Source organism: Symphalangus syndactylus, chromosome 1, assembly GCF_028878055.3.
Source record: "Symphalangus syndactylus isolate Jambi chromosome 1, NHGRI_mSymSyn1-v2.1_pri, whole genome shotgun sequence".
NCBI classification, from domain to species: Eukaryota; Metazoa; Chordata; class Mammalia; order Primates; family Hylobatidae; genus Symphalangus; species Symphalangus syndactylus.
The window spans coordinates 49908911-50990607 of record NC_072423.2 but is presented as its reverse complement, the minus strand read 5'-3'; the positions used below and the strand labels follow the sequence as shown (position 1 = coordinate 50990607).

Below are 1081697 nucleotides of genomic sequence, written 5' to 3'. Positions count from 1 at the left end.
CTGTTTATCATAATTATTTGTAATTAGGCAGATGCTTAGCACTATTATAAATCAAATTGGGAAGAAAAGAATGAAAAAACAATGGCTGGGTACTGGCTCATACCTGTAATTTTAGCATTTTGGGAAGGTGAGACGGTAGGACCACTTGAGGGCAGGAGTTTGAGGTTGCAGTGAACTATGATGGTGCCACTGCACTCCAGCCTGGGCAACAGAGAAGAAACCATGTATCTAAAAAAAAAAAAAAAGAAAAGAAAAAAAAAATGAAGGATGAAAAAGTGGGATTATTATTTAACCAGTGAAGAATTCATAAATGTGACAAGGATAATTTGAATCTCACAAATCTATTCACCCCACCCCAGTCCCAGTCTATTTTAATGGATCTCTCTATCTTAATTGGCATTCTTGAGAAATAGTGCTGCCATTGAACGTTGGGAATATTCATCCATTCTGCAGATGGAGGACATCGTGCAGGCCATGTCCTCATTGCTCCCCTTCTACATTTAGCTGAGAAACAGAGGTTCCTCTTTGTAAGGATTTGATGCTCTTCTCATCTTCCAAGAAGTATACCAAGAGCAAATTTAACTCTGTAGTTACCTGTTCTTCAAAGGAAAAAGAAACTTACTTAGAAGGTAGTGTTTCTGAGGTCATAACTGTGAGGGGTTGTATACAAAGAATGAATCACTTTTTAAGCCATTTGGAAAATTGGATCTGTTTCTAATTAGATGACATTTTCTTCATTCTCTGATTTCTTTAAGATTGCCAAGCATTTGCTTGATAATCTAACAGGACTGATAATTTTGCGGAATATGAGGCAAATATATGAAATTCAGTTGTGTATCTATACCCTAGCAACAAACACTTGAAAATTCAACGTTAAAATGTGCCATTTGTAATAGCATCAAGTAAGTCAAACTTCTAAGTAGGAAGAAAGTTAACAACAAGACCTCTACTCTGAAAACTACAAAACAGTGCTGGGAAGAATTACAGAGTACCAAAATAAATAGGTGTTCTATGCTCATGGATTGAAAGACTGCATAATGGTAAGATGTCAGTTCCCCATAACTTGTTATCTAGATTCAATGAAATCAAAATCCCACAAGGCTGTCTTGTAGAAATGGGCAAATACATATATGAAAATGCAACAGATTCTAAGTAGCCAAGATAATTTTGAAGAAGAAAAATAAAATTGGAGCACTTGTACTACCCAATGTCAAGACTTGCTCTAAAGCTACAACAGTTAAGAGAGTATGGTACTAGAGTTAGGATAAACAACAAATAGAAATAGACATGTCCAGAAATAGACCCACATGTATATGGTTATTGGCTTTTCAACAAAAACAAACTATTCAATAGAAAAAGAGAAGATTTTTCAGTTGGAGTTGAAGTAACTGGATGTCTGGGAAAAAAGCAATGTTAATGCCTTCTTCATACCGTGCACAATTTATTCAAAATGGATTATAGAACTAAATGTGAATGGCAAAACAGCAAATCTTGTAAAAGGAAACACAGACTATCTTCATGGCATTGGGGTAGACAAGGATATCTTAGGGGAAGATAGGAAGGTTAAACAAAAAAACTGACAGATTTCGTCAAAATTAGATGCTTCTCATCAAAAAGATACTTTTAAAGTGAAAAGGCAAGCCACGGCCTAAGAGAAAATATTCACAATACACAGAACTAACAAAGGAAAGCAAAGAACATTTTAAAACCATTATAACAGCAACCCAGTTTAACAATGAGTGAGTTGAATACATACTTCACAGAAGCTCTCCAGATGCAGGAGTAGCATAGGAAATGGCACTCAAACAGCCATCAGGGAATGTAGAATGAAACCACAAGGAAATACCACTGCATACCCGCCAAATGGTGAGAATGTGGAACAACTGATAGAAGTCCAAGATGGTTTAATCACCTCAGGAAACAGTTTGCCGGTTGCTTATAAAGATAAACATAATGCCTACCCTGTGACTTAGTGATTCCACTTCTAAAGATCTACCCAAGATAAATGAGGGTGTGTTTTTACAATAAGACTTGTACAAGAATAGCAATTTTATTTATAATATTCCCAATCTGAAAACTACCCAAATATCCACCAACAAGCTAATAATCAAGTAATGGTATGTTTATACATTGGATACTAGTCTGCAATTGAAAGAATGGGCTGGGCTTAATGGCTAACACCTGTGATCCTAACAATTTGGGAGGCCAAGGCAGGATCACTTGAGCCCAGGAGTTCAAGACCATCCTGGGCAAGATGGCAAGACACCATCTCGACAGAAAAATTTAAAAATCAGCTGAGCATGGTGGTGCACGCCTGTAGTCCCACCTACTCAGCAGGCTGAAGTGGGAGGATCCCTTGAGCCCAAGAGTTCAAGGCTGCAATGAGTTGTGATCATGCCACTGCACTCCAGCCTAAGTGACAGACAGACCTTGTCTCTAAAAATAATAATGACATACTGGCAAAACAATGTAGATAAGTCTTAAAAACATTGTTGAACAAAAGAAGCTAGACATACTCCATTTATATGAAGCTCAAAAACAAATATGGAATGTTTATCTCTGGGGGTGAGTATAGACTGAAGAAGAGCATAGGAGAACTTTCTGGAATGATGGAATGTTCTATATCTCAATTGCAGTAGTGGTAACATATACATATATATGTATGTGTGTATATATTTTAAAATATAGTGAGCTGTATACTTGGGGTATATGCATTTTACTATATGTAAATTATGCCTCAATAAAGTGCTGGGGAAAGTGATGAAGGTATTCACCCTGCTGGCATCAAGATTTTCTGAAAAGTCCTGCACTGCTGCAAAACACCCAAAGGCTGAATAAGTTACCACAAATATACTTTAAAGTGGAATGCTGAACTCAGCAGAAAATACGAAAAATTCCTAAATGCCAAATTTGAAAAATGATAAACATGAACTTGGGTGATAATTGTAACTCATATACGAAAGCCCTTCCTCTTCTAAGAACAAAATATAATGCCTAGAGTTTGGGGAACGGGAGCTTAGGCCTTGGGCCTGAACAAAGTTGGGGAATTAAACCAAATATAACAGCTGGGTATGGCGGCTCATGCTTGTAATTCCAGCAGTTTGGGAGGCCGAGGTGTGTAGATCACCTGAGGTCAGGCGTTAGAATTTCACCTGGCCAACATGGTGAAACCCCATTTCTACTAAAAATACAAAAATTAGCTGGGCGTGGTGGCGCATGCCCATAATCCCAGCTACTCAGGAGGCTGAGACAGGAGAATCGCTTGAACCAGGAGGCAGAGGTTGTAGGCAGAGGTTGCAGTGAGTCGAGACCACACCACTACACTCCAGCGTGGGCGACAGAGTGAGACTCTGTCTCAACAAAAACAACCAAAAATCTCTGCATCTTCAGTTGGAATATTAATAGGTGTTAACACCTACAAGTGAAGGGTGGATAGGGAAGTCAGCCCTTGAAAAGGAAACCAAAGGGTAATCTGACTGTCTCTGCCCCTTTTCCAGGTAGTAAATGAGATGATGGTGCTGCCTCTGTAATCATAGGCCTCCTTTTACAGAGATCAGGGATTTAATGCCCCATTCATGAAGTCTGCAGATCGAGAAAATAAAGTGAGTCTTAGATTTATACCACTTCCTGAAAACCGTCAGAATAAAACAAGTCTTGGCAGGGCACAGTGGCTCACACCTTTAATCCCAGCACTTTGGGAGGCCAAGGTGAGTAGATCACTTGTGGCCAGGGTTTGAGACCAGCCTGGCTAACATGGCAAAATCCCATCTCTACTAAAACACAAAAATTATCCAGTGTGGTGGTGCCCACCCGTAGTCCTGTCTACTTCAGGGGCTGAGGCATGAGAATTACTTGGATCTGGGAGGCGGTGGTTGCACTGAGCCGAGATCACGACACTGCAGTCCAGCCTGGACAAAAGAGCAAGACTGTCTAAAAAAAAGAATAAAGTCCTTTGGGGGGAAAAAAAAAAAAAAAAACTGTCAATCCTCACCCCCATACTCCCACTAACTAAATTCAGATACGAAATTACTATCAAAAAGAGGAAGTAAGCCATCATGTGTGAATATTAACAAAAATTAATTCTAGCTTCTGGCAATGTGAGACTAGCTTGTATCAGACTAAAGCTTAGTAACTTAATAATTTGGAACAAAATATTATTTAAAGAATGATGCCCCAGGTGAGTGAACAGAAACTGTAGGGCATTTGACTCCTGTTAAAAAGCTGTTCACTGGGTAAGATCTCAGCTTTTCCCCAGAGAGCGTCCACCATGCACTCAGCACACTGAAGGTAGAGTTCATGCAGATGGTGACGAATAATATTAGGCTGAGGAGTCAGATCTTATTTGAGAACAAACAGAGGCTGGAAATTGAGGAAGGAAATCCTAGACTGCAAGGAGTCAGAAAAAGAAGTCCCCAAATCTACATACCAACTTTCCTCAGATGGTTGGCTGATTAAATAGTGTGCACAGGATGAAACTCCAAGATGGTCAGAGAAAAACATCCACCGGAAGGCAGAAAGATCTGAGCAGCGGTCTCAGCAGTTGCCCAGCACCACAAACACAGAGATCGAAGTTCAAATTTGGAGGGGCTTGGTAAACACTGTTAACTTTATGTTGAAATACAAGAAGGGCATGTGTAGAAACTAAGACCATTTCTAAGACCTTAGGGCTGTTTCTAGAGCCAACTACAAAATGGAAATCGACCATATCTAATAAAGTGGCTATTTTATTGATTATTTTTGAAAATAATAAAAAGCAGACCCACTAGTGACCTAGATGTTGGAACTGGCAGACAAATTCTTCAAAATAAGTATCAGTGTTTTAAAAATGTATACAGAGAAATGTGGATATAATAAGTAAAACGATGGGAAGTTTCAGAAGAGGTCTGGAAATGGGGAAAAAAAATCCTAAAACCAAAAAAGTATCTAAAATCAAAAATTCATTGAATGGGATTTACAGCAAATTGGACACACACAAGAAAGGATCAGTGAACTTGAGCACAGGTCAATAAAAAATGTCCAAACTAAACCACAGAGAAAAAAGATAAGAGGATTAAAAAAAAAAAAAAAAACAGCCTTGATGATCAAATACATGCATTGACCTGGAAGGAGAGAAGATAGAGAGTGGAAGCTCTGAAGGAGACTCTTATTTTCTCCATTCTGTGGTTGCTGGTAATTCTTGGCTTGTCAGATGCCTCACTCCAATCTCTGCCATTGTCTTCACTTGGCATTACTCTCTGCATGTTTTTGTGTCTTTCTTCTCTGCCTCCTCTTATAAGGACACTAGTTATATTGAATTTATAGCCCACTTTAATCCATTATGACCTTATCTTAACTGGATCTGCATAGACTCTGCAATGAGTCGAATTGTGTCCACTGGTAAGAAAGACATGTTAAGTCCTACCCACTAATACATCAGAATGTGACATTATTTGGAAGTCAGGTCTTTACAGAGGTAAGCAAATTAAAATAAGATCATTACAGTGAACGCTAGCCCAGTATGACTGATGTCCTTATTAAAAGGGGAAATGACACAGACACATAGAGAAGGAAGATGATGTGCAGATACAGAGAAACACCATCCACAAACCAAAGGGTGTCTGAATCTACCACAACCTAGGAGAAGCATGAAGCAGATAACCCCTCACAATCCTCAGAAAGAACCAACTCTGCCAACACCTTGATTTTAGGCATCTAGCCTCCAAAACAGTCAAAAATTATTGTGGTTTAAACCACTCAATTTATATTACTTTGTTACAACAGCCCCAGGAAATTAATATAAATCATATTTCTAAATTGAGTCTCATGCTGATATTCTGAATAGATGAAATTCGGATACACTATTCAACCTAATACATCTACTAAACGTTTAAAGAAGAATTAACAACAATCATTCACAAACTCTTACAAAAAGAGGGAACAGTTCTCAATTTATTCTATGAAGCCAGCATTACCCTGATACCAAAGCCAGACAGACATAACAAGGGAAAACAAAACAAGCTAAAGACCAGTATTTCTGATGAATATACAAGTATACCTCATCTTATTGTACTTTGCCGATACTGTGTTTTTTATAAATTGAAGGTTTGTGACAACCCAGCATCAAGCAAGTCTCACAGTGCCATTTTTCCAACAGTGTGTGCTAATTTCATGTCTCTGTGTCACATTTTGGTAATTATTGCAATATTTCAAACTTTTTTATTATTAGAATATCTGTTACGGGGTTCAGTGGTATTTGATGATACTATTGTAATTGTTTGGGGGCATCACAAACTATACCCGTATAAGAGGATGAACTTAAGTGATAAATTGTGTGTGTGTGCATGCATGTGTGCGTGCATGTGGACTGTTACACTCATTGGTCCTTCTGCTGTCTCTCTCTCCTCAGCCCTCTTTATTCCCTGGGACATAACAATTTTGAAATAAGGCCAATTAATAATCCTACATTGGTCTCTTACGTGTTAGAGTGAAAAGAAGAGTCACATATCTCTCATTTTAAATTGAAAGCTAGAAATGATTAAGCTTAGTGAGGAAGCCATGTTGAAAGCTGAGATAGTCCAAAAACTAGGCTTCTTGCACCAGTTAGTCAAGTTGTGAATGCAAAAGAAAAGTGCCTGGAAGATATTTTAAATGCTGCTCCAGTGAACACACACATGATAGGAAAGCAAAATAGCCTTATTGCTTATATGGAGAAAGTTTTAATGGTCTGGATAGAAGATCAAACCAACTGCAACATTTCCTTAAGCAAAATCCTAATTCAGAGCATAGCCATAGCTGTCTCCAATTCTATGAAGACAGAGCAGAGAGGAAGCTGCAGAAGTAAAGTTTGAAAATAAGAGGTTGTTCATGAGGTATAAGGAAAGAAGACATCTCCATAACATAAAAGTGTAAGGTGAAACATCAAGTGCTAATACAGAAGCTGCAGCAAGTTATCCAGAAAATCTAAGATCATTGAGGAAGGTGGCTACACTAAACAACAGATTTTCAATGTAGACAAAAGAGCCTTCTGTTGATTTTAGACATCTAGCCTAAAATGGAAGAAGATGCCATCTAGGACTTTAATGGGTAGAGAGGAGAAGTCAATACCTGTCTTCAAAGGACAGACTGACTCTTTGGTTAGGGGCTATTGCAGTTGGTGACTTTAAGTTGAAGCCAATGCTCATTCACCATTCCAGAAATCTTTGTGCCCTTAAGAATTATGCTAAATCTACTCTGACTGTGTTCTACAAGTAGAACAACAAAGCCTGGATGACAGCATATCTGTTTATAGCATGGTTTACTAAATATTTTAAGCCCACTGTTGAGACCTACTGCTCAGAAAAAAAGATTCCTTTCAAAACATTACTGCTCATTGACAGTGCACCTAGTTACCCAAGAGCTCTGATGGAGATGTACAACAAGATTAATATTTTCATGGCCTGCTAACACAACATTCATTCTGCAGCCCATGACCAAGGATTAATTCAGACTTTCAAGTCTTATTATTTAAGACATAAGATTTCATAAGGCTATAGCTGTCATGGATAGTGATTTCTCCGATAGACCTGGGCAAAGTAAATCGAAAACCTTCTGAAAAGGATCCACCATTCTAAATTCCATTAAGAACATTCATGATTCATGAGAGGGGGTCAAATAACAACAAGAAACAGGAGTTTGGAAGAAGTTGATTCCAACCTTCATGGGTGACTTTGAGGGATCCAAAACTTTAGTAGAGGAAATACCCACAGATGTAGAAATAGCAAGAGAACTAGAATTATCCTGAAGATGTGTCTGAATACTGCAATCTCATCCTAAAACTTGAATTGATGAAGAGTTGATTCTTATGGATGAGCAAAGAAAATGTTTTCTTGAGATGAAATCCTCCTGGTGAAAATGCTGTGAACATAGTAGAAATGACAACAAAAGATGTGTAATATTCCATAAAGTTAGTTGATAAAGCAGAGGCAGGGTTTAAGAAAATCAACTCCAATTTTGAAAGAACTTCTGCTGTGGGTAAGATGCTATCATATAGCATCAGAAAAATCTTCTGTGAAAGGAAGGCTCAATCGATGTAGCAAATTTCATTGTTGTCTTATATTAAGAAATTTCTACAACCACCCAACCTTCAGCAACCACCACCTTGATCAGTCAACAGCCATCAACATTGAGGCAAGACTCTCCACTAGCAAAAAGATTGGGACTCACTAAAGACTCAGGTGAACACTAGCATTTTTTAGCAGTAAAGTATTTTTAATTAAGAATATACATTTTTTTGTTTTTGGACATAATGGTGTTGCACACTTAGTAGGCTACAGTATACTGTAAACATAACTTTTATATGCACTGGGAAACAAAAAATTGTGTGATGCACTTTATTGCAAAATTCACTTTATTGCCGTGGTCTGGAACTGAACCTGCAATATCTCTGAGGTGTGCCTGTAGATGCAAATAGCCTCTACAGGATGCTAGTAAACCAAATGCAGCAGCATATTAAAAGGATGATACACCATGATTAAGTGGTATTTATCCTATGGATGCAAAGTTGTTTTAACATTTGAAAATCAATCCATATGATACATCATGTTAATAGAATAAAGAACAAAAGCCACATGATCATCTTAATAAAGAATAGGAAATCCAACACCCTTTTATGGTTAAAACAAACAAAACTTGGACTAAAAGGGAACTCCCTCAATTTGATAAAGGGCCCCAATGAAAAGTCCACAGCTATCATCATATTTAATGGTGAAAGACTGGACGCTTTTCCCCTAAGATCAGGAACATGACAAGGATGTCTATTCTTGCCACATCTATTCAGCATTGTACTGAAAGTTCTAGCCAGAACAACTAGTCAAGAAAACGCACCCAGATTGAAGAGGAAGAAATAAAACTATTTTTGCAGATGACATAATTTTGTGTCTAGAAAATCTCAGGGAACCCACTAAAAAACTATCGGAACTAATAAATGAGTTCATCAAGGTTACAGGACAAAAGATCAAGTACAAAACTCAGTTGTATTTAAATACACCATCAATGAACAGTTCAAAAATGAAAATTTTTAAAATTCCATTTAAAATAGTGTCAAAATAAAATATTTAGGAATAAATTTAATTAAAAAGTACAAGAGAGGGACAAATGGCCAACTAGATGCAGCCAGGAAGAGCATCTTCCACCAAGAGAGACCAAAATATAGAGTAAACCATCATACTTTGAAGAGATCTTTGGGGAGAAAGCACTGAGAGTCAATGGAGAGATGATGCAGACACCAGGGCTGAAGAGAGAGGAAGTTGGGAACCCTGCATGGGGTTGCCAAGCTCTGAAACTTATTCCTGGCCCTGAACAACTCCTAAGAAAGGGCTGGATGCAGTAACTGCAGACCAGCCCATTCTCATTACAGATCTCCAAGATCCTAGCTACAGGAGACCCTACGACCCCCATGGACATAAGAGTTGGCAGGGAGAACTGCCTGGAGAGTCAGCAGAGATAGAGTTTGAGCCTCTGTGGAACCCAGGGGGGGTTGCATGGGGACAGCTGTAACAAAACATGGCCATAGGTGCTCATCCCAACCTGTACATATTTCTCTATGAGGCTGTAACCTTTGTTGACTACTGAACCTGGAGAGAGCAGGGCTGTCTTTCCTGCATGAGTAGGGCATAGCTGACCTGTGCACCCACCTGTCCACTGACCGATCCCAGATTCCCTTTTTGGCCACTCCCATAGGAGCAGGCACAAAGCACAGCCTACACTGCCCCAACAGAGTGCTTTTGCTAACAACTACCACTAGAGCATTTTTGTTGGCGTCCTGGGATTACCTTGAGCACCCCCAGCCCCTGCATGGCTGGTGCTCAACCTTGAGGGGCCAGAAGACAAAGCCATGGACCCAGTCCTAACCTCCCAGGGTTAGAGCATGCAGGCCCAGGAGTACTGAGCTGAGATCTGTGGATGGAACTTAAGTGAAGGAAGAACCCTCACTCTCAAAGTGCTGGGAAGAGTGAGGCATGGGTTCGTGGGCTGACACGGGAACTGGGTGTGCCTGCTTCTGCTGGGCCAGTCTGGGAGGGATGTGGACTGTCTGGCAGCCACAGCCTCTCCCCAGGGGGCCTCATGGCCCTGAATGCCTAACAGCCCAGCAATCTGGGTGCAGAAGGCTTGGGACAAAAGCTGGTCAGGCTAAATTCTGGGACACTCATCAGGAGACCCTATTGAGGGTGGAGCTGGGCAGGTCCCACAGCTGACTGCTGGCAAAAAACCTGAGGCATGGGCACCACACCAGCTGCATACCCACAATAACACTGCCCTGCCCACAGATGCCCTGCCTTGACCTACTGCATCAACAGACCACCCACGGATATACCCCACAACCTGCTCTGACTCTGCCAAGCACAGAGGACCTCGGTGGGCCTCCAGAGAGCTGTGGGTCTCCTGGTGAGCTAATCTTTGGCTTGGACCACCTCAAAGGGAGGGAGGAGCACAGCTCACCAGAGCCGCCTTTGAAGCTAAGGAAAGGCAGGCCCGGCACCAGTGATTGGAGGGAGCTCCCTTAAGATCCAGGAATGGACTTGGTGAGGGGATCATCTCTCTCCCAACCCTGTCTGCCCCACCACAGAGCACTGCTGCCAATGCATTGAAATACATTGAGAGGCATATGGCTCAGCTAGAGTCTGTCTACAAGCCCTTACTCTTTTTGTTTGTTTTTCTTTATTATTATTATACCTTTTAAGTTCTAGGGTACACGTGCACAACGTGCAGGTTTGTTACATATGTATACACGTGCCATGTTGGTGTGCTGTACCCATCGACTCGTCATTTACATTAGGCATTTCTCCTAATGCTATCCCCTCTTCCCCCCACCCCACGACGGGCCCTGGTGTGTGATGTTCCCCACCTTGGGTCCAAGTGTTCTCATTGTTCAATTCCTGCCTATGAGTGAGAACACGCGGTGTTTGATTTTCTGTCCTTGTGATAGTTTGCTCAGAATTATGGTTTCTAGCTTCATCCATGTCCCTACAAAGGACATGAACTCGTCGTATTTTATGGTTGCATATTATTCCATGGTGTATATGTGCCACGTTTTCTTAATCCAGTCTATCATTGCTGGACATTTGGGTTGGTTCCAAGTCTTTGCTATTGTGAATAGTGCCGCAATAAACATACGTGTGCATGTATCTTTATAGTAGCATGATTTATAATCCTTTAGGTATATACCCAGTAATGGGATCGCTGGGTCAAATGGTATTTCTAGTTCTAGATCCTTGAGGAATCACTACACTGTCTTCCACGATGGTTGAACTAGTTTACAGTCCCACCAACAGTGTAAAAGTCTTCCTATTTCTCCATATCCTCTCCAGCATCTGTTGTTTCCTGACTTTTAATGATCGCCATTCTAACTGGTGTGAGATGGTATCTCATTGTGGTTTTGATTTGCATTTCTCTGATGGCCAGTGATGATGAGCATTTTTTCATGTCTGTTGGCTGTATAAATGTCTTCTTTTGAGAAGTGTCTGTTCATATCCTTCACCCACTTTTTGATGGGGTCGATTTTCTCTTGTAAATTTGTATAAGTTCTTTGTAGATTCTGGATATTAGCCCTTTGTCAGATGAGTAGAATGCAAAAATTTTCTCCCATTCTGTAGGTTGCCTGTTCACTCTGACGGTAGTTTCTTTTGCTGTGCAGAAGCTCTTTAGTTCAATTAGATCCCATTTGTCTATTTTGGCTTTTGTTACCATTGCTTTTGGTGTTTTAGTCATGAAGTCCTTGCCCATGCCTATGTCCTGAATGGTATTGCCTAGGCTTTATTCTAGGGTTTTTATGGTTTTAGGTCTAACATTTAAGTATTTAATCCTTTTTGAATTAACTTCTGTATAAGATATAAGGAAGGGATCCAGTTTCAGCTTTCTACATATGGCTAGCCAGTTTTCCCAGCACCATTTATTAAATAGGGAATCATTTCCCCATTTCTTGTTTTTGTCAGGTTTGTCAAAGATCAGATGGTTGTAGATGTGTGGTATTATTTCTGAGGGCTCTGTTCTGTTCCATTGATCTATGTCTCTGTTTTGGTACCAGTACCATGCTGTTTTGGTTATTGTAGCCTTGTAATATAGTTTGAAGTCAGGTAGCATGATGCCTCCAGCTTTGTTCTTTTCGCTTAGGATTGTCTTGGCAATGTGGGCTCTTTTTTGGTTCCATATGAACTTTAAAGTAGTTTTTTTCCAATTCTGTGAAGAAAGTCATTGGTAGCTTGATGGGGATGTACAAGCCCTTACTCTTAAGCATCATCTACTGATTGCAGCCTGAATTACACCACCAAAAAATTCTTCCTGCTTTCATTGCTTGTGAAACCCAATGCAGCATTCTAGCAACAAATAAAAATCCTGTACAGAGCCTTGGCCCTCTGAAAGCATCCAGAAACAAAGCCAATCAACTATACTCAACTTACACTACAGTCAAACCCTCAAGGGAAATAAAGACCATAAAAAGCCCCATCCAAATGACAGCAACTTCAAAAGATAAAGGAACACCAGCCCTCACAGATGAGAGGGAACTAGCACAAAGACTCTGGCAATTCTAAAAGCCACAGTGTTTTCTTACCTCCAAACAATTGCACAAGCTCCCCAGCAGTGGCTCTTAACCAGATTGAAATGGCTGGAATGACAGACACAGAATTCAGAATCTAGATAGCAAGGAAGCTAAAAGAAAAAAAAAAAAAAAGGAGAAAGTTGAAGCTAAAAAAAAAAGAAAGAAAAAAGAAAAAAACAGGAGAAAGTTGAAACCCAATCCAAGGAGAACAGTAAAATAATACAAGAGTTGAAAGATGGTATAACCTTTTTAAGAAAGAACCAAACTGAACTCCTGGAATTGAAAAATTGACTACAGGAATTTCAGAATACAATTGGAAACATTAACAACAGAATAGATGAAGCTGAGGAAAGAATCTTACAGCTGAAAGACTCCTCCTTCAAATAAACTCAGGTAGACAAAAATAAAGAAAAAATGAACTTTTAAAAATGAACAAAACCTCTGAGAAATACAGGATTATAAAAAGGGACCAAACTTACGACTAATTGGCATTCCTGAAAGAGAAAAAAGAATAATCAACTTGGAGCACATGTTTGAGGATATTGCCCATGAAAACTTCCCTAAGCTTGCTAGAGAAGTCAATATGCAACTTCAATAAATTTAGAGAACCCCTGCGAGATACTATATAAGATGACCATCCCTGAGATATATAGTTATCAGATTCTCCAAGGTCAACACCTCAGAAAAAAATCTTACAGGCAGCTATAGAGAAGGAACAGATCACTTACAAAGGGACCCCCTTCAGGTGAACAGTGGACATTCCAGCAGAAACCTTACAAGCCAGAAGAGTTGGGGGCCTCTTTTCAGCATCCTTAAAGAAAAGAAATTCCAACCAAGAATTTCATATCTTACCAAACTAAGCTTCCTAAGTGAAGGAGAAATAAAACCATTTTCAGACACACAAATGCTAAGGGAATTCATTATCACTAGACCTGTCTTACAAGAGGTCAAGAAGTGCTAAACATGAAAATGAAAGAACAATACCTGCCACCACAAAAACGCACTTAAGTACATAGCCCACAGACATTATAAAGCAACTACACAAGCAAGCCTATATAACAACAAGCTAACAACAATAACAGGATCAAATCTTCACATATCTATATTAACCTTTAATGTAAACAGACTAAATGCCCCAGTTAAAAGGCATAGAGTGGCAAGTTGGATAAAAGAAAAAGACCCAAGTGTCTGCTGTCTTTAAGAGACCCATCTCACATGTAACAACACCCATAGGCTCAAATTAAAAGAATGGAGAAAGTTCTATCATGCAAACAGAAAACAAAAAAGAGCAGAAGTTTCTATTTTTATATCAGAAAAACAGACTTGAAGCCAGCAATGATAAAAAAAAAAAGGACAAATAAGGGCATTACATAGTGATAAAGGGTTCAATTCAGCAGTACTTAACTATCAGAAATATATACACACACAACATTGGAGCATCTAGATTCATAACAAGTTCTTATAGACCTATGAAGAGACTTAGCCACATAATAATAGTGGGAAACCTCACTGACAGCATTAGACAGATCATTGAGGCAGAAAACTAATAAAGATATTCTGGAATTAAACTCAATACTTGACCAGTTGGACCTAATAGACATCTGGAGAATACTCCATCCAACAACTACAGAATATACATTCTCCTCATCTGCACATGGAACATACTCCAAGACTGACTACATGCCATAAAGCAAGTATCAATAAATTCAAAAAAATCGAAATCATACCAACCACAGACTCAGACCACAGTGCAATAAAAATAGAAGTCAATACCAAGATCTCTCAAAACTACACAATTACATGGAAATTAAACAAGTTGCTCCTGAATGACTTTTGGGTAAAGAATGAAATTAAGGCAGAAATCAAAAAAATCATTTAAAACTAATGGAAATAGCGATGCAACATAGTAGAATCTTTGGGATACACTTAAAGCAGCGTTAAAAGGAACGTTTATAGTGCCAAATGCCTACAACAAAAAGTTGGAAAGATCTCAAAGTAACAACCTAACACCACACCTAGAGGAATTAGATAAACAAGACAAAACCAACACCAAAACTAGCAGAAGAAAAGAAATAACTAAAATCGGAGCAGAATTGAAAGAAATTTAGATGGAAAAATCCATACAAAAGATCAAGGAAAGCAAAAGTTGTTTTTTTGAAAGAATAAACAAGATAGACTACTAGCTAGATTAGCAAAGAAAAAAAGAGAAGATCCAAATAAGCACAATTGGAAATGACAAAGGTGACATTACAACTGACCCCACAGAAATAAGAAAAACTCCTCAGAGATTATTATGAACACTTCTATGTACACAACTGGAAAAATCTAGATGAAACGGATAATGTCTTGGAAACACATAACCTCCCAAGATTGAACCAGGAAGAAATTTAAACCCTGAACAGACCAATAATGAGTTCCAAAATTGAATCAGGTTTATTAATAATAAACCTTGCCAACCAAAAAAAATAAAGCCCTGGACCAGATGGATTCAGAGCCTAACTCTACCAGATGCACAAAGAAGAGCTGGTACCTTTCCTACTGAAAGTATTCCAAAAAAAAAAAAAAAAAAAAAAAAGAAAGAAGAGGGACTCCTCCCTAACTTATTCCATGAAGCAAGCATCATTCTGATACCAAAACCTGGCAGAGAGATGATGAAGAAAGAAAACTTCTGGCCAATGTCCCTGATAAATATAGACACAAAAAATCCTCAACAAAATACTAGCAAAATGAATTCAGCAGCACATCAAAAAGTTAATTCACCACAATCAAGTAGGCTTCATTCCTGGGATGCAAGTTTGGTTTGACATATACAATCAATAAATGTGATTCACCACATAACCAGAATTGGAAACAAAAACAATATGATCATCTCAATAGACACAAAAAACGATGTTGATAAAATTCAACATCCCTTCATGTTAAAAACCCTGAACAAAATAGGCATTGAAGAAACATACCTCAAAATAATAAGAGTCATCTATGACAAATCCACAGCCAATATCATACTAAATGGGCAAAAGCTGGAAGCATTCCTCTTGAGAACTGGAACAAGACAAGGATGCTCACTTTCACCACTCCTATTTAATATAGTACTGGAAGTCCTAGCAGAGCAATCAGGCAAGAGAAAGAAATAAAAGGCATCCAAATAGGAGAAGAAGAAGTCAAACTATCTCTTCATTGATGATATGATTGTATGCCTAGAAAACCCTAAAGACTCCACCAGAAGGCTTCTGGAACTGATAAATGACTTCAGTAAAGTTTCAGGATACAAATCAATGTACAAAAATCAGTAGCATTTCTATATATCAATAATGTTCAAGCTGAGAGCCAAATCAAGAATACAATCCCATTTATAATAGCAACAAAAAGAATAAAATACCTAGAAATACAGTAACTAAGATGAAAGATCTGTACAATGAGAATTACAAAACACTGCTGAAAGAAATCAGAGATGACACAAACAGAAAAACATTTCATGCTCATGGATAGGAAGAATCAATGTCATTAAAATGGCCATACTGCTCAAAGAAATCTACAGATTCAATGCTATTCCTATCAAACTACCAACAACGTTTTTCACAAATTTAGAAAATCTATTCTAAAATTCATATGGAACCAGAAAAAAGCCCGAATAGCCAAAGCAATCCTAAGCAAAAATAACAAGGCTGGAAGCATCACATTATCTGACTTCAAACTATACTACAAGCCTACTATAACCTAAACAGCCTGGTGCTGGCACAAAAACAGACACATAGACCAATGGAACAGAATAGAGGACCCAGAAATAAAGGCACACACCTACAACCATCTGATCTTCAATAATGTTGACAAAAATAAGCAATAGGGAAAAGACTTCCTATTCAATAAATGGTGTTGTGATAGATAACTGGCTAGCCATATGGAGAAGAATGAAACTGGATCCCTACTTATTACCATATACAGAAATTAACTCAAGATGGATTAAAAACTTAAATGTTAGACTTCAAACTATTAAAATCCTAGAAGAAAACCTAGGAAATACCTTTCTTGATATTGGCTTTGGCAAAAGATTTATGGCTAAGTCCTAAAAAGCAAGTGCAACAAAAACAAAAATTGACAAGTGGGACCTAACTAAACTAAAGAGCTTCAAGATAGCAAGAGAAACTATCAGCAGAATAAATAGACAACCTACAGAGTGGGAGAAAATATTCACAAACTATGCATCCAACAGAGAGGACTGATATCCAGAATCTATAAGGAACTTAAACAATTCAGCAAGCAAAGAACAAATAACCGCATTAAAAAGTGGCCAAAGGACATGGACACTTCTCAAAAGAAGACATACAAGTGGCCAAGAAACATGAAAAAAATGCTTAACATCACTAATAATCACTAATCAGAGAAATGCAAACCAAAACCACAATGAGATACCATCTCACACCAATAACAATGGCCTTTGTTTAAAAGTCTAAAACAGCAAATGCCAGTGAGGATACGGGGGAAAGGAAACACACACTTCCAATGGGAATGTAAATGACATGGTTTGGCTCTGTGTCCCCACTCAAATTTCATCTTGTAGTTCCCATAATTTCCACATGTTGTGGGAGGGGCCCGGTGGGAGATGACTGAATTATGGGGGCGGGTCTTTCCCATGCTGTTCTCGTGATAGCAAATAAGTCTCAAGAGATCTGATGGTATCATAAGGGAGTTTCCCTGCACAAGCTCTCTTTGCCTATCACCATCCATGTAAGATATGACTTGCTCCTCCTTGTCTTCTGCCATGATTGTGAGGTCTCCCCAGCCATGTGTAACTGTGAATCCAATTAAACCTCTTTGTTTTGTAAATTGCCCAGTCTTGGGTATGTCTTTATCAGCAGTGTGAAAATAGACTAATAAAGTAAATTAGTCCAGCCACTGTGGAGAACAATTTGGAGATTCCTTAAGAACCAAGAGTTGAACTACCATTTGATTTAGCAATTCCATTACTGGGTATATAGTCAAAAGAAAGTAAGCTCTTCTACCAAAAAAATAAGTGTACCTGTATGTTCATTGCAGCATGGTTCACAAAAGCAAAGACATGGATTCAACCCAGGTGCCTATTAACTCTGGATTAAGTAAAGAAAATATGGTACATATACACCATGGAATACTATGCAGCCATAAAAAAGAACAAAATCAAGTCCTTTGTGGCAACATGGGATGAAGGTGGAGGCCATTATCCTAAGCAAACTATTGCAGAAACAGAAAACCAAATCTACATGTTGTCACTTATAAGTGGGAATACACATCAAGTACACATGGACATAAAAATGAGAGCAATAGATATTGGGAAATACAAGAGGTGAGAGGGAGGGAGGGAGGCAAAGGCTGAAAAACTTTCTATTGGGTACTATGCTCACCCCCTCGGAGATAGATTCATTCACTCCAAACCTCAGCATCACACAATATACCTTTGTAACAAAATTGCATATGTACCCCTGAATCTGTAATAAAAGTTGAAGGAAAAAAAAAACCAAAAAAATGCAAGACTTACCTACTGAGAACTAAAAACATCACTGAAAGAAATTAAAGAAGATCTACATAAACACACATTCATGAATCAAAAAGCCTAAATATTGAGATGCTTGTTATAAGTTTGTGTAATATACCTGTCATCTCAGCATCCATTTTTAGGTCTGATGTAAGTTATTTGAAACCCAGTTGTACTCCATCACTTTTGGCTTTTAAAATTTCTCCTCCCTGTGTAGTTGTTTCCAGTACAGCCTGCTTATTCTTCATCCCACTGACTCAAAACCCAACACAGCTCACAGCTGCTGGCCACAATAAATCCTAATGGTCAACACCAGAGTCACAAAAATAAGTTCCCCATTCAGCAGGTTTTTGTTAACTAATCAGTCTACAATTCCTGAGAGAAAACCTAAAGGTTAACACCTATGGAACTTAATAAAGGTATAGTACCACCAGTCCTCCTCCCGCTTTCTCCTCTCTCACCCTCCCCACCTGGCCCCTTCTGCACTACACCCCTTGTTGGCTCCAGTCGTCCCAGCACCTCATAGACACCCCTAACCTCTCTGGACCTGTGAGTAATAAATTTCTTCTGTTTCATGAACTTTGGTTTCACTTTCTCATTGTGTCTCACCTGACAGACACACTTGAACCTAATTATCCCCCCAGTCAGGGCTCTCTTAGAGGGTGGCTATCTTAGCTTATAGCCACTGTCAAGAGAGAGACCCCAAGACCAAATTAGAAAAAAAAAAAAAAATAATAGAACTCACAACAATGGTACTACTCCCTGTCCTGTTTGGGGTCAGGTTCCATCTCATGCTGAGGTCCGAAGGGAGTGGATGGATGAGCAGATAGCTGAAAGAACACTGCGGGGGGCCGTAGGCAGGTGAAAGGTTGTTTTATTCAGTAACTCTCTTAGCAGCAGCTCACTCACACTAGCTGTCTCACACTGTTCGCCTTGTCTTGGCTGCTTAGCCCGGCGGCTCCTACACACAGCTGCATGGCTGGCGCTCCCTTCAGGGTCAGCAGCTTAACTCTTTCTCTCTGTGGGTACAAGTGAGCAGAGCTGTGTCCTGGCTCCCTCCTGTCCAACTGCAAAGACGGACAGCTCTGGCTCTTTCTCTCCTTCTCTGGGCACAAGCGGTCAGCAGGTCAGTAATACCTTTCACAGACAATAGTGGCTTAGAGCCAAATGATGAGCCTTCTTAATGTTATGGCTACATGGCTAAGATAACAAGTGGAGTTATATGCCTGCACTGTAAACTCACTGAGTCACTCTGGGTGTTTACCTCAGCCTATCCATGACCAAAGCACAGTCATGTTCTTTACACTCCCCAGATTGATCTGAAAATTTAATACAATCCCTATCAAAATCTCCAGTGTCTTTTTTTGTTGTTTTTGTTGCGTAACTTGACAAGCTGATTCTAAAATCCATATGGAAAATCAATGTACACAGAATAGCCAAAACAATTTTGAAAAAAAAGAACAACATTGGAGTACTCACACCCTAAGATTTACAGTCTTACTACAAAGCTACAGTAATAGAGAAAGCCAACATTGCACTGTAGTTCCTACAGAGGGGTGAAGGGAGGGAGTGGGACATGGTGTGAGGACAGTCATATACATCAACTGAACAGAATTCAGAGTCTAGAAATAACCCTTATATTTTGGTCAATTGATTTTCAACAAGAGTACAAAGGAAATATAATGGAATAATAGTCTGTTCAACAAATGGTGGTGGGACAACTGGGTATCTGCCTGCAAAAGGAAGGTGGACCCCTACATCATATCATATGTAAAAGTAACTCAAAATGAATCAAAGACGTACATATAAGAACTAAAAGCATAAAACTCTTAGAAGGAAACATGCATGATCTTCATGACCTTGGATTAGACGATGACTTCATAGACATGAAACCAAAAGCACCAGCAAAAGTAGGAAAAAAATAAGCTGGACTTCTCCAAAACTTAAAAGTTTTGTGCTTCTAAGGATGCAATCAAGAAAGTGAAAAGAAGACTCACAGAGTGGAACTATTGGTTAATGATGTATTTTGTAAGAATAAACTTGTATCCAAGGCCAGCCATGGTGGTTCATACCTGTAATCCTGACACTTTGGGAGGATGAGGTGGAAAGATCACTTGAGGCCAGGCATTCCAGACCAGCTTAGGCAACACAGCAAGACCCCCGTCTCTACAATATATTATTTTAATAGCTGGATGTGGTGGTGAATACCTGTAGCCCAGCTACTTGAGAGGTTGAGGTGGGTAGATTGCTTGAGCCCAGGGGTTTAAGACTGCAGTTAGCTATGATTGTGCTACTGCATATCAGCCTCAGCAACAGTGCATGACACAGTCTCTAAAAAATAAGCCTGTGCAGACAGAGCAGTCCCAGGACCCTGAGCTCCTGCCTCATAGGCTGTAAAGAACTTTTCATTTTCTGTCCTCAGTTTGAGCTTTTGCCAGATTTCAGGACAGCGGGCCAACATTACACTGTAGTTCCTATACAGGGGTAAAGGGAGGGAGTGGGACATGGTCTCAATTCATAATTATGCCATTTAAATGACCAAAGTTAAGGGGTCAGCTGTGAGAGGAGACTGGCATTGTGGAAAGAGTACAGGCTTTGAAGTCAGATAGCCATAGGTTCAAATGCAAAGATCTAGAACTTGGTCTTGTCCCCTCTAAAATGCCTGCCTCATTGGGGAATTACAACATCTTGATAGAGATAGCATTAACAAATGATTTTTCCCTTCCGCTGTTCTCATCATTTCCTTCTGCTGGGGCTGGTGTCAGGGGCAGGGGAGCAACTGTCCCTAGCTGTGTGCCAGACCAGACCAAGGACCTTCTGTAGCTGGGCAGCTGGAAGTGGATCCAGTGCAGGAGCACGTAAATCTGATTCCACTTAACCGATACATGACTCAGCTGAACTCTAGCAAAGAGACGTTTGAAGCTGCAAAAAGTGAAAAGAAACAAGATAGTATTTACTCTTCAGCAATTCCATTGTTACTAAGCCCAGGCCACTTGGCTTCACACTACACCCTGAGTGTGCCTTCCAAGGAAGACAGTCTCACATACCACGGGCAGCCACAGGAATAAAAAGCTGGCGTGCGACAGAAAATTCTCCATACCACAGCCAGAGTGACCTTTTTGAAACTTTTGTCAGCTCATGCCACTCCTCTGCTCAAAACCAGCCTTTCTGGCCCACTCACATTGAAATGCAAGTCCTCGCCATGGCCTATAAGGCCCACGTGATGTGGCTCCTGCGTGCTGCTCAGCCCTGCCTCAGGCCCTTTCTGTCCCTTTATGATGCCTGGCCACACTGTCCTGCAGGAGAAAAGTCTCAGCCAGTCTCATGATTGCAGACTCAAAACTTCTAGATATGATATTACCAGATAGAATTCAACATTTTATTAAAAGAACAATTTACTTCAAGTTGGGATTATCTCAAAATGTAGCTAAGGTTCAATAGAAAATCTATGAATGTATTGGACCATTGGATGTGGGATAAAACATTAGTAACTTGTTGCAAAAGCATATGTTTAACATATATCTTAAAAAATTATTGCACTTTAATTTTACTTCAAACCAACAGCTAAAACTATATTTAATGACAAAACCCTAGAGACTTTGCTATTTATATCAAGAACAAAACAAGGATGCCTGCTATCACCATCACTGCTTGACGGTGTTCAGGAAGTTAAGCAGTAATGCACTCCTGGCAATGCATTAGGACACGAAACAGAAAGGAGAGGCAAAAAATATCATCAAGATCAACAATTTGTTCGTATTACTTGCAGATGATGGTCATTTATTTGTTCATTAAACCACCAAATATACCCTTGAGCCACCTCTATGTCTCACACTGCTCAGGGACTCAGAATGCCAAACTCCCTGCCCTTGTGGATCTGACATGGCAGGGGGAAGAAAATAAATAAAAAGCAAGTTAACAATGAAGAATGTGCCATGAAGAAAAATAAACCAACTGACAGAGTGACAGAGCAGACAGGGCCATTCTAGAGCAGGTGGACAGCCTACCTGAAGAGGGGATGTTTGACCAAAAGGCACAAAAGAGCAAGCCATGGAGCAAGTAGGCAGTGTTCCAGGTGGGAGAACAGTGAGGCTCAAAGCCCTGAGACCAGCAGATCATCATGCAGAAGGACTAACAAGGCAGTGCGGCCAGGCATCGTGAGGGGAAAGAAAGGGCCTGAGGCAGGGCTGGGCAGCACTCAGGAACCACATCACGTGGGCCTTATAGGCCATGGCGAGGACTTGCATTTCAATGTGAGTGGGTCAGAAAGGCTGGTTTTGAGCAGAGGAGCAGAATGAGCTGACAAAAATCTCAGAAAAGTCACTCTGGCTATTGTGTGGATAATTTTCTATTAGGACTAAGAATGGCAACTGGGGTCCAGTAAGGAGTATGTTTTAAGAGCCCAGTGAGTGACAAGAATTGGGAGATAGTAACAGCATGGGGTTGTGGATTTTTAATATAAAACCAACAGACTTGAGGATGCATGGGATGTAGGGTGTGAGAGAAACAAAGGAGTCAAGGACAATGTTTCGCCTTTTGGCCTGAGGAACAGGTAGTGATCATTGCAGTCAGAGAACCATGGTGGAGGAGGCCGTACGGTCAGGAGGTCTGTGCACCTTATCATGCCAAATGGCACATGATGTTAAAATAAAACGTTTTGAGTAATCAAAACGTAGATAATTGTGCTCCAGGATGGATCATACACAGAGCCGCACCCATATCTGATTTACATGTTGAAGTTTGAGAATTTTGAGGTGATGAGACTTAGATGAGATTTTTCAACTCGATGAGACCTTGAGGAACCTTGGGATGGGATATGTGGGATAGTTGCAAATCTTCAGGAGACAGAGGGCAAATTATTGTAGGTAGAATAATGATTTCCAAAGATGGCCAGGTCTTAATCCTTGGAAACAGTATGTTAGCACAGGTGAATTAAGGTTATAGATGGAAATTCGGTTGCTAATCACCTGACCTTCAGATGGGAATATTATCCTGGATTATCCCAGGATTATCCCTTGGTTCCAATGTAATCCCAATGCCCTTAAACGTGAAGGAGGGAGGCAACATCTCTCTGTCAGTGTCAGAGAGTTGTGATGTAAGAAAGACTCCACTGGCCTTTGCTGGCTTTGAAGATGGAAAGAGGCCACCAGCCAAAGGAAGTAAGCAGCTTAGAAGGTGGAAAAGTCGAGAAAACAGATTATCCTCTTAAACTTCCAGAAAGGAAAACAGCTACGCTGACATCTTGATTTTAGCCTAGTAAAACCCAATTTGAACTTCTGACCTCCAGAATTGTAAGATAATAGGCTTTTGTCTTTAAGTCACTAGTTTGTACTACTTTGTTACAGCAGCATTAGAAACTAATACTAACGGAGGAGACCACCCCTCATATTGTCTTATGCCCAAAGAAAACTAAAAGGCAGAAATGAAATCCACAAGCAGACAGCCCAGCGCCACACCCTGGGCCTGGTAGTTAAGGATCGACCCTTGACCTAATCAGTTATGTTATCTATAGATTACAGACATTGTATAGAAAAGCACTGTGAAAATCCCTATCCTGTTTTGTTTCAATCTAATTACTGGTGCATGCACCCCCCAGTCACGTACTCCCTGCTTGCTCAATCGATCACGACCCTCTCACACGCACCCCCTTAGAGCTGTGAGCCCTTAAAAGGGACAGGAATTGCTCACTCTGGGAGCTCGGCTCTTGAGACAGGAGTCTTGCCAATGCCCCCCGCCAAATAAACCCCTTCCTTCTTTAACTCGGTGTCTGAGAAGTTTTGTCTGCGGCTCATCCTGCTACAATACAATGTTGGATTACACCGATTGATTTTAAAATACTGAACTATGCTTGCATCCCTGGAATAAACCTCACTTAGTCATGGTATATAGTTCTTTTATACGTTGAATTGTGTTTGCTAATATTTTGTTAAGAATTTTTGCGTCTGTATTCGTGAGCAATATTGGTCTGTAGTTTACTTTTTTGTACTATCATTATGTCGTTTGGTAGCAGTTTAATGTTGACTTCATAAAATGGGTTGAGAAGTGTTCCCTTCTCTTCTATTTTCTGGAAAAGAATGTGTAAACTTAGTATAGAATTCTTCAAGTGTTTGGTAGAATTATCCAGTTAAACCATCTGGAGGTGGACATTTCTTTTACGTATTTTTAAACTAAAAATTTCTCTAAATTGTTACAGGACAGTTTAAGTGATCTATTTCAGATTTAGTGAGTTTGGTTAGTTTGTACTTTTCAAGGAATCGGTCCACTTCATCTAAGTTGTTGAATTTTTGTGTATAAAGTTGTATGTAGTACTCCCTTATTATCCTTTTGATGTCTTCAATGTCTGTAATGATATCCCATGTTTCACTCCTGATACTGCTGATTTATCTGATTTCTTTTCTTTGTCAGTCTTACTAGAAGTTTGTCAGTATTATTGACCTTTTCAACAAATCCATTTTGGTTTCATTGACTCTTTTCTATTATTTTTTTGTTTTCAATTCCATTTATGTCTACCCTTACTTTTATTATTCCCTTCCTTTTCCTTGCTTTGAGCTTATTTCAGTCTAGGTTCTCAAGGTAAGAGCTTACGTTGTTGATTTGAGACGTTCCTCCCTTATGTACATGTTTAGTGCCATAAATTTCCTTCTCAGCACTACCTTGGTTGTGCCTCATATTTTGATATGTTGTATTTTCAATGCTACTCAGTTCAATTTCTTTAATTGCCCTTGAGGTTTCTTCTTTAGCCCATGGAATATTTAGAAGTATGTTGTTTAGTTTCCAAATACTTCATGGTTTTCCTACTTTTTTTCTGTTATTGATTCACAATTTAAACCTATTATGGTGAAGGAACACAACCTATTTTGTTTCAGTTGTTTTAAATGTGTTGAGGTTTGCAAAATAATAAGAGCCATCTGGAACAAACCCACAGCCAACATCATACTGAATGGACAAAAGCTGGAAGCGTTCCCCTTGAAAATCAACACAAGATAAGGATGACTTCTCTCACCATTCATATTCGACATAGTATTGGAAGTCCTGGCCAGAGCAATCAGGCAAGAGAAAGAAATAAAGGCACTCAAATAGGAAGAGAGGAAGTCAAGCTATCCCTGTTTGCAGACAACATGATCCTATACCTAGAAAACCCCATAGTCTGAGCCCAAAAGCTCCTTAAGCTGATAAACAACGTTAACAAAGCCTTAGGATACAAAATCAATGTACAAAAATCACTAAGTGTTCCTATACACCAACAGCAGTCAAGCCAAGAGCCAAATCAGGAACTCAATCTCATTCACAATTGTCATAAAAAGAATAAAACGCCTAAGAATACAGCTAACCAGGGAAGTGAAAGATGTCACAATGAGAACTACAAGACACTGCTAAAAGAAATCAGAGGTGACACAAACAAATGGAAAAACATTCCATGCTCATGGATAGGAAGAATCGATACTGTTAAAATAGCCATTCTGCCCAAAGAAATTTATAGATTCAATGCTATTCCTAATAAACTACCAATAACATTCTTCATAGAACTAGGGAAAACTATTTTAAAATTCATATGGAACCAAAAAATAGCCCAAATAGTTGAACAATCTTAAGCAAAAAGAACAAAGCTGGAGACATCATGCCACCAGACTTGAAACTATACTTCAGGGCTACAGTAACCAAAACAGGGTGTTACTGGTATAAAAACAGACGCATAGACCAATGAAACAGAATAGAGAGCCCAGAAATAAGACCACTTACCTACAACTATATGATCTTTGACGAAGCTGACAAAACAAGCAATGGGAAAAGGAGTTCCTAATCAATAAATGGTGCCAGGATAACAGGCTAGCCGTACGCAGAAGACTGAAACTTGTCCCCTTCCTTACAACATATACAAAAATTAACTCAAGGTGGATTAAAGACTTAAAGGTAAAACCCAAAACTATAAAAACCTGGAAGACAAACTAGGCAATACCATTCTGAACATAGGAATGAGCAAAAATTTCATGACAAAGATGCCAAGAGCAATTGCAACAAAAGCAAAAATTGGCAAATGGGATCTAATTAAACTAAAGAGCTTCTGCACAGTAAAAGAAATTATCAGCAAACAGACAACTTACAGAATGGAAGAAAATTTTCGCAACTATGCATCTGACAAAGGCCTAATATCTAGCATCTATAAGGAACTTAAATTTATAAGGAACAAATAAACAAGCCCATTAAAAAGTGGACAAAATACATGAACAGACACTTTTCAAAAGAAGACATACATGTGGCCAACAAACATATGAAGAAAAAGCTCAGCATTGATTATCAGAGAAATGCAAATCAAAACCACAATGAGATGTCATCTCACACCACTTAGAATGGATATTAATAAAAAGTCAAAAAATAGCAGATGCTGGCAAGGTTGTGGAGAAAAAGGAATGCTTATACACTGCTGGTGGGAGTGTAAATTAGTTCATTGTGGAAAAAAGTGTGGCAATTCCTCGAAGACCTAAAAACAGAAATACCAGTTGACTTGGCAATGCCATTACTCTATATATACCCAGAGGAATATAAATAGTTCTATCATGAAGACACATACATGCATATACAACACTATTCACAATAACAAGGACATGGAATCAACAATCCACCTAAATGCCAATCAATGGTTGACTGAATAAAGAAAATATTGTACATTTACATATACATATACATCATGGAAAACTATGCAGCCATAAAAAAGAATGAGACAATGTCCTTTGCAGGAACACAGATGGAGCTGGAGGCCATTATCCTTAGCAAATTAACACAGGGAAAGAAAACTAAATACCGCATTCTCACTTATAAGTGGGAGCTAAATTATGAGAACACATAGATACGTAGAGAGGAACAATAGACACTGGGACCTATCTGAACGTGAAGGGTGGGAGGAGGGAGAGGATCAGGAAAAATAACTAATGGGTACTAGGCTTAATACCTGGGTGATGAAATAATCTGACACAAGTTTACCTATGTAACAAACCTGCACATGTACCCCTGAACTTAGAATAAAAATTAAAAAAAAAAAAAGAAAAGGAAATAAATGTGTTGAGGTTTGTTTTATGGCCCAGGATATATCTATCTTGATAAATATTCCATGGGCACTTGAAAAGAGTATGTAATCTACTGTTATTGGGTAAAGTGCTCTATAAATGTCAATTAGATTCTGTTGGTTGATGATGATGTTGAATTCTCCCATATCCTCGCTAATTTTCTGTCTAATTGTTCTATGAATTATAAATTCTCTAAATATTTTTGTAGATTTGTCTATTTCTCTTTTGATGTTGTTTTTTTGTCTTGTTTTGCTTTTTGACAGAGTCTCAGTCTGTCACCCAGGCTGGAGTGCAATAGCACAATCTCAGCCCACTGCAGCCTTCACCTCCCAGCTCAAATGATCCTCCTGCCTCAGCCTCTGAAGTAGCTAGGACCACGGGCATGTGCTAGCACACCCGGCTAGTTTTTCTATTTTTTGTAGAGACAGGGTTTCACCATGTTGCCCAGGCTGGTCTTGAATTCCTGGGCTCAAGCAATCCACCAATCTTTGTCTCCCAACGTGCTGGAATTATAGGCATGAGCCATCATACGTGGCCTTTCCTTTCAGCTCTATCAGTTTTTGCTGTATTGGTCCATACACATATAAAATTTTTACGTGTTCTTGGTTCATTGACTCTTTAATCATTTGTAATGATCATCTGCCATCACTTCTTGGACTTTTGACTAAGATCAAGTGTAATGATCCTCTGTCTCCAGCAATGTTCTTTGCCTTGAAGTCTACCTTATCTGATAATAGAGCTGCAGCTACTTCATTTCAATTAATGTTTGCATGGTACAACTTTTCCCATTCTTTTACTTTCAATATAAATATGCTATCATATTAAAAGTGAATTTCTTGTACCTGGATATAGTTGGAACATTTTAAAAATTCAGCCTGCCAGTCTTCACCTTTTAATTGGTATATTTAGATCATTCACTTTGAATGTAATTAGTGATACGTTAGTCTTAAGTCTGCCACTTTATTTTTTTGTTTTCTGGTTGTTCCCTCTGCTTGTAATTTCCTGGTTTGTTTTTTGTTCTTGCCTTTGTGCGAGGCTTGCATTTTTATTTACCTTCTAGAGTTTTTCATTTTCTTATGGCATTTTTGAATGTATCTTTTGTATCATCTTTTTTAAGCAGTTGCTCAAGGTGTTTTAGTATTAATACATAACACCACAGTCTATGTTCAGTTCAAGTGCACTATTAGGTTTTCAACGTTCATTTTAAACAATTGTGTTGGGAGTATACACATAAGGTTTTTGGATTGGAATCAGATTTCTTATTATTTATATTATAGAAAATAATGAGCATATACTTCTGCGTCCCTGGGACAATGTGATGAGATCCAGGTCAAATGTCCTATACATACAAAATCTGTATTGTAAGTGAGGGACAGAGAAAAGTCCATTTTAGTCATTTATGTTCAAGAGAAAGAAACAACCACCTCCCTCTCCCCTTCTGAAAGATTCTTCTTAGAAATGTCTTACTCTAACACTTTGGGTTAAATACATATCTCTAGAAGTTAAATAAGCTCAGTGTGTTAGTCCAGTTTACAAATGTCTCTCTGTCCTGGGTTTCATCCCTTTTGAAATTTCAATGCCTAGGAAAATAATGTTATAACATTATCTAGGTGCCTATCCTGGATGGTAACTGTTTGACTCTTGGGGAGATAAGAGAAGGCCTGTTGGATGGAAGCTATTAGCTCCGACATTAGGGCAACAAATGACTGCAGACTTAATCCTAATGATATGTGAAAAGTAACATGTTTCTAGGAGAAGTAAAAACATTTTCTATCTTTGTTGAGTATTAATTTCTGAGTCCCTGGTGTTTGAGGTTTTTACAGGAATGCTGAGAATCCAGGCATGATTTCTTTTCCCACAAAACTTTGCCTCCCTTTAAGTTTCTTTACTCTTCTCCCATATATAATTGTCTTCACTATTTCTTCTAATATCACTGAGAAATGCATCAGAAAATAGCAACTTTTGCTTCAACCTTCAAACATAACCTAGCAAACTCAAGAGCAAAAGGAAAATCTACTGTATTTACTTGAACTCTTTACCATTTCTGGGTTTTTTCTTCCTTTTTTTTTTTTTTTTTGAGACAAAGTCTCACTCTGTTGCGTAGAATGGAGTGCAGTGATGCAATCACAGCTCGTTGCAGACTTGACCTCCCAGGCTCAGGTGATACTCCCACCTCAGCCTCCCGAGTAGTTGGGACTCAGGTATGCACCACCGTACCCAGCTAATTATTGTATTTTTTGTAGAAACAGGGTTTCACTATGTTGCCCAAGCTGGTCTCAAACTCCTAGGCTCAAGTTATCCACCTGCCTCAGCCTCCCAAAGTGCTAGGATTACAGGCGTGAGCCACCATACCTGGCCTCTTTCTTCCTTTTTGATGCTCCAAGATTCCTTGTTTTCTTTTTTTGTGACAGCCTGATGATTCATATAACATACAATTTGCCCACAGTGTACAATTCAGTGTTTTTTAGTATATTCACAGAGTTTTACAACCATCATCACAATCCATTTTAGAACATTTTAATCACTGCAAACAGAAATTCCACCCCCTTTAGCTATCACCCCCCAATCCTAGGCAACCATTAGTCTACTTTCTCTGTAGAGTTGCCTATTCTGAACATTTTATATAAATGGAACATAGCAGTATGTGGTGTTTTGTTACTAGCTTCTTTCATTTAACATATTTTCAAAATGCATCCATGTTCCATTATGTGGATATGCCATATTTAATTTATGCATCAGTTAGTGGACATTTAGGTTGTTTCTACTTTTAGGCTATTATGAATAATGCTACTATGAACATTCATTTACAAATTTTGTGTAGACATATATTTTCTTTTTTTTTGAGTACATAGGAGTGAAATTGTTGGGTCATATCATAACTCAATGTTTAACGTTTTAAAGAACTGTTAAACAGTTTTTTGAAGCAGTTGTATCATTTTATATTCCCACCACCACTGTATAAGGATTCTAATTGCTTCACATCCTTGCCAACACTTATTATTTGTCTATTTCCGTAATAGCCATCCTTGTGGGTGTGGAACAGTATCTCATTGCCATTTTGAATTGCATTTCCCTAATGGCTAATAATGTTGAGCCTCTTTTCATCTGTTTATTTGCATATGTTCTTTGGAGAAATGTCTATTCAGATCATTTTCCCATTAAAAAAAATATGATTGTATTGTAAGAGTTTTTTTATATATTATCAAGTCCCTTATCAAATATATGATTTGAAAATATTTTTCCCCTTATGTGGGCTAATGTTTTCACTTTCTTCATGGCATCCTTTGAAGTACAAAAGTTTTACATTTTGATGAAATACAATTTATCTATTTTTCTCTTTGGTTGCTGTGCTTTTGGTGTCATATTTAAGAGACCATTGCCAAACCTAAGTTCACAAGGATTTACTCATCTGTGTTTTTTTCTAAGAGTTTTAGTCAACAAAAATAAGCAATTGAGAAAGGATTCCCTATTTAATAATAAATCGTGCTGGGATAGCTGGCTAGCCATATGCAGAAGAATGAAACTAGACCTCCACATTTCACCATGTACAAAAATTAACTCAAGATGGATTAAAGATTTAAACTTAAGACCTTAAACTGTAAGAATCCTAGAAGAAAACCAAGAATACACAATTCTGGACATCAGCCTTGGGGAAAAAATTATGACTAACTCTTCAAAAGCAGTTGCAACAAAAACAAAAAAATTGACAAGTGAGACCAAATTAAAGTAAGGAGCTTCTGTACAGCAAAAGAAACTAGCAACAGAGTAAACAGACAAACTACAGAATGGAAGAAAATATTCAAAAAGTATGCATCTGACAAAAGTCTAACAAACAGAATCTATAAGGAACTCAATTCAACAAGCAAATAATAATAATTATAACCCCATTAAAAAGTGGACAAAAGACAGGAACAATACTTGTTAAAAGAAGATGTGTAAGTGGCCAAGAAAAATGTTGAAAAATGCTCAACATCACAAAGCATCAGAGAAATGCAAATCAAAACCACAAGTAGATACCATCTCATACCAGTTAGAATGGCTATTATTAAAATTCAAAAAACAATAGATGCTGGCAGGCTGCAGAGAAAAGAGAACACTTATATAGTGTTGGTGGGAATGTAAATTTGTTCAGCCACTATGGAAAACAGTTCGATTTGTCAAAGAACTTAAAACATAACTACCATTTGACCCAGCAATCCCATTACTGGTATATACTCAAAAAAATAATAAATTGTTCTATCAAAAAGATTCATGTACTCTTGTTCATCACACCACTATTCACAATAGCAAGGACATGGAATTAACCTAGTTCCCATCAGTGGTGGATTGGATCAAGAAAATGTGGTACATATACACTATGGAATACTGTGCAGTCATCAAAGAATGAAATCATGTCTTTTGCAGAAACATGGATGCAGCTAGTGGCCATTTTCCTAAGCGAATTAACACAGGAACAAAAAATCAAATACCACCTGTTCTCACTTATAAGTGGGAGCTAAAAATTGGGTACTCATGGACATAGAGATGGCAACAATAGACACTGGAGACTACTAGAAGGCAGAGGAAGGGAGGGGGGCAAGAGTTGAAAAACTAGTTATTGGGTACTGTGCTCACTACCTGGCTGATGGGATCAATCACACCCCAAACCTCAGCATCATGCAATATACCCATGTAACAAACCTGCACATGTACCCACTGAATCGAAAAGAAAATTTGATACTGTTTTTAAAAAGAGTTTTATAGTTTTACCTCTTAAATGTAGGTCTTTGATCCTGTTTGAGTTAATTTTTGTACTTGAAATAAGGTAGGGGTCAAGATTCCTGCTTATATCATTTCCTTTTGGTTTCAAGAACTTCTTTCAGCCATTCTTTTAAGATACTTCTGAAGGCAACAAATTATCTTAGTTTTTCTGCATCTGAGAATGTATTGACTTACCCAGCATTTGTAAAGGATATGTTCACAGAATTCTGGGTTGACAGTTCTTTACTTTTAGCATTTGAAAAATATTTTGCCACTTTCTCTGGCCTCTGTGGTTCTCAATAAGAAATTCCCTGTCATTTGAATTGGTTTTCCTTTATAGGCAAGGTGTCGTTATTTTCTCACCGATATCATGATTTTTAAAATCTATCTTTCATGTTCAAAATCTTGATTGTGATGTTCTTGATGTAGCTTTCTTTGGGCTTATCCTGTTTGAAGTTTGCTCAGCTTTTTTTTTTTTTTGAGATGGAATCTCATTCTGTCCCCCAGGCTCGAGTACAGTGGCATGATCTTGGCTCACTGCAACCTCTGCCTCCCACGTTCAAGTGATTCTCCTGCCTCAGTCTCTTGAGTAGCTGGGATTACAGGCACATGCCACCACACCCAGCTAATTTTTGTATTTGTGTAGACATGGGGTTCACCATGTTGGCCAGGCTGGTCTTGAACTCCTGACTTCAAATGCTCAGCTTCTTGAATCTGTAGATTTATATCTTTTGCTAAATTTGGGATATTTCTAGCCATTATTTCATTGAAAACTTTTTCAGCCCCATGCTTTTCTTCATCTCCTTCTGCAACTCCAGTGACACAAATGTTTGCTCTTTTGTTATAGTTCTGCAGGTCCCTGAGGCACTGTTCTTTTTCTTTCTTTTATAAGCCTGTTTTTAATCTTTATTGTTCAAGTTGGATAATTGCTATTGATCTATTTGAAATTCAATATTTTCCCCTCCCCTCTCCATTGTTCCACTGAGCCTATTTGGGGAGATTTCTATTTCAGTTATAAGTTTTCAGTTCTAAAATTTCCATTTTATCCTTATTTATATCTTCAGTTTCTTTGCTGGAAATTTCTATTTATTTGCTGAGACTTCTTATTTTTACATGTGTTCTAAGTATGTTCATAATTGCTAACTGAAGTATTTTTATGATGGCTCCACTAAAATTCCTGTCAGATAATTGTAAAATGTGTGTTGTATCAGTATCAGTATTTGTTACCTATCTTTTTTTTATTTAAGATTTTACTGGTTATTGGTTTGATAAGTTCTAGGCTGCCTCCTTCCTGATCCTTAAGCTAGAGGGAGTGATATGGTTTGGCTGTGTCTCCACCCAAATCACATCTTGATTTGTAGTTCCCATAATCCCCACATGTTGGGGGAGAGACCCAACAGGAGATAATTGAATCATGAGCATGGTTTCCCCCATGCTATTCGCAGGATGATGAGTAAGTTCTCACGAGATTTGATGGTTTTATAAGGGGTATCCCCCTTCACTCAGCTCTCATTCTTCTCCTTCCTGCCACCATGTGAAGGACATGTTTGCTTTCCCTTCTGCCATGACTGCAAGTTTCCTGAGGCCTCCCCAGCCCTACAGAATTGTGAGTCAATTAAACCTCTTTCTTTTATAAATTACCCAGTCTCGAGTATGTCCTCATAGCAGAATGAGAATGAACTAATACAGGGAATAAGCTACTCTTGGAGCTTCTTTTGTCTGTATTCATTGGTGTCTCCAGGCTGCAGCCTTCTCTAGCATCCACTCCAGGTACATAAGACAAAACAAAACAAAACACACACACACACACACACACACACACACACACGGAATTCATGATCCTGTTGCTCCTAAGGTCCTGAGTCCCTCTCTGGTCTGCCTTCTTCTCACCACCTTTTAACATCTTTTAATTTTGTTTCGTATATAATGCCCATAGTTTTTAGCTGTACTTAGCAGGACAAACAGGGAGAGGTGTATTTATTCCATCTTGTCTGTTTTTTTTACTTAACATTGTTAAGTATTTTAATGTTCCCAAGGTTGGGACATATCTTAGAGTTGCTGTGTACATATAATGCGGAGTCTCCTTTTATGAGCTCTGTAGCACACCTTATCATCATGATTGTTTACAAAGGGACTTCACCATTACCTTCCATGTTGGTTTTCTATGGCTGCTATAACAGGTTACCAAAAGCTTGGTGGCTTAAAACAACACAAACATATTATCCTGCAGTTCTTGAGGCTAGGAGTCCAACATGGGCTAAAAGTAAGAGGGCTCTGTTCCTCTCTGTAGGTTCAAGAGGAAAACCTGTCCTTTCCCTTTCCAGCTTCTGGAGATTGCCTGCATTCTTTGACTCATGACCTTCATCTGTCTTCAAAGCCAGCAAGAGCAGGTTGAAGTCTCATATTGCATCACTCTGATCTCCTCTTCTGCCTCTCTATTCTACTTTAAGGACCCTTGTGAGTATAATGGCCCCAGCTGGATGATACAAGATAATCTCCCCTTCATAATGCCAGCTGATGAGTAAACTCACTTTTGCCTGCCACAAATGTAATCCCTTTGCTATGTAACCTAACATATTCATATTCATAGGTTATGATGTGGATGTCTTTGACGGGTCATTATTCTGCCCCCCACATTGCCTGCTTTAATACAAGTAAACACACTTGGTGGATGTCAGCTTTGACGTCAATACTACTGCTACTAATAAGAATAACAAGGAATTATTATCATAAAAACTCCAAGAAGCAGTTATTATTTCCATCACCTTCCTTTACAAGGAAAATTGAGGTCCCAGAAGATTTAGTATTTTGTCCCAAGTCACAAGACTATTGCTATGAGGTGTCCCAGAGCAGGGTTGGGGCAACAGGACTGGATGTCTGAAACAAACATCTTTCCAGCCAGAGGAGCTACCTGTGTAAAGGTAGCCCCTTCTGTACCAGAAAAGGCCCAGTCCTTGGAGCAACAGGCCTGGTTCAAATCCTCATCTCCCTGCTCACTGCACCGTGGTCTGGGAAAATTATTTGAACTTGCCTTGCTCCAGTTTCCTCCTCCTCCTCTGTTCAGGAGAGGACATGCCAGGGCCTAGGAAACTGTATGTGGAGAAGCCACAGGCAGGGACACGTCCCATGTCTGCACCAGTGTCCTGGCTCCTTGGCTATCAGGTCCACACCTGCCTTGCCCTGCCTGGCCTTGCCCTGCCCTGCCCTGGAGAGAGAATGTGCCCTAAACTCCAGGACCCTGTGTCAGCAGAGCTGGTGGACTGGGTAGCCCCTGACCCAAAGCATCTGTGAAGTATGCAGCAGACTCCATAAGGTGAGAAGGGCCAGCACAGGGCTCCCGCACCATCTGCACCAGAGTATAACACCCCTCCCTTGGGAGTCCAGGTCCCCAAAGTCTCAGCCCTAGCTCCAGCTCCAAGAGGAAAAAATGGGCTGAGAAATGCACTGGGAGATCCCCAGCCTGGCTCTCCTGGGGGAACGAAAAAGGCTGCAAGTCACAAGGTGCCTCTGAGAAGTCCAGTCTGCCGCTGTGGAGGCATGGGGATCTGCATGTGCTTCTGCTGTTGCTAACGATCCTTACAATAACTCATGAAGAACCCGGGGTTCCCCCAGCCTCTATACATAAGTCTCCCCTGAGCCTCCCCAGCCCTAATGCAGGGATGGAGATGACAGATTCACAGAGGGACTTGGCCAAGGTCACACAGCTCACATGCGGAGGCAGAGCTAGAATCTGAGCCTTGGGGGTTATAAACAACATTTTGCTAAAACTTAGGCTTTGGGAGAATGGAGTGGGGCCCTGCAAAGCTGTGCCCACAGGTTGTTATGGCTGGTGGGTGGGCCAGCCCTTCCCTCTGTGGTAAACGGGGAAGGCCCATGGGGTGGAGGTGGGGGTGGGGGTCAGGGTGGTGGCGCGGGTGGGGGTGGGGGTGTAGTGCTTGGGTAGGTTTGAGGTGGAGAATGAAGCAGGAAATAAATGAGGGGAGGGAGCAGGGGACAGGAAAGGGATGGAGGACAAGGTGGGTTGACCATCCACGGCCCCCCCGTGCCCAGGCCCAGCTCAAGCCTGGGGTAAAGAACGAGCCTCGGCCTTTGAGGGCCTCACTTGTATCAGTAGATGGGATCAGAGGCCCCATCTGGCCAGGCACTACCCACAATGTGCTGTGACACCTTCTGTCAATCACCTGCCGCCCAGGCTTCAGTCTGCTCCTCAGTTAAATAAAGGATGTGGCCATAAAAGATCTCGAAGGCAGTCCCCTGCCCTGACAGGCAGAGGGCTCTGGGTGGCCTCTGTCAGACGGCAAGTTGGGGACTTCCTCATTCATTTGTTCAGCAAATATTTACCAAGCACCTACTGTGTGCCAGGCAGTAGGGTACAGCTGGGCTTTCTATCTCTGCTTATACAGAGGAGACTCCAGGTGCAGGGGTATGTGCAGCATGTTAGGCTGTGATTTCCTCAGAGTCTGACATGCACAGAGGTGAAACAAGCTACTGCTCACACTGACCACACATTTTAAAAGCCAGCCCAGCACTGAGGCTTACCACCACCCCCGGGGGGAAGTGCCAGCCTGGGCAGGGCTCCTGTGGCTGGGGGCAGCCTGGCTTTGCCCACCAAGCCCCAGCCGTCAGCAGGATATGGGCAGATCCAGGAAGACCTGCAGGATGATGGAATCTGCAGATTCAGATGGCCAAAGCCAAGCTGACCACAGATAACAGAATGGATGGGCCAGGAAGATGCATTTGACCCTGTTGGGGCTCAGAAAACAATACCCTGAAGCATGGGGCTTTGGCATGCTGAGAACTTTGAACTGAAGGAAACTGGAAGGTCACAGACACAAGTTCTTTCTGATCTTCTCCTGCCCTCCCATCTCCTCCTCTTTCTTCCCTGAAGCAAGTCATAGGAACCAGAATTCAGCTTCCCCGGGACGCATCCTAGAAACTACAACCCCTCTCCCCCAAAGCAAGCCATAAAACCTAGAAAGGTCATTCTCTCCCTTCTCCTGTCTCCCTCATTCCAGAATAGTCCTGCCCTATACCTAGGAGCCAAAATGAGTGATTGAAGCATAAGTCTCAGATCACTGAAGTTTATGGAGCCAGCTTGGGGGATGCACCTGCGAAAAACACGAGTCACAGATGCATCTGTGGCTCTTTCTTCCAAAGACGTTCTCAGGAGGTTTTGTATTTATACATTTTCCTTAAAAAGTGTGGGGGCGGATGGCAGTGAGCTGAATGATTACATACTTGTGTATGTGCCCAGTAAATCTACATTTTATGTAAGATAAAGTGAATATTGGAAGAAAATGGGAATAGAGGAAGCATATGTCTCAGGGAGGGGTGAAGGGATGATCAATCTCATTTTATATTTGTTCTGTACCTGGGAAGATAAGCAAGTAATCAACATTATCAATGTGGAGCCTTTTGAAAGGGCTGGTTTCTGTTTACTCCTTAGAGAAGAAAGTTTAATGATAGCTAGCAAGGAAGGGGATAAAAAATTGAGGCGAGTCTGACCTCCCATCCCATAATAAGGCATGTCTGACTTCCCATCCTGTCATCGTCATGAAAGCAGCTTTCAAGGATTCTCTCAAGTCCCCTTGGCCAAGAGAGGGCCCGTTCAGTCATTTAGGGGCTTAGAATTTTATTTTTATTTCTCAAAAAAAGACTGCACAGAGAGGCTAAGAATCTGAACACACAGGCCTGTGGGGTTCCCCACTCTGCCTATTATTATTACCAGAAAGGGGTCCCAGTCCAGACCGCAAAAGAAGGTCCTTGGATCTCAGGCAAGAAAGAGTTTGGGGCAAATCCATAAAGTGAAAGCAAGTTTTTTAGAGAAGTAAAAAAGCAAAAGAATGGCTACTCCATAGGCAGAGCAGCGGCATGGGCTGCTTGACTGAATATTTTTATAGTTATTTCTTGATTATATGCTAAACAAGGGGTGGGTTATTCTCATCCTGTGACTAAGAATGCCTGACCTTCTGGGAATGCAGCCCAGCAGGTCTCAGCCTTATTTTACCTAGCCCCTATTCAAGAGGGAGTCACTCTGGTTCCAACACCTCTGACACTACCATTAGATCATACCCTTTGTCCAACCACATTTCATACAGTTGTCCGTTCTTCCTCAAATCTAAGCATAGAGACAAACAGTTTGCCCTGGGTGTTTGCATCTTCATTTCCGAAAGCTCCCATGTCACATAAGAATTTGACTACATAAATTTGTTGTTTTTTTCTTGTTAACATGTCTTTTGCTATAGGAGGGTTGGCAGTGACCCATATTGTTAGTGGTGGAAGGTATCTGAGTTACTGGCAGTGAATCCATACACGTCTGGAGCAACTTCCATTCTTGCCTCCCCAGAAGAAAGAATTTGACAGAGGGGCATAAGGCAGAAAGACAGAGGCGAGTTTCAGAGCAGGAGTGGAAGTTTATTAAAAAGCTTTACAGCAGAAAAGAAAGGAGAGTATGCTTGGAAGAGTCCCAATCTGGTGACTTGAGGAACAAGTGCGGTGTTTAACCTAGCTCCTAGGACTTTATAGGCTGGCCCCTTATCCATGATTCTTCCCTTAGGGTGGGTTGCCCACATGTACAGCATCCCCCTTATGCTTGGGAGGTGAGCACGCACACTGTGTTTGGGAAGTTGTACACGTGTCTATCTGAGGCTTTCTTCCCTTTTCTGGTGGAGTGCCCCTGGAAGGTCATACTCTGCCATTTTGTCTCTTAATGCACATGCCCAGGAAGTTGCTTCTCCCCAGCATCTGCATTCAATGAACATTTTAGTGCAACAGGTGTGGACCATCAGGAAATGGCCCCTCCCTGGCGCCAGCCGCCAATTTATCACTTTTAGAGAGGCAATGTGATAATTGCTTAATTGTCACCTGACATTCCTAGTGGGTGGGGGAAGAGCCCTCTCCTGCCCCACTCATGCCTGTCTACCTACTGTAACATTATGATGGGTCACATAAGGTTTCTGCCCCTACAATCCCAGCAGAAATAAAGACAAAGGGGCAGTGTGAAGCGGACACACAAAGAGTGAGGTTCGGAGTGGAAGTGTAACAGGTGAAAGAAAGAGAAGAGCTCTCTCTGCTGCAGAGAGAGGGGTCCTGGAGAAATAAGTTGCTGGTTCCATGGTAGAATGCAGCAGGTTTTTTAGATGAGCTTGAGGAGGTGGTGTCTGATTTAATAGGGCATGAAAGATTGGTCAGACCAGGTGTTCTATTTGCATAGCATGCAAAAATCTGGCCACCCCCCGCCCCCCGAATCTTTTGTTACACAGGTGGGTTCTCTGCCTCTGGTGCCATGTTGCCTGCTTACTTACTGTACACGTGGTGATAAACAAAAGGGAAGATGGAGCCTCTATGTTGAACATACCTGGCTTCCAGGTAGCCCTTTTCTATTCGCACAACTGCAGCATTCACTCCTGCATGCTTATCTATGTCTGCAGCTCAATTTTTCTGGCTGCTTTTTGTTAGAAAAGAAATTATGGGCCAGATGTGGTGGCTCACATCTGTAATCCCAGCATTTTGGGAAGCTGAGGCGGGTGGATGGCTTGAGGTCAGGAGTTCGAAACCAGACTGGCCAACGTGGCAAAACCCCGTTTCTACTAAAAATACAAAAATCAGCCGGGCATGGTGGTGCGCACCTGTAATCCCAGCTACTCGGGAGGCTGAGGCATGAGAATCACTTGAACCTGGGAGGCATAGGTGGAGGTTGCAGTGAGCCAAGGTTATACCACTGCACTCTAGCCTGGGCAACAGAATGAGACTCGTCTCAAAAAAAGAAAAAAGAAAATAAATTCTTTTAGGGCTGCTTTTTGTTAAAAGGGAGGCCTTGCTGAGAACTCTGTTGCCCTTACTATCTACCTAAATAATTTCTTTCTAGCTCCTGTATCAAAATCTCAGTTCATGGGCCTAGGAGTTTCCCTCAGAGGGGGCCCAAGATAACAAACGGTCTGGCCATGAAAAATCAAAAAGACCCCGGCCTTCTGGCAGCATGCGAGGGCCGGTTTAGCCCTACCTAAGACAGGGCATTGCTAGGGCCACCCTGGCCTCAGGGTCCAGGGCTGTGGAAGGAGGGTGGTAGTGGTGAAGGCTGTTGGTGGAATTGTAACCACCCAATGGGTTCTTCCTGCCCACTGAACAGAAAAAACCCGTTCACTGAGACCACGGCATTGCAATAAAGAAAGAGTTTAATAGACACGAGGTTGTCCACACCACATGGGACATGGAGTTATTAATCAAATAGATCTCCTTGAAAACTCCAAGGCTAGGGTTTTAAAAAAATAGTTTTGTGGGCCAGGAAGACCATTTCTGGGTAGGGCCACAGGACCAGCTGGTGGGAGTCAGTGGGGGTCAGAGATGCAAGAACCTGAAAAGACATATCAAAAAGCCAATCTTAGGTTCTACAATAGTGATGTTATCTGCTGGAATAATTGGGGGAGTTGCGAATCTTGTGACCTCCGGAATAATGGCTGCAATGGCTAATGTCTACACCCTAGAAGAATTCAGGCTCCTCACATCCTCCTAATCTGGTGGCTTTTCATTAGCTTTAGGTTTAGTTTTGGGGAAGGGCTATTATCATTTAAACTACAAATGTCTCCCAAAGTTAGCTTGGCCTATGCCTAGAAATCACTCAGGGCTGTTTGAAGGTTAAAGGCAAGATGGAATTTGGTTAGATCACATCTCTTTCACTGTCATAATTTTCTCACTGTTAAAATTTTTGCAAAGGCAATTTCAGGGTTAGAGTCCCCCAGCGACACCTCTCTGTCACTCCCAGGGTCCCAGGTCCTGCTGAGTCACAAAAACCAGTCTGTGACATGACATGTCCCTTTGCCCAAGGGAGGGCTGCTTGGAGCTGCACACTGTGCTGAGTAAAAGAGCACGGGTGTCCAGGGGAAGTGATGAGGCTGCAGCTCCAGCTCACCTACCCTTCCTGGGCTTCATGTCCACCTCAGAAAGGCCCAGCTTTAAGGGCATCAGCAGTAGTTGCATGGGTTGAAAGCATACAGCCTGGGCCAACTTGCACACTGGGCATTGGGGAAGGGAAATTGGCTCTGTGATCCCAATTCTCCCATCTCCACCCCCTCCATTGGCTGCAGAACAGAGTTTCTTTCAGCATCTGGGAGACAATCTGTGGGTCCCAGGGGGTTAGACACCCCATTAACCCAGGACAATGTCCTCTCACAGCAGAGCCCTTGCCATCCTCAAGAACACCCTCAGATGACACAGAGTCCTCAAAGCCTGAGCCGTGGGTGTGTTAGACATCATGTTCTTGGGCTCCACTCCAGACTCAACGCATCAGAAACTCTGGGGTTGCTTAAGTTTGTGTTAAAGGATACTTTTCAACAAAAAGTAAAATTATGATTCTAAGGCAGTTATAAAATCAACATTGTTAAAGGCTTCATTCAACTCGTTATTAGTGAGAAAAGTGAAGATAGCAGAGTCACCTGGTGTCCATCAAGCAGACCATCTGGAGGCAAAACTCTTTAAGGATCTTAGAAGTAATTCGACTTTCTTATTTTCTAAAGCCAGCATCTGACACCAGGCTTCTTTCTAAAAAATGTATAAGTAACTAGGATTTCTAATGCATCTCCGGAATGCATGTATGTTGAAACTCATTGTGCAATGCTTGCCGACATCAAGGCACCAAATTACCTATGTGGTTAATATGGTCCAAATTATCCTTAAGCTCCCGCTTTAAGGTCCATAAATACCCCTAAGGAAAATCCACCTTGGCACGCTCAGTCTTGTCTTGCTGAAACACCCTGCTGTACACTGCTGCAGTGTTCTTTCTGTTTAATAAAACTTTCCTCTTCAAACCTATTCTGCTGTCGGTACATTCTTTTACCATGTGTGAGCCAATCACTCTCCACTGCCAGGGCTCTGACACCTTGCCTGGCAGAAACCTATAGGATGTTTCAACATGTTCAAGGGAGAATCCAAAGAATAGACACATTTATATATAAGGAATATTAAAATGAACTTACAAGTGGATCCCAAACTGGTTTCTCCACATTGGCAGGGTCATCCCTTCACCAGAGAGAATGTATTTGCATGTCCATAAACAAGACTTATTTTGTTTGCTGTCAGTCATTTACAACTTATAGATTTGTAAAACAGCACACAGTGAGATGCCCCCAAAGGGTGTGATCTAAACAATTCATAGTGTTCCATTAAATCACACATTTTCCCCTCAAGAATCTCCAGCTGAAATGATCCAACAGGATTTGGTCAGTCTGTGGCCTGGCCAGCTGGGGGCCACACCCTGACGGAGGCCCATAGCTCCTGATGAGTGGGAGAGGATGGGGGACGCTTGGAAAGAACCTAGGGTTCCCACAGTGAGGATCAGCATGGCTTTGTATAACCCATCTCTGAGTGCCTCAGAACCCACTAGGAATAAGCAATTTACTGTTATTGAAGTCTGTGAAATAATTCATTCCTAAATAAATTTGCTAGGGAATTGTGGGCTGTAATTACTGACAGACATTGCCAGACATTGAAGGTCTATCAAGCAAAAACCAAACAGAACCGACTAGAATTGCAGGCGGATGCAAGACAGGTGAAGCGGCAGGAGGAGGCTGCGTGGGACACAGCTGGGTGGTTTGCACGCTGTGTCCTTATCCTGGATTGTCTTCTTCCAAGGCCCTGGCCTAAACGAGCTCCAGGTGTGGAAGACAGAGGATGATGAAGGAGCTGGCTGAGGTGGCCCCTAAATTCAGATCCCCCTCCCCAAGGTGGTTCCTGAGGGGCACGGGGCCTGCTGGAGTTCAGCGGGACTTCAAAGCAGACAGACCTGGAGTCCCTGTCCTGGCCCTGCCATGTCCCCAAGTCAGTGACCCCAGGGTGAGCCTTGCATCACCTAGGCCCTCACCACATGTGCTAATAGCATTGGAAATAGTGACTTGAAGCCCCAGCTCTGTGCTGGCTCAAGAGGCACTCAGTTCCTTCCTCCCACCAGTGTGATGATACCTCTGAGTTGCCAGAGGAGCACTGAGCAGACTGGCTCGCTGCAGCCTGCAGGAGGTGGGCAAATATCAGAAGGTCCTGTGTTGGGGCTCGGGCTCCCCAATATCCAGGATCTCAAAAAGGTCTGGGTGGGGTTTGCTTCACTCTTGAGTGTGGCCTCACCCCTCAGGCCCTGGTTACAGCATGGCTGGCAACTCTTTTGCCTATTATAGTGGATTCTGACCCAGTTTTTCTGCCACGTGCCCCTTCTCCCTCCATTCCACACACAACCCCTGTCAGCTAGAACAGTAACACTGGGCTGTAGGGTCTGTGCAGGCAACAAGATATAAATCCACACATTTATAACCAACTTAAACATGGAGGAAAGGTCACATACTTCGTCCTTGGGAATGTTGGCACCTAATGCCCTGGTGGGCAGAGAGCACATTCTCCCTGCATGTTTGCTGATCAAATGCCCTTAGCAATAAACATATGCTCACAGGCTGGCACGGAAAATGGATGTGAAATAAATCATTGCAAATGACTAAGTAAACAATTGACAACATGATAAGGACGACGAAGGAAAAATCTAGTATTCTATGGGAGTCATGGTCTGAGCTGAGCAGGTGGTGGGTGGTCAGGCAGGCTTCCCTGAGGAAAGAGACCTACACTGAAACCTGAAGGATGAGAAAGAGTTGGCTGGGGGAAGAGCAGAAGAAAGAGTTCCAGGTGGAGGGACAACGTGTAGGCCCTGTAGTACAGCTCCGCCATAGCTACTGCTCAGCTTGGATTCCCTCCGTGACTCCCGGGGACGCTGCCCAGCAAAGCCCACACTCCTCTCCTGGGGCCCCATGCTAAGGCCAAGCCCTTCTGTCAGATTTCTCACTTGCTGCTCTCCTTGAGCACTCAGGACCCAGCCAGATGCACCATTCTTGCCCCCAGAGCCTGTCCTGTATTCTCAGCTTTGTGCTTTGCCTGGTGCTGCAGTTCTCCTGGAAATGCCCTTTTGCCTCCTCTCCACCTGCTAAAATCCTCCCCTTGGTTCCAGTTCTGGATGAGATGGAACAAGCACATCCTGACCTGTCTATCCCACTGAAGGCAGCTGCAACCCTGGGCAGCATGCATGGAGCAGCCATCTGAAGACTTGGAAAAGTAAATAGCAGCAGATGCATTTGGAAGAAAACCAAAGACTGAAGTATCTCAGCACAAGCAGTGAGTTTACCACTCTTGTTCCTCTGAGATTCCTCTGCCTGGGCTCAAGGAACCCCAAAACCTGGATGTGGATTCAGGTAGGGATCTATCAAGCAGTTTGATTCCAGTCAGTCTCATCAGAGAATCCTTACCAAGGGCATCCACATCTGTGACACCAGCTGCCCATCAGCGGCCTCAATTTGTTTCCACAGTTTGCTGCCCCAAAGAGGGATGTCTGTAACGTTCCAGTCTAGAGTCTTCCCAGCAGCAGAGCAGATAGCCAGGCCATTGGTGCCAGGTAAGAGTTAGTTAACATGTAGCAAATTTCTTTACAGGGAGCATTGGCGAGGGCATTAGGACTGCAGTGAGTTCTGCCCACTGAGCAGTGATCATGTTCACTTATTGTCTTATGGAGATGGTGCTGAGGCTGAACACCTACAGCAGCTTTGCTTTAGGGGGCATGGTTGGTGATAATGTTTCCACTAAAGGGATTGCTGCTAAGATGCTGCTAAGGAGAGGCCAACTGGCTCTTGAATACTCCATTTCCTTTTAAACGGAGAGATCTCTTAGGCTCTTCTCACTTTTTTAGTCATTGAGTGAGTTGATACACCCCAAAATGGGGATGGCAGGCCAAAGAGTCACAAAGCGTCCTCACGTCAGGCATTCAGTTCCAGCAAGAGCTTGGTCACAGCTGCCTCGGAACAAAAAAAAAGTTTATTTGGCTTCTCTTCCAGCAGGTGGCGCTGTTATACTAGGAACTGCCTCTGAGTAGTCCTGCAGCCATTAAATCTTTAAATTGATTTCTCTTTCTCTTGCTGTGATTCTTTGTCTCTGCTGGACCACCAGGTATTGTTTAGGTAGGTAAGAGGGGAAGAAAAAAAATGATACCAGAAGGAAATGTGGAACATTAGAAATGAACAAGAACAGAAATGGCAAATATCTAGATAAGTATAATAGGTTATTCTTTTCTCTTGTTGAGTTCTTTAAAATATGTAAGATAATTAAAAGCAAAAATTGTTAACACCATTTAAAGAAGTTTCAAAGTATGTAGCTGTAATACATGAGACAATCACAACAAAAAGAGGAGGAAGGTAAGGAGATCCACATGGTGGTAAGATTCTGATATTCCACTTGAATGGTGAAATATTGATTCTAAATAGACTACAAAAAGTCAAATATGTATATTGTAATCCTTAGAACACTGAAAAATTATACCAAGAGTTAATGCCAAAAACTCACTAGAGGCCGGGAGTGGTGGCTCACACCTGTAATCTCAACACTTTGGGAGGCTGAGGAAGGTGGATCACTTGAGGTCAAGAGTTTGAGACCACCCTGGCCAACATGGTAAAACCCCATTTCTACTAAAAATACAAAAATTAGCCTGGCATGGTGGTGCATGCCTGTAATCCCAGCTACTTGGGAGGCTGAGGTGGGAGAATTGTTTGAACCTGGGAGGCAGATGTTGCAGTGAGCCTAGATTGCACCACTGCACTCCAGCCTGGGTGACAGAGAGAGACTCCATCTCAAAAAAAGAAAAAAAACACACACACACAATAACACACACACTAGATAAACTAGAATACTAAAAAAGAAATTTAAGTAAACCAAAAAAAGGAAAGAAAAAAAGGGGGGAACTAAAAATATAGAAAAAAGCAGAAAATAAATAACAATTAGAAGGCCTGAATCCAAACATATCAATAATTACATTACATGTAAATGACATAAACACACCAATTAAAAGATAGAGATTGACAGAATGAATTTTATAAAAATGACTCAAGTACATGCTTCCTATAAGAAACTCTCTTCAAATATTATAGTATAGGTAGGTTAAAAAGAAAAACTATGAAAAAAAAACCAAAAAAACTGCACATTGAAGACCCCAACTGAAACAAAACTACTATGTTAATATCAAAGTAGACTTCAGAGCCAAGAAAACTGCCAGGGTTAAAAAGGGATATTACATATTGGTAGAAAAGTTAATTCACTGGTACTGGCATAAAAACAGACACATAGAACAATAGAACATAATAGAGAACCCAGATATAAATCCACACATTTATAACCAACTTATCTTCAACAAAAGATCCCAGAATATGCAATAGGGAAAGGACAGTCTTTTCAATAAACGGTGCTGAGAAAACTGAATAACTAAATGCAGAAGAATGAAACCAGATCCCTATCTCTCACTATATACAAAAATCAAATCAAAAAGGATTAAAGATTTAAAAGGACTAAAACCTGAAACTATGAAACTACTAGAAGAAAACATTGAGGAAAAGTTCCAGGCAATCAAAGGAAAAATAGACAATAGAGATTACATGAAGTTAAAAAGCTTCTGCACAGCAAATGAAACAAGGTGAACAGGCAACCTACAAAATGGGAAAAAAATATTTGCAAACTGTCCATCTGCCAAGAGAGTAATAACCAGAATATATAAAGAGCTCAAACAACTCGATAGCATAAAACAAATAATCCGATTTTAAAATGGGTGTCTGGGCACTGTGGCTTATGCCTATAATCCCAGCATTTTGGGAGGCCAAGGTGAGAGGATAGCTTGAGCCCAGGAGTTTAAGATCAGCCTGGGCAACATGGTAAGACCCTATCTCTTAAAAGAAAAAAAAAAAAGTAGCTGGGCGTGGTGGCATGCACCTGTATTCCCAGCTACTTGGGAAGCTGTAGTGGATCATTTGAGCCCAGAAGTTTGAGGCTGCTGTGAGTAGTGATGATGCCACTGCACTCCAGCCTAGGTGAAAAGAACAAGACCCTGTGTCAGTTAAAAAAATATTTTAAAAGAATAAAAAGAATTAAAAATTTAAAAATAAATAAAAATCAGCAAAAGATCTGAACTGACATATCTCAAAAGAAGATACACAAATGGCCAACAAGTATATGAAAAAATGTTCAACATCACTAATCATCAGGGAAGTGCAAATCAAAACCACAATGAGGTATCATCTCACCTTGGTTAAAATAGCTTGTACCAAAAAGGCAGGCAATAACAGATGTTGACAAGGATGTGGAGAAAGGGGAACGCTTGCACTGTTGGTGGGAATGTAAATTAGCACAGCCACTACGGAGATCAGTATAGAGGTTCCTCAAAAAACCAAAAATAGAACTATCACATGATTCAGCAATTCCACCATAGGGTATGTATCCAAAAGAAAGGAGGTCAATGTATCAAAGAGATATCTGCCTTCTAATGTTTATTGCAGCACTATTTACAATATCCAGAATACGGAATCAACCTAAGTGCCCACTAATGGATGAATGGATAAAGAATATGTACATATACACAATGGAATATTATTCATCCATAAAAAGAGTGAAATCTTGCCATTTGCAACAACATGGATGGAACTGGAGGCCATTATGTTAAGTGAAATAAGCAAAGCACAGAAAGACAAACACTGCATGTTCTCACTTGTGGGAGCTAAAGAAGAGGATCTCATGGAGATGAAGAGTAGATGTGTGGTTACCAGAGGCTGGGGAGGGGGGAGGGGAGAGGGGAAAGGGGAATGAAGGGGGAAAATAATATAAACTTATTTATCACCACAGAATTTTACACTTAAAATGGTAAAGATGGTGAATTATACATGTATATTTTACCTCAATACACTTTTTAAAAAAAAAAAGAAAAATCAATTCACCAGGAAAGCATAACAATTCTAAATGTATGAGCACTTGAGAATAGAGCTTCAAAATATAGAAAACAAAAATTGTCAGAATATAAAAGGAATAGACATGCTGACAATAATACTAGGAGACTGCAACACTGCTTTCTACGTAATATATAGAAATAGTGGCAAGGATAGAATGGAACACTATCAACTAACTTGAATTAAGTCACATTTATAGAACACTACACACTACAACAGCAGACTACACATTCTTTTCAAATGCACATGGAACATTTACAAAGATAGGCCATATTGTGAATCACATGTCAAACCTTAAATTTAAAAGGATTGAAATCATACAAAGTATGTTTTCTGACTATAATGGAATTAAACTAGAAATCAATAAGAGAAGGATAACAGGAAAATTTCTAAACAATAGGAAAGCAAACCACACACTTAAAAAAGGGAAATTAGAAAATATATTGAAATGAAAGAAAATAACTATGTAACATATCAAAATTTGTGGGATGTAGCTAAAGTGGGATGGGAATTTGCTGCATTAAATGATTGTATTACAAAACAAAAAATGTGTCAAAACAACCATTTAAGCTTCTGCCATAAGAGACTAGGGAGGAAAAGAGCAAAATAAACCCAAAGTGAACAGGAGGAAGGAAATAATAAAGAGCAATGTATTAAGGAAACTGAAAATAGAAAAACAATAGAATCAATGAAACCGAGATGGTTCTTTTGAGGATCAATAAAATTGATGTATCACTACTGAGACTGCCAAACTTAAAAAGAGAGAAGACAGAAATCACCCAATCAGGGCTAGGCATGGTTGCTCACGCCTGTAATCCCAGCATTTTGGGAGGCCAAGGCAGGCAGATCACCTGAAGTCAGGAGTTTGAGACCAGCCTAGCCAACATGGCAAAACCCCGTCTCTACTAAAACTACAAAAATTAGCCAGGTGTGGTGGTTCATGCCTGTAATCCCAGCCACTTGGGAGGCTGAGGTAGGAGAATCACTCGAACCCGGGAGGCGGAGGTTGCAGTGAGCTGAGATCTCACCACTGCACTCCAGCCTGGGTGACAGAGTGAGACCTCATTTCAAAAAAAAAAAAAAAAAAAAAAAAGAAAGAAAGAAAAGAAAAAGAAGGAAATGACCACATCAGGAATGAAAAAGGGAATATAACTACAGACTTCACAGATATTAAAAATATAATAACATCTCTATGCAAGTAAAATTGACAAATTACATGAAATAGACTAAATCCCCAGAAATCACAAGCAATCAATCTCACTCAAGATGAAGTAGATAACTCAAACAGTCCTTTAACAATTCTAAAAATTGAATTTATGGTTTAAAATGGCATTAAAAAAATCTCCAACTCCTGATGTTTCCACCAATATATTTCTTTTCTTAATACAACAGCTCTGTTGGAGGATTGCTCACACGCCACACAATTCACCCACTTAAAGTGGGCAATGTAATAGTTTTTGGTATATTCACAGAATTGTGAAACCATCACCGCAATTAGTTTTAGAATATTTTATCACAGCAAAGGGAAATCCTGTATCCTTTAGCAATCACTCCCCATTTTCCCCCAACCCTCCAGCCCTAAAGGACCACTAATCTTTCTTTCTGTATGGATTGCCTATTCCAGACATTTCATATAAATGGAATAATACCATATGTAGTCTTTGTGACTAGTTTCCTTTCACTTACCATAACATTTTCAAGGTACATCTGTGTTATATAGCATGTATCTGTACTTCATTTCTTTCTATGGTCAAATAATATTCTATTGTATGGGCATACTACATTTGATTGATCCATTCAAAAGTTGATGGATGTCAGGGTCGTTTCTACTTTTTGGCTATTATTAATAACATAGCTATAAACATTTGTTTGCAAGTTTTTTTGTGGAGTTGTTTTTTCATTTCTCTTGGGTATATAGCTTGAAGTAGAATTGCTGGGTCATATTTTAACTATATATTTATCTTTCTTAGAAACTGCCAGACTTTTCCAGAGTAGCTGTACTGCTTACATTCTCACCAACAGTGTATGAAGTCTCTAATTCCTCCACATCCGTATAGCACTTATTATAATCTTTTTTTTTTTTTTTAATTCTAGCCATCCTAGCGAGTGTGCAGTAGCGTTGCACTGTGGCTTTGATTTGCATTTCCTTGAGGACTAACAAGGTTGAGTGTCTCTTCATTTGCTTATTGGCCATTTGTATGTCTTCTTTGGAGGAATGTCTATTCTGATCCTTGGCCTTTTTATTATTGAATTGTAAGTGTTCTTTATATATTTTAAATACAAGTTCAGATATATTAGATACAATTTAGATATATATATTTATATATTTAGATACAATTATCAGATACATAATTTGCTAATATTTTCTATTCTCTAAATTGTCTTTTCACTTTCTTGGTCATATTCTTAGAACAAAAGTTTTTAAAATTTTGATAAAGTCCATTTTATCTTTATTTCTTTTGTTGCTTGTGCTTTTGCTGTCATATCTATTTATGTTTATTCTAATCTAAGGTCGTGAAACTTTACTTCTATATTTTTTTCCTAAGAGTATTGCAGTTTTATTTCTAACATTTAGGTCTAGAATCCATTTGAGTTCACTTTTATGTATGGTGTGGGAAAGGAGTCTTTCACATGTGAGTATCTAGTTGTCCCGAGTACCATTTGTTGAAAAGATTATTCTTTCCCCCATTGAATTTTCTTGGCACCATTGTCAAAAAATCATTTGTCCATAAATATGAGGGTTTATTTCTGGACTCTTAGTTCTATTTCATTAGTCTATGTGCCTATCTTTATGCTAGTACCACACTTTCTTGATACTGTAGCTTTAACTTTGAAATGGGCAAGTGTGAGTCCTCCACCTTGACTCTTCTTTTTCAAGATCATTTTGGCTATTCTAGGTCCCTTGCATTTCCATATGAATTGTAAAATTAGCTTGTCAATTTCAGCAAAAAAGGCACCTGGAATTTTGTAGGGATTGGATTGGATCTGAAGCTTAGTTAGGAAGTGTTGCCATCTTAAGACTTCCAATCCAGGAACATGGGCTGTGTTCATTTATTTTGGTCTTTAATTTTTTCAATAAATGTTTTGTAGTTTTCAGTGTTCAAGTCTTTATTATTTAAAGAAGTTTAATTTTACTTCTTTAGTTAAATTTATTCCTTTTTTATTTTATTTTAGAGACGAAGTCTTGTTCTTTTGCCCAAGCTGGAGTGCAGTGGCACGATCTCGGCTCGTTGCAACCTCTGCCTCCTGAGTTCAAGTGATTCTCATGCCTCAGCCTCCCCAGTAGCTGGGATTACAGGCACGCACCACCATACCCAGCCAATTTTTGTATTTTTAGTAGAGACGGGGTTTCACCATGTTGGCCAGGCTGGTCTTGAACTGATCTCTAGTGATCCACCCGCCTCAGCTTCCCAAAGTGCTGGGATTATAGGCATGAGCCATTGCGCTCAACACACTATTTTATTTTTTGATGCTATCATAAATGGAATTGTTTTAATTACATTTTTGATTGTCCATTGCAAGTATATGGAAACAATCGATTTTTGTATATTGATCTTGTATTCTGCAGGCTTGCTGAACTTGAAGTTTTATCAGTTTTTAGTGTATTTTTGAGGATTTTCTATATTCAAGATCACGTTATCTGCAAACAGATAGTTTAAGGGAAGATCACAGGAGATAGTGCATGTGTCTAGCACATGGGAACTTTCACTAGATGACTAGATGACATCCTCGTTGGTTGCTGCCTCCTCTCACGTCCCTGGAAGTGGGGGCTCCCCTTTTCTGCAGTCAATCCTCTATCTGCCTTCCATATTGAATGGGATCCTAAGAGATGAGCTGCCTGGTTGCTGCCTCTGCCTAAACAGGTTTACTCTGAACACATCCCTCAGCCCCATCATTGCCCCTGGCTTCAGCCCCTTCTCCCAGGCAGAAAGGAATCCCAGGCCTGAAATGCCCCCTCTCCACATGGAGTCCCCTAATACAGAGAAAGAAAGAGGGAAGTGGAGGTTTTCACAATCCAGCATTTCTTTTTCCCAAGGTGAGGCCACCACTGTGCATCCTGGGGGCACGAGGCTCTTTGAAGAGGGGACGGGGAGAGCAGCCAGCCCTAGCACAGCACCATTCGAGCCACATTCTGAATGACTCCAAATAAACAGGAGTAAAAAGAGCTGCGTACATGCTAACTATACACTAAAAATTTAATATCTGGAAATTCTGCTCCTACAGTTATTACATACCTGTATCACAGTTTCTAAAAGCTCAACACATTTTTATTGCTCGCCCTCATGGGCCGGATCCTGCCCCCAGCTCAGTGACTGAGATGGGCTGAGCTGCGCTTGGCAGGCCTTGCTCACTCCTTGACAGAGTCCACCTTGAACCAGGTGGTTCTTAGATTGTTCTGTGGATTCTGGGGGCTTTGAAGTACACATTCTCCTCTTAGTCCAGGGCACAAGCCCAAGGGTATCCTCTGGCTGCTGCCAGCGTGGGCACAAGTCCTTGGTGGGAACAGAAGTCCTGCTGCCTCTGAAAAGCAGATGGTTTCACCCAGCCTCAGGCCAGGCTCACCACCAAACTCTGCCCCAGATTCCTGGTGTCCCACTTCCTCCACAGGTAGGCCAGGGGATGGGCCAGTCCACTTCTGACAGAGCCCTAATGTCCGTGATCACTCACTGCCCCATGCTGCATCTTCCCAGCCCCTCTGTCAAGACAGAGCAATAATGCCTCCTCTGTGTGATCATTGTGAGAGTAAGGTTGTCACCTGACATATAGCACAGGCTCTGAGAGCACCTGTTTCCTCCTTCCCACAGGGATGGGAGGTTCAGTGGTTAGTGCTAGCAGGTCACTTCCTCTGAGTCAAGTGCTGTGCGTGGCTCCTTTTAAGGAGTGTCTCATTCAGCCCTTGAGTCAGGGAGCCACACCCTCCTAGTCACTGGAGCTTATAGAAATGCTTGGGCACCTCTGGAGCATTGTAACTAGAGAGGTAATATGGGGAGTCAGGAAGCCTCCAGGCAGAACCCTCCAACCCAAATGCTGCCTGGTGATGCTAAGCCCTGGCCAGTCCCAGAGGGCACGGGGACACATGTGCCAACTCAGCCCCAGAAGGAGCCTCAGACTCCCATCCCAGATAACACAGGATTACTCAGATATATTATTCTCCACATTGAAAAAATAGCAGCACCATTGTGAGCAGAGCCTGCTGAAAGAAGGGCTGGCAGCATTTTGGAGATGCATTGCTCTTAGCTGGTTTTATGGCATATTTGCATTTAAATAGATTCTTTAACTCTTTTGCTGAACTTCACAGTAATATAGCCTTAGAAGTGCTGACTAATAGGGCAGCATGTGCTTAATTTTCACTTTGATCTTAGCACTGATACATCGTCTTATCTTAGCCATTCCAGTCCAAATGACACTTGCAAAGGCAAGGTTTAAATTAGTTTTTTTGTTCTTTTTGGTTAAAAGAGACAGCCCCTAGGCCTGCAGACATGGAGGGTGCTCCTCTCACAGCCGGCCCAGCTGGCCCGGGTTCCGAGCTCTTCTTGGAAGTCACTTCTCTCAGTGGGAACAGGGCTTCCCAACAGCGGGGGAGCCCAGTGCCTCGTGGGAGAGTTCTGTGGGTAGGGGCTCCCGGAACCCTGTCAGGTCCTGTCCTGGGCTCAGCAAGTGCTGTGCTGGGGCTGGCTTGTGCCACTTCTCAAGGGTTGACTATTAAATTTTCAGGAATTTTACATGCTGCTTCTTCAACAGTCATTATTAAAAAGTAAATGATGTAAGCCTACGAGAAAATTACATTTAAAATCAAGGTAATAGATACTTGAAACTCATTTCATTACATCCCTGCAATGTATGCCGTTGAGGTCAAATCAGCACCCCACATTTTATTTCAATAAACTGATTGTTAACCAGCACGTAACCACTGGTAACAACTGGCATGACCCAGAGGTGCTATGGACCTCCATTCACCCTACGCCTCTCTGGGGGTGCCCTCACTAGGTGCCCAGCAACCTCTCAGCCTGGGCAGAACAGCCCTGGGCTGTCAGCCCTGGGCAGGACAGTGTAAGGAAGGAAAGTTGCTTCCCTCTACCCTTCTAGTTTTTTGGCTGGTCTATGAATTAAGTTGATGTAAGAAAAATTAATAGGAGAAAAAACATTTTAACTATGTACACAGGCACGGGAGTCCCACAAAAACATGAGACTCAAAGAAAGGCCAGATGATGGAGGCTTTTAAGCATTCTTTTTATTTATTTATTTATTTTTTTTGAGACAAAGTCTCACTCTATCGCCCAAGCTGGAGTGCAGTGGTGTGATCTTGGCTCACTGTAACCTCCACCTCCCAGGCCTCAGCTTCCCAAGTAGCTGGGATTATAGGCACACACCACCACACCTGGCTAATTTTTGTATTTTTGGTAGAGGTGGAGTTTCACCAAGTTGGCCAGGCTGGTCTTGAACTCCTGGCCTCATGTGATTCACCCGCCTTGGCCTCCCAAAGTGCTGGGAATACAGGCGTGAGCCACTGCGCCTCGCTGAGGCTTTTAAGTATTCTGAGGTACAGAAAGGAATAGGGGTTTGGGGTTTCTTGGGGGTGCTGAAGACAAGTTATGGGACAGGAAGTGGAGGAAATGTCTTGTGAATAAAGGTCAGCTTGTTATGCAGATAAAAGTCTCTCAGGTGATAAAAGTTGTCTCAGAGTAGCACCCTTCCTGGTACAGACACCTTTACTAATAACAATTTCTTTTATAAATGTAAATTTTCTTTACAAAATGTAAAATTTATACCTTATTTTAGGCTGTTGAGGGGAAGGTAGAGAGCTTTTCCTGCATTGGCTGGTTGTCCATTTCTTTTAGCTCAAAATAATGAAGACAACAAAGTGATACATTTTGGGGTGACACGTTCTGAACCTCAACAGCATCTAGCGGATGCCTAGAAGGGCAGCTTTGGGCATTGCAGATGTTTGGCCAGTTCCTCTGTGGATGCAGCACAAAGTAGCAAGTGAAAGCAGCTGCATGAAAAGCACCACTAGAGGGTCTGCTGGACTGCGCACCCCTTCCTCTTGGCTCTTAGATAATCCCCAAAGGGACCTGTCCCCCATCCTCTCCTTCAGCCCTGGACCCACCTCTCCTGGAAGACATCCAGTGCCTGAGGCCCTGCAGGTTTTCTCATCTTCAGGACGTCCAAGATTCCTGCCTTGTGCCTGGACGATGGGAGCACCCTCCCACTGATTTCTCAGCACCCCCAGGCTGCATCTGGCTTCACCTCACAAGGCTCTTGATGTCTCTTCCCTCCTGCAGGATCTACACTGCCTCCCTACTGCTGCCACAACCAGCACCAACTCCCCACTCTGGCTCTCAATGACCCCCAGCCCTGAAGTCCAGTTACTCTTTAGAATGAGGCTTTGGGAGGGAGTTAGCTTATGTTGGTGAGCCAGCCTCATTCTATCATGGCCTAGGTCCAGCATCCTTTTGGCCAAAGAGAATCATTGAAATGGCCCAGGTGCCAAGTACCTGAGGTTTCTGCCCTTGGCCCCCATCCTCCAGGTGTTCCTATAGCCCCTGTTGCCCTGCAGGGCCTCTGCTCCTGTGCTTGCTCTCTGGCCTCCTTGCTTCCTTTCTAAAGCCTGTCCCTGCTTTGGCGTCCACATGAAGGCCATCACTGCCTCTAATCCTTTGTCCCTTTAGGAACAAAGGGCCAGACCTACACATGTAATGGGACATGTGAAAGGCAGTTTGGGCAGACAGCAAATTGCACAAGCTGCCATGTTCCAGGGAAGTGTGAGCCTACGAAGGAGGACTTGTTGGAAATTCTGTGACTTTTCCACCTCTAACCCTCATCCAGGGCATAATGGGCTGAGTTGGGATGTGGGGGTTTCCTCTTCACCTTTGGTACAGAGAGGGGCTTCAGCAGGACACATGAAGAGCTGGATTCATGTTCTCTGTGGTTTGGTGGTGGCATGGACGGCATGTGATGTCCGTCTGGAAAACATGCAGGGCAAGGGGCTGCCTGGCTCATGGCTTCTCATACAGGCAGGGCAGGGGAAGTAAGAAGAGTCTAGAAGATCAAGGAGGGTATTCTAGGCAAGAACAGCACAGAGGCTGCTGTTGAGATGGCGCCTTCCAGCCTCAGGGGCCCCAGCAGCCTGGCTGAAGTGCAGAGAGGTCTTGTGAGAAATTGTGAGGGCCTTGGAGAAGGCAGTTGGGGTCGGGTGAGAGCCCAGCTTCCCTAACCACTCTCCCTCCCTCTCCATCTCCTGTACCAGCTTCCTCTCAATTCTGGTGCCTGGCATGAGATCTCCAAGGCCTCTTCCATGTCTCTGTGTCACCTTACCTTTCCAGGTTTTCATGCCCCCTCTGCTGCAGCAGCTTCTGATTCACACTCCACACCTGTACTCCTCCTCCTATAGCACTGCCTCCTTTACATCTCCCCTTGGATGCCCAGTCAACTTCTCAGTCCCAACATATCCCACTCTGAACCTGTCATTGCTCCCTCAAAACCTGTTTCTCCATTTTCCTCAGCTTTGTGAGTAACATCACCATCCTCCCAGCCAGAAGTCAGAGAGCTGACTTAGGTCTCATCTGTCCACATCCAATCTATCACTACACCTGGTCAACTCTCTGTCTGATGATCCCTTAAATCCAGTCATTTCTTGCCACTCCCAACCCACACCCACATGCAAACAGCCACCATCACTTCTTGTCCAGCTGCCTGGCCTCCAGCTGTCCCCTGCATCCTCTACTCGCAATGATTTATTCTTTACACAGCAGCCAAAGTGGTTTTCCTGAAAACACATATCAAATCATATCACTCCATGGCTTAAGCCCTCCAGTTGCTTCCCACAGCATCCAGATTTAAAGCAGTGGCCCTTCACCCTGGCCTAGAAGGCCCTGTATCATCTGCTTCCTTCCCACACCACAGGTCATCGTGTCCTCCGCACTTCCTACACTCCCTAGGAGCCTCAGTGACTCTGACCTCCCCTGTCCCCACCAGGGCATACGTCTCCTGACCAAGGGGTTTCTACACATGCTGGTCTTTCCATCTGAAATGCTCTTCCCCCGGGACTCCTCTTTCAGAGCTCAGCCTAAATTTCTGCTCCCTGTGGATACCTTCCCTAACACCTCTCCCCAACTCTCTGCTTCCACAGAGATTTTTCCCTCCTCCCCATCCTTTAGTCACCATTATGAAACCACCTTTGCAAAAATTATAACAGTGAGAAAATTATAACAGTGAAGGAGATCTGATCTAACCAATTCCATCTTGTCTTTAATCTCCAAACTGTTCTTGGTCATTACTGGACATGGGCCAAGCTAAATTTGGGAGACATTTCCTGTGTAGTTTAAATGATGTAATAGCCCTTCCTAAAACTAAACTGCCTTTGTAAAACTCATGAAAAACCATAAGGTTAAGACGATGAGAGGGGCCTGAATCTGCTAAGATGTAGGCATAAACTTTTACCAGCCATTATTCTGGAGGTCACAAGATTTGCAACTTCCCAATTACTCCTACAAATAACATCACTATTGTGGAACCTAAGATTAGCCTTTTGAGATGTCTTTTCAGACTTTTGCATTTCTAACAACCAGGTGGCTCCACCTGGACCCAAGATTCATGACCCAACATCCCTGTGGCTTCCCTCCATCAAGACTCAGTGCACAAGGATCATTTTCCATTTCCCAAACTCTTATGATTCCATCCCCAACCAATCAGCAGCATCCATTCCCTAGTTCCCTGCTGGCCAAGCTATCTTTAAAAGACCCTAGCCTTGACCAGGCACGATCACTCCTGTAATCCCAGCACTTTACAGGCCAAGGCGGGCAGGTCATCTCAGGTCAGGAGTTCGAGACCAACCTGACCAACATGGTGAAACCCTGTCTCTACTAAAAATACAAAAATTAGCTGGGCATGGTGGCGGGCACCTGTAATCCCAGCTACTCGGGAGGTTGAGGCAGGAGAATCGCTTGAACCCAGGAGGTGGGGGTTGCAGTGAAACATGATCATGCCATTGCACTCCAGCCTGGGTGACAGAGCAATACTCTGTCTCAAAAAAACAAAAACAAAACAAAACAAAAAACAAAAAAACCCTAGCCTCCCAATTTTGGGGGAGGCTGCTTTAAGTAATAATAAAACTCTGGTCTCCTGTTTGGCTTGCTGTAGTGCATTAAACTCTTTCTCTATTGCAATTTGCCTGTCTTGACATCTGGGAAGGAGGCAAGAAGAACCCCAATGGGCAGTTACAACTGTAGCACTTGATTTTCTTTATAGCACTTCGTATTTTGCTTCCTTATTGTTAATTCACGCATTGATCCCATAGATAGCATGGAGAGCTGTCCAAGGTGCTGGAGACACAGCAAGAACCACACAGACCTCATCTCTTACCCAGCTGACTGTCAGCTCCCCTGTGCCTGTTCTGTGGCCTACAGGCCTAGCACAGAAAGGGGGTGCAACAAATATTTGTTAAAAGAATTTGCTGTTTCATTGATGGGTTTGTGTAGGGAATAGGCTTGAACTGATGAAAACAGTGTCTTAGCTGTAAAATCTCATAGACACGGGATAGTTGCAAATCCAATAAACCCAACTGGAATATACCGGAAGGCATTTTGGAGCCCATAGCAAATCATTTTTTAGAGCAAAGAATCCTCTTGTAATGGAAATGATCTGTTGCTTCTTCTCAACTCTTTGTTGTTCTTGCTCTGGAGCTTTTCCCTGGGTTGATGAACCTTCTGAAATGATATGCAAAATGTGCACACGCACATATTTTCGACACTTCTTTGAGGTGTTCATATCTTCCATTAGACTCTCAGATTTCCATTACTCTGAAAAGGTCAGGAGACATGGCTCTGGCTTGTGCATTTTTTCAGTACTGTTTTGATGGTGCCCTTTCCTGGTGAGTCAAGTACACTGGTAATTGTCTATTTTTAGAAAACAGCTCTTTATTAGCTACAAACTTGCATCTAGCCATCAGTAAATGAATCACCAGGTCCATGCACTCAGTGAAAACTCTTATATATAAAGCATAACAGTGCTTTCTAATACTGAGATAGAAAAATTTCAAAGAGGCTGAAAGCAACAAGTCTTTTAAAAATATGAAAAGCAAGATATGTTGCTCAAAAGCAGAAGAGCCCTTGGAAATTTCTCGTTAAGGCAAAAAAATAAAAAAAGGACATTCTCAGTTTCAAGCTGCTGCTGAGTCTCACAGTGAACTTTACTCAGTCTGAGATGAAGGACTTCTTCTCCCAAGATTAACATTGAAGAGGAATTTTTAGAAGTCGCAGTCCCTTGAGCAGCATCCCTTAGGAAAAAACCTGAGCTCCAGCTCCTTGAATCTAAGAATGAAATCTTCTCCACTCCCCATTCCCCATTCTGCCAATTCCCATGTTCCTTATGGAGCCAGCCTCCATTTATGTCCCCTCTGTCAAATCCAAGGCCAGCTCTGGCCATACCCTGCACCCCCTTGCAGCCAGTGGTGCCACCTCACCTAGTCTGTTGCCTAGCCGGCACTCTGCCCAAGAATCTGCACCAGACTCTGCCCCAGGGAGACTCCCAGGAGGGCAAGTGGCTGTCACTTCCTCTCCTGATTGTCGACTGCCCTGTGTGACCCTCCTGGGACTGCCCTGTGTGACCCTCCTGGGACTTTCCCCATGGTGCTCTTTCTTTTGTGGACTCATCTGTCTACCCACCACCTTTCTGGCCACCTCATTCCATATCCCAGCTTCCAAGGTAGGGGCAGGGAGCATGGTGGGTGGGAACAGCCTGGAACCCTATGCTGAGTCAGGTCAAGTCACCTCTTTTCCCCCTCTGAGAGCCAAATCTGACACCACAGCCCCCACCTGTGTTTTGCCCTCCAGAATACCCCAACCAAGTTGCCTTGTGAGAGGATTCCTGGGGTATGGAGGGAAAGTCACCCACAGATACCACAGAGTTAACAAAGAGTCAGGAAAAAGAAGCAGGAAGGAGGGGAGAGCAATTTACAATAGTGCTTGAGGCTGTCCTGTTACCTCCCTTTATGATCCTTGACAAGGTTTATAACATTTTCAAAGAGTTTCTAAAGCTTTCCTCCGTGTCTGCAGGCTTTGAGGATGTACTGCCTTGACATAGTGGCTTCCAGGTCTGGGACTGGTCTGGATAAGCTGATGCATTTTTGCATAGTCCTCAAGGTTAAAGAAAGTTATAATTCCGGAGTTTTTGGTTTGCTTTGCTTTTGTTTGGTTCATTTTCTATTAAGGAAAATTACAAACATGTGCAACAGTAAAGCTAATAGAATGATAAACCTCTATGTATCCCCCAGACAGCTTTGACAGTTCAATTTGCACCAATCTTGGTTCATCTTTGCCCCCCACCCCACCTGCCCAGTTAATTATTTTGAAGAAAATTCCAGAATTCATAGCATATAAATATTCCCATATGAATCTCCAAAAGATAAGGAATCTTTTATGTAAACATAACCATAGTACAATGATCACATCTAAAAACTTTGATGATAATTCTCTCGTATCATCAAATATGCAGTCAATATTTACCTTTCCCTCACTGTTTCATAAATGGTTTTATTTTTATGCTTTGTTTAAATCAGGATCCAAGTAAGGTCTATACTTTGCAATGGGTTGTTATAGTTCACAAGTCTCTTTCAGTTGGAGTTACCCTTCCAACTCTTTTTTCCCCCTTATAATGTATTTGTTGGAGAATATGCTTCACCTTTAGAGATTGTCTTCATTTTTTTGTCATTGCTTCTGCCTTCTCTGAGATTCTTTTTTCTTGCTCCACCTCTGTCTTTCTTCAAATATCTGGTGGGGCTTGGCTGCCCACTCATTTCATTTAGAGGGAGGATGGGAAGTATTTCTCTTGGGCTGTTCATTTCCACAGCTGGGGACTGTTTAGTCTCTGCCAAAGGGGATGTACATCTGCTTACCAGTTTTTTTTGGGCAAGGTGGGGGAGGGGATTTGGGGCCTTGCTATTATGTCATCATTAATTTAATCCCCTGTTCTGGAGATACACCCCTTCTTCAGCAGTGTCAGCTGCTCTCTGGGTCTCCGTTCCCCAGGCTCAGTCTCTCCAGAGTTACCTCCTGAAGAACGGCAGATGGGGAATGGGGGTCTGGGGCCTGTTGATGTTCATCAGCCAAAGATCATCAAGAGCACACCTATAGTCAGACACATTTGGGGTTTATTGACTTATTAATGAGGGAAACTGCCATCATGGAGAACTATGGGCGTCTCTGGAAGAGAGAATTAGGAAAGACTTGGAATTGGATTTGAGTTCTCTGGATTGGGTGCTGGCAAATGCGGAGTAATCCTGTGATGACTTCATGAATCTTGTCTGGGAGTTGGGAGGAGTGAAGCAGAGCAAAAGCTGTAATCAATGAAGAAGCCACAGCCACTCGTATTTGCCAGAAAGAGAGGTGCCTTGGCCATTTTTCAGGTTTGGACGTGGTTGCTGTTTTTATGGATGCCCACGCATGGTTATGGAGTGGTTTTGTTTTTATCCTTATCCATCACAGTAACAGAGTGGCCTTGTCTGATGTAAGTGTTCTGTGAAATTGTTTTTGTTCAGCAGGAGACTGTCAAGGGCTAGCTATCTGTGCCAGCCAGCTCCCAGGGGCTGATCTTTCCTCTCTCTCGTCTGAACTGCACCTGTGTGCTCAGTCCCCTGACACCTCTGGTTCTGAGTCCTCCCTGCTCATAGCTCACATGGCTGGCTGACCAGCTCTCTTCCCTGCCAACTCTCAGTTCTCAGCCCTGAGCTTCCTCTGGTTTGTGAGGTCAGCGGCCACTCAGATATCTGGTTTCCACAGTTTTGTTGCCTTCCCTTTTTCTATGGTCTCTTTGCCTGTCTCTTTACCTTATTGGGCTTATGTCTTTTTGTTTGTCTGTTCGTTTCTTCACTGTCATTTTAGAGGACTTTGGGGAGAGGCAGAGGTAGGTAACAGCATCCCCACCACATATTTTATTGGAATCCTCTCACGCTTACAGCTCAGCCCAACATCTCAGAAAACTACTCCTCACTGAGGTTTTTCTGTCCTTTGTGGGGAAATGTCTAATACTTCTGCTCAATAAATCTCCTCCTTGATAAAACAGGGAGAAGCTGTGTGGACTACAGGCCAATATTGGGATGAAGAAAGTTCCAATTCCCTTATTTAATGAGAACTGTATTTTTCCTCAGGCATTTCACTTTATCATCTGACCCCACACTGACGCTATGGCATCATCGGGAATCTCATGGATTCGTTTGTTTTCCAAAGTGGATTTCCCTTGGCTGAGTAACTTAGTTCCTTTATGCATGGAGCAGGAGAAATATTTGCTTCTTACAAACTGTCAAGGTAGCAAACGGACACTTCAATAAGAACCATACTTCTCATATGTGAGATTCGTTATTTTTAATTAACTAGGCGGACAGATCCTTGTCTCCTTTTTAAAGATATAAATTATTAAAGGCCACAAGGGGAAAATGTCCATTTAATGCAATGACATGCTCATACCATCTGTCTCAGCAACTCGGCTTCACTCAGTTGTACTCTGTGGAGACATAATGACAATACTACAAAATAATCATCACTAAGATGCCTTCGCAGGGAGCCGAGACTCTTCCATCATCATCATAATTACACATCCCTCGTAATGCATCAAACGTGGAGAAAATATCATTGTTGATATCCCTCAAGAAGGAAGTCAGTCCTGGGGATGGGAAGACTGATTCCAGTTCTGAAGATCCCCAGGTGTTCACTTTTTTGTGGCAGACTCTTCAGGAGTGAGAGACTGCAGGTGCAGGAGCTGCACGGAGCGGCCTGGAATGAAATCCACTTATGATACCTTTCAAAAATCTTGTTCATATATATATATATAATCATATTTTTGAAGAGCTGTATTTGCATGTAGGCTGAGGTTTGTTATTGGAAATGAATATACTCTCTGAAAGAGGAGGGTATGTTATTATTAAGCAACCATTCTTATTACTAGGAGGTACAATACTAGCAATATAATAGCACTACCTACTGTGATTTATATGGCAACTGTGTGTGCCATAGGTGGGGCATATTTTGTTTCACAACAGCCCAAGTTTGCCAGTGAGGACAAAAGGCCAGAGAAGCTGATAATATGTTACAGTTAGGGAGTGATGAAACCTCCCTTCAAACCCAGGTCTAACTCAGTTCAAGGTCCCCTCCTCCAGGAATCCTTCCTTGACCTCGGCAGGCCCTCCATTTTGGCACTTGCCTCGCACCCCAGGAACTGCTATGGGTCTTCCCCGCTTGCTAGACCACAAGAGCAGGCTGAGAACTTCTTCCTCACTTATTTCCAGTCCTGACCCAAGGTATCCTCTGGATAATTTCTTCCCAAACTCACCCAATGCCAAGCTGCGCCCCTCCCTCCTCTGTGGTCAGGTGTCGCCACCTGTCTGTCTCTGGCTTATGCTCATGGGGATCTGGGATGAGAACTCTAAAAAGGGCCATTCCTTATAATACAAGCAAAACATGGAGTCACCAGCACGGGGGCTGAGGTTTTTCTACAAAAGGAGCAATACTTATAAACAAAGAAGGAGGAGCAAAAGATGAGAAATGGCCAGTCCAAATGCAAGGCAGTCCTCCATATAGACATGCATTTTGCAGCTGATCTCTTATGGGCAGCTCCCTGCAGTAAGCAACGGCAGGAATAGACTGGGGAGTTTGTGGCAAAGGCCAAAGTCTGTGCAGCTAGGAGAGTAAAGACAGCACATGATGAAGGCCATAGCCCCAAAGGACAGAGAAGGCAGAAAAAGCTTTATATTTTAAACCTAGAACCATATCCTATTTGAGTCTAAGACATGAGGAAGAGAAGACATTCAAAAGAAACAGCCTCTTTGGGTGTGATGGAGAACACTGGGTAGATTATGCAGTGGGTAATGATATCCGACGTTACGGTAGAGGACAGGCTCTGAGCGGGACTGCCTGGGTTTAGATCCCAGCTGTGCCACTTTCTGATGTGGGACCTTGGGCTAATTTTTAACCTATCTGTGCCTCAGTTAACCTTCTATAAAATGGGGGTGATAATAGTACCAATTTCGTTGTTTTGAGGATTAAGTAGGTTAATACTATGAAGAGCTCAGAAGAGTACCTGGTCAATCAACAGAGCCCCTGTGGGCTGACACCTGCCATGTGCCAGCTCTGTGCCCTGTACTTTGTGGGGGCTGAATCACGGGAGCCTGTTATACTCCTCTGAGGCTGGCATTTTGATTAGCACCTCCCATTTTACAGGTAAAGAAACTAAGGCACAGATTGCCTACCTATATTTCCCAAGATCACACAGTTAAGAAGCAGCAAAGCCAGGAGTTGAATCTGGTGAGAATCCCTCTCCTAACAATTGGGCTATGCTGTCTCTCAAAAGTACTCCTCTTATTAGTGTAGAGGTACCTGTTGGGGGTGGAATTGTGTCTCTCCAAAAAATCTTTTGAAGTCCTAACCCCCCCATGCCTCTGAATGTGACCTTATTTGGAAATAGGGTCTTTGCAAATATAATCAAAGTCAGATGAGCTCATACTGGATTAAGGTGGGTGCTAATACAATGACTGGTGTCCTTGAAACAAGGGGGAGATTTGGACAGACACACAGAGAGAACACCATGTGACACCAGAGATTCGAATAATGCATCTACAAGCCAAGGTGTGTAAAGAGTGCCAGCAACAGACAGAGGCCTGGGAGAGGCAAAGAAGGATCTCTGCTAGAGGCTTCAGGGAGGGCATGGCCCTGCCTGCCCCTTGATTCCACGCTTCTAGCATGCAGAAGTATGACGGCACACGTTTCTTGTGTTTTAAGCCATCAAATTTGGGATTCTTTGTTACAGCAGGCCTAGGAGTCTAACATAAATGTATATAGATGTATAGATGTATAAACATATAGTCTAAATGTAGTTAGATGTATATTTCCATAGAAACTTGCTCTTTGAGAGTATGAACTTCTTTCTACAATGTGGTGTATGGTTAGTTAGGTAGGCTTATGTATGATTGCCAGCCAAAGCTGACTTGGTTGCTAACATATTTTATTAATAAATACAGATAAAGCCTGTCTGAATAGGAACCTTTGAGGAATGAGGTTGTTTGTAGGCTGATGGAATTCAGGTTGGAGCTCACATCCTCTCTGAATCACAGTCATCAGTCTGGTGGACAAAAGGAAGAACAGAGTGATACATATTGATACTTAGGTCCTAAGTTAAATGTGCAAGGTCCCCAATTCAAGTCCTGGGGTGTTGATCACCCACAGACCCTGTGCAGAGTAAGTTCCAGGCTCAGCATGTGGGATGGAAAACAGAAACATTGGGTGGAGCAGAAACTTGCTAGATCCGGTCATCCTTGGAGGAGAGTGTGAGAGCTTGTATAGAAAATTCAACCCCAGCTAAGCTGTAAGAAGTCAGTGGGTCCTGTCTGGAGAGCATGGCATGTGGTTTCATTGCTTAACATGTAGTTCTAGTTTGCACTTGCTGAAGATGGCAGGGCTGTCTTCATGAATGATGAGAACATGCACTGTTGGGAGCTTCAGCCTGTTTTTCTGCTATACTATAGACTTCAACACAAATGCAGACCAGTAATTGGGGAAATGATCGGCCTGTCAGGGATGGCCTTGCAAACTTTCAGAATGATAGCAAATGCCACTGGACAGAGCAGGAGGGACCCAGAGACCACAAGGTTCTACAAAGCAAGGACCTTCCACTCCCACTGCCAAGTGGCTGGAGGAAAGTTGCATTTATTGAGTCTTTTTCTAAACCAAAGTTGGTGTCCAAAGTCACAGCTCTGCCAAGGCCCCTGATTGACACCCAGAAGAGAACATCAGCTGCTTCTTTCCAACACACAGCCCTGAGTCTTCTTTATACTGGGCCTTGCATAAACACATGTTTCTTATGCTTTCAACAACCATATGAGATGGGTTTAACATTTTTCTCTTTTACTCATGAGGAAATGGCCTGTCTAGGGTCACCTGCCGGAATTTAAACATTCATTGTGATGTCTGAGCATTTCTCTCACACCACCATACCCCATGGACCTCAGTTCTAAAGGAAAAGATCTTTCCATCATGGCACTCAAATCGTCAATGTGACATTTTGAAACATATGTGAGAGACTGAATGAACAATGACTGACTACATATGGTGATGAGATTCTGACTTGCAATCTGTATAGCCACAAAACTGGGAAGCCAAACCACAACCACTGTGGTGACCAGCCCGGAAGGATCGGCATCCGGCAGCGACTGCAGCTTCCTTGTGTTTTATCCTTGTTCCCTTCCCAACACGGGACAAACCAGATAAAGCCCAATATGTGCTTCAAAACAATCACATAGGATGCCCCACTTCTAGTTAGTCTGCCTCCAGCTCCCCCACGCCAACAGCCTCCAGTCAGAGCACACCTGAAGCCTCCCCTTTTCCACTAGGAAGCATCCCCAACTCCCTGCCTGCCTTGGAGCCTCTGCCCAACACCATGGTGCTGGCTGTGGCCGACTCCCTTGCTATAGCTCTGAACGAATGGCTTCTGCTTGCTCTCATCTGGATGGTCTTTGTTGTTTTCACCTAAGTTTGTTAAGAATATTCTGCATGTACAAGTGTTCAGATAACTGGTGATGAAACTTACCAAATAAACAGGACCTCGGTGATAATACCATGCACAGCCTCGGGTGATGAAAGCAAACTAGGTAAATTAAAATTCTATTTTACACTAAAATAAAGTTCATTAAATTCTGTCTCCACCATTTCAATATTACATTTTAAATATTGCCTGCCTCACTATCCCACCCACCCCAAAGGGTCTCTCTTGGCAGGAAGGGGAAAGGGTGAGAGTGGGGACAGATTCTTTTTGTCACATCTATCTGAGAAATCTATCTGAGAACCAAGGACTGCCTGATAATTTGGAAACAGCGGAACTCAGTGGCATGACCTCTGGAGAGAGGGAATGATAGGGTTTGCGATACACCGAAAGTGCCCTATAGGTATAAAAGGACAATTTAGCATGTGCAAGCCATAACTCAGCAAGAAGCTACTGCTTTGAGAAATTACTATTGGGCAGTTATAAGCCAGCAGTCTCTACAGGTACTGAAAGCCATGTCCACAAATGAGAAGGCAAGGTCCTGGACTCACTGCATTTTTGTAAAAAAAAAATGGAAGGACACAAACTGCAGTGTCAACAGAGGTGAATTCTGAGTAGCAGGGGCGGCGGGGAGAGACACAGATGGCTTCTGTTTTGTTTTCATTTAATTTTGTTCTGTGTTTTGTGTGTGTGTGTGTGTGTGTGTGTGTGTGTTTTCCATGTGTTCTGCAATAAACACCCCAAAGTTCTGGAATTAGAAAAGTTATTTTTAAGAATATAAGTGTTGGGGTGTGGGGGAAGATGGTATATCTTTCAAGACATTGTGAGGTGATGGCATAAAAGTTACCAAAGGTCACTGCTGAGAGGCAAGCTGTGAACTTATAAAATGTTACTGTGAGAAAATATTTTGAAATTGATAGGAAGTGTTGGAGAGTAAAGAATTTGTCAGTATCTCTAGGGTTAGAAATCACGATGAGCGCACTTCTGGCTCAGGGCCCTTGCACTGACTGTTCCCTCTGTCCTGACACTTTTCCCTAGATTTCTGCCTGCCATCCTTCCTCATTTCCTCAGGTATTTGCTCCAGATCTTCATCAGACCATGCTATATAGAAAGCATGCCCCACACTCTGTCATGAATGTGTTTACCTGTTCATTGTCCTCCCCTCACTAGAACATCGTGTGCCTGACAGCAGGGACTAGGTCTGTTTTGTTCATTGATATATAGATATATATATATATGCCTGGGGCTTGACACAATAGATATAATAGGTGCTCAAAGTATTTGTTGAATGGACAAATGAGTAAATGAATGAAGTCATTTCAAACCAGTTAGAGGTTTTAAGGGGTGGTACAAGTGTTATTTTCTGGTATTGGATTGGGAGACCCAAGTCTGTCTCCTCATGGGCTCCTTGAAGGTGATATGTACACTAGACTCTCAAAGCAAAGCAATGGCCTTGGCCTCAAACTTCCACATATTTAATCTTTAGTGAGCTCTTCCAGTCCATGGGAAGAGGGTGTAAAGGACTTAGAGCTATAGAACCCAGACTGTGGCTCATAAGTTTCAACTTCCACTAAAAGGAACCAGAGTAGAAAAGTGGCTGATTTCATGCCTGGGGCTGAAAGCATACAAGATGAGCCTAGGACACCTTGTCATGCCTGAAAACAAGGAGCTCTTAATATCTACTAGACTGATGTCAAAATAGACCCCAGAACCAGCCTGAAGGGGTTCCCACTGCCCAAAGACAGGGCCATTTGAATAATAATGGCAGTGTTTTGAAACATACCAAGTATACTAAAATCTATGAGTTCATATGGATACTATTTAAAAAATCCAAAATAAAACAAAATTAATCAGTTATCTTGGGAAATTGATCAGGTACAAATTTATTATTCTGGAAATTTATAAAAGGAAGGGAAAAAATTGAGCATTGTTCCTATTCTTTTCTACAGTCTGTATTTCAAGATAACCAAATAAAGAGAAGAGATAATGTTTCCTCTGTAGAAATCCATTCAAGCTAATAAATGAAGAGGGAAAGGGATGTTTAGAAAGTCACCATTTTTCAAATCCCCAGTGAAATAATGGATCTAGGTAGCAATAATTAATGGTTGCTAACCATTAAGTAAAAGTCAATGGAGGATACGATAATGAGTGGATCAGGGTGAAAAACTAAACCCACTGATCAATGTCATAGTCACTGAGGGTGGCAACCAGACTTAGATGTCTCTCGGGCTGATGCAATTGGAAATACATGGCACCACCTAGGAAGTAATCTTGCATGCACGCACATACACACACACACACACACACACACACACACAAGCATTAATTTAATAAAGCCTTTGACTCTAACTCACAGGAGATAGGAACTATTGGGGATAGAGGAAGAGATTAACAGACCATCCCTGGAAGCAGTAAGCCAAATTCAGATATGTGAAAAATTCTGCAGGACAAATGACTCTCTTTCTTCAACAGCCATATGGTTTTAAAGAAATAGAAGAGGGAAGTGTTAGATCAAAGGAGACTTGAGACAGAGCAGCCAGATGCAGTATGTGGCCCTTGTTTGCATCCTGACTTGAACAAACTAACCTCAAAGTTGTTTTCAAGATAGTCAGGGAAAAGTGAAAATAAGCCAAGTATTAGATACTATTAGGAATTATAATACTTATTTTGTTGAATGTGATGATATTGTGATTAGAGTTTTTAAGTCATTATTTTTAAAACTACGTACTGAAGTAGTTGCTCATACAAGTATATGATGTCTAGGATTTGCTTTAAAATACTCCAGCAAAAAATAGAAGTGAGAGAACAGCTGAGACAAGAGTGTTGAAAAGTGGGTCTTTGTGGAAGCAGGTGTGGTCCCTGTGGTTTTACAACCATGTACCTTCTCCTCCTCATGGGAAGAAGAACAGATTTGCTTTTTTTAAAAAAACATTTCCAATTTATTATAGACTAATACTTTTATAAAATACAATAAAAGTGAATTACCAAAAAAATTAAATGATAAAAAACCAGACATACAAGATGTAAGTCAAAATTTTTCATTGTATTCAACAGACATAAAATTATGTTTCAATAAATATAATCAAAACAAACATATGTAAAGAGAGAAAAGACTTTTAAAACTTTTTTTTTTTTCTTTTTGAGGCAGTGTCTCACTCTGTTGCCCAGGCTGGAGTATAGTGGTGCTATCATAGTTCACTGCAGCCTCCAACTCCTGGACTCAGGCGACCCTCCTGCCTCAGCCTCCTGAGAAGCTAGGACTACAGACATGAGCCACCTCACCTGGCCAAGGCAGAAGAGATTTTAAAGCAATTTCAGCAAGCTCAGAATATTCATTTAAAACTGTTATCCAAAAATAAAGCAAATAATGTTGTATTTTCAAAATTTGTCTTCAGTCCTTGGTCAGTAGCCAGTTTCAATTTATTCTGTAAAGTCACAGTTTCATTTAAATTATCCACATCTGGTGGAGCCAAGATGGCCGAATAGGAACAGCTCCGGTCTACAGCTCCCAGCGTGAGTGATGCAGAAGACGGGTGATTTCTGCATTTCCATCTGAAGTACCGGGTTCATCTCACTAGGGAGTGCCAGACAGTGGGTGCAGGACATTGAGTGAAGCACACCATGCATGAGCTGAAGCAGGGTGAGGCATTGCCTCACTCTGGAAGCACAAGGGGTCAGGGAGTTCCCTTTCCTAGACAAAGAAAGGGGTGACAGACGGCACCTGGAAAATCGGGTCACTCCCACCCTAATACTAAGATTTTCCGACGGGCTTAAAAAACGTCACACCAGGAGATTATATCTCGCATCTGGCTTGGAGGGTCCTATGCCCACAAAGTCTCGCTGATTGCTAGCACAGCAGTCTGAGATTAAACTGCAAGGTGGCAGTGAGGCTGGGAGAGGGGCACCCGCCATTGCCCAGGCTTGATTAGGTAAACAAAGCAGCCAGGAAGCTTGAACTGGGTGGAGCCCACCACAGTTCAAGGAGGGCTGCCTGCCTCTGTAGGCTCCACCTCTAGGGGCAGGGCACAGACAAACAAAAAGACAGGAGTAATCTCTGCAGACTTTAATGTCCCTGTCTGACAGCTTTGAAGAGAGTAGTGGTTCTCCCAGCACGCAGCTTGAGATCTGAGAACAGGTAGACTGCCTCCTCAAGTTGGTCCCTGACCCCCGAGCAGCCTAACTGGGAGGCACCCCCCAGTAGGGGCAGACTGACACCTCACATGGCCGGGTACTCCTGAGACAAAACCTCCAGAGGAACGATCAGGCAGCAGCATTCACGGTCCACAAAAATCCACTGTTCTGCAGCCACTGCTGCTGACACCCAGGGAAACAGGGTCTGGACTGGACTTCTAGCAAACTCCAACAGACCTGCAGCTGAGAGTGCTCTCTGTTAGAAGGAAAACTAACAAACAGAAAGGACATCCACACCAAAAACCCATCTGTACGTCACCATCATCAAAGACCAAAAATAGATAAAACCACAAAGATGGGGAAAAAACAGAGCAGAAAAACTGGAAACTCTAAAAAGCAAGTGCCTCTCCTCCTCCAAAGGAACGCAGTTCCTCACCAGCAATGGAACAAAGCTGGACGGAGAATGACTTTGACGAGTTGAGAGAAGGCGGCTTCAGACGATCAAACTACTCCGAGCTACAGGAGGAAATTCAAGCCAAAGGCAAAGAAGTTAAAAACTTTGAAAAAGAATTAGATGAATGTATAACTAGAATAACGAATACAGAGAAGTGCTTAAAAGAGCTGATGGAGCTGAGAGCCAAGGCTCAAGAACTACGTGAAGAATGCAGAAGCCTCAGGAGCTGATGTGATCAACTGGAAGAAAGGGTATCAGCGATGGAAGATGAAATGAATGAAATGAAGCAAGAAGGGAAGTTTAGAGAAAAAAGAATAAAAAGAAATGAACAAAGCCTCCAAGAAATATGGGACTATGTGAAAAGACCAAATCTACATCTGATTGGGTACCTGAAAGTGATGGGGAGAATGGAACCATGGGGAAAACACTCTGCAGGATATTATACAGGAGAACTTCCCCAATCTAGCAAGGCAGGCCAACATTCAGATACAGGAAATACAGAGAATGCCACAAAGATACACCTCGAGAAGAGCAACTCCAAGACATATAATTGTCAGATTCACCAAACTTGAAATGAAGGAAAAAATGTTAAGAGCAGCCAGAGAGAAAGGTCGGGTTACCCACAAAGAGAAGCCCATCAGACTAACAGCTGATCTCTCGGCAGAAACTCTACAAGCCAGAAGAGAGTGGGGGCCCATATTCAACATTCTTAAAGAAAAGAATTTTCAACCCAGAATTTCATATCCAGCCAAACTAAGCTTCATAAATGAAGGAGAAATAAAATACTTTACAGACAAGCAAGTGCTGAGAGATTTTGTCACCACCAGGCCTGCCCTAAAAGAGCTCCTGAAGGAAGCACTAAACATGGAAAGGAATATCTGGTACCAGCCACTGCAAAATCATGCCAAATTGTAAAGACCATCGAGGCTAGGAAGAAACTGCATCAACTAACGAGCAAAATAACCAGCTAACAGCATAATGACAGGATTAAATTCACACATAACAATATTAACTTTAAATGTAAATGGACTAAATGCTCCAATTAAAAGACACAGACTGGCAAATTGGATAAAGAGTCAAGACCCATCAGTGTACTGTATTCAGGAAACCCATCTCACGTGCAGAGACACACATAGGCTCAAAATAAAAGGATGGAGGAAGATCTACCAAGCAAATGGAAAACAAAAAAAAGGCAGGGGTTGCAATCCTAGTCTCTGATAAAACAGACTTTAAACCAACAAAGATCAAAAGAGACAAAGAAGGCCATTACATAATGGTAAAGGGATCAATTCAACAAGAAGAGCTAACTATCCTAAATATATATGCACCCAATACAGGAGCACCCAGATTCATAAAGGAAGTCCTGAGTGACCTACCAAGAGACTTAGACTCCCACACAATAATAATGGGAGACTTTAACACCCCCACTATCAACATTAGACAGATCAATGAGACAGAAAGTTAACAAGGATACCCAGGAATTGAACTCAGCTCTGCACCAAGCAGACCTAATAGACATCCACAGAACTCTCCACCCCAAGTCAACAGAATATACATTTTTTTCAGCATGACACCACACCTATTCCAAAATTGACCACATAGTTGGAAGTAAAGCACTCCTCAGCAAACGTAAAAGAACAGAAATTATAACAAACTGTCTCTCAGACCACAGTGCAATCAAACTAGAACTCAGGATTAAGAAACTCACTCAAAACCACTCAACTATATGGAAACTGAACAACCTGCTCCTGAATGACTAGTTGGTCCATAACGAAATGAAGGTGGAAATAAAGATGTTCTTTGAAACCAATGAGAACAAAGACACAACAATCTCTGGAACACATTCAAAGCAGTGTGTAGAGGGATATTTATAGCACTAAATGCCCACAAGAGAAAGCAGGAAAGATCCAAAATTGACACCCTAACATCACAATTAAAAGAACTAGAAAAGCAAGAGCAAACACATTCAAAAGCTAGCAGAAGGCAAGAAATAACTAAAATCAGAACAGAACTGAAGGAAATAGAGACACAAAAAACCCTCCAAAAAATTAATGAATCCAGGAGCTGGTTTTTTGAAATGATCAACAAAATTGATAGACTGCTAGCAAGACTAATAAAGAAGAAAAGAGAGAAGAATCAAATAGATGCAATAAAAAAATGATAAAGGGGATATCACCACCGATCCCATGGAAATACAAACTACCATCAGAGAATACTACAAACACCTCTACACAAATAAACTAGAAAATCTAGAAGAAATGGATAAATTCCTCGACACATACACCCTCCCAATACTAAACCAGGAAGAAGTTGAATCTCTGAATAGACCAATAACAGGCTCTGAAATTGTGGCAATAATCAATAGCTTACCAACCAAAAAGAGTCCAGGACCAGATGGATTCACAGCCGAATTCTACCAGAGGTACAAGGAGGAAATTCTACCATTCCTTCTGAAACTATTCCAATCAATAGAAAAAGAGGGAATCCTCCCTAACACATTTTATGAGGCCAGCATTATCCTGATACCAAAGCCGGGCAGAGACACAACAAAAAAAGAGAATTTTAGACCAATATCCTTGACGAACATTGATGCAAAAATCCTCAATAAAATACTGGCAAACCGAATCCAGCAGCACATCAAAAAGCTTATACACCATGATCAAGTGGGCTTCATCCCTGGGATGCAAGGCTGGTTCAACATACGCAAATCAATAAATGTAATCCAGCATATAAACAGAACCAAAGACAAAAACCACATGATTATCTCAATAGATGCAGAAAAGGCCTTTGACAAAATTCAACAACCCTTCATGTTAAAAACTCTCAATAAATTAGGTATTGATGGGATGTATCTCAAAATAATAAGAGCTATCTATGACAAACCCACAGCCAATATCATACTGAATGGGCAAAAACTGGAAGCATTCCTTTTGAAAACTGGCACAAGACAGGGATGCCCTCTCTTACCACTCCTATTCAACATAGTGTTGGAAGTTCTGACCAGGGCAATTAGGCAGGAGAAGGAAGTAAAGGGTATTCGATTAGGAAAAGAGGAAGTCAAATTGTCCCTGTTTGCAGATGACATGATTGTATATCTAGAAAACCCCATTGTCTCAGCCCAAAATCTCCTTAAACTGATAACCAATTTCAGCAAAGTCTCAGGATGCAAAATCAATGTACAAAAATCACAAGCATTCTTATACACCAATAACAGACAAACAGAGCGCCAAATCATGAGTGAACTCCCATTCACAATTGCTTCAAAGAGAATAAAATACCTAGGAATCCAACTTACAAGGGATGTGAAAGACCTCTTCAAGGAGAACTACAAACCACTGCTCAATGAAATAAAAGAGGATACAAACAAATGGAAGAACATTCCATGCTCATGGGTTGGAAGAATCAATATCGTGAAAATGGCCATACTGCCCAAGGTAATTTATAGATTCAATGCCATCCCCATCAAGCTACCAATGACTTTCTTCACAGAATTGGAAAAAACTACTTTAAACTTCATATGGAACCAAAAAAGAGCCCGCATTGCCAAGTCAATCCTAAGCCAAAAGAACAAAGCTGGAGGCATCATGCTACCTGACTTCAAACTATACTACAAGGCTACAGTAACCAAAACAGCATGGTACTGGTAACAAAACAGAGACATAGATTAATGGAACAGAACAGAGCCCTCAGAAATAATGCCGCATATCTACAACTATCTGATCTTTGACAAACCTGACAAAAACAAGCAATGGGATAAGGATTCCCTATTTAATAAATTGTGCTGGGAAAACTGGCTAGCCATATGTAGAAAGCTGCAACTGGATCCCTTCCTTACACCTTATACAAAAATTAATTCAAGATGGATTAAAGACTTACATGTTAGACCTAAAGCCATAAAAACTCTAGAAGAAAACCTAGGCATTACTCCTTCCTTCCTTCCTCCCACCCTTCCTCCCTCCCTCCCTCCCTCCCTCCTTCCTGTCTCTCTTTCTTTTTCTTTCTTTTCTTCCCTCTGTTGCCCAGGCTGTAGTGCTACTCGGCTCGCTGCAGACTCCCTGCCTCCGGCTCCCGTGATTCTCCTCCCTCGGCCTGCAGCCTGCCTGGGATTGCGGCCGAGCGCCACCACCCCTCCCTGGTTTTTCTCCTTTGGCTGGAGGCGCGGTTTTGCCATGTTGGCCAGGCTGGTTTCCAGCTCCTGACCTTCAGTGGTCTGCCCGCCTCAGCCTCCCAAGGTGCTGGGACTGCAGATGGGGTCTCGCTCACTCGGTGCTCAGTGTTGCCTGGGCTGGAGTGCGGTGGTGTGGTCTTGGCTTGCTGCAGCCTCCGCCTCCCAGCCACCTGCCTTGGCCTCCCAGGGTGCTGGGATTGCAGCCTCTGCCTGGCTGCTGCCCTGTCAGGGAGGTGGGGAGCCTCACTGCCTGGCCCCCCATCGTCTGGGATGTGAGGAGCGTCTCTGCCCGGCCGCCGCCCAGTCTGGGAGGTGAGGAGGGACTCTGCCTGGCCACCCCGTCTGGGAAGAGGTGAGGAGCATCTCTGTCCGGCTGCCCCATCTGGGAAGTGAGGAGTGCCTCTGCCCTGCCGCCCATCGTCTGGGAAGTGAGGAGCACCTCTGCACGGCTGCCCATCGTCTGGGATGTGAGGAGCGCCACTGCCCGGCCTCCCATCGTCTGGGATGTGGGGAGCGCCTCTGCCCGGCCGCCGCCCCATCTGGGAGGTGAGGAGCGCCTCTGGCTGGCTGTCCCGTCTGGGAGGTGAGGAGCACCTCTGCCCGGCCACCCCGTCTGGGAAGAGGTGAGGAGAGTCTCTGCCCGGCCGCCCCGTCTGGGAAGTGAGGAGTGCCTCTGCCCGGCTGCCCATCACCTGGGAAGTGAGGAGCGCCTCTGCCCAGCCACCCATCATCTGGGATGTGAGGAGCGCCTCAGCCCAGCCGCCCCCTCTGGGATGAGGAGCGCCTCTGCCCGGCCGCCCTGTCTGGGAAGTGAGGAGCGCCTCTGCCTGGCTGCCCCATCTGGGAAGTGAGGAGTGCCTCTCCTCTTCCCCATCTGGGAAGAAGTGATGAGCGCCTCTGCCTGGCTGCCCCATCTGAGAGTTGAGGAGCGTCTCTGCCCAGCCTCCCCGTCTGGGAAGAAGTGAGGGGCGCCTCTGCCCGGCCGTCCCGTCTGGGTAGAAGTGAGGGGCGCCTCTGCCTGGCTGCCCCATCTGGGAAGAAGTGAGGGGTGCCTCTGCCTGGCCACCCCGTCTGGGAAGTGGGGAGCGCCTCTGCCCGGCTGCCCATCATCTGGGAAGTGAGGAGCGCCTCTGCCCGGCCATCCCGTCTAGGAAGTGAGGAGCACCTCTGCCCGGCAGTCCCATCTGGGATGTGGGGCGTGCCTCTGCCCAGCTCCCCCATCTGGGAAGTCTACCATGGGGGCCAGACGCAATGTGGGGGCTGGACGCGGTGGCTCACGCCTGTGGTCCCAGCACTCTGGGAGGCCGAGGTGGGTTGATCACGACGCTAGGAGTTCGACACCAGCCTGGCCAACATGGTGAAACATATGAAAAATACAACAGACAAACCAACCAACCAACCCAGTGACAACAAAACAGGTCTACCCTGGAGTCATACTCTAATTTTTTCTATTTTCCTCCCATTCTGATCCTTTATCCCACTTTCTTTTTCTTCCTCTTCCTTCTCCTTCTTCTTTGTCAAATAGAGGATTGAGTTATTATCATTGATCCATACAAACTCCCTCTCTCATTTATTTTATTTAATTCCCACCCCCCATTTCTATTCCCCGTCTTCCCATGTGCAACCTTCCTAATGTTTGATATGCATCTTTTTGTTTGTATGTATCTTTAGAAAATGTTTATTGTTTTGTGTGCAAAGAAAAATTAATTAAAAAAAGAATTTATACGAATACAGTTATCTGGATTGAAAAGAAAAAAAAAAAAAAGAAAACCTAGGCATTACCATTCAGGACATATGCATGGGCAAGGACTTCATGTCTAAAACACCAAAAGCAATGGCAACAAAAGCCAAAATTGATGAATGGGATCTAATTAAACTAAAGAGCCTCTGCACAGCAAAAGAAACTACCATCAGAGTGAACAGGCAACCTACAAAATGGGAGAAAATTTTCACAACCTACTCATCTGACAAAGGGCTAATATCCAGAATCTACAATGAACTCAAACAAATTTACAAGAAGTAAACAAACAACCCCAACAAGAAGTGAGCAAAGGACATGAACAGACACTTCTCAAAAGAAGACCTTTATGCAGCCAAAAAACACATGCAAAAATGGTCATCATCACTGGCCATCAGAGAAATGCAAATCAAAACCACAATGAGATACCATCTCACACCAGTTAGAATGGCCATCATTAAAAAGTCAGGAAACAACAGGTGCTGGAGAGGATGTGGAGAAATAGGAACACTTTTACACTGTTGGTGGGACTGTAAACTAGTTCAACCATTGTGGAAGTCAGTGTGGTGATTCCTCAGGGATCTAAAACTAGAAATATCATTTGACCCAGCCATCCAATTACTGGGTATATACCGAAAGGATTATAAATCACGCTTCTATAAAGACACATGCACACATATATTTATTGCGGCACTATTCACAATAGCAAAGACTTGGAACCAACCTAAATGTCCAACAACGATAGACTGGATTGAGAAAATGTGCCACATATACACCATGGAATACTATGCAGCCATAAAAAATGATGAGTTCATGTCCTTTGTAGGGACATGGATGAAACTGGAAATCATCATTCTTAGTAAACTATTGCAAGGACAAAAAACCAAAGACCGCATGTTCTCACTCACAGGTGGGAATTGAACAATGAGAACACATGGACACAGGAAGGGGAACATCACACTCTGGGGACTGTTGTGGGGTGGGGGGAGGGGTTAGAGATAGCATTAGGAGATACACCTAATGCTAAATGACGAGTTAATGGGTGCAGCACACCAGCATGGCACATATGTAACAAACCTGCACATTGTGCACATGTACCCTAAAACTTAAAGTACATTAAAAAAATTTATCCACATCTATTGATGAAAGAAATAGATTCCAGAACCAGAGTTTTCTTATGTGAGCATTGTATCTGATATAAATAAAATTCAAATTTCACAAGTATACAGGTATACAGTAATAGGCCATCCACTACATTTCTGATTATTGTTGATGAGACAAAACATGTCATAAAAATCTTAGAAATTCTAATTTTTGGTTTTGCCTTTTGATGTTTTCTTGCATTCCTTCCTTACATGGAAATTTAAAGATCATTAAAAATACCTAACAAATACCATATGATCTCACTGATATCTAGAATCTAAAATAAAGTAGAAGCAGAGAGTAAAACAGTGGTTACCAGAGAGTGGGGCGGGGGGGAGACAGAAAAGAATGTGGAAAGGTTGGTCAATGGGTACAAAGGTACAATAGACAAGATAAGTCCTAGCATCTATGGCACAGTAGGGTGACCATGGTGAACAGTAAGGTATTGTATATCACAAAATAGCTACAAGAGAGGTTTTTGAATGTTCTTACCATAAAGAAGCAAGTACATGAGGTAGTAAACATGCTAAATACACAAATTTGATCATTATACAACACATACGTATCAAAACATCAAATTGTCCCTCATAATATGTGCAATTACAATTGTGTCAATTTAAAAATTAATTAATTAAAAAGTACATTTAAGAGACCTGAGATATCAGAAAAATCAGTAAGTCTGGATGTCCAGTTTACTCTTTAAACACTGGGTCAAACGGATTCCTTATCTTGCAGAAGCATGATGACTTTGTTCTGCATTTTGTTCCTGACAGACTTCTTCTGCCAAAACGATTGTATCTCAGCATGCAGTAAGAGATTATTATGTTCCACTCACATATTATCACATAAAAGAAGGAAAATCTTTAGTGCATTTCTCTTCATGTAATTCACAAATTCTTAATTCATTACTGGGTATACTATTCAGTTCACTGGGGGTCTTTTAGGATTTTTTTTAGTGTTTTTGGTAGCAAGACTTTCTCACTGAATGAAACCATGCATTTGACTTACATTCTGCCACAAACTCCTTAATCTGGATGACTGCTGTCTCTGCTCCAGAATATTCTCCTGTCATTGCAGCTGTCAGAACACAAGAATACACTCTCCACACACTTTAAACTCAAAGCCACATTTGTGGACAATGTATTCTTTCATAGGATTTTGTTGTTGTTGTTGTTTGAGATAGGGTGGTCTTCACTCTGTTGCCCAGGCTGGAGTACAGTGACGCAATCACGGTTCACTGCTGCCTTGGCCTCCCAGGTTCAAATGAGCCTTCCACTTCAGCCTCCCAAGTAGCTAGGACCACAGGTGTGCACCACCACCCTGTTAATTTTTTTAGTTTTTGAAGAGACAGCATCCCACTATGTTGTTCAGGCTAGTCTCAAACTTCTAGGCTCAAGGGATCTTCCTGCGTCAGCCTCCCAAAGTGTTGGGATTACAGATGTGAGCCATCACGCCCAGCCTCTTTCATAGTTTTATGTAGTTCAGAGCTAGTTGTGTTGACTGGTAATGGAGCTAAATTCTTCATATCGGCATCATGTTCAAATTGCACGCATACTAGAATGGCAACATTAGCAAACCCACACATTCTTTGAACTACAGTGAAAAATTCACCAGTTTTTTCTGTTCTAAGGGTTGGTTTTCTGTATCACTGGGCAGTTCTTGAGTACATCGAGCTATGTTATTGAAACATGGGATTAAAATAACACAGGTTGAAAAATAAATAATTAGACTTTTATTTCTCTAACTTAATAATTTGCTAAACCAAAACCAAACAAGCTTGAATAAAAATTGAAAATATGAAGTTAGAAAATTAGTAAATACTTACATTTCTCAGATTTTTGTAACTTTGGATTTCAGTCATCACACTAAAACTGAAACCATACATGTTGTAACATGTATCTAGTACACAGATTATACCATGCACAATTTGTCATGTGAGTTTCACAAATGCAAACTGATCCTGCCCTGGAGATGAGTCTAGTGGTCACACACTTTGGTGTCATGGCAGTGTCCGACTGCTGTTGAAGTTACTCAGTGCTTGCTCTAGTTTCTGTACTGATTTCCTCAGGGATCAGGAACAGACTGTGGACAGCATGGGTTCATGGAGCACAGTTTGAGAAGCATGGCATTGTACTATTCTCTGTGCTTTTGAGTGTATATGTTTTTTAATACTGCATAACAAACTATCACAAAATCAACATCTTAAACCCACACACACTTATCTCACAGCTTTCATGGGTTAGGAGTCCAGGTGGGCATAGCTAGGTCCTTTACTCATGGTTTCACAAAGCTGCAGTCAAGGTGTCAGTGGGCTGCATTCCCATCTGAAGGATGCAACTTGGAAAGAATGCACTTCAAGCTAACTCAGGTTTGGAGAACTTCAGCTTCTTGCAGCAGTAGGACTGAGGTCCTCAGCTCCTGCGGGCTGCTGCTCCCCTCCAGCAGTTTATAAGGCAACTGTTTGCTTCGTTGGGACCAGCAGAAGAGAAAGTCTCTTTTAAAGATCTCACCTGATTAGGTCACACCTGGCCAGGTAAATCACTCTTTCAGTTAATTTAAAGTCAATTGATTAGAGATCTTAACTATATCTTAAAAATTATTTCACCTTTACCACCTAATGAAACCTAATCATGGACACCACCACATGGGGACATCATGGGACTCTCTTAGAAGCTGGTTGTGGTGGCTCACACCTGTAATCCCAGCTACTCTAGAGGCTGAGGCACAAGAATCACTTGAACCCGGGAGTTGGAGCTTACAGTGAGCCAAGATGGCACCACTGCACTCCAGCCAGGGAGACAGAATGAGACTCTGCCTCAAAAAAGAATGTATAATGTCCAAGATGGCCAAATAGGAACAGCTCCAGTCTACAGCTCCCAGTGTGAGCGACGCAGAAGATGGGTGATTTCTGCATTTCCAATTGAGGTACTGGGTTCGTCTCACTGGGGCTTGTCAGACAGTGTCTGCAGGGCAGTGGGTGCAGCCCACTGAGTGTGAGCCGAATCAGGGTGGGACATCGCCTCACCCGGGAAGTGCAAGGGGTCAGGCAATTCCCTTTCCTAGCCAAGGGAAGCTGTGACAGATGGCACCTGGAAAATTGGGTCATTCCCACCATAATACTGCGTTTTTCCAATGGTCTTAGCAAATGGCACACCAGGAGATTATGTCCTGAGTCTGGCTCAGAGGGTCCCACGCCCACAGAGCCTTGCTCATTGCTAGCACAGCAGTCTGAGATCAAACTGCAAGGCGGCAGCAAAGCTGAGGGAGGGGTGCCCGGCATTGCTGAGGCTTGAGTAGGTAAACAAAGTGGCCAGGAAGCTTAAACTGGGTGGAGCCCACCACAGCTCAAGGAGGCCTGCCTGCCTCTGTAGACTCCACCTCTGGGGGCAGGGCATAGCTGAACAGAAGGCAGCAGAAACCTCTGCAGACTTAAATGTCCCTGTCTGACAGCTTTGAAGAGAGTAGTGATTCTCCCAGTACAGAGCTTGAGATCTGAGAACGGACAGACTGCCTCCTCAAGTGGGTCCCTGACTCCCGGGTAGCCTAACTGGGAGGCACCATCCAGTAGGGGCAGACTGACACCTCACACGGCTGGGTACTCCTCTGAGACAAAACCACCAGAGGAATGATCAGACAGCAACATTTGCTGTTCACCAACATCCGCTGTACTGCAGCCTCCGCTGCTGATACCCAGGCAAACACGGTCTGGAGTGGACCTCCAGCAAACTCTAACAGACCCGCACCTGAGGGTCCTGTCTGTTAGAAAGAAAACTAACAAACATAAAGGACATCCACACCAAAAACCCATCTGTACGTCACCATCATCAAAGACCAAAAATAGATAAAACCACAAAGATGGGGAAAAAACAACAAAAAAACTGAAAATTCTAAAAATCAGAGTGCCTCTCCTCCTCCAAAGGAATGCAGCTACTCACTAGCAATGGAACACAACTGGACAGAGAATGACTTTGACAAGTTGAGAGAAGAAGGCTTCAGAAGATCAAACTTCTCCAAGCTAAAGGAGGAAGTTCGAAACCATGGCAAAGAAGTTAAAAACCTTGAAAAAAGATTAGACGAATGGCTAACTAGAATAACCAATGCAGAGAAGTCCTTAAAGGACCTGATGGAGCTGAAAACCATGGCACCAGAACTACATGAGTAATGCACAAGCTTCAGTAGCTGATTTGATCAACTGGAAGAAAGGGTATCAGTGACAGAAGATCAAATGAATGAAATGAAACGAGAAGAGAAGTTTAGAGAAAAAAGAATAAAAAGAAATGAACAAAGCCTCCAAGAAATATGGGACTATGTGAAAAGACCAAATCTACGTCTGATTGGGTACCTGAAAGTGATGGGGAGAATGAAACCAAGTTGGAAAACACTCTGCAGGATATTATCCAGGAGAACTTCCCCAACCTAGAAAGGCAGGCCAACATTCAAATTCAGGAAATACAGAGAATGCCACAAAGATACCCCTTGAGAAGAGCAACTCCAAGACACATAATTGTCAGATTCACCAAAGTTGAAATGAAGGAAAAAATGTTTAGGGCAGCCAGAGAGAAAGGTTGGATTACCCATAAAGAGAAGCCCATCAGACTAACAGCTGATCTCTCGGCAGAAACTCTACAAGCCAGAAGAGAGTGGGGGCCAATATTCAACATCTTAAAGAAAAGAATTTTCAAGCCAGAATTTCACATCCAGCCAAACTAAGCTTCATAAGTGAAGGAGAAATAAAATACTTTACAGACAAGCAAATGCTGAGAGATTTTGTCACCACCAGGCCTGCCCTAAAAGAGCTCCTGAAGGAAGCACTAAACATGGAAAGGAATATCTGGTACCAGCCACTGCAAAAACATGCCAAATTGTAAAGACCATCGAGGCTAGGAAGAAACTGCATCAACTAATGAGCAAAATAACCAGCTAACATCATAGTGACAGGACCAAATTCACACATAACAATATTAACCTTAAATGTAAATGGGCTAAATGCCCCTATTAAAAGACACAGACTGGCAAATTGGATAAAGAGCCAAGACCCATCAGTGTACTGTATTCAGGAAACCCATCTCACATGCAGAGACACATATAGGCTCAAAATAAAGGGATGGAGGAAGATCCACCAAGCAAATGGAAAACAAAAAAGGCAGGGTTTGCAATCCTAGTCTCTGATAAAACAGACTTTAAACCAACAAATATCAAAGGAGACAAAGAAGGACACTGCATAATGGTAAAGGGATCAATTCAACAAGAAGAGCTAACTATCCTAAATATATATGCACCCAATACAGGAGCACCCAGATTCATAAAGGCAGTCCTTAGAGACCTACAAAGAGACTTAGACTCCCACACAATAATAATGGGAGACTTTAACACCCCACTGTCAACATTAGACAGATCAACAAGACAGAAACTTAACAAGTATATCCAGGAATTGAACTCAGCTCTGCACCAAGTGGACCTAATAGACATCTACAGAACTGTCCACCCCAAATCAACAGAATATACATTCTTCTCAGCACCACACCACACCTATTCCAAAATTGACCACATAGTTGGAAGTAAAGCACTTCTCAGCAAATGTAAAAGAACAGAAATTATAACAAACTGTCTCTCAGACCACCATGCAATCAAACTAGAACTCAGCATTAAGAAACACTCAAAACCACTCAACTACATGGAAACTGAACAGCCTGCTCCTGAATGACTAGTGGGTACATAACGAAATGAAGGCAGAAATAAAGATGTTCTTTGAAACCAATGAGAACAAAGACACAGCATACCAGAATCTCTGGGACACATTCAAAGCAGTGTGTAGAGGGAAATTTATAGCACTAAATGCCCACAAGAGAAAGCAGGAAGGATCCAAAATTGACACCCTAACATCACAATTAAAAGAAATAGAGAAGCAAGAACAAACACATTCAAAAGCTAGCAGAAAGCAAGAAATAACTCAGATCACAGCAGAAGTGAAGGAGATAGAGACACAAAAAACCCTTCAAAAAATCAATGAATCTAGGAGCTGGTTTTTTGAAAAGACCAACAAAATTGATAGACCTAATAAAGAAAAGAGAGAAGAATCAAATAGATGCAATAAAAAATGATAAAGGGGATATCACCGCCGATCCCACATAAATACAAACTACCATCAGAGAATACTATAAACACCTCTATGCAAATAAACTAGAAAATCTAGAAGAAATGGATAAATTCCTCAACACATGCACCCTCCCAAGACTAAACCAGGAAGAAGTTGAATGTCTTAATAGATCAGTAAGATGCTCTGAAATTGAGGCAATAATTAATAGCTTGCCAACCAAAAAAAGTCCAGGAACAGATGGATTCACAGCCGAATTCTACCAGTGGTACAAGGAAGAGCTGGTACCATTCCTTCTGAAACTATTTCAATGAATAGAAAAAGAGGGAATCCTCCCTAACTCATTTTATGAGGCCAGCATTATCCTAATACTAAAGTCTGGCAGAGACACAACAAAAAAAAGAGAATTTTAGACCAATATCCCTCATGAACATCGATGCAAAAATCCTCAATAAAATACTGGCAAACCAAATCCAGCAGCACATCAAAAAGTTTATCCACCATGATCAAGTGGGCTTCATCCCTGGGATGCAAGGCTGGTACAACATACGCAAATCAATAAATGTAATCCAGCATATAAACAGAACCAAAGACAAAAACCACATGATTATCTCAATAGATTCAGAAAAGGCCTTTGACAAAATTCAACAGCCCTTCATGCTAAAAACTTTAATAAGTTAGGTATTGATGGGATGTATCTCAAAATAATAAGAGCTATTTATGACAAACCCACAGCCAATGTCATACTGAAAGGGCAAAAACTGAAAGCGTTCCCTTTGAAAACTGGCACAAGACAGGGATGCCCTATCTCACCACTCCTATTCAACATAGTGTTGGAAACTCTGGCCAGGGCAATCAGGCAGAAGAAAGAAAGAAAGGGTATTCAGTTAGGAAAACAGGAAGTCAAATTGTCCCTGTTTGCAGATGACATGATTATATATCTAGAAAACCCCATTGTCTCAGCCCAAAATCTCCTTAAGCTGATAACCAACTTCAGCAAAGTCTCAGGATACAAAATCAATGTTCAAAAATCACAAGCATTTCTATACACCAATAACAGACAAACAGAGAGCCAAATCATGAGTGAGCTCCCATTCAAAATTACTTCAAAGAGAATAACATACCTAGGAATCCAACTTACAAGGGATGTGAAGGACCTCTTCAAGGAGAACTACAAACCACTGCTCAATGAAATAAAAGAGGATACAAACAAATGGAAGAATATTCCACGCTCATGGATAGGAAGAATCAATATCGTGAAAATGGCCATACTGCCCAAGGTAATTTATAGATTCAATGCCATCCCCATCAAGCTACCAATGACTTTCTTCACAGAATTGCAAAAAACTATTTTAAAGTTCACATGGAACCAAAAAACAGCCCGCATTTCCAAGTCAATCCTAAGCCAAAAGAACAAAGCTGGAGGCATCACGCTACCTGACTTCAAACTATACTACAAGGCTACAGTAACCAAAACAGCATGGTACTGGTAACAAAACAGAGATATAGACCAATGGAACAGAGCAGAGCCCTCAGAAATAACACCACACATCTACAACCATCTGATCTTTGACAAACCTGACAAAAACAAGAAATGGGGAAAGGATTCCCTATTTAATAAATGGTGCTGGGAAAACTGGCTAGCCATATGTAGAAAGCTGAAACTGGATCCCTTCCTTATACCTTATACAAAAATTAATTCAAGATGGATTAAATACGTAAATGTTAGACCTAAAATCATAAAAACCCTAGGAGAAAACTTAGGCAATATCATTCAGGACATGGGCATTGGCAAGGACTTCATGTCTAAAACACCAAAAGCAATGGCAACAAAAGCCCAAATTGACAAATGGGATATAATTAAACTAAAGAGCTTCCGCACAGCAAAAGAAACTGCCATCAGAGTAAACAGGCACCTACAGAATGGGAGAAAATTTTTGCAATCTACTCATCTGACAAAGGGCTAATATCCAGAATCTACAATGAACTCAAACAAATTTACAAGAAAAAAAAGCCCATCAAAAAGTGGCTGAAGGATATGACCAGACACTTCTCAAAATAAGACATTTATGCAGCCAACAGACAAAAGAATAAATGTTCATCATCACTGGCCATCAGAGAAATGCAAATCAAAACCACAATGAGATACCATCTCAGACCAGTTAGAATGGCGATCATTAAAAAGGAAACAACAGGTGCTGGAGAGAATGTGGAGAAATAGGAACACTTTTACACTGTTGGTGGGACTGTAAACTAGTTCAACCATTGTGGAAGACAGTGCGGTGATTCCTCAAGGATCTAGAACTAGAAATACCATTTGACCCAGCAATCCCATTACTGGGTATATACCCAAAGGATTATAAATCATGCTGCTATAAAGACACATGCACACATATGTTTATTGTGGCACTATTCACAATAGCAAAGACTTGGAACCAACCCAAATGTCCATCAATGATAGACTGGATTAAGAAAATGTGGCACATATACACCTTGGAATACTGTGCAGCCATAAAAAAGGAGGAGTTCCTGTCCTTTTTAGGGACATGGATGAAGCTGCAAACCATCATTCTCAGCAAACTATCACAAGGACAAAAAACCAAACACCACATGTTCTCACTCATAGGTGGGAATTGAACAATGAGAACACATGGACACAGGAAGGGGAACATCACACACTGGGGCCTGTCATGGGGTGGGAGAAGTGGGGAGGGATAGCATTAGGAGAAATATCTAATGTAAATGATGAGTCAATGGATGCAACACACCAGCATGACACATGTATACATATGTAACAAACCTGCACATTGTGCACATGTACCCTAGAATTTAAAGTATAATAAAAAAAAGAGAGAGAAGAATCAAATAGACGCCATAAAAAATGATAAAGGGGATATCACCAAAAAAAAATGTATAATGTTAGCTGCAGATTTTCAGATGCCCTTTATCATGGTAAGGAAGTTTCCTTCGATTCCTAGTTTGTTGATTGCTTTTATCATGAAAGATTGCTGAGTTTTTGTCAAATTCTTTTTCTCTTTCTATTGAGATTATGTGGCTTTAGCCTTTGTTCTATTGAAAGCGGGAGAAGGCACCACAAAGGGTGGTGATGATTTTTTTTTTGAGACGGAGTCTAGTTCTGTCGCCAGGCTGGAGCTCAATCTCAGCTCATTGCAATCTCCACCTGCCAGGTTCAAGTGATTCTCCTGCCTCAGCCTCCCAAGTAGCTGGGATTATAGGCAAGCGCTGCCGTGGCCAGCTAAGTTTTGTATTTTTAGTAGAGACGGGGTTTCACCATGTTGGTCAGGATGGTCCTCATCTCCTGACCTCATGATCCACCCACCTCGGCCTCCCAAAGTGCTGGGATTACAGCTGTGAGCCAACATGCCCGGCAAGGTGGTGATCTTTTAAGGCCCAGTCACTCAGTCCTCAAGTGAAATGTGGCCATTAACTGTCCTGAGATCTGACCAACCATAGGAGCAACTTACCCCTTAGTGGGAGACTGTGGTGGGGCTGAAAGAGAAGCATGGAGAGAGGGTTTGGAAATGCTTGTTTTCCAACTGGAAACTCTTGGAGGACAGGGAAATTATTTTATACGTTTATAAATTATCTATTTGTGGCTGGGCGCAGTGGTTTTCACCTGCAATACCAGCACTTTGGGAGGCTGAGGCAGGCGGATCACAAGGTTAAGAGTTTGAGACCAGCCTGGCCAATATGGTGAAACCCCGTCTTTACTAAAAATACAAAAATTAGCCGGGCGTGGTGGCGGGCGCCTGTAGTCCCAGCTACTTGGGAGGCTGAGGCAGGAGAATTGCTTGAACCTAGGAAGCAGAGGTTGCAGTAAGCTGAGATTGCACCACTGCACTCCAGCCTGGGCAACAGAGCAAGACTCTGTTTCAAAAAAAAATTATCTATTTGTAATGCCTCATTCCTAGCACTTACCTGGCACACAGTATTCAGTAAATATTGTAGAACTGAATTTGAGATTTACATTTTAAGACTGGTATTGACAAATGTGGGTCAACCCAGAATATGGCATCTGGAAGGTGGAGAGGTCTGGAAAATGTATAATATGAGCCACACTTGCAGGTTTGGGTCATTGCTAGGGCTGGGAGGGGGATTTTCTATATTACAGAAATACGGCAGGACAAAGGCTAGTGATTGAAGGATACAACAGGGACACAGTTTAAGCCTCTAACAATATAAAGAAGATGCTTCCAACAATCAGCCCTTCAAGCAGAGGGAGTGCTGCTTTGAGAAGCTGCATGAGCTTAGAGCAGCACAAACGGGTCTCTGGTGCCAAGTAGAGAATTAAACTCAAGAGCTTCCAAATCTGAGTTTATGAAAACTAACTTCATATGGGATTTGAGAGAAAGATAAGGGAATGATTGAACCAAACATTTAAAAACCAGATTTACATTTTAAAAATCTCATTTCAAAAAAGAAATCCTATTTCTTTTCTCTTTATCCACCCTGCAGATAATGTATTTCAAAGACATTGTACGCCTCACATGTTTATGTTGTATTATCATTAGGTCTTTAGAGTTAAATATAATCAGTCTTTGGGAATATTGAGTTTTTGTGCCATTATGTCCTGAAATCATTCATATCAAAGCTGAAATGGATTAAAATAAACATACTTTTGTCTCCGAAAGTTCAAGGTTATCTATGACTTTGGAGTTGGTAACTAGCTTTTATTTATAGGAATATAGCTGGCATTTGACTAAAAACATTCTGCATCAGGTACAAAGGTGGACTTCAGTTAAAGGTCACATTTTACTTCAGTTTTCTGTTTTTCTAACAAATGATTTGTTGCAAAATTAACAAATCTGAAACAGTTTAGCATAAATGATAGCTAGTATATGCTTAAATGTATGAACTAATAAAAGCCACCTTCTGAAGTTCCAAAGAATGACAGGTATTTCTAATTTACAACTGGGTGACTGCTATTTTAATAGTAATGTAATGAACTTGTGAATTTTAGTAAATTTAATTATTGAGGAAATAACTGCATTTTGCTTATTGCATATTTGGTGTGATTAAACTTTACAGGAGAAAAAAGAATCCTCCATGTAAGAGTTTTAAACATTTTTCTGACTGCCTCAGTGACATTTGGTGCAAAACTAATAAACTCTGTTTTGTACCTAATGTGCAGTTATATTTCTTTATCACAAGCTGAGCTATATTTGGTCAGAAGCAGCCCGTTGTAAATCAGCCGCTGCTGCCACAATTCACCAAAATCAAGCAAATTCTAGAAAGATTGTTTCTTAACTTGAGCCCTTTATTAGTAATTTGCCACAATTTTATTTTATAGTCTCATTTCATCCTAACGCTTTCTCTATCATAAAAACATCAATTATTTCTGTTAATATTTTATATTAATTTGTTAAAGCAAGCTTATACAATGCCATAAACCTGTTCTGCCAGAGATTTGGTTGGCGGTTGGGAAGCCAACCGCCAGTATCATAGGTCAAATATCAAATCCAATTGTTAAAAAAAAGTTAATTGAGGGCTGGCAATAGTGGGTAAAGAATATAAAGCAGGCTCCTGGCTTCAGGAACCCACAGCCTAATGGTGGAGACACACATGTGAAGAGGCCATTATGTTACAATTCAGGGGAATAATGGTGGGAGAGCAGAGGGGCACCAGCCAGCCAGTCCAAGGGAAAATATGGTATTGATATGTCTTTTCAGAGGCCCCTTGACTTAGCAGCCCTTCACTAGATTTAATAAAATTAAAACTAAGAGTAACATAATGCATTTAGGTCTCTTTTTATATTAAAATGCAAAATAACCTTGTGTTTTGGTAGGCTGGGAACAGTGGATTGCCCTCTCCAGTGTAGGTGGGCATCATCCAATCCAATTAAATCCTGAATAGAACAAAAAGGTGGAGTAGGGGAGAATTTGCTCTCTCTCTCTGCCTGTTTTCGAGCTGGGACTTCTGTCTTCTCCTGCCTTAGGAATTGGACTTGAACTGAAACTTATTCCATTGGCTCTCCTGGGTCTCCAGCTTGGTAAATACAGATCTTGGGATTTCTCAACTTCGATAATTGTGTGGACCAGTTCCTTATAATAAATCTGTGTCTCTCTTCAACTTCCAAAGGGGTTATTCCCACTAAGCCCATCCAAAATTAAAAATATTATAAGTCAAAGATGCATTTAATACACCTAACCTACTGAACATTATAGCTTAGCTTAGACTGCCTTGAACATACTCAAAACACTTACATTAGCCTACAATTGGGCAAAATCATGTATTTTATAATAAAGTGTTGAATATTTTACATAATTTATTGAATACTATGCTGAAAGTGAAAAACAGAATGGTGGTATGGGTGCTCAAAGTATGATTTCTACCAAATGCCTGTCGCTTTCACACCATCCTAAAGCTGAAAAAATTTAAGTCAAACCATCATAAGTCAGGGACTTCTGTATACAGTAGCATATATATATACCATGTGTACACACACACACACACACACACACACACACACTGTAGTCACAGTAGTCCCCCCTTATCTGCAGTTTTGCTTTCCACAGTTTCAGTTACCTGCCATCAATCACAAAATGAAAATATTATATGGGAAATTGCTGAAATACAAAATTCATGGCTTTTTTTAAAGAAAAACATAAAAGAGAAAAAGAATTCAGAGTTTTTCATTGCATGCTCTTCTGAATAGAGTGATGAAAACTTGCGCCATCCTGCCCAGGATGTGAATAATCCTTTTTCATCCCTTTTTCTGGTGTGTCTACACTGTATACCTCACCTACCCATTAGCCCCTTAGTAGCCATCTCAGTTACCAGATCAACTGACATAGTGTATATAGGTTTCATACTATCTGAGGTTTTGGGCATCCACCAGCAGTCTTGGAATGTATCCCCCATAGATAAGAGCAGACTACTTGCTGTCATTCTCTCTCTCTCTTTAGCTCTCTTTCTACACACACACACACATACACACACACACAATTAGTTCTGTTTCTCTGGAAAATCCCAATAAAATATACATAATCAACCTGTGAATACCCATCAGTTTCCAGTAGAAATGGTGTGTTTCTGCCTCCACAGAGGGCTTCTCAACCCAATTAGACAAACTGAACTAATATTAAAATATTTATTTCATTGACCTAAGGTGGCCAGGGTATTATGTGGAATGTGCTGTTCAATTTAATTTTCCAGTTAAGTGAGGACGAATCCATTTCTTCCTCAAAGATTCCAAAGCATTCTCCTTTCTCCTGTGAGTTTTACCTTCAGAATGAACATTGTAATCAGAAGGAGGAATCAAAGTAGCCTCTAAGACTGTCTTGTTTCTAAAACTGGGGTGCTCTGATCAACAGCGAGAACCACTCAGGGCCCCATTAAAAGTGTGGACTTCTGGGCCCCCTTGGATGCCTCTGGGGAACCCTATGGGGATGACTGGACTTCAGGGATCCACGTGAAGCTGGATCACAGTCCTGTGAGAAGGTCTCAGAGCATATCCAACAGTCATTTTCACTGCTGCCTTTTACAGTTAATTATAGCAAGATGTGTTCTCTATGTACAATATTGTTTTGTGCAGGTTTTTTTTTTAGAACCAACTCTAGTTTCTGCCATTTCCAATCAATCTTAGTTTTCGCAGCCCTGCTAGTTCACACAGACAACTGACACTCCTGTCTGCTGTGGAGTAGCTTTAGGGAAAGAGATTATTTCCTTTTCTTCTTCTCCATTTCCACTCTAGGTTTTTTCTGTTTAACTAAAGAAATCAGAAATTGGTCAAATCTGTATTTTCAGGGGATCTTTGTCTAGCTGTGTTAGGACTGTACTTGGTGATGTGGTGGCAGAATAAACCCCTGATTGATAAAATGTGCCATGTCTAGATGTTCTGGCAATAAAATTGTGTTCTCAAAGTGAGAACTATGGCCCCAAGTGGAGTCCTACAGGGATTACCTCAACAAGGGAGGGGTCTAGTTTCATGGAGTCTTTCATTCTTCCCCACACTGCTGTCCTTTCCTCCTGGGGCATCTCTACCCTTCCTAATCTACAGGAGAGAAGGCAGTGTTTAGATTGAGATGTTTACGCATCACTATCCAATTGCTCCAGACAACTACATAAATAGGTTGGCATGACCTTGTTATACAAAGTTCATAATTTAACACTATGACTCTTTCTCTGGAAGTTTCATCCAAATGTCTATAACCTGATGAACAGATAAACCAAAATGTGGTATATCCACACAATGCAATGTGAATTGACCATAAGAAGAAATGAGTGAGCCTAAAAACATTATGCTAAATGAAACAATTCGGTCATAGAAGGCACTTGAAGAGCCCTGCTGGACCAAAGCCACAGTACATCTGTACCCAAATGGCAAATCTTCAGTGAGGGCTCTGGGAAAAGAAACTCCTTCCCAGAAAGAGAAGAAGGATGGCTCAACAGTCTGATCCTAGACTTTGGACCTTCTATTTACTAGCTTTGTGGCCTTAATCAAAACTTAAATTTCTCTGAACATTAATTTTCTCATCAGCAAACTTAGGAAAACACTGTCTTCATTTGTGAGGATTGAATGAGACTGTGTGTTTCAGTGCTATAGTAGTTTGTTACATAAATTAGCCCCTGATCACTTCTTCCTATTTCTACACTCTTGGTAGTCCCCTCCACATTGATTCTGTGATTAGTCATGTGACTTACTTTGACCAGTGGTACATGAACAAGCATGATGCAAGCAGAAGCTTAAAACATACTGTGCATTGGGGTTTGCCTTATACCACCTAAGTCTACCACATGAAGATGCCTGCTAGCCTGCTGGAGACATGTGGCTCAGCTGTCAGCCAGCCCGACCACTAGCCATGTGAATGAAGCCATCTTAGACCATCTTATCCCAGTTGAGCTGCCAGAAAACTGCAGCCATGTGACACCAGGTGCAAAAGGACCATCTAGCTGAGCTCAGCCAAAATTGCTGACCCATATATTAAAGACTACTAGAAACACATTTGTAGTCAAACAAGTGTGTTTAACTTGCTGCATTAAGGGAGAGTTACTCCAGAGTAACCAGGAAGGGAGAGTAGGGAGGGGAATATTGTAGGATTTGAGTGTCTGCTGGGTGATTCTATAATAGTATAGGGTGGGGTTTTTTTGGTTTGGTTTGGTTTTAAGACAGGCTCTCACTCTGTCCCCCAGTTGGAGTGCAATGGCGTGATCTCGGCTCACTGCAACCTCTGCCTCCTGGGTTCAAGCAATTCTCCTGCCTCAGCCTACCAAGTAGCTGGGACTACAGGGATGCACCACTACGCCTGGCTATTTTTTTTTTCCAGAGATGGGGTTTTGCCATGTTGGCCAGGCTGGTCTGGAACTCTTGGCCTCAAGAAATTCATCCACCTCAGCCTCCTAAAGTGATGGAATTACAGGTGTGAGCCACCATGCCTGGCCTAAAGGGACAGGTTTTGATTGAGTGCTGTCAGGAAGTAGAGGCAACCTGGTGACTAGATCTGTTGGTAATTTTCATCTATGAGGCAGGAAGATTACAGTGGGACTAGAGTTGTCAGTGATAACTCATATTAGCTGGAGGTAGGGGAATGTTTAGTTATTTCTGAATTGCGGAATGTCTGTCCCTACATTCTTTCAGGCATAATCACAAAATGGTTTTTTCTCCATGGTCAAAAAATGGCCTTGTCTGAGTATTGTTTTTATCTTATGAAAATTGTTCATATACCTTCAGAAACACTATAGCTGTCAGCTGCTGGCTGCTGGCTGTTGGAGACAACTTTTACTTTTTTATACATAGTCATGAGCAAATACAGTGGTTGTCTTAAACCGCTAAGTTTTGGGGCTTAAATTCAGCAACAGATGAGTAATATGAGCACTGTGTAATGCCTAAAGTGCTGTGCAGCCTTCCTAATTCCTTCCATGGTTATATACACAGAAAGTTCCAACTCTAGGGGATTTTGAGTGGAGGAGGTGGGCAGAATGTGGATAGTCAATCAGGACCTGCCAAGATCTAGGGAATGGAAAGGGCCTCAGAGGCCTGAGGGGGCCACAAACCTGGCAGCAGTCAGGGCCTTTTTAACCACCTCCTCCCTGAGCTTGGGTCCATCTCATTCAGATGCAGCTTCCCAGGACCAGACCTTGATGCTCTGTCTACCATCTCAGCCCCACTCTATCCAGCATTCACTCTTGGTTTGAGAGGCATCAAGACCAAAGGCAGGACCCTGGGACCTCTTCTTGGTTAACATATCTGACAGGCATAGAGCAGTCTATGATCATCTCTGCATGAACAATCTATTCTGTTCACAAAGACTTCTGTGGATTCGACCATCATAAACCACAGTGAAGCCTCTTTGATTTTTGGTAGAAGGATATACCTGCTGTTGCTCTGCATACAGAAGGTGCTGACTCATTTCAAGGAGGCATAGCTGAGGAGTAATAATTCTTGCTTATTGTTTTACCCCTTGAATGGCCAATAACCCAAATGTGAACTCTTCTTCTTTTCAAGCAGGTGGCCTTATCCTAAATCACCATTGGTCAGACCTTGGTCATAAATCTCCTGAGGACAGGCCATGCTTCTTGCAGTTACCTCTTCTGTAGCAAAAGTCAGTGAAGTTCAGAGGGTTGTGGGGGGAAAGGGTGATAAATCTTATTTTCCTCTTGTAAATACTCCGTAGGGTGTCTCCTACTGACAGTTTTAAAATGGACTCAAACCTAACCAACTTCTAAGAAGTATTATTTCACTCAACTACAAAAATGGGTTTTTCCATTCATTCTCAAAGCCAAAGGCAGTTACTTTATCAGAATCTCTCAAAGTCAGGTACAGAAAGATCCAAATGACTGAAAAGCAACAACTCATACTGGCTTCACGAAAATGAAGCAAGTAAATCCCAGTGGGAACACTGGGACATGTGTCTCAGTTCAATAACTTCTTGCAAGAAAATAGGAAGCATTCCCTTCCATTAAGAGTGTTGAATTACATTTTATGTGAGAATTTATTATTATTACTAATCACAGGGGACTTTTGAATCTCAGTGGACCCTTCCTTCCTTCTTGCTCTATGAGAGCAGCAGAGAGGCAACACTGGCTAATTGCAGTCAGATGTATCAACTCAATCACGATAAACTGGATCTTCCACTCCTGACTGTACAGTTTGTCAGACAATGTCAATGTTAAAATAGAAAAGAAATCCATACTTCGAAGACACAGTCACTCAGAAAAGTGTTTCTACCCTTGGTTTAAGAAATCCTCTGGCCAGATTCCTGGCTCTGTACCCCACTGGCTATCTCATAAGAGTTTTGCATTTCAATTCCCTTGTTTGTAGAAAGTGTAGGATTGCTACGAGGAACAAGTGAGAAAATGCAAAATTGCTTTGAAAAATATAAAATAATAAGCATAGTCTCTGTGAGACTTCATAAATTTAATTTGTTATTTCATGAAATCTTACCATAATTCTATCACAGTAAGATAAATGGCAACAACTTAAAACCATCTTTCCCAGAAGTAACAAGAATAACTTGTGAGCTTCTTGAGGATAAGAGCCATTTCCAACCCACTGTATAACCACTGTCTATCTCCAAGGAAAGGTTCCCAGGATATGTCTGTTAAATAGAGAGAAAATGGAATGCTGACTGGATGGATGAATGGATGCATAGACAAATGATGGGCAGATGGGTGGATGGAAGGATAGATGGATGGATGAATGGATGGATGGATGAGTGGATGGATAGATGCACGGCCAAGATAGTATGCACCAGGATGGGTATTTAGGTTGTCAAAATATTAAAATACTTCTACATTAGTAGGTAAATATCTATTCCCCTGAGCTCCTCAAATGTCCTCTATTGTCCTGGCCTCCTTGGATCTTCATTCTCCTAAAAAGCCATAGTCCTTTCCTTTAGTTCAGCAACTAAAGGATTGTTGTCTGGCACAGCAATCTATGTTGGCAGGCAATCTAAATGGTAGATCGACAGCTTCCTCTTCTTGGTAGATGCCCGTGTACCACCCAACTGTGAGATATTTTGAATATCCCTCTTGCTTGGATGGATGACCATTTCATTACTGAGCTAGTTTTAGGCTATTGGCTGTAGGCAATTTTCTTAATAAATCCCATGAGTTTTAAATGTGTTGTCAGTATTTCCTAGCTCATAGGGTAAAACTTCTTCAAGATATTACATTGTAATCTGAGGTCCTTTAAGGCTTTAATGTGTTGTTGAGTTTCTTTTTTTAACCACACTCCAAAATTTCCAAATAATGATTTCTACATGTGGTCTGGGATTGTTTTCTTAAGTAATTCCTTATTATATTCACTCACTTTCTTAATAGTATGGGTTTGGGGGATTTATGTGAGAAAAAATGCCTGCTCTGAGTATCATGACCAATGGATGCATCTAGAACAGTTGATATGGTTTGGCTGTGTCCCCACCCCCAAGTCTCATCTTGAATTGTGATAATCACCGCATGTCAAGGGCAGGGCCAGGTGGTGACAATTGAATCATGGGGGCAGTTTCCCCCATGCTGTTCTCATGGTAGTGAATAAGTCTCACGAGATCTGATGATTTTATAAATGGGAGTTCCCCTGCAAAAACTCTCTTGCCTGCTGCCATATAGAGGTGACTTTGCTCCTCTTTCATCATCTTCTTCCATGATTGTGAGACCTCCCCAGCCACGTGGAATTGTGAGTCAATTAAACCTCTTTCCTTTATAAATTACCCAATCTTGGGTATGTCTTTATTAGCAGCATGAGAACAGACTAATAAAAGTCTTTGATTCAACCACAGAAGAACCTGTGACAGTTGTGTATGAATTCATTTTCTGTCATGTCTGTGGAGAAGAGGTGTTGGTCTCATACCAGCCTTGCTCCAGCCACATTGCTGGCACCTCATTATGTGGCTCTGAGCAACCCATGGCCTTTGGCTCCTCCACTGCTGACCATCATTTGGAATTCTGGGACCACTGCTCTCCACCTGCACTGGTACCAGCACTGCATAGCTTTGGCAGGAGTGGAGCCCCCTGCTCCATTTCCCCTCAGTTCCCTGCAACAGCCTTAGGCAGTAATGTCTGCCTCCAACACACACACTTTCCAATGATTAAACAGTTTTCAGAAGCAAAAAGTTTTGGGCACTAGCTGAGCCCTTTGTCCATCCTCCTATTTCCAGACCATGCCCAGGGTACAAAGGAAGGAGCTCTTTCCCACCCCTTATCAAACAGCTCAGAGCTTTAGTTAACAAGCTTTGGGTCAGGACCTTGAAATATAAGTTATTTTCATTGGGCCAGATTGGAGTTCTTGGGAAGGTGCACCCCCCTCACCCCTCTTAATCTTCAAAGATTCATAAGCAGAAGGGCTACCCCTGAGAATGTATTCTCCAGGTTAGAGGGCAAGAAGGGGACTCTTCTAGCCCCAATTATATCTCTTTCTGCAGCATGTCACTGTTTCTTAAAAAGCAAAGAATGCATAAACTACTTGGGAAGTTTTATCAAAGGAAAGTTGCTATAAGAAATATAACAGTTAGCACCCCGAATGTGCACTGTAAGAAAGACTGTCATACAGCCAGGACCAGGCAATGAAATGTATCAGTTGCCTCTCATTTTGAGAAGGGAAAAACATAGTGACTGTCATTCTTCAACAGAGAATATATTGAATGATATTTTATAATTAGCTTCCATTCCTCTGACACAAAGCATGAAAGAATTGGAAATCTCAATTCCCTGCATCAGAGTAACAGAAAAGAAGCATTGCAGTAATATCAGGGCAGCCACCTCCAATAGCACCTGCCAAATTTTAAGTGGAGATTTTCTTCTGCCAACATTATTCTCCAATTCCCCTACCATTAGGGAACTGGCTGAATTTTCTTCCTCGTATGTAATACAGTATTCTTTTTTTTCTGACAAGGCATAATAACTATAGTGTCAAATAGTAACACGTTAGAAGAAATAAACATAACATAGACAAAACAAGGCTTCAGTGTTTGCTGAATGCACCAACTGCATGGGTCTCCAGTGTTCCAGGGTTGATTTACATCATCATTAACTGCTCTTTTTCCCATTACCCCATTCCCTCCCATGCTCCCTGGAGGTCCCAGCACAGCAAATGCTTTTGCAAGTTCCCATGAAAGATTCCCCTCAAGCTCCCAGCCCCTATCCACCAGGCCTGGGTCTGTGCATCTGTGTGTTTCCAGGGCATGGCTTGTGCCTGGGGAACTGAAGCATTGAGCCATGAGCCTCACCAGGAAGGACTCGTAGCCTGGCTCCCAGCAGATGGTGGCAGTTGTCTGGGGGTGCGAATGGCACTAGCTGTTCCTGTTCATCTGACCTCCTTGCACAGGCGCTAACAATCTGTGGGAACAGGACAGTCCTCTCAGTCTGATTGGAGGGTCTCATTATCACAGCTGCTCAGGGCTCTCCTTACTAACAGATAAGTTCTATAATCATAACAAATAGAGTTTTTAAAAAGAAAAAAAATGAGTGCTGGTCTCATCACATCTGAGATGGGCAGGGAGAAGCAAAAGAATAAAAGCCTCTCCCTTCAATGGCTCTCAAACTACTTGGTAAGAATTTGCCACTGGGGGTGGAGCCAAGATGGCCGAATAGGAAAAGCTCCGGTCTACAGCTTCCAGCATCACAGAAGACAGGTGATTTCTGCATTTCCGTTTGAGGTACTGGGTTCATCTCACTAGGGAGTGCCAAACACTGGGCGCAGGACAGTTGGTGCAGCGCACTGTGTGCAAGCCGAAGCAGGGTGAGGCATTGCCTCACTCGGGAAGTGCAAGGGATCAGGGAGTTCCCTTTCTTAGTCAAAGAAAGGGGTAACAGACAGCACTTGGAAAATCGGGTCAGTCCCACCCCAATACTGAGCTTTTCCAACAGGCTTGGAAAACGGCACACCAGGAGATTGTGTCCCGCACCTGACTCGGAGGGTCCTATGCCCACGGAATCTCGCTGATTGCTAGCACAGCAGTCTGAGATCAAACTGCAAGGCAGCAGCGAGGCCGGGGGAGGGGCACCCACCATTGCCCAGGCTTGCTTAGGTAAACAAAGCAGCCAGGAAGCTCAAACTGGGTGGAGCCCACCACACCTCAAGGAGGCCTGCCTGCCTCTGTAGGCTCCACCTCTGGGGGCAGGGCATAGACAAACAAAAATTCAACAGCAACCTCTGCAGACTTAAATATCCCTGTCTGACAGCTTTGAAGAAAGTAGTGGTTCTCCCAGCACGCACCTGGATATCTGAGAACAGACAGACTGCCTCCTAAAGTGGGTCCCTGACCCCCGAGCAGCGTAACTGGGAGGTTCCCCCCAATAGGGACAGATTGATACCTCACTCGGCCAGGTATTCCTCTGAGACAAAACTTCCAGAGGAACTATCAGACAGCTGAATTTGTGGTCTCACGAAAATCCACTGTTCTGCAGCCACCGCTGCTGACACTCAGCCAAACAGGGTCTGGAGTGGACCTCTAGCAAACTCCAACAGACCTGCAGCTGAGGGTCCTGTCTGGTAGAAGGAAAACTAACAAACAGAAAGGACATTCACACCAAAAACCCATCTGTACATCACCATCATCAAAGACCAAAAGTAGATAAAACCACAAAGATGGGGAAAAAACAGAGCAGAAAAACTGGAAACTCTAAAAATCAGAGCACCTCTCCTCCTCCAAAGGAACGCAGTTCCTCACCAGCAACAGAACAAAGCTGGATGGAGGATGACTTTGACGAGTTGAGAGAAGAAGGCTTCAGACGATCAAACTACTCCGAGCTGCGGGAGGAAATTCAAAACAATAGCAAAGAAGTTAAAAACTTTGAAAAAAAATTAGACGAATGGATAACTAGAATAACCAATGGAGAGAAGGGCTTAAAGGACCTGATGGAGCTGAAAGCCAAGTATCGAGAACTACGCGAAGATTGCAGAAGCCTCGGGAGCCAATGCAATCAACTGGAAGAAAGGGTATCGCTGATGGAAGATGAAATGAATGAAATGAAGCGAGAAGGGAAGTTTAGAGAAAAAAGAATAAAAAGAAACGAACAAAGCCTCCAAGAAATTTGGGACTATGTGAAAAGACCAAACCTACTTCTGATTGGTGTACCTGAAAATGACGGGGAGAATGAAACCAAGTTGGAAAACACTCTGCAAGATATTATCCAGGAGAACTTCCCCAATCTAGCAAGGCAGGCCAACATTCAGATTCAGGAAATACAGAGAATGCCACAAAGATACTCCTCAAGAAGAGCAACTCCAAGACATATAATTGTCAGATTCACCAAAGTTGAAATGAAGGAAAAAATGTTAAGGGCAGCCAGAGAGAAAGGTTGGGTTACCCACAAAGAGAAGCCCATCAGACTAACAGCTGATCTCTTGGCAGAAACTCTACAAGCTAGAAGAGAGTGGGGGCTGATATTCAACATTCTTAAAGAAAAGAATTTTCGACCCAAAATTTCATATCCAGCCAAACTATGCTTCATAAGTGAAGGAGAAATAAAATACTTTACAGACAAGCAAATGCTTAGTGATTTTGTCACCACCAGGCCTGCCCTAAAAGAGCTCCTGAAGGAAGCACTAAACATGGAAAGGAACAACCGGTACCAGCCACTGCAAAAACATGCCAAATTGTAAAGACCATCGAGGCTAGGAAGCAACTGCATCAACTAACGAGCAAAATAACCAACTAACATCATAATGACAGGATCACATTCACACATAACAATATTAACTTTAAATGTAAATGTACTAAATGCTCCAATTAAAAGACACAGACTGGCAAACTGGATAAGGAGTCAAGACCCATCAATGTGCTGTATTCAGGAAACTCAGCTCATGTGCAGAGACACACACAGACTCAAAATAAAGGGATGGAGGAAGGCCTACCAAGCAAATGGAAAACAAGAAAAGGCAGGGGTTGCAATCCTAGTCTCTGATAAAATAGACTTTAAACCAACAAAGATCAAAAGAGACAAAGAAGGACATTACATAATGGTAAAGGGATCAATTCAATGAGAAGAGCTAACTATCCTAAATATATATGCACCCAACATAGGAGCACCCAGATTCATAAAGCAAGTCCTGAGTGACCTACAAAGGGACTTAAACTCCCACACAATAATAATGGGAGATTTTAACACCCCACTGTCAACATTAGACAGATCAACGAGATAGAAAGTTAACAAGGATATACAGGAATTGAACTCAGCTCTGCACAAAGTGGACCTAAGAGACATCTACAGAACTCTTCACCTCAGATCAACAGAATATACATTTTTTTCAGCACCACACCACACCTATTCCAAAATTGACCACATAGTTGGAATTAAAGCTCTCCTCAGCAAATGTAAAAGAACAGAAATTATAACAAACTGTCTCTCAGACCACAGTGCAATCAAACTAGAACTCAGAATTAAGAAAGTCACTCAAAACCACTCAACTACATGGAAACTGAACAACCTGCTCCTGAATGACTACTGGGTACATAATGAAATGAAGGCAGAAATAAAGATGTTCTTTGAAACCAATGAGAACAAAGACACAACATACCAGAATCTCTGGGACACATTCAAAGCAGTGTGTAGAGGGAAATTTATAGCACTAAATGCCCACAAGAGAAAGCAGGAAAGATCCAAAATTGACACCCTAACATCACAATTAAAAGAACTAGAAAAGCAACAGCAAACACATTCAAAAGCTAGCAGAAGGCTAGAAATAACTAAAATCAGAGCAGAACTGAACGAAATAGAGACACAAAAAACCCTTCAAAAAATTAATGAATCCAGGAGCTGGTTTTTTGAAATGATCAACAAAATTGACAGACCGCTAGCAAGACTAATAATGAAGAAGAGAGAGAAGAATCAAATAGACGCAATAAAAAATGAAAAAGGGGTTATCACCACCGATCCCACAGAAATACAATCTACCATCAGAGAATACTACAAACACCTCTACGCAAATAAACTAGAAAATCTAGAAGAAATGGATAAATTCCTCGACAAATACACCCTCCCATGACTAAACCAGGAAGAAGTTGAATCTCTGAATAGACCAATAACAGATTCTGAAATTGTGGCAATAATCAATAGCTTACCAACCAAAAAGAGTCCAGGACCTGATGGATTCACAGCCGAATTCTACCAGAGGTACAAGGAGGAAATTCTACCATTCCTTCTGAAACTATTCCAATCAATAGAAAAAGAGGGAATCCTCCCTAACACATTTTATGAGGCCAGCATCATCCTGATACCAAAGCCTGGCAGAGACATAACCAAAAAAGAGAATTCCAGACCAATATCCTTGATGAACATTGATGCAAAAATCCTCAATAAAATACTGGCAAACCAAATCCAGCAGCACATCAAAAAGCTTATACACCATGATCAAGTGGGCTTCATCCCTGGGATGCAAGGCTGGTTCAACATACGCAAATCAATAAATGTAATCCAGCATATAAACAGAACCAAAGACAAAAACCACATGATTATCTCAATAGATTCAGAAAAGGCCTTTGACAAAATTCAACAACCCTTCATGCTAAAAACTCTCAATAAATTAGGTATTGATGGGACATATCTCAAAATAATAAGAGCTATCTATGACAAACCCACAGCCAATATCATACTGAATGGGCAAAAACTGGAAGCATTCCCTTTGAAAACTGGCACAAGACAGGGATGCCCTCTCTCACCACTCCTATTCAACATAGTGTTGGAAGTTCTGGCCAGGGCAATCAGGCAGGAGAAGGAAATAAAGGGTATTCAATTAGGAAAAGAGGAAGTCAAATTGTCCCTGTTTGCAGATGACATGATTGTATATCTAGAAAACCCCATTGTCTCAGCCCAAAATCTCCTTAAGCTGTTTAGCAACTTCAGCAAAGTCTCAGGATACAAAATCAATGTACAAAAGCCACAAGCATTCGTGTACACCAATCACAGACAGAGAGCCAAATCATGAGTGAACTCCCATTCACAATTACTTCAAAGAGAATAAAATACCTAGGAACCCAACTTACAAGGGATGTGAAGGACATTTCAAGGAGAACTACAAACCACTGCTCAATGAAATAAAAGAGGATACAAACAAATGGAAGAACATTCCATGCTCACGGGTTGGAAGAATCAATATCGTGAAAATGGCCATACTGCCCAAGGTAATTTATAGATTCAATGCCATCCCCATCAAGCTACCAATGACTTTCTTCACAGAATTAGAAAAAACTACTATAAACTTCATATGGAACCAAAAAAGAGCCCGCATCGCCAAGTCAATCCTAAGCCAAAAGAACAAAGCTGGAGGCATCACGCTACCTGACTTCAAACTATACTACAAGGCTACAGTAACCAAAACAGCATGGTAGTGGTACCACAACAGAGACATACATCAATGGAACAGAACAGAGCCGTCAGAAATAATGCCACATATCTACACCATCTGATCTTTGACAAACCTGACAAAAACAAGAAATGGGGAAAGGATTCCCTATTTAATAAATGGTGCTGGGAAAACTGGCTAGCCATATGTAGAAAGCTGAAACTGGATCCCTTCCTTACACCTTATACAAAAATTAATTCAAGATGGATTAAAGACTTACATGTTAGACCTAAAACCATAAAAACCCTAGAAGAAAGCCTAGGCAATACCATTCAGGACATAGGCATGGGCAAGGACTTCATGTCTAAAACACCAAAAGCAATGGCAACAAAAGTCAAAATTGACAAATGGGATATAATTAAACTAAAGAGCTTCTGCACAGCAAAAGAAACAACCAGCAGAGTGAACAGGCAACCTACAGAATGGGAGAAAATTTTTGCAACCTACTCATCTGACAAAGGGCTAATATCCAGGATCTACAATGAACTCAAACAAATTTACAAGAAAAAAACAAACAACCCCATCAAAAAGTGGGCGAAGGACATGAACAGACACTTCTCAAAGGAAGACATTTATGCAGCCAAAAAACACATGAAAAAATGCTCATCTACACTGGACATCAGAGAAATGCAAATCAAAACCACAATGAGATACCATCTCACACCAGTTAGAATGGCTATCATTAAAAAGTCAGGAAACAACTGGTGCTGGAGAGGATGTGGAGAAATAGGAACACTTTTACACTGTTGGTGGGACTGTAAACTAGTTCAACCATTGTGGAAGTCAGTGTGGCGATTCCTCAGGGATCTAGAACTAGAAATACCATTTGACCCAGCCATCCCATTACTGGGTATATACCCAAAGGACTATAAATCATGCTGCTATAAAGACACATGCACAAATATGTTTATTGCGGCACTATTCACAATAGCAAAGACTTGGAACCAACCCAAATGTCCATCAGTGATAGACTGGATTAAGAAAATGTGGCACATATACACCATGGAATACTATGCAGCCATAAAAAATGATGAGTTCATGTCCTTTGTAGGGACATGGATTAAACTGGAAAACATCATTCTCAGTAAACTATCACAAGGACAAAAAACCAAACACCACATGTTCTCACTCATAGGTGGGAATTGAACAATGAGAACACATGGACACAGGAAGGGGAACATCACACTCCGTAGACTGTTGTGGGTTGCGGGGAGGGGGGAGAGACAGCATTAGGAGATATACCTGATGCTAAATGATGAGTTAATGGGTGCAGCAAACCAACACGCCACATGGATACATATGTAACAAACCTGCACATTGTGCACATGTACCCTAAAACCTGAAGTATAATAATTAAAAAAAAAAAAAGAATTGGCCTTTGGACGAAGAACTTTATTTTTTAAAAAGTGTGTGTGTGTGTGTTTGTGAGTGTGTGTGTGTGAGAGAGAGAGAGACAGACAGACAGACAGACACGGGGTCTTGCTCTGTGGCCCGGGCTGGAGTGTAGTGGCACAATCATAGCTCACTGCAGCCTTGAGTTCCTAGGCCCAGGGGATCCTCCCACCTCAGCCTCCCAAGAAGCTAGGACTAAAGGTGTTCACTGCCACTTTGCCTGGCTAATTATTTTTATTTTTTACAGAGGCAGGGTCTCACTGTATTGCCCAGGCTGGTCTTGAACTCCTGGGCTCAAGCAATTCTCCTGCCTTAGCCTCCCAAAGCACTGGTATTACAGGTGTCAGGCACCGTCCCTGGCCTAGATGGAGGAATTTAATACAGGGAATTGGTTAATCAGCTGACAGAAGAATTTATGATTTAAACAGGGGAGAGGGGAAAGGCAGAGATTAGCCACAGAAGGAAGCCAATAACACATCAAGGCCCACGAAAAAGGGAAGCAGAGTTTACTAGAGGCCAGAACCAGCAGATGCTGAAACTGGTGGGATAGCCCTGTGGGAGCTGGGACCCTAAGGGAAGGGCTGTCTGGAAGAAACTGGAGCCATGAAGGAAACACAGCCACCACTGCTGAGATGCAGGAAGCCGAGCAGAAGGGCAAAAAGCACCAGGCAGCTCCTTTCCTTCCTCCCTCTAGTTTTCCACCAGGCTTCCCATGGGCCATGCCTACTAGAAGCCATGGAGTAAAGGAGGCTGGGAAATGCAGTTCCCTGTTATCAAAAAGAAGCACAGAGGAAAGGCTGGCATGGATCTGAGGCACACTGGGTGCCCAGTCTTTTTTTATGCCCCGGTTTGTGGATCCAGAAGGCTAAGACCAGGAGGTTAGATGATCATGCCATGAAAAATTCCAGCTTAGCCCTGCTGGCACCATCGCACCCTTGGAGAAGAAGAAAGAGTGTGCTCAGATACAGGGATGAAAGAAGATCCCAGAAAGAACTGGGGAGTCTCAAGGGCTGAGAGAACCACAGTGTGAGTTTGCTGGGCTCCTAAGTATGTTTGGGGTCTGGAGTCTAAGGGTTGAGGTTGTCTTGGACAGCAACAGAAATCAAAATCCTCAAATTCCATTAGGAGACCTGGGGTAGAGGTGGTCCATGATAAAGCAGCGAGAGAGAAGTCGGACTGGGGCTTCCGGCTATATAAAGGTGATTTTGTAACCATAACATATGCTTGCATTGGACAATCTATATGCTCCTTGAACTGGTAAGGCTTTACACTATAATGAAATTGCCCTTGCCTTTCATAAAGTTGGTGGGGGCAGGGGGAAGGGTGTGCTGTTGTGGGTTGAGATAGCTTCATGGTTATGAGTCCAGGCTGGCCGCAGCTGCTGTGACAGCCATAAACATGATCTAACCTTTCCATTTCCTCTTTCAGAAGATGGGGTTGCTAACACCTTCCTCACAGAGCTGTTGTAAGGATTACATGAGACCAGTGGATTTAGCCATGAAGCACTCAGCCCAGAGCCCGGCTCCCAGAAAGTGCTCATCTAACACAGGTCTGGTCTGCGGGAGAGAGAATTCTCTCACAGCCTCCAGCAGACCACCCATCACCAAGGACCCCTGGGGGCCTCCATCCCTAGATGCTGAGCCAATGAGAACATGCAGTGAGGAACAGTTTCCTTGCCATCTACCTTCACAGCAGGGTGAATGTAGGAGCCCAGAGCAGACTGAGGGTGGCAAATACCTTCCCAGCCTGTGGCTCCTTAGTCACACACACACACACACACACACACACACACCACAAACACAGACCCACAAATCACAGCCTGTCAAGACAGTCCCAGAAGCAAAGGGAGATTAGAAGAATGTACCTTTGTTGGCAAAATTTACAGCATTCAGATGCCCATGAAAGCCTTGTGGTATGATGTGTATTATTATGTGGGAAAAAAGAAAGAAAGAGCCTCACAGAGACAGCTCTGCTGTGCTGTTCCCACTGTCGAGGATGCTGCTGGTCACAGATTACATTGAAGTAAAATATAAACCAGTGCTTTAACAAACATGTAAGTAAAATTTAAATGTTTTTAAACATTTAAACTCCAAGCAGGATACAGAGGGCATCCCGATGAGGGTACAGCCCAGCACAGGGTCTCTGAGTCCAGGCATCAGCAGTGGGAGGGGTGGGCCTGAGAGGGGAGATTGGCTAACTACTGGTGGATTACCCAAACAAGTGGATGTATTAAGGATGATGCCAGGTTCCTCACTGCCAGAAAAAAAGAGCTACAAATAAGGAAGGAGACAACTAGAATGAACCTATGGTGCTGAATTTGGGAGTATCAGTGTGTGTGTGTGTGTGTGTAAAGAGAGAGAAATATAGATACAAATGTTTATGTGTGTGTGTATTTTATATATATATATATTTCCTAGCTCTTCCCACCCCTGGGAGCAGTGACACCCCAAAAGCAATGAGCACACTTAGACCCAGACATTCACTTTTAAGTACCATTTCCTGGTAAAAGAACCCAGGGCTTCTTGGAGAAGCTACTGGTTCCAGGGCTGGAACAGAGAATACACAAGGTGAACCTGGAACATCTTGTGCTAGAAAGCAGGAAAATGCTCAAACAACAATAATAAGGATTTGTTAAAAGGACTGCAGCCTACAGGCCAAATCTAGGACAATTTGAACATCAAAATAAATGTCAATGCCTGTAGTTGAACCATTTGGGTTCATTACCCCTTACAGCGAGGAAGAATGCACACCATGGGGACCATGGTGGAAGGGATCTCAGTAAGAAGATTTCAGAAAAAAACCTACTAGGATTAGGCATTGGTTTGGGGAGAGTCCAGGAACTTGGGTTCACTGTGGATTGCCCACTGTCAGAAAGTAGGGACGATGCTATGACTGGACACCTCAATAAACCTTCTATACAGGAAAAACAAGCCAGAGCAGATAATGCTGGAATGATCAAGAAGCAGTGGTCTCTCTTATTAGCCAGGAGACAGGAATGGGATTGTGTGGATTGCATCTCGGTTTTGTTTATACCTAGACAAATTTATGAAGTGGCCTTGTTTTGTCTTAATTTACCACGGTCTCAGAGTGACCTTCTCTGACATTGATGTTGTGTGAGACGGTTTATGTCCAACAGACATCTAGAAGACCCAGGCCAGCTTCTAACAACACTGAGTCCTGTTGCAAGTGTCAGACTGGTTCCCAGGTTTCAGGGACTATCTTTTCCTTTCTCAGTACTAATGGATTTATTTATTTTACCCAGGGGGGGAAATAAAGATCTAGGATTCCAAACAGATATAAAGTAATTATTTAATTAACTAAGATGGAAGAATGGTGAGAAATGGGATTTTTAAAAAATAGACTTTTTTAGAGCAATTTGAGGTTTACAGGAAAATTGAGGGGGAAGTACATATTCCTATATTCCCTTCCTCACCCCCAACTGTTTCCCCTATTTCCTATCTTGCATATTTGTTACAGTTGATGAGGCAATATTGACATATTATTTTTAACAAAAATTCAGAGTTTACATTAGGACTCTGAGTCATACATTTCACAGGTTTTCACAAATGTATGACACACCCACCATTATAATATAATACAGAATAGTTTCAGTGCCCTAAAAATCTCCTGTGCACCTCCTCAGCAAAGGTAGAAGAACAGAAATCACAACAAACTGTCTCTCAGACCACAGTGCAATCAAATTAGAACTCAGGATTAAGAAACTCACTGAAAACCGCACACTACATGGGAACTGAAAAACTTGCTCCTAAATGACCACTGGGTAAATAACGAAATGAAGGCAGATATAAAAATGTTCTTTGAAACCAATGAGAAAAAAGATACAACGTAACAGAATCTCTGGGACACATTTAAAGCAGTGTGTAGAGGGAAGTTTATAGCTCTAAATGTCCACAAGAGAAAGCAGAAAAGATCTAAAATCGATACCTTAACACCACAATTAAAAGAACTAGAGAAGCAAGAGCAAACACATTCAACAGCTAGCAGAAGGCAAGAAATAACTAAGATCAGAGCACAACTGAAGGAGACAGAGACACAAAATCCCTTCACAAAATCAATGAATCCAGGAGCTGGTTTTTTGAAATGATCAACAAAATTGATAGACTGTTAGCAAGACTAATAAAGAAGAAAAGAGAGAAAAATCAAATAGATGCAATAAAAAATGATAAAGGGGATATCACTGCTGATCCCACAGAAATTCAAACTAATGCCAGAGAATGCTATAAACATCTCTATGCAAATAAACTAGAAAATCTAGAAGAAATGGATAAATTCCTTGACATATACACCCTCCCAAGACTAAACCAGGAAGAAATTGAATTTCTGAATAGACCAACAACAGGCCCTGAAATTGAGGCAACAATTAATAGCCTACCAACCAAAAAAAGTCCAGGACCAGATGGATTCACAGCCGAATTCTAACAGAGGTACAAAGAGGAGCTGGTACCATTCCTTCTGAAATTATTCCAATCAATAGAAAAAGAGAGACTCCTCCCTAATTCATTTTATGAGGCCAACATAATCCTGATACCAAAGCCTGGCAGAGACACAGCAAAAAAAAAGAGAATTTTAGACCAATATCCCTCATGAACATCGATGCGAAAATCCACAATAAAATACTGGCAAACCGAATCCAGCAGCACATCAAAAAGCTTATCCACCACAATCAAGTCAGCTTCATCCCTGGGATGCAAGGCTGGTTCAACACACACAAATCAATAAACGTAATCCATCACATAAACAGAACCAATGACAAAAACCACATGATTATCTCAATAGATGCAGAAAAGGCCTTTGACAAAATTCAGCAGCCCTTCATGTTAAAAACTCTCAACAAACTAGGTGTTGATGGGACATATCTCAAAATGATAAGAGCTATTTATGACAAACCCACAGCCAATATCATACCGAATGGGCAAAAACTGGAAGCATTTCCTTTGAAAACTGGTACAAGACAGGGATGCCCTCTCTCACCACTCCTATTCAACATAGTGTTGGAAGTTCTGGCCAGGGCAATCAGGCAAGAGGAAGAAATAAAGGGTATTCAATTAGGAAAAGAGGAAGTCAAATTGTCCCTGTTTGCAGATGACATGATTGTACATCTAGAAAACCCCATCATCTCAGCCCAAAATCTCCTTAAGCTGATAAGCAACTTCAGCAAAGTCTCAGGATATAAAATCAATGTGCAAAAATCACAAGCATTCTTATACACCAATAACAGACAAACAGAGAGCCAAATCATGAGTGAACTCCCATTCACAATTGCTTCAAAGAGAATAAAATACCTAGGAATCCAACTTACAAGGGATGTGAAGGACCTCTTCAAGGAGAACTACAAACCACTGCTCAATGAAGTAAAAGAGGACACAAACAAATGGAAGAATATTCCATGCTCATGGATAGGAAGAATCAATATTGTGAAAATGGCCATACTGCCCAAAGTAATTTATAGATTCAATGCCGTCCCCATCAAGCTACCAATGACTTTCTTCACAGAATTGGAAAAAACTACTTTAAAGTTCACATGGAACCAAAAAAGAGCCCGCATTGCCAAGACAATCGTAAGCAAAAAGAACAAACCTGGAGGCATCACGACACCTGACTTCAAACCATACTAGACGCCTACAGTAACCAAAACAGCATGCTACTGGTAACAAAACAGATATATAGACCAATGGAACAGAACAGAAGCCTCAGAAATAATGCCACACATCTACAACCATCTGATCTTCGACAAACCTGACAAAAACAAGAAATGGGGAAAGGATTCTCGATTTAATAAATGGTGCTGGGAAAACTGGCTAGCCATATGTAGAAAGCTAAAACTGGATACCTTCCTTACACCTTATTCAAAAATGATGGATTAAAGACGTAAATGTTAGACCTAAAACCATAAAAACCCTAGACAAAAACCTAGGCAATACCATTCAGGACATAGGCATGGGCAAGGACTTCATGTCTAAAACACCAAAAGCAATGGCAACAAAAGCCAAAACTGACAAATGGGATCTAATTAAACTAAAGAGCTTCTGCACAGCAAAAGAAACTACCATTAGAGTGAACAGGCAACTACAGAATGGGAGAAAATTTTTGCAATCTACTCATCTGACAAAGGGCTAATATCCAGAATCTACAATGAACTCAAACACATTTACAAGGAAAAAAAACCCCATCAAAAATTGGGCAAAGGATATGAACAGACACTTCTCAAAAGAAGACATTTATGCAGCCAACAGACACATGAAAAAACGCTCATCATCACTGGCCATCAGAGAAATGCAAATCAAAACCACAATGAGATACCATCTCACACCAGTTAGAATGGCGATCATTAAAAAGTCAGGAAACAACAGATGCTGGAGAGGATGTGGAGAAATAGGAACACTTTTACACTGTTGGGGGGAGTGTAAATTGGTTCAACCATTGTGGAAGACAGTGTGGTGATTCCTGAAGGATCTAGAGCTAGAATTACCATTTGACCCAGCAATCCCATTACTGGATATATACCCAAAGGATTATAAATCATGCTACTATAAAGACACATGCACATGTATGTTTACTGAGGCACTATTCACAATAGCAAAGACTTGGAACCAACCCAAATGTCCATCAATGATAGACTGGATTAAGAAAATGTGGCACATATACAGGATGGAATACTATGCAGCCATAAAAAAGGATGAGTTCATGTCCTTTGCAGGGGCATGGATGAAGGTGAAAACCATAATTCTCAGCAAACTATCACAAGGACAGAAAACCAAACTGCATGTTCTCACTCATAGGTGGTAATTGAACAATGTGATCATCTGGACACAGGGTGGGGAACATCACACACTGGGGCCTGTCAGGGGGTGGGGAGTTGGGGGAGGGGTAGCATTAGGAGAAATACCTAATGTAAATGATGAGTTGATGGGTGCAGCAAACCAACATGGCACACGTATACCTATGTATCAAACCTGCACGTTGTACACATGTACCCTAGAACTTAAAGTATTAAAAAAAACAAAAACAAAAAAAAACTCCTGTGCTTTCCTGGGCTCAAGGGATACTTCCACTTCAGCCTCCTGAGTAGCTACGACTATAAGCATGTGACCACACCAGGCTATTTTTTAAAAATTATTTTAAGTTTCTTTTTCTAGAGATGGAGACTTGCCATGTTGCTCAGGCTGGTCTCTAACTCATGGCCTCAAGCAATCCTTCCTCCTTGGCTTCCTAATGTGCTGGGGTTACAGGAGTGAGCCACCATCCCTGGCCACCACTAAGTTTCTAACTTTCTCTGCAGTTTTGCCTTTTCAAGAATGTCGCATGGCAGGAATCATATACTATGTGGCCTTTTCAGATTGGCTTCATTCACTTTGTAATATTCATTTAAGGCTCCTCAATGTCTTCTTCAGCCTTGCTAATTCATTTCTTTTTATTACTGAATAACGTTCCATTGTCTGGATATACCAGTTTGTTTATCCACTCACTTATTGAAGGACACTTTGGTTACTTCCAATTTTTGGCAATTACAAATAAAGCTGCTATAAACACTTGTATACAGGTTTTTGTCTGGGCATAAGTTTTCAACTCATTTGGGTAAATACCTAAGAGTGCAATTGCTGAATCATAAGTCTAAATTTAGCTATGTAAGTAACTGCTGGACTGTCGTCCAAAGTGGCTGTATCATTTTGTATTTCCAACAGCAATGAATGAGGCATGATAACTAAATATAATGTGGGATCCTGGAGCAGACAGATACAGTCAGTAAAAACTAAGGAAATCTGAATAAAGTATGGACTTTAGTCAATGATAAGGAATCAATATAGATCCATTAGTTGTAACAACTGGATCATAGCAGTGTAAGATAGTAACAAATAGGGAAAACTGGATGTGGAGTCTACTGAATTCTCTGTACTATCTTTTCAAATTTTTTATAAATATAAAACTGTTCTAAAACAAAAAGTTTATTTAAATATTAAGAGAAATGACAGAATGTCACTATTTTGCAACCACCAAATGAATTCAGATAGCCATGAAGTATCGACAACTTTATGACTGCAAAAAAAGAGACAACCAGTTAAGATGTACCTCCTATAGTCTTGTCAATAGAATTAAACTTGAGTCTGGTCCAGTCTCTGCCTCCAGCTGTCAATTTGAGGGAAATAGAGAAGACAGGAGCATGTTCATCTGCACCATAAATGTTTAAGCAACAGAAGCCCAATACCACCTACCAATAGTGAAAGAAAACTAAAAAATAAAAAACTAGCAAAGAGAATGGAGCAATACACTAAAAAATTCCCAGCACTTTTGGCAGGCCAAGCTGGGAGAATTGCTTGAGCTCAGGAGTTTGAGACCAGCCTGGGAAACAGAGCGAGACCCTGTCTCTACAAAAAATAAAATTAGCCAGGCCTGGTGGCACATGCCTGTAGTCTCAGCTACTCAGGAGGCTGAGGTAGGAGGACTGCTTGAGCCCTAGAGGTTGAGGCTGCAGTGAGCTATGAACACACCACTGCACTCCACCCTGGCTGACAGAGCAAGATTCCATCTCAATTAATAATGCTACTAATAATAATCCATCATCATATATGTTTAAAATAGAAAGAAGAGGTTAAAAATTATAAAGAAAAAGGCAAGGCCGGGCGCGGTGGCTCAAGCCTGTAATCCCAGCACTTTGGGAGGCCGAGGCGGGCGGATTACGTGGTCAGGAGATCGAGACCATCCTGGCCAACACGGTGAAACCTCGTCTTTACTAAAAATACAGAAAAATTAGCCGGGCGTGGTGGCGGGCGCCTGTAGTCCCAGCTCGGGACTACTCGGGAGGCTGAGCCAGGAGAATGGCGTGAACCCGGGAGGCGGAGCTTGCAGTGAGCCAAGATCGCGCCACTGCACTTCCAGCCTGGGTGACAGAGCGAGACTCCGTCTCAAAAAAAAAAAAAAAAAAAAAGGCAAGATTTAATTTTATTTGGAATTGTATAGATGTATACCTGGAAAAACCAAGATAATCAACTGAAAGTTATTAGAAATAAGATAATTTAGCAAAGTAGTTTTAAAAATTAATAACCAAGATTGTTGCAGGATCTTTGGGGTGTCACTTTTCTGGCCAGAAACCTCTGTGGCCAGTGGCACCTTTGCCCGATTTCTTGTCCTGCCTCCAGGAATGCAGACAAGGGGAAGGTGAACAAAACGAAGAGGAGCTTTATTGAGTGTTCCCAGCTCAGAGGAGACCCCACTCAGAGGAGACCCGCAGTGGTTAGCTCCTCTCTGTAGGCAGGTCTTCCCCATGGAGCGTTCAGCTCTCAGCAGAGAGGAGGCACTGGAAAGGGTGGCTCGTTTCTGCCCACAGGTCATCCTGTCATCTCTGCAGCTCTCAGCAGAGAGGGTAGCTCCTCTCTGCAGCTGGTTGTCCCCTCTCTCCATCCTCTGCCCTGCTCTAGCTGAGTCCCTGGCTTTTATGGACCTCAGAGGGGAGGAAGTGCCTACAAATTGGTCCGTGGGCACAGAAAAGTCACTACAAGTCCCCACTCCAGTCCGCAGGACTGGAAGCCTGGCCCCCAGTCTTCAGACCCTCCCTGCCTGAAGGTGGGGCCTTACCCGGGACCTGCCCCCTTCCACCCAGGAGCCTGTCTGCCTCCCGTGACTATCCATGGCTCCCAGGCTGCTGGTACTGAGGGGCATCTGCAGGCCAGCACCCAGCCACCCTCAGCCCCGTGCCCAGCCACCCTTAGCCCGGCCACCCTCAGCTTCCCCCCAGATTCCGGAGGTGGCAGGGCACTGGCGTGTCAGTGCTGCCCTGAGTGTGTGCACACCCCGCTGGGCTGTGACAGTCCCTCATCACAGGCCGGGCTCCGACCCCCACCCGGCTCCAAGATTGGAATGGGTGCCAGGCAGTGGAAGCAGACACCCCCAAGGGGATGGGGGTGGGGTGGTGGTGGGGGCACCTTCCTGGCCAGAAGGTACAGGCTGCAAAAATGCCCTGATCCTGTGCCTGGAAGGGGGGCTGCAGCTGCACCCAGGGAGCTCCCCCAGGGCCAACTCGGAACGGGCGGGGCTCCCACTTATCCTGGCTCCTGCCCACTCCATATTGCAGGAGGCCCAGGTCTGCAGCCATAGACTGAATGGCTGCAGTTGCACCCGGGAAGGCAGGGATCCTGCCTGCTTCTGTCCTGCTTCAATGGAATAGGAGGCCCGGGTCTACAGCTGGGGTTTGGATGGCTGCAGTGGCACCCGGGGAGCTCCCGCCTCAACTTGGAAGGGGCAGGGCTCCCACCAGCTCCACGGAGCGTGCAGCCCCAGCTGGCTTCGCTGCTGCAGCCGGTGTAATGGCAGCGGCAGGCCGTCTGGAACAGCCACTGCCATCAAAATCAATAGCTTTCCTACATGCAGTAATAACTAGCTAGCCAACATAACAGAATGCAGGATTCTACTTCACGATGACACAAAAACAAAGTAAAAACGGCTAAGAATAAGATAATTTAAACGTACAGTATGAAGAAAAATGTTAAATTCTTGACAAAACCGAAGAGACAAACATATAAATGGAAACATACCCTGTTTGAGATCGGAATATCTACCATAAAAAGGTAAAAATACCCCCTAATTTTATCTAAAAATTTAATGTTACCCCAATAAAAATACCATCAGTTCAACATCCAAATAATAGGAATTTCAGGAGGAAAGACCAAAGAAAATGGTAGCGAAAAAAAAATCAAAGAAAAATACAATTTCTTGAGCAAAAATATTCAAGATTGAAAGGGACTTTTAGATTCTCAGTACTATAAAAGAAGAGGAAAAAAGACCCATGCCAAAGGATATGCCTAAGAAATTGTAAAACAAGAGTAATAAAAAGGAACCTCTTAACTTACAGGAAGGGAGAAAAACATTACACAAAGCTGAGGATAAGAGCTCAGAAAAGCATCGGACCTCTCAGAAACAAACCCTGTGAGTTAGAAGACATCAATGGAGAAACCCCTTTAGAATTCCAAGAAAAATCATTTCTTACAGTTTATATCCAGCTGAGGTATCACTGAAGTATGGGGGTAGAATAGTGACCTTTTGTTGTTGTTTTTACTCATAAAAAAAAAAAAAAAAAAAAAAAAAAAAAAAAAAAACCAGCCTGGCCAACATGGTGAAACCCTGTCTCTACTAAAAATACAAAAATTAGCCAGGCGTGGTGGTAGACACCTGTAATCCCAGCTACTTGGGAGGCTGAGGCAGGAGAATTGCTTGAATCTGGGAAGTGGAGGTTGCAGTGAGCCAAGATCACGCCACTGCACTCCAGCCTGGGCAACAAAGTGAGACCCTGTCTCAAAAAGAGAAAATTATTTTGTTGAAAAGTTCAAACATTTAAAAGTAGAGAAAATTGTATAATTAATTTCCATGTACCTAACACACAGGTTCAGCAATGATCAGATCATGGCTAATCTTGCTGTATCTACATCCTAATCATGTTCCCCACATGTCCTATCAGTGTGTCTCTCTAAAAGATAAGGGCTTACAAATATAGGAATAATATCATTATTACACCTAAAATAAAGTGAAACAATAGCTTCAGATATTTAGTGTTCAAATTTCTAATCATCTCATACATGTCACACTTTAAAAATATTGTTTGTTTGAATCAGGACCCATATAAGTTCTGTAGTTTGCTTTTGAAATCTTTTAAGCTGTAGTTTCCTCCTCTATTTTCCTTGAAAATTATTTTCTTGCAAATGCTTTTTCTCCCCATTGACATTTATGTGTTGAAGAAACCGCATTACGTGACTTGTCACATTCTCCAGGTTTTGGATTGTTTTGCTGACTGTGTTTCCATGGTATCAATGTTCTCCTTTGTCTTGTCTATTTCTTGTGAATTGGTATTTGGACCTAGAGGAGAACAAGGATTTCCCTGGCACCCTTTCTCAGGAAGCTAATGGGGATGTGTCCCACTAAAATGAAAGAGTAGATCAAAGACCTGCGATCCAGCTTAAGAGAGAGTCAGGGAGGCTTCCAGGATAATGAGGGAGTGTTTCCAGATGACAGCTGTGGAGCAGATGCTGGGGGCAAAGTCCGGATGGGAGCAGGAGAGTGGGAAGAGACCTAAGGAGAATGTCTCCAAGAAAAAAACTAAAATTGATCTTATACCTGATGTGTTTGATTATTTTGAGAGCAGATTTTCAACTCCAGGGCAGAATTTTGGACTGACTTGGTGATAACCATATAGAAAACAAAGAAATGTTAAAAAAAAATCATTGTATAAGAAAGTAAATATAAGCGTAGTCCACTGCTGGTTCAGCCATGAATTATATTTACCTAATCATAATATCAACAGTGAATACTGATTTAACCTAAAAGGGCAATACAAATTTATCACAAGAATGGGAGAAGAGAATTGTGTAGGTTTGTCTGTGTATGCATGTGTGTGTGCGTGAGCATGTTGGAAGGGATACAGCTAACAAGCCAAATACACATCTTCTGGAGTAGGACATCAATCAATAACACCTACACCTAAAAAATCAAGAAGTATTAGAGGTAGGGCACGGTGTCTCATGCCTGTAATCCCAGCATTTTGGGAGGCCGAGGCAGGTGGATCATCTGAGGTCAGGAGTTCGAGACCAGCCTGACTAACATGGTGAAACCCCGTCTCTACTAAAGATACAAAATTAGCTGGGCGTAGTGGCACATGCCTGTAATCCCAGCTACTTGGGAGGCTGAGGCAGGAGAATCACTTGAACCCAGGAGGCAGAGGTTGCAGTGAGCCAATATTGCCCCATTGCACTTCAGCCTGGGCAACAAGAGAGAAACTCTTGTCTGGAGGAAAAAAAAAAAAAAAAGGAAGCATTAGAAAAGGCATATGTGGTGAGCTGAGTAATGCTCCCCACAGATATCCAGGTACTCAGCCCTGAAACCTGTGAATTTTATGTAATATAGCAAAAGGGACTTTGCAGATATGCTTAAGTTTAAAATCTTAAAACGAGATTTTCCCAGATTATCTAGTTGAACCCTAAATATATCACAGGTGTTTTTATAAGAGGGAGACAGACGGAAATTTGACTGCAGTAGAGAAGATGATGTGACCACAAAAGCAAAGATTGGAGTGATGGAACCAGGAGCCAAAGGATGCTGGCAGCCTCTGGATATGGAAGAGGCAAGGAATAGATTCTCCCCTAGAGCTTCCAGAAAGAACCAGCCCTGTTGATACCTCAATTTTAGCTCCTTAAGACTCATTTTGGGATGGGTGCAGTGGCTCACACCTGTAATCCCAGCACTTTGGGAGGCTGAGGCAGGTGGATCACTTGAGCCCAGGGGTTCGAGACCAGCCTGGGCAAACTGGCAAAACCCCATCTCTTAAAAAAAAAAAAAAAAAAAAATTAGCCAGGCATAGTGGCGTGTGGCTGTAGTTCCAGCTACTCAGGAGGCTGAGGCAGGAGGATTACTTGAGCCTGGGAGGCAGATGTTGCAGTGAGCAGAGATCATGCCACTGCACTCTAGCCTGGGTCACAGAGCAAAACTCTCTCTCAAAAATAAATAAATAAATACATACATACATACATACATACATACATACATACTCATTTTGTATTTTCTATCTCCATAACAGTAACAGAATAAATGTGTTGTTGAAAGCCACTACATTTGTGGCAATTTGTTACAGCAGCCACAGAAAACCAATACAGCATATTATTTAAAAATTTGAAGGTAAAAATCAGAAGCAGCAGCTAAAATATTGAATGAGGATGACTCCAGGGTTGGATGGGATTTGATATGATTTTTATTATAAGCTTGGTGATACCATCTGACTTTTAAATATGCACATATATTACATACACTGAGGAAAATGAAAATGTAACTTAAAAAAGTATACCAGACTGAATATAGGCAGAGTTTTCCAAGTAAGTTCTGACAAATACTCAAGGAATATTCTTACACACATGGTTCCAGAGAGTAGAAAAAGACGGAATCCCCACCATTCAGTCTATGAGGCTGGTATAACTGTAACAACAATCTAGCCAAAAACAGTAGAAGAAGAAATGATCGGGCAAACTCACTGATGAACAAATATACAAAATAGCTAAATAAAGTATTAGCCAACTGAGTCGAGCAACATACTTAAGTGTGTGGACTCATTTTGTATTGATGTCATAACAAATTATCACAACTTAGTGACTTACAAGAGCCCAAATTTATTATCTCACATTTCTATAGGTCAGAGATCCAGTATGGTCTCTCCTGGTGGAAATCAAGGTGCCCGCAGCCATGCATTCCTTTCTAGAGGATCTACGGGAACATCCATTTCCTACTTATTCAAGTTGTTGGCAGAGTTCAGTTCCTTGTGGCTGTCAGTTCGAGGGCTGTTCCCTGCTTCCAGAGGCCACAGGAATTCCCTGGCTCCTAGCCTTCTGCCTATATCTTCAAAGCCAGCAAAGAGGCCTCCTCCCAATGCCTCTCTCTAACTCACTCTTCTTGCTTCCTCTTCCACTTTCAAGGACTCATAGTTATAGGGAACCCACTCCATATTAAGCTCGCTGTATTAAGGTCTGCAACTTTAGTTTCATTCAGAAAGTTCCTTTTGACGTGTAAGGCAACATATTCACGGGTTCCAGGAACTCGGGTGTAATCCTCTTTGGGGAGCCATTATCCTGCCTACCATGGTGTGTTAATAAATTTACATCATGATCAAACAAGGTTAATCTCAGCAGTGCTAACAAGGATGTTTTATGATGGTTTAATATTAGAAAATCTACTAATGTAATTCACATTTTTAATAAATGAAAAAATGACTGTAAGATCATTTTAATAAATTTAGAAAAAGCATTTGATAATATTCAACACTCATTCATGATAAATACTGTTATTAAATCAGAATTAGAAGAGCTTCTTTAGCCAAAAACCTAAACCAAACATCGTTCTTCATGGTACAGTGTTTAAGCCAACCCTTTAAACCAGAGGATACCCAAAATTAATAGTTCCAACCAACATTGTCCTAGCTATTCTAGCCAACAAAAAAGACAATGAAAATATTAATAAGTAAAAATCATAAAAGGCAAAAAAAACCAAGGTTATCATTATTCCCAAGTAATATGATTATATTTGTGGAGAATCTCCAAGAGAATTGACAAACTCACTCTTAGAAATAAAAGAATTGAGCAATTTTGTTAAACACAAGACCAATATAAAAAATGTCTACATATTAACAACAAATTATGTATATATGGTTATATTCTTTATATTTAAAAATTTAAATACACATATAATATTTAAAATGACAACAGGCTAGGTGCAGTGGCTCACACTTTTTATCTTAGTGCTTTGGGAGGCCATGACAGGAGGATTGCTTGAGTCCAAAAGTTTGAGACCAGCCTAGACAAAATAGTGAAACTCCATCTCTACAAAAATAAAATATTAGCTGGGTGTGGTAGCACACCCCTGTGGTCCTATGTGAGGCTGAGGCAGGAGGACTGCTCGAGCCCAGGAGGTTGAGACTAGTTAGCCGTGATTGCACCATTGCACTCCAGCCTGGGCGACCGAGGGAGACCCTGTCTCCAAATACCTACCTACATACACGCATATATAATACACACCTACAATTAAAATGACAACAAAAACCCTAAAGTACCTAGGAACAAATCTAACAAAATATGTCCAAAATCTCCATGGAGAAAAGTATAAAGCTTAACCAAAGGATTTAATAGAAAAAGAAACAATGAGATACACCATGCTCAGGGAAGGAAGACTCAACAAATAAGTAAATAATTTTAATACGATGGTAACCAAAATTCCCACAGGTTTATTGTGGAACCCAACAAGCCAATCTGAAAATTCCTGTGGAAGAGCAAAGGATCAACAATAGCCGAAACACTCTTGAAGAGGACAGAATATTGAGACTTATTAGAGCCACGGTGGCCGGGGGGGATATACTCACCATGCAACACTGTAATTGCTGTTATTGTTGCTGTTTTTGGAGTATTCTCGATGAAGAGAACTCCTTGCCTGCCACCATTGTTCCCAGCACACAGAGAGGGTTAATGTAAGTTTGCTTGATACATGAATCAACTTTACCCCTTTTCTTCAGAAGGTAGGAACACTACACCTTCCCCGTTTGGCTTCCGTGGCCCACAGAGACATAGGTCAGCCTGCCCTGTGGTAATCAGTTCTGCACCATCTCTCAGGGACCACTTAGGGGACCCCCCTTGTAGCTGCACCTGGAAAATGTGCCTCAGGCTCCAGGGCAAGTCTGATCTTACCCTGCCAGGAGGGCCCACCTGAGTCAGCCCCATCCAGCCTTCCATCTTTGCTGGTGTTTTAAAAATCCATTCATGTAGTCATGCATGGATAATACTTATTACTAAAATGAGATAGAGTTCAGTGAAAATTCTGTTCCTTTTGTTCAATTTCATCAATATAAGTATGGTGTATCCTTAGTCACATAAATAAGTAGATAGGAATGGGAGATTTGTTACAGCTATTCATTCAATTATTTGAACTCCTTCCAATTTTATGCCAAAAAATCACAAAGAAACATATCATCAAATAATTGAAATGTAGAACTTTAAAAAATTTCCCTTGTCTGTAATATGCCAAGTATTAAAATATTTCTTCTGGATTGAATTAAAATTATAATTATTCATATTATGTATTTTATTAAAATGATATGTCATTTTATGTATTATGACTTTTTAAAGTGGTTATTAAACATAGAAAAGTTAAGAAAGGCACTTCCAAAATGTTACTTTCAATAATTAGCTTTCAAAGAATTGATGCAGGCATTATGTCACAGGAAAATGGTTAAAGTGTTCACTTCAATTATTATACATATTCTGTATGACAAAGAAGTACATCAGGCAATGAATAAAGCTTAAGTATTTTATAATAGGATAAAATACTCAGGAAAACAGAATGGAATAGGGGTGCTGGAGACTGATGCTTGGAGCTAGAGACCAGGGTCTGGGAGCTGAGGAGTCTAGGGATTGGTGGCTGGGGGCAGAGGAGTCCAAGCTGGGGATTTGGGGTCCTGGCATATCCCTTCTCTACACCCAGCTTTCTTACCCCCAGTCTCCATTTCTTTTCAACATACCATTTCTCAAATGTTCCTGAAAGAAGACATTGTTCTTTTTTGCCATTTTTCACATTATTTTTTCAACGTGTTCATATTCTTCCATTATCCTTTTCAAATGCTGAGGGCTTTTGACTCTTACAAGAGCCCTGTTCCTCCCCAAATGTGACATTTTTTTTAAATTTTTTTTTATTTTTTGAGATAAGATCTCACTCTGTCACTCAGGCTGAAGTGCAGTGGCATGATCATGGCTCACTGCAGCATTGACCTCCTGGGTTCAAGCAATCCTCCCACCTCAGCCTCCCAAGTAGCTGGGATTATAGGTGTGCGACACCATGCCTGGCTATTCTTTTGATTTTTTTTTTTTTTTTTTTTTTGGTAGAGACAGGGTCTTGCTATGTTGCCCAAGCTGCCCAACTGTGATTTAAGACACAACTGTGATTTAAGCTCCCCCTCTGCTGCCTAGGATATTTACACCTGCCTGCCTAGGACCAAAACCCAGAGGCACAGGCATTATATTTTAAGAGTCTAGAGTGGCCAGATGCAGTGGCTTATGCCTGTAATCCCAGCACTTTGAGAGGCTGAGGTGGATCACTTGAGGCCAGGAGTTCTAAACCAGCCTGGCCGACATGGCAAAACCCTATCTCTACTAAAAATACAAAAATTAGCCCGGCTCAGTGATACGTGCCTGTGGTCCCAGCTACTTGGGAGGCTGAGCCATGAAAATTGCTTGAATCCAGGAAGCAGGGGTTTCAGTGAGCCGAGATCACGCCACTGCACGCTTGCCTGGGCGACAGAGCAAGACTCAGTCTCAAAAAGAGAAAAAAGAGTCTAGGGTCATGTGACATCTCTTCCAGACAGCTGAAGACAAGAGACCTAAACAGGGACCTAAGAGCACCCAAATATCCCACAGTCTAGGGTTTCCAAACAAATCTCTCAGAACCTCAAGGGGAAAGCTGAAGAGTCACCTCCCCACTCAGAACCAGAAGTACTTGCCTCCCTTTGAAAGGTCTTAATGAAATGGAAATGTTAGGAGGCAGGAAAACAGAAATCAGCTCAAGGTTTCCTCCCATCATTTATTCCCTATGAAAATTCAGAACCAATTAGATAACATTTTCTAATAATAAACTCACTGTCACCAGTGGTGTTAGCAAAACATAATCGGTCATTAAATTATTGTCTTTGAGTTTTGTTGATTTTATAGCTGAAATTTTATTTTGGTTTTCTATAGCCATGAGCATGTGTTTTATGTTGGCACTTGCTATAAAAAATAATTTAAATTCACACAGGGAGTCTGAAGGGGGTCTGTACCCTTGCTCAAAGTTGAAAAACACTGCCTTAATGTATTGTACTGTACAGACTTCGGAGGGCAGCAGTAATGAGAAAAGGAAAGCCAGGCCCCAACTCAGACGCGCTGTGTACTGCTGCCCCAGAGAGAGGAAGTGGGAACCAGCACTGGTGACATTCACTCCAGGGGGCTGTGGGGTGGGTGTGGGAGGGTTGCTCCAGGAATGTACATGGGGGTAACTGCACCATACCGTGCAGCACTCAGGACTCTCAGCTGCTAGTGGCAGACATCTCAACTGAGACTGGCTCAGGCCCATAGGGAATATCCCTGCTTTGGGAGGACCCTAAGCCAGCTGGAATGTCCAGGATAACTTCAGGACCCTTCCTTCTTTTGCCCTGCTTCCCTCTGCATTTAGTTCCATTTTGGCCAACATCAAGAGGGATTCCTCCACTAGGGAGTGGGGGCAAAGCTTCAATTTAACATCTTCCCATATTGGCACCCACAACAGAAGTGACCTTATTTCTTCCATGGTCTGCATATCATCTGGCCAAGAGCATGTAGACCAGCTTAAATCCAGGAAATAGCCCAGATCTGAATCCTGTGCCTGTCCCATGGCCAATGAGAAGGGGCTGGTACTACAAAAAGGGGATGAAGGGGAAACTATGCTGACCAAGGCAATAGCCCCATCATTCACCACACTAGTATGCCTGCTGGACAGTGTTTCCATAAACCCCAGTCCCCCAGCTATACCAAATACTGGCAGGCAGAGTGATACCCTGTGGAAGTATTAAAGAAAAAAATTATTTCTACATTTATTAAAATAAGGAAGAATTTATTCAAGACTATTGCAATAAGATTATTTCAATAGAGATGAGAGATTGGGCTCAACTTTGAATACAGCGAGGACCAGCAGGTATTGATAGCTGTAGGAGATCAGAATATGACATCTCCAAATATGACTGCAGAGAACCAGAATATGTCACCCCAAGATAGGCCTTTTTGTCGTAAGAATAATTTTGAAAAACTGCAGTCACAGGAGAAGCACTGAAAACAGAGTGGGAGTTACCCTTTTGTAAGGGAAATTTACATCTGTAAAGGAAATCTCCATTTGTAATGGTGCCTCCCTCTCTGTACCAGGAAAGAAGGATGACTAAGCCACTAGAGACTCTTATTGATGGAGAAAGCACTGACTTAAATTTGCATAACAAACCTTATCCTTGTTGGCCGAGCTTTTTCTGGTCACCTTCCCATAACCCACCTCCCCCACACTCTTCTTGCTTTGTTTCAGCAGATAATGGTATTGAAGCCTGAATTTACAGGCAGCTCTCAGAGATTTATTCATTTCACTGGGCATGAAGCCAAGGGCAAACCTGACTAGGCTCTTCAGACTTTAACCTGCTTTTCTTGCTTTTAGCTGTTTTTGTTTGTTTGTTTTGAGTTTGTTTTGTTTTGTTTAAAGACTCCTTTCAGCCTCACTGTAGATAACTTCTCTGACTATGGGTCACAAAGTTAATGATTGCCTAAGTTGTTTTTCAGGAACTTAAAGTCAGCTCTTGTCCAGTTCAAACTGGTTGAAACCACCAACCCTTCAACTGGGCCTGTGTAAATGTCCAGTGGGTGACCTTTTGACATCAGAGACCTGAGAGCTCCACCCTCAGATCATGCTAACACCACCATTTTTCAAACACGCATCCTAAGAAGAGCCATGAAGCTTGACTACACTTATGCAGAACACTGATTGTCTCACTTTTCTTTATCCCCAATCGCTTTTCCCCATGCCTCAGGCCACTCTGCTCCTCTAACCCGTAAATAACCCTAAACTCCATCTTTGGGGAGGCGATTTGAAATCTATTCCCTTGTCTTCTTGCTTGGCTGCCATGTGAATAAACCCTTTCTCTGCTGCAAAACTCATTGTGTCAGTGATTGGCATAATGCATGACAGACAAAACAGGCCTGGTTTGGTAACAGGTATCTCCTGTGTATACATTAGGTATACATGCTATTAAACCCTGCATGTTTTTCTCTTGTAAATCTGTCATTTGTTACAGGAAGCCCTAGCTAAGAACTCAGAAAGGGTAGAGAGAAAATTATTTTTCCTCCCCACCAGTATAGCCAAGGAGCAAAGCGAGGGGGTTCAGTGGATGGAAAATTACTAAGAGGAGACATCAAAGACAGGGAGATTCTTGCTACACTGACTGAATAGGATTCTTGCCAAAGGCAAGCCAAGAACTTAGACATCAAAGGTGGAAGGTGAGGAACTTGATCAGATATGAAGGGTGGAGGATTCTCTCTAAACTGACTTAGCAGGATTCTTGCTAAGACTGGGCTCTGCAGGCCTGGGAAGGACAAGACAGGCACAGAAGGCTAAGGCTGAGGCCAAGTCAAGAAGAGAGCTCCAAGGAACCTGACTAAAGTTTGATGAAGGAAAATTTGCCAGAAAAATTACCTAACCTGGGGCTTGAAGGCAGGAAGATCCAGGATAGAGGGGCTTTGGTCTCTACTGTTGGAGGGCAAAATCAATTGTAAGCATATGCTCCTGAGTGCTAATGCAGAATGGGGACACCCATAGGGAAGTCATGAAGCTGCTCTCGGGCTGTGGGAACAACTTCCTGCAATCACCCAACGGGTTCTTCTTCCCCACTGCTTAGCCAGAGCCAATTTATCAAGATGGGAATTGCAGTGAAGAAAGAGTAATTCACACAGAGTGGGCTGTATGAGAGACTGGAGTTTTATTATTACCCAAATCAGTCTCCCCAGGCATTCAGAGATCAGAGTTTTTAAGCATAATTTAGTAGGTGGGAGGCCATTGAGTTGGGAGTGCTGATTGGTTGGGTCAGAGATGAAATCGCAGGGAGTAGAATCTGTCCTCTTGTACCAAGTCAGTTCCTGGGTGGGGGCCACCAGATGAACCAGTTTATTGATCTGGATGGTGCCGGCTGATTCATCCAGTGCAGGGGCTGCAAAATATCTCAAGGACTGATCTTAGGTTTTATAAGAGTGATATTATCCTAGAAGCAATTTGGGGTGGGTCAGAATATTATAGCCTCCAGCTGCATGACTCCTAAATCATAATTTCTAATCTTGTGGCTAATTTGTTAGTCCTACAAAGGCAGTCTACAAAACAAACCCCAAGCAGGAAGGGGTTTGTTTTGTCAAAGGGCTATTATCATCTTTGTTTCAAAGTTAAACTATAAACTGTTTCTCCCAAAGTTAGTTCAGCCTGTGCCCAGGAATGAACAAGGACAGCTTAGAGTTTAGAAGCAAGATGGAGTTGATTAGATCAGATCTTTTTCACTGTAATAATTTTCTCAGTTATAATTTTGCAATGACAGTTTCATTCCAAAAGTGTGAAGTCCTAAAACTAAAGCAAAAGATTACTGTGTGCCCCTTTAAACTCACAGGGGAGCATTGCCTAACATGGGTAGGGGGCAGTTGTTGTCTAGAGAAACCTGGTTTGACATATTATTGTGTCAACCTAAATAACAGAGAGAGACTCTCTAAAGGCAAATGATACTTATTCAGGAATATAGCATTGCAATGCAACTATATGTGCCATAGTAAACTGTGTTTTTAGGTAAGTAAAGGAAGACAAAGATTTTTAATGGAAAATGAGAAGTGTAACTGGTGTTGACAAAAAGAGTCCAACTTTGTAAAATGTTTAAAGAGGTTTATTCTGAGCCAAGTATGAGTGACCAAGGCCCAAGACACAGTCTCAAGAGGTCCTGAGGTTGAAACCACCCTTGCAAAAACTATAACTGAGGAAATTATGACAATGAAAGACATCAGACCTAACCAACTCCATCTTGCTTCTAACTTTTAAGCTGTCCTTGTTTATTCCTGGGCATAGACCAAACTAACCTTGGGAAAGAATTTAGTTTACGGTTTGACTCTGAAAAAAAAAAAAAAAAATTGTTAATAGCCCTTTCCTGAAAAGACCCCCTTCTTGCCTGAGGACAAGTCTCCCTTTGCAGGACTAGCAAATTAGCTACAAAATTAGAAAGTACTGCCAGGCACAGTGGCTCATGCCTGTAATCCCAGCACTTGGTGAGGCTGAGGTGGGAGGATTGCTTCAGGTCAGGAGTTTGAGATCAGCCTGGCCAACATGGTAAAACCCTGACTCTACGAAAATAAAAACAGTTAGCTGGACATGGTGATGTACACCTGTAGTCCCTAGCTACTTGGGAGGCTGAGGCAGGAGAATTGCTTGAACCTGAGAGACAGAGGGTGCAGTGAGCCAAGATTGCACCACTGCATTCCAGCCTGGGTGACAGGGCAAGACTCAGTCTCAAAAAAGAAAAAGAAAAAGGAAAGAAAGAGAAAGAAAGGGAGAAAGGGAGACAGAGAGAGAGAGAAAGAGAGAAAGAAAGAGAGAGAAAGGGAGAAAGGGAGAGAGAGAAAGAGAAAAAGACAGAAAGAAAGAGAGAAAGAGAAAGAGAAAGAGGAAGGAAGGAAGGAAGGAAGGAAGGAAGGAAGGAAGGAAGGAAGGAAATAAATTACAGTTTAGGGGTTATGCAGCCTCTTGCTACAAGAGTCTGAACCTCCCCAAATTGCTCCTGGGGATAACATTACTATTGCAAAACCTAAGATCAGTGTTTGATCTGCAGACCCTGCATTTGATGGATTAGCTGACACCACCCAGACCAGTAATCTGGATCAGTCAGTTCTGTGATCCTACCCAGGAACAGAAGACAGCAAGAAAATGTCACTTAGACCCCCCTATGATTCCTTCTCCAACCTACCCTATCAGCACTCCCTACTTCCCAAGCTGCTTCCCACCAAATTATCTTTAAAAACTCCAATCCTCAAATGCTTGGGGAGACTAATTTGAGTAGTAATATAACTTTGGTCTCCTGCACAGCCAGCTCTGCATGAATTACTCTTTCTCCATTGAAATTCCCCTGTCTTGATAAATTGGCTCTGTCCAGGCAGCAGGCAAGGTGAATCCATTGGGTGGTTAGAAGAACATGTGCCTAAGGTGGCTGAGTTTTAGTTTGGCTTTATACATTTTAGGAAGACATAAGATATCAGTCAGTACATGTGAAGTACATATTGATTTTGTGCAGAAAGGTGGGACAATTTGAAGCAGGGGGCTTTCAGGTCATAGGTGGATTCAAGGATTTTCTCATTGGCAATTGCTTAAGAGAATTAAGTTATTATCTAAAGACTTAGAATCAATGGAAAAGGGTGTCTGGGTTAAGATAAGGAGTTGCAGAGACCAAGGTTCTTATTATGTAGATAAAGTTCCATGGGTGTCTCATAGATGTCTCTAAGGGACTACCTTAGAGATAATAGATGGCAAGTGTTTCCTATTCAGACCTTTAAAAGGTGCTAGATGCTCAGTTAATCTCTTCAGTACTGGGGGAGCCTGGAGGAGGAAAGATCTAGTTATGCTAATACAGATTCTTTACAGATGTAAATTTCCCCCTACAAAAGATAGCTTTTCAGGGCCATTTCAAAATATGACAGATAAACATATTTTGGGATAAAATATTTTTATTTCCTTTTTTGTCTGTCATGTAATTATTGTTAAGAACAAATAGTTCCTCTTCAAAGGGTTTCAGTTCCTGGTTAATTGTTCTATTCTAAAAGGTATTCATATCCATTCATCTATCAGCCCTCTCTAACTCTGCTGTGCCCAAACACCCCAAGATGTACCATACCTGTCCTTCCCATCAAATGCCCACCCTTGCCTCCTTTGATGATGTCAACAGTAGCCAATCAGAATTAGCCTAGATTGTGTGGTCTGACCCCAGCCCACAGGAAGAGGACACAGGAACAGGGTCTGTGTTAGGGATAAAAAAAAACTCCTGCTCTCCTTTGTTTTGCATGCTCTCTCTTGCTTCTGCCTTGCAGGAAGACAGCACCGTTCTATAAAAGTAAATTCCCTTACTGAGAAAACTTTTTCCTGAGTGCTGGTTTCACCTTGTGGCACTGAAAATTTGCTTCTAACAATTTGGGGGCTCATCCGGGATTACCACTCTCCTCCAGGGAAGGAGTCTCTGATCATCTCCCAGGGTGAGACATGTCACACTGCCTCGTTGCAGTGGCCTCAGGGGCTAGAGATTGAGACCCCACCTGCTGTGATGAATAAACCCAGACTCTCAGCAACATGGGTAGAAAAGTCTTGCCTACAAACACTGCAGCAAGCAGGTAACTTTGTACACAGACCAAGGTAAGAAAAGCTGTGGTGGGGGGCAATGAAGTACTTCCTTGGTGGTCGGATATCTTGTAGGTTGAAAGTGTGTGTGAATGATCACAAGCACTACTGCTTGTGGTACTGCTTGTGTGAATGGTGATAAACACTACTGCTGTGCGGAGTAAGTGGGTCCTATCTGTGATTCCGTGTTCACCTCATATGGCTTAGGGTGGATCCTGCCATGGAGCTTATACCAGCATGCCAATGCTAAGAGGAACCTAATTTCCCACAAGAGAAGTGGCCAGATAGGATGAAGTGAATGGAAAGGAGTGCAAGAAATCTCCAGTAAGGGGGGTTGAGTCTCTAGAGAAAAGGGAAGACAAGAAATCTCCAGTAAGAGAGATTGGGCCACATACACACTCAAGGGACATTCCAAAACCTCCAAGATGGGAAACACTTCTAGTACAACAGGGAAAGGTAAAGATGGGGATAGTCAGATCCCCTCCAATAGCCCTTTAGGTCTCATGCTAAAATATTGAAAAGAGAATGAGGGGACTAGACACAAGAAGAAGCAACAGATGATAAAATATTTTTGTTTCACTTGAGCCAAGGAAGCCATCCTCAAACCTGCCGTCTTCTGGCCAAAATGTGGATCAAACGAGGATTGGGTCTGTCAACTTTTAATTCAGTATGTAAATGACAAAAGTCCGGTCTCACAGGAAGAAATATATTATGCTGTGTGCTGGAAAAAGACCTGTTCTCCTCTTTCCCCTAAAGAATGCAAGGGAAGGGTCAGATTTCACACTCCCCAAATTTCACAACCCCTAGGCAGAGAGATCCCAATGCCTGGGACCCTCTAAACTGCTTTCCCCTGTTTAATTCCCCAACACTTGACCTGCCCCCTCCCCAGACAGCTGCTGCCACCCTGGACCCAGTCCCAGATCCTTCTCCTACACCTATTATTCCTCCCCCTTATAACCCTGATTCTTGGGAATTACTGCCACCCCATGAGTCTGCTCCTTGGCAGCCTAAGTATCCTTCCCTGAAGGAACTACAACATGAAATGCAGCAATGTAAAAAAGATATTCAAAATCTTCCTTTCCCCTCTACCTCTAAGGAATCAAGTCCAACTCTCTTCCCTCCCTTACCCTAGGGAGGAGGAGCTATTGACTTTGTAAATGCTCCTTTGACTAGTTCAGAGGTTTGAGGTTTAAAGAAAGAAGCCACTGCTACATGACCCATATGGTGCAACAGACCAAATTGATCAATTCCTAGGTCCCCAGTTATATACCTGGGCTGAATTGATATCCATCCTGGGTATCCTTTTCTTAGGGGAAGAAAGAGGGATGATTCACAGGGCTGCTGTGACAATTTGGGAATGTGAACACCCTCCTGGCCAAAACATTCCTGCAGCAGACCAAAAATTCCCGGCCCAAGATCCTCAATGGGATAACAACAACACAGTCCACTGGGAAAACATTAAAGACCTTAGGAAAATGATAATCAAAGGAATTTGGGAGTCAGTGCCCCATGCTCAGAATTTTTTCCAAGCCTTTGACATACAATAGGAAAAAGATGAAGACCCCATGAAATTTCTAGAAATACTAAGGGAACAAATAAGGAAATATACAGATTTAGATCCAGAAGACCCTCTCAGGCAAGAAATGTTAAAGCTACATTTTGTGACAAATAGCTAGTCAGACATAACAAAGAAGTTGCAGAAACTAAGAAACTGAAAAAACCAGTCCATAGAGGAACTCCTAGGAGACGCCCAAAAAGTATATGTGAGGAAAGATGAAGAAAAGCAAAAACAAAAAACGAAACTTATGCTGTCCACTTTCCAACAGATGGCTTCAAGCCCACATGCTTCTAAACAGAGACTCCAGGGGCCCAGGAATTATAAAGGGTCCAAACCCCTGTTTGGAGGACCCAAGCCTCCAACTAGGGGACTCAGACCCTCAGCTACCAGGCCCTCTACAGAGTATGGGGGAACAAGGTCAAAGAATCCTAGAACTGAGAGAGAGGAAGGACAGGATAGGTGTTTCAAGTGTGGAAGAACAGGCCACTTCAAAAGAGAATGCCCCAAGTAGGGGAAGAAAAGAGAAATTGTCCTGCTCATGGCATTCAAGGAGGAATAGGGAGATCAGGGGCTCTGTCTTTTCTATCTCCAGTCCCACCAAAAACCCTTGATAAATTTAGAGGTGGGACCCAAACATGAGCTTATCACCTTTTTAATAGATCCAGGGGCTGCTTGCTCCTCTGTTTACTATTGGCCCTCTAATATAAACTACTCGTTAGAGGAACTTTTTGTCTCAGGGGTGAAAGGGGCAGGATTTAAAGCCAAAGTTTTAGAAGAAACAAAAGTTAAATATAAAAATTGATCAACTAGTATTAAACTCCTACTAATCTCTGAAGCAAGAACAAACCTGTTAGGAAGAGACCTGATGTCAAAACTAGACATAGGCCTGCATGCCTGCCCTGAAGAATTTTTCACTTCATTTAACCTTCTCACCACCACAGAAAAAAGTTACATTAATCCCAGTGAGTCATCAAAAGCAGGGAGTCGAAGGAAAATATGAATCCCCCAATCATATAAAGTTGAAAACCCCTGGAAAAATAGTAAGGAGAAGGCAATATCTAATTCCTCTAGAAGGCAGGATAGGCTTGAAAACTGATTAAAGATGTTCTTCAGGATAAGTTACTTGAACCCTGTATGTCTCCATATAATACCCCTATAATACCTGTAAAGAAATCAGATAGGTCACATCAGCTAATACAAGAGCTCCAGGCCATTAACCAAATAGTCCAAACCACTCACCCTGTTGTCCCCAATCTATATATTATCCTCAGCAAGATTCCATATGACCATCAGTGGTTTACAGTAATAGACTTAAAGGATGCCTTTTGAGCATGTCCCTTAGCTGAAGACAGCTGAGACATATTTGCTTTTGAATAGGAAGATCCTCATTCAGAGCAGAAGCAACAATACCACTGGACCGTCTTGCCCCAAGGATTTACAGACTCTCCCAACCTGTTTGGCCAAATTCTTGAACAAGTTTTAGGGAAGATATCTGTCCCAGAGTCTATTTGCATGCTCCAATATGTAGATGACATAATTGTGTCTGGGAAAGTCATAGAACAAGTATATGATTTCTCCATCAGTCTTCTCAATCACCTGCAAGGGGAGAGATTATGGGTATCAAAGGGGAAGCTCCAATTTTTAGAACCTGAAGGCAAGTATTTAGGGCACCTGATAAGTGCAGGCAAGTGAAGAATAGGACCTGAAAGAGTCAAAGAAATTGTGTCCTTACCTCTGCCTAGTACAAAACAAGAGCTTAGCAAAATTTTAAGGCTAGTTGGATATTGCTGCTTGTGGATTGATTCATATGCTCTAAAAGTCAAGTCTCTGTACCCCCAAGCTTACCCAAGAAAAACCTGACCCCCTCCTTTGGGCCCCAGAGGAAGTCCATGATTTTAAAGAATTGAAACACTTACTCATAAGTGCCCCTGTTTTAGCTCTGCCTTCCCTCAAACAACTATTTCACCTCTTTGTCAATGTAAATAAGGGAGTAGTTTTAGAGGTGCTTACCCAAGAACATGGGGGCCACTGGCAGCCTGTGGCCTTTTTATCAAAAATTCTAGACCCAGTAACCTGTGGATGGCCTGAATATATTCAATCTATAGCGGCCACTGCTTTGTTGATTGAGAAAGTAAAAAGCTAACCTTTGGGGGAAAATTAATTGTTGACACACCTCACCAAGTTAGAACAATATTAAACCAAAAGGCAGGTAGATGGCTTACAAGCTCAAGAACTCTGAAATATGAAGCCATTCTATTAGAAAAAGATGACTTCACTCTCCCCAGTGACAGTGCCCTTAACCCAGCTGCTTTCCTAACTGGGAATCCAAACCCCAAAGATCCTGAACATGACTGCTTAGATCCCATTGACTACCATACTAAGGTTAGACCTGATTTAAGAAAAACCCCTTTTAAAACAGGACGTCATCTTTTTATAGATGGCTCCTCCCAGGTGGTTGAAGGAAAAAGACACAGTGGATACTCTGTCATAGATGGAAAAGTTCTTGCTGAAATAGAATCTGGAAGATTGCCAAAGAATTGGTCTGCTCAAACTTGTGGATTGTTCATGTTAAATCAGGCTCTAAAATATTTACAAAAGCAAGAAGGTGCCATCTATACTAAGTATGCCTTTGGGGTAGTGCACACCTTCAGAAAAATTTAGACTCAGTGGAGCCTAATAGCAAAGATCAGGACTTTGTCCACAAATAATTAATCACTCAAGTTTTAAAGAGCTTATAATTACCAAAAGAAATAGCTGTTGTACATGTCCCAGGGCACCAGAAAAGTTCTAACTTTGAAAGCTGAGGGAATAACCTTGCTGATCAAATTACAAAACAAGCTACCATTTCTCAAAAAGCACCTATCTTCCATCTGACTCCCTGTTTCTCACCCCCAGTTACAATCCCTATCTTCTCTCCCACTGAAAAGGAAAAGTTAGAGAAATTAGGAGCTAAAGAAAACTCAGAAGGGAAGTGGGTGTTACCAGATCAAAGGAAAATGCTTTCCAAACCATTTATGAGAAAAATCCTGTCCCAACTACATCAGGGGACTCACTGGGGACCTCAAGCTATGTGTGATGCAGTTCTCAGAGTCTATGGAAGTATAGGAATCTATACCTTAGCAAAACAAGTTGTGGACAACAGCCTAACATGCAAAAAAAAAAAAAACTAATAAACAGGCCCTAAGGAAACAACCTTTTGTGGCAGAAGCCCAGGACTAAGGCCATTTCAAAGTATTCAAGCTGACTATACTGAAATGTCCCCACTAGGTCGCTTTAAATACCTAATAGTAATAGTAGACCACTTCGCTCATTGGGTTGAAGCCATTCCCCTCCCCAGAGCAACAGCTAACAATGTGGTTGAAATATTACTAGAAAACATAATACCTTCGTTCAGGCTAGTAGAAAACATTGACTCAGGCAATAGAACTCATTTTACTGCAAATATCATTAAAGGGCTTACTTAAGCTTTAGAAATTAAATGGAAGTATCATACCCCTGATATCCACCCTCGTCAGAAAAAATAAAAAAGATGAATCAGACTTTCAAGAATCATCTAACTAAGTTAATTTTAGAAACTCGATTACCCTGGACTAAGTATCTCCCCATCACTCTACTCAGGATCCAAACTAACCCTCGAAAAGATGTTGGTCTATCCCCATATGAAATGCTCTATGGGTTACAATGCTTAAGTTCCACTAGTGATATTCCCACTTTTGAGACCAAAGATCAATTCCTTAGGAACTTTATACTTGGTCTATCTTCTACCTTATCTTCCCTTAGGACTAAAGGTCTCTTAGCACAAACCCCACCTCTTGAGTTTCCAGTCCATCAGCACCAGCCCAGAGACTACATCCTCATTAAGAGCTAGAAAGAAGAAAAACTTAAACTGTCCTGGGAGGTACCATATCTAGTGCTCCTCAACTAAAACTGCAGTCCAAACCGCCGAGAAAGAATGGACCCATCACACCCAAGTCAAAAAAGTGCTGCCCCCTTCAAGGTCATGGGCCATAGTCCGAGGGGAAAATCCTACCAAACTAAAGCTAAGGAAAGTTTAACTCTCTTTCATCTATTCTATTACTCCTTCTTTCCTTGTTCTGTTGCTAGCCACCTCGCTATTAATATAACTAGATCAGACTCACCCCAGACCTTAACCTTTGATGCTTGTTTAGTTATGTCTTGTGGGGATCTCCAAATCCAGAGACACCTTGCAGCAGCAAAAAAATCTCTCTGCCCCTCCATAGCAGATGCTTCTAAATTGTTTAGGTACTTATTTTGTCATACTTGAAAATATGTCGTTTCAACCACTCAATGTCAAGACTGTGTCCCCTCAGAAGATTTCCCACTATCAGTTCTAAAGCCCTATGTCCATTTTACTAAAGAAAGTGCCCCTCCCAATTGTCAACATAACCAATGTAACCCAGTACAAATTTCCATTACCATCCCAACTCTTCAAGATTCCTCTCTAACCAGAGTTCATTTTTATGGTATAAGAACAGATGTAACAAAAAAAAAGACCCCATAGGATTTTTCGAGTTGCACCTCATTACATCCTCATCCCTCACATCTCCACCTCTATCCTCTTCTAAACCTGCTGACCAGACCACTCTCTCTTCACCTAATGACAGAACCAAAGTAGCTATTGTAGAGGTTAAAAATTTGAAACAAACACTGGCAATTGAAACAAGATACCAAGATACAAATGCCTGGATGGAATAGACTGAACATTCTGTTCACACTCTAAACAAAAACAACAGTTATGCTTGTGCACACTGTAGGCCAGAGGCCCAAGTTGTCCCCTTTCCACTTAGACAGTCTTCTGACCAACCGAACATGAGCTGTGTGATGCCTCTTTTCCAAGACCCCACAGCCTGGGGTAATGAATTCTGTCGAATTCTCTCTCTGCTATTCCCTAAATTTCAGCACCCTGTGGGTCAGCCCCCAAGGGCCATCCAGCCTCCATCTCCAGATGCCAATTTTACTTCATGTCTCTCATGACAGGGAGAAAATTTGGCATTTCTTAGAGATCTGAAGGGATACAGTAAGCTTAAATCTTTCCAAGAGCTTACCAATCAGTCTATCCTTGTTCATCCCTGAGCTGATGTATGGTAGTATTGTGGTGAACCCCTACTGGACACTCTGCCAAGTAACTGGAGTGGCACTTGCACTCTAACTCAATTGGCCATCCCTTTCACCCTGGCATTTCATCAACCAGAAAAAGGGAGACCCCAGCACTGTAAAATGAGAGAGGCCCCTCATGGATCTTTTGACTCTCATGTCTATATAGATGCAACTGGAGTCCCACAGAGGGTACCTGATAGATTCAAAGCCTCAGACCAAATAGCTGCAGAACTTGAATCATTATTTCCATGAGTAACTGTTCATAAAAATGTAGATTGGATAAATTACATCTATTATAACCAACAATGATTTATTAATTACATTAGGGATACTGTCAAAGGAATAGCTGAACAATTAGGGCCTACTAGCCAGATGGCTTGAAAAAACAGAATGGCCCAGATATGACATTTACAGAAAAAGGTGAAGTTTGTGTTATGATAGAAACCCAATGCTGCACCTTCACTCCCAATAATACAGCCCCTGATGGAACAATTACAAAAGCTTTACAAGGTCTTACCTCCCTATCAAATGAATTAGCCACAAATTCTGGGATAAACAACCCTTTCACAAGATGGTTAGGGAAATGGTTTGGTAAATGGAAAAGACTCATGGCCTCTATTGTTACTTCTCTTACAATTGCGATAGCTGTGTTTATTCCTGTTGGATGCTACATCATACCCTACATTTGTAGACTAGTCCAAAGACTTATAAAAACAACTGTTACCAGAACATTCCCTAGTTCTTCCCAATCCTATACAAATAAATTATTTCTCCTGGAAGAACAATAAAGCCAAGTCAGGTTAGATAAGTTTGAAAAAAAGAATGTATAAATTCAAGAGGGGGAAATTGTTAAGAACAAATAGTTGCTCTTCAAAAGGGTTTTGGTTCCTGATTCTTTGTTCTATTCTAAAAGGTAATTGTACCCATTCGTCTATCAGCCCTCCCTCTGTTGTGCCCAAACATCCCAAGATGTACCATATCTGTCCTTCCCATCAAAGGCCCACCCTTGCCTCCTTTGATGATGTCAACAGTAGCCAGTTGAAATTATCCTAGATTGTGAGGTCCAACCCCAGCCATCAGGGAGAGGACACAGGAACAGGATCTGTGTTAGGGATGAAAAACTCCTGCTCTCCTTTGTTTTGCACACTCTCCCTTGCCTCTGCCTTGCATGCAAAAAGCACCCTTCTATAAAAGTAAATTGCCTTACTGAGAAAACTTTTGCCTGAGTGCTGGTTTCACCTTGCGGCACTGAAAATTTGTTTCTAACATAATGTTATGCCAGCATCAGGTTGGAAAGTAAGCCACATTATATAGGATTAAATAAAACCCATCTGATGAGATTTTATGGGAGCCACCAACTCTTCCTTGCTTCTAACCTTTCAGCTGTCCTTGTTCATTCCTGGGTGTAGGCTGAACTAACTTTGGGAAGGAATTCAGTTCATGGTTTGACTCTGAAACAGAATTGATAATAGTCCTTTTCCGAAATGATACCCGTCTTGCCTGGGGACCAGTCGGCCTTTGTAGGACTAACAAATTAGCTACAAGATAAGAAATTATAGTTTAGGGGTCATGCAGCCTCAGGCTGCAAGAGTCCAAACCTCTCCAAATTGCTCCTGGGGATAACATCACTATTGTAAAACCTAAGATCAATGTTTGAGATATTTTGCAGACCCTGCACTCCATGGATCAGCTGACACCACCCAGATTGGTAATCTGGCTCAACCAGTTCTGCCATCCTATCCAGGAGAAGACAGCAAGAAAAACTCACTTTGACTCCCCTATGATTCCATCTCCAACCTGACTAGTCAGTCCTCTCTACTTCCCAAGCCCTTACCCACGAAATTATCTTTAAAAACTCTGATCCCCCAATGCTCGGGAAGACTGATTTGAGTAATAATAAAACTACTGTCTCCACACAGTTGGCTCTGCATGAATTACTCTTTCTCCATTGCAATTCCTCTGTCTTGATAAATCAGCTCTGTCTAGGCAGTGGGCAAGGTGAACCCATTGAGGGGTTACAAAAGTAATCCCTCGCTCGCTTTGTTTCTTGCTACATTTATACCTACCTATTTGCTTGAAAATTCCAAATGCTAATGTTTAAACAATCCAGGCAAGAAGCTGACATGGCAGTTGCAATTTTCTCCTTTTTGAGAAGAAACCAGTGCTTGGTTAACCCATAACCCAATCCCTGCCAAGATGAGTTGAACCAGGCCTCTGGATGGTCCATTACTCAAACTAGCCATCAGAAAATGACAAGCAGTGCTGCATCCCAGACCACTTCTGTGCATGGTTTCCATGCAACCTTTCCTCTTAAGACTCCTTTAGTGGCATGGTGCCAGAGGAGGAAGTGGTGAGGTTGTTGCCCGCTGTGCCCACCGCTGGCACTTGGGGCGCAGAAAGGGGCTGCAGTCTCCACGGCTGCCTCATGCTCCCCTGCAGTCCTCTCCACGTTCCCTGGCACCACCACTCCCCTTCCTAAGGCCGCCGCTTACCCCAAGTTCTATGGAAGTAATGGAAGGACCCCTCAACCTGGCTCATCAACAGAGCAGATGAGCAGACCATTTATTAGCAGCAGGCAAATACAAAGAGGCTATTTCTTGTCACAAAAAGGCTGTGGCCTATCTTTCTGAAGCCATGAAGCTGACACGATCTGAACAGTAAAAGCTGAGCTTTTACTGGAATTGCAAAGGGATAGACACATGAAACAGCTCCTCCTCATCCAAGAGAGATGGAAAAGGCCCCAGCGTGAAGAAAGATTGAAAGCCCAGCAGAACACAAAGGATGTAGCCGCCCATCTTCAGGCATCTCACAAACCCTCTGCAGAGGATGCAGAGTGCCAGAGCCCCTTTTCTCGGAAGTACAGCCGTTCCAGAGAGAAACATCTGCCTGAGATTCAGGGGATCTTTGACAGGGACCCAAACACACTACTATATTTACTTCAGCAAAAGAGTGAGCCAGCAGAGCCATGTATTGGAAGCAAAGACCCAAAAGATGACAAAACAATTATAGAAGAGCAAGCATCCAAGATTGCAGATTTGAAGAGGCATGTGAAATTCCTTCTGGCTGAGAATGAAAGATTAAGGAAAGAAACAACTAAAGGCTGAAAAGGCCAGACTTCTAAAAGTTCCAGTAGAAAATGAGTTGGATGTAGATGCTGATTTTGTAGAAATGTCAGAGTTATGGAGCTTGCCACCACATTCAGAAACTGCTACAGCCTCCTCAACCTGGCAGAAATTTGCAGAAAATACTGGGAAAGCCAAGGACATTCAATTCCCAATCTTCCTCCCTTGGATTTTTCATCTCCAGAACTTCCCTTTATGGAGCTCTCTGAAGATATTCTGAAAGGATTTATGAATAATTAAAAATGGAAGGCCACAGAAGAGGGAAGAAGAGGAAATAATATAGTAATAGTTAATGCAACAAAAAAAAAATGAAAAGGGAAAACCACATAGAAGGGTCATCCCGGAAATGCTTCATCTGGCAGGCTGTGGGAGAAGATGCATTGCCAGGACTTGGGAAACTGTGTCACTGTGAAATGCGTCGCATATATGATTCGCTGACTTGAGCTAATTATTCTGACTTGGCAGACACTGAACTCATGGAGGTTCAGTTTCTCCTGATACAAACCAAATGGCTTCCTGGAATAATTTTTTTTTTCAAGCAACAATTTTTCTTATCTTCAGGGTTAAAATGTATAAAAGTATGTTATGCATAATTAATCTATAATGCCATAAATGATAATGCAAAACCTAAATAATACGGTGGCCTAAGGGACTACCTTATATTTGAAACAGCCTTTCTATCATTCATTGACTGTGTGCATCTTGTTAATGCATATATTGTTTGTTTAAATAAGGTGTGTTAAGAGACACACCCTTCTAGATGAAACTATATGTGCCACACTTTGAACTACTCATAATTATAACCTTAAGACTATCAGGAGAAATATTTAAATTTCTACTTTATGAAGAAAGGAACCAAATTATTATGCTTTTTTAAACAAATTACCAGTTTACATAATTAATCAGGGTGCATTTTAAGTTCTAACTTTGTTTAATGTATGATGCATCATTTGAAAATACCAAGGAGGAAATACCCTTTGGTTTTAATGATGCAAGAGTGGAAGTAATGCTAGTTGGCAGTATTTGATTCTAAGAAATCAATAAAGTAATTGTGTTTTTTTTTTTTTTAAAAAAAAAAAAAAGGTTGGGTGCAGTGGCTCATGCCTATAAATCCCAGCACTTTGGGAGGCCAAGACAGGCAGATCACCTGAGGTCAGGAGTTCGAGACCAGCCTGACCAACATGCAAAAACCCTGTCTCTACTAAAAATACAAAATTAGCCGGGTGTGGGGGTGCATGCTTGTAATCTCAGCTACTCAGAAGGCTGAGGCAGGAGAATTGCTTGAACCTGGGAGGTGGAGGTTGCAGTTAGCTGGAATCATGCCATTGCACTCCAGCCTGGGCAACAAGAGTGAAACTCCGTCTCCAAGAAAAACAAAAACAAAAACAAAAAAATCCATTTAGCCAGCTTGAGGTTTGTTTTTTGTGGTTTTTTTTTTTTTTTTTTTTTTTTTGGAGACAGAGTCTTGCTCTGTTGCCCAGGCTAGAGGGCATTGGTGTGATCTCAGCTTACTGCAACCTCTGCCTCCATGGTTCAAGCAATTCTCCTGCCTCAGCCTCCCAAGTAGCTTTTTTTTTGCATTTTCAATAGAAATGGGGTTTCACCATGTTGGTCAGGCTAGTCTTGAACTCCTGACTGTCAGGGCTCTGAGCCCAAGCTAAGCCATCATATCCCCTGTGACCTGCACATATACATCCAGATGGCCTGAAGTAACTGAAGAATCACAAAAGAAGTGAAATTTAAATGGCCTGTTCCTGCCTTAACTGATCACATTCCACCACAAAAGAAGTGAAAATGGCTGGTCCTTGCCTTAACTGATGACATTACCTTGTGAAATTCCTTCTCCTGGCTCATCCTGGCTCAAAAAGCTCCCCTACTGAGCACCTTGTGACCCCCACTCCTGCCTGCCAGGGAACAACCCCCCTTTTTCTTTTACCTACCCAAATCTTATAAAACAGCCCCACCCCGTCTCCCTTCTCTGACTCTCTTTTCGGACTCAGCCCACCTGCACCCAGGTGAAATAAACAGCCTTATTGCTCACATAAAGCCTGTTTGGTGTTCTCTTCACACGGATGCGAGTGAAATTTTGGTGCCGTAAATCACATCAGGGGACCTTCCTTGGGAGATCAATCCCCTGTCCTCCTGTTCTTTGATCTGTGAGAAAGATTCACCCACAACCTCAGGTCCTCAGACCAACCAGCCCAAGGAACATCTCACCAATTTTAAATCGGGTAAGCGGCCTCTTTTTACTCTCTTCTCCAACCTCTCTCACTATCCCTCAACCACTTTCTCCTTTCAATCTTGGTGCCACACTTCAATCTCTCCCTTCTCTTAATTTCAGTTCCTTTCCTTTTCTGGTAGAGACAAAGCAGATGCATTTTATCTGTGGACCCAAAACTCTGGCACCAGTCACAGACTCAGGAAGACAGTCTTCCCTTGGTGTTTAATCATGCAGGGATGCCTGCCTGATTATTCACCCACGTTTCAGGGGCATCTGACCACGTGGGGATGCCTGCCTTGGTCCTTCACCTTAGCAGCAAGTACCACTTTTCTGGGGGGCAAGAATCCCAACCCCTTCTCTCCATGTCTCTACCCCTTCTCCGCTTTCCTGAGGGGCAAGCACCCCCTACCCCTTCTCTCCATGTCTCTACCCCCTCTCTTTTCTCTGGACTTGCCTCCTTCACTGTAGGCAACCTTCCACCCTCCATAACTCCTTCTCTCTTAGCCTGTGTTCTCTTAAGTTCTGAAGACTTAATACCTCTTCAACTCACACCTGACCTAAAACCTAAACACCTTATTTTCTTCTGCAATGCTGCTTGACCCCAATACAAATTCGACAGTGGTTCCAAATAGCCAGAAAATGGCACTTTCGATTTTTCCATCCTACAAGATCTAGATAATTCTTACCGTAAAATGGGCAAACGGTCTGAGGTGCCTGACATCCAGGCATTCTTTTACACGTTGTTCCCTCCCTAGTCTCTGTTCCCAATGTGACTCATCCCAAATCCTCCTTCTTTCCCTCCCGCCTGTCCTCTCAGTCCCAGCCCCAAACATTGCTGAGTCTTTCTAATCTTCCTTTTCTACAGACCCATCTGATCTCTCCCCTCCTCCCCAGGCTGCTCCTCACCAGGATGAGCCAGGTCCCAATTCTTCCTCACCCTATAATCCTTATCACCTCCCCTCCTCACACCCAGTCCAGCTTACAGTTTGGTTCCACGACTAGCCCTCCCCCACGTGCCCAGCAATTTCCTCTTAAAAATGTGGCTGGAGCTAAAGGCATAGTCAAGGTTAATGCTAATTTTTCTTTATCCGACCTCTCCCAAAATCAGTTAGCGTTTAGGCTTTTTTTCATCAAATATGAAAAACCCAGCCCAGTTCATGGCTCATTCAGCAGCAACCCTGAGACACTTTACAGCCCTAGACCCTAAAAGGTCAAAAGGCTGTCTTATTCTCAATATGCATTTTATTACCCAATCTGCTCCTGACATTAAATAAAGCTCCAAAAATTAAATTCCGGCCCTCAAACCCCACAACAGGACTTAACCTCACCTTCAAGGTATACAATAATAGATCAGAGGCAGCCAAGTAGCAATGTATTCCTGAGTTACAATTCGTTGCCTCCACTGTGAGACAAACCCCAGCCACATCTCCAGCATACAAGAACTCCAAACACCTGAACCACAGCTGCCAGGGGTTCCTCCAGAACCGCCTCCGCCAGGAGCTTGCTACAAGTGCTGGAAATCTGGCCACTGGGCCAAGGAATGCCCACAGCCCAGGATTCCTCCTAAGCCATGTCCCATCTGTGTGGGACTCCACTGAAAATTAGACTGTTTAACTCACCTGGCAGCCACTTCCAGAGCCCCTGGAACTCTGGCCCAAGGCTCTCTGACTCCTTCCCAGATCTTCTTGGCTCAGTAGCTGAAGACTGACGCTGTTCAATCTCCTCAGAAGCCTACAGGACCATCACAGATGCTTTCAGTAACTCTTACAGTGGAGGGTAAGTCTGTCCCCTTCTTAATTAATACAGAGGCTACCCACTCCACATTACCTTCTTTTCAAAGGTCTGTTTCCTTTGCCTCCATAACTGTTGTGGGTATTGACAGCCACGCTTCTAAACCTCTTAAAACTCCCCAACTCTGGTGCCAACTTAGACAATACTCTTTTAAGCACTCCTTTTTAGTTATCCCCACCTGCCCAGTTCCCTTATTAGGCCCAGATACTTTAAATTATCTGCTTCCCTGACTATTCCTGGGTTACAGCCACATCTCATTGCCACCTTTTCCCCCAGTTCAAAGCCTCCTTCACATCCTCCCCTTGTATCTCCCCACCTTAACCCACAAGACACCTCTACTCCCTCCTTGGTGACTGGTCATGCACCGTTTACCATCCCATTAAAACCTAATCACCCTTGCCCTGCTCAATGCCAATATCCCATCCCACAGCAGGCTTTAAAAGGATTAAAGTCTGTTATCACTTCCTGCTACCACATGGCCTTTTAAAGCCCATAAATTCCCCTTATAATTCCCCCATTTTACCTGTCCTAAAACCAGACAGGGCTTACAGGTTAGTTCAGGATCTGTGCCTTATCAACCAAATTGTTTTGCCTATCCATCCACCCTGTGGTGCCAAACCCATACTCTCGTATCCTCAATACCTCCCTCCACAACCCATTATTCTATTCTGGATCTCAAACATGCTTTCTTTACTATTCCTTTGCACCCTTCATCCCAGCCTCTCTTCACTTTCACTTGGACTGACCCTGACACCCATCAGGCTCAGCAAATAACCTGGGCTGTGCTGCCACAAGTCTTCACAGACAGCCCCCATTACTTCAGTCAAGCCCAAATTTCTTCCTCATCTGTTACCTATCTCAGCATAATTCTCATAAAAACACACGTGCGCTCCCTGCTGATCATGTCCAGCTGATCTCTGAAACCCCAATACCTTCTACAAAACAACAACTCCTTTCCTTCCTAGGCATGGTTGCGTACTTTTGACTTTAGATACCTGGTTTTGCCATCCTAACAAAACCATTATATAAACTCACGTAAAAGAAATCTAGCTGACACAATAGATCCTAAATCCTTTCCCCACTCCTCTTTCCATTCCTTGAAGACAGCTTTAGAGACTGCCCCCACTCCAGCTCTCCCTCACTCATCCCAACCCTTTTCATTACACACAGCTGAAGTGCAGGGCTGTGCAGTCGGAATTCTCACACAAGAACTGGGACTGCACCCTGTAGCCTTTTTATCCAAACAACTTGACCTTACTGTTTTAGCCTAGCCCTCAAGTCTGCGTGTGGCAACCGTCACCACCCTAAAACTTTTAGAGGCCCTTAGAATCACAAACTATGCTCAACTCACTCTCTACAGTTCTCATAACTTCCAAAATCTATTTTCTTCCTCACACCTGACACATATACTTTCTGCTCCCCGGTTCCTTCAACTATACCCACTCTTTGTTGAGTCTCCCACAATTACCATTGTTCCTGGCACGGAGTTCAATCCAGCCTCCCACATTATTCCTGATACCACAGCTGACCCCCATGACTATATCTCTCTGCTCCACCTGACATTCACTCCATTTCTCCATATTCTTTCTTGTTCCTCATCCTGAACACACTTGATTTATTGATGGCAGTTCCACCAGGCCTAATCACCACTCACCAGCAAAGGCAGTCTATGCTATAGTATCTTCCACACCTATCATTGAGGCTACCACTCTGCCCTCCTCCACTACCTCTCAGCAAGCTGAACTAGTTGCCTTAGTTGCCTTAACTCAGGCCCTCACTCTTGCAAAAAGACTATGCATCAATATTTCTACTGACTCTAAATATGCCTTCTATATCCTGCACCACCATGCTGTTGTATGGGCTGAAAGAGGCTTCCTCACTCCGCAAGGGTCCTCCATCATTAATGCCTCTTTAATAAAAACTCTATTCAAGGCCACTTTACTTCCAAAGGAAGCTGGAGTCATTCACTGCAAAGGCCATCAAAAGGCATCAGATCCCATTGCTCTAGGCAATGCTTATGCTGATAAGGTGGCTAGAGAAGCAGCTAGCTTTCCAACTTCTGCCCCTCCCTCACGGCCAGTTTTTCTCCTTCACATGGGTCACTCCCACCTACTCTCCCACTGAAACTTCCACCTATCAATCTCTTCCCACACAAGGCAAATGGTTCTTAGACCAAGGAAAATATCTCCTTCCAGACTCATAGGTCCATTCTATTCTGTCATTTCATAACCACCTCTTCCATGCAGGTTCCAAGCCGCTAACCCATCTCTTAGAGCCTCTCATTTCCTTTCCATCGTGGAAATCTAACCTCAAGGAAATCACTTCTCAGTGTTCCATCTGCTATTCTACTACCCCTCAGGGATTGCTCAGGCCCCCTCCCTTCCCTACACATCAAGCTCGAGGATTTGCCCCCACCCAGTACTGGCAAATTGACTTTACTCACATGCCTCCAGTCAGGAAACTAAAATACCTCTTAGACTGGGTAGACACTTTCACTGGATGGGTAGAGGCCTTTCCTACAGGGTCTGAGAATGCCACCGCAGTCATTTCTTCCCTTTTGTCAGACATGATTCCTCGGTTTAGCCTTCCCACCTCTATACAGCCTGATAGCAGATGGGCCTTTATTAGTCAAATCACCCAAGCAGTTTCTCAGGCTCTTACTATTCAGTGAAACCTTCATACCCCTTACGGTCCTCAATCTTCAGGAAAGGTAAAATGGACTAATGGTCTTTTAAACACACCTCACCAAGCTCAGCCACCAACTTAAAGAGGACTGGACAATACTTTCACCACTTGCCTTCTCAGAATTCAGGCCTGTCCTCAGAATGCTACAGGGTACAGCCCATTTAAGCTCCTGTATAGACCCTCCTTTTTATTAAGCCCCAGTCTTTCCAGACACCAGACCAACTTAGACTGTGCCCAAAAAAACTTGTCATCCCTACTATCTTCTGTCTAGTCATACTCCTATTCACCATTCTCAACTACTCATAAATGCCCTGCTGTTGTTTACACTGCCGATTTACACTATTTCTCCAAGCCATCACAGCTGATATCTCCTAGTGCTATCCCCAAACCATCACTCTTAACTCCCTCTTAAAGTAAATAATCTTTGCTGGCAGGGCTATGCTGAACCTCCTTAGGCATTCTCTAATTGGATGTCCTGGGTCCTCCCAATTCTTAATCCTTTAATACCTAATTTTCTCCTTGTCTTATTCCATTCTTGTTTCAATTCATACAAAACCATATCCAGGCCATCACCAATAATTCTATATGACAAATCCTCCTTCTAACAACCCCACAATATCACCCCTTACCAAAAAATCTTCCTTCGGCTTAATCTCTCCCACTCTGGGTCCCACACCGCCCCAATCCCGCTCGAAGCAGCCCTGAGAAACATCGCCCATTATCTCTCCATACCACCCCCCAAAATTTTTGCCACCCCAACACTTTAACACTATTTTATTTTTCTTATTAATATAAGAAGACAGGAATGTCAGGCCTCTGAGCCCAAGCTAAGATATCATATCCCCTATGGCCCGTACATCCAGATGGCCTGAAGTAACTGAAGAATCACAAAAGAAGTGAAACTTAAATGGCCTGTTCCTGCCTTAACTGATGACATTCCACCACAAAAGAAGTGAAAATGGCTGGTCCTTGCCTTAACTGATGACATTACCTTGTGAAATTCCTTCTCCTGGCTCATCCTGGCTCAAAAAGCTCCCCCACTGAGCACCTTGTGACCCCCATCTCTGTCCACCAGAGAACAGCCCCCCTTCTTCCTCTACTGACCCAAATCTTATAAAATGGCTCCACCCCATCTCCCTTCTCTGACTCTCTTTCCAGACTCAGCCCACCTGCATCCAGGTGAAATAAACAGCCTTTTTGCTCACACAAAGCCTGTTTGGTGTCTCTTCACACAGAAGTGAGTGAAACTGACCTCAGGTGATCTGTCCGCCTCGGCCTCCCAAAGTGCTGGGATTACAGGCATGAGCCACCACACCTGGCCCCAGCTTGAGATTTTTGAGACGGCTTTTAGAGACTTGAGTCTGGCCATCTCCCAAGCCACTAGCACTTGAATAAACCTGCTTCCCTTTTGCCAATCCTCACTTCTCACATATCTGGCTTTTTGAGTGGTGAGCAGCTGAACCTGAGCTCAGTTACAGAATAACACAATTGTTTCGAGATCATTATCCTTGGCTACAAGGATCAATAACAAGGGGTGAGGGCACCAGTCTGAGATTGGGCAGGCAGTTGCTAAACATATGGCCTTGCAGAAATATATTTTGTGTAAGGTTGTGATGGCCTTAGTGCAAGGTTGTGGTTTTTGCATAGTCTTTTGTGATAGTTGGTAATAGGCCTTCAAGTATGAGAACCCTCTCTTCATGGCTTTCCCTGACTCTATTCATCAGAGTTTTTTTTTTATTTTTATTTTTAACACAAGTGACTCTATTTTAATTTTGACGCCTTTCACAATTGGCTCCTATGGACGTACTATTGACGGATCAGACTGTGATGCTAGATATTGACTTACAGATGATTGATAAGTTGTAAATGATTTCTATTGGTTATGAATTTCTTACCCTGTGGGCATTAACTAGTTCTGTATCAAATTTAGCAATCTCATCACTGAATTATTTCTTTCACTTGTGGCAGTATACGTGGATTTCATTGAAAATCATTTTATTGCTGAGGCAACAGACTTAGGCAGTGTTTTTCAATCAGTTTATGCAAATACTCAAACTAAGCTCTAATACTGGTCACTCCCAAGATGATCTGAGCATTCTACCTGCAGAAGACTTAAAACACTATCAGACACCTGAGGATTTTCTAAAGCCCTACAGGTACTAATCTCAGCATGTGCGGTAGGAACAGCTATTTGCATAGCTCACACTTCCCAGGTTTAGAAACTTATTGATTTAAATATGCAAAAAAGCCTGAGGCAGGGACTGAGTAGGTGTGAACGACAGCCTGATGGCTCTGCTTAGCATCAATTAGCATTTCAAAAAGTGTCAAGTTGCTGGAAGACCTTTTTTTAATTGCTGCTAATGGGGGGTTCTAAAGGCAGCAAAGGAGCTATCTGGGTGCAAATCTCGTGCAAGAGAAAGGTATCCAAAAAGGGAATGTGGGAGGTGAGATGAGGGGTGGGGTGGGACTTCAGCAATAAATATGAAAAGACACTTACATCATCAGATTTTGGAATCCTTAAAGCCTGGTTTTCTACAGAACCTCTTGAATTTTTTATTCACAGTGGATCCTCAGCGCCAGGGTTGGCCACTTGCCTTTAACATCCCTGTGGGTAATGCAGAGACTGCTCCAAACACTAAGAAAAAAAGATGGCTTTCTGTTGCCTGCTGTCATTTGATTGTACTCTTCTAAAGAAAATAGAGCCCATCAGCACAAAATCACTCCCTTCTCATTACTGAGGATATTTTCCCTTTGAGCAGTTGAGGGTAGGAGATGGCAGGAAGTTGAAAAGCTAATATGACTTACCCAGTGTGGAAATAAACAAAAACCTGGATGAGAGCAGTCAGAGGGTCAGCCACAGCCACCAGCAAGGTCTTGGGCAGAGACTCCAAGGCAGTCAGGGAGTGGGGACGCTTCATAGTGGAAAATGGGAGGCTTCAGGTGGGCTCTGACTGAAGGCTGTTGGTGTAGGAAAGTGGAGGTGGGCTGACTAGAAGTGAGGACTTCCATATTGTTGCCAGGTAGAACGAGGTCCAGCTGCTTGTTTTTGAGGTCCAATAATGAGATGCAGACAGACTGGGAAAGAAGGGAGTTTCTTATTGAGCTGTGTTATTTCTGCAACCAGTTACAGAGAGAAGGTAAGAGTAACTCATCAGACCAACTCAAAGTTACAAGTTTTTTCTAGTGCTTATATACATTCAGTGCACCTACAAGCCAAGGTGTTTCACTCTATCTAATCTTTAACTAGGGCCCAGGTTCTAGACAATTACTTCAGAGCCTTAGAAAGATGGCTTAATCTAAAGTGTATCCTGGTACAGGGTGTGCAAGAATGTCTCCATTATTTTAATTAAACTCTAAGATTTGAGAAAGCCCAGGTGTTTTCTTACTGAACTTGTTTTTACATTCTAGCCTTTGTACTAAGTTTAACTTATGTTAAACTTAATTAGTTAAGTTAACTTATGTTTCACTTATACATTTACCAGAGCTACAGTAAGGTGCTGGTGAAGGCTGATTGCCCTGATTGCTAATGGAGACCCGGCCTGCCACAATGTGACTGCTTTGGTGTGCATATTTGGCTGTCTCTGGTTGATACGAAATTGGGGAGGAGGCAGGGATAAAAAAATAGGGAAGCCACAGTCAATGCCAAGTGCTGACCCTCCTGGGCTGGTTGCTGCAGAGGTGGTGGGTCAAAATTCCATTGTCTTATATGGTCTGGCTATTGTCTGCTTGTATAGTCTGTCTCTCACCAGGTCACATTAATTATAAAAACCAAGAGGAAATGACTTGTTCTCAGATCATGGTAAAAGCCCCTACAAATCTGGAGCACAAATGGCAACCAGTTTAGGAACACCTACTATTATGCCTGAAACAGCACTCAGGGGAGCCCTTGTCTCTTTGTCCCACTGTCACCAGGAAAGTGGGCTGCTTGGCCAGATGCCAGCGGCAGTTAGATGAGCTAAGTTGCTGGGCTAGTGTAGTAGTCCGTTTTCACACTGCTGATAAAGACATACCCGAGACTGGGTAAATTATAAAGAAAAAGAGGTTTAATGGACTCACAGTTCCACGTGGCTGAGGAGGCCTCACAATCATGGTAGAAGGCAAAAGGTACGTCTTACATGGCAGCAGGCAAGAGAGAGAATGAGAGCCAAGCAAAAGGGGTTTCCCCTTAAAAAACCATCAGATCTCATGAGACTTATTCACTACCATGAGAACAGTATAGGGGAAACTGCCCCCATGATTCAATTGTCTCCCACCAAATCCCTCCTACAAAATGTGGGAATTATGGGAACTACAATTCAAGGTGAGATTTGGGTGTGGACACAGCCAAACCATATCAGCTAGGGTCCAAGGGTCTGAGGATGCTCGGCTGCTACGATGCCTATCCTGGGCTTCTTGATCAGTGGGCCTCCAGATGTTTCCTTTGGGGACTTCTAAATCAAACACCACATTCAGTGGGGACATCCATGCTGTGGTCAGAGTCAGGAGTGGTCAAGATGCATGTGTGGTGGGTCATGGACTTGGGAAGGGCAGCCATAGGACCTAAAAGCTCACCCCCTCAGGATAGCCTGCTGACCCACCCAACCCAGAGGCCTGGGGCTCAAAAGGCTGGACAGATAGCACAAGAAGGAAAGTCTAGCATGAAAGACTGATCAATTGGCCGGGCGCGGTGGCTCAAGCCTGTAATCCCAGCACTTTGGGAGGCCAAGGCGGGCGGATCACGAGGTCGGGAGATCGAGACCATCCTGGCTAACACGGTGAAACCCTGTCTCTACTAAAAATACAAAAAATTAGCCGGACGTGTTGGCGGGCGCCTGTAGTCCCAGCTACTCGGGAGGCTGAGGCAGGAGAATGGCGTGAACCCAGGAGGCGGAGCTTGCAGTGAGCCGAGATCGCGCCACTGCACTCCAGCCTGGGGGACAAAGAAAGACTCCGTCTCAAAAAAAAAAAAAAAAAAAAAAAAAGAAAGACTGATCAATCAACAGAAGGAATGAACCAAGGAGAGCCAGAAACCCAGAATGACTTGCCGTCACCACGGTTCGCTAAGTCGAAACAGAATCTGTTTTGGACTGCAGCTCAAGCTTCTCACAACCACAGGATAGAGGATGGAAGAACTGCCCTCAGCAATGGGTGGTCACAGTCACCCAAAAGAGACCTCGAGTCCCTTCTCACTCTTTTCTCCAAACAGAGGAACCCTATTGTTACATTGTGGCTGTTTGGCAGAATGTCTTTTTCATTTACCTCTATTCTTCCTCTCCTAGAGCTTTTGCAGGGGGATCCCAAGCTAGAGAAGAAACAGGCGGTCAGTGGAGGCCCTTGCTGGAAACCCATCTTGGGTGATGTCTGTTTGTCCTTCAGCTTAAAGTAACCTGGCGCTTGAGGCTAAATGGAAACAGCTTTGTGTTTAAACTCAGGAGATCTGGGTGTCAGATGGCCCTGGCTAAGGCATTTAAACTCTCACTGTTTACTTTAGAAACTGCCAAAATTAGGGATGCATCCCTGTTTGAGCCCGGTCATGCTCTCCTTCTTTTTATTGCAATGTGATATAAAGCACGGGACTCCAAGAAACAGGCAACAGACAAAGGGTTTCATTCTCTTATTCGCTATGAAAGGCAAGTTGTATAAAGTCCACACTTTATCTGGGCACTCCTTCCTGCTTGAAAATGGGATTCCACACCTGACCAAGTGCCCCAGAGCTGGCTTGGTTTACTTGTCTCTGGAGGCAAAAAACAGAGGGGCTATGACTGAGACTGTATCTCTGCCACCTTTCTTGGGGGTAAGGGGTCCTGACCACTTCTATCTCTTTCTTCAGGGCAGAAACTCTGGGTTAAAAGTGACATGTAACCACAGTGTTCTTCCCTCATAGGATACACAGGGATACAGACTTCCCCCAATCCTGAATAGGAATATTATTCAGCAAACAAGCATGATTTTCAAACAAACAGGAAAAAATTACCAGAAATTTGCAAAATTGCAAGTACTTTTCCTTGTTGCAGATACACAGTACATGTCCTGGAAAGGAAAGTATTAATCCTCATATCCCTCACTTTAAAAAAAGACAATTGTTCTATTCATCCCATCTGTTGCCAATGAGAAGGGAAAATCCTTGACACCATAAAGGAAAATTTTCTCCCAGAGTCTCTGATAGTTAATATTGGGTGTCAACTTGATCAGATTGAAGGATACAAAGTATTAATCCTGGGTGTGTCTGTGAGGGTGTTGCCAAAAGAGATTAACATTTGAGTTAGTGGGCTGGGAAAGGAAGACCCATCCTTAATCTGAGTGGGCACAATCTAATCAGTTGCCAGTGCAGCTAGAATATAAAGCAGGAAGAAAAATGTGCAAAGTAGCCTCCCAGCCTACATCTTTCTCCTGTGCTGTATGCTTCCTGCCCTCAAACACTGGACTTCAATTTTGGGACTTAGACTGGCTCTTCTTGCTCCTCAGCTTGCAGACAGCCTATTGTGGTACCTTGTGATCATGTCAGTTAATACTTAATCTCTCTCTCTCTCTCTCTCTCTCTCTATATATATATATATATATATATATATATATATATATATATATCCCATTAGTTTTGTCCCTCTAGAGAATCCTGACTAAATGCAGATTTTGGTACCAAGAGTGGTTCTAGAGGAATAGAATATTAAGGATGGAGTTCTTTCATTAGTTTTGGGGTTCCTAGAGTTGGCTGCTTAATATGATTAGACTCAAAAATGCTGCTAAGGACTCTACTTCTAATAGTAAAGAGAACACTGATAGCCCTTGGCATGAACTGTTTAGAGAGTTATGCAAAATAAATGCATTTGACACTTCTGATTCACTGGTTGTGAGAGGCAAGGAGTTTAGTGACTCTATACATAATACCTTTGACCATATATGGAGAACCAAGGAACATAATGAAGCTGGCTGGTTGTTCCTAAGTTTACTGGACAAATTGATGAAGGAAAATGATGAACTCAAGGATTCTGTCTCCTGGCTTCAGAAGAAGACACTGAGCCTCAGGTCTGCTAAGATTGCCCTGAGTGAGTCTTATCTCCTGTAAAGAAAGAGCTGAATGGGTGGAAAAACAGACACAAGCTCTTATCATATGAGTGGCTGGCCTGCAATGAAAGATGCATGCACAGCCCCGCCAGGTGTCTACTGTTAAAGTGAGGGCATTGATTGGAAAAGAATGGGACCCTAAAACTTGGAATGGGAACATGTAGGAGGAGCCTGATGAAGCTGAGAACACTGAGTTTGTAAACTCTGATGAACCTTTCTTGCCAGAAGGAACAGCTTCCCCATCCCCAGTAGTGGCAACATCCCCTACCTCACCCATGCTGCCATCAGCCTTTCCACCTTTGTCTGAGGGGATAAACCCTGTGCTGCCTGAGGAAATAGTGATTGCCTCCTCTGGGGCAGCTGCCAGGCAAAATAATGTTGATTCTCCTCAGGAGCCACCACCAACACCCTTGTTTGCTTCTAAATCTATAAGTGGAATGAAGCCCCAGAGGGCCCCTAGAGGTGAGATTCAGAATGTGACCCATGAGGAGATGTGCTACACTAGAAAAGAACTGTTTGAGATCTCTAATTTATATAAACAGAAATCTGGAGAATAGGCATGGGAATGGATATTAAGGGTATGGGATAATGATGGAAGGAACATAGAGTTGGATCAGGCTGAATTTATTAATTTGGGCCCACTAAGTAGGGACTCTGCATTTAATGTTGCAGCTCAGGGAGTTAAAAAAGGTTCTAATAGTTTATTTGCATGGTTAGCTGAAATATGGGTTAAAAGGTGGCACACTGTGAGTGAGCTGGAAATGCCTGATCTCCCTTGGTTTAATATAGAGGAAGGGATCAAAAGGGTTAGGGAGATTGGAATGGTGGAGTGGATTAATCATTTTAGACTTACTCATCCCAGTTGAGGGGGTCCAGAAGATATACCCTTGACCAATGCCTTGTGAAATAGATTTGTGAGGGCAGCACCTGCATCTTTGAAGAGCCCTGTAATTGCTGTTGTATGTCAGATCTAACAGTGGGAACTGCAGTCACTCAACTATAAAATGTAAATACAATGGGAATAAGTGGATCACAAGGTGGCAGGGGCCAAGTGGCAGCACTCAACTGTCAAAGACAAGGGGAGTGTATCTACATAGTGGACAGCAAGGACAATTGTGTAGTGCTCTGGCATTGGCTAATTAATCACAATGTTCCTAGAAGTGAAATTGATAGGAAGCCTACTGTATTCCTACTTAATTTATATAAGGAGAAAACTCCTAGGTCAGATGGACAAAAGACTAATTTTAATTATAAAAACAGAATAATGGCCCCTGAAATTCCAGACTTGGGCAAGTTTACAGACACAGAATCCCTTGAATGAAGAAGAGGCCAGGTGCCCTTGAGGAAGGATCCCACTACACTACCCACAATTTATGCTGTTAATCTTTCTCCCACCCTTCCCCAAGGAGTCCTCCAGCCTTTTACCAGGGTAAATGTGCACTGGGGAGAAGGAAATGATCAGACGTTTCAGGGAATAAGCTGAAGCTGACATTGATTCCAGGTGAAGGTGACCCAAAACATCATTGTGGTCCTCCAATTAAAGTAGGGGCTTATGGAGGTCAGGTAATTAATGGAGTTTTAGCTCAGGTCCAACTTACAGTGGGTCCAATGGGCTCCCAGACCTATCATGTGGTCATTTCTCCAGTGCCAGAATGCATATTGGTATAGACATATTTAGCAGCTGGCAGAACCCCTGCATTGGCTCCCTTACTGATGGAGGAAAGGCCAAATGAAAGCCACTAGAGCTGCCTTTACCTAGAAAAATCATAAATCAAAAACAATATCATATCCCTGGAGAGATTACAGAGATTAGTGCCACCATCAAGGACTTGAAAGATGCAGGGGTGGTGATTCCCACCACATCCCCCTCAGCTCTCCTATTTGGTCTGAGCAGAAGACAGATGGATCTTAGAGAATGGCAGTGGATTATCATAAGCTTAACCAAGTGATGACTCTAATTGTGGCCACTGTACCAGATGTGGTTTCATGGCTTGAGCAAATTAACACATCTCCTGGTACCTGGTATGCAGCAATTGATTTGGCAAATGACTTTTTCTCCATTCCTGTCCATAAGATCCACCAGAAGCAATTTACCTTCAGCTGGCAAGGCCAGCAATATACATTTACTGTCCTACCTCAGGGGTATATCAATTCTCTGGCTTTGTGTCATAATCTTATTCAGAGAGACCTTGATCGCTTTTCACTTCCACAAGATATCATACTGGTCAATTACACTGATGACATTATGCTGATTGGACCCAGTGAGCAAGAAGTAGGAAACACACTGGACTTATTGGTGAGACATTTGCATGCCAGAGGATGGGAAAATAATCTGACTAAAATTCGAGGACCTTCTACCTCACTAAAATTTCTAGGGATGTGGGGCCTGTGAATACGTTTCTTCTAAGGTGAAGGATAAGTAGCTACATTTGGCCCCTTCTATAACCAAGAAAGAGGCACAACGCTTAGTGGGCCTATTTGGATTTTGGAGGCAACACATTCCTCATTTGGGTGTGTTACTCTGGCCCATTTATCGGGTGACCTGAAAGGCTGCCAGTTTTGAGTGGGGTCCAGAAGAGAAGACGGCTCTGCAACAGGTCCAGGCTGCTGTGCAAGCTGCTCTGCCACTTGGGACATATGATCCAGCAGATCCAATGGTGCTTGAGGTGTCAGTGGCAGATAAGGATGCTCTTTGGAGCCTTTGGCTGGCCCCATAAGTGAATCACAGCAGAGGTCTCTAGGATGTTGGAGCAAGACCACGCTATCTTCTGCAGATAACTACTCTCCTTTTGAGAGACAGCTCTTGGCCTGTTACTGGGCTTTGGTGGAAACTGAACATTTGACTATGGGTCATCATGTCACCATGTGACCTGAACTGCCTATCATGAACTGGGTGCTTTGTGACCCATCTAGCCATAAAGTGGGTCATGCACTGTAGCATTCCATCATCAAATGGAAGTGGTATATACGTGATCGGGCTTGAGCAGGTCCTAAAGGCAAAAGTAAGTTACATGAAGAAGTGGCTCAAATGCCCATGGTATCCACTCCTGCCACCCTGTCTTCTCTCTGCCAGCCTGCACCGATGGCCTCATGGGGAGTTCCCTATGATCAGTTGACAGAGGAAGAGAAGACTAGGGCCTGGTTCACAGATGGTTCTGCATGATATGCAAGCATCACCCGAAAGTGAACAGCTGCAGCACTACAGCCCCTGTCTAGGACATCCCTGAAGGACAGCAGTGAAGGAAAATCTTCCCAGTGGGCAGAACTTTGAGCAGTGTACCTGGTTGCACACTTTGCATGGAAGGAGAAATGGCCAGATGTGTGATTATATACTGATTCATGAGCTGTAGCCAATGGTTTGGCTGGATGGTCAAGCACTTGGAAGAAGTATGATTGGAAAATTGATGACAAAGAAATTTTGGGAAGAGGTATGTGGATGGACCTCTCTGAGTGGTAAAAAACTGTGAAGATATTTGTATGCCATGTGAGTGCTCACCAATGGGTGACCTCAGCAGAGAAGGAGTTTAATAATCAAGGGGATAGGATGACCCATTCTGTGGCGACCACTCAGCCTCTTTCCCCAGCCACTACTGTCATTGCCCAATGAGCCCATGAACAAAGTGGCCATGGTGGGAGGGATGGAGGTTATGCATGGGCTCAGCAACATGGACTTCCACTCATCAAGGCTGAACTAGCTATGGCTACCACTGAGTGCCCAACTTGCCAGCAGCAGAGACCAACACTGAGCCCTTATTATGGCACCATTCCTCGGGGTGATCAGCCAGCTACCTGGTGGCAGGTTGATTATATTGATCCTCTTCCATCATGGAAAGGGCACAGGTTTGTCCTCACTGGAATAGACACTTACTCCAGATATGGGCTTGCCTATCTTGCATGCAATGTTTCTGCCAAGACTATCATCCAGGGACTCACAGAATGCCTTATCCACTGTCATGGTATTCCACACAGCATTGCCTCTGACCAAGACACTCACTTTACAGCCAAAGAAGTGTCACAGTGGCCTCATGCTCATGGAATTCACTGGTCTTACCATGTTCCCCATAATACTGAAGCATCTGGATTGATAGAATGGTGGAATGGCCTTTTGAAGTCACAATTACAATGCCAACTAGGTGACAATACTTTGCAGGGCAGGGTCAAAGTTGTCCAGAAGGTTGTGTATGCTCTGAATCAGTGTCCAATATATGGTACAGTTTTTCCCATAGCCAGGATTCATGGGTCCAGGAATCAAGGGGTGGAAGTGGAAGTGGCACCACTCACCATTACCTGTCGTGATCCACTAGCAAAATTTTTGCTTCCTGTTCCTGCGACATTACATTCTGCTGGCCTAGAGGTCTTAGTTCCAGAGGAAGGAACACTGCCACCAGGAGACACAACAACAATTCCATTAAACTGAAAGTTAAGATTGCCACCTGGCCACTTTGGGCTCCTCCTACCTTTAAGTCAACAGGCTAAGAAGGGAGTTACAGTGTTGGCTGGGGTGATTGACCTGGACTATCAAGATGAAATCAGTCTACTACTCCACAAAGAAGGTAAGAAAGATTATGCATGAAAAACAGGAAATCCATTAGGGAATCTCTTAGTATTACCATGCCCTGTGATTAAGGTCAATGGGAAACTACAACAGTCCAATCCAGGCAGGACTACAAATGGCCCTGACCTCTCAGGAATGAAGGTTTGGGTCACTCCATTAGGAAAAGTGGAGTGCTTGATGAGGTGCTTGCTGAAGCCAAAGGGAATACAGAATGGGTAGTAGAAGAAGGTAGTCATCAATACCAGCTATGACCATGTGACTAGCTGCAGAAATGAGGACTGTAATTGTCATGAGTATTTTCTTCTTCTTTTGTTAAAAATATGTCTGTTCATGTACACACTTGTACTAAGAAAATATCTGAATTTTGTTTCCTTTTTCCTTTATCATGTGACATAAGATTTATTGACTTCACATCAGCATTTAAGTATTGTTAACTTTATGTAATAGTATTTGGGTTGGGGATTGGTGCGTTTCTGGTTGCACGAAGGATAGTTGTATTATGTAAGGCATATTATGACCTTATTATTTTCTTTATTTGAAGATCACGTATGATCTCAGGAGACTGTGTATGGGTTCAAGTTGACAAGCGGTGGACTTGTGATGGTTAATACTGAGTGTCAACTTGATTGGATTGAAGGATACAAAGTATTGATCCTGGGTGTGTCTGTGAAGGTGTTGGCAAAGGAGATTAACATTTGAGTTAGTGGGCTGGCAAAGGCAGACCCACCCTTAATCTGGGTGGGCACCATCTAGTCAGCTGCCAGTGAGGCTAGAATATAAAGCAGGCAGAAAAATGTGAAAAGAGGAGACTGGCCTAGCCTCCCAGGCTACATCTTTCTCCCGTGCTGGATGCTTCCTGCTCTCAACATTGGACTCTACATTCTTCAGTTTTGGGACTCGGGCTGGCTTTCTTTGCTCCTCAGCTTGCAGATAGCCTATTGTGGGACCTTGTGATCATGTCAGTTAATACTTAATAAACTTCCTTTTATATACATATATATGTGTGTGTATTTATATATATAATTTAATAGGATTTATATAAATATATATAAATACATATATAAATATATAAATCCTATTAGTTCTGTCCCTCCAGAGAACGCTGACTAATACGGTCTCCCAAAATAGTGCCAGGGTTTCTCTGCCAGTAAAATGTGACAGCAGCTTGGTCTGTGTTTGCTTTCCAGAGACTGGGGCTTGAAGGGTAAAAAGTACTGCCTGTGATGAAAAGAATTCTTTTTCTTGCAAACCAGGATACATGTCGATAAAGAAAAGACCAGGTTCTTGCTTAGGTTTGGGGGTGAAAGGAAAAAAGCCAAGAAAAGAAGACCCATCCTCTTCTTTTACCACAAGTAAAGCTCCCGATCTTACTGAGAAGGAGCTTACCAAAGAAAGAAACATGGCTTGCAGAGCCACTGTAGAATGAAGCCTGCAGGGGACAAAATAGTGAAGTGTGATGTGAGCAAGCTGTTTAAAGTCCCATCAGTAGCACCCCACCCTGCCAGGGAGCTCACAGTATCTACTCACAGATGATCCCACTGACCACAGCCAGCCAGGGAGATTAAGTGACTTGCTCAGAGTCACATTCTGACCCACAGACTGTGGTCACAGTTCACTGTGGTTTGTACCATAGGTGATTATTCTAGGAAAGAACATTTGGGCACCCTTTTTAGAACAGTTCTCAAGACAGCAGTGAGAAAGGAGAAAGGAAGAAAATGGTCAGGCAGGTAGTTAGGGTGGGTTCTTGGTTGAATTCTTTCAAACAAAAGAAGAGCCTGAAAAATCAAGCTGCAGGCACAGATAAGGCAACTTGTACAGTGAGGCTTGCCTAAGACATGCCCACAGTGCATAGATAAGAAAGGCTACACAGGTGACTTACCCAGACATGCCCACAGTGGAAAATTCCATCCCTTGATACATGTGCAGTAAAGGGAACAAAGCAATATGGAGTAACTAAAACTAAGGGTCCACATGAGCATTAGGAGGATGGGGTGGAGCTACCAGAAATTCACACCTTATGAAAATGAGATGCCCAGCCCTTATTGGTTTCTTATAAAAGTCTTTGCATTCAACTGTAAAAATGGCAACCCTCTTTTGGGCTTGCTCTTCGCAGCTGAGAGCTTTCTTCTTTTGCTTATTAACCTCTTGCTCCAATCTCACCCTTGGTGTCTGTGCTTCTTAATTTTCTTTGTCGTGGTACCTTGGGCAACGAGAGACTGCTTTGTTGTGGTGCATTGACAGACTGTAACATTGTGGTGTATTTGTTGACAAGACTGTAATAGCAGTGCACAAAGTTCTCTTATGTCCTAGAAGCATTTCTTATGGCAATATGAGAACCCTATAGGCCAGTGTGGGCTACTGTGTGAGACCAGTGACTTGCATAAAGGCCCAGAGGGTCTGAGCATCAGACTGCAAATGCTGCCAAGTAGGGGGAACAGTGGTTGTGATGGCATCAGTATTTCAGCAGATGCAGAACTACTGACCCCAGAAGCACTCGTCAGGCCAGCCAGTGTTCACAACCCAATAAATTTGATCTCAGGAAATTGAATAGGGGCAAATATGAGGTTCTGCTAGTGTGCTGAAGTGCAGGTAGAATCCCTGAGAAATAAAAGCAGAAGTTTAATTTCTTTTCTACACTTTAAGTGGAGTCTCGGTAGAGTTAGCAGAATCTTAGAGCTGAGAAAAACGCAAGAAATGATCTAGCCCAACCAGTACAGATACGGACACCGGGGCCTAGGGAGATTGCAACCTAATGAAGCTGGCCTCAACTCTAACAGAAGTGGTGCAATTATATGTGCTGGCTGGGAGAGTTTGCACAAGCTATTTACTCCTCTGTTTCTTCATGTGAATGTGGAGTAAAAAGTGCCTGCTTATAGCACATTTTCAATAAATGTAGGTATTATCCACATAGCATGTTTCATACATTTTGGAATTCTTCATGTAAAAGAATACAGATATCACTAAATAAGTATAGTTTAGAAATATACCTATAACTGTAGGATGAAGAGGAGCAAGGACCAGACTCTGAAAAAAAGTCCATTTGAAAAATTCTGGAGGTTTTAGTTGAATGCAAATGCAAGAGGAACCAAGGATGTGACTAGGCTGCTAAACAAGCTAATGACACTCCAGGCTCTATTCGGAGTATCTAGAGGGGAAACAGCCTCAATGTTTTCTGGGTTAATCAGATCACATTTAGACCATTGTTCCCAGCTGCAAATCACAGTGGCTGTCACCAAGTGACATCCAGATGGTGGGGAATCTGGAAACCTTGTCTTATAAGGAAAATTTCAAGGCAATGGAGTAGCCAAGAGAACACTTGAGTGTAAAGGGTGGGATATAATGTAGTAGGGAAAGTCCGTCATGAGAATGACAGAAAATGATCCAAATAGTAAAATCAGAACACTAGATGGAAGCTAAGGGGATGTATATTTCACTTCACTTTACGTATGACATTTGGGCTAGGCATGGTGGCTCATGCCTATAATCTCAGCACTTTGGGAGGCTAAAGTGGGAGGATCACTTCAGCCCAGGAGTTTGAGACCAACCTGGGCAACACAGTGTGACATCATCTCTACAAAATAAATGAAAGAATGAATGAATAAATAATAAATAAATAAATAAATAAATAAATAAATAAAATTAGCTGAGCATGGTGGCATGTGCCTGTGGTCCCAGCTACTCAGGAGGCTGAGGCAGGATGATCACTTGAGCCCAGGAGTTTGAGGCTGCAGTGAGCCATGTTCGCACCACTACACTTCAGTCTGGGCAACAGAGAGAGACCCTGTCTCAAAAAAAAAAGAATGAAATTTGAGGCAATCATAGATATCCACAAAGACAAGGTTTTACAAGGAAGTTGCTTGGCACTGTTTAAGCAGTAACTAGCTGTTGTAAAATGGTTCTTGCATTCAGTAGTTGGAAATGATAACAGCTACCATTATTATCTCTAATTCTTACAACAACTCTATAAGGTAAGGCATAATGTCTTCATTTTATAGATAAGAAAACTGAGGCTCAAAGAGGTTATTCAACAGGTCCAAGATCATATGTCTATTAATTAGATGAGCCAAGATTCAAACTTGGATCTGCTCCTAAATTACCCATTCATTCTTTTATGCCATGATACCAACCTGCCAGTTCACTTTTTCCCATGGTTTCCATCATTTCCATCTGTCTACCCTATTTCTGTCTGGTTGGTCAGAATTAAATCCAGAGTAGCAAGTCCCCTCATTACTTTGTCTACCTTTGGTCAAAGTTGTTTATATCCTTTTGAAAGAATTCATAGGACCACCAGAAAGATGCAAATAACAAAGTGTTCTTAAGAGTTAATTTCTTGAATATAAATGCAAAGAAAATACGTTAAATAGAACACAAAATATATCTCTTAAAAACTCTAACAAACGCAGGACCAGATTGGCAATGGTCTCCACAGAGTAAAATGAATACACACTCTATCTTCTCTCTTTGCACAGTTATCATCCAGGTGCCGCTCCTGACTGCATGGGGCTCTAACTCTCAATGAGGAGGAGATGCCAGGACCTGTGCCAAGATCAGAGAGCCCACTGGGAATAGCACATCAAAGGAAACTTTCAGGTCTTCACAGCATGCAAGAGCAGAAGGGTTCTTAGTAATCATACAGTCTGCTTCCTTCTTAATTCACAAGTGAAGAAATTGAGGCCTAGAGAGACAGAGTAACTCTCCCATGGCCCAAAGTATTTGAATATAAGACTAGAATCACGGGCTCTGCACTACACCAGTGGGAGCTATATCAAAGCTGCAGAGGCCAGGTCCCACACTGGCACTGGTGGATACATACACAGGCATTCCTAATGGACTACTGAATAATTTGCTGTGCATACATGATTAAACACTTCACTACAACAGCTTTTTTAATTTGTATTTTTATTAGCCAATTTCTTTTTGTATTTCTATCTGTTTTTGTGTTTGCCTACAAAACAGCTTTATTAAGAGAGAATCACATACCATACAATTCACTCATTTAAAGTGTATATTTCAATACTTTTTAGGATATTCACAGAGTTATGCAACCATGACCACAATCAATTTTGAACATTTTCATTGTCCCAATCCCCATGCCCATTAGCAGTCACTCTCCATTTCCCTCCATCTCCTCCAGTCCTAGGCAGCCACTAATCTACTTTCTACAGATTGGCCTATCCTGGATGTTTCATTTAAAGGGAGCCATACAATATATGGTCTTTTGTGACTGGCTCCTTTCACTTTAGCATAATATTTTCAAGTTTCATCCATGTTGTAGCAGGGATCACAACTGTACTTCATTCCTCTTTATTGCCAAAAACTATTCCATTGCATGGATACATCACCTTCTAAAAATCTTTTCTTTTGAGACAGGGTCTCACTCTGTTGTCCAGGCTAGAGTGCAGTGGCACAATCTGGGCTCACTGCAGCCTCAACCTCCTGGGCTCAAGAGCTCCTCCCACTTCAGTCCACCCCCCCACCCCCGCCCAAGTAGCTGGGTCTACAGATGTGCACCACCATGCCCAGCTAATTTTTAAGAAACTTTTAGTAGAGATGGTCTCACTATGTTGCCCAGGATGATCTGCAACTCCTGAGCTTGAAGTAATCCTCCCAACTTGCCTTCCCAAAGTGTTGGGATTACAAGCATGAGCTACTGTGTCCAACCTTAAAATCTTTTCATCAGTTGATGGATATCTGGGTTGTTTCCACTTTTTTGCTGTTAGGAATAATATTGCTATAAACATTCATGTACACACTTTAGTGTAAGCACTTGTTTTCTTTTCTCTTGGATATATACTTGGAGTAGAACTGCTAGATCACATGTTTACACTATATTTAGCTTTTTGAGGAAATGCAGACTTTTCCAAAGCAGAATTTTACATTCTTATCTAACAGTATGTGAAGGCTCTAATTTTTCTATATTCTCAACAACACTTGTAATCATCTTTTTATTATAGCCATCCTACCAGGTGCAAAGTGGTATTTCATTGTGGTTTTGATTTGTGTTTTCGTGATCTGTTTTTTATTTTTCTATTTTGAAACTATACATTTAGACATGTAAAAATGTATGGTTATTACATCTTCTTATTGGAAAACAATTTTTTTATTTTTACTTTCTAGAGATGAGGTCTCGATATGTTGCCCAGGCTGGTCTCAAACTATCGCAGCCTCCCAAGTAGCTGGAACTATGGGAGCCTCCTGCTGCGCTGGACTTGGAATATAACTTTTATTAATATTAAATAACCCCTTATTACACAATATGCTTTTTGCCTTAAATTCTATTTCATCTGTTGTTAATATTACAATATGCATTTTTGTTTTTGTTAACATTTTCCTGACATATATTTTTCTGTTTCATTTTATTTTACAGAGATTCAAATATAACACAGAGCTAATTTATTTATTGTAACCACTCTGAATTTTAATAGACTATGGCTTATTTATATTTATTTTGATTATTTATAGGGTTTATCCTACCCTTCAAATTCACTACAGTTTCTTAGTATTTGCTTTTTTCTTTCATGTCTTATAAGATTGATTGAATTTTCCTTACTCTCTTTTGTTCTTTTAGTGGTTTTCCTTAAATCATTAAAACACATATTTCTGTTAATTGGTATCTTTAACTTCTCCCCTGAAAGGGAAAAGAAGCTGAATAAGATTCTCTTTCTCCCTTATTACTCTTGCCTCCTCTCATGTCAGAATTATCTGGAATTTCAGTTCTAGTAATAAGGATACTGTTAATAATTACTGCAGCAACTAACATTTACAAAGCAACTCACTTTATTCCACAACTTGTATTAAACAATTTATAAGCATTAATTTCTCTAATCATACCAGAATGTCTAGGAGGTATGCATATGGTTATGTTACCTGTCAGAGATTACACAGTTAAAAGCAGAGCTTATATTAACATTGTTCATCAACACTTATTTACATTTTACACTTAACTCAAGTTTCTCTAGTTCCTTTGCTTGTAGTTACTAGCTCCTTTGGATTTAATAGAGCAAATCCTTCAGTATTACTTTCTGAGACAATTTAAGGGTGTTTCTTACATGTCCATGTCTTTTGTTTTGCTCTCACATCAAGAATATTAGCTTGGATATAAAATTAGGTCCAAAATAAGTTTCCTTCAGAATATGGCTTAATTAAGTTTAACACGCAAGTTACCCTTGGAAATCCTGATGCCATTCATATTTTCATTTCTTTGTAGATATTTTGTCTGTCTCTCTGTCCTGTCTATCTGTCTGTCTCTCTCTGCTACACATTATTCTATTGTGTGAATGTACCCTAGTTTATTTGATCAATCTCCTAGAAATGGGTGGATATATAAGTTATTTGCAATATTTTATAATCACAAACAATGCTGCAATATATAACATCTTATATATGTATTTTCAAATTATTGGAGGTATGACTTTACAGAAAATTTCTAGAAGTGGTACTGCTGAGTTCAAGGGTAAATTTATGTGTAGTTTTGTTGAATATTACAAAATTCCCCTCCATGAGTGTTGCACTCATTTTCATTCACACCAGGAATATTTTACAGTACCTATTTGTCCACAGCTTTACAAGCAATGTGTTTTTATATTTAAAATGTTTTGCCAACCTGATATGTGAGAAATAGTATCTCAGCATAGTTTTGACTTGAATTGTTTAAATTATGAGGGAGCTTGAAACTTTTTTGTGTGTGAAATGTCTGTTCATATTTTTTATCCATTTTATTCTTGGGTTCTTTCGTCACTTAACCTTCAATTAACTCCTTAGCTATGACATATGTTGCGAATATTTTCTCCAAGTTTGTCATTCATTGTTTAACTTTGCTTACGGGCTTTTGTTTGTTGCTTTCATCATGCAAATATTTTTAAAAACATAGTTAAGTTGATGCATCTTTTCTTTTATTGCACCTATATTTTGAGAGATAGTTTAAAAGCCTTCCTTATATCTAGGTTATAGAGAAATTCACCCATATTTTCTTCTAATAAATGCATGTTTCTGTTTTTATATCTCTGCTCTTTTTGTAATTTATTCTTGTAAATGACCAGGTATATGAATCTAATTTTATCCCTTTGACTATCCAGTTGTCCCAGCATCATTTTAAAAAAATGTCTATCTTTTGCCCAATAATTTGAGATGCCACCTTTATGATACACTGTAACTCCACATGTATTTGGGTCTATTTTCTTTTCTACACCACTGGTCTACCTGTTCAGTCAATTTATGTACTAGTACTTGGAGTGTCTTAATAATAGAGGCTTTATACTTTGTTTTCATATCTGAAAGGGGTAGTCCCCTTATCACTGTTCTTTTTGCATGTTTTCATAAGTATTCCTGCACACTCATATGAACTTGAATATCAACTTGTATAGCTCCATTGAAGATTGTTGGTATTGTTGGGATTGAGTTACATTTATGAATTCACATAAAGGGAACTGACATCTTTAAAACATTGAGTCATCCTATCCAAGAATGAGCTGTGTACTTCCATTTGTTTAAGTCTTATTTTTTGTCTTTTAGGGGAATGTTTGTTTCATATTTCTTATTCCATTTTTGTTAGGTATTTTATCTTCTTTATTGATATTATAAATGAGTTTTCTACTGTTATATCATCTAACTGGTTATTGTTCATATATATGAAGTATTGATTATCATATGTTTTCTATTTTTCTAATTTACTGAATTCTTCAGTTATTTGAGTTAGTTTTATCATTGAGTTTCTTTTTGAGGAAATTCCAAAGGCTTCTAGGTATATTATAATATTTTCCAAATATAGACTTTTACTCCCTTTTTTCTAATTATTTTGCCCCTAATTTATTTCTCTTTTCTAATTATATTGGCTAATACATTCAGTAAAATATTAAATAGTAGTGAAGATAGTGGTCCTTCTTGCCTCGATCCTGCCTGTATTGAAAATACCACTAGTGTTTCTCCATTAATGAAATTATTGATTCTTATTCCCTTGCAGATTTTCACTGGAAATCTTGTCAAATACCTTTTTCGGCATCCATGGAGAGCATAGATGATTTTCCATTATTATAACTATTAATTTGGTGTATGTATTTATGGATTTCCTAGCATTGAACCAACCTTGCCTAACATCAAACCAACTTTGTTATTTATTCCTAAAATAAATTCCACTTTGTTATGATGTATTATATTCTTAACTTGGTGTGAGGTTCCTTTTGATATTTTATTTCATATTTTTGCATAGATATCCATAAATGATACTGGGAGAGGAGAGAAAGAGAAATCAACTAGTCAGATAGTTAGGGCAGGGGTCCTCAGTAGAGTTCCCTTCTAACAAAAAGCAGTTTCTCTTCTAACAAAAAGCAGCCCAAGAGGTCATTTCTCTTTCAGCAAAGAGCGGCCCGAGAAATCAGGCTGCAAACACAGATAAGGAAGGCAAGCTCTAACACATAAAGGGGCCTCCTGTGTGACATATGGACATACAGTGGGTCCAGTAAGCACATCCTCTCCCTTCTTGGAAATGCTAAGACAAGGAGGCTTGCACAGGGGAAGGAGACTAGTAGGGGTGATGCCCCCGCTGTGTTCCTCTCCACCTGGGTCACTCCAAAACAGGGGAGAAGACTAAGGGATGCCTTTCCTTCCCCTCCCCTTCTTTCTAGGTGGGTAACAAACCATCTTCAGCCTGCTCTCCTCTTGAGTGCATTCTGAATCACTGGAACTCTTTGACCCTGGGACTGAAGAAAAAGTGGTCATATTCTTTTGCACAAGGGTGTGGCCTTCTTACCAGCTTGGGGATGGACGAACCTGGCTTTCCAAGGGAAGTCTTTATTTTAATGCTATCCAACAATTAATCTTTTCTGTGGATGAGAGGGCAAATGGTCTGGGGTCCCCTATGTACAGGCTTTCTTTGCCCTGCAGGACAACTCAGACCTCTCCAAGTGATACACAATTGACCCAGTTCTTTTAGCAGTCATATCAGGCAGACCCATGGAGAATAACTCCCCAAAGCTAAGAAAACAAATTCCTGGGAAATGCTCTGAAGCAACTACTGAGTGTCTCAGTCCCTCTTGTCCCCCTTATCTGGGGCCCCCTCCTCCAACTGCGCCATCAGCTCCTCCAGTTCCACCACTTCCAAAACTCCCTACTTCCCCAGCTTTGCTTTAAGCCCTGCAAGAAATGCCTGATAGACATGGTGCCACAAGGGTGCAGGTTCCCTTCTCATTGCAGGACCTTAGACAAATAAAAGTAGACCTGGGTAGATTCTCTGATGACCCCAACAGATAAATAGAGGCTTTCCAAAATCTAGACCAAGTGTATGACCTCACATGGAGAGACGTTATGTTACTCTTAAACCAAACCCTAACAGCTGCTGAGAGGCAGGCAGCTCTGCAGACAGTAGAAAAATTTGGGGATGCACAACATGTTTCTTATAGCACACCAAAAAGGAAAAGAGGAAATATAGAAGGCGAGGAAATTATGGAACAACCATTCCCAATAGGGAGAGAAGCAATACTACTTGAAAACCTTTGCTGGGACCCTAGTGCCCCCACTGATGAACTGAAAATGAAACACTTTTTAATATGCATACTGGAGGGCCTACAAAAAAACTAGGGCCAAACCTCTTAGTTACTCTAAGCTCTCCATGACAGATTAGAGACCAGATGTAAATCCCTCAGCTTTTATGTTAAGACTGAGAGAGGCCTTAATAAAACAGAATTCCCTGTCTGTTGACTCAGTTGAAGGACAGCTAATCCTAAAGGACAAGTTTATTACTCAGACAGCACCTGATATTAGAAGAAAATTACAGAAACAGGCTATAGGACCAGATAGTATTCTGGAGAACCTCCTGAGGGTGGCAACCTTGGTCTTTTACAACAGGTATCAGGAGGAGGCCCAGGAAAAAAGAGAGGAAGCACAAGAGAAGGACAGAGGCTCTGGTGGCCACTTTACAGGCCTGTAAAGTCAAGGATCCACGAGATGCACCCACTAATTGCTATCGGTGTGCCAAATCAGGGCACTTTAAGAAGGGCTGTCCAGGCAGAAAGAAGAAGCCACCTCTACCCTGTCCAGTGGGGACTACTGGAGGTCAGACTGCTCCCAGAGACATAGGTCACCGGGTCAAGAACCAGTCTCACAAATGGTCTGGCAAGACTGACAGGTCCTGGGGCTCAATTTCCCGGCTCCAGTGGCCCAAACTGCCATTACTGCCCAGGAGTCCCAGGTGACTCTGGAAATTGAAGGAAGGATGGTGGACCTCCTTCTGGACACTAGAGCCAGTCTATCTGTTCTCTCTAGTCCAGGCCTCCCCTCTTTCCATAGCATGACCATAAAGGGCATCTCAGGAAAGGTTCTAACCCAATATTTTTCTCAACCGTTTAGTTGTAGCTAGGGGAACCTACTATTTACACATGCCTTTTTAATCATGCCTGGAAGTCCCACTCCCTTACTAAGTAGAGATATTTTAGTTTTCATGGGAGCCAGTATCCTTACGACCCTAAGACAAACTCTTTTTCTTCTCTTGGTGGAAACCAATATTAGCCCAGAGGTGTGGGCAAGCCGGGGGAAAATTAGCCAGGCTATAACCACTATACAGGTCCAGATCCATCTTAAGGATCCCACTTCTTTTCCTAACCAAAGACAATATCCCCTAAAGCCAGAGGCTAGAAAAGGGTTAGAGGTCGTTGTTAATAATCTGAAGAAGCAGGGCCTCCTCAAACCCTGCAACAGCCCCTGCAACACCCCAATATTAGGGTTGCAGAAACCCAATGGGGAAGGGAGACTAGTTCAGGACCTCTGCCTCATTAATGAGGCCATAGTCCCAATTCATCCAGTAGTCCCTAATCTCTACACTTTGCTAACCCAAATACCTTAGGAACCTAAATGATTCACAGTGCTAGACATAAAGGATGGCTTTTTCTGTATACCACTACACCCTGACTCAGAGTATCTACTTGCCTTCAAAGATCCCTCTGGCCAGACTGCCCAGTTAACCTGGATGGTGTTGCTGCAAGGGTTTTGGGACAGTCCTCACTTGTTTGGACAAGCACTGTCTAAAGACCTTTCTGAGTTATCTCATTCTCAAACTAAAGTCCTACAGTATGTAGATGACATTCTTCTCTGTGCCCCAACTGAGAAAGCTTCTCAGGAGGGCAGTGAGGCCCTTCTCAATTTCTTAGCTAATAGGGGATATAAAGTTTCAAATTCCAAGGCCCAGCTTTGCCAAACCTCAGTGAAGTACCTGGGTTTAGTATTGTCTGAAGGGACCAGAGCACTGGGAGAAGAAAGCATTAAGCCCATTTCCTCCTTTCCCCTCCCTAAAACCCTCAAGCAACTAAGAAGATTTTGGGGTATTACAGGATTTTGCAGGCTATGGATACCTGAGTATGGGAAAATGGCTCATCCCTTATACCAACTAATAAAGGAAATCCAGGCAGCCAAGACTCATTCCCTAATTTGGGAACCAGAGGCAACAAAGGCCTTTAACAAGCTTAAACAAGCCCTGCTTGAATCATCAGCCCTTAGCTTTCTGATAGAGAAGGCATTCAGTCTTTATATGTCAGAAAGAAAGGGAATGGCCCTGGGAGTTTTAACTCAGACCCAAGGGCCAGCTCAACAGCCAGTGGGTTACTTAAGTAAAGAACTGATCCTGGTGGCTAAAGGATGGTCAGCCTGCCTCCAGGCAGTTGCAGCGGTAGCTTTACTGGTGCCAGAAGCCACCAAATTAACCCTGGGGAGTAGCTTAACTGTTTATACCCCACATAATGTGTGGGGAACAGGATTGCTCTTCTCTAAAGGGGGCCTTTGGCTAACAGCCACCTCCTTAAATACAAGGCTCTACTACTAGAGGGATCTGCAGTCCAACTAAAGACTTGCTCTTGCCTGAATTCAGCCACCTTCCTCCCAGAGGAAACTGGAAAACTTGAACATGACCGTGAGCAAGTTGTGATACAAATCTATGTAGCCAGGGAGGATCTCAGGGGAACTCCCCTGGAAAACCTAGACTGGACCCTCTTTACGGATGGGAGCTCTGTTGTGGAACAGAGAGTCCATAAGGCAGGATATGCAGTAGTCACCCTAAATAGTATCATTGAAAATGCATCTCTCTCACCAGGCAAAAGCATTCAATTAACTGAGCTGATAGCTCTTAAAAGGGTGCTTGATATGGTTTGGCTGTGTCCCCATCTAAATCTCATCTTGAATTCCCACATGTTGTGGAAGGAATCCAACGGGAGGTAATTGAATCATGGGGGGCAAGTCTTTCCCATGCTGTTCTCATGATGATGTATAAGTCTGAACAGATTTGATGGTTTTATAAAGAAGAGTTCCCCTGCACAAGCTCTCTCTCTTTGCCTGCTGCCATCCATGTAAGGTATGACTTGCACCTCTTTGCCTTCCACCATGATTATGAGGCCTCCCTAGCCATGTGTAACTATAAGTCCATTAAACCTCTTTCTTTTGTAAATTTCCCAGTCTCAGGTACGTCTTTATCAGCAGCATGAGAACAGACTAATACAGTGCTTGAATTAAGCAAGAGAAAAACAGCTAACATTTATATTGACTCCAAATATGCCTTTCTTATCCTCCATGTTCATGCCACCATTTGGAAGAAGAGATACTTTCTCACTGCTAATGGGTCTCCCATAAAATACCATTAGGAAATTAACAAGCTGTTATCCTCAGATTTCCTTCCATGAGAAGTAGCAGTAATGCATTGTAAAGGACACCAGAAAGGAACAGATGAAATAGCTGAGGGAAACAAGTTAGTTGACCAGGCAGCAGAGTTAGCAGCAAGAAAAGCTCAGGATGCTAACACACTTGAAGCCCCTCTAATCTGGGAAGGCTCCATCAGGGAAATAAAGCCTCAATATTCTTCTGCAGAAATATAATTGTCCACCTCTCGGGGATACACTTTTCAGCCCTCAGGATGGTTGCAGTCAGAGAACAGCAAGCTCCACTTGCCAGCCTCCAACCAGTGGAAGGTACTTAAAACCCTTCACCAAACTTTTCATCTAGGGAACAATAAAGTTTATCAATCTGTCCAAAGATTATTCTCAGGGGAAAACCTGCTAAAAACAGTCAAGCAGGTTGTTAATGCTTGTGAAGTCTGTCTTAAAAACAACCCCCTCAACAGATGGCTTCTTCCCCCTTGAGCTCAAAGAATGGGAAGTTATCCAGGGGAGGATTTGCAAATAGACTTCACCCATATGCCAAAATCAAGGGGCACTCAATATCTCCTGGTGTAGGTGGATACCTTCACTAACTGGGTGGAAGCATTTCCATGTCGAACAGAAAGGGCCTCTGAGGTAGTAAGAGTATTAATCAATGAATTAATTCCCTGCTTTGGACTCCCTAAATACCCCCAAAGAAACAATGGCCTTTCATTTAAAGCAGCTGTCACTCAGGGGGTCTCAAAGGCACTAGACATAAAATATCATCTCCATTGTGCCTAGAGACCCCAGTTCTCGGGAAAGGTAGAAAAAAATGACATTATCAAAAGACACCTCAGAAAGTTGTCTCAAGAGACTCACCTCCCCTGGACTACTCTCCTTCCCATGGCCTTACTATGGATGAGAAATACCCCTTCAAAGTTAGGTTTAAGCCCTTTTGAAATGTTGTATGGATGGCCTTTTCTTACACACGATTTCTTATTAGATCAGAAAAGCTCAAATTGGTCAAACATGTAACTTCCCTGGCTCACTTCCAACAGGAGTTAATACAGCTAACAGAGGCCCAACTGCAGGAAACAGGACCACCTTTATTTAATCTGGGAGGCTGAGTACTGGTCAAGGTTCTCCCTTCTTTCCCTTTCTCTAGACCCTAGTTGACGAGGACCTTATACTATTCTTCTCTCCACCCCCTCGGCCGTAAAAGTTGCAGGAATTGACTCTTGGATTCATCACACTCAAGTCAAAGCCTGGAAGGCTGAGGGAGAAGCCTCAGACAATTCAGAAGAGCACTCTGAATATCACTGCAAAGAAATAGGGGATCTTAAATTGAAAATCACCAAAGATAAGTAAACGAGTGAGGGCTACTCGTCCTACTCAGTTCCACCCCTACCTTACCAGATATTTTCAATCATTTCTGCCTTTCCTCTTGAAATTACTCCGTAGATCTCCAAAGGGAAATTCTACATCTTGGTGAGCAAAATTTTAGGTGAAAATTATTTACTATACTATATCTGTGGATTTGCTATACTTACCCTTCTATTTGCAATAGGACTATACACTGGAGTACCCTCTGAGTGGAATTTTGGACAAACAGCCACAATTGCTGTAGTATATTGTTTGATTGTTTTCCTTATAGTGGTTCTTTCTCTTCCTCAAAACGACCACCCACAACCTATATATATTAGGATTGGCCTCATCATGCTATCAGGTTTTGCTGCACCCCTCCAACAATTAACAAACTCAAGATACCTTTTAAAAACTTTAAATTTAGCACAGAAGTTGTTAAACACCACCAACCCAACTTTGAAAATGAACTACTGGCTTTGCCTGTCATCCTCATCTCAATATGTTGCCATCCCAGTCCCAGCCCGATAGTGGGCCCTTAGTAAGATGACCTACCAACCAAAATATGAGGAGTCCCCTTCAGGTTCATGAAGTTCCAAATTAATAAGATGACAAGGATCACACTAACAGGTCAAGCTGTAAACCTTCTCCATTCCTATCAGGGCAACCTTTCTGGGGTTGCATCCCCCAAAAACCCATTTGGGGCTCAATATCAACAAACACAGAACTAAAATTCCAAGCACCACTTTGCATTAGGGGAAGCCAAAATTTTGCTCAGGACCTGTGAACCCTAAAAAAAATCAGTGCAACTACACCCTAGAGATTAACCCCTCACATGATCACATAAACCACATGGTTACCCAAACTGCACCATTTAGACCTGTATGCTTCTTGGGGAAGCCATCCATAAATAAGGGGACTTTGAAGGATGTGCAATCTGGTTATTGTGTAAATAGACCCACTAGTTGTGTTCATATTTTCCTGTGGGAAGATTGTACTACCCCTGAGGAGTCTAAGTGCCTGTTAGTTCCCCATTATGAAAAAGCTCCTGACTGGCTGCTGATGGATATCAAATGCAACTACCTACACTGGGGAAACAAAACTGTTGGGGTAAAACAGGATATTTCCCAGGGTCCTTTCCAATCTTTAACTGGGGCCACCTTGGCAGGAACCCTAACCACCTGGGAAAGTGAGAATGCCAAACGAACCTATATGTTCTCCATAGAAAATAATTTCTGCCTCAAAAAAACAGGGAGTCTTCTTCCTGTGTGGAACCAACTCCTACTTATTTTACCAGCCAATTGGACTAGAACTTGTAACTTCTTTACCTGGCTCCTGAAATTAATATAGCCCCCAACAACCAATCCCGTATTATACCTTTAACTACAACAGTCGAGCATAAATGAGCTACCCAGTACATACCTCTTTTGGTAGGGTTGGGAATCACCACAAGTGTAGGGACAAGGGTTGTAGGACTTGCAACCTCTCTTTCCCACTATGAAGACTTATCCAAAGATTTTACAGAAAGTTTAAAGGACAGGGCCTGAACCATGAATACTATACAAAATCAAATAGACTCCCTGGCAGCAGTTGCTCTACAAAATAGGGGACTAAACCTCTCAGCTGCTGAAAAGGGTGGCCTATGTCTCTTTCTAAAGGAAGAGTGCTGTTTCTGTGTTAACCAATAGGGATAGTAAGGTATGCCACCTGAAAATTAGCCAGTTGGACCTCTAAGATGTGACAATGACTGTCTGAGTCGTGGGCTCTTGGTCTAAATGGCTGAATTTGGGATCATGGCTCCTCCCTTTGGCAGGCCTGCTATCAATGATTATACTAGCTTTAATCTTTGGACCATGTTTGTTAAATCTCCTAATCAGATTCATCTCTTCTTGCCCAGAAGCTATCAAACTCCAAATGGTATTACAAATGGAGACACACATGAACACACCATGGTTCTGGGGACCTTAGATCGACCTCAGGAGGAACCCTAGCTGCTGTTTCCCCACTCAAAGATCCCCTCCAGCAGGAAGTAGCTAGACAAGTCATCAATCAAACACCCTAACAGCAGTTAGGGTCTCCACTCCTGAGGGGGTAATGTGAGAGGAGAGAGAGAGAAATCAACTAGGCAGATAGGGCAAGGGTCCTCGGTAGAATTCCCTTCTAACAAAAAGCATCATCTCTTCTAAGAAAAAGCAGCCCAAGAGGTCATTTCTCTTTCAGCAAAGAGCAGCCTGAGAGATCAGGCTGCAAACACAAATAAGGAAGGTAGGCTCTAACACAGAAAGAGGCCTCCTGTGTTGCATACAGACATACAGTGGAACCCAGTAAGTACAGTCCTCTCCCTTCTTGGAAATGCTCAGACAAGGAGGCTTGCACAGGAGGAATGCCTGCAGCAGCACCAGTAAGAAGAGACACCCTGTTGGGAGACCAATGTGGGCGGATCACGAGGTCAGGAGATTAAGACCATCCTGGTCAACATGGTGAAACCCCGTCTCTACTAAAAATACAAAAATCAGCTAAGCCTGGTGGCGCGTGCCTGTAATCCCAGCTACTCATGAGGCTGAGGCAGGAGAAGTGCTTGAACCTGGGAGGCAGAGGTTGCAGTGAGCTGAGGTTGCGCCACTGGACTCCAGCCTGGCGACAGAGGGAGACCTTGTCTCATGCACATGTCTCTGTTTTTACACATGCGCACTGGAAAGAGATAAGCAACATGGAGTAACTCAGGCTAAGAAACCCACATGTGCACTAGAAAGGGTGGGGTGGGGACACACAAATTCATGCCTTATGTAAATGAATGCACCCCTCCCCACCAGCTTGTCTGTAAAAACTCCTTCATTTCACTGTGAAACAGCAACCCATCTTTCTGGGACCCCTCTCTGTTCGACAGAGCTTTCTTCCTTTCACTTATTAAACATCTGCTCTAACCTCACCTTTGGAGTGTCCACATCCTTGATTTCCTTTGCTGTGAGGCCAAAAGCTTTGGGTGACCCCTCAGACAATGAGGCCAGTTTCAACGTTTTACTTTCTTTTTTTTTTTTTTTTTTTGAGATGGAGTTTTGCTCTGTCACCCAGGCTGGAGAGCAGTAGCATGATCTCAGCTCACTGCAACCTCTGCCTCCCAGGTTCAAGTGATTCTCCTGTCTCAGCCTCTGGAATAGCTGGGATTACAGGCATGGACAAGCATGCCTGGCTAATATTTGTATTTTTTGTAGATACGGGGTTTCACCATGTTGGCCAGGCTTGTCTCGAACTCCTGGGTTCAAGTGATCCGCCTGCCTTGGCCTCCCAACGTGCTGGGATTATAAGCATGAGCCACCGCGCCCAGCCTTAATATTCTGCTTTGTTGTGGAGTCTACAAAACAGGTGTCAATGTAAATATTTCTTCATAAAAATGATTTGGAAGTTCTCCTTTATTTTCATTGCTGTAGAATGATTTATGTAACATTGGGATCATCTGGTTTTGAAGGTTTAGTAGACTTCCTCATGAAACTATCTGGGGCTAGTGCTCTGTTATGAGATAGTTTTTGATGACTTTTGTGTTTCTAATAATTAGAACGATTTTGGTAAATTGTATTTTCCTAGAAAATTATACATTCAAATTTATCTGCATAGAAGTTTAAAGTTTCTTATGATTTTTGTTTTTTTTTTGAGACTGAGTCCCGCTCTGTCGCCCAGGCTGGAGGGCAGTGGCACGATCTCAACTCACTGCAAGCTCCACCTCCCAGGTTCATGCCATTCTCCTGCCTCAGCCTCCCAAGTAGCTGGGACTACGGGCGCATGCCAGCACACCCGGCTAATTTTTTTTTTTTTTTTTTTTTTTTTGTATTTTTAGTAGAGCCGGGGTTTCACCATATTAGCCAGGATCGTCTCGATCTCCTGACCTCGTAATCTGCCCGCCTCGGCCTCCCAAATTGCTGGGATTACAGGCATGAGCCACCGCGCCTGGCCTGAATTTTTTAAAAGTTTATTTCAATGATTATTTTCCCCTTGTCAGTTCTTATTTTGTATATTTGTGTTTTTTTCCTTCTTAGCTATTGTTCATCTATTTTGTTAACTTTTTTCAAGGAAACAGACTTTTAATTATTAATTATATTATAATTCATTTTGTTACTTTTATCTTCATTACTTCTTTGTGCTTTCTTTTTTTTTTATTATGGCCTGAACTGTTAGAGAAAATTGTTCTTTCTTTTGGTTTTCTTTCCTGTTCTTTTTCTAGATTTTTGAATTAGGATTTTAATTCATTTATTTTCATCCTTTTGCTTTTATTAGTATCAGTTTTTAAAGCTATGAATTTCCTCTGTTCACTTTTTAAAGTATATTCTATACATTCTGAAATATAGTGCTGTTATTATCATTATTTTTAAAACTCTGTAACTTTTAATAAAATGTTTTTTATTTCTATGTGGAATAAAATGTTTTTTATTTCTATGTGGAATAAAAATCAGGAATAAGCCAGAAATAATTTTTTAATTTTTTTCTGATTTTGTAATTGATTTCTAGTTTTATTACATGTTATCAAAGGATAATGTCAAACACAGATGAGCCAGTTGCTAAAAATTAAATTAAAAGATAGGAAGACACAGATATTAAGAAATACATGAATACAAATATAACCAACAGAACAAAATACAAGATACAAATCTTCTTCACCTTCCCCAGCTGCACCTGAACATTGCCCTTATTCTTCCTCAGCACGGACATGGCTTCTTTCTTTCTTTTTTTTTTTAGACAGAGTCTTACACTGTCACCCAGGCTGTCACCCAGGCTGGAGTGCAGTAGCACAATCTCAGCTCACTGAAGTCTTTGCCTCCTGAGTTCAAGTGATTTTCGTACCTCAGTCGCCTGAGTAGCTGGGATTATAGGCTAATTTTTGTATTCTTAATAGGGATGGGGTTTCACCATGTTGGCCAGGCTGGTCTTGAAACCCTGACCTCAAGTGATCCACCTGCCTTGGCCTCCCAGAGTGCTGGGATTACAGGCATGAGCCACCACACCTAGCCAGCTTCCTTTCAAAATAACAAAAGAACACAAACTCACTGCATTAGTTTTCTAGGGCTGTTATAACAAATTACCACTAACTGGGTGGCTTAAAACAATAGAAATTTATTCTCTCAGAGCTCTGGAGGCCAAAATCCAACAAGTCCAAAATTAAGGTGCCAGGGAGGAGCCAAGCTCCCTCAAAGACTCTGGGGGAGAATACTTCCTCACTTTTCAGCTTCTAGCAGCTCCTGGAGTACCCTGGCTTGTAGCCCCAGCACTCCCATCCCTGCCTCCTTCTTCCCATGGCCTTCTTTCCCGTGTTTCTGTGTCTCAAATCTCTCTCTCGTTTCCCTTTTAAAGACACCGGTTACTAGATTTAGGGCTCATCATAAATCCAGTATGATCTCGAGATCATTAATTTCATTTCATTTGCAAAATCCCTATTTCCAAGAAAGTCATATTCACAGGCACCAGGGGTTACAGCTTGGACCTTTTGTGGGGACACAGTTCAATCCACAGCATGGATCACTCACATGCCAACAATGGTGCTAAGCCGTTTACATGAACAGGCCCATCTGGCACTCATAAAACATCAGATACTAGTATTTTACCCATTTACAAATGAGAAAACTCAAGTTAGACTAGAGGTTGAGTTACTTGCTCAAGACTTCGCCTCTAATAATGTGAAGACTTGGAAATCAGACCCAGGCAGGCTGACTCCAGAGCTATCACTCTACATCATGACCCTTTACCTCATCTTTTACACACCAGGCTTTGTGGAACTGCTGCATCTAAGGGAGAAGAGCAGAGGAATACCAGGTCTCATTTGGGAAACCATGGACTAGAGTGTAAAAGGAGGAGAAGCCAGGGAACCTCTTCCCCATTCCTTTATCTTCCACCTCCTCCATGCTGTCTTCAGACTTTTAATACCTCTAACTGGTCTCTCCAGATCCCAAATAAGTGTACTGTCTAGTTTGGGGCCCCAAACGTATTTTAATTAGGCTTGTCTTTATTGTGAAGATCAGAGACCCATACGGTATTGTTCTGTTAAAGGGTCTGCTACCCTCAGGGGATGACTGGCACATAAGGAAACAGCAATCAGATGGGAGCTCAAGAGCAAAAACTGCAGCACAGTAGGGCATCACGAGAATCCCAGGTAGGAGTCGTCTGGTCCTGAGGCAACTCGAGGGACAGTGGTTCTCCTGGACCTCCCTCATGGGCCACTGGTCTGTGGCTCTCCTCTTTGCTCCATTTAGTACTAACTAGCTCCCCCTGCTCCCTCATGATTTGGCCCCCTCATTGGCTTGCACCCTGCTTTAGCTGGCATGGCCTTAGTTTCCCCTGTTGCTCACTGCCCTATCTCCTTGGTATTTCTTAGTTTAGATTATTGGGAGAGAGAGTCTGCATAGTCCAGCCCCTTTCCTCTGGCAATTCAGACTGACTGCCTTAAGCCATGTGCCCATCCTGCCCAGACAGCCACAGCGAGGAGGAGGGCAGCATGTGTGGGAGAGTGATGCACCATACGGGCCAGTGAAGCAGGTGTCCTCACAGGTACTGTGAGTGTAGTAGTCATTTTAAGAAATGGCCCTTCTACGGATCATTTGAGGTCAGGAGTTTGAGATCAGCCTGGCCAACATGGTGAAACTCTGTCTCTACTAAAATATGAAAGTTAGCCAGGCATGGTAGTGCATGCCTGTAATCCTAGCTGCTCATGAGGCTAAGGCAGGAGAATCGCTTGAACCTGGGAGGCAGAGGTTGCAGTGAGCTGAGATTCTGCCCCTGCGCTCCAGCCTGGGTGACAGAGTGAGACTCTGTCTCAAAAAAAACAAAAAAGAAAAAAAGAAAGGAATGGCCCTTCCAGTATAGCATCTCCACTCCATTCATTCACCCTCGCCCCATGTGCAAACATAAACCATATTTTACCCACTGTGATGTTCCCTCAAGATGAAGCATAAAGTGGGTTGGGGGCTGAGAACAGTGGCTCATGCCTGTAATCCTAGCACTTTGGGAAGCTGAGCGGGGAGGATTACTTGAAACCAGGAGGTCAAGACAAGCCTGGGCAACAAAGTGAGACTCCATCTCCACAAAGAATACAAAATTTTTTAAAAAATGGTCCTGGTGTGGTGGTGCACACCTGCATTCCCAGCTATTCTAAAGGCTGAGGCAGGAGGATTGCTTGGGCCTAGGAGTTCGAGGTTGCAGTGAACTGCAATCACACCCCTGCACTCCTGCCTGGATGACAGAGAGAGGCTTTTTTTTCTTTTTCCTTTTCTTTTCTTTTTTCTTTTCTTTTCTTTTCTTTCTTTTTGAGATAGGGTCTTGTTCTGTTGCCCAGGCTAGAGTGCAGTGGCACAACCGTGGTTCACTGCAACCTCCTCCTCCAGGGTTCAAGCGATTATCCTGCCTCAGCTTCCTCCCGAGTAGCTGGGACTACAGGCACGTGCCACCATGCTGAGCTAATTTTTTGTATTTTTAGTAGAGATGGGGTTTCACCCTGTTGGCCAGGCTGGTCTTGAGTTCCTGACCTCAAGTGACTCACCCACCTCAGCCTCCCATGCTTTTTTGGCCATAATGCTAGGGTAAGCTGAGTCCCATTGCTGCACAGGTTACAGGCCACCTAACTCTAGCCCATCACTTACTCATTTTGGTTCTTGTTCTAAGGCTGTTTCTGTCCTGTGTACAGATCTGCATGGAGCTTGTACTACTTTTCTGTTGCTGCTGTAGCAAACTATCACAAGCTTAGTGGCTTAAAACAATATAAGTGTATTATCTTAGCGTTCTGCAAGTTGGAAGTCCAATACAGGCCTCACTTTGACACCTTAAAATCAAGGTGTGAACAGGGCTGTGTTCTTTACTGGAGATTCTTGTAGAGAATCTGCTCCTTGCCTTTTGCAGCTTCTAGAGGCCACCTGCTTGTGCTCCCTTCCTCCACCTTCAACAGCAGGTTGAGTTCTTCCCACATCATATCACTCTGACCTCTTCTGCCTCACTTCTCCACTGTTAAGGAACCTGGATAATCCATGATGCTCTTCCTATCTTAAACTTGGCTAGTTGGTGATCTTAAGTCCAACTCTGGCCTTAACTCCTCTTTGCCATGTGATATATTCACAGGGTCCTGGGATTAGAATGTGGACATCTTTGGGGAACCATTATTCTGCCTACTACACAGCTCAGCAAACATTTAATAAGGTTCTGCCGTAGGTAAGGAATTGTGATGAGGCATTATCGTGCTCCAAAGTAAGTAGAGATTGAGTAGAAAGACCAAGGTCCTCTAGACAATACATGAACTTATTTAGATCTTCACTCACACAACACACACACGCACACACACACACACACACACACACACACACACCATAAATCATAGGTCAGGAATCAGGGATTCAGTATACAAGTTATCCAAAGCACAGTGAGAGTAAAGACCAGATTTAAGGAGATGGCTTTACTTGGATTCTGTGATCTGGAACCTCATGGCTTTTAAAAAGCAATTTCAATGGAGCAATTGTGATGCTAGTAAATGGCACAGATAGAAGGATTGAAAAGGAGGCAAGAAAACCAAGGTTCAGTGAGCATCACTTACAGTCAGAAATTTACCAAAGAAAGAAGGAAACAGGACTGGAGTGAGACTGTTTGTCTCCTTTTGACCTTTCCAAGATCATGGCCCCACAATATATTTAACCTGGAACCTCAGAACACTCCTGGATGAGATGTTCACTGGAACCGGAGCATGGCAGGAAAGATGACAACTACCTGACTGCACAGGTGACAGGTGCCTCTCCTACACACTCATGGTATATGATGCTCACCTGAGCCACTTCTGCAGCAAGGACTTAAGGTGCTGCAGGTATCATTCAGGGTCTCAGCAGCCAAGAGATGGCTGCTCAAAGGGACAATTGAAGACAGTCTAAAGAAGGGACTATTTTCAGAGGGGAGGGGAGAGTTAGGGAGACTGAAAAGCATGAGAAGCACCGAGGAACATCATTAAACCCCTAAGCCCACAGGGGAAAGGGGCAGGCAGGAGCTGTTATTGGAAGAACCCAGTGACAGCTGTGGCCTCAGGACAGGGTCTGCTGATGACAGCTGTGTGGCCAGGCCCTGGATGGAGAATAAATATCTGCTCCTCTTTTGTGCCATCCTCTGATCTGCTGCTGGTGCCTCCATGGCTGCTCTAATCAAAAGCCAGAGGACAAGAACCCCTGGTGGCTGCAGACCCTAGAAGTCAGTCTTTGAGGGCACAGAAGGGACAGAGGGTAGAGCAAACAGAAAATATCCAGCCACTACCTGCCTCTCATTTACCCCTTTTCCCAGCTGTTTTCCCAGCAGTTCTAGAAATGGCTGGATCAGGTAAAGCTCTTTGCAGGGATAGCAGAAAGTTTCAGTCGCCATAACTAGAGCCCAGGGGTCAACAGCTAAGGAAAGAAGCTTCAGGAGAAAAGAGAAAGAAAGGCAATGGAGGTTGGGCACAGTGGCTCACACCAGTAATCCCTGCATTTTGGGAGGCCGAGGCATGAGGACTGCTTTAGCTCAGGAGTTTGAGACCAGCCTGGGCAACACGGTGAAACCCTATCTCTACAAAAATTAGCCAAGCATGGTATCATGCTCCTGTGGTCCCAGCTACTTGGGAGGCTAAGGCAGGAAGATCACCGAGCCTGGGAGGTCGAGGCTGCAATGAGCTGTGATCACACCACAGTACTCCAACCTGTGTGACAGAACAAGACCCGGTCTCAAACAAAGCAACAGACAAACAAAACAAAACAAATAAAGAAAGGCAATGGAAAGGGAGAAAAGAGACGCCCCAGGCAGGGTTGGGAGGCAGAGAATAATGCAGTGGAGGAGACTCTCTGCTGTCACACTATCGCAGGGCTAAGCTCGGAGGCTTTGTTTGAAAATCGGTGCATTGAGCTGTTTACCCACCTTGAGCACATTCAACAGCCCCACATCTGTCATTAGTTTGGATGTGCTCATGGAACCATCCATGCTGCTCCTGGATGTTATATTAAAGCACTTTTTAACTACCACATTTTCCAAGGCAGAGAAAGCCTAATCTGAATGCAGTTTTAAAACCAACAGCAATCAGCAGAGATTCATCAATTAGCATTCGGCATTAAGCAATGCAGAACATTTTCCAAGGCTCCAAGGGCCTCTCCACACCTGAACATTTTTACAAGGTTCATTCTCTCCTGTTTGAATAATATTCAGGGATCTTGACTCACAGTCTTGACTGACAGATAGTTTTTCTCAGCTGCCAAAGGAATAACCAATTTTCTACCGTAGCTCTTTTCCAACTCAAACAGTACAGCTTCAACAAAGCTCTTTAATCTGCTACACAATTTTTTTTCAAAGAAAAAAAGTAGCTCTGCTTCAAACCACTAATCATAATTTATTATAACAATGCTTCCCAGGAAACTGAGTTCTTGTTATAATTAACTGCTGAGGAGCAGGATGGAGCAACTGTTTATTTAGTTTCAATCTACTTGTTCAGAATTTGTCACCCATTGAAACTTAACTCACAATCAGATTTAAATTCAAAATGTTATAGAGGCATTGTCAACTTTGGGCTAAATATTTCCTAGTTATTTTCTCTCTTTTTTTCAAGAGTTTTATTTATATCTGCCCTTTTTTCTAATTGAGGGGGAAAATTTATCCTAAAATGTTAACATATTTGTGCCTTTTCCATGAAGTTGAAGTGTACGACTCTTGGACATCACAGATATTTTCAAATGCTGGGTTGTGAGAATTTGGAAATGTGAAGCTCTACCAGGCACTCCTTCATCAAGTATCAAAATGAAGAGTCCTCTTGTTCCATAGTTATACTACTGAGTTTTGTACCGATCCTCAGTTTCCTTATCTATACAATGGGGATGATAATATGTAGCTTACACAATTGTGAAGATTGAGTATAATCTAAGCACTTGGCACAAGACTCTGCATATAGGAAGCAGTTCTTACTTTTATTCTTTACCAGCTAGGGATAGGCAACATGACAAACAGTGAAGTGGGTGAGAGAGTAAAGTATTTTTGCTTATGGCTGATCTCTCAGTACATAATGGGAATTGTCTACAAATAAACAGCAGAGCATGACAGTCTCTAAGCAGGCCAGACTTCTGAAATCCTCAATGCTTAATTCACAATGCAGTCACCAGAACTAACTGGTTTTAAATTACTTGAGTCTCAAGTGGCTGGGGTGACAAATACATCATTCAGTCACCTTCCTAGCTGCTTCTGACTTTCAGATCATTTTATACCATGGGCTGAGATTTCCTTCTTCCGAAGGAAGGAAGGGATTTGGCTCCTGGCTTTCTCTGGTGTGAATTCATAAGACTATAGAGTTCTGAAAATTGCTGGCAAGAAAGTTGCTTCATAATGATATGTTTCACCTATAGTGATTAAGATGTCACTTCTAGCAGCTAAGAATGTTGTTATATAGAGATCTAATTTGGTGACACCTAACAATATGAAAATGGCAGCACACAAACCTTTCTGATGCATTTCATTTTTTGTGGATGCAATTCATAGTTTTATTACTGTCTGTAATGAGATAAAGCAATATGCGGTTATGGCAAAACACTAAAAACAAGAAAAGCACTGTGCAGTAAAGAGTTAACTCAGCAGGTTTGGGCTGCTCAGACCCTGAACATTCTCAATCTTCAGGACTGGCCCTTGACCCAACTCTTGATTGATAACCTCTGAGCTTGTGGTGTATCCTGCCTGAAGGCTGAGGCTCTGGGCCACACTAGATAGTGTGTGCTCATGATGTGATTTATGGTAAACAACTGTTTTTGTGTGCCTGAGACTTTCGGCCACACTGTATCAGTTTGACCTCTGGAATGCTGGTTTCTGAGTGGCTGAGGTCAGGCATGCAGGTGATGTATGCTTATGTGACTGTTCTCCTGAATACCAAGACTCAAGTGAGTTTCCCCGGTAGGCTACACTTTGCACATGTCACACTGTTGCTGGGAAAATTAAGCACTATCTGTGTGACTTCACTGGGTAAGGAAAACTAGAAGCATTCCCTAGTTTTTCTTAGACTCCATCCTCTGTGCCTTTCCCTTTGCTGATTTTAATCTGTGTTCTTTTGCTGTAATAAACTGTAACTGTTAGTATAACAGCTTTTCTGAGTCCTACCAGTGAGTCGTAGAACCGAAGATGCTCTTGGGAACCCTCAGAGCAAGCATAAAAAATAAACATCACCTATTATCCTACTTCTAAAGATAATATTTTCCTTAAAAAAATATATATATATGTACGTGTATATATTATATACACTCAAACTCTTTTGTTTATGGAAAATGGATCATACTACATACTCTGTTTAGTAACCTTTTCTCGGTTAATATATAATGAACAAATTTTTATGCCCTTAAATATAGAAATATTATTTGTACACCTTTCCATTGTATAGATTTTGGTGCATTTAGTTAACCAGTCGTCTACTGATAGTCATACGGGTTCTTTATCTCTTTTTTGGCATTACTAACAATGTTCCAATAAACACTCTTGTAGGTAGCCTCTTTGTAAGCTCATCTAATTATTTGTAATACAGGGACTGTAATAAATATTAAATATTAAAAGCTTTGGTGACAATCACTTGAAGTGATTAATCAGATGTGTTAAAACAGGTAAAGTTTTCAGACTTCTACCCAGAAGAATCCTGATCTTTAAAATGATTGGAACTGGGCTAGAATCTGAATCCAGTAAATTTATGGAAACCCGAGTAGCCATCATTTTTCAATATGTCCACATCATGGGTTATTAGGTCCTAAAATGTGCATTCTCCATTGCTCTTAAAGATTAATCCCATGAGTTTCCATTGAGATTTATTATAATCCACTTCCCAAAAGTTAGTTAGCTATTTAAAAAGCAAAACAAAACAAAACAACCTGGCCTGGCCTAAAACCAGTAAGTTACAAGATAAAAGAAAAAAAATCCACCAGTAGTTTAACTGTCTACCAGGATAAAAGTTAACGATCTTCCACTAGTAGTTTAACTGCCCGCCAGAATAAAACTTAACAAGTTTAGATAAAAACAACATAGCCCAGGATCTCTACAATGTATCATTCACAATGTCTAGCATTCAGAAAAACTTGCTAGAAAATGTGATCCATTACAAAATGTGATCCATAATAAAGAGCTAAAAAGCAAATTAAGCATACCCATTAATGACTCAGATATCAGAATTACCAGAAAAGAATTTGGAAAAAATATACCAAAACAAACAAAAAAATTAGTATAAATATGTTAAAGGAGTTAGAGGAAAAGATGTAAAATGAGTGAACAGAAGATGAAAAATTCCAAAAGAGAAAGAAGAACTTTTAAAAAGAACCAAATGGTTCTTTATAGGATTGAAAATTCAATATCTAAAATAAAGAATTCATTAGAGGGCTTAACTGAAAACTGAACACAGAAGAAATGAACAGTAAAATCAAAGATAGGTCAGTAAAAACTATCCAAAATAAGTCACATAGAGAAAATAATAAGCAAAAACATCTGGCCAAGCATGGTGGCTCATGCATATATGGAGTCCCAGAATGAGAACACAGAATTGGGGGAAATATTTTTAGAAACAATGAATAAAATTGTTCCAAAATTAATGAAATATATCAATCTACAGATCCAAGAAGCTAAGTGTACCCCAAGCAGAAGAACCAAAGGAAACCACACTGTACACATCATAGTCAAACTTCAGAAACCAAAGATAAAGAGAAAAATCTTAAAAATAGCTGAAGGGGGAAAAGGGACATGTTGCACTCAGGAGAACTATGTCAATAATAATTGATGTGGTGGTTAATTTTAGATGTCAATCTGACTGGATTAAGGGATATCCAGATGGCTGGTAACGTGTTATTTCTGGGCATGTCTCTGAAGCTGTTTCCAGAAGAGACTGGCATTTGAATCAGTGGACCGAGTAAAGAAGATCTACTCAAGGTGGATGGGCAACATCCAATTGGCTGAAGGGCCATAGAATAAAAAGGCAGAGGAAAGGTGAATTTCTCCCTCCCCCCACCGCTCTCACTCTCTCCTCTGGAGCTGGGGCACCCTTCTTCTCCTGCCCTTGGACATCAGAACTCCAGGTTTTCCAGCCTTTGGACTCTGGGACTTGTACCAGCAGCCCCCATAGACCTCTGGCCTCAGATTGAGTGTTACATTGTTAGCTTTCCTGGATGTGAGGCATTCAGACTAGGTAGGACTGAGCCACTTTACTGGCTTCCCTAGGTCTCCAGCTTGTAGATGGTCTATCATAGGACTTCACAGGTTCACAAAATCACATAATTCATAATAAATCCTCTCTCATATATCTGTATCTATCTACATATCTATCACTCTATCTCCTATTGGTTCTGTCTCTTTGGAAAACTCTGATTAATACAACTGACTTCTCATCAAAAATGATGGAAACCAGAAGACAGTAGAATGTCATTTTTTAAGCACTAAAAGAAAATACTAGTCTACTTAGAATTCTAGACCCAGTAAAAATATCCTTCAAAATGAAGGCAAACTACAAACATTTTTCAGACAAATAAAAATAAAGAGAATTTATTACCAAGAGACCCACACTGCAAAAAGATGCTAAAGGAAAATGATCTTAGATAAAGGCCCAGATCTGCAGGAAGAAGTAAACAGTCATGGAAATGGTGATGATGTGGATAAACATAGGATTATTTTAAATGTTTCTCTTTTTAAATTTGAAAACAAGCTTATTCTAAAGTCTATATGGAAAGGCAAATGACCTAGAATGGCAAGAAAAGCTTTGAAAAAGAATAATAAAGTGAGATAAATTACTCTACCCAATTTTTAGACTTACTATATAGCTACAGTAATCAGGACAGTGTGATATTGGTGGAGGAATAAACATATAGATCAATGAGACAAAACACAGAACCCAGAAAAAAAAAAAAAAAACAAATAGGTCCAAACAACTTTGACAAAGGTACAAAAACAATTCAATGGAGAAAGAATAGTCTAGTCAATAAATGATGCTGGACTAATTGGCAAAAACAAAACAAAAACAATAAACCTGACACCATTTTTTTTATGAGACAGGTTCTCACTCTGTTACTGAGGCTGGAGTACAGTGGCATTGTCATAGCTGACTGTAACCTCAAACTCCTGGACTTGACTGATCCTCCTGTCTCAGCCTCCCAAGTAGGTAGGGCCATAGGCATGTGCCAGAATATCTAGCTAATTTTTACTTTTTTTTTTTTTTTGTAGGGATGGGGTCTTGCTGTGTTGCCAAGGCTGGTTTCAAATTCCTGGCCTCAAGAGATCATCCTGCCTCATCCTTTCAAAGCACTGGGATTACCAGCACCTTAAATCTTATATTAAAAAAATTAGGCTGAGGCTGGGCGCAGTGGCTCACACCTGTAATCCTAGCACTTTGGGAGGCCAAGGCAGGTGGATTATTTGAGGTCAGGAGTTCAAGATCAGTCTGGCCAACATGGTGAAACCCTGTCTCTACCAAAAATACAAAAAAATGAGCCAGATGTTGTTGTAGCAGGCACTGGTAATCCCAGCTACTCAAGAGGCTGAGGCACAAGAATTGCTTGAACCCAGGAGGCAGAGGTTGCAGTGAGCTGAGATCACGCCACCAGACTCCAGCCTGGGTGACAGAGTGAGACCCTGTCTCGAAAAAAAAAAAGAAAAAATTTAGGCTGGGCACGGTGGCTCATGCCTGTAATCTCAGCACTTTGGGAGGCTGAGGCGGGAGGATTACTTGAACCCAGGAATTGGAGTCCAGCCCTGGTAACATAGGGAGACCTCGACTCTACAAAATAAAAATTTAAAAATTAGCTGGTGTGGTGGTACACACCTGTAGTCCCAGATACTCAGGAGGATCACTTCAGCCTGAGAGGTCAAGCCTACAGTGAGCTGTGTTTGTGCCACTGCACTCCAGTCTAGGCAACAGAGTGAGACCCCATCTAAAAAAAAAAAAAAAAAAAAAAATTAAAAATGAACCAGAGACTTAAATGTAAAATGTACAACTATAAGACTTTTAGAAGAAAACACACGAGAAAATATTTGAAACCTAGGGCTAAGTTCAACATCATTAGACATTAAACCCAGTGCCAAAAACATGCTCCATAAAAGAACAAATGGATATATTAAAATGCTTTTGCTTTGTGAAGGACCATAAGAAGATGAAAAAACAAGCCACAGACTGGGAGAAAATATGCGCAAACTACATATCTGACAAAGGAATTATATTGACAGTATATAAAGAATGCACAAACTCAACAGTAAAAAAGCAAGCAATCCAATTAGAAAATAGGCAAAAGACATTAACAGACATTTGATAAAAGAGGATATAAAATGAACATAGAAAAGTTGTTCAAAAACATTAACCGTTAGGGAAATGCAAATGAAAACACACTATGGTTTGCATTTTTCTTCCAGATTTCATGTGTTGTTGGAAACTTAATCCCCAATTTAATACATTGATTGGATGTGGGGCATTTGGGCAGTAATAAGGATTCTATAAAGTCATCAGGGTAGGTCCTCCATGATGGGACTGGTGGCTTTATAAGATGAGAAAGAGAGGCTTGAGTGACATGCACACTCTTGCTTTCTTGCCATGCTTTCCACCATGTTATGATGCAGCAAGAAGGCCCTCATCAGACGCTGGCACTGTGCTCTTGAACTTTCCAACATCCAGAATTGTGGACTAAATAAATTATGTTTATTATATATATTTTAAAGTTTTAAAAAAATTTAGAGGTGGGTGTCTCACTAGGTAGCCCAGGCTTGTCTTGAACTCTTGATCTCAAGCAATTCTCCCACTTTGACCTCCCAAAGTGCTGCAATTACCATCATAAGCCACCATGCCCAGCTTCCGTCCATTAAAAATTACCCAGTCTATGGTATTCTGTTATACCAACAGAAAATAGAATAAGACAAAACCATAATGACATATCATCACAAATCTATTAGAATGACTAAAATAAAAAATAATAGTAAATGCTGGTGAGAATGTAGATAAACTGGATCTCTCATATATAATGGTGGAAATGTAAAATGGGACAATCACTCCAGAAAATAGTTTGGCAATTACTTATAAAATTAACGTACACTTACATTTGACAGAGAACTTGCACTCCTGGACATTTATCCCAGAGAAACTAAAACTTGTACATGAGTGTTCACAGCAGCTTTATTCATAGTAGCCAAAATATACAAACAGCGCAAATGTCCTAAACAAATACATGGATAAACTGTGGTACATCCCTACAATGGAATACTATTCAGCAATAAAAAGGAGCAAGTGATTGATATATGATGCATATTGCATTGGTCTCAGGGACATTATTTCAAGTGGAAGAAGTCTAACTTAAAAAGATTATGTACTGTATGATTCCATTTATATAACATTCTCAAAATGACAAAATTAAAGACAGAACAAATGAATGGGACACGACTGTCAGGCTTTTCTGCAGTAAGGTCACTTTCTTGCCTTTGTAATTAGTGGGGATGTACTTTGAGATTACATAAATACCCTGTTGCTCATCAAACTTTTGATTTATTCCTTTTTTAATGTCAGCATGGGTTCATGGTTTCCTACTTTATCTTATAACAATTATAATCTGTTGCTAGCAATATGGGTTTTTTTGTTTGTTTTTGTTTTTTGAGATGGAGGTTCACTCTGTTGCCCAGGCTGGAATGCAGTGGCGTGATCCCGGCTCACTGCAACTTCTGCCTCCCAGGTTCAAGCGATTCTCCTGCCTCAGCCTCATGAGTAGCTGGGATTACAGGCACCTGCCACCACAGCTGGCTAATTTTTGTATTTTGGGTAGAGAAAGCGTTTCGCCATATTGGCCAGGCTGGTCTTGAACTCCTGACCTCAGGTGATCCGCCCACCTTCGCCTCCCAAAGTGCTGGGATTACAGGTGGCCCTATGTATTTTGATGATTAAATAATCCCAAATATGGCCAGTGAGGGCCTCTTCATCTAATTTCTTATCCTTTGGACAAAACTTCATCATTTTCTAAGGAGATTTCTTACTTTCTTTTATAAGATGTTCCAGGTTCCTTTTGTATCTCTCCTGCCCCGGCCCTGGAATCAGCCATTTCTCCAAAAAGTTCTGGGCCCTTTCAGTGGAAAATGACATTTAGAAACCAAAATCTGTCACAAGGTATTCAGATTTATTGGGATGTCACAGCTCCCAGGCCCCTCTCAGTGCACAGAGCTAGGAAACGGGGTGTGTGTGTGTGTGTGTGTGTGTGTGTGTGTATGTGTGTGTATGTTTTCTGTATCTATCTCTATTAAAAACAATATGCTTACACTAATACCTCCAACCTTACTCCAACACCACAGTTTATTCTGGTGTCTTCCCTTTCCATATTAGAAACTCCCTCCTTTGACAGTGATATTCTGGTTCTATTTTCCTGAATATATTTACTTATTTGATTACTCTATGTAACCAATTTCCTGACAATGCCCCGTGCCACACAGATACCCCTCCTCATACAGCTCAGTTCCGACTCCTCATGGTGAGCGGCTCCCGGGAGTGCCCACTCCTCACCCACCTGCCCTGGACCAGTGTGAGGGTCCCTGCCTTGAGGCTCCTCTTAGCCCTACCTAGTGGCTTTGGGAAGAGCAAGTAGTAACTTTTCTATGAAAACATAATAACAAAAATCCTACAACATGGCTTGCTTCCATAGTGATTCATATCTAGTTCATGCTCATTTGCTTTCTCAAGTTTTGTCTGAGTTCCAGCTCTGCACTTGTCCCAGTCTGGTTTGGCTCCTGCCAGTCTTTACCAAGACAGACACCACAAAGACAGTTTTCAGGTTTCCCACACAGAAGGCAGCGTGGCTGCCTTAATCTGATCTGTTCTGTAGTGGAACCTGCTGGGTTGTCCGGGCCATGATCGTGACACATGACCCAGAGCCTTCCCTGCATCTCGATCCTCCCAACTTCCTGGCTTTCCCCTCAGTTTCCACTTAAATGCAGCCTAAAAGGACCATAAAATGTCATTTTATGCTAGTTCCCTCCAGATTATTCAAGAGAAGGAAAAACACTGAACCAATTACATTTTAAAACTAATTCATTTCTTGTAAAAGAGGAGGCACTGTGAACACCATGAGGCTGGTGAAAAGCAAGGGAATAAATGGATCCTTTCTATCTAGGACACAGGGTTGGTGTGGAAAGTAACACGCAGGTAGTCCTGGGGGCCAGGGGCTCATCTGAATCTGTTTGAAGGATGCTGCCCTGAGGGCAGGCTCTTTGGGGAAATTCGACCCATAGTCCTCAGCTGTGAAGGCAGGGTCACTCAGCGGACCCTGCATCCAAGCTCCCACCCCAGTGGTGTGACAGCCTGCACAGGTGGAGGAACCTTGCTTTTGACACCTCTCACCTCCAGTTTTAGGGTCCTCTTTTGGGGCTTCTTCCCTATTGGGAGTTCATGATCTGATTTCATTTCCTTCTGGAGTCTCTGTCATGTTGGCAGTAATGTCTTCAATGAAACCAGCTAATGCCTACAGTGGTTTAATCTCCCACCTTGCAGAAAATATTCACATTTTAATAGATAACTCCTAAATATGCAATGCTTTTCCGATTTGGAGGAGGTCCAGTGGTGATCTTCCCATCAATCAGAGAGATGTTTGGGGAGAAACTGCCTTCCTTGCTACCCTCCTAGCCCCATTGTGGAGTCTCAGTCACCTGGTCTGGGGACTGGAGGTGAGGAGCAGAAGGCATCCTCAAAGCCCAGACTCAAAGTAGGCTGTGTCACCCTGCAGCCGACACCAGCTACCTGCACTGGGCCAGAGGTGAGCCAAGCTGTGTATGGAGAGAAGAAACTAGGACAAGAGAGGGGGCTGAATGGGTGACACCTGGGGTGGTCCAGGTCGGCCTCTCTCCCAACACCCCACCCACCTGCCCACGAGAGCCTGGACTTTCCCATGGTCTCTGTGCAGTCCCCTGTGTCGAGTCCCTCAGGACAAGCGGAGCAGGCTCTGCTGCGGACCTGCGTCCCTCCGGCTGCAACACAAGACACGAGGGGTCAGAGCAGCGCCCGGGTCCTGTGTTGTAGCCCGAGGTCTCACACTGTGTCATGGTGAGCCCGACCTGCAGCACCTGCCCGACCTCCTCTTCCAGGTGGGCTGCCCAGCTGTTGCTTGGGGAATCCAACTTGCTGTGCATCCCGATGAGGAATCTGTAAAAGAACAGAGGCCAGCATCAGTAGAGGGCCCTGGGACTGGGGTTCAGAAGAGGCCTTGACCTGAGGAGTCTTGGCTGTGATGCGCGAGCAGTCCTGCCCGGGGCAGCATAGATGACCTGTGCTCCAGGTGATCGGCGAGCCTGATGGAAATGCTCAGAGAGGTGAGGGGCTTTGCACACAAATACTTCACTGTCCACATACCTTTTCCTTTAAACAATGAATTATGGCTGTTTACAAGCCACTAATTACAGTTTATCGTAACAATACTTCCTAAGAAATGGGTTCCTACTCTAATACTATGATAAGAACTTTGTAAATGCCAAGCTAGTACAATGAATTGCCCTGAGTTATAATAAATATCTGCACTTTGGGAGTAAGGCAGTAAACACAACATTACTGCTATCCATTTCCTATAGGCCTTTGAAGGATTTATTATTTATGGTTTCTTTTTATTCAAAAACTCCTACATATCATTTTTATGCAGATTATTTTGGATGAGTCATTTCTGGGGTTTTTTTTACAAAATAAAACGCGGTAGGCCCAGAACCCAAAAAGCGTCCCAACTTCAGTCCCTCTAAAGATGACTTGTTGAGATTCCTCCCCGAGGCACGCAATCCTTGGCTGAGCTCTGCAGAATTCCTGGGCTGTGGGAGGGAGGAGTAAGCGGCGGTGTTGCTCTTCTTATTTCTAGCTTCAGTAAAGTGGACCCATCAGTTTTGTTCAATGAATCTTTTGGGAAGGCTGTAGACTTTGAGCCCAGGTGGGACATTAAACAGAAGTGTAGAAATTAGGTGTCACATCATTTTCTACCAACAAAAGAAGATAAAAGAAGAAGGAAGAGGGATAACAATATCATGCCCACATTTTGTACAGGAACTTAAAATTGAACAATTAGAGGGAGGGAAATCCCTTCTCCTCCTAAATTGTCTAAAAGACTGAGGGGCTCTTCCCAGCTGACCAGGGTACTCCCCACTGTATCTGAGTCTGTGCAGATCTATAGAGGCACATGTTCTCCAAATAAGTTATTTTCCCCTCCAAACTCCTTTCTCAGGCTGGGCACTCATGATCTAAGACTGCATCAGACCCTGAGAAGCAACAGAGGACTCACACACTTTTTTTTTGTATTTTTTTATTATACTTTAAGTTCTAGGGTACATGTGCACAACGTGCAGGTTTGTTACATATGTATACCTGCACCATGTTGGTGTGCTGCACCCATTAACTCATCATTTACATTAGGTATAGCTCCTAATGCTATCCCTCCCCCTCCCCCCCATCCCACAACAGGCCCGGTGTGTGATGTTCCCCTTCCTGTGTCCATGAGTTCTCATTGTTCAATTACCACCTATGAGTGAGAACATGCAGTGTTTGGTTTTTTGTCCTTGTGATAGTTTGCTGAGAATGATGGTTTCCAGCTTCATCCATGTCCCTACAAAGGACATGAACTCAGCCTTTTTTATGGCTGCATAGTATTCCATGGTGTATATGTGCCACATTTTCTTAATCCAGTCTATCATTGTTGGACATTTGGGTTGGTTCCAAGTCTTTGCTATTGTGAATAGTGCCTCAATAAACATATGTGTGCATGTGTCTTTATAGCAGCATGATTTATAATCCTTTGGGTATATACCCAGTAATTGGATGGCTGGGTCAAATGGTATTTCTAGTTCTAGATCCCTGAGGAATTGCCACACTGACTTCCACAATGGTCGAACTAGTTTACAGTCCTACCAACAGTGTAAAAGTGTTCCTATTTCTCCTCATCCTCTCTAGCACCTGTTGTTTCCTGACTTTTTTTTTTTTTTTTTTTTTTTTTTTGAGACGGAGTCTTGCTCTGTCGCCCAGGCTGGAGTGCAGTGGCGCAATCTCGGCTCACTGCAAGCTCCGCCTCTCGGGTTCACACCATTCTCCTGCCTCAGCCTCTCCGAGTAGCTGGGACTACAGGCACCCGCCACCACGCCCGGCTAATTTTTTTGTATTTTTAGTAGAGACGGGGTTTCACCGGTTTCCTGACTTTTTAATGATTGCCATTCTAATTGGTGTGAGATGGTATCTCATTGTGGTTTTGATTTGCATTTCTCTGATGGCCAGTGATGATGAGCATTTCTTCATGTGTCTTTTGGCTGCATAAATGTCTTCTTTTGAGAAGTGTCTGTTCATCTCCTTTGCCCACTTTGTGATGGGGTTGTTTGTTTTTTTCATGTAAATTTGTTTGAGTTCTTTGTAGATTCCGGATATTAGCCCTTTGTCAGATGAGTAGATTGCAAAAATTTTCTCCCATTCTGTAGGTTGCCTGTTCACTCTGATGGTAGTTTCTTTTGCTGTGGACTCATACACTTTTTAACACATCATTATCTTAAAGCCCAACACAAGACCTCTGAAAAATGAGAGCCTGTCACAGAGCCACCAGGCAGTGGCCCGCTACTGGCTATTGGGAGAAGCTACCCAGTCCCCAGAACCCAGCCCCCTGCTTCACAAGTCCAGACACCTGATGCTATCCAAGTCCCCAAGCTTGGGGGGCTGGCTCCTGCTGACAAAACTCTGAAGAAACTGAATTCTGCACATGCTTACCTTGCCTTTGAAAGGCAGCAGAAGTGGAGTTGCATTATTGGGTTCTGTCTGAAGAAAGTGAAGGTATCCCAGTACTCATATGCAACTTCTGACTGCAAGCATGTGCAGCAGGCACTCTGGAACTGTATTTTCAGAAACTAAAGAACACAGAGGCAGCTAGGACAGTGGGGAGAAAGCCCGTGGTGATGCAAGGACAGGGAGACCTAAGCTCTGGCTCTGGCCTCGCAGCAGGGAACGAGGCATGATGAGCAAATCCCAGAAGCTGACCCAGAATGGCTGCCCGCATGACCTGCTTACTTGCATGATGCTTAGACAGGTAGCTGATTCTCAAATTCCTCAGGAAACAAAATGCAGGCCAGGCGGCAACAGAGCCTCAGCCTGTGGGAGCCCCCTGCACCTGCCTCACAGCACATCCTCCCAGGTGCTGCAGGCCAGGCCTTCTTTCCCAAGTCAGAAGCCAGGCCCATACGGGGGGCTCAGCTGGAACAACAGCGGTACAGGTCCAAGGCCCAAACAGCGGAGAGCAGGTGGTGTTGCAGGAAGATAAAGACAAAACAAGCCTCCTGTCCCCCTTCACTGCCTGGGACCTTCTACCTCAACCCTACCCAACATGGTCCTGAGGGGAACCATCATTTCCTCTATGCCCATCCTGAGATGGGGCTATCTGGCTTGTTTGTGCCAACAAGAGGTCAGAGTGAACAGAGTGGGAACCAGAAAGAAAAGCTTAGAGGAAAACTTCAAGCTCATGAGGCCCACCTGTGGGACAGGGGAACAAAGAGATCAGCGGGCAGCAGGGTGCAGTAGGCTGGGGCAGAGGGGAAAGAACGCTGTGGTTATTAAGTCTGTAGCAGGTGGAGGGCCAGGGGTCTTCTCATGAATAAGTTCTCAGAATTTATTTTTATTTTTATTTTCCTTATTTTTTATTTCTTTTGAGACAGAGTCTCACTCTGCCACCCAGGCTGAAGTGCAGTGGTGCAATCTTGGCTCACTGTAACCTCCACTTCCCAAGTTCAAGAGATTCTCCTGCCTCAGCCTCCCGAGTAGCTGGGATTACAGGCACATACCACCATGCCTGGCTAATTTTTGTATTTTTAGTAGAGACAGGGTTTCACCATGTTGGCCAGGCTGGTCTCGAACTCCTGACAACAATTGATCCATCCACCTCTGCCTCCCAAAGTGCTGGGATTACAGGCGTGAGCCACTGCGCCCAGCCTCAGAATTATTATTTAAGGAAATTACTCACTCTTGTATTCATTTAACAAACATAACAGGCATTGTGCTAAGCACTGAACATAAGGTAGTGAATGCCTCACCCATTTGGGCCATGGTTGGATTCTGTTACCTGCAGCCAAATGCTATCCTATTTCACATCGAAAGGGACAGAAGAGAGGTTAAGGGTGTGGACTGTATGAGAATCTAAGCTTCAGAAGCCTGGAATAGGGAAGGATTTGGGGAAACCAGGGGAGAATTTACTAATTGAATGGCCAGTGGCCTTGGTGAAGTGCAGCTGAATCTCAGGGAAGAAATGAGCCCACATAGAGTGTCCTGGCAGCATCCCCCCAGGCAGGGTAGTAGGGGGTGCTGGGCAGACTCAGGGCTGACTGAGGCCTGCAGCCAGAAGGCCGTGGGCAGAACTCCCACCCTGGGCTACACATCCAGGGTATAGGCCCTTGGGTGTCTCCAGGAGGGAAAGAGCTCACTACGACCTGTCTGGTAGTTTGAGAAGAAGGGCTGTGCCAGAACCAAAGCACCCAGAGGGCCCTGATTGTGCACATGCCAGCAAAGGCCTGACTTCCCTGGGAGACAGGCTCCTCGGCCCCTCATGGGGCTATCCCCAGCATACCCCAAGCATGAACCTAGACCGTCCTAGTATAACAGACTTGGCTGAGGGAGCAATGAAGAAAGGAGCTGTGGTCCTCTCTCTAACCCTGCTGCCTGGCCCAAAGATAGGAGACATGCCCTGAGGGAGATGGCGAGGATGAGGCCTGCAGGAGTGGGGCAAGAGATACCAGGACAAAGGTGCTCTTCATTGACTAGGAGCTCTAGAAAACTCCTAAGACTGGCCAAAAAGTGTGAGACTGCAGAGCTATTTGAAAAATGGCCATCATTATGCAGGGTGGTGGGCTGTAGCCGAAGCGCCATAGAAGCGGGCCCATTTGCCTTCCATTTGCCGCAGGTTCTTTTTGCACTCTATTTTCCTCTATTTATTTTTATACCCTAAAAAAAAGGCTTGTACATTAAATAGTCACCTTTCATCCATTTGTAATTCTCTCCCTCTGGGGCACCATAAATTTATTTTATATTATTATCATATTAGAGAACCTAATACGTTTTCTCTCCTTGCCTTCAGTACGTGGCCTCACAGATGCTTTCCAAAGCAGGCCCAAGAACACAAGGAGAGGGGAGAGGAAGGCAGGGGAGGGAAGGGAAGGGCAGGAGCTACTGCAAACCATCCCCACTCCTCACCAAGCCACATTCACTTATTTTGTTCAATAAAACACCTCCTTAATAAAATGTCTACACACATTTTTTAAAGAATGCTAATGAGGATGGCTGACACCTATAACCCCAGCACTATGGAAGGCCAAGGCAGGAGGATGGCTTGAGCCCAGGAGGTCGAAGCTGTAGTGAGCTGTGATCATGCCACTGCACTTCAGCCTGGGCAACAGAGTGAGACCCTGTCTCCAAAAATAAAGAATAAATAGGCCAGGAACGGTGGCTCACACCTATAATCCCAGCACTTTAGGAGGCCGAGGCTGGCAGATTGTTTTGAGTCCAGGAGTTTGAAACTAGCCTGGGCAACATGGCAAAACCCTGTCTCTACAAAAAAATACAAAAATTTACTGGGTGTGGTGGTGCACACCTGTAATCCCAGCTACTTGGGAGGCTGGGCTGGAAGGATCGCTTGAGCCCAGGAGACAGAGGTTGCAGTGAGCTGAGATCACGCCACTGTACTCCAGCCTAGATGACAGAGCCAGAACCAGTCTCAGCAAAAAAATAAATAAATAAATACTGCTAATGAGAAGAGAAATAATGAGGACCTTAGATTCCACCATGTTATTTGGAGAAGAGCGTATAGCAATGGAGAAGTGGTGCAGACCTCAAAACCAGAAAAACAGCTTTTGAATTCTACACTGCAGTGTTCTCACCCTGTGGCTTTAGATAAGTCATTCAAATTCCTAAGCCTCAGTTTTCTCCTCTGCAAAATGGACGCATTAAAACCTGTCCTGGCCTCTGGACAGAGTCATCTTCATAGGTAAAACAGCATAGGGTCTTCTCTGTTACCTCTGAAATGAGAATGCTGGTACTTCTAGAAACTACCAGGAATGAACACTAACAATAAAATGTTATACTGACGCAAAATATTAGCAGAATTATTATTTAAGGAAATTACTCTGTATTCATTTAACAAACATAATAGGCATTGTGCTAAGCAGTGGACATAAGGTAGTGAATGCCTCACAGTTTGGGCCATGGTCAGGTTCTGTTACCTGCGGCCAAATGCAATCCTATTTCACATCCAAAGAGACAGAAAAGAGGTTAAGCATGTGTGTGGGCTGTACCAGGCCCTAAGTTTTGGAGCCAGTTTGTTCTAATCCAGTTTAGGAACTATGTCACCTAGAGAATATTACATAATCTCTCCGAAAACAAGTTTCTACATCTGTAAAATGGGAGTAACAGTGCAAGACTGACAGGGTGACCATGAGGAGAATGAGGTGTAATTCACAGAGCACTCCATGAGTAGCAGCTGCTTTTGCTGCCACATGTACCAGTGTAATGAACTGAACATTCATACGTTAAAATTGTTAGGATTTTTACCAATGTGATGGTATTAGAAGGTGGGGCCTTTGGGAGGTAATTAGGTCATAAGGGTGGAGCCTTTATGAATGGAACTAGTGCCCTTATGAAGAGACATGAGAGAGAATCCCTCTCTCTCTCTCTCAGCCCCGTGAGGACACAATGAGGAAGTGGCTATCTGCAAGGCAGGAAACGGATCCTTACCAGACACCAGATCTGCTGGCACCTTGATCTTGGACTTCCCAGCCTCCAGAATTATGAGAAATAAATTTCTATTGTTTATAAGTCTATAGGACTTTTATATAGCAGCTCAAATGGATCAAGACAACCAGCAATCCTGTTTCCTTCACGATGACACATTTTGTGATGACACGACGGCTTACCCCTTAAGATCCCCACAGAAATGACCTTGCATCTACTCCTCTCTGGTGGTCATCTAGATCCCCCTCAGTAGATGAACCCGTCACCCCCTCTGTCTCGCAAAGGATGAACTTGCCAGTGAGGCAAACCCAGGATGTGCCCCCACTCTTCTGAGAGCAGATTTCAGAGAACGGATGGTTACCTGGCTGGCAGTCACAGAGGTAGCTTAGCTCCTTGCATGTTGCAGGGGTTTGGCATGCTTGGCTGAATGAACAGACCAATCAGTGAGGGTCTGACTTGAGGTAGGCCTTTCATAGAAATCATGGTTATAAACTTTTGCATTTGCTGTGCACATACTGTATGCCAAGCACACTCTTAGCAAGTGGGAAAGATCCTGACCAATTCTGGTGATAAGTTTGGGACTCCCAGCAGGTGTGGCTTACCCTCTTGGAGATCCAAGGCACATCTTATGAAACCATATGAGCATAGGATCAGTTCAAAATTACAAAATATCAGCCTGCATATAAAATAGATTTAGTGAATTACTTTTAGAATATTAAAGGTGGGGAAGCCCCTCTGGACAGAGAGAAGGTTATCTTGGAGGCTGGGACCCCTTCCCTGCTGTAACCTGTACATCCTTATCAAACACATTGCAGGAGGCCAGAAAATCGTGACAATGTAACTCGCTGGCTCACCTTCCTCCAGACTTTGCTTGACATAGCCTTGTCAGAATCCCCAATACTATTTTTAAATTGCCACTTCCCCTCTCAGGCCCTCTAGCTGGACTCCTGCAGTGGTCTCCTAATCAGGCTTCCCTTCTTATCGTCTCCCCTCATGTCACCTATTAGTTACCCCACTTCCCAAAGAATAAAGCTGAATCCTTAGCCCAGCATTTAAGACACCTTACTTAAAAGCATCTGGTCTCTGCCATACTCCCCGATGGGTATTTCACAGTCCAGAAGAATTAACTGCTTGCTTGCCTCTCTTCCCCACGACTCTGCCCACACCCTCTCCTCCTTGGGGCACTTCCCCTTCCCCATTCCTGCCCTTCACCACACTGTCCACCCTTCCAAGGGCAACGCAGGAGTCCCTTCTCAAAAGACACCCCACTTCTTACCTCCTCAAGTGTTAACCTTGTCCTACATTTTTGACTTTATAAAAAATACTGCAGGTCTTTGTAAACAATAAATGTTTCTTAAACTCCAGGGTTGTAAAGCTCTGTTTGATTAGGAATTGAATCATGTATGCCTTTGTATACCCTGTGGTCCCTAATAAGATATCTTGGATATTGAGGTATGTAATAAATATTTGTTGGACAAATTAATATTTAATTACTTCATACAAATTCTCCTATTTATCATTGAAATAGCCTTTTTCTTCCACACACATAATACAATTCAGTATCTCAGAAGTTTTCACTGATATCATTTTCTTGAGCACAGTTATTAATAATTTGCCTTAAAATGCTCATTTAAGTGCCCAACATGAAGATAAGAGATCTGCTTTCCTGTTGACGCTCACACTCAACCATAATTATCTGTCATAAGAGGCACAAAGAGGTGTGAAGATGAAAGCTCGGAAGGTCAGATGTGCTGTCTCAAAATCCTGAAGTGGGGGACAATTATCAGCAGCCTTAAGTGCTGGGGGGCGCTGTTAATTGTACACGAGGCCACTGGTTCTGAATGTCATAGAATTCAGTCTCCCTTCCCGCATCCCAACACACACACACACACACACACACACACACACATGCACACACACAAAACACACACACAGATGCAAAGCCATCCTTCTCTCTCCTGGGAAGGAATGTCCACAAATGCACAGGTTTTGAGATAACTGAAGTGTGCACCCTGAAGAACCAAAACTCGAAAACATACAAGGGTCCAAACGGGACTGCCTAGCCTTTCTAAACATGAGATTCTCAACATAATTCAACCTTTCATTTATTGCTCAGGGTCATTACCATAAATATTATTTATCGTGCTCTGCAGTCATACTGTGATTTTCTCAGCAGGACTGTGCCTTTTCCTCTCAATTGCTAAAATATTTAGTTTCTGCATCTGCTTTTCATCATCTTTCCATCTCGCTATAACTGTCAGATTCTTCGTTGTCATTTCATAAGGGGACAGCTTGCAGAAGCAGTCTCTCCCACACCTGCAACAGACATATACGTCTTTGGAAAGGCCAGGAGACTAGATGGCCAAGTTGGTCAGAGCTGTATCAGAGTAAGATGCATGTTGCTAAGGTAGAGAAAAACTGGTGCCTGTTATATTCATGCTGGGAGATCCGAGGCCTTTTCTTACTTGTTCCCTGGATCCCTAGAAAGTTCAAGTTGTAAGTAAAGAAACACACTTCAGAATGGAGATGGCAGGAAAGCTCTGAAACAGTGTCAGTATAATCTCTTCTTTGTGACCAGCAATTTAGTTTCAGCACACCAGCATCATTCATCACATTAGATTAATGCCACTAATTTGAATTTTATTGGTTTTGTAGTTTTTATTATATTTGGTTTAGAAATTTGTTTTGGCTTTATAGCTGTATATGAGCTTTTGTGTATTTAAATAGCATTATAATAATAAAATCAACAATGGGGATCCATAAGAATTTTTCTCAGTTCTGCCTTGCAAAACCTTCCTTGGTTTGTACCAGCACCTGATATTTGGCCTGCTCTCATTGGGGAACCTGTCCTTTGACTCAGTTCTTGACTAGTAGTTGTTACTGTTTGGTGTAAAATGTCTGGCAATAAACACTGTTGCCCAAGAAGGTACTGATGTCCGGCAGGGGAACTAGGTTATAAAGCTAGCTATCAAGGGGGGCCAGGCGTGGTGGCTTACGCTTGTAATCCCAGCACTTTGGGAGGCCGAGGCGGGTGGATCACGAGGTCAGGAGATCAAGACCACGGTGAAACCCCGTCTCTACTAAAAATACAAAAAAATTAGCCGGGCATGGTGGTGGGCGCCTGTAGTCCCAGCTACTTGGAGAGGCTGAGGCAGGAGAATGGCGTGAACTCGGGAGGCGGAGCTTGCAGTGAGCCGAGATTGCACCACTGCACTCCAGCCTGGGCGACAGAGCGAGACTCCATCTCAAAAAAAATAAATAAATAAAGCTATCAAGGGGTCACCGAGGGCATCTCGAATATACCGACACTCATCTTTTTATGCTATCAAAATATCCATGAATCTTTTTTAAAAATTAAACTTATTGAGATAATTGTGGATTCACATGCCATTGGAAGAAATAATACAGAGACCCCATGTACGCTTCACCCAGTTTCCCCAACGGTAACATCTTGTAAAAACTATAGTAACATCACAAACAGGAAATCGACATTGATACAATCCACTCATCTTAATCAGATTTTACATGCACTCACTTGTTTGTATTTATTTTTGTGTGTTATTCTGTGTTTAGTTCTATGCACTTTTATCACATATGTAGGTTCACATATCCACCACCACAGTCAAGGTACAGTCCAATTCCATCACCACAGGGATGCCTGGAGCTGCCCTTCTTTAGCCACACACCCCTCCCTCATGTGCCACACACACACCTCAAGCCCCTGGCAATCACTCTATATTCTCCATCCCTATAGTTTTGTCATTTCAAAAATGTCATATCTATGGAATCATACAGTATGCAACCTTTTAGGACTGGCTGTTTGTACTCAGTATAATTCCCTTAACATCCACCCAAATTGTTGCATCAATGTTTGCTCCTTTCACTGCTGAGCAGAATTCCATGGCGGGCATGGATGTACTGCAGCATCTTTAACCATTTACCCATGGAAGCACATCTGGATTGTTTCCAGATCTGGGCTATTATAGAGTTGCTATGAGCATCTGTGGACAGATTTTTGTTTGAATGTAAGTTTTCATTTCTCTGGGAAAAAAAATTCTAAGAGTGAGAATGCTAGGTTGCAAGATAACTGTATGTTTAGTTTTAAAAGAAACTTCCAAACCTTTTCAGAGTACCTGTAGCATTTTACTCAGCATAACATTTTACAGTTATCTTAAAGAATGTGTGGGCTGGGTGTGATGGCTCAAGCCTGTAATCCTATTACATTGGGAGACCAAGGCAGGAGTATCGCTTGATCTCAGGAGCTCAAGAACAGCCTGAACAACATAGGGAGATTTCTTCTCTACAAAAATATTTAAAAATTAGCCGGGGTGTAGTCTCAACTATTCTGAAGACTGAGGCAGGAGGATCACTTGAGCCCAGGAGGTTGAGGATGCAGTGAGCCGTGATTGTGCCACTGCACTCCAGCCAGAGTGACAGAGACCCTGTCTCAAAACACACACACACACACACACACACACAAGAATGTGTGGACCCCAGTTTACAAAACACTCACTTGGTGAGTAACACTAGATAACTAAAATATCAGCAAGGTGTTCTTGAAGATGTAAGAAGGGAAATGGCTAGTACTGGGGGAAAAATAATTTTTCGATCATAATGAGTAGATACTGAAAAAACTTGTAAGAGTTTCAATTAGTTTTCTGTCTCCCAAATGGTGGAAGCTTGAGTTTTGGAGACAGTGTCCCTCATTGCAGGGAAAACATTCCAAATGGCCTTTTGTCTATTTGAATGTAAACCAAGTCCCCACTTCCTCAGGTCTCAAGGTCAACCTACCTCTAGAAGTAGATCTGCAGGAAAGGAGCTGGAGGTAGGTTGATGCGGCACATAGAAGGTGCCTTGTGGCTGACCTAGGTAGGGCTTGAAGCTCTAGTTTCAGGTCCCTCGCCTGTACAGGTCACTTCCTAGACCCTGGAAACACGGTCATAAATTTCCATAAGCTTTCTAAAAGTAAGATATTTTAACCGTAATTGAGTAAGACACTGTCTAACTCTACACCAGCCTTCCCTATCTATGTCATATCACCTGAAGGCCAGGTGATGGTGGAATGGTCACAAGCATTTAGGGGATGCAGTAAGAGAAATAAAGTTGGGGACACATGTAGTTTGGGTTTAGTGAGATCTTCTACGTGGTTTGCAGTCACTTCCATATGCAGTTACTGCCAGCTGCCCTGATGCAAGAACATCTTCCAGGAATGTCCTGCCACCCTCTGAGCCAACTCCCCTGGCCTGCCCCTGAGCGTTGAGGGCCAGTGGTCGGGTTGTAACATGAACATATCTTGGGGCCCCCAGCAACAGAAGTATGTGGGTAGGAGAAACAGGTTTGAAATGCACAGAGGCAGAAGCTGATCTGTGGAAAATTCCTTGAATCATCAAGATGAGTAAAATTATAAGCAGCAAATGCAGATCTCATCAACCCTATTCAGAATGGAAGTTCTTCCTTGTCAGTAATAGTTTCGATAATGAAGCTTATACAATTATAAATGCACCACACTCTTCCCATTTTTGGTGAAACAAACTTTGTCAGAATTTCTGTGTTTGTGTGACATAACTTGGAAAACACTACCAACACCAAGTACGTCTATGTGGGAGTTGCATGTTTTATATCCCAACATATCAGATCACATTTTAACATATTTGAAACATCTTGTTCTGATGAAGTCTGGTGGTTCCAGGTGAAATAAATTTTTATCACTCTTGTAAAGGAAAATATGCTAATTAAAAATATGTTAAATAGAAAGTATTATCTTTCTATTCTGTCTATAGAATCTGATAGATAATCAAAGAGTATGCAGCCAAAAAAATACGAGAAAACATGGAAGCTATGACTTAATTAAAATAATAGGCTATTTTCCTAGATTTAGTGCTATTTAAGGTATTTTTCAGCTTTTAAAAATTTGCCATTCGGGTAGGTTTTTCTTCTCATTCTGTATAAATACTTTCATAACTAATTTTGTATTCATAATTCTGCAATCTGCCCCTCTCTGAAGACCACCTCTTTGGAAAAGCATGAGTGTTTTCTGGGTGGACTCAGACTGACATACCTCTGCCTGTGAAGTGTCACTTTTCATTGTCTATTTGGGTGGTTGTTTTCCAGAGGTCCACAGTGAAAGTTCAGATTGTGAGAAACACAGTCACAGATTTCTCCCTTCACCCTGCCAGCAGAGGAGGCTGTTCCTCAGTCTAGAGCTTATCAGACTGTTCAGGGCAGAGTAATCCTGACATTTTTTCAGTTTCTAGAAGCCACCTGCTTCCTTAGCTCATGACTGTGTCACTCTGACCTCTGCTTCCATTGTCACATTCCCTCCTTGACACTGACTCCCCTGCTTCTCTCTTACATGACACTTGGGATTATACCTGGACACTCCAGGTTTAGCCACCCGCCTGTCATTTCAAGATCCTTTTGCCATATAAGGGAATATACAGGTGCTGGGGATTCATATGTGGACATTTTAGGGGCCACTATTCTTTCTGTTACAACCCTCAACTTGCTGTGTGATCCTGAACAAGCCATCTACCTCTCTGAGCCTGCCTCATCTTGCGTATTATGAAGAATTGAACTAAATTATGTCTTTCAGCTCCAAAATGAAAGACATAATTTCATTGGGTTATGTGGTTCTGTGACCTAGGGTTCACCAGCATACGTTGGTGAGATGGGAACTCAGGCCAAGTGCCATCTCTCTGGTTATGACTGAGACTGTCCCTGTGGAAGCAAAATAGCATGGGGCGGACACCAGGACCTGTGGCTTCTCAAGGTGTTTCCCTATTCAAACTAGCCTGGTATATTAGATTTGGTTTTACTTGCTATCTCTTTTTATTATTTATTTATTTTTTTGAGACAGGGTCTTGCTCTATCACCCAGGCTGGAGTACAGTGGCATGATCTTGGCTCACTGCAACCTCTGCCTCCTGCATTCAAGAGATTCACCCCTCCTCTGCCTCCCCAGTAGTTGGGACTGCAGGCACCCACCACCATGCCTAGCTAATTTTTTGTATTTTTAGTAGACATGGGGTTTCACCATGTTGGTCTCGAACTCCTGACCTCAAGTGATCCGCCCACCTCGGCCTCCCAGAGTGTTGGGATTACAGGCGTGAGCCACCACACCCCGTCTGTTTTGCTTGCTATCTTAAATAAAGCTGTCTCATGAAGCAAAGGTAATGACTCTTTGTTGGTCTTCATGGATTTGGATTTGCAAATTCAGTCCTTAAAACGTTTATTTTCCCTTAGTTGCTTTATTTAACTAACATAACATGTTATTTCCTACAACCTCTGCCTCCAGTCACACTCAGTAGGATTGCTCTTTTACCTCCTCCCTCAATGACATTCTGATAGAACTTGGACCCTACCATGTCACAGCCTTGACCTCACATCCAGCAAGCTTTTCTCCTTGCCCGTCTGGCCAGAGGAGCCAGGGGTCAGGAGTGCAGAGGGGTCTGCTTGGAGGGCCGGCTCCCCATTCCTGCCTTCCCTCCTCTGGGTCTCCACTCCTCAGCGGGGGTGGTGCAGGGAGGCATGCAGAAGGATGGGCAAGAAGGAGCTGAACAAGCAGCCTCCCTTGCCTAATGCCTTAAGGTCAACCCTGCTAGCTGTTGATGTCCTGTGGGGAAGGGGGCACCCAAATGCTGTTGTGTCAAGGGGTGAGACAGGCTTCCTCAGAGGCCTGCAGGAACCACACCATCACTCCCTTCCCTCACCTGGGAACATGGCAGACCTGCCCTACTCAGCCTTCTCCACTACCGCAGCTCCAGCCCCCAGCAGTTCCCACACCCCACATTCCTAGCTCAGCTAGTGACTCCATGACACTTAAGCCAGGGAGACACCACCATTTTGGCCACAATGAAGGGCAGGCCTGTAGGCTGCTCCACTGCAGGTGGCCCTCTCCTTACTACACCAGCTCTCATAGGTTCCTATCCCCCCACACAACAAGTGTGCTGCATATGCAGACAGTCAACCAGGGAATGACCTGCCAGTCACCTTTTCTGCCAATCATTCATTCACTCTGCAAACATGTATCAATAACCCAGGATGAAGCAGGCACAGCTGGAGGCACTGGGAATATCACAAAGACATAAAACTCCTGCCCTCATGGAACTTACAAATAAATAAATCACATGTTACAGGAGAGGGGAGGGGGGAGAGGGGACTGACCAAGGTAAGAGGGTGAAGGGTGCCAGTGGCATGGGGAATTTAAATGGATTGGTCAGAGAAAGTGACGTTTCAGCAAAGATTTGAAGAGGGTGAGGAAGCAGGCCCTGCAGATATCTTGGGGAAGGTGCAAGGCAGAGGGAGCTGGTATAAGGCCCTGAGGAGGGACTTATGCATGATGTCCAAAGAACAGGGAGGAGGCCAGGGTGGCTGGGGCTGAGTGGACAAGGGTGAGCAGTCAGAGGTGAGGTTGCAGAGGTGAGTGGGGAGGGCAAGTGAGAAAGGCCAGAGAGGCTACTCTAAGGTCTCAGGAACTTACTCTGAATTCAAGAGAAGACACTGTAGGAAGTGGGCAGGAAAGTGATCTATCATCTGGCTTTTAATAGGACCCCTCTAGCTGCTCTATGGACAGCAGACTACAGTGAAGCAAAGGCAGAGGCCAAGAGACCAGTCAGGAGGCTGTGAGTGAGCGAGGCCAGGGGTGATGGGGGCTTGGACCAGCAAGGTAGCCATGGAGATGGTGAGAAGTGGTCAATTCTTGATGTGTTTTGGAGTAGAACCAACAGAATTTCCTGATTTGATGAGAAGTGTGAGAGAATGAGAGAAGTCAAGTTTTTTTTCCCCTGAGCACCAGGAAAGATGGAATCGCCATTAACTGAGATGGGAGGAGGAGCAGGCTGGGTCGGGGAGAAGGAGATCACACTAGTTTGGACATGTTCAGTTTGAGGTGTCTGTTAGGCATTCAGTGGTAACAGCAGGGAGGCAGTGGACTTCAGAGGAGAAGGCCAGACAAGATATATAAAGTGTATAAAGTGAACAGCTTTCAGCATCTAAATGATATTGAGAGCCATGAGATATGGGAGAAAAATAGAGCCCAGAAATAGATCCACATAATGTAGTCAACTGATCTTTGGCAACGACAAATTAAGTAGAGAAAGAATCGTCTTTTCAACAAATGGTGCTGAGACAACTGGATGTCCATATACAAAAAGTGAAACAGACATAGAACTCTACACTTTTCACAAAAAAGCAACTCAAAATGGATCATGGACTGAAATGTTAAATATAAAGCCATAAAACTTGTAGAAGAAAATATAAGATTAAATATATGTGACCTTGGGTTTAGTGTTGAGTTTTTAGATGCAATGCCAAATGCACGACCCATAAAAGAAAAAAAAGGATAAGCTGAACTTTTAAAAAATAAAACCATGGGACTGGATAAGACCACTAAGGGAGGGAGTGCAGAGAGAGAAGAGAAACAGTCCAAGGACAGATGCTCTAACATTTCCAGCATCTCCATAAACAACTCTCTTGAACTCCCTTCGTTTTAAGAGAGTTGGGATAGGCTTGGAGATACAAATTTGGAAGTCAGCATAGAGAGTATTTAAAGTTCCCACCAGCCTGTATGAGATAACCTGGAGGGTGTTCCAGGCAGAGGAGAAGAGAGGTATAGAATCAAGCATTGGAAATCTCCACCCTGTAGTGGTTGGTAATGATAAGTGGTAGCCAACATGGCAAAATGAAGAGGAACAGTAGTGAGGCAGCTGAGCCAAGAGACATGCTGTTCCACAGACCAGGGGAAAAAGTACTTCAGGAAGGAAAGAGTGATCAACATGTCAAGTACAACCGATAAACCATGGAAGGCTGAGGATTAACTGTTGGACTGGTCACATGTGGTCACTGGCAGCAATGCTGTGGCCTGTTTTGGTGCAGTGACAGATGCAAAGCCCTGCCTAGAGGGAATTAAAGATATGGGGACAGCTACCTTAGACAGCTATCTTATTTCATCAGATAACTTTCTGAAAAGGGAATCAGAGATAATGGGCAGTATTTGGAGGAGAAGCCCTATGAAAGAGAGGGCTTTTGTAAATGGAAGAAATTGCAGCAAGCTTGCATCTGACACAAATGGTCCAGCAGACAGGAGAAACTTGACAATACAGAAGGGAAAGATGAGAATTGCAGGAGGAGAGGGTCCTGCAGAGAAAGGAGACAGAGTGGTCCACACTCAACCATCTAATACTACAGGAAATAAGATTCAAGTATATCTGGGAGGTTCTGAGGAGTTCAAACATTGGGCCAACTTTCTCATGAAGTCTGCTGTGTAATAGCAGCTCATATTCTGAGCAGCACCCAAGGGTACAAGTTAAATCAATGACATGGAATTTCAGAGGACAAGAAAATGGTAAGCAAATAAAAAAACCTAGGCATTTATTCTACTTTCTCAAAGGCAGCTCTACAATTATCTAGCAATGTAAAAGTTTGGACCTTCAAGTCAGTTAATGAGTTTCACTAATCTTTCACAGAATATATATTAAAAGGTGATAAGCATTAGGTGATTTTATCTTTTAACACATGAAACTTGTTAAGCCTAATACATTTTTTCTTTTATGGGAACATCAGCTTATGCAAAAATAGTTAAGTTTTCTGTGTTTTGCTTCACTCCAGGTGCAGGGCAGAAGCTGTGTTTGCAAAACATCTTCTGTTTCATCAGCATATAAAACTGCATACAGAAAATAGAGTAATAGCTGCCTAGGTCTTAGGGGTAAAATTGGGGTGTCGATGTAAATGGGCAAGAGATTTCTTTTTGGGGTGATAGAAATATTCTACAATTAGATTGTGTAGTATATTTACAACTCTTTAAATATACTAAAACTCATCACATTGTACACTTAAAACAGGTGAATGGGACGGGCATGGTGGCTCACACCAGTAATCCCAGCACTTTGGGAGGCCGAGGTGGGCTGATCATGAGGTCAAGAGATTGAGACCATCCTGGCCAACACGGTGAAACCCTGTCTCTACTAAAAACACAAAAATTAGCTGGGCATGGTGGCGCACGCCTGCAGTCCCAGCTACTTGGGAGGCTGAGGCAGAAAAACCACTTGAACCCAGGAGGTGGAGGTTTCAGTGAGCCAAGATCGTGCCACTGCACTCCAGCCTGGTGACAGAGCGAGACTCCATCTCAAAAAACAAAAACAAAACAAAACACAAACAAGTAACTATTATGGCATGTAATTATATCTCAAAACTGTTTTAGACAAATTGTTGAGAGAAGACAACGGTGCTCCAGGAGGATGTTGCTACCCTCCAGCTCCAGGATATCTTGCTCACTTCTCAGAAGCCAGAGCTTGCCTTTTGTGCTGCTGGATCTGGAAACTCCAAAGCCACCTGCAGAAGTCAAGGCTCTGTCCAGTGGCAGCTAAGAATTCCACAAATTCAACAAGGTCTAGCCCCCAATATGTTTGTGTGGTGATTTGATTCATCATTACGTGACCAGTAAGCCACAAAAATTTATATCAGCCAGTGAGGAGTGCAGTGCCTGGTATTCTTTGCTAAGCAGTAGCAGTCTTCAGAGATGAACACATGGAGTTCATGTGGTAGAACCAACACTTGCTCATCCAACCAAATTTTCCACTTTCACCTTGTTCCATTTACACAAAGATTTCCATTTTCTCCTTGAAGTCTAGCTTAGTGTTTGGGCTTGCTCCTGACTGTCCCAAGGACTCTGAATTTCTGTCTCCATCCCCTGCTTCGATGGAGTTCTCCTAGATGATGATAATCCACCATGCACCTCAGCATGGTCGTTTTTAGAAAACTGTCCTGAATTGGCTTGCTCAGAACATGATGGTGCTGCTGAGCTACTAAAGGGAAGAAGTGAGCAAGCCTTGGCTGGAACTTTTACTACTGACCTAACCCCTCAAATCCCACAACTGTGGCTGCCTTGAACAGGACAGAGGCTCGGCGATAGCCTGAATATATGGGATAATTTAGCTGGTAGATAACAGCTTTTCTAGGATTTCTAGGTGGGTTTTGTCTCCCTCTGGTTCGAGGCTGTGGGTCTCCTGTCTCATCATCAAATCTGCCTCTGACACTGGCCTCTCTTTGACTGTTCTCATACTACTTACATCCTCATTCCTCAGGCACCCATTGTCCATCCCCTGATCACTGGCACCTCAGACCACTCTCATCAATACAAATACTTCCTTCTTTTTAATCTGAGCAGTAGAGAGCAGAGACTCAAATCCTGGCTTCTTCTCCTATTTACTGGGACAAAGAGTCAAACTCTGTAAAATATTTGAAGAGATTTATTCTGAGCCAAATGTGAGTGACCATGGCCCGTGACACAGCCCTCAGGAGGTCCTGAGAACATCTCTCCAAGGTGGTCGGGGTGCAGCTTGGTTTTATACATTTTACAGAGGCATGAGACAGAATCAAATACATTTAAGAAATGCATTGGTTTGGTCCAGAAAGGTGGCACAACTCAAAGTGGGGGCTTCCAGGCTATAGGTGAATTTAAACATTTTCTGTTGACAATTGGTTGAGTCTGTCCAAAGACCTGGGATCCATAGAAAGGGAATGTTCAGGTCAAGATAAAAGACTGTGGAGGCCAAAGTTCTTTGAAGTGTTACAGTGGTTGCCCTTAGAGACAATAGATGACAAATGTTTTCTATTCAGGTATTAGTTAATCTCTTTAGGATTGCAAGGGTCTGGAAGAAAGAGATCTAGCTATGTTAATAGAGATTCTTTACAGATGCAAATTTTCCCCCATAAAGAACAGCTTCCCAGGGCCATTCCAAGAAACATGTTTTGGGGTAAAGTATCTGATTTTCTTCTTTGTCTCATAATGTTATGCCAGAGTCAAACTGGAAAGTAAGTTACGATATACAGGGTTAAATAAAACCCATCTGATGAGAATTTATTATTTGTATGGCATGACTCCCCAGACCCCTTAGATAGATAGGAATTTGGGCAAGATAAAAATTAGAGTTTAGTCCTCAGTACCTTGGGCAGTCACCCTGGGCACCACTCTGTGATTCAGTTTCCCCATCTGCTGTGAGAATTAAGTGGCTAAAGCAAAGTGAAGAGTTTGTTAGCACAGTCAGGTGCCTGGCAGTAAGTGCACAGTCCTTGCTAGCACTTCCTGTGGTCAGTGAACCAAGCCATCCTGCTGCAATGCCTCTGGGGGTGCTTCAGGTTTGGGGCACTTTCCAGCTGCCTTCAGTGTCGTTTGTGGCTCAAGGATTGGCATTTTACCAGCAGGGACCTCCTTCTCTTCTCTTTTGTGCTGTAGAAGTTTTAGATTGCTGGGCAGTCAACGCTCAATAATAAACTTACTTTCTATTAGTTGTTTGCACTTATTCTAATGTAAACCACTTTCTAAGCTTTGTCTGATAGCAGAGCAGCCTGAACTCCTGCTGGCAGCTACTGCAGCTTTCCTCTGTGGCTTTCCTCACCCTTGCTCTGTCCCCACCCCTCCTTGGCTCTCTGTCCCCTGACAGAGCAGAGAGAAGAGCTGTGTACCAAGCATTCACATTTGTCAGTGCAAAGCCCTTGTCCTCTGTAGGGAGTCATTTCCCTTCCCAGCCCTAATTCTTTGCCCTTTTAAACCAGAGCTATTATTACTTCTAATTTGCATTGAATGGTCCCTCAGCAGCCATCACACACTGAACTTGATACTAACTTGCTTCCAATACTGCTAGATTTACCAGAATCTTAGCTCTTCTGGAACACAACTTAAAATGTGATAAACAGAAATGTAAACAGTTTTCATCATATCAACAGGTGCAAATATACTCCTTTGCAGAATAGTTGCACTACAGCCAAGTTGACTAGATAGCACATTTTAGATTAATCTTATTTTTTCCTTGCTATCAATAAAAACAATCTCATAGATCTACTCCCCTTGAAACATTTTTGGACCCAAAACAGTGCCATCACTCTTAAGAATAAGGGAAAGATTTTAAATAATATACAGCATCTAAATAAGTAGGTAATTTCATTAAACCTTTTAAAAACACATTTGGACTCCACCTTTTCTAGAAAAGATATAAACAAGGGTGGGCTGGTAAACTGGCTCCCCTGGGGCAGAGGAAGATCTGTTTTGTAGCATTTGCCTATATCCATAGTGTAGGTATTCCCAGTATGGCTGATTCCAAACTATCAACTGTTAAAGAAAGGGTACACAAAATTCCTAAATATTTAACAAGTGCAGAGGTTCTAGCACACCCTTGGAAGCCAAATCTGAAAATATACATAAACTACATCAAGACACATAAAAAGTAGGTGAGAAGGAAGGAATGAAACAAGGGTAGGGATATAAAATGGAGCCAGGAATTAGCAGATATAAAAATGCATACTGTAAAGCCCTATAGACACGTTTAAATCCTTACATTTGGCTTTCAGAAGCTTCTAACACTGAAAGGAGAGGCTTACCTGATTCATAGTGTTGTTAAGGTAAAAATAAGTGGCATGCTGAGAAGTGCCAGTTTCCTGTTCTTCAAGTAGGCCACATTTCTCCTCCTGAAGGTCCCAGGAAAGCAAAGACTGTGTCACAAAGTGAATGTCCTCATCAACTCAGCCTGATGGTCTAGCCTTGAGATTGCAATTAGGTGAAAGCAATGCTACAGAATGCCAAGCCCACTCAGGGTCCAGAGATCAACATTCCCACATTCCCAGCTTAATTCCTGGCAGGTGGAGCTGTGGATGTACGCCACCACCTTGGAGGAATCTTCCAAGCTTTTGCTGACACTCTGACTGTAGTAAGTTTGAAATTGCTCTTCCAGGCAGATTTCTGGACCTGAAACAAGTTTACTGACTATGGAACCCAACACATGTGTCCTAACTGACAATCAGCACACAGGAAAGAATGACAATCCCTCTGGAAAACAGGTGTCCACCAGGAGCCACTTTCAAGGACTTGGCTCCCCTAGTTGGAAGTAGAGTAGTTCCTGATGCAATATTCAAAGTGCATAAGGAAATGCAAATACTAAACATCTAGGTTCTGATCTACATTGGCACAATGGTTTTATACGTCCTAAAGAAGAGGAGAATGACAGTTGTGCAATGAATTGAGAGTTTCCTTAACTTTATGGGTCTCCCTTCCAAAGGTCCATAAAAGAGAAAAGGTCACCTCCCCATTCTCTGGCATTTGGAATTTGGTGAAAAAATTTTAGTTAAAAAAATAATTTTTATTGAAGTATAATATACATGCAGAAAACTTCACAAATCATCATGAAAAGAGAACCAGAACACCAGCACTCGATCAAGAAGCAGAATATTACCTGCCCCTAATTGTCCCTCCCCTCCAGTAACTATTCTGTAATCATTGACTTTTTTTTTTTAATCTATCTTTGAACTTTATGTTAATGAACACATACAGTAAGTGATGTTTTGTTTCTGGTTTCTTTCACTCATAATTCTTGTGAGATTCATCCACATGGTTGCAAATAGGTACAGACAGTTAATTCTTGTTGCTACATAGAATTCCATTGTTTGAATGTATCATAAGACATGGACAGGAGGCAGGGAAATACTGTGTAGAAAAGGGCAGGGTCCCTGGCAAGGGCTCCACTCTAAAGTCTGGATCTGCCACCCTAAATGAGAATATGCATTCCTGTTTTCCCACCTAAATGCTACCTTTTCCAAAAACACCCTGGCCCACCACATCCCCCACCCTGTACCCACAAAAACCCCAAACTCCACCGGCGGAGGAACAGAGTGGTGCAGCAGAGGAGAGAAAGAAGAAGCATCCAAACGTTCAGACTTTGGCTGGGGATGGTCAGGGATTATCTTCCCATTCCATTCCCTTTCCAGCTCCCCATCCCACTGAGAGCCACTTCGACTGCTCAATAAAATCCTCCACGTACGCCACCCTTTAATCTGTTCATGTAACCTCATTCTTCCTGGACTCCAGACAAGAATTCCTGATGCACTGGATACGGGAACCCAAAAAGGCTGTCACACTGACTCTTCACTGAGCTGTTTAACACTTAAGCCATCCACCGACAGAAGGCAGGGCTAAAAGAGCATTGTTTGTAATATACACTCTCTGGGCCTCCAGAAATTGTGGGCAACCCCTAGATGCTGCCGTGGGCCAGTACAGAGCTCATTCCTCCTGGTACCCAAAGGTATTCGCCCAGCTCCTGCACCTGCTCACCTGTATGCTCCCCCTCCTGCAAAGGGTTTGAGTATGGTGGCCGAGTAAATGAGCCACCCCTGACGCAAGTCCTGTGTGGGGTCAAGGGAACTCTCCTGTCTCATATCCATTTTACTTACAATGAGAATTTGGATTGTTGGTGGTTTTTAGCTACTATGAATAAAGCTTTTATGAACACTCTAACCCATGTTCTTTGTAGGACACAGCAGTCATTCTCTGGGACATATACAGGAGGAAATTGCTGGATCATAGTATATGTTCTTGCTTTAGTAAATACTGCCATAAAGTTTTCTGGAGTGATTATACATTTTACTCATTTAAATTTTACTCATTTTACTCATTTACAAATTTTACTCATTTTACTCATTTACATTTAACATTTTACTCATTTAAATAGGCAAAAATCTTTTAGAGTATAGTGACCCAAGCTGGAGACATTGGGACAGATTTAGTACATTAATATATAGCTTGTAACACAACTCCATGTAATCTAATATCACTGTAAGTCACAAAATGGATTTGTGAATCCAAAGCAAAGATTTGAGGTTAATCATAACTCCAAGAGACAGAAGAATAAATATTAATTTATTAAACAGACAAGAATAAGCCATTCAAGCTATGTATGCTAATGAAAGGATTTGTTTCCCATTAGAAGCATTTCTATTAAGATAAGAAACAAAGTGAGAATGACTTTTATCTCCTCTCTTATTCAACATTGTATGGCAGATAATAGTCAATGCCTATAGATAAGGGAGAGCACTTAGATGTTTGCAAGACTTAGAGAATTGCAAAACAAGTAAACCCATTTCTATTTGAAGATGATATGAGAGTATACTTGGAAAGTCTTAGAAAATCAATACAACTAAAACAATAAAATAATTCAATAAGATAAAAGAAGGTAAAATTAACCTTTAGAAACAATAGTCTTTGAAAACACAAACAATAACCAGTTAGAAAATATAATGGTACTGCAAATCCCATTTATAATAGCAACATAACATGAAATAAAATATATAGGAATAAAGTTAACAAGAAATGTGTAAAATCTAAATGAGGAAAATTTCAAATTCCTGATGACAGAAAACTAGATTTGAACAAATGGAAAAACAGCTCTTATTCTTCTTGTAGGAAAACTCTATATCATAAAGATGTCAGTTCTCCTTAATTTATAAATTTAATGAAATATCAATAAAAATACCAGCAAGCATTTTTATGATGCTAAGTTGGCACTGAAATTTATATGATTAATCACAAAATATCACATATATGATTCTACTTATATGAAATGTCCAAAGTAGGCAAGTTTATAGAGAAAGAAAGCAGAGGCCGGGTGCAATGGCTCATACCTGTAATCCCAACACTCTGGGAAGCCAAGGTGGGTGGATCACTTGAGGCCAGAAGCTTTAGACCAGCCTGGCCAACAGGGTGAAATGCTGTCTCTACTAAAAATACAAAAATTAGCCGGGCACAGTGGCGCATACCTGTAATCCCAGCTACTCAGGAGGCTGAGACATGAGAATCACTTGAGTCCAAGAGGTGGAGGTTGCAGTGAGCTGAGATCATGCCACTGCACTCCAGCCTGAGCAAGAGAAGGAGACTCAGTCTCAAAAAAATAAATAAATAAAATAAATAGAATAGTGATGGCTTAGGGCTGGAAGGAGGGTAGGGGAAAGAATAGGGAATGACTGATAATGGGTATAGGGTTTCTTTTAGGAGGGGCAACAATGTTCTAAAATTAAATGGGGATGATGTTTTCAATATACAAAACATATTGAATATACTAAAAAATATTAAATTGGACATGTTAAATGGGTAAAATATATGGTATGTAAATTACATCCCAATATAGCCGTTTAAAAATTTACAGTGAAAAGTAAACACACAGAAATTGGAAAACAATGAAAAAGAAAAGACACAAGTCAGAACTAACACTTTCCTATATGAAAACATACATTAAAGCCTCTTTAATTAAAACAGTGAGATGCCAATGAGTGGACAGAATAGAATATAAATTTCAAAATAAACCACAGTATACATGGAAATTTAGAATATGATAAAGGTTACATCTCATATCATTAGGACAAAGATGGACTTTTTAATAAATAGCCTTGGGACAACTAATTAACCATTTGTAAAAAGATAAAATTAGATTATACCTCACACTTTATACATAAATTCTGAATATATTAGGAAAATAACGTAAAAATTTTTAACAAACCCATACAAGCACTAGAAGAAAACATAGGTGAATTTCTGTTTAACTTGGGTGTGAAGAAAGAACTGTGACCTAAAATCCAGAGGCAATAAAAGAAAACATTGATTAATTTACATTTATAAAAATAAAAGATGTTTGCATGTTAAAAAACATCATGAACAAAGTCAAAAGACAACTGACATGGTAATGGTAGAGAAGTCTGTGTAAGACCAATCTGCAGATAACAACTATAAAATCTGGAAGAAATATTTTTTAAAACTATCTAAAAATAACAATCTAAAGGCACTAAAAGGGGACCAAAAGAAAACAGAAACTGGACAGGAGTCTGCCCTTCAAAGAAGTGACCCACACTAATGAGTTTTCTGTTTTCACAGCTTCTTGCCTAAAGGCAGCAAGATCCCAGTTGGCACTTCCCAGGGCATCTTGAAATCAAATAGAAACTCGCAGTCTTACTGGCTTGGGGAAATCAAAGGATAAAACTCAGGGCTATCACCACAGCTGAAAAGTGCTGAGAGAAAGCATTAAAAGGAGAGAGCCATGGAAGAGGAGCTCCAAATTCAGAATATAAACTCTGTATATCTCTCAATGTCCCTGAACTATGCATGTATGAGACAGACTTCAAGCAGCCTATGTAAGACTAAAAGAATTAGACAAAATGTCAGCTGTTTCTCACCACAGCTATGACAGATTTTTGGAATTTGAGTTCAACCAAGTCAATTTTCTGCTTAAATAGAACTTTTCTTTGACATAAAGTCTTGCTCTGTCACCCAAGCTGGAGGTCAGTGGCACAATCATAGCTCACTGCAACCTCAAGCTTATGGGCTCAAGCAATCCTTGGCCTCAGCCTCCCAAGTAGCTGGGACTACAGGTACATGCCCCCATGTCTAACTTGTCTTTTAATTTTTAGTAGAGAGGAAGTCTCCCTGTGTTGCCCAGGCTGGTCTCAAACTCCTGTGCTCAAGTAATTCTCCCACCTTGGCCTCCCAAAGTGCTGGGATTATAGGTGTGAGTCACCGCACCTGGCCTAAAACAAAAATCTAAATCTCTTCAGAGGAACCATAAGAGAAGCCATAGGCTGTATAGCACATTGTCCACAATGTCCAGAATAAAATAAAAATCACTAGACATACAGGTGAGTGTGTGTGCACACTCATGCACACACAAACATGAAATGACACTCCATACACAAAAGACAAAGGCAGCCCATGGAGATTGATCCTAATGTAACCAACACGTTGGATTTAGCAGATGAAGATTTTTAAAGGAGCAAATGAAACTATGTTCAAAGATGTAAAAGAAAATAAGTTCCTAATGAACTGACAAACAGGAAATCTTTACAGAGAAACAGAAACATTAAATATACCAAGCTCACAATTACAATATGTAAAATAAAAAATTCACTGGATGGGCTTAATAGAATATTGAAAATGTTAGAAGAAAGAACCTGTGATTTTGAAAAAAAGATTAATCAACATAATTCAATCTCAAGAAAAAAAATTTAACCTATGGGATAATATCAAAAGGTATAACATAAATATAATTGGGGCTCCAAAAAGAGAGAAAGAATGAAGCAAAAATTAAAGTTTTTTGAAAAACAAGGGCCAAAACGTCCCCAAATTTAGTGAAATAAATATATATATATATATATATATATATATATATAAATGCTATGTGGAGATATATACAAAAAATATGCAAATACAAATATATATGCAAATACAAAAATATATGCCAAAAAAACCACCATGAACAAGTAGGTTCATGCAATGTTGATTTAACATATTAAAATTGTCAATGTCATATGTATATCTCTACATGCATATATATATATACATATACGTGTGTGTGTATGTGTGCATATACATTACAATCAAACTTCTGAAATCAGGTTAAAAAAATTATTGGCTGGGCATGGTGGCTCATGCCTATAATCCCAGCATTTTGGGAGACTAAGGTGGGAGGATTGCTTGATGCCAGGAGCTCGAGACCAGCCTGAGCAACATAGTGGACCCCATTTCTGAAAACAAAAACAAAAACAGCCAAATAAAAATGATAAATTAAAGTCTGGGTGTGGTGGCTCATGCTTGTAATCCCAGCACTTCGGGAGATTGAGGCAGACAGATCGCTTTAGCTCATGAGTTTGAGACTAGGCTGAACAACATAGCAAAACCCCATCTCTACTAAAAATAAAAAAATTAGACGGGTGCGGTGGCATGCACCTGTGGTCCCAGCTACTTGGGGGGCTGAGGTGGGAGGCTCGCTTGAGCTTGGGAGGGGAAGGTTGCAGTAAGCTGAGATCATACCACTGCACTCTAGCATGGGTGACAGAGTGAGACCCTATCTCAAAAAAAGATAAATTGCATAGAAGGGAATAAGAATATAAATGATGGCCAACTTTTCATCAGATAAAACATAGACCAGAAAATAATGGAACCACACAGTTAAAGTGCTGGGGTAGGGGGAACACTGTCAACCTAGAATTTGATATCCACACAAAATATTCTTCAAGAATGAAAGTAAGAAAAATATTTTCAGGCAAATAAAAACTACCTGAGTTCATTGCCAGCAGATCTACATTATAAGAAATGCTAAGGAATGAGAAAATAAAGCCAAAACTAATGAAAGAGAAAGCAGACAAATAACAGAGCCAAAAGGTGGTTCTTCAAAAATATGAATAAAAACTATATACCTCTACCTAGACTAAGAAAGGAAAAAAGAAGACACAAATTAGCAATATCAAGAATGAAATCAGGGACACCAGTATAGAGCTGATAGACATTTAAAACATAATAAGGTAATATACGAATACTTTATGCCAATAAATTTGTCAATTTGGATAAAATGGAATAATCCTTTGAAAAATAAAAACAACACACAATGAAAAAAGTGTTACTAGCCTTATACTTAGTAAAGAAATTGAATGTATTATCAAAAATCTTCACACGAAGAAAATTCCAGACTCAGATAGTTTCTCTGGTGATTTCTGTCAAACATTTGAGAAAGAAATGACATCAAATATGGACAAACTCTTTCTAAAACACAAGAGAAGAGAACATTGTCTGAATCACTTTTATGAGGCCTATATAAATTTGATACCAAAAAACTAACAAATATATTACAATAAAAGAAAACTACAGAAATCCCTCATGAACCTAAACAAACTACTAGCAAATCAAATACAAAAATACATGCAAAAGATCATATTCCATGAACAAGTAGGTGTATCACAAGAATGCAATGTTGATTTAACATATTAAATTGTCAATGTAATCCATCATATTAACAAAATGAAAGAGAAGACAAATGTGTAATCATTTCATAAGCAGAAACATTATTTCCTTAAGTTCAACTGCCATTTATGATAATGGTGAAATAATTGTCCTCTTTTATTATCAAGAATAAGCTAAAAATGTTTATTCTCACCACTTCTGTTCAACATTGTACTGGAGGTCCTAGGCAGTAAAATAAAACAAAAAGAAATAATAGGCATAAAGATTGAAAATGAAGAAGTAAAATTCTCTTTGTGTACAAATGACATCATTGTTTGCAAAGAGAATCCTGAGGAATTTATGTAAAAATAGCAAGGTCACAGAATACAAGGTCAATCTGCAAAAGTCAATTATATTTTGATTTACTACCAGCAAAAAAAAAGGTAAAGTTTAAAAACCAATTTTATTTATAATGATATCTAGAACATTAAATACTTAGAAATAAGGTTAACAAAAGATATTTAATAACTCTATGCAGAAAACTTTGAATTTAGAAGACCTAAATACATGGAAAGGCATTTCATGTTCATAAGTTGAAAAACCCAATGCTTTTATAATATACAGTCTCCCCAGATTGATCTATAGATTCAATGCAATCTGACTGATAATTAGGCCAACTTTTCAGAGAAACTGACATATTGATTCTGACATTTATATGGAAATACTAAGGTCCTAGGATCTCTAAATTAATACTGACAAGACAGAATGGGAGGACTTCCGCAACCTGAGTTTGAGGTTCCGGTAGCCAAGCTAATGTACACAAAGCAAGTCTATGCGAATACATGAATAAAACGCAACAGGCAGCCTAGACCTAGACTCACACCTATAAGGTTACTTAATGATGACAAAGCCACCGAAGCTCCAATGGGAAAAGTAAGCGCTTTTCAACAAATGATGCTGGAAAAATAAATATCCATATGGGGAAGAAAATGAATCTCAATTCCTATCTCAACTCATACACAAAATTAATTCAGAATGGATGATAGACCTACACATAATACAGCTAAAATTATAGTAGTCCCCCTTTATCCACAGTTTTGCTTTCCATGGTTTCAGTTACTCTCAGCCAACCAAAGGGATATGTGGCTCATCATCCACTCACATCCAAAAAAAAAAAAAAGAGAAATTTCAGAAATAAATAATTCATCCTTTTTTAAAAAAATTTTTTGAGACAGAATCTCACTCTGTCACCCAGACTGGAGGGCAATGGTGCAATCTTGGCTCACTGCAGCCTTGGTCTCTCAGGCTCAAGCAATCCTCCAACCTCACCCTCCTGAGTATCTGGGACTATAGACACGCACCTGGTTAATTTTTGTATTTTTTGTAAAGATAGGAGTTCGCCATGTTGCCCAGGCTGGTCTTGAACTCCTGGGCTCAAGTGATCTACCCACATCAGCCTCCCAAAGTGCTGGGATTACTGGTGTGAGCCACTGCACCTGGCCAACTCACACGTTTTAAATTGTGTGCTGTTCTGAGTAGCGTGATGAAATCTCAGGCCATCTGTCCCATCCCTCCCTTTGTCTGGTGGATCTACACTGTAGATGCTACCTGCCTATGGTTCATTTAGTAGCCATCTGGGTTATCAGATCAACTGTCATGACATCACATTACTTATGTTCAAGTAACCCTTATTTTAGTTTGTAATGGCCCCAATGTGCAAGAATAGTGATGCTGGCATATCATTATAATTGTTTTATTATAATTTGCTGTAATCTCTTCCTGTGCCTAATTTATAAATTAAACTTTATAATAGGAATATATGTATAGGAAAAAACCACAGTATATATAGAGTTCTTTAGTATCCATGGTTTCAGGTATCCACTGGGGGGTCTTGGAATATGTCCCCTGCAGGTAAGCAGGGGATACTATATAGAACTGTCAGGAGAAAAATATTTGCAACCTGAGAATAGGCAAAGATTTCATAGGTCACAATTATAATGATATGCCAGCATCACTTGTCCATGACAAGGCGCTTTACAGACGCCATTGCCTCCTTTTAGCTAGGCAGTGAAAAGCACACTACAGGTAAAGAAAACAGCAGTTTTCTTAGACTGTTTACATTGCAATAAAGGAATACCTGAAACTGGGTAATTTATAAAGAACAGGGGTGTATTTGGCTCATGTTTCTGCAGGCTATACAGGAAGCATAGGGCCTCAGGAAGCTTCCAATCATGGCAGCAGTTGAAGGGGAGCCAGTATCTCACGTAGTGAGAGAGGGAGCAAGAGAGAGAGAAGGAAGTCTCAGGCTCTTTTAAATAACCAGATCTTGGGCGAATTGGTAGAGCAAGAACTCACTCATTACTGCAAGGATGGCACCAGGCCACTCAAGAGGGATCCACTCCTGTGATGCAAACACCTCCCACTAGGCCCACCTCCAACATTGGGGTTGACACTCCAACGTGTGATTTGTAGGGCACAAGTATCCAAACTATATCGGTATCCTCTGAGTGTGTGTGTGTTCACGCGTGAACTCATGGGGTGTCTTATTCTCATAAATTCTGGCAGTCCTCTATTAATTATTTACTTCAGACATAAATTATAACCAGATATGGGACAATATAGTTACTAGGGAAAAAAGTATTCTTTCTAAAAAGAATTGGCATATTCTTTAGTTAATTAAGAGGTGAAAGTATCCAGAACCCTTTTCGAGTTCTCTTTGCAGAAGTGTATAATTGCTTTAAGGATCTTTCTGGTGTAAAGTGATTAGAGGATACATTCCGCCAAGCACCAGGCTGCTCCCTCGGCATGTCCCCCACTTCCGCTGATGCACTAACATGTCTCAAATCAGTTGCCAATTGGCAGGTGAATCCTGTATATAAAACTGCAAACCTCTGGTGGAGAAACATTATATAAAAGGAATGTAATTGCAGGAAGCTTTCCACCTGCCCCATTCTAGAGGCATCGCAAAGCAGATTTTGTCTAAAGGCTTACCAGAAAGTGAGAGGGCTCCAAAAGGACTTAGAAGGCCCATCAAGTACAACCTGGCATTGTTCATCCCAAATAATTATATGTGCAGAGTTTTATAGTAGCTCTTCTCCTAGTGGTTCTTTTCATCAGCCTTGTCAATGGAGTGAGAATAAACCTCCCTTCCTGTCTGCCACTCCACCCCATCCCCACTGTGAAGCACCTGGGCTTTGTGTGGGGTTGACTCCCCCATGCATCCCAGCATCAGCCCGGGCCTGACCAGTCTAGCCCAATCAGGGCACCCCCCACTCCCCCTGCTGTGGTATTTGGTTCAGGGATGAACTCCTGCAGAGAGAGTATGTCTTCATCAGAGACAACTGGCAGGCCTGCCCTGCCGAGGAAAGCCAGCCTGAAGACAAAGCCCACACAGGGCAGGAGAAACTAAGAGAAGTTAAGACAGAACCAGAACCCCGATCAAACCACACCTGGAGCCCACCAAGCATTTGTGTCACAAAAACTCAGTGAATCCCATCTAATGTTCAAGCCTGTGCATTGGATTAGGTTTTTAGTACCCTGCACCCAAAACCTCCTCACTAAAATACTACATATCTTCTGAAATATTAAACAAAAAGAGAATGAAAACTACCAACTACTCATGTAATAAGTTTTAGAAATCCTGGCCTTGAAAGATGTTGTGTTCAGGAACGACTGTATAACAAACATAGGTTGCATATTTTCATGGGGCAATGACACCTCTAATAATGCATGCATCATTTTCTACTCACACACTGCTTCTATAGTAGTGTGTGCATATAGTGTGTATAAATCCTTCTATAAGGATTTCACATGGCTTACAACAAAGTACCTATATGTTAGCATAATTAAAATAAGAGTTAACCATCCAGGGGAAAAGATGGAGATATCAGAAAACATCAGTGAAGCATAACTCTTAGGTTGGAACATACAATTTAGCTCCAAGCATTCTGTCAGCCAAGGTTAAAATTATTACAGGTTGAGTATCCCTACTCTGGAAAGCTGAAATCTGAAATGCTGTAAAATCCAAAACTTTTTAAGTACCAACATGATTCTCAAAAGAGATGCTCATTGGAGCATTTCCAATTTTAGATGTTTTGGCTTAGGGATGCTGAACAACTAAATGTAATGCAAATATTCCAAAATCTGAAAAATATTGAAATCTGCAACACTTCTGGTTTCAAGCATTTCAGATAAGGGATACTCAACTCAACCTGTATCTTACTATCTGAAAAAGAAAAATATCTGTGTTGGCCGAGAGGTATGACGCTTTTTCCTAGCAGTAATAAGTAAGCTCTAGAGCAGCTGTAGTCAGTTTGGGAAGTTTAGGCCCCTGAATGCTGACATTAGCTGAACCACTTTAGCTTATCTGTATTTAGAGCATCACCAAAAGTGTTGACATTAATCTATGTACTGGCAGTGTTAGAATGTTATCAGATTCTGGCAGAGAAATGTTTACATCAGCACTTGCAAGAAAGTAGGGCGGGTTGCAGTGAGTTTCTCAAGGAAGTACAATGTGATCCCAGCCCCACAGGGCTGTTGTCAGCAGCAGCAGGAGGGCACACTGAGGGCTTGAACTCTGCAGCCCCTCTGTACCCTGAGGACAAACAGGGTAGGGAGGCAGAGAAGCAGAGGGATGAAAAAGGAGGAGGGAAACCATGTGGGGGAGTCCTCAGAAGGGCAGCTAAGCTGCAAAACCCTAAAGTATGCCTTCATTGAGCATGTGCTGGCACAGAAGAGAAATACAGAAACACAGAGAAGTCTTGCCCACCTTAAAAGATAAAAGGGAGATTTGCACACAGTTTAAACAAGGAGAGCATTGTTGGGTAACCATAGCTAATCTCTACTGATCACAACACTCCATAAGGTAAGCACTATTATTACCCCTGTTATACTGACAAGAAAAGTAATGTTTGATTATGTGCCCAATATCTCTTGGCTAATCAGTGACAGAGCTAGGGACCTGATCCCAGGTAGTCCAGCTCCAAAGCCAGCTGCTCACTTCTGGTGACTATGTCCATCCCATCTACCCTACTCTGACTGGAGCTGCAACTGTGGGAGACAGTTTCATGTGAGCCGTGACAGCATCCCCAACCCCAGCTTGTGCTGTCTCACATAATCCCACTCTATGCAGCCCAGAAGTGCAAGATAGTGAACAGCCCCAGGTAGCCTTCAACCAATTGGCAATGGAAGCCAATGGAGAAATGCTCCAGGCTCCTGGCCTGCAGCAGATGGTTCTGAGAGGCCTTCTGTGTGCTAACTCCAGGCCTGACAGAATCGAGCTCCACCAACCTTAGAGGTAACCTCCGCTTCTTCTCTGCCCCATGCTCCCTTCTTTGGGAAGCACATCCCAAATAAACTAGCTGTAGCAGAATCCTCGTCTCAGGCTCTGCAAGAAAGGAAACTTAAAGCAAGAGAAGGCATCTGCATTATAGGACATCAGAGATCAGAAAGGATCTCATCAAATTCTCAGCAGGTTCATATTTGATTGTTAAAGTCATTGACCACTGTCCTGCTCTGGAGAAAGATGTTGCAGAGGAGGAAGAGGTTTTCAGGGAAATATTGGCTCAGGGCTCAGCCAAAGGCAAAAGATTTCAATGAACAAATATGTCTGACTGAGCTACATATTTTCTGAACAATGACTTGTCTATTTCAAAGTGAGTCATGACAAGAATCACTGGACCATGGAGTTGTTGGACAATGTGTGGTGTTCTCAGATAAATGTATTTCTTTCTCTTGGGCATTTATATAAAGCTAATGCAATGGGTTTGTTTACTATTGCTTGCCAGTTTTCTTTAAGTGGTGCACATGCCCTTGATTTTAAGCTGGAAAAAAGGGACACATTGATTCTTATGGAATATTCTAATGCTATAGGTATCCACTAAAAAATTAAAAAACGAAAACAAAAACAGAACCTTTGGTGCCTAGGGAAAAATCTAATCTTTTCCAGGCTTTCCAAGGTGTCACATTTTTACCAGCTCTTTGCAAAGTATAAGTCAATGCATGGCTAAGAAAGAGACTTTCATGATTGCATTATATTTATGCAACTGTATCTAATGGTTATTACAGAACTAGGGGTTTGCCTGGGGACAGCAAATGACTCAACTGCTACATATGTGGGGCTCCTCTTGAGCAAGGAAAGAGTCCAAGGTTAGTGTTATCCTTTTTGTATCCATCACTCTTACCTCAGAGATTCAACTTATGGTCCAAGACATTATTCAGAAAATAAAGTGCTATTAGAGAATTTCATTTTATGAAACATTTCATGAGAAAATTTTCCAGGAAGGGAAGGCTAGTTACCTCAGTCACAAGAAGGCAAGCTGCTTCTACTGGCACTGGTGTTTCTGAGCTGCTCAGAGGGACAGGGGCCCAGACCTTTGAGGAGAGGGTACTGGCCAGTTGGTACTGATGTCTCTGAGCTTGGACAAGAGCCCAGTGGGTCTGGGACTCAGACCTCTGAAGCGGAGGTGCTGGGTGGCGGGTGCTGATGTCTCTCAGAGTGACAGGATGAAACTGGCTTTACAAGTGTTGAAAAAACTACAAACAGGATTCAACAGGATTCAGTCGCTTCCATGGGAGGAACTGTCTCTGCCAGAGTGAAGAATCATTATTGGGCTGAATTTCACAGGAACCACAAGCAGGGAAGGGGAGGCCACAGCAAGTCCCTTCTCCCTCCCACAGCCTTGCAGTTTCTATCTAGCACCCCCTATTGACAGAGCCTTACTGGGGAAGCAGAAATGAGATTTGCACAATAGCAGCCCCAGCCTCACAGAGCAGAGCAGGGCAGGGTGGGTTTGCAGCTAAGAATCAACAGCTTAATAACAGGCACAGCATCCTGCAAGACTTTTGGTCTCAGAATACTAAAAATCTAATTTTCATATATTGCCTGTGCTTGGAATTCAGTGAAAAAGTAAACTATCAAGGAAGCCATGGAGGAACTGTAGTCTCGTATTATGTTGGCAAAGGTACACTCAGCAGACAAAGTTGGCCTTGCATAAAACCTTAAATGGGGAAGGATGCATCTCCTGCATATTGTAATAACTTCAATATCGGTAAGATAGAAGAGCAGGCTGAAGAAATGCATTGTGTTCAAGATGCATAAATAGACCATGTTTGGGAAGTCAGTGGAAAATCAAAGGACACAGAGAAAGGCAGAGAAAAAGAAAAAGGTGGAGTTTTTCTGGCGTTTAAGAAAGTGTTATGCATTGTGGAAAAAGATTGCTTCTGCTTATAACTCATTGATTAATTTTGAAGAAAAAGCAGCCACGTTAAACTACCTCCAGGTCAGATGCCCCACAGTTTCATTTGCACTTCTGTGAGAAAGAGGCAAACAGGTAATTAGCCCAACCCTTGGAACTCTTCTGAGCCAGCATGGACTCCCAGAGCATTAACCAACCCATTGGGGCTTCCTCCCCATCCTACCCAGAATAAAACCAATTTATTCAGTTCAGTGAGGTCAAAACATGCAGGGAGTTTTTGGAAAGATTTCTGTTCAAAGATACAGGACATGTGGATGTAAAGGATTGACATTTATTTATTTTTTATTTTTTATTTTTATTTTTATTTTTTTTTGATACGGAGTCTCTCCCTGTCGCCCAGGCTGGAGTACAGTGTCGCGATCTTGGCTCACTGCAACCTCCACCTCCCAGGTTCAAGTGATTCTCCTGCCTCAGCCTCCTGAGTATCTGGGATTACAGGCACGTGCCACGAGGCCCAGCTAATTGTCTTTTGTATCTTTAGTAGAGACAGGGTTTCATCATGTTGGCCAGGCTGGTCTCAAACTCCTGACCTCATGATCTGCCCGCCTCGGCCTACTACAATGCTGGGATTACAGGGGTGAGCCACTGCACCCGGCCAGATTGACGTTTATTAATCCAGAAAACTGATGTTCAAAGACCCTGGACAGTCAAGGTGGTACTAAATGACAGTCAAGAAAATAAAATAGGCAAATCCTAGGGCAATGGTCACTCACAGCCAACGCCTAGGAGGGTGAGGACATTTTGAAAACCCCAGGTTGGCCAGGTACGATGGCTCATGCCTGTAATCCCAGCACTTTGGGAGGCCAAAGTGGATCACCTGAGAGGTCAAGAGTTCGAGACCAGCCTGGCCAACATAGTGAAACCCCATCTCTACTAAAAACACAAAAATTAGCCGGGCGTGGTGGCATGCACTTGTACACTTGAAGTCTCAGCTACTCGGGAGTCTGAGGCAGGAGAATTGCTTGAACCCAGGAGGCAGGCGTTATAGTGAGCTAAGAACATGCCACCGCACTCCAGCCTGGGTGACAGAGCGAGACTCCGTCTCAAAAAAAAAAAAAAAAAGCGAAAAAAAGCCTCAGGATGAAAATTACAGCCCCTCAATGGAAAAAGAGGCTCCCCTGCACTTCTCCCATCCACCTTTCTAGAAGGCTCTCAGCTATACCCATCAGCTCCTGCCTTGCCGGCAGTCCTTGGGGCTGGCAGGCATGTGGCCTCTGGCATGGGTATCATACAGGGCCCTTTCCCATCAAGTGATGATAAAGAAAACATTTAGCTTTAGAATAGGAAAATATGGCAAAATTATGCAGTAAATGTACAAGAAAGCACTGAGGGTAAATGCATTATGCACCTTCTAAAAAGTCTCTACGGCTCTGAGTGCCTATGATTACAGCTCTGAACTCTTTCTATTGTTTGTTATTGTCACGTTTAACTTGGACCACATGCTTCTGTGCAGTGTACATGTTTTTCAAGTTCAAAGTGAAAACGATGCCTTTTATCTCTCTTATAAGATTTTTTTTCTAATCATCACCTGGCATTCATGTGCTTCTGGCAACAGATGCTTCCATCCCGCTTTCTTTACTGTTCCATTGTGACTCAGCCGACTAAGTAAATCTCAATGCTTTGTGGGTGCTCTAATTAGCTCTTGGGGGAAAAAAGTAATTATAATGTGGTAATAGTCCTTTAAGAAATCAGATACCTCTAGGATATCTTTCCTCCTCCGAGGTTACAGCGAAAGGGCTAAGGAACCCAGAGGTCTCAGGGGATTGGTGAAGCCCCCCCCCCCAAATTGTATGCAACACTTTTGTGTATGTAAGGGGTGCTTTTTTGAGAGAAAATGTTGATAGCTTTTATCAGATTATCCGATAATTTTTTGACCTCAAAAAGGTTGAGAGCACTGAACCTGTCTAAAATCTGTTGTATGAATGAATAGAAGAAAATAAATACATGAGTGAAATGTTATTCTGTCTGGCTTTGGTTGTTCATTTGATTACAGATCCCCAACCCCCGATCCCTTCACAATGTATCCCACCCACAAATGCGTACACCACGTACACGCGCTCACACACACAGCTCCTTTAATCATTAATAGTCATTATTTTTCTGAGCTCTGTCACTGGGGTTAGGACAGTTTCTTTTTAACTACAGACAAGTCAAATGTTGGTCTGCTGACCCCATATTCCCAGGGACTAATAGTAGGGGGAATAATTGGCCTTATCTAACATAATCCCCTTGTCCTTGTGCAAAGAGGCCTCTTGAGCTGTGGGTTGGAGGAAGTTCTCAGAGAAGGCTGGCATCTCCAAGATCAAGTCAGAGGGAGAGGGAACAGCAGAGAGGCCTCACAGGTCACTATCTGGGAGGGAAGTGGGTAGAGGAAAAAGGGCATGAGCTGCTGTGCAGCTCTCCACCCTGCTGGGTTGAGCTTCCTCTCGGTTGCCCCTGAACCCAGTTCTAATGCCTGGCATTTCTACAAACACACATACACACACACCACTCTCACACACACCCCACTCACACACCCCACTCACACACCACACACACACACACACACACACACACACCAGGTCCCTTACCCACTACTTTCAGAGACCTGCTTTTTTTTTTTTTTTTTTTTTTGAGACAGGGTCTTGCTCTGTTGCCCAGGCTGGAGTACAGTGATGTGAACACAGCTTACCCCAGCCTCAATCTCCTGGGCTCAAGAGATCCTCCTGCCTCAGCCTCTCAAGCAACTGGGACTACAGGCACGCACCACCATGCCTGGCTATGTTTTTCATTTTATGTAGAGACGATGTCTCACTATAATTGCCCAGGCTGGTCTCAAACTCCTGGGCTGAAGTAATCCTCCCACCTTGGCCTCCCAAAGCACTGAGACTACAGGTATGAGCCACTGTGTCCAAACAACCTGCCAGCTCTTGCAGACACTTTTATTTACTCAATCAGCAAACATCTTGGAGGCCTGATGATGTGCCAGGCACTAGATTAAACACTGGGGAATCAAAGTTTAGCAAGCTCAATGACTGAAAAGGTGGCAAACACACACATACATGGATGTTAACTTACAACCTTGTGAGTGCTATCACAAAGGAGGACCAAGGTCCTGGCAATGCACAGCTCTAGAGGGTGCAATCTGTGGGAGTCTGTGGGAATTGCCACTCCTTGTCCACTTACCATATAAGCATGGCCCCTGGAGCTGTGCAGCCCAGAAGCCACGGAGATGACCCAGGAGCACAGCTGGGTGGAAGAGGTGTTAATGGTGGGCATCACCATCCTATTGTGGTGATGGTAGCCACCCAGGGGACACGAACTGACATATACCCCACCCACCATAAATATGATGCCTGCTCCATGCTGCTGTGTCCTACTCTAGCCTTGGATGGTGATCTTTTAAAGGTCACCACATTTAAACCCATTAGACACATGGGCAAACCAATCTGCATGCCCCCAGAAAGATGTCCAACACCACTAATTGTAAGACCAATTCAAATTAAAACAATATGAACAGATGGGTAAACATTTTAAAGACTAACAGCACCTAGCACTGACAAAGATATGAGGAAATGCATATACCATATATCACTGGTGGGGATATAAATCTTTACAATCTTTTGGAAAATAATCTGACAATATCCATTAAAATTAGAAATATACGTCACCTTTGGCCCAGGAGTCACACTTTGAGGAATTTCTCCTACAGGAATAAAAGCACCAGCACTGTTTATAATGGAAAAAAATAAAACTGGAAATATTCTAAATATCTCAAATAGAGGAATGGCTGGCTACGTTATGATATCTGTACCAATGAACCAATGAATAGTATACAGCCATGGAAAAGAATAAGTTACTCGTATACTTACTTATCTAGAAATAGGCCAGTGGTATATTGTTTAGAGGGAGGAAAATAAAATTATAGACATATATAGAAAGAATAAGCTTTTTTTTTTTTTTTTTTTTTGAGACGGAATCTAGCTCTGTCACCTAGGCTGGAGTGCAGTGGTGCAATCTCAGCTCACTGCAACCTCCGCCTCCTGGGTTCAAGCGATTCTCCTGTCTCAGTCTCCTGAGTAGCTGGGATTACAGGCATGTGCCACCATGCCCGGCTAATTTTTGTATTTTTAGTAGAGACAGGGTTTTGCCATGTTGTCCAGGCTAGTCTTGAACTCCTGACCTCAAATGGTCCACCCGCCTCAGTCTCCCAAAGTGCTGGGACTACAAGTGTGAGCCACCATGCCCGGCCAGAGAATAAGCTTATTTTTGAACAAACACATAATAGGAAAAAAGTCCATGCAAATTTCCACACACAACACATACACATTTGAGCAGAGAGAAAGATGCAGAAAGTTCCAAATCAAACTGTTCAGATTGTACCTCAAAGGGTACAATCAGAGGCAAAGAGTGTATTACTGAATTTTTCTTTATATGCCTCTGCTTTGTTACACAGGCTATGGTGGGCATGCATTTTTTGTATAATTTTTAAAAACCTAGCGAGGTGTTTAGCTTTAAACATAGTCTTTTTGGGAATTATCTTCATATGGCATTGGTTAATTATGGTCCAGCCATGCAACAGGATATAATGGTACAGTTTAAAGAATGAAATAGAGCCGTGTATGCTGCAATGGGAACACATTTAGATATGTACAAAAAGATGCAATAACAAAACATACAGTGAGACACTATTTGCATTATATAGAAACAAGACATGCATATGTATGTTTGTTAATGCTCGCACACACACACAGAGAGAGAGAAAGAAGGATGAGAGACTCTTAGGAGCAGCCACCTACCTCCGGAAAGTGGGATAGGAGGGAGGCCTCACACCCTCCTGTCCTGTCTGAACTTTCTAAGGATGGATTACTTATAAATAAGTAAAAACTAGTTGTTTTAGGATAAGCCGTTGTTTCTCTTGCCTCATATTGACAGACTGCACTAAGATGTGAGTATAGTCTCCAATCAGCACTTATAAACCCACATCAGCCTCAAGTTCACAAAATCAAAATCAATTTCTATATGTGGTACCACCTGCCCCTCAGGAGTTATAAAAAGAAATGTCACAACCAACTAAGGGTGTGTCCAGCTTAAAGAATGATAGTGTTGTAGCTCACACATGTGGTCCCAACTACTTGCGAGGCTGAGGCAGGAAGATCGCTTGAGCTCGAGTTTAAGGTTACAGTGAGCAATGAACATATCACTGCACTTCAGCCTGAGCAACAGAGCATGATCCAATTTCTTAAAAAAAAAAAAAAAGAAAAGGAAAAAAAAGATAGTTATACCTACATTTTAACAGAGCATGATATTCTAACAAGGGCAAAAAATCCTCTCCAAGGAATTTGTCTTTATGGAAGTAATATGTTATGCAAACAGTCATTTTAAAGATACACCATAAACAGAATGGCAAACCTGTGCTCACTATAAACAAGTCATTTTAAAGATACACCGTAAACAGAATGGCAAACCTGTGCTCGCTATAAACACTAGAAAAAAATCAAATAAATGCATCAATAACTTGTAACATCCCTGTCCATTGCTATTACATAAGCAATTGAGAGACTCTACAAAAATTTTAAAAGCCTTACCATAGGAAGATCACACATACCTTGAGTTAAGTTGCAGCCTCCAAGGAATTGAAAGCCTGTCTTCCAAAGCACCTGCTGCTTTTTCTCTTGAGCTGCCCTTGCGCCAGGGAGGCAGTCTAACTCCCACCCCATGTTGGGCGATGATGCGATCATGTGAACCAGTAAGTAGAGGGGCATCCCATGAGCCCAGACTCCCAAACAGCCCCTGCTCACTCCAGACAGAGATAAAACAGGTATATACAATATGGAGAGACTTCTGGTTACCTTTAATATATTACCAGTAAATTTCCCTCTCAAGTCATGATTTTGAAAAAAGTTTTGCAGTATTTTAAAAGAAGTTTTTAAATGAACTTTTTGCTAAGAAAGAATTCTCAATGTATAATGGACATCTCTGGGAAAATATCATTTGATTTATGGCTAATTTTTAAAGGAACATTGATTCCACAAAAGAGACTCACAGTTGCTTATGTATGTCAAAACAAAATAGTAACATAATGGCTACATTTAGTGAGCACACACTATGTTTTTTACACACACTCTCTCATTTAATCTTCACAATAACCTTCTGAAGTGAGTACCAATTACCCCATTTTACAGATAAGAAAACTGAGGCAAAGTTCTATAAAACCTGCTCAAAGTCACACAGCCAGTAAGTGAGGTAGCCAGAACTTGATCCAGTTCTTCTAGAGCTCAAGGCAAATCCACCATGTCACACAGTCTTCCTCCCCTGCCTCATTACTGCTCAAAAAAACTGGAAGAGAACATTAGTTGCCACATGCATGGTGCACCCAAGAGAGCCTGTGCTTCCCACAACCCTAATTATTGGCAAAACCCTCATGAAGCCATGTCCCTCTCCTGCCAGAGCTGACTGGATAAGAGCTGTGCAGCCAATCCAGAAACCAGAGATGGCCTTTGCGTGACCTCACTGGACATTGGAGCTGATACTATTCAACTTCCTCTCTGAGAACAGGAGTTAGGCTACCTGGCAGCAGCCAGGAGCTGGGAGCTCACAGTGTGCACAGAGTGGGGCCTGAGGTCACACAGGCACAGAAACTGTGAGGCAGCAAGCTTCAGAGCAGAGGAAGGGCCAAGGCAGGACACAAAAGCACAGCCTCTGTGGGTGGCCCGGCCCCATTAATGCCAAAGCATGAGAGTAACAATCCTACAGGACCCTGCTTCTGGGGTCCCAGAGATGCCTTTTCTGTCCCAACAAGATGCCATCTTGTAATTGGTAACTGTGGCCAACTGTTATCCCTCCTCCCTATCCCAGACAGCCATCCCCTTCCTCTATAGTAACCGACTCATAATATGTCTAGTACGGCAAAGAGCCCACTTAATGAACTTCACTTCTTGACCATCTGGCATTTGGAGGCAGAGAGCAAATTAATTGTGTTTCAGCACAATTCAGCAATAATTTACTATTTCTGGTCATTTCTATGAGTTGACAGGGCTCAACTGGGTGGTTCTTGCATTCCACATGGTATCAAGTGGAGTTTGACTGGGACTGGTACACCCAAGATGGCTTCATACATGTGACTTATGCTTCAACTGGGGTACTTGGAATAGCTGGGGACTGGCTAGGCCTCTCTTCACATGATCATTCATTATTCAATAGTTTAGTCCGGGCCAGCTGTGGTGGCTCACACCTGTAATCCCAGCACTTTGGGAGGCTGAAGTGGGTGGATCACTTGAGCCCAGGAGTTCAAGACCAACCTGGGCAAAATGGCGAAACCCTGTCTCTACAAAAAATTAGCTGAGCATGGTAAAGTGCACCTGTAGTCCCAGCTACTATCGAAGCTGAGGTGGGAGGATCACCTGAGACTGGGAGGTTGAGGCTGCAGTAAGCTGTGTTCACACCATTGTACCCCAGATACAGATATATATATATATATACACACACACACACACACATATATATACACACATATATATAGAAATATACATATATAAATATACATATATATTTATATATATTTATATATTTATAAATATATATATATATATATATTCTAGTCTAAGCTTCTTTACACGGCAGCTGGATCCCAAGAGGGTAAAAATCGAAGCAGCAAAGCCTAGTAAGGCCTTCCAATACATTCTATTGGTCAAAGCAACTCATAGGGCCAGCCCTCACTAAAGAAGAAGAGAAACAGACTATACCCCTTGATAGGAAAAATGACTTAAGCCTACAAAAATTATTGGCAGCCATCTTTGCAGACATTCTACCACAAAATTTAAATGGAAGTTGTTAAATTGTATTCAGCTACCTTCTCCCTTTCCTCCTTCTTCCTGCCTAGAACATGGGTGCCATGACTAGAACTTCAGCAGTCATCTTGCAACCACCAGGCAGCCTGAAAGATGAAAACTACACACTGAGGATAGCAGAGGAGAAAGAGAGGAGTCCAGGTTCCTGATGAGATAGAGGAGCTGCCACACCCACCAAGGACTGCCTATTTACAGAGTATTTACACATTGGAAAAAGTATAAAGCTCTACCTTACTTACACAATGATTATTTGGTTTGTCCATCATACAAAACACAGTGGGCACAGGCTCAAATGTGAAAAACTAACAGAAGGAATTTCATAGCCCATAATGCAACATTTGCTGATGCATTGTATTTTTTAAGAATATAATGAGAAGTACATACTCTGATTAATTGCTAAGTTCCATTACAGTCTTATAAAATATATTACAGCAAGCCTCAAGCTAAAGGTTTATTGGCAAGTACCTTGCCTCTAAGGTACAAGGAATCCATTCCTGGGGGCTTAAGAGAAAGTATTAGGGGACTCCTTAATAATTCTGTACAAACACTGCTTGAGAAAATACTATTAATGCCTTTCCACCAAAACTAAGCTTGAGTACTTTTTCTAAACTCCTCACCGTTTAAGAAGAAATAGCATGCAAAGTTCAAATGAGGTCATCATATCCACCGCTCCTGCCTCCCACCTAGTTTTTTCATTCAGCGAACAATCCCTCCCCAACAATTGAGGTTCAGTTGCTGTGTCTGATTCATGGAAAAGTAACCTGTCTTTTCCTCCCCCTTCCAAATTTTTTAAAACACCAAGCAGTATAGGCAAGTTTTTGTTTGTTTGCTTGTTTGTTTGGTTTTTTTTTTTTTGAGACGGAGTTTGGCTCTTGTCACCCAGGCTGGAGTGCAACGGCGCGATCTCAGCTCACTGCAACCTCCGCCTCCCGGGTTCAAGTGATTCTCCTACCTCAGCCTCCCAAGTAGATGGGATTACAGGTATGCACCACCACGCCCAGTTAATTTTTGTATTTTTAGTAGAGGCGGGGTTTCACCATGTTGGCCAGGATGGTCTCAATCTCTTGACCTCGTGATCCACCCGCCTCGGGCTCCCAAAGCGCTGGGATTACAGGCATGAGCCACTGCGCCTGGCCGGCAAGTTTTAAACCACAAGAATAAGATGTCTTTTCACAGGTGTGCAGAGGAGGACCCTGGAACTGGGTAAATTGAGAAGTGGGACGCACAGTCAGGTTTTGCAGGCCTGACTCAGACACACAGGTGTGAGCCTGAAACAACAAACAGCCCCTCAACCCTCAAGTACAAGAACAGGGGAAAGAGCGACATTCTATATTTCTTTCGAAAACTAGCTGAACTTGGCTATGCTATTATTTTACTCGTTTTCATGTATGGTTTTGCAAATGTTTTACTTGACTTTAGCCCATATTTCAAATTATCGGAATGTTTTATATTCCCATCTATTTTAAACTAGTAATTACCTGTCTAAAACAAATGGACACCTTCTTGAAATAAATGTAATTAGAATATTACTGATACACACAGTATTATTGAGACTAAGAGTAAATAATTTACTTCTTGAACCCGGGAGGCGGAGGTTGCAGTGAGCCGAGATCAAGCCACTACCCTCCAGCCTGGGCAACAGAGTGAGACTCCGTCTCGAAAAAAAAAAAAAAAAAAAGGGTAAATAACTTTCTGTACTGTTTTGCAACACCTTAGTCCTATAGTCTAATCATTTACACATAGTATTTTTCTAGAGATTCCACTCTGAATGTTCATCATGGCATAGAAACACAACACTTTGCAACTGATCTCCTAATCCAATTAAATGTTTGTATCTTATTTGGTCATTTGCCAAAACTTGTTGCCTATGTGCTGCATACGTTTCTATTTCTACTATGGTAACCTTAAAACATCAAAGATAACCAGAGGATTCTTAATTAATGACCTCCTCTGACTCCAGTGATCTGTCCAGGGTCATGTCCCCCGACAGATGTCAACCAAGACAGCACTCCTGCCAGACCCATCTGGCTTTATTTCCAGGCAATTTCCTTTTTTGACTTCTCATATCTTTGCCTCTTGTCTTTCTGGTCTTTGCTTTCTGTTCCCAGTCTCTCTAACTCACTGTTTCAGCACCCACCGACTTTCTCTTAAAACATCCCTGAAGTGATGGCTGTTTCTCATCATTTGTCCACGCAGTTAACTCAGAACTCAGGGACACGGACCCAGGCCCTCCACTGGCTTCGAAACAAAGAGTTTGGCCAAGGTCCTCAAGGAAATTATTAATGCTCAGCTCTAATAAAATGACAGCTCTAATAAAATGACCACGCTCCCACCCCCTCCCCACACACCGTCTCATTAGCAGGGTTTATTTTTATGGGTAGTACTGTGAATCCACTAGGTAGAAGCAGGTCCTCTCGACGATCCCCTGACTACAGCCCTTGCAGACACGGCTATGCCCAGGCCCATCGCCTGGATACTGAGCGCGTCTGGCTCTCCGCGCCAACCCATTCCGCCCACTGACTGCTTGAGTCCTAAGCCCGACGACCCTCCCCCAGACCCTGGAGACGCTGAACGCTGGCTCACCTGGATCCCACTCAGACCCGGGAGCGGGCTCACCTGGTCCCCCGCGGACTTGGGCGTACGCTCATCTGGATCCCACTGGGACCCGGGTGCAGGCTCACCTGGTCCCCCGAGGTCCCGGGCGCGGCCACACTGGGTCCCCCTCCTGCTCGCGCCGCCCTGGGCGCCCTGGAGGAAGCTCTGTGCGGCTGCAGCCCTGAGTCCCAGGCGGAGCGGTCAGCGGAGAGTTCCAGCCAAGTTATCCCGTGCGCCTCGAAAGGGAGGGTTGCTGGGCGCATAGATACTCTATTTCGCGGGGCCTTTGCGCTCCGAGTGGCCCCTCTAGGCTGGTTCCTCCGAATGCTGATCGGGGGCTCAGCGCTCTCCCCTAGCTTCCCTTTGCTTGGGGAATTGGCAGCGGGGCGCAGGGATCCATCGGAAACACAAAACTACTTTTTCCCCCTGCTGGTGACTGTGAGGAACTGCACGTGATGGAACTAACCTGTAAGTAAGGATTCCTTCCCTCTAAGGAGGGAAGGTCGGGGTCTTTCCTCCCCCATCAAAGACTTCGAAAACTCCCCTTTTTATTCCTTTTCTTTTATTTCAACTGTCACATTAAGAGATAGCAACTCATTTTTAGGCTTCAGATTAATGAGAATAAGTAAAATTAAAACATCGCACCAGAGCGTTTAAAAATTTTTTTCTCTTTTTAAATTATGGAAAATTGCAAACGTAAAAGTAGGCAGAAGAGTATAATGAGGTTCCAGCTTTTGGTAACGGTGGACTAATCTTGCAGATAAAAGTTATACAATCTGGCTGGGCTCTGTGGCTTACTCCTGTAATCCCAGCACTTAGGGAGGCCAAGGCAGGCGAATCACTTGAGGTCAAGAGTTTGAGACCAGTCTGGTCAACATGGTGAAACCCCGTCGCTACTAGAAATACCAAACAAGAGAAAAAAATTAGGTGGGCGTGGTGGTGCACCAGCCTGGGCGACAGAGTAAGACTCTGTCTCAGAAAAAATAAATAAATAAAATAAATAAAAATTATACAATCTGAGCAAAGCATTTTTTAAAATAATGTGTGAAGGCATTAGAGATTGATCAAAAGAAGGCAGAAACTGTAGGAAAACCACCCTTGAAAAATGAATGAAAATTGTTGGGATTTGTGAGTTTATGGCTTTTGACATGAGGGCAACCCCCAATCAGTGAGCAGCTCCAGCTGCAGAAAGCCATCGCTTGATTGACTTGAAGTGGACAAAAAACAGAGTTTGAGACCAGTAGAATTGGAAAATTGGGGCCAGGAGTGGTGGCTCACACTTGTAATCCCAGCACTTTGGGAGGCCAAGGTGGACAGATCACCTGAGGCCAGGAGTTCAAGAACAGCCTGGCCAACATGGTGAAACCCTGTCTCTACTGAAAATACAAAAAATTAGCTGGGCATGGTGGCAGACACCATGCTACTTGGGAGGCTGAGGTATGAGAATTGCTGGAACCCAGGAGATGGAGGCTGCAGTGAGCCGAGATAGTGCCACTGCACTCCAGCCTGGGTGACAGAGGGAGACCTTGTCTAAAAAAAAAAAAAGGAAAATTGGGAAGAGGTAATTCTAGAAGGGAAGAATATATAGAGAAGTATGTGTCATGTTAGTTTTCTCTTGGTGCCATAACAAATTAACCACAGCTTAATAGCTTAAAACAACACAAATTTATTACATTACAGTTCTGGAGGTACAGGGCTCATTGGGCCAAAATCAGGGTGTTGACAGGCTGTGTTCTTTCCAGAGGCTGCAGAGAAGAATCGATTTCCTGCTCACTCAGGTAGGACTGAGTTCCCTGATTTCTTGCTGGCCGTACGGTGAGGGTCATTCCAGCTTCTAGAGGCCCATGCTGCGTTCCTTGGCTCAGGATCTCCTTCCTCCATCTTCAAAGCCAAAGCCAGGAACTATCAGTCAAGTTCCTCTCACACTCCAAATCTGTCCTCTTCCTCCCATCTCATTTCTCTGACCCAGCCTGGAAAAGTTCTCCCCTTTTAAGGATTTGTGTGATTAGATTGGGCCCACTTAGATTATCCAGGATAGGATAATCTTCCCCATTTTAAGGTCAGTAACCTTAATCACATCTGCAAAATCTCTTTTGCCATGTAAGGTAACGTATTCATAGGTGCCAGGGAATAGGACGTGGACATCCTCAGGTAGCCATTAAGCTGCCTATCAGAATCTACCTTCTGATCCCGCAAAGATGTCACAGCTTAACATCAATAACTATATTAAATATAGCCAGGTGTGGTGACCTGTAATCCCAGCACTTTAGGAGGCCAGGGTGGGTGGATTGATTGAGCTCAGGAGTTCAAGACCAGCCTGGCCAACATGGTGAAACCCCGTCTCTACCAAAAATACAAAAAATTAGGCCAGGCACAGTGGCTCATGCCTGTAATCCTAACACTTTGGGAGGCCAGGCAGGTGGATCACTTGAGGCCAGGTGTTTGAGACCAGCCTGGCCAACATGGTGAAACATCATCTCCACTAAAAACACAAAAATTAGCCAGGCGTGGTGGCGCACACCTGTAATCCCAGATACTCAAGAGGCTGAGGCAGGAGAACCACTTGAACCCAGGAGGGGGAAGTTGCAGTGAGCCAAAATCATGCCACTGCACTCCCACCTGGGGGACAGAGCAAGACTCTGTCTTCAAAATAAATAAATAAATAAAAAGACTATATTAAATATAAATACACTAAACATGCTAATAAAAAGACAGAGATTGTCAGACTGTATTTAAAACAAACCAAAAACAAGACCTGGTTGTATACTATCCATAAAAGATGACTCTTAACTGCAAAAACATAAATAGGTTGAAAGTAAAAGAATAGAAAAGGATACACTGTGTAAAAAGAAAGAATAAGAAATCTGAGGTGGCCAACAAGCATACAAAAAGATAATCAACATCACTAATCATAAAAGAAATGCAAGTCAAAATCACAATGAGATATCACTGCATACCCACAAGAAGGGCCATCATCAAAAGAACAGAAAATAACAAGTGTTGGTAAGGGTGTGGAAAAATTGGAACCCTTGTGCACTGCTGGTGGGAATGTAAAATGCTGCAGCCATTATGGAAAACAGTATAGAGGTTTCTCCAAAAATTGAAAATAGGATTACCACATGACCCAGCAAACCCCACTTCTGGGTATGTATCCAAAAAACGTCAAAGCAGGATCTCAAAGAGATATTTACATATCCATTTGTCCATTGCAGCATTATTCAAAATATGCAAGAGGTAGAAGCAACCCAAATGTCCATCAACAGATGAATGGCTAAAGAAAATGTGGTACACACACAGTGGAATGTTGTGTAGCATTTAAAAAGTAAAAATCCAGCTGGGCACAGTGACTCATGCCTGTAATCCCAGCACTTTGGGAGGCCGAGGTAGATGGATGGCCTGAGGTCAGGAGTTCAAGAGCAGCCTGGTCAACACGGCGAAACCTCATCTCCACAAAAAATACAAAAAAAAAAATTAGCTGGGCGTGGTGGCGTGCACCTATAGTCCCAGCTACTCGGGAGGCTGAGGCAGGAGAATCACAACTGCACTCTAGCATGGGTGATAGAGCGAGACTCCATCTCAAAAAAAAAAAAAAAGGAGAAAATCCTGTTGTCACTACACTATGGACGAAACTTGAGAACATCATGCTAAGAGAAATAAGCCAGTCACTAAAGGACAAATACTGTATGATTCCACTCATTTGAAGTATCTAAAGTGGTAAAAAATCATAGAAACACAAAGTAGAAAGGTGGTTGCCAAGGGCTGGGGGGAGGAGAGGAGGAATTAGTATTTAACAGGTGTTGAGTTTCACTTTTGCAAGATGAAAAAGTATTAGAGAACTGTTGGACAACAATGTGAATAAACTTAACACTACTGAACTATACAGCTAAAAATGGTTAGTATGATAAATTTAATGTTATGTATTTTTAAAATACAATTTTTTATTCTTAATCTTTGTGAGTAGTGTTATGTGTTTTTATAATAAAAGAAATCTGAAGTGACTATATTAATATTTGACAAAATAGACTTTAAGACAAAATATAATTAGAGACAAAGGGAAATTTCAAATGATGAATGAGTCGATATGTCAGGAAAACATAACAATTATATATGTTTATGCATCTAAAGTCAGTTTAAAAATAACAAGCAAAATTAGCAGAACTAAAGAGAGAAATAAACAAATCCGTACTCATAACGAAAGATTTTGATAGCCTGCTCTTGAAAAGTGATAGAATAACTAGACAAAAAAAAAAAAACCCAGTAAATATATACAATATCTTTTAAAAGCCCTATAGATCAGGGATTGTTGAATTATGGTATATGAGACAAATCTCAAAAATAAAATTTTAGGCTGGGCATGGTGGCTCATGCCTGTAATCCCAGCACTTTGGGAGGCCAAGGCAGGTGGATCACAAGGTCAGGAGTTCGAGACCAGCCTGAACAACATGGTGAAACACTGTCTCTACTAAAAATACAAAAATTAGCCGGGTGTGGTGGCATGCACCTGTAATCCCAGCTACTCAGGAGGCTGAGGCAGGAGAAACACTTGAACCCAGGAGGCAGAGGTTGCAGTGAGCCAAGATCACGTCACTGCACTCCAGCCTGGGCAACAGAGCAAGACTCCATCTCAAAAAAAAAAAAATTAGAAAACAGCCACACCTATTCCTTTATATATTGTCTATAGTTGTTTATAGCAGCTTTTGCAGAATTGAGATGCAAAAGAGATCATATAGCTCACAAAGCTTGAGATGTCTATTATCTGGCCCTTCATGGGAAGAGTTTGCTAAACTCTACTATAGGCCATCTAAACCTAATTGACATTTATAGAACACTATACCCAATGATAGCAGAATATACATTCTTTCCAACTGCACATGGTACATTCACTAAAAGAGACCAAAATTGGCCATAAAATATCTCTCAGTAGACTTCAAAAGATTGAAATCTTACAGTGTATGTTCTTTAACCATAATGGAATTAAAATAGAAATCAATAAATATATCTAGAAAAGCCACAGATATTTAGAAATTAAACTACACACTTCTAAGTAATATGTGGGTCAAATAAGATATCTGGGTTAGAAAATATTTCAAACTGAATGGTAATAAAAAGCAGCAGACTAAAGTTTAGGTGCTGCAGCTGTACCAGTGTTTAGAGATCAATTTGCAGCTTTAAAAATTATATTAGAAAGGAAGAGAGTCTTAAAATCAATGAGCCAAATTCCACTTTAAGAGCCTAGGAAAAGTAGAGCAAACTATACACAAAGTAAGTAGAAGGAAAGAAAGAATAAAGATCCATGTAGAAATTGATAAAATCGAAAATAGAGAAAATTAACAAAGCAAAAAGCAAGTCTTTTAAAAGATTAATAAAACTGAAGTTTCACACAAGACTAATCAAGAAGAAAAGATGCAAAACAAAATTTACCAATAACAGGAATTAGGTCTATCATGTTATTATTTGTTTCCTGTTTATCCCTTTTGTTTTTTATCCCTCAATTTTCCCTTTCCAACATTTTTTTAGTTAAGTGAATATTTTTTAGTATTTCATTTTAATTTTCTACTGTGATTTTGACTATATCTCTTGGTACAGGTTTTTAAATGCCTTCTCTAGGGTTTACAGTATACAGAACAGTATCACAATCTATCTGGAATCAATATTTTACCACTCCAACTGGAAGGTAGAAATCTTACCACTATGTTAACTCATTCACCCTCCCCTTTTATGTTATGGTATCTACATATTACATCTACATGCATTAAAATCTTATAAGGTAATGCTATAATTTTTGCTTTCAACTGTCAAATATACTTTAAACATCTCAGGAGAAGAATAATTATTATATTACCAGAATTTTATCATTTGTTACTCTTCCTTCATTCCTGATATTCCAGGTTTCTTTCTGGTATCATTTCCTTTCTATCTGAAAAATTTCCTTTATTAAGTGAACAGGTTTACTGGCAACTAACTGCACATGATACATTCACCAAAAATAATTTTCTTTTATCTGAGAATGTCTCTATGTCATCTTCATTCACAAAATATATGTTCACTGGATACAGAATTCTGCATTGACAGTTCTTTTCTTTTAGCACTTTAAAAATGTGTCACTTCTTTCTTGCCTTCATGGTTTCTGATAAGAAATGCAGTCATTTAAATCTTCATCCGCCTTACAGGTAATGCATAGGCTTCCTCGGGCTGCCTTCAAAATTGTTCTTTGTCTGTAGTTTCTAGTAATTGGATTATGATGTTTCTGGGCATAAATTTCTTTCATCTATCCTTTTGGGGCTTGCTAAGGTTCTTGAATCTGTAGGTTTATGTCTTTCACCAAACTCTGGAAAGTATTATTATTATTATATTATTATTTTGAGATGGAGTCTTGCTCTGTTGCCCAGGCTCTGGAGTGCACTGGTGCAATCTTGGTTCACTGCAACCTCCACCTCCTAGGTTCAAGCAATTCTGCCTCACCCTCCCAAGTAGCTGGGACTACAGGTGTGCACCACCACACCTGGATAATTTTGTATTTTTAGTAGAGATGAGGTTTCACCATTTTGGCCAGGCTTGTCTTGAACTCCTGACCTCAGGTGACCACTCACCCTGGCCTCCCAAAATGCTGGGATTACAGGCATGAACCACTGCACCCAGCCTCTCCAAATATTTTTTGAGAACAAACAATCTTTCTCCTCCATTTCTGTTACTCTGATGGCATGAATATTCACCTTTCAGTATTTTCCTACAGGTTCCTAAAGGTATGTTCATTGTTTTTCACTTTATTCTCTTTGTTGTTCAGACTGGTTGATTTCTATTGATCCTGTCTCAAGTTTTCCAACTCCTCAATCATCTCTATTCTACTCTTAAGTCCATCCAACAAGTTTTTTTACTTCAGTTATTTCATTTTTCTGGTCTGAAATGACCTTTTATTTCTCTTTTATATCTTCTGTTTCTTTGCTGATGCTTTCTATCTTTCCACTCATGTCAAGAATGTGCATGACTGCCTCTTGGAACATTTGTATAATACCTGCTTTAAGTCTTTGTCAGATAATTCCAACATCTGTAGCCCACTGTATTAAGGTAATAAAGGGAAAAAATAATATATCAATTGATACAGAAAAGGCATTTGACAAAATTCAATACCCATTAATGATGAAAAAATGTTTTTCACTCTCAGCAAACTAGGAACAAAAAAGAACTTGTTTAATTTAATTGCAGGCACCTACAAAGAAAAAACTACAACTGATAATTCCTACTGATTGCTAAACATTTCCCCCTAATATTGGAAAGAAGGCAATGTTCTCTATTCTTACTGCTTCTACTGTACTGGACGTCCTGGATAGTTCAATAAGGAAAAAGAAAAGGAAAGAAAAGAAAGAACGAATGAAAGAGAGAGAAAGAAAGAAAGAAAGAAAGAGAAAGAAAAAGAAAGAAAGAAGCAGGAAGGCAGGAAGGCAGGAAAAGAACAAAGGAAGGGAGGGAGGGAAAAGAAAAGGAAGGAAGGAAGGAAGGAAGGAAGGAAGGAAGGAAGGAAGGAAAGAAAGAAAGAAAGAAAGAAAGAAAGAGAAAGGAGGGAAGGAGGGAGGGAGGGAGGGAAAAAGAAAAAGAAAAAGAAAGAAAGAAAGAAGGAAAGAAAGAAAGAAAGAAAGAAAGAAAGAAAGAAAGAAAGAAAGAAAGAGAAAGAAAGAAACAGAGAGGGAGGGAAGAAGAGAGAGAAAAAGAAGAAAGAAAGAATGAAAGAAAGAGAGGGAGGTAGGGAAGAAGAGAGAGAGAAAGAAAAAGAAAGAAGAAAGAAAGAAAGAGAAAGAAAGAAAGAAAGAGAAAGGAAAGAAAGGAAGGAAGGAGTTGAAGCAATAAATACATCCCTATTTGAAAATGGTATGATCATTGGCATAGAAAATCCTGAAGAATCAACAACAAAAACCTTCTAGATCAAATACAGCAGTTAAACTAGGTTCCTCCTATCGACTAATATATCAGTTTAACTAACTTAATGTACAAAAATCAATAGTATGTCTATATACTAGTAGAAAACACTGGAAAAGTGTTGACTTTTAAGACATATCTACAAAAAAAGAAAGAAAAAACTGGGAAAGTGGAATTTTAAAAATAATCTTATTTATCATACCATCAAAAACATAAAAAAACTTTGAATACATTCAATAAAAGATATGCAAGCCCTGTACATTGAAAACAACAAAATATCATTGAGGTAAGTTAAAGAAGACCTAAATAAATGGAAATATATATCGTATTCATAGATTGAAAGATTCAATATTGTTAAGATGCCTACCCAAATTGATCTACAGTTTCAACTCAATGTTGATAGGTTTTTCTTAGAAATTGACAAGATGATTCTAAAATACATATGGGCATGCAAAAGATCTAGAATATCTAAAACAATCTTGAAAAAGTAGAATAAAGTCAGCTGGGAACTTATATTACCTGACTTCAAGGTTTACCACGAAGTTATAGTAATTAAGACATTGTAGTGGCTCACGCCTGTAATCCCAGCACCTTGGGAGGCTGAGGCGGGTGGATCACAAGGTCAGGAGATCGAGACCATGGTGAAACCCCATCTCTACTAAAAATACAAAAAATTAGCCAAGTGCAGTGGCAGGCACCTGTAGTCCCAGCTACTTGGGAGGCTGAGGCAGGAGAATGGCGTGAACCCAGGAGGCGGAGCTTGCAATGAGCAAAGATCGCGCCACTGCACTCCAGCCTGGGTGACAGAGTGAGACTCCGTCTCAAAAAAAAAGAGATTGTGGTGTATACATAAAGATAGACAAATAGATCAAGACAACAGAATAGGATATCCAGAAATAAATTTGCAGTTAAATGGTCAGTTGATTATTGACAAAGGTGCTAGAGAAATTCAATATGGAAAGGTAGGTCTTTTTAATAAGGGTTCTGGGCTCCCATAACTCATACCATACAAAAATTAACTTGAGATGGCTCATAAATCTAAATATAAACACTTAAACACTCAAGCTTTTAGAAGAAAATCTAGGAGAATATTTTATGATCTGGGGATAGACAAGTAATAACCATAAGAGAAAAAAGTAATAAATTAGATTTCATCAAAACAAAAACTTCTCCTCATCAAAAGACACCATTAAGAAAATGGATGGTCATACTACAGACTTTTATGAAGAATATATAATGAACACTAACAATTAGATCATAAAAGCAACACAATTTTTTTCAAATGTGCAAAAGAATGAAGACTTCACAGAGAAGTCAGACAAATGGCCAATAAACACATGAAAATTGCCCAGTATCATTGGTTATCAGGTGAATGAGTATTGAAATCACAGTGACATGCTACTCCATACTTACTAAAATGGTTAAAATTTAAGAATGACAATTTAGTTGGTTGTGGTGGTGCATGCCTATAGTCCCAGCTACTCAGGAGGCTGAGGTGAGAGGATAGCTTGAGCCTGGGAGGCAGAGGTTGCAGTGAGCCAAGATCGCCCCACTGCACTCCAGCCTGCATGACTGAGACCCTGTCTCAAAAAACAAAAAACAACAAAAAAAAAGTTAAGACAGACAACACCAAATGTTGGTAAGGATTTGGAGCAACTGGAATTCTTATACATTCTTTTTTTTTGAGACAGAGTCTTGCTCTGTCGCCCAGGCTGGAGTGCAGTGGCACGATCTTGGCTCACTACAAGCTCCGCTTCCCAGGTTCACGCAATTCTCCTGCCTCAGCCTCCCGAGTAGCTGGGACTACAGGTGTCCACCACCACACTCAGTTAATTTTTTATATTTTTAGTAGAGATGGGGTTTCACTGTGTTAGCCAGGATGGTCTCAATCTCCTGACCTCGTGATCTGCCTGCCTCGGCCTCCCAAAGTTCTGGGATTACAGGCATGAGACACCGCACCCAGCCTGGAACTCTTATATATTCTTGATGGGAATGCAAAATGGTTCAAATTCTTTGAAAAACCATTTAGCCATTTCTAATAAAGATAAACATGCTACTACCCTCAGACTAAGAAATTCCATTCCTAGTTACTTAACTAAGAAAAATAGGTTACAAAAAGACTTGTATAAGAATGTTTATCACAGCTTTATTTATAATAGCCAAAAAATGGAAACAGGGAAACAGTCCAATGTCCATCAACAGGTTAATGAATAAACAGCGTGTGGTATATTTACAAAATGGAATACTACTCAGCAATAAAAAGGAACAAACTACTGATGCACACAAGATGGATGAAACTCACAGTAAAAGATGTACATACTATTTTTTTCCATTAGTGTAAAGTTCTAGAAAGTTGTAACTAATCTATGTGAAACAGTATGTACTATATTACTCCATTTTTGAAGTTCTAGAAAGATAAAACTAATATATGTTAAGAGATAGAGAGGGGGCAGTGGTGGCTTCTTTAAGAGATGTTCAAAAGGAAAGAACATTAGCGAAACTTCCAAGGTGAAGGAAATCTTGATAGAATGTGGTTTATCTTCTGGGGTGATGGAAATATTCTGTATCTTTACATGGGTGTTTTTATTTCTTAATTTGTATGGTTAAGATATGTATATTTCAACATAGGTACATTTTATCGAAAACTTTCTAAAATAATTATAATAATTGAATGGGGAGTAGGGAGAGGTACAGATGAAACCAATGCCAAGATGCTGATAGTTATTGAAGTTGGCAGTTGGATATATGAGGGTTTATCATAACACTGTGTCTGTTTTGTATATGTTTGAAATTTTCCAGAATAAAGTTTTTAAAATAAAAAATGAATAAATATAACAAATTCACTGCCAACAATTGTCAATTGATACCAATCTAGTTTTATATTTTCACCCCCTCAGCTTTCTTTCCTTCCAAAATGATTTTGCAGCACGTCCCAGAAACTTATTTCAACTGCAAACATTCAGGGTACATCTTTAAAACACAAGTTTCAAAAAATAACCATAGGCTGGGCATGGTGGCTCATGCCTGTAATCCCAGCACTTTGGGAGGCTAAGACCAGAGGACTGCTTAAGGCCAGGCCTTTGAGACCAGCCAATGCAACATAGCGAGACCCTGTTTCTACACAAAAATTTAAAAATTAGCCAGGTGTGGTAGCATTCCTGTGGTTCAAGCTACTTGGGAGGCTGAGGCAGGAGGATTGCTTGAACCCAGAAATTGCAGGCTGCAGTGAATTATGATTATTCTGCTGGATTCCAGCCTGGGAAACAGAGCAAGAAAATGTCTCTAAAAAATAAGTAAGTACATAAATAAAATAAAATAAAAAATAGCCAAAACCCCATGATAACCCTAAAAAGTTAAAAATATTTCCTTAATATTATCAACTACCCATCAGTCTCATAAATAGCATAAATGATGGTTTTTATAGTTTGTTTACATCAGAATCCAAGTAAGCTCCACACACTGCAAATGGGTGATAGATGTTTTGTGTGTTTTGGGGCTATTGTTGTTTCAAACAGGGTCTTGCTCTGTCATCCAGGCTGAAGCACAGTGGTGCAATCATAGCTGAGTACAGCTTCAACTTCCCTGGCTCAAGCAATCTTCCCACTTCATGCTCCTAAGTAGCTGAGACTACAGGTGCATGCCACCACACCTGGCTAATTTTTTTTTTTTTTTTTTTTGTAGAGATAGGGTCTCGATATATTGCTGAAACTGGTCTCACACTCCTGGACTCAAGCGATCTTCCTGCCTCAGCCTCCCAAAGTGCTAGGATTACAGGCATGAGCCACCATGCCTGGCTGGTCATAGATCTTTTAAGCCCTTTTTATTGTTACTCTCTCTCTCTCTCTCTCTTTGGCTTTATAATTTTTTAGGGATTTTCATTTATTTCTTAAATTGACAGATAAAATTGTATGTATTTATCATGCACATGATATATATATACACGTTGAAGTACATATATATTGTAACATTGCAGAATGACTAAATCTAGCTAATTAACATATGCATCACCTCACATAGTTAACATTTTGTGGTGAGAGTACTTATCCATTCTTGTATATTTTTTTCAAGAATAAGCTTTGCAATTTATTTGTTGAAGAAAAGCAGTTATTTTATGTGGAGTTTCACACAGTCTGGATTTTCCTAAACTGTATCCCTTTGGTGTGGTTTAACACAGGGGTCCCTAATCCCCAGGCCACTGACCAGGACCAGTCAGTGCCCTGTTAGGAAATGGGCCACCGAGCAGGAGGTGTGCAGTGGGCGAGCATTATCAACTGAGCTCTGCCTCCTGTCAGATCAGCGTGGCATTAGATTCTTATAAAAGCATGAACCCTATTGTGAACTGTACATGTGAGGGATCTAGGTTGCGTGCTGCTTATGAGAATCTAATGCCTGATGATCTGAGATGGAAAAATTTCATCCTGAAACCATCCCCTCCCACCCACCCCCTTGCCCCCTATCTGTGGAAAAAATTGTCTTCCATAAAACCGGTCCCTGGTGCCAAAAATGCTGGGGACCATTGATTTAACAGGTTCCTCTGTCCTCTGCATTTTTTGTCATTTGGTAGTTAGATTCAGAGGCTTGATCAGATTTGGGTTTGATTTTAATGGCAAGACTACTTCATGGTTGGTAGTGCGTTCTTCCATCAGGAGGCACATACATACCTGCTTGCCTCTTCTTTTGAGATAGGTTAGTATGACAGTCAGTTATTAATAGTAGAGTCTAAAGGGCAGCAGGGGAAAAGAAAGAGAAAGGGAAGACACAAAGAAACCAAAATAAACAAAAAGTTACATAGAAAGGTAGAGACATGGAAATGATGACTTAGAGACCAGATGGGGATTTGTACAGAGATTACCAGGAGCACAGAGACGGAGAGGCACAGGAGATACAAGCAGAAACTGATGGACGGATGGCTGATATTGCCAGGGCCAAGTAAGACAGAGGATGAGATCTATTCCATCTGCTGACACAGGTGCAGGGCAAGAAGCAAAACTGCAGTACATGGATGGAGACATAAGAGGGAGAAACAGAGGCACCGAGTGTGGACAGGTGGCACAAGAAGCTGGGCTGTACAGCAAGTGGGGCAGAACACTGGGGGCAATCAATGGGCCGTGGTGTGTGTTGGTGATAACGTGAGGGGGACTGAGTATGCATAAAAGATGATGAGAAAGCTGGCAGGAAGGGAAATGAGGAAGACACCAGAGATAACTGCAGCATAAAGTTCCTGAGCGATGGAGGGGTTTGGAGCCTGTGAGCGCAGGTCAGGAGCAGCCTGGGCAGAGAGGATAAACCACTTCCTCCCACCCCGGCCCAAATACACATTGAGAGGAAAAGGAGGGAGAGGGGATGGAGGGAGGGGCAAGACACTAAGGGCACTCCCTCATTGTGCAGACTCTGTGAACTGGCCACCCAAAGTCCATTCCCAACTGTACTACAGGGGCTAAAAAAGCAAAAATCCTCCCATTCAAGGAAACCCTTGCAGCTATGGGTAGTCATGTGACTCAGATTTGGGGAAAGAATCAGTGGCTTCACTTCCTAAAAAAAAAAAAAAAAAAAAAGGAAAGAAAAAAGAGCAAAAGCAAAGGCTTCTGGACTCCCTTATTTCCACCTGGAAGAAAGATGCCATGCCTGGAGGTTCAGCAGCCATCTTGCAACCACAAGGATGGGGCCACATGCTAAGGATGTTGGAACAGGAAGACTGAAGGAGCCTATGTCTCTAGTGACCTCCCTCAGCCCAGGTCTTGATTGCCCCCTCTACAGACTTCTCGGAATTCTTTCTTTTTCTTTCTTTCTCTCTCTTTCTTTCTTTCTTTCTTTCTTTCTCTTTCTTTCCTTTCTTTCTTCTTTCTTTCCTTTCTTTTTCTCTTTCTATCTTTCTCCTTTTCTTTCTTTCTTCCTCTCTCTTTCTCTCTCTCTCTTTATCTCTCTCTCTCTCTCTTCTTTCCTTCTTTTCTTTTTTTAAATGGAGTTTTGCTTTCGTTGCCCAGGCTGGAGTGCAATGGCCTGATCCTGGCTCACCACAACCTCTGCCTCCCGAGTTCAAGTGATTCTCCTCCCTCAGCCTTACTGAGTAGCTGGGATTATAGGCATGTGCCACCACGCCCAGCTAATTTTGAATTTTTAGTAGAGATGGGGTTTCTCCATGTTGGTCAGGCTGGTCTCGAACTCCTGACCTCAGATGATCCGCCTGCCTCGGCCTCCCAAAGTGCTGGGATTACAGGCGTGAACCACCGTGCCTGGCCACTTCTTGGATATCTGATTGGAGCCCCCCCTAGTAGTTTGCTGACCCTTCCTAAATGACATACCTGTGATGGACTCTAGTTTTTCTGTGAAGCAGCAGGTGAGGTATAGGATGATAAGGGCATGGGGAATAACCAAAATGGCTTTAGGGGAATGGGTGATATGACCAAGGACATTTGAAATTGGCAACCCTTTATTTGGCTGTGCCTTTTTCCAGCAGCATTCTGGTTTGTTTCTACAACTCATTCACTTTGTTTACCCTAAAAACTCTATACACGGGCCAAGCACAGTGGCTCACGCCTGTAATCCCAGCCCTTTGGGAGGCCGAGGTGGGCGAATCACAAGGTCAGGAGATCGAGACCATCCTGGCTAACATGGTGAAACCCCATCTCTACTAAAAATACAAAAAAAACCCCAAAAAACAAACAAACAAAATAGCCGGGCATGGTGGCCGGGTGCCTGTAGTCCCAGCTACTCGGGAGGCTGAGGCAGGAGAATGGCGTGAACCCGGGAGGCGGAGCTGACAGTGAGCCGAGATCACGCCACTGCACTCCAGCCTGGGCGACAGTGTGAGACTCCGTCTCAAAAAAACAAAACAACAACAACAACAACAACAAAAAACCTCTATACATATTTGCTTCAAAAAAAACAAAAACAAAAAACAAAAAAAAACCAGACAGACAGTGGGGCAGAAGGTGGATGGAAGAGTAGATGGAGGTACAGACAAAACAAGACTGGCCATTTATTTATTACTTATGGAGGGTGGGTGATGGATTCATTCCACTGTTTTTACTACTTTTGTACCTTTGAAATTTTCCATGATAAAAAGATATTTTTAAGGAGCAAAATGAATGAAACTGAAAACAAAACTCCTAACTACTACAGGCAGTGCATGATTCATAAGTATACATCTCACAAAGAAAAACCTTTCAGAAGCCAAAACAGGCAGCCAACAGTAGAGCAAGTCTACAAGGCCGGTGGCTGTAGAGCAAGTCTCTGGGCACTGATCCCCACTTCTGAGTCTGTACTGGCACAGGGGTGGCCTTCCTCATCCCTGGCTCTGCTCAGGACTCCAAGTGCTTCCTCTGCCTCTCACCCAAAGTCCACTATACTCAGCTGGACAAGGCCTGCTCTAGGGCCTGGATTTGGGCCTGACCCACAGGGCGACAGTGTTGTCTTTTGACTGACTTTGGCCAACTCAAGTTGGTGAAAGTTATGTGGAACGGAAAGAGTTCCTAACATGCACACCAGACAAAGATGATTTAAGTCAGTGTGATGACGAAATTCATCCACATACAGCAAAAGCCGTGATGACTTTCGGGTGCTGGAGTAGACACTCAAGAAAGTACTGATGTTTCTCCAAATCATAAAATCATTGATGAACAGTTCATTTCTACATCTCCCCAGGCTTTTCTTTCTTCCCCTTCATCATCAATATTTATGACAGGAATTCCCAACTGTTTCAGAATTACTGACATGCTCATGCTTACATGTTTAACACTCCCTCCTCCTCCTCCTTCTTTCTTCTTCTTTGTCTTTGTCTTCTTCCCTTCTTCTCCTTCTTTTTCTCTTTCTTCTTCTTCTTCTTCTTCTTCTTCTTCTTCCTCCTCCTCCTCCTCCTTCTTCTTCCTCCTCCTCCTTTTCCTCCTCCTCCTCCTCCTCTTCCTTTTCTTCTTTTTTGTTTTTTTTGAGATGGAGTCTTGCTCTGTTGCCCAGACTGGAGTGCAGTGGTGTGATCTCGGCTCACTGCAACCTCCACCTCCCAGGTTCAAGCGATTCTCTGCCTCAGCCTCCTGAGTAGCTGAGACTACAGGTGCACCCCACCATGTCCAGCTAATTTTTGTATTTTTTGTAGAGACGGGCTTTCTCCATGTTGGCCAGGCTGGTCTCAAACTCCTGGCTTCAAGTGATCCACCCGCCTCGGCCTCCCAAAGTGCTAGGATTACAGGCATGCACCACCGTGCCCGGCCAACAATCCATTCTTCTAAAGAGACTCTCTACTGGGAGCCAGGCATGGTGCAGTCTCCTGTAGTTCCAGCTACTAGGGAGTACCACTTGAGCCCAGCAGTTTGAGACCAGCCTCAGCAACACAGTGAGACTCTGTCTCTAAAGGAAATAAATGGAAATAAACAGATCCTCTGGTGTAAGTTATTTTTAAATCAAAATTAACTTGTCAAAAATGCATCAATTTGTCTTAATGATTCTAAGAACTTCTTCTTACCTCTTGAGAGAAGTGGAGTGGTGATGGCTGCTGGTGCCGAGCAGCAGATGAGATGGGCACATGGGGAGCAACACTGGATCCTGGACCACCAAGCCTTCCCTGGGTTGTAGGGAGCTCATGTCAATAGGCAAGCACCATGCCTTTTGTACTCTCGCCTCCACGTTCCATGCATGTATTGCATGAGTGCACAGATGATACTTAAAATGATCTGGAATTATATTTAGTTATAGTCCTATCCCCTTCCTTTCCAGATGACTAAACTGAGGCACAGCCAAGCTGAGTAAAGTTTGCTCAAGGTCATAAAGCTGAATAGCGAGAAAACCAGAATCCAGGTGCACTAGCAGATCTTTGAAGTCATCCTGCCTTCCTGTTGAACCAAAAAAATAATAATTCCTGGGTAGGGAATAGATAAAGCACAGGGTTTCTAGAGAAAAAAGTGGTGCTAGTAAGAAATTACAGGAAAGCTTGGTATTTTAGGCAGAGGAGTTTACATGGACTCCTAGTGCCAGTTTTAGAACAGGGAAATGATGCAGAGAAAATTAATGTGTTGGGGAAACCGGGGCTCAGAAACACATCCTTCCCTTGAGGTCTTGTGAAGTTCTGGAAGGTCTATAGCAGGTAAACCAGGCAAGGAGAGGGCCAGTAGGAAGAGCATGTGGTTCTGAGCCAGAGGGAGGTGGATCAAGTCCCACACCATCTGCTTGGCCTTGGCCTAGTGACTCCATCTCTCTGAGCCTCAGTCTCTGTACATGTGAAGTGGGGATGACAACAGTGCCTGCCTCCCAGGGCCTCTCTCTCATTGTGAGAACTCATGCATTCAGCAAATCCTTATAGAGTCCAGGCCCTGGGCTAGGAATCACATATGGAACAGCAAACAGCACAGACACAGTCCAGCTGCCAGGGGTTCATTCTGGAGGGGAACAGGTAAACAATGAATAAATAAGGTAATCTCAGATATAAGTTTACTGTGACAACAATACAAGCCAGTAAGGACAAAGAATGACTTGTTGGGTGGGGGCAGGGAGGAATTATTTATTGGAGTAGTCAACGAAGGCCTCCCCTTGAAATGATGAGGAAACGCAGCCATGGGAAGGACCCTCATTCAAAGCAAAGGGCAGCAAGAGCACTGGGGTGGGTCTGAGCAGGGCATGTTTGGGAGACAGAAGACCAGTGTGGCAAGAGCAGTGAGAAGGTGGCCAGGTAAGACAAGGTGAGTCTGAGGTGGGGACAGCAACCTGCCCAGACAGGGCTCTGGAGAGCATGGCGAGGCACTGGTGTTCCAAGCCCAATAAGGAGCCCTGAGAGGCTCCGAGCAGGAACATTCCATGTTCAAAAAGTAATTAACATTTTATTATTTTTTATAGAAACAGGGTCTCCCTCTGTCGCCCAGGCTGGAGTGCAGTGGAGCAATCTCGGTTCACTGCAACCTCTGCATTTTGGGATCAAGTGATCCTCCCAACTCAGCCTGTTGAATAGCTGGGACTTACAGGTGTGGGCCACCATGACCAGCGAAGTTTTGTATTTTTTATAGAGATGGGGTCTCCCTATGTTGCTCAGGCTGGTGTCGAACTCCTGGGCTCAAGTGATCCACCCACCTTGCCCTCCCACAGTGCTGGGCTTACAGCTGTGAGTGACCACGCCTGGCCAATGATTGACATTTTAAGAAGGCCACTCTGTCTGCCATGTGGAAAATGTGTAACTGCTCAACGGGTTCTCCTTGTCTGTGCCTAAACACAGCCAATTCATCAAGATGGGAATTGTAATAGAATAAGTGTTTAATTCACACAGAGCTGGCTGGAGTTTTATTATTACTCAAGTCAGTCTCCCCAAAAATGCAAGAATTGGGATTTTTAAGGATAATTTGGTGGGTAGGCGGTTAGGAAGTGGGGAAAGCTGTTTGGTTGGGTCAAAGATGAAATCATAGGGGCCTAATGGCCAGGCACGGTAGCTCACAACTGTAATCTCAGCACTTTGGGAGGCCAAGGGGGGGCACATCATTTAAGATCAAGAGTTCGAGACCAGCCTGACCAACATGGCGAAACCCCGTCTCTACCAGAAATTTTAAAAAATTAGCCGGGCATGGTGGTGCATGCCTGTAGTCCCAACTACTTGGGAGGCTCAGGCAGGAGAATCATTTGAACCCGGGAGGCAGAGGTTGCAGGGAGCCAAGATCGCACCACTGCACTCCAGTCTGGACAACAGAGCTTTTAAAAAAAAGAAATCATAGGGGGTTAAAGTGGGTTTTTCTTGCTGTCTTCTGTTACAGTGGAGGATCACAGAACTGGTTGAGCCAGATTACCAAGCACTGATCTTAGATTTTACAACAGTGATGTTATTATCCCCAGGAGCAATTTGAGGAGGATCAGAATCTTGCAGCCTCCAGCTGCATGGCTCCTAAACCATAATTTCTAATCTTGTAGCTAATTTGTTAGTCCTACAAAGGCAGCCTCGTCCCCAGGCAAGAAGGGTTTTGTTTTGGGAAAGAGCTGTTATCATCTTTGTTTCAAAGTTAAACTATAAAGGGCTGTTACAAAGTTAAACTATAAGTTCCTCCCAAAATTAGTTCAGCCAATTCCTGGGAATGAACAAGGACAGCTTAGAGGTTAGAAGCAAGATGGAGTTGGTTAGGTCAGATCTCTTTCACGCTAATCATTTTCACTCTTAATTTTTGCAAAGGCAGTTTCAATTGGACTGGGAGAGATAAAAGAGGAAGAAGGAAACGAATGCAGAGGGCCATAGTAGGGGTGCAGGCAAGAGAAGAGGGTGGCTGTGGTGATGCAGAGAAACAGGCAGTCATGATTTGCTTCTGATGAAGAGCCAGCAGGAGCTGTGGACAGACAAGCTGCAAGCCGTGGGAAGGAAGAAGCAGCACTGTAACATGTCCATAATGGCCCTAACGCCCAAGCTGAAAGGTTGTGTGGGAATGAGGGCAAGGAACACCTGGCCCGCCCAGGGCGGAAAACCGCTTAAAGGCATTCTTAAGCCACAAACAAAAGCATGAGCGATCTGTGTCTTAAGGGCATGTTCCTGCTGCAATTAATTCGGCCCATCCCTTCCTTTCCCATAAGGGATACTTTTGGTTAATTTAATAACTATAGAAACAATGCTAATGACTGGTTTGCTGTTAATAAATGTGGGTAAATCTCTGTACAGGGCTCTCAGCTCTGAAGGCTGTCAGACCCCTGATTTCCCAATTCACACCTCTATATTTCTGTGTGTGTGTCTTTAATTCCTCTAGTGCCACTGGGTTAGGGTCTCCCTGACCAAGCTGGTCTCAGCACATGCACACATATTGGATTTCATTTTCACATTTTCCCTCTTTCTGCTTTATTAGTGACCTAGAAACAGATACAACTATGTAAAAAACAAAACAAAACAAAACTTCTATATGGTGTAGTGGCATTCCTCCTATGCCATGGTGGTGTTGTGAGGATTAAATAAATTAATACATGTTAAGATGCTTAGAAAAGTGCCTGGCACATATACAGTGCTCATTGCATATTATTTTTATTTCAATTCAAATGGAAAAAGACTAGTTTACCTAGCAGGGGGCTTTTGCATAACTTACTATCCATTTTGAAAAAATGTCAGATGCTCTTACATTTAAGTGAAAATACATTTCATATCAATTAAACATGTGCATGGAAGAAATCATACTAGAAAAGTATGAGAAAAACATCTGATTAGCCAGGTGCAGTGGCTCACGCCTGTAATCCCAGCATTTTGGGAGGCCAAGGCAGGTGGATCACATGGTCAGGAGATGGAGACCATCCCCGCCAACATGGTGAAACCCTGCCTCTACTAAAAATACAAAAATTAGCTGGGTGTGGTGGTGCATGCCTGTTATCCCAGCTATTCAGGAGGTTGAGGCAGGAGAATCGCTTGAACCAGGGAGTTGGAGGTTGCAGGGAACCAAGATTGCACCACTGCACTCCAGCCTGGCAACAGAGACTCCGTCTCAAACAAACAAACAAAAAAATCTGATTGAATAGTTAGTTGCCTAACTTTGACAAAGCAGGACTTTTTAGACCACACAGAAAACCCAGATCCAATAATGAAAAGAGTGACTTGTTTGATCACATACAAAATTCTGTAAGGTTAAAAAAAAGTTATAAATTATGCCAAAGATAAGGAAGAAGAAAACATTGCATCACATATGACAAGCAGAAAGTGAATTTCACCAAAATAAAAGATCTTCTAAAAACTGATAAACAATCCAACAAGAGATTTCTCTTCATAAGAGAAAATGCAAACCATCAAAGGGATAAATGAAAAGAGGATTTGCCTTTCACCCATCTAATTTGACCTAGCCTTCTTAGTCATTGATGCTGGGAATATGAATTGCTACAAACTTTTCTGGATGATCTGGCATATAAAAAATGTGCATATTATTCTACCCAGTAATTTCTCTTTTAGGAATTCAGGCAAAAGAAATAAAAAGCACCAGTACTGTATAAACTAGCAAAGCACTAATTTTTTTTTCAAATGATCATCAATAGGAAAATAAATTATGGTTATTTATTTGTTAAATAAATTAAATTATGTTTCATTACATTTTGTAATATGTTCAGCTATTTAAAAGCATATACTAACTTGAAAAGATGTCTGTGGCCTGCTGTTAAGGAAAAAAGGAAGTTATGCAGTAAGGAACTAACATTTTACTTTTGGTTTTGGTTTTGTGTGTGTGTTTGGTTTGTTTTTTTTTTGTTGTGGTCATGGTAAGTTGGCGGGGGTTGCATATTTACACATGTACTTAAGTGTATAAGGACACAGGTAGAGGAGACACCCAATTATTCATGTTGATCGCCTTAGAGAAGTGGGATGGAAAGGTGGGAAGAGTAGGGAAAAGAACTTTTCTTTGGAAAAAGTTAAAATGCCTATAGAGATGTAAATACATACTTTCTCTTTACAAATCTTTATATAATTTAGCCCCCACCTCCCTCCTTTTTTTTTTTTTTTTTAGACAGAGTCTCACTCTGTCACCCAGGCTGGAGTGCAGTGGCTGCGATCTCAGTTCACTGCAACCTCAGCCTCCTGGGTTCAAGCGATTCCTGTACCTCAGCCTCCCAAGTAGCTGGAACTACAGGCACATGCCGCCACACCTGGCTAAATTTTTGTATTTTAGTAGAGACAGGGTTTTACCGTGTTGCCCAGGCTGGTTGCCAACTCCTGAGATCAGGCAATCCACCCACCTTGGCCTTCCGAAGTGCTGGAATTACAGGCATGAGCCACTGCGCTTAGCCAATTTAGCTCCCTTTTAAAATTAAAAATGGGCTGGGCATCGTGGCTCACCCCTGTGATCCTAACACTGTGGGAGGCTGAGGTGGGAGGATCGCTTGAGCCCAGGAGTTCAAGACTAGCCTCGGCAATATAATGAGATGCCCATCTCTGCCAAAATAATAATAATAATAATAATAATACCTAAGCATGGTAGTATGCCTAGTTTCCAGCTACTAGGGAGGCTGAGGCAAGAGAACCCTTTAACCCAACCCAGGAATTCAAGAATGCAGTGAACTGTGATCACACGACTGCACTCCAGCCTGAGCAACAGAGTGAGATCCCATCTCAGATAAATAAATAAATAAAGCAGGCTAAATAAGGGTCCACTATCCAGAACATACACATTAAAAAACCTTACAACTCATCAACAAAAAGACAACTCCAATTAAAAAATGAGCAAATAACTTAAACAGCCAAAGATATATAAATTGCCAACAAGCACATGAAAAGCTGCTCAAAAGCATCAGTCGTCAGGGAAATGTTAATCAAAACCACAATGAGACGCTACATCATACTCGCTAGGAAGGCTAGATTTAAAAAAAAAAAAAAAAAAAGAAAAAGAAAAGCAAATGTTGGTGAGGATACGGAGAAACTGGAACCCTCATTAAGCACAGAATTACCACATAACCCAGCAGATCTACTCTTAGGTATTATACCCCGAAGAACAGAAAACAGGCACTCAAACAAATGCATGTACACACATGTTCACAGCGGCATTCATTCATAACAGCCAAAAAGTAGAAACAATTCAAACGTTCATCAACTGATGAATGGATAAACCATTGTGATACTGTGGGCGGCAAGCCACCCAGGAGCCGAGGCAAGAGACCCAGGACACAAGCTGTTCCAGTATAATAAAATATAAAACAAGAATAGTTATACCAGATATAAATCTTAGATATGATTATATATCAATATCAATAATCATTAGTTGATAGTAATTACTCTTTATTCCAATATTATAATAATCCTCGCTCTATAATCATAACCTAAGAAAAACCAGGCCATACAGAGATAGGAGCTGAGGGGACGTAGTGAGGAGTGACCAGGGGACGTAGTGAGGAGTGACCAGAACACGAGTGTGAGCCTTCTGTTATGCCTGGACAGGGCCACCAGAGGGCTCCTTGGTTTAGCGGTGACGCCAGCGTCTGGGAAGATGCCCGTTGCCAGGCGGACCGTGGTCTAGCGGTAGCAAAAGGTGTCAAGGAACAACACCCGCTACTTAGCAGACCAGGAAAGGGAGTCTCCTTTTCCCAGGGGAGTTTAGAGAAGACTCTGCTCCTCCACCTCTTGTGGAGGGCCTGACACCAGTCAGGCTTTCCCGCAGTTATCCAGAGACCTAACCGTCTCCCTGTGATGGTGTGCTTCAGTGGTCACGCTCCTAGTCCACCGTCATGTTCCATCTTGTACACCTGGCTCTGCCTTCTAGATAGCAGTAGTAAATTAGTGAAAGTACTAAGTCTCTGGTGTGTAGAAATAATGGCATAAGCTGTCTTTCTCTTTCTCTCTCTGCCTCGGCTGCCAAGCAGGGAAGGGCCCCCTGTCCAGTGGACACGTGACCCATGTGACCTTACCTATCATTGGAGAAGATTCACATTCTTTACCCTGCCCCTTTTGCTTTGTATACAATAAATAACAGCGCAGCCAGACATTTGGGGCCACTACCGGTCTCCGCGCATTGGTGGTAGTGGTCCCCCGGGCCCAGCTGCCTTTTTTTTTATCTCTTTGTCTTGTGTCTTTATTTCTACACTCTCTCGTCGCCGCACACAGGGAGAGACCCACCGACCCTCTGGGGCTGGTCCCTATAGATACAGCCATACAATGGAGCATTATTCAGCCATAACAACGAATGAAGTACTGATACGTGCTGCAAGGTGGATGAACCTGATACATTATGCTAGGTGAAGGAAGCCAGACACAAAAGGTCGTGTGTATGATTCCATTTACATGAAATGCCCAGAATAGGTAAATCCATAGAGACAGAAAGCGGACTGTTGGTCGCCAAGGCCTGGGAGGGAGGGGAGGGTGGGCCGTAAGTGCTTCATGGAGTTGGCTGTCCTTCGGCGTGATCGAAATATTTTGGAAATAGCAGAATGGTGCTTGCACAACATTGTAAACTTACTAAACGCCACTGAATTGTTCACCTTAAAATGGTCAAAGTTACGTTATGCGAATTTCACTTTAATTACAAAAAGAGAAACGCTAGCGTTTACGCAGGCGGAGGGCAGGCTGGACTGGGGACGCTCCTCCCGGCGGCCTCGTTGCTGGCAGCGTTTCCGCCCGCCGGCGCCCCAGTCAGTACGGGGCCCGGCGCATCTGGAGGGCGAAGCAATCACAACAGGGCTGTCAGAGAGGAGGCGAGCCGGAAGGAAGATAGGCGGGTGGGAGCCTCACCTCTGGACTCTACCGCCGCAGCCCGGTGTAGCCGCTACGCCCAAGCTCAAGTCTGACTCGAAACTCCGCTGGGTGCCTGAGAGGACCCGGCAGGCCAAGGGGTGGAACTGAGGGGGCGGGGACGCAGCGGGCGGGTGGGGCCGCCTCCCGGCTGAGCACGCCTCCACGCCAGACTGGACGCGAAGGAAACCGGAACCTCTCTGCCGAGGGTGCCCGTTTCCGGAAGCAGCTTGAGTCTGGACGCCAACGTCGGCGACGCTGGGAAGCAGACTTCCGGCGCCGTATTTTCTCCGCTGGTTCCTGCGGCGAGCCAGCGGCAGCAGCGGCGGCGGCGATGAGACAGAAGCACTACCTTGAGGCTGCAGCGCGGGGACTGCACGACAGCTGCCCGGGCCAAGCCCGCTACCTCCTGTAAGAGGACTGGAGAGGAAGCGGGAGGCGAGCGGGGAGGTGTTCCTTTGCTCCTGACAAGTCTCTTTCTCTTTTACAGCTGGGCCTACACTTCGTCGCACGGTATGAAGAACGCCTGTCTCTTGTGCGTTGGGCCCTTGTCGCCCCGCTTTCCTCTATTCCGCACAACGCTCAAATAAGGCCGATGGACTCACTCCTCTCCGTAAAAACAACAACAAAACCCGCATGTTTCTCGGTTTCGTGAAAAATCCAAATTCTTTAATGTACCTTGTCTTGCTTTATTAGCGACATTTGACACGTTGATCAGTCTTGAAATAGTTTCCTCCCTTGGCTTCTAGGTCATTACGTAGTTCATCTCCTCTTCATTTATTACTTCTCGATTTGCTTTGCTGGTTCCTCCTAATCTCCCCAAGCTTTAAGTATTGTCGTGGCCCAGTACTCAGCCCTTGGACCTCTTTTCTAGGCACACTCACTTCCTTGGTGACAGTTTTTCATCCAATCTCATGGCTTTTAAATACCATATACTGAGGACTTACAAATATATATACTCAGCGCAGACCTCTCCTCTGAATTCTAGACTCATATATCCAAATGTCTTCTTGACAAATTCTTTTCAATGTCTGGTAATTCAAACTTAGCTAATATGTCCAAAACCTGAGCTTTACCCCCCAACAAGATCCTCCAGTTTTTCTCATTTCAGTAAATAATTCCATCCTTCCCTTACAGTTATTGAGCCCAAAAACCTTGGAGCCATTCTTGACTCCCTAACTCTCTCTCTTCCCCCAGGCCAGTATGCGAGCAAATCCTGTTGGCTTTAAAATGTAGCCAGAATCAGCCAGGAGCAGTGGCTCACCCCTGTAATCCCAGCACTTCGGGAGGCCGAAGCGGGCGGATCATTTGAGGCCAGGAGTTCTAGACCAACCTGGCCAACATGGCGAAACCCTGTCTCTTCTAAAAATACAAAAAAATTACCCAGCGTGGTGGTCCACGCCTGTAATCCCAGCTACTCGGGAGGGTGAGGCATGAGAATCTCTTGAACCCGGGAGGTGGAGGTTGCAGTAAGAGGAGATGGCGCCCGTGCACTCCACTCCTCACCACATCCATTGCTACTACCCTGCTCCAGGCCATCACCAGCTCTCTCCTGGATTATTGCTAACAGCTCCCATGCGTTTCTAGTGTGTTCTCAAGCCAGCAGCATGAGTGATGCTGATAAAAACCAAAGCTAGATCATGTCACTTCTCTGCCACAAACTCAAACAGCTTCCCATCTCCCAGTAAAAGTGACAGTCCTTTAAAAGGATTGTAAGGCCCTGTGTCATAGGCCCGCATACCTCTCGGATCTACTCTTTCCTTCACGCAACTCCAGTCACACTAGGCCTCCTTGCTTTTCTGTTTCAGGGCCTTTGCAGCTACTCTTCCCTCTGCCTGGGATTCTTGCCTCACATATCTGCTTTCATGCGAATCCTCCATTTCCCTCTGGTCTCTATGATATCACTCAATGAAGCTTTCCCTAACCACCTATTTAAAATTACAGTAACTCCATCAATACTTCTATTCCCCTTTTCTATCTTACTTTTTTATTCCCAGCACTTAACATTTGACGTTGTTATATTTATTGTATGCCTCGGTGAATTGTCCTTTGTTCACTGCTGTGTCTCCAGCACTCAGAACAGTGCCTGGCATTCTTAATTGTCACTTAGTAAATATGAATGAATTTCACTTTGACAGAGCTAAGTTTAAGTGTGGTCTTTAGCTTTATAAGTGCTGTTATATCCCTGGCACATAGCACAGTGCTCAACAGTAGATACTATTCATTGTGCTATTTAAAAAAAGAAACAAAATTGCAGTGCAATTTGTTATTTTGTGGTAAGCATTGGTAAAATTGGTGAAACATAACAGCCTTTTAAAACTTAGTAGCAAGTAATGAGAAGTGGCTAGATTTTGGATATATTGTAAAGTCTACAGGATTTGCTAGCATAGGTTGGAGATTTGCCTATCTGTTGCTGAAAGGAGTGAATGGATGGAATTGTAGTATTCTGCATAGTAAATTACTGTCAATTTATCTTTTTGTAAATTTTCATATTTTGAGTTTACTTAAGAATGTATCTGCTTATATTAAATATCAGTATACTTTTTATAATGTTGGCAGTTTGAGGTAACAAAATATTCAGATTTGCTGAATTGTGAGTTTCGTTTGTATAACTTTAGATGATAAGAGCACTTTTGAAGAAACCTGTCCATACTGTTTCCAGTTGTTGGTTCTGGATAACTCTCGAGTGCGTCTCAAACCCAAAGCCAAGTTGACACCCAAAATACAGAAACTTCTTAATCGAGAAGCGAGAAACTATACACTCAGTTTTAAAGAAGCAAAAATTGTGAAAAAGTTCAAAGACTCCAAAAGTGTATTGGTAAGATTTCAGTTCCAGTATGTATGAGTAAACTAGAATTTTCTTTTCTTTCACTTAAAATCAGTTTAAGAGTCAGCCTCGATATAACTCAGAGATTTATAGTAGTATATTTGGATTATCAAAATATGTACATAAACACTTCTCTGATGATTAGTGTTTCATTATAAGGACAGCTTATTTTTATTTTTCATGATTACGTAAACCAAATATGGTGAGCTCTCAATTGTTTTGAGATCCCATTGTTGAGCGTTATTTTTCACAAATGTGCGGATTTCTTGAACTGACCATTATGGCTCCACCTAAATTGCAGTTACCACTACATTGTTTTTTCAATTAATGGTCCTTTGCTTCAAATAGTAGTATGTTATGTATGTAGGTATCATGTCACTTCTTCAGCTGTCCTCCCACTCCATGTCAGAGTGTGTATTTACAGGTATGCCCAACAAAGGTGAATGCATCTTTTGTTCTTTAAACATTTTATTGAGGGTCTATCATATGCCAAGCAACATTTAATATTGGGGATATAAGATGAAATAAAACAACCAAAGTCAGATTATGTATGGTTTACTATATGGAGGCCAGTAGCAAATACACTTTATATCCTGCATATTTTATGTTAACATTTATCAACTGTTCAAGTGCGTGCTTATTGTCCAGCACTGTGCCAGGCACTGGACATTATGACAGCTTATGTCTGGCCTAAGACTATAATTAGCAATTACTTGGATTGAAAATTGCCATATTTAGGAGTTTACCAGTGTTGGTCAGGTAGGTGCATTTTGCTTTGTCATAAAATTGAATGGTTAAAGGGAAAGAGAGAAGAGATAGAATATTGAAGTGAGTATAGAATTCAGTTTCTTAGTTCTTGGAGAATTGCATTTTTCAAAAATCATTACTGCCACATATTTGGAAAATGTTCTTAAATGGGAAGACAGTAAATGCTGCCTCACTATCTTGCAGTGTTTTGCCCTCATGAAGCTTACATTCTAATGTATTTTAATCAGAAGTCAGCTAGAAAGGTGCTAGAGGTATTTGTTTTTCTGATTTATTTTAATCTGTATACAGCCTCCTTCCAAAAAGTGTAAAGCAACATAGACCTTTGATAGATGCAGATCTTCCATTGGCATTTTCATCTGCTCATGAACATCAAACTACTTCTCACTTAAACTAGTTTGTATTAATTTGCCGAGGCATGGGCTGAGTCCTGTGCACAGTCAGTTAGATATGTAGAAGAAAGGAAATTAGCTAGAAAATGGACCATTTCTTGAGAAATGAATCTTGAAAAGAAAGTCAGCCTCTCGAGCTAATGATGGGAGTGGAGAGATGTGAGAGTATAACAACTCATTTGGCTGTATAAGTTACTTTAGACCTATATTTACAAAATTGCGAAGGATTTGAAGAGGCTACTTAAATTTCCAGTGATACTGGGCCATATTGTTTTTGGGAAGAGGCTTGAAGTTCATCTGCAAAAAAATATTAAATGCTTACTGCTGTTACAAAGAACATTCCTCCAGATGTTAAAGAGTATCATCTCCCATCTCTTCCCAAATTCCCCCCAAACATGGTTTTATATTTAAAAAGTAGAGTTCATTATCTTTGAAAACCTATTTTAAATTAAATACAAATGTTTAGCCATTCATTTTTATTGAACATTTTCTCATTTTAAATTTGCCGGCTGGGCACAGTGACTCAAGCCTGTAATCCCAGCACTTTGGGAGGCCGAGGCAGGTGGATTGCCTGAGGTCAGGAGTTCAAGACCAGGCTGGCCAACATGGCGAAACCCCGTCTCTACTAAAAATACAAAATTAGCCAGGCGCAGTGGAAGGTACCTGTAGTCCCAGCTACATGGGAGGCTGAGGCAGGAGACTCGCTTGAACCTGGGAGGCAGAGGTTGCAGTGAGCCGAGATCACGCCACTGCACTCCAGCCTGGGGACAAAGCAAGACTCCGTCTCAAAAAAAAAAAAAAAAAAAAAAAAAAAAATTGTCTTGTCTGATTGTTGCTACTAGATTGCAAGTTCCCCAAGGACAGCCTCTATTTTACTTACCCCTATAATATCTGGTATAGTCCCTGACATTTAAAAATTCAATGAACATGTGGTTTATGGGGTTAAATTATAAGATAAATGACGGGACTGATATTTCTTCTTTTTATGGTAGTTGATCACTTGTAAAACATGCAACAGAACAGTGAAACATCATGGTAAAAGTAGAAGCTTTCTGTCAGCATTAAAGAGCAACCCTGCCACTCCTACAAGTAAACTCAGCCTGAAGACACCAGAGAGAAGGACTGCAAACCCAAACCATGACATGTCTGGTTCCAAAGGCAAGAGCTCAGCATCGATTTTCAGGTATCTTAATCCATGAAGTTTTTGAATTGCCAGTGTTAACTCAAGTGTTTTCTTCTAATTTCCTGTGTTTAATATACTCCCTAAATATGCCATGCATTTCAGGACTTGGCCATTTTTTCTCCATACCCTTTTTTAATGTCACATACTCCCATATCTTCAATGCTCATTTCAATGCATTTGACTTCTAGGTATGTTACTTTGCTTCCAACATCTCCTGTGCCTATTTCCAGCTGCCTGCTAAATATATCCACTTCAGTCCCCTACATGTTCAAAACTTAGTTCATCATTTCCCCACAGCTAACCACTCAAACCTGTCCATCCTCCTGAGTTCTTTTTTTTTTTTTTTTTTTTGAGACAGAGTCTCGCTCTGTCACCCAGGCTGGAGTGCAGTGGCGCAGTCTCGGCTCACTGCAAGCTCCGCCTCCCAGGTTCACGCCATTCTCCTGCCTCAGCCTCTCCGAGTAGCTGGGACTACAGGCGCCCGCCACCACGCCCGGCTAATTTTTTGTATTTTTAGTAGAGACGGGGTTTCACCGTGGTGTCGATCTCCTGACCTCGTGATCCGCCCGCCTCGGCCTCCCAAAGTGCTGGGATTACAAGCGTGAGCCACCGTGCCCGGCCCTGAGTTCTTTATTCTGTGAATGAACACAACTTTCTGGACATTTTGACCCAAAATGACAGGTACATTCAAAAATCCCTGTTTCCTTGGTCCTTGTCACCAATTTCTATATATTCTACTTCCATGTTTTCATCTTTTTGCTCCTTTTTCTCCCTAGTGCTGCTAGGGAGAAATGTGTCAGGACTACTGCAGTGATTTTCCTAAGGGGTCTCCCTGCTTCTAGGATCAAACTCTTTTAGTGTGATCATCTTTCTGGAGCATAGGTCTACATCACCTGTGTAGCATATGGATCAGTGCTCCAGCATGGCTTTCCAGTCCTATCTGGCACCAATCTGTCTGCCTGTCTTTCTTTGCCTTAAATCATCCTATGTGCCAACAAAACTGAAACATTCACGGCTGGGCATGGTGGCTCACACCTATAATCCCAGCACTTTGGGAGGCCAAGGCGGGCGGCTCAGGAGTTTGAGACCTGAGACACGGTGAAATACCATCTCTACTAAAATACAAAAAATTAGCCAGGCGTGGTGGTGTTTGCCTGTAGTGCCAGCTACTTGGGAGGCTGAGGCAGGAGAATTGCTTGAATCTGGGAGGCAGAGGTTGCAGTGAGCTGAAGTGGCACCACTGCACTCCAGCCTGGGCGACAGAGTGAGACTCCATCTCCAAAAAAAAATACTGAACCATTCATAGTATACTTTCTTGCCCTAAACATTTGTTCTTGCCCTTTTCTCTGTCAGAAATTCCTGAGGAAATCTAACTGAACAGGGATTTGTCAGATGATAATACACTGAGGTTAGCCATTGCCTGTATATGGCCATAATACAAAAGAGTAGAAAATGATTGTCATTTGTTGGTATAACTGAATGTGGTTTTGTTTCTTTTCAGAACACCTACATCTGGACAGTCAGTATCTACTTGCTCCTCAAAGAATACGAGCAAAACAAAGAAACACTTCTCTCAACTAAAAATGTTACTTAGTCAGAATGAATCCCAAAAGATTCCAAAGGCGGACTTCAGAAATTTCTTATCTTCTCTGAAGGGTGGACTTTGAAAATAAGAAATGCCTGATGTCAATTCTGAAAACAACTTTTTAAACTTTTATTTATTTTTTGAATACATGGAAACTAGATCTGAATGCAAACTTTTCTTGGCATCCTTCAGTGTTTATGGGGAAAATACCTCATTAGTATGAATACGTGAAACCTGCCTACCTCATAGGACGACTGTGAGGATCAAAAAATATATGAAAGTTCCTTGTAGATACATAATCTATAGATATATATGTGTATGTATATAAAGATATATATATACATTGAGTAGTGGCATTACTATTTTTTCTTCCTTTAGTCAGCAGTTTTTATGTTATTTTCTTTCAAAAGGGAATTGAGATCTTTATGAGAGGGTCTGTTCACTCATAAGGGTTTCTTCCATGTGTCTATAGCATTGTTGATAATTCAGGAAAAGGATCAAGTGGGTCTTTATTTTCTCACAATTATCTGCATAACTATCTTAGTAAAACCTGAAGCTTATTCCTATTTTGATTGCAAAAGTAAATACCTGGAACATTCCTGATTATAGATCACTCAATAGGAGACTAAAATTTTCTTTCTGTTTAGAAAAGGGAACGTACTGTTGGTGATACTATAAATTAGTACAGCAACTTTGGAAGACAGTATGGAGGTTCCTCAAAAAACTAAAGGTAGAATTACCATATGATCCCACATCTGCATATATATCCAAAGGAATTGAAATCAGTATGTCAAAGAGATGTCTGCCCTACAGTGTTTCACTGTAGCATTATTCACAATAACCAAGATATGGAAACAACAGAAATGCTTGTCAAAGGGTGGATTTTTGTAAATGTGAATGTACACAATGGAATACTATTCAGCCTTTAAAAAGCAAGACATTCTGTCAGTTGTGATAACATGGATGAACCTAGTGGACATTATACTAAGTGAAATAAGCCAGACGCAGACAAATACTGTATTATTTACATGAGCTCTCAAAAAGTAGAGCTCATAGAAGTAGAGGATATAATGGTGATTACTGGAGGCTGTGGTTGAAGGTACGGGGAGTAGAAAGGGAAAGGGAAATTTCAATTAAGAGGAATCAGTTCTAGTGATCTGTTGTACAGCATGATGATTATAGTTAATGTATATTTCAAAATAGCTGAAACAGGGTTTTTGGCTTTTTTTTGTTTTGTTTTTTTTAGAGACAGTCTTGCTCTGTCATCTGGGCTGGAGTGCTGTAGCATGATTGTAGATCACTATAGCCTTGAACTGGGCTCAAGTGATCCTGTTGCCTCAGCCTCCAGAATAGCTGGAACTACAGGCACACACCACTGCACCTGGCTAATATTTTAATTTTTTTCATTTCCCACTACAAGAAGCCATAATTTTTTATTTTTTGTAGAGGTAGAATCTTACTATGTTGCCCAGGCTCGTCTTGAATTCCTGGCTTCAAGCAATCCTCCCAGCTCACCCTCCCAAAGTGCTACAATTACAGGTGTGAGCCACAGTGCCCAGCCAAAAGAGGGTTTTTTAATGTTCTCCCCACAAGAAATGATAAATGTTTGAGGTGATGGATCTATTAATTAGCCTGATTGGATTACACCAGTGTATGCATGTAATGAAACACCACATTGTGTCCCATAAATATGTACAATTATTATGTCTTTTTTTGTTTGTTTGTTTTGAGACGGAGTCTCACTCTGTCACCTGGGCTGGAGTGCTGTGGTGCAATCTCAGCTCACTGCAGCCTCCACCTCCTGGGTTCAAGCAGTTCTCCTGCCTCAGCCTCCCGAGTAGCTGGGATTACAGGTGACCGCCACTACACCCAGCTAATTTTTTGTATTTTTAGTAGAGACAGGGTTTCACTGTGTTGGCCAGGCTGGTCTCGATCTCCTGACCTAGTGATTCACCTGCCTCGGCCTCCCAAAGTGCTGGAATTACAGGTGTGAGCCACCGTGCCCAGCCTACAATTATTATTTGTCATTTAAAAACACTCAAAGGCCAAGGTTAACAACTTGGTCTTATAGTTGCATGAAATGAAATTGTGCTAACTGGTGCCAGCACCAAAAGGTCAGGTATTGACTTTGTGTCCACAACATCTGGCACAACACAATGGCCGTGGTAGCTGCTTTACCATTCTGGCTAACTTCTCTCTAGAACATCTGTTTCTCTTGAACTCTTCTTGCTTCTGATCACCCGGTCATAGCGAGTTCTTTGCAGTTCTCAACACATAACATGTACTTGTCAGCTTCGGGCGTCTGCATGTGCTTTTTCCTTTAGAACTCACTTTGGAGACTGCCCTCCACCCCAACCCCACTGCATTATGAGGGGCCACTTTTTTTCACAGTTCTGGTGACCCTGTAGTTTCTTGTTTCTGATCATTACCAACTGCCTGTGAGCTCTTTGCAGACCTGAGTGGTCTCACTTGTACCCCCAACGCCTAGTTTGTTGCCCAGCACATAGCACAAACTCTGCAGATTCCAAGACTACTACATTTAATGAGTTATACTTGTTCCACACGAAGAACTAAGGTCCTTTCTGAGCACGTGATTGGAAAGTAGATAAAAAGTAGTAAAGACAGAGACTCTTAGGTGGGAAATTGTCCAGATTACTTCATTTGCAAGTGAGGGACACCGTGGATTCTTGACTTTTCTGTTTGGCAGAAAGGTCTTTGGGCATTTCTAAAGAATATTTGAAAATCGAAGTGTGGAGATAAAACTATAAAACCTTTAGAAGAAGATACAGGAGTAAATCTTCATAACCCTGGATTATGCAGTGGTTTCTTAGATATGACACCAAAAGCACAAGCAACAAGAAAAATAAACAGATAAACTGGACTTCATCAAAATTAAAGACTTGTGTGCTCTGTTCGAAGGACACCATCAAGAAAGTGAAAAGTCAGCCCCCGAATGGGAGAAAATATTTGCAAATCATATACAAATGACCTCCAACTTACGATGGTTCAACTTGAGATTTTTTTTTTTTTTTGAGACAGAGTCTTGCTCTGTGGCCAGGCTGGAGTGCAGTGGCACAGTCTCAGCTCACTGCAACCTCACTTGAATCACTGGGTTCAAGTGATTCTCCTGCCTCAGCCTCCCGAATAGCTGGGACTACAGGTGCATGCCACCATGCCCAGCTAATTTTTGTATTTTTAGTAGAAACGGGGTTTCACCATGTTGGCCAGGATGGTCTCGATCGCTTGACCAAGTGATCTGCCCGACTTGGCCCCCTGAAGTCCTGGGATTATAGGCATGAGCCACCGTGCCTGGCCTCAACTTGAGATTTTTTTTAACATTACGATGGGTTTACCAGGACATAACCAACCCATCCTAAATTGAGAAGCATTTGTATCTGATAAGGGACCTACATCCAGAATTGTAAAGAACTCTTAAAATTCAATAATAAAAAGACAAAAGATGCTCAGAATCCGAACACAGTTCTCCAACAGGGCTATTGAATACACGAAAAGATACTTCATACCTACTAGGCTGACTCACAGACACAGTACAAGTAGTGAAGATGTAAAGAAACTGGAACCATCACACATTGCTCCTAGGATTGTAAAATGGTGGAGTCACTTTGGAAGTTTGGCAGTTCCTCAAAAATTTAAACAGAGTTACCATATGACCCAACAATTCCACTCAGGCATATACCCAAGATAACTGAAAACAGATGTCCACACAAAAACCTATATATGAATGTTCATGGCAGTAGTGTTTATAATATGCATAAGATATAAATTTCAATGTAGCTAAAACAGTGTTTTTTGAATGTCCAGCAACTGTTGAATAAACAAAATGTGGTTTTTCCATACAGTGGAATAGTAATGTTTAGTCATAAAAAATTACTGATATATGCTAGAACATTAATGACTCTTGAAAACATTGTATTAATTGCAAGAAGCCAGACGCCAAAGACCACATACTGTGTGATTCCATTTATATGGAATGTTCAGAATAGGAAAATACATAGAAATAGACAAGTGGTTGCCAGAGGGATAGGGAGAATGGGGAGCAACTCCTAATGAGTATGGGGTTCCTTTTTAGGGTGATGAAAATATTCTGGAATTAGTAACCATGGTTGTACAACTCTTGACTATACTAAAAACACAATTCTACACATTGAAAAGGTAAATTTTTTGTGAATTATCTATCCTTAAAAAAATAAACATTACCTTAAATTTAATGTAGACATTTAAGTTTTAAATCATGTAAAGAGAAGCAGCAGAGATGCAACATAGGCTCAGACTTTGAGCAGCTCTAATTTCATGGCTTTCCTGGGCCTCCACCATATTGCCATAGGGCCTGTCACATGCTTATGCATCCTACTGGCTACAGCAGTGCATCCTGAAGACAGCTCAATATAGCCGTGGGCTACTTTTCTAGTCACGGGCTGTGGAGCCTGGAACATGTGACCAGAGTACCACTGACCCTGTGGACCAGCAAGCCTAAGTTAAAGGCAGCCATCATGAGGATGAAAGAGACCCTCACCAGCCAGAAGGGGATGTATGGGGTAAGCAGAACCCTGTTAGAAAAGCCAACAGGAATGACTGGGAAAATGGCAAGAGGGGACAAAAACTGGTGTGCCTTGTTGGTGACACAACTCTGGAATGACAGAGTTGATGACAATCTGGAGGCCAAAATCATCTTCGACATACCCTAGTTCTAAAGTGTGCACTATTCTCCTCCTCAGCACAGCCCTTTGGGCCTTTTACACAATGGTGACCTAATTTGATCCCTACTCAGATTTTAGAACTCCCAAGTAATGTTCCCAAATGGATCATATCCAAGAGGAGTGGTACCAGTGAATTAACTGGGTCTCAAAATACAATTGCACATTTGAGACATTGTTTTAAAGTTGTGTCCTCTCATTTTCTCATTCCTGTTCAGTTTTAATAGGCAGTCTTCCTCTTATTCACCAGGGGATTCCGTCCCTCTGATTCAGGACCATGATATATGGAATCACCCTGTCTTCTCATCTTCAGCCTCTCGCTATACAGGATCCATCCTCTTAGCACTTTTTTTTCCTCTTAGTAAACTATTTATTGCTGTGTAACACAGAGAAATACTCATAGCTCTGATCACAAATCTGAGTCAGATGCCTCTTGAAGAATGGACTTCTGAGGAGAACCGTACTCACCCCAGCACAGCTCTCACACAGGAGTTTGCTGAGAGTCTCCTGCCTGTGTGCCTCCCAGTATGTGAGCTGTGTGAGGGCCGTAACCCCAGGGTATAAGTAACTTATCTAGAATATGTGCAATACACTTCTCTGTGTCCTGACGTTAAACTTACAATGAAATAGTTTTCAGAATAAAAATAAATTTATATATATTAGTTATTTGAAAAGAAAATCTCAATTTTTCTTTCAAAAACGTTATGATAGAAACAGTTTTTCACAGTCTACTTGTTTTAATTAATTACAATTTGTATTTTCCATTTTGATGCTCAAGTTGTTAAATCTTGGCCAGTAGGAGCTCCTTGAGTTCCTTGTAAGCTGGCTTCTTTGTTCAGCTCCATCAGAACTCTGAAGGCATCCCATCCTTGCTTCTCTGCAAAGTAAAGTTCCAGGACCATCTTCACTCCTTCAGCCCCTGACATGGAAGAAGCCACTGCCCAAGAGATCTTGCTACTTTTGAGCAGAAATTCATAGTTGACACCAAAAACCTAAGACTGGGATGCTTTTACTCAGGAACGGTAATGGTGCTGCTACATTAGACCACACCAGAGACAGAACTGGAAGAGATAAATTCCTTTAAAAAATCATGAGTTTGCATATCTTATCACTCAACATTACTCGAATGTTTTAACCCTTCAACCAAATAATAGTATCCTTTCTAACTTGATAAATCATACAATTATTCCCTTAATGAAAATTTGTGGCCAGGCACGGTGGCTCACGCCTGTAATCCCAGCACTTTGAGAGGCCAAGGTGGGCATATCACTTGAGGCCAGTGGTAAAAGAGCCACCTGGCCAACATGGTGAAACCCCATCTATACTAAAAATACAAAAATTAGGCGTGGTGGCACACCCCTGTAATCCCAGCCACTAGGGAAGCTGAGGCATGAGAATCGCTTGAATCTGGGAGGCAGAGGTTGAAGTGAACCGAGATTGCAGCATTGCACTCTACCCTCAGCAACAGCTTCCGGTTTTTTTGGAGACTCTCTCAAAAAAAAAATAAAAATCTTAATTATGACTAAGAATTACTTGTTTGAGAGGCAGTATAGCCTGCTGGTTAAGCTTGTAGTCTTTGTAGTCCTGCCCTGGTACAGTACCTGGCTGTGCCATTAATTAACTGTGTAATCTTCAACAAATTCTCAATTTCGCTGAGTGTTTCTTTATATGTAAAATGAAGATATTAACAGTACCTACCTCATTAAAACCTTGTTGAAGTCTCAGTGAGATGGTGCATGAAAAACACCTAGAAGAGTAGATGGAATATTCAAAGTGCTCAACTGACCTGTGCTGTTATCATTGATCAATACATCTATTAAGTATTAATATCAATACTAACAATAAAACCACTGATGACCAACAAGATTTTAGCACTTACTCTACAGTGGTTCTCCTTTGAATACATCCCACTAATAATGCAAGCAAATTGTTTTGGGGTATTTGTAAAATTGTTTTGGTTGTGATTATTTTGACAGACTCTTCTTTAGACAGGCTTCTCTGAGCCCCCTTTTCAACTAGGTCTCATCCTTGGGCTCTGTCTTTGGCTTGCCTAGCCCAGTTTTAGCAAGAATCCTGCTAAATCAGTTTAGTGAGAATTCCCCACCTTTGATATCTGACCACTCCGGCCTGCCTTCAGCAAGAGTCCTGTCAAAGTCAGTTTAGCAAGAATCTCCCTACCCATGATGTTTCCTTGGTAGTTTTCCATCCACTGACCCCCTCACTCTGCTCACTGGCTACAAAGCCCCAGCTGTCTTTGCTATATTGAGTTTAGCCCAATCTATCTCCCTTATTTTGATAGTCTTGACATCTACAGCAGTAGTCCCGAATAGAATTTTCCCTACTGTTTTAACGTGTAATTTTTTCTTTAATAATATCAACACTTTTCTGATACATCTTTAGTTGTTTATGTTCAGTTGAAGGCAGGCTGGTGTTCTAAGACAGACTTACTTTGGTAGCTGCTTTCACTTATCGTTTCTTGAAGTGGCACGTAGGTACTAGAGTTAAAGAAACCCTGATCTGTGAATTCACTTCATGAAATGTAGAAAACCCAAATGATCCAGTCTCCAAAATTACATCCAAGAGGTCCTTTCAGCCTCAGTTGGGTCTTCCTGTAATGACTCAATGCATAGTTGTAAGTACAAGATGTATATAAATCATTTTCGGCCAGGCATGGTGGCTCACACCTGTAATCCCAGCACTTTGGGAGGCTGAGGTGGGTGGATCACCTGAGGTCAGGAGTTTGAGATCAGCCTGGCCAACATGGTGAAACCCCATCTCTACTAAAATTACAAAAATTAGTTGGACATGGTGGTCCGTGCCTGTAACCCCAGCTACTCTGGAGGCTGAGGCATGAGAATCGCTTGAACCCAGGAGGCAGAGGTTGCAGGATCCAAGACTGGGCCACTGCACTTCAGCCTGGGCAACAGAGTGAAACTCTGTCTCAGGAAAAATCAATCAATCAATCATTTTCTCTGAAATAATTCCAAATTATTGGAATTAAGAGACATTAAAATATAGTTTCCATTTGTTTATGTCATCCAAAAAACCTGTGGTGGTATAATCATACCAAGGGCTACTGAGCTTTTATGGTAAGGCAGATGATGGTCAGACCCCAAACTGCATTTCTGTTTCTCTTTCACTCTGCCATCCTCAGAAGAATTAAAAGAACTGTGCTAGACACAGAAATGAAAAAAGAAAATACAGAGCAATTTGCCCAGGTGGAGAATGGGGTTCTTCAGTTTAAAATAAGGCAGATGAGGGGGGAGAGCATCAGGAAGAACAGCTAATGCATGCGGGGTGATGGGCTGATAGGTGCACCAAACCACCATGGTACATGTTTACCCATGTAACAAACTTGCACATCCTGCACGCATCAACTTAAAAATAAGGCAGATGAAAAGCATTTCTTTGGCTTGTCATGAAGGCCTGCTATTACAATTGCTTTTGTTGGAACAAAAAGTCCTTTTACTCTCTGTAAAGGTTTGCCATATGTGAGAGGTCTATTTGAGGTAACATGTTGGATGCTTAGAACAGTGGTTCTCAAAACAGACCTGGAACTCAAGTCGTCATCATAATTACCTAGAGGGCTAGTTAAAAAGATATATTGCCGGTCCCCAGCTTCAGATTTTCTGATTCCGTGAGTCTGGGGCCCAAGAATTTGCACATCTAACAAGTTCCCAGCTGAGGCTAATCCTACTGGCCTAACGAACCTGCTGGCTTGGAAGAAATATGTTGTCTAGAATATCCCTAGCAATAGTTCACTCTAACTCTGCTTTGTTGATGTGAAAACAAATAATTGCTTTGAAAAAAACAATTGGAAATGAAAGTAGGGATTCAAACAGATATTTGTACAGTGACATTCATTGTAGCTTTATTCATAAACAGCCATAAGGTGGAAGCAAACCCAAGTGTCCATCAATGGATGAGTGAACAAAACATGGTGTACACACACACACAATGGAATATTATTCAGCATTAAAAGGGAAAGAAATTCTGACATTTGGTACAAAATGGAAGAAACTTGAAGACATTAAGCGTAATAAGTCAGTCCTAAAAAGAACAAATATTTTATAACTCCATTTATGTGAGGTACCTCTAGAAGTCAAATTCATAGAGACAGGAAGGAGAGCAGTTGTAGCCAGGGGCTGGTGGGGAGGGTGGTGGTGTGAGGAGTTATTGTTTACAGCGTCCAGAGTTTCAGCTGGGGAAGATGAAGAATTTCGAGACATGGATGGTGGTGATGGTTGCACAATGTCAATGTACTTAATGCCAGAGTACATTTAGAAATGGTTAAAATTTACCATATGTATATACTGCTATGTACTTTTTTTTTTTTTTTTTTTTGAGACCAAGTTTCACTCTTGTTGCCCAGGCTGGAGTGCAATGGCGAGATCCTGGCTCACCTCAACCTCCGCCTCCCGGGTTCAAGCAATTCTCCTGCCTCAGCCTCCCAAGTAGCTGGAATTACAGGCATATGCCGCCACGCCTGGCTAATTCTGTATTTTTAGTACAGATGGGGTTTCTCCATGTTGGTCAGGTTGGTCCTGAACTCCCGACCTCAGGTGATCCACCCACCCTCAGCCTCCCAAAGTGCTGGGATTACAGGCATGAGCCACAGCACCCAGCCCTGCTATGTACATTTTAACTTAAAAAATAAAAATAAAAAAGTGAGTGTAATATCTTCCCACAGGCCCCCATCCTTCAATAGTGCGTTTAGCTGACATCTTACTTTTTAGTTTGAATACTTGGATAACGTCAATTTTACTATCACATGAAATGCTATGCAAAATGTAGACTTGGTGATGGTGGAGCTGCAACACAACATATCAGTGTAAGAGGCAGCATCACATAGTGGTTAAGGAGCACCAGCTTGGAGTCAAACTTGGAGCCAGGTTTGAATCTCATCTTCACCATCTGACTCGTTCAGAGTCACACAGAACTTACATTATTTTCATTGCCCAGATATAAAAGTGGAATAATCAGAGTATTTACCACAAAGGATAAGCAAGGTCTTAGAACAGTTCCTGGTGCACAGTAAGTACCATATATGTGAGCTACCATTATTATCTGTTATAGACCATACATTGCTTTGTAGGGCATGTTTCTCAAAGTGCAGTCTACAAATTACCTGCATTGGAATCATCTGGGTAGACTGTTTAAAATGCAGACTTCTGCATCTATCCCAAATCTTCTAAAACAGAATCTCTGGGTATGGGTTCTACTGTATAAAACCTATTGCAGAGGCAAAAAAGTGGATGGGAATGGGAAGTATCTGAATTCAGATAAAGTGACCAGATGCCACCCAGGAATAGAGAACCAGGGGTGCTGGCCAGAGGACTACATTTCCCCAACTTTTTAGATGGTAAGAATCACAGAAAATTTTCTCAGTAGGTATGTATCCTTTTTGTAAATGCTCCAACTGAGTTTATCAAAAAGTATGGCAAACACTGCCCTGGAGATTCTCACAGATTTCTAGTATCTTCAGTTTTGCTTTAAATTCAAGGAGTGGTAAAAGGGCATGGGCTCCAGGAGGTTGAAAGTACCAATTGAATCTGTTCACTCAAAAGCACTTAATCAAGCACTATAAGCAGTGGACCACAAAAGAATATGTGATCTTGTTCTTTTCCCATAAGGAACTTGCTATATAATGAATTGTAAAAACCATACTTTATTATTTTATTGCCTGGAATTTGTTTAGAGCAGTGGTTGTCAGAATGTGGTCCCTAACCCCAGTGGCATCAGCATCAAGTTGTTTTAACTGTAAACCATCAGGCCTTACCCCAGACCTACTGAATCAGAAGCGCTGGGAGTGGGCCCCAACTATCTGTAGTTTATAAATCCTCTAGGTCAGGGGTGTCCAATCTTCTGACTTCCCTGGGCCACACTGGAAGAATTGTCTTGGGCTGCACATAAAATACACTAATGATAGCTAATGAGCTTAAAAAAAAAATCTCATAATATTTTAGTTTACAAATTTGTGTTGCACCACACTCAAAGCCGTCCTGGGTCACGTGTAGCCCACAGGTTGGACAAACTGGCTCTAGGTAATTCTGATGCTCGCTCAAGTTTGGGAACTACTGGCCAAGTAAAGTAATCTCCTCCTTCAGCAGTCTCTCTACAATAACATCAGAATTATTTCCAGTACTTTGCTTCCCTCCCAGTCCATTAATCTTTCCCCTTCCCACCCCAGATCCAATGAATCAGATTCATAAAATGACCTACACATTTCAAAAAGAACATAAAACTTTATTAAGAACATCTTATACTGTCATCAGATACAGCCAAAGAAAAACGGGTAAACAAACAGGGAAAGTTCATCTTCCCATGTGCTATTGCCACCTCAGAACAGACTTCTGTGTGGATGGCTGGAACAACAGTTGGCAACAAATGCTCTGTATAAATAATTCATTAAGTAACACAATGTTTCCTTTCTATACAGAGAAGAATTGGGCTTACATTTTAAGCTTTGATATAGTGCAACAACTATGAAACAAGACTACATCTTTAGGAGCTATTTCTTAATAGAATACAAAGCAGTTTAGTAGCTTTATGTTATTTCAGATAATGTAATTTTTTTAATGAAAAATTCAGAAAGGACATTCTAACTTTCCCAATTAGTTAATTTGTACTGTTTTTTCTCTCTAAAGATTTCTCAGAATCAGTTCAGTATAGTTACTTTAAAAAGATGAGTTGCTCATCTACAGTGAATATTGACAACTTAGTTTTGTGATTTTGCAAATCAAGATGCCCGGGTCATCCCCACTTTTGCTGATTCTGAAAGATTTCTTATAGAAAAACCCTGATTCAGAGTGCATGTGAGAGGAGATACCAAAATAGCTGCATCTGGACAGGGAGGTTGGCTATTGAGCACAGCTGATTCTCTGATTCCTGGTTCCCCTCTATGGTCCTTTTACTTACTGTAGTGATGGAAGGAGAGAAGGAGCGCCCGGGAATCTGTTCAGATTGCCACTCCAGACAGCTCTCTGCACTGTATGTGGAGAAAAGAGTGATGGTATCCATTCAAACCATAGTAGCCCTACGGCACCATGCTTTTCTCTTGAGGGGCCAGACCAAACTGCACTCAAAGATGCATGATCTGCCTCAGGTACACAGTGGAGAAAATGCTCATGACTTACAATTTGGTATAAATACCCCCAACTAATCCCATTTCTTGAGAAAATGAAGTCTTCCTTTTAGGAAGAATGTTTGCTGCTAAGGCTTACCATGTTAATTATCACATGGCTGAAAAGATGACTACTAAATCAGACTGTATTGTCTGTGTTCAGTTAATAAGTTAACCAACAACTGAAGTTTGTGGAGGATTGGTCAAGGGGTGGGATTCAGGTTTTTGAGTACTATCACTTATCACAAATCTCATCAAGCTCTTTAAAAAAATAATGCATTTTTATCATAAATATTTAGAGCAGATACCGGCATTAAAATCAGTATCTAAGTCAGAAGTCTGTCTGAAATGGTGAAAATATTTCAACAAACTTCTAAAAGATTTCAAATCTTCCCAGGAGTACATAGTTTATAAATTAGTTTTAAATGGAAAAAAATATATATTTTGAATGGATAAATCACCACTTTAGCAGATCATAAATAAGGTCAAGATATTGAAAATAAGTTAACATACAAGTTTTTGCTTTCACATTAACAATAAAAACTAACTTACTTAGTATACTTCATAACATGTACAACCAGGTTTCATAATTGTGCATTTGTCACCTCCCCACTTGGCTGAATCTTTTTCTTCCATTTCCTACACCTAGGGACAGAGGTACACAGACATCCCAGGGTGTGAGTGTGGCTGCTGCATGCTGTGTCCTAGTTAGAGCAGTGTTACAAATGCTGGTCAGGATCTATGATTAGTAACCTGTGAACCACGTTACAAGTTAAGGACATTCATGATTAAGTGGATTCAGTTCCCAGGTGAGCTATCAGCGGTAGTGTTAGAGAACCTAACTACTATTCTTTCTGTGAGAAAATGCACCCCAAGTCCCAAAAGTTGACTAAAAAACTTTGGAATAAGCCATGTATTATTAGTAGTGCATGGATGAGCACTACTTATATGTGTCTCTGTTTTGGAGAGAGGTCAAATTGTTAAAAGAACTATTTGCAGAACTACTTGGCTATTAAAAATAAATGTCTGCCTTCTTCATATGTAATTCATTGTAACTATCATTTCTAATACTGAGAAAGAAACAATGAAGCCATTCAGACTAGAGAGACATAATTGGCTGTGGGATTTTCAAGATGTTTTATTGACTATCTAATTTGAATCTACTTACAAGGAGAAGAAAAATGTCTAGTATGTAAAGCAATGAATGAAAATAAATGTTTATCCTAAGTCATTATTGAGTACAAATCCACAGCTTAACAATGTGTTTTTAACAGCAGGAGAGCATGCAACTGCTCTAACACACAGGGTCAGAAATAAAAGGTAAAAGTACATTTGTTTTGTAACTGTAAATATGCAAATATAAAATTTACCATATCTACCCTGTAGTGTGGCACTGCTTAACTGCCAAATATATAGTCATTCAAAAACCTTAAGGAAACACTGAAAATGTCTCAGGCTACTTTACTGAACATTAATGAATATTGTGTTCTTGAGCTATTATTAGAGCTAAAAATATTATTTTTAAAGTTATATGAGTAAGGGAATAATAAAAGTATCATTTCATGTGTCTTTTAATCCCATAGATGGCTTTTTGTTAAAGGGATTAATTATGTTAAAAGGAAACTGATTTGACAAATAGAAACCAGTTCCAGAACCAAAGTTGTCCTCTTGGTAGAATGTCAAAATTTATATTATTTCCAAAGTATTTTCATTATTAATCTACTCAAATAATTATAAACAGTTTAATCAAGGGAGTCACTATTTAACACTTTTAAAATCTACACTGGCAGTTAGAATGTAACTTTTACAATGCTATTAAGGAACAGTTCTCTAGACTTTCATCTGCCCCTCAAAGTGACATCCATGTTTAATGTTAAATTACCGACCTCTAAGGAATCAAAGGCATGTAGAGACACAGAGTTGATATTTTGTTTGGGGAGAAGGGTAAAGATTATGTTGGAACATTTAGTTCCTTCCACGATCAAGTCCTAACTATACCATAATAAAGTCTCAATCAACTCCTAATTAGTTCTTCCCCTTCAGGAATTACACAGTATACAGTGATTAGATGCTGAAGAAAATAAATAAAAACAATTGAAAATACCTGAAGAAACAGAAACAAGGGATTTCTCACAAGGCCTTAGATCAAAAAAAAAAAATTTACAAAAAGATCTTTTGAAAATAATCACTATTTGTGAGCTTATTAATACACACAAATCATCACTTTGTTCAAATTAAGTCATGTTAATTTACCAATAAAATAGTAAACAAACCAACATTTTAAACAATTTTATAAATTACTCGTTGTTCCTTTTGTTAGTGTTTCTTTCTCAACAATATACAAAAATAACACTACAGGACTATCCACCTAACCTGTCTCCATCTCCTGCAAAGTCCTGGGACCTGGAAAGAGGCTGGTCCATCAATCTTCACTGTAGATGTCTCCCGCAAACGGCAGGTGCATGTGGCTGCCAGTGACATTGGGCAATCGAGATAAGTCTGGCAGGCTCTGGATCCGGGACCTGAGTTCTTTGCGCACCAGGGAAACTCTGGCTAGCTTGCGCTTGTACTCCTGTAACATCAAACCACTTTCATTAGCATTCAGGGACTGAAAGAACTTCCTAGTTAATAATGACCTACATAAAGCCAGGTACTATATATACTCAGTTAATGCCATATTTAAAAAGGTTATTCCAGTGTGAGTTTTCGCATCAAAAGATGAGCTTTGGAAATATATAACTAGTAAATTATTATTAAGAAAAACCACAATCTTTAGCTGTTGCTTCACACCAGTAGAAAGACTAACATTAATATGCTTAACCTCAACATATAAGATGTTCAGGTATTCTTGAGTTTGGGCAAGAAAAATGACATATTTATTTTCACAAACCTTAACTAAAATTTGGCAAGAACATCTATGAAAACTCAGTGAGAATGGCCAGAGTCTGTGGTGTTTGAAGCAGGACTGCTCCCTTTCTGTGCCCTCCCATCTAAGCAAGGAGGGTCCACTCCAGACTGCTGCAGCCAGGAATAGAGGATCACTCTCCCTGCAACTCCCAGTGGCAGGGCTTTATTCCCAGAAAGAGTGCCTCTCATCCTACCCCAGCTACCTGGTGCTGAAGCTAATGTCCTGAGATAGAGCAGGGAAGAGTCTGGGGAATCCCTCCTGCCCAGCCCCCACTCTTGGAAAAGAAGTTCTTTCTTATGCGTGGAGGACTGCGAATACTTGGGCCCTGATAAGCCTCACCGCCAACTCATGAGGAGGTGGCTCCACAGCAGAAGAAGCAAGCCAAGACAACCTCAGGCTGCTGCACCCCTCCTTTTCTCCAAAAGCTCAGCACCCACAACAGGGCATCACTCAGAGAAAAGCTTCCCACTATACCCATCTCAGTTCCAGGGTCCTGACTCAGAGATTTGGTCTAAGGAAGTAGCAGGCAGTAAAATAGATATGTCCATGGCAATTCACTATTACCACAGTGCATGGCACAAAGCAGGCAGATTCACACTCTTTCCAAATGTGGTCACAGGTAAGTCCTGAGAGGACCATCCTAGAGAGTGCATAGATGAGGAAACATCTAAGGAAGAAACCCAGCTAGGAGTTTACTGCAACTCTCCAGGAAAGAAAGGACTAGGGCCTGAACCGAACCAAACCAACAGTAGTAAGGACAGAGCAGTGTCCTTTATAAACTACATTATATGTAAATAATACCTTAATGTCAAAGACTAAAACAATGTTTAGAAAGAAAAATCAGCAGGAATTGGTTGTGGTTCTGCTGTGAGGAATAATGAGGGTTCAGGCTTCATAAGCAGGTAGATATCAGAGCTGTTATCTGAGATAGCAAAGAGAGGGGCACAAACTCCTTTGGAGAAGGATACAGAGCTCATTTTTAAGCATGTTAAGTGTGAGTTATCCATGGGATTTCTAGTAGGCACTTGGAAATGTGATTACAGTATTCTGAGCTACAAATAAAGATTTAGGCTTTATAACTGACAAATTCTAGCTAAAACCAAGAGAAGAGTATGAGCCACTTAGGTTTATATAAATAACCTACAACGTTTCTCAATCATTTTACCCCTCCCTTCTCTACTCTTCTGCACATCTACCATGAGCCAAGATTTCATCAAACTTTATTTTGTGGTTTTAGTAAAAATATACATATAATGAATCTATCTGATTTTCTATCTTTCCCATCATACCATACTACCTCCCATGATTCTAATGTGTCCACCCAAAAGATGGCATGACCCTCCTCCCTCTCCTGGTTAAGAATCACAGTACACACAGGAAGGAAGGGAAGTGAGCTAATAGCAAAGTGCAGAAATGTCACCAATGTTGAAAAGGATCATGAAAAGAGCAGTTAAAAAGTAGTAGATACCAGGATAGAGAAGTGTGCATGTATTTGGAAAGTTTCCCACTTTTTTCTTATGAAAATACTGGCTTGCTGAACAATACCACTCACATCCATGATCTGAATAACTCAGTAATTATCCTTAACTAAGACTATCTGCTCTCTGATTTTTTTTCTTTTCTTTTTTTTTTTTTTTTTTTTGAGGCAGAGTTTCGCTTTTGTTGCCCAGGCTGGAGTGCAATGGCGCCATCTCAGCTCACCACAACCTTCACCTCCTGGGTTCAAGTGATTCTCCTGCCTCGGCCTCCTGAGTTTAGCTGGGATTACAGGCATGTGCCACCACACCCCACTAATTTTTTTGTATTTTTAGTAGAGATGGGGTTTCTCCATACTGGTCAGGCTGGTCTCGAATTCCTGACCTCAGAGGACCCACCTGCCTTGGCCTCCCAAAGTGCTGGGATTACAGGCATGAGCCACTGTGCCCGGCCTGCTCCCCAAGTTCTTACAAAAGATGCAACAATAAATTCATTATAATTTGATATTTGAAAAAGGTTCACCTGCAGCATTTCATATCTGAAAAGTTTCCCACTTCTTAAGTGTGGGCTGTATGTGATGACTGACTTCCAAAGAGTACAGTATGAAAAGGAGGGAAAACTTTACAGAGGAGAAACCTGACAAACAATACCTAAGTTATGTGATAAAGGTCCTATCAACACTATCACTCAGGTTGACAGTATTTCCTTTGACGTGAGATGAAAATGGCATTCTCCCTCTATAGTCTTCCTCCCTGAAACATATGACTCCACTTTAGCTGTGAGAAAAACATCAGAAAATCCCAACTGAGGGACGTGACCAGTAGTGCTGAAAACTATCAAGGTCATCAGACAAGGAAAGTCAGAGGAACCGTCACACCCAAGAGAAGCAGAACAACCAAATCTAATGTGATACTCTGGATGGGATCCTGGAACAGAAAAAAGGACATTAGGTAAAAATTCAGAAAATCTGAATAAAGTGTGGCCTTTAGTCAATGTGTCAATATTGGTTCACTACTTATGACAAATGTATCATACTAATGTAAGATGTTACAACAGGGGAAATTGGATGTCAAGTGTATGAGAATTAAATACCTAGGAACCCAACTTACAAGGGATGTGAAGGATCTCTTCAAGGAGAACTACAAACCACTGCTCAATGAATAAAAGAGGATACAAACAAATGGAAGAACATTCCATGCTCATGGGTTGGAAGAATCAATATTGTGAAAATGGCCATACTGCCCAAGGTAATTTATAGAGTCAATGCCATCCCCATCAAGCTACCAATGACTTTCTTCATAGAATTGGAAAAAACTTTAAAGTTCATATGGAACCAAAAAAGAGCCCGCATTGCCAAGTCAATCCTAAGCCAAAAGAACAAAGCTGGAGGCATCACACTACCTGACTTCAAACTACACTACAAGGCTACAGTAACCAAAACAGCATGGTACTGGTACCAAAACAGAGACATACATCAATGGAACAGAACAGAGCCCTCAGAAATAATGCCGCATATCTACAACTATCTGATCTTTGACAAACCTGACAAAAACAAGCAATGGGATAAGGATTCCCTATGTCATAAATGGTGCTGGGAAAACTGGCTAGCCATATGTAGAAAGCTGAAACTGGATCCCTTCGTTACGCCTTATACAAAAATTAATTCAAGATGGATTAAGGACTTACATGTTAGACCTAAAACCATAAAAACCCTAGAAGAAAACCTAGGCAATACCATTCAGGACATATGCATGGGCAAGGACTTCATGTCTAAAACACCAAAAGCAATGGCAACAAAAGCCAAAATTGACAAATGGGATCTAATTTAACTAAAGAGCTTCTGCACAGCAAAAGAAACTACCATCAGAATGAACAGGCAACCTACAAAATGGGAGAAAATTTTCACAACCTACCCATCTAACAAAGGGCTAATATCCAGAATCTACAATGAACTCGAACAAATTTACAAGAAAAAAACAAACAACCCCATCAAAAAGTGGGCAAAGGACATGAACAGACACTTCTCAAAAGAAGACATTTATGCAGCCAAAAAACACATGAAAAAATGCTCATCATCACTGGCCATCAGAGAAACGCAAATCAAAACCACGATGAGATATCATCTCACACCAGTTAGAATGGCCATCATTAAAAAGTCAGGAAACAACAGGTGCTAGAGAGGATGTGGAGAAATAGGAACACTTTTACACTGCTGGTGGGACTGTAAACTAGTTCGACCATTGTGGAAGTCAGTGTGGTGATTCCTCAGGGATCTAGAACTAGAAATACCATTTGACCCAGCCATCCCATTACTGGGTATATACCCAAAGGACTATAAATCATGCTGCTATACAGACACATGCACAAATATGTTTATTGCAGCACTATTCACAATAGCAAAGAGTTGGAACCAACCCAAATGTCCAACAGCGATAGACTGGATTAAGAAAATGTGGCACGTATACACCATGGAATACTATGCAGCCATAAAAAATGTTGAGTTCATGTCCTTTGTAGGGACATGGATGAAACTGGAAACCATCATTCTCAGTAAACTATCGCAAGGACAAAAAACCAAACACCGCATGTTCTCACTCATAGGTGGGAATTGAACAATGAGAACACATGGACACAGGAAGGGGAACATCACACTCCGGGGACTGTTGTGGGGTGGGGGGAAGGGGGAGGGACAGCATTAGGAGATATACCTAATGCTAAATGACGAGTTAATGGGTGCAGCACACCAACATGGCACATGGATACATATGTAACAAACCTGCACATTGTGCACATGTACCCTAAAACTTAAAGTATAATAATAATAATAATAATAAAATTTTCTATACTCTCTTCATAGATTTTTGGTAAACTAAAATTATTCTAAAATTAAAACTTTTTTTAAAAACAAAGTCTGATGGACATATTACACATTTCCCCAGATTATCAAAGCTGTTTTGCATAATTCTTAATCTTCACAAAAATGCTAAAACACAGGCATCATTATTCCCGTTCCATAGATAAGAAAACTGAGGCTTTAAAAACTGAAGACAACACGCTGGTTTCCCTTCAGGTAATATAAATCTTTCAACTTTTACTAAAAACTGAACATAAACTGCTCAAGTTCATTAACACCAGGCACCATGTAACATAATTGATTTTGATACATCAAAATTGATGAATAAATTAATAGATCTTAGTTCTTTCTGGTCAAATGATACAACATGTGCTATTCAAAAAGATACAACCAAAAACATTTTGAGATGTTTTGCAGAATAGCAGTTGTATTGTCCACACTGTGATGCAACTTGGTTAAAAATACTGGCCAGGCACAGTGGATCACACCTATAATCCCAGCATTTTGAGGCCGAAGTGGGTGGAATGCTTGAGCTCAGGAGTTTGAGACCAGCCTGGGCAATACGGTGAAACTTTTTATCTCTACAAAAAGTACAAAACTTATCTAGACATGGGTGGCATACACCTGTAGTCCCAGCTACACGGGAGGCTAACGTGGAAGTCACCTGGGCCCAGGAGGTCGAGGCTGCAATAAGCCATGATTGTGCCATTGCACTCCAGCCTAGGTAACAGAGTGAGAGCCTGTCTCAAAAAAAAAAAAAAAAACTATCTGTAATTTAAGATTACAAATAATATATGGCCACTACAGCAAATATAATAAAGTTATTTTAAACTATATATAATTTTTATGATATTAAGCCCAATATGAACAAAATTGCCTTAAAGCCAAATACAGTACAAATTCCTATTCAGAATCTTTTGTTCAAGTTTTTCCTCCTTTACCTGTCCAGGATTCCAATTTCTTTCCATACTTCCAAGTGCCAGCTGAAATCTCAAACTCTACACTGAACCTTCCCCAATGACTTTTCTCATATCTAAACTTTCACTATTTTCTGACCACGTAGCAATGTATTGCTTTAACATCCTACTGACCATTCACATATCACATATATAGAATACACTTTTTTAAAAAACTGATGAATGAAATGTCAAAAAAGAGGGAAAAAAATTCTATCATTTGAATGGTTAAACCTTTCATGTATGTGTATATATATATGTATCTCTTAAGAAATGCAACATTCATAAGCTAAACATTCAACATCCAACATTCATAAGCAATTTCTTTATATTGACTTAGGTACATGCTTTTAAAAATTATTTTTGGAAAGCAGAGAATGTAAATAAAATGAATGTAACTGAGTATCTATTCTACTATAAATAAGATCAGCAAAGAAAACCAACTTTGCACCTTTTTCCTCTACTACAAATTTTGCTCTTCTTTCTATCTTACCCATCTTTAGTCAAAAGCTACTTAAAGTTTTTAAATTGGGGCACAACATAAAACTCACAACTATTAAGTAGATGCTTCAGTTAGTATATATGTGTACCCATCCGTGTAACCAACACCTAGATCAAGATATAAGCTTTTTCAGAACCCCAGAAATTTTCCTCATACCACCTCTCCCAACTTTTAATCACTATTTTCCAAACTTCAATTAGTTAACTACCATCCTTCATAACGTTCTTTACCATGACTCACTTACACTATTATTTACGTAATATTTAAATCAACTCATTTTTTAACATCTTCATTCTAAGAAATAATATCCATGCAATCACAGGTTTGTTGTGCTCATTTTGGTTTTGATTCACACATCAAAATAAACGTAACTGGGGCCGGGCGCAGTGGCTCACGCCTGTAATCCCAGCACTTTGGGAGGCCAAGGCGGGCGGATCACCTGAGGTCACGAGTTCAAGACCAGCCTGGACAACATGGTGAAACCCCGTTTCTATTAAAAATACAAAAATTAGCTGGGTGTGGTGGCGGGCACCTGTAATCCCAGCTACTTGGGAGGCTGAGGCAGAAAAATCACTTGAACCTGGGAGACAGAGGTTGCAGTGAGCTGAGATTGCACCATTGCACTCAAGCATGGGCAACAAGAGCGAAACTGTCTCAAAAAATAAAAAAAATAAACGTAACTATTAAAATAAATGTTCTCAGGTGGCACCATGGCATGGGTGCGTTTGGGAACCAATGCTTTACCTCATTCTTCTTACTCTGTTGACCGAAGCCACTTTACTTCTTCCCCTCTGTTTTCCTCATTCAACAAGGCCCACCTTTCTGTCCTTAATTTACCCTTTACTTGCCACCAGTATCATCACTACCACCCTAAAGCTTGTTATCACCTCAGACATAAGCAACACTCATGTCAGTTTCTGCAGTTCCAGCTTCATACCAAGGCTCAATTCCACTGATCATATACAAGCCCCTCCACTCTTCCAAAATTTTGCCCACCTGTCATAATCCAGGCAAATTTTCACTTTGCCTAAAACTCTTTCCCTGTTCTTACCATCCTTACTCTAAGCTCCTAGCTGAAACTATCTCTGCACTGTTTGGTTGTAATACATTTAAGTCTCTGTCTTGTCTTTCCAAGCGCAGAAGCCTTTTTTTTTTTTTTTTTTTTTTTTGAGACGGAGTCTCGCTCTGTCACCCAGGCTGGAGTGCAGTGGCGCGATCTCGGCTCACTGCAAGCTCCGCCTCCCAGGTTCACGCCATTCTCCTGCCTCAGCCTCTCCGAGTAGCTGGGACTACAGGCGCCCGCCACCGCGCCCGGCTAATTTTTTGTATTTTTAGTAGAGACGGGGTTTCACCGTGGTCTCGATCTCCTGACCTCGTGATCCGCCCGCCTCGGCCTCCCAAAGTGCTGGGATTACAAGCGCGACCCACCGCGCCCGGCCCGCAGAAGCCTTCTTTACACTGCTATACTTCAACACTAGTGAACTAGGTGTGACTTGCCTTGTGTGCACTGCAAGTGGACTACAGCTTCTTGAAATCTGAACCACCATTACAGATTTCTTTACAGCTAATACTAAGTATATATTGAGGATCCAAATTTTATATATTTTTATAGTCCTACATTAAAACCAAACACTGCCATGGAATCTTTTCTGACTCTGGCCTCAAGCTAACTTCCTATGATATGCTACTACATGAGTTATTTCTGAATTACTACTTGATTGTTTTCTAATTTCATACCCATAATTAGGAGAGAAAACACTTTATATATATCTACATTACTTGCAGTGTCCAGCAGGGGACTGAGTATTAACAGTACGCCCCAGTCAACGCTCCATGAAGTCAGATCTGGATGGAGTACTGTTTCCTCAATCTACTACCCATGTAACCCTGGGCAAGGGCTCCCAAAGATTATCTAATTAAGTCTCAGATGCCTCCTTCATAAAATAAGGGTACTATTTTACAGTGCTGTGTGGCCAAACTGATGTGGAAGTTTTCAAATTAGGAAGTGCTATATAATTGTGGTTATCATTCTGAGGTGACATCAGAATCACCTTGCAGTAAGAACATCTAAGAGAATAAATTTTCTGAAATTTGGAATTCTTGTTCATTTTAGGGCTGACCTGATATGTTCTAAAATTTCAGTTGCTTTAAATACATAATATTTCTGAAATTAAAATATTTACATGGCTGCCTTTTTCTTGTAGATGCTGCTAATAATTTTTTTTTATTTTTTTTTTTTTGAGACGAAGTCTCGCTCTGTCGCCCAGGCTGGAGTGCAGTGGCGCAATCTCGGCTCACTGCAAGCTCCGCCTCCCGGGTTCACGCCATTCTCCTGCCTCAGCCTCTCTGAGCAGCTGGGACTACAGGCGCCCGCCACCACGCCCGGCTAATTTTTTGTATTTTTTTTTTTTTTTTAGTAGAGACGGGGTTTCACCGTGGTCTCGATCTCCTGACCTCGTGATCCACCCGCCTTGGCCTCCCAAAGTGCTGGGATTACAAGCGTGAGCCACCGTGCCCGGCGCTGCTAATAATTCTTTTTATGTTTCCCACATAATTGTGACAAAAAAAGAGAATTTCAACTACATCCATATGGGGATCTTTAGTGGCCAATTAAAGGCTTTGGTCAATTCTAAGCATCATACTTACTGTATTGCAGACCTATGGCTTCCTACCCATTTCTTGATAAAAACAGCAGAATTTGTAGAGAAAAAAGGTGCAAAGTCTGTTTTCTCTGGTGACTTCATTTATCTGTAGTATAATGTCATTTGCCTCTTTTAAGAAGTTAACATACAAGTATTTCTTAAGCCACTGCCTTCAACAGAACTATTAAGAAGCTTCAGTTCTCATTATTAGGATCCATCACCATTTACTTTTACTTCATTTTGCATGTCCTGGAATTGGGCCCTTTTCTAGATTAGAGGGAAAAATTAACTGAAGTATTAATCAAGATATAACACAACAAACACACCCATTTTCTTTTTTTAATAAGGCCAAGAAATTCCATGATGTCAGGGAGTTTCTGAGACTGCAGATGAGTCAAGTCTGTTACCATCCCCAGGGGACAGAGTGCAAAGGAGATAAAGTTCTCAGTGGTTTGCCCTCACCTTCTGGGAAACAAATGCTCAAATTTGGCTTGGTATCTAATCCTGGAATTGACAATTTAAAAAATATAAACTCCAATATATCCAATTCTTTCTCATTTCTTTTCACAGGTTATCTTTCACAGGTTATCTTATACATCTCAGATGGAGCTGTCATTTTCTTCCCCTTGACTGCAGAAGTTTTACCTTTTGGTGGGAATTACTTTAATGTAAGTAAAAATCATCTAACGAACTGTCTCACTTCCTTTAGTTCCTTTCATCCTCTTAAGAAATCTACTATTGTAAAGTTTCATTAATCTTCCAGATTATTAACAAGCATGTGGAAAAAGATATTTTATCAGGTTTTCTGCAAGGAACCCAATGCCTGTCAACTAGGTTTTGAAAAACTGGTAATGTTAAATTATTAGGGTAGATGTTACAAAGAAACTTTATATATTCCAAGATTTCATATACCATACCGTGACCCTAACCAAATAGCTACTACACTTTTCATCTGCTTACTATATGCCAAACATTGTTCTAAGGGCTCCATTTAATCTTCACTGGTAGAGATTATTACTAACCATGTATTATAGATGATGAAACTAAATCACATTTAACCATTAAGAAACTTCACCCAAAGTCAACAGACAGAGGCAAAAGGGGGCTCCAACTTAAGATAATCTGTCTTCAGAGTCCTCAGGCTTAACCATGATGCTAACCTCCCTCTCATATCTTGGAATTATTTTGGGGGTGGGTATTCTGAAGATGTTATCGAAATGAAAGCTCAACTAAGGGTTCAGCACAGTGACAGGACAACTAGTTATGTTCCTAAAACTCAAAACCCAATAAGGAAACACTGTGACTTGTATCAGGTAGTCTACTTCTGTCCTTAAAACATCTCTGGCATTCCTAGTAGTGAAGCAGAGTTGTCATTTTCCCATGAATAACAGCATATAGGCCCCGTGATAAATTTTCTTAAACAAGAGTAATAGCAGCAACGTAAAGATACTAGGGACAAGGCACCAAGAGGCTAGTTCAACCAGAAAAGGTGCCCAATGCCAGGAAAGCTGAACCTCCTAATAATGATGTTTTGACCTTGAGAATGGAAGGATGGAGCAGAGAGAGTAAGCCGGGAGCTGATAAGCAGCATTTAACTTTGGTTATTTCTGTTAAGAAATTTCAAATCAAGCAGAGAGAAGGAATTTAAAGAAACGACCCTCCATAATCAGTCTTTCCACATGTACTCATATTCAAATAAGGAAGTTAATACTGTTACCTTTATTTTCTAACATTTTAGCCTCACTCACTTAGTACATATATTATCCAGTTAATAAAGAATCCCATTTCTCATTGGTCATAAATGTCATCTCATCTGGTGTTTCCCAAATTGGGTGTTCCATGAAACATCATTCCATAAGGTTTTAACAAGCAGGCCAAAAGTCAGAGATTCTGGGCTTCTGTTTGTAAGCAAAAATAGGGTTCTTTGCTACAGGCCTGCTCAGATCCTCCATATCTGAGCAGAGTGAGGTTCCAAAAGTACAATCTGGTTTGCAACATTCCTCAAAATCACTGAAATACATTTTTGCTGAACACGTACTACCATCTTCCAGAGCTAACAGCTTATGTACCAAATACAGTTAGGCAAACATTAAACCTAACTTTTCTCGTCCTTGTTATTCGACCTCTTTTTGACCACCTCCAGCACTAGCAAACTCACTAGTTTGTCTTTCACTTTTGAAGAATAATTTCACTGGATATATAATTCTAAGTTGGTGTGTTTTTTCTTTCAACACTTATCTCCTTGCTTGCATGGTTCTGCTGAGAAGTCCGTAATTTATCTTTGTTACGCTACAGGTAAGGTAAAGTGATTCCCTCTCTGGCTTCTTTCAAGGTTTTTACTTTACTTCTTTCAAGGTTTTACTCTGATTTTCTGCACTTTGAATATGGCACGCCTAAGTAGAGATTGTAGGCATTTTGGTATCCTGCTTGGTGTTGAGTTTCCTGGATCAGTGGTTGGGTGTGTCACTAATTTTTAAAATTCTTGGCTATTTTTACTTCAAATATTTATTCGGCTTCATTCTCTTGCTTTCTAGTATTCCAAGCCCATGTACATTATACCTTTCCGAATGGTCCCAAAATTCTTGGCTGTTCTATTTGTGGGGACTTCTTTTCCATTCTGTTTTCACTTTGCATTTCAGTTTGAGAAGTTTCTATAGACCTAGTCTTCAAGTTCACCACTTCCTTCCTTGGCAGTGTCCAGTCTGCTGAACTGCCCATCCAAGACACTTTTTTTTTTTTTTTTTTTACAGTCTCACTCTGTCACCCAGGCTGGAGTGCAGTGGCACAATCACAGCGCATTGCAGCCTTAACCTCTTGGGCTCAAGTGATCCTCCCAATTAAGCCTCCCAAAGTGTTGGTAATTTTTTTTCCCCTAGCATTTGCTTTGGATTTTTTCTGGGCATTTCCACCTCTCTACTTATATTACCCACCTGTTCTTGTATTGTATCTACTTTTTCTGTTAGACCCCTTAACATTTCAATTATTTTAAATTCTTAGTCTGATCATTTCAAAATTTGTGCCATATGTAAGTCTGGTTCTGACACTTGCTTTCTCTCTTCAGACTGCTTCTTGACTTTTAGCAGGCCTTGTAATTTTTTATTGAAACCGGAACATCAGGTGAGGTAAACAAGTCAATAGTTTAAGGTATTATTAATCTAGCTAGGAGTTAGACTGTGTATAAGATCTGCTATAGAGGTAGATGCCAGAGACTGAAACTCACTACTTTATTAACTAGCCCTTACACATTAGGAAGTTTTAAATGGCAGAGTGGTCTTGCTTGTCACCTGTAACACATCCACTGGTCCTAGTTCTGCTCTCAGAATTAAACCCAAATCCTCTTTTCTGATAGCTTTCAAAGGCTCTGAAGATAGGTATTCACATAATTTATATCCCTCCCCAGTTCCCTCAACTGTCCTCCAAGGAATGTTAGTTCCATTTCCCTTTGTTCTTGCCTCTGCCTCTGGATACACTGTGGCAAGTTAATTCATTTTGGTAATATGGAATCCAGAGTTGAAGACAGAAATCCCGCTGTGGCTTAACCAGCATCTGATGAAAAAGAACTTATCTTCCACATTCTGATCACTTGGTTTATTAGTGTAGCTTAACACACTAAACTAGCTGTGTCACCATGCTAATTGCTATACTTGTTCAGTGCTTTCTCCCATTAAGTGATGCCAAGTCCAGACAATACTGATGCAATCAACTTTGGAAAATCAAAATAAGGGAATTTATACTAGAAATGTTTAGGCAAAGAAAGGTATAAATAAATAAATACAGTGTTTCACAGTTATCTCCGTTCAATTTGCACTGGTTATAGACCAATGGTCTGACCTGTCAAGAACATTACTCGACAGAAAATGCACCTTAACCATGGTTTAAGTGAGTTAGCTACTGATGGGTGAGTTTCAGAAGCAGAAGTTCTAAGTAAATTCGTGTGCATAATGTGCATTTTTTAAAGCTGTTGACAACTCAAAAAAATTTAAAACTTCCATATTCTGCTCTTTAACTGCTTTAAGAGGTTCATATTTTAGTTAAACTTCTTCAGTGCAATGATATCAAAATTATCAATAAAGTCTAAAGGATTTTTTTGTTTTGTTTTGGTTTTTTTTTTTAAGAAAAAGTCTCACTCTGTTGCCCAGGCTGGAGTGCAGCAGCATAATCACAGCTCACTGTAGTCTCGACCTCCTGGGGTCCAGTGATCCTCCCACCTTGGCCTATCAAGTAGGTGTGACTACAGGTGCACACCACCACACTACACTTGGAGAGGGAGAGGGAGACAGACAGACACAGACTATTTTTTCTTTTTTTTTTTTTTTGTAGAGACTAGGTTTCGCCATGTTGCGTAAGCTGGTCTTGAACTCCTGGGCTCAGGTGATCCACCCAAAGTGCTGAGATTACAGGCATGAGCCACCGCACCCAGACAAATTCTAGCTCTAACATGAATCTTACTTCAAAAGCTAGGAGGGGTTAAATACATTTATATGATATTGTTAGCAATGATAGCACTCCACCAATAAATTACAATGGCACACTGACATACTTCCAATCTTTTCTTTTTTCCAAGATGGGGTCTCACTCTGTCACCCTGGCTGAAATGCAGTGGTGCAGTATCAGCTCACTACAACCTCTGCCTCCTGCGCTCAAATGATCCTCCCACCTCTGCCTCCTGAGTAGCCAGGACTACAGGTGCACACCACCACACCCAACTAATTTTTGTATTTCGTGTAGAGACAAGGTCTTGCTATGTTGCCCAGGCTGGTTTTGAACTCCTGGTCTCAAGCAATCCTCCCACCTCGGCTTCACAAAGTGCTGGGATTACAGGCATAAGCCTGTGCCCAGCCTCAATATTCTTTTCAGTAACCCACTGCTCCATTTGTTATGTAGGCCTAGTTCTTTCAATAGGTCCAACAAGTATAACTTATTTAATCCCATGTGGACAAACAGACCTTAAAAAAAAGTTCCACTTTTATTTGAAATGAAAGAAAAGAGATACCAGTCTGGCCAATACGGGGAAACCCTGTCTCTACTAAAAATACAGAAATTAACTCGGCATCGTGGCACGCACTTGTAATCCCAGCTACTCAGGAGGCTGAGGCAGGAGAATCACTTGAACCTGGGAGGCAGCGGTTGCAGTGAGCCAAGACCCAGCCACTGCACTCCAGCCTGGGCAACATACTGAGACTCTGACTCAAAAAAAGAAAAGAAATGAAATAAATTTAAACAATAAAAGACAATATAAATCTGACTACCTATGTTAAGTTGAAGAAACTCACTTTCGCAAAGACTTTTTAAAAAATACAACTGCATGGCCAGGCGCGGTGGCTCATGTCTGTAATCCCAGCACTTTGGGAGGCCGAGGCGGGTGGATCACGAGGTCAGGAGATCGAGACCATCCTGGCTAACATGGTGAAACCCCGTCTCCGCTAAAAATACAAAAAATTCTCCGGGCAAGGCGCCTGTAGTCCCAGCTACTCCGGAGCATGAGGCAGGAGAATGGCGTGAGCCCGGGAGGTGGAGCTTGCAGTGAGCTGAGATCGCGCCACTGCACTCCAGCTTGGGCAACAGACGGAGACTCCGTCTCAAAAAAAAAATAAATAAATAAAAAATAAAACTGTATATTTGCAACCATTTAAAACAAAAAAAGAAAACACAGTGAAACAAAATATATGAAAATTTTAATAATGGTTTTCAGTGATTGCTGTAAATTTGTGGGCAGTTTTTCTATTTTTCAGTATTTTCCAAATTTTCTCTAATAATTATGTATTGGTTTTATGATGGGAAAATTCTTAGGAAAAAGAGGTAAGGAAAGAAAATTTTAAACTCCGTATATTACTTTTATAAGTTGAATTCAAGTACTCAGAAGTATCCAACTATGAGACAAAAATACGGAAAAAGTTAAAGGCACTGAATTTTAAAGCTAGGTCTTATAAATCATTAAGTTTGAAATCCACAGCATGAAAATGAAGAATGGCCTTGATAGTCTACAATTTATTCCAGTTCATAGAGTAACTTCTAGAACCCGTAACTCCCAATTCCCAGTTCATGATTTTACTCCATATATCACTCACTGGAGACTAACCAAGATAGACATCCAAGCAGGAATTGACTTTGTACACACAGCATGGCTACAATCGTGTTTTTTTGTTTTTTTTTTACAACTGTGTTTACAATGACATTTTTAATCTATGATTTTTTTTAAAGACTAAATACATCAAAATGTGAGCAAGAGCTGTTTACATGGTTTTAATGTATTTTTTCAAATTTCCCTTAAAGACAGTATGTTAACACCTCTGTGCCTCACTGTTCTCATTTATAAAATAGGTAGAATAGAATGTACCTATGACAATCACAGAATTAATGAAAATAGACAAAGTACTTAGAACAGTGTCTTGGCACAGAGCTAATGCTAAATATTATGTTATGATTAAATTTTAGAGTATCATCTCACATACAATGGAGTTTAAGTGCCATGGCAGGGTTTTATTTTTTGGAGACAGGTCAGCCCATCTGGAGTGCAGTGGCGTCAGCATGGCTCACTGCACTCCCAACCTCCCAGGCTCAAGCAGTCCTCCCACCTCAGCCTCCCAAGTAGCTGGGATTACAGGCATGTGCCACCATGCGTAGCTAATTTTCAAAAAATGTCATGTAGAGACAGGGTCTCGCTATGTTGCCAGGGCTGGTCTCAAACTCCTGGGCTCAAGCTATCCTCCCAAAGGCTGAATGCCATAGTGTTGGCATTACAGGCATGAGCCACCGTGCCTGGCCATAGCAAGGTTTCAGTTAGGTATAGATGGTGGTAATTTTTCACCCCCGTAGTGTATTGAAATGTTTTATGTAGTACTGGAAGATTTAATTTGAGAGGCCTAAGAATTCTGAGAATCTTGAAACTAATAAGCTATTGGAGGTTTCAAGGACAGCATTACCTGATAAAAAGGGAGTCCCCCAACCCCCAGCCCAATTATGACTATAAATCCTCAAATGGAGGGAAATGGTGCTGGATGATTAGCCAGAAAGGGGTAACAATGCCTGAATACAGACAGAATAAAATCTAGCAGGCTAAGCCCAACCTAACAATCCTAGAACCTGACAATCCTAGAACTCCTAGCTCACTAGCAGTAGACACCTAGATGCTCCCCTCCTTCCCACAGATGATACATTCTAAGACAGAGAGTCGAGGAAAAAGAGTCATCTGGCCTATATGACTCTGGATGGGGACACAACATTCTGGCAGGCATGAATAAAGCTCTATTATGTATTCCTGTCTTCTTTACTCTTCCTAGTTTTCCTTTTTTTTTTTCTTTTCTTTCAGATTTTGTTCCCTTGCCATCCTGTGTTTTACTCTCAAAGGAAACTCTTTAACACTTTCATCATTTACAAGTGTACTGTGAAACTTCCAGTAGTTCTGAATTATCTACAAGGGATCTCCACCTTTCACACAAAGTCCACTTTATTACACAATACACTGTTAATCCTGAATGGCTTTTTTGAAGCAAAATTCAGGCTTTCACGTATCAACTAGCAAGCAGGTCAGAACCATCCCATGATGACGTTACAGTCAGCATTTCAATTTTGTACAACAGTGTCTGTAATGTGGATGATACTTGTGACAAGAAACAAGGATAGATATCAGACATGCTAAGTGGCAAATATTCAGGTGGCTCACGGTATGTTCAATACTAAAGGAAAAGAAGAGAATTTTCTGATTCTGAATTGGAATTTAGCATCAACATTCCAGTGATCCAAATGCAAAGGGAATGCAGGGATTCAGAGAAGGACACTGCTTCTTTACATCTCATGAAAACGCAAAAGAATATAACTGTTACACATTTTTGCTTGACAGATTTAAGGGAAGTTGATAAAAATGAGATCACCACTAAAATCAACATAATTTCCAGATTGATCTACTAAAAACTAAATTCTGGCCGGGCGCAGTGGCTCATGCCTGAAATCCCAGCACTTTGGAAGGCTGAGGTGGGCGGATCACGAGGTCAAGAGATCAAGACCAGCCTGGCCAACATGGTGAAACCCCATCTCTACCAAAAATACAAAAATTAGCCAGGCGTGGTGGCCTGCACCTGTAGTCCCAGCTACTCGGGAGGCTGAAGCAGGAGAATCACTTGAACCCAGGAGGCAGAGGTGCAGTGAGCAGAGATCGCGCCACTGCACTCCAGCCTGGGCGACAGAGTGAAACTCCATCTCATAATAAATAAATAAAAAATAACTAAATATGCCAGGAGCCATGACTCATGCTTATAGTCTCAGCCAGGAGGCTGAGACACAACTGCTTTTGTCCAAGAGTTTGAGACCAGCCTGGGAAATACAGAAAGACTATCTCTAGAAAAATACAAACCGAAACAAAAAATAACCTAAACTTCCCAACTTGATGACAAGTTCCTCTTAACTACTAAAGTTACTTATTCCTATTTAGCTGGGAGATGCTACATTTTTAAAAGGCATTGTCTGTATTTTAATAATTTACCTATGATCTTACTAATTTTAAACTATTCCTTGGGTGCTTAAAAAGCACCAATAATTGTAATTTTAAAAATTGTAATTAGACTGTGTGCAGTGGCTCACACCTGTAACCCTAGCACTTTGGGAGGCCAAGGTGAGAACATCACTTGTGCCCAGGAGTCCAAGACCAGCCTGGGCAACACAACAAGATCTCCTCTCTACAGAAAGCACAAAAATTAGCCAGGCATGGTAGCATGCATCTGTAGTCCCAGTTATTCAGAAGGCTGAGTAGTGAGGATCACTTGAACTTAGGATGTCAAGGCTGCAGTAAGCCATGATTGCACCATTGCACTCTAGCCTGGGTGACACAGCAAGACCCCATATATATATATATATGATTCTGAACTGGAATTTAGCATCAACATTCCAGTGATCCAAATGCAAAGGGAATGCAGGGATTCAGAGAAGGACACTGCTTCTTTACATCTCATGAAAAAGCAAAAGAATATAACTGTTACACATTTTTGCTTGACAGATTTAAGGGAAGTTGATAAAAATGAGATCACCACTAAAATCAACATAATTTATATATATATATATAAAATCTTTAAAAATCTCTCTAGGAAAAAAATAACTGCCCCTCATGGTATATCAATTTTGATATACTGAAATTCTGTATATTTTTATACCCATTTGATGCTGAAATTTTGTATGACTTATTTTCATATATATTTAGGAATGCATTATGTGCAACGGTAGAGCACTACTACATCAAATTTAAACCACATCAGCACAATCCCAGTTTTCCAAAGTCTCACAAAATGTCTCACTTGTTCCACTCTCATCTCCTCTCATTTCACAGCCATTATGGTTTTGACTCTGTTACTTATGTTGTTTCCTTGCTTACCTGCCTAGAATTCCCAAACATTACTTTGCTGATCAGAAGTGAAGATACTCTCAGCACACGGCTGTAAGGACACCCTGTTTTCTGATGGACGCTAACTGGGTATGGGAGTAGGGAGAGGAAACTCCAGATGTTCAGGCATTTTCAGCAGTTATTTCACATTACTATAATTGTTTTTTTGTATTAACTATTTCCTAGGGGAAAGTTCTTCCCTTTGAGCTCTCTTTCTTATGTATTGTCTTTCCAAAAATGCTTAGTGGTTCAGCCACCTTTATTTAAAATACAGACTGTATGAATAACCTACTTGGGCCGTCAGTAGGGTGGAAAAAAATTCAACATGGATTATTCCAGCAACTGGTTTTCCATATTGATTATCTCAATCACTCCTGGCCCTCATCAGCCTGAAGAAGATACTGCCCTTTTCCCGTTCCAAGCTCCAACATAGGCAGACTCCTCGCCATTGCTATCTGGCCCAAGAAAGGAGGATATGGAGGGGTTTACCCGCCTGATTGTTTCCACTGCAATGGAGTCACTGTGTGTTGTTCCAAACTCCTGCTTCTAGGTGTCTCACTTCTGGCATGGAACGTTTGTGTAAATGCTTCCACCTTTACAACAGTACATGCTAGGATGTGAAATCTTTAACTCAATCCTGTCACTGTTCCATCTTCTGTGAATACTGCCTATCTGGGGCACCCACAGCATTTCTTATTAGGGCAGAGATATTACATATACAATTTCTTCATTTCCTATGTATCTATCTACTTCATCAATACTTATCTTTTTGGCAATCTTTATCAAGCATTATGAATAGAACTTACTGTGACAATGGAAATGTTCTTTATCTGCATTACCCAACATGGTAGCTAATAGCCACATGTGGCTAGTGAGCACTTGAAATGTGCCTACTGCTACTGAGAAACTGAATATTAATTCTTATTTAATTTTGATTAAATTAAAAGCACATGTGGCTGGTGGCTGCCTAGTGAACGGTGCAGCTCTATAACTCCACAGTGCACCCTCTCAACCCCTGCATTTCATCTGTCTCTCCCCCATTTCATTCCCATCTCCATTTCATTTCTCTCCCTTCATTATATCTACCTTTACTGTCAACAGACATGTAATGTAGTATGTAAGATATATTTACGTACATCTTAGCAATATATGAATTCTGTATACTATATAATATGGTATGATATATGTTATAGTTGTTTAATATAAGGTCAGAATATACTGTTTTATGTAATTCTTTATTATATTCTAACATATATTCTCTTTTCTATAAATTCTAGGAAAAGCTGCAGATGGTCAGACCTGATGGCACACCTGTAATCCCAGCACCTTTGTGAGGCCAAGGCGGGTGGATCGCTTTAGCCCAGGAATTCAAGACAGGCCTGGGCAACATAGCAAGACCTTGTCTCTGCAAAAAAAATAAAAAATAAAAAAAAGATCAGTCAGGTGTGGTAGTGTGTGCCTGTAGTTCTAGCTTCTAGGGAAGCTGAGGTGGGAGGATTGCTTGAGCCCAGGAGCTCAAGATTTCAGTGAGCTATCATCGTGCCACTGCACTCCAGCCTGGGCAACAAACAGAATGAGACCGTCTCAAAAAAAAAAAAACAAAAGAAAACAAAAGCTGCAACTCAGTCTAACACCTTAAAATAGAAGTTAAGGGTAGGACGTCAATGTCTTTTGTTTTCTCTACAAAAGAGTGAAAATCTAAATCAGGCAAGGAAATGGCACAAACACCACTTTAATTGAATCCAAGTGTCCTAACTTCATCAATCATATTTGAGAATACTGGCCAGTGGGGGAATATGGGGAGGAGAAAACACTTTGCACCAACTTGATTTCTGAAACAACTACTTCCCAGAAATCATGAAGAACTGCCAAAAGGGTAAACAGCAAATACTTTATGACCTCCAGTTGAAAGGAGATAGACTTCATAAACAGCAGACAAGCAGGCTTGACTCAGATAAGCCAGAATCTCAAAAAACTGATTGAACATTATTGTTTAAAACTTGGGAACCCAGTTGCAATCACCGAGATACTAAGACTTAACCAGCAAAACAAACACTTCCTCTTTGGGAGGACCACTGCGCTATAGACATAAAAATGCTACAGACATCTGAAAACTCGAGTATCCCCATAAAACTACATAATTTCACTGGTTAAATGCTAGAAATATGCTAGCTAGAAAATCTCCAAGTTTTTTTTGTTGGGGGCTAAAACCTCTGAGGTATTTACTGTTATGTGTGGTACAGTTTTAAGCACCCAGCTCACTTAAATCCCATAATAACCATATAAAGTCGGTACAATTATTATCCCTATTTTACAGACAAGGAAACAGAGGCCAAATGTGTTGTTGAATGTCACTGAGCTAGTAAGTGGTGAAGCAGAACTGAAACTTAGGCAATACTGCTCCAGAGTCCCCACTCTTCACTACAAAGCTAATCTGCCCCTCCAAATGTTAACTAATTTAAGACCAAAGTCAACCAGGAAAAGTTAATAACCATTGTCCTCTTTTCTGGCCTTGTATCTTCAACATGTAAAAATATTTTATTTTTTTCTATAATTAAAATATATCCTTAAGAAATCAGAAGAAACAAAGCCAACAGAGCCAAAACAAGAAATGACAAAAGTCAAGTTTTTTAAAAACTCGACAAGCTAAAACATTGGTTCAGCAAGATAAAAAAGATACATATATTTTAAAAACTAATTACATAACCTGATGAACATCTCCAAGATTAAAAATGGCAGATGTTAAAAAAGAGAGGTTTGAAATAGTCCCAAAATTAACACAAGCAAAAAATGCCAATGCCAAAAATGTGCACCTTCCACAAACAAAAAAGCTCAGAGCCTGTAAAATAATAGCTTATATGCAGCAAAAATAAATGTTATAAACTATTTATGCCACAGTAAAGATTTTATAAGAGTCCACCCTTGTCTACAATTTCACCTTCCATGATTTCAGTTACCTAAGGTCAATCTTGGTCCAAAACTATTACATGAAAAGTTCTAGAAATAAACAGTTCCTAAGTTTTAAATTGCATGCTGTTCTGAGTAGCGTAATTTATATTTTACATAATTACATCTTTTTGTCCATTCCACCCAGGACAAAAATCATCCCTTAATCCAGCATGTTGTATACGTTACTACCCCCATACAATGTGACTGTATAGAAACAAGAGTACAGTCATACACTGCATTACATTTTGGCCAACAATGGACTGCATATACAACAGTGGTCCTGTAAGACTATAATGGAGCTGAAAAAGTCCTATCACCTAGTGACCATTCCTATCGCCTAGTGTAGCCATCCTAACATCATAGCACAGTTACTCATGTGTACTCATCAAACACATTATTCATGTGTTTGTGGTGACGGCCACGCTACCAGTTGTATAAAAGTACAGTACAATTATGTACAGTATATAATATTTGATCATGAAAATAAATGACTTTGTTACTGGTTTATGTATTTACTACACTTTTTATTGTTAGAATATACTCTATTAAAAAAAAAGTTAACTGTAAAATGGCCTCAGGTCCTTCAAGAGGTATACCAGAAGGCATTATTAGATACACAAATACTTACCAGTGTATTACAACTGCTTACACTATTCACAACAGTAACATGCTATATAGGTTTGTAGCCTAGAAGCAATAGGCTATACCATAAAGCCTCGGTGGGTAGTAGGTACACCATCTAGGTTTGTGTAAGTGCATGCTACAATGTTCACACAATGAAAAAATGCCTAACTATGCATTTCTCAGAATGTACCCCATCATTAAGTGACACATGAATATATACAGTGTATAAGGTTCAGTATCATCAGAAGTTTCAGGCATTCATTATGGGTCTTGGAACACACGCCCTGCAGATAAGCAGGGGACTACTGCATTTACTGAAGTTTAAATAGTCTCTATTCAAAGAATAATTTAAAATGTAAAAATTCATTAATGTTTATTAGTAGGCTAAACAGTATTTTGCATTTACATTATATAGGTCCGAACATTTCTACAAGACTTTGCCAAGCTCTGGAGGTGTGAATATTTTAGTCATTACTCCAAATCATTTTAACAAGGACAGCTGTGACTGCTGTGGTTTCCAGAGGTACAGGGAGGATTCAGGGAGTACAATACCAGAATAATTGGATGGCGGGGCTGGTGTGCTGGCAAAAATAGAGGCAAGGTCCCAGTCAGATCTGGGCTGACTCAGCAAATTCTGGCACTAACATCTACAACTCCTGATTCCTTCTTGACTTGACCTGAGTTGTACAATCTGTGAACTAGCCAAGTAAACACAATGATAAATCCCTTTCTTCAACAGAGACCACAAAAATCTGACAAAAAAATCTATGTTCCCAACATTAGACAAGCAGAGTTCTCATGCAGTAAGGAAGAATTAGTATAACAAAAAATATCAACAACAAAACCATAGGAAATACTGAAGGAAAATGAGAAAAGTGAGGCAAAACAAAAGATGAGCAGCGTGAAGATTCAGAACATTCAATATACCAATAATAAGATTTAAGAAAAAAACTATAAACTGAGAAGCAAAAACAAAAGACAACTTGAGTCTTCCCAATATAAGGGCACATTAATGAAAGACCAATATCCAAGATATATGCTAGTCAGTGTAGGATAAAGGAAAAAAATACAATATCTAGGCCAAAAGACAAAAAGATATTCAGTGAAGCTGCTGTCCACGGGTGAACAGGAAGGAGAGCCACTCTCAGACATGCAAAGACCTGCGCCATTTTTGTTGCTCTTCATGACATCTTTATTTTTATCCTTTATTTTAAAATATTAAAATGTAATTTCTCTTTTCTTTTTTCTGGAATATCTTTACAAGTAAAAAAGTTTTTTTACATTTCTGACACATGAATCAAGTAAAATTTTAAGTGAGAAATAATGCATGAATAACGATAATGAAACAGTAAAACGTTTCAAAAATAAAATTTCTTAAACACCAACAAAATGATCTATCTAGAATCCTATAAACAAAACAGGTCCATAAAAAACCATAAGGAAGGAGTCTGAGAGAATCTCGGATAATGGGCTATTGTTTCAAGTCATGCATTTTCAGTATTTGTGGTTTTTATTATCTTCCTGTGATTTTTGGTACTCCACATTTTCTCCAAAGTGTGAGTATATAAATATACATACACCTACATACACATACATATATAAAAGAATATATGTATTTGGACAAATATTTTTTGCTAATTTCTATTAAAAAGCTTATAAATTTCTATTACTGCCAGCATGTCATAAATATTAAAAATAAACAAAGTATATAAATTTCTAGCAATTGTCCAGAAGATAAAACAGACTACTCTCAAAACAGTATGTTCCCTTTACACCAGAAACTTCCAAGCAGAAGCTGGCTAAACTATCTCATCTTTCAGGAAATATTCCAGAATCATTTCCAGTACAAAGTCAGTTAGATGGTCTCCAAATTCTTTCTAGTTCCCGACTATAACAAATATCATCAACCTAAAATGATACCATCACTTACAACAGAAAACAACCTAATTTTAAAATAGGCAAGGCTGGGCGCCGTGGCTCACACCTGTAATCCCAACATTTTGGAAGGCCGAGGTGGGCGGATCACGAGGTCAGGAGATCAAGACTATCGTGGCTAACACGGTGAAACCCCATCTCTACTAAAAATACAAAAAAAATTAGCTGGGCATGGTGGCGGGCGCCTGTAGTCCCAGTTACTCAGGGGGCTGAGGCAGCAGAATGGCATGAACAAGGGAGGCAGAGCTTGCAATGAGCCGAGGTCGTGCCACGGCACTCCAGCCTGGGCAACAAAGTGATACTCTGTCTCAAGAAAAAAAATTAATAAATAAAATAAAATAGGCAAAGGACTTGAATAGACATTTCTCCAAAGCTAAACAAATGGCCATAAGCATATGAAAAAGGTGTTCAACATCATTATTAGGGAAACGCAAATCAAAACCACAATGAGATACTACCTAATATACATTAGGATAGCTACTATCAACAAAAACAGAAAACACCAAATGCTGGTGAGGATGTGGAGAAAATGGAACCCTTGTGCACTGTTGGTGGGAATGCAAAACGTTGTAGCACTACGGAAACCAGTATGTCAGTTCTCAAGAAAATTTGAAAATAGAATTAATGTATAATCTAGCAACTCAACTTCTCAGTAAATGCCCCCAACAAGTTGAAAGCAGGTTCTCAAAGACACACACACACACACACACACACACACACATATATATACACACACGCACACACACTTTTTTTTTTTTTTTTTGAGACCGAGTCCCACTCTGTCGCCCAGGCTAGAGTGCAGTGGCATGATCTCGGCTCACTGCAACCTCAACCTCCCGGGTTCAAGTGATTCTCCTGTCTCAGCCTCTCAAATAGCTGGGACTACAGGCGCCAGCCACCACACCCAGCTAATTTTTGTATTTTTAGTAGAAGCAGGGTTTCACCATGTTGGCCAGGCTGGTCTCAAACTCCTGACATAAAATAATCCACCCACAAAGTACTGGGATTACAGGCGTGAGCCACATGACCAGCCTCAAAGATATTATTTGTACACCAACATTCCATAGCAGCATTATTCACAATAGCCAAGAGGTGGAAGCAACCCAAGTATACAGCCATGGACAAATGAAAACATGCAGTGTATACATTCAATGGATTATTATTCGGCCTTAAAAAGGAAGGAAATTCTGACATGTACTACAAATTGGATGAACCTAGAGGGCATTATGCTAAAGAAATAAGCCAGTCACAAAAAGAGAATACTGTATGCTTTCCCTTATATAAGGTATCCAGAATAGTAAAATTCAGAGACTGAAAGAAAAATTGGTGGCTGGGTGAAGCGGGAAATGAGAAATTGTTGTTGAATGGGTAGGTACAGAGTTTCAGTTCTGCAATACGAAGAGTTCTAGAAATAAGGTGCAAAATCATATGAATATAGTTAACACTAGTGACCTATATACATTTAAAAATGTTTAATATGGCAAATTTTATGTGTATTTTACCTGAAGTTTTTTAAAACAGTAAAATAAAACTATACCATCCCTTTGACCACACCCAGAATTTGGTCTACTACTTACTTTCAATCACTACATACATTTAAGTAATCTGATAAAAGGCAAAGAGAAAAAAACTATGTAAAATAAATGCTTCTGATACTTATTACCAAACTGTCCTCTACAGAGTGGACCAAATGAATTTACATCAACAATATGTTAAGAGTTCCCATTTCCACAACCCCATATCATTACAAAGAATATCTTTTCTTTCTTCTTTTTCTTTTTTTGAGGCAGAGTTTCACTCTCGTTGCCCAGGCTGGAGTGCAATGGCGCAATCTTGGCTCACCGCAACCTCCACCTACTGGGTTCAAGCGATTCTCCTGTCTCAGCCTCCCGAGCAGCTGAGATTACTGTTGCCTGCCACCACACCCAGCTAATTTTTGTATTTTTAATAGAGACGGGGTTTCTCCATGTTGGTCAGGCTGGTCTTGAACTCCTGACCTCAGATGATCCGCCCACCTCGGCTTCCCATAGTGCTGGGATTACAGGCATGAGCCACCGTGGCCGGCCTGTTTTCTTAAACTGTAACTAACTCAAGCATGAAAACCATATCTCCTTATTGCTTTTTTTTTTCTTTCACTTCTAGGAATTGATGAGAAGACTATCACAGATAAGTCAAAACTTAGTTGAAGGGTGATTCAGAGCAATGTTTTCAGTATCAAACTGGAAGTAACATACATGCCAAAAGGTGATTTAAAGCACTGTTCTTCAATAGCAAGGAACTGGAAGAAATATAAACGTTAAATAGTTAGCTGGCTAAATAAATACTACTTCTATAGAACAATGTAATACAGCTATTAAATGAGACTTATAATCACATGAAAATTTTTATAGTAAATGTGCAAAAAGACACTATACAAAATGACACGTACAGTCTGATTCTATCCTTCTAAATCTTGCCAAAAGGTATTTAATGGGTGATAATTTTAGATGGTATCTGCAATGTGCTTATCAATGGTTTTTCAACTATAATAAGCATGTACTACTTTTGCAATTAAAAAAAAAAAACTGCCAGGTGCAGTGGCTCACGCCTGTAATCCCAACACTTTGAGAGGCAAGGGTAGGTGGATCACCTACCTGAGCCCAACAGTTCGAGACCAGCCTGGGTAACACGGTGAAACACTGTCTCTACAAAAAGCACAAAAATTAGTCGGGAGTCGTGGCACTAGCCTATAGTCCCAGCTACTCAGGAGGCTGATCACCTGAGCCCTGGGAGGTCGAGGGTGCAGTGAATCATGATTGTGCCACTGAGCTCCAACCTGGGTAACAGAGTGAGACCTTGTCTCAAAACACACACACACACACACACACACACACACACACACACACACACACACAATTCACTGCTACCACCCACTGTAGTTCAGGCTTTTACTGCTCAGCACATACATTTTTCTAATTAAGTTGCATCTGGTCTCCCTACTGCAAATCTCTCTCCAATCTAATCCACTCAACAACTATAACCATTTTCAGACACTGCCAACACTACCACTCCTTTCTTCCCTTTGGCCGGTTATCAACCTCTACTGGGCCTGACATTCAAGTGTCCTCCACAATGTGGCTCCAAAAACTTTTCAATCTCATCTCACTTGTAAGAACTGATACAGTAACAAAATGTAATCTTTGTTATCAGTTTATTAAGGACTTCCTTTGTCTTAAGAAAGCGTAACTGCCTATATGCATCGTTTTAACCATCAGAGTTCTATGAACGCCTCTCTTGACAGTAATTAGTATTAGTATTACATTTCCATTCCATGAATGAGTGAACAGGCACAAAGGGCAACAGAGTGTAAATTCCTCTGTGTTACACACTTTAACGTAAAACTGGTTTAAGGACTCTGGTTTCATCTGTAGCTCCAGCTCTTCCACTAGATGGCACTATTACCCTTTACAAATTCAGTACTTACACAATGCTAAGGATTACTACTGTTCATTTCTTATTCATGTTATTCTCACATATTGTTAGTGTTATTCTCCTACAGAAGGGAAAAAATGCAAGCTGGTAAAATAATTTTACAATTTCAAAATGATAATTTACTCCTTTGTTCAAAATGCTCAACTGCAGCTCTACAAACTGCATGCCTTGAACACACAGCCCACTTAAGACTTTTTAAGTACTGGACTCTGCTAAAATGATTTAACCAATTACATTGGATATAATTTTATTCAAAATCCTCAAGTGTCTTTCAATCATTTTTATTTATTAAAGTATCATTCTTTTCTGATTTAGTTACAAATAAGTTACCAATTTAAAATATATACCTCTTCCAAGTTACATTTCTAATGGCATTCATTTACTTAACACAAACACCTGAGTGCCTACCAGGAGACAGAAACTACTCTAAGCATTGAGGGCATGGTAATAAACATGAAAAAAAAAAGGTTCTTCATCTCATGAAACTCACACCCTAGTGGCAGGTGCACATGAAAACTAAGTATATAAAGTATTAATAGAAATAAATAATATAGAAGAAAAACAAAAACCAAAATGACAATGTAATACAGTTGGGAAGAGGGGGCCAGAGGAATGGGTAGATGGGGCCAAAAGAAAAGGATGTAGGACTCTGAAGACTTGACATAGGAATATAAACCTGAGTGGAAAAGGAACCAGCTAAGGAAACAGCAGGAGGCAAGAGCATTCCAGTCCCTCTCTGTTAACAATCAGCAAAGCAAAGAACTCTGATTTTAGAACATGCTTGATATGCCTGAAAAACAACATGCAAGCCAAGGAGATGATACAAGATGAGGTTAAATGGTATCTGAGTTCAAAATAAGATCCAAAAGTGTAATGGGGACCACTGATTTTTTTTTTTTGAGACAGAGTCTCGCTCTGTCGCCCAGGCTGGAGTGCAGTGGCGCAATCTCGGCTCACTGCAAGCTCCGCCTCCCGGGTTCACACGATTCTCCTGCCTCAGTCTCCCGAGTAGCTGGGACTACAGGAGCCCACCACCACGCCTGGCTAATTTTTTGTATTTTTAGTAGAGACGGGGTTTCACCATGTTAGCCAGGATGGTCTTGATCCCCTGACCTCGTGATCCGCCTGCCTCGGCCTCCCAAAGTGCTGGGATTAGAGGCGTGAGCCACTGCGCCTGGCCCATTGATGAGTTTCTAAAGAGCAGTGTGATGGGATCTGATTTCTTAAAAAATCCATATGGTTGCAATGATGTAGGGAGATATGAGAGGGAGCAGGAAGATCATCTTTTAAGCCAAGTAGTACATGACAACCACTTAGACAGGGCTGGTTTGGCAGCAGTTATGAAACACGTATGTTACAGTTCTACTTAACTAAGACATAAGAAGTCTTCCATTTATATGATAGAGCAAACTCCGTTTATCTGCTCCTTCCCAATAAGTCACTAAAATAATAAAGCAAATTACACAGGCAGAAATCCACCAGGACAGAGGAAAGTGGACCACAGCATACAGATGTCAAGAACCTGTTGGAAGGCCGGATGTGGTGGCTCACGCCTGTAATCTCAGCACTCTGGGAGGCGGAGGCGGGCGGGTCACCTGAGGTCAGGAGTTTGAGACAAGCCTGGCCAACATGGCAAAACCCTGTCTCTACTAAAAACACAAAAATTAGACAGCCGTGATGGCATGCACCTGTAATCCCAGCTACTCAGGAGGCTGAGGCAGGAGAACTGCTTGAACCCATGAAGCAGAGGTTGCAGTGAGCTGAGATCACGCCACTGCAGTCCAGCCTGGGTGAGAGAGTGAGACTCCATCTGAAAGAAGGGGAAGGAGAAAGGGGAAAGGGGAAAGGGGAAAGGGGGAAGGGAAGGGGAAAGGGGGGAGGCAAGGGGAAAGGGGGAAGGGAAGGGGAAAGGGGGAAGGGAAGGGGAAAGGGGGAAGGGAAGGGAAGGGAAGGGAAGGGAAGGGAAGGGGAAGGGGAAGGGGAAGGGAAGGGGAAGGGAAGGGAAGGGAAAAGGGGAAAGGGGAAAGGGGGAAGGGGGAAGGGAAGGGAAGGGAAGGGAAGGGAAGGGAAGGGAAGGGGAAGGGAAAAGGGGGAAGGGGAAGGGGAAAGGGGAAAGGGGGAAGGGAAGGGAAGGGAAGGACGAACCTGTTGGAAGATGAGGACAGCTGCAACAGGAAATAATGACCAAAAGTAATGCAATTCATCCTGAGGAATTCTGGATAGATTCCAGACTTTGAAATACCAGGCTCCTTAATATGTTGACAAGGTTGACAAGAAGGATCAACTAAAACTCTTTACACGAATCTGGTAAAACCCTTATCCCATAGAACTAAAAGATGGAAGATAAGAAACTCAGCAAAAGAGTGTGTGCATCTAGGGACCCAAATCACAGTGCTAAGAGATAAAAGCACTGTTCTAAGGGAAACAGATGTCCTATGTTATCTAACCAGCAAATCTGGGGTGTTTTCCTCTGGAGAAAATGAATGGCCTTGGACAGAGGACTTATAGATAATATTCAGAAATCATCAAAGAAGGCAATAAGACTGGTAACAGGATCAAGTCTTTAACATGAATCAGCAATTTCATCTTTAGAAATTTATCAGATTAACGGATCAGTATGTGAGTGAAAAGTTAACTGAAGAGATGTTCTCTAAAATTCTGTTAAGAATATAAAAGCAATAAAAATAAATAGTCTGAGCAACACAGCAAAACCTCATCTCTGCAAAAAATAAAAAACTGGCCAGGCATGGTGAGGTACACTTGTAGTCCTAGCTACTTGAGAGGCTGAGGCAGGAGGCGTGTGAGGTTACAGTGAGCTATGATCTTGCCACTGTACTCCAGTGTGGATGACAAAGTGAGATCCTGTCTATTAAAAAAAAAAAAAGTAACAGAGAACAGAGCAGTTAAATAAATTATGATACATCCATATATTAAAAGGAAAACAATGACATGTAAGATGCATATAATGTATTACACGAAAAGGAAAGGACAGAAAATACCGAGCCCATAAACAGGGCTAAGTCTTTTGCTTAAGTAACTTTTTCCCTTTGATGGAAATAATTACTTGTATTATCAACAACTAAAAGATTACACGATTCCTGAAAAAACTCAGTTAAACATAAAATATTTTAGGACAATATACAGACCTCAAAAATGTAAATCAAGAAACTAGTCACATACTTCTTTGAAACATCCACAGAGCTGCATCTTACCAAATTCTAAATTTAAATCAAATACAGGCATACCTCGTTTTATCATGCTTCATTTTAATACACTTTCAAGATACTGTGTTTTCTTATAAGCTGAGTTTGTGGCAACCTGGCACCAAACAAGTCTAGAGGTACCATTTTCCCAACAGCATGTGCTCACTTAAGTGTCTGCCAAATTTTGGTATTTCTTGTGCTATTTCAAACTTCTTCACTATTCTTATGCATTATGGTCATCTGTGATGAGTGATTTAAGACAGCAAACTTAATCCACACACATTGTCTGTGTTCTCACTGCTCCACTGACTGGCTGTCCCTGTCTCTCCCTATTTGCTGAGACACAATACTAGAATTGGGCCAATTAAGAATCGTACCATGGCCTCTAAGTGTTCAAGTGAAAGAAAGAATCATAGGTCTCTCACTTTAAATCAAAAGCCAGAAGTGACGAAGCTTAGTGAGGAAGGCATGTATGTCAAAAGCCAAGACAGGCCAAAAGTTAGGCCACTTGCACCAATTAGCCAAGTTGTGAATGCAAAGGCAAAGTTCTCGAAAGAAACTAAAATCGCCACTCCAGGCCAGGTGTGGTGGCTCATGCCTGTAATCTTAGCACTTTGGGAGGCTGAGGCAGGAGGACTGTTTTGAGTCCAGAAGGTCAAGACCAGCCTGGGCAACATAGTGAGACCTTGTCTCTACAAAAAAATTTAAAAATTAGCCAGGCATGGTGTCGCATACCTCTACTTCCAGCTACTCAGGAGGCTGAAGTGGAAGGATTGCTAGAGCCCAGGAGGTTGAAGTTGCAGTGAGCCGTGATCAAGCCACTGCACTCAAGCCTGGACAAGAGTGACACAATACCTCAAAAAGAGGTGGGGGGCTACTCTAGTGTACACACAAATAAGAAAGCTAAACAGCCTTACTGGTGACATGTAGAAAGTTTCAGTAGTCTGGATAGAAGATCAAACCAGCCACATTCCCTTAAACCAAAGCCTAATCCACAGCAAGGCCTGAACGCTCTTCAATTCTATGAAGCCTGAGGGAGGTAAAGAAGCTACAGAAGCAAAGTTTGAAAGTAGCAGAGGTTGGTTTATGGGGTTTATGGAAAGAAGTTGTCTCCATTAACTTCAAAGTGCAAAGTGAAGCAGCAAGGGCTGATCTAAAAACTGCAGCAAGTTACCCAGAGGCTCTAGCTAAGGTCGTTGATGACGGTGGCTACACTAAACAACAGATTTTCCACGTAGAAAAAAGAGCCTGGTACTGGAAGATGCCGTCCGGGACTTTCATAGCTAGACAGAAATAAATGCCTGCCTTCAAAGCTTCAACAAAAGCTGGCCCTCATTAGGAGCTAAAGTAGCTGATGACTTTAAGTAGAGGCCAATGTTCATTTACCATTCTGAAAATTCTAGAGTCCTTAAGAATTATGCTAAATTTACTCTGCCTGTACTCTATAAATGAAACAAGTATGGATGACAATACATCTATTTACAGCACAGTTTACTGAGTATTTTGAGCCAACTGTTGAGACCTGCAAAATATTACTATTGGCCAGATGTAGTGATTCCCACCTGTAGTCACAGCACTTTGGGAGGCCAAGGTGGGAGGACTGCTTGACCCAAGAGTTCAAGACTAGCCTGGGCAACATAGCGAGAACTCTTCTTTACAAAACATTTAAAAATCAGCCAGGCATGGTGGCACACACCTGCAGTCCTAGCTACTTGGGAGGCTGAAGCAGGAAGATAACTTGTACTCATGATTTCGAGGTTACAGTGAGCTGTGATTGCATGACTATTCCAGCCTGGGTGACAGAACAAGAGACTGTCTCCAAAATAACAATAAAAAATTACTATTGACAACATACCTGGTCACCCAAGAGCTCTGATGAAGATGTACAATGTGACTAGTGTTCATGCCTGCTAACACATGTGTTCTGCCACTTATAGATAAAAGAGCAATTTCGACATTCAAGTCTCACTATTTAAGAAATACATTTCGTAAGGCTATATAGCTGCAATAGTGATTCCTGTGAATATGGGCAAAGTAAACTGAAAACTTTCAGAAAATGATTCACAATTCTAGATGGCATTAAAAACATTCATGATTCATGGGAGGAGATAAAATATCAACATTAACAGGAGTTTGGAAGAAGTTTATTCCAATTCTCATGGCTGACTTTGTGGGGTTCAAGACTTCAGTGGTGGAAATAACTGTAGATCTGCTGCAAATAGCAAGAGAAGGAGAAACAGAAGTGGAGCCTGAAGATGTGACTGAATTGCTCCAATCTCATAAAACTTGTTGATGAGGAGTTGCTTCTTATGGATGAGCAAATAAAGTGGTTTCCTGAGATGGAATCTACTCCCAGTGGAGGTGAAATGACAACAAAGGATTTACTTGATAAAGCAGTAGCAGGGCTTGAGAAAATTGATTCTAATTTTGAAAGCAGTTCTGCTGTAGGCAAAATGCTATCAAATGTACTGCATCCTACAGAGGAACCTTTCAAGAAAGAAGTCAACTGATGCAGCAAACTTTATCACTGTGTTAATAAATTGCCACAGCCACATCCTTCAGCAATCACCACCCTAATCAGTCAACAGCCATCAATATCAAGGCAAGACCCTCCATCAGCAAAGAGTATGACTAACAGAAGGCCCAGATGATTAGTATTTTTTAGCAATGAAGTATTTTTAACTTCATTTTTTATACGTAATCCTAATGCACACTTAGACAACAGTGAAGTGTAAACATAACTTTTGTATGTACTAGGAAACAATGTCAGAATCAAAATGTCATTTTAATTCTCCTATTCATGTATGCCTTCCAAGATAATAAGCTAACTGAAAAACAGTTTATGCAATACTTTCAACTTCACAATGGTAAAATGATTCCTATAGCAATCCCTAAAATAAATATTATAAATGTAAACTAAAGTTATCAATAGTCTATTTTAACAGTCATCTGGTGTGTGTGTGTGTGTGTGTGTGTGTGTGTGTGTGTGTGTGTGTGTGACAGAGTCTTGCTGTCGCCCAGTCTGGAGGGCGGTGGTGTGATCTCAGCTCACTGCAACCTCCACCTCCCAGGTTCAAGTGATCCTCCTGCCTCAGCCTCCCAAGTAGCTGGGACTGCAGGCACCCACCACCACACCTGGTTAATTTTTTTTTTTTTTTTTTTTAGTAGAGGTGGGGTTTCACCATGTCAGCCAGGCTCTGGTCTTGAACTCCTGACCTCAAGCGATTCACCCAGCTCAGCTTCCCAAAGTGCTGAGATTGCAGGCGTGAACCACCACACCCGGCCCAACAGTTATCTGCTTCTGCTTAGTAACTAACTATAGTCAGAAGTTTCAAAAATAATGATTAATGATTTCTTAAAACACACATTTTAAACCACTTCATGTTTTCATTCATTACACACGCTTTAATAATGGCTTCCTTAAGAAATATGAAATGGCCAATTCCTGAACTGATACTTTAAATTTATGTTCCATTTTCAAAAAAGCAGCAACTAATGACACATCAGTATCTGGTCAATCACTGTTAATGTTCAAAGATACATAATAGATGAAAATTATTTGATAGTATCACAGCTGATTCAGAAAATATAAATCTTCACCTCTCAGTCTCAACTTCAAAGTGATGCCACCTACTTGGTACAAAAAAGTCTAAATATCTCAAATCATTTCCACATCTTCTACAAAGGAATAACATAGTTCTAAGTGATAATTTACAAAGAGTTCTGTGGAATAACTTTCAAGTTTATTTCTGTACTTGTAAAGAGTATTTCTTTACTTGTTAAAAAAACAGCTGAACATAATTGAGGTGATTTCTTCTTTATAATATAAAATCCAGTTATACAGAAGAACAACAAAAAAAGTTCCTAGAAGGCTTTATTTCAAGACAGTGATTACCTCTGAGAAGAGAGGGAGCAGAAAAAGTTGGAAAAATAGGGCTTCAGCATTTGCTGTAATCTTAGATTTAAGTAAAAACAGGAAGCAATGTGTCTTTTTGATGAAGTGCACTGGCTCTGGAGGCAGATTCTCTGGGTTCCAAACAACTCACTAGCTCTTCGTGAAGGCAAGTTACTTAATCTCCCTGTGCCTCAGTTCTGTATCTATCAAATGTGGATAATACACCCTGCTGTGTAAGATTAAATGAGTTGCTTATGTGAAGTGCCTAGAATAGTACCTGACACATGAATGTTAACATTATTATTATCATCAGCCTCATAATCTATGACTATCAATTATGAAATGTGGCTGGAAGGCACTGGGGAAAGAGGGGGTTGTGGGGAGTGGCATCTGATCTATTTTCTACAGTTACACTTCAAATATAAATTCTATTTTTGTAAACAGTGACAAATGACCATCATCATAAGTGAGAAAGTATAAAGCAGAATAAAGTTAGTCTTCTCTTCAATTTTCAAAAACATGAGACAATACAGACTTCAGGGTTTGATATTTATTTTTAGCAGGAAGAATATACTAATGGTGACGACATCGTTAGAAGATACGCCCATGTCCAATATCTGCAACAGAAGCTCAATAGAAGTTAAAGAAACCATACTAAAGGACTAAAGACAAAAATTGTATGACATTACTTACCCTTAATTCTGTGGACAATAAAACAAGTAACACTATGTTTGAGATTGAGGTTTCATCACAAGGTGAAATACTGGCAAGTTAATTATCAAATTCATCTTTTTTAAAAAAAAAAAAACCATCTTTTCCTTTCCACGTAGAAGTGGGCAACCTCTTCAAAGGCAGAGCATAGTGCCCGCCAACAATCATCATCTGAGGGTATTTATACGAGCAGAGAAGAAGTAAATTCAAAAGGGGTAGTGCTAACTTGAGAGCTGGGAATTTGAAGTGAGAATAATTAAGTAGCAGCTCCCATGGGTAGCAATGACAATCTAATCTAAGCACCATTTTTGGCACAATTAGAGACTGCTGAATCAATAACTAAACACGAATAAAAATAACTTAATGGGGTAGTTCCATGACATTCCTACAAATTTATATGAGCTTTCTGTAAATAAAGGGATTCAAATTAGAAATTCTCCTACATATTATTACAATAAGAATTTGCCACAGCAATACAATTTAAACAAGAACTCATCAACTGAAAGATTTTTTTACATAAAACCAAATCTGGCTCATGTATCCCTAACAATTGCTACTCTAATCAAAGGAAATATGAGCATTTTTTAAAATCACCTCCTGCACTCCCAGATTTCTCATTAGTGGTATTAATTATTACTTAATTTACAGGAGCAATGACTTTCGACCTAAGGGTGTGAGCCGGGAGTGGGGCTGGGAACATGTAAGCATTAGAATTGGCGGGTGGAATTAAGGGAGTAATTTAAAGACTTAATGGTATACCTAAAAGACTACATCTTCTCAAAACAGAAACTAAATAAATCCTACTACAAGTTACTGCCACCTGCCATTTTCCTATTATTTCTGTGATAGAATAGGGTTAAACTGGTAAGATAAATTACAGTTGCATGGAATTTCACAAGAATAATTTTTAAATGCAATCAATTTTGCTAATTCCAAATTTCTAAGTTTACTTGCAAGGTTAATTTGGTTCAGGTAGAAGAAAAACCATTAATACAAGGAGACGCTTACCTGGGCTACTGCTTAAAAAGATCTATGTTAAAAAAATGCAAAATGTGCACATAGATTAAAATATTTAAAAATTCCTAACAAAAAGAGAATTAAATAAATAAGCACTAAAGAAGAAAAAGGTTACGCACTTCCAATTTATGCTCTTTCTCTGCAAGGGCTTCCTTTTGACAACGAAGAAAATCTGCTAACATTCGAGTGAGTTGCTTTCTATCATCTATTTCTGCCGCCAATCTGCCATTGTAATCTGCCAGCAACATACACGCATCCTCTACCATTTTGGAAAGTCTTTCTCCAGATTCTTTATCTAAGAAAAGCACGGAATAATAAAATATTATACAACAAAAACAATGACATATGCTGTTCTCTCATCCCAACTCCCAAAAAAGGTTCTGGATCACATTTTCTTTTCTTACCTGTTATTTTATCTAATAGAGATACTTCTTGGACTTCAACAGGTAAAGAAGCTATCCTCTGATGAACTGCTGCATCGCCTGAGGCTGCATTTTCTAGATCTTGTAATGCTCTAACGAGATCTAGAGTCTAAAAAGTACACAACTTCAGAACCAAAATAAATTGAGCTTAAACAAGTGCAGAAGACTTTAATTTCATATTCTTTCATCCCTATGGGCTATTTACTAGTACAAAGCTTCTAATATAAACTGCTTTTGAAGACAATCAATTTCTTTTATATATTAAGAAAAAAGGAGGCTATACTATGTTAGGTGTTGAAAATATAAACAAGACAAGGCCCTAGACCTTGAAGAGAGCTTACTCCAGTGGTGGAGACAGTGTAGTAATAATTATCCGAGTACTAAAATGAGGTAAGTAACTGATTTATATGGCAAATGCATCAGTGGTGAAAGAGAAGGTAGGCTATAACATCAACCTAGAGAATACAAGTTTTATGTATGATATATTCATTACATTATCATTGTACACTAGAATATTTTTTTAGTATTAAATTGGATATTACGGAAAGAGCGTTACAAATCATCTACTACAACACAGAAGAGTCTCCCAGATTTCATTTCTAAATGCTGTAATTAAAGCCCAAGAGAAATGTAGTTCTAGAATATGTTCAAATACGATTATCTTCAAGTATCCTATGGCTTGTTAATAAGATCATTAAAATATTTCAAAATTTCAAAATTCCATAATCTGATGACTAATACATATTGCTTAACCAGTATTGAAATTATTTTATCATTAAAATATTTTACTTCCACTGTTTTCATACAAGCTATAATTAGGAGGGAAGCGCAACTCTTTGCTGGTGATTTCACAATTCATAATGTCTATAAAGTTATTCCAAAGAAAAACAATTAAATTTTATTTTTACTAGTTTCCATTCTCCAGCCCATCTTTTTCATCTTTCTTTCTTAATTTCTAATACTAGATTCAGAAACACTAGGAAATTACACATATGCTTTAAAAAATATAGGATATTAGTAATTCGGTGTATATATTAAGATTTTTGAACTATTCCCTTGAAAAAAATGGCAGCACATAACAAATGATCAAATGAAACTAATAAGAAATATACTATCCTACGTGTGCTCACTCATTAGAAGTGTTTAAAATTTCAGTATTTTAAAAAATAATTTCGTTGTAAGATATATCCCCTCTACAATTAAGGTGTGCTTAAGAGTAACAACAATTACCAGAAAGCTTGTTTCTCATGTTGCCACAACTAATATATTATTTTTAAAATCATTCTTAGAAAATTCTAATTGTCTGGAGTTCTAAGAAGAAATCTGGCTTTTACTGTCTTGGCAATGCACTGATGCTTTAATTACAACCTGATCTCATCACACCTTCACAGTCCTACATGAGTACATTCTAAGTTCCCAATGCCTGATCAAGCATCAGATAAGAAAGCAAAGTTGTCTGAAACAACACTAAGCCTAGTACTTCCTACCAGAGTAGAATGAAATGAGTTTAACGGAAACCTACAGAGATTTTAGCCATTCTTATAAAGAATAACACACACACAAAAATGAAGACCACAAAGCTGAACCATTGATAATTAAGCAGCACAACTAATCTAAAAAACGGTCATTATAAAACAAAGAGCAACAGCATTTTACACAAGTACTAGAGAAGAGGCAGATGATTACTTAAAAATACTCATAAGATATGCAACTGTGGTTACCCTTTCATCAGGGAGAGCGGAAGGAGGCCAGATCCTTTATCTAGAACTCAGGTAAAACACTGTTCATGCAATCATGAGGCTCTTAGCCAAAAACGATTTTGTGTCATGAGTTATTACCAAATAGGAAGAGACATAAATCTTAGTGTTTGGTTGTTCCAAATGTTACATTCTTATCACTTTTCTATTCAAGCTGTTGTCCATAGTGGCCAGTGGGCTTCAGCATTCCTATCACTGAATAAACAGGTAGGGTGACTCAAGTGTGGCCTTGGTCTGATTCCTTCTGCTTCTCCAGTACTGAGGCTAATATAAATCCACAGTTACAGGTAGTAATTGATTGTATTTTTCTTTCACCTTCATGGAGGAAAGAGCTCCTCCTAGCCTCTGATTTTATTCAGTGAATTTGGGTCCAGTCCTCTAACTCCCACGGAGCACTGTGAGTTCCTGTTGCCCTTGTGAGTTCCTGTGACCTTAGAGGATACTAATTTCTGGCAACCCCATATCTGCTTCTGGACCAGGGCTCAGCAGGAGCCAGGTTTTGTCTCACCTATGAAGTTAGGTGTACAATTTCTAGCCCATGGAAATACATTCGCCTTGTTCTAAGAGTATGGTTATGTCTTCATTTTCTCATTTTACACTTTATCTGTCCCCCCTACATGTTTGAAACATAGAAGGAGGAAGCTTAAGACTCAATGCCCACTTAATTAAAAAAAAAAAAAAAGTCTTTCTGGAATTAATCTGATGGTTAAGGAATACCATACCATACCATACCTATGTGGCAGGACACAAGAGTATTAAGATAATAATTCTAACTTATTTTTCCACAGAACTACATAGTTCTATATAGTTACATAGAAATGTATGAACACATATATATCACTCTAACACTACTTTTTTGTTTTTGTTTTTGTTTTTGAGATGGAGCCTCGCTCTGTCACCCAGGCTGGAGTGCAGTGGTGCGATCTCGGCTCACTACAAGCTCCGCCTCCCGAGTAGCTGGGACTACAGGTGCCCGCCACCATGCCCGGCTAAGTTTTTGTATTTTTTAGTAGAGACGGGGTTTCACCGTATTAGTCAGGATGGTTTCGATCTCCTGACCTCGTGATCCGCCCGCCTCGGCCTCCCAAAGTGCTGGGATTACAGGCGTAAGCCACTGCGCCCGGCCACTCTAACACTCCTTTTTACGTTTAAAAACAAAAATACTTAAAGGGGCAGTGTTTATGTCCAAGAATGAAAATTTTAGTGTATTTAAATCATACATGGGCTGGGCACAGTGGCTCATGCCTATAATCCCAGCACTTTGGGAGGCCAAGGCTGGGGGATCGCTTGAGGCCAGGAGTTCAAGACCAGCCTGGCCAACATGGTGAAACCCCATCTCTATTAAAAACACAAAAATTAGCTGGGCTTGGTGGCCCGTGCCTGTAATCTCAGCTGTTTGGAAGGCTGAGGCAGGAGAATCGCTTGAACCCAGGAGGCGGAGGTTGCAGTGAGCCAAGATAGTGCCACTGCACTCCGGCCCTGGGGACAGAGTGAAACTCAGTCTCAAAAAAAAAAAAAAAAAAACCATACAACAAAATAGGCATGTTTTGTTTTATTTTAAAAAGTTTAAATAGCTGAAATCTCACATCTAACCATATTTGGCAATTAAAAATCCTCTTTCTATGCAAAATATGATTTCTATGCAAAATATATAATATGCAACATACTACATTTAACATAAGCAATTTGTTAATGAGGAAGAGATATTCATGTGGCTTCTTTCTTGTACCCAAAAGTATAATAGAAATCAATTTACAGAAGTGAAATGAAATTAATAAAGCTTGGTGGCAACATGAAGTAAAAGTTTGTAACTCTTTTAACAGGGTAAAATTTCTACCTGTGGTGGTTCACTTGGAGATCCCAGAGAGGAACAGTTTTCATTTTCATCCACCTTTATCTGTTCATAAGTTCGCTTCCTAGGCTTCTTATCGCCATCTGAAATGAAAGAACATTTAAGTTTTAATGAAAGAATACATTTTAATGAAGAGATCGAGATAAGAGATCAGGATTCTACACTTACACAGAGCTTGTTTAAGTTGTTCTAATACATCATTTTCATAAACAGACCTTTCTTCCCAAATAGATAATACTCTTCCAAGGTGCTTCTTACAACTTTCATCAGTTTCACTAAAAAAAAAAAAACAAAACAAAACAAAAAAAAAACAAAAAGAAAAATGTTAACAGTAAAAATGCATAGTGCTATTGAAAAGGTAATGGTAACTTTAAGTATAATCAGACATTCATTCCCTGGAAAAAACTGTCCAAACGTATACTGTCCAAACGTATATGTGGCCAGCAGCTCAAAAGTGAAGTGATCTAGACACACTGCTTGCTTCTAGCAAACATTTTATAAACATACTATTACACAACCAAAAAAAAGTTTAAACTGTAAAAGTTTTAGTACTGGCTACTAGGGATTTCCTATCCTAATGGGGGCTGGACATGGGGCTAAGGAAGATTTCTAATAGGTTATTTTTTAATTTATTCAACAAATACTTATTGATCCAGTTACTATCTTTGACATGGAGATACAAATGCAGCTTATGGCAGCTGTTATTTATAAGTATCACAAAAGAGAACAAAGTGCTTAAGACAGACCTGGCCCAGTTTAAGAGATATCCGGAACAGTATTTAAGGAAATGAGATTTAATTTGAGATCTTAAGACTAGACATATGGGGAAATGAAAAACAGACTACTCTCAACTGTTTCCTACCTCCTTCATTGCTATCACTGTAGACTGAAACACTATTATCTCTTGCCTGGAATTTTGTAAAGTCTTTTCACGCTCTCCCAGCCTCTACTCTTTTACTCTATTCTGTACAAAGCATCTTAATAATGTAAATCAGATTATACAGCTCTTGATCCTCCAAGAGCTACCAATCACATTAAGAATAAAACCAAAATCCTTACTCTGGGCCACAAGGCCCACATGCTCTGCTTTCTGGCAATCCCTCAGTACACACTCCCTAATACCTAATACCATACAAATCTCCTTGCTAAGGTCCTCAAACATGTCCAGCAATACAGCTATCTCATTTTTTCAGCCACATATTCTCTCTACCTAGAATCCTTTCTGCCTAGTCCAATGACTCATTTCACCCCTTTCTTTAGTCTTTGTTCAAATGTCACCTTCCCCAAATAGTTGTTCTTTATTTTTTCACATAACTGAGCACCCTCATACCATCTAGTTCCTTCCCAGCTTTGTATTTCTTGCTAGCATCTGTCATCTGACATTATGCATTCACTTGTCTATCTACTTATTACCTTTGTCATCCAGTGAAATGTAGGCTCCAGTAGAACAAAACTTTGTCTTGGCCACTACTACTCAGGGTTTTGCATATAGTAGGCAGCCAATAAATATTTTACTGAATTCTAGGGAGGGGCAACATATATAGAAGACTTAAGGCTGAAAGAACTAAAAAAGGTTAATTTAGCTTAAACTGCAGACTATAGACTGTGTGGAATAAATGTGAGACAGGAGTCTGGGGAGATAGGCAGTGCCACAAAGGAACATCTTAAGTCTTGCTCAGGACTTTAGACTTCATCTCTAAAACAAACGGGAACCACTCAAAGGCAAGGAAGTATTATGACCAGCTCTGCAACTCTGTCTAGTTTTCTAAAGAAATTAAACAATACTAAAGGGCACTGAAATTATACCGAAAAGACATTATGGTAACTAAAAGGGAAGGAAATCCAAAGAACCGAGTCAATGTGTACTATATGAGATATGGGGACTGAAGGAGAAAGAAGAGTTTAAAGATAACACAATTTCTTGCATAGGCATCTGGATAGATCGAGTTGCCATTCACAGAGTATAAAACCTACGGGAGGGACAAGTACGGCGGGAAGCAAGGACATAATGAGTTCTGTATCAGACACAGTGAGTATGAAATGTTTGAGATGCACACCAGTAAAAATGTCAAAAGGCAATTGGGCACACAGGTTTGGAACAAAAAAAAATCTGGACTGGAGCATAAAACTGTAAGTCATTACAGTGTGGAGAATAACCAACTACATGCGATGTACAAAATTACCCAGAGGGCAAGTAAAGAATAGAAACAGGCCGGACATGGTGGCTCACGTTTGTAATCCCAGCACTTTGGGAGGCCAAGGCAGGTGGATCACGAGGTCAGGAGTTCAAGACCAGCCTGGCCAAGATGGTGAAACCTTGTCTCTACTAAAAACACAAAAATTAAGCTGGGCATGGTGGCAGGCACCTGTAATTCCAGCTACTTGGGAGGCTGAGGTAGGAGAATCGCTTGAACCCAGGCAGCAGAGGTTGCAGTGAGCTGAGATTGCACCACTGTACTCCAGCCTGGGTGAGAGTGAGACTCTGTCAAAAAAAAAAAAAAAAAAAAAAGAACAGAAACAGTACTAAGTGTATACGGAAATATTCGTTACAAGATTGATAGCTTTATAAACACACAAATTTTTACTTCAATACCTTCATTCATTTTTAATGAAGTTCATTCCAATATAGCAGTTGGTTCTGGTCTCTTAAAGGAAAGCTGTAATTCAAGTACTCCGAAGGCCCACCTTAGCAACAGTTCAAAAAACATTTTTCCTTCACTGAAGACATTTAATACATTTATAAATGCCATTTAGAGGAAGTCTTTTCAAATAAAAGCATGAAAACACTATATTCCCTACTTTTTAATAGCTTAAGGCAAATTTTAGCAAAAGGACATATGGTACACTTAAAACAGATTATCTAATACCCAAAACAATGATCATACCTTGAAACATGCTTAAAAGCCTCCACTATAACTGGTGCAAAATCTTTTGTAAACTCTGGCCCCTTCCTCTTGCTGTTCTGTATGACATCATTGGCTAGGTAGAGAAAAGTAAGCTTCCTGTTTGGTTTGGCTGAAAAATAAGAAAAAGTTAAAAATCTACTTAAAATATCTTTACTTGTTCAAACTTTCTCAATACCTGAATTAAGCATTTTGAGAACTAAAATAACCCTACTAACCTTTATGTATCATTTCAACCCTAGTCTCTCATTTTACTACCAAACTAACCAGTCACTGCTGCTAAAATCGCTGGAACAACTAATGTCTATGTAAAAATGCATCTCGGTGACTCTATCCTGTATTAAATTTTAGTAAAACCATTACAAACTGTATGAAATATAGTCATTTAAAATAAGATGGTGATTGGTCATGTTATTAAGATGGCACCCTAAATCCTACATTGAATTTAGGATTGTTTTAATAGACATGTTAATTCAAAATCATTATTAAGCTATCGTGAAACAACAGAAGAGCATGAAATGTAAAACAGGTTGAAAGAGATGTCCCTTCAATCAATTATTACTTTTTGTTTATGCAGTAAATATTTGCCAAGCTAACAGATTAACTGCTAGGGAGAGTAAATGGGAAAAGTTTAGATGTTTCTGTCTTAGATTACGTGGCCATAAATTTTAAACTGAATTCATTGTGACAAAAATATTCCCCTACTCACTATGCTCTGTGGGTGTAGTCATTTCTCTAAGGAAGTAGACAAGATTTCAACAGTTGTGGGCCAGAGTACATTTTTACTGGTTACAATGTTAAATAGCATACTACTACTGAATATGACTCAAATAAGATTATACATAAGGAAAACAGTGTTGAACATAATCTTTTACACTATTCTTATATTTTACTAGAATTAAATATGAATCACTCAATGTAGTACAGTTATATTCAGAAGCATCATACCTTGTGCCATCCATAGTACAATGGTGTAGGAAACTTATGGTCGGGACCAATTATGCAGTATCCTATTGATGTGGGCTATCTTATTGGATTTAAGACAAAAATCTTGATCAGGGTACATGTGGTCCTCTAGATGTTAAGTATTCAATTTACAAATTTAAGCATCTGACATATTAAAAAGTCACCTCTGAGTTCACATCATTCTCAAGGAGCAACTAGAAGCCCAACCTTCTCATATGCTAAGTCACAACTGATCAAACTTTACAAACCTGTGCCATGCCACTGTATAACCTGGTTTGTCTGTTTAAATTGCTGTCTACCACTTTCCATGACTTTGAAAGTTGCTGGCATGGCATAAAGATAAGAAGAGATGGCTATAACAGAGACCAACTTCTGGTTTTCAGGCTCCTTGTCTGGTTAGATAAACCACAGTGTATAACTGGTTAAGATATCAGGACCCTAACCTAACATTCAGTCCTGTCTCTTTTGTACCCATCCCTGCCCTCTCAATCCCACCCACCAAATAGATTGGTATTATTCAATCTAGATTTTTGCCTTCCCAGTGTCAAATGAGTTTAGAAACTTAAATTTGTATTATCTAATTGGGAGATTGCCTGCATTACTTTTGAATGGGTACCTGAACAAACGGAATCCTTTCACTGCACTTTTACTATGTGCTACACACTATTCCAAGCAATTTACATATATTATCTCAATCCTAACAATATGTCTCTATTTGGCAGTTGAACAAAGTCAAAAACATTATTTGCCCCCAGGGAAATAACGAGGAAGAGATCAGCCAGGATTGGAATCCAAAAAGTCCAACAGCCAAGCAAATCCCTCTTAACAACTAGACCATGCTTCCTGTCATAATTAAAAGGGCATGTTAACCTTTTGAGACTCAAAAGTAGCAACTGAAAAGAAGAAAAAGATAAAACAATGCAAAACAAAAAGCAGCAACTGAAATAAAAATATTTTACAATGTTAGCATTATTCACAATAGCCAAGAGTTAAGAGCAACCTAACCCACTGATCAATGAATAAACAAAATGTGAATTATATATTCCATAAAGTATTATTCAGCCTTATAGAAGAAGGAAATGTTGACACATCACAACATGGATGAATCTCGAGGACATCATGCCAGGCGAAATAATCGAGTCATGAAAAAAGACAAACCACTGTATGATTCTACTTATTGGAGGTAGTCAAATTCATAGAAAAAAAGAATAGAAGGGTAGTTGCTAAGGCTGTGGGAATGGGAGGAGAATAGGAAATTATTCATGGGTACAGAGTTTCAGTTTTGCAAAATGAACAGTTCTGGAAACTGGCTACACAACAATGTACTTAACACTACTGGACTGTACACTGAAAAAATGAAGATGGTAAATAATATTACCACAAAAACAAAAAAAGTTGATTTTTTTTGTTTTGTTTTGTTTTGTTTTTGAGACAAGGTCTCTCTGTCTCCCAGACTAAAGGCTCACTGCGGCCTCGACCTCCTGGGCTCAAGCAATCCTCCTGCCTCAGCTTCCCAAGTAGCTGGAACCACAGGCACACGCCACCATGCCTGGCTAATTTTTTAAATTTTTTGTAGAGATAAGGTCTTACTTTGTTGCCCAGGATGGTCTTGAACTCCTGGGCTCAAGTGACCCTCCCACCTAGGCCTCCCAAAGTGCTGGGATTACTGGTGTGAGCCACTGTGCCTGGCCCTAGAATGTTTTTTAAATTCATGGGTTTTTTAAATCTCTCAAAGAATTCAGAATAATAAAAATTTACAAGATTTAAAAATATATTTACCAGTGTTTTCCAAAGGACAAATTCCATATGAGGTGATTGAGCATGGGGTCCAAATACCAAGATACTATTTTCACTTTTATCTTTATAGGACCAAACAAAAATATGAAAAATACCCAGCAATCATCACAACTTATGCCCTTCCCTACATTTTCAGGGAAAGAAATTTACTTCCATTTAAAATTATGTGTCCCTATACATACAGCAAATAATTAATGGCGGTAATCACAGCAAGCAATGCAAGAAAATCACAAAAAAAAATTTCCAAATGAATTTTGACATTTTTAAAAATAACAGAGCCATAGTTATTAAAAGAGAAACAGAAAGTTAACAGAAAGGGAAAACAAACCATTTCATAATTCCACAAAGAAATGCCACTGTTGGCAACAACGAACATAAGACTAAATGACAGGTCTGACTTAGTTAATTCCTAGGTTTCTGTTGCTCATAGGGTTCTTTCCAAAAACACCTGTTTTCCAAACTGCCCATTCAATTTAAATAGCATTTATTATTTTAATGTTTGCCATGTACCAGGGACCACGCTAAGTACAGACTGAAATTAACCTTCCTCTTCAATCAGGAGTTTGCAAGTTCCATACAAATTGGCAGATATAAACCCATGAATTTAAAAAACATTCTAGGGCCAGGCACAGTGGCTCACACCAGTAATCCCAGCACTTTGGGAGGCCTAGGTGGGAGGGTCACTTGAGCCCAGGAGTTCACTAGATAGGTCACATCACTAAAATGTTAGTTTTTCTTTTTATTTCTTCTCCTCATGAATATATCACACCAACACAGAAACAATCATAAATAATATATACTTGTGATATGGTTTGGCTGTGTCCCCACTCAAATCTCATATTGAATTGTGGTTCCCATAATCCCACGTCATAGGAGAAACCAGGTGGGAGATAACTGAATCATGGGGGCAGCTACCTCCACGTTTTTCTCATGTTAGTGAGTTCTCATGCGATCTAATGATTTTATAAAGGGCTTTCCCCCACTTCACTCTGTACTTCTTCCTGCCACCATGTGAAGAAGGACGTGTTTGCTTCCTCTTCTGTCATGATTGTAAGTTTCCTGAGGCCTCCCCAGCCCTGAGAACTGTGGGTCAATTAAATCTCTTTCCTTTATAAATTACCCAGCCTCAGGTATTTCTTCATAACAGCATGAGAACAGACTAATACAGTAAATTGGTACCAAGTAGTGGGGCACTGCTATAAGATACCTGAAAATGTGGAGGCCACTTTGGAACTGGGTAACAGGCAGAGGTTGGAACAGTTTGGAGGGCTCTGAAGACAACAGGAAGATGTGGGAAAGTTTGAGACTTCCTAGACACTTGTTGAATGGCTTTGACCAAAATGCTGATAGTGAAGAAGACAATGAAGTCCAGGCTGAAGTGGTCTCAGATGGAGACGAGGAACCTGTTGGAAACTGGAATAAAGGTGACTCTCACTATGCTTTAGCAACAAGACTGGCAGCATTTTGCCCCTGCCCTAGAGATCTGTGGAACTCTGAGGTTGAAAGAGATGATTTAGGGTATCTGGTGGAAGAAATTTCTAGCCAGCAAAGCATTAAAGTGACTTGGGCACTCTTAAAAGCATTCAGTTTTAGGCATTCACAAAGATATGGTTTGGAATTGGAACTTATGTTTAAAAGGGAAGTGGAACATCAAAGTTCAGAAAATTTGCAGCCTGAGGATACAACAGAAAAGAAAACTCATTTTCTGAAGAGAAATTCAGGTGGGCTACAGACATTTGAAGTAACGAGGGGCCAAATGCTCATCCCCAAGACAATGGGGAAAATGTCTCCAGGGCATGTCAGAGACCTTCATGGCAGCCTCTCCCATCACAGGCCCAGAGGCCGAGGAGGAAAAAATGGTTTCTTGAGCCAGGCCCAGGGCCTTGTTGCTTTGTGCAATCTCAGGATTTGGTGCCCTGCATCCCAGCTGCTCCAGGCCTAGCCGTGGCTAAAAGGTGCCAGGCTACAGCTTGGGCCATTGCTTCAGAGGGTGCAAGCCCCAAGCCTTGGTGGCTTCCATGTGGTGGTGGGCCTGTGGATGCACAGAAGGCAATAATTAAGGTTTGGGGACCTCCACCTAGATTTCAGAGGATATATGGAAACACCTGGATGTCCAGGCACAAGTCTGTTGCAGGCATGGAACCCTCATGGAGAATCTCTGCTAGGGCAGTGTGTAGGGGAAATGTGGGATTGGAGCTCCCACATGGAGTCCCCATGAGGCACTGCCTAGTGGAGTTCAAGAAGAGGGCTACTGTCCTCCAGACCTCAGAATGATAGATCCACAGACAACTTGCATTCATGCCTGGAAAAGCCACAGGCAGTCAATATCAGCCCACGAAAGAGCTGCCCAAGGCAGTGGGAGCCCACCCCTTGCATCAGTGTGCCCTGGATATGAGACAGGGAGTCAAAGGTGATTTTGGAGCTTTAAGGTTTAATGGCTGCCCTGCTGGGTTTCGGACTTGCATGAGGCCTATACCCCCCTCGTTTTGGCCAATTTCTCCCTTTTGGAACAGGAGCATTTACCAAATACCTATGATACCCCCACTGAATCTTGAAGTAACTAATTTGTTTTTTATTTTACAGGCTCATATGCGGAAGGGACTTGCCTTATCTCAGGTGAGACTTTGGACTTGGACTTTTGAGTTAATGCTGGAATGAGTTAAGACTCTGGGGGACTATTGGGAAAGCATGATTGGTTTTGAAATGTGAGAAGGACATGAGATTTGGGAGGGGCCAGGGGTGGAACGATATGGTTTGGCTGTGTCCCCACCCAAATCTCATGTCAAATTGTAATCTCCACATGTCAGGGGAGGGGCCTGGTGGGTGCCATGACTGTAAGTTTCCTGAGGCCTCCCCAGCAATGCAGAACTGTGAGTCAATTAAATTTCTTTTCTTCAAAAATTACCCAGTCTCAGTTCTTTATAGCAATGTGAGAGGAGACTAATACAATTACCTAAAAAGTTGAGCACATCCCCCAGAAGGGGCATGGTAATAAACGTTCAGTTCATCATATAACCAGGAGACAGTTATATAATCTACCACAAACAATTCATCTAAAAGATCAATTACCAAGCTTCAAAAAGAAATCAGAGTCTGGACTATTAAACAATATGAAACAGACTTACTCAGTGAAAGGATTAAAATGTCATCTCTAGTTCCACTACTTCATAATCAGTTCATAGTTTTTGTTGTTCATAATGGTAGAAAGTGGTAGGAGAAGTGTCATCTATTTTCTTACATTATACATACCATATGTATACTCATTTTTATATGCTGCACAATATCATAATCTAAATTAATCATCCATGGTTTACGAAGACTGAATTTAAAACTACAGTAGATGGTAATGCTGATAAATACAATAAACAGCTAAAATCCTGTTATCTATAAACATAAGAACCATCGTTCTGAGGGAAACCTTCTACATGGAAAGCAGCAGCAGGAAATTGAATAAGGAAACACACACACACGCATGCACACATGCACATATACACACACACAAATATATGCACATGTACATATACATACACATACACATCAATGGGAGGAATGAGCATTACTGCAGGTCTTGTACAAGAAAATCAGGAGAAAAGTCATTTTGAAACAAAAATCTATTAAAGATTTATTAACAATTACTAGACATCCTCATTTATTTCCCTGGTAAAATGAATGACTATAGACTAGAAAAAGATTCTATATATCCTGCTTATACAGTACACACATATTAAATCCTCAAATTTTAAGTGTAATTTAATTATCTTCCCAAAGTTTGAGTTAGGTGGAACTATAAATGCATTTAACTAAAGGATAATTATAAATGATTAAGATCTCATGCCACTCATACAATCAACAAATAATTACTTGGTATCTACCATTCACAGACACCGCATTAGCCACTAGGAATAAAAGACGACTCAACAGTCAGGTTGATAAAAGCCTACTTAAGCCATATGTGTAAATGTGTTATGAAACATTAGTGAAAAGAATATTCTTGGCAGAAAGAAGCTCCACTCATGACCTAATGAATGCACTGTACATTATATATGAGGGAATAATGAAGTGTAAAGCTGGAAAGAAGGGAAGACTTAAACTAAATACCAAGCTAACAAGTGTTTCAGCTTTATTTTGTAAACAAAAAGAGAAGTATTGAAGTTTTAATTTGGGAGCAGGGGCAAATGGGACACCCTGAGGTACATTAGGAAAACTAGAAGTAGGTAACACTGAACACTAAGAATACTGCAATAGGCAAGGAAAGAAGAAAGAATTCAAAACTAGAGCTGTGATCACAGGAATTTTGCCTTTCATTTTTCTATGTAGTACCTCCTTGCCCACATCTAATCACCCCTAAAAATTTCTAAGCTTTTTAGGCAAGTGGTACTTACATAGAAGAAAAGTGTTTTTATTCACTTACAGTAAATTCCTGTTTGACAAAATCTCCAATTGGAATTTCTCACTTGTTGCACCTCCACTCTAAAAGGAGGCAATTAACAAGAAAATATTTACTACACCTTCTAGAGTTAAACAGTTCTTTACAGTAATTGTCTTTCAGAATGAACTAGAAACACTGCTCAATTTCAGGTGGAAAAAAAGAATTCCACATTAGAGTTTAATGCAGAATACTACTACATTAAGTATTCTTGAAGTTTCATGAAATTCAAATGAGAATTGAAGAAAGGTTTTCTGCATCGTCTCAAATATACTAGAACAATTAATCAAAAGGAACCTGTTCCTAACTTTCTGGATAATCTTCAGGTTTTCTCAATTATCACCTACACCGGCTCCATTTATAAAAATTTTAAAATATAATAAAAATTTTTCATTAACAATCCCCACGTATCTCTCCTGAAACCAAGGAGTTAATGATGCAGCACTTCCTCTTATGTATGGCTTTTAAAAGGCCTTAAACTTCTCTTCCATCTTATAGAACCCTTTTCTCCGAATTCTTTGGTATCCTCATGCTATCTTAAGTCCTACTGCAGTAATCACTCTCCCCACAGCAGGCCTATCTCCAACTTACTAGATTCTCTCCCAACTAAACCCTGTTTCTTTTAGTTCAGAAAAGCATGAAGATAGATCTAACTCAGCTCCTTAACCCTGAGATAATTTTGTATCTAAGCATTCATTTTAAAAATGTAGTGCAACTAACAAATTAAAAACACGTATTTGTGGAAATCAGCATTTTCTGAAGCAAAAATGAAAGGTCTGTGCTGTGTAGACTTGTATCCTGAGAGTGTTTCTCTGAACCTGTCTCCAAAACCTATAGATTCTAACAACTTCAAGACTTTTCCTTCTGCCTGTGGCATTGTGGGGAAGACATGTTCCTATGGATGGATAGGTGGTTGTAAGCCAAAAACTGCTTTAAGTTAGTCAACATCTTTGCCACAGAAAGCGTTATCATCAACAGATGATTCTTCAATGGATTCTATCTGTCCCAGACAAGACAAAGAGTTCAGTCAGACACAGCTGGCTGCTTCTCCACAGCAGAGGTGGGTGAAAAGTGGGTAGAGGTGATGTACTCCTGTACTTCTGCTAGGAGGTCTCAGATTTGGCAGCCTATTCCTTGGGAGCGTTCAGGTTCACATTTCAAATTACACAGTAGGGATTGATCCTGTCAATTCTTGCTAACAAGCCTTTGAAGATTTTCTATTGTTCTCCAAACATTTTAAAATCCTTAACATGAACCAAAGGCCTTAAACAAAGAGGTCTCCACCATTTACACTACTCTTTTCCAACACTATCCTCCAACTTCCCCAACTCCTACCATACTTCAGACCTCAGTTAAATGGGTTCCTCCAGTTTTCCCTGACCAACGAGCCCACATAGGTTAGGCAGCCCTGAGAGGCTTTCATAGCACTCTGTACTATTCCTATGGCACATCTACTCTAATTATTTTTATTTCATGTAGTGCTTCACAACTAAACTAAGTTCCAATGAGAGCAATGACTGTCAAATCTACCAGAATCAAACCCAACAGCTAGCTCCTAATCTGATCAACGTTTACTGAATACATTTTGGCCTAGACCTGTGGCTTTAATTACTTGTCCCAGTAACTTAGTTTCTGATCATTAACCTCAGCCAGCACAGCAGAGAGGGGAACACATGTAAAATTACACTGCTGTCAGAAACCTCAACAATTTTTAATTCAGATTATGAAAGACAAACTTCCTTAGCACTCTATTCGTACGTTTTTTAAATGTATTGAGTTCAACTATTTTCATTTTCCTTCCTTCACTCTACAGTTCTTACAAAGCAATAACCTACAGAAAAACAGTCAAGACACGTGCACAGGAAGTACAAAGAAACACAAATGTTAAAGAATTAAAACCAACTACCATTTTCAACCTACTAGAGTGACCAAGACTAAAGTCTGACACCAACTAAAATTGACAAAAGTATGGGTGAGATGACCAAATTTAGATACCTTCAGACACTGGTGGTTAAATCATAAATTAATACAACCTCTCAGAAAAACAACTTGGCAATATCTATCAGAAAACATAAATGCACATACCTTCTTCACCTTGCAAATTTTACTTCTAAGAATTTATCCTATGGATATATTTCTCATAAATGCACAAAGAAATCATTAAGGATATTCATGACAGCATCAACAAAGAACTGAATAAACCATGGCACATCCATACAATCTACACAATATTCTGCAACTGTTCAAAAATGAAAGCGATTGATGTATTGATACGGAAAAATATCAAAGACATAGTATTAAGTTACACACACACACAAACACAGTAAACAATAACTATATCTTTGGGAAAGATCAAGAAGAATCTGGGCGGGGGGGAAGAAGGGGAGTTACCAACAAAGAATTAAGTTACAAAAGAGAAACATATAAATTATACATTAAATGCTTAATCTGGGCCTACATGCTGAAAAAGGCTTCAGCATAGTGCTGGCCTGGTACTCCACCAACTGACTTTGTCCTGTAGGTGCATTTATCCATGGCTTCTCCTGTATCAATGCTTGGTTAAGGAGAACAAAAGAACACCCAGGTCCAAGCAAAGGAACATCTTTTCCATTCTAAAAGGCCAAAGGAAATGCAAATTCCTGAGAAATTTTTGTGAAAAAAAAAAAAAAAAAAAATTTTTAAACCTTCGATTTCAGTATATGCAACAAATGAATTATAAAAGTCCTGAGAAGAATAAACTTCATCCTGGACCATTAGACCACTATAAAATACACTGTCAACTGGAACAGTTATGGAAGAATACACACCGTACCCATTCATTCACATTACACTTCTAGAATGAAATTGAGACTAAAACTTTTTTGTTTTACAAATAAATTGAAAGAAATAATATTGACTACAATTTTTATGACCTGAGCACTGTTCTAGGTTTATTATGTATCTTATTTAACCTTCAAAACAACCCTACAAGGTAAGTTATCCTCATTTTACCAATGAAACAATTATTAAAGTACAGTTGACCCTTCAACAATGGGGGGTAAAGGGGGCCAACGCCCTGTGCAGTAAAAAACCCATGTATAACTTCTGACTCCCAAAAAACTACTAACAGACTATCACTGAGCAGAAACTTTACTGATAACATAACACATATTTTTTATGTTATATAAACTATATACTGTATTCTGACACTAAAGTAAGCTAGAGAAAAGAAAATGTTAAGAAAACCATAGAAAGAAAACATTTATTATTAAGTGGCGGTGTTTTCATCAAAAAGGTTTTCTCTTTGTCATTTTAATGTTGAATAGGCTAAGGAGGAAGAGGGGGAAGAAGAGCGGTTGGTCTTGCTGTCTCAGGAGCGTCAAAGGCAGAAGGGGTGAAGGAGGTGGAAAGGAAGGCAGACACACTCATGTAACTTTTACTGAAAAAAATTCACATAGAAGTGGACCTGGGCAGTTCAAACCCATATTGTTCAAAGGGAAACTGTAATTAAATGTAAATTACAGTGCAATCAATCAGCGCTCTCAAGCCCCACACTGTGGTCCCTAAAAAACATTTCATTAATAAAAGCAGATCAAAGCCGGACACAGAAGCTCACACCTGTAATCCCAGCATTTTGGGAGGCAGAGGTAGGTGGATCACCAGAGGACAGGAGTTCGAGACCAGCCTGGCCAACATGGTAAAACCCCATCTCTACTAAAAATACAAAAATTAGCCAGGCATAGTGGTGCACACCTGTAATCCCAGCTACTCAGGAGGCTGAGGCACAAGAATCACTTGAATCCAGGAGGTGGAAGTTACAGTGAGCCAAGATCACACCACTGCACTCCAGACTGGATAACAGAGCGAGACTCGGTATCAAAAAAACATAAAAAATAAAATAACTAAATAAAAGCAGGTCAAGTCTCACGTCCTCTGGCAAATAAAAGCAGGAAATGCACAAAATGTACCAAGGACATCTCGTCATGCTAGAAAGGATAAAAGTGATTTTAAAAACTGCAATTGTATCCAAAGGACACAAGCAATCTTCCAAGAGGCTGCCACTGACAAAAGGGCATCAAAAATAAAAACAACAGTCTGAAATACAAACATATAAAAATCCATGAGTTCAAAATGATAACTTTAAAAAAAAAAATAGGCCAGGCATGGTGGCTCATGCCTATAATCACAGCACTTTGTGAGGCCAAAGTGGGTGGATCACTTGAGGCCAGGAGAGTTCAAGATGAGCCTGGGCAACATGAAGAAACCCTGTCTCTACTAAAAATACAGAAAGTAGCCAGACATGGTGGTGCATGCCTGTAATCCCAGCTACTCGGGAGGCTAAGGCATGAGAATCACTTGAACCTGGGAGGTGGAGGTTGCAGTGAGCCAAGATCGCACCACTGCACTCCATCCTGGGTGACAAAGCAATACTCTGTCTCAAAAATAAAAATATAAAAATATATATTAAAAAATAGAGGTTGCAAAAAAGCTAACTCAATTGACAAAGGCAAAAAATTACCCTGCTTTTCCTAATATGTACTGTATTTCAGAATAACCAAAGGCTGATGAAGGAAAGCTCCTGTAGAACAGGTATTCAAATTCCAGTGTGCCTCGGAATCACCAAGAAAGCTTGTTAAAATAGAGCACTGGTCACTGCTTACGTAGTTCCTGTCTGGGGAAGGACTCATGAATTTGCATTTTCAGTAAGTTCTCAGATGATACTGATGCTGGAAGCCTGGGAACAATACTTTTGAGAACCACTGTTAAAAGAATTCTAAACAGTAAATGAAGAATTTCTAATTCTTCCAGAAAGACTGAAAGCTCTGTCACACCTAATAAATTCAGAAAGACTGAAAGAATTAGACATTTGCAACTTTGCAACCCTGATGAAATGATGGGTCTAACTAACTATTAGTGAATAATGTGACATTATTTGTCTCCTAATGTGATGCAACAGAAATGCACAACTAACAATCAATAAAACATTCCTTGGGAATCACATCCTGAGGGCTGAATTAGCCAAATGAAATGAGACAAATTCTAAAATCCATGTGACAGTCTTCTCAAAAAATAAACTGCATGGGAAAAAAGGGGGGGGCACTTAAGAGACCTGTTTATCAAAAGTCACGTGTGGACATTGTTGGATTCTATTTTGAAGACTAACTATACAGACATTTTTGAGGAAATCTGGGCTACTGAACAGGGACTGGGCTTCAGATAACCAAGAGTCATAGTTAACTTTTTTAGGTGTGATAAGCTTTTATGATTATATTAAAATTTTAATATAGGTCATGATTTTTCTATTATAACAGCAAAATGGAAAACATTTTACACAAAAACAGCTCTGCTCCAACCAAACACCATCGAAAAAATCTTCTGCCACACCCATACCAGCAAAGAATATGGTAAGCCTAGACTTCCACCCTCACAGTACTGTAATGTGGAGCCCAACATCCCTACCAGAGCAGTGTCAGAGAAAGCAAAGTAGGGAACCTGGACTTCCAATCCCACTCAGCAATAAGGAAACACTCCCCACTGGGCTGTATCACAGGAGGCCTAGTGGAACAACAGGACTTTCACCATGGTACAGCAGTAATGGGACCATATACTCCTTCTCCCCTCCCCACGGTGTCAGTGGAGACCTACTGGAAAGCCAGAACTTCTACTTGCACACAACAGTACCAGAGTACCTCCTTCTCCTGATGGGGCAGTGTCAGAGAAACCCAGTTAAGATTAAGTAAAATCTACCATCTTGGCTAAGCACATTGGCAGATGCCTATAATCTCAACACTATACGGAGGCCAGGGTGGGTGGATTGCTTGAGGTCAGGAGTTCAAAGCCAGCCCGGGGCAACATGGTGAAACCCCATTTTCACAAAAAAAAAAAAAAAAAAAAAAAATCAGCCGGGTGTGGTGACACACACCTGTAATCCCAGGTACTCAGGAGGCTGAGGTGGGAGGACTGTTAAGCCTGGGAGGTCAAGGCTGCAGTGAGCCACGATGGTGCCACCACACTTCAGCCTGGGTGACAGTGAGAGACCATCTCAAAAAAAACCCTAGAGTCTCATAACATAACCTCCCAAAATCCATGCATCCACTAAAAAAATAAAAATCATCCCATATCAAGAACCAAGAAGATCTGAAACAGAATGGGAAAAAAAACATCAACAGATCCCAACACAAAGTAGAGATGTTAAAATGATCTTACAAAGACTTTAAAGCAGCCACCAAGGCTGGGCTGTAACACAGTGAGACCCCATCTCTACAAAAATAAAAATTAAAAAATTAGACAGGCATGGTGGCTCATACCTGTAGTCCCAGCTACTCAGGAGGCTCGCCTGAGCCCAGAGGTTGGAGGTTACAGTGAGCTACGATCACATCACCATACTCCAGCCTGGGCAACAAAGCAAGACCCTGTCTCGACATAAAGAAAGAAAGACAGACAGACAGACAGACAGACAGAAAGAAAGCAGCCATCATAAAAATCCTTTAACTAGCATATAAAATACGTTGAAAATACAACATAATAAAAATCTGTGGGGCATAGCTAAGGCAGTGCTGAGAGAAATTCTGAACACTAATGGTACACATGAAAAAAGACAGTCTCAAATCAATAATCTGTAGTAAGTTCCCACCTCAAGAACCTAGAAAAAAAAGAACAAAATTAACCCAAGCAAGTAAAAGGAATGAAATAATAAAGGTTAGAGCAGAGATCAATGAAAATAAAAACATAAAAATGCAGAAACAATTAAATAAATGAAGCAAAGAACTGGTTATTTGAAAAGATCAATACAACTGAAAAGCCTATAGCCAGAATGACAAAGAAACAAGAGGGAAGACAAGAATTATCAATATCAGGAATAAAACAGGGTATTACTACAGACCCTACAGGCATCCAAAGGATAAAAAGGAAATATTATGAACAACTCTAGGCATATAAATTTGACAACTTAGATAAAATGGACCACTTCCTCAAATAATACAAGCTACCACAACTCACTCAATATAAAACAGATAATTTGAATAGCCCTGTAACAATTAAGGAAATTGAGTTCACAATCTTAAAATTCCCCAAAAAGAAATCTCCAGGTCCAGATGGTTTCCACCAGAGAATTTTACCAAATGTTTAAAGAATCTTTAAAATTCTACACACTCTCTTCTAGAAGAGGGAACACATCTCAATTCATTTTATGAAGTTAGTGCTATGGTGCTCTGATATCAAAACCAGACACAGAACCCAAAAAAAGGAAAACTACAGACCAACAGCCTTCATTAATATAGATATACCCATTCCTTTTTTTTTTTTTTTTTTTTTTGAGACAGAGTTTCGCTCTTGTTGCCCAAGCTGGAGTGCAATGGCGCGATCTGGGCTCACCGTAACCTCCGCCTCCCAGGTTCAAGCAATTCCCCTGCCTCAGCCTCCCAAGTAGCTAGGATTACAGGCATGCACCACCACACCTGGCTACTTTTGTATTTTTAGTAGAGAAGGGGTTTCTCAATGTTGGTCAGATTGGTCTCAAACTCCCGACCTCAGGTGATCCACCCATCTCAGCCTCCCAAAGTGCTGGGATTACAGGCGTGAGCCACTGCACCCGGCCAAATGTAAACATTCTTAACAAAATATTAGTAAATAAAATTCAGCAACATATAAAAAGAATTATACAACACAGATAAGTTTAATTTATTCCAGGAATGCAAAGCTAGTTCAAGATTAGAACATCAATGTGATGCACCATATTAACAGGCTAGAAAAACTGCATGGTCAAATCAATTAATGCAGAAGAGGCTTCTGACAAAATTCAACAATCATTCATGATAAAATCCCTCAGAAATCAAGAATAGAGAATTTCCTCAACTTGATAAAAAGCACCTAAAAAAAAAAAAAAAAGAAAAAAAAAACCTACAGCTAACATTACATCTAATGGAGAAAGATCGAATGTTGATCAGGAACAAGGCAATAACTGTTTATTCTCATCAGTCTTATTACACATGGTGCTGGAAATTCTAGCAAGTACAATAGGGCAAGAAAAGGAAATAAAATACAAAAAATTGTAAATGAAGAAATAAAACTGTCACTATTTGCAGATGACATAATTATCTGCATAGCAAACCCCAAGGAATTTATGAAAAAAAAACATTTACAGCTAATAAGTGTGTTCAGCAAGAGCTGAATTGCGCAGGCTGGAGTGCAGTGGCATGATCTCGGCTCACTGCAACCTCCGCCTCTCAGGTTCAAGTGGTTCTCCTGCCTCAGCCTCCCAAGTAGCTGTGATTACAGGCATGCGCCACCACTGCTGGCTAATTTTTGTATTTTTAGTAGAGATGGGGTTCCGCCATGTTGGCTAGGCTGGTCTCAAACTCCTGACCTCAGGTGATCCACCCACCTCGGCCTCCCAAAGTGCTGGGATTACAGGCGTGAGCCACCATGCCCTGCCATGTATTATTTTTACCACAAGGAAAAAATGCACACACACAAAAATGTACTCAAGGATCAAGATTTAACAAAATTGGCCATTTTTACTGCTTTTAATGTGCACATTAGTAAAACTAATTTCTTTTTTAAACTGTGTGTGGCGTTAAAAATACAGTTGACTTTTGAAAAACACAGGTCTTACAGGCACCAATCCATCACACAATCAAAAACCTGCATATAATTTTTGACATCCCCCCAAAAAAAACTTTTAGGGAGTTGGTGGTCTTGCTGCATAAGGAAGAAAATTCATGTATACATGGACTCACAAAGGTCAGACCTATGAATGTGACTACTCTAGGTGTCTCATATAACTAGAATCATACAATTTGTTCTTTTGTGACTAGTTTAATTCACTTAGCATAATGTTTTTGAGGTACATCTGTGTTGTAGCATGGGTTAGAATATCCTTTCTTTTTAAGGCTGAATGATTCTGCTGTATGTATACACTACATTATGTTTATTCATTTATCTGTTGTTGGACACTTGGGTTGCTTTCACCTTTTGGCTGTTGTGAATAATGCTGCTGTGGAACATTGGAATTATGGGTGTGCATATATCTGTTTGAGTCCCGGCTTTATTCTTCAGGAGTTTATACTCAGGTGGAATTGCTGAATCATGGTAATAGTATGTTTAAATTTTTTAGAAACTGCCATACAGTTTTCTATAGCAGCTGCACCATTTTATATTCTGGCCAGCAATGTGCCAGGGTTCTTACTTGTTTTGACATCCTCACTAACATTTGTTATTTTCTGTTTTTTGATAACAGCCATTCTAATGGATATGAAATGGTATCTGCTTGTGCTTTTGATGTGCATAGAGACAGAAAATAAAAGGGTTGTTGCGGGAGAAGAAAATGGGGATTTAATGTTTAATGGATACAAAGTTTCAGTTTGGGAAAATGGAAGAAAGTTCTGGAGATAATGATGAGTGCTACACAATAACTGAATGTACTTAATGCCACCGAACTGTACAATAAAAAAGGTTGAAATTGTAAATTCTGTTATATATATTTATAAAAAAAAAAAAAAAAAAAAACAGGGTCTCACTCTGTCACCCAGGCTGGAGTACAGCGGCACAGTCATGGCTCACCACAGCCTCAACCTCCTGAGTTAGGGATCCTCCAACCTCCGAGTATGTTGTTCAATGGAAAACTGTGCAATGATTACAAGTACAGTTTGCCTTAATTAATGATTAGCTGCTACTGGTTTCCACCCACCTTTGCTTTTGTATCATCACAACGTGTGTCATATATGGCTTGCAAATCATTAAACTTCTAAGAGATTAATAGCCAGAATATACATAAAAAAAAAAACTCCTACAATTCAACAAAAAACAACTCAATTCAAAACGGACAAACTGCTTGAATAGACATTTATCCAAAAAAGATATGTAGATAGTCAATAAGTACATGAAACTATGCTCACCATTATTAGTCCTTAGGGAGTAGCTGAAACTACAGGCACACGCTACCACAACCAGCTAATTTTTGTATTTTTTTTTTTTTTGTAGAGACAGGGTTTCACCATGTTGCCCAGGCTGGTCTCAAACTCCTGGGCTCAAGCAATCGAACCACCTCAGCTTCCAAAAGCGTTGGGATTACAGGTGTGAGCTACCACACCAGAATTAATTTTTTTTTCTTTTTTTTTTTTTTTTACTGCTTTTAGTGTGCACATTAGGTAAAACTGATTTTTTTTTAAACTGCGGGTGTGTGGCATTAAAAGTACAGTTGACTTTTGAATAACACAGGTGTTACAGGCACCAACCCATCACACAATCAAAAACCTGCATTTAATTTTTGACCCTCCGAAAACTTAGGGAGTTGGTGGTCTTGCTGCGTAAGGAAGAAAATTCATGTATACATGGACCCACAAAGGTCAGACCTATGTTGTTCAATGGAAAACTGTGCAATGATTACTAGTACAGTTTGCCTTAATTAATGAGGTGCTACTGGTTTTCACCCACCTTTGCTTTTGTATCATCAAGATATGTGTCAATATAGCAAGTAAGGACAAAAAAGCCTAAGTAGTAGTATGAAAATCATTTTGACCTTTTGGACCCATATAACCCCCTAAAAGGGTCTTGGTGATCCACAGTAGTCTGTTGACCATACTTTAATAGACTACTGCTCTAAATACGGTTAAGTATGAAAAGGGTAGAATAATATAATAGACTAAAAAGGCTGGAAATTTTTCAGGTCTTTCTCAACCAAGAAAATATAACTGGGGGTTCATTATTTGGCTCAATATATCAGAAGTTCCTAAATCATACACTAGTTCTAAAAGAAAAAAACAAATATTCTCTAATACCTCTTCTAATTCTAAAACCTTCAGATTCTACACACTTTTCAACATTCTTTCAGTAACTCATTCAACACATAGTTATTGTGTCTATTGTATGCTAGGTTCTGAGGGAATAAAGAAGTAAGTTCAGTCTTCCAGTAATAAGAAATTCAACACATTATTATAGATAAATGCTATAATAACAACAGTTAAAAGTACATGACACCATGGAAAATGTCAAGAGTAGGGAAAATTAGTGAATTTGAAGACAATTAAAATTATTGAGTCTGGCAAGAAGAAAAATCAAGAAAAATGAACACAGCCTAAGGGATCTGCCAATTAACAAATGCATTATGAAGTTACAAAAGGAAAGCAAAAGAGAGGGATGAAGAAATAATACACGATTAACCAATGGCTGAAAACTCCAAAACTTGAAGAAAGACGTGCATCTACAAATCCAAAAAGCTTAACAAACTTCAAGCAAGATAAACTCAAACCCACACTAAGACACATTATAATCAGTCAAAAACAAAGACAACGAGAATCTTGAAAGCAGCAAGAAGGGAGTCTCAGTAAGATTAAAAGCCAATTTCTCATTGGAAACCACGACACCAGAAAACAGTGAGACAATGTATTAACATCCTAACAGGAAAAAAAAAAAAACTGTCAACCACAATTTTATACTTAGCAAAACAATCCTTCAAAACTAAAGGAGAAATTAAGACATTTCAAGCTAAACAAAAGCTGACAGAGTTTGTTACTAGTAAACCTGACCTACAAGAAATCCTAAAGACAGTCCTCCAGGATGAAATTAAAGGATACTAGATAGATAGCAACTAGAAGCCATAAGAAATAATGAACATCAGTAAAGGTAACTCCCTAAGTAAATATAAAAGCCAATATTATTGTATTTTTAGTTTGTCACTTCTTTTTGTTTCCTATGTGATTTAAAAATCAAATGCATAAAACGTAAGTTTATCAAATGGCACACAACATATAAAGATATAATTTGTGATAACATAAAAGGAGGACAGGGCTATAGAGGAACAGAGTTTTTGTATGCTATTGAAGATAAGTTGTATCCTTTTTTGGGGGGGGCGGGGGGATGGAATCTTGCCCTGTCACCCAGGCTGGAGTGCAATCGCACGATCTCAGCTCACTGCAACCTCCACCTCCCGAGCTCAAGCGATTCTCCTTCCTCAGCCTCCTGAGTAGATGGGATTACAGGCATGCAACACCACACCTCGCTAATTTTTTGTATCTTTAGTAGAGACTGTGTCTTACCATGTTGGCCAGGCTGGTCTTCAGCTCCTGACCTCGTGATCCACCTGCCTCGGCCTCCCAAAGTGCTGGGATTACAGGTGTAAGCCACCACACCCAACCTCAATTCAAATTTAAGATGTTAACTGAAATTATAAATTTAAAATTTTAAAGTTTAATTTAAAAAAAAAGTTTTAAAGAACCCATCCCAAAAAACAGAACTAGGGATGATCGGTGGGTGAACAATTAATTCTTCCCAGGAGAGACTATAAAAACCTTCAGAGAGGAGTTGTCATGAGAGTCTGGAGACTAGGGGATAGAGGAGAAATAGAGAAAAGAAAAAGTATATAAACGCACACAGACACATTAAAGTACAAGATACATCATTTATAAAACTGAAATGAATCTCACATACCATAAATGTAACCACTTTAAAGCAAATAATTCAGGGGTTTTTAGTGCATTTGTAAGGTTGTGTAACCACTACCTCCATCTAGTTCCAAAATATTTTCAGCACCTCCAAAGACAAGCCCACACCCATTAAGTACTTATTCCCCATTCCTCTCTTCACTGTAGCCCCCTGAAGCATTATGGATTTATCTATTCTAGGTATTTCATATATTATGGAATTACACAATATGTGACTTTTTGTGTCTGCCTTCTTTCGCTTTGCATGTTTCTGAGGTTGCTCCACACTGTAGAATGTATCAGTACTTCATTCCTTTTTATAGCTGAATATAATATTCCAGCATGTGGATATACCATATGTGTTTATCCATTCATCTGCTGATGAACATGCAGGTTGTTTCAATCGTTTGGTCACTATGAACAGTCCTATTATGAGAATTCTTATAAAGTATTTGTTTGAATATCTGTTTTCAAGTCTCGTAAACATATACCTAGGAGTGAAATTACTGGGTCATATAGTAATTCTATGTTAACATGAGTAAGGAGGACAGCTAGTAGGTGAATGAGATTAGACACAAGGAGATCTGCTGGGAGGCTACTGCAAGAATGTTAGTAAATATGAGAACCTAGGCAGTGGGGTGAAAAAGGAAAAGGGAGACGCTGCCAAAAACAACAAAAAAAGCTGAAGGTGAGAAAACTATGAAGGAAGGGGTTGAAACAATCTTGAAGTTCTGAGCATAGGCAACTAGAAGATTAGTAATGCCTTTCACTGAAATAGGAAAGGCAGAGCAACAGGGAAGAGGAATGGGAATGGGGGAAGATGACAAAAAAGGGTTTATGTGCACAATGAGTTTGGGATGTTTAGGAAATGCCATTCAGTGACACTGAGACTGGGGCTACAGAAAAAGATCATCGAATCATCAGCATATTTATGACAGAAAGTAAAAACACCATCTAAAGCATCAAATTATAAACCCACACTAATTGATTTACCGATTGAATGCTAGTAAATCTATGGCCGGGCATGGTGGCTCATGCCTGTAATCCCAGCACCTTGGGAGGCCGAGACAAGCAGATCACTTGAAGTCACGAGTTCAAGACCAACCTGGCCAACATGATGAAACCCCATCTCTACTAAAAATAGAAAAAAATTAGGCAGATGTGGTGGCGGGTGCCTGTAATCCCAGCTACTCGGGAGGCTGAGGCAGGAGAATCACGAACCAGGGAGGCAGAGGTTGCAGTGAGCAGAGGTCACGCCACTGCACTCCAGCCTGGGCAACAGAGCGAGACTCCATCTCAAAATAAATAAATAAATAAATAAAAAAAATGTTAGTAAATCTAGATGAAGTGCTCAGATTACTTTTACTTGGGGATCTCCACAGAAATAGAACCAATAGCACAGACAGAGACAGAAATATTGGCTGATAATAAGGAATTGGCCATGGGAAATCTGGAGGCTGACAATCTGCAGTTCAGACTGAAAGAGAGCCTGGAGACCCGGGGAGCCAAAGGAGTAGTTCCAGTCTGAAGGCCTTAGAACCAGGACTTCCAATGGCGTAGTTCCAGTCTGAAGGCTGGCAAACTGGAGACTTGGAAGAGCAGCCAATACTTCAGTTTGAGTCCAAAGGCAGGAGAAAAAAAGAAAGAAAAAAGTCCCAGCTCAAAGGCAGTCAGCAGAAGTTCTCCCTTATTCACTGAAGAATCAACCTCTTCGTTCTATTTATGTCTTCAACTGGCTGGATAAGGCATACTTACACTAGGGAGGGCATCTGTTTTTCTCAGTCTGATTTAAATGTTCATCTCATCCAGAAAACACCTCCACACACATATCCAGAAATGGCTGGCTGAATGTCTGGGCATCCTGTTGCCCAGTCAAGTTGACATAGAAAATTAACCATCACAAATGCTGTTCAAGATAATACCTCATGATATTCAACTAAGAAAAATGAATTTTTTGATAGTTTGGCAAAAATATGGTCCTTGACAAAAATGATTTGCTAGATTAAATGTCTAAGGTATTTTTAAACCATACTCTGAAGCAAAATGATGTTCCTTTAACTGGATCAAAGTGTGCCATCACAAAAATCAATTAATACAAACCATTTCCCAACTTAGAGAAAAACTAATTGATGTTTTTAGTTTTAAGTCTTTTTTCATAATGCGACTTAATCCTTCAATACTTCCTTCTATTAGCCTGTATGAGAATCAAGTAAGATACATTTAGCACAAAGTTAGACAATTATTTCAAACTTAAATGTGCATTTCATGATACTCTTTAGTTTTTACAAAGTATCATGAAGTGACATCTGAAAATCACTTAAATACACATTTAAAATAAGATTGCACAGTTCTCAGCCTGACATTTGCCATTATAAAGACGTACATTCTCTTTCAGATACCGTAACAAATTAAAGTGGTAATTCCAGAAATATCAAAAAATTTGTTCTTATAAATAAATTGATTCTAGAATTTATATAGAGAAACAAAACAAGAATACACAAGAAAACTCTGAAACAGGGAAGAGTAATTGCTGAAGGGAAAAAAGCATGTCTGAGAGGGTGGATGTCCTATCAGACATGAAAACATAATAAGGAATAACAGTGCTACATGAGTGGACAGATCAATGCAACAGAATGAGAGTGAAAATACACCCAGATACATAGAAAAACAAGGTAGCATATCAAATGGCTAGAGGTAAAAATGAACTTTTCACAAAATTGTGTGATAACCTAATGCCTAGCACTTCTATCAAGGTCTCTTAAATCATCACCTGAAACCATTAAGAAAATACTAGAATATTTACTAACAAACATATATTTATAAATTTTAATAGAAAAATTTTAACAGAAAAAACTGACATCCTAAACGTTCATCAACAGAACAATTATGTAAATTTTGGCACATCCATAAAATGAAATACAATGCAATCATTTTTTGAAATGAAGCAATGCCATTAAACTGTTAACAGACTGATTCTGTGCAGAGAAATGGTTAAGGAGGGAATAGGAATGGAAAAAACCCATATATTATTCTTTAAAGCCTTTTGGGTTTTTTTGGTTTTTTTTTTTTTTTTTGAGATGGGAGTCTTGCTTTGTCTCCCAGGCTAGAATGCGGTGGCACAATCTCGGCTCACTGCAACCTGCACCTCCCAGGTTCAAGTGATTCTCCCGCCTCAGCCTCCCAAGTAGCTGGGATTACAGGTGCCCGCCACCACACTCAGCTAAATTTTGTATTTTTAGTAGAGACAGAGTTTCACCATGTTGGCTAGGCTGGTCTTGAACTCCTGATCTCAAGTGATATGCCCACCTCGGCCTCCCAAAGTGCTGGGATTACAGGTGTGAGCCACCATGCCCAGCCTTTTTTGCCTTTTAAATTTCATATTATGTGCATATTACCTGCTAAATAAATATTTTTAAAAATACACCTGGAAAATCCAAGCATTCAACATAAGCATGGTAAACCATTTTGTTAAAAAAAAAAAAAATTACCAGTTATAACAGATAGAAAGAAGAAAAAGCTATAAAAAGGAGAACAAGATGAACAGGCACCTCAGAACAGCCACGAGTTATGCAAGAGAACCAAAATGACCAAAAAGCTCAGATGACAGCAAGGTGACTAAATAAATAATTCATCATTATAATCCTTTTATTTTTCTTTTTTCTGTATAATCCTCTTAATACATTTTTACAAACAAAAATAAAAGGTGAGGCACAATGCTGACACCTATAATCCCAGCACGTTGGGAGGCCAAAACAGGAGGATCATCTGAGCCCAGGAGTTCGAGACCAGCCTCAGCAACATAGCTAGACCCTGTTTCTACCAAAAAAAAAAAAAAAATTCAGCCAGTCATGATAGCATGCACCTGTGGTCCTAGCTACTCAGGAGGACTGATTGAGCCTGGGAGGTTGGGGCTGCAGCGGGCCTTGATCTGCCACCACACTCCAGCCTGGGCAACAGAGCTAAGCCCTGTCTCTCAAAAAAAAAAACAAAAACAAAAACATATATATATATATATATATATATATATATATATATATATCTATATCTATATCTATCTATCTCACACGCACACACACACACACAAAACCCTTAAGTCACTTATTTTCAGACATAAAACACTAAAAGTTTATCTAGCCCAGGCTCCATGGCTCATGCCGGTAATCCCAGCACTTTGGGAGGCCAAAACGGGAGGATCACTTGAGCCCAGGAGTTTGAGACCAGCCTGGGCAATATGGCAAACATCGTCTGTACAAAAAATACAAAAAAAATTATTAGTCAGGCATGGTGGTGTGCACCTATAGTCCCAGTACTCAGGGGGCTGAAGTGGGAGGATCGCTTAAGCCCAGGAGGCAGAGGTTGCTGTGAGTCGAGATCATGCCACTGCACTCTAGCTTGGGTGAGAGAGTAAGACCCTGTCTCAAAAAAAAATAAAATAAAATAAAAGTTTATCTAAATGTGTATTATCCTGTCTACCTCCAGAAAGGACTTATGAACAGAAATGTTCTATTTGAAAAGTCAAATAATGCTGTTCTACATAAGACCACATTCAAATGATTACAACAGCTAAAACCTATGTCTATATTCTAGGTACAGCTCCTAGTAAATTCTACATATACTTCAAATCTTAAATCAAAGGATCCTTCCCTGATTCCATAAACTAGGATAGGTTCCCAATTACATTTCTCCTTTGTATTACTGTGCAGTTACTAGTTTAGCAGAGTCCACTTGCCTGGCTGATAACGTAAGCTCCATGAACACAGTTGTATGTCCTTTTATCTGCTCAATCATCCTTGTTCACTAAGACAGTAAGGAGGTCAATAAGTATTTCGTGAATAAAGAAAACTAACAGAAGAAACTTCTTGTATTTTTTGTGACAGGGTCTCACTCTGTTGCCCAGGCCAGACTGCACTGGCCAGATCATGGCTCACTGCAACCTCCGTCTCCAGGCTCAAGCAATCCTCCTACCTCAGCCTCCTGGGTAGCTGGAACTATAGTCATGCACCACCACACCCCGTTAATTTTTGTATTTTTAGTAGAGACAGGGTTTTGCCATGTTACCCAGGCTGGTTTCAAACTCCTGGCCTCAAACAATCCACCCACCTCAGCCTCCCAAAGGGCTGGCTGGGATTACAGGCATGAGCCACTGCACCCAGCCAGAAAACCAATAGAAGAAACTTCTACTTGTACATTTTGACTGAAAAATTTATTTTATCAAGAAAAAAAGCCTGTAAAATTACAGATTGTTTATTTAATGTAGGAACTTTTATTTTCATAAGAAATTTAGAGATAATTTGTTGAATCAGCTGTAAAAACATCAAATCAACATCTTTTTTTAAAAAACCTTAATGTCACAGGAAAGAGAACCTAAATAAAATTACGTTATGGGCCAAAGGGAAATTTTATAAATTCAGTTTCTGTTTTTCTGGGGAATTAATATTTTAGAGGGATATGTCTGCTTAAGGCAAAGCAATGTATCCTAGTCTCTTGATCTAATTATCAATATTCAGAAAATGGTCCACTTCTCAGCCAACAGTCTGTGGATCCCAGGGAGTCAAGACACTTTCATGGGGTCAATTAAGTCAGAACTACTTTCACAAGAATGCTCATCTATTATTTGCCTTTTTTCACTCTCATTCTCTCACAAACATATAGTGTTGTTTTGCAGAGGTCATGTGATACAGCAAGACTGAATGCAGAAAAAGACATGAGAATTCAGCAGGCTTCTATTAAGACAGATCTTATAAAGATTTGCAAAAATGTAAAATAATCACTCCTTTCCCTGGTATTTTTTAGCAAACATAATTGGTTTTCATTAAAAATGTTATTTATGTTATGATAATTGCATGAGGTAATGGATACTAACTACCCTTATTTGATCATTAGACCAACATACACATCAAAACATCAAACTGTATCCCATAAATATGTACAATGTGTCCATTTGTAATTTTAAAAATCGTTTTTTTTTTTTTTTGAGACACAGTCTGTCGCCCAGGCTTGGAGTAATCTCAGTTCATTGCAACCTCCGCCTCCCGGGTTCAAGTAATTGTTGTGCCTCAGCCTCCCAAGCAGCTGGGATTACAGATGTGCACCACCACGTCCGGCTAATTTTTAAATTTTTAGTGCTGACATGGTTTTGCCAGTTGCCCAGGCTGGTCTCAAACTCCTGACCTCATGTGATCTGCCTGCCTCAGCCTCCCAAAGTGCTGGGATTACAGGCATGTGCCACCATACCTGGCCTTAATTAAAAATTTTTAAAATATTATTTAATATGAATCGATTTAGTATTATAGTTTTAAAACAAATAATTATTAAATAAACTTTTAAGTGTTTTAATTTCCAATGTAGTAACTACCGATAGATATAACCCACATAAACAAAAGATCTAGAATCTTCCATTTTTAAGAGTAAAGAGATCCTCAAACCAGAAAGTAGGAGAAATTCCTGGTCTAGAATAAGAATTTCTTTGGAACAACCAATTTGATTTTTTTCAAAGAATACATTTAAAATAAAAGACAGATGGCACACATAGATGTAAAGGAACTTTATTTACGTAGTAATCAATTGCAATAAATGAACTTTACTTGGATCCTGATTCAAACAAATGGCTTTTAAAAAAGTGAAATGATCACGGAAATAAATACTGGCTCAATATTCGATATCTTAAGAAATTAAGTTTTTTTAGAGGTGTTAAGAAAGACTATAACTATTGAAGCTGCAAGATGACTACATGGGAGTCACCATGTCAGTTTGACAACATTAATCCTCTTAAATATAAGAACTTAGAAGGTGCAAGCATTGTCTACCTACTTTTTCAATTCTAACTCTGAAACAGAAACAAGTAACAGTATCAGACAACATAAAAGCCACTGAATTGTCAATTTAAAATAGAATCTCTTCATTTTTAGGATTTATATTGCTATATATTTTTAAAGCAAATGAAAAATGTTCTTTTGGCCAGGTGTGGTGGCTCACGCTTGTAATCCCAGCACTTTGGGAGGCCGAGGCAGGCGGATCACCAGGTCAGGAGATCGAGACCATCCTAACACGGTGAAACCCCATCTCTACTAAAAATACAAAAAAATTAGCCAGGCGTGGTGGCGGGTGCCTATAGTCCCAGCTACTTGGGAGGCTGAGACAGGAGAATGGCATGAACCCGGGAAGGTGGAGGTTGCAGTGAGCTGAGATCACGCCACTGCACTCCAGCCTGGGCAACAAAGCGAGACTCCGTCTCAAAAAAAAGAAAGAAAAATGTTCTTTCACTTCTCCATTTTTCTAAAACCAAATTAATAAGAACAGCCAAGAATATACAGTACTTATTTTAGCACATCTTACAAATTTAAGCCGTATTAGTGAATACGAATGTTAATTCAACAAATATTTAAAAACTTTCATCAAACGCAGTATGCTGGGGAGCTAAAATTTGAAATAGGGAAAACAACCTGAAGGAGCCCACTATTTCACAACCAATATGTAACTCCCTAACCTATAATACAATATAAAAGGTCTTTTATTAAACGTCACCTTGCAGAGATGATTTCCCTCTAACTAAAGATTTCCTCCTTCAAAGAACTAAACACAAAATTTGTATTTAAAATTTTTTGTTTATTGGTTGCCCTTACCACAAGACTATAAATTCTGAGGGTGGGGATAAACTGTTTTCTCTTTGTTTTCTTTACCATTGTAATACACAATCAATAAACACAGGGTGAGTTAACATACTTTAAGGGGTTGAGGCACTTATAGTTTTGTTAAGACACCAATATAACATAAAAGAGGCTGGTACAAAGGATACAATCACTAGACTAGGGAGGGCAGTGACCTTCACCAACTACAAAGAATCTCCTCCTATCTATCTTGTTTTCTACAGCTCTTATAGAGATCTTTCAGCAAGTATGTGTAGAAAAGAGCCCAAATGTTAGTGTTGGTTTCTAAGTTCAGGTATGTTCATGGTCAATATTTCTACAGAAATGAATATAAACTAATGATGTATATTAAGTTTCATAATTTAGCCTAGTATTGACTGAGACATTTACAGTTTAAAACAGTCACCTTCAAAGGACACTATTAAGAAAGTAAAAAGACAACCCACTGAATGGAAGAAAATATTTGTGGTATGAATCTAATACAATACTTGTACCTAGAATACATTGGGAACACTTACAACTCAATCATAAAAAGACAAATTTTATTTTAAAATAGACATTTCTCCAGACAACATCCAAATGGCCAATAAGTACATGAAAATAGGCTCAGTGTCATTAGTCATCTGGGAAATGCATATCAAAATCATGAGATACCACTTCATACCCACTAGGACAGCTGTAACCAAAAAGATAACAAATATAGCAAGAATGTAGAGAAACTGGACCCTCATACACTGCTGGTAGGAATGTACTTTAAAAACATGTACCCACTGTGGAAAATAGCCTGGTGGATTCTCAAAAGGTTGAACATAGGATTCCCATATGACCCAGAAATTCCACTCCTCAGTAAATATCCAAGATGAAAACATATCCACAAAAAAAACTTGTACAGGAGTGCTCACAGCAGCATTATTTATAATAGCCAAAAAGTGGAAACAACTCAAACGTCTATCAACTGATGGATGGCTAAATTCATACAACAGAATATTTGGCCATGAAAAGGACTGAAGGACAGTAAGTGGTCTTTTGCAACTCTCTTCTTTTAGTTAGCATGTTTTCCAGGCTCATCCATGTTACAGCATGGATGGAAAACACACAAAAGACCACATACTATATAATTCTATTCATATGAAATGGTAAAAATAGTCCAATCTATAGATGCAAAGTAAATTAGCAGTTGCCTACGGTTGGGAGAGATGGGGGACTGGGGACAACAGCTAAATGGCATGGAGTTTCTTCCCGGGTAATAAAAATGTTCTAAAACTGGTGGTAGCTTTACAATTATATAAACATATTAAAAACCACTGAATAGTATACTTTGAATGGGTAACTGGTGTGGTATGTGAATTACATCTTAATAAAGAAGTAACAAAATGGTCACTTACATTTTTGATTACACTTTACTGCATTTATCAGGAAAATTGTTTGTCATTTTGGTCTTCATAAAGGCCTTGAGGTTTATCCCTCCAAACAGAAACTCTTTCTTTAAAGGAGACAAAGATAAGGAAGGTAGGAAAAGAAGGGAAACCTTCATAACTGAATGGCTACCATATCTAATACATATAATTTTACTTATTCATTCTTATATTTGTTTGTTTGTTTGTTTTCTGAGACAGGGCCTTGCTCTGTCACCCTGGTTGGAGTGCAGTGGCGCACTTGGCTCACTGCAGCCTAAACCTCTTGGACTCAAGTGATCCTCCAACCTCAGCCTCCTGAGTAGCTTAGGCCTGAGCCATCACGTCCAGCTAATTTTGGTATTTTTTGTAGAGACAGGGTTTTGCCATGTTGGCCAGGCTGGTCTCGAACTCCTGAGCTCTGGCAATCCACCTCCCTCAGCCTCCTAAAGTCCCGCAATTACACGCGTGAGCCACGTTACCCAGCTCATTCCTTTTAAACAGTAGCTTCTCCCACTCTCACATTTTTGTCTTTACACACTTTGAGAAACTAAAGAATGCCTAGCTTAACACAAAATGTTCAACTAATTTTCCTTAGTTTGTTGTAATATACTTTCAAGATTGATCAATTCCTTTTATAATTATTCTGCAGAAATAATGGGATTCAAGATATGGTAAAATAACTAAAAGAATGTCTGGTACTCAGTAACTGATTGCCATTATCATTAAACTACAGGAGATGAGAATCCTGAAGTTGATGAGCAAAATTGCAGGAAAGGGGAAGGACACAAAGGCTACACCCTGCATAAGCAGTCATCTGTCAAGAAAAGGAAACCCTTGGCAGAGTAGCCCAGGCTAGTATGAGGATTGAAGCGGCAGCGGTATGTTCATCAGCATCACCGTTACTATCAACACTAACATCACTACCACCCTCCTCCTAAAGCATCTTTCTATATGCTTTAACTTTTTCCACTTATGAAACACTTAATCATATGGAAACATCACAAACCTTGCTAAAAGCACATCTTTTAATTTTCCCACATTTGTACCATTTTCTTAAATACATTAAATATTAGATAGCTTTCTCCTATTGAGAGGTGACAACGTGCTAGCAGCCCTTCCTCGCTCTCGGCGCCTCCTCAGCCTCAGCGTCCGCTCTGGCCGAGCTCAAGGAGCCCTTCAGCCCGCCGCTGCACTGTGGGAGCCCCTCTCTGGGGATGGCCGAGGCCAGAGCCAGCTCCCTCCACTGGCGGGGAGGTGTGGAGAGAGAGGCGTGGGCGGGAGCCTGGGCTACGCACGGTTCCGGGTGGGTGCCTGCTGGGCTTCATGGGGGACAAGCTCCCTCTGGGCTGGAGTGCCTGGGGCTAGGTGCCGCAAAGTCCTGCGGCAAGTGCCATTGAGAGATGAAGCCAGCTGGGCTTTTGGGTCGTGTGGGGACTTGGAAAACTTTTCTGTCTAGCTAAAGGATTGTAAACGCACCAATCAGCACTCTGTGTCTAGCTCAAGGTTTGTAAACGCGTCAATCAGTGCTCTGTGCCTAGCTAGAAGTTTGTAAACGCACCAATCAGCACTCTGTGTCTAGCTAAAGGTTTGTAAATGCACCTATCAGTGCTCTGTGTCTAGCTAAAGGATTGTAAATGCACCAATCAGCACTCTGTCAAAATGGACCAATCAGCTCTCTGTAAAATGGACCAATCAGCAGGATGTGGCTGGGGCCAGATAAAAGAATAAAAGCAGGCCACCCAAGCCAGCAGCAGCAACCCACCTGGGTCCCCTTCCATGCTGGGGAAGCTTTGTTCTTTCACTCTTTACAGTAAATCTTGCTGCTGCTCACTCTTTGGGTCCCTGCCGCCTTTATGAGCCGTAACACTCACCGTGAAGGTCTGCAGCTTCACTCCTAAAGCCAGTGAGACCACGAACCCACCAGGAGGGACCAACAACTCCAGACGCGCTGCCTTTAAGAGCTGTAACACTCACCGTGAAGGTCTGCAGCTTCACTCCTGAAGCCAGTGAGACCACGAGCCCACCAGAAGGAAGAAACTCCAGACACATCTGAACATCAGAAGGAACAAACTCCGGACACACCATCTTTAAGAACTGTTAACACTCACCACAAGGGTCCACAGCTTCATTCTTGAAGTCAGCGAGACCAAGAACCCACCAATTCCGGACACACTATGGCAACCACTATCTTGGAATATGGTGTTAATCACTACTATGCATATTTTAATATAGGTATCTATAAACAAAAGGAGTACTGTTTTGCATGTTTTTAAACTTTACCCCATAGCATTATTCATCTGTACCTTGTTTTCTTAGCTCAAGATTTTGTTTGTTTTTCAATTCAGTCATGTTGTTTCATGCAGCTCTACTCCATTCGTGAGAACTTTTGGATAGTATTACATTTTATTAATATCACAATTTATTTGTCCATTCTCAAGCTAATGGAATGGTTTTTTTATTTTCTTATTTTTTTGTAAAGACAGGGTCTCACTAAGTTGCCCGGGCAGGGTCTCACTTGTTTTCAATTTTGTTGTTACGAAGCTGCAATAAACATAATTCTTGAGAACAATACTTATTTCTAGAATATATTCCTAGAAAGAAAACTGCTAGGTCAAAGGATATATTTAATATATACCTCCAACTTCATTAACTAAGTTGATCTACAAAATAGTTACATGTTTTTACATTCCCACCAAGTGGTATAAGAGTTCCTGTTTCTCTTCGTCTGCAACAATTATCCATATTGTCATAGTTTTTATTTTGCCAAATTGATGAACATAAAGTGGTACCTCACTGGCTTACTTTTTCCTGATTTGTAAGATTAAGTATCATTTATTGACCTTTCAGATTTCCTCATGTGAAATGCCTATAAACAGTACTGCCGTTTTTTTGACTGATTTGTAATGATTCTTAAGAGAGTCTGGGTATTAACCCTATATTGATTACATGTGTTTCTAAATGCTCTCTGCAAAAACAAAAAAACAAGATAAACCTGTTACCGATTCTGAACTCTAGTAAAATGTAAAAGCAAAGCTAATTCCTGACTTTTCAAAGTTCACAGCTACTTTCCAGACCTTTATATCAGGGTTTCTGAAACCTTTCTGTCCACTCACAGAAGATGAATTCCTCACTCAGGGCCAATACACATATACTTACACATAAACTGAAAAACAGGGCTGTAAATCAATTTCTTCTAAAGGATGGGTGACGTTTTCATAACCACAAACAATATACAAGGACAATTTTGTCTCCATTCTATACAGCCAACATTTTAGCTCACATTTTGGCTGTTATGTACATACATCATATAGCTTTCACAAGGTTCAGTAAGCAAGCATCTATTTTGATTAACAACGGTTAAAACCTTTAACCCTTGATAAAAAAAACCATCATATCCGTCAGGATGTTTGCAACAATAATGAAGAGTGTCCACTCTACCCAATGAATTAAGAAAGTACAAGCTCAGACTAAGCAAATGAAATTTCTTACTTTCAGTCGCACCAGCATAATCAATTTTTTAAAAAGTTGCTCTGCATACATGAACTGATTCTGAATATTTTAGTGACAGACATCTCAAAAAAGTTTACTTCATTTACAGGAACACTATCAAATGTTTTGCAAAACAAAGACACTGCATTAGGGCATATAATCATAGAACAGGAAAGGACTTTAGGTCACTTACTCTAAATCTCTCCTTTTCAGGTAAGGCATTTGCAACGCAGAAGTTGTAAGAAACTTGCCCAACTGAGACCCTCTAAAATCTACAAATTCAGAGTCTTTTCCACTGCATTACCCATCTTCTTATATTAGACTTCTAAAACTATTCCTGTACTAATTTCACAAAAGTTGCTGCGTTATAGAAATGACGGAAGTAACTCCCAAACCCATACCAATCTTTTTCTTTCCACTCCCCTACCTTCTCCCTCCCTTATCCTCCATTATCATTCACAGAATGAAAAAAATACCTGACCACCTGAATTTCTGGCCCTAATTGGGTGTGGAGTCCCAATCCCCTGCTACTGTTTCCGTGTTAAGCTAACCGGAGTTTCCTTTTTAAATTATTCATTCCTTTATTCAATAAATATCTAAGCCCAGACTGCAGAAGCGTGGTGCACGCAGCTCCTCCAAGCCCGCAGACCACCGCGCGCTGGCATCCCGAAGCCGGGAAGCCGGGGGCGCTGGAGAAGCGGGGTTCCCAGGAGCGCCTGGAGGCCGGCCGGGTGGTGGAGGGCGGCCGACATAAGCGGGCGACTCACCTTTCCGCAGCTCCCGCTCCCACACGGTGACGATGGGCCGCGAGTGTTTACGGTGGTGAATGAGCCACAGGGACAAGGTCTGCACGCTCTGCTGCGAGTTGCTCAACTCCGACAGCTTCTTCTCCAGCGCCGCCTCAGAGAAGGCTGACATCCCTCCGACACCACGTTCACGCCGTCCCACGCGGTGGGGCCGAGGGGAGGAGAGTTTCACCGCCCTAGCCGCGGCCTCGCCCCCTCACCCCACCCTTCCCCACGCTCTTACCACGGCCGCCGCTTCATCCAAGCCCGGCCGCAAACCAGAAGATGGCGTCCGGCCGGCAGTGACGTCACATGGACCCACGCCCCGCCCCTCCCGCTGCAAGCCCTGGGAAAACGCGCGGCCGAGAGGCGGAACTGCCGGGCGGAAGGGGCGGAGCTGAAACAAGTGCAGGGGAGGCGGGCAGGGGCGTGACGCCTGGGTTAGTCTCAGAGGCATAGTGGGAGTTTGCCAGGCCTGAACCCTCCTTAAGGGAAACTCTGTCAAAGAAGCAGTGATTACAGATCTCTACATGGGCGTGTAAATTGGTATAAATTGGGGCAGACACTTTAAAGACTATTTGCATGACCAATTACATTTAAAAATACACCTTCCTAAATAGAGTATAGGATGGTGACCAGAGGCTGGGAAGGGTAGTGGGGGAGGGCTAAATAGAAGAACTAATAGAAGGACAAATAGAAGGACTAATAGAAGGACTAATAGAAGGACTAAATATAAATAGGACCTAGTATTTGATAGCATAACAGGGGGACTAGAGTCAATAATAATTTAGTTGTACATTTTTAAATAACTAAAAGGGTAATTGGATTGTTTGTAACACAAAGGATAAATGCTTAAAGGGATGGATACCCAACTTTGCATAATGCGATTATTAGGCATTGCCATGCCTGTACCAAAATATCTTATGTACTCCATAAATATATACACCTACTATGTACCCACAAAAATGAAAAATGAATAAAAATTTAAAAATTATAAGAATACACTTTCCTAGCAATTTCACTAATTGCTGTCAATGCTGAAAAAAAAACACCAGCATGTTTGCAACAGGAAGCTTATACTAGGTGTTCAGTCCAACACAGTAACAGTGAAAAATTGGAACATTCACTGTTGTAATCTACACAGATAGGTCTATATTCCATAATACATGCAGCAGTTTAAAATATGGATTAATCCAAGTTCTGGTGGATTTGGAGGGGTTTGAGTGGGGTTTTGTGGGGTTTTTTTGAGAGAGGGCCTCACTCTCACCCAGACTGGAGTTCAGTGCCCTGATCACAGCTTACTGCAGCCTCGAATTCCTGGGCTCAAGCGTTCCTCCCACCTTGGCCTTCCAAAATGCTGGGATTACAGGTGTGAGCCACCATGCCCAGCTGGATTTTTTTTTTAATTACAGAAGCAAAAGTATAGTATACCACTTCTTGCTTAAAGGTATGTAGTTCATATGGGTTCACAAGTACGTAAACTCATGGCAAAGGTTTGGAGGAATACACACCACATGAATACTGGTCTCGGGGAGAGGATCAGAATTGGAGCCCTTAAATTGTGTCCATATTGTTTTCATTTTTACAAAAAGTATACGTGAATATATTATATAGTTAAAAATTAATTACAGAAATCTCATTGTTAATCTAATGCATACACTATCATATTCTAAATTTTTTTTGAGACCGGGTCTTACTCTGTTGCCTAAGCTGGAGTGTGTGGTTCAGTCATGTTCACTGTAGTCTCGACCTCTGGGCTCAAGCAATCCTCCTCTGTGTCGGCCTCCCAAAGTGCTGAGAATACAGTTGTAAGCCACCATGCCTGGCCCTAAATATTAAAACAAGAAACTTCCAGAAAGATACATAAGAAACCATAGGAATTCCTAAACTATCTTTTGACAAGCATCATTCAAGAACTTTGCAGCCAGATGCGTGGCTCATGTCTATAATCCCAGCACTCTGGGAGGCCGAGCTGGGAGGATTGCTTGAGCCCAGGAGTTAGACACCAACCTGGGCAACATAGTGAGTCCCTGTCTTTACTAAAAATTTAAAAATTAGCTGGGCATGGTGGCATGCGCCTATGGTCCCAGGAAGCTGAGGTAGGAGGATCACCTGAACCTGAGAGGCAGAGGTTGCCGTGAGTCATGATCGTGCCTCTGCATTCCAGCCTGAGCAACAGAGCAAGACCCTGTCTCAAAAAATGAAAAAGAAGGGCAGGGCGCGGTGGCTCAAGCCTGTAATCCCAGCACGTTGGGAGGCCGAGGTGGGTGGATCACCAGGTCAGGAGTTCGAGGCCAGCCTGGCCAACATGGTGAAATCCCGTCTCCACAAAAAGTACAAAAATTAGCTGGGCGCCTGTAATCCCAGCTACTCAGGAGGCTGAGGCAGGAGAATCGTTTGAACCTGGGAGGCGGAGGTTGCAGTGAGCCAAGATCGTGCCATTGCACTCCAGCCTGGGCAACAGTGCAAGACTACATCTCAAAAAAAAAAGAAAAAAGAAAAAGAAAAAGAACTTCCAACAAGTAGGAACCGAATATGTATATTTTTGCCTGAAGTTCAGAGATATTGTTGTAGAGGTGAAGTTCACTCTTCTTTCACCTCCTTTCACTCCAATATCTATTCCTATCTTTACATTTCTTTCTTTCTCCATTGTACATCTTTTTGTTTATCCAATCTATTTAGCCTAGTTTTTAACTTTAACTTAGTTCAAGTTTAACCTATCTTTTTTTTTTAAAAGGAGACAAGATGTCGCTCTGTTGCCCAGGCTGGAGTGCAGTGGCATCATCACAGCTCACCACCGCCTCAACCTCCCAGGCTCAGGTGATTCCCCCCACCTCAGCCTACCAAGTAGCTAGGACTATAGGCGTATCATCACGCCCAGCTTATTTTTAATTTTTTTTTTTTTTTGTAGAGATGGGGTCTTGCCATGTTGCCCAGGCTGGTCTTGAATTCTCAGGCTCAAGCCATCCTCCTGTCCCTGCCTCCCAAAGTGCTGGGATTATAGAACGTGAGCTACTGAGACTGGCCAAACCTATCTATCCTCTGAGACCTTAAAAGTATCTTTAACGATATTCCATTCCATTCCACCAAAGACTACTTCCCATCTTCCAGTGTCTTCACCTGAGATTTCCACTCTTCTCATTCTCTATCTCTGTCTTCCTCTGTGTCTCAATTCTACCTAAAATTTCAGCTTAAATTCTGCCTTAAATTTCAGCTTTCTTTTCTTTCCACCCAGTCAATGTTAGATTCCTTCTTTGTGTTTTTTAATTACTGAATGCCTTATTTAGCACTTACACTACTAGTCTGTTATTTACAATTTAATATATGTATTCTCTCTCTCCAGCTAGATTTAGCACTCCGTGACTCAGTCATAGCACCAACTCTTCTGTCTTCCTTGGTTCACAGTCTAATTTTGCTGTCCCTGCTCCAGGCTCCCAGAACATTCTATGTATGAATGTACCATGGCTTTTGGCACTAGGCTGTTAGATCTACATTTATGGACATTGTTACTTAAAGGTATATTTTCAAAATATTGACTGTAACTATTTATACCTTTAGATACTTATGACTTGTTTTTATATCTTGTCTCTAAATTGGAAAGCAGGAGGTAAAATGGTCTCCATTCACAGAAGATGTGATCTTAGATATAAATCTTAAAGAATCCACCCACAAAATTTAGAGATAATAAACAAATTCAGCAAAGTTGTGGGATATAAGATCAACACACAAAAATGAGTTGTATTTATACACACTGATAATAAATAATTTGAAAATGACATTAAGAAAAAAATCTTATTTATAATAACATCGAAAAAGGCTGAAATACTGTGGAATAAATTTAATCAAAGAAGTGTAAGACTTGTATACTGAAAACTACAAAATATTGGTGAAATATATCAAATACCTAAATAAATAGAAAGATACCCTGTGTTCATGGGTTGGAGGATTTAATATTCTTAAGACGGTAATAATACCCCCAAGCAATCTTCAAATTCAATGCAATTCATGTTAAAATACCAATGGCCTTTTATGCAGAAATGGAAAACCTGACCTTAAAATTCATATGGAATTGAAAGGAGCCCCGAATAATCAAAACAATCTTGAAAAACAAAGTTGGAGGATTCACAGTTTCTTATTTCAAAAATTACTTCAAAGCTACAGTTATATCAAAACATTTATCAGGCTGGGCGTGGTGGCTCATGCCTGTAATCCTAGCACTTTGGGAGGCCGGGGGGAGGGGGTGAGGTGGATCACAAAGTCAGGAGTTCGAGACCAGCCTGGCAAATAATGGTGAAACACCGTCTTTACTAAAAATACAAAAATTAGCTGGGCATGGTGGCGTGTGCCTATAGTCCCAGCTGCTCTGGAGGCTGAGGCAGGAGAATCGCTTGAACCCGGGAGGTAGAGGTTGCAGTGAGCCAAGATTGCACCACTGCACTCCAGCCTGGGCGACAGAGCGAGACTCCGTCTCAAAAAAACAAAAACAAACAAAAAAACCATATATCAAAACAGTGTGTTCTAGGCACAGTGGCTCATGCCTGTAATCCTAGCACTTTGGGAGGCTGAGGCAGGCTGATCACTTGAGGTCAGGAGTTCGAAACCAGCCTGGACAACATGGTGAAATCCCGTCTCTACTTAAAATACCAAAAAATTCTCTGGGCGTGGTGGCGGGCACCTGTAATGCCAGCTACTCAGGAGACTGAGGCAGGAGAATGGCGTGAACCCAGGAGGCGGAGGTTGCAGTGAGCCGAGATTGCGCCAGTGCACTCCAGCCTGGGCCACAGAGTGAGACTCCATCTCAAAAAACAAACAAACAAATAAACAAACAAAAAACCAGTGTGATATGTTATTCAGCCATAAAAAGAGATGAAATAATAATGCATGATACAAGACAGATGAACCTCAAAAATATTATGCTAACTGGCACAGTGGCTCATGCCTGTAGTCCCAACAATGTGGGAGGCTGAGGCAGGAATGAACCCTTGAGGTCAGGAGTTCAAGACCATCCTGGACAACACAGTGAGACTACATCTCTACAAAAAAAAAATTTTTTTTTAAGCCCAGGCTTGGTGGCTGACACCTGCAATCCTAGTACTTTGAACTCCTGGACTCAAGCAATCCTCCTACCTCGGCCTCCCAAAGTTCTGGGATTACAGGTGTTAGCCACTGCCCCCAGCATAATATATTTTATGAACTAAATTAAAGGCCTTAAGGCTAGGCGCAGTGATTCATGACTGAAATTCCAGCATTTTGGGAGGCCAAGGCACATGTATTGCTTGAGGCCAGGGATTCAAGACTAACTTGGCAGCATGGCAAAACTCTGTCTGTACAAAAAGCACAAAAGTTGGCCGGGCATGGTGGCGCATACCTGTGGTCCCACCTACTTGGGAGGCTGAGGTGGGAGGATCTCTTGAGCCCAGGAGGTCCAGACTGCAGTGAGCTGTGATCGCACCACTGTACTCCAGCCTGGATGACACAGTGAGACCCTGTCTCAAAAAAAAAAGAAAACAACAACAACAACAACAAAAAAAACGAAAGAAAAAAGAAAAAATTAAAAGCTTTGGAGTTTAAAAAATACTCTTACTATCCATAATATGTTAATACTGTCAGTATCTATTCTGATAATACTGTTAAATATAATCATAATATAATTAGGGGAAACTGTTTAGTCTCATCACCAGTAGATATGAGCTGCCACTGTCTCACTAGCCACCTAAAAAAAAAACCATGATTTTTTTTTTTTTTTTTTTTTGAAATGGAGTCTGGCTCTGTCGCTAGGCTGGAGTGCAATGGTACAATCTTGGCTCACTGCAACCTCTAGCCCCTGGGTTCCTGCAATTCTCCTGCCTCAGCCTCCCAAGTAGCTGGGATTACAGATGTGCACTGCCATGCCCAGCGAATGTTTGTATTTTTAGTAGAGATGGAGTTTCACCGTGTTAGTCAGGCAGGTCTCAAGCTCTTGACCTCAAGTGATCTGTCTACTTCAGCCTCTCAAAGTGCTGGGATTACAGGTGTGAGCTACCACGCCTGGCCTTCTACATGATCTTAGACCAGGAGATTTAAGGTTCTGGAGGAGATCATATAACAACCTTAAAGGAAAGGACTTTAACAAGCACTTTTACCAGTTTAAACAACATAAATTCCAGAATATTCATATAATATTGATCTCGTGAGATGGAACATGTGCTATCTTAAAAAAAAAAACATGCACTTACATCTCTACAGACTTCTCTGGAATATTTAATATTCCCAAAAAGTTCCAGGAAATAAACAAACAAATTAGGAGATTAGGTATTCTAGCTGACTCTAGCTGATACTCCCATGCATGTAAATACTGCCTTAGAGCCATTGGCACGTCAGATAAGTCAACAGCCCATCTTCCAACAAAAGGAATATGAAGTACTGCCTTTAGTTGAACAAAGGATGATGTTCTCTCTACAATCTTCTGATCAATAGAATCTTGACAATGAGTCTGAATTTCACAGAATAAAATATTCCTGCAGGTTGACTTGAGCTATGTCAAAATGGGGTACTGAGAAAGTACGCAGATAACTCTGGTTACTGACAGCTAGACTGCAATCTTGCCAATGAAACATAAACTGTTCTCACAGGATATAAACAATAATTAGGCAAGTCCATTCTATGACTGTAGTAGAGCAAGACAGAGCCAAGGCCACCCTGAAGCCATGAAAATTGCTAGTATCTCCTTCTGATAACTAACATGAATAATTACAGCTTCTTTGCCAGTGACATCTCTATCCCCATCTTAACCCTCTGATCTCCTACATAAAAATGATCAAAGATCTACCTAATCACCAAATTGCTCCTGCTCCTCACAGCACCCAATCCAGAATTGACTCTGCACCTCTGAAGTGTCTTTAGAATCATGCAACACAAGCTTAAATCTTAAAATAAGCCCTTCCCAATTCCTTCTTAATAACACACCCCATAGTTTCTGTGGTGTGTTCTCATTCTTGTTTGCTGCAGCAAACTAAATAAACTTTGTTTAACGTTATATGGTTCTTATGGTCTTTGGTTGGTGGGTTTGGTTTTTGTTTGTTTGGTTGGTATTTTTAAGATAGCGTCTTGCTCTGTCACCCTGGCTGGAATGCAGTGGCACGATCGTAGTTCACTGCAGCCTCGACCTCCTGGGCTCAAGCAATCCTCCCACCTCAGCTTCCAGAGTAGCTGGGACTACAGGCATATGCCAGTGCATCAGGCTAACTTTTAAATTTTTTGTAGAAACAGGGTCTCCCTGTGTTGCCCAGGATAGTCTACAACTCTTAGGCTCAAGCAATCATCCAGCCTCAGCCTCCCGAAGTGCTGGGGTTACAGGTGTGAGCTATGGCACCCAGCCCATGGGCTTTGATATATAACATACATCAAACTTCTAATAGTCACTAGCCCTATGGGTAAGAATACAGGTAATTTCTTCTTTCCAATGTATATATTTCTTTTCTTTCTTTCTTTCTTTCTTTCTTTCTTTCTTTCTTTCTTTCTTTCTTTCTTTCTTTCTTTTTTTGAGGCAGGTTCCTGTTCTGTCGCCTAGGCTGCAGAGCAGTGCCGCAATCACAGCTCACAGCAGCCTTGATCTCCTGGGCTCAAGGAATCCTCCCACTTCTCAGCCTCCCAAGTGTCTGGGAGCAGAAGCATGCACCACCGTGCCCAGCTAATGTTTTGTATTTTTTAAGGAGGTGGGGTTTCACCATGTTGTCCAGGCTGGTCTGAAATTCCTGGGCTCAAGCAGTCAGTCCAACTCAGCCTCCCAAAGTGCTGGGATTACAGGTGTGAGCGACCACACCTTACCTATACTTCAGTATGGTTTGAATTTTTTATTACAAGCGTGTATTTGTTGTATAATGAGAAAATAGTAAATATATTTTGATTGGGGCAGAAGAGGGACCTCAACTGGCTCCCCTTTGCAAATAAGATAAAGACCATATTTTTAGTACGGCATACAAGGCTCATGTTATTCCAGTTCTACCATTTTCTGCAGCCCCATTGCTACAGCTCCCTCACTATGTTCTTGAATCTCCAGCAGGGTCAAACTTCTCTATTTCCCAAATCCATTCCTATTCCATTTTCCACTGCCTTCTATCCATTAAACAGGCAAGCATCATTCTTCCTGCAGCACTCTAACTTCACCCCACCGTCAAAACAAAGAACTGTCTCAGCTGGCTCATGTCTATAATCCCAGCACTTTAGGGAGGCTGAGGCGAGTGGATCACTTAAGGCCAGGAGTTCAAGATCAGCCTGGCCAACATGGCGAAACCCCATCTCTGTGAAAAATACAAAAATTTGCCAGGAGTGGTGGTGCATGCTTGTAATTCCAGCTACTCAGGAGGCTGAGGCAGAAGAATTGCTTGAACCCGGGAGACAGAAGTTGCAATGAGCCAAGATCACACCACTGCACTCCACCCTAGGCGACAGAGCAAGACTCTGTCTCAAAAAGTAAATAAAATAAAATTTGATTTGAACCAACATGTGAATGTATAAACAAAACGTGATATAATGTGCTGCATAATGACATTTGGTCAATGACAGACAAATAAGGTTATAATGAAGCTGAACACTTCCAATGGCTCAGTGATGTGTAACTGTTGTAACATTGTTGTGCAACACATTGCTCATGTGTTTGTTATGATGCTGGTGTAAACAAACCTACTGTGCTGCCAGTTGTGTAAGTCTAGTGCATAGAATTAGGTACAGTGCATAACACTTGATAATAAACAACTCTGTTACCGGTTTGTGTATTTACTATGGTTTCTATCGTTATTTTAAAGTGGACTTCTAATTCTGAAAAAGAGTTAACTGTGAAACAGCCTCGGGCAGGCTTTTCAGGATATGGAGTGAAACTAACCCAAGCGCCATGGTGAGTGAGAGCAGGGCAGTCACACCCCATTTGATCCTATAGAGGGAAACTCTCTGAGCTGAGACACTGTGGTGGGGAAAACTCCCACCAACCACTTGAAAGGGGCATCCAACAGAGACTTCTGGTTTGGGCTTGGAAACTACCAAATAGGGACTCAACTGTTTTCAACTAATCAGGACTGAATGAGTTTGAGTTCCTCATTTGCATATACAGACCTGATTGAGGACTGGGGCAGGACCTATCCCTATTTAAGCCAGAACCCCTTTTTGTTCTCCAGAGCATGCTTTCTTTTTATATCAGAGGCTTCCTCTCCCTAATCTGCAGATTGCTCATTTTTAGAAAATAAAGCTCTCCTTTGTCTTTCCCCTGCAGACCTCATGGTCTTTCATAAAAAAGAAGGTATTTCAGAAGGCATTGTTATAAGAGATGACAGCTCCATGCATATTACTGCCCCTGAAGATCTTCTCGTGGGATAAGATGTAGAGATGGAAGACAGTGATATTGATAATCCTGCCCTTGTTTAGGCATAGGCTAATGTGTGTGTTTGTGTACTAGTTTTTAACAAAAAAGTTTAAAAAGTAATTTTTTGGCAAGAAGAAGTTTACAAGATTAGGATATAAAGAAAGAATTTTTGTACAGCTACACAATGTGTTTGTATTTTAAGCTAGGTGTTACTACAAAATAGTTAGAGACAAGAATTCAAGATGGCAGATTGGAGACAAGGCCAACGTGCAGCTCCCACTTGGACAGACAGAACACTGTGTCGAGATTTTCACCATGGACTTTCGCTCTAGGAACCACTGCAGGAATGTACCAGGAAAACCAAAAGAATTCACAGATCCTTTGAAAGAAGTGGTAGGCTGCTGCAAATTCTGTGAGACAGGTGAAAAACTGTGAGTTCTCAAGGTGAGAAGGGGGAAAACCTGCCTCTGAACACACGTCCCCACTGGGGAACCCGAAAGTCCAGATTACAGGAGAAGGATTTACCCTTACTTAAACCTGAAACAGACTTAGTGTGAAATATGAAAGTAGTGAGAAGAGCCTTGTAGGCACTTCCATTCTCCAGCTTGAGCCCAGGGAAGCCATCCCTGACTATATCTCACAGAGGCCCTCGGAAAAGGCAGCCAGTGGAATTTGGGAGGGGTCACAGGGTGAAAGTAGTTTCCAGCTAAACTTTGTAATAACTTTGACTGGGCACAAACTGTCTTGAGCAGAATCTGGGGCAAATGAGAACTGCTGCAGAAAGGAGAGCAGGAGTCATAGCTGACAGTGAGGGCAGATGGGGAGGGGTATGGCTGAAAGCCATGCTTACTTTCTTAGCAGGTGAAACTTAAAGCTTGAGACTAGGTCTGAGTCCTGTGCACAGGCTGCCTGGAGATAAACTTGCACCATTAGTTGGGTACGTTGAGAGTGAGACTGGCCTTGCCAACTGGATGGGAGCTGGGTGAGGTCTATTGCTACCAGTTTTCCCCCACTTCCCTGGTGATAGAGGCAGCCATAATCCCCTCTGGAACATAACCCCATTGGTCCAAGAACCACCTTCCCCATCTCCCACAGTGGCTGCAGCAAGCCTCACTCAAGGAGAGTCTGAGCTTAGACCCACCTAACCTTGGCTCCCAACTTGATGGTATTTCTCTACCTGCCCTGGTAGCTGATCACAAAAGACAAACTCTTGGGAGCTTTATGACCCCACCCATCACCTGAGAAACCTGAATACTTAACCTGGCCAATTTAGGACAATCTTATATCCCCTTTCTACTATTGCAGCTGGTGGTCTCTTGAAAGCACTACCTCCTGGCTAAAGGCCAACCAACTCAGGACATTACAGCAACTCATGACTGAATGACCCTGCTCCAAGGAAGGAGAAAACAACAGCTAATTCCACTGCCTCCAACATCCTGGCAACCAGTGATCTTGAGTCTGTCCACATGACAACTTCACTGCTAGCATAACCAGCTTTTGAGAAAGCCAACACACTAAACACGTCTACAACCAGGGACTCTCACAGAGTCTACTTCACTCTCCTATCACCTCCACCAGAGCAGGTGCAGGTATCTACGGCTGGGAGACCTGAAGACAGATGGCATCACAGGACTGTTCACAGATATTCTCCAGCAACAGACCAGAGCCTGGTAGCACCTCTGGGTGTCTAAACCAAGAAAAGCAATAACAATTGCTTCCTGAAGTCTGGCTCGCAGGAAGCCCCATCCCTAGAGGAAGGGGGGAACACCACATCAAGGGACCACCCTGTGGGACTAAAGAATCTGAACAGCAGCCCTTGAGTTCCAGATTTTTCCACTGAAATAGTCTACCCAAATGAGGAGGAATCAGAAAAGTAATTCTGGTAGAATGACAAAACAAGGTTCTATAACACCCCCAAAAGACAATACTAGATCCCCAGCAATGGATCCAAACCAAGAAGAAATCTCTGAATTGCCAGGTAAAGAATTCAGCAAGTTGATTATTAAGCTACTCGAGGAGATACCAGAGAAAGGTGAAAACCAATTTAAAGAAATTTTTAAAAAATACAAGATATGGATGAAAAATGCTCCAGAGAAATAGATATTATTAAGAAAAAACAATTACAACTTCTGGAATGAAAGACACACTTAGAGAAATACAAAATGCATTGAAAAATTTCAGCAATAGAATTGAACAAGTAGAAGAAAGAACTTCAGAGCTCAAAGACAAGGTCTTTAAATTAACCCAGTCAGACAGAGACAAAGAAAAAAGAAATTAAAAAAAAAAAAAACAAAGCCTCCAAGAAATTTGGGATTTTGTTAAACAGCCAAGCCTAAAAATAACTGGTGTTCCTGAGAAAGAAGAGAAATCTACAAGTTTGGAAAACATATTAAGGGAATAATTCAGAAAACTTCCCTGACCTCACAAGTGATCTAGACATCCAAATACAAGAAGCACAAAGAACACCTGGGAAATTAATCACAAAAAGATAATCATTCAGGCACATAGTCATCAGGTTATCTAAAGTCAAGACAAAGGAAAGAATCTTAAAAGCTGTGAGGCAAAAGTATCAGGTAACCTATAAAGGAAAACCTATGAGATTAACAGCAGATTTCTTAGCAGAAAACCTACAAGTCAGAAGGGATCGGGTCTTATCTTTAGCATCCTCAAACAAAATATCTGCCAGCCCAGAATTTTGTCTCCAGCAAAACTAAGCTTTCCAAATGAAAGAGAGATAACGTCTTTTTCAGAAAAACAAATGCGGAGAGAATTTGCCGCCACCAAGCCAGCACTACGAGAAATACTAAAATGAGTTCTAAATCTTGAAACAAAACCTTGCAAAATAGAACCACCTCAAAGCATAAATCTCACAGGGCTTATAAAACAATAACATGATAATAATTTTAAAAAACCAAGGTATTCAGACAACAGTTAGCCTGGTGGATAGAAGAGTAACTCACATCTCAATACTAATGTTGAATGTAAATGGCCAAAATGCTCCACTTAAAAGGTACAGAATGGCAGAATCGATAGAAATCCACCAACCAAGTATCTGCAGTCTTCAAGAGACTCACCCAATGCATAAGAACTCACATAAACTTAAGGAAAAGGGGTGAAAAATGCTATTCCATGTAAAGGGAAACCAAAAGTGAGCAGGAATAGCTATTCTTATATCCGACAAAACAGACTTTAAAGCAACAATAGTTAGAAAAGACAAAGAGGGACATTATGTAATAACAAGATCTGTCCAACAGGAAAATATCACATCCTAAATATATATGCACCTAACACAGGAGCTCCCAAATTTATAAAAAAATTATTATTCAACATAAGAAATGAGATCAATAGCAACACAGTAATAGTGGGGGACTTCGGTACTTCACTGAGAGCACTAGACAGGTCATCAAGACAGAAAGTAAACAAAGAAACAATGGACTTAAATTATACCCTAGAACAAATGGACTTAACAGATATTTACACAACATTCTACCCAACAACTGCAGAATACACATTCTTTTCATTAGCACATGGAACATTCTCCAAGATAGACCATTTGACAGGCCAAAAGCCAAGTCTCAATACATTTATAAAAATCAAAATTATATCAAGTACCCTCTCAGACTACAGTGGAATAAAACTGGAAATTCACTGCAAAGGGAACCCTTAAAACTATGCAAATATATGAAAATTAAATAATTTGCTCCTGAATGATCTTTGGGTCAAGAATGAAATCAAGATGGAAATCTTAAAATTCTTTGAACTGAACAACAATAGTGACACAACTTATCAAAACCTCCAAGACACAGCAAAAGTGGTGCTAAGAAGAAAGTTCATAACATTAAATGTCTACATCAAAAAGTCTGGAAGAGCACAAATAGATGATCCAAGGTCACACCTCAAGGAACAAGAGAAACAAGAACAAACCAAATCCAAACCCAGCAGGAGAAAGAAAGTAACAAAGATCAGAGCAGAACAAAATAAAGTTGAAACAAACAAACAACTAAAGATAAATTAAACAAAAAGCTGATTCTTTGCAAAGATAAATAAATTTTATAGACCATTATCAAGATTAACCAAGAAAAGAAGAGAAAAGATCCAAACAGGATCAATTAGTAATGAAACGCGAGATATTATTATACAACTGATACCACAGAAATACAAAGGATCATTCAAGGCTACTATGAACACTTTTATGCACGCAAACTAGAAAATCTAGAGGAGATGGATAAATTCCTGGAAATATATAACCCTTCTAGATTAAATTAGGAAGAAATTAAAACTCTGAACTGACCAATAACAAGTAGCAAGATTGAAACAGTAATTTAAAAAATTGCCAACAACAAAAAAAGTCCAGGGCCAGATAGATTCACAGCTGAGTTCTGTCAGGAATTCAAATAAAAATTGGTACCAATTTTACTGAAACTATTCCAAAAGATAGAGAAAGAGGGAATCCTCCTTCAGTCATTCTGTGAGGCCAGTATCACCATAATACCCAAGGCAGGAAAGGACATAACAAAAAAAAAACTACAGACCAATATCCCTGATGAACATAGATGCAGAAATTGTCAAAAAATACAAGCTAACGGCCGGGCGCAGTGGCTCACGCCTGTAATCCCAGCACTTTGGGAGGCTGAGGCAGGTGGATCACAAGGTCAAAAGATTGAGACCATCCTGGCTAACACGGTGAAACCTCGTCTCTACTAAAAATACAAAAAATTAGCCGGGCATTGTGGCAGGCGCCTGTAGTACCAGCTACTCGGGAGGCAGAGGCAGGAGAATCTCAGGTGAACCCGGGAGGCGGAGCTTGCAGTGAGCCGAGATCGCACCACTGCACTCCTGGGTGACAGAGCGAGATTCTGCCTTAAAAAAAAAAAAAAAAAAAATTCTAGCTAACTGAATCCAACAGCATATTAAAAAGATAATACACCATGATCAGGTGGGTTTCATACCAGGGATGCAAGGATGGTTTAACATATGCAAGTCAATAAATGTGATACATCACATAAACAGAATTAAAAAGAAAAATTACATGATCATCTCAATAGATGCAGGAACAGCATTTGATAGACTCCAGCATCCCTTTATGATTAAAACCCTCAGCAAAATCAGCATAGAAGACACACACCTCAAGGTAATAAAACCCATCTATGACAAAGTCACAGCCAACATTATACCAAGTGGGGAAAAGTTGAAGGCATTCACCCTAAGCACTGAAACCAGACAGGATACCCAGTTTCACCGCTTCTGTTCAACATAGTACTGGAAGTTCTGTCTAAAGCAATCAGACAAGAGAAAGAAATAAAGGGCACCCAAATCAGTAAAGAGGAAGTCAAACGGTCACTGTCTGCTGATGATGTGATCATATACCTAGAAAACCCTAAAGACTCATTCAAAAAGCTCCTAGATCTGATAAATGAATTCAGTAAAGTTTCAGGATACAAAATCAATATACACAAATCAGTAGCAATGGTGTAAACCAACAATAACCAAGCAGAGGATCAAATCAAGAACTCAACCCCTTGTGCAACAGCTGCAAAAAAGAAAAAAAAAAGAAAGAAAGAAAAAATACTTAGGAATGTATCTAACCAAGGAGGTGAAAAATCTCTATGAAGAAAACTACAAAACACTGCTGAAAGAAATCATAGATGACACAAACAAATTGGAACACATCTAATGCTCATGGATGGGTAGAATCAATATTGTGAAAATGACCATACTGCCAAAAGCAATCTACAAATTCAATGCAATTCCTATCAAAACACCATCATCATTCTTAACAGAACTAGAAAAAAAAATCCTAAAATTCATAGGGAACCAAAAAGGACCCCACAAAGCCAAAGCAAGACTAAGCAAAAAGAACAAATCTACAGGCATCACATTACCTGTCTTCAAACTATACTACAAGGCTATAGTTACCAAAACAGCATGGCACTAGTATAAAAATAGGCATGTAGACCAATGAAACAGGATAGAGAACCCAGAAATAAAGCTAAATATTTACAGCCAACTAATCTTCAGCAAAGCAAACCAAAATATAAAGTGGGGAAAGGACACTCTATTCAACAAATGGCACTGGGATAATTGGGAAGCTACATGAGGAAGAACAAAGCTGGGTCTTCATCTCTCACCTTATACAAAAAAATCAACTCAAGATGGATCAAAAACTTAAATCTAAGACCTGAAATCATAAAAATTCTAGAGGATAAGATTGGAAAAACTTATAGACATTTGGTTAGGCAAAGAGTTCATGACCAAGAATCCAAAAACAAATACAACAAAAACAAAGATAAATAGATGGTGATGGCAGATGCAGGCCATCTAGAGTGGCTGCTGCTGTCACACGGGCTACGTGCGGGTGGGGCGGGGGTGGTAGTGGCAGGAGCAGCTGCAAGAGCAGCAACAGCAGCGGTGGGTCCCTTGTGCCCAGCGTCCCTGAGGCAGCCAACTGCACTGCCCCCACCCTTGCATGGCCAGGCAGGACCTGTTCTAGGCCCAGAGGCTCTGCCACTCTGGACCCTGGCCCCGAATCACTGCTCTCACCTACTGCCATTGCAGGGAAGGCCTGATGAGGTGGCAGAGCTGGGCCTGAGGCCAGCTAGAATCGGGGACCAGAGGGAGCTCCCTGGAGCCCGCCACGATGGGCTGCCATGATGGGACCGTGTGGAGCCCCCCGCTGTGGGGGTGCAGCACAGTTGGGCATGGAGGAGTGGGCAGAGAGGGCCCAGTGAGGACCTGGAGCTGCCACCCCAGGCTGCATGGAAGCAACAGCTGGGGATGTCTGCATGCTCCATGGTGCAAGCAGGAGGCCCACCCTCCCAGGAGCAGGACTCCAGCTCTCTGCACTCTGCACCCTAGATGCCATGGATGGCGGCAGGAGGGAGACAGACTTCTGGGTGAAAAAGGGTGAGTCCCTAGTGAGACCCCACCTTCAGGCCAGGGAGGGCTTGAAGGCTGGGGGCTGGGCTGCCAGTCCTGAGGACCGGAATGAAAACTTGTGGTGTCTTTTTTCTGGGCCCACCCATGGCCACCCATGGACTAATCGGCACACATTTCCTCCCCTCTGAGGCCCATAAAAGCCCCAGGGTCAGGCAGAGCTGGACAGATGACAAGCTGACCAGCTGCAGAGAGGAGCTACCCTCTCTGCTAAAAGCTGAACATTTGACAGTACACCCTGGATGCAGAAAGGAGCTGCTCCCTGCGGGGCTCCTCTGAGTTGTTCTATTGCTCATAAAGCTCCTTTTCATCTTGCTCACCCTTCACTTGCCTGCATACCTCATTCTTCCTGGTTGCAGGACAACAACTTAGGACTTGCTGAATGGCAAGGGTAAAAAAGCTGTAACACAAACAGGACTGAAGCATGCCTCTTGCTCACCATGTTGTAGGCAAAGAGAAGGAGAGAAGAGCTGCAGCCCTTCGGGGAGCCCACACCTGGGAGCTCCCTGAGCCATGACTATGACTCCCTCTTTGGGGCTCTGTGATTTCTGGCATCTCCAAGCTTCTGGGTATCACCACGTTCCCCAGTGCCAGCCGTGGAAGCTGCTTGCAGTGAGCCTGGTCTGGCCACAGCCTCGCAGAGAGCTGGCGCCCATGCCAGCATGTGGAGCTGCCCACCCTGCTGTAGCAGCTGGCATGTCTGACTGTGCACGGTGGCCAGACCCCATGCTTGCTCACACACCCCTCACCGTTCATGCCTGACTCGCCCTTAGCAGACATGGAATCCAGGCCTTTGGGAGGCATGTGATCCAGGCCAGCAGTGTGAGCTGAGTGCAGCCTACCAGGCTGAGTGGGCAAAATGAGCCTAGTGAGTTTGAGCAAAACTTGGGCAAAGGTGCCACCAGCCACAGAGGTTTCTAGCCAAAAAGCAACACTCCAAGGATTCCATAACAATGGGACCTAATTAAACTAAAAAGCTTCTGCACAGCAAAAGAAATAATCAGCAGAAGGCTGGACATGGTGGCTCACGCCTGTAATCCCAGCACCTTGGGAGGCCGAGGTGGGTGTATCATTTGAGGTCAGGAGTTTGAGACCAGCCTGGCCAATATGATGAAGCCCCGTCTCTACTAAAACTCCAAAACTTAACCAGGTGTGGTAGCTCATGCCTGTAGTCCCAGCTCCTCGGCAGGCTAAGGCATGAGAATCGCTTGACCCCAGGAGACTAAGGTTGCAGTGAGCTGAGATTGTGCCACCACTGCACTCCAGTCTGGGTGACAGAGTGAGACTCTGTCAAAAAAAATAAATAAATAAATGAGAAAAAGAAGAAGAAGAAGGAAAGAAATACTCAGCAGAGTAAAAAGATAATTCACAGAGTGGGAGAGAACATTAGCAAACTATACATCCAACAAAGGACTGATATCCAGAATCTACAAGAAACTCAAACAAATCATCAAGAAAAAAAATAATAATCCCATCAAAAAGTGGGCAAAGGACATGAACAGACAAGTCTCAAAAGAAGATACACAAATGGCCAACAAACATACAAAAAATGCTCAATATCACTAATTATCCGGGAAATGCAAATCAAAACCACAATGTGAAACCACCTTACTTCTGCAAGAATGACAATAATTTAAATATCAAAAAATAACAGATGGTGTCATGGATGTGGTGAAAAGGGAATACTTTCACACTGCTTGTGGGAATGTAAACTAGTACAATCACTATGGAAAACTGTATGGAGATTCCTTGAAGAACTAAAAGTAGAACTGCTATTTGATCCAGCATTCCCACTACTGGGTACCTACCCAGAGAAAAAGAAGTCATTATGTGAAAAAGACACTTGCACAAGCACGTTTATAGCAGCACGATTTGCAATTGCAAATCTATGGAACCAGCCTAAACGCCCATCAACTGAGTAGATAAAGAAAATGTGGCATATATATATATATAGATATACATATGTGTATATATATACATATATAGATAGATATACATATGTGTATATATATATATAGATATACATATGTGTATATATATACATATATAGATAGATATACATATGTGTATATATATACATATATAGATAGATATACATATGTGTATCTATATACATATATAGATACACATATGTGTATATATACACATATATAGACATACATATGCGTGTATATACACATATATAGACATACATATGCGTGTATATACACATATATAGACATACATATGCGTGTATATACACATATATAGACATACATATGCGTATATATACACATATATAGACATACATATGCGTATATATACACATATATAGACATACATATGCGTATATATACACATATATAGACATACATATGCGTATATATACACATATATAGATACACATATGCGTATATATACACATATATAGATACACATATGCGTATATATACATATATAGATACACATATGCGTATATATACACATATATAGATACACATATGCGTATATATACACATATATAGATACACATATGCGTATATATACATATATAGATACACATATGCGTATATATATACATATATAGATACACATATGCGTATATATATACATATATAGATACACATATGCGTATATATATACATATATAGATATACATATGTGTATATATATACATATATAGATATACATATGTGTATATATATATACATACATAGATATATATCAGGCCATACTACTCAGCCATAAAAAGCAATGAAATAATGGCATTTGCAGCAACCTGAATAAAGTTGGAGACCGTTATTCTAAGGGAAGTAATTCAGGGTTAGAAAACCAAATATCATATGTTTTCACTTGTAAGAGGGAGCTAAGCTATGAGGACACAAAAGGGTAAGAATGATATAATGGACTTTGGGGACTCTTGGGGGAAAGTGAGGAAGGGGGGATGAAGGATGAAATGCTACACATTGGGAGCCAGGCATGGTGGCTGCTGGACAGAGTGGCTAATGCCTGTAATCCCAGAACTTTGGGAGGCCAAGGCAGGCAGATCACTTGAGGCCAGGAGTTTGAGACCAGCCTGGCCAACACGGTGAAACCTCATCTCTACTAAAAATACAAAAATTAGCCAGGCGTGGTGACAGGTGCCTGTAATCCCAGCTACTTGGGAGGCTGAGGCAGGAGAATTGCTTCAACCTGGGAGGTGGAGGTTGCAATAAGCCAAGATTACGCCACTGCACTCCAGCCTGGGTGACAAAGTGAGCCCTTGTCTCAAAAACAAAAACAAAAAACCCGACGGCTACACATTGTGTACAGTGTACACTGCTTGGGTGATGGGTGCACCAAAATCTCAGAAATTACCACCAAAGAACTTTCCCATGCAACCAAACACCATCTGCTCCCCAAAAACTATTGAAAAAATTGTTTAAAACACAAAAGAGTCAAAAAATAATTTAAACGTTTATGAAGTACAGTAAGCTAAGGTTAATTTATTATTCAAGAAAAAAATCATTTTTACAAATTTAATGTAGCCTAAGTGTATAGTATTTATAGAGTCTACTGTTGTGTACAGTAATGTCCTAGGCCTTCACATTCACTCACTACTCACTTACTGACTCACCCATGGCAACTTCCAGTCCTGCAAGCTCCATTCATGGTAAGTACCCTATACAGGTGTACCATTTTTTTATCTTTCATACCGTATTTTTACTGTACCTTCTCTACATTTAGAAAGATTTAGATACACAAATACCATTGTGCTACAATTGTCTACAGTGTTCAGTACTATAACATACTATACAGATTTGTAGCCTAAAACAATAGGCTATATGATATAGCCTAGTTGTATGGTAGGCTATACTATCTAGATTTGTGTAAGTACACTGTATGATATTTGCACAAAGATGAAGTTGTCTAATGGTGCATTTCTTTTTCTTTTTTACAGTCTTTTTTTTTTTTTTCAGACAGAGTTTCACTCTGTTGCCCAGGCTGAAATGCAGTAGTGCAAATATTGGCTTATTACAACCTCTGTCTCCTAGGCTCAAGCGATCCTCCCATATCAGCCTCCCGAGTAGCGGGGGCTACAGGCAACATGACCACACCCAGCTAATTTTTGTATTTTTTTGTATAGACAGGGTTTCATCATGTTACCCAGGCTGGTCTCAAATTTCTTGGCTCAAGCCATCTTCCCGCCTCAGCCTCCTAATGTGCTGGAATTACAGACATCAGCCACCATGCCCGGCCTGGAACATTTCTTAAAAACATATTCTTGTTATTAAGTGACACATGACTGTGTATTCAATGGAAAATTATTCAGTCATTAAAAGAACGAAATTCTGGCCAGGCACGGTGGCTCATGCCTGTAATCCCAACCTTTGGGAGGCCAAGTTGGGTGAATCACCTGAGAGGTGAGGAGTTTGAAACCAGCCTGGCCAACGTGGTGAAACACTGTCTCTAATAAAAATACAAAAATTAGCCAGGCATGCTGGGACGTGCCTGTAGTCCCAGCTACTCTGGAGGATGAGGCAGGAGGGAGAATTGCTTGAACCCAGGAGGCAGAGTTTGCAGTGAGCCGAGATCATACCACTGCACTCCAGCCTGGGTGACAGAGTGAGACTCTGTCTCAAAAAAAAAAAAAAAAAAAAAGAAAGAAAGAAAAAAAGGAAGGAATGGAATTCTGATACATGTGAAAAATGAGTGAACCTTGAAAATATTATCTAAGTGAAATAAGCCAGGCACCAAAGGACAAATTTTGTATGACTCCACTTACATGAGGTACCTCAAATAGGCAAATCCATAGAGGCAGAAGGTAGAGTAGAGCTTAAACAATGGTAGGGGGATGAGGGGAGGAGGGAATAGAGAGTTATTGTTTAGTGAGTATGAAGTTTCTGTTTGAGATAATTAAAATATTCGGGAAGTAGATAGTGGTGATGGTTGCACAACATTGTGCATGTACTTAATGCCACTGAGTTGTACGCTTAAAAATAGTTTAAATGATGGCCAGGTATGGTGGCTCATGCCTGTAATCCCAGCACTTTGGGAGGCCAAGGCAGGCAGATCACTTGAGGTCAGGAGTTCAAGATCAGCCTGGCTAACATTTTAGTGAGACCCCCATCTCTACTAAAAATACAAAAATTAGCCAGGTGTGGTGGCATGTGCCTGTAGTCCCAGCTACTCAGGAGGCTGAGACAGGAGAATCGCTTGAACCCTGGGAGGTGGAGCTTGCAGTGAGGAGAGATCACACCACTGCATTCCAGACTGGGCGACAGAGCAAGACTCCGTCTCAAAAAACAAACAAACAGAAAAAGGTTTAAATGGTAAATTTTATGTTATATATATTTTGCCACAATTAAAAAAAGAAAATTTAATTTGAAATTGTATTATGGAAATTTCTAAGCATATGCCAAAGTTAAAAGTATAATGGACTTCCATGTATCCATCACTAGTTTCAACAATTATCGATTCCTGGCCAAATTCTGCTCTTTTACACACCACCCTCCCTACTGGATTATTTTGCAGCAATATCCAGGCATTTTATTCTCTACAAATATTTGAGAATGTTTTTCCAAAATAAATTAAGCATTTTTTTTTTTGAGACAGTGTCTCACTGTGTCACCCAGGCTGGAGTACAGTGCCGTGATCTCGGCTTACTGCAACCTCCGCCTCCCGGGTTCAAGCAATTCTCCTGCCTCAGCCACTGAAGTAGCTGGGATTACAGGCACATGCCACCATGCCAGACTAATTTTTGTATTTTTAGTAGAGACAGGATTTCGCCATGTTGGTGAGGCTTGTCTTTATCTTCCGGCCTCAAGTGATCCGTCCGGCTTGACCTCCCAAAGTGCTGGAATTACAGGCTTGAACCATTGCATCTGAACATAGTAAGCATTTCTTTACCAAGGATTTCCTATTCCTCCCTCAAGACCCACCTCAGATATCACCTCCTCTGTAAGACCATTTGTTTCCCATTTCCCTTAGAAGCAGCATGACCCATTGCTCTCTTTTTTTTTTTTTTTTTTTTTTTTTGAGACGGAGTCTTGCTCTTTCGCCCAGGCTGGAGTGCAGTGGCGCAATCTCGGCTCACTGCAAGCTCCGCGTCGCGGGTTCACGCCATTCTCCTGCCTCAGCCTCTCCGAGTAGCTGGGACTACAGGCGCCCGCCACCACGCCCGGCTAATTTTTTGTATTTTTTAGTAGAGACGGGGTTTCACCGTGGTCTCGATCTCCTGACCTTGTGATCCGCCCGCCTCGGCCTCCTAAAGTGCTGGGATTACAAGCGTGAGCCACCGCGCCCGGCCTGACCCATTGCTCTCTATGTGTATTGACAACTCCTTACCTATGCCTCTGAACCATGGTTTCTTGATCTTGGCACTGCAAGTTGCTCCCATTATCCTAAATGTGTGGGGCACAGTGGCTCAGCCTGTAATCCCAGCACTTTGGGAGGCCGAGGTAGGCTGATGACTCGAGACCAGGAGTTTGAGACCAGCCTGGCCAACATGGTAAAACCCTGCCTCTAAAAACAAGCAAACAAAAATCCACAAATGATTAGGACCAGACGTATTTCAGATTTTGGACTTTTTGTGGATTTGGGAACATTTGCATATACATAATGAGATATCTTGGGGATGGGATCAAGTCTAAACACAAAATTCACTTATGTTTTATATATATGCTGAAGGTACTGTAATTTTATACAATATTTTAAATGATTTTATGCATAGAACCAAGTTGAACTGTCAGAAAGCAAAGGTGTCATTATTTTAGTCACCCATGTGGATAATTTGTGATTGCTTGTCATTACCATCATTCCTGGCTCTGAATTTATACGCTACCAATAAGCCATCATTTTCTTACACTTATTCACACGTAAGTGCTTAATAGTAAAACATGACATACACATCTGGCATGTGTGGAAAAGATGTATCAAAACTGAAGGGGCCTGGGAAAATCTTTTTTCCCTTGGGGATATTGAATAAACTGTGTGTTGTACACCTGCATTTTGTCTGCAACCCATCATATGAGGTCAGGTATGGATTGTCCACTTGTGGCATCATGTCAGCAAAAGTGTTTCCAATTTTGGAGCCTTCTGGACTTTGGATTTTTGGATTAGTAATGCTTAACCTGGACTGATTTTGACAGAGATCATTCTTTGATGTGGGAAGTGGTCCTGTGCATTAGAGGATGCTTCGCAGCAACCTGGCCTCTGTTAACTATTGTCACCCTTGTCACAATAAAAAATGTCTCCACACATCACCAAATGTCTTATATGGGCAAAATTGGTCCCAGTGGCAACTACTTCTTCAAAACTGCCCTGAAGAACTGCACTGCAGATATTTGCTTCTACATCTATCTTCACTTCTCTTCTGCGAAATCCTTAAGGCCTGGACAACTTCTTCCTTATCTTAGGATAGCCAGTGACTGATTCTTGCTCAGATCTTCATAGGAAGCACCCTGAAAGGCCAAGGAAGCGTTGGCAGATCTTTCTAGAACTTCAGGAAATCTGAGGCCATCACATCTAGCACTCCGTGCAGTGCCTTAATCACTTCTACAATGTCCCCTCCAGATTCTGTTAAGAATTCAAGTAATTGACACTCATCTCCCTGCAGGGGTGAGGGGCTCATTTTTTAGAAAGTTTTTATGGTAAGCTGAAGCTTGCTCACTGTCTGACTTTACCCACTGTCTCAATCCTTTTTTTTTTGAAACATTCTTGCTCTGTCACCCAGGCTGGAGTGCCGTGGCACGATCTTGACTCACTGCAACATTTGCCTCCCGGGTTCAAGTGATTTTCATGCCTCAGCCTTCTGAGTAGCTGGAATTACAGGCATGCGCCACCACACCTGGCTAATTGTTGTATTTTTAGTAGAGATGGGGTTTCATCATGTTGGCCAGGCTGGTTTAAAACTCCTGGCCTCAAGTGATCCGCGCGCTTTGGTCTCCTAAAGTGCTGGGATTACAGGCATGAGCCACACGTGCCTGGCCCCATTGTCCCAATTCTACTCTCTGAATTCTTATAAAATTAGTCTAACTTTACTTCCACATGATAGCCTTTTAGGTTTACGAAGACTACCATTATAATCATTCACTCAATCATTTAACAAATATATACTTGAAAAGGAGAAAAGCAACCACTGACATGGGCAGTTGGCCTGGCTCTGTCACCTGGCTCTCTGTGATGTTAGGAGCTCATCTGGCATCACAGACAGGTCATGGTATTCTTCTGGTGAACATAAACAATCTCACAGAGCACCTACATCAGACAAGGGCACTCTATGATCTTGGTAAAGTGAGACAAAAACCAAACCAAACAAAAACAAGACCACTTCATAAATCTTATCCAAGAACAGGAAAAAATAAACTCACTGTGTAAACCACAAAAATAGCCTCCTCTTCCTTCTAACATAACTGCTGCTTCTTTACCAATTATATCCTTAGCCTTGCTCTCTTCTTCCCTCCTTCTAAAAAAAAATTTCTTAAGATAACCAATCAGATAATTATTCCTGCTTCCTGGCATCATTCAATTCGGACCAAAACCTCACTTCCTTGAAACCTCTGCCAAATCACCTAACTTAAGCCCAAATGCTCCTTGCTAACATACCAAGCCACTCCATGGTTCCCCCTCTTGTACATTCTCTCTCATGACAACAAGCCAAAAACTCAGCTTGTTCAATTACAGGTATGTTCCTGGTGGTCTTTGGCTGGAAGGCATTGACATACTGAACACCTAATATAAGCCAGGCACTAGGGATAGGGCAATGAATAAAACGAACAAAAATCTGTGTCTCTGTCAGAGCTTCTGTGGAAGTGAAGAATGAACCAGGTGAAAGCGTAATATGGTGTGTTAGTTGTGCTATGTGCCATGCGGAAAAGTAATGTTGAGGAAGGAATATGGCTGTTGGGATTTTGGTTCACTAGGAACAGGCTTACTGAGGTGCCACTCTGAGATCTGAGGGAGGGGACATGTGAGCCGTGCAGCTATTTCGGGGTGTTCAAAGACAGAATGGCCAATACAAAGGCCCTAGAACAGGAGGGGGCCTGGGGTGGCTCAGGAGCAGTACGGAGAACTCCTGTGGCTGGAGTGGGTGATCAAAGAGGTGAGGAGTAGGAGACAGTAAGATGAGGCATGAGAAGAGAACAATGATCAAATAGGGCCTTATAAACCACTGCCAGGATTTTGGCTTTTACTTTGCATAAGTGAGATGGGAAGTTGTCGCAAAGTGTTGAACAGAAAAATCACATGGTTTCTTCTTCTTTCTTTCTTTTTTTCTTTTTCTTTCTTTCTGGTTTTTTTTTTTTTGTCAGAGTCTTGCTCTGTCACCCAGGCTGGAGTGCAGTGGCACAATCTTGGCTCACTGCAGCCTCCGCCTCCCGGGTTCGAGTGACTCTCATGCCTCAGCCTCCGCAGTAGCTGGGATTACAAACGCATGCCACTATGTCCAGCTAATTTTTGTATTTTTAGTAGAGACAGGATTTTGTCATGTTGGCCAGGCTGGTTTCAAACTCCTGACCTCAAGCGATCCTCCCACTTCAGCCTCCTAAAGTGCTGGGATTACAGGCGTGAGCCACTGTGCCCGGCCCAACATTTTTTTTTTTGTAAAATATCTCTCTCTAGCACACTACATTGTTTATCTATTTAACTTATTTCTTGTCCGCCTATACTTTTTTTTTTTTGTAAAGACAGGGTCTTGCTATGTTGACCAGGCTGGTCTTGAACTCCTGGCCTAAAGCAATCCTCCTACCTCTGCCTACCCAAAGTGCTGGGATTACAGGAGTGAGCTACTGACCCCAGCCTCTCTGCCTATTCTTACTAGAATAAAAGTTCCATGAGAGCAAGGATTTGGGTCTATTTTTCTGATTAACAAACACTGCACAGAACAGTGTCTGGTTATAGTAGGGGCCCAATAAGTACTTGTTGAATGAATAGTTTTCAGATCCATTGTGACTTTTGTCTCACATCCATGAGCATGCTCCTTTGGCAGTGTTTCTCTAAAATGATCAGGGGATGTTCCAGCCAAATTCTGGAATCGTAGGATGTTTCTCCTTTGTTCAAACCCTGGCATTTTACAGTGCAGCCCAGCAAGCCTAGCCTGTTTGGCAGGCATATCAGCCACTTCATGCCTCCCTATACAGAACCATGTACTTTTCCTGCAAAGAAGAAAATCTACAGTCATCCAACCCCTCGTAGCTCAGGATATGTGCTGTATCTCTAACGATGGAATCACACATCTCATAGGAAATGGAGAAAAAGGACACCAGACATCCGATTGTGAAATCTCTTTTAAGAAAGGATGTCCCCAACAAAAAAACAGGAAGGAAGGAAGGAAGGAAGGAAAGAAGGAAGGAAGGCAGGAAGGCCCAGCTTGGGCAACATAGCAAAGTCTCATCTCTACTAATATATACATAAATAAATAAGCCAGGGATGGTGGCGTGCACCTGTAGTCCCAGCTACTCAGGAGGCTGATGTGGGAGGATCAATTGAGTCTAGGACTTTGAGGCTGTAGTGAGCTATGATTGTGCCACCTGCACGCTAGCCTGGACAACAGAGTGAGACCTTGTTTAAAAAAAAAGAAAAGTAAGGATGCCAAACTTGAACTCCCGAATTTTCAACTTTGCAGACCGTAGACAGGAGTTTAGGTTTCTTCTGTGGCATCAACTAGCTCTGGGACTTTAACCAAACCAATTAACCTCTCCAAACTTCATTTCAGTCATCTGCAATATGAAACTAATAAGGCCTATATAGTGAGGCTGTTATGAGGATTGGAGAGAATTATATAGAGGACTATAGTAGACCTTAGTAAATGTTATTTTTTCTTACTTCATAATCTCTTCCCATTTGCCAAAAGTTTTCAGCTAAGATGAAGTGGGAGTAAAAATTAGCTGGGTGTGGTGGCGAGTGCCTGTAATCCCAGCTACTCAGGAGGCTGAGGCAGGAAAATCACTTGAACCCGGGCGGTGGAGGTTGCAGTGAGCCGAGATCGCGCCATTGCCCTCCAGCCTGGGCAACAAGAGCGAAACAGTGAAACTCCGTCTCAAAAATAAATAAATAAATAAATAAATAAATAAATAATAAATAAATAAATGACAACTGTGATATCTATTCTTTTGTATCTGGCTTTTCCCACTTAGCATATGTTTTCAAGTTTCATCTGTGTTGTAGATAATTTTTTGTCTACAACGTTTTTGGAGATAAATTTGTTTTGTCTACAATTTTTTGCAGACAATTTTTAAATTGCACTTTTTTGTATGAGTGAGATTGAAATCCTGTAATATGTAAGCTTTTATATAATAAAAAGCCATTTGCGTCTTTCTCCATGACCACTTCATTTATGTTTGTAGTCCATTCCTCCTATCCAAGAATAGGAAATAACTTTACATTTACTCAAATATTTTGGCCCATCAGCAGCATTTGAAGTTCTCTTCACATACATCTTGCATAGTTATGTTAAATAAAACTAGTTCTTTAAACTGACACCAAAAAAATAGCTAGTAATTGAACACTAGTAGCATCATTTCTAAATTAGTCATCCTCTCAATTTGTAAAATTTGAAGTTGTGTTAAAATTCCACAAGGTGGCAGACTGGTTCTACTAAGTTGGGCTTACCGCATGGGTTTAAATAACATTCTAAATGTGTTATATGCGTTCAATGGAATAGTATTTAGTTTTAAAAAAGAATGATATTCTGACACTTGAGGCTTCCAGCAATCCTCCTACCTTGGCCTCCCAAACAGTTGCGATTACAGGCATGAGCCATCACGCCCAGCTGACATCCTTGTTTTGTATTCATTGTCAGTAAACAGATGCTTCAACATAAATGAAAAAACTTTGATAAGATTATATTAAGTGAAATAAGCCGGTTACAAAAGGACACATATTGTATGTTCCACTTATATGAGTAGTCAAAATCAGAGAGAGAAAGTAGAATGGTGTTTGGCTGGGAAAAGAAGAAATGGGGAGTTATTGTTTAATGGATCCACAGTTTCACTTTCAGAAGACGTAAAAATTCTGAATATGGATGGTGGTGACAACTGCACAACAATGTTAATGTACTTAATGCCACTAAACTGTACACTTAAGAATGATTAACAAGGTAAATTTTATGTTATTGTATATTTTACCACAATAAAAAAGATGGTAAAAAATAAGATTCAAGTAAAGAAATCTATAAAGAATACAAAAGTCTTCCACTGTACTGTGTATCCTTCCAAAATTTCTATAAGTACACACACACCCAGGTGTGGTGTGTACTCAATATTTTACACTGTATCGTTCAATCAAGAGAAATATCCACCTCATCCTTTTTTAGAAAAAAACTTAGGAAAAGTTACTTTTTTCCTATGCAGTAGAATTCTGTGAGTTTCAATACATACAGATTTGTGTAACCACCACCAAAATCAGGATACAGAATGATTCCATTACCCTCTCTCAACCCCTGCCCCCCAAAAAATCAAACTCCTATGCTAATATTTTACAGTCACACCCTTCCCAAAATTAACTCTGGGAAACCACTGATCTTTTCTTCCTATCATATTATCTTTTCCAGAGTACCATATAAATGGGAACATGTAATATATAACCTTTTGAGTCTGCCTTCTTTCACTTAGCAAAATCACCGTGTATTCATGGAGGTTGTTGCCTGTGTCAATAGTTTATTCTTCTCACTACTGGGTAGTATTGCGTTACACAGATATACCACAGCATTATTTATCCATTCAATTGTTGAAAGACACTTGGGTGGTTTCCTGTTTCTGGTGATTGTGAATAAAGCTGCTATACAAGTTTTTGTGCAAATGTTAAGTTTTAATTAGTCTAGGGCAAATACACAGGAGAGGGATTGTTGGGTCATAATGTACCCCTAATGTAGTTGTATATTTACCTTTGTAAGAAATTACCAAATTGTTTTCCATAGAGGCTGTACCATTTTGCATACTCAATACCAATGTATGAAAGTTTAGTTACTCCACATCCTTGCTGGATATTGATATTGTCAGAATTTTTAATTTTAGCCATTTTAGGAGGTGAGTAGTGACAGCTCATTATGGTGTTAATTTGTATTTCCTTAGTGATTTATGCTATTGAACTCTTTTCATGTGCCACCATGTGGTCTCTTTGGTGACATATCTATTCAAGTTTTTTCCCCATTTTAAAGAACTAGGTTGTTTGTTTTCTCACCGTTGTGTTATGAGAGTTGTTTTTATATTCTGAAAACAAGTTCTTGGTCGGATATATGATTTACAAATATTTTTCTCCCAGTTCATAGCTTCTCATTTCTATTCTGACGAAACAAAAATTTTCAATTTTTTTTTTTTTTGGTGGAGGAGACAGGGTCTCACTCTGTTGCCCAAGCTGGAGCACAGTGGCACCAACATGGCTCACTGCAGCCTTGATCTCCTAGGCTCAAGGGATCCTCCTATCTCAGCCTCCTGAGTAGCTGGGCCCACAGGCACATGCCACCATGCTCAGCTAATTTTTTACTTTTTTATTTTTTGGCAGAGATGGAGTCTCACCATGCTGCTCAATTGCTCAGGCTGATCTCAAACTCCGGGCACAAGCAATCCTCCTGCTTTGGCCTCCCAAAGTGCTGGGATTACAGGTGTGAGCTACTGTGCCTGTCCAAACATTTTCAATTTTGCTGAAACAAATTATCAACTTATTCTTTTATGGATTGTGCTTTTGGTTCAAGTTTTGCCTAACCCCAGGTTAGGAAGATTTTTCTCCTGTATTTTCTTCTAAAAGTGTTATGGTTCTATATTCATATCTATGATCCATTTTGGATAAAGTTTTGCACAGGTATAAAGTTTGGATGTTCATTTTGGTTTTTTGCCCATAATGTTCAATTGTTTCAACACTATTTTTTGAAAAGACTGCTATTACGCCATTGAATTGTCTTTTCACCTGTGTCAAAAATAAGTTGGTTATATTTGTGTAAGTCTATTTCTAGGCTCTCTATCCTACTTCATTGATTTGTATATTTTTTCCTTTGGTCAGTACAACCAAGTCACGATTGTGGTAGCTTTGTAGTAAGTCTGAAAGTCAGATAGTATGATTCTACCAACTTTATTCTTCTTCAGAATAGTTTTGGTTATTCTCATTCGTTTGCCTTTCTATATAAATTCAAGAATCAGCTTGTCTATACTTAAAAAGATCCTGCAATGATTTTGATGGAAATGAAAACATTTATTATGTTGAGTTTTCCAGTCTATGAACATAGCATGTCTCTCATTTAGATTTTTTTTTTTTTTCTTGAGATGGAGTCTTGCTCTCTCGCCCGGGCTGGAGTGCGGTGGCGCGATCTCGGCTCACTGCAAGCTCCGCCTCCTGGGTTCATGCCATTCTTCTGCCTCAGCCTCCCGAGTAGCTGGGACCACAGGTGCCTGCCACCACGCCTGTCTAATTTCTTGTATTTTTAGTAGAGACAGGGTTTCACTGTGTTAGCCAGGATGGCCTCGATCTCCTGACCTCATGATCCTCCCGCCTCGGCCTCCCAAAGTGCTGGGATTAGAGGTGTGAGCCACCGCGCCTGGCCGCTTCTTCTTCTTCTTTTTTAAAAAAAACAAAACACAGCATTTTGTGGTTTTTAGTACAAACATCCTGTACATGTTTTGTTAGAATCATACCTAAGTGTTGCAATCTGGGGGGAGCAATTTTAAATGGAATTTTATTTCTTAATTTTAATTTCCAATTGTTCATGTCAGTAAATAGAAATAAAATTGACTTTTGTGTGTTGATATTGTATCCTGTACAAAGCCCAATTCACTTATTAGTTCTAGAAGTGTAACCAAACTCAGGTCCAGCTGCTCACCACCTATCAAGCTAAAAACACAAGAAGCAATGCATGGTAAAAGAAAAGTAACCTTTATTTCAAATGCCATCAGTTAGGGAGGTAGCTGAGCTCAAGTCACAAAGAGATCGTCTCAAACTTTTGGGCTGACTGAGGGAGTTTCAAAAGAGAAACTTGCTGTGAGAATTATGTAGGAGTGTTGCAGGGTGCAGCTCTGCATGCCTTGTTCTGATGGCTATCTTGAATAATCACCTATTCAGAGGTCTTGTTGGTGTTATCTTGACTTCAGTCTGATGGTGGTGAACTAATTGTTTACGGACTCCCCTAAACAGGTGGATTTCCCAAGGGTTCCATGCCTGGTTTGTTTCAAGATTAGTCCCTGGAACTTTTAAACAAGCAGATGGTTAGATAAGTGTGTATAGTGCAAGGGAGTGTCTGGTAGAAAGGGGAGAGAAACAAAGAGTTTCAAAGTACATTTCAAGCCCATATTCTGAGTTTAGAGAAAAAAGTTCAAAAATGCATTTTACAGCTAAGACACTCAGTTATAGAAGGGTCTATATGTATTTCTCTTACTTTATTTTACTAATGAAGCTCCTTTTAAAAATTTACTTTAATTTTTACTTTCAGAGAGAGTCTTGTTCTGTTGCCTAGGTTGGAGTGCAGTGGTATGATCATGGCTTACTGAAACCTCAAACTCCTGGGTCCAAGCGCTCCTCCCACCTCAGCCTCCCAAATAGCTGGGACTACAGGCATATGCCATCATACCTGGCTCATTTTAAAATTTTGCATAGATACAGAGTATTACTATGTTGCCCAGGCTGGTCTTGAACTCTCGGCTTCAAGCAATCCTCCTACATTGGCCTCCCAAAGGGTTGGGATTACAGGCATGAGCCACCACGCTCAGCTGACATCCTTGTTTTATATCTGAGTTTAGATGAAAAGCATGTGTCTTTCACCAATAAGTATGATGTTAGCTATAGTTTACTGAGTTGTTTTTTCTTAATCATATATGGTTAACTCTTTTTTTAAGAGACAGGTTTTGTTGCCCAGGCTAGAGTGCAGTGGTGTGATCATAATTCACTACAGCCTTGAACTTCTGGGCTCAAGCAATCTTCCAACAAAACCCTGCCTAGTAGCAGGTGCACACCACAACGTCTGGCTTATTTTTAAATTTCTTTGTAGAGAGGGAGTCTCACTGTGTTGGCCAGGCTTGACTTGAACTCCTGGCCTCAAGTAATCCTCCTACTTTGGCCTCCCAAAGTGCTGGGATTACAGATGTGAGCCACCACACTCAGCCTATAACTGGTTAATTTTTTTTTCTTTTTTTTAAATTAAGTTCCAGGGTACATGTGCAGGATGTGCAGGTTTGTTACATAGGTAAACATGTGTCATAGTGGTTTGCTGCACCTATCAACCCATTATCTAGGTATTAAGCCCAGTATGTATCAGCTCTTTTCTCTAATGATCTGCCACCTCTGCCCTCCCCAAAAAGGCCCCAGTAAATGTTGTTCCCCTCCCTGTGTCCATGTATTTTCATTTTTCAGCTCTCACTTATAAGTGAGAACATGTGGTGTTTGGTTTTCTGTTCCTGCATTAGTTTGCTGAGGATAACGGCTTCCAGATTCATCCACGTGCCTGCAGAAGACATGATCTCATTCCTTTTTATGGCTGCATAGTATTCTACGGTGTATATGTATCACATTTTCTTTATCCAGCCTATCATTGATGGGCATTTGGGTTGATTCCATGTCTTTGCTATTGTGAGTAGTGCTTCAGTGAACATAAGTGTGCATGTATCTTTAAAACAGAATGATTTCTATTCTTCTGGGTATATACCCAGTAATGGAATTGCTGGATCAAATGGTATTTCTGGTTCTAAATCTTTGAGGAATTGCCACACTGTCTTCCACAATGGTTGAACTAATTTACATTCCCACCAACAGTGTAAAAACATTCCTGTTTCTCTGGAACCTCACCACAAGGGAATCTCCTGATCCACGGATTAGAAAAAATTGTGGGAAAAGCATAGTACCCCTGGTTGGTGGCACAGTCCCTCACCACTTCCCTTGGCTAGGGGAGGGAGGTTTCCCTGGTCTGTGCACTTTCTGGGTGAAGTGACACCCCACCCTGCTTCTGCTCTCTCTCCATGGGTTGTGCCCACCGCCTAGCCAGTCCCAGTGAGATGAACTGGGTACCTCAGTTGGAAATGCAGAAATCATCCACCTTCTGTGTTGGCCTAGCTCAGAGCTGCAGATGGGAACTGCTTCTATCCTGCCATTTTGGTCCCTCCCTACCGTTAATTTTTATCAAACACTTTTTCTGTACTAATTGATATAATCATGAGGTTTTTCTTGGTCTGTAGTTTTCTTGTACTGTCCTTGTGTTGTGGCTGGGCTGTTGTAGTTCAGCAAGTGGAAGGGAACGGCGCCCAGCAGTTCCCTACACCCCCGCCATTGCTCAGCGAGCAGGAAAGAGGGTTTCAGTGTTACAGGATTCCTTCGGTGCTACTTTGCCAGCTGGAAATCTCTTTGGCTGCTGTAAACTCTGTCCAGGACCTCACTTGAGCCCACTGGGCTCACTCTACAGGCTCAACCCAGCAGGTTCTGCTTGGCTCGCGCCCTGGCCTGGATCCCACACAGGTTGTGGGATCTGCACTCAACCTGTAGCTGGACCAGGCATGCTGTGAATGGCTTCCATGTTAGGCACCGGCATGTAGATGAGGGGAACATGGTGGCACCTGAAAACTTGGAGACATCAGTAACCACAGAGCCCCAAAGGGTGTTACAGCTCTTGCCTGGGGCGTCCCAAGTTCTGCCCCCAAGAAATGTTATAGCTCTCTCTCATTCCTGCTGCCCACAGCTTGGCGAATGGGGTCTTGTTACAGCTTGTTCAGTCCTGCCGCTTGCAGCTTGCCGAGTTTGGGTTCTTGTCCCGCGACCAAGAGGAATAAGGTACATGGATACCAGAGACTGAGTAGGGCGGAGAAGAATTTTACTGAGCGACAGAAAGAAAGCTCTCAGTAGAGAGGGGGCTCAAGAACAGGTAGTGAGGCTAAGCAAGGTTTTTATGGGCTAAGAATGGGGGAGTACATGCTGATTGGTCCATAGGTGGGCTGGAAAAAGGTGGGCTAAAATGTATCAAGAAAGTTCTCACTCTAGTCATGGACTCTATCCACAACTGGCAGCTCTGTTTTCAGGCTTCAGGTTGTCTTTGGCTTGAAGGTTGGGTTTCACCAGGGACCTGTCCCTGCCTGCCTAGGAATTTGTCTGTCTCCTTTTTGCTATCACTTGTCTGGTTTTGATATCAGGGTAATGTCCTCATAAAATGGGTTAAGAAGTGTTTCCCTCTCTTCTATTTTCTAAAAGAGGTCATGTACTATTGTTATCATTTTTCTTTACATATTTGGTAGAATTCACCAATGAAACCATCTCAGCCTGGAATTTCTTCTTCAGAAGGTTTTAACTATAAAGTTCAACTTTTTATTTTTTATTTTTTTTTGACAGTCTTGCTCTGTCACCCAGGCTGGAGTGCAGTGGCATGATCTTAGCTAACTGCAACCTCCGCCCCCCGGGTTCAAGTGATTGTTGTGCCTCAGCCTCCCAAGTTGAGTAGCTGGGACTATGGGTGTGTACCATCAGGTCTAGCTAATTTTTGTATTTTTGGTAGAGATGGGGTTTTGCCATGTTGGCCAGGCTGTTCTTGAACTTCTGGCCTCAAGTGATCCACCTGCCTTGGCCTCCCAAAGTATATAAATTCAACTTCTTTAATAGTTACAGTGCTATTTATGTTGCTTATTTGTCCCGGGTGAGTTTTGGTAATTTGTGGGGTTTGAGGAATTGGTCCATTTGATCTAAGTTTCCAAATGTATGCAAGTGTAATTTTTCAGTATTCCTTATCCTATTTTTTTTAAAGACAGGGTCTCACTAAGTTGCCCAGTTTGGTCTTCAACTCCTGGGCTCAAGAGATTTTCCCACCTCAGCCTCCCAGGTAGCTCTCCTTTTCAGACCACCTCCTTTTAACTTATTTTTAAGCAGACAAAAATGAAAATGCAATATATCAAAATTTGTGGGATTATAGGTAAAGCAGTGTCTAGAGGGAAATTTATAGTATTAAATGCTCATATTAAAAAGATTTCAAATCAATATTCTAAGCTTCCACTTTAATAAATTAGAAATTAAAATGAAAGTAAAACCAAAACAAATGGAAGAAAGGAAATAATGAAGATAATTGCAGAAATCAATGCAATTGAAAACAGATGAATGAGAAAATTAAACCAAAATCTTATTTGAAAAAAGTCACTGAGATTGATAAACCTATGGTCAGAATGATGAGGGAAAAAAGAGAAAAGACACATTAACAATAGTATGAATGATATCCCTACAGAAGCTACTGCTGGTAAGAACATAGGCAAAGACTATGAATAACTCTTTGGCTATAAATTTGGCAACTGAGGTAAAATGGAAAAACTTCTTGAAGGACACAAAGTACTAAAACTCATTCAAGATCAAATATGTATCCTGAATGTTCCCATATCTATTAAAGAAATTGAATTCATGGATTAAAAACTTTTAAATAAAACTCCATGCCCAGATTGTTTCAATGGTGAATTCTACAAAATCTCTTCCATAACATAGAAGAGGAAAAAATACTTCTCTACTCATTTTATGTGTTCAGGATTACTCTGATACAAAAAACAGACTTACATAATTATGGTGATATGGTTTGAATTTGTGTCCCCTCCCAAATCTCATGTCGAATTGTAACCCCCAGTGTTGGAAGAGGGGCCTGGTGGGACTTCAATAGATATTTCTCCAAAGATATATAAATGGCCAAAAAGCACATGAAAAGATATTCAACATCACTAGAGAAATGCAAGTCAAAACCACAATGAGACACCACATCCATTAGGATGGTTATCATAAAAGAAAAAAAAGAACCCTAAGAAACAGAAATAATATAAACATTGCTAGTGGGAATGTAAAATGGTACAACTATTGTGGAAAACTGTACGATGATACCTCGAAAAATAAAACATAGAATTACCATATGATCCAGCAGTTCCTCTTCTGAGTATATACCCAAAGGAATTGAAAGCAGGGACTCAAACACATATTTGTATACATATGTTTATAGCAGCATTATTCACAACAGCCCAAAGGTGGAAGCAACCTGAGTATCCATCAATGAATGAATAAACACGATGTGTTATACACTTACAATGTGTGATGGTTAATTTTAGGTGTCAACTTGATTAAAGAATACTCAGAAACCTGGTAATCCATTATTTTGGGGTGTGTCTGTGAGGGTGTTTCCAGAGGAGATTAGCATGTGAGTCTGAGTGGACTAGGTAGGGAAGATCGGCCCTCAATGTGGGCAGGCAGTGTGCAATCTGCTGTGGGCCCAGATAGAACAAAAACAGAGACAAGGTGAATATGTTGGTGTATCTGTGGGATCTGGGGTACATTCTTTCTCTTCTGTCCTTGTACAACAACTCCAGGCTTCCTGGCCTTTGGGCTTCAGGACTTACACTAGTGGCTTTCCGGGTTCTCAGGTCTTTGGTCTTGGTCTGAGAGTTACAGTCCCAGCATCCCTGGGTCTGAAGCCTTCAGACATGGACTGAACCATGCTCCTGGCATTCCAGGGTCTCCAGCTTGCAGATGGCCTGTTGTGGGACTTCTCAGCCTCCATAATTGTATGAGCCAATTTCCCTAATAATCCCATAATCCCCTATCTATCTATCTATCTATCTATCTATCTATCTATCTATCTATCTATCAATCATCTATCTATCATCTATCATCTATTTATCTATCATCTATCTATCATCTATATCTATCTATCATCTATCTATCTCTATCTATCATCTATCTATCTATTATCTATCTATCTATCTATCTATCTATCTATCTATCTATCTATCATCTATCATCTACCTATCTACCTATCTTTCTATCTCCCATTGGTTCTTTCTCTGGAGAACTCTAATACACATTCCTCTTCAGCCTTAAAAGGAAATAAAGTTCTGACACATGCCATAACATGGATAGACCTTTAAGACATTATGCACAGAGAAATAAGGCAGGCAAAAAAGGAGAAATATGGCATGACCCTACTTACTTGACCTATCTGAAATGCTCCAGTACATAGAGGAGAAGAAAGTAAGACAGTGGTTACTAGGGATTGGGACCACTATCCTGCTTTCTGTCAGGGAGGAATGGGGAATGATTATTTAATGGGTACAGAGTTTCAATTTGGGATGATGAAAAAGTTCAGGAGATGGATGGTAATGATTGTACAACAATGTGAATATACTTAATGTCACTGCCCCATACACCTAAAAATTGCTGAAATGGTAAATTTTATGTTATGTGCATTTCACTGCAATTTTTAAAAAAGGAAAAAAAATAATTGTAGCCATCAGTGACTCAGTGCTTATGATGATAGCTATGGAACTGCAGCAATTTGCTACCTCCTTAATTTTCACAGTATTTTACAGGTAAGCAGACAAGCTGAGAAAGTCAAGCTCCATCCATGAGTTGTATTATAGTTTATCTTTCTGGTCTACCAGTAGTTCCTCCCTCTCTGCACATTTTCCCTCCCTTCTGCTGCTCATTCTTAAACCCTTGACTTCATAGGCTGGGAGTATTCAGGAAAAAGGCAAGTTTTTAATAGACCTTCTGAATTGTAAACATTTTCTTCTATTTTTGTATGCTGAAATGTTTTTCTTTAATCCTGAATATTTTATTAAATTTGTGATTTTTCTCTTCAATCTGTTAGCATGGCATATGATGGTAATGGGTTTTCTGATGTTGAGCCATTCCTTGCATTCCTTGGGATCATCTTACCTAATCATATTATATACTGTTGAGCTTGATTTGCTATTTTATCTAGGATTCTTTTATCTATATTAATTTCTGCTTTTCCTATGAGGTTTTGTCCAGCTCTGAAATTTTGCCCACCTTACAACTACAAGTCAGCCTGTTACTGTTTCACTGATGCTGGAAGATGTGACACTCCTGGGTCACCGAGAAAGAACTTTATGGCTCACAGCAATAAAGAAGTTTACATCAGATCCCCTTGACCCCTGAATCCCACAAGAGCAAAGTGAAAAGTTCCAGACGGGGGCTGCACATGCAGTGAGTTTAGCTGGCATATAGCAGTTGAAGGACACTGGGCTTGGGGAAATCCGCCTCCTTTATATTATACAACACCTGCCCTTTGCCTCAAAACCTCTTTTTTTTTTTTTGAGACGTAGTTTTGCTCTGTCACCAGGCTGGAGTGCAGTGGCGCCATCTCGGCTCACTGCAACCTCCAACTCCCCGGTTCAAGAGATTCTCCTGCCTCAGCCTCCGGAGTAGCTGGGATTACAGGCACGCACCATCATGCCTAGCTCATTTTTGTATTTTTAGTAGAGACGGGATTTCACCATGTTGGTCAGGATGGTATCGATCTCCTGACATCATAATTCACTCGCCACGGCCTCTCAAAGTGCTGGGATTACAGGCGTTGCCCAGCCAGAACCTCATCCTTCAAGGTTGCTCACTGATAACTGGCCGAGGCAAGGAGTGGTCAGGGCCTTACATTCTTGACATATCCAGAAAGTGCAGGTACTCTTAGGGTTCAAGGCAAATTGCCTTTCCTAACGTGGTTTTCATATCAAGGTTACACTAACCTCAATTAACGTGAGCTTTCTCTTTTAAATCTCAGAAACTATTTGGATAAATGAGGGATTTATGTCTTGAAGTTTTGGTAAAACACTGTAAACTGGGCCTATGTTTGGGGCAGAGAAGGGGGGAGTTTTGATGTAATCATTTTTTTTTTCTTGAGTGAATATTTTGTATTTTCCCAGAAAATTAATCCATATCAAAATTCTCAAATATATAGGCTGATTTTTTACAATTGCTTGAATCTACTCTATTTATATCTCCTTTTTCATTGAAGATATTTCTATTTGTGACTTTTTTTGCCAGTCTGACATGTTCCCTCCCAAAAATCAGCCTTTGGTCCACATTCTACAGCTCTTGCGTTTTCCTCTCATCTCCATCCTCTGACACAGAGTGATGGGGTCTATTTGAATCTTCCACATACCCATTAACAGGTTCCAGCTGGAGTGGGAACCATAGTTCCTATTTCATCCTGTTTTTGTGGGCTGGTCCAGCACACCTTCTACCTTCAGAATTTCTGTGAAAGAAGGGACAAGTCTCTGTGCTCACCACACTCCTAGAGGTGCCTTTCCAGTTATTACAAGAACTTCCTCACCTTGCACTGATCTAGCAGTGGCACTATGGTAGGTCTGTCAGTTTCTGAAGGAGAGTAATCTATTCAACCCAAGGGGATGCTTAGTTTCATCCGTGCAGGCACCCCCAACCAGGTAATTCTGATACCCATCCCCTTTGCTTGGTATGAGAAACAGAAATGTTGGTGACGTGGTCTCTCAGTAAGCCCTAGACGAAGGGGGGATGGTATTGTCCACTTGTTACTGATTGTAGTGAATGCTTATAATTTTATGTGGCCTTGGCACTCATTGTGAATATAAGTTGGACTTTCCCATACAGAAGCAGAGCTCAGTCACCCTCGACACAGTTTCCAGTTCTATGTCTCCCAGTTCCTCAATGTGGTTCATCCAGATGGCTGCCTTATACAGCTGCTCACTGTCAACCACTTTGCTATGGGACAGCTAGATGCAGCTTGCCTGACTGGCCTTGTTGACCCTCACATGGGCTGTGTGGATATGTCACAGTGACTACCTCTCAGTCACAGAGTGGTCTCCTGGAACTGATGCCTGTTTGCTTTCAACCTAATTGAAACTCTTCATGGGAAACTTGTTTGAATAATGCCCTGGACCCAATAAAGGCACTTGCCCATAGGTCCCTCTCTTGCCCTGCCTGCATTAGCTGACCTCCATGTGTGTGGCCTCCAGATGTGCCATGTACTTCCCAGGACCTATAAATAATAATACCTGGAGTCTCTCTCAAGCATTAAGTCTCATCACAAGCTCTCCATCGTAAATATCTTGAATTAAAACATTGACTCTCTTGAGAGTGTAGAATATTAATAATGCTTCTTCTACAGCTTTAGGCCCAGTTGTTAAAAAAAAAAAAAAATAGAGACACCCGAGAACAAACTGTGGACCAATATTTTTTGAAGTACCCTTTGTGATAAACAATTTAAAAATTGAATAAGGCCACCCAATACAATATTATAAATGAATTGATTAGTATACTACAATCCAGATTATAATTTAAAAAATCAGATAGCCCAATTTTTTAGGAACAGAAAGTAGAATGGTGGTTACTAGGGGCTTAGGGAAAATGGGGAGTTGCTGTTGAGTGCGTATAGTGTTTCAGTGTTGCAGGATGAAAAAGTTCTGGAGATTTATTGCACAACATGAATATACTTAAAACCAATGAATTCTACAGTTAAAAATGGTTCTGATGGTAAAAAAAATTTTTAAAAAGAAAAGAAAACCAGACGTCTGACATCAAGCTGATATAAGGAATTTATTGTGTAAAAAAGAAACATCTAGAGAATGCCACAGACAGGCCTAGTATGGCTACAGTACTGTATATAAAAGACAATTGCTCACAATGATAGCACTGAAGCACTGAGAGATATCAAAGTACTTTCTGAATTGAAGTCATGTGATACTTAGTGTGGTTTTAATATCCTCATATATATCAAAGTTTTACTACTCTGATACTTTTGTAAACCAGGTAACCAAAACACTCAATCATACAGCTTTTGGTGACATATAACTTGGCAATAACCCAGTCTGGTGATACGTAAAACTACTCACTGTACTCATCTGGTATATAATCGCATGAATATTTTGAAATTCCAATTTCTTGGTCAGGTGATATATTGCTTGAATTCATTAAATATACTTAGATTTCTGTATTATACAAACAAAGTTAAATGTACAACTAAATTAGTATATGAAAAGTGCTCACTATGTTTTTACAGGAAATAATCCTGACAAAAATGTTTAATGAATGTACTCTATACTAATTCTGCCTTTTCATACTTAATTCTAAATTTCTCCCCTCTAATTTACAACAAATTTTGTGATTTTTATAAGAATCTATGCCTCTCCAATTCTCAGATTCTTCTCTTTTCTCCTTTATTTCTTTGCTTAAATTCAGTATAAGCTTTCTTGGTATTTTAGGCTTCATGCACATTCTTATTCCTAGACACCAGCAGTTCTTCAGAGACCTAAAATCCAGTATAGGGATTACTGTGTTAGTTCTTGAAAAAGCATTAAAGACATTTTTTCCTGAAATATACAGAACATGTCATGCCAAATCTCTTGTTTACATAATAAACTGGTAATACCGGTGAATTGCACATATAGATTTTATCTCCAAGATAGAATAACTTAAATATTAAAACGTACCTTTGACTTTGTAACAGACAGCAATATTCAATACAAAAATCACAAAACCTACTAACTTTAAATGCTGCATAGTACAGCATACAAACTCATCTCCCTATGACCTATTGAAACTATGACAACTTTTTAAGCTACTCTAGCATTTAAACCTTAACTAGAAATTTATACGAAACACGATTTTATGTTCAAATATGGAAATAAGTAACATAATTCCAAAACCCAAAAGCATTCCAGCATTCTGTAAAAAGAAATACCCCCAGCGGCTACATCCATGGTCACTAGCATCATTGTGCAGCATTTCAGGTACCTTAAAAAAAAAAGTAAGGGAAAATAAGAGTGACATTTAAGTTTTTAGAACTACAGATTAGTTTTTAGAAAAATTTGTAGGACAGTATACTAGCTTTATTTGTAGCTATACTGTGAATTAATTCCTTAAAACATGATTACATACATACTGACTCTAGCTAATAATGTCACACAGCATTTCCTAGCAATTTAACAATGATTACTCATGATGTTCTGGGCAAGAAAAAGTTTGTATTGGTTCAGTTTGCTCCACTGGAAAATGAAAAGCGATATTGATTTTCGTACTTCAGTTACTGGCTGCATATCTGAACTGCATGTAACATGTAGTTTGTCTTTAGTTCAGAGACAGAAAACCTTATACTATATAAGATACATATTGTCTTTGATTGCTTACAAAGTAAAAAATAAAAATAAAATAATAAAATACAATTTTAGCAGTAAGATTGGTTGAGATTGTTTTGAGGACATTAGTGACAAAAAGATATGACTCCTTTGTTAATAAACTAAGCATTCTGAAGTATACAGCATGCCAACAATATGCGTCTTGTCTTAGACTTCCTACAAATCTATAGAAAATTCACTGCCTGATTACTGAGATCATACCCTAAAATGATACATCAGAAGGATGTAGATATTTTTGTGAATCCAGACACATATTAAGCAAGATAAAGGTGTGATCAACAATTCAAAAAAAAAAAAACTCTAAAGAACCTATATTCTTATATGCCACAAATTTCTGAATATAGAATCACTTCTCATAATGACTGCATTTAAAACCTTTTTTTTTTTTTTTTTTTTTTTGAGACAGAGTCTTGCTCTGTTGTCCAGGCTGGAGTGCAGTGGTGCAATCTCAGCTCACTGCAACCTCCCCCTGGGTTCAAGTGATTCTCCTGCCTCAGCCTCCCAAGTAGCTGGGACTACAGGCACATGCCACCACCCCTGGTTAATTTTTTTGTAGTTTTTAGTTGAGACGGGGTTTCACCATGTTGGCCAGCCTGGTCTCGAACTCCTGATCTCAAGTGATCTGCCTGGTTTGGTCTCCCAAAATGTTGGACTAACAGGCATGAGCCACCGTGCCCAGCCAAAAAAAAAAAAAAAGATATTTTATTGAGCCTATAGTCCTAGCTACTCAGGAGGCTGAGGTGGAAGGATCATTTGGGCTCAGGAATTTGAGACCAGCCTGGGCAACATAGCAAGATTCCACTTCCTGCTCCCCCAAAAAGAGAGAAAAAAAATGAGGCTTTACCGAATATTTTCTCTATTTTATTGTTGGTCAATAATGTAATATGACTTCTTAAAAACTTACCATATCAACCAGAGCAACATACATGAATAAGCCAGCAGTAAGTGCAAATATCCACATAGAAACATTTTCAGCATAATGACCAATGAAAATTCCTGTTGCCATTCCAAGATACGCCAGCATGGCTGACAAAGCATTATAAAGGACAGCCTGCTTAACGGTCATGCCAGCCTTTAGTAAAACAGCAAAGTCACCTTTAATGGAAAATGAAAAAGGAGGAAAAAGTCATTGAGAAATCATTTTTAAGACACATACCAAGATACTTCCCAGATTTAAGAAAATTTTCCAGTGTTTTTGAGAGGGGGAAAAGAAAACAAAATTAAGAATTACCTAGGGTTAAAGCAGTGTTATTCAGTAAATCACCCTAACAGCTGTAGAAACTATTGTTTTTCCTTTTTATTCTTCATCATTCAACTTGATGTACAAAGTACTTTTTTTTTTTTTTTTTTTTGAGACAGCATCTTGTTCTGTCATCCAGGCTGGAGTGCAGTGGCACTGATCTTGGCTCACTGCAACCTCTGCTTCCTGGGTTCAAGCCTTTCCTGTGCCTCAGCCTCCTGAGTAGCTAGGACTACAAGTGCATGCCACCACACCTGGATAATTTTTTTACTTTTAGTGGAGACGGGGTTTCACCATGTTGACCAGGGTGCTTTCCAACTTCTGACCTCAGGTGATCCCCCTGCCCCAGCCTCCCGAAGTGCTGGGATTACAGGCGTGAGCCACTGCACCTGGCCAGATATCTTATCCAAAAAAATTTTTTAAGGCTTATACTTTGTCAAAATCATAAATACTAAAAATTTAATATTGTGGTCTTGCACTGTTTTCAAGGAGCTTGGAATTTGGCCACAAAGAAGGGAGGAATGGGTGGAGAACACACATGAGATGATCAGCAAATGATAATGGTAATGCATAAATAAGAGCTGAAGAGTTTAATGCTACAATTATAAAGGGAGAAAAGAGACACATGAAGATGGAAATAAGAGAGGGGCTTCATGGGACTCGAATGTGGAACATAAATTAGACACTGAAGATGATAAGGAATGGCTGAACGTGTAACAAGGAACAAAAGTGAAAATGGCCATCAGCGGTATGTGTGTGAATATATCTCCAAAACAAGAAAAACAAGGACGTGAACTGGGATCCAGAACTAGGGAAGGTTTTAAGGCCTAGTGACAAAGAAGAACAATATTCAAAACACAACTCATCCACTTCCCTTCAATTCCAATGAGATTCTCTTTCTCGACTTTTGTTAATGGAAGATGATTCCTTTGTATCCTGTAGTCTTATTCACCTTGTGTGTATGAAGATGATCCCTGATGTCATCAGTGTGCTGGTTAGCAGACTTATGAGAAGGCATGGAATTGATGAAGAAGCTTGCTGAACTACCATTAGCAAAAACCAGTAACACTAGAACGTTTCACCCACCTGGCAAATACAATTTATGTGGTTCTCTTACCTAATTCATGAGGCAACTCATGACAGAACACAGCAACAGAAGTACTCAAACCACTTGATAAGCCTTCAGTAAAAGCAGCACCTGTGTAAAAATCAATCAGAAAAAGTTTGGCTACATTAATTTGTGTGTTTTTTAATCTTATCCATATGCAAAATGAGGTAACAAGAAAACGGTATTTTGGCTGTGAATGAACAGAAATTTCCCAACCCAACTCTGTATCTTCTTTGTAAGAAATCTTAGAGTACATTCCATGAGGTCTAAATTTCCCAGAGGAGCACATCAGGCATGAAAGTGAAGGGAAGGTTTTCTATGCCTTAGAGTGAGCGGATAAAGTTAGACAAGTAACTGCTACCATATAAAAGGCATATTCAAGAATATAAAATAAACTGTTTAAAAGGTTTAGGAAAAAACTCTCCTGTCAAGGGTATAAACATGTTTCACTTGCCTCAGAGGAATTTACTATGTAACTAGATGTTTACATTTATTCTTTCACTGTTTCAGTGAGAAAACTCTAAGACGAATAGCTGTCCCCTTTTAAAAAGCTGACATATTATACAATCAATTATAAACCATGACTGTGCTTTTTTTTTTTCTTTTTTTCAGAGACAGGGTTTCATTCTGTTGGCCAGGTTGGAGTATAGTGGTGAGATCATAGCTCACTAGAACCTCAAACTCCTGAGCTCAAGCGCTCCATCTACCTCAGCCTACCAGGCAGCTGGGACTACAGGTGTGTGCCACCATGCCTGGCTAATTTTTTTTTTATTTGTAGAGATAATGTCTCACTATGTTGTCCAGGCTGGTCTCGAACTCCTGGGCTTAAGCGATCCTCCTGCCTTGGCCACCCAAAGTGCTGGGATTACAGACATGAGCTACCGCATCCAGCCGACTGTGCAGTTGGACATTCCTCCTTTGTTTCAGCTCTGCATAATATAGTACAAGAGGAAGAGCACTCGACTCCCAGGGAGCCAAGGCCAGGCCTAGCTATAACACAGCACAGCCTCCTTGGGCAAATGGCACCACCTTTACAGACCTCAGCTGCCTAATTGCATGGTTCCTTCCAGCACTAAATTATTAAAATTTGTAAGTATTCTGTTATCTCCCAATTGTGGTATAACAATTTATTAGCAAAAGTTCTATAATTCTTCATAGGATAGAGATTGGTAACTGGACTTAGATGTATGAAGATTCCTTTAGCATAAAAGATGATGAAAATATAGTTTTACTTTTATAAATATTACTTATATTATTGATAAGGGAACTTCAGCATATAGGGAGAAAAAAAATCTCATACATGCACCATACAAATTAAAGACTGATATTAAGAACTTGCAATTTAAGAACAGCTTTTGACACTTACAATTTAGGTAATGGGCTAGGTACAATTCCTAGCATTTAATCATACCTAATATTTATTGAGCACTTCATTGTCAAAGTAGGAAAAGAAAAAGTAACATTTTTATAATCTTGGAAGTCACTAATACCCTCATCTAAACTAATCTATTCTTTGTTAAAATTTGACTAAGTGTTTAATGTGACATTTTCAGAAACAAGGAACAAATATATAGATTTATACCAATTGCTAGGCCATCGCTGAAATTGTGCAGGCCATCACCCATTATCACCATCCAGGCCAGAGTGGCGATGCCGGCATCTTTCAGCTCCTCCCGAGAGTAGCGCTGGCTGTGACTGTGAGGATGGTGGTTTTGGTGGTGGTGATGATGGAGAATATGATGGTAGTCATGATGGTGGTGAATGAGATCGTCTGACTGGCCGAGTGTATCGTGGAAATGTGAATGGCATTTATTCTTGCACCCTCTGGGTACATATTCATTGTAGACTTCCTGTGGATGAGCATGAGCTATCATGACCTCTTCTTCTTCCAAGATTGCAGGCTGCTGAGAATCAAAGTGGGAGGGCTCTTGTGAGTCTGCTTGTAAATAGCCTTCAGTTCCTAGGAATAAACATAAAGGGCATGAGGACAGTTAGAAGGCTTTGTTAATGGACTTGGAGACATTTCAAACCTGATTGAAAAAGTCAACAAAAGATCTTAAAGCACGATAACTCCTTCATATCTGCAGAACTAAACATTAAAGTATTACTGATGAAAAACATCAATAGATTTTAATGAATTCCAGAAATGGAATGGTCTCAAATATTAAGAACGGATTTTAAATGTTAACCTTCAATAACTACCTCTCAGATGCTCCCTTAATTTCTTCTGCCTCCCTACCTTTTTAAAAACGACTTTTTTCCTCATCCTAAGAGAAGAACCTGCTTGTTTTAGAAAACATGTTATGTTATTTAAAATATTTATTTTAGAAAAATATCTTAGAGAAGTAATGAAAATTAGAAATAAAAAAACAAGCATAATCCTGCCATCTGACCTCCTCTTTTTTGGAAGGCAAAATTCAAGGAAAAAACAGAGAATCTGAATTATGTCATCATCACCAAGAAGAATTTATTATCTATTTGTGCAAAGGAAAATAAATCGCCACAATAAGGTTTTTGTTTTCTCCTGTACATAGTTATCAATTTTCTTGGAACCATCCCTGACACTGCAGTCCATTTCTAGGGCAGGTATTTCCTCCCCATCATTACACATTTCACTGGAGTCCATTTAAAAAACTGAAGAGGGGGCTGGGCGCAGTGGCTCACACCTGTAATCCCAGCACTTTGGGAGGCAGAGGTGGGCGGATCACAACGTCAGGAGATCGAGACCATCCTGGCTAACACGGTGAAACCCCATCTTTACTAAAAATACAAAAAAAATAGCCAGGCGTGGTGGCGGGCGCCTGTAGTCCCAGCTACTCGGGAGGCTGAGGCAGGAGAATGGCGTGAACCCCGAGAGGCGGAGCTTGCAGTGAGCTGGGATCACACCACTGCACTCCAGCCTGGGCAACAGACTGAGACTGCGTCTCAAAAAAAAACAACAACCACATATCAAAACAGTGTGGTCTAGGCACAGTGGCTCATGCCTGTTGTCGTTGGGTGCTCAGGGAAGGCCTCTAAAGGAGATACCTGATTTGAGACCTGCACAACAAGAGGAGGAATGCATGTAATGGTCTCAGAGAACAGTATTCCAAGTACAAGGAATAGTGAGTGCATGGCCCGGAGACAAGCTTTATGTGCTCCCAGTGTGAAAAGACGGCCAGTGCGGCTGGAGCACAGTGAACAATGCGGGAGAGTCGTGGGCTCAGCGGGACCTTGAAGATCATGGCAAGGAGCTGGGTTGAAAATACGAATCTTAACTCAGTCTGTCCAACAACATATGCCAAGCAAACAGCCAAGTTTCAGGAAAAACAGGAGAAACATGGTAGATACAACCTTAGGCAAGTCATCAAAATTAACACCACCAATAAGTGACAAAGAATCATATCAGGTGGCACACCATGTCACAGAAAAGGACAAGTACCATTTTGTGGTATTCCTGCCAAAACTGAACAACCTAATCATGCAAAAATACTAAACAAACCCCAAATTAGAGGCAACTAAATGCAATATTTGATCCTGAATTGTGCTCTGGAACAATATTGTGGTGGGGGTTGGGGGAGTGTTGGAGTAAAAAGCACTATTAAGGCATTTGGAAGAATAACGTCTACAGAGAATGGCACTGTATCAGTATAAATTTCCTGATTTAATAATTAAACTCTGGTTATATGAGAGAATGTCCATTTTCCTAGGAAACATAAGTATTTAGGAGTTGGCCGGGTGCGGTGGTTCACACCTGTAATCCCAACACTTTGAGAGGCCGAGGCGGGTGGATCACGAGGTCAGGAGATCGAGACCATCCTGGCTAACATGGTGAAACCCCGTCTCTACTAAAAATACAAAAAATTAGCCGGGCGAGGTGGCAGGCGCCTGTAGTCCCAGCTACAAGGGAGGCTGAGGCAGGAGAATGGCGTGAACCCTGGGGGCGGAGCCTGCAGTGAGCCGAGATCGCGCCACTGCACTCCAGCCTGGGTGAAAGAGCGAGACTCCGTCTCAAAAAAAAAAAAAAAAAAAAAAAAATAAGTATTTAGGAGTAAAGAAACATCATGTCTATAACTTACTCTCAAATGGTTTAGAAAGAAAGTGTGTGTAGCTGGCCCCTTAGTCACTAAAAAATTAAAGAAAAAGGTGTGTGTGTAGACAGAGCTAGAGAAAGACAGTGAGAAAGACAGTGCGGTAAAATAACTGGGGAATATGAGTGAATGGGATACAGGAATTCTTTTACGATTCTTAAACTTTTCTATGAAAATGAATTTACTTCAAAATAAAAAGTTACAGAAAAAATAAATGTAAATATACAAAAACAATGTACTCACTGGCAATTTTTTAAAAAGTACGAGATATTGAAAAAACCAAAACCAAAGGACATGGTTCCATTTCTTCCAGATAGTCCAAGTTGCCTGCAAATCATACAGCAATGAACTCCCTCCAGCCCTAAAATTTATTTATAAGAACTTACGATCATCTGTATCTACTTTCTCCTCATTTGTTGAAAGTTGAGATTCATACTTGGACAACTGCTTCTTAATCTCCACATCATCATCATTTTCAGGTTTCTTCTGATTCTAAAATAGTGAGGGAAAACAATACTTTAAAACAGTAATTTGTTTATATGTACAGCTTTCAATCAATAACCAGGCAAGCAAAACACACAGAATGCCCCCACAGTCATCTACTCTAAGTATGGTCCCACACAGGCAGCACAATATCTCCTGGGAACTTGTCAGAAATGCATACTCCTGGCCGGGTGCGGCAGCTCACGCCTATAATTGCAGCACTTTGGGAGGCCGAGGCAGGCAGATCATGAGGTCGGGAGTTCGAGACCAGCCTGGCCAATATGGTGAAACTCCATCTCTATTAAAAATACAAAAATTAGCCGGGTGTGGTGGCATGGGCCTGTATTCCCAGCTACTCGGGAAGCTGAGGCACAAGAATCGCTTGAACTCGGGAGGCAGAGGTTGCAGTGAGCCAAGATCGTGCCACCGCACTCCAGCCTAGGTGACAGAGGGAGACGCTGTCTCAAAAAACAACAAAAAAAAACCCAGCTAGGGGCATTTCCTTCAGGCATCTAGTGATCTGGTAACCACCTGTCTGGCTTCCTCCATGCCTCTTCTGCACACTGAAACCCCAAACTTCCCATACTTTTTATAACCTAAAACTATAGTTTTTTAGTTATTAAAACACTTTTCTTTAATAAAACACCATTAACATGATTTCTCTTTTAAAACAAGCCTCTATTAATCTTCAATTCATCACTGGGCTTTTTAACCATCCCAAATACCATACCAGAGATATCGTCCCTAAGTCCAAGCAGCCTTTATGTTGTGTAAAGGTCACTGTTTGAACAATGGTGTCTGTGTATCATCTACTTATACAGAACATTTAAAATAAAAGTTATCACATAAGTAACAGATTTCTTATGTGCAGTACCTTTGAATATGATGATCACCACCATACCTAAGATTTCATTCAAGCTCTAATAGCATATCAAGTGTCTATACATTCTTAAGTTTTAAGAGCTTTTAAAGGCAAACACGGCCAGGCACGGTGGCTCACGTCTGTAATCCCAGCACTTTGGGAGGCCAAGGCGGGCGGATCACGAGGTCAGGAGATCGAGACCATCCTGGCTAACACAGTGAAACCCCGTCTCTACTAAAAATATAAAAAATTAGCCGGGTGTGTTGGCGGGTGCCTGTAGTCCCAGCTACCCGGGAGGCTGAGGCAGGAGAATGGCGTGAACCCAGGAGGCGGAGCTTGCAGTGAGCCGAGATCACGCCACTGCACTCCAGCCTGGGCAACAGAGCAAGACTCCATCTCAAAAAAAAAAAAAAAAAAAAAAAGGCAAACACACACACAAATCTTTACACTTATCCTGAATATAATGCCTCAATCAGAGAAAGTACTTAAATATTTGTCAAAATAAATGAACTCAGGGTATCTTAAATCATTTATGCTGGTGCTTTATTTCTCATTGGGCAATTGTTCTAGAACGTATAGTTTAACCAGTTCTTTCATTCCATAAGTATTAAGGGCCCACAATGTTCCCTATGCTAAATGCTGGGAGTAGAACACAAAATAAGCCGCACAGTCTCTGTTCTTATGGAGCTTACTATCCACAGGGGGAGGGGTTTTACACAGGTAATGATTATATACTTCTTTGACTATAATTTTTGATACATTTTACAATAGAAAAGAACAGAGTGCAATTAAGAATGTATAATAACATGACCTCAATAATTTCCAGGTGGCCACTGAAAAAATATAACTTATACCAAGACCTGATATATAACTTATACCAAGATAGGCAGGAATTTGGTGGGGAAGGTTGGGGAGGCAGCATTCCAGGCAGGGAGTAGCACCAGGAAGGGGCCAGCACTGTTCTGGAACTCAAAGAAGTACAAGGTGGCTGGGGCCTACTAGGTCAGAGGGGGTGGCTAGAGATGAGGCTGAGGCAGCTAAAGGAGATCAGACAATAGAACTCTGTTGAGAATAGTGGGCTTTGTCCAAAAACTAATGAAGCCACTGGAAGAAGGATTTTAAGTAGTGGTGTGCAACCTCATCATATTTTCATTTAAACAAATCAGTGCCCATTCTGTGAAATCTAGATTGGGAAAAGGAGGAAAACAAAATAATGTGGACAGGCTCCTATTAGGAGGCAGTAACTGTCACTCAGGTGGATGATAACCATGGCTTGGACTAGAATGACTGCAAGAAAGATGGAGAGGAATGGAGAGACCATGGACATATTTATTAAAACTTGGTTGGATGTGGGGATGAGGGGGATATCAGAGATGATTCTCTAGTTTTCAGCATGAACAATAATCTTCACTAGCAGAAGGTTAACCTTAAGTAACAGAAGGCCTGTAACCTAAAAATATGATATACAGAATGTCCCAGGGATGCAGGATGGATCTCTTAAGAAAAATCCTAAGTAAAATGCCCTGTTATGAGCTTGAAGAACTCCTCATATTCACAATATAATGAGTAGTATTTTTCTTTTTGAGAGAATTAGATTAAAAATTATTAAGTAAGTAACTTTAATATCTGGATGCCTTTAACAAAAGATAAACTCAGCATATTCCAAAAAGAGAAGAGAACATGTAACATTTGCAAAACTCCTATGGGAAGTCTTCATCTTTCTGTTTCATGCTCCTTAAACGTTCAATATTTACTACCATCTATTATGTACCAGACACTATTCTCCACGTTGGAGACAGAGCTGTAAACAAGACAGAGAGATCCTGGCTTTTAAGAGCTTACATTCTAGTAGATACTATTTTAAAGCAGAGCACATCAAACTACTCTGACTATAACCCACATTAATATATGTAATGTAAAATAGTCATATATATAATATTACTGTTGCATTTAAAAATATTGGTTATGACATACAGATTGATTTTACAACTCACTAATAATCTAGAGTTATAACCTAGAGTTAAAAAAGAAAAAATTATTCTATGTCAGATAACAGAGGGCCTATTTCTTGGAGTCCTAGGTTAAAGAGTGCTAAGTTAAAGAAAAGCTATCCTTAGCTGGGCATGGTGGCACGAGCCCGTAGTCTCAGTTACTTGGGAGGCTGAGGTGGAAGGATTGCTTAAATCCAGGAATTTGAAGCAAATGAGCTATGATCATGCCACTGCACTCTAATGAGCTATGATCATGCCACTGCACTCTAACCTGGGCAACAGAGGAAGATCCTGTCTCTTAAAAAACATCTTGTTTTCTTAAAAAATGAAAAAAAAAAAGAAAAGCTGTATTTAGGTAAAACTTGGAAACAAAATTGAAATGAGAATGTTAAATAAATTATGACATTTTGACCCAGACGTACAGTTAAAAAAAGAAAAAAACAACCCATCCCCAAGTCTCCCAGAATGAAAATTGATCTTTTTTTTTTTAAAATGTAAGAATAATTGCAGAAGACTTAAGTCTGCAATTAAGAAGTAGGAATAAACTAGTCCATATATGGCAGATAACCTAAAACTATGATATATGGGATCTCCCAGGGGTGCAAGATGGCTCTCTTAAGGAAAATTCTAAGTAAAAAATGCTTGAAGAGCTCCCAGTATTCACCATATAATGAGTAGCTTTTTTTATTCTTTTTGAGATAATTAAATGAGATTAGAAACTATTCAATAACATTAAGAAACAGTCCAAGGGAAGCAATTGGGTCCATGGGCAACACAGAAGATGACTTCCTTGATTAAGAATAAATAAGCTATTCTTATTTTACTTCTTCCCTCTATATTTAGGTCCACTAAAGAGAGGGTTCAAAATTTTTGAGATTTCGGTGAATGTAAAATCCCTAAGAGCAAGTACTCCTAGTATGTAAACACTCTCCTGTTTACACACGCATTTGTTTCCCACAGTGAGCTCTATGCTCAGCAAGAATCAACTGTGTTAGTTTTGAAACCTCTTCATGCCAGTTATACTTATTACTGTAACTGCACAATTTAATTACACGTTGCTCAAACTATGAAATGATAGTAAGGAGTTACTTCTTTTTTTGGGGGTAGAGATAGTGTCTTGCTATGTTGCCCAGGCTGCTCTCAAACTCCTGGCCTCAAGCAATCCTGCTGCTTCAGCCTCCCAATGTGCTAGGATCATAGGCATGAGCCACCATGCCTGGTGGGGGATACTTAATTCCGTGAACACAAAAGCTGAATACTTGGAAGATTCAAAGGCAAGGTGCTAAAAAAAGATATCAAATTACGTAAGGCTACCACTGAATAAATTTTTTTTTAATTTCCAAAACCTAGATTCTACATTCAGAATAGCTTTAAGTGTGTAATCTCTTGTTCAATTTTAGAGAGACCAAAATTGGAAATCATAGATGAAGCAGCATGGCTGATAAAGAAAAAAAGAAATGATACAGAATACGGAACTCCAACTTGAAGAAAATCCTGGTCAATATCAAATGACCAGAATATGAGTGTACAGGATGTATTAGGTTAGATTAAAATGTTGAGATGTGAACACATCACTTTTCTTTTCTTTTTGAGACAGAGTCTCGCTATTGCCCAGGCTGGAGTGCAGTGGTATAATCTCAGCTCACTGCAGCCTCCACCTCCCAGGTTCAAGCAATTCTTGTGCCTCAGCCTCCCAAGTAGCTGAGATTACAGGCATGCGCCATCTCACCTGGTTAATTTTTGTATTTGTAGTACAGATGGGGTTTTGCCATGTTGGCCAGGCTGGTCTCGAACTCCTGGCCTTAAGTGATCTGCCTGCCTTGGCCTCCCAAAGTGCTGGGATTACAGGCATGAACCACCCCACCTGAAGCACATCATTTTTAAGAGTCTCCTGACAGTCTTCTGAATGACTTGCTTGATCATATCGAAAGTGGCAAATTACCATAGGCGACTCAAAAGGGTTTTTTTTGGCCAGAAAGAAAGAGCCTATTGTTTGACTTCATACCATTTCTGATCCAATTTGCAAAGGGCAAGTGTGTAAAAATCACATACCCTTTAAAAGAAAACAGCACATTTAGCTACTGGGTGACTAATTGGAAATTAATGACATTAGTTAATCATAACTACTAATAAATATTGATAGTGTATGCATGTATACACGATGCTTCTGGTCTTCAAGGCCCTGCTGGTACCTTGTCTGGTCACTTATACAGGTGTTCATCCTTGCCTTTCTTACCCTGTCATGAGTTTCAAAAGAATAGCAAAGATAGAAAACTTCAGAGCTATTAAGATATAGAAATGCTCCTCATAAATATCTCTGGGACCAAAAAGTACTTCAAGGGTACTGAACTCCCTCTCAGATAAAGCTCATACAACCTGGGCATGCTAGTCTAACAATCTAGTTAGAGTACTACTACAAATAAATGTCTGAAGCACGGTAAGTACTCGGTATACTTTTTCTTACCTTTTTCTTCTTATCTTTAAATTGTTTGATCAATGTGAGCACATGTTCAACAAGAAACATGAAATACAGGCCTCCTAGAGCTGTTAGACCCTTCCATGTGGAATCAAAATAGGCACTTTCTTCTATATTTTGAGAAGACAGATGACTGAAAAGTGGTCCTCTTTTCATTTCCATTGCTGGTTCTTCATGGCTATGACTATGGTGGTGACTCGCATGAGACTGAAGGCAAAATAATTTGTTATTTATAAATTCACCAGTTTCACACAATGAGTCAGAAAGTTGGCTAGGTAAGGTCAAAATTGAAATCATTCAGTTATGCAATTATTCAGATACTTCAGAGATGAGGTGAAGTTTAGGACATTAAAAATAAAATGACCAATGAGCAGCTAGCTATCTAGAACTTAATGCATGTCATGTACTTCAGATACATTCCCAGTGACCCTCACAATACATAAATAGTGAGCATTTTCAATGCTTGACAAATTACCATGGCCACAAATAAGAGGAATACTAGACTTAATGTGCACAGTTTCTACTGCCTATTTTCCCAACTGAAAAGCCCATACCAATGTCATCAGACTAGTATTGTAAGAAGCCTAGTGTGTGTGTGTTGGGTCCTGGCATGTACCCGAGATCCAGGTGCACTGCCCTAGCAGCCTGTAGCTGAGTGGAGTAGTAACTACTGCTATTGCACATTAGGGAATCGGGTGTGGAACACACTAAGAGACTGGGGGGTCACAGAGTACACCCCATACACATGCCACTTTCTATCAGTAGGTATTCCCGAATGTCTGCCATCTGGTGGTCCGAAAGCTTGTCAGAGCAACATAGTTTTCTTTCACTACTGAATGGAACGTGAGATTTGTAGTGCTCTAGGCATGGTGTGATTTCCTTTTCCCACATACTCGAAAACCTTTAATGGGAATTTAAAGAATGAAACATGCATTTTTTTAACTGAGCATCTATTCCAAATACCTGACGGAAAAGTAAATTCACTTTACCAAACTTGTTTTATGTGTCATGAAGTGTAAATCTCTAAATACATACATAAACATTCAACTCTGAAGAAAACCTCCAAGTTTCTTGGGTATATAAAGGGTCATATATTTTATTTCTTGGCAATTACACTAACAGATAAAGCAGATAACTCACATTGCTGCAGTCCATCACAGTACTAATAGCCAGGCAGAATTTGTCTCTTTTTATTAAGTGGGTTTCAAAAAGTTAAATTAGTCTGTGTTTTGTAAAAGGAAAGCAAAATTCACAAACGTATTAAGATCGAGCAGAAAAATACAGCTTTCACTTACCAAATACATTTTAAAATAAGCTTTTCTAAACCAAATTTCTAACATTTTATACAAAAAATTCTAGTATAAACCAAAACATATTATTTTTTCAATGTTGAATAATCAAACACTAACAGGACAAATTACTATACTTACATGTGGAAGAAGGTGTAAAAAAGCATCACCACTCAAAGTCCCAACGGCCAGTGCCACAAGGAAACTCAGGAGAAATTTGAAAAACACCCGATTCATGAGAGGCACTAAGATAACCCCCAGCAGAGACAGGAAACTGATGATAGAAATGGCTATAAAACCACCAACCCAGGCTGTCAAACAAAACAAAACAGAACAAAGAAAAATTATACAACTAATAAACTTTACAAGAAAGACTTTTGGAGAGTAGCATAAAGCAACACATAAAAGGAGAGAAGCTAAAAACACACAAACTCAATGCAAATAGCACCTACTGTGGCAATAGCACAATAACCAAGAAATCTGTTGTTGGCTCAAATGAACAACTTGACTGGTACTTAAGAACTCTCCAGGTAAGGAGCATAGCTCTAATGGGAAATTCTTCAGGTCGGGGTGAAGGAGGAAAAAAAAATGGTTACCAAGGATGAACTGTAGCTCACTTAGGAACTGAGCTTTCAGACTCCCATAAGAGCTAAATTATAAAAGAATTTTTTCTTTTTTTTTTTTAGAAAAAAGGAAAAGAAAATAAAAAAAAGAAGAGGAAGAAACCAGGAATTCAGTAATGTCCTCAGGAAACAAAGCAGTGATTCCTTCCTCATTATTTTTGAGCAATGCAACCCTACACTATAGCAGCCTATCCTAGCTTCACTTATCAATAAGAATGTATCAGTATTAGGTTTCTAAGCAGCATAAACGAACCTAAGACCTCTTTCCAAACAGTGTGACATGATATAAAAATCCCAAATTTCAGGTGATCCTGACACCTTCTTGTAGGATGAACCCAGAGAAGTCCTAACTGAAATTTTATTTTCTGGGTTTTTTTTTAAAGGGCAGGGCTAACACCCTTCCTTGCTTTCTTCACATTCAAGGCAAAGAACAACTAAGATGACATATTCAGAATTGTACTGGAAAACAAATAGGCTGATGCAAATCTAAGGAAAAGTACAACATAAATGAATCTACTGAAATTGTTTTTACATAAATAAGGCAATTTTACCTATTTGTAATGAATAGGTCTTTGGAGGGATTTCAGCCTTCTTTTCACTTGTATGAATCAGACAAGATCTAGCATCAATTTGGTTGATGATGGCTGGACAGAGATAGTTGAACTCTGTTGCATTCAGCGGAACCTGGATGCCCATGCCATGAGATGTCAGTAGCTTTGAGGCATTGAAACACTGAAAGAAACAAAGCAGTGAAAATCACCAAAAGGCATCCCCATCAGAGTAGTGTGATGACACAATACCCTTTTTTACTAAAGCTACTTCTTTGTTTTCTCGAGTTAATGAAAATTAAAATCAACTTCTGTTTTGAGCACTTTGGAACTTGCCTCCAGCTACCTGGTGATACTATGTCACCACAGTGGTATCCCACCTCTTCTGTCTACCTCATCAGAGAAGCAGTACATCACGAGTCACCTAGGGAGAAAGCCTCAGGTGGAAAAAGCATGAGGATAAATGGAGATTCACAAGCCTATTAACTCACTGTATAAACGTATTAAGGAAATGAGCTTTAATTTCAAAATGGGGTTCGTCAGAGATTGAGAAATATGTTGCTTCAGTACTAACGCTATCTTACTTGGCCTAAACAAGTCCAAGACATGCCTCTCTTCTAGTAATGACTCTACTTGCAAAAACTCAGTTCTGTCTACATACCTGGCAAAGTAATGCTCTGCAATGAGAGGATATTAAACTATGCAGATTATTCTTGTGGAGGGCAAGGCTGGTTAATAAAACAAACCTGTACCAGCAGGCAGATGTTTTCAACTATTTAATTAGATGACAAACTTAGTTTGAAGATACTCCTCTGTGCAATCTCTCCCCCAGCCAAAAAAGAAAAAAAAAAAAAACCAACAAAAAACCCCAAAACTGGCTTTAGTACCAGTTTCTCATCTTCTGTAAAGACATTTTCAACTCCCACCACAATTCTCAGTTGGTACAACTCAGAGCAAACTTTATCATCAGGGCTGCTACGGCTATGACCACTACTAGGATTAGTACAGTCACATGCTGGTTTGAATGAAGTACTAAAGTTTTGCATATTAAACTGTATCAACTAATTCCTTTTTCCTTTTTTTTTTTTGACATAATTCCCTGTTCTTGACATCTCTCAGCCAAGGCGAATTATGTAGAGTCTGGAAGTCTACTCTAGAAAAACCACATGAACTCAGAACCTCACTGCCCAGACTTTTCCCTTGTCCAGCATGACATTCATGGAAACTGTTCCAATTTCAATCATTCCTCAAGTCATGGTGGACCTTCTGTCAAGGCGGCAGCAGTGGTATTCTCAGTAGTCTTCAGCCCCCTCAGTCACACCTTTCCCTACAATATGGATTCTAACTCCTGCTTTCAACCCCTCATTTTCTATTTTTTATTAATAATGTTCACCTTTATAGACTTTCTCTAAAGATAGCCTTGATATCTTTCTCTACATATTTTATATTCTATATTAGAAAAAATGTTAGGAGGCAGCACTATGCTCACCAAAAGAACTGTTCCCTAAGTTCTGAATTGGGAATGTTTACAACATAGCAGGCATGCTTTGTGGCAAGTGACTTGCTGAGAAGATGGAAATTCCCTTTTCGATAACTTCATCATTTTACCTTTACTTTAAACTCCTCACAACTAGAGATACAGTAGCAGAGACAGGACAGACACACAGGTATATTAAAGTAATGAACAGCACTCATCTTACCTCCTGAGGATTTTCATTCATGTTTCTGGAATACATAAAGCCTTTTCGGGGCTCACTCACAGATTCATTTGTTTTCCTACCAGCCAGCCGGCTCACCCGGCTCTTTTCTGTGACACTGGGTGGAGTGGAGCTGCTTACATCTTTGGGGAAGAGTTTTCCAGGTCTTGGAGTCTCTATTGTCTCTAGAAAGTGAGTTCCTTCAGAGACAGTGTTGTACACAGTTGAGGTCACTTCACTAGCACTAACACTGTCCTTGACATTCCTTCTACCATTGGGATGTTCTGGTCGGTGAGCTCCTTTCCCCTGGCTGTTTCTAGGATCTTTACCTGAACTATCTGAGTCATGGTCTTGGCAAAGAGCTTTTCGCTTATTTTTACCAGAAGCAGCATGATTACGGTGAGAGTGATGCTCATGGTCAGAGTGATGCTCATGGTCTGAGTGATGCTCATGGTCTGAGTGATGCTCGTGGTCTGAGTGATGGTCATGGTCATGGTGTATATGGATTCTTTTAATCTTGTCTATGCCTATATTTTGAAGTAATTTTCTGAACCCTTCAACTGACAAAGAATTATTTTCTCCATAGCGGTAGAAAAGCTGTTGTAGATGATATTGCCGTGTGGTAATTGCTAAGTCAACATTAATGCCAGATTCCCAATTCGGACTAATTTTCTCAGTGGTCTGGGGGAAAGCAGCTGCTTTTAGTTCATGAAGGGGATTTGTGACAGAGAGGGCAAAGGTCAGGATCAAGATTACAGATAACTTCCTCGCCATTGCGCCTTCCTAGAAAAGACAGGAAAAAAAATTATTGACTCACTTCTAAAACAAATTAAGAAATCTCATACTGAAAATTAATGTGTAATCAAAGTTGCCAGAGCATCATGTGGTGTGACCAGTGTGACGCTAGGTACTGTGAAGATGGAAAGAACTAGAATCCTAGGCTCTACCCTTGCATTCCTAAAACACATGAAACAACTGGAGAACAGCTGAGTGCTAAGAGACTGCCATTAGCACTGTAAAAGCAATAGTAATACAGAGACAGGGGAGATCCACGTGGCCACAGCCATCAACTTCTTACTGAAGTTGAGAATTTATTTGAACGATTATTTGAATCATTGAGGCCAATGATTCATAATTAAATCTAGGCTGGGTGTGGTGCCTCATGCCTATAATCCCAGCACTTTGGGAGGCTGAGGCAGGCAGATTACCTGAGGCCAGGTGTTTGTGACCAGCCTGGGCAACACTGTGAAACCCTGTCTCAAAAAAAAAAAAAAAAAGAACGAAATGAAATCTAGCTACCTTGATCATCACCATCATTTCATAAAATAACCTTCAAACACCAAAAAATAGAAATAATAATCTCAGAATTCACATATTTAAAAAATTTTAAACTAATACATTCTCCTTATATACAAGTCCATTTAAGACCCCTTTCCCCAATCACAATCCTCAAAGGTGCTCAATTTTGCCAGCGTATCCCTCAGGATATTTTCTATGCATACTCAAATACATGTATACTTAATTTTTTTAAAAAAAGTTTTTTTTTTTTTTCTAGAGACGAGGTCTCACTATGTTGTCCGGGTTGGTCTTGAACTCCTGGCCTCAAGAGATCCTCCACCTTCAATTCCCAAAGTGCTGGGATTACAGGCGTGACCACCATGCCCAGCCTCAAATAAGTGTATACTTTAAATACACATTGAATCTTTTTTCCGACTTGACAATGAATCAGACACGTTATGTCCATACATAGAATTCTTAAAGTAAATTGAACTTCATGAAAAACTCACTGTAGCATCCTTGTGTTACTACAAACCAGTCAACATTTAACCACAGGCTGTTAGCACCCACAGCAGTGTTTGGAACCAAAGGCCTATGCCCCAAAGAGGAGGGAGCAATTGACTTGGAGCTTGAAAAGCAGAATTCAGTTAAGCAGAGCCAGAATTCAGTTAACTCAGATCCAGTAGGATGTCCAGCACCAACGGTGGAGGTGATGATGGTCAAACCCACATCTCTAGCAAAAGACGCAGATGTCAAGTTTCCAACTAAGCAAGAGCATGGGGCTATCCAGCTCTACCACGGTCAGCTGTTCTTCTTTGGACAGGGCTCTCGCATTCATTACCTTATCTAAAATACCGGTAAAACCTATTTGGCAAGGCGAATGAGGAAAACACAGGAAGGAATGTATATTACAAGTACTCGTTAAACTCATGTGTTGCACAAGTGCGGGTTATCATACAGGGAACAGTGGGAAATGGAGATACGGCGTAGAACGAGGCTCCTGAAAGAGGAATCTTTGGGGCTTGAAGTTTCGGGAATTCTTTTACTAGGTAAAAGATAAACATTTAGAAATCATTCCCAGGAGAGAGGCGAGGAGCGGGGTGGGAGGGGACTAGCACAGGGGACAGCTCCGAGCCTTTCTCCAGGAAGGATGCTGAGAGCGGTCGTGGACCCGTTGAAGGATCTCCTTTCCTGCAAGTTGGTGTGTGCTGGAGGAAAAAGGAAAGCAGAAGGGAAGGGCCTTAGAGAAAAAGGCGAGTACAGAAAACGGAAAAGAGGGCACAAAGCTCTCTTCTAAAAGCTTTTCATTTCTAAACACGTCAGTCCTTTCTTCGAATATGGGATGAAAAGTACGGATCTTTTCCTCAAAAAATCCTCCGTTGCACCCCGAAGCCCATCTGAGCACCCTAAGAAGTCCGGCTTTCTAGGGCGAGTGGGCGCCTGCGGCGGGCTCCCCCCAGCATCCTCTTTCTGTAGCCCCCCTGCCCGGTCCGCAGGATCCTGTTCTCCGCAGAACCACCCCCCCTGACACGCCTGTCTGGCCTGCGGAGCTCCCCTCCCAGCCGCCCTGCTCCTGGACCTGAAAGACTCACGTCTCGGCGGCCTCGTTGTCCCACGGCCCGGCCACGCGCGCAGGTTTGGTTCCACACGGGCGGTCCAGAGGGCTCGGAACGGGCCCACTGGTGTCTTCGAGAAATCTCTACCAGGCGTGAACACGCGGTGGTTTCATTGGGTTGGCTGCCCCTCTGTCCGGGGGCAGCGCCGCGCAGCCACCCGGCAGCCGCGCCCCTAGCCTTCGCGAAGCTGGAGGACAATCACTAATTACTGCCGCGCGCAGCGCCGCGGGGAACCACCGCCCCCTTCGCCCAGGACTGCGGGGCATGCGCAGTGCGACCCCGGAGCCCGGCTCCGCAGATGGATCCGCTTTTCCGTGTGTTCGCCGATGCCGCGGGGGCGTGGCGCGGCCCTAGCGCACTGTAAGCAGTTGGGGGTCATTTCCTCAAGGCCCTACTCGCTAGCCAGCACCCCCGGGGCCAGCCCTGGCTGCTGCTGGGAGCCAGGTCGTAAGGGGCAGCGGGATGTTTCTGACGCTGCCCTGGCACATTAGCCCCGGGTCCTTCGGGAGGGTCCTGAGCCACTCGGATCGGATTTCGCTCTTGGGAGAAAGGCCTGGCTCGTGCGCGGAGCGGGGCCCAGGTCCAAGAGCAGAGCTAACAGAGCGGCGGCCTTGCACTGGGGTTCCAGCCTGTGGTGGAAACAGAAAGCCGCGGGGGGGCGGGGCTGCCTCCCTTTGGCCCTCGGCTGCCTGCGAAACATGGACCGGGTGATGCCCCAGGAGAAAGCACCCTAGTAGTTCCGCTCCGAGGGCGGAAGTGCGCGTCTCTGTCTGTGCGGCTGACCAGTTAGCGACATGGTGGCACCCGTGCTGGAGATTTCTCACGTGTTTTGCTGCCCAAACCGGGTGCGGGGAGTCCTGAACTGGAGCTCTGGGCCCAGAGGACTTCTGGCCTTTGGCACGTCCTGCTCCGTGGTGCTCTATGACCCCTTGGTAAGAGAGGTCGCTGGACGGCCGACCCTTGTGCGAACCTGTGGACGTGCTCCGGGCGCGCTGTAGTTACCGCCCCAGACCTAGGAGGCGAGTCGGGTCGGCTCAGGGGAGCGGGGTTTGGGCTCGGAGTCTCCAGTGGACCTGCCGGGCTCGCTCCTCGCCCCTCACCCTTCGCCGTCTCACGCGTGGCGTCATCCTAAGGTCCTTGCTGCCCATGACCTGCCAGTAACCTGTTAGTCCCACGCAGCAACCCGAATGATGAGCATCTTACCTGGAGCCTTCCTTGGGAACTGTAGTACAGTTAATCAATTTGGGTTTTAAAACAATTGAAATTTGTAGGTAGATTAAAACCATCATCCCACAGGTGCAATCTCATTTCTGTATTTCCTTCAGTTTTGGTTAATGAACTTTTGTTGTATTGAATTTCAAGGAAATGTTACCTGTGTTTTAGCTACGGGAATGGACATTTCAGAGAAAGTGCCAGGTTGGGGGAAAGGTCATAGGGGATGGGGACCCTAAGCACTGATTATAAGGCGGGACTTCCCTCGACTTCACCCAGTCAGTTGGTTATTTTCTTGGCGCTTTCCTTACCATATTTCTCAAGTGAATAGTTTTTGCATGCTCCCCAGAATTCATTATAACCCCATTCCCATTGGCTAATTTAGGTCGATACAGTTAGTCTTGCATCTCAAAAGGAGGCTCAGTATAAAAAGTAAAATGTTGAAAATTAAAATACAACGCAGGAGATGGCTGTATGTATTTCTGATCATACTGCTTTATTAATTTGATTAAAAATTTCATTACTGGCCAGGAGTGTGTCTCATGGCTGTAATCCCGGCACTTTGGGAGGCAGACGTGGGAGCATCGCTTGAGTCCAGGAGTTGGAGACCAGTTTAGGCAACAGAGCGAGACCCCAGTCTCTACAAAAAGTTAAAAAAAAAAAAAAAAATAGCTGGGTGTGGTGGCGTGCGCCTGTAGTCCCAGCTACTCGGGAGGTTGAGGTGGGAGGATCGCTTGAGCTCAGGAGTTTGAGGCTGCAGTGGACGGGGGTCGCACCACTGGACTCCAGCCTGGGCAACAGAGCCAGACCCTATCTCAAAAAAACGTCATTCTCACACCCTTTGGAGATTCAAATATATATATGAAATATTTGTATCCACATTACCCCATCTTGAGCTTGCTTGCCTCTTCCTGGTTTTTGTTTCTTGTTATTTGCATTCTTGAATGGCAAGAGAAAGTGCAAAAAACAAGGGTAAACTTTAAAGAGACCATGAGGCAAGGACCGATTGTAGAATGGGAGAGACCACAGCAGGCTCTCCATCATCTCCCACAGCGTCTCCTCATCCAGCGCCGTGAGAGCGGAGCCTTGCGGCATTGCGGCACCGTTCCGCCATGGCTGGGCACTGGGAGGACCCTAAGAGGGGCAGCCATAGGGGTGGAGTTGTCAGGGAAGCAGGAGCCCAGGAGAGCCAGGGTGACACCCTTTTAAAATCAACTCTGTCGTAAAATTAGCAAGGCACACTCTTTGCCAGTCAACCCACGGTCCTGAGATGTTTACGGCAAAGGAAGCAGCTTGGTAAAGTCTGCAAGGACAAACTTGCCCCTGTATCACAGGACAAGATCTGCTTTTAAGATGATTATACTTATGCTTTGATGTACTTACACACTGAAATGAAATTCTGATTCAGCTGTAGAATCCCATCTTTTTGCAGCAGTTGAATGGATTTGTTTCCATGCATTCCATCAGATTTTGAATGATAACCTGGTGGCTGAGCTAGTGAAGTTTAGCATATTGACAAAGAAGTGTTGAGCCTAAAAAGTACTTTGTCCTGTTAAATATTTGCTGGTTGGGCTTTTTTTTTTTGGAGTGTAGTGGTGACACAGTCTCTGCTCAGTGCAACCTGCAGCCTCCACCTCCCGAAATCAAGTGATTCTCTCAGCCTCCCTAGTAGCAGGGATTACAGGTGTGCACCACCACACCTGGCCAATTTTTGTGTTTTCAGTAGAGACAGGTTTTACCACATTGGCCAGGCTGGTCTCGAGCTCCTGGCCTCCCGAAGTGCTGGGATTAAAGGCATGAGCCACCGCACCTGGCCCCGATTGGGCTTTTAAGTAAATATCGGAATAAAAGCATTTCAAATGCTAAAATAAAGTTTTGGGAATGATGCTCATTCAGCAAATCTTCGATGACTATCTGTGGGCTAGCCCTGGGCTGAGTGATGATGACACAAGGTAATGAGTGATGACTTGTGGCCACCAAGGAATTCTCAGTCTAGTGGGAGAGACAGTGAAGTACAGTAAATTGTTTTCCAGCCTCAAATAACCTATATGTAAAATATATTAGTTTATGCACATTTGCCTCTTCCTTTTTCTTAGCCATGAGAATTCTAGTTGGCATATAAGCAGATACAAAGCCATTGCCATTGACAACAGATAGAGAAAGGGACTGTAAAGAGGAAGGTGCTGTAGTCACAGTTAAAATCGTTAGTGGTGTGTGAAGTATGAGAGCTCCAAGTGTGGGGTGAGGTTGGTGAAAGCAGCCTGTTGAGGATCTGTGGAGAACCTGGCAATAGGCCCTGCAGAAATCCGATGTGTGAGGACCTTAGTAGTTGTGGCCTTGTGACATTGTGCCACTGGGTCTGAAAAACCCACTGTCTCATTGGCCATGGCATGCAAAGTAAACTGTGCTTGTACCCATTAATCACAGATTCTTCTATTGAAGGGCTTTTTTTTTTTTTTTGTCAGAGAAACCCTCAGATTGGTGCAAGCATAGTAGGCCTACTTCCACAAGGAAGCAGCTGCTTGTTTAGCTTGGTGTGTCAGGACAGGCTGCCTAGGTGAGAAGGATGTGGGCACTGTAGGAAAGTGAACAGAAGCAGGTGGGTGGATGCAGACGCGAGAGCTCAGTGTAATGGGAGGACAGGATGCTGGGAATGTGGAGTCTCCAGAAAGGCAGGACTGATTTAGAGGAATGGATAACTTAAGCCATGGTTAAGTTTATGGATTGAAGAAGGCAAATCTGTTTGATGTAATCCTGATCTTTTTACTAGCATCGAAAACACTGAAATCTGTTTTTACTTATTAATTTTTCTGTAGGATAAATTCCAGTTTACTAACTATATTTTCTTCTCTAAAGAAAAGGGTTGTTGTTACCAACTTGAATGGTCACACCGCCCGAGTCAATTGCATACAGTGGATTTGTAAACAGGATGGCTGTAAGTATTAACCAGATAGTTAAAGTTGATCTCAATTGCTTTCTGATAAAATATGGTTAGCCATTTTTTTCTCATCACTTCTCTTAATTTAGCGTTACCTTATGTGATGTTATGCAATTGGAGAAACAGAAGAAAAATGGTATTCCCAGTGAAATATCTGAACTGTATTTTTACTTTGTAGCAGTTGAAGCTTGGATTATACAGCAGTGCTTAGGATGAGGGTAGTGCAGCCGTAGACTTTGGCAGGATCCTGTCCCACCTCCCCAGTTGCCTATAACGTTTATTAAAAAAACTTGTAAGCAGGGCCTAGACTGAGGCTGTGTTTTAGAGACTTGGTTTCTTGGTCTGTTTCTGCCATAAACAAGCTATTGCTTTTTCTTTCTATTCTTTTTTCTTTTATTTACTTATTTAAGTTTTTTTTTTTTTTTTTTGCCAACTAGTTGGAGACTAGAATATTTATTTTTTTAAGAGACAGGATCTCACTTGTTGCCCAAGCTGGAATACAGTGGCTCCATCAGAGTTCTCTGCAATAGCTGGGACCACAAGTGTGTGGCACCATGCCTTTCTAGTTTTTTAGTTTAGTTTTTTTTTTTTTTTTTGAGATGGAGTCTCGCTTTGTCACCTAGGCTGGAGTGCAGTGGCGTGATCTCGGCTCACCGCAAGCTCCGCCTCCCGGGTTCACACCATTCTCCTGCCTTGCTCTGTAGCCCAGGCTTGTCTCATACTGCCAACCTCAAGCAGTCTTCCCTCTTTAGCCTCCCAAAGTGCTGGGATTACAGGATGAGCTACTGTACCCGACCAGCTATTGCTTTTTTAGGCAAGACATTGCATCTCTATTGACCCTAGTTTGCACCTTAATAACATCTGAGAAGTAAAAGATTGGACTAGATCAAGGGTGTCTTAGAGGTTTGTAAGACCTATGAGATCAAATTATTTTCATAATGATATCAAGAAGTTATTTGCAGTATTCATTCTCATTCTGTCATGAATGTACAGTGTTTTCCAGCAGCCACATGATGTATGATACTGCAGCAGATTAAATACAGAAGCAGATATGAAAATCCAGCTATATTCTAATAAAATCATATGTTAAAGAGATTTGTGGGAATGTAAAATAGTTCCTCTCTTTCATTAAGTTTTTGTTTTGGAAACCATTGGGGTTTTTCCCCATCAAAATGTTATATATGTTCACACATCATAGAACCCATTGTTATTTTTAAGTAAATGGTTAAACACATATTTTTCATATTTCTCAGTTTTAATTTCTAATGTGGTTAATATTGGTACATATGGTTCATATAATCAAAAGCTTTTTGGGGTCCTCAAAAATTGTAAGACTGTAAAGGAATTCTAAGACCAAAAGTTATGAAAATTTCTGGACAAGATTGTCTCCAGGTCTCTTCCATCTCTAAGATTCTGACTCCAGAATTTTCAGTTAAAATATTGGTTTCCTTTAGATGGTGCTCCCAAAATCCTATGATATTTCTTTAGTTATCTTAAATATACCTATTGTAGTATTGATATGGGTTCTGAATTAGTTTTATTTTTCATTCCACACTCATTTGAGGGCATTTTGAGCCAGGCACAAATGCAAAATTTTCTGAATTATTAAGACTTTGCTATGATTTTATAAATGATGTTAAAAAAAGTTTTAATAAGCTACTTATTCCATTTGGTTCTGTAGGATTAGTCACATGTTAGGTCAATAAAAATCATTAAATGGTAGAAGGGATGCCTGTTAGTGTGGATAATAAAACATAATTGCAATTATATTAATTGCCACCAGATAACGTCAAAGACTGACTTTCAGTATAGGAATTTGTTATAAAATATTAATTTAGACTTGTATGTTTTATCTTCTGTTTAAAAGTGAGGTTACATAAAATGAATTGCTTATGTATTACTGTAATCTATAACTATTATGATTGATTTCCTTTCATTGAACTGCCAGATAATGCAGATAGCCTTTCCAACCCTTTATCGGTGATATATAAAATTTTAAATTTTGTATTTTTAATGTGTCTGAATTTTAACATTAGTTTTATGTATAGACATTCTTAAAATCATATAGTTAAGTGGCTTAATTGCTGTGACACATGAAGTTGAAGCCCATGATCACAGTTGGCTGGCAGCAGAGTTAGGACATGAACCTGGGCCTTCTGAATTCAAATGTAATGCTCTTTAGTCCAGCTGCTTCCCTGAAACAAATAAAAAGAAAATCCAAACCCAAATTAGGTTATTTGCCCCTTTTTTGGTACTACTTTTTCTTCTGTTATCACTGAGAAGTTGCAAATATTTAAAAGATCTATTTTGAAGTATGTCTCTAATTTCAACAATAAGTCATATTCTTGGTAGTAGCACCTGACTACAATGTTTCATATAATGTTCCTGCCAAGAGTGTTTAGCCTGCGTCTAATCATGAGGAAACAATCAAACAGATTGAGGGACATTCTGCAGAACAACTGCTGGGTACTATCATTGTCACAAAAATGAGGGGGACTAGGAAACTATTCTAGATTAAAGGAGACTAAAAAGATGTGATATCCAAATGTTCAGTGTATTTCCTTAGATTCTGAATCCCAAACAAAAAAAGTTTTAAAAGGCATTACTGAGAGAATTGGGACATTTTATATACACATTTCTGTGTATTATATAATAATACTTATCAATGTTAGAATTTTTGAATGTGATAATTGTATTGAGGTAATATAGGAGAATGTTTTTGTCCTTAGGAGCTATATGGTCTTTGAGGATCAGAGATCACAGTGTCTACCACTTATTTTTAAGTAGTTTGCCTCCTAAAAAGTGTGTGTGTATATATATAGAGGAAGAGTGAGATATTAAGCAAATATGGCAAAATGTTACCAGTTTGTGAATCTAGGTAGAGGGTACGGGGGTATTGTTTTTTGGTGTAGCTTGGAAATTTTTAAAAATTGCAGGAAAAATGAATAAAGATATTTACTGAGATATAATTTTTTTCAGCCCCTTCTACTGAATTAGTTTCTGGAGGATCTGATAATCAAGTGATTCACTGGGAAATAGAGGATAATCAGGTGAGTAGACATGTTTATAATCATAAGAAATGACTTTTTTTGTTTGTTTGTTTTTTAAGAGGTAGCGTTTCACTCTGTCACCCAGGCTGATGTGCAGTGGTGCGATCGTAGCTCACCTCAGCCTCCTAAGTAGCTGGGACTACAGGTGCCTGACACCATGCCTGGCTGGTTTCTGTGTGTGTTATTTATTTATTTATTTATTTATTTATTTATTTATTTATGTAGAGATGGGGTCTTACTTTGTTCCCCAGGCTGGTCTCAGAAATGACTTTTATATATACTTTTATTTTTAATTTTTTTCTTCAACTATGTTGTTCTTTTATGAAGTTAATCTTGCTCATCAGCAACACAAATGCTGTATCTTTTATACTACACAGGCCCCGTACCCTTTGCTCTGATTTCTACTCCCATATTTGTATGCTGTTAACTGTCTCTGTGAATTTCCTGTCATTTTGGAATAATTTTCAAACTATTCTTACTTGGGCTGATCTGTTTTCAATGCTTTTGGCATACGAATATAGATTTACAAGACTCTTCTCAGTGCTACCCCACACTTCTGTCATGTTATGTTTTTAAAAATTCTCTGATTGAGCTATAACTGTGCTTAAAGATGTGAAATGAGTATTTTCAATAGATTTAATTTTTTCAGGGGGTAATGACAGACATGTTAAAAAAAGGTTATAAATACAAAAAGTATAAAGAAGGAAAAACCTATACAAAATCTGAGCAGAGTTAACTTCCTGGTGAATGTCATTCCCCGTCTCTAGTTATATGTGTATAATTATGCATAACAGAGATTCTATTGTATCCGAGGATTTTTTAAACCTTTTTGAGGTGAGATCTGGCTGTATTGCCCAGGCGGGAGTGCAGTGGCTGTTCATAGGTAAGATGATAGTGCACTATGGCCAAGGACTCCTGAACTCAGGTGATACTCCTACCTCAGCCTCCCAAGTAACTGGGACTGCTGGCACACACCACTGCACCTGGCTTAAGTGTTTTTTTCCAAGAAGTCAAAGGCTAATGATTCTGAAGAAAGTTAGTGTACAGACCCTTATACATGGGTATTATGTGCACCTTCTTTAGTGGCAGAATTCTGTTTTAAGTATTATAATTGGAAAAACAACTGAGGAGACATTTAAGGAACACCACTATTTCAGCTGTTTATAGAAGATACCTTTTAAAAGAAGCAGTGGAATGTCACACATTTGAAACTTAAAAAAAGATAAACCCAAAACATCAGTAGAAGGGATGCCAGAGGGAATAATCTTGATGCCAAGCAGATAGACTTGATAAGCAAATGGAATTTCCCACTTCTCTTTGTTATTTTTCTATTTTGCAGCCCTACTTCATTTAGGCAAGTATCATGAGTGGATGCTAAAAGTACTTAGTAAAAGTTTGATGGGGAATAGAATGTTTACTCAATCCCAAAGTATACTCATATTATCACAAAAAAAAAAAAAAAAAAAAATTAACATCACAGTGAAAATACCTGGCAGACAATACTTCTACTAAATATGAAGGTTAGCTTCACTAAAACTTGGACAAACTGAAATCATGTGCCTCCTGATGGGATGCGCTTATGTAGTAATGCTATCAAAATGTATATTCTGAATCTCTTCGTAATGAAAATCACCCTAATCCAAAAAGAGGAACATTCCACAAAGTTGACCTATATTCTTCAGAATACCTATTGTCTCCTCAGAGTAGATTCCTAGATATGAGATTGCTGTGTCACAGGGCATGCACATTTTGTGTGTTGTTAACATGGTCAAACAGACTTCTTGAAACATTTTATTCTTTTCAACTTAGAGGACCTATTTCTGGCTCAGCCATTTTATTGGCACCTTTATCCAATTAAATAAAGGTAAAAAAAAAATCCTGTTTTTTTTTTTTTTTTTTCACAATGCTTCTGTCATTCTTTCTGATTCAGCTTTTAAAAGCAGTCCATCTTCAAGGCCACGAAGGACCTGTTTATGCGGTGCATGCTGTTTACCAGAGGACGACATCAGATCCTGCATTATGTACACTGATCGTTTCTGCAGCTGCAGATTCTGCTGTTCGACTCTGGTCTAAAAAGGGTTCAGAAGGTAGGTTTGGAGATATGATAATCCAGACAAACGAAATAATATTTAACAAATGAATGATGAGTAGAAGAGCATATATATAATTCTTTAAAACTTTCGAGCAACTTTAAAAGTACTATAATTCTGGGCCGGGCGCGGTGGCTCACGCTTGTAATCCCAGCACTTTGGGAGGCCGAGGCGGGCGGATCACGAGGTCAGGAGATCGAGACCACGGTGAAACCCCGTCTCTACTAAAAATACAAAAAATTAGCCGGGCGCGGTGGCGGGCGCCTGTAGTCCCAGCTACTCGGAGAGGCTGAGGCAGGAGAATGGCGTGAACCCGGGAGCCGGAGCTTGCAGTGAGCCGAGATTGCGCCACTGCACTCTAGCCTGGGCGACAGAGCGAGACTCCGTCTCAAAAAAAAAAAAATAAATAAATAAAAAAAAAAAAAAAAAAAAAAAAAGTACTATAATTCTAATCTAAATTTTTCTTTTGCACTTATTTAAAATTCTCTATACCAAGACTTTTTCATGTAAGTCATTTTGCTCTCTGTAACATCGTTAAAATTTGGCCATTTAACTTCACATGGTCAGTGGGGGCTCAGAATTGACTTCTCTCATCTCCCTTCTGCTACCTGGGGCTGTGATGATGCTATCCAACCTGTCTAGTTGGATAAGCTCTGAGGTAATTCATTGTGTTTTTTATTATTTCTTAGTAACGTGCATTCAGACTTTAAACTTTGGAAATGGATTTGCTTTGGCTCTCTGCTTGTCTTTTTTGCCAAATACTGATGGTGAGTATCCTGTTAACTATATGTTAAAAGGGCAGTCTATTTGCATACTGTCATATGATTAGAACCTAAAAGAAATGTATTGGGTCTTAATTTTGTATCTAAATGTTTCTATGAAACAAGATGTTAATAACATACTTTTATTATAATAATCGAATGATCTGAGTATAGAACATAAAGTTAAGGGGGGCTTATTAGGATTTTGATAGCTATTGATAATTTAAGTGACTTACTATGTACTCAAGATTGATAGTGTTATCAAATATACTGTGGATGTATATAGATCTAATTTGAGGAAAGAATCTAATTCTTTAGAAGGTGAAGGTCTGGGGTAAGTTGAAAAAGTGTTGAATGAAGATGGCATATGAGCATTTCTCTCAAAATGATAGCCCCTTCACATCTCGCATAATGACATTTTGCCCAAGACCACTTAAAATCTGCAAACAGAAAAATTTCCCTTTTGCTGTGAAACCCATCTGTACTTATCTTTGAGTATCTTCTACAAAGATAATAGCCAGTGTGAGTGAGTCAGCCTCTTTGCCTCCACAGTTACCTGGAAGACTGGCCAGGTGGAAAGAGGCAGGGGCTGGAAGCCACCAGCCTCTCTCGCCCTCTAGCAGCTGTGACCCTATGGTTTCATGTTATGCTTCCATTCTGTGCAAGGCTCTGTGGAAGGAGAAGCTGTACACATTCTGGCATCATAACAATTTCATTTCTTCCATCTGCATGCAGGCCAAGTCACTGGAGTTTTGTTTTTATTGTTTTTATTTTTCTTTTTTCTGTAGTTGATCTAAAGTAAGAAAATCTTTGAAAAACACATTGGTGGCAAGGCATGTCCTTAGAAAAAGTCTCTTATCTAGCAGAGTCATCAGGGCTGCCCTTTGGTAATGCAAATTATTAATGATTTTTTATCTTATTAAAATAGTTTTATAGTCACATCTTTCATAGCTTTTAAAAATTTTTAAATTTAAAGTTTATTTGTTTATTTTTTAGAGACAAAGTCTCATTCTGTCACTCAGGCTGGAGTGCAGTGGTGATCATAGCTCACTGCAGCCTCAAACTCCTGGGCTCAGGTGATTTTCCCACCTCAGCCAAGTAGCTGGGACTACAAACATGCTCCACCACGCCCAGCTAATTTTTTTATTCTTGTAGAGACAGGGTCTATTTATGTTGCCCAGGCTGGTCTTGGACTCCTGGCTTCAAGTGATTCTCCTGTCTTAGCCTCCCAAAGTGCTGGGATCACAGACATGAGCCACTGCGTCTGGATCCCCTTGCATAGCTTTTTAAATTTTCTATTTTTATTTTTTGACACAGGGTCTCATTCTGTTGCCCAGGCTGGAGTGCAGTGGCGCCATCACAGCTCACCTCAGCCTCCTGAGTAGCTGGGACTCCCAAGCACATGCCACCATGCCTGGCTAGTTGCCTTGTATAGCGTTTTAGCCACATGCTTAATTATATGCTCTTTTATTTATTTTTATTTTTCTTTTTTGGGATGGTGTCTTGCTTCGTCGCCCAGGCTGGAGTGCAGTGGTGCGATCTTGGCTCACTGCAATCTCTGCCTCCTGGGTTTAAGTGATTTTCCTGCTTCAGCCTCCTGAGTAACTGGGATTACAGGCATGTGCCACCACGCCCAGATAATTTTTGTATTTTTAGTAGAGACAGGGTTTTGTCATGTTGGCCAGGCTGGTCTCAAATTCCTGACCTCAGGTGATCTGCCCACCTCAGCCTCCCAAAGGATCACGCCCTACGATTACAGGCATGAACCACCACACCCAGCCTTTTATTTTGTTTTAAACAAAATAAAACATAAGGTTTTCCAACAAAACAAAGTCCTCAAATTAACAAACATACCCTTAAATCTTTGTGCATTAGCCATGATGGTAGGGCTCATAGTAGCTGTTCATTATTTAGTTGTCTTAACAACTTTTCATCTTGATCTTTAGGCTGACGTGGTGAAAATGCTCTCTAGTTCCTCTTGAGCTTATTTTTCACTTCTATCATAAATGTCATAGAATGGAGAGAAGGACTGGATTCTCACTTAATAGTCATTATATTTACCAAGTAACCACTGAATAGAACGTTTTAGAGTGTTCATTGTATTCCTGCAGACATTTATTGAGCATTTTCTTTTTTTTATTTCTTTTTTTTTATTAATTTTTTTTTGCACACAAAACAATAAACATTTTCTAAAAATACATACAAACAAAAAGATGCATATCAAACATATTAGGAAGGTTGCACATGGGATGACGGGGAATAGAAATGGGGAGTGGGAATTAAAGAAAATAAATGAGAGAGGGACTTTATATGGATCAATGATAATAATCCTTTATTTGACAAAGAAGAAGGAGAAGGAAGAGGAAGAAAAAGAAAGTGGGATAAAGGATCAGAAAGGGAGGAAAATAGAAAAAATTAGAGTATGACTCCAGGGTAGACCTGTTTTGTTGTCACTGGGTTGGTTGGTTGGTTTGTCTGTTGTATTTTTCATATGTTTCGCCATGATGGCCAGGCTGGTCTCGAACTCCTAGCCCGAAGTGATCAACCTGCCTCCGCCTCCCAGAGTGCTGGGACTACAGGCGTGAGCCACCACGTCCAGCCCCCACATTGCTTCTGGCCTCCGTGGTAGACCTCCCAGACGGGGCGGTCGGGCAGAGGCACTCCCCACATCCCAGACGGGGCGGCCGGGCAGAGGCGCTCCTCACTTCCCAGACGGGGCGGCCAGGCAGAGACGCTCCTCACTTCTTCCCAGACGGGGCGGCCGAGCAGAGGTGCTCCTCACTTCTTCCCAGACGGGGCGGCCGGGCAGAGGCACTCCTCACTTCTTCCCAGACGGGGTGCCCGGGCAGAGGCGCTCCTCACTTCTTCCCAGATGGGGCGCTCGGGCAGACGTGCTCCTCACTTCCCAGACGATGGGTGGCCGGGCAGAGGCGCTCCTCACTTCCCAGACGATGGGTGGCCAGGCAGAGGCGCTCCTCACTTCCCAGACGGGGCGGCTAGGCAGAGGCGCTCCTCACTTCTTCCCAGACGGGGCGGCCGAGCAGAGGTGCTCCTCACTTCTTCCCAGACGGGGCGGCCGGGCAGAGGCGCTCCTCGCTTCTTCCCAGACGGGGTGCCCGGGCAGAGGCGCTCCCCACTTCTTCCCAGATGGGGCGCTCGGGCAGACGTGCTCCTCACTTCCCAGACGATGGGTGGCCGGGCAGAGGTGCTCCTCACTTCCCAGACGACAGGTGGCCAGGCAGAGGCACTCCTCACTTCTTCCCAGACGGGGCGGCCAGGCAGAGGCACTCCTCACTTCCCAGACGGGGCGGCCGGGCAGAGGCGCTCCTCACTTATTCCCAGACGGGGCGGCCGGGCAGAGGCGCTCCTCACTTATTCCCAGATGGGGCGGCCGGGCAGAGGCGCTCCTCACTTCCCAGACGGGGCGGCCGGGCAGAGGCGCTCCTCACTTCCCAGGCGGGGCGGCCGGGCAGAGGCGCTCCTCCCTTCCCAGACGATGGGCGGCCGGGCAGAGGCGCTCCTCACTTCTTCCCAGACGGGGCGGCCGGGCAGAGGCGCTCCTCACTTCCCAGACGATGGGTGGCCGGGCAGAGGCGCTCCTCACTTCCCAGAGGATGGGTGGCCGGGCAGAGGCGCTCCTCACTTCCCAGACGATGGGTGGCGGGGCAGAGGCGCTCCTCACCTCCCAGACGATGGGTGGCCGGGCAGAGGCGCGCCTCACTTCCCAGAGGGGGCGGCCGGTCAGAGACGCTCCCCACCTCCCAGACGGGGCGGCAGCCGGGCAGGGGCTGCAATCCCAGCACCCTGGGAGGCCAAGGCAGGCGGCTGGGAGGCAGAGGTTGCAGCAAGCCAAGACCACGCCACCGCACTCCAGCCCGGGCAACACCGAGCACCGAGTGAGCGAGACTCCGTCTGCAGTCCCAGCACCTCGGGAGGCCGAGGCGGGCAGAGCACTCGGGGTCAGGAGCTGGAGACCAGCCTGGCTAACATGGCGAAACCGCGCCTCCAGCCAAAGGAGAAAAAGCAGGCAGCGGTGGTGGCGCGCGCAGGCAATCCCAAGCGGGGGCAGGAGAATCACCGGAGCCGGAGGCAGGGAGTCTGCAGCTAGCCGACTAGATTCCAGCCTGGGCCACAGAGGGAAGAAAAGAAAAGAAAAGAAAAGGAGAAGGAGAAGAGAAGGAAAGGAGAGAGGAAAGGGAAGGGAGGGGAGGGGAGGGAAGGGAAAGGAAGGGAAAGGAAGGGAAGGAAAGGAAAAGGGAAAGGAAAAGAAGAAGGAATTGAGCATTTTCAATTATTCGTGTAGTGGTGTGGGAAATTGAAGTCAAGATTCTTTACTTAGAGCTTACAGTCCAGTACAGTTGATAATCATAACGTGGTGGAATAGAGAACTCACAGTGAAGCCTGTTTTTTTTTCCCCCAGTACCAATATTAGCATGTGGCGGTGATGATTGCAGAATTCACATATTTGCTCAACAAAATGATCAGGTAATAATGTTTAGTAAGAGGCTGGAATTATATTCTGCTTAGTTATATGTCAATACAGACTATATCCAGATTACAGAATTTTAGGGAATGTTCTAATCTAAACCAAAATAATCCAATAGAATCTTTTTTTGACAGTCCTCTGTTAAGATGGTTGTCTACTCTGAACACCAAGTAACTGCTGCCTTGACCATCAGGCTCAGAGTTGTTAGGGGGAAACAGGTCATTAGGTGGAGGAGGAGAGACGGAAGATGCTGTGGTAGTTGTTTTTCTCTTAAAAATTTAAACGAGATATAACATACCTACAGTGACGCATTCCTAGTAGTGTTTATTTGCCCTTCTGAGCTTTACTTAGATGTTGAGTGGTTAAACTAAAGGAGAGAAATTTAGAAAGGGGTTGGTTAACTCTAAACTCATTTATTTAATAGTGAGGATACTTGTTTCTTTGCATTCTGTAAGAAGGTTAAAAATGGTTGTGAAAGTCCAGCTATTCAACTTTTTTTTTTTTTTTTTTTTTTTTGAGAGAGAGTCTTGTTCTGTCTCCTGGGCTGGTGCAGTGTTGAGAACATGCGTCACTGTAGTCTTGACTTCCTGGGGTCAAGCAATCCTCCTGCCTCAGCCTCCTGTGTAGTTGAGACCACAGGCGTGTATCACCATGCCTGGCTACTTTTTAAATTTTTTGTAGACACAGGATCTCACTTTATTGCCCAGGCTGGTCTCAGTCTCCTGGCCTCAAGTGATAGTCCCACCTCCTCAGCCTCCCAAGGTATTAGGATTATAGGAGTGAGCCACTGCCCAACCCACCTTCTTTTCTATATTATATCTATAGTATGTATCATTTTATATTGTAAACTGGAGTAAATTTAACTGGAGTAAGGGATATGTGTATGGTTTTCTTCCTGGGCTGGTGCAGTGTTGAGAACATGCGTCACTGTAGTCTTGACTTCCTGGGGTCAAGCAATCCTCCTGCCTCAGCCTCCTGTGTAGTTGAGACCACAGGAGATTTAAAATATTTGAGATTACAAATATTATATTATCTACTCAGAGGTGCTCCAGTTAGTGATTTAGATATTACGTGATGGGTTTTTCATTCCCAAAGGAATGCTTTTTCTTGTCTAATCAAATAATGTTCTCAGTAAAAGAGCAATGTCACTGGTATACATGAAGATGTTAAATTCTTACATCAAGCCCAATGATTTTTATCTTACTAGTTTCAGAAAGTGCTTTCTCTCTGTGGACATGAGGATTGGATTAGAGGAGTGGAATGGGCAGCCTTTGGTCAGTATGAAATTTTGCTAATGCACATACAATGGGAACAAGTATGTGTTACTTCCAAGAAAGCAGCCTTTTATGTTTTGATTTTTAAGTTTTCTTTGTATGTTATGTTTTTCTGTTGTCCCAATTAGAAAGGAGGATGCTTATCCCTTCCGTTGTTAGTTGGGTGTTAGATGATTAAATAAATTGGTATTTATTAGATGACATTAGCTGTCTTGTTCACATGCAGACCTTCTTGAAAAGTTCTTTGTAGAACTTAGTAGACTATATATGAGTACTGCATGTTGTAAATATGTGTTAGCATTGTATGCATATTTGTCAGTGTTATTAAAAATGAATATAGATCAAATGAATTGGAGGGTAAGGAAACAAAGTATTGTTTTTTTCTGGAAAATCTGGAAGTATATATATTACAGAGAAAAAAGTCTTATACATAAACTTCACAATATAATGTTTTAAAATTAATACAACTTATTTTTTAATTAGGTAGAGATCTTTTCCTAGCAAGCTGTTCACAAGATTGCCTGATAAGAATATGGAAGCTGTATATAAAGTCAACATCTTTAGAAACTCAGGATGATGATAACATAAGACTGAAAGAAAATACTTTTACCATAGAAAATGAAAGTGAGTAATAATGAAAATATCCGATACAACAATACTTAGGTCTCCTAGTTGGTTGATTTTTTTTTTCACTACCCACCTATGTGAAGGTTAGTTTTTCACAAGTGTCAGATTCCTACCTGAAATTTCTTTTTTCTTTCTTTCTTTTTTTTTTTTTTTGACAGAGTTTGGCTTCTTCACCTAGGCTGGAGTGCAGTGGCGTGAGCTTGGCTCACTGCAACCTCCGTCTCCCAGGTTCAAGCGATTCTCCTGCCTCAGCCTCCCAAGTAGCTGGGATTACAGGCATGCACCACCACGCATGGCTATTTTTTTTGTATTTTTAGTAGAAATGGGGTTTCACCATGTTAGCCAGGCTGGTCTCAAACTCCTGACCTCAGGTGATCTGCCTGCCTCGGCCTCCCAATGTTCTGGGATTACAGGTATGAGCCACCATGCCTGGCCTTTTTTTTTTTTTTTTTTGAGACATCTTACCCAGGTTGGAGTGCAGTGGCATAATCACAGCTCACTGCAGCCTTGAACTCCTTGGCTCAAGTGGCTTAGCTTCCTGAGTAGCTAGGACTATGCCATCACACCCAGCTAATTTTTAAAATTTTTTGTAGAGATAGAGTCTTGCTATGTTGTCCAGGCTGTTTTTCAACTACTGGCCTCAAATGATCCTTCCACCTTGGTATCCTAAAGTGTTGGGATTACAGGTGTGGGCCACTATGCTTGGCCCGATACTTTGTATTTTCCTATTTTTATGTGAGAATGAGTCATTTTTCATATGTGAAATATTTTTCTTCTAAACCATATTAGTAAGATTTTTTAAATTGCTGAGAATAATGTTTAGTGCTTCTCAATAAAGTAATTCGTAAAATATTACTAAATTTGCAGTTTTAGCATAGGAAGACCTAAATGAATAATGTGAATTACTTACACATTTTATTGTCCTATGATAAAAGACAAGCTAAATCTCACCGTTTGAGTAGTATATTTAATTCTGATTTTCCTATTGTCTAGCCTTAGAACAGTATCCCTGCATGGTAGATCCTGTTGGGATGTTGTATTTGAAAGAGATATTTTTGGATGTGTCAGTTATAAAGGTAGTTCTCAGTGAACATTGTTCACCTAGGTGTATTCTGTTTTTTGTTACTATTCTTGGTGGTAAAGTCCATCAGAGTTGAGATTTTGGTAACAGTTTTATGGGGAGAACGAAAAAATGATATAACCAGCATATTAGGAGTAGCTATACCCAAATATGAATTTTTTTCTTTTTTCATTATATTGTTTGAAAGGTCAAAATACTGATTTCATTTTCTTTATTTCTTCATTTATCCTTTTAAAAAATGGGATTTGTATTTGTCCATTCTTATGCTTCTATAAAGAACTTCCCAAGACTGGGTAATTTGTAAGAGAAAGAGGTTTAGTTGACTCACAGTTCTGCAAAGCTGAGGAGGCCTCAGGAAACTTAAATTCATAGCAGAAGGGGAAGCAGGCACCTTCTTCACAGGGCGTCTCCCACCAGGTCCTTCCCTTGACAGGTGGGGCTTAGGGGGATTACAATTCAAGATGAGATTTAGGTGAGGACACAGAGCCAAACCATATCAGTATTTTAGGCTATTATATTCTTATAATTTGAGTGAGGATAATAAGGAGGCTGGCATGACTGTTTTTCCTTCCTCATTGTAGTTTAACAGTAGCTGTGTCAGAAAATTGTAAAAATATAAGATATTCCTTCATATTTATTTATGACCAGCTAAAACAAAATATAAGGAAAAATGTATAGCTGTTTCTCCTATAATTTTGAGCAGCAGTTGAGGTTAAAGAAATTTAGAATGCATGTTCTTTTTTTGAATCCCAACTATCATATTTTGTCCTAATTTTTTTTTTTACATAATTGCCCAACTGTTTTGGTTATGGAAATATTCTTTTTAGAAGAGCTTTGAGGAAATAATACCTTCATTGCTTTTGTTATAGGTGTTAAAATAGCATTTGCTGTTACTCTGGAGACAGTGTTAGCCGGTCATGAAAACTGGGTAAATGCAGTTCACTGGCAACCTGTGTTTTACAAAGGTAGGAAGAAAACCATACACATATCCCTTACTCCAGTTAAATCTTATGGCATGGTAAGCTGACCAAATCAAGTGGAGAATTTTTTTAGTGTGATTAGAAATCTCAAATACATGACATTTTCAAGTTGACAAAGTATAGTACTGCATTCCTGCTCTGCTGGACACTCAATTCCATTGAACATTGAACTCCTAAGTGGGAAAAGTGTAATTCCTGCCATGATGCTGAAACTGCCACACCCCCATTAACTTTTTGTCTTAAAAGTTTCCACTTGATTATTATGGGATTGAAGAAAAACTGACTTTCAAGCCAACTTCACTGGATCCTTTACCCTTGGTAATAACAAAGTTGGTACCACTGAAATACATTATTTATGAGAAAGTAAGACTCTGTTACTCCTTCTTTCTTTTGCCGTTTATCTCCATTTATGGAGTGACAGTTCTGTGCATGTTCAGGCTGGTGCTGGGTGTATAGCTAGGTAAGGCATAGCCTCACATTCTTCCCTGGCCTCTTGCCCAAGGCAATAACAGCAATAATTAATTCTTAGGCAAACCACCATTCAGCTCTTCCTTACATTATGCCATGTTTGCTATAATTTAAAAAACAAAAAAATTGGAATTATAGATATTACAGCTTGCCTTTTTAGCTTACCATGTTTTGGAGCTGTATCCACATTGATTTGTGAAGCTCTAGTTGTTTTTATTGCATGGTAGTAGTCTATTGTCTGAATATACTACAACCCATTTATCTCTTCTAGTGGTAGACATTTGTGGTGTTTGCAGTTTTTTGCTATTACAAATAATGTGCAGTGAACATCCTTGCAGTACCCATGTTGTTTGTTGTTTTTTTCTGGTCATCTACAAACATGATGCTTGTTGATCACCTAAAGGGATTAGGTTTTATTTTTTAGATGGTGTTCTACAGCAGCCAATGAGATTATTGTCTGCTTCCATGGATAAAACCATGATTCTCTGGGCTCCAGATGAAGAGTCAGGAGTTTGGCTAGAACAGGTAAAAATGTTGGATATTTAAGGAACAGAAAATTAAGTTTTGAACTCTGTATTTAAATCCCAAGTCTATATTGGTAGACTTGCAAATTTTCACCGTGTACATTAAAATAGTGGGAATTTAACAGTCTCTGGAATCAGCGATTTCTGTTGTGAGAAATATAGACTATTGATTAAGAATTGTTTTCTGTCTATTGTTGTACAGGTTCGAGTAGGTGAAGTAGGTGGGAATACTTTGGGATTTTATGATTGCCAGTTCAATGAAGATGGCTCCATGATCATTGCTCATGCTTTCCACGGAGCGTTGCACCTTTGGAAACAGAATACAGTTAACCCAGTAAGAAAAGAGTGTTTAAATAAAGCATTTCTAATCAAATAGAGTACATTCTAGGTAAATAGTATTTTGCTTATAACACTCTACAGAAACATAGTAGAGGCACTTGAAGTTCAAGTGACATAGCTTTTTTCTGTAGACATTGTTAAGGTATTGAAATTTGCATGTAGATAAATTTGCTACATAAGTGCACTGTATTCCTTTAAGCTATAGAATTTTTTAATGAGAATTTTTCTGAAATGTGTAGCTTTCCTGTCTTCTTAAAAAGTTAACATAATTGGATATCTTGTTGGACTGCTAGATCCCTGTTATTGAATGAATGTCAGTCATTTATTGTGACTGACATTCAACACCTGGGCGTGGTGGCTCGTCTCAGCAACTTGAAAGGCTGAGATGGGGGGATTGCTTGAAGCTAGGAGTTTGAGAACAGCCTTGGTGACAGAATAAGACCCTGTCTCCAAAAAAAAAAAAAAAAAGAGGTAGTCTTCTCCCTTTAGTCATGTAACTGTCTCTCTACAGCATTCCTTCTCTTACTTTGTAATCTGATTTGCTTCTAATCTGCTTCTAGCTTGGGAAAATTAGATAGCAAGGATGGAGTGGCCAAGAGCACAGGCCCTTGGAGCTAGACAGCCTGGGTTCACTTACTAGCTATGTGTCCTTGAGGACATTAGTTAATCCCTGTCTCAGGTTCCTCATTTGTAAAATATGGGTAGTTTTTTTTTTTTTTTTTTCTTTTAACAGGATCTCACTCTGTCACCCAGGTGGGATCATAGCTCACTGCAACCTCATTCTCCTGGGGTTAAGCCATCCTCACGCTTCAACTTCCTGAGTAGCTGGGACTACAGGTGCACATCACCACACCCAGCTAATATCTAAAAATTTTTTTATAGACACAGGGTCTTGCTTTGTTGCCCTGCCTGGTCCTGAACTCCTGGCTTCAAGTGATCCTCCCGCCTCAGTCTCCCAAAGTGCTGGGATTACAGGTGTGAGCCACTGCATTTGGCATGTGGATTGTTAATAGCACCTACTGACAGGTTTTTTTGTTTGTTTGTTTTGTTTTTTTTTTTTTTGAGACGGAGTTTCGCTCTTTTGGCCCAGGTGCAGTGGCATGATCTCGGCTCACTGCAACCTCCACCTTCCGGGTGCAAGCGATTCTTCTGCCTCAGCCTCCTGAGTAGCTGGGATTACAGGTGCCTACCACCATGTCTGGCTAATTTTGTGTTTTTAGTAGAGACGGGGTTTCACCATGTTGGCCAGCCTGGTCTCGAACTCCTGACCTCAGGTGATCCCCTCTGCCTCAGCCTCCCAAAGTGCTGGGATTATAGGCGTGAGCCACCACACCTGGCCTACTGGCAGGGTTTTTATGAGGCTTAAATGAGTTAACATTTATGTGATATGCAAAACAAGGCCTGGCACATGCTGGATGCTATATAAGTGTATTTTATTTTATTATTATTGTGTTTTTTATTAACATTTACTGGTTTTTAATAAAGTATATTGCAAAGGAAACAGAAGCAGAGACATGTAGGGTGAGGTATGGGAGAAGGGGTACCAAGCTTCCATGCCCTCCCTGGCTGTGTCGCCCTCCAGGAACCTCCATGTGCTTAGCTATTCGGAAGCTCCGAAGCTCCCTGAACTGTGTCCTCTTTGGTTTTTATGGCAGACATCAGCATTTTTTCCCCTGGGGTGGAACCCTCTCATGGTTGGGTTTTTTTTTTTTTTTGAGATGGAGTCTCACTCTGTCACCCAGGCTGGAGAGCAGTGGCGCTATCTCGGCTCACTGCAAGCTCCGCCTCTCGAGTTCACGCCATTCTCCTGCTTCAGCCTCCTGAGTAGCTGGGACTACAGGCGCCCGCCACCACGCCTGGCTAATTTTTTGTATTTTTAGTAGAGACGGGGTTTCATCGTTTTAGCCAGGATAGTCTCGATCTCCTGATGTCATAATCCGCCCACCTCGACCTCCCAAAGTGCTGGGATTACAGGTGTGACCCACTGCGCCCAGCTGGTCGGGTTTAAGACACACAATCAAACAGGTGGGGAAGATTAGAGGCCTGACCCTGAAGCCTAATATACCCAACTTTGTAACTGAAGACCGTAACAAGGGCTATGGGAGTTTTGAGCCAGGAACTTTTGTCAGAGAAAACCAGTGTACTTAACACCTCAGGCCAGGGATCCTTTACATCAAAAAATATAGGCTGGGTGTGGTGGCTCATGCTGGTAATCCCAGCACTTTGGGAGGCCAAGGCGGGAGGATTATTTGAGCCCAGGAGCTCGAGACCAGCCTGGGCAACATAGGGAGACCCTGTCTGTACAAACAATTTTAAAAATTAGCCATGGGCTTGCAGCCCTGGGCATCGTTGCAGGCGCCTGTGGTCGCAGCTACTTGGGTGGCTGACGCAGGAGGATTGTGTGAGCCTGGGAAGTTGAGGCTGCAGTGAGCCATGGTTACGCCACTGCATTCCAGCCTGGGTGACAGAGCAAGACCCTGTCTCAAAAAAAAAAAATGTGTACACACACACACAGTCAATAATTAGTCCAGTCCATCATAGTGTATGAATGTCTCCCAGGCTGAGGCCACTCAGGTTTGCAGATTTCCTTCAATCTTGTCAGGTTTCAGAAGGAGTAGCCTCAGTCAATATCATATACAACTTCACTCTTTCAGGTATCTGGGATAATTAAGCTAAGAGACAATGTCATCTCTTGCTCTTGAGACTCTTATGAGTTGTTCATGTGATACTGAATTTTCCTCAATGACCCGTTTATTCATTTCTTTACTCTCAGCTGCTATTTCTCCTTTCTCCTTCCATTAATACCCAAACCTTTTCATCTTTGGAAGGCACATTAGAATTGCCATTGTGTTGGTCTAGATTGCTGGCAGTAATACAAGTCAAGCAAGTAGCTCCTCAGTCTACTACATTCAGACAGGATAAGGTTAGGTAGATGCAGAACTAGGGAGCTATTTTTACCACCAGGCAATGTAGCTGTTTTCACCAGTAGCCCTAATTTTGCTAGATGGGGTGAAGGTACAACCTTACAACCCATTCTGGTCATGCCTTAGGAATTTTGATACAAGACTTAGAAACATAGTTGCAGGGTTTTTTGTTTTTTTTTTGTTTTTTTTTTTTGTGTTTTTTTTTTTTGCTTAGAAATCATCCCTGCTGTTCCAGTACTTGTTGTTGCAGCCCTGGTCCTAGGACCACTGCATCAGGTAGAGGAGAAAAAGTAAATTAAAAAAAAATTTTTTTTGAGGCGATTTGGGGAAGAAAGAAAAAAAAATATAGTCATTTTACCAGTGTATTCCTCCCTTGGTAAGAACTGCATAGTCATACCAGCATCCTCCCCAACCCCCTTCCCCATATCAACAAGAAAAACAAAAAATCTAGCAGGGACACTCAAGTTCCACTCATGTTGAGTGTGAGTACACACTCATGAAGGTGTGTAAGCCAGCCCTTCATGCTTTTATTTCCCCTTATTTTAGACAACCAATGTTTCAATTGTCCATTTCTACTTCTCTGTCAAACTGTGACTCTAAGGAGGAGATATCTCTGCCCATTGTTGGACATTATGAGCTGTACAGTGTATCTTTGGTCTGAAGAAATGATGGTCGGCCATCCAGATCTATTTAATATCTTCTGTTCTGGTTTTTTTTATGGCACATTGAGCATTTTCATCTTTGATTGGATAAGCAAAACCTACTACACAGTTTCAGTTCCTGTCAAGACCCATTTATAGCTCCCCAGGGCTGCTAGCATCAGTCTTACTTGCCAGCCATGTTTAGGGCCTTCCCACCAGAGTCTGTGCCCCGTAGCCATCAGCAGTCTCTGTCGCTGACAAACAGAGCAGTTCTTTCTGGCATTATGTGCCTTGGAATTGCCATCTACTAACCAAGCAGCTCTTGAGAGCTGTTCATCTGACACTGCAGAATCCAGCAGTTTTTCACACAGTTCCAGAGTCAGTTCTAGGGGAAAAGAAACTCCATGCTCAAGGGTATCTCCTCCGTCCATTCCCCAGGTAATATAAAGCATTTCCATTTTATTATGGAACTCTTCCGGACACTGCCATCCCCATTAGAATGTTTCTCTGACATCACTGGAGACAGTATGGGTATTTCAGGTGTCATAGGGATAGCTTCAGCTAATGTTTCATAGCAAGACAGTAAATGCCCCTCAAGTGGAAATACTCTAGTCCAAACCCCAGTAGTTGTTGCTGGGAGCTACTCAGAGGCTTTAGCCATAAAAGCTCGAGGAGCTGTGCTACAGAGGGTGATGAAGTGGAGAATTTATCCTTCCCAGCACTCTAGCTTCTACTCTGCATTGTGTAGTTCAGGCAATTCTGCTGGTTCCCATTTAGCAAATCCAGTTAATATTGCTTGAAGGTGAGATTTACATGCTTTCTGTTTTACAGTACCAGGTAGGGGAAACATTCCCCAATCAGACACAACGTTCAGCCCCATGATACAATCAGGTAAAAGAGATGCAACCACTTCATATGAAGTGTGTTCAAATATACCAACTTTCATAATCCTATTAACCCTTAGATTTTTATGTTCTGTTTTCAGGAACTTCACCCCCAGACCATTTTACCCTTTCTTGTACAAAAAGCTTTGGGTCCCTTGCTGCCAAGGGTTGAGCCAAAGGACTCCAGCCCTTTTGTCAGTAGTTTCCCCCACTATTGCCCCAGGCCAGATCAGATTTTTCACTGTAGTCTCTGCCTTCCAGCTTTTTTTTTTTTTCTCTTTTTTTGAGACAGGGTCTCACTCTGTTCCCCAGGCTGGGGTACAGTTGTGCAGTCATGGCTGACTGTAGTCTCGACCTCCTGGGCTCAATCGATCCTCCCACCTCCACCTCCTGAGTAGCTGAGACTACAGGCAGGCACCGCCATGCCTGGCTAATTTTTGTATTTTTTGTGGAGATGGGGTTTCACCATGTTGCCCAGGCTGGTCTCAGACTCCTGGGCTCAAGCAGTCTACCCACTTCTGCCTGCCAAAGTGCTGAGATTATAGGCCTGAGCCACCCTGACCTGCCCTGCCTTCCAGCTTTTACCATTTCTTCAAACTGGGAGAAATGCAGTAAGCTGGTTTGGCATCCTTTAATGTTGGGAGACCAGGAGGGACTCCCTTTGGTCCACCCAGACTTTGATAGTGTTGTGTTACTACTTTGTTTTAGGCCAGGCATGACGGCTCACACCTGGAATCCTAACACTTAGGAAAGCTGAGGTGGATGGATGGATCTCTTGAGCCCAGGAGTTTGAGATAAGCCTGGGCAACATGGCAAAACCCCATCTCTACAAAAAAGACAAAAATTAGCCAGGCATGGTTAATTATTTGGTCTGAAGAAATGATGGTTGGGCATCCAGATCCATTTAGTATCTTCTGTTCTGTGTTTTTTTGTTTTTTTGTTTTTTTGTTTTTTTTGAGGTGGAGTTTCGCTCTCGTTGCCCAGGCTGGAATGCAATGGCGCGATCTTGGCTCACTGCACTCTCACCTCCCTGGTTCAATTGATTCTCCTGTCTCAGCCTTCTGAGTAGCTGGGATTACATGCGCCCACGACCATGCCTGCCTAATTTTTTTTTGTATTTTTAGTAGAGACGGGGTTTCGCCATGTTGGCCAGTCTGGTCTCAAACTCCTGACCGCAAGTGATCCACCCTCCTCAGCCTCCCAAAGTGCTGGGATTACAGGCGTGAGCCACCACACCTGGCCAGTTCTGGTTTTTTAATGGTTTTTTCCAGCTACTCAGTGGCTGAAGTGGGAAGATCACTTGGGCCTGGGAGGGAGGGTGAGGCTGCAGTTAGCCGTGATGGCATCACTGCACTCTAGCCTGGGTGACAGAGTGAGACCCTATCTCAGAAAAAAAAAACATAAATCTTTGTTTTAACACCATCAGTTTCTATTTTATTCTTTCTGTTTCTTAATAACCATCTAAAGATTTCCACCCTGCCTTTGAATCTCTCCCTTTTACATTTCCTGTTTTCTTGTCAACCTAATGTTTTTATTAGCATCTGTAAGACTCATGAGGAGAAGCTGAGACAGCAAGTTTAATAAGGCTTCTTGAACTGTTTATCGATTCTGCAGGAGTACCATCACATGGGGTGCCCATGTAGAAGGAACCCCCTTAACCATAGCATTTACTGTGATCTGGGTAACAGGCATATTCAGCAGGTGAATATCCCTGTCATCACAAAGCGAGTCTCTCAAGGCTTGCATACAAGGCATATTAGCTGCCCCATCTGGGGTGTTACACTTGGCATTTATAGATGATGTTAGGCAGTCCTCATTTTTGGGGGTAAACAGACCTTACAGTGGCATTTATCCAGTCCACCTGGCTGGCCGTTCCCTCAGGAATAATCTCCTGTGTGTCTGGATTATATATCCCCATCCATGATTGTTCACTAGTGAGCTGTGGGTCCTGCATCAACCTGAACATGCTCTTCTACTCTGTAGCATTTAAAACCAAAGATACTGCCCCTAAATTAATCACTTTCATAGTCCACTTTAGCAAAGGTTCCCCAGGAAACTGATGATACCAGTCTATAAGATGGGAACTGTTCCTTCACACTACACCCTTTGGTTTCAGTAGTTACTTGGTTTTGCCCTTCCCCCACATTGACTACCTTCTTGGTAACCACAGGACTTAGAAATATTTTCTGTTGTCCCTGCATAATTCTCTGCTTTGTGGATGACTTTGAGGCTGGTGGCCTGAGCTCGCACCCACATTTTGAGCTGGGTTCAGCCTCAAGTCTTTATCCAGCACCCTCTTGTACTTTCATCTTAGCTATTATAGGTAACAGTGACCAAGGGATTGAATACTGGATTGAATATTTCACTTTTTTCTTATTAGTTTGCATTTCCTTATGTATCCAATGAACCAACTCTTGGAGTTGGATCTATCTGTAAATTCCACTGGTAACTTTAACCTTTAGTAACTGATCTCAACACAGCTGCAGCTTCATACCATTGGTGAGCACATGATCAAAGATTCCTCATTCCCCACCCTTTTATCCTTTTTCTTCCCAAACCACACGATTCCATGAGTCAGGACCTTTCCAGCAAATCCTGCTTCACTAACATTAAGTATGTAGGGAATACTCTCTCTTACACCACAACAGTCATTAACTTCTGTGAGCAAATATGCGGGGGTTTCTTCCCCGACACTAAGCAGCAGACACCAGCTGGATGTTCTCTAAATCATTTCCAACACTGTCTACCCAGAGATAGTGTCAGATCCCAGAGGTTGAAGGCTCAGTCCCCAAGACTGCCCCTACCCCAGCAGTCACAGTCCAGGCCTCAGGAACTTCTGACTGACCAGCTTCAAGTTAGGATTTCCTTGACCCCCTCTTTAGGTTCAGTTAATTTGGGGTGGCTCACAAAACTGAGGGAAACACTTAACATTTATTGGTTTATTGGATTGAAAGTGACTTATTTTTTATATAGACTTTTTTTTTTAATAGAGCAGTTTTAGGTTAACAGCAAAATTGATCTGAAGGCACAGAGTTTCCACATCCCTCTACCCCCACACATCAACTTGTAGCCTCCCCCACTACATTGTTACAGTCAAGGACGATTTTTTAAAAGCCAAACACTGCCCTTCAGGACTGTTACTGTGGGAAACTGTTGTTAGTCCAAAAGTGCTGTCCATTGCTCATGCTGTCCATTGCTCAAAACTTTTTGTAAACTCCCATTAGTGCTAACTTTAGAATCAGTTTTTGTTCACAGAGGAAGTAACATTTTTTGTCACAGGCTTTTTTTTTTTTTCAACCAGACATAATATAGTTTAGTCACAGACTTATCCATCAGACCAGGTTTTGAATGACCTATTAGCTATTTATACACATTTAATTTTCCTCTAAAGGTTAAGTTTTAGTCCCACTTGAGGTTGTTCAAAAAGATGCTCTGTGGACCAGGCATACGACATTTTCTATATTTTGTTGTCATTATTTGTTTATATGGTTGTTGTTGCAGGCTTCTTAGTAGGTGAGCTAACTAGGTTTGATTCAGTTGTCTGTCCTCTACACCTGTAACTCTTTTTACTTACTAAAGCCATCAGTTCCACATGCAGATCCCACTGACTCGTTTTACACAATATTTTTACATTTTATACAATTTTTATTTAGTTTAATAAATACTCACATAGAACCTAGTATATACTAGAATTGTCCTGTGTACTTTACAAATGTAACTCATTTAATCCTCATAATAAACCTAGAAGGTAGGTGCTGTTATAACTGTTTTATTCTATAATTGAGACACAGAAAGGTTAAGTAGTATCTGGCTGCTCAATAAATGATGAATGGAGGGAAATTTCCCACAGTTACTGATTTAAAGGATACAACACATATTTGAATGCTTAAGCTCTTATATGATTGATTGGAAAATGGATCCTATTATTCTGTGATCCGATCTTGTATACTTAGCTTTTCACGTTGCCAGAGGGCTTTAGTCTTCTCTGTTATCAGACATGAGTGCTTTACTTTGGTGGTAGTCTTTGAGTATTTTGATATGTGATATGAGCACTTCCATTGCAGAGAGAGTGGACTCCAGAGATTGTCATTTCAGGACACTTTCATGGTGTCCAAGACCTAGTCTGGGATCCAGAAGGAGAATTTATTATCACTGTTGGTACTGATCAGACAACTAGACTTTTTGCTCCATGGAAGAAAAAAGACCAATCACAGGTAAAATGTCTTATTTTATTAATTTATTTTTTCTTGGGACGGAGTTTCACATCACCCAGGCTGAAGTGCAATGGCGCGATCTCAGCTCACTGCAGCCTCTGCCACCCAGGTTCAAGTGATTCTCCTGTCTCAGCCTCCCGAGTAGCTGGGATTATAGGTGCCCACCACCAAACCCATCTACTTTTTGTATTTTTACGCCCCCCCACCCTCTGCAGCTGGCCTCTTCTTATTTTACTAATGTGTTTAAAAGAAAACATCCATGAACACAAGAAAAGTAGGGCAGCCATGCTAGCCATTAGGAAAATGCAAATTAGAACCATGATGAGATACCACCACACACCCTCTTGAATAGCTAAAGTAAAAAATATATTAACAAGTGCTGGTAAGGATGCAGAGCAACTGGAACTTTCATACATTGCTACTGGGGATGCAGAATGATACAGCCACTCTGGAAAACAGTTGGACATTTTATTTTTTGTTTTTTGTAGAGACAGGATCTTGCTATGTTGCTCAGGCTGGCCTTGAACTCCTGGCCTCAAGTGATCCTCCTGCCTCGGCCTCCCAAGTAACTAAGACTACAGGTGTGAGCCACCATGCCCTTCTAATTTTTAGATTTTTTGTAGAGACAGGGTCTTGCTCTGTTGCCTAGTTTCGTTATGTCTTGTAATTTTAGGTTTAATTCATTAGGAAGCATTATCAAGTGTACAATAAAAGCCTGAAGTCATATAGTATTAGATAATAGTAGTGAGGGCAGTTTTTGTTTAAGGAAATTTTCACTGTGTTAGGCACCTAGAATAAAACAAAATGTAAAAGATGGATCCTGTTTTCAAGGAGTTTACCATCTAGCTGTAGGGTAGGGCTATAGGTAGGGGGCAGTGGAACTAATGTTTCTGTAATTATTAGATGAGACCAGTTAATTGCTAACTGTTGGCCCTGAGCTCAAACAGTTGTAAAACTTCACTACTGGTAAACTTTGAACTGCTATGTGGTAGAGAAAATCAGGATCCTCTGCTTCAGTTTCTGATAGAAATTCGCGGAACTGACTATGGGTCAGTCTGTCAGAGCTAATGAAGTTTGCCACTAACACTGCTGCTTCAGTGACACATGGTAGATTCAAATAAATAGAGTTGAGAACATTGGGAACAGCATCTATAGTCAACTGAAAAACAAGTCAAATGATTTTGAGTGATTTTCTGTGGCTCTTGGTAATTTTTACCAATACTGCCCAGTTGTGGTTTATTCGTGGATGAATTTGCCCCATGGTTATATTTCCATTGTATAGTAAATAATTTTCATCTAATAATTTGCTTATTGAAAATTCAGCTTTTGAATGATCATTTTTGTTTATCCCGTTTTACCCAGGTGACTTGGCATGAAATTGCAAGGCCTCAGATACATGGGTATGACCTGAAATGTTTGGCAATGATTAATCGGTTTCAGTTTGTATCTGGAGCAGATGAAAAAGTTCTTCGGGTTTTTTCTGCACCTCGGAATTTTGTGGAAAATTTTTGTGCCATTACAGGACAATCACTGAATCACGTGCTTTGTAATGTGAGTATTTCTCTAAATATTTTACCTAAATCTAGTCACTTCATTTTAAATTTAAAAAGATTTTTGTCTCAGGCTTTAAATGGAATATATGGATAGAAGGAAAGTAATAATTGTTTCTTAATGTAATTGTTTCTTAATGTAAGTTTTTTGTGCACTGTGGGGTGTAATGATTTAAATACTAAAACCAGAAATTTTGTGTAGCAAATGAGCTCAAAATACTACAAAGCTGCATTAGTGTTCAATTGAGACATGAATACGATGTTTTATCACTGTGATAGGTACCTAGAATAGAACAAAATAAAAGATGGATACTGTTTTCAAGGAGATTACCATCTAGCTGTATGGTAGGGGTAGAGGTAGGGGGCAGTGGAACTAATGTATCTGCAGTTATTAGATGAGACCAGTTAATTGCTAAATCTTCTGGTACTAAAGTAAATTTCATAGAAGAAAGAGGTCATTGTATTGGAATAACAAGAACATGTTTAATGGGACTTGATTTGGGTTTTGTAAGGGTAACTTTTTTTTATGTTTATACGCCCTTCTAAGAAAGATTTGAGCGACTTATAAAAATACATGGATTATAAAAATTATGAAGTAATTTTGAAAGAAGGAAAATTAAGTAGGAAGATAGGTTACACAGAAGTGCATATTATACAGTCCTTCACTTAAGAGTTGAGTCACAAATTTGGTTCTGAGCTCGAAAAGGATAAGTACCCTTTTGATAGGCAAAAGGAAGGGGAGAGAGAGGGAGAGAGCAAAGGGGAGGCCAGAGCTATTGTGGTACCTGTTGGACTGAAGACTGGATAGAAGTGGAGAGAATGGGGAAAGTCCATGGTGGAGGACTTGGGAGGCAGGCACAGTCTGACTGTGGGGTGCTGTTGGAGGCTCCTACACGAAGAGTGATGAAAAGCATTTTGGAAGAGAGTTATCTGGAAGCCAAGAGACTCTGAAGGCAGTGAAACTAGCACCAGTCTGGGTAAGACTGGAGAAGAAAATGAAATTCATTAGAAATGAAGTATCCAACTAAATTTCCTGGAGTGTATACTCAGCACCTCATGCTACAGGCTTTCTTGATTATGTGAAGAGGATTTAAGATTCTGTTGTGCTTGTTTCTAATAATAATGGACAATAGGAACAAGATCAAAAGGGAAGTCTTAATTGTGGTTATTATGTAGAGCTAAGCATATGGAGGTGGAGGGGCAGCTAGTTTCAGGATCTCTTCAGTTCTAGGAATTGAAATGGGATTTTAGGATTCCATGAGAGGCTTGGTCCCAGTTGTACACTTAGTTCTGTGGCCTAAGATACAGGGATCCTGTAGAGTAGCGAAGCTGCTTGCTCTCGTTTGGGTTTTGCTCCCATACTGTGTTGGGATAGATATGTAGGAATGCCTCTTACTGTTCTTTTCCATGTTAGTTTTTCTTGGTTTCTGAGATAAAACATACTGTTTCTTGTATCCCAGGCAACCATTTTTGATGGTTTTAAATTCTTACTATTCATGTTTATGTCTAGTTTCAGCTTCTGTATTAAAGTCTAAATTGTACAGAACACTCTTAGCAAATGAGCATGTGCCAGTTTTGATGGTTAGCGTATATTTTCACATGTAATAATTTGATTGATATAAATTGCAAAATCTAAGCAGATATTGCCTTTTCAAATGGCACTCATACGAAGTTTTAAAATACTCAGTTAGTTAGATATGTTTAATGAAAATACTATGACTAATGCTGTAACTGTTAGAAGGGAAGCATCTGTGTTTATATGAGCATCATCAGGGGATGTGCCTGTTAGATTATCTTGGAAGTAGAGCTCTGGGCCTTCCATTTTCAGCTCACTGCATTTCCTGTCAGACCCTGAAACCCATTGAAATGTTATGGTTCGATGAGATCCCTTTATGGATGAGAGGATGCCCAACTTTATGGATTGCGTGGGAGTTGGAGGCCTGGTAGGGCCTGTTTGAGAGTAATTGCTTAGCGTTGCATTGTTGGTTCAGAAAGTAAAAGTACGGGTAGGCATCCACACAAGATGGTCTTTAAACTGTTTCTCGGCATTTATGAGCATGACTTTTTTGTAGCGCCTGAAGTAACAGTAACTTTTAGTTTTAAAATTAGCAAATAAAACTTTAGCATTTAAAACTTAGATATTATATTTTCTATTCTAGCAAGATAGTGATCTTCCAGAAGGAGCCACTGTCCCTGCGTTGGGATTATCAAATAAAGCTGTCTTTCAGGGTAAGGCTTTTGTCTTCAAAATTATTAAACCCACAGTGGTACTTAAACCCCAGTCACACACTTGTGTAATGTCTACCTAATGTTTGTTACAGCTGATTTTTTTTTTAATCACAATATATGTATCTTTTCTATCACCTATTTCGTGATAAGTACTCTTTGTACACACTCAGACCACTGAAGTAGATGCAGTTTTCCCAAAGCATGTTTTTTCCTTTTTTTTTTGAGGCAGACTCTTGCTCTGTCACCCAGGCTGGAGTGCAGTGGCACGCTGTCAGCTCACTGCAACCTCCGCCTCCTGGCTTCAAGTGATTCTCCTGCCTCAGCCTCCCAAGTAGCTGGAACTACAGGCATGTGCTACCACGCCCAGCTGATTTTTGTATTTTTAGTAGAGACGGGGTTTCACCATGTTGGCCAGGCTGGTCTGGAATTCCTGACCTCAGGTGATCCACCTGCCTTGGCCTCCCAGACTGCTGTTGTTACAGGTGTGAGCCACCACGCCCTGCCACAAAGTATGTTTTTTGGTGTTAGAACTACAGATGAGAATGTGGGTAACCTGAAGAGCTGGTTGTGTAGTAAACGTTTGGAGACTGTTAGATCAAAGAAAATGGAAAGAACCTTTATGGAGTTGATTAATGCCTCCAGGAGCATGTTTGGAAAATACTGGAGTAATGGAAATACTCTTGCCTTTGGAATCACATGGACACAGCTGTGAATTACACCACTTTGAATTACCACTGCTTTCTATCTGGTGGCCTTAATATTGAGATAAGTGAAGGAGATATAAAAATAGTGACTATATTCTTGATGTGTTTCTTCAAACTAGGAGATACAGCTTCTCAGCCTTCTGATGAAGAGGAGCTGTTAACTAGTACTGGTTTTGAGTATCAGCAGGTGGCCTTTCAGCCCTCCATACTTACTGGTAAGAAGTGACAAAGACAATTTAATAAATCGCTACAACACACAGTATGTTATCTATTGCTGCTGACCCAAATAAGTGCTATAGAATTCACTTTTATATTTGGATGAACATAGAAAAAAAAGCTTCAATTTATTCTAGAGCCTCCCACTGAGGATCATCTTCTGCAGAATACTTTGTGGCCTGAAGTTCAAAAACTGTAAGTTAAACTGTATTTAGCTCTTTGGTCTGATTCTGTCATAACTTCTGACTTTTCCTCCCCACCCCACAATTTGATTTCTCCTTTTTCTTCCTTCTACCTACCTTTGTCCTCCTCCTCTATATATCTCTTAGTGGCTCTTCATAAGGAATGAGAATTAAACCTTACATTTATTTTTATATTACTGTTTATTATGTTCATTAGTTTTGTTTATTCATCCTATTTTTAAAGTAGAGAAGTATAACAATATATATTTTTTCTTTATTAAAAGGCTTGGCTGGGTACAGTGGCTCACACCTGTAATCACAGCACTTTGGGAGGCTGTAGCAGGAGGATCACTTGAGGCCAGGAGTTTGAGACCAGCCTTGACAACATAGCGAGACCCCATCTCTACAAAAAATGTTTAAAAATTAGCCAGGCATGATGATGCATGCCTGTAGTCCCAAGCTACTTGAGAGGCTGAGGCTGGAGGATTGCTTCTGCCCAGGAATTGGAGGCTGCAGTGAGCCATGATTGCACACTGCACCCCAGCCTAGGTGACAGAGTGAGACCTTGCCTTGAAAAAAAAAAAAAAAAGACTTAAGTTTTGTTGTTAGTTGTGGTCTTTTTGTCTTTGATGGTTCCTGATGAAAACCTTTCCATGGTTTATTGTTTAGATACTGGCTGGTTGAAAGTAGGAGGTGAAAACTTGTATGTTAATTGTTTGAATAAGTTATATTACTTATAGGAAGCTGGCATTTTTCTCCCATCTCCCTGTCTTTCTCTCAAATGTTTGCCTAGACAAACATATAATGTTCCTTAAAAGAATTGTATGTTAGCTAGAGAGATTGATGTTATTCTTTTTACTTTCAAAAATTGTGTGGCATGAGAATAGATTCATTTGCTAATAGTACATTTTTTTCTTTTTAAATTTTAGATATGGGCATGGTTATGAAATATTTTGTGTTACTTGTAACAGTTCAAAGACTCTGCTTGCCTCAGCTTGTAAGGTACGGAAGTTTACTTTTGATTCTGCTTGGTCACAGGTTATTTGGGTCATCAGGCTCCTGCAAGTTTGGTAATGATTTAGGCAGAACTCTGCGTGAAAGGCCACTAGTGCTTGGTTTTTTGAATCTTACTTTCTCAATTTCTCTTACCTTCTGTCTCTTCAAAAGCTTATGATTTCATTTTAAGTCTGTTTCAGCTGCACATTTTGAGCATTTCTGTGCCCCCCTGCTAAAAGTGATTTAATCAGGTATCTCAAAATGACACCTGCAATCCCAGCTACTCAGGAGGCTGAGACATGAGAATCACTTGAACCCCAGAGGCAGAAGTTGCAGTGAGTCAAGATCGGGCCACTGAACTCCAGCCTGGGTGACAGAGTGAGACTCTGTATATAAAACAACGATATCTCAAAATGACGCCTAAAAATGTGATAAATTTTAAATAATTGAAGTCCTAGAGACACAGGGAAATGAGAAGAGGAAACCTGGAGTGAAGTCCATCAGACTTTTTCTTGAGGACACTCTTGGCACTGACATAAGGTAGATGACTTTTGCATTTACCTAGAAGGATGGTCTTGAATTCATCATTCGGTATTTATCCATATCTTATGGAATGATATAGCAATTATGGAGGATTATCTGAAGGGTCTGAAACCCACACATTCCTCTTAAATTTTCTGAAATTTATTTACTTGTTTTAAATATGATGATAAGAGCTGCCCACCTGCATGGGCTCGTGTCCCTGCTTTTACTGTGGATTTATGCCGCTGATCTGCATTGAGAGGCATCATAAGAAATACTGCTGTGCTTCCCCTACACCCACCCTACCCCACTTGTTTATTCCTGGAAATGGTACTGAGAGGACTTCCTTCTCTTATAGGAGCCTTTGGGAAAAATGGAGTTCAGTAGTTCAAATGTCTGGGCTCCTACTGAGCAGATAATTTGTTTCTAACTTAGGGCACTGTCAATCCTGTAATTGATTTTTTTTTTCCCTTTTTAAGTTGACTCACAACAAGATGTGCATCCTCTAAACATTTTTTAACAGCTTTATTTAGGGTTATTAACATACTATAAATGGTATGTTTAATGTGAACAATTTTGGTAAGTTTTGACATGTTTATCCCTGTATAAATCATCACTACAATCAAGATACTGTATATATCCATCAACCCCCTGTGCTCTTTGGCAATTCCTCTTTTCTACCTCTCCCTTTCCCCTCCTGTCTCCATCCCTAGGAAACCACTTGTCTGCTTTTTGTCATGATAGAGTAGTTTACATTTTCTAAAATTGTATATAAATAGGATCATGTAAGTATGCACTGTTTTGGTTTCGCTTCTTTCATTCATCATAATTTGAGATTTATCCATATTTTTGCATGCATCAGTAGTTCATGCCTTCTTAATGCTGAGTAGTTTTACCTTGTACAGATGCACCACCATTTGTTGATCTGTTCACTTATTAATGGACGTTTGGGTTGTTTTCCAGTTTTGGGCTTTTACTGATGGTACAGTTAGGAAAATTTATGTGCAAATCTTTGCATGGATATATGCTTTCATTCTCTTGAGTACGTATCTGTGAGTGGAATTGCTGGATGGTATGGTAGATGTATACTTAAAATTTTGAGACAATTGACATGCTGTGTTCTGCAGCGGTTATACATTTTTGCAGCAGTGTATTAGATTTCCAGTTGCTCTGCACCCTCACCAGCACTTAGTATCAGTCTTTTTAACTTTAACCATTCTAGTAAGTGTGTAGCAGCTCATTATGGCTGTGATTTATATTTCTCTAATGATATTAAGCATCTTTTCATGTGCTAATTTTTATCCATATGAAAATATGGTGAAACTATTCAAATCTTTTGCCCGTTTATTTATTAGATTGTTTTCTTATTGAGTTTTGAAAAGTTTTTGAAGTTTTTTTTTTATAGATTTGGGGTACAAGTGCAACTGTGTTACATGGATATATTGTGTCTTGTTACACTCTGGATTTTAGCATACCCATCACCTGAATAGTATACCTTGTACCTTGAGTATTTCATTCCTCAACCCCTCCCACCTTTTGGATTCTCCAGTGTCTACTATTATTCCACACCGTATGTCCTTGTATACCCATTGTTTAGTTCCTGCTTGTAAGCAAGGATGTCTAGTTTTTGGCTTTTTGCTTCTGAGTCATTTCCCACTTAGGAGAATGGCTTCTAGTTCAATCCATTTTGCTGCAGAAGACATGATTTCATTGTTTTTTATGGCTGAGTAGTAGTTCATGGGGTGTGTGTGTGTGTGTGTGTGTTTGTATACACACCACATTTTAAAAATCCAATTATTCATTGATGGACACTGAACAGTTTTTTATATACCCTGGGTACAACTTTATCACATGTGCTTATGTAGATATTTTTTCTCAGTGGCTTGTCATCCTCCTAACATTGTCTTTCAAATAGCAGATATTTTATGTTTTGGTGAAGTCCAGTTTATCAATTTTTTTTTTTTTAATTAGGCTGTGTCTTTCTTATATCTAATCTTTGACTCAAGGTCACAAGGATTTTTCTGCTGTGTTTTGTTCTAGGAGTTTTGTGGATTTGTAGCTTTTGCCTTTAGACCTATGATACTTTCAAATTAATTCTTGTATTTGTCATTGAGTATAGATTAAAATTGATTTTCTTTTATTGTAGATACCAGTTTCAGCATCATTTTTTTAAAAGACTGTCCCCTTCATCACTGTGTTTTGTCCCTTTGTCTAAAGTCGGTTGTTCATATATGTGGGTCTGTTCCCTAGACTTTATTCGGTCCTATTGATCTTTTTTGATATGATGCCAATACCATACTCTGTTAGTAACGATAGTGTTTTAATAATACATCTTGAAATTAGGAAGTATAGAGTTATTTTGGCTACAGTAGATCCTTTATTTTGCATTTTAGAATCAGCTTAAGAGTTCCTGCAAAAATACCTGCAGGAATTTTAATGGAGATTGCATTGATTCTCTAAATCAATTTGGGGAGAATTTTAACAATATCGAGTATTTTGACATATGAATGCAATATGCCTGTCATTCATTCAGGTCTTTAATTTCTCTCAGGATTGATCTCTTTAAAAGTAAACCCTTTATTTTGGAATAATTTTCATTTTTTTCCCCCTCCATGTCACAGTTTTTCATTTTATTTTTTCCCCCTCCATGTCACAGTTTTGATCATGGAATAATTTTTTAACATCTGAGAGCTACAGTGAAAAGGAAAAAAAGAAAGAAAGAAAACATGATAATGTTAGTCCGATGATTCATTTTTTCTAATCCCAGTCATCTGTAATTCTTCCCAGAGATTAGAAATGGTTGTAGTATGTTATCTCCTAGGAATTTTTTTTGGAATTCAAACAGATAAATAAAATATACTAATAGAAACAATGTGTTGTTTTTAAAATGTTTTCTCTTCAGTTTATTTTTACTTACCAGCCTCATTGTTTCATCTCTGTCCTACAGGCAGCTAAGAAAGAGCATGCAGCTATCATTCTTTGGAACACTACATCTTGGAAACAGGTGCAGAATTTAGTTTTCCACAGTTTGACAGTCACGCAGATGGCCTTCTCACCTAATGACAAGTTCTTACTAGCTGTTTCCAGAGATCGAACCTGGTCATTGTGGAAAAAGCAGGATACAATCTCACCTGAGTTCGGTAAAACAGCTTCTGATTGGGAAAGTTATTAGTGAAACAGTTATGTCCATTTTGTCTTCGTTAAGCAGCTTTAGTTAAGAGAAAGATAACAGAGTGAAGGGTAGAGCCTCATGTCTTTGAAGCCTTTCAAAGTTCTTGGATAACTGAGGAAGACTTGACCTTCCTTCTAAGATTTAAATGGAGATGATCTTTATTTGGGTTGACCTACTTGTGATTATGTAATCAAGATGGCATGTATTCAGATATCTCAGTTCAAGAAACATAAACATCTGTATGTAGGAAGTTAGGTTTTGCAAATGGTGGTAGAATCTACCACAAAACCTAATGGATGACATATCCTGAGCTAGGATTTTATGGGACAGGAATAATGAAGATACAACTAAGAAAACTCATGGTTGAGTGGTTTCTTCTCTCTGAACTATTTTATTAATATAGTACCATTTTAAATTATGAAATACAGAGGAAACCATTATCCTTAGCTTTTTCCTACCCTCTCCAGTCACCTCCTTCATTGAGAAGGGCGTATTAGACATCCATCTGGATAACATGACCCCTGAGCAAGGTGTTAGCCCACCTACCCACATTCTACTCTGAACCTGGCATAAACTGAAAAAAAAAAAGAGGACCAAAAACCTTTGTGTAGTTGGGGCAGTGGCCTATTCCTGTTCCCCCAGTTTCTTTTGGTGGATAAGTTCTAGAGAGTGTTTAAAGTACATTTGCATTGTTTAATCCTGTTTTTAATTTTTCCATTGATGAGACTCGCATACAGTTTGGTTTTGTGATACTTCTAGTCTCTTTGTTTCTTGTGTTTTAGGGAACACCCAGGGACTGTAAAGTATACTCAGCAATATGTTTTAGAACAGACTGTTTTCTTTTGCATCACTAATCTTTTCCTAACGTGCAGCATTTACTGTTTAAAAAGCTAAAGTCGGCCAGGCATAGTGGCTCATGCATGTGATCCCAGCACTTTGGGGAGGCCGAGGTGGGCAGATCACCTGAGGTCAGGAGTTGAAGACCAGCCTGGCCAACATGGTGAAACCCCGTCTCTACTAAAAATACAAAAATTGGCCGGGCGTGGTGGTGCACGCCTGTAATCCCAGCTACTTGGGAGGCTGAGGCAGGAGAATCGTTTCAACCCGGGAGGCAGAGGCTGCAGTGAGCCAAGATGGCGCCATTGCACTCCAGCCTAGGTGACAGAGCAAGACTCCGTCTCAACAAAATTAAAAATAAGTTAAAGTTGGACAGGTGCGGTGGCTCACACCTGTAATCCCACCACTTTGGGAGGCCCAGGCAGGTGGATCATTTGAAGTCAGAAGTTTGAGACCAGCCTGGCCAATATGGTGAAATCCCATCTCTACTAAAAAAATGTAAAAATTAGCCAGGCGTGGTGGTGCATGCCTGTAATCCCCGCTACTCAGGAGGCTGAGACAGGAGGATTGCATGAACCCGGGAGATGAAGGTTGCAGTGAGTGGAGATCCCACCACGGCACTCCACCTGGGGCATTAGAGTGAGACTTCCTCCCCTTGCAAAAAAGAAAATTGTATTAATAACGTATTTATTAATTTGTTATATCTTTATGGATTATGGAGTAATAATAGATACACTCTTATTCCCTCCTCATAAACAGTTATGTGGTTTTTTTGTTTTTTAGGGTTTTTGTTTTTTTTTTTTTTGAGACGGAGTTTCCCACTTGTTCCCCAGGCTGGAGTGCAGTGGTATGATCTCAGCTCACTGCAGCCTCCGCCTCCTGGGTTCAAACGATTCTCCTGCCTCAGCCTCCTGAGTAGCTGGGATTAAAGGCACCTGCTACCACACCTGGCTGATTTTTTGTATTTTTAGTAGAGACAGGGTTTCATCATGTTGGGCAGGCTGGTCTTGAACTCCTGACCTCAGGTGATCCACCCGCCTCTGCCTCCCAAAAGTACAGGGATTACAGGCGTGAGCCACCATGCCTGGCCAGCAGTTAGGTGTGTTAGGTTTAGTCCATATAAGGGCTAGAAGTTGCCTTACGCTTAAATCTTAAAAGGAAAATATTTTCTTAAGATTTCTTTTTTCAAACATTAAGTGGTGCATTAATCGTTTTTCTATAGCCTAATATGCAAATCTGCCTACTTTGAGTAAGGCTAAATAGCTTCAGGCTTCTTCTATAGGCGTGAGTTGAACTTCAGTTGAGTGTTTGGAAGATGTTTGTCATCAGTCACTAGAGAGTGACCAGTCAGTACGAAAGCATTCCCTGCTAGAAAAATAGCTATGTCCACAGCCTTCTGGTGAGGGGTTGGTTGCCTGGCTTCAGTCTATTTCAAAAGTCAGTGCATATAAATTGAATATTAAGTCATATGGTGTATGTGGCACTTAAACATCACTTCGTAACAGGTAAAAACCCAGCTTTCTCTGCTTTCTGAATAGTGTATACATATTTCTTTCAGAGCCAGTTTTTAGTCTTTTTGCCTTCACCAACAAAATTACTTCTGTGCACAGTAGAATTATTTGGTCTTGTGATTGGAGTCCTGATAGCAGGTATTTCTTCACTGGGAGTCGAGACAAAAAGGTAATTATTTAAAAACTTAATATTTTTTCAAATGTAAAAATAATATTTTTATAGGTATGTTTGAATAAAAAATGCATAATCCTGCCTTTCTGTTACAGCTTTTAAAAATCAGCCATGTATTCCTTTGTTTTTCATATATGTACATATAAAAAAAGACTTTTCTTATTAAAAATTATAAGTAAATTTCTCTGAAATGTCAAAAGTATGAGGAGAAAACCTTTCAGACATATGACCTTCATCAAATGGTCCCAGTGGAAGAAGAGTAATAAATGAAATTAATCGAGACCGAGAAACCAGGAGGGCAGCGGGAGGTAGGGGAATAAGGGAAAAACTATTTTCTAGTTTTCATACTTTTATGAATTTAACATTTTTCTTTAATAAATGATTGTTACCTTTTCATTTGGTGCTAGAAGTGGGTAGAGTATGACTGACCCAAGCTTTAAAAAAAGTCAAAACAAAGTAGCTAGGAATTTTTTTTTTTTTTTTGAGACAGGGTCTCGGGTGCAGTGGTACAGTCACGGCTCACTGCAGCCTGGACCTCCTGGGCCCAAGTAATTTTCCCACCTCAGCCTCAGCCTCCCAAGTAGGTGGGACTACAGGTACTCACCACCATGCCCAGCCAATGTTTTAATTGTGTAGAGATAGGGTCTTGCTATGTTGCCAGGCTGGTCCCAAACTCCTGGGCGCAAGCAGTCCTCCCACTTTGGCCTCCCAAAGTGTTGGAATTACAGGCATGAGCCACCACACCCAGCCTCGGAGTATGTTCTCCAACATGACCTTCACCTTTGTTCTCTGGGAAATGTCCACCTCACCTCTGGTCTTTCCTTTGTTTTCATACTCTTTAAAATATCCTTTTGTTCCTATAGACTAGAGGTGGTGAAGCAATTTAGTGTTGCCATTCCTCTCCCTGCCATCTTTAGTCACAGACAAGGTACAGATCACTGAAGTGGAGGGCTAGCACAGGCAGGGTGTCACTCAGGCTAAACACTTACACGTCAGCCTCTATGGCAGACTTTATGTCTCAGACCCTCCCTTCTGTTCATTTGCCTATTCTTTCTTTCTTGGCATTGGTGTGCCTGTGCTGTGCTTGATTCTGAGGAAGAAGGACTGCTTCTGTCCCCCACAATCATACTGTATTAATCGTTTTCACGCTGCTATAAAGAACTGCCTGAGACTGGGTAATTTATAAAGGAAAGAGGTTTAATTGGCTCACAGTTCCTCAGGGCTGGGGAGGCCTCAGGAAATTCAGTCATGGCAGAAGGTGAAGCAAACACGTCCTTCTTCACGTGGTGGCAGGAGAAAGAAGTGCTGAGCAAAAGCGGGAAGCCTCTTATAAAACCATCAGATCTCGTGAGAACTCACTATCATTAGAAGAGCATGGAGGTAACCGCCCCCATGATCCAATTACCTCCTACTGTGTCCGTCCCACAACATATGGGGATTATGGGAACTACAATTCAAGATGAGATTTGGGTGGGGACACAGCCAAACCATATCACATGCCTATAGAACATGGTCCAGCTGCTACTCTCAGGGGTCCAGCAGACAAAGCAGCATTCGCTGGACATTCTCTGAAATGTACTTCTGCTTGCTTGGACAAAGCCTTCTGCTCAGAATCTTGCTTTGGTTCTGCATTTTGCTACTGTTGTCCACTTCACTTCTCTCTCCATTTCTTCTTTTTTTTTTTTTTTTTGAGATGGAGTTTTGCTCTTGTTGCCTAGGCTGGAGTGCAGTGGTGTGATCTTGGCTCACTGCAACCCCCGCCCCCCGGGTTCAGGCGATTCTCCTGCCTCAGCCTCCTGAGTAGCTGGGATTACAGGCACCCACCACCACGCCCGGCTAATTTTTTGTATTTTTAGTAGAAACGGTTTCATCACGTTGGCCAGGCTGGTTTTGAACTCCTGGCCTCAAGCAGTCCACCCGTCTTGACCTCCGAAACTGCTAGGATTATACGTGTGAGCCACCACACCCAGCCCACTCTCCATTTCTTTGTGACCATTCACACATCCTTGAGGCATGAGCTTCCAGGGAAGCCTCATTTCATGAGGGATATCATCTAGGTCAGGTTTTCCTCATAGCTGAGTAGATTCCCTGAGCAATGGACGGTGTAGAGGAAGAGCTAGAAAGCTGATTAGTTCTTTTTTTTTTTTTTTTTTCTTTTGAGACAGAGTTTCACTCTTGTTGCCCAGGCTGGAGTGCAGTGGCACGATCTTGGCTCACTGCAACCTCTGCCTCCTAGGTTCAAGCGATTCTCCTGCCTCAGCCTCCTTAGCAGCTGGGATTACAGGCATCCGCCACCACGCCCAGCTTATTTTTTATATTTTTAATAGAGACAGGGTTTTACTATGTTGGCCAGGCTGGTCTCGAACTCCTGACCTCAGGTGATCCACCCGCCTCGGCCTCCCAAAATGCTGGGATTACAGGCATGAGCCACTGCGCCCAGCCCGAAAGCTGATTAGTTCTTAAACATTTTGTGGTAGCTTCTTGGGGAAGTGCGTGAGCCTACTGATGGGACTCCACTGGATCAGAACCAATTTGTGAGTATAGAAGGCACATTAGACACCTCTCTGTGGTCACTGGGCAGGAACGCTTTGTCTTTGGACCAAGGTGAGCTCTCAGAGATGCATGTCTGCTGTACCGTGCCTTCTTTGTGATGCTTGAAATGTTCTCAAGTCCTGGCACATCATACACGAATGTAAATGATGCATTTTTAAAAATACCAGAGCAAATACTTTGTTTTATCTTTGCCAATGAAACTGTAGTACATTGCTAGAAACCTTGCAAAGAGAAGGCTTTACAGTGTGTGATCTGTCTGTATTAGGTGGTTGTCTGGGGTGAGTGCGACTCCACTGATGACTGTATTGAGCACAACATTGGCCCCTGCTCCTCAGTCCTGGACGTGGGTGGGGCTGTGACAGCTGTCAGCGTCTGCCCAGCGCTCCACCCTTCTCAACGGTCAGTCTCCGTGTGGGGCTTAGTTTTAAGAGGACCACTTGGTTTCTTAATATGTAGCCCTCATGTCATTTCATTTGTGAATTCTCCTAGCCTCTGAGTTACTGTCTTTTTTTTTCTTTTTCTTTTTTCTGTTTTTTTTTTTTTTTTTTTTTTGAGATGGAGTCTCACTCTGTCGCTCAGGCTGGAATGCAGTGGCATGATCTCTGCTCACTGCAACCTCTGCCTTCTGAGTTGAAGCAATTCTCCTGCCTCAGCCACCCAAGTAGGTGGGATTACAGGCATGCGCCATCACGCCTGGCTCATTTTTTTGTATTTTTAGTAGAGATGGGGTTTCACCATGTTGGTCAGGCAGATCTTAATCTCCTGATCTCAAGTGATCCACCTGCCTCGGCCTCCCAAAGTGCTGGGATTACAGGCGTATGCCACCGTGCCTGGCCTGAGTTACTGTCTTTTCCAAAATGCTTATGTTTCTCATAATAATTTTTAGATTGATAGAACCTAATGATTCAGAATGTAAAATACAGGTTAGGAATGTGGCTCAAAGATTCTTACTTCACCAAATCTAGGACTATAATACTTTCTCTGTAACAAGCATCTTCAGTGGAACAAGGGTCCCTGCAGCCAGCTGGGGAAACACTGGCTCGTGGGCTTTGCCAACAGAGGACACAGATAAATCTGTGTGCAGCCCCTGTAAAGAGGAGGCTCCTTGAGGACACAGCAGAGCAGTGCAGCATGTCCTGGGCTGATGCCTGCAGAGTCTTTTGTAAGGCAGGGACAGTTGGGACACTGTGAAGAACTACTTTAGAGCAATGACGGAGATAACAATTTCATGCTAAGTTAATCACTTTTGTCCCCCTCCCTTAAAAACAGATATGTGGTTGCAGTAGGATTGGAGTGTGGAAAGATTTGCTTATATACCTGGAAAAAGACTGATCAAGTTCCAGAAATAAATGACTGGACCCACTGTGTAGAAACAAGTCAAAGGTATTTCTTTCCTATTTTTGTTTCCATCAGATTAACTAGAAATTGTGGGGTCTTTCGTGGCAAATTTTATGCCACATTTTCATGGAGAGGGACATATATCTGTATTCGTTGTGTCTACCACTGTTTTGTGGTAATCTGAAATTGATACATGTGGTAATCTTAAATTGATACATTGCACTTGATTTTTAAAAGTTTGCTTGACCAAATGGCTTGCATGCATAATATTATTTTTATAAACAACCGTTTGAGATGAAAGTGATTTTCATAATGGTGTGTTGTAGAATTTGACTACAGTAGATTCTTAATTTGATTCAAAATGTTTGTGATTTTTAAAAATATTCTGGATTGTACTTTGGTAGTCGTATCCTTATGATTGAGCCCTTTACCTCAAAAGATTCTATAGTGGAGCTTTCAGGCATAGCAAGGCTTATGCCCTGGGCCTCATGCATTTGCCACCTGAGGTGGCATAGAGCACCTGCTGTTTACAACCTTCTCCCCATCCCACCCACCTAGACAGCAGGGATCACTTTTAATCTACCCTTTTACAGGTTTTATTCTTTGTGTGTGTGTGTGAGACAGGGTCTCACTCTGTCACCTGGGCTAGAGTGCAGTGGCAAGATCCCAGCTCACTGCAACTTCCGCCTGCCAGGCTCAATCAGTCTTCCTACCTCAGCCTCCCAAATAGCTGGGACTACAGACACGCACCACCGTGCCCGGCTAATTTTTTTTTGTATTTTTAGTAGAGATGGGGTTTCATTGTGTTGGCCAGGCTGGTCTCCATCTCCTGGGCTCAAGCAATCCTCCTGTCTTGGCCTCCCAAAGTGCTAGAGTTACAGGCATGGGCCACTGTGCCTGGCCCACATTTTATTCTTTAAAAATGCCTAAATGTGGCTGGGTGTGTTGGCTCATGGTCTCTACCAGTGAGACCTCTGGTCTCTACCAAAAATAAAAGAAATTAGCCAGGTGTCATGGTGCATAACTGTGGGTCCCAGCTACTTGGAAGGGTGAAGTGGGAGGATCACTTGAGCCCAGGAGGTTGAGGCTACAGCAAGCCATAATCACACCATTGCACTCCAGCCTGGGTGAGTGAGAGCCTGTTCCCCCCAAAAAAGTATAAACATTCAGAAAGCTACTAATATTATTCTGTGTTATATTTTCTTAGACTTTTTCAACCTTCATATATCTGTACTGTTGAAAATACAATTTCAAATAGCAATTTCAAATGACAATGTGATGAGGGTGAGTGCTTAATGGGGAGAGATTTATGAGCAATGTCTTTTATAAGATATTTCATCCAGCAGATCTTGTCTCCATGTCAGCCAAGCATGTTAGTGCTCATTATAATTATATTTATTAAAATAAGATATTGCCATGCCCCCATGGCTTCTCTCCTGCCTCTCTGGGCTGAGTTTAGCAGTTGAACTAGTTTGTGCTGTTGGCTTGCTGAAGAAGGAAGAAATCTGTTGAAATTCCATGCTTCAGGCATTTGAAATTTTCTCTCTTCCTGGGCACCCCTTCCTTCCACTTTGCCTGCCCACAGTGCTCCCTTCACCTCTAACCTGGTATGAAGACCTCTTCAATGGCCCCCATGTGGGACACTGGTGGGAAGTCCCTTAGAAAATGCAGGAAGGGAACATGTATAGAATTTGAGTTTTTTGTCTGAAGGGGTTGTTTTTTTCTTTGGTCATTATAGTGACTTAGGATTTGCAAGATGGAACTAATGCATGACTTAACATATTATATTATTTGGATTGCGAATATTTCAGTTACCAAGTTCCAAGTACCTTTCAAATGAAAGCTTTTGCTAGTAATAAGATTTACAAAGGTAATATAAGCAAACACTACCCTTTAGGTTGGTTTGCCAAACTCCCTATCTTCTTAAATGTGACATGTTAATATTCTGGATTTAAAGGATATTACCAAAAAAAAAAAAAAAAAAAGAAACCCACTATCTCAAAGCTTACATAGCCAGACAAGTACTGTTCCTCAAAGTAGCTCCCTTGGAAAGAATTATACCACATATGTTTATTTCAGTGATTTCACTACTTCAAATCATTCTTTTAATGAAATGAGATAACTTTAATCCATAATAATTGAGATTCCAGTGATGTTGCTATCACTTAAAATGTTCTTGGAACTTCTCTGTAGGAATTGTGTTCAGAACTAGCTTACTAGTGATGCAAGAAAACAAATTATAATGCCTTTTATAATATTACTTATTTCAATCATTTCCTCTTTTTAAAGCTTGCCATTCATATCTATTACACTTGCCATTTATATTTATTATAAAGCTTACTTCCGGGTGCTTTCAACAGTCAGATTCATCCTCAAAGGAATATGAGCTATCATTGAGAGTACTCAAATCATAGTCTGCATAATATGGAAGCATTTTCTCTAGAATAATTTCAGAAAACAGTTGAGGCACAGCAGCCAGAGTGACTATTTGTAAGGGCACGCAGTCATCTTGTTGCATAGGTTCAGGAGGACTGATTTTTAAAATGGGTTTCATGACTTCATTCTTCCCTTTTAATCATGAGAATGCATCTGGTGACAGGGACTGTCAGCAAATGAAAGTGTAATGTGTGTACTCTGGTATTGTTTTCAGTGTTTACTGCCCTAAAACCTACTTAGGTTTTTCACTTTATTCCTTTTTGGTTTGGGAAGCTAATTTGCAGGTTAAATTTATAGAAGATGTATTTTCATAGAGATTTGTTCCTAACATATGTTGGTAACATTCTGGGTCTGCCTTTTTAAAGGGCTAGGGAGGTAGGGGGTAGGGAGCATTAATACGATGGTCTTGCCCAAGGTCATGCAGTTAGAGGTCACACTGGAGACCAAGACTCTTGCATTGTGCAGTACATTAAATCTGTCATTGTCTTTCTTTATCCAGTAGTAAAAATGCAATTCCATCCACCTCACAGGGATGTCAAAAGAATAAAATAATCTAGAATATATTGTAAAGTTAAAATTGTTATAAATTTAGTAATGTTATCTAAAAGACTAACTTGAATATCCATTTCATGAAATTCCATTGATCATTAAAACAGCATTCATTTAAAAAAATTTTATTTTTTGTTGTTTTTTAAACAACATTTGACAAGAGATTCATTGTCTGTGTCTTGCTCGTTTTGGTGATGTTATTGCCAGTGAGTAAGATTAAAATTTAATCTTGCAGTTTTAAGTAAATATAGTAAAATATTTTCCAGGTTAAAATAAAATGGCTAAAATGTTAATGATGGTATTTTAAAACCTGTACATTTCAATTTTCAGGTTTTAACTTCCATTCATGTTTACACCATTAATTGGAAAAACATTTCATGATTTCTCTATCTTTGTTTTAGCCAAAGTCATACACTGGCTATCAGAAAATTATGCTGGAGGAATTGCAGTGGAAAAACTGAACAGAAGGAAGCAGAAGGTGCTGAGTGGTTACACTTTGCAAGCTGTGGTGAAGATCACACTGTGAAGATACACAGAGTCAATAAATGTGCACTGTAATGGACTTAATAACTACATGCTTGCAGTCACTGGTGTCTTAAAATATTATCATGTAAACAGGTCATCTTTACCTTCATAACTGAACTGAGTTTCTGTTTTTTTGTTTTTTTTTTTTTTGAGATGGAGTCTTGCTTTGTCGCAACCTCCACCTCCCGGGTTCAAGCGATTCTCTTTCTTCAGCCTCCTGAGTAGCTGGGACTAGAGGCACACACCACCATGCCTGGCTAATTTTTGTATTTTTAGTGGAGACTGGGTTTCACCATTGGCCAGGCTGGTCTCAAACTCCTCGTCTCAGGTGATCTGCTTGCCTCGGCCTCCCAAAGTGCTGGGATTACAGGCGTGAGCCACCGCGCCCAGCCTGAGTTTCATTTTTTAAGTCATGTAGCAGTAGTCGTTATTTCAGTGCTAGACCCTTTGAAATGCGATGAAAGCTATGGACCCTTCGCTTTGTTATATAACATATGCACACATACCCAGAACTTTGCACATACGTTCAGAGATTCCTAGACCTGCAGACCTGCCTCTGTGTGTCCCAATTTAAGAACATCTGTTCTTTCTTCATGACTGGATTTGCCCAATTTTGTATTATTTTGGGACTTCATTTGTCCCTCTTTGGGACATTTCCTTATTTATTGCCCTCTTCAGAGTAGACGTAGAAAATAAAGAGAGGAAACCTAGATTACTTAATTTTTATTTTAACATTTTCTATAGATAAGCATACCACGCCAAGTGTGCTCTGTCTTGATCCCCTTCTTTCTGCCAGACATTGTAGAGTTTCGCAAGCAGTTGTAGGTTTGAGCTGCAGCCAATCATTTTTTTTTTTTTTTTGACACGGAGTCTCGCTCTGTCGCCCAGGCTGGAGTGCAGTGGCGCAATCTCGGCTCACTGCAAGCTCCGCCTCCCGGGTTCACGCCATTCTCCTGCCTCAGCCTCTCCGAGTAGCTGGGACTACAGGCGCCCACCACCACGCCTGGCTAATTTTTTGTATTTTTTTTTTAGTAGAGACGAGGTTTCACCGTGGTCTCGATCTCCTGACCTCATGATCCGCCTGCCTCGGCCTCCGAAAGTGCTGGGATTACAAGTGCGAGCCACTGTGCCCAGCCCAATCATTGCTTTTATTCTTTAAAAGTACGTAGATTCGTCTTTTAGGGCTTTACTGAAAGTAAAATATCCTGACATTTAAACTGACAGATGTAGGAGGTAAAAAATAGAGTTCTGAAACATTTGAATTTATCTGATAGCTGAAGTCATGAGATGAGGGATGTATGTCCCCCAGGGAGGATGCAGAAAGAAGAAAAGGGTGCTGGAAACAGCATGTCAGTTGTGCCAGCTGAGGGCTGGAGGCAGCCAGGAGAGTTGGGAGCCTGGGTGTTGGGTGGAGAGAGGTTAACAGGGAAGACATGGGAAGTACTGTGAAGGCTGGTGTAAGCAGAGGACTACTCCAACCCTGTTGGAACATAAGAGCTATTTGGCAGATTGACAATGCAGTGACAGCTGTATATAATAAATGTGTTGAAAGGAGGAAGGTGAGGATTTTCTTGGTGGGAGTTTATGCTATTATTTAACATATTTTGCTTCCAAAGGGGTTAAGATGTTTTACCTAAATGAAGTTTCTAGGTCAGTGCTATACAATATTTCTAATCTGTGTTTTATAGTGTGAGCTACATATGTAATTTTAAAATTTTCAAGTAGCCACATAATAAACAGGTGAAATTTAATGACATATTTCCTTTAATACAGTATATCCAAAATATTATTATGTCAACCTATAATCAGTATAAAAACCTGTTACTGAAATATTTTATAGGGCCCATCTCAGTTCAGACTAGCCACATTTAAGTGCTTCATAGCCACATGTGGCTCATGGCCATCCGTATTTGGACAATGTACTTTAGACTATTGCACCTGTATACTCTTGTGCCCTCAGCTGGGGGATGGGATGTGTGTACGTGTATACCAAGGCAGTGAGCATCTGAGCTTTGAACCTCAAAGACCAAAATGCCCTGCCCATTTCCCTGCTTATCAGCTGAGGAATCTTTACCCACATTGACACATGGGTTTGTTCTGACCCATGTGCATGCCGGCTTCCAGAGCAGATGCAGAGGCCTAACTTAGTCCTTTAGCTTCCCTCCCAGCACAGAACTCCCAAGGTTATCTGAAAGTAGGCCTCGCCTAGAGAGACTGAGTTCTCAAGTTGTCAGTTTTCCCAAATGGTCCTCAAGCATCTTCCTCAGGAATCACCTTACAGTTTAGTAAACATTCGGAGGACTTGCTACACATCTGGGCAGTCTGCATTGTAATTCATATGTGTTTACACATTTGTGTCTTCATCTGCTAAAGCACCTTTGAACCATATTGTAAGTCATAATATCTGAAGCAATTATTATGAGTTGTAGTAATTCATAATATTGAAGCGATTCATAATATCTGAAGCAATCCCCAGATACGGGTTAGGCATGGCCCTGTTCTGAGCAGGATGGCAAAAGTGGCAGTCTATGATGCAGCCGTTGTTACCCCAGGCTATTACTAAATGGTAGTGGTGGTTTTATCTTAATTAAAATGACATCACCAACAATAGGCCCTTTCCTGTCTGCCAGGAAAAGTTTTCTGTAGTGACGTACGTGTTGTATGTGTATGTGTGCGTTTGAGGCTATATTACTTATTGCTACAGCAGTTCAAAATGACTTGGAAAAAGACAACGCTGGTCATTGATATGTATACTGACGTGTTTAAGGGAAGTTACTGTGATCTGTAACTTATGAAATACATAAAAAATAAGATGGGTGGAGTGACGGACACATGGACAGATATGAAGCAAGCACTGTAAAATATTAGTGGTAGTTTTGTATGCCCATACTCACAGCACCATTATTCACAGTAGCTAAGAGATGGAAGCAATACGTGTCCATCAGTGGGTGAATGATCAACAAAATGTGGTGTGTTCGTACAATGGAATATTATTCAGCCTCTAAAAGGAAGATATGCTGACACATGCTGCAACATGGATGAATTTGAGGACATGATGCTAAGTGAAGTAAGCCAGTCACTGGAAGACAAATACTCTATGCTACCATTTATCTGAAGTATCTAGAGCAGTCAAATGCATAGAAACAAAGTAGAATTGTAGTTGCCAAGGACTGGGGGAGGAGGAAATGAGGAGTTGTTTAATGGGTATAGTGTTTCAGTTTTGCAAGACAAAAAGTCCTGGGGATTGGTTGCACAGTTAAGTTATGTGAATACTGTATGCCGACTGAACTGTATACTCTAAAATGGTTAAGATGGTAAATGTTATCTTTATTTTACCACAATTTTTTTTAAAGCATGGTAAACACCATTTCCCAGGATGTAAATTGGTACTAAAAAAAAAAAGTGCTCCAAAGTAAGATATATTTAGGAAACACAGGGATAACTAAAGTTAGATAGGTGTTCTTTATTGCAGGAATTCTAAGAGCATTTATCAAATTAATTTACGCTGGGAATTTTCAATGTGGAGGGTCTGGCTCATAGCATTTCACAAACATTATACTTCAGAGTCCCAAAGCCTTTAAATAAAATGTTAATGGTAGAAACTCCTTAAGGGGTGTTCACTGTACAATTCTTTCAACTTTTCTGCATGCTGGGAGTTTTTTTTGGTAACAACATGTTGGGGAAAATGGCTTCGGAATATTTCATTCAAATTTGGAGCCAAGCTAACACAAAGCTGTTGCTGCTAATGGGAACTGCCCTGATGTCCATGTAACAAGCTGCTCTCCCCAACTCCCTCCCTTCTGTTTCTCCCTCATTGGCACCCACTTCTAGGATTAACAGGCAGGGAGACGGAGAGCCCAGCTCCGGGTACAGCTGGGCCACAGCAGAAGGAGGGCCAGGGTAGAGGTTTGGGCCTTGGCTCTGATGCTTGAATATAAACACACCTAGTCAGAAGTATATCAGTACAAAGTGGACCCTACAAAATTATAGGGTCAGAAAACAGGTAAGTGGTTACTAGGGGCTGGGAATGGTGAGAGGAGTGACTACAGAGGGACCCAGATTCTTCAACAAATACATTACAAGAGGGAAAGGGAAAGGAAGCCTGGAGATTGAAAGATATTTGAGACGTGTGAATCCACTGCAATGTATGAATGTTGTTTGCATCTTGATCTGAACTAGCCAATCAATCTTTTAAAAATGTGCTTGAGGGACAAAGCAAATTTGAACTCTGGCTGGATATTTGATGATATTAAGGAAACAACATTTAAATATATGACAGTGGGGCTGTGGTTATGATTGGTTTTGTTTTTTTTTTCTCTAGAGACTGGGTTTTGCAGTGTTGCCTAAACTGGTCTTGAACTCCTGGGCTCAAGCAGTTCTCCCACCTCAGCCTTGGTTTCTTTAAGAAAAGAAAAAAAAAAAAGTTCTTTTGAATCATAATTGCAATATTTATGGATGAAATCAATTTATGTCTTGGGTTGTTTCCTAATGATTGTGTGTGTGTCAAGGACTAGGTGGGTTTTAGATGTATGGATTATTAATGAAGCTGGGCAGTGTTGGGGTGGTCATACTATTCTAATTTTTTAATATATTTAAAATTTCCTTATAAGAATTGTTAAAAAAGAATGAGCATATCCATAAGTCAAATACAAAAATTGTTACATTGTGAGGAATTCTTCCCCTTCTAGCATATAGTGGATGGTCCAGTATTAAGGCTCTGCCATGCTTAAACAAGGGACTGGCACTCCAAGGACAATGAGGCTGAGGCCAGAAGAGAGAAAGCATGTTGGATGGCTGCATGTGGTTGATGGATAGAGGACTGAGCCCCACTCTGGTGGACTCAGAGATCTGGGACCCGGGCCGGGTGTGGTGGCTCACGCCTGTAATCCCAGCAATTTGGGAGGCTGAGGCAGGTGGAGCACTTAAGGTCAGAAGTTCGAGACCAGCCTGGCCAACATGGTGAAACCTCATCTCTACTGAAAATACAAAAAAAAAAACATTAGTCAGGCATGGTGGCGGGCGCCTGTAATCCCAGATGTTCCAGAGGCTGAGGCAGGAGAACCTCTTGAACCCAGGAGGAGGAGGAGGTTGCAGTGGGCCCAGATCGAGCCACGGCACTCCAGCCTGGGCAACAGAGTGAGACTCCATCTCAAAAAAAAAAAAAAAAAAATCTGGGACCCAGTACTGAGTGAAAACATCAGAGTGAAGGAGAGAGGCCATTTGTCCGAGAAGCTCCTCCTGGGGTGGAAGGGACAGCTCCACAAAGGCTGCTCTTGCGGGAGCTCCCCTGCAGCCAGGTGCCTACCGACTGTCCCCAAACTGCCCCCCAACACGGAGGGATGCAAAGGCAGCCTCTTCCTGCTCGGTGGAATAGGGAAATTATAGCACCTTTCACTCCCCACTCTCACTTCTGCCCACTGCTACCCTTAGTCTTTGGCTCTTGCTGACATTTTCCCCTCTATCTTTTCTCCTAACCAAGTTCTAGGTATTTCGTAGGGCAGTCTAGGTGAGGGTTGGAACCTCAATAAGTCGGGCAACAGAAACCCAGCTCACACTGGCTGTCACTGTGGGCAAGCTGTTCCCCTCATCTCTAAAAGTGGAGATAAGATTAGTGTATGAGTCTGGCTTCCATTCAACTGTGTGTGAAAAAAAATTGTAAAATTTTCTTTCTGGTTTATACAAGTTAAAAGTTTATTTCTCTCATATGAAAGGAGTCAAGGCAGACAGACCAGGATGGGCAGGGAGATGTCTACAGGGTCAAGGACCCAGGCTCTTATTTCGCGGTCTGATGCCCTCAGTTTGAGGCTTTCACCTTCCAGTATGGCTGCTTGGCCTCCTGCCATGATCTTTGCATTCCAGCCAGCAAAGAGGAAGAAGCCATGAAGAAAGTCCTGCCCCTGACTTTAAAAACATTTCTTAGAAGTCCCATATTATTTTGCTTAATCTCCTCGGGTAGAATTTAGTGTTGTGGTCATACTGAACTTCAGGAGAAGCTGGGGAATTAAATCTTTATTGCAGATGCCCATGTGCTCAGCAGAGAACTGGGGTGCTTCATTCTGGAAGAAAGGGAGAACAACAGTAACCAGTGTGTAGGATTGTTCTGAGAATTAAATGAGCCAATGTATGAAAAACACTAGTTTGGTCCCTGGAATATAAATAAGACAGCAGTAATTTATATCTGGTACTATTATGATTAAATAAAGCTCAGCTCATGTCACCTCCATAGAGCCTTTGGTAAACCCCTCAAGTATTCTTTTTTTTTTTTCCTCTGAATTCCGGAGTATTTTATTCCAATTTTCTTTTATGGCACTTGTCACCTTCTATCTTCTATTTTTGTGTATGTCTTATGCTGTGTCAGGTAGATGCCTTCTATTGTAAGGAAGTTCATCTCAAACACAAAGGAATTACTGGCTCATATGACTGAAAAAAATTCAGTGGTGGGATAGGCTTCAGGTGCAGTTTGATATGGGCTCTGCCTTCCTTTCTCTAGTTTGTTGAGCTCTACGCTTTCCATGGCAGCCTTCTTCTTTTGTTATTATTATTATTTGAGACTGAGTTTCGCTCTTGTTGCCCAGGCTGGAGTGCAGTGGTGTGATCTCGGCTCACTGCAACCTCCACCTTCTGGGTTCAAGCGATTCTCCTGCCTCAGCCTCCTGAGTAGCTGGGATTTCAGGCACACGCCAACACGCCTGGCTAATTTTTGCATTTTTAGTAGAGACGGGGTTTCACCATGTTAGCCAGGCTGGTCCCGAACTCCTGACCTCAGGTGATCCACCCACCTTGGCTTCCCAAAGTGCTGGGATTACAGGCATAAGCCACTGGGCTTGGCCCGTTATTATTTTTAATAGAGACAGGGCCTCACTATGTTGCCCAAGCTGGTCTCAAACTCCTGGGCTCAAGCCATCCTCCTGTCTTGGCCTCTGGAAGTGCTGGGATTATAGGGGTGAGCCACCATGCCTGGCCACATGGCAGCTTTCCCCTGAGGCCGTTCTCCCTCATTGCCGTAAGAGGAATGCAAACAGCCCCTACATTACTTTTTTCCTTGTTAATATCAAAGGAAATAACTCTTAGCATTAAGTCTCTAACTTTACTCTGACTGGACCATTCCTCAACTAATCACAGTAGGCAGGGGAAAGCCACATGTTGAGTGGCTTGGGCCCGCCCATCTGATGTAACAAGCTGTGAGATCACCTATGCTGGCCTAGAGGCAGAGTAGGTCCCAGTGAGATCACATAGCTGCTCTAATGTGGGGTGGTTCTCCAAAGCAAAATCAGAGGGGCCAGTGGATACAGGATGGGCAACCAATGCAAGTCCCCTATATGAGCCTGCTAAAGCCTAAACACCTGTGCATCAGATGGTTTTCCTGTTGTCCACAGCATCCCTGAATTCAGCAAATATGTATTGTCACATATTTGCTGAATTCAGGGATGAATGAGTTTGACAATGCTGATGGCTGGTGGAGGAAGTATTCTCAAATGTAATCTGCCAGTCAGTAAATAGAATATCTGAGATACCTGTCTTGGTGGCTAAAGGGGTAGGGGGCAAAGAGTAAGAGGGAGGTGCTAGCATAGAAGGGACCAAGAAGGGGCTGGCCTGGCCCAGTGGACCTGCTCACGAATGAACATGGGAGAAGCCAAGCCCCCAGGAAGACAGCGCCAGGAAGATTGCTGCTCTGGGCCCTCCACCCTCTCAGTCCTGTGGTCTGCCTAGTACTGGTGGGTTTGGTTGTTTCAAACATTAGATATAATGGAGCCTTGTTCCCAATCATGTCATGATGTTGAACTGCCCTTTTCGTTTCTATTCACAGGAAAGGTCTTGTGTCACTCTAGGGGAGGGAGCTTCCTGGGGTTTCTGGTCTTTCTTTCCACTGCTCTCAGTTTCTACCAGGGCATTCTGCCAGTCTTTGGAGATAAACTTGCTCCAATGCTATGTCTGTCTCACTGCTTCTTGTGCCAGCCCTCTTCTGACTTCCTAGGTACCAGGATATCTAGGTCTATAAGCTCTCATTGTTGGAAAAGTGTGCATTTTATTCTAGTAGGAAACACTTAAGTTAATTTCATTATCCAAACCAAATTCAGCCTTCTTGGACATACCTATCCCTATCCTGATATTTGGTGGGAAATTTGATCCCTCATAATTGCAGCCCCCAACTGTAGGTTGGTGCAAAAGTAATTGCAGTTTTTGCCATTTTGATGCAAAAGCCGCAATTACTTTTGCAGCACCCTAGTATCTTCCAGACTAGGAGGCCAAGGTTTTCAGGGGGCTCGCCAGTGGGGAAACCTCTACCCTTACCATTTAGGACTTGACCATTATAGTGGAGCTGCCATCCCCACCTGGATAATAGAGCTGTTCCTGCTTAGGCCACTGCATACCACCTACCCAACAAGTTTAACAATCTGTCCTAATTGTTTAAGTTTAACCCTTGTCCTAATTGGCCTTATGGCCTTAGATATTGCCAAGGTGCTCTCTTCTGGCTCTGTCCCCACTTCTCTAACTGAACTTTCCCACCTGTGGCATGAGACAGAGACCCTTTAAGTGCCACTGTCCCCAGGGCTCTGGCCTCTTTCCCTAAACACTTCAGAGCTCCTGAGATGACCTGTCCACAAGCCCCTCACATGACTCAAGTCTCCAACCCCAGACACTCTGTCCCGTTTGAGCCCTGAATCTCCACCGAGATGTCCTGAACCGAGTTCCATATTGTCTCCCTATGCCTGAGACTCCCTGTGTCCACTCAGTCTCCCAATCTGACAGCACCAAGTCACCTTGGGCCAGTACTTAGTCCCATTAGTCCCGAATTTCATCACTTCTGCACAATCTGGGCCTCAGACCAGGCCCTCACTGCTCTTCGCCAGGAATTTTGCCCAGCCTCTGACAGCAGGGCTGCCTGCAACCTTCCCACTCCCACCTCCCCCACTGCTGCCTGGGGTCTAAGCACACCCCTGATCCAGCCACTCTCAGGAGGAGACTCTAGGGTGTTACTGTCCCTTTTAGACCAAGGCCAGCTTTTTCCTCTGTACCAGAAAGTCTGACCCCTCTTACTTCTCTCACTCCCCATTGCATTTATCCCCACAGAACTGCAGTCTGTGCTCCAGCTTCATTAAAAGTCCTGCATCTGGAATTCTCTGAGCCTTTTTGCACCTCTAGACCTTTGAGTATGGAATGCTGCCCTCTCTCCCCCACCTCCTCCTCCAGGACCCTCTGGGCAGGTCTCCCAGCAGCCCCAGGTCTGGGAGGCTCTTTACCCCGAGCCTGGACCTTTGTGGGAAGGACTCTTCTCTAGCGCTCTGCAGCCTGGAGGGGTGACCTGACTATGAACCTATCTCCTTCCTCGTCCCAGGAGCCTCTCAGGCACAGAGACTGCCTTGCTGACTGTTGTCTTCTCAGTGCCTACCATGTTTGCAGCAGGGCGCAGCTGCCCAGTGAACACTGAATAAATGCCCCTGCCAAAAGCACTAGTAATTTTCAAGTGAATCTTCTAGTGTTTCAAGCCTGGACAGTTGCAAGAGGTTATAGCTGGTTTTCCTGCTCCCAATTCTCACAAGCTCATCCAATCTGGTCATGGCCATTGGATAGTTCTACCTAAATCACTCATAGGGCACTTTCTAGTTCCAAAGCCTGCCTTTCCTTGTTTGTCTACCGCCAACTCCAAGCCTAACTCTGACAAGCACTCATTCATCTTCTGCTGAGTGAGTGAATGAATGAATGAATGAATGAAAGAATACATGAATGAACACTTTGTATGTAGTAGAGATTCTTGCAATTGGAGCACATTGCTAGGAGATGCTAGGGGTGGGAGTTGTTAACCTGGGAGCAAGGGGATTTGGGGAAGCATCATCAAGAGGTAAGGAATCAGGCTCAGTGAGGTGCACCAGGCACTAAGATTCACACGGGGAGAGATTTAAAGTACAAAATTGAGGGCATCTCACCTGTCTGCCCAGCTGGCTTATAGACACATACTTTTTCAAATTCTTAGGTGAGAAAGGGCTGCAAGTGGGAGTTGGAAGAGCTGTTTTCCTACCTAGCTGTAAACTTTAGGTGCAGAAGCTGGCCTCCTGGGATCTCAGCATGGACCAGCTCAGGTTGCTTGGAAGCTCCAAGGCCAGCAGCTGGACCAGGTGAGAGGTGGCCATGGCAGCCTATAGCACAGGGCTCAGGAGATCACTCCTCCTCCCAGGTCAGACATTCCTTGGTGGGGATAGAGGTTCTGCTTAAGGCAGAGCGAGAGCGAGCAATCTGACTTCTGATAGTTTCTTTCTGATAGGAGCGGCCCAGGGAATCTTGGTGAAATGCACCTAAGGGTGCCAATTAGAGGCCGAGATGCCCAGTGTTTCTCACATCCCCTACTCCTCCTCCCATCTTGACCAGCTCACTGCTATGGCCCACTTCAAAGGCTTCCTCCTTTGGGCTACCTTCCCTGGGTATCTTGCTAGGAAGTAGCCGCTTCCTCTCTTGCAATCCTATACCTGTATCCTGAACCAGTGCTGCCTGGGCACTCAGCCCACATTGCCTTGTGGCTAGTGTAGGTTAATTTTCCTACTCAGCTGTAGGCGCTATCTTCACATCCACCCTCCCAAGCACACAGTGCCCTAGATGGGCATAGCCAACTGCTTTAAAGTATTTCTTGATTAATGGTAGCTCAGTGATTTTTAATAACCTTCAGGAGATCTGCACTGACTTGGCCTATTCCAGTCCATCACTAGGCGAGCTTGTCTGAAGCAGCACCCCTGTGGACTGGTGGTTTGTTAGTTGGCCGCAGAACTCCTTGAGGAGAGGTGCTCCTTACATTCTGAGGGAAATGACCTACAACCTCCCTCCTCAGAGTGTCATTCGTGAATGGGGCATCAGCATCACCTGGGCTACTTAGAAACACAGAACCTCAAGAGTCAGAACCTGCCTTTGAATAGGCTCTCTAGGGGATTCATGCAAATGAATGCCTGGAAACCCTGGCCTAGGGAAGACTGTCACCAGGAAGCAGGGCTTTAAAAGGAGGGGTGAGGAACTGACACATTGAACAGCTGCTGGGAGGACCAACTCCACCCCTCTCTCAACTTAGATGGGGAAACTGAGGCCCTGGGAACCAGGGCGGCTCACACCAGAGAGTTAGCAAAACACCCTTCCCTGCCTGGGCTCTGGAGACTGACTTCCCAGGTGCTAGCTTGTCTTCTAGCTGTGTGCCCTTGTGCAAGTTATTCTGCCTCTCTCTGCCTCAGCTTCTCCATCTGTAAGAGCCACCTCCTAGATCTGCATATTTAATCATTGAACGACCAGGACAGGTAAGAGTGTACACAGTGCAGTGCCTGGCACACAGTGAGGCCCTGTAACTAGCTCTTGTTATTAGTGCTGCCCAAAGCCACATTCACAGACAGTCCAGTATCCAAAGTGCTTGCTTGAAGCATGGCCAGAAGGCAAGCAGATGGTGGGGTGGGCAGTGATGTGAATGAGCAAATGCCTGCATCCATCCATCAGTATATTAACTCCTCCTCGAACAACTATGGGTGTTTGTCGAGTAAGGTCCTGGCTATTCAGCAGTGAGGGAGAGAGCTGGGGTGGTCGGTGGGCAGAGGCCACTGAGGAATATGGGTACCTGGGCATGGACTCTAGCGCTGCAGTCCACAGACCCCTGGGTCTCCGGCCAGGGGGAAATGAGCTCTTAGTGGCGGGTCTTTCTCTGGCCTGGTATCAGGGGCCTGGGCGGGAGAGCCAGGGCTGCATGCTGCCTTCCCATGGCTCTCACGCTGGGCACCGGTATGCATCATGCATCAGCAAGGATCCTAGGGCATCTGCGGCCCATACCCCGGGTGGCAGCTGGCCTGGATGCAGCACAGGTTGAGCTCTTGGGGCATTGGCGTCCTTCCCACCTCGTCCCCACGCTGTATACCTCCAGGGCCTGTGGGCCGCCTGCACCTGGTCGCCTGCCTTGGGTTCTCCTCCGAGCCTGCCTGAGTTATCTCCCCTGAGCCCCCAGCACCTGCCGCCCATCCGCACTGTCCACCATCCCTGACATTCGATTCCCCACGAGGCACCTCGCCTGTTCGTGCAGTACGTGTTTTGCTTCCACTCCATTCCCAACAGCGGGTTCCGCACCTGGGATCGCACGTGAGATTCCCCCCACCCCCCAACCGCATGCCTGGGCTCTACTTCCTGCACCTGCCGCCCCACCCCTGCATCTCACTCCGCACTTCCGGCGCATAGATTTGGCCAGGCCCTCCCTATTGAGGCACCTGTTCTCCAAGACAGAGCCGCTGTGTCCCAGGTGCTCTGGGTGCAGGCCCGAGTGGGGATCGAAGGAGGCGCTCTTATTCCACTCTGTCCGGGAAAGGGACGGCTTTGTCCTAGGGCACTCTTGCCTTAACAGAGAGGGCCCGGCCACACCCACGTGAGGGAAGTGCGGGGCGGGATGCAGGGTTGGGGAGGCAAGGGCAGGAAGTAGGGCTCAGTACGCGGTTGGGAGGGCGGGGAAGCTCAGCTCACGTGGATCCCAGCTGCTGGGCCCGCTCCGGGGGAAGCCCCGGAGCTTCCCGGTTCCGACAGTGTGCAGCCACTGAGAATTTATTAGCCTCGTGGATCCCTAATCTTTCCCCTTTTCTACCGTTCGCTCAGCCGCATTCTAACAAACGGCAAGCACACGCCCCGCTGGGTAGCAGCAACCCGAGAACGCCCCCACCCCTCGCCCCCGCCAGACGCCGGTCCCTGCTTGAGAGGGTGAGGGTCCCGGGACCTCTGCGAGGAGGAGGGTCGCGGGGTTCCAGGATGCTGATGCCGAGCAGAAAAGATCACCTCGTTGCTTCTTCCATCGGCCTCTCCGCAAGACATAGCTAAACTTGAACTTGGCATTCCAAGGGTCTGGAAACATCTTCGTGGGACCCATCGAGAGGTTGTTTAAAGACGGGCACCCGCTCCCGCGCCCAGTTGGGGAAAGGGCCGGCCAGAAGTGAAAGTCCGGCCGGGGCGCCACACCTAGGCTGCGGATTCCGAGAGGCTGGAGGCTGGCGGCCTGGGAGGCGCGGCGGGGGCGGAGTCGCCGGGGGCCGGCTTCTCGCACTTCCCAGGCCCCGCCAGCCTGGATGGACTAGCCGAGGCCATGGCCGGCGCGGCGGCGGGGTCAGGGAGGGAGCTGAGGGCCTTCGCGGGGTCCCGGGACCGGAGGGCACCGCGGCTAGCCTACGGCTACGGCTACGGCCCGGGCAGCCTGCGCGAGATGCGGGCGCGCGAGTTCGGCCGCCTGGCAGGTGAGGCGGGCGGGCAGGCTTGGGGGACACGAGGTTTCTGGAACCGACGTGGACGGATCTTTTGCTCCTAGTGAGAGCGGCGCTACCTCATTTGGGGCACATTTTGAATCGAAACTCCAGGAGGGACGTGTCCACGAGTCCTCTTCGTAGACACGGCTCCCTGAGGTCCCACCTGCAGCCCCAAAGCTTCTTGCTACTCTTACTCTTCAGACTTTCCAGTGGGCAGGACCAACCTAGCCGTCTTCTCCTTTTCCCGCCCTCCGCGAGCAGGGCTTAGGATGGTTCTTGCCCTCTCTTGCGGGAGACCTCTCACTCTAAAGGGCCTGCTGGGGCCGGGGTTGCAAAAGCCAGCATGTCTAGCGGCCGTGACCCTTCGGATGTCTGCCCGAGGTAGGAGCGGTGCGTGGGCCGCCAGCGCCCTGGCTGGGACAGCACCTCTGCCGGCGCGCCAGGTTGGGACCCAGAGGCCAAGGCCTCCTGGTCGGGGCCTGCCGAGGCTGCGCTCTGCAGACTCCTCTGGGATAGCCTGTATTCAGCTTTGATTTTCGAAACCTCATTTTCCTCACTCTTGCAGCGTCAGAACAATCCCTCTGAGCTCCAGTTCTCTGGGGGACTAGAAGAATTAGCAAACAGTGCAATTTCACCTTTAAGAACAGGGCGAGCCTGTGAATTAGACAAGAAGACCAAGATCACATCGTGCCTTTCCTCAGAAGGGAACAGGCTGATGAAATTGCAAATCAAGCTCCATTTGGCCTTGGCCGACCCAGCCCTCTGCTGCCGGGGCCCAAGGTCGTGACTCATCCCTCTGCCAGGGACTTTGGGTGCAGGGCTTCAAGCCCCAGAGCCGCGTGCCGGACGGTCAAGGAGGGTCTGCAGGTGAAGTGGGCACATCTTGGCACAGGGCACCGGGGTTTGAGTGCATCTGCTCTGTCGCGATGAACAACTGGTGACTGCTCCCCTTCTGGGGGCAGAACAGCAGCCATGACTTAGGTTTCACTACTCGGGTAGCTGATTTCAGCGCTTTGGGTCACTTCCTGGTGTTGTGGAGGGTAACTGTGTTTTCCCTTTGGGGGCTGTGAGAACTGTGGCCTCCTCCTGTGTGTCTCCTCTGGCTTCCTAAGTAGGGAGAGTCAGGAGGGAGATGGGGGTGCCTTCTGCCAGCCTCTCTATTCACTTCTCATCCTTCCCTCTCGCAGGGTCACCTGCTGGAGACAGCTCCTCACCCTTCTTTCATATTCTCTCTCTCTCTCAACTATTAATCATGGAAATTTCCTACCACTCAGAAATAGACGGGTACCATGAATGCCTACATGTGCTGGGGAGGGAGGCTCTCCATTCTTTGAAGCAACTCTTTAAGGCTACCTGAATAATTATGTCAGCACCACACCTCCTTAATCCCCTAAATCTCTTCCAGCTGTGATCTCTCACGCCCACTATTGGCCAACCTCTCCCCTCAGTGCTACCCTGGGAAAGTAGAGCTATATTCTGGTCCCCTCCTGGTTTCACTCTTGTCCCTCAGAGAACGGTACTTTTCCCCTCAAATGCAAAATTGGAATGTGTCAGCCAGGCTGGCCCTCAGAACTCGTTACTGCTTACTGTATGTCTGGTAGTGTTGTGGGCATCTTTTATTTAATGCAAGTTCTCTGTATTTCCTCTACATTACAGTTAAAGCAGGCATTTGTGCGCTAATCTGATGCCCCTCCCACTGCTGGGAGTCTTGGAACATGTCCACTTGTTTTTCTCCTAGAAACAAGCCAGAGAGAGGGAAGGAAAAAACAAACCAAAATAATATCACCTCTTTCTCATTCCTCCTCTCCCCTCATGAAGTTTTTCTGCCAATTTGAGAATTACTCTGGTTAAGTGGTAGCTCAGAATAATTAAACGCTTAAGCTTTAAGTGCTGAAATGTGTTACCTAACGATTTGGATGGGAACTTCATTGCCTTTGTGAAGAGAGCATATTAAATATACCGATGTGTGTCAAGGGTCTCTGGAAGCCTTCGTGCTGAATCATGACCACTCACCACGCTGGAATGAGAACTGGAGGGGGATGACCTAGAGTTGACCCTGGAATTCTCTTTCCTGAAGAAGGTCTGATGCCATTTAACTTTGGGGTCATTCACCTGTTTCTAATAACAGCTACACCTGTGTCCCGAGCATTGGACTGGGTGCTGCCATACACCAGCTCATTTAACCTTTGTCCCATCTGCAGGTGAAGGAACAGGGGCCCCGAATGGCTACTGGTGGAGCCAGGATTCAAGTCTGGGTTGATTGACTTGGATTTTGTACCATTAACCCCTATGCTGCCTGACTTTCTCCTAACATCACATCTATGCGTGATTTAACACAGATTTCCCACCCTTTTGTTTTTCCTGCAAAATTAACCATTGGACCAAAAGCCAAAGCATCTTCTTCTCCAATAGCTACTTGGCCCTGCAGAATACTGTGGCACCGTGTGAGACGCTCCCCAGCAGCTTCCAGGTCTCATCTGTGGCCTTGATGCCTGGGTGAACAAAAGCCTTTCTTTTGGTTTGGTACCTTTGTATTTCTGAATCTTTAGTAAAAGCGAACATTGTTCTAAAAGTATCTTTTTGGACTAGCTCATACATTTGATATGGTTTGGCTCCGTGTCCCCACCTAAATCTCGTGTTGAATTGTAATTCCCAATGTTGGGGGAGGGACCTGGTAGGAGGTGATTGGATCAAGGGGGTGGATTTCCCCCTTGCAGTTCTCATGAGAGTGCATTCTCACAAGATCTGGTTGTTTAAAGTGTGTAGCACAAACTGGGTATGGTGGCTCAAGCCTGTAATCCTAGCACTTGGGAGGCTGAGGTGGGCAGATCACTTGAGCCCAGGAGTTCAAGACCAGCCTGGGCAACATGGTGAAACCCCGTCTCTACAAAACATACAAAAATTAGGCAGGCATGGTGGCTCATGCCTAAAGTCCTAGCTACTGAGGAGGCTGAGGTTGGAGAATTGCTTGAGCCTGGGAAGTTAGAGCTGCAGTGAGCTCAGATTGCGCCACTTCACTCCAGCCTGGCAACAGAGTGAGACCCTGTCTCCAAAAAAAAAAAAAAACTTCTTTGGCCAGGTGCAGTGGCTCATACCTGTAATCTCAGCACTTTGGGAGGCCAGCCTGGCCAACATGGCAAAACCTAGTCTCTACTAAAAATATAAAAAAATTAGCCCAGTGTGGTGGCACATGCCTGTAATCCCAGCTACTTGGGAGGCTGAACCCGGGAGGTGGAGGTTGCAGTGAGCCGAGGTTGAGCTCCTGCACTCTAGCCTGGGTGGCAGAGCAAGACCCTATCTCTCAAAAAAAAAAAAGGAAAAGAAAAAAAAGATAAAAAGTGTGTAGCACCTGCCCCTTCACAAGCGCTTTCTCTCTCTCTCTCTCTGTCTCTCTCTGTCTCTCCTGTCACCATATGAAGATGTGCTTGCTTCACCTTCCACCAAGGTTGTAAAGTTTCCTGAGGCCTCCCCAGCCATGCCTCCTATACAGCCTGTGCAACTGTGGGTCAATTAAACCTCTTTCCTTTATAAACTACCCAGTCTCAGGTAGTTCTTTAAAGCAATGTGAGAATGGACTGATACAACATTTAATAGTATCAGATTCAAAAGTTGCCAAAGGAAGGTGAAGAATTGCCAGGGAGCCTCCCTCTCACGCCAGCTGCAGCCACTGTGGCCACCTCAGAGTCAGTTGCTGTCACTCATGTCTTGTGTATCTTTCCAGTGGTTGTCCATATTTACGTGTGCATGTGTATACTTTTTGAGACAGGGACTTGCTCTGTCACCCAGGCTGGAATGCAGTGGCATGATCATAGCTCACTGCTGCCTTGACCTCTTGGGCTTAAGCTATCCTCTTGCCTCCACCTCCCAAGTAGCTGGGACTACAGGTGGGCACCACCATGCTTGGCTATTTATTTCTATAGAGATGGGGTCTCACTATGTTGCTTATGCTGGTCTCAAATTCCTGGCCTCAAGCAATCCTCCTGCCTTGGCCTCCCCAAATCCTGGGATTATAGATATGAGTCACTGTATCCAGTACACTTAAAACACACACACACACATGAGCCATATGTCTCACCACTTGACATAGTTTGTGTTTGTTTAAGGTCTTTCTTTTTTTTTGAGACGGAGTCTTGCTCTGTCGCCCAGGCTGGAGTGCAGTGGTGCAATCTCGGCTCACTGCAAGCTCTGCCTCCCGGGTTCATGCCATTCTCCTGCCTCAGCCTCTCCGAGTAGCTGGGACTACAGGCACCCGCCACCATGCCCAGCTAATTTTTTTGTATTTTTTTTTTAGTAGAGATGGGGTTTCACCGTGGTCTCGATCTCCTGACCTCCTGATCCGCCCACCTCGGCCTCCCAAAGTGCTGGGATTACAAGCGTGAGCCACCGCGCCCAGCCTGTTTAAGGTCTTTCTCTGCCATTATCATGCTAGCTTCTATTTTGTTCATTGCTGTGTCCCCAGCACTTAGAACAATGCCTGACACATAGTAGGTGCTCAATAAATATTTCTTGAATGCAAATACACTCAATAAACTAGGAATGAAGGAAAAATTAACCAACTGATAAAGGTTATCTGCAACCCCCACCCCCACAGCTAACACCATACTTAGTGGTGAAAGACTGAAAACTTTCATCCTGAGTTTGAAACAAGACAAAAGTGCCTGCTCTCACCACTTCTATTCAACATTGTGCTGGAGGCTCTAGCCAGGACAATTAGGCAAGAAAACAAAATAGAAGGGATCCAGATTGGAAAGAAGTAAAACTATCTCTACTTGCCAATGATGTAATTTTGTGTATAAAAAATTTCAAGGAATCCACACACAAAACTATGGGAATTTAAAAACAAATTTAGCCAAGTGGTGGGATACAAGATCAATATGCAAACATCAGTTCAATTTCTATACATTGGCAATAGATACTATGAAAATGAAATTAGAAAAACAGTTCCTAAGGCATCAAAAATAATAAAATACACAGAAAAAATTTATCAAAAGAAGTATCACATACGCTGAAAATTGTAAAACATCATTGAAAGAAATTAAAGAAGACCTAAATAAATGGAAAGATATCCTGTACTGATGGGTTGGAAGACTTAATATTGTTAACATGGCAATAATCCCCAAATTAATATACAGCTTCAATAAAATTCCTATCAAAATCCCAGCTGCCTTTTTGCAGAAGTTGACAAGCTGATTCTAAAATTTATATAGAAATGCAAGTGACTCAGAATAGCCAAAGCAATCATTTTATTTTATTTTTTGAGTCAGGGTCTCACTCTGTCACAAAGACTGGAGTACAGTGGCGCAATCTCAGCTCACTGCAATCTCTGCCTCCCAGGCTCAAGTGACTATCCTGCCTCAGCCTCCCAAGTAGCTGGGATTACAGGTGCACGCCATTACCACCTGGCTAATTTTTGTATTTGTAGTAGAGATGGGGTTTCACCATGTTGGCCAGGCTGGTCTTGAACTCCTGACCTCAAATGATCCACTCGCCTCGGCTTCCCCAAGTGCTGGGATTACAGTGTGTGCCACCGCACCTGACCTCAAAGCAATTTTAAAAAAGAAGATCAAAGTTGGAGGAATCACACTTTCCAGTTTCGAAACTTACTACAAAGTTACAGAATGAAGACAGTGTGATATTGGCATAAATATACACATATAGAACAATGAAATAGAATTTTAATTTAATAAACCCATATGTCTATGGCCAATTGATTTTCAACAGATACCAAGACTACTCAACGAGGGAAATAACTTCTTCAATAAGTGATATTGGGACAACTGGATATCAACATGCAGTAGAATGAACTTGGACCCCTACCTCATACTGCATTCAAAATTAACTCAATGGATCAAAGACCTAAATATGAAACAGCTAAAAGTGTAATATTCTTAGAGTAATACATAAGCATAAATCACTAGGACCTTGTTGGATTAGACAATAATTTCTTATGACACCAAAAATGTAACAACAACAAAAATAGACAAATTGGATTTTATCAAAGTTAGAACTTGTATGTTTCAATGAACACCATCAAGAAAGTGAAAGTACAACCCACCAAATGAGAGAAAACACATCCACACAAAAACTTGTACACCAGTATTCATAGCAGCAATCATTTATAATACACAAAAGTGGAAACAACCCAAATATTCCTCAGTAGATGAATGGATAAATAAAATGTGGTATATTCATACAATGGAATACTATTCTGCCATAAAAGGAATGAAGTTCTGATACATGCTGAAATGTGGATGTACCTTGAAAACATTATGCTAAGTGAAAGAAGTCAGACACTAAAGGCCACATATTGTATGGTTTCTTCTACATGAAATGTTCAGAACAGGCAAATCTAGAGAAGCAGAAAGTAGATTAGTGGTTATCAAGGGCTGGGGTTGGAGGCATTGGGGAGTGATTGGTAATGATATGGGATTTCTTTTGGGGATGAATGAAAATATTCTAAAATTAGTGGTGGTATTTATGTAATTTTATGAATATGTTAAAAACCACTGAATTGTATACTTTAAGAGAGTGAATTTTATATCTCAATAAAGCTGTGATAAAACAACCCATTCTACACAAAACAAAATATTTGATAAGTGAATGAATGGATCTCTTCATATTATATGTACTTGAAAGTGTATCTCTTTCAAGTACATATAATATGAAGAGATCCATTCATTCACTTATCAAATATTTTGTTTTGTGTACAGCGAGACTCCGCCTCAAAAAAAAAAAAAAAAAGAAAGTGTATCTCAGAGTTTGTTTCATGTCAGTACTTATTATTAGTGTACAATGTTTCTTTATTTTAAAAGCGCATTGATGGATATTTGTTTCCAATCTTTTGCTATTGCAGGCAGTAGTTCATTGAATATCCTTATATTCAGGTCATTCCACAAAAGTATGAGTATTTGTAAGATGAATTCCTGCAAGTGGAATTGCTAGGTCAAAATGGTGTGTACATTTTAAAGCGTGAACTGATGTTGCCAAATTGCTGAGCATAAAGAAGGTGTACCTGTGTACCCTCCTACCAGCCATGTACCAGTGAGCTTGTTTCGCCACAGCTTCATTCACACAGTGAGGAATCCAACCACTGATCTCTGCCAATCTGATCAGTAAATCACGGTATCTCATTTTCATCTAAATTTGCATTTCTCTCTGAGAGAGGCTGGAAGGATCATTTGCATTCTTTGTATTCTTGGAAGCTCTGCAGCTGCATTAGTGTTGAGGGGTGCAGAGCAGTGTGGGAAAGTAGGATCAGGGCTCTCCCCTCAGAGAATCCTCCCAGAACCTCCAGAATAGGTTGTGAGTGACAATGTGAAACAGCTTTGCCATTATTCATCACGAATGTCTGCTGGTCGCCTTCTCTGTGTGGGATGCTGTTCCAGGTTCACAAAAGAGTGAAGGGAGCTGATTAACCAGGAGGGCTCTCTCAGGGCTTTAAAAGTCCTTCAGCATTAGAAGTGCAGTCCTTCCACTGCTCATGCCTACACTTGGATTAAGAGGCACATATCAAGAGGCACTGGGCTCAAGTCAGTGGCCTGGTGTTACATCTACACGCATTAGATAGCATCGGTTGGGTTTACACAAACCAGATTCAGGTAAAAGGACTGAAATACCTATGAAAAACAACCTGCAGCTTTATTTCGTTTTCTTTCAGGAACTGTCTACCTTGACCATGCGGGTGCCACCTTGTTCTCCCAGAGCCAGCTCGAAAGCTTCACTAGTGATCTCATGGAAAACATTTATGGTAAAGAAAAACGCCTGAAACAGGTTTTAGTCAACTACATGCAGCTGATATACCTACACATATTACATGTTAGATTAATAGACCAGGACTGTTCTGACCACAAAAAGCTGAATAAGCCCCATGTAAGATAGGGGCCAGGCAAGCACCCTGGGTCATTCTGTACTGTAAACATGTGGCCGGGAGGGAGGGAGCTGGCTCAGGGACAGACACACAGGCTACTACCAGAAGAAGGGGCCAGTGTTAGGAAGGGCACAGAGATTCAAAGTTGCTGTGTTTGGTGGTGGTGAGTGACCCTGTACAGTGCAGAGAGTGGGGCGGCAGGAGGGATGTTAATTCAGTCATTCACTCTATAACTGTTCACTGAGCCACTACGATGTGTGGGGCACAGTGCTATAATGGGAGCAAAATAAACACATCCCTTTCTTCTTGGACACTGTGATCTAGTCCTGGAAGACAAGACCTTAAGTGAACTCCAAATAAATGTGATTACCAACTGCGTGAAAGACTATGGACAAAAGGTGCCTGGTTCCAGGCCAGCCTGTATCTGCAGTGACAGTGAGGTTGGCTTGTGCCTGTCAGGGAAAGCTTCCTTTGGAGTGGAGTGGATGCTGGAGGATGAGCCAGAATCCACTCAGACAAGAGGGGGAGAAGTGTGAGCAGGCAGGGTAACAGCCCGAGCCAAGATCCTGTAGTGGTTTCAGGAGCTAGTCCAGGAACACGGAAGGGAAGAAGAGTGGGAGAGGTCCGAATGGGGAGGGAGGGAGAAGAAGCCAGTGCAGGGCATTGTAGATGCTTGATCTTTGTTCTAGGAGCAATGGCATTGTCATCAGTGGCATTTATTAGCAGCACAACATGATCTCACATACTTTGGAAAGGGAATTTGAAATCATAGTGGCAGTAGTAATTGTAATATTTGTGATGAGAATAACGATAAATAACATTTATCAGGTACTCGCTATGAGCTTTCTCTCTTCAGCCTCACAACAACCCAAGAGGTATATGTTCTGGTATCACTCCTGTTTTATAGGTGAAGAAATGGCGCCCCGGAGAAGGCAAGTAACTAGCCTGAGGCTGCACAGGAAGGACTGGAGCTTGGGGGAGCTAGAAGCTGGGTTTCCAGGCAGTTTAGCTCCAGAGCCCAAGCCCTTAGCCTCCACCAGAGTGCCTCAATTCAGGATACTTCTGTTATGCCACATTAAGGGGTTTGGATTTTGGCTCTGGGCAGCCAGCAGATATTTGTTCTGGGGAACAGTCTTCTGGGAAGGTGTCAAGGAGGGATTTATCTTGATTTTAATCTGCAATTTGCAAAGGGTCTTGTAATTCTCCTTCTCTGACCTTTGCAAGAGCCATAACTATGGGAAAGCCTGAGAGATGGCAGAGTTGAGATTGCAGGTGGTGCTACTGATGCAGCACTAAAGCCAAGCAGAGAAAAGGCAATGAGGATAATTACCAGGTCCCACAGGTTACTAGCAATGTGGAAACAGAACATGCGGTAGCTGCAGTGGCCAGAAATCCAGTGCAATCTTTCAGTGTATTTTGGAGGAAAAAAAAATCTAAAACTAAAGGGCAAATTCTGCGTTAATGAGCACATGTAGCTCCTGAGAAATGCTGGTGCCTGGTCTTATAGGTCAGGCCCTACCAAGGCCTGTCTGGGGGTTAAGTTTGAGGGAGATCATGATACTCTGGGACACATTTGGTGAGGACACCGGGAAGGGAGCCAAACTAGAAGTTAAGAGGAAGAGTGAAATTGGGAGGGGGGCCTTCCTCCTTGAGAGTGGATGGCTAAGGGCAGCACAGTGGCCCCCTTCACATATTTGGAGGCTGGGATCAATTATTTCTACGGGAATGGTATCAGTAGTGGTGGTGGGATCTGCAGGGCAATAGGTGAGGACTTAGATTAAGTGGTGTTCATGGCTCTGCTTCATGCTTGGAGAAAAGGGCATCTTCCTGAGACTGTATACTGCATTCTCTGGAGTTAAACAGAGCCACAGCCACCTGTCCAGAACATGAAGAACAGACTCTTGCACTGGCCTGCTTCTGAGCTGACTTCCAGCTCTAAAATACTCTTCCCGATCACATTTGGTTTTACTAAGGAGAGATTTTTTTTTTTTAACTATATCATAAAATTTACCAGCTGGGTACAGTGTCTCAGGCCTATAATCCCAGTGCTTTGGGAGGCAAAGGTAGGAGGATTGCTTGAGCCCAGGGGTTCAAGACAAGCCTGGGCAACATAGCAAGAGCCTATCTTTACAAAAAACAAAAATTTAAAAAATCAGCCAGGTGTGGTGGCACACACCTGTTGTGCTAGCTATTCAGGAGGCTGAGGGAGGAGGAGCCCTTGAACCCAGGAATTCAAGGTTATAGTGAGCTATGATCAGCCATGTACTCCAGCCTGGGTGATAGAGTAAGATTCTGTCTCTCTTAAAAAAAAAATCTATTTCAGGTGTCCAATGATGATTTTTTAGTAATTGACCTAGTGATGCAATCATCACTATAAATCAGTTAGATGTTTTCATTCCCCCGAAAAGATCCTTCATGCCCATTACAGCTAATCCTTGTTGCTGCCCTCAGCCCCAGACAATTGCTAATCTACTACTTTCTGTATCTCTACAATTCTTTTGCTGGACATTTAATGTAGATTGATTCATGCATTATGTATATTCTTGTGTCTGGAGTATTTCATTTATCATGCTTTTGAAGTTCTTTCATGTCATGGCCAGTAGTTTGTTCCTCTTTATTGGCAAATAACTTCCCTGGCTGGACACAGTGGCTCATGCCTGTAATCCTAGCACTTGGGGAAGCTGAGGCAGGAAGATTGCTTGAACCCAAGAGTTCAAGACCAGCCTGGGCAACACAGAGAGACCTCATCTCTACAAAAAGTAATTTTAAAAAGTTACCCAGGTGTAGTTGTGCACACCTGTAGTCACAGTTACTCAGGAGGCTGAGATGGGAGGATCATTTGAGCCCAGGAGTTTGAGGCTGCAGTGACCTATGATCATGCCACTGCCCTCCATCCTGGGTGACAGAGCAAGACAGAGCAAAAAACCAAATCACTTTTTATTTTATGGATGTAGCATATTTTGTTTATTTGTTCACCCACTGATGGACATTTATATTGTTTCCCGAATTTGACTTTCTGAATAAAGCTATGAACATTCACATGCAAGTCTGTATAGACATGTTTTCATTTTTGAGGGGTAGAAATCTAGGAGTGGAATTGGTAGGTGATACGGTAGTTTTATGTTATGCTTTTTGAGAAACAGGGAGTGGATTCAGAAGGAACACAAAGGAAGAGACCCTAAGTAGTGACTTGGTGGCCTTGTCTTTGTAACCTGCCAGGTAATCCTCACAGCCAGAACATCAGCAGCAAGCTCACCCATGACACTGTGGAGCAGGTGCGCTACAGGTAAGCATCAGGGACACCTGCCTGACTGGGCATACCTAGGCAGACAGACTTCCTTCCTAGGACTTGCCTGCATCCCACTAAAGTTCTGAGTTGGTTTCAGGAGGATCACAGTTGGCTAAAAGGCAATGCATGCATGTTGAGAAACATCAGAGTCAGAGCTCAGAAAGGCAGGGGTGAGTAGATGCAGTGTGGGGCAGATGAGACGCACAGGTAGGTGGCTCTGAGGTGCACACAGCTGTTCTGTGTGGCTCCAGAGACTCTGCAGTGCCAAAGTGACAGGGAGTGACCCAGGATCCTAGGTCTTGTTTTCAGAAAGAAGAAAAGTACTATTTCTCTGGTTTTCCTTTTCATAAGAAGTTTTATTAGGCATCTTGTTTTCTTCCTGTCTTTTTTCCCTTTTCCCCGTTTTTACTAGTATTTGTATGTTAAACAGCTCTCTATACTTTCTACACATAACAGTATCTGGCGAAAAATTTCCAGGTGGTACTTAAAATTATTAACACAATTTCCAATCACACAGTTTCAAGTTATTCCAAATTTGAAAGTGATACTGTTTTGCTATTAGGGTTGCCAAAATTAAAAGCAATGTAAATAGGTTGATTACTATGTAAATCTTCTTATGTTAGAGTTAAGTAGAAAGCACCAAGGAGAGAGAGTAGTATCAACTCTGATTAAGTTTATTGTGGATTTTTGTCACACATATCCAATTGGAGATATCCAGTGATATTTGGGAGGTAAGAGGATTTTGCCAACTGGAACTCGTTCCCATGGCTTCCATTGCCCTTGCCCTAATTTCACAGCTGTGGCAAAGCCTATCTATCCATTAAGGTAGAGATGTCATAGTTAATAGAAATAAAACAGCCTGCAAATATTTAGTGCTGGGGCTGAGATCCAAGGGTTGCGGAGATGCTGTTCTTCTTCCAGAATCCTGGCGCACTTCCACACCACCGCAGAGGACTATACTGTGATCTTCACTGCTGGGAGCACGGCTGCTCTCAAACTGGTGGCAGAGGCCTTTCCGTGGGTGTCCCAGGGCCCAGAGAGCAGCGGGAGTCACTTCTGTTACCTCACCGACAGCCACACCTCCGTAGTGGGTATGAGGAACGTGACCATGGCTATAAATGTCATGTCCACCCCGGTCAGGCCAGAGGACCTGTGGTCTGCAGAGGAACGTGGTGCTTCAGCCAGTGACCCAGACTGCCAGCTGCCGCATCTCTTCTGCTACCCAGCTCAGAGTAACTTTTCTGGAGTCAGATACCCCCTGTCCTGGATAAAAGAGGTCAAGTCTGGGCAGTTGCGCCCTGTGAGCACGCCTGGGAAGTGGTTTGTGCTGCTTGATGCAGCCTCCTACGTGAGCACCTCGCCTTTGGACCTGTCAGCTCACCAGGCTGACTTTGTCCCCATCTCCTTCTATAAGATCTTCGGGTTTCCTACAGGCCTGGGCGCTCTGCTGGTCCATAATCATGCGGCTCCTCTACTGAGGAAGACCTACTTTGGAGGAGGCACAGCCTCTGCGTACCTAGCAGGAGAAGACTTCTACATCCCGAGACTGTCGGTAGCTCAAAGGTAATCTTGCCACAGGGGAGGGGTCAGAGGAGTTCAGCAAGGTAGGGTCTGGCCTGTTTCTCCTGGAGGATTATGCAAGAGGTGGGTCTGGCTTTGGGGGTCAGCAGAATTCAGGTTGCTGTCAGGGACAGGCTGATGGCAGGGCTCAGATCTGGGAGGCAGAGGTTGACTGGAGGTGACACAGGTGGCTCAGTGAACTCTGCCCCCATTTGAGAGGCTTCTCCAGAGCTGTGAGACGACTGGGGCCTGCAGATAAGAACTGCACACAGGAGAGATAAAAGGCCCTCATGGGGTAAGGAGGGTGAGCTACCAGGCCTTTGCCCTCAGAACTGACAAGAGGTTGCAACAGTTGAAACAGTGGCCTTAAAAGGTGGCACCCAGTGGCTTTAAAAGGTGGCACCGTTTGGAACAAGTCTGCCCACACATTGACAGCATAGCTGGTTCTCCAGGAGCTAGGATCAGCTCAGCCTGGCACCTAGTTAGCAGGAGGAATCAGTTAAAGCAGAGGCCCCCAGACTTGTGAGGCAGTGTTAGCAGCAACCTCTATGAGCCCCACTGTGAGTGAGTTACAGAGGGAGTCTGGGTGCAGGTTGTCACTTGCCCTCAAATGCCAGAGGCCTCTGCCTGGGTTGTTGGCATATACCTCATCCCCAGGCTGCAAGGGCAGGTGGTGTGGGTTATGCTCAGGAATCTTTCAGATGGTGACAGCTGGGACTTGTAAGGTCGAGTGTGTCAAGGCTGAAAATGGTGGCTGATCCAGGGTTCTGCTGGGTCAACAGTGGGGACACAGGGTTGGGTAGGCAACTAATCACCTACAGGGTCCAGAGAAGGCTTGGCACATAGTTGGGAAGGGCTTTAGATCCCCCACAGACCCCACACAGACTCAAGGGTCCTGCAAGTAGGGCCATGGCCTTGACAATAGAGTCAGTGTTAGCTGTGTAGGCCTCAGGCTGGACCACTGGGGAATGAGTCCCCACTCCACTGCACACCAGCAAGGGGACATGTGACTTGTCCTCTGCACCTCATGTTTTTTCTGTAAAGTAGAAATGATAATATTGGGTCGGGTGTGGTGGCTCACGCCTGTAATCCCAGCACTTTGGGAGGCCAAGGTGGGCGGATCATGAGGTCAGGAGTTCGAGACCAGCCTGCCCAACATGGTGAAACCCCGTCTCTACTAAAAACACAAAAATTAGCTGAGCATGGTGGTGGGTGCTTGTAATCCCAGTTGCTCAAGAGGTTGAGGCAGGAGAATTGCTTGAGCCCAGGAGGCGGAGGTTGCAGTGAGTCAAGATCATGCCCACTACACTCTAGCCTGGGTGACAGAGCAAGACTCCATCTCAAAAAAAAAAAAAAAAGAAAAAGAAAAGAGAGAGAAATGATAATATTGTCCTTTTAGAGCTAACATAGGTGAAGTATCAGAATGGTAGGGATCAATGTTAGGAGGCTATTTGAGGTCTCTTTTATTTAGGACTTGCCCATAGTTGGGGGGCTTCTAAAACAGGAATGCTCATGTAAAACCTTTTGACTCCAAGTGTCATAATTTACCATGTAACAGAACCAAATGAGAAAAGAATGACAGACATAACATAATGTAAGTTACAGGCAGAAAAAATCAACACCTCAAATTTAATTTGGCCAATAAGGGCACCTGAAGGCCAGGAGAAGTGGGGCAGCTCACTGGGGGCCAGGGCATGGATGGGCTTGGGGGGATCAGACCTCCTTCCTTTGATTCAGGTAGATGACTTTACAACAGATGACACGCCAACATTCCCAGAAAGCTGAATTTATTTATTTACCATTATAAGCCAATTTTTTTTCTTGTGAACTTAGGAATAGAACTCAAAAGATTTAATACTCAACCTAAAGGTTTATTGAATAAGTACCTTGACTATGTTCTCAACTTTATGTATTTTATAACTCAGTGAAGTACATCCCTTGACAGAAACAAAAGACTCCTCTTTTATTTTAAGAAATAATCTATTAAGTATTTGATCAATAAATAATTGTCAATCAATTAATAACTGGCTAGTTTAACAAATTTTTTTGTAGAGATGGGGTCTTGCTGTGTTGCACAGATAGGTAGTTTCAAACTCTTGGCCTCAAGTGATCCTCCCACCTGGGCCTCCCAAAGTGTTGAGATAATAGGCATGAGCCACTGCACCTGGCCACCCTAGGAAATTTAGAGCAGCCCAAGAAAACTGCAGAGTGGGTCAGGGCCAGAGGCAGCTGGACAGGTCTTGGTGTACAAAGTCCCCCCATCCTGAAGGGGAAAGCAATGTTTTGTAAGACAGCAGAGGGAAGGTATTAATAGATTACAGCGGTATTAGTCCAATTTCACACTGTTATAAAGATACTACCCAAGACTGGGTAATTTATAAACAAAGGAGGTTTAATTGGTTCACAGTTCTGCATTGCTGGAGAGGCCTCAGGAAACTTACAATCATGGCGGAAGGGGAAGCAGGCACTTTCTTCACAAGGCAGCAGGAGAGACAGAGAAGAGCCCAGGGGAACTACCATTTATAAAACCATCAGATCTCGTGAGGACTCCCTCACTATCAGGAAATGAGAACAGCAAGGGGGAAACCACCCCCATGATCCAATCACCTCCTACCAGGTCCATCCCTCAACACCTGGGGATTACAATTAGAGATGAGATTTGGGTGGAGACATAAAGCCAAACCATATCAACAGCTAAGCCTAAAATCTAAAGCTCATTATATGCCATTAAATGCACATGGATTGTTTTGACCACAGCTTGACCTGTTCTCCTCACCCCGTGATTATAGGTTTGAAGATGGCACCATCTCATTCCTTGATGTTATTGCGCTAAAACATGGATTTGACACCCTAGAGCGCCTCACAGGTCAGTGGATGTTTCTATCCCTGTGGAATTTGCTCCTGTTGTGTCCTTGAGGGAGCTCTGGCACAGGTGTGATTCAGGTGAAGGAGACAGAGTCTGTGGAAGTGACTGGCACTCCATGCAGTTAAATTTGATTCCTAGTAACTTCAAAACCACTTCAGAGTGCAGTAACTTCAAAACCACTTCAGAGTGCAAGAGAATGAGGTGGGGTTTTTGGATTGTTTTTTGTTTTTTTTTTTTTTCAGCTAAAATAACATTTTAACAGGTAGAAGACATTCCAAATCAGGAGATTGCTAGCTTCACAGAATGACAGGAGCCTCCCTGGGTCCTGGGAATGATTACAGATCCTGAGGCCTTTACCTGCTCTTGCCTCTCTGGGTCCTCCCCACTGCCCCACGGGGGAGCTCTGCCTATGAATAAGCTGATGCTCAGAGAGGTTAAACCCCTTCCAGGCCAGGGAGCTGGAAACCAGGAGGGCAAGGATTTAACCCAGGTCATACTGATGCCTAACCATGAGCACCCAACCACTGTGTCTGCCGATGGTCTTCACATGAGGCATGATTTCTTTTGTCACAGTAATGGGACCCTTCAGTGCCTTAACCTTAGCCTTAGCCCAACACAGCAGCAGGCAGGATTCACGGGAAGAGAGGGTCGCCCTGATGGCAATGCAGGGAGGTAAGTGGGCATGATCTGGGACAAAGGGAGGAGTTAATAAATACAGGCACTGAGTAGTGAGTACTTTCCAAGGAAAGATATTAACGGGGCCCCCAAACCACAGGTGACAGGGTCTAACAGGGCCAGGCACCTCGGAATGCAAAGGTTGACTGTACCAGTCCACAATATGGCAAACCCTGATTTTTTTCCTATGTAATTGTTCCTTTTTTAAAAAATAAAAATTGTGGTAAAATATACATAACGTAAAACTTACCATTTTAACTATTTTTAAGTGTACAAGTCAGTCATAGTAAATACATTCACAGTGTCGTGCCACCATCACCACTGTCTATTTCCAGAACTTTATCATCCCACACAGAAACTCTGTACCCATTAAACAATAACTCTCTATTTCCTTCTCCCCTTCCAACCCTTGGAACTACTTTTTTTCTCTGTGGATTTGCCTATTCTTGGTAACTCATCTAAGTAGAATCATACAACATTTGTCCTTTTGTGTCTGGCTTCACTTAGCACGTTTCCAAGGTTCATTCATGTTGAAGCATGTATTCTTCATTGCTTTGTGTAGTGTTAAAATTATTTAAACATTAATAATATAAAAAACAGCAAAAGTATGTTTAGAGGAAAAAACATACATTTTGTGATCTGTTACCAAAGGGTCTAAATATCTAAATGTTTAAGTAACATTAGGTATAAAAAAGAGGATGACAGGAATGCCTATGGAAAAATTCTGTTGTTCAGTACTGAAGACCTAAACATTTGTCACAAGGGCAGTACCATCCACTATTTACACACATTTAAAATTATTAATGTGAGGTCCAGGTTTGCCAGCTTTAACAAACTTGTTTTCTTAAAAGTGAGTTAGTGGTGCCAGGCGTGGTGGCTCATGCCTGTAATCCCAGCACTTTTGGAGGCTGAGGCAGGTGGATCACTTGAGCCCAGGAGCTCAAGACCAGCCTGGGCAACATGGTGAAACTCCATCTCTGCAAAAAATACAAAAATTAGTCACGCATGGTGGTGAATGCCTGTCGTCCCAGCTACTTGGGAGGCTGAGGTGAGAGGATCACCTGAGCCCAGGAGGTTGAGGCTGCAGTGAGCTGTGATCGTACCACTGCACTCCAGCCTGGGTGACAGAGTGAGACCCTGTCTCAAAAAAAAAAAAAAAAAAAAGAATGAGTGAATTGTGAATTTACATAAAGCTCATGATTCTCTTGTGCTTCATGATTGATTTGAGGTGGAATGGAGAATATAAAGCAGCACACCTTCACCTTGGCTCAGTATACCTACGTGGCCCTGTCCTCTCTCCAGTACCCCAACGGAGCCCCTGTGGTGCGGATTTACAGCGATTCTGAGTTCAGCAGCCCTGAGGTTCAGGGTCCGATCATCAATTTTAATGTGCTGGATGACAAAGGGAACATCATTGGTTACTCCCAGGTGGGTTTTCTTTCCATCCTGCTGACCTTATTACAACTCGTCCGAGTTCCAGACGAGAGCAATGCAGTGTGACAAAGTCCATGCACTGTTGAAGAGGCCACCAGGCCCTCAGCCACATGCCTTTCCACCTTCATTCACCCTCGTTTTTCAGTCCTCTTTACTCAGCCAAAAGTGGTAACTTTCAAATGGGAAGAAAGAGGCCAGTTCTTCTGATGGCAGGTGGGAAACCGTTGGGTCTTTGCCACAGTTGAATAAGCTGTTCACTTCACTTCCTGGTCCACTAAGATGTCCAGAGTTGCACTGAGCACTCAGGCATGGTGGTAGGTGGTTATCAGATGGGGTGTCACAGATGGACAACAGAAACCAAAGGTCACTCCCAGAGCAGTACTGTGGGGAATGGATTCAACCGTTGGGTGTTTGGAAGACGGTGCTGGTTTTTCCTTGAAAGCACATCCGCATCCACATTTTAATTAATTTTTTTGAGGTGGAGTCTCGCTCTTTCACCCAGGCTGGCATGCAATGGTGTGATCTTGGCTCACTGCAACCTCTGCCTCTTGGGTTCAAGCAATTCTCATGCCTCAGCCTTCCGAGTAGCTAGGATTACAGGCACACACCACCACACCTGGCTAATTTTTGTATTTTTAGTAGACACGGGGTTTCACCATTTTGGCTAGGCTGGTCTCGAACTCCTGACCTCAAATGATCCATCTGTGTTGGCCTCCCAAAGTGCTGGGATTATAGATGTGAGCCACTGTGCCAGGGCCACATTTTGTTTTTAACAAAGAAAAAAAGGTTTATTTGACTCATGGTTCTGATGACTGGAAGATTGGGCATTGGCGAACACCTTAGGTTGCTTCCACCTGTGGAGGAAGGCAAATGTGAACTGGTATGTGCAGCCAGAGAAGCAAGAGAGAGGGCGAGGGAGGCACCTGGCACTTTATTTTTATTTTATTTTTTCTTCCAACTTTTTTTTTTTTTTTTGAGATGGAGTCTTGCTGTGTCACCCAGGCTGGAGTGCAGTGGCGTGATCTCAGCTCACTGCAACCTCCACCTCTCGGGTTCAAGTGATTCTCCCACCTCAGCCTCCCGAATAGCTGGGACTACAGGCATGTGCCACCATGCCTGGCTAATTTTTATATTTTAGTAAAGATGGGGTTTCACCATGTTGGTCAGGCTGGTTGAACTCCTGACCTCAGGTGATCTGCCCGCCTCAGCCTCCCAAAGTGCTGGGATTACAGACATGAGCCACTGTGCCTGGTGTTCTTCCAACTTTTATTTTAGGTTCAGGAGATACATGTGCAGGCCTGTTACATGGGTACCCGATAGGTAGTTTCTCAATCTTCCCCTCCCCTCACCTTCTACCCTCAAGTAGGCCCCGGTGGCCATGGTTTTCTTCTTTGTGTCCATGTGTACTCAATGTTTAGCTCCTACTTATAAGTGGGAATATGCAGTATTTAGTTTTCTGTTTCTGTGTTAATTCACTTAGGATAATGGCCTCCAGCTGCATCATGTTGCTGCAAAGAACTGGTTTCATTTTTTTGTGGCTGTGTAGTATCCCACGGTGTAAATGTACCACATTTTCTTTAACCAGTCTACCACTGATGGGCATATAGGTTGATTCCATGTCCTTGCTGTTGAGAAAAGTGCTGCAATGAAGATATGCGTGCATTTGCCTTTATGGTAGGATGATTTATATTCCTTTGGGTATACACCAGTAATTTAATAAAGGAATTGGGATGGCTGGATTCAATGGCAGTTCTGTTTGTTTGTTTGTTTGTTTGTTTGAGACAGTCTCACTTTGTCGCCCAAGCTAGTGTGCAGTGGCGCAATCTCTGTTCACTGCAACCTCCACCTCCCGGGTTCAATTGATTCTCCTGCCTCAGCCTCGCAAGCAGCTGGGGTTACAGATGTGCACCACTACGCCTGGTTAATTTTTGTATTTTTAGTAGAGACAGGGTTTCACCATGTTGGTCAGGTTGGTCTCAAACTCCTGGCCTCATGTGATCCACCTGCCTCAGCCTCCCAAAGTGCTGGGATTACAGGCATAAACCACCATGCCCGGCCAATGGTAGTTCTGTTTTAAATTCTTTTAGAAATCTCCAAACTGCTTTCCACAGTGGCTAAGCAAATTTACATTCCCACTAGCAGTGTATAAGTGTTTCTTTTTATCCACAACCTCACCAGCATATGTTAATTTTTGACTGTTTAATAGTCACTCCAACTGGTGTGAGATGGTATCTCATTGTGGTTTTAATTTGCATTTCTCTCACGGTTAATGATGTCGAACATTTTTTCATATGCTATTTGCTGCATGTATGTCATCTTTTGATAAGGGTTTGTTCATGTTCTTTGCCCATTTTTAATGGGGTTCTTTGTTTTTTGCTTGTTGATTTAAGTTCCTTATAGCTTCCAGATATTAGACCTTTATTAGATGCATAGTTTGCAATATTTTCTCTCATTCTGTAGGTTATCTGTTTACTCTGTTGATAGTTTCTTTTGCTGTCCCAATGTTCATTAGTTTAGTTAGGCTTCATTTGTCAATTTTTCCTTTTGTTGCAATTGCTTTTGGAGTCTTCATCATGAAGTCTTTGTCAAGGCCTATATCCAGAATGATATTTCCTAGGTTTTCTTCTAGGATTTTTATAGTTTTAGGTTTTACATTTAAGTCTTTAATCTGTCTTGAGTTTATTTTTGTATGTGGTGATAGGAAAGGGTCCAGTTTCAATCTTCTCTGTATCTATAGCCAGTTATCCCAGCACCATTTATTGAATAGGGAGTCTTTTCCCCATTGCTTGTTACTGTCTACTTTGTCAAAGATCTGATGGTTGTAGGTGTGTGGCTTTATTTCTGGGTTCTCTAACCTTTTCCATTGATTTATGTGTCTGTTTTTGTACTAGAACCATGCTGTTTTGATTACTGTAGCCTTGTAGTATAGTTTGATGTCATGTAGTCTGATGCCTTCAGCTTTTTTCTTTTTGCTTAGGATTGCTTTGGCTATTTGGGCTCTTTTTTGGTTCCATATGAATTTTAGAATAGTTTTTTTTCTAATTCCATGAAAAATGACATCGATAGTTTGATAGGAATAACATTGACTCTGTAAATTGCTTTGGGCAGTATGACCATCTTAACAACACTGATTCTTCCTATCCATGAGTATGGAATGTTTTTCCATTTGTTTGTGTGGTGTCTGATTTCTTTTAGCAGTATTCTGTAATTCTCATTGTAGATATCCCCCCTGGTAAGGTGGATTCCTAGGTATTTTATTATTTTTTTGGCTATTGTAAATGGGATTGCATTCTTGATTTGGCTTTCAGCTTGGCCATTATTAGTGTATAAAAATGCTACTGATTTTCATGCATTGATTTTGTGTCCTGAAACTTTACTGAAGTTGTTTATTAGTTCTAGGAGCCTTTGGGCAGAGATTATGGGATTTTCTGGGTATAGAATCATGTTATCAGTGAAGAGAGATAGCTTGACTTCTTCTCTTCCTATTTGGATGTCTTTTATTTTTTTCTCTTGCCTAATTGCTGTGGCTAGGACTTCCAGTATTATGTTGAAAAGGAGTGGTGAGAGAGGTCATCCTTACCTTGTGCCAGTTTTCAAGGGAAGTGCTTGCAGCTTTTGCCCATTCAGTATGATGTTGGGTGTAGTTTTGTCATAGATGGGTCTTGTTATTTTGATGTATGTTCCTTGGATTCCTAGTCTGTTCAGAGTTTTTAACAGAAGGGATGCTGAATTTTGTTATAAGCCTTTTCTGTGTCTGTTGAGATGATCATGTGGTTTTTGTTTTTAGTTCTGTTTATGTGATAAATCATATATATTGATTTGTGTATGTTGAACCAGCTTTGCATCCCAAGAATAAAGCCTACTTGATTATGGTGGATTAGCTTTCTCTTCTTCTTCTTTTTTTTTTTCTTGGAGACAAGGTTTCACTCTGTCGCCCAGACTGGAGTTCAGTGGCACGATCTTGGTTCACTGCAGCCTTGACCTCCCTGGCTTAAGTGATCCTCCCACCTCAGCTTCCCGAGTAGCTGGGACTACAGGAACATGCCACCATGCCCAGCTAATTTATTTTAATAGTTTTTTATTGTACAGGTGGTTTTTGGTTACATAGATAAGTTCTTTGGTGATGGTTTCTGAGATTTTGGTGCACCCATCACCCGAGCAGTGTACACATTGTACCCAATATGTGGTCTTTTATCCCTCACCCATCCCACCCTTCCCCCCGGAGTCCCCAAAGTCCATTATATCATTCTTATGCCTTTGCATCCTCATACCTTAGCTCCCACTTATAAGTGAGAACATATGATATTTGGTTTTCCATTCCTGAGTTATTTCACTTAGAATAACGGCCTCCAGCTCCATTCAAGTTGCTGCAAAGGCCATTGTTTTGTTTCATTTTATGGCTGAGTAGTATTCCATGTTGTATATATACCACATTTTCTTTATCCACTCGTTGGTTGATGGGCATTGAGGTTGGTTCCATATTTTTGCAATTGTGAATTGTGCTGCTATAAACATGTGTGCATGTGTCTTTTCCACATAATGACGTTTTCTTTGGGTAGATACCAGTAGTGACGCCTGGCTAATTTTTTGGTATTTTTTGTAGAGACAGGGTTTTGTCATGTTGCCCAGGCTGGTCTTGAACACCTGAGCTCAATCAATCTGCCCACCTCGGCCTCCCAAGGTGCTGTGATTACAGGTGTGCACCACTGTACCCGGCTGGATTAGCTTTTTAATGTGCTGCTGGGTTAGATTTATTAGTATTTTGTTGAGGATTTTTGTGTCTATGTTCATCATGGGTATTGGCCTGAAGTTTTCTTTCTTCATTGTATCTTTGCCATGTTTTGGTATTAAAATGATGCTGTCCTTATAGAATGAGTTAGGGAGTCAGTCCACATTTGTTAAACCCCAGATGTCCCAAACAAATTCATTTCCCAAGGAATCTTTTCCCCCACTGTTCTGAATAGCCATAAAATTTCTAAAGAACACTTGGGGAATATTCTTCTGGGGGAGATGTTGGTCCTCACTGGTGTTCAGGGGCAGGCACTGTACAGCCATAGGTGGTCTCTCGAGTATGGCAGCTGTGCAGACCCCTCGTCCCCACTGTCCTCAGCTGTCAGTACTGGCAGAACCAGCCCTGACATTACTAAGAAGCACAATATTTTAAATGCTTTTGGAGGGGGCAAGGTGGAAAATGCATCAGTGGCAAAAGGTTTGCCTTCTTAAATATGTTATTCTAGGTCATTGGTAACATAAGTTTTATTCGTGAATCAAAAGTAAATGTGCAAATGTCCAATGTGGCACACATACACCATGGAATACTATGCAGCCATAAAAAATGATGAATTCATGTCCTTTGTAGGGACATGGGTGAAACTGGAAATCATCATTCTCAGTAAACTATCGCAAGGATGAAAAACCAAACACCGCATGTTCTCACTCATAGGTGGGAATTGAACAATGAGATCACATGGACACAGGAAGGGGAACATCACACTCCAGGGACTGTTGTGGGGTGGGGGGAGGGGGGAGGGAGAGCATTAGGAGATACACCTAATGCTAAATGATGTGTTAATGGGTGCAGCACACCAACATGGCACATGGATACATATGTAACCAACCTGCACATTGTGCACATGTACCCTGAAACTTAAAGAACAATTAAAAAAAAAGAAAATAAAAAAGTAAATGTGCCTGGGCGTGGTGGCTCACACCTGTAATCCCAGCACTTTGGGAGGCCGAGGTGGGTGGACCACCTGAGGTCAGGAGTTGGAGACTAGCCTGGCCAACATGGCAAAACCCTGTCTCTACTAAAAATACAAAAATTAGCTGGGCGTGGTGGCACACACCTGTAACCCCAGCTACTCAGGAGGCTGAGGTGGGAGAATCACTTGAACCCAAGAGGTGGAGGTTGCCATGAGCTGAGATCGTACCACTGCACTCCAGCCTAGGTGACAGAGCAAGACTCTGTCTCAAAAAAAAAAAAGAAAAAGAAAGGTAACTGTGTGTGCCGTGGCAGGGGCATGGGATTGGTGGTGGAGAAGAAGCCTCCAAGAAGAGGAATCACCAGGGTGTGAGGCTGTCTGTCTAGGTGTCTGAGGACTCTCGTTCCCCGGGGCTAGACACAGGATGAGTTTCTCCCTCTGTGCCTTGGTAGAGGAAGCTCACTGTGTGAATGGATTCTGTGGCTAAGGCATGACTAACTGTGCCAGTTCAAGAAAGTGCAGTTACGGTTTTTTCAGGTTCAGGGAACTTCACGATATGCGAATTTCCACAGGGATTTTGGTGGCCTTCGGAAACATCAGTTGGGTTTGGCTGTCTCTTTTTCGTCAGAGGGTGTGTAAAGAATTCAGCTTCCTATGAGAAGGCTTTGGGTTCTTGGTTTGGTATATCCAGACTTCTAAATTTATTCTCCCGCTGTTGGAAGTCACTCTGCATGGTGGTTAAGAGCGGGCACTCAGAGTCTGTCTGCCTCTTGCCAGCTCTGTGAACTTGGGCAAGTTAAGTTCTCCAAGACTCTGTGAAATGGGGATAACAATATACCCTGATTATAGTGTTGATATGAGGATTAAATGAGATACAATATATACATCCCTTAGCACAGGACCCAGAATAAAGTAAGTGCTCATTAAATGTTGGGCACAAAGGTTCCTGGGCTGGGAGCCTCCAGGGCATTGTGGCTGGGCCAGTTTCTCAGTCCTCCCTGAATGCTGTGCTCATCCTGCCGTAGCAGACAACCTCCTTCACCTGGATGGGCACAGTCTGGGCCTGTGTGAGATTCCCCAGGGCTGAGGGCAAGAAGAGACTGATGCATAAATGGGAAATTAGGACAAAGTGTAAGTGTGGCTGCAGCAGCGTCTTCTGCTCACATCCTCTCCTGCCATGAGACTTTGACACTCCTCCATGGAGGGCTGGAGATCCATGGGTCTTCCCCTAGAATCTGGGCTGATCTGTGACTCGCTCATAGCTAACAGAGTGCCAGAAGGATGACACTGCATGGCTTCTAAGGCTGGATCAGAAGAGATGATGCCATATTGGCTTTGTTCCCTGGGACACTAGCTTTGGAGCCTGGAGTTACCCTGTCAGCTGCTGTCTCGCACCCTGAGGCTGCTGTGCGTGCTGCAAGGATGCCAAGCCACACAGAGAGGCCAAGCTCAGGACTGTGGCTGGTGGTCCTAATTCTGAAGCCCTTCCAGCCTGTGGACCAGAAAGACCCAGGAGTAAAAGAGTCTCCAGATGATCCCAACCCCCAGATGCCAAGCTACTCCCAGCCTTTGAGTCTTCCTAGCTGAGACTCCAGACATTTTGAGACAGAGAGGAGACATCTCCTCCATGCCCTGTTTGAATTCTTCCCACAATGTAGCCATGAGCTGCATAAAATGGTTGTTGTTTTAGTCTCCCTAGTTTGGGTGGCCTACTTCACAGCAAAAGTAACTGGAATGGTGAATATGGGGGAGCGGGTGAGGGGCAGCCACGGGGACTCTAATTCAGCCTGGTGGGAGCTGGACGGGGGGTCGGGGGTCTCCCTAGGAGTTGCCTTGTGAAGGGAAACCTGACCTGGAGATGGAGTTGGCCAGGCCCAGTAGAGCTGCCAGGACTCACCTTAGAGCTGGGAAACTCCTGAATTCACTAGCAGGTCTGCATGCCAGTGGGCCATTAGCCAAGGGTGAAGGAACAGAATTGTTCATCTGAAGCCCCTCAGTTCAACCCAGAGAATGGCTTCTTCTCACACACCAGAGGAGATGGCCAAAGTGAAGACTGCCGTGGTCTTGATAAGGGTCTGTGGGCGGCATCGTTGCCCAGCCAAGATCCCTGGCTGCCCACATGGTGACCTCTGGCCACCCACATGTGACTTCCCAGGGAGAAAAATTCAAAGGCTCACCCAGCTGAGCAAGATGTGTTTATTTTCCTGAATGCAGTTCAGTGACGACGACTCCTGAATTCAGCCTGAGCCCCCAGGGCGAGGACTCTCACTGGGCCCCCAGGCCCTTGGGGAATGGAGTCCTTGACTCACAGCCTGGAGGAGCTGGGGCAAACATCCCCAGGGGCTCACGTGAATGCGAACCACCTCCCAGAGCCTTCAGAGGGCAGGAAAGAGCTTTGGGAACTTCTGGACTGAAAAGCAATTCTGTGATTAAACTGAAAGTTGGAGAAAGTAGGAAAAGTAAATCAATTATACTCAGCATGGACACAGTAACACTTGGAGTCCAGGCTGCAAGCTGAGGCGGGGCTGCTCGGAATAGCACTTCACCGGGCCTGCTCTGTGGTCCAACCCTGTGCAGCTGATGCCAAGAAGCCACTGTCTCCAGCCCCACTGAAACATTTTATACAATGTTTAACCTGTGATAGATCATTTTAGAAGACAATTCCAGGCTTGCATCATCATTTTATTATTAGGAAAGAGAGGTCCAAATCCTGATCTGAATCTCTCAGAGTAAAACTGCACATTGGTAATGGCTCATTCCATGTTACATTAAATCCGCAGGTGGACAAAATGGCCAGTCTTTACAACATCCACCTGCGAACTGGCTGCTTCTGTAACACCGGGGCCTGCCAGAGGCACCTGGGCATAAGCAACGAGATGGTCAAGAAGCATTTTCAGGTTGGTACGGGGCTCTGCGATCCAGATGCTAGTCAGCGAGACCCAGCAACACCTGTTGCTGCCTGCGTGTCTGGGGTGGGGGCTGCTGCTGCAGACTCATTTATCCATGCCTACTCTGTGCATATACAAAGGAAAAGGAATACAAATGGAAAATGCTTCAAGAAGGCCGGGTGTGGTGGCTCACGCCTGTAATCCCAGCACTTTGGGAGGCCAAGGCAGGTGGATCACCTGAGGTCAGGAGTTCGAGACCAGCCTGGCCAATATGGTGAAACCCTGTCTCTACTAAAGATGCAAAAATTAGCCAGGCATGATGGCATGCGCCTGTAATCCTAGCTACTTGGGAGCCTGAGGCAGGAGAATCGCTTGAGCCCAGGAGGCAGAGGTTGCAGTGAGCCGAGATCGCACCATTGCACTCCAGCCTGGGTGACAGAGCAAGACTCCATCCGCTCCTCCCCCTGCCAAAAAAAAAAAAAGCCGGGCACGGTGGCTCATGCCTGTAATCACAGCACTTTGGGAGGCCGAGGTGGGTGAGTCACCTGAGGTCAGGAGTTCATGACCAGCCTGACCAACGTGGAGAAACCCTCTCTCTACTGAAAATATAAAATTATCCAGGTGTGGTGGTGAATGCCTGTAATCCCAGCCAATCGGGAGGCTGAGGCAGGAGAACTGCTTGAACCTGGGAGGTGGAGGTTGTGATGGTGTGCTGAAATTCTGCCATTGCACTCCAGCCTGGGCAAAAAGAGTGAAACTCAGTCTCAAAAAAAAAAAAAAGACAAGAAAAGAAAAGAAAAAAAAGAAAATGCTTCAAGATATTATCTCTATAGCAGACTTTCGGATTCATTTTTTACTTTGAGGCCAACCATTTAAAGGCAAGAGAGGGGTGTTAACAAGGAATGTGTGAGGATGTGCCCTTACCTGGTTCAGCCCTCCTGAAGTACAGCCTCCAAGCTAGAGTTAGCCGACATCTGGGTTGGGTGCGGCGTGGACCTCTTCTAGGGCTCCAGGGATTCTACGTCTCCCAGAATCCCCACCCTCCCTGTCTCTCCCCTGGGCTGAGGTTTTTCACTTCAGGCTATAGCCTGTTTTGAACCATTTCATCAGGAATAATTTGAGTGGCAAAGAGTCTTTATTGATTTGAGTTTCTAATTTGATTTTCCTTTGGTTGCCATGAAATATTGTATATACTAGATCTCAACTAACCATGAACTGAGTTTTCTTTAAAAAGAAAGAGGGATAGGAGAGAAGGAGAGGGAGGAGATAGGAAAGAGGTAGGAGAAGAAATAGAGAGGGAGAGGGAGGCTCAGAACACAAACACAGCTCCAGATAGAATATTGGGTCCTATGGAATGCTGTGGCTCCATTTCTTCGATGTCTGACCCGGATCCAGCACCGAGGTTTGTCCAGAACTGCTCCATGCACTGTGCTGACCAGTGACAAACACCAGGCAGCCGGGCTCGGAGACTGAGATTCTCTTGCCTTTCTTCCCCACCTCCCTGCAGGGGCACTCAAGCTGACCTTGGCCTTCACAGTGGCCCGGGGCTGGTCATTTGCAGGGGAAGCATCTCTGCCTTTCCCTGTTGTCAAGGGGCAGCTCTCAGGGATGCAGGCCTCCCCTCAGTACTGAGAGGCTAACGAGAGTGACCAGTGATGTTTCTCCCATCTCAGCCCCAGGTAGACCTTGAGGTTGACCCCTCGGTGCTTCTGAAACCTTAGTCTGTGTTTTGACCCCTCTGTGAGTCAGCCCTGTGCCTAGCTCTAGGTAAATGCTTTCCATGAAGTATTTCTATTAAACTTTTTAGTGGCCCCTTGAGATTGATATTGGTCCCAATTTACAGTTGAGCAAAATGAGATCTGGAAAGTGGTCCCCTGCATGTAGAGAGCTGAGCTATGTCCCAGACGCACAGCACATATTAATGTTGCAGTTCTGTTTTCCTGGGTTAATTTTAAAATTAACAAAATTTATTTTGCCAAACTGTTTCCAATGTCTCTATGAGAAAGGGGTCACTCTGGCTGATGCATTTCTCTCTTATCCTAGGCTGGTCATGTCTGTGGGGACAATAAGGACCTCATAGATGGGCAGCCCACAGGATCTGTGAGGATTTCATTTGGATACATGTCGACGCTGGATGATGTCCAGGCCTTTCTTAGGTTCATCATAGACACCCGCCTGCACTCATCAGGGGACTGGCCTGTCCCTCGGGCCCATGCTGACACCGGGGAGACTGGAGCCCCAACAGCAGAGAGCCAGGCTGATGTTACACCTGCTGTCATGGGCAGACGTAGCCTCTCGCCTCAGGAAGATGCCCTTACAGGCTCCAGGCTTTGGAACAACTCGTCTACTGCTGTGAATGCTGTGCCTGTGGCCCCCGCTGTGTGTGATATCGCCAGAACCCAGCAGACTCCTTCAGAGAAAGCTGCAGGAGTCCTGGAGGGGGCCCTTGGGCCACATGTTGTCACTAACCTTTACCTCTATCCAATCAAATCCTGTGCTGCGTTTGAGGTAAGGACTTTCACAGTAGCACAGAAAGTCTTCTCTTTGTTTACTCTCTCCTCTATTTTTTGATAAAGTGAAGAAAGACATGAAAAAAATCAAAATCATTCATCAGAGTGTCGTGATGAGAAAAGCCATTCTCACTCTCCCTTTCTTGGTCTGTGCTGGCTTTTGAACATGACTCTGCTCACGGGGACTCCTGAGAGGACCCTGTTTCTGAGTGGTGAATGTGTCATTACTCTTATTAATTATAGCTGTAACTTTCACTGAATGTGTGTGCTGGCTCTGTGCTGAGGCATTGTATGTGTTTGTTTCATTTGATCCTTAAAATGGTGAAATATGAGGTGGATAGTAATATTATCCCTATTTTATAGATATGGAGCCTCAGGGTTTTGAGGTTAAGCACTTTGCCCAGGTGACCTGAAGATATGTCAAAAGGACATAAGAGCCAGCTTGAAGGAGCTCCCGTTGGCCAAGTCTTGGCAACATGTACATCAAAATAAGTACTGATAGTGATGAGTGGTGAGCATTTGAACAACACAGGAATCCATGAGTCCAATAGAAAGTAAAAGTGAATTAGCACATAAATAGAGAAGCTCAACCCTACTATAGAATACCAACTAATAAATCAATGATAGAATTTTAAAAACTACCACTTTGCAACCATCATGCCAATAATTGATTTAGGCAATAGTCATCAACAGATGCTAAATTTAATGAATGAAAATTTGATAAGTAACAGGATATCTGCATATTCTGAAAATCTCTCTCCATAAAATACTTATTAATTAGTAAGTACCACATACTTATTGATGAACTTTACAATGGAGAAACCTAATAGAGCCCATGTTAACCAAGTGACAAAAGTTGACATCACCAACATTGGGACAAATGAATGGGATGTGTCTCCTGGGATACACACAGAAGAACATAGCATTCGTCCTGTGGCATTCCTACCAAAAATGCAGAAATAATAAGGAAGCTCCGATAATCCCAAATTAAGAAACATTTAGCAAGGCAGCTGGACTGTACTCCTCAAAAATATCATGGTCTTGAAAGACAAGAGAAGACTGAAGGAGACTAAAGAGACCCAACAAAAGTATGCAACATGATATTCGATGCAGACAGCAAAGGTGGAATCTGAATGGAGTCTATTGATTAGTTGTAATATCAGGTCAATGGCAATTCCTAATTTTGATGGTTGTACTGGGGTTATGTCAGAGAGTGTCCTTATACTTAGAATATGTACAGTAGAGTATTATAGGGGTGATGAGACATCATTTTGCAACTTATTCTCAAATGATTTAGAAAAGTCAACAATCAGAATTGGAGTGAAAGGTTTATGGGAGCTCTGTGCACTATAACTGCTTTTATTTAAGCTTAAAATATTAAAAATATTAAATTTTAATTTTTCTAAATTGTGGCATCAGTAAGTAATGTCACTTTTTTTTTTGCATCTTTACTACTGAGGGTAGCTGGGCTCCCTTATGTGTGCACTGCAGGGACATGTATGACCAGTTCTGTGGTTGGAACTCTGAACCTTTGCCTTTGTCCACACCCTTCTTCAGCAGACAGCTGGCTCAGGAAAAGCTCTCATTGAAGGGACATTGCACCCATGCTATCACATGCTGGTGCCATTAAAACCTAACCTGTGGACAACCGCTCCTGCAAAGGCCAGGAGCAGGAAGCCAGCAGAGCTGAAATTGGACTAATCCTCTCTGTACTCAGAGAAAGCACATCCTTGCTAAAATAAAGGTTCAAAGAAGAAATGAGATGAAAAATGAATTGGTCTAGTAGCTTAGGAAATAAGTGGAGGGGATGAATGAAACTTACAGAAATGTAACCCACAGCTGATCATTCCCAAGTAAACCCCCAGATGGCTTAGGGAACCACCATGACATCTTGTGAGGATGCTGCAGCCTTTCCTCAATGTGCGCCTCTGTTTCTGAGCTTGGGCCCTTCTCACAATTACATGAAGCTGCTTCTATTGCTCCACAGCTGACCTTCCATGCCAGAACACTCAACCCAAAGAACATCATCTCCATTAGTTTAGGATCTCACCATCTTGCAAAAGCAGGATGGGGTGACAAGGCTTGGCATCTGTGGTAGGTGAACCCAGAGATGTGGTGGAAGGAGCAGCAGGAGGGAGCTGCTGGTGGGATGGCTACACCTCTTATACAGGTCAGCTGTAGGCTGGGAAACCACTTCAGAGACCCTGATGGAAGGAAAACAAGCAAAGTTAGAAATAATCAATACTTCTTGTTATTCTGTGATGGCAGCTTTTGATACCTATACCCACCTAACTGGTGGTTTTAATTTTTTTCCATCAGCAGACTCTATCAAATTTAATTTTACCTTTTATGGCTTTTTTTTTTTTTCTTTTAGAGAAACACACCACCAGGAAGAACGTTTGTACCTTATTTTCTGGGTCTTCAAAAAAGCCAGCATCTTTTTGGGGAAACAGTTTAAAACTAGTTTCTCAGGGATCTCTCTTCTGTGCTGAAAGATTTCTTACTTGCTACACCCTGTATTCATTTATTCATTTATTCATTTGATTATCATTATTTTTTCGAAATGGGATCTCACTCTGTCTCCCAGGCTGGAGTACAGTGGTGCCTTCAAAGCTTACTGCGGTTTTGAACTCCTGGTCTCAAGCTGTCCCCCAGCCTCTGCCTCTTGAGTAGCTGAAACTACAGGCACACACCACCATGCCCAGCTACTTTTAAATTTTCATTTTTTTAGAGACAGGGTCTTGCCATGTTGACCAGGCTGGTCTTGAACTCCTGGCCTCAAGTGATCTCCCTGCCTCAACCTCCCAAAGTGCTGGCATTACAGACATAAGCCACTGCGCCCAGCTCTACTCACTTTATTTTATTTTATTTTGTTTTATTTTATTTTTTATTTATTTTTGAGATGGAGTCTCACTCTGTCGCCCAGACTGGCGTGCAATGGCGCGATCTCGGCTCACTGCAACCTCCGCCTCCCAGGTTCAAGTGATTCTCCCGCCTTAGCCTCCTGAGTAGCTAGGACTATAGGTGCCTGCCATCACTCCTGGCTAATTTTTGTATTTTTAGTAGAGACGGGGTTTCACCATGTTGGCCAGGATGGTCTTGAACTCCTGACCTCGTGATCCACCCGCCTTGGCCTCCCAAAGTGCTGGGATTATAGGAATGAGCCACTATGCCCGGCTATTTATTTTTATTTTTTTGACACAGAGTCTCACTCTTGTCGCCCAGGCTGGAGTGCAATGTCATGACCTTGGCTCACTGCAACCTCCGCTTCCCAGGTTCAAGCACTTCTCTTAGCTGATTTTTTGTATTTTTAGTAGAGAAATATATCTATACTATCATGAAATACCTGGACAGGCACCACTGCTAAGGAAGCATATACAAGAGCAAAGGGCTGGGTGTGGTGGCTCATGCCTGTAATCCCAGAACTTTGGGAGGCAAAGGCAGGTGGATCACTTGAGGTCAGGAGTTTGAGACCAGCCTGACTAACATGGTAAAACCCTGTCTTTACCAAAAATACAAAAATTAGCCGGGCATGGTGGCAGGTGCCTGTAATCCCAGCTACTCAGGAGGCTGAGGCAGGAGAATAGCTTAAACCCCGGAGGCAGAGGTTGCAATGCGCTGGGATTGCACCACTACACTCCAGCCTGGGTGACAGAGCAAGACTGTGTCTTAAAAACAAACAAACAAAACAACAGGAAAAAAAGAGCAATGGCTGGAGCCAGCTGGGAAAGGAGGCTTGCTTTTCACTACAGACTCTTGTACTCTCTGAATGTCATGCCATACACAGGCATTACCTACTTAAAACATGACTTGAAGTGGAGAAGGGTGGAGTGTGGACCTGGAGGCTGAATGGGAGATATCCAGCTCCTACATCATCTTCTTTGCATTGTCCTCTCTGTTTTAGTTTCTTCTCTTCCTCCCTTTCTTCCTTCCAGAGTAGGTGCTGAATTCATGAAGTCTATCTGTATTTGTGTAGCCACTGTACAAATAGGTGAAGACCAACTCTGGGGAGCCCTGGCCTAAAACACATCTACCTTTTTGTTTAGGTGACCAGGTGGCCTGTAGGAAACCAAGGGCTGCTATATGACCGGAGCTGGATGGTTGTGAATCACAATGGTGTTTGCCTGAGTCAGAAGCAGGAACCGCGGCTCTGCCTGATCCAGCCCTTCATCGACCTGCAGCAAAGGATCATGGTCATCAAAGCCAGAGGTGGGAAAACTGCTTCATTTTCACAGAGTAGCTCCCAAGGGCAGCTTTTATACTCATGAAACACTCTACCAAGTGTTAGAATAACCCATCAGCCTGGGCAATACAGTGAGACCTCATCTCTACAAAAAAATAAAAAATTATCCTGGGCGTGGTAGCACGCGCCTTTAATCTCAGCTACTCAGGAGGCTGAGGCACAAGAATCACTTGAACCCGGGAGGTGGAGGTTGCAGTGAACCGAGATCATGCTATTGCATTCCGGCCTGGGCAACAGAGCAAGACTTTGTCTCAAGGGAAAAAATGGGTAAAATAACCTGAAAGTAAGGGAAATAGTGTCTAGGAAAAGCAACAAAGGGTTTGTTCCCTTTGATTTTGGGAAATTTAGGGAGAGAGAAAGATCTGACAGTCCAGTCAGACAGTAAAGAGGGGCCAGGTGTGGTGGCTCACGCTTGTCATCCCAGCACTTTGGAAGGCCAAGGTGGGCAGATCACTTGAGGTCAAAAGTTTGAGGCCAGACTGGCCAACATGACGAAACCCCTTCTCTGCTAAAAATACAAAAAAGAAGCTGGGCATCGTGGCACGAGCCTGTGATCCCAGCTGCTTGGGTACTCAGGAGGCTGAGGCAGGAGAATCGCTTGAGCCCCAGAGGTGGAGGTTGCAGTGAGCCCAGATCGCACCACTGCACTCCAGCCTGGGCGACAGAGGGTGATGATGTCTTGAAAAAAACAAAAAAAGAAACAAAGGTATAAACTTTATATTAATTAGATGATGTCCTTTTTACTTAAGTTTCTTTTATTTTCTTCACTCATCATCATGTGTACTGCAGGCTTTAATTCGTCCTTGTTGATTTTTATTATGAGTGATATGAATGATCAAACCTATAGAAAAGTACAGGCCCGCTCTGTTTAGTAGAACTTTCTGTGATGATGAAAATGTTCAAACTATACCTTGTCCAGTTTAGTGGCCACCAGTCACTTGTGACTTTTGAAATGTGGCTAGTGGGACACTAGAACTGAATTTTAAATTTTACTTAATTTTAATTAATTTAAATAGCTATGTGTAGCTATTTAATATAATAGCACGGGTATTAATAATAATACACAATTATAGCATTCAATTTTAGCAAATCTTAACATTTGGCCACATTTCCTTTAGGTCCTCCTCCTCCTCTTCCTTTTTCTTTTTTAATATACATACATACATACATACATACATACATACATACATACATACATCAAACATTACATAGCAGTTGTGGTACTGGGTTAAAAAAAGATAAAAGACATTACAGATACAGCAGAAATTTCCTGTGGACCTCTCCCGAGTCTTACTCCTCCTCCTTTCCCATCCCACTTACCATTTTTAGAACATTCCCATTTCCTCCCTAACTTGTAGTTGTACTTTTGTGATATGTAACATTTCCATATATTCACGATTGTGTTTCTTGGCTGTAAGTGTTCTGTTCTGTTCTGTTCCTGTGGTTTATTTTTCCTTGAACCAAGAGGCCAGTGTTATTACTAGAGTTATAGAATAAGTCTTGATATCCCATTTTTTTTTTTTTTTTTTTTTGAGACGGATTTTCGCTCTTGTTGCCCAGGCTGGAGTGCAATGGCGTAATCTCGGCTCACCGCAACCTCCGCCTCCTGGGTTCAGGCGATTCTTGTGCCTCAGTCTCCCGAGTAGCTGGGATTACAGGCACGCAGCGCCACGCCTGGCTGATTTTGTATTTTTAGTAGAGACAGGGTTTCTCCATGTTGGTAAGGCTGGTCTCGAACTCCCAACCTCAGGTGATCTGCCCACCTTGGCCTCCTAAAATGCTGGGATTACAGGCATAAACCACTGCACTGGCCCTAATATCCCATTTGTTTAAATTGTCTGTTGTCACATATTGCAGAATCTCTTTTAAGATTGAGTAGTATTCCATTGAATGAGTGTACCACATTTACTTTATTCATCTCTTAATGGACATTTAGATTATATCCATATCTTGGTTATTGGAAATAGAGCTGCAATAAACACTGGGAGTGCTAATATCTCTTCAGTATCCTGATTGAAATTATTTTGGATAAGTACCCAGAAGTGGGATCACTGGATCATTTGGTAGTTTTATTTTTAATGTTCTAAGGAATCTCAATATTGTTTTTCATATTAACTGAAAAATTTTGCATACCCACCAGTGGTTGCAAGGGCTCAAGTTTTTCCACATTCTCGCCAACACTCACTGTCTTTTGTTTGTTTTCTTTTGACAATAGCCACCCTGACAGGAGTAGAGTGGGATCTCATTTTGATTTTAATTTGCATTTCCCTCATTATTAGTGATGTTAAGCATTTTCCATATACCCATTGACCATTAGTACATCTTCTTTGGAGAAATACCTATTCAGGTCTTGAACTCATTTTTTTTTTTTTTTTTTTTTTTTTTAGAGATGGAAACTCGCTCTGTCTGCCCCAGGCTGGAGTGCAGTGGGCGATCTCAGCTCATGCAAGCTCCGCCTTCCAGGTTCACGCCATTCTCCTGCCTCAGCCTTCTGAGTAGCTGGGACTACAGGCGCCCACAACCACGCCTGGCTAATTTTTTTATTTTTAGTAGAGATGGGGTTTCACCATGTTAGCCAGGGTGGTCTCGATCTCCTGACCTTGTGATCTGCCCGCCCCAGCCTCCCAGAGTGCTGGGATTACAGGCGTGAGCCACCACGCCCAGTCACTAACCCATTTTTAAATTAGGTTATTTGGTTTTTTGTTTGTTTGTTTACTGCTGAGTTGTAGGAGTTCCTTGTATATCTTGGAGGTTAACTACTTTTTCAGATAAATGGTTTGAAAATATTTTCTCCCATTCCACATGTTGCCTTTTCACTTTTTTAATTGTTCCCTTTGCTGTGCAGAAGCTTTTTAGTTGGATATAGTCCCATTTGTGTATTTTTGTTTTTGTTACTTGTGCTTTGGGTGTCATATTCACAAAGTTATTGCCAAAACCAATGTCATGAAGTTTTTCCCCTATGTTTTCTTCCAAGAGCTTTATATTTTGGGATCTTGTGCTTAAATCTCTAATCCATTTTGAGTTGAATTTTTTGTATGATGTAAGATAAGGGTCCAATTTTATTCTTTTACATGTGGATATCCAGTTTTCCCAGCACTATTTGTTGAAAAGACTATCTTTTCTCCATTGTGTTTTCTTGACACCCTTTCCAAAGATCGCCTAACCGTGTATGCATGGATTTATTTCTGGACTCTCTAGCCTGTTTCATTAGTCTATATATCTGTCTTCGTGCCAGTACCATACTGCTTTGATTACTATAGCTATAGTAATATATTTTAAAATCAGGAACTGTGACGACTCCAGCTTTGTTCTTCTTTCTCAAGATTAATTAGTTTATTTGTCGTCTTTTGTGGGTCTATATGAATTTAAGGATTGTTCTTTCTATTTCTGTAAAAAAATGCCATTGTGATTTTGATAGGGATTGCATTGAATCTGTGGATTGCTTTGGGCTCTATAGACATTTTAACAATATTAATTCTTCTAATCCATGAACATGGAATTTCTTTCCATTTGTTTAATTTCTTGTTTGTGTCTTATTTAATTTCTTTCATCACTGTTTTGTAGTTTTCAGAATATGAGTGTTTCACCTCCTTAGATAAGTTTCTTTTGTTCTTTTAAAAGAGATTTAGGGTCTCACTCTGTTGCCCAGACGGGAGTGCAGTGGCATGATCACAACTCACTGCAGCCTTGAACTCCTGGGCTCAAGCAGTCCTCCCGCTTCAGCCTCCTGAGTAGCTGGGACAACAGGCATGTGCCACCATGCCTGGTCTAGATGAGTTTATTTCTAGGTATTGTACTCTTTTTTTGTGCTATTATAAGTGGGATTGGTTTTCTTATTTCCTTTTCAGAGAGTTTGTTTTTAGTGTATAGAAATGCAATAGATTTTTGTATGTTGATTGTGTATCCTGTATCCTGCAAGTTTATTGAATTCATTTATTAGTTTAACAATTTTTTAAAATGGAGTATTTAGAATTTTTTAAATATATAAGATCATGTTTTTTGATCTAACAAAGACAATTTTACTTCCCTTTTCCAATTTGAATGTCTTTTATTTCTTTTTCTTGCCTGATTGCTCTGACTGGAACTTCCAGTACTATGTCAAATAGCGGAGGCAAGAATGGGCTTCTTTGCCTTGTTCCTGATCTTAGAGAAAAAGTTTTCAGTTTTCCATCATTGAGTATAATGTTAGTTGTAGGCTTTTCATATGGCATTTATTATCTTGAGGTAACATGTTCTATTCCTAGCTTATTGAGTTTTTATTATGAGAGGGTGCTGAATTTTGTCAAATGCTTTTTCTGTGTCCATTGAGATGATTATGTAATTTTCTCCTCTATTCTGTTAATGTAGTATGTCACATTAATTGATTTTCATATTTTGAATCGTCCTTACATCCCAGGAATAAAGCTCACTTTCTCATGGTGTATGATCCTTTTAATGTACTGTTAGATTCAGTTTGCTAGTATTTTGTTGAGGATGTTTGTGTTTATATTCATCAGGGATATTGGCCTGCAGTTGTCTTTGCCTGACTTTAGTATCAAGATAATGCTGGCCTCATAAAATGAGTTTGGAAATGTTCCCTCCTCTTAGTTTTTAAGTAGAGTTTGAGAAGATTTAGTATTAATTCTTCTTTAAATATTTGATAGCATTCACCAGTGAAGCCATTTGGATGTAGGCTTTTCTTTGTTGAGAGGTTTTTGATTACTGATTCAATCTTCATACTAGCTGTAGGTTTGCTCAGGCTTTATTTTGTTCATGTTTAGTTTCGATAGATGGTATGTTTCTAGGAATTTATTCATTTCTTCTAGGTTATCCAGTTTGTTGGCATATACTTGTTTATGGTAATCTCTTAGAATATTTTATTTTTGTGGCATTATTTATAGTGTCTCATTTCATTTCAGATTTTGTTTTCAATTTTTCTTTTCTTTTTGTTTGTTTGTTTTTGAGACGGAGTCTCATTCTGTTGCCAGGCTGGAGTACAGTGGCGTGATCTTGGTTCCCTGCAACCTCCACCTCCTGGGTTCAAGTGATTCTCCTGTCTCAGCCTCCCGAGTAGCTGGGACTACAGGTGTGCACCACCATGCCCAGCTAATTTTTGTACTTTTTGTAGAGACAGGGTTTCACCATGTTGGCCAGCATGGTCTCGATCTCTTGACCTCGTGATCTGCCTGCCTTGGCCTCCCAAAGTGCTGGGATTACAAGCGTGAGCCACCGCGCCCAGTGAGTTTTCTATTTTTCTTAGTCTAGACAAAAGCTTGTCAGTTCTGTTTTTCAAAAATCTAATTTAGTTTTGTTAACGTTTTCCATTTTTCTATTTTATTTATTTCCGTTGCAATCTTTGTTGTTTCCTTCCTTGTGCTAACTGTGGGTTTACTTTGTTCTCCTTTATCTAGCTCCTTGTGATGTAAAATTAGGTTGTTTGAGATCTTTCTTCTTTTTTACTGTAGACACTTATTGCCATGAGCTTACTATTTAGTACTGCTTTTGCCATATCCCATAAATTTTGATATTTTATGTTTTCATTTGTCTTTGGTATTTTATAATTTTTAAAATTTTCTTATTTGATCAAATGGTCATTTAAGAGTGTATTGTTTCATTTCCACATATTTGTGAATTTTTCCATTTTCTTGCTGCTACTATTTCTAGTTTCATTTCATTTCATATCAGAAACTTGATATGATTTCAGTCTTTTTAAATTCGTTATCTTTTTTTTTTTCTTTTTAAGTCTTGTTTTAAGACCTAACGTGATCTATCCTGGAGAAAGATCCGTGTGTGACTTAGAAGAATGTGTATTCTTCTGCTGTTGGGTGAAATGTTTTATGTATGTTTGTTAGGTCCATTTGGTCTACAGTATGATTCAAGTCCTCCTTTTCCTTATTGATCTTCAGTCTGCATGTTCTGTCCATTATTGAATTTATTTTTGTTTTGCCGTCTATTTCTCCTTTCGGTTCTGTCAATGTTTGCTTTATGTATTTAGGTGCTCTGATGTTGGGTGCATATATATTTATAATTGTTATATACTCCTGGTGGATTGATCCTTTTATCATCATAAAATGTCCTTCTTTATCTCTTGTGACAGTTTTTCACTTAAAGTCCATTTTAATGGATATAATTATAGCCACTCCTACTCTCTTTTGTTTGCCATTTGCATGGAATATCTTTTTCCATCTGTTTACTTTCAGTCTATGTATATCCTTAAACCTAAAGTCAGTTTCTTTTAAACAGCATACAGTTGGGTTTTTTTTTTTACGTCTTTTTATGCATTTTTTTTTTATTCAGCCACTCTAAGTCTTTTGATTGGAGAGTTTAATCAAATACATTTAGAGTAATTATTGATAAGGATTTAATATTGCCATTTGGCTAGTTGTTTTCTGTTAGTCTTATAGTTCTTTTGTCTGTCTTTTCACCTCTTGCTGTCTTTGCTGTTAATATTTTATATTGATGGGCTTTAATTCCTTTGTCTTTTCCTTTTTGTGTAACTTCTATAGGTTTTTTTCTTTTTTTTTTTGGTGTGTAGTTATTTTGGGTCTTACATAAAATATCTTAGAGTTATAATGGTCTATTTTAAGCTGACAGCAAGTTTAATCACATGCATAACTCTACACTTTAACCTTTGCTCCCCATAGTTTACATATGGTTGTCAGGATTTACATCTATTCACAATGTATATCTTTTTTTTTTTTTTTTTTGAGACAGGGTCTTGCTCTGCTGCCCAGGCTGGAGTACAGTGGTGTGATCTTGACTCACTGCAACCTCTGCCACCTAGGCTCAACCAATTATCCCACTTAAGCCTCCTGAGTAGTCCTAAGCTAAGTCCTAAGTAGACACATGCCACCATGCCTGGCTAATTTTTGTATTTTTTTTTTTAGAGACAGGGTTTCACCATGTTGCTCAGGTTGGTATTGAACTCCTGAACTTAAGCAATCCATCCTCCTTGGCCTCCCAAAGTGCTGGAATTATGGGCATGAGCCACCACCCCTGGCCCATATTTGTATCTTTTAACACATATGTATATATTTAAGAGATGTGGTCTCACTCTGTTGCCCAGCTGGAGTGCGGTGACATGATCATAGCTCATTACAGTTTTGAACTCCTGGGTTCAAGTGATCCTCCTGCCTTACCCTACCAAGTAGCTGGGACTACTGATATGTGCCGCCATGCCCAGCTAAATTTTTTTTTTTTTTTTTGAGATGGAGTCTCGCTCTGTCACCCAGGCTGGAGTGCAGTGGCATGATCTCAGCTCACTGCAACCTCTGCCTCCTGGGTTCAAGAGATTCTTCTCCTTCAGCCTCCCGGGTAGCTGGGATTACAAGCACATGCCACCACACCCAGCTAATTTTTGTATTTTTAGTAGAGATGGGGTTTCACCATGTTGGCCAGGCTGGTCCTGAACTCCTAACCTCAGGTGATCTGCCTGTCTTGTCCTCCCAAAGTATGGGGATTACAGGTGTGAGCCACTGTGCCTGGCCCATGCCCAACTAAATTTTTAAAACTTTTAAAAAGATGAGTTCTCTCCAGTCTAGGCAATACCATTCAGGACATAAGCAAGGGCAAAGGTTTCATAGTGAAGACAGCAAAAACAATTGCAACAAAAGCAAAAATTGACAAATAGGATATAAGTAAACTAGAGAGCTTCTGCACAGCAAAAGAAATGATCAACAGAGTAAACAGACAGCCTATAGAATGGGAGAAAATTTTTGCAAACTATGCATCTGACAAAGTTCTAATATCCAGCATCTATAAGGAACTTAAACAAGTTTACAAGAAACAATCCCATAAAAAGTAGGCAAAGAACATGAGCAGACATTTTTCAAAAGAAGACATATATGCAGCCAACAATCGCATGAAAAAAAGCTCAACATCACTGATCATTAGAGAAATGCAAATAAAAACCACAATGAGATATCATCTAACACCAGTCAGAATGAGTATTATTAAAAAGTAAAAAAGTAACAGTTGCTGATGAGGTTGTGGAGAAAAAGGAATGCTTATACACCATTGGTGGGACTGTAAATTAGTTTAGCCATTGTGGAAGATAGTGTGGTGATTCCTCAAACACCTAAAAACAGAAATACCATTTGACCCAGTAATCCCATTACTGGGTATATACCCAAAGAAATATAAGTTATTCTATTATAAAAACACATGCATGCAAATGTATATTTGTGACACAATTCACAATAGCAAGGACATGGAATCAACTTAAATGCCCATCAATAATAGACTGGATAAAGAAAATGTGGTACATATACACCATGGAATACTATGCAGTCATAAAAAAGAATGAGATCATGTTTTTTTGAGGGGCATAGATGAAGCTGGAGGCCATTAGCCTTAGCAAACCAACACAGGAACAGAAAACCAAATACCACATGTTCTCACTTATAAATTGGAGCTAAATGATGAGAACACATGAACACATAGAGGGGAACAATAGACACTGAGACCTACAGGAGGGTGGAGGGTGGGAGGATGGGGAGGATCAGGAAAAATAACTAATGAGTATTGGGCTACCTGGGTGATGAAATAATCTGTATAACAAACCCCCATAACACAAGTTTACCTATGTAATAAACCTGCACTTGTATCCCAGAACTTAAAAGTTTAAAAACAAAAAAAAAAAGATGAGATCTCTCCATGTTTCCCAAGCTGGTTTCAAACTCCTGGCCTCAAGAAATCTTTCTGCCTCAGCCCCCTAGTAGCTGGGATTACAAGCATTAGCCATTGTGGATTGCATATATTTTAACCAATTTTTGTAGTTATTCTTTAATACTTTTGTCTTTTGGCTTATTTTTGACATACTTTTGTAGCTATTTTAAATATTTTTGTCTTTTGACCTTTATGCTAGGATTAAAAATAAGTTACCCACTACCAATAGTAACATAATATTATTTATTTGTCTACATATTTACTTTATAGCAAATTTCATGCTTATGCTATTGTGTTGTTGTTTAGTGTCCTTTAGTTTCCACTTGAGGAAATTTCTTTTGCATTTTTTATAAATCAGGTCTAGTAGTGATAAATTTTCTCAGCTTTTGCTTGGTATGGTATTCTTGTTGGCAGGTTTGTTTCTTTTAATAGTTTGAATATATCATCCTACTTCGTCTGGCCTACAAAATTTCTGCTGAAAAAATCCACTGATTGTATTATGAGGGTTCCTTTCTATATGACAAGTCAGTTTTCCCTTGCCTTTTTCCTTCCTTTTGACTTTTGGCAATCTGATTATATGTGTCTTGGGGTAGATTTTTAAAGATTTATCTTATTTGGTATCTGTTGGGCTTTTTGAATTTGGATGCCCATTTTCTTCCTGGATTTGGGAAGTTTTCAGCCATTATTTCTTTGAATAAGCTTTCTTTTGTTTTCTCACTCTTTTCAACTTTTTAGACTCCCATAATGTATATATTGGTCTACTTGATGATGTCTCATAATTGCCCTAGGCTTACTTCACCCTTTTACATTTTTACTTCTTTTTGCTCCTCTGACTGAATTATTTCCAATGTCCTGTCTTCAAGTTTGCTTATCTTTTCTTTTGCTGATCTAGTCTGCTGTTGAATCTCTCTTATAATAAATTTTTTAGTTCAGTTACTGTGTCCTTCACCTCCATGATTTCTATCTGGTACTTTTAACATTTTCTATTTCCTTGTCGAACTATTCATTTTGTTCATGCACTGTTCTCTTGACTTTGGTGACTGTCTTCATAGAGTTATTTTAAGTTCTCTGTCACGTAAACCATACTACTCTGTTTCATTAGGGTCAGTTGCTGGAAATTTATCTTGTTCTTTTGTTTGGAACATATTTGCCTGATTCTTCATTTTCCTCAAGTGTCTGTGTTGGTGTCTGTGCATTACTTGTTTGTCTGTTTGTTTCAAGACGTCTTGCTCTGTCACCCAGGCTGGAGTATGGTGGCATGATCTTGGCTTACTGCAACCTTTGCCTTGAGGGTTCAAGCGATTCTCATGCCTCAGCCTCCCGAGTAGCTGGGTTTACAGCTGGTGTGCACCACCACACCAGGCTAATTTTTTTGTATTTTTAGTAGAGATGGGATTTCACCATGTTGGCCAGGCTGGTCTCGAACTCCTGACCTCAGGTGATCCACCCACCTTGGTCTCCCAAAGTGCTGGGATTACAGACATGAGCCACTGTGCCCAGCCTGTGTCTATGCATTAGACAAAGCAAGCAACTCTCCTAGTCTTCACCGACTGGCCTCATAAATAAGACACCTACCAATCAGATTGGCCAGAGATTCAGAGGGTCACTACCAACTCTTTCCTCCCTTAGGAGAATCCAGCAACTATGTTTTCTATCTGCTTATGGTATGATGAGCACTAGGGAGCTCAAGATGCTACCTCCATTCTCTTGTAAGTGGCTTCACTGTGCCAGGCCCATCAGAGCTCTAAAACTGAGAAGACAGAAGCCAGTCCTCTAGGGAGCTCTCTTGGAGAGGTTGGGGTGCTAGACATACAAACCAGCCCCTTCTCTTCCCTGAGTGAAGCTGAGAGCAAGGGGCTGTCTTCCTGATTATATGGCACTGCACTGTGGGCCAGGTGTCTGTGGAGAAGGTGCTGGAAATCTCCGTACCAGTTTTATTGAGTCTGGTTTCATGATCTTCTGGGGTTCAGGAGCCATTCAATTAGGTTCTGATTTCCATGTCATCTTCTAATAATGATAGTTTTGTACCTTTCTTTTTCATTTTTATTTCCATTTATTTTTGTCTTACTACATTTGTTAATCTTTCCTATATAATGAGGAATGGAGCACTGATGGAAGACATTCTTCTTTATTACTAACTTGAGTGGAATGCTGAAGTTTCAAAAATAAGAATGATGTTTATTGTAGGTTTTTGATTGATTTATCAGGCTAAAGTAGTTCTTTTCTTATTTTGCCAAAAGTTTTATCACGACTAAATTTATTTCTTACTGAATGCTTTTTCTGTATTTGTTTATCGTATTTTTTCCGATAATCTATTAATGTGATGTATTACATTACTAGATTGTCTATAACTGAGCTATCTTTGGTATCTTAAGGAAAAAGTACACTTGGTAATGACTTTCTAATACATTGCTGGGTTTGGTTTGCTAATATTTTAGTGATGTTTGTGTCTGTTTTTATCAGTGAGATTGATTATAGGCCATTGTTATTAAATTATTCTTGTTCAAGTTCAGGTACCCAGGATATTAACATATGTTAATTATTGTTATTTTAAACTGTTACCTATGCATGTTACGCACTCCTTTATATATATGATGTGTATAACAAAGAAAAAAGAATAGTTTTCCAACTCTACTAAAATAGTAAGGTTTGTTTGTTTGTTTTGTTTGTTTGTTTGTTTTTTAGCAATAACGATGATTGATGCAGGAATCCAATTTGATGCTAACTCCTAGAGGCTACTGAGATTTAACATTCTATGCTGATATCTTTATAGAATGAGCCTTCATGCTTGTCTATTTCTAAAGGATTGAAGGTAGCTTAGAGAACAATGACCCACGATGTGGATGATCCAGAAGTACAGAAATCTTTCAAAATAATTTATAGAGTGTCCCTGGGGCCTTGGATGTGATTGCCCCCATTCAGGCTCTTCCATAAAAAACTTGCTCAGTGCACATACTACTGGTGGCACTGATAATGATGAAGGAAGTCTTCATGCTATAAAAAGATTTCTAAGACCCAGGCACTTCCTTGATCCAACCAAATTCTAGTGTCATTAAAATTCTTTTTTTGTTGTTTTTGTTTTTTTGAGACACATTCTCACTCTGTCACCCAGGCTGGAGTGCAGTGGCACAATCTCAGCTCGTTGCAACCTCCACCTCCTGGGCTCAAGCCTCAAGCGATCCTGCTACCTCAGCCTCCCAAGTAGCTGGGACCACAGGCATGTGCCACCACATCCAGCTAATTTTTGATACTTTCAGTAGAGATGAGGTTTTGCCATGTTGCCCGGGCTGGTCTGAAACTCCTGAGCACAAGTGATCTACCTGCCTCGACCTCTGAAATTGCTGGGATTCCAGGTATAAGCCACCATGCCTGGCCTTAAAATTCTTGTATATTTCATAATAATGAGCTTTGATTTACATAGTTATTCATTTTTAATTTTGAACAGATACAGTAATTGTACGTATTTATGGTGTACAATGTGATACTTTGATACATGCATACAATATGTAGTAATAAAATCAGCATAATGATCAAATCAGTGTAATTATATAGCATATTCATCACCTCAAATATTTATCATTTCTTTGTGTTGAGGATGTTTAAAATCCTCTTTTCTAGCTATTTTGAAATATTTAATAAATTATTGTTAACCATAGTCACCCTATTGTGCTACAGAATACTAGACCTTATTCCTCCTATATACCCGTAATTTTGTGCCCATTAACCAACCTCTCCCTATCTGCTTCTTTCTCCTACCCATCCCTGCTTTTGGTAACCACTATTCTACTCTTTAATTCTATGAGATCAGCTTAAAAAATTCCCACATATGAGTGAGAACATTCAGTTATTTGTCTTTTTATGCCTGGCTTATTTTACTTAACATAATGTCCTTCAGGCTCATCCATGTTGCTGCAAATAACATAATTTCCTTCTTTTTTATGGCTGAATAATATTCCATTACACACACACACACACACACACACACACACACATACACACACACACACACCATTTTCTTTATCCATTCATTCATTGATGAACACTGAAGTTGATTCCATAGCTTGGCTATTGTGAATAGTGCTGCAATAAAAATGGGAATGCAGATATATCTTAAATGTACTGACTTTCCTCTCCTTCATTATTATTATTATTACTTCAATAGTTTTGGGAAACAGGTGGTGTTTAGGTAAATGGATAAGTTCTTTAGGTGTGATTTCTGAGATTTTGGTGCACTCATCACCCGAGCAGTGTACACTGCACCAAGTTGGTAGTCTTTTATCCCTCAACTCCCCTCCCACCCTTCTCTGCAAGTCCCCAGGGTCCATTATGTCATTCTTATGTCTTTATGTCCCCATAGCTTAGTTTCCACTTATAAGAGAGAACATACAATGTTTTGTTTTCCATTCCTGAATTACTTCCCTAAAAATAATGGCCTCCAACTCTATCTAAGTTGTTGCAAATGCCATTATTTAGTTCTTTTTTTTAAATTTTATTATTATTATACTTTAAGTTTTAGGGTACATGTGCACAATGTGCAGGTTTGTTACATATGTATCCATGTGCCATGTTGGTGTGCTGCACCCATTAACTCGTCATTTAGCATTAGGTATATCTCCTAATGCTATCCCTCCCCACTCCCCCCACCCCACAACAGTCCCCAGAGTGTGATGTTCCACTTCCTGTGTCCATGTGTTCTCATTGTTCAATTCCCACCTATGAGTGAGAACATGCGGTGTTTGGTTTTTTGTCCTTGCGATAGTTTGCTGAGAATGATGGTTTCCAGTTTCATTCATGTCCCTACAAAGGACATGAACTCATCATTTTTTATGGCTGCATAGTATTCCATGGTGTATATGTGCCACATTTTCCTAATCTGGTCTATCGTTGTTGGACATTTGGGTTGGTTCCAAGTATTTGCTATTGTGAATAGTGCTGCAATAAACATACGTGTGCATGTGTCTTTATAGCAGCATGATTTATAATCCTTTGGGTATATACCCAGTAATGGGATGGCTGGGTCAAATGGTATTTCTAGTTCTAGATCCCTGAGGAATCGCCACACTGACTTCCACAATGGTTGAACTAGTTTACAGTCCCACCAACACATGTAAAAGTGCTCCTATTTCTCCACATCCTCTCCAGTACCTGTTGTTTCCTGACTTTTTAATGATGGCCATTCTAACTGATGTGAGATGGTATCTCATTGTGGTTTTGATTTGCATTTCTCTGATGGCCAGTGATGATGAGCATTTTTTCATGTGTTTTTTGGCTGCATAAATGTCTTCTTTTGAGAAGTGTCTGTTCATGTCCTTCATCCACTTTTTGATGGGGTTGTTTGTCTTTTTCTTGTAAATTTGTTTAAGTTCATTGTAGATTCTGGATATTAGCCCTTTGTCAGATGAGTAGGTTGTGAAATTTTCTCCCATTTTGTAGGTTGCCTGTTCACTCTGATGGTAGTTTCTTTTGCTGTGCAGAGGCTCTTTAGTTTAATTAGATCCTATTTGTCAATTTTGGCTTTTGTTGCCATTGCTTTTGGTGTTTTAGTCATGAAGTCCTTGTCCATGCCTATGTCCTGAATGGTATTCCCTAGGTTTTTATGGTTTTAGGTCTAACATGTAAGTCTTTAATCCATCTTGAATTAATTTTTGTATAAGGTGTAAGGAAGGGATCCAGTTGCAGCTTTCTACATATGGCTAGCCAGTTTTCCCAGCACCATTTATTAAATAGGGAATCCTTTCCCCATTTCTTGTTTTTGTCAGGTTTGTCAAAGATCAGATGGTTGTAGATATGTGGCATTATTTCTGAGGGCTCTGTTCTGTTCCATTGATCTGTATCTCTGTTGTGGTACCAGTACCATGCTGTTTTGGTTACTGTAGCCTTGTAGTATAGTTTGAAGTCAGGTAGCATGATGCGTCTGGCTTTGTTCTTTTGGCTTAGGATTGACTTGGCGATGCGGGCTCTTTTTTGGTTCCATACGAGCTTTAAAGTAGTTTTTTACAATTCTGTGAAGAAAGTCATTGGTAGCTTGATGGGGACGGCATTGAATCTATAAATTACCTTGGGCAGTACGGCCATTTACATGATATTGATTCTTCCTACCCATGAGCATGGAATGTTCTTCCATTTGTTTGTATCCTCTTTTATTTCATTGAGCAGTGGTTTGTAGTTCTCCTTGAAGAGGTCCTTCACATCCCTTGTAAGTTGGATTCCTAGGTATTTTATTCTCTTTGAAGCAATTGTGAATGGGAATTCACTCATGATTTGGCTCTCTGTTTGTCTGTTATTGGTGTATAAGAATGCTTGTGATTTTTGAACATTGATTTTGTATCCTGAGACTTTGCTGAAGTTGCTTATCAGCTTAAGGAAATTTTGGGCTGAGACGATGGGGTTTTCTAGATATACAATCATGTCATCTGCAAACAGGGACAATTTGACTTCCTCTTTTCTTAATTGAATACCCTTTATTTCCTTCTCCTGCCTGATTGCCCTGGCCAGAACTTCCAACACTATGTTGAATAGGAATGGTGAGAGAGGGCATCCCTGTCTTGTGCCAGTTTTCAAAGGGAATGCTTCCAGTTTTTGCCCATTCAGTATGATATTGGCTGTGGGTTTGTCATAGATAGCTCTTATTATTTTGAGATACATCCCATCAATACCTAATTTATTGAGAGTTTTTAGCATGAAGGTTGTTGAATTTTGTCAAAGGCCTTTTCTGCATCTATTGAGATAATCATGTGGTTTTTGTCTTTGGTTCTGTTTATATGTTGGATTACATTTATTGATTTGCGTATGTTGAACCAGCCTTGCATCCCAGGGATGAAGCCCACTTGATCATGGTGGATAAGCTTTTTGATGTGCCACTGAATTCGGTTTGCCAGTATTTTATTGCGGATTTTTGCATCAATGTTCATCAAGGATATCGGTCTAAAATTCTCTTTTTTTGTTGTGTCTCTGCCAGGCTTTGGTATGAGGATGATGCTGGCCTCATAAAATGAGTTAGGGAGGATTCCCTCTTTTTCTATTGATTGGAATAGTTTCAGAAGGAATGGTACCAGCTCCTCCTTGTACCTCTGGTAGAATTCGGCTGTGAATCCACCTGGTCCTGGACTTTTTTTGGTTGGTAAGCTATTGATTATTGCCACAATTTCAGAGCCTGTTATCGGTCTATTCAGAGATTCAACTTCTTCCTGGTTTAGTCTTGGGAGGGTGTATGTGTCAAGGAATTTATCCATTTCTTCTAGATTTTCTAGTTTATTTGCATAGAGGTGTTTGTAGTATTCTCTGATGGTAGTTTGTATTTCTGTGGGATTGGTGGTGATATCCCCTTTTTCATTTTTTATTGCATCTATTTGATTCTTCTCTTTTCTTCTTTATTAGTCTTGCTAGTGGTCTATCAATGTTGTTCATCTTTTCAAAAAACCAGCTCCTGGATTCACTAATTTTTTAAAGAGTTTTTTGTGTCTCTATTTCCTTCAGTTCTGCTGTGATTTTAGTTATTTCTTGCCTTCTGCTAGCTTTTGAATGTGTTTGCTCTTGCTTTTCTAGTTCTTTTAATTGTGATGTTAGGGTGTCAATTTTAGATCTTTCCTGCTTTCTCTTGTGGGCATTTAGTGCTATAAATTTTCCTCTACACACTGCTTTAAATGTGTCCCAGAGATTCCGGTATGTTGTGTCTTTGTTCTGGTTGGTTTCAAAGAATATCTTTATTTCTGCCTTCATTTCGTTATGTACCCAGTAGTCACTCAGGAGCAGGTTGTTCAGTTTCCATGTAGTTGAGCAGTTTTGAGTGAGTTTCTTAATCCTGAGTTCTAGTTTGATTGCACTGTGGTCCGAGAGACAGTTTGTTATAATTTCTGTTCTTTTACATTTGCTGAGGAGAGCTTTACTTCCAACTATGTGGTCAGTTTTGGAATAGGTGTGGTGTGGTGCTGAGAAGAATGTATATTCTGTTGATTTGGGGTGGAGAGTTCTGTAGATGTCTATTAGGTCTGCTTGGTGCAGAGCTGAGTTCAGTTCCTGGGTATCCTTGTTAACTTTCTGTCTCGTTGATCTGTCTAATGTTGACAGTGGGGTGTTAAAGTCTCCCATTATTATTGTGTGGGAGTCTAAGTCTCTTTGTAGGTCACTAAGGACTTGCTTTATGAATCTGGGTGCTCCTGTATTGGGTGCATATATATTTAGGATAGTTAGCTCTTCTTGTTGAATTGATCCCTTTAGCATTATATAATGGCATTCTTTGTCTCTTTTGATCTTTGTTGGTTTAAAGTCTGTTTTATAAGAGACTAGGATTGCAACCCCTGCCTTTTTTTGTTTTCCATTTGCTTGGTAGATCTTCCTCCATCCGTTTATTTTGAGTCTATGTGTGTCTCTGCACGTGGGATGGGTTTCCTGAATACAGCACACTGTTGGGTCTTGACTCTTTCTCAAATTTGCCAGTCTGTGTCTTTTAACTGGAGCATTTAGCCCATTTACATTTAAAGTTAATATTGTTATGTGTGAATTTGGTCCTTTCATTATGATGTTAGCTGGTTATTTTGCTTGTTAGTTGATGCAGTTTCTTCCTAGCCTCAATGGTCTTTACAATTTGGCATGTATCAAACCATATTGCACGTCTTTGTGCACTGCCCTGAACATATGCTGTCATGCAAGGCAGGAAATGGTATGTTAAATGCTAAAGCTACATCCAAGTTGGACCCCAGTCATTAGTGCTCTGGGTGATAGGTAGAGGATCCCATGCAGCATCACCATCTACTGAGCACAGACCTACCCACTAATGAGTGCATTGTGTTAACTGGTAGGCAATCGGCACTTTGAAAGTTTTTTATTTTACATAAATCTTTAGTGAAGTGTTATATAGTTAACTGTTTTAGTATATGGGCGGGGGTGAAAGGGGAATTTCTTAGGTCTAGTAGCAATTGTTTTATAAATTTGAGAACTCCAATTCCAGTGTTAGGTGTATATAGATTTAGGATTGGGACACTTTCTTGTTGGACTGATCTTTTTATTATTATATAATGTTTCTCTTTGTCTCTTTAAACTGTTGTTGTTTTAAAGTTTGTTTTGTCTGCTATAAGAATAGCTGCTCCTGCTCACTTTTGGCTTCCATTTTCTTGGAATATCTTTTTCCACCCCTTGCATCAAGTTTATATGAGTCCTTGTGTGTTAGGTGAGTCTCTTGAAGACAGTAGATACTTGGTTGGTGGATTTTTATCCATTCTTCCTCTTTGAAGTGGAACATTTAGGCCATTTACATTCAAACGTTACTGTTGAGATATGAGGTACTGTTCTATTCATCATACTAGTTGTTGCCTGAATACCTTTTTTTTTATTGTGTTATTGTTTTATAAGCTATGTGAGCTTTATGCTTTAAGGAGTTTCTATTTTTGGTGTATTTCAAAGTTTTATTTTAAGATTTAGGACTTCTTTTACCATTTTTTTTGTAGTGCTGGATTGGTAGTCACAAATTTTGTCAGCATTTCTTTTTCTAAAAAAGACTTTATCTTTCCGTCATTTATGAAGCTTTGTTTCACTGGATGCAAAATTCTTGGTTGATAATTATTTTGTTTAAGGAGGCTGAAGATAGGACCCCAATCCCTTCTGACTTGCAAGGTTTCTGCTGAGAAATCTGCTGTTAATCCGTCAGGTTTTCCTTTTGGGTTACTGATGCTCTTGCCTCACAGCTCTTTAGATTCTTTCCTTCATCTTGACTTTAGCTAACCTGATGACTATGTGTCTAGGTGATAATCCTTTTGCAATGAATTTCCCAGGTGTTCTTTGAGCTTTTTATATGTGGATGTCTAGATCTCTAGTGAGATCAGAGAAGTTTTCCTTGATTATTCCCTCAAGTTTTCCAGAGTTTTAGATTTCTCTTCTTCCTCAGGGACACCAATTATTCTTATGTTTGGTCATTTAAAATAATCCGAAATTTCATGGAGGCTTTGTTCATTTTTTAAAATCTTTTTTATTTGTCTTTGTTGGATTGGCTTAATTCAAAAGCGTTGTCTTTGGGCTCTGAATTTCTTTCTTCTACTTTTTCAATACTATTGCTGAAACTTTCCTGTGTATTTTGCATTTCTCTAAGTGTGTCTTTCATTTCCAGAAGCTGTGATCATCTTTTCTTTATGATATCTATTTCTCTGGAGACTTTTTCATCCATATCCTGTATTTTTTTTTAAATTTCTTTAAATCAGTTTTCACCTTTCTCTGGTGCCTCCTTAAGTAGCTTAATAGTCAACCTTCTGAATTCTTTTTCTGGCAATTCAGAGACTTCCTCTTGGTTTAGATCCATTGCTGGAGAGCTAGAGTGATCTTTTGATGGTGTTATAGAACCTTGTTTTATCATATTACCAGAATGACTTTTCTGGTTACTTCCCGTTTGGGTAGACTGTTTCCGTGGGAAGATATGGGACTCAAGGGCTGCTCTTCACATTCTTTTGTCCCAGGGGTGCTCCCTTGATGTGGTGCTCTCCCCCTTCCTCTAAGGATATGGCTTCTAAAAAGCCAGACTGCAGTGATTGTTATTGCCCTTCTGGTTCTAGCCACTCAGCAGGATTCTGGGGCTCCAGGGTGGTGCTAAGAACTGTCTACGAAGAGTCCTATGATGTGATTCATCTTCACATCTTCCAGCTATGGATACCAGCACCTGCTCTAGTGAGGGTGGCAGGGGAGTAAAGTGGACTCTGTAGGAGACCTTGGTTGTAGTTTTGTTTTAGTGTGCTGGTTTTAGTCCTTGGTTGTAGTTTTGTTTAGTGTGGTGGTTTTCTCAAATGCTGGTTATGCTAGCAGTGAAGTTGTCACATGGACAGACTCAGGACCTCTGGTTAACCAGGGTGTTGCAGGTGGTGAAATTAGCTGTTGTTTTCTCCTTCTTTGGAGCAGAGTTGTTCTCTTATGAGTTGCTGTAATGGCTTGAGTTGATTGGCCTCCAGCCAGAAGGTGGTGCTTTCAAGAGAGCACCAGCTGCAGCAGTAGAAGGGGGATACAATCTTGTCCTGCCTTGGCTAGGATAGGTACTTGGGTTTCTCAGGTAATGAACAGGGCCATAGAGCTCCCAAGAGATCATGTCATTTGTCTTTGGCTGTCAGGGCAAGTAGAGAAAAACCATCAGGTGGGGGCAGGTTAGGTGGGTCTGAGATCATATTCTCCTTGGGCAGGACTTGCTGTGGCCACTCTGGGGGTGGGGGGCTGGTTCTCAGGCAAATGGAGTTATGTTCCCAGGGGAATTACGGCTGTTTCTGCTGTGTCAAATAGGTCTCCAGAGACATGGGGGAAAGCTGGCATTGAAAGACCTCACCCAGCTCCCACACAGCCAGCAAGGCCAGTCTCACTCCCACTGTGCCTCCCCAGCAGCACTGAGGTTTCTGTACACGCATATGGTAAGCAGGGCTGAGATCTTGCCCCAGGCTACAAGCCTCCTGCTGAGAAAGCAAGCAGGGCTCTAAGGCCTTGCTCCTCCCTGCCTGCCAGGACAGTTGGCTGCAGCCTCTACACTTGTATCTTTACTTCCCATTTGTCTCCTTCTCTGGATTCTACTTAGGAAAGTTTGTGCTCAGTTAAAATTATTACAAAGTCAAGCTAGGAGCTTCCTTCACCCTGTGGCCCCTCTCCAGTTCCACTGGCTGCCTTCCTTTTCCCAAGGACCCCTGTGAGATAAGTCCAGGAATGGCTTTCCTGGGGTTCAAGCTGGAGACCAGGAGTCCCTACAGGGCTCTTCCCGCTGCTTCTTCTACTTTTATATTTTGCTCAGCTCCCTAAATCCATTTCAGCACTAGGTAAGGTTAAATCCTTCTCTTGTGATCTGGATTTTCAGGTTTCCCAATGGGGATGTGTGTTCGGAGGCCAACTTCTCACCTTCTCACACTTTGGGAACTCAAATTTTTGGTGTATCTTGTGGTGTTTGCAGCAGCAAGCTGCCTCTTTCAAAGTGTCTGTGAATTCTATCAGTTTTCCTGATATGTTCCTGCAGTGGTTCGTGGAGCAAAAGTTCATAGTGTGAGTCTCTACATGCTGTTCTGTCCGTCTAACTGGGAGCTGTACATTAGTCCTGTCCCCTATCCATTGTTCTCTTTTTCCTCTTATTTTCCTTTCCTTTGGATAAATACCCAGAAGTGGGATTGCTGGATCATATGGTATTTTTATTTTTAGTTTTCTGAAGAACCTCAGTAGTGTTTTCCATGATGGCTGTACTAATTCACATTCCCACCAACAGTGTGTAAGAGTTCCCCTTTCTCTGCATCGTCACCAGCATTTGTTATTTTTTGTCATTCTGATAATAGCCATTCTAACTGGGGTAAGATCTCATTGTGGTTTTGGTTTGCATTCCCCTGATGATTAGTGATGTTGAACATTTAAAAAAAATCAATTAGCCATTTGCATGTCCTCTTTCAAGAAATATCTATTCAGATTATTTGCTCATTTAAAAAAATTGAATTACTTGTTTTTTTTTCACTGTTGAGTTGTTGATTTCCTTATATATTTGGTTATTAATCCCTTGCTGGATGGATGCTTTGCAAACATTTCCTCTCATTCTGTTGGTTGTCTCTTCATTCTGTTGTTTCCCTTGTTGTGCAGAAGCTTTTTAGTTTGCTGTAATTCTGTTTCTCTATTTTGGCTTTTGTGGCTGATGCTTTTGAGGTCTCATCCAAAAATTCTTTGCCCAGACCAATGTCTTGAAGCAGTTCCCCAATGTTTTCTTCTAGTAGTTTAATAATTTGGGGTCTTAGATTTAAGTCTCTAATCCATTTTGAGTTGATTTGTGTATATGGTGAAAGATAGGGGTCTAGTTTTATTCTTCTGCATATGGTTATCTAGTTTTCCCAGCATCATTTATTGAAGAGAACTCTTCTTGCTCCAATGTTTGTTCTCGACACCTTTGCCAGAAATCAGCTGACTGTAAATGTGTGGATTTATATTTTGGTTCTGTATCCTGTCACATTGGTCCATGTGTCTATTTTTATGTCAGTACCATGCTGTTTTGGTTACTATAGCTTTGTAGTATATTTTGAAGTCAAGTAGCTGTTGTTTTTACATAATGATAAATTTGTTTTTAACCTTTGTTCATTAGGGATGGAGCCTATAGAGGTGCCTCTTGAGGAAAATAGTGAACAGTCTCAGATTCGCCAAAGCAGGGTCTGTGCTGACAGGTAAGACTCTGAAGCAGGTGAAAATCTCAGCTTTATTGACAGGCTAGCACAGAGGGGGAAGAGGGTAATGCCCTATGCAATCTATCCTTTGCTACCCTTCAGTCCAGTTGCTGCCCATTTCTCCCTTGCATGCTTCTCTCTAACCACACTCTTGGCTCTTGGTCTTCAAACCTCCCAAGCATGCTCCCTTCTCAGGTCTTTGCACTTGCTCTTCCCTCTGCCTGGTGCTCTTCCCCTAGTTATACCTCCACAGGGCTTGTTCTCTCACCTCTGTCAGTTTCATCTCCAACAGGTCTCTGCTCAAAAGCCCCCTTCTCAGAGGGCCACATGACTACCCACAGAAACTGGCCCCTCCCTCTTCATTTCCCCTGTTGTATTCATCTCCTTTGCCTTTGTTGTTTCCAAGTTAATATATATCTGTTTATTGATCTTTAGTCCCTCCCACTAGAATGCCCATGTTGTTCCCTTCAGAGCCTGGGACAGTGTCAAGAGGACAGTGTGGGGTGGGAAGAAAAGGTGACACAGAAGGAACAGTCTGGAGGGCACTGCAACACTCCACAGGAGGCCTCATAGGGAGGGAAAAGACCTGATTTGCATGTTGAGAAGACTGGCTGGTGCCTGTGGAGTGGTTGGAAGGGGGAAGGGGTGCGAGCAGGAAGGCCACATAAGCACCTGTGTTAGCAACACAGGTGAGACAAGATGGAGGCTTGGACCAGGGTCAGAAAGTCAGGAAGCTGCAGGTATATATTCTGGAAATAGAATAACCTGAACTAGCTGGTGATTGGATAAGGAGGCTGAGGGTGAGGGGGGTTATCAAGACATCTCTCAGGTTTCTAAAGTCTAGCTTTCAGGTGATAACTCATAGATTATATACCCATATTATGGGTTATTATCTAATCTGTGTTGCTGATGATAAATCATCTACTGAATTCTAGGAAATGTAAAGTGGGGTTGAATGTAATAGCATTGCTGTTTTGTTTATTGATTGTACATGTTTCTAAGTCTTTTTATTGAATAAATCAAATGTCTGCATCCCTTGTTATCTAATCTTATCTGTACCTGAATACATGTGGAATAGCAAATTTTCCAGTCCTGGGAAATTTATCCTATTTTAAGCCCCAACCAATTCCCCTTTCACCCCTGCCCATATACTAAAACAGTTAGCTATATAACACTTCACTAAAGATTTATGTATAATAAAAAACTTTCAAAGTGCCGACTGCCTACCAGTTAACACAATGCACTCATTAGTGGGTAGGTCTGTGCTCAGTAGATGGTGATACTGCATGGTATCAAACCATATTGCACGTCTTTGTGCACTGCCCTGAACATATGCTATCATGCAAGGCAGGAAATGGTATGTTAAATGCTAAAGCTACATCCAAGTTGGACCCCAGTCATTAGTGGTCTGGGTGATGGGCAGAGGATCACTCTGGGAGTGTGAAGGGCTATACCCCCAGGAAAGCACAAAGGTGATGATATGATGATCGTGCTTGACACAGTGGAGCATCCTGGGCACTGGTCCCCACCTTGGAGGCTAAAGAGTGAAGCACACTCTACATCTTCTCGCCAGTACTTGCACCAATGTCACCAACTTACACATTCATTTAGCACATTTTCAGTCAGAAAAATACATTTTGGATAAACAAAATTCTAGAGGATTCTTGAGTTTTTAAACACCAGATTGATAAATGCAGTACTTATATCTGTAACTCACAGGCACAGTGTTCATTTTACAAACCAAACACGTCAGTCCATGTGAGAGAAGATATTTCAATCAGGCCCATAGTGAAAAAATAGGACACATTTCTGGGTTCAAGGGCTTTGAAAGCAACATATCTCTCTGGAAGTTCTCAACTTCTAAGCTTTGTGGTTCTCTGTGTCAATAATTAATAGTAAAAAGGTCTTTCCAGGAGAAATGTTGAAGCTTTTTATTTGGTCTGAAAGCTTCACACAAGCCCCAGATGGCAGGTCTTCCTGCCTTGGAAATCTCCTTGCAGCATCTGTCACTTCAGGCTGCCTTCTCTTCAGGGCTCATGCAATGTTTTGTTTTATTTTATTTTGTAATCAAACTTTTTGCAATTCAGATTATTATTTAAATAAATACTATGTAACAGTTCACTCTTTCTCTCTCTCTTTTGCCAGAGTAAGTACTTACGATTGTGGAGAAAAAATTTCAAGCTGGTTGTCAACATTTTTTGGCCGTCCTTGTTATTTGATCAAACAAAGTTCAAACTCTCAAAGGAATGCAAAGAAGAAACATGGAAAAGGTATTACATTTTGAATTGGTTTGTAGAGAACAGGAACCCTGGCTTACCCTTGCACACATCAAAACAGCCCATGAACTGCACTTACAGGTAACTTGCTCACGTATGGAAAGCAGGGGTCGTCAGCCTTTAGCAGAAACCTACTGCAGTAGCCCCAGGTCAGCAGGAGAAATGGGCTCCAGGCTCCTCTTAAGGAGGCTGAGGAGGGCATAAAGCCAGGTGCCCAGCCTCTGCCCAAACATTCAGCCTTAGTCCTGCATGTTCAAAAGCACAATTAATCCAATTGTATTAAATAAAAACCCTAATAGCTTGCTATGTCCTCAGATTGGATCTGGAAGCAAGGAAACCTGGCTTGCGGTTTTTAGCTCTATCACCAAACAATGGTGTGACCTTGGTAAATCCTTGAACCCCATGGTGCCTCAACTTCTACAGACCTCAGCTCCTCAGACTTTTAAAAGTTTCCGCAATTTTTCCCACCTTAAGCCATTGTTAGGATGAAGTGATGCAGTAGAGAGGAAAGTACTTTGAAAGTTAACAGTCCCAAATGTGCCGAAAAGATCATTTTCATGTGTCTGCTCAAATGTCACCTCCTTAGGGAAGCCTGGCTGACTACCCTCTTCAGAACAGCACCCTGTACCTGAATCTGCAGCAATGTAGCAACCTTCCCTGTCTCATTTTTCTCAGTGGCACTTTTATTTTTTCACATCCTTCTGATTATATATTTTGCTCATTTATTTTGTTCTGTTTTCCTTTTAGTAGATGTAAGCAAGCTCTATGAGGATAGGGATTGTTGCTTGTTTTCTTCAGTGCTGTCTCCCCATGCTTAAAATAGCACCTGGCACATAGTTGCCCAATAAATGGCTAGATGAATGAATGAATGATTACCAGTTTGTTCAGATATTACCTGGCCTAGTGATCAGTTCCCAGAGGAACTAGTTTGTAATCCAAATAGCATTTAGAGTTTGGGCATGGTAGCTCACACCTGTAATCCCAGCACTTTGGGAGGCCGAGGAAGGAGGACTGGTTAAGCCCAGGAGTTCAAGACCAGCCTGGGCAACATGGCAAGACCCTGTATCTGCAAAATAAGATACAAAAATTATGATGGGGTTTCATCTCTTTAAAAGATACAAAAGATACATCTTCAAAAGAGAAGGGGTTTCATCTCTTCAAAAAATACAAAAATTAGCCAGGTATGGTGGTGCATGCCTATAGTCCCAGCTACTTGGGAGGCTGAGGTGGGAGGATCACTTGAGTCTGGGAGGTGGAGGTTGCAGTGAGTTGAGATCACACCACTGTACTCCAGCCTGAGTGACAAAGTGAGACTCTGTCTCAAAAAATTTTTAAAAATTGCTAGGTGTGGTGGCATGCACCCGTAGTTCCAGCTGCTTGGGATACTGAGATGGGAGGATCTTTTGAACCCAGGAGTTCGAAGCTGCAGTGAGTTATCATCACACCACTGCATCCAGCCTGGCCGACAGCAATATTTTATGTTTTATGTTTCTAAAACATAAATAAACCAAACAAATAGCATTTGACCATATATGGACTGAAAACTGGGTCTAAGGCCCTGCATAGTTTAACCTACAAATCCCTGAAAGTACATGCTATAGAGAGGAGTCAAAGGATGTAATGTACTTAGAGTTTTTAAAGTTCTGATGATTTTCATGCCATAAGCTGTTAAGAATTTGAGTTGCTGTGTGATAGAAAAGGGGAATAGATTTATACTCATTTTATTGAAGTCAGGTGGTGGTGGCTGGGGTATGGATAAACTTAGAGACATGATTAAAGGGGAGAGAGAAATAGGCATTTCCAGGGTTAGAGACGTGAAAGGAGTGGGGTTTGTCAGGACCTGTGCACCATCCTTGTAAATTATCTGGAGAAGAGAGCAGCAGTGAAATCTCTAAGTGCCAATTATTCATAGCACCCATTGCCTACCTGGGGTTTGCTGGGTTTTCAGGAGGCTGGCTGAGATAATTAAGCCTTAGTCCTGGTCCTTTGGAGTCTCGGTTGGTGAGATCAATCGCCAGCAGATAGCGATGCTACAATGTAAGAGATGTAATAAAGGTCTACGCAAAGGGCAGAATCCTCTACACCTGGAATGAGTCACAGAGGGCTTCAGGGAGGAGGTGAGTTTGGAGCTGAATCTTAAAAGGAGAGTAGGAGGCCAGGCGCAGTGGCTCACGCCTGTAATCCCAGCACTTTGGGAGGCCGAGGCGGGTGGATCACGAGGTCAGGAGTTTGAGACCAGCCTGGCCAACATGGTGAAACCCCATCTCTACTAAAAATACAAAAATTAGCTGGGCATGGTAGCATGTGCCTGTAATCCCAGCTACTGGGGAGGCTGAGGCAGGAGAATCACTTGAACCCAGGAGGCAGAGGTTGCAGTGAGCCAAGACCACGCCACTGCACTCCAGCCTGGCAGCAACAGAGTGAGACTCTGTCTCAAAAAAAAAAAAAAAAAAAAAGGAGAGTAGGAATTTTTCAGGCAGTCAGAGGCGGGATGGTTACCAGGGAGCAGCATGGCAGGGCTTGGCATTCATGGGCTCAGAAAAGGGTTTAGAGGGTCAGATGTGAGCAGGGGAGTGACGGGGGACAGATGGGGAGAAGGGATGAGTGTGCTACTGAGGAGTCAGTAGTACTTTATCTGTGGCTGTGGAACTCACTGAAGGATTCTAAGCCAAGAAGCTTCATAACACTGCTTATGTTAAAAAGTCAGCCCTGACTTGGCAAGGGGGCTGCATCGAGTGGGAAACTCAGGCAGTAAAGGCATAGGTGGGAGGCAGCTGGGACTGTCCTGGTGGGAGATGGGGCCTTGGTGGAACAAAGGTGGTAGGTGCAGAGGAAAGAAGAAAGCCTGTCTTCCTGCTCCCTGCACGATGCAAAATCAGGGAGTGTCAGCTTGTGACTGCTTACACTTAGAGGACACTCCTTAGGGTGCCATGTTCTCTGGCAGTCTAAGCCACTGGTCTTGAAACAGTTTTTTTGAGTTCGTATACCTTAGAAGGAGTTTTTAAAACTATATTCCTCATGATACTAAAATTTTTACATTGTCATCTAAATTTTAAAAATAGTTTAAATAGCTACAAAGGATGTGATTTCCAGCATATCGTAAACATTGTCATTTTAAATTTAAACTTGTACATTGTTCTTTTCAACATTGCCAGTAGAATCTCAATACTGTAGCATTCTTTTAAACCATAACAATTTGAATCTTGTGAGTATTCATTACAAAATACATTATCTGTGTTTGTGTGTGTGTGTATATAGAGAGAGCGTGAGGGAGAGAGAACAAACTGTCCTTTAATAGTCAGTTTTATTGCTTTCCTTTTCATATATATATGTGTATGTGTGTGTATATATACACACATATATATACATATATACACATATATACACATATATATGTGTGTGTGTGTGTGTATATGTGTATATATATATATGAATGAACTGTCTTTTAGTGGTCAGTCTTTTATTTCTTTCCTTTTCCTTCTGCAACTTGTATTTCCTTTCCGTGTCCTCAACAGAATTTTATCTTAGTGTTATATACTCTGTGCTTGGAAATCTTTCATTGACTACTACCCTATCATACTTCTGTGAAATTAAAATGTGTATATAAATGGACATGGATAAACATTTTTTAAAGTTTACTGTGATTGTAAGAGTTTAAGTGCTAGGAAATTTCTTCTGGTTTGAGTTCTTATTTTTTTATTTTTTTATTTTTTTTAATAGAGATAGGGTTTCGCCATGTTGCCCAGGCTGGTCTCAAACTTTTGAGCTCAAGCAATCCTCCCACCTTGGCCTCCCAAAGTGCTGGGACTACAGGCATGAGCCTTTGCACCCAGCCCATAATTTTTAGTAGTACACAGATGATCAAAGAAACATAAGTATATTATAAATTTTGAAAAATAATTATTAAATGTAAGAAAAAATTCATGAAAATGAGTGTCTTAATGAGGTGGCTGGGCACCCTGCCATTGATTCCCACTCCCATGAATGACTGTCACTCATGGCCAGAATAGCTGGTGCTCAGCCTCAGGTCTCTTCCGAGAAGCTTAAATAAAGGGCTAGAGAAAGGAGTTTCATTAGTGCAGTGTCACTCAAAGCTTTCTTCTGAAGTATGTGACCGAAGCACTGGGCTCTAAGATTGAAATGCCTTTCATCAACTGTCACTTGACAACTTAATTAGGTCCTGCAGTTTTGTGGACAGCAAATAATTGGAATCCATCTGATCTACAGGAGGATCATTCACCCAAGCTTTAGAGACTTATTTTCTCAGCTCGGACTCCAGGGTTTTGAATGGGGCTTTTGTCTTCCACTCTGGAGACTGTTGGTCCCTGAGGGAGTGTGCTTTAGGAGACCTTGGCCTTTCCTCTGTGAAAGAGGAAGGGTCTTTGTGGACAGGGCTGGGATTGCACCTCCCTTCTCTGGCAGAGCCATTTTAGTAAAGAGGATATATGTAAGTGGCAGATGTGGAGGGCAATTCTCTCAAAAGTATCCGTTTGTGTCTACTCTGGGGTCCACACACCTGATTTGGAGACAGCTCTGCAGGTCCTGGCCCAGGCAAACCTTTTCATCAATATCTTGCATAATGATAGTGATGTCGGGCCTGCCAAAGGAGATGGAAACCGGGTGATAGGGTGCCAGCTATTCTGAATACACTTAATATTTTCTTTCAATAGTTTCGTTCCCCTTTTAGTAGTTTTTTGTTTGTTTTTGTTTTTTTGCTTTTTTAGACGGAGTTTCGCTCTTGTTGCTGAGATAGAGTTTCACTCCTGTTGCTCAGGCTGGAGTGCAATGGCGTGATCTCGGCTCACCGCAACCTTCAAGAGATCCTCCTGCCTCAGCCTCCTGAGTAGCTAAGATTAAAGGCATGTGCCACCATGCCCAGCTAATTTTGTATTTTTACTGGAGATGGGGTTTCTCCATGTTGGTCAGGCTAGTCTTGAACTCCCAACCTCAGGTGATCCTCCTGCCTTGGTCTCCCAAAGTGCTGGGATTACAGGCGTGAGCCACTGCGCCTAGACCTCCCTTTTAGTAGTTTTTAAACATCTACTATCTATTTCTACACTCAATATCTGGCACTTGCCCAAGGGCAAACAGCTTTTCCCTGATTAGATTCAGAAGCTCTCCCTGGGCCTTTTGCCCTCACCAAGGCTCTCTGCCTTGCTCCGTCCTATCCTGGGGAAGGACGCACCTGCCGTCATCCCTCCTCCTCCAAGTCTTGCCTCCAAGTCTGATTTGCTGGAACAACTTCATCGCAGCATTTTTTATTTTATTTTTTTAATTTTCTAAATTTTTTTGAGACAGTCTTGCTGTGTCACCCAGGCTAGAGTGCAGTGGTGTGATCTCGGCTCACTGCAACCTCTGCCTCACGGGTTCAAGCGATTCTCCTGTCTCAGCCTGCCAAGTAGCAGGGATTACAGGTGTTACCACCACACCTGGCTAATTTTTGTATTTTTTTTTTTTTTTTTTTTGAGACGGAGTCTTGCTCTGGAGTGCAGTGGCGCAATCTCGGCTCACTGCAAGCTCCGCCTCCCGGGTTCACGCCATTCTCCTGCCTCAGCCTCTCCGAGTAGCTGGGACTACAGGCGCCCGCCACCACGCCTGGCTAATTTTTTTTGTATTTTTAGTAGAGACGGGGTTTCACCGTGGTCTCGATCTCCTGACCTCGTGATCCGCCCGCCTAATTTTTGTATTTTTAGTAGAGACAGGGTTTCACCATGTTGGTCAGGCTGGTGTCGAGCTCCTGGCTTCATGTAACCCTCCCACCTCAGCCTCCCAAAGTGCTGAGCCGCTGTGCCCAGACCTTATTGTTATTTTCTCCAGGTTATTTTAAACAGAGTATTCTAGGATCTCCTTTTCCCTCTTTATTGAGAGATATGCACCACGCTTAGGACATTTTTATTATTGCCAGGACGTCACTTTTTTCCCTTGTAGAAATAGTCTCTACCTTTTAAAAAATACCAGTTTATGGAAACACGATTCCTGGCATTCTGAGAAAGCAACTCTTCTTTTAAATGCTCCATCATTTTCAGATCAACTTCCTGGTACAATGGCCACCCTTTCTCTGGTGAACGAGGCACAGTATCTACTGATCAACACATCTAGTATTTTGGAACTTCACCGGCAACTAAACACCAGGTAAGACCTCATACCTCGGGACTAGCAGACAAGCATAACCATTTGCCACTTGGAGCAGGGCCTGGCACCTGCCTGGGGAGGAGAGATCTGAGAGTCATGAAGTTCAGCCCTGCTTCATGTACAGAGGAGAAACAGGCCCTGAGAAGTAAGCAGGCCCTTTCATCCAGCTTCCGTTCATCTTTATAGAGGGTTATCTTTTATCTTACAAAGATCCTTTTTGATATCCTCAAGCTGGTTAATGGAGAACCCCTAGCTCTCACTTTTTAATCATTCAATTTCTTAATGTCTGTTTTAATTGAATTGCCACCAACTTGACCAACTTTTATTGCCCACCCTCCCACTGTCCCCTGTCCCCGAGGATCTCTGCCCTACTTCACACAGTCATTTTAAAGGCTAAAAAAGAGTGGTTATGAAAGCTTTTAAAGTTGTAATTGCAGGCACGCTTTATTTGAAAGATGCGCCACAGATGGAACTAGCACCCCTCCCTGCCCACTCCCACCCAGTGCTCTCCCAAGGACCCTAACAGCATCGGGAGGTCAGCTCCAGAAAGGGTCATGGTTGGGCCAACCCTCTCGTTGTCCTTTAGAGCAAACTGAAGTCCCAAAGTAGCCAGGCAATGAGGAAAAATCACCCAGCTCTCATGCCACAGGGTGACTGGGACGGGCTCCTCATTCCTGGTCCACAGGCCAGAGATGAGTGTTGTGTTGGTGGCTCACCCCTAACAGCACTGTGAGCTGGGGGTCCTGTGACTGTCATGTGCCACATGGTCAAATACACACACATACATATTTGCAAAGACATACAAATACAGCTTAATAAAGCTGACTAAGGCCACCTCCTCCACCTCTGCAGGGATGGGCTATTTGCCATTGTTGTTTCTAGCCATTGTTGAAAACGTGCATCTTGCTCATACTGTGGCCCAGCACGCTGTCTTTGAGAGCAAAAGTGTGATGCAGCCGCATGTTCTCTGGGTATTCGCTGAGTTCTGGTCCTGAGGGACTCTCCTCCTCAGGCATCCAGAGTCCTGGAAAAAGTGGGTATGCAGTTTTTTGGGGTTCTTGGTGTAGAAAGATAGGAGGTGGGGACAGGCTTGCTGCAACCCCAGTTCCTACCAGAAGGGGCCATGTTCCCCACCATCTGGTTTCCAGCAGAGCAGACCCGCTGGGCAGGTGATGCAAGAGCAGAGCTAGGGTGCCCTGCTAGGTATTTCTCTGTGCTTTATTTGCAAATATGAGGGACTCTATCATGCACATGTTAACCACGATAGCTTTTGGACATTAAACATGCCCTTCTATGAAGCTCAAAGTGAGGGTTTATAACCCAGAGAGTTGATCCAGTATCAGAGGATTTCAGGACTGGAAAAGTGCTAACCCTCTTGTTGCAGATGAGGAAACCATGGTCCTCCTAGGTTGTGGGGGTTGCCCTTAGTAAGTGAAGAAACCAGACTCAGGTATCCTGGTCTCTGGCTTTTCATACATTGCCATTCAAAGGAGATTGGGATATAACCTTGGGACTCCTCCTTCCCAACCCCATAGTCTTTCAACTCTGTCTCTGGGGCATACTCTAACCATGCCTGAGGATTTATCCCACACCAACTTAAGCAATTAAAAATTTATTGAAGCACAAAAAAGTGCAAAAATCATCAGTACACAGTTAAATAAAGTTTTACAGATGTATACACCAATGCTCCATCATTTTCAGATAAATCTCCTGGTACAACAGCTACCCTTTCTCCAGTGAATGAGGCAAAATATCTGCTGATAAACACATTAAGTATTTTGGGACTTCACCAGCAACTACCACTACCTAGATCAAGCTGAGAATGTACTCCAGAAACCTCCCTTGTATCCCATCCCAGTCAGCCTCACTGAAGGTCACCACTATTCTGACTTCTTTCAACATAGCTAGTTTCACCCGTTCTTCAACTTAATATGGTGGGATCATACAGGATGTGTTCTTTTGTCAGAGAAGTTTTAAGATGTATTTTCAGTGTGTTCTTCTGGGTGGGGGTGGGGGGTGCAGAGACCCGTTTTTTTTTTTTTTTGGAACCTCATGGCAATAAATAAAAATTACAAAAATAAGAGTTACAAAAATAGGCTAGGCATGGTGGCTCACACCTGTAATCCCAGCACTTTGAGAGGCTGAGGTGGGAGGATCACTTGAGCCCAGGAGTTCAAACCCAGCCTGGGCAATATAGTGAGACCCCATCTCTAAAAAAAATAAAAATAAGTTAGCTGGGCATGGTGGCACATGCTTGTAGTCCCACCTACTTCAGAGGCTGAGGCAGGAGAATTACTTGAGCCTGGGATCCTGGTCAAGGCTACAATGAGCTGGATTGTGCCACTGCACTCCAGTCTGGGTGACAGAGCAAGATCTTGTCTCCAAAAAAAAAAAAAAAAAAGAAAAATAGCAGATGTTAAACTGCAAATAGAATGGAAATTAGGAAATACTATCTTCTTTATTTATAATGTTTTAATACCCTAAAAAAAGAGTGAAATCTCAACACCTGTGAAAAGAAGGGGGGAAAAAAGGGAATGAGATCTCAATGCTTTTTAGGTCTTTGATCATTAAGCCTGTTGGCAGGTTTTTAAATGCTTTGTGCCACCCCACAAGTGAAGAAGTTCCTTCTTCACTGGAGCTCTGTTCTTCTGATTTCCAAAGGCCTTTATCTCTTCAGCTAAGATCTGCTCACCATTTGCCTGGCTCCTGTGGGCCTCTCACTGGAGATGGGACCGTATCCCAGGGGAGGCCCTGATGCCTGTTTAGCAGATGGGTGTCTCTTAGCCTTGCACTCATGGCAAAAGTCTGTTCTGATTATCCAGGGCACAGGCCACAGTAGAGCTGATGAAGTTAGGTGTTGCGTGGCAGGCATGATGAATTATTACAGTGGTGCGATTATCTGCCATCCTCCCCCCACTTACTCTTTTTGGTTGCTTTAAACAGTGATGAGAATGGAAAGGAGGAATTATTCTCAGTGAAGGATCTCAGCTTGCGTTTTCGTGCCAATATTATTATCAATGGAAAAAGGGCTTTTGAAGAAGAGAAATGGGATGAGATTTCAATTGGCTCTTTGCATTTCCAGGTAAGTTTGGGGAAGTTCTATTATCCTTCCTCCAGGGTTGTCAATGAAGATTGACCTCAATCCCAGACCTGGATAGCTGCAGGTGGGACTCCCTCCCTGTCCTTGTCTCTTAACTACAAAATCTTGGTGGGAGATTATGTAAGCTCAGCCTTCTGAGACACCCCATGGAATAATCCATCCTTTATTCCCCAAGAGGATGGCAGCAGTCGGTTTTGCACAAGCCACAGAAGGTGTGCCCCATCAGAGGGCTCGGCGCTGCCTCTGTGCTGTCGTTATGTCTAGGCTTAAACTCTGTTTTTTTGGAATGCTTGTGTCATGAGACAGTCATCCTCCTGAAACTTGTTGGACTTTGTGGCAGTCTGGAGCTTGTGGAGGGAGGCCCAGAAGCCTGGCGGTGCCTCTGTGCCCATGGCCACCCACTCCTCCACACGCTTCACCTTTTTCTGCCTTTGCTGGTGGCTGGGAAGGAGATTGTCAGAGGCAAAGCCACCAGGATGTCCTCTCTCCTCGGCTTTGGACTCCTAAAACCTTTGGCTATGGGCTTCAAAGATATGAGAAAGAGGAGAAAGGTCTTAGGCTAAAATCTGTGCTCCTCACATGGTTGACAAGGCCCCATGAGATCCCACGCTGCCACTGTCTCTGAGCTCATCACCCGTTCCCTCTCTGCCTCTGTCACAGTGACCTTCTCTCTGTTCCCTAAACAGCCACCCTTCCTGCCTTAGCCCTTGCCATCCCTTCTGCTTGGCATGTTGTCCAAGGGTCTCAGCTCAGATGTCACCTTCTTGGAAAGGATGCCCCTGACCTGCTGCGGGGTCAACGTTCTGCTTATTCCTGCAGCATGTAGGAGGGTGAGACCAAGTCTGTTTTATTCCCTGCTGCACCTCTAGGGCCTTGAACGACACTGGTCCAGAGTCAGTGCTCAATAAGTAATTATTGAGGGAAGAAATGGACAGGCGAGATGAGGAATATCTAATGCCAGAGAATGTGCTCTGTTCTTTAGTGGGGGCTGAAATTATTTTTATAATACAGGCTGGACATCCTTAATCCAAAAATCTGAAATCTGAAATGCTCTAACATATAAAACTTTTTGGGCACTGACATGACATTCAAAGGATGTGACCATTGGAGCATTTTGGATTTCGGATTTTCGAATTAGGAATGCTCAACTGGTTAAGTATACTGGAGATATGTAACGCAAATATTCCAAAATAAAAAAAAAATCTCAAAATGCTTCTGGTTCCAAGCATTTTGGATAAGGAATACTCAACCTGTAGTAGTGTAATTAGCCACTGGTATAAACTGACTATAACAAGCTACCGTGTATTCAGGCTGTGCACTCAGAAGGAACACCACTCTAACATCTAGGAAAGCAGTAAACAGTCATTTGAATCTTTATTAAAGAATTTTAGAGATCTGAGGTGTAAGAAATAAATTGCATGGCACAACAAAATGTTCAATGATGTTTTTGATGTTTTTAACTCCGTAGACTTCCTCTTACCCTGGCAGTTGCTCCCCCTTGACAAGCAATCTATATTATCTCCTACATTCTCTCCCACAAGCCCATCTTGGGCACTAGCCCTCCTGCTGTTTCCCTCATCCCTCCATCCTTACTTACTCTTCCTTATTTTCTATCCCTGTGTCTCTGCCATGTTTTAAAAAAATGCCTACTGTTACACATCCTGCTGGGAACAAAATAGACACTAAATATACATTATTGGATAGGTGGAGAGTGAGAGGGAGGAAGAAAGGAAGAAAAGAAAAAAGGAAGAGAAAAGGGAAAAGAACTAGAACTAGACTGAGATTACTCTCAGAAACTTACCTGGCAACAGTAGCACCTGTGCCTCTCCAGGTATCTCGAGACAAATGCAAGGAAGATTCTTTAAGGAACCTTTCTGAGGTGACTTAGCAGGCTTTGCTTTCTTTAGGTCACCATTCTTAATAGACTGCAACTAGTAAAAATCAAAATATGCATGCCCTTTGACTCAATAATTTCACTTGTAGAAATCTATCCCATAGAAATGCTAATACAAGTATTAAAATAAGTATAAAAATACTTTTACCAGCCTGGGCAGCATAGCAAGACTCCATCTCCACACACACACACACACACACACACACACACACACACACACGAAAAATTAGCCAGGCAAGTATTAAAATAAGTATAAAAATACTTTTACCAGCCTGGGCAGCATAGCAAGACTCCATCTATACACACACACACACACACACACACACACACACACACACGAAAAATTAGCCAGGCATGGTGGCGTGTGCCTGTAGTCTCAGCTCCTTGAGGTGGGAGGATTGCTTGAGCCCAGGAGATCGAGCCTGTAGTGAGTCAAGATTGCCCCACTGTACTCAAGCCTGGGTCTCAGAGCAAGATCTGTCAGTCAATCAGTCAATCAATAATAGCTATACACATTAGTCCAGTGCGAGTATTAAAGAGCATAAGATATGGTTAATACTGCACCTTTCTTTTCTTTTTTTTGAGACAGGGTCTTACTCTGTTGTCCAGGCTAGAGTACAGTGGTGCAATCTTGACTCATTGCAACCTCTGCCCCTCGGGTTCAAGCAATCCTCCTGCCTCAGCCTCCTGAGTAGCTGGGACTACAGGTGTGCGCCACCACACCTGGCTAAATTTTTTATTTTTGGTAGAGATGGGGTTTCACCATGTTGGCCAGACTGGTTTCAACCTCCTGGGCTCAAGTGACCCACTGGCCTCAGCCTCCCAGTGTTTGGGATTATAGGCATAGGCCACCACACTTGGCAATACTGTGCCTTTCAAGAAAGTAAATGCTTGGGTGGGCACAGTGGCTCATGCCTGAAATCTCAGTGCTGTAGGAGGCCAAGGAAGGAGGATCACTTGAACTCACAAGTTTGAGACCAGCCTAGGCAAAATAGCAAGACCTCATCTCTACTGAATATTAAAAAATTAGCTGGGCATGGTGGTACATCACTGTGGTCTCAGCTACTCAGGAGGCTGAGGTGGGAGGATAGCTTGAGCCTGGGAAGTGAAGGCTGCAGTGAGCTATGATGAAGCCACTGCCCTCCAGCCTGGGTGACAGAGCAAGACCCTGTCTCAAAAAAAAGCAAATGCTCAAAAGATGTTTGTTGATGATAATACTCAGTGCTGAAGCAATTACAGTGAAACTAGCACATCTCTTTTGGAAAACAATTTTTTACTGGGTGTTATCAAGTCATAAATATTTTTTATTCCTGTTGACCTTATAATTTCATTTTGGGAGACTGATACTACAAAAAAATGAAAAGGAAAGAGAGTTATGTGAATTAGGCCTTTATTGCAAAATTATTGATGACAGGAAAGCATTAGAAACTATTCACATGGCTTCAAGGGAGAAGAACTAAGTGTTTCAACCCATGGGGAATGCCAGACCATTCATTGTGAAAATTGCAAAATGCAAGGATGAGGTGGCTCTCTATGCCCTGAGGTGGAAGGATGTCCTTACATATTGCAGAGTAATTGAAAAAGAAACCCAAGTGGGCTCTGAGATCCCAGCGAGTGTGTTTACACAGGTGCACATACACAATTGTGTGCAGTTACATGCCACAGTCTGGGATGGTCTGGGATGGTTTGGATGTCCCAGGATGGCCTGGGACAATCTGGGATGTCCTGGGATGGTCTGCAGCCCATGAGCAGCACCTGTCTCTGTGGATGGGGAGAGGGGGACCCCTGCTGCGGAGTGCTTTCTCTTTTAGTTCTTCAAGCTTCTGTATTGTTTGACTTGTTTTTTAATGAATATATATGCTAGTAAACACGTTTTTAAAATACTAGTTGCTAAGAATACCAGAAAAGAAGCTTTAAAATGAAGATGTTTTAAGAAATTTTTTTTCTTTGTATTGGTGTTTGAAAATAGTGTCTGGGGCTGCATGCGGTGGCTCATGCCTATAATCCCAGCACTTTGGGAGACTGAGGTGCTCGGATCACCTGAGGTCAGGAGTTTGACACCAGCCTGACCAACATGGAGAACCCCGTCTCTACTAAAAATATGAAAACTAGGCAGGTGTGGTGGCTGGCGCCTGTAATCCCAGTTACTCAGGAGGCTGAGGTAGGAGAATCGCTTGAACACAGGAGGTGGAGGTTGCAGGGAGCTGCCTGGGTGACAAGAGCGAAACTCCAGTCTGGGTGACAAGAGTGAAACTTCACCTCACACACACGCACACACACACACACACACAAAAAGGTAAAAGAAAATAGTGTCCGGAAAATGCCCCTTTCTTCTGCTAGTTTGAGAAACTGTTCTAAGAGGGCCTTTCATTGAAGTGACAGGATTTTTACAGAAGTTGTTGCCTGTCGGGTGGCTGCTAGAGGCTGGGGCTAGTGTGAGCTGCAGGGCCCTGGCATCCTTTCTGCAGGAGCTGGCCCTATGCATCAGCTGTTTTCTAGGCAAAGAAGTAAGAGGGTGCAGGAAACTGAGAGCCACACTGGCTCCTCGAGGGCACAGCTTTGTGGCGATACAAAAACCTCGTTCCACCGCAGGGATCCCTGTGTATAACAGTGATAGTTTCCACTCTTGAGCACGGCCAAGTGCCAGGCCTGGGCTTGAGTACCTGTATCCCTGATATAGTTCTCACCAAATACAGCCAAGAATCTAGACAAGGAAACGATATCTGGAGAGGTCACAGGTTTGCCAAGTCCTTGGTAGAGCTCCTTTCCAGTATGTTCTGGATGCTTATGTGGCCTGGGAATCTTGACTTTGGTACCACAGGGAGCATATATTTCCACTGGTTTAGTACCCAGTGCAGAATGTGAGCATCAACCTGAAAAAAAAAAATTAGAGCTTTGTACAGTGCCAGTATCAGAGCCAATGAGGTTTGTCTGAGATGTGATTATTGCTAATTGAAAACTTTTCCCAATCAAAAACAAAAACAAAATTAAATTTAAAAAACACACTAGAGAAAATGATCTCCTAATGTGACTAATTTATTCAGGAGTAAGCAAAAAGGATTATAAACTAGGACGCATAGCTATGGCAAGCCACAGGTGCACCTGAAGAGGAGAGAGTAAGGGAAAGCTTTTATTGGCAAAAATAAATTCACACAAGCTGCTTGAAAACAGAATTTATTGGTTCCTGAGGCTCAAAGCCAGAATTGGCATCAGTTCATTGGTGGAGATGCTGTTACTGGGCAAATGTTCCTTCAAGAGCATCTTATCTGAACTGCTGCAGTCCTAAAGAATGCCTAGTGATAAACCCAGTCTAGAAATATGTGCATACATGCAAGACATGGATCATGAAAAGCATGAGATGCGTGAAGGACGTGGAGGAATTTCTTATGGGATTATTTTAGAAAGTCCTTGAGACAGTCGTTATCTCAGAAATGCAAGCATGAACTCCCTGCCTTCATGCCATCCTGGCTCCAATTTCTTCGGGTCTAATCAGTGATTTCATCCTGGTATCTGCAACTTTCACACCAGTAACAGGAACAGGCCAAGACACATCCAGATTAGGTGAGTGTTTCTAATTTCAGTGCATAATTTGTATTCGCCCATGAGTGAGCTGAGGAGAAAATGGTTATGAGAAAATGGTTTTAAGAAAATCAAGTACCTTTGCAGGCCGGGCGCGGTGGCTCACGCTTGTAATCCCAGCACTTTGGGAGGCCGAGGCGGGCGGATCACGAGGTCAGGAGATCGAGACCATGGTGAAACCCCGTCTCTACTAAAAATACAAAAAAAAATTGGCCGGGCGTGGTGGCGGGCGCCTGTAGTCCCAGCTACTGGGAGAGGCTGAGGCAGGAAAATGGTGTGAATCCGGGAGGCGGAGCTTGCAGTGAGCCGAGATTGCGCCACTGCACTCCAGCCTGGGCGACAGAGTGAGACTCTGTCTCAAAAAAAAAAAAAAAAAAATCAAGTACCTTTGCACTTTTTACATGTGCAATAAAACAAGTGTCTCTTTATTGCTGAGCTGCATACTTTCTTTTTGATGTTTATATTATGGGGGATTTTAAGCTCCACCGGACAGTATGACCTGTGTTAAGAAACTGTAACAATGCGTTTTAAGTGTTGTGTATGTGTGGCATGTAGGTGTGGGTACATGTGGATATATATATATATATATATATGGATATATATATACACATATGCATACAGATATATATATTAAAAAAATTTTGTTTCCTACTTATTACAGTTATAAAAACAATTCCACATTTTATTTAAAGGTTTTTATAGATTCCTTTAAATACCTGCATGATATAATTTTAATGCCTGCACCATATACATCATATATATGTAGCATGGTTTACTTAACCATTTCTCTCCACTATATGACATTTATGATTTAACAAGTTTTTCCTATTATGAACGATGTGAGGATAAATCTTTGTCCATGAGTGTGGTTGGGCTTCTGGTTCCTTTCTTAGGTTGGATTTTTAGATGTGAAGTTGCTGGGTCAGTGGGCATTGACACATGAAAGTTCTCTCTGATGACCTTCTCACAGGGGCCAGCGCTGGCTCTGTGACCTCCTCCTCCTCTTTCTTCTTCTTTCTTGCTCTGTTGCCCAGGCTGCAGTGCAGTGGTGCATTCTTGGCTTACTGCCACCTCCGCCTCCCGGGTTCAAGTGATTCTCATTCCTCAGCCTCCTGGGTAGCAGGGATTACAGGCATGCATCACCACACCTGCGTAATTTTTGTATTTTTAGTAGAGACAGGGTTTTGTCATGTTGGCCAGGCTGATCCTGAACTCCTGGCCTCAAGTGATCGGTCCGCCTCCACCTCTCGAAGTGTTGGGATTACAGGTGTGAGCCACCGTGCTGGCTTTCTGCGACTTTTCTCTTTTTCCAACTTGTCTTCCCAGTCATTGAGTGCTTTTCTTCCTCAAATCCATTCTCCAACATTTCCTGAGAACCGTCAAGATCTTGGTCCCTCTTTTCTTTGTCTGCAAAGTCCTTAAACAGTGGTCTTTTAGCTAACAAACAAATGCAGATGATTCCCCAGCAGAGATGGTGAACAGGTGCCACGTTCTGGCTTTCCATAGTTAGGGGACTGGGCATTTCTGTGTGATTCCTCCCTCTGAGGTGCAAGGCTCTGGTCACTTTTGTGGTAATGCTGTGTTTTCCTTCTCACCTGCCAGGTTTCGGGGCCTTGTCACAGATGCCAGATGATTTGCATCGACCAGCAAACTGGGCAACGAAACCAGCATGTTTTCCAAAAACTTTCTGAGAGTCGTGAAACAAAGGTAAGCGTGATTGCAAAATACGACACCTGGTGTCCAATCCTGGTGTTATCAATACCAGAACTATGTTCATAATAGTGCAGAGTTATTTTTTTAAATGGGGGATTTGCTGCCCACCCAAAGCTGTTGGGCTACCATTAACCTATCCTTGTTTGTAGTTTCATTTCATTTTTCCTTTCCACCAAGTTCTCACTTTTTTTTGTTTTACTACATGTATTTTTATGCTTTCCAATCTTGTTGAAGAGATATGGAGTACAAAAAAAAACAAGTAAAGTAATTCTATTGTCTTGATCATTACTTTCTTTAACACAGAGAGCTCATGAAGAGTAAAGTGCCGTACTGTGAACAGAGTTCCTGCATAGAAAGAGTCAGTACGTTTCATTAAACTGGAAATACATTCATTAAGCCTGGAAATTCATTTTCTTGCGGGTTAAAACAACAAAGTGTTGTTATGAATTCCAGATTATGAAAACTGAACTTTCAATGTCTTGATTCTTTAGAAAGATTTATTTTCAGGCTTATACTTTCTGTTAGGACTTTTTGTTTTCAAAGAATTCCAGGAAGCCAAGAAAAGCAGTCAGGCTATATAGAACAATTCTTGAAAATTAACAGAAATAATGCAAACACTGTATCTACTTCCAATAATAAGCTGGCAAGTTAATTCATGGTAAAATGTGCTACATTGTTTCCTGTGTTTCTTCAAAGCCAGGGTTTTGTTTCACAGTATAGACATTTGATTTATGTAAGTTTTCTTACCAACATAGGATAGAAATGGCCTGCAGAGTAGTGCATTTGACTGTTACCGCAGCATGTCTGTCAATGCAGGCTGTGTCGTCTGGGGTGTGCGGACCTTGAGCCTACACCATGCAGATTGCCAGGAGAAGAAAGAAGGAGGCACAAATACAATACTAAGGTCCATGAAAATAGTGTTTCTCAGCATCACTGCAGTTTTCATGTGCATGAACCTTTTATTTTTAAATTTTGGAATAATTTTAGATTTACGGAACAGTTGCAGTGAGAGTGCAGAGGCTGCACTCTTCACCCACATTTGTACAAATCATGAGGAATTTGCCCAATCCCCTAGCCTGGGGCCTGGAATATGAGGGTGTCCAGCAGATGTTATCACAGGAACTAACAGATTGGAGAGCACATCAAGTCCTCCAAAGGGTCCTGAGTGGCTGACTTGCATTGATGGTTAACACTGAGCAGACTTACCTACTCTTCATTTTGGACCTTCCATCCTTATTCAGGAGAATTTGACAAAATTAACTTGCATCATTCTTTCTCAAGGAAAATGCAGAGTTCTGCCACTGTCTTCCCCAAAAGGCTTTTATATCAGGCAGCAAACAGGAAATGGGCCGGGTGGTGGTCACGAGCTGAGAGTAGGAAGAAGGTCCTTCTGCAGGAAGTTCAGGGCATGTGGAACAGAGATGTGCCCAACAAGAAAGAGGTGTGGGGTGACCATAGGGAAAGGATGCCTTAGGATGAGAATCTTTGGGGTCTAAAGTTAGGATTCTCTTAATGTCCCACTGCATTCTACTATGTAACAGATAGGAGATACCAAGTCTCAGTATACGTCTTTAAAAATCTGACTTGATTTAGTTAAACATTAATATTTACAAAGTTATTTTAATTGCTAAAATAATTTAGCCTTTTTTGTTGTTGCTGTTTTGTTCACAGGTGAACTTTGGCATGTACCTGATGCATACATCATTGGATTTATCCTCCCCATGTTTCCTGTCTGTAGGATCTCAGGTGCTCCCTGTGTTGAAAGAGAATGTGGAAAGTCATGATTTACCTGCATCTGAGAAACATCAGGATGTTACCTCCTAAAAAAAAATTTTTAGCATACATTAAAGTTTCTCTTTTACAGTGATCTCTATTATTGTTAAGATCTGCAACTTGGTTCAGTAGAACTTGATGTTTTGAATAAGGAGAGCTCTTTTTCTTCAGAGGCAGGAGATGCTCTCACCTGCTTCCTTCTGCCTTTGACTTTTCACCCTGCAAATTTGCACTGGCTGTGCTCAGGAGAGCAGTTCTGAGGCCTTGGGAATGAATGCTGTACCCACATCCAGTGAGGCTCCCATAGATATTTGAAGTATAATCATTTGTAATCAGATGAAATTTTTAATGAAGTTCACTGGGAAGATTGAACTTACTCCAGGTCCCTATTTTGCCATTTTCTCACATTGTTACTTTGTCTTTAGAGAGCATCTTTGGATCTCTCCAACCCCTTTGTAGTGAGGAGGGGAGTCTATGCTCAGTGATCCTGGGTATGAGAAGGTGCTCCTCTCCTCCCATATATATGATGGTGTGGGTTTATGCTCAGGGGACCAGAGGGTAACTTGTGACCACATTCCTTGAGGGGAGTTTCTACCAGGATATTTATATTCTGAGCAAAGGCACAGGCCAGCAATTCCTTTCCTGTTGCTTCCCATCCCTGGCCCCCATCCTTGTCCCCCACTGAGTTGATGCACTGAGGATGGCTCACGAGCCTGAAGTTACACTCAGTGATGGCTGTGCTTATGCAGGTGGTCATCCTCCCCTCCACAAGCCCACAGGATGGTGTTGGTCCATCCACCTGAGAGCCTCCAAATCCCATCGAGGGAGGAACTTTGGCATTCAGGAATCCTGTCTGTATCATCTTTGACCACTGCTCCTGCAGCCTCCAGATGAAAATATCCAGTGAGGAAAGTTCATTCTCTAATGAAGTTACCCAATCCGCTGAGTTTCTAAGAAGCTTCTCCCTGTGCTGAGCTTGCGTGTGCCTTATCTGCTTCTCCATGACTTCCAGCCTGGGGTCTTACCCTGTCCTCTGGAGCAACGCAGAGTGAGTACATCCACTCCACATTAATTCTGCTGGCGTCCTTCTGAAGCCTGCTGTCCATGTGTGAACCCAGTCCCTTCATCATCTTCCCCCTGGATGGTTGTATTTTTCCAGTCACTTCTCCCCCAAATGTTTGCCCACTACGGCCCACTGCATCTTTTGAAAGCCTGTGCCACCCCGTCTCTCCTGCTGCTCAGTTGGAGAGCAGGCTCCAGGCTCAGGCTTCCCTAACTTATCTGTTCAGAGCCTGTGGGATTCAGGGTCAGTTTGTTTCATTATCACATTTGTAGGACTTTGTGTTGTTCCCAGCACTAGGTGGGATTTGAAAGATGAGGTGTGCTCTGATCTCAAGGACTGTTGAGATGGAGCCTAATGATTGCACACTCATGTGCTGTGAAGAGTTAAGGGTAAAAAGTACAACTCTGACTCAGTGGTTCCTGAGATCAGTGAAAGAAGAGGCAAATGAAGTTAGGTGGGGGTGGGGTGGGGTTTATTGTTTTGAACTGTTTATTAAAAACGCAACCTCTTCAAAGACTCAGCACTGCCACATCATGCAAGTGGACCTGTCCTCAGCAGCTAACTGATAGGAGAACAATGCCCTAAAGTAATGGATTTATCCACCTGCTCAGGCCAGTTTCATGCAGGAGGAAACTTCCCAGATGGCACATTGCCCCATTTCCAAGACCTTCTGCTGACAAATGCATCATATTAATTAGATGGAATACAAGTAAGAAGACATGTTCTACAAAAATGAGGTCACTTGCCCAGGTGCAGTGGCTCACACCTATAATCCCAGCACTTTGGGAGGCTGAGGAGGGCAGATCATCAGGTCAGGAGATCGAGACCATCCTGGCTAACACGGTGAAACCCCATCTCTACTAAAATACAAAAAAATTAGCCAGGCATGGTGGCATGCGCCTGTAGTCCCAGCTACTTGGGAGGCTGAGGCAGGGGAATCGCTTGAACCCGGGAGGCGGAGGTTGCAGTGAGCCGAGATCATGCCACTGCACACCAGCCTGGTGACAGAGCAAGACTCTGTCTCAAAAAAAAAAAAAAATGAGGTCACTTTTGTCATCAAGAATATGTTTTTCTTATCCATGTCTATGTCACCTTTTGCAGTAGATACTTTCATGGCTGATTTCAGGCTTTTTGTTTTTTTGAGACAGGGTCTCGCTCTGTCACCCAGGCTAGAGTGCAGTGGCATGATCACAGATCATTGCAGCCTTGACCTCTTGGGCTCAAGTGATCTTCCTGCCTCAGCCTCCCAAGTAGCTGGGACTGCAGGCACACACCACCACATCCAGCTAAATTTTTTTTCTTTTTTTTCCTTTTTTTTGGTAGAGATGGCATCTCACTTTGTTGCCCAGGCTAGTTTTGAATTCCTGGGCTCAAGCCATCCTCCTGCCACAGCCTCCCAAAGTTCTGGGATTACAAGTGTGAGCCACTGTGCCCAGCTTTTGATTTCAGACATTTTAATGCAGATTCTCTCCTTTACAGCACTATTATTTGGTTATCTACTTATAATTACTGATTTAACATTGATCTGTTTTCACTAGATTGTAAGCTCCATGGGGACAAGTCCTGTGCCAGTATATCTCTAGTGTCAGCAGACAATACTCAAAATTTGTTGACAGACTGACTATTTAAAGCTGGCCGTATTTTTATCATTAATTGATTGAATATTGATTAGATGTATTTTATTAATTTAAAATGCATTTTAAATGCATTTTTTCTTTAGTGTCTACTTTCAATATTTCTTGTATGAAGTTTCGGCTAAAAATGTACTTTGTGTATCTGTAGAGTGGCTTCATATTCAGAGTTTATGGACATTTATGATTTTATGTCCCCTCCTTGGTTCTTATCTCCTGGAGTTCAGCCTTATGTGCTTCTCAAAGTGTATAAAAAAATCAAAGACAATGTCATGTCCCTTGAATTTAATTCTAACACCAAACCTCCAGGAGTCACAAAAAGTACTTTTTTAAAAAATGTGGTGAGAACAGAAAACAACTTCTCTTTCTGGGTATTCGCATCATGGTCCTTTTAGCCAGAAGAGAGGTTTTCTTTTGCATAGTTTGGTGAGCATCAAGAATCCTTTAAGGAGGGTGGCGGTGCTGACTTCTCCCCATCGAGAGTCAGCCTCATCCCCTCCTCAGCCTTGTGGATGGAGAAGAACAGACAGTGATTATTTTCTTCTGTTGAAAGATGTCCGCTTATCCTTCTCTTTCAGTGAAAAGTTGCTTTTTTATTCTATATGTACTGAACAGGTTCTAGGGTTTCAGAAACAAAAGAAACGGAACCAACATTTATAGATCTCACTATAGAGGCATCACTAATTGGGGAAAGACAGACTAGGTAATAGTCAGATGTGATATAGTATGTTTAAGCTATAGGATGGCAGGTGCATGAGTGTTGGTTGTATTATTCTTTATTTTTTTATTTGACTTATGATATTCATGATAATTTAAAAGTTTTGGAACAATTCATCTCAATTTTCTTTGCTTTGTTTAAAAAGCAAACATTGGCCAGGTGTGGTGGCTCATGCCTGTAATCCCAGCACTTTGGGAGGCCAAGGTGGGTGGATCACTTGAGGTCAGGAGATCAAGACCAGCCTTGCCAACATGGTGAAACCCCATCTCTACTAAAAATACAAAAATTAGCCAGTCATGGTCGTGTGCACTAGTAATCCCAGCTACTCGGGAGGCTGAAGCAGGCGCATTGCTTGAACCTGGGAGGCAGAAGTTGAAGTCAATGGAAATCCTGCCACTGCACAGCAGCCTGGGTGACAGAGTGAGACTCCATCTCAAAAAAATAAAAATTTTTAAAAAATGAAATAAAAATTAAAAGCAAACATTGAGCAAAAAAAGGTGCCAGCCTGCTGAGGTACCATCTCTCTCCTTGTAACTAAGCCAAAGGCAGACGGATGAGAGAAGGGACCTGCACTTAGACTGAAAGATTTGTTATGTTGGTAGCAGGTGGTGTTGTCTGGAACTTATGAATTGCATTTTCCTTTTAGCTTTTTCAGAAAGCAAGCTATTTTTTTCTCTTATTACATCTACTAAATTTTGAGTTATTCTCACCTTTATTCATTTTTTTAAATGTGGGCCTGCAAAAGTATATCTAGTACTATAACAATATCTTTTTTCTCTAAATTTTTATTTTTTAATTTTTGTGGGTATATAGTAGGTTTATATATCTATTGGGAGTATAACAACGCCTTAATAGGGAGAAACAACATTTGAGGTGAGGGAAAATATGTATACGATAAACAGCGTGGGGTCACGTGTTAACATTCTAGGCATTTTGTCAGAGGTGGACCTAAAATTTGAATCTGAGCATGCTGGTATCTTCAAAAGGGGGAAACATGGGAGGCCGAGGCGGGTGGATCACGAGGTCAGGAAATCGAGACCATCCTGGCTAACACGGTGAAACCCCATCTCTACTAAAAAATACAAAAAATTAGCCAGGCGTGGTGGCGGACGCCTGTAGTCCCAGCGACTTGGGAGGCTGAGGCAGGAGAATGGCGTGAACCCGGGAGGCAGAGCTTGCAGTGAGCCGAGATCGCGCCACTGCACTCCAGCCTGGGCGACAGAGCCAGAGTCCGTTTCAAAAAAAAAAAAAAGCAGGGTGGGAACATACAATCACCAAATTCACAATTTCCAGAAGATAAAAACGAACATGTTTGTTCTGGGCAAATGGTGCTCAGGCTTGAGAGAAAGTTGTCTTCATAAAGAGAATACTATAAAACTTCCATTCCTGGGGCGGCCTTAGCACCAGCCCGCTGGGACCAGCCAGCCAGCCTCCCCAGGCAGCTCGCTGAGAATGGGTGGGCCAGCCCAGTGGCGCCATGATCTTCCTACCCTGTAACTCGCACAGTAACTAGCTGCTCTACACCGGCTTCAGCCAGGACCACGGATGCCTTGCTTGTGGGATGGAAAACGGATTCTGAGTCTATAACACCAATCCATTAAAAGAAAAAGAGAAACAAAAATTTCTAGGAGGAAGAGTTGGCCATAATGAAATGTTATTTTGCTGCAACTATTTAACTTTAGTTGTTGGTGGAAAAAAGCCGAAATACCTTCCCAACAAAGTGATGATCTGAGATGACTGAAAAAGAAGACTGTTAATGAAATAGAATTTGCTACAGAAGTCAAGGCAGTCAAATTGCAGCAAGATAGAATTGTGGTTGTTTTGGACTCCATGATTAAGGTGTTCACACTCACACAGAACCCCCATCAGTTGTACATCTTTGAAACCTCTTAAAACCCTAAAGGCCTCTGTCCTCTGTCCCAATAGCAACAACTCTCTTCTGGCCTTGCCAGGCACGCACACGGGCCATGTTCAGCTCGTGGACCGGGCCAGCACAGAGAAACCACCTGTGGACATTCCCACTCCCGAGGGCATCCTGAGCTGCATCACACTCAACCTGCAGGGAACAAGAATTGCAACCACACTCGAAAAAGGGACCCTTATAAGAATATTCGATACTTCATCAGGACATTTAATCCAGGAACTATGAAGAGGATCTCAAGCAGCTAATGTTTTCTGCATTAACTTCAATCAAGGTGCGTCCTTCATCTGCATATCCAGTGACCACAGCACAGTGCACATTTTTTGCAGCTGAAGACCCAGGAAGGGATAAACAGTCCAATTTGGTGTCAGCTAGTTTCCTTTCAAAATCCTTTAGTTGCAAAGGGGTTTCTCCAAGTTTCAGGTTCCCTTGGGCTCTCCATGCATTTGTGCCCTTGGAGCAGAGCCAAATGCAGTCACTGCGATTTGTGCAGACGGCAGCTACTACAAATTCCTATTCAACCCCAGAAGGGAATGCATCCCAGACATCTATGCGCAGTTTCTAGAAATGATCTACAACAAGCTGTGATTCCTCAACCATGAGTGCAACAGCACCCCAACACTCATTGTCCCTGAAACTCCTGGGGTTGGTGCCAGTGCCCCATGGGACTCTTGGATCACGGGCTGGAGGGGCTGCCCAGGGACCTTGGTCTGAAACCATACGTGGTTATCTGATTACCTAAGAAGGACTCCCATTTTGGTATTAAAGACAGAGTCCTCATCAAGGTACTACAGGCACTCAGTGGCTCTAAGTAGGTCATGCTGACTGCCTGGCTGTCCCCATTAGTTCTGCTGGGACTGACAGGGTCTGCAAACAAACCTGGGGACTAGTTTGAGAGGATGGACAAATTCAAGTTTGTTTTTGCAACAGACTCCATCATTTTTACTGAGTCTACAGTGGGGAAATGAACCAGTGTGTAAATGTTAGTTCTTGCATTATAAGCAGATCACTTGAGGTCAGGAGTTTGAGACCAGCCTGGCCAACACAGTGAAACTCTGTTTCTACTAAAATACAAAAATTAGCCAGGTGTGGTGGTGGGCACCTGTAATCCCAGCTACTTAGGAGGCTGACGCAGGAGACTCGCTTGAATCCGGGAGGCAGAGGTTACAGTGAGCGGAGATTGTGCCACTGCACTCCAGCCTGGGCGACAGTAAGACTCCGTCTCAAAAAAACAAACATAAATATTGAAATGAAGAAATTAAATAAGTAATTAAAGACATAAGAAAAGAACATGATATTAGGCAAGTTTGAAAAAGTATCAAAGCTAACATGAAATAAAACATTAATGATTGAATTTCAACACTCAGGGACTGGGAGCTTCAGCTGAGACATATCTGAAGAGGGATCTGGAAAACAGATCTAAAGAGGACATCCAGAAGGCATGGAGGAGACAAAGAAAGGGAATGAAGAGAGGGAGACTCAACCAGGACTAACTGTTCAAATCAGTCCCAGAGGGAGAAAATAGAGAAAACAGGGCAAAGATAACATTCGAATTTTTAAGAATTAAGGAAAATCATGAATTCTCAACTTTAGGAAGCACAGTCCTAAGCATGATACATAAAAATAAATCCATGATAGGCACAGTGTAATGCAACCATAGAAACCCAAAAAACAGAGATAGAATCTTAAGTTGCAGCCACAGCAAAGAGATAAATTCCTACAAAGCAACAATAGATCAGAAGACAGAACGTTGACTCTGTCCAAAGTGCTGAGAGAAAAATCACAGTCCTTCTAGGGTCTTCTGCTCAGTGAAGCTAAGCTATCAATCAGACAAAAACAAGAGGGAAAATACATATTTTCTTTTTCTTTCTTTCCTTCCTTTTTCTTTTTTTGAGAGAGTGAGAGGTTCTCACTCTGTCACCCAGGCTGGAGTGCAGTGGTATGATCTCAGCTCACTGCAATCTCTACCTCCAGGGTTCAAATGATTCTTCCACCTCAGCCTCCCAAGTAGCTGGGATTACAGGTGTGTACCAAGACTCCTGTCTAATTTTTATATTTTTTGGTAAATATGGGGTTTCACCATGTTGGCCAGGCCGGTCTTGAACTCCTGACCTCAAGTGGTCTGCCTGCCTCCACCTCCCAAAGTGCTGGGATTTCAGGCATGAGCCACTGAACCTGGCTGAGTCTCAAAAACTCAGATAGTTTACCCAAAGTAAATCTCCTCTGAAAGGACTTCTAAAGTTCGTAATTCAGGGAGAAGAAAGTTGAACTTAGAATCAAGGATTGATAAGGAAAGAGAAATAATGAGTAAAGAAATAGATAAAAGAGTAATTATAAAAATAGAGAATGAAACAATAATAGTAACACTAATGACTAAAAAGTAAAGAAAAAGAATCAGATTATCAAAAAGTAACGTTTTGTCATTGGTCATGCTAAAGAATTATAAAGTTCTTGTATTAGAAGGAGGGTGAGAGTAACACAGCAGCAATAACAATAACTACAGTTAATTTAAAAGCCTGCTCTACACATGTCATGGTCTTAAGCCTTTTTATGTAATTAACTTATTCCTCAGAACAGCTCTGTGAGTTTGATGTTATTATCATCACTATTTTACCCAAGGGGAAAACTGGCCCTCAGGAGGCCAAAAGTGACTTCCCAAGGGACACAGTGGGGTGTGGCTGAGTTGTGATTCAAACTGGCACAATCAGGTTCTGAGCAGATCTCCCTAACCATGGCAATGTTACATTGACACTTTGTTAAGAAGTGTGTCAGCATTTTAGGAGAAGAATTAAAAGAACAGAAACAGAGTTGATAGCTTCTAAATCAATTGTGCAAAAATAGAATTAAAAATACTTGATCATGTCAAAAGAAGACAGGAAGAGAAAAAAATCATAGAAAAAGCACAATAAATAAAAAATCATATGGAAGATATAAATCCAAGTATATTAGTAATATCAACAAATGTAAGCAACTAATGGTATGTTTTGAGGGGAGTAAAGCAGAATGGTTAAATTGAATATAAAAAAATCCATATGCTGCAGAAAGGAGACAAACCAAGGAAACAAAAAAGATGAAATTAAAAGAATGGGAAAAGATGTTCCAGGCAAATACTAACCAAAAGAAAGCTGGTATAGATACATTAGAACCGATGATATTTTAATTATCACCTGTTTATTATTTGGCTTTAAGGCAAAAATCATGTTTAGGGATAAAGTCACCACATAATGATAACGGGTTAAATTCTCCAGGAACATGCAACAGTTTAAACCAATAGGAACACAATACTAGAGTCTTAAGGCCCATGCAACAATGAAACAAAACATGACTGAATTATAAGAAGAAATTGAGAAATCCACAATTATGATGGGAAAGTTCTCTCGGTGAACAATAAATAAAGCAAACAAAATTTAGTAAGGCCATGATACAGCTGAAGAACACAAATGATAAAGGAAATTTCATGTAGTGAATATACATAGAATCCTTAACCAGACAATGAGCAAATACATATTTTTACATGGAATATTCGTGAAAATTGACCATGTGTTACCTAGACCTAGGGCAAATTTCAAAGAATAGGTATCATACAGACTACATTCTCTGATTACAACAAAATCAAATTATAAATCAAAAACAAAAATAACTAGGATGTATACATAATATTTTTAAAACACTTTTGAATAGCTCATAAGTGAAAGAAAATCATAATAGGAGTTAGAAAACATTTAGGTCATACCAATATTAAAATATCATACATAAAAATTTGCAAATTAAGCTAAAATAATACAAAGAACAAGTGTTATATCCTAAAATGCTTATATAAGGAGAAACCTAAAAACTTCATCTTAAAAAGTTAGAGAAATTATAGCAAAATAAATTCTGAGAAAATGGAAGAAGAAACTAACAGAAAACAAATTAATGAAACATAGAACAAAAGGGCAACAAACATAATTTAAAAACCTAAAAAATACTACAAACCTCTGGCAAGAAAAAAAAGCACAAACATTATTAGGGAAACATATAACAAATTCAGCCTAAATTTTTAAAAATTGTAAGAAAGACTTCTAAATTTTTATGTTCCTCAAAACAAACTCTCAAGAGATATAAAGCAAAATGGGAAGAACATTCTAATCCAACTAGAAACTAAGGTTAAAAAAATAATAGGAAGAACTAACAAGAGAAATAAAGAATTCTATAATCACAAGAGGGAAATTTGAATACATCTTTTTCAGTTATTGACAGAAATAGCCTTCAAAAAATTAGTAAAACTATAAAAGATTTGAGCAATGTGATTTACAAATGTGGCTTAATAAACATATACAGAATGCTGAAGTATGGTACTATTGTTACCATTCTGATAAAAATGTTTTCTAATGTTTCATTAGAATATTTCTAATATTTCATTGTGATTTTGTCTTTTATACACAGATTATTTAGAAAGGAAGATTAGAAAGGAAGAAATAAAACTATTTTCATTCACAAATAACATGATTGTCTATGTAGAATATCCAAATACCTTTTTAAAAGAAAAGGGAAAAACTAGAACGAATATAAGTGAGGTTAGTAAAGTCACAGGATGTAAGATCAGCACTGCTGAGCTTAGTATTTTGCTGTTGCCATCTTGAAATTCTGATTAAACAAAGGGCTTCACATTTTTATTTTGCACTGAGTTCCACAAATTATGTAGCTAGTCCTACCTAAGATGTCATAGTAGCTGTGGTCCTTATTCAGAGTTCTCTAACTGCAATGTCCACATTGGCTTTATTTCCAACCATAGTCATTGGAAATTTGCTCAGTGCTTTACTCTGAGAATTTGTCATTGATTTTATTTATATGTCATTCTCAAAAAGATGGTTCTTCAAAACCACCTCCATGAGAGACTAAGAGGGCCAATGGGAAACCTGCTTTGCTCCTCATATGCTATTCTTTCATGACTCCAAACTCTTCTTATCCCAGTATATCCAAGCTGCTCTTGATGGATCACACATTGCTGCACTGCTAGCAATTACACATGGCTCTATGTACAAATCTTCAATGGTTGGATCACACTTTAGGACAAAATAGGACTGAATGAAGTCGATAGCAAATGTTGACTTGCCCCTGACACCTCTTTCAATCTCTTGTCCATATCCTCGGAATGTTGCTAAGCCCACACTAGCCCAGAAAACCCTAATCCCTAGGTCCAGCTCCAGATGTCTGCCTGGCAGGCTGATAGAGAGTAATCAGGTGAGCCTCCAAAAGGGCGAGTTCACTTAGGGGTACCACTGCACCAGAGGCTGGTCAGGGTTCTTTGAGGGATAGAGATGTGTGGTATCCGGCTGGAATATATGGTGGTAGCTAGTGAGGGGCTCTCTCCTCAGCACCTGCTCCCTCTTAATATCTTTGGATTTAATTTATTGTTGTTGTTGTTGTTGTTTTACTAACTTATTGGAATGAATGCTTAATTAATTTATTCTCCTTTTTTCCTAATATGTTCTTACAAGCCTATACATTTTCTTTTAAGTACTATTTTGGCTTCATCTCAGATTTTGATACATAGTATTGTTGTTACCATTCTGATAAAAATGTTTTCTAATATTTCATTGTGATTTTGTTTTTTATACACAGGTTATTTAAAAGTGTGTTTTTATTCATTTCTAAACATGTAGGGTTTCTCTAGGTTATTTTTGATTGATTTCTAGCTCAGTGGCATTATAGTCAGAATACACACTTTGTATGATTTCAATCGTTGAAATTTGTTGAAACTTGCTTTATGGCCCTGTCCAAAAAAATGGTTAATGGTTTATGGTCATTATAAAAATGGTCAATTTTTATAAATACTCTATGTGCTTGAAAAGCATGTGTATTGTGTAGATATCTTTGCTTTCTTCCTGATTTTAGGAATAAGGCTTTCAATCTTTCACCATCTTGTATGATTTAGCTATAAGGTTTTTGTAGGTGCATTTTATGAGGTTGAGAAAGTTGCCTTCTTATTCCTAGGCTGCTGATAAGTTTTATTATGGGTGCATTTGAATTTTGTTAAATGGTTTTAATGTATCAATTGATATGATCATGTGATTTTTCTTCTGTTGTTATTATGGTGGACTGTATTGATTGGTTTCCAAATATTGAAATAGTCTTGCTATTCCTGGATAAACTCCATTGATCCTGATATTTTATTTTTTTCATATATTCCTGGGTTTGATTGCTAATATTTTGTTGAGGATCTAAGCTCATGAGGGATCCTGGTCTGTAATTTTCTTTTCTTGCACTGTCTTTGTCTGGTTGCCAGAATCTCTAAATACAATGTGTATTTGTCTTATTAATATTTTTCTTTCTGCTGTATCAGTTTTTGCTTCATGTATTTTGGAGCTATGTTATTTGGTGCATTTACCCCTAAGATTGCTATGCCTTCTTGATATACTTATTCCTTTATTGGTGTGTAATATTCTTTGTCCTTAGAAATTTTCTTTGCTCTGCAGTCCAATTTATCTAATATTCATATAGCCATTTCTGAGGATTATGAGCTCCTCTCACTTATGAACATAAATTCAGAAATTCTTTAAAAAGTAGCAAACTTTGTTCAGTAATATCTGCAAAGGTGATATATTATGACTATGTTGTATTAATTTCAAGGATGCCAAAGTTTAATTTTAGAAAATAAGAGATTAAAGGAGCAAGTCAAATTGTCTCAGTAAATGAAGAGAACAATTTTGATAGAAATTCCACATTCACTTGTAATTAAACACACCTTTTAGCAAGCAGAAGAAATATTAGTGTAAATAATACTAACTGCTCTAACAAGCAAAGCAAAAATCTCCATGGCTTACTGGTGGTAGTAATGGCGGCAGTGAGCATGGTAGTACGATCTGCGGTGCGATGCCTGGCAGAGCCTATAGTGGTGTCTACCTTACAGTAGCTATGCAATCTGTAAAGCTAATCTCTTTGGCTCTCTGGGGAGTCTGCGAGCTACACAATATCCTTTATTACACTTATTTTCTGCTTAGTCTTGTGAGAATTAGTTTCTATTGTTTCCAACTAAGAATTCTGACTGATAGAAAATGTGGTGCCCGATGTGTACCACATCAGTGAATAGTAAGGACTCAAATATTTCAAATTGGAAGGTTGATAACCTTTATTATATTGTGGCAAAATATTTATCAAACTGGTGCCTGTTGTCTTTTGAGACATTGACCATATGCCAACCATATGGCACATGTTAGAAGAAATACAGAAAAAAATCACAGCAATGGGGCTCCTTTTTGCAGAGTTCAGCAAAGTTCTAAAGAAGAGAAATAAACTCAGCTTAGGAGAGGACCACATCAAGGTCATGGCCATCACATAATTAGCTAAGAACTCTGAAATAATTAAGGTACACTTTTGGGCTTCTAGAAAGTTTTAAATGTGTAGTACCATAAAAACCTGATGTGCCCAATTCTTGTCAATAATTCTTCATCAGAATTGTTGTGTGATTTTTAATACATAGAGTTGACCAAAATAAAAACCTTCCATTTATTTTTGAGAGATCTGTATTAACAAAAGCTCCACTAGTCTGGACTAAAAGGGACTGACTATTCAATATATATAAAAAAACTTCTACGCTTCTGACTTCACATGGAAAGAAAGAAAAAAGATAAGGCTATTCAGCCACCAAGAAGTGCACATTCTCCAGAGTGCCCTTTTCAGAAGGGCCCTCCAGAAGGACATAACCCAAGGAGTGTTATGGAGAAGAAAAGACCTTTCAGAGGATGGATCCAAGAGTCACCGAGAGCAATGAACTGATGCAGAAATATAAGCTTATTTTGGGAAAAGTAAAAATAGAGACGAGCAAAAAGAAATATCCTCTCATCCTACCACCCTATCAGAGACACAATTAACCTTGAATGATTTGGTTTATAGGATTCCAGACTTTCCCCTGTACCACCAATAACTCGTGCCCTTCTGAGTAGCTTCTCTTAGTGCTCTTGTGACTCTATTCTTTGCATTGATGGAAAAGCCATATGTGATGGCTCTCCAGGATTCTTGAAAAAAGCTCAGCCCTGGCCTTTCCAGGCAGCTCATTGGGAGTTTAGAACACCCTTTTGTCATCCCTTTGAGATCTTGGCTGGATGCCACCCTGGGCTCCTCTCTGGCTCACTACCCTCCTCTCCTGGCCTTCCTCACCAGCTTTGATTAATGAAACTTGATGGATCATAGTGCTGAGCACTGTGCTTGGTGCTGGGGGCACAAAGATGAATTTTACATAGTCTCTGCTCTTAAGGAGCTGACTGAGGATCTAGTGGGTGGAACCAATGTATAAGCAGAAACCATTAAAATAATCTAGTCACTAATTTCAACAGTTCCCATGAGGGAAGCATTTAAAAATGATTTCACACACAGTTTGGTCCCCAATTTTAGAAAAAACTTATAAATCCTGTTAAAACATGGCTTCCGCTAAGAAGTCCCAATGAATTTCAAATGTTTATTTAACATTTAAAGCAGCAGATTTATAAGAAATCTATTCAAAATGTTGAATTTATAGTAGTTGTACCCTTTCCACATGTTTTGCTTATAGCTCAAATTAGCCTTTTTAAAAAACACAGCTGCTTAATTATGCTGAATTAATCATTCACTCAGCAATAATTAATTCTTACCAGTGGAAGCACGATGACTTTTCTCATAAAACATGGAGGAAAACAACTCATTTAGTGACTTAGTGGCAAAGTAGTATGTTGGAATTTTGACTGCAGTAACTGAAGATGAGTAGGGTTATTGAGATCATACTTTTTTGCACATTAAAAACCATTTCTTATTAAAGAAATTTATTAATAAAAATAACATTTGTTTTCTACTTGTGAATGTATATAGAGTCACACACTTTTATTTTATTTAATTCTCACAAAAACCCTAAGGGTAGGTATTTATACCTACATTTTCCAAATGAGGAAACTGAGGCTTAGAGGGATTAATTGACCCAATCAAGATCAGAGGACTTATACAGAGCAAGGATAAGATTTGAACCTAGGTCTGCCTCTTCACCATTGTGATAAACTGCTGAATAATGATCATTGTGGGCACCATTGTGAGCACTTCACAGGTATTAAATTACTTAATCCTCTTTAACAAGTTTATGAGAAATCTGTGACTATTACCATCTCCATTTTAGAAACGAGGGAGGAGAGGCACAGAGAGAGTAAGTCACTTGCCCTAGGACCCTGAACTAGTAAGTAGTGGGGCTAGGTTTCGAACCCAGGCCTCTAACTCAAGCATCCATTTTTTGCTCAACTCACTCAAGGAAAGCCATTATTGTTTATTAAACAAATTGCTTTTTGATACACATAAAATATTATAAAAATAAGCACTAGCAAGTGATTTGTTCATGTGCTGTGATGGCCACTGTGTGCCTCCCATTGCACTGGATGGTGATTGTGAGAAAAGAAAAGACCACAGTTCTTTTTTATAGAACAGCATCTCACTCTATCACCCAGGCTGGAGTGCAGTGGCATGATCATAGCTCACTGTAACCTCAAACTCCTCGCTCAAGTCATCCTCCCGCCCCAGCCTCCCAAAGCACTGGGATTACAGGCTTAAGCCATGGGCATGGTCCCACAGTTTTTGTGTTCAGTGAGCTAGATGGCTCTTACCAGGTGATCACAAGGACAATGGCGCTTTCAGGGAGGTTTGGGAGCCAGGTGTACATCTAGCAGGGACCAGGTTGGCCTGCGATGTTGAAAGGGAAGTCCCACAGATGGTCAGAGTGCCATCTCCTTGGGATGACAGAAAGCTGTCCATGAGCTGGGTTCAGTGGCTCACGCCCGTAATCCCCACACTTTGGGAGCCCGAGGTGGGTGGATCACGAGGTCAGAAGATTGAGACCATCCTGGCCAATATGGTGAAACCCTGTCTCTACTAAAAATACAAAAAAATTAGCTGGGCATGGTGGCAGGCGCCTGTAATCCCAGCTACTCAGGAGGCTGAGGCAGGAGAATCACTTCAACCCGGGAGGCGGAGGTTGCAGTGAGCTGAGATCGCACCACTGCACTCTAGCCTGGGTGACAGAACGAGACTCCATCTCAAAAAAAAAAAAAAAAAAAAAAATGCCATCCATACAGAAGCTGCCATGTCCGTTTCCACCAACAACTACCTCTGGCCTCTAGGGCCTTCAGAAAGGGAAGAGAGGAAAAGGCATTTGGAGCGTGCCACAACCTTTCGACTGTGATGAGAGATGCTAGGCACTGGAAGCCTGGCTCCAGTGATGGCATTTGTTCTTTGGAGTGACCCTGTGATCAGAAGAAGCCATCTGGACCAACTCTGTCCCATCCTTCTCAGCTCTCCTTTATCCGAGAGGGAGGGGTAAGCTGCTGAGGACAGCACAGGCTACAGGGATCCAGCGGATCCAGAGATCCACTACTAGAGCCAAACACTGGCTAGTGCTTGAAGAGGGTGCTGATACAAAGAGCCATCCAAGGACACTGAAAGCAGCAGAAAACTTCACTGGGCAGGCAGTGTTCCCAGCACCTCGGATCTCCAAGAAAGGCTAGGCTTTTCTTGCCAAGGGAAGAGTTCAGGACGTCCTTGGAAGCAGAAGGAAAGCTAGGATCCATCCACCTGGCAGGCACTTTCAGCCTGTCTTTTCTTTTTGTTTTTAGTCTTTTTCCTATTCTCCTGTTTGTGAAGACAGAATTAACTTCTACATAATTCACCTTGCAAATCTCCAAATAAAAATCATGGAAAACGTCATACTATATGAGCAAGTGATTGAACATCTCTAAGTCTTACTATGTCTCATCTGAAAAGCGAGGAAACCACAGGATCTATCTTATAAAATCGAGATCAAATGAGCCAGTTTGTATTTTAGCTCAGTGCCTCAAAATAATTATGCCTGAGTAATCCAAGTCTACCACCTGCTGGCAGCATTAGGTAAGTGCAGAAGTTGTTTCTTCAAGAGGCTAAAAGCTGGTGCAAATTGGGTCAGCAAATCCTAAAGAGAAGAATGGCAAACGATCACACCTCTGACCCTCTGCCTGGCTTACTGAATGGACGAGATTTGAGATGATTTTCAATATTGATGTTGGTGTCCTTTAAAAGTTAGTTTCTGAATTATTTCTTGATCAGATTACTTAAACCTACTTTACGTCGACCATTCTTTTGGGGTTCCCTATTTTTCTTAGAATTCTTTAAGGATGCTGCTTTGAATTGGTGATTTCATTAGGTAGAGTCTCTCTCTCTCTCTCTCTCTCTCTCTCTCTGAGTGGGTGTGTGACTGTATACAAAAATATATAAATACATGTACATATAGAAAACGTTTTAATATGTATAGAGATGTATATATAGAGAGAGTATTTTAATGTACCTATGTAGTGTGTGTACATTGAGAGAGCTTTAATATATAGCGCCCATTCTCAGCAGCAGATCTAGATTTTGTGAGCCTAAAATGTATGCAATTTTAAAGTCATCTTTAAGGAAAAGGATACAAAATCAGGCCAGGTGCAGTGGCTCATACCTGTAATCCCAGAACTTTAGGAGGCTGAGGCAGGAGCATCACTTGAGGCCAGGAGTTTGAGACCAGTCTGGGCAATATAGTGAGACTTCATTTCTATAAAATATTAAAAATTATCTGAGTGTGACTGCGTGCACCTGTGGTTTCAGATACTCTGGAGGCTGAGGGGAGAGGACTGCTTGAGCCAGGGAGGTGGAGGTTGCAGTGAGCCAGCCTGAGTGACACAGCAAGACCCTGTCTCAAAAAAAAAAAAAAAAAAAAAAAGAGAAAAGAAAAAGAAAAAAAAAAACCCGCAAAACAAAAAACAAATCAAAAACCAATAAAAACCCAACCCCAAACAGAAACAAAGAATATAAAACCACAAATTAAAAAGTAGATACAAAAAGATTGACTTGCATGAGAAGAGAAGGGGCTTTAGAAGCAGTCTGCACAGTAACAGCCCTGAGCTGAAACCTCGTTACCTTTGTAATAAATCTGCCTCTGCCTGGTTTCTCACTGCCTCCTTTTCCTGTCCATCTAAGTGCCGCCCAACCTCTCCAGGGTTACTTTTATTGTGCTTTTTGCAGTTTACAGAGTGAAGCACTTTTGTTAACTTTCTAAAAGGTCCCATGAAGACCTGTCCTGGTCTTTCCTCTTCAACTTATGGGTGGAAACAAATTGTTTTGACATCACTCTGAGACACTACTTGCTGCAGTCAGGACAGAGTCCTCCATCGAGACCTGGGGATTTCCTTTCCCCCTGGGTGCTGAAGCTCTCTGTTGCAGGAAGCATGTCTGGTTACCAAAAATTATTATCCTCGGCCGGGCATAGTGGCTCACATCTGTAATCCCAGCACTTTGGGAGGGCAAGGCGGGTGGTTCACCTGAGGTCGGGAGTTCGAGACCAGCCTGAGCAACGTGGTAAAACCCTGTCTCTACTAAAAATACAAAAATTAGCTGGGCATTGTGGTGGGTGCCTGTAATCCCAGCTACTCGGGAGGCTGAGGCAGGAGAATTGCTTGAACCTGGGAGGTGGAGGTTGCAGTGAGCCGAGATTGCGCCACTGCACTCCAGCCTGGGTGACAAGAGCAAAACTCCTCAAACGCCACTGCACTCCAAACCTCTTAGAATGCTATCCTAAGTCTACCAGTGTAAAGAAGCTAGGTCTAGCCTATTAGATGAGAAACCCAAGGAGGAGAGATGAACCATTCTAACTGAAGCCCCTACCTAGACCAGCCAGCTGACAGCCAGCATACATTACCAGGCATGGAAGGAGGCTATTTTAGTCCCACCAGTCCCAGTCAAGCTTCTAGATGTCTGCAACTACATGAGCGATCCCAGCTGAGACCAGTTCAAATTGCTGATCCACAGAATCAAAAGAAAATAAAATGGTTGTTATTTTAAGCTACTACATTTTGGGGTGGTTTCTTATACAACAAAGACTAAATAAAACAGGAATTGGTACCTAGAAGTAGAGTGCTACCATAACAAACCCCTAAATTGTGTGACGTTGGTTTTAGAACTGGGCAGGGGGCAGAGGCTGGGAAAGTGGTGAGGAAACCATTATTTGAATCTGCATGCAGATGAGGACTTTCTCCTCAGATACAACTGCTCTGATGCAGAGACCTGTTACCTTAAAAGACAAAGTGTATAGCCCTTTCACACTCAATATGCAATGGTGAAATTGGGACAGAATAACTTCAAGAGGCACTCACATTTAAAAATAGACAGACTGGGGCCAGGTGTGATGGCTTACACCTGTAATTCCAGCACTTCGGGAGTCTGAGGTGGGTGGATTGTTTGAGCCCAGGAGTTAGAGACCAGCCTGGCCAACATGGTGAAACCCCGCCGCTACTAAAAATACAAAAATTAGATAGGTGTAGTGGTGTGCGCTTGTAATCCCAACTACTTGGGACGCTGAGGCACGAGAATCTCCAGGAGGCAAAGGTTGCTGTGAGCCAAGATCGTGCCACTGCACTCCAGCCTGGGTGACAGAGTGAGACCCATCTCAATAATAATAATAATAAAATAAAAATAAAAATAGATTGGAAGACACACAGCAGTCATTGATTCATAGCAATGCTGAACTCCAGCCAGACACATGTTGCCAGTTTCTCCTACTCCAGGAGACTACGGCCCAGTTCCGCTTCCTAGGATGGTTTCCAAGTTTTTTGTTCTCCACGATCCTTAGTTCCCATGCTCTGATAGAATCTTCCTTTTCCAAAAGAAATGGCTGCCGTGTTTGCAGCTGAGAAACTTTCTTACTTTAGCTTGTTTTTTTTAAAATTAATTTTAGTTTTTTTTTGTTTTGAGATGGAGTCTCATTCTGTTGCCCAGGCTGGAGTGCAGTGGCACGATCTCGGCTCACTGCAAGCTCCACCTCCCGGGTTCATGCCATTCTCCTGCCTCAGCCTCCCAAGTAGCTGGTACTACAGGCGTCTGCCACTACGCCTGCCTAATTTTTTGTATTTTTAGTAGAGATGGGGTTTCACCGTGTTAGCCAGGATGGTCTTGATCTCCTGACCTGGTGATCCACCTGCCTTGGCCTCCCAAAGTGCTGGGATTACAGGCGTGAGCCACCGCACCCGGCCTTTAGTTTTATTTTATTATGAATTCAGGTGCAGTTTTGTTATATGGGTATATTGCATAATGTTGAGGTTTGGGATTCTAGTGAAACCATCACCCGAACAGTGAATACAGTATTGAGACAGTATTCAGTAAACAAAATAGGTAGTTTTTCAACCTTTGCCTCCTTCCTCTTCCCCTTTTAGAGTCCCCAGTGCCCATTATTTCCATCTTTCTGTCCATGAGTGCCCACTGTTTAGCTCTCACTTGTAAGTGAGAATATGTGGTATTTGATTTTCTTTTTCTGGGTAATTTCACTTAGGATAATGGCCTCTAGCTCAAGTTGCTGCAAAGGACATGATTTCATTCTTCTTTATGTTTGTCTGCTTCTTATCCATTTCAGATTGGAGTTCCAGAAGTGTCTTTTTATTTTGAACAATCTCAGTCCCTTTTAGCCTAAGCTGACAGTGCTTTCTTAAATACAACTATCTGAAAAATGTTGTGGATTTTCTATGAGTCTTATTAGGGTTTACTCCATGTGCCAAACACTATACACGTAATTCTTCCTCTTCTGGGCATGTCGTGCTGCTGTGGAACACCACCCTTAAGATTCTTAGAAGCCCTTTTGTATAAATGAGAAGATCTGCTAGGCACTACCTTAAATCTCTCTGAGACCATAACAAAGTGTCTTACAACTGAATTTTAACATTTTTTTTTCATAGCTATGGGGTCTTGCTCTGTCTCCCAGGCTGGAGTGCAGTGGTATGATCATAGCCCACTATAACCTTGAACTCCTGGGCTCAAGCAATCCTCCTGCCTCAAAAATGTGTTAGAATTTCCCACACTGGGAATTCCCCACGCTGGGAATTACAGGTGTGAGCCACTGCGTCCGGCCTACAACCACATTTTTAAACTGATCTTTACCAAGATTATTTCTTACTTTGAAGGTCTTTTGCTAACTGGAGAAACTGGGGATGAGAAATTATTTATTTTATAACCCAGCAAATTTTAACTACTCACTCTGTTTGCAAATAGAATTCATTGTAATATGCAGCTACAAGTACCCAACAGATACTTCCAACATACTGTCTAAAGATCTCCTTAGCCAAGTTTATAAGCTCATTAGTTACATTTTCTATCTCCAAATTACTCTAGGCAATTGTCTTGTCAATTGTTTAATTGCTGCGTAACTCAGGTAACCATTTTTTCCAGTCTTCAGTAGCAATTTCTTTACCAGGTTTCCTAGGCTAGACCTGGCCTCTTCACATGGTAGTCCCAGGCCAGCGTTCCAAGAGGGTGAAAGGAGATGCTGTAATGTCTCTTGAGGCCTAGTTTCAGAAGTCACACAATGCCACTTCCACCATATTCTATTGGTCAAAGCAAGTCACAAAGCCTCCCGAATTCAAGGAGTGGAGAGATAGACTTCACTTTGTGACAGGAGAAGTGGCAAAGTCATATTGGAAAATGGTGGGACTACAAGGGGTGGGAGGAATTATTGTAGCCATCTTTGCCAACAAAAGTGCCACACCAAGGCAAGTGCTAGGACAATGATTTAAGATTGTTTGAGACATAAAATTTTTCAAAACTTTATCCTTTCTCAGAAAGCTACTGTAGTATGTACTTACAAAAAATGGGAGTGTAAACTAAGAAATAATAAGATAAGTGAGCTGGGAACCAGGGGCACCTGCAGAAGAGAAAAGTCAAGAAAATATCCAGGAGGATAGGGCTGAGGGAGCCACATTTCAAATCGGAGCAGGAGGATGGAATAGAACTGAAAGCTTATTTGACAATATTGAGAGAGGCATTTGTAGGACTGTTGCAGGATATGAGATGATTTAGCCAGCTGTTTAAGAAAAAATAATAATCAAATGAAAAAAATTGAGGCAAACATTAACTTGAGAAAAACAAAAAGTTGTACAAGAAACGGCATGTAATCCTGTACACAACTTGGCACAGATAGGAACAATATTAACATCATAAATTTTAAAATCACTGAATAAGAATTTGACTAAAATTGTGACAAAACAACATTGGAAAAGGAAATGGACTATAAAGAAGCTAAAACCCTCAGGTAGCATGACAGAAGGTCAGTGTATTATCTAAAATTGATAGATCAAAGTATAGCAGTGTACTCACATTATTTAGAAACAAGTGGCTCTGGAAAGTGTGTATGTTAAGTGGGGGTGTTGTAAACTGGGGTCAGATGTCTGTTTCTGATATCTTGTTATAACTTTTTATTACTCTTGGCCTTTTAAATTAAGATAAATCATTACATTACTAAAAAGAAATAATTTAAAAATTAGGCTGAGAAAAAAATTGGCTGTTAGAGGAAAAAAATATTAGCAAATTTTTGCCAAGGCAAAAATCCTTAAAAGAATTAAGGATAGCCTATATAATTAAAAAGTCTGAAGGTTTCATTTTAGGTGCTAGTCACTGAAGTCTTCAGATTAAAATTTAATAAGGCAAATTCCAATCCTGAAAGTCTTATAGTTAGTGGAGTAGGCATATACAAGCATACATTTACAATGTAACATGAAAAGTGCTACAGTAAGGGCATATATAATTTGAGATCACAGAAGAAAGACAGACAATCCTTGTTTGGGGTAAAGTTGGAGATGGCGCTCCAGAAGAGTTGACATTAGAAATGAGAATTGAAGGATAAGTGGGTTCAGCTGACTGACTAGATAGGAAAGAGCATTCTAGGTTTAGATGCTCACCATGAGAAAGCTCAACATGTCTGGGAAAGAGTAATAAGTTTGGCATGGCTTGAAAGCAGGTTGTGAAGCTGGGAATGACCAACCATAAGCCTGGAGTGGTAGACTGAGGCAGGTCTTAGAGGGCTTTGTGAGTTGTGCTAAGGGGTTTGGAATGTAAGGATTTTACCCTGTGGTGTAATATGTCAAACACACATCTTAGAATGATCACTGGCTCTGGGGAAGCCAGTGGAAGACCAAATGCAGGATGCAAGTCTGGGGAAGTCATTAGAAGACTAGCATAGAAAGTGAGGGCTAGAGAGAAGGGAAGAATTGAGAAATATTTTAGAGGCTGATTCAGTAACAAGTCATAGTGACCAACTGCAAGATGCAGGAGTCAAAGATGACTTTGATGTTGATACATTCATTAGACATTTATTGTGTGTCTTTTCTGTGGTAGGCGTAGAGCTGAATATGGCATGGTTGTTGCCCAGAGGAGCTTTTTCTTTAGTGACAACACAGAGAATAAATTAACAGTAACCATAGCTGTGGTGTTCTATGCTCCAAGGGCTTGGAGAGCATTGGAATAAGCAGACAGGCAGGTAAAGCAGTCTGGCAGACGGCAACCTTGCGGAAGAGTTTCTGGATGGGCAACCAGGTTGGGGTGTTGGGTTGAATGTGTAATTGAGTACGATGTGGTAACCAGGATAGGGATGTTGAGTTGCCCAGTGAAAATCAGAGCCTAGAAGTGAGGAGAGAGACTCCTCTGTGAGTATAGAGTTGGATGCCATATGCACGCAGGTTGAGGAGGGTTGAAGCCAGGAAAATCTAGAGGAAATGTGAACAGGACCAAGAGGAGGATGAAGCCCAGAAAGACTTGAGAAGGAGCTGTCAAAGGAGGAGGAGAACCTACAGTGGGTAGAGCTATTGAGCTGAGGGGGTAAGAGTCTGAGAAAAGAATCATCCATGGTGCCATGGTGACAGATGCTGCCAAGAAAGTGGGTAGCAGGGCCAAGGTGTCCTCCAGGTAAGAAAATTAAGCTGGCATTGATGATCTTAGAATGGCAGGAAGAGGTTTCCTTCCAGATGTCATGGGGTATGGAGAAAAGGTGATGAGGATGCTGAAAAATGAATATGGCTCTCTCTCAGAAGTTGGTTAGGAAGTGATGATGAGATAAGCCAGGGAGCTAGGGTGAGAAGTGGGCTTCATAAAGATGCAGCTTTTAAGATCGAAAACACTTGAGTATTTATTCTCATTAGGATTGAGTACATAACTTATGGGGCCCAGTGCACAACAAAAATGCCAGGACTCCTTAAAAAAGTATTTAAAAAATTCAAGACAAAGACAACAATAGCTAAACATTAAGCCAATTTGGGACCCTTTAAAGTGCAGAGCCCTGTGTGGCTTCAATAGTTTCACATCAGGAAGCAGGCCCTGGTTCTCAGGGTAAGGGGCCAGGGGAGGAAGGTGGAAGTGGGTGGATCAGTGATAGAGCCCCAGGCAAGACCAAGTGGGATGAAAGGGACCCAGGGTCCAGGTGGGGGCAGAGCCTTGAATGGGAGGAAAAGTATGACTTTGGTCACCTTCTGAGAAGTGGGAGATGGAAGATGGAGAGGAGATGGAAAATAAGACGAAAGATGAAGAGGAGAGGGTGCTGGAAGTCATTCTGGAGAAATTATTTACCTTATTGACTAATTTCTGAGTGGAGGAAAGGGGCAGAAGCTTGCAGCAGCATCAGTGGAGTAAGAGGCTGAGGGGCTTTGGGGTGGAAGTGGGGCACTGAGTGGTCCCACTAGCAGCAGGCACCTGGTAGATGGGGCAGAAGCAAGCCAGGTACCCAAAGGACAGGTGGGAGTGAAGGAGGGGTGTGGAGAGGAGGACCCTGAGGGGATGGGCTGGGATCCAGGTTGGAAAAGTGATAAGAAATGGGGTGGCCAGGACTGGAGGGCTCTCTCAGTGAGGAGGGAGGTGGACGTGAAGGTGGAAGTGCAGGCGGCCCATCTCAGAGGGGAAGAATTCGTGCGTTTAGTATTCTGGCCGTGAGGAGATGCGGAAGTTGGTGGAGGTCCAGTCTAGAGCAGGGGTCCCTAACCCCGCGGCCGCAGACCGGTACTGGTTCGTAGCCTGTTAGGAACCGGGCCACACAGCAGGAGGTGAGCGGCCAGTGAGCGAGCATTACCGCCTGAGCTCCGCCTCCTGTCAGATCAGCGGAGGCATTAGATTCTCATGGGAGCGAGAGCCCTATTGTGAACTGCGCATGCGAGGGATCTAGGTAGCGCGCTCCTATGAGAATCTAATTCTTGATGATCTGAGGTGGAACAGTTTCATTCTGAAACCATCTGCCCTCCCTCCCCCAAACGCCCCCCACCCCCCGCCACTGTCCGTGGAAAAATCGTCTTCCACAAAACCGGTCTCTGGTGCCAAAAAGACTGGGGACAGCTAGTCTAGAGGATTCATTCAAAGAGTTAAATAACAAAGCAAGTAGAGCTAGAAGTTCGTCTGGAAGGAGTAGAAGTGTCCTGGAATTATTATTTTAAGACCAGGCATAAGTGTGTATGTGTGGCAGGGAAAGAGATCACGGAGAGGGAGAAGTTAAAGATGTGGGTGAGGCTGCTAAATAGGGATAAGGGTTTCTTTTCCCTTGAAACCAGAGGAAAGGGAGATAGACGCGTTATAGAGTCGCCTTGAAAAGAAAGACTCGGATGTTAAGAGAGACTGGGTGTTATGAGGGCGATCTATATGAGGGAGGAGGGACCAGGAACTTGGCCGTGGCCTGGGAATAGGGAGAACCGTGAATTTTTCTTGAAAACGAAGGGGGTCGCCCGTGAGCAGCGAGGAGAGCGGTGGTAGGCAGCGCCGAGTCTCGAGTCTCGCCGCTCCCGCCTGGCAGGGGCGGGCAGGACGCAAACCTTCCTTCCCAGTCCCTCGGTTACCAGGGCATCCCCGGCTCTCTGCAATTCGGGGACCTTGCCAGAAGGGCTCCCACCTCCCCAAGCCCCCACGGCCCCACAAGGTCCAATTAGGGCTTTCGGCGGCCTAACTGGGGAGAGGCCGTGGTGATGCAGAGGTTTAACCAGCATCCGCCGGGCGCCCCGGGGTCCAGGCCCGGCGCTGGAGTCCCGCAGCGAAGCCTCGCAGCCCCCATGCCTCTCGCCTCTAGGCTTGTGCCCTAAGAGCGGCCTGGGTTCCCTGGCGCACCCTCCTCTTTCTTAGCTTCTTTGTCCCTAAGGGAAACCTCCCCGTACCCTTAGGTGGGGCTCCCGGTCACTGCCACCACCCGTCTTGCTGCCGAAGCCAGCTCCCTGGCCTCCTGGTGCCCTGCCGGGGTATTCCAAACCTGGGCAGCAGGAGCCGGCCGCCGCCGCCTTCATCTGGAAAAGCTTAAGCCCTCTCCGGGTGGGGAGGAAGTCAGAAGGCCGCCTGTCTCCCCGTCCCCCAACCCCCCAACTCGGTCCTCCAGGCTCCGAGGGGTGCAGCTCGGCCCGGGGCCGCGGGGCGCACGTGCAGCAGAGTCTGGCCACCGGGTCTCCCCGCCCCGCCTCCGCCGCCAGCCTTTGACGCAGGGCTGCGGATGCCGCGCGAGCCGTCTCCTTTGCACTTTCCCGGCTGCGGTCCGGTCGGTCGGGGCAGCCCGGCCGGGGGTAGGGGACCCGGAGGAGGGGAGGAGCCGGAGGGAGAGGGGAAGGAGGGGGCCCACCGGTCCCGCCCCCGCCCCGCCCCCCGCGGCCGGAGCCCGGGCTGCAGCCTGGCGCGCCGGAGCCTGCGAGCCCGCGAGCCAGCGAGCGGCGGCTGCGGCCTCCCCTGCGCGCAGCTACCCGGGCGTCCCGGCCCGCGGCCCCGCTAACCCCGGGGCCCGCGCCCCCGCGGCAGGGATGCATCATGGCCACGCTGGCTTGCCGGGTGCAGTTCTTGGACGACACGGACCCTTTCAACAGCACCAACTTCCCCGAGCCCAGCCGGCCGCCGCTGTTCACGTTCCGCGAGGACCTTGCGCTCGGCACCCAGCTGGCTGGGGTCCATCGGCTGCTGCGGGCGCCGCACAAGGTACGGCCCGGTGGGGTGGGCTGGGGCCCCTGGATTCAGCCCCCTGCCGCGGTGCGCGCCGGGGTGGGGCCCGGGGCTTCGCGGGCCCCCTGGGCTGGGCTGGGCGCGGCCCCGGGGGACCATCGCTCGAGGGCAAATCCCCCTCCCCGTTAGACAGAGAGGCTCGAAGCACCCGGTGGTTGGCGCAGGACCCTCCGGGGCGGGCGGGAAGGAACAGCCAGAGGCGGGGGCGGGCGTGGCAGAGCAGGTGCCGAGCCGGGATGGAGAAGGCTCCCCGGAGCCGCGCCGTTAGCTCGGCCGGGTGGGCGGGGTGGGTCTCGGATGCGGGCAGTCGGCCTCGGCACTCGGGCGGGCACCAAGCGGGGCGCGGGAAGAAGCGGGGCGCCGCGAGACTCAGGTCCCTTGGAGGAGAGCTCTGAGCGACGGCCGGGACAAAACCTCTCTCAGGCCTCTGGGGCTGCTGCGGGCGGCCACGCGACCCTCGCGACAAAGCACGCTTCCCGGCGACACCGCCTCCTCCTTTTCCCGGGGGTGCCGCCGAGGACGCCGGCCGCGCACTGCGATAGCGCTCAGGGTATCCCCCTTTTCTTCTGAGAAGCAGGTGGCCTTGGGAACCTCGGAGGAGCAGTCGCTGTGGGAGGAGGGGCGGGGGCGCGGAGGGGCAGCGCGCTCACAAAGCCTCAGCTTGGCAGCCCGAAATGAGTGTCCCCTGGGAAGAATGGCTTCTCAGTCTACCCGTTAGAGAGGTTGTTTTTTTATTTTTATTTATTTATTTTTATTTAAATAAAACCTTTTGCAGGAGGATAGGCCTCTTGCAAAGCATTTGTTGCAAAGAGCGGGGTATTGAAAGCTAATCATTTTGTTACCTAGGAAAACCCTTACTTTCAATTAAACAGATTGAATGCAGCTTGCAAAATTACCTTCCCAGTATGTTTTCTGCCTAGGATTCATATCAAAGCTTGGAGATGATTTATTTCTTGAGGGTCGACATTGATACATATTTGGAAGAGATAAGCGTCGATGCCCAAAAGAAAAAAATTGATTAAAAAAAAAATCCTCGGATTTCAGTATGATGTTGACCTGCTTTGCAAGTAGAGGAGGAGGTTGGTTGTGTGAGGAAACTGGTGGACTTTAGCAGGGTAGTTTCCTCTCTATTAGTGTATCAGTACTTTCCTCCTCTACTTAATTAGTAACGTTTTCAGGAATAAGGAATGGGGCATTTCCATCTCATTCTCTCCTGGTTGGTTCAGGACGGATACAGTCGTGGAAACCTCTCTGGCCACAAAAGCACATTTGATTGGGAGACAGAGGGTCATCATCATCCAGAGTGATGTATTCTGGATTCAGCTGATCAGAATCACTTTTGTAAATTATTTGGTTCTTCTCAATTAGTTGATTCAGTGAAAAGTTTTCAAAGAGCTTCTTCTACATCATGATTATTCAGGCAACTATGGTCTCTGATTACAGTGATCTTTTGTTGAAACCACCAAAGGCTCATAATTGTGGCCCCGTGACCTTGAAGTGGTTTCCTTGGATTTCAAACCTTATATACATGGGTTGACCTTTCAAGCTGGGAGCTGCAGTATGTTTTCATGTTTCCATGGAACAGCCCCATAGTCTTGATCCTGGTCTGGTAGGAGAAAATCCTGATGCTCCTCCACTGACCCCCTCCTCGCCCCCAACTAGAAGCCCCAGCAGAGCGGTTGCACTGGCTGGCAGAACTTTCTAAGGTGTCTCTTGTGGAATGAACAGAACCAGAAGAGGTTCTACAGAGACCCTTGATCTTTGTTTTGGGGGCCAGCCAGCCTCAGTCTCAGAATCTTTTGCCCAAAGACCCCTGCAGTATACTTAGATGTCTGTCATTGTTTTTCCCATCTACAGCAGAGTAAGCAACCGACTTTATTGATGAGGGTTCTGTAAAGCAGAAGTCAGGGCATTTATGTGCCTAGGTATACATTCATATTGTTAAGATGATACTAATTTCCATCAGAGAATCTTAAAATTGGATGATCCACCTGTGATAGAAACAGCTGGAGTTTCAAGCACTTGGCATGTAGTGTATGCCCCACCCAGGCTCTGAATGCATGGTTTCCTTTCATACTACACAGCTCCATAAAGTAGCGACTTTGATTGTCCCTATTTTAGAGATGAGGAAAGTGAGGAAGAGTGACTAAATAACCCACTTTTTGTGCTGGAAGTGCGGAACTGAGATTCAAACCAGCCCTCTGTGACTCAGGGCGTCAGTGCTGTTCTGTTCTGGGAACCAGGTATATGGTTGTGGACAGAAGCCATGCCTCCCGGGCTTCTGTTCCATTAACTGGAGGGGTTCACCCTGTCGCCTTCAAGGGCCAAGCACGTTTAGGCCTGGGGACAGGTGAATATTATAAATGACTAAAAGCCTTGAGGCAGAATTCCTGGCCTGGCACAGAGTGCATAGTCAGAAGTGGGAACATATAGTTATCAATTCTGCTGTGAATTAGCTATTGGGGGGTCCGTTGACCTGGGTGAGCTATCATCCCAGGACCCTGCCACCAGTGAGGCCTTTTGGGCCACAGAGCATGCTTCTTCCACGTCCCACAGAGCCTGGTATTGACAAGAACTGGTGTGCAGGGAGTGCATTCTCAGTGGTACAAAAAGGGTAGAAGCATGAGCGTGGGACAGACAGACACTCAGAGTGCTCTCAGCTCTCCTGCACATTCAAGTCCCTGAGGGAGTCAACTTTGTGTGTGTGTGTGTGTGTGTGTGTGTGTGTGTGTGACAGGGTCTCACTCTTGACACCTAGGCTGGAGTGCAGTGGTGTGATCATGGCTCACTGCAACCTTGACCTCCCTGGGCTCAGGTGATCCCTCCCACCTCAGCCTCCTGGGTTGCTGGGACTATAAGCATGCACCACCACACCTTGCTAATTTTTGTATTTTTTGTAGACATTGGGTGTCACCACGTTACCCAGGCTGGTCTTAAACTCCTGAGCTCAAAGTGATCTGCCCACCTCAGCCTCCCAAAGTTCTGGGATTACCGGTGTGAGCCACCGTGCCTGGCTGGCAGTAAACTTTTGACTGAAGTAGGTCACATATACAAAAAAGTGTACAGGGTATAAGTGTGCAGTTGGGTGAATCTTCTTAAAGTAAATGTACCTGTGTAGGCAGCACTGAGAAGGCCCCCTCAGAGGGTCCTAATTTTTAAAGCTCTCCTAGGGTTTCTCCTGTGCTGGCAACCTTTGAACTGGACAACCTGTCAGGCCTTTCCTGGCTGAAACTTGAGTGTGGACATCTTTTCTTAACCTAATGATGTAGTAATTTAGTTCACGTCTGCTGACTCCATTAGAAGTTGAAGTTGTTCATTGAATAAAATTGTCATCTTATGCAAAAATAAGAGATTGTGCTTATTATGCTTTATCATTTTTTATTTCTTAAACTGATACATTATTTTAAAAAACCATCTGCTTATAGTAGTTCTAGGGAATATGATTAAATAAACATTAGTTTTCTAACAAAAAGTTCAAATTAGGTGCCATATTCTCATTGGGGAGATGTTCATCTTGATGGTTATATGTTCTAGGTTGGGCTAAGCAAGACATTTAGTTTTTGTTTTCAAATGCTGCAAAAGTAGATGTTTATTTCTGGCTTAATATTTTAAAAGAAAAATGGTAATTATAGGAGTTCTAATTTAGAAAAACCTCTGCAGTAGCATTCATAGAATCATAGACCTTTTAAAGCTTAAAATGTGTTTGGATTGATTTATGCTACTGGCATTTAATAATCTAAGGATTCTTTTTTCACTTTGATAGACAACACTGGAACTGTAGAATATTTTTACAAAAAAGTGATGACTTTTTTAGTATACATGTTAAAATGACAATTATTACTTAATCATTTAATTCAGGAAATGTTTTGTTGCCTAGTGAGCTGGACAGAGTGTAGTTATAATAGCTGTCATGTCCTAGCCATTTGCCTGAGCTGAGAACCATCCTAGAGGGACATCAGCTTACCAAGCCCATGGCCATTCCAGGGCGAGGTACTGATACTGTTGCAGCTCATAGAAGGAGAGACCAAGATTGGAAGGAAGTCACCTGGTCACACAAGTGAGAAGTTCCGAGTTGGCATGTGACAGCAGGTCTAAGCTCTTAAGGACTCCACTTTTGTGTCCTGAATGTTCTCCTTCTAGGCAGCCTGTCCCTATTTCAGCGTGCATCCTCTCATTGGATTAGCCTTGAGTATACTGTGTTCATTCCTTTCTCACTGCCCTTGTCTTTGTGGTTGCCTCGCTGCCTCAGCTATCCCATCTGTAAGCAGCTGATTGCAGTGAGGATTAGAATCTAGCTACTCCAAGTGTGAGCTGTGTTTCACCTGAGCTGTATTAGAAATGCACACTCTCAGGTGCTGCCACCGCCCCTCCCCTCCGATCTGCTGAATCACAACATGCGTTTCACCAAGATGCCCTGGTTATTTTTGTGCACACTGCAGTCTGAACAGCATGGATTACAGGTGATTTAGGTCAGGCTCTCAGTACATGGGGGTTCTCACTGTCTGCCCTGTTCTCAGATAACTTCCCTGAGGGAGAAGACCTGGCTGTTCAGTTCTCTGGTGTTTCCCTCGAAGCTAAGTAGTGCTAAGATAGAATGTGCACTAAATTGATTGATTGGTGTTAGTTTTAGAACACAAATCCACTGGTATTATTGCACTAATGAATTTCTACCTTAATCCTCTTAAGGGACACATCTGTTTGCTACATTACATTAAGATTTTTAAAAGATGAGATCATTAGTAAACTTGGCAAGTGTGTTGTGTCATAGTATCTTAGGACAACACTGTTTTAAGAATGTTGTATGAACAGCTAAGAGTGTCCCCATGTAAGCAGAGTCAAATCTGACTCCACTGTAATTAGCTCAGTTGGTTGGAGCCTCGCTATTGAGATCAGGATCATGGGATTGAACCCTTCATGGGTCAGTTGCTTTGTTTCATGCATGGCCACAGACCATATCGGTAACCTAGCCAGACATCCAGCAGGTGCTGTCATGGCCCCTTGCAAGGATCTGGGTTGGAATAGACTGGCATCAATCTTTGGGGAGGAAGGGGCTACTATGTCATGAACTTATGCTGGAGGCTGCACTGTAGGTCTCCATGTGTAGCATTATTTATCCTCACAACAACTCTAGCAGGCAGGCAGATGAGGAATCCCCAATTAACAGATGGGGAAACTGAGGCACAGGAGGTTAAGCAGGTTGCCTAAGGCTATACTGCGTTTAAGTGATGGAGCTAAGATTTAAGGTCATCTTTTTTTTTTCCTCCAAATCCTGTTGTTAACTGTGTCCCATTATTAGAAAATCAGCAAACCCATGCTCTCTGTGCAGGTGGGGGTGGGGTAGGGTTGACTGCATTGCCCTTGCATGCGGCTGCCTGTCACAGTGCCGTGATTTAAGTGGTTGTGCTCTGGCAAGTCCTCCCAGGGTTGATGCTCTGTGTCTGTGCGTTTTGTCCTCGGAGTCCAACCTGAGTCCCTCTGGAAAACAACAGGACTGCCATTGCCCTCCTGCTCTGGACTCTGAAATGTTAGTTCTCAATAGTGTCGACTTTAAAACTGATTAACATGCTGAGGCCAACTCAGGAACAGCCCTCCCCCACCCTCCTTTTCTCTCCATATTTTATCTCTCTCTGAAGATGATACTTTTGAACACTTGGGAACTTTTCTGTCTTCAGAGGACAGCAATCACCTGCTCCAGGCAACCTCCACACCTCATCTCTCAATGACACTGCTGTTGCCTGTGGCTGGCTTAGAGGCATAACTGGGTCCTCCTCTGCTGGCCATTTTCAGAGTCTTGGGTTTGTCAGCATCTGCTCCATTAGAGAGACAATCAGAAGATTTTTGGGGGTGAAGGGGGATCTGGGGGACTGTTTCTGAGCTTTGTTCTGAACTAAGTTATAAAGAATGGGGAAAATTAAGTTAAAGTGAATGTTAAGCTTTGACAATCAGCACAATCCAGATTGTGAGAAATTACAGTTTCTCCAACAAATAAATTGCAAAAGAAAGAAAAAGATGGAAGGAAACCTTAGATGAAAAGAGATTGAAGAGATACATCAACCAAAGGTAATATGTGGCTGTGATTGAATGCTGATTCAAATACATTATAAAATAAATATTTGAGATCACTTGAACATTTGAGCAGTGATATTTAATATTAAACTTATTAATTTTAAAGTGTGATAATAGTATTGTGGTTAGGTTTAAATAACAGTTTATGGCTTTCAGAGATACATACTGAAATTATATGATGTCTAGAATTTGCTTCAGAATAATTCCAGATAAGAGACAAGTAGATGAGTCAATATGTGGATGGAACAGGATAGACTATGAGTTAAAGTTGGATTATAGGTATGTGGGAAGGGGTCATGATACTACTTTCTATACTTGTGCATATACTGAAATATTTTAATAAAAGAGCTAAAAAAATTAGATTACAGTTCCAATAGTCCCCTTGGGATCAGAGCTCTCTCATTAAGTGTTACTGTATGATCTGAGTGTGTTTTCTATGGCTGAGATGGCTAACCATTAGTGGATTTTTTTTTCATACTTCCACTGATACTTTGCTTCCCACCCTGATTGCTGTGTTCTCCTTAGAATCTTAGAAAAACAAGTGTAGGGCATCTGTCTTTTTATGTTCAGGGTGTCTTTCTAGGCTCAATCAATTCCCACGATGAAGTAAACAATTGTCAGTTACATAAACTATTAGCTTAGTAAGCGAAATGCTAAGGTAGAGATATTATACCTGTGGTTTCAGTATATGCTCCTAAATTTTTATCACTAAACTGTGAAGTTGCTAAGGCTATAATAAATGATACCAATATATAAATGCACTCAGTTTCCCAAGGCTGTTGATGCCCATGACATGCCTGCATAGCCACACTGGGGTGTTGTCCAGTTCCCAGTAAAGCAGCTCTGCCTCCGCCTTCAGTATGCCTCAGAAGAGGTTCTCAGTTTACAGTGAATGGCAGTGATGCTGTAATGTACATGAAAATGTAAGTTGATTGTATACCTTGGCACCCTTATAATTACAGTCAACATTGATTTTCTATGGGCAGATAAACTTATTTATGAATTAACTGTTAAGGAGTGAGGAAGATCAATTATTTTTTGAAAAAAAAAATTACCACCAATCAGCAAAAATACATACCCAGAAGTTTCTCTGTTTTTAGACACACATAGTAACAAATGGAATCTACATTGTATCTATTTACAAACTGGAAACATCCAACTCCTCTTCACCAGTTAGTTTTGTAATCTGGATATTAAAATGTTAGACTCCAAGGAAAAATGTTTAGAGTTTAATGTTAGAAAAGAAAATCTTAAAATTTTTGATCGACTCAAAAAAAGGGAAAATGTTAAACAACTTGCAGTTCAATATAGAAAGGTATTCCTAGACTTGGCAAAAATGAAACAAATTAGTTTCTCATTGAATATCTTTAACATTCTTGAAGAAGAGAAAACCAAGAAGGAAACTCCTTTGGTGCTGAGATGCCTCATCATGCACTGATTTTTATAGCAGAGAATGAAATGCCAGATCTGTAACCAGAGTGTGTGGGACAAGCCCAAGATTTTTTTAAGTTCTCAGAATAGAAGATAACCAAGGCATCTTCTGACTGCTTGATCAGAGCCAAAGAGTGGCTTGGGGTGTATAGCAAATGAATTGATGGGCAAACACTACCAGCTTGCATGGCTGGACACTGACAGGCTGGAGACTCTGAGTAGTGGGGTGGTCCTTGGGGGAGAGAACGAGGAAGAGGGTCCCTCTGGCTAAACCAGAGTCACACACAGCCTGCAGTCAGTCATTGACCACAATTTTGACTAAAGAAGTTTATACCAGTTGCATTTTATATCACTTTAACAATTGTTTGCTTTTATTTATGATTTGAGATCACCTTCTTCAACCCTCCCAGAGTCGATGAAAATGAGCACGTGGTGACACTGGGGTTGAGACAAGTGGTTGATAGAATACTGTCCCCCTCCTATGTCTGTAGTGTGATTAAATGAAAGCAAACTGAAATATTGTTAAGGGTGCTACACCCTAGAAACCTAGCATTTAACCCTTCTGAACAATAAGGAGGAAACTTATTTCTGGGAGTCTTAGTGGCTGTGGTCCTCTGATTTCATGACATATGTGCTTGCAGCTGGAAGGGCATGGTCACTGGACCCCCTGGGAGAGCAGCCAACAGAGGGGACATTTGCAGTGTCCAAGTGGTGGGGAGTGTGGAGGTCTCGGAGCACAGTCTACAGTGGCCCCTCGGAGGTGCCTCACTCCCACAGCCTCGAGTGCGTTTCTGGGCTCTGGGCTCCATTGTCTGTCTAGGGGTTTGTGTGCTGACATTGCACTGTCTTACTCACTATAGTTTACAGTAGGTCTTGATGATGTCTGGTGGGGTGGAGGCTTCCTGCTTGCCTTAGAACATAGCCATTAATGGAAAGAGAGGAAAAGTTAGAACCAGATATGTTCCATTCTGTGATCTTAACATAGACCAACAGGCTAGGCAACCAACTTGTGTGACCAGCCAAAGAGGAAAGAGACATTTAAAAAATGAGAGTCAGGTCATATCACTCCTCTGCTCCAAACCTCCCTTAACCCTCTTGCCATTCAGGGCAAACTCCAAAGTCCTTGAGTAGTTGGTCCACTTCTCCATGAGGGCAGAGTTTTTTGTTTTGTTTTTGTTTTTTTAAATCTGTTTTGTTTACTAGTGCAGCCCAAGAGCCTAGAACAGTGTCTGGCACATAGTGAGTGTACAGTAAATATTTACTGAGTGAGAGGATAACCGTGATTTAGAGTTAGAAGGGAGGAAGAATAGTCTGCTCATCCCAGCCATCTCCTTGCAGAAGTCCCTTGTGTAAAGCCTCTGCTAGGAGCACCTCCTGACTTCTTCATGTATCATAGTGACCAGTTGCCCTCCGGCCTTCGAGTGTAGCCTTTCCCATTTTTGAGCTTTATTTTTTATTTTTCTGAGACGGAGTCTTGCTCTGTCGCCCAGGCAGGCGTGCAGTGGCACAGTCTCGGTTCACTGCAGCCTCCACTTTCCAGGTTCAAGCAGTTCCCCTGCCTCAGCCTCCTAAGTAGCTGGGATTACAGGCATGCGCCACCATGCCTGACTAATTTTTGTATTTTTAGTAGAGATGGGGTTTCACCATGTTGGCCAGGCTGGTATCGACCTCCTGACCTCGTGATCTGCCCACCTCGGCCTCCCAAAGTGCTGGGATTACAGGCATGAGCCACTGCGCCTGGCCTGAGCTTTATTTTTTAGAAGTCCATTTCTCCCTAATTTGTACTTGGAGAGATGGGTCCTCATATCCCCACAGATGGGGATGGACATGGCCCTTGAAAATTAATTGGTTGTGCCCAAGAGGATGGAAATAGGGTGGATAAGCCACAAGAACCATGACCCCAGGGTTTGGTCACGGAGTGATCTGTGACCTACAACCTACAGATAGTGTCTACAGGGGGCTGCTGGAAGTTCCATACCTGTTACCTTCCCCTGTGGTGGCAGAAGTAAAGAGCTGTTTTATGTCCATGAGAAAGCTGTGTAATATGGACTGTTTTTATTACTCAGATCAGTATGTGTTTATTGATGTGTTTGTGTCTTGTACTCTAAAGCATCTTCACACTGTAGTTCCATGCAGCTGTCCACTTAAACTGTGTGTGTGGACTCAGGATGACTTTGATAGAGAGAGGTTACTACTGACAAAGCTAGACTCAGGGAAGGAAAGACTAACAAACAAGGATTTCTCCCTTATACAACAAAGAGCCCGTCATAGAATGAACACATGGATACATTCGGAGACTACAGAAAAGCACACTGAAGAAATAAAAATCACTTTTTTCACCACCCAAAGGGAACCACTCTTAACACTTTCGTGTCTTGCCAGAATTTTAACATCTATTCATAATAATATCTGAATACTTTCCCAAGTCATTAAATATTCTTGGAGCATATCATCTTTAATGACAGTTTGGTAATCCAGTCTATGTATGTACCATGATCCATGTAACCATTGTTCACAGGTTCCATGAGGGAAAGTGCTCTTTCTTCTTGAATGTTAAATTTGTCCATGCTTAGTACTTAATACATATTCGTTAAATGAATGCATGAATGATTGAACTATTGGAGGTTTAGGTAGTTGCCAATAAGGAAAATACAGATAGTGCTATAATACATACTTGCAGAAAAATAAATCTTTTTTCTCATATTTGATTACTTCCTTAAGATGAATTCTCAGTGTTTAGTTGCTGAGTTGAAGGATAAAGATTTCATCTTGGATAGGAGCAGTTTCCCTCATTTTAAGCATTGGAGGTAGCTGGAAAGATGGTCTCTAAATCCATTTGGGGCAGGTGAAGAGCCAGGCCAAGTTATGAAGCCCAGCTCCAACCTGACTTCTTCCTTTCTTTGTGCAGCTGGTATCACCTCCAAGACTGACACTTGAACGCAGAATACCACCAGGTGGGATTCAGAGATGATTGTTAAAACCGCGAATAAATTACGTGTATGTATCCCATTGTCTCTACCCATTTTGAAGAACAAAACTCATTCTAGGCTTTCCTGGCCATCCCCCAGACACACCCAGGCTGTGCATTGAGCACCTTCGGACCCAGGACACTGTGGGTCTCACTTCATCCTGTGCCTGCGTCCCTCCACCAGATGTAAAGCCCCAGTAGCAGGAGGCACATTAACTTACCTTTCATTTCAGAGTTCCTAGGACAGGGTCTGTTATATAGTAAGCCCCAACAAATTTTTTTTGAATATTTGCAAGAATGTTAAATGGAAAAAGTGCAATATATGTTAATATACATGATGATTGCAGCAATAGGAAAGTGTCTGTAGGGTGGAGCCTTAGCCTTCAGATCCCTAATCTGTTGCCATGATTTGTGGATGTTACAACTCCTCCCCTACACTGTAGGTGAGTGTGGTAGAACCGACTCTTCAATGTATCAGAAACTTGTTTCTGGCCTTCTCCCTGCTGAGTTCATGCTAGATCCTCCAACAGGAAAGTACAGCTTGCAAGGAAGCCCCATGTTGGCAAGAGAAGGCACGCTGTCTTGGATGGTGTGGACATGCCTGGGGGCTCTCGTGGGTGGGGTGGATATTGGGGTCTTCTCTTATGGAGGGAGACCAGGCCAGACTTAAGGCCTGCAGTTCACGATGGGGAAGTACCAGCTCGTGAGCCGGGTGCTCTCACCTGTACTGTTCCTAAGCCTTGTTTTCCGTTCCTGCCCATGCTGAGCGGAGGGGAAGAGCGTTGTGAGCTTGTGTGAGGGGGAGGGTCCCTGAGGCAAGTGTGGCCACAGTGGTCGCTGCAGCTCTGATTAGTGGGAAATTCCAAGAGGGAGGTAGAGCTGGGGAGAAAGGAGTGATGGCTGCAGAGTCCAACTGCCCTTCTTCCCACACACACAGATTCTGCCTTTTGCCAACCGTGGAGGCTCTGGGTAGGAGATTTTATTTCAGGTGATGGCGCTCACCTTCGAGGGATCTGTTACTCCTTCCCATATCAGATCATAGCTTCAGGCTGCAGGAGGACTCAGGCAGGCTCCTGACCACAGCTTCCGTGAGTCACCAGACACCGGCAGTCTGGGAGCGTCTGAGCTGCCAGTGCCCGGAAGTGGGAGAGGTTATCCAGTCTTCCTGCGGCTCCTCCATCCAAGCTCAGCTGCACCATGTGCCTGGGAGCAGGGAAAGGAGAGCTGTTGGGCAGTCCTGTCCAGAACAATAGTCAAGGATACGAGTGGTTTTTTGTTCCCAGAACTGAGTGCATTTTTGTGGACAGTGATTCATTACAGAATACGCCAGTACTAGAACCACAGCATGTCTGTGCAGTTTACCAGGCGCTGGGACATAGGTTAGCCTGGTTGATCCTCACACAACCCTGAAAGAGGGCAAGTGGGGCATTTGGGCCTCCATCTCAAAGGTGAGAAAATGAAAATCAGTTGGTTCATGACCAATGCACGGTAACCACCCCTCACAGGGTGAAAAAATGAATTCAGCACATGGCTTCTGTTGTTCAGGCCCAACTCCCTGTCTCCATCTGTCAGAGATAAGCCTGAAGGATGTGTGTTGACACCCAAAGAAGTGTGCAGAGTGAACATAGTCAGAGAAAAATGTAAGCTGAGTTGACATGACATTAAATGGAACAAGTTGGTGCTTAGTTTTACACAGGCTGGGGAGTAGAGCTTGGCTATGTGGGAAGCTTTATTTCTATCAATGCTACTGATCCCAGGAATGTGAAAATGATCTCCTTTATTATGATGATGGGCTGGGGAAGTAAGGCATAAACATAATGCAAAGTGAAGTAACAACTGAAGGCAGCATATGACTCATGTCAAAGTGTGACATAGGCCTGTGGGGCTATAGAAATGTCAACTTGGGGCCAGGTGCAGTGGCTTATACCTGTAATCCCACCACTTCGGGAGGTTGAGGTGGGCAGGTCACCTGAGGTCAGGAGTTTGAGACCAGCCTGGCCAACATGGCAAAACCCCATCTCTACTAAAAAGTACAAAAATTAGCTGGGCATGGTGGTGGGTGCCCGTAATTCCAGTTACTCAGGAGGCTGAGGCAGGAGAATTGCTTGAACCTGGGAGGTGGAGGTTACAGTGAGCAGAGATCGTGCCACTGTACTCCAGCCTGGGCAACAAGAGTGAGACTCCATCTCAAAAAAAAAAAAAAAAAGAAAAAGAAAAAGAAATGTCAACTTGGGAAAAATCCACGGGGACTGCATGGCCTGGAAAGCCTTGTGGAGAAGGAGGGTGGGGTTTCAGTCAGTGAAAGGGAGGTAAAGGGCACCTGGTACAGGTGAAACACAGATAGGATGTGGGAGTCAGGATCAGGCTCCAAGGCTCTGGGTAGGTGAAGATAGCCCCCTGGAGGGATGTGACCTGTAGCAGTGGGCCTGGGAGCTAAGCTAATATATGGGCTTGACTGGGGAGCAGGGGCTGTTGTCAATGACCACAAACTGAATAAAAAATTATTTTCGTTTCATGTAATAGAAACATGACAGAAAAGGAAAGGAAGAGGAAAGACAGGAAGAAATAATTACAAAAAAGATGAGAGAAAGAATTTGGGCAAAGAAGAAAGGAGATGGATGGAAGGGGAGTCACTGAAAGACCACCTATGTAGACAGCATGGGAGGAGGAAAGGAGACAGGGACAAGTCTCAGGATGTGTCTGGGCAGGGAGGGCGGGGACCCCTGCTGTTCATAGTCCCAGCCACTGCTAATTCCTGGTGAGCTGATTATCAAGTGTTAGCCAGTGAGGGCTTACAATGTGACCCTTTCTGGGAGCTTTCTCTCCTTCCTCCCTTTCACAGATGTTCGTGGGTGTCTGCTTGATGTCAGACTCTGTTGGTCCACAGAGTAACACGAATAAATGACACCAAGGGCTGGCAAAATGGTGCTGGGCTCCATGTCAGACAGACCTGAGCTCCATGTTTCTAATGAAATCTTCAGACAGTAGCACCTCCCTCATGGGCTGTTGTGGACAAACACAAGGTCCTCATATTTTTTGTATGTCACAGGAGCATGCATGGCCTCCAGCCCCAGGTGCCATGTGCAGTGGTGAGCCATGTTCCTTTCCCAGCATTGTAGTCCCTTCCCTGCAGCTGTGCTATGAGATCTCCTCTCACCATCCCACACCAGCGCCCCCACCACAGTGTCCCCACTCCCAGCGTGGGTCCTCACCTTTGACTGCAAAGACAAAGCAGACCACTCGGATGCAGCCCTGGCCCCTGCCTGCCTCAACCTCCACCTGCACCCACGTGCCCTGCTGTGCCCTCTTTGCTGATGGGGGGAGGGGGGCAGGTGCGCCCCTTCTTCTGGCCATGCCAGCCCTTTTCCACTGTGTCTTCACCCTCTCCTTCCCTCTGAGATCCTCCCACTAGCATTTAGGTGGGCTAAAGCCTCTTTTGTCCAGAAAGTCTGTCCTTCCTGGCCCTGGGCCCAGCTGTCTTTCTTCTGCCCTTCATCCCTCAAGCCTCCTAGACCTGTCTAAGCCCCACTGTCTTACCTTCCCCCCGCCCTGTTCCCTCCCAGTTCCTGTCACTACTGCAATAAAACTACTATTGCTAAGGTACTTGTCTTTAAATCTAGTAGACACTTTTCCATTCTTGACTTATAGAATCTCATAGCAGCAATTGCTGTTTCTGATGGTCCTCTTTGAGGAATGCTTGCCGTTCTGTTTGATGGTGCGATATTCACCTGCCCTCTCTAGTCTTTCTCAATCTTTCTGCTCCCTCTGCCTTTTTGAATGTTGGCCTTTCTCAGGTTTCTGTTCGAAGACCACACCTCCTCCTCACAGTCACCCTCTTTGTCCTGGATGGCTTTGAGGGCTTTCTGATGACCCCCGAGAGCTGACCCCTGGCTCAGCTCTCTCTGGGCTCTGAGGCCAAATACCCAGCTGCAGTTTGGACAGCTCCTCCTGGATGTCCCACAGGCATTGAACCTGCCCGGCATCTAGATCAGATCTTATCATCTTCCCACAGACCCATACTGCCTCAGCAAGGAGCATTGCCAGCCAGTTGCCCAAACCAACTGAGAACCTCTCCCTAGCAGCAATCCCCGCTCTGTCAGAATAACGTTCTGTTGATTATCCTGCCTCTTGGAGTCTACCTGCTTCTCCCTCTGGTCCATGTGTCATCCATGGCATATGGAAAGTGCTCAATAAATATTTGTTGAATGAATGGAAAATAAGTTAATGTTTGAGAAAGTATCAGTCACGTGGGGATTGCTCAGAAAATGTGGGTGCCTATATTAATTATCTATAGCTATGAATAAATCACCCCAAACGTAGTGGCTTCAAACAATCATATTTATTATCTCTAACGGTTTCCTTGGGCCATGAATTTGAAGGCAGTTCCTTGGGTGGTTCTGGCTCAGGGTCTGTCATGAGGGTGCAGCCGGATCATGGCTGGCCCTGGTATCATCTCAGATTTCTTCAGTCATATGGCCAGTGCCTGGGCTGGGAAGTGCCAATAGCTGGGAGCTCCTCGGGCGTCTCTCCATATGTCAATGGTCTCTCCCCAAGGTCTCTCTAGTATGGTGTCCTCAGGGTAGGTGGACTTCTTATGTGGCAGCTCCAGGCTCCAAAGTGAGAGGTCCAGGAGGGTGCCTGTTCACCCTGTCTAGCCACATGCTCTCGCTGTACTCTACTTGTTAGAAGTGAATCACCAGGGCTGGCCCTCATTCAAGGGCAAGGGGGAATTAGATATCATTGTTTTATGGGAGAATTGCCAAAGAATTTGTGAACTTAAAAAAACCTTCATATTTGGTAAAATTCACTTTTATTTTTGGTGCACAGTCCTAAGAGTTTTCATATATGCATAAGTTTTTGTAACTGCCACCACTAACAGGACACAGAACAATTCTAGCAACCTAAAGAATTCTCTCGGGCCACCCTTTTGTAGTTGTGCATTCTCAGAGGCCACTGATCTGTTTTCTTTCCCTGTAGTTTTGCTTTTTCCAGAATGCTGTATGAATAGAATCATTTTATGTGCAGCCTTTTGAGACTAGCTTCTTCACTCTGCACAGTGTCCTTGAGATCCAAGTTGTTGGGTGCTTCAGGAGTTCCTGTCTTTTGATTGCGGAGCAGTTTCCCCTGGTGTGGATATCCCACAGTTTGTTCATCCATTTACTCACTGAAGGACACCTGGATTGTTTCTGGTTTTTGGTGATTATGAATAAAGCTGCTCTAAACATTTGCATAGAGATTTTGTGTGAACCTAAGTTTTCATTTTTCTGTGGTAAATACTTAGATTCTTTATTCAGCAGATAATTACCTGGCTCTCTCCTTAGCAGGGCAGTCAGGAGGTTTCTTATTTGGCGAGTTATCCTTTGTCCGAAGAATTTGTCTTTTTTTTTGTTTGTTTTTGTTTTGAGACAGAGTTGCACTCTGTTGCCCAGGCTGGAGTGCAGTGGCATGATCATGGTCACTGCAGCCTCAACCTCATAGGCTCAAGTGATCCTCCAGCCTCAGTCTCCTGAGTAGCTGGGGCTACAGGCATGAGCCACTGCACCTGGCCTGTCAGAAGAATTTGTTATTCAGGTCTCTGAACTTCATAATATAAGCACTTTTAAAAACACTGCGCACAAAAAAGATCATTCATTTAGATATCTTGTTTGTTCTTAGTTCTTATGCCTCCCAAAGCCCTGTTGTGGATGAATTGTGAGGCAAAGTACTGGCGTCCCATGCCTCATGGCCTCATCATCCTGGGCTCTGATGTCACCCTGGCTCAAAACCCTCATTTCAGAACTTTACACAGGGACAACGCCTATGACAGAGCTGTGTGAGAATCACTTCTCCATCCCCATGGAGCACAAATCACCAGCCATTTTATCAATTAGCAAAACGGTGTAAACAAGCAAAGCAGCAAGTGGCACTAGAGGAATTAGAGTGTGAAAGGTGCACTGTGATCATTGCACACAGAGGTGACGTGAGCAGTAATGGAGGAATGCAGCCGAGTACATGTGGCTTTCTCTGTCACATCAGAGAATAGAGCTTTAGAGGAGGAGGTGGAACAATGGGAGGGGAACAGATATTTAAGAAGTTCAGGGGCTAGAGTATTAGATGTCTGGTTTTTGAATGAGTTTTATCTTCTCTTTGCTGAGGGAAAATAGGGTCCTAAGGTTGCCAAGGCCTCCAGATGGCCCTCCAAGGAGCCCCCTCATCAGGGCATCTTATACTTTCAATGTGTACAGCCTGCGGACCTGCCTCAAATGAAAAACCAGAGTCCATCTTTCAGCTCTGTTTCTATTCTGCCTGCTTGTCTAGGGATCCTGACTTTCCTTAGGATATTAGAGTACATTAGGTCAAGGCCTAAGTGTGGGAGATCTATGTGGTTTTCCAAGTGCCTTTAAAAATCGAGGATGTTAGCACTTGCATTCCTGAGGAACACACAAGGAAGTTAAATGTGCACTCATGCTTGACGTCCGAGGAAGTCTTTCACTGACTCACAAAGCAGAACTCTGTGAGTTCTGATTCTGAGTCAGGTTCTCTGCAGAGCACTTGGAAATCAGAGAAGAATAAAGCATGGTCCTCTTCTCCAGGAACTGATAGGCTATGATGGTGTCAGGCTGGCCTGGTCTCTTAGCCTACTCTTCTAATAGACATCACTTTATTTCTATGAAACATGAATTCAGAGTTCCAAATAGTCGATTCATATTGAACTTTTGAAAGACACCTGTGCATAATGTAGGGACTGTGCTTTTGCAGGAAATTGTGACTGGCTTATGTTTAGTGAGTTTCATTAGAAATTAGTTTACATGGAGATGTTTAGGACATTGACCTCAGTCTCTCTCCATTTCCAGGCCTTTCCTGGCCTCAGCCTGCCTCCTTGGCCACCCAAGAGCTCTGGATCCCAGATCTGCTCCCTGTGACCAAAGTCTTTCCCCTCTGATATGACACCCTCACCCTGAGACTCTTGATTCTCTTGTTCCACCCAGTGTAAGAAGTTTTTATCAGGTTCCCTTTTGGATGAAACTGGGGGCCTCCTGCAGAGGGCATGTGGGGGTTAAGGGGTCCTGGGGAGCTCTGGAACATCCTGAGATTTTGAATATTGCTTGTAACATTAGAGTTTGTGAACAGTGCTTTGGTTAAAGGCCTGGCCTCACAGCAGCAATGAGGGAGCACTTAGATCAAAGCCCAGAACCTGTGTGCTCACATGCCCACCACGTGAATTCCTCTGGCAGCCTGCCTTGCACCAGGCCGGGGGAGAGGACCCCAGATCTGTGATGTCCCAGTGAACCCCAGCAGTGCTGAGTACTCAGGCAGACACTCCATTATGTCTGCTCACAGACCCGACTTTTGAAAATGTAATTTTGATTACCTGATTGGTGTCTGTGACTCCTGCTTGGTGCGCCCTCATGAGTGCTGTGATTTGCTAGGCCCTGAAGTGGCAGCTCTCTGCCTGCTGCTGCCACTGCATGGACCGTTCTGTGGCTGAGACAGCCATGAGTAAGACCAGAGCTAATCCTCGGGGAGTGGGAGGGGAGAAGGAGGGGTGGCCCCGGGCCTGAGATTTCTTTGTGTCTCAGGGCTCTGGTATCTTTAAGCTTCTTTTCTTCCCCCACTTTCTCGGAGAGAAAAAAAAAAGTTCCTTGACTGGCCTGGTCCCTAAAGCAGAATGAACCAGCTCTGTTAAATTAACATATGTAGTTCTGCAAAGTCTAAACAGTTTAAATTTCATTATTCTAGGCAGTATTTGTCAGGTTGCCAAAGCAGGGGAAATCTGTGAGGGGACAAGGAGAAGTTTAGCCCCATGCATGCCCAGGATGGTACTTCGCTTCTGCCTCCTGGGGTGTGTAGGGGAGAAAACTGGAGCTCCTCAAGAGGGTCTACCACATTTCACCAGCATTTGTTTACCAGCAAAAAGGGCATTGCCGAAATTCTACTGCATGAGTCACTGGGGTTAAAAATCCCTCAGATGGATAGCGAGGTCACCTCTTGTCCTTTTGAGCTGTCTATATATATTCCAAAATATATCTTGGTCATTTTGATTGGTCATTATTGATTGAAGGGCCTTTGGTGTCATTAGTGTTTTAGTAGTTTCTGATCAGTTTATTTAGGGCTCAGAGTAATCAGCAGCTTGAGGATGAACCCGATAAGGCAAACTATAAGAGCCCACCCCAGTGCCTGTTGTTCTGCAGCTCTGTTCCTTTTAGGGGTGGGCTTCACTTTTTTTTTTAATTTAAGTTCTGGGGTACATGTGCACAACGTGCAGGTTTGTTACATAGGTATACATGTGCCATGTTGGTTTGCTGCACCCATCAACTCATCATTTACATTAGGTATTTCTCCTAATGCTATCCCTCCCACAGCCCCCTACCCCCTGACAGGTCCCAGTGTGTGATATTCCCCTCCCTATGTCCATGTGTACTCATTGTTCAGCTCCCACTTATGAGTGAGAACATGCAGTGTTTGGTTTTCTGTCCTTGTGATAGTTTGCTGAGAATGATGGTTTCCAGCTTCATCCATGTCCCTGCAAAGGTCATGAACTCATCCTTTTTTATGGCTGTGTAGTATTCCATTGTGTATATGTGCCACATTTTCTTTATCTAGTCTTTTATCGATGGACATTTGGATTGGTTTCAAGTCTTTGCTATTGTGAATAGTGCCACAATAAACATACATGTGCATGTGTCTTTATAGTAGCATGATTTATAATCCTTTGGGTATATACCCAGTAATGGGTCAAATGGTATTTCTGGTTCTAGATCCTTGAGGAATTGCCACACTGTCTTCCACAATGGTTGAACTAATTTACAGTCCCACCAACTGCGTAAAAGTGTTCCTGTTTCTCCACATCCTCTCCAGCATCTATTGTTTCCTGACTTTTTAATGATTGCCATTCTAACTGGCATGAGTTATGATTTGCATTGTGGTTTTGATTTGCATTTTTCTAATGACCGATGATGATGAGCATTTTTTCATTTGTCTGTTGGCTGCATAAATGTCTTCTTCTGAGAATTGTCTGTTCATATCCTTTGCCCACTTTTTGATGGGGTTGTTTGTTTTTTTCTTGTAAATTTTGTTTAAGTTCTTTGTAGATTCTGGATATTAGCCCTTTGTCAGATGGATAGATTGCAAAAATTTTCTCCCATTCTGTAGGTTGCCTGTGCACTTTGCTGATAGTTTCTTTTGCTGTGCAGAAGCTCTTTAGTTTAATTAGATCCCATTTGTCAATTTTGGCTTTTGTTGCCATTGCTTTTGGTGTTTTAGTCATGAAGTCTTTGCCCATACCTATATCCTGAATGGTACTGCCTAGGTTTTCTTCTAGGGTTTTTGTGGTTTTAGGCCTTACATTTAAGTCTTTAATCCATTTTGAGTTAATTTTTGTATAAGGTATAAGGAAGGGATCCAGTTTCAGCTTTCTACATATGGCTAGCCAGTTTTCCCAACACCATTTTATTAAATAGGGCATCCTTTCCCATTTCTTGTTTTTGTCAGGTTTGTCAAAGATCAGATGGTTGTAGATGTGTGGTGTTATTTCTGAGGCCTCTGTTCTGTTCCATTGGCCTATATATCTGTTTTGTTACCAGTATCATGCTGTTTTGGTTACTATGGCCTTGTAGTATAGTTTGAAGTCAGGTAGCGTGATGTCTCCAGCTTTGTTCTTTTGGCTTAGGATTGTCTTGGCTAGGCAGGCTCTTTTTTTGGCTACATATGAAATTTAAAGTAGTTTTTTTTTTCCAATTCTGTGAAGAAAGTCATTGGTAGCTTGATGGGGATAGCACTGAATCTATAAATTACTTTGGGCAGTATGGCCATTTTCAGGCTATTGATTCTTCCTATACGTGAGCATGGAATGTTCTTCCATTTGTTTGTGTCCTCTTTCATTTCATTGAGCAGTGGTTTGTAGTTCTCCTTGAAGAGGTCCTTCACATCCATCGTAAGTTGGATTCCTAGGTATTTTATTCTCTTTGTAGTAATTGTGAATGGGAGTTCACTCATGATTTGGCTCTCTGTTTGTCTGTTGTTGGTGTATAGGAATGCTTGTGAATTTTGCACATTGATTTTGTATCCTGAGACTTTGCTGAAGTTGCTTATCAGCTTAAGGAGATTTTGGGCTGAGATGATGGGGTTTTCTAAATATACAATCATGTCATCTGCAGAGACAGTTTGACTTCCTCTTTTCCTAATTGAAATTCCTTTCTTTTGTTTTCTTGCCTGATTGCCCTGGCCAGAACTTCCAATACTATGTTGAATAGGAGTGGTGAGAGAGGGCATCCTTATCTTGTGCCAGTTTTCAAAGGGAATGCTTCCAGTTTTTGCCCATTCAGGATGATATTGGCTGTGGGTTTGTCATAAATAGCCCTTGTTATTTTGAGATACGTTCCATTAATACCTAGTTTACTGAGAGTTTTTAGCATGAAGGGCTGTTGAATTTTGTCGGAGGCCTTTTCTGTATCTATTGAGATAATCCTGTGGTTTTTGTTGTTGATTCTGTTTATGTGATGGATAACATTTATTGATTTGTGTATGTTGAACCAGCCTTGCATCCCAGGGATGAAACTGACTTGATCATGGTGGATTAGCTTTTTGATGTGCTGCTGGATTCGGTTTACCAGTATTTTATTGAGGATTTTCGCATCGATGTTCATCAGTGATATTGGCCTTAAATTGGATAAAGAGTCAAGACCCATCGGTGTACTGATTTTAGGAGACCCATCTCACGTGAAAAGACACACATAGGCTCAAAATAAAGGGATGGAGGAAGAAGATCTACCAAACAAATGGAAAGCAAAAAAAAAAAAAAAAAAAAAAAGGGCAGGGATTGCAATCCTAGTCTCTGATAAAACAGACTTAAAACCAACAAAGATCAAAAGAGAAAAGAAGGCTATTACATAATGGTAAAGGGATCAATTCAACAAGAAGAGCTAACTATCCTAAATATATATGCACCCAATATGGAAGCACCCAGATTCATAAAGCAAGTTCTTAGAGACCTACAAAGAGATTTAGACTTTCACACAATAATAATGGGAGACTTTAACACCCCACTGTCAACATTAGACAGATCAACGAGACAGAAAGTTAACAAGGATACCCAGGACTTGAACTCAGCTCTGGACCAAGTGGACCTAATAGACATCTACAGGACTCTCCACCCCAAATCAACAGAATATACATTCTTCTCAGCACCACATCACACTTATTCTAAAATTGACCACATAATTGGAAGTAAAACACTCCTCAGCAAATGTAAAAGAACAGAAATCATGATAAACTGTCTCTCAGACCACAGTGAAATAAAATTAGAACTCAGGATTAAGAAACTCACTCAAAACCGCACAACTACATGGAACTGAACAACCTGCTCCTGAATGGACTACTGGGTAAATAATGAAATGAAGGCAGAAATAAAGGTGTTCTTTGAGACCAATAAGAACAAAGATATAATGTACCAGAATCTCTGGGACACATTTAAAGCAGTATGTAGAGGGAAATTTATAGCACTAAATGCCTACAAGAGAAAGCAGGAAAGATCTAAAATTGACACCCTAACATCACAATTAATAGAACAAGAGAAGCAAGAGCAAATAAATTCAAAAGCTAGCAGAAGGCAAGAGAGAACTAAGATCAGAGCAGAACTGAAGGTGATAGAGACACAAAAACCCTTTAAAAAAATCAATGGATCCAGGAGCTGGTTTTTTTGAAAAGATCAGCAAAATAGACTGCTAGTAAGACTAATAAAGAAGAAAAGAGAGAAGAATCAAATAGATGCAATAAAAAAATGATAAAGGGGATATCACCACCAATCCCACAGAAATACAAACTACCATCAGAGAATATTATAAACACCTTTAATGCAAATAAACTAGAAAATCTAGAAGAAATGGATAAATTCCTGGACACATACACCCTCCCAAGACTAAACCAGGAAGAAGTTGAATCCCTGAATAGACCAATAACAGGCTCTGAAATTGAGGCAATAATTAATAGCCTACCAACCAAAAGAAGTCTAGGACCAGACGGATTCACAGCCAAATTCTACCAGATGTAAAAAGAGGAGCTGGTGTCATTCCTTCTGAAACTATTCCAAGCAACAGAAAAAGAGGGAATCCTCCCTAACTCATTTTATGAGGCCAGCATCATCCTGATACCAAAGCCTGGCAGGGGCTTCACTTTTTAAGACTGGGTTCCTGGTATATCTTTCTGGAATCAATACCTGTCAAGAAGCAGTACGATACCCTCAAAGTGCATTGCTCCTGAACCTGAGTAATTACCTGTAGTGTTTATTTTTTTGTTCACTCAACACATTTTCATTGAGCACCTGTTAAGCACTGGATTCTTTTAAGCGTTGGAGAAATAACAGTGAAGAAAACAGGCAGAAATCCTGTACTTCAGGGAGCTTAGGTTCAAGTGGGAGAGATGATAAATAAAATGAATTGGCAAGGTATGTGCTGTGTTGGGAGGTGACCAGTGCCATCTCCCTCGGCCTCAGTTTCCTCATCTGCAAAATGAGAAAATGGGGCAACACCTCCAGTGTTCCTTCCTTCCACCTCTTCTCGAGATTTCCTGTGATTTTTTTTTTTTGCATCACTTCATAAGGAAATCCAGTAGTCTCTCTTACCTGCAGATATTCTTAATGAGAACACAGAAATGTTTCCAGCAGTGTGGTTCTGCATCGTTCTTCTGGTGACAGTAATTGTGTCTCCTCAGGTGCATGGTGGGATGTGGTGTCATCCATAGTCTATCTAGGACGAGGCCAGGGCCCATCTGTGCTCTTGTGGGCCTGCTGAGCCCAGTGCTCCCTTGTTTGGGCTATAGGAAGGTGGTCAGGTAAATAATGAGATGGGGGTCTCCTCTCTGTAATGTGTATGGGGGTTGACAGGAATGGGGAGATGGGAGGAACCCAGTTCTCAGGACACAGCTCAGCTTGCATGACTTCTGGATAATGGGGCTGTAAAGTGATTTCTGTTTTTTTCTCTCCTGGCTTGGAGCTTTCTGCAAATGGGACTGCTGCTTATCTTCGGTAATATGTATTGTGCTTTTGGAGTATATAGAGTGTTGTTTTCCCCTGGGTTTAAATCAACTAATGAGTACCCACCAAATGCCAGTCACTGGGCCAGGTGCAGGGAATGTGAGGGAGAGGGAGTGGTAGACACTCCTTTGGGGGACTTGCAGTTGGCTGGTTGGGGGACTGCCCAGTGCTTGGGAGCGGTGACCAGGGCTGTGAGCCCTCCGTGCATGGTGCTATTTGTAGCAGCTGGAGAGACAAATGGTGAATATGCAGGGGGGTGCACTTCCCATCTACAGAGGAGAGGACTTGCTTTTCTGTTTCCTGCATTCACTCTGCTGAGTCCCGTGAGTCATGAGGAGGGCATGGGGCGGCAGGCGATGCCATGTGCTCTCAGATGCCTCCTCCGTTGGAATGCCGAGAGACATTGTCCTATGACGTTGTCCTGTGACAACGGTCAGAGGCAGGGCCACCTGGCTGTAGGACACTATGTCTTGGTGGCTTTGGAGTATGAATTTGTGTGGTTGGTAGCTGGGATGGAGTGTGAGCATGACTCCTCTCACCTCCCTCTCTGGCTGAGGAACCAGCAAGGCCACTGAGGTGGAGGGTGGGTTGGAAGGGTGGGGTCTTCTGTGATGGTGGGAGAAATTGGAGTAGAGGGATGACTGTGAGCAGGTGCCAGGTCTTGAGGTCAGGTGTGAGGAGGAATGGCAGAGCTGGATGGCACAGCCCTAGAAAGTGGAAGAGCAACAAGAGGCCTGGAGGTGGGCCTTTTGGCCTTATGGTGCACTGAGCCAGGAGAACAGGCCAGAGAACAGTCACCTCCTCTCGAGAGGGTTATGGGGGAGGAACATTCTTGGGGATCTCCAGAAGGGCAGAAAGTTGTCTGTTTTCTTTGCTGCTGAATCTCAGGTAAGGCCCCTTCTGTTGTGGGGGTGGGTGAAGGGGTAAGGCAGAAGCAGGTACACCAGTAGGGAGCCGGGGCAATCCTGGAGCCTGTGGACCCAAAAGAAAGAGCAGGTTTGGGGGCCGGGGTTGGCAGGTTCCATGGGGGATTGGTGGGCACAGTGGGTTTGAGCTGCAAGATTCAGCCAGTCATTCCTTCTGCTGCTGCTCATCACCTGCACCTGGAACCTCGTGCCCCTTCATAAAGCATGAAGCACTCTTAGCTGCTAGTGACCTGGTGGTGTCCTTTCTGTCCAGTCTTGTCCCTCCCTGCTGTCCACCTTAGCTCCTTGCATTCCTGGCTGCTTTGTGCTTGCTGGCTTTGTCATCCCTCTACCTCCTCCTCCCCATTTCTCTGGTAGGGCATACTCATCTTAACAGATCTGGCATTAATTCACTCACTCATTCATTCCACTGACACTTATTGCTGCCTGTTGAGTGCCAGGAGTGGCTGCTGGGTACTGCCACCTGCCAACCCTCACGCTGGAGGGTGGCCTTCATGGGTGCCCCATTGTTCTATGCATGTTCTATGCAGCATGACAGCTCAAAAATGGCCTTTGAATCCCATGGACACGCTTGCAATCTCCCTGAGCTTCAGTTTCTGCATCTGTAAGGTGGGGATGATCACGCCTGCCTGAGAGGGTGGCTGTGAGCCTGACATGCTTTGACTCAGGAAATGTCTAGCCCAGGGCTTGGCCCACTCAGAAAGTGGGTGCCCAGCTGCTGCTGCTCCTTCTCTGTATGTTATGTCAGGGCTGGGAGTCTCTGACAGGGGAAGTTGGGAACACAAAGGCCGGCAACAGGGAACACCGTCGAATTCCTCCACATAACACCAGGGCAAAGAAGACACTTGTTTTTTTTTTTGTTTTTAATACTGCACTAGTTGGAAATATCTGTAAGGCAAGAGTGCAGATCTTGAGGAGGGGCTTCAAATAGCATCTTTTACTCACCAAATGCAGCACATTTTCTGGAATGCTGTGGCCCTTGCTAGTTTGGGGGTCATAGCCCCAGGCACATCAGGCATCAGGATGCCTTTACCCACTCCTTCTCATATTCCCAGGCTTTCCTTGTGGTTGGGTGACATGAAGCACTTGATCCCAGGGACAGAGGACTTCTCACCAGATTACCTTTCAGTTCTCAGCTCAGCTCAACACTGTTCTCTCCAGAGCACAAACTGCCGAGGCCACAGAAGGTGGGGAGTTAGGAGCAGGAAGTAAGGCACTCCTGTCACCAAGACTGATCTCTCTGTTGCCACACACCTAATCTCACCTCTTCTCCCCAGGTTTCTCTAAATCCTACCTCTTTCTCAAGACCATCCTCGACTACTTCAGTTTGATGCCCACAGGGGCACAGAGCCCCCATGAGCTTTTTGCTATAAAGTACTAGCTTATGGTAGACCAATCCTACTTCTGAAAACAACTAGAAGAAGCTGAGTAGACTCTAAATAGTATGTAAGAAGACATTTAAACAGCTAGCCAGAACTTGTGGGGTCAAGACCCTAAAAAAAGGGAAAATTATTTGAAGAGAGCCCAGCATTCTCTGATGATTCTTCCCTTTGAGGAATTTGTTGATTCGTAAGTAGCAAAGGCTGCTTTAAAGTTACAGTATTCCCACAAGGATAGACAAATAGACCAGTGGAACAGCATGGAGTCCGAAAGCATAGCCACACACATGCAATGGGACAAGATTTGTCCTTTCACTAAATGGGACTAGGTCAGTTGGATATCCACATGGAAATTAATGCATCTTGACCATTATGTTGCAGTATGCACAAAACTCAATTCCAGATGAATCATTGACTTAAAGGTGAAAGGTAAAAAAAGCCCCTAGAAGATAACAAAGGAAAATATATTTACAACTTTGAGAAGGCAAAGATTTCGATACAGGACAGAAAAACACTAGCCATAAAGGAATAAATAAGAGCATTTTGAGTACATTAAAATTAAGATCTTCAGCCGGGCGCGGTGGCTCACGCTTGTAATCCCAGCAGTTTGGGAGGCCGAGGTGGGTGGATCACAAGGTCAGGAGATCGAGACTGCAGTGAAACCCCGTCTCTACTAAAAATACAAAAAAAAAAATTAGCCGGGCGTGGTGGTGGGCGCCTGTAGTCCCAGCTACTTGGAGAGGCTGAGGCAGGAGAATGGTGTGAACCCAGGAGGCGGAGGTTGCAGTGAGCCGAGATTGTGCCACTGCACTCCAGCCTGGGTGACAGAGCGAGACTCCATCTCAAAAAAAAAAAAAAAAAAAAAAATTAAGATCTTCTGTTCATCAAAAGATACCCATATGAGTGAAAAGGCAACTCACAAAATAGGAGAAGATATTTATGTGTTATTTCTCTTTGTGTGTGTAAATATTCAATAAAGGACTCATATTCAAAATATATAAAAGGCTTCTTAAATAAGAAAATGACAGTCCAATAGAAAAATGGGGAAGAGACTTGAATAGGTACTCCGTTCAAGATGGTACTCAAATGACCAGTAACCTTTATTCATCAGGGAAATTCAAATTAAAACTATAGTGATACTACTGTATACCCACCAGAATGGTTAAAATTTAAGAGCGTGATAATTTTAAGGGTTGGAAAAGCTGTGGAACAAAAAGAACAGCCACATACCCACTTTTAAAAACTCTTAGGCAGTTATGAAGCTGAACATATGCATGGTCTATGACGTAGCAATTCCACACCTAAATAAAAACTCAACAGCTTTGTATATATATATGCCCCAAAAGACATATACAAAACAGAGCAGTCTGTGTGATAGCAAAAAAAAAAACTGGAACAGTGCAATGTTCATCAGTAGTGGAATTGATACTTATAGAATATTCATAGAATAGAATACAGCCCTGAAAATGAATGTACAGTTACATCCCTGCAACATGGATGAATCTCACAGATACATAGTTGCAAGAAAGAATCTAGACACAGGAGAGTACATGATGCACATTGATATATCAAGTTCCAGTATAGGGAAAACTAATTTGTAATTTTCTAAGTCAAGGTAGCAGTTTACCTTTGGAGAGGAGGGGGTTTTGACTGGCAGGGAGTGGTGGGGGTCTCTGGGTGCTAGTAGTGCAAGCAGAACATTTTATCATCTGAGTGGTAGTTATGTGGATGTGTTCACTGTGAGATTCATCGATTTATATAGCTTTCTACATGTGTTATACTTAAATAATAAAGTTTACTTAAAAAACTAGATGGAAGCGATTGGTGTAGAATACCTTGGCTTTTGTAATTTGGGAATTTGCTATCTGGAAGAGGAGAGGTGATGAGAAAGTCCCAGAAGTTTTTCAGATACTTTAACTTGAAGGTTATACAGCGGCAGGTTTATCCTTATCCCTGAGTACAGCGAGTGCGTTAGCACTGTAGTCTCTGAGGAGCCTGAGGACCAGGAAGCAGCAGAATATCAATTCCTGTGGCCCTTTCTCTCCTTCAGATGCACTAGAGCTCCAACATCTTGCTTCATCCATAATAGATGGTGCTAGTGGTGGGCAGGGTGCTGTGGGCTGGAGGAAGGAATCCAAAAGCTCCTTTTCCTCCTCTTTCTCCTTCTCTTCCTTCCCTCTCTTTTCTTCTTACTCTGTTGCAAAGAGTAAGAATTTTTGCTAGGCAGCCTACACCCACAGATTAAAAGACAAAAGGACATTTACTTAAAGGACAGATGTAAATTAGTGTACTGGGACACAAATGCTAAGACTTCAGAATGTTGTAGAACCTAGACCCAGTGGGCAGTGCAGAAGGCTTCTTTGAGCAGGCAAGAATTCCATTGTCAGAATCTGAAAGAGAAGTTTTAAAAACTTTCTTCAGGGAAAGAAAACCTCATTTGGTTTAACAGCACTGATTCCTGCATGCCAGGGCATAATTGGCTCCTCCAGGAGGTTGTTTATCTATGCAGTGGTATTGGCTGGGATCACTCAGCAGTCAAGCCATGTCCCGCTTTTGTGAGCATAGTGGTCAAGTCAAAATAAAAAAATGTCTTTTGCAAGCCCTGGGGTTTTCAGTCTGGCCCCTTCTTGGTAATGGGAAAGTCAAGGAAAGAAATAACAAGAAACCATTGAGTTTATGGGAATAGAAAGATTCAAATATGCCTGCCAGTGGCATAATTAGATCGACTTCTAATTTTCCTTTATATCTTTCTTGTTTTCAAGCTAACCAGATAAGTTAAAAACGTATTTACTCTTAAAAACATTGTCCTAATAGAACTTGCTCTTGATTCTTTTTTAGTGCTGTTTCTCATGTATGAAGTCAGAACTGAAAATTCTGTTCACTGAATTAACAGACAATATGTTTAAATGGTGTAGACTTTTCGCCACATATTTCACACTTATAAAGTACTTCAGGCCAGGCGTGGTTGCTCATGCCTTGTAATCCCAGCACTTTGGGAGGCTGAGGCAGGAGGATCTCTTAAGCCCAGGACTTTGAGAGTAGCCTAGGCAACAGAATGAGACCCTGTCTCTACAAAAACGTAATTAAAAAAAATTAGTAGTCTCAGGTACTCGGAGGCTGAGGTGGGAGGATCACTTGCGCCTAGGAGTTTGAGGCTGCAGTGAGCTATGATCGCACCACTGCACTCCAGCCTGAGCAACAGAGTGAGACCTTGTCTCTTTTATTTTTAAAATATAAAAAATTTAAAAGGTCCTTCAAATTGCTATACTTCTTGAGAAAACAATACTGAATTACTTGGTTTGTGAAAAAGTCCAAAGAACGTTGCTGGCTTAGGAAAGAGAGACTCACCAGGAGCAGATACCCAGCCCAACTGCCTGTGTTGCACTCTGCGTTTTCCCAGCTCGGACTTTGGCATTTTACATCCAGTGATTCAAGAGTTTTGCCCTTGCCGGGACCGGTTATCTTTGAACCAGACAAAAATAGGCACAAAATCAGTTGCTTTCAGTGATACCTCTGTAAAGTACGTCATGAGGTTTCTTTGAATTGGGAGATTTTCCTGCTAATTTAGGAAGCAGCTGAGGAGGCTCTCCGAGGCAGCTCAGATGTTTCACCAATTCCCCAAGAGTGATCTTTCCCCTCAACAGTGCTGAAAGCATTGACTTCATCACCTTTGTTTTGATTGTTAAAAATTGTATTCATCAAAGATAAAACTCACTGGAGTGCTGGCAGAGCCCCATTTGAGTTTTTGTGAAGATTAGATGAATTAATCCAGGAGTGGCACCTAGACTGATGCTTGGAATGCAGTAAATTATTAAAAAATGGCTTATTGTATAGGTATTAGCTTGGTGCAAATGTGCGGCCTTTGCCATTACTTTCAATGGCAAAAACCGCAATTACTTTTGCACCCATCTAATATATTGTGAGCCACTGCCAGATGTTTTACCTACAAAATCTCAACTCCTCACAATGACTCTGCAAGGTGGTTTGTAGTATTTCTCATTTCACTGATAAAGAAGAAGAGCATCAGAGAAGTTAAGTAATTTGAGTGAGGTTACACAGCTGGTGAACAGCAGTGTGGGCACTGAAACCAAGTCTTTCCTCCCCACTGCCATCATCTCTTTCTCTTTCTCAAATTGCGGTTTGAACCTCCTGGAAGATTTATAGCAGTTTTCTTGTGGGATGGAGGGGTGGCATGACTTTTACAATTTGAAAAATACTTCTTTGTGCTAGAGGTTGACAAATACTTTCTACAAAGGGCCACATACTATTTCAGTATTTTAGGCTTTGTGGGCCATACAGTCTCTGTTGCAATGACTCAACTCTGCCATTGTAGTGTGAAAGCACCACAGACAATACTTAAACCAATGTGTATGCCTGTGTTCCAATAAAGCTTTATTTATATAATTAGGCTGTGGGTCAGATTTGGCTCATGGGTTTTTCGTTCTGTTCTCTTCAAGCCCTCCACATCCTTAGGTGCTTCCACTTCTCTGTTAATAGCATCACTGCCTGTCTTCCTGGAAGCTTTCCACTTTATCTGTTCAAATGTCAAAGTTGCACCCTCTACTAATGTTTGAGAGCTGCCATGTGCTGGGCACTGGGGAGAGGGCAGCGGCCAGGACAAAGTTCTTGACTGCATGGACCTGGTATCTGGTGGGAGACAAGTGTTTGGCAGGTGGAGAAGATAAAAAGAATAGGTGAAGGGGACAGAGTGACAGGGATCCTTTTTCATGTGGGGTAGCCCAGGAAGGACTCTGAAGACAGGGCAATGGAGCAGAGTCCAACAGAAGGGGAGAGAGGAGACCACATGGCTCTGGGTGAGGAGCATTCTGGGTGGGGGGCACAGCAAGTGCAAGGGTCCTGAGATGGGAGTGTGCCTAGCGTGTTTGAGACACAGCTGGGAATCCAGAGTGGCTGGAGTGCAGCAAGGAGAAAGAGGAGCTGTGCAAGGGAGTCAGACCGGGAAGGGGAAGTCCGTAGGGTCTGTGTGTCATTGTAGGGCTTACTGGGGGCAGTCACAGGGGAGTTTTGAGCAGCAGAGTGTCCTGATCTGACCTATACCACAAGTGATCCCTCTGGCTGCTGGGTGGAGAGAGCCTGTAGGGTGATTAGGGGTGGCTGCCGGGAGCCTCACTAGGTGGATGATGTTGGAAGAAGCCCAGAGATTCCTGAATATATCATGAAGACAGAGCCACGTTTTCCCAATGGATTGCAGTAGAAAGTGGGAAGAGAGGGGTCAAGGCTGACTTGAGGTTTTGGCTGAAGCAACTGGAAGGACAGAGCTGCCCTTCACTGAGTTGGGAGACTGTGGGAGAGCAGGTTTATGGGGACGATGAGGACCTCATTTTATGTGTTTAAGGTGGGGCTGTCAGTTGGACTTCCAAGTACAGATGTCAAATAGGCCATGGATTCTCAAGTTGGGAGTTCAGGCTGGAGCCATACAGTGGGGAATGAGCAAGGCATAGATGGTCTTGGTCTTTAAAGTCAGGACTGGCTGGTGTTGCCCAGGGAGCGAGTACAGAGAAAGTGTGGGAAAGATTGGGGGATTCTTGCCCCGAATCCCCCACCTCTGCTGATTTCATGCCCCAAGGGCCTTACCTAAAAACCACTTCCTTTGCTTCCTTTTAAGTGAGTTATCCACAGGGATACCAGGGAACCCTGGAGTGCAACACCAGCTGTGTCCCACCCCACTGAAACCTCTGGTATGTCTGCACCACCCACAGAAGAGTACACAAGCACCTCTGTCTTATGTGATTTGTCTTATGTGTACCAGTCTGCCCAGCCAACCACTCTTGTACCCCCACCCCCAAATTCTGCCTCTGAGCAAAGCAAAGTGAAGTACTGTTGCTCTTGCTGCCTGTCCTGGTGTTCATGGCTCTTCCCACCTGGAACCTACTCCCTTACCCAACAGTATGTAATGGCAAGTAGCCACTGTGCCAAAGACTTCAAAGATCCTAGAGTGGAGTCATTGTCATGTAGACTTACATCTTTTAAAAAGATTCTCTCAAGATGATGAAGAAGGTGGTGGGGGTATAGTCACAGGCCTGCTATGGCCCTCTCAGTCTGGGGGCTGCAGTGGTGGGGTAGGGTGGTGTGGTGAGGCAGGATGAGACTGGGGGATGCAGAAAGAGGGAGTACATGAGTTTCAGCTGTGAAAAAGAACTGGCTGAAGGAAAGGATGAGGCCAGCTGGTATTGTAGCCCTGCCTAGTAGTGAGCAGGTTCCCAGCAATGCAACAGATGTCTTGAGGATGCCTGCATGGACCCAAGAGCCACATCCCAGCAGGAGAGAGAATTCCAAGAGAGAACTAAGGCAGGGTGCCCAGGGTACCATTGGGCCGATTGTCATCAACCTGAGACTTAGAAAGGGCAAATAGCTTTCACTTGCATATGCTAAGTCAAATCAATTGATAATGCCTGCCTGGGGTGCCATCTAGGGGTGAGGTCTCTGAAGAAAGAATGCAGTGATTGATGAGTCAGGTCTACCAGGGAAGGTGTGGGGCCAAGTGTTGGCCGTTATGAACTGACTGACAGCCGTCCCTACTGAGTTTAGGAGGGCTTAGCATACCCCCATACACCCGGGAGGGAATCATGTTGTGTGAATTACACACCTAGCTTGAAATTAACCAACGTAACCAGACCTATTAGTTTTTCTAAAATGGAGTAGGGCAAAAGTCACAGGTTTTCTCCTCGTTTGGTAGTGACCCCTAACATTACGTCTATGTCTTACATCATGGAGTGAATAACATGTAAGCTTCTTGACATGTGAAAACAAAGCATCTCAGAGAAAAGATATCCAAAGTAGCAGGAGATTTCACCAGAAGGAAATAACATTTGTGAAAGCATTCTGAGCACTGTCAAGTGCTCTATAAATGTAAGGACTTATTGTGCATTGCCCGAGGAGAACGAGCTCAGCATAATGCTCACAGTTACAGGAGAGACTTGCCTTGTTACTTTTCCTTCCTACAATTAAGTTTCTTCTCTTGGAATGTGAAGAGAGCCTCTGAGGATGGGGTTTGCCGGAATGGGTAGCTCCTTGCTTATGGGGGTAGGCTGAAGGCAGGGAACCGTGGCATGCAGGGCTGACCATCCATCGTTTTGCTGGCTGGTGTATCCAGGAGGGATCCAGCCTGTGAAAAGCTGGCTGCTGCCACCAGAGGTAGGCAGGGTGACTTGGCTTCATGCAGGGAGGCCAAGATAGTCACTTTCCTGCTGTGCAGCCTGCTGTTTATGGACACGATCTTTTCCCAGGAGGAAGAACTTCTTGGGAAACCACATCAGGGTTAGGGGGTCTTGGTGAATGCAGCATCAGAGCTGGAATCCTTTTCTGATGAGTGAGTGAGTGAGTGAGCAAGCATGGAATCAGATCAGTGGAAAGCACATGGACCTCTGTGGCCCAGAGTGAGCATGCTCATTTGGGGGCTGGCCTGCCCTGCCCCTGCCTTTAGATGAGACATTCCTTGCTGCTCCCCAGGCTCCTCTCCTGCCGTTCCTGTTCTGATGACAGCCAGATCCCACCTGCTTCTGGGCGCAAATCTCTTTGTAAGATTTTGCTTGTTCTGATTTCCTCCAAAGAGGTGTGTATCCAAATCTTTCCCATTTTCTTTTGTAAATGGGTGAAACTCTAAACGATAAGGTACAAATAATTTTCTCTGCTGGCGTTTGAAACAGGCTACAAAATACTCTGGCATTCAAAAAAAGTTTGGATTGACTAATAGTTTAAGAATATTCAAGAGGAGGGTTTTAGTCACTCTCTCAGCCTTTGTATATACTTAATTGACAAAAGAACTGGATTGTCAGAAAGTGCACTAGAAGTGAGTCTCTCTGCTTTATACGAGGCCTCTTGTTCTTCTGAGAATACTGATGTCAGTAGATAAAAGTGGCAGAGTTTACTGGCCTGAGCTCCCCACTGTAACTGTAGGGCTTCTGTGGGATGGATATTAGAGGCAGTTCTTCTGCTACAGCAGTCTGGAGCCAGTCGGGAGTGAGAAACCACACAGTGATCTAAACAGGGAAGTTTAATATGAAGAATCATTAACCTATGCTAGAAGAGTAACTATAGGATCAAAGAAAAGTCTATGGTCCACTAGGGCTGAGGGTACCAAAGGAAGGACAACCTTGGAAGGGGTTCAGTTCTTGTTGGAGAAGGTGTGGTTGGGTGAGGATGGCAGGGAAGTTCGCTGATTTAGCCGGTCAGCAGTCATGGGACAAACAGGAAGCAACTTCCCAGAGCTCAGGAGGAGTGGGGGAGCTGCAGCTGGTGCTGGTGTGTGGCCATGCAGGGGAGTGGGGCACTGGTGCAGGCAGGAGCCTGGAGTGCACACAGATAGGAGGACCATGGGAGACAAACCTGGGGGCAGGGGATGAGTGAGCAGAGGGAATCAATGTGATGGTGGGTGGGTGGACTAGAGCACCAGTTGTGCATACTGAGAGGTGATCGCTGGGCTGTTCAGGGCCCGTGAGGTTGCTGGAAGAGGGAACCTTCTGGGTGTGAGGCTGGGGAACAGCCCTGCCCGGATGCCCTCCTCTCCTCCTCACCAGTCCCTTCCTCCTGCAGTGTTCCCTTCAGCCAGAGTCCTCTTCTGAGAAAGCTTAACATTGTGCTCACTGTAAAGGAGAAATGCTTGGAGGAATTCCTTCCATTATTGCAGAGCATGTATTGAAGGGTGAATTTGGAGCTGAGAGGCAATACCTTGCTAACTGGCATACCTGGGTTGCCTTCCCTGCAGCAGCTGTGGCCCCAGGATGTCTGTGGGGATGTAGGCTGCCCCTTCCTCCTGGTGGCCCTATTTATTTCAGAGTGTGGCTCACATAGGGGCTGGCTCTGCTTGCAAGGCGTCTCTTTAAGGCTTTGCCTTAAGAACAGAGGCCTAGAGGGAAGGAGACATGATTCTCTCTCACACGGCCTGCTAACAGCTCCAGCTGAAAGGAACTGAGCTGGAGCAGGCAGGTGCTCCTGCTAGAGATGTGTGTGACTTGAGGAACTTAACTTGAACTTAATTTTGGTTCTGGCAGTGTCAACTCTGGCTCACAGAGGATGCCCCCCTCTCTGCATTCTCTTCAACCCAATGCAGGTGCGAAACACTTGACAGATGTGTGTTTCCGTTTCCTAGACAACTGGTCCCATCACAGCTTGAGGAGTTCCTGGAAGGAATCCTTCTTATTGGTGCACCTGCTAGGCAGGTTCTTTGCCTGCCTCTATGAATTCCCTGGCTCAGGTTGGAGTGGGTAGGCATGCCTATAGCGGTAAGGCAGTTGCCAGGGTTAGTTTTGCTTAGTCTCCCTCTGTCCGAGCCCCAGCCATAGACATTCTGACTTAGCTGATGAGAATCAGGGTTGTGACATCATCTCCCCAATCCCTCACCCCGTGCCATGTGGTTTTAATGTGCAGCCAAGGTGGGAAGCCCTGATTTGGGCCAGACTCTGCCCCCTGGGGCAGGCCATCTCTTGGCTTGTGTACGCTTCTGTTTACTTGTGTGCCTCATTCATGTATGCTATGAACATTTTGAGAGCAAAGATTGTTTTCATTCTCTTTGCACATCTGTCTCCCACACTGCCCTTAGCCAATGGCAGCCTCGAACTTACACTGCACCCACCAGCCTCGGTTCCCTGGAGCAGTGGAGTTGATGGTGCCTCCAGGTTTATACCGTAATCGGCATAGAAACTCACTGTCTCCACTGGGAGATATGACTTTCTAGACTTTATCAGGTTCTAATTTTTACTTGTCAAAGGAGGGAGTGAGGAAATTTAGTCTCAGAGAGGATGGCTGTCAGGCAAAGACAGCTGCTGCTGGCTACCTTTGTCTTGGAACCTTGACCTGCTGACATGGAGGGGTGGTTGTTTGTCAACTGGAATTCTTCTCCAGGAGTTTGTTTACAAACCGCAAGAATTCCATGTAGTCTTCACTTAATTTGGTGGGAAGGATCCAAACCATTGTAAAGCTAATCCAGAGGAATGTACAATTCTGCCCTTCTGGGTTTATAACCATTTTTGCCTTGGCAGGATCTAACGTGAGCTATCATGGCCATTTCCAGATGTGAACAGTCCACCACGTTTACACAATCCAGTTGTCCTCCCTGCAGTGGGGTGTGGGTGGAGCAGAGTCATCCGTCTTTGTTTAACCACAGCTCTCAAAGTGTGTGGTTCCTGGACCAGCAGCTTCAGTGGCACGTGGGTACTTATTAGAAATGCAGAATTTTGACCCCACTGCCACCCCTCCTAATCTATTAATCCTGAAACTCTGGGGGTGGGATCCAGCACTCTGTTGTAAGAAACCCTCCAGTGACTTATCCATGCTTAAGTTTCAGAACTGCTTCTCTATTCAGTAGTCAACCTGGATGGACACCTTAGCACATCACAGTCCCACCTGTACTTTTTCTTTTCTTTTTTAACCCCCAGAGCTTTATCTGTATTCAGCCCTCTATTCTCCATGTGTACCTTTTGAATCAGATCCATATTCCTGGCCAAGGTCAGATGTGCTGCCTTAGTGAGGCCTTGACTGACCCCTGTCCTCCAGCAGGTCTGCTCAAGCTCTTGCATTCTCTCTCTGACCTCTGTTGGGTGTGGTCCCCCCACATCAGCAGCACTGGGCTCTTGTTAGAAACATAAAATCCTGGCCCTGCCCCAACTCTGTAGGTAGTTTCTATCCACTTTAAAGGTTAGCAAGCACTGATGAAACCACTCTGATTGTGTTAAAATAAGTCAATTTTTTTATGGATTACATTTTTAATAATACTTATTCATTAGGAAAAAAATGGGACATACAGAAAAGCCCAAGAAGCAAAGGCACCCAAGTTAAGGAGAGGCAGCTCTTTCTATAGGCACTGACATGAGCAGGCTCTCTGGGTATCCTTATTAAGTGCCAGTCTCACTTTTGTTCTAGGAGGAGTGCTATTCAGATGACCTGTTTTTGAGACAGAAGCCATCCTTTCAACAACAGCTAACACTATGTCTTACACAGAACAGATGTTCAATAACTATTTAAGGACACAAAGAGGGGGTTTTAAGCATTCACTGCTCCTGTAAGGGTATTGTCTCTTTCTGGAGACTGGAGTGTCCAGAATATTAATGAGGTAGGTCAAGGGTGTTTTGGGCTGAGCTCAATCTTCATTTGGTGATCAGAATGTCTCAGTCCGGCATCTCCGTGGTTGTCTTTCCTGAGGGACAGTGAAGCTTGATGAAAAACTATTGCATGTGGCTCTCATTCCCGGCCAAGACTGCTCTCTGTACCAGAAAACTGACTTTCTGACTTACTGGGAAACTAATGGATAATCTGATTTAGGTTTTAGTGGAATCAAAGTGTGACTGAGAGAGGGTAGAGGGAAAGAGGGGATCGTCCTGTCTGCCCCTCTGGCCCAAAGATAAGGGACTAATTTATTCCTGTAAGGAGGCCTGGAAGCTGGTGAGAGGTGTTCTGAAGTGCTCCAGGGGCCACCTTCAGCCCAGCACCCTGGCTGTGTGCCCCTTTCTTTTAGCAGTTGTGCCTGAGGCCTGTCCCTACCCCTCTTGGCCTTGGGAGCAGCTGCAAATCTCCAGGGCCTGAGCTAGGCTCATGGATGCACAAGGCAGCCGCCTAGGACAGGGGCATGTAATCTTTTGGCTTCCCTGGGCCACATTGGCAAAAGAAGAATTGTCTTGGGCCACACATAAAATATGCTAACACCAAGGATAGCTGATAAGCTAAAAAAAAAAAAAAACCTTCAAAAAATCTCAAAATGTTTTAAGAAAGTTTATGAATTTATGTTGAGCCGCATTCAAAGCTGTCCCAGATAGCACGGAGCCCATGGGCCGCAGGTTGGACAAGCTTGGCCTAGTAGAAATGGCTGTGACCTTGGAGTCACAAACTTCTGGACCTGTCCAGCATTCCCCATTGCCCAGCTTTGCTGCCTGGAGGAAGTGTCCAGCTTTCCTCAAGTGGATGCTGCTGCCACATCTCTGTTCCTGGCCTCCAAGTGTGCAGAAACTTGGGTACCCTTGTGCTGTGTTCCTCACGTGCCTCTGTTGCTAGACAGGGGTGGCTCTGAACAGTAGGCACAGAGGAACTAAAGCCTGAATGGTTCCTGCCTGTTCAGCCATTACCTTCCACGAGGGTGGATGAGGCTGTGTGAAAACCAGGTTATACTCGTGCACATGATAGCACGGGCATCTCGCTGGGAGAAGAGCATGAACGCTGTGGCAACCTTTTAGGACATACGACGTGTTCTTACACCACACACATCTGGTGCTGCAGCGTCTGCTTGGCCAGAGCATTTCTCATCAACATCTGGGAAGGATTACTCTCTGTCTAAAACCAAACCGTGTGGTGGCCATAAGAAACTGCATGTTTAGGCAAATTATAAAGTAAGCAGGCGGTAGTGCTCATGTGTGCACCTCTATGAGGATGACGGGTATGAATTGTTTTCCAGAAAATTTCAAGTCCCTTCACCTTGAATACTGAACCGGAAAGGAACCTGAGTTGAGTCCTGTCACAAACGTGTCACTGCCTGTGACCAAAAGCACTTGGACCACTTCTGGGGCCTGAAGAAAATTTTGATTCTGACATTTTAAAAGCCATCATTATAGTATGCATTTTAGCTGTAGAGTATCTCTAGATCCCAATAAGATGGTGACTGATGACAGATCTGAATCTCACAGATGATAATCTATGAATTCAGATTTCACAGTGGATTCTCACTAGAAAATAGACTATGTTTAAAATGTTCATTGACCATCCTCAGCAACCTTAGATTGAAAATTAATTTTGGCTGAGTGCGGTGGCTCACGCCTGTAATCCCAGCACTTTGGGAGGCCGAGGCGGGCAGATCACTTGAGGTCAGGAGTTCGAGGCCAGCCTGGCCAACATGGTGAAACCCTGTTTCTACCAAAAATACAAAAAAAAAAAAAAAAATTAGCCAGATGTGGTGGCATGCACCTGTAATCCCAGCTACTTGGGAGGCTGAGGCAGGAGAATTGCTTGAACCTGGGAAGTGGAGTTGCAGTGAGCCAAGATTGTGCCATTGCACTCCAGCCTGGGCAACAAGAGTGAAACTCCGTCTCAAAAAAAAAAAAAAAAAGGAAATTAATTTCTATGTCATGCACAGTGGCTCACACCTGTAATCCCAGCACTTTGGGGGGCCAAAGTGAGTGGATCTACTTGAGGCCAGGAGTTTGAGACTAGCCTGGCCAACATGGTGAAACCCCATCTCTACAAAAAATATAAAAATCAGATCGGTGTGGTGGCGCATTCCTGTAGTCTTAGTTACTAGGGAGGCTGAGGCAGAGAATTGCTTGAACCTGGGAGGTGGAGGTTGCAGTGAGCTGAGATTGTGCCACTGCACTCCAGCCTGGGTGAAAGAGTGAGACTCTGTCTCAAAAAAAAAAGAAAAAAAAAGTTAATTTTTATATTAAAGGTCAGATTCTCCAGACTCACAAATGAGCTAACTTGGAACATTCCCAGAGTCATGTACTGACTGTTTGTATTTTTTGTTATAGAAATGCACTTCCTGCACAGTGAATGCGATCCCCAAACACACCAGACCTGGTCACAGTGATAGCCCTGCCCTGGGCTGGTATATAACGTGAATAATCCTTGAAGGGGAGTGGACTTTTTCTCTCCAAACCTTTCTCAAACACAAACTGAAGATGACAATATGTGTGGGGGTTTTTAGGGAATATTTACTTGGTGCATGTGACATTACAAATGGCAGCATTTCACTTTTGCTGTCCCCTGCATGTGGCTCTTTGGAAGGGCCATCCTTCAGCATCCTGGAGCTCCAGGGGTGACAAGTCCTAAAGACTTGTGGTCCTCTGCTCATGAGCAAGGACCATGCTTGTTTTTTTCTTTCTTTTTTTCTCTTCCGATTAAAAGTGTACAAGTTGTAATTTAGAAATACATGGATGCCTGTGGATTTTAAAATTGGATTTTAAAAGTTGTGGCAGGGAGTACAGGGACCAGTCTTTAATTACAGCTCACACCAACCCTATACTTTGTGATGCCAGGTTGGGGGAGGCATCACCGCTGAACAGGACTCCCGTAATCTGCATCTCAGGCATCTCACAGTGGGGCTTTCTGTTTGTTCTGGAGACAGAATGGAGGAAACAGAGGGGAGGCAGCGGATGCTGACTTGGGTATCTGGGACTCTGAGGATCTTAAAGGCAGCACAGCCCTCAACGAGTAGAGGTGTTTGGTTGAGAGGTTTTCAGCTGATCACTAAACCAGGGCTGTTTGGTCACAGAGTTAATGAATTACTAAGGGAATGGAGTAGAGTCAATTACACTGCTGATTTCATGCTGCTGACCTTGAAATCCTCTGGTTATTGAGAATGTGGCAGGTAGAGAACATTAGTGTTATGTACAGTTGAAACTAAATGAAGAAACTGCACATTTAATCATATTGCATCTGAGGAAATAGACTTTTGCGTCACCTGAACCAGGGTCCAGATATGTAGTAGAAATGAGCCAGGCAGGCAGGTGGCTCTGGATACTTGGTAGCATGTGCTTGGAATGGAGGGCAGTACTGCTCAGCCCAGCCTCCCTGGGGCTGCTGTAAAGGACAGCCCAGGGTTTCTGGATGTTTCCAACCTTCAAGAGAAGCTGGAAACCTGGCTTTTTACATACTGTGCCTTTACTTTTAACTATTGGCAGCTAACCAAAAGTATTCTAAAACGCCATGTGGGTCACACCGAGTGTGGCAGTGTTCTGCCAGTTGCAGAACCCTGATGTCCTGCAGGCCCCATCGTTTCACAGCTGTGACAGATAACAGGCTGGCCCAATATTCTGCTGCCAGCTTGGCTCTGAGGCTGGCTTTCTTTATCCCTTAAGGGCTGTTTTCTGTGGATGCTGTGGAATGACTCGTGAGTTCTGGGTTTTCCTGGCCAGCAGGCAGCTCACCTTCTAGTATTCTTAAAAGCTTTCCCTAGAAGTCTGCAGTCACAGCCAGCTGGACTTCCCTGAGGTGTGTCTTCTGCTCCTGGGCCTTTGTATCACAGATGCCAGGTGGAGCTAGATTCTTGGCCCATTTGTGTGTTTTCTCTGGATCTCAGTGGGCCTACCCTTGGACCCCGGGATATACTCACTTAGCCTGAAGGGTGCTGTGTGGATAAATGTGACAAAGTAGGAAGGAGAGCTGGGCACTGGCTACAGAGGGGAAGTTCTGAACAGATTGGGACTCCTGAGTTTCTGCTCTTGGTTTTCAGCCTAACCTGAGACTTCTGCTCTCCCCCTGCTCAGGGGAGATGAAGTGGTGGTGTCTCTGGCAACTTTTCTCAGGGTGGGGGCCCCAGGTTCCTGCATCACATCACCTGTGGGTGGTAGGAAATGTGCCATGTCCCAGGCCCCACCTGCTCAGACCCACAGAATTAGGATATTGGGGTATGTTCCAGGAATCTGCACTTTAAATGCTCCCAGGAGGTTGATGGAGGGATGGCAAGGGCACTGGGCAGTAGGGTCTTGTGATTCCAAGTCATGTTCTATGGGCCCCACCATCCAGGAATGCAAGCAGATGAGGGGAGGCAGCAGCCAACTGGCTTCTTCGGGCTCACAGCCCAGAACCCAACAGGAAGTGTTGAGTGGTGGCCTGCCCTGGGACCGACTCCATGGGTGTGTAACGAGTGCAGTTGCACAGGGCCCCATATGCGGAAGGGGGCTCTGCACTTGGAATTTAATGCTATGTGACTATAGTCTTGAAATTCTTAATTTTATTTTTGAAGTTGTGTCTTTTAAGCAAAGGCCAATGGGACAGTGGAGCAGGTGCCGGGGGCTTGGCGCTTCTGCCTCCCTACTTCCCTGTGATGGGTGGTCTGCTGCCCACTCCTCACCCCACCCAGGGACTTCTGCTGCTCTTTGCCCAGCAGGGGCTGGGTGCAGGTGCAGAGAGAGTTGGGGTTGGGCATGTTCCTCATGTGCAGAGTGGTGGGGCTGGGGCTGTGGACACCTGTGAAACTCTACATATGTCCAGTGAGTATCCCCGTGCCTGAGGAAGTACAATAGTAAAGAGCTGATTTTAAAAAACACCATGGGAGGTCAAAAGAGACTGCTGACGAAAGGAGAATGATTTTTTTTCCTGCTTTTTGAACATTAGGCCCCACATTTTTGGTTTATGCTACAGATTATGTAGCTGGTCTGAGTGACCCTATGCATAAACCCTGTTCTTGTTGGATCGACTTTATTTAGTAATGAAATAATGTGCCCCTTCCCCTAGGTTTTTGCTTTCTCTCCCTTTCACCAACTCTTCATTCTGATAATACTGTAAGTCCTTCATATGTTTAGTTTCTTTATACATTGTAGTATTCTTGTTTGAATGAATGTGAACAACAGGGATTTTTAAATATAAAGCAATAACATAGTAAAAGTCCTTGTAAACTTTATGCAAGAGCTTTGATGATTTAAAGAGAATCAGTAAGAGTTATCCTATTTATGTGGTTTATCCAATAATTGTTCAATTTTTAACTGCGTGAATTTGGTTATGTAGTTTAGCCATCTAGGAGTGGTTTGCACTGCCTCACTTTGTTAGGCAGGATAATAATAAATAAGCAGGATACGCTTGGGACCCGCTGTGTGCTCTGTGAATGTTTGCAGAAGACTAGGAGGTGGGGATTGGAGCATACATATATTGGCAAAGGTTTTTATTGTTTGAAGGTTGAGCAGCTGGTAACACTAGGCCTAATTATTCCAGATGTTGTAGTCTGGGTCTCACTTGACCTCTCATCAGCATTTTCCTGTTGACCATGTTCTACTTGAAGCACTCTTCCCTTGGTTTGTGTGACAGCTTTCTCTTGTTTTTTTTTTTTCTTCTGGTTTTCTCTGGCTGCTGCTGCTCAGTCTCCTTTTCTTTTTTTCTTTTTTTTTTTTTTTTTTGAGACAGAGTCTTGCTCTGTCACCCAGGCTGGAGTGCAGTGGTGCAATCTCGGCTCACTGCAAGCTCCGCCTCCCGGGTTCATGTCATTCTCCTGCCTCAGCCTCCCAAGTAGCAGGGTCTATGAAGGCAAGTAGAAAGTGAGGAGGCTGAGAAGTTAAGCAGAGCTAATAGTAGTTTCATTCTGCTGGGGAGAAAAAAATGGAGATGGGGCTCACCAAGATAGATGGATTCTGTTCAACATTCCAGGCATTCAGTTGGGACCCCTAAAAATTACACCTTTGAAATAAGGGCTAACCACACACATAATAGGGCATACAAACACTGAAACCCAGTTTTGAGTGAGTTTAGTCCTTGTTTGGATTAAGGAGATCTATTCCTATGGCTTGCAATAAGCTAAGGAAAATCTTCTCTGAAGGAAAACATCCAGAACCTCTAAATGTTTTAATAAACAAGGACTATATTCAATAAAGATTTATTTGATATATCCAGAGTCATGACCAAGAAAAAAAGGCCACAGAAACATCTATGTGATCCAGGTAACAGAATGATCAGATATGATCTCTAAAGCAATTGTGATAAATACTTACTAGAAAATAGATTAAGATAAAGAATTTTAACAAAACAAAATAGAGATACACAATATAAATAATCAAATGGAAATTTTGGAAATGACAAATACAAAAATTAAGTATGGAGTAAATGGTTCAACAGAAAATTAGACAGATGGAGGGAGAATTAATGATCTGGAATACAGGTCAGTAGAAGATATTAAGACCAATTTATGAAGAGCAGAAAATGGAAAATGCAGAAAGGAGCATAAGAAGCATATGAGTCATGGGTCTAAAATATATGTATTAAAATAACAGAATGGGAAAAGAAGGAGAAAGGACAGCAGCAATATTTGAAGAGGTAATGGCCAATTTTCTAAAATCAACAAATGACATCAAACTGTAAGTTCAAGAAGTGCTGCAAATACTAGATAGGATAATTACAAGGTAATCTGCACACAAGCACATTATATTAAAACTTATGGGAATTAAAGACAATGAAAGTATTAAATGCAGCTAGAGAAAAACAGATTATCTTCAAAAGAGATATATCAGACTTAGCTGATTTAAACCAAAACGATGTAGGCTAGGAAGCAATGGAATAACAGTTTCAGAATACTCCAAGAAAATAACTGCTAACCTAGCATTCTTTATCTAGCAAACGCATCCTTCAAAATGAAGGTGATATGACACTAAAAGCACAAAGAACAAGAAAAAATAGGTAAATTGTACTTTATCAAAGTTAAAAACTTCTGTGCCTCAAACAGCATCATCAGAAAGTCAAAAATAATCCATGCAATGGGAGAAGATTTTTGCAAATCATATATCCGATAGAAGACTTGTATTAGAATATATAAGAAGCTCTTACAACTGAACAACAAAGACAAATAACACAATTTTAAAATGAGCAAAAGATTTTAATAGCTGTTTCTCCAGAAAAGATATACACATGCCCAATAAATACATGACAAGATGATCAAAACCATTAGCCATCAGGAAAATGCAAATCAAAAGCATGCGATATCATTTCACATTTATTAGGATTGCTATAATAAAAAGGGCAAAGAACAACTAGTGTTGGTGAGATTGTAGAGAAACTGGAAACTTCAGACATTGCTGGTGGGAATGTAAAATGATACAGCCACTTTGGAAGATGGTCTGACATTTTCTTAAAATGTTAATGACCCAGCAATTCTGCTCCTAGGTATATACCCAAGAGAAGTGAAAGCATATGTCTACATAAAAACTTGTACACAGACAAATGTTATAGTAGTATTATTCATAATAGCCAAAAAGTGGAAACAATCCAAATGTCCATCAGCTGAGGAATGGATAAATAAAATGTGATATATCCATGCTATGAAATATTATTCAGCAATAAAGGGAATGAAATACCAATAAATGCTACAGTATAGATGAAGCCCATAAAACATTATGCTTAGTGAAAGAAACCAGTCACAAAAGACCCCACTGCTATAGTTTGGATGTTGTCCCCTCCAAATCTCATGTCAAAATTTGATTCCTAGTGTTGAGGGTGGGCATAATGGGAGGTGTTTGGGTCATAGGGATACATCCCTCATGAACAGATTAATGCCCGTGGTTGGGGGAGAGTGAGTTCTTACCCATATTTTTTCCATGCAAGAGCTGGCTGCTAAAAAAGAGCCTGGTGCTTCTGTCCCACCTCTTTTGCCTCCTCTCTTACCATGTGATCTCTGCACATGCTGGCTTCCCTTTGCCTTTTGCCATGAGTGGAAGCAGCCTGAGGCTTTCACTAGATGCCCTGTCTTCCAGTCAGCAGGATTGTGAGCCAGATAACTCTTCTAAAATTATAAATGACCCAGTCTCAGGTATTCGTTTATAACAACACAAAACAGACTAAGACAACCACATATTGTATGATTCCACTTACATGAGTGTGTAGCATAGGCAAATCTATAGAGACAGAAAGGAGATTAGCGGTTGTCAGGGGCTGGAAGGTATATGTTTGGGGGAATGAGGAGTGACTACTAATGGGTTTGTGGTTTATTTTGGGGGTGATGAAAGTGTTCTGAAATTCACTGTGGTGATGGATACACAACTCTGTGAATATACTATAAGCCGGAGAATTATGCACTTGAAATAGTTGAATTATGTGGTATAAATTATATCTCAATAAAGCTGTTACCCCCAAAGTGGGGGTGAAATCAGGATGCTTCTAGAAAACAGAAACTGACCAATTTTGTTGTCAGCAGACTCTCACTAAAGAAATACTAAAGAGAGTTCTTCAGGCAAAAGGAAATTATTATAGATAGAAGCACGGAAATGCAGGAAAGAATGAAGTGCGATAAACAAGGTAAATCTAAGTGAATATTGACTGCCCAAAACAATACTACTTCATGTGATTTAAAATACATTTCTCAATATCTCAAAAGGTATAGCTGGCACAGTGACACACACCTGTACTTCCAACATAATGAAACCTTGTCTCAAAAAAAAAAAAAGTATAAATCATATTAAAGTGGTCTCGTGCCCTTAACATTGTCTGAGAAGTGATGACACTAATTTAGAGTAGTTTTTGCTGAGTCAGGAGGGCATATTATCTATAGGATAAATCACTAAAAGGCTTAATAAAAGAATGTGTACCTGTGAATAAATAGAATACTAGAAAGGCATACAGAAGAATAAAGAATAGTAGATTAAACCAAATATGGCAGGAAAAGAGGAAAAAGGAAACTAGAACATGCAGATTAAATACTAAACATGCAGATTTGAACTCAAACATCAGCAATCATTTTAAATTAGCAGTCTTTGATGATATATTTTTATTAAAAATTATCAGATTAGATGAAAAAACTATATTCCACTTACAAGAGATACATCTAAAATACATGGGTACCAAATATTGTATAAAGGACTAAAAGAAGACTATCCATGCAACACTAACCAAAAGAAAGTAGCATGCCTGTATTAATAACAGACGTACTCTTTAGGCAGGAAACATTACTAGAGAGAAGGAGGAAACCTCATAGTGCTAAAAGAGTCCACTAGGAAGTATTTGTCTGCACCTAATAACTGAAATAAATCCAATATTTACAGAATGAAAAGGAAAAATAGAAAAATTCACAGTTGTATGCCTCTCTATAGAACAAGCAGGTAAAGAGCAGTGAGGATGAGATTTAAGCATCTCATTTAACAAACACTGCAACAGTTAGGATACATTATTTTCATGTATTGGGCCATAACACAAGTCTCAAGAAATTTCGAAGAATTCCAATCATACAGAGTATGTTTTTTTTTTTGATCACGGTGAAATTAAGCAAGAAATCTACTATAAAAGAAGCTACTAGAAAATCCCTAAATATTTGGAAATTATTTAATATAGTTTTAAATAATTTTTGGATCAAAGAAGAAATCCCAGTGAAATTTAGAAATTATTTTGAATTGAACATAATGAAAATATAGCACATCAGATCCTGTGGACTATAGCTAAAATTTACTTAGAGGAAAATTATAGTCTTTTTTGTATTTATTTATTTATTGAGACAGTGTCTCTCTCTGTTGCCCAGGCTAGAGTGCAGTGGCACGATCATAGCTCACTGCAACCTTGAACTTCTGAACTAAAGAGATCCTTCTGCCTTCGCCTTCTGAGTAGCTGGGACTACAGGTGTGCACCACCACACCCAGCTATTTTTTTTTTAATTTTTAGTAGAGATGAGGTCCTGTGAAAATTATAGTCTTAAATGCACATAATTGAAAAGAAGAAATGCTGAAAATCTTAAGATTTTAGAGGTTAGGAAAAAACAACATGTCAAACACAGAGAATGCAGAAGAAAATAATAAAGATAAGAATAGCAATTAGTGAGCTAGAAAACAAACTTATAGAGGAAAAGCAATATAATCAATAGTTCTTTAAAAAGACATTAATAAAGAACTTCTCCTAAATCATTAGAGAAAAAATTCAGACAGCACAGTTAGCAATATCAGAAATTTATAAAAGGGAATACCACTACCAATTCTCCAGACACATGAAGTAAGCAGTTATCTTTAGGCATGCCAATGCACCTGTAGGATTTCAACCATCATATTTTTATTCACACCCAGCCCCCTGAATCTATTTCTTTATTCACCACCATTTTTAGACATAACATGTTAAAAACAAATCCCAATTTTGGCCAGGCACAGTGGCTCAAGCCTGTAATCCCAGCAATTTGGGAGGGTGAGGAAGAAGGTTTGCCTGAACCCAGGAGTTCAAGACCAGCCTGGGCAACATGGCAAGACCTCATTTTTACTAAAAGTTAAAAAATTAGCCAGGCATGGTGACACACACCTGTAGTCCCAGCTACCTGGGGGGCTGAGGCAGGAGGGTCACTTGAGCCTGGGAGGTCAGGGATGTGGTGAGCCTTGTTCATGCCACTGCACTCCAAGCTGGGTGATAGAGTGAGACCCTGCCTCAAAACAAAAAATAAAACTGAAAAACCAAAAACCAGATCCTCATTTTATCCCATCTCCGTGCCCCCAAACAGCTATTAGACCAGTGTTTGCCATGTTAATGCAAATGGTAAATGGTATCGCCAGTTACTAATTTGCTCAAGCAAGAAACTCAAGATTTTGCCTCTCCATGTTGGACACCACCATATCCAATCAGTCACTCAATCCTCTAACTTTTCCGTTCTCCCTTTCATGCCCTCCTTCCCTATACCACTTCTCTCCCTTTCCTTCTCTCCACTTCCACTGGATTCACCATTGTCCAAGCCACATTCAAATTGCCCCTGATCCTGGCGGTGGCTTCTCTATTTGTCTTCCCTTTTCCATCCCCACACTGCAGAGCTGGTCCTGCACACATCTGCTCACAGCCATTCCATTTCATGGCTTCTTATTGCCCTAGAATCAAGTCTAGTCTGCTTTGGGCAGTGAGGCTCCCCGTCCATGGCCGGTGGCCTGCCTCCCTTCACTGCCTTAACTGCTCACACTCTGTGACAGGACTTTTGCATCTACTATGCTTCAGTCCCTGCACCCCACATCCCCTCCTAAAGAAAACAAGAACAGAAACAACACAGCCAACAAACTCATTGTGCTCCTCACTTCCTGAACTGCCACCAGCTGTTGGGTGATCAGTGTAGTGTGTGGCATGGACACAGTGTCTCCCCAGGACACAGTGTAGTGCATGGCATGGAGAAGAACAGGAAAGGACTATTAATATGAATGAGTGAACAAACCAATGATAATAATAATCCTGAAACATAGTGTTGATACGATTTTCAACTTGAATAAAGTGAAACGGAAAATGTCAAAAGGTGCCCATAGACATAAATAAAAAATATATTCCAGCTTTTTCAAGGGAAAGTTTAATGTATTTTTGGCTATTTAATGGTAACAAAATATTTTAAAATAATTCAAATATTTACCTATTTACCAGACTATCACTCCCTCTAAATTTAAGCTCTGAATGGGAGAAACCTGGCCTTTGTCTTTCTTGCAGAATTTGACAGAGGCTCTTGCCTTTGGTTGGTGAGCTGGACTCTTCTGTTAACTTAAATAGAAATCTGGGGCTTATTGGGAAACTGCTTAAGTCAATTTCAAGACATTGCTTCTCTTGCTCGGTGGCCACAAAGAACATAACTTATTAAATATTTCTGAGGAAGTAAAGTCCAGCCGCTTTCAAAGTAAATACATTCATGTTATTTCATAACCCATATATGCTGGATCATCAAAAATATCTTTGTACTTCATCCTAAAACATTTATTAAAGTAACTATGATGTGTTCATTTAGAAAAGGCCAAATGAGCTGCTAAGAACTTAAAAGTTTAAATATGATTTCTTGGGGTTAGCCAACAGGAACTACTTTCTTCTGATATCATTTGAATTGATTTCATGTAGTCTTTCTCTTAAGAAAATTGACCAAGTGTCACTTGTATTTTTTTAAATATGTAAATGTGGGGGTGGAGCCAAGATGGCCTAATAGGAACAGCTCCAGACTACAGCTCCCAGTGTGAGCGACGCAGAAGACTGGTGATTTCTGCATTTCCAACTGAGGTACCGGGTTCATCTCACTGGGGAGTGTCAGACTGTGGGTGCAGGACAGTGGGTGCAGGGCACTGAGTGTGAGCCGAAGCAGGGCAAGGCATCGCCTCACCCGGGAAGTGCAAGGGGTCAGGGAGTTCCCTTTCCTAGTCAAATAAAGGGGTGACAGATGGCACCTGGAAAATTGGGTCACTCCCACCCTAATACTGCGCTTTTCCAACGGTCTTAGCAAACGGCACACCAGGAGATTATATACTGTGCCTGGCTTGGAGGGTCCTACGCCCACAGAGCCTCGCTCATTGCTAGCACAGCAGTCTGAGATCAAACTGCAAGGCGGCAGTGAGGCTGGGGAAGGGGCGGCTGCCATTGCCGAGGCTTGAGTAGGTAAACAAAGTGGCCAGGAAGCTCGAACTGGGTGGAGCCCACCGCAGCTCAAGGAGGCCTGCCTGCCTCTGTAGACTCCACCTCTGGGGGCAGGGCACAGCCAACAAAAGGCAGCAGAATCCTCTGCAGACTTAAATGTCGCTGTCTGACAGCCTTGGAGAGAGTAGTGGTTCTTCCAGCACTCAGCTGGACATCTGAGAACAGACAGACTGCCTCCTCAAATGGGTCCCTGACCCCCGAGTAGCCTAACTGGGAGGCACCCCCCAGTAGGGGCAGACTGACACCTCACACAGCCGGGTACTCCTCTGAGACAAAACTTCCAGAGGAACGATCAGGCAGCAACATCTGCTGTTCAGCAATATCTGCTGTTCTGCAGCCTCTGCTGCTGATACCCAGGCAAACAGGGTCTGGATTGGACCTCCAGCAAACTCCAACAGACCTGCAGCTGAGGGTCCTGACTGTTAGAAGGAAAACTAACAAACAGAAAGGACATCCACACCAAAAACCCATCTGTACGTCACCATCATCAAAGACCAAAGATAGATAAAACCACAAAGATGGGGAAAAAACAGAGCAGAAAAACTGGAAACTCTAAAAATCAGAGTGCCTCTCCTCCTCCAAAGGAACACAGCTCCTCACCAGCAGTGGAACAAAGCTGGATGGGGAATGACTTTGATGAGTTGAGAGAAGAAGGCTTCAGATGATCAAACTACTCCAAGCTAAAGGAGGAAGTTCGAACCCATGGCAAAGAAGTTAAAAACCTTGAAAAAAAATTAGATGAATGGCTGACTGGAATAACCAATGCAGAGAAGTCCTTAAAGGACCTGACGGAGCTGAAAACCAAGGCACGAGAACTACATGATGAATGCACAAGCCTCTGTAGCTGATTTGATCAACTGGAAGAAAGGGTATCAGTGATGGAAGATGAAATGAATGAAATGAAGCGAGAAGAGAAGTTTAGAGAGAAAAGAATAAAAAGAAACGAACAAAGCCTCCAAAAAATATGGGACTATGTGAAAAGACCAAATCTATGTCTGATTGGTATAACTGAAAGTGACGGGGAGAATGGAACCAAGTTGGAAAACACTCTGCAGGATATTATCCAGGAGAACTTCCCCAATCTAGCAAGGCAGGCCAATATTCAAATTCAGGAAATACAGAGAACGCCACAAAGATACTCCTCGAGAAGAGCAACTCCAAGACACATAATTGTCAGATTCACCAAAGTTGAAATGAAGGAAAAAATGTTAACGGCAGCCAGAGAGAAAGGTCGGGTTACCCACAAAGGGAAGCCCATCAGACTAACAGCTGATCTCTCGGCAGAAACTCTACAAGCCAGAAGAGAGTGGGGGCCAATATTCAACATTCTTAAACAAAAGAATTTTCAACCCAGAATTTCACATCCAGCCAAACTAAGCTTCATAAGTGAAGGAGAAATAAAATCCTTTACAGACAAGCAAATGCTGAGAGATTTTGTCACCACCAGGCCTGCCCTAAAAGAGCTCCTGAAGGAAGCACTAAACATGGAAAGGAACAACTGGTACCAGCCACTGCAAAAACATGCCAAATTGTAAAGACCATCAAGGCTAGGAAGAAACTGCATCAACTAACGAGCAAAATAACCAGATAAAATCATAATGACAGGATCAAATTCACACATAACAATATTAACTTTAAATGTAAATGGGCTAAATGCTTCAATTAAAAGACACAGACTGGCAAATTGGATAAAGAGTCAAGACCCATCAGTGTGCTGTATTCAGGAAACCCATCTCACGTGCAGAGACACACATAGACTCAAAATAAACGGATGGAGGAAGATCTACCAAGCAAATGGAAAACAAAAAAAGGCAGGGGTTGCAATCCTAGTCTCTGATAAAACAGACTTTAAACCAACAAAGATCAAAAGAGACAAAGAAGGCCATTACATAATGGTAAAGGGATCAATACAACAAGAAGAACTAACTATCCTAAATATATATGCACCCAATCCAGGAGCACCCAGATTCATAAAGCAAGTCCTTAGAGACATACAAAGAGACTTAGACTCCCACACAATAATAATGGGAGACTTTAACACCCCACTGTCAACATTACACAGATCAATGAGACAGAAAGTTAACAAGGATATCCAGGAATTGAACTCAGCTCTGCACCAAGTGGACCTAATAGACATCTACAGAACTCTCCACCCCAAATCAACAGAATAAACATTCTTCTCAGCACCACACTGCACTTATTCCAAAATTGACCACTTAGTTGGAAGTAAAGCACTCCTCAGCAAATGTAAAAGAACAGAAATTATAACAAACTGTCTCTCAGACCACAGTGCAATCAAATTAGAACTCAGGATTAACAAACTCACTCAAAACTGCTCAACTACATGGAAACTGAACAACCTGCTCCTGAATGACTGCTGGGTGCATAATGAAATGAAGGCAGAAATAAAAAGATGTTCTTTGAAACCAATGAGAACAAAGACACAACATACCAGAATCTCTGGGACATATTCAAAGCAGTGTGTAGAGGGAAATTTATAGCACTAAATGCTATAAATTATAGCACTAAATGCTATAAAAAGAGAAAGCAGGAAAGATCTAAAATTGACACCCTAACATCACAATTAAAAGAACTAGAGAAGCAAGAGCAAACACATTCAAAAGCTAGCAGAAGGCTAGAAATAACTAAAATCAGAGCAGAACTAAAGGAAATAGAGACACAAAAAACCCTTCAAAAAATCAATGAATCCAGCAGCTGGTTTTTTGAAAAGATGAACAAAATTGATAGACTGCTAGCAAGACTAGTAAAGAAGAAAAGAGGGAAGAATCAAATAGATGCAATAAAAAATGATAAAGGGGATATCACCACCAATCCCACAGAAATACAAACTACCATCAGAGAATACTATGAACACCTCTCCACAAATAAACTAGAAAATCTAGAAGAAATGGATGAATTCCTGTGTTTTTTGGCTGCATAAATGTCTTGTTTTGAGAAGTGTCTGTTCATGTCCTTCGCCCACTTTTTGATGGGGTTGTTTTTTTCTTGTAAATTTGTTTGAGTTCATTGTAGATTCTGGACATTAGCCCTTTGTCAGATGAGTAGGTTGCAAAAATTTTCTCCCATTCTGTAGGTTGCCTGTTCACTCTGATGCTAGTTTCTTTTGCTGTGCAGAAGCTCTTTAGTTTAATTAGATCCCATTTGTCAATTTTGGCTTTTGTTGCGATTGCTTTTGGCATTTTAGACATGAAGTCCTTGCCCACGCCTATGTCCTGAATGGTATTGCCTAGGCTTTCTTCTAGGGTTTTTATGGTTTTAGGTCTAACCTGTAAGTCTTTAATCCATCTTGAATTAATTTTTGTATAAGGTGTAAGGAAGGGATCCAGTTTCAGCTTTCTACATATGGCTAGCCAGTTTTCCCAGCACCATTTATTAAATTCCCTATTTATTAAATAGGGAATCCTTTCCCCGTTGCTTGTTTTTGTCAGGTTTGTCAAAGATCGGATAGTTGTAGATATGCGGCATTATTTCTGAGGGCTCTGTTCTGTTCCATTGATCTATATCTCTGTTGTGGTACCAGTACCATGCTGTTTTGGTTACTGTAGCCTTGTAGTATAGTTTGAAGTCAGGTAGCGTGATGCCTCCAGCTTTGTTCTTTTGGCTTAGGATTGACTTGGCAATGCGGGCTCTTTTTTGGTTCCATATGAACTTTAGAGTAGTTTTTTCCAATTCTGTGAAGATCATCATCACTGGCCATCAGAGAAATGCAAATCAAAACCACAATGAGATACCATCTCACACCAGTTAGAATGGCCATCATTAATAAGTCAGGAAACAACAGGTGCTGGAGAGGATGTGGAGAAATAGGAACACTTTTACACTGTTCATGGGACTGTAAACTAGTTCAACCATTGTGGAAGTCAGTGTGGCGATTCCTCAGGGATCTAGAACTAGAAATACCATTTGACCCAGCCATCCCATTACTGGATATATACCCAAAGGACTATAAATCATGCTGCTATAAAGACACATGCACACGTATGTTTGTTGCGGCACTATTCACAATAGCAAAGACTTGGAACCAACCCAAATGTCCAACAACGATAGACTGGATTAAGAAAATGTGGTACATATACACCATGGAATACTATGCAGCCATAAAAAATGATGAGTTCGTGTCCTTTGTAGGGACATGGATGAAACTGGAAACCATCATTCTCAGTAAACTATCGCAAGGACAAAAAACCAAACACCGCATGTTCTCACTCATAGGTGGGAATTGAACAATGAGAACTCATGGACACAGGAAGGGGAACATCACACTCTGGGGACAGTTGTGGGGTGGGGGGATGGGGGAGGGACAGCATTAGCAGATATACCTAATGCTAAATGATGAGTTAATGGGTGCAGCAGCAAACCACCACGGCACATGGATACATATGTAACAAACCTGCACATTGTGCACATGTACCCTAAAACCTAAAGTATAATAATAATAAAAAAAAGAAGTGGATAAATTCCTCGACACACACATCCTCCCAAGGCTAAACCAGGAAGAAGTTGAATCTCTGAATAGACCAATAACAGGCTCTGAAATTGAGAGAATAATTAATAGCTTACCAACCAAAAATGTCCAGGACCAGATGGGTTCACAGCCGAATTCTACCAGAGGTACAAGGAGGAGCTGATACCATTCCTTCTGAAAGTATTCCAATCAATAGAAAAAGAGGGAATTCTCCCTAACTCATTTTATGAGGCCAGCATCATCCTGATACCAAAGCCTGGCAGAGACACAACAAAAAAAGAGAACTTTAGACCAATATCCCTGATGAACATCAATGCAAAAATCCTCAATAAAATACTGGCAAACTGAATCCAGCAGCACATGAAGAAGCTTATCTACCATGATCAAGTGGGCTTTATCCCTGGGATGCAAGGCTGGTTCAACATATGCAAATCAATAAACATAATCCAGCATATAAACAGAACCAATGACAAAAACCATATGATTATCTCAATAGATGTAGAAAAGGCCTTTGACAAAATTCAACAGCCCTTCATGCTAAAAACTCTCAATAAATTAGATATTGATTGGATGTATCTCAAAATAATAAGAGCTATCTATGAGAAACCCACAGCCAATGTCATACTAAATGGGCAAAAACTGGAAGCATTCCCTTTGAAAAGTGGCACAAGACAGGGATGCCCTCTCTTTCCACTCCTATTCAACATAGTGTTGGAAGTTCTGGCCAGGGCAATCAGGCAGGAGAAGGCAAGGGAAAAGAGGAAGTCAAATTGTCCCTGTTTGCAAATGACATGATTGTATATCTAGAAAACCCCATTGTCTCAGCCCAGAATCTCCTTAAGCTAATAGGCAACTTCAGCAAAGTCTCAGGATACAAAATCAATGTGCAAGAATCACAAGCATTCTTATACACCAATAACAGACAAACAGAGAGCCAAATCATGAGTGAACTCCCATTCACAATTGCTTCAAAGAGAATAAAATACCTAGGAATCCAACTTACATGGGATGTGAAGGACCTCTTCAAGGAGAACTACAAACCACTGCTCAATGAAACAAAAGAGGATACAAACAAATGGAAGAACATTCCATGCTCATGGATAGGAAGAATCAATATCGTGAAAATGGCCATACTGCCCAAGGTAATTTATAGATTCAATGCCATCCCCATCAAGCTACCAATGACTTTCTTCACAGAATTGGAAAAAACTACTTTAAAGTTCATATGGAACCAAAAAAGAGCCTGCATTGCCAAGTCAATCCTAAGCCAAAAGAACAAAGCTGGAGGCATCATGCTACCTGACTTCAAACTATACTACAAGGCTACAGTAACCAAAACAGCATGGTACTGGTACCAAAACAGAGATGTAGACCAATGGAACAGAACAGAGCCCTCAGAAATAATGCCGCATATCTACAACCATCTGATCTTTGACAAACCTGACAAAAACAAGCAATGGGGAAAGGATTCCCTATTTAATAAATGGTGCTGGGAAAACTGGCTAACCATATGTAGAAAGCTGAAAGTGGATCCCTTCCTTACACCTTATACAAAAATTAATTCAAGATGGATTAAAGACTTAAATGTTAGACCTAAAACCATAAATACCCTAGAAGAAAACCTAGGCAATACCATTCAGGACATAGGCATGGGCAAGGACTTCATGACTAAAACACCAAAAGCAATGGCAACAAAAGCCAAAATTGACAAATGAGATCTAATTAACCTAAAGAGCTTCTGCACAGCGAAAGAAACTATCAGCAGAGTGAACAGGCAACCTACAGAATGGGAGAAAATTTTTGCAATCTACTCATCTGTCAAAGGGCTAATACCCAGAGTCTAGAATGAACTCTAACAAATCTACAAGAAAAAAACAGACAGCCCCATCAAAAAGTGGGCAAAGGATATGAACAGACACTTCTCAAAAGAAGACATTTATGCAGCCAAAAGACACATGAAAAAATGCTCATCATCACTGGCCATCAGATAAATGCAAATCAAAACCACAATGAGATACCATCTCATGCCAGTTAGAATGGCCATCATTAAAAAGTCAGGAAACCACAGGTGCTGGAGAGGATGTGGAGAAATAGGAACACTTTTACACTGTTGGTGGGACTGTAAACTAGTTCAACCATTGTAGAAGTCAGTGTGGCGATTCCTCAGGGATCTTGAACTATAAATACCATTTGACCCAGCAATCCCATTACTGGGTATATACCCAAAGGATTGTAAATCATGCTGCTATAAAGATATATGTATATTCCAGCACTATTCACAATAGCAAAGACTTGGAACCAAGCCAAATGTCCAACAATGATAGACTGGATTAAGAAAATGTGGCACATATACACCATGGAATATTATGAAGCCATAAAAAATGATGAGTTCATGCCCTTTGTAGGGACATGGATGAAGGTGGAAACCATCATTCGCAGTAAACTATCGCAAGGACAAAAAACCAAACACCGCATGTTCTCACTCATAGGTGGGAATTGAACAGTGAGAACACATGGACACAGGAAGGGGAACATCACACACTGGGGCCTGTTGTGGGGTGGGGGGAGGGGGAAGGATAGCATTAGGAGATATACCTAATGTTAAATGACGAGTTAATGGGTGCAGCACACCAACATGGCACATGTATACATATGTAACTAATCTGCATGTTTTGCACATGTACCCTGAAACTTAAAGTATAATAAAAAAATAAAATATGTAAATGTAATTACAATTTTTTATGTGAAATGCATTATACATACAAAGGAATACATGTGAGGAATGTGTATAGTTTGAAGGTTAATGAAATGAATACCACATTCTCACTATCACCTTAGGTAATAGCAGAGGACAACCCCAGAGTGTGTGCCCTGTATCTTGTCCCTTTGCAATGGTTGTTATGGGTTACGGCGGAATCATTAGTCCATAAAAGCTAGAATGATTGAACCGAGTTTTGTGTTGGTTTTATTAAGACTTGTGAAAGGGGCATGTGGCACTACTTGTTGGAAAGCTCTCTTTCCTAACATTTTTTGCTTGTCCTTTAAGTCCAGTTCCTTGTCTCTGCTCCGTTTAGTAGGAACCGCAAAATCCAAGGACGCCACAAGCTTCATGGCTGCCTAGCAACAAAAGTACCATTTGAGGGGGGGAAACAGGTGTAGCTGTATTGCAGCTGACCAAATGGAACATGCTGACTGCTTTTGGGCTGCTCTTAGAGCTGTATGTGCCTGAAGTGGGGCACTCAGGGGACCCATAGTCAACCTGGCCCTGGAGAGAGGTAGGGCCCACAGCAACGCTTCATTTATGAGCCAGGAGTGGGGCTGGCTTTGTGGGCATGTGACTGATGGAGTCAGAAGGTCCCCGTGCTTAAGGTTGCTATCTTGAAATTCTTCGAAGTTTTATCTTTCTGTTTGCATTTGAAAGTGAAGTTCCGTGGGTCCATGGAGCACACTCTGGGGGTTTAGGACTTCGTGTGTTCTTGCCTTCTGCTGTGTCCTCTCCTCTGTGGGAGGGTCCTTGACTGACTGCTCCCTCACTCTCCAGTGCTCCAGGCTCTGGGCTCCCCTTCCTTGCTTTTACCCAGCAAATGCTGCTGTCTTCTGCCCCGAGCAGGACTTTGGGCTCAGGGAAGGTCAGGGAAGCCGGAGTTTGAGCTCAGGTATGTTCTTGCTCTGTGGCATGTCAGGGTTGGGCAGGTAGTGACCAGCCCTGCCTTGAGCCTGCAGTGACGTGGTGCATTCAGCAGGCAACTTGAAGAGGGCAAACCTCTCACCCACCTGCCATCCCGGTGCAGAGCGCGTGGAGTGTGAAAGTTGTTCTCCCTGTTGGCTGTGGGTTGAGGTGGCAAGCTCATGGGAAGAGGAGGGTGACATAAAGTCAGAACCCTAAAGTTGCTCCTGAGCCTGTGAGTCAACTGGAAAGTTCTGATTTGGCCCAGTTTGGCCAATTTCTCCTGGGCTGTCTCATGTGTCTGTCATGTGGGTCATCTGGAGGCTTGACCATCCAGGCTGGCCTCGTGTGACATGTGGCATTTGGCAGGCTGTTAGCGGGGGATGGCAGGAGCAGCCAGGCCTGAGTCTTTCACCCTCCAGCGGGTAACCCCAACATCTTCAGGTAGAGGCAGAGCTCCAAGAGCAGCAAGAGAGGACAGCCCCAGTCTCTGCCAGGTCACACGTGACACTGTCCATTGGCCAAAGTAAGACACAGGTCACCCAGATTCCAGGATTAGAGGAAGAATCTGCCTCTAGAGGGAATTTGCTGCAAAATCACATTGGGAGGATGTGGATACAGGGATGGGGGAACCAATGAAGTGCCATAAGCACTTGCCCTTTCCATTAGGCTTACTTTTTTCTTTTTAAGATCAGAATGTTTTCCCACTTCTAAACTATAACCAAAATTAGTTTAAGGAGTAGCCCTAGTATATATATTTATAGAACGGTTCTGTGCAAATCTATTTCAGGATTACACAGAAATTTTATTGCCTGGGCTATGGATCGCTGTGGACCTGCTGCCAAAACCTAGATAATCATTAAGCTATTTCAGTAACATGCTAGTTCACTGGACTAAGAAAAAGAAAGAATACATAAATCGAGACGTGACATCAGCCTCCTTTGAGATGTTTGGGTTTTTTTCAGGATGGTGAGTCTGCCCTTTCTTTTTATTTCTTTAGATGACAGTCTCACTCTGTTGGAGTGCAGTGGCGCAATCTTGGCTTACTGTGACCTCCGCCTCCCTGGTTCAAACAATTCTCCTGCCTGAGCCTCCTGAGTGGCTGGGATTACAGGTGTGTCACCACCAAGCCCGGCTAATTTTTGTTTGTTTGTTTTTGGTGGAGATGGGGTTTCACCATTTTGGCCAGGCTGGTCTCAAACTCTTGACCTGAAGTGATCTGTCTGCCTTGGCGTCCCAAAGTGCTGGGATTACAGGCATGAGGCATCATGCCTGGCTTGCCCTTTGTTTTTTACTGCACTATCTTTGTAGGAACAGTCAAAAGAACCCCAGAGTGACTTTGCATAGTGTCTCTACAAGGAGTGGAAGGCTCTTTCTGTGTCTCCAGAGAATAAGGTCCTGCTTTATCGGTGTGTTTTAACCTAGGCGGAGTGGCACAAAATCCTGGATATTTAGAAGGACACTTACTGTGGATCTGAGACTGGCTGCCTGCTGAGCACCCTGCTTCCCGCCAGAATCCTGGCCACAGGTTTACAGCCCTAACTGTGTGAGCCTGCAACCCAATCTGAAGTCTTCCTGCTGCACCGCTGTCACTGCCCCTAAATTTCCTTAATCGCCGTGCTTCTATAATAGCCCTGTAATGTTATCTCCCCCCATGGCTCCTGGCTTTGTCTTACGTCCTGAAGTGCCCGGCAATGTCCTGGCCACCAAACCTAGAGCCAAGAAAGGACTGCAGGGGACATGCTGCCAGGGGATCAGGGTTGATATGAAAATTGTCAGAGTCAGGAAATTCCAGGTCCCTTGAGTCACTTGGGAAGACATTTGACAGGAAAGGCCAAGGAATGGGATCAGGTTGCCTCTGTGTAAGTAAGAATCGAGATTCCCCAACGGGGACTGGTCTGGCAGGGAGGTGTCTGAGTTTTTCACTCTGTAGGGAAAGTTTTGATGCATCTGTCTAAATCTGTGTAATAACTGGATTTGAATTAATCACCACTCACTGTCTATTCATATTGTTTTTAATTCTTCGGAAAGTTTATAACTGTTACTTCTTTATCACTGACAAGGTTGAGGAATTCATTTAGTGTACCTATTAATTTGCATATTAAAATAATAGCGAAACATGACCCCATCCCCACATATTTAGGGACTTCTGCTGTTTTCAATGTATTGGTCCAGCCAAGAAGCACTGTGTTCTTCCTCCTCGGCTCATGTGATGGTTTAAATATTAATCTCCTGTGTCTCGGGTTTAATGATGGGGTGGGGTTTGTGTGGTGGAGTGGCTTGGGCGGTGTGTGTTGACTCGTTTGCTGTCTTCACAGCCCCTGTGTTGTTAGGATCCCCTTTGCACACACATGTCCTGTCTCCCAAAGGGCAGCACCTCATCCTATAGCCCCGCTGTGAGGACTCCACATGAAGTTTCTGAGAGATAAAGAGATGCAAATTATTTTCTTTTTCAGTTGAGGGACTCACTAGCACAAATGGGATGGGCCTGCCCACCCCTTCATTAGGGATCGGGGTTGTGACGTCTGGCGTAGGAGGTAATGGCAGCCTCTATCCTGGAGGAGGGACTCGGGCAGTTCCATGGAGGATGCTTAGGTCTCTGCTAAGGACAGCAGAAGGGATATAACTGAGGATGAATGTCCATCCATTTTGACAGTTGATTTAGATGGTGTTTTATTCTCTTCTGTGTTTGATTTGTGTGTTACAGTTAAATGATCTCTTTGAGGGAAGGAAGTGATTATGTGTTCCTTGGTGCCCTGCCTGTGCCTGACATATAATTTTGTTAAAATTGAACTGTGGAAATGGTAGTAGTTATGTTGCCCAGAATGTGAGAAGAGGAATGGTGAGAACAAGCCATTGTGCTAAGGTTTGGGGATTCTGCTGTCAGAGGCTGGGGAGATTATGGGGCTTCCTGTTACAATTTGGGGCTGGAGCGAAGCGCCTTGAGGCAGATACCTGGCAGGCCGGGGTGAGTGTCCAGAAAGGTGAGATATTTGTCTTGGGCTGCTGGGAATAAAATCTGAAGATGCGAGATGGAAATGGTATGCAAAATAGTCCAGATGGGGCTACATCTGCCGGCCACTAGTACATTCCCACCTCCTCGCAGTCTAAGGAGAAGAGCACAGGGCTTAGGCAGGGCTGGTGGAGACTGATAAGCCTGGCTAAGGGGCTGTCAGTCTTTTCATCTGTGCTATCTCTGCTTTAGGTACCTCAACTGAATGGCCAAGAACAGTATGTGCTGGTGCTGGCCTGGGTGACCTGCAAGACTGATTGTCAAATTCTCAGGAATTTTGTGAGCCACTTGTCAAACATAGCTATTACTAAAAATTAAATTGGCTAGGCACAATGGTTCACATCTGTAATCTTCACACTTTGGGAGGCCAGGGTGGGAGGATTGCTTGATGCCAGGAGTTCAAGACCAGCCTGCACAACAGTGAGACCCCCTACAAAAAAGAAATAATAATAATAAATAAAAATAAAAGAAATTTAAAATAAGAATTATAGAAACTCACAATTGAGCCGATTATATTAAAAACAAAGGTTATAGACATTCACAATGTGTCACTTCCTAATTATTTTACTCCATTCTGCTACCTCTGCTCTCCAGGTTATTTAGATCTTGCAGATCTGTGTGGTAGAAATGCTGTATACTGGTGAGCTGCTGCACACCTCTTTCTAACCCCATGCTCAGCGACTGTGCATTGGTGGCTTGAAACAGGCTCTGGTGGGAGTATTTATGCCACATTCATGTGTATGCTTGGCTTCTCTCCAGACAGCACTATTTGCTCTTGGTTCTGTCCCTCTGGCTGAGTGTGGACCACAGGCTCAGAATGACTCAGACCTCCTTGAGGAGAAGTAGAAACTCCTTATCCCAGTGCTTCTCTCTTTAGGCTCATATGTTTCCAGGGGTTGAGGAAAAGGACATTGTGATGGCTTAAAGAGCTTTTGTCATTCCATCTTTCAGTCTGTTGATTATATGTGGGATTAAAAATAGGCAAAGTGTTGATACTATCAGCCGAACACACTAAATCAGCTTTCTTAGTTAATAACAGCAGTAGAAATTAAAGCAAGAATGAGCTGCCAATGATTACAACCAGACACATGGTCCACTGTACGTGTCAACAGGTCCAATTTCCATTGGAATTTTCCACCTGGAATGATAACGTCTGATTTCAGTCCACTGGTGATCATTGGCTCAGGAGACACCTTCTGCAGGAAACTCTTCCTGCCTGCTGCTTCCATAGAGTAGGGGAGGCAGCTCCTGTGGCACACCTTTGACACTACAGTACAGACAATTTGGCCAGTTTGTATTATTAAATGCTTTCTCAAATCAGATGATCCATCTATAAGATGCTGCTCAAGAATGCTGAAATTCACCAGCAAGCCTTAGTAATTATGAGTTACGGTCTGCTATTAGAGAAATAAAACAAGTGAATCAAATAGGATTAACCCCTTCAAATGACTTAACTAGGTATTTCTCACAAGTAATAAAGAAGAAATTCCTTTCATTCTGTTGCGGATAACCAGAAACAAGGAACTGTGGGGTTTCTAACAAGAATTAACAGCCTGTTATAGATGCTGCTTCTAAACAAGATGACAGTTTGCATTTCTCTTGTTGAGGATAATAGCAAAACTTTCCTATCAAAACAAAAAAAAAAGTGAGATTTGAAATCTCACTTATAGCAGATTATCAAGCATTCATCTAGATGTTTTAAAGTAACTACATATTTGTCTCCACTTTTCCCCTAGCTGTCATTTTGGAGTAATAGCCTAACTCAGCGAGAAGATGAATTGAGTCACTCTTATAGCTCAAGAAATCAAGCATGAGGGTATAAGTTTAGATTTTCTCATAATATTAATCTCAATCTTCTTTGGTAAAATTATTTTTCTCTATTTTAAGAGTAATCATTCTTTATGTAATATAATGCTAACTGCTACCTGTAGCAACCACAAAACCTTAATGAGTTAGCACAGCAAAGGCTCGTTTCTTGATGCTGTCACAGTCCAGGATGGGTCAGTGGATCTGGGCAGCAAAGTGCTCTCTTCCATGCAGTGACTCAGAAACCCAAGCTCTTTGCATTTGGGGCTCTGCTGTTTTCTAGGTTTCAAAGTCTCCTCTGGCTCCTCTGCATCTGGCCATAGGCAAGAAAAGAAAAGTGGACAGTTGTGCAGAGGTGTTATGGCCAAGCCTGTTGGGGGCCTTCTTCACTTTCACCCACATTCTGTTGATCAATACTCAGTTATGCAGCCAGAGCCCAACTCTAAGACAAGGCTGTGTGCCTGGGGAGAAACGGGAATGGTGTTGGCAAACACATTTGCTCAGTCACACCAGAACACTCAGTTGATACAAGCTGCATTTTGCACCGTGATAAAATTTTCAAGTTCTGTGTGTGTCTTGGGCTGTAGAGAGGATGCAGAGTGTAGTGGTTGAGACCATGTCCTCAAATCAAACTACTGGTATCAAATTCCAGCTCCACCATTTACTAGATGGTGAATTGGGCAAGTAACGTAGCCTTTCTTTGTGCCTCACAGTCCTCCTCTGTAAAATGAGGAAAATAGTAGAACATACAGAGTTTGTGAGAGAATCAACTGACTTCCCATGTACAAATGTTTAGAACAGTGCCCAGAATATAATGAACAGCATATAAATGTCAAACAAAATTTTTGGCTGGGTGTGGTGGCTCATGCCTGTAATTCCAGCACTTCGGGAGGCTGAGGCTGGTGGATCACCTGAGGTCAGGAGTTTGAGACCAGGCTGGCCAACATGGCAAAACCCCATCTCTACTAAAGATACAAAACAAAATTAGCTAGGTATGGTAGTGGGAGCCTGTAATCCCAGCTACTTGGGAGGCTGAGACAGAAGAATTTCTTGAACCTGGGAGGCAGAGGCTGCAGTGAGCCAAGATCATGCCACTGCACTCCAGCCTGGGTGATAGAGCGACACTCTGTCGCCAAAAAAATAAAAAATAAAAAGTTTGAAAAATGAGATCAGTGTGCGTGCCTATAATCCCAGCTACTCGGGAGGCTGGGGCAGGAGAATCATTTGAACCCAGGAGGTGGAGGTTGCAGTGAGCTGAGATCGAGCCACTGCACTCCAGCCTGGGTGACAGAGCAAGAGAGACTTAATTTCCTGTGTGCTGTGTTGTAATTTGGGTATATTGCCATTCAGTTGGAGGATGTTTCAGTTCAGTTGTAAAAATACTTTATTGAGCAACATTATTTGTAATGTGCAGAGTATGACCATAGAATCTGAATAAGCAGGCTCCTCACTGAATCAAAGGAAACAGCATATTTTCCCCACCAAATTTGCCTTTTAGGCCCTGTGACTCAATCTATGGTCACATCAGCATCGTGATCTCGATTTCCACTCTTGAAATGCCAGGTCTCGTCTGTGCCCCTGAGAGTGGAAAAAAGCATTGGCCCAGTGCCCAAAGGGCTCTTTCAGTGGCTTAGGGCCCAGAGGATGCTGTCGATGTCACTCTGTTAAGAGATGCCTCATCCATCCACTCGGTACACAGATCATTCCCGATCTATTTGCACTAACATGCTAGCTCTTCAAGTTATGATCCACATTTCAGAACATTGCTCGATTTTACAAAACACAGGAGGGCAACATGATGTGATTTCTCCATGTGTAGTCCCCATCTGAGGAGCAGGTTGGGTATAACAGACTTTTTCTCTTGCAGCTGGATGACTGTACTCTGCAGCTCTCTCACAATGGCGCCTACCTGGATTTGGAGGCCACCCTGGCAGAGCAGCGGGATGAGTTGGAAGGCTTCCAGGATGATGCCGGGTAAGAGCAACTGTTCACCCTGCTGACTGGTCCCCACCTACCAGGAAATGGTATATTGAGGCCTTAAAATATTTAGGAGGAACTACCATGGCTTTGACCTTCTCTTAATTCTCAATCACACACGAGGGAGATGCAAGTGACTCATCAGTGGTGACTGCAGACCCATTTCCATTTTGAGTAACTTTTCTTTTTTTTTTTTTAGCATTTATTATTTTTTTTTTATTATACTTTAGGGTTTTAGGGTACATGTGCACAATGTGCAGGTTTGTTACATATGTATCCATGTGCCATGTTGATTTCCTGCACCCATTAACTCATCATTTAGCATTAGGTGTATCTCCTAATGCTGTCCCTCCCCCCTCCCCCCACCCCACAACAGTCCCCGGAGTGTGATGTTCCCCTTCCTGTGTCCGTGAGTTCTCATTGTTCAATTCCCACCTATGAGTGAGAACATGCGGTGTTTGGTTTTTTGTCCTTGTGATAGTTTACTGAGAATGATGGTTTCCAGTTTCATCCATGTCTCTACAAAGGACACGAACTCATCATTTTTTATGGCTGCATAGTATTCCATGGTGTATATGTGCCACATTTTCTTAATCCAGTCTATGATTGTTGGACATTTGGGTTGGTTCCAACTCTTTGCTATTGTGAATAGTGCCGCAATAAACATACGTGTGCATGTGTCTTTATAGCAGCATGATTTATAGTCCTTTGGGTATATACCCAGTAATGGGATGGCTGGGTCAAATGGTATTTCTAGTTCGAGATCCCTGAGGAATCGCCACACTGACTTCCACAATGGTTGAACTAGTTTACAGTCCCACCAACAGTGTAAAAGTGTTCCTATTTCTCCACATCCTCTCCAGCACCTGTTGTTTCCTGATTTTTTAATGATGGCCATTCTAACTGGTGTGAGATGGTATCTCACTGTGGTTTTGATTTGCATTTCTCTGATGGCCAGTGATGATGAGCATTTCTTCATGTGTTTTTTGGCTGCATAAATGTCTTCTTTTGAGAAATGTCTGTTCATGTCCTCTGCCCACTTTTTGATGGGGTTGTTTGTTTTTTTCTTGTAAATTTGTTTGAGTTCATTGTAGATTCTGGATATTAGCCCTTTGTCAGATGAATAGGTTGCAAAAATTTTCTCCCATTCTGTAGGTTGCCTGTTCACTCTGATGATAGTTTCTTTTGCTGTGCAGAAGCTCTTTAGTTTAATGAGATCCCATTTGTCGATTTTGGCTTTTGTTGCCATTGCTTTTGGTGTTTTAGACATGAAGTCCTTGCCCACGCCTATGTCCTGAATGGTATTGCCTAGGTTTCCTTGTAGGATTTTAATGGTTTAGGTCTAACATATAAGTCTTTAATCCATCTTGAATTACTTTTTGTATAAGGTGTAAGGAAGGGATCCAGTTTCAGCTTTCTACATATGGCTAGCCAGTTTTCCCAGCACCATTTATTAAATAGGGAATCCTTTCCCCATTTCTTGTTTTTGTCAGGTTTGTCAAAGATCAGATAGTTGTAGCTATGCGGCATCATTTCTGAGGGCTCTGTTCTGTTCCATTGATCTATGTCTCTGTTGTGGTACCAGTACCGTGCTGTTTTGGTTACTGTAGCCTTGTAGTATAGTTTAAAGTCAGGTAGCATGATGCCTCCAGCTTTGTTCTTTTGGCTTAGGATTGACTTGGCGATGCGGGCTCTTTTTTGGTTCCATATGAACTTTAAAGTAGTTTTTTCCAATTCTGTGAAGAAAGTCATTGGTAGCTTGATGGGGATGGCATTGAATCTGTAAATTACCTTGGGCAGTATGGCCATTTTCACGATATTGATTCTTCCAACCCATGAGCATGGAATGTTCTTCCATTTGTTTGTATCCTCTTTTATTTCATTGAGCAGTGGTTTGTAGTTCTCCTTGAAGAGGTCCTTCACATTCCTTGTAAGTTGGATTCCTAGGTATTTTATTCTCTTTGAAGCAATTGTGAATGGGAGTTCACTCATGATTTGGCTCTCTGTTTGTCTGTGATTGGTGTACAAGAATGCTTGTGATTTTTGTACATTGATTTTGTATCCTGAGACTTTGCTGAAGTTGCTAATCAGCTTAAGGAGATTTTGGGCTGAGACAATGGGGTTTTCTAGATCTACAATCATGTCATCTGCAAACAGGGACAATTTGACTTCCTCGTTTCCTAATTGAATACCCTTTATTTCCTTCTCCTGCCTGACTGCTCTGGCCAGAACTTCCAGCACTATGTTGAATAGGAGCGGTGAGAGAGGGCATCCCTGTCTTGTGCCAGTTTTCAGAGGGAATGCTTCCAGTTTTTGCCCATTCAGTATGATATTGGCTGTGGGTTTGTCGTAGATAGCTCTTATTATTTTGAGATACGTCCCATCAATACCTAATTTATTGAGAGTTTTTAGCATGAAGCGTTGTTGAATTTTGTCAAAGGCCTTTTCTGCATCTATTGAGATAATCATGTGGTTTTTGTCTTTGGTTCTGTTTATATGCTGGATTACATTTATTGATTTGCGTATGTTGAACCAGCCTTGCATCCCAGGGATGAAGCCCACTTGATCATGGTGGATAAGTTTTTTGATGTGCTGCTGGATTCGGTTTGCCAGTATTTTATTGAGGATTTTTGCATCAATGTTCATCAAGGATATTGGTCTGAAATTCTCTTTTTTGGTTATGTCTCTGCCAGGTTTTGGTATCAGGACGATGCTGGCTTCATAAAATGTGTTAGGGAGGATTCCCTCTTTTTCTATCGATTGGAATAGTTTCAGAAGGAATGGTAACAGTTCCTCCTTGTACCTCTGGTAGAATTCAGCTGTGAATCCATCAGGTCCTGGACTCTTTTTGGTTTGTAAGCTATTGATTATTGCCACAATTTCAGAACCTGTTATTGGTCTATTCAGAGATTCAACTTCTTCCTGGTTTAGTCTTGGGAGGGTGTATTTGTCGAGGAATTTATCTATTTCTTCTAGATTTTCTAGTTTATTTGCATAGAGGTGTTTGTAGTATTCTCTGATGGTAGATTGTATTTCTGTGGGATCGGTGGTGATATCCCCTTTTTCATTTTTTATTGCATCTATTTGATTCTTCTCTCTTTTCTTCTTTATTAGTCTTGCTAGCGGTCTATCAATTTTGTTGATCTTTTCAAAAAACCAGCTCCTGGATTCATTAATTTTTTGAAGGGTTTTTTGTGTCTCTATTTCCTTCAGTTCTGCTCTGATTTTAGTTATTTCTAGCCTTCTGCTAGCTTTTGAATGTGTTTGCTCTTGCTTTTCTAGTTCTTTTAATTGTGATGTTAGAGTGTCAATTTTGCATCTTTCCTGCTTTCTCTTGTGGGCATTTAGTGCTATAAATTTCCCTCACACACTGCTTTGAACGTGTCCCAGAGATTCCGGTATGTTGTGTCTTTGTTCTCGTTGGTTTCAAAGAACATCTTTATTTCTGCCTTCATTTCATTATGTACCCAATAGTCAGTCATTCAGGAGCAGGTTGTTCAGTTTCCATGTAGTTGAGCGGTTTTGAGTGAGTTTCTTAATCCTGAGTTCTAGTTTGATTGCACTGTGGTCTGAGAGACAGTTTGTTATAATTTCTGTTCTTTTACATTTGCTGAGGAGAGCTTTACTTCCAACTATGTGGTCAATTTTGGAATAGGTGTGGTGTGGTGCTGAAAAATATGTATATTCTGTTGACTTGGGGTGGAGAGTTCTGTAGATGTCTATTAGGTCCACTTTATGTAGAGCTGAGTTCAATTCCTGGATATCCTTGTTAACTTTCTGTCTCGTTGATCTGTCTAATGCTGACAGTGGGGTGTTAAAATCTCCCATTATTATTGTGTGGGAGTTTAAGTCCCTTTGTAGGTCACTGAGGACTTGCTTTATGAATCTGGGTGCTCCTGTGTTGGGTGCATATATATTTAGGATAGTTAGCTCTTCTTGTTGAATTGATCCCTTTACCATTATGTAATGGCCTTCTTTGTCTCTTTTGATCTTTGTTGGTTTAAAGGCTATTTTATCAGAGACTAGGATTGCAACCCCTGCCTTTTTTTGTTTTCCAGTTGCTTGATAGATATTCCTCCATCCCTTTATTTTGAGTCTATGTGTGTCTCTGCACGTGAGATGGGTTTCCTGAATACAGCACACTGATGGGTCCTGACTCCTTATCCAGTTTGCCAGTCTGTGTCTTTTGATTGGAGCATTTAGCCCATTTTCATTTAACGTTAATATTGTTATGTGTGAATCTGATCCTGTCATTATGATGTTAGTTGGTTATTTTGCTCGTTAGTTGCTATAGTTTCTTCCTAGCCTCGATGGTCTTTACAATTTGGCATGTTTTTGCAGTGGCTGGTACCAGTTGTTCCTTTCCATGTTTAGTGCTTCCTTCAGGAGCTCTTTTAGGGCAGGCCTGGTGGTGACAAAATCACTCAGCATTTGCTTGTCTGTAAAGTATTTTATTTCTCCTTCACTTATGAAGCTTAGTTTGGCGGGATAGGAAATTCTGGGTTGAAAATTCTTTTCTTTAAGAATGTTGAATATTGGCCCCCACTCTCTTCTGGCTTGTAGAGTTTCTGCTGAGAGATCAGCTGTTAGTCTGATGGGCTTCCCTTTGTGGGTAACCTGACCTTTCTCTCTGGCTGCCCTTAACATTTTTTCCTTCATTTCAACTTTGGTGAATCTGACAATTATGTGTCTTGGAGTTGCCCTTCTTGAGGAGTATCTTTGTGGCGTTCTCTGTATTTCCTGAATCTGAATGCTGGCCTGCCTTGCTAGATTAGGGAAGTTCTCCTGGATAATATCTTGCAGAGTGTTTTCCAACTTGGTTCCATTCTCCCCATCATTTTCAGGTACACCAATCAGACGTAGGTTTGGTCTTTTCACATAGTCCCAAATTTCTTGGAGGCTTTGTTCATTTCTTTTTATTCTTTTTTCTCTAAACTTCCCTTCTCTCTTCATTTCATTCATTTCATCTTCCATCAGCGATACCCTTTCTTCCGGTTGATCGCATCTGCTACTGAGGCTTCTGCAATCTTCGCGTAATTCTCAAAACTTGGCTTTCAGCTCCATCAGCTCCTTTAAGCCCTTCTCTCCATTGGTTATTCTAGTTATCCATTCTTCTAATTTTTTTTCAAAGTTTTTAACTTCTTTGCTATTGTTTTGAATTTCCTCTCGTAGCTCAGAGTAGTTTGATCGTCTGAAGCCTTCTTCTCTCAACTCATTAAAGTCATCCTCCATCCAGCTTTGTTCCGTTGCTGGTGAGGAACTGCGTTCCTTTGGAGGAGGAGAGGTGCTCTGTTTTATAGAGTTTCCAGTTTTTTTGCTCTGTTTTTTCCCCATCTTTGTGGTTTTATCTACTTTTTGTCTTTGATGATGGTGATGTACAGATGGGTTTTTGGTGTGGATGTCCTTTCTGTTTGTTAGTTTTCCTTCTACCAGACAGGACCCTCAGCTGCAGGTCTGTTGGAGTTTACCAGAGGTCCACTCCAGACCCTGTTTGGCTGGGTGTCAGCAGCGGTGGCTGCAGAACAGCGGATTTTCGTGAGACCACAAATTCAGCTGTCTGATAGTTCCTCTGAAAGTTTTGTCTCAGAGGAGTACCCGGTTGAATGAGGTGTCAGTCTGTCCCTACTTGGGGGGTGCCTCCCAATTAGGCTGCTCAGAGGTGAGGGACCCACTTTAGGAGGCAGTCTGTCCATTCTCAGATCTCCAGCTGCATGCTAGGAGAACCACTACTCTCTTCAAAGCTGTCAGTCAGACAGGGACATTTAAGTCTGTGGAGGTTCTTGCTGAGTTTTTGTTTGTCTGTGCCCTGCCTCCAGAGGTGGAGCCTACAGAGGCAGGCAGGCCTCCTTGAGCTGTGGTGGGCTCCACCCAGTTCGAGCTTCCTGGCTGCTTTGTTTACCTAAGCAAGCCTGGGCAATGGCGGGCACCCCTCCCCCAGCCTCGCTGCCGCCTTGCAGCTTGATCTCAGACTGCTGTGCTAGCAATCAGCGAGACTCTGTGGGCATAGGACCCTCCGAGCCAGGTGCGGGACACAGTCTCCTAGTGTGCTGTTTTCCAGGCCCCTTGGAAAAGCGCAGTATTAGGGTGGGACTGACCCGATATTCCAGGTGCCGTCTGTTACCCCTTTCTTTGACTAGGAAAGGGAACTCCCTGACCCCTTGCGCTTCCCGAGTGAGGCAATGCCTCGCCCTGCTTCGGCTCGCGCACAGTGCGCTTCACCGACTGTCCTGCACCCACTGTTAGGCACTCCCTAGTGAGATGAAACCGGTACCTCAAGCAGAAATGCAGAAATCACCCGTCTTCTGTGTCACTGGGGCTGGGAGCTGGAGACCGGAGCTGTTCCTATTCGGCCATCTTGGCTCCACCCTATTTCGAGTAACTTTTCTTGATGGGCGCTCGAGAGTAGCCTTTCCTAGGAACATTTGTGGTAATCAAGCATATGGTATTTATATGCTAAGTTATTTTAAAATCGTATGTCACAATTAAATAGATATTTTCCAGCCAGCTGTGGTGGCTCACACCTGTAGTCCCAACTACTCGGGAGGCTGAGGTGGGAGGATTGCTTGAGCCTGGGAGGCCGAGACTGCAGTGAGTCATGATTGTGCCACTGCACTCCAGCTTGGATAAAAGGGCAAGGTCTTGACCTTGTCTCTAAAAGTGAATAAATAAGTGGATATTTTCCAGATTTTAGTGGATTTGCAACTATTTTAGATATTGTATTCAATGATAATTTACTGTATATTTTCTTAGCAGATGCTCTAGTAGATAGTTTTATATGGTATCATCTTTTAAACTCATTACTGTGGAAAAAGTAATTATTAATTATGTTAATGTCAACTTACTTTTTGCCTATACCTAGAATTGCTTAATACTTTTGCTGAATAAAGAAATACTCTGAGTCTGAATAAAGCAATATGCACATAAAAAAATCAGAGACGTGCACAGAAAGTGAAACTTCTCTAGGAATATACCCATATCAGCAGCTATTCTTATATTTATTAGATTACTGAAATAGCCCCTGATGGGGCCCCACCTTTTTCCTTCTTATTTTTATTTATTTATTTATTTTTGAGACAGGGTCTCACTCCAGTTGCCCAGGCTGGAGTGCAGTGGCATGATCTCAGCTCACTGCAGCCTCTCAAGTAGCTGGGACTACAGACATGTGCCACCGTGCCCAGCTAATTTTTTATATATATATATATGTTATTTTTGAGACAGAGTCTCGCTCTGTCCCCTAGACTGGAGTGTAGTGGTGCGATCTCGGCTCACTGCAACCTCTGTCTCCCAGGTTCCAGCCATTCTCCTGACTCAGCCTCCCGAGTAGCTGGGACTACAGGCGTGCACCACCAAGCCCTGCTAATTTTTGTATTTTTTGTAGAGATGGGGTTTTTTCATGTTGCCCAGGCTGGTCTTGAACTCCTAAACTCAAGCAATTCACCCTCAGCCTCCCTAAGTGCTGGGATTACAGGCGTGAGTCACCATACCCAGCCTACTTCTTATCCATCTCGAACTAAGTATATCTCTGATTTCATCACCCTCTTCTTCAGGAAACTTAAGAGGTTCCCTGATTCTTTCCAAATAATGCTCAGCTATCTTAATCTGTTGTCCAGGAGCCCCCAAAAGTTGTTTGAAACCACTTTGCCTGAGTTAAAAATATGGTCCACTGAATACTATCTGGGAGTTCTCATTTTTCATGAATAGCTCAATTAATGGAGAAAAATTGGAACCTTCTTAGTTTCATGTAGCTATTTGACTTTAGTATATACTGGTGGCTTCCTGGGTTTCACCTGTTTTAACACCCTTCACAATTTATGATCATTGATTGTGCTGCTAGTTGCCCCTCTTCTCTGCTGCTAACACTTCGGTAGGTCAGAACCATGCCTGTCTGAATGTCCAGGATTTGGCATTTTCTCAGCATGTTTCAGGCACTTAGCGAATACTAGTGTCCAGTTGAATGGCGCATTGCCAGAATGGATTCCTGAAAGGCATGGCCACGCGCACCAAGAAGACCAAGGTCCTTGTTAGGATTCAGCAAGGTGCTCTGAGAATACCCTTCTTGTCTCCAGAGTGGTAGTAAGGGGAACACCAATAGTATGTGAGAAAGGATCCTGGAAACCACTCTAGGCTGTGCATATGGGAGTGGTATCTTAAGTCACACCAGATTCTACTTATTGCTATTTTTAAAATTAACACTATTAGGCTGATAGACTTGGGGAAGTTCCGTTGCAAAAGTTTTTATCAAGTATTTGACAGTGACATCCTTTCATATAAGTTGTCAGAATGCAGGCTAGATGATAGTCTAATTGGATGACTTCATGGCTCATTGATCAAACAGACCCCGGGAATGTTATGAGTAGATCATTGTCAGCTTGAAAAATGTCTCTAGTGGTGTTACACTTGAGGACCTTGTCCTCGTTTTTGTTTTCTTCTTTCTTATCAAAACTTGAATGATTTGGAGATGGCAGCTCAGAAAAAAAGTGCTAATGTATTGATAAAAGCAATAAGAATAAAGGGTGTGGGAGAAGAATAATATTTTTGGATCAGCTACTATGCCAGGTACTATATTAGGCCCCCTATTCACAGGATCTTTAATAATTAATTATCATACTAGTCATGTAATTGGATTTTATTGTCTCAATTTTTCATCTGAGACAACCAAGGGTCAGGAGTTAACTTACATGTCTGGGGTGGCAAAGCCAAGTTTGAACACAGGTGTGACCAATTCCCAAGACTGTGCTCTTCTGCCATCCCAGGGGCTTCTGGGCAAAGGCACTTTAGGTTCTGTGCAGCATGTACATTGGCACCTTTGGTGGCATGAGGTTGGTTCCTGCAAGGACAGTTGGTCCTGGTCTAAAACACTGTCTCCAGTTGAAACAGCTTTGCTGCTGTCATCCATCACTGACACTACAGTTCACCTGGGCAACACCTGTCTCCAGATGCTGGCACTTCCTCCACAGCTGTTCCCAAAGAGCCAGGGCATCCTGCTGAAAAATCCCCAGAGTAGATCCTGGTGCTTGTATTCTCACTTTGTTCCCTTCTGAATCGTCACTTGGCCATAAGTCCATCCAATAGGTAGAGGTTGAATCCCATTTCTGTACTCTAGTAGCTAGGGTTGCTGGGAAAATGAATTATGGCAAGATGAGAAGGTGGGACTCAAGACTTGGGAAGCTACAAACAGAGGAAGGTAGCCCAAAAGATACTGGGATAGCTACACATTTAAAATTTTTTAAGAAAAATTTAAATTTTTAATTATTTTTGATGGGATCTTTCTTTGTCACCCAGGCTGGAGTGCAGTGGTGCAATCACAGCTCACTATAGCCTCCATCTCTCAGGCTCAAATGATTCTCCTGCTCTGGCTAACTTCTGTATTTTTTTGTAGAGACAGGGTCTCCCTATGTTGCCCAGGCTGGTCTGGAACTCCTGGACTCAAAACAATCCTCCCGTCTTAGCCTCTCAAAGTGTTGGAATTGGAGGCATGCGTAGCTACACATTTGACAAGTGTGCCCCCAAATCACCCTAGAGTGAGGGTTTGTATCTTTGAAATAGACCTTTTAGGTCCTCTCCTAGATGTGTGGCATTTGACAAAGTCTGTGTGTCTCCTATGAGTGGGAGTTAAAATATAATTGCTTCCCAGTTAAGACTTGCCCTTTGGAGGTATGAAAATGGCAAATACCATTTTTTTTCTCTTGATTTCTTTGTGTCAGTTATAGCAAAACGTCTGCTAATATTGTGGCCATCTAATGAAGATGTATGAGTCTGTGTGAAAATTGTGATGTTTTTCATACCATGTGTTCTGAGTTTCCTTGCTGGAGGATTTTGCTTCTTTGTTCTTGTCCATTACCCTGCACTTTTATGCCAAGACTAAAAATTAACTTCTTGTTTAGAATTATCACTCAGGCTTTAGCTAGTCAGAGAAGAGGAGAAAGACCTCTAAAAGTAGAAGGACAAAGCAATTATTATGCTAGCAAAACAGAGCCAGGTCTGTTCATCACCTTCTGAGGCCAGGTAAATTAGCAAGCACGACATGGTGCAGCAGACACAGAAGCCTGCAGCCTCCAGGTTATTTTTCCTGACGTAGTCATTGTGTGGCCTTGGGCAAGCCACTTTACCTCTGATAGGAGTTTATAAAATGAAGACACTTATAACATTTATTTACAGAATAAGGTAAATATGGCCCAATCCCATTTCCCTTCCTGTATGAAGAGGGGTCCTGATGGGGTCTCTGGCACCTGAGGATAGCAGTGTAGCATAATGGTTGGGGACACAGGCTTTACCGTTAGTCTCATGGCTGTTTGACCCTGGGGTTGCAACTTCACCTCTCTGAACCTCAGTTTCCTTATAATTGGGGGGCAATATTATCATAATACTGCCTCTTTGGGTTGTTTTGAAGTAAAATATGATAATGTATCTAAAACATTAACTAATTCCTGATACATAATCCACACTCAAAACTGTTAGCCTCTGTTATAATTACAGTCCAATTCTGGGAAGATGATACATTGAAATGGGAACCACTGGAGTTTAGACCCAGAGGATTCTATGCAGGTCAGGTGCCCTGAGATCTCAACTTTCAGTTAAGAGATCTCGATGGAGGTTTGCCCACAGGGCTGAGCTGGGCCAGAACCTCCACTCTTTTGCCTGTTGCTACCCTCAGTGTCTCTGAAAGGAAACCAATGCCAGCCCAGGTCCACAGGGCACTGTCATGGAGAAGGTGGGCTTTTAGACAAGCCCTGGAGGAGATAGTGGCTTTGGGTATTTGGAAGGTGCAGCAGGTGGGAGTGTGGCTTGAGTCGAGAGTGGACCTGAGAACCATGATGTTTCAGGGACATCGTGAGGACCAGTGTGGTGGCTGGACATGGCATACATGTCACAGGTGCTCCTAACTTCAGGTAACTTGGGGCATTCACCTTTTCCTCGGCATGACTCCCTTCAGGCCTGTGCCACAGGGTTGGCTGTGAAGATAGCTGCTGCTTACTGGCTGTGTCATGCTGTTCACTTTCTCTCATTTGCCAAGGGGGCTGGTAGTCCTCCACCCTGGGCCCATGTGTCTATGTGAGGCTGGTGGCTTAGAAATCATGGCTGGATGTGCATCTGGGAAAGGGTAAGAAGGGCCATGCAGAGTCCCATCTGCAAGGGTACATGGGTCCTGCCAGCTTTGTGCTGGACCTGTTTAGGAGAACCCGGGGATTTGGGACTGGCTTTGCTGTTATTCTTGGACACCTGACTTCTCAGCCTGCAGATCATGGGCCCTGAGGCCCATGAACCTCTGAGGTTTCCGTACAGTTTGTGGGTTTGTGGGATTTTGGTGGGGAGGTATTTCAAAGCCTTCATCAGATTCTCAAAGAGGTCTTTACATCTCAAAATATCAGGTTTGAAGGAATAAAAAGCAATTTCTTCTTATGATATAATACAAAAGTTAACCTCACCCATTCACACATTTGTCCAAGTTTCCTCTGCATTTTAGACTGGTGGAATGGGAAATCACGGAATAGACTTTGAACGTAAGTCTAAAAATCTACTGAACCTAAAAAACCAAACTGAAACAAGCAAACAACAAAACCCCCATGTTAAGAGAGAGATTCTGGTGAGGGTGCGGAAGGGAAGTAAGGTAGACGTTCCCTGATTTTTTTTTTTTCCTCTTAAGGTAGTTATCCTGAGCGGAGGGTGCAGGTGTGTTGGCCAAAGCCTTGTGGCTAATCTGTGACAGGTTCGAAGGAGCTCCTGTCTTCATAGTGCTATGCAAGGCTCAAAGTGCAGGCCATCAAGTTCTGCCCCTGCTCTCAGTGGGGGAGAAAACTGGCCCTTTAAAACCAAAGGAGCCATTAGGAGTGAGTTCAGCTGGGTTGAGTGGGTAGCCCAGAGGCCCTGCACACCAGCTCCAGGTGCCAGAACTGCTGATCTCTAGGTTCTGGCTTCAGAAGGTTCGGAGTGAGGTTCAGAATCTTGCTTTTTTTAAAAAAAAAAAGCTGTCCAGGTCGGGCACAGTGGCTCACGCCTGTAATCCCAGCACTTTGGGAGGCCAAGGTGGGTGAATTACTTGAGGTTAGGAGTTCGAGACCAGCCTGGCCAACATGGAAACCCCGTCTCTACTAAAAATACAAAAAATTAGTCGGGCGTGGTTGCACGTGCTTGTAGTCCCAGCTACTCGGGAGGCTGAGGCAGGAGAATTGCTTGAATCCAGGGGGTGGAGGTTGCAGTGAGCCTAGATCACGCAACCGTACTCCAGCCTGGGTGACAGAGCAAGACTCCGTTTCAAAAAAAAAAAAAAAGGAAAAAAATGCTGTCCAGGTGGTTAGATGTTTGTTTGGGAACCTGCAGCGTAGGCTCTCAGTCTTGGAGAATATTGCCACCCCCTGAGGAACTTTAGAACCTTCCCTGCCACGCCCAGCCTCAGGCTCATGAAATCAGAACTCAGGGGTGGGCCCAGGCAGAGGTGATTTTCAAAGCTTCCAGGTGATTTCAGTGTGCAGTCAAAATTGAGAACCGCTGCGTGAGGAAGACGGCATTCCTGATAAAGGCTGCAGTAAGTCAGGCAGGAATGAAGTAACTCCAATGCTGAAAGGACACTGGAATCAAAGGTTCTAAATGCCTTTAAATGCCAGGATGTATGAGGGCAAAGATGATATCAGGTAGGTATGTGGGTTGGAGTCAGACAGAAGAAAAATGACCTGCAAAGAGAGCCCCCACAGGACTCCTTAAGTGATGAGGGGGCTATGGGTGGGGGTGAGTGGGAAGAACTTGGAGTGGGAGGCCTTGGTCAGATGTAACCCCCTATGGGGACAAGCAGGGAGTGGCCTAATGAACCTAAACCTGGTGGCCGAGGAAGGTGAGTGGATTGGGGCCTGACCCAGGGTTGGGGAGGGAGGGGGCTGGGAATCTGGAGCCATGGTGCCAGCTCGTGTAGAGGGGAACAAGAGAATGGAATGGACATGTGGCATTAGGGGAATAGTGCACAGAATGGTGGACTAGTTAGGGAAATAGTGAGGTGATACAGTGGAGGCAATTTTGAAAAGGGGAGGAGGGGTTTATACCTGTTAGTCTGAGGTTGTGGCAAGCCACACACAAGGTGTGGGGTGGCTAGTGAAAAATGTTGGCTGGGGACCCAGGTGAGAAGGCTGGAGTACTGGAGAGGCTGGGGGTGCTTCCTTGGAGGGAGCTACAGAGTCTGGAGGTCTTGTCCGGGAGGGACAGCTATAGGATGCAGGTGAGGAGAGGACCAGGCCCTTGCTGTAGGGAAAAGAAAGTTAGTAGTCACCCAGATGATCCATTGAAAGCATAACCCAGGTGTTGTACATCAGTAAGAGACTCAGGTTTAGCTGCATGTGACAACCCAGAGAACAGTGGCTTAAAATTTTTGACTATATTTTTATCATGGAAAAAAAGTGGATATTAAGACAATGAAAAGACAGCCACAGACTAGGAGAAAATATTTGCAAAACGTATCTGATGGAGTACAAGTATCCAAAATATAAAAAGAACTCTTAAAACTTAATAAGAAAACAACCTGATTAAAAAATGGGCAAAAGATCTGAACAGATATGTCACTAAAGAAGACATTCAGATGGTAAATAAGCATATAGAAAGATATCCAACATTACATGTCAATATAATGTAAAATGTAAATTTAAAAAAATGAGATACCACTACACACCCCTTAGAATGGCTAAAATAAAAAAACACTGATATCAAATGCTGGCAAAGATGTGGAGCAACAGGAACACTCATTCATTGCTGGTGGGAATGCAAAATGACATGACCACTTTGGAAGACAGTCCGGTAGTTTCTTACAAAGCTAAATGTAGGCTTACCATACAATTTGGCAATCATGCTTCTGGGTATTTACCCAAATGAGTTGAAAACTTATGTCCGTGCAAAAGCCTGCACATATTTTCACAGCAGCTTTATTCATAATTGCCAAAATTTGGAAACAACGTGTCCTTCTGTAGTTGAATGGGTAAAGAAACCATAGTATTTGTCCATACCATGAAGTATTTTTTATTTAGGAATAAAAAGAAATGAGCGATTAAGCTAGAAAAGATATGGGGGAACCTTAAATGCACATTATGAAGTTAAGCCAGTCTGAAAAAGCTACATACTGTGAGTCCAACTATATGACATTCCGAGAAAGGGAAAAAGCTATGGAGACAGTGAAAAGATCCTGTTGCCGGGGTGGGAGTTGAGGTTGGGAGATGGGTAGGGAGGGATGAACAGGTGGAGCACAGGGGATCTTTAGAGCAGTGTCACTGCTCTGTATGTTATTGTAATGTTGGATCCAGAACGTTATGTATTTGTGAGAACTCATAGAACTGTTCAACTGTTCGGTGAATTATAAAGTAAAACTATGGACTTGTTAATAATGTGTCAATGTCAGTTAATCTGTTGTAACAGATTAACATCTTGCACACTAATGCAATATGTTAATAGGAGAAACGGGTGGGTGGGGAGGGGCAGTGTGGATATATGAGAACATTCTCTACTTTCTATGAAATTTTTCTATAAAACAAAAGCCACTCTAAGAAAATCAGTGGATAATTATACAGTTTCAAGGACAATATGTTGATTCCATGATACTCTTAGGAACCTGGGCTTGTTTTATCTTTATGCCCTACCATCCTTAGGATCTGGCTTTTGTCTTTCATGTTTCATCATAGTTACAATGCAGCTGCCCCACACCCTTGTCATATCAAGACAGGGAGGTATGTATGTATTGGTTAGGATGCAGTCTTCTCTGTTGCAACCAAGAAATCTCCCAATATGGCAGTTTAAATAAAAGTTTTTTTCTTTTATAAGATTCCAAATATAGGCAATCCTCTTTGGATATGTAAAATAGCTATAGCATCCTGACAACAAGGATTCCATCTCTGGGTCCAGGTGGCTGCTTCCATTCTTACCATCTCATCTGCATCTCAGCCCCTAGAAAGAAGGAAAGGGATGAAGGGAGTACACACCCATTTCTGGGTGCACATAGCTTTCACTCATATGATTTTGGCCAGAGGCTCGAGGGCACAGTATGAATTGTGGGCTGTATCCAGCTAACCTCCTCCTATCGCTATGAATATTAGGTGACAGCTAGTGGTCCCTGCCTTAGTTGAGAAGAGTGAAGAGCAGTATTGGTGCTGGCTGGGTGTACTGCTTTTAAAGAGCTTTCCAGAAGCTCCACCAGCGACTTCCATCTGTAGTTCACTGATGAGAACTGTGCCACATCGTAGAGTGCCACATTGTGGAATATACGTTGTCACTCCAAACACAATTGGATTCCCATTATAAGGCAGAAAGGGAGATGGGAATTGAGTGGGTAACCAGCAGCATCTGCCTCTGCAAGGAGAGAGGAATTTCAAAGAATGGGCAGTTGAGGATACTGTACCACAAAGGCAAGTTGTGAGGAGGAGCAAGGCAAGGCTTGGAGTGGTGAGCAGGAGATTTAGGGTGTCCTGAAGGGGAAGAAAGCAGAAGGGTGGTGGGGGCAGAGGCTGGCGAGGAGAGACTGGGGGCTGAGAAGGGAGCCAGCAGGATTTCCCAGGAGCTGAAATCCGTGAACAGCTTGAACAAGGGCTCTGTCCCATCACAGGGTACGTGAGGGTGGAAGACAAGAGAATGAGCTAATCAAGATGTCAAGGACCTCATACCAGACACAAAGATGAACTGAAAACAGACCATAGTCCTAAATATAAGAGCCAAAACAATGAAACTCCCAGAGGAAAACAGGAGCAAGTCTCCATGACTGGGTTAGGCAGAGTCATGGTTCTTGCCACGTGTGCTTTCCATGTCTTAGATATGACAAAAGCACAAGTGACAAGAGAAATAAAATAGTTTGAACTTCATCAAAATTAAAGCCTTTTGCATCCCCAAAAGACATAATTGGTAAAGGGAAAACACAAGCCACAGAATGGGAGAAAATGTTTGTAAATCATATGTCCAGTATCTGATGACCTGGAAGACATCAGGCCATGTGAAAGAAGCCAGACACAAAAGGTGACGTACTGTTTAATTTCATTTGTATGAGATGGCCAGAAAAGACACATCTCTAGAGAGACAGAGTAGATTGGTGGTTGCCTCTTGCTGAGTGTGGGGACAGAGAGTGATTGCAGATGGGTATGAGGGTTTTGGGCTGTTTTTGCATTGATGAAAAAGTTAAAGTTAGATTGTAATGACTGTACAACTCTATGAAGATACTAATAATCAGTGAATTATATCCATAAAACAGGTGGGTTTTATGGTACCTAAATTATACCTCATTAAAGCTTACAAAAAACGTGTGAGGGAATGACCATGGAAAAGAGACACTGAGCTGGTGATGGCCGGGCTAGGTGTGGGGAGAAGTTCCAGCTTCTGTGATGAGAGGACACTAGCTGAGCAGAAGCTGACTGAGAAAGTTCATTCCATCTGCCTTATGTCTTGTTGAAGCAAGAGTGAAGGAAACTGGAAGATGAGAGAACCAGACTGGCCTCTCTGAGAAGGTATCTAGAGAGGTGACCTGTTTTGGTAGGTCCCTTTTCCCCAAGTGCACAAACTTCACACTTTGGTCATAGGACGTGTTGCCCAGGGTGCTTCCACGTGGATCCCCTGTGTGTCTCGGACTCCTCACACCTTCCAGTTAAAGTAGATGACTCATTCCTCAGAGGCTGACACACTCAGGGTTGCACACACAGGAGGCATAGACATTAGTGCCTTGAGAAAATTAAAATGCTACATCACTGGAACTTTAATGAAGAACAGGAAAAAGTGTCAAATAATAACAAATGCATTATTGTCGATTCTTGAATGGGCAGTGAAGAGAGAACGAGAAAAAGGAATGATGAGAGAGGTGGGAGGAATGAAAAGAGACAGACAAAAATGAAGCGAGAGACATACATAAAGTGAGAGAATATCCAGACATTATGACAAATGGAACGAGGGAGAGGAAGTGGCTGAAAGAACAGTAATATCAACAAGGGTATTACCTAACGTTATTCAGCATTTATCACATGCCAGCTATGTCCACAGCATGTTACTTGCATTGATTGAATTCTCACACCCTCAGGAGAAGGTAGACATCTTATTTTACAGACAATAAAGCCAAGGCTCAGAGAGGTTAAGTAACTTGTCCAAGATCACACAGCTGGCTTCAGAGTCGATGTTTTTCTACCTCTACAGTCTGCCAGGGGAGAACAGAACACACCCAGAGATTAATGTAGTGGTAACTGCCTCTCTTGCTTAAACTTTGAGCTTCTGGGCAAGTTAATCTTAGCAAGTCCTTTTACTAGCTGATGACTGGTTCAAATCCTCCTCCATCTCTTTATCCCTGAGATGGAGTGCCAGTTGAGCCCCATAGCTCCAGAAGCTTACTAAGAGCTTTTTATTCCTGGGACAACTGTTGAGGGGGCCCTTGTCCCTACTTTTGCCAGATGGTGAAACATCTGTTTCTATCCTTGACTGAAACTATAGTTTATTTCTTCTAATTTTGGTGGAGGAGTACTTGGGAGCATTGATTCCACTGTTGGTTGCTAGAGAAAGTCATCAAGCTTCTGGCTCTATACCACTCAATAAAATAATGTAAGCACTTGTTCTTACAGTCACAAAGGGCTTTATATGTTACCCTTATAAAAAGGCTCCCTTGAGACACAGGGTCAGAACTGAAACACACAGGTTTCTGTGAGCCTTAGTTGGTTAAACCAGACTTTTCCCAAGGCCACTGATACTATCGTAACAGAAATCTGTGCATTCTGAGAAGGCAGGACGTTTCAGAAAGTTCTTTTAGCGGTAGTACCGTCGTGTCCCTGGTGCGTGTGCCTCCATAGGGGTTTCCTTGAGTTGCTTATCTATTTTAGATAGTCCCCTTGGCACTTGGGTAGCCTTGGCCTTGGCCTTGGTTGTGAGCAGCCCATTGGTTGTGGCTGCCTGCTCCAAAGAGTGGCTGTTCAGAAGCTGGTGATGTTTCCCTGGCAGTGGCTGTGCTGATAGGAAAGGAATCTGAGTCTCCCTGGGGAGATTAAGGTCAAGCTGAGCCGCCTTGCCTTCTGGGTCACTGGATTCTGGGTACTTGGTGCATTCCAGTTCATCTTGCTGCAAAAACACAGACTCAAAAGGAGTGGCACCTGCAAAACTAACCCAGAATTCTGGTGTCAGGGAGAAAAGGATGGCTAAGGTGCTTACAGTAAATACATACTGACAGCCTCTCTTTGGAATGTGGAAGCCCTATGAAGGCAGATATCAAATTTTGTATTAGGGTTCTCCAGAGACACAGAACCAAGAGAATATCTATCTATCTGATATGGATTGGCTCTGTGTCCCCAACCGAACCTCGTCTCAAATTGTGATCGTCACGTGTGGAGGGAGGGACCTGGTAGGAGGTGATTGAATCATGGGGGTAGTTTCCCCCATGATGTTCTCATGATAGTGAGTGAATTCTCATGAGATCTTAGGCTTTAAAAGTGTTTGGCAGTCCACCCCCCATCCCTCCCCACCGCTTTCTCCCCAGACACCTTGTGAAGAAGGTGCTTCTTTCCGTTTACCTTCCACCATGATGGTGAATTTCCTGAGGCCTCCCCAGCCATGTGGAATTGTGAGTCAATTGAACCTCTTTCCTTATAAATTAGCCAGTCTCAGGCAGCTCTTTAGAGCAGTGTGAAAATGGACCATTTCATATTCTCTCTCTCTCATATCTATGTAATCTATCTATCTAGAAATATTTATTTTTAAGGAATTGGTTCATGCAGTTGTGGGGACTGGCAAATCTGAAATCTTCAGGGCAGGCTAGCAGGCTGGAAATGCAGGTAGGATTTCTATATTCCTGTCTTAAAGCTCCATATACTTTGTGCATCTCATAGCGTACATCTCATACGTGTGTACGAGTTCAGAAAATAATAGTCTAAAGATACAAATCCTGAGAGGTTGTCCATGTGAATTCACTGTAAGCAGCTTAGCATCCTTTTCTCCCTGATATTGGCACCAGTAGAATGAGGGAGTGAATGAGAGGAGCACACATTTGGGGGGCAGCTCTGCGGAGGTGATAGGGGCACTGACTCTAGGGTCAGACTGCCTGGGTTGAGTCTGAGCTCTGTCACTTTCTAGCTGTGTGACGTCAGCTCCATTGCTTAACTTTTCTGGGCCTTGATTTTCCTTATCTTTAGAATGTCAATAATGTTATCTACCTGTATTTGTCCATTTTCACACTGCTTATAAAGATGTACCTGAGACTGGGTAATTTATAAAGGAAAGAGGTTTAATTGACTCACAGTTCTGCATGGCTGGGGAGGCCTCAGGAAACTTAGAATCATGACAGAAGGTGAAGGAGAAGCAAAGGCACATCTTACATGGTGGCAGGTGAGAGTGAGTGAGAAAGCAAAGTGGGAAGAGCCCCTTATGAAACCATCAGATCTTATGAGAACTCACTCACTATCACAAGAACAGCATGGGGGAAACCACCCCCCTGATCCAATCACCTCCCACCAGGTCCCTCCCTCACACCTGGGGATTACAAGTCAAGATGAGATTTGGGTGGGGACACAAAGCCTAACCATATCACTACATCACAGAAATTTTCTGAATACTAAATGTGTAAAAAGTACTTAGAACATCATCTGGCACATGATAAGCATTCCATAAATGTTAACAACTATTGTTATTTCTGAACCGAAACTGACATAGTGTCCCATAGTGGGGAAGGGAGTATGCCTATGATTCTTTAATTTTCCTTTGAAAGTTTTAGCCATGAAAGAAGAAAAGGGTGTATTCACTGGAAAGGCAGGGATAAAATGATTATCTTTAAACAGATATGATTATTTCCCTAAAAGAAGCCAAAGGACTTAGAAAAAAGATTTTTAGAATCAGTGGTAGCAGGGAAATGACCATATGTAAAAAAAATACATAAAAGTGAAACTTTCTCCAATGTGTCAGTTTTAACTAATTAGAAAATATAGTGGTGGAGGGAAGCTACCAAATTTAAAGGGACCTTATGGTGGATGTCCTTTGTTTTATTTTATTTAGACACACACACACACACACACACACGTGTATATATATAGAGAGAGAGAAAGAGCAATATGTGAAAATACAATAAGACCAAATAAGGTTTTCCTAAGAAGTCAAGAAGACTTACGTATCTGTGTATATATAATATATATGTTATATATATATGTAAAACTATTATATTGGACTCTAATTCTTGAACTCTAAGGGATGAGTCTTATGTGGTCCTGTTGTATTATTTTTACATATTGCATAATTTGATTTCTCAATATTTTCTTAGATTTTTGCATCTTAGATTTTCAGTGTGTCTTTTTGGTTAGGTTTTAGTACTGAGGTTACACCAGTTCCCTAAAAAACCAGGGACTCTTTTTATCCTTTGTAAGCCTTAGAGAAGGTTATACAGTGAGGCAATTGTGCAGTGAAAGGCAGGATGGTGCAGGTGATCGTGGAGTCAGATTCTGTGCTTTCAACCCTGCTTCTGTTTCCACCAGCCCTGTATGCAAGTTACACTATTTCTACAAGCTTTGTTTTCCTCATCTGCAAAATGGACACAGAAGTAGTACCTACATCAGAGGTGGGTGGAAGCAGGGGTGGGGAAGGGTGAGAGGTCACAGATGCCCTGCTGTGAACCTGGCTGAATCTGGCCACACTCTTCACCCACTTGCCTCTTCCTTAGCTGGTTCCCTCTTTTTCTCTGAACCTGGGATCTGGGGCCTCCTCCCCACTTCAGCCTGCTTCCACCATCCTTGGTTCCCAGTTCCATGCAGGTTTCTTCATGTATAGGATTTTGTGTACAGCAGCAGATAAGGTAGGAGCTAGAATTTTGAAGCAGAGGAATTGTGATTAAACTTCTAAAAAAAAAAACAGGACTTTTTTTTTTCTTCTATGTGCTCTTAATTTCCATTAGGGTTTAGCTTAACAAACTAATTGCCTGGTTTCTCGGCATCCGGAAAAGATGACCCCTCCAGGATGGTGGGCTTGCTGGGTCTTGGCAGTCATAGTTTTCATTGAGGGGCCTGGAATCCCAGAGTGACCACCCTACACGCTCACTGTGGGTCTAGAGAATTATGTGGGGAAACACACACTCAAAGTGCAACTTTGCGGTTGTTTGAAGATACAAGAAGGGGCAACCAATGGACTCTTTCTGAAATTCTCCAGAACTTGGGGCATTCTGAAATGTCTTCCCTGGCCAGCTCATGCTTTTTCTCTCTCTGGGCATCTGTAGCATGTTCTTTGTCTGCTATTCATTTGACATTTACCATTGACTTATAACTGCTGGTAATGCGAACTACAGAAAATCCTTGAGATTGGAAGACTAGGATATACTGTTTCTAATAGTTAGAGCCTGGCCCCCAGCAGGGGTTCACTGATTTTCTGCTCCTAGCTGCTGTCCCCGCTACCCCAGAAAACCTTTCTTGGCAAGTCAAACAGAAAGCTGTCTGTAATTCAATTCAGTGCACTTAAATCAAAACTTTCTTCTTGTCTGGTCGGAAGAGTTGAAGGAGTGTTCATGTCAGGATTTTTGAGAGTGAGAGTTTTTTTGTGGAGAATATGTTTTTGTGGAGAATATGTTTTTGTGGAAATCTGTGTTTACAGGAATCTTGAACTTGTCTTCTGTAGACATTGTGTATTGGCTGCAAGCTTCTTGAGACTAATGGCTTGCATATAAAAAATATAAAACAAATGAACAAAGGAAAATGGAGGGGCTCATTGAATTTTGAGGGGACTCTGAATGCAGACTCTACTTGAAGCAGCTGCTCAGCTGGAGGCTACTGCATGCTTTGCAATTAGGCAGCTGGGTTTCCTTTTTTCTTTAAAAGAATCTATATTAGTCTGTTCTTATGCTGCTAATAAAGATATACTCGAGACTGGGTAATTTATAAAGAAAAAGAGGTTTAATGGACTCACAGTTCCTCATTGCTGGGGAGGCCTCACAATTATGGTGGAAGGTGAAGGAAGAGCAAAGGCACATCTTACATGGTGGCAGGCAAGAGAGCATGTGCAGGGGAACGGCCCTTTATCAAACCATCAGATCTCATGAGACTTATTCACTGTCACAAGAATGCCCCCGTGATTCAGTTACCTTCCATGACTTGTGGGGATTATGGGAGCTACAATTCAAGATGATATTTGGGTGGAGACACAACCAAATAATATCAGAATCAACAAACCATTGTTTAAACCATACTTCTGTCTCTTACCTGGTCGGAAGAATAAAAAATGTAATTGATGTAGTCACTACTGTGAATTCATAATCACAGTATTAGTAGCGTGCCTTGGTGAGATCTGTGTTCCCTTCTCTCCAACACAACCACATACCAGGAGGCAGGAAAGCACTGCCAGATTCTGTTATACATTAAGCCCTGATGGGGAGAGGTGAGGATGGACAGGGAATCCCGTTTCCAAGAGCCCTGCCACACTACCTGCTGCCATGCTGTTGGCTGGCTCTGCTTTTCCTTTGTCCACTGCCTTCCCCTTTTCTCCAAACCTCAAAGCCTTTGTTCCTGTTGGGTAGCCAGGACTCATGTTTTCTCCCCTTTATCTCCTTCTACCAACTGCTCTGTGTTTTGTTTCCTCTCTGCATAAAGCAGGAGAAGGGCCCTAGTGGGAGTGGAACTGGGGAGGTCTGCCCTTTTTCTTCCTCATGAGAAATGCAGTGAGAAGGAAGCAGAGGTGAGATGGGGTGTGGTGTAAATTGGCATTTCTGATAATAAGTAGTCTGTTAAGCCTTCTTTTGTAGATTCCCATTTACCTGTAAAAGTACAAGGGAAAAGCCAACACAGTCTTGAATTGATACACAATAAAGCAGTTATGATTACCCCATGATGTGTTCCCTTTTCCTGTATCTGCCCCCACCCCCCACAAAAAGGTAAAAATAGCCATGAGAATGATCAAGCAGATTTGTGCTGTTACATTCCAGGAATTTCACTTCATGGACACAGATTTTAAAATTTTCCCAACATGGTCAAGGATGACTACGTGCAGACTCTGTGGATGGAATGAGTCCATGGAGCTTGGCAGTGAGATGCGTGTGCCAAACCAACAAAGTCAGACTTCTTTATTTTATTTTTGTGAAAGTCCTGTGATGTCAACATTATTTCAGGATAGATTCTTGTTCAGTGTGGGTCTCTGCTTCTCTGGATCCCCACTTAAGTGGGTATGTCAGAACCTTCACGTGGATTGACAGCACGTGAGGTGTCTCTGCTGACTCCTCTGATGCCCCTGTTTTGTCTCCTGTCTCGTTAGGCGGGGCAAGAAGCACAGCATCATCCTAAGGACGCAGCTGTCCGTGAGGGTCCATGCCTGCATCGGTGAGTGACACTTGCCCTCAGGAACTAAACGTATGATGAATAACGCGACTTACGTGAATAAAATAAAGATTCACTGTTATGCTATCTGTTTGCACTAGCCCCTATCATGAATTCTTAGAGTTTTAGTGAAACAATTTCCAGCAATGATTTTTGAACGCCTGTTTCATTCCAGCTTCCTCTGCTGTTTGGTTAGTGACTGGAGCTTGAGGTAAGACAGCTTGCTGGTGAGGTGCCTTTTGGCAGTGCTGGGGGAGATGAGGTTCTTCTGGGGACTGTGCCATTGTAAGCCTCTAGCGCATTGACCTGATCTTCACGTGCCTCCTGGTGGCTCTGTGAGGTGTGCCTGTGGGCAAGTGGAGTCTGGGGCTCCAGGCTGTTATCAGGTGACTAAAAGGAAAATCTTGGGTCAGTGCAGGATGAGGGTACATGTGGATACAGGGCAAGATGCTCTCAAGCGAGCAAACGTATTTGTGGTTCAGAATGGCTTGCTGCGGGAGGCCCAGTTTCCTCCTGGTAATGGGCCAAGTTGCGGCAAGAATATAATGTCATAAGAAGGAAAAAAAAAAAGGGAACTAAATTTCACTTTATCCCTAGAAGTTCTTAGTATTTGAGTAATTTTGCTTTTGTTTAATGTATGGTATGGTCTTCATTTAATCCTCTAATCAAAAGAGCATAGATCATCCTGTTGAGTCCTAGTCTATACCCAAAACATTCATGGGTGGAGTGAAGGAAATTATTTCCGGTCCCCCCTTCACTCTGCTTCCCTATTGGAGACCTAGAGATGGGGAGACCCAGGGCTGGAGATGGAGGGAAATCCGTGTGATTTCACTTCATTTGGTGTGGAGGGTGGTGAGGTTGCAAGTGTCTTGAGTAACAACCTTTGTCTCACTCTGCAGCTAGAGAATAATTGTGCAGGTGACTCAAACTTCAGGGACTGAAAGGTTAGGGTGTCAGGAGGATTGGTAATCCTGTTGGAAACAAAGTAAAATCCGTAGGACCTCCAGCCAACATTGACTATTCTGCTTCTCAACTGCTTGTAGCACTGAGTAACTGTACAATGTATATGGGCACTTATGTTAAATCAGTGGCTTTTTTATTACCTGCTTCATGTTTTCCCAGTGATTTCATATGTATAAATCATGTCTATCTAAAGGAAAGGTCTGTGACACGACTTTGGATAAACTTCCCCCTTACCCTCATCCCAGATCTAGAACAAATCCAGGCACATAACATGTACTGAACACTGTTGAAGTTAAATGTTGAAACACAGTTGATAACTACGAGAAATTTGGGACATGAATATGAATTTTTTTCCTAGGAATAGTAAGGCGGCAGAAAGCAGACTTGCATGAAAATGAGCTCAATCCAAATCCAAATGAGCTAACTCCTTTTAAGGAAACTCACTCCTTTGCAGTATGTACTCATATATTTCAGGTACAAGATTTTTTAAAAACAACTTCTGTGTTATCGACTTGTCTTATGAACTTCTGTATCCTATCATCCCATGTGATAGATGTCAGATGTGTGACATCTTATCCTGTGGCATGCTGAGCACCGACAGCCCCTCAAGCCCACACTCAACCAGGACACACATGCTCCCTGCTCTAGGGATTGACCTGGGGCTTATGGAGTCAGTGTGCTTGCTCACAAACCTCTTTATGCCAATTGCACTGGTTATCAGAATTATGTAATTTAATGAAATAGTACCAAATATTTCATAAACTAATTAAATATGACTACATAAAGGTCACTGCTTCTTTGAAAGTTCACAATTTTGGAAAAGACTCAAAATTAGTCACTACAGAAGCATTTCTGTCAATGTAAATGTGTTATGATAACTATAAAAGGTGAGGGGGAATATTATACAAATCTAAGAGAATTCTACTCTTGATAAGCATCTTCAGCTCTGCTGGACTTCAAAGAAACTAGACTGGAAATCAGACCTTGTTATTGGAGTGAGTTGTAAAAGAAGGTCTACGTGAAATTCCAATGGGTAGATCCTTATTCAGAGAACTATTTGTGCCTCATCACAGGTAGACCGGCATGTTTTGCCACAATAGCCTCGAGTTCAAAATGTTTTAAGGCCTTGTTTATGTTTATGTATTTTTTTATGTATTGTTTTCAAAAGGATTTTCTGCTTTAATCAGCTTTTACCATTAATTGCCTCAGGCCTGATTATGTCAGATGAGAGGATTTGGCTGTATAAAAAGGAAAAGTTTTTCCTTTGTATTAAAAGCCTTTTTTTAAATTCCATTTCCTACTATTAGCAAGATCTGGAATAGATTTATTAGCACTAAATATTATCCTTTGGTTATGTATAGAAAATGGAATGTGTGCAATCATGTTCATGAAGTACCTTCCCCTATTGTGACATATTCTTTCCCTTTCTGAATGGCAATGTTAGATGAGATTTCTTAGGGATAAAGAAAACAATACTTGGAACAATTTTGAGTCAAAATGACAATCGGAAATATGACAAGGAGAAAATAAACCTTTTCACATCAGTTGTTTTAGTCTTTGTTTCTTCTCAAGGTTATTTCCCTCTTTATCACAGAAGAAATAGTTGAAATATTAATACTACAGGCATAGGGCACAGTGGCTGCTGTCTCAGCCTCGCACCACATGCAACTCCCCTGAAGACGTTCCTTCCACCCACGATTGGACTGGAAGGATCCAGGACCAGGGTTTGTCTCCTGGGCTAAAAATGCTATCAAGTAAATGTCTCAAAAATAATGCTTTCCTCACCCTACATTCTCTTCTCCTTCATTCCTGTTTTTATTAAGTAGAGGAATGTTTAGAATCCAGGACTACATGTTAATGAGTTGGAGGTGACATGCTTTTGGAATTCGCTAGTGTTAACTTTGGAACCCGGCACCCATTGAGATGAGAGTGGGGTGGGTGAGCCTTTATGGTTAGCAGCCCAGCAACCCTCATGAAAAATGAAGGCACAGGGGCTCTGCTTCGATGGTTACAGCTAGCAGCTGAAGCAGGTCTTTTCTGATAGTGTAGTGGCTCTGAAGCATTTGGCAGGAGATTGGAATGAGATTTTGGTATAGAGAGAGGCCTCAAACTTTTGTACCTCTGTGCTTACCTCCACTGTAATTTTTCTTTGTACATTTTTGGTACGACCACTTGATATTGCAGCGAACGCTGCACTTGCCTTCTTAATCTAGCTTCGATCTTTCAAAGAAATGAAAATTTTGCTGGTCATATCATGGGCATACACTTACAGATAAGAATTAAGATGTATGATAGACATGAGAAGTCTGCGTTTTATGAGGTTAGCTAGGGAAAATAAATTTTTTGGTCCCTGAAAAGTGATCCTATTTCCAGACACCAGAAAAATGTTCTGAGGGCCAACTGGCTCTGATAACTAAATCTCATCATGAAGAGAAAGGAACTAAAGAATTGTGGGGTAAGGAATGAAATCTAGGATCTAAAAAAAATAAGGTTTGAAGTCGTTAGGACCCTAAAGTTAATATGTGAGTGTTTTTTACTGGCTGGCTTTGAAGGCATTTTGTTGGGCTAAAAACCCCTGGGCTTCAATTTTCTGAAGCAGATTCTGTCTTCCCATTAAGAAAGTAAAACCCTGGTGATTGATTCTCTGGGTTCCAGGAGGCCTGTCCTTTCAAGTTTCCAATATTGAGTTAAACAAAAGTGTAAAATTTGGGTGAAGATTCCAAAATATCATTTATGCTTGCAGGTGTGAAAGAACCTTGGCACAAGGGCCTTTAGAGGCATTTCAGAATCCTATGAGATGATGAGGTCTGCCTGTGAGGGACAGAGATGAGTCAGGCAGAGGCTGTCAAGGGGGCTGAAGCGACTGATCTCTGCATAAGATGCATCTGATTACTCAGATGGTCAAGTCACAGGGACAAAGACAACTTTTAAAGGCAAGAAAATGATATGAGAGAAGGCCACTTCATCCATTAATGCCAGTTTCCAGCAACAGAAACATCAACAGCAAAAGCCATCAGTGTATAATTTGCAAGGCATTTTTCTCTTGCAGGCCCTATCATGCAGCCACGTGCTTTGCACTATATTGTTATAGCAAAGAGATGAATTATAAACAGTGCATCATTTCCTCAAAAAGAACCTGGTAGTGCAAGAGTAGCAAAGGAGATTCATCTCACAGCCAGCAGAATTAGGAGCATTGGCTCCCTGGGGCGCTGTGTTGAGCAAGGTCCTGAGGCTGTGTGCAGTCTTAATGGGAAAGGATCTTGCATCGGTACCCGCTTCCATTGGTGGTGATGGAGGTGGTGTACATATGTGTGCCATGGGGTGGCAGCTCAGGTGAGGTGCAGGTTTTGCCCAGTGCTTGGCCTCCTGTAGCTACAGTATAGGGGTCCCTGGGCTTCTGTATTCAAAGGGTGGGGAATGGACCTGTAATTCATCACCCCCAACCACTGCCCCCTCTCCTTTCTTCCCAGTCCCTTTCCAGGTTCTGCCCTTCTTCTTCAGCCTGTGAATCTGAGCGTGGCTTCTCCCCCACTTCACTGTGTTTTCTGACCAGGCCGGGTACCACCTTCCTCCACCTCTGGGTGTCTTTCCCTCTAAACAATCTGAGCTGGTTTCTCATGGCTGAGCCCTCCTGGCTTGTGGGGAGGCCCCCTCTAGCTTCCTTTTCTGATATTTCACTTGCCCCTAGGGTAGCCTTTGGAAAATTAGCTGGATTCCCATGTGGTCCTTACTGCTTCTTGGCTCTGTGTCAGTTTGGAATTTCCATAAAAACTAGAGGTTTCCTATGGGAAACAGCAAATTGTCTTTTTGACACTCTTGTTCTGACAGCACCTGGGTGCTGTTTCTGTGCAAGCTAGTAAAGATGAGGCCCATGGAGCACTGTGTGCTGAGAGACATGAGGCCTAAATGGTGATGTGTGTGTGCTCGGGCACCTGGCCCCTCTGGGTGCTTGCTGTAGGATCCACACAGATGCAGCTGGCGCTCTGTGGTCTACTCCATGGCAGACTCCCCACATGTCCACTGTATGCTGCAGAAAGGGAGCTGGCTGCTGCCTGACTGGGAGACACCCCCATCCCATCCCCTGGCCATCTGTTCCCCTCTTAGCCCACCTGCCCTGCTTTCATTGACTTCAGGTCCTAGACCTGGGCTTCTGGCTGGCTCTGTCCTGCATTCCACAAGAAGCTGCTTCTGCTCCTGTCCTGCATCTACCATGCAGCTTAGATTTGGAGCTGCGGGTGGTACACCCTCTTTGCCCCGTCCCTGGACATCATGGTGGCTAAGCTCACAGTGTCCTTGCTGTGCTCCTCCCTGGTGGCAACAGGTGCATTGAGTCATCACACTTCCTATTTTCTGTTCTTTGATGCCAGGATCCTCTGATTCTCCAGAAGCCCTGGAAACCATCTCTCATTCTTCCAAAGATGTTCATCTTGTTGCAAAGTCTCCTGAGTGGCCAACTGCAGCCTCAGCATGAGATGGGTTTGACACTGAGTCTCTCCTTGCAGCAGGAGACTCCCAGTGCTTCGTCCTTTAAAAAGAAAAATAAAAAACCTCCTCTCCTTTACACCCCAAGTCTGTGACCTGTTTCTGCCTGTGGTTCTGTTTTCTAGGTAAAAATGAGCTCTGTGGGTTAATCAGATAAGAACCTCCCATCATCTGTTTCCCATTAATCTGTCACAGCTCCCAGGAGACAGACCCCATGGCGTGCATGTGTCTAGAAGGCCCTTAGGTCTTGGCTGAGGGAGATTTCTTAGGCAGGTCAGCCTGTCAGCCTCTGCACTCTGTGTGGGTAGCTGCCTCTAAGGGGCCTTCCATCAGACTGGAATTGACAGGTGTGTCCAACCCCTGTCTCCCCAGCCCCCTCTGCCACAAAAAAAAAAAAAAAAAAAAAAGAGAGATGGGAAGGATGTAAAACATACTTTAAGGTTTATTAACATACATGAGAGTGTAGTTTTTTTTGTTTTTGTTTTTAGACAAAGTTTTGCTCATGTTGCCCATGCTGGAGTGCAGTGGTGTGATCTCAGCTCACTGCAACCTCTGCCTTCCCGGGTTCAAGCGATTCTCCTGCCTCAGCCTCCTGAGTAGCTGGAACTACAGGCATGCACCACCACGCCCAGCTATTTTTTTGTATTTTTATAGAGACAGGGTTTCACCATGTTGGCCAGGCTGGTCTTGAATTCCTGACCTCAGGTGATCTGCCCACCTCAGGTGATCTGCCCACCTCGGTCTCCCAAAGTGCTGGGATTACAGGCATGAGCCACTGTGTCTGGCCAAGTCTAGTCCTTAAATACTGGGAACCATTCAGTTCTGTCACACGTCTTTCCACGTTATATTCATATGATATATAACTCGGGATTGATTTCTCACCAAAATGGAAAGAGCAACTAAAGAATGAATTTAAAGACTGGCTTTACCATCTACAGACATGCAGATAAACAGAAATACAGAGGATGAATAAAGAGGAGACACACACTTGTGAGAGAGAGGTAGCGTGGAACCTTCTGGATAGGGCTGGAAGCTCAGGTCAGCTCTGGGAATTATGAGGCACCAAGAGAGAGAAAATGGACAGGAACAATGTGAATTGAATCGCAGGAAAGAAAGCAGATATCTCAGGGTCTCTTACGACAGCTTCATTTCATATTTGTATTTGGCCTTTTCTCCATTTTACTTAAATTATTTATTGCTTCTTTAGGACTTGGTTACCTTTCACCTCTAGGGATCTCGAGGTGTTGGATAATGGAATTTGAGCATTGCCGTGGAGCCATTATCAGTGTGTTTACTCTTCAGTGTCCATGTAATTGTTTATATCCTGGTTGGTCACTTAACAAGGAACATGAAAATCTGGCAAACAAAACTGATAATGGAGAATGAAGTCCCATTGATAGGGACGCCTGTAGCAGGTGTTACCAGATAAGTTTAAATCATGCGCTGGCAGTTAGATTCCTAAGTTCCTATCCAGCAAAATGTCAGTTATATCCAGAAAACAACTTCAGATAGGGAAACCACCCTGGTTTTGACTAGAGTGTCTGCATAAATACTTTCCTCTCACAGGTCTGGCCTGTTTCTGGGGTGTGGTGTGAGCTCTAGTGACCAGCTCTGAGTGCCTTTGGCTGTCCCCATGAAGAGACAACTTTATTTTTGGCACTGGACAATCAAAATTTATGTCAGGAAACAAAATGCTTTGTCTTATTTCTAGAAATTTTGGTATCCAGAGGGTGTGGGAGTTGAAAAGGAGGATGGATGGTTCAAAAATGTCTTGCTGAAGAAAGTTCTTTGAGGAGTGGGTGCATGTCAATGTATTTTTCACATCTCAACATTTCTGTTGTATTAGAAATACCTAATGGGAAGTATTTTAACTCAGAAAAAAGCATGTAGAAAACATTCATATTTCAGCAAAACTGCTACCAGTTCAAGGTTTACTTTAAAGGAGGAAAGAAAGGCATTGGAGAATTGTTACAAGTGCTGTCATCTCAAGCCCATATACTGGAGTAATAGCAACAGAATAAGAAGAAAAGTTAAAACATTCTGCTCATTATTTTAGCATAATTGAAAAAAAAGGAAACAGATTCTATTAATTGTTCACAGAAGTAACATGACTTATCTATAAACCCAGTAACTGGATTATGGGCGTGTGGGCAGGAAGAGGCACTGTCTTACTTGGATGTAGAGAAATCGTTGGGGCAAGGAATAGAGCCATGTTTCCAATCAATAAATCAATACTTCAGTCACCTCCCTCCCTCCCTCCCTTCTTTCCTTCTTCCATCCCTCCCTCCCTTCCTCCCCTCCTTCCCCTCCCTCCCTTTCCTTTCTTCCCTCCCTGCCTCCTTTCCTCTCTCCCTTTTTCCCTTTCCCTTTCCCTTTCCCTTTCCCCTTCCCTTCCCTTCCCTTCCCTTCCCTTCCCTTCCCTTCCCTTTCCTCTCTTTCTTTCAAGAGTCAGTGGTCAGTTTAATAACACTCTTAAATTTAGATAATGTATTCATGAGTACTTCAAAAGTTGTAAAATGCTACAAAGATTATTAGTTTGAGATAAACTCCACAAGAAAGCTAAAAAAGAAATCCTGTCTACCTCAGCCATTTAAAAAAGTCACATGAGCCCCATTCACTGACACATTTGCAGCTTGGTTCTTTCCCACCCACAGGTTCAGGAGCCCTCGCCACCCCTCCTGAGCCACGGCAGGAGCTTAGAAAGGAGGTCCCCCAATGGCAAGGCATTTCCTCATGGCCACGGGGCCGGGATGCCATGGGACTAGGGCTGGAGTCTCTGGATTCCCTGGCCAGGTTCTTTGCACTGGCCTGATGCTCCTCTTTTCAGGCCATTGAAATCGTCTTCAGCCCTTCTCTACAGATGTAATTGCTGAGACCGATGCAGCCCTTCTGGTTTGAGAAGTCTGGGAAGTGCTGCCAAAACATCTAAATAAATGTCTTTAGAAACGTTTGCCTAAGTGAGGTTTCAGCAGGCTTCAAAGGATGGTATTCCGGCTGAGTTCCAGTGTGGTTCACAGATTGCCTTAGAGGAGAGTAAATCAGCTGAGAAAAATGGACTTCACCCTTAAAGAGCTGACTATGTTTGGGAATGCAGCTAAAATTCCTTCTGAGCCAGGCTGCAGATGCCTGGGAGATGGAGCTGGGGCTTCCACATCCTTTCCAGGCTTCCACTCTGATCAGCTGAACACTGGTCTCTTGTTCTGGCTTCACTTTGGGAAGTTCCTGGAAATGGGGTCTCTCACCTGATCAGAACTGCACTCTGTCCCTGCTGGCTGTAGTAGCTGCCTGAGAGGAGGGTGAGGGTGCCAGGCAGAGGCTGCGAGTCCCTGTTCTGGGTTTGGTACCTTGGTCCTGGTCTGAGCTCTGTGAGGTCTGGATTCTGTGCGGGGTGGCAGCTTGCTCTTGAGCACGTGAAGGTGCGAGTCCTCCCTGTTCTGGGTTTGGTACCTTGGTCCTGGTCTGAGCTCTGTGAGGTCTGGATTCTGTGCAGGATGGCAACTTGCTCTTGAGCACGTGAAGGTGTAGATCCTATTGTGCCAGATGCAGTATACTGTCTCACCCTCAGAAGGAGACCCCAAATTATTTGTTGTTAAAGAAAGAAGCTAAAAGAGTCAAGGTACTGACAGTGTTTCTTAGGTTTGATTTGTTTACTTCAGAAATGGATTCCTTTGCCATGTTCTCAGGAAGAAGAATACAAGGCAGTAGCTGTAAGTACCATGTGCTAACAGATGACGCCATGGGATCACCTCAAAGGAGTGGGAAGAATGTGAGAGTAAATAGAGAGTTAAAAAACTGTGGCAGTGAGTAGACTGTCATTTTGAGGAGCATGTCAAGGAAGGCTCTGTGTGGTGTTATGTGACCCTGGAATCACACTGTCTGTGTGTGTTCGTGGCCTGTGCACATGCCAGGCAGTGCTCCGTGGTGCCAGCCATCGTAGTGGGGCCCAGGTCTCCGGGAGGTTGGAGGTGAGATGGTGGTGGTTTGAGATAGCGACCTGATGCAAGACTGCTCCATGGAACAGCTTTTGTGGCCTTTCCATTGCAGTGTGCTTCACATCTTTTGGGGAATGGGGTGGGATGCTGTTGTCCCCAAATGTAACAAGCTGATGGCAGACTTCGACGAGCAAATGAAGAAGAGGTGGGTTCTTCATTAGGGATGGACTGTGGCTCTTCCTGTGACTGCCCACCAGAGCACTTCTGTTCCTGGAACCAAGCTGGGTCCAGCTGCGTTTTTTCAAGGCCCAATAACGAGAAGCAGACAAAATAGGGAAGAAGGGAATTTATTGCTGTAACCGGATACAGGGAGAAGGCTGGAGATAATTCCACCAGACCAACTTGAAGTGTTACAATTTTCTTAGTCCTTATGTAGGTTGGGGTTATGTGCTCATGTGCAGTATAGCATTTGCCTAAGTCTATTGGTAACTAATTTTGTTTCAACTAGAAGGTCAGAGGCAAAAAATGCTTGCTAAGTCTGATTAAAAGGGCTCCAGTACCCTCAAGGCCTGTCTACTGTGGAACCAGAGTGATTGTTTCTATCTTATCTCCTTTACAGCTTGGTCTGGAGAGCTGCCTCAGACTTTCCAATGAATCTATTCAAACAGCTGCCTCTGTTACCTTGACTTGTCTCAGATTCTGTCAACCCGAGACGGGTCCTGTCTAGGAATGTAAGACTGTCTCTATTATTTTGACTTGCTCCAGGTTAGGGAGAAGCCTATACAAGGCTCCTACTGACCATATGTTTCATTTCTAGCTTTGATGTTTGGGCACCGATTTCCCTAGGTTTAACTGTTTGCTCAATGTCAAGGCAGTGCTGTGGAAATCTGTCTGTGTAACTAGAGTGCTATGCTGCCCTGTCTGTGTGATTGTCATGCAGGTCTGTCTGTGTGTGTGATTGTCAGGGAGACTTGGCCTGCCACACTTCCACGGGAGTGCCCTGATTATTAACAGGGTGGGTGACCTGTGCAGGCGGCTGTTTCCACACTGTTCTGGGATAGCGTTGACCAGCCCTTCCAGCCCTGCTGTGTTCTGTTCTTGGGCAGGCTTCCTCCTGGGTGGGAGACTTGTGTGGCCTGGGATGTCACCTAGGAATGGATGGATGGAAGGGGCGTGGGAATTTCGGTCTGAGGAGTCTGTCTGAAAGCAGAGTTGGCTCTGTCCTGAATCACGGTGCTCTCATGCCATCGACATCTGAGGCTGGGGGAGTTCTCAGGGTGCTGTGCTGCGGCTGAGTTATGTTCAGGCCCCACTGGCTACTGTTATTGAGCACCTGCTATGAGAAAAGTGCTTAAGAGAGGTGATTTCATTTATCTTCCTGACACATACGTTATCCTTACTTTATAGGAGGAGAAAACTAGATTCGAATAGGGTTGGGAGCTTGCCCAGGGACACGGAGCTAAACAGCAGAGCTCGGATTCACATCCCCATCTGTCTAATTGTTAAATGGAAAAGTTCTGTTTTATTATGATGGGCAATGTACTTTTAAAAATAGTTTCTTTTTATAAAAGCAGAAAGGGAAATTTCTACTAAGCATTTAATGCTTATACTTCCTACCAGGCACTGGGCAAAGCACTCAACAAGTATATCTCCTTTAATCCAAACAGTAACCTATGAATCAGAATTACTGTTCCCACTTAATAGAGGAGAAAACTGAGGTACGCAGTGGTCTAATCACTTGGCCAAGGTCCCATGAGGAGCATATGACAGAGCTGAGATTTGCACCCATGTCTGTTTGCCTGACTGCAGGGTGTTGTGTTCAACCTCTGTGCTCTGGTACCTCCAGTAACACTAGCTGCTCTGGAGCACTTACTGTGCTCCAGGTATCTGAACCCTTGACGCTATAGCACAGGTCTGGGCTGATGAGAGAACTCAGGCTCTAGAATCAGACCTGCCCCTGAGAAGCAGTGTGACCTTGGAAAAGTGACCTCACTGCTCTGACTTCAGTGTCCTCATTTATCAAAAGGGGATGATAATATCACCTTTAAAAATTGTGAGGATTAGGCCGGGTGTGGTGGCTCACACCTGTAACCCCAGCACTTTGGGAGGTCAGGAGATCAAGACCATCCTGGCTAACATGGTGAAAGCCCATCTCTACTAAAAATAGAAAAAATTAGCCGGGCGTGGTGGTGGGCGCCTGTAGTGCCAGCTACTCAGGAGGCTGAGGCAGGAGAATGGCATGAACCCAGGAGGCGGAGCTTCCAGTGAGCTGAGATCATGCCACTAAACTCCAGCCTGGGCGACAGAGTGAGACTCCATCTCAAAAACAAACAAACAAACAAAAAAAAAACCTCACACGAAATTAGTGGAGCATGGTGGTGGATGCCTGTAATCCCAGCTACTTGGGAGGCCAAAGAAAGAGAATCACTTGAACCAGGAGGCAGAGGTTGCAGTGAGTCAATATTATGCCATTGCACTCCAGCCTAGGCAACAAGAGGAAAACTGCGTCTCAAAAAAAAAAAAAAAAAAAAATGAGGATTAAAGAAATATGTCATTGGTGCTAGATCCAATTTTTAAAAATAAAGTCATATATTGAGTATTGATTTGTGTGCTCAAACAATGGGCAGAATAAGCTAATATGTGTTTTAGAATCAGACAAACTGGGTTCAAATTGTAGACCTGCGTCTGCGTGTCCATGAGCAAGTTACCCACCCCTTGGAGTCCTGTTTGTTATTTGTAATAGTGAGAACAGGGGACCTAGTGCCTCCCTCCTGGTGATGATGCAAATGCTCAAGGAGATAGTGTGCAGGTCCAGGCTTAAGCCCTTGGCAAGTGGTGGCAGATACCACCACCACCACCACCACCACCATAAGGTTTTGTGTTTTGTTGCCTTACAAACCATTAGAACAAAATCAAAATTTGATTGTCCAGTTCCTCTAAAGGAATGTGACTTTAGAGTGTCTGATCTATTAGTAGAATCAGAGCTGATCTGGACTGAAACGTATATCTTGCCTCCAATTCTTGAAGGAGCCTATCTTCCATAACCAGAACTGGATCACAGAATTGTATTAACTATTAAACTGGGGAAATACACTGTGGAACGCTTAAATATGAAAACCAAGTAACGCCCAATTAATGTGTTTAAAATGTGTTTTAGCTACTATCCTTTTTTGAGCAGCCGACAGATTTGAAACTGTAGGTCAATAAATTTCTATTAAAATTTTATTCATTCTTACAAAATGGAGTTGGCCAACCTAAGGCCTGAGGGTGATCCTGATCCCATAGTTCCTGCTTAGCTGCCGGCACTGGGGTTGTTTTTATGGTTCTCTTCAATTATCCTGTTTTGTTTTTTTGTTTTTTCTTAAGACAGAGTCTTGCTCTGTTGCCCAGGCTGGAGTGTGGTGGTGAGATCTTGGTTCACTGTAACCTCCACCTCCCAGGTTCGAGTGATTCTCCTGACTCAGCCTTGTGAGTAGCTGGGATTATAGGCGCCCACCACCATGCCTGGCTAATTTTCATATTTTTCATAGAGATGGTTTCACCATACTGACTGGGCTAGACTGGTCTCAAACTCCTGGCCTCAGGTGATCCGCCTGCCTCGGCCTCCCAAAGTGCTGGGATTACAGGCGTGAGCCACTGCGCTTGGCCTCCAGTTATCCTGTTTTTGATACATTTTAGAATGTTGCAGTTTTGGCAAGCACTGAACGGTCAGCATGTTTACTGAAAAGCTCTCATCTTCATGGAAGTGAAGTAGGTTTTGTGACCATGAAGGCAACTTCCCACCATCCTGGTGTGTTCCTGGATTGTGTTCTCCTGATGGAAGGGGCTGTTGGCATGGAGGAGGAAGCTCCTGAGTGCACATGACCAGGCAGTCAAACGCATGAAAAGGAATTAAAACACTACAACATGACACCAAGTGCTTAGTTATATCTATAATAACTTTAAAGTTGAAACATTATGCTCTAAGCATTATAAAAAGTAGTCCAAATGTTCTGTATGAGTTGATATTCACAAAATGTCCAAATTAATAAGCTACTCAAATTGCACCAAAAATACAATCCATATGTTTGTCTTTCCAACAAGAAACATGCTAGTGATGGCAAACTTTCACTATACATATGGCAATACATTTCTCAGATGACCCAGTATCTGGACAGTTTTTTATGACTTGTTTGGCCTGGGGTACCTTAGAAGCTGTCCGTCCTCTGCCTCATCTCCCTGCATTGATGGGTGGCTCAGGGTATCCTGGGCACATGGGCATGGGTGCTGGGGTTGGCAAGGGTGATGTGGGTGGCCAGGGGTGGGCTGACCGGGCACTTCTCTTTACCAGGTAGTGGCTCAGGGGCCTCAGAAATAAAGTGGGAAGAAATAAAGTGCCACGCATCACTTAGCAGAAAGCCATAAAACAATGAGCAATTTCCGTGCCCGTTAGAGACACTGAAAGGAGTCCCATGGAGCTGTCTTGGCTTGGAATTGCCCAGGCCAGTGTGAGTTACCTGTGTGTGCTGTGGCATGGCTTGTCTTGGAAGACAGTGGAATCTTGAAGAGTGGGATCAGTGTGGGTGTGTGCATTGAGATGGTGCACAAATTGCCTGGAACAGCCCGCGCCAGGCTCCTGGAGGGCAGCACTGCTGTGGTGGCAATACTCAGAGGGCAGCTGGGCTGCAAGTTCTTGGTGTGGCCCTACCTCCCCTCGGCTGTCCCCAAGGTTTGAGGTTCTAGTCCTTTCTGGGGTCTTACTTGAGGCCTGGCCTTCATCAGGACTCACAGGGCCTCCAGGCTGTGGGGTCTAGCTTGGGGGGATTGGAGAAGGTGGGGTTCTGAGTGCAGCACCCCATTCATGGGCCAGGCAAGAGACCACTGACCTGGTCCTTGTGGGTAGAACTTCTGATGTTACCTCCAAATGATGTTGCGTACCTAGAATCTAAGATTAAATATTCAAAATATAGAAGTTGTTAAGGCAACCTTCCTTTGCGGTATCTGTTTTTCTTTCTTAAACAAATGGCTTAGGAGCGAAAAATACCCTCCCCACCCCAAAAAAGGCAAGTGCCCTGGACTGTGTCCTGAGTGAGGTCTTGCTCAGTCAGGGGCCCAGACTATGGGCAGAAGGTGTTGGTTCCCTCCTCAGGGGTGTCCTGCTTGAGGGGAGATGGTGGGTTAGGGAGAAGCAGCATTCTAATTATGGAGCTAGCATCATCAGGTTGCTAGATTTGGGACATGACACTTTTGTCAAAAATGGGGGACTCTCACACTTCCCTTGTGAGCTGCGGAAAGGACTGCTGAGCCATGAGGGTGTCTTAGGTCAAGAACCTGGCATCTGGTAGCCCTGCAGGATTTTCCTTAATGTGAGCTTTGTTGTTATTACTGTCAAAATCCAGCAATTTCTTGTGGGTTAGCTTGAAAGCATCACTATCATTTATGTTACTGTAATGTGAGATGTTCCCAGATTTCCTCCTGACTCAAAATAACACATCAATCTTTATTCAGTGCCTGTGGGTGTAACTATTATGTTAAGTGCTTTAAAGGAAATAGACACATAAGTGAATGCAGTACATATATGAAGCAGTTCCATCCACTTTCGTGATTCTAACTAGCAGCTACATGCTTGAAGTTTCCCACTTTCCCTGAGTTCTAGACCTGTTGTTGAAATGTGTGCTAGATACCTAAACTTCATCCCACATTCATCTCTCCGCTGCTCCTCCACCCCACGTTGGCAGGGCTCGGCCCACCCGCTCTGGATGTCCCCTGGGCTTCTAGTGCTGCCGTGTGCTGTCATTGCCCCTTGCTTCACCAGTGGTGTGATGTGTCTACTCCTGCTTCCCAGTGAGACTGTGTGACCATTACAGGAAGGGGTGGAGGCTATTCCTCTCTTGGGGAGAGGTTGGAGGGTAAAGGCGCCTTAAGGAAGGAATTTGGGGTTTCTAGGAGCTAATCATGGAACTGCCTTGAGCCTTAGTTTCCCTAACTGAACTTTGGGGACACAGTTTATTTAAAAATTGGAGAACTCTCTATATAAACTTAAGAAGCATTTTTGTGTGTCTTTGAAAATGTGTTACTTTAATCTTTGCCTTTTTGCCTTTTTGGTGTGGTTTTTCTCCAAGGTATTTGCTCATAAATTACTAATTATACTCCTCATTCCTCTGCTTCTGATTCTATAGCTTATCATGTCTTTCTGACATTGCCCTGATTCTTAAATTGAAGCAGACACAGGGCCCAAGCTAAACAGGAAAAGAGAAACACCGGGAGCCCCCACTGGCCTCCCCAGGTCTGCTATTTTTCAGACATAAACAGAAAATGGGTAAAATGTGTTCCTGGGACTGTAGCCCAGTCCCATGAGAAGGCCTAGGAGTCAGAGGGCCAGCCCAGTCCCATTGTGACTGTCTGGCCCACGGTTAGTGCCAGTTGTGTTCATGTCCATCTTGCCTTCTTTGCAGCCAAGCAGTTTTGTGTAGCAGGACTTACCTGCATGCCTCAGGGGTCTTTTAGGATTCAGGATTACTTTACTTTTATAGTGGTTTCCTCTTGGCAGAGCCTGGGTTGTGGAGGATCTGTGTGGCATTCCCAATGCAGACCCATCCCCAGGGTCTCCTGGGCAGGGATGGCTGAGTCCCTTCCCCTCCCAAGAGAACCCTGCTCTGTCCTGAGGGCAGAGCCAGGAACACGTTGCCTCTTCCACAGAAGGAGTTTATACCAAAACCACAAGCAAAAAACAAAACAGACCACCACCACCAACAATGAAGATGGGAGAATAAGGGTTTTCTAAAGTTTCTGTTAAGTTCATATTTTTGTATCATTTTGCCTGTAAATGTGGTATTTGCCATGGGAATTTGAAGACAAATGATCTATGTGTTTATGGTTTTCTAGGGAAGGTATCCTGGGGGCTGGGCTCTCTCCAGCTTTGGGAAGTCAGTTCCCTCTGGGGGGCACCCTGGGCAGGATGTGGGGGGGCCCTGATAGGCGCTTCTTGCCAAATGCAGATGAGGGGTCAGCCTGCCAGTGTTTGCGACGTCCCTGCACGACAGGTTCGTGTTTTCTGAGGATTGTGATGATATAGGACATCTGAATCTTTGTACAAATGTGTAGATGACATCTTGCTGCAGCTTTTATTTGTTAATAAAGATGCATTGATGCTTCAAAAAAAAAAGGAGGAGGAGGAAGAAGAGAAAGTCAGAATGGGGCAGGCAGCCTGCAAGTACATTTTCTTTTTTCCTTTCTTCTCCCTTAGGTCAACACTCCCAGAACCCAACATTGAATAACTCACCTTCATATTCCTCCCACCCCGCCATTGTGGTGCCTTTTATCCTGGGATTCCCATCGCTGGGCCTGTGTCAGTTGACTTGTGGAGAATGCACAGGGTTCTTCTGCAAACAGTGTCACATGTGATTTTCAGTGTTAATGGTCATAAATAATCATAGTCCTATAATTCATTCTTTTCCACAATCACGCAGCTGTGACTGGGCTTTTGGGCTGGACCCAGTGCCAGTCCTGCATACTCCTCACTTCCATTTCTCAGTGGACGCACATAATTATTGTCCTTTCCTGGAGCATTGTTATTGTTTTTTTTTGTTTTAAATATGTGCTCTCTGCACATATAGACCCTAAAATGACGTAATATGGATTTTCGTTTTCCTCTGCGGTGGGTACATCTCAAGGGAGCCCTACGCCCTGCTCTTCCTATTCCAGAGAGAGCAGGGAATTCCCCTCAGATCCCCAGGAGGGCATGTGTGTCTTCTTTGCACTCCCCCTAGACTCCTTTCTGAGGACAGACGGGTGAATCTGGGAGAAGGCAATGAGTAGGGCAGGCTCAGCCCCTCCTTTCTCAATGAGTGTCCTATTCTGAGGACCCTCAAGGTCACCTGCCCCTGTGGTAGGCCAGTGGCCATTCTCGGAACTGCCTGGAGCTCTTCAGGCTGCAGATGCAATGCCGGTTCTTTCATGAGCTATCTCAGTGGTAAGGCTTTATCCATCTGCTGTGCCTGTTTTCCCATCTGCTTCTAACCCAGGAGGCAAAAATCAGTGTTATCTGTGGACCCAGGAAGCTCCACAGAGAGATCCTCCCTAGACTGGGCTCTGGCATTGAGGCTTTGGGTATTTTAGCCCCAGTCCTGCTCTGTAGGTATGGAGCTGAATTGTCAAGCAGCCTAGACAGATGAGCTGGGTCCAGAGGTGATAGGGGTACGTGTCCACTGGGCAGGTGACAGGCAGCTGCTCCTGCTTTTCTTCCCTATGCAGTGAGTGATTCTGGCTCGGAGTATCATGTCCGTGCCGAGCTAAATTAAAACTGGAAGTGCCCTGAGCTTCGTTCTTTTTAAGGCCATAGTATTCCAGGTTAAAGATAGGAGTGAGTCTAAAATAAAATGTGACTGTTTGGGGTGTGCAGCCAGATGCCTCGTTGGTGCCTGCTGTTCTGGAGGAGACAGAGCCTGTTCTGGTGCTGGGTCCTGCCCTGGCATGCACCCTGTCCTTGTGCTGAGCTCTGCTGGTTTTGATTTTCTGCAAGCACATTCTGTACCTGGATTTTTTTCAGAAAACACTTTTTTTGAATAATGTAACAAACGTGAGGCAATTTAGGACCTCACACTCTGACCTCTGTGACTTGGTGTGTCAAGGTGTGAACAAGTGATGGTTTTGAGATGTGTATATTTGCAGCAAAGTTGCCTTAAGAAAACTTCCTACCTGAGTAACTGATCTAACAGACCCACACTTACCACATGATGATGGTCCTGTTACGCCTGGAGTGATTCTCCACTCCCTTGAAGGGGAATTAGGAAGTTATTAAACTGTCAAACTCTTGGGGGTGGGGAGAAATAACGAGTGGTCCACATGGATCAATCAGCTGTAATCCATAAATGAATCCAACTTGGAAAGATCAAGTATTCACCTGTATGGACAGGTATGCACTGCCTTAGTTTTCTTTCTTCTTGCCCCGGAAAGATAGTCCATGAATATTCACCAGAAAGTGATCATTGTCTCCGATGGGAAATTAGGATTGGAGGGGCAGAAAGTCCAGCACTCCAACTGTAGGCACCAGTCAGAATTCTGCTGCTTTTGCTGGAGCATCTCTTCATAAGCATAAGGCCAGGTTTCATCTGATGCTGCCAACACTGTGTGAAGGGCACACTTCACTGTCACCAGGTGCAGACCTGCAGTATGCTGAAGGGTCAGAGCCATTCCATGGAGGGACCATAGGCGCACCTAGTGTCTAGAGGGCAAAGTGTACCCACTTTTAAAGGGGGTGGCTCATGGAACAGGGAGAGGCCATTTTTCTTAGGATTGGTCTGTTCCTGGACAGATGCCAGGATCCGTATTTGTGCAGGGGTGCATGCAGGTGCCTGGAGTCCAGACAGGGATCCCTTGGCCTGGTTGGGGTAGCCTTGTTCATGGGAATTTTTTCTCGATGGTAGGAGGGTCCTACGGGGGATATACCACAGCCAATGGTAAGTTCAGGGAATTAGAGCTCAGGAAATTCAAGGCCTACAACTGCAGTGAGTGAGGCACATGCTGGATCTTAGCAAGGTCCTGGAAGCCTGGGGTTTGTAACCAGACATGCCTGGCTGAGCCCTGGGTTTACCACTCAGTAGCTGTGTGACCTTAAGTAGGACCCTTAATCTCCCTAGGCCTCAGGTGACTCTTGTAAAGGGCATGGTTGGTCATCGTGTGCACACCTTACAAGGTGGGTTGGAGGCCTGGATGAGATGATGACACACCTCCTGCCCCTCCAGCTTTCGTTCTGCTGGTGGCTTTCCAGACAAGCCATGTGGCCCCATGACTGTGTTGGTGCCTCCCCTGTGTCTGCTGACTCCTACTCAATTCTTAGGCTGTGCTCAAATGTCTCCCCATGCCACAGGGAAAATAGCTTGTGGTCTTTGTCCCCCACAGCTGAGATGGGGCATGTAAAGCACTTGTCATAGGCCCTGTGGCATGCTGTGCTTACGGCACACATTAAGCTCTGGCTGTCCTGCCCAGTGGCGCTGGACCCTGGTGTAGCAGGGTGGACTTTGGAGCTGGCTCTCCTGGTTCATACCCTGGCACCACCACTTAGAGGCTGCATGACCTTGAGCAGGCAATTTCTCACCAGCTCCATTTTCTTACCTGTAAAATGAGACAGTCATAGGGTTTTGGGGGGTTAAATGAGTGAATTCATGCCAGGTGCCCAGAACCCCCACCCAGCACAGAGTAAGCACTGTGCATGGGGTAGCTATAATTGGCTTCCCTAGCACAATGCATAACACATGATGGGTCTTAATATATCTATATGAATAATAAGGGCAGCAGAGTGTGGGATTATAGTGAGAGCCGAGCTGAAATATCAGACTGTGGAGTCATCTTCCTTTTCTTCCCAAAACCCTCTCAAGTTTCCCTGAAGTGCTGATAACTTACAGTGGCCAAAGCTGAACTGTGTCTGCTAAGAAAGCCCTCCCTGAGTAGGGGACAGAGGAAAGTCTACTTCCTGCCCTCCCGGGCTCTGATCCTCAAGCTGCTGTCTCTTAGAGACCTAGAGACATGGCAAGACTGTGTAGAGTGAGGACAGGACTTTCCTGGGGCCGAGCAGGGTGTATCTCCTGCTTCCCCTTCATCTAGTCTTGTCTGTGTTTCATGCTCAGGCAGCTAATTTGTACCTCACAGATTCTTTTTCCTTTGGCTACTGTCATGGCAGATGGGAAAGGAGGTTTTAATGAATTAGTGTTTTCTTTTGGAGATTAGGCTTTCATTATGAATATAACTGCTGACACACAGCCTTCTGGTACTTACATATCATTTGCCAATTAGGATAATGGACTGAGAAAGTCTCTTGGAAAGTGACATGGCCAAAGTGAAGCCTGTAACTCAGCTTAGGGTGTTGGTGAGTGAAGTGCTTTGCCAACTGGAAGCAACATATATTAAGTCTGCCCACAATATGCCTGTGCTTAGAGGTCTGAAAATATTCATGACCTTTGAGAAAGAAAGATTAAAATTAGTAGGCAGAAATGCTGCAGCCAGCTCCAGTTAGTTTGTGATGTGGTCATTCCAGAGTGTCTGCCATGCTGGCCACATGCTTCTGGGACGGCTGCAGGGCAGAAGGCTGTCTGCTTAATTTTAGAGTTAAACGAACGTAATGGCGAAAGCATTTATGATGGATCTGAATCTGGCGTGGCATGTTGTGATATTTCCATCACTGCATTTAGGGGTCCAGATCTTCTGGGCACTTTCTCTTTCCTTGTATTGTTCTCTCCAAGGTTTCTCCACCTTGACACAATTGACACTTGGGGCCAACACTTCTTTTTTAGGGGGGTTGTCCTGTGAATTGTAGGATTCTTGGTGGCATCCCTGACTTTTACCCACTAGATGCCAGTTGCAATGCCCCTAATTGTGACAGCAAAAGATACATTGCCTAGACATTGCCGAATATCCCTTTGAGGGCAAAAGTGGTTGCAGTTGAGAACTGCTGCTCTAGAGCTGGCCCCAAGACAGTCACAGAGGGACTAAGAAGCTGTCCATAATCCCCACCAATTCAGGATATTGGGCTACACAAAGGCAATCAGTCATTCATTTCCTCAGGAAACCATTCTCTTGGAGTCCCAGTTGTGTGCCCAACTAGACCTGGAGAATACAAAGGGGAGTGAAATGAGCCTAGTTCTCTAAGCAGCTTAAGGAAATGGGTGTTGTGATTGCGGCCAGAAGGTTTCCTCTTAAATTATACTGATCCTACTGCAGGGTTGATATTAGGGTCCCAAACTTCAGAAAACTCTGGGTTCTGATGGTTTCCTATGTGAGGGCAGGGAGCTAGTTAATCCACTTGGATCCACAGGCCTGGGGACTACAGATATGTTAGTCTTAGGAAGGGACTTGGAAAGTGAGTGGCTTGATTAAAACTTAGAAGGGTTTATTTGAATAACAAGAAGGGGCTGAGGAAACCACTGGAGAAAAGACACACAGATGAGCGTGAGCAAAATCAGTGAATTTGCTAACAAAGCAAATCCAACCTACTTGGGCAGATCAAGGAAGGAAAGAACACTGGTGTGGGAGTAGGGGAGTGAGAAATATCAGGTTGAGGGAGACCTGGATTTTCTGAGCTGTCTCCTGGGGAGCATGCTATCTGTCTTATGGATTCATTGTTATGGTCAAAGATATTATCAATTTAAATATTGGGCTTCCCAAATGAAAGTCATTATTAAGGTCATCCTGTAGACAGTCTTCACAAGCAGACATTGAGATTTTTACTTTACAAAATAGAAAATAAGGCATCATTGACATGAGATTTTGAGCAGGGGAGAATATTCTGGAAATGGCATATAGAATTAATTGGATGGGAAGGAGCCAAGAAAAAAGAGTGGTATAGCTGGCCACCAACCATCCCCACCCTGCAGCACTAGAGAGGGACCACCCACCATGCTTGTTTTGAAAACCTAGGATTTTTACTGTGAACTTACAGATCTAAATGTATTTGATGGGTTTTAATCAGTTGTACTTAATGTACTTGAAGTTTGAGTTGTCCCTTTTTTGGCCACTGGAACCCAAGGAGGCTTCTGAATCATCACTGGTGTTCTCTTTAGCTTCCTCTCTTAGTGGTAGAGCAAGATGTTTCAGTTCATCTTATGCATTACTTGCCCCAGGTCTGGAATCAACTATGTCTCTAGGAAGCCCAGTTTTTTTTTTTTGTTGTTGTTGTTAATAGAAAATATTTCAAAACTGCAATTTGAGTGCTGCAGATGTTCACTGCTACTGGATTGTCATAGTTTCTGAGCCTCCTCAGTGGGAGAAGCTGGGAGATACGTGTTGTATACATGTGTATTTATTTACCCAGGATAAAGTATCTCATGAGAGCATACTGATACTTCAAATTCCAGTTCTGTGCTACAAGGTTTTTACAGAGTCTCTTCTATATTACATCCTTATCTTGTTTCTCTCTCCCTACGTGTCCAGGTTATCAAGAACACAAGAGTGGATAGAATTAGAATATCCCATATTTACCCACTTAAATTTATATCACACTCAGAGAAATATCAGAATAACAATACTACCACCATCAATATAACCACTGAGAACAGTTGAGGCTTTTTTTTTTTTGGTATTTGCTCTTCTCATTTAAAAATATTTGTATCTCGGGAGGCTGAGGGAGGAGAATGGCGTGAACCTGGGAGGTGGAGCATGCAGTGAGCCAAGATCGTGTCACTGCACTCCAGTCTGGGTGATAGAATGAGACTCCGTCTCAAAAAAAAAAAATCTATATCTAGATTGTCAGAATGCATAGCCATTGTAAACTATACTCACTTCACTTTAGCTGTCATTTTCTCTTAGTTCTGCAGGTTCCTTCGTGTTTAAAGTTCACCATCAATCTTTATGTTGATATCTTTCTAGTCATTTTGTGTGTCTGAAACTCATTCTCGAGCTGGGGAGTCTTTGATGTAACAAAATGTTCTCATGAGAATTCTAAGATGGTATTTTCCTTGTATTTATACCCCTCTTTCATTCTCATGTGAGTGCACGGAGTTTTCCAGAACCTCTGTGACTTGTGATGTCACAACAAATTAAGTGTATAGCAGATATGTGAGTCTGCCTGTTACTAAGATAAATATTAAAAGGATTTACAAAAATAAAAGCAATGTTACTCTTACGAATTTTTTTTGTTTGGGAAAATAGTTATTTTCTCTAAAATATGTTGTATGTACATTAGCACATACTAGATTTGCTATTTTTGATTAATTCATAAAGAATTAAAAGTTTGTTTCAACTTCTAAGAGGTAATTTGTCTGTAGATGTTACCCACATAAACACAGCTCTTTGGGATCCTAAATAAATTGAAGAGGGTAAGGAGTCAGGAAAAATTTGAGGACCCTCCTTCTAATAGATTCTTTAAAAAGGGCTCTGAGGTTTTGCACGTTAACAGTTTATTGGTACACTTTATAAGATTTTTGCTATGTATAATATGCTTGGCCAACATTTTATGTCTTTGTTACTGCATTTTTGTGTGTATAAAGTATTGCTTTTGAAAAGTCTGATGATAATAAGCTTTTATGTCACTTGTTATTTTTGCCTAAAAGATTTATTTTTTTCTGTGAAGTCCAGTAATCAGACTGTGTCTTGGTATAGGTCTTTCTGAGTCAGTATTCTCAAATACATAGGGGGATCTTTTATGTGGTTTCAAATTATATATAAAATTTTAGGAAAGTTTTCTCGTATTATAGTTTTCAATATTCTATTCCTTTGCTTTGGTTCACCTTGTTTCAGGGACCCCTGTTAGGTGTGTGTTAGACCTTCTTTGCCTACCTGCAGTGATTCTGTTTCTCTTGAGTCACTTTTTAAATTTTTTTATTTGAAAAAATGTCCGCCTTTAACTTTCTGCATCTCCTGAAGCATTATTATTATTGTGTTTATTGACTTTTCTGTCCTAGTTTATCATTTCTTTAATGACTTTTCATTTATTTAAATCCAAATGATATTCTTGAGTTCTGTTCATTTCATTTCTGTTTTTCTAATTCTGATTTATGTTCTTTCTTAGCTTGTATCTCTTATTTTGAAAAAGTATGTTATAAATTTGATTTTAGGTATGACTTTAGGTACAACTTAGGTGTGATTTTAGGCACTTTAGCTATGACTTTTTGACATGCTTTGTCTGTACAGATGTTATTCAACTCCTTATTCTCTTCTTCCTTATAATAATTCTGTATGAAATTTGACCTTGATATTTTTGTTGGTCATTTTTATATAAAATCAGTTTTCTTCAACTTTTAGAAGGAGGCTTTGTTCACTTTTTTTTTTTTTAACTTCACAGACATCTATTGTTTTAGCATAGGGTTTAGAAACATGACTGATTGCATTCTGAGATTTCTTGTCTCTGTTCTTTATTTTTTTTTTTTTGGAATTTTTTTTTTATTATAATTTAGGTTTTAGGGTACATGTGCACAATGTGCAGGTTTGTTACATATGTATCCATGTGCCATGTTGATTTCCTGTACCCATTAACTTGTCATTTAGCATTAGGTATATCTCCTAATGCTGTCCCTCCCCCCTTCCCCCCACCCCACAACAGTCCCCGGAGTGTGATGTTCCCCTTCCTGTGTCCATGAGTTCTCATTGTTCAATTCCCACCTATGAGTGAGAACATGCGGTGTTTGGTTTTTTGTCCTTGCAATAGTTTGCTGAGAATTATGGTTTTCACCTTCATCCATGTCCCTGCAAAGGACACGAACTCATCATTTTTTATGGCTGCATAGTATTCCATGGTGTATATGTGCCACATTTTCTTAATCTAGTCTATCGTTGTTGGACATTTGGGTTGGTTCCAACTCTTTGCTATTGTGAATAGTGCTGCAATAAACATACGTGTGCATGTGTCTTTATAGCAGCATGATTTATAGTCCTTTGGGTATATACCCAGTAATGGGATGGCTGGGTCAAATGGTATTTCTAGTTCGAGATCCCTGAGGAATCGCCACACTGACTTCCACAATGGTTGAACTAGTTTACAGTCCCACCAACAGTGTAAAAGTGTTCCTATTTCTCCACATCCTCTCCAGCACCTGTTGTTTCCTGCTTTTTTAATGATGGCCATTCTAACTGGTGTGAGATGGTATCTCACTGTGGTTTTGATTTGCATTTCTCTGATGGCCAGTGATGATGAGCATTTCTTCATGTGTTTTTTGGCTGCATAAATGTCTTTCTTGTCTCTATTCTTATCTCTCGCTTTCATTTTGAGCATTTCTTTCCTTTATATTACTGTTCCACTATTTCTGAGTTTTAATTCCACTCCCAGCAGTTTCTCCTATCCTGGAAGGAATCCCTGGGGGCCAGTTTTAAGAATTCATAGAAGCTCGATTGCTGCAGATCTTTTAGTCCAAACCATGGGACCATTGACTTGCGTAGCATTGGATTGGTCAATACCCCTCTCAATTTCAGCTGCTGTTCTCAAATGAGCCTAATATACTCTCCAGTGAATATCTGCTGGTTATTTTGGCTTCTCCTGTTCTCAGCTCTGTCAGATGTCTCATTGCTTCCCTCTATTCTCTGCTGAACAGATAATAATAGCATGCATATCTCAGGCTGTTGGTGGTTTGTCCTTCTACCCTTTTATTTTAGTGTTTGTAGAATTTGTTTTTACCCATTTGTATTTTGACATTTTTCATTTTGTAAATATTGTTTTTTGTGCTTTTGTTTTGCTTTCTGGTGGCTTTTTTAAAGGATGGGTTTTAGATACTAAAAAACTGTATTTTGAGATTCACACACATTTGGAACAAGTAGTATAGAGACCCCATACGCTCTTCACCTATTAATTGTTATATTTTAATGTAGATTTGTGTAGAGATTCAAATAGTATGTCACCGCCTCCATCTTTATAGAATTCTCTCTTTATTGGTGATTTTTAAGATAATTTCCTAAAAATGGTTACTTAGAATTCAGTTTACTTTTATATAATGAACTCTCAAAACAATAGGAAATGCCTTCAAGAGAGAAGTGCCCTTTCCTATCATGTAAAATTAGAAGACTAGGGGTCTGCACTCTAGGGCTGGTATGGTTGTTCCAAGGGGATCAGATTGACTGCTTGAGTTCTAGGCGTTACTTCTGCATTCTAGGCAGCAGAAAGGAGGGAGGGTTGATGAAGGACTTGTCCTATGCTCTTAAGAGGCTTTCTGGAAGTTTCCTGGAACATTTCTGTTTACATGTTATTGGACAGAATTTAGTCATGTGGGTACAGGTAGCTGCTAAGGAGTCATGGAACTGAATTGTTTTATCTGGCTACTAGGCTTCCCAAAGAAACACTGGGGTTCTTCTAGTAAGAAGGAGAGAATGGATATTTTAATAAGCAACCCAGAAATGAATGGGTTTTTCCTGCCGTATTCTTGAACACAAATGTGAATAAATATGCAGGAAGTTAAAAGGATATTTTGAGTATGATTTTAATCTTAACATATTTTTCTCATTACATTTATGCTGTTCTGCAAATGAAAACAATTCAGTGTTATGAATTGAACTATTTGCACCATATCTTGGGATGCTGATGGCATCTCAGCGCAGATCTTTAGTCTCTTGGCAGTAGCAGTAGGTGGAGAGAGATGTTTCTCCTTCCTGCCTTTCTAGCAATACTTCCTAAGATGCTGTGTTTTAAGTGTGGTAATAAGCTGCTTTCAGTTCTTTTGGATATATACCCAAGCATGGAATTGCTGGATCATGTTGTAATTCTATAACCACTGTTTTTTTTTCCAGAAAGAAAATGCCGACACTCAATACTTGTTAGGATTCCAGTTGCAGTAGGTGCTCAGAGCCTGAGGGGAGTGGAGCTGTTGTGTAGTCTCAATGATTTGTTCCATTATGATGGTTAGGGCATATCAGGAACAAGCCAGGGCAGGTGGGTGCCTGCTGTATGGTTGGTGCCCTGTGCATGCTTGGGCAGAGCTTTAAGTGAGTGGTCAGTGTAATCCCACTCACTCACATGTGCTTTGTGTTCTCTTCAATCTTTGTTCCAAGTTCCTATTTACCAAAATAGGTAAAAGTCTGCCTATTTTCCATGATGCAGGTACATTGTATGTCTGTGACCCCCTCTTTTGGGTACATTTCAGTGTGTTGTGAGGAGAGAGGTATAGGACAGGGATGGGGGCGATCTGAGGAGAAATATGTGTGGCATGTGGGAAGGCTGGGATCTCCTGTCTTTTGGTCTGACTGGTGTTGAGACTAGCTCTGAACTCATTCTCCTGGGAGACAGTATGAGATTTTTGTAATCTAGGACTTGTTTGTCCAAAGCTGCCTATTTTCCAGGATTGGAGGAGAGTTTGGGGACCTTGTATCTGACACCAAGCAAACAGGGATCTACGCCATCCTTCCAGGAAGGGGACACTGCTGTTCTGAAAACAGGCCCATCACATTCCTTGGCATTGATAATGGGGCACTGGAAGGTGTAGGTCAGATGCTTCTCCTTTCCATGGCCCCAGATTGCTGGCCTGGCCCAATTTCAGTGTCCTATTCGTTTGTCCCAAGGAGGGCAAGCATCTGGGGCAGGCTATGACTCATTATTTCAGCTCCAAACAAGGCCATGCAAAGCCTTGCCCTTCCCAGCTTGTACCTGTGGGTCTGTGAGCTGTCTCACTTGGGTACGACTAGACATGTATTTGAGTTTTCTGGTGTGGATTAATCCTAAGTGTCCACACACAGATGTTATGTGTGTCTTTTGTTTTGCAATTTGAAAGCTCCCTTAGGAGATCTGTAGCAGCCTGTCTTTGAGGTCTCCATCTTGTCCCAGAGCTCTGCTCTTGTCTTGGTGGGTGACCCTGGGGAAGTGGTTCCTGGAGGCATTTTCTCCACCCCAGGCTGCCCTTGGGGCTCAGGGCACACACTTTGCTGGTTTGGCCAGCCTTGTGCTCAGGTGCTCTAGGGCCTTCTGGCCCCCTCCGCTTTTCTTCTTGCTCCACATTTAGTCCTGATGACCCTGCTGTGGAAGGCTCATTTGGTTTTGAACATTATAGAGAGCTATTGCTGGGAATCCAGGATCAACTGTTTATAGCCACTGCCAGGAAGATGCTCTGAGCTCCCATCTCGCTGGGAGGAAGACCAAGTGAGTACACAATTAGAGGACAGTTTTGAGTTTAGAGGCACGAGATGGCTGATGGCCCAACAGGCCAGGCCTGAGGGTTCAGGCAGAATTTGACTTTGCTCCTTCTGAATCATAGAGTTCCGTCATTCACCGGGAGAAAATAAAAATGTAAGAATGTTCCCAAAAGCTGGACAGGAAGAGGGTGTGAGTTGTGGATCCTGGCTGCAGACGTCTATCATCTCTCAGATGCCCATGCATCTTTCTGTGAACTGAAATGTATTTCTCCAGCTCTGATTCTCAACAGTAGAGTTTATGGATAATTTTAATTAGTTTCCAAGGTTTATTTTTGTATGTTTATAGAGCCATGGAAAAAAATGAACTGGAAATGAAATATGCTTTTGAATAAATGATAATTTTACATTCTAGAAGAGCTCAGTATTTAAGCAAGACCTTAAAAATAGAGTGAAAAAAGTAATTACTCCAATAAATTTTACCAAAAGAAGAATAGAAACGTTGTTCTTTCCTGTTCCTCTTCTAAATGGAGAGGACAGTGTTCTTATAAGTCCAATTGGTTCCTGCCTGCCCCTACCCCCACAGCGCTTTACTGGAGACATCTAGGACTTTCCACTCAAAGTGTGGTCCCCAGGCCAGCAGCATTGACATTACCTGGTTAGAAATGCAGAATCCCAGACCCCACCCAGAGGCTGAATTTTCCCTAGATCTCCGGGTGAACCAGGTGAATCACGAGCGGTCTGAGAAGGAGACTGTGGTTGGTTCGAAGGAGTCCTCTATGAGCCTGGGGAAGTGGGAGCTGTGGCCTGGGGAAGGGACCAAGAGGGTGGGGTTCTTCTCACTCAATGCATCCACCAGAGCTGAGGGCAGGCCTTACTCTGGGACAGGGATGGAGGCTGGGAGCAGAGGTCTAACCAAAGGCAACCAGGAAGTGAGTTCCCGCAGCCATCTCCTTTGGGATGGCATCCTCCTTTTCTCTCTATGGACAGAGGAGGAGAAGACCCATCCCAGAAGCAGAGTAAATGGTCACAAAACAAAAAAAGGATCAGGATGGTGAAGACATTTGACATCGAGGAAGGAGAGTTATAGAAGGGAGATGGAGGAAAGTGTCGGGTGCTGGCTTCGCTCTCTGTGCCTTATATGTGAAAGTGCAAGGCTGACCTGTTGCTCTGGAGGGAGAGGTGGATCACTCTTGCATTCCAGGGAGCCACTGGACACTAGTTGGGGAGAAGGAGCAGTTTGGCCAGCAATTTGCAGGACGTGATGCATGGCGTGCTGTGGTCTGAATATTGGTGTCCCCCCAGATTCATGTGATGAAATCCAATCACCAAAGCACTGGTATCAAAAGGTAGGGGCTTTGGGAGGTAAAGGTTCCACCCTCATGAATGGGATTGGTATTCTCTTATAGAAGAGGCCCAAGGAAGCTTGTTGACCCCTTTCCCCTTCCACCCTATGAGGACACATACACAGTGCTACCTATAAGGAACAAGACCTCATCAGACACTCAATCTGCCATTACCTTGATCTTGGCCTTCTCAGCCTTTAGAACAGTAAGCAATACATTTCTATTGCTTATGAATTACCCAGTCTAAGGTATTTTGTTATAGCAGTCTGAACGAACTAAGACAGCCTGTCATTGGCAAGGATGCCTCTGTCAACTTCCAAGAGCATGAGGAGGAGTGGTGGGCACGTGTCTTCAGAGAGCACTAGACCAAGAGGCTGATTCCCAGGATCTTGCTCTGTGTATCAGCTCCAGCCAGTATGTGGCTTTTTTGGGTTACTGCACCTCTCTGAGCCTCACTTTCCCAATGTGTAAAACAGGTACAACAACATTCTATGCTCTCTGGGCTTTTGGTAGGATTAGATGCAATCAAGGAAGTAAAAGTGTTCTGAGTTACCACCTGTCAAAAACCTGTGAGGGCAGTGCTTAACCTGGCCCCTCATGTTCTATGCCTCACACGGTATATAGCACAGAGTGGCCATCATTACTGGCTAAGCAGACCTGAAGGACCATTTTTACCAATTCATTGATTTACAAGTAGAAATATGTAAGTTACACAGAAAGGTTGCTCACATCCTCTGTGTTTTTGCTTTTTGGCTGTTATAAATAATGCTGTAATGAACCCTTGTATACAAGCATTTATGTGGACATATGTCTTCACTTCTCTTGCATATATTCTTTTTAAAAATTCCATTTTGTTTTTAAGGCAGGAAACTTAAATGTGGTGCTTTTAAAATTGTGATTGTTCAATTACAGCCCTGAGAGCAGGATAAGCCAACAGGGAGTGGTGGCCTTTGGGGCAGGCAAGGTGGGAGAGAAGTACTGAGTCAGCTGGGCATGGTCCTTTTGTTTTTAAAAGCAGAAAACATGATGAAGCTCAAGGAGTGAGGAAGGCCGATCACTGCTTGTTCGTCTTTTCACATGGCAGCAAAGAGGACTTCTTGAGCACAACTGGCTCATTATAGGTTAATATGCTGATGACAGCAAAGAACCTGAGTGCTCATCTTGATCTATATCTCTTATACACACATAACCCATGCCACTACCTCTCTGGGATATTTTCTCATATATAATGTATGTGTGAAATACATATTATATATTTTATTGTAGTATGTAATATGCAATATAAAAATTATAATGTATATTTTTAGTGATATATAATGTAATGCAATTATACACACACACACACACACACACACACACACACATATGAAAATACCCAAGAGAGGAAAAGGGACGTGTCCAAGGTCACACAGCTAGCAACTGTCGGGCCAGGACTGTAGTCCATTTTTCCACAACTTTAGTCCAGTGCTGTTTCCCTGACATCCATTACTGCTTGTTTGATGTGACATTGTGCGATCCTTTTGAGCCTCTCCCTTCCCTTATGTCACAAAAGGCTTTGTGCAGAGTGGAATGGAATTTTATATCTTTCTGATTTTTAAGGCTTTAACAAATATGTTCCACTTTTCAGATTATCTGAACTAAGAACCACAGTGAGTTTCCATCAGCTGCAGAAAACCAAAGGTTTACATCTAGCAGCATCTTTTGTTTCACATCTGCTGAGAGGCGTGTTTGCCTGAGCTGAAGCTGTGGCCAACGGTGACGCAAGTTAGACGCTCCAACTGGCAAGGCCATAGGAAAGTTCTCCTTGGTTAGACGTTGCTAAGTCATGACAATGAAGTGAAAATCTTCGAGGACAGTTTTGTTGGGAAGGGGCTGTGAGGGTGCAGGGTGCAGAATCCAGTGCTCCTCGGAGCTGCTCAGTGAAAATCCCCTAAGACCACAGCTGGAGCAGGCCCCAGCCCAGCCAGGAAAGCCCCAGAGTAGTTGAGGGAGCTAGGAGTGTCTCCTTCCTCTCTCCCCTAGGGGGCTGGCCTAGGGGGTGTGTTCTGTCCTCCGCAGCTTCCGTCCTCCCCCTACCCACCTTTTGGAATGGTACTGGTAGAATAGAATAAGACATTGCATAAGGTGAATCTGCATGCTTATCGGGGGTGTCGAATAGAATGAAGAAAACTAGTTATTTCACAAAGTTCCCTGATTCTGTTCCCACCTTTAAAGAAATGTCTCTGACATTAACTGCAAGATGAGTGGCAAGTCCTCGTTTTGTGCCACCTACTAAGATTGGAACCTGAGAAGGCCTCCTGTGTGCCGGGGTTACTTGACCCATACATGCTCTCAGAATGGAACTGATCACTTAGGGATCTTACTGTTGTTGATCTTCCCCAAACAAATATACTCCATGCAGAATTTTAACTCTTAGTCATCATAAAAACACTGGAGATTTTAGTAAAAAAACACAAAAACATAAAATCATAAGAAAAGGTTAGCCAAATAATTACGGATTCCATTATAAATTGTTCTAGAGTCTGGCCAGCAACTATCAGTCAAAGACATTTCAATTTAAGGTGGGAATATTAGTAACTGTATTGGGATACCTGAGCAATTTCTAAAAAGAACTGGTGCCTGGACTCTGGCAGCCCAGTGGGATCTGACTTGCTGGAGGTAGAGTGGGCATTGGTGTCCTTTAAAAGTTTTTCCAGGTGATCCTACCAGGTGATCCTACCAGGTGACCAGGGCTGAGAACCACTGAGCTAAGGCAAGCCCCAGTGCCCTTGGGGTATCCATAGCTGGGGCCTTGCTCTGTGTGAAGGCTTTACTTGTGGGATCATATTTCTACCTCATTAGCAGGGAGGTTTTGATATCCCCTGCATACAGAGGCAGATACTGAACTTCCCTGGGTTAAGTAACTTACGTTCTCCTCTCTTCCCTCCTGCAGTCTGCTCCCTGAGGGTTTGGGCAGTGCTGGCCACTGGCCCGGGTGCCTCTGACCTCCTGGGCTTTCCTGTCTCTTGGCCCTGCCCTCCTGTAGGGATTCTCTCAGTCTACAAGCTCTTCTGGACAGCCAGCCCCAGGTCAGCCATCTGCTGAGGTTTTGCCTGCTTGGGGTGTTGGTGACATGTCCCCTGGGATGTTGGTTCATATCCAGACCTGGCCTCTTGCTGCTCTGTGACCTCTCCAGGTGTCTGCTTCCTTATCCATAAATCAGGGATTGTAGTGTTCTCCTTACGGAGTTGATAGGAGGAATTAAATGAGGTGAAAGTGTGAAAGACTTGGCCCAGCAGCTGACACCTAAAAGGAGGCAAGTTGTTGCTGTTGTAGAATAGTATGTGTGCATATGGCCTGACCCCAAGCTAGGTTCCAAATGCCTGCAGGGCAGATTTTCAAATGCCAATGTGCAGGTGTATCACCTGGGGACCCCGATTTAGTAGGTCTTGGGCGGGGCCTGAGATCCTGAATTTCTGACAAACCCCTAGGTGATGCCAAGGCCTGAGTCATCAGTTCATGCAATTCTCATGCACCCAGTTCAGTGGCTCTTGGGGGGCTCTAGGGAAATGCACTGGGTAGCTGAGCAGTTGTGTGCTTGTGGTATTGCTCCTCCATCCCTGGATCTGAGGGCTGCCATGCTTGCTGTTCTTACGGTGTGACTATGAGTGCTTCTAGCTTTCGTCTCTAGAATTTTTTCAGTCCTTTTAGTTAGCAATTACTAGAAGTGTAAAATCAGTTACACATTTATACTTTGATATGAAACCAATGAGCTAATACATGATAATGCCACTAATGCTCTCTTCATATTCTGACTTTTGTGAGTCATTGGTGTCCTTTAAAAGTTTTTCTAGGTGATCTTACCAGGTGACCAGGGCTGAGAACCACTGAGCTAAGGCAAGCCCCAGTGCCCTTGGGGTATCCATAGCTGGGGACTTGCTCTGTGTGAAGGCTTTACTTCATTCCTTATTTATAAAACATCAGCTCCCATGAGGTAGAAAGAGAAATGGACATGTGGCTGAAAGTTCGGGGTTAAATCCCTGTCTCTTCCATTTGGTAGCTATTTTCTTTGATTTCTCCAGCCCTGAATTTGTACATCTGTAAGATGGGCCTCACAACACTTCACAGCACTGGGTTATTAAATGGAAATGATGAAGAGGTTTGATTCTACCAATTTGTCTAGTTATATTAACATTTACAATTGCAGAAGGATTTAGTTCAAAGATCAAATCATATTTTAAAGCTATGGAGATATTCTTCTTTCCTTTCCACTTTCTTTGGAGGTAGAGGTAAGTGTCAGGCTCGTATGAGCCAAATTGATAGTCATGGAAGGCTTGCAGGATGCAATTTAAATTTTCAAGTTTTTATTTTTTGGCCTACATTATTTTATGGATGTGTGACATCTCAAGGTAGGATTTTTTGAATATGTAAAATACAGGTGGAAATAGGATAACAACAACAACAACAAAAAACAGAAATGGAATAAAGCTAAGGACCAATCTTTATAGAACTCAGGATGAACAAAGAATTTATGCTTCATAAGTTTCCCAAAGAGCTAGCTGTGAGGACATGTTTATATGACTGTGAACATACCAAAATATGGAACAGATGTGATTCTTGTCCACATGGAGGAATAAGTCTTGTTTGTGGCTATAAGGTTCATGTATACTGGGAATTACGTAATAATTATTTTCCTTTTTTTCCCCCTTTGTTGGTTAAATGAAGTGAGGCTCTGTTTCTATTTAAAACGTGGCATTTCAAGTTTGCCTGCAGGTTCCAGAAGTTGAATCAGCTGCTCAGTGGTCTGTGCCCAGCAGTGCTAAGCACTTAGTAGGTTTTTGATAATGGTGAGGTGTCGAATTCATTTCAGTAATGTGGACTTTGATGAGCTTTGATTGGCCCTAAGTTCACATTGTGGCCTTGTCTGTTTTTTTTTTTTTTTTTTTTAAGCAAGGTGGCAGCTGCAGATGCTTTTGGAGGCAATGAGAAACGGGGACCAGTTTTCATGGAATGCTCATCATGCTGGTGCTGGGTCACCTATCACACTGATATGGCATTGAATAGGCATTGCTGCTACAAATACAGCTGCTGAAATGTGGCCTGCCACAAAGATACTGATTTGAACTGAGTCAGACAGCTCACAAATATACTGGTCCTCTTGCCTTGTTTTATTACTCTTATGTTTTTGAGAGCTAGATTTTATACCTTGTAAGAGTTTTCCTCTCAGCGTTTCTACATGAGCCTCAAAACAGCCTTGGCATGTGTGGGAATGAGGATGGCGCATTTGTGTCTGGACCTTCTGGCATAGGATTAGGAGTGGTTGGGGGTGGGGAGAGAGGGATGCAAATGCCTTTTACAGGTGACATTTAAAGGGGGTGTGTTTGGGTTAGCAAACTCATTTTGAAAATCTGCCCCCTGCCCTGAGCCTATTAGTCATATTCACTTTGGAATGAATGAATTTGATCTGAGATGAGCTGCCCTTGGGGACTGGGAGCTCTTATATTTGGAAGGTTATTGTGGAATTTTGGAGTTATTGATAGTGCGTATTCTGGTTGGCAGCTTGAGTCAGAACAGTCTATAAACCACTTTCATGGACTGGTAAAGAGAAGAGGCTGTTGGCAGGAGCCCATATTAATGGCAGGCCCCACTAGGGTACTCTCTGTGTGTGATCAGACCACATGTGTGTTCTCACTTGGCTTACCACATCACCCATCTGTCCACCTACTTACCTACACACCTGCCCTCCAGTAAACGTTGACCAGGTGCACCTGCTTCTCTGCCTGCTGTGGGATAAGGTCATACCTGAGTCCAGAGCTGTGCACAGAGAAGGGCTTCAGGGTCCATTAGTATACAGTGTAATCGCATCATGTGTCTGGACCAACTGATCAGTGGTAAAGATATGCCTGCTGTCCTCTGCTTTCCCTGCCTGTCTTTGCTCACCTCTCAGTTTCCTCCTCCAAGGACTACTGTTGTTCCCCTTTCCCCACCACATAGGAATGTGGTCCAGAGTCACATGTGAAGCTTTTTAAACGGGCAAATGTAGAGCTGGCTTGAGGGGGCTTTGTAAGGCCACAGAGCTTTTTTGGGTGATTCCAACCTGCAGCCAAATTAAACAGTAGTACTTTACAAATTCTCTTTTTGCTCCAGTCTCTACCAATTCATTGATCCTCCCTAATGTGCATTTCCCCACCAGCGTGCTCCCTGCTGTCTGCCAGTGCTCGTGAGCACTAATGATGGTGGTAACAGCCCTGATGACCCTCACACTCACGATTTCAGTTTAACCCAAGTCCAACAGGCTTGCAAAATAGGTGTCATCACTCCATTTTATAGATAAGAAAACTGAGGTTCCAAAAGATTTCCAGATATCAAAGACTCAAGCATAAGTGATGGAGTAAGAATTTGAATTGAAGTTTGTCTGACTCCGAAGACACATTTTCCCATATGTTAGGCTGCTTCTCTAAACTCTACTGTGAGCTTCTGCAGACATCCTACACGAATCCATCCAATGTAGGGTAGGATACAGAGTGTGCATTCCTGAGCTGCCTGGGTTTGAATCCTGGTTCTGTCACTCAGTGGTTGGGACTTTGAATATCCTACTTAACTTCTGTGCCTCAGTGTCCTCATCTGAAAAATAGTGATACTTACAATAATACTTGTAGGGTTGTGGTGAACTGAGTGAGAGCTGGTAGATGATCAATGATTGTTAAATAGTTTTCAAGCTGCACAATCCTTTCTCATATGATATCTTATGGGGAGTAGAGATGTAAGGTAGATAGATGATACTGGAACTGTTTGGCTGAGGCTCAGGAGCATGTGGCCTTGGCTGCTCAACTTCCTGTGGGCGGAGACCCCTGTGCCCCGGAGACCGCCTTCCAGAGCCCTTGGGGCTACACTGGATGACACCTTCTCCAGGAACCACATTAGCATGAATCCTCTGTCCTGTCTGTTCACCAGCCTTTCAAACTAATAACAGAATTTACTTGTTAATTATTAAGGTCAGCTATGGAGGAAAGAAAAGGCTGAGGTGTATACAAGAATGTGGTGATATTAATGTGGAATCTCCACGATGGTCTTGATCATAAAGAGGGGTGTCCGTCAACCTGGTGAGACACAGTCTCAGTTAGTGGGGTGCGTAGGGCAGGTCCTGCATTGGCGGGCAGATCTGCATGCCCCACCGGGAGGAGCGTTTGAGAAGCTAAGGGGTTAATGCCCTGAGGTGGCAGTGGTGTGGGCCAGGCTGATGGGTGTTATAGGGCAGCTGAAGGAGGTGTGAAAGGCATGGGGGGTATAGGAGAAGGGCTGTCTCATGACACTGAGTGGGAAGATGCCTTCTAGAGAGTTCTTGGCAAACAGAGGTAGCTCCATCACTGAGGAATGAAGCTGAAGACCAATGTAGTGAGTTGGCCCATAGGCAGGACATAGTGCCAGTGGTTGGTTGGACAGCCAGTGATGGGCACAAGCACAGCCAAGGAGTTGGCAGGAAGGAGCCAGGGTTAGAAGCACTGGGATTTGGCCAGGGCTAAAGAGTATTCCCATCAAGGGAAGTGCAAGGATGTCTAGCACCCAGGAGCCAAGCCTGGAGCATGTGGTGGATCACCTTCCAGGAGCAGGTGGGCCGCATGACTCTACCATGAATGGGTTGATTTATGGCTGTGTGAATAAGTGTGTGAGCGATGACTGAGGCAAGTGGTCACAATGGTGATAGGTTGACCAGCTCATGGAATCACTCATTCTTATTGTGAGGAGGGGCTCACTCCCGCTGCTGGGGAGCTGGGCCTGAGAGCATCACTGACTCCACATTAAAGGCAGGACAAAGACTTGAACTGGGGCCTTTGGACTCTGGACCAGTGCTTCTCACCGGGCTGAGTCTTGCAGCCCGGCAAATTCCTTCCCTTTCCAGGAGGAGACCACCAGAACCACCATCCTCTGCTAACCATGGGAAACCTGCTTGGGGGTAATTCTCCTTGAGCAGGGTGAAGGGGCATGCACATCTCCTTCAGCACCTGCCTTGTAAGAATTAAGCTGCTGGTCTGAAGCATGCAGGCGTGATATCCATATAGAGAAAAGAAACAGCTCTTCTAAGACTGATAGCACAGTCTAGGAGTTCCAAGAGGCAGTGGAAGCTCTTCATCCATGCTGTTGGCTGTCATGTCTGATTACCCTTCCCCACCTTCCTCACCTGGCTAGCTCCTTGCTGTCTTGCACTGTTCAACTCAGTGCTCCTTCCCCCAGCAAACCTTTATTTCATTTCCCTGGTCTGGGACCCCAGGGTTTGTGTTCCCAGGAACCTTCCCATGTTATTGTTGACTCACTTTCCCCTCTACTGGGCTCAGAGCCCATTGACTTTTTCTCTCATGTCTGTGTTCTCAGTGCTAGGCATTATGCCCAATTCAGGGCCTGGTATACAGTAGGTGCTCAATAAATGTTTAGTGAATGAATAAAGAGGACGTAGTTTGCAGTGAGTCTTTAGGATTGACCATCAGATACGGACTTTGGTATGTGGAAAAGCTAGAGCTTTGGCCCCAGAACTCTGGGGGTGTGGCCTGGGTGGTTGCTCTGGCAACACAGTGGCAGCTTGGGGAAGAAGCACTGCCCTGAAGGTGGCTTCGGGGTGGCTCATCCCACTCTTAATCATCCCTTCTGCCCCTCTGTTGACCTGATATGTTGCTGTTGGAGAAAACAGTCAGGGCAATAATGCCCATGAGAGGAGATGATTAGAGGACAGGGCGTTGCCCGGGTGTCCCATGCCTGTCATGATGCTGTAAACCTCCTGGAAGTAGAAGGGCTTTACAAGCTGTAATTCACATACTATACAATTCACTCACCTAAAGTGTCTGATTCAGTGGTATTTATTATTGTCACAGAGTTATGCAACCATCACTACAATTTTAGGACATTTTCATCATCCTCAAAAGAAGCGCCACAGCTATTCGCAGTCACACCCAAATTCCCCCTGACGTCTCCAATCCCTGGTAACCATGAATCCACTTTCTGTGTCTGTGGATTTGCCTATTCTAGACATTTCATTTTAAATAAAATCATATATAGCCTTTTATGTATGGCTTCGTTCACTTAGCATAACTTCTCAAGGTTCATCCATGTTGTAGTATTCAATGGTACTTCATTCCTTTTTGTGGCTAATATTCCATTGTATGGATACACTACATGTTGTTTGTCATTCACCAGCAGATGGACATTTGAGTTGTTTCTACTTTTTGTCTATTATGAATAACGCTGGTATGAACATTTATGTACAAGTTTTTGTGTTGACATGTGTTTTTACGTTGCCTGGGCATGTACCTAGAATGGGATGGTTAGATCAGTTAGTAACTCGACATTTAGCGTTTTAAGGAACTGCCACATTATTTTCCAAAGCCTGCCCCATTCACATTCCCACTGGTAATGTATGAGGGTTCCAGTTTTTCCACATTCTTACCAGTGTGGTAAGAATTTGTTTTTGTCTGTCTCGTTGATTATAGCTGTTTTTAGTGAGTTTGAAATTACATCTCAGCATGATTTTGATTTGCATTTCCCATGTGGCTAATGATATTGAGCATCTTCTCATGTGCCTGTTGGGCATTTGTATATCACCTTTGGAGAAATGTTCTTCAAATCCTTGGCCACTTAAAAAAAAATGGGTTATTTGGCTTTTATTGTTAAATTTTGTGGGAGTTCTTTATATATTCTGGATACAAGTCCCTTATCAGATGTATGCTTTGCAAATAATTTCTCCCATTCTGTGGATTGCCTTTTTGTGTTCTTGATGATGTTCTTTTAAGCAGAAAATTTTTAATTTTGATGCAATCTAATTTACCCAGTTTTTTTCTTTTTGCTTGTAATTTTAGTTTTATATCTAAGAAATCATTGCCTAATCCAAGGTCATGAAGGTTTACTTCTATTTTTCTCTAAGACTTTTATCATTTTAGCTCTTACATTTAGGTCTCTGATCCATTTTGTATTTAGTGTGAAGTAGGGGTCCAATTTAATTTTTTTGCATATGGATACCCAGTTGTTGTAGCACCATTTGTTGAAAAGACCATCCTCGTATATTTTTGATGGTAATAAATACATTTTAAATTTCACTTTTAAAACTTTTAAGTGCTTTTGTAAATTTCTTTGGGATCTGTTGTGAAGAAAATTATCAAAATAGTGTAATTCCTCAAAGGGTATCATTTGTTACTACGTGATCCTGAATGAGGAATCAATTGATTTCTTATCTGTCTATATTTGAAACTAACATTCATAAAAGGATATTTAACCATTGAATTCTGGCTCTTAAGACAATAAAACCTGGCTTCTAATCACCCTTTTGTTCCTATTTTTTAGTGGTTGCATTTCATCTTATTTTACTTTATTTTTTTATGTTAATTGCCTTATTTGCTTTTTATTCTTGTCAGTATAATATAGATTATCCACATTTAAAATGTTTGGAGCACAAAATAGAGCAACTGATCCTGTGGGTTAATCTCCACCACCTGGCCTGAGTGGCCCAGGAGAATGCTATAGTTATTAATTTTCAAAAAGAGTGAAGAACCAAGATTTTGATTCCTATTTTTAAAATGAAAGCCCCCTAACTTATTCCAGTGCCTTGGCACTCTCCTGCCTCTAGTCCTAAAACAAGGCCACCATTTGGCCATTTGAGAGATTGACCTGCCCACTGGCTTTCTTCCTTTGGGTAGCTGCTGCTCCAAGCAATGGCACCTTCCTTGGCCTTTCTTCTCTCACCCCCAACCAATGCTCCTAAAATAGACTTTTCCGGGTGGCCCATCTGCAGAGCAACAAACCACTGGAGTGGTGAGTAGGATTTGAGCCCTTTGTGTAAAGTGTGTGTAAAGTGCTTGCCTAATTGTAACCAGAACTGTTCCCCGCAACCCCCCAATCCCACGTAGGCAGGAAGGGGTGGGGCTGGAGGGCAGTTAATATTGCTCAGGGTCATTGCTTTAGGCGATGGGTTGCAGGGGATTGAAAAGCTCAAACTCACTGCTCTTTCTTTAGCAAGAACAAGTGTGATGAGGGAATCCGTATGAATGCAAGTCCCTTCTGTATATATGTTCACATCTGCATTTGGAGAACAATTTGAGAAAAAGCTCCTTACCAAGATAATTAAAACTACTTTAGTTCTAGTATTTAAAATTAAACTAAAATTTATAGAAATATAGCTTACTCTAAGGGGAAAAAGTGATACCAATTTTAAAACACAAATGTTGCTGCAATGCACACAATTTAAAATCAGGGTGATTGACAAGTGACAAGGACTAAAATCAGATTTATTCTTGAACAGCTGGGAAAGCTATCCATGTGTCTTGGAAAGATATTGTGCAATTTTCCCCATGTAAAAGTAAAAATGATTCTGGAGAAGAGTTGCCCAGATGAACCTCTTCTTCCCTTAAAGTGAGACTTAAGGTAAAGAGAATTTGCTCTTAAAGCAATTTTATAAAAGTCATAATAATTTTTGCTACAATCATTTCAGACATTTTTTGTTTTAATTAAAGGATATTTGCTGCTAAATAAAATTAAGGTTAAAAATGTTAGATATAGAAGTCTAATGTTGAAAATTGCACAAAAAGCCAATATATAATGAAGAATGAATGATACGAGAATTTTCTCATCTTCCTAGCAGCATGTTGCAGTGGGTTTCTGGGGGCAAGGAGAGGTGGGGATGGAAGCTCACAGAGGTCATATTGTTGCCTTGGGACTGGTGTCCTAGACACCTACCTGTGAGGGTATCCCTGGAGCCTTCACAGGGCCACTGCCCACTGTGGGCACATGGTGAACCTTCATTCAACAAAAAGACACAACTGAGGATCTGGCAACGGGCAGGGCCAGAGCAGAGAACTGTACCTTTCCCAGAAACACAGTTGTGTAATTTAGGCACCCTGGTTTTCAGCAGTAGGCATCAGAAATTTTTTAAAAAGGTGGACTGTTCCTTATATTTTCCAACATAAGTCCAATGTTGTTGTCAAGTTGTGTTTGGAAAAAGAAACCTTAAGAAAAGATGTCTCGGTGATGCGTGGACAGCGATGTCACACCTCCCCAGGGGAACAAGCTGATTTTCCAGGTGCGCAGCTCAGCCTTGCCTGTGTTCAGCTCCGTCTCCAGAAGATATGCATGGACACCCCCATGAGTCTGTGGCCCCTCCCAGAGGTTTAATATTTCCTCTAGTAAAAAAAAGTCGAAAGCATGGCACACTGGATTTGGGACCTAGGAACATGGCAGCGGGTTCTTTTTTGGGCTGTGAGCTGAGGTCAGGCCTGCTGAAGGGAGGAAAATGCCCATGCTGCTCAGCAGGCCTGGCATGACCATGTCTGCTTTCCTTGTGGATTGCAAGTTGCTTTTAGAGTTAAGATTGACTGTCCCTCACCAGATCTCTATTATCAAGCACAGCTGCACCCCTTATGTTAGGCAGCCTGGATTTAATGTGCTTCATTCATGGCAATGCTAAGGGACACTTAGAGTTACCAAAAGACCTATGTTTCCCTTATTCTCCAGAATTCACAATGCCCTACATATAACTTAAACATTTTCTTAGTGTAGTAAAATATACATAACACAAGAATTCCATTTTAACCATTTTAAGTGTACCTTTCAGTGTCATTATTTACATTCACCATTTTGTGCAACCATCACCAAAAAGTATCTTCAAAACTTTTTCATCTTCCCTAACAGAAACTGTGACTATTAAGCAATAACTTCCCATTCCACCCTCACCCACAGCCCATGTAACCTCTAATCTACCTTATGTCTCTATGGATTTGCCTATATAATTTTTAAATTTTATTTTTTAAAATTAAGTTGGGCTTATAGAAGCAAGGTTTACAGAACAGTTTCAGAGTTTCAAAAGAGGACTTGAGGTTTTATAGTTTTTCAGCTGAGCACATTTAACTCAGCAGGTCCACCTTATTTGGCACACTAGGCAGTTGCTGGGAAAGACGAACAAGATGGAAAGAAAGATGACTGAATTCTTGAGGACCCATCGTGTATCAAGCACAGGAGTAGCTGCATGGATGCACATGACTTCAGCTGCTCCTTATGACAGCCTAAGTGAGCAAGTTATTTCTGTTTTAGGATGAAGAAAGCAAAGCTCATTCACATAAAAGTCCTATTAAAAGTTGAGATTGAAAACCAAATCCTACTGACCTCAGATGTCCATCTCTTCCTATTACTTACTGCTTCGTCCAGAGTGCATAAAGGACACATAAGGGTGGAGTGTGCATTTCCATCCATTATTACATTTAGCCAAGTGAGTTCCAGAGCCAAAGGTAGCAGCAATACCAAGGAGAGCTGCTGCCCATCATGCCACAGAAGCTCCTGTCTTGCCTGAAGGCTCTGGCCACCCAGCCACTTGTCCACCTGCATCAACTCATCCCATCATTCATTGGTGCCAGTTATGTGCTGGACCTTGGGGGATGATCCTGTGGCCCCTGGTGGCTGTGATCCCTGTGATGATGATGGCAACAGTGGCGGCAGTAGAAGCCACTATCCCCACTGTTTGTTGAGCACATTCTGTGGGCTGAGCCTGGGTAGGATGTTTCAGGAGTTTTAACCCTCACAGCCTGCCAGACAGGTGGCAGAGGGTTTCTGGGGGCACAGGGAATGGAAACTCACAAAGGTCAGATTGAAGCTGTCAAGAGATCACTTGGCTTGTGGCAGCAGGAGGGGCTCCTGCAGGGCTGTCTGATTTCTAGCTTACCCTCTGTGGTGGGTGGGCAGAGCCCCTTTTCTCTAGGCCATTTTCTTGGGCAAGACATGGACACCTCATTAGCCAAGGGACCTGGCTAGCAGGAGGGGGCGGTGAGTTTGGGAACTGGGGAGCAAGGACCACAGTGGGAGATTTTTGGGCACCTCCATTTCTGAGTCCCCTCACCAGGAGGGCCTCACAGTGTTTCAGGGAAAGTGTGAGGCCTCTGCCAAGTGCCCATTTTTCATGGACAGTGCAGGCTGAGATGGAGCAAGACCCTGATGACTAGGGCCATAAGAGAATAAAGGTGAGTCCACTGCCAGAGAATTCTGTGGTTAGTGCTAATTCACTTTGCACAAAGGAGAGGCCCATCCTTGATGTCTGTTCAGTCATATTTCACATATATGTCTGTCAGGTTTATGATCTCATTTTGTTCTTCACAACAAATCAGCAAAATTGACTTAGGAGGGATCAGTGAGGCTGAGATAGGGTGTAGGGTGAGAATTGATTAGGCTGTCAGAGAGCAAGAGAAAGGGGAGGAAAAGTGGTTCTGAAGAAGAAAATGTGACTTCTTAAAACCTTGTCAGCATGCAAGGATTTATTAATACATCATTAAAATTTAAGTTACATGATTTGGTCTGTCACTGAGGACAAATGGTTCCTTTTCAGCTGCATTTTGTTTGGACTGTTTTATTCAGGCAACTTAATTGGTTGATTATTTTAAAATTTACCAGGCTGCAGTAAATCTATATTTAGCAGAAACCCAAGTCATACGGTAAGTCATTTCCAGTAGGATTAAAATTATCAGCATGTTTCTCAAATCTTAAAAGAAATGCCAAACTCTGGACTATGTTCAGTTTTGCATTCTTAGTTTCAGGCAGACATTTTCATTCCATTGGCATGTGATTCTTTTTCCAAGACTACATAATAAGGGTGGCATTTTTCCTTTCCATGCCGCAGCAGCCCTGCAAGAGAGAGAGAAAGAAATTTGGTCTCTTTGATTGATGAAGTTTGGTGACCTAACCAGATGACTGTCTTTCTCTTCCAGACTGCTTAACTCTTAAATCAGTTGGAAACAAATTTGTTTTTCAAACATATTTCAAGCACATTGAATAGCTGAATATCATATACATAGGTGTCATTTATTTTTTATTTATTTATTTTTTTGAGACGGAGTCTCACTCTGTTGCTAGGCTAGAGTGCAGTGGCATGATCTCGGCTCACTGCAACCTCCGCCTCCCAGGTTCAAGCAATTCTCCTGCCTCAGCCTTGTGAGTAGCTGGGACTATAGGTGTGTGCCATCACACCCAGCTAATTTTTTTGTATTTTTAGTAGAGACAGGGTTCCACCATGTTAGCCAGGATAGTCTCAATCTCTTGACCTCGTGATCCGCCTGCCTCGGACTTCCAAAGTGCTGGGATTAGAGGCGTGAGCCACCATGCCCACTCAGGTGTCATTTCTTAACCATCTGTGATTACACTGAAATATGAAAAGGTGGCTTGAACATTATTTAGGAAGTGACGAGTCCGTAAGGCCTGTCATGTGGGCATCTTGATTCACATCCTGGAGCTGTGGCCTGTGCCTCAGACACAGTTGCCTGAATGAGCCATGACCCGCTCATTAGCACACCCTCCACAGCCATTGGGTCAATAGCACTTACTTTGTTCAGTTTCTACTCTGCTTATTAAGGATATGTAATTTTGATTTGTGAGGTTTTGCCCATGAGTCTTTTCTCCATTCCAGTTGCTGTCAGCTTAACCTGGGGCTCTTGGCACCTCTGTGTTGGACTTTTGCATCGCTCTCCCTGTGGATTCTCTGCCAGCTCTCCCTCCATATGCTTTGCAGGGTGATCTTTCTGAAATGCAGATCTGATTGGGATACTCTGTTGCTTAAAACCTTTGAAAGCCAGCCCCTGCTCCCTTGCCTCCAAGCCACCTCTGTGTCCTTAGAAGAGTGTACAAGCACCTCCTCCTGCCAGTCCAGTCTCCTTTTCCCAAGCAGTTCAAAGCCAAAGGCATCTATTTCTTCAATTCTACTTCATTCCCACCCACCACTCCAACGCTGGCCCTTGGGTGACAAGTACTGAAGGAAATCAGAATATATAGATATATATACACATACATACACGTACATACACATGCACAGTTTTTTATATATACACATATTTGTAATTTTTTAAATTTAACTTTTAAGTTCAGGGGGTATGTGTGCAGGTTTGTTATATAGGTAAACTTATATCATAGGGATTTGTTGTACAGATTATTTCATCACCCAAGTATTAAGCCTAGTATCCATTAGTTATTTTTCTTGATCCTCTCCCTCCTCCCATCATCCACCTTCTGATAGGCCCCAGTGTGTGTTGTTCCCCTCTATGTGTCCATGTGTTCTCATCATTTAGCTCCTACTTATTAGTGGGAACATGTGGTATTTGGTTTTCTGTTCCTGCATTAGTTTGCTGAGGATAATGGCTTCCAGCTCCTTCCATGTCCCTGCAAAGGACATGATCTCGTTCTTTATTGTGGCTGCATGGTATTCCGTGGTGTACATATACCACTTTTTCTTTATCCAGTCTGTCATTCATGGGCATTTAGGTTGATTCCATGTCTTTGCTATTGTGAATAGTGTTGCAATGAACATGTGCACGTGTCTTTATAATAGAATGACTTATATTCCTTTGGGTATATACCCAGTAATGGGATTGCTGGGTTGAATGGTAGGAAATCGGAATATATATGTGTGGCTTTATTTCATGAGATCATATACCTTAGAAGCCTCTTTCTATAATCACACAGTTTGTTGTTGATATTGCTCTTGCATATATTTCTGTGCTAGTGAGGGATTGTTAAGAAAGGACAATAGCAAATATGAAGCCTTTAGCCAACTTCCCCTTCCCAGATATTTGAAAAACAATTAAGCCGCTCAGTAAATGAACTGCCTTAGAGAAGATTATAATGTTGGCCTTGATTTCTCTTACCAACTTTCTGTTTCCTTGAAATGCAGCTAATCAACTTCTATTAACTGTCTTGGAAAATATTTTGGTTTACAGAGCTTTTTGTTTTTAAATTAAGGGTTACCACTAATTTAAGAAATTTAGGCTGAAAATGTTACTTTTAATAAAAAGGAAATGTCTTAGGCATATTAATGCATATAATTTTGCATATCACGAGGTGCAATCATAGTGTTTGGTTTTTGCAGCAAAAATGACACTTGTCAGTTCTCACTTTGATTTGCTGACACTCTTGCCCCTTCAGGGTGGGTTGCCATTTGGAATTTGGAAATGCTGTGGCTTCAATCCATTTAGACAAACGTATCCATTTCTGATTAGATTCAGAGTGGTGGTGGTGATCTGAGTATAGATGTCCATAACAACTTCACATTTTCACATACTCTGAAAAGGAATTTTTTAGAGGTTATTATTTAGAATGTCTAATTCCAAGTGAAGATTTAGGGGTGGAAAGTTTGAATACAATGCTTTATTCTCTCGTTGAAGTTTTGTAGGAAGCTCATGGGTTGCTTTTGCAAAAGCAATTTGAAGATATTCCACATTAGTTTGAAAGCTTTGTATTTAAGAATTAGATTGTTTAAGGTTTGAGAGTACTTCTGTGAAATTGAGGTCATGGGAGTTTAGGTTTATGATGATGAAAGTGTGTGTGGAAGGCACGTGGCGAAACGTTGACTTTTGCTACTCAGTTTTTCTTAGAGGTCACAGGTTGAATTCTTTTTATCAAAATCTGCAGGTTCTTGCCAGTTGTGATGGCTCACACCTACAACCCTAGCACTTTGGGAAGCTGAGAGGCAGGAGCATCTCGAGTCCAGGTGTTCGAGACCACCGTGGGCAATGTGGTGAAACCCTGTCTCTAATAAAAATACAAAAAATTAGCTGGGCATTGTGGTGTGTGCCTGTAGCCCTAACTACTTAGGAGGCTGAGGTGGGAGGATTGCTTGAGCCCGGGAGGCAGAGGTTGCAATGAGCCGAGATTGCACCATTGCACTCCAGCCTGGGCGACAAAGTGAGACCCTGTCTAAAAATAAAATTAATAAAATAAATCTGCATGTTCTTTCTATAAATGGGAATTTTATTTTCATAAATAAGACTAAAATAGTGGTCTGGGGGGAATTAACACAGTGGGAGGGGAAGAGTAAAAAAAGTGTATGGTTCTAAAAAGAACTTACAACGTTAAAATCATGGTCTATTGCTTTTATAGTAGGTCTGGCTATAAACATGTTAAATTTTTACCCAGTATCAAATTCAAGGAAAATGTTGTGAAATAACATTGGATGCATTCAAAGGAATTTTAAAATAATTATAATTTGCCGTCTTCTCCTTGGTCAGAGGGTACTTTGGAATCTTACTTTGAGCTGTGCAGGCAAAAAGAATTATTCCACTTTTCTCTATTTGGCTTTGCTCTGTTGTTGACTATTCCTCTTGAGTTCAAGTGGAGGCCTCCCGGACAGCTGGTGGCCAGGGCAGCTGTAGTGACCCAACTCTAGTGTGCCCCTCCCAAGGATGGAGCTCCCAATTTAGCTGTTGGGTTTGTACATAAAATGCCACAGCACAGCAATCTGAGCTCTTGCTTTCTGTTTAAATAAAAAGGCAGATGCTTCACACATGTTTTCATGAATTTATATAAACCATGGAAGGAAAGAATGCTGATATTCAGTAGGAACCCTGTAGCAACTTGTTACTTGTAATTTTTAGGTTTACTGTAAGAGCAAACGCAGAAAGCAAACCTGCATCTGTGCTGACACTGGGTTGGGACTAACCCATGCTCTTTTAAGTGCCTAAGTAGTGGGTGAATGGGGCATCTATAAATAGTGAGTTAGTGTGTCTGACAGACCTCAGAGACTGGAGGGATTCCTTGGGCCAGCATTGTCTCATGTGGCCACATGTGGCCAGGGAGGAACACAGCCGAGGGGAAGGAAGTGCACTCTCTTTTGCCCTTCTTTCCATATCAAGAAGAGTAGATCCTTGAGTCAGGGAGTTAGCCTGATGATGAGCACTAGCTCTGGAGCATGGTCTACTGGGCAGACCTAAAGTAGGACTGAGAAAAGCTTTGTCCCTTCCTCGAGGAAGATACTGTATTGGCTTCCATGACTTCCGGAGGCATCTGATGCCTCCCAACCGGCTACCCTGCTAAGTTACACTTGATTAACTTTTCTGTCTCCTCTTGGACTCAATGTTTTATGAAGCTGAGCTTCTCTTGGAATGCGGAGCCTGGAAAGGGAGGAAGTGTGCCCTGGGCATTCCTTACAGTTGTACTGGATTCATACTGATCTGTCCACACTCTCTCAGGCCTCTGTGACAGCGCCAGGCACATGTCACTGTTGAATTAATTGATGGTGTACACTTGTTAGCAGAGGAGCTACAGTTGAGGGTATAGTCTGTGGTTATCAGATACAGTCAGATGTCATATGGGCCAAAACTTATAACCTTGGAGTCATAAACCAGCTGCGAACACCCAGGAAATGAATTGTTCTATCTGAGCCAATCTGCATTCTCCTCTCTCACTTGCCACCTGACACTGTAGCACCCCTTTTGGTGTGATTGAAGAACTTCTAAGTGCCAGCCTGCCCACACCTGGTGATGCACCAGTGTCTGTGTGCTGCCTCGGGAGGTGACTGTGGGATATGAAGATCTTATATAAGATAATAGTTGTGCATATGGCTAGCACTTGTTGGCTTGGGACAGCTGGTTTAACAACCAGCCCTTAGATGACACTGGGTAGAAATTTGATGTTAAGTATTTCTCACTCCCTTATTAAAGGATTTTTTAAGAGCAGTGTTTGCCTAAAGTAAGAACCGTCTTCTGGGAGAGGGGTCAGGTGGGACTGCTAGTTTTTGGCCAGTGTCTTTTAGCTTATCTGTGATTCACATAGATGGTTGATACATTCCTTGCCCATTCTGGTGGCTTTCTGACCATGGGGGACTGTCTGGTGGCAGTGCAGGATAATAACTAGGAAGCCTTATGATCTGAGGAGTGTAAATAGTAAATGGAGACATCTCTTGTTAGTCTTTCATTTCAGCTGTTGACTCCTCAGTAGTGCTGGGTTTTTTATGTTTATCACTGACTCTTTCACCCCCACCCTCTCTTACCCAGAAGACAAATGTTGAGGTTAAATTTGGCCATGACTCAGCCAAAGTCTAGTGGTGGCCATCAGGAAAGAGTGTCAGAGGTCTTAGAATTGGCACTCGGGCACTTGAACTGTTTTTAGTTTTCACTAAAGTTGAAACTGTTCTGGTTGAACTTATTCTGGTAATAAGCTGAAAACAATGTGCTCCTGGGCGTGTTTCAAAAACTAAAACACTTTTTAAAATAGAAATATATGTGCCACATTGGGGTGGGGGGAGGGGGGAGGGACAGCATTAGGAGATACACCTAATGCTAAATGACGAGTTAATGGGTGCAGGAAATCAACATGGCACATGGATACATATGTAACAAACCTGCACATTGTGCACATGTACCCTAAAACCCTAAAGTATAATAAAAAGAAAAAAAAAAAAAGAAATATAGATTAGGGTAGCTTGCCACAATAATAGTCATGTGTAGGGAAATACACACAAATTGAACTAAGTCTAACTTTTATGCTTAGATAACAAAAAGATACTTTTGAATTTACCAAATACTCATTCAAGCAGTCACCAATGAGGCATCTGGATAGCTTCTTTTGTACGACTGTTCTTATTCTTACAAAGTTAGTTGGCTCTGAAAACTTCAGTTGATCCAAGAGTTTGAGTTGATATTTCAAGGATGTTAAACTTTGCAACCTAAAACAAAACTGAGATTGCATATGATTGGTTTTTATGGCTTCAATTTTAGAATGAAAAAGACAATAGTGATTGGCTTAACTTTTTTTCTCTCTTTAGAAAACATTTCATAGTGGTAAAGGTGATACATACTGTTGAAAATGTATAAATGTAGCTCTGGGTCCAGGGGTGTTGCTGGCAGATTTTTTGAAATAATTCGCCAGAATCAGCAGTCAACAAGAAAAGAACAGTGACTTGCAACCTGGAAATCCAGCTGGGACTGCCATGAATGTTTGTGGTAGTTTGGGATCATATGCCGGTTCTAGGGGACAGCAGGTCCATGCTGGTTCCTGGGTGGCAGCCCCTGTGTAGATAGGCAGTCTATAGTGTGGCGGAGTGGGTACCTGAAGAAAGAGACCTGTAAAGGAGTCAGCATAGCACCCCAAAGCCCTCTCTCCTGGACTGGGAGACAGTCATAAGTTTTGGAGTGGCAGTGGTGTTTCAACAATGTATACAAACCTTATTCTAATTTTAAAAAGCTATTTAATTAAACTCCATATTTAATTTTTTTTGAAAAGGTGGCACGTTCACATGGTTGCAACTTTGAGAAGTATACAGTGATTTATAGTAAAATATCTCATGTTGTTATTCCCTCTCACCTCCGACTTTGCTCTCTGCTTCCTTCCCTCAAACTTCCCACTTGGCCGCCACATGTAATCATTGTTATTAATTCCCACATGTTTTTGTGGATGAAGACAAATATATGTAATTTACCCCCTTTTAAAAATAAAGGTAACATACCATATATACTTTTTTTCATTGACTATTTCTTGGGGCTCTTCCTGTACTGGTAAATAAAGGGCTTCCTATTTCTTAACAGCTGAATAATATTCAGTTCCATGTATATAGGAATCCTATTTAACCTATCCCCTGTTGAAGGATAGTTGGTTTGCTGTCTATTCTTGGCCATGGTAAACAATGCTGCAGTGAATAACCTTGCATATATGACATTTTGCACATGTATAAGTTTACCTGGAGGATAAATTCCTGGAGGCAGGATCGCTGGGTCAAATGGTCTGTATACTTGCAATTTTGATAGATGATATCAAATTGCCTTCCATAGGGCTTGTTCTAATTCCCTTTCCCACCAGCAGTTTGCAGCCAATCAATGTGAATGTGCTGGAATGCCTCTTAGGGCACCAAATAGTGATATAAAAAGCGTGTTTTACATGCAGGTCTGAAATGCACTGTTCCAAAATGTGACCTCACTGCTTCCTGATGGTGCAGGGGTTTTAGTGAGTCCTGCTATTGTGTAAGACAGGTGAACCCTGTGCAATAGTTCTTGTTGTCCCTGCTCAAGGGCACACACCCAGTGGAGCAAGAGCAGGCCTGAGGTCCACCTCACTCTGCAGGCTGACCTGAGGGGCTCTTTTCTCCAGTGCCCCAGCAGTAGCCCTGGCTGAGAAAGCCTTTTTGAGAAACAAAGGATTTGATTTATTTTTGAAAACGTTAATTAGTGTCCTTAAGTAAACATTTGATAAATTAAATCTGATTAAGCATTGACTGAAGCCATTTTTATCAAACCTGTAGGAAGGATGTATCAGGAAGATGAGCAATCAGCTAAAAATTTTAGTATTTTTGAAACTGAGCAGAAAACGGTTAACATTTTACCATGTCACAATTTTAACGTGAGAAAGGAAACCTCCCCGGCAAGAGGTTGAGAAACAGACCAGAGCGCTCCTGTTGTCTCCTTCCTAGGTCATTCCCCTTCGTGGCTTCAGTTTCTCTGCCATTCCTGGAGCTCTGCTTCTTGGAGGTATGCATGTCCCTCTCACCCTTGATTCCTCCCCTGCCCTCGATTCACACCCCCCTCAAACTTCATGTTCAAATCCTCATTCTGCCATGCTATGCTATTCTGCTATGAATTCAAAATTTTTAAGTAATGAAAACTTTGATAAGAGCAATATACACTTATGATTTTTAAAAAGCTATAATTTTTATGATTTAATGCCATGATTACAATTTTAGGATCTCATTGGAGATCAGATTGGGTTCGACTAGAAAATGAGCAGGTGTGGAAAAGGAGGTTGGAAATGGTCTGAACTGAATTTGAGTGAAGATCTCAAAGTACATGGAACAGCTGATGTCATCTCGGCATATTGTTTCACCACAAAAGCAAGGTCATCTAACAACATTTTGTCACGGTGAATCTGATGAGAATTCCTAAGTACACTCTGAGAATATAAAGAAGGTGGATGCTGCAGAGGGGGTCTGCATTGGAAAACCTCTGCTGCCGTTTCAATGCGTCAAGCCACCTTGCCTTATAATAGTGAACAATAGTAGAAGTACCTGGAGGCTCCACAGAGGGGCTGTGTGCAGTGAGCATAGTGTCGAAGCACCATGTGACAACAGTACACACTTCTGAAGGTGGAAGAAAAATGACATGAGAACAAGAAAGAGAAATGATTGCATGCTCTTACATAAATGCAACTGACACGTGGGTTTTTTACTAACAGTGGTATAGAATGAATACAGTGGTATAGAATAACATATTTAAAAATAAATCAAGAATCCCTATTCTGTTTCCTTATCCTGCTGTTGTTTTTCACGGCAATCATCACCTTATACACTCAGTTCTGTATAACACTTGTTTTTAAAACCCATATTTGTTTCAACATGATTGACATATTAGGGACAATTTGAGCATAACATGGATTTCACATTTGCTGGTATAATTTTGTTTGCAGAAGCTCTAGGTGAATGCAGAAAACTGCCTTCAGCTGAACTAAGCCACATAGGAATATACAAAACACACACCTACACACACCTAAAGCATCTCCCACCTACCTCAGTTCATGTCTCACTTTTTGAGCCACACCCATCCACATGCGGAGTTCCAATATTCTCATTCCTGATAATCCTCCATCCGTCCCACAATTACAAGCCTTTCCGATGCCCACTTCCACAAGCACACTTTGGTTTCTTCACAGTACAGTGCCATATTTTTTGTAGTATTTATGTATTTATAAGCCACTTAGTGTGTATAAACCTGTGCTGCGCTTTTATTAGGCTCCTCTTTTTTCCCCATATGCCCTCTGGTGTTATTGTGAGATTTTTTTTTTTTTTTAGCAACGTGTATGTTGTATTATAACAGAACTGCCTGACTGTGATTGAGTTAGGTTTATTGTTCATGTTTATTGTCTTGTCCCCTCTCCTCCTCCTCCCCTGGTAGAATGTCAGTACCTGAGGGCAGAGCCTTTTGATGGGTCACTCACTGTGGTGTCCTCAGGACCTAGAACAGTGTCTGGCGCAAAGCAAGTCTCGATAAACATTTGTTGAATGAATGAATCATCAGATCATTTACTGGAAATAGCACTCTAACTATATTGTGTTGTAAATTAATGTTCTAAAATAAAGAATTACAGCAGTCTACCCTTATTTACAGTTTTGCTTTCAGTTACCTGTGGTCAACTACAGTCCAAAACTATTAAACGGAAAATTCCAGACATAAACAATTCATAAGTTTTCAATTGTCTATCGTTCTGAGTAGCATGATGAAATCTCTTGCCCTTGTCCCTAGGCTGAAATCATCCCTTTGTTCAGCGTTTCTGTGCAGCATACACTACCTGGCCATTAGTCACCCAGTGGCCATCTCAGTTATCACATCGGAGCCATTGTGGTACAGCAGTGCTTGTGTTCATATAACTCTTATCTGACTTCATAGTGTTCCCAAAGCACAAGACTAGTAATGCTGGCAGTTCAGATAAGCCAAAGAGAAGCCATGAAGTGCGTACCCTAGGGAAAATGTGAAAATTCTTGACTTGAAAGAAAAAAGTTATATGCTGAGGTTGCTAAGATGTATAGTACATAAGATATTTTGAGAGAGACCACATTCACATAACCATTATTACAGTATATTGTTACAATTGTTCTCTTTTATTATTGTTGCTAGTCTCTTATTGTGCCTAACTTATAAATTAAAGTTTATCATAGGTATGCATGTATACAAAAAATATAGTACACATAGTATCCAAGTATTCAGGCATCCACTGGAGGTCCTGGAATACATTCCCATGGATAAAGAGAGGCACCACTATATTATAGTTAAGGGGCATAGAATGGCTAACGTAGCTTAACAAGGAATGGGAGGGATGGAAATGTGGAATGTGGGTCACCCAGCTTTTTAAAATTTGTATTTAAGAAAAGCTTTATGTTCTAACAACCTTTAATTCAAAGCCAATTAAAAGTAAGAACAATCAGAATAATAGCAAATGTGGCCAGATCCATGAATATAAGATTATGTTCCTTTAGTAAAGATAGTGGGGAAAAAAAAAGACCCCAACACTGGTGCTTGACTCCAAAATAATTTAATATAGGAAAAATTAAAAAGTGTATAAACATGATGCCTTGATCTGAGTTTGTTTTAATGAAAATTCTTGTTATTGAATTGTTGCTTTAGCACCAGTCATGTATATTTAATATATGTATATGGTTAATGCTCAGTAAATGAGGACATGTGTTGAGTGTGTACCTGTAATTGGTAGTTGGAATAATAGATATATATGTGTACATAGACACACACTTATATGCATGTGACTTTGTGCTGCAACTCTGGGAAGCACTTCACACACTATTTCTTTTTTTTTTTTGAGACGAAGTCTTGCTCTGTAGCCCAGGCTGGAGTGCAGTGGCGCCATCTCGGCTCACTGCAAGCTCCACCCTCCGGGTTCACGCCATTCTCCTGCCTCAGCCTCCCTCCCCAGTAGCTGGGACTACAGGCGGCCACCACCATGCCCGGCTAATTTTTTGTATTTTTAGTAGAGATGGGGTTTCACCGTGTTAGCCAGAATGATCTTGATCTCCTGACCTTGTGATCCGCCTGCCTCGGCCTCCCAAAGTGCTGGGATTACAGGCGTGAGCCACCGCGCCTGGCCTTCATACACTATTTCATTTCATCCTCACAGCAGCTCTACATGGTAGGGGATGTTATTTTTCTCATCTTTCAAATAAGGAAACTGGGGCACAGATAGGCTAGGTAACTTAATGGGGATGATGCAGCTGGTAATTGGTGAACCTGGGACTGCGGTGCAGAGCCCATGCCTTCATGGGTGCTGACAGCATTTAGCTAGGTCTTGGTGATACCAGTTAAGAAGATTTGTCCCCTGCCTTCCAGGAAGAAGCCATGGAGATGTCAGTGGAAAATAACCATGAGATTGGTACACAAGTGAGCAGAGCCTGAGGAATTGTGGGGACTGGGGGAGCAGGTGCCTAAGTGCCTTTTGTGGTGGGCTCCCCCTCCATTAACTAGATGCTTTGAAAGTGCCTGCATTCATTGAAATGAGCCCAAAATACCCCAAAAGCAGAAAGCATAGACATGTGCCTGAAGGAAGGAACTAAGTTCATTCATTTCCTACCTTGTTGTAAGCACTGGGCTAGTCGCTTCTCATACACTGTATTAGTAACTGAAGTTGTCAGATATGAGCTTAGTGTAAGTGTTTTTACTTGTTCTGTCTCATTTAGTCTTTACAATCCTCCTGTGACTGGTTCTGTTATTATCTTCATTTTCCATAAAACCCAAAGAATGTGCCCAAAGTCACATAGTTATAAATGGTTTTGTTTAATCATCACCACCAACCAGTGAGATAGGAATTATTCTTAGAAGTAAGCACACACAACCAGGGAGTGGTACTGTTAATATTTGAACGCAGGGCTGTCTTCACAGCCTTTGCTTTTTCCGTTTTAAATAAGGCACACATTGAGTTGAGGTGTGTTTCTGAGAAAAATATAAGAGAAGATTTGAGACAGTGATTAAGTTCTTCCAAGACTTAACCAAAATATATATGTACTTAGAATAATGGAGATCTTATATTTAAAAGAAAAGCAGTTAGCAAGTTGAATAGCAATTAGTCACAGAAGATAGGAGCCATAGATTTTAAATATGGTAACTACGAGACGAGGAAGATCACACTGCCAGCAGAGGAATTCATCTTAAAACTAGAGCTCATCTTGCCTCTCTTAAAAAAAAAAAAAAAAAAAAAAAATCCTTCTTGGTTCCCACTGTCTGCAGACTATGAATCTTGGCATGTCCTCTCTTGTGGCCAGTCTCTCATCACCTCTCGGGCCACTCCTACAGGCGGCCCCTCTCCATCCCTGAATGCTGTGTGTTTTCATATAATAACATAGCAGTGTTCATCCCTCTTCCCAAAGGGAGAACTTCTTTCTTTCTGGCAAAATCCAGTTCAAGTTTTATTACGTTGGGGAAGACTTCTCCAGATCCCTCAGGCAAAACTGAGTTGCTTCATTTCTCTTTCCCAGATCTTTATCTGTTTCACTCTTGCAGATTTAATAATGGGTTGCAACCAGTGGCTGCTATGGATCACTCTCCAAATGGCTTAAGGGTTCCTCATGGATCGAGAGATTGTTTTTTTCATGTCTGCACTCCTGGTGCCTGTCAGTACACCCAGTCAGTGTTGATGAAATGGGTAGATGGATGGATGAATGGATATGTAAATGATTCCATAAAAATGTGATACGTGGGTAATAAGTCATTGTAAATTAGAAACTATTGCAGGCACTGTCACTGGATGTATTTTTTTATCCATAATGAATGTAATTGCTAGTTTTAAAAAATCATTTCTGAAAATTCTTAGAAATTAGGATACAAAATAGGTTTTGAACAAGGCATGTTGTAGATATGTATCTTCCTTGGCTTGCAATTAGGAAATGTTAACATTTTATGCATTAGCTTTCCTGACTTTCCACATTCTAGGCATTCTCCTAGGTCCTGAGTGAAGCGTTCTCTGCTCACCTTCTCTGTCCTCTTGGCTAGCCTCTGCCAGGAACATCGATAGCTGTGGTTCTTGGTTATTCTGTAGCTCGCCTCTAAGGCATGTATTATGCCTTAAGATTTTCATTATTTATTGGATTACTCTTGACCTTGACTCCCCAAGCAGATGATAAATTCTTAGAGGGCAGGAATCATATTTATACTCTCCCCGAGTCCTCTAGCATTTCTAAAGTGGTAGGCATGTCTGTGTAGTAAGCGTTAAAGGATTTTTTGTTGATGAGGCCATTACTTTGTTGTTTTGTTTTGACAAGTTGCAAAATGCCCCCTTCCTCCATATTTGGAGGAAGAATGAAGGCTCATGCTCTCTTGTGAGAAACACAGACCCCCTCCGGCCTGTGAAGTGTGTAGGAGGTTTACCGCAAGGATGCAGGAGTGTCGTGGAAAAGAGGAGCCAGAAGAGCAACGAGGCTCCTGAGGGCGGGGCTGGGGGCGGGATGTGAAACAGAAGTTCTTGTGAGAGCCAGGCATCTGTGTCTGTCTGCCTGTCTTGTCACATGGTCTCTCATCCCTTTTTTTCCTAGGGCAAGTGCCACACCTCTTGACTTTCTCTGCTGACTGGGCCCTCTAAGAATTTATTGCTCTTTGAACATGACAGCAGAATGATCATTCCAGGGGACCATCACTAACTGTTTTTTTCAACTTCAGGATATTTCTTCAGAGGAGGAATTTGATTGGTTCCCTTAGGTCAGGTGTTCTTCCTGGTACGGTTAGCTGTGGCCAGAGAGATGGGGTCACTGGGTGTCAACATTTTCAAGCAGGATTATGGAAACACATCTTCAGATGACAGTGTGGGCTGGCTAGGCGCGCCAAGCTTCTGGAGTGAAACTTGAAATATGTTTTAGCAGCAGCCAGTCGGGAATGTTAATTAAGGGTCCACTGTCATCATTGCTTGGAGTAAAGATAGAGGTACCCTCTACTGCCTCATGAGGCTTTGGCCTAAGGAATGGCACCTTGTGAAGGGTCTTGAGGTCCAATGAGAAATTGAGGATTGTTTTCCCCAGAAGTCCCTGCCACCAGGAAGTCTGGCAGAGTAGCATGGTGGACTGAGTGTCCCCTTTGTGGATTACTGTGCTGTAAGAGTGAGACGCTGGGCTTCCTTAGAATGTTGTGTGTGTCTGCTGTGTCTGTCTGTCTGAGGGGGATGGAGTGATACCTTGTATAATATGATTGCTGCCAGTCTTAAATTCGTAAACTTCAGTAGGAAAAGAGAAGTGAAGAACTAAGTAGACTTATGATTAATGAGATTTAGAGCCCCAGCAATGGGTGTAGAAAACACCCAGTTTGCTATGGAAGGCTCCAGGTAGGTGTGGGGGCATGTGGGACTCAGTTCTTATGGACAACTAGTATGTCAAAGAGGAGCCTTCATCAGCTTTTTTGAAGCAGTCTTCATTTTTATTTGCTACAAGTGAAGTTCATTCCTTTGCCATGGTAGAAGAGAACAGCTTTCAAAACTATTTTTAGCTTGTTAACACACATAAGGAATTTTTAGGATTGGAGAACTCATCAGGAGATCAAGGTGAAAAGGAACATGCAGAAGGGCAGAAAGGAGACATGGCAGAACTGAGGGCCAGAAGGAGGAGCAGCTCCGCACCCGCGGAGTTGTGTGAAGACATGAAGCACTTCTTGGGGGAGAGGCCTCTGCTGTTCCTTGCACCACCCAGAAGATTGCATGAAATTGCTGGCACTAGGGAGGAATCTTGTTTTGCAGCAAGAAAAAGTGAGAAGCAGGCCTGGTGAGAGCAGATCTGCGGGCAGGTCTGTGGGTGGACTTCTGGGGCTTGTTCTCAAGTTGGGGTGGAGTGTTCGACCAGACTCTGCAAGCTCACTGATGGGAATGGGCGCCTGTTGCCTCATGTGGGCACCAAACCTCTGTGCTTCTCTCTGGAGATATTGTGGTTCTGGGTGTGAAGCTGAAGATTCAGAATGATACATTTTCATCTCTTCTTACAGTTGAAGAGTCTTCATTTGAAAGAGAACAAAGATATAGGACTATGCCAGCCCCTTGGTGTTAATGATCTAAATTACAGGTTATTTCATTGTGCATAATCTCCATTTGCCACAAGACTGGGGTTGGGCAAATAAGCCAGTTTTTGTTTTTTGAGATGGAATTTTGATCTTGTTGCCCAGGCTGCAGTCCAATGGCGTGATCTTGGCTCACCAGAACCTCCGCCTCCTGAGTTCAAGCGATTCTCCTGCCTCAGCCTCCTGAGTAGCTGGGATTATAGGTGCCCACCACCATGCCCAGCTAATTTTGTACTTTTAGTAGAGATGGGGTTTCTCCATGTTGGACAGGCTGGTCTGGAACTTCCGACCTCAGGTGATCTGCCCGCCTTGGCCTCCCGAAAGTGCTGGGATTACAGGCATGAGCCACTGTGCCCGACCAAACAAATTTTAAAAATTTTAAAAATGTGTAATTCTTGCAAGTCTGACAGTGATCTCTAGTAAAATCTATACAATCTATTACATGGTAGATAATAAGTAATTTTTAAAAATTGAATCAGAAAAATTGTGAGCATTTCTGAATGATTGTGGAATTACCAGAAATGAATATGGATTAGCTAGGAGTGAGTGTTACTCAGCCAACCTCATACTGGGGATAATATTGGGCTGGTAGATTTAGTTTTGTGGAATAGATTTGCAAGAGACTCTTGTAAATATCTGTGTGGGCTAGACGTTAGCATGAGTAGATGAAGTCACTATTTGTTTAAAAACAATCTGTTGTTATTGTTTTGAGTTATCAAAATGGAATGGGCAGACCAACTGGATGCCAAAAACCTGCCATGTTTTCATTAAAAACAAATCAGTGTCCTCTGTCTAGAGGGCATACTCAATACAATTTCAAGCGATACAGAGCTGATAGGGATAGCTAACATGTTGTATGACAAAGTTGGTAGAAATACTTGATATGTTATATATCACAAAGTTGAGATCTTGATAAATTGAAATCAACTAAAAAGGCTAAACATAATGGAAATGCATGTCCTGCCTCTTGGGCTAAAAATTTTATTATATGAGTATGGAAAGAAAGTTGAACAAACATTTATATAAAAGATCTATGTGTTTTAGTTGACTACATTTATAGAATATAAAGCTTTGTAGGAGAAGATGGCCTATAAAGCTTTATATTCTGTTAAAGGGACATAGAGTGCCCACAGCTGTGATGCTCTGTAAGCCATATCTCAGGAGGGCCCTGACTGTTTGGAGGGTGTCCTGGAAAGGATGCAGGAGGAAAGTATTGGATGGTAAGAGGGACTGGGAAGCCTGGCCTGAAAACCTGACACACGGGTGTGCAAGCCTGTTTCCATCGGTCAAGTCTGTCCTGAGGAAGGAGCAGGCATCTATTCTAGGTAGCTCCTGAGGGCAGTACTGCCTTTGTGGGTAGAGGTTGCTGGTGGACAGATTTGACTTGGGTATGAGCAGGCTTGATGGCTGCATTGAAGCTATGTGTTCAGTGGGTGGAGAGCTGAATTTAGTGGCCTCTAAGGTCCCTTCTAAATCTCAGATTCTGCAGTACTTGGACAATGTACATTTTGTTGTAATTTTAAAGCCACTAACATATGGTTTAGAGATGGGTTTATCACTGTAATTTGGGTTATGTAATACTATAAAAGGAAACTGTGATATGACCATCCTTTAAGTGGGAAGGCCCAAGGAAGTTTCCAGAGAACCAAGAGTAACCACGACTGTTTGCAAAGAGTGAGTTTTGTTGAATATAATTGTGATGAGAAAATACAGTTGTTCCTTGAAAAATATACTGTGACTGAAGAGAGTGTAAAGGAAGCACATCACATGTGGTACCTGTCCCCAATAATGCAGTTTGCATTTAATCTGAAGGTGAATTCCATCACATAGATATGAAGACTTAAAGAAAAAGTCCTGTCTCCCTTTGGTGATTCTTTTTGAGCATTTCTGCTTTTCAGTAATCATAGCTTTGTTTGACCAAGCTAGCACTGCCTCTCAGGGAACGGAGAGCAGTTATTACAGCTGGCATGGGCAGCCAAGGACCTTCAGGGCCATGCCATCTTGGAGATTTTCTTCAGAAAGAGGCCCTGATTACTCTTTATTTTTGCCCATGTTGTTTTACTCTGATCTGTAATTTAAAATCTACTATACAAAGAGTCCACAGAATGCCAGCTGGATGCTAGTTTAAAGATTTTTTCTTTTGCTTTTTATTTAAAAAAAAATTTAAATAGGACTCTCAATTTTGGTGTTTGCTGTTAAGAAATTCGTGAGATGCAGCTTTCTGTTTCCTTAATTTCGGTGGACTAAGATATCAGAAACAAAATCACCAGTGTAAGACTGTTCAAGGGGTCTTTTTTCCTAGAGAAGTGGGCAGGGATGACTCAGCCAACTTAATCTCACATGGAGGAGGGGAGGACCAGCAGGCTTCTAGAACGGGCCTCTAATGGCAGCCTGGCAGCTGTGACTCAGGGAACCCTTGCATGTATGCTGGGTGTCCAGTTCTGCCTATTCTTCTCAGGCCATGATGGGGTCACACGTGGAAGGGAGGAAGCAGGCAGGCAGGACCAAGACTGTGCTTGAGCTCATTGGTCACTGTCAACTGCAGAGGACAGTAAATGGCTCCTTCTTGCTGGTTTGGAAAAGCAGATGCTTAACTCATATATAATAATGGCTCTGTCTTGACTTTTGTCCACTGCTCTTTATCATATGTTTGGACTTCATTTGGGAGCAAGGGAGAGCGTAGCTTTTATTTTTGGTTTTATGATTTTCTGCCTTTTAAATGTAAAGCCATATCTTTCTGTTTCCCATTTCCTTCAGTTATTCAAATGTCTTAATGTCTTTAGCCTACACATTGAATCTTGTACATAATCATTTATATGACCCCGGCTTGGTAGAACATCAGGAGGTGGATGTGCTCAAACTCTGCTCTTGCCCTGGAAGTACAGTTCTTTCAGAGTCTCTCTTAATGGGCTCCCCTGATTAGGTCAGGCTCACCTAGGATAATTTCTCCTTTGATTAATTCAGAGTAAACTGATTTGGAAACTTAATTACATCTGCAAAATTCCCTCATTGTTGTCACATAGTTTAACCTAGTCACAATGATGATATCTCATCATATTCACGAGTCTAACCCAGATTATATAGTGGGTACAGCAGAGAAGGGACTCTTGGAGGGCATTTTAGGATTCTGTCTACCATACTCCTGTAAACATTTACTCATTTAAGCCTCAAAGAATTACACAGGATTAGTCAGTAACAATTTTCCTTACAGAGCTTAAATTCCTTTCCACCTCAAGTTCACTCACTTAGTACTTTATTATGAATTTCACCAAACTCCCTGTATGGAAATGAGCTTCAGGACCAGTTTTAGCAGAAGAAAATAGGTTAACAAATTTATTCAATTAAACACGTTGGGATTTTATTCTATCTAGAATATTCTGGGCATGTGGTCTAGTGCAAGGCTACTCAAAGGGTGATCTATAAATCACTGCTGATTGGAGAACTGTACATATCACAGTGAGATGTGAATAGAAGGTGAGAGTAAGCATTTAGAAACATTTATAGTAATTTAATACTGTCACAGTATCTAAGCCAGTGATCAATAAGCACATCTTTTTGACCAAAATATAGGACAGGTTGGGTATTGCTGGACTCATGTGATGAGTTACATATGATGTGATCTGTGTGCTGGTCCTGTGTTTTAGAATTAGGTTAGAAGGTAGGATTTTATTTTTAATCAACCTTATTGGGGTATACTTTACATTCAGAAAAATGCACCCACTTTGACAGTATGATGAGTTTAGACAAATGTATAGACCCATGTATCTACCACTACCACAATCGAGGTTTAGAACATGCTCATGTTTTCAAAAATTTCCTTGTACCCCTTCTCAATCACTCTAGACCCTCTCCGCTCCCCACCTGTAGCTTCCAAGCCACTGTCGATTACTGATAGGCTTTCTGCCACTATAGATTAGATTTGTCTTTTCTAGAGTTTCATATCAATGAACTAATTCACTGTATACTCTTTTATGTTATGTTATGTTTTATGTTTGCCTATCTGAAGATCACAAAGATTTTATCCTCTGTTTTCTGGTAGACATTTAATAGTTTCAGTTTTTCTATTTTGGTCTAGGATCCAATTTGACTTAATTTTTACGGATGAGGTAAGATATGGCTGTCTATTAATAGTTGTTCAAACACCATTTGTTGGAAATACTATCTTTTCCTGTTGATTTATATTGGCACTTAGGTTGAAAATCAGTTGACGATGTATGTGTGGTTCTAGGAATGGATTCTGTATTCTGTTCTATTGCTCTGTGTGTTCATGCTTAGGCTGATGCTATACACTCTTGATTACCATTGTTGTATTGTACATTTTGAGATTAAGTAGTACAAGTCTTCAAGTTCAAATTCTTTGTCAAAATTATTTTGATTGTTCTGTGCCTTTTGTATTTCTATATACATTTTAATAATCAGATTGATTTTTTTTATTTAAAAAATCTGGGATTTTTATTGGGATTGCAGTGAAAGTGAATCTGTAGATCAATTTGAGGAGAACTGACATCTTAGTAATATTGAGTCTTCTATTTATTCAGGTGTGTATCTTCATTTATTTGAGCTTTCTCAGTTTCTTCCTGCAAAGTTTTATAATTTTCAGGGTACAGGTCTTGCAAATACTTTGTTAAATTTATTCTTAGGCGTGTCATTTTTTGATGCGATTATACATTTCAATTTCCAAATTTTATTGCTCATCTATAGAAATAAAATTGATATTTTTACATTAACCTTATAGCCTGCAATTTTTCTAAAATTATTTCTAGTAGCTTTACTAAATAGATTTCCTAGGATTTTCTGTATATGTAGTCACATCATATGTAAATAAAGTCAGCAGCTTAATTTAATGCTTAATAGTATTAGTTGAATATTATTTGGTCAATGTATATTAATTTATTTGCAACCTTAATTTACTGATGGTGAAGGGCAAAACAAATCTCACTGGACTTTTTTTCTTTCTGGTCAAGAAAAGACCCCTTTCCTTGAATAAGCAGTAGTGGGTTGTAAACGAAATGGTGAAGATGGAAGTCATTTCAAGAGCAAAATATTTTATATTAGTTATACCTGGAAGTATTCATATATTCATTTTTGTAGCTATAATTAGCCAGATAAACTGCTAAAACCACTGTGTATGTTATTCTGTGAGAATTTAGTGCTAACGGAGGGAGAAGACCATCTGTATGTAAATAGTATTTACATGTAAAACAAATTATTGAAAACAAAAATAATTCTTTGAAAGAAAGAAGCCAGTTAAAGAGCTGACTGATGCCAGTGTTCACTATTTCATATATCAACATTAGTACTTTGTGGGTTTCTTAGTAACAGTTTGGTTTGCTAAGAATAAAAAGCCAATATTCAAATGATCAAGACAGTAATGTAAGACTACATCAAAAATGTTCGTGTGGAAATGTTGGGTAAATCTATGGCAAAAGAGATACCGCAGACATCTCTTTCCAATGATATATTCAGAAACTGGCTAATGATATAGAATGATATATGAAAAGCAACCCATAGAACAAATGGAGTCAGTAAGGAATTTTCAGTATAGGTTAAAGAATGCACAGATGTGCTAAGTGGCAATTCTTCTAGTAAGTGTGTAATTTCATCATGTTGATATGATGGTAGAAGTCTTTTCAGCTTTATTACGGATAAACACAGCTAGCTCTGAATGATATAAAACTGAAGAATTACATTTTCAACAAGAGCGGTCTGCAGTTTAAGTTTTGTACAGGATAGTGTGTTCTGACAGCATCATTGCAACGACAGAAAAATATTCTAGAGAAACCCCATGGATTAAAGAGCTTTTAACAGAATGCAAATCAGTGCACTCCTTCATTCATTGAGAAAGTCTGGGTATGAAAAAAATGTCATCCGAACTAAACAGTTTGCTTACTGCTGATATAAGAATTGTAAACTATATACAAGCAAAGGTGTTAAAAATTATCCTTCCTCTTATATGCTAAGATGGAAGCTAATTATAAACTGATATTGCATGCTGAGGTATGACAGTTACCTACGGAAAAGTTCTGTGGAAAATAAACTGTGAAATAAGCTCTTAGTATTTCTTGAAGGCAAGGAGCCAGCTTGTTCTCAGTTCCTTAAAGATATGAATTAGACAGCCAGATTTGCTTATTTGTTTGTTATCTGAGGTATTAAAACCCCCATGCACAAAGGAATGCAATACTTTTTTTAAATGGGATAAAAGATCAGTGGGCAGAAAAAAAGTTATAAGTTTAACAAGCACAGAAATTCTACAGATTGCTATGTTATGTCCCGATTTAACAACAGCGATTTGTGACGTAATGATCTTAATATTGCACGTCTTTGAAACATTGTCACCAAATACCTTATGAATTTGATCAAGCATTTTGAATTTTTTTTTTTTTTTTTTTACCAAAAACGATCTATGTTTAGGAAATGTATGGTAGTAGCTACTTATTTCAACTAAAGATAATTTAAATTTAACCATAACTGCACAGGATAAATTGTGGAACTGGCAGCTACTGAAAGATTCAAGATGTGTTTTGATAATATAGCATTTGCTTTCATTTTGGATAAAAGTTGAAAATTAATGTTCTGAGCTTGCCAAAATTATGCTAAAACCTCTTTCCTTATTTCCATCAACATACCTCTGTGAGACTCCTTTCTGTCCTTAGGAGTGTTACTAAAATGAAATACAGAAACAACTTAGACATACCTTAGCCCCTACAAGTAGCTTGGTTTATCCAACCTAAAATAGATAAGTTAACAAGCAAAAGGTAAGCTAAGTTGTCCTATTAAAAACTTTGAATAATGGTATATGATGTTTTTCTTCATTGTATGAGTATTAGCTTTTTTGCTTTTTTGTTTTGTTGTTTTGAGACAGAGTCTCACTCTGTCACCAGGCTGGAGTGCAGTGGTGCCTTCTCGGCTCGCTGCATCCTTCGCCTCCTGGACTCAAGTGATCCTCCCACCCAAGCCTCCCAGGTAGCTAGGACTAGAGGGGTGGGCCACCACACTTGGCTAACTTTTGTATTTTTGTAGAGATGGGGTTTCACCATGCCTGGCCAAGTATTAGCTTTTTGCTTGTGCTACAACAAAATCATTATGAGAATAATAGTGATCTTCTATATTGATTGCCCTGTGCTTGCTTTTGTTATGTTTGTATTGTCTAATTCTTTCCTTTTTCTGCAAGTTATATATTTTCAGATTATATTTACTAAAATACAATTTTGTGTATTGAGTCTAATGTTAAAATATTTGGCATGTACTTATACATCCTTTTTTATTTCCTTTACTGGCAATTCATTTTTATTGTTTTTTACAAAAGCATTGGTCAGCAATGGACTTGAAATGTCCTTCCACACTAATAGTTGGGAAGCACTGCATTGAGTTTTTGGTTTCTTTTTTTCTTTCTTTTTTTTTTTTTTTTTTAAAGACACTGTCACCAGGCTGGAGTGCAGTGGCATGATGTCGGCTCACTGCAACCTCCGACTCCCTGGTTCAAGTGATTCTTCTGCCTCAGCCTTCTGAGTAGCTGGGATTACAGACATGTGCCACCCTGCCCAGCTAATTTTTATATTTTCAGTAGAGATGGGATTTCACCATGTTGGCCAGGATGGTCTCTATCTCCTGACCTCGTGATTCGTCTGCCTTGGCCTCCCAAAGTGCTGGGATTACAGGCATGAGCCACTGCGCCCGGCCGAGTTTTTGGTTTCTTTTTGGGAGTTTTATGTCAGTGGCATCCCCTGCACTGCCCTCCCACACACTCCTCCAGAGGCTGCCTGCAGGAGATGCCTCTGAATCTGTTCCAAGCAGTTTCCACAGCAAGGCTGTTAGGAACCTCCATGAAGACCTCAAATTGCTCCACAAAGAAAACTTGACAATAGAGGGTATTATCCAGAAATATTATTTATCTTAGTCTCAAGCTGGCTAGCATGGTGGTCGTTTTTAGAGACTACTTTTACCTTCACGTTGAGGAGCCAGCAGCCCCCTCAGCTGTCTGCATTTCTCCGCTGACTCTGCCAGCTGTGGGATGTGCTTGCAGGTCACCTGCAACCTCCTCCTTGCCAAACGCAGGGAGCTTTTTCTTGCTGTGTTCTCCCCTTCTCTTGGGCACTGGAGGGCATTCACCGTCAGTCGCTTACAAACTTCCCTCTCCCACAGGCTCCCCTGCTTTCTCCCTCTCTCTTTCTGGCAGCTTCTCTGGCTGTGGCTTCAGTAGCCCTTCTGCCCAGATCCCAGGCCCTCCCCTCCTGCCTGTACTTCTGTCAGTCCGTGGGATGTCAAATCTAGCAGCCCCTCGAACTCAGCATGACCACTGTTAGGTGTGTCTGTTGTCAGCAAAACCTGTGGGCAGTCACCTGACCCGGAGGCCTGGCCATCTCCCTTCCCCACACATCGCCCAGGTATGGAGGCCTGTACCTGCTGTCTGCTGCCCCAGTGCTCTCTGTCCATGCCCTGCCTTGGCTCAGGCCCTCTGACTCTCCTCTGCACCACTGTAAGACACTGCTCTTCATCCTGTCTTCAGACTCACTCCTCTAGCTCATCTTCCACATTGGCACTTGAGTTTTCACTCAGAAAACCAGTTCTGATCCTGGACTGACATCTGTGTGGCCTCAGGGTGAGGCCTAGACCCTTTGCAGCCTGGCCTGAAAAACTGGGCTCATCTGGGACGATTCTGTCTACCTCATACCCAAAGTTGTGCTGAACACAGGCAGTTGCAGACACAAGCCATTTAGGAAGGCAACAAAACAAAATTAATCTACTAGCATCTCATGGAAACTCTGGACGAGAAAGAATGTGAAAGCTTCTAGCTAGCAGGAGATGCTAAATGGGGAAAAAAAATGGTACAGCATCTTATTACTGAAGGAAGTTATGAAAAAGCCCTTGATTTTTATTGAATGCTCCTTCATTGTTGTAGTTAATATATAGTTTTCTAAAAAGACTTTCAAAGTTCTATTCCCAACCCTATGGTTTCTTTCCCAAAAAATCTTAAGCTTTTCAGCCATGAATTTTTTTCTCCATGGGGCTGTAGAAAGGCAGCTGTATTACTTGCCAACCTGGCTTTCTCTTGCAGAGGACCCTCTAGGTGTGTTGTCAGAACTTTGGCTCTGCCCCAGGATTTAGCAGAGGAGTCAAAGACTATTTGGGTAATGAATAAATGAGTCCTCCCACACTCTAGGACTAAATCAGTACTTGTCAAATCTTAATGTGCATGTGACTGTATTAGTCAGGGCTCTCTGGAGAAACAAAACCAATAGGATGTGTGTGTGTGTGTGTGTGTGTGTGTGTGTGTGTGTGTGTATATATATATATATATATATATATATATATATATATATTTATATAAGAGGAGACTTTTTATGGGAATTGGCTCATGTGATTATGAAGCCCAAGCTCATGTGATTATGAAGCTTGCTGTCTGCAAGCTGGAGACTCAGGAAAGCCAGTGGTGTCATTGAGTTTGACGGCCAAGAACCAGGAGAGTGGGCAGTGTAACTCTCAGTATGAGGCCATAAGCATGAGAACCTGGGAGGTAGCTGGTGTTAAGTCCTAGAGTCCAAAGGCCTGAGAACCTGGAGCTCTGATATCCTAGTGCAGGAAAAGATGGATGTTCCAGCAGAGAAAGCATTTGCCCTCTTCGATTCTTTTGTTCTATGTGGTCCCTCAATGGGTTAGATGATGCCCTCCCAACCCCCACAATGGTGAGGGGGCTCTTCTTTACTCAGTCTACAGATTTAAATGTGAATCGTTTCTAGAAATGCCCTAACAGACACACCCAGAAATAATGTCTTACTAGCTGTCTGGGTATCCCTTAGCCCAGTCAAGTTGACACTTAAACTCCACCATCTTAGTGACTCTTCTAGGGATCCTGTTAAAATGTAGGTGATGTTTTAGTAGGTCTGTACCGGTAGGACTGAGGTTCTTTGTTTCAAATAAGCTCCCAAGTGATGCTGATGCTGCTGGTCCAGGGACCATCCTTTGAATAGCTAAGGAATAAACTACCCAAAAAACAAGGGGAGCACTCAAGCTCGGGCAGCCATCCAATGAGCACCGGCACAGCTGTCATCTTCTGCAGCAGAAGCAGGCGCAGGGCACTTCAGGAAGCCTTTCTACATCCGCCCAGGGAGAGCCTTCTCTTCCTGACAGAGGATGTGGCTGCTGATCTCCCACTCCCCTTCCTTATTTGAGGAGCTCCTTGAAAGGGCCACACGTGGGAGGGAAAGGGTGTGGGGCACTGTCCCAGCTGGACGCGCTGCCCGCCTATTCTGAGTCTGCGTTGGTCAAATGAAGGGGCTCTTTTGGGCCTCCACGGCCCTCCCACTGCTCATATTTTGCCACATGTGCCTGCACCTCTGACCACCAAGCCCCCAAGGGCCACCAGTGCTGCACCAGGACTCTGAAGATTATCTTGAGGCAGGAGTGGTGGAGGCCAAGCTTTGAAATTTTTCTTAATGAACCTAAGCACCTTTATGGTAGAAAAAACCCAATACATAATAAACCCTATTAATGTCTCCCCACATAATCAACATAGTTCACATACTTGTCATTTTTAAATGGCTCAGTAGTTGCATTCCCTTAGCTTGCCTGGATAGGCCATGTGTAGCCATTCCTTTGAGGCTGGGCACTTGGCCCATCTCTATTTTTTTTCCTCTTATATTTTAAATGGTGGGGCTGTGACTATCTGATGAGATTATCTCCACCCCCACCCTCCTGCCCTGCTATTGCCTTGGATAAGCTTTTGCAATTGGCAGGGCACCCAGTTACATGGTCTTACAGCATGCTAGACTTTTTGCTTTTTTATAATATTTTCCCCAATTGCATGGTTGTGTGTGTGAGGTCAGTCTCTCTTATAGATGCCTCAGTTCCAGGAGGATAGTCTCTTCCTTTCTCTCTTTGTCTTTGCAACATCCTTAGCAGCTAGAATATTGCCCAGCAAGCAGGAGCTAAAATGGGTGAGGAGAGCAGGTATATGCCCCAGAGCTGGCTGTTCAGGTGTGCTTCCCACAGGCTGCACCTGCCCACCAGTGCGAGGTGAGGACCTGCATGAGCCAGGCATTGTCAGACCCTGGGCAAATTCAGAAGGGTGGGCATGAACCCTGCTTTCAGAGGAGAAAGGGATGGTCAATGGCCAATTCTACTTTAATGTGGTAAGTGCCAGAAAATGTGGAAGCTCGGAGTTCTACTGGAACATAGAGGATGAGGACCAGGCTGAAGCTGGGGTCTACAGGAAGTGTGCCTGGAGACAGGGAGGCCAGAATTGGGTCCAGAAGGCTTCAGGAGGCTTCCTAGGAGGCCTGCTGCAGACTGCTGGATGTCTCCGTGGCTGTTGTAGTGGGCAGAGTCCCTGCTGGCAGAATTCTTAGCTTTGTGTCTGCTGGTAGGCTCCTTCTTATTTTTAAGCTTATGATAGAGATGATACGTTGGGAAACCACATGTTACAGGGAAGCTTCGCACAAACAGCTGTGCTGTGTAATTGCCCTGATGCTCCTTAATTATAGACATCACAGCCAAGCACCATCTCTCCATCACATTTTAGATGCAGTGCCTGCACTGTGGAACAAAATGTACCTCCTCATGGAATCGTGGACTCACTGAATTTGGTTGCTGGTGCTAGAAGGAACCTTGCTCAAGTTACAGTGACACGTTGCATGATTTTTTTAAAAAAGCCCCAAAAACAAAATGAGAAAAGTCAAGTCAAATTATGCTAAGTTAGGATTTCTGACTTTAGTTCATGAAAGTCCGTGAATAAAGCTTCGGAATAGAATAATAAATTACTGATTACAGACTGTTTCCTCTATGAGTCATAGTAAGAGAGTGTTATTATTTTTCACAGTTTAGAAGTGTCATTGCCAAAGACTGGAATACTTAGGAACTTCCAGACACTGGACATTCCATGTGTTCTGGGAATGCCCCCTCCCTGCTCCCCTTCTCCCAGATTCCCTTTCCCCATTGCTCTGTTTCATGTAATGTGTTTGCAAGGTTGTGGCTCAAACTTCCTTTAAGTATGTGGCATTCTTTGAGCTGAAAATAGCCTATGGAGGCTAACAGTTGATTTTTTTTTTCCTTTCAAGGTATATTCTTGATAATGTTTATCATACAGAAGATAAGATAATTTCCATATTTAGCTCAAAACTAGTGGATTTTATTCCTTAGCTCTTCATAAATAGGTATTTTCTCTGAGACATAAAAAATTATTAAAAATACTGGCCTTTAAGATACTGGCATTTGGACTTCTCAGGATTGACACATACATTTTTCCTATTGTCTATTTTTTTTTCATTATATTGTTGCATAGAAAAATACAGGCAAATTTTTAAGCAATGAGGATTTGGTGGAATCATTTTATTTTTTAAGTTAATTTTTATATTTTAGCTTTTCATTTGAGGTAATTGCAGAGCTCCCCAAAAAGTTCCAAAAATAATATGTAGACTTCCTTATACCCTTCACTCAGTTTCCCCAAATGTTCATATCTTTTAAACCATGGTACAAGCAGTAAAGTCAAGACATTAACATTGATGCATTTCTATTAACTATTCTAGAGACTTTATTCAAATTTTGTCCAATGTCTCACCAATGCCCTTTTTCCTATTTCAAGGTCCAGTTCAATATCCAATCCAGGATCACACATTTTATTTCCGTTGTCACGTCTCCCTAGTCTCTGCTTTGTGGCAGTTCCTCAGTCTTTTTATTTCATGACCTTGACTCGTATGAAGAATACCTGCTAATTATTTTGTAGAATGGCCCTCAAGCTTGGTTTGTTTGATGTTTCCTTGTGATTGATTTCAAGTTATACGTTTTTTACAAAATGCCACAGAATTGTCATGCCCCTCTCAGTTCATTGTATGTGGAGGTACGTGTTGCCAATGTTTCTCATTACCGCTGATGATAACTTTGATTACTTGGGGTGGTGGTTTCCCACTAAAAAATTACTGTTTTTCCCTTTGTAATCAATAAGATACTCTGAAATTATATAAACATCCTGCTCATCATGCTTTTACAACCCTTAATAATTCTTGCCTGTGACGATCATTACTGTAGTGTTTGCCAAATGGTAATTTTCTGTTTCTGTGATTCCATCTGTACTTATTAGAATTCTATTGTAAGGAAGAGCTTCTCATCTCTTATTTATTTATATCAGTATGATCTCATGGATATTTGTTTTATTCTATGGATTATAACCCAGTACTATCATCACTTATTTTGTTGCTCAAATTCTTCCAGATTTGACCATTGGTAGATCTTTAAAGTTGATTCTTGTGTCACTTAAACATTCCCTCATCATATTTTTTGAATGTTCTTATTTTCTGGCATCTCAAGAAGTTTCATGCTTATTTTGTATTTTCCCTGCCCAATCCTGAAATCAGCCATTTCTCTATGGAGCCCTGTTTCCTTTTAGTGGAGAATGGTGTTTAGAAACCAAGATCTTGAAGGCTGGATGTGTTCATTGATACTGGGGTGTTGTTGGTTTTATACCTGCTGAGATCATGGAGCTAGGAAATATAGCTATATACAAATACATGCATATTTACTTCCCTATCTCTATTAACAACGCTGAGTTTGTACTGATGTGACCTATTTTAATCTGACCCCACAGACCTTAGTCTAGTCTTCCCCTTTTATTTGCAACGCCTCTCTTCATCAATAAGAAACTCAGCTTCCATTAGCCACAGTGTTTATTTATTCAGTCTTCAAATACATATATTTTCAGAATTGTTAACCTATGTGTCTGTAGAAAAAACTCCTGAGGCGGGCAGATCACGAGGTCAGGAGATTCAGACCATGGTGAAACCCTGCCTCTACTAAAAATACAAAAAATCAGCCGGGGGCAGTGGCAGGCACCTGCAGTCCCAGCTACTTAGGAGGCTGAGGCAGGAGAATGGCATGAACCAGGGAGGCGGAGCTTGCAGTGAGCCAAGATCGCACCACTGCACTCCAGCCTGGGCAACAGAGCGAGACTCCATCTCAAAAAAAAAAAAAAAAGAAAAAAAGAATTATTGTAAATTTTTTTTTTAAAATCTGGGCCTTCCAGTATCTAGCCAAGATGTTTTTCAGAGTTTCTCTTTTCGAGTTCTCTTTCTTTCCTGCCCCCTTCAGTGTGGTTATATTATTTACTTGTAAAACAGTTAGATTCACAAAATGGAGTTTGTTACTTCTCATACTCCATTTTGGGTTCTTCTCATATCCTGGTTGATTTTAATTGTTTATTTTTTGAATATGAGAAGCATAAGCATGGTTTTAGAAATCAGAATTACACAAAGAGGCAGACCAGAGAAGTGTGAATTCCTCCTCACCCCACTATCCTGTTCCCATTCCCTGCTTCTTCCTTTCTCCCCCTCTTCTTTCCTTTCTTGTTTCCACTCATCCTCTATAGATAACTAGTCTCCTTTCTGGTTTATCATTCTGTTATTTCTTATTGCACAAATAAGCAGATATGTGGATATTTTCTCATTGCCTTTTTTTTAACACAAAGGGTAGCATGCTATAGATTTTTTTTTATTTTCCTTTTTTTTTTTAAAACTTAACAGAACATGCCAGAAATCACTTCATATAAGTTCAGAGAGATATTTTTTATTCTTTTTATGACATCTGCATCATATTCCATCGGGCAGATGTATTATAGTTCATTCAACAGCTCTCCTATGTAATGGCATGTAGGCTTTTAATATTTTGCAATTACAAACAATGCCGCAAAATGAATAGCCTCATGCATGTGTATTTTCATGTTGTTGGAGGTATATTGTCAGGGTAAATTTCTATAACTAAAAGATAAGTCAAAAGATAAAGTACCCATATAGTTTAGATGTTTCCAAATTTCCTTCCAAAAGATTGTAGTAAGGTAATCTGAAGAAGACAGGCTGTGATCTATGTGTCTCCAGGTAGAGGGCATGACAGCAGTTAGTGGTTGTAGAGATGGGCATGGGTGGCTCTGTTGGAAGGTGGGGGACTTCACTTACTGCTTTTTCCTCCTGCTCTCTTCTAAAGGCATCAGCACAGTAGAGCAGAAAGAGAATAGGCTTTGAGGCCAGTTCAGGACTTAGATAATTAATCCATACCTTTCCAGGCTCTCTAGGGGACAAATGGGCTACTGCTTGTGGTGGTAAATTCAGTGATCTCTTCTGTTAGGAAAAGAACATGAGCTGGTGATGGAGGTGTGGGTTAAAAACTTCTGGGTTTTAGGCCTGCCTTTGAGTTCTGGCAGTATGATTCTTAAGCAGGCATTTTATTTAACCTCCCTGAAAAATAAGAATAATAAATTCTAATGTATGGAAAGTACTTTTCATGGCGTCTGGTGGGGTTGATGTGGTTGGACTGAGGAGTAAACAAATTGTAAATGGAGTGGTACCCTGTAAAAGTTATTTCCCTTCTCTACTCCCTAATTCTGTTCAATTTATTTGAAGTAGGAAGAGGGATTCTAAATCATTCCATTGACCATGAGGCAGTGTTTAAAATTCCTATAAAAATAAGCTTTGCTTTACCTCAATATTTGATGGACTGGCTAAGGGTGGGATTATGAAGGTTTGGGCCTCTGTCTCATCTTGGGTTTTTCTTTCCATTTGAGGTTGCCCCATTGGTGGGTTCCAGAAATCATGGGCATGTCCAGGTAGTTGCAGCAAGGCTCCCTCACTGTGGTCAGCCACAGCCATCAGGGTTATAGTTTCTTGGATCTTTACCATAAGTAAGGTTGAAGTGGAAGTTGCCATTTTCTTCTAAGTAAATTCATTTGAGAAATCTTGATCCTACTCCAGGATTCTCCAGGGTTTTTTGTTGCATCCAAATCAACAGGGCTTCCCTCCAGGTCTCTGTTGATGAATGGATTCCCTGGCCCCTGTCCTGGGCTAGGCTTTAGAGACAGGAACTTGTTGCCAGGACAGCAGATAGAAAAGGATTTAAGGTCACCCGAGAAATTGTCCACAATTAATTGTGCTGTGAATACAGGGCTCTTCCCCAAGGAGCGAGCAAGTGTTTGAAAACCAGACCTCACGGTAGGCTGTTGTCCTCCATGGCTGGTGCTCAGGGATGCTGAGCACTGGCAATCTGGCCTTCCTCAGTGCGTAAGGGCCCTGGGGGCTCTCAGAATGACAGGTCATCATTAGTCGCGGTGAAATCACCAGCAACGTGAGGAGCCAGCCACGGAGTCAGACTGGCTTTTAACTGCTTTAGATCTATGTATTAATTTCTCCTACTCAGCAGCCCAAGCCTCTGTGGACTTTTTTTTTTTTTTTTTGCTTTTCTAGTGTGCTGTCTCGTCAGCATTGGAGACTGCTCCCAGAGAGGTCAGGCCTAATTCCTCATTGGCAAGTTTTGCCACACTTTAATCCACATGTCCCAGATTGAACTCTTTTTGAATGGAAAGGCTTTGCAAGTCAGTAAGGGTCTGCAAGTAAGTACAGAGAATTGCGGGAGGAGCTGCAGCTGGGGAGGTCATGGAATTGCATCCTGTCCAAGGTTAGTCCTGGAGGAAAGTTGCTTGGTTTGCACTGGCCAGTTCATACACAAACGTGGCTTGCATTCTTGTTATCCCTCACCCCCACCTTCCCCCAGTGCTCCCTGAGCCCTTAGTGCATATCAGTGCTTTAATGGTTGTTAAATGTATGCATCCTTCTCCATTAGAATGAGTTATTGAAAGGTGGTCTGTCTTACTCATCTATTTATCTAGTGTCTGGCCTTTAATCTCCTTCACTAAAAACTTATAAAATGAATAAGAGGAGGGCTGACTGGGGTGGCAGTGGGGAGGGGAAAGGCCACCCTGCACGTCTCTTGCTGAGGAGGTTGAGGGTAAGGCCAATAGCCGTTGGATTTTTGCCTAGGACCTGCTGTGATCACTTGAAAGATGCTTGCAAATGGCATCCCGGCAACTCCTTTTCTTCTGGATTTGAGATGGATCTTATATCAAACACTAAGGTGTCTTTAGAGTCCAGAAACAAGGAGTGCAGTATTCCTCAAACCACAACCTCCAGGAAGAGTTGAGGCAGGGCCCTTTCTGCCTCTGGATCTGTGATTACTGTAAATGCAGTATCTCATTCCCCAGGCCTTTGTGTAAAAATGATGTTCTGGACAGACCACATTAACTCTGTGGGTCAACCTAGTGTCACTGCACATCCCCTCGGATATGAGTGTGTGTTTGAGGGGCCCAGGCCAGGGGATCTCTCAGGATGACTTTGTGCTTGATTTGGGGACATGATGTGTGATTGGACCCTGGCATGTGACAGTACTGTCTGGGCATCATCAGCTTGACTTTGCCTAATTGGTTGGGTTTTGTTTTTCCTGCATGAGCTGGTTTTGTTTTGTTTGTTTGTTTACCCCAATAGGGTGGCAAGGCTGGTGTTGACTGTACCAAAGAGCTTTGTGTGGTGTGGACCATGGGTTTCTCTTCACCTTAAGCATAGCTGTCAAAAGGGCTGGGGGAGATTGGAGGCTCCAGCCTCAGGAAGTACCCCAAATCAGACAAAAGCTAGTCAGTGCCCCAAAATGGCGATTGCAACGTTATTTCTAATGAAAATCTGAAAGCAACCATAATGTTTAACTACAACAGGATAAGTTTAAGTACATTATCAACTTCATGGAATATCATGAAATTTTTAACATTGACAGTGTAGTGACCTGGAAAAGGGCTGTTGTTAAGGTAAATAAAAGCAGGTTTCAAAATTGCCTTATAAGCGCATTAAAATGCATATGAACAAGAAACCGGTTACTTTACTTTTCACTGAGGAGGGCAGTCAGGCAGCTGGAGGGACCAGGAGACAGGAGGACTGGGGAGAGAACATTGTGTAGGCTTTTGTGACTTTGGACTTTTGAACAATGTGAATTGAAGGTATTTCTTTTTCAAAAATAAATAACAAAAAGATGAAACAAATGCATAAAAATTGAAAGGAAATACAACAAAAGGATAATGGTGGTATTAGATGGTGCCATGAAGAATATTTTCATTTCGCTCTAAGCTTCTTATAATAAGAAGAAGGAATTGGTAGTATTTTGAATTTAAAAGGCAAGTGTGAGTACACTTGTGATAGGAAGACTCTCCCTGAAATTACTAAAATGTTAAGGAAACTAGACAGAGTCCAATCTGTATTTTCTGTGTAGGTTCATAAAGGGTAGGGTAGAAGCCATCCCAAAGATTGCCCAAAACAGTGGATATATAACTGTCATTTCTTTGGGACTTTGGATTGTATTTTTAAAATTTGTTTCAGGGTCACACATTTATTTTAATAATCAAGCCCTATTCTGCAGGCCCCAGCCAGCCCTGCCCTGCCCTGCTGTTCTCTCTGTGGACCTGCCTCCATGCAGCTGGCCAGGCAGTGGACAGTGGTGGGTTGCAGCTCTCCCACATGGCTCTCTGGGGCCAGGCTGACTTGGCTTCCCAAGCATTTTATACACAAGGCTCCCCGCCTCCCTCTGTGCGAGGGAGGGTTTTGTTTGGACAGGCTTTTCCCCTGGGGCCCAGAATGGGGGACAGGACCTCAAATTACTCTTCCTCCTTCTGCTTCTTGCTGGGCCAGTAAGGGTCCAGTTGTGTGGGACAACTCAGGATGGGGAGCCTGCTGAGATGCTGAAAAGGAGCCTGGGCCTCTGGCTGTCCCTGGGGGGCCACCCACAGCTGGTCTTGCGGTTGAGAAATTTGTCCTTTTGGCCTTTCATTGCTGTGCCTCTCTGCCTCCTCTGGGGACTTCTCTCCTTGCACTCTCTTGTGACCAAACATGCAGCCTCTGTCCTCCTTTATTCAACCCAGAGCCCCCCAGTTCCCCTTTCCTCCCTCTCCCTACTTTCCTTTTCAGGACAGCCATTTCTCGGTATCCCCTTTATCTGGGGAGCGATGGGAAGGACTCTTTTACCCTGATGCTTTACGGTGGTATTTGCATTTGAAAGATGCTTGAAAAATACATAGTTTTAACCAAAGCAGGTAATCCCTAATAGTAGAGCTTCAGGTTCCACAGCAAGGACAGGATGGAGCTATCTGGGGGCACTGTATGCCTGTCAGTGGCTCCCAAATCACACCACCTTAGAAGCTTCTGCCTATACTTTCTGTGTTTAAAGGCAATTCTGGTTTGACTACTAGATAATTGAAATGGTACATATATGTTTTAAATATTTGTTATTCTTATGAAGTAAAACATAGGGAAGGCACAAAATATTAAGTATATGGCTTGAATAATTTTGAGTATTCTAATTTTGTTACATTTCCTTGGCATCCATGCTGCTTATGCCCTTGTCATCCATATGTTATTCATGTGGGATTGAGACTTCAAGGCTTAAGGGTACCTGCCTGATGTCTGAGAGACAGAAAGCAGAATTGGAACCCAGGTCCATCTGACCCCAGAACTTTGGTCCCCATATTAACTGCTTTCCTCACTTTTACTCACTTCTTCCCCAGCTTATTCCACAGAGTTTTACTCTAGGAGATAACTAAATGCCTTCTAAAATAGCAGCAAAATATACAGCCTAAAACAACTTTTAGTGTTTCATGCTTGGCAAGAATTCTTGGAATTTAAAAAATGGGATTCCGTTCCTCTTGTTCTGATATACATAATAATTAGTTTGTTCAGTAAATTTTTCTCGATATATATATATATCTTAAAATATGAATTATTTAGGGAAAGATGTTTTCCAAGTTCATTTTGATGATTGATTTATTAGTAAATGGGCACCCAGATTGCGTGAATGAACACTAAAAATTATATATGATGATAATGATGATGAAAATGACCATAATTCTTTTTCGGAATTTTTGAATCAGTTTTTCATTTAAATTAAAAATTCAGTAGGTTTTTGGGGAACAGGTGGTGTTTGGTTACATGAATAAGTTCTTTAGTGGTGATTTCTGAGATTTTAGTGCACTTATCACTGGAGCAGTATACACTGTAACCAATGTGTAATCTTTTATCCCTCACCCGCTCCCACCCTTTCCCTGAGTCCCCAAAGTCCATTGTATCATTCTTATATCTTTGTATCCTCCTAGCTTAGCTCCCACCTATGAGTAAGAACATACGATGTTTGGTTTTCTCTTCCTGAGTTACTTCACTTAGAATAACTGAATTGTATTTTTCTTACAGTTTGATAAAGGAAATAAAATTCTGCCTCTGAAGAGCAGCCAGTAATAAGGAGCAGAATTAATATGAGAGGGAAGGCAGCCAGCGGAGCTCCCTGGTGGGAAGGAGAAGACTGGGGCTGCATGTAGGGGCTCTGAGGTCAGACCATTCCTGGGGTTTTAAAGGGAAGTGGTTAAGATAGGATGAGTGTTAGACCAGTATCATTTACGACCAGTTTTTGTATTTTTTAATTTATTTTTTATTTTTTTTATTTTTAAAGAAAACTCCCTGAGGCCAGGCACGGTGGCTCAAGCCTGTAATCCTAGCACTTTGGGAGGCCAAGGTGGGAGGATTTCTTGAGGCCAGGAGTTCGAGACCAGCCTGGGCAACATGGTGAGACCCTGTCTCTAAGTAAAATAAAAATAATTAGCTGGGCATGGTGGTGCACACCTGTAGTCCCAGCTACTTGGGAAACTGAGGTGGGAGGATCCCCTGAGGCCAGGAGTTTGAGGCTGCAGTGAACTATGATTGCACCACTGCATTCCAGCCTGGGCAACAGAGCAGGACCTTGTCTCTTAAAACAAAACAAACAAAAAACCAAAAACAAAAAAGCCTGACCGTGTCAGAGACATTTTCAAAAGCATGCATTTATTTTAAAATTTTTTAAATTAAGTATATGAAGCAACTGCTTACTGAGCAGTGAACCCCGGAAAGCTGCAGTTGGCTTCCAGTCTCTGAGGTCTTACATCAGAATAATTGGTAATCACGTCTGTTCATTATTTATTCCTACTACAGTAGTCTTTCAATTTCATTTCTTTTTACAAGCCAACCATATCACACATTTACATTGTTAATTTTCTTAGCAAATGACTTTTATTTCTTCTCTTTACTCCCAGAGAATATAGATAATGGCAAAATCAGTTGAAAAACTAAATATTGATGACCTTGTTATGACTGATACCAAATCAATCTAATGAACACCTCATGGCTCCATGGTGGTCATCACTAATTGTAATATGACAGATACAGGAAAGACAGAACTACTTGGTACATAATGTTAAAATAGCTGATGTCACAGACTAGAGTTGACCCACTCCTGTGTTGTGTATAGCCTTTTGAAGCCAGTACCAGTTAAAGAATCCAATGGCCAAAAGTCATTTCAAAAGCACTCACACTGGTAATTTGCTTTCTTGGAAGTGGTCATAAATCCCCCTTTCTCTCTATCCATGTCTATTAGAACTCAAAGCTGCCAGAGGGCAACATCCAAACTGCTTGCCCTTCCTCCCAGCCTCTGCCTGGGTGTGGCCCTCTTTATCCAGATTGACTCAGCCAGTCTGGTGATTCCTCAGCTTTTTGCCTCCCTCCTCTTCCTTCTCCTGTGGTGTCTTGGGTTCTGCATACCCACAGTATTCAGAAGGGCAACCTGGCAGGAACAGAGCCCTGCTCAAGGGCAAGGCAAGAGAAGTCATGCAGGATGAAATCAGCTTCTCTGAGGTGGGAGGGAGGGAGGGAAGCAGGACCGCTCAAGCTTACTGGCTAACAGGGGTGTCCCATCCTGCGTGGAGCTCCTGTTTGTCAGTCATGTCATGCATACAGAATGAATTTGACTGGTTGAGAGTAAGAGGTGGGTTCTGAGGGGGCTGGTGCAGTGGCTCAGCACAGATACCAGCCGCCCTCTGGACTGGTATCCTGCTCCCCCAGTTCCTTTTCCTGCATGTGGCTCCTTTTTTTCAAATTTGTCCATTTTTATGCCCCCTTTGCCCTCCACAAGCAGCAACCCCATTTGCTTGCAAGTTCTTTCAAGCCGGGCTCCTGGGGATGAGGATCTCCCGACCCAGTGACTGGCCATGTCATAAGCTGGGATCGCAGCTCATTGTCATCACGAGTTATGAGAATTATGAGGGTGCCTCTTGGCATTTTTTTTGGTGCCACAAATGCTGGGGGTCTTAAGACTTTTATTTTAAAAGCATCCCAGGAGCCTTTTCCATACTTGTACCACTTTCCAGGACTGTAGAATCTAACAGTAGTTTTTCTTGGAGAATTAATGATGAGTCTACCCACAAAGCAGGCCTGTCTGGGTTGGAATTATTCATTTGTTGTCAGTGTGAGTCAAGAAAAGAAGCCAAAAAAAATTTGAGAATTCAAAAGAAAAACAGAATAGCTATCCCTTTATCTTAACATTTGCAGACTAGACACTTTTAAAACAATTGTAAGAACATTTAACACAAGATCTATCCTTTTAACAAATTTTTCTGTGTACAGTACAGTGGTGTTAACTATAGGCATAGTACAGCAGATCTTTAGAACCTATTCATCCTGCACACCTGAAACTTTTGTGAGTTGAGTAGCAACTCTCAATTTCCCTACCCTCCAGCCCCTGGCAGCCACCATTCTGCTCTCTGCTTCTCAGAGTCTGGCTACTTTAGATACTTCATTGAAGTGGAGTCAGGCAGTGTTTGTCCTTCTGTAACTGGCTTATTTCACTTGGCATAATGTCCTCTAGGTTCATCCATGTTGTTGCATATAGCAGGATTTTCTTTTTTTAAGGCTGAATAATAATTGATTTTGTGTGTGTATGTATATATATGTATGTATGTATATGTATGTGTATATATATGTGTGTATATATATGCATGCCATATTTTCTCTATCCATTCACCCATTGTTGAGCACTGAAGTTCTTTTGACATCTCTGCTATTGTAAACATCTCTTTGTTAACAATGTCTACAATGTCTACTACATAGACATCTCTTTGAGGTCCAGCTTTGAATTCTGGATAAATACCGAGAAGTTGGATACTAGGGAAAACTGTATGAAGGTTCCTCAAAAAATTAAATATACAGACCAGATACTAGATACTTGCCAGAGTTCTTCTTGATCAAACTAATTCTAGCTTGGTGTTGCTCTGATCACATACTCAGTTTCTATTTGCTTTCTGTGTCTGGTCAGTTGCCATGGAGGCATTAGGGTAAAGGGATTGGCTTAATGCATCTCCGGATATAAAAATTTCTTGAGTTTGGCAAAGATTTTAACTTACATGACAGTTCTGGTTCCCCAACACTAAAGTGAGCCAGGTGAGATTGAGCAAAGAGGCTCCAAGAGTCAGCTCTGAGGACACACAGCTAGTTAGAAAGTAGGAACTGGATCTTCAAAATCCAGCAGCTGGAGTCCTGCAACTAACTCCAAATCAAATCTGCCTCTCACTGCACAGGGCTTTTACAGTGGGCATATGCCTCTACGTGCTGTGTGCAATGCAGCCTCCAGGAGAGGCTTCAGACCCAGTTTTTGCTTTCATGGAGCAGGTATACCCCTGTGGGGACATGAATGTCACATGCATGTGCCAACTGCCCACAGCCTTGAAGCAGGGGTCCAGAGTCCAAGGCATGATGGAGGGGCTCAGGGATGGCTGGAACCGGGAGCCAGGGGAGGCCAGGCTTTGAATGAGGCCAGAGACTGAGAGCAAAGAAGCTGGCACAGCACAGGCAGAGGCTGGGAGCAAAGAAGCCGGCACTGCACAGGCAGAAGCTTGATGTGGGTATGTGGCAGGTGTCCTCAGGGCCAGGGCTGGAGTCCAGGGCTTTTGTGGGATAAGCGAGAGAAGAGATGAGATTGGAAATGTAGGCTCAGTTTTGTGACATGACTGTGGAAGTTTTATTCTGAAGACTCACAGGTCCTCTTATACTGGTTTGAGCAATTCTTATTGTCCTGTTCTTGTTCTGTTCTTTCTTTAATATTTTAAATAAAAAAATTATTGTGGTTGAATTCCAAGATGGCGCTCTTTCTTTTATTCTTCCCCACCACATTTTAAAATCCAATGTATTTTGCATATGGATCATGAGAGCTCAGGCGGTGTTCTAATGCTGAGATAATCAGGCAGCTCTCACGTTTGGCCTTGGGACATTCCAGGTCCTGAGGTCGACCCTCACATGGCTGGGAAGGAAAGGAAGTGGGGAGCTGGCACACACACACACACACACACACACACACACACACACACAGGAGAGCACACACATGGAAGGGCATACACGGGCACACACACGAGGGTACACACAGCACACACAGGGGCACACATGCGACCACACATACGGGGTTGTGCACACATGAGTGCGCACAGGAGCACACACATGAGCGCATATAGGAGCACACACACAGGCGTTCATCACCCTTCCCTCACCCTCTCAATATAGTTACAAATCTAGTGTTCACATTATTAAGATGATGTCAATATTGCTCACAGCCAAGCCTCATATGATTACATTTCCTTTCTTGTAGAACCTGTTTTCTTGGAACTAACAATTACCTTATTTTTCTTATGCATTGTGTACCTACTGATGAATTTATCCCTGGACTCTGAGACAGTTAAATATTTTTTTTCTCAGTTTGTTTGGATGCACTAGAAATTCTGTCCGTTCCATTTTTTTTTTTTTCCCATAGACGTTTATCCTGGAGCCCACCCCTCCAACCTCTCTGTCTGGGCTTCGTTTCCCCTGACTCCTTTTTAGCCTTATGATTGATCCTGGCTCTTTGGCATGGGAGAGGATATTCCAGCATCTAACTGCACCTTTTAAAACTTTCAACCAGGTGTTCCGTATTCAGCTACCACCTACACCCAGCTTTCAGAGACACCGGTTTTCATGTTCTTTGGAGGTCTGCACTATAACTGACTTGCTGCTTTTGCTCCCACTTAGATTCCACCTTTCTCTCACCTGCGGAGTCTGAATACATGCCCATGTATCTGTTTGGTCTTCAAACCCGCTAATATGAGGTTGACTCTTTACAGAACAAACAAAGGCATAAACCTGCAAGAACAAAGAAAGCTGGAGAGGGAATGACAGCTGGCCAGAGGTGTCAGCAACATTTCTGAAATTAGAGTGTATGTGTCCAATCTACCATGTTAAGCTCAAAGTCACTTCAGTTTCTCATCAATTTTCCAGCATATACTTACAGTAATTACTCCATACCTTTCCACTCTGCAGATATCCAGCAGGAAAACTTCCTCGGGCTTCTGGCAAGATGCTGGCTTACCTCCAGCCTTATCAGCCTTGATCCTAGCAAGAGTCTATTGTCCTGGATTGTATGAATTTGATCAATAAAATAGTTAAATGTGTTAGGGACGAGTTCTGGGATGGGATAGGAGCAACAAGAAGTGGGAAACATTTTCATTGTTTCACAGTAGATTTTTCTTTTGTTTTAATCCTATCTATCTATTATGGCAATCTATGTATTATGATTCTTTCAAAAGAAAACTTTTTAGCACAATTTTATTAGGAGAGATTTATTTTCCATTTAGACGGATGCCGGCAATGTTGGTTAAAACTTTAATTAAAAAAAAAAAGCTGTCTAGGGATCACAGGTAAATAAATGTATTTCATATTGGAAAGAGCCAAAAAAATTTTTTCAAAAAAATAGTTAAAAATATAAACCATGCTATGGGCCCTGCCTTCCTTAGGCTCTGAGGTGAGTTAACCGTCATTGGAGCATACATTTCAGTCTTTACTGCACATGCTTTGATTCTGGCTGCAGCTACCCTAAGTGGAGAATTTATAAACAGGTTGGGCTGTGGCTTTCAGCAGAGTGACATATTCATCAGTTTTTTTTCTCCTGAAATTTGATTCTTCCTTCCCTTCCTGGTCTTTCAGCGGGTGCCATGTTAATGGCTGGAACCACTTGGCAGACATGAATCTCTTGGGTGTCGCCCCCTAGTGCAGAAGATCTGCCTGTAGATACTGTCAAGGCCATGTGCACCCCGAGTGTGCACTTCACATGTCCCCTGACATTTACATCTACCATCCCCTAGGGCTTGTACTTTTCCGATGTTTTCCAGACCCCCTGTGAAGTTAATGGGGCTTCTATTCCTTTGAACTCCTTTTGTCCTGCGCAGTGAACAGTGACAGGTAAGCCAGGCTCCCTGGGCCCCTGGTGCAATTATAATTAACCATGGGCCTCAAACAAATCCTTTAGCTATGCATGATTTTCCATCTTTGCATGACCTTTCATGATCTGTGACAAATCAACCTCTGACATTGATTGTAAGGGAGTAGTTTTCCAACAAATGCAAAAGATTGCCTAGAGAACTGGGGTCCGGGCTGTAGACTTTATCAGCAGCACCAGCTTAGGGGTTTGTAGCCTGGATATGCTGATGGCTTTTCTTATCTTCTTAAGAGATAGAGGAAGGAAAGGACAGTTGATTGTAATGGATTAGAAGATTAGTGGAAAAGAAATGGTCATTTCTTATAAAACAGTATGTGTTCCTATGTCATGGGTAAGAATGGAATAGGGGGATGGGGCTGTAGAAATCATCTACCTGTAGTTTTCGAACTGCTCATCAAGGGCCCTAGGTGTTCTTGGGGTACTACTGGATGGGGATGGGGAAGGAGGAGTTCCAGCCTGTGGGTCCCCCAGGGGCAACAGTGTCAGTGATGGGGTCAGAGAGGGACCGACTTCTACTGCCTTCCTGGTTGAGCTCTGGGGACTGCACCAAGCTTCTGGAGAGAGCCTTGCTTGTACACACCTCAGCTCTTGCCTGCCCGCGTAAAGCAAGACCACACAGCTGAGACTGTCATCCTCCCTCTGTCATGGGGTGACTTGCCACAGTGCCATTTAGTGCTGACTAAGTGTGAGTCTGAGAAGAAAAACATTGATGTCTAAGTATTCACCTTTTAAGGGATCTCCCTTTTAATTAAGGAGGATTCTGTGTTTTCCTGTTTAGCACCTGCATCTTTGGTTTTGTGAGACCATGAAGAGGAGGCTTGGGAAGATGTGAGAAAGGCTCGGTGGAGGGTGTAGCTCCACTCGGGTTCCAGCAGGTGGGAAGGTGAGAAGTGAGAGGAAAAGCTCATAATGTTTTGGGAGGAAAGAGGTTTTAAGGGAAGAGCTGCTGAGATGCGTGTGCCTTGGCTAAGAGAGACAGGTGAGGAGAACCTTGAGGATGTTTTGCTGTGTGTTGATGCCTGCTCAGAAGACTTCAATATGGATTTAAAAATGCCAATGGGGGGTGACTTAATGCTGGACTTGCATTTTTTAATAAATGTAATATACCGAAGCGCAGCTGGGCACATCATTTCCCTGGGTTAGGATCATCCTGTGATGGGCCACCAGGCACCCTGGTGAAAGTGGCAGCCATCAGCATTGGTGGGTTGTTCACTGGGAAGAATGCCTTCAGATATGGTACCAAGCTCTGTAGCACACACAAGCTTCTGTAGAGAACATCTGACTTTTGCAAAAATTTTGTTTTACGTTCAAATATGAAGGGTGTCTGAATCCAACAGTAAAAAGACAGTCTTCAAAAGGAAAAAAAAGAGAAAGGAGCAGCTTTTGTAATTTGCTTTTATTGGTAGAGCTGAAACTGATTCCATAAGAGTTGACCAATCTTGCCTGATGGCATGAGAATGAAGGCAACCACAGCAGCAGCTGTAACAGGTGAAGAGTTGTGTGTCCACTCCTGAAGTGTTTTTTTCTCTGAGTTGGTACCTGCTCTTTCTTGATTTCTCTGAGAGAGATCCCCAGAACTTAGTAGAGTTCACTTAGCTCAGGATGTCACAGCCTGGAAATAGTCTAAGGCAGAATTTTGTTTCTGCTGAATCGGATGTTACATAGTAGGCAAAGATCTCAGTAGACTAATTATAGCCTCATTAGCTACATGCTATTTATTTCATGAATATTGCAACTATTCTTAACACTCAGATGACATAGAAAGCCCTCTGACTTATACTGAGGGGTAAATTCTGGAGTCCCCAAGAAGGGAGAGAACACTTGAGACTCCATAAAAATGTGGAGAAAGAAGGAAGCAGAGAGCAGAGGAGTAGGTGGCTTCCTTCACCTCTTCTGTTCCTTCTCTTCCCACCCACCTATATCAGAAAGAGTTCTGGATTAAAGCAAGTATGGTGTCAGTGATCAATAGAAGTTTCTTCTGGGGGCATTTGGAGGTTCAAAGGAAACTCATAAACTCACTGGAATGACTCTGGTTGGTGAAGGAAGGAAGAGGGACGTAGAAACTTATCAGTAATTAGTTTGAGCAGCAGAGGAGAGGAGGGTGGACTTGTGGTTCCCCCTGGCTGCATTTTTGATGTCTCCCTTGCCCCCTTTGTATCCCTATAAGGAGTAACACAAAAGAGATCCTAACAGTTATTAAAAAAATTTTTTGGCAGCATGTACTTCCAACCACTCACCTACCCTTCCTCACCTCTACAAGTGCGTGTGCATATCATGGGTTGCCACAGAGATGATTAAAAACCAGAACCAAGGATGGGGAGTGTCTCTGGATTAAAATAGGTGCTTGCCTCAGCTGGGGCCTCTTCTCTGCCCCTCCACTGGCATGTGGATCTTCTGCTACAATGAGGGGATGTGTGACAGGCTCACGTGTTTTAACAGTACATTCATGGTTTTCTGGTTTGTTCTTTGTTAGGTTTTTTTTTTTGGGAAAAATTTAAACTTTCCTCCAATGAAATCTCAAAGTGGCTCTGTTGAACCATCGGGGTGACTTGGCCAAACTAGCTTTCGTGAATCTTTCCCACCTCCCTTTTCTTTTAATTTTCAAATATATTGTAGTACTTTCCAGCCTAGAAGAAAAATCAGTCTCTCCATGGAACTTGGCCTATTTTTGAGCTGTGTAATTATTTCTGCACATATCCTTTCACACATTTTTTCAGACACTGCTGTTACTGAACATTTGACTATGTTGCCTTTTGCGTGACCCCTGCTTTGCCCAGGGGTGGCTTTCAGGGCAGTGTTCCTAATCAGCAGCCTGGAGTTTAGTGAAAGTCTCTCCTCACTGTTTAAGCCTTCTGCCTTGTGAGAAGGCTGTTCTTTAGTTCTTGTCTTTCCCACACTGTGTTTCTTTTTCCTATACTCTCCAGCACTGTGTATTAACGGGCATTTTTATGGTCACACCCCATCTACTGCCCCTTTGGGGAACAGAAGCCATCATAAGAAAAAAGACATCATGATTGAGAAAGAGGAGCTTGCAGTCTAGTTGGGGAGATAAGTGATCCATACACAACAGGGCAAGGAAACTATGACAACGGGGATTGTTAGAGAAAGAGAAGGTGGAAAATAAGTACATTGCTGATATGGCATGAACAGTGACTGCAAAGAGGAGTGCAGGAGAGAGTGATCAACCAAATCCTGCTCACACCCAGAGCTTAGAGCTGGGCAAACCGCCTCGCTGGCTGGGCTGCCTTAGGTGAGGGGAGTACCTTGGGGTAGTTGTTATTGGGTCCCCCTATAAAACCTTCATTATGCAGTGTAGTGAGGCCTTCACAGACAGCCCTGTCTGACCTGCAGTGTGGGGGAAGACTCTAGCCAACTTCTCTCATCCTCAGGCCTTGGAGAAAGGGAAGCTGTGGTCAAATGGTCGTGGTATTAGATGATCAAGTATAAAAGCAGAGCATTTTGATTTTCTTTCATTTTGAAAAATATAGCTTTAAAATAGATTTACAGAAAAATTGTAAAGATAGTACAGAGAATTCCTTTATATCCCACACTGTTACCTCTATTATTAACAGCTTACACTAAGGTGATACTTTTGTCACAATTAATGTTATCTAGAGTGTCATACTTCATTAGATTCCCTTTGTTTTTAGCTGATGCCCTTTTCCTGTTCCAGGATTCTGTCCAGGACCCCACATTACAATGAGTTGTCATGCCTTCTTAGGCTCTTCTTGGCTGTGACAGTTTCTCAGACTCCTTGTTTTTGATGACCTTGCCAGTTTTGTTCACCGCTGGTCAGGTATTGAGTAAAGTGTCCCTCGATTGTGATCTGTCTCATGTCTTTCTCATCATTAGAATGGGTTATATGCTTTCTAGTGTGCCATTCTCACAGCATTCTAATGTGCCATTCTCACCGCATCCCATCAAGGACTTGTACTGTCAGCATGACTTATGACTTGATGTTAACCTTAAGCACCTGGCTGAGGTAGCATTTGTCAGACTCTCCCCCACTGTTCTGCTACTCTTTCTCTCCCCTTTTTATGCTGCACTTTTTGGAAGGAAGTCACCATATGCAGCCCAAAATCAAGGGATGGGAGTTATCCCTTTCTTATTTGAGGGCAGAATGGGAGATTTGTTTATTCTTCCCATTGTATGTATTTATTGAGTCATCTGTTTATATCAGTAAAGACTTGTGACTATTTTATATTTCAGATTGTAATCTAATGCTATTTCAAGCAGGGGCTTGGTAAGCCACACATCACCATGCAAACATGAGGCACTAATACAATCATGGTGTGATGTGCTAACCCGGAGGTCCTTTTTCCAGGGAGCATTACTGTAAGCTGCTTCCTGAAGAGGCCCCACAAGCTGTGTAACACACTGCATGGGCAATGAATTTGGTAGCTCCTAACCTGTGTGCTCAGTTTATGGGAACATGTGTTTAGAGTGCCAGTTGACGGACAAGGCCCTGTCCCACTGCTGCCATGGGGTCACTCAGTTGTAGTGTTGAATCCTGATTCCCCCATTATTTATATATTAATGACCACATAGCAAGTCACTAAACATCACTTTCTAATAGGTCAAATTTGGACATTAAGACCTGTGTTAGAGGGTTGTTGAGAGAAGTGAATACAGAGGTGCCTGTGAAGTGACCGGCACAGAGGAGATGATTATTAGGTTTCCTACATGCTCCTGCTCCCCCTTCATCTGCTGAAAGTGAGGTCTCCCTGGAATCCAAGGTGCTGATGCTGACCCTTGGGCATAGCAGATGAAAGTTGTTGGCAGTGGTAATTATGGGGACAAAGACCTTTGGAGCGGTGCACAGGATGAGGGTTGAGAGGGAGGGACTGAACAGCTCACGGCAGGGGCTCCCTTGCAGAGTAAGGGAGGGCAGGGCTGAGAAGGGGCTTTGCTGCAGGTCCTCAGATACACCTCTGCCTCTGTGCCATGCTCTGGGGCCAGCCTGCTCACTCCTCTTCCATTGCCATCAGCCACTGCTTCTGAGAAAGGCTGCTGTCCTTCCTCTGTCAACACAGCACCTTCTTTCCATTGCTCTTTCCTCACTTGTTCCTGAAGGGAGAAGGAACTCACCAATAATGGTAGGCACACACCTGAAGAGTGAAAGGATTTTCTTCATTCCATTCTCACCCTTTTCTATTAGATTGTTACTGGGAATAAAGTTTTTAACTATCTGTGAAGGTTAGGGGATCCCGAATTTGAGCTCAGGCTGTTTTTTCTTTTCCCAAAGCCTTTGAATTTACCCTCTTTGCCCTCATGGTTGACAGTGACTTGGCTCGTGGAATTGCTGGCATTGGGATCTCAATTAGAGGTATTTGAGGACTTCAGGAATCTCAGAGGGTTCAAAGATTACCCGCTTCTGCTTCTCATAGCTTCTAAATTTGCTTTTGTGGGCTAGCCTGGGAACTCATCCAACATAGGCAACATTGCTTTCATAGGGAAATTTCTTTTCAGTTTCAAGTAACTAACTTACCAATAAATTCTTGGAATGTAGGGCAGGTAGCTTTCCTTGCAGAATTGGGGTTCTGCCTGTCTGTTGTGTAAGAACCAAGCAGGATTCCAGTAAGGAAGGGGGTGATGTAGTGGAAAGAGTATGGCACTAGGAGTTGGAAGACCTATGCCTTAGTCATAGACCTGTCACAATTACTGTGATCCTGAGCCAGTCCCTTCTAAGCTTGAGGTTTTCATTTATTTTTCAATAAAATTACGTCGGACAGGAAGATCCTGAAGATAACTCTCAGGTCTAAGAACATAGTATCCACTGTAGAATAATATGCAAAAGTGAAAGTAGTTGTGGTAAATTTGGGATGATTTTATATAAATCTGTTATCATTACAGATGCTTTATGAATTTTTTTAAGTAGAAAGTGCTGAGCTGCCTTGACTTTTCCTATACCGTGGCTCATGGTGAGAGTGAGTAGACTTACCCACCAGTGGGGTTGTTCACTGACCGGGAACAGAGGGAGACATCCTTTGGCTTTGGTGAAGCCAGTTTGAGTGCAAGTAGATTTCCCTCCAGCTACCTTCCTTCAGTTCTCTCGTGTGTGTGTGTGTGTGTGTGTGTGTGTGTGTGTGTGTGTGTGTGTTTTACTTTTTGGTTGGTTGGTTGGTTGGTTGTTTTTGAGATGGAGTCTCGCTCTGTCACCCAGGCTGGAGTGCAGTGGTGCTATCTCGGCTCACTGCAAGCTCTGCCTTCCAGGTTCATGCCATTCTCCTGCCTCAGCCTCCTGAGTAGCTGGGACTACAGGATCCTGCCACCACGCCCAGCTAATTTTTTGTATTTTTAGTAGAGACAGGGTTTCACTGTGTTAGCCAGGATGGTCTCGATCTCCTGACCTCGTGATCGCCTGCCTCGGCATCCCAAAGTGCTGGGATTACAGGCTGTTTGTTTGTTTTTTAGACAGGGTCTTGCTAGACAGGGTCTTGCTCTGTCACCCAAGCTAGAGTGCAGTGGCACAATCATAGCTTTCTGTGTGATCATAGCTTACTGCAACCTCGAATTCCTAAGCACAAGTGAACCTCTTGCCTCAACCACCTGTGTAGCTAGGGCTACTCGTGTGTCACTATTTGCAGCTAATTTTTAAATATATTTCATAGAGATGGGATCTGCCTATATTGCCCAGATTAGTCTTGAACTCCTGGCTCAAGTGATCTGACTGCCTTGACCTCCCAAAATGCTGGGATTATAGATATGAGATGTGAGCTATGTACCCAACCCAGTTATCTGATCTTGATGTATTGGATGGCTAAAATAATTTATATGAAATTACTGAATCTAGAAGGTTCTCAGTAGTTTAAAGACAAATAGTAATGTCTAACAACAAGTAGTAATTACTAGCAACAAATAGTAATGTCTCCAGTTCTATACCAACCCATTGCAACTCTGATTTCCATGATTTCTCAACTTTTTAAAAGATTGACAACTATGTTAATGGGAATTTTATGACCACATATTAACTAATTTAGATTTAAAATTTTAGTAAAATCCAAATTAGTTAGGTGGTTGTCTTCCATTTCCATTATCTCTGTTCAGTTAGAACTGAATAAATAGGAATTCTTTTCTGATAGCCTTGTAGGCTGTGACAAGCATTTAGCCCAAGTGCCACTAAAAATATATATACATGTAAAATATATATTTTTATTAAAAAAATATATTTTTTGAGACAGCGTCTTGCCATGTCGCCTCAGGCTGGAGTGCAGTGGTGCTATCTTGGCTTACTGCAACCTCTGTCTCCCTGCCTCAAGCAATCCTCCCACCTCAGCCTCCTGAGCTGGGACTACAAGTGTGCACCACCATGCCCAGCTAATTTTTGTATTTTCCGTAGAGATAGGGTTTCACCATGTTGCCCAGGCTGGTCTCGAACTCCTGGGCTTAAGCAATCTGCCCGCCTTAGCATCCCAGTGCTGGGATTACAGGCATGAGCCACCACACCTGGCCCAAGTGCCAATTTATTTGCAGAAAATATAAATGTTCTCAGTGTTTTCTTCGTGTTTTTAAGCTTAGGAGACACTAGAAGTTGGAGAAATTAAAATCTAATTATTTTTCTTTGAAACTTTTTTTCTTATTTGGGTTGCTGTTAAATAATAAAATAAACATAAGATTCATTCAGAAAATAGCTTCTTAAGCTCAAAAATATTGCTAGAATTGTTCTCAATAATAGAACAAGTAGTTTTTGCAATGAGATTAAATAGGAGAAAGTGACCATCTTTAATTTTATTTAATCAGAAGAGCCTTATGCTTCCAATAGCTGACATTCAACTTGGACCATATCTGTGGCCAGGTTGATAATTCTTTTGGGAAACATGCCATTGTACTTGAGTTTTCAGATGATTGTGTCAATATTGACGTGTTGAAGAAATGAACTGCGTGTCTCTCTGATAAAAGGTATCTGGTGAAGGGATTAGCAAAGGACAAGTCAGAGCAATAAACATTCCTTTCATTAGTAACGTTTGAACAGTTCCTAAGGACATTTTGCTGCCCTTAAAATCATTCCAGAAAATGCTTACTGCTATTTGAGATGTGCAGTGGAGCAGACCTCTGGATACTTCTAAGGCTTGGTATGCGTTGTACTGGGTGATGCTGCCATACAGCTTGGACTCCAGCACCCAGGAGACTCAGGCCAGGGATGGATTGGCTCCTGTGGAGTGAGTCAAGCCCAGTCAAGGAAACTTGGGTCAAGAAGATAAAAATTCCATCAACTAACACTTAAGAGACATTGCACTTCTTTTCCTTTGGTGACTGCCAATGTGATAACTTACAGAAGGGGAAAGGGTCTGTGTGCAAGTGGAGAAAGAGAGGGAGTGCCAGAGACACAGTCAGAGAGGGAGACCAGCCTGGGTCCTTAGGAGGGAAGGAGGCCCAGGAGGAGGCAAAGGGGGAGGGAGATCCTGGGAGGAGGAAGGGAGTGTTGGTTTCAGAGTAAATAAGAACAAAGACTCATCTTTCAGCACTCTTCTTGCTCCCACCCTCTGTCTCTCCCCTCCTCTTTCTTCCTTCTTTCTTGTGTACCATAGGCCCCAAACACACAGGGATAGCTGCCGTTCAGTGTCTATCTTTTTCTGTGACACACACACACACACACACGCACACACATGCAGGCAAACTGCCATGGGATGTTTACAACTTTTTAAATAATAGTAAAATAGAAATATAAAAATTGGTATGACAATCTTAGGCAAAAAGTTAGAGAGACATGGCTGGGCGCTGTGGCTCACGCCTGTAATCCCAGCACTTTGGGAGGCTGAGGAGGGTGGATCACTTCAGGTCAAGAGTTCGAGACCAGCCTGGCCAACATGGTGGAACCCCGTCTCTACTAAAAATACAAAAATTAGCTGGGCATGGTGGCGGGCACCTGTAATCCCAGCTACTCAGGAGGCTGAGACAGGAGAATTGCTTGAGCTCAGGAGGCGGAAGTTGCAGTGAGCCGAGATCATGCCATTGCACTCCAGCCTGGGTGACAGAGCAAGACTCCGTCTCAAAAAAAAAGTTAGACATGGATCTCTTACCCTAAGAGGAGCACAAGCAATGATGTTTGTGGCTGCCTCCAGAACCATGGGTCCGAAATGACCTGGGCCTGGGCTGGCGAGGGCTGAGGCTGTGGCCTGGGCTGGCTTCTGCAAAGCACAGGGGTGGGAGCCAGGGGTTGGTACAGGAGGGGCAGTGCTGCCCACCTGCCCTCGTGGAAGGCCTTTCTAGCCCACGGCTCCTCCCTGACACTGTTTCCAGGGGTGTGATAGTGGGAGGCTTGGCTGATGGCTTCCTAATGATTCTAGGTTCATCAGACATTTCTGAGAGATATATCACCCACACATTGACTTAAACCAAGGATCCTAATAGATTTTCTTTCAAGGACCAAACCTATTGATTGATACTAGATTTCTGAAATGCTGTGTTTAGGGTGATCTGAGGCTGTGTGTGGGCGTGGTAGGTTCAATTTGTACTGCTTGCCATGAGGGTCATGGCAGAGGGAGGTGGTTTTTCCTTCTCTAATCTGAATCCTTCCAAATTACATTAACCTTAGATTCTTCTCCCTCTCTTCTTAATGCATAGGGACATTTTGCCTACTCAGACTGAGTCGGAGATTAGATCTGACCTCAATTCTAAAGCATAAAATTGGAGCAAGTCCTTGAAGTAGCTTGACCACAATCCGGCTTTCTCACCTCCTTGTATGCCCTTTTCCCTTCTCTGCCCTCTCCTCACCCCCAATGCATACAAATCTCATGTGATCCTGACGTTGCTGAATAAATAAATACATGTTACTCTCCTGCAGAGAGCTGCCCATACCCCAGCGTGAATGACTTCAGTCCATGTTATCCCAGAGGGAGGGAGACTCTCAGGCTATCCTGCAGAGTCATGGCTTGCTAAAAATGGGTGAATTTGCATTCAAGTCCTCTGTGAGCCTTTGGCTAGATTTTGCCATGAAACCAAATGGGGTTCCACTCATCTGGCTCAGTAAGACAGATATCTATACTGAGGTTTGCAGCAGGAGAAAGGGAGATATTTCTCTGCAGGAGACAAGCAAGGAGGACTAGGCAGCTGTTGCTCAAATGCTGACCTCCTCCATGGCTTGCAGATCAGGGCTTTTAAAGGCAGGGGTATATTTCAGGAAAGCAGAAGTTATAGGCAAAATCATAAATCAATAATACATGGAGGTAACACGTTGGTTTTGGCCTTTTAAAAGAAGCAGAGGACTTATAGATCATTGGTAGATTTAAAGGTTTTCTGATTTGCAATTGGTTAAAGGGAAACTTTGTTTAAAAACTTGGGGTCAGCAGAAAAGAATGTTAGCTCCACCTCATGGGTGTGTCTTTCTCCAGGCCCCTCAGGAAGAAATTTAGAATAAGAATGGTGGTGAGAGGTCAGCCTCCTTATCTGAGGTCTGTGTGCTGGCAGGTCCATTTGGTGGTAGTCAGTTTCTGAAAAACAACTCAAAAGATGTATGTTAAGTAAGATGTTATCTTTAGTTTTTAGAGGGGAACCAAACATTTTGTGATTTTAGTTTTTTTTTTGGCTATTGTTTTAGGCTACTATTACCTTGTTTATCAAGTTGCTTATTAATTTCTCAAGGCTAGGTAGGTACCTGGAATTCCCCTTTAAGGGACCTAGATTTAAAAAAAATTATGTTTGGGGGGACCTGCAGGCCCCTCAGAGGGGATCCCTGCCCCATCTCAGTTTGAACACCAGCCCTGGGCTGGTTTCTTCAGGCCCTGACTGCTCCTGCTGACCAGTGAGTCTCTAGCTCTTTACAGCAGGTGGACAGGATGGTGCACTGCTTGTGAGAGACCCTGGGAAGGTAAGGGCCAAGCGTACCACCCTTCACGTTCATCTTAGGAGCTTCATGTACCCTCCTTGGTTTTCATTTGTTCTCTTCCAGTCACCTCCTAGTAATTCTGACAGACTGTCAGCCCTTCCACAGCATAATTTTTCTTCTGGAGAATTTAGAAAGCCGTTGTGTGAAGAACGTCTTCGACATCGAAAGCTAGAAGTGCCTTCTCTCCCTCCAACCCTGTGTTCCTGAGGGAGAGCGAACCATCCAGGCAGGCCAGAGAGCCATGACCACCACCTTGTGGTTACCCTAGAAGCTCTCCAGCCTGGGGACCCCTTCTTCCCTTCCAGGCAGAGGTAGGAGATTGGTCTAGCTTGAGCCAGTGTCACTCTAGGAGGGTGCTGAGAGAGAGTGAAGGGGGTCAAGGGCAAAGGCCTTGACTTCCTGGACTCAAATCTCACCTGAGCTGGGTGAAAGGTCACATGAGCTTTCTAACCTCATTTTCTGGTTTATAAAACCAAGAAAACACCCTTCCCCACCCTAGGACCGTTGAAGAGCATGTGTGAAGTGCTTGGCACACACACGGCATCCTAGCAGTGCTTAGGGCTGGCTTTTGCACTGTGGGGTAGGCGTTGCCCTGCCACAGAGATGGGCTCTGTTTATTTAACATTCAACCCTTGACATGGATGCTGCTGTGCTGTGGGCAGAGGTGGCTCCAGGCGACTTGTGGCTAAGTGCTGCCTGTGGCACCGGTGCCTGCACTGCAGACCTCCAGAAGTGGGTCCAAATGCTTAGAAACCAAATGCCAAGAAAGCCCAAATGATTTGCACAGTCTGAAGGCAGACGGTAGGTCTGTCCGCACAGCAGGATAGTTGGGTGGCCCCTTGGGTGCGCATATGCTTCCTACTTCCACTCTATTGTGGCCTGAAGTCGGGTGCTCCCGTACGAAGCTTCTGGGAGCTGAGAGGGGAAGAAACGCGGTGAGAACCAGCAAGGGTCGGAGTTTGAATGCTGACCTGGTGGCAGCCAGGTGCATCCCCGCAGGGACCCAGGCTGCTGGCTGGTCTCTGATGTGCCTTCCACCTTAATGACTCTGCAGTGCTGAAGCCATAGGGATAAGTGGCTACCTCTCCCCTCGCCTGGGTAATGCAGCCTGGAGGACAGGGCTGTTACGGAAAAATGTGGCACTAAGAATAGCCAGCTAGACGTGGTGATAAGGGCCCAGATGGCCAGGGATGTCAGCTGGGGACAGGGAAGGCGGAGGTGGTGGAGAAAGAAGAGGGTGATAAGATAGGGGCAGCGACACAGGAATGCACAGCTGGGGTTCTGGAGACGGGCCACAGGAGTCTGCCGTGGGTGAGGGAGCTGCCTGGAGCTCCTCCTGGCTGTGCCCTGTGGGTGTGAGCCAGTGGAAGGGAAGGTGAGCGCCAGCCTGAGCAAATCAATCAGGGAATTTCAGGGGCAGTGGGATTTTAGTGATCCTGGCTTTTACCTCCACCCACCCCTAGTACTTTAGAGGGGGAGGAGTCTGTGGCTTCGAGATGTAAAGGGGCCACTTCGAGGTTGGTGGCAGAGTTCAGTCCAACCCCAGATATTCTGCTTCTCCCACAGGTTTCCTTCTGCCACCACCCCAGGCCCTGCTGTGGCTGTCACCTTGTGGGCCTCTGCTCCACACCTGGGAGGGCAAGCCACCTCCAGCTGAGAGCTAGCAAGGGTGCAGGCAATAGTAATCCCACCGACAGACACTGAGCACCTTCGAGGTGGCAGGTCTGGGAAATACAACAGACTAGGCTGAGCCTTCCTGGAGCTTGGGGAAGGAGAGGAGACAGACAGTTAACAAGTAAACACTTGTGTCAGTTTCAAATTGTGACAAGTGCTAGGAAGGAAACTGAGTAACACAAGGCTTGAAGAGGAAGTTTCCCTTGCCATACTTGGGGGTCTTTCCCCTTAGAACTGTGACCACTCTGATGCCTGTTGAGAATAGGGGTGTAATTTTCTGTTTTACGTATACTCTCTTCATCCTAAACCCCAGCCCCCATCCTATCACCAGGTATAGACCTATACACAATAAGCAAATATTGACCCTCTCAGGGCCGGATGATTACTGTTTACTCCTTCTTTATGAAACTTAAGGAGACATTTCCCCTATGGTGGATTTGGGTACAAATTAAGGGGCACGTGCAAACCACACTCAGAGATCCAAGGCCAAGTTTGTAGCTTTCATCGCTGAGCTGCCCACTGCAGTGTAGACACTTGTCCTGCCCGATGCTACAACTGGGAGGTGGGGTGGGGGCTGCAGAGCATTTGTTGCTCCCCTGATCCCATGCATAGCAGGCTGGCTGGGCTGTCTTCAAGGTATTCACCATATTATCCTTTGGTAGTGGGAGTTCCAAAGTGGCATGTTTAGGACATGAAAACCCAACTGCTTCATAAGCTCTCAGAAATCAAACCCTTTGACATCAGCTATCACTCGACCAAGAGGCAGCTGATGCTGGCGCAAAAATAACTTGGCAGGCATGTCAGGCTCGGCAGGGGGTTGTGAGGCCTCATCACCTTTGGTTGGATCTTAATATGAAGCCAGTTGGTGCTCTGACCAGGATTTAAGGGCGTTCAAAGTTGTTCCGGAGTTGTGGGCTTTAGCAAGCCCTAGGGACGTTGTTGGAGGGTTAAGGGGGTGGTGGCAGGTCTGAGGGGGAAGCTCCAGTCCTCTGTGGCTAAGCCAGGATAAGCATTATTATTTCCACAAATCAAGCCACGTTCATGCATAGTTCCCCTTGTGTCCTGATCTATGTAATTATGGAATGCATATGTGTGGGAAGGAGTCTTTGGAAAACCGGTTCCTGTTCTTCATCAAGAGGCTGACCTAGAAGTTTAGGAAATTGGTTCACGAGGAAATTCTGTAGCAGAGAGCTGGCAGGAATTCCAGATGGTAGGAGAGGGGGGCGCCCGAGGCAGGCAAGGGCCATGCCTGGGCTGCCTTGTCGTCTGGAGCAGGTCCTAGGAACGTGGCAGTTAGCATACCCTTGTGAAGTCAGGAGGCCTCCGGGGGAGTTTCTCTTCTGTCACTGAGCAGACCTTCAGTCGGTTTTGCTCACCATTGTCTGCTCAATGCTGAATAGATGCCTATCACACAGAAGATGCTCAATAAATATTAGTGACATGAATGAGTGTCCTATAGTCTCTGTGGCCTCAGTTTCCCCAGATGTAATGTGAAGGGACTGGATTAGCTCAGAGGCAAAGGATTTTACCGTTCACGTCTATGACGGTTATCTTGTAGTGACAGGAAAGCTTCGTTGAGATGTTTCTGAAGCCAAGATTTGGCATGGAATTGGGGGAGGGAGTGGAATAGGAAACACCAGAGTTCTCCCTAATAGGACTTTCTCACGTCCTTGTGCTCACTAAAACCTATATGGTTGTATAATTATACAATATGTGTGTAATTGTATCATTCTAAGAGCTGGTGTGGAGCTTGATAGTCTCTACAGATACTGGATCCAATCATTGGCTTTGTTTGTTCCCTGGTGAGCAAAATGATAGTAGCCACTCTGCCTCTGGGGGGCAAAAAGCAGACAAATTTAGTCCAGGCTCAGCTCAGATTCCTGCTCCACGCTGGGATATTGATGTCCTCACTGGCAATAAGGGATAAAAAGGCTGAGGCAATGGAGTTGGAAATGAAATAACAGACAGGGAGCCTGGCAGGTGGCAGCAATGGTGAGTTAATGGTAAATAACCCGCAGCTTCGCCGATGGTGCCCTCCGTGGGGTCTTTGCTCCCAGCTGAACTGGAACATGATGGCACCTGTGTGGGTGGCCTGCTTTACTCCTCTAGAGCAGAGGCCTCAGGGCTTTCATTCCTGGCTTTGAACGCCCACAAGTACTCCCACATGGCTCAGGGATCGCAGTGTCCCAGAGTTAATGATGCAAATGCAGCTGTGCCCTAAAACAAAAGGCAGCGGGTATGCACTTTGGAGAGGGTGTGCATTTGGGAAGATGAAGATGCTCCTCCTGGTACTCTGCCCAGCCCACAAAGAAGAGGAGCATGAGCCCGTGCCGTGTGAATGCTGATAGGAGTGTCCTGAGCTGGTGAACACCGTGCTGCCACCTCTCTGAGGTGCAGTCTCTCCCTGAGGCCCCATGCCCCAGCTCTGGGTCCTGCCTGACCCGAGCCAGCTTGCATCTTGCTTTACTGTCTGCTTTCTTGAGGTTTCCTGAGGCTACACCTCCTCCCAGAAGGCTTCAAAATTGTTATGCATGGATATCACCCCTTTGTTTTCCTTGATCATCCTGTGTCCACAGCAAGTGGTTGTCGAGGGACTACCCTGCCCTGGTGGCCCCTGGACTTCTCCTGAGTACTGAGCTCACTTAGAACAAAGAGAAGTCCAGGCAATTAGGATCAGAACAATGGTCTATTCAGCACTTCTCCAAGCAAAGACACCTTTTGTCCAGAGTGCTGACTTCGGAAAGTTCTTCTTGAGGTTTTGGTGTAGGAAATTAGAATCACCAGAGCAAAGACAGTAAAAGAGAACTTCCCCGTTGGAAAATGACCCTGTTTAAAGGTAGTTGGTTTTCTGCTACTCACACAAACGCTTGTCTGTCTATCCACAGAATAAGTGATATTTTCTTTGCAGCACACGGAAAGGTTATTTGTTCCAGGGACACAACTTCCAGGGCACAATTTTGTTTCTATCCCGGGGACGTTTTACATAAACGAGATGATATGAGTAATGATTTTCATAGTGTTTGTGGGCAATGACAAGGTACCTGTGAAAGAATCCAATCCAGATGGAGAACCAATTGTTATTTCCAACCATTTTAGTTCCCAGGGTTAAAGTCAGCAAATACTGGCTGAGAGGATAAAATCCTCAAACTCAGATAATGATGTTCCTTGAAAAAATGGAAGCCTCTAACCCAAACTGAAAAGAGTATTAATTGCAAATTCCACTTCTCCATAGTGCATACTTTGCTGTAATCTTAAATATATAAGTTACTTGGCCTGCATGATTTCTATTAAGATGCAGCTTTTATAAACTTTCAAGTATGAATTAGCATCTGGTGGTGTTTTTGATGAATGCTTGTGAAGGCTTTGTTTGAGGAAGCCTGTTAGGTTAATGGCAACCTCTCTCTCACAATAGTCCCTTGCAGAATACTCCTGTGTCATCCCTGTTTTATGGATGAGAAAAAACCAATTTGTCTAAGATCAAATATTTAGCATGTGAAGGAGCTAGAATTTTTAAACAGCTTATTGAGATATAATTTACATACCATAAAATTCTCCCTTTTAAAGTGTGCAATTCAGTGGTTTTTAGTAGATTCACCAAATTTTGCAGCCATTGCCAGTATCTAATTCCAGAACATTTTGATCACCTCAAATAAAAACCTTATACCCACTAGCAGTCACTCCTCATCCCCATCTTTTCCTCCCCAGCCCTAGGTAGCCACTGATCTACTTCTGTCTCTGTGCTTTTGCCTGTGCTGGACAATTCATATATACAGAATCATATAATATGTGGTCTTTTGGGACCAGCTTCTTCCGCTTAACATAGTGTTTTGAGCTTCATCCATGTTGTAACATGTATCAGTACTTCTCTTTTTCTACCGCTGTGTAATATTCTAGTGCAAGTATATGCCACATTGCATCTATCCGTTCATCAGTTGATGGACATTTGGGTTGTTTCCACTTTTTGGCTATTATAACACTGCTGTGAACATTGAAGGGGCATAAGGAGCTGGAATTTGAACCACTCTGCTGTCTGCATGTGATTGTTGTGAGCACTTTGCATCCACTCCAAAGAGAGGTAGAATTTTACAACAGGTAGGATTCTACGACAGCTCCTTTGACATGACCGAAGCCCATCCTTAGCATCCTTCATTTGAAGGCAAAACACAAGCCCAGTGAAATGAAATGAGATGTTTTAATCTTGGCTACTCCATGTGTGGTCCTTGGGCTGGCATCACCAGCTTCTCCTGGGAGCTTGTTAGAAATGCACCACCTGTCCATAATCCCAGCACTTTGGGAGGCTGAGGCTGGCAGATCACCTGAGGTCAGGAGTTTGAGACCAGCCTGGCCAACATGGTGAAACCCTGTCTCTACTAAAAATACAAAAATTAGCTGAGTGTGGTGGCGCACGCCTGTGATCCCAGCTGCTCAGGAGGCTAAGGCAGGAGAATTGCTTGAACCCAGGAGGCGGAGGTTGCAGTGAGCCAAGATCGTGCCACTGCACTCCAGCCTGGGTGACAGAGTGAGACTCCATCTCAAACAAACAAATAAACAAACAAAAGAAATGCAGCACCTGAGACTTGCCGAATCAGAACCTGCCTTTGTCACCCAATTCCTGATCCCTGGGTGATGAGTAAGCTCATTAAAGTTTGAGAACCAATAATGAGTCACACAGCTAGGGCTAGAGCCCTGATTCCCAATTTCAAGTCGAGGGGAATTTTTATTCCTCAGTATCACTTCTGAACATGTTCAGAATGCATTTTTTCTATAAAATATGAATAACTTCCAATAGCTTCCTCACTGCATCAAAACATGAGATATGGAGACACCAATAGCCTTTCCATACTGACTCAGTGTAAGAAAAGAAACTGAAAGGAAGATATTTTCACATCATCCTTCATCATTCTCAGAGTATGTTACTAAACCCTCAGGTCTCCTGTGCCAGTTGTGCTTAATCTGCAACATTCCTATAGGAATATATCACTGGCTTTGAGAATACCTTGGCAAAGGAAGCTTTTCACTCCTGAACGTGCTTTTTGGGAAGCATCCTTGGGTATTAGTAATATACTTGGAACCTGTTTGGGGAAACAAATCTGATCCCAGCATTGCTGATCCCACATCCCACACTTCCTGTAGGATATGCTCACATGGCAGTGACATCCAGGTTCTCTAAGTAGTTGATTCTTTTACTCCTGACTATCTTCTTCCATTGACCTTGAATGGTTAAAGTTGGAATTTAGAAAACAACATTCCTTCTAATACTTATGCATCATAGAACAGTAAGAAGACCTGGAAGGGACTCAGATCCTTAAAGTACCTTGATTTAGGGTTGATGTTACAAACCAGGGACAAGTAGACTCCAAAAGATTTTCCTGTCCTTTTATTTTACTGACTCCTCCACCACATGCGCAGGAACATGGCTCTCTTCTTTTTGTCCCATAAGTTGATTCAGTGCCTGCAGGAGGGATGTGCACATGATGGTGGCAGTATGGAATGGAAGGGAGAGGATAAGGATTTGGACGTCAATGCTACATCTATAGATTTTGGCAAATACTTTAAAGACAGTTCTTGTCCTATCTGGCTTCTGTTTGGGCCATGCTGTAACAGTTGTGACGTTGAGTTTTTAGAGTTGGAGGCCAACTGGAAACTGAGGGCTGGAGCTGTTTCCCCACAGCTGGAGGCTTAGAGCCTGGCAGTCCCTGGAATCAAAGGAGGGATCAGGAGGGCTGAAACTGGAAAGGTCCATATTTGAGGAGTGGTAGGATACAGAGTGGGCTAGGGTGGCGGCAAGCCTTGGAAACCCCACGGAAGAAACATGGGTGGCTAGGGTCTGGCTCAGCTGGTTCAACAACCACACCTCTTAGATCACCTTTGCCTTAGACTGATGCAGCCTGAGCTCCTGGGGCAGGAACGGTTCACAGAACCAAGAAGCCCCTTGGCCATGGCTGGGAGTAAATTCCTGAGGCCTGGGGTCCTCTGGCTGGAATGAGCCCTCTGGACTTTCAAAAGTTTGGCCGGTTTCCCTTTAAGCTGAAGTCAAAGCTGCCTGGGGTACAGGTGAATTTTCGATAGTTTTGGGCTCAGCTAGTTTTCAGGGTCTTTTGAAGAGGTTGAAAATACACACACACACACGCACACACACACACACACACCTGCAAAATTTAATGCCTTCTACTTGGAGAACAGAAGAGCTAGGACTATTTCTTTCTTGGCTTGTTTTATCTGTAAAGTGTTCTGGCTTGCAGGACGACAGGAAGATTGTGCATTTCCTGGCAGTGTTACCACCTACCCCAGAAGCCCACAGGTAGTTCATCTCCCCACTCAGCCCAGATGTGGCTTTGCCCCTTGTTTTGATGGACTTGGGTGCTCACCTGTCCTTGGGGATCTTAGCAGCTTGGTGTCACCCTAATGGCTAAGCCACATGCAGAAATGGTGTCCTGCAGGACTCTGTAGTTTGGCTGCTGGCATTTTTGGCCATCCTGTGATTCCTTTGGAGATCTCCACCAGGGGTATTGTTGGTTGTGACTGCCATTCCTCACTGGCTGCTGACTTTTTAAATAGGCAGTTCAAGCAGTCTGAATCTCCCCGTGGAGGGGTTGGGTGCGGGGTGGGAGGCGGGGCACAGTGGTCAATAAACACAAAAGGAATTGAGAATTCTAATGGGAAGGACTTGCCATCGAAATCAAGACCAGTAAAGCAATTTCTGAGAAACATTCCCTAAAATAATTAGGTACAGAAACTGTTATTCATGCTGCTTAGTTTAAATGTATATATGATGTTAATTTATTCATTTAACAAATAGGGCAATGTATACCAAAATCTATAGAGGCGGGATTACAGGAGACTTTTACTTCATATATAGAAACATACACACACACACACACACACACACACACACACACACACACACACACATGCATACACATATACATACATAATTGTATCTATTCTTTTTTTTTTTTGTAAATTGCAGCATTTTTTCACAGTGGGAATGAATTGCTTTTGTAATCAAGAACAGCTACACATATAAAATAATGCTCTAGAAAATGTTATCTAAAAGCTATGAGCTGTAAAAAATGTTGACAAAATGTACAATTACTAGGGATTTTAGGAAAAATATGACCCAATTGGTCAAGAAAGGTATTTTTAAAAGCATTTCACTAATATAGTGATTATTATTATATTGAGTTTATGAAGCTTGTTCATTTGTTTACTCATTCATTCCATCAACCCATTACTCCTCTGCTGAGCCCTGTTTTTTGCCAGGCACAGTGCTGAGTGCGTCCCAAGGATGCTGAAGTGCCCTGGTTGTGGTGCCTGGCCTCTCACGGCATATGGTTTTGCTGGCTGCGACAGCTCCTGTTCCGCCAGGTGCTGCTGTAAGGAGTGTCTCACAGGCTGCCAGAGGGCCTGAGAAGCAGGACCATCTTTTTCAGGGGCATGGAAGATGATGCCATCAGAAGGCAGGAAGGAATCTCTTTATTCTACCAACTTACATCCCTTGGCTACAGGGTTCAGGACTGTGGGATGGGGCTTGTTAGGCTGCACCAGGCGAGCTCTTCATGCCCACAGAGGGCAGGCAGGGCAGCAGAGTGAATGAGTGAGCTGGGAGGCGGGGAAGGCATCCCATCACCCTGAGACCTGTGGGTGCAAGTTCTCTGTCTTTTGGCCCTGCATAGTCAGGAAAGGGCCGTAGGATACTCGGTGCTCATTATGTCGAAGTCAGCTCTTAAGCCAGTATGAGTCACTGAATCCTCACGATCAAAGGCAGTAATTTCACGTCGATTAACTACTTCAAAGCAAGTCATGGGAAAAATTAGGAATCTGGAAGCAAATTGAATTATACATCAAAGGAAAGCAATCTCTTGACCTTTCTTCCTCCCCAAATCATCTGTTCTTAAGTGTAAAGATCCAAACTGGATATAGTCAATTCAGTGTGGGGGTATGAAGGTCAGTTAAGCCAAGGGACTCTTTGAGCACTTTCTTTACCAAGGAATGTTCTTGGAGCTGCTGGAATATGGAAGAAGAAGAAGCATAGGATGAAGGTTTTGTCAGAAAAGTACTAATCATGAATTGTGGAAGTAAGACCTGCACACAGTAAAACTGTCATACAGTGTCATAATTAAATGATAAGTGGGGTGATACAACTTGGTGTGCTGTGAGACCTCAAAGAGGAGGAAGACCGTGTGGGCAGGAGTTATCTGGTGAGGGTGGATTTCATGGCGGGTCCTTGAAGGTGTGTCCAGTTTGGAGAGATAAGGAGGAGTACAGGGGCATCCAGGAGAAGGTGAGGAAGGAGGTGACATGGGTGTGCACAAGGGTGGTCAGACCTGTCTCCTCAGTTGGGGCAGGAGGGAGATGAGGTTGGGATGGTGCAGTTCCTGAAGCTGGATGGAAGCATTTAGACTGGGGCAGGAAACAGAGTTAATGATGGTTTATAAAGTGGGGATAATCTCATGAAACAAATATTAGAGATTAGCTTGGTATTGAATATTAATCACTTTTCATTGAATCTTAGGCTTAAAGCTCAAGGGAAGATAACAGACCCAAGAAGTCAAGTGACTTTTCCTGTGACAGGGAAATAGCCAAAATGTGTGTGTGTATATAAATCTACTCACCCACCCACCCACCCACCCACCTACCCACCCACTTACCTACCTACCTACCTACCTACCTACCTACCTATCTATATCTATCTATCATCTCACCAGTCTCTGGAAAAATACATGGAATAATAAAAGGGATGTACTAGGACTAGGTACTGTACCAGGTGTTATGGGCGGCATAAAAGTACAAGTCTTAAATCCCTGATAGCCCTGAGATGCTACAGTCCAATTAAAGGTACAAATGTATGACAAGTGACACAGAGACAGTGAGCTCACTTGGCAGGGTGTGGTTCTTGGCACAGGAAGTAAGGGAGCAAAGATGGCAGAGTCTCTGGACTGGGATGGTCAGGGAAGACGAAGAACCACGGCATGCAGTGCTGAAAGGACTGCAGAGATGTCCTGGTCCAAAATGTGCGCACCATGCCTCTCGACAGATGGGCAGGATTTTGACAGACTGAAAGAACAGAGCTCTGGGAAGAGAGGCAGGAGGCCCCAGGAGACAAAACATGACACCTTAGATAGCAGGGTCTGTTCAGGTGGCAGTAAATGATGGTAGTGGGGGTGTCATTTGAGCAGAGGGTTCTGAAAGGTGAGCAGTAATTGGTTGATGTAATGCTTGGGTGTTAATGAAATATTTAAAGGTTTTAAATGCTACTTTTCTATCTGTCACCTGTGATGTTGGCAAAATACCTTAATCCAGGCCATTGTCACATCTTTTTTTGATGAATGTAGCACTTTTAAAATAATTTTTAATTTTTGTGAATACACAGTAGGGGTATATATTTATGGGCTATACATGGGATATTTTGATACAGGCATAATCACATCACGGTAAATAGGGTATCTATCACCTCAACCATCTGTCCTTTGTGTTACAATCCAATCATATTCTTCAAGTAGTCTCCTTGTTGTGCTATCAAATACTAGATCTCATTCATTCTTTCTATGTTTTTTGCACCCATTAACCATCCCCACTCCCCCTGCCAATGTAGCCTCTTCTTAAACAGGTCTGCTTCCTTCTGTCCACTTAACAGATACTTATCAAGGACTTTGAATCCCGCCAAATGACCTCCACATTGAATATAGCCAGAGTGATGGTTCTAAAAGGTACATTGGATTGTATCCCACTTCTCTACTTAAAACTGCTTGGTGGCTTTCGATTACATTTATCTTCTGTTCTCCTTTTTGTTACCCATTAGTCCCAGCCAAGTTACTCCTGGTAATCTTGCACACTTAACTCTTGCTACCCACCCCAATCTTCCCCACCTCCACCCCCTGACTCCTTCAAACTATTGAAGATACTTTGTTATTCTGATCTTCTGGACTAAGACTTGAGTTCTTATTTTCTTCTCCCTCAACCCAAGGTATAAATATCAAAGAGAGGATTCTACATATACCTTATACAACATATGAAAAGACAAGATTTGATGGACTTTTATCAACTTCAGATAGTCAAGTGCAAATAACAAGCATGCCAGGTTCTTTTGCATCTCTTCACTTCCTGCAGGTCCCTTTCCAGTGGCCATTGCTGTGTGTCTTTGTTTTGTTCAGTTGTTCACACGTATTACAGATAAAGTAGGTAACCTCTGTATTACAGAGATGGGAATGAGCGACATGCATAAAATAATTCTCAAGAAAATGAAAGATTACGCCTTAAATATGAAACAATTTAAAGAAGTTTATCTGATTTGGGTGTAAATCTGACAGGTACTATACATTGCCTTTTTGTTTGTTTGTTTGTTTGTTTTTGAGACGGAGTCTCGCTCTTTCCCCCAGGCTGGAGTGCAGTGGCGCGATCTCGGCTCACTGCTGGCTCCGCCCCCCGGGGTTCACGCCATTCTCCTGCCTCAGCCTCCCGCGTAGCTGGGACTACAGGCGCTCACCACCTCGCCCGGCTAATTTTTTGTATTTTTAGTAGAGACGGGGTTTCACCGTGTTAGCCAGGATGGTCTCCATCTCCTGACCTCGTGATCCGCCCGCCTCGGCCTCCCAAAGTGCTGGGGTTACAGGCATGAGCCACCGCGCCCGGCCCGCCTTTTTGTTTGTTAAAAGACACTGAACCTATTCATAATATAACCCTTCCTGTGTCATCATAATAAACCCGGTTCCCAGAGTGAGCTGCAATACAGTGGAGCTCTCATCCTTTTTGCCCAATGATCACTTGTCCAGACTTCCTTGCTTGCTTAATATTAAGCGTGTAGCCATCTATGTTGGTAGTGTCATAAGTTTACAGCTTTTGAAAATTTCTGCCACATTGTAATTGCCTTGTATCTATCCTAATAGTAGCATGTAAGGAATATTCAGTTGCTCAGGGCCATTTTAGGAATGTGTACTATAAAGTATACATAAATATTCCAAATGAATATATTAATATATGATGAATATGAATAGCCATTATTCTTAGACATATATTAAGAACTCTTTGACTATATAGAGTGAATATGTTAGATATATTTCTTTGGAAAAAGCTTAGGAGACAATGTCTGTAATCAGCAGATCCATAAATGTGTAGAATGGACTGACACGTCTCATTCTGCTTTATCCTCCATGCCACTGCCCAGGTAGGCTGGCATTGATGCCCTGCCCCGCATTTTCCTTGAGAAAAGGGTCCACTCTTCCTGCAACCTATTCTTCCCACAGTTCTTCCTCAGCTGCAGCTTCAGGGGGCAGAATCAGAAGCAAATTAACCATTTCTAAATACTGCCCACCCAGAACTAGGCAGAACTAGCTGTTAAAACAATTACAGCCAGCCAAATTGTTAAGATTTTGTAAATTGCAAAGAGAAACAAATTAATTCTGCAAACTGGGTTTAGGCAAATGTACTTTCTGCAAACTGGCCTGCTTCTATGCAGTGGCACCTTGATAGCCCCATATAAAACGGTTTATCCCTGAGCCTCAGCCAGCTCTGAGGTCCGGTGTTCACATGCCTTTTCCTCCTCAGTGCTGCTCCAGGGGCCCCTACCATGCCCATCCCACACCTTGCCTTGTCCGCTGCTTTTCATTTGCTGTGTTGGAGCATCCGTTCCCCAGGCACATTAGAATCATGGACAAAATTACATTTAAATCTGTACAGAAATATTTGCACACATACAGGGAGATGGCCATTGTCCAATATCCATCTAAGGTTTCACTAGTGGGAAATTGGGGGTAGCTGAAATGTCTACCCAGAAGAGGGAAAGTAAACTCAATTTCAGTCCTTCTGACCTGGGAACATGCAGCACAAGGCTCTTGCCTACACCCTCAAGGGCATTATTGACATTGACAAATATTTTAGTTATTCAAAGGCCTTTTCCTCTTACAGCTTTTTAAGCTTTGTTCTGGAGGTTTGCGGTTTCTGTAAGGCTCTGGAAAAGTAGGAGAGTAACTTTAGTCATATTGCCCACTGTTGTCACTAAGATATTATGTACAAAACTAATTGTAGCAGCCAAATAACATTTGGTCCTTAATTTATTCTTTATAGCAGCCTGATGCAGTAGAATAGACCAACCTCAATATTAGTAAATGATTTATATTGCATGTTCATTGGCAGGCCTCAGGAATGATCTCAATTAAGGTTCATCACCACATCATGAGTTGCCTCCACATTCTTGCTTTTGTCTCCAAATGGGGATTCTAGTAGTTTTTCCCTTGTCTTGAGCACTTCCTTCTTCATGGCATTAGGAAAGCATTCATGTTCTCTGGAAACTCAAGCCATTTCCAACCACAGTTTTCTTATGCAGTGCTGTAGGCCAGGCTGGGCATATTGGGAAGTGTTTTTTTTTTTTTTTTTTTTTTTTTTTTGTTTTGTTTTTTTTTGCGTTTAAAAAGCATAACCCATTTTAAAAAAAGCTTTTAAGGCATTCTCCAGCTGGTGTTGGAAATAAACCTTAATTTCCCTCAGCTCTTCTCTTTCACTGAAGGAGAAAAGCAACAGGACTGAAGGGAGGAGGGGAGCAGTGGAGTCATTGTTGCTTTCTGTGTTTGTTCTTTGAATCTCTTTTCTTAGTGAATTGCCTCAGGAATTTCTGCAGGCGGCTATAATCTACTCTTGAAAGGCCGCCTTTTCGACCAAGCTCTTCAAGTGAGCCAAAACTCTCCCTAAGACTGCAGGGTTTGGGAGAAGACAATGAAAAGAAAGGGAATATTACCATATGGTCCTTCTAGTGGGATTGCAAAATTTCCTTAAGTTGCTGTAAAGGGGGGCTGGGGAAAAGGCAGAAAACTCCTCTTTTTTTTTTCAGGGCAGCAGTCACCACCCTCCCTTCTTCCTGCTTTCTCTTTTCACCCCCTCCCCACCCAAGTTGGTTGCAACAGAGCTTTCTTACATGGTTCTGAAAACGGGGACATTTGGGTTCCATTGGTACCATGGACAGATACCACGTGACATTTTTCTCTCTTGGTAGTTTGAGAAAGCATCTCACCTTGAAATAAACAAAATACAAATGACAAAAATTTGATTTTTATTACCCTGGGAATTAATGTTGGAAGTAGGCTAAACACAATTTTTGTATAAACTGTCAAAGACAAAGGTATTTTTCTCTCATGGCTGACATTTTAAAAGACATTCCTTTGCCTCCTACCTACTCTAAAAAAAAAAAAGTCTTTGCACTATTGAATCAGAGGCAGTCTTTCTGAAACTGTGACTTCTGCTGTTAATCTAGTTGAAAGTGAGAACAAATTAATTCATGTTTCCTCAACTCCGAACAATGATGTAAAGGGAGCTTGTTATGGGTTAGAGTTTTAAGGAATTAGGCAGAAGGTGTGTATGTCTGACACCTTATGTCTTAAAGAGGCTGAAAATTATTTCAAGCTTTCAAATTATAAAAAAAAGAAGGTGGCGGAAACAGACTTCAAATACCCTATTCATAAGATAAGAGGAAGAGGGAAGGAGGGGGAGGGTACTGGTTCTTTCATTCACTCTACCTATTATGTGTCAATCACTGTGTAAGGTCTTGGAGATACAGCAGTGTGTAAAGCAGACACAAATCCCTGTTTTTGTGGAGCCTACATTTCAATGGGGGAGACAGCACATAAGGTAAATCAGTAAAATACATAGTGTGATAATGATAAGTGCTATGAGAAAAAAACAGACACGTGCTTCTGAAAGAAGAGTGTATTTGGGTGCACGTCTGAGATTTTAGATAACAAGGGAAGTCTCACCAAGAAGGATCTGGAGGATCAGGGTTATATGAGGACAAGGGAAGAAGCAGGGTGACCAGGGAGGAGACCACTGCATGACCCCTCCAAGGCATGATTGCTTAGGCCAGGAGTGTACCAGGGCAGTAGTAAGAAAGGGTTCGATGTGGGATTCCTTGCCAGATGAGACTGGGGGTATAGTAGGGAGAGGCAAGAAGTCTGGCCACAGGGTTCTACCCTGAGCAACTGATGCAGACCCCGTGGTTCCTCTGCTGTGGGTCTCCAAAGCAGAATCACCAGGACTTTTTGGTTTGTCCTGTCTTATACTTTGTGTAATTGCTTTCACACTAGTTTACAAACTCTCTGAGAGCAAGTCTTTTATCTTTCTTTCACACTTCATGGAGTCCAATAAATGTTTGTTTGACTTGAATGGAATTGAGTCTATTCCGAGATCATCCTGTGAACACACACACACACACACACACAGAGAGAGAGAGAGAGAGAGAGAATGAGAACATTGTAGACTACCTGCCAGGTTTACAATGCATGACTCAACTGCAGTTAAAAATGATAGCCAAGGGCCATGATGAAATCTTTTCAGAGCCAGCCAGACCCATGCCTGTGTGGGCTCAGAATAGTGGGAAGAGAGATGGAACTTCACTTCAAATGCAGCTCCAAGGCTCCCCATCCCGGCTCTGGAGCAGCCAGGAAGACTGCTTTGTGAATGAGAAGATTGGAAGAATTTGGGATTTGGGGGAGTTTTGCCAGATGTTTTGACGTCTGGTGTTTGAAGGCCAGTCACAAAGATTCCACTTTGTAACATAATCTGGAAATGACCCAGGTCTTATGGTATGTCCTGAGCCCAGGACTAAGCCAGCAGAAAAGTGTGGCTGATGGAGAGGCAGTAGCAGTGTTGGTTGGCACTGACAGATAGACAGCAAAGCTCCCAGGCACAGTCGGGCTCAGCCAGATGCTCCACTCAGCACAGCCAACCACTGTCCTGGAACCAAGGAGGGAAAGGAGAAGTGGTACTAAGATCCTACCCACTCTTTACTCTTGCTAGCCCAGTATCTTTTTGTGTATTGCTGTCTATTACTTTATCCATCTACTGAGTATTGAAGAATGTGTATATGTCAGAGGAGTCTGCACTCCACTGGCTCTTTATGTTTTATTCCAAGGTAAACAAAACCATAATTAATGCTAGTAAAACATATTACCAAGTATTTTCACATGAACAGGGTAGGTTTTATATTAACCCATTTTTCACATGAAGAACTGGTACAGAGATTAATTGTCATTAAAGGGTGGATGTGCCTCTGCAACCTTTCTGGCCAATGACATATCTTGAATGCCATACATTTCGCCATTGGAGAAGCATTTTGTCATCTCTGATGCTGGTTAATGAGCCCTCTGGAGCAGATGTTGATAGCAGGATTAGAAGCACATGTAATAGCCACCCCTGGCATGGACTCCTTCACATTCAAACTGGCCACCTCTTCAAGCACTGCAGGTGTTAACTACATGCCCCGAGGTCAGTGGTTCTATGAGCGTCCTCCCGGGACCATTTGCCAGCCATGGGGGCACCAACTGTGAGTCTGGTAGAAATGCAGAATCCCAGGCCCTACCCCAGATCTGCTGAAGCTAAATCTGTTCTTGTCAAGTTCCCCAAGTGATGGAACTTCACTTCAAATGTGCACATTCAAGTGTGAGATGATTAAAGATATCACATACATCAACTGTTATATTTATGCTAGACTATTTAAAAATCCTATGTGACAGTCCCAGCTGTGGATAATTCTTAGCTGTGAGGGATCCTTCATATAGGCAACCTGTGCCACTTGTTGCTTCCCTTTTGTTGACTTCTTGACATCTTTTTCTGTTCAATTGTCTAGTTCTTTTAACATATGTCTCAGAAAATGTGTAGCCTGAACCTTCAAAGACCTGCTTTGCAATTGAAGGTAGGATGTGCCTGGACTCCTTCTATGTCTCTCCCACGCCACATACCAGACGGGCCAGGGAGGAGCTGCTCTTGAAATTCCTATTTGGTTCATGGAGATGCTAAAGGTGCTTCTCTGACTTAGGCTGACTTTGCTTAAATGTTCTCTAAATATGGTATTAACTGGTGAAATAATACTAAAAATCTAGTAGCCTTAAGTCTCAATGAGAATATAAAAGCAGGCCTCCTCATAATTTTCAGACTAGGAAAAAACAGAACTCTGCTTCCTTGCAAAGCAAAGCAACAGTTTGGGTGCTTGGTTTAGTCCTAATGGCACCTTTCTCTGCAGTCGATGTTTGAGGGAGCCTCTAAGTATGGTATAATGACGGGTGTGCATGTCTCTTCCTGAGGCCATATGTAGACACAGGAAAAGCTCCAGCCCCCCGGGGGGTGTGGTGAAGGCTGGGGCCCTGCTGTCGGACCACAAAGATTACTGAGGACATTTTCCATGCCTGTGGCTCTGGTGTGTGTGGAGGAAGGGGAAGCCTAAGGGAGAATTCACTGGGACAGCGAAGGCACCGTCCTGGCTGGCTTCCTATTCCTGGTCTGTTACTGTGCCCCCCACCCTCAGGGTTCTGCAACTGAATTGCCACCAAGATTGTGGCCCGCACAGAGGGTGTGGTCGAGCCAACTTCATTCCCGGTGATCACATGCTTCTATCTGCTCCACAATGATCTGGGAAGGAGTTGGGGTGTGGGGGCTGCTGCTTGAGCATTTGGGGGTGGGTGGGTGGTAGGTCGGTCTTCATAGCCAACAAGAACTTCATCTCTTGTGAATGTATCTTAAGTTCCCCTTTCCCACCCATACGTCCTGGCTCTTATCATGTACCAGTCAGAGGTTGGTTCACATTCTCTGCCTGAAATAGTTCCACCAGTGATGAGCCTGCTGGGATCCATGGTGATCATGGTGTTAGAATGCTATGCTCTTTTCCTTGTCTTCTCCTGTCAGTGGCCTGTGGTTGCGAGTCTTTCTTGCAAAGGCTCCCTTGGCTTAGGCCTCAGTGTGAATTGATGAAGCCACTCAGAAAGGGAGGGAGGGAGGGTGAGCATGGTGTGCCAGGAAGCCTGTGAGCATGTGCCTACCCGTAGGGCCTGTGGTGGTTTCTCTTAGCAGCTCCCAGCCCCTGCTCCCCACCATTCTGTGAAAGTCCAGGGGCTGCCCCAGCAGTTTTCTCTGTGAACTGACTCAGGTGAAACAAGTAGACCCCAATGGAGTACCAGTGGAGCTTGTGAGAAGAGTGCCCTTGGTGTTCTTCCTTTCAGTGACAAGTGGCATTATCATGTCAAGACACCACATGCTAGGTGAACCTGAAACCTAGGACAGAGCATGATACATAATGGGCAGCATCGTGTTGGTTGAGGAAACATCAGGAAAGCATTGCTCAGCCAACCTACCATGAGGGTGATTATTAACTATTCCAGGAGTCAGCCGGTGTCTCTTGCAGAGGAAAGAAATGGTGCTGCCCATCATAGGACCACAAAGGTTCCCAGCAATGCCAGGCTGTCTCACTCTTTGGTGTCTACTGTATGTGTTCCCTCAGCCTGGAAAACTGCACCTGCCTTTATTCACGTGAATTACTGACTCATTTCCCCAGAGTTTACCCAAATGACTAGGGCCCTCCTCTGTTCCATCACTTCCTGCATTCGGCTGCACATATCTACCTGGGACTCTGTCTTTCCTCTTAGACTCTAAGTTCCTCAACACCACCACGTTTTTTGCTCATCTTTGTATACTTAGCAGCTGCTAGTGAACACAACAGAACTTCCTCCATTTTCCCATTGGCCACTAAATGGCTGCTGAGTGCAACACTGGCTGTCTCCTGGATGGTTCTGTCTACATCCACCACTTTGGCCCCAACTGGCTTCTCCTCTCCCAGTCAGAACGTATGGGGGCTACACTTGGTGTTCAGTTTCTGTGTCACCAGCTCACATTATCTGTACTCTATCTCAATGCATTCATGGTCAGTAATGATTTTTGTGTTGCTTCATATTCATAGGATGTTTTTGTTTTTGTTTCTTGAAACAGGGTCTTGCTCTGTCTCCCAGCCTGGAGTGCAGTAGCGCAATTATAGCTTACTGCAGCCTCAATCTCCTGGGCTCAAGCCATTCTCCCAACTCAACCTCCTGAGTAGCTGGGACTAAAGGCGTGTGCCACTGCCCCCAGCCCAAAGGATGTTTTATAGTGATCCCTTTATAAGTTTATATAACATCTTATGAATGGTATTATCTAGAAAGGAAACAAGTTATTTAAGGTCAATATTTAAGAGTTACAACTAAAACTGAATTATAGATCCTCTAGAATCAGCCTTCCTTTTCTTTATCAACCTTAGTGACGAGTAATTCACATGCAATAAAATGCACACGTTTTAAATCCAGTTCACCTTTTGACAACTATATCTCAAACAAGACAAAAATATTTTCCCATAGGTTCCTTCATGTATTTCCCCTATCAGTCTCTGCTATTCCCAATCCAGGCAAGCACTGGTCTGCTTTGTCACTATAGATCAGATTTGCCTTTTCTGAAACTTCATGTGAATGGAATCATACATTATCTGGTATTTTGTGTCTGGCTTATTTCATTTAGCATAATATTGTTAGAATTCATCTAGGCTGTATGCGTCAGTAGTCTGTATTGCTGATTAGTGCACCCTTGTATGAATGTGCCACAGTTTATCTGTTTGCCAACCGATGGACAGTTGAGTTGTTTCCAGTAGGGTGTTTTTAAAAATCATTCTGAGTAAAGCTTCTATGAATCTTGGTGAAATGTTTTTATGTGTGTAAATTTTCATTTTCCTTGGGGAAAGTCCTGGAAGTAGAATTGCTGGGTTGAACAGTAGGTATATATTTCAGTTGATAAGCAACTATCAAACTGCTTTCTAGAGAGGTTGCAACATCTCACATCCCACCAGCAGAGCGTGAGCTTCCATTTGTTCCAGGCTCTCCATAAGCTTGTATGATCATTCTTTTTATGGTTAGCCATTCTAACATTGCAACATGCAAAACATAGCCTAGAGATATTAAAGTTCTTGCCTAAAAGCACACAGGCAGTAAGTGCCTGAGCTGTGGTCACCCTGCTGGGCCCCTGAGCCTGTTGCTGGTGGTCCTCCCACTGCATCCTGCCCACTTCTCTGTATGGATCCTTCTGTAACTCTGTTATTCCATGGGAGATGACAGAGGGAAATGGTCAGTTTCATCAGGAAATATACTCTGATTAGGTATTAGGCCCAGAAATACTTATTTAGCTGAGGTTCTAACCCCAGGTTCTCTTTCTCTTTTCTGCAATTGAAGTCTGGCAGAACTTTGAAGCTCTATCCACATTGTTTCCTAGTGAGGTTCTCAAATGTGTTGGACTCACCAAGCTGTCACAACAAAGAGGAAGAGACCTTATGTTTGGTATTTTGCATTTTTTTGTTTTCACTGAGACAACTTGCTGGAACTGCATGGCATTCTTGGCTTAGCCCTTCTTACCAGAGGACACACATCCTGGAAATAAATACAGAGGAAAGTGTCAGGAGGCCACGGAGGATCCGCACACAGCTTGTCCGTTTAATGTGTACAAACCTTAGGCTAGGTGTGAATTTGTTATGAGACAAAACCAGTATTTAAGCTGTACTGAAGTTGTAAAAATGCCACTATATATTCTTTTACTGTTGTTGTTCTGTTCCCCATTCATTACTGAATAAACGCCCATCAAAACAGTTGTTTTAAATACCCATTCTTTTTTCTGTTGCAATTTTCTTTGCTTTATGTGATACTTGCCATAGATTTGTGGCTGTTTCCATCTTGAAGAATATTTAAAGGAAGAACCCTGGCCCCATGGGTTGGGGCAGGTGAACTGCTGAGTTTTACCATCTCTGCACGGTGACATGATTGATGCTGGGTTGTTCCCTTTTGACCCCAGCTAATGATCCTTATCTTCTCTCCAAGGAGTAGATACTCATTTCTTTTTTCTCAAAGTGCTTAGGACAGAGAGGGTGAACATCTTCCCTATCAACAGGCATTGACCCCAGGAAGGAAGAGGCACTCTCTTTGGGGGAGTGATTGTGCCTTGGAGAGAGACCCCCAGGGCCCAGCTGGGGCTGTCTGAGCTCAGGGGACTGTCTCACCACCTGGTTAGGAAGACCTGACAGATGACAGGAGGCATCTTATAGCCCTGAGTGCAGTGCCCAGGAAAGGACTGACTGTTCACTGTATGGAGGACATTAGGTATTTTTCAGAAATGTTATTGAGGCCTTAGGGGCTGGAGAGAGAAAGAAAAGTAGTCTTTACTGAGTACCTAGCTTGTGCCAGGTGCGTTTCCAACATGATCATGTTCATCATCACATGGCTTCAGGATGTTGGAATGTGTATTTTAAATCCTGTTTTACTGATCAGAAAACTTAGGTGCAGAGACGTGTTTCCTCTGAAATGCAAATATGGATTTAGGAGTCTGGATGGTGGTATTGTCCAAGGCCATGGCACAATGGTGCCTGAAATCAAAGTGCAAAGCAGGCACAGGTACAGTGTCAGGATGAGGACTTTGACAGCTGGTGCCATAGGTGAAGTGGAGAAAATGGCCCCCAAGAGCAGGTGGGAGACAGGGTCAGGGGCCGAGGGTGGCAGGTTCTTTGAGCTGAGACTGGAGAATGGGGTGCTTAGCAGAGGCCAACACTAGGTCAGTCCTGGCTGCAGTGGGTGTCTCCATAAGAGGGCTAAATAGTTTTTGCTGTGTGCGGCTGGCTGGGTGGTACGTGTTTGTGGTTTCTAGCCCTTGTGCTAGGGTGGTTTTTGCCTCCTAAATGTTCTCCCCAGAGAGGTGGACCTCACACCCAACTGGAAGGGATGGTTTCCTGTGGATGCTACGAGGAGCCCTGGATGCTTCCAGAAGAGTGAGAGAGAATGGGTTTGTTTGTTTAGGAAGCCTCCTTTCTTTTTATGCCCTGCCAGTAGGGGGGTGAGTAGGGCCAGCTGCAGGGCAGTGACAGCCATTGTGCCATGGCCATCTCAGGAGAGGGATGCCCTGTTCACAAGCAAAACCAACTCAGGGGTGCATGTTCTTCATTGTTTTTAAAAGAGAACCAGGATGGGTGCGGTGGCTCTCTCCTGTAATCACAACACAAGCCAAGTGGTTTGAGGGCAGTCTGGCAACATAGCGAGATCTTGTCTCTACAAAAAATTTAAAAAATAGCCAGGCATGGTGGTAGACACCTGTGATCCCAGCTACTTGGGGTGCTAAGGTGGGAGGGTCACTTGAGCCTGGGAGGTGGAGGCTGCAGTGAGCCATGTTCATACTACCACACTCCAGCCTGGGTGACAGAGTGAGACCCTGTCTCAAAAAATAATGTTAAAAATAGAACTAGAAAAAGGAATACATGAGTCTTGAGAAAATATGTAATTCAAAAATTTCAACTTAATTTGGAAATTAAGAAAAAGAATTATGAAAGTCCATCACTAAAGAAAATACCTTAAGGTTCTCCAGATCCCTAATTATGGGAAAAGAGAACAAAGAAAGAAAGAAATGTAGAAAAAGAGGGAGAAGGGAGGAGGGTGGTTGGCCAAGCCATTTTCAGGGCCCAGAGAGACAGCCCTGAGATAGAGACCGAAGAGAGAGGCCAGAAGTAAGTCCCTGGTCACCTGTTTTTCACACTGCTGGCTGCCTCGGGGCAGTTGTATTGCGTTTGAGATGCCACTCATCTGATTACCTAGGTCAGCAGCCATTTTAGAGGAACAGCATCACGGTGCTGCCTCCTCCGGGCATCTGTACACAGATTTTCCATGGCTTGGGTGAGCAGTTCAACCTCTCCGCAGAGGGAGGTCTCTGAGGATCCTTTACTCTCTACCATTCTTTGATTCTGGGAGGGAAAATGGCAGGTTTGAAACAGCATTTTGATCTATTAAGTGGCCTTCATCAGCTGACTTGGGCCCTTTTGCTTCCACAAAGGGACAATTTTGGAAATGCAAAGATGGGAGCAAATGGACGTGGACTTTGCTGGGGCCCCAAAGCTGACTCACTCCCTCCAATTCAGAGGGAAAAATAGTGTCCTATGAACTAATTCAGAATAGAGGTATAAATGGCTTTGCTTGGGCTTTCTTCCTCAGGAAAGATGAGGATGTGGCCAGTGGGTCCCAAGGTAACCAGACCAAGTGGGTGTGGAACTGGGTGGGGCTCAGCAGGTGATAATGACAGGTAAGCAACCGCATACATAATTTTATGACTTAAAGTCTTTTGCAGCCTCTTGGTGAGTAGCTCTCTGAAGGCCATTTGCCTCCTACAATAAGTGGGGAGGGCTTCTTCATTTGGCACCTTTCTGGGTTCCAGCTCCTGCAATACTGGGCTGTCCTCTTTGTTGACAAGTCATCTTCTCTGCCAACTATAAGCTTCCTGGAAACTTGTGCTCTGCCCCATGCATCATTTTACTCTCCCGTCTGGCATAGCCCTTGCTGCAGAATAAATGGTCAGTGATTGTTTAAAAGGAGGACAAAAGACAGGAGGAGTTAGGATTGCCTGCTGAAGGTAACAAAGAAGCCTCTGGAACATCCAGTGATCTAAAAATTACTTGTGCCCTTCCCTTTAGGAACTCAGAGTAGATACAGATGTGTCTGAAACTCGTCTATGGAATCCCGGGTTAACTCATGCCTTAGAACACTTATACTTGCCCATCAGTCACGAACACCAAGCACCTACGCCAGCCAGACACTGCCAGGGGCTGGAGGGAAACCACTGCGGATGAGAGCTGGCCCTGGTGTGGGGAGATCACAGAAATGTGCATGGACAGATAAGTGATGATTCATGCCAGAAAATGCCAAGTCCCAGGCCTGGGGCTGCATGTGTTTGCAGAAGGGGTTGTAAAGACTTGTGCCCTCCATGAGCCTGGAGCCTCTCCCACTTCCTGTGGGCTTGCCTTTGGACATAATTTTTTAAGCAGACTTCATTTTGGGGAAGAGTAGTTTAAATTTTACAGAAAAAAATATTGGGCAAAAATTTGTTCCCATATACCCCCTCAACCTTCCTCAATTTCCCATTAGTAACATCTTGCATGAATGTGATACATTTGTTATAACTGATAAACCAATATTGGCAGATAGTTATTAAGTGCAGTCCATACTTTACATTAAGGTTCACTCTTTATGGTGTATATTCTGTGGGTTTTGACAAATGTATAATGGTACTATCCACCATTACAGTAACATACAGAATAAGAGTTTCACTGCCCGAACAATCCCCTGTGGACCATTTGTTCATCCTTCCCTCCCTCCTCCAAACCCCAGGCAACCACTGATCTTTTTACAGTCTCCACGGTTATGCTACTTACAGGATGTAATGGAGTTCACTATGTATGTGTAGTATGTAGCCTTTTTCAGACTGGCTTCTTTCACTTATCAATATGCATTTAAGTTTATTCTGTGTCTTTTTGTGGCTTGACAGCTCATTTCTTTTTATTGCCGAATAATAAACACTCCGTTGTATGGATGTACTAGTTTGTGTATCCTCACCTACTGTGGGTGGGGGGCATCTTGGATGCTTTGAAGTTTTAGCCGCTATGAATATGGATATGATTTTCACATCTTCTTTGACAGTATGGGCAAATAAACTTGGTAGAGTAGGGCTATGTATTTGGCCCATTTACAGAAAGCAAGACTCCAGAATGTTCTTGGGTTTAGCTAACCTGTAAAGCTGTGACCAGGCCAGATGTTGAGGGAATTGGGAATCTGGATGATACTGATCCTCCCGTGTTCTCTCCAGTCCTCCACGTGGTCTTAAAAATTAAATCATTTATTGAAATATTAGATGCTGTGGACACTATTTTCTCTTCCTCAGTTTCCCTCTTTGCACAGCATTTCTCACTGTGGTTCATTTTGTTCCATGTCACCTCATCTGAACCTCCACTCTCCAGCCCCAGGCTCACAGGTTCTGCCACTCCTTCCTCTGGGAACCTTTAGTGTTACCATCACCTTCTCACATGACATTGCCACGGTTTGGGGACATGTCTGTCTCCCCAAATAGGCGAAATTTTGTGGAAAAAAGTATTGGGCAAAAGTTTGTTCCCATATATCCCCTCAAGCTTCCCCAATTTCCCATTAGTAAAATCTTGCATGAATGTGGTACATTTGTTACAACTGATAAACTAATGGCTGAGACTGTTTTCATTTACAATTATAACCTCATACTCAGCATAGCACCTACCTAGTAGATAATCATTAAGATTATTGTAGGGTTTATGTACTCATAAGTATTTAAAATGTGATTATAATCCAAGGGAATTGGGATTTCAATAAGTTCTTCTTAAGCAGTCTTCTGTCCTACCAGGTCTCATGACCTTGTCATTGTTCACATGTAGCCTTCTCATCCTCAGGCTAAATGGGGGGTACCTCAAGCCTCCACTACTCACAGTCATCCCCACAGACAAAAGGGATGAGTCAGACTTCTCAAAAGCAAAGCCTTTGCTTTGGCATGTGTGTGTTTTCTCTCTGAATTTACATGGTGGCATAAATGTCATGGCTAGGATGTGAGTGAGTTTCAGTGGCTCAGTTGTTTACCTTATTTTTATTGTGCAATCACATCATACGGCCAATTCCATTTCTGTTAGCCATTTTCAGTTACTCTTCTGCATTTCCTTGAAGCTCCAGTCCCAGCTCTGGGGCCAGCATCTATGGCACCTCTCTGCCTACATTTCTTCACCTGTTCAATGAAGATGTTGGATTCGGTCAATGATTTTTACCCTGCAGTTCATACAATGTCCTGAAAGACCATAGGAAGTTTCTGGGCATCCATATCGCTGAAATTGTATTAACATCTTGTGTATCTGAATTTTTTTTTTTTTTTTTTTTTTTTTTTTTTTTTACAACTTGTATATGGAGGCCATAACTCCAACAAGCTTCAAAATCACTGGAAAATAAGATTTCCAAAGTCCGACCAAGCAATTTTTTTCACTGTAAAATAAAGTTTTCGTGATGCCACATTTTCTCTTTAAAACATCAGCAGGTAATAATGGAGTGAGGCTGCGGGTTGAAATGAGCCATGCTTCCTGGGGGTTCGTTTGTCACATGGCACATTTGAGTTCATGAGAAGAAGGTCTGGAGTCCAATTCTGTTGCCTCACTCAGTGCTGACGGTAACTTGGGTTGCGTGCTTCCTGGCTAGGGAAATGGGCGTCACCCAAGCCTGGCCACTCATTTTCTAGAGGCTGTCTTGGGTCGTATTTCACAGAGTTGTTTTTCACCAACTCTCTCTGACGTCTGAAGAGCAAATGGCACACAGCTAAATGCCTGGCAGATAAGGAGCTAATTTCTCATCACTGTACCTGAAAAACCATGGTGGTTGTATCGTCAATATCTGCTGCCAACAGACTGTCAATGTAGGCCTGGACATTGTGCCTATGAATAAATCTCCTCTTGAAATGTGGTATACTTTGCAGCAGCCCAGGGGAAAAAGGAAAGTTATTGTCTCCCCTGAGCAGAGAGGCTCTGAGGACCTGGTCCAGGTTTTCCCACGGGGAGCCTGGTTAATGTGTTTGACACTTGATGAGAGAAGCCTGTACTGCAATTATTAGTCTCACAGTTCAGCGATTTTTATAGGCCCCAAAGCGTGATACTGTAGATGTATCTTTCACTCCCCTACTTCCGTTCTCGAAGGGGATTTTGGTTCCTCCCCCTACATATTCTTTCACTGATGTAAATTCGTTCTCATTTTTCTCACTGGGCCCTTCTAATTAATGTTCTGGTCTGTCTTTCTCCACACACTGAAGTTTTCTTCATTGTGCTCTTGGCTGAACAGGAAGCATAGCACCCCTTTGGCTGTACTTTTCAGCACTGATCTTTGTGGGCCACAAAGGGGTTTTGAGGCAAAGCAGGAATGGTCCCCAGGGGTCTCCAATGCTTTGCCCTCTACTCTTGTTATTACAAGCTAGTTTACAGCATAATACATGAATGCAGCTATTAAAGGGACATAGTTCATTTTAAAAGGCAAGAAACATGGCAAGAAAGGATGAGGGCAGTTCCAAAGACTTCCACAAATAATTTTCTGATTACACCTTCTTGTCATTACCAAAGATAGGCTTCTAATTGCATTTACTCAAAGGCTTATGCTACCCAAATGAGTATACCCCAGGCAGATTTAGTTTGGAAGTGGTGGGAGAATAAATGCATGTATTTCTTCATTTATTTATTGGCCAAGTGTAAGCTGTACTTAACCTAGAAGTAAGGGATGTATAATCAGCCTGCCCCCAGCTTCTCCCCAGCTGTTGGAATCAGCAATCAGCAGTACTTCCCCAGGACCTTCTGCAGCCTTAGCTCTCATTGGCTGCTGGCCACCCCTTGGGGCTGTGCTGGGGGGACCTCTTTGCACACCTCCCACCTGGCAGTCCCAGAGCTTCAGGAGAAAGGCAAATCTTAATGACTCCAGTTTGATCTCAGCCCCACATTTCTGCTTTGAGTTTTACTGTTACACTTTTTTTTTTTTTTTTTTTTGAGAAAGAGACAATTTCTGCTGGTAGGTAGAAGAGGATCCAGCAGGCATTTGCCTATGTCAGACATCATGCCCAAACCAGCAACTCTGATGTGACAGCCCTGTCACCTCCGCTCTGTCACCAAGGCTGGAGTACAGTGGCATTATCACGGCTCACTGCAGCCTTGACCTCCTGAGTTCAAGCAGTCCTCCCACCTCAGCCTCCCGAGTAGCTGGGGCTATAGGCGCAAGCCACCACACCTGGCTAATTTTTGTATTTTTTTTTTGTAGAGGCAGGATTTCACCAGATTGCTCAGTCTAGTCTCAGATTTCTTGGCTCAAGCGATCTGCCGGCCCTGGCCTCCCAAAGTGCTGGGATTACGTGTGTGAGCCACTGTGCCCGGCCTTCTTAATGCTTTTTTGACATTCACCAGAAAGGGACCCACATGTCATCTCTTGGTTGCTCAGGCACCTCTTTTTCCTTGATGCTCTGATTTAGAGCTCTCCAGCTGAGTCTAGGATAGCAGGAACCATCTGCTCCCCTGTAATCTCCCCTGATTGGAGCTGTACTATCCTCACTGACATGTGTTCATGGCCAAGGTGAGCAAAGAGAAGCAAGGAGAACCTCTGCGAGCTCACGAGAAAAGTTTGGGATTTCACATATAGGTGAAGCCTCTGTGGCTGCCCTCTTGCTGGCTTAGGGTAGTCTCCAGCCCCCTTCTGCACCACATGTGGAATCTACTTTATTTTGCTTTGCCTGATTTTCAGGCAGTAGGCACACTTGAATTCCTTTCCTTGAGATTCAGGAGCTGTTAGGACAGTCTTTACAATATATTGCATGTAGCTGGAGGGTCAGTGGACCTGCAACTAGGCTGTGCCAACCACAGATTGAAGTCATATGTGTGCACATGCATCTGCACACACACACACAGACCCACATATACACGTAGGAGACCCACGCAGCAAGCACAGCCGGCAGAGTAGAGAATTGGGTTGCAGAACTAGGGAGCACAATGTCTGTCAGTCATCCTACCTCGAGGAATCCTTGCACACACCTGCATAACCCAGACTGAAAATACCTGAATCTACATAGACAGACTGCTTCTAAAGAAGGAGTGATTGGAGTTCCATAGGAAATGGATCCAAGAGTGATGTAAAGAATACCTTTGGGAATCTGGCAGGCCAGGTACCATTCCTGGGTGAGCCCTTCACATTCTAGTCTCAGCTGAAGGAGAGGCCTGCACAGCCTTGGTGAAGTTTCTGTGTGGTGAAACTTGGATACAACACAAATGCAATGCCTGGTTTCTTGAACTTGGAATGTTACCCAGCAGATAAAGCTCCAGATGACACCTCCCATGGCATTGTTACTCCTGCAGCAAGGAACCCAGGACCTGGGCTGTGGGAGGAAGTGCTTCTCCTTTGGCCTGTGTGGGCCTCTCTTGAACCACATCAAAGGGCCGTCACGTCAAAGTTGCTGGTTTGGGCATGATGTCTGACATAGTGAAATGCCTGCTGGATCCTCTTCTACCAGCAGAAATTGTACCTCTTGTAAAATGACACATTATATGTCATTTACAAACATCCTTGCATCCTAATCCTTCCTAAGCCTCTAGGTAGACTGAGGTGTCTCTTAAAATGTATGTTATGAATCAACAGAATAAGATAGGTTAGGTAGAGAGGCTTTTTGGTACCACTGTTTTAAACATGGCAGGCAGCTTTGAGTTTTAATAAAGCACTGTGATTTTATTTTACACCACAGTATTGTTCTTTGTAGAGAGAGAATGTATTATTGGATTGTCTTTCAAAAGACAGTACTCCAGAGTAATATTCCTTTAAATAAATATTTTGTTATTTTTATTTGAACCATGATGATGACTCTAGTATTGCTGTTATGTGATATAGGGACTAATGCATAACATTTGTTAAAATATTGAATGCTTATAAATATTAAAGGTTTGCAGCAGTTCAAGAGAAGGTATCTGTCAGAAAAATGAAATATCACTGCTAGCCATTTGTATGAAGGATAAAAAAAGTTACAACGTAACAGATGCCACATGGTAGGATTTCTGATCAAGACCTTGTCTGGTGCTTTATACCATAGGGAATTAAAAAGAAAAGCATTTTAAGGGACATTTCAGCCAAAATAGGTAATATTTTTATATAGATTAGCTGTTCTTTTGAGCTTTGATATTGAAAAACAAAACTTACATTAACATTTGTGAATCTCCAAAGTCTGTAGTGAGAATTCTCTTGCTTAAAACGACAAAATCATTATTTGGGAACAGTACTACATATTTTCTTATGCAGTTTTGTTTGAAATAGACAATTTAAACAAATGACTATAAAGGTTTTGTTTTGAAAATTAAAGATAGTTGGAATGAAAAGTACTTCTCGATTAGAAATTGTAGTTTATTTTAATTAAATGACACTTGGCCAAAAAGAGGAGAGGTTTTTGGCACCACTGGGAGATATCTTTGGCATTTGTAGAAGGATGCTTTTTATCAAAGAGTTCGAGATGGCGTCAGAACCTCCCTGAGGTCTTTGGTTCTAGTGCCATTGAAGAGTAAGTTGTGATGTCGTAGAGGTTAAAAATACAGTGAATGCATAGCAATTAGAAGACAATGGTCAGATTGCATATAAGCAAGATGCAACTATATAAGAAATTCTACATAGATGGGTTAAAAATAAAAGGATGGAAAAAGGTACACCAGTCACTAACCCAAAGTGGCCATATTCATATCAGAAAAGTAGACTTTAAAACTAGGAATATTGACAGGGATGAAGAGAGATATTACATAGCGATAAAAGGTCAATACACCAAGAAGCCACAACAATCCCAAATGTAAGCATACCTAACAACAGAACTTCAAAGCACCTAAAGCAGGAACTCATAAAGATGCAAGAAGAAATACACAAATCCACTGTAATAGTTGGAGACTTCAACTCTCCTTTCATACTAATCTATAGAACAAGTAAATGGAAAGTCAGTAAGAATATAGAAGACGTGGACACCACTATTAATTTGATCTAGTGGATATTTATAGAACAGCCACTCAATAACAGCAGAATACATATTCTTTTAAAGTGTACATGAGACATTCACCAGGATAAGCCATATTCTGGGCCATAAAATAAGCCTTAATAAATCTAAAAGATTTGATAAAGTATATGTTCTGACCACAAAGAAATTAAATTAGAAATTAGTAACAGATATCTGGAAAATCTCTAAATATTTGGAAATTAAACAATACACTTTAATAAACCATAGGTCAAAAAAATCACAAGGTTAAGTTATTCCCCTCTGAATTCAGTATTAATAAAATTCTCAAATAAATGAAAATGAAAAGCAATATATCAAAATTTACAGGAAGCAGTTGAAGCAGTACTTAGAGATGAACTTATAGCATTAAATACTTTATTAGAAACAAGACAGGTCTCAAATCACTTAAATTTCTACCTGAAGAAACTAGAAGAGCAAACTAAACTCAAAGCAAACAAAAAGAAAGAAAATAATGAAATAGAAATCAGAGAAGCAGTAGGAAAAAAATCTCTAATGAAATCAATAGTTGATTCTCGAAAAAGCCTAAAATAAAATTGACAGATTTCTAGTCAGACTGATCAAGTAAAATAGAAGACACAAATTACCAATACCAAGTATAAAAGGACATTGCTACAGTTAATAAAAGGATGAGAGAGAATATGAACAACTTTATGCCCATACATTTAACAACTTAAATGGACAAATTCCTTGAAAGACACAAATTAACAAACTTCATTGAAGAACAAAGAGATAATCAGAATAGCCCTATATTAATGAATAAATTGAATAAATAACACAAAGTCTATACAAATCCTTTCTGAAAGCAGAAGGGAAAGGAGTACCCCCAACTCACAAAATTAGCATTGTCTTAATATCAACACCATTGCAAGAAAAGAAACCATAAACCAGTATTTCTTATGATTATAGATGCAGAAATTTTCAACAAAATATTAGCAGTCATTCTCAGCTGATTTTTTCTACTAATATTTAATATGTATTTTAAAAGCTGATGATTTTGACTACAGCATCAAGTAGTAAAACCTTAATGATCAGAACACAACTAATGATGATCTTCGTTTAGATGAATCAGAAACGATAATATGTCACTAGTAACTAAAGGAGACTTTAACTGTGATATTTTGAGTCTACTTATGACATATTTCTGCTTGTTGTCTGCTAGCAAGTAAGGTCTAATGCAAGCCTATTGCTGTTTTTTTTTTTTTCGTTTGTTTGTTTGTTTTTTTTTTTGAGACAGGTTCTTGCCGTGTCACCTAGGCTGGAGTGCAGTGACGTGATCTCAGCTCACTGCAATCCCCACCTCCCAGGTTCATGAGATTCTTCTGTCTCAGCTTCCCAAGTAGCTGGGATTACAGGCGTGTACCACCATGCCTGGCAAATTTTTGTATTTTTAATAGAGATGGGGTTTCACCATGTTGGCCAGACTGGTCTTGAACTCCTGACCTCAAGTGATCCGCCTGCCTCAGCCTCCCAAAGTGCTGGGATTACAGGCCTGAGCCACAGTGCCCGGCAGCCTATTGACTTAAGAGTTACCTGGAATTGACTCTTTTCTACTGATGTTCTTCCTGGATAGGATAAATCTGGTCCACTTCTTTGGGGGTATACATGGCCCATGCTTTCACTTGATAGTTTTATTCTTATTTATTTGAAGTAGTATTGGCAAAAAACAAAGTCTGTTTCTCTGGGATTTGGGGATTCTCAGATGTTAGCTGTGGAAGCTGGAAGAGGTGTGATCACCCCAGAGACCAGAGTTCTACTCCAGGCGTGATGCAGTAGGAAACCCACTCTATTTATTACTCATATGTTGAGGCCACACAGACTCTTTAGAGGTCAGCCTGAGAGTCACTGGGGTCTTGTTTCTTAGGGTCAGAGATGAATTAGATGTTCAGATTGGGGATGGTTGATTCCTCTGGAGCTTTCTAGGCTCCTACTTTTTAGAAAGGTGATGCATTTTTCTCTTAATCACAACTCTTCATAAATTAGCAAGTGTTTATGGGCTGCATATTGTGTTTAGAGGTGGTAGATTCCATAGTGGTCAAACAACGGGGAATCTTTGGAGTCACATACCACTCCCCAGACCCCCACCCCACAGCATCTTGCCCCTGCCACTTAGCAGCAATATGTATTAAGTTGTGAGTTTGGAGGAGCCTGCACTGCCCCAGGATATGAGAGAAAACCACAGTGTCTGTAATACAGCAAGAGAGGGGGCTGTGTGACCGAGGGCTTGGCAGACCATGCAAAGGATTTTGGATTTCATTCTGTCTGCGGCGGGCAGCCACTGAAGGGTTTAAATGGGGAAGCGATGTCATCAAGTGGGAGTTTCCACAGGACCCCTCTGTTCTTTGCCAGAAGGCAATATGTCTGGTAGGGAGGCCTTTGAAGAAACGACTGCCAAGCAAATACTGAGCTTGACCTACCTGTGTCCTATTAAATCTCTCTCAGTGGGGGCCTATCCCTTCCTAGGCCACTGGGAAAAATCAGCATATCCTTTCTGTCACTAGACTTCTGCAAACTCTTCTGGGGCCATTTGTTCCATGCCACTTGCACAAAGGGGGAATGTGGCTCTGCCCTGTATCCCTTTAGGCTAGAATTGAAGCCCAAGGTGGTTGGCCAGCAACGTGACATTGCTTTGAATGCCTTTATTATATCCAAACACTTTAAATGATATTTTGCATTCCACTCCATAGTATACATGCTTAATTTAACACAGAACCCATTTTCCTGTAATATTGTCTGTTCCCATTTTACAGATGGAGAATCCAAGGCTTAGAGATGTAAAGTGTTTTCTTCAAGGTCACATAGCTAGTAAATGGTGATACCAGGTTTGGAATGCAGGCAGTCTGATTACTTAGCCTTTGCTCCTGGTAATTCCATTCTTCACTGTGGTATCCTGGTGCCTTGAACTGTACCCAGAAGGTGCTCAGTAAACCTGCACTGGGTGATTCTGTTGGAAAAGTCTGGCATCACGTGCTAGGAATGCAACCCTATGCACACCTGAGCCACCTGGATCAGGATCAAGTGTGGGTGCTGGGAGGCTAAGCAGGATCTGTGCTCCTTGGTGTCCTGCATAACCAGAACAGGACTCCCTCCGGTGTGTCTTCAGCAACTTGCAGCATCATCACTCTGGCCAGCTAGTAATTGTGGCATACGCATCTGTCTCTCCAGCTGTATGGTGACCTCTGGAGGATGGGCCCTGTATTAAGCTCACCACCTCCTTCCTGAGGCCTGGTCTAACTCATGTATTTGAAATGTGACTGCTCAACAGTGGGCTTATGGAAGTCAGCCCAAGTTTTCAGCCAGAGAATTCCAAGACTGGGATCTTTCATCTGCCTTGCCCATGGCCAGGACCATCCTTGAACATGAGTGAGAACTCAGGCCCAGGCAGAGCTAAGGCTGGCGTCCTGCCCAGAGGCCCTCAAGTGACTAGAAGGAGCCAGCTAATCTGTAGAGCTGCCATGTTGCCCTTGGGTCTCCCGTGCTGCCTAGGGAACCCTAGGACCTGAGGAGTGCTTAAGGCAGCCAGCACACCCCAGGAATAGGAGATGCAGAAAGCATGGGGGTGCAGGGCCTGTAAGGCAAGGGAGGCATGAGGTAGAAGGATGGATTCTGTTTTGGCTGCATGGATTTTTCTGGGTATAGTTGGCCATCAAGTGGAAATAGTCTATAAACTGGAAAATAGAGTCTGCAAACAGCTGGAAATAGAGATCTGGAGAGAGGAAGGATGGGATATGAGGGTGAAAAATCTAGATGATAGTTGTCAGTGATAGCCAGAGTGGATTTCTACCTGTTTGAGAGGGAATAGGCAAAAGGGCAGGCCCAAAATCTGTCCCATCCACACATTCTTCCGTGTCACCTGTCACACACCAGATATGTATATGCAACATTCTTCGTATGGTTGGGGGTAAGGTCTGTATCCTGAATGAAATGAAAAGGCTTTCATTACCTTTCCCAGGGTAGTTTTGTTATCATTTATATCCTCTCTGTGTTTTCACTGTCAATTGAGTTAGTCTAATTAATTTATCTGTTTTATTCTTTATTTCAGAAAAACTATACAACTCAAGTGGACGAGATTTGAGAAGGGCCCTTTTCTCCCTGAAGCAGATATTTCAGGTAAATAGGAAAAAAAATAAGTACTTACCTGTTTTTACATTGCTGTGAAATTAGATACAGGCAAGCTTCTACCTGTATTTATTATGAAAAGGAAGGACAAATTTAGATTACAATATTTGTCTTTAGATTACAATATAAATTAGGTCATAATATCAGTTGAGAATTTTTATCATGTCAAATATTTCAAACATAATAAAAAATAAAGGCAACTTTATAACATATTTTTCCATATTTACTTTTAGTTTTTTTTTATTATACTTTAAGTTCTGGGATACATGTGCAGAATATGCAGGTTTGTTACATAGGTATACATGTGCCATGGTGGTTTGCTGCACCCATCAACCCATCATCTACATTAGGTATTTCTCCTAATGCTATCCCTCCCCTTGCCCCCCACCCACTGACAGGCCCTGGTGTGTGATGTTCTTCTCCCTGTGTCCATGTGTTCTCATTGTTCAACTCTCACTTATGAGTGAGAACATGTGGTGTTTGGTTTTCTGTTCCTGTGTTTGCTGAGAATGATGGTTTCCAGCTTCATCCATGTCCCTGCAAAGGACATGAACTCATTCTTTTTTATGGCTGCATAGTGTTCCATGGGGTACATGTGCCACATTTTCTTCATCCAGTCTGCCACTGATGGGCATTTGGGTTGGTTCCAAGTCTTTCCTATTGTGAATAGTGCTGCAATAAACATACGTGTGCAAAGCCTATTAGAGGTATAACTGAAGATCCGTGTTCTGCTCCCCCATCCCAACCAACCTCTTTCCACCCTACCCCCACATGCATGTTTCCTAATGGTAAATATTCACCAACAACATGTGATATTCTTTTGTATGAACTGTATACATATGTGATCATGTTGCATATATATCCTACTTCTGCTTACTGAGAATGGGATAGGTATAGGCATAGCTGATGCAGCTCTGATTGAGGATTGCATTGGATGAATAAAACACAAGTTGTTTTATTCATTCTTCTATTGGCAGATGGTTTGGTTAATTTCCAGTGTTTTGCTGTTATAAACCATGCTGTTGTGGCTATGCCCCCTTGTGTACCTGTGCAAATCTGTCTTGGATTCCATAGTATCCTTGCCTCCTAAACCTTCCCTCCATTCCTACCCTGAGAAAGTCACCAGCATAATGAAGAGGACTAGGACAGGCGTGCAGACAAGCCCCAAGGTGATCAGCCATGTGAGGGCGGCAGGATCAGGAGATGGATTCACACAGAAGATGGCCTTTGCATTGAGCTTGCGTCTGTCTAGGTTCATTGTTTTTCTTCTGTTAGGATTTTGGATTCTAGTTTACATTCTACTTCTTTTCAGTTCCCATCTCATCTACATCCTTAAAAGATTATCTTTGTCGGCCGGGCACGGTGGCTCACGCTTGTAATCCCAGCACTTTGGGAGGCCGAGGCGGGCGGATCACGAGGCCAGGAGATCGAGACCATGGTGAAACCCCGTCTCTACTAAAAAATAGAAAAATTTAGCCGGGCATGGTGGCGGGTGCCTGTAGTCCCAGCTACTTGGAGAGGCTGAGGCAGGAGAATGGCGTGAACCCGGGAGGCGGAGCTTGCAGTGAGCCAAGATTGTGCCACTGCACTCCAGCCGGGGCGACAGAGCGAGACTCCGTCTCAAAAAAAAAGATTATCTTTGTCAGTGATAGATGTCAGTGAGAGCCAGAGTGGATTTCTACCTGTTTGAGAGGGAATAGGCAAAAGAGCAGGCCCCAAATCTGTCCCATCCACACATTCTTGTCCCATTCTTACTTCACTGTGTTCAGTCATGCCACAGAGTCCCTTCTCTATGTTGACATTTCTGGAGACAAGTCCTCTTTCTTTTCTTCCAACAGCCATGGGTTTGAACCTGGTGCACCCTTGCCCCACCACACTGCATACCTCGGAAATGCCTTGGGGTTTAGAGGTCTGCCTTGGTTCATGGCTGGAAAATTGCAGCAGCTATTCATGGCGCTGTGTGTGTTTGGTCCTCCCTAACTCAGTCCATTCTTAGCTTCCCACCAGAGGGAGTTACTCTCTTGTTGGTTCCATGTTGCCTTCTGGGTTACATCTGAATTTCTCAGTATACATGAAAGTCCTTCTTGATCTGGCCTCTGCTGTCCACCTCTCTGTCCTTGGCTACAACCTGAGTTCCTCCTGAAGTTGTACTCCAAAAGTAAGGCATGCCCTTTCTGTTCTACACCTTTGCCCTGGACCTACAACTTATTGATTGATTGAGATGGAATCTCGCTCTGTCACCCAGGCTGGAATAAAGTGGTGTGATCTTGGCTCATTGCAACCTCCACTTCCCAGATTCAAGTGATTCTTCTGCCCCAGCCTCCTAATTGGGATTACAGGCATCTACCACCATGCTTGGCTAATTTTTATATTTTTAGTAGAGATGGAGTTTCACCATATTGGCCAGGCTGGGCTCAAACTCCTGACCTCAGGTGATTCACCCACCTAGGCCTCCCAAAGTGTTGGGATTATAGGTATGATCTGCCACGCCTGGCCTGGACCTACAACTTCTATCCCAGAATGTTTTGCTACCGCACACCCACTCTATATGTATCTCAGTTTTCCTTCTGGTATCTCTTCCTGCTAGGGATGCCCTCTCAGAATGACCAGTCACCCTAGTTAGGGTCCCTCCAAATACCATTAAAAGTATCCTGTGCTTACCTGTTGTACAAATTGAGCATCCCTAATTTGAAAATCCATTAGAAATGAATTTGAAAAATTTTGAGTCCTGACATAATGCCACAAGTAGAAAATTCCACACTCGATCTCATGTGATGATCATAGTCAAAGTGCAGGCTCACAACACGAGTTATTCAGCATTCCCAAGGGAAAAAGACCCTCCTGCCAGCTTTCAGCTGTGATACATATTTTCCACACATGCCCAGATTCCTCCATGCAAGCATGCCCACAAAGGGCAATAAAATGGCATGTGTGCAGGCTGGATGCACCAATGGGAGGTTCCCCACAATGCCCACGTGGGCAAAGACGTACATGCATTACTCATTGTGTGTGTTTGCTTATTCTGTGCTCTGTGGTATAAAGGTATTGTCGAAAATGTCCAAAAGGCATACAGATACCTCCTTGGGTAACAGTGATAAAAAAGAGAAGTCATTTATGTTTATCTATAGCACAGAGTGAAGCTGTTGGAGAAACTGGGCAGTGGTGTGTAAGTGTGAACTGTCTTACGGAAGGGTATAGTGTTAGAATGATCACCATAGATGACCTGAAGAAACAGAAGGATAAACTGTTGAAGTTCTGTGCAGAAAGCAATGAGCAGAAGTTACTGAAAAATAGGAGAACATTGCATGAAGCTGAAAGTGAAGATCTCAATTGTGTATAAAGTGGATCCATCAGTGATGCAGTGAATACATGCCACTTAATGGTATGCTGATCATGAAACAAGCAAAGATCTATCATAAACTGAAAATGGAAGGGAGCTGCATATTTTCTACAGGCTGATTGAAGAAATTTAAGAAAAGACACAACATTAAATTTTTAAAGATTTGTGGTGATAAAGCTCTGCTGACCACAAAGCAGTGGAGAAATTCATTGACAAGTTTGCCAAAGTCACTGCTGATGAAAATTTGATGCCAGAACATGTCTATAATGTGGATGAAAAAACATTACTGTTTGTAGTTACAGCCCCAGAAAGACACTGACTAGAGCTGATGAGATAGCTCCTATGGGAATTACGGGTGCCAAGGACAGAATAACCATGCTGGGCTGTGCTAATGCCACAGGCACACATAAATGAAATTTTGCTGTGCTAAGCAAATGCATCCTCACTGTTTTAAAGGAGTGCATTTCTTAACATTCCATTATTATTCTAACAAAAAGCCATGGATCACCATATCATCTTTTCTGATTAGTTTCATAAACATTTTGTACTTGGGGCTTGTGCTCACTTCAGGGAAGCTGGACTAGATGATGGCAAGATTTTGTTTTCCTCGACTGTTCTGCTCATCTTCCAGCTGAAATTCTCATAAAAAATAATGATTACGCCATGTACTTTCCCTCAAATGTGACTTCATTAATTTAGGCTGTTCTTAGATCAATGAGGAATCAATTCTTAGATCCATTAATAAAGGATAGTCTTAGGTCAATGAGGAATAAATGTTAAAAACACGTTTTTGAACAGCATGCTAGCAGCAGTGAAGTTTTCAAAAGTAGTTCAGCATGAAGGATGCTCAGCATGAAGGATATACTGCTGCCAGCACTGGAAACACAGTGACTAAAGACACAGCTGTGTGTGCCTGGCACAACCTCTAACCTCTGACTATGTTTAGTGATGATGGTAAACAAGTGGTGACTTGGATTCTGTATGTCAAGTGAGAAGAAAATGATGTCTGATCTCCGTATAAATACAAAAATTGTTTGCATGTTTATCTTTAGAGTCCATCAATGAGCTGGAAGAAGTGGATATTGAAGTTTTTAACGTTGATGAAGAGGCCCCAGTTGTTCATTCATGAACCACTGGTGAATTGAAATAGCTAAAATGTTTCTGAATCAAGGTGATCTTATATAAGTGATAATCAAGATGATAACACTGTAGAAAAAGTGCCTAGAGATGACATGGCGAAAATATGTGATGGGCTTATTGAAGTGTAGATCAGTGTGCATTCAAAACAGAACAAGAAATCATATTAGTTTATAAAAGCAAATATTTCTAAGACAAAAACTCTTGTTAATGAGGCAGATGATTGTGGAGAAAACATTAAAAGCCCATCCAGAAGAATGCCTCCTCATCCCTAGAGGACCCACTTCTGGACCCTCAACTACTTTTGATGATTATTCTCACCCCCCCAAAATAAAATATAGTGTATAGTAGCCTTTTAATCAAAACACAACATTGTAGGGGGAGACTGTAGCAGATGAGACAGATATTCTGGTGATGCCACTGTACTTAGTTACCCGGAACATGTTATGTTTTTTCATTGTATAAATGGCATGTCATCTTTTTTCCTGTTAAGTACTTATGTGTGAATAGGTGTAGGAAAATGATTGCATATTGGTAGCATATAAATTCAGAGTCAGGAATGATGCTGGTGCCAAACTAGCACTGATCACCCACATGGGTGGCTAAGATAGTGAGACCTTTGCTTTCTGATGGTTCACTATTCACACAAACTTTGTTTCTAGCACAAAATTATTTAAACTATTGTATAAAATTACCTTCATGCTATATATAAATTGTGTATATGAAACCTAAATGAATCTCATGTTCAGACTTGGGTTCCATCCTCAAGATATGTCATTATGTATACGTAAATGTTCCAAAATATAAAACAATCTGAAACACTGCTGGTCCCAGACATTTTGGATAAGGGATACTCAAACCGTATAGAACTTAAGATACTTCAGAGCACTTGTCTTGAGTACGGTAGTCTGTGAGCTCACTGGGGTTCATCGCCAGGCCTTTCGTGCCTAGCATAGTATCTGGTACCACTTAAACTATAAATGAATGGACTGGGTAACTTGAATTGTCTTCTAGAAGACGTCTCTGTCTTCAGTCTTTCCTGTCTCTAATTTGGTAAATATTGTGCTAACTAATTAATTTTCCCAAAGCTCCACTTCAAAGTATCCACATGTGTCTTCCTGATACTTAGCTGAACACAACAAACTTCTTCACGCTCCATTATGTCCTCTTGGGCTCAGATCCCCAAATGCGGTTGGGCTAGACTCTTCTTATGCCACCAGAAGGCCATGCTCGCACCATTCTTCCCCCTTCCTCATTTAGTCTATCAGCCTGTCTCTTGTCTCCATTCTTCAGCTTTAACTTCTCTCACACCTGATTGAGAGCTGGTGGCAGAGCCACACAGCTAATAGCTATTCCAAGTGACTTAAAAACACTGTAATTTGTGAAGTGTTAGGAAAATATACCCTAAGAACAAAAAGAACCATCAAAAACACCACAACAAAACTGTTTACAATAATCGTATTGGTGGTGATAGTGTTGGTATTACTATTCTGAGACTGGTGTGTGTGTGAGAGATTCTAATTGTCATTCTAAGCATTCTTAAAAATTAGGATTCTTAAGTTTAACGACTCTGTGTTCCTGAATTTAATAGAAAATATCACAATGAACCCATGTATATTATCTTAAGTAAATAAGCATTTAAAAAAAAAAAGCTAGAAGCAATAATTCATTAGCAAAAAGCACCACTAGCAATGAGATTGTGGTCTGAAACACCAAAAGGCACCAGAGCTCCTTGGAGAAGTGGCTGATTCCAAGTCTGGAGTAGGAAACGTAATAAAATAAACTAATTAACTTGGAACATCTTATACAGAGAGCAAGAAAGCTATTGAATAGCCTAGGATTATTTCCAAAAGAACTCAGAAGCAAGTTGAAGGGTCTCCCACTGGCTGGCCAAAGATGGGACAGTGAGCATCAGTAAGGGTGATAATTGCACTGGATCAAAACACACAAACTAAGTTTGTATTGATGAATTCATAGTGACACTACAAAATAACAATGGATTGACAAAAACCAGGTGAAAGATGCTAGCAAACTAGCTTACTATTTTGCAGATGAATTAAGTTTCAGTATCTCACATTTATTTTGCCTTGTCACTTATGAACTTTAGGATGATCAAATAATTGAAGGGAAGTTTTGTTTGTAGAAATATTCTACCTAATAAGCAAGAGGGAGTAACAGAATGAGAATATTACCATCCTTCAGCTCCTAATGAATGATTTAATGGGTCTATGTGGTGAGTCCCAAGAGCTGCTGACATGATGAGCATGAGATTCAGCCAGATATTATGTGCCTCCCAATGGAAATACAAACTACCATCAATGATGCAGTCAAGCCAAAAAAATCACCGCTGGATCTACATGCCTGTATATGCAATAAACTATTTGTAAATGATCCAAAACAGAGGCACACGTTAAACTACACCACAGGGGTGTAACCAACAAAATCTGGACTGTGGGCTACTCTACAGGACAAATGACCCAGTTTCTTCAACACACAAATTCCAACAGAAAAGAAAAAAGCTCTTTGAATTAAAAGATGTTCAAGAGTCATGTCAACTAACTGCCATGTATGAGTCTTATTTGGATCCTAATAAAACTGTGAAAAACAATATTTATGCAAAAAGAAATTAGCCGGGCATGGTGGCGGGCACCTGTAGTCCCAGCTATTCGAGAGGCTGAGGCAGGAGAATGGTGTGAACCCGGGAGGCGGAGCTTACAGTGATTTGAGATCGTGCCACTGCACTCCAGCCTGGGCAACAGAGCAAGACTCCATCTCAAAAAAAAAAAAAAAAAAAAAGAAAGAAAAGAAAGAAAAGAGTATTTATGAGACAGTTGGAAATTTGGTCACTGACCAGACATTTGATAATGAAAAGTACTAATTTTTTTGTGAGTGCATATTTTTAAGAAGAGTTCCTGTAGTTTAGAGATACATATTGGAATGTTTATGGATTAAATGATGTGATGTATGGGACTCGCTTCAGATTAATGTGGCAGGGGAACAGGTAGGATGTTCAATGAAATAGGGTTGGTGTGCGTTGATTGGCACCTGGGGTTCACTAGATTATTCTGTTGTCTTTTGTATATGTTTACAGTTCTCTCAATTGAAAACATTAAAAAATAAACATGCTTGGACTCTTGTAGAGCACTTCAGCCAAGTTCACTCTGTAGTGTTTGTTCTCTGAATTCCCAGGACCGTCATTAAGCAAATATTTTTAAGCAGCCTCGTTGGCACCATGTAGGCAAGGAAGAAGGTGCTTGTTACTAGAAGTTTATAGTCTGTATGGAAGACCACACACGTGTGCACAAAACAGCACTCGACCACAGGGCAGCGACGCATGGGGGATTAACTGGATTACACAGGCAGCGGTGCTGTCTGGGCATGGATCACCACCTTCCATACCCCTGGGTCAGCATCTCCATCATCTCTCATGTTTTCTAGGTGTGGAGGTTCTTTTCCAAACTAAATTGTAAGTGTCTGAAAAACAGAGGCATTGGTCATCTCTTTGGGTTGAATATTCCTTGACCAATAGGCATTTAAAAAATGATCACAGTTTAATATATGGCTATTAGAGAAAATTCTGAAATGCAGCAATAAGCACCTATCAGTGTTAACATTTTGATTTCATTCTATTCTGAAACCAATGTTTTAAAAATCATTTCTTAATGCTCATGTATTTTCGGATATATGTGTAAAATCTAGCACATTGCCAATTTGGAAGATTTTTTTCCACATTAATTAACAATAAATTTCTCCTTCCTGAGTGCCTTATCTACATGTGTGCATAAATTTCAGTTCTGGACAATTTTTCTAAACACTGTCTCGCCTGTCCAGTGTTTTTTCCAAGTGCCTTTGCCAGACAGTCAATTCTCTGGTATATTAATATTAGTGATTAGCTTGAGTGGTTTCTTGAGAGCTTGTTCTCACTTTTTCACCATGAAGTCATGTGTGAATCTAGTTTTAGTTAAAGTAATAAACATTTGTTACATGCTTGGAAAAACTTTCTGACTAGACATGAGCTCATCTAAATGTTCACTTTTCACATATGCTGGTGGAAAAGGATATGGATGGAGAGAGAATTATTTTTTATTTCCTTTATACATATGAGTGTAAAGTAATTTTCCAAAAACTCATGATATTGTCCCATTTTCTTTCTTCCAAAGCCATGATTATCTTGAAGTCTGAGTTAACACAGCTGTCTTTCATTACGTTCAGGGCGCAGGCATCACTCACCCACCCTTCCCCCCAAGTCAGCTCTGACCCTGAAGAGCTCTTTCCTGGTTCAAAGGGATCCTTTGCTGAGCCTGCCCACATTTACCTGGTCCCCCATCCATATAATTGAAAAACGCCATAAAAATAAAAATAAGGGGCTGATTTCATGTAGGAACAGGAGAATTATGCCAGTTCATCTACATTATTTTTTCTCTTTTGGAGATAAGCTATGGTTGCTGACTTTTCCTATAATAATAACCTTTCATTATTCCATTGAGCTTTCTACCATTTACATCACTGAGGTTTTTTATTTTTGCCCTGTTGTGATCATTTAAGATGAATGTTTCAGCTTTATCCTAGATGCGTTTGAGACAAGGCACTGTCCAATTGAGGAAATCTCCCAATCTCAATTGAGGAAAACAATGGTGGAAAAATCCCTCTCAGAGAGCTTGGTGCTATGAAAAAAATGACTAGGCTTGGGTCTGGCTGAGTGGAGTTAAGTGATCTTGCTCATTTTTTTTTTTTTTTCTTTTTGCCACTCCTGAGTCTTAGTGTCTTTATCTGTACAGAAAAGCTACCATTAAATCAGTGGTTCTTGAACAGGCAACTCTTGAGGATTTCCTGGAGAATTTAATAGCAGAGCCTGGGCCCCACCCCAGAAATTTGGATTAAATCCATCTGGGTAAGGTCCTACTTTCTGGTCCTTTTTAAAGCTCTCCAGATGATTCTAATGTGCAGGAGTCTGGGGTGAGAACCGTTTGAGCTCTTCAGAATCACCTGCTTCTGAGCTTGAGAAACAGGGCCTCCCTGTAGAGATTCCTAATCAGGAGGGCCGGAGTGGGGCTAACAAGTCCCCAGGGGATGCGCTTGCTGCCAGTCTCTGTTGGCTGATAGGTCTGGAGACTTGTCTGATGAACCACCAGATGAGATGACCCCTGAGGTTTCTTCCATGTCCTGCCTTCTGTGATCAGGTCTGCAAGCCAGCCAAGGTGGTCCTTTCGAGGGATGGCGTGGCTGCTCCAGGTGAATGGCCAATCCTGCACCCTGCTTGTCCTGCAGGCAGCACAACTACTGGAGGTTGGATAAACTGCTTCCTGTGGTTCTCAGCCCTTGCAAGAGCCTTTTCTGTAACCGCTGTCCCAAGGACTATCTTTGGAACACATTAGTGGCTTTGAGTTCCTCACCTGATAGTCTTTGCTGCAATCAAATGTTTCCCGTAGTAGAAAACCAGCAAGCTTCGCCATGGCCAGTCCCTTAGGACCGTGGGGGAGTACAGCCTGGTGTTTCTTGAAGAATGAAAAACAAGACACTATAAATATTTCTGGCAATGAGGAGATTCATTTGCCTTATCTTTATTAGATTGCCCAGAAGGCAGCAATAACTGGTCTTTGGCAAAGGACAATGTTAGGACTGGTTGTAAAATTCTTTTGGCAACAGTTGAGATGCTTCATTTGAATAGAGCAGAGCAATCTGTAGGGGCCATTCTGGCTTTAAAGGCTTGTACATAGTTTTAGCAGCACAGCTGGGATGGAAGGTGGACAGGGACAGTATTTGAAGTATTTTTTTTTCTTTCTTGCCAGGATGACAAGGATTTGGTGCATGAATTTGTAGTGGCTGAAGGTCTGACATGTTTGATCAAGGTGGGAGCTGAGGCTGATCAGAACTATCAGAACTACATCTTAAGGGGTAAGTCATGACTGGGCATGCAGCAGCTGCCCCATCTGCAGGGGGGATCTGGGTTCACATTCAGTAACTTAACTACTGAGAGCTTTTTAAAAGACTTCGATTTGAGAGTAAGGTGGTAAAGACACCCTGTGGCAAAAAACATCTGCATCAGGTTTTACCAGTTCCTAGTAATTAGTGACTGTGCTAATTTTTACTGACTTTCACCTGGAGTTATTTTACAAGCTTATTAGGAAAACTGTACCACTCACTGGGTTCTTTATAATCTGTCTTTTTTGTCCAGGAAGGAGGCATGCTAAATGGGCTTGGGTTAAAGCCTGCATCTCAGCAGAAAGCCACCCCAAACCAAAGGGGGCAATTTATTTCTTGGAAAAAAAATTTTTCTCCCAATTTGAGTTATTACCTGGGGCTCTTGTCAAAGTGCGTAGTTTTCACCTTGTCTTCCTGTTTCTGATTCAATAGTTATGAGTGGGTCCGGGATTTGCCTTTTAAAAAGTGATTCTGATTTCATTTATAAAGCGATGCAAATGTAGAGTTGGAAGCACTGATTCCTGTTCCAGTTTATAGTTAATGGTGTTTTATAGTCATAGGTTTTTTTGTGTACCTTTATATAAATTTCATTTGATCCTGTAAAAAAAAAAAAAAAAAAAAAAAAAAAAACCTGTGCATAGGCAGGGCAGGAATGATTAGGTTGAACCGTATGAAATTGCTGCTATCAACAGTTTTGACCTACAAAAGAAGAAATTTTATATCATTCAATATTATCTACATTTTCCAGTTGAAAAAAAATGGAGACTCAAAGAAGTCAAGTTTTTTACCTAATAAAGTCAATTCCCATAGTGTGCCAGGCAGCCGCTGTGCCCAGGCACTGAGGCATGTCAGGCTGGTCAGGGTTCTGCCATCCCCTCTGTACCTATGTCTGTGACCCCACAGACCGCATGTTCAGCACTCGTAGGAGAAAGTAAAACTGCCAAAACCTTCCTTTCTTTTCTTCTTAGGTGAAGGAAGAATGAAAATCATACATGAAAAGTATGATTTAATACCAGATGTCTGTGTTTGGAGTTGAATGAGACAAGCAAACTGACACAGTCATCTCAGCTGTTTTGTTTTGCTCTGAGAATGCTTCCTTATGCTCTGTGGTGTTTTCCAGCCAATCAGAGCTCTCAGTCCTTCCCTCTTTCCCCTCTTCAGTAGAGCCACTGCAATTAAAAGAAACAGAACGTAGGGCTCATTAAAAAAAAAAAAATTTAAGGTTGTCTTTTCAAGTCAGTGTTGTTTTGTTCATTTTGATAAATGGCAAATATGTGTGAGAGTTCCTGAGCCTCTCACTTTGCTGACCCATGGTGTGTGCAGCAGTGTTTGTGGGGCTGTGGAGTTGGCTCTTTTGTCCACCTTCAGTCTTTTCCTGGACTTGTAATAGATCCTCCATTACAAGTTGTCAGTAGAGATGCTTTATTGCTGAATTTTGCTATTTCTATTTTTTTTTTTTTTTTTTTTTTTTTTTTTTTGAGACGGAGTCTCTGTCGCCCAGGCTGGAGTGCAATGGCGCGATCTCGGCTCACTGCAAGCTCCGCCTCCTGGGTTCATGCCATTCTCCTGCCTCAGCCTCCCGAGTAGCTGGGACTATAGGCGCCCGCCACCACGCCCAGCTAATTTTTTTGTATTTTTAGTAGAGACGGGGTTTCACCGTGTTAGCCAAGATGGTCTTGATCTCCTGACCTCATGAACCACCCGCCTCAGCCTCCCAAAGTGCTGGGATTACAGGCGTGAGCCACTGCACCCGGCCTCTATTCTTAATAACATAAACATTTATATCAAAGCTGTTGTGCCATGTTGCATCTAAACACAGCCGTCTGTGTGTCTAAAGAGATGAGTGCAGGCCTGGATTCTCACTCTTGTGTGTCTGTTCACTTTGGTCTAACACCTAGACAGGAGGAAGGTGCAGAGATGAGGGTGGGAGAGCTTCCTTTGGTTTATTTTCCGGGTATAATAGGGATGCCCATATGTTGAACCACATGTAATCACCTAATTCTGAATAGTGGGTCCACAAGGACAATATATTTTTTGTTCGTGTTTAAAGTGTACATCATTTTAACTTTACCAAAAAATAAGTTATCCCCAACACACAGAGACACACCTCTAGAGAGCTAATATTATAACCATCTTCATGTTTATCCTCATTCTTCTGACCCTTACCTAGGAGCACATTGGTGTATTTCTATCGCGTGATCATCAGTGCAAGAGTTTACATCCAAGCCCAGGCGAGGGGGACAACTCTGCCCACTGTGGTCAGAACTCACCCATTCCCTAGACCTCAGGTGGATTAGAACTGGGTTACATGACCCCCTGCAGCTGCACGGGAGGCTGGCAAAGTGAGTGCCTTCCTAGACTCCACAGGGGAGGTAACAGAGAGAAAGGCTTGGGCTTGAGGGTTATGAGTCCCAGCTGCATAGAGGGAGTTCGGAAAGAAAACTCAGCACAGCTGAGAAAGCCTTTTCTGGTGAGCAACAGTGAGGCCCCTCCCACCAGCGGCCTGCAGGCTGTTGAGGGAATCCTTGTGCATGGGCAGGTTAAACACAGGTCCTGGTGGTGAGGGGTGTGAATTGTACTTGCTGGCAATGAAAGATGATGTTGATACAGGGAACTTCATCCACATCCTCTACCTTAGTGACTATTTACCATGAAGCTTACAGCCGTTTATTTTATTTATTTATTTATTTGTTTATTTATTTTGAGACGGAGTCTCACTGTGTTGCCCAGGCTGGAGTACAGTGGTGCCATCTTGGCTCACTGCAAGCTCTGCCTCCTGGGTTCATGCCATTCTCCTACCTCAGCCTCCTGAGTAGCTGGGACTATAGGTGCCCACCACCACGCCCAGCTAATTTTTTTGTATTTTTAATAGAGATGGAATTTCACCATGTTAGCCAGGATGATCTCGATCACCTGACCTTGTGATCGCCCGCCTCAGCCTCCCAAAGTGGTGGGATTGCAGGCGTGAACCACCGCGCCCAGCCACAACTGTTTATTTTGCTGTGTTCTGACCTGAATCAGAAAGGTGCCAGAGGCAATTCCCGAATGTTTAAGTCTCAGAACACCCACTCGTGTCCAGGGGAGAGCCCCATCAACCACCTGCTGCTTCTGTTTTCCAGCTTTTCTGCCTGTCCTTCTATGAAATTCCAGGAAGGTGAGGCCCTAGCTGCAGACAGCTCTTCCAAAAATGTTAGGAGACCCTATATTTCCATTGCCACCACCAAAGCCTTGCCTTCATATTTTCCTTTCCAATAGTGTCCCTTTACTGGCGACCAGAAGGCTCCCCATGCATTATCTGAAAGATGAGCACTGCACTCAGGCTACTGCAAGGCATCCTTCTTTCCACAGAACAGAGGTGCCTTTGCATGCCTATGTCTCAGAAGACTTGGTCACCAGGGCACCGTGCCCAATTGTTACCACATTTTGATGTAACCAACCAAAGCCCATACCAGGAAAGTAACTTCTGAGGGATGGAAATGACACATTTCTTGGGACGTGACATTTGCGTTTTCCTACAGGGAAGCTGTGATTTTCCCTAGCTCATACATGGAGTCACTCCTTTGTAACTTTGAACAATTTCTCATGTAGGCTTTTTTTTTAAGGTTATGATAACTGCTGGCAGCCACTGGACATTTGCAATCAAGAACAACCTTTGAATTGCCTCTTTATTTGTCCACCCATGTTTTAACTGTGTTGTCTTGGGTGAGGACTTGTGAGGGCAGATGCAGATTAAGAGAAGAGGCTGGGAAAAGTTTTGCAGTTATTTTATTCACAGTTCCCTGAGGAGAAGACACGGCACCCATGCAGGGTCACTCAGGAAGCGCAGAGGTCGGCCATGAGGTGGAGGGAGAGGCGGACTGTGGGCAAACACTTGCATTGTGGCTTCCAAGGGATAGGCAAGCCAGCTGAGGATTGGCCCTGAGGCTCAGGGTGGCTCTGGAGTGGTGAGGGCCTGTGTATAGTAGCCCAGGGTGTGAGAGCCCAGTGTGAGAGAAGGTTGGGGTGTAGACTTAATGGGCTGCTGGAGAAGGCGAACTGACTGGTCGCTAGCCAGGGCCTCAAAACTGGGTTAAGCTGGACACAGTGGCACATGCCTGTCATCTCAGCTACTTGGAGGCTGAGGCCAGAGGATCACTTGAGCGTAGGAATTTGAGGTTACAGTGAACTATGTTTGCACCACTGCCCTCCAGCCTGATTAACAGAGCAAGACCCTGTTTTTAAAAAAGCCGTGTCAAGATAGCATTTTTAAAAATGATATTGCAAACCATAAGGTGGGTTAATTGTCCTAGTGTCTTGAGAAGTGTGCCCTCATGAAGCCACTTCAGGAGCTCTGCTCTGTGTGGCTACATGGGAGTCCTACAGCCCCAGGGGAAACAAAAGCATGTGGAGAATCCAGGACTTTCCCAGATCTGCTTTATTTATCTTTATTTGCATACACAGCCCCCTCTCAGCATTTTTTTTTTTTTTTTTTAAGGCCCAGGAATCCGCTGCTTTCCTTTGAGGATGTGTCTGCTGAGAGGTAGAGATAGGTTTAGTTACAGTGTAGGCAAGTGCTGTCCAAAGCTGTGAGCAGGCTACTGGGAAGAGGTCTTAACTGTACAACATGGAGGAATAATATTTATCTGACTTATTATTCCTGGATGGTTGTAGCTAATGATCTAAAGTTTTTTGGGATAGCCAGTATTTAAGTCTACTGTGAAAATGTGTACCTCACAATTATTCTTATGGAAGGGGAGGACCTAGAGTGGTATATTCCTGGGAACTTAAACTTTCTGCACACATTACTGAGCCTTCTCTATGGGCCATGCACCATGTCAGGCCCTGGGGTTGTGACGATGAAACCAAGATACACACTCTCTTGAAGCAGGTCCCTGTGGAGTCCCCTGCATGGCATGTTTTATATGCTGAATTGCGTGTGTCTTGTATGTTTGGAAATTGCAAATATGTGATATGCTTTGGAGGAGAAAAGAGAGAGAGAGAGAGAAGTAGAAACAGTAAGACCAGCTACCCTTTCTGGCTGTAACTCAAGAGAAACTACCTCTTCTGGCTAGCTTTACATGGAGAAATTTAATTTGGTCATTTCATCTCAACCAAAATACCAATTAATCATAAAACGCCTCAGTAGGTATCAGTTATTTTAAAAGCTGGATAAGATCTTAAAACTCATTTAACTCAACCTTTTCATTTTAGAAGAAAACTGCAGATATATTTTCTTTGCCTTCATATATTGTTAAATGTTTTAACGGTTGTCAGCATTTAAAAATTGGGAGATTTGGTATTTTTTTTAAAAATCCAGATTTCAGGTTTCTTTGGAAAAACTGTCCCAGAGTTGACTATATTCCACTATAGGAAAAAATCCTCAAATGCCATGCATATTAGGGGATCCCTTGATGAGAACCAGGATGTATGGTCAGATGGTGTTTGTTGGCATTGATGGTACCAGAAATGGAAATATCATAGATAGCGTGGAAAGAGATTTTATGATGTTAGAAGGCAGTGGCACAAAATGAGCACATGGTAATTAAACTAACATCCTCCATGTCAGAAAAACTGAAGTTTATATTTTGGCACTTTATAGAATGCTAAAAAGAACAGCAGAGGTTGGGTTCAGACTACAGGGAAGGCACCAAACTAGCCCCGAGGTGAGGAAATGGGAGCAAAGGGGAAGAGTTTCATGCTTCCTGAACTAAGGTTAGGTCCTTGGCTACTGTATTTTCCACTGAACGGCCTAGCCTGACTCTCCACAACCTCATGACACTGGTCCTGTGTCCCATGCAGCTGGCTTGGAGGAAGCTCTTTCCTGCCTCTTGCCAGGAGGGTTTTCTGCTTTGGGTCTGGACTTAAGAGATTATCATGGTAGCTGCACAGCTAGGCTTTGATGTGGATGACCCAGGAGTCCTGGAGGTGTCTTCAGCTCCAGGTGGGTTGAAGCCAGTGTTAAGAATGAAGTCCTTCCTCATTTGATGTCTCTCCTCTTACTGAGTGGTACAACGGGACTATTTCCAATACAAAATCACTGCAGCATAAGCAGACTGGCAGCCCATGGGGCTGAATGGAACCTGCAAGTGTTTCGTGTGCCCTATGTAACAGGTTTAAATATTGTGAATTATGAACATTTAAAAACTGGGAGATTTGGCATAAAAATACAGCTTTCTGGCTTTTCTTGAAATACTGAAAACTTAAGCCGACCCAGGGCCTGTGGGATGTGGACTGGGGAGGGCTGGAGAAGGCGGCCCTTGCAGCAGAAAGATGCAATCACCACGTGGTGTTTGCTTTTTCTTCCTCCTGTAGTTGAAACCTCTGCTTTAGGTGTCTTGGGGTCCTGGCTGGGTCTGACCTCCATCTGGCCTCTCTTTCATGTCTCCTTGGCATGCTGTTAGGGATGTGGCCTCCAGGGTGAACCAGCCACACTGCGCAGGAGTGTGGTCAGGGGCAGGGAAGCTGCAGTCTGTAACTCCTTGGGAGGGGAAGGGAGGCCAAGTCACCCTGTTGCTGTTGATATGTGATGACACGTTCTTCCCTGGAGGGTTCTGCGTGTCCCATCTGTGGCTCCTCTTGGCACCCACTGTCACTGTGCATCAGGCCTGCACCCTCTTAAGAAACTGGGCCAGAGAGTAGCTGAGACCTGCACTTGTGTCCTCCTCTTTCCAGCCTGTACAGGCACAGAGGACCCCAAATGGACTTAAATTGGGCAGTTCATAGCTCTCTGCTGGCCTACCAGGCCACAGGATACTGTGTCCTTGTCTAGCTTTTCTGCCTGACTTTCTGCAGTGCTGCATTTCTCACAGGAGGGAGCTGGGTGCTGGCCCCACTGTTCCCCCTGGGTTAGCTGCAGTCTCTCTAGTGTTTCTGGATGGATCTGCCAAGGTCAGTGGGGTGTGGTTGGCTTACCCCTAGTCTCAGGGCTCGGGGACTCTCTTGTCCACCTCCCATTGGTCATTTGGGTAGATTTGGAGGAGGGTGGTTTGGAGGCTCCTCGCCGTGCTTCTTCTGCAAGTGCTGAATGATCTGAGTCATCATTGCTATGGTATGTGGCCTGATGGCCTGTCAGCTCCCAGTGCCGTGTGCAGGAGCACCATGGGTCAAGTGGGCAAGGAGCTCCTGCCAGGGGAAGCAAGGCAAGGACAGGGCCAGATCCTGACCTTTGGTGGGACAGAGTGTCCCTTGTACACCCTCTGTTCTGAGGTAAGAGAGGGAAGCTGGGGTATTCCATGGGTGGGGCAAGCAGCATCCACAACCCTGAGCCCTTCACCTCATTGGGCAGCAAGTGCGATATTTGCCATCAGCTTCTAACTCTACCTAAGTACTTTCGCTCTAAGGCTGATTTTGGTTTTCCCTCTTACTCTCTTCCAAGGTATTTTTTCCTGTGATTAGAGAATGCTTGTCTCTGGGTAACTTTAGTTTATGAAGAGTAAGGCTTTTTTTTTCAATTTTTTTTTTTTTTAAAGAGATACAGTTTTGGTCTATCATCCTGGCTGGAATGCACTGTTGCAGTCATAGCTTACTGCAGCCTCAGACTCCTGGGTCATGTGATCCTCCTGCCTCAGCCTCTCTAGTAGCTGGAACCATAGGCATATACCACCATGGCTGGCTAATATTTTTTATTTTTTGTAAAGACGAGGTCTTCCTATGTTTCCCAGGCTGGTCTCAAACTCCTGGTCTCCAGAGGTTCTCCTGCCTTGGCTTCCCAAAGTGCTAGGCTTACAAGCATGAGCCACCACGCCTAGCCTCTTTCAAGTTGTAATTTTTCTAAAGTATAAGTTAATTATGAATATTGTTGAATATAGCAAGCATTCAGTTGTAACAGAAGTACTTCATGTAGAGCAGTCTTTCTAAAGAAATACACAGCTAGGTAGCCCTGGCAAACATTATCTCCAGCTGGAGCATCATTAGGCCGAACCATGTGAAGTTGCTGATATTTGACCACTTTTTACCTACAGAAAGGGCAAAATTGTATGGTTTAACTTAATATTAGTGTCATAATTTCATCTTAATCTGACTCCTTCTCAGGTTGATTAGATACTTCTTAAAGTTCATCCTGCATTCAATCTGGAATCACATTTTTCCAGAAATTCAGGCCACTTTGCAAACCAAAAAAAAGCCCTGGCAATGTCCTGCAATCATGCCTCCGAGTGCTTCAGCTTAAAGAGCCATTGTTGTCTCACTCTTGGCCAGAGAGATTTCTCCAGAATTTTAGTTTCTACTAGAATTCTCTTTCTCCTTCCTTTTATCTGAGATGAGAAGGAAGAAAGAAAAAGTTATTTGGCTATTCCTACACAGAGAGTGTGGAATTTTCCACGACCAAATCTCACTGCTGTGTTCATCAGGAATTTTTCCACTTTATTCATACCAAAGATGTGCCTCCTCACTCTGTTCTTCTCTCCTTGCTCAGTAGACTTTTCCAGAGGAGCTGCTGGCTAGGTGTGCCTTGAAGCACAATCATTATTTCCTTGGCTCTAATTTTATCTCACACAGGGTCTTCTTTTATAAGGTTTCTATTTGTGAATCCAGCTTTATGATAGAAGAAAATGTCAAAAGCAAGATTTAAACCTAGCCCCAAGCATGGATTAAAACTTTTTTTGTGGGTGGGGTGGGGGAGCTAAGACTTTCTGAGGAAATATCAGTTGGTGTGTTCATAGATTTCTGCATTTTGGAGCCTTGAGGGCTCTTGGTAGATGGGGCCAGCCTTCTGGCGGGGCACCACGCCTTTTCTAACCCTGTGGTTTCCCCTGCCATTAATGTGCACAAGACCTCCAGCCCCGGCTACTCTCCAATGCCTCAGGCCTGTGGAGCCAGCTGTGCCCTGGTATCTCCATCTCCATTGCACCATGCCCGAACCCAAAACCAATGTTTTTGTACCCCAGTCAGTTCCTCCACAGCTCTGTTCATCATCCCAACAAAGCGTAATCATTCATCACATTCAATTCAGCCACCCTAGGGTCCTCCTAACCCCTTTCTTTCATTCATTCTTTGTAATCATCAACTACCAAATTAGGGCTTCTCTAAACCTTGGCTCCCTTTCAAGTCCTTCCATCTCTGTCTATTCCCAGTTTTTGAGTTCAGATCATCATTTGTTCCTTCCTAACCTGCTCTACCAGCTGCCTCATGGGTCTCTCTGTTTTTAGTCCTGCCTCCCTTTGGCCCGTTTTGCCCTCTGTTGCATGGGTTGAACACGCACCATGATCTATTCTCCTTAGTCCTTGGTTCAGCTTCTTTAGTGGCTCCTCTCATCCTCAGGGTGAAATCCCAGGCCTTCCGTGTGGGTAGAGCCCACCTTGGTGCTGCCCTCGTGTGTCGGTGCAGTGCACTGCAGCCACTCCCTGCCATCCCAGGGAGGGTGATGTTCTGTCCTGCAGACCTTGGCATCTGCCTACAAGGCCTTGCTCACCCATCTTCATCTGGTTCACACATTATCTCTTGCTTCCTGCTCAACCTTAGATTGGAGCTCAGATACTGTAATCTCCAGGAGAGCTTCCCTGGCTTTGGCCCTCTATGCATACCCTGGTCTTGACTCACTGATAACCAATATTTGTGAACATACACTATGGACCAGGAACCCAAGGCTAACTCTCTGCACCATATTAGCCTTATGTGCATGTCAGGTTCCATCCTTGTTCTGTGAGATCCTTGATGCCAGGCATGTTTTAAGAGCTCAGTGAAAATGAGCTGACAGAAGGAATAGATGAATGATAGAATATCTGCAGAGAAAGAGAAGTCACTACTTGTGAGAAAGCTGCTGGTTTGTACTAACAATTGGAGAGAGCCAGAATTTGCTTATTTGAAGCTTTAGTCCACCTGCTCTTGTTTCTGAAGCAGTATAGCACAAGATGATTTGGTTTTGGTACTTTTCAAAAAATGCCTATGTACTAAACTTTCTTTTTGATAATTTTACTAGTTCAGTAGATGGATATATATCTACTAGGGTGTATATCTTGATTTTAAATAAGACATGATTTATACAGATAAAATACATGCATATATGGATTATACTGTACAGCCTGTTTTGTATATGGAGGAATTATTTACCTGCCTCTGAAATAGATGGACTGTGGATTTCTTGGAGATGCGAGTAGTGTCATCACAGCCTTTGCAGCTGCACCAGCCTGCTCCTGAGTGCCTCATAAATATTCAGCAAATAGTTGAGGAAAACAATTGAATGAATGCCTGGGAGAGGAGTCCCCAGAGCCATGCCATGGCTGTGTTGATCTTGTTCAGTGTTTTATGGGTGATTCTGGGTAAGCACAAAGTTTATACCAAGAAATGTATGTGCATGATCAGGAGATGTGAAATGAGAAGACAGCAATTATATGACACATGTTCAAGTGTGATGTGGAGGGCTTTCACTTGATTTGATTTTCAGTATCCTCACTATTTCAACCTCATTATCTTATCATCTTTGCTTTCTTTACCCTGCCTCTTCTGTCCCTAGCTGCTTAAAACTGGACCTTTCCAAAACCACTCATATGGGAGTTTGGCCTGACTTGTTTCTGGAGCCAGTTCCCACAGGCAGCTAGTACTCTCTAGCCCCACAACCACACTGGAGTTGTGTCTGCCATCAGTGCTGTCTGGGCCCAGCATTCCTTGAAACACTGCTGGGGCTGATGCTCCTAGAATTACAGCTCTACTCTTTTCTACTTCCAGGTAATGTTGGCCTTGGGCTGGGCTTGAGTCTGCAAAGCTTAACTGAGGGAAGAGGTTAAATGTCATTAGATAAATAAGGGGTTGCTTTTAGAGGAGGGGGCAAAATTGTTGCCCTTAAAGTCAGATTAAAAGCAATGAGCAGGAGTTAAAAGACAGTGGTTTTTGACTGAAGACAAACTCCAAGAACAGAGTTGGAAAATTAGTTTATTTCTCTTGCCAACATAAATTGATCAGTGGTGCCTTTCTGGAGCAGTCTGCTGAGGATTCTGAGGCTACATCCAGCATCAGCAGGAAAGAGCGCCACAGCTGATTAGGGAAGTCTGTCAGTAGCTTCAGAGCTGAGGAGTGAGGGCAGGAATACTAGACATGATTTGGTTCTTCTGGAAAATACTAGGCACTTTCAGCATGTTTCTTGAGTTGATTTCAAACAGGTGTGTGGCAATAAGGTTTCCAACGACAGAATATATCACTTTGCACTGGAAATGCTGTAGCAGAGGCCAGATGATCTGTTGGGGCTGCTAGGCTTGGGGTCAGGTGGTACTGGATGACCTCTTAGATCCCTTCCAGCTCTAAGAGTCTGTGATTCTAAGTAAAATGTAAAAAGCAGAAGGGATGAAAGCAGAGCTGTTTAACTTTCCCTCTTTTGCATGCTCCGTATTAATTGCTGTAGGATTCCCAGGCTGTTACCAAGCACATGTTGTCCTCTTTCAGCTTCAAAGAAGGCCATCTGGTTACATGATATAGACCCCAGCCAATTCACTGAAAACAATGGTGAACTGTCTTTAGTCATTAAGAGGCTAGTGTTCGGCTGGACGTGGTGGCTTACACCTGTAATCCCAGCACTTTGAGAGGCCAATGGCTGGCAGATCACTTGAGGTCAGGAGTTTGAGACCAGCCTGGCCAACATGGTGAAACCCCATTTCTACTAAAAATACAAAAATTAGCGGGGTGAGGTAGTGCATGCCTATAATCCCAGTTTCTCAGGAGATTGAGGCGGGAGAATCGCTTGAACTCAGGAGGCGGAGGTTGCAGTGAGCCGAGATTGTGCCACTGCACTCTAGTCTGGGTGACAGATTGAGGCTGTACCTCAAAAAAAAAAAAAAAAAAAGTTGGTGGGGGTGCCTAGTGTTCATGTGATCTACAGAATTTTGAAGGATTGGCAGGGCTAGTGTTAGTTTATATTCAGGAATTTGTATGTATGTGGTGAGTCCAGGGGCATAGGAGACAATGGTGGGCTTACTGCTTCTCCAGAGCCTGAGGACTGGAAGCCAGGAGGGCTCACAGAAACACCAGGGAGTTGGACTCATTGATCAAACTAAAGCAGGACTGGCAAGGCAGACTGGTACCCGTGAGGAGAGTGCACACAGGCAGCCCACCCTTGTTTTGCTGACTCACTGGCTTCCTTCATGTCTACCCACATTCCCAACATGGTCCACACAGTTTCCATCCATGTGTGCATCCTGCTGGTCCACGCCTGTCTTTCTATCTGTCTTTTCCCAGCTCTTCCAGATCTTAATCTGGAGGGTTGAATAAATATCGATCTTTCCCGAAATCTAGATTTCATTGCTTTTTGTCAGTTTGTGGGCCCTGATTTTTCTATGATTGGGGGCCTCTAAATAAAGATCAGCTGACTGGTTCATTCGTTCATCACCAAGTGCTACCTCATTGCTTTATATGAGTCAGTCACTTTGGGGTCTGAGTAAAGGGTAGCAGAGAACAATGCAAACGAAACAATTAGAAATTGTGCCATCAAGCCAAGAATAAAGTGCTAAGGGGAGGGAATTTACAATATAGTAGGGGAAGTGACATAAATCCTGTGATAGGCAGAATTCTAAGGTGGCCCAGAAGATTCTTTCCCCTAGCTTAGACCCTGTATAATCCCCTCCCCTTGAGTTTAGGCCAGACCTGTGAGTGTAACAGATGTGTAAATATTATGGAACCGTGATCAGGTTACATTGCAAAGGTGAAAGGGTTTTGCAGATGTAATTAAAGTCCCAAATCTTTGGATTTTGGAATCAGTCAGAGGAGAGATTGTTCTAGGTAGGATCGGCCTAAGTAGATGAATCCCTGAAAAGAAAGTCTAGAAGTCAAAGACTTCTGCTGACCTTGAAGAAGCAAGTTGCCATAAGTTCTACAGCTGCAAGGAAATGAATTCTGCCAACAACCACATGAGCTTGGAAGAGGACCCCAAGCCTCAGATCAGACCACAGCTGACACCTTGATTGCAGCCTGGTGAGACCCCCAGCAGAAGACCTAGTCAGGCCATGCCTGGACTCCTGCACCATGGAAACTTTGAGATGATAAATGTATGTTGTTTTAAGCTGCCAAACAATTTGTTATACAGAGTTAGAAAATGAATACAGTTACATTCATTTGAATGTAGAATCATAACACGAAGCCATCTGGACTTGCTAAATTTGGTACAGAATACTCTGTGACCTCCGAGGTCTTTTGTAGGGGAATCAGGGAAGATATCACGAGGGCAGCAACTTTTTATTGTCTTTCTGGGCTTCTTAGGCAACCACATGCCATCCATTCGAGCTGAATTCCCCTTGATCCCCTGCCTCTTCTTGCATGATCTTCTCACACGGTCTGCACAGACCTCTCATGTGGGTCTCCCAACTGTTGACAATGTCCAGGACCACTGAAATAAAGGACTCTCTGCCACACACAAATGAGTGACTAATGGAGAAGGCAATTTATAAGAAAATTTAGTGTTTTCTAATATGCCAGCATCATGAGAGAACATGGTAGCCTTATCAAGATTGGGTTGAGTTTTAGGAAAAGATGATCACTTGGGTGATCTTGGGATGATCTCACCTATGAAGACACGCATGGGCACTGGGCCACCCTTGCTCTTCTTCGGAGATGTTCTTATCTCAGTGTTCTTTGCATCTCCTGTTTACTCATTGACTCATCCAGGAGATGCTCTGCAGATTACTGCAGTGGGAGATCCAAGGGCTCGGCCAAGGCCCCTCGGCATAAGGAACTTGGCAGTGGCTTAGCATAGGAGCCATCTAAGTAAAAGTGGATAGACACAAAAACACTGTATTTGTTAGGCATGGAATGAAAATCCTGAAATCATTCTTTTTTTTCCCCTCTCAATTTTGTTTGCATCAGCATTATGTTTCTAAAGATGGTTGATAAATTTTAAGTAGTTCAATCCTATATCATTTCAAAGATGGTTACTCTTTGCTTAGTCACTCAAGATGTTTGCTTTTCCTAATTCAGCTTTCTTTTTTTTTTTCTTTTGAGACTGAGTCTTGCTCTGTTGCCCCAGCTGGAGTGCAGTGGCACAATCTTTGCTCACTGCAACCTCCGCCTCCTGTGTTCCAGCGATTCTCCTGCCTCAGCCTCACCACCATGTCTGGCTAATTTTTGTATTTATTTTAGTAGAAATAGGATTTCACCATGTTGGCCAGGCTGGTCTCAAACTCCTGACCTCAGGTGATCCACCTGCCTCAGCCTCCCAAAGTGCTGAGATAACAGACGTGAGCCACCATGCCTGGCCCATAATTCTATTTCTAAAAAATAGAATCAACTTAATATATCGTGTTTCACAGGAATGTCATGAAACATGAAATGTGATACTTGAATCAAATATTCATTCTCATGTAAGCAAACAGCAGCACAAAAGTATCTGGGCATTTTCAGGCTTGAAAATAAAGGAGATATGTAACTTGGTGATTTTGTTTCTGAAATCATGTGGATTACAGATTCCCTCTCTATCAGTCGAAGTCCTCATGTGAAAGGTGCTTGGAACCAAGAATGGCTGAACCTTTTGTAAATTACAGTTGAGATGTTAACCTTCTAGATGTATGAAGAAGCACAGTCAGTTTTCCCACCTTCTTGGACAAGCAGATATTCCCTGGAAGCTGCATCTGGAGGCTGTGGACTGGGGAACACTGGCCAGCTGGCTGTTCTTCTGATGCCTGGTTTAGGGGCCCTGGGAGCCTCATCTGTCAGGAGTCCCTCTGACTACCTTCTCTGGAGCTGTGCCTGGTCAACTCATGGGCAGTGCTGTTGTAGTACTGCTCTTTAAAGCCGAGGGAGAGAGGCACATCATCATTTGAATCATCTGGTCTAAATTTGATTTTCTGACTAATCATGCAATGAGAAATAGCATAATTTCTCTTAAGAAGGTATTTAATTAAAAAGCACCCTAAGTGCTTTGTGAGTGCTCTCCAATCTGCCGTATCATGAGAGATAGTAGCAGTGCATCCTGTCATCTAGCTGAATGGGCTCCTCGAATAACAAAACTGGTTCTTCTCTCTTCACTTTTTGTTCTTGCGGTTGTATGACCGGGCAGCAAGACACTGCAGGGAGAAATGGTTTTGTATCGTTTCTTCTCCATGTGGCTGACAGCAGGGGTGGTGGGCACATAGGGCCACTGTTATCTGACAGCTTCTGGGTCTGAGACCCGGGGGTGCAATGACTTCTGAAAAATTGCCATCCTGAGCATCTTTGAGCTGCAGCATGTAGGCTGGCCATGGGGAGGTTTGTGAACCTGGCACGTGGCAATGGAATTGACAAGATATACCACCAGTGTGGTAGAATACCCTCTATTCTGGATCTATATTTCGGTGGATATAAGGCTGAGTGACATGGAATTGTCTGAATTTGCTGTGCACTTGATCTCTGTGTATGTTGAGCCCTCCATCATCTCAGCTCACTGCAGGACTTTACCCTTTGTCCTACTCTTTCCATGACACATCTCCTGGGGAGTCCTTCGTAAATGCCCTCTCTGCATGTGACCTTCCCTCACAGAGTATCCATAACCATTTGTCCCTTGCCCTTCTCCCTGACTAGGTGGTGTTCTCCCTGAGGACCACACACTTACTTGCACCTGGATCCTCTGTTTCCTGCACAAGCAGGCACCTCTTACAGTGCCTGGTGCATGGTAGGCCCTTCAATAAAGGAATCAGCTGGGGATGGTTGTCCCGAAGGTGTAGGGGGAGAACAAACCTGTGTCACTAGGATAAGACAGAGAAGTCTTAGAATCAAAAGCTAGAAGGAAAGCCCCACAAGATAAGATCTTGAGCATTGCCAGAGGCTGTCTGTGCATGTGTGGATGATTAGATGGAACTTTGACATTCTTAGCTTGTCCCGTCAAGGCTGCCATACTATATAACGGGACCTGAAATAGTTGGCCTGGCTCTGGGCATTTGGAATAGTTTGCTGGGAGCAGTGCTGATCAGAGAGCCCTGTGTTTCTCAGAAATAAAGCCTGTCTTTCTATGGCTCACCTTCTTTTTCCTATGTAAAGGGCACCATGCTGAGAGATCCAAAGGGCAATTTCATGATGTCCTTGTCCCTCGCTTCAAGGTGACAACCTGGATACATCTGAGCTGGTGTCCTGTGTCTCCTTGTGGCTTTCCCTTTTGGCATCAGATAATGTAGTAAGTTCGCCCCTGTGGCCCTCTGGATACTGGGCAATTTCATCTGCTTAAGGTTTACACAACGCCAGCGCCACACGCACAGCAAAATGCCACTGGCTTTGTTAATTAATCTTATGGCATTAAAAGAAGAACATGGTTGTTAGATCATGCCTTGAAGGTTTTGAGTGCTGAAGGATGTTCATTGTACAGCTCTGCCCTTTTAGAAAACGGGACCAGTGCACACCACCTCACCTGTTCTCACACGGGCTTCTGTGCTGATGGTCCATGCCATATCACTGTCCATCTCATTTCTCGCACACTCACTGCCCTGGGGATGGGTTGGCATTAGCTGGACAGAATGTCACATGACACAGCTAGCTGCTCCTGCTCTTGGGAGAGGTTTCTGACCCCAAGCAGATATCACTATCATTTGCTACAAAGAGGGTGTCTGGAGGGCAGATGGCAGCATTTTCCCTTGGAGTTGTATAAATAGATGTAGCTGTTGGTGATGCGTGTACTGGTTGTGGATATTGCCTCTGCAGATGCAGCTAAACGCCAGCATGTTTAACTTGAATATGCTATTGATGGGGCATTCCTGTGGTTGTTCAGGAAATATGGCAGCATTTGGGGACAGATGGGTGTAAGTGCAAATTCCTTATCAGACTGATAGGGTTTGATGGTGATTTTGTCTGACGCTCTTTGTTTAGCTGCTGCTCGTGTTATACAGCAAGGCAGTGGCCAGGTCTCTTTCCAGTTTCTAGGTTGAGATTTGGGAACAGTCTCCTTGAGTAACTTCATATTTCCACAGAAGAGAGGCTTCATTGAATAAGTGCATCTTGCTCTCTGATTTTTTCTTTAATATGAAAACCTAAATGGGCATAGAGTTCTAGGGATTTTTTTTTCATATATATGTTTTACAGATGTTAAGGTGGGCTGGGCACGGTGGCTCACGCCTATAATCCTAGCACTTTGGGAGGCCAAGGCAGGTGGATCACTTGAGGTCAGGAGTTTGAGACCAACCTGGCCAACATGGTGAAACCCTGTCTCTACTAAAATGGTGGTGGGCGCCTGTAATCCCAGCTACTCGGGAGGCTGAGGCAGGAGAATCACTTGAACCTGGGAGGCAGAGGTTGCAGTGAGCCAAGATAGCACCACTGCACTCCAGCCTGGGTGAAAGAGTGAGACTCTGTCTCAAAAAATTAAAATTGAAAAGGTTAAGGTGGTCTGAACCTTGAAAAGGCCACTTAATTTGGAGTAGAATCCCATCGTTCAGCATCGAAAGTCAGATCTCTGACAAGGTTCCCTGCTGGGCTTGGTAGCAACAGGCTCTGTGAGGGTTCCAGGAACATTGCTCAATGTTGAAAACCTTGCTTGAGAGGGACCAGCCTTCCAAGGTAGGGGGGTTGGTCATGGGGGGTGGGAACGCATGAATCAGGCTTATGAACATGGGATACATTTACATTCGAGGTGAAAGACTATGTATACTCTCATCTGTTAATGACTTCCCTTATCAGTCGTGTTTGTAATGAAAATTATTTTGAAATATATCAGACTTATGAAATGGTATAAAGAGTAATAAAGTGAATCCTTGTGCACCCACCACTCAGCTTAAAATAAGAAGCATGACCAGTACGTGATTTGGCCTTTCCTGACCACTGCTTAAACAATTAATAGCACCTTCTCCCCACCTGGCTTCTCCTTGCCTGATGCTTCTCTGTAGGGCTCAACATAGTCTGTCATGCTATGTGTGTTACTTGACGGTGGTTTCTTTTCTCTCTACCCCCACTAGGGCAGAGGCATCATCTATTAAATTGAGTGTCCCTGCTGCCTAGAACAACACCTTGGCACAGAGGACTTGTGTTCGTGAGTGGTTGTTGAGAGAATGAGTGAGTGTAATGATGTGAGATCCGTCCATGCTGGTATCATGGCTCTCGCCTGTCCATTTTCACTGCTGGGTAATATTCTGTTGTATGGTTGTACTGCAATTATTTATTAGTTCTCTGGTTCATCCACATTTAGGTAATACCCAGTTTTTTTGAGTTGCAGACAATGCCAGTGTGCACATTCTTTTTGTATTTCCTTGTGCATCCATGTGAATTTCTCTAGGATTCACCTGGGGGTAGAATTGCTGGTCAAGGGGTTATTCATAATGTTCTCATAACATACTGTGTATTTTCCAGCCCGGGTCAGAACTGCTACTTCTGAACACAGGAGTCTTGCATTCATCCTGGGTTGCTTCTTAGTAGCTGGGGCTTTTGATCTGAGTCTTGTTCTCCCCGAGACCCCTGCGGTGAGTGACTGTGTGACTGAGATGACTGGAGACTTTGGGCTGGGAAAAGACTTTTCCTTGGCCTATTTCCACTGGTCCCCAAGGGTCTTGCCTCTGTGACCATGGTTGAATTAGTTCAGTGTCCAATGGCTGGCCTCGCTGGACATAGGATGTTAGAGCCAGAAGGTGCCTTAGAGGCCTCCTACTCTAACCTCATTTTACACATAGGGAAATTGAGGTCTAGAGGGCTACGGTGACTTGCTGGTGGTTTTGTGGCTGGACAGTGATCGAGCTATAGATGTAACCCAGCCAGAGTGCTTTCTGCATCATGAACAGAAGGAAGACCCATCTGTGAAGGATGCAAGCAGTCACTGTCTCCATCTGTGCATCACTGGGCCTGCCACATGCCCATGGCCCAGTGCTTGCAACCCACCCCTGCTCCCTCCCAAGGGATGCTCTTCTTTTCCCTTTGATAACCTTGGCTTTGCAGTTTGTCCCTTTGCTTTTTCTTTCAACTGTGCCCCTTGTTTCAGCCCTCACAGTCACAGCCATTCCTGTCCAAAACACTCTAGTGGTTGAGACCCTTCCCCGATCTTGAGCTGCCCCTCCATGTTCTGCCTGCTGGCCCCATCTTGCCTCCCTTCCTAAATCATAGAAAAGCTCAACTGGGCTCATCTGGAGGGACAGAATGCCTCTAGGATGCATTTGCAGCACCTAGGATTACGTGGACTCACTGATTTCAAAGGAGTCTGTTTGATACGAGCAAAGGTTGCTTTAATGCCATATGGATACAGCAGACGTCACAGGAACAGCTTATAGACTGAATAAGTCTGAAAAACTGTCTCCAAAGTAGAACTCTCTGGGACTGGCTCTTCCTCCAACTCCTGTCCCACGTCTTCAGCTGTCTACAGCCTGCGGTCCTCTCGGAGGCAGGATGCTTGACACCAGAGCAGTTTGCCCACAGGCAGGCTGGCTCCTGCCTGGGCTATTCCTGTGCATGTCACGGTCTCCCCAACTCTGCCCTGCCCTGCCCAGCCCAGCCCAGCACCTCTGCATTCCCTTTATCCTTTTGCCAAGTCTTGTACTTTCTTGTTGAAATATCTCTCATTTCCATATTTTTCCCTCTGCTCTCCTGCCTGCCCTCAGCCTCACTGCTGGCCTGCTTCGGTTCTCTGCACAGCTGCCTCTGGAGAAAATCTCCCTGCAGCGTGGCTTTCATGCTGCCATTGGAGGAAAACCCTAAGTTCCTCCCAGGCCTCAAGTTGTACCTCCTAATGTTTATTCTCCATAACTGTAATTTGGAACATCAGCAAGGCTCTGTGATTTCTAGACTTGGAGTACACCAAGAAAGTATGGAGTATCTCTTTCTCAGTGAGTGTTCGGGGAACACAGGGCAGTTATTGCCACAATCCAGTCTTTAGTCTTCGTCTGTGTGTTTAGGAAACTCCAGGAACCATACGCTTCTCTTCCCTGGCCACTTCCCTCAAGTCTCACCCTCCCTGGAAGAGAGAAGGAAGAAAAGGGACATCCATAGTGGCTTCTGTGGCACCTGGAGGACGGGGGACCAGTGGAGGTATCTTTGGGGTGTCATGCCCATAGGAAGAGCTGCTGTGGCTACTGGTGCTTGTGCTCAGCCTGGCAGAGGGCGCTTCTGGTTTCCTTCCCCATCAGAAATATTTCTGAGTCTCCTGCCTACTCTATTCTTGGCAGGAGAATGGAAACCGAAACTCTTCCAAGAACCCTTGTGAGTCATCTCAGATCCTTTCCAACCCTCTTTGTGTGAAGAACCAGTAGTTACCACATGTTGTTCCACAAATCCTGGGGTCCCTCGGAGACCCACCGGGTCCCACCCACACCTGGAAGCAGAGAAATCACCCTCTAACCTCAACCGCAGAGCTTCCAGTTTTACCTGTTTGAGATTTTGAGATTGCATGGAGAGTTCTTTTGGAAAAGGTTCCATTAAAACATTTAAAGGCAAGACACCATTGTTAGAGGAGATGAAATAGTGTCTCGTGTTGTTCAAGGCCCTTCCTAACGTGGTGTCTACCATGTCCATGTTTGATTGACTTGCTGTCCCCAGTGTGATGCCCCGTTGGGTGGCCTGCCTGCCTGGGCTTCCCACAGCGGGAGGGGCTTCGTAAGGATCCAGGTGAAGCTGAGCCACTTGGCCTTCTGCACAATATTATGCTTCCTCGAGGCCACAGACATGGTGGGTCTACTGGAGCTTCAACATCTGAAGGACCTTAGAACTTGAGTCGGGCTATTTGTAGAAGATAGGCAGCCAGATGTTAGTGCCTGGAACTCAAAATTCTCAGAGGCACAGTTTCCTCATCTACAAACCAGGGATGATGAAAGCATCCTCCTGATAGTTTGGTGTAGGGTTAAATAGATGAGCATGTGCGATGCATTTGGATGCATCGCAGCTTGTAGTGAGGGCTGTGGCAGTGTCTGCCCTACTACTAACACGGCTAGAAGGAACGGGGCTGGGACAGAGAAGGTGGTGCTGGCCAGGTCCTAGAGGCCTTCCTCCGCTATGTCTTGAGCGTGTGCTTTTCAAGGGGCATGCTGCTGAAGCAGCCCTTCTCCAGAAGTGCTTGTCCTCAAAGTGGATGGTGAGTTGTGGTGCTGTAGGTGGCATGGAATGGACTCAGAGGGGCCGGCTGCTGTTATATGCCCAGCTGCTCTTGAAAAGGTCTGAGGGCCTTTTTAATGGTCTCCAGATGAGCTTCATAAGGATCAACGACTTTGATAACTGGGCAGCTGGGTGGAACTGCAGAATCTGGAGGCCTTCTGGGAAGATGACTTATGTCTTAGTTATTGAGGAAACCATGGCACAGCCTGCCCTGACCTCCAAGACCTGCTTGACACATCAGGAGGTAAGAAAACCTGATGAAAGAGGCTCCCTGAGGTATGTTTGTAATTGTTTGAGGACAGGAGTAGGGAAGGAGAAAACGGAATAGTGGAATATGATGTCTAAAATGCCTTTGTGTTTTTGAGAAATATCTTCCCCATTAGAATTAAGAATCAGAGTGTGCCAGGATTGCAGGGCAGTGTGAAGGCCATCTGGACTAACTTCTCATCCATGGCTCCTTCTCTCCCACACAAGTGGACCTCCTGCCTCCAATGATAAGAAGCTCACCACCCTTAGAGTGGTGATGACCCATCCTGTTTGTGGACACTTCTGACCCACAAAAGTCCTTCCTTCGCAGAGTCCACATCATCCTAACTTCCTCTTCTTGGCCCTGAATGTTGGACATGCAGCCAACTCTAATTCCTATTGCAGTGAAAGCCCTTCAGATGCCTGAAAAAACTGATCACAGCCCTGCTGCTGCTTCTCCTGTGTGGTTTAGGGGAGCATGAAACCACAGCTAAGTCAAGGGTGTGGTTTCCTTGCCTGCCTCTGGGTAACGCTGGGCTGTTGTTTCTAAAGAGTGAGAGAAGAAGACAGTGTCTCATGGCCAGCTGTGGTTGGGACAGGGTGAGCCTGAGAGGATGGGCTGATGAGGAGCAAGGGCTGTTCCTGCAGCTGGTCCTGAGAGGAACTGGTCCCCAACAAGGCTGACTGGCAGAGGTGGGACTATTTTATTTTATTTTATTTTATTTTATTTTATTTTATTTTATTTATTTAATTTATTTTATTTTATTTTTAATTTAATTTAATTTAATTTAATTTTAATTTTATTTTAATTTTATTTTTTGAGACAGGGTTGCACTCTGTCACCCAGGCTGGAGTGCAGTGTCGCGATCTCAGCTCACTGCAACCTCCACCTCCCGAGCTCAAGCAATCCTCCCAGAAGGTAGGATTTTATAAGGGTAGCTCGTTAAGCCCAGCATCTGCCTATGTAAGTGCCTTCAGTTATTATTGTTGATCAGTACATTCCAAAGATGTAGAGGACTGAATCTGTTCTGCTTGGCTTGCCTTTTCCCAGTTTTACAAAGCGCTGCTGAACCAGGTGGCTCTGGAGACACACTCCAGCAAAAGAGAAGCTTGTTTCCCTGGTGCTAACTTGCAAACTCCAGGTCTAGCTTTTACTTGGCTCTATAAGTTTGCTGTGCTTAGAAGGCCATTCAAAACACTCAGGAACATCTGCCTAAGTTTACCCCACCATGGGGGCAGAGGGAAGCACAGAGGCCCTACTGGGCCAGTCTGGGCCACTTTGATGTCTTTATAATGTTTTTCTTCTTCTTCTGTTTCTTGTTTTACTAACTTGTCCCGTTTGTTCCTTCAAACTCCATGCCACCCCATCCCAGGAAATACACATTTTCAGATTTAAAAATATTGCTGTTATTAACAAAAAAAAAAAGTAGCACTACCAAAACAGTGCTGCCTGAAGCATTGGGCTGTGAGCTAATATGCAAGGCTCCATGGCTTGGTCAGTTGCTTAGGTGAAATGTATAGTTTTCACTCTCTGAGTGAAAATGGCATGCTCTAGACTGACAGTGTCATCCCAGATTGGAAGATCCAGAATGAGTCCTTAGACTGGGGTTCTTCACCGTCTCTGCCCCTGGAGCTGCAAGCCCATGCTGGTATCCCAAGGGCTGGGCAAAGCTTCCATCCCTTTTCCTGGTTCCTAGCCCTTCCCCTAACAGTCACTTCCTAGTTTCTTATGGGAGAAGTAAAGGGTGAAGCTCAGGTCTAAAGACTGGAAGGTCATCAATAGTAAAAAGCTGGGCCACTGAGGGAAGCATTCAGCAGGAATCCTTTAATCAGGTCCAGTGTTGTTTGATTTGCCTGAAGCCAGAAGCACTTTGGAGAGGAAGACCCATCCAACGCAGAAAATCTGACTTGGAGTATACTTTAAAATAAATGTGCCTGTGACTTTTACGTTATAGTTACCATGTAGGCACATTGAGTGCTGGCTTAGTTGTGCTTTAATGAACAATAATTACTTAAATTACTTAAAATATTAAAATTAATATTTTATGTGATTGTTTTAACAGTATTTAATACTACTAAATATTTGTATTTAATAATTCAATAAACTTTTTTGCCAGTTTATTTATATTATTATGCTGGAGGTTAGCAAACTTTTCCCGTAGAGAGCCAAAAGGTGACTATTTTAGGCATTTTGGTCCAAGAGGCAAAACTGAGATTATTGAGTAGGTACTTCTATGATAAGAGAGAAAGAAAATTTGCAGATTTTTTAATTGACTAAATTCAAACTGCAATAGTAATAATTGAGTACAATGTTTTTATAACTCAGATTTACCAATGATATGAATGAAATTTTAGTGAGAGAAAATAACATTTCACTTAATTGGGGTCCAAAGTTAGTGTTTTCTGTCATCAAATTGATTATAAATGTTTATCTGTAAAAACCCATTCTTAGCTCGCTGGCTGTGCAAAAACAAGTTAGGAATCAGATTTGGCTTATGGGCTGTGGTTTACCAACCCTTGATTATGTTATACAAATTATACAAATGATTTGTTTAGAAAATTCATCCCTCCCTCCCATGGATGGGGCCAAGGTAACTGTCTGGTCTTATACAAATACAATTTCATCTCAGTTTAACAGTCTGTTAGTATTTAGAACTTTGTGACACTTTGATTTTAAACCATTGCTCTGTGTATTTGAGTAATTTTATAAATAAGTCTTGGTGACTTCCTGTCATTAATAAAAATGGATTTAAGAAGTCAGCGCCTGCTGTGCCCATTTAGGCATCCTGTAGTTGGCTGTGGACAGGGGTCACATCGCTGTACTCTTTCTGCTCTGTACACAGCTCCCCTCTGCAGGTTTTCTGCATCTGAGCTCTGTGCTGGCTCTGCACATGTGCACATGCCCTTCCTTGCTGCTGCAGCCACCTGCCAGAGAAGCTACCCTGAGCACAGAGACTCCCCACCGAGGCAGAGTGGGCCTGAACAGCATCTGGTTAGGATCAAAGGAGGGAGGAGAGTAGGGAAGGGCTTGTTCCCACACTGCTTTTTTTGCTGCATGGAGGCTTCCCATGGGGTGGTAGGCAGTGGCTGCATCACACCCAGCCAGTCGGGACACACTAATTCTGCTAGCATTCCTGGCCCCAATACAAATGCCCAAAGAATATTCCTTTTTTCCCCTACTTCAGCTGAAATACTGTAATTTTTCAAAAGGAAACTTCTCTAGAAATGACAAGAAGGAAAGAAAAACAAAGGTAGAGAAATCAGTAGAGCTTGATGCAGATGTCCTAACCTGACTGAAATCTGATGTGATCTTGATTTCCCTTAAGTCCAAGTTCTCTCACTTTCCTTTTTTTTTTAAAGCCAAGGCTCTCACTTGCTTTGCTTGTCTGTTGCATCAGGCTTAGTGTGGATAGCTTCAGGTGTAGCTTCCAGGTAGTCAGTATGGCCTGTCTCCATCCCAAACAGGACACCAACTCCTTGACTCCCTGATTATTGTATTTTTACGCCAGGGTGAAAAGCCTACGAAGTCTTTGCAGACATCCTATCACTCCCTTGCTGTTCGCCACATATTCCAATTTTCCAGTTTTCTTAGAATTCCTATTTGTCACCATCATGTCAAACTGTTGTTCTGGGATTTTCTACTACCATTTTTGGTCACTCCTTAACGATTCTCCATGCTGTTCTCAGATGGGGAGCTGGGACTTTCACTCCTGTCTGGTGGTAAGGGCACCCCCCCTTGCCCAGGAGCCAGTGGAGACCACATGGGGAACCTGGACTTCTACTTCCACCTGGTGGTAATGGTTACCCTTTCTTCTCCTTGCTGGGTGGGTGTCAGAGAAAGCCAAGTGGGCAGTGAGGGCCTTCATGCCTGCTCATTTGAAATAAGGCAAAGAAAATTACCAGAAACAGAGAAGGACATTACATAATGATGAAAAGTTCTGGCCATTTAAAAAGTAAAGCAATCCTAATATGCACCAAACAACAGAGCTGCAAAATACGTGAAGCAAAAACTGATAGAACTGCAGGGAGAAATAACAAATCCATAGTTATAGCATAAGACTTTAGCACTTTAAACAGTTGGTAGAATAATTAGAAAGAAAATCAGTGAGGATATAGTATAAGTCAGTAATACCATTAACCAGGATCTAATCACCATTTACAGAACACTTCACTCAGTAGCAGAGTCACACATTCTTTTAAAGGGCTCATGGAATATATACCAAGGTAGACCATATACTGGGCTGTAAAAATAAACCTCAACAAATTTAAAATAACTAAACTCATGCAGAATGTCTTCTTCAACCACAGGAGAAACAAACTATAAATCAATACCAGAAAGATAAGAGGAAAGTCTCCAATCATTTGGAAACAAACAAAAAAAACACCCTTCTAAATAATCCATGGGTCAAACAGGAAGTCTCCAGAGGGGAAAAAATATAGAATTTGAGTGAAAATACAACATATCAAAATTTATGGGATGCAGCAAAAGCAGTGCTGAGGTGATATTTTATAGAACTAAATGTCTATATTAGAAAATAAGTCTCAAGTGAAGAAGCTCCCACCTCCAGAAACTTGAAAAAGGAGAGCAAAACAAACCTAAAATAAACAGAAAAAAAGGAGTAATCAAGATAAGAACAGAAATCACTGACATTGAAAACAATGATGATAGAGAAAATCAAATGAAGTTGATCGTTTGAAAAGATTAATAAAATGGATAGACCTGTAGCAAGAATCACAAAGAAAGAAAGACACAAATCATTAATGTCAGGGAATATTTTGGGATGGGGTATATTCCTACAGATTCTGCAGTATCAAATGGTTAATATAAGGACTCTATACATATAACTTTGACTACTTTAATGGAATGTACCAGTTGTCCCTCAGTAGGTTAATGGTTAAACTGCAGTACATCCATACTATGGAATACAACTCAGCAGTGAAAAGGAATGAATTATTGGCACATACAACTTGGATGGATCTCCAAGCCATTATGCTATTTATAGGACGTTCTTCGAGCAACGGTATTATAGAGATGAAAAACAGGAGTTGCCAGGGGTTAGTGATGGCAGTGGTGGGATAGAGGAATGCATGTGATTATGAAGGAATAGCATAAGAGGGTTCTTTCTGGTGATGGAATAGTTTTTTTTATCTTAACTGGGGTGGTAGTTACATGAATCTGCATGTGATGTAATGATATGGAGCTATCCATGCACATTTTACCAAAGTGAAGTGCTTGGTCTTGATATAGTACTGTAGCTAAGTAAGATATAATCACTGAAGGAAACTGGTAAAGAGTACCTGGGATCTCACCATACTACCTTTGTAATTTCCTGTATATTCATATTTCAACATAAAAAGTAAAAAATCAGTAGGCATCTTACGTTGCTTAGCTTCTGTAAGACCACTATCCATCCCCAACCCAAGAAAACACCACACAATTAGCATACGCTAGATTATTACATTTGTTATGTTCAACAAAGTGATATCATAGTCTTTGTGTTTTTTATGATGATCAGACCCACTTTGGAATTCATTCTATATTCCGTACTACATACTAGATTCTATAGACTGAGTTGGCTGACATCCAGGACATAATAAGTAGGTAGGGGAACTTGGGCAAGATTTGCTAGGCAGGACATGCTGTGACTTTAACTATTTGAATAATTCATATGTATAGAAGACATGGAATTATTCTGGGTGAAGGTACAGACACCAAAACCAAGGCCATTGCGTAGAAAGTATCTAGAGTGAGATGGGGGCCCAGTCACTGTCCAGAGAGGAAAGCAGCCCACGGTTCTTCCATTGCTCAGACATGCCTGGAGTGGTAAGCAGAGACTGAGTGAACACTTGCTGTGGAGGTGGCACCACAGTGGCAAAAATGGGGACTCAGTGGCACCTTTCAATGGCAGACCCAGGCTCTTGGCCAAGTTGTGATGAAAGAAATTCAGCACCAGGTGGGCAAATCAGAGGTGACAAAACCCTGTTTGGGGCTGTTTATCACCATTTTGAGAAAATTTAAACCAAAGCAAGGTTTTCTGAGACTATTTTTGAACCCATTATATGATTTCTAGGGTAGGAAGTGCAGGATTGGAGGATGATGTGCTCATTAAAGTCTCCCAGAATGGACAGCAGTGATGATTTGGAACAGGCAACTCCTGGAAGAGGCCTGGTTCTGATGTGGCAATAGGGGAGTAGCTTGAGGAAACACACTGCACATCCCTGTGAAGCCTTGGACTCAACAAAGAGAGGCCCTGAAGAATCAAGTGGGCTCTCTGCTGCCTCTGGCTTCATGTCGCCTGTATTTAAATCATAATCCCTTTCATCATGTTGTTCCAACAAGCATACTTTCCAGAGATCAAAGCAGATTCCTCGATGACACACATAAGAAATGCAGGCGTGGGTGGAGGTGACTTGAGATATTAGGCAGGTTCGTAGGGCCTTTAAGAGGGGAAAATTCTGCATCTCAAGAATGCCCAATTCAGCCAGGTTCCAATTATGGTGGTAATGTCACGTGTCAAAGTAGTGATGTCTAATTATTTACCTTATTTATATTTGTCAGCACACAGAGCAGCCAAATGTAATTCCTTCAACATTTCTTTTTGGAATGAGTCTCAGAACTGTGGTGACTGAAAGTTAGTAGAGTAAATGCCTCCGTGAACAAAGATGATGTGTTTCCATGTCAGACATCCTTGTGCCTAGAAGCTGGGCTTGCTTAAGCTGGAGCTAGGGCTTTCGTAGACAGTTTGGAGGTGCAGTTGGGGAAAAGAATGCTCATGGTGCCAAATGCCACTTAGCACTCCTAGTGGACTTTCTGTTTAATGCATTTGAAGTGGTATATGTGACAGCGCTGCTATATCCAGGTCTGCTTCTTCCTGACCAGGTTCTACTTAACTCAGTGGCACCCAGTGATTTAAGCGGGAATTGGGAGAGGGTGGGATAGAAGAGTATGGGGGGAAGGGAGAGTTGTACAAAGTGTGAAAAGGAAGCCTGGTTGGCTGGAAAGTATGATTCAAGGAAGAAGGTGGAAGTCCCTTATACCAATTCCTGGGCCTGTAGTTAATCCACCTGGCATCCCTGCCTCCAGGGCCTACGTTGTGGGGCAGGGCACACCTAATCCCATTCATACTTACATTAGTCTTGACTTCCCCTAATCCTCTTCTCCATATTGGTGTACCCGCAACAACAGCAAATGTGTTTGGTTCTGTTTTGTTTCTTTTCCTGTTAACATAGCCTCAAAAGGAGATTATTAAAAGAAATGTTGGGCTGGACGTGGTGGCTCATGCCTGTAATCCCAGCACTTTGGGAGGCCGAGGCAGGCGGATCACCTGAGATCAGGAGTTAGAGACCAGCCTGGCCAACATGGCTAAATCCCATCTCTACTAAATGTACAAAAATTAGCTGGGCCTGGTGGTGTGTGCCTGTAATCCCAGCTACTCCGGAGGCTGAGGAAGGAGAATCACTTGAACCCAGGAGGCGGAGGTTGCAGTGAGCCGAGATCATGCCACTGCACTCCAGCCTGGCGACAGAGCGAGACTCCATCTCAAAGAAAGAAAAAGAAAAAAGAAATGTTGGCAGGGCGTGGTGCCTCATGCCTGTAATCCCAGCACTTTCAGAGGCCAAGATGGGAGGATCTCTTGAGGTTAAGAGTTTGAGACAAGCTTGGGTAACAAAATGAGACCCTGTCTCTACAAAAAATAAAACAAAATGTGGTCCCAGCTTACTCAGGAGGCTGAGGCACCAGGATCCCTTGAGCACAATGCTGTCACTGCTTCAGCCTGGGCAACCGAGAAAGACCTTATCTCTACAAAAAATGAGAAAGAAATGATGCTATACTTTTTTTTTTTTTTTTTTTGCTTTCAATTTTAGCAATCAAAAATCTAGAACAAGATATAAATGTGTATGTTTACTCCTTCCAAATAAAGTGGAAAGTGAGTGGTCAGTAAAATGCGGAACGAGCCCAGGACATTAGGATAACAGGGAGGTTGTCATGCAGTTGAGGTTCTGGGTCCGTGATTTCCTATAACCTTTTAAAAGTTCAACCTTTTAAAAATTGGCATTTAACATGCTTCTCTATGGGGCAGAATTGGAATGAACCTCAGAATGGAACTGAACTAAATCTCCAGCTTATCCCCCTTGAGAATTCTGAGAAGTTAATGCCCTTTCTTCTAAGTACTCAGATTTTCAGGTAACAATGCTTTATGCTTTTAAAGTACTCTTTGCTGGTATACTAGCCCCAGGGAGAGGTAGATTTGTGCCAGCATCTAAGGCTCCCAGGAAATATTCACCCTTGCCGGTCCAGTCTTCACCAGCCCCACATCAAAGCTGTTTTACAAATGGGAATTTGGATCCCAGTTTATAACAATGGAGTTAAAAGGCCAACCTACCATGGATATAGCTATGTATAATGTAGATGACTTTAATGTGTTCCCCACAGCTCTTTGTAGAGTGAGTACCATCTTTGTCTTTTTATGAAGGCAGATGTCTTGGGCAAATTAAATGGATCAGAGCTAGATCCCATACAGGAAGCATCACCCATGATGATGTCCACGGTTAATGTGTTTTTCATCTCATGGATCTCTGGGGTGGGGGTAGATGCCTTTATCTCTGTTGTGAACTCAAATCCCTTCAATTTATCTTTATTTTTAGGGATTTTAAAAATTAGCATTAATTTGAGTAAAATTCTAATAAAAACAGTAGATGGCCTTTTAATACTAATATTTTCTACAAGTAAAAACAAAAAATTAAAGGAAAGGCCACTCAATTTCATTGAGTATTCTGTATTAGGTTTCTTGGCTCTAGCATTTAAATAGCTTTTGCTTGCTAAATATATAGGGTATTCTCTGAATTATCTTTTTATTATTTCCCAAAATCAACTTGCTGAAAAGGAACTATGTTGGAAAACATTTACTATCTTAAAACACTTTCCTGTTTTCAAAACTTTGCTAATTGCTTTCTCCAAAAAAATGGCATATTTAAACAACAAATTCTTAAACTTGAGATTCATATGATTTCCTTTTAAAGGGGATGAATTTGCAAATTGCCAAAGACAGTTTACAGTGTCTGACTTGCTGAGACACCTGTATTTGCTAAGAGAAATGTTATTTAAAAAACACCTAATATATTTGGAAGCACACAAAAAAATGACGAAGGGAAAGTGGGGTGCATTAGCTCCCTGTGAGGGTTATTTTTATGTATCAACTCAGCTGGACCAATGTCCCTAAATATGTGGTCAAACATTATTCCAAATATTTCTGTGGGGGTGTTTTTGGATGAGATTACATTTAAGTTGGTAAATGTAAGGAAAGCAGATTGCCTTCCATTATGTGAGTGAACCACATCCAGTCAGTCAGAAGGAATTTTGCAAAAGACGGTGCTAAGACTGCAACAATGAGTCCTTCCTGAGCGTCCAGCCTGACAGTCTTCAACTCCAAATGCGGTGTCAGTTCTTTCCTGGATCTTCAGCCTGCCAGCCTACCCTGCAGATCTTAGACTTGCCAGCCTTTATAATTGTCTAAGCCAGTTTCTTAAATCTATATATAGTGTGTATATATACATATTATATGTATGTCAATATACTTTATATAAATATGTAAGTGTATATATTTTATATATATATATATATACATACATTTCCTATGGGTTCTATTTCTCAGGAAAATCTTGACTAATATGCTCCCATTTCAGAGAGATCCACTAGCAGAGAAATTTTTGGTCAAGAAATTTAATTGCATGGTGTTTTCCTTGATGGCCTGGTTGGACCATACACTGTCATATATGTCCCCTTCTTTTGTCTAGAAAAAAGACAGTGCTGGACAGTCAGGAGGAACAGCCAAGAAGAAACCCTAATCAGTCCACCTACGATGAACAAAATAGGACATTCTTGAAGTTTCCTGATGCTAAAAAAACCTTTTAAACTCAGCTGGCCTGAGGTCCTGCAGACCCAGCATCCCTGTCACCCACTGGGAATGTGAGGTAGAGGAGAAAGCCCCGTGTACTGGCCTCACACTGAGGCCCAGTTGAGCTCCAAAATGGGACAAAGTACTGTTTTCCCTAAAACTCGTTCTCTTTACTCTTCAAATCAGCATTTGGTACTACTGCTAGTGCTGAGTGTTTGAAAAACAGTTCCACTTCTTAAAATAAAAATGTTTATGGAAAAAATATCATATTTCTAATCTCTTTCAGTTATTTCTGCGGTAGAAGCTAGGAACTTCGTATCTGAAAACCCAGATTAATTGTCCTTGGAGTGGGGCAGACAGTAGAGATTGAATGTAGCTGCAGCAAGTTAAATCTTCAAACAAAACATGTAAGATGGTTTTAACATCTTATATAGGCTTCTGGCACAAGGTATGTGTTCGTTAAATATATCACGAGTGAGAGCTTCTTGGAGTGTTCCCTAGAGAGGTGGCTGAGTGTATGTGTTTCTCAGCAGTATCATCGTTGAATATTAGAGCAGCTGCGGGTTAGAAAGGAAGGCAGGGCTTCTGGGCAGACTGCCTGGCAGGAGAGGTGCTCTCTGCTCTATGCAGGGTTAGTGCCGGGAGCTGGTGCCACCTCCCCACCCGATCTCCCTGCACACGTGTCTTATGCAGGGCCACACTTGGCCCACTCAGAGTGGTCAAGGGTGAAGAGCACACACTGTTTGCTTGTTCTGTGTTGACTTTCCTTTTTACTTGTTTGTTACCTGTCTAATTGCCTCTGGTCTGCGGGTAAATGCTTTATTAGTTGGGGCCAAAGCCCAGGCATTCTCCGGGCCTAATGAATCAGGCTGCGTCTCCAGGGAGCTCACAGTATGAGGTGCCTGGGCACGTGAGTCACTGGGCTGGGTGGCTGCAGACGCCCGTCACAGCAGTCGGCTTCCTCACTGCCTCTGGACTTGCCAAAGTTTTGTTGAGGTGGAGAGGTCGCCACAGGCTGAAAGCGTTAAGGAGAACCACCCCAGCATGCGGAGCAGTCAGTGTGCTTTGGAGGCAACATACAAACCAGGTGAGTGTGTGTGGACAAGCTGGGGCTTGGCTGCCAGATGCGGCCCTCCCGTCTCTGGTGGGACTGTTCAGGGACATCTCCTCCTCCTCTGTTAACATCTTCCCAGGTGTTTCTTTGAACAGAGCAATGGGTACTTTTCCAGCAATATAAAAAGCTTTGAACAGAGAAATTTTACAGATGATATTAACTTTTTAAAAATTAAACAGCCTAACTTCAGAAGTTGGTATTTCTTACATTAAAATCCTGGGGAAATTAAATATTTTGCCACTAGTTTTTACAGTTTTTACATCTCTAAAACTAGGGTAATACTGACTACCTGGTGTTGGCCATGAAGATTCAATGAGGCAATGCTTGTAGATTATCTTCTTGTAGATTGGTAGTGTAAACTCCAGAATTTAAAATTTATCCATGCCCACCCTCCCTCTCTCTCCTTCTTTATCTCTCCCCTCTCTCCCTGTCTCGTCACCTTTGATTTAAGTCAACAAAAATTCGTTTTGTGCCCCGTGAGCCAGGACTGGGCATACAGTGGTGAACAAGACACACATGGCTCTGCCTCATGGAACTTTCCATTCTGGCCAAGATGATAGACAAGGAACAATAAAGGATATATGTAATAATGACAGCTGGTGATAACTGCTGTGAAGAAAAATAAAGCAGGTGTGAGGCTTCTAGAGGGTGGCATGTATAAGGTGGGCAGACACTATTTATACAGGGTGGACGAGGAAGACCTCTTTGAAGATGTAATGTTTCACCCAAGGAATGGAGCCAGCTGGAGGTAAATCTGCATCCAAAATGTAAAAAGCAATGGATTAAGGCATTCGAAGCAGTTTCTGAATTGTCAGGAACACTGTTGATAACATGTCAGTGTTATCAGCTGAGGGATGATTATCATGAAACTTTTTAAGTTCTAGAATTTCTAAATCTCTGTGTGTGTGTTGTATGCAGGGAAAGTGCATTTTCCTCAGCATGGATTATGCTTTATCTCTCTCTGTGAGAACACTGTTGAGAGAAGCTCAGCTCAATTTAGCAGAACATAAGTGGAAAGTAGACATTTGAATGATACTAATGGTTGATTTCCATTAAGTAGGAATTAAAATGAACTGTTGAATTGTTGCTTTTTGATATGTGGAAATGAGTAAAAACCTTACGTATCTCTTGGTCTTTAAAGAAAATCTACTTTGATATAAAAATGCTGTTTAAAAACTTGGCTTATACTCCCACAACTATCAGAAATGCAGCTAACAGAGCTAGCAGTTTGTAAGGAGTTGCCTTGGAAACTTCTTTCCTAGAGAGAACCCTCCACATGTAATGTACGGCTTGCTATTTGGAAAACAACCAGTGTGAAATCCTTCTCGAATCTGTGGGTGTGCCAAGGCAGGCTTTTCCTCATGGACAAGTAAGTGCTGGTGCTTTAAGGGAACCCCCTTTTCATAGGTGTATGGGAAGAAGAAATCCCTGTCAGCCTGCATTGGCTCTGGCTGGCATTGCATTCCACCGCAGTTCATCTTGAGATGCTTCTGGCAACCCTCTGTTTTCAGTGCTGCTACAGATAGGGACTGTTTACCACCCCTGATATGTACTAACCACTAAGGTACTTAATGGCACCTTGGCCTTTTTTATTCCACATCTGTGTTTTGACTTATAGTTCCTTTCTTTGTAGCAGTTCCTGACGTGTACTTTAGAGTTTTGATATTTCATTTAAAAGGTTGACCTGGGCCACCTTAAAGTGACTTTATATATGTTTGCAGTATTTGGTTAGTTTAAACTTTAGTGTAATCAACAGAGAATGGCTATCTTAGCAGCATGTTAATTTTTCAGGTGTTAGTCTTTTGTTTTCTTCAAAGACAGTGGTGTTAATGAGCGACTTTAGGAAGTTCCCCTTGTTGCGTATCCAGCACCAGGAAGGGAGGGTGTCAGGCTGGAATGGTAATTAATGAGAGTTCAGGTTTGTCTGTCGAAAGATGAGGCAAATGTTTTTACTTGCACTCTAGGATCTCAAGCGCACTCAAATGGATGGGTGTTTTGGTTCATGTTCTGGCATTCCCACTGCACATCATGCATTTGGAATGATGTTACCGGGGCTGTGAGGGGACACAGCATAGGCAGTGTGTGGAATTTAGCAGGAATTTCATGGTAACACGGAGTACTCACTTCACACTTCTTTACGCTCTCCTATGTTGACTCCCTCAAATCATCCATTCTTTTTTCATTTATGGGGTAATCAGCATAGGACCTCGAAGCAAGTAGTAAGATCTAAGGGCTTGAAAGTCAATGTGCCCATGACATATGGCTTCAGACTAGAGCATCAATTCACACTGCTTCACAGCACTGACCCCGCTGAGGGTGGAGTTGGCTCCATCTGCCCTAAGCCACCCCCTGGGAAGGTCCTGCATCCTGGCCCTGTGTCCTGCCGCCTTCAGGGGCAGGTTGGAGCTGGACCCTGTGCTCCCGACTGGCATCCTTGTGGGGACGAAGGACATATGAGAGTGTGGTTGAGGAAAGGCCAAGCTCCTGGCAGCACCAGGTCGGCCTGTTCCTAGGTGCATTCCCAGGTTCGAGGCACTGACTTAAGTGGAAAGTTTCTCCTTCCCATCTCTCTCCAAGGCCATGGTTGCAGATCACCACAGCCGAGACTCACAGGAGAGTCACCAAAGGCAGAAAAGGGTTTTATTTTTCCTCTTTTTTGAAAAGAAAAACCAAAAAAAACTTCTTGTTTTTCTGTGAGGTAGATTTGTCACAGGTTAAACCATTTCATTTTATATTTTTAGTAGAGAAGGGGTTTCACCATGTTGGCCAGGCCGGTCTTGAACTCCGGACCTCAGGTGATCCGCCTGCCATGGCCTCCCAAAGTACTGAGATTATAGGCATGAGCTACTGTGCCCAGCTGTAACCATCTCATTTTAAAACCAAGGACAGAGAACATAAGCATTTATCTCCAGAAATACAGTAAGACAGAAAGGAACAGAACATGGGAGGGAGGAAACCTTAGAGAAATTCGGGAAGGAACGTCGCAGTGTCTGTGGGAGCTGCTCACCCGCAGATCGTTGGAGGCAGCCTGTGTTCTTCACACCCCACAGCCACCTTGTCCGCTGCCACTGTGAGGCGCCTGGGTAGCCAGCTGCTTTGTGAGATTGGTTGTTTTGAGCTAAGCCTGGGAGGAAAACAATTAAAGCAGAGGAGTAAGATTGGGTTTGATGAATGTTTAACACAATACAATTTTGGGCCTGGCACAGTGGCTCACGCTTGTAATCCTAACACTTTGGGAGACCAAAGCAAGCGGATTACCTGAGGTCAGGAGTTCGAGACCAGCCCGGCCAACATTGGTGAAACCCTGTCTCTACTAAAAGTATAAAAATTAGTTGGTCGTGATGGTGCATGCCTGTTATCTCAGTTACTTGGGAGGCTGAGACAGGAGAATCGCTTGGAGGCAGGAGACTCGCTTGAACCCAGGAGGCGGAGGTTGTAGTGAGCCGAGATCATGCCAGTGCATGCCAGCCTGGGTGACAGAGTGAGACAGTGTCTCAAAAAAAAAAAAAAAAAAATTGTGTACATTCACTCACTCAGCAAACATCAGTTGATAATCAACAACTTGCCAGGCACCGTGTTTAGCTCTGGGAGTGCAAAGAGAAGAGAGTCAGCAATTTATCAATTTGTTATGGTGATATTTCCTGTTAGTTTTGTAGGGGACTTATTTTTCTCTCTTGTTAGGTTGAGCCGTTGATTTTAAAACAGATGCTTCTGATCTGTGGGTGAATGTGCCTTTGAGGTATAATTGACAATAATAATCTGTACATACTTAAGACATAAAATCTTGATATGTTTGGACATACGTATACATAGTTGCCACCATCATTACAACCAAGATAGTGACTGCATCCAATACTCCAGAAAGTCTGCTTCCACGACTTGAGATTCTCTTTTATCCCAGTGCCACCCATCCCTTCCCCAGGCAACCACTGATCTACCTTCTCTCACCATGCATTAGATTGTATTTTGTAGAATTGTATATGAACTGGATCATACAGTACATGTCCTTTTATAGTCTGGCTTCTTTCATTCAGCATGCTTCTTTCACATGTCGCATGGTCTTCATAGTTCATTCCTTTTCATTGCTGGGTAGCTTTCCATCATCTGGATATACTACAGTTTCTTTATCCATACACGTGTTGGTGGATATTTGGGTGTTTCCAGTTTTACACTATTCAAAATAAAGCCTTTGTGAACATCAGCGTACAAGTGTTTGTATGGAGATGTGTTTTTATTTCTCTGTGGTAAATACCTAAGATGAAATTGTTGAATCATAAGGTAGGTATATGTTTAGCTTTAAAAAATACTTTCAAACAACTTCCAAAGGAGTTGTACTATTTCATATCCACACCAGTAGTGTATGAGAGTCTAGTTCATCTACATTCTTTCCAACACTTGGTGTGGTTAGTCTGTTTAATTTTAGCCATTCTACTAGGTGAGTAGTGGTAGCTCACTGGGGTTTTAATTGGCATTTGCCTAATGACTAATGATGTTGAACATCTTTTTTATGTGCTTATTTGCTATCCATCCATCATCTTTGGGTGAACTGTTTGTTCAACTCTTTTGCCAATTTTTAATCGAGCTGTTTCTTATTTGATATTATTATTGTTTTTTGATATTTCTTTCTCTATTACTGAGTTTTGAGTTCTTAAATGTTCTAGATATAAGCCTTTTATCAGATATGTGATTGCAAATATTTCCCCCAGTCTGTAGCTTGTTTTTTCATTCTCTTAGCAGGGTTTCATTCTCTTAGTTTGTTTCAAAGAGCACACATTCTTAATTTTGAAGAAGTTCAGTTTATAATTTTTTTTCTTTTATGGACCGTACATTTAGTGTCATATCTAAGAAATCTTTTTTTTTTTTTTTTTTTTGAGATGGAGTCTTGCTCTGTTGCCCAGGCTGGAGTGCAGTGGTGCGATCTCGGCTCACTGCTACCTCCGCCTCCTAGGTTCACGGCATTCTCCTGCCTCAGTCTCCCAAGGAGCTGGGACTACAGGCGCCCTCCACCACACCTGGCTAATTTTTTTTTTTTTTTGTATTTTTAGTAGAGATGGGGTTTCATGGTGTTAGCCAGGATGGTCTCGATCTCCTGACCTCATGATCTGCCTGCCTCGGCCTCCCAAAATGCTGGGATTACAGGTGTGAACCACCACGCTCGGCCAGATCTAAGAAATCTTTATCTAACTTAAGGTCACAAAAATTTACTCCCATTTTTTTCTAGAAGTTTTTAGTTTTAGGTTTTAAATTTATAACTGTGATCTATTTTGAGTTAATCTTTGCATGTAGTCTGGATCAAAGTTTTATGTAGTTCATTTTTGTTGGCCTATGTGTAAACAACCATTCCAGCATGAACTATTGAAAAAATGATCTTCTATCTTTTATTAGAGAAAACTTTAGTTTTCTTAGTATCTAGAGAAAACTGCCTTTTCTCAGAGACTGAATTGTCTGTGCATCTTTGCTAAAAATCAATTGTGTGTGTGTGTATGTGTGTGTGTGTGTGTATATATATTTTATATATATATATATATATATATCACTTGTCTATATATATATATATAGGCCAGTGGTAGACCATATATATATATATGGGTCTGTTTCTGAACTTTTCATTCCGTACCATTGATCTGTTTGTCTATCATATTGCCAATACCACACTGTTTTGATTACTGTAGTTTTATAATAACTCCTAAAGTAGATAGTGTAAGTCTTCCAGTTCTGTTCTTCTCTTTCAAAGACCTACATTAGGTCCTTTGCATTTCCATAAGAATTTTGTTCTTTTTTCTGTAAATTTCTAGGGGGAAAAAAGCCTGCTTAGACTTTGATTGGGAATGTATTAAATCCACACATCACTTTGGGGAGAATTAATATCTTCAAAATATTGAGTCTTTTAATCTATGACGTGATATATCTCCATTTAGGTCACTAATTTCTCTCAGCAATGTTTTATAGTTTTCAGTATACAGACATTACATATCTTTCATGTAATTCATCAATAAATATTTCATATTTTTATGTATTTTTTTAAATTCCAATTTCAAATTGCTTATTTGTGTTTTTTAGACATACAACTTAATTTTGTGTATTAATCTCGTATTGTACAACCTTGTTAAACTAACTTATTAGTTCTGCTAGCTTTTCTGTAGATTCCATAGGATCTTCTCAGATGATCCTGTCGTCTGTGAATAAAGCCAGCTTTACCTTTTCCTTTCCAATATCAACTGCTGTTTCTTTCTTTCCTTTTATTGCACTGGCTATAATATGGAATAGTGTTGAATAGAAGTGATAAGAGTAGACATCCTTGTCTTATTCCCCATCCTAAAAGAAAAACATTCAGTGTTTCACCATTAAGTATGATGTTATCTGTAGGGGTTTTTGAGATGTCCTTTATCAAGTTGAGGAAGTTTCCTTTTATTTCTTGTTTGCTGAGAACAGGAATGCATGTTAGAGTCTGATAAATTATTTTCCTGCATATATTGAAATGATCATTTTTTGTTTGTTGATATAGTGAACCACATTGTTTATTTTAAAACTGTTAAACTGGGGTAAACTCTACTTGGTCACACTGTATTTTCCTTTTAATATATTGTTGGATTTGGTTGGCTAAATTTTTTTATTGCATCTATGTCCCTGAGAGAGATTGGTGTATAGTTTTCTTTAATATCTTTGATTTTGTTGTGGTAATGCTGGTCTTACTGGATGAGTTGGGAAATATTTGCCCCTCTTCAATTTTCTGGAAGAGTTTGTGTAGAATTGGTATTATTTCTTTAATTTAATTAGAATAATTTATTTAATTAATTAAATTAATTAATTGATTGATTTAATTAGATCCCATTTGTCAATTTTGGCTTTTGTTGCCATTGCTTTTGGTGTTTTAGTCATGAAGTCCTTGCCCACGCCTATGTCCTGAATGGTATTGCCTAGGTTTTCCTCTAGGGTTTTTATGGTTTTAGGTCTAACATTTAAGTCTTTAATCCATCTTGAATGAATTTTTGTATAAGGTGTGAGGAAGGGATCCAGTTTCAGCTTTCTACGTATGGCTAACCAGTTTTCCCAGCACCATTTATTAAATAGGAAATCCTTTCCCCATTTCTTGTTTTTGTCAGGTTTGTCAAAGATCAGATGGTTGTAGATTTGTGGTATTATTTCTGAGGGCTCTGTTCCGTTCCATTGGTCTATATCTCTGTTTTGGTACCAGTACTGTGCTGTTTTGGTTACTGTAGGCTTGTAGTATAGTTTGAAGTCAGGTAGCGTGATGCCTCCAGCTTTGTTCTTTTTGCTTAGGGTTGTCTTGGCAATGCGGGCTCTTTTTTGGTTCCATATGAACTTTAAAGTAGTTTTTTCCAATTCTGTGAAGAAAGTCATTGGTAGCTTGATGGGGATGGCATTGAGTCTGTAAATTACCTTGGGCAGTATGGCCATTTTCACGATATTGATTCTTCCTATTCATGAGCATGGAATGTTCTTCCGTTTGTTTGTATCCTCTTATTTCGTTGAGCAGTGGTTTGTAGTTCTCCTTGAAGAGGTCCTTCACATCCTTTGTAAGTTGGATTCCTAGGTATTTTATTCTCTTTGAAGCAATTGTGAATGGGAGTTCACTCATGATTTGGCTCTCTGTTTGTCTGTTATTGGTGTATAGGAATGCTTGTGATTTTTGCACATTGATTTTGTATCCTGAGACTTTGCTGAAGTTGCTTATCAGCTTAAGGAGATTTTGGGCTGAGATGATGGGGTTTTCTAAATATACAATCATGTCATCTGCAAACAGGGACAATTTGACTTCCTCTTTTCCTAATTGAATACCCTTTATTTCCTTCTCCTGCCTGATTGCCCTGGCCAGAACTTCCAACACTATGTTGAATAGGAGTGGTGAGAGAGGGCATCCCTGTCTTGTGCCAGTTTTCAAAGGGAATACTTCCAGTTTTTGCCCATTCAGTATAATATTGGCTGTGGGTTTGTCATAAATAGCTCTTATTATTTTGAGATACGTCCCATCAATACCTAGTTCATTGAGAATTTTTAGCATGAAGGGTTGTTGAATTTTGTCAAAGGCCTTTTCTGCATCTATTGAGATACTCATGTGGTTTTTGTCTTTGGTTATGTTTATATGCTGGATTATGTTTATTGATGTGTGTATGTTGAACCAGCCTTGCATCCCAGGGATGAAGCCCACTTCAACATGGTGGATAAGCTTTTTGATGTGCTGCTGGATTCTGTTTGCCAATATTTTATTGAGGATTTTAGCATTGATGGTCATCAGGGATATTGGTCTAAAATTCTCTTTTTTGGTTGTATCTCTGCCGGGCTTTGGTATCAGGATGATGCCTCATAAAATGAGTTAGGGAGGATTCCCTCTTTTTCTATTGATTGAAATAGTTTCAGAAGGAATGGTACCAGCTCCTCTTTGTACCTCTGGTAGAATTCGGCTGTGAATCCGTCTGGTCCTGGACTTTTTTTGGTTGGTAGGCTATTGATTATTGCCTCAATTTCAGAGCCTGTTATTGGTCTATTCAGGGTTTCAACTTCTTCTGGGTTTAGTTTTGGGAGGGTGTATGTGTCCAGGAATTTATCCATTTCTTCTAGATTTTCTAGTTTATTTGCATAGAGGTGTTTATAGTGTTCTCTGATGGTAGTTTGTATTTCTATGGGATCGGCTTCTGCATAGCAAAAGAAACTACCATCAGAGTGAACAGGCAACCTACAAAATGGGAGAAAATTTTTACAATCTACCCATCTGACAAAAGGCCACTATCCAGAATCTACAAATAACTTAAACAAATTTACACGAAAAAAAATCAAACAACCCCATCAAAAAGTGGGTGAAAGATATGAACAGACACTTCTCAAAAGAAGACATTTATGCAGCCAACAAACATGAAAAAATGCACATCATCACTGACCCATCAGATAAATTCAAATCAAAACCACAACGACATACCATCTCACACCAGTTAGAATGGCAATCATTAAAAAGTCAGGAAACAACAGGTGCTGGAGAGGATGTGGAGAAATAGGAACACTTTTACACTGTTGGTGGGACTGTAAACTAGTTCAACCATTGTGGAAGACAGTGTGGCAATTCCTCAAGAATCTAGAACTAGAAACACAGTTTGACCCAGCCATCCCATTACTGGGTATATACCCAAAGGATTATAAATCATGCTGCTATAAAGACACATGCACACGTATGTTTATTGTGGCACTATTCACAATAGCAAAGACTTGGAACCAACCCAAATGTCCATCAATGATAGACTGGATTAAGAAAATGTGGCACATATACACCATGGAATACTATGTAGCATAAAAAAGGATGAGTTCATGTCCTTTGTAGGGACACGGATGAAGCTAGAAACCATCATTCTGAGCAAACTGTCACAAGGACAGAAAACCAAACACCACGTATTCTCACTCATAGGTGGGAATTGAACAATGAGAACACATGGACACAGGAAGGGGAACATCACACACTGGGGCCTGTTGTGGGGTGAGGGGAGGGGGGAGGGATAGCATTAGGAGATACACCTAATGTTAATGACGAGTTAATGGGTGCAGCACACGAACATGGCACATGTATACCTATGTAACAAACCTGCACGTTGTGCACATGTACCCTAGAACTTAAAGTATAATAATAATAAAAAAAGAATTGGTATTATTTCATCTTTAAACATTTATTATAATTCACCAATGCAGCCATCTGGTCCTAGAGATCCCTTTCTGGTAAAAATTTAACTACAAATTCTATTTCTTTAATACGTGTTGGACAATTCAGGTTATCTATTTGTTCTTGAATGAGGCTTTGTTATTTTGTACCTCTCTAAGGAATTTAAGCATTTCATCTAAGTAGTCAAGTATTTTGGCATAAAGTTCAGATTTTCTTATTTTAAATCTGCAGAATCTGTAGTTGTAATAATTTCATTTCTGGTGTATGTAATTTGTTTCTTCTCTTTTTATTAATCTGGCTAGATATATATCAATTTCATCTGTCTTTTCTAAGAACCAAATTGATTTTCTGTATTTCCCTTTTTAATTTCACTGATTTCTCCTCTGATATTTATTATTAACCATATTTTGTGTACCATGGGATTAACCAGCTCTTATTTTTCTAATTTCTTAAAGTAGAAGCTGCATTCATTGATTTGAGACCTTTGTTGTAGACCTGCAGTGCTGTAAATTTCCTTCTAAGTACTTCGCTTTAGAAGCATCCCATACATTCTGATACATTGTGTTTTCATTTTATTCATTTCACAATACTTTTAATTTCTCTTTTGGTTTGTTCTTTAACCCTGGGTTATTTAGAAGTGTGTTACTTATTATAAAAATATTTTGGGATACACCAGAGATTTTTTTATTCCTTTATAACTTGATTCCTTAAATCCATTGTGGTAAAAAAAAAAAAAACATGCTTTATATGACTTCAATCCTTTAAATATGTCGAGAGTGATTTGTGGGTCAGAATCTGGTCTGTCCATGAGCACTTGAGTAGAATGTACATTCTGTTGTTCTTCTGTGGAATATCCTATAAAGGTCAGTCAGGTCAAGTTGATGGATAGCTTTGTTCCAGTCTTCTATATACTTATTTTCTGTCTCCTTTCAGTAATCTGTATAGATTACTGTGAGATTATTGTTGACGTTTCCAACCATAATTGTAGGTTTTACCATTTCTCCTTTAGTTCTATCAATTTCTGCTTCAAGTACTTTGAAGCTTTGTTATTACAAACAGAGCTTAAGGTTTACATTTGTCATTTCCTCTTGTCACATTGACCCCTTTATCATTATGAAATGACATTCTTCATCTCTGGCAATATTCATTTCTCTGAAATCTATTTTGCCTGGTTTTAATACAGTCATTCCAACTTTCTTTTGATTAGCGATTACCATGGTATATTCTTTTTTCATCCTTTTAATTTTAGCTGATTTTTTTCTCTTTATATGAAAAGATCATTTTTGTAGGACTCATGTAATCGGGTCTTGCTTTTTTATCCAATCTAATTTTAAATTGATCTGTTTAGATCTTTTATATTTACTGTGACTAATGATATGGTTAGGTTTAAACCTGTCATTTTACTATTTGTTTGCTAATCTGTACTTTGTTACATTTTCCTCTTTTTCTGCTTTTCTTTTGATTATTTATTTTGTAGGATTTTTAAATAATGTCTTTTTAGCTGTAATTCTGTTATTTTCATGGTTGCTTTAGGGTTTATAGTACAGTTGACCCTTGAACAATATGAGTGAACTGTGAGATGTGTGGTCCACTTATATATGATTTTTTTTTTTTTCAGTAAATACAGTTGGCCCTCCATATCAGCAGGTTCCTCATCTCCAACCAAACTTGGATCAAAAATACAATATTTGCTGGATATGAATCCCACGTGGAGAGAGGGTCAACTTTTTTGTTCTGGTGGTTTAGCAGACCCAACTATGGAACTTGAGTATGCTCAGATTTTGGCATCCATGGGTGATCAGAGAACCAATCCCCCAAGGATACTGAGACACAACTGTTTTTATCTTTAACTCATCACAGGCTTTGTTCAGATGATGTTGTACCTCTTTGTATAGTATAAGAAACTTACAATAACAGTGTCATGTATTCCCTCCCAGTCTTTGTGCCTGTTGTCATACTTCTTATATTTGCAAGTGTTAAAAACTCCACAGAACACTGTTATTTTTCTGTTGAAGTAGCCAGCGACCTTTTAAAGAGATTTTTTAAATAAGGGGAAAAAATGTGCATTTACCCTTGTAGTTATCTTTTCCAGTGCTTCCAATGCTCTTTATTCCTTTTTAGAGATTTGTATTTCTACCTGGCACCTTTTTCCGTATGCCCAAAGGATTTCCTTTTAGTGCAGGTCTGCTGTTGATGAATTATTTTACCTTTGCGTTTCTGAACAGGTCTTTATTTCACCTTTGTTTTTCAAATATTTTTTCACCTGGTATAAAATTCTAGGATGACAGGTTTTTTTCTCCAGCGCTGTAAATATGTTGATCCATTTTCCTCTTACTTGTATTGTTTTCAGTAGGAAATTTGCTGCCATTCTTAAATCTTTTTGTTTTGTTGCATATGTGCCTATTTTCTGTGCTTTACTTCTGTATCATTGGTTTTGATCAATTTGATTATGAGCTGAATTGATGTGATTTTCTTCATGTTTCTTCTCGTTGTGGTTTGTTATTCCTCTTGCATCTGTTGGTTTACAATTTTGAACAAATTTTGAGAATATTCAGCATTATATCTTCAAATATTTTTTTATCACCTCCTTCATCTTCTCTCCTTCAGGAAATCTGGTAACCAATATGTGCTACAGTTTACTGATGCCATTTATTTTAAAATCTTTCTTCCTGTGTTTTTATTTTGGTTTGTTTCTGTTGCTACATCTTCAATTTTCTGAATCTTTTCTTCCCTGTTTAATCTTCCATTAATCTCATCCAGTGTAATTTTCATCTTGGAAATTGTGGTTTCACCTAAAAATTCAATTTCGGTGTCTTTACATCTTTCATGTACCTACTTTTTGAATATACAGAATACTTTATAATCATTATTTCATTGTTCTTGTGTGATAATTCCAATATGTTTTAATTGATTTTTCTCCTAACTAGTTTCATAATTTCCTACTTCTTTGCATGTGTGGTAATTTTTTATTGAATTTCACACACTGTGACTTGTACTTATTGCATGCTGATATTTTTGTATTCTTTATAAATATTTGTCACATTTGTTCTAAGGCCCAGTTACTTGTAAACATTGAATTTCACACACTGTGACTTCTACTTATTGCATGCTGATATTTTTGTATTCTTTATAAATATTTGTCACATTTGTTCTAAGGCCCAGTTACTTGTAAACAATTTGATCCTTTAAGGTATTACTTTTAAGATTCGTTAGGTGGAACCAGAGAAGCATTGAATCTAGGGCTAACTATTCCCCATGACTAAAACAAGATCCTTCTGATTGTTGTGCCCTATGCCCCATGAATTATGAGATTTTCTTCTCTGGCTGGTGGGAATAGCTGTATATGAATGCTGGGTAATTTTCTTTCCAATCCTTTTAGAAAGGTTCTTTCTCTGACTGAAGTACATTCCTGCACTGATTAGTACTCTGTTGACTACCCAGGAGGAACCCTCAGTAGATTTTCAGGCTCTTTTTTTCTAGGTGGTTCTGTCTTAGTATGTTTGGGGATTCTATCTACCTTGCTTTCTTAGGTCTCCCAACTTGGAGGTTTGGATGAGCTATGCCAGGGTTCCCCTTCCCTGTGTGATGATATGGGAATCTTCTCAAGGTTTCATAGTAAGCTGGGCCACTGGAGGGCTCACCTCCTTTGTTTTCCAACTTCCTAGAATATAATCTGTTATTGCTTGCTGTCCAGTGTCTTGAAAAGAGTTATATTTAGTCTAGCTTTTTATATGTTTCAGGCAGAAGGGGAAATTCGATCTCTATTCCTCTTTTGGCCAGAAGCGGAAGTCTTGCAAACATTTATATTTAAAATATATTGACAGTGTACAATGATTTACAAAAAATATAAAACTTTTTGACCTAATAATCCTACCTCTGGGAATATATCTTAAATATTTCCAAAAAGGAAACAGATGTTACATACACAACATTCTGTACAGCATTATTTGTAATGAGAAATTGGAAGAAATCTATGTTTATCAAAAAGGAGAGGGGTTAAGATCAAGACGTATCTATGCAGTGAAGTATTAGTGGTTTATTTTAAATGACAGTTTCTAAGATTTTCAACATTTAAAACACTAATACTAAATGTATTAAAAATATGTTAAAATAGTCCATGGTGTGTCATCATTGGAACTTTATAAAAGTATACACATTCTTGGGAATTAAAAACTCAGAACGGGCTGCCTTCATGTCAGTGGTGTCACTGCTGAGTTGCAATGCTTCCCGCCTGCACTCAAACCCACATTCAGACCCCTGTGCTCTGCTCAGCTCTCAGCACTGCCTCCTCTGGCAAGCTATTGTATTGTCACCAGTGTTTTCACAGGACAGGAAGAATCACCTGGCTACAACCAACTCAGTCATCTTCACCTATTGTAGTATCTTCTCTCTCCTGACCTTCTCCTTAGACCACTGCCAACCATCACTTACTCGTGGTCTTTGACAGTATCCTTGAGTTGGATTCTTTTGGGGCTTATTCAGGTTTTTTGGGCGGGATGATGTTGAAAAGCCCAAAAGATTTCAAAACTGTCCAGCGTTTGATCACCTTGCTATTGAAAGACGACACACAACTGACTACTCAGTAGTGTCTTTTGTCCTCGCAGGATCCTCTCTGCGGCCACTTCTCTTGGCTCAGCAGAAAGAGGAATGAGTTAAAGATGAACTGAGCCGCGGGACCGGTGACATCAGTCCTCCTCCACTCAGAAGGAAGCTGTTAAAATAGGACAAGCTGACTTTGCCCTTTCCTCCTTTCTGAATAATAGGCTTCATATGCATGTGATTATTGTTTACTAATTACCCACCATTCACCTACAGCCCCCACCAATACTACTTCTTCCCTGCACTACATTTTAGCATCTTCCTTGGGCAGGACACGCAAGCCATTTAAACAGAGCTGCACGGTGATTGTTTTTCCCTCCTTGTGTAAGGTTTGTGCCTCCCTGGGGATGTGTCTATTTTGGTTTTCATCATTATCATATCCTGACCTGAGAGAGAGTGATGAAATCAGCTTAGATAGAGCCTGTGGCCTTAAGTGATTGCTGTTAAAATAACTTCCCTGTGCAAGTTGTATAAAAATATAAGGCCATGAGAACACATTGCTAGGGCTCCTCCCAAGGTCTGGGAAGGGGCCTGCTGGAGTGAGGGACTCTGAAGCATAAGCTTTGTTAGCCTCCCGGTCCCACAACATGGATTATGTTAACTGCCAGTCTTGACCCTTACCTTTCTCTGTGGCAGGTATCCATTGGGAAAGACAGTTGCAGCAAGCTGAGAGAGGCATACTTTTGGAAGGTGAATTCTTTCTAGGGTCCCTGCAATCAAACTCCACATGCAGCAGACTTTTTCACCTGCTTGCTTGTCCAAATTTTCAGGAACTGTCCTTGGGCAGCCAGAGTGAGTGAGTGAGTGAGTGTGTGCCCCTTCTTGGGTAGATGAATTAGCATAAAAAACAGGGTTACACCTTGCCTAAGTTTGTCCTTTGACTTAGAAAGCTGCTTACTGCTGCTCCTTTCTGTCTGAGGGTAGTTAGGCTGGGCCTTGCATCTAACCTGCTGGAGCCCATTCTCAAGCAAGCTTATACTAAAGCCAGAGCTTCCCCAGAACATGGTTGCAAGGCCTTGGAATGAGGACTGTTGAGGATGTTGATAAACAGTTTCCACTGGTGAAACTTAAGTACCAGAGGTCAAATCACTTGTACAACGTTGCTTGTTTGGCAAGAGGCAGTAGGGATGGCCTCAAACACAAGTTTCTTTGGCTTTAGAGCCTGCACTTGCCACTGCTTGCCTGGCCTACCTCCCATGTCTTCCCTTCAAAGCTCTTGTGGAGTAACGGGTCTGATCATTCCCCATTCCTGACCATTGCAGTGCTCTGTCCATTTGGCCGAGGTGATTCCTGCCAGATGGGCCTAGCAGAGTGCCTGGTGCTTAACAAATGCTGCAACTGTTTGCATGAGTGGGTGTGTATGTCAGTCTTTAGAAAAGCTAAGAGAGTTTGGGCCAAATGGAGGGTAACACCTCTCATAGATTGCCACAGTTTGGGTTGAAAGACTGGAGAGAGGCCTGCAGCACAGCCTTGCAATCGTTTTTCATTAAAACTTTCTTTCATAGCTTTGTGTGTGTGTGTGTGTAAAGAACAGCTGTTTTTTTTTCTCTTTTTTTGTTTGTTTAAGGAAATATTTAATTATAGTGTATAGAGCAGTGTTCGCCAACCTTCTGTTCAGAATCATCCCCCTAAGGTGCCTTTTAATATATTTTTTTCTGAATCACCCCCGCACCCCAACCCTGATGAAATTTAAATTCCGCAGACATTCTGTTTATGTATTCTGCCCCTGTGGAGGGCTGTACACATTTGTGATATCTAAGATGTTTTTGCTCCCAAGAATCAACTTTCATGCTTCTAGCTCCTATTAAGAATTTATGGTCTGAAGTATTTATTCCATTTCAGTAGCTGATAACATGAGAAATGCTTATATAATTACAGAAATGAAAACAAAATACTAGTCATTGATTGACAGCCAGTAAACACTATTAGGATGGCAAAACAATTCTGTTCTAATGAACACGTAATTACAGCTGCTGGGGAATAGCTATTAAATAAATGGAATCTAATGTGTTGGCTCAGGAGACAGGATGGGTGGTGGTGAGGTCTGGAGACACTCAGCCTTGTCTCATGGGTCAGCTCCGTAGGGCCGGGCTAGTCTCATACCTGTTTGTGCACAAGGAAATGCCTCCCAGGACTGTTAGAGCACACATCCAGGTCAGGAGGCCTTAGTTGCATTTATGATTTTCTGCTGTGGCTATTAGGCTGCTAGTTTTTTGAGAAGTAGAATTTTTGATATGATTTGATTTTGACTTTTTTAAATTGTGGATATATCATAAAAACACATTAACCATTTTTGTACAATTCAGTGACATTAAATATCTTCATAATGTTGTGCCACCATCACCACTATTTATTTCTAAAACTTTTTCATCACCCTAAACAGAAATTATATACCTATTAGGCACTGGCTCCTCAATCTTCCTTACCCGCACTCCATCTTTGTTCTTTGTACACTATCAATTTACAGCTGACAGAGATGATTGAGTGTGGTCACAATAGGAAGATTTCTGGTTCTTTGATCATTATGCTTGTGTTGATATTGTTCTAGGCTATAAAATACACAAAACCAATATGATTAAAAATATGTTGGGCAGGCTAGTAATACTTCCCAAGAATTTAGGTTTCACTAAATGGTAGGCAAGTGACTACTACTACACTGTTTACTTTATTTTATTTTATTTTTTGAGATGGAGTCTCACTCTGTTACCCAGGCTGGATGGAGTGCAATGGTGCAATCTTGGCTCACTGCAATCTCTGCCTCCCGGATTGAAGCAGTTCTCCTGCCTCAGCCTCCCAAGTTGGGATTACAGGCACCTGCCATCACTCCCGGCTAATTTTTGTATTGTTAGTAGAGACAGGATTTCGCCATGTTGGCCAGTCTGGTTTTGAACTCCTGACCTCAGATGATCCACCTGCCTTGGCCTGCCAATGTGCTGGGATTACAGATGTGAGCCACTGCACCCGGCCATGACTACTACACTGGATCTTCATTTTTAAAAAGTCCCATTGTAGAGGTCTATAATAAAGGAATAAAGTCCTCTGAGAAGAAAGTAAGGGACTGTCTTGTTTAAAAACATTATTTACTATGTTGCATGATATGATTTAAAAATGTTTAAGAGTTGAAATTTTGAAACCGTATCTATCAAACATGCAGCTGTGCAGCTTAGCAAATATGGATGACATTCAGATGCCATTTCTAGCCATTTAGAGCCTGCTGGGCTGAAGGGGACCAGCACCTCCTACTTCGGCCCTATCCACAGTTCTCTGCCTCATTGGAGAGCAGGACGTGGAAACTTAGGTTATTCCTGGGTTTGCCATTGAGCTTGGTTTTGGTAAGAAGCGGGTGTTGATGCTGAGCCTGCTAGGGAGAGCCATAACTCAAGCACAGCCTTTAAAGTAATAGTTTGGTTTAGCATTGAGCAGTGGCTCATATCCCTGGCTGTACAGGAGACTCACCTGTGGAGCCCTGACCAACACCAATGCCAGATCTACCCACATGCCCAGGTCAATCAGGTGCTGGAAGTGAGATCCAAGGGGTGGGGAGGGGCAGTGGTTTAAGGCTCTGACGTGATGATTCTCCTCTGTGGCCAGGCCTGGGAACCCTGAGCCTGTCAGTCAGGGCCTGGGATGCCGGCCATCAGGTAATTGCAGGACACAGGTTCTGTGGCCTTTGCAGGGGCCCAGCAGCAAGTCCCCTCAGGTGCGTGTTTCTAGACACAGAGTCTTCATGGTTGGTGAAATTTTAGTAAGGAAGTTGAGTAAATTCAGGGTTTTTAAAGTTAAAATTCTAAAAGTGTTGAAATCCTAAAAAGAACAGAATTAATATACTAGCATATACTCTTATTGTTTTACATAACATCCAAAAATCTATTTCTGATTTTTACAAAGGACTGATTTTTGAAGGGTTTTATATTAATAAGGCAGGTTTGTGGAATCATGTCTGAAACTTCAGACGGCAGATAGAAATACCTAGTGGAAGCTTGCTCCCTAGTGCCAGACACTTCATATTACACCCCTGCAGGGGCTTTCGAGTAATGTTACCTTGGAGCTGGCAGTTTTGGAGGTCTTTGGGTTAAACCCTTGTGTCTCTCAGATGATACCATTGAAGTCCAGAGAGGTTAATTAGCATAACAGCATCAAGAACAGCCTACCATCAGCCACGTGCTCTGCTGATACATCAGCATATTTCATCCTAGCCATAAGGGATCCAGGTTGGACTTGTCTTCCATCTTATGACTGCGTAAGCTCCATAGTTTTTGGAGGTAGGAAATGGTGGAGATTACATGCATTACATTCTCCGTGGGTTTAAGTCCCGTGAGTTTTCTTGATGAAGTACTGTCCTAGAAGCAAAAATCAGGGGAACTATTCTGGTACCTTTTCTTTTCTCATGCCCTGGAAACTCATATGTCTTTTCCCAGCTACATGTGCCCCATCCTTTAAGGTATGTTTCTTGTCAGCCTCTCCATGAATTCTCCTCTAATTACTCAGGCTCATAGCAGCCTCACCCTTCTCTGAATCTGGGTGTTTATGAGCTCCATTCCACTCTGCTTGGGCTTAACTGCTCATCTCTACACCTGGTGTCCATTGTCTCTGTCACCTGGTAAGCAGGGATGTCAGTCAGGGACAGATGCCCTAAGTGTATGTGTCCTGCATGGGCCGTCACTAGGCCAGGAGGAGCTGCTTTTCCCAGGTTCACTGGCCAAGCCCTTGTCACTGACTCGGTGTCACCCCAGGTCTCAGTGGGAAGAGCCAGAGTTAGTGTGAGCACATGAGCGTGAATGAGACGGTCCAGCCACTGCTGACCCTGCTGCAGAGTCCATTTCTGGTTCATCCCACCTGTGGCTCTGACCTGTTTTGGAGAGGCTGTACGCTTCCATTGGTATTTCATCGGATGTAAGTCTTAGAAGATCATTATAGAACAGGTCATTAAAATGACTGATTTTCTTTACATAGAGAACCTAAAAGTCTGCCAAAATTTTTTTTTTTTTTTTTTTTTTTTTGAGACGGAGTCTCGCCCTGTCGCCCAGGCTGGAGTGCAGTGGCCAAATCTCGGCTCACTGCAAGCTCCGCCTCCTGGGTTCACGCCATTCTCCTGCCTCAGCCTCCCGAGTAGCTGGGACTACAGGCGCCCGTCACGACGCCCGGCTAATTTTTTTGTATTTTTAGTAGAGAAGGGGTTTCACCATGGTCTCGATCTCCTGACCTCGTGATCCGCCTGCCTCGGCCTCCCAAAGTGCTGGGATTACAAGCGTGAGCCACCACGCCCGGCCCGCCAAAAATTTTTAGAGGTTCAAAACTTGCTAATCTGTTACACTTTCCTTCATTCCTTTGGTGTCTCCTTATCTAAAGTATGGGGGACTGTAGAACACGAAAGACTGGGAGAGGGTGAGGAGCATAGGTGTAACTGAGGCTGCTACAGCCCAGCAGTAATGAAGCACACGTTTCTGTACAGGTGGCTGATGAGGGCTTCTTTTAAATCTTTAGCATGGGAACCTGGGATATAAACTTTGTTGCTGTTGGGAAGATGAATGAATAGGCCAGAAACAAACCAGTCTTCTGTGTGCATTAGATGGGAGAAGATGCAGAGAGCTTGGCTACATAATGTCCTGCTGGGAAGGAAGGTCTATCAGAAAGAAGTACATCAATGTCAATGATTCTGTTTGGAAGGCCTGGGGAGGAGGGAGGGGGGACAGGCCCTCCCTCCTTTGAGAGTTACTAAGAGTTAAGCTTGTAAGTGTTAGGGGAGAATATTAGGTCTGATTTATTTAACAACTTTTTTGGGGGACCTTTTTTAGGAAATGGTCATTCTAAGGTAGAGAGACGGTAGTAATCTAAGACTGCTTTAGAAAAATTTGCATTGCAAATGCTGCTGAATGTCAGCAAGGGACTCAAAACTTTGACACCTTGTTGGAGCTCTTTGTGCTGATTAAATTCTTGTCTCCAGCCTAGAATTGGCAGCTTATTCTCCTTAATTTTCATGCTGTAATAGGTATTGAAAGAGTATTTCTTTGACAGTTGCCCTTGGGGAAAACTGGACCGGAGATTGTTATTTAGGGCAGACAATTAAGTGGAAAAGAATAATAACTAGACTCCAAGGTCTTCATTTAGTTCCAAGAATGTCAACAATATCAACCTCTTTTTAATATTTACTGCAGGCTCTGGTGAATAATGGAAATTAGGGGTAGACAAATCCAGTTTAGAGTTAAGAAGAGTGAATTTTAATGGTCTGATTAAAATTAATTGAAATCCCTTAAGATGAATTAGCCCTTCCCAGAAGATAAGGGGCGAGTGATACTAATAGTTTTGTTTTGTTTTTCTCTCTGGAGATTACTTTGATTTAAAAACTCACTGCACATTTTCAGAGCTCCTGTGTTCTAATTGAAGAAAGCAGTGCCTATCTTGGTGCTTAGTGCTGGGCTCGTGGAAGAACCGATTGTACCCTACAGTATCCCCATCTTCATTCCCAATGTGCAAATCACAGATCATTTCTCCCAAAACAAAATCCTAGTTACCACTGATATTTGCTTGTAGCAGAATGTTGCCCTGTGGTAAGGTAAGTTTTTTTAATGTTTCATACCATTCATTTATTTTTTTTCTGTACTTTTGGTAGAAATAAATAGGAATTATTTCCAGTCACATTCTCAAATGGCAAAATATCTTATCAAATGGCAACAGAAAAGTATTTTCTTTATACTGCTTCGTAAAAGAAAATCAAGTCAAGAGTGGGAAGACTGAGAAGACAGACAAGCCAAAATACTCACACATCAGTGAGAGGAATCTTGCATTTCATGGTGGAACTCTGTGGCCTCATATATGCGAGTGGACACTTGGTTTTTAAAACCAAAGTCTTGTCTCATACATAAAAAGGGCTGGCTTGTGGTAAAAGTTGTGATATAGTTATAGTTATAATAATACTTTAAAAAACTGCATTTAAAATACTTAGACCTAAACTAGATAACTCCCTTAAACAGGACTATATCTCTGTGCCCATTTACAGAACACATACAACCTTAATTTCACTGTCATATAGAAAAAGGAAGAATGGATGAGGGATTGATTAAAAGATTACACAGAGCAGCAATATTTAAGAGCTGTTTGTGCAAAAAGTCAGATGATTTTGCCAGGAAGAGATCATCTTTCAACTTCATCAATGGCATTTTGGTATCTTTGGCTGAAGGACAGGACATGAACAAAGCAGGCAAATAACTAATTTGGTATCGGATCCTTGTATGTATCTCCAATGTGTAAGAAAACATTTTTAAAAATTTTAAACATTTTTAAAAACTCAAGTCTAGCTCTGTTTGTAGAATGAATATTTATTTTATATGTAAGGACTTCTTTTAAATGTAAGGCATGTTTAACTTACAGAAAATCGACAGGTTTCGAGTCAAAGCCTTCAGATGGTAGCAAAAGGTTCAGAGACAAAGGAGCCCAGATGGTCTGGGCAGGAAGCTGAAGGGCCAGAGGTTTGGCTGGAGGTGTAGTGGGGACCCTGGGCCCTGGGCCCTGTCCCAAGCAAGAAGGAACCAGAAGGTGTTCCAGCTTCAGCTGAAGTATTTCATGCCTTGGAAAAGTCATTGGTAAGAACACCTATTATGGATTTGAAAAGGAGTGGGCATCAAAGGCGGGAGACCAGCCAGGACCCGCAGTTGCTATAGGCCAGGAGAGATCATGGAATTTGAACCTGGGGCAGTAGTGGAGAGGAAGAGAAGACCTGTCTCAGAGGAACAATTAAGGGAATTGGGTGAGACTCACTGAAGGTGGAGAATGAGGAAAGGGAAGGAGTCTGGAATAGCAGATTTCAAACTTTTCTGGTTGGAGACCTACAGGAAAAAAAATGATATTTATATAAAATGAAAATAAGAACAATATTTCCCTTAATAAGTGCAGTGTACTCCATTTTCTATTCTATTTCATTTATTGAAAAATATGCATTACTGGTCTTATTAGATTGATTTTTACAACTTTCTAGTGGTATTTGAAAATGCAGGTGTACAGTGAGCTCCAGTGTCTAGCCTGGGTGACTGGGTGATGTGTCCTGTTAACAGGGTCCCTTAGGACCTACTGAGGTAGGCAGGGTGGGGAGTGTCTACTGCTGAGGGGGAAGGGAAGTCAAAACCCTTCAGTCCTGCTTCCAGCAAAGCATCTGGGAGTTAGCCGTTGTCTGTGAGGCTTCCTTTTAACGGTTCGTTGCAGTAAAGGGCTACCAGCTTTAAAAAGGAAGGGAAGAAGAAAAGGAAGTAAAGAAGGGAGGAAGAGATGGAGGAAAGGAAAAAGAAGAGAAAGGATTAAAAACCATGGGCTTAGCATGCTGAGACAGAATTGCGAATGGACCCTGGGCCCACGAGTTGCTCGATCCAGGCCACCTTCCACGTTGCTGCTAGATTTCTTACTGTAAAAACAGAGCAAGGAGGAGTTTTGGTTTGGAGTAAGATAGAGTAAGTACACAGGACTCTGTCTTTCCCAATGAATTCAACTATAAAACCTATAAAGACAACTATTCAATTGTCTTTCCCAATAAATTCAAGGATAAAATACTCAAAGCAACTATTTGAAGACTTTGAAGAGTAAATGGTAGGAGGCAGATTGGGGAAGAAGACTAGAACTTGAAATATTGAACTGACAGTGCTTTTTACATTTTTCTTCTGATATTCTCTGGTCTGGACTCAAATTAGCATAAAACCCAGAAGTGGACTTGGGTGTGGACAGAGAGAATTCAAGATCTTTCTATTTCTGGCTTGAGTAGGAGTCGTCTCACATGTTTCTCACTCTGTTATCTTGCCCCCTCTCCTCCAGGTAATCCCATGGTGAGAACAGCAGGGGCGTATGGGCACCTAAAACTCTGAGGAGTAGGGTGGAAGCGCACTCACAGAAGTCTGTTTTTTCCTTCTCTGTTCTACTTGGCCCCATTTGTGGCTAGCTGTAGTCATAGAAATTAAGTGGCTGGACAAGTTAAATAATGCTCCAGCTCTCTGGCTGAAGGACTAAGAAGCGGGAGCTCAGCTGGGTGTGGTGGCTCATGCCTGTAATCCCAGCACTTTGGGAGGCTGAGGCAGGTGGATAACTTGAGGTCAGCAGTTTGAGACCAGCCTGGCCAACCGGACAAAATCCCATCTCTACTAAAAATACAAAAAAAAAAAAAATTAGCTAGCCATGGTGGTGCACATCTGTAATTCCAGTTGCTCGGGAGGCTGAGGCACCAGAATCACTTGAACCGGGGAGGCAGAGTTTGCAGTGAACCGAGATGGCACCACTGCACTCCAGCCTGGGTGACAGAGCAGACTCTGTCTCAAAAAAAAAAAAAAAAAAAAGGGGGTGGAGGGAGCCTCAAGGAACCTAAAAGTATCAGGAATATAATGGAGAAGGAGAAGCTCAGGAATGTGAAAGTTTTATGTGAACCCCTGGGCTCCACACAGACTGCATGCATGAATCTAACCCTAAACAGCATAGCAATGACTTTGAGAACTGAACAAGATAGATACTGCCCAGACCCCAGACTGTCGACTTTGTAGTACACATACAGAGCTGAACCAAATAGCACGGCAAGGGCTCTGAAAACTGAACTGATATTAGAGCCACAGAAGACAGGTCAGAACTTGTGACTCAAACTGAACCAGGTTAATTGCCTGCTTAAACAAAAATGTCAACATTTTCTGTAATATTTAAACAAAACCCAGAGTTTCATAACATTATTTTAAAAATATCCAGGAGATAAGCCAAAATTACTTGGCACACAATAAACTAGGAAAATCCCAACTTGCATGGGAAAAGATAGATCACCACCCCTGGGCCAAGCTGATACAGATACTGGATTTGTCAGTTTTTAATGTAGCCATTATGAAAATGCTTCAGGAAGTAAGAGTGAACATTACTGAAATGAATAGAAAGATAGAAAGTCTCAGTAAGAAATAGAAGATACAAAGAACCCAATGGAAAATTTAGAAACGAAAGATACAATAACCAAAGTAAAAAGCTTACCAGATGGGCTCGGTAGCGGATTGGAAATGATAGACCTTAATTAAGACACATTAGTACTTAAATTAAATATGACTGGTCTAATCACAGTAATTAAAAGACAGACATTAATGAATAAATAAAACAAGACCCAACTAAATGCTGCTTACAAGAAACCCACTTTAATTATAATGCTATAGGTGGTTTAAAAGCAAAAGGATGCAGGAAAAAAAAAAACATGCAAACACTAATCAAAAGAAGGTGAAGTGACTATATTAATTATTAGAAGAAGTAGGCTTCAGAGCAAAGAAAATAATTAGAGGTAAAGCAGATATTATAATGACAAAAGAATCAGGTCACCCAGAAAACTAGAGCTTCAAAATTCATAAAGCAAAAAAACAGAACTGAAATAAGAAATAGAAAAAATTCTGTTGTAGTTGGAGACTTCAATACTTCCTTTTTTGGTAATCAATAGAATTGACAGACTGAAAATCAGCAAAGCTATGAAGGAACTGAATGGCACCATCAACCAAATAGTTCTAATTGACGTCTTTAGAAAATGCTACCCAACTACAGAGAATACATATTGCTTTCAAATATGCATGAAACATTCACCAATATAAATCATATCATGGGTCATAAAATAAACCATAACCAATTTAAAATAATTGAAATAATGTAATTTCTCAGTGGAATAAAATTAAACTGTAAATCAGTAACAGAAGGATAACATGAATATGTCCAAACTCTTAGAAATTAACACACTTCTAAATAATCCATGTGTCGAAGAGGAATTCTCAGTGGAAATTAGCAAACATTTTATACTAAATGAAAATGAAAATACAACACATCAGATTTGTGGGATGTGGTTGAAGCAATGCATGAGGGAAATTTCTAGCATTACCTGCGTATATTAGAAAAGAGGGAAATAATAATATAAGCACCTACCTTAAGAAACTAGAGTAAGTAAAGTAAAATAAAACCAAGTAAGTAGAAGGAAGAAAATAATAAAAGTAGAAATTGATGAAGTTGAAAGCAGAGAAAAAAATTGAGAAAATCAATGAAACAAAAAGCTGATTCCATGAAAAGAAAAATAAAGTTGACCAACAAGAATGACAAATGAAAAAAGAGAAGACATGCATTGCTAACATTAGTAATGAAAGGGGATAAAACTTCACTTAAATGAATTATGACAGAATACTATGAACAACTCTCAGCACATAAAATTGATACATTAGATGAAATGGATCAATACCTTAAATGGATCATTTCCTTAAAAACCACAAACTACCAAAACTCACCCAAGATGAAATGATAACCTGACTAGCCCCATTACTGTAACTATTAAAGAAATTTAATTTGCAGTTAACCTTCTGAACAAAATATCTCCAGCCCCAAATGGTTTCTTGGTGAATTCCACCAAACATTTAAAGATAAAAATAAAACTAATTTTACAAAATCTCTTCTAGAAAACAGAAGAGGAGGAAACACTTCCCAATTCATTTTATGAAGTCGGTATTACCATGGTATGAAAACCAGACATAAAATACACAGAACAATATTTATTATGAACAAAGATGCAAAAAATCCTCAACAAATATTAGTAAATCCAGCAATATATGAAAAGAGTAATATGCCATGGTCAAAAAGGATGCAAGGCTCATTGAGTATTTGAAATTCAGTGAGTGTAACCGACTGCATTAACAATCTGAAGAAGAAAAAGCACAATCATATCAGTTGATGTAGAAGAAGCAATTGATAAAATTCATTCATTCATGATTTACAAAAAGCTCTTAGCGGACTAGCAATTGGAGAAACTTATCTTGATAAAAGGCAATTTATAAAAATATGTGTCTAACATCATAATTAATAGTAAATGATTATTAATGCTTTCTCCCTAACATTAGGAACAAGGCAAGGGTGTTCACTCTCACCACGCCCATTGAATATTATACTGAGAGTCTTCACTAGTGCAATAGGGATGGGAAGAGGGATATAGATTGGGGAGGAAGAAATAAAATTGTTCTTTTTCACAAACAGCATTATTGTCTATGTACAAAATTCCAGGAAATCTACAAAAACTAAACAAAAAATTAAACACTCCTAGAACTGATAAGTTTAACAAAGTTATAGGATATAAGGCCAATATACAAATTCAACTTTGTTTCTATATACTAACAATAAACAATTGGGAATGGAAAAGTTTTTAAAACACCATTTGTAATAGCTCCAAAGAATGTGAACTACTTATAATTTTGGCAAAAAATACCATCCCAAACAAACATATATTGCATCTACAGTTGAAAACTATAGAACACTGATAAAAGCAATCTGCAAAGATGTATAATAAATAGACATTACAGGTTTATAGATTAGAAGATTCAGCAGAGTAAAGATGTCAGTTCTCCTAGAATTTATAGATTAACATTATTTCCAGAAAGATTTTGTTGTTGTTGTTGATTTAGACAAGCTGCTTCCAGAATTTGTATTAAAAGGCAAAAGAACAAGAATGGCTGAACCAACTTTGAAAAAGAATGAATAGGAAGAATCATACTACCTGATTTTAACATTTACTCTAAAGCTATGGTGATCCAGATTGTGTGGTATTGGCAAAGGGATGGACAGACCAATGGAACAGAAATAGACCCGTACAAACGCAATCAGTTGACTTTTGGCAAATTTGCCAAAGCAATGAAATAGAAAAAGGGCAGTCTATTTAACAAGTGGCATTATAGCAGTTGGACATATGAAAAAAAAATGAACCTCAATCTATGCTTCTTTGTACAACAGTTATCTCAAATTGGATCATACAGCTACATATAAAGAGGAGAAACTACACATTTTTAGAAGAACACGTAAGAGAAAGTCTTTGTGACTTCTAGTTAGGCAAGGAGTTCTTCCACCACTTCTCATGACCCACAGCTGGGTAAGGTTAGCCTGGAGAGCTTGCTCCCTGTTTTCTGGTTTTGAGAGTTGTCCAGCGTGTGCTTCTGTTCATTGGAGGCACTGTTCTAACTCATTCTTCACCACACCCCTGCAAAATAGATAGTATGGTATAGCTGTGTCATTTTTGAGATGAAGAAACTGAAGCACAGAAGGATAAATAAATATACCTTGAGTGTAATAAGTTCCGTGAGTGGCAGAACAGGAAATGCTCTCTTCCTAGACCTGTGGTGCCATCTACCTCTGTGTTCTGATAGACAGTCTCAGCCTCCACATCCTTCTTGAAAACACAAATCATGAATTTTCATGGCTCCTGTGACCCAGACGTGTGTTTTCAGGGCATCTGTTTTGCTCTTCTGTGTGGGTTTTATTCTCAGGCCCACGTTTAAGGTTGGTGCGTTTTTGCTGCTCATAGTGCGATATTAACCCACATGAATCTATTTAGCGCCATCTTGTGTCTGGAGTGGTTTACAGGCGGGATTGCTTTAGTAGTAGGGGGTAGGTACAAAAAAGATGTAGTGGGAAAGATTTGATTGCCAAAATATGAAAAATTAGTGTGATCAGATACTTTAATTCCATTAGACATGAACTTTGTAGTGACGCTCCTCTTCCAGTGTGATCAGTTAATAGAATGTTGCGGGGAACAGATCAAGTCAGCTTTTAAACCTTAGTTTGCCTTCTCCCACTGTAATAGTGTCCTGGCTTCTTGGGCACTTGGCCAGTACCAGAGGCCCTGAGCTCTTAGGGTGGAGGCCTTCAGTCCCAGCTTCTCAGCCTTGTGGAGAGAGTCTTCCCCATGGATATACCTTCCAGAAGGCTAAAGAGTCTACTCTCTCCCTGTGTGGTTAGCTGATTTAAAGGAAGGTGCCAAAATGTACCTCAGGATTGGCCTCATCAACAGTGGGACTCAGAATGGGAGAAGGACAGTGGAGCAAACTCCCCTTCCATGGAGACTTGCCAGTTTGTTTGGGAAGGGAAGGAGGGAAGAAATGGGAAAAAATAGGGCAGAATGGGCTGAATTCTTGGAGCTCTTCCATGAGGTAGGGGCTGCATCTTTCTGCAGGAGGGTGGGGGTAGTGGTGCTAAGAAAGGATGCACTAGTAAAAAAATTCTAAAAACAAAAGCATGTAACATCTTACATTATTCAGTCTTATTTTTGTTCTTTTTTTTTTAACATATTTTACTTTTCCATTAGAGAAGTAATCGATGCTCATATTAGAAAGCTGGGAAAATAGAAAAAATAGTAAAAATACATCCAAAGAACATATACTCAATCACAATGGTTAATATTTTATGGATTTCCTTTTCTTCTTTGTATGCATGAAGATTTGAGTGTTACAACTGGGCACGGTGGCTTATGCCTATAATCCCAGCACTTTGGGATTCCAAGGCTGGTGGATCACTTGAGCCCAGGAGTTTGAAACCAGCCTGGATAACATAAGGAGACCCTGTCTCTACAGAAAAAAAAAAAAAAAAAAAAAAATGGGTGTGGTGGCATGTGTCTGTGGTCCCAGCTACTCAGGAGGCTGAGATGGGAGGATCATTTAAGCCTGGGAGGTTAAGGCTGCAGTGAGCCGTGATGGCACCACTGCTCCAGCCTGGGCAACAGAGTGAGACCTTAACTCAACTAAAAGTTTTGAATGTTTTACTTAATTATGTGATGTTGCTTTTTACTTATTTTATTTAATTATGTGATGTTGCTTTTTACTTATACTTGCTTTTTTCTTATTTTATGAGAAACATTTTACAAGTTAGGACGTAGCTTTGGTAAATGACTGTGTACGCTGAGTTCTAGAACCATGATAGGTATTTGTGTTTTAGTTATTATTTTGGTATATTAAATAATGCTTCAGTGAACACCTTTGCTTCCTTTTTTATTTTGTTTGTTTAAACTTAGAGCTATTTCCTTAGAATAGTTTTCCCAAATCATGATGACTAGGAAAAGGCTTGAAGAGGACTGTCGGGCTTTTAGTATAAACACATACGTGCTCGCCTACCCTGGCTGGAAGTGGGCTCTGCTACTTAGGCAGTGATGGAGATTTTGGTCACATCCCTTCACTTCTCAGAGCCTCAGTTTTTTCTTCTGCCAAATGGAGGTAAAAATACCCACTGCATATGGCTCTTCTATTAATAATACCTATAAAGTCCCTCTGGAGAACTTGGCACACAGTGAGCGCTAAATACATGGTAACTTTACAAAATAATTATAGCCCTAGATAGCCTTATTGCAGGTTTCTACCGGTTTGCCCTACCACCAGCAATGCATGAAGTTATTTAACCTCTCTAGTGTTTGATACATAATTATTTCTTTTTAAAATACCTTTGCCAATTTGAGTGAAAACACCACCTTATTATTGTTTCAATTTGCATTTGTTTTATTATAGTGAGAGTGAACAATTTTGCATGCTATTATAAACAAGTTTGTTGTCTCTCATATAAAATGCCTTTTTTTCTATTGGCATTTAATATTTTCTTACTAGTTTGTATTAACTAAAGAAATATTTCTATTCTTTAACATATTTGTTGTCAAAGATCCACTTATCTAGTATAATTTTATATCAAACTTTTGTATGCTGCATTCAAATGCTACATACAGATTTCTCATTAGGATGAGAAATGTGATTATAATTGTAATCTCTTTGTAATAAATTCTGTGAATTTTTTTATTGTATCTATAATGTTACTTGCAAATTATGACAATATGTATTTCTAACAATTTTGTATCTTATTATTTTTTATATCTTATTAAATTTGCCTGAAATTCTATAGCAGTGTTAAATAATCCATGGGTTTAATGAACATCATTTAAAAATTATTTCTGATTAGTAGGAATATCTCTAGTGTTTTACCATTAAATAGAATCTGAATCTGTTATTTCTCAAAATATACTGCTTATTGTGTCAAGGATATGTCCAAATAATTTTTAAAATTTTTGAGTTCTTACATATTTAGGAGCATATTTTTTCTCAGAATAATGTGGTTTTTTCTTTTTTCTTTTTTTTCTTTTCTTTTTTTTTTTTTTTTTTTTTGTGACAGAGTCTTGCTCTGTCACCCAGACTGGAGAGTGCAGTGGCACGATCTGGGCTCACTGCAACCTTCACCTCCTGGGTTCAAGCAGTTTTCCTGCCTCAGCCTCCTGAGTATCTGGGATTACAGGTGTGACCACCACACCCGTCTAATTTTTGTGTTTTTAGTAGAGACGAGGTTTTGCCATGTTGGTCAGGCTGGTCTTGAACTCCTCACCTCATGTGATCCACCTGCCCTGGCCTCCCAAAGTGTTGGGATTACAGGCGTGAGCCACTGTACCCTGCCACTAATGTGGTTTTCTTATTTGATCTTCTGTTGGATAGGATGCATTTTCTAATATTACATATATATTTGCATACTTATAATTTGTGTATACTGTTTTCTGTTTTGCTCTTTTTAATCAACATATTTCGTGTAGAATGTTTCCTACAACCCACATACAAACTTTGTAATGCATAAAAAAAGAATGTAAGAAAATACATCAATATTTTAAGAATGGTTATCTTTAATTTATGGGAGCATGAATTATTTTCACTTTATTCTTCTGTATTTTTCTAATTTTCTAAAATGAGCTGTCCTACTGTTACCAGCATAAAAAATGTTGTTTAGAAAAATGTCAATGCCCTGACAATTAGTTATGGGTGGAATATGATTAGGAGCTTAGATGTGATTGAAGGAATCCTTCTTCCTTTAGGACATGTAACTTCTGTTTGTTCATTATCTATCATTCAGATTATTTTGATAATAATGGAGTTGAAAAACTGAGTTTAATGTTTACTTAAAAAAACATAGCTAGTATTTTCTGTTTGGAGAATAATGACAGTATGTGGTGACTATATTTTCCTAAACTAAGAATTTAGGATTTGATATGTGACGAATGTGTGATATCATGTATTTTCATGATACCTGATGTTTTTTACTTGAAAATCTTTAAAGGGAATTACTCATAATATTTAACTATGCATTTATTGCTGACCTATTGGAATAAAATTGGATTAACTCAGGATGATCCCACAGAATCTGAGACTCGCTGACCACAGACTGGGGCACTGGACAGGTTGCTTTTGGAAACTTCGTTTGTCCTTGTGGCCCCAGTGGGAGGCCACAACCCAGACACCATCTCATGAATATCTTTGTCCTGTCTGGGACTACACACAGATATAGAAACAGAAAAACATGCATTTATACATCAAGGCACACAGAAACAACAATCACTGGATTGGTGCCTTAATTGCATCTTCCGGGAGCCTGGAATAGCCCTTGTTTCTTCTAGTGTTTGACACTTTCTCTCTGAAATGAGATTTAGTTAATTTCAGAGCCCAGGAATTCTCAGATTTGATTCTTAACATACTGTGTACTTAAAGTATGAAAATCTTGATCAGCGTTATGATCACTGAAGATTATGTTTCTATATACATCTATAATGTCTCCTTTTTCTCTTGTTTTCTGTAGCTTTGGGCCAGATTATGTTGTATGTGGATGGAATGAATGGAGTAATAAACCACAATGAAACCATTCAGTGGCTGTACACGCTCATTGGGTCAAAGGTAAGGGGAAGTTATGGTTGACTGTTTTGTTCAATTGTCATATCACTTGCCTTTCTTTTTTCTCTGAGTCAGTTTTGCAGAAAGAAATTTTATTCATCTTTTTTCAAGCCGTTACACTATAAATGAGGACTACTACTCTACAGATTTTAAGATACACTTAAATTGCAAATAGCTCATGAAATTTTAATGCATTTCTGTTTTCTCTTAAGCTTTAATCAAGTGCCTTTGGAACCTCCGGTTTTTAATATTTAATCAAATGTTATACCATAGGTCTGGGCATGGTGGCTTACACCTGTAATCCCAGCACTTGGCAAGGCCAAGGTGGGTGGATCACGAGATCACAAGATTGAGACCAGCCTGGCCAACATGGTGAAACTCTGTCTCTACTAAAAATATAAAAATCAGCTGGGCATGGTGGCACACGCCTGTAGTCCCAGCTGCTCAGGAGGCTGAGGCAGGAGAATCACCTGAACCCAGGAGGTGGAGGTTGCAGTGAGCTGAGATCATGCCACTGCACTCCAGCCTGGGTGATGGAGCAAGACTCTGTCTCAAAAAAAAAAAAAAAAAAAAAAAAGTTATACCATAGATGTAAGATCTGTGAACTACCTGTATTTCATGTTCGTGTATACATACAAATTTATATGTTGTACATATGTATATGCATATTCCTATATGGATAAAAGAATCCGAGATTACCTTTCAGCTCTAACATCAATTATAAAAGTAATCAATGTTTATTACAGATTTGCCAGGCAGCAAACTATGTATTTTATTTTATTTATTGAGACAGAGTCTTATACTCTGTTGCCAGGCTGGAGTGCCGTAGCATGATCTCAGCTCCCTGCAACCTCCACCTCCTGAGTTCAAGCAACTCCCATGACTCAGTCTCCCAAGTAGGTGGGATTAAAGGTATGACCCACCACCCTGGGCTAATTTTTGTATTTTTAATAGCGACAAAGTTTAACCATGTTGGCCAGTCTGGTCTTGAACTCCTGGCCTCAAATGATCCACCTGCCTTGGCCTCTCAAAGTGCTGGGGTTACAGGCATGAGCCACCACATCCGGCCCATACTAGGAGTTTTATAAGCATGATCTCTTTTAATCCTCATGAGGCCACTATCAGGTAAGTAATATAATTCCCATTTGGTAGTTGAGGAAATAGTGCTTGATTATGAAAGCCTAGCTGGTTTCCCCATGCATTTTGGCACGTCACCACCAGCCATGCCTTGGCTGCAAGGTCCCTGAGATCTCTGGAAGTCCTCCCAAGGAAGCAGATCTACTCTGTCACTTCAGGTGCCCTAAAAGCTGGGCAAGCCTCTGGCATAGTCTTCTCTGGCTTCTGCCGGGGTGTGGAGGAGCATGTGTTAGGGACCTGACTGCAGGGGGATTTGGGAGAAGTAGTAAAAGGGACCCTGTCCTGAGCAGGTGCAGATGCACCAAGGTTAAAGTGATGTACGGGTGGCATGTTGTGGAGATCAGAGTGGCTGTAGTGGGCAACATGGTCAGATGGAGTGGGGGATCTTGAGGGCCTGGATACAGAATTTGAACCTGAATTAAACAGCTCACAGACTCAGCATAGCTTTGTAGGGTTCCTGAAAAGCGTATTGGATTAATCTGTTCTCACACTGCTAATAAAGACATACCCGAGACTGGGTAATTTATAAAGGAAAGAGGTTTAATGGACTCACAGTTCCACATGGCTGGGGAGGCCTCAAAATCATGGCAGAAGGCGGAGGAGGAGCAAAGGCAGATCTTACATGGTGGCAGGCAAGAGAGTGTGTGCAGGGGAACCGCCCTTTATAAAACCATCAGATCTCATAAGACGTATTCACTATTATGAGAACAGCATGGGAAAAACCCACCCTCATGATTCACTTACCTCCCACTGGGTCCCTCCCACGACATGTGGGAATTATTACAATTCAAGGTGAGATTTGGGTGGGGACAGAGAACCAAACCATATCACATGTGGTCTGCCCAGACTGTCCCCCATCCCTGTGTTCACTGCCCACCCCCACTAGAGCGAGCCTTTCCAGGCTGCTGTTCGCGGTGCTCTGCTCTGCTGGGGAGCCCATCCCATGGCCCTGCCCCTAGAGTTACCTGCCTCCCAAGGATTCTGCTGTCCTTTGGGAGCACTCAGCCCTGGTTTGATTTGGGGAGGAGTATGGTTCTGGTTTTCAGCTGTATCTCCTTCTCAGGCTTCTCGGAATCCTGGTGATTGTGTCCTTGTGTGGTTGGAAGGGCTTTTCTCTGTGACTGGCACTGGCAGGCGAATCTCCATGGGGTCCCATATCTGTGGGTGACCCTCACGTCTTCCCCTCAGTTTTCCTTTTTCTAGTACTTATTAATGAGAGAATTTTTCCCCATTTCATATTAGAAACAGCTATGGTTTCCCTCAGAAGATTGCAAATCTTTAAAAAAAAAATGTTTGGCTTTGTTTTCCATGGAAAATGGAAGTGACTCTGTTTTGAAACTGATGTAGGTGACCTTGGACACTGAGTGGAATGCTGGGCTTTCTAGGTTGCTTCAGCCAGACCGAGGGAAGATTTATATCTCATATCCTGTTTCAGTTTTTTCTCCTTTTTCCTTTCTTGTGCTTGGAACCCTCCCTAACTTTCATGTTCATTTGGAAATTGCTCCCTCCCCAAGGCGCTCTGAATGGTCTTGAGGACCTAAAAGCTAGGGAGATGGGAAGAGATTTTGCAAGAAAGATTGACTTTTTGTACATGACACAGCTGAATTAAGATATCTTTATGGTTTTATGATGGCCATGATAAAACACCAACAACTTGCCCTATTTCTAAAAGGAAATAAAACCTAACATGCTTACAACAGAAAAACTGACAGTCTGTTAGCTCATCACCAGAGAAAATAGAGTGAGGGCAAGCTTAGGGAAGGTGGGATGGGTATGGGGAAGAATCACTGTGAGCAGGGAGAGATTACATAGAGAATGCTGTGGTCTGAATTTTCCTCCCTAAATTTTTGTGTTGTAAACATGATCCCCAATGCAACAGTGTCAAGAGGTGTTTAGGTCATGAAGGCTCTGCTGTCATGAATGGATTAATGCCATTATAAGAAGGATTTGTGGAAGGAGTGCATTTGCTTTCTTTTGATTCTCTGCCATGTGAAGGCACAACCTTCCTGCCCTCCAGAAGATACAGCAACAGGCACCATCTTGGATGCAGAGAGACTGGGCCCTCACAGCCAGTGCCTTGATCTGGGACTTCCCAGCCTCCAGAACTGTGAGAAATAAATTTCTGTTCTTCATAAATTACCCAGTCTCAGGTATTTATTTTATAGCAGCACAAATAGACTAAGAGAGGAAAGGCACGAAGAAAAGAAAAGGGAGAGATAGAAAAGAGGGAGGAGAAGGACCATGGAAGAGGAAAAGAAGAAGAGCAGCAAAGAAAAAAAAAACAGAAATAACAGAAATGTGTGCCGTGGCTCAGCGTCTGGTGTGGCAACAGCATCATATTGATTTTACTTTGGAATCATTCTGTAAGGAAAATAAACAATCAGGAAAGAATAAACACACAGGAAAATCTTTATTGCATTTCTAAATAACATGGAAAAATTATAAAATTAAAAAGTTTCAAAAATACATTTGTAGGAATTGTGCTTTCCCAGCCTCCCCGTCCTACACGGTGCACTCAGTGTGTGCTTCCTCAGTGGTAGTTCAGGACTCTGGGCCGCCTCCTCAGGACCTCTGTCTGAGGTGGCACACTCACCTCCTCCCTAGCCATTTGGGCCATCAGCACTGGATCTGTGTGGATTTCTGTCTCCATCTTTTATTTTCCCAAAGGAAGGTCTAGAATAGTCTCTGGCTCCTGTGTTCTGCACTGTGCTGGTCATAATGAGGACAAGAGAGTGGAGCCAAGAGCCAGCCTGTGCCTTGGAGTTCACTGTGTTGTTGGAAAGGAGAATTCTGGGGAACAGTGATGCCACAGCCCGTCCCACTAACTGTGATGTCACATGAAGGTCTCCTGCCCCCCCTGCAGGGTGTGCTCTGTTCTAGGCGAGTTGGTGAAAGTTAACAAAGGCAGTAGCTGCCAAGTTTATTTCCATTCTACATAGTTCTAATGAGATCACCTCTTATTTACAAAACCAATAGAGCGTCTGCTGACACTCTTCCCTCACCCCCATCTGAATAATGCAAAATTGAGAAGAACAACAGATACATCAACCCAAGACCCTTAGGTTTTGAGAAGGAGGCCTCAGTCTCCTCCTTAAACATACAGTTTGGTCAATACAGCTGCAATGGGTTTTCCCCAATTCAAATTAAGAAATCAGGAAAGCCAGGGGCCCTAGCATTTCCTTTTGACAGAGTCAGATTTGTCTTAACCTGGAAAGTTTACCTTGACATCCAGTTGCCTTTGCCTTATACAGTCACAGAGTTGATAAAGGAAATACTGGAGTAGAAAAATCTTGTCATTGTGTTTTCATAATTCTTCATTTTTCTTCCATGAAAGGCAACAAGATGTGATTTTGCAGCCTGCCAGAGGCTCATTATGCAATGCATACTTGCAGATATTTGAGACTCATAGCCGGGGAGAAAATAATGCGTTCGTAGCCAAATAATGACTTTTTAAAAGAAAGAAAAAAGTGTTTTCAATAAAGTGTTTCTTTCTATTTACAAGAGCCAATCTTTAAACTCCCCAGTCAGAGGTAAGAGGCAGATGCCAGGCCCATGACTTATCACAGGATGTGGATTTTTTTTCTCTTCGTACATCTGGAATTCTAATTAATTGGAGTAAGATGATTTAGTCTATACAGCATGGCCCTTTTGTCACCCAGCACAGAAAGTCTGTCTCTTTATGGATCCTCTTTTGGCCCATGGGGAAGTCCTCAGGGCCCTGAGCCTGGCAAACTCTCACCTCCTTGCTGCGTCTTAGGGGTGCCTCAGGGCGCTGGCACGGAAGCTTCCCTGTCTGCATTGCTCTCCAGGTTAGCTTGCCTTGCTCTAAGTTCCCATCAGCCTCATTGGATCTCATCCTTCCATCTGTGCCCCATATTGCTGATCACAGGTCTCCAGACTTCTTTTCTACTTGTGTGAGGGTGAGCAGGCCTCCCTACTCCTGTGTAGCCCTATCTGGAGGAGTCCTCCTTGCATGCACGTACACACACATACATACGTGCTCGCGCTCTCTCTCTCATATACACATTAGAGAACCTATGTGCCCACCAGCCACCCCACCCCCAAGACTGGGGACATTGCTGAAAGTTTTTTTTAGGACTGCAAAATGAAGAAAAAAAAAAGTAACGTGGTGCGTAGAATGGAGTAGTGGAGGAGGAGAAATTGACAGGGATGGGAAAGCTGGGTGGGAAGGGTTAGCTCAGTATCACAGCTGTGAGGTGACAGTAGCAGTGGAAACAGAATAATGAAAAAATAGAGACATTTTGAGGACTAGCCTTCTAGGAGGAGATTTCTGGATATAGGACAATAAAAGGAATCAAAGGTTGTGGGGGGGTCACAGTTTGACTCTGCAGCTAGAAATATGGCAGTGCCTCTGGCAGTAGAAGAGTTGGATATTGGGGTTTGTTGGCAAGAAAACTTTGGACACACTGGTTTGGAGATGAAGAAAATATTCCCAAAGAGAGCTAAGTGCCATGGAGCCTGATGCTTCATGTGCCCCAGGAGATACTGGCTTATGGGCAAGGAGAGGAGATTCGGCGAGCCCTCTGGTCTTGGAGCTACTGGCGTATCACTGTTGTGTGATCTACTCAGATGACCCAAATATGGGGGTGAGAGCTGAAGACCTTTGTAAGTTACATAATGTAAATAGTAGAATCCTAGCCTTGAAGAGATAGCAATGTCATGTTAAAGGTGTTCCTGACATCATCAGTCCCGTTCCTGATACTTCCAGAGGCAGAGGGATCATCAAATCATTTGCCTAGGTTGCCAAGGAATACTGTTGCATGCTGGAATTGGTGGAAAGTCTTCCTTTTTGGGACATGCATTACCTGTCATTAACCAAATGCTTGTGCACTGCTTTCTTGAACAAGACACTCTGACTTGCTGTGGAAGCTCATTGAGTATTTACAGGCAGTTACCATGTGAACCCTGTCCAAGCTAAACTTGATGGCTACTACGGATAGTACTTGGGGACATAATTTTCAGCTCCTCATCATACTGGTTACCAACTCTTCTGTTCATGTAGTACAAAGAACAGTAATAGGTAGCCGGGATACGATATCATTCTTCCACAAATCCACCTCTGATTTATTACAACTTTTAGCGGCAGCCCTGGGTGTTGCCTCATTTTGAACTGGTAATCCACTAAGCCTTGTGGATTTTTGTCACACATTTTTATCTGCCAGTTTCTTCCATTCTGCGTGTCTGTGATTGATTGATTCACATTTAAATTCAGGGCCTTGCATTTTTCCCCCATTGATTGTGGGCCAGAGTTCCAGCCTCAAGATAATAAAGAATTCTGTTTTGCCTCTTTCTCTTATTAACAGTTAGTGCTAATTTTATTTAACAAAAAATGAATAAGCAGATCTTCCATGCCATTGATGAAAATGTCTAGTGGGACAGAGACAAGGAATGCATAAACCAGTGCAGCCTGCAGGTTGACACTGATCAGTCAGGGCATTTTAGGGTCATTGTGCAATTAGTGGGAAGCTGCTGATCTCTGACCATCCAGCTGTGTTTCTTCATTGGGGTCACAAGGCCTTCCTGAAATCAAGATATGCTGCATCTGACAGTCAGTGCCAGAGCTTTGGGGTCACACATGCCTGCACCATCCCTGGGGTGGGTTGCTTTTTCATCTACAAAATGGGAGTGATAATAGCGAAGAAGATGTAAAACCCTAAGCAACAGGAGATGCCCAGTATGGTTTCTCGCCCCTGCCCTAGGAGTACAGGGTTTTATTCTTTTCCCTTGTCCTCCACCACCTTGTTGACCTTCCCTGTGGCTTAAGGCTTTTGTCTCAATGAGGAGAGGGCTCTGGATGGGGTTTCCCGCCTTTTCACAGTGCTGGCTGCTCCCTTCCTCCTTTAGAGTTGTTGCTGTTCTGCCTGCTGTGTGGCTGTGCACTGTCAGGCCTGCACTACTGGGAAAGTTTCTTAGGTCCCAGCCCTGCCTCCAGCTTCTTTGTGAGTGCCATGGAGAGCAGCCTACTGGTGGATGCCAAATCCCTTTGTGTCTGCAGTTCCAAGGGGTTTATGCTCTCATGGTAGCCCACAGTTGACATTTGACAATTGCTAAAACTACTATCTGAGGTTTTATTATTATTATTATTATTATTATTATTATTATTATTATTATTTTGAGACAGGGTCTCGCTCTGTCACCCAGGCTGGAGTATAGTGACACAATCTCAGCTCACTGCAGCCTCGAGAGCCCAGGCTCAAGCAATCCTCCCACCTCAGCCTCCTGAGTAGCTGGGACCACAGGGCACACACCACCACACCCAGCTAATTTTCTGTGTTTTGGATGGAGATGGGTTTCACCATGTTGCCCGGTCTGGTCTCAAACTCCTGAGCTTTAAGTGATTCTCCCTCCTTGGCCTCCCGAAGTGCTGAGAATACAGGCGTGAGCCACCGTGCCTGTCCTGAGTTTTTCCTGCTGCTTTGTATAAATGGCTTCATTTTCCTCCCCTACTCTGCCTCAGATAGTCCATTGCTGGCCTCTCACCCTTTCTGGGTGGATAGAACACTCTCCCTCCCTAGATTTCAGGCTACTTGGTTTTCCTGCAACCCCAGGTATATGATGGGCTCAAGAAAAGTTACGGTGTGAAAGATTGTTTGTCTCTCTCTTATTATTAGGTTGGGAGTGACATTCAACATCTTTCCAGCTGGAAGCCAGAAGTCCAATTGTTAATATTATAAAAACACTGTAAATATACTGCAATAGCACGAGATGTACTCAGCCAGCAAGTTCTATATAGTCCAGGCAAAGGGAGTTACTAGAATATTATAGTTAGTTCCTTGAATTGCACTATTGTCTTAAATCCAGCCTTGATATTGGATGTCGTGTTTGTAATTCCCATAATTGAATTGAAATATATTTCATTAATAGAAATTTGATTAAGACTGATTTTTTTATAATTCAGTTAATGATAACAGATTAAAGAAAAAATATGGCAACTGGGCATGGTGGCCTGTAGTCCCAGCTATGGGGAGGCTAAGACAGGAAGATCCCTGGATCCCAGTTCATGATCAGCTTGAATAACACATAGACCCCATCTCAAAAAACTGAAATAGCTAAAGTTTACTGGTATAATATGGAAATCTTAATAGTAAAAAATAACTTTTTAAAACAGTGACTGAATTTTTTGTGATTACAAAAATAACATATTCTCTTTGTATAAAACTTTAGAAATACAAAAAAAGTAAAATAAAAATTACCCAGAAACACTACCACATAAAGATAATCATTTTTTCGTACCTTTTCTTCTGATTTTTCTTTAAATTTTTCTTACAAATTAAGTGTATTATAAGCATTTCTTTTGTTACTACAATATTTTTAAACTACAATATTTAATGCCTACATAATATACAATCATATGAATGTACTATTATTCATTCGACTTTTCTCATCTTCTTAATTGAATTGTTTCCAATGCTATGCTGTGTTTAAAGAGCTATGTTTCTAATGGCATAAAAATATGTTTAGTGAATAAGGTTGTGTTTGAATTTTTGCATGTTTATCAACATATTAGATGAGATTTCTAAAATTCCATGGGTTTTAATGGCATAGTCATGTAATATTTGTGTTGGAGTCACTGTGGGTATAAAGTGCCAGCTTCTTCATTAGGGCTGTTGCTCTTCTGCTGGCCACTTGGCTGTGCATACCCAGAACACTCATTCTCACTGATTTGATATGTTAGAGGCCCCCATGTGAGAATAATCTCAGTAGGAGAAAAAAAGGAAAAAGCAAGTTTTACTAGTTATTGTTTTAGGAAGACCTCAGAGTGAGAAGTGATTCAGGCCAGGCCTCAAAGAGGATAGCAGGCTGAGGAGGCCCCACTGTCCAGACGGGTCTCCAGACACAGGGCTAAACAGCAGTTTCTTCCATTCCCTCTGAGATGATCATCTTCAGGGAGCTGATTGTGGTTCCTCAATTCTTAAGAGGCTTGCTGATAAACCAGAATTTTAACTTACAAAGACAGTATCCTTGTGAATGCAAGAAGCAGAAACTAAGGGTGCACCTTTGACTCTTCTGCCCCTGTAGCCCAGGGCAACCAGCTGAGTTTTAGCAGTTGGAGGAAGAGTAGAAGTGGGTGGCTCTAATCTGGAAGAACATTTAGGGAAATGCAAAAACACCAAAGCAGGCAGCATGCTGTTCCTCCCAGAGAGATGTTCTACCCTTTTCTAGGAGAGTTGGAGGGGCAAGAGAACCAGAAGCAGCACAGGCTTCTAGGAGCCTGCAGGGTTCTGCCACGCTCTACTCCAGCCCCCGTCTGCCAGCCCTTCTCCCCCTACTCCAAAGAGATGTGAGCTGCCTGCCACACTCTTCTAACAGCACATTTGCCAAACCTGGGTTTTAGCTGTTCATTGTCATGTTTCCAGGGCTGGTTATTTACTTAAGAGAGTTCTTTAACCTTTATTGTTACTCAGAAGGTAGTATTTGTCACATTTTCCCAAGGCTTAAGTTTTTGCACCAGAGTGAAAGATGGGAACCTCCATAGTACAGTGGAAAGAATCGGATTGACCTGGGTTTTTCTTTAAGTTCTTCCAGAAATGAGCTATGCGACAAGTTACATAGCCTCCTTAGAATGTGAAGTTTTGCATTTGAAAATGGGAATGCTGCCAACTGGAAAAGTACCCAATCTTGTTGATTTCTCTCAACCAAGAATTTCATTCTGCGTATACTATCAAGGTGCTCCTTCGGGCAATATCTTAGTGCTGGGATTTTGGTATTCCTTAGTAAACAATAAAAGATGTGAATGTTCCTTTTTTTTAAATTTTTCTTTGAGACAGAGTCTCACTCTGTTGCCCAGGCTGGAGTGCAGTGGTGCGATCTCAGCTCACTGCATCCTCCGCCTCTTGGGTTCAAGTGATTCTCCTGCCTTAGCCACCTGAGTAGCTGGGATTACAGGCACGCACCACCATGCCCAGCTAATTTTTGTATTTTTAGTAGAGACAGAGTTCCATCATGCTGGTCTCGAACTCCTGACCTCGTGATCCTCCCACCTCGGCCTCCCAAAATGCTGGGATTACAGACATGAGCCACCGTGCCTGGTCGCATGTTACATTTTGTCAGTTATTCATAATTACCTTGAATATCTGAAGGGAAAGTTAGCCAAGTGGATGTTTTCTGCTTCTTGTCCACTTTTATTAATGGTTCTTTAAAGAAGCTCTTACTGACAAAGCCAGTCCCCAAAAAAGGGGGGTCTTTCCCTGATTGGTGCTGTGAAGCCAATACACAAAACCAAAAGTGAGCACCAAGCAGTGCAGGCTTTATTCGATGGCCATAGAATTGAGAAGTGGAAGCGTGGTTCACAAATCAGCTCCTCAGTTTGAGAGAGTGGGGAAGTCACAGATACAGGGCATCTTTAATGAAGGGGTTGGGGCATTAAAAGCAAAGGAAGTAATAGTCATGTCTTTTCTGGAAATGGTGGGGGGAACTTCTGAAACTGGAATGCCATTTTTCTTTTTGTCGTTTTATGGTTTCTTCTCATTGTTGTCATGGTGATTATCAACTGTCAGGGTGCTGGTGGAAGTGTCTTTTTGCATGAGAATTAGATGATAATGAAGTTAGAAACTCTTCAGAGGCCAAGTGAGTGGCCACCCTGGATCCCAGCAGTCAGAGCCAGTTTAGTCAGGAGAGGGAACTTCTGACCTCAGGCATCCTATTTCCCAAAGATACGCAGAGTTAAGGTAGGACAGAAATTTACTTGGCCTTTTCCGGGGTAACAAAACCTTCATCTAAGCCCCAGAATTTTATCTCAATAGAGAAAATGCCAGCCAGGCGCAGTGGCTTACGCCTGTAATCCCAGCACTTTGGGAGGCTGAGGAGGGTGGATCACCTGAGGTCGGGAGTTCGAGACCAGCCTGACCAACATGGAGAAACCCCATGTCTACTAAAAATATAAAATTAGCTGGGCTTGGTGGTGCATGCCTCTAATCCTAGCTACTCGGGGAGGCTGAGGCAGGAGAATTGCTTGAACCCGGGAGGTAGAGGTTGCAGTGAGCCAAGATCACTCCATTGCACTCCAGCCTGGCGCTGGAGGAAAAAAAAAAAAAAAGAGAAAATGCCAATTTGTAGCACTATTTATTGTTGTTTTTAATTATTTTGTCTGCTATATTTTACATTCTGTAAGATTTCCTGTTCGCTAATAAAATCCTAAGGGCTACCCAGCCTTACACTTGGCTACTATACCTTCTGCAAATTGCACTGTGTCATAAGCAGGTTGGCCATCAGGCCCTGAGGCTAGACCACGTGGGTTTGGTGCACATGACTTCCTGTTACGGTGGATGTGCCAACCCTGGTCTCCACACTCTCCCTTGAAGGACACCTGCAAACCAAGACCCAGAGTTCTGTACTTAGTTAATATGTTTGGGCCTATACTTTATTTCTGGTAATACCCACCTCATGTTGCAAATAACCTGTTGGAGGTCGGGAAGGGAGAGATTTGGAGTCTGGGATGTCTGTTGGATTGTTTGATAACCAGTTACGAAGGCTTTAGGGTGCACTCTGAGCTGCTTGCTCAGAAATTCTGAGCTTAAATATATGGCATTGGGATACAATGTTTAAAGAGTTTGTATCCTAAGTCACTTGAGATCTTTTTTTCTTTATAGCAATACTTGTATATTCTAAAGTGCTGATGAGCTTGTAAACAATGTGGTAAAGCTTTATAGATCAAGTTATCTTACCACTTTCAAATTCAGTTTTAATAACCAGCATCCATTTATATAACATATATTTATGATGTTTTCGTGGAAAATGAAACAAATAAAATGAAGCATGGTTTTCCAACCCCCTTTGTAATTTCAATCTTGAGGTTTGGAAATTGTCTTTTTATGGCTGTTGAATTTTTAGAAGAGAAATTAGGAATTTGAAGATTTTTTGGAATTCTTTTATTTTTGCTTAACGAGCAGCATATTTGACCTGCTAAGTATAGTTCTTGTATTTCTGTAAGTGCAATAAAGGATGAAAGGACTTCCAGTTTGTTTTTATGTGTAAAAGTATTAAGAAACTGTCTTTTTATTACCTTCCCACATATTTGGTGATTACATTTTATCTGAAATCTAGATACACAGGTTCTGTACAGGCAACTCCACACTCTTCCTATGAGTTGACCTGGAAAATAAAACAAGAAGAACAAGGCTCTTTGTTGACACCATCCTGCTACCCTTCCCTCCAGCCTAGCCTCCCTGTCACGGAGCTGACATTGAGCCCTGTGTTATTTATGGAATATGGAGGTTCAATCCCTGGACTGAGGCTTGACTTGACAAATGTTACTTCTTTGGGTCAAGAGGAATCTCTGGTCCTCTGAAGGCTTTTAGCCTTTATTTTGAGGTGCAAAATGATAGCTGCAAAAGAAAGTAAAGCTCAGCTCAGTAACCCCCAAAATGTGCCAAATCATTATGAAATGTGCAACAATTCACAGCCATCTGTATGTTCCTGCTTTTGCACCCCCCTTATGCAAGGGCATTATTTCAGATTTCTGTTATATACTGTGATTTAGCTGCATGCTTTAGAACAACATAAATATAGTCTTTATTATAACAGACAACTAAAAATGGAATACTAGTATTTGCTAGATTGTAATTAAAGAAAATGTAGGTAACAGAAAGCCCAAAGGCTGGATCTAGAGCTCCAGTGTGTTTCTCCAGCCCAAAGAAAGTGAGGTTGTTTGTGTGAACAGGACCCCAAAAGCCATCACATGGTTCTTTTGCTCCATGGAAGCTGGGAAGGGCTGGATCCAGTTCTGAGCCTTGCTCTCATCTACAATGCCGGAGATGTCCTCTAAGAAAGCCCTCTGTTTGCATCTGTCCTCAGCAACCCGGCACTCAAGATGTTGTTGAAAGTAGAAGCAGAGAATCTTGGATTCGGAGGGACCTTACGTGGGGTCAGCCAGTCCACCCTCTGCAGGCTCTGAACTCCTTCTGCAAAGGCCTTAGTAAGTGGCCACGCAGAACCTCCAGAGACAAGGAATCTACTCCCTCCCCGCCAGCTTGGTTGTCTTGAGACCGCTGATGCTGATGCTGGCTGCTTGTTGCCCTATACTCCTGAGTGACTGCTTTGTGACTGCTGTGTCTTCCATGGCCTTGGATGCTCCATAAGAATGAGAATCAATTCTAATTGATTTCTCTCGGTGCTGGACAAATGGGCAGATGCTTGAGCCTATAAGTCGTAGTGAAACTCTTCATTACCACGTGAAGGCATGCCAGGCAGAGCTGGAAATCAGACAGTTCAGATCGGAGTGACGCTTTGCTGACATGTCTGGGCCACACTGTGGTGTGTGCTCTGGCATCCTTGCAGCTTGTTCCACTCTCCGCATTTGTGACACTCTCTCTTGCTGCCACGCTGGGCCTGCCTCTCCTTCTCCATCATTGTCCTCCCCGATTTGCCTCTTCTCAGCAGATGTGGGCTGTGAATCTTTATATCCACTCCACTTATTATAAAATATGTCTAAAATAAGCACAAGGGGCACCAAGGGTGGATTTTTAAGAGCTATGGGATGAGCAGTGTCTTCGGACTTGGAGAGGGTGTGTGGCCTCCACTGTGGCTGTTCCAAGCTTCGAAGGGTTTTGACTGCATTCCAGATACATGAGGGCATCAGAGTAAGTGATTTCTGGATAAATGAGGTTGGCTCATAGAATTCTTTTGATGGAATGTACCTTTTTTACTTTCAAGTCGATGCATTAATGCTAGTAAGGTACTTCTGAGGAGGATCCTGCAGGACGTATTTTGACGATGAGTTAGTACATGCTGGAAATCAGTACCATGCATTTCTACAAAATTAGTGTTCTAGTGCTCTTTTTTCCTAAAGTGATTTAACTAATATGCTTATTATTAATTTACATAGTAAAGCATCCAAAAGTACATCCACATAAACCTAAACTCAACAGAAGCCAAATTCATAGAAACCTAAAATTATGCATCAGAAGATGTTTGGGGATTTTTTTAAAAAAACAAATTACAGTGCCAAAAAAGCTCCAAATAGAGCCTGTATCACAGAGGAGAGAAAGACAGGAATAGGCATGTTGAGACCAATAGAAAAAGGAGGCTTTGCTAGAAAACAGTGGTTTCTTAATTAGAGAGCCACATGTAGGAGAATGGCTTAGGGATTCTGGGTGCCTGAGACCGTATGGGTCAAGGCCCCTTGACCACAGAGATACTCAGAGGGAGCCTCTGTGAGGTGGGCTAAGGGGCCCTGCTGAGACCAGCTAATGGGGGGAGTGGGTTGGGCAGCAGCCAGGTTCTTTCCTGGGAAGGCATTTAGAGGCTTAAACCACATAATAATAGTCCACCCACTGAGGAAGTTGCCAAGCCTGAACTTGCTAGGTCTTTTTATTTACTTGAAGAAATTTCTTCAGCCCTAAACATACAAAGCACAATTCGTTATGCCATACCTTCGCCTTCAACCTCCAACCGTGTAGTTGAGAAAAATACACTGGAATGTAGTCTATTCCTACAGAATAGAAACAGAGGAGCAATTGTGGGCTTCAAGTTATGAGGGCAGACACTCTCTGAAGAGTTCCCAGCACTCTAAAGTACTCAGCTCCCTGTGTGGGGAGGAGGTTACCTCGAGAATGGCAGCCCAGGGCATGACTTGCCCTCAGCGCAACGGTTGGGACGGTGGGGGGGTGGGGGCTTGGCTTTGCTGGGGGCTACTACAAGGTGAGAAAGGGAGGCTGGAGGCTGGGAGGGCTCACTCCACACAGCATAGGGGGATGGATTTGGAGGATGGGCTGGCCTACCCTTCACACATATGCTGACTGAACAGCTTCTCATGGGTCAGATAAAGCCTCTCTGCTGCTGTGAAGCTTATGTTCTTAGAGGCAACATAGGCATATAGTAGGTGAACAAGTGTCTGTAGCAATTTCAGGTCATGATAAAGGACATGGATAGAAAAGGCCAAGTGTAGTGGCTCATGCCTGAAATCCTAGCACTTTGGGAGGCCAAGGTGAGAGGTTTGCTGGATCCCCGGAGTTTAAGACCAGCCTGGGCAACATAGACACTATCTCTACAAAAAATTTTAAAGAAAATTAGCCAGATGTGGTGGCACGTACCTATAGTCCAGTCACTCGAGGGGCTGAGGTGGGAGGATGAATTCAGCCCAGGCGTTTGAGGCTGCAGTGAGCTATGCTTACACCACCACACTCCAGCCTGGGTGACAGAATGAGACCCTGTCTCAGAAAAATAAAACGAGGTGGCTGGGCACGATGGCTCATGCCTGTAATCCCAGCACTTTGAGAGGCCGAGGCAGGCAGACCACCTGAAGTCAGGAGTTCGAGACCAGCCTGGCCAACATGGCAAAACACCTTCTCTACTTAAAATACAAAAATCAGCCAGGCATGGTGGTGCGCAACTGTCGTCCCAGCTATTCAGGAGGCTGAGGCAGGAGAATCACTTGAACCTGGGAGGTGGAGGTTGCAGTGAGCCAAGATTGCACCACTTGACTCCAGCCTGGGCAACAGAGCAAGACTCCATCTCAAAAAAATAAATAAATCAGGGTGATGTGATAGTGACCAAGGGGCTCCTTTAGGTAAAGGAGTCAGGAAGGCATTTTCTATAATGAAAATTTATCTGACCTGAAGGATGAGGTCAGTCCTGTGATGACTGGTTCCAGGTGGCTTTCAGGCAGAAGGAATAACCAGTGAGAAGACCCTGAATCATGAATGAACTCTGCTGTGTGAAAACACTCACACAACTATAGAGCTTAGCATGTGAAGCGCACTGGGCCGGAGAGGGGGTGTCAAGAAAGGAGATCAGAGGGCTTGGCGGAGGCCAGCACAGAAAGCCTGCAGGGACAGGCAGCACCCTGGGCATGATGGGGAGTGATTGAGGCTTGAGAGAAGGAGGGTGCAGTGTTCACTCTGGCCGCAGTTTGGAGAATGGACTTCAGAAGGACTTAGGCTATTGTGGTGGTCCAGGGTGATGGACAGAGTGTAAAGGGGTAGGTTTGGGACAGAATTTGAAGGGAGCTCTTCCAGCACTGGAGGGTGGATTTGCTGTGGAGATGGGGTGAGGGAAGTGCGGGCGAACCCTTTCCAGTGCTCAGGGTGGTGGGGCCTTGTCCTGAGGTGGGGGCTTTGGAGGGAGCAGGCTAGGAGTGGTAGGTGGAAGGGGGTAAGCATGAATGAAAATTGAGAGTTCTGTTTTGGCCACAGTGAATCTGTTAGCATCTGAGTGGAGATGTCAGGAGATGATATGATGCCTGCTCAGGAGTTTGGACAGGCTTGGAGTGCAGTATTTAGCATCTGATCTTAGATGGACTTTCAAACCAGGGCACTGGATGAACTCACCTAGAGAGATCGTGGAAAGAGAGAGAAGGAGAGTAGAGGAGTGAACTCAGAGGTCTTCCCACACTGAGAGACTGAGCACCCAAAAAGAACCCATGAAAAAGGAGCCACTCAGGAGACTTTGGTTGCCCAGAGGGAGAGGAAGTTGTTTTTGGAGAGAGCAGTTAGTTGTCACATGGTGCTGAGAGTTGAGCAAAAATGGGCAGAGAAGTAACCACTGGATTTGATACCATGGAGGCCAGTGGTGACCTGGACAAGTAATCCGAGTGGTGGTGATGGAAGTCCTATCAAATTGGGGTGATGAGTCAGTGGGAAGTTAGGAGGTGGAGCCAAAGGCTGTAGCACCTCTTTGAAGAAGTTTCCTCATAAAGGGGAGCTGAGCACCTGGGCACGGGCTAGACAGAGATGTGGAATTGAGGAAAAGACAAGTGGTGTGCTTGGTAGGTATGACAGCAGAGGAGAGGGAAGCAAGGGGGTAAAGGGGTTGCATGAATGTGGATGAATGACTTGGGGTGAGTGGTGTTTTTAAGCTATTCCCTGTGGACTGCACAACACAGTCCCCTCTTTGGGCTCCCCCAAATTTACCTATAAATTCTACCCATGTCCCCTAACACTGTGATGTGGTCAGATGTGTCCAAGAGGCACAGAATCTTCCTTGGGCTGCAGAACACAGGAAGTAGCTGGAGCTGATTTGCCATAACCAGTGATACAGGCTCAGGGGGTAGGCGAGAGGTCATGGATTGATTGACTTGGTCACTAACTGATTTATTCAGTCAACAAACACCTTCCAGCTCCCTCTGTGCCAAGTGCGGTTCCAGGCCCTGCAGCCACCGTGCAAATAAGCCCCCTCTACCCTTGAAAGCACATTTTACCTGTAGCAGGATGGGGCCACTGACAAGCCAGCAGCTTGGGGTGCAGTGTACAGCCCAAGGCAACCTTGCTGTTTCTCAGCTGCCCAGTTTGAACCCATTTGCAGGAGGTAGTTGGTGTATGAGTTCCTTTAGGAGGAGGCTTTTGGAAAGAAGTGGAATCAAGGGCAAGACTGTGGGCAAGTCCCTGCAGCAGCACCTGAGGGGTCCTGGAGGCTGACCTGGAGACCCCAAGGCTGCCGCAGCCCCAGGGCTTGTAAAGCTGGGGTTAGGAACCTGTGGCAGCTTCAGTTGGGAGGTTTGGGATTTTCTGTAGGTGAATAGCCTGTGACCTCCCCGAGGGCACATACTGAGGGAGGGCTTCTGCTTGTGTGAGGGAAGGCCTCTGGGCTTCATGCGGCTCCTGGCAAATGCTGAGCCCTGGATCCAGGGAGTAGGGGTTCTACAGCTCCAGGTGGCCTTCTCTGCTTGGCTTTAAGAATGGGGGACTTGGTTCCGGTTCCCTTCCACCTAAGCTGGCTGTTGTGACTTTGGATGAATTGTTTAACCTGCTGTTTCTGCTTCTTCACCAGAAAAATAAGAATTGTGCTTATGCCTACCTCACAATGTTATAGTTGGGGTAAAAGGAAGACATAATTGATTCAGCAGTTGCTCGTGTTTGAGAGTTGCCAGGTGTGAGTTTTGGAGCCATGCATCCTGGGTTCATGTCCTGGTTCTGTTTTTTACTGCGTAACTGCAGGCAGGGAACTTTGTACCTCAGTTTCCTGATCTGCACAATGGGGATAGTACTAACATCTGCCTTCTGAGGCGTCTAATGAGGGACTGTGAGGATCTGTGAAGGAATCTGTGTAATCTCTGAGAGCGTCTCATCAGGAAGCGCTGGGTGCCCGCTGCGGTTAGGAAGATGCTCTCAGGTGCACAGGGCCTTGTTGGCAGTGATGTGATGGTTTTATCTCTTCTGCCAGTTCCGCCTGGTGGTGAAGACAGCCCTGAAGCTGCTGCTCGTCTTTGTAGAGTACTCGGAGTCCAACGCACCTCTCCTAATTCAGGCTGTCACTGCTGTTGACACGAAAAGAGGTGAGTAGTCCCTGCCCTCATGTCATGAAGGTGAAGGTGTCTAATGTAGGGAGGCTTCCGCGTTGTACATGCTTGAGACAGATTTAAGAATTAACAGAATTCCCGAGATGTGGACTTCCTACTGCAAGAACCATTTTTTAGGATAGTAAGCACACAAAGCTTAGGGCTGGAATGGAGTTTGATAATGAAAGAAAAGTGCTCATGAGCTTACCTGGGAGAGGTCAGATCCTGAGCTTCTCTTTGCCTCTACCCAGCTCCTGCCGCCGAAACACGGAAGTCTAGCTCCTCCTCCTGTTCTTCCTGTCTTGTTCAGGGTCGCCCTGGCTCCTTCCTCCCCTCCCCTCTACGCTTCATTGCTTATGACAGCCAGATGTTTCTAGAACCTTCTCCCTTCCTCTCCTCCATCCCTGCCCTGCCTTACTCAGGCCCTCACTAGGTTTAACCTATGCTCCTGGCCACCCTCCCAAACAGTTCGGTCACATCCAAAACCTGCCAGTGGCTTCCCAGTGCCTATAGCATAAAGTCAGTCCCCTGGCTAAGGGGACCCTTCACCCTTCAACTCCTGCCCACCTGCCACCCCCTTCTCCCACCTTGGCTATACCCCCACCCCCTTACCTTGGGCATGTGCTTTTAAAGCCCATGTATGCACCTCTTCTCTGCTGTGGTGGTGTTGCCCATCCCTGTCTCTCCAAGTTGGGGTTGCCTGTTCCAGGATGGGGTCTCTGTCTCTCAGCGTGGTGTCCCGGCACCCCAGCTGGCCCAGAGCCAGCAGGCATGCTGCAAACACGTGGCGAAGAATGAGCTTCTGCTCTGGTTTGCTGTGTAACATGCTGTGGACCCTGTGATATTGGGAAGCCTGGAATTAAAACGCTTCCCAATTAAAATGATTTTATCCTTTTGTCTTTTGTTGTTTGTTTTCTTCCCCAATAGGACCCAGGTATTATTACCATCATCTCCACAAAGACTCAAGAACAAAAACTTGACAATACTTTTTCCTTTTATGATTATAACTGTAATACTACTGTTATAATCATAAAAACTTGGGAAAAGTTTAAAGAAGACAATAAAAATTCACCTATAATTTCAACAAAGATAATCACTGTTAACCTGTTGGTATATTTCCTTATAGTTGTGTGTGTGTGCGTGCACACTTGTGCATAAACCAGCCAGGATGTGTCAGGAAGAAATGAGGAGCCTAAATTGCACTTTTGATTCAAACCAGTTGTGTCTGTGATTTTTTTTTTTTTTTTTTTTGAGATGGAGTCTCGCTTTGTCGCCCAGGCTGGAGTGCAGTGGTGCGATCTCGGCTCACTGCAAGCTCCACCTCCTGGGTTCATGCCATACTCCTACCTCAGCCTCCTGAGTAGCTGGGATTACAGGCGCCCGCCACCATGCCTGGCTAATTTTTTTTTTTTTTTTTTTTTTTTTTTGTATTTTTAGTAGAGACAGGGTATCACCGTGTTAGCCAGGAAGGTCTTGATCTCCTGACCTCGTGATCCACCTGCCTCGGCCTCCCAAAGTGCTGGGATTACAGGCATGAGCCAGCATGCCCAGCCAGTTGTGTCTGTGATTTAGCGTTACTCAGACCCACCTTTGAATGCTGAATCCAAATGTGAAAGAAAGTAGCTTGAGTTATTTTAGAAGTTTAAATGAAAGTTAATGAAAAGTATCCAGGACCTTTAACTGGGGCTCCTATACCCATTAACATGCAGGTAGATGTCGGCATTAGGCATGGCTGATGGCAGGCGAGGAGGCAACTCGAGGTCTCTTTGTTGGGGGTATGTTAGGGAGACAAACTCTAGTACGTGGACAGGGGCTGTGAGTCTGGAAGGTGTTTCCCAGGCTGAGGCAAGTTTCTTCTGCCACAAAATGTTACCCTCTGCTGCTAGGCAGGAAGACCCTTATGGCCAAGAGTAGATCATGGGGCGGGCCCAGAATCCTTGATAAGGAATGCCGATTTCACAGAAACCAAGTCTAGCTTTTCCAAGGCCAGTCAATTAGGTTTAAGGTCAGCAGTGTGTGTTTTGGCAGCTGGCAGGCAGCAGCTCCTCTCCTTTATCCTTGGAGGATTTGTGTTTCATCTCCTAACTCTGGCAGTTGCTTGAGGACAACTAACAAACTCTTCATCTTACTGTCCTAAGCTTCAGGTAACCCCAGAGCCCTTGCTATGGGTATGAGTAGAGGGGCCAACTTCTCATGACCTGGGTTCTCCTTTGGCTTTGCTGCACTGCCAGCTTGGAGTTCCCTTCCTTGAACTTCATATCCCATAAAGGGAATGTTGTGATGGATGAGGGCGTGATCCTGAAATGAACCCAGGCCTTTGTATACCATATCCAAGACTCCATAGCCCCAGCCAGAGATTCTCGTCTGTCAGACCAAGTCTCTCCATTAAGATAAAACAATGGCCATCTTTTCCTGATTAGTAAAAATAATAAGAATTTTTAAAAAAACAGCTAATGAATTGTCTTCTTAGCTTTATGGTTTTTGTTTTTGGTTTTTGTTTTGTTTTGTTTTGTTTTCGAGATGGAGTCTCACTCTGTCGCCCAGGCTGGAGTGCAGTGTCACGATCCTGTCTCACTGCAAGCTCCGCCTCCTGGGTTCACGCCATTCTCCTGCCTCAGCCTCCCGAGTAGTTGGGACTACAGGTGCCTGCCACCATGCCCGGCTAATTTTTTGTATTTTTAGTAGAGATGGACTTTCACTGTTTTAGCCAGGATAGTCTCGATCTCCTGACCTCATGATCCACCTGCCTCGGCCTCCTGAAGTCCTGGGATTACAGGCGTGAGCCACCGCGCCTGGACAGCTTTATGTTTTTTGTCTATACAATTTCTTAAATTGTATAGACAATTCGAGACAATTTTGGCAACTGCTGTTATCTGTCTGCCGCTGAGCACTAGCAGCTGATAAAAAAAAAAAAGGAATGACACTAATGGAAAAACTCAGAAATAGCTTATCATGTGTGGCTTAATAGCATGTTTATGGACACGTGTGGTCTTGGCTGTGATTTTATAATGCACACATATAACATCATCCTATTTTACTGCTAGTAAAATTGTTCCTGAATCCTATGATGGAATTAAACATATAAATATGCCATGGTGTTCTGCAGAGAGCAACATGACTTCCAGGTGTGTTTCCACCTAGTGGGTTTAGAAGCAGCTCTCCAGTTCCCTCTCAACTGGGTGAGAGAGCAGACAGGTGCCAGAGGTGATTTAGGGTAAACTGAGCATATCCATTTGTGCACAAGTTTATAAATAAATCATAAATTTTACTTCTCAAAGTGGCTTTAGACTCATTCCTCAGCAGGGATGAATGGACATATATATAAGCAGTTGTCTTTTTGAATAGTTTCTTTTGGATAATGAAAACTGTCAGATTTAAGGAATCAGCAATAAAACCAACAAATAAACTACCAGTCCTCAAAAATCATTACTACCTAAAGCAAATGAAGTTGTCCAGAACAAATTCCTTTGGTTGCATTATAAATATAAACATCATGCGTGCTGCACGTGGGCTAACCAGAAGGCTTCATTCTGCAGTGTGGGCAATTTGGTCTGGGGCCAAGAGTGGGCTAGTTAGCAGGGATAAAAGCCAAAGGGGTTAAAGTCCATCATAAGGAGTGGTCAGTGTTTATGAAGAAGAAAATTTTATTTATTTATTTATTTTTGGATGGAGTCTAGCTGTGTCGCCCAGGCTGGAGTGCAGTGGTGCGCTCTTGGCTCACTGCAACCTCCACCTCCCAGGTTACACCATTCTTCTGCCTCAGCCTCCCGAGTAGTTGAGACTACAGGCGCCCGCCACCACGCCCAGCTAATTTTTTTGTATTTTTAGTAGAGACTGGGTTTCACCGTGTTAGCCAGGATGGTCTCGATCTCCTGACCTCATGATCCACCCGCCTCAGCCTCCCAAAGTACTGGGATTACAGGCGTGAGCCACCGCGCCTGGCCAAAGAAGGAAAATTTAAAATGTTCCATTTGACCCAGGCAATTGCACTTTTGCTCAGGGCCTGAGATAAAAAGGTGGATTCAAGTTCATCTGTGGGGCATGGTATGGTACTAATATCAGACCACTGGATCTTCTTCTCTTTGCTTGCATCTTTAAGTCACTTTCCCTTTCTGGTGGCCAGGGCCTGGCAGGAAGAGAGAAAGGCTCATGGGAGCCCTTAGCCTTGCTTTGTCATTTTGCCACGTCAGAGACTCCCTTTCCTTAAGGTCTTCCCTGTGGTGGTTGACAGGAAATTGATTGACACCCCTCTGCTGTCTGGGTATGGGATCCTTCCTTCTGAGTGAATAGGTTTGCCTCTCCCACAGAGGGTGAGGCAAGTGGCCAGAGAGGATAACTCACATTGAAATTTGTCCTAAATCTCAAGTCCCACTAATCTGGCTCAGCAGAGCTTTTGAAGTAGTTCAGTTTTTCATTTGATAATTCTTAAACATAAGTATCACACATGATTAGTAGAGAAAAAATTCAGCCATCCTTTCAAGCGATCCCATCTCTACTTTCTGCTTAAGAGTATATCGATCTGTGAAGATCGTGTAAAGTGTAGTGGAAGCTACAGGTTGACAGAACTCAAACTCTCTTTCCACCGTTATTTATAGCAGAAGCATCTACGCTGAGTGTGTTTATGTAGTATGTGAAAAGACATGGAACGTGCTGTGAGGAGCTTCTGTTTGAGTGTTAGACCAAACCATGTCTGAGGCACTGAGCTAGATATCCTATTTTCCTTTGGATTTAATGTGGAGATTTAGGAAAGTAAGAGGGGAGAAGTATTGAGCAATTGATTCTGTGTGTATTTATTTATCTGGGTTAAGAGAGGACTGGCCCGGGAGTCAGTGCAGATGGTCTGCCCGGGCGTAAACTGGGTATCTCCACCAACCACCACCATTACAATTACAGCTACTGATATTTGAGTATCTATCATGTAACAGGCACAACTCTAAACATTTTTCACATAGGACCGATTTATTTGGCACATATTTGAGTATCAATTGTGTGCTTGCAGTCATCAGGAAAAAAGGTTCTCACAGAACCTGTACTCCAGTGTTTGGGGTGGGGGTGGGGGGCAGTGGAGTTGGAGAGAGACAGATGACAATGATTAAGTATTGTCTTCTAACATACTCCAGCAGCGCTAAGGAAAAAAGACAAAGTGCTTTATCTCAATGACAATTCTTAGTCATCCTATAAGGTAGGTAGAGTCATCCCAGAAACCTTAGGAGCTCCAGATGAGCTTCCTGAGCCCCTCCATCCCATTCCTTTGGGGTCCAGTTTCTTTCTCTGTTATGTGAAGGGCTAGCATTATATGGTTTATGATTCCAGTACAGGAACCCTCTCCTCCGCAACACACACACACACACACACACACACGCACACACGCACACGCACATACATATGCACACACACGCATATGCACACATACACACACACATTGTAGGGAGTTAGCAAAGGCAATGAGGGGAGTGAGTGGACCCCATAACTCTGACAGGAGCTCCTAGGAAACGTCCAAGTGCTGGTGTTGAACACAGGCCTAGCCTGAGGCCTGCCAAGGCTATTTTTGTTGAACCAAATGTTTCTTCCTTTTCACCTTCATTCTTGTAAATATTTCCGATTTTCTGCCCCAAAACAATAAAAAGAATGAACATCCATCCTAAGAGTATACAAATATATGCACATTTCCAGACTTAAAATCCTTAAATGGTAATAAGAGACTCAGATAACCCAGCTAAAAACACATTTTTCAGTTAAATTAAGCCAGTGTTTGAGTGTTCTTGTTATAAAGGATTAGATGCACACATGTGTATGTGTCTGTTTAAGGGGTGTACGGATGTAGTCTGGCTACCTCTCTCTCTGGGCTGCCTGCCATTGTTCCTTGGCCTTTGCTCCCTCAGGACCTGTTTCGCATCTTTGGCTCCAGAGTAAGCAACCATTAGCACCACTAGAAAGTCTTAGTTTTGATACTTTCTCTCCTGCACGTTCTTCCTTTGAACCATGCATGGGTAACTCACCACAACATGTGTTTTATGCCAAGGTTTTATACAAAATGTGAATGTTAGAAGCTGCGCCTATTATAAACACAAACGGCGGCATCCAGTTCTCTTAAACTGGACAGTGAGACCCAAGGCCTGCTGATCAGATTGATTGACTGTCTTGAGAGCTGAGATGGTTACTTTGCGGGGGTTGGAAGAACAACTACACTGTGGTGTGGACTTCAGAGTAGTTTGATGATCAATATCAGCAAGGAGATAATTCAGTAGTCAGCAGGTGAAAGGAGAAAGAACATGTCTTTGTGCTCAGTTAGCAAGGGTCATAGAAGATTGCCCAGTTCTGACTGGCTGAGCAACTTAGCCAAAGCAAAAGACTTTCTGTTCACTTAGGAAAGCCAGAAGATCTCCACATTGAGCTACATTTGTGTCTTTTACATCTTGTAGTAAGTAGGTACCTATTCTTTGTTTAGTCCTCTTAAACAAATTCCCTTAAATCCCGTCTTCTCTGCTTTTCTTACTGTGTGCATCTGCTTCCTGGTTCTTTTAAAATTGCTTCAGCTTAACCCACTTCCTGCCTTCTCAGAGATCTCCATTCACTATTCAGCAGACATTTTACTGAGCATGTACTATATGCCAGGTACTGTCCTAAGAGCACGGAGATCAACAAGACAGATACTATCATGGTCCTTGGGAAACTTCTGTTCTCAAGGCCAAAATCAGCTCTGACATAGCCCATCCAAGGACCAGCATTTGGAAACTGCTGTATTTAGGTTATTTCCAAGTTTACTTCTCTCAAGCAAAAATAAGCAATATCCCTTTGAGATCTTTATAGAGAAAGCAGGAAAGAGTTTCATGTTGCAAACCACCAAGCCAAGGGCAAGGCAATTCTTACTTCACTTCACTTCAAATATTCATCTTGGGCCTAGAAAACCATGTCAAGGTGTTGTGTGCCCCTTTTTGGTCTTGCCCTTGGCTTGGTGGTCCTGAATGTGAATGCGGAGTATCTCCTGTTCCTCTTAGATCCTGGAAATAACCACCCATAAGCCTCCTGCAGAGCCAAGGCAGCAGTCACCTCTTGTGCCAAGTCCCCTGCAGTCATCCCTGTTGCAAGAGACCTCACTTGCACAGTGACAGGCTTAGCTGCATGCTTGGACACTTCTCAGCCGTTGCTCTGTGCTGGTGTCTGTTCTTGGGCTTATGCCTAGCTGCTCCATTAGATTATAAACCTATTGAGGGCAGCTGCCCAATATGCCTTGTACCTAGCTGATACTTAATAGTATTTGTGCCTTGATGGAGTAGATGTAGTATACTTCCATTCTTGAGATGTTTGCTAGACAGGCATGTCACTTATTTCTTGGAGTCACTGCTAGAGGGATGTTAAGATCTTCCACATCCCCTTTTCTTCTGTGCTGATGGATATTCATAGAGTACTTACCAAGAGTTTTCTGCTCTGGGGGAAATGTATGACCTACAGAGTTGCAATGATTGGATTTTTTAAAATTACATATTTAATATGAAGAAATTTTCAAGCAAGTAAGCATCCAGACACTGAAGCGTACACAATGCTCTTGTCAAAAGGACAAGGATGATGTGAGATAGGGTTCCCTACTAAGAAATATTCTCAATTAGAAGCATGCTCAAATCCATCCTAAGGATAATGTCACACTTTGAAATTTGGTGACTGAAAGACGCTGCCATCACTGGATATGTCCTTGGATAATAAACTGTGATGTGAATTAGATAAAGAATGTTGATGAATTGCTGTTTCTAATGATTTTTGCTTTACTCATAGGGGTCAAACCTTGGTCAAATATCATGGAAATCCTGGAGGAAAAAGATGGAGTTGATACGGAGCTACTGGTTTATGCAATGACTTTGGTGAACAAGGTTGGTTGACTATGTTATGGGTTGAATTGCATCACCTAAAACGATATGTTAAAGCCCTGACCCCTGGTATCTGTGCTTGTGTCCTTATTTGGCAATAGTGTCGTAGCAGATGTAATCTTGTCATGAGGGTGGGCTCTGATGCAGAATGACTGTGTCCTTATAAGAGGAAAAGAGGCACAGAGGGAAGACGATGTGAACATGCAAGGAAGACAGCCATGAGAGGACAGGCAGAGGTCATAATAATGCATCTACAAGCCAGGGAACGCCACAGATTGCTGGCTGCCAATTGAGGATGAGGCAAAGACAGACTTCCTGTAGAGCCTTCAGGAAAAGCATGGCCCTGCTGACACCTTAATATCAGGCTTCTAGTCTTTCAAACTGAGAGAGAATAAGTTTCTGTTATTTTAAGCCACCTAGTTTGTGGTACTTTCTTACAGTAGTCATAGGGAACTAATGCATTGTGAAAATCTAAAATTTTCCGTTCCAATAAAAGCCACACCATGTGGACACCCATCACAGTGGCTGGAACCACAGCTGCAGTGTGCACTACAGGAGAAAATCCTTTATGTGACATGTGGGGTGGATGGGTGCGGGTGTGCGTGCTTGTGAAGGCCTGTGGGTGCCTGAGTGTGTTCATGCTTTGGTCTTTTTAGTAAAACCAGAAAAATGACAGAATTTTATGACTGCATTTCCTATCAAGTTGGCCCCTTATAATAATAATTATTATTATTATTATTTGAGGCGGAGTCTCACTCTGTTGCCCAGGCTGGAGTGCAGTGGCATGATCTCGGCTCACTGCAGCCTCCACCTCCCAGATTCAGGAGATCCTCCTGCCTTAGTCCCCCTAGTAGCTGGGATTACAGGCACGTGCCACCATGCCTGGCTAATTTTTGTGTTTTTAGTAGAGTCGGGGTTTAACCATGTTGGCCAGGCTGGTCTTGAACTCCTGACCTCAGGTGATCCACCCGCCTCGGCCTCCCAAAGTGCTGGGATTACAGGCGTGAGCCACTGCGCCTGGCCAAAATTATTTTTTAAAATCATTTTTCCTTGAGGGAATGTAAATTACGAAGTTTTACTCTAAGAAAATAGTTCACATGTCAGGAAGACACGAGGTGCACGTGTTCCACTGCATATTGAAGTTGGACTCTTGGGCTGAGATAAGGAATCCTGGGGGTAGGTCCCACTTGTCTTATGTGATGGTGACCACACCTTGTGCTCTCATTCCTCTTGTTGCGTCCCTCCCTGATCACCACCTTGTAGGGCAGTCTTGGTCTTTGGTGTTCTTCCCCAGAGGTGCTGCTCTGAAACAAGGGGGCCCGTGCTGACCCAGGACAGGCCCAGTCTCAGGTCTGGAGCTTCTCCATTTGGATCGCCATGCCTTAGAGCACAGGCACCTCGCCAGCCGCCCCATGGGCCTTCCTTGTACTCTCCTTACATGCTTATGCTGGGTGTGAGCCTGCAGGACTCCTCATCTGCAGTGATGGTTAGGGCTTCAGAAAGATCCAGAGTCCCTTCCTGAAATATGACTGGAGAAACATTTTCCCTGATGAACTGGGGATAAATTTGTAGGAAGCAGTATAATTATGAAGAGCAACTTCTCCTACTAGATAGTAAAATGTGCCAACTCTGAGGATTACAACAATGTGGCCTGGCCCCTTCCTCAGCAGACAGATGATTGGTGCAGAGGAGCTCTGAAACAGACCTCAGTATATAGAACAACTCACTGTACAGTTAACATTGGTGGGGTCGGGTTAGGTGCTGATTGGAGAGGTGTTGTTAAATGGAAGTAAACAAAAACATACTTTGACCGTATACCACAGTAAGCCCCAGAGAGCTCAAGGCATTTAATGGAATATATCAAACCGTAGGAAAAAAAAAAAAAAAAAGAGAGAGAGAGAGATGAAGACTAATTAGTCTGTGGTTGGTAATGTTTATTTTAAAAATAAAACCAGTGAAACAGGTTCCAGAGGAAGAGATTTAACTATTTTACTGCATAAAATTTTAAAAGATCTTATTTACAAAATGAAAATCACAAATGATAACTAAATGCAAATGACAAACTAGGAGATTGTTTACAAAAAGAAAGGTAGAAAATTATATTATCCTAAATATATTATGAACTCAGTAGAAAAATGAAAGACATTAAACCAACTAAGAACAAAAGAAATACATACGAAAACAACAAGACATATTTCACAGGTCACATTGGCAGTGATTGCCTTTTAATGAAGTATCATTTGTTGATGAACACCCAGGAAACTCCTATAACCCTGGTGGGAAATGGGCACAACTTTTCTAAAGCATAATCCTAAGAATTCTGCTTTTATTTTCAATTCTTTTTATGAGCTCATTTTACCATTTGATTTGAAGCAATTTTCTGTTGGTTTCTAAGGATTAAGGTCATCTATTTCCTGTCCTTTTTAGTCATTGACATTGTTTTGGAAAACACTGAATTCAGCAAAAATGGAATTTTCACACTGCCACAGTGTTCCCCATTGTAACATTATCTATTTTATTGATAAGGCCATGCCCAGCTGTTCTTATGATCATAGCAGTACCCACACAATGTGGGTACTTTGTTGCTAATCACTGGCAGAGACCCAGTGCCTGTCACCCTCTGTTTGGCATTCTGTGGCATTTGATGTCCAGGAATTCCTCACTTACTCTTTCTCTTCTGGCAGTTCTTTCTCATCCTTTGTTAGTTCTGGCCAAGGAGACATCCAGAAAGATCCTTGAGGTCATTCATTCAAATGCAATCCTTTCCTTAACTCATTTATGCCTAGTGTTCCGTTATTGGAACGCTAAGCTTGTGCGAGTTATTTATATCCTGCTTCTCAAGGTCATCGCCAAGGTCTGATTTTTCACACACACACAAAAAAAATTTGCAACCTCCGGCATAAATGGATTGAACAAGTCAACAGACCACCAGCACTCATGCCGGGTTTGTTTTGTTTTGTTGTATTGTAGTAATGCATGTTGCCCAATGAGTAAACTCCTCTGAGATACCAAACAAAATAACAAATTAAAATGTTAATCTGGGTCTGGAAAACATTCAGACTGTGAAATCTGGGAAATTATATTGCAAGTTGGGTCGTTTCTAAATATTGATTTCAACAAAATAAAGGCCCCTAATAACATAGAATTTTTAAAAATGGACATTTCCATGACAAAACAATGACACTGAGTCCTATCCTGGTTTCTGTTCTAAAACTGATTACCTTGTAAAATAGGATGAAGCACACTGGGGTGGGAGGTAGAATGAGTAACAAGAGGGGTTACCGTGAGGCTGGCTTAGGGTGTTCAGGGAAAGCAGGATCCCAGGGAGCCATGGGGAGAGGAGTTGTCCAGTGGGGCTAGGGGATAACTAATCCAGATGGTACATGCTGAGTAGTTGCCTTTGTTTTTACATTTACTTTTATTGTTTTAAAATTATTGTCTTAGTACAATTTGTGTTGCTGTAACTGAATACCACAGACTGGGTAATTTATAAAGAAATCAATTTCTGACAGTTTTGGAGGCTGGGAGGTTCAATATCAAAGTATCAAGGTACTGGCATCTTGTGAGGACCTTTTTGCTGTGCCATCCATGGTAGAGGGCAAGGGGGCTGTAGGGGAAGAGAGGAGAAGGGGGTGAAACATATGCTCTATTGGGAACCTATTCCTGCAGTAAGTAACCCACTCCTGAGATAATGGCATTCATCCGGTTTATCTCCTTTCAACACTGTTGCCTTGGGGATTATGTTTCTAGCACATGAACTTTGGGGGACATATTAAAACCATAGCATTCTGCTCCCATCCCCAAAATTCATGTCCTCCTCATGGGCAAGATATATCCATTCCATCCCATTAGCCCCAAAGTCTTAATGAATTCCAGTACAGACTCAAAGTCCCAAATCCAGAGTCTCATCTGAATCAGATATAGGTAAGACTCAAGGCACAACTCATCCTGAGGCAAATTTCCCTTTAGCTGTGAGTCTGAAATCAAACAAGTTACCTACTTCCAAAATATGTTGTTGGAACTGGCATAGATGTTCACATTCCAAAAGGCAGAAATAGGCAAGAAGAAAGGGATAACTAGTTCCAACTCCAAAGCCCAAGAGAGAAAAAAACAATATTAAGACACCAGAATAATCTATTTTGACTCCAGGTCCCACATCCTGGGCACACTGGGGTTGGGGTTGGGCCCACAAGGCCTCAGGCAACCCCATCCTTATAGCTTTGCTGGGCTCAGCCCATGCTTCAGCTCTCCTGGGTTGGAGCTTATGCCTACAGCTTTCCCGGGCTGGACTGCACACTGGTAGCTCTACAGTTCTGGGGTCTTGGGGGCTGCCTCGCTCCCCTGGCTCCACTAGGCATTTCCCTAGTAGGGACTCTCCACAGTGGCTTCACCCTGTGACAAGTCTCTTTCTGGGACCCTAGGCTGTCCGTAACCTTCTTTTAGATCTAGGTTGAGGTCACCATGGCTCCACAGCTCTTGTATTTTCCACACCTGCAGAATTAGCACCATGTGTTTTATGGCTTGTACCTTCCAGAGCAACAAGGCCTGCTTGAGTCACAGCTGTGGCAGCCAAAAAATCCTGCACCAGAATTCTGGGAACAGGATCCTGAGGGGCCCTGAGCAGTGAATGCTGAGGTACCGCTGGTGTCTGTCCAGAAACCTTGCCCTCAAGGTCCTAGCTTGCTTAGAAGGTCTCTGAAATGCCTTTGGAGTTTTTCTCCCATCGTCTTGGTGAATAACACTGGCTCCCTTCTATCCATACTATAATCCTTGTAGCAAATGGTCACTTGGTCAAGCCTTTGGTATGCTTTCCAAAAGATGCCTTTTCGCTCTTTACATGACCAAGCTGTGACTTTTTCAAATTTTTCTACTCTACTTTCCTTTTAATAAACTCCGTCTTTATATCACTTCTATCCTCTTGCATCTTCCTATATGCAGTTAAGAGTAACCATACAACTCCTTCAATATTTTGCTTAGAATTTTTTTTCACCAGATATCCTAGTTCATTGCTCTTAAATTCTGACTTTCATTAGAGCCCTAGGACATTGACATAGTTCAGCCAAGCTCTTGCCACTTTAAAACAAAGATGGTTTTTATTCCAGTTTCTACTACGTTGATTCTCATTTCCATCTGAGACCTCTTCAGAATTGGCTTTACCATTTGTATTTCTACCAGCCACTTCAGCAATCTCTAAGAAGGCTCTGACTTTTCCTACAACTATTCTCTTCTTCTGAGCTCCCACCAGAGTCAACCAGATAATGCTCTAGTCAATCTAGGCTTTTTCTAGCTTGCTTCTCCAAATTTTTCCAGCCTCTACCTATTACCCAATTCCAAAGCTGCTCTCATGTTTTCAGTTATTTGTTATAGCAACAGCCCACTTCTCTGTATCAATTTTATGTCTTTGTTTTGTGTTGTTATAACAGAATACCACAGCCTGGGTAATTTATAAAGGAAAGAAATTTATTACAGTTCTTGAGGCTTGGAGTCCAATATCAAGGTGCTGGCATCTGGCCAGGCCCTTCTTTCTGTGCTATCCCATAGTGAGATACAGAGGGTGAGGGGGGTTGTAGGGAAGATAAGATGGCTGAACTCATCCTTTTACGGGGAATCTACTCCCACAATAATTAACCCGGTCCTGAGATAACAGAACTAATCCATTCATTACCTAATCACTGCTTAAAGGTTCTCCCTTCCAACACTGCTGCATTGGGGTTTATGTTTCCAACACGTGAACTTTGGGTGGGGGGCACATTCAAACCATAACAGTGCACCTTCTAGAATATAGCTATATGAGTTTTAACACATACATGGAAATGGATCACCTTCACAATTAGAATACAGACTAATAATAACATAGTATTCCCCCATGTTATCCTTTTATAGTGACACTCTGACCTCCTATATATAATCCTGAGAAACCACTGATTTATTCTCTTATCACTGTAATTTTGTCTTTTCAAGAATGTCAGATGGAATCATACAGTAAGTAACCCTTTGAGGCTGGCTTCTGTCAGTATAATGCCTTTTGAGATTAATCTTTTATTGCATATATTAATATATGCAATATATTAATTAACTCCTTTCCACTGCTGTGTAGTATTCCTTGTAGAGATGCATATGTGCTTACCCATTCACCTGCTGAAGGAGATTTGTGTGTTTATAGCTTTTGGCTTCCACAGATAGCGCTGCTATGAACATTCATGTACTGGCTTTGCCACAATGGTTTTATCCTGCAAGAAAGACTTGGTGCAATCAATGAAAACCCAGGGAGGGGGAAGAATGTCCTTTAGGACAGAATTTCCCACTCTGAGAGAGATCTGTAAAGATTTACTTGTCACAGGCCTTGTCAAGACAAAGTCTAAGAAAAAAACAGAAGGAGGGATACCAAGCATCAGGCAGCTATGCTCGGCACCTTTAGTGTCTGAGGGTGAAAGGGGTCAGGAAACATTTACCTCGCAGACTTTTCTGGGGAAGCTGCCATTTTTGTCAGAAGTGGACAACTTAGCAGCAGAGGCTGCAGGGTGGAACTGGGAGGGGAGGCCCAGGGACAGGTGGGAGTGTGGTAGAATTTGCTGGGCCTATTAGAGAAGCAGCCAAAAAAAAGATGAATTTTTTAAAAGATGTATAGCACCCTCTTACACAGCCGGAAAAAGCTGCATTTGTGAGTGGCAGCCTGGGGCTGACCCCCACGCTGCTGTGTAGGAAGTTTTAATTCTGACACTAGACGTCCCTTCACCTGCATTCCTCAGGCTGTGCATTTTGCAGAGTCAGCTGGCAGTTAGGGCATCTCTAATTGTTCACCCTGCCTGGGCATGGTATTGCCATTTGCCTCTCATCTTTTAATAAGTTCTAGAGTTTTCACTAAAATCAAAGGATGATAGGATTCTTTGAATGATGTGCAATTTTTCAATCAATGTTGGAAGCAGAGGGCAGCCCTGATGACCGTTATTGCCTGTCAGTGCGATGTGGTTGGCCTGGTGCCTATAGACACTGGTGTGTGCTGTCATATGTGGCGGCCCAAGTGTGAACACCTATTTATGATGGCTTCAGATTCACAGCCTCCTGCCTTGTGTCCTTATTGGGGCCTTGAATAATTAGGCTATCACATCACAATTAGTTTTCATTAGTTTCTGATCTCAATAGCAGTGACTTGTGTCCTGTTTGCTCAGCTTAAAAAGGAAAAAGCCATTATTCGAGTAATGAATAGAGGCCTTCTTTCCAACATTGATAGCCCCAAGATAAAAGTGTTAGAGAAGCTAGTGCTATGAAATGATCTTTACAGAAGTGTTGGTCTTATTCCTTCCTAGGCAAGTTATCATGTTTAGAATAATTTTGGAATGTATGTCTTGTTCTTAGAAATGCAGAGATAGTGAAGTAAGTAGGGACTAAAGGCTGAGACTGGAATGGCAGCTCTGAGCCCAGGGTTTTATCCCAGTGTCTTCAGTCACTTCCTGCTGCCTCGGGCGTTTATCCTTCTCTCCCTCGTGTATAAGATAAAGGGCTTGCAGTAAATCTCAGGCTCCTTCCAGCTCTGAGCCGGGGCCTTGTCTCAGATACCCTCCTTCTCTTAAGAGGTAGAATTCCAAGAGAAGTCAGCTTTTTCGTTCTTGGGTTCTCTTTTTGTCTCTTAATCGCTGCCTTGAAATTTCTCATGCTTTTCTAAATTTCATAGACCATGGGGAGGCCCTATTGAATTTAAATACAATTTAATAAAATTGTTACAACTCCAGTTGTTTGGTGTATGGATCTTAACAGGAGTTTCTAATTACAAAGTACATTAGTTTTCTATTGCCATGTAACAAATTACCGCAAACTTAGCAGCTTCAAACAACATCCATGTATCATCTCACAGCTTCCATGGGGCAGGGAGTCCAGGCATGGCCTTAGTAGGTCCTCTGCTCAGGGTCTCACAAGGCTGCAGCCGAGGTGTCGCCCAGGGCTGAAGTCTCATCTGAGACTTGGGGTCCTCTTCCAGCCTGTGTAGTTGGCAGAATTCATTTCCTTGCTTCTGTGAAAGTTGTGGTGGTTGCTGCTGCCTCGAGGCCAGTGGGATAATCTCTTTCCAGTCCAGAGCTCAGAGAAGATCTAAGCCTTCTTTTAAAGGGCTTACCTGAATATCACCTGGGAGAGTCACCCCTTCGATTAACTCAAAATCCACTGCTTTTGGACCTTCATTACATCTGCAAAATCCCCTCACCTTTGCCACCTAATGTAACCTAATTATGGGAGTGGCCCCCTCTCATGGGAGTGTCCAGCCCACACTCAAGCCGAGGAGATTATGTAGCGCATGTACACCAGAGGGGAGAATATTGGGTTCATTCTGCCTGCCACACTGAAAAGGCTTTTGCTCAAATAAATTTATCATCTGTTTGGATTGTTTAGTGGCCATGATTATAATAATATGCGTGGATTAGGCATTGGAAAATGCCTTGAGAGCCTCAAGGCAGTCTTCTATGGTGTGTCTGTAGCTGGTTCTTCTCTTCTTCCAGACGTTATCAGGACTGCCAGACCAAGACACCTTCTATGATGTTGTGGACTGCCTGGAGGAGCTGGGCATCGCTGCTGTGTCCCAGAGGCACTTGAACAAGAAAGGGACTGACCTGGACTTAGTGGAGCAACTCAACATTTATGAGGTACCAGACCATGCCTTTTGTAAGATATTGTACAGCTTTGGCAATTGTCAAAGGCTGAGATGGCGCCTACTTTAGACCACGTGTGTAGTGTATGAGCACCACCAGCTTATTAGAAATTCAGGATCGCAGGCTTCACCCCAGATCTACTGAATCAGAAACTCTGAGGGCCCAGCAGACCGTGTTATGACAAGCCTTCCAGGACAGTCTGATGCATATTCAAGCTCAAGAACCCTTGATATAGGGGAAATTGGTTAGCTATTTTCTTTTAAAGAACATGCCGTCTGTCAGCAGCACCTTCACTCAAGGAGACGAGGAGAGAAAGAGATAGAGACAGAAATCACATTTCTTACACCTGAGTGGGGTGGAACTTCAGGCAGGGCCAGATACATGATTCGTAGGAACCAATGCAAAACGAAAATGAAGGACACTCGAGCAAAAGTGCTGTTAAAGATACTGAAACAACTCTTCACTTTCTTCTGTGGTTTCTCCCACCTTGTTACAGTGATTTTCTAATCTGGTACGTAATGTTGTAAGGAAAGAAAAATTAAAATTTAAAATTATTACCATGAATTTTACCATTTGTCTTTATATTATGAAGTGTCAGTTTAGAATGCAAATATAAGAGCCTTTAACTTGTAGGCAGAATCAGCCAAATTATCTAAATCATATTTTGTAGCTCCCACATGCACGTGTATTTTGTTCTTACCAGAACAGCAGAAACAGTATGAAACTGACTGCACTGTTTTTACATCACTTCTTGAGGTATGTACATTCTACCAACACTCTGCCTTTAACTTACTAAAGAGTAAGAAAGGGCTGAAAGAAAAAGGATCTAGGAGCTGCCCCATTTTTTCCTTTCTTTTATGTTGTAATTTCAGCATAAGTTATTGTCTAACATGGGAAGGTAACAGGGTAAGAAAGGATATGAGAGGCTTCATGGGTTGTCTTCTGTCTGCACTCAAATCCTTCTCGAAGGGACGCATGGCCCCTAGGGCTGTCAGTGCCCCTGCCTCCGCAGTTGTAGGTGTAACATACTTACCTTGTACTCACTTCCAGTCCCTCAGAACTCCTATCACCAGTCTACCAGAATCTGTGCACATGAGCAGCAAGGAATGGCAGACATGCATGTTGTACCTCTCTCCTCTGCTCAAGCAACTGCACAGGTCACTCACCCATGACGCCAGTTCTGCTTTGGGCTACACATCAGGGCTTTGGACCCTGTTGACTTGAGTTGAGACTGTTCCCTGTGGGTTAATTTTAGGTCAAATGCCCCCACGGTATTAAAAGTACTTAACTGTGAGAGTGTTGAAATGATACTCTTTCTTGCTGATCCTCATCATCCCAGTGTCCTGCCATGGCCAATTAGGGGCAGATCTGAAGATGTGTTTTCTCTTGGGTGGTGTGATCTCAACCAGGAAAGTGAATTCCTCTAGGCCCAAACTTACTCAAAGAATACAATGACCCAGGCAATCCCTGAGGATGTTCCATCAGTGGCATCCTGTTTTGGATGTCAACCTGTTTTGGACGTTTCGGACAAATGGATCCATACAAAATGTGGTCTTTATGGCTAGCTTTCACTTAGCATGTTTTCAAGGTTCACCCACGTTTGCAGAATCACTAATTTGTTCCTAGTTGTGCTGACAGTATTCTATTATATGGATACACCATATTTTGTTTATCCGTTTATCAGTTAGTGAATACTTGAGTTATTTCTACCTTTTGGCTCTTATGAATAATGCTATTGTGAACATTTGTGTTGAATTGAAGTTTATATACATACGTTTTCAGTTCTCTTGGGTTTATACCTAGAAGTGAAATTGCTGGTCATATGGTAACTATCTTTAACTGATTGAGGAATTGCTGGATTGGTTTCTAAAGTGGCTATCCCATTTTATATTCCTACCAGCACTGTATAAGGATTCCAGTTACTCCACACCTTTGTCAACACTTATTATTGTCCACCATTTTTACTATAGCCAGCTAGTAGGTGTGAAGTGGTATCTTACTGTGGTTTTGACTTGCATTTCCCTGATGACTAATGATGTTTAGCCTCTTTCTAAGTGCATATTGGCTGTTTGTATAGTTTCTGTGGAGAAGTATTTATTCTGATCCTTTGCTCATTTTTTAATTGATTTTTTTTTTTTTTGAGACGGAGTTTTTTCTCTTGTTGCCCAGACTGGAGTGCAATGATGCAATCTCATCTCACCGCAACCTCCACCTCCGAGGTTCAAGCGATTCCCCTGCCTCAGCCTCCTGAGTAGCTGGGATTACAGGCATGTGCCACCACGCCCACCTAATTTTGTATTTTTGGTAGAGATGGGGTTTCTTCATGTTGGTCAGGCTGGTCTCAAACTCCCGACCTCAGGTGATCCACCTGCCTTGGCCTCCCAAAATGTTGGGATTAAAGGCATGAGCCACCGTGCCTAGCCTTGATTTTTGTATTGTTGAGTTTTAGGAATTATTTCTATATTCTGGATACTAGACCCTTATCAGGTATATAATTTGAAAATATTTTCTCCCATTCTGTGGGTTGTATTTTTCCACTTCTGACCTAATTGATCAGTCTTATTAATAGTAATACATTTAAAAAATATTTCCTTTTTCCACTTATAAAGATGATATGTACTCATTGATGAAAATTTGGAAAATAACAAAAAGCATTTTTGGTATATGAAAACATAAAAGAAAAAAAATCACCCATGATTTTATCACTAACCATTTTTAACATTTTGGTCTATTTTTCTAGTCTTTTTTGTATATGTGGGTGTGTGTTCATGATGAGGGACATAGTAGTCTACATATAGTGTTGCATATTGAATCTTATTAGCAAACATGTTGGAAACATTTTCCCTTGTCATTACATGTTTAAGAATTTAATATTTTAGAAGTACAATATTCTATCTATGTGTATACCATAGTACATATAACTAGTCCCTGTTTTTTCAGATTTAGATTATTTTCAAAGTTTTCACAATTACAAATGCTGTTATGAGGAAGATATTCATTCATAAATTTTTCCGCACAGCTAGATCTCTAGGGAAGATATTTTCCGTTTCCTTATGGTCTTCACTGGATAGAAATGGAGAGAGTGATGTGTAACTTACTATTTTCTATAAGTTACTGTCATAATAAGTGACAAGTTGAGGAATAGAACAGAATTATCTTTATATGATCTTGGAAGAGAAGAAACTGGGTCCAACATATTTGCTGGGAGCACTTGAAGCTGCCCACAGCCGCCAGCTGGCCAGCTCTTTGTGCCCTGCTCTGGGCATCTTCTCTTCCAGCCCTGCCTCACTCCCTCAGTTTTTCATTGTTACTGACCTGTGGCCGGGGAGGCCAGTAGGTGATAAAGGAGTATGTTCTCATGGCTCCTAAGATATAAGATGGAGAATAAAGTAAGAATACTAAAGATGGAAGAGGAAGAGAGCTCAAGAGAGTTGGTTTAAATAAAGGTAGAAGATGGACTTTTGCCAGCATAGATATTTCCTTCCCTTAGCCCCCTCACCACCACGATCGGAACTCCTTCCATCTCTTAGATTCTGTTCAACCAGGGGCTCAGATGACCACAGATTTGGATTCCATAGGGTCACTGTATATTCAGAAGCAAGCATGATGCAGATGAATTGCCCATCAGTGAATCAACTGGGAGAGAGTATTGAAGAATATAGCCTTGATACCAACTCCAGGAATCTAAAAACTATCCTCTGCTTCAGGGCATATTTTCTCTCCAGCCTACCTGCCTCTTAAGCCACCTCCTCATCACCTTCTTTCCCTTCATGCCAGAGTTTTAAGAAATTATCCTGTGTTCATCATCTTTCTTTTGTCGAATTACATGTGCTTAATATTTGAGCATCAAGTGCGTATCATTCACAAATGAAGCATATTTGTGTCATTTAAAGAGCAATAAAACAAATACCATGTACTAGCTTTAAGAACTAAAACATTACAACTCAGAAGTGTCCTGACAGCCCCTTCATTGTCATCCTACTACTCCTATCCCCGGTATTCTCTTGCTTTCTTTAAAAATAATTTAACCTGAAAACCACTTATTCTGTGAGCTAACATAAAGAATCATATTACTAAATCAGAATTGGCTAATCAGATCTTTCCCAGTTATCTGGCTGTACTAATAATTTCAAGAATACAGCCTATCGAGGTGCAGATGGATCAGAGAGAGGTCTGGAACATCCCTTATAACTCTCCAAGTCCTTTCTTCATGATTCAGATGTGTGCTTTCTGACCCGGAACAACAGACAAAGTCTCTAAGTGAGGTTCACAGGTCATCTCACCCAGCAAGGAGCATTTCTTTAGGAAACATCTCTACTTCATGTCCCAGAGTCATGGCTCACAAATCCATAATTCTGAGTTTATTCACTATAAGTAATCCATAGCCAGGGACATCCTGCTAAGGGTATTCCAGAAATAAGAACTCTCAGCAAATATCTTTAGTTTATTTGTTAGATAGTCTAGTTAATTCGCATATTTATGGTAGGTGAAGCAGGTCCTCATGCTTGTGTCCTTTCCCCAGAAACATCTTTCTTGTAAGATGAGTGAAAGGATCATCAGCCAGATGCTTTAGCTCCTTCTTCTCAGTCTGCTCCTAAACAATGCATTATTGAATTTTATCTGTTTTCAAGCTTTTTATAAATGGAATCGTGTCTTTTGACTCTTTGTAGAATATGCCCTTTTGCTCAACAGTTTTGAGACCTGTTCCATGTTGATATATGGATAACAGCTTGTTTGTTTTCACTGCTGACGAATGTATCACTGTTTATCTGCTCTGCTCTGAACAGATGTTAGGTGGTTTAAATTTTTGTTGCCTTGACAAACAATGCTACTACGAGAGTTCTTGTACTTCCCTGTGTGTGTGTATGTGTGTGTGTGTGTGTGTGTGTGTGCAATAGTTAAGATGTTTAGGTATCAGTTTTGTTCATGCTTCATCAAAATATTTAGAAGTTTTTCTTCCTTCTCTAAGCCCTGGAAATGTTTAAGTGACGTTTCATATTCTGGTCTTTGATGGCTTATTGGAATTCTGCTGGGAAATTACGTGGGCCTGTGATGTTAAATATGTATGTGTGTGGGGTGAGGACAGTGAGGGAAGATTTTTGTTAACTATATTTTTTTCTATGGAAACTGGTCTGTTTAAACTTCCTATTGTTACAGGATAAATTTTGCTAAATTACATTTCCTAGGAAATTATCCATTTCATCTGTATTTTAAAATTCCTTAGCAAAGGAATTTTTATTAGTCTGTTATGAATATTTTAAATTTCTTCTCTTTTAGTAATCTTCCTTTTGTTATTTCTTACTTTGTGTGTTTGTGACTTCTTCTTTTCCCCTCCAGATTAACTAATGGTTTGTCTATTTTGTTGATTTTTTTTCAAGCAATAATTCTGATTTTTATATGAATTGCACTGCTTTTCTGTTTTGTAACTCAATGTTTTGCTATGATCTTTATAAATTCCTTTTACTTTCTTTCAGTTTACCTTGTTATTTTTCTGGATTTTTGAGTTGAGTAATTGATTTCTTTTCATCTTTTAACCATCACTGCATTCTTGTAATACAATCCATTTGGTAATGATGGTTTTTTTTTTTTTTTTTTTTTGAGACGGAGTTTCGCTCTTGCCCAGGCTGGAGTGCGAGGTGCCATCTTGTCTCACCACAACCTCTGCTTCCCGGGTTCAAGTGATTCTCCTGCCTCAGCCTCCCGAGTAGCTGGGATTACAGGCATGTGCCACCATGCCTGGCTAATTTTGTATTTTTAGTAGAGACAGGGTTTCTCCATGTTGGTCAGGCTGGTCTGGAACTCCCAACCTCAGGTGATCCACCCTCCTCGGCCTCCCAAAGTACTAGGATTACAGGCGTGAGCCACCGCACCTGGCCAGTGATGTGTTCTTTTTAAAAAGGTGCTGTTGGAATTCTGGTTGGTACTAATTTATTGAAAATGTTTGCATTAGTATTCATAAGTAAGATTGGTGTGTAGCAGCTAGCTCCTCCCCACCCCATCCCTGCCACCTCCCCTTCTTCTTCCTTTGTTATACACTGTGTTTGTCAGTTTGAGCATCACTGTTATAGTAGTATCATAAAAGAATTCCTGACCACTCCTGCACATTGCGCCTTGTTGCTGTGTGTCCAGATGTCTCTGGGGTATCTCTCTGATTGTTCCCCCTTAGTGTCCTCCCTGGATCCTCTATTTCTGACCCCTCCCTTTCAGTGGTGTCTATCAGACCTCTGCTCTGTCTGTGTTGTCTGCCTATCTTCACCCTAGTGAAGTCAGCAGCCTTGGGGGCTCTTTGCTGTCTTGACTCCATGCTTTCTTCTGGGACCCGAGGCTGCTTGCCTTTCTACCTTCCTTTTTCTCTGCCTGCTTGCCATCTTGTATTTCATTCATGTACTTGGAGACCACTATATGTGACATATTCTGCTAGGGCTGTAGATACAGAGATAAAAGATCTGTACCTGCCCCCCAAAGAAGCTCCATTCTTTAGTCTAAGGCAAACAGGTAGCTGATTCCCCTATCAGAGGATGGTGCAGAGGACTTAGAACATGCCAAGGAAGCTCTGACTGTATCTGACGTGACCACCTGAAAGCCACACATGAAATGCAACCAGCCCCCAAATGAACCCTTTATTTTCCTTCCACAACAAAAACAAAAATTCTGAATGGACTCTTCATGTCTCCACCTCTGCAAACAGTGGAGTTTCCCAAGTTACAAGCCTAGAGCTATACTGGACTCCTTTCTCTTTCCTGTGTCCCCATATTTAGGAGTTTGATTGCTGAAAACTGCACTTTTTCTCCATTCCTGTGATCATTTCCTTAGCTCTGGCCCTCATCGTTTCTTGCCTGAAGTATTGCACTATCTTCCTATTCATTTGCTTGTCTATTACTTTGTTCATTCAACAAAACTTCATTGAGCACCTGCTGTGTGCCAGGCACTATTCTAGCCCTGGTGACCCAGCACATCAGACAAGACCACTGCCCTGAGGGGGCACATACTCTAATGAGGTGCAGACAGCGATCAAGAACGTGCATAAGCAGAGGATCTGAGATTGCAAAAATGTCTATGAAGAAAAGAGATGGTATGAGGTGGGGGCCAGAAAGTGAGGCAGCAGCAAGGAACGAAGGCCTGTCTGAGATGATGGCCTGATGAAAGACAGTGAATGAGGGAGAGCATTGGAGGAGGTCAGGCATGGCAGGTGTCGGGGGTTGAAAGGAGGCTGCGTGGCTGCGGGGGTAGGGCCTGGAGAGCAGCATGTTCAGAGCCTGGGGACATTGAGATCCTACAAGGGCCTTCTCCCCATTCCAAACTCCCACTGGCTGAAAGCAAGGTGATCCTCCTGAAAGTCAAATCTCATTATGCTGTTCTCCTGTGTAAGAAAATGAATGAATGAGCTTTTCATGACCACTAAGATGAAACCAAAATTCCTTGAGTTGGTACAAGGGCCCTCCATACTCTGAGGACTTCATGCCTCTGTGGCCTCATCTCCACCATTCCCAAGATGTGTCTGAAGTTTCAACCACACTCAACTTCTCCTGTTTTTGAACATGAAAGGCAGATTCTTTGGGGAACTTTCCTTTATCCATTCCATTTTCTTTGCCTGGAGTGTTTTTCCTTCCTATTCTCAAGTTATCAAACTCCTACTCTTCCTGCTGCAGTCACTTCAGATGTCATCTCTTTCCCTAAGGCTCCTTGGCAAGAGGAAAGGGGCTCCTGATGCTTGTTCCCCTACTGCCATTCATAGCTGATGAGAGGGTGCTGCCTTGTATCCACACCTCTGATTTAACACTCCTCAGGACATGTGACCTGTTTCCCTTTGAGCTACTCTAAGCCATATGTCTCATGCCTCTGTCTAGCCCCAAGGGCCAGCAGCACAGCTGCCCACAGTAGAAGTTCAGTAGGTGCTTGAATGAAGGTCTCCTTCAGATATCACACATTTCATGATAGTGTCTACCAGGTGCTGAGTTGAATGAAGGAAGGATGCTATTCAGTTGGAAAGCTGTCACCTTAAGGGGCAGATGCCCTTCGTAATTACTCAAGCTGAGACAACTGAATCCTTTAGATAGCTGGCAGAGTTGGGATTTTTTTTCTTTCTGAAAGTTAATGCATCTAAAAAATATATTCATTGCCAAAAGACAGCCAACTTCAATATATGCAAGGTCAGCAACAAAGCCTACAAGCAGAACCAATATTTTTTTTCACAAAAGACTGAATGTTCTCAAGCAATTGCAGAGAGCTTGGTTAGGGTTCTAGAATTCTTCCTAATAGAGAAGGACATCTGGTGGCCATTATGTCTTGGACTTGCTGGAAACAGGCCCAATTTTCATGTAATTTAACTCCATTTCAGAAAGGTGATTTGATCCATGTTTAATTAAATTCATTTGAATTTTAATAGCTTCGTGTGATTTTTTTCACATACATAAATGGACAGAATAAAAAAGAAAATATATTGTCAGATTATGTGCTCTAACTTTAGGTTCTGAAAATGTGTCCCTGTTAAGGGGTCAGGCATCTTAAGGCTGAAGACTGTAGAGGATGAGAAATAACTATTACTGTTCAGAGTAATTAATAGGTCCAATCTCTGAAGATTCTTCCTTGTCATAGGTGATAGAAAGTATGTATCAGTTATCTCTTTCTGCATAACAAAACACCCCAGAACTTGGTGGTGTAAAACAACAATCCCTGTTCATGATTTTGTGCGTTAGGAATTTGAGCCTTATTCAGCTGGGAAGTTTTCACTCAGCTGCAGTTATCTACTGGTTTGAGTGAGCTGAGTGGTCTAAGATGGCCTTAGTTTATCTACTTGGCTTGGCATTTGGTACTGGCTGTTGGCTGGGCCATGTGTCTTCAACAGCCTAGCCCACATTTCTTCTCATGATAGCAGTGTTTCAAAAAGTCAAGTCCCAATGCATAAACACTTTTCAAGCTTCCGTGTGCATCATGTTTATTGATGTTCCGTTGGCCAAAGCAAGCCACATTGTTGAACTTTCATGGGTGAGGAGCACATCACAGTCTATATCCTTCTCTCTATTTTGTGTATGTTTGAGAATTTCAACAGTACAAAGTTAAAAAAAAATTGTTCAAGCATTAAGAATGAAACTAGCATATGATCCAGCAATCCCACTTCTGGATATTCATCAAAAAGAATTGAAATCAGGATTTTGGAGAGATATTGGTACTCCCATGTTTGTTGCAGCACTAGTCACAATAGCCAAGGTGTGGAACAACCAAAATGTCCAATGATGGATGAATCAATAAAGAAAATATGGTATATACATGCAATGGAATATTTTCAGTCTTAAGGAAATCTTGATATTTCCTACAACTTGGATGAACTTGGAGGACATTTTGCTAAGTGAAATGGGCCAGTCACAGACGGACAAATACTGCATATTTTCACTTATATGAGGTATCTAAAATAGACTCACAGAAGCAGAGAGTAGGATGGCCATTACCAGGGGCTAAGGAGAGGGGGTGAAGGCGAGTTGCCTATCAGCAAGCATAAAGTTTCAGTAATGCAAGATGAATAAGTTGTAGAAATGTGCTATACTACATCATCCTTCTAGTTAACAATATTGTATCGTACACTTAGAATCTGATAAAAGAATAGCTCTCATGTTGAATGTTTTTACTACAATAAATAAAAAGAAAACCTTAAGAATGTTCAGATCATTCAGTGGCCTCAAAGACTGGTAGAAGTGGTTACAGATGTTACCTTAAGTTGCCCCTAACTGCTTTCTTGGTTACATGGGGATGTGTAAGCTGTCAGGGCTGGATTCTGGACCCTACTTGCTCCTTGCCCAAGTTTTTAGTTTACAAACAGCGTTCTACATTTAATTAAAAGAGTTAGAAGGTATTTGATGAGAGGTCCAGCAAATGAGTCACTCCATCACTTGGGACAGCGTTAGAGGTCTTTCAGGACTAGCTCTATCTCACTTTGTGTTCCCACGGAGGATACTCATCGCGCTGCATTTGATTAGGGCTGACTCTTACCACATGTCCTGAATAAGCCTTGGGTTAAAAGCCATGCTTTCCAGGTGTTTTCTAGCTCCCAGTGTTCCTGACTCTAAGCTATAGTGTTCACTAGAACCGAAAGTATTTGGAAATGCCACCATAGCCTTGCATGTGCAAACAAAGTCTCTATTCCTGTCATCACTGGGCATTGGTGACTCTAGAATTCTTATTATAAAAACAAAACCATGAGTGAACAGCAGCCTCCAATTTCTTTTTATGTTGTCCCTGACTGCCAAGCATGAGGCTACCCTTGGGTCTACCAAGAGTCTGTGGCCCATTTGCTCCCTCCATGCACTCTTCTTGTTTTAAGTAGCTTGATGTTTTATCAATTATCTGAAATTCAGAAAGCCCTAACTGCATTCCATGTTATGGTGTTGCCTTGATAATTTTTCCAGATTTTTCTTGTCCTTCAAGCTTTCTGGTTATCTCTACCTTCCTTGACAAAGGGCAGTTAAAGTGGATTTCACTTCATGCACACTGTGTGCCTCTCTGAAAGGACTTGTGAGTAGAATATTACTTGATCCTTGGGTCTCTGAGGTTAGACAAGGAATTAGAAATATCTGAACTCTACTTTAGCCCCTAATCTTATCATTCCAAATGTGTGCTTAATAAGAAGCAGAATCAACACATCAGGTCAGAATAAGTTCAAATGGTCTAGAATTTTTATTTATAGAAATGAAAAAAAAGCATTGGCTAGAAACACTTAAAAATGCTGTCCTTTGTTAGGTATGTGGTTGCTCTCAAACTTTTCCCCACAGAATGTCATTTAAAGTTTTTAAAGTTGAGATGACATACGTGCTTAACTAAATGCTTAATTTCTTTTTAGTTCTTGCAGTTACAGTGCAGAAGGAGACTCCTAGGAAATAGAATTCCCAGTGAGATTTTGTAAAGGTAGAGCTTTAGATTAACTTTTATCAATTCTTGCCTCAAGCCTCCCAAAATTATGTTTGGTGAATTCTAGGGGAGTAAAACAGTCAAAAGTTTGTTAAATTATCTTCACATATAGGAGTTTGTTATAAGATGTATCTGACATGTAGATAGAAGAGATTTTGTGAAAGCTTGAGCTGGTGGAAACAGGGTAGGGCAGATAAGGGTGGGTACACTCCTGGTAAACAGTTTGTGTATGTCAGGTGCTGATATGTCCCTGTGAACTGAGATGACCGTGGCTAACCTGGCCTTGCCTCAGCCAAGCTCACATGAGGGCAACTGATTTTGCAATAGTCAGGTTTTCTGCACATAGGTGATGTTAAAGCCATATACTGTGGTTAGCTATCTGAGTCTTTATATTCTCCATTCTCTCACATGGAAGGACTGGGTTGTGAAATGTGACCAAGAACACCCACAAGGCTGGAGAACTTGCATGTTTGGGGACTTGGAACCATGTGATTCCATGGTTGCGAAGTCAGAGAGACTGCTGGACTGAGTTGAGCCTGGCCCATCTGGGCTGTGAGGTGGCCCAACCCACCAGTTCTCTGTGATTAAGGGATTTATGGGCATCTTAGGTCACTTCCTGTGAGAGTATGGATAGGAGAAGGCAATCATATTCATTGAGTACCACAGAGAAGGCCCTACCCTAGATGCTTTACACAGGTTACCTTTACATAAGTGATTCTCATCACAAACCTGCGAGGGCAATTCTATTACCTTCATTTGGTGAGCCAGAGAGGGTGCAAGTAATTTATGACAGGGCACACCTGGTTCATTAGCGACACAGCCAGCATGCACACCAAGGTCTAGTTGACACCAAAACTTGTATTCTATCTACCGTCCAGTTTTAGAGAATGTAGGCATAGGCATAACAATTACAGACCAGAGATAGAGTCCCTGGCTAGGAAGAGTCATCATGGATAAGGAGCAGAGCTGGGTGCTAGAAGGTGCTAGAAGGAGGTGGAGGGGAGTTATTCAGAAGGACAGTTAGTTTTAATGTGAGGTGAGAAAGCCATGAAGTACATCCAGGAGCGAGTGAGATTAAGAGATGGAAAAGCTGGTCTTCTGCAGAGGGCACCACCTAGACACAGGGCTAAAAATATCCCTTGGAGAAAGGCAAAGAGTAAAAAAGAGTATAGGGCCAGTTGGCTCACGTTTCCCCATGTAAGCCGGAGTGGCAAAGTGCAAGCCAGTTATTTTTCTGCACAATTATGCATCACTCTTAGGAAACTTTAAAACAAATCTTTATTCTAGGAGTCATCTTTTTGTGTTGTGTGTCTTTATGGCTTGTGTTTGTAAGCTTCTGGTAAAACTACAGGCTCCACTCCAAATCCTGCACCAGGCTGCTGTGATAGCCTGATAGTGCAGCAGCTGTCAGCCAAGATTTTGAAATTAAACAGTACCTCCTGTTGCACTAGTCCTCTTAGAAAGATTTATGGGTAAGGCTAGTTCCCATTCACCTGGATCTTGTGGCTCTGGCCACTTCTGAGCACCTCTTTGGGAAAGCGAGCTCAAGACTGATTGGGAACCGGCCACCACTAGGCTTCAGGAGGGATTCAGGCTCATGGAGCAGAAAAGAGACAAGGGTGGGCAAGGAGAGATGAAGGCCCGGGAAATGGAAATGCTGGGGTACAGAGTTAGATCCCATCCGATTACAAAAATATTTCTTAGACTCACTGGTCAGATTGGCTGCCCCCTTTGTGTCTGTTTGATGGGAAGAACCCACAGTGGCAGGCATCTTCCAGTGCCCAGGCTGTGTTTGGCTTGGACACATGTGGTTGTGAAGACCTGGCAGGGAAGCTGAGGCGTGCAGTTTGGGAAGACGGAGTTAAAAATCCCTATTAGGGCAATCCTGAAATGCAGTCACACCCGAGGTCTGTCAAAGGATGCCAAGCCTGACCTTGCACTGGGCATGCTCTGCTTTTTCAGGTGGCGCTCAGGCACGAAGATGGCGATGAGACCGCGGAGCCACCCCCCAGTGGGTGCCGGGACCGGAGGAGGGCCAGCGTGTGTTCCAGTGGCGGGGGTGAGCACCGGGGCCTGGACCGCAGAAGGAGCCGCAGGCACTCGGTGCAGAGCATCAAGAGCACCCTGTCAGCCCCCACCAGTCCCTGCTCCCAGTCAGCTCCCAGCTTCAAGCCCAACCAAGTGCGAGATCTGCGTGAAAAGTAAGCATTAACTTGGCAGTGGAGAGGGGTGCAAGGATGCCATCCAAAAGAGAGCCCACAGGTGCCTGCCACTCTCCCCTCCCTGCTGGCCAGTTTGTCCCCCACCAACCCCCACCCCAGCATTGCTCCCTACCTCTTCTCGACCATTAAACCACCAGCCAAACATCTCAGTGGATTTCCCACACAGGGTGGCCCCTGGCGACTTTTACAGACTTGATCTTACTAATTCCACGAACTGTTTTCAGCTACCTGTTTTTAAAAAATATTTACTATCTCAGTTAATATCTGTTCAGAAAAGCTGTGTTTTATCAAATGGAAAAGACTTCAAAACACAAAACTTTGGCCTAGAAATAGCCACTGTAGGAATGTGAGGTTGGAAGAGTCTCGCGATACTCCTGACAATACTGGGTTGGTTTTAGTTAAACAGAAAAAACCCGTATGAGTTTCCAAATAGCTGTCTCTGTATATTTCAGTACACACTAATTCCATCATTTAGTCTGAAACATTTTTATTGAGTATCTGTTAGAGGCCAGGACTACTTGAAGCCATGAAGATATATAAATAGAAAGGTATGATCTCTGTCCCCATGAGCCTCACATTTGGGCTGGGAGGAAGAACGAGAATGGTAGATAGAAAAAAATGGAATGATTGGCAATCCTGTGAAATATTATATGTATTTAAAGTATAAAGTTTGACAAAATCTGCCAAACCCAGAGTGGTTCTGTAGTATAGAGGTACAACAAAAGGCTGGCCATGCCTGCTCCAGGGTCTGGGTCCAGTTGTATCTCCCCAAATGGATGCTCTGAGGTCACTGGGATGAGGGACTTTAGGGTCCAGTCTCTGCTACCCAAATCCACAGGGGCTGACTGACACATTCCCGTCCTGCTGCTGATAGTCTGGAAGCAGGAAGTGCTCATATCACTTGGCTGGATCATCCTCCCTCATCATAGAGATCCTCCTGGGAGTCAAATTTAGGTCACCAGGCTACACTATGAGGAAGAAAATCACTCAGAATAAGTTGGATGACCTTAAGAAAGAGTGATCCAGATATATCCCTCCTCTCCATCCAACAATCTAATACCCATGGAATCATTTGAGCAGGACCCAGGCCATGCCTTCAGATGCCTGTTATCCCAGGAGGAGGAGGGATTGGTCTGAGATAGATGTGCAACCATGGTCTATGTTGACACCCCTCTTCTACCTCATAACCCCAGATGCCCTCTCTCTACAGGTTTTTATGTTTCTGAGAGTCTGTGTACAACAAGCTCTATTTTAGTGAAAAGAAGACCTAAACTTCTAAACATATTAAGGAACAAGAACCTTTACCATGAGCATTGCATCTTGTGATCTAGAATCTTAAAGAAACTCAACCAGTTCTCAGAGAAAAAGCCCTTGAAGCTCTCTTCCAGCTGGCTTGAGAAGTTAACATGAAGAGAGTTGAGGAAATTGTACACAATCATCTGAAAAAAGCCTATATCTAAAGCCACCAAAGATGCTGAGGGTAGGAGCTAGGTGGACCTTGTCAGTAGTACTTGGTGTTCTCCTGCTCCATCATGTTTGTTCCTTGTCTGTTTCTTGCTGTTACACTTTTCGAGGATTCCTGTGTTGTGAGTTCAGATGACAATGCTTTGCAATAGGCTGGTAAGGATGATGATACGGAAGTGGACCATCCTGGCCATGGTTCACAGTCTTGAAGTGCTGGGCTCAGTAGGATCTGAAACAGGAGGCCAGAGATACCGCTCTGAATGCTGTTTGCTTCATTCTTTTTGGAATTTCATTTTACTGGAATTATTACTTCAACATTAATTTAGTAGCATTTGAGCAAAATATACTTTGCAGCTTGTAAAGATAGGTGACGTTTTATCTATCTAGATTGATGATTATGAAGTGACTTGATTTACGAAGCCTGTTGGAGGGATTTTGCCTGTGGCCCCAAAGCGACGGCATGATTTTGATGAGGCAGGAGTGAGATAGTGGGAAGGGGTGGTGAAATGCAGAATGGGAAATGATTTCTTCCTGCATAGCTTAGTCACCTGCTCAACATCTGTGCCTCAAACAGTACCTCAGAGTCAAGTGGCTGATTGTGTTCTGTCCCCTGCAGACCTTGAAAGACACAGAAGCTGCCTGATGTACATATATGCACATTGCTCTTCATCTCTGCAAACGCCGTGGCCACACCTAACGCTAGCTTATAGCAACATGCCTGCAGATGCCACATATGAAGGATTTGGGGCTAGATTTTATAACTCAGTGACCCAAGTGATGCCAACTTTTGTAAAGAAGGGAGAAATATGTTTTAGAAAGGGGTTCGTGTTGCTCTAAAAAAAATATAGGGCAGTCTCCACTCAGATGGTCCTTTTGCATCATTTGAATTTAACTCTCATGATCATCCTCTGTAAGATTCAGACAGGACAGGTTTTATTATCCTCATTGTACAAGTGAGAAAACAGATGGGGCTAAGTGCCTGTTCCAAATCACAGGACTAAGGGCTATGACCAAGGGCTGGGCCCTTGGCTCTCAATATCCTAAGTATACCGACTCCTTCCCCGCCAACCACATCCCAGCCAACCACTCCTAAACATATTCCTCAAGCGAGATGATTAGAGAGACAATTTGATTTACATACCTTGTAGGTGTTTTTTTGTTTGAGGTAAATACAAAAATTCAAATACTTGGAGAAATGCTTAGTCTCCCTGTAGACTTAAGCCAGTTATGTGCTTTAATTCTAATAAAGACTAATAAGAGCCTGAACTCAGATTTGTTGGCTTTGGTTTCTTAGGAAATAGAACTCTACACTAAGCATTTGCCCAATAAGATACAAATTTATTGGTCATTGGTCAACTAAAAGCATCTTTATGGGACTGTGTGTGTCATAATGAGTTTTATCTTTGCACTTAGAGTTTACAAATTTCATTGGAAGGGGAAAAAAGTCTTAGTACTAGAAAGTTCTTAAAATTTAGCCCAAAGCAGGAGCCTTTTCTGTCAAGTTCCCAAGAGATGGGGTACACTTCCAGGCATGGGTGCTCTTTCCTGAGGTACCCCATCTGCCCTTGAACTATTCTGTTCATCCTGGTTCTTCCTCTGTTGACAAAAACAGGGCTGCTTCCTGCTCTGTGTGTCAGTCCTTATGATATCAAACACTGCATGGGACTTAACACGTGAACTTTCAGTTTCATCCTGCTGATTTCCACACAACATTCCAAACTATAGAAGTAATTTTGAACTTCATTTAGTCACTAACTTTAACAGTTGTGCCATGCAGCTTTCAGTCATGTGTATATTTTAATATACATGGAAGAGTGACCTGGCAGATAGTGGATGTTGACAACTGGTTAGGGAGTGGAGGGTCCAGACTAGTGCCACGTGCCTCAGCAGCAGGGTCTGCAAGCTTTCTCTGTCAAGGGCCAAGTAATATGTTAAGCTTGGAGTACCAGACGGTCTCTATTGCAACTCCGCAACTGAATTCTGCCTTTGTAGCACGTCAACAGCCATCAGCCACTGGTACCGGCATGAGCATGGCTGCATTCCAGTGACATTTTATTTATGGACACTGAGATTCGAATTTTACATGTCACAAAATATTATTCTTTTGATTTTTTTTCAACCATTAAAAATGTGAAAACCACTCTTAGCTCACAGGCCATATAAAAACAGATGGTAGGCCAGACATAGCCCATAGGCTGTAGTTTGCCAACCCCTGTCCCAAGGGTCTGGGTTTCTTGAGGGAGGTTGGGGGAAATTGGCAAAGGGGAGTATGTGGCATATGAGAGAAAAATCCACTGTGTTATGTGTGAGGGCTATGGGGAACAGTATTCTTAGATTTAGTGTTAGAGCAAGGAAGTCAAAGGAATATTCTATGAAGAGACTGAGACTATAGGGGACTTTGCTGATGGCTGATCATGAGTTCCCAGGGCACAGAGGAAGACTGAGGAGTTGGAGAAAGGCAAGAGATAGGCCAGATTGAGGGACACATGGAGAGGGAGGGGACTGTGTGATGAGTCCAGGGAAGATTGGACTGTGCAGGCTGGGATTGGTCCCAGTGGTCCCTTCAGGCAGTGGTTCTTGACCGGGGTGATTTTGCCACCTAGGAGAAATCTGGACACATTTTTGGTTGTTATAACTGGGACGGGGTGTGCTGCTGGCATCTAGTGGGTGGAGTCCAGGAATGCTGTTCTACTAAGTGCAGGATAGCCCCCTGCCAAACAAATAATTATCTGTTTTAAAATGTCAGTAGTGTTGAATCTGGGAAATTCTGCCTTAGGGGAAGGCAGATCGTTGGTTATATAATCCACATAATGCTGAGATAGAGAGCGTCTTGGCCATTGGAAAGGGTAGTTTTCTTAGAAGCATTTGGAACTCTGTGCACCTACCTTAAATGTTCATGTGCATGGGTCAAAATTGACTCTTTTTCAGAGAATATAATCAGCTAAAACACAGATCTATAGAACATATTTCTAGTTTAAAAAAAATCCATTGGCATTTTACGAACAAATATCATGGAAACAGTATTTCTTAAATGAGATACGAATTGTCTTTCACAGCTGACTGGTTCCTCTGGGCTACTACATGGTTTACAGTAGAGTCTTTTTTTGATTTTAAGTCCATTTAGCGAAGTTTCATCCTTCAAATTCTCAGGAAATATGCTTGAACACTTTTAGGGGACCAAGGCTTGACTGAATCTCATGCTACTCTCAGTAACTGAAATGCCAACAAATCCAATTCGAATCAGCTTCATTCACATCCATCACTCCAAAATATTGACATAATGGAATGTGACACCAGCATAAAACAAGTTGGCAAGAGAGAACAATGATTATATAAGAGAGGTGTGACCGTCTACAGCCAGGCTTCACGAACCTGTTCAGAGAAAGAAGAACCCAGCACGGTCTCACCAGAAATGTTCAAGTGGAGCCGAGGAATCTGCACTGAGAAGCAGCAGTGGGCAACTCTCCTCTTGGCTGCCGATACTTTTAACTGATGGTCAAGAAGGAAAAAAGTTATATATAAGAATTGTTAATTTTTTTCCATGTAAGTTACACTAGGGTTACAGAAAAATTGACTAATGTATGTTTCACAGAAGTCCTCATTCTAATAAATGCAAAGTGATAAGGATATATAAATGGGTCTCGTGGGAGTCAGGAGTTGTAGCCAAGTCTTGAGCTTGTAGTCAGGAGAACAGTAGTCTGATCTACGGACATACTTGACCCTCGAGCAGCAGAGAGAAGATGTGGCCTGGCCTCAGCTGGTTCCAGGAGCAAGAGAGACCATGCTTAGGCGGGCTGCAGGCCAGGAGTACCGATGCGGCAGTGGAGAGCCCACTTGAGCTGCAGGGAGAAGTCTGGCAGGGGTTTGGTGTGGGGCGGGGTGCAGAGACCAGCCCTGGAAGCTCAGCCTGCACCTGGCAGAGAACAGACTACCCCTCCTAAGGAGTGGGGAGCACTCAATCTTCACAAATCCTCACCAGAGGGGTGTTTAGAATCGCTGTGGTATTGGGCATAGGATGTGGAGGTATTGAAGTGTGGGAGGGCAAGTTCAGAACCCAGCTCTCCCAAAATAGCTATGTGCCAATTTATATATGGCCATTGGCTCATAGTAGGCACTGAATAAATAGCAACTCTTTATGTTTTTAAATAAAAATGATAGGATTTAAAGATGTGGTGCCAACTATGTGATGTAAAATGAAGAGAGTTGTACCATATAGTGTAAAGATGAATATAACAATAACAGCTACAACAACAGCTAGCCTTTACGGAACACTTAGTCATCTGCCAGGCATTACGCTAAGCACTGCAAGTGTACAAACTCCATTTTTGCTATTATGTCACGATATAGGTACTGTTATTATTGCTGTGTGACAGGAGGGGAAGCTGAGGCACAGGGAGTTGAAGCACCTTGCCCAAGGTCCCACAGCTAATATATGGTGGAGCTGGTTCTAGAGTTTAGGTGGTCTAGCTCCAGAGTCCATGTCCTCACCATTCTCCTAAATAACCCTTATTTCTGTTATTCTGTGGAAATAAATACATGCTGAGTACTTGGCAATTAGTAAGCCATTAGTAAATGCACACTGCTGTATTTATTATTGGATCTATATTTTTCATATCAGTACATTAAAAATTATTGCTTAATGGTACATTAAAAAATTATTGCTTAATGTTCCAATATATAGATATACCATAATACCATGATGCTGTCATACATTTTGCTATGGCTTGGTTTCAGTTTTTTCTCATACCAAACTTGCTGTAACGAACATACACACTGGTGCACATACACATGTTTGTTAGCATTAGCACTCTTAGATTCTTAGAAGTAGAATTCTAGACAATGGACATTTACATTTTAAATATTGATATTGCCATATTGCTCTCCACAAAGGCTGTATGGTTTCACTATCCATCAGCATATGACTCACCATTTTCCCACATCATCACTCAATGTTAGGAGATTTTCAGAATTTTTGTAGTATTGAAAAGTGAAAAATGCCTCAGCATTGTAGTTTGCATTTTTTATTATTACTGAGGCTGTACAACTTTAATTGCTTCATTAGCTATTAACATTTCCTTTTCTTAGTGTTGCCTATAAATATTCTTTGCTCATTTGTCTCCTGAATGGTTTGCCTATTGACCTACAGCTAGTCTTTATTTTTAATATGAAAACCTTCAGATTCAAAAGTAGAATATAAGTATTCTTTACACATTTTAGATATTAATATTTTGACCATTTTTTCTGTCTCTCAAATGTCTTTTAACTGAATTTCTGACACCTCTCATCGTACGCACTAAATATATTTGTTATGGTGTCCAATTTGTGAGTCCTGTCCCGTGTGGTATCATGCTTTTAGGCATCATGCTTGCTCAGCAATGTGTGTCCTCTTTTTAACTGCAGCCTCTGTGTTGTCCTGGGAAAATGCTATGCTATTCTTCCTTCAATGTCTAGGAGGTAAGCAATGGAAGAGGTAGGGATGGAGCCAGTGTTAGCAGTGGCGAATCTGTACGGGTCTGCATCAACTCAATTCTTGCCTCCTTGAAGGAAAGAATTTGTCTGAGGGGCAAAAGACAGAATGAGAGACCAAGACAAGTTTTTGAGGAGGAGTGAGAGTTTATTAAAAAGTTTTAGAGCAGGAACGAAGGAAAGTAAAATACACTTGGAAGAGGGCCAAGCAGGCGCCTTAAGCGATCCAGGTGCACTCTTTGGCCTTTGACTTGGGATTTTATACGTTGATGTGGTTCCAGGGTTTGTGTCTCTTCTCCCCTGATTCTTCCCTTGGGGTGGGCTGTCTGCATGCGCAGTGCCCTGCTAGCACTTGGAAGGGGCTGCGTGTGCACTGTGTTTACTGAAGTTGTGTGCATGCTCACTTGAGGCATTTTCCCCTTATCTTCCAGTGTTCCTAGAGGAAAGTCATATACCAGTTAAACTTTGCCATTTTGCCTCTTAGTGCACGTGCTTGAGCCCAATCACCCAACTCCTGAGATCTTATTGGGAAGCTGCTGATCACCAGCTTTATGTGTTTTCTATCTCTTAGGAGACCGCCTTTCCCTGGCACCAGCTGTGACCAATTATTATTTTAAATAGACAGTTTAACAACTGCCAGGCCATCACTTGATGGTCACCCGACATTCCTGGAGTTGGGGGACACTCTCCTTCCCTAGTCATATCTGCCTAACTACCTATTCTAACACCAGCGTTTATGGAGAATTAACTTTGTGCTGGCTATTGGACTAAACAGTTTTACATGTATTGTAAATTCCATGAAGAAGGTAGGAGTATCGTCCCCATTTTACAGGTGAGGAAACCGAAACACAGAGATTAAGGAGCTTGTCCCCAGATTACAGAGGCTCTGCTGGGTTGGGACCTAGGCAGTCAGAGTCCATAGCCTGCACTCAGAACCTAACATACCTGAAACTACTTTCTGAATCTGTAGAATGTGTTCAGTAATGAGAATGTTTTATCTTTTGAGGATGAATTAGATTTGTTGAGAAAGCAGAAAATCACTGAGGGCAAATGTTTTACTGGAACTTGGTAATCTTAGTGAGCTGTATTGTTTTTTAGTCACTGTTTGATTTTGATCCTGAAATCATACTTACTGATTTGCTTGTTTTTCTCGTAAATGGGCACTGAAGACATTTTATAGAGGGGACTTCTGAAAATGTTCAGAGCAATAGCTGCAACACTGGAACAAGGCTTTCCAGTTAGTCGTAAGTAACTACTACCTTGGCGATGGAGTAAGGGAAGGTATAGAGAATGGAAACTCATAGTTAAAAGGAAGCCACAGTTAACTATCAATTATCGGGAGGCTGTGGAGGAGCAGAGACCTAAGCCGTCCTCACTTTTTGATGGCTCGTAGCTGATGCATACCAATTAGTGGCCCAGGAGGTGGTAGGATGCGGGTAGCCAAGCCTTGGGGCTGTGCCTCTGGGGTGGGAGCTGGAGGGAGGCAAATTGGAGGGGTGTTGTTTTCTATTTTCCTGCAGGAGTGAAGAAGAGTTTTGGCACCTTTCCACCAGCCACAGGAAGCAGTGGGCAAATCGGGGAGCCTAATTATGGAACTGTGCTGGGGGGTGAGCTCATCTTCCCATGTTTTGACAGGAGGGAGGCGTGTTTACATGCCTAAGTTTTAGGGCAGCACAGCTTCCCATGCTATGTCCACAAAACTTCATTGCTAGGATTAGAGAATTCATCCTGAGTCTGCAGTAGAATAGCAGAATAGTAGAGCAGCCCTATCTCTTTCTTGGAAGCAGTTGGCAATGAGCAATCTATTTGCCAGCAAAAGACATACTGTGAGATGGGGTGTTATACAATGTTAATCTACAAAATCTGCAACTCAGGTGACCTGCTCAGCCCTGGCTCCTGGAGGAAGGCTGGCCGTGTGCAGTGAAGGAGCAGCAGGTGAGGTGGGGGAGGGCATAGGCGTGGTTGTGTGTAAACTCAGGATGATGGTACCTGTACTCCTTAATACGGTGGTGGGAGAGTTAACACAAATATGTGCTTTGCCCAGTGCTGTTATTATCATCAATCCATGCCCTGAAGCATTCACGGATATTACTCTGTTAAAGAAGCTAATTGTTAAATGAATATGGACATGAATTGGAGAAAATATTTTGTGCACCCGCAGAAACATGCTAGAGGATTTCACAACAACCAGATTAACAACCACTGGTACCATGAGTGGCAAGTAGCTACTTGGGAAGATTTATCTGATGGTAAGTGACTTGTTATAAATGGGATTCACTGACAAGGGTGGTGACCTCCTGACAAAAGTATGATTGTAATGCAGCCAGTGATTCACCAGTGTCCAAGAAATTCATGCTGAGTGTTGAATAGCAAAGGGTGGCCTGGAGAGAAGAGGTCTGGGAAGGCTGGGAGAGTGGACTTAGAAATGGGAGAAACTGTATTGAATGAAGGCGGAGGCACTGGGACATGAGGAAGAAGTTACTTTGCAATGCTCCTGATATCTGGGGCAGGATTGGTTTCTCAAATATTCACTGTGACCAGATTGCAAATTTCTTGTGGGTTTGAACTTTCCTGAATTGAATCTGAGGATCTTTCTAGGTTCTGAAGAAACTGGCAAAATTTTATCCTTAAGTCCAAGTGGAGCTACTGATGAATTTCAAATGATTAAGTGAAAATCAGTGTAGTGTTTCTGCAGGAGCATTCTGGGCACAGAGTGGCGAACTCACTGGGGGAGAGCAGGCTGCACAAGGAGATTGGTGCAGGGCTTTTGCTGGTCCAGGAAGGAGTGGAGGGGGCCTGACTGAAGCAGGGGGAAGAGAGAAGGGAAAGTACAGGGAGGTGCTGAGAATGCAGGAGGCTGTGGTTTGTAGGACAATGACTGGATTGCATGGTGACAAAGACAAAGGGGCCTGAGGTGATTCTCTGGCAATCAGTAACCCGGGGCCAGTCAGTAAGCTCTGGGATGTATCTATGTGTCAGGTGGGTGGAAGTTCCCATAGTCAGTTGGATAGGCACTTCTGGAACTCCAATACCTACCTGTAGGTGATGGTTGAAGCTCTAGTTTAGAGGCCCTAACCCAGGAAAAATAAACTGCTTGAGCAGAGAAGTGGCTGGGGAAAACCTGCAAGAGAATGTACAGAACTTTCATCTCATGAAATGAAGAAACTGAGAACATCACCCACATTTCAAGTCAATGAGCCTTGACATCAGTTATCATCAAGTGTGACTGTTTCTCAGGCTAGAGTGGACTTAGGTGGTATGAGGGCTCTGGAAGAAACAAGCTGAATACTATGGGAATGGAAGTGAACATACCTCAGACGGAAAGGTTCAAGTTTCTAGTTGAATCTTTTACTTGCTTTGGGAATTTTCTTTTAGGGCCAAGCTTCCCTTTGACCTGTCCAAACCCCACATCTCCTGTGACATGCACCTTCTCCTCTGTGTTCTGAATGTTCACAGCACTTTCTAAGGCTCGATTTTTGCTGGCAGTCCACGCAGGCATGGGTGTTGGTCATCCAGCTAGAGAATAAGCATCTCTCTCTATACAGCCCTCTGCAACTCCCAGGATCCCTTTGGAGATGGAGCAGGGGCTATCTAAGGAGTACTAAGCTGGGTTGATCAAATCCAACCATGGAAAGAGAAATGAGATTATTTTTTCTTGATAAGAGCCTGTGGAGGCAGCCTGGTGGTAACTCTTCATTGAAGGTTGAACAAATAGGGAAATGAAACCCTGAACATGTAGGTTGAAGAGGCCAAATTTGACAGCGAAAAAGTCCATCTGGGCAGAGGTGATGCTAGTGTGAATCATTTTGCAAGGGAGTCTTCTGGGAATAGGCTTTGGAAATTGAAGGCCCAGTTAGACCTGGCGAAGCTCATGCTTGTCCCCAGCTTGTGCTTAGTGGGCTGATGGTGATGACAGAAGCATCATCTTCATGTTGAAAAATACTTATTGTTTCTAAATGAGGTAACTTTTGTGTTTCAGAGACTAATTGGAATTAACACAGCCTATAATCATGGTCCAAATACGTCTCATGGTGCCCTATATCATGGTTTCATCAGTTTTCCTAGTGGGAATGGGGCTTTGGTGAGATGGGCAGGGAGAGTGACAGGACAAGGGATGAGAGCTGGCAGACATCCTGTGCACATGAATATCATCAGACGAGCTGATGGTGTTCAGGAAATAATCTAAAGATGGAAGGATTAATGGCTTCTTCCAGTCCTTAAAGAGAAGAGGCATTTTTTTCCAGCCACAAAGAATTTATCTTAGACAGAGGTAGCACAGTAGAGTGTTAGAAGCATGGACACTAGAGGTAGACTTCCTAGGTTCAATTCTGGCTTTCTAGCTGTGATCTTGGGCAAATTTCTGAACCTCCCTGTGCCTCAGCTCCTCATCTGTGAATGGGGATATTCATAGTCCCTACCTCAGAGGTTCCTGTGACTACTGAAGGAGGGAACCATGTGAACTGCTTAGCATAAGTACACCTGGCACAGAGCTTGTTAATTAAATAGAGTGAGTGACTACAGCCATCCCAAGGAGAGCCTGCCTTCCACAGAGAAATCCTTGGGAGGCAGAGCAAGGCAAAGGACAGGGAAGCCTGTTCCTGGCCCTCAGAAAGTACCCTGCAGAGGCCGGGTGTGGTGGGTCATACCTGTAATCTCAACACTTTTGGAGGTCAAGGCAGGTGGACCACTTGAGCCTAGGAGTTCGAGACCAGCATGGGCAACATGGCAAAACATTGTCTCTCTACAAAAAATATCAAAGAAAAAAAAAAAAGCCAGGCATGGTGGTGCACACCTGTAGTCCCAGTTACTTGGGAGGCTGAGGTGGGAGGATCGCTTGATCCTGGGAGGTGGAGGTCACAGTGAGCCAAGATTGCGCCATTGCACTCCAGCCTGGGTGACAGAGTGAGTGTCTCAAGAAATAAAAAAAAACAAAACATAAAGCAAACAAAAAATGAAAGTGCCCTGCAGAACTCAAGAAATCCTGGGCACATTTGGGATGATTCTCTGTAGCCTAAATGCCTTTGATCATCCCAAGAGAGCATACTTCCCGAAGACATGATAGCTCAGTGAGGAATCCAGAGACTATTATATCACACTTCAGGAGTACTCAATTACAGTATCCACATGGCCCCAGATAAATAATTTCATTCCTGAGGTTTTTTTTTTTTTTTTTTTTTCCCCAGCCATGTGGTTCTGGTTTTATAAACATGAGATTAAAAACTGACTAGAGATGAGCCCTCATAAGGAGGTGGCCGGTCAGGGCCTGTGGGGTGCAGGTATTTGTCTCCCAGGGGTCCTTGGATGGAGCAGGGATGGTGGGGATGGGCATGTCACGACTGCATGCATGTGGGGAGGCCTTCTGGTATGAAATACATACTGAATTACCAGACTTCAGAAGCTATTTTTTCTTTTTCTACATATTTTTCCATCCATAACAAGCTTTGCAAAACTGCCTTCCAAATGGAGGGTCAAATAATTTTGATCATGAAATCAGGAAAAAACAACTATGAAGTACCTTGGACTCTACCTTTGTTTTTGTTTGCATTTATGGACTTGGGTCCACATCCATGATAGCTCATGTCTATAAGTAAACGAGCAAGCCACCAGATCTCTAGAAGAGAAGCCCCCAATACTAGGTGTGTTATTTCAGAGTAGCCTTACATTAAAAGACTTCTTAGTCAATAGTGACATGACCTTTGATATTATAGTTACTGATTTTGTTGAGACAGGAATACTGTCTTCTGGGACTAAAGGAACAAAATCATATTCATTTGTTCATCTAACTCCTATTTCTTTTTTGTTTTTGTTTGTTTCGGGGTTTTTTTGGAGACAGAGTCTTGCTCTGTCACCCAGGCTGGAGTGCAGTGGCACAATCTCAGCTCACTGCAGTCTCCACCCCCTGAGTTCAAGTGAGCACATCCAGCTAATTTTTGTATTTTTAGTAGAGATGGGATTTTACCACGTTGGCCAGGCTGGTCTTGAACTCTTGACCTCACGTGACCCACCTGCCTTAGCCTCCCAAAGAGCTGGGATTACAGGTGTGAGGCACCGCACTAGGCCCCAACTCCTATTTCCTTGTGCCTCCCATGTTCTTATATCTGAGAATACAGTGGTGAACATGAACATTACAAAACATAGTTTCATAAGACGGAGTGCAAATATTATAGCAAGTAAATATGAGTAGCTTTAGAAGAGGGCTTTTGAAGCGAGCCAACAGGGCCATGTGATAGATAGAGGGTTACAGGGATATGAGAATATATCCTTGAGGAGACCCTCCAGAAGCGCACAAGGACGTGGACAGGGAGAGGCATTACTGCATCCCTGTGGTACAGCATGGCGAACAATTGGGGACTAGCTAGATCAATAAAATGTCTACTTTTGGATGGTTTATGTGGTGGATGCCACCAGCAGGTAGAAGAAATGCATAATACCAATACCAGAAGTGCTAACATAGTTGTCAAATCATTTGCTATGTAAAAAAATTGTAGAATAATATGGTTTTTTTAAATCTAGATGTTTACTCACCAAATGTGTAACAGTGGTTATTTCTGGTCAAAGGAGACTGAACTGTTATCAGTAGTAGTGTAAGCATACTTCCTTTCTCAAAGGGAGTATGAATTCCTGTAAGTAAATACTCATTAAAAATAGCAAAAACTCTTTAGAAAAGAGAAAAGTGTGATGGGGCTGGTCCAGAAAACCTCCTGAGGCATTTAGGTTGCATCCCAAAGGATGAGAAGAGTAAGAGAAGAGCTCCCCAGGCCAAGGGCATGCCATGTGCAGTGGCAAAGGGAGAAAGGGGCTTAGTATATCTGGGTATCTAATAGGCATCTTGGGAGGTGAGGCTGTAGCGTGTGGCCAGAGACAGGTGGCACAGGGTGGAGATGAGGTTGCACAGTGAGCAGACCAGGTCCTGCAGGGCCTGGGAAACCATAGCACAGAGTCCAGTTATTAGTCAGCATGTGAGGCTCAGTTGTACACATTTGAAAAGCTGCCTGTCTGCCTGCCTGCCTGGTGGGGATCGGACTGGAGGCGAGGGAGAGTGGCAGCAGGGACATGGGTCGTGGCTATTGATGCCGAGCTACTGAGAAACATTGATAACTTAGACCAGGGTAGTCTCAACCCTGCCAAGCATCTAAAATAACGCATGTTGAGGTTCTACCCCAGAACAATTGAATGCAGTTTCTGAAAGGAGGGCCTGAGCACTCACATTTTAAAATAATATGCCTTAAGGATGCGAATCTCTAGGCTGGAGGTTGCCAGTGGTGTGGAGAGGCGTGAAGCGTTGAGGCATGCATTAGAGACAGTGTCAGTCGCCCCCATTGCTGGACCTCCCAAGACCACCCTCAACAGCCTTGAGCTTGTCCTGGTTTAGGAGGGTGGTCTCTTCCCATATGTGAAAAACACACTTGAGATTAGTCATTGTACAACTTCTGGAAGTGACAAAACATGTCTCATGTCCACACAGTTGGATTTTTTAGTCATAACAGCCAGAACTGGAGTCTTCCATTCCAGTGTATTTTCCTTTGTTTTAAGGGTGAAATAAGACCTGGATCCACCAAGGTCTCAGGACAGATTGAAGAAAGACCCTGAGCAGGGCTGTTTTTTGCCTCTGAAGGCTGCCTTCCTGAAATCTCATGAGGAGACTATGCTTAGTTCCTGCTGTTTCCACAGTTCTTAGAAAAATGCAGCCTATCTTCATCCCAGTTTCTCTGTCAATTTCTGCTCTGTCAACTTCTGAGGGACATTTAAAGCAATGAATATTGGCCGGGCGCGGTGGCTCAGGCCTGTAATCCCAGCACTTTGGGAGGCCGAGGCAGGTGGATCACAAGGTCAAGAGATGGAGACCATCCTGGCTAACACGGTGAAACCCCGTCTCTACTAAAAATACAAAAAAGGCTGGCGTGGTGGCTCACGCCTGTAATCCCGGCAATTTGGGAGGTCAAGGCAGGCATATCACGAGGTCAGGAGATTAAGACCACGGTGAAACCCCGTCTCTACTAAAAAAATACAAAAAAAATTAGCCAGGCGCGGTGGCGGGTGCCTGTAGTCTCACCTACTCGGGAGGCTGAGGCAGGAGAATGGCGTGAACCCGGGAGGAGGAGCTTGCAGTGAGTCGAGATCGCGCCACTGCACTCCAGCCTGGGCGACAGAGTGAGACTCCATCTCAAAAAAATAAATAAATAAATAAAAAGCTGGGTGTGGTGGTGGGTGCCTGTAGTCCCAGCCACTCAGGAGGCTGAGGCAGGAGAATGGTGTGAACTTGGGAGGCGGAGCTTGCAATGAGCCGAGATCGTGCCACTGCACTCCAGCCTGGGCGACAGAGCGAGCCTCCGTCTCAAAAAAAAAAAAAAAAAAAAAGTAACGAATACCTGAGGCTTAGAATAAAAATTTTTTTTAACACAAAGTCAAGGTATACACAAAAACTGGTGAGAAGCCTCATAGTCTGTAGTTATCACTAGATCCATTTGTTTTACACCTGAATAAATGTGTAACCCCAGTTACTAATTGTGTTTTTTTTCTGTTGATGTTTATACTCCACAGACTTGAATTCCATTATGTTAAACTACTCCATGTTTCAGCAGAAATAATATGCTTGACCCTTTAATATTTATTTGATTCTAAAACAAAATAGCAAAATAATGGCTTATGTGTTAAGGTACTAGCCCATAGTCCAGCTCCTTGGGTATATTAGGGATCCATGAGCTATACTTTATACTCCTCCTAAACTTTGCATGCTACAGGGACAATAAATACTTTCCTGTCTAACTTTGGGTTCTCACCATGGAAACATCGGAGCAACAGCTGGGCTCTGTTAGATGTCTTTTCATTCTCTTGGCTGGTAAAAATCTTTTGCAGAAACTTTTTTAAAAACTTGATGGCTAACAAAACTCTACTTTTAAGTGAAACCACTGATTCAAGTTGGCCAGATATTTGTCTTAAATGATTACGATTGCTAATTGGAAGTTTTCAAATGTTACCTTTGGCCCTTGGTGACCTAGAAACAGCCTTAAAGTTGACAAAGTGTGAGTCACTGTGAGGCCAAGATCAAACTGCAATTTAAGGATTCAGTAACACCGAAGGCTGCAGACCAAGACCAGAGGGCCACGTTCTTTACCATAAATGTAACAAAATATTTCTCTGAATATCTTATGCATTTTATGGGACTAAATGGGACAGTTTAAATGTCTGCATTTTATCTAAACCTTAAGACAGCTTTTTGTCTAGTTGCCACAAATGGGTCATAAGGCACTGCTCCTCCAGGCTTTCAGGACAACAGGCAAGTCTGGGGTGACTGGGCTCTGGGCTGGTCTTCTGGGAGCCGTGCGCAGCCTCGTCCAATATGAGGCGTTTTTCTCTGTGCTGTGTGAAAGAAGGATTGACAAGCACGGTTCGGGAGACTGTTGCTTCGAAGGAACCGTGCAGTGATGAAAACAGTTTAGATTCTGCTTTAGTTTCATGGGGTAGCCTGGCATGTTATAAAGGAGTCTGGCCTGGACGTTAGGAGATCAGAGTTCTTACTGGCAACCTGTTTGGTCTTGCCCTCTCTGGACCCCATCTTTCTTCTCTGCAACATGAGGATATCTCTGAGGTCATCTCCAAGTGATTGTCAATCTTGCCTTCGGATCATCCATAGCAAGAGCTTCTGTGCCGAACGCTGTGCTAGGTCCTCAGGGCCATAGAACTGCAGCAGGCAGCAAATACTTATTGGATGTCCCTTGGAGCCAGGGCTCTGGGCAGGGTCTCCTGGAGAAACAGAGCAAGAAAAGTAACTCTAGTCAGGAAGAATGGCTCTTGCAAGGACTCCAAGAATGAAATGCCCTTCGTGTTGGGTGGAAGCTTGATATATCAGTAGACTGTGTAAGACTGGGGTGAGGAGGTTCACGAAGGGAAAGTGGAAGACGAAGTTGGAGAGGTGTTAAGGGATTAGAGATTAGCTAGGCAAATTAGACTTGATCCTAGGTCAGTAGACATGTTGCACAAGGGAATGTCATGCACAAAATTCCATCTTGTCCCTTACTCAGGTCCTCTTTGGATTTAAACAGCCAAGTTTTGCTTCAACAGCATGGCAGAATCTTTTCAGGTAACTTGGGCCCCATGGGTTGAATACTTCCTGCTACAGTGAGTTGTTTAGTGTCTCTTCCCTCACTGGTCTGTAATCCAAGGGTGGGGACTTCGTTTAGCTATTGCACCCCAGCATCTTTGCACATAAGTGCTCAATAAAATTTGTTAAGCAGGGCACGGTGGCTCATGTCTATAATCCCAGCACTTTGGGAGGCCGAGACGGGTGGATCACTTGAGGTCAGGAGTTCGAGACCAGCCTGGCCAACATGGTGAAACCCTGTCTCTACTAAAATTATAAAAATTAGCTGAATGTGGTGGTGCATGCCTGTTATCCCAGCTACTGAGGCTGAGGCAGGAGAATCGCTTGAACCCAGGGGATGGAGGTGGCAGTGAGCCAAGATTGCGCCACTGCACTCCAGCCTGAGCAACAGAGTGAAACTCGGTTTCAAAAAAAAATTGTTAAATAGAGGGAGATAAAGCCCTTGCCCCATAATTACACTGCTTTTTTAGTAAACTAATGCAACAACAGAAAACCGAATACTACATCTTCTCACTTATAAGTGGGATCTAAATGATGAGAACACACGGACACATAGAGGGGAACAACAGATACTAGGACCTACCTGAGGGCAAAGGATGAGAGGAGCGAGAGGAAGAGAAAAAAATAACTATTGGATATTAGGCTTAGTACCTGGGTGAAGAAATATGTACAACAAACCCTTGTGATGTAGTTTACCTATAAAACACACATGCATATGTGTCCCTGAACCTAAAATAAAAGTTTAAAAAAACTGTTTCATTACATATTTTAAAAATCCTAATTGTAGGCTGGGCACAGTGGCTCACGCCTGTAATCCCAGCACTTTGGGAGGCCGAGGCAGGTGGATCACGAGGTCAGGAGATCGAGACCATCCTGGCTAACACGGTGAAACCCCGTCCCTACTAAAAATACAAAAAATTAGCCAGGCATGGTGGCGGGCGCCTGTAGTCCCAGCTGGGAGGCGGAGCTTACAGTGAGCCGAGATAGCGCCGCTGCACTCCAGCCTGGGCAAAAGAGCGAGACTCTGTCTCAAAAAAAAAAAAAAAAAAAAATTAAAATCCTAATTGTACAGAGTTGGGTTAATTATAATCCTTGGTTCATGACACACTGTCATCACTGGTCTTTGCATGATTATCTTCTAGTTTATTTTATATAATATTTATGAATATAATAGAACTTCAAGGAGACTATGACCTAACTTAAAAAGCAAGGTGTTACTTCTGACTTCCATCTCTGTGCTTCCCAGTCTCCCATCCCTAGGCCTGGGTAACCAATACTTAAATATGTGTTTATCACTGTCTTATGGGGTTTTATTGTAGGGGGTTTTTTCAGTATTTTTTAACTTTTTTTTTCTCTACTTCAATGGATGTATTTTTTTAAGTAGTATTACACACATGTGACACATTAGATTATATAATTCTGATTTTCTGCACTTTGTTGTAAAATGTATGTTCTTTCTTGGACTTGTTTTGGTCACTCAGTGTTGTTTCTGGTGGTCGTCCATATTGTCATGTGAAGCTGGCAATATGGATTTTCACCGCCTGGAATTTACCACAATCTTTATTTTTTCCCTTCGGTGGGCATTTGGGTCATTTCCAGCTTTTGACAATTACAGATAGTGCTGCTGAGAACATTATTGGACTCTCATCCTAGTACACTGGTACTTCAGTATCCCTAGGGAAGGTTTCTCAACCTCAGCACTGTTGACGTTTTGAACTGAATAATTCTTTGTCGTGGGGGCTGTTCTGTGCATTGTGGGATGTCTTACAGCATGCTTGTGTCAGCCCACTAGATACCAGTAGCATTCCCTGCCCCCCACCCCTGTTGTGACAACTAAAAATGTCTCCAGATATTGACAAATGTCCCCTGGGGGTGGGGGCAGAATAACCCTGGTTCAGAATCACTGCCCTAGGGTATAGCAATATGACTTTCAGGTCATGATATTAATGTTTAATTTTACAAGATAGTGTTAATTATTTTGCCAGGTTAAACCTATATATCCTCGTATCAACAATATATGAGTTAGTTGACTTGCATTCTTTTCATCACTTGGTATCATTAGACTTCTAATTTTACCAAGTAGATAGAAAATAGTATCTCATTGTGGCCTTAATTTATAGTGCCCTGATTGATAATCAGAATAAAATATCTCTTCATACTAGTTTGTTGGCTGTGTTCATGTATTTTGTTCATTTTATAGTTGTGTTTTTGAAGTTTAAAATACATTTTCATATATTCTTGATTTGAGTTTGTCTGTTAGATATATTGCAAATATCTGTTCCCAGTGTATTGCTCAACTTTTTCTCATTCTGATTGCTTTGGTCTTAGAACATACTTTAACATTATTTTGAATGTTTGTATCGTGTTTCTGAAAGAGCTCAGCAACATGCATTTTCCTTTTGGTGTTTGGAAGCCTGAGAAACATGACCCATTAGCCTGAGACCCAAATCCGAGGCATTCCATTGGCTTTGTTGGAAACTATGCCCCGAAGAACTGGTCAGGCTGCAGGCCTCTGGGTTGCTTTTCCAACTCGAAAACGGTGACCTCAAATCTGGGACTGTTTGTGGTGAAAAGGAAGATACCTAATGGATTCGGAACAGGCCTGTGCCCTGGAGTAACTCTTTATCAATCACAAGCAAAAGACCTGTGGAGGTATTGGAAAGCCAAAGGCCAAACACCCAGAATTCCTTAGCCACAATATAGGAACAATTAAGTTACACTTTATAAGAAAATCTGGTTTGAGAAAAAGCAAAGTTGTCAGAATTATTCAGTCTTAAATATTATTAGCATAAAAATCATTTGACTGATTTTATCATAGACTGGAACTAAATAAAATCAATCCTTGAAAGTCCTGTGTCCTAGGAGAGGGTGTTTCCTTCTCCACCCCTTTGCATTATAGGCAAGGCCAGTGCTCTGGTCGTAGGGCATCCTGGACGTAGACCCTCCAAGTGGGTCATTGTTCTGTCCGCCCTTGGTTCTACCCTGCCACTTGTGATAGCAAAACTACAATACACACATCATATGAAGATTTATTGTGGGATCTGAGGATGTTGAGCCCAAAGAGAAGACAGCTTGGGATGTAGGTTCAGATAGCTGTCTTTAAATATCTGTGAGACAGCCGTTTGGAAAAGAGAAGGATCAACAAGACAAAGTGCTTTTACATATTAACGCATTCCTCCTAGGGGATAGGTACTGTTAGTCCCCCACGTAGGGATGAGTAAAGTGGGGTCCAAGGTCACAGGGCTCAAAAGTGGTGACGCTGAAGACCAGACCCAGGCAGTCTGGCTCCAGAACCTCTCCAGCTCTACCTGGGAGAGTAAATGGAATCAAGGAATTTTGGAGGGAGGGGCTCAGTGTTTTGTTTTAAAGAGGAGAGGCCCATGGGTTGGCAAGGTGGAGGGCATTTTGTGTGGACCAGAAGTAATAACACCTGCAAACTCCTGATCAAGCTGAGGGAAGGTGGCCTCATGATGGAGGTTGTAGGTATAGTTTGGCAGCTGTGGAAGCAGATGGAGGAAAAAAAGACTGAGGCTGGTAGGGGGTGGTGTATGAGGGTGTACTATGCCAAGCTCAGAAGGATGGCTGAGTCCTGGCATGGTGGCTCATGCCTGTAATCCCAGGACTTTGGGAGGCTGAGGTGGGTGGATCACTTGAGGTTAGGAGTTCAAGACCAGCCTGGCAAACATGGTAAAAACTCATGTCTACTAAAAATACAAAAATTATCCAGCCATGGAGGCATATGCCTGTAGTCCCAGCTATTTGGAAGGCTGAGGCACGAGAATCACTTGAACTCAGGAGGCAGAGGCTGCAGTGAGCCAAGATGGCGAGATTGTGCCACTGCAGCTCAGCCTGGGTGAGAGTGAGACTCGGTCTCAAAAAAAAAAAAAAAAAGAAGGATGGCTTAGATGTGCTTGTAGCTTCTGCCATGACAGGAGGGATGCTATCTCACTGCTCTCCTTGTTTCTGTTAGAGGCACCCCGAGTCCAGGTCCATCTCTCCCTTAGTTACATAATTCTCAATCCCTCTACCTACCTCTTTATAAGACCTGTATAACCTTGATTTCAAAATCTGACAAGTACATTGTAGAAAGGGGAATTACAGATCAATCTCTTTCCAAAATAGGTAAAAAATTCTTAAGAAATAAAGTCTACCTGTATATAAAAAGATAATACATTACAACAAAATGTATTATCTTTATTAAGTTTATTCATGGTATGCAAGGTTGGTTTAACTTTTTTTTAAAAAAAGCAGTCTTTGTAACTCTTTAACAGAGACAAGGTAAAATCATATGATTATCTTAAATGCAGGAAAGGCATTTGACAGAACTTTAATACTTGTTTATAATAAAGATTTTTGGCAAACTGGGATTAGAAGGAAATTTTTTAATGAAGGCTATCTACCAAAAAAATCTATGACAAACCTTGTACTTTTCCCTGAGATTTGGAACAAGAAAAGGAAGCATCACTGTCTCCATTTCTTCATAATGTTGGAGGTCCTAGCAAGTGAACTAGGGCAAGGAAAAGGAAAGGCAGATGAATTGGAAAGAAGTAGGTAAAGCCATCATTATTTAGTGATGAAATGATTGTCTACACAGGAAATCTAAAAGAAGCTCTAGAAACAGTATAATTAATAAATTTAGAAAAATTCTTGGATACAAGCAAAATTTACAAAAAGTTTTATTTCTATATACCATCAACAAATAGAAATAAAGAGTTCGATAATATGTACAGTAGCATCTAAACTTATACCTAAAAATAAAGATACCTAAGACCTCCGTAAAAATTTAAACACTATTAAGAGAAATTAAGATAGCAGTCAGATGAGGTCTACATAAAGGCTATATCACAACCATAGATTAAAAAACATAGCAAAGATGTCAGTTCTTCAAATTTGTATATAAATTCAACATAATCCCTATCAATAGTACAGCAAAAGACAAGTTGACTTGTGAGAAAAAGTCCAGAAATCTACAAATATATGTTTTAATGTATATTAACCTGATTTGTGAACAAAATACTGAAGTGGAGAGAAGGCCCTTTACTAGATGGTTCTGGGCCAGTTGCATATCGACGTAGGGAAAAAAATGTGTCTGACCCCTATCTTACATGATAACAAAAATCAATTAGAGATGGACTCTACAAATATAAATGTGAAGTTATTGAAATAAAGCTTTTAGAAGGACACATAGAGACTATCTTTAAGACCTGGTGTAAACAAACAAACAAAAAATTAACACCCAAAGGCATTAGCCATCAAAGATAAACAGGACCTTATTAAGAACTTCTGTTTATTAAAAGATGACATGAAGTGAATGAAAGACAATACACAGAGAAGGGAAAGATGTTTACGGCACATATAAATGACAAAGGGCAAATGATATTAAAAACACTTCTTCTGCCAGGTGCGGTGGCTCATGCCTGTAATTCCAGCACTTTGGGAGGCCAAGGTGGGTGGATCACCTGAGATCGGGAGTTTGAGACCAGCCTGGCCAACATGATGAAACCCCGTCTCTACTAAAAAAAAGTAATAATAATACAAAAAATTAGCTGGGCATGGTGGTAGGTGCCTGTAATCCCAACTACTTGGGAGGCTGAGGCAGGAGAATTGCTTGACCCGGGAGGCAGAGGTTGCAGTGAGCCAAGATCGTGCCACCGCACTCCAGCCTGGGCAACAAAAGCAAAACTTGGTCTCTAAAAAAACACTTCTTCAAATAAAAGACAATTCATTTTTTTAATGGGCAAAAAATTAGTTGGACACTTCAAAGAGCATATCCAAATGGACATTAGAAGTGTGACAGTGTGCCCAACTTCATTAGTCATCAGAGAAAGCAAACTAAAAGCACAGCGAGACATCACTACACACAGATCGATGGCTAAAATGAAACAGACAAAATTATCAGATCTTGGCAAGAATGTAAAACAACCAGAATCTACTACTTATGGGGATGGTAATTCGTCCCATCATTTTTTTAAATGGCAGTTTTTAATAAAGATGAACCCAAGCATATCTTATGAATCAAAAATTTCATCCCAAGATATAGTACACAGTAATATATACATATGTTCACCAGAAGACATGTACTACACTGTTTATGACAGCACTGTTCAAAATAGCCCCAGATTGAAGGGTACCCAAGTGTCATCAGAAGTAGAATGGGTAAACTACTGGAATACAGCAATAAGAAGGAATGATCTTCAAGTATACGTAACTATGTCAGTGAATCCCACAGGTGTAATGTTGAACAAAAGCTAGGCAGATTATAATTCCTTTTAGATGGAGAATAAAACCAGGCAAAGCTAACTTACATTATTTTATGTGGGGTGGGAGAGGGAAGCAATTGAGAAGGAGCATTAAGGGAGTGCTGGTTAGATAGGTGTGTTTATTTTGTGAAAATTCAGTGGTTTGTGTACTTTTCTGTATGTATTTTATCTGTTGGTAAAAAGGAAAAAACAGCTGAAGGACAGTGGGATGACAGAGTTAAAGATCCTGGTAGATGATGCCTGGAGTGAGACATGGTGGATCCGTAAGGACTGAAAGCAAGAAGGTGCTGGGAACGTTGAGAAAGCAGAGGATGCACATGGATTAGGAAGGTGAAGAATTTGGTTGGGAGGAAAGGAATGAGAGATTTGGGTGAATGGGGTCTTGTGGTCAGGGGTGGGAAGATTGGATGTAAGATTTCCAAGGTGGGCCAGTTATGTATGATGGTGAGGTCTAGAGTGGAAGGGGCTGAAGGTGGAGGTCACTGGAGTTCAGCAAGGCAAGGGATTGAGAAGCCCAGCAGGGCATTGAACACATGTTCCATGTGGACCATGACCACATAAGTCGGATGTTGACAGGACTTAGAGACCAGAGAAAGAGAATGTCCCAGTTTTTAAAGTTTTTAGTCTGTACTTAGCTGCAAGGACAAAACCCAGTTGAAACCACCCTAAGCAACAACGAAAATTTATTATCTTTCATTAGTGAAAGGCTAGGGTAGAGCTCCAGAATTGCTGGATACAGGCATTAAAATGGTCAGGAGGACTGCTTTCCTCTCCTTTTCTCACAGTTTCAACTATGTTTTTCTTGGACTCAGGGTGTCCTTATAGTGAGTCATCCCTGATGGTACCAGGAGAAACCCCGGGTGTGATATGAATTGGCCCCACTTGGACTATGTGCTACCCTTGAAGTGGGAGTGGAAGTGCAACCCTGAAACACTCATTGAGAATCAGGGGTGGCCATTTGTTGAGAATGAGGGGTGGCATACCAAAACCATAGGTCCACCATGGAGGTTAGTCCATGCCAAATTGGCCTGACCCCTGGTGATTTCTAATCAAGAGGGATGCAGTAGAGATGTGAGGGCTCTGGTTGCTGCAGCAGCTGGTCATCACCAAAAACCTTTACTGGATGATTCTGTGTGGAGGAGAAAAACCACAGAGGAGGTCTGCCCATGGCCAGAAGCTTCTCTGAATTGCATGTAGGGGGTGCAGGGTAGTGGCATCTAGCCAGCTTGACAAAGAAATTTGACCTTTTCTGATTTCTTACATCTCCACCCGACGTTTAAAGTCCCACATCTCAGAACTGTCTCTTGTCTCCTAACAGACTGAGCGTGCTTTTCTTCATTTCAGCCAGCTGGGTTTTTTTTTTTTTTTAATTATTACTTCATTGTTTTTTTTTTTGTTTGTTTTTGTTTTGCTTCATCTTCCTGTTTGTGTATAATGCTCATCTCACTTTTCCATGTTGTCTCTGTGCATTTCTCTTTTCCTGGCTTTGTCTCAGGGAGGAGGAGGAGGAAGAGGAGCAGCCAATCACGGAGCCCAATTCTGAAGAAGAAAGAGAGGATGATGCTTCATGTCAGGGCAAGGACAGGTACCTAGGACTGGAGCCTCCCAAGCTCACACTAAAAGTGGGAGACTCCTTCCTAATGATAGTTCACTCCCTTCTAGTGGCCACCTCCCTTCCTCATTGACTCCCACTTGCAAACTCTTACTTACCCTGTTCACAGAGCCACAGAACCACTGGTTTTGTAGAAATACCTGAGCATGTTTTCATTAGAGACCTGCGCTTTTTATTGAAGTCCTACCTTCCTAACCGCACTTTATGGAAAAAATCACTGGTTTTCTCCTCACCTTTTCCTCCCTCATTGAATGCTTTAGCTCAACCAGATTGATGGTGACTAAAAACACTCATCTCCCCTAAGAAGATTCTCACCCTTTCAGCATTGCAGTAAGAAGAATTCCATATGTTCCTTTCTTCCTGATTTTATCAGCACAATATTAGCTAAAATGTGTGGATAACTACTATATTAATGATTCAGGTTTGTTTTTTATCCAAACAGGAACATTTTCACCCCATGCATCATAGCAAAATTTCCCAGTATTTATTTTCACACCCAAGACAACTAACATATAACTCTGTAGCCCTTTGGGGAGTTTGCTGTCATCTACTTACCTCCTCTGCACGGTGCTTTCTTTCTATCCTCAGGCAATGCTGACAGACATGGGCACCTTGCAGATATTTTTAAATTCTGTAGATATTTTCCCCAAATGATGTCTGTATAAAACAGTAAAAATTGCTCATGGGTAGTTTCATTTTCCAGTATTCAGAAATAATTCTAAAATTGAATGGTTTTCTTCACTTAATTGATTGCCACTGCAAATGGACATTTTTACTGTTTTTTTTTTTTCCTACAAATAAGCAAAATCAAACGGATCTTGGATGAATCCGAGTAAAATCTTTGCCAACTTTAGATTTAATGGAGTCTTTGCCACTGATGCCTCATCTGCCAGGCTAGCAGTGCACACACAAGTTCTCATATGGGCTCATTTGACACTCAGACTCCTGCCATGCCCGGGGGTCATAGAATCTTCTCTGAACTGACAAACTAATGATTGCTTGCCCCTATTTGGAAATGGCTGAGAAGAAGCCAGCAGGATGTGGAGAGGAAAGGAATGAGCTGATGATAGAGAATTAGCCACACATTTCAGGAAAGATCAGCATGAAACAGAGCCCCTGCCGTGCTTAGAGCTAGTGATTGATTACTTAGAGGTGCTCTGGGAAGGTAGGATGTTTGGTCGCCATCCCACCTTCAGTTGAAAATGAGCTGTAGGAAATTCTGTAGGCTATCTCTGAAACAGGGATATGCCTCCCTATCTGCTGAAAGGTGCATGTTCTGCCCACCTGCACAAACCCTTAAACCCGCAGGTATGCACATGCTTCTGCACCTTCAGAACAGATGGAAGAATCTGGCTGGAAAAGGTGGCCTTCAAAGGCATCCCCGTTAATGGTGTGCTGTCTCTACCTAGGATTTTTATTACACAGGTAGATGATTGTTTATCTTATGCCCGGAAAAATCTCTGACTCCACAAAGTGATGCCGGAGGGCATCGTTTACCAGAGACCATTAGGCTTTTCAGTTTTAGGAAATAAACATGTGCATGTTAAATACCAGAGCTTGATCTTGGTAGTACCTAGGTGTTCATTAACCTTCATCTGGATGTTATTTGTTCTCTGGCGTAAACTTCTGAGACCGTAAAGGATTTCCCCTTCCTTCTGTTGGGTTGGTGTCTCTGCTGCCCTGCTTCCTGCTGGCTTCTGCTTAGTGTGTGCTCCCCACCTGAGGCACTGCCCTCAGCTCGCTACAGCATGGCCATCTTCCCTTCAACCCAGGGAAACTGGTGTGGGCCTGCCCTTATGTACAGGTAGAGCTCTGAATTTGAGGCGGGAAAGACAGCTCACATTCCATGTTCACACAAACATGGCGAGGAGTCAACTTCTCTGGGAGAGGACTGGAAAAATGCGAAGTTTAACATAGATTCCCAGGTTATAAATATATGTGTTAAAATATCCACGTGTCTAAATCCAGCCCCCTGAAGATGGAAAGCTCTTTTTATAGTTTATAATATTTAATTGACAAATTAGAAATTATATATAATGCCAGGCGTGGTGGTTCACGCTTGTAATCCCAGCACTTTGGGAGGCCAAGGCAGGTGGATCACTTGAGGTCAGGAGTTCGAGTCCAGCTTGACCAACATGGTGAACCCTCATCTCTACTAAAAATTCAAAATTAGCCAGGTGTGGTAGCGCATGCCTGTAATCCCAGCTACTTGGGAGGCTGAGGCAGGAGGGTTGCTTGAACCTGGGAGGCAAAGGTTGCAGTGAGCCAAGATCACGCCATTGCACTCTAGCCTGGGGCAACAAGAGCAAAACTCTGTTCAAAAAACCCTGCTCAAAAAAAAAATTGTATATATTTAAGGTTTACAAAGTGATGATTTGATATATGTATACATTGCGTAATGATGACCACAATCAATGAACATGTCTATCACCTCCCATAGTTACTGTATGTGGAGGGGCTGAGGTCAGGATTTTATACCTGGAACTGTGGCAGAATCAGGCCTGTCTGAAGGCGTCTGAATGTCACAGGTATAGTGGGAGGCCCTGGATAAAGTATGAAACGGGCAAAATTTGTCTTTATTGTCCTGGCCCCTCTTTTTAGCTCTTTGCCTTCCTCGCTGGCAATTTTTCTCCTTTTCTCTCAGCCATACCTGCTTTCACGAAAGGTTCTGGAAGCAGTTACTAAAGTGTATGGCTTTGTGGGATACCTCTTCCTCAAGGTTGGGCTTTTTAGCAGGAGGACAGACCTGCTATTTGACCAAGACAGAGATGAAGTTCCAATTGTGGAAATTCAGATGCCAACACAAGCAGCAGGGAGAAACATGGGAGGGGCCGGGTGCAGAAGAGTCTTTGGGGTCCAGTAAATTCCCAAAGTCTCTTACACCTAGAGGCCACGTTTGGCCTGAGAGCCACCTCCTTGCCCTCTATAAGTCTTACCTCCCGGTTTGACAAACTCAGCATGTCAGGATTGCTTGGGCAAATCAAAGCTTCTGGTGACGGGTTTTTATGCTACAGTTTGAGAAACACAGCTGGACTCTGAAGTGAGTGAAACAACAGAAGTGGCTTTTTGCCTGTCTCTCTTTTCCCTAACCTTTGCTCCCTCTCTCCCAAATCTTTTTTTCTTCTTCCTCCTCCTCCTCCCTGCTGGCCCAACAGCAAGGTCAGCCCTGCCTCAGGGCAGAGCCCCACTGGAAAGGATGCTGCTCCCAAGAGCTCTGCCCTCCCTGCTGTCTCGAATGCCAGCTCACAGGGAAAGCCACTTCTGGCTGGCACTGCAGGCGGGACCACCTGGCGCAGTGGGTCCTCTGGACCTGAGGCCACCCCATCTGCCCTCCTATCACCTCCTGCCTCAGCTGCTCGGCCCTCCTCTGCCACACCCGGCTCCTTGAAGGTGTCACCGACCATAGACAAGCTGCCCTACGTGCCCCACAGCCCCTTTCACCTCTTCTCCTATGACTTTGAGGACTCCCCGCTGTCCACCAAGGAGAAGGAAGCAGAGTCCCAGAAGGAAAACAGGTAGATTTGCTCACCTGGAGGCTTGTTTGAGATTAACTTGGGGAGGAGAACACCATGTGTTAACTGCACCCCTTGGCTTGGCTTCTGCCGTGCTTTTTTGTGGATTTCAGCCCAAGCAGGGAGCAGTTGTGGCATAAACTAAATTGCTGACCCCTGACTAAATAATGACCAGTGTTTACATAAGATGCAGAGAAAATTGTCATCTGTTTGAATTAAGGGGATCATTTGTTAAAATATGATTACTAATAATGGGTTTTTAAACGTAAGGTTTTACATATGTGTAATGTGTCCAAATTTATACATCTTGTACCAAGCCATGTGGCATGAAGTCTTTTTGACCCTGAAGAATGTATCAAAGTCCTTTGCTGTCTTTCCATGCCACATTGTGAGCGGGCTTTTCTTCCTTTGACAGTTCCTCTGATTCTGTCTCTTTGAGCACATATTCTGCCTCTGAGCCTTACCACTTCCAATCTTTCTCTTCTAATAGGTGGGTGTCTTTATTTTCTTTCCCTTTTCTATAGCTTTCTGTTTTATATTCTAATGTATGCATTTTTCTTTTCAAAGGATGCTAATATCTTCCTACAACGTGACACACAATTACAGTTTGAACCACTTCATAGGTATTAATATAATTACATTATTTTACTGTGAACACTTAAATCTTACAAAAAATGGAGATGGGGGCAGAGGGAGGTGTGCAAATCAGAACTCCCCAGAGAATGTTTAACAGGTGTCTGCCTGTATTAATGCCTTTCACTCTTGCCTGCATTAAGAGCTCTCTGCCAGAGTGGGGAACTGGGAATAGAGTCGGCATATTTTGAACCATCAGTTGTCCAAAAATCAATAGTTGATCATTCTAATGACCGTTTCATCTTAGATTAATTATAATAATAGCTGACATTTATTGAGCATTGTTTTTGAGCCATATCCTGTATTTTCCATGAAATTAGTACTTTATTACTTTACCCTTGAGAGGTAGGTTCTATTACAAGCCCTTATTACACTGAGGAAACTGAGGCACAGAAAGGCTAAGTACCTTGACCAGAGTTACTCAACTAGTATGTTGCGGAGCAGTTTCAACCCCAGGCAGCCTGTTCCAGAGTTGTTTCCTAACCCGTATGTGGTGCTGCTGTCTGTCATTTAGGCAGTCAGTCACTTTCTCTCCTTACTGCACTCACCACACCCTGCCAAGGCAAGTCCTTGTCAGCAAGATGCTTTTGCTAGAGCCTGTGTTTGGGGGACCCCAGTCTGGGTGCCCTACTCAACATGAAGCTGCGCCATGTTTTAAATGAAGGCTTATAGGACCTGAACCCTGAAGGAAGCTCCTTCATACCATGAAAATGACCAGTCTTTATGGTATCAGACCTTTCATCTAATAAATAGGAGGACTAATCTAGATCTATGATCGTTAACAATTTTTGCTTACTATATCTGAAAGAATTTGGAGGGAATCTGAAGTTTCCCTCCAAGTTTTGAGAAGCCTGTCTACAGTTTTTTTTTTATTATAAGTTTAAATTGTTGATGTAATTTGTCTATTGTATATATGCTTTATATTTTTTTCAAAACCTTGGGGCTTTAGATTTAACTGATTTAATTCTGGAAAACACCTGTGTATACCTACTTGGCAAAGCCAATCCTTAGTCAAATGAGACTTAATTTCTGTCAGAAGAAGCCTGATTTCATGTTTCAGTTCAAATAAGTGAGCTCATATGCATCCCTGACAACAGTCTCATTTCTGGGGCTGGTTCTCAGGTGGGCACGTAGACAGAGATGAGGCGTGAGACCTTGCTTCTAGTTTTTACCTGGATAAATAAAGCTCCGTCTTCTCCCTCCAGCATACTTCTTAAGGAATTCCCTCAGGAGTGATGTTTTCCTTTGCTTGGTACCCTGGAGATTTTATAGCACAAGGCAGTGCCCCACACTGATTCCACCTGCTTAAGAGTTTTTTTTCTTTCTAAAAATGGAAGGTGACTTTGGAAGGAGAAGCTGGAAAGGACTGGGAGACCCTAAGAGCAGCATGGGAAGATCCATTTTTAAAAAAAGCAGATATGGAACTTCAGGATCTGAAAATTAATTTCCTCTTATTTCCAGAATGGCTTTGTATACCTCCAGGAGTTGTGAACTGAGCTTCTTTTTTTTCCTTCTTCTTCTTTCTTCTTTTTTTTTTTTTTGGTACCCCAATTGTACTATCCCAGTGAACCAAATTTGAATTCCTTGAAACTACAAGTTCTCCGCAGGTCTCTTTCAGGTCTACAGTTCTGGGATTGTTATCTTTCACACAGTTTTTGTGGAATGAATCCAACATGACTCTTACACCTTCCAAGAACAACTATGTGCAAGTTAGGAGCTCAACATTTGACTGGAACAAAAATATGTTGGCGATCTCATCTTTCCCAGAGAGTGTGTTAGCCCACGGTGGTGATCCTGGTCTTTCTGGTGATGGTCTCGGCCCTAGTTGGGGCTTTCCTGGGCCCCAGATCCTTCCCATTTGGTCTGCAAGCTTCACCACTATTTATAGTCCTGGGGGTGGGAGCAATAGAAATATATAAGCTGTCCAGTTGAAGATACACGTAAATTGTGGGGGAAAAAAAAAAAAAAGCTGCTTGCTTGTGAATGAAGGTTGACTTTGATTTAACTGAGCAAAGTTTGTAAACTTTTAAAAACACTTCTCCAACAGGAACTTGGATACTGTACAAGTATTATTCCTATTGATTTTTCTGATGTTCACTTGCTGTGGTTTTCATGGGTCTATGTGACCACAGATGGACTACTCAGTGGTTGACTGCAATTGAATGGGTTATAATAAAGACTGACCAGTTAGTCATTAAGAAGAACCCTCACCCTCCACACACACACAAAAAAAATGCTGAATAGTGAGTTGTATGATCTAGTTAGTTTGGCTGAAATTGAGAAGCAAAATTAGACTATGAGGCATTTGAATTAATTGCTTAGACATTAGGAAAACCAAAGAGGGAAAAACACATTCTGCTTGTTTTATTTCCATAGCGTCATATTTAAACACAATTTTAGCAAAGTGATCCTGTTAAAACATTCTGCAGGATGTCCACTTGTGGTGGGAAGGGAATTGTTTTAGCTGCTGGAGTAGGATGACAAGCAGAGCGTCCAGGCAGCTGCTGACACAGGCGTGGAGCCTGTGTGGAGCAGGCTGCGTCGGGGTCTCGTCTCGGAGAGTGCTAGGTGTCATGGGGGGCAGCCTCCTTCCCCTCCCTCATTGCAGTGCTTGCTGCCTGGTTTCTTTCCCTCTGTTCGTTGGCTTTCTCTCCCTTCTCTACTTCTGCCTTTGTATGTTCCTTTTGTCCTTTGCTTTTGTGCTTCCTATGTGGCCTGTGGTTTGGGAGCACTGTTGAAAAATTAAACCAACACTCACTTGGAGAAACAATTAACCTGTTTGACATGTAGAGTGTTGGGTTTTTAAAGAGAAAATGAGTACTCAGAAACCAAGTCCTACAAAGATGATGTGTTCACAGAGGATGATGGGATAGAGTGGTATGCTCTGAGCCTCTCTCTGTCTGGCACTGAGAACATCCCAGCCATGTGACACTAAATAAATAAGGACAGCAACAGCCAAACTGACCAGAATTAGCAGCACAGGATAGATGTGGGTCATATCAATATTTTATTTTCCATTATAATAATGAAATTTCTTATTGAAAACTGAAATTTCATCTCTATATTCTTTTTTTAAAAATAACCCATTTTTACAGTTTTTCCTACACTTAGTTTTTGACTTTTGAGTATATTTTTGCACAGTTGTGATCAAACTGTGTATACTTTATCCTGATGTTTTCATTTAGCCTATATTATCATTTTTCATGTTGTCACTTACAAAATTGGCAATCATTTTTAATGGTTGCATAATAGTCCATTGACAAATACTATATCATACTTTCATAGCCATTTCCACATTGTTACCTGGTTAGTTTTTAGTTTTCTACCATGATCTAAATAATGCTCCACTATTTGCAGGAGCTTTCTCGAAAGAAAAAGAAAAAAATGATAAATAATGCTCCAATAAGTATCTTCCTGTATGACATTTTCAGTATATAAATAACTGTAAGATTATTTCCTTATGTTATCTTCCCAAAAGTTGACTTACTCTGTCAAAGGATACACTCATTTTGAAATCAGTTTGCTTTCCAGAAGGGATTCCAATTTCTGTTGATGGGCATTTGGACTGGATTCTCCATGTGCAAGAAGCTCTTTGTGTACTTATAGTGACTGTTGGGGTCCCACACATTCTAAATACAGTGTCCCTAACCAGTTTAGTGGATGGGGTGGGTCCTGCTCTGTGGCTGGGTAGGTTTGCGAGGCAAAGCTCTCTGAGCCTCATTATTTGTAAGTAATCCTGAGTGTCTGAGCCCATGCAAGGGCATCAAATGATGATTTGTTTTCTGGGAGTGCTCCGAGTGATGATAGCTAAATATGGTCTGCTAAAGGATGTCTATTATGAAAAACAGAAATCTAGAATTTTACAAATCTTGAAATTTAACTTGTTAGACATGTCTGGAAAATCATCAAATCTCATGTAAACCTCGTGGCTATAATTTTGGTTCAGGGGAAATGTCGGATGAAAACATGAATACATGCACCTCTAAGGAGCAGGCCAGTCCAGAAAGTCTGGGGACAGTTTCTCCTCAAACACTGAACATGCGATGGGATTACATTTAATGAATGAAATTGATATGGAAATACTAAAGTGGAATTTTAAATAAGATGTTTCTTTAGCCAACCTTATGGTATTTCTTACAGACCTGTGAGGGAATTAACATTAATTGTGCCACCATGTGAGGCAAGAAAAATCTTCATGGTTCAAGTGAAATTGATTTGGATTTTTAATTTATGTTAGCAAATAATTTTAATGTACATTTTAGAAAACAGGAAATCTTAGGGTTTTATTTAAACCTGTTGTCATAAATCTTGCTGCCTAATGGTTTTAGACTTTGGGAAACTCCTCTTATGAGAAATTATCAGAAAAAAACAGGGAACAAATCTCTTTAGGTAAAATTACCACTAACAGTGGTAGCATTTCCAGACCTGTTTCTCTTGCAAAAATTAAAATGGTTTGCTAAGTCTTATTTACTGACTTGTACTTATTTCTCTATCCTTTTGCCCCCAACTTAAACCTCTGCACTTCTTAGATACAGCAATTTTGGCAACAACTCTTATCACTCCTCAAGACCCTCATCTGGATCCAGTGTACCCACCACCCCCACGTCATCCGTCTCACCCCCACAGGAGGCCAGGTTGGAAAGGTGAGTTCCACAAGCATGCTGATGTCTTCACAGTCCTCAAGTAAGGGGAATCAATTTGGTTAAGTGTGGTTAAAGGAAAAATATAAATGAAAGACATAACATGAAGTATTTTCCTTTACAGAACATTGTCAGAAGCCAGGAATATTTTCTCTTTCTTTCACACTATTTACTAAGCAAATATTTTATTAGAGGTGATATTTTAATATTATTGTCTCATCCCCCTACACACTTTCCATAGAAAGTATAAAAATGTCTTCTAAAATATTTGTGTGAAGTTTTGATTCGTTCCTTAAAAACTGTTCTAGATTTTACGTAAGCTCTGCAATTTGTTATATACACATCAGTTTTCACCGTTGAATGATTAAATCTACGTAAATCAGAAAGTAGTGGGCCCATTAAGGTGCTGTATAATTAATCCAGGACCTACCAGAAGAGAAAAGAATTGTATGGGTACATGGAAGTAATTTAACTTGGCAAGAGTATTAGACCACCAGAAATTAACTGATTATGACTCCCAGAAGCAAATAATTGCCCAAGGATGTGTTTACAAGGGAAAGGTAAGACCTGTAATTTTAGAACAGTTAGAAAGTTACCCTTACATGGCAAAAGTGCTGAGTTAGAGAAGACTGGTTAGGATTCCAGCTCGCTCACTTGGAAGTTATTTAATCCCTGAGGGTAAATGCTAATTACACCAACCCTTACCTTAGAGGGTGATTTTGATGAGCAAACAAAAGTTCACTCGGGAGTGCTGTGTGAAGCCCACCATGTGTGGAAGGGGTAAGTGTAGGAGATGATGGCATGTAACTTCCAGCAGCTCCTCATTCGTCAGGAATCTAGACATGAGCGACATCAGAGATCACTTGCCTCAAATCCCAAATTTAAAGCAACCTGCGTTCCACATTTAGATCCTCTTCTATGTGTATTCTGAAGTGTGTTTTGCGAAGTGCTGCTGGTGATTGGAGGTTTGGTTGGGTTGAGAGCAGGCAAGACCTTAAGCCCCGGGAGGAAGGGTTGTCCAGTGGGGTTTGCCTAGTCACATGTCACTGTTAACTTCTAAGATGGCATGTAGATCCTATGGTGTCAAGCTCTCAGATTCCACAGTCCAGCATGGCCCTGGGCTGAGCACACTTGGGCTAAGTTAGGTCTTGATAAGGTAACCATTTGATTACCCCGAAGACACCATTACCTGTCTGTAGTTCTGTCCTTTACCCTAGGGCACCACCTGTTGGGATTAGCCAAAATTACCTGTAGTCCTGAAGAGGTCACCATACAGATGACCCTTGTCAAATGGGATGTAAGATTTGGAGCCAAAGTGAGTAATATTGGGGTCTGACTGATATGACGTTGCACATCTTGCCCCTGCCAGGCTGCCAGCTCCTCAGGGACTAGAACCAGGCTCTGTTCATTGGTGTGTTCCCTACAGTGCCTGGGGCCTGGCAATAGTAGAGCCACAGTAAACACTGATGGAAGGATGAGGTGACTTACCTGCTCACTCCTTGGGAACACTTTGGAGGTCTGTGAAGTTACAAAGTTATACAGACAGGGGTCCATGTGACCCACAAGATTACCAAAGCCCTGGGCTTGGATGTTCTTCCTAGGTTCTGAAAGGGAAGCCCCAGCCTCTGCCTGCTTTTCTGCCACTGGAATCCCAGGTCCAGGTTTGGGCTAGAAGATCCAGGATCCCGAAGGACTCCTGTCTGTGTCTCCTTTTCTGCCTGGACTGGCTGAAGTGCCCCTGGGGATAAGGAGGGTGGGCAGTTAAACCAAGAATGGTAGAATTGGATCCCAGAGCCGGAGCGTGGTGGCTCACACCTGTAATCCCAACACTTTGGGAGGCCGAGGTGGGTGGATCACGAGGTAAGGAGTTTGAGACCAGCCCAACCAACATGGTGAACCCCCATCTCTACTAAAAATACAAAACGTAGCCGAGTGTGGTGGTGCGTGCCTGTTATCCCAGCTACTCAGGAGGCTGAGGCAGGAGAATCACTTGAACCTGGGAGGTGGAGGTTGCAGTGAGCCAAGATTGTGCCATCGCACTCCAGCCTGGGTGACAGCGAGACTCTGTCTCAAAAAAAAAAAAAAAAAAAGACTTGGATCCCAGAGTGCCTTGAACATCCTGGGGAAGAGGCTGGACTTTATCCTGAGACCACTGGAGCTGTTCAAGTTTGGAAACAGGAGACAGCAGGCGACCAATTCTAATTTGTTAGTAGCGTAGAACAAGCCACTGGGGTGAGGCTGCAGCAACAAGGGCTGCCGCGAGGCAGTGTCAGAGTCCAAGAGAGATGACCGTGCCCAACATGGTAGTGGCTGTGGGACTTGCCGGGAGCAGCAGGTTTGGCAGAGTTGGCTGCCGCCTGGAGGGTAAGAGCAGGAGACGCAAAATGAGTAGAGGTTCAGGCTTGCACGAGTGTGTGGATGTTAGAAACAAGGAACTGGGATGATACTGGAAGAAAAGCAAATTGGGTGGAGACTTCGAGCCTGGGGCATGCGAGGTCCAAGGAGCCTGTCTGACTTCCAGGGAGATGTTCCAGAGGCCCTGGGGAGGTGTGGACTCAGCAGTCCTTGGCTTGAATAAGGCTCTGGAGTTAAATCCCTCAGAGAGCCTGGCATTGGGATGGGGTCACTGGGGAACAGCAGTGGTGGGGCGACTCTTCTAAGTTCCTTTCCTTCTTACAGTACGCTATTGCTATAGGAATTTGGTTTTCTTTACCATCTACTCTATCCATGGGCAAGTAAGGTAGCTTCTAAGAGTCTGTCACCTCCTTTACATTTGCTTGTCTTTTTCACTGTCACCTTGTGTGGCTCTGAAAAAAACATATGATGAATCATTCGGCATATCAGATGTGCAGTTTTATTAAGACCAGGAAGCCACTGGACCTGGCTGTGTTACCACTTTACTTATGTTTTGTAAGTGGGAAAAAACAAAAGAAATAAGAGGATCTTCCAACTCCAAATCATACTTGGGCACCATCGCCCAAGAATATTACATCACTTGCACTTATGATAATAGACATTTTTGTATCGTTTGATTTTTTTTCTTTTTCATATCTGACAACTGAATTCTTTGGATATCACCCATAATCTAATTTCACCTATGCAAGTATTTTTTGCCCATTAAGATGTGTGATTATTTTTACTGAGGTATATATACTTCAGTAGAATTTGTAAGATTTATGGTTGGTATGTTTTATATATACATATATTATTAAAACCAAAAAGGAACTATATTATCAATAATGGTTGCGTTTCTGCAATGAGGACCCGCGTCTTCTGTGATCATACCTCTGACTAATAAACATTGTGCCTGAGCCCTGTACAATACTAGGAAGTTCTAGAACTTCATTCCCTTGATTTGGAAACAAGACTACTTCACTGAAGTCCTGGGATAATCAGGCCAACTAAAACACCCTTCAGGCACCTTGGCCCACTTTGGAAATGCAAGTGGACATTGTCATGAGCTTGGAGTTTTCCATTTCTTCCCCCACAAGTATATTAATGTGTTAGATGTTGATAAAACTTGGAATGATAAATTGACATAGGAAGGAAGTGCTGAAGAAACAATATGGAAAATTAAGTCAAGTCAAGGATATTAAAATGAATCCATCTCCATATCTCCTATTATAGCTTTGTTAATAGGGCTCTCTTTTAGAAATAGAGTAACATTTTCATGAAATTAGAACTTAAGAGAAAACAAAACGAGAAAACCAGAACTATTTGCAAAGGCCCTCAGGAATACAAGATGCAACTGTTTAATGAAAGCGGACTTTTAAAACACTTCACTTTTTGAAAATGTACTTTTTGAGCAGAGAATTTCTAAATATTTTCTTTGTGAAAGAAAATAAAACTACAGGAATATTTGAACCATTTGTGTTCAAGTATTCAAATGAAACAAACAAGCAAACAACAACACCTCAAGCGCATATGTGGTTGTGAGGCTTTGGGAAAGGCCGGGCCCATCCTCTTCCCTTCCCTGTAGTGACATCTCCATCTTGTGGACTTTCTCATAAATGGCGGCTGGAGGCTTGCCTTGTCAACGTGAGGAAACAGTACGCCCAAGCCCTGGGACTGAAGGTGCCCTAAGACAGTCCTTGTTCTGGGACTAGAGAGGCCACCTAGAGTAAGCCTGTCCTGCACTGTGAGTGCTCAGTGGGAAGAGGTTGTAGGAACCTCAGGCCCATACTTAGGACGCCAGAGAGGATTTCTCTGTGGACATGCTGTGCTAAAACCCAAAGAATCATATGCACTTTAACCGTGCATTCTGTTCTCTTTTCCACTTGTAATAATGCCATTGTTTACTATAAATGACACTGACATGCCTGTTTTTCAGATTAATGTCAAGAGCCCTTAGAAGATCTTGGGAAGAGTCTTTCTCATAGTTGTCCCAGCAGAGTTCTTCCTACTTCCTGTAAGATTATAAACCCAGATATAAGTAATGACATCTTGTTAGGGAGTAATAATGGATAATAAGGGATGAATAAAGGACATAACCTTTTGTGTGTGTGTAGTAAGAATACTTAACGTGAGATCTACCCTCTTAACAAATGTTTAAGTGGGCAATACGTTATTGTTAACTATAGGCACTATGTTATGTAGGAAAGCTCTGGAACTTCTATAATTGTAGCTTTATACTCATCAGATAATAACTCCTTATATCCCTCTTTCCTCAATCTCCTAGTAACCGTCATTCTATTGTCTACTTCTATATCTTTGACCATTTTAGATGCCTCATATGAGGGTCATTGAGTTGTTTTTTCTCATTGTATTATTGAAGTTCTTTATAAACTGTGATAAGAGTAGCAATCATTTTTCTCATTGTTCTTTTTACTTCATTTATTGTGTGTTTACCATGTAGAAACATTCAATTTCATGAGTTAATCTTTTCTGTTTTCAGAATTTTGTGTTCCCACTGAAGAAGGCCTTTATTCTCCTGGTTTCTTCTAGTACTTCTGTAGCTACATTTTGTCACATTTAAATGTTTTATCTATCTGGGAATTATTTTGGCAAATAGTATGAGGCAGAGGTCCAACTTCAGCTTTTTCATACATTCAACACCAAGTATTGAATAACCTTTTGTTTCCCTACCATGTGTCAGATACTAACAGGAAGGGAGGTTTGTTTACGTGTCGGTGTGTTCAAACTGTTCTTAGGAGCATCTCCCCTCTTCCTGCTGTCAGCCTTCCCTGATCAGCCACACTGACCTCTCAGGAGCTCTCCTTCCTCCCAGATTTTGGCTTTACCACTTTCTTCATGGTCATTGGAATACAACTGTGTCATGTGCTGCCATGGAACAGTCCTATTATTGCATCATCTGCTTTTAGGAGGTTGTGTACAGTGACTGACAGTGCTATAGTAAAGAACACAGTCATATTTTAGGAAGCTTGGAAAGTGGAAGCCTTCTGTGCTTCTGTGGTGGCTGCTTCTCCCAGCTTAAGCTCTCTCTTGCGGGAATCTCACTTGCTGTGATTCCCTTGAACACCTATCTCCACCATGTTTATGGAGACTCCTCCCTCAGAATTCAGGTTTCTGTTTCCATGCCTTTCCTGCCTGTTGGCAGTTACTGTAGTTCTTCCAGTGATGGCCTGCCAGGCATGCCTTTTGACTACCACCCTGTGTGTAACTTGTGGGTACCTGTGCCTTCTTCATCTTTGTTGCCAATTCCAAGTGGACTGTCTATTCCCTATGAATCCACATGCTTGTGTCTTCCCATTCTTGTCTGCTTTGGCTTTGATCATTTCCTGCCCTGACCTCACTAGTCATCTACATGTGCCATGAAGTTAGTTCTACTTGGGTTTTTGAATCATTGTTTTTTGTGGATATGTGATCTGGGTGGATCCCAAATGCTTGCTGGCTGTGTTCTATCACTTGGTTTACCCAATACTTAAAAGAAAATTGTCAGTGGAATTGAGAGCCCCACTGTGCAATGGGGTTCTAGTTTTTAAAAAAATTAAATTGGTTGATTAAAGTACATTTTTAAAAAACAAACTTCTCTGAGAAAATCCCAAATAGAATGTAAAATAATGGGATAAAGGACATTGTCTTTCCGCGTGACACAGTTAATGGCACCCGGTCCACAAATGCCAGTAGGAAACAAGCAGTACAAATGTGGCCTGATTCCCCACCATTCAAAGATGCTGTGTTCTCCTTGGACTGCGCAGAAGCAGTCTTCCCACTTGCCTGCCACTAGTTCCTGGCAGCAGTCTTGTTACAAACAATAAGAGTCCCTGTAAGGCAAAATGTGGTCCTTATTAATTGATTGCGTTACATCCAAAGCGCACAAGAGAAGCACCGGTTCTATTGATGGAGTAAGTTCAGAGTGGGGTCTGGCTCGCTAATGGTAGGTTCACAAAGTGACTGTGGGCACTAGGGAACCTGGGCTGTGCTGTGCTGCGGGACTGCGGGTCCTCAGCAGGTACTGGAGATTTTTTCTCTCACACATGTTTTAGATCTGACTTGACTTTTTCCCACCATTCCTACTCCCATCTTTGCCATGGTTTCCAGTTGTCACTTGCTACAGTAGTTTTGTACCATTATTGTACAGAGATCACAGAGCAAAAAGGGGTGTGTGTGAGAGAGAGAGATTAGAGAGATTGAGATTTCTCCTTCAGAAAAATGTATTACTGGGCTGGGCGCAGTGGCTCATGCCTGTAATCCCAGCACTTTGGGAGGCTGAGGTGGAAGGATTGCTTGAGACCAGCCTGGGCAACAAAGTGAGACCCCAGGTGTGGTGGCTTATGCCCATGGTCACAGCTACTGAGGAGGCAGAGGCAGGAGGATCACTTGAGCCCAGGAGTTGGCAGTTGCAGTGAGCTAAGATCATGCCACTGCATTCCAGCCTGGGTGACAGAGTGAGACCCTGTCTCAAAAAAGAAAATGTATATTGCTAGATCACTGAATGTTTGTTGCCTTATCTCTTTCCCCATTCCTTCCCTCAAAGCCCAGTAATGAGGACTAAATAAGCTTTATTGTTATAATGGAAGGAGACTGAGTTTCCAGTTAATTTTGGAAATTATGTATATAGGATACACAAGTCTTACATACTCATATATTTCATTCAACAAGTATTTATTGAGTGTATCGATTGAATCAGACCCAGTCCCTGACTTCATAGGGCTTACACTTCAGTGGCAGAAGCAGAAGATGAGCAAATCATCTGCAAATAAAGAGTTTCCACTGCAGTGAATGCTGTGAAGAAAATGAACCTTCATAGAAGAACTGAAAAGAGAGAAGCCATAAAACTGGGGGCCTAGCACAGGTGCTGTGTTGTTGTGGAGGATGCCCCTGGCAAAAAGTCTGGGAAACTGAGTCACTAATATAAGGCAAATTGCTATTTGCTCTGAGATTGGCCTGGTGGGGTGGGAGTGGGGAGGTTAAGAGGGGGATAAGAAAATGGAGTCCATATCTTTCTTCAAAACAGGATTTTGCAAATCTGGGAAAGATGGGAGACCATTTGGAATCAATTTAGCATTTAGAGAAGAGGCAAGTGTGCAAAAAGAAGAGTTGAGTTGGCCTGGAGTGAAGAAGCAGAGAGGAGATGGGAAGGAAGAATGGGCCTCGGTCCTGGCCACCAAGGCCTGGGAGCCATGCAATACAGGAGATGCTGGTGGCAGTCAGCGCTTTGGGAAGCTTCCAGGAGACTGGCAAATTGTGAAGCCAAACGGGTGGACCTGCGGCTGTGACAGGACAGGACTGACCTCCTTTGGGCTGGAGGACTCACTTGGTCTTAGATGGAGGGTGGAAATTAAGAGGGAATGAGAGAACTGGCAAGAACTGCTGTATGCCAAAGTCAGGGCCTACAAAGGGGCCAGTGGGCAGGCTGAAGCATAACAACAGCCAGGGCCTGGAGGAATGGCTTCATGCTCTAGATATGAGCCAGCACAGTAATATGAGACTCCATGTGGGACCAATCTCCACAGCACACTGCGTGAGCCCTGCTATTCCTTCCCATGGCCAAGGAGCTCAGATCTGCACTGAAGCAGTGTGTGCAACAGGCTGGAGAAGAGAAAGCAAGAGGGAGACTGAAATCCACATCCAGTCTCTGACGATGGCTGTCTTCAGGATTGTAGCAGTGGTGATGAGAAAAGCTGCCTGTTTCTTGGAGATGCCTCTGGGACTTGCTGGTTTCATCATGAGGCTAGGATATGACCCTGAAGCTATAAAGGAAGATTCTTAAGTTTTCTTTTTTCAGGGCAAGCAAATGCCTTTTACAACTGGGCATAACTTAGAGTTACTTCTTCTCCTGTGTCATTAGACAGGGTGATCCTCAATTTCATAGCCAGGTTGTGAGGATGATCTCATTGCTCACCATCATTTCAGTGCCATTTTATTGTTATTTTTGACCTCTAAGTCTTCATAATATCTACTTGTGAATTAAGTGCTAATTTCAAATATCAGATACTTTATGAACTTCGTTTTTGCTTTTGTTAATATTTTACCAGAGATTATAATTTACTTTTTAAATGGGAAACATTGAAGGTTTGCATCTTTCACAAATACGATTTTACTTAACTTGAACTTACCAAGGGATATTTTTTTAAAACAGCTTTTGCAGTAAAATTGACATGCAAGAAACAGCACTTAAGTTTTGACGTATGTGTGCAATAGTGAAACCCTGACCACGGTGGAGATAATGTGCATATCCATCACCCCAAAAATCTTCTCCTGCCTCTTTGTGATTATTGCTGCCCTTCCCCATCCCTAAGCAACCACTGATGTGCTTCTTCATTGTAGATTCATTTGCGTTTGTGTTTTTAGCATTTTATATAAGTGTAATTAGGCAGTATATACTGTTTGAGGGGAGTTGACTTCTTTCAGTTAGCATAATTGTTTTGATATTCCTTCATTTTGTTGTGTGTTTCAATAGTCCATTTCTTTTGATTGAGTAGTATTCCATTGTGTACATAAACCATAATTTATCTGTTTACCTGTTGATAGACACTTGGGTTGTCTTTGTATGTACATGTGCTTTCATTTCTCTTGAGTAAATACAGTCATTCATCACTTAATGGGCTATGTTCTGAGAAATGCAGTGTTGGGCAATTTTTTTATACAAAAATAATAAGGGACTTCTGAACAATTATATTCCAGTAACTTTGACAACTTACATGAAATGGAAGAACTTCTTGAAAGACAAAAACTACCAAAACTCACTCAAAATGAAATAGATAATTGTATGAATTAATATAAGATAAACAAAGATAGAGACATTGAATTTGTAGTTGTAAACTTTCCCATGAAGAAAGCTCCAGTCCCAGATGTCCTCCTAGGCTCTATGGTGTATAGCCTATTACTCCTAGACTGCAAACCTTACAGCATGTAACTGTACCGAATACTGTAGGCAGTTGTAACACAGAAGTATTTGTATATCTAAACATAGAAAAGGTATGGTAAAAAAATACAGTATGAAGAGAAAAAAATGGTACATCTATATGGGGTACTCACCATGAATGGAGCTTACGGAATCGAAAGCATGAACATAAAGGCCTAGGACATTACTGTACATCGCTGTAGACTTTATAAACACTGTATACTGAGGCTACACTAACTTTATTGAAAAAGAAAAGTAGTTGTGCTAGAATGTTATGATGGCTATAACATCACTAGGTGATAGCACATTTTCAGCTTCATTGTAATCTGTGGAACCACTGTCTTGTGGTCCATTGTTGACTGAAATGTTAAGTAGTGCATGGTTGTTACTAAAAGGAGAATCGCCAAGTTTTATGGCAGGTGGATGTTTAGCTTTTAAGAAATTGCCTGTCTTCCACAATGGCTGTACATGAGTAATGCTCATAAAATGAGAGGAAACGTACTCCTTCCTCTTCAGCTTTCTAGAAGAGGCTGCGTAGAATTAGTACTAGTTCTTCCTTAAATATTTCATAGAATTCACCAGTGAGGACATCTAGGACTGGAGCTTTCTTCAAGGGAAAGTTTACAACCACAAATTCAATGCCTCTAATAGATATTTATCTTATATTAATTCATATCAGATCATCCATTTCATCTTGAGTGAGTTTAGTAGTTTTTGTGTTTCAAGAAATTCTTCCATTTCATCTAAGTTGTCAAAGTTATTGGAATATAATTGTTCAGCATAGTCCCTTATTTTTTTTTTCAGTATCTGTAAAATCTGCAGTGATCATATTTCTCATTCTTAATATTGGTAATTTGTGTCTTCTCTCTCTTCTTTCCAATCAGTCTGGCTAGAGATTTATCAATTTTTTTTTTTACCACAAAGAACCAGTTTTTGGTTTCATTTAATTTTTATACTATTTTTCTGTTTGTTTTATTTTCTTGCTTCTGCTCACCTTGGGTAAAATTTGCTCTCTTTTTTCAGTTAGGAGATGAGGTCGTTGATTTGAGACTTTTTATCTTTTCTAATATAGACATTCAGTGTTACAAATTTTCCTCTAAGTATTGCTTTTGCTGCACTCCACAAAGTTTAATATGTTGTGTTTTTATCTTCTCTTAACATGCTTCTTAAGTTCTCTGTCAAATTTTAAAAAGTCTTTACCCCATGGGTTATTTTAAAGTATTTATTTAGCTTATAAGTATTTGTGGATATTCCAACTATCTTTCTGTTAGTGATGTCTAATTTAATAAAATTGTGGTCAGAGAACATATGTTGTATGACTTGGATACTTTTAAATTTATTGATATTTGTTTTACAGCCCAGAATAGGATCTGCTGTGGCAAATATATTGTGTACACTTGAAAAGAATATGTATCCTGATGTTTTGGGGTGAAATGTTCTGTAGATGTCTATTTGGTTGATGGTATTGTTCTAGTATTCTGTATCCTTAGCGCTTGTCTGTCTTGTTCTATTGATGAGAGAATAATAAATTGCATTCTATAATTTTGATTTTTTAAAATATATTGCTATTCTATTAGTTTTCCCTCATGTATCTTGAAGCTCTTTTATTAGGTGCATAAATATTAACAATTGTTATATCCTACTGATGGCTTGACTCCTTTCATTTGAAATGACCTTTATATCTGGTAACATACTTGATTCTTAGGTCTACTTTATCTGATATTAATATAGCTTCAGCTTTAAAAAAAATAGTATTAATATGGTATATCTTTTTTATTATTTGGACATAAAATAGGTTTTATGTTTCTTGTAGGCAATATAGTGTTGAATCTTTTTTTTTTTAATCCAGTCTGATAATCTCTACCTTTTAATTGGAGTGTTTGAACCATTTAATGTGATTATTGATTTGTTTGAGTTTATACTTTTTATTTGTTCCATCTTTTTTTCCTTTTTTATTCTTTCTTCCTTTTGGGGGGTTGCATATTCTCTATTAGTTCATTTTATCTCTTTTGTTGCCTTATTAGCAATAAGTGTTGTATTATTTTAGTGATTGCATTGGGGTTTATAGTATACATTTTAATTTATCATAGTCTACCTTTAAGTGATACTATGTATTTCATGCATAGCATAACAACCCTGCAACAACACACTTTCATTTTTCTTCTCCCAGCCTTTATGCTGTGGTGATCATGGATTTTACTTTTAAAATGTTGTAAACTCCACAATACATTGTTATTATGTCTGCTGTAAGCAATTGATTATCTTTTAAATATATTTAAATAATAAAATAAGGCTTATATTTACCTGTATCATTATCTTTTCTAATTCTTTTTTATTTTTGTGTAAATCAAGATGGCCATGTGGTATTATTTATCTTCTGCCAACATTTCTTGTAGTGCAGGTCTAGATAATGAATTATTCCTATTTTTATATGTCTGAAAAAATATTTCACCTTAATTTTTGAAAGATAGTTATTGCTAGGTAAAGAATTATAAGTTGATAGGGTTTTTTTTTTCTTTCAGTACTCTAAAGATGTTGCACCACTTTGTTCTACCTTACATTGTTTTTGATGAGAAATCTTCTGTTTTTATTTTTGTACCTCTGCATGTAATGTATCATTTTTTTCCTTTGGCTGCTTTTAAAGTTAACTCTCCCATTGGTTTTTAGCAGTTTGATTTTGATACGCCTTGGTGTAGTTTTTGCATGTTTCCTATGCTTGGGACTTGAGATTCTTGAATCTGTATGTTTACAGTTTTCATCAAATTGCGAAAAATCTTAGTGCTTATTTCTTCAAAAATTTTTGGTACTTTTTACCTCCCCTTTCTTTTGATAACTCCAATTGCATGTATATTGGGTCATTTGAAGTTTTCACAAAGTTCACTAGTGGTCTGTTGATTTTTTTCAGTATTTTTTTTTCATTTTGCTTCATTTTGAATGTGTTTCATTTTGAATAATTATGTTGCTGTGTCTTCATTTGCTAATTACTTTTCTTCTGCAGTGACAATCTACTCTTTCAAGTGAGCTCTTTCTTAATACCTTTCATACATTAACATGTTAAATATTTTCTCTAGCTTCTTGAATATGTGGAGTATAGTCATAACTGTTTTATCATTCTCCCCAACTAATTCTGTCATCTATGTCATTTCTGGATAGGTTTCAAATAATTTACTTTTTTCTTCTGATTATAGCTTGTATTTTCATACTTCTCTGCATGCTTGGTCATTTCTTATTGGATGCCATATTTTGTACATTTTATCTTGCTGGGTGCTGGATGTTTTTGTGTTCTTATAAATATTTTTGAGCTTTGTTCTGGGATGGGCTTAACTGAGAAACAGTTTGATTCTTGTAGGTCTTGCACGTTTAGCTTTGTTAGGCAGGACCAGAGCTATGTTTAGTCCAATATATTTCCACTACTGAGGCAAGACACCTGTTAAAACTTTAACCAGTTCCCTCTGAATTATGAAGTTTTTCTCTGTAACTGTTGGGAACAGGCAGTACTCTCTGCCTTATATAATTTCCAGACACTGCTCTAATTCATTTGGATAGTTCTTTCACTGGCCACAGATTACTTTTTACATGCATATGCTGAACAATCCTGACCTAGTCACATGAGGGAAACCTTCTGCAGATGTACAGAGGTCTCTCTCTGTATAGACCCTTTCTGGTATGTTACCCTGCCAGTGTTAGCCCCATTGGCTTCTCCAGACTCCCAGCTTTGTCTCCTCTACTCACAGAGACTTCCAGGCTCTGCCTGGATTTTCCCTTTGTGCACCACAGCCTGCAAATGTTCTCCAATCAGTAAGCTAGGGCAATCATGAGGATCACCTCCTTTGCTTTTCATCTCTCGGGAATCACTGGCCTTCACCATCTGATGGCCAGTTTCTTCAGTGCTGCTGTTTCATAGATTTTTGTCTGGTTTTTAGTTGTTTCAGGTACAGGTAAATCTGGTTCCTATTACTCCAAATGGACTGAAAGTGGAGGTCCAAGAGCTTTCCTTTTTTCACCACTGAAATAGACTCCAATTAGATGTAGAAAGTTGGATGGGTTCAGTGTGCCAATTTTACTTTATGGGAAACTTTTATTAGAAAAGCTAATTTCTGTAAAGAGAGACAAAAGAAAAAACCAACATGAAAATGATAGGTTTCATTGTCCATAAATTTGTCCACTTGCTACAACATATTTTTGTGGCATTGCTCACATCACTGAAGTAGACAACAAAATTCAGTCAGTGTGTATTGATGGCACTCAGACACAGTTGCTGCGGGGGAAGGAGGAGAAGCAGGCGACAGGGACTATTTCTGATGTGTTCCCAAAGGCAACAAGAGAGTAAGCTGTGCCAGAAACAATGTTCATTCACAAAACAGCGAAGGAACGAACCAATCATTTGTGATGATGTGCCGAAAGGACACATCCAGGAGTCTGGAGAAATAAAGAGCAGTGTCCACTGTGGTCATCAAGGGAGGTGTCTTGAAGAACTCGGGTAGAGAGGAAGTGAGATACCACTAGGCAAAGGAACTAGACTTCTTTGGGAAGCAAGATGGTGCATGGCTTGATTGGCATGGAGGCCATCTTAGGGGACATTTTAGGGGACAGTGGTATATGAGTTTTGCTAATAGGTCATATTCTAAGATAACTTTAATTGCTTCAACGTTTCAGATTTTACTGGAGTCCACCAGTGAAGTGTCAACTTCCTCAGACAGAAATAGAGAAAATATTTTCAAAACCCATCCTGTTTCAGTCAGCTTTTAACTACATAAGAAACCACCAAAACATAGTGGTTTAAAACAACAACCATGCATTTACCTCATGATTTTATGGGTTGGTAGTTTTGGCCAGGCTCACCTTGAACAATTACTCTGGTCTCAGCTGGGTTAACTCAGGTGTTTGCAGTCAGCCAGTCGTTGATCATCTCACTTGATATCTAGCAATTGTCTGGCTATCAGCTGACTTGATGGGGCAGCTTGGCACCATGCCTTATGGCCCAGCCACCTCGCCCAGACTTGTTCAAATGGCGGTGGTGTAGGGTTCCCAAGGGCAACAAGGGAGCAAGCCCCGGTGTGTAGACACTTTTCAAGCCTCTGCTTGAACTGAATCATATTTCTGATTGCTACATTGGCCAAAGCCAATCACATGTTCAGCCTAGATTCAAGGGGATGGAGAAAGACTGCTTTTTCTTTAAAGGAGTTGCTGCAATATTCTGTGTCTATTTTTACAAAAAACTGTGTGTCTGCTAAAAATTTATTGTGTAATAAACAAATAGAAGAGTGACCCACTGACTGTTGAGTTTAAAGTTACTCACTTTGTTCAAAAAGTAATTGCAGGCTATCTGGCAGACTTAAATTATATTTTGAATGGTTCTTAAGTGTTTTAAAAGTGAAACTAGTGTACTTTCTCTTTTTTTAATCCTTTTTTTCTGGGCTTAGCGCAACTGAAAAATCTAGTATATTTTAATCTCTCCTATTTGTCTTAGCCTTATCTTTATAAAGATTTCGTGTTTTATGTTTAGTCTATTTGCAGGTAATTAGATAAACAAAGTGCCAACTCGTCATCGAAAAAGAAAGACTGTCATTGACAGAAAATCTCCCCCTCAGCTTTTGATCATCTCTCTCTGCTGTCTTTGCTCAGCCTGGGAAGTGGGTTTGTTCTCTTAAGAGCCAAGAGACATTCCAAACTACTTAAGATGGAGATTGGACTAGTTGTCTTGTATCGTTCTTCTGGCAAATCACTTTTCTATTAAAAAGGCAAGAAGTCTTAGAAGAAGGAGAGGTTACTGTTTATGCATTAGAAAACTCCATTGTGTTATGGAACAAATGAACTGTTTATTTCCGAATCTAAGAAGTTATTATCAAGTATATAATTTTGGTTCTTTCTGAAACCAGTCCTTTTATTATTCAAGTTTGTATAATGGAAATAATGTTGAATTCCTATGAGAAAAAACAATGTAAGTCATTTACTTTACCTCTCCCTCTCAAAAAAATTGGGAACCTGAGTTGAGTATTTCTGATCACCACTTAGTAGGTTTTCTGGGTCCCTGACAATAGTGAACACTGCCAGAAAGCAGGCAGGGGAAGAGGCACAAAGAAATGGCTACAGACCATGTGTGAACTTAGCCTGGGACCTGGGCAGGGGTTCCTCGATCTGCCCTCCACACTCAGCGGGAAGGAGGGAACTGCAGGGCATTCCTGAAGCTAACCCAAGGTCAGGTGGGGAGTGAGTAGCCACAGCTGCCTTAGGACCCCTTTCTCTTGTTGCGTCCTGCTCTCTTTCCATTCCATTGCTTCACGGAGCAAAATCTCTCTCTGAGATACATATGTCAGAGGGATATATTAAATATTAGTTTAACACATATATGAGGGATATGTATATCCCTCTGATATATATTTTGATTCTTTCTAAAACCAATTATTTTATTATTCAAGTTTGTATAATGGAAATGCTGAATTCCTATGAGAAAAACAATGTAAGTCATTTACTTTACCTCTCCACCTCACATATGTGTTAAACTAATATTTGGATCTAAAATTTCAGTCTGCCATTGATTTCCACTATGATTTCAGAGTATATTTTCAAAAGGAAGGAAAGTCAAAAATTCTGATACTGGCTTTAGGGAACTTTCTATTGCTTCTGTGCTGAAATCTGAACAATGAGCCCTGAGTTTTGGTGACACTGAAGCCCTGGCTTTCAAGTTCACATGACTTATGATGCACCTGTGTTTTCTGTCACAGCCTCGGTGCAGTGACAGCCTCATGACTAGAAAACAGTGCTGAGGGTTGAATCCACATTTATACACCAGGGGATGCAGATCCTCTTCCACCCTCAATTTTGTGACAGGCTTGAGGTCCTTCTTTTAAAAATTTATTTTTATTTTTTTGAGAGACAGGGTCTTGCTCTGTCACCCAGGCTGGAATGCGGTGGTGTGATCATAGCTCACTGTGGCCTTGAACTCCTGGCCTTGAGCAATCTTTTTGTTTCAGCTTCCCATGGCTCTTCCTGTTCACTGGTGAAGCTGCTTGTCAATTTTGATGCTATTTATTCAGCAACTAGGTATCTGGTTGGACTTTAAATTCCCTTTGTGGTTCTTCTTGCATTCTTAAAATGGAGGTCAGTAAAACTTTTTCTAGTTTCAGTGACTTGCTAAGTGAGAGCTGAAGTTCCTGGAACCCCTGTCACTTGGCTAGGAGAATATGAATACAAATAACATTAACTGAGACAGTGAGGGGAGCATCTTGGGGCAGCTCCGAGACTTCACATGAAGACAAACATGTAAAGCTGTCACATGCAAGCACGTGCCCCTGGGAGTAAGTTCTGGGATAAGATGTCACAAACTCTCATGCAAAGAAGAGGAAGATTTGAGAATACTCTATGATGCACACTGCTCTGGATTTGACTCTTCCAGTAACATTTTTTTCCTCAAAAAATTGAACTTGAAATGTACTGTTACATCTGGGGATTTTTGAATGCCAATACTACTTTTTGTTGACGTGCATTTCCTTTCCCTGGAATCTTAGGCCCCTTTGAGCTCAGTGTCTTCCCAGCGATGGGAGGCTAGGGAAGAACTACCATGATTGTCAGCACACTGGGTTGTCAGCCATGGGACAGGCCTCCGGCACACCTAGGGAAGGCTGGCTAGTCATGTCCCCACCCTCCATGGCCGCCTCCCTGCACCAGAAATCAGGGTCAGGCAGGTGTCCCTGGCCATGCAAGTTCTTAGCTGTGTCCTCTGATGCTCTGCCACTCACATGTCTCAGTCCCTTCCCACACGGTCTCCTCTGTTCCTTTGCTTCCTGCTGCCACCCGCTTCTCTCTTCATACAGTCAGCATCGTTTTTTTTTTTTCTCCCTACAACTTCGGCTCCTTCTCTATTTTGTCGTCTCACACTTTGGTCTCATACAGGGCCACCAAGGGCTTCCCCACCTCCAGGCCCTTTTGCTTTTGCTTGTCTCAAATGCACATTCTCTCTCCCAGTGCACAGCCCTGAGACATGACTGTGATTAGCTCAGCCTTCTGTGCCAGGAGCCTCCTATGCCACTGAATAGCCTGCCTTTTGATGGGCTGCCTTTGGGGCAGCCACCCACCCCGCATTCACTCAGCTGTTGCCAGTGGGAAGGGCCTAGTGCAAAAAACTCCTTCTCTGTAGGTCCTTATCATACATTTTCCCTTAGAGAATAGGCTGGGGGTCTGGGAGCACGGAGACTAGCATATACATATTATTCTGACTTCATGCATCCTGTTTATTCAATCATTAGTTGATTCATCAGACAGGCTCTTCTGTGTGCAAGGGTAGAGATGAATGAGAAAATAGGATCTGACCCCAAAACGTAAGCTGCCAAGAAGACATTATTTGGCTCCTAAAATAATTCTCCTGTGTAAAGTACCCTATTTTTTGTTGTGTTTCTGAATTCTAGAACTGGATCTAACTATTGATGTTCAGTTAGCTTGGGATTTCAAAGATATTTGATATACAAGTTATCCACCTAAGAAGGACTTTTATTTATTTAAGAGAAATAGAATGGCTTTAAAATATATATTCAGAACTTACAGAAAATTTTAGATAAACCTAGAAAGTTATAGGGCAATAAAGAGTATCAGATATAAAATTGAAACCCTTATCCCTTTGATTTCCCTTCTTCCCCAGAGATGATCACTCCACTGACACATATATGGAAAGAATAAAGGCTGAATTCAGGGTAGTGGCCATCTCTAGGGAAGAAATGAACATGTACTGTGACAAATGCTGCTGGAATGGTGCTTTCCTAAGTACCAGAGGTGTGGAGAGGGGAAGAGGCATCAGTCAGCCTGGGGCTCTGGCCTGACAGCTGGTTTAAAAGCCCAGCTCTGCTATGTCCTAATATAATTTCTCTGTGCCTCAGTTTCCTCATATATAAAGAAGGGGATAATTAACCTTAGCTCTTTTAATCCATATAACCTCCTTTTGTATTATTAATAGATGTAAAGTAACTGGTACACCATATCATTGCCAAAAATGTTAAATATTATTATCAACCATATTTCAGTGGAATAGAGCTCCTGTTGCAGATGTCCCAGTGTGGGAGGCTCTCACCAGGTGCGATTTTTGGAGCACACCCTGGGGCCTGGCAAGGTGAAGATTAAATATCGTAATTCCTCTCTTTCAGAGTAGATTATCCACTCTCTTATAAAATCTCTCTGACCTCTTGCCACCTGTATTCCCATATGGCTTCACTCGGTTGCAGCTGCATTGGGCATAACTGCAGATGACTTTAGCCTTCCAGGTGCACGCTGAGCATGGCATGCAGTCCTGATGACTGACCTAGCTGGGTAGCCACGATGGGAAGGCTCAGATCAAACCCCCAGCTCACCGGAGTCCATCAGGTTGGGAACTGCCGGTGTCATTCTCCAGACCTGGCCTAGGGGACCACAGCACAAACCCCCTATCCCACCCCACTCCCGCTTTCTACAGATTTTCAACACCCAACATAAAGTAATAGCTATTGAGTGCTTACTATGGCCTAGATGCTGTTCTAAGCAAATTCTCATTTATATTCTCATTTAAACCTTGCAGTACTTTATGAGTTAGATATAAGATTATCCTCATTTTACAAATAAGTGAACTGAGGTTTGGAGAGGTTAAGTGAGCAGCCACACTCAAATTTTCTCATCCCAAGCCCTGTGCTCATTCCTTTATGTCATGTTATAACAACTTCCAATCATTGTAGATATTTTCCTGGAAGAATATGAAAGATAAAAATCTGTTAAAGATGCCTTTATAAAGAAAAGAGTTTACCATGCCAGCATGAGTTTTGGTGCCTATCTTTTTAATGACAATTTGGGATGTCCATCTTCTAATAGAACCAAAGTTGATTAGATTCACCTAGGGCAGACAGGCTTCTCCTCCTCCTGCAGGGATCTGTTGTTTAGGCACTCAAGAGAATGAATCTTTCATTACTCATGGCATTTTACTTTATTTCAGGAAGAGAACCATTCCTCATTACTTCTAGTTAGAAGCTCACATTTCCATTCTCTCAGTACTGAAATGATTAAAGAAAGGGGCTCCAGGTGTTGTTAATGCTGCCTGCTGTTGTGTTCACAGGTGAACTCTGGCCTAAGAGCCAAGATGGGATCTGCTTTTGCAAGGTCCAAGTGTACAGGAGGATGAACTGCATATCCTTTTTTTAGAGGCTCCCAACAAGGAATGACAGCTTTTACTTGACTAAATTGGATCCTACTTAAGTTTCTCAAGTTCTAATACTCGTCCAATTCTAAACAATTTTAAACAAGCTCTATTATTCTCATTTTAAACAAGGAAATGGTGTTAAGGTCTGATATAAAGAGGCTTCATTGTGACCAGGTTTAGCTACTAGTGACCTACTATAAAGGTTGAGATATTTAGAAGAATGAGCTGAAGTCACAAGTGTAAGGGGAATAACAAAGACCTCATTTTGCTCCTCACTTAAGAACGTAGACCGGCAATGTTGCTCCTCTCTCTCCCCTCTGGAAAGAGAACTCAGAAGGTGAGGCTGCTAGTGCTGGAGAACAACACACAGGGCAGGCTTTAAAACTGGGCTAAACCAAAGTCCTCAATTAAGGGAAATTATTTGGCTCCTAAAATAATTCTCTTGTATAAAGTACCCTATTTTTTGTTGTGTTTCTGAATTCTAGAACTGGATATAACTATTGATGTTCAGTTAGCTTGGGGTTTCAAAGATGTTTGATATACAAGTTATTTATCCACCTAAGAAGGACTTTTATTCATTTAAGAGAAATAGAATTGCTTTAAAATATATATTCAGGGCTTACAGAAAATTTTAGATAAATCTAGAAAGTTATAGAGCAATAAACAGTATCAGATATAAAATTGATGCCCTTATCCCTTTGATTTCCCTTCTTCCCCAGAGATGATCACTCCACTGAATTTGTGTTTGTTATTCTCATATATGTTTTTGTTTTTATGAAATGTACATATATTACTAGTATGTAGATTTGCCGTGCATATATTTAAACTTCATAGAAATGATAGAATATGGTTTCTTTTCTTCAGTTTACTTTTCACTATCTATATATTTTGCTTTGGGGAATTACCTGTGTTCATATCATTCTAGTTATTAATTTTCACAGATGTAGAGTATTCCTTTCTCAAAACAAACTATATTTTGTTTATTTGTAGGTATTTGTGTAATTCTAATTAACCACTAGCAAGCAATAAAAACACTGCAACATGTAGAATTCTTTACCATACATGTCTATCTTCTTTATGCATGCAAAAGTTACTTTCTAGATAAACCTAGCAGTGGAATTGCTAGGTTTTAGGATATATACATCTTCAAATGTATTAAGTGTTTTTTTCCCAAAATGATTATATTAATTTAGACTTCTAGAAGCAGTGTATGAGAGTTATTCTGTGCCAATGGGTTAGTGTCATTAGACATTAATTTTTGTCAATCTGTAATCTGATAGGTGTGAAACAGTATATCATTGTGGGTTTTGCTTGCATTCCTTTTCCCTGATTTCTAGTGAAGATGAGCATCACTCATATATGTATTGGCCATTTAAAATGCTCATTACCCTTTGCCCGTTTTCCTCTGGGTAGTTTGTCTTTTGCTTACTTATTTGAAGGGGTTCTTTTTGTATAATGTATACTAATCCTTTGTAGTTTATATATGTTACAAGTAGTTTCTCCCAGGTTGTTGCTCTTCTTTATTCTTATGTAGTCTTTCAATGTGCACAAATTTTAAATTTTAATATATGCAAATTTATCAAATCTTTCCTTTTTGGTTGCTCTTTTTGGTCTAAAAAAAATCTTGCATATCTTGAGATCTGAATGTTGTAAAGTTTTGTCTTTTACATTTTTCACTTAAACTATCTAGAATTTATTTTTATATTTGGTATAAGGTGGGACTAGTTGTATTTTTTTTTTTTTTTGAGACAGAGTTTTGCTTCTGTTGCCCAGGCTGGAGTGCAATGGTGCAATCTATGCTCACTGCAACCTCCACCTCCCAGGTTCAAGTGATTCTCTTGCCTCAGCCACCCAAGTAGCTAGGATTACAGGCATGCGCCACCATGCCCAGCTAATTTTGTACTTTTAGTAGAGACAGGCTTCTCCACGTTGGTCAGGCTGGTCTTAAACTCCTGACCTCAAGTGATCCTGCCTCGGGCTCCCAAAGTGCTGGGATTACAGGCATGAGCCACCATGCCCAGCCTGTATTTTGTTTTATATGGCTAACAGTTGTCTCAGCACCATTTGTTAAACAGTCCATCACTTCCCCACTGATGTGTAATAACACATTTGATATGAATCAGGATTCTATCTGTGTATGAGTCTGTGTCATGGCTCACTGTCCCACTCCATTCGTCCATGTTTTCATTCGTGCACCAAGACCACTTTCACGGGCAATCATTGTGGTTTCAGAATGGGCTTCATATCGAATATGGCCAGTGCTCTGCTTTGTTCTTACTCAAAATTGTCTTGGTTATCCTTAAAACCTCAGGTCCTGTGTAAAAATTTTGGACTCAGCTTGTAAAATTTCATGAAAAATCCTTTTGGGATATTGATTTGAAATTAATTGGAAAAAACGAATTGGCATCTTGACTGCATTGATTTTTTCAATACATAAATGTGATATAGCTTTCATTTGGGTCTTTTAATAAGGTTTTATAAAGGTCTTTCATGTTATTAGTTAAGTAATTTCATAGTTAGCTTATAGTTAACTTGGTAAATCGTTGCTGATGTAAAAATGCAATTGCTATTTCTGTGTTTTATATATAGAAACTTTGCTAGACTCTTAATAAAATAACATAGGTTTTCTTGGATTATCTTTATAGATGGTCAGATTATCTGTAAATAGTGACATTGTATTTCTTTCCTTTCCTTATGCTTTTTACTTTTCTTAGTATTCTGGCTCGGACGACCAGAATAATGTCAAATATAAGCAATGATGGAAACATCTTTATATTATTTTTAACAGTAAACTATTCTTAATATTTCAGCATTAAGAATGATACTGGCCAGATATAGTGGCTCATGACTGTAATCCCAGCACTTTGGGAGGCCAAGGCAGGATTGCTTGAGCCTAAAAGTTTGAGACCAGCTTGGGCAACATGGCAAAACTCCGACTCTACAAAAAACACAAAAATTAAATGGGCATGGTGGTGCATGCCTGTGGTCCCAGCTATTCAGGAGGCTGAGGTGGGAGAATCACTTGAGCCCAGGAGGTCAAGGATGTAGTGAGCCATGATCATTCCAGCCTGAGTGGCAATGAGACCCTGTCTCAAAAAAAAAAAAAGAAAAAAAAGATACTTACTCTAGTTTTTAAAATTTTCCTTGCCAAATACCCACTGTCAGATTAAGAAAGTTTTCTTCTATTACTAAGTATAGTAAAGGGTGGGTTTTTTTTTTTTATAACAAATGGTTGTTGAATTTGAAGCTTTTTCTGCATTTGCAGAGGTAGCCATGGTTTTTCTCCAATAAACTATTAACATGGTAAATTGTATTCATTGATGTTGTCATTTCAAATTACCCTTACATTTGTTGGACAAACCCAATGTGATTTTGTTTCAGATTTTTGCAGTGGTGTTCATAATTGCAGACAGTATATAAGTTGCTGTCTTCACACTGTTCTTATCTGGCTTTAGTGTCAGAGTAATATGAATCATGTAAAATGGGTTGTGAAGATTTTTTTTTTTTATGTTGTCTGGAACTTTCCATGTGTCTAACTTGAACTCTTCCTTGAGTGGTAGAAATCACATTAAAAATCTGACTTTCATGGATTTTTTTTCATGAGTGTGAATATATTTGTAATTAATTAACTCAACTCTTTTGTTAGGTTAACAGGGCTATTCAAAATTTCTATTTCTTAATCAGATTTGGTCAATTATATGTTTTTAGAAAATCATCCATTTCTTTGATTTTTCAAGTGTATTATAAAAATTTCCCCTTATTTTTGTAATGTTTTTTGGTCACTGTATCTATAATTGTAGCTACCTGTCATTCCTGAATATGCTCATTTGTGGCCCTTTTTCTTGAACAATTTCAATAGAACTTGCCTATTAGGTTTTTCACAATTATAAGCCAGCTTTTAGTTTTGTTGATTTTTGTCTATATACCTTTGTTTTCCTGTTTCATTAGTCTTTGCTCTTTATTTTTTCCTTTTGCCTTCTTTGAATTTATTCCGCTGTTGCCTTTCCAGTTGTTGAGCTGATCACTCATTAATTTTTACTCTTTCTTTTCTTCTAATATAAGTATTTAAGACAATAAATTTCCTTCTAAATACTACTTTAAAAGTATTCTATGAAACTTCATATTCAGCTTTTTCATTATGGTACCCTTTAAATGTATTCTAATTGTCTGTATGTTTATTTTTTTGACCTAAGTTATTAGACATGTTTTAGTTTTTCCAATTATATGTATTTTTTTCAAATTTATCTCCCTGATATTTATTTTCAGTGCAGCTATATTATGATCAGTAAGGTAGCTCCTGTGAAACCAGTTTGTGGCATTCATTCTTGAGCTTTGTGACAGAATTGATGGTCAATTGTTGAGTAGTCCATATATATTTGAAAGAATATGTTTTCTCACATTTGGGCACCAGGTTATATACATGTTAATCTATTAGATAAAACTTATTAATTGAATTAAACAAATCTATTATATACATAACAGTTTTATCAATTACTGCGCAAGAGGTATTACAAACCTCTTTACTCTGATGGTTGATTAGGTTTGGCTGGATACAGCAGGGAAGAATTCCCACAAAAAAAAATAGCTTACAAAAGTTAGAAGTTTGTCTGAACTTCTTTTATGAGAAAGATTAAATAAACTCTATCTATGCCTTAGTGTCCAGAGCTGATGAAAATAATTCCATAGTGAGCCCGGAATATAGAATTTGGTTACTCCCTCCCTGTAGCTGCCAGGGATGGTGGTTTCTTCCCTTCACTTTCCCTGCCACCTATGACTGATAGCCATAGGTGACTCACCTTTTCTGGGGAGAACATCTGTGGGACTCATGGCAGTCTGTGTAATATGAGAGTTACATCTTTCTCCTGCAATGAGATCTGTGTTCCCCACCTTGCAGGTATATTTTTCACTGAATCCAGGTAGGATTTTACCCAAGCTGTATCCTTGGATAAATAAATAGGCAAAATATATTTCATAAATATTTTTCTCTTTGTTTTGGAGATTTTTTTCCATAAGTGAAGGCCCCAATTGTCCATAACAGATTTTATTCTCCAGATATCCATCAGACTCCTTTACATAGCTAACCCCTTTCCTTATATGTCATATGGTTACTTGATTTTTTCTTCTCCCACTCATTCTCTGATTTAACATCTCCTGTGATACTCACCCTGTGGTTTCTGAGGCCTTCACACACATTTTCAGTGAACAGTCCAGACTGTTGTGTGATGTTACTAATACCACTGCCTGTCCTTTGACCATGCTGAGTCCTTGGATGCTTCTTGACACAGAATGTCATAGAATGAAATTTCCTTAATTCTATTCACATTTCAGCCCATTGCAAGTTTTTTTTGGTCCTCATCTGTCATCTCATTGCATTGTTCAAAATTATTCTAAAGAAGTGTATTGTGAAATTGATGTATAGTAAAATATTTTTAGTGCATGTATAGTAGAAAATAGTTTTATAATATCACTTTTTAAAAAATTTTAGATTTGGTGGTACATGTGCTGGTTTGTTAATCAGTATCTTTCATGATGCTGAGGTTTAAGCTTCTAATGATCCTGTTACCCAAATAATGAATGTATCACCTCATAGATAGTTAGAAAATAGTTTTAGATTGAAAGCTGATTCTAGCTTATCTACGTCTTAACATAGACCAACTGTAAAATATATATAGAATGTATATACATTCCTGGAATACTTCTATAACACCCATTCTTGAGGGCTGCTTACATATCAAGCATGTTGCTTGGTATTTTCTGTCTGTTACCACCTTTTTTCCTAGGAGCACACTCACAGCATGTTACTTTTCCCCATCTACAGACAAAAATCCTGAAACAAGAAGACCCGAGGCATTCAGTGATTTTCCCCAAGCACTGCCTAGGTACTGGCAGACCCTCAATTCTAACCAAGGTCTGACTGGTGCTTACTTCAGTACTTTTAATCACAGGCCAAGCAACGGAAACATTAACTCATTGTATCTCCAGGTCATCACCAAGTGGTCTTCTCACATCATCCTTCAGGCAGCACCAAGAGTCACTGGCAGCAGAGAGAGAGAGGCGGCGGCAGGAGAGAGAAGAAAGGTTGCAGAGAATAGAGCGGGAAGAAAGAAACAAATTCAGGTAAGAAGGATCTTAAGATTTTTTTTAAATAATGAGTTAAAAAAGCACGTGACTTTACAGCTGTATACATTTAATATTGGCATTAAAGGAAGTAATGAAAATTCTGTCTGTATTTTTAAGGAAGAGAAAAACATACCTGAAATAGGCTGGATCTGGTTTGTTATGGCCTTTGTTTCTCTAACCGTATGGCAGGAAGCACAGTCAGCCAAATACAATTAGGGACTCATGTATTCTTGGGTCCTCCATTATCTACAGTAGTCCTATCCAGGCCTTCCAGATGACAGAGAGCATAATTATCTTAACTTAATTTGCCATCTCTTCCTAATGGTCCTCATGTTTTGTTCATATTCTATCAGATGCCCAAAAGGAAATGCTTTTCCCACTTTCTGGTTCGCTTTTTGATCCCTGTAACAATCTTCAATATTTTTTTTAAACAATAATCTCTTGCTATGTGGGGAGAAAAGTCATTATGTTGATTACTCTCAGCCCATTTCCCCGGATCTCCTGGTCTCTGTACAGCTTCAAGGATGTGTTCCTGGCTATAGCTCGTTCCAGGTTCCATATCTTGACCTGTCTGTCCCCACTGATCCCAGTGTGCCTCGGCTTCTCCTTCAGCGAGTCCACCTGTTCTCCACATTCTCCAGGTCATCCTCCTTCACACCCATCTCCTGAGCTTCATGCTGTGCTGTGTTTTATGGAATGAGAAACAGTTGCTGTATCTCTCCTTACATATTACTTCCTTCTACTCTTCCTTATCACCTTTTTCCCTTTTCCACCTTTCTTCCCCACCTCCTCCTCCTATACTTTCTCTTCCTTCTTAATCCTTCCAAGTCATTTACCCTATAGTTTCTACATTCTTTCTTTTCATTTTTCTCCCCATCTCTACCTCCTGTTTCCTTAGTTCAGTTTCTTTGGCAAACAATATTCCCATCAATTATTCCCCATTAAATCTACAAGGAATATAAGGCATTGTCAATGAAGATTTACAGATTTAATAACATGTGTGTTTTGTTTCGTTTTGTTTTGTTTTGTTTTTTTGAGACAGAGTCTCACTTTGTTGCCCAGGCTGGAGTGCAGTGGCGCGATCTTGGCTCCCAGCAACCTCTGCCTCCCCGGTTCAAGTGATTCTTCTGCCTCAGCCTCCCAAGTAGCTGGAATTACAGGCCACACCACCACGCCTGGCTAATTTTTGTAATTTTAGTAGACATGGGATTTTACCATGTTGGCCAGGCTGTTGAACTCCTGACCTCAAGTGATCCACCTGCCTCAGCATCCCAAAGTGCTGGGATTATAGGCATGAGCCACCATGCCCGGCCAATAACTTGTGCTTTTCTGCAGCCAAGAAGTGTATGTGTAATGGTAAAAATGATCAAAATATGAGCAGAGTTGTGAAGTTGCTTAACTATAAGTCACTACTTCATGAAAACAAATGCCAAGTCTGTGAAATACTAATCCTCATTTTTCTAAGACCAGTCTTAGAAAAATGAATGGGCTGCATGAAGTAAACCAACATCATTTCCCATCAAGATTGTGTAGCATACCCTGAGCTGTCACATTTCTGCCAAATGATATATGGAAATGCCAGCTCTGTATGCACCATTTTTCATGGGGGTAGTTCTGGAAGTTGTCACTTTTAGAAAGACCAATTCTTGAAATCTCTGGAACAGGTTAAATGCTTCCTGATTTATGGTTTTCTGGGAGATCTGCATATTTTACCACCAAATAGCAGCAGAGAATCTGAGTAAAATACATGGAAAATTCAGAGATGAGCTTACATCCAAAGTTTTTTATTGAAAACCTCTTGAAACTGGGTGCCGGTTCTGGGGAAAATGGAATTCATTGACTCCATCCTGTCTTTCCTTCTGCATTGCTGAATGCAACCATAAATCATGGAGAGAATGTGTGGAGCTCTGAAAACTCTGAAATATAAAAGAAAGCAGATGAAATTAGGAAGGGAGACTAAAATTCAGTTTTACAAAACCAGTGAGAGTTTACCATTTTTACCTTCAATATTACTTGGCATGTACTCAAAGGTACCCAAACCTAGAAGTGTATGCCAAATCTGGACCAAAAGAGCCCCAGAAGAAGTCCTTTTTTTCCAGACCGAGGCACAGTAAAGGGAATTTCTAAAGATAAAAGTGTAGAGAATTCCTGTTATTTCTTTATCTCCTACCCTAGCCTCCCAAACAATATTGCTACAGAAGCACAGCAATGGCAGCAGTGTCCAGGCAGGTGCCTGAAACGGGAGGGAGGGGAACTCTTCCTCTGACCATAAGAGCTATGACCCCATGATCACTAGGCATATCACTTTGCTCTCCTCCTGCTATATTGTCCTGGATGCAGATGCAGTTACCCAAAGTATGCGGCAGGACAGGGAAAATAAAGCCCAAGCCTTCTGGCTGGAGAACCATAAAAGGAAACCCAAGGAGCCAGAAAGTGTTAGGAAAGCCACAAAGAGCAAGGATATCAAGAGAGCACTCCTGAATGCATGTCTCATTTGTGCACATGTGTGGCTTCAAACCTACATGGCATGCCATAGGCTTTGAGAACTAAATACAGCGTGGGAGTGGACCACCACCCAGATCCCAGAAAACTGAATTAATATTGGAACCAATGTCTGAAGGCAGGTTACAACTTGCAGGCTGAACTTAACCCGGTTGATTACCTGCTAATACAAAATAAAACAAAAATTCAGATTCTTTGTAGAATTTAAATAAGACCCCAAATCTCATTACAAAATATATAAAATGTACAGAATACAATCCAAAATAACTTATCATAAAAATAATTAGGAAAATTTTAACTCAAAGGGAAAAGAGAATTAAAAGATGGCTAACCACAAAGGACATAGATATTATACATTTAAAGACTTTAAAGTAGCTATTATAAACATGCTTTAAGAAGTAAGGGCAAATACTCTTGAAACAAATGAAAAGACGTCTCTGTAAAAAAAAAAAAAAAAAAAGATACAAAGATCCAAATGGAAATATATATAGAACAGGAAAATTAAAATAGAAAATTTGTCAGATGGGCCAAATAGAATTGCTATGAGAGAAGAAAGTGAACTGGTTGCTATGAGTGAACCTGAAGATAGAACAACAGAAATTTTCCTACCTTAAAACTAAACAAACAAAAATTGAAAGAAAAATGAACAAAGCCGTAGGGACCTGTATAATAACATCAAAATGTCTAGCATTCATGTCATCGGAGTCCCAGAGGTATAGGAGAATAGGACAAGAGTGCATTGGCTTTTTTTGTTTGTTTCTTGAGACAGGGTGTCACTCTTTTGCCGAGGCTGGAGTACAGTGTCACGATCTTGGCTCACTGCAACCTCAACCTCCCAGGCTCAGGTGATCCTCCTACCTCAGCTTCCCAAATAGCTGGGACTACAGGCATGTACATGGGACTACTGGCTAATTTTTGTATTTTTTTGTAGAGATGGGGTTTCGCTGTGTTGCCCAGGCTGGTTTTGAACTCTTGGGCTCAAGTGATCCTCCTGCCTCAGCCTCTTAAATTGCTAGACTTATAGGCATGAGCCATTGCACCTGCCCATGCATTATAATATATATTCAGGAATTATGTTATTCATATGTATATGTTGGCAGAGTAAGAATTAGGCCTGGGCAGGTTGTCATCAGAGGCCATGCTCATAACTGTTAACCATTTGCTGTTGATTTCAAGTGATTCTAACTTGTCATTTAAGAACACAGAGAGACCTTGGCAAAATGGCCCTCATCCAGTAATGAATGCTAATCAAGGACAGACCATAGGCAACTATTAATTATGGTGACTGCAGTTCCATATTTCTGGGGATGTGAATGAAAAGAAATTCAAAAAATAAATAGGAAAAGCTTTCTAAAGTAGTTCCCGAGGTTACCCAAATGACTGACCTTTTATCAGCCACTTCATTGATTTAAATTGTTTATGCTCCTGGTGCTTTTTGCAAAGCATCTAAAAGTTGTTCTTTATCTATTGTCATTTTTGTTGAATATGGTCTTAAGCTTTCTGAGTTATAGGAAATTTTAGTTCTAGTGTGGAAAGTGATGAGGTTGGATGTTTATAAACGATGACAAATCTGAGTCCTTGTTGCATTTTTCTCCTGGTTCTACACTGCTGTAGTCTAACTTACTGCCCCTTTATATCCAGTTATCAGTACACCAAGAAATAGAATATTTAAACTATATTATGAGGTCCAGTGTTGAAAACCATGATGTTAGGATTCTCCAAGAAACAGTCCAGTGAGAGATGACTAACCACATAGTCTTAAACTTAGATTTAATTTGGAACCTAACCAGCAGGAACAGAAAAACAAAACATTAAAATTAACAAAACAGCAGGAACAGAAAAACAAAACATAAAATTTGGGCATCTGTGGGTACAGACAAAAGAGAAGGAACAAAGCAGGAGCTTCAGTGATCCCAGAATAGAAACTGAGAGTGTAATGGATGTGGAGAAGGAATCCTGGGTTGTCACTGTGGATGACAGTGTGGCGATTCCTCAAAGACCTAGAACCAGAAATACCATTTGACCCAGCAATCCGATTACTGGGTATATACCCAAAGGAATATAAATCATTCTGTCATAAAGACATATGCACATGTATGTTCATTACAGCACTATTCACAATAGTAAAGACATGGAATCAGCCCAAATGCCCATCAATTGATAGACCGGATAAAGAAAATGTGGTACATATACACCATGGAATACTATGCAGCCATAAAAAGGAATGAGATCACATCCTTCGCAGGGACATGGATGGCACTGGAAGCCATCATTCTAAGCAAACTAATGCAGGAACAGAAAACCAAACACCACAATTTCTCACTCATAAATGGGAGCTGAACAATGAGAACACATGGACATAGGGAGGGGAACAACACACACTGGGGCCTGTCAGTTGGGGGATTGGGGAGGGAGAGCATCAGGATAAATAGCTAAGGCATGTTGGGCTTCATACTTAGGTGATGGGTTGATAAGTGCAGCAAACCACCCTGGCACACGTTTACCTGTGTAACAGACCTGCATACCTCGCATGTATCCTGGAAATAAAAAAATCCTGGGTTATGGAAGGAATATTCAGCTTGTGGAGTGCAACACAAAATGGCCAAGGCACTTAGATTTAATTCTTAAGATGGTTGTTATGGAGCTACCAGAGCTCAACTGGATGCTAATCACCTCCAAAAGCTATTGCTTGCTTGTTATTGCCATATTTTATTTATGGATTTTTTAAAAACTTTTCTTTCCTCAGGTACTTACATTCTTTCCAACAAGTAATTAGTAGTGTTTCTGGGTGAATCCAATAATCCTATGTTTTCTGCAATCCATGTGATTGTATTGAAAATCAATTGTATTTAATAATTTTGAAGTACAGCCTTTAAACTTTTAAAAATTCAGCTACAACCATTTTACATTTCTGAAGCAGTGCCAGTCTTTCATGATATACTGTTTATAATTTATTGGTAATTTTCTGAGTATCTAATTCTGTTATTTTCTTTTCCTGTTTGTTTGTTCTACATATTTCCATTAGCCGAGATTATTTAGACAAAAGAGAGGAGCAAAGGCAAGCAAGAGAAGAAAGGTTTGTGTATTTCTTCTTTCCCATTGTAACAAATGGCATGTGACTTTGCACTGTTAACCTAGCATGCAGAGAGACTGTCGATTAAAATATAACTGCGTCACCTAAAACCTTACATATCTGGCATTTTGCAGAACAGTGTACTAGTTACCTAAATTTTCCAATAAAAGTTTGGGTTTGTCATTTGGTGCCATCATGGTTAAGTGTGTCTATTCCTTCAAAATTCTCCTTCAAATGAGCACGTTTATGTTAGCATAATGACATAGGGCATATATTTGAAATACCCTGCACCACCGCTGCTGAGCCTGGTGCATGTTCCTACTGCGTGCTTTTATGTCACATGGTCAGCACTCCTTCAACAAATATTTTAGTGTACACACTGTGCCAGGCAGTGGCTGGGGGCACTAGATATATCTGAGACTATTTCTGGGTGTGCCTGGTCACTTACCTGTCTCCCTACTGAACTGTACTCAGCTCCTCGATGGCAGGAACAATGCCTGGATTTCCTTTATTTCCCCAGTACCCACCACAGTGCTTGGCATGTAGTTGGGACTTAGGAATAATATATGGGAATCAGTAAATGAGTAAATGAACCAACAGCTTTATTTAAAATATTCAAGCTGTAAACTACTTTATTTCTCTTTTGCATTTTAAAAACTACTTTATTTATGGTACGAATCTTTGTGGTTTGTGATGCTAACTAGAAAATGCATGAATATATTTTTAAATTTCTATCCACAGAATAGTTACATACAATTTTGTAAGAAAAACATATATGAGATACATTACTTTATAAGATTCAGAAGTATGTTATTAAAATGTTGCTGTAATATTCGAACCAGCCTAGGTCATATAACAGAGCAGCTCAAAACTCCGGTGTTGATCAGTAGTATATTTAAATGGCAACATGCTTTGAATCTCAATAAAAGATACAAAGATGTTCAGTGCCTAATAAATGCAGATAAACAGTGGAAACTGGTTTTACAAGCAGACTGGCAAAAGACAAGTTTTTACCCCCAGCTCTTTATAGCCTGCAGTCGTCCCTTCTACCACCAGGTGGGGTGACTGCATGGAGAGATGGAAAGGCTGCTTTTAACACCTTTTATGCTGGAGCCGGCTGGGAACCTAACAATTTCTGACTGGGCCAACAAGAAGTAGAATTGTGCTAATTTTCTAAACACCAGCTAAATACATCAGGACAGTCTGAGGCAGGGAAGAGTGGAGACTGCCTGTCTTCAATTTAAAAATGAGATGCTTAGATCAGCCTCTTAAATAAAATGATGGCATTGCTTTGATTCCAACATTCTATTTGATTATTGTCATCCTAATAAACAGTTGTGGCTGGCAAATCTAGAGTGAAACATGCTGCTAAAGAAATAGGAAGCTTATATTTCTCACTAATACCTGTTTTTTACATCAGAGGGCATCACATATACTTTCACTGAAAATGCAGTTGACTTCCTGCCCAGGCATAAGGAACTAAATTTTATTTTTTTAGTTCTCCCCCCAGATTCTGTACTTATTTGAGCTTTCAACAACTTGACTGTTAGGTTATGTCCACAGAGACAGGGCTTGGCAGCTCCTGGGGAGATGGTTTAAGTGCTGTGTCAAGATCTGAACTGGCTCAGCTGACTTCAAAATTTCCCCAAACCACGGAAGTCCAGCTCTTTCTGGATATTATTTACTGCTCTTTTTTGTCCAAACAAACCTTCATTTATGTCTGGCAAACTCGTAAGAGGAGGTTGCTGCTTCTCTTCTCTCCTCTGGTTCTGCCCTTAGTCTTTGCTCCCAGGCTGCCCATCAGCCTGGACACAGAAGTGTGCTCTGCAGGCCCACTGTGGGATTCTTCCCTTGAAGCCACCTCTCTGTTTACACAGAGGTCTAGGGAAGCAGCCATGCATTTTCCTTTGGTTTGGCCCAGCCATTTTTCTTGTTAGTTTTCTTCTTGAATAACCTGGTGAAGATGGGAGTTAGGGGAAACAGACTTTCATCCCTGTTTCAAAAGCTTTTAAGAGTTCCTACTAAGCCAGGAAAAAGTAAGATTTCCAAGTATAATGGAATTTGGAAATGGAAACTAGTAGAGATCAAAGGTGGGAAGTAGTACAGAAATAAGGAAAAGTAACTCTTCCAGATAGAGCGATGTGTGTTCGTCAAGTCCCACATCTCTTACCCTTAATGCAAGACTCAGAAAAAGACAGCCAGAGTCACAGCAGATGGTTTTTGAGGTGTGTATCATGTAACTGTAACAAGATGAATGTCATCTTATTTTGAGGTGTAGTGACCATCTGGATACATGTTATTTCATATCATCTCACTCCATAATTTTAGACAAACTATGTTATTGGCAATGGTGCAGACCAGGAGTAAGTTTCTGTTGAGATGCTACTTCTCATCTTTTCAAGTATTGGAAGAAAGGCTTTATAGGATAACGATTGATTAAAATGACATTCACAAATAATTTAAAGGAGAAAAAAGAAGTGCATGTAGTAAGGAATGAGCCAGGCTGGGGGTGTGTTGGGGGGTAGCACAGGAGGATACTTCTGTTTGGGTTTGTTAGTCTGAGGGAGACAGCAGGGCATGGAGAGGAAATGCTTTATAGCAAACAGGGGCTATGGGAACAAAGTGCAAAGAAAAGGTTGGAACTGGGCTAGGGTTTTGGAAATTGTTCATGAAAATGATCAATGAAGCGGTAAGAAAGGATTCTGAGCCTTGCTTAGAAGGACTGAGAACAGGGCAGAAGTTAAACGGAGCCAGATTTTAGTTTAATGTAAGCGAGAATTTCCAAATAGAAGTGTGGCAGGAAAAGTCATCAGTAAGTAAGTCTAGGTTAATCTAAAGTCACGCAGAGTTTCTGTAGGGCCCTGTGAAAAGAGACTGAGCCACAGTACCAGCCCTGCCACTGAGCTCTGGTGGATGTTGGAGTTCATCCCAGTGGTTTATTTGTCTCTCTCTCCCACTGAACTGTGAACTCTGTGAGGGTGGGATTTTTCCTTGTTTATTATTAAATCTTGAGTGCCCACTACAGTTCTTAGCACATGACAGGCACTTGACAAATGTTCAATAAATAAACGAAAAGGTGAATGAACAAACAAATGATATAGGCAGAGAATAAACGGGAATGTTTGGATGAAGGCAGCAAAAGTAGGAAGTCTTTTCTCGGGGCTGTGGTTTGTGGATAGAAAGCCCAGTGCTTCCCACAGAGGAGGCTCTGTCAGTCTGTGGATTGAATGTGGCTTCACGTGGCAGCAGGGATACATGACAGTCATTGCATGGGCCGGTGGGTCCTCAGATCAAGTACTATTGGGCCCCATAGCACTTATGTCATTGTCTAGGAGAAGGTCATGACATAGGTCCAGCTTCCTCCCCAAGAACTGCTGGATGTTCTTGTGGGGCAGGAGGGGTCGCTAAGCTGTAACACCGTAAATGCCTGTGGCGTGGCTGTCCCCATGTACCAGCCCACTGCCTTCACCACTCTGGCCACTGCACATGAACACTGCTGCTGCTTTTTCAGAAAGGCTTAGTGCTCTTGACCTCCATGCCTCTCTGCCCCACCATATAAAAAAAACTTTTAATTATGATCAAACGCACATCACATGAAATTGACCATCTTAACCATTTTAAATGTATATTTCAGTAGCATTAAGTGCATTCACATTGTTGTGTAACCAGTCTCCAGACTCTTCTCATCTTATACAACTGAACCTCTTTATCCATGAAGCAACAACTCACCATCCCTCTACCTCTGCTTCTGCCATTTTTGTCTAACACATAAACATCATGTTTCGGGACAATTCAGATTAAACCTTTAACTCTTCCCGTGTCTTACGGATCTTCAGTGATGGCATCTGTGAGGCTGAGGGGTACACAGGAATAGCATTTGAGTCAAATATATCCAGGCTCTGGGATGAGTGGCCCCTGGAGTCCTCCAGAAAGTGAGCTACCCCGCAAATTCCTGCCCACCTGGCTGCCCACAGGGAGGCATGTAGAAGGCCAGGACCAGGAATGAGCCAGCAAAAATGAATGCAGCAAGTGGGTTGTCCTCCTGGCTGGAAGCCTTTCATTGAGGGCTTCGTCACCACCACCTACTCCAGACTCATTTGATTTCTTGCCGTGGGATTCTGACCTCCTGAATTCCTGGACCTGTCCAGATTCTCTTATTTGCACTCATTTCTTGCCTGCCCCTTTATCCTGTTGCAGCAGTGTGGGAATGCCTCTGCTCACAACTCCTGCTGGACTTAACGGCATTCCTGGCCTTGAACTTGCCACCATCCCATTTAACACATACCTGCTGGAGGCCCTGCCTCTTACCCTTAAAATTGTTTTCTTTCAAGGTTCTTGTTACTTCCACAGCCAAGTGGCTTTTTCTTGCTGGCCTGAATTAAGGCCAGAAACACGTTCTTTTTGTTGCCTCTCTTACCCCTCAAGAGGTGGTGCTCTTGACCAAGCCTCAAGTGTTTGTGTCTACATATACACGCACTACACACCTTTTATCAGAGATTCACCATGAATGCAAGCTCATCCCCCACAAAAATGAAATGGGATGCATCTGCCCCCTCGGCATCCTGGGCTGCAGGTGGGCCTCTGCAGGTGGGCCTCTGCAGGTGAGGTGCCACTCTGCAGGCTTCTCCCTAGCTTCCCATCAGCCCACAAATGCAAGGCACCGAGGGAAAGAACAGAGGATGGTAATCTTCCTGTTCATGAAAATCCTATTATCTGCTTTTTGAAAACAGACATGCACATGTGAACAGATGACTAAATATGCCAGGCAGTAAATGTAAAATGCCATCTGAGTTGAAGGGACTACATATCTGACATGAGTTCAGAGGCAAGACCAAGATCACTTCTAGCTGTGGTGGTCAAGGCAGGCTTCCTGGAGGGAGATGTGCATGCAAGCTTGGTCCGAAGGGTGGACTGCCTTTGGGTTGGCAGGGAAAAGGGGTGAGGATTACAGATGGGGAAACCACACCCACCTTGAGGATGGGATGCAAAAAATGCATGCTTTTTAAATGCATTGTTTTAAAATATTTTAAATATGTGCTCTTTCTTATCTGGGTAAATGAGGAACACCATGTCTAATGCCCATTGTGAGGAACTGAAGCAGTGAATTGGATAGATGCAAAGTGAGGGTCTTGAGTAAGCTGTTCCAAAGTTTAGTGATGGGTAAGATAGTAAGAAACCTGTTACAGCTGAATGCATAAATTTATTTCTGAAAAAAATAATGGTGAGTAAAATTAGCAGACATCTGGAAGAGGCACACATTTCAAAGTTATTTTGGTCTGATCTATAAAGCGCACTATGAGGAATATGATTGGTAGCTGGTCTTAATAAACAGTTAGTGGGTTCTGCCTGCCTGAAATGCAAAACAGATGTATCTTTGTTCTTTTAAACTGACTTTGATGAATAAACTCTATGTGACGTCAGGTTCAAGCTATTGGATGTCTGATTCCTACTCAGAAATATTTTAGAATATAAAAAAAGTTTCCATGGTCAGCACTGAGAGAACAAAGTGAATTCCAGTTGCATTGCTGTTAGCATTGAAGCAGGTTCAGAAATTCAGAGAGGCAGGCCTTCATCCAAGCAACCCCCTTTGGTATTTGGGGGTCATTTTTTTTCTCTCTGCCACACCAAGGCACCCACCCATTTCACAGCTGTGAGCTCCGAGGGGGTTTGGTTTTCAGCCATCACTCTTGAGGCTTTCTGGTGGTGGTTATTGCTGTTTTGCTTATTTACAAATGTTCCCTGAAAGAGCAAGATAGGATTCTGCAGCAGTGATCCAGTATCTAGGGACTGTGTGATGCTGCCATTTCCCCCAATTTGCTTGGTTATGAGTGACGTGGGATTTTTACTCATTAGCATCTTGGCTTTGCTGGGTGTTTTTGGCAGGCTGACCCTCCAGCCAGCCCTGCACTGTGCTGTGTGCATCAGGAAACCGGCTCACTCTGCAGGTGTTTCATCCATAAACAAGCATCAGCCACGGGCTCCTCTTTCGTTTGACGGAAACCCTTTGGAATTTAACTTTCAGATACAAATACTTGGAACAGTTGGCAGCTGAGGAGCACGAGAAGGAGCTGAGAAGCCGGAGTGTGAGCCGGGGCAGAGCCGACCTCTCCTTGGACCTGACCTCGCCAGCAGCCCCAGCCCGCCCGGCTCCTCTGAGCCATAGCCCCTCGTCTTTAGACTCTCAAGAGGCTCTCACAGTGCCCCTCTCCTCCCCAGGAACCCCTCACCACCCCCAAGGTGAGTACAGGGAGAGTAGAGGGAAAATGAACGGGTTAACATCAGACAGGCTTCCTCGGGGCAGTAGTGATGATTTCAACCTGCAGACTAATACTGAGACAGCAACTATGGGTACACTTTGTTGGGGGCAGGGAGTTGTGACTGCAACTGCCTGGTCACTAACAAACTAGACGTCTTCAGAGCCACTTATATTAAAGCAAAATGATTCATCAAAGTTGTCAATGTATGGTCATGGAAAAAGGAGGATATGGAAAATAAGCTTTACTTTGACATTTAATCCTAAATACTGGAATATTCATTTAATACTTTATCATTTCGAGATGTGGGTCTGCCCAATCAAGTGACCAACATTCGAATGTTCTTACCCGAGGAACTGTTAGTCTGGTTTAAATTAAACTGAAGGAGAATAAAATTAATTACAGCAAGCAAAGAAAAATGTGGACCTAGTGAAAATAGAAGGTAAATATGGAAGAAGAAAAATAATTCAAATTGTAGAAATTACTGGCACATGGTTGGGTGTGTGCGTGTGTGTGTACGTGCTTATGTATAGACAGGCAAGCTCTCCTGGGAGATATTCTGTCTTCTTCACTTTATTTGGAGAGGCGCGATGATATTGTACACTGCAGCCTTGAGCATCAGCTGTTTTCCTGCCTGCTCTGCACACTGTGGGTCCGTTTTCTTTCACGTTAACACAGGGATGGTTCTCAGCAGCGTTTACACAGTGTGTGTTGATTAACCCTACTGCTAGCACTGTTTGCTTTAGTCAAGTATTATGGCTTACAGCCTGATGTAGACTTAGCCAACTGAAGACAGCAGAGGCATTAAGCTTTTAATTCTAGGAGGGTTGACTAAATATGGTGTAAAGTTTAATTTAAACAAGGCAGGACTCCATGACCTTAGCAGAACTGAATATAGTGGAACGATATTGTCTGTCCAATTCTTTGCTGGCTCTCCAAGCCTTGGCTCATTCTGCTGGAGTGGGCTGGCTCCTCCACAGCTTCCCGTGACGTCCCGTTACTCCCGATCCCTGAGCCATGGAAGATTGTCCCAGGCAGATGGCTCAGTCATGGATGAGTAATGTCGGTCTTAAAATATTGAGACTCTGAGAGTCAAGAAAACAGACTGTTCTATAACAGGTGTGTGCTTTCCAAACCCTGCCTCATGTCATTGCTATTATCTACATTGTGGTATTTCCAGAGGCAATATGAGAGAGATCCTCCTGTAGAGTTGTGGTTCAGCACTTTATCCTGGACTTGTAACTAAAAGTTGTACCTCCAGTCATTTACAGAATGATTGTCTAAACTGTGAAGTACAGAACAGCCCCAAGCCGAGAGGGAATTGACAGTGTCTGTAAATGTCATTTGTCCTCAAATTTTTAATCTCCTTGATGTTTGTGGCAAAAGACAATTTCTTACGTATTTTATTGAATTACAGTTTAACTCGAGACCATTCTAGCAAATGCAAAAGAATATTTCAGCTTCAGTAAGAATACAGAAAATAGTCATTTCCTGTATACGTGTGTGTGTGTGTGTGTGTGTGTGTGTGTGTGTGTGTGTGTGTGGTATGCATTTGGGGAAAATAACTTATGTCAGTATGCTTTCAAAAGAATATTTGCAGCTGGGCACAGTGGCTCATGCCTGTAATCCCAGCACTTTGGGAGGCTGAGGTGGGTGGATCACCTGAGGTCGGGAGTTCAAAACCAGCCTGACCAACATGGAGAAAACCGGTCTCTGCTAAAAAAAAAAAAAAAAAAAAAAAAAAAAATTACAAAAAAATTAGCCAGGCGTGGTGATGCATGCCTGTAATCTCAGCTACTTAGGAGGCTGAGGCAGGAGAATTGAACCCAGGAGGCGGAGGTTGCAGCGAGCCAAGATTGTGCCATTGCACTCCAGCCTGGGTGACGGAGCGAGACACCATCTCAAAAATAAAAGAATATTTGCAAGTGTTATTTTCTCTTCAGAGAAGGGATTAATAGAGACTGAGAGAATGTTTGACCAAAATTACACAATAAATGATACCTGCTTCTGAAAGAGGAATACTGGGCTTGAATCTGCACATAATCAAGAATTCTAGCATCATTTGATGTTGTTTGCTTTTTTCCTGGAAAAAAGTCAAAAGTACTGGCTCCTGTGAGATCTAGAAGAGCTGTCCATTGTATGTTAAGTAATCAGGATCCAAATCAGCAAGAACAAACGGTCTTCCTTGTCCTGATATGTAAGAAGAAAAGGCTAATGATTTATAAAATTGGACATCGCAAGTGTATGAAAAGATGGTGGTCTCAGAAAGAACCACAGAGGTTTCCTTCTGCTTTGTAGACATTTGCCCTTATGACGGAAATGCAAAGTTGGTATCACCAAGTTTTCCTCAGCCTACTTTATTCTTTGAAGCATTCTGTTAGCATCCAATTAATAGTATATTCTCTTTACCAAGTCCCATTTTCAAATATCCAAAAGTAACCTTTTGCTTATCCCTAGCATTTCCAGTATTCCGACATCTGGAGGAAGAATTAAAAATATAATCACACATCCAGATGTTGGTCCTGCACCAAACACCTGGCATGATGTCCAAACGTGCCAGGGATTGCCTTGCTTTTTCACTTTTTATCCTTGTGGGAACATGCAATCATAATACGCTTCACATTTTGTAGTGCTCTGCCCCTTTTTCCCAAACATATCTGGGTAGGTAGGGGAGATGTTATTATCCATGTTTTACTGAGGCCCAAATAGATGGAAAGCTGTGCTTCAGACCATCTTGGCACAGTGCTGGGAGTGTAATTAGTGTTCTGATGCCCATCTCAGCCATTTGTCTTGGAGTCATGGCTACACCATGTTTGCATTGCTATTCATATTAATGCCACACCATCCCTTTGCTAACCCTCTCACCAATATCTGCAAAAATCGCAGCCTACATTTCAGAATTATATTTACAAGAAAAGGAAAAACTAATATTTGTTATTGAATTTTCTATGCCTCGGTAGTACAGGTCCCTTTATGGGTTCTTTCTTTTATAACTCCTGTTTCAGATTCTGAAGAACTTTCGAAAGAAGAAGATAGGAAAACATTAAAAACTCCTTTTCCTTTTGTCTTACAAAACATACTTTTTAAAAGGGAAAGGCTAATGATAAATACTGACAGCATGATATGCCATCTAGTGAGATCTCTCAGCCAAAAGCTTTCCCAGCTAAATCTGCTATAACTTTTGTATGAATGATGCCACTAATCCCCAGCACCAAGTCAATACATACTTGAATTATTTTTCCATCTGACCCTCTTGTGGGCTTAGCAGATGTATGTCCCCATACTGCCTAGACTTGGTGATGATGGTCTAAGTACTTTCCTTCTTTCTAAAAGTACCAGCCCAAGGGAGGGAAAGACATATACATGTTCCCATTTGCACTGTGTTGGAATTAATGGAGATAGTCAGCCCAAAGTTTGGGCAAACATGGAAAGGCATCTCCTCATTCATTGCTTTGATATCTTTTCCTTATTTTCACTGATCCCTGGGGGCAGACATCAGAATATCTACTTAGTAAGTTTATTTCCTATTATTTTTAGAAGCTCATAGATGATTCTTAAAGCACCTAAGTGATTCTCTTTAGCAGAAAAGGTACAGTGTTCTTATTAGGATAGAGTTCTTCAACATAATTCTTGAGAAAGTTGCTCTGAGGATGAAAACTAGTAATAATAATCTGTTTACCCATAAGTAAAGTCAAGATAGCCAGGTAACCTCTTATCACAATTTGTGTCAGATCCAGGTAACCTATTTCATGGAAACAGAGTAGAGAGAAACTATTCACCTGAAAACCAGATGTTGATGGTGGTCCCTGGAGGGTGTCCCAGGGTTGAGCTGCCTTCTCTGGAGAGCTAGAACTATGTTCCCTCCTGTAAACGAGTCCCTCCTGAGGCCAGATGGAGCTAAATGGCATTTCCCAGTGGAAGGAAGCAGCTGTCAAGAATTTAGAAGTGGCTTTCACCCATTAACCTAGCCATGAAAGCAAAATTATGTCTACATTATTTTATTATGAGCTTGATACTCTCCATATTGCACACAGAAATAATACATCAGAGATACATTTGAAAATGATGCCACACTATATTATTTATTTTTATTTATGTCAGGGAAAAATATGTTTGACAGTGATTTTTTTCTCTACCTGTAATTGGATTCCAGGGTATTTCCAAATGTCTGATTGTTTGGCCCTGGAGATATATATGGCCTATATGGCCATGGCCTACTCACCAGCAGCATTTACAGAAATTATTGACAAAGGTTAATGATACGTCCTCTCACAGATACAGACATTTAAAATATGGGTAAATATGGCGATTCCTGTAGCCTCCTGATCCTCAAACCTGGAAATAAAATTTAGACATAGAGTATCATGAAATGTTTAGTTTGTCTAAATGATTTTTCCTGTGGGCATCCATTTGTCATTTTGGCTGTCGTCATTGTTAGCGTTGACTGTCTTTGTCATCTTTGTTGTGTAAGATGTTCTGAGTCTCCTTCAGGTGTAGGGACTCTCTGAGGTTATCTAATCCACACAGCAGAAATCAGAAACATCTTTCCAACTGGCATGGTAGCAATGGAATATCGTCCATCATCAGCCTAACACTGCATGCTGGTTCTCTTGCATAAACCTTTTGGATGCCTCCAGTTCAGTGTTTCATGAATTGGCAGGAAACTAGATTCCTTGTGGTTCTATGACTCAGGGCTGCCTCCCTCCCTGCCTGCCTCACCTGACTGCTGCTACTTGATGCCATTTTTGTCAATTGGACAAAATCTTTCAGCAACTCTACCCAAGGCTGAGGCCCTACCTGCTGCACCTGCTGTGGGCAGCCTTTGCAAATCATCGAATTTTTCTGCCTTGCCATTTCTCAGTCTCGGAAAATTTCCCTTTTTCTCCTCATAGAAATGACAGTTGTCTGAAGTGTGTCTTCTTGCATCATATTTGGAAACATTAATCAGGATTGAGTCCTTCTGAAGTAGACAAAGTATATACCTTAAGTAAAGATAGGCATAGAATGGCACTGGGAAAATTGGTAAAGAAGAGCATTATTTCTAAGGCAAGAGGATAGCTTGAACCCAGGAGTTCAAGACTACAGTGAGCCATGGTCTTGCCACAGCACTACAGCCTGGGTAACAGAGCAAGACCCCAACTCCAAAAAAAGAGAAAGGGAGGTGGACATTACCTGGTCAAAATTATTATTTCCTAGGCAGCTATTAGGTGTCAAGAGCTATGAAGGAACTGAAACTTTACCCTACTTGTAAGCTAATATGCTGCCCTGCCACAATTCCGTGGATGCTGGCAGAAGGCACAAAATTCCTGGGTCAGAGACAAAGGACTTCATTACTTCTAGTGATAGCAATAGCCAGAATATCAACATTTGTGTCATTTCTCCAAGCCCCAGTTCCCACAGGGTGATGTGAATAGGGCCCAGTAAAACCTGCAGGCACGTTGTGGGGAACCTGGGGAAAGCAACCCTGAGACTTGGGGACCTGAACTCTTTTATAATGGGTGGTAAACATGCCTTCCGTTTGTCCCAGAGGGAGATATTGTCTTTATTGCAGTGGGCAATAAGCCAACCAGATCTTTGCTCTAGAGAGACCCTATCTTCTAAGAGAAGACCCTGTCTTCTAAGGTTCTTTGCTATGCAGACATCCTTAGAAAGATAGTGCAGAAAAAAAGACTATCAGTGCCTTTGCTTGCAAGACTGAAGAAACATGGGAGAGCTGTAGATAATTGTTTCCTAATATTAGATTATAATGGTTTTAAATCAACCTTTACTATGAAATTTGTATCCTAAAGTCTGTTTAGTGTAAACAAAAAATTCAAGGTTTGAACAGCAATTAGCTGTTCAAAAAAGAAAGTGCCTCAGGAGCTGCAAGACCCTGCCTGGAGCAGGCACTTGAGATGAACAAGTTTGCTGCATCTGGAGACACTCACAGAGAATCTGGCTTGTTGGCTGGTTGAGACATCAGCGCCTTTCATCCCGGGTGGGAGCCTTTGGTCAGTGCTTCCAGGTGCAGTCAGGAGGCTCCACGTGTCAGGACAATGAGGGTTCTTGAGCCACAGTGGTACTTTGAATTTCCAGACAATGACTGAGACTGGAGAAATTAACAAAGGAGAATAACTCTGGGGCTCCTTCTAGCATCCTCGTCCGTGCTCAAGATCTTAGTCACTACTCTGCTATCTCCACCACTCCCCCTTTCCCTTCAGCAGCCCTGCTTTCTCCCATCCATCTTTGTGACACATTTGTTCAAAATGATACAACACCTGCAGTATGGCAAGACACACATTGATTTTCTGGTACCTGAAATACACTTTTTCAGGAGAACTTCTGGGTTCAATGACCATGCAGTGTGTCTCGTCTGTCTCTGGGCATGATATGCATCTTTGGAGCCTTTTGAAGTTGTGACTTCTGTGAGAAGGCTGCCTCTGCCAGATACATCAGGAAGTTCAAGTCACTTTTTGTTAACTTTCTGCATCCATCCCCCTCTGGATGCCTCTGTGTCCTCTAGATAATCTCCAGGCTAAACAGCATAGTTGCCTTTTGAGTCGTGTGCGTTTCTCATTGTTTTCTCACCATTTGTCTTAGTCTTTTCTCATTGTTTGGTTGCAATACTCTCATGGACTCCTCTTCTGCCTTTTCACTACGTGGTGGGTTTTTCTGAAGTTCCTCCCCAGCTCCTCTCTATTTTCATGCACATCCTCTCACTGGGCCCTCGCATTCCACCTGTGATTTTTACCTACCTCCCATATGCTTTAAATCCCTGAGGTCTGTACCACCAGCCTTGGCCTCCCTGAGCTCAGGGCGTGTGTATTGCACTTCCCCAGCCATCTCCACTAAATGCCCCTCTAACTCTTCAGACCCACCAAGTGCCAGGCTGAGGGCTGTTCAGATGGAAGGTGATGTCTATCATCCAGAAACCCCCCACCCCAAACCTGCTTATATTTTCTAGTCCCCACCTGGGTAAGGCTATCTCTCGTGGCCCAATCATTTAAGCTGGAACATTCATATAATTTTTTATTCCTCCTTCAACACTTACCTTACATCCAATCAATCCCCAAGTGTCTTTTGTGTTGTTTTCTCTCAAATCAGCCCTCTTTCTTTTCTCTTCATTGCCAGTGCCTTAGTCCTGGCCTCAACCATCTCTGATCTGGGCCATTTCAATCACTTCTGATAGGTCTCACTTCTTCCAGGTTCTTCTCAGCAACCCAATTAAAAAAAAAAAAAAATCTCTGTTCCTTTTCTTAAAATTATCGGGTGGCTCTCCATTATCTACCACATAAATTCAGATCTTATGTGGCATTCAAGACCCTTTGTTACCCAGTACCAAGCACCACAGCCACCCCCCAACAAATGTTATGCTCCATCCACACCAAACCACAATCAGTACCTGAAAATGCCGTGCTCTGTGCTTGGAGTGCGCTCTTCCGTTGGGTGCCCCCTGGACTCTTCATCGAGCTGAGGCATCTTCTCTTCTCTAAAGCCTCCCTTGATCCCTCTCTTGTGTTTCCCTTGCATCTTGTGCACAGTTGGGATGCAGGGCTTACCTCGCTGTCCATGTGATAAGTTGCTCCTCCCAAGCATCTTTGTGTGCCTCGGGCAGGGCACGTGCCTGTGCCCACCTTTGTTATTCCCAGTGCTTGGAGCAGAATAAGCATTCAGTACATGGGTTGTGAGTTGGTGAATGGTCAAGCATGACAAAAGAGAGCAGACACATGAATCTGCAGAGACAGCTGTTTCCTCTCTACCCAGGAAGACATTTATTACATGAGCCATGGGTGGAGGACACATCTTTGACTATGCAGGCCACTCCATAAGGACTGAATAAATGATGTTGGTGTAATTAATAGAGAGGAAACTTTTACAGAGAGTTGACATATCTGGCCCATTTCTTTCTGAGGATCTAACTCTAATAGAATAGTCACACTATATGTTATCAATATGAGAATAATTGAACCTGAAATTGCTTCTTTTTTATCCTGTATGATACTATAGTAGCATTATATACATATTTAAGCAAGTGAACTCAATCAGAAGCGTAATCTGAGAGGCAAGAGTGGGAAGTGGAAATTCTAATTTAAATAGTGCTTCTAATCCTGTCTAACATTCATATTAAGTGCATGTCCTGAGGGAGCATGACCACAAGGAACGTGGATCTTTTCTTCTTTTCCTTGAACCATTCCTGATTCCAATGTGCCCCTTGTCATATGAACAATTTGCTGCTTCAATTGTGAGATTAGAGTTTACAGATTTGTATTTGGGGGTATATGGCCCATGAATGCAATCCCAGCACTTAAGGAGTTCCACTGACGCTAAATTAAAACCGTGATTGTCGAAACCATGGAGAAGTTATGGGATCTATAAGGTGGCACTGTCCAAAGGGACTTTTGAAGGTAATTTTGACTATACATGGTCAAAATTGTTCGGGTCAAGCAGGTTCAGGCCTAAGCCATCTCTGAGGATGAAAACTATCCATCTTCAGAGGGGCTTAGGTCTGAACCTCTTTGGAAAATCAAACTCTGAAACTTGAGGACAAAGCATGGATTAACTTTTAAGGCATAAAAATTAGGCTATTGAATCAGTATTTTGCAAGTGATGAACTGTCTCTTTTGTGAGGCTTGAGTAGAATTTCTTCTGTGAAGCTGAGTTTGTGCCCATCCTCATGCAACTATTCCTGTAGAGCAGTGATTCTCAACCAGGGGTGAGTTTGCTCTCTTGGGGGACATTTGGCAGTGTCTGGAGACATTTTCAGTTGCCACAATAGCAGAGGAGAAGTGGAGGGTTGGTGCTGAAGCCTCTAGTGAGTAGAAACCAGAGATTCTGCTAAACATCCTACAGCTCATGAGACAGTCTCCCAGAAGAAGGAATTATTCAACCTAGAATACCCAGGTACCCAGGGTGAGAAACCTTGCTCTAGAGTGAATCCAAGTGAACAACCTAGCAAGAACTGGTCTAACACCAAAGCAAAGTCTAAAGGATTTTCAAAGTTGTAAGCTTTTTTCTCTTGGGACCTTTTTCAGATTTCTGTGATTAAAACACACGTCTGTAGTCAATCGTGTTAGTTATTAGCTCTGAGCTAGGGAAGTCCCTGGAATCTACACAGTTTGGAGCAACTATTATAGAACTGGCTGGCCCAGCCCTTGGTTTCATAAGACCTGCCAGAAAGCCAAGTCCTGGCAGAGTCATCTAGACACTACCACAGATTGAAATCAACTGAAGCCACCCAGAGATGTATCAAGTTCAGAACTTTCTACCACCAATTTATCTCTTCAAAGAAAAATTGCATGACCAGAAATTCTAATTGGACACTCTGAACTCGGCTGTCAGGGACATGGATGAAAGCAGAATTGAAACATTCCTGCCCACTGTGTGTGTGTGTGTGTGTGTGTGTGCGTGTGTGTGCGCCTAATTTCAGGAATGATTATGTACTTCTCCTTGATTGCTTAAGTCACCCACCACACAGTACAACCCTGTGATTAACAGCCCGAGCTTTGCAGTCCAGCCAATCCAGGTTCAAATCCAAGCTCTGCTAGCATGAGCTCTGCTTAGCAGTGAGGTCCTGTTGGTCAGAGGGTTGCTGAAGATATTCAGTGAAGGGACTGTTTACAGAGGTATAGGGAGGTCATGGGACCATCAAAATGTGGTGATGCTTCACCCAGACACTAGCGGTCATAGGACACTGTTCCCACCTTCAGGCCTGAAGGAACTTGGTGAATGACTATGATTTGGTAAGAGCTGTGGCCAGAGGAGAGAGACAAAGGGACAGAAACAGTGGCCTGACAACCTCTGCCAAACTAAGGCCCTATGTGAAGGAAGCAGGGGCGTTAATATCCCAGTTTCCTTCTTCCTACCTTTGCTAGAACCCCCAGGGGCTGAGCCAGGGAGAGGGAGAGCAAATACAGCTGGTGTTCTGTGCGGGAGTCAGCATCCTCAGGCACAGAGCAGAACAGAGCATGGATCAAACAGTCAGAGAGTAGCCAGCCTGCTTCGTAGCTCTGGGCAAGTTGCTTAATCTCTCTGAACATGTTTCCTTATTTCTCACATGGGGACATCAATCTTCACTTTATATTGTAGGTGTGGGAACTAAAGAGGATGAAGTAATATGATTCCTAGTACAGCATCTGGGTGTAGAAGGTGCTCAATATGTAGTAAGTTTGATTTTTACTGCACTTAGGCAAGCAGGACCTGATGTCCAGTGAGGTTTTGGGGACCAGATGAGGAATTGGCATTGGGATTTGGGAGAGACAAAAAAAAATGAGATTGTGTGAGTGATGGTCTGCCCTGGCAGACTTCATACAGGGACCAGCTGGCCGAAGTACTCAGGCCGGCTCATTCCTCATTTCTCTCCTCATTTTGTGATCTGCATGAGGAAAGCATGATCGCATTCTCCATCTGACAGAGTAGCCTTTATATTCTTATACCTAAGACAAGCACTTAGGTTCTTCCCTCTTCCATGGGTTCTCATCTTGATGGGTTCCCGTCCTGGTTTCCCAAACCCCGCTCACTCCAGTAATGTCTGTTTCTTTGGGGTGAAGAATTCCTTTTAGTGGCTGTGTTCTGGTTATGGGTCCTTCCCCACAGGGTGGTGACAGCCCAGTACCCTGTTATGTCACTTTGAGGATACCCTGGACCCCTTCTTTTCTATTATTTCTTCCACCTTGCAAAAAGTATCCATTACCATGTCCTTTTATGCGGTTTAGTGTTGATTTTTTTCTTTGGCCCTTGTATTCCCCCTACCCCAACCTTCAAATCTAGCTGCAAGCCCTCAGAGCCTGGTCAGTGCAGGCTCTGGCCAAACACACTTTTCTGGTCTTTGCTAAGTGCATCCTGGCGATGCTGAGATCCCATCGATCTGCACTCTTGGGCTGTGACCCAGGAAGACAGATCCCGGTTTTGGATGCCTGTAATGTTACCAGGCATTCCTTGCCATGTCTTCCTTTTATTTCCAAATGCACACCCACTACTAGGAGAAGGGTTGCCTGGGCACCTGGCCCAAGTCCTTCCTTCAGTTCCCCTCCTCCCTTGCACAGCCCAGGAGATGCAATCAGATCTTTGTGTCCTTCCTCCATCCAAGGTGGTTATGGACAAGCGTGACGAGCCGTGGCATCTCTTGACCTGCTGGGTTTGGGGTATCACAGTCACTCCTGAGCCTCCCTTGAAGATGCTTAGAGGAATTACATGCTGGGGAAGGGACACTCTGCTCCTTCCTGTCTGGCCACTGTGGCACGGGCATTCACTGTTCTCTCCTGGCCTCAGCTTTCTGAGGGTAATACCAGAGCCCTGCCCATAGAGAGATCGTGAGGGCTTCGGAAGGCAGTTCCTGTGAAGTGCTCAGTAACCATTCCTCAAAGGGAGCCAGCAGCCCTGCGGAACTCCCTGTCCCGCTCCGGTGTGAACACAGTTCCTCCCCCAGCTGATGTCTGGGATGGAAAAACCTCCTGCTGTTCAGAGTCTCAATCCCTTACCCATGTGTTCTTCCAGTGGTGCTGTGTTTTTATTTTCTTTTTCTCTTGAGCTCCACTGATCGGCGTTCACCTCTTCCTCCTCTATCTCTCTCTCTAAGGGTTTGCTTCGTGGACTGTTGATTCCACACTGACTAGGGGCCTCACCCCAAGCTCACAGGCACACCCATGCTGTTCCCAGCAGAAAGCCTCGCTTGCCTGTGATGCAGGTGGAAACAGGGCTCACCTCAGACAAAATGAAACACAGAGCAGCCATCACTGTCCTCAGATTAAAGTCCCAGATCCCTCCATCAACACACAGCGCTGGTTGCCCTGGCCCCTGACGACCACCCAAACCTCCCCTCACTCCTCCTGCCAGGCCACACAGCTTTCATTCCCTCCGGCACACAGTGGGCTCTGGGTGCCTGCCTGTGCACTTCCCTCCTCCCAGGGCATTCTCAGCATTTCCCCCCTTTTAACTCATTTTTACCCCTTGAGACTCAATCATCATTTTGCCGCGGAGACTTATGTCCCAGGCCTTGCCAAAGACCCTTGCCATGCCTTCCCAGGGCACCGTGCATTTTATCTTACACATCCATCACTCTTACAAACGTATTTTTGTTATTGTGTCTGCTGGCAGTTGAGAGGTGGGGGTTTCCCTGTGCCCACTGGTGGCAGAGCTCACTCACTTTTGCCACACGGATATCACGGTGGGTTGTTCGGGATCTCTCTAATCTGCTTCTCTCTAGCCTCTGTGACAGAGCTGGGTCAGTCTCATGGGTCGCTGTGTCTGTCTTTCACCACCAACACCACATTGTCGGGCCAGAGAAAGGCTCATTAAATTCAGGGACTGGTAACAGTGAGAAGTTGTAAACATTCCTAGGAGGGAAACAAACACCTTTTCTCCCTAGTTGTTGCCAAAGGTTGTAGCTCCCTTTAGGACTTTTCCTACAGGATTATATGGTTTCTCCTGTTTCCTGGGGACTTGGTGAGTACAAATGAGACTTTTTCCTGCATCTTCCCAGAGGGCAGCAGACCTGGCTTAGAGACACTCAGAAGGAACTGAGTGTGTGTGTGTGTGTGTGTGTGTGTGCGCGCACGCGTGCACACGTGTGGAGAGAAGTATGAGTGAGGGAAATCCTGCTGAAAGATAATGGGAAAGGGGAGGAGAAATGTTCTGCAGTTCGGTTTGGAGTCTCAGGGCTATCCTGGGTGCTTCCTGAGTATCAGTAAGAATGCTGTGAGCAGACACTGGCCCCAGGACCACGCTGGGGCCCTCCAGCAGGAGAGGAAGGCAAGGTCTTGGCCCTCAGATAACTTTCCTGTGTTTGATTAAGACAGTTAGAGAAGGGCTCTGCCATGGACCCTGGCAGTTTTGCTTGACTTGAATGTCTGTGACAGTTATTTAATGTGTTCATCATTAGGATGGCCTCAGATTTGCAATCAGACCTCGTAGTCACTGAGTCATGTATTCTGGGCAGGAGATGACTTTGCTGATTACTACCTCCCCAGCAGTCATGAAAAAAAGATACCACCCCAGTGGTTGAAATCACAAATCGAAATATCTGATTCCAAGAAGTTAGGGCCTAGTGTATTGGGATGAAATTGTACTCCTCCCCCACAAGAGTGTGGCTTTTCCAGAGCTTGCGTGTCTGTTAGCACACCTGCCCAGGCAGCCTAATCAGGGCCAGAGCCGCTGCTTGGGTACAGTCCTGCATGTTCAGTGGAATGGAACATGGCAGTGCACACCCGCAGGCTGAAGTCAAATAGCCGTCAATCACGGAGCCTCCCTAATTTGCCCAGATCCCTGGGGTGGTGAGTAGACACAGGCTTATGGCAGCCAACTGACCCCACGTCCCTGTCTGTGATGAAGCCACCAGGCGGGGCCCTTGCTGGTTTTCACCATATGCTTACCAATTAAAACTTCAGTCCATGCCACATGCTGGGCTGTTGGAAACACATTTTTGTTTTGATGTGGCTATTTTGAAGTCCAGTGTGCAAAAACATGTGCTTTCTGTCAACCAAATGATGACGCTGCCGCTGCTGCTGCTGAGGCTGTGTTCTTGCCAAGCTTGTAAAACTAATGGGGTTTTGTATCTCTCCTAAATACTCTATTATCAGATGAAAAAGAAATTACCATAAAAATTCCTTCAGTACCAAAGGGAATGTTTCTAAAAGGCCTGTTCACTCCATCCCATGACCCAGCACAGTTTTTACTTTTAAGGAAGAGTGTATGACACTCTCATTCTCAGGCACGCGACCTCACAGCTGTGTGCCCATTGGCTTCCTTCTGTGACTGCCACCCATGAATCTCTGTCTGGAAACTGTGCCTTCAGATCTCCAGTTCCTAAAGCCTTCTCCTCTCGGGATGCCCAGGAGGGACAGCCCCTCAGCTGCAGGGGAGTCTTTGCTGCCTTTCCCCATGTCCTCCAGCCTTCCCTGGAAGCAGGCTCCTGCCCCAGGCTGGAGTTCCCAGTAGAAGATGCACAACCTGTAATCAAAGGAGAGGAATTTACTCCTCCACCCCCAAATTCCTACCTGGCACTTGGGGACATTTCCACGGAGGAGTGGGATTTGGAAGTTGCCCAGGAACATAAGGAAAGGTGAGATTTCATCCGTTCCACTGCATCTTCCCTGCCCAGCTAACTCCCTGACTCATCCTCAGAGGATGGCAGCCTGAGAGCAGATGAAGGATTGGGGGGTGATGGCCCTGTGGGTCCTGAAGAATGAGTTGCTGGGAAGCTGGGGTTAGCTGGGCCCCCTGCCTAGTGAGGCCTGAATGTCCCTCCCCCTTAGTAATGCCCATGTCCAGCCTGCTGGGGGGCTGGTTCTGTGCGCCCCATGGCCAGCCGTACTCATTACCTGGTACAGCAGGATGCCTCCACAGAGAGCTGCCCTGATCTGCGTGTTCTCATGGAGTCTGGGCAGGTCCCTTCCAGCCCCTGCCATGTGTAGACCCTGCCAGAATTTCTGTGTTGCTTTGAGCAGTGTGTACCTAGGGTTCAAGCACACACTCTTAGAGTGCATTGCCAGAGTTCCAGAAGAGTGGGCTTTGCTCAGCCTGAGGGCAGTTCCCTTAAGAGTGAGCCACCCTCCTCCAGCCTTCATGTGTGGCAGCTGGCTCAGAATTTTGTGTATCCTCAATCATTTTGCTACACATCCACAGCTCATAGCTGAGGGTTTTGCTCAGGAAAAAAAAAAAAAAGCATAAGCCAGATTGTGCCATTTCCCTGTTCCCTAGAGTGTCACGCGAGTGAGAACATGATCGTCTTACCTCAGTGACAGCATCAAATCTCCAGCGTTGATAGGTTTGCAAATAGACTGTGACCATGAGTGATTCTTCCAAACTGCTTTCAAAATCACAAACAAACTTCACATTATGAGCAAATATAACCCAAGAAAAGGGTGATGAACCTCACTGGTTCAGCCAACTGATTTCAGAACACATTAGCTGATTTTCATCAGCTTGATCCACCATGAATTTTGTTTCTCTTTCCCTAAACAGGCAAAAAGGTTATATATTAGTTTCGTATTGCTGTATAGCAAGTTTCCACAGACATAGCGATTGGAAACAACACTCGTTTATTATCTCACAGTTTCTGTCTGTCAGAAGTTTAGCACAGCTCAGCTGAGCTCTTGACCTTGCCTGTCCACTGCCACAAGGCTGGAATTAAGGCTGCGGCTGGCTGGACTCTTATTGGGAGACTCTGGGAAGAGTCCACTTCCAGCCTCATTGAGGGTGATAGCAACATCCAGTTCCTTGTGCCCACAGAACTGAGGTCCCTGTTCCTGGTAGGCTGTTGACCAGAGGTGGTTCTCAGCTTCTAGAGGCCACTTGCTTTCCCTGTCAAGCAGCAGTGATGTGGCAGATCCTTCTCCTGCTTCGAATCTCTGACTTCCTTTTCTGCTGCCAATTGGAAAACTCTCTGCTTTTAAAAGGCTTTCCTGATTGGATCCAACTCATCTAGTTAATCTCCATATTGTAAGGTCACTGACTAGGGACTTTGCTGTCGTCTGCACAATCCCGTCACAGCATTGCCTTGATGAGCGTTTGAATAACCAGGGGATAGGTCTCTTGGGGGCCATCTTTGGACATCCGCCCACCACAGAGAAATCAACCTCACATTTATTCTCACCTCCCTTCACCCTTCCAAGAAATCTGTTGTCAATATAATCTCCATTGTTGTCTCCACCAGCAGGTGCCGGGGATCCTGAACCCGAATCAGAGGCAGAACCGGAACCAGAGGCAGGGGTGGGGCAGGTTGCTGATGAAGCTGGCCAGGACATAGCCTCTGCCCACGAGGGTGCAGCGACTGAAGTGGAGCGGGCACTAGAGCAAGAGCCGGAAGAAAGAGCCTCCCTCAGTGAAAAAGAGAGACAGAACGAGGGAGTGAACGAGAGGGACAACTGCTCCGCCTCCAGCGTCTCGTCCTCCAGCAGCACATTGGAGAGGGAGGAGAAGGAGGACAAGCTCTCCAGGGACAGGACAACAGGTAAATGAAGCCCGTTGTTTCAGTCGGCATGTGCCAGGGAGGCCTGGGGTGCAGGGGCTGGTTCTCTAAGAGCTTGTCCATAGGCTGGCCTCTGAGGTGACCTGGGTCAACCCACTCATGTGGCTGTGTCACCCAGTGTCTGGGGACGAGGAGTGTGGCCATGCTGGCAGCCAGCCAGCAGCCTTCTGCCCTGTAGAAAGACGGCCCCAAACCCTCTGCCACAGTATCACATTCATCACCTCCACAGCTGGCAAAAAGGGCCCCGATAAAGAGGGCTTTTCCTGAGGAATAAGCCCCAGAAGAGAAACCTCTCACTTCCCCGACTGTTCCATTGTGAATAGTAGTAAGGTTGATAATAGTAAGGCTTTTTCCGCTTTTGATATAAGTTTAGAAACTGTCACATTATCATCTATTCCTTTAAAAATGTGTTTACTGAAGTGTGTTAATCATTTTGACTGGACATTTCAGACTGGGAAAGACTTGTTTAAATGGATTGAATGAGTATTTCTAAAAAATTGTACACAGTGTACTGAGGTCAATTTGATGTACTGGAATATAGATAATTTGTTTTCTACATTACACTCGTAACTATTCTTTTCTTTGCATAAAGTATATGCTTTTCCTCATGGAAGTATATCTTTTTGGAGTTACACTTAATACTCGTTCAGTTCTCCTGTGAATGGTAACTTTAGAATTAGGGACCAAATGGAATGTTAGATTATAGGTTTGGTTTCGCCTGACAGAACCTCACCAAGGACTTGAGGAGGGTGCCATAGAGGGTTATAGGAATTGTAAATAATTCATATGATCTGTGACACCACAGGGTTACTTTTCCTACCCATGACTTGTGTGCTATCAAGGTGGTAGAATGCCTCCTTCCTTAACAAACACTCCTAACCAGTGGAGTCATGTCTTATGGGCCAGCCTTTGTTAAGCTACATATGAGTGGCACCCACTCAAGTCGATGTCTTAGGCCCAAAGGGCAATATGACACCTCTACAAAGGCCTGCGAACCAGTACCACAACCTATGAATGGCTTATTAATTCCTAGATTAAAAATACATCGTCTCAGAAGCATGGATGAATGAATGAATGAATCCAGAGTGTCTTCCAATAGACCTGTCAATCAATGGCGTAATCTAAAATAGTTACTATTTGGATTTTTTCCCAGTTAGAATATACTACTAGATTTTATACTTTATATTGCTGGTCACTATGATGCAGTAAAAAAAGAAGATAAAAGACTTTATTGGTTTACATCTTAGGAATTATTGCATTGAAAATCCAGTGTCTTCATTTGGTTGAATATGTATGTTCCAAGAGGTATTATATATACTGATATTTACTTAATTTCTTTCAAAGTCAGATTACAGTTAGTCCCCCAAATTCTTCTTATCGTTCATATTAATGTAATTATTGCCATAATACTGGGTGTAGGATAAGTCTTATTGATCAGATTGGTCTTAAATCATGTTTTATTTATTAGGAATAGCTTTAAGAATTATTAATCATAACTGGGTTTAGCAGGCCTAAAACATATCAAGAAATTGGATTAGTCAAAATATACCAGGCGACAGAGCTTTCTTGGATCAGATTGTCCAATATTCTTCCAAAGAAGGACAATTTTCCAAAAATGGAAACCGTTCCCAGTGAAGAACCACTGACTTTCTACCAAAGTGGGCACTGTCCAAGTATTTAGAAGCAGGAATTAGGGCTTTGCAATGATTTTTCTGCTTTGCTTCAGTGCTGTTATGAGAGTTGGTCATGTTTATTTACTGTAGCTTATTGGTTCCTAAAAAATCTCACTGCTCACAGGCATCATCAACCACCGTGGAGTCAGGGCAGCTATGTCATTATAGCTCTTGCTTTTCAGAGTGCTGTCAAATCACAGAGCAACCTTAGAGATAATTAAAATTATTCTCAAACATATTTCTAATGACTATGTCGAAGACTATATCTGGGACTTGAAAAAGTCTCATTCCATTTATGTGGTTTAATTTTTCTTTGTTTCATGTGTTCTACTCTAGGGCATGCATGTGAGAAGCTTTATCATAACATACATTTTACTTTTTTATAGTTACTTGTATAATTGTCCTTTGTCTCCACTTGAATGTCAGCTTTGTGAGGATGGGGATGTCTATTCATTGTGAGTCCTCACTTCCTAGCAGAGTCTCACAAAACAATCGATGATTAAATGAAGAGGTGTCTGGCTAAGATGGGGAAGCTTCATTGCTCCTGGGTCCTCCCTCTTACAACCAACACAGCAACACCCTGAGAATACCAGAATAATCAGAGGAGGACTGTGAAAGGTGGAAAGAAGAATGCAGACTGCCTAGGAACCTCTGGACTTAAATTACATGACAGTGAAGCTCCAAGTAAAGCTTATTCCCCTAGCCAAATGACTGGGAAAAGGATTGCCTAACAGAACAGAACAGAACACAGGCTTTTTACTTATTAATACTTGTACCCTAGACAGGCACTAATGAAAAACCTGACCCAGAGTCAATGGAAACTGATAGGGAGCTGAACCTCTGGCTTCCCTTGGAGGCAATAAGGCAATGTGAGTCAGTGATTTAATTTCCCTGGGAAGATGCCAGTGAGGCCAAGGGAGGGGGCACTGATCATCTACCCTGCTCATCTGCAGTGAGCCAGTGTGAGTCAGTGCTCTTGCTGGGGTGGTGACATAAGGATCCAGCAGGGAGCTGAACATCTCCCTCCACCAGCACCTGTATGCTATACCTAAAAAGGGTGACTACCTGCTAATAGATTAGATAGGAGCCAAAGTCTAATAATGCACAAGATGTCCAAGACATAATGGAAAAATCACTCATCATTTCAAGAGCTAAGGCAATTACATCTTGAATGGGAAAATGCAATAAACAGATGCCAACACTGAGATGAGCCAGACATTGGAATTATGTGACGGGGATTTTGAAGCAGCCATGATGATATTGCTTCAGTGAGCAGTTACAAACACTTAGGGAATACGTAAAAAATAAAATATCTCAGCAAAGAAATAAAAGATTAAAAAGAACCAAAGGGAAATTGTAGAACTGAAAAACACAGTAACAAAAAAAAAATACTGGATGGGCTTAATAGTAGATTGGAGACAGCAAAAGAAATGATTAGTCAACTCAAAAACAAATCAGTGGAAATTACAAACTCTGAATGACAGAAAAAAAGAGACTGAAAAACATGAACAGAGCCTCAGTGACCTGTGAGACAGTAAGACTCGATCTAACACCAATTCGTTGGAATCTGGGGAGGAGAGAGAGTGTAATGCTGAAAAATCCTTTGAAGAAATAATGGCCCAAAACTTCTCAAATTTGTCAAAAGGTATAAACTCATAAATTTAGGAAGCTGAGCAAACCCCAAACAAGACAAATTTAAAGACATTCACACCAAGACATGATAATCAAACTTATGAAAACTAAAGACCAAAAAAAAATTTTTTTTGTAAGAGGCTAGAAAGAAACATATTACCTATAGGGGAACACAAGTCCAAATGACAGCACATTGCTCATCTGAAACCATGGAGGCTAGCAGGAAGGGGCACAACGTTTTGCAAGTGCTAAAAGAACTGTCAACTATAAATTCTATATCCCTCATATGTATCCTTTAAGAATGAAGGGAAAATAAGACATTCTCAGATAAAGAAAAGCTAAAAGAGTGGGTCCCTAACAGACCTACCCTCAAAGAATTACTACCGGAGGTTCTCCTAACAAAGAAAATAGTGACAGAAGGCTTGGAACTTCAGGAAGGAAAGGACAACCGAATGGGTGAAAGCAGGGGTAAATAGACTTTCTGCTTATGAGTTACTAAATCATACTTGATGGTTGAAGCAAAAATTATAATATCATGTGATGTAGTGCTCTGTGTATGTAGAGGAATACTTAGGACAACTATACTTTCAGAGTGGGGAAGCTAACGGTATCAAAATGGAAGTAAGTCTTCCACACTTCAAAGTGGTTGAACAGCAATACTAGTTTACTGTGGTTAGTGTGTATATTGTAATGCCTAGAGCAACCACTACAAAAACCAGAAGAAACAATGTACTTGAAACACTATAAATAAATCAAAATGAAATTCTAAAAAAGATTCAAAGGGGATGAAGAAAGGTTGACTAGTGGGTACGAGTATACAATTTGATAGAAAAAATAAGACGTAATGTTCTATAGGATCAGTAGGGAAATTATAGTTTACAGTAATGTGTATTTCAAAGTAGAATAATTTGAATGTTTGTAACAAAGACTAAGGTGATGGATATCCCAATTACATTGATTTTATCTTTACAAATTATATGAATGTATTAAATTATCACATGCACCCTGAAAACATCTATTATGTATCAATTTAAAAATTTGTTAAAATAAAAAAAGTATTCAAGTAACCCATAGAAGACAAAGGAGAAACAGGAACCAAAACAAACAGAACAAATAAGACAAATGGCAGACTTAAGCTCTAACATATCAGTAATTCCTTTAAATTAAAAGATAGATGGCAGAGTGGATGAAAAATGACCCACTTATATACTATCTATAGAAAACTCTTCTCAAACATAATGACACAGGTAGATTGTAACTTAAAAGTTGGGGAAAAAATATGTAGGACTAGGTATGAAAGGAAGAAAAAAGAAAAAAGTTGAGAAAAGATATATTATGCAAACATTAAATCAGAGAAAAGCAGGAATGGCTACATCAATTAAAGTAGACTTCAGGACAAAGGAAATTACTAAGGACAAAGAAGGACACTACAGAATGATAAAAGGAGTCATAAATGAATGAAGAGAATAAGCAAGAAATCTGGCATTTTAAAAATATTACTTGATTGCCTGGGTGTGGTGGCTCACACATGTATTCCCAGCACTTTGGGAGGCTGAGGTGGGTAGATCACTTGAATTCAGGAGTTCGAGACCAGCCTGGCCAACATGGTGAAACACCCATCTCTACCAAAAATACAAAAATTAGCTGGGCATGGTGGCTTGCACATGTAGTCACAGCTACTCAAGAACTTGAGACATGAGAACTGTTTGAACTCGGGAGGTGAAGGCTGCAGTGAGCCGAGATCATACCACTGCACTCCAGTCTGGGTGACAGAGTGAGACTCTGTCTCAAAGAAAAAAAAAATATTACCTGATTATATTATTTTTCCTGTTCCCAAAATAAGAAAATGCTCACATTTCCCAATAAATGGAGAAAGAGCAAGGCTGTCTCTTAAGAAGGGCTCAGCCACTATCTGCTGCAGCCTCCTAGTGGTCTCCCTAGTATCTGACCAGTTGTTGAAAATCTACCTAGCCAGATTTTTTGCTATTATCCTCAAATGGCATCTCATCTCCTTTTGATGGTGATTATTTCCTAAGATATTTTGTTTGTAAAACCTAAAAGAGGGCCTGGGCGACAGAGCGAGACTCCGTCTCAAAAAAAAAAAAAACCTAAAAGAGGGTTCAGTAGCTCCTTGTTCTGGTGTTGAGATGGCCTGAGGTTCCCTGGTCAGATTAAGCCATTGTTGCACCGAGTACAAAGAACAAAGATACACTGGAAATCCTGGAGGACCTTGTGATCCCTGGGTCAATGCCTCCTCAAGCCAGGGCCCTCAGCATGTTTGAGGGGGATGCTCCTTCGGCTGAATGAAGCTCCCAATGCTGACCTCCCAGGCCTGGGTCTCCTGCCACATCCCAACACCAGGATCCACTGAGGCCCTGGAAAGCTGATGGAACTGAAGCACTCACTACCTGGCCCTGCAAGCCCTGATATGGTTTGGCTGTGTCCTCACCCAAATCTCATCTTGAATTGTAGTTCCCATAATCCCCACATGTCATGGGAGGGACCAGGTGAAAATAATTGAATCATGGCAGTGGTTTTCCCCATCCTGTTCTCATGATAGTGAATTAGTTCTCACAAGATCTGATAGTTTTTTAAGGGGCTTCCCTCTTCGCTGGGCGCTCATTCTTCTCTCTCCTGCCACCACGTAAAGAAGGACATGTTTTCTTCCCTTTCTGCCGTAATTGTAAGTTTCCTGAGGCCTCCCTAGCCATGCTGAACTGTGAGTCAATTAAACCTCTTTCCTTTATAAATTACCCAGTCTTGGGCAGCCCTTTATAGCAGCATGAGAACAGACTAATACAAGCCCCAAAGAGGCAAACCCAGAGGAATAACTTTCCTGATCATTCATTCATTCATTCAGTTGTCCAGATGTTGCAGAAACAACAGTGAGCAAGAGAAACCCAAATCCTATTCTCATAGAGTTTACGTCCATGAAGAAGGCAATTTATTGAGTAATTATAATCATTGCAGTGATAGGGCAGAGGCAGACAATAAAATAAGTAAAACGAGACAGATTTGATAGTCATAAGAGCTGTGATGAAAAATAAAGCAAGAAAGGATGATCAACAGTGTTGGGGGAGGATTGCACAGTTTTCACTAAGTGGTCAGGGAAGACTTCACTGAGAAGATATGGTTTGAGTAAAGCCAAGAGGTCAAGGATAAACTTGTGTGATTAACTAGGTATAGTTTATCCCAGGAGGGGCTGACACTCTGAGGTCAGGTCATACTTGGTGAGTTCTAGGAATGGGAAGAGGTTGCTGTAGCTAACGATGTTTATGGGCATGTGTGTCTGGGGGTCGGGGAGTATTGGTGGTGGTAGGCGATGAATGAAAAGTAAGGAAGTATCATGGAAGGCCCTGTGAACATCGTGTCATTGGCTTTTTCTCACAGTGAAAGGTGGTGCTGTTAAAAGACTTTGAGCAGAAAGATAGGATCAGACATTTTTATAAACATGCGGCTGTTGGGGTAAGGATTGGCTATCAAGGGACATGACTAGAATCAGAGAGTCCAGTGGGGACGCCCCTGCAGTACTATAGGCAGGAACCCACGCTGGCCTGGCCCATGGTCGTGGTAGCAGAGGTGCTGAGAAAAGCAGCTGGATTCTGGATATGACATGAGGGTGTAGCCAACAAGATGCCCAGCAACACTGGATGTGGAGGATGAAAGAAAAGGAGTCAAGAATGACTCTGAGGTTCTTGGAATTGGCAGCAAGATGGATTAAGTTGCCGTAGCTCAGACAGCAAAGGATTGCAGAAGCAGTTTAGGTTGGAGAGTGCAGGGTTGGAGAAGGTGGTATTTTATGGATGGCATTTAACGCCTTGAAACTAGATGAGACTGAAAGAGTGCAGATGGAGAAAAGAGGTCCAAGGACATTTAAAGGTTGATGATAAGGAGGAACCAGCAACGGAGACTGAGAAGGAGTAGCCAGATGTCTTGGGAGCCCTGTGTCATATGTCATATCTTGGGACCCCTGTGAGGGAGGAGGGAGTGATTGGCTGTGTCTAGTGCAACACAAAAGTCACTGGTACCTGAAAGCAGCAACTGAGAAGGGTGGTGGGAGCAATAGCTCCCTTTGACTGGGTCCAAGAGAAAAGAAAAAGAGAAATTGGAGGCAGTGGGCAAAGCAACTCTTATGAGCGGTTTTACTTTAGAGGAAATGAGAAAAGTTAAAGTTAGGTGATAGCTAGAGGGATGAGTGGGGCCAAGGGTGGTTTTGCTTTTGTAAGATGGGGGAAATTATATATATGTGTGTGTGTGTGTGTGTGTGTGTGTTAATGTGCCAGAAAGGAAGACTCTAGTGGGAAGGCTGTGGGAAATACAGGACAGAGACTTTCTGGAGTGGGTTACTAATGCACAAGTGGGCAGTTGACCCCTGCTAAGAGGTATGTTTATGAGGCAGTTGCAGGAGGGAGGCTGTGTTCTGAGGGTCAATGCAGGTGGGAGAGTAGAGGTGGAAGGGAGGCTCTGGAAGTTTCCTTCTGGCTTCATCTGTTAAGTCAGTGAACTTGGAGGCAAGGTTGTCTCTGCGGATGAGATGGGCCAGGAGGTTAGAGAAGAGAGGGCTATGGAAAGTCACCTTGGAGAGGAGTGGGTGAGATTGCCAGGCAGAATTCAGCCCCCTGGAGACTAGGGACCGTGATAAGGAGTGAACCTAAAGAGTGATCAGTGGCACAGTTTGTGTGTTTTTGAGGCACTTTGAGCTGCACTAGTGCAGATTTAGAGTAGGGGAGAGAAACGGGTAATCTTCCAGGCTCTCCAATACCTGCTGGGGCCAGGAAGTGGCTTCTTGCCTCCCTATCTCAAGTTAGGGCAGAGGCTCCTTAGTTACCTGTGGCTGAGTAGGTCCTGACCCGCTGCCTTGGGTGGGCAGGAAAAAGGAAGATTTCTCCCATGAGCCCAGGTAGGAGCCAGGAGCAGCGTCATGCCTGGAAGAGTCTTGGGTTCTGGTGTAGGTCTTTGGGACTATAAAGCAGCATCTCTTCTTGCCTAAGAACATCTTGTCAGCCACGGCTTTGACTACTCATGCAGTGTCTTCTCTGAAGTCATTCCCATGTGTTAAGCTCACTTATTCTCATCGATTCTCTCATGGAAGTGAGGCCCCCTTGCCTCTTTCTCATTTTTCTCTCCCGTGTACTTTCAGGTTTGTGGCCCGCAGGTGTCCAGGATGCAGGTGTAAATGGACAGTGTGGCGACATCCTCACCAACAAACGGTTCATGCTTGACATGCTGTATGCCCATAACAGGAAGTCTCCGGATGATGAGGAGAAGGGGGATGGGGAGGCCGGGAGGACCCAGCAGGAGGCAGAGGCGGTAGCCAGCCTTGCTACCAGGATATCCACCCTGCAGGCCAACTCTCAGACCCAGGATGAGAGCGTCAGGAGGGTGGATGTTGGCTGTTTGGACAATCGGGGCAGTGTGAAAGCATTTGCTGAGAAATTCAACAGCGGGGACCTGGGGAGAGGTTCCATCTCCCCTGATGCTGAGCCCAATGACAAGGTCACAGAAACAGCGCCGGTGCAGCCAAAGACAGAGTCTGATTACATCTGGGACCAGCTTATGGCCAATCCAAGAGAGCTCAGAATCCAAGACATGGATTTCACTGACCTGGGGGAGGAGGATGACATTGATGTCCTAGATGTTGACCTGGGTCACAGGGAGGCCCCTGGGCCACCTCCCCCACCCCCACCCACCTTTCTGGGTTTGCCGCCTCCACCCCCTCCGCCCCTGTTGGACAGCATCCCTCCCCCTCCTGTCCCCGGTAATTTATTGGTTCCTCCTCCTCCAGTGTTCAACGCTCCTCAGGGCTTAGGGTGGTCCCAGGTACCCAGGGGTCAGCCCACATTCACTAAGAAAAAGAAGACCATCCGTTTGTTCTGGAATGAAGTTCGGCCTTTTGACTGGCCATGCAAAAACAACCGACGCTGCAGAGAATTCCTGTGGTCAAAACTGGAACCCATTAAGGTGGACACTTCCAGACTGGAGCACCTGTTTGAGTCTAAATCCAAGGAACTGTCTGTCTCAAAGGTACTGCTAGTCTTCAGCATGCTTCTTGATTGGAAGTTGGGTAGGGCTGAAGAGATTTGTTCTGTATAAAATACTATTTTGCGTTGCTTTTGCTATTTGGTAAAAAGTCCGTTGGTATAAAAATCTGATCTTTAATATAGTGTTCCTTCTGCCACATGCTAGGTGTAGGCTACATGAGTCAGAGACCCTTATTAGCTAACATGGTCACCAGCTTACTTATATTAGGCAAAGGAGCTTTCAAAGAACCAGATAGCCCTGAGGAAAAGACAAAAATGGTCAACTGAGGAATGTCAGCATAGCCCGACAGCAAATACTGATGTTAACTAGAGAAAGTGGACTTGCTGACTTACCAAACACCGGATATGCTTATTTAATCTTACCTTCGTTGATTATGACTGATAGTAGTAGTTTGAACTTTATCTGTAACCACCCAATAAGCTCAAAGGCAATAATCCAACCGACATTTCTTTGGCTTGGCCCCTGATCAAGCCAGCATTCTGCAGCTATCTAGTTTTCCAACAGCCATATATTTGGCATGCTATCAATATTACACATGCATCTAGATTTAGTATTTTGGATAAATATTTGAGAATCCTATAGGCACTGCTGCTGTGATAGTAACAAAGATGTTATACTACTTTTATCAATGGGAAACACTGTACATAAAGTTATTGGGCACCAAAGGTTAAGTCATAGTTAATTTACATGGATAAGCTGCAAGATACTGGATCACAGATTTTATATCTAATTCCCTACATTAGTAGAGTCTCCTTCACATATCTTAGGTGACTTTTAAAAACTCATTCTGGGTATTTTCCAGTTTTAAAACAGGTTTAAAGTTATCTCCTCTTTTTAGGTACTAGGGGTAGGAGAAAGCACTTTGTAAAGCATAATTTAGAATAAACATGCAAGAGTTTATAATCATGAATTAATTTTAACTCTCTGTGTTGCTGCATGCATTTATCATCTTTTTGGGTGAGTATGAAACTGTCTGAGTCAGGTTTCCAGCCATGCCATTTGGGCACCAATTCTGTATCAAAAATTACATGCAGGATCCTCAGAACAAGTGAGCTCTTCAGACAAGGAGCACAGTGACAGAGTTAGTGCCTGTCACTGCTGTGGGATGCTGACAGGCCAGCCAGGGGAGCTGTAGTTAATCAGTTTCCTTTCAAAACGTGCTGGGATTCTTAAGCTGCTTGCTGCCCTTTGCTGGTTGGTGTTTACCCCAGTGTGTGTTTCTCACTCACTCATGACATGAGTCTAAATCATTTCCAGCCTCAGGAATCTCCTCAAGTCAAAATTAAAGCTTTCTCATTTACAAATCTATCCCGTTAGGATCCAGTGTAGAAAATCATGCCCAATCAGTCCTGTCCTTCGGTTGAAAGTAGACCCAGCTTTTGTCCTCTCCAGAAAATAACACCTAAGAAAGGGTTGCCAGACACCCACTCTTGGTGTATCTGTGTCCTGACTTTCTAGGACTGGTACCAAGTGGTGCCGAGCCATCCACATGCCCCGTTCCAATTCTTTTTTTTTTTTTTTTTTTTTTTTTTTGAGGCAGAGTCTTGCTCTGTCGCCCAGGATGGAGTACAGTGGTGTGATCTTGGCTCACTGCAACCTCCACCTCCCGGGTTCAAGAGATTCTCCTGCCTCCGCCTCCGGAGTAGCTGGGATTACAGGTGCCCAATGCTACACCCAGCTAATTTTTGTATTTTTAGTAGAGATGGGGTTTCACCATGTTGGCCAGGCTGGTCTCAAACTCTCAACCTCTGATGATCCACCTGCCTCGGCCTCCCCAAGTGCTAGGATTATAGGAGTGAGCCACTGCGCCTGGCCTCCCCCTTCCAATTCTTATAGGCAGCCTGACATTTAGGAGAAGACCAGCCGTGATTAAGACAGCAGTCTGTGGTTGCTAGAAGTTACCCATGACCTGACTTGCTGACACCACCTTCCAACCCACTGACCTAATTGGACAGAATACTCCTCCTCCCCCTCCCCCTCCTCCTCTTCCTCCCCTCGTTGCCCACTTGGCTGGCTGCACCTCTAAGCTTCTTGTGGTTCCCTATCAGGTTGCTGGGGAGAAGCTGCCCCTTGACTCAGTGTTGGGAGGAATAAACTGGAGTAAAAGTATGGAGGTGAAGGCACTCCTAGCTTCATTTTTACAAGATTAAAAGTTTCCTCAAGAAGGCCCAAAATTAATGCTTCACCTACCTCCCTCCTTCTCTTGGTCCCACTGTAGCCAATTTGGTCAGTGATAATATTCTGGCCTCTGCCGTCTCAGCCCAAAGTTCCGTGATTGCCTGAAGCAGGTAGTGACCTCTAGAACAATGTATTGCCTAGCTAATAGACAAATGTTTGCATAGTTTTTATCAAGTAGGAGCATAAGAGGAAAGTGATATATTGAATGAAAAGTTCTCCAAACTGATTCCAGAATGTTCTATAATGAGACCCAAAAACCCCTACCTTTGTCTTCGGGATAGGAAATGTGAACAGGAGCTACTTTACAAAATGTTACAAAAGGTAAGAATGCAAGTTAGGATTAAAACACGTCATTGTGTTTTGGCCATGATGGGTGGCTCATTCTGGTAATTCCAGCACTTTAGGAGGCCAAGGCAGGTAGACGGCTTGAGCTCAGGAGTTTGAGACCAGCCTGGACAACATGGTGAAACCCCATCTCTACAAAATATACACACACGCACACAGCCAGGTAGGGCAGTACATTCCTGTAGTCCCAGCTACTTGAGAGGCTGAGATGGGAAGATCGCCTGAGCCTGAGAAGGTCAAGGTTGCATTGAGCTGTGTTCATGCCGCTGCACTCCAGTCTGGGTGACAGAGCAAGACTCTGTCTCAAAAAAGCAAAAAAAGCAACAAACCCCACATTACACTGGAGAGTTGAATCCATTTTGCATATGTTACCACTATTAGAAACAGAAAATTACCTGCTCTGTCGCCCAGGATGGAGTACAATTTCATTTCTGTTTCTAATCCTTGACTGTGGTTTTCATAAATCAAAATGTAAACAGCCACTTCTGATTTTTGGCTCAGAAATTTTTTAATTAAGTACAATAAATAAAATGCAACAGAAATAGAGTGAAATAGACTTCACAAGACAGCACAAAACAAAGAGAAATGGTTTTAGGTTTCATCAAAAAAAGTAACATTAGACCAGAGTTATTGGACATAGCTGTGACTAAGCCACCCAAAAACAAAGATTCATGAGCCAGATCTAAGGCTGGGGTGCCCACCTAATGAAAAAATGCTAAGACTGAAAAGATGCGCTTTTTAATTTTCTTTCAAAATAGTTTCTGGAATTGGATCAATTTTTCTCTATCAGCTGGAATTATATGGTGTTTTAATAAGATGAATCATACTGTGTTGTATGGTGAAAAGTAGAAATCCTGTGCTAAATTTCATTACGTTCTGACTGCTGGTCTAAGATGTGGTGAGCCCCATAGGAGATAAAGTGACCCCAAGAAAGATGTCAGGGCAGAAAGCCCTGAGACTTCCTTGGGCTTGACATCACCCTGGGGAGCCCCAGGAAAGTGACTTTCCAACCCTTGTACCTTGTAACCAGGGGCAGCAAAATCCCTCCTGTTCTCAAAGGGCAGCTTTTATGCCCCAAGTTACAGCCAGACCAAAACAGACATGGAGTGGAACTCAGTTTCCACTTTGGGGACCTGATGTTGTCTTACTCTCTTGCATTCATTAGGTTTATCATAGGGAGGGAGTCCAGAATGTATCTGGAGAAGTTTATTTACCTTGAAGTTTCTAAATCTATTTGAACTAGTAACAGCAACTTTTAAAGAAAAATTAGGTCAGGGTGAGCCTTGGCCTGGGTTATTTTTCTTATTTTTATTTCTTAGAGATAAGGTGTCACTCTGTCGTCCAGGCTGGAGTGCAGTGGCACAATCATAGCTCACTATGGCCTCAAACTCTGGCTCAAATGATCCTCCCACCTCAGCTTCCCAAGTATATATTATTTTTTTATTTGGAAACGAAATATTCACTTTTATTTTTTTATTTTTATTTTTTAATTTTTTAATTTTTATTTTTTTTATTATACTTTAAGTTTTAGGGTACATGTGCACAATGTGCAGGTTTGTTACATATGTATCCCTGTGCCATGTTGGTATGCTGCACCCATTAACTCGTCATTTAGCATTAGGTATATCTCCTAGTGCTGTCCCTCCCCACTCCCCCAACCCCATGACAGTCCCTCCCCCCTCCCCCCACCCCACAACAGTGTGATGTTCCCCTTCCTGTGTCCATGTGTTCTCATTGTTCAATTCCCACCTATGAGTGAGAACATGCGGTGTTTGGTTTTTTGTCCTTGCGATAGTTTACTGAGAATGATGGTTTCCAGTTTCATCCATGTCCCTATAAAGGACATGAACTCATCATTTTTTATGGCTGCATAGTATTCCATGGTGTATGTGTGCCACATTTTCTTAATCCAGTCTATTGTTGTTGGACATTTGGATTGGTTCCAACTCTTTGCTATTGTGAATAGTGAAAAAAATGCTCATCATCACTGGCCATCAGAGAAATGCAAATCAAAACCACAGTGAGATACCATCTCACACCAGTTAGAATGGCCATCATTAAAAAGTCAGGAAACAACAGGTACTGGAGAGGATGTGGAGAAATAGGAACACTTTTACACTGTTGGTGGGACTGTAAACTAGTTCAACCATTGTGGAAGTCAGTGTGGCGATTCTTCAGGGATCTAGAACTAGAAATACCATTTGACCCAGCCATCCCATTACTGGGTATATACCCAAAGGACTATAAATCATGCTGCTATAAAGACACATGCACACATATGTTTATTGCAGCACCAAGTATATTTTTAAAAGCCCCTCAGGGACTCTCAAGTACAACCAAGGCTGTGAGCCACTGATTTCAGGTGAAAAATGAGGTGCTGAAGGAACACTGTGTTCCCCACCACCACTATCCACATTGACATCCCCTGACCCTTTTGATTTTCCTGAGAGGAGATAGAAATCTTCCTATGCTATATTCAAGTTCAGGACATAATAAGTTATTTAACATTCCCCTTAGAAACCTGAATTCTACCTAGAAACTCTGAACATAGCTCTGGGACTTCAGCAGGGCTGAAGTGTGCCCAGACACTTCTGATGTGTGCCTGCTGGTCCTATAGGATGTGGTGAATCGTATAGGAGAATAAAATGACCCCAGAGAAAGATGTCAGGGCCGAAAGCCCCTGGAGGGCATGGAGACTCCCTTCCTCTCTCCTGGGTCTCTGGATTAGGATAACAAATAAACTGAATTCATGCAGGAAGTCTGTTTAACAGTTGGCCTCTGCTCTAGACAACCCAGAGGGCAAATATAAGAAATTAATACTCTTTCCTTAACAATAAGGCAAACGTTACCTGGCAAGAAATTTCATTTCTGGCTAAGGATTCCTCAGCCTTTGCTTAGGCTTAGTTTTTTGTTTTTGTTTTTCATTTTAGGGTGTGTGTGTTGGTGGGGGTGTGGATGGGGGGTGGTCTGCCTTAATGCTTTCCTATACATCTCCCTGTCTCCCTTGTTTCAAGACTTTAGGAAAATTCCATAGTTGTCACATCTTTGTGACATCTGTGTCATTGCATCCTTGTAACTGTCACTTTCTCAACGGACAGTTTTGAAAATATCCTGTGGCGTCACTCTTTTGGCAGGGAGTGAGGAGGGATGATTTACCATTTCTAGAACTTCTGCCTCTCTGAGCCCGACCCAAGGTCTCCAACAGTGATGCAGAGAAGCATTTGCAAAGCTCTGTCGCCTTTCATGGAAGCGCTCTCAGACTCACCAGCACTCCCCAAACCTCCTGCAGCTCTCTTAATAAATCAAGTCCTCAGCCCGGCATCTATTGTCAATTGCAGCACCTTCTGGGGTGCATCCTCTGTTACTAGTAAAATACTCTTTGAAAATGCAAAGGGGCAATGTGATGTGGCAGCATTTCAGGAAGCCTTAAGCTTAATGACTACTATTAACTATTTAAATTTTTCTTTCCACGTCTTTTCCTAACTGCTGCCTGAATCCTCACTCTTCTTTTTCCAAAACGGAATGTCTCTGAGGGGGAAGTTAGGTCTTTTTCTTTCCCAGGATGCCTACTGAAACTAGGTTGTGGTCACTCCTGCGTGATGATCACTCTTTTCCAATAACCATTCCAAATCAAGTTTGAGTCTTTACTTGCAGATTCTTAAATACTTTTCCTTGGAGGCTATAATTTATTCTATCTGAAAGCCTGACTTGGGCATCCCCTCTGCATGGGCATTTTGCCATCTGTCTCTGCATCAAGGATTGCTGTCTCACCAAGGATCCACCTGGGTGGGCTTGTGGCTCTGCAGTGCTTATATCCAGCCGAGCCTGAATATCTGGCTTAGCGGTTCTAGAAAATATTCCTATTACCATGTGTGACTTTCTGCCCCATGGAGTGGCTGAGTTTGCAGGCTTCTGCCTCCTGGAGCTGCCGGTTCTAGAAAGCAGACTCCCAACCCAGGTAGCTGCCCACCAGCTGAATCTGGGGTTGCCGAGAACAGGCACAGCTCTTCCCCGAAGCTTTGGCAGTTGACAGTCGCTACCTCCCCTTCTCAGGAATCCTGTGACTCTTCTAGCCTTGAGTGCTGTCTGTTTGAAGCCTCATCCTAGAGGGGCTCACCTGCATCTTCCTAGAAGCTGGACCCTGTCCCTGAGTTGCCTTAATGACCACCCCCCTGCTCCCTTTGAGTTTCCTGCTCACCTAGACAGCCTCTCTTTCCACAAAGGGTAACCTCTGCCTCTCCCTCATCTTGGCTGTGCACACCCCTGCTCCCTCTCCCTGAAGTGTTCTTAGTCAAGTCAAAAACAAAAACAAATAAAAGCCTTACATGGCATTCATTCATCCGGAAGCTTTTCTCCGGAGACTGTCTTTCCTCCAGGGGAGAAGGGCTACTGCGGACATGTTGGAGGCTCCCGGTAGTTGGAGCTCCGACGGAGGAGCTCTGCCGTGGGAGTTCAGCTTAACTAGGCTTTCTGGAACCAAAACAGAGCCTGGCTGCTTCCCAGGCTTCCCCTTACACTCTTAAAGAATCAAGGTCCTCTCTTTCCTTGAGCACTTCTGGACGTATTTGGGAAAGCAGCATGTTCATGGTTTCCCGCACACTATCTCATGTCTGCCTTTTTGCTGACCACCCAAAGATAGTTGTTCCTGTTTTCACATCCAGCCAACCCCTAGTCTAGCATCCTGTACCTGGAGCGTGGGCTCAGGCACCTCCTTCCATCATCACTTCCTCCCTGATAGTTCTTGGAACTTGCTGAGGAAGAGGGCAGAGCTTTGGCTAATTGTTCTTTTATCAACAAATTAAGACAAAAAACCCAATGTCCTGTTGCTCCAGAGCTGACCATGGGTGAGTGAAGCCCCCAGAGGTATGCATTTTTTGTTAGTCTGCATGGAAATGTTCCCACTTGAGAAGCAGGCACCTAACAGCAGGCACTCAGGAAACTGTTTAAGGAAATGGATTATATATCAAAGAGAGGCAATAAATATAGGGAAGCTTACACAGTCAATCAGAAAGAGACCATCAAGGACTGGGCTTGTTTCTCAGCCTCTTCTGCACCTGTGCAGGGTTCAGCATCATGGACCATCACTGAGAATGTCTTGAGACTGCAGGCAGCAGGGTGGTGTCATACCCCACTCAGCAAGGGGGTCTCCTGGCTGTGGTGTACTCGTGCCCTGCTGACACTTGGCCCTTCCCACACCAGCCTGGGTTCCTGCTTTCTCCTGGCCTTTTCCCTTCCTAAAAAGGAACACATCAGTCAATCCAGCCTGTCACAATGTTCACTCGCCATATCAGCTTGTTTGGCTTAAAGTTAGTTTTTCTGATTCCATATTAAAAATGGATCTTTTTATGTTAGATTCTGGGTCACTAATCTTAGTGTCTTTGTTAGAATGTCCTGGACCATTGTACAGAGCTTTTTCTGTACTATTATTCTATTCTGTTCTATTATTCCAACTATTCTAGGGCCAGTGCTATACAGCTGATAGCTGATTGGGTAGATATTATATCTAACTCTACATTTTAAGAACATGTTTGACACTTTGATGCATATATTCTTTCATGTTCACTTTAGACATTTTTTTCTAATTCCAAAAACAAATCTTATGGGAATTTTGATAGGATTGTGTGTATGCAAAATAAAAGAAATGTATCTATTGGGCAGCCAATATATGTATTACTTTTATATATATAAGTTATATATATAAATATACATGTTACATATATAAATATATATAATTAGATAAGAGATAACTAGAGCACACTTATGATATTGAAACTTCCTATCCAGGAACATGCAGTTTCTCATTTATCCAAGTCTTCTTTTATTATTCTCAAGAAAATGTCATTTTCTTCAGATAGAAGATACAAGTGGTTTTTTGCTTTGTTTCCTTGTTTGGGTATTTTTGGGGGTTGTCTGGTTTCTCATCAATTGCAGAACAACTTTCAGATTTCCTACTTAGAAGCGTTGCTTTCTCTCCTGTTCCTGATACCTGTCTGACCTCTGCCCCGTCACATCTCACTCCCTCCTTCTAGATGCCGTCCCCTTCAAGAAAGGCATTTACATTTTCTAACCTTCACAAGGACCACTCTTTCTTCTCTGACCTCTGCTTTATATCCTCTTACCATCGTTGACCAGTTTCCTTATTTTCAAATTTTAAACCATAGAAAACCACTGTGGCTTTCTGACCAAAGAAATACACTAAGGAAAAGTGCCTCTTTTTCTTTCTTTTTTTTTTTTTGAGATGGAGTCTCACTCTGTCACCAGGCTGGAGTGCAGTGGCGTGATCTCTGCTCACTGCAACCTCCGCCTCCTGGGTTCAGGCGATTCTCCTGCCTCAGCCTCCCGAGTAGCTGGGACTACAGGCACGCGCCACCATGCCCAGCTAATTTTTGTATTTTTAGTAGAGACGGGGTTTCACCATGTTGGCCAGGATGGCCTCGATCTCTAGACCTTGTGATCTGGCCACCTTGGCCTCCCAAAGTGCTAGGATTACAGGCTTGAGCCACTGTGCCTGGCCAGAAAAGTTCCTTTTAGCAAGAGTAGGATGGATAGGTTAGAGAGAGAAGAGACCAGAAGCAGGAGGCGAGTGCTGGGCTCCTCTGAGAAGTGGGGTTCTGGGTGGTCATGCCCAGGGTGGAGAGGTGGGAATGGAGAAGGATGGATGGGGATGAGATGCTTTGGGAAGGAAGAGTGGACCATAGTTGCTCTGTAACAGGACCATGTGGAGGACCTAGTGAAGTTCACTATTGCTGACTTGAGGCTTTGGCTCAGAAGGACAATTCAAATGGATCAGAATAGATGACTGCCAATCCTTAGACAGGGATGTGGGCACAGAGAGCTCTGACTTGCTCTTGTAAGTGCTGCTTTAGATTATTGTCAGAGGGAAGGAGAGAGTTGGACAGCTCTACCCAACCCACTCCCTCATCTTGGGCAGTACTAACCAGATGACACTTGAGTGTTTAGTAGCATCTTGTGGAGGTTTATTTTGATTATGAAGAACAGCACTTAAAGCACCTTTTTGCTAAAATCTTGAGCTTGCATAATTCCATTTCAGGTATTCCTTTAAGGCTTATTCTTTCCTTCATGATATGGGTGGAAGTGCTCTGCAAATGTGCAGAATCCTCTGTGGGGACAGCTCTCCCATGATCTTGGGTTGCTCAGTGGCGTGCCCCTCCCTGACTTAGAGGGGTGTGTGCGGGCATGTGTGTTGCTGTAAGTTGAGCTCTACTGAGAATGGGGCCAAGGGCATGTCAGGCTCAGGGCCACCACATAGGTCTGTGCAAATTGCTTGCTACATGTGGACACTGGCTGCCAGAGATAAGGCTGGAATCTGAGTAGTGCTTCTCTCCCAAGCTGTTTGCCATGGGGCTGAGTCTCAGGGTGATGGTAAGGGGCTTCACTTTGTCATCTGCATAAAGACTCCAGTTGAGCTGGCTGGGCCTGCTCAGGCATCTCTCCAGGCTCCTAGAGTGATGGGGTTTTGTGGATGAGGGGTTAAGGGCTACTGGTTCCCAGGGAATCCCTGCTGCCATCCTGTGCTCACAAGACACCTGCCACTGCACCTCCAGACCCATATCTCCATTCTAGGCAGGAAGAAGGGGGAAGAGCATGGCCCACCAGGTCTGTTGCTTTTTAATCAGGAAAACAAAAGCCAGAACCAAGTCATGGGGCCAGCTTCAGTTGCAGAGGGTCCAGGGAGGGAATTGATTTAATGGACACATTGCCAGCCTGAAAAAAATCAGAGTCCTGTTGCTGAGTGGGGAAGAGGGCATGGATTTGGGGTAGGTGCCCAGCAGTGCCCGGAGAAGCAGGCCTCCAGCACCACAGTATTGGCATTGCTAGTTGTAGCATCCTTCTTTGTTGCCTATATTCAACATTCTGTCAAACCTTTCTCATTCCTTTAGCACTCCACACACAACATAAAATTAGATTTAAAAGCTAAATTGAGAATTTCCAGGGACTCCTGAGAAGTTTCTTAGGTTAACTACGTAGAACAGAACACTTTTCCTGAAGAGTGGGGAGGCATGTATGCCACGTGTCCCTGGGAGCCTAGTGTTCAAAGCTGACAACCCTACCCACAGGAATTGCCCCTCCTGATCACCAGGACAAAACAGCTGGGATGTTTTCAGTTGTTGTTGGGTTTTTGTTTTTGTTTTTTTTAATGAAGAAGTTTGAGTTTATTCCAACTGCATATTTAAGGATCCAAAATAGAAATTTAGCAACTAAGTCTGGGAGGTTCCAGGAGGACTTAAGTTGGACTTGAGCCTGTTTCTCCTCAATGCCTCACGGTCCCTGGGGCTACAGCAGAACAGTTTCTCTAGATGGCTTGGCCGCTCCCAGGCCCAGCCAGGGACCCTGTTTTAGAGAACCAGGTGAGGCCTCAGTGCAGGAAATCAGATGATGAGTGGCAGTCAGTTGCTCAGTGGGAATCTGCCGGCACAGTGTGGTTGAAGCCACTTGGCTGGGTCAGCAGGTCCTCTGAGATGTGGCCCCATCAAACTTCCAGCCTCATCCCTGACAGTTTTTAACAACCTAGACAAAGCCACTTCTTATCTCCTGAAGGTCTTCTCTCCCCAGACTAGATCCTAGACATTCTTTAGGGCCTAGCCCAAGGGTCAGCCCTTCCAGACCCTGAGCCCCTCCACCACCAGGTGAGTTACAGTTGCTCTGCTGTTGAGCTCCCTCAACAACAGAGGGCACAGCATACCCCATTACTGTGCTGAATGTGTCTTCAGGAGATCCACAGTGCCTCATTCATCTTTGTTACTCTAGACGTGTTACATGAGTCAAAATAGCCATCCTCCCAGGTGTGTTTGCCTCAAGGGAAACCTGAGCAATATCAGGGAGCTTGTGGAGCCAAGTATTCTCCCACCTGCCCCCAGGTGCCACCTGCACCCAACTTCCTGAGAGCTGAAGAGGAAAGCTGGGGGCCTTGTGGTCACAGCTCTGGCCATTGATAGGGTTGACTCCTCACCCCACACACACTGTCTTAGTTCGCTAAGGCTGCCATAATAAAATACCACACACAGGTGACCTAAACAGCAGAAATTTATTTCTCACAGTTCTGGAGGCTGGGAACTCCAGATCAAGATACTGGCCAGTTAGGTTTCTAGTGAGGGCGCTTTTCTTGGCTTGTAAGCAGCCACCTTCTTGCTGTGTCTTCAAGTAGCAGAAGGAGAGAACTAGCAGCACCCTGGTCTTTTCTCATAATGACACCAGTCCCATCATGAGGATGCCACCCTCGTGACCTCATCTAAACCTAAGTAGCTCCAAAGGCCCTACCTCCAAATATCATCACTTTGGGGGTTAGGGCTTCATCTTATGAATTTTGAGGGGACATAAACATTCAGCTTGCCAAGCTCCCATCTTGTGCTAATTCTGGGCTGGCTGCAGAGATGAGTGAGGCCTAGGACCTGCTTCTGAGGACCACGCAGGCAACTGGGAAGCCACACATAAAAGGGCTTTGAGAATGCCAGGACACTTCTTATTCCCTGCTCCCCTCCTAGGCCTCTAGGCTGGTTCATCCCCTATTCATCCTCGCCAGTGCATGCCTTTTCCTTTCTTTTCCTTGGAAGGCCCCTCTTCATTCATCTACCAGGCAGCTGCACAGAGGCCTAAGTGCACAGGAAAGGTGGAAGTGCTCTGGTATAAGGGGCATGGAATGTTTGAATGGCAAGGTGAGGGCTTTGAGACAGTATAGCTGTAGATCTGGAGGGCCTGACAGGCCAATGGTGCTGTATTCTCCTTATTGATCCTCTCTTCTCAGCATGTAAACCAGCTCTCTCTGGGCATGCACCATGTGTGTGAAGGCCAACCAAGACATTCTGACACCTCGAAGCCCACAAGAAAGGAACTCTGAAAGGTTTTGATTTTGTTTTCACTGCTTCTATGGAAAAAACAGATTTTTTTTCTTGCAAAATGTCACATTTTCCCAATTGAAGGAAAATCCATTTTATTTTTGTATGTGTCTGACTCTTGAAGTTCTGTTGCTGACCCAAGCTTAGCAGCTTCTCAGAACTAATCCCTGATCCTTTCTGTGCTGAACAGTAGCCAGTCCTTCTCTGAGCTGAACTGGGGCCATTTGTTTTCATCTCTAAATAAGTAGTGAGTGCTTTTAATAATGAAATATAAAAAGGACCCAAGATGATGCATTAATCTTGGATTCTCCTTTTTTATCGCTAAGAAAACTGCTGCAGATGGAAAAAGGCAAGAGATCATTGTTCTGGATTCCAAGAGGAGTAACGCCATCAATATTGGTCTGACGGTGCTGCCACCTCCAAGGACGATTAAGATCGCCATTTTGAATTTTGATGAGTATGCCTTAAACAAAGAAGGAATCGAGGTGAGGGAAGCCCTATTAAGCATTATTTGTATTTTATCACATACTGCATGTATAATATGCTGCACATCCACATTTCAGAAGTTCCATGGTGCCTTTCTGTCTCAACTAGACTCTGAATAAGGTTAATAATTCTTACATGTGTTAAACTTTTTGAGGGGAGGGGGAGTCTCACTTTGCCTATGAAGGTCAGCAATCTTCACTCAGGTTCATTTACCAATCTCCCTCTGACCACACTCTGCCTACCTCAAAATGGAAGAAGACTATGATAACCTCCTTGGGAAGCCATTAGGGTCTTGCTTCATGTCATTTTAAACCACATATGTTTAACAAACACTTTCAAAGGTAGGGTTTTCAGTACATGCACACATCCATGTAAGAACTCTCTCTCTTGGCATTTGTTGGGGTACAGAGAGACATGTTTCATTTGATAAGCCAGAGAGCTCAAGCCAGCTGAAGCTTTAGCATTTGTTGATCTGAATGTCACAAAGTAGAGAGACACTAGGTGGCGTGGTTGTGACCACACAGCTGGTAGCTGGAGATAGGGTTCGCCTGCGGGGCCTGGGTTTGTGTTCTTCCACAGGCCACACTCTCCCTCCACTGTGGGTTGGTGCCAGTTTAGCAGTTTAAATCTCTTATTATAATAATGAAAAGAGTGAGCAGAGCCAATGTGTCCCACCCACCAATTCCTACAGAAGGGTGTTATAGCTTGGGGGCCCGGATCTGGGGACACTGCTTTGTGGCATTGGGTGGCACCTAACCCATCATCCTATTGACAGGGAGCCCCAGACTCCTTTAAAGCCTCTCTGTGATTGAGGTACATCTTCTTGTTTGAGACACTTGGGCATGGACGGAACCAATGATGCCTGACTCCAGAGAGGGAGAGCAAGCAAGTTGAGAGTGAGGAAGGGCCTGGGCCTCTGGCCAGAATCACCCATGGCCCTGGGAATGGGAGGGAGCAGTGGGCACATAGTACACAGAGGGGTCTGCACCCAGCCCACTAGGCACGCCTTCATGCTTTGGAAGGAAGGAACCTTCACAGGAAAAGCCATTACTAGAGGCCTGAACTGCACTGAATAGTGGACCCCCAAATTCATGCCCACCCAGGATGTGACTTTATTTGGAAAAAGGGTCTTGTACATGTAATCAAATTAAGATGAGGTCATACTGGATTCAGGTGGGCTCTAAATCCAATGACTGGTATTCTTATAAGAAGAGGGAAGTTTGAGCATAGAGAGGAGAGTACTATTTGAAGACAGACAACGCACAGACATACAGAATGCCTTGTGATGACAGAGGTGGAAATTAGAGTGATGTCTTTAAAAGCCAAAGAATACCAAAGATCGTGGGCAACCACCAGCACTGGGAAGAAGCAAAGTTCATCCCCTGGGGCCTTCAGAGACAGTATGCTCCTGCTGACACCTTGATTTTGGACTTCCAGATTCTAGAACTGTTGGAGAATGCATTTCTGTTGTTTAAGCCACCCAGATTGTGATGTTTTATTATGGCACCCCTAGAAAACCTATATAAGGCCCAAGCAGCTCTACTCTGAGAAACATACACCCCCTGTTCCAGGAACAGGTACAATAAGGGAAATGCATTTCTTTCCTGGCAGAAGAAGTTGTGTCCTGAGCTCTGGAGCCAGGCCAGGGAGCAAAGCCAGTGAGCATATCCAGGTGTGTTCTCTGTCTTCAAACAGCATTCTCCTCTGTGTTCAAACTTCCTTCTTCTTATAAGGATACCAGTCATTGGATTTAGGGCCCACTCGAATCCAGGAATCCAGCCTATTGAAAGAGTGAGGGCACACGGCAGACTGGAGCAGGGGACATGAAGGAGTGAGTGGGCGACAGCTGGGAGATAGAGACTGAGGCAGTTGCCAGATCACAGGAAGGGGCAGGCCAGGCCTCAGTGTGATGCATCCCACTCTGGGACCCTCCTAGAGGAACAAGGGAGGAGCAGGGCAGTGGCCTGCTATTGGGTGGACCTGGATGTACCAAGTGCAAAATGTCTGTCCCCGAGACCCTAACCCAGTGACAGATGAGAGACATACACTGACACAGATATTTTGTCTGTCAGTGTGGCTAAGGGGCTTCTGCCCCTGAACCTGCAGCATCCACCCCATAAGCCAGCAAAGTTCACATTTATTTAGTACAGATTAAATGACAAAGGTCTTGAGTAAACACCACTAGAGGGAAATTAACATTGTCAACCTCCCAGTAGAGAGCAATCATGCACCCACGGATAATCAAAGAACCAGTCGAAACAGCCCTCTTGGAGAACGTGGAATCCAGGGCACTCTCAGGCATCACCTACTATCTTGGGCCATTGATCTCAGGGACCTGAGAGGCAGAGATGATCTAGATCCACGTGCCAAACCAATACCCAGAGCTTGTTCTCTAGGCTTGTTCAAGAGTTAAATCAGGACTGAGAAGAGATGCAATTGGGTACATACAGATCTTTGTTAATGAGATTTCCGGCTTGCACCCAGAGGGCCTTTAGCCAAACTGTCTGCTTCTCGGATGCAAGCACTGTAGCCTGGCACCATGGCTTAATGGGGTCGTTTGAAAGCTCTGTGTACCTAAATGTAATTAGAACGTTTTCATCCTGTGGCTTTGCTTAGCAACCCAGTGGTATGTATCCAGGTTTGTCATGAAAACCTGAAGGAGCCTTTAACTTCATTAAGGAAGTCATTTTTCATAAGAATATTAAACCAGAAAATCATTTCGCAGCCATCTCTAAGTAGCATTAATGATATTTTCCCAAGTAAAATGACATCAAATTATCATAAATGGAAGTATGACGATTTTTATTTTCTTTTCCTTTCTTCTCTAATTTTTATAGTCTGTGTCCACTCAGAGGGTAGCACAATTGAATGGTCCCAAACAACTTGGCCCAACTCAGCTGCCAGTCCAATCAGCATCCTAGAAACAGAAGTTTTCTTTGGCCACAGATAAAAAATGACAGCATCTTTGAAAGCAGTTTACCCTGCACAGTGCCTGTCCACAGGTGCCCAGCTGCGTGGGTGCTGGACACACACAGAGGAACCTGACCACAGAGAGTCACAGTTGACTTAGCAGTGCCAGGGAACCAGAATATCTTGATGACTGAGTGGCTTAGCTGCACTGTTAATTTGCATTTATGGTTGAATTTATTCACTATTAATTTGAATCCCTATGAACTATGGAGCTAGTGCTAGAAACTAGAGGTAGCCCCAGGGTTCTTCTCTAGCTCTGCCTTGGTTGATCCAGCTTAGCTTCAGGCAAATCATTTTGTCTGTGAGTTTGATACAATGATTTCTGCCCTAATGTGCCTCAATGAATAATCATAAGAATGAAAGAAGATACTATCAAGATGCTTTAAAAAGTTTTTTTTTTTTTAAGTTGCTACAGGAAAGTAAGTACATGGATAGCACACTGTTTTCTCATGCAAATATGCACATTGTATGCAAACCAGACATAGCCCTCAGGGCTTCAACTTTCTGCTGTGGTCACCAAAATCCTTGTGGCAGATGCTTATACAAAGCTGTAGCCAGGGTTCTGTTTAAAACTCACAGGGCAAAAGAATTACTCATTATAGTTTCATGTGCAGGTAGAAGAAATGGCCAAACCCAATAGTATTGGGGTCTATTTAAAAAAAAGGAGATTTCTGAATTTTTCTCCAAAATACATGACTTTCAGATACAAAAGCAAATATACTTAGAGCAGTGCTAGAGGGATGCTGTCTAGGCGAATGCTAAAAACATGGAGGTTATCACATTGAAACAGGAAATTTTCTGTGACCCCCTTCATGGGCCTTGTGATGGGGGTGCCTCGCTTACTCAGCTCGCAGCTCTCAACCCCTCTAGGGAGTGGGAGCACACAGGTGAGTGAGTGCAGGAGCTGGGGCAAGTGCTTCTGGGCACCAGCAGGAGCAAAACTCCGTGTGGGCCCTGCAGCTGTGTCTGGCAGGGAGTACCCCCAACCCCTGAAACCCCAGAGGGCATGTGTACAGTGTGCACTTTTAGCTTTGCCATCATGAATGGCTTAAGTGTTAACTCAGTTGGCCCTCTGCCTTTTCGTGTGAGGTGGTTGCTCTCCACCAGTGAGGGCAGAGGGTCAGTGTGACAGCCTTTAGTGCCCGCATCTGTGGCACCAGAGCTCTTGTTTAGCATCCAGAAAAAATCAGGTCACATAAACGAATTGAAAGATGGTGAATACAGAGGGTTTTATTGCCAGTGAAAGTGGCTCTCAGCAAGAAGGAGAGCTGGAAAGGGGATGGAATGGGAAAGTGATCTTCCCCCAGAGTCTGGCCATTCCCAGCTGTACTCCTCTTTGAAGCAATGCTGTCAAGCCATCCCTCTGAAGTCAAGCTGCCTCTGTCTGACATTAAATGACAATCTCTGATGTCCTGCTGCTTCTCCTCTTCTCCCCTTCTCTGCTGTCTGCCAGTGGAGCCTGGGGTTTTTATGGGTACAGGATGGGAGTGGGGCGGACCAGGAGTGGTTTTGGAAAAGGCAACATTTGAGTGGGAAAATAGGGATGTAAAGTTCTCACTTTGGGCCACAGTTCCAGGCTTGAGGGTGGGGCCTTTGCCAGGGACCCCACTCTTTTCTGCCTAGAATTTCTCTGCTTCCTATCCCTATCAACATATGGGTCTTGTTTGATGTTTGCTTTCCTGTGAAATCAAATTATGATCATGCAATGATCAATAAATCTACTGACTTAGAAAAGCAGGTTAAAAATACCACCTCATAATCATCACATTATCATCTGCTCACGAAAAACAAGGGCCATCAGCTCATAGGAGGGGCTCATAGGAGGTGGCTTTAACCTGCCATTCCACTGTCTTACAGCTATTCTTATTGTCAGTGATGTGTAAAAAAATAAAATGGCAGGTGGCAACCTCATAAATCTTCAACATTGAACAAATAGTATAAATTAGAGAAATGAAAAACAAAAAGAAGAGTAACTGCTTTCTCAAAGGAACAAAGCAACAAAATTTATCACAGGAAGATGTCTTCTGAAGGTTGTACAAAATGTTGAGTTTTTCATTTTGGAATTTTGGTCATGCCAAAAACAATGGCAGTGCTAAGGAAATTAAAATAGAAATTTTAGTGAAGCATTTATTTTCAAAACTAATTGAGTTTAAATCATGCATGTTTTTAAGGAGGCAACATCTGCTCGAAGTGTCTTGGCTATCTCTTAATGCCATCTGCATGAACAGGTGGGACACGTGCCAGGTTGTGGGCAAGCAAGGAACACTGCCACCACATATCTCTCCAGATGCTCAAATTCCACCTGAAGCCTCAGTGATTGGAGCACCGGTGAAGGGAAAGTTGGAAAGGGAGGTGCCTCAGGCTCACCTTCGATAACTTTACACTGACTACAGCCTGAATGCACATCTGCAATGCAGTTTTGCATGACTGGCTTCTGATAAACTAAGGCAGCTCTGCCTGTTAACACCCTCATCAAGCCCAGGACTACATCTATCCCAGCCAGATATGTCCTGATGCACACTTGTGTAAACATCTGCATATGTAGAGACTGTGGTGTCAAGAGTCCTGTTTCTCATTTTGTTCTTTATTTTTTTAGTTTTTGAACTAATATAGAGTGCAGCTGACATTTTTGGTATATGGTTCTCTGAGTTTTAAAGCATGTAAATTCATGCAATGACCACTGCAATCAGGATTTAAAACAGTCCCATCTTCCAACAAAACTCTTGTGTTGCCCTTTTGTAGTTGTACCCTCAACCTGCCTCTGGCCCCTGGTAACCACTTATGTATTCCCCATCACTATGGCTTTGTCTTTTCAAGAATGTCCTGTAAATAGCATGTAACCTTTTGAGACTGGCTTCTTTCACTCATCATGATGCCTTTGAGATTCATTCAAGTCATTGTACATATCTATAGTTTGTTCCTTTTATTGCCGAGTGCTGTTGCATTGCGGGGAATCTACTACAATTTATATATTCACTGCTCAAGAATATTTATCTTGGTCCAGTTTCTGGCAATTATGAATAAAGCTACTACAAATATTCATGTACAAGTGTTGGTGTGAAAGTGAGTTTCCATTTTTCTAAGATAAATACCCAAGAATGGAATTGCTGGGTCGTATGGTAATTCTATGTTTAATCTTTTGAGGAACTACAGCTTGTCCTCTATTCTCTACAGTGTCTATCACAAAGCAAAAGTTTTTAACCGGATAAAGTTTGGTTTATTAACTTATTCTTTTTTGGTATCATGTCTAAGAATTTTTTGCCTAATGTAGGTTATAAAAGTTTTCTCCTATGTTTTCTTCTAAAAGTTTCATAGTATTCCGTTTTACTTTTAAATCTGTGATCCATTTTGAGTTTATGTATAGTGTAAGGTTTAACTTGAGGTTGCTTTTTTTGCATATAGAGTCTAGCTGTTCTAACATCATTTGTTGAAAATAATATCTTCTCTCTATTGAATTGCCTTGCACCTTTTTCAAAATCAATGGGCCACATTTATGTGTCCTGTTCTGAACTGTCTGCTCTGTCCCATTGATCTAGGTGTCTATCCTTTTACCAATGACACATTGTCTCAATTACTATAGCTTTTTATTTGTTAAAGTCAGGTTATTTAATTTCTCCAAGGTTACTCTTTTTCAAATTTTGTTGTTCTAGTTCTTCTGCTTTACCATGTAACTTTTAGAATCAGCTTGTCTCTATGAGGTAGGAGACCAGCAGGACTTGTTTTCTGGTCCCAACCCTGATGACCAAAACAGGATCTGGTTCAGATGGGATAAAGCAAAAAAACTGACAAAAACCACAGATGGTGACAAAAGCAATCCTTAGCTGCCCTCATTGCTCATCGGTATAAGCTGCTCCCACTAAAGCCAATTTATAAATGCCATGGCAGCAACCGACAAGTTACCACCCCTTTCCAGGGCAAGACCCAAAACTTACTTCCCCTTTCCTAGAAAGTTCTAAACAACCCACCCCTCAATTTGTGTTAACCTGACCTTTAATTTGCATATAATTGAAAATAGATTTACATGAGTATAAATACAGTTGCCAAGAGCCCATACTTTGCTGACTCTGGGCACACTGCCTAGGAGTTAGCCCTGCTCCAGAAGGAGCAGTGCTGTTCAATAAAAAATTTCAGTCTATCACCACCAGCTTGCCCTTGAATTCTTTCCTGGTTAAAGCCAAAAACCATCCCAGGCTAAGCCCCAGTTTTGGGGCTCACCTGTCCTGCATCATATATCTACAAAAAATTATACTGATATTTGATTGGAACTGAATTAAATCTATAGATCAATTTTGGAAGAATTAACATCTTGTCTGTGTTGAGTCTTTCAATCCATGAATATAGTATGTCTCTCCATGTGTTTATTATTTGTTTCTATCTTCTTTGATTGCTTTCATCGGCATTTTCTAGTTTCCAGCATAAAGATACTTAACAGGATTTGTTAGTTATACCTATGTGTTTCACTGTAAATAGCATTTTAAAAAATTTTAGTTTATTATAAATGTATAGATAGTGAACTAATAAGATGGAATTTAGTGTATTGACCCTATAACATACAACATTGTTAAACTCACTTGTTTGTTTTAGAAATTTTTTGTAGATTCTTTATAGTTTTTTATGCAGACAATTATGACATCTGTGTGTATGAGCAGTTTTTTCCTTTCCAGTCTGTATGCCTTTTATTTCTTTTATGTGCCTGACTAAGATTTCCATATGATGTTCAATAGGAATAGTAAGAGTAGACATGAGAATTTTTACTTTAAAAAATGTAATCACAGAGGAATTTGAGTGTATGAGAATCATAAGTATTCTGGTGCCTTTTTGCCTTCTCTGCCTTCCACAATTGATTTTTACCAGAAACAAATAGAAGTAAAAAGATATACTTTTTTTATTAGCTTGTATTTATGGATACCATCATGATTTTTTCTGCAATCAGACTTGTTTAGTATTACTTTAGGTGCTATCATTTCTATGTAAGTTTTGAAATACAGTTAAAATAATTATATGTCACACGAACAAAAGTCAATCTGAGTTTTTTGAAAATGATTCATTTTTGTAAGCTTTTTAATTAATGCAGGAGAAGTGCTACAAAGCATATCTTTTTGACATGTCTTACTCTACTTCCTAGGGAATAGGCAGCTGTTCTCTAATCTTGTGTCTTGTTTTTCATCTTTCTCTCACCTCTCATCTCCCTTTCTTGCCTAGAATGTCCTTTGTGTGTGAGACCCTGAAAATTTGGGTCAAGGTGCTTCAAGTATATTTGGTTTATGACAATATAACACCTGTAGATACCTCTACTACCTGGTTGGAAAATTATAATATGAATTTTATAACATTGAAGAGGCAGGGGAGGGTCCATCACTAGGAGAAAATATACTATATCATCTCCTATTTCCAGAAAATTCTAACGATGATTCCCACGGACGAGGAGAAGCAGAAAATCCAGGAAGCTCAGCTGGCCAACCCTGAAATCCCCTTGGGCAGTGCAGAGCAGTTCCTCCTCACCCTCTCCTCCATCAGCGAGCTCTCCGCACGACTTCACCTCTGGGCATTCAAAATGGATTATGAAACTACAGAAAAGGTAAGCTCTCTGTAAGACAGGCAGCCAATCCCACATCCACAGTGTTGAGAAAGGCAGTTTTTCATTGATCAATATTAAGGCAGTGAAATATCATTCTTGGCATAGGGTATGGAGGATGAGTTAACAATGAGGACGTCGTGTCTACACCAAGTGATCAGCAGCTGGCCAATGAAGGCTGATTCTAAAGTGTCTGCCTGGCACCAGCCTCAGACACTAGATTGTGGGCACCAGGTCACTGATTACAAAACAAAACAATTACATTTTTTTTCCGATCCTATATTCTCATTGTAGAAAATGTGGAAAATACAGAAAAGCACAATATAGAAAATTTCCTGTAATCCTTCGACCTGATGATAGTCACCTAAACTGCCAGTGATTGTGGCAATTAGCAGGTTTTTTTATGATGCCCATTGCAGGAGTTTGGGAGGAGAACAGAAGGAAAGGGGACTTAATGGAGAAAGCTTGAGGAGGCTCCTCCTGAGTAGAAAGCAGAGGACATGGGCATCCTCTCTGGAATAGGGCAGTGGGAGTTTTTCGCAGGCTGAACAGAAGGAGCCAGTGGAGACGAAACGGGGGAGATGGAAAGTGAACTGTGTGGGATCTTAGTTGAGAGGAAGTCCGCAGAAGAGAGATTCTGTAGTCCAGGTGAGCCAGGTGCGGTGGCTCACACCTGTAATCCCAGCACTTTGGGAGGCTGAGGCAGGAGGATGGCTTGAAGCCAGGAGTTCAAGACCAACCTGGGCATCATAGTGAGACCCTGTCTCTACAAAAATTTTTAAGAACTTAGCTAGGTGTTGTGGCATGCACTTGTAGTCCCAGCTACTCAGGAGGCTGTGGCAGGAGGATCACCTGGGGCCAGGAGTTCAAGGCTGCAGTAGGCTATAATCGCCTTACTGTACTCCAGCCTGGGCAACAGAGTGGGACCTCCATCCCTAAAAAAATAAAGCCAGGTGGAGAGGCTATGTGGTCTCCATATTCTGGCAAAGGAAGGAGCAAGGTCCTGTACTGAGGGCCAGATGGTTGGTGGTGGGTTTGGGGGACTTCAAGAGGGAACTACAGTATTTGAATTCATCAGGAAGTCAAGCAGAGAGGAAGACACCTAGGATTGCTGAGGTGACTGCTATGACTGGGTCACAAGACCAGACAGCATGCTCAGGTGACTTTCTTTAGCCAAGGGAGGTAACATCATGGAGAAAACAGATCACTGGGTCAGCCTGGCAGGACCTGGGCTGGAGAAACTGAAGCTGGATCTCCTGGCTTTGGGATATAGGCTGGGGGAGCACCTCAATCAAGACAAAGGAGTGGGGGCCACAGAATAACAGCAGAGAGGGTGGGGGAGACGGAGGCCATGAGGCTACAGAGCAGGCTGGAGGTCTGAGGGAGGGGGCCATGAAAGCAGTGGGGTAGAGGGCAGTAGCCTTCTAGTGAGCAGCCCAGGCTGCCAGGTGGCTAGCCATGGAGTGCCTTGAGGGGAGGAGGAGGCCTGGGGCAGTTCATGGACACCGAGGTCTCAACTTTCATTGCCAATCTGCCTGGAAGGAGAAAAAGCAAAGAAGAAGACTGTGGTCTAGAAGCCAAAGGAAGATGGGAAGGAAGAGTGTCCCAGGAGTCAGCCACAGCCAGGAAGGAGAGTAAGAGGAGGGTGTTCCCTGAGGCAGGAATGGGGAGTCCAGAGCCCTTGTCACCCCAGCACAAGATCCTTTTGGTCTCCACTGCAGGGTCTGGGGAGTAGAGGCTCTCCCTGCCACATGTTTCCATACCTAGGAGCAATGCCCATCGCAGGGGATTGCCTTGTGCTGGGGAGAACACTGTGTGTTATTCCCTTATACAAAAAGTCAAAAGAACAAAGTAAGGCCAAATTGTACATTCTTTATCGTCTAATTTTTTTTTTAACTGAAAGGAAGTAGCAGAACCACTCCTGGACCTGAAGGAAGGAATAGACCAGTTGGAGAACAATAAAACCTTGGGCTTTATCCTGTCTACTCTCTTAGCCATTGGGAACTTTCTAAATGGAACTAATGTAAGTTGTCCCCATCCCTCATCCTGCAGCCCCCCTTGTCACAAAATCCCTGCCCAGCAATTGCTGTTGAAGGTTGTACCTCAGGTCCCCCAAAGCACAGTGGAACAAATGACTTTTGTGTCTTCTTGCTGAAAATCTAGAAGGAATTTTGTTCTTAAGATACCAGGGCCTAGGCCGGGCGCGGTGGCTCACACCTGTAATCTCAGCACTTTGTGAGGCTTAGGCGGGTGGATCATGAGGTCAGGAGATCGAGACCATCCTGGCTAACACTGTGAAACCCCGTCTCTACTAAAAATACAAAAAATTAGCCAGGCATGGCGGCATGCACCTGTAATTCCAGCTACTCGGGATGCTGAGGCAGGAGAATCACTTGAACCTGGGAAGCAGAGATTGCAGTGAGCTGAGATCTCACCACTGCACTCCAGCCTGGGTGAAAGAGCAAGACTCTGTCTCAAAAAAAAAAAAAAAAAAAAAAAAAAATATATATATATATATATCAGGGCCTATTTATTTCAACCTGTGTCTTGCTATAAATAAGAAAACAGAAAAACACACACATGATTCTTTATGAAGTGTAACTGCTTTCAAACTTGACATTGGAAAACTTTCTTCTGCCCCATTTTTTTTTCTGAGCTTATCACTCAAATACTCATGCTTATATGCATTTTGATGCTTAACGAAAAACAACTTTTTAAAAATCTTTTAAGTTCCAGGGTACATTTGCAGGATGTACAGGTTTGTTACATTGGTAAACATGTGCCGTGGTAGTTTGCTGCCCCTATCAACCCATCACCTAGGTATTAAGCCAGCATGCATTAGCTATTAAGAAAAGCAACTTTTTAAAATTGGCCCAGCTTTGTCCAGGAAGTAGACAACGGCAGGCAAAAGGAGGAAGAAGTAGATAGGCAGATGTCAGAGCCCAGTCCCACAGCACCCTGATTTAGGGGTGAGCCCTGGGACATGGCTCATGGCTGTGGTGGGAAAGGGCTAGAGGCTCCCTCATTCTCAGTATTCTCAATGTGGCTGGCCCACATGTGATCAGCCATGGATCATGGAGCATGTTGACCCCAGGAGTTTCAGCCACAGAGAAACTAAATGTTGGGTGACTGCAGCTGGGAATTGATTCTAACCATCCTGTGCTATTCTCTAAGAGCCTGCTTGAAACTTTTCTTTTATTGATGTTTGCAAAACAGGCCAAAGCGTTTGAGTTAAGCTACCTCGAGAAGGTTCCAGAAGTCAAAGACACAGTGCACAAGCAGTCGCTTCTCCACCATGTGTGCACCATGGTGGTGGAAAACTTCCCAGACAGCTCCGATCTGTACTCGGAGATCGGGGCCATCACCAGGTCAGCCAAGGTATGTCTGCGGACGCTGAGGATTGGGCCTGGTCTCGCCGCAGCCACGGGATCTGTATTGGTCATCCTCGAGTAACATGTGCCCTATTAAGTAAAATGCCCAAGTGCTGCCTGCATTCTCTGCTCTAGAGTTTGTGAATATAATTTGTTTTGTGGCATTTCTAATGAACTTTTAAGATCTTTTTCCTATCTCTGGTTCTCAGTTGGATTCTTTCCTACTGAGGTATGCAAGGCAAGCCTGCCATCCCATTTCTAAACCCTGCGTCCACTGTTAGGCAGTGTTACTCACCAGGGTGAATTCTCCAGAACACTGAAACAGCACAGCTTGTCTTAGGTGGGCAACCATGTCAAAAAGATGCAATGTGGCTCTTCCTGAGATGTCCACAGGACCTTGCAGTGAGGTGTGGAGCCAGAAAACAGGGCCCTCCCGGCTCCTGCTCCCCACAGATCGGCAGTCCCTATGATCTTGCCCAGAGGGAACATTTTTATAGGGCTGTAAACAGTATATGGCCTGGCCCTCAGCTGCAAGCTCTTAAAGCAAGTGCAGAGTTAATATCTTCATGAACTTATGCTTCATTAGAAAAGAGACAGTCACAGTATGTGGACACCTGGCTGCCTCTAGTGCAGGGGATCACTGAGGCTGACCAACTCCTAGAGGGATCCCAAACACACCAGAACTGGGAGATGTGAAGGTCTTAGGAGCACAGGAAACTCGCTAGGGGAGAGGGCAGGGGTGGAAGATACTCTTAAATAGGGCACAGCAACCAGGCCAGTGTGAAGGAACCTTCTAGAAATACCCCTGGCTGCAGCATGAGAGCTGGAAGTACTAGGGTGTGTTGGAATTCAGCATGAGAGAAAGACAGTGGTGGGCAAACGCGGGGAAGGATGTCGGTTGGCTGCTGAGGCCTGCTTCAAGGGGCCCTTCCTGTCTGTCTGCCCTTTGCCACAGCCCTGGCTTGTGGGGACCTGGTAGCTGAGAGCCTCCTCCAGCTACCTCCAGAGCCACAGGCTGGCCTCTGCCAGGTGCACCGAGCAGGGGACCCTGAACTGGCCTATCAGAATTTTTTTCTAAGCCTCATTGTATCATGAGAAAGCGAAGCCTTTCCTATCTGGACTCAGGATTCCTTTGGTTTCAGACAAATTATTTTCCTCAGAGTGCCATGAAACCTTGCATACCTGAATCCCAGGGCTTTGCCTAAACTCGCCTTCTCTTTTTGATGCAACAGCATCAGGAAGCCCAGTACATACGGTGTCTTGCTTGCCTCCCTGCCTCACACCAGACACGACACTGCGTGTCTTCATCCTCTCGGTGCCACAGATCCTCTCACAGAATCCACCTTTGCGAACTCTTTCCCCTTCATTGTGCTTCTAAGGGTGGGCCTGGAGGTCTGAGGTCACTCCAGCAAGTCCCCTGTGGGCTTCAGCAGGCCCTGCTCGTTGCCTCTGTCAGTGGCCCCTAAGTAGCAACGGCTTACCTCCGTGCCCCTGCTCACTTCCACGCACCTCCCCGCACCTCCCGCTCAGCCCCTCCCGCTCAGCCCCTCTGCCCCTGTACCCTCTGCGCACCTCCCGCTCACCCCCCGCCGCACCCTCCGCTCACCTCCCACTCATCCCCCCACCCACATCCTCTGCTCACCTCCTGCTGACCCCCGCGTACCTCCCGCTCATCTCCGCCACACCCTCCGCGCACCTCGCGCTCACCCCCGCGCACCTCGTGCTGCTCTGACTTTTGCTTGCTGGACACAACCTTTCCCATCTTAGCTACTTTCTATCCACCTCAGTCACCTCCTTTCAGCACACCCACTTATGCATTTCTTCCTCTGCTCCTGTCCTTCTCAATTTCTTTCCCCATCCCTCTGTTAAATATGGCCCTCTGATGTATTTTTTTCATGACTAAAAATCTCTCTGATTTATGTAATTTTTAGTCTGGAAATTCTATAAAATCATCACTTTAGAAAACCTCATCTCAGGCTCCTTCAGGCAATCCAGCCTGTCTGCACGTCCCTGAATACTCAGGCAGCACTCTGTCACATCTGTCCCTTGCATGTGTGATGTACATCTGCTGGCAACCCTCACCCACACACAGGCACATACCCGAGCCTGGTGGGGTCTGTGTGTCCTTCAGAGTTTGGGAATCACCTGTGTGTACAGTCAGCCTCCTTGAGAACAGGAAGTTGTCTCATTCAGCATTTGTGTTTATGTTCAATGCCTGGCTTAGAGACTGGTGTATGCTAGTTTCTCCATGAGTGTTGGTGGAATGAGTGAGTGGGCAGGTGAATAAATAACTTGTCACTCACATTATAAAGGAGATTATCACGAAGAGAAGCTGGCTGCCCATTAGTTGGTCCCCAGCATAGCAGAGCCATCTTCGTAGGACTAGGGTGCATTTCTCAACTTTAAGAGAAATATTATCGCTGAAGAATAAGAGTGCTCTGAAAAAAATTTATGAGACATCTTCTTAGTTCATCTTGTACTAGCGTTCCTTGATATCATGTTTTAATTTACAGTTCCCAAAGATTTACTTCCAAATATGGCCAAAAAAGGTAACACATGTATTGAGTTCATTTGGAGAACAGTTTTATCACTAAATAATGTGATGTCAAGATAATGACAGATACACATGTGAATAATTTTTAGGCTGTAAATATGTTTGTGTTTCAAGATGTGAATTTGGTTTTGATGTTTGTTTCTCCCCAGAGGCAGTTTGGTCTCCCAGTTCAGGTTGGTGTCTGGCGGTTTCAGTGTGTTTGCAATGTTCTCACTCTGATTTTCAGGTTGACTTTGATCAACTTCAGGATAATTTATGTCAGATGGAGAGAAGATGCAAAGCTTCATGGGATCACCTCAAGGCAATTGCAAAACATGAAATGAAACCAGTTTTAAAACAACGGATGTCAGAGTTCCTGAAAGACTGTGCAGAGAGAATTATAATTTTAAAGATTGTCCATAGAAGGATAATCAATAGGTAAGTGGATTGAGGAACTTATAGAAATATCAGTACAATGGCATATTGAAAAATTTGTACTGGAAATTAAGAGCTGATGGTTAAATTTACAGATTTTTTGTACATTCTTGGTACATAGCAAGTACACTGATGATACAGATGTTTAACAGTTTCATGGATAATTAATTTTTCTTACACAATAATATAATGCCATCAAACCTCAAAGTTGGAAAGAATCTCAGAAATAATTTGATCCAAAAATCCTACCTATCAGGAATTGCGTCTGTAAGATTTCTAACAAATTGAACCCTGCATCTCTGGGTCTGCTGGAAGAATTTCACCTATAGAGAGGACACTCCCTTTCAAGGCAGCTCTCTTTGTTAGAAAAGTTCCTCCTTTACCTGATCTGCAGCTGGCCTTCGGAGGACCTTCCAGCAACAAATCCTCCAACAGCTGCTCTATGCCACAGCCTACCTGAGTGAGGTCCAGGCTCCATCACAGCACTGTCCTCTGGACCAGCCCTCCTCAGAATCACAGGATCCAAGAGGATCCTGGAGACACAGCAGTGATGTGTCAGACCTTGTTTTGCCCACAAGGAGAATGGGGTCTGGAACGGCCCATGGCTGTCCAGGGCTGTGCCACCAGAAAGCAGTGGTAGCCCGAAGACTAGAACATGGATCCTCTATCTTCCCAGGCCAGGGCCTTTCCTACCATGTGCTACCACTCTCTTCTCCTTTGCTTTGTCACAGAACACAGTTGAGGGACCCTTACCCATTCTTCCTTCCTCCCTCCCTCCCTTTCTTTCCCTTCTTTCCTCATCTCCTTCTTTGACTTTCCTTAAGCCTATACACAACTTTTTAAAACCTGATACTTTTATCTGCACATGAACCCTCTCCCAGCTTGTGTCAGTTTCTGCTTTGATAATCAGGCTCCCTGGTCTTCATCCAGACCACTGAGAAAATGGCAAGTAGTTTTTAAATGTTGGACAGGACAAAAATAAGAAGCAGAATCTTCCCTCCAGGTTGACAACTATTTGTTAATCAGTTCTTTTGGAATTTAATTGTTCAACTATAAATCTCCCTGACTATCTATCTAGACCTTCTGGCTGTCCTTCCTTCTTCAAGGGAACTTTTAGGAGATTTTGTCAGATTTCTTACTGAAATCAAAGAGGCAGGGAATGTGAGCTGGTTTGGCCCTCCATGCTTTGTATGATGCAAGCAATTCCCCATTTAAAATACACACACACACACACACACACACACACACACATACACACACACACACAGAGAGAGAGAGAGAGAGAGAGAGAGAACCAACTATTATTTGGAATGTCATGAAACTGGAGTAATTTTATGAACGTCTTATAAAGCTGTTGAGCTTGGTTACATTAACCATTTTATCCCAGACAGATTAAAAACTCAGTTTGGTGGTATGTCTATTTCTTAAGCTATAAAGTATTTGCTCAGCTTGTCCCATTCTCCTTGGTAAGCTGGTCACCCAGATGATGGCTGCTTCTGCCTCACCTGTCTACATCCCATTGGGGATGACCAGGAGGAGCCAGAAGTTCACTGTCGTTTTGGTGTGGGTAATAAAAGGGCATGGCTAAAGAGAGGTGGTACCCGGAAGTGGCCAATCCAAAGTATCTAAACCGTAGAACCCTGGGTTCAAATGAAGTCTTTAGCTGGAGCCCTGTATGTAGAACTGATTAAAGCAGGACTCTCTTGTTGAAATTGAGATGGAGGACTGAAAGCCCCAAGGATTGTGCCTCATTTTTCCTTCTCCCTCCCACCAACAGTCCTCAGGATCATAGCTGAAGACAGCTGTGATTTTTTTTTTTTTAACTTAACAATGGGAAACTGAGGCACAGAAAGAACCCTAGTTCAGGGCCTTATAGCTGGTAACCAGTGGGATCATCTTAGTCATGCAAATGAGCCTAAATACTTATATTTTGACTTCAGATCAAAAAGTTTCAAAAAGCTGTCTCTTTAGGTAAAACCTAGTTTTTGAAACTGTTTCCTGGCTAAGAAAATTTTGTTTTGGATGTTCAAACCTGCATTTGTTTTTTGTTTGTTTGTTTGTTTTTTCTTTTTTTTTCCTTTCTTTCTTTTTTTATTATTTTTATTTTTATTTATTTTTTTATTATTATACTTTAGGTTTTAGGGTACATGTGCACAATGTGCAGGTTTGTTACATATGTATCCATGTGCCATGTTGTTTTGCTGCACCCATTAACTCGTCATTTAGCATTAGGTATATCTCCTAATGCTGTCCCTCCCCCCTCCCCCCACCCCACAATAGTCCCCAGAGTGTGATGTTGCCCTTCCTGTGTCCATGAGTTCTCATTGTTCAATTCCCACCTATGAGTGAGAACATGCGGTGTTTGGTTTTTTGTCCTTGCGATAGTTTACTGAGAATGATGTTTTCCAGTTTCATCCATGTCCCTACAAAGGACATGAACTCATCATTTTTTATGGCTGCATAGTATTCCATGGTGTATATGTGCCACATTTTCTTAATCCAGTCTATCGTTGTTGGACATTTGGGTTGGTTCCAACTCTTTGCTATTGTGAATAGTGCCGCAATAAACATACGTGTGCATGTGTCTTTATGGCAGCATGATTTATAGCCCTTTGGGTATATACCCAGTAATGGGATGGCTGGGTCAAATGGTATTTCTAGTTCTAGATCCCTGAGGAATCGCCACACTGACTTCCACAATGGTTGAACTAGTTTACAGTCCCACCAACAGTGTAAAAGTGTTCCTATTTCTCCACATCCTCTCCAGCACCTGTTGTTTCCTGACTTTTTAATGATCGCCATTCTAACTGGTGTGAGATGGTATCTCACTGTGGTTTTGATTTGCATTTCTCTGATGGCCAGTGATGATGAGCATTTTTTCATGTGTTTTTTGGCTGCATAAATGTCTTCTTTTGAGAAGTGTCTGTTCATGTCCTTCGCCACTTTTTGATGGGGTTGTTTGTTTTTTTCTTGTAAATTTGTTTGAGTTCATTGTAGATTCTGGATATTAGCCCTTTGTCAGTTGTGTAGGTTGCAAAAATTTTCTCCCATTCTGTAGGTTGCCTGTTCACTCTGATGGTAGTTTCTTTTGCTGTGCAGAAGCTCTTTAGTTTAATTAGATCCCATTTGTCAATTTTGGCTTTTGTTGCCATTGCTTTTGGTGTTTTAGACATGAAGTCCTTGCCCACGCCTATGTCCTGAATGGTATTGCCTAGGCTTTCTTCTAGGGTTTTTATGGAACCTGCATTTGTTTTAACTTTTATTTTAGGTTCAGGGATACATATGAAGGTTTGTTACATATGTAAACTCGTGTCATGGGGGTTTGTTGTACAGATTATTTCATCACCCAGGTACTAAGCCCAGTATTCAATAGTTATCTTTTCTGTTCCTCTCCCTCCTCCCACCCTTCACCTTCATGTAGACCCCAGTGTCTGTTGTTTCCGTCTTTGTGTTCATAAGTTCTCATCATTTAGCTCCCATTTATAAATGAGAACATGTGATATTTGGTTTTCTGTTCCTGTGTTGGTTTGCTAAGGATAATGGCCTCCAGCTCCATCTATGTTCCCACAAAAGACATGATTGCGTTCTTTCTTATGGATGTATAGTGTTTCATGGTGTATATGTACCACATTTTCTTTATCCAATCTGTTATTGATGGGCATTGAGGTTGATTTCATGTCTTTGCTATTGTGATTAGTGCTACAATGAACATTCATGTGCATATGTCTTTCTGGTAGAATGATTTATATTCCGCTGGGTATATATATACCCAGTAATGGGATTGCTGGGTCGAATGGAAGTTCTGCTTTTAGCTCTTTGAAGAATCACCATACTGCTTTCCACAATGGTTGAATTAATTTACACTCCCTCCAACCATGTATAAATGTTCCTTTTTTTCCACAACCTCACCAACATCTGTTATTTTTTGACTTTTTAATAATACCCATTTTGACTGATGTGAGATGGTATCTCATTGTGGTTTAGATTTGCATTTCTCTGATGATCAGTGATGTTGAGCTTTTTTTTTTTTTTCCATATTCTTGTTGGTCACATGTATGTCTTCTTTTAAAAAGCGTCTGTTCAGGGCCGAGCATGGTGGCTCATGCCTGTAATCCCAGCATTTTGGGGGGCTGAGGTGGGCGGGTCACGAGGTCAGGAGATCAAGATCATCCTGGCTAACACGGTGAAAACCCGTCTCTACTAAAAATACAAAAAATTAGCCAAGCATGGTGGTGGGCACCTGTAGTCCCAGCTGCTGGGGAGGCTGAGACAGGTGAATGGCGTGAACCCGGGAGGTGGAGGTTGCAGTGAGCTGAGACAGTGCCACGGCACTCCAGCCTGGGAGACAGAGGAAGACTCCATTTCAAAAAAAAAAAAAGAAAGTGTCTGTTCATGTCCTTTGCCCACTTTTAGTTTAATTTACTTGTAAATTAGTTTAATTTACAAGAAAAAAATGAACCCCACTAAAAGTGGGCAAAAGACATGAACAGACACTTTCTTTCTTTTTTTTCTTTAAGTTCCTTAAAGATGCTCAACCTTAGACCTTCGTCGGATGCATAGTGTGCAAAAATTTTCACCCACTCTATAGGTTGTCTGTTTACTCTGTTGATAGTTTCTTTTGCTGTGCAGAACTTCTTAAATTTAATTAAATCCCATTTGTCAATTTTTGCTTTCATTGTGATTGCTTTTGGTAAATTTTGTTGTGGTTGCTTTGTCAGCCTCTTCCTAGGTCCAGGATGGTATTGCCTAGGTTTTCTTCCAGGGTTCTTATGGTTTTGGGTTTTACATTTAAGTCTTTAATCAATCTAGAGATGACTTTTGTATATGGTGTAAGGAAGGTGTCCAATCTTCAACATTTGACTAGCCAGTTATCCCAGCACCATTTATTGAATAGAGAGTCTTTTCCCCATTGCTTGTTTTGTCAGCTTTGTCAAAGATCAGATGGTCATAGATGTGTGACCTTATTTCTGGGCTTTCTATTCTGTTCCATTGGTTTATGTGCCTGTTTTTGTGCTAGTACCATGCTGTCGCAATTACTGTAGCCCTATATTGTAAAGTTGGGTAGTGTGATGCTTCCAGCTTTGTTCTTTTGCTTAGGATTGCCTTGGTAATCCAGGCTCTTTTTTCGTTCCATATGAATTTTAAAACAATTTTTTTCTAGTTCTGTGAAGAATGTCTTTGGTAGTTTGATAGGAATAGCATTGAATCTGTAAACTGCTTTGGGCAGTATGGCCATTTTAATGACACTAATTCTTCCAATTCATGAACATGGGATATTTTCCATTTGTTTGTGTCATCTCTGATTTTTTTGAGCAGTGTTTTGTAATTCTCATTGTAGATATCTTTCACCTCCCTGGTTGGCTGTATTCCTAGGTATTTTATTCTTTTTGTGGCAACTATGAATGAGATTGCCTTTCTGATTCGGCTCTCAGCTTGACTGTTGTTGGTATATAGGAAAGCTAGTGATTTTTGTACATTGATTTTTTATCCTGGAACTTTGCTGAAGTTATCAGCTGAAGCAGCTTTTGGGCTGAGATGATGGAGTTTTCTGGATATAGAATCATGTCATTTGCAAACAAAGGTAGTTTGACTTTCTCTCATCCTATTTGAATGCCTTTATTTCTTTTGCCTGATTGCCCTGACCAGAACTTCCAACATTATGTTGAATAGAAGTGGTGAGAGAGGGCATCTGTGTCTCGTGCTGGTTTTCAAGGGGAATGCTTCCAGCTTTTGCCCATTCAGTATGATATTGGGCTGTGGATTTGTCATAGATGGCTCTTATTATTATATTTTGAGGTATGTTCCTTCAATACCTAGTTTATCGAGTGTTTTAACATGAAGGGTGTTGAATTTTATTGAAAGCCTTTTCTGTGTCTATTGAGACAATCATGTGGGTTTTGTCTTTAATTCTTAAATGTGCATATTAACCTTTCCTTTTATCCTTTTGTGCTCTCTGGATGTACAGACCCACCCACTCACTCCTGTAGATCCATTAGGCTACAGTTGCACTGTGAAAGGCACAGAGAGGGACCAGGGAAGAGGAGAAGGAAGCTGTTATTAGTCCGTTCTCATGCTGCTAATAAAGACATATCCGAGACTGGGTATTTATAAAGGAAGGAGGGTTAATTGACTCACAGTTCTGCACCACTGGGGAGGCCTCAGGAAACTTACAATCACGGTGGAAGGGAAACCAAACACGTCCTTCTTCACATAACGGCAGCAAGGAGAAGTGCCAAGCAAAGCGGAAAAGCCCTTATAAAACCATCAGATATCGTGAGATCTCACTCACTCTCACAAGAACAGGATGGGGGATACTGCCCCTATGATTCAATTGTCTCCACCTGGTCCCTAAACAATACATGGGAATTATGGGAACAACAATTTAAGATGAGATTTGGGTGGAGACACAGCCAAACCATATCAAAAGCCTTCCTGGGAGGCCTAGGAAACTACAGCAATGGACTGCCATTCAAGGGGGAGAGACAGGCAGAAGACAAGTAAACACCAAGACTGGTGTGCCATTGGCAAAGTCCACCCCTCCCCATTCGGGGCCAGACATGCTACTCAGTGGCAGGCTTGAGTAAGAGGCAGATGATGGAACAATCAAAGATGTTTGACTTGTGCTTTGGAGTACTGGTTAGGGGGGCCAGCCTGCCCATAACCATATGATCTTCATATCATGTATTCTAAAAGTTACCAACTCAACTGAAAAAAATTCCTTAAAAGTTTTACGGCCTCAAAGTCACATCCTTTTTGTTCTTCTGAAGGAATACCATAGTCTCTCTCTTTTCAAATGTATATCTGGATCTTTTTCAGACCTTGTTCGTTGTTACTGTCCTTGTTTGTAAAATATATGCTTAAACAACATTTCCAATTTATATGTTAAGTATGGATCCCCTGTGCGTCCAAAAACAATGCTCTAGAAAGTGTAGGATAAAGAATCTTGGGTTGTCCTTATGTGTAAAATAGGACCCAGAATGTTAATATATTAGAATGAGGTGAAGTGGTTAGCTAGCTGTGGGCTGATGGATTCTCCCCTCAAATCTTCCTGCATACAGATTTTGAATAGTTGTTATATTGTACTATCCTATCCTAATATCATATCATACATATCTAATATATAATGTCAAGCGGTAACAAGAGCCAGGAAGAAAAAATAAGAGTATAAATGGTTAGGTAGTGACCTGACACAGGGTGGTCAGGGAAGGCTTCTCAGAGGAGGTGGTATTTTGGGCAGAGACCTGTGAGATGAGTGAGAGCCATCCATGCAGCTGTCAGTGGGGAAAAAGTTCTAGGCATGGGGAATAGCTGGTACCGGATACCTTGTCAGGCCTGTGGTCCTACCCTGTGGAATGGCCTCCTCACCCCTCCCCACAGGCCCTGCAGGCTCTCAGCTCCTTGGCCTCTGTGTCCTTCCAGGGCTCCTGTGTGTCTGGGCCCTGAGGTGGGCTTTTTCAGGGAATAACCAGGTGTCCAGTGTAGCTGGAGTCACGAGAGATGAAGTCAGAGAGGTGATGGGACCAGTCGTCCAGGACCTTATTTGGAAATGCTATATTTAGTTTATCCATGCATTATATCCATTATATCCATCCAATGCTATATTTAGTTTATCTGTTCATGGACATTTGGGTTGTTTCCACTTTCAGCTATTAAGAATAATGCGCCTATGAACTTTCGTGTAGAAGGTTTTGTGTGTACACATATTTTCATTTCTTTATGCAAAGGAGAAAAATTGCTAAGTCATATAATAACTGTTTATATTTTTGAAGAACTGCCAGATCATTTTCTATGGCTGCTAAACCATTTGATGTTCCTAACAGCACTGTGGAAAGGATCCAATTTTTCCACATCCTCACCAACATTTGTTCTAGCCTGTCTCTTTTATTACAGCCATCCTGGTGGGTGTATGTGGTGTCTCCTTGTGGTTCTGATGTGCATTCCTTAGTGATGCTGAGCAACTTTTCATGTATCTCTTGGCCGTGTGCATATCTTTTTAGGAGAAATGTCTATTCAAATCCTTTGTCCATTTTTTATTTGTCTTTTTAGTGTTGCGTTGTAAGATTCCTTTATATATTCTGACACAATTCCCTTATTATAGACACATGACTTGCAAGTATTTTCTCCTATCTTTTAGATTGTCTTTTTAGTCTTGATAATATCCTTTGAAACACAAAGGTTTTTAAGTTTAATGAAGTCCAGTTTATCTACTTTGGTCACTTATGCTTTGGGTATCATATCTAAACACATTAATCCAAAGTCAGGAAGATTTCTACTTTGTTTTTTTCTAAGAGTTATGTAGTTTTGGCTAGCATGTTTTAGGCCCTTTTCCTTTAAATACAAGTTGTATGTTTACTTCATTATTCTTCTCAAAAAGAGTAAGCCAGTGTCGTTTATTTTAAAAAATTCATATTCAAACTGTACAAATTAGAGTGATCAAAATTTGTTTTCTATAAATAGTGGTATCATTTACATAATGTTGTTTGTTCCACAGAAAGCTTTCCCTCTGTCGCCCACTGTGTTCTTTCTCATTTCCTAATAACTAAAAATTGGGTACTTATCTGCTCATGTAATTTCTTTTACAACATTTTAAAACAAATAATGTCTAATAATTTTTGTTTACAAATTAAGTGTTAAAATAAATTTATTTTCTTCTTTGGTGTTTCCTAATTAAACTAAGGTTATATGTAATATCTCAAGAAATGTTTAAAAATATTTACTCAGAAAACAGCATCTATTTACAAACTATGGATTAACATGTTATTCATAACATGTTCATGTCTATTTTAAGTGCTCATTCAAAAGAATTTCTAAGCAACATTTCTTTATTCCTATTCAATTCTCATGTAATCTAGAAATGGTGCAGTACTTTTCTAAACTACCACTTTAACATTTTTCTTACAAAAGTTTTACATATATCCATTTTAGAAAAATGTTAAAACACAGATATGAAAAATGAAAAAGTAATCTGTTAAAGTCCTACCACCTAGATATAACCTCCATCAGTGGGAAAGTGAGTTGAACTTCTGTTTTCATTTTCACTTGAGAAGACTCTTGAAATTCAAAGCCCCAGGAATGAAGGACAGTGTGGCTTACTGAGAGTGTGGCTTGTTGGTTTCTTTATTATTATTATTATTTATTTTAAGTTCTGACATTGGTTTCTTACTGAGAGATTTTAGACAAGTAATTTTTGTTTCTTAAAACTGAAGTCATTGCTGTTACTGTTTTTTTCCTTGCAGATTCCACTCCTTTTTACTCTTCATGGGCCATCCACCTTACGCAATTCGGGAGGTGAACATAAACAAATTCTGCAGGATTATTAGTGAGTTTGCACTAGAGTATCGCACAACCAGGGAAAGGGTTTTGCAGCAGAAACAGAAACGGGCCAACCACAGAGAGAGAAATAAGACCAGAGGGAAGATGATCACCGATGTAAGTTTCACACAATCCCTCTCCTTATGTCATTCGTTTTCAAAGTAAGATCAATCAGGAATTCTCCTCACAGTTAAAAGCTGTGCTTTTTTTTTTAACTATAAAAAAAATTCTGTCTTTTAAAAAGTGCTCTTGAAGTACTCCTCCACCATTTCTGTGAAAATCTGCTACATAACATACAAGGACCTAGGAGATGTAAAGTTCAGAACATGTGGCTAGAAGAGGAACATGGAACCCATTTTGGTGTGTTGCATGTTGCTGATGACATTAAATGTTTGGTTCTATTTTTGTTGATGTGGGTAAAGTTGGATGAAGACAAGAAAAATATAAAAGATAATGGCACTTATCATAGAAAGACAAATGTACTGATTGGGGAATTAATTCAGGATCTTAATCATCATAATGGTGCTGTGTAACCAGTCAGTTGACACACAGACCACCCATTTTGGGCATCTGAATAAATTGACGTCATCGCTCAAAGATATAATCTAATGGGCTCTTGCCAGTCCCTTGAATCACAGGACATCAGGGTGGAAAGAGTTCCCAGAGGACAGTGAATCCAGTAGGAGTGTCCCTATAGCACCCTGGGGAGCCCCTGCACACTTATGTGTCTCCCCTGCTCCTGGGCTCTTTCCCCATCTCTCCTGTCTCAACCCAAGCCCACCCAGGTCTTGGGGGACAGTGGATATTCAGATGACAGATGCTCAGTAAAGTGGAGGGTAAAGGGATGCATGAAGATGCCAGAGACCAACGGAGATACCTAGTGCAGGTTCCTTTTTCTTAATGTGCTTTTACGAAACATAAAAACCAGGCTAGTATCTCACTTACCTCATCCATTACTGTAAGGTCAGTTCCAGGCAAAAGGCTGAAATTTTCTGGGAATCCTCCTTTTGTCACTATTTATTCTTTCTTGAACAGACTCAACGATAATAAAGTCATCTTTTTTTGATATTGACAGGTCATATTTGGAACTTGTTGAAGGACTCTAGAGTGTGATTTTTTTTCATGGTTTGGATTGGTGCCCATGGATTTCTCCCATCTGTGCGTGCATTTGAGTAGCACATGGACTTCTGGCAATAGAGGGAATGGAATGAGGAAAGGATTAAGCCACAGGGCGTGCCATCATCTGAGTAGTTACACGCTTCAACTGAACCCTAGTTAGGCAGATTTTTTGGGGGGAGGAAGAAAACCAATTAGGAAGACCTCACCGAAGCCACCCTATGTGCACAGACATGTGTGTATGTAGTCAGCCAAGCAGAGAGCACTTGGTTATTGCTCTCTAGAAGTCCACATTCCTGAGGGTCTGACTTACATGGGAGGCCAGATGCATTAACTTAGCAATTTTGTTGTAATTTTAAGAACCAGGGATAATCATTTCTCTTACCATCCACCTTTGCGTAAGCTCCTTGTTTTCTTGGAATTTTCTGTACCTTTAGGAAGTGCTCAGGTCACTTTTGTGCAGAAGGAGCCCTTTCTACAGCTCTACCCCCGACCCAAGCAGTTCTGAATTCCAGTGCCATCAGCCAAGAGTCTTCTGTCTCCTCTCCTGAAATCTCAGTTCAGTAGGATCCTCAGCCTCTTGGAAGACAGCAACCCAGGAAGCATGTTGGATCCACGTGGGCAAACTGTGGCCCACATTTTATTCATAGTATTATTTTTGAAAGTTTAAAAAAAGGGATTGTTTATTTTGTGGCTATGAGACACATACAAGCCGAATATGCTTATAGTTATGTGGACACATCAAAATTTCTTGCTAAATTTTTTAGATTTTTTACAGATCCCACTAATTTTTAAATTCTGTCTTTCTCTTAAAACATTTGGCTTTCCCAATCATAAACAGAGGTGAATGTTTCTAGAGTCTGATTCAAAAATATTTAAATTCCCATTAAAATCTGGACAGGACAGGCTTCGTCAGGATTCATTCTCAGCCTAGCCCATGTTTTTAATGGCCAAAGTGGCATCATTCATGTAGAGAGATTGCCGTCTGCTGGAACATTAGGATATTGTCCCTTAAGGAGAAGTGTACAGCCTTGGGTTTTTCCAACTCAATTATTAAGGGCTCATTGTGCACCCAGCAGTGCCTGGGACACCAAAGAAGATGTGAGTATAAAGAAAAGCTTATATCCCAAGGACATCATAACCTGGTTAAAAATGGCATATACACAACTTAAACCACTGAAAACAAAGCCAGACAATAGACTTAGAATCATGGACCCCCGAACGTTGGAGCTGGAAGAGATTTTAGAGAAAACTGTTTGTAGTAAGTCATCTTGAATATACATGCTGAATAAAATGAGGATGCAAGTGGTAGCATTTAGAGAAGAGAGATGTGAGGGTAAAATCTGCAGCCCCCATGCACCAGCTCCTGATTGCTATCCCTCTTCTTCTCCCCCTGTTTCTGGGTATTCAGAAGGCTTCCTTTTCATCATCCAGGGGTCCTCCCAGGCCAGGATCACTGAGCAACTAATTCCTCATCCTGTGTACAAAGTTGGTCCTAGAGCAAATGGTGACATAGACAAGGCAACACGAGGCAACTATAGCCTTTCTGCCACATCCACACTCCCGAGGTGGGCTGTGAGAACCCAGGCTGGTCAATCCCAGGCCTCCCACATTGGAGGGTAGTGGTAATCCTGGGTGAGACCCTTAACCCCTCTCAACCCCAGCTTCCTCTTCTATAGAAAGAGAATGATGATTACTTTTAGGGATGTTGAGAGGGCCAATATTTTATATATGTAGCACCTTGAACATGTGTGAATTTCTGGAAAAATGCCAGCCATCCCAGGTTATATAAATAAACTAAGAATTTTTTAAAAGAGAGTAATGGAACAGGACTGTTGTCTCTTGTCGCAATGCCATTTGGATGAGGCAGCGTGGAATGTTACGGGCTGGAAGTGGTTTGTCATTTTAACTTCCAAAAGCATAGTTCATTCTCAAAACACTTTAATCTGATTTGCTGGCCTGGCCCTGTAACCTCACGGACACTCCTAAATTGAAAGTGTGTTTAATTTATGATCAAGAGATTGACATGACTTTTCACTCTCAATTTATGTTAGAAGAGGGATATTTTATTTAAAGTAACTTAAAGCAGTTTAGTGCTAAAGTAATTAAAAGTATGGAGAGTCAGTTCAGGTGGCCACCATGAGAAACAGGTGAGATGTCAAAAATAAATTAATTTCATGCTCCTGAAGAGAGAGTAATGTGAACGCACAGCTGGAGAAGTTGTCTCACTTGTCCTGGCTGGCCTGCATGTGGAAGGACTAGCGGTAGCCCAGAACCGGCAGCCTGGGCAGGGAGGGATCCTGCACTGGGGATGGGATGGGAGGGCCGGCAGCTGACAGGCAGAGCCAAGCAAACAGAAGCCAGTCCACTTAGAGGAGCCTTGATGACTGTCAGGCCGTGATGGGTTCATAAGGATGTGGCCAGCCAAGCCATATGGTTCACAGAGCAGGACACTCTCAGCAGGATGCACAGCTGCGAGTGAGGTTGGTGGTGGTCAGGGAATCGTGTAAGCTGACTGTTACCTCAGGGACAGCCCCAGAAGATTGGCCTAGAGCCCTGTGAGTCCCTCTGGTCATGGGTGATCTTGGAGTTCACGCAAGGAGTGTCCAGATGAGGACAAGAGGGTGGGGCCTGGCAGCTCCCAACTCAAGAGGATGTATCCTGGTTGTGGTGACCAGTTTATTTACTTGGAATTTTATGTGACATTGAGATGATCTTTTTGCTGACTTCTGTGCCTTCTAAGAATCCCTTCTGTCTTTTCCGTCCTGTCCTGTCCTGTCCTCTCGGGTAGACTGATGACGAGGAGGAAGTTGAGGTATGACCGTTTATGAACATGAAGAATGCCACATTTGACCGCCTCATGTGTGCTCTGGTCTAACCTAACATAATCAGCATGAAGTGTGAGCACCATTCAGTGCTTTAAACAATGCATGGACATTTTTCTGGTTGGTTTTCGTGTGATCACTAACCACCTCACAGGGGCTCTCATCATGCCACATGTGCCAGGGACTGAAGGTTTAAATGCATTTTCCGAGCTGTCCCTGAGGCCCGGCTAATCAGTAACCACGTCACAAGTGGCAGGTTTAGCAGGTCTCTCCCTACTGCTGGAAAAGTGGACAGAGAATTTTCCTTTGGCAACTTAAATATGAGAACTAGATTCCGGAATAACCACATGAAGAGTCCTGAAATCAAAGAGGAAGTGGGGCAGTGGCCAAGGGCCAGGCTAGAGTCTCTGTCCCCAGCCAGTAGGCAGCCTCTGATGTGTGCCCATTTCCTCTGCTGGTGTTAATGGCTCCCATGGGCCAATGTCCATGCAGTGGCAGATGGCAGGGGCTCCTCCCTAGACCCTGGATGCAGGTGCGAGAACCAGAGACCAAGGGGGCTAATTGGCCCTGGAAAATAAGGAGAGAGCCGTGTAGATGTTACAAGCCACAGATGTGTCCCCAACCCTGTTGCCATGCCTGAGACACTGGGTGACAAAGGAAGCCAGCAATCTGTGGAGCTGTTCTTTGCAAATGTTAATCTGACTTTTTGTTCTTCATCCAGGTGTTTGGTATTGTGTACGTATGGTATTCCAACATACCTCTTTTAAAATATATATGTCCTGACCTTTTGTTCAGTCAGAGAAAATCAGCATGAATTTATGTGTCTTGTTCTGTTTTGGGCCCTGACACCAATTCTTTTAGGGTCCCTAGCAAGCCACGTATTCTTGAAGGGCCTCAGTTTCCCTTTCCATAAAAGCAAGGTGGTACTAGGTCTAGAAGAATTCTTCCCAACTCTTAACATGCTAGGATTCTGTGCTTCAATCCCACTTTTGTAATTCTACCATCATAAGTGATATTTAAGAAAAATTTAACTGCTTTCTGACACTAAGTAAAAAAATAAAGCTCAGTATGCTTGGTTAACAAGGCATATTTCATTTCAATTCTCATATCAGGGCTTTGGTGTTAGAAACACATTTGGCTTTAGACCTTCCCAGAGCCAATGCCGGTCGCTCCTGACAGCCACCCTTTGAGGGGATCTGAGTGCGTGAGAGAGACGGCTACAATGGATGAATGGGTGGTGGACCTTCTGGGGCCGGGGGCTTTTCTGTCTCATGTTAGATCTTCCTGTAGGCACAGATGTTTTGTCATTAGTTAACTTCAGTGACTGCCGTAATGAATGTGTCTGCAAACAAAACAAGACAGAGGAGAGGAGGTTTTCCTCAACCACGGGTTTTAGAAGCTTGAGTTGTCTTTTTGGGGAGTCTCCCTCACCTGCTAACCTCGCCTTGTTTTTGCAGTCCGGCAAGTTCTCTGGCAGTTCTCCAGCGCCCCCAAGCCAGCCGCAGGGTCTGAGCTATGCGGAGGACGCGGCTGAGCACGAGAACATGAAGGCTGTGCTGAAAACCTCGTCCCCCTCCGTGGAGGACGCCACCCCCGCACTGGGCGTCCGAACACGCAGCCGAGCAAGCCGAGGTAACTCCTGGCTGCGCGGGGCTCATCTTGTCTTCTCAGGTTGGCCACTCCGGGGGGGTCTGGACTCCATCGCAGGCTGCGGTCCACGGCTGTAACTGGCCCTCAGCTCCAGTGCCAACCTAACCACACACATTCCTTCACTAGCGTCTTCCTGACCCACCTTCAACAGCTTCATCTCCAAAACAAACATTCCCACGAGAGTACCTCACTTTACACAGAGGGAATCCTTACCGGAGACCACCTCCTGAGGGAGAGCTGGGGTGGGCAGACTGCAACCTGCAAGCCAAATCCAGCCTTCCCCCTGCTTTTAGAAATAAAGTTTTGTTGGGACACAGCCATACTTACTCATTTGTGCAGTGTCTGTGGCTACTTTGGCAGAGTTAAGCCACTGTGGCAGACACTGTAGGACCCACAGAGCCTAAAACATCTACTACATAGGACAAGGTTGCCAACCCCTCCCTACAGCACTACCCCTTTGTCCCTTTTTTACATCCTTAGGCAGAGACAAAAACTAAAACTTCAAAATGGTGGCCAGATTGGAGTTTCCAGATTTGTTTTTATCATTAGAAGGGGCTAAGATGCATTTGACATCTGTGAATGTTTCCTCGTGTTTCCCTGGTCTGGCCCGATAACCCATTTACCCTCCTGGGTTTCCTCACTGCCTGCAGGGTGAAGCCCACAGTATTCACACTGTTCTTGGAGGTCCCCTGTAGGCAGGTCCTGTCCTATCTCCCAGGCTTGGCATTCCCACACCCTGCATGGTCACCACGGCGCTTCTCGGCACGGCACGCTGCTCGTCCCAGAGTTCCCTGCTGCTCCCTCAGTTCAGGATGCCCGCTCCTCTGCTTGTCCCGTTCCCATTCACCCCCATTTACCTCTTCCTCTGGGCACTGTCCCCATCACCAGGCCACTCTCTTCCATGCACTCCAGAGACCCCAGTTAGACCTACTAAAGATGGTCAACTTTAAGGAGAATCAACTGTTGGAGACAGGCTTTCTTCTCCCAGTGTTTGCTTAGCACACACTATGCATGCAGCTAGAAGAAACCATATAATCTTGTCCAAGCTGGGATACTTTAGGGTGTGAAAGGGGGTGCTAGTAGTAATTATGCTGGGAGAGCAAGTAAAACAGCATGCCAGGTAAGATGGTTTGTGGGTTGCCATACACATCACAGAAATGCAGTAGTGAGTGAACAAATGAATATTGCGCCCACCAGACATTTTCGTAGGCTCTAATGAACATGCAGGCAGAAAGGCAGCTAGAATCTAGAGGGCTGCAGTCTGGAGAAACCTGAGGAGGCTCTTCAGTGACTTCTAATAGGCTTTGCTCACTAACTAGTGCTTTTTGGAATCTTGCTGTTGTCAACATTCTTAAATATACAAAAATAATGGTAGTAATGATAAATTCAGCATAACTGAAAAAATAAATGCAGCTTTGAGTTTTCTTGAGAAGAAGGTGAGTCATTACCACACCACGCATATGGCTGACTGTAGTTTTCTATGAACCAAAGAGCCACAAACTGCTGTCCAAGGAGGACCTCAAAGGGACCTGCAGGCTGTGCTCCGGAACCCTAGGGTTTTTGTGGGATTCCCAAGCAGATTGGCACTTCAGTCTTTTTTACTAAATTACTGACTGGTTTTCTCACTTCATGTGACTACAGTGTTACTAACTGTAGTTCTCTTTTCTTCTGTCTTAATGTTGGACTTTGGTGTTTACCTTTTAATATAGGGCATCAGCCGGGCACGGTGGCTCACACCTGTAATCTCAGCATTTTGGGAGGCCGAGGTGGGTGGATCACTTGAGGTCAGGAGTTCAAGACCAGTCTGGCCAACTGGGTGAAACCCTGTCTCTACTAAAAATACAAAATTAGCTGGGTGTGCCATCACATGCCTGTAATTCCACCTACTGGGGAGGCTGAGGCAGGAGAATTGTTTGAATCCTGGAGGTGGAGGTTGCAGTGAGCCAAGATGGCGCCATTGCACTCAAGCCTGGGCGAAGAAGCAAGACTCTGTCTCAAAAAAAAAAATATATATATATATATATAAAATAATATATATGTGTTATATATTTTATATATAAATATATATTATATACATAATATATAATAAATTATATATAATATGTGTATTATATATGTTATATATAATATGTGTATTGTATATGTTATATATAATATGTGTAGTATATATGTTATATATAATATGTGTAGTATATATGTTATATATAATATGTGTAGTATATATGTGTGTGTGTATATATATATGTGTGGCTTCTACTTTGATGAACAGCTGAAAATATGCTTGAAGAAGGGCTTCCTCCCTCCCTGCCCCAGTGTTACATCAACTGAGGCACAGATGACAGGGTGGAAAAATCATATCTTTTACTATAGCCTTGATCCCCAGACACCCTAAGTATTTGCCTATGTTATTATTACATCAAAGAATTAAAGATAGTCTGTCTGAGATCTGGTCTTTCCAAACCCTCTTCCCAAAACTATAATTTCCATAGATAGTTTTGGATGTGGAATTGGGAGAAGAAAATAATATTATGCTTTGGCAATGAAAAGGTAGCCTTTTAGTGACCAAGAGCAGACGGACACAGCTGAGGAGAACCAAAACCCTGATTTTATGTGGGGTACCTTCTGATTGTATGGTTTGCTATGTGGAAGGAAAGGTACCCTCTTCTTGACCAGTGCTGTCTGTAAAAGACCTCCATTCCAGGAAGTGATTGAAGAGAGAGTGTGTGTAAACAAGAAAGGAGAGGAGAGAAGAAAGTGGGGAAGGCCAGAAAGTGAAGAAAACAGTTTCATTAAATGGTGAACAATAGAGAATGTCAGTGTAGAGCCAGCATAAAACAAGGATGAGAAATCGTTTTGCAGTGTTGGGGGACATGGCAAGGGGTATCACTTTTACACTGTAGCACCCAAAAAGGCCTAAGACATCCCATGTATGAGCCTGTCTGTGCCCAGCAGCTCTTGCAGGCTTTGTATGCTAGGCTAAACATGGCCAACAGGGATGCGAAGGTGAACATTAATGCCTGCAACATGGTGACCCCAGCCATCAGACTGGAGTCTTGAGTCCCTGTGTCTTGGTGGATGCAGGAGGAGTGCAGTTGAAACCTTCTTAGGGGGTGGATCTCAGTAATAGAACATAAATAGGTTGTACCAATTTTAAAGGAAAAGAAACATCTATTCCTGACCAGAAAGGATAGAGAGAAAAGATGTTGCTGGGTTTGTACAACATAGGGTCATCTTTGCTGGCATATGAAAGGGATTAGAATGGGAGGCTGTTCAGTTTCTCTGCACATTAATGCTAATCTCAAGGGAGACTTCTGCTTTCATGTAGCATGTGTTATGGAGTGGCAAGCCACCCACCTGCTACAACAACTAGAAATAAAAATAATAAAGTCTTCTTTTAAAAAACATTAGAGAACTGTAAAAGGAAAGAGGACTAGACAAACTAGAATTGGAGTGAGCTGACATTGCCTCTCTGTGAGCATTTGCCAGATCTGGGCACAAGCTGAGGATTGGGCTTATGGTAGTGGAGTGACTCTAATGGGAAAGAGAAGCCAGCAGAATTTGTAGTAGCTGTGTGAACTGGTATAAGAGATTGAAATTGAGAGGAGGCCAAAATGCAGATGATTTTCTCCATGAGACATTTGCTAAATGCAGCACTGCGGGATGGGGGTTGGAGGGAGGAAGGTCAGCGGGTGATGCTGGGCTAGAAAGGTTGAAGGAGATGTCTTGCAGTCTTTAAACTGAGGAGACAAAGATAGGATAGAGTAAGCACCTTGAACAGATACTCACTGATCTTGGCCTCAAGAAAAAGAGAGGTGGGAAATGTGGACTGATTGTTAACTAAAGCTGCTATCTAGGCTAAACCCAGCTCAATACTTCACTGTATCTGTTAATAGAAGAGAAAAGACTCTCTGGAGGAAAATAATGCTGACTTCAGTCTCTGCATCCTTCTATACACAAAGTCCAGTGTAATAAAAATTACAAGCCACAGGAATAACATGAAAATATGACTGAAAATCAAGAAGAAAAATAGATAATAGCAGCAGACCCATGTGATTCACATGTTGAAATCTACAGTAAAGGACTTGAAATGACCATTAGAAATGTTAAAATAAAAACTAAAGGGAAACATAGACAAATGGGTAAAAAGGTAGATAATTTCAATAGCAAATTGGACTCTATAAATAATCAAATGGATATTCCAGAACTACAAAACAAAATATCTGAAATAAACTCATTGGATGGGCTTAACAGAGATTGATCACAGCAAAAGAGGATTAGTGAATTCAAAGGCAGGTTAACAGAAAATGTATAAACAGAAGCATAGTAAGAAAAAATGGAAAGAATAGAATAAAATGTAAGATCTGAAGGACTCAGTTGAATGGTCTAACGTGTAATCGGAGTACTGGAAAAAGATGGATCAGAAGCAATATTTGAAGAGATTGAAGAGATTTGAAGAGATGGCTGAGAATTTACCAAAACTGATAAATATCAACCAACATATTTAAGAAACTTAGGAAATCCAAGAAGAGTAAGTACAAAGAGAACCATACCATAGACAAAGTGCTAAAATAAATAAATAAATAAAGATAAAATCTTTAAAACAGAGAAGAAAGATTCATTACCTCCTATGGTGCAATGGTAATAATGATGGCTCAATTTTCAAAAGGAATTATAGAAGCCAGAAAAAAAGGAATGATATCCTTAAACTGCCAGAAGAAAAAACTTCAACCACAGAAGTCTGTCTTCAGAGAAATTATCTTTCAGAAACGAAAGCAAACTTTTTACATTAAAACAGTAGAATATCCATTTTGACTTAAGTGTTTTCCTTGTAGACTCTTTAGGTTAGATTTCTATAAGGGGAAAAACAAATTTCAGTGCTTTCTTTCAAATCTCAGTTTTCATGTTTTAGAAAAAAGTAAAGTGGTATTGTGCTATTACGGTCTAGAATGCTTTATCCTCTCCACCACATCTCAAATGTCTTGCTAACACTTACTAACACATGGTGCCTTGGGTATGTAAAATGTGTGTTCAGTATTATCCTGATGGCTACGGTGTGGATGCAAGCGTTCCAGGAAGAGGAATGTATACATGACTAGGAAGAATGGAAATAAATGGTAATCAGGCAGTGAGGATATAACCAAGAGGAGTGGACATAAAGTAGAACCGGGAATGAAGTCATAAGAGAATGAAGTCATCATAAAACTGAGTTTGACAATCTTGGACCTAGGGCAAGATGTTTCCTTTAAGCATCTCCTGACGCATTACATTGACAGAAGATCCCTGGGGTTGTGTAAGATGGAAAAGTATAGGTAATTCTCAGAGGGAAGATTAGATGATGCCTTCATTTCTGGCCCAGTGCTCTGAAAATGTATTATGAGCAAAGACAATTTATTGAGCTTTGCATGTTTTTAGAAGGTATTTTGGCATTTTAAGATAAGACAGGAAATTATAAATCAATAGATAAAAGGGAAAACAGGAAATTGTGGGGTAAAACACAATAGCATGATTGATTGCTCTACTCTGAGGAGGACCATTGTTCAGAGGATCTGCAGAGGCCCAGTCTAAAAGCTGTGGCATTATAAGGACTTTTACTTCTAATTAAAATACCTTGACCATTCTGAGAATGCAGAGACTTTCAGCAGCAATTTCAACAGTTTATTTTTTAAAAGAGTCTATTTTTTAAAGGATTTATAATGCTGAAAAAAACTGGCCTAATAGCAAGTAGATCAAGTTCCCTTGGGTATAAGCACAAAAAGTACAATTTACTGTTTTTGCATGTGCTCATGCTGTAGGTATGCTATCATTTAAAAAATAAAAGCTAAGCAAAACAAATTTTAAAAAAAAACTGTATCAGTAATAATGGAAATCAGAGTCTTACTTTGTTGCCCAGGCTGGAGCGTAGTGGCGTGATCTCAGCTCACTGCAGCCTCTGCCTCTGTTCAAGAGATTCTCCTGCCTCAGCCTCCTGAGTAGCTGGGACTATAGATGCACACCGCCACGCTTGGCTAATTTTTGTATTTTTAGTAGAGACGGGGTTTCACTGTGTTGGCCAGGCTGTTCTCGAACTCGTGACCTCAAGTGATCTGCCCACCTCAGCCTCCCAAAGTGCTGGGATTACAGACGTGAGCCACCGCACCCAGCCAACAAAAATCTTACCATTGGAAAACATCATTGTTCTATAGCCACAGGTTTTACGTACATGCAGGTGATAGGGCACCTGGTGTCCTGGCTCTCCTTTTGCAGTGTGAAATATTTATGTATTCGGTCATGAATTTTGCTATCAGAAATTATGACTACTTTATAGCACAGTATGTATTTGTAGCAATATGTCAACTACACACACGCACATATATATGAAAATCACAGTCCATTGAACTGTGATCCACTGTTCCCAACCATTTCCATTGATATCTATTTTTTCTTGGTTCATTCATTACCAGCCAGGTGGTTGTAAGCACCAAAACTTAAAAAAAAAAAAAATTAGTGTGGGAGAACTCAAACATTTTAACTATTTATTAACATTTTTTTCCTCCAAGTTGGGAAAGGCTGGCAGTTCCCTAGCCTGTGTTGTACTTTAGTCAGGCTAGGGCTACTTGTGTGCCATAGGCGATGATTCTGATAATTCTCACCTACAGGTTTTTGAAGTTGTTGTGCATCTACTATAAAGTGAAGTGTAGGTGGTAGAAATTAACAATTTTGAGCATATTGTACATCTTTCCTCTTGTAGCAACATATTTTCACTATCGTACAGAAGAGATTTCCCAAGAAAGCTGATCAATTACAAAGATGTAGTTCTGGATATATTACATTAGCATTAATTTCTAACTGTTTAACACTGCAGTTGACCTTTGAACAACTTGAATTTGATGGAGCACATCTACCTTCATGCAGACTTTTTCCAACAATACAGATCAAAAATAGAGTATTTGCAGGATGCGAAGCACATGTATATAGAGGGCTGTAAAACCAAGTTCTGCAGGGTTGACTGTGGAACTTGATTATGCACGGATTTGGATATACTTGGGAGTACTGGAACCATTCCCTCTGTATACTGAGGGATGACTGTACTTGGGACCCATGTTTTGGTGATGCTTTCTTCGGACTTGTTTTAATATGTAGTTATTTATAAACTACAGAAAATGTTGTTGAGGGAGCAGATTTATGTACCAGAGAAAAATTTAAGTTACCAACCCCTTTGCTGGTTAAAGAGAGCAATCCTATTACAATTTTTAAAGGCTAGATAATTCAAAGGTAAATTGTGTATTATAAAATCTATTGCTTTCTACTTAGCGAGAAGTTAGGATCAGCTGACATTGACTAGGCACATACAACCACTGTTAGCTGACTCAGTAAGACCTTCAGTGAGTCTCTACATTACTGGGTGTGCATCACCAGATATTGATGGCTGTGCAGCAGGGTGTGGCTTGGGTTGTCTGCCCTCAGGTGATCACAGGACCTAGCAGGTAAAGACAACACACCTGGGTTGGAGAGTTAAATAATAATGAGAGACAAGATACACAGCTGTGTTACAGGGTGGTATGAAATAAGTGCCCCGCGTATGGGTTTGCTCAGAGCCTGTAGGGTAGCAGTCACGAGTTATGGTGGTGCTCCCTGTAGTGGGGACAGGTTAGCTCTCTGGATCTATCACTAGCTCTGGGGCTCTAACTCTGGCCTTCCCTGTGATCTGTTGCTGAAAGAACTCAGCTGCTTGGAGGAATAGTGCTGCATATATCTTTTGTATTTTTTTCTGAGTATGTTGTACACTCTGGCTGTTTAATTTTTAGGATCCAATAGTTCCTGGACTATGGGAACTGATGACTCGCCCAATGTCACAGACGATGCAGCTGATGAGATCATGGACCGCATTGTCAAGTCGGCCACCCAAGTGCCCAGTCAGCGAGTGGTGCCGAGGGAGAGGAAACGATCCCGGGCCAACCGGAAATCTTGTGAGTGCATTAAAGGAGGGGCGAGTCTTCACTCCTGCAGGGATCTGCCCTCCCATTCTATGTCAACTGGGAAAGGTGGAGACATAGCTCCAGTGAATTGTCAGTGACTCCCAGAGTGCCTACTTGCACTCATCCACAGAAGGTTTCAGGGTTGGCTGTCAACGTTGGCCATTGTGGAGGAGGGGAGCTGCAGCCACACCTGTTCAGTGTATCTGTCATTGGTGGCTAGGCCTCTCTCAATTCTTACTTTGTTCCCAGAAAGGTATGAAAAGTCCTTAAGTGTCTGTGGTGTACAGGGGTGAGCACGATGGGCTAGTGGAGCCCATCGTCAAGTCCAGCTCAAGATGCTCTGCTGGAGGCTGTGTTTCTGCCCTGCACCCAGCACCAGGGGGCGCTTGTGGGGCTGGAGACTGGCCCCTCCTGGGTTCATCGCTGCGCACAAGCATGTTGAAGGCAAAAACCAGGGGTAGCAAGCGATTTGATGGTAATTGGGATGCTTGAAATATTTAACGTGGCCTAGGTTGACCATTTTTTCCTTTTCCCACCAAATAGAGGATTCAACTAAATCAAAGTGACTGATTTTCCTTTTTGGTCGGAACCTACTGCCTGCTCCTGCCCACTCAACTTGTGGGTGTGGGGTTGCCTGTCTGCCCATCTCAGGGACAGCACTCCATAGGGAAACAGGATCCTGTGGATCCTTTGACATCTCCCTGCATGAGCTGTGGCCTTGAGTGTTTCAGAAGAGTGCTTAGCCCGCCGCTGGTCACTCTAGAGTCTGTTTAGTCTCCACTGGCTTTGCCTCTGGGAATAAGGGTTAGTGACAAGGAAAGGAAGCCTGTGGCTTCCTCCTGTTTTCTCCCAAAAGTGAAAGGAGCGTGAGTCCAGCTAGGCAGGGAGTTGAGTAAGTACTCAAATTCAGAGAGCCCCGAACTTGTTCCACCCTTGAGATTCACACAGGAGGCGACCAGGGTGTGGCCTGTGTATGTTGGACCCAGTGGTTCTGCTTGACCCATTTACACACATGTTTCCAGGATACAGAACACTAACCCACATTCCTGTGGTCCCCTGCTCCTTTCCTATGATCTGCTTTAGTTTCTGATGAGAATTTTTCCCCAGAAAGGAAAATAACACTTGAGGTTGGGGTGGCGGTGTAGATAGGGATAGGATGAGGAGCGGGGAATGGGATTCTCATTCAGTAAGATGGGTGGATGAAGAGTCTGTTTCTGACAAGCTCCTAGATGAGGTTAATGCTTCTGGCCCTTGGTACACACTGTGAGTACCAAGGCTCTTGAGCTGTGGTTCTCAACCCTGGATGCACATTAGAATGTTCCACGGAGATGTTTAAATTCCTGATATCTGGGCTGCACCCACACACACTACTTCAGAACCTCAGGGGTGAGGCCTTGAGGTGTGGGTCCCTGCCCCTTGGATTAGTGGCATTAGGTGTGGGCTCTCTCTTTACTGTACGCCTTCCTCTGCTCTCCACTACATTTATTTCATTTTTTAAATGGAAAACTATCGTTCAGGGAGACTGGCTTGTACATCTTCAAGAATATGTTTGTAGATTCCAACATCAATATCTAAGGCCTTTACATTTCTTTCTTCTGATACTTTCCTATATTCTCAGTGCTACTATGAATTCTTTGCCGTCTCCTGGTGCACTTGTGAAAGAACTTGGCTAGGGGCTTGCAACTCAAAGTTGGACCTCAGACAATATGAGTGTCTCCTGGAGGCTTGTTGGAATTGCAGATTTATGGGCCCCCTTTCCAGGGCAACTGATTCAAATCTGCATTTAATGAGATCCCCAGGTGATTCATGTTCATAATAAGATGGACAGCACCGGGGCATGAGACCAGGAGTGGAAACTCTTCTCCGAAGGGGCGAGGCTAATCCACACTCACACTCCAGGCTGCATCTCAGTTGCTCTAGGCCAAGGCAGCGCTTCCATTTTTGCCTATCTGCAGGCTGTGAAATAACATTTCCTGTGGTTTTAATTTGCATTTCCCTTCACTCTAAGGAGGTTGAGCCTATTGCCATTTGCATCTCTCCTTTTGTGTATGGTGTGTCTATATCATTGGCTCATTTTTTTGTGATAGGAAATCTGCTTAAATAGCTTTTGAAATGAAACTTCCAAAAGACTTTTTGAGGTCTTAAGTAGGTTATCTTCAGTAGTTGCCCTTTATTGGCTTCCTGTTAGTTCATTCAAGGAGGCCAATAGCTACTTTAAGCTCACGACATGGCAGGAACCTGCGCACCAGTTAACTCCTGGTTTTTTTGGTGTGGGCAACTTCATCGCAGGGCTCACCATGGGGAGGAGCTGGGAAGAGCCGTGGAGAGGTGGGCCAAGGGAGAGGGTTGAACTAAGGCTGTGAAGACAGAGACATCCCATTTGTCAGGCGCATGGCACCCCGACAGAGGGTTGGAAGGTTTGGGTCAGGGACCTCAGACAGGAGACAGCATGAGATATTGGATTGGCTGGTCCTTGGAGGCCCAGAGCATGTTCTTCTCCTCCAAGTCTGCGTGGCCCCATCCTCTGGTCTACAGAGATCCAAATTCTTAGACTCATAATGTCACTGGGCACAATAACACAGTCATAATTAATTTTCCTCTTCAATCTGGCCAGAGAGATGTTTTGCCTGTTTTTGTGGTTGACATAAAATAATTTCCTATGGTATCATTTCCATTTCAATTTTATGCAAAACAGTCATATATTCTTTTTATTTAGCCAAACACATTTTTCCTGTGACACAGTTACTGTAACAAGTACAGCACAGCATGTATGTGTTTATCTGTAATGGGCTTAATTTATTAGTAATGGCACTATCAACAGAAATTTAAGAAGGGAGAAGTTAGACTTTGATTTCTGTTATAAAGGGATGATAAACTCCAGCTTTTCACAGAGGTTAAAGGAACAAGAAAAAGCAATTGGCAAAATCAATGTGAAATTTAGCGGTTTGGGCCTCATGCTGAAACAGTGCTGTATTTGATTTGTTTAATGGTGGCAATGAGGCAAGTGGATAATGAATAACCAACATATTTGGGCCATAACTCATTTGGCTAAAGACAATAATAGTTCTGCTCTTGCAGGAAACGAAACAGAATCCATCCCATAACCTTGAAATTTATGGCCTGCAAGGCAAGCCACTCAAGGATTAGAGATAATTAAATGTCTGCTTTCATGTTTGATGCTGGTGACTGGGCCCACACATGCCGAACGTCCCACTGAAGCCTGAACTTTGCAGTCAGCTGGGATAGCCAAGGGCCTCGTAATAGATTCACAGGTTCCCATGGCTCAGGTTGGCTGATCTCCCAGCTGGTGCCAATCAGGGGCACATTGAGTAAAATGTTTCAGATCGTCCAGGTGATCTCTAGCCTGTGAAATGGCTGATCCAGCTTACCTCGGGTGCCCACCCTGCCCTAGATTCTACCCGAGGATCTCCAGTAGCACCTAATGATTTCTAGAGCTGATTAAAGATGGACTGGCCCCTCCTGTAAAGACAGCGGAGGGTGCCTATGCATGAGCACAAGACACAGGACAAGAGGATAAACAGAGCAAGTCCAAGAGAGAACCGAGGTCTCTTCCCTAAACCCAGGTGGAGAGTCACTGCCTTTTAGAGGGTGTCCCTCGCTCCAGAGCTGGGCCAGGCTGGAGGCCAGGACACTGACACGCTAACTCAGAAAGTCGGGACTCAGGTGGAAGCCTCAGGGTTAGAGAGGCAGATGCAAGAAGCAAGATGCATTACATGGCTCTCTGGTGGTTTCATTTTTAGACAAATCACCCTCCCAAACAGGGGAAACTGACACATTAAAGAGGAGGCTCGTCTGTAAGTCGCCCCACAGTGTCCACCTGAGTGCCAGGTTCAAAAGGATGAAGGGGCGTAAAAAGACAAATCCAAGAACCTGTCTTTCCTGCCTCTGAGAGCCTTTTTGAGGGGAGGCATAGGGTTCCCATGGTGGTACTCAGGGAGGTGCCATGCACCTGACCGATGGATGTTTCAGTCTTTCATCATTTTTGCTGCCAAGTTCAAATGGAATCCATTTCCATGCTCAGGAATGCACACATGCCCACAGCAGGGATGGGGCCTGGGTCTCACATGAGTGACTTGGCCTTACCGAGTATCAGTCATCTTTTGTATGATGAAGGCAGTAGTGCCAGCTTCCTGGGGCGGTTGTGGGGTTAAGCGAGGCATCTATGACAGGTTCCCACCACCTTTCTTCCCTTCCAGGCTGTGTCTCACTGCTGCCCAAGGGACAAGTTGCTGATGGGAATTCGTTGCTGCCTGAAGGTGCTTAGGGTCTGCTGTGCACATCCCGACCCAACTGTCTGCTCCTTTCACCCACCTCACTCCCCACCACACTGTCCACTTCACTCTGGCCTGCTACAATTAGTAGCCCAGACCGATCTTCACCACTCCTTTTTACCCCCAGAATGCTTGCAACTGTGCACATAAAGGCTGCATTGTCAGCATAGCACTTGGCTAGCATTGTTGAGATGTCCCAGGCAGAGGGCTGACGCTCTCGTCTTAATCTGGGAAGGGGAAAGGCAGTTTTGTCCTGCCCAGAACTTAAAATATTGTGGAAAACTCTTAAGTCTGTAGATTCCTGAGCTACCCTTCCTTTCTATCCTTAGTTTAGGTAGATTCTCCCAGAAAACAATGGGCAGAACTTATTTTTCCTTTCGGGCCAAACTCTCCCTTTGCCCACCTCCAACATGACTCACAGGAGGAGGCAGTTGGTGCTCGCATTTTAACCAACTGCTTTCTGTTCCGTTCCTGCCGAGGAACCAAAAAGGTCTTCAGGAGTACTGGATGCTAATGTAGCCACAGGTACAGGAGGAGGGCATGGGCTGGGCTCTGCAAGGCCAAGGAAGCCACAGCCAGACCAGTGATGGCAGAAAGTGCCTAATGCCACAAGTATTTCTGAGTGCCGTCTCAGCCTGAGTGAACTTCATCTTGGGTTAGATGGAACTAGGTGACTTCAGCCTTGTCACCACAGACTGTCACTGTCCTGAAAACCCCGCCTTTTCCTGCATCTCAGATGACAGTGATTTAAGTCAGGGGCCCCAAACCTGGACATCTGATTACCCAGGGAAGGTTCAAATGCAGTGGCTGAGCCTCTCCCCGAGACTCTTGCTCAATGTGTCTGGGATGAGTCCAAGAAATTGAATTTCAGTCAGCTAGATTTGGGAATGTCTGCTTTTTGTTGTTGTTCTGGGTTTTATTGCTTCAACTTTTTATTCTGAAAAAATATTAGAGTTACAGAAAAGTTGCAAAAATAGTAGGACAATTTAGCAAAACCAGGAAATTCAGATTGGTACAGTACTATTAACTGAAATGTAGGCTTTATTCAGATTTCACCAGTTTTTCCACGAAGGTCCTATTTTTGCTCTATGATCCTACCCAGGATTCCAGATTGCATTTAGCCCTCATGTCTGCTTAGTCTCCTCTAATCTGTGAGGACACTTTGTGACCTTGGTATTTTTGAAAAGTACCAGTCAGTCATTTTGTAGAACATCCTTCCATTTGGGAAGCCTATGCATATAATGGACAGGATTTTATGTGGAAAAAAAGGAAGTCCCAGGGAGCACATCTGGCCCTGCCATTTTACTTCCACTCAGAACAAGGAGGGTGTGAATGGACGGTGTTGAACAGTGGCCGAGCCAGGGACCTCCCAGCCACAAGACATGGACATTTAAGGCATCTTGAAGTTCTGATATTAGTCAACTAGAATCCTAGACACATTGCTCCCAGTATACCTCGTAGAAAATCTTTGGGATCTTAGGGATTAAAAAACCAAAAAACAGTTTTCAAATTACACTTGATAATTATGTGCAAAAAAACCCGAAATAACATCTGTCAGTGCTGCAAAGGTGAAAGCAACAGATGGATTTCTGTCACCTGAAAGTAAAGTTGGGTCGATTTCCTGTTGATGTGAAAGATGGTCAGGAACTGTCCTGCCAAGCATCGGCAGGGCACAGCTGTTTCCAGTGTGGGCTGTGATCCAAAGTCGGCTCAAACCCTTCTCTACCACTTAGTGTGAGCCCTCGGGCCAGTGACCAGGTTCTCTGCTCCGGGTTTGCTCACTGATTGAAGATATAACAAGAGTTCCCATCTCATAGTGTTTCCATAAAAATTAAGTGGAACAACCCATGTAAACGCTCAGTAAATGGCGGCTGCCATTGCCATTGTTTTCAGATGCGACTCAGCTTAGTAGAATCACCTGTGAGCCCTTTGTGGGAATTTTTAATATTTTCATTTCTAGGGAGGAAGAAAAAGAACGTGGGTGTGTTTCCTGAGTCCCCAGACAGTCTAGTGCTGCATGCTGGCAGCAGAGGCACCCCACATCAGATTCTTCAACCATCACTTTGACACTGTGAGAACTGTCACCAGGGCCTGGGGTGCAGTGTGGCTGCTGGTGCCTTCAGAGTGACCCATGCCATCTATGGCAGTGTTGCGAGGCAGACAGGCATAAACATTTTCAGTCTGTTCTCTGTTACGAGCTTTGAGGGGAGGCCGTCCCATAGGAAAGGCTGGAGAGCAGCTTTGATTCAGCTGGAGCATGAGTGGGAAGTGGTAATGAGGAGTGGGGAGAGGCCCAGGTGCCATCAGACCGCAGCCAGCCGACCTTGCCACAGTGCTGGAGAAGCCTCTCTACTGGGTGGCAGAGTTGTTTCTGCTGTGGAAGTTTGCTGTGTACCATTTCATACCCTGCCAGCACCTGTTTGCTGGCCCCCTTGTTTTTCTTATGTCCCCAGCCTTTTTTTTTTTTTTTTTTGCTTCCTGGAAACTTTCTGAGAGCCAGCTCCCTGTCTGGATCCCATCTGCTGCCCTGAGTGTTTCTCCCTACACTGTGTCCCCGTCAGGCCCCTGCCTTTCTCCCCAGAGGCTCCCATCGCAGAGGCTCAGGGTGCACATGCACATGATGTTTGATGAATGGCAAAGAAACTGACCAGCAGACGGATGGTTGACCAGACACCCAAAGGGGCCCTTGTCGCGTGTGACTTGAATTGGGTGCAAGACTGATTTTAGCTGATTACTTTCATTTCACGTGGTCTTTCAAGTGGTAAGGTGAATTAACTTTGGCTAACAAAGAAAGGGTTCAGATTCTCAAGGTATTTTTCATTACACCAAGGGGATAACATACATCTAAGAGAATTTTTTTTTCAAATTGCCATGGAGGTCCACAGAAAGTAGGATTTCATAAATGGGGAAGACTTCTCCATGAATACTCGCTTTTCAGGGATACATCTGGCAAGCTAAGGGAATGAAGCCTATGTTGGCTTTTCCCTCACAGAGAACACGTGAGCCAAGACCACAGGGTGAAGCAGCATCCCAAGGGGTCTGGAATATCCAAACCATGAGTAGACCCACAAGGGAGAGGGCACAGGCTCTGTGCTGTCAGGCAGCAAGGCCCATAAAGGTACCTTTAGTTCTGTTCCCTGAGCCTGTCCCAGATAGGCTGGCCCAATGTCCGAAGCTATTAAAAGATTGTTACATGAGCTGTAAGGTGACAGGGCCCTTATTCGAGTATTGATATTTATATCAACTGAACTGAGCAGTTACAGGACTAAAGCAAATGTGCAAACAGAAGTGTTAAGCATCTTTAAATACCTTCATGGGTAAAATGTCTGTGGGGTCTTCTGTAGTCATTCGGCCAAAATATATACCTAAATGGGCAAAGATTCATAGACTGATGTCCACACCACCTTCTGTGGCTGGTGAAATTTAAGATGCCCGGCTAGTGCAGCATGAACTACTTCTTCTTCTTCTTCTCCTCCTCCTCCTCCTCCTTCCTTCCTTCTTCTTTCTTCTTTTTTCCTTTTTTTTTTTTTTTTTTGAGATGGGGCCTTGCTGTGTTACCCAGGCTGGAGTGCAGTGGCACGATCTCGGCTCACCGCAACCTCCGCCTCCCAGGTTCAAGCAATTCTCTGCTTCAGCCTCCTGAGTAGCTGGGATTACAGACGTGTGCCACCATGTCTGGCTAATTTTTGTATTTTTAGTAGAGATGGAGTTTCACCATGTTGGTCTCAAGCTGCTGACCTCAAGTGATCCACCTGCCTCAGCCTCCCAAAGTGCTGGGATTACAGGTGTGAGCCACCGTGCCCGGCCAGCATGGACTTCTTTAGGAAGTATTTTGTATCTTGGTTAAGAAGTTGCAGCAAGAGGTCTTTCTTGTCAAGAGAGATATTTTATCTTATTTACTGTTGTTAAAATTATCTTTCTTTAACAACACTCTAAGGCGTTTTTAAAGAACGTAAAAGGTTATTACAAACTAGTATTTTTATTGCTGCCCCATAGAACAAATTCTGTTGCTCAGTTGAATGTAATCTGCCTCCAGCAGAGACTTAGGAGCCAAACATTTTGTCTTGTTGAGCCAGACATTCAGTCTGGAGGCCAGGGGATCAGGGGTGGGGGCAAGAGGAGCTAGTGCAAGAACAGCTACAGATAGATGGCTTCGGGGCCCAAAGCTAGGCTTAGAAATACAGTAGTTGCAGTAACACGATTTGAGAGATCCCCTCACCACATATCCCACATCTCTCTAAAAATCCATACTTGATGTCTGTGTTTTGATTCTTTGAGTTAAATGCTGAGCACACAATGGGTTCTCAATAAATCACTTGTTGGTTGAGCAGTTGATGGATATGATGTTGACCCCTGTTCCAAGTGCTGATTCCTGGAAGAGAAGGAGCCCTTTATTTTCATAATAGATATTAGTCCCCATTGATTCTGCCATGGACATAGGTCTTTCAGATCTTTTGTCCACAGGCTGAGTGAGCTTTTGTTTAGGGGATGATGGGAAGGCATAGACCATGGGGTGTGGCCTGCAGATGCATGAGGTGGGCCCTGGCCTCTGGGGAGTGGATGAGGGGAGTTGGCAAAGGAAATTGGGAGACATTAAGGTGAGCTTACTTTCTCTGAACTTTGATCAACAGCCTGCCCTGGTCATCTCAGGAACTCTGGCTGATTTGGGATTTAGGGTGAAGGCAGATCCATAACGTTTCTCTTCTGAAAATGAATACCCCAAACTCTGTGCGACCTTTAAAGAAATACACAGTGGTTCAAATACAATTTGTAAATTAAGGAAAATGTAATTAGCCACCCTTTCAAATGAAGACTTGTCTTGGGTTAGGCAGCTACCTCCTCATTCACCCTTATCCAGCCTTTATTTTGATGTTGAAATTGAAATACTAAACAATGGGAATACCATCATGCCAAGCTAAACACAAGCCAATTCTAAGTCAGTTAGATATGAGCATCCCTCCAATTGCCAACTGCAATGCCCCAGTGAGAGTGGTCATTGGCCCTTCTTGAGTCTTGCGTGTTCCATAGAAAACAGCCACCAATTCCACCCAGAATAAGTTTGGCAGTTTGCTCCTTAGCCTCCATTCCTCGAGGAGCCACTGGTTATTTTAATTATTATCTCTAGAGGCCTTTTAGTGAGTTGAGGCTAAGACCCACAGTACTCATGGAGAGATTTGTCCTCACTGCTGCCCCTTGCCCTGGCTTCATGAACTTGCTCTGTGGGTCTTGAGCATGTCCCCAGCTATTGTTGGTCCTCCGTTGGATTTGTGAGGTTCTTGGGTCTTGTGGAACCCCTCGCTGTGCACTGGTTGCCTCACCTCATTTGTGTTAGTGGAGCTTGCATTTTCCCCTGCTGTGGAATCACCTTACCAGCTCTGATACACTCCTCATACTGGGTAGATGCTGAAGTCTCTCCTGCCCTCTGTACTTCTGCAGTCCACCCCCTTCTCAGAAGGCTCGTGAGGGTGAGCCTCTCCTCCTTTCTCTCCTCTTTATAAGTGTCCACACCACTCCTCTTGGCCCTCCAAATCAGCACCTGTGGCATGGTTAGGCCAGCCTGTGTAGCCCCAAACTTTTGCCCTGGCAGACAGACTGCAGGGCACTTCAGCAAGAGCAGGAAGGTGCAGAGTGTGAACCCTCTGGCTTCTCTGGAAGTCCCTGGGGAGAAGGGGGGGCTGGAGTCTTGACTGCCCTGTGCCTTGCTGCTCATACTTCCTTTTCTTTTCATCCCTTTGGCTGTGACCTGCGCCACCACTGCAGTGCGAAGAACCCTGAAGAGTGGCTTGACCCCAGAAGAAGCCAGAGCCCTGGGCTTGGTTGGCACCTCGGAGTTGCAGCTGTGACACTCAGGGGTTACTCCCATGAGTGTGCTGAGCAGAAGGCAAGCTCTTGCTGGATGAAACCCCTCCAGGTGGGGTTGGGGAAACTTGATATTAACATCCAACAGTTTGAAAAGGGAGAGCTCAATTCCCAGTGTCACCCCATGGCTTGTGTTGCCTGCTACGCATTGACTTGGATCTCCAGGAGTCCCCTGCACATATGTTCTCCATCGTGTCAGCTGTGTTTCTCTTGATTCCGTGACACCTGGTTTATTAGTTCAAAAGTGTGACACCTTTTCTGGGCAAGGAACAGCCCCTTTAAGGAGCAAATCACTTCTGTCACAGTTATTACGGTAATATGAGGCAATCTGATTAGCTTCACAGACTGAGTCTCCACACCACCAAAATATCCAGATGTAAACCCCAAACTTGTACACAAAAGAAAGCACAGATTGTTTACCAGTTGTGGATTTTAGATGTACCAAATGTTTATACAAATACATAAATGTACACCATGTTTCAAATACTAAATAAATAGAGTTTAATGCCATAATGAGAAACTTTTATTCTCCTGGGAACAGGACCTTAAACAGTTCCACAGGCTCGCCTCTTCAGAATGGCAAAACTCTTCTCAATGTTCTCAGAAGCACCCTCGCTTGGAACGGCCTTCAGATCCTTTGGGCTGTATTTTGTTAACAGAGTGAGTAACATCAACAGTTTGCTCTTTGAGACTCCTTTTATAATTGGGCCTAAGTCCTTCTTATAGGACGTGTTAGCTGTTGTTAACCTAACATCTATTACCTTACCTGTGTGGTTTGTTTTGCCCCATGGTGATGTGGGAGCAAAAATGAGAGTAGCAGTTTACAACTCTGAACTATTCCACAACTCACTCACTGGCCTCTTATGTCAAAATTCATTTTCTCGAAAAATGTATTAAATCACCAAAACAAATGGAAATGTAAAGCTTTGTGTATGGGGAGCCTCAGAATCGCATGCTTAGTATAGTCATGCATCACTTAATGATGGGGATATGTTCTGAGAAATGTGTTGTTAGGCAATTTCATTGTGCAGATATTACAGACTATACTTACACAGACCTAGATGGTACAGCCTATTATGTACCTAGGCGATATGATACAGTGTGTTGCTCCTAAGCCACAAATCCATAGAGCATGTTACTGACTGAATACTGTAGGCAGTTGTAATAGTGGTATTTGTGTTTGTAAATATACCTAAACATAGAAAAGGTA

General features: G+C 42.3%; 6 protein-coding genes, 2 long non-coding RNA genes, 1 other non-coding gene and 2 pseudogenes across 24 annotated transcripts; 8 read left to right on the top strand and 3 right to left on the bottom strand.

Moving 5' to 3' along the window:
• Window positions 1–138168: 138168 nt before the first annotated feature.
• LOC129489609 (nuclear receptor-binding factor 2-like) lies at window positions 138169–139097 on the top strand (annotated as a pseudogene).
• A 122971-nt stretch (window positions 139098–262068) lies between these two features.
• C1H18orf21 (chromosome 1 C18orf21 homolog) lies at window positions 262069–270518 on the top strand. 4 transcript variants are annotated; one of them, XR_010121151.1, is made up of 6 exons: window positions 262282–262476; window positions 262556–262578; window positions 264684–264883; window positions 267042–267232; window positions 267753–267913; window positions 268734–268859. XR_010121151.1 is itself a non-coding variant. In XM_055234346.2 (5 exons), exons 1-5 carry the CDS (start codon window positions 262400–262402, stop codon window positions 268897–268899), a joined length of 657 nt encoding a protein of 218 aa, XP_055090321.2. In that variant the 5' UTR covers window positions 262069–262399; the 3' UTR covers window positions 268900–269164. The 4 variants fall into 4 exon arrangements, 2 of the variants coding, with proteins under 2 accessions (XP_055090321.2, XP_055090330.1); XR_010121150.1 differs by having other exon boundaries at window positions 267750–267913; XM_055234346.2 differs by lacking the exon at window positions 267753–267913 and having other exon boundaries at window positions 262069–262476; window positions 268734–269164.
• Window positions 270519–279757: 9239 nt separating this feature from the next.
• Window positions 279758–359332, bottom strand: RPRD1A (regulation of nuclear pre-mRNA domain containing 1A). 2 transcript variants are annotated; one of them, XM_055234262.2, is made up of 8 exons: window positions 358989–359332; window positions 326085–326214; window positions 323368–323474; window positions 323185–323282; window positions 319573–319699; window positions 319288–319463; window positions 283029–283227; window positions 279758–280520 (listed from the first exon to the last, which is right to left on the bottom strand). In XM_055234262.2, the coding sequence occupies exons 1-7, from the start codon at window positions 359137–359139 to the stop codon at window positions 283078–283080; spliced, it is 939 nt and encodes a 312-aa protein (XP_055090237.1). In that variant the 5' UTR covers window positions 359140–359332; the 3' UTR covers window positions 279758–280520; window positions 283029–283077. The 2 variants fall into 2 exon arrangements, with proteins under 2 accessions (XP_055090237.1, XP_055090247.1); XM_055234272.2 differs by lacking the exons at window positions 279758–280520; window positions 283029–283227 and adding an exon at window positions 317976–318057.
• Window positions 292564–302977, top strand: LOC134736812 (uncharacterized). Its single transcript, XR_010121155.1, has 2 exons — window positions 292564–292661; window positions 302641–302977. It is a non-coding gene; the product is annotated as an uncharacterized lncRNA (long non-coding RNA).
• A 40168-nt stretch (window positions 359333–399500) lies between the features above and the next one.
• SLC39A6 (solute carrier family 39 member 6) lies at window positions 399501–421045 on the bottom strand. 2 transcript variants are annotated; one of them, XM_055233872.2, is made up of 10 exons: window positions 420375–421045; window positions 417508–418287; window positions 415811–415991; window positions 414778–414947; window positions 413336–413554; window positions 407922–408027; window positions 405048–405425; window positions 403475–403555; window positions 402022–402212; window positions 399501–400716 (listed from the first exon to the last, which is right to left on the bottom strand). In XM_055233872.2, the coding sequence occupies exons 2-10, from the start codon at window positions 418276–418278 to the stop codon at window positions 400564–400566; spliced, it is 2250 nt and encodes a 749-aa protein (XP_055089847.1). In that variant the 5' UTR covers window positions 418279–418287; window positions 420375–421045; the 3' UTR covers window positions 399501–400563. The 2 variants fall into 2 exon arrangements, with proteins under 2 accessions (XP_055089847.1, XP_063496255.1); XM_063640185.1 differs by having other exon boundaries at window positions 417508–419990; window positions 420375–420654.
• Window positions 420770–468425, top strand: ELP2 (elongator acetyltransferase complex subunit 2). 6 transcript variants are annotated; one of them, XM_055233819.2, is made up of 22 exons: window positions 420770–421330; window positions 424467–424545; window positions 427528–427598; window positions 429529–429685; window positions 430378–430455; window positions 434870–434934; window positions 436143–436209; window positions 436693–436833; window positions 438787–438882; window positions 439790–439890; window positions 440092–440223; window positions 448742–448891; window positions 450254–450442; window positions 452601–452670; window positions 453494–453589; window positions 453728–453785; window positions 454702–454774; window positions 458238–458430; window positions 460858–460979; window positions 463801–463934; window positions 464805–464918; window positions 468260–468425. In XM_055233819.2, the coding sequence occupies exons 1-22, from the start codon at window positions 421193–421195 to the stop codon at window positions 468414–468416; spliced, it is 2481 nt and encodes an 826-aa protein (XP_055089794.2). In that variant the 5' UTR covers window positions 420770–421192; the 3' UTR covers window positions 468417–468425. The 6 variants fall into 6 exon arrangements, with proteins under 6 accessions (XP_055089794.2, XP_055089804.2, XP_055089810.2 ...); XM_055233829.2 differs by lacking the exon at window positions 430378–430455 and having other exon boundaries at window positions 421121–421330; XM_055233835.2 differs by lacking the exon at window positions 440092–440223 and having other exon boundaries at window positions 421121–421330.
• Window positions 468426–474049: 5624 nt separating this feature from the next.
• LOC134736811 (uncharacterized) lies at window positions 474050–481361 on the bottom strand. The gene is made up of 2 exons (XR_010121154.1): window positions 481161–481361; window positions 474050–474439 (listed from the first exon to the last, which is right to left on the bottom strand). It is a non-coding gene; the product is annotated as an uncharacterized lncRNA (long non-coding RNA).
• A 66-nt stretch (window positions 481362–481427) lies between these two features.
• MOCOS (molybdenum cofactor sulfurase) lies at window positions 481428–557004 on the top strand. 2 transcript variants are annotated; one of them, XM_055233800.2, is made up of 15 exons: window positions 481428–481612; window positions 489279–489368; window positions 492708–492774; window positions 493699–494340; window positions 497127–497203; window positions 499107–499306; window positions 507795–507911; window positions 509946–510410; window positions 514459–514621; window positions 536365–536443; window positions 538589–538713; window positions 544746–544851; window positions 547795–547933; window positions 555027–555131; window positions 556809–557004. In XM_055233800.2, the coding sequence occupies exons 1-15, from the start codon at window positions 481465–481467 to the stop codon at window positions 556959–556961; spliced, it is 2676 nt and encodes an 891-aa protein (XP_055089775.2). In that variant the 5' UTR covers window positions 481428–481464; the 3' UTR covers window positions 556962–557004. The 2 variants fall into 2 exon arrangements, with proteins under 2 accessions (XP_055089775.2, XP_063496235.1); XM_063640165.1 differs by lacking the exons at window positions 536365–536443; window positions 538589–538713; window positions 544746–544851; ... (1 more) ...; window positions 555027–555131; window positions 556809–557004 and adding an exon at window positions 517043–519071.
• On the top strand, window positions 552737–552875 carry LOC129461088 (U4 spliceosomal RNA). The gene has a single exon (XR_008650372.1). It is a non-coding gene; the product is annotated as a U4 spliceosomal RNA (small nuclear RNA).
• A 4592-nt stretch (window positions 557005–561596) lies between the features above and the next one.
• On the top strand, window positions 561597–562880 carry LOC129458483 (WD repeat domain phosphoinositide-interacting protein 3-like; annotated as a pseudogene).
• Window positions 562881–582687: 19807 nt separating this feature from the next.
• On the top strand, window positions 582688–1080997 carry FHOD3 (formin homology 2 domain containing 3). Of its 5 annotated transcripts, XM_055233750.2 has the most exons (29): window positions 582688–582979; window positions 647424–647530; window positions 670727–670791; window positions 800970–801037; window positions 811313–811418; window positions 875260–875354; window positions 893607–893718; window positions 901492–901586; window positions 910073–910216; window positions 923084–923322; window positions 948131–948220; window positions 951403–951762; window positions 952175–952249; window positions 956922–957035; window positions 982475–982609; window positions 988140–988190; window positions 994210–994424; window positions 1010070–1010366; window positions 1018830–1019713; window positions 1032435–1032593; window positions 1040960–1041142; window positions 1043043–1043162; window positions 1044356–1044517; window positions 1047291–1047481; window positions 1056715–1056907; window positions 1060698–1060721; window positions 1062189–1062363; window positions 1070166–1070327; window positions 1080389–1080997. In XM_055233750.2, the coding sequence occupies exons 1-29, from the start codon at window positions 582815–582817 to the stop codon at window positions 1080469–1080471; spliced, it is 4869 nt and encodes a 1622-aa protein (XP_055089725.2). In that variant the 5' UTR covers window positions 582688–582814; the 3' UTR covers window positions 1080472–1080997. The 5 variants fall into 5 exon arrangements, with proteins under 5 accessions (XP_055089725.2, XP_055089736.2, XP_055089756.2 ...); XM_055233761.2 differs by lacking the exons at window positions 948131–948220; window positions 1060698–1060721 and adding an exon at window positions 907545–907565 and having other exon boundaries at window positions 582689–582979; XM_055233770.2 differs by lacking the exons at window positions 948131–948220; window positions 951403–951762; window positions 952175–952249; window positions 1060698–1060721 and adding an exon at window positions 907545–907565 and having other exon boundaries at window positions 582692–582979.
• The last annotated feature ends 700 nt before the right edge of the window (window positions 1080998–1081697 follow it).

Excerpts from the sequence above, each read along its gene's own strand:
- C1H18orf21 (XM_055234346.2), top strand. The coding sequence starts at position 262,400 with ATGAGACAGAAGCACTACCTTGAGGCTGCAGCGCGGGGACTGCACGAC. Across the intron at positions 262,579-264,683 it reads GGCCTACACTTCGTCGCACG|ATGATAAGAGCACTTTTGAA; the intron begins GTATGAAGAACG and ends GTATAACTTTAG. Across the intron at positions 264,884-267,041 it reads AAGACTCCAAAAGTGTATTG|TTGATCACTTGTAAAACATG; the intron begins GTAAGATTTCAG and ends TTTTTATGGTAG.
- RPRD1A (XM_055234262.2), bottom strand. The coding sequence starts at position 359,139 with ATGTCAGCCTTCTCTGAGGCGGCGCTGGAGAAGAAGCTGTCGGAGTTG. Across the intron at positions 323,475-326,084 it reads GCTTTTAAGCATGTTTCAAG|TGAAACTGATGAAAGTTGTA; the intron begins GTATGATCATTG and ends TTTTTTTTTTAG. Across the intron at positions 323,283-323,367 it reads ACAACTTAAACAAGCTCTGT|ATGGCGATAAGAAGCCTAGG; the intron begins GTAAGTGTAGAA and ends CTTTCATTTCAG.
- SLC39A6 (XM_055233872.2), bottom strand. The coding sequence starts at position 418,278 with ATGGCGAGGAAGTTATCTGTAATCTTGATCCTGACCTTTGCCCTCTCT. Across the intron at positions 408,028-413,335 it reads TTAAAGATAAGAAGAAAAAG|AATCAGAAGAAACCTGAAAA; the intron begins GTAAGAAAAAGT and ends TCACTATTTTAG. Across the intron at positions 405,426-407,921 it reads GAAAGTAGATACAGATGATC|GAACTGAAGGCTATTTACAA; the intron begins GTAAGTTCTTAT and ends GTTTATTCCTAG.
- ELP2 (XM_055233819.2), top strand. The coding sequence starts at position 421,193 with ATGGTGGCACCCGTGCTGGAGATTTCTCACGTGTTTTGCTGCCCAAAC. Across the intron at positions 436,834-438,786 it reads TTTTACCATAGAAAATGAAA|GTGTTAAAATAGCATTTGCT; the intron begins GTGAGTAATAAT and ends CTTTTGTTATAG. Across the intron at positions 439,891-440,091 it reads CAGGAGTTTGGCTAGAACAG|GTTCGAGTAGGTGAAGTAGG; the intron begins GTAAAAATGTTG and ends ATTGTTGTACAG.
- MOCOS (XM_055233800.2), top strand. The coding sequence starts at position 481,465 with ATGGCCGGCGCGGCGGCGGGGTCAGGGAGGGAGCTGAGGGCCTTCGCG. Across the intron at positions 494,341-497,126 it reads AGACTGTCGGTAGCTCAAAG|GTTTGAAGATGGCACCATCT; the intron begins GTAATCTTGCCA and ends CCGTGATTATAG. Across the intron at positions 499,307-507,794 it reads ACATCATTGGTTACTCCCAG|GTGGACAAAATGGCCAGTCT; the intron begins GTGGGTTTTCTT and ends TTAAATCCGCAG.
- FHOD3 (XM_055233750.2), top strand. The coding sequence starts at position 582,815 with ATGGCCACGCTGGCTTGCCGGGTGCAGTTCTTGGACGACACGGACCCT. Across the intron at positions 951,763-952,174 it reads GAGTCCCAGAAGGAAAACAG|TTCCTCTGATTCTGTCTCTT; the intron begins GTAGATTTGCTC and ends TTCCTTTGACAG. Across the intron at positions 988,191-994,209 it reads AGGCAAGCAAGAGAAGAAAG|ATACAAATACTTGGAACAGT; the intron begins GTTTGTGTATTT and ends TTTAACTTTCAG.